Raw genomic sequence first — 1,118,254 nt, 5'->3', positions numbered from 1 at the left:
ATAAGTGTTCCTTATTTCTTCCCATAGTGATTATAGGCTCCCTCTTCATGACTGTTAAGCACCAAAACTGTTTGTTAATAGCATAGGGCCATAGTTGCCCTCACTAAACAACATAGTAGGGATCAAAGGAGTACCAATACCAGCATAGTGAAGCTGGAATATGCATGCCAAGGGAAAAAAAAAGATTGCATACCAACTTCCATGACAAGAAAAGCAATAGAAAATCCATTGGACAATAGACAATGGCAAATATGATTATGACAAAGAAGTAAATTCCCAGGGGAACCCTGACTTCTCATGGTACATCCTTCACTAGCAAGAGCCAAACCAACACATCTTAGACAGCAGGGTTAGCTTTCCTCTGTGACTGACATTCGTACTAAGCAACACAAACTGACCGTAGCAACAATTGTGTTACCAGTGCCGGGAAGGGTTTGGAGGGTGCTTTTGATGGGCGTGCTTTTGAGCAAGAATGTCTGAGTTTTAGAAAAATGGGATGAGTAGGCTATGCAGGACATCTTCTGCAAGGATATCCTTTTTCTTTCCAAAGAAACATGGAATGTCTACTTTTGAAAGCCCAGAAAATCTTAATGTAAGTCACTATTTCCCATTTGCAGGTGCAACATATGAAAAAGATTATTGCTTTTCTGTAACATTTAGATCAATTTAAAAAGATTAAAGTAATATTTAGAGTTGTTTGGTTTTGTTTTATTGAGTAGATTTTGGTGAATATTTATTTTTAAATGCATAATATAATGTTGGAAAGTAGATGATTATTAATAATAATGAGAAGACAGTAATATGTCTAATCAAAATATTAATATCTTAATAAATAATTTTTTCCCAATGTCTAATTTTTTTCTGTCTTATACTAGAATAGAAGTAGTACAGAAGAGCCTTGTGTCATTAAATAAAATGTCAAGGGCTTTCTGAAACAGTGAAGATTTAGGCTTTTTTCATCATAGCTAAATCATTAGAGTTTACTGCCTAAATGACTAATATGAATAAAGAAATAACTCACTTTGAAACCTTTTGCAGTTCACTTCAAGGGTTTTGCTGTATTCAGTACAGACTCATGGAGAAGTAGGGCCCATATTTCTCAAGCACCCCTTGTTTTTATGTTGTAGATACAGCACCCTGTTTAAGCTACCTAAACTGTTTCTTCAAATAAACTAGATTAAAGCTTAGCCCATAATACTGTGATATTTCTGACAAAAAAAAATTTCTTATTTATTTTTATTCTCCCCTGAATTTAAATTTTTCAGAAAATGCATTTTCATTTGCAAATCATGTCAGTGTTAGTAAAAATGTTCTAAATTTGGATAAAACATCAAAATTCTGCACTTTAGAAAGTTTTCCTCTGTATCTTGAATCACTGTCTTTAGAAGTTTCTTCTTTATGGGTCATTGATTTTAACAAAAGTTTTTTTCTAGAAAAGTCTGTGTATGGAAGAGGAGAACGTCATTGACAGACTGTACAGAGTCAGAATTATTTGTATAAGATTTTTACATTTCTATACATCAAGGGATCTTTTTCAAAATTTGCATTGGCTCTAGTAATTTAGATACTCTTGGCAATATCCCCTATTGTTATATTCATGAACGGAGGAATAGACTAGAAATTTTTAAAATTCATAGAATCATAGAATAGTTAGGGTTGGAAAGAACCTTAAGATCATCTAGTTCCAACCCCCCTGCCATGGGCAGGGACGCCTTCCGCTAAATCGTATCACCCAAGGCCTCGTCCAAGCAACAAAGATGCAGATTTCTATTTCAATGCCAGTTTAGCCTCCACAGGAGTTTTGGAGGAAGTTAAACATATTTCATAACAACTCATTTTACTGCATTCTGCAAAATCTTTAATTAGATAATCCAAACAGTGATCTAGAAAAAATACTTTTTTTTTTCAGAGCCTCTGAAACCATTATAGAAATTTTAAATTTTTCTTTTTGACCTCATTTAACACCACAAATACCAGCAAGATGGCAAAGAACAGCCAGTATATGTCAGGCAAAGGAAAGAAAAATTTCAGAGCCCATCACCATTTATCAATAGATCAGAATGTTTATGTTGATGACTATTCCAGGATAAGTGCTCTCTCACTCAAACATACCAGCTCAGATTTCTAGGACAATACAACCTGGAAAATGATACTCAGATAAGATGCTGTTCCAAGGTGGGTTTTTTTGTTGGTTTTTTTTTGTGGTTTTTTTTTTTTTTGATATAATGCTCTTATAAAAGTGGGACAAAGCATATTGTCTGAGATCATATGTGATATGCATTAAGATGGCTATGACTAAGAGAAGCATTTTGATACAGGCTTTCCGCAAAGTTATTATGATCTTGTGAGAAACAAAGACATGCTACTCTAGAACAATTAACATGAATCCTTACCAATAACTAATAAGCCCTGAGCTTAATTTCAACATTTTTTCTCTCACTGCAGTCTTCTTGAGAGATTACACTGCCATGTCAGAGAGCATAACACGGGAGGACTATCAGAAGGGAAAGTCCTTCTCGGGTGAATGGGGAAATGGAGGAAGCTAAAAGGTATGTGAGCTGAGCAAAAAAGTTAAGACCTGAGAGAGATATTCACAGAGAATCAGTGTACACTGCAGAGCAGTTTTAGGTTGCCAGTGATAACAAAACACAAGAAAGCTAGAGTTAGAAGAGGTGATGAAGACTACGGTCAAGAAAAGAAGCATATTAAAGTCAAAGTTCAGATAGCCATGGACAGCAGATCTGTTCAAATCACAGTCAGCACCAGTGTCCTCCCTAAATGGCTGCATCAGAGTGTCAGCCAAGATGAGTGCCTCTTCCAAGTCCCTGTGAAAGTTCCAGAAAAAGATAAGATAAAGAATATAAAATTAGTTATTTTACTTCATGGTTTGACAAACAAGGTTTCCAAATTGGAACACAAGTAAAAGCTATGTATCAATGTCTTTCTCTTCACAAATTCAGTTTCCCTCTTTATTTGTTGTTACAGGATCTTTTGTTTTGTTTTGTTATTTTCTTCTGTTGGTGGCCTGAAACTTCAAACTCTTGATTAAATTTTGAGTGGAATATCAGAAGACAGCAGTGCTTTTTGGAAAGAGCAAAACCACCATGAAATAAGAGAGCAATGATCTGTTCTTTTCCCTTCTTACCAGATGAGTACAAAGAATTTTGTTTTCAAAAATATATGAAAGATCAATTCACATGCACACATTTCAATGTAATTTATTGCATACTACTAGAATATAGTGCACAAATTGGCATTTTTTTTACACAATCACCCCTTTTCCAGAAGATTTACTGTGGAATTAAAGGAAGACAAAATTGTAATGACAAGACGAGAAAAGCTGAGATTTAATAAATCAATATGCTGTTTTCCTAAGACCTCATAAATGCAGCAGAGCATAATTTCTACTGGGCATCATATACTATCCAGGAAAAGCTTTCTATTTGAAAGCATAAAAAAATTTAGAAATGTTAGAAGCATCTATCACACATATTGCCAGTATTTTCACCTTATCAAAAATCAAGGATGGTCCAAGATTACGTAAGAAAGCAGTGGCAAAATAGGGCTATAGGGAAAACATCTCAAACCAGAAAGAGAATAGACCTTTTTTAGTCTTTACCAGCTACATGTTTTCATATCTAGTGTCAGAATATCAGTGAGTTGGAAAGACTAGTGTCTAAATAGACTGGTATAATGAATTTTCTGTGTGACAACCGTTCTGTTTTTTCTTACGGTTTTAGCTTTTTTGCGGAGCTGGTTGCTTCTGTCAAGCACTGGGCTAGTCCTTTCAATGTTCTATAAAGTACATTTCTCAATTAACAAGCGCTTGTAATTGTTCCGTATTATGAGAAATTATACTACCTTCAACTATATAATAAGAATCTTTTCTTTCAATCTGTCTTTTCAACTGTTCAGTGATATTTAGTCGTGTAACAGTGATATAGGTATGTAAGCATTAGAAAGTCACAGAAAGGTGTTTCTTCAGCTATTTCAGAGATTTAAATTTCCCTGCCTAGTACTCTTTTTCTGTTCTGATGTTGTGCCAAGTATTCCCACAAATTACTAAATTATTTTTCCCACGGGTGAGATAAAGCTTCACAGTTTAGGGTTCCTGAAGGATATTTTCTCATTTGTGGTAACCACAGAATAACACACTATAACAGCTTTTCACAGCAGCATTTTTATAAGTAATTCTTCATCAGTTTCTCCAAACCACTTGCATGAACAATATTGTGTATTATTGTATCCTAGTGACTGGCCTTGAGCCTTAAAGTGAATTAAGTTGGATGATTCTGAGCAGATAATCTGCCCCCTCAATTTGTTTGCCAAATAGGTGTCTAATTTACATTCACAATTACCTCAATTGCATGCACAAATGAGCTAATGAAACACACAAATGTGTAACTGGTCATAAATAGTAATTTCCATGTGCGATTGCAGTAATTGCATGCTGTTCATAATTTTGAAAATCAAGAACTTAATGTTAATTTGACGCTAATTCATGTTGTATAACAGTTATATTTAAAGATTACGTTTATCACTCAACAAATGCAGCAGTCTTCTTCTGTTATGTCTCTTGTCCATTATGGTTAATTGGTGGATAACAGTGTTTAACATTGCAGGGACTTCTTCCTGATAAGCAGGGATCAAATATTTCCCTAAACCAAGCAGGACTGCAGATCTATTTATATACTATATTGTGTTGCAATACCCACAGTTTTATACTCCTATAAACAGTATGTTTAGAAATATTAATTTGAGGTAAAAGAGATTTTGGGGAAAGAGATAATAAACCACATTATGGAAATATATAATTTAACTCTTTGTTTTAGTGAGAGGTTCTGCCAAAATCTAACTCATTTTCTGTTTCCAAACGCAGGCAACTCTTATAGCTCTTGTTACTTTTTCTGCTGCCATCCCATCTGTTTTTCTCTCAGACTGCAATTGCTTTCTGGAAAACATAGAGCTAGGACTTATGAGAGAGATTAGCAAGTGGATGGTGTGACTGAATGCCTCTAAAATATTACAGAAAAACTGCTATATAATTACATGAAAAGACACACATTTTGTACTATTAAATTGTATGGTGTAAAGACCAAGAATGTATATTACAGTAGTAGTGCTAAGTCATTGGACATAGTCCATTTTAAAACTAAAATTCATGTTTCAAAAGTTTTACTCATATTAGTAGAGTGTAAACAATATAATTCTATTGTAAGGGTTATGTTTTATTCTTCTGAAGGTAAGATCTGACTGTATTTTTCTTTCTGTGCTTTTAACAGTAAGAATAAGATTGATAAATGCAGAGCCAGAAATATTATGCTCATTATTGCAGAAAATACACAGAAATATTACTGAATAACAATAGCTGAAAGAGTAATCCAAAGTATATTAAGAGTATAATGTTGATTCTGTATACAATTAGATGGCATCTTATGGCTGAAAACCATCCACAGCATCTTACAGATTAAGCCTTTATTCTGAAATCTATTTTCACTTGGGAAATCCCATGAGCCATCTGTGGGACTACTATAAGGAATATAAGGTCTTGTCATGTAAATATGATTGTGCCATTCATGCCCCAGGCCTAATAGCTTGATCAGTTTTATAATATAGATTATATTTATAAACAAAATCCATTAAACAGAGAGTCAAGTTAATGACCAAAAACCAATAAAGGAGAAAAAAAATCAAACTTGCCTTCAGTAATTGCCGTTTTCTTTCTTGGACTATGTTCTAGAAGAAGACGAGGTGGTACCATTTCCTTATGTCCTGCACATGAGTACACAGGTTAGGAAGCATAGAAAATGTATTCACTAACAGGCTGAGCAGATTTATTGGGAGACTGAGCTCCCTTCAGAATTGTTCATGTTTAAAGTATTACTCTGGGCATAAAAGGTACTATTTTCCAGACAACACTGGCAGGAAATGTATTTCTCAACAAATAAAGGACTTTATTTTGAAGATACATTTTAAATTCGTGAAGCCCAAGTGAATCAAACATATGCTGAAATGCTTACAGTTCTATTTTTCTTCATTAGGCTAAAAAACTCTGAAGAATAATTCTGTGATAATAAGGTTACATATTCATGATGCCTCTTCTACAGTAAAAGCTTATTTTCTTCTGTCAAACAAATGATCTTCAGTTGTTCCCTCAAGTCCACTTATTATGAACTTCTTGAAACACCAGTAAAAATTATTATGTTTCTCATCCTTAAGGATTATTCTTAATTAGCCAGTACCAACCAGGTCATGCACTGTAAACACTGATGAGGTTCTGATTCCAGCTGCTGACTGAAATACCTCTTCACTCTTAGAGCATTGAACTGTACTCTCTCGCACTGTATTGAACTAGGATTTGCTGTACTGTCTTAGCTTATGTGTAGATACCATGCTTTATCCAAAATACATTTCACTTCATTTCATCAAAGATTCACAAACAGATCTATCACACTCATACTATGCATGCTTCTTTTCTGGTTTATAACACCTGTTTTCAGTCTCATTCCCTTTTAATTTCTTTCTTTGACATTTATGTTCAGTTGCTATTATATCATTGTCATTTGCAAAACACAATTTGTTGTGACTTGTGAAATGAAATTAAGTAGTTAAATATAATATTGATTCATATGCACCAGCATTCATTCACGGCACCAGCATCCCCATGCAATGAGGCTGTTAAATCTCAGTTCCAGCTCAACATCACAAACTCAAAGCCATTCCTCATGCCCGGTGATAGACTCCAAAGAGAAATTAAGATCTTAATGAGCCTTGGAAACTGAGATATCATACTTACCTCTCTCATTTTGCAATGGTATGTGTACTCATGTGGCATGCATGAAAAAACAGCATCTTAAAGACAACAGTGGGATTTGAGCACCATGGTCTTAATGCTATTGCATCTCATTAGCATGTGTATGATTGCAGGCAAATAATTTGCAAGCGTGTAGTTTAGTTCATCCAGTAATATATATGAAATACCACACACAGAGCTGCTCAAGCTTGACTCATGTGCCTGAGCCACTGATGAAATGTTGACACATTGACAAAATCAATACATTGAAGGGTCTGTGCAACAAATGGTAAAATTCTAGTTTTACACATATTTCCTGCCTTGGCAATAAACACAAGTGGATATTTACAAATCTCATCACAGGATGACTCTAGCCTTAAAATGAACAGTAGGCAAAATTCAGGAATCCAGATGTCTAGCAACATTTTTCCAAGCATTTTATGTCTTAAAAAAGTAATCTTAAAATTGCAAACTGAGCTAATGAGATGCTGAATATCATTTGATGCCAACCAGAACAGATAAGTTTTATGCATAACTTCTATTGACATACAGAAATTTCATTGACTGAATTCCTAGTTCAGAATTAAAAGCATCCTAAAAATTAACAAAAAAATGATAAATGAACTTTTTCTTTCTGCTAGTTTTGATTAATGTCCTGAACATTGTTTTTTGTTTTGTTTTCTTTTTCTTCTGTTTTTGCCTAAACTGTATCACCTGTCCCTGGATAGAAAAAGTGACAGATTTTATAACTTACTGTTTTATGTGAAAGATGGCAAAGGGCAGTGGCTCAGGAGGTTGAGTAGATCAGTAATGAAGAAGGATAGTCAATAATTTGGACTGCAGTGTGGTACCTACTGCGTGAGGCAATGATCTAACACCTCTAGGTCAAAGTATAGGCTGGCCCCATTATCTTCCTGTTCTTTGCTGTAGCAGCAATTTTCTAATGATTGCACCAGTGTTAGTTAGTATAATGCCAGTGGCTTACCACTTACTGCTAATGACTTGTCAAGTTCTATTTTATAGTTTTACAAGTTTTAAGCAAATAATTTATTTCATGCAAATTAACCACATGATTCAATATGAGAGTGTTTTAAGCACCAAAAGCTTAAGCTTCACAGATCAAAAACTTTCCCTTAGGCCAGAGTGTTTGTTCTGAGCAGGTTCCCATCTACTCTGATAAAAGGCTTCTTTAATGTTTCCATGTGTTATTAAATGTCTCTCTATTCACTTTGAAGGGAATGCAAAGGACAGAAGCAGAATAAATATTTTATCCATTCTTTTGATGAGATATGTTAAAGGGGATATCCTAAGTCAAATTTCTTTCCCTTCCTTTTTTTCTTCCTTATAAGTTATAAAGCAGAAGTGGTTTTCTGCAGTACAGAGAATTCATAAATAGAAATGAGGAGCTGACCTCAGGTGATCAGACCATTAGGATTAGTGGTGACTACTATTTTGACTACTATTTGTCCAGTGGCCAGCTGGACACATATCCATGATGTAAATGAGAGGAAGGCAGGATATTTTCAATGATCCCAGTGGATAATCAGATTAGTCCACGAATCATGAGAAGTCATTGTCCAGATTACCACTATTATTATTGGACATACAGCTATCCTGCTGCTTTAAAAACGCAGCCACAGAAGAGCACTGAAATTTAGCGTCTGCTTATTTTTTTGCTTCTCATTTCAAATGTAGAATTTAGTTTTCTACTATGAGATAAGATGAAAATGTTCATTTGATTTGATTTTTTTTTTTAATTAGGATTTGATTTCTCCAAAAGACATAATTGCAAACACAAATGTATGCGTGTATTTCTGTGCCCAATTTGTCCATGCAGTTGTGCTACAATATTTTTATGCCTAATCTGTCTATGCAGTTGTTTTACAGATACCTCCTTCATAGATGATATTGTGAACATCTATCTGACAACAAATTACAGCCAATGGAAACCAAAATAGTGAAATGTTTTGACTTTAAGCCCATGGGAATGTGCTCACCAGGAGGGAAAGTGTCATGTTAAGGCATGAGTAGCTTCCTCTACTGCCTGAAAGGAAAGAAATATGTTGCACAGATGAATAGAAGGTTTAAGACACTAGATGGTAACATGAATACTTCATTGAAAATAAGCTACAGTCCTCAAACTCTGTGAAACTTCTGTCATCTGTGTTTATTAAATCCCTTGAGATATCATGAAGAAATTAATTCTGACTTTTTTTATGAATATTTTAGATTTTATATTACATGATAAGTAATACAAGACAAACTTTAATTACCTTACTTTTATCAATCTAGGAAGCATCTTTTTTCATGTGTCAAAAATGTCATGTCTGAGCACTGAGGAGAAACTGATTTCTTATGATAACAGCAAATCATGTGGGTTTTCTTTCTTCTCCGATCTGCCCAGTTCAATTTGTCTGCAGCGACCTTCATTGTCATAGATAAATCAAAAGGTCATGGGATAAAAGAAAACACTCCCAAAGTTACTATAAAGCATTGTTATTATTGTACAAATAAAGATATTGTAGACAGGTGAATATTCCAATTTGATATGGGGAGAAATAACGTCACCACAGAATGCAATATGTGGAATTATATATGATTCCTATGATTGTGTACTTTCTTATATCCATATACCAGTTATCTGAACAGCAGCATTCCCACAATCCAAGAGTACTAACACTTTGTTCAAGTGTCCCTCAAACAGTGCAGCAAAATGTCTTCAGATAAATCTCATTCTGTCCAGATGTGACCTCTTTCCCTAATGACATTTAAAATAATTGAAATAAAATAAGTGTGCTCTTTGTAGAGTCATTTGTTATGAAAAGTAAATTAAAATCAAATGTTTCATGAGCCTTGGAACAAGACATGGATCAGCAGAATGGGGTAACACTGCCAAATACACTTTTAGGGGATTGAAATCTTAATGGAGTTTCATCATTCTGTTCAGGCTTCCAGTTCTGACATGTAAGCTGCTTGAAGTTAAAGATGACCCTCTCTCTTGTCAGTCTCTCTTCAGACATTAGACTGTCACTATTCTGAGGAATGATTTCTCCATTTAATGCTTCTGCATAAAAACTATAAGCAAACTTTTTTTTTCTTTTTGATGTTAAGAAAGAACAGGAGAGGATCATGAGGTAAGATTGCATAACTGTTTTGAACAATGAAATGTTCATTTTGGGGAAGGAATGAATTAGGCAGGCAAGAGAGTTATGGGTAAAACGATGAATGGCTTTTTTATTTATTTATTTTTTCTGTTTTAACCTGCAGCTCAGGTCTCAATCAGAAATGTATGTAATGTATCTTAGCTGCTTAACACAGCTGAGCAGTTAAATGCTTTTAAAACAAGATATCTGTTGAGAATTCTTTCCCAGAAATTTTTACCACAAAAACCTTCCTTAGCTCAACCCGTATCTTGTGAAAGGTTTTCTAATTTTTGTGCTCAGAAGATTCAAGCCATTAAGGAGTTAAAAGGTAGGTTTTAACAGTTTTATCATTACACATTAGTAAAAAGTCACACAGCCTTTCTTGACATTAAAAGAAAATTGAATTGGAAATGGAATTGAATCGTCTCCACTTCCTCCTATTATTTATCACATGCATTTAGCAGGTAAAAATAATCCTACATGTTATGTTTAGAAATATTGAAAGACGGATCTCAAAGAACTGAATCCTAGGACAGTGAAAATGAGGGGTTATTGTGTGGAAATGATGGGTTATTAAAGTTATTCATACTAGAGCACAAAAGGACTGCAAAAGCAGCTTATAAAATGAAAAGACATACTCATCCTTCCTCTGTCTCCCCAAATAAACTTAATAAATTGGTATCATATACAGTGATACCTAACATAATTAATATGAATAACAGGAGTTGGTATAGACACATATTTTTCACAATATGAAGTATCCACAAGAAAATAATTGAAACAGAGAAAAGAAAACACTGAAATTAAATACTTCCTGCTAATAATTAAACAGAATGGAGGGGACTTATAAGCTGTTATAATGAAAAGTAATAGACACTGCATATGCCATGGGATCACTGCTAAGTAATTGATGATTTATTTGTGTCTGGTTTATCTGTAAATAGTATCGTTTCAACTGCCATTAGTCTAGCTACAGCTCAGAAACTTTCAGTGCTGAAGTCAGAAAAGCTACCTATACATTACTTACAGAACGCTAAAACTTTACGTTGTCTTCAAGAAAGAGGGCATATGGCAGGTCTTACTAAACAAAAACAGCCTACCATTGATAAAATCAAATTACAGATACTATAATCTCTTTATTTATAGATAATGATTATGTTTAACATAGAAATCACTGGAAGTCCAGTGGAATCCAAATACCTGTGACTACAAGCCAAGAAGTTTTTTGCCTCTCTGAATCTTTTTGCTAGAATAAGAGAAACAAGAAGTTAATGATTATGTTACCTGTCTTGTCTGCACTTGACAATCGCTTCAGAGAGTGAGTCTATCACAATTTTTCTGAAGTAAGAATTTCAATAATGCAGCTTGAAGTTAAAAGGAAGAGAACTAAGTGATTTTATTAGATCAAACATCAGAAGTAGGGTCTAAAAATAGAGAGGTGTTGGCTACTAAATCCTGTTTCTCACACCCACTGAAATCAATGACAGCTAAGTATTAGGTTAGTGTTAAGCATCTAATACTTTTGAAGGTTAGGCTCTATGTAATTAAGAAACTCACAGAGTTTTCTCTTTCTTCTAAAAGTGCTTCCACTGGAATATTTTTGGGAATTACATGATTATGACATAGGGACAATAAAAAAATAAATACTGAAATTAAAGGCTAAAATTTACACCCTTTAAAAACTATGGTGATGTTAGGTTTGATGCAGTACTCCTCAGGAGCTGTCATTTCTAGAGCAAGAAAGAATACAAGGTCTGAACTGTTTCAGCCTGAAACAATTTCAACTAAAGCTGCTGGTTTTGTGTAAAGGGTAGGAAGAATTATAAGAAATACTGGAATAAAAATTGATAATAGTTGAGATAATGATTACTTTAACCACATTTTGGTAACTTCTGATTCTTTCTTCCTTTTCTTTCTCCCGGGAAAGACCCTATTTCCTATAAAGAGGTTATTTTTAGGATAGAGTCACAGGATTCACTGTCATGAGTTCCAGCCTTTGTGATCAAAGCCTCCTCTATAATTTTTTGAAAACTGCCTTAACTTACCATGCCTTTCTATTCTATCAAGAAATAAATCCTATAACAATGTTATTATTGTTATTCATACTTTTCAGGGTGACACTGCCGGTTTCTTGTCTTAGCCAACAGCTGTTCCTGATAATACCATTTGAATTCTTAGAGAAAACTTGTCATTTCAAGTCTTCATTTAAGCAAAATCCTTGCTTACATATTTGCAGCATACTTCTTGAATGTATGTAGGCTCTTTCTCAACCAAACATGTAAAAGTGAACTGTTTGATAGTTAAATCTAGATAAGTCACCCGAGGGATCCATTTTTAGTTGATGGAGAGAAATTGGTACCTTCAAAGGATGATTCATCTTTTCTAACTTGCGCATCTTTTTTAGGTTGAAATTGTCTTCTACAGACCACCATTTCATACCATTGGCTATGAGGACAACTAAAAGTTGAAGTTTAGCAATTAATTTCTGTGTATCTAAGTGAGGTGCAATTTATTGCAAACATCTCCTTTTACAGTTCTATATAAAGAAGACACTACATATGCCACCAAAATATTTCAGGACTAAAATCAGGAGCTGTAACTACTGCCTAGTAACACAGTGTTCCCCAACACCAAAGCTATTACGTGGATGAGTATCACAAAGAGAGAAAGGAATCTGTTATCAAGCTTAACTAAAACAAAAAAAAAAAAGATAACAGCATTGTTTAGGTTTAACGTGTTGGCATTGAGCACCTTTTGAGCTCTATGTGTTGTTTATTCTGTCAGACAAATACTGAGCTCATTGAAGGACAAAGTGAAACTAGTGGAAAGAAACCAAGTACCTGAGGGAAGAAAAATGTTTCCTGATGAAGGAAAGATAAATTAGTCTTGACTTGTTTTAGTTATATGTCAGTAAGTTGCCTGTCTTTTTTAACAAAGCAGATACATGCTGAAATTGAATAGCAAAAGAAAGAAATGCTCGAACATGGAATGGCAAAAACCTGCCACAGCTAACTGTCACAGGGACTGTGGACTAGATGCAGAAGGAAGTGGGCATAAGCAAGGCAGGGAGAGCACATACTCCTTAGGCCGCAGATGAACACTTCTTTGTCCTCTGCATTGCATGCTCTCACAACAGAAGAGGTGAGGAGTTATCGCTAAGCTGGAAATGCTTCATGATAGAATTTATTTTGTCAAAGCATTTTTAAATCCTATGTTCTTTGTATCTGTGTGGTATGGTGACCAAGTACCTGTTGTTAAGACTGATCTTCAATTTGCAGCAGAGACAAGAGCAAATCTATATTTGGGTAAGGAGAGTAACTTCTCTCAGTCCCACACTAGAGCTATAAATTTTGTCTTGTTAATGAGAAATTCAACAGAAAACTGGAAGCCTTTCTGTATACATTTTTTCTTCTTCATGATGTTTCTGTGTATTCATCAATAGGAGGTGTTTAAAGGCACACTTGCATAGATGTAAGCTATATTCCTCTCTATTAAGGTTGAGAGACGCTCATTGTAAACTTATTGTTAACTTCCCTAAGACAATTTCAGGAGTATATTCTCAAGGTAAGGATTTACTAGGTTACTTGTAATTTTGAAAAAAAAAATGTATATGCATTGTAGAGATATATAACCTGGGCTTATACAATTAGCTGAAGGAGAAGATTACAGGTTGTCATGTCTCATCAAAGACATGTTTGCTTGCAACCCATGGAAGGTTCCTTGTTTCCTGAAGTGGTCAGCATTTAAAGATGTGATTGGCCGGCTTGGTTAGCTTAGGCAACTCCATGATGGTCTTTATGGTTTCTCAGGCATTGTGTAAGGAGATTAAGCAACTAGCTAAGGTCTTCAGAGGTCTTCAGAGACTACTAGGTTGATGAAGTGTTTAAAATATAGATTATGTAGTGCTCAGTGCTACAACATCAAAATCTTTCTACAGGTCAGGCTTGCTCTCCAACATTAGAAAATGACAGAAACAAGAGGTACATATATGTGTATCCACGTAGTTAATCCTAAACTCTTTTTGCTAACAGGATGTTGCTGAGCAGATGTTCCAACCTGTGAAACAAATAAGTTAAGCCCGTTAGCAAGTCCCAGTCCCATTTTAGCTAGTTTAGGAACACTTGGAAACTTGGACATTTGAATGGGAAAGACTGAAGGAGACAGAATATCTTTCCAACTGTTGGAAATGGCTGAAAATTTTTGCCTCAACTAATATTCTTTACTGGAAGAATAATCTTTTTTGAGCCCTATCAGCTGAAGTTTAGCAGAGCTAGATGTAGCTGACTTCAGTGATAGTCTTTTCATTGCTTATAATGTGATCTCAGGTGTATCAACAATTGCACCCCATCCCTTTAAATGACTAATCCTGTGTATGCTCCAAATAGAAATAGTCAACAAAATCTGCAATATCATCATTGTCGGAGTTCTTCTGCAGCATACTGATTTTTAAAACCTAATAAATCTAGGCTTGAAAAGGAGAGCCTTTCTTTTGGGAATGGTGTTTTTCTCCTTACTTGAAGCTATCCAAGCTCTGAGAAAGAAACATATGCTCTCATAGGCTGACATTTGGAATTTGCGATTTTTAGGTTTCTGAATTGTTTCCTTGCCAACTATACCTCAAAAATATGGATAAAACTACTTCTGGCTTAAATAATTGTCTACAAATATTTTTCATATTGAATTTACTTCTGACAATGATATTGAATACTGAAGAAGGGTTTTGTAGCTCTCTAATTCTTCCCATATTTTAGCCTATTTGAAATAACATCAGCATTTGTTGTAATAATACCAACTGGGAATCAGTTATGACAATGAGTCATTAAATGTAATAACTATTTTACAAAGTCACTGGTTAAACTTATTTTTACCTTTTTCATATTAAACTGAATTTGTTTATTATTAGCCCTTTTCCCCATTTAATTTTCCCCATTTAATTTCTAAACAACTTACTTTTCAAACCTGAGGTGGTTGAATGTTTTGATGGTCTTCCACAACACAGCTAGCTTTTTTTCAGACATTGTTAATGAATCTTTTGAGGTTACCCTTGATTTTTAAACTTGAATATTGAAATATATGAAATAGTTATAATATGAAATAGTAGTAATAACTATCATACAAGTGTGAGGACACATTTTTAGTCTAATCTCCCTGCTTTGACAGATTATTTTGGTTTATTTCCATTAAAATCAAACATTTAGACTCATTTACATCATCAAAATTTTTGGCTTTTCTTTGTATCACATCCTCAGAATGGCTTGTAGTGAACTATCAAAGAAAGAGATCTGTTCCTCTCTGCAGAAGCAGAATACCACACATTCCCCGGGTAGATGCTTCTGGGAGAGTGAAAGTCTTTTGTAATTTTTTTGGCAAACTTACAATAAAGTGCCATAAGAGTGTTGACAGATGCAGGTTTTTGTGCCAGCATCTGGCTCTGACTCGCAGTGGAATGATATAAACAAGGAATAATGGATAGCTGTTTTGACTCTGTGGGATGGTGACAGGATTTTGTGCTGATAACATCCCCACAAAGAGAGCATCGTAATTTCAGAGTTTGACCAAGTAGACACAGCTTTTTGGGTGAGAAGTGCGTCATAGACAAGAACCTCAATAAATGTCATCAGCAGTTGTCTTCTTATGTGTCATATAATTGAAATGTAAAGAAGCAATATTTAGACTCCAAATCACAGCTAAAACTATTGCAAGAATTAGACATTAATAAATTATTTAGAAAATTTTCAATAATTAGAACTTAATTTTCAATTTGTCATACATATATTTAAAATTACTCTTCATTACTTCTTTCCTTTCAAACTGTTTGAAAAGTATTCAGAGCTCTCTCAGGAGATTACTAGAGGAATAAATGCTTTTGTCATTCAATCATCTCCATTTATGTCATTACCAGAAACAAATCTGTCGACAAGTGTTTCATCATATGAACAAGTTTTTATAAACTGGTGGACAATTAACTATCAACTCTGTAGATGTATCCAGATAAGTGTCTGCAAATTTGGGGGTACGGTACTGCCCTCAGAGGGAGGAAACATGTTAGTTCTTAGGTATCATCTTTCCCGTTTAAAATGTAAAACTATCAGTATCACAGTTGTCAAACTCTTGCTTTAGCATTTCATTAAGGCAAATACCTGGTTTGCTTGTTTCCTACTGTAGGGGAGGGGGCCATGGAGTAGGTAGAATTAGAAAGCATCTCTCCATAGGAAAAAAAAAAAATCTCTCTCAAATGTGAAAGCCTATAACTTAGCCCAGTTTTTCATGCTGAATTTCTCCAAACAAGAAGTAAATAACATGTTACTTTCTTATTTATTATGACTGATTTTTTTTCTGTTGCACTGCATTAAATATATCCCCAGAGAAACTACACTGGTATTAAAGTTGTCTCCATGTAAATGTAATGTAACAAGGTGAAAAGTTGCACCCTGTCATTGAGATATCCATAACACATCCTAGTCTTTAATCAAGTAGGAGTGACACTTAAAAATAGTTCAAGAGTCTAAAGGGCTTTGCTATCTGAAAAGCAGAGGGCAAGAATTTAACTCCAGTGCCGCAGCCCACCCACAGCAAATTCAGGCATTTTTACTGTCAAAATTAGGCACTTAATGGTCTTGGGTTTTTTTTTCAGTCATATACTCGATGATCTTGCAAAATTTCTGTATTTTCATAGCAGTATCTCCATAACTATTTTTGGATATTAAAAGGCAAGTATCAGACTGACAATGTCTTGGAATTCTCCTGCCACATTGTGTTATAACAGTAATTCCTGTACATTTTATTAAGTACTTCTTGAAGGTGGAAAAGAAGTGACAAATCTTGGAAGAACATTGTAGACATGAAAGATATTCAATCTGCCACTGTAGACTGTAGGTTCCCTATGGACTCTTGCCACATTTTGCCTGAATTTGTTAACTATGTTTGTCATTTCTTTATTATTATCAATTTTTATGAGTATATGTGCAAACTGTGGCTTTGACGATTTTTAACTGGCTAGGTGAGATGACTGTTTTACCTTATAGGATACACTCTTGCCATTTAAACATTCTAGAAAACCTGATGAAATTATCCAAGGCAAATATTTTTTAACAGTATAAGATTAGCAACATTGTCTACATCTCTTTGGCTTTTGGACCCTGGCATGGAAATACACAGTAAGCATATGGTAAATTGATGGAAGGAAATGGTATGGCCACATTCTTTACAGTCTAGGTATTGCTGGAAACACTTATGTGGTGGGATAAGCTCCATAGGGTAGTTGGGTGCTTTGCTGCAAAGATTTTAGATAGACTAAATAGACAATAATATCACACCTGTGCTCCCACAGTCTTTGTTGTCATTTAGGTAACTGGAAAGATACAATCCAGTAGTGAGTCCGGTGTACTGTAAATTGCAAGTTGTTTAACCAAAACTTGCATGGTAAAACTATGCAGAGAAAATAAACTTCCAAGTGATTGAAATGAAAACAAAATCTGACCATAAGTACACAGTATCTCCATGAGAAACAAGTATGCCATGACAACCAAATGCCCATAAGATGCTTATCACTCTTAATTCGGCAGTACACAACATGCAAAACCACATGCTGAGAAAGGCATGCAAAAAGACACACAAGAATGCACTTCAGGTAGCTGCAAAATAAAAAAGGCATTTCATTGGAATAGCTCCTTGATCTGCCAGAGTAGTTCAGGAAATGTAAACGTAAAGCAAGCTGGAAAACATTGTGAGGAAAGAGGGGAGGAATGGTAAAACAGGAGTATGGCACAGTGGGAATAAAATAGAGGTGATCCAGTTAATTTAGAGAAGCATGTGCTAAGTGCTTAAAGAGTGACCAATTTGTGTCCCTGAAAACCATCCACATGGGTGAGGATTTTAAACTCTCTAAGGGCAAAAAATATTTATGAAAAACAAGTTAAAGATTTCTGCTCAAATAGAACTTTATCTCCTACCAATAAAATAATAATAATAAAAAGAATTTTAGAAATATTAGTCAGAATAAAATTCAGAAATATAAAATAAATTATCAAATACATGGTACAGATTATAGCCATGAAACTAGACAAAAGAAAATTAGTGGCCTTCTGTATCAAAAAGTCTATCTTGAACCTCAGGTATACCAGTACCAGCAGAACAGAGGTGCCAGTCAGAAAAAATGCACCCAGCATCTCTTAAAAACAAGCTCTCCTCTTCAGGTTCTAAAGTTTTTGAAGTAAAACTTGGAAAATTAACCCTGGAAGAAATGCATATTAATTTTTTATTTACAGGCAGTCAAAAGTAGTACAAAGCAAGTTGGAACAGAGTGATTTGTTAGACAGTACTGCCCATTCTTGGATGAGAAGCTTCAGTCTAGGGATGAAGATCACAGAATCTATGCTTTGAAGGAAGGGTGGTTCAGCAGCCCCTCTGAGAAACTGTCACTTATCACATGCACGTTAGACTGAAAGTAAAAAATATTCTCAAACTACATACTTCATCAGATAAAATCAGAAAGCATTTTTTTATACTGTATACAGCAGAGCTCAAGAGGGCTATCTATAAACGTTTCAGTAGAATCCAGGGTAGGTCACTGTTGCAGTCGTGATATTCATGAGATGGAATTGTGGTTTAGGAAAACCTATCTAAGTTTATAGCTAAAACTCCACTGATACCTATTGTAAACGGCTGAGAACCACAGGTGATTTTCTTTTATAAAAAGCAAAATAGAAATCTTGGAAGTCAACTGGTATTAATATAAGTACTGCAATTTACAGGAGGTCTGCATGAAACTAGTCAAAATCAGGGACAAATGCTGGCCAAAGAAACAAAATACCCATCTAGTTCTTCATGAAGCAGCTTAGCAAGAATTCTCTCTTCTATGGCTTCCTATTAATTCACTGCAGAGAGTTTGCATATATTTCATTCATTTCTTAAAGCTAAGACTACAGTAACATGATAAAACTTGGGGTAAGTGAACCACATTTCAGCCTCGTCTGTTAAAATCAATGCAAGAGCATTAATACTACTTTTATAAATTCAGGAAGACAGAAATTCATGTTTGGTGTAAACAACCTTACAAAAAGCCAAAATATCTATGTGAAGGAATTTTCTGTGAGAAAAATGTTGTGTTGTTTTTTGTTTGTTTTTTTTTCTCATTCACAAGTGCAATATTAGGATTGACAGAAATGCTTCCTGGTTTCAGAGTTTTCAGGATCATTGAATCATAGAATCATAGAATAATTAGGGTTGGAAAGGACCTTAAGATCATCTAGTTCCAACCCCCCTGCCATGGGCAGGGACACCTTACACCTCCTCAGCTGAATTGCATTCAGATCTCTTTGGACAATGTAATTTACTATAAAATATATAAACTGATAAAAGGATAAAATATAGCAGATTTTAAAGCTAATTGAATATTATGGTTAATAAAGAGACTTAGTATGCTGGTGTTTCCCCCACATTTGTCTATCCAAGAAAATTACAGTAATATTTCAGTCCATGAAGGCCAGTGTGAAATGAGCACATTTGCCTGAGAAAGGCAGTAAAAAAATACTAGCTACACAGTGTTTTGTGACAGTCTCAATAACCACAGAGTTCAGTGTACATGGACTTTACCTTACTTCTCAGAGACATGGTGTGGAGTTTTCATCATTGCCTTTTATGGTTTGTGGGTTGACTAAAGCTTGTTTTGAAGGCAATGCATTATTTTACCTCCCACACAAATGTATGAGGCTCCATCACAACAGCCATTTACATAATTAAACTTCAGATGCTGGCAAATGGCTTAGGAGTTCAAAACGCAGCTTCTTTACAGGTGGAGCCACAGGTGGACTTTAGGAGACCCTGAGTTAAGGGGCTGTCCTTTTCATTTTGACCTACAAAACAGATTATTTAAGCTGCTTTATTACTTATTTCTACTTTCTGGGGTCTCATGCTGTCACCCTAGCTGTTCACCTGTAAGACCAGCTGACCACCCAATGACCATTAAGCAATTTTCATCTGTTTAAGATGTGGTTTCTTAGCATGACCCTGTCATAGTACACTGAAAGGACACAAGGTAAACACTGGGAAGTAAGAGCAGACAGGTATGTCTTTTATCTTCTGAAATTCAAGTCACTGCAGATTTCTCTCTGTATCTCCCTGCTTCCCTTCACGATCTTCCCAGTTTCCTCATAACTGGAAAGGTCAAAACTGAAAAGCAATATTCTCCAAAACTCCCTTTCCACAGCGTGTCTATTCTGTCTTTGGAGATGTCAAACAACCCAGGGAGCTGTCTGAAAAAAAGGCTCTGATATGTGTCAAAGCTACTTGCAAATGTCAGGAAAACTATGAGAGATCTTGAAGATCTCCATACAAGTCTCTGTCTTGTGATTTATTAATGGTGCATCTGTGTAAAGCCAGACACTGGGTGAATCACATCTGGTTACTGGAAAATATTTTTAAAATCAAAGTTTAACTGAAGGTCACAAGGATTTTGCTAACCTTTCTCCCAGTCTGAGCCTAGAACAGTCCCTCTATTTACAGCTGTCTTTAAAAGTCCTCGAGGCAATATAATAGTTTGCTCTCTTTTAATAGAGCCCCTAATCTCTCCAAGTCACTATTTGAGAGCAGGCCATGAAATGTTCTCTCTCTAAAATCCCAAGCTTCATTTTCTCTCCAAAAAAAATCCGTGTCCATCCTCTTCCTGGTTTGAGATCCTCTGTTTCTCAGGTACATCATTTTAGGACTTCCCAACTCTGATTGGATCTGGGCATGTGTCCTGTTTTCAGCTGGGATTGGGATAGAGTTAATTTTCTCCCTAGCAGATGGTGCAGTGCTGTGTTTTGGCTTTAATCTAAAAACAATGCTGATAACACACCAATGTTTTAGTTGTTGCTCAGTAGCGTTTACCCTGATCAAGGACTTTTCAGTCTCTCATAATCTGTCAATGAGTAGGGGCCCAAGAAGCTGTGAGGGAGCAGAGAGAGGACATCTGACCCAAACTAGCCAAAGGGATATTCTATACCACAGCACACCATGCCCAGTATATAAACTGGGAGGAGTTATCTGAAAGGAAACAGTTCCCTCTCAGGGATGGGTTACGTATTTGTCAGTGGGTGGTGAGATCTGTACTGTGCAGCACTGCAGTTTATTGTTGGTTTTCTTTCCTTTCCCCATTTAGTTTTACATCTTCCTCCTTGTTATTTCCCTTATTAACAGTAGTCATCATAGTAGTGTTAGTATTATATTTTATTTAATTATAGTTATTAAACTGTTCTCGTCTTAACCCACAGGTTTTATATTCTTTCAATTCTCCTCCCCATCCCACCCAGGGAAGGGGGAAAGGGAAAGCTGAGTGAGCAGCTGTGTGGTTAACTTAGTTACTTGCTGGGTTTGAATGACGACAGCATGTCAAGAGAGGACCTAAGCCACAGGTAGAGATAAGAAAGCACATCAACTCAGAAAAGTACCAGTGGAGAGCTTCTTGAGAAAATAACTGACTAAAAAAAGCCTGCAAAGCTTAGTTGGTCCTTAAATATTCTACCATTGTCTCTTTTCATAACATCTTTGCTTATCATTCCTATGGTTAAGTCCTCCCTATAGTATGCCCTCTTGCACTGGATTTTCAGAAGAAAGACTATCCATTAATTAAGGTAAGGGTAGATTGACTTTATATTACAAGATGATGCCTGGTAATCATCAGTAGCTCTAGCTTCTTTTTTTTGGCTAAGTATTAAGTGCCTGTGTTAGAACAGATGAACTAGGAAATGTGGGAAGAGGAAGATAGAGGATAAAGCACAGAAATGGTGGATCAGCAAAGATATTTTATATACTAAGAACAACAACAGCAGTGCTATTTCTGAAGCATTCTGGGGTTAAATTTTGCTGTTTGTAGCAAAAAAGAAAACCACACCAAAACAAAAACCAAAACCAAAAAGCTATAAACAATGAGCTCTTTCCTCTTGCATTTCAGCCGACAAAAGCATGGAAAACTAGCAATTTTTATAGCCTTTCATTGACTTTCTTTAACATAACCTTAATTTTAATTCATGCACTGTAGACAGAAAACTAAAAGCTTTAATAATACAGCCATTAGCTCTTACGCTTTATTAAAACTATTTGCACACTCTTTGTTGCACTTGTGAGACCTTTCAACAATACAAAACACGCTTTTAATATGTAAAGGAGCAGAAACTCTCAGAGAAACAAGAATATTAGAGCAGAGTTCAATGATGTAGGAAAGTACCTGGATAAAAATCCCCTTGCGCAAACATGTCAATCACATAGCGACAGAACGCATATTGATCTAACAGAGCAAAGGAAAAAGAAGAGTAATGAAGAATGCACATTTAAAATGTTTCTATTTATAGTGAAATAAAGCTTGGCAGTCCAAAGACACATTTCAGGTATAATTTTACTTAGATGTTTGTTTGTTTTTTTTTCCTGGCCTTCAATAATTCACATGCTCAGGAAGAGACAATTTATTGTCCAGATCTAATTTTCGCCTCCTAGTAAAAAACTTCAGAGCTACCGGTGCCCCAGAGCTACCAACTCTTTTTTGAGGCTGGAAGGATGCAGTGCATACCCCAGCAGTGTGCAGCCTCAGCTTTGGCATGCATCCTGATCCCACGTACAAGTACTGGGCAAACTGCTTCCTGGCCTCAGGTCCCAAAGACTTTTTTGTATCCTTAAAGGTCCATTTCAAATTTCCAGGTTATGGAAAAATTTATTAAAGTTTTATGTTACAGTGTTTTGTTAATAGTGTTTTAACAGTATAATCAATACATCTATTTAGTGAACAGGGATATAAAGAGAACTCTTTGTACTTATACTCCTGTAGCAATAAGATTTTCCACAGAATTTTATCATTTCACTACAGAATTATTTTAGAAACACTAATCTTTACAAACATATATGTATATATTGAACATGTATATATGTATATTTAAACTACACTGTTGAGAAATTAAGGCTTTTGAATCTAAATGAAGCTGATTTCAGATATGTCGAATGTCTATTGATTTCTCTTACATATGCAGAGTTGAAGACCTTAAAAAAATTCTAACATTAAGAATAGTGAAGAAAAGTTACCAGTTGTAACTGAATGAAGAAGAATCGCAATATTATTGCTGGATTCCCCATTTGGCCTGAAAAAAAACATGTTGCCTGACTGGACTCTAAGGGACATTAACTTTGAAAGTTAATATTGATGACTAAATGCCAACTGTTTAGCTAATTAGTTCCCAAGTGCCTTTGAGCTAGACATATTCATCTATCTGTCCTACACTGTGCTAGCACAGTCCTTAAACTACAGAAGTTACATCTCTTCCCCTTTTCACCTCCTGTTTCATCTCTCTCCCGTTCACCTTCAAAGACTCTTACCTTCTCTTTGCAAACTTCAAAATAAAATTATGCAAACTTTAATATTTAAAATTTAAAGATTGGCAGCCACAATTAGATTTAAATGCAAAATGATATTCACAAGTATATAACATTCACCATATTATTTTCTTTCTCACATAGTTCACAGGAACATCAGTATTAGTTGATGAGGCATTTATACGGTTGCTGCTTTATAATGTTGACTGCCATTGAAATCCTTGGGTGTAAAACTTCAGCTTTCAACGTAGGATTTCCAATTCAGTTGTAGAAATTAGTTTTACAAGCTCAGCAAATATGCAATTGTTTCTACTAGTCGATAGGAGCCTATGCAGTGATTTCCTGTTACTGAGATGGCATGAATGATACTAATCAGTGTTGTAGAATCCGTGGCAAACCTTCAAGAGATACAGAGGGTTGTGGTTCTAAACACTGCTTTTAAAACATTTTATGACTACTCATAAGAGTTTCTATTTTTGTATTTAGGAATACAAATTTATCATTCTTCAAAGCTTCAAGCTTTGGATTCCATCCTTAAGGAATGGAATTCTAAAGAATTTGGCTGCAATATCTGTACTAAGTCCATGTGCTAATTTTCTGAAAAAAGGTAGTAGCATATGTGTAAGAAAACAAGTATGTACAAGTCTACACTCTCACTAAGACTGTCTAAAGCCACTACAGTGTTTGCAATGACTTCAGTGAGCTTACAAATAGGGCCCCAGCAAGTGTTAATAAATAAAATGGACCAATTCATATACTTTAGCCCAGCAAGCAAATGGCAAGACACAATTCTTCCCTACAAAGCTGACTTTTCCTTACCCCTCTTTGCCAAAACCATCTGCCTTCATCTATGCTGTCCATTGGGAAGAGACCTTGGACCGTTTTGGGAGCTTGTATAAAAGACTGCTATATGGCATGGGGCAAAACAGTGACAGGGGACATAAAATGCATAGGCAATCACAGGACAGAGCACAAGCCTGTTGTGGCTCTATTTAGGTTGTGACATAGACATAAGGTCTAGCAGCTCACACCATTTCAGTAATATCCATAGAATCACAGAAAGGTTAGGCTTGGAAGGGGCCTTAAGATCATGTAACCCAACTCCCCTGCCATGGGCAGGGACGCTTCACACTAGACTGTGTTTCCCAACGCTCTGTCCAGCCTGGCCTTGAAGACTGACAGGGATGGAACATTTACCACTTCTTTGGGCAGCCTGCTCCAGTTCATCATGGGAGGTGCTCCAGCTCCCTTATCATCCTCAGGGCCCTCCTCTGGGCTTGTTCCAACAGTTCCATGTCCTTTTTATGTTGAGGACGCCAGAACTGCACACAATACTCCAGGTGAGGTCTCACGACAGCAGAGTGGAGGGGCAGGATCACCTCCTTCTACCTGCTGGTCACGCCTGAACTTCCTCTAAGTTTAAACCCATTACGCCTTGTTCTATCACTACAGTCACTGATGAACAGTCCTTCTCCAGAATCTGTATGCCTCCTTCAGATACAGGGTTTTTTTTTGTTTGTTTGTTTTTTAAATTAAAAAAAAAAGGACAGGATGTTAAACCCTGAACAACAAAAACAGCATTTCTACAGTATATTATATAATAAGGTGCACTATAACATCTCATTGAAGTTCACAGGAATTCTGTCAATCAGCAAAGATCGAAACCTAAGGAATTTTAAATGAATACGATTTTCCAAATGCCTCTTCATGGCTAAAAATTCATTTTAATTTAAACTGCCTTGTTTAAAAGAAAATTTCAAACTACAGCTGTCACCTTATAACTCTGTAATAGTGGCACAAATATTCATCTGAGTACTAATAAATCACATCGAAGTTTGTGACTAGAATCTTATTGATAAATACAGTTATAGATATTTCTGTCAGTAGACTGCATTTGATTTACCCTGGGGTATGACCTATCTTTTTTAATTTTAATTTGAGCAGGGAATCATGATACAGGAGGGAAATCATAACAGATCTTCTGTGACTACTATTGTATTTTTTACCTTGCTGCAGAAAACCTGGCAGAACTAGTCCCCTGAGCAAGAAGTAAGGATTGCAGGTTCACAAAATCTTGGCAAAACTGTATTGACTTCAAAATTATGTTCACCTTGGGTCACAGTGGGACTGAAATATAGAACTGAGAGTATCCAGCTGGGCAACAGTGGCTTATGGGGTGAAAAGGAAGGACAAAAGTAGAAAAAGCAGCTTTCATTGGAAGTGTTTAGCCCTGTCTCTAGTGATAAGGGCAGTTGGAGAGGCTCTTTCCTTCCTCCACTCCACCTGCCAGGGTTCATTGCACAGCCACTTGAGTCACACTCTAAAGCAGACATACAAAGTGGTCTGTTAATGTTTGATGTTAAGATGAATAATTTTGCTAATATTCATCAGATAAAGCAGCAATCCCACAAAAAAAAAACAACAAAAAAACAACAAAACCCAAACATAACAAAACCAATAAGCAAAATACCACCCATTTTCTGTTGCTGTCTGTAACGTTGAACCCCAACTTGCTTTAAAATATTTTGCTGTCAGGGAGTAAATTGCCTCATCTGCTCACCACTGCTTTTTGAGAGCCTTATCCTGAACAGTATGGAGTGGATCCCACTGAGCCCTGAAACCCTGTCAGAGGAAACAAAAACTGAAAGAGATTTGTACTTCGCAAAGGGGCTAGACAATTTTCTGAATTTTCAACTCGGTCACAGGAATCAGCATGAAAAATGTTGCTTTGATTCTATGCCTCAAAGGCTCCAATATTTGAAGTAAACCTCCAAATTCACTAGAACACAAAAAAAAAAATTACCAGCTCAGCACACTATGAATGTCAGAAAGGGGGCATCTCTCAGATTTCTAGAAATGTATAATTTCGGCAAGTCCCAAGGTGTCCAGAGTTGATGTTTATGAAATTCTGAGAGAATCTGCCAAAGGAGATTAAGATATCCAGGCAGGGGTGGCTGCTTTGGTGTTCAGGCATAATGATTTATTCGTGGTTATCACCTGAAAGGATCAAATAGGTGCATCATTGAATGCTGAGCTCTCTCTAGTAATGTCAGAATAATCCTGTGCTTGCAGTGTAGCAGTTCATACAGAGAGCCAGGTCTGATTCCTTCATTCATACAAAATTGTACCTAAAGCCATGGAAGTGCCACAGGGAAATCAGGAACTAATCAGTGTAACTTGGGAATGGAAGAACCCAGCCTGGCTCTGACAAAGAGGAGCATATAGTTAACATCTCTGACCTTGATGCATGTTGATTCTTTGTTTCATCACTTAATTTCTACCTTTCACCAGGGTAAAGGCACATCCTTCCTTTTTAAGAGAAATTTGGAAGCCATTCACATAAAGTTACATCAGGCAGGTGTATCACTTTGTCATACATTACCTGACAACATGACAATGCCTCACATAATGTGTTGTAAAACAAATAATTACATTTACTTTCCTCTGTTGCTACTTTCTTTATTGTTATGGTAAACATATGCAGATGTAGAAACAAAACAAAATTCTCAGCAGGTCATTGGGCAGTCTATATTTTCCAAAATAACTCTGCTAGAAATACACTACATAAATGTTACTGACAAAGCCATGAAGACTATCTGAGGAGAAATTGGTCCTTGGTAAAGAAGGATTTAAACTAAAATAAATCTTTAGCCATGATAAACAGTTAGAACATTCTGGGTATAGATTAAACTTATTTTATTCTCGACAGTCTCCTCCTAGTAGTGTGAGATTCATCTGGAATTTATTTATACTGCATTTTTGTTTTTCATGGATGGAATTTGGTCCTTGACAGCTTTAGCTCCATTCTCTCTGCTTCTTCCCTACTACCTTTTTAAGATCTTCATCTGTTTCCTCCTGGGTTTTTTTACCTTTCTTTTCAGATTTAGTTACAGTCTGAAGAGCTTTCTCCTCCTTAACCTTCGGTTTGGCCTTTATTAGCCCAACTTCTGTTGTTTTAGTCTCTGCCTGCTTGACTTTCTCAGTCATCTTTGCTTCTGCTTTTCCATCCTTCAAGTCCTTTTTAACTTTTGATTCCACTTTAGTGCTCTTTACTTTCTTCTCCTCTGCAGATGAAAAAGAAAAAGCTTTCAGTGTCATTCTTTCCTCCCCTTCCCAGACTTCCTCCCTCCCCACACCAGTAATATCCAATACCACTTATTTTATTTTGTGCTTTCACTACTAAGTACTTCTTCATTATTAACAGATCTGATGAAAAGTATAATCCCCCCAAACCAGACTTAGAGATATGAGATGCAAGCATTTTATTGTCTTAGGTCCTGTAGCGAGTATTTGACTGATACTAAATACAGTAGGCTATGGTAAAATATATAAAATGTTTCTAATGACTTTCTAACTTTCAGAGTATAAACTAGGGAGGCAAATGTGGTTCACTGAGGAAAAAAAGATACAGAAGGTACTTCCAGGCTAAATCTGAGTAACTTTAGACTTCAGAGATCAGAGCTAAACAGCTGTAAGCTCTAAAAGTAGTTGATTTAAAGTGTGGCTATTTATAAGCATCACTTTTATGCACTGATTGTACTTCTCTGCTGAAGAAATATTGAGTTCTTGAGTTTCTACACCAGTTCCCCAGGCTGAAAGACTAGTCTGAGGCAATCCAATTCATATTGCACCTTACAGAAGAGTGAAAAGTTTCCAAGAATTACTAAATTGTAAATACCAGTGTCTGAAGCTACACAGAGGTTGGTGAGACCAGGAGTATTCTTTCTGCTCACATGTATCAGAAGCTTTTTCTCATCTGAGACATGGACGTTGACAATATGTATGTTTCTAGTTTACTTCACTGGAACATCCAATAGTAGATGCCACTGAATATGACTTAAACTAATCTTTTTAGCATGATGTTCACACTCCTGTTTTCTTCATAGCCTTATTACATAAGCAAAACCCGTATGCCACAAAAGCTGTCCTTTGTAATGCTCTAGCCTTCTATTTCTATTAAGCCACTGGGCTGACTAGAGCAATTTTATCAATATGTAAACTGAATAGTCCTACCTATTTTGAACCAGAATACAGATATTGATATGAGGGCATTTCTACTTCCAAACAAAAGAGTAGCATGACTAAGAATTGATGGCTAATGAAGAAAGAATTTGCTTAACTAGTTACAGTGAAAATGTACGTATCAGATCACTTACAGACAGGCCTACTTCTTTTCCCAGGAAATGTTTAACATCTTTAATTCTCATCTTTGAAATTTTAAGAGATTTTAGAAGGATCATGCAGAGAACTAACTCCAGAATGTTCTAAAGACATTTTATTTCAAATTATATTTAAATTTCATTATAGTATTATGTAGCTGATTTTTCACATATATTATATTCTCTGCTCCAGTAAAAGAAAGTTTATTGTTTTTAATGTAAATTCTGGTTAAAAATGTAGTATAAATAAATAAATAAATACCTTTGGGAGGAGGTTTCTTTTCAGCCTTTTCATGTCTTTCAGGTTTGTCTTTTTGAATTACTAGAAATGAGTACAATTGTTCATTAGGGGAAAAAGAAATCACAAAGAATAAGAAAATATCGCAAAACACAACAAAATCATGGGAATTTTCACATTTCTTCATGATTCCTCTGTTTTGCTTTGCAAAATCCTTGCTTCCTTTCTCAGGTTCACACACTGGGGTAAAAACCTTCAAAATATCTGTTGAGACTCACTAACCAGAAGACAAGTCGGTCACACAGATCTGAAGCTTTGCAGGGAATGTTTACACTGCACATTCTAGATGACACAGATTTCCTCAGCTCAAGCTCTGAGCAGCCATGGGCTTGATCTTGTGCTCCAGCCAACAGAAAGCTGTGTGGCTACATTTGTCTTGCTGAAAGGTGCGCTTCTTAGCTTGGGCTCACTATCATACAAACACCACCACAATCCTGGTGCTCACTTCAGAGCCCAGCTCGAGTGGGTTCATGTCTGCACAGGATACACTGTGTAAACATGCACTGCTATGTCCCAGAAATGTTGTCGACATTTTTTGCAGAGACTCCTATCTTTCCTCTCTTGGTTGCCATCCAGACACATAGCTGGAACAAAACAGCCTTGAAAGTTAATTACACTTCTTTCAAGAGATAACTACATAGCAGCAACATCCTCTCTAACTGAATTCCAGCCTGGAATACCTGCCTGTATAAGCCATGATTGATATTTAAACTTTTCTTTTCTTTTTTTTTTTTTTTAAGATACTGTCCTAGGTTCAGCAGTAGCAGTCATTTTTCTTCTTCTCAGTAGCTGGTGCAGTGCTGTGTTTTTGACTTTCAGCCTGGGAACAGCTCTGATAACACCGATGTTTTTAGTTACTGCTCAGTAATGTTTACTCTGACCAAGGACTTTCTGAGCCTCATGCTCTGCCAGGGAGGAGGGCAAATTGGGAGCAAGCAGAGACAGGACACCTGACCCAAACTAACTGAAGAGGTATTCCAAACCACAGCACGTCATGCCCAGTATATAAACTGGGGGCAGTTACCCAGAAGGGTGAGATCACTGCTCGGTTGAGCTGGGCATCGGTCAGCATGTGGTGAGCAGTTGTATTCTCTTCCGTTGTTATCTACCTTATCATTATAATTATTGGTGGTAGCAGTAATGGTTCTGTGTTCTACCTTAGTTACTGGACTGTTCTTATCTCAAGCCATGGGAGTTACATTCTTTTGACTCTCCTCCCCATCCCTCCAGGAGCAGGGGGAGGACATGGGAGGAGTGAGCGGCTGCGTGGCTGAGTTGCTGACCGGGCTTAAACCACAACAGATAGCTGTTGCTTGGATGGTGTGTTTAAACAGCATTCACATCACAGATGCTTTCTGCAGGCTTTAACAGGGGCTGGAGAAGTACCTTCTCTTTTCACTGAACACAGAGTGACTGTGGGGGCAGTAACTACCAGATTTTCAGTACTCCTGTTCCCTGAAGTTGGCCTGGACCTGAGCATCCTCATCTTTTATGGACTGCAAAGTGGTTGAAATAGGCCCTCAGCACCCATGGTAGCTGATCCAGTTTAGAGCAGAGCACAGACAAAAGGAAGTGAGCTTGGGAATAGATATAGCTCAGCAGCACACTGCCAGCAGAAATGTGCCTTTGGAAGCACTGGGGCAATGAGTGCCCTAGTGCACTGAGTCTACCCATAGTGACTTGCATAACATGGAAACACTCAATAGAGTGTAGCAGGTCTGTATGTCACATCACAGCAGCAAATCTACTTAGCTACAAAATGGCCAAATTCTTCATAAAATTTTCCAGCCAGTGACTAGAGTCATGGCTGATATTAAACACATTAAAACTCTAAGCGATTATTTGGTTAGCTAGCAGAAGATAAATGGGCAAGCAGGCTGGCTGCTCATTAGGAATATCTCAGTGATTCTTGGAAGTTATTTGCTTTTCAAAACTACACAGACACTATGGGCATTTATTTTCTCTGGATAACTACAATGTGATTTCACTTTGTTAACAGAAAATCGTACATTTTCAAGTTAGACACTGAAAGGAGAAAAATGACCAAATATCCTCTTAAAAGAGACTGTACAATGGCTACCTTTCAAAGTTTTTTGAGGCTTTAAGTCTTCATTCTACCTCTCTGTAATTTTCTGTAATCTCTTTCTTCCCTCTTATCCTCTCTTTCACATTTGTCTTCAAGAGTAAGATCAGCTCCAATAAAGACTGATTTGTACATCTGAATCTATATTGTCTGAGCAGATTCAAATTAAAGCTAATAAATTCATGCATCCCATCATCATGAGATTAATCTAAATGCCATAACAGATTGATACTAAGATGTATTGCATGATACCTTTTTTCAAGACTTAGCTGAGCAAAAGTAAGAAGAGTCATCGACTGAAACCTAAATTCATTACAGAAATACCTGGCTTCTGAAAAGCAATCTGCACTAAAGAAAAAAAAAAAAAAAGAAAAGAAAATCTCAGAGCAAATGCATTCAAATGCCAAACAATAAAACAGTTAGCAAAACAGGGCAAGCTGATTGGATTTTTAAATCCCCCTGTCCAAATCATGGTTAAAGATGGTATTATAAGTCAAAAGAATGCTGAAAATAGCATCTCACACATGATATTGCTTCAGAATATATATGATAATTAGTAGATATGTAAATCTTAACCAAAGCCGTGGAGGACAGTACAAATCATGTACTGAAATGAAAATGTTATTGCAAAAAAATAAATGTAGGAAAATGAAAATCTGGTTTTGGATGTGATAGAAGATCCAGACTGAGAGACAGTAAACACTCCTGCATTAAGTCTGCACCAGATTGAAAACTGATACATGAGAGAAAGCCTTCTTTGCAAATGAATTACTGAATCCCATTGTGGAGTAAAAGACAACAAGGAATGCAAATATTATAGTCATAGGCTTATTTCTGTAGCTGCACAAGAATGATTCATAATTATCTCTCTGCATCAAAACAAGAGAACTAAGCAAGAAGTATATGCTGAGCAAGAGTTTACTCAGGAGTTGATCAAGACCTAGTCAAGCAAAAGTCAGAGCACCCAAAAAATGCACAACTTGAACTAGAAGAGCTTTATACTTTAAATAGTCGTCTCGATGCTCTCCCAAACTATATAAGCACTGAAAATCTAAAATTTTGCAAAATCTAATAAAAATCTCCATTACCTTTAGAAGGTGCTTTCTTTTCATGTTTTTCTGGCTTTTCAGGTTTCTCTCTCTGAATAGCTACAAATACATAAGAACAACATTAATGGTTATTAAAAGACAGAAATGTTGTTTTTCAAGCGAGAAAAGTGAGATCAAGAAACACAGCTAGGCACCACAGCTATCCATACAAAGAACCAGAAATATTGATTCAGCTGCTGCTGCTGCCTGCTGTTGGCGCCGAAACACATGATTTGAACTTTCAAAAACTTGTCTGTGATCCCTGAGGTTTCTACCATCAGCTGGGAGAGGAATGGCTTTTCTGGCATGATTGTAATTCCATGACAGAAGTTAGCCAAGAAGAGTCAAGCTTACTGATGTTGTTTACTGGTTCTTTTGTTGTTGCTGTTGCTTTGTTTTGTTTACACTGTCATTTATTGTTTATTTTGGTTTATTGTTATTTTTGAGCTTTCTTGTTTATGACTTTGGTTCATTTCTGAAAGATTTTCTAAACTCCACATAACAACTAACAGTTTTCTTAGCTATGAATGATTAAACACTATAATTAATTACAGATCTAATTGCAATGGCATTATAACTAATGCTCTTTGGGGCTTTTTGTTTGCTTTTAATTTCCACTTTACAAATTGAAATAAAATACACTGTAGTTACTAGATTTCTAGCTCAGGTTTCAGAATGCACCTGAGTGGTGCAGTAGTCACTGAGCTGTGGTAGTCTAGAATATTCTCCTGTGTGGGCCCTGATTTGCCATTTTTTGAGATTGATGTTTACAAAATAACTTGTCCATATCTATGCAGAAATGATTTTTGTATGTGATCATATCTCCTGAGGTACCCTACAGGGACCAGGCATATAAAAGCACTCAGCTGCCTATTTCACTCCAGCATATGAGTTTATACTAAGAACAAATAAAACGCATGCATGAGCATTACTATGTTCTCTTCAGACTTGTGTTGGTGCTTCAAAAGAAAGTAAAAGTTGTGGAAGATAAAGCAGTGCTAGATACCTATTTACTTCAAGTAACTGCTTAAAGACTTAGTCCTGCCTTATTCAATACCTATGCAACCGCCCTACTCAGTATTATATTTAAAATGTTATTTTTTCACATGGCCTACTTCATTACCTTTGTTTACAGGTTGTCAGGTACATTTTCCATGATGACCATACTCTTTTAGCAGCATAATTACTGTGAGTGTTGGAAATACTCAGAGATTACTGTGAGATTATCTCTTTTCCTCAGACAAAAAAACAACAAACAGACAGAATAGAAAGTGTTACTCAGCCTATATGCCTGCAGACCATTATATGATGTAATGAATTTAATTAATAAAGTTCTATAACATTTTTTCCAGTCAAGGAGATACATAAATGGAAATCGAGTAGACAATTAGTTCTGGTGTACCTCGAAATGTAAAATAAATTCTGTCATTAAATCATTACCTGCATGCTTTTCCTTTTTTCCATGTTTGTCTTGTCTTTCCAGTTTGTCTTTATGTGTCACTAGGAAAGAAGAAATGTGTTCATATATGTTAAAAAATCCTGTGGAAAAACTTAAAAATAATTCTACCAAGATAAGCCTTAGGAGACAAAACAGCAGACTACTTTACTCTTAAGCTGTCAAGAGCATAACTACACATTATACTACACTGGTGTGATCTGACAACTCTGGAAAGCAAGTTACCGCTTACCATCCAAGTCACCGTAACATGCCTTAGCTGTTTACTACAGTAATATCATCGCTTGCAATTGTCTGTCCAATCCTGGAGAGAGATTTTCAGAAAACTGTCAAGGACTAAAGCAGAGCTCACACTAAATGCTGTTGCCTGCACTAGGATGAGGACACCACCTGGGCCTCCCCATACTGTCAGGCAGAGGCATGTAAGAACCCTGGAATCAGTGCTGGAGCCAAAGAGCATCACATGCAGACATGACACATCTGTCACTTGCCAGCTGGCTTGAAATGGATAACCAGTAATGGATATGGATATCTAGTAATGAACACTAGCTGAGATCAGGCCCTGGCAATGATGATATAAGAGCCATAATTAGACGCCCAGTATGTGCAAAGTAAAAACTAACATTATGACAGTGGAAAATGTATTATGCTGCCCAGTTATTCAAGTAACATTTTCCACTCACTTTTCTTAGAATTTTACACAATAATTTTCTGGACAATGGGAAATAAGCATGCAGATTTTAGAGCAATTCAGAAAAATGAGCTGTGAAACTGCAAGCTAACTTTAACTTTTACTCCTGCAGAGATTGCATCCAAGTTTGGTAAAACTCCCTTTGCAAAAAAGAGAAAATAAGGAAGCTCTTTTACACTACAGTGAATTCCATATCTAATTGAAACAAAAGAAGAAGGGTAGGAAATGTCCAGGCTTTCACATTTTTTTTAGAAATATAGTGTGTATAAGAATGAGCTCCTGACATAGCTGGCTGAGTCACTTGTGACTGAGACACTTTTAATTGTTCTCTGTGTCATTAGATAACTTTCCTAAACTTCATTATAGAAGCTGATTATAAATTAGAATAGTATGTTATTTACTCTCTGTTACCTGAATCTTGAAAAGCAAATGCATATAAAGTGGAAAAGAAGCAGTTAATATACAGGGATGCAGTGAAACTTTGGAGTCTCCCAGTCACACTACAATTAAATGGGCCTTAAAAAAACATGTATCCATAGTCATAGTTTTAAAATACAAAGTACAGTGTGAAAACAATGTTTCTTAGTACTGTAAATACAGAGAATCTCTATATGCAGCACTGGTTTAGTAGTAAATGTAGTGATAGTTCACTAAATGAAACTAATACATTCACTTAAACATAAAACACAGAAAATTAGTAGGAATTATGACAAGTTAAAGACAGTATAATAATACTTATTCTTCTTCATTGGCTATCTGAGATTGGCTTTCATTTATTATTAGCTTTTAAAAACATTAACTATCGTTCTCCTACCAAATCAAATTGAAGAGTTTCCCAAATTTTCCATAAAATAACAGAAAAATTTTAATGACACATTCATGTTTTAAGATGGGACATTATCGTCTTTTTTCTGCCATTTTTCCAAATCTCAGAAAAAATTTCTCATGTTGCCATTATTCTATTTTCTAGTAATAAATATTAATTCTAACACACACTTGAACTTATGGGCCTGGCATTAACCCCTAGAGTCCATCTTGCTAGCTCAATGTATTTTGAATTAGTTATATAAAATGGGAATCTGCAGCCAAAGACCATTAGGAAAGCCTAGTCAAGCGCAAATTTTGGGAAGGTGTATGTTCACTTGGGTTGTGAGACTTGTGTTCTTGGTTTGAAATAAATCAACCACTGCTGGATATTGGGTCTTCCTTTTTTTGGATGATTTATTATGACCATTGGCCTATTCGTTCTTCCAGAATGGGTTTCTTCTTTCAGCCTGAAACTTCATTAATCACATTTTTATGTAAATGACATGTTCTCAGAAGGCTTAAAGTGTTTTGACAAGTAGGCATATTTCAACAAATGCCATTTTGCCAAAACATCTTTGACAAGAGGCAAACTAGATGGTGGCCTTCAGAGCCCAGAGCTAACTCATGACTTGTGGGTGGAGAGGAAACAGTGTCTGATTCTGACTCCTATAACAGGTTGATCTGTAATTTGTTGCTGGCATACATTAACAGCAAATTAGTAAATCATCTCTGAAATGAATCTGGGGATTTTTTTTTTCCAAAGGCAGGTGTCTGGAGCAGAATACCTCCAGGGACCATGTTCTGTATGTTAAAATTTGCTCATTACATTTTGCTTAGAAGTATTCCCAAAGATGAATATTATGCTTAGATTTATTAAGGAAGAATAAAAAAGATACTTACTTATGCTCTGGGCATCTTTTACATAAGTTAATAATACAGTAAAAACTTATTCATAAATCTCTGAATATAATTTTAGCCTTTTGCTCAGCAATGAATTCAAAGTGATTTTAAAATACTAATTTTCCTTCCAGCTGGCTTTCACACCTCCTCCATCCTTAAACATAATTGGGTTTACAAGAAGGGTCTAAAAGTCAATACATTACATTGTTTTGAACCACTGGCAAAAAGACAAGGAACATACTGAATACATACCCTTCAGGGGTTCCTTCCTCTCAGTTTTTTCTGGTTTCTCAGGTTTGTCTCCCTGAATTACTAGATATATATATAAAAAAAATACACAATAAATCTGTAATCTGGAGGAATTATGTATACTTATTTCACTAAGGTGATTGAGGAAAAATATTTGTAAATTCAAATAACGGATTTCAGCTCTGAGTCGCAGGTACTAGATAATGTATAGACCTCCTTGATGTCAATATTTAATTCCAGGTCCAAGGGAAATATTTTTCATTGGGTAAGACTTCAGATGTTAGACCATATTTCTGTAAAATAAGTGATTATTCAGTGACCTTAATCTAATCTGTGAGATCTCTTTTGGTCTCACTATACAAGCAACCTGACTCTAAGATTTCTGACAGAGGGAATTATTTTCAGTATTTGAGAGTACAGATTTCTATTCTTAAAAATAATAAAAAAAAAAAAAATTAAGAAAAAAATGCTTGCATATTGCTTTCCGTGCTGTTTTTTCTTTATTTTTAGCTGTTACTTAAAATGGATTAAAACAACCACATCTCTTTTAATCAGAGCATAACCTCAGGAAGATAAGCTGTTCAAACCATGACAAGCTACATGTCTGACTAGAAACAGGCAAACATGAATCCTTAGGGACTATTGCCCACCCAACTTTCAGTCCATTTTTGGACAAGACTATGCTCCCCATCCTGGTGATTTAGATGACAAAAATTTCCCATGTCAACCTCTACTACTAAAAGGCTAGCATATTGTAATTTCAGGGGCAAAATATTTTCTTTGTAATGCTCAAGTTTCTGTCAATGAGTAAATCACAGAAAATATAACTTCAATTAGAAGGCAACTGTGAGCTTTATACACAAGCACAGTAATGGTTTTGCATACATTCATCTCACCAGCTTTGAAGCAAATGTCATTTCACAGAGGTGCAAGCATTTTTTTGTTGGTTAAATATGTCCTCATTAGAAAATAAGAAACTTTAAGAAATAACAGTACGAACATTCAGTAATTTCTTTATGTCTTGCATGTGTTCGCATTATCCAAATACATTTGCAGTCATAACAGGTAAATTATTGTTGATAACAATTAGCAATACAGTGGAAAGAGATTGAAGTGAGATTTTTCAAGGTCTTTAAGGAATATGGACAGCCAATTTACAGTAAAAAAACAGGCTGTGAAGAATGCAGCAGCACCAGCAATGTATTACTGAATGAATTAGAGGATGTAATTCATTCAATTGCTTTGGGATATCCAGTAACTTACCAAGGGAAAGGCATCTCCCCTCTGCCTATCTCGTGCAGAGCCTAGACTGAACATTTCTGCAGAAACTGTAGCATGCTTTTACATCTTACATTTGTATTAGCAGGTGCTAGCTTTGTACAAAACACTTTGAGCTAGCGTGTTGTTAGTTTTGGATAGGAAAATAGCACAGTTTTGAAAACAATAGCTCTGTGATGGTCAATGGCATTGAAACTTGAGCTTCTGCACATCCGACAAAAGCCCTTGTAGTCTCTATGCCAAAAACCATAGCTGAACTATGCAGACTGGACTGGCAATCAGAAAGCTTGCTTTCAGCCACAGAACATCTTACTTCTGTAAGGGAGACTGTTGTGGGGTTTTGTGTTTTGTTTTGCTTAGTTTTTAAATTTATTCTAGTTTCCTCATGACATTTCCTTATTTTGTGCTTTAGAAAAAAAACACAAAACCAAACCATAAAAAAAACCAAGGCAAAAAAAATCCAACACAGAACAACAAAGAAAAATGAGCCTTGAAGGACGCTAACTGAATTGAGTGTCAGCAGACCTTAAAGTGGACAGAAAAATCTAATTAATGTTCCTTCATGTTATCCCCTTATGGTATAAGGGGATAAAAAGAAGGGAATTTGTGTGAACTCCAAGTTAGAAACACGGAGAAGGGACCACTTGACTCTGTCTTGAGAAATAAAAGGAACGATGCATCTGGGCATGGAGCCTGGAATGCGGATAAGCAAAGACCAGGCTGGCGGAAGCATAAGCTATTTTTCTTTTCCCTATGATAGGCTGAAGGCCATCTCCGGCTAGTTCAAGAGCCCTATTCTGTATGTTGATATCCCATAGTCTCAGAGTTTGCTAATCTCAGATTGTAACGTTTGCCATTACCTCTTATGGACGCTGTCAAAGCTATGGCATTTGGGTAGAAACTTATCTGCGAAGGGCAGATGCTGCCAAAAATTAGAAAGCTCATTTTTCAGGGCTATGATGACTGCACATTTTTGACTCTACCATCACAGTGAAGAAGGGCCACCAAAATCCTGAAGCTTTTGATCTGACAAACTTAAATAGTATTTTTCTTTTGCATTTTAACTCTGCTTCCCCCCCCCCCAAAAAAAAATGTTTTCATGTTCAGCATCATATGTAGTACTCAAACCTCTGTCATAGATAATATTTCACTGTCTGCAGATCTTTACCAGATTTAGACATGTGGATGTCTATTTCTTTGTAAAGGATTTAATACATGTCCTTTTTCAAGCCCGCAGCACTTATGCGAAAGAATTAGGTTTTGTAAGTAAATCAGGCTGGCCATATTCCCATGTTTACGTGAAACAAATCAGAGTTAATAAGATTTTCTTTTGCACATAAAAAACCAAAGAGAAAACACATAAAAATGTTTTTAAGGCTGCTAAGTGAAGCACTCTTCAGCTGAAAAATGCTGGTACTGAAACTGTTCATTCAACTTCAACCATTCAATTTGCTTTATGATACACTTTGTAATTAAAACATTGCTTCTTTTCTTTTTATAATAGGATGCTGGATTTATAAAAAAAAAAAGTGAGTAACTAAAACTAGTGTTATGACAATTGTGTAAGCTAAATCTGTCCCACAACTTAAAGAATATTTCTTGGACTTCCTTGCAAATACTAAAAAATTATAAGCTCTGACTGAATTGTTATTAGCTTGGAAAAAAATAAAACACCCCAAAATGACCCACACCACAGATTTTGAAAATCACTGGAACATTTTTATATTACTTTGAATGAAAATTCCGCTTGAAGCAAAAATATGAGCATGAAAAACTTCATTCTCAGTGACCAGGGTGTGGCATATTTATAAATAATCTAAAATAGGAGTTGATGAGAAAATGAACATGAGCCGGCAGTGTGGGCTTGCAGCCCAGAAAGCCAACTGTATCCTGGGGTGCATCAAAAGGAGCGTGACCAGCAGGTTGGAGGTGGTGATCCTGCCCCTCTATTCTGCTCTTGTGAGACCTCACTTGCAGTATTGTGTGCAGTTCTGGTGTCCTCAACATAAAAAGTACAGGGAACTGTTGGAACAAGTCCAGAGAAGGGCCACAAGGATGATCAGGGGACTGGAGCACCTCCCTTATGAAGACAGGCTGAGAAAGTTGGGGCTGTTCAGTAGCAAGAAGAGAAGGCTGCATGGAGACCTCATAGCAGCCTTCCAGTATCTGAAGGGGACCTATGGGGATGCTGAGGAGGTACTCTTCATTAGGGACTGTAGTGACAGGACAAAGGGTAACGGTTTAAAACTTAAACAGGGGAACTTTAGATTGGATATAAGGAGGAAATTCTTTCCTGTAAGGGTGGTGAGGCACTGAAATGGGTTGCCCAGGGAAGTTGTGAATGCTCCATCCCTGGCAGTGTTCAAGGCCAGGTTGGACGAAATCTTGGGTGGCATGGTTTAGTGTGAGGTGTCCCTGCCCATGGCAGGGGGGTTGGAGCTAGATGACCTTAAGGTTCTTTCCAACCCTAACGATTCTATGATTCTATAACAGAAAATTTGAAGGTAATCTATCAACGTATTCCAAACTTAATTGTATAGGAATAGTTATCTACTTCACATAAAATTAAAAGCAAGAAGTAGTATATATGTGACACATTTTTCTGAATTTCAGTCATCTAATAGTATATTTAATTTGCAACGAATGGAAGGTAGTGAAGGAGGATATAATTTAATTTTTCTTCATTAAAGTGTTTGAGATAGAGACGTTCCTCACCACAAAAACAAGTGCAAAAAGAAGAGATGTAATAAGGAGGCACTAATTTTTTACCTAAGGGATCTAAAAAGAGTTTCCAGCTGAGTAAGTCTGAAGTCTGATGCTTAGTATAAAAGTAGGTGATGAGCATGATATGCACAAAGCAGAGATTGCTTGTTCCAGCTAAGTACTGGTTTACACAGCAACACTCAGAAAGTTAAGATAAATGAACTAATTCAATGAAGTTTGAGTGCATTAGTCAGAGAACATTAAATCTCTGTGTAGATTTTTTTATTGAGAAGTAAAGTAACCTTAGAAGTAACCTTAGATGCCATGAATTAATTCTTCTTGAATACTCAGAAAACAAAAAAGAGAAAAAAAAAGGAAAGGGGCACAGGCTCCCAGGTCCAAAACAATAATCTAAGAAAATCAGAGTAATTAATGGGCCATGAAAGCACCTGCACTCACTCTAAATCACCTCAATTACCTGAGGAGGTGGAAGAAGATTGCCTCTGACTGCCCAGGTCCTCAACAGCTGGCACTAGGCATGCACACTCTGCTTACTGCAGCTCCTAACCCTGTGCTGGATTTAGCCCTGCAACACTGAATGTAAACACCTGTATAAGAGTGAGACAAGGTCTCATGAGTTACATGTTTATATAATTTAGAATTAGATTTAATTGTAGCAGTCAAAAAGTGTTACATCCATCTGAAATGAGATTTAGGTTTAACAGCTATTGGTGGTAGTCAAACTTCCCACAGCACTGGCTTCATCCTAGGCTGCTGTAAACCCATACAGCTAAATAAATACTTGACAGATGTATCTTAATCACTACAGCTACATTGCTATCTGTACCATGTTAACTAGTTTGAAGTTAACTCATGTATCTCTGTAGCTATACCTCCAGAAATTATGCAGCCTTGTGTCAAACATTAATATGACATTTCATTTGCTAATTTTGTCAGTTTGCATATGTTTCTAGTATACTGTGGATTTGTATGGTCTGGGTCTATTTATCTTTTTAGCTGTCTGAAATACCTTGTCTTCCAGTTATAACAAAGTAAATTATGGGGTCATATTATACTTGTCTTTATAAACTCGTAATTTATCCATGTGCCAAAATACAGACAGTTTTATTCTGTGATTTTTAAAATCTGCCCAAAGAAGTGGTAAATGCTCCAGTCCCTGGCATTGTTCAAGGCCAGGCTGGACAGAGCCTTCGGTGACATGGTGTAGTGTGAGCTGTCCCTGTCCATGTCATGGGGTTGGAAATAGATAATCTTAAGGTCTTTCCAACCCAGCCATTCCATTATTCTATGATTCTATGATTATCAGTACCACCCTATTGACCACTTAATAGAGGCAGGAGGTACAAATATGTGCCGTGAATAGCAAATGAAATAGTTCTGGAGGGCCTGGAATCTGTCAGATCAGGTTAATTCAGAGATACTTTCTGAAGCAAAAGAGAGAGATTAGTGTTAATTCATAGGCAAACAAGTATCTGTCCTATAGTCACCGGGACTTAATGTATGGTTGCCACAGGTAACATTTAATCATCACATTGTCTTTTTCCCTCCCTCACTCCAACAGCAATGTATTAGTGAAGTGTATTTGGGAAAAGCCACACTGTAGATCAGCCTTTTCCAGTTTCTTCTTAATGTCTGTTGTAATAAGATATATTTCCCAGAAATGCAGGACAATTCATTTCATTGTTAAAATCAGTTTTCCATAAAAATCAGAAATGTCCATCTGGATTATCATTGAGCCTTCCATTAGAGAAGGTATTTACATGTACTTTGGAACTTGATGATCTTCAGGTCCTTTCCAACCCTAATATTCTATGATTCTATGATTTTATTATTGTTCTTCCCTGTTTACAAAGTATTGCATAGTTATGTTTTATTCATTGATCGTAATAGTAGTAACAATTATGACACCTGCTACTTAAACAGACTTCAGCAACAGCTTAGAGTTTTATGTCACAAAATGACAAACTCACAGGACAGCTGTCCCAGGCTGAGAAAGCCCTATCCCTCAGCCTTTCCTCTTGGGGCAACAGCTCCAGCCCTGACCATCACAGTGGCCTCAGGCTGAACTCAGTACAGTTTACTGATGGCTTTCCTGAACTGGGAAGCGCAGAACTGGACACAGCATCTAGATGTGGTCTTATGCGAGATGAGTACAGCGGGATATGTAATACCTTACTGCTACTGATGGGCCGAGCTCATACAGTCCAGGGTGCCATTTGCCCTTGTGAAAGTACTAATAAATCAAATACCAAATTGGAAGGAACCTATTTTATAGTGACTCTGTGCTTATGTATGTACATAATTTTGAAATAATTTCAGTGCTCTTAAGCATGAGAAAATGCTTTGGTGAATCATTTCTCATAGTATTTCTTCTTTTCAGGATCAAATTGACTAAGTACAGTAATTGAAAAGTACAAAAATTGAACTATTACTAGCACTTTATAAAAATATTTCATTCAAAGCAAATTTTAGGGCACGGGTTTACCTGACTCTTAATGCCATAAGAATCTTTCTTATAATCTCAGCCACTTCCATCTGGAATTTTCAGTAATTATACCTATTCCTCTTATTTCAGTAAAATCTTTTCAAAATTAGGCTTGTGGGTGGAAATCCCTTGTAAATCTTGCGACTTAGATTCAGGGAGGTTGACTATCCAAAAAATATGCTTAAAATTATTTTTAGAACTCTAGTGTCATATTTTGGGGTGGATAACTGAAATTTGTTTGTGGTGTTTGCATTTATCAGAAACATCCATTTTTCCTCTGGATTTTTTCTATTAAAAACAATATTATATTATAGTTGCACATACTTTCTGGAGGTACTTTAGAAGGTAACAGTAAAACTCCCTGAAGATTCATGCCTTTATCATACTCTAGCTTGAGGCCAGACGGAATGTTTTCTTATAATTTTTCCTCCTATGTACAAGATGCATTTTTTGGAACTAAATATGAAAACAAAAAAACAGAAAAAAATCTGTCCTGTGCTTCAGTGACTGCATAATTAAAGACAGCATTATCAGGCATATGCATAAAGTGACTTAGCTCTATGACACACGAATGCTTTTTTTCTGGCATTTTATAAAATCTTAGTAATCATTTCTGCAAGGTTCACATTCTTCTATGTAAAGCAATGAACTCCCGTGTAGGTAAAATGGTACACAAGAGGCTGTTTTGGTCAAGGCTGCAACTTCATTTGTGTTTTTAGAATACTGTGTGTGAAAAGACCTTACCTGGGATCCCTTGCATTATTGCCGGGCTAGACCACTGATAACCTAAAAACCCTCATTTTCAAACAACATGATTTATTAAGTAGTTGGGATGCAGGTCTAGACACTCCAGATGACCCTGATTAGCACAGACTGGAAAGCTAGGAATAGGGGTGTAAAATACTATAAAAACATATAAGAATACATACAGAACTGAATATAATAGTGTGAAGGAGCGTGTGTGTATATACATACTACTTTTAATAAGCTCCCTTCTTGCTTCCTCCTGTCATAACTAAGCATAGCACTGGTGCATCAGAGAGATGTTCATAAAATTTTATGCAACCTAACCTTTATAGAGGAGGTTTCTTAGGCAAAAAATCTGCACATATCCCAGGAAATATCTTTGTTTACCTGACCTTTGAAAACCAGTCCAAAACAGTTCCTCTGTGGATTTTTAGAAAGTGCCAGTTAGAAAAGAGTGAACAATCTGCAAAAGAGTAGGTTCTTAAAATGGAGGCTTTTCTTATCTCTGATACACAGCTGTCTCACTGTTAACTATGACTTCGTAACTTGGTTAGCACCCACTGGCCTATAAATTTGCTTTTTTCCTTGCTCAACACACTTCACGCTTTTTGCACCAGAGGAAGTTCATCCGCACTCTACTTTCTTGCACCTTTGCTACAAAAAGGATTTCTGGATAAGTTTAGATGGGAAAATATTTTTTATGACTCTCCATTGACAATATAGCCAAACAAAATTACACTATTTGCTAATGTTAAGGTACAGACAATTCTGTGATAATTTACAGCTTGAATGCTTCTATAATGTAAAAGTGATAACATATGTAGTTAACAAATACACTGGATATTGCATATATATGTATATAGGTAGATAATAGACAGAAATACAAAGTCACCTTTTGTTGGTGTTTGCTTTTCATATCTCTCCAGCTTCTGTTTGGGAATTTCTGAAAACAATGCAATGTAAATTTAGCAATATTATAATAAGCTTCACACACAACATATCAGACGCATTTTCATGATAAAAAACACCTACATTCTTTAAATATTATAGGAGAGTAATGTCTTTATCATCTGCATATTCAGAATTATACACAATATAGTTCAATTTTATATACATATGCATATATGAACAAAAAATAGTAACATTAAATGACTTAATAATTACTTTGGATTTAACTGAGCAATTTTAAAGTCAAAAATACATTTTGCTGGTCTGCAACAGCTATACAGTAACATGTGTTGGTCATGAATCAGAAAAACTCATGGTTTTACTAAACATATTTTTAATGTGTCTTGAGTTACCAGTATTTTATGTTTTCCAAATTACCTTCAAAAGGAAAAAAATGTTCTTTTTACTGCATTTACTAAATTTTTTAGAGCTCACTTGCTGAACTGATAACTCCAGCACACAAGAAGCGATTCAATACTGTATACAGATTACAGAAATAAAAGTTCCCAGGTTAGGGATCATTGTCTTGGAGAATGATTCATTTGCTATATACCAAAGCATTGAGTACTGTATTTTTAGAAGAGGAAGTGAACAGTATTTACCTTCTTTTGCTACACTATCTCTTTTAAACAAAATTCCTCACTTATGCTATTGATATTAAATTACTGCTATATACCTCTGACACTAATTTATTTCCTACTGCCCCAAACAAAAGGATAACATTGAAAATGCAAAGTGTTGAATTTGAGAAAAAAACAAACCAGAATTAAGTCAAGATTGCATAGCACTGTTTGCATACAGTGGTAGAAATTTAAAGGCCGTTTATTACTGGTGTTCAGTAAAGTTATTAAGACTATACAGAGTGCCAGGTTTATGTTATTATGCATATATTTCCTGCAGTAGGAAACTGGTATAAAATACTGGATCAAATTCATCTTTGACAAAAGCACATTACAATCTCACAGACTCTGTGGGAGATGCTTCTGTAGTTTAGGGTTAGATTTGGCCTGTAGTGTCTAATTAACAAGGAACACTGACCCCAAAATTAATCCAACAAAGAAAATATTGTGCATACTACAACTCAACTCTAAAGAGCTATTTTAATGTCTTTTGAAGAAAACTGAAATTTTCCACTTATACCCTTAGTTCTTTCTTCAGGTTGTAACAGCATGCACGTTGCCAAAGAGGTCCAGGCAATGGTAATTTTGCTTCCCACGATTTTGATCTTAGTATAGGTTCTTGAAAATAAATACAGAATGGTTTTATTTGATAGTATTTGCCATCTGGAATATTGATTGTGTCTTGTTTGCAGGAAAATCACCTATTCTATGCTATCAACCTATGTTGTCTTTGGATAAAGAGAATACTATTTCACTGAGCTAAAGTGCAATATAGTCCAAAATACTGTTAGCTACTAATGTATGGCAGCAAAGTTAAGCTAATTATATGATAACATTAAGCTAAAGACTTTTGATTTAGTTTTCATCTTGTTTCTTGCAGCCTGGGCGTGTAGCTTATTTATTGTTATATAAATCACAAAGGTTGTGATTAGGAAGAAATCACGCCGTATTGTTTAACTGTATTTCATTTTAGCCTGTCTTATTTTTCTTTCTGCAACTGTATGAAGATTCTTTTTCTATCAACTGAGATAATCCAGTTTATAGAAAATCCTTTTCTGGATTTTCAGAGTTTCCCTGTCTCCTTGTCACTTCCTCTGCATTGCAACATGCAGTAGAGACATATCTCACCCAGCTCAAGAGGTCATCCTACACACAGAGGTGAATATGGCCCACTAAGTGATAAATCACATTCTTCAGGCAGTCATCTACACAGACACATATTCCTTAATTGCCTCAAGATGCCTCAACTTTTCTGAGTTCCCACACGTCCCATGTGTCTCACTACAGAAAATAGGCCCCTCTTTATTGAAAACATAAGTATAAACTTTTGTTCTTTCAAAATAAAAACAAAAGGTCTTTAAATTTGCTAAGGGTTTAGGGAAATTCTCACTGCTAATTTGACTGCAAAATAGTATGGAGCAATGACTGTAGAGCTGGCCATTTAAATCAGTCTCACATTCTGCCAGCAGTGAAACTTACTTGACACAAATACTTCAGTAAGGTACACAAAAATGTCACTTTCTAGACAGTTGCACTGAGAATCTCATGTAAGTTGCTGCTACAATTAGAATGCTACACATCACAAAAAATCCTGTACAAGTTCTTTAAAGTGAAATACAGTGTGTATATTTATGTTTTAATATATCGCAAAGTAGGGCATCAATAAGATCTCTTCATAAACTTCCTATTATTGTTTGAGCCATCATAAAAAATTGCAGCTTGGAACACATCAGTTCTGATACATTACAAGCTAAATTTTCCCAGCACAAATAAATCTATTCTCAATATATGCTGATCTTGACCAATTTACAAGATAGAAAATAGTGACTCTTCGATAACTCTAAAATATTAAAAATAAGGAAACACATTATATTATTGGAGAGTATTTTTTTCTTTTCTGAAATTTCAATACCGTTTTCTTCATCTTTAATGACAAATAGCTTTAATTTTCTAGTAATCACATCATATCTTATTGCTAAGTTGAAGAAGTGGCTATAATACCACAGAACACTTACAGGGCCAGTTTAAAGCATGTAATTTATCTCTATCAATGTGACACATTGTTAATAAATCCCAAATATTACGGATTCGTGTTTAGAAAAATGACAGAATCAAGCAGCAGCAAGGATAATCTTTGTCACCACGGCAACCATTCCGATCCTTTACGAGATGACAGCATGGTTTATTAAATTATTGCAAGGGACTATGTATTTTAAAAGCTGTATTTCACTGTTTGTTTTCTTCAGTTATCAAGCAGACATGAAAAATAACCTTTCCCCTTGCATTCCTTCAATTTTGAATGGGTAAGTACTTTATTTCCTTAAATATGGATACTGCTTGGCACTGACTTCTCTAGACTTCAGGTCTTGTGCAGATATACAGAACATGCAGATTGATTAAATAATGCCAAGAAAGGAAGCTAGCAGTCTCCTCAGTGACCATTTCAAGATGCTGGAAGGAGATATATTTGATCATATTGTTAGCAGGCCCATATATCTATGTACTGTTGACCCAAGGCAAGCCCTCACAATCAGCTGATGATCAGTGTCGCAGACAGCTTTACTGAAATAGCTGTTGAACATGCAGTTAGTGTACTAGCTTCCCCCATGCCTTACCCAGCTAATCTTCATTAACAGCAGTTCAGTGTCTAAGGACAGCCCGACACTGGCTGCATGTTACAAAGCCCCAGCTGTGGGAAGATCAGGGTGGGAGAAAGAGAAAAAAATTACAGTTCCCTGAATCTGTGAGTTAATGATGCAGCACTGTGCAGGTTTACATCAGTGTGAAGGAAGAGCACAGCCCCTCATAATATGGCATGAGGTTCCTGCTTCCTGGAACAGTTCCCTTCTTCATCTGTTCTTGTGGTTTTGATTTTGATTTTTTGTTATTTCCTTTTTTGGTATAATAAAATATATGGCCTTATTCTTAGCCATTTAAATTGTATAGTGTTATGATAGCATCTATAGGACTCAGCCTACATAAATTGTTTTTGGTACCACATGGACTTATAACGATATAATATCCTATCTCCTTAACACAGGAGTTGAAACTTTAAGAGGAGTACATTTCTTCTCTTACTGGGAAAGCACAGCCCTGCATCTTGCTTCATTAGAGGATGAAGTGGTGTGTAGCGATCTGGCATTGCTAAAACAGCTCCTAGACCTCACCCTCTGCTGAGTTATCATCTTAATGGTGAAATATAACAAAATATATAAAAACAACACCCCCCAGAACCCCCCACAACAACAAAACAAAACAAAACCAAAAAAAAAAAAAAAAGGACCACAACAGCCAAACAACAAACCAAACAAAAACTGTCAAGGGTATGAAAGGCAAAGTGAGAAAACAAAAGGATTATTGCCCCCATCTGAAACTCAAAAATGCTTTACTCAAGATAACACAAAAAGCCAGCAAAGGAACTGGGAATTTAACTCTGATTCTTGAAATTCAATATTATCCCCTTATTCTTAAAGCCATCCTGTTTCTACTTAAATACTGTAGTGAGAATAGAATATAGGTTTTATGTATCTTTTAAAGGTATAATTGAACAGATAAAATTTCACTTGAAATTATAATATATTGTTCTAAGAAAACATTACCAGTTGGTCATCTTTTTTCATAGTCTTTTACAGGTAACACAGCAATATACATGGTCAGTGTTTTGACATTCTTTCTCTTATAAACATCGAAGTGTGAAAAGGCAAATGAGTCCTATTCAGACTCCTGGTGAGCCAGAGGTTAATAATTTGCTCCTGAACAGTTAAAACCCTTACAGCTATTACCAGCAATTTAATGGGGCTATATCCTTTTTAGTTTATCAAGACTAATTGGTAGCAGGCAGCTGATTATCCTGAAAAGTTGGTGGAAATAGATACTGAGGGCAAGGTGTGAGTGGTGTTAAAAGCTTTAGAAAATGAGAAGGATGTAATTTCTAATGTGTTTCTAGATGCTGTCTGTATGAAGAATTGTAGTCAACTCTCCTGCTGCTGGTATCCTCTGGAGAAATTTGCAATTGTGCAGCTGATGTGTATGTTGAATCTAGATAACACCAACTGGTGAAGATGACAGCTATCCTGTGGGGCTAGGAAGAGAATAAAGGAAGTTGTACATTAGAGCAACTTCTAGCTATCTAGTAAAATATTGTGTTGCTGTACTCTAGAAGGAAAAAAGAAAACACCCAAGTTTTGCAACAGAAAAAAAAAACATGGGAGGAAAAAAAAAACCACCCCAAAAACCCCACCAACCCAAAAAGAACAGGCGATATTTAACTGGGGAATTAGATTGCTATATTATGCCTATATCCAGGAGCAAAAGACAGTGTAACAGAAGGATTTAGGTACAGCATTCAGCGTTGGAAACTGAGTGACACATACGGCTAATTTAGGTGACTTCCCTACTAGCTTGCTGGCAGCAGAGTCTTATCCCCAGTGTCTTCTTAGATCTTGCCGGTTTTGAGGATTCATAACAACTTCACACGGGGGTGCAGAACAACTTTTCCTAAAGTCATGTGTCATACAATCTTTCATGAAAACATTACAGGAAAAGAATTGCCTCTTACCAATGAAAATGCTGAACAGTTTGTGTGCTCATCCACTGTGTGAGATAATGGGCCACAGTGCCTCTTAAATATGATTTCAAAATTATCTATCCGTCTCTTTGGAAATCACAACTACAATTTAAAGTGAGAATGTAGGTTTCTTTTTTCTTTTCTTTTTCTTTCAAATTTTGCCAAATTATACAGTGTTTCTTTCATCTGCTCTATAAGACTGCTTTTGACAGAGATCACAGAATACTATTTCTCATTCTTCTTGGCGCAAAGCACTCCACTATGCTGTATATTTACCTCAAACAACATGTTGTTCCAAACTGAAAGGTTGCTGTGAAGTGATATTGGTTTTCCTAAACTTGTTCAGCAAAAGTTCAGCTACTCCACCTTAGCTGTCTTTATTTCCTCCACTTGATACTTTCTTTGACATCCTTAAACAGCTATCAGAGATAATAGAGAACATGACCTTCAAATTTTTCTGGACAATTTACTTATCTTTAGCAGCATAAAGCAACCAAGTAGGTTTTATGTTCCCTCAAGAATGCAGGGATTTAACATGGCCTTCTAGATATATGTTAAGCTTTCTTTGTAAAGCCAGAAGAGGACAAAAATGATTAGATTCTAGTTCAACAAATGTTCAATTGTTCCCATACTATTGTATTTTCATTAGTCTATAATAAAAATTCACTGTAGATGACCTGCTGGCATCATCATCAATGCTGAGACGTGCTTTATTCCAGTGTGGTGTGGTGTTATTTTTATTTTTACAAGACATACATCAAAAGAGATGCATTACAAGGAAGATATTTTCAGAACAGTCTGCATGTTATTTTCATAACAGCAAAACATCCCAGCCCCTGTAAAGATTTTATTACAAACCAGTCTTTCATAATCTCCAACTTTCTAAACTGAACTTATTCCACTCCTTTTCTCATTATGTTAAAGACAATTAAATATATACATACTTTTCTTTATTTCTATGTTTGAAATAACATTCCTCTTATTATAGAATAAAATAGCTCTAGCAATTAATGGTGAGTAGGCATATATAATTAACTATATATTTATTATTTTATCACAAAATTACTGATTGTCGTGATTTCCCTTTGTTGTGTCATTGTGTCATTGACCTTCTGCCTTTGTTTTTATATGTTTAGGAATTTTGTGTATCTACTAAATCTGTTTAAAAACTTAATCCCATGAAATCTTTCAATACAGAGTTGTCTTTTAGCAAAGTAGAAAAATATTTATTTTTCCTGAAAATCTGAGAGGAGAAGGAAAGTATGAAGGAATTAAAAGTGGAAGATATTAAACGGTTTTCAACTCTAAGCAATTTTTACATGGCAGTAATTTTTATTCCAAGTATATAAATATGTTATAAATGTTTTTCTCATTCCCAGACTGCAGTTCTGTACCTTGGTTCTGAAATGTAAAAAGAATGCTAATTGCAAAAATTAACCACAAACCTCTTAACCCAAACAAATCAGAGATAAGAGCCACGTGATCAAACCCAGGCTTTTCTTTTCCTTCTGTGGAAAGTCAAATTGTCTTGAAATGTTTCTTTGTATGGATTCCAGCCTGAAAAGATGTTATTGGACCAGTTTTAAATGATGTTTTTCATAACCAATTTTATCAGAGTCTGCATTAGCTGAATGTTATTTTGTGCCCCAAAAAATGCAGACAAAACTTGTAGACTCTGAGTAAAATGATATATACAGTAATACATAAAATTGCTAATCTTGATTAGCATCAAAAATGCGTTTCCCCATATAAATCTATTCAGTAGGGGTGTTTTTGTGGAAAGAGGGAAAAAAAAGAAAAAGAAAAAATCACAAGACTAACCACAGTTCCTTTGCTCAGCTTTAAAAGTTAACTCTGCAGATCCCACCTTAATGAATTCGTCTTCAAATGCATATTCCTCTATAAACTCAATCACTTCTAGAGCCAGCTGGGGTTTTTTGAGTGTTTTTTGGGGGGCTTTTTTTAGGCATCTGGCATGCAGAGATACTGTTTTTGTGGGTCGTGAGCATGGGGCTTCACTTTTCATATCCTCTCCTTGGCACAGCAGTTGCTGTGAGGGGATATGAGTTCACTCAGAAACATTGAGGACCTCCTGTTTTGGTGCTGTGGATTTAACTAGTTTTGGAAGGCCCCCTCACTTCCCAGTTCAGGTATTTACCCTGTCTCAGGCACACCAGGCTCCCAGCCAGGCAGGCATCTTCTCTGAGAGTCAGAGAACGCTTTCTAACTCCTCAGCGCTTCATTGCTGGGTCACAAATGTTTTCCACAAAGGTAACATGGATAGTTTTGCTTAGTGTTTTCCCTGATTTAAGAGGGTAGATTAAACAGCTGCAAGCCTTTGTGCTGCTAAACTTCCCAGGATTTCTACTAGCCTTATGGCTCAAAATTCTGTATCTTTTGAAAGGTAGCTGGCAAGTCTGGACTAAAATGTTTCGACTCAAACTGAAACCTTCTCACTGTTCTTCAGTAGCAAAAGAACTGTAAGTGAACAACCCTGTTCCCTAGTGGCATATGGTTTTGTTTCATCTGGATAATATGGAAGATAGTTTCTTCCCATTATAAAATGCTGATTTTTCATGTGTATGCTATTATTGTATCGGTCAGAGTAAGTAAAATAAGATGAGATTGTTAAAAGAACATTAATAACAGAAATGGATGCCACAAAAACGCAAAAAAAAGTACATATCTGGAAAGCAGTTTAACATCTGAGAATTGAACCAATCAACGATTTTCATCTTTTAACACAGGGTGTACTTTACACAAAGATATGCAAAATGCTTTGTAGTAAAGTGTAGCCTAGGGAGACAGTGAAAGCCTTTTAGAGAGACCTATTATAGCAACTCATATACAGAAAAGTGAACATTACCATATGGCAACGTAAAAGAAACTGAATTCAGAAGGCATTGCCAGTGCAAATAGATACATACTTTAGGGGTGAATGGAACTGCATAGTTAATTTCTAAGACACATATAACAACCATATTGGCAACTAAGTTTTGAGGTTTGGTATTCTGAACTTCCTTGTCAATTTTTTGTTTGAAAACTGGTTTATGAATATGAATATTACTTCCAGAAAACCCACTTGTTTTATTTTTCCAGATTTGTTACTGTATAGCAAAAAGTCTTCTAAATAATAAAACCAATATTCTAATTTCAGTATTCTGCCCAGAAATATAGTTACCATTTTAGCTAGCAATGTGAATTTTTCCAGATATTCTTCTGAGATCAGCAGTAAGAAATATTTATTTCTAGCTTATAGTTATTTTAAACTTTAGAAAACCCTTGTAGCAAAGAATTTTATATGTAAGAATCTGGACTTCTGTCCCATCCACTGGGTGAGTTTGACTTTTGGTCTGATCCTACATAACTGTTCTTATGTACTTAATAGATAGAAACAATCTGACACACATTATGAATTGCAGGACCTTAAATATTTTTATGTTTTTAACTACCCCATCTGAATACCCAAGCCAGTTCTTTTCCGGCATTTATAGGCTAAAAAACATTTTCAAACCCAGTTTAGCATCTAGGCTATCTAAGCAGATGGCTCCTACCTCTCCCCTTTCCCAGGCAAAGCTTTCATTGAAGTCTGTTTGATTACTCTTAAAAGGAGACGTGAGAAATTATCTGGTCTCAGAATCTTTCCTTTTGGGAGCATTTTGGTGGTTGCAGTTAGTGCAGATTAATATCCAGATCTGAACAAATAAATAGTTTGTGCTGTTGTGCTGAATAAATAGAAGACTGAAAACAGAAAAATAAGGTGATTTGCTGAACAGTTTATTTATAATTAAAAGTTCTTGCAAGCTTTAACTGATGTTTCTGGGGTTTTGTGGTTTCTTGTTTTAATCTATGATTTTTTAAGCTGCATTGTTCTAAAAAAAATAATTTAGAGCCAAGAAAAAAAAAGAAGGATCATTTCATAGAACTATTTAATACATTTTTCTACCTTATACAGAACCAAATTCACAGAAATTTAGCAATCCATCTCTCCTTCAAGGAAATACTTTCTTTTTATTTTTGATATAGAAGAATCTTATGCCAATAAAAAACTACTTGGTAATACAGACATGGTTAACAGTATCCTGAAGGTGGCTAATTTCTTACTGTGTTTTCTAAGTTAATTGTATTTATTGAAATGAAAATTACTCACATAGTGACCTACTCGTGTGTGTATGAAAGGAAGTGCAAGAGAGAGAAAGACATAGGATTTAATCCAAGCAAAAATATAAAATCAAGGAAGGATGTCTTATGACAACAATTTCTTAATCTTTGAAGTATAGAGTAAAAAAAACAAATAATTCTGATCTTAGAATATTTTCCAAAGGTTTCCAGCAATTTATTCATAAGACCACATATTAGATTCATGTTTCCCAGCCAGAATGCATTGACTTTAACATGCAAAACCCCCCACTGTTAATGTGTGCAGGTTTTTTCAGGTGTATCCTGGCTACCTAAATGAGGAATCCATGTTCAGATTTTAAATTGTCAGATACCCATATGTAAACTGAAGTTCCAGAATAGTTTAATAATCTCATTATTAGCCATGGATGACAATGCTGAAGTGTCTGCACTTGCTTATATTTTACGATCATTATTTCTAATTTTGTACACCAGGTTCCTTAACTCTTTCAGAAACTTGCCACTGATATCAGTAATGTCCATCAAAAAAAAAAAAATATCTTTTTTGTATAAAAATAATTTTTAGTAAAAAGGACCAAAATATAAGGAAACAAACAGCTGTCAAATAACTGAATTTGTCTCTAAACATAAAACTAACCCTGAAAAAAAATGAACTAGACTGTCAGTCATAAAAATTGTTATAGAAAGAAATAAAGCCAACAGCTTATTAAGCCTGCAAGAAACAGTTATTAGGCTTCTCAATATCTTTTGTGAAAATGCTCTGTAGTTTTAGCATGTTAAGAATGCCCACTGTTAAAGACTGCAAAGTCCTCTACGGGATATTCTTTTACTACCTTCACCAAAGAGCACTTTTTTTTTTCTTCAGACAATATCAGATGTTCAGACTTTTCTAACTATTAAAGATAAATATTAGTGATAAGACTTGGACAAGCAAAAATAATTGCAATAAAAAAGGCACTAGAGAGGAATTTTCATCCTTGCAGAAGGATTCTGAAACTGATATTAGTCCTGTTGAATGTGCAAGCCTATTGTCATTACTTGTACTTTTATTATCTTTGCTTTCAATTTACATCTCTAGGAAGGTGATCTTTGCTTTCCCTGGGTTTGTAATTATCATTACACTTCCTTCATCCCTCTAGTCTCCTTACTACTCCCCTTGAAGTTTTTCCAATATGTAGGTGTATTGTGTCTTCTTTATTTTTCAGTTACTATATTCAATTGTGAAGTAAATTTTGTGCTAACATTTTAGCATTCATAATATCTCCTAGTCAGCAAAGCAGAAGAGTGAAGTCTTGTCCATACACCAAAACTAGCCATGGAGATTTTTCAAAAACTTTCATCCTATTCATGGGTACCACAGTAACTGTGTATTGGATCCAATACAAATACTTAAAAATCAGGCACAGCAACTATAATGTACATTTCCAGAGTGAAATTTGAGAGATGATTTCTGTAAATGAGTGCAAGCCATTAAACTGTTCATCTTCTGGAGAGAGCCCTAGTGTTCTGGACAGTCTGGGTAATCTTTTTTGCTTAGGATATTCAAATGCTACCAGCATGTCCTCTTGCACAAGCTTGTCTGAGCCTTCATCCCCCAGGACTGCCTTCTGCACCCTATGAGCTTCAGCCCTGGGAGTTAACCTCACTGTGCCTAAGCAGAAAAGCTGTTGACTAGGCTTTATCACAGAGTTCTCAGAAAACTTCTGTATAGTCTTAGACCCAGGAAATTCAGCTCCTTGTTGTTTACACAATTTTAAGAGAAGCCTTCAAAGAGAGATAGTAACAGCTCTGAGATGCTCAGAGCTGCTGGTCACTCAGCAGATATGCACAATATCTGCACTGGCATGCCTAAGGGACCGGTGGCTTCAGACCACATGCGTTGTATTTCTGTAGCCCAGAAAAAAAGTGGTGACAAAGTCACATACAATCAAGGACAAATCTTAGCTGCTAGCATGAAATGGAGACCTTCAGTTGTCTAGAGATTATAATAGGTTATTTGGGGATGTTGGTACGTAAAAGCTTGTAGCTATACCCAGAAAGGGTCTTAGACCCCTTTATTCATCAGCCCTAGTCAAGAAACAGCTTTTTGAAGAGAGGTAAGGATGGGACTCCTTGTCCCCTAAAAGATAAAGAGAAAAATTTTGAGTGCAGGTCCAGGAAGTAGAGAAACCCCCTCAAAATCTATTTTACTGCCCATGAAATATGTTTGAATTTGAGCCTTTTCACATCCATGTGGCTGAGTTACCCTGTAAGATAGTAAATCCAAACGAATTACCAGCTCTGCGTCCATTTTATTCACACCAAAGATAGAAGACTTTCTCATGCATTATATCCAGAACAGGTCTGAGAACTCTGAATACTCCGGAAAACATTTCAAGCTGGCAATTAGGTATTCAGCTTCTTGGATGGAGGACTTTTAGGCCTCAACATTCACCTTACCTCTTCCAACTGACTAATTTAAGCATTTTCCAGCTGGATTCTATTGTATTGCCTAGTGTCCCAATGCAAAGTGTAAGGTATGTCACTGATTGCCAAAGAAGCAGGCATTGCAATGCTGAACATGGTATTATCCAGAATACTTGTATGGATTAAGTCTTCCAAGCAGTGAAGTATCCCACAGTACTTCCAGCCTGGTCAGCTACAGTGGCCCATGGTGAAGACACCTTCTGCCCATGTACCCAGCATCCCTGCCAACAATGACCTACATCTTTAGACTCTTTACACCCACTGTGAAATTAACAATGTGTTTTTCTCTTTGAGAGAGGAGACAGAGCAATGCTGAACCTTTTGTGATTCTTACTGGTGGAATAAAGAGATGGAATGTTCTCCTGCACTGTTTATAGATTGTCTTCAGCCCTAACATGAAGGGTCATCCATAGAAAGATGAATGGCCCTGGTCTTCAAGCCCATTAATTCTTTGGATTCTCTATTGAGACTGACAAAATGTTTCATTAAACAGAAGCCTGATCCAGTTCCAGTTAACTTCAGAGAAAACTGGATTGTAATCTCAGCACCAGTTGGGGTGATAGATTCTTTAGTACGGGCATTTAACTACTGATAATTTGATGGATACCAATTTCAGGTCACATACGTCTGGTTACACATCTTGCTATTATCAAGCTTTGCTTGATTTGGAGAAATAAACATACTCTTGCTTTGAAAAACTTTGCGTCCTATAACCTCAGGCTTTTTAATACATTTTCATTTTGACTTAATAGAAGTTGAGCTTAAGTTTTATGTTTCAACATAACAATTTTAATGTCTGAAAAGACGTATATTGTAAATCCTACTTGCTTTACTTGTCTGTTTTAAAAATTCAGTGATAACTAAGTGATTTTTTTCAAGAGATTCAGTAGTTCTTTTAGTTCTTATTTTAGGTTTCTGTGTTGGCACAAGGTAAAATGCTCTTATGACACTTCACCTTTATTTCTCACCAAATATCCTTTCTATATTATTATTTCTAAACATTTTTTTAATCCAGACATACACCGAACTCATATCGGCATTAATAAGAATCCCACATGCAGGGCAGGGGTATAGAAATATTCTGCAATTCTATTTTTTGGATAATGAACATTTTTCAGATTTTTTGGATAATAATGAAACAAGAATTCTCACAGAGCAGAAAACAGTACAGCTAGTATTATTACTAGAGTTTCTCATTTAACGAGTTTTTAAAAACTTACAAGGTTAGTAAACTGACATGTAACTAATGGCAGGATTTATATCAGAAATATATTAGTTAATTCTTATAATGGTTGCAAAATATTTGCCCTCTAGAGTAAAACAAGTGACCAACCTTTTGTCAGGGAAGGTTCCACTTCACCTAAGACAAGAGAAAAGAACAAATGTCAGAGAACAGGTATCATCATCATTAAAAAAAAAAACACATTTTTTTTCTCATGTTGGCTCATTTTAGTAAAAAAAAAAACAACAAAACGACGAACTATTCTTTATATGATATATTACAAGCACTCTATTCTGAGATTTTGGTTTTTTCATAATGTATCTCACCATAGAGGTTTTCCTGGGTTTAGGATAGATAAATTCAATGCGCAGTAGTAACCAAAGAAAAGTCAAAATCTGTGTTTGTGCTTCTGCATGTTAACTTGTGACTGCAATTTACAATTTGCTTGATTTTATGCATATTTCCCTGTTTTAAGGAAAGGTCCAGCCAGTGTTTCCATTTTAGCTCCAAATGATAAAATGTAGATGCAGGTTAACAAGGTTGTAAATCTAGCAGCTCTTCCAGTGAAATCCAAGGCAAAAAATCAATTTCAGTGGAAATACGAGCACTTGATTGCTGCAGTGTTTTATTCCACCTCCATGCAGGACATGAAATTTAAAGGAGTTAGCCTGAATGACTGGGGCAAGTGTGCAGCCGCCGCTGCACTGACTCCAGTGAACAGCGGGCAGGGAATTCACATGAACTTGCTTTTTATAATATAATGCAGTAAGTTGCCTGTTGTCTTTTCACACTCCTTGAAGATACTGATGAAATTCCACAGGCTGGTAGGACTGAGGTTTTCAAACACTCTGAGCACTCATATCTTGAACTTTGGTATGTTAGGTATGTTATGACCTTTCCTACTTCCATTAACACTTGTCCACTGGAGGATTTGAATGTTTGCTGGTTCTTTGGGGGCTATGAAATGATACAAATGAACACCGTTCAAATTTTAGCAAGCTTTCCATATTTCACCTTTTCTGTTTCTCAACCGTATGAGAGACTGGCTTTCTGCTAGCTGCAAATTATATCTCAGAATAGGATGCCCAGTTCATAGGCTTACATGTAGCAGCCTATCTATTAGTATTCATATATGGTGCTAATATAAAAAGCTCATGCACACATTTAAAAGGTAGAAATTTGATAATATCTGAAGTTTATGAACAAACTGGCAAAAGTCACATTCAGTACATGTGCTTTTTAATTATATTCTGGTATAGCCAAATAGAATATAAAATAAACTACCATGAAATGAAGATATGTCTCCTACACTCATTGCTTGTCAAAATGACCAATACAATGTTACTTGATGATCCACTACTACTCTGCTTACACCAGGGAGCTCCTTTTTTTATGACAGAAGGCTAGCTATTTCTGAATTTGAAAGCCTGGTAATTTACATTCATTTATCAAATGATGTCAGATGAAGAATGTTACTATAATGCAGAAACATAGCTTCTAGTAAATTGAATTATTTGCAAGATGCCATTCAAAATCTGGTCAATTCAGCCAAAATGCTTTTTTTTTCCTTTTTTTTTCTTTCTTTTTTTATTCAATATATTCTTCTGCCATAAATATATCAAATTAAAAAGTTGCAAGTTTCTTGGTCTATCTTGTATGTTTATGGGGATTCTTTAAATTCTTGCCAATTAAAAGAGAGTAGCTATTGCCATTCTCTGAAGCAATATCCTGATGCATATTTTGGTTGTGGCTTTGAAGTATGTATAAATTAGTGCTCTTTACTTCAAGTTGTACTAATGGTAATATTTAATTCTGACAGCTTTCCTGTAATGGTACATTAAACATGAAATGAAAGCTAACAAAGAGACCAATTTACTGATTGGAATAGCCAGTAGATGCTTTATTAGCAACAATGTTCACTTTTCATTTTGTTTGACCTTCTTGTCTGTGAGGTTAAAAGCTGAGTAAGCCAACATAATGCATGTAAAACAGCAGTTAGAGCAGTTACAGACTTCTTTACATTACAAATACCTTCATCACTGTCATCATCATCACTCCATACGATGTCAGACAGTAAAGAAAAAAAGCCATAAAGCCAATCAGTGGATTCTTCCAATGTCTCATGAATGATTCTCAGTGGTTCTGTGCTGAGCTTGTGAACAGATCTTCCTGAGTGCAGAGTTTAAAATAAAAGCCATTTGAAAAAAAAAAAAAAATACTCCTTCAGTGATTAAAGTTCATCTTCATTTTATACAGGACTACTTATACTATCTCCTTTAACAGAAACAAAGATTGTGAATGTTAATCTTTATTATTTGAGGACAGCTCTCCTTCTTGTCCAGGACTGGTATAAACTATATCCTACTATATTTGCTGTTTGCAGAGAGATTAGGGACCCAGTGGATAATTTGAGCTAACACTGCACTCCAAGTTCTGGCTCTTCTTAAGAGGCTTGGTAGGGCAAAGTATAAATATAGATTTGATTCTACCTCTTTTTCATCCATTTAGATAACCACAATGACCTGGCTAACCACACAGACAGGTCGTACCATTGCCATGGAGTGCATGTGAAGGATGGGAAGAAGAAAGCTGTGTATAATCAGGCTAAAATAAACCTGAGCCCGGAATAAAGGGGAATACAAATCCAATTGTGACAGAGTCAGCTACTGCCAAACATGTACTACTGCATGGGTTGTTCTTCTCTTTCTTACAACTCTTCTAGAGTTTCTTTCATGCACATTTGTGCACATCTGCATATTTAATCAGGTCTAGTCCTACCGCTGCTGCAGGCAAGTAAGATGGAAAACAAGGAAGCTGTGAGTTTTTAGGTGCTCCACCTGTGTGGGACCTCCGGTGGAAGTAAGGCCCCTGCTCCCTACTGTATCCACACCCAAGGAGAGCAACCATCAGGGGGTAGTACCAGCATTCCCTTGAAGGCTTTTCCAGTTGTGATTTCACCAGATTTCTCCCTACCATGTTCCAGAGGAACTTTCCAGCCTCTGACAGAGTATATCTTCTGGCCTTTCTGTCCAGCAGACTTTTATTTTCTTGAAATCTGTACCAAGCACTGCTTAGGAAAAGGGACAACTCTCACTCAGTTCATGTTACTGTTCACTGTGCTTGAAAAGGCAGACTGAATGATTGCCCTATCTGTGTGAAGTTTTCCCACAAATGTAGGCAATCACAAAAATCACAAAAGTGATTTGAATCATTCACCTCATCTTGTTTCTAGGCATTTCAATAGAAATGCATGCTCAGTAGTAAGATGGGAGCTGTATCTCTGTTTACCACTATCTTTCTGTATGCAAACGTTTTAGTAAGAAGTTAAACACAAGTCTCTCCAGAACTACTTCTGGTTGCAGTGTTCTGACTCACAAGCCAAATCTTAGCAGTAATCAGAAGTATTCTTACATGGACTTGCAGGTTACAAAGACAGGCAAAGTGCAGGCTTGAAGCAACTCCTTTAATGGCAGCAGTATGAACAGTTATTTTCTAAAAGTGCTATAATGAAATATACAAGTAACTTTATTTGAAAAACAAATGGATCCCAAAATAATTCCATTTATTTCTAATTAGTTAATCTGAAGCACAAAAGACCAGGCTGACTTTCTATTATTTTACATCCGTTTAGCAATGATGTATACCAAAGAAATATTTTTATTATTATTTTCTTGAAGGTTGTATTATATAGATATATTCTACTAAACAATCAGGTACATCAAATAAATTGATCAAGCGCCATGATGAAATGACATAATTACAAAGAAATATGTGTGATCTCTTAATTTAATCTACTATTATTTGCACTAATGTATTCAGAATGATTGAGTAGTATAACAGGGCATGTGCACTCTGTTTTTCATAAGGCATTTTATTTTCATTGGCCTCATGCATTGAGATGTAGAAATTTTATTTTTTCAACTTATTTGCCAGAAATACTTTTCTCAACTGTTTACAGGGAGAATGAATACTTATATTTATGTTATTAAGAGTAAATCTGAAACCTGACTCCTGATGTCATTTGCATTTTGCTCTAATCTAGAGGTGCTGAGGAATCCAAGGGGACTAATAGAATGGACATAACCAGAGAGATCTTAGCATAACCAAGGATTTGATTCACAAGCATGAATGGTTTAACTTTGGGCAGCTGCCTTGATTTCCACTCTGGCTTTCCACCTACTCTTTACCCACTGGTTGCTTAGGGATGGCTCAGTTGGTTTTACAGCCACGGGCTTTTAGAGCTGCAGGGACTACAGCTGTAAACTAGTCAAGAATTGGTGTCAATTTCTTTTAATATACTGGTCTATCAACTAGCAGTTCAAGAACCTCTTCACAGGTAGCAGAGCTGTTCCCCCTGGGCAGGCAAAGGAAATGCTCAGAGAAGAGCAAGATCAAGAGCAGAGGAAATTATTCCAACCACCCCAAGGCAAGCCATCTTTGCTGGTGAATCAAAGCCCCTGGTCTTTAATTCATGACATCTTCATAGCAAACTATGAAAAGGGATTAGAAATTGTAAGTGTCCAGAGGAAAAATTCTCCAGCTACACCTACACTAACAGGCCCAATCTGCAAATCCTGTTTAACATAGAAAGTTTTGGAAACTAGGGGCTGGGTAGAGGACATTTCAGTGGTATTTGCAAAATTAAATTTTGCATACAAACAGATACTGTAAGATCCACTTGCAATTTAATGGACAGGCCTGGAAAGTTATCTCATCGTGCATAGATCTTCTGTTTGACTTCAGTTGTATCTCCTAAATTTTTAAAAAGTAGTGGCAACGGTAACAGTGTGTCCTAAAATGCTTAAGAACATCACACCAGGTAATGCTGAAGTGAAAATTATTACTGGTCAAATACATGCTTTTAGCTCTCCCCAAAACTTTGCCAATAGCAGGTTCTTTTCCTAGTAGAACAAAATACACAAGAAACAAAGGAAATAAAGCAATTCAGGGTGTAAGAAGTAGAGAGAAAGATGTCACTTCACACACATGCAAAGAAAGATAACTATTTTCAGAGGATTTGCATACTCTTGCTTCAAGAGTGAACAAAGTTTGAGCTTGATATTTGGATGAAATTTAGATTTTTTTTTTTTAATTTACAAATGTCCAGCAAGGGTACAGTATGGTAAATTTCTTTAGAATATCCTTGGATTCCACACATTCAGACTGGATTAACTGTCTTCTGTCTGACACTTCATTTCTTGGCAGACCTCAGAACACCCTTTATTGTAAAACTAAGTTAATAATATACTTCTCTTGTGAGACTGTGTTACATACTATGTAATATATCATTTGTTCCTAACATATAATTATAAACTGATTAATATTTTATACATGGTATGCAATGTACAGTATATATATTGTATATTTAGTGTCACATATCTTTTGTGCTGGGAATAGAAGGGGCAGGATCTTAAATTTAAACTGTAAACAGCATTTATGAATGCAGAGTATTTCTCGGATAGATAGATACATGCTGTAAAGTTCTACCTTTTGCTGAACTTGTAAATAAGGACTGAGCCAGTTCCTCTTAGATAATGTAGTAGAAAAATACTAAATGTCTGTCGAAGGAGGAAGGAGGGGAAGGAAAGAGATGATTGCACAGCAGGTTAAACTCAGGGATGAAACATGCAATTAATATTGAAGAATTATTTTGTCAGTATGTAATTTCATTTAATCGCACCTTAAATTCAGATTATCCTATCTATCTGCCAGATGTACCTTAAAGCCAGGTGTTTCCCTAGTGGCTTCTAGACTCCCTTAAAAGTCAGTGCAGAAAGACATACTGCGACCTTCAGAAGTCCACTCTTGGTTTCCTATGACATATTTTTTAGGGTTATATGAATTAATTAGCAAAGATGTCTGTTCCTTTCCATTGACTAGGAAGGAAAGGAAACCTGAAAAATTAGCACAGATATGACAGTTCATTTTCCTGTGACTGAGGTATGTGACATAGATCCTATTAGTAGTGCTGTTTCATATTTGAATCCTTCTTTTCACTGTACACTTTGGCTAAGTACTTAGATTTGTATCTTTGCATTCATAATTGATATGATTATTCACCTTGATAAACCATTTGCATTCCAAACTAACGCTGGTACCACCAACAATGAATTACTATAACATTTTGTTTTGTTACGTTTTTTATTACTTGGTACAGTATAAGAGATGTTTTTCAGTAAAAAGGTCAGTAAAAGTTCAGCACTACTTTGCTGGCACTTTCATTGCTATGAGAATAATAAAGTTTTGCCTTTCTTTTTTTTTTTCCCCAATTCTTTTGTCAAAGGCCTTTTGGCAAATGCTGAAATCTGGAAGAGTTAAAGCTACAGAGAAAGAATTCCCACCAAATTGAGTGACTTACTTTCTATACTACCTTTCAAAAAACTTTGCTGTAGGAAAACTCAATTGAATTTTGCTGGGAATGTTTGTTACCTGTTATAGATATCTGTAAGAAAATGTTGAAGCTTGTTTGAATTTTCTTTATGAAACGTATGCAAATTCGGTTAAAACTTCTTTAAGAAAGGCTTTAAGATGTTCTGTAGATATTAAATACTTATGAAAACTCACTATGTATTTTGAAACTGGCTTTCATGATCATTACATCAAAATTAAACTGCTACAATTCTTTTTAGTTCTCCAGCATTATTGGTTCAAAACCAATATTTTTTATTTAAAATGTAACAACAAGAATTCCAACCAACTAATTTCTTCAGTTCTGAATTCTGCTTGGATCACAATTTTCACTTCAATTGATTTGAAAATAGAATTCACCCCTTTTATAGTAATTAACAACTCACACTTAACACAGCTTTATGAAATCAACCAATGACAGACTTTAAAAGTCCTTCAATCAGCATTAGGTGCGTTCTTGAGACGTAAGACAATTTTTGTAAACTGACAAAGTCACTTCAATTTCAGCAAAATTGAGGTACTTTGTGAACAGAAGAAACCTTTTTTTCATCAGGACTGATAATAGGTCCTTTATCAGTGGCATTTGGAAATAGGAATTGATTAATTACATGGCAGCACCTCAAGCAAATTTGGTTGAGTTTCATGGTTTATGTCATTTATTCCTGTGAAGCGCACAACAGAAAGTGACTGATTTACCTGTGTAAATCACTTTATTCGTTATTAATAACTTTGCCATGAATGTAGTCTCCTATCAATCTGTTTTGCTTGTCAAATAGTTAAATACAGACTCAGAGTTTAACCTCTTTTAAAAATTTGGGGGAAGGGGGGTATAATGAATTACAGTGAATTACTTAATAATTGTTGGATTTTCATCAATTACATATTTTGACTCTAGCGAGTTGAATGCAATTAAATTATAAATTATGGTAATTATCTGGTGTAAAGACTGACCTATGAGGTATAATCTAATACATTGATATTGACAAGGTACAGCTGATGAAGACAGAGAATTTCTGTCATGTTTGATAAAATACAAAAGCCTAACACTAGTTTGCAATAATAAAACATATCCAATTTTAGTAAAATATTCCGTTATAAAGAGAACAGTATTTTAATTTGAAAGTTTATATATTTTTAATATTTGTTAGTAGTAGTAGCATTTTGTTTCTGCTCTGTGATCTTCTGAAGAGTAATAACATAAAACTCAATTGATACATAAAATCTTTCATTATTAATATTGCAGTTTACCAACATAGTTGTCCTTAACTATTATCTACCTATTTCATATAGTAACATCTGGCATGCTTATGACACTAATCTGCAGGACAAACTCAAGTGAATATCACTGAATTGTAAGTATAAATATATCATATTAATTATATTGAATTGCAAGTTTAAAAACTATACCCACCCCCCTCAGACTCAATATTACCCAGTAATTTCCATTATATAGGTACTTAAGTCGTAAATATGAAGACTGCAGTTCATAGCATAAAACTTCTCTGTCTCTTTCTAATATCAGCCAAATGAGAACAAAGTAGTTATAACTAGAATCTAGTTGCCAAACTTTAGGAAGAAATTCACAAAGTGTCACAATCCATCAGTTAATACCAGGTATTTTTTATATAGTCACACATTGTTGTATATGGCTTGATTTGAAATCAGCTCAAAGACTTTTGGTTTGATGGATCAGACCCTAATCAGGTTGTGTTTTCTGAAACAGGGAGACATTTTATCTAAAGTAATTTGAAGATTTATTGTTCATCATTGCAAGTATTCAATTCTCTAAGAACACAGATCTTAACTTTAGATTAAAAAAGCAATACTGTTAAAAAAATGTACAACGGCATTTTTAAAGGGCAATTAGGAAGGTAATTGAGTACCTCTCAGCTTGTCACCCTTTCCTGGGAGTCTCCTGACTGAGGGCGACTCTTAGCTGACAGACCTTTTTCAAGCATGTATGAAAATGGGGAGGAGGCTATTGCAAAGAATTTTGCAGCCCCAGTGAGCCAGAATTGGGGTTAGTGGAGAAGCAGTGCTGCCACATCCTGGCACTCTGCTAGTGCCCATGCTTTGTTATTGCTGTCTATCAGACCGCACGCACACACACATATTGAGAGCACTGCAGGCAGAAAGTCTTTACCAGGTGGTAAACAGGGATCATCACAATGTTGTGAATAGGTGGCTATAGCAGATGGCAACAGGATGAAACCCAGAAAGGCCAATGAAAAAAAGGAAGAAACACCATTAGTGATAATGAACATCCTCAGCTGTCACTTGACTAAAGGAAGCAGTTAAGAAGTGAAGTGAGGAATTATTTAATTTCTGTGGGTCTGCTGTTATGAAGAAGAAATTGGAGTTCATTACAAAGAAAACAATACACTGTAGATGTGAAATAATACAGTAAGAAAGCAATGTAAAACATGGTTAAATAAGGCACAGGTATTTTCACAAACTACAAACATTCTACTGCTGGAAAAGAATTTATTACATACAGTGGATTTTAGTTGAATTATTTAGATTTCTTCAACAGCAAGTAAATAAAGAATTACACTAATGCACTTGCTACTGAAATGAACTGCTGGTTTTGTTTGTTTAAAATTAGAAATTTCACAGATACCATTATGGACCATAAATTCGGGCTGTGTTTTGTATCCCGTGATGTGCATTCAAACACACAAGACCTTTCTCTTCTCAGATCCTTCCCTATTTATTGAGACAGTTTCTGAAATTTCTTATTTTCAACTTTGTGACCTTCGTGACCTTGATCTATCACAGTTTATCATCTTATGTATGCTAGACCATTTGGGATGAACACAGTACTTGCAGCACTGCAATACCTCATAGACTGTCATTCTTTCCAGCATAATTTAATTTTCTAGGGGTTTATAACTCAGCTGTGAGATTTTCTGCAGTGTGAAACACGAGAAATAAGATGTCATCTGGGCAGCCCTTCTTTAAACTAGAATAGGGTTTAAATCCCTTTAATTGGTTTTATCATTATGTTTTATCATTATGGAAGACAGTGAAAAACAAATTGTTTTGTAGGTTTGAGTGCATTATTTGAAGTACCATATAATTCAATTAAAAAATCTCATTAAGAACTTTGCAATGGATAAACTGTTTATTCATGCTATGGATTGACAACTTTAAATACAGTAAAAATTGTGTTTCAAAAGGTTATAGCACTGTTTTGATAAATTCCAAGGTAAGCACAGTAAGGGTCAATACCTTTTTTACCAATTATTTCAAATTGGTGAAACTTTGAAACACCTCTTTAACCAAGAGACAAAATTATTTGTTCCATTAAGTTCACTGGTGCTTTAAAATAAGCTGGAAGTTTATTATTTCTCCCGTGTAAGTGCAAAAGTAATATCAGTTTTTGGATATACCGTTACAAATACAATAGTAAATATAAGTAGCATCTTATTTTTGCAGTTGTTAAAAGTTTCCAGTGATTATGAGTTCAACAGAAAGACCACAGAGTGATGACACTTTGGGAGAAAAATGGATGTATGCATTCCTAATAATTATTATTAATTCACAAAAAAAAAAAAAAATCAGTAGAATAGCTGCATTTTGCTGACTTCCACTTCTCTTCTGTCATTGACAGGCATTGCCTCCATAGAGATCTGCCTTCATTACAGGTCTCTAAAAAGACTCCTTATAGCTAAGCAAAAGGAATTATCCACCACAAAGAATCTGCACTTTTTTCTTTTAAGAAAGCAGTCACCACAAAATGGCAAGTTCACCATGCTGTGTGCCTGCTAATTTCACTTAGATTATTTTGTGTATAGTCTTGGGTCTTACAGATTTAGTGAGTTTTATTAGGTTTGATTTAGTTTGGCCTTCAGGTGACTGGCTAAATCACTATCAATTTACTCTGAATATTGAAAGCTCTGGATCTGAAATTAGGGCTGTGTTAATTAGCTGTAATTGGTCACAGAGATGGCAGAGAATTCTGAACACTTTATTAGCCCATCAGCAAACGTGGATTCCTGGGCAATCAATCTTCAGGATTGAAATAAATTATTTAGTTACATTTACCAATTAAAATAGATAATCCAGTTATGTGTACAAGAAATGCATGAAATACATCCCTGAATTATGAAACCAATTAAGGTGCGTTTTCTAACCACAAAGGATGGTAGTAATAACAAACAGTTGCAAAGCCCACATCAAACCAAAATGAGTCATTTTCTGCATTTCTGAAAACACTGAGAACGTATGAAATCTTCCAATGCTACTTATTCATACACACTACATGCTTCATGAGATTCCTAGTTTCTTATCTCAGACTTCTGTAATGCATATCACCTTCATACCGCATTAGAAATATTTCATTCATGTTTATAGTTGTGCAATACAACATGGTAGGAATGCAAGCTTTCATTCCTCAAAGGAATGAACATAATAAAGTGAAACACTGCAAAATTTAATTTCTTTCTGGGTAGATAGAACAAAGGAGAATCTTTCAGCACTGATTTAATTCTTGTCTCACAATTCTTGTCTCCACTCAAAATCCACTGCCAAAGCTGACTTGCACATCCCATCTCTGTTCTAACCTCTGAGCAAACTGACACGTAACCACCAAGGAGGCCCCACTTTATACATGCAATCCATAACACAGGGTCCTCCTGCAATATTTTGCATCATAACCACACCTCCTGAATACTACAGAGCACTACAGAATTTACAGTCAGCATGTTCTGGATGTGTAAAATTGCACAAAATATACATTAAATCTTTCTATGAGTGGAGCTTGAATTCATGTATTCTAACTTCAGCTACTGAAATACCTTATCTTACCTCAGTTCTAATGGCTCCCTTTCAAATACCAAATAGAGAGGGTCTCCCCACCAAAGTAATTTAGCACATCTATTTTACAATGAAAATATCTCATTTTCATATAGTTACTCCTGGTACAAATTTCATCTTATATAAACCGTCAAAATTCCCAAAGTTGATAGTTTACTTCTGAAAGAATGTAAAACCATAGTAATCGAGAAGAAAAATCTATGGTTTGGCAGTCTAATCATAGAAGCAACTTGAAGTTTATACTGATAAATTAAAAGAATACACAAGACCTAAAATATATACTTTATGTCTATTTTGAATTAATTCCCCTTAAGGTAATGACAGCAATATTGTTGATTGTTGAAAGGTAATGACAGCAATATTGTTGATTGTTGAAATAAGAAAATAATTTCTGAGTTCAAATCTAAACTACTTTCTACTCTGCTGATGTGTTTCTACTTAGTTCCATGAATATCTGTGTATCTGGGTAACTCATAACTTAGGGCATTCACTTCCTTTATTGGCCAGAGGCTAACAGCTCTGTAGTGTAATCAAGAGGAACAAAACTGTGTATATTCCTCAGACACAAGATTCCTAGCTTGATTTGCTATGTCAAGCCCCTATTTTCTGGTGAAGTCAGTCCTGTGTAGTACAGTCACTACTAGCAGCTCTGCTATGGAGACAGTCATTTCTTGCACAGAGATGTAGTGAAAGTCTCTGGTAGCAGCCTGTAAGTTGAAGTCCCTTGTCATCTTTGTAACCGCTCTTTAAAAATTTGCAGGCTTCTCCTAGGTCACCCCTCAGTTTTCTCTTCTCTAGACTGAGCAAGTTTCTCTCTCTCAGCTTGCTTCATTCATATGCTATGCATACTTCCTAAACTTGGACTTCATGGAACTTCAGGTAAAGAAAAGGGAAAGAAATTGAATGCACTGACTTATGAAAGTGTTATTTAAGGAAAAATACACTGAATATTCTGTGTTTTATAGATTAAAAAAGTACAGTTGAATATAATTTCTTTGGTATCCTTCATTTACATTTGAAAACTAGGAAATTAATTTTAATCATGCTTGCAAAACTAAACTTACAGTCCTGAAAGTAATCATTCACTTTTTTTATGCAGGTCTGGTTGTTCAAAGAACAGTATCAAGCCCAAGAGAAAATTTCACTGGATTTTAGAATTAATGAGTCCCTAAAAAATACACTTCAGATTTTGCTTTCTATATGAAAAGATGGCATTACCTTCAATGGACACAAAAGGCCAAACTCTCAGAGGGTGAAAATCATTTTAGTGTCAATAACGCCTGACAGGTGCTCTTATGTGAAATCTTCAGCTATGTCCATGGACTTTTTATAAATAAGGGGTTTAAACTGGAAGAAACAGACTGAGTAGGAACTCAGGAGTAGAAAAGCAAGGGTCATGATAAGAACTGTGTAGTCGTTGGTATGTAAATACAAATAACAGTCTAATGAATTCTGCTCTACAGGAGCACAGCAGTTTCTCCTCTTAACATTTCAGCATTAAGACCCGATTTAAAAGGTAGCTTAATTTATCACTTAGGAACAGAAATATCTTTGGAGAGGAAAAGAAACAAACTCATGAACTCAAACTCAAAGTACTAGAGTATCATCTCGCAGAAATCTCCACAAAATACAAACTTACTCCGCAGATTAAATTTTACGTTATTTTATGTCTACAGCTTGGTCTGAAAATATCAGTTTCCATCAACACCTGTGGGATTTAAACTCATTTAACCAATACAACATTAACATCAGATTTCCATCTGCTTAGAAAATTTCCAGAGTCTCCAGTACAAATTCAGATTCTCATTGCTTAGCAGTACCCTGACTAGTGTATTGAGCATGTATGAGCTGACAGCCAGTTCAGGAATTGCTTAGTCTAAGAGTTTGTGCCCTGGCTTTTGACTGCTCATTGAAAAAATGTTAAGAACTTGATTGAATGATTGATTGATTGATTGATATTTCATATGGAAAATTAAAAGCAGAATATGGTGGTGTGTCGCTCTTGGTTTTTATCTGTCTGTGTTGTAGCATTAAGCATGTGGTGCCATAATTAAAATCTGATGCCTGTTTTGGGATGATTGTTGAAAAATATATTTTGCTAGGAAAGTGACTTCCTTCTGAAAATGAAGACAGATGAGAAGCAAAAAAATCTGAGAGGCTTATGATATGTTTTCTCCATATTTCAAGCCTCTGTGTCACCCATTGATCCAGGATTGGTTGGTTTCTTTCAAGATCTGTGTCTCAAAACCATTTTAAGTAAATCTTGAGGTCAATATTGATATATAGCAGGACAAAATTCTATCAATTTATCAGTAACTAATAAAGTCCAGGAAATTAACTTTGAAACATCAACTCAATTTGTTTTGAATTAAAAGGCTGAAGTTTGAATTTCAATTCCTAGTAAATTTTTGTTACAGATGTGATAACTTTAGAGCTGGAGTTCTTATTTAAAAAAGAAAAAAAAACATAACCATTTGTTTTCTATTTTACATACATGTTTCCCAGTCATTACAGGCTGTTTATCTCACAGAAGTTTGGCTTGCCGAAGATTATGCGCCCTTTACAAACATAGGTTGTCAATTTATTTTACTTTTCACTATATATCATTGCTAGACACAATGTATAAAAATCAAGTAGCAGTGAGGTAATTTCTCTTCCCCACTCCTTTCCTCTCTTTTCTCAACCAGGATCATATTCCTTGTGCCACCCACTTCATTTTCATCTTTGCCTTCAGTAACCAATATGTACCTCAAATCTTAATCTTCAGTCAATTTGCCAAGTCTTAAACTAAGCTAGAATTATGGCCTTATTGAAAACAAGGGTGTGACTTAGCTAATAGTAAGAATCTGGTCCTCTGTGCTTATAATTTTTTCAGATGAATTTAGAGCTACCATGTTTAGAAATTATCTTCTGCACTTTTCTTGCCACTGAGCTATACAAGCATGTCAGAATACTGAAGGCAGCTATGAAGTTTTTAAAATATGTTACAGAAAATGTGAATTATTTTATCCTTCTTGAAATGCTTTTATATAGAAATTTCAAAACAGAAATCTGACCATACATGCTCATATACACATTATATTGCTGTCAACATACACATTTTCCAAGATGACAAGGAGCTGCAAATGAAGATATTTAAATCATAAAAATGTATGAAGTGTAAACTAGCATATTCTGACTCTTCTCATAGTATCTCTTCTCTTGGTAAACTCAGCAAAGACACTATGCTCTCTCCAAGAATGTAAAGGATGTGCATATTTACATAATACATACTCCTTAATTTTTTTTTTTTAATTTTAATATACAGGATGTCAAACAGAATATGCTGAATTTTACCTGCAAAGGCTTTGTAATCCACCAAGTCAAACATTACAATAGCTACTGCTGACCAGGTAACAATCAGAGCAACGACAAGAATCCATACTGCTGGTGAGCTGAACGTTGTCACAAGGTCCTCCGTAACAGATTTTTTGCCCACTTTCATGGATGATGAAGGAACAGATTCATTCTTACCATCTATTATTGTCGTGGTTGTAGACATATGTCCTAGGTAAAAAGACAAAGCAGAGGAAAATAGAATATAACACTTGGAACCTAAAAATCGAGAATATCGTTGTTCTGAAATCAATCTGTAATCAGAATATTTAGCATAGATGCGAATATTGTATTATTAAAGGCAGGCAATTGTGCTTTCTGGAAGGAGTTTTTCCTGAACTGGGGCCACTTTTAGTAAAGTTAACTTTGGAAATAGTGAAATTATAATGAAATAGCCATGACCAGCCTTTTGATTACAATATGATATTTTTTAGTCTGCCATGAATAGCTACAGACCTGGGAGAGTGATTGATGAAAGCATAAAATATTATTACTCTCCAAAGGGCTGTCTTGTTATGGGCTGTAGGCCAGATTCTCAGGTGATGTGATTAAGTGTACTTCCATTGACTGTAATGGAGCTAATGTGTAATGGAGTAATGCCACTGGAGGTTTGGCTGGAATTCTGCTGTCAAGGACACATATCAATAGCAATAGGAACATATATACTCCATTTTATCTAATAGGAACACAAATGATTTACATGTCCAGTATCCTTACAAGTTGCCGAATGGCTTGTAGTTGATTTTAAAATATATTTGTGTTATTTCTGACTTAATGATAAAGTCTCCTAAAAAACAAGAATAACAGTGTCAAAGCAGACTGGATTCCAGAAAGCACAGGTTTGTGCTAGAAAGCTGGTAGGAAGGTGAGTATTTACATACATTACCTAAGAAAACAGGTGACATGCATTAACTGTTTAGTGAAGAGTCAACAATAGTGACTTAATCTGCTTCTTCCTGGAGTATTAAGGAAAGTTAATTCAGGACACAAGCCAAAATTATGGTTATGGAAACCTGACCACATTTGAAAGTTCTCAAATTACTCTTCTTCACAAGAGAAAGTGATGACTTAAAGAATCATGGTTGGTATTTGTTTTCCAGTATATACAATAACAGTAGTAAAAACATTCATAACTCCACAGCCAAAAACTAGAAGAGCACAGTATCTATACTTAGGTTTAGAATATATGCATGTGTGCTGATGTTAAAGTATTCAAAGATATAATAAATATATTCCTGGTCTGTTTGATGATACCAACTGTCCTAAATTAACGCTAGTGATTTCAGGTACCCTTGCCAAAACAGAGGTGTGAAATTTCAAGGAATCAGATGCTGCCTGTTGGGCTCATACTTTTGCTTCTTGCACTGAGATCACCTATCTTCTCTCACAGCTGATAAAACTTATAAAGATGATCATTTTCTAGGATTATGACTATTTTCTAGTATTATGAGGTAAGGAAGCTGACAGACCTGCTTTATACACAGATAAACAGATTTTGTTTCAATTTTCACATAGAAAATGGCAAATATTCATTTGGAAACCATCTCTAGAACTAAGGTACAGGGCTGTTGAGGACTTTCAGATATTTGCAATCACAACATCTATGTAGCCTCTATGAGAATCACTATATTGATATTCTTAAATAAATAAAGGAAGGAAGGATTAGTTCCTTGATATTAACTTGACATTACCAATAGCTATGTATATTAATCTCTAAAAAGAAAAAAGGCATAACAAGTCCTCCAATCCTTATGCTAATGAATATTGTTTTTCTGCAGAAAGTGAGAACAGTAATCTAATGTGCTACTGAAATGACCTTAATGTATCTCACATATATCTGTAGAACTGTGAAAGACAATTCTGGTATCAGAAGTTCCCTAACTCTAAATCTGTCATATCCATAGAGTGTTCAAATTGATAACCCAAACTATTCTACAGTGCTTTTGTTTGTTATGTAGGGCATTGTGTGTACTTCCCTTAGCTCTACCTTTTAAACTTCCTTCTGCACAAGCAACCTAACACTGATCAGTGCCTTGCTTCAAGCACTGGAAAGCTGTTCTGCTACACAGCAGTGTTGTATAAGCAGAAGAAGATTGGCATATTACATGCTTTTGTTACTTATTTGAAAACTAGTCTTATTTATAGAATGTTTATGCTGTTTATGAATAATGTCTATCTACTAGGATAGAATTTATACACTCTTTTAAAAGAAAAAATATTATAAAACCATCACTATTTCCATTTCTTCAAACATAAATTTTAGATCAAACATTTCACAGCAGGAGGAAAAATCTGCCAAGTGACAAATAGCAATAAAGATCTGATTCCAAAAGTCAAATTCAGAATCAACAGCATTTTGTTATTCTACTGCATACAAAATGCTAGTAATTTGTACATGCAACAGGTCATAAACGACACATTATGCATTTTTTTTCTCTTGTGAATATCAGTCAGAGTTTATGATATGTAAGAGAGAATAGAAAGGTACTGTCTCATCTTGACTATCTGATTACTACCACAGCACATCTCCAAGGACATACTAATGACAGATACTTGCACAGTTATAATATACAAGCAACTAAAACTCTACGTGTGTATATAGATAAAGACTTAAAATTACCATTCAAAGGACCATTCCTCCAGGTTTGTTGCTATGTGAAAACTGTTCTTTCCTATTTGGTATACCTCACTTTTCAAATTCATGCTGCTATATGCCTTCTTTGATAAAGAAAACAGCTTCCCATAATTTATCCATCTAAGCAATGCTACAGAGACAAAGCTGAAGTATCCTGGAAAATTATCTTTTGCATGCTTTTGGCTGCTGATGTAGCTGTGGCAGATTTCTCCTTAAAAACTCAGGATGTTATACAACAAAATCACCACCATCACATTCATTGAAATGGGAGAACAGCTATTAACTAGAAGTCAAGCTAAGACTAATGCTGTTACACTGCCAGAGCTTCCTGATGCAAGTGCTTGCAGTATGATTCAGGAGACCTAAGAAAGTTCTCTAGTGCTGTTAGGGATGCTTCATGATATCAGAGATATACAGGACTGTCAGGCACAATCTATAGCACACTAACTTCTGAATCTCCTGTAAGAACCCAGACAGAATATCCTAAACCACTGAAAATAGAAATTAGACTTTTATGTTCTTAGATGCTAATATAAACAAAATTGGCTGGAGGAGTTTATCTGAGAACTCCCAAGGGAGATATTGATATTGCTACTACACAATCTCATGTGGGGGTTGATTCCAAAAAGTCCAAGATGACTGCCCTCCCCCCTAAAACCATTCTGTTATTGCATGGTACTATCCTGATGCCTTTCTCTGCCTGTTCCTTGCTTTGAAGTGCCCAGGTGTTGCGTGCATTTTTGTCCATTTTCCTCCAGCGCTAATCTCCCCAAACCTGCAGCAGTGCTATTTACACAGCAAGGCCAGTAGAGAAAGAGGGGACCTACACACACGCAATGTTTCCAACAGTTCAGCCAGCACTCCATAGTTAAGCAGAGCTCCTGCCCAAAAGGTCAGTGGGTCTTCAGTTGCCCCATGGAGGAATGAGAGACAGGCTTTTTTATTGCTGTGAAATCATCTGATAGAGGCTAGAGAGTTTTACTTCTGCAACTGAGAAGGGCCATTCAGCAACAGGTTAAAATCAGATTACTGAACTTTTCCAGACATCCTTGCTGCCCATAAAATACACATTTTCTCTCCCAAGACAATTTTCACTCTGTATTACATCCAACCAGAATCCAAGGCAGTTAACTTTAAATGAACACTGCAGTGGATCAAGAAATCATGAGCATATCAGTTGTCCCTGCTTTGAGGGAGGCAACATCCGTCACAGGAGTGGAGGGTGCAGCTGAAGGCTGTTACAAGTTCAGCCATCCAATTCTAGTCCACCACCATGTCTGCTAGAGCCTCCTGCACTTTGGGTTGTGATTGCTATTGGTTTGCAATGAGGATGGGAACTTAAAAGAATTATGTATACATTTCTATAAAATGGTTATTCTGGGGATATGTACCTCTAACTCCACAGTTTCTCATGCACACAGAGCTATACCCTAGGGTCACAAATGTCACATTTACATCAATGGACTGATTTGCTAAATTCCAAACAGCTAAAACTCTGAGATTCTTACTATTCCTGCTGTTTCAGAGTTGTCACTTAGGATACAATCTGAAGAACCGTAAGGTCTCACAAGTATAAATAAACCTCGACAATTGGTGACAACTTTGAGATGAACACCATGTGACTTTCAGAGGCCAGAGTGAGCTTGTAGTCCTAGCAGCTTAGATAAAATACTCTTTGCATTTGTGAGTAGAGCTCCCTTAAGGCATAATAAGCATAGGAGTCTATGGTTAAGAATGGGCACTTGATTTTACAGTTCAACAACTATACCTTCCAATACCCAGAAGAAAAACCAAACAGGAAACAGAACAAAAAATACCCCTACTCCGTTCAGACTCATTCAAACATAAAGCAGTAATTTTCTGTATTTATGTTATAGGTTTTATTTTGGTTTGTTTTGGTTTGTTTGTTTTGTTTTTGTTTTTGTTTTTTTTTTATATAACAGTCCTAGTTCTGCCAATAGCAGCAAAAATAAAAATAAAAAGACAATCACATAAAATATTCAATATGCAATGCATTTTTAAGGCGGAGCATATTAAAAACAAAGGGCTAGTCACAGAATCATAGAATCATAGAATAGTTAGGGCTGGAAAGGAACTTAAGATCATCTAGTTCCAACCCCCCTGCCATGGGCAGGGACACCTCACACTGAACCGTGTCACCCAAGGCTCTGTTCAACTGGACTTGAGTACCATCAGGGATGGAGCATTCACAACTTCCCTGGGCAGCCTGCTCCAGTGCCTCACTACCCTTACAGTAAAGAATTTCTTCCTTATATCCAATCCAAACTTCCCCTGTTTAGGTTTTAACCCATTACCCTTTGTTCTATCACTACAGTCCCTAATGAAGAGTCCCTCCCCAGCATCCTTATAGGCCCCCTTCAGACACTGGAAGGCTGCTATAAGGTCTCCACGCAGCCTTCTCTTCTCAAGGCTGAACAGCTCCAACTTTCTCAGCCTATCTTCATACAGGAGGTGCTCCAGTCATGCTACTAAAAAAAACGTAGATGTCTTTTAAATACTGTTGCTAGGGCATTTCACCTCAGTGCAGTCTGCTCTAAATGAGAGAGGTGGTAGATTTTCATTTGTCTGTTCCACTACCCAGATGAACACTCCAATAAATACAGAGTATTCTGTATTCAGGTCATTAATGGCTCTTGTTTGACCTATTCCACTTCATTTGGAATATTTAAATATTAATTAAGGGAGCAGAAAAGAGAAAGTGTGACTGTATAAATTGACACTGTATGTTAAGCACCAGCTCGAGCCTTGGGCTTTAACCTGTTGACCTTACCAATCCACCACTGTTGTGATCAGGGAGGCAGGAGTCTCAGTTTACGAGAAGGAGGGTACCACAGGGAAAAGAGGACAAGAGATTAGAGCCCTTCAAAGAAGGACTGGGCAATGGATATATGATAATCTGCTGCATTTTTTCATGTCCAGTACATCACTCTTAGTGAGTCCACAGACCTCTGCAACTCTCACTTTAATCACTCTTTTCCCATGTGGGGAAAATGCTTTCTATCACAGGAAAAAACAATACCTACATCTGTTGTTCAAGTGATACTTATGCTTCACTGTGGCATCCTCCAGTTTTCATCTCTTTTCTATGGTTTCTGCACTCTTGCCTTACACAAATGGAAAGGAAAATGAAGAATTTCTGCTGTGGCTTGCAATAAAATATCAGTAACAACATTGTCTCCTGAAGTGGTCTACTACTGACTTGTCCATAAAGCTTCTGCTGCATCATGAGCATGTAGCCAATTTCCAAGCACTTTCATAGGCACAGGTTGTTGAAAACACTTCACTTAACTCATGCTTTTTGCCTTCTTTATACATTCATGTGGGAAAAAAATACTGAGCAAAAAGTAGAGACCCTCAGAGAGCCTCCACCATCTTACCTGGCCAGCACCAGAGGCCAGGAGATGCAGACAGATGGTAAGAGAGTACAGAACAGCAAACAAAACCATTTAGTCTCCTCCAAATGCTGCTAAAGCATATAATTGCAGTGGATCTAAAACCACTTACTATGGAGGATCTGCAGTCCTGGTAAACTTCAATGGGTTAGGAACCTACTTAGATTCAAAAATTTGGATCATAAAATCATAGAATAGTTAGGGTTCTAAAGGACCTTAAGATCATCGAGTTCCAACCCCCTTGCAGGGATGCCTCACACTAGATCATGCTGCCAAGGCTCTGTCCAACCTGTCCTTGAACAATGCCAGGGATGGAGTATTCACCACTTGGGCAGCCTGCTCCAGTGCCTCAACACCCTTACAGTAACGAACTTCTTTCTTATGCTTAACCTGAACTACACCTGTTTAAGTTTAAACCCGTTACCTTTTGTTCTACCACTACAGTCCTTAGTGCAAAGTCCTTCTCTGGCATCCTCATAAGTCCCCTTCAGATACTGGAAGGCTGCTGTGAGGTCTCCACGCAGCCTTCTCTTCTCCAGGCTGAACAGCCCCAACTTTCTCAGCCTGTCTTCATACGGGAGGTGCTCCAGTCCCCTGATCATCCTCGTGGCCCTCCTCTGGACTTGTTCCAACAGTTCCATGTCCTTTTTATGTTGAGGACACCAGAACTGCACACAATACTGCAAGTGAGGTCTCACAAGAGCAGAGTAGAGGGGCAGGATCACCTCCTTCAACCTGCTGGTCACGCTCCTTTTGATGCAGCCCAGAATACAGTTGGCTTTCTGGGCTGCAAGCGCACACTGCCAGCTCATGTTCATTTTCTTATAAATCAACACCCCCAGGTCCTTCTCCACAGGGCTGCTCTGAATCCCTTCTGGGCCCATCCTATAGGTGTGCTTGGGATTGCCCCAAGCCAGGTTTAGGCCCTTGCACTTGGCACTGCTGAACATTATGTTTTCTATGGGACATATATAGAAATATAAAGGCTCTTCTTAACACTGATAGAGAGGCAGATGGAAACAGGGAAAGACAACTTAAACAGGCAAATTCAGCTTGTACTTAAAAACTCTTTTACCATTATCTGCAACAGACTCTGAGTAGGGCAGTGACATACAGCTCAGCCCAGAAATGGGTGGCAGGCACCTAGAGTAGGTCTTCTGATTTTGAAGGAACTTCTGCAAGCTGTTGAGCAGAAAGGTGACCTCTTTAAGAGCAGCCAATTTATTTATAGCTGCAGCATAAATCTTCAGATGGCTGACATTCAGCCATTTTTTTTCCTTTTGTATCATTTTACATACCTTTAAGTACAAATGAACTCAACTGGAATAACTAAAAGGGAATAATAAATAAAGATTTGCACAACTCATACCAGAATTTACAGACTTCTAAATTCATTGCAGAGTACTGAAGTGTTGCTGTACAGTTTATGTAATTAAAGTACAAAGAGAAAGACCTCTACACATATCATATGTATATCGGCAGGCTTCTCAAAATTAAAAGGTAGTATTTCTGCAGACTAAAGGTTTGAAAACTGTGACTGGGACTGTCTGTGATGAAACATTTGCAGATTTATTGGTGGCTGATAGTTATAAAAACGTAATATTCTTTATGAAATGTGGAAAATAGGGTTGGAGATTATGCAGAAACCAATTCTACATTACAAAAGAAATAGAGAATGTGGAATATGGAGAGTATGGTGCATGAAAATTAACTGAATGAATTTAGAAAAGCACTTCTAATCACATATGGTGCCGAGTAATTTTTTAATTTCCTTTTCTGTTATTATATCTGTCTTAGCTCTGTTTTGATCAATAGACAGTATCTGATAATTTAAGGAAGTGAATTGTATTAATCTTTTCTATTCATTCTCTAAGAAATTATGTACACCAATCTTTTGATCTCATCAATTTCAATAAGGAGTTTTGAGAATAAAAGATACATCTTATCAAGCTATTTCATTATCTAGTTCAAAGAAAAAGTGTACTTCATACAGTATTGATAAATAATACTAACAAACAATGGTAGAACTACTAATAATAAACACTATAAAGTGAAAGCTAAAAGTTATTAATGCCATATTCTAAGGTATGATATATATTTTTTTGATTGTAATAATGACTTACCTTAGGGTACTGTGGTGGGCTGACCCTGACTGGACACTAGGTGCCCACCAAAACTGCTCTGTCACTCCCCTCCTCAGCTGAACAGGGGAGAGAAAATATAGCTAAAGGCTCGTGGGTCAGTATAAAGACAGAGAGAGATCACTCACCAGTTTCTGACACAGGCAAACAGATTCAACTTTGGGAAATTAGATTAATTTATTACCAATCAAATCAAAGTCAGATAATGAGAAATAAAACCAAATATTAAAACATCCTCCCAGGCACTCCCTTCTTCCTGGAGTGGGATGAACTGACCTCAACTCCCACTCTCTATCCCCCTGTGCTTGTTGACCTTAGTTTTCTTAAATAATAAAAAATAAATATTAAAGTCAAAGAAAAATCAATTTAAAAATATTTTATTTCTGTTATTGCTTCCCTATAGTTCTTTATTTGCAATGACACTTGTATGAAACAGGATCTTTTCACTTTAAGAACCTGCTTCTTATACCCTACTTGCAGTCATAATTCTTCCATTGTGGTATTGCAACATTTCCATGTCAATCTCTAATTGTTCTAAATGGGAGGAAGAAGCAAGAGAAAATAAAAGAAACAAATCTAGTATTTTTATGTAAATGCCCTTTACAATAAAAAGGAGAAATATAGAATATTGGGTGGATTTTTTTCTACATAAAACTATTTTTCAAAACCTGCTGTGAAGTGTTAGTGACTAAACAAAAGAAATGTGGAAAAATTCAGAAATTATCTCCAATATTTTAAAATCATTTTCTTAGTATATTTTGATCTTTCATATACAGTCCATTGTATACCTGGTATTAATCATTTTTTGAAATAGTCAGGTGAAGAACAGCAGTTCATTGTACCTGAAGAATAAAAAATTAGTGTCTACAAACCCCACATTTTCCACCTAGCTAGAATTATGTGAATGCATGTATCTGATTTTGTATTTTTTCTGAGGACAACTACAAAGATTACTTTAAAGATACTTTTGTATATATAAAAGATTGTAACAAGTTGGCATATGTAGTTAACTCCTTACCATGCAGATTCAAATGATGGATTTGGACCATTGTTCTGTGTAAGGAGTCAGAATCCCCTGAGGATAACCAGGACTTTGCCCCCACTGGAGCCCTCCTGATCAAAGAAGGAAATCCAAGCAGTAGCAATTAAGGATGGCTTGTCTAGAACAGCTCAGAGAGTGGAATAGCGTAGTAAGGAAAGAAGTCTTCTACAGATGGGAGATTTCATGCTTTCTAGCAGCAAGTGTAACTGAGGAAAGAGATCTTCAGATTTTGAAAATGAATAAGGGTAAATAACAGAGCAGAGGTCTCTTTGCTCAAGACATATTTCCCCTGCAGACAAGTGGGAACAAATCTCTTAACAGACACTTTCCTCTCCCCCAGTCATTTAAAAAAAAAAAATAAAATCATTGATGCTTGAGCCTAAAAGGCAGCATCTGCATTTTGGGGAATGCACCTTTGGATCCTGTTGAAGAAATACTAATAAGCTACTACTTTTTCTGGAAAAGGCCACATTATGAGCTTTAGTATTAGATCATGAAGCAATCTGAGAAATTCAAAGAGGGGAAGTGGAAACTTGTTTCAGTCAAACCTCAATTGCACCATGTTTTGAAATACTATCAGCAGTAAAATAAGTTAACTTCCTCTCATCTGACATACTTCTAACCTTTGACTTCAGATTGCCCAGCTAGGTTAGCAAATATTTGCAGGATTCAGAAGCCCACATCCCATTGCAAATTCTTACAAGATGAGGCCTAAATCACTTGAAAAGTTGAACTTCATTGATTTGGAAACAATTTCCATCTTTTCTTACATGCTTGAATTTCATACTCTAGTGAAGCACTTGTCAATGCTTCAAATTAAGCGGAGGAGAATTTGTCTCATATATTTTACAAGAAAGTGAAAAAATGCCTCCAAAATTGCTTGTAAAGAACATTATAGTGATATGACCCTTAACCTTCTGTCTGTGCAGTTGTTTCTTGTGTGTGTATGTATTTCAAAGAGCTTTTACATTATTCTGATTATTCAAGTACAACAGGCACAGAAGGGATTAGTGGTTAGTTAAAAGATGTTCTGTGTTGCTGAGCCTGCTGAAATAGTCTTAGATGACTGATTGTATTGCAAACCTTTCTGCAGTAATTCATAGATGAAATGACTTCAGAAAGAAAAGTAAGGGAAGCCCTAAGGACCAGATTTAAAAGCAGGTTTTACTGGGAAATTTTATAGATGATTTTCCATATAGCTATATCACTTTGTGTAGTAATTTCTTGAAAACTTAGGAGACCACAGGAGTTAACAATAATCAACACAGAATAAATTACTTCTATAAAATCAAAACTGCTGGAATTACAGTTGATAAGAACAAGAAAATCGTAGTTTAGTGCACTTAGCACCACCAAACAAGCATGGCAAAGGGATTGAGTTGCTCCTTTTCCAAAATGCAGTACACTTTACTTTTGATGATCTGGAAGTTGGGTATTTAATTTTTTCTCTTTCAAATAACTCTTCAGGTTGATATGTTTTTCACACTTGCTTTTAGAAATGTTCAGATTTGTCCAAACGCAAATGTTTAATTCCTGTCTTTACAGTATGCACTGTAAGTCAGTTCTGAACACTCCATCCTAAACTCTCAGCACCCTGAAAAATCCATTAATTTTTTGGTTCCACACCTGAATTTTTTAGTTGATCAGTAGTAATACCTTCCATTCTTTAGAAACAAACTGGTTTTCTAAAACAGAAAAAAGTAGTTTTACCTTCCTGCTCATCTTAGAAACCTGACATTTCAGAAAAAGATGCCAAAAGGATATTTAGACATACTTGTGAGTTAATATAAGCTGAGAGGTACATCTTATCTTTTAAAATGTCAGAATGAAGGTTGGAGGAAAATGATTGCCATTTATCTTTAAATAGCATGAAACCTTCTGAAGCAAGAGCACTGTATGCATTCCTCTTGTTATTCGTTTATGGAAACTTGGCTCTACACATCCCTGAAAACTTCTGAGGGGATTAGAGAAAAACACTGACCTTTTTTTCAAAAAAAAAAAAAAAAAATCAGTTTCTATCTGCAAAATAATGATAGTCATAACAGATACTAAAAGTCACCAGGACAAATAGTAGGTTACAAATGCCTCTAGACAAGTGTGCCAGTATAAAGAAACTCTGTAAAGACAATTCCAGATCTGTGTTTTCTCTGATGGAACTACCATTTTCTTACAAATAAGTGCATCTGGGAATGATTAATAAGATCATTTGCTTGATTTCATTTATGTTAATCTAACCTGACAGTAGAGGAAGGATCTACTTTATATGTCTTAATGGACTGATATCTACAGACTCTGAAAATGAAAGTACTTCTAGAAATAATTCAATATACTCTCCACAATACAGTGCAAGCATTATCTCACATCACAAGTCTACCAAGTCCTCCATATGGAGCTATTCAGTCATTACAGGACTCAAATATGGAAATCACCACATGCGTAGTTTGAATGCATGTATGCATAAGTCATATTGAAGAAACTTGATCCAGGCTGTCTTACCAGAGACAGAAGGAAAAAGCATTTTTAGTCAATAAGAATAAGGAAATCGTTATACTAAAAGCTATGCAGTAATATATAAATATATATGAAGGGGAAAACTAAAATAAGGGCTCATGGCAAGTCAGTCATCTATGTCACTGATATATTTCATCTGTAAATAGCAGTTTACTATGAAACAGGTCATGCTGTCTGGGAGAAAGAAAACTGAAAGACGGTATGTGGCTTGCAAAATAGTGTAATCAACTTCATGAGAAACAGTAGTTAGCTGTAATAAACCAGGACTTCTAAACCAAGGTTGATCAGGAAGTTATTTTCTAATAAATATGAGAGTGCTTCACCTGCAAACTTAGACAATAGCTAAAGGCAAGTCCACTTACGTAGGCACCTAAAATACCAGGGAAAAAATGTTTTCTGAAACTTGCTTTGAAATTTACGGAGCTATCAAAATATACCACCCAAAATGCTTTCTGATATGCTGTAAGTATTCAGTTTGTGTTCCTATAAAAAAAGGATTCTAGGAAGCAGTGGCAGCCATGATAGTAATGCTTCCTCTGAAGGTTTTGGTTTGTTTTTTCTTTTCTTCTTTTTTTGTCTGAAAGAATCCTTTGGAAAATATCCCTTCAGTTTTAGGGGATGAGAGGGCTTTTGAACTGACACCAAGGAATAGAACTCAGTGTTTAGGTAAAAGTTAACGTGGGAGTTTTTTGGTTTTTTTTTGTTTTCTTTTTTTTTTGCAATAATGTTTTAAAAAATGGTAATCTGATGTTGAAGTTTAACCTTGATAAGCTAAATTAATATTATCATTCATGTTTGATCTTTATTTGGAAAGAGGTGTGATCTATATGGGCAGCTGAGAGACATAGGATACAATGTCACAGTGAGAACAGTTGATCTTTGTTGAGAGTACATATTCACAACTCCTCTGTCACCTAAAATGTGTTCTAAAAGTCTCAGGAGCTGGGAAATCTTTACACTATCTAACAAAGATTTATTTAATAGAAACTTACACCAGATACTCAGATCTTAGAAGAAAAACTTATTTCAAATGAGTATTAAGTAATCTGGAGAAAATGGAATGTTTTTGAGACTACTGAAATCCATTCTAACTAGCAAAGTCTTTGACCAAGTAGAAAAAAGTCACTGTGTCCTCACTTACTCACTCATTCCTGAACAAGATACCATCACTTAGCCATGTCTTAATCCATTTTATTCAGGATTATAACCTGGCCAAATTTTGGAATGTGTGAAAAACTTGTCAATTCAGCTTTGATGAGAAAATCACTACATAATATTCATGTACAGGTACAGTCTTGGGTATTTTCTTTTCTTTTCTCTTTTTCTCCCTATGCCAATATTTTTGTAGTGCCTTATCTACATGCTGAAAAGAAGAAAAAAACCAAGAAGATTCACGATTCCTTAAAGGTTACCCAAGTAAAAAATAAAATCGCTTCAGGCATCACATCCATTCTTTGTATCCTTCCTCCTGCCAGTCCAAATCAGTTGACACGTGTCAGGACAACAAGGTTGTCACCAGGGGTTAGAAATCATTAGCGATACCTGACTTTTACCTACACATAAATTAACAGCAAACGAGACTGTTAGTGAGTCTGTCTTGTACCCATACCTAAGTCTGGAGGAGTTCTAATATATCTAATTTTCACACTACCACATTCTGAACAAACAAACCCAGTAGAGTTGCTAAACAGCACAATGAAGAGCATACAGATTGTCTTAGGGACTCTTGCTTCTGTGACCTGGAAACCAGGCCCTAAACCCTCCTCTGTTATTGTGAGGCACTGGAGACGGACCTACAATTTAAATCTTTCTACCACACCTCTTCAGATCTCTGAATAGGTGAAATAAAAAAATAAAGACTTCAACTGACCACACAGAAATGAAATTCAAGCTGGCATCTATTTATCCTGGTTATAAATGCCAAAATTTCTACTAATTAAAAACAAAACAAAAAATACCACAGACTTTTGTTACTATCTCTGACAGTGATACATTGAGCGATCCTAACCAATCAGTTCAAAAAACATTCATAGTGTTAAAGTCTTGCCTGAATATAGTGTAAAAGATATTATTCTGGGTTAAAAAACCCCTCCATCTAGTGGTGGCGCCTCCATGTTGTTATTGCTAACTAGAAGGGAGAGTGAGCTACACCAGGGAAAAATTTTGTCATGGTTGGAATGATAGTTTCCTCATTTCTTTCCGTGGATTCTAAATCAAATAATCTTTGGCATATGTTGGAAGCACGCACAAAGTAATCACAAAACCATTCAGCTCTCATTCACAAGTTCTAACAACTCCCCACATTCTCTGTAATATCAGATCCATATAGTAGGAGTTCCAGTATTCCTAGTACTGCCCACAAGTAACAGCAGGTGCTGAAAAGTTTCCACTCAGCTTGAGTGCCTTGTGTGCACATCAGACGCTTGCAGGACCTCTATAATGCTCCTGGAATCTCAGACCAACCTTTGTTTTGTGCTTCGCTCACTGACTGTCATGATGATAGGGAAACAGAAGAACAAAGTTGCATAACCCTAACCCTAGGGTTAGGGTGCCTGAAAAGTATATCTATGTACATTTGTTCCAATTCCACAGAATCATTAGGGTTGGAAGGGACCTTTGGAGATCATCTAGTCCAGGCCCCTCTCAAAGCAGGGCCACCAAGAGAAGAGTATGCAGAAACGTGTCCTGTGTATACAACCTCCCTGGGCAGCCTGTTTCAGGGCTCTGCCACCCTCAGCATAAGGAAGTTCTGTCCATGTTTCCCATCCAACTGAAAAATCATTTTCTTTCATGTCAATGAAATAGAGACAACAGCTGAAAGGACATTTTTCAGCCTGGTATTATTTTCCAAACTGCCTGTGTATTCACAAACATTCTATTGATGCTCAAACATATATACACATAAACGTACATCCATATAAACACAATTTTTCCTATTTATTAAACATTTACATTGTCTCAGGTTATGTTCAAAATTCTGTTCTGGGTATTTTTATAGATCTTCAAATCTGTTTGGTTTTTTTTTTTGCCCCTGGTCTTCTAACATTTATCTTCCCTCCAAATCACACTGATGTAAGGCCATACTATTTTCATACAGAAGAAAGAGATTATGTGAAGAGCAAAGACCATACTGGAAGTCTGGCAGGAGACAGAACTGAAGCCAGGTCTCCTGTTCTAGCTTCTGGTTCATTGCTCCTCTACAATGTGTAATGTTTAAGCCAAATATACCAGAGCCATCTTCTGAGTGTAGCTGTTCATCATCTATGCCCATCTTCTCAAGCCATTTATACTTATTCAGCATGTGCACAAAGTTCCTTGAAATCTTTCCATCTTGGATTTTTAGAATGCTTCTGGTATTCTTAAAATGTCACTTTCTCATTTCAGGAAACTTTCAAGCAATTCTCTGAAGTTTTTTTAATATTAATACAGCAGTCTCAACTCATAGCTTTGTTGGTATAATGAAAAGAGATAGAGATGTCCTCTCTAGATGTAGAAGTTGATAGTCCCTTCTAAATTTTTAAGAAAGCTTTTGAGAGATACTTAGTTATTCTATATACATCTTTGCAAGATTTTGCTGGCTGTTATATTCTGGTCAAAGGCCTATTCATCATCTAACCTTTCATTATTAATTTCCTTTTCTATTGTATCAATAGAATGCAGCTTCAGCTGTAATTAGATAAGTGCTAATAAATAAAAAATGCATAGTTTCAGTTTTATTGAAGAGGAAGATTTACATTAGAGTTGATATTTCAGCCTTACATCTTACATTGACTATATTCTTATGGTCACGTAATTCATAATCTTTCATTCACTAACAAAATTCATCCACCAATAAGTACAGTACATAGAGAATGCTATTAGAAGTATTATGGTGGAAGACAAGAATAGACACAAAATGTATCTAAAATGATTGAATGACTAATAATGAATAACATTCATAATATGAAATAAAAGTAGGCTGTAAGACATTGTACTACACTTGTTATAAATTATTAGAAATTATAATGGCTTTTATGTAAAGTAGTGCTTTAGTTAAACCTTAGGCCAGGTGCCATGTAGAAGTCTGAAAGAAACTCTATAGGATGATTTTCTTAAGTAAGTTTATCTACATACTGCACAGCATACCATGTTCTCCCCAGGACCTGCACAGGCAGGCAATTCTTGACAGGTATGTGGGGAAAAGCTGTCCACATTGTGCCTTTAAAAAAGCTGTCCACTATGTGCCTTTACAGTTCTTCCACCTTTTGGAACTGTGAACAAAAGGTTTGCACCACCTAACCTGGCAAATAAGATTTAAATAAGACATCAGTCTTATTTACAGCTGAACCTGTTTCCAAGTGAGATCAATATCCTGCCCATAGGGGCAGGAGTGGAATGGTTAGCATTTAAAGGACATAAGGAGATATCTGTTCTGGGAGAAAGCTGAAACATTTTCCTTGTCACCAAATGGGCACATACAAGTTAGATTTTCTTCCCTCCATTTCCAGAAACACACAAACCTGGCGGACTACAACCTGAAAGAACCCCTCAGATATTAATTCCTAAGAGGGTGCTACTCTCTAGGAAACCACTACACAAATGGACTTGGAAGACCATAAAACATCAGGGGCTCGTTAAAGTCACTGTTCTGTGATCAAGTGCTGAAAATGTTGATAACAAGTCTGCAAGCATAAGAAAGTGTAAGATCTACTTGTCATAGAAAAATACTGCTAAGATTTGTATCATCACCAGTGTAGTTCTGTCCCAGCTGATATTTCAATCCACATCACCTTTAGTCAGGAGCTTATTTTCTGCAGAAAGAAGTATAGATTAAAAATAGTTAGAGTGCTGCAGCACTTGTAGATTTGCATAGTGGAAATTTGGGATGGTAATTTCTACAAAGAATAAATTCAGATGATACTTTTGGAAGCATAGAAGACATTAAAATGTTTTTTTGTATGAGACACCTGCAGAAAATTAATAGGAAGTTCACATTATTCATAACAATGTCCAAAAAAGTGCTCATGAAATGCTGGTTATAAAATCGATAAAGAATAAAATAATTTATTATTTCCTTATCTTCCCACTTCATTGCCCTAGCATCTAAGCAAGTTTGCAATAAAAAAAAGTTTCTGCAACCAAAAGTAAATCAGCAACTTGCTAACTGATAATAAAAGACTAAAGTATATGTGCTTTCACATAGAACATGTGCTTTTATTTTTCAGCTAATGAGACACTAATGCAGTTCTACTTTTATTCGAAACCATTGAAAATTATTCTTTCCAATCACTGTGAGAACAAAATGTAATATTTCTATATTTAGTGAAGGCAAAAATTCCAATTCTTCCAATTCAAAGAATGAAAGACATAAAAGAAGAGGAAAGATTGAAAGCAAACATAGATATGAAGTCCTGACTGTAGCTGAAAATAAGAGAATCTTTACCAAAATCAAATTCAGATATTTAGCAAACTTTATGTAGGTAGTTTTCACTGAATACCTAAGTAATTGTAACTGCTTTTTGAAGACTTGAAATTATTCAATTAGACATAGTGACATGATTCTTAACAAAAACTTAAGGACAACAAGGATTGTGTTAGTAGTAATAGCAACAATAGTAATTTCAAAAGTATTGACATAGTCATTGAGTCCACAAATGTAAAAGAGAGAAGGTTTACAGTAAATACAAAAAGTAGAATAAAAATAGGACTCAGAGTAAAAGGTGGAATGATATCTTCAAGCATATGATTGTAGAGAATGCATCCTGTAAAAGCATGAACACATTACTTGAGTTCTCATTCACACTAACTTGAATAAGTGAATCTGTGGGAAGGTTGTTTTCATTTGTGTATTCCTTAGGGACAGCTGACTAAAGTTGTTTTAGTGAAAAAGCTATTGAGACAACTATAATAATAATGAAACATACTTTCAAAAGCGTGTTCAAGTCTATGAAGTTTACAAGATCATTCTGCAAAATCACAGACTTTAAGACAGGGTGCAGTTCTTCATGTTTTCACTAAGCCTGAAGATTTTAACACCTCCATTTCTCTGTCTTTGGAATACATAGAATATTCTACTTTAAAGCATAATGTTGTAATTCATGTTTAGCTTATATTCACTTAAATAAAGCACATTCTAAAAGAGAATGTACATACCTCTGTTACTGCTTACATTCAAAGTGAGAACTGAGAGGAGAAAGAGGAACGCAGTGCAGAACCAGGACTTCACAGGCTTTTCTAAACACTTTTTTTTTTAGCATGCTTTACACATTTTTTTTTTGTTAATACCTATTCTTGCAGGGAAAAAAATCCTTGGTATTTTGGTTGGTTGGGGGGTTTATGATTAGAGATTGATCTCCGTATTACATAGTGAACTACAGGATTTTCATCAGTATGCGAGAAAATGAGTAGTGCAGGGTGGGAAGATCAAGGGAATTTTGTGAGAACATACCAATGCAAGTTTTATTTCACTGTTGCTTTCTAATTCTTAACACAACAACCTAATATTAATCAGAACCATTTGTTAGGTCCTGTGTGTCCACATGACCAGGAATTCAGATTTCTGCACAACTTTTAATAGACATCCTACAGGACAAGTGGAAAGGTCTTTCCTGCCTATTCACACAAACATTGAAAAATAGGGAGGTGTAATTTGCTGAAAATGAGATTGCTGGGCTAGAAAACAGACACATAATAGCACTATAAGATTTTTTGTTGCTAGTTAAATAGTGTCACCTGAAAAACAGGTACCCCTTCCAGGAGGATATGTTTGATGCTGGAATTGCTCCAATGCAACTGATGTACATCTATTATCAAGAGAAGATGCAATCCATATCTGTCTACCTGGGCATCTTCAGGGAAACAATCTGGAACTTAAAGTTGTGTTCACATTTGAGAAAAGAAAAGCAAATGTAAACAGCTTAATGAAGAAAAAAAGGGGAAAGTGGGTGAGTCTGCAGATACAGGGCATCAATGGCTGGTTACAACTTGATGTTCTTAAATAAACTTTATGTGGCATTCAACATCTCTTGGAGCAGTTCAGGATCTGGGTTTGCTGAAATTTCACATAATGTTCGCAGTATCTAACGAAAGGTCACATTAGGAAAGAAATCTTGGGTTTAGGCCTGCAAAGATACTTGTCTAGTTTTAAATTGAGCACCTATGTTTCAGGGTCTGAAGCCTTATTGTTGAAACCCATTAAAGGCAAACACTTTATTTAAAGACTCATTTTTGCTGTAGTGAAAAAGTATAGGAACCAAAAAATACTATTGCTGCCGGTTTTACTTGGAGTAGTGGTGATTTGAGAGAGCAGAACTAAGAAATCAATAGATGGGATGATTAGGGAGGGTCCAAAAGTGGAGAGAGGAATGCAGGTGTGTTGGAGAAGTGTATGCCTCCGGGGACCTCAGCCACCCTGCTCCCTGCACATGAGGATGTGGGTCTTTATAGTTCTGGTAGCCTCTGCAGATGAGGTATTATTTCTGGTTTTCTACACTTTTTTACACAGTGAAAAGTGGATAGCAACCGTGCTGTAAAACTAACTTAGTCATTTGTAACTCCTTTGACACTGCCTTTAGCACTTCACAGTGTGAAATGCATTAGCTTATACTGGGTGGCAAATGAAATGCTAGCAAATATATTCTTAAAAGAAGACTCTTGATAATTAGTTTTTAAGACAAAAACCTAGCTCGCATCATTGTTTTGTCTGTATAGTTGAAATTAACTTAATTCATTAACTTGGGCAAAATTGCACATTGCTTCCCTACCCTGATGCACTAATATCTGCATATGCACATATAAATAGCATTTAATTTTAAATGTGTGCTGAAGTCTCATCAATATTTGCAGATAATCTTGCAAAGCAAAAGGCTTCCCTGAAATTGCATTCTCACATATCTGTAGCTTCTTCATAATTTCCAAAGTTCCCTTCTTTCCAGAATATCAGCCATCTCGTAAAGCTTCCCTTGTGATCTTTCTTACCTCAGCATTGTATAGATCACCAAAAGAAAACGACTACAAATCACTGGAAACCTCTAGTTTAATAGCAACTTGCAGGCAAAATATAACACATTTGTATTAGAAAATCTATGGATTTTTCACTTGTGATAAATGAAGGAAACAGGCATGGAGGCATGTCTCTGGGCAGAGGGCCCCGTTGCACTTGTTTCTGGAAAGGGAAGGAAGAGATATAGTAGACTGGGAAAAAAAGTGTTTTGGAGGTTACTGATCTGGAAATTCATCACTTCATTTGGTTTACTAACAGCAGAATAGAGCATTACATTCTCCAGAGCATTTCAGGTGGCTTTTATGTATTCAATACAAAATTACAATGTCTAGAACAAGAGATGGATTTTAAGATAAATGTATTTCACATGGATTAATTCTGCTTGAGCATCTAATAACAAGACTACTCTTTCTGTGGAAAAAAAATACTTGTATTTAGTTTTGAATTGACATGCCTCTTACTAAAGTGACAAATCTATCAAATGTAGTTACAGTTTAAAAAAGGAACAAAATAAGCTTTTTGAGCCCTTCATTTTTGAAGCAGGAGAAAGCTTTGTATCCTCAGAATTCATACTGTACTACCAAAATAACATCTTCATCAGCTTTACAGGTTGTTGTGACACAAATTAAGAGCAGAGTATGCAGTGGCTCTGCTCCAGGTGATTGGATGTGGTCAGCCATCTAGTCATGTAGATGTCCCAGGCAGGTAAGAACATTTAACTTCTATCACAGACCTTTTGCTATAATTAACGTTATAACCATACTCCTGTTAAAATACCAAGACAAGCCAAAACAAAACAACAGTAAATATCAAAGGGATAAGCCTAACTTAGATATTTCCTTGTGAAGTTATCAGTTTTTTAATCCTATCATGAATGATGATGCAACAAAATCTCTAGAAAGAAGAGGGTTTGAGGATTTCCCTTAAAAAAGGAAAACCAATTAAAATCATACTAAATTTATGTTATGAGTACAGTTTAAATATTTGGATTATAAAACTAGGAAATGTATCAGATTGCAACTGCATCAAATACATATGATATCACCTTTTTATGTTAACTTGTATCCTTCATCATACATGCTCATGTACCCATTCAGTTGACTCCAGCAGGAGTTGCATAGATAGACCCTAAGCCAAATTAATGTCCTGCCTGTTATAAGAGGGAAAGGTCAAAGCAAAATGAGGATCTTGACATTTGAATAGAAATATTAAATTGTGTCTCTAAAAACTGTAAAACAGTTACCAGAAAACTATATTTATGGTAATTGTATCAATTGTGAATATCTTCTTAGAGAACTCTGAAACAAGATTTAGCCTCCCTGACATGCACAGAGAGCCAATCTACATAGTGGAATATAGGAAAAAATTGGGTTCATTTACATACCAAAGGAGGCTACAAAGGCTTAGATTCATTGTGTCTTTGACAATTTGACTCCAGGCAAAGGTACAGAGATACTTTTGAAGTTGTGAGAACATAAGCATATATGGGGAGTAGCAGGTCTTTACTCATTACATATTTGTAAAGGATTACTTAAAACTATCTTTGAAGATAGAAAGAGGAGTCTTCTCCAGTGAGAAAGTTTTTCTGTGCTTGGCATTTTATATTTTCTTTTCTTATGGTAAATGCCTTCATATCACATATGGCACCAAGAAGAACTTTTAGGCCAGAGACAAGTTCATGCTGTGCTGTAGGACTGATTCTAAAAAAACCAAAGAAAACCCAAATCAGCTGCAGGACTCAAGTTATGCTTATTCAGGACTTAAAGCCATGGATTTTTCATTCTGATTTCTAAGGGCAAAACCCAGCACTGACTATGATTTTGAGCAGCTGAATTGATTTAACTGAAATTGCAACATAAGTGAATTTTAGCATATGAGATAGTTTGGGATGAAAAAAAACAAAAAACAAAAAACCCAAAACCAAACATAAACAACAAAACTAGAATCTTCTTTAGCTTTTTTGTTTAGGCTTATGTACATTACATGGTCTGTTTTGTTAGCTCAGCCATTTTCCTCAAAATCTAACAACTCTGAAGAATAATATAGCAGCTTACTGTGTTTTACAATGTTCTTCTAGTTATGTTTTGCATTCAGAGAAGGGACCCATGTTACAATGCAAGTTAATACCTGCTGTATCATCTGTGAGGTCTTGGAAGAGGAAGAGGAAAACTATTACAGAGTAAAAAAAGCATCAGAAGCTAGGAAGAAAAGAACAGAATGTGGGACAGGACAAGATATGTTGGGAGTGCCATCTCACATCTCTGCCACGTATTGGTGTCACTGTCTCTACTGTTTGTCAAATATTTGCTAGCCATGTACTTGCTTTGTAATTCTTGAAATAACTTACATAATTCAACAAAAAAAGAAGCTAAATCTTTCTGATCTCTTTTGAACACATACTGCTCAAACACATTCCCATTCAGGGATCTAAAGTCTGAATGGTCATGTTCCAGTGCACCAAGGAGAGATTTATTGGAAGATTCACGGTTAAGACTAAAATACGAAACAATCATAATTTAAAGCTAACAACAGAACATGGCAGTGGGATCAAACATGGCAGTGGGATCATACGGTTAAGAAATATAACTAGTTTTCCATAGCTTTAAGTTAAGTCTTTCAGTGTAGTGAATTTACAGTTCAGATCTGCTTAGCTACTTCATGTTTCCTGTTCCCAGTTTGACCTGCCAGTATAAAGCAATAAGAATATTAAGTCTGCACATCACTGTAAGGTTCCTTTTGGCCATACTTTGAGTTGGTTTGGAAGCCCTGTATAAAAAAACAGTGCTGCTGGTTTACAGTTATCTATACATCTCCAACTATTGAAGACATTTCAATCCTATTTGTTAATAATTCTCTATAAGTCCCAAATGATGCTGCAGTGGGGAGAGGCAGGGAATATAACTGTTGGTGCTTTTTGAATCACAAAATGAAGTTATCTTTAAATGCTTTTAAAAATACGTCTTTTGAAAATTAAATTGGAAATTAAGAAAACCTGTGCTAAGTAATACACTTTTACACCTCAATACACTTTGACACTGCTGTCTATAGAAATCACTTTTCTTTAAACAAAAGGCTATTACAATTGTGAAGAAAGTTAAAGAAATCACTGAGCTACTGGAAATCACTGGTAAAGCATGCACAGTTAAATTAAGGTAGACTTTTTTTGAGAGTATAACCTGTTTGTGAATGCAAGGAATATGGTCTTAATTTAAAATTATTTTACTATTTGAACTCAATTATTATCTTATTCTATGTCAAGAAGTAATTATGATTAAAAATGTTTTAAAATGTAATTATGATTAAAAATGTTTTTCTAACATTTGAATAACTATTATATGAAAGAGAATTAGCTCTATCAGTTATATATTCTTGTGGAATGCAGACTAAATTACAAAAAAACAATCAATCAATCAATAGAATCATAGAATACAAATATTATAGAATATTATATTTGGTTAAGAAATCACTTAGCTTATCAAACCAGGTTCTATTTCAGATTTTTCATATATACACAGATAAAGAGTTTTAAAATGTTTTAATTGAATTCCAATTTCCATCCTAATGAAGCTTGACAGAAGTCACAGTAAAAAACAAAATCATTATCTAGTAAAAAAGAAATGTATCCTCTAGTATTCTTTATCATAAAAAAAAAACAACAACAAAACAAACAAAAAACATGTAAAAGCTAAGAATCTGGATAAATGGTTCCTGACCCATAGAGCTAACAGATTCTCTCTAAGGGCAAAAGGCACAAATTTAGTGAGAAAGGCTGCATTCAGACGCTGTATTAATAATCGGGGGGGGGGAATGTCCATTAATTTGGGAAAAAGAATGATAGAAGACATATGCAAGACACATTAAAATTGCTGTTTTGAAATCCAGGTTTCTTATTTGCTGGTTTAAATCCTGCTAACAATGGTGATTTAAAAGTATTTTAAAAATAATTTTTCAATCTTTTTCACTTAAAGCAATCCACTCTCTACTACTTTAAATATGGTTTAAGCTGGTAAATGAACACTGTGCACTTGATCAATCTTTCTAAACAGATCAGAAAACAGGGAACATCAGTATCTGAAAGAAAAAGAGAGCTTCTCCATTTCTGTAAACAGCTGACCTGACTCAGATGTTAGCTCTGTTTTCTCTGTCATCACTGTGTCCTGGACTTAAGCCAAACCTGTATTATGAAACATGTTTTAAACTAAGCCAGTTTCTGCTTCCCAGGGCAGAACAGTAAGAGCAGCATGAATCCATCTCTTACTCAGTGTTTACATTGTAGGCAATGGGTCAACACACTCCAAATGTTTATAGATTAGATGCTTTTCAAGTATTAGGTACCTGAACGCAACGACTGGGACTTTTGAGAATCTTAAGTAGCTGCATAGATTTAATTCCTAAATCAGTGGTTACTGATCACCCCAGTAACTTGAATATGCTACTCATTATGTAAGTAACCTTCAAATATGTTTCAGATACTTATGGGCACAAACTTCTTTTAAAAAAAGTGAATAAATAATCAAACCTATGGTCCAACTCTTTGCATACACATAAGCATGAATAACTGCACCCACATACTTTTAGCCTGTCATGGACTAGCAACACAATTTATTAGCTTAAATCTCTGATTTACAGGTTTTAAGGCTTCCTGCTGTCCATACCTAGCCAATCTTCTTAGGGACTACCTAAACTAATGATATATTAGAGTTTCTCTGCACCAACTGAACATATAGATGCCATACCAGCTGTGAGTAACATTGCCCACAAATTCCTAAACATAAAGCTTCAGCTAACAATTTTGGCCTCACACTCAATACACTATGAGAAAGCAGCCAGGCTGCAGCCAAACTAACCAACTCAGTTGTCCAGGCCCAGAGGCACAGAGGAATCCAAGTTTTAAGGAATTTCAGTGAGAATTTGGAGCATTTGTTGCCCCGAGAGACTTACTTTTTTACAGGCAGTCCTGGGTTTTCTGACATTTTGTCTCTCTAGGTAATTAGGCTGTTAACTTTACATGGGACTGACTCCTTCAAAAAGTCAGTGGCAAAATTGTCTTTTCCCTACCCCACTGCATAAGGTATTCCATCTGCTTCTTCATCAACACTGAAAGCCAGAAAAAAGACATCTTTTCATTTTGCAAATTTTCTTGTTGCAAATAAATTCTATAGAAGCCTCCTACCTCAGTGCTATGTAGCAGTCTAATGGAAGGCTAGAAACCTGCTCACATGCCTTTAGCTATCAAAATGAATCATCTAATCTAATTTATTCATCTAGGCTCCTTTTTGAGTCAGCACATGTAGCACCTTAAGCAGCAGCTCATGAATTACCATGAGAAGCAGCTATCTCCCTCCTGCCTGTAGTGTGACTTCACTAAAGTTTTTTCCAACTGGAGACTGCTGTTAGCTTCTGGCCGTTGCACTCATGAAGTCATCATGATTTTACTCTCTGGCTCTTGTGCGTTATTTCTCATACATTATCAGTTTCACATCTATTAATCTTCAAACAGAGATCTTGTCAAATCTGCCTTTTGAAATGGTTTACACCTTAAAACTTTTCATAGTTATCAAATATCCTGAAAAAAAAGCACAGAAACCTAGAAGCTAATTTTGATTTTGTCACTGACAAGCTGTGTGTGGCCTCAGGGCTACCCTGTCTCCTTGCAGTCTGCTCCAAGGCAGAGGAAACGCGTAGTTGCACAGCTCTCAGCAGCAGCAAAATAAGGACCAAATTGTGACTTGTTGTCACATTTCTGTTTGACTCCTGCTTCCCCCTTGCTCGGCTGGGGAAATAAATTGTGGCAGACAAACAGCTGGTGTAGAAACCTTGCCTTTCTCCTCTTCTCACCTCCCCAGATTAGATCAGTGCACAGTCTCCAGAGCATTGTAACAGGCAGAGCTAAGTCTCTGCTCATTCTTCCCTGCGAGGGAGCATAAAGAGTCAGGGAAGAGCCATCAACCTTGCACTGCGACCTGCAGTAGATGGGACTAGTACAGACCAACTACATGGCTGCTGCTGGAGCACATATAAATTAAGCTGTACTTTAGTAGAAGCCATTTCTCAGAGGTGTCAGGCTTTTTGCATTCATATTTCGATGGTGGCAGCTCTAACCACGTCTGCCATTGAGTCCAGTCCAGTCCCCTCATTCACAAACACAGCAGAGTAGCATAGTTACAGATGCTCACGGCTTTTAGACAAGGTCTGAAGTGTATCACAGTAAAGTCCCTGGCCATTACAGAGTACTCAGTAACAGCTGAAATGTAATAATAACAACAGCAGCAGCAACAACAACAACAACTAATAATAATAATAATGATAACAAAAGAAAAGATCCTGAGACTGTTGCAAAGACACAGTACTTTGTACTGAGACTTTTTCTGTATACAGTTTTAATGACTTTCATAGAATCACAATCATAGAATAGTTAGGGTTGGAAAGGACCTTAAGATCATCTAGTTCCAACCCCATTGCCATGGGCAGGGACACCTCCCACTAAACAATGTCACCCAAACCTTTCATTTCATTAAGTACATAAGTACATAAGTACATTTCTGTGGTTGCAATTAAATGTAATATGAAGATGCTGAAGATAATGCTTTGGAATCTTCTCCTAAATATTTGCTGGCAGGAGACCTAGGTCCTGCCAATTTTCTAAGGACATTTATAAACTGTTGTCTTCAGAGGTCTCCTTTTGTCTCTCACCAGGTACACTTCACCAGTATGTCCACAACTAAATATTGTAGCTGTGGAAATGAATAGGCAGCACATGTGGCTTGCAAAGCAAGTAGGCAGGCCAGGGTCATTGCTTGGTGGCTATATTTTCAAGCTACTTAGTCTCATTGTCATTACCAGGATGCTGACCTTTCCAGAGCACCTCGTCAGCCTTGTACATCTGTCTCTGAATAGATCATGGCATTGACATAGGCTGCTAGAAAAAGATACCTGGACCATCTCTCTACACCAGCAGCCACACTGGCAATGGCAGTGTTGAAACCTGCACCGCTGTTGTGCTGTACTCTCTGGCATGTCAGCATAGTACCTCAACAGGCAAGGAGCCAGGCAGTTTAGCTGATCTGTGGCTAAAATACAGTTAATACCTACCACAAGGAGCAGGTACTTTAATCCTAATAAAGTCATGAAGACACAACAAATCAGGGACTGGGATGTAGCATAGAAGAAAATAAAATAAAAAAGGACTTGTGTGAAGCAAGGGGTATTTTAATTGGTCCAAACTATATGTTGCTAAAGTTTAAATCTGCCTTGTCAATATCAGCAGCAGCCCCAGAGGAAAATAAACTGCAGTGAAACATTAGCCCTGGTTGAATTCACAGTGTTCTGCCAATTTAGTGTTCTGTACAATAGTGTTCTGTACAATTTCCATCTCGTGGGTCCAGATTTTAAAAATTAGACAATTAACAAAGTCCATTCCAAATGTAAGAAAAAAAAACAACTACGCCCCATCCCACAATCAAACTAATCTAAACTAATTATATGGCTTATTTACCTGTTATACTGAAGGTTAGATTACTGTGGAGCTGATGTCCCTTATCACCTGAGGTCTATTGCTTTGCACATTAAAAAAACACAGGAGAAAACCACACAATATTGAAGCTAAGGAACACCTGTAAAAACACTATAAAAGCACTATAAAAAACACTTTCAGACTCTAAATGACTGAAAATTCATTTCCAGACTGATTGAAAATTTCATTTTTGCTCTTAATTTTGGACTAAAAATCTTCCCAGTTTGGGATTGTTTTGCTTGAATAACCTTGCAAAGAGGTACTGCTGCTCTGATGCTGATAGTATTAATGCACTCATTTTGGAAGATAAATAGAAATTCACAGATTTCCCTCCTAGCAGCTACAAAATAACCAATGTTTCCATCAAGCCAGGTTAAGAATATCCAAATAATCAAGTACTAGCATTTTGGTTAGGGCTGTCAGGCTGAGCCACCTGTTCTGGTAGTAGTTGCTGCCAGAAGCAAATTATAGAACCATCCAGCTGCTGATTACAAAAATCATACTCGTATCACCTTCTTGTGGCTAATCAGACATCAGGCCAGGACTGTCATACAATTTGATATAGTCCTAATATCAGTCCTTTAGAAGACAACTGGCTCACTCTCTAATAGTACTTACTGCAGATCCTCTTACAAATAATAACAATGAAAAATGGAAGATGAAAAGTATAACTTTCCTACACTGAAACGCATTATAACGTTGACAAGCAGAAAAAAAATAACTTTCAGAAGACTGTTTAAAAGCCTTTTTTTTTTTTTGTAGTGTCATTATTAAATTTGGTAAACACTGACAAAAAAAAAGACTTGGAATAAAATTCAACTAAAATATTCAGTATTAAATTTAAAGAAGGCTGCATTTTAAATATATTCCCTGTCTGACTGTGGTTGATAAAATATTGTTATGCGTCTAAAATGTTATGTAAATATGAATGGTCAGAAAATATTAAAGTATATGAAATATTCATATTTTAGAATATGTATTTCCTGGTTAATACAATTGCTTTTCATTCTCGCAGGCCTAGCTCTGGGGTACTAATTCAGCACAACTTTCACTGACTCCTTTAGACATTTACCCGCATAAGAATTGCAGAGCTGATATCTTTTACCCTTCAGTAACATCCTGTAGAGTTCACCCTCAGGGCTCTTTATGGAAAAAACAGGGCCACCAAACTAAGCTATTTTGACTCTGGCAAATCTTCAATTATAAAGGACTACCACAGCTTTACCTGAGCAAAGGCTTGGGGGTAGTATCACCTGACGTTCAGACATTCCCCTTCTTATATCACTCTAACGGAACATTAACATTAAGCAGTGCTGTTCTGCAAATGAGACTAACACTATTTTTAGAGGTGTATGGAGATCTAGCTTCAGTAAATGGCAACAGGAATGAAAAAAGAAAAAAGAACAGAAAAGGTAAGTAGGAAGCAATCCAACAAACAAAATGAAATGATCCTGGAGTGAGTTATTTACTAAGAGCAACAAATCGTATTTGTTTGATCATCTACACTGTCAAAATATGCATAATTTTTGGTTAATTATACTTGAAAATAGTTACCGTACCTTCTGCTGTAATCTCGGCCATGATGATGATGGTAAGAGATACTCTGTTTAAAAGGTCAAGATCTACTGTGGAAGCTTATATAACTGTTGCTGACTCTTGCAGGAACTGCAGAATGAGGAGGAGGAAGGTCCACTGCTTTTTCTAATTCTGTTCCTTCTTCTTTGTGCCCCTCCAAACTTTCTGTCTCCCCTTCAGACTCTTGCCTTCTCGGAGCAAACTAAGGACTTCCAGAGGCAACACTTAAAACTTAGTTTAAAGTATCAGCTTCTAACAAAAATAGCCATGCCTTATGGTGAATCTTCAGCATGTTTTTTCTAATATCCTAAGAACCACAGACACTACAAATAAAAACGTCCCAGCTATAAACAGGACAGGAATGCACAGAAAGGCAGAAAAAAACCCAAAACAAAACAAAAAAAAAAGAACTGGCAAAGAACTGTTCAATGCTCCTGCAGCCTTGCTAGCGTAATTGCAGTTCTTTGGGGGGTATGTCAGAAAACATGAAATACAGAGTTCAAAGTAACCTTATCCATCCCAGCTCAACTTTATTCTTAGCACACTCAGTGCTTAGCACATTCTTCCTGGCCTTATTTGGTTTGGGGAGGGTCCTATGAAGCTTACTGCTGACTAAGGGGGAGGGTAAATTTAGGTGATTTTTCTCCACTTTGATACTTAGTCACAGTTCAGCGCCAAATAAGACGCTATTTGAAACCTATAAAATTGGTAACTTCTTCAGCTTGGATTTGTTTTAGTACTCTTCTGGGTTTTTTTGCAATAATCTCACATACCTGAAAAGTTCATCTAAGTATTACAGAACACTGTTAAAAATGTAAATAGTAATATTTTATATAGTCTAAATGCATGAAGGTAATATGCAAATATGTCAAGATCAGCTATTTACTAGGTCTGATTTGTGGAAACAAAAATCTGTGATTTTAAGCAAGATTTTATAAAACTGAAGACAAGTACACTTTTAAAACAATTTAGAAAAATGAAAATATTAGCAGTTTAAATAAGAATAATAATTTTAAAACCTGGCAATCTTTTTTATTGTATTGCTTGCAATTTCACTGCTGTAGAGTTATGTATGCAGGCAAGAGCTTGAAAATGAAATTAGTGAAAATGTGCCCTTGAGCCAGCATACCTCTACATAAATGTCATCATCACATGAAATCAGAAACCATCTTACGCTCTTCTTACTAGGGAACTGTTCTTCTACTAGGGGACCATGTAGTTTCTACTGCATGGGCTGGCATTTGCACTTCTCATCTTCTGGCTCAGGAGATATAAGCACCTGGCTCTGTGGCAAAGTATAAGGAGAAGAATTTATTTATCCAGTGCACAAGATGCAGAAGTGAAGGTTCATTGAACAGTTTACAGTCACCATCGGGATCCTACTCTTAATTCTATTCTAACACCTTTCAAGCCTGCCCATGTCTCAAAATGTTAACCTTTTGTAGCCAAAGCTTACAATCTGTGCTCATCCCTTTTCTTCTTCAAGTCTACTGCAAAGATTTTTTTCTTGCAAAACCAAATCTTTTCCACTGACAAGTTTTGATTACTTGATGCTCAGTAGTCAGTGCTTTTCTGATCATCCTCCTAAGACCTTTAGACTGTCTTTCAGATTATCCTCACTAAGGCTCATAAACTGATTTTAGTCAAAACTTTATTACTTTAAAAATACTCTTTCATGAATACCAAAATGTTCTTGGAATCACATTTATATGAACAAAACAGCTGCCCACAATAGCTCGGTGGCTAGTAAAGGCTGCTAGGATATGTGATACTAAGGCAAAGCCATTGTCTTTCTTAAGTACTTCTTTCTCTTCTGCTGAAGCAATTCCATTTTAAAGGAACAGTTAAATATTTTTGGTCATCTACATTTCTAATGCTACTTGTTTGTGATGTAAGAGAAAAAATCTCAGCTAAACACCTGAAGCAGAGATTTAATCAATATTGCAAAGTCAGGGTTGCTTTCACTTCTGTTACTATTCCAGCTGAAATAAAATGAAGAAGTCTCAGTTTGGGTATATAAGGAGAGAGAAATGGGGAAAACATTCACATCTGAATTTTATTCTTAGTTTATGTAGCAAAATCCTGAGACTGTGGACTATACCCAGACATCTGTTTGTATAACTGTATGTGTATGGTTGTCTGCCCTTCACTGTTTCCATTTTAGCTCCTACCACCTGCCCTCTCGCCTCCATGCCTTACTTCCTTTGCTGCTATTTATGTTCAACTTCAATTATGGACTGACATTCTGAAACCAAAATATAAGAGCAGAGGAAGTGGGAGAATTCAACTGGAAATCAATTTTCCACAACATCAGCCTAGTGGCCAGAAAGAGGACTGCTTGGCAGTCTCTGCATCCCTTGTATATGCAAAACATTCATTCTGGAAAGCAGAATAAAGTTTTCGTATGCACAAATATCTTACAACAAGTAAAGCTCTAGGGAGCTGTACTGGAAGTTATAGAGTTGCTTTCTTTAAGAGAGGCAAGGTCAAAGGAGATAGGTGTCATATTTACTGGAGATAATCAGGGCCTTTACAAAAATACACAGAATTAAGGTAAACCAAATTCTGTTACTGTGTATGTGCATGTAAATTTATTTTGAAAAATGAACATTACCATCTGAAAATTATACAGAAGATCATATTTCTCCTTTAGGAGTCTAAGAAAGAGAAATTCTAAAAATTTTGTTTAGTATCCGTTAGCAGTTTTGTTAAAAACTGAAGCTTAGATCCTGGCCCAAGTTTAGGAGTTTCTTCTACACTAATCTGTGAAATTCAAATTATTCAGAAGGCCAACACAAAATCTATACCCCTCTTCATCCAACAAAGAAACATTAGTTCCCTGATCTAGCTTATATATTGAACCTGACCAAGAATGCTTTTGATGGGAGCCCTGTCTCTTTAACCTGACTGGAAATCTTCTTTTGTAAAACGTCCTTTCTCTCTCCTTGTTCATATTTCAAGCAATAACAAAACTGAAAAATTTGAAACTACTTTGGTTCTTGCAGGAGATACCCAAATCTTGACACACACAAATTTCTCTCATTTTCTTTCCACCAGGTCTCAGGCACAAAGTGAAAATGCTCTTTGCTCAATTTAGCACTAGGTACTTTCTTCCCACTCACAGGGACTATATTGTAAATGAATTGTCTCGAGATCAGATCTCACATTCAGGAGTGATGGCAGGAGTTGTAGCATCAGGTTACGTGTCCCTCCTCACACCAGATTCCTGAGATATAGAAGTCTATGTCAAAAAAAAAAAAAATAAAAGGAAGGTTCTGTTTGATTTATAGTTTCCTGGACAGGGAAAAAGCAGCAAACTTAGGAAGAGGAGAGAAGTATTAGATGCTGCTACAGATGTCTGCATGTATCTGCCTTGATCTCAGATAATTTCAGTAAGAATCTTAACTGATGAATCAAAGAAAAGCCAATATTTGAACATTTTATTTTAGGAAAAAGTCAGAATTATACTGTTTTAGAGACCTTAATAAAAACTCCTGCTGTTAGATAAAAAGTTGTGTTGTTCATACAATCAAAGTAGAAGTACACAAATACTTTATGAGCTGATTTTTGGGCTGCCTTAATGATATCATTAAAAAGGAAAAAGGGGAAGACAATAAATCACATTGAATTACTAGATAATGAGAGAAGAGAGTTTCATAGCGATGCAAAGAAGCATATGAGAAATTAAGTAAAACCGTTGGGCAACAAGAAAATGCAGAACAATATCTGAGCTTGTCTGCTAACACATTACTGAGGAATTCTCAGAGTTCAATCCTACAAAATCAAATGAAGCAAAATAAAAAATCTCAGCCCATGCTCAGCAGCACAGCAGGGTTAAGGAAAGGAAACTGGAAAGGAAACTTGACCTTAACTCCTAGATATCTGATGGATTCTGGGAGCATGCTATTATCAGAAACAGAAGGTTATCAACTGATAAGAACTACCTATAGGATGGAAGTGTAATGGTAGAGAGAAGGTGAATGGTACTCAATCCAGTGAATAGTAAAGACACACACAGAAGCAAATACAGGATTAGAGTGAAGTCTGTCACTGAACTTTGATGTGCATATGAAGAAAAATACTAATATTTGTTTAAGACATCAGCTGGTTTCTACTGAACAGACGTTTCTACTCCTTTTTTTCTTTGATTTTTGTTTAGGAATAGTGCTACTAATAGGTAAGATTTTCATCCAGTCCCAGTGGTAAAACCCTATATTTTTCAGGATGGATAGAAGCATGCATTTCTATTCAGATGTCCTTGAAGTTCTGATTGGTCAGGGATGTAGTTGTGACCTTCTATGGACCATTACAGAACTCTAAAGTAATTGTCATACATTTCTAATTGATATTTTAAGAATAACACTTGCAATAATTTTTGAATCAATATGATCAAATTATAGGCTTACTTTGGATATCGTGAGGTACACCCAAAGTACAGAAGTCAACAAAGCCTAAGCATCACATCAGATAGAGGTTTAAGCTTGGTATGTGTTTAAACATAAATCATTCTGCATCATTTTTTTATTGGAGTTTCATACATAGTGCTTTTAAACAATTTATTCTTTAATATGTCAGACACATTTAGTTTAACTCTGCAGTAGATCTGTCCTACATTTAATTCAAAGAACTGACAAGTATTTAAGAAACCCTGTCTCTGTAGGCAGACTGGTCTGAATGTAAAGAAGCTTCTGCCTGGGGACAGCTGACAAGCTGGGGTCACATCACCTTGGCACCCTGAGCTCACTAAGGGGCTTTTGGTAAGTTAAATTTCACAAAAAGAAATTACTCCAAAGCTACATAATAGAAAGTCGGCAGATATAAAAGAAAATATTTATGATACCGACTATTCAACTTTCCATTGACAATACTCCCAATTAGACATCATACTGCAAAACTGCTGATGTCACGTCAGCCTGGGTGTGACTGAATAAAGAACCATTTCTAACATTGAAAAAGGCCCACTGATTATAAAACTGCTTCCAGGAAACAAGGATTTCACAAGATGCCCTACTTGTTCATCTGAATTTTGGCTCCTTCCTAGCTTTTCTTATAGAAGACATTCAGGATCTAGGCACCGTGAATTAAAAGCCACTTCCAAGCTAAGCCGCTTCTGCTTGGAAATGCAACAGGGGTGTGGAAATAGGCTTGGACAATAGAACGCTATACATCCTAGCCCTTTCTTGCAAGTTTAAGCGGGCTTTTTTTTCCTCAACATCCCTGTGTGTGTGATACAGTTGCATCCCTAAGAGTGGTCCTGCAGACAGCATGTGTCTCTTGTGTTTTGGTTTTTTTTTAAAGCAGGTTTTTCTCTTATTCCTGACTTCCTGTATGCCCTGGGACATTAGGACCTGCTTGAGTTATGCATTTCCACATATGAGATAAATATCAGCTCCTGGCACTGGATAAATCATTCTTTGACTCCTGAAATACAAAAGTCTACAGCTGGAATTAACCCTTTGTGTGCCACAATGTCTGTCGCCCACTCAGCAATAACACAAACCTATGATGCAAAACACTAAAGAAAAACTAGCACCTGTTATTTTTCACAGAGAGACAGATACAGAAGAAATGAGACAAAAATATAAAGCAGGCAAAATATTTCAGCAATTATGAGGTATAAGAAAGAAACTACATGAGAGAAACCAGATTTATAAAAAAGTATGTTTGTTTCAACAATAGCTATAATTTTTCCTTGTGATTACTCTTTCTTTCTTCCTCATTCTAAACACAATCTTGGATAGATCAAAGCTAGAATTGCAGATGAGGAACCCACTTTCTTATTATTATTATCTCTATTTAAATAGAAAATCTAAATGGGAAGCTTTTTCATTGGGCGATTTAGCTTCTTTACAAAGTGCAAGTGGAACATATGAATTAGTAAATTCAACCTTGTCACTGCTGAAAGCTGCAACTGCACTGAAAAAAGTATATCTAAAAAATAAAGGATCTCTTAAAATGAGACATAGGTTTGAGCATTAAGGTCTTTACCACCTATCTTTGCAGATATATACTAGTATTCTTGAATAATGCATCACCATTTGTCACATTAGATTCCTGTCCAAGCCCCAACATGTCTCCAAAGTCAACTTTCAAATGCAAACCATAATGACTATTTGTCTGCAAAGCATTTACTGGAAATAATTGCAACATCTTTCTTATTCCTCCCCCTGTCTCCCTGAAAGAGCAGAACACAGACCAAATGCAGAGGACTACAATGATCCTTAAGGAACAGTTAAACAATTACTTTTGGGTTTTTTTCAAATCCACAGTTTAAATGAAAATAAAGGTATTACCCTGGAGATACAGAGTAGAAGATCCTGAGCTGCGTCCCAGAGCTAGGAAGGCAAGGCAAGGACATTGAGGACTTTTGGAAGCTCCCAGCTGCATTCCCAGGGCCTGAGAAAACCATGCAGCTCTAGCACAACGGGCACCAACCACAGCTGCCAAGGAGCTGTTGGCAGTTGTTCCCTGTGGGGTGAAAGGGTCATGCAGCCAGATTCGGCAAGGCAGCACATCAAGCTGTTGTGCCACTGTCAAACAATCCAGACTGGGACACAACTATTTTCTGTGTCAGGGCATTTGGCCTCTAGTATAAAGGGGTTTGCTTGAGATAATTTTATGGATACTTAGAAATAACTGTAACTGTACTTGTATATTTTAAATTCACAGACACTTTTTGAAGTGGTCATTTGTCAATAATTTTTATTCCTGGTTCTTCAAAGATTTTTCTGTCTGATCACTTGTGCTTCATACCCTTTCCTGAGCTACCTGGACAGTTCAGACTTTTGCTCAAATTCATGCCTGGCAAAAAGTCTGGCAAAGCAAACATAACATACATATTAGTATTCTCCTTCATTAGCAATGGTACATTATAATGAACAAGGAAAAGCCATGTCTCTTGTTACCTAGGTAGCAGATAATTGAGAAGGGAGGGTTGGGTCTTTGTTTTGTTTTATTTCAGAGAGACAAGTTAGCTAGGGTTTTACTTAATCTCTGTGGAAGGCAGATATAATGATACTACTATTCCCCACACTGCAGGTAACAACAAAAAATGTTATCTATCTGTTCTAGAAATAAGAAGCAAAGCATGACAGTTGGATAAAGCAATCATTTGGTTTAGCTGCAGTAATAAAAAAGGCCATACAGCATTGAAACTACACAAACACAGGACTAGGAGTCCAACCAGAATGTGCACTTTTCACACATCACCAAATTTGAACTAATGTTCACAATCATATTTATGTTCCATATACTGCAAAGAGGTGCCTGACAGAAATCAGGGTGCTGCACAGTCCACAGGAAGTTTAGGCACAGATACAGACCATAAGTAGTGAGATGTGTATGCCACAAGCAAGATTATGGTCCCAAACCCCCTCATTTGCTTCTTGACTTGACAGACCTGCTCTGAAAACGACACCGTCCTGCTTCCTCTGCAGCATTTGTCACATGAGTCTTTGAACCCCACTATCTCCATCAGTACATTTATTTTCTTAGTTAAAAAAAACAACCCTTCATTTGTCACAGTAGTGCCCTGACAGTGACCAGCAAACACTACGGGCAGACTAAATCCTAATGGCATTTTTAAACCACTCAGTGTGATTTTACCAGTTCTTCCACTCAACACTAACACAAGTGAGCTGGGAAATAAACTTGCTCCTGCTCTTTTCCTGCTAAAAGACTGCCATCAATATATATTAGTAAGAGAACAAAAGCTCTTTTTGCTTTTCTGGCCATGCAAGGTCTATCAACACTTTCACTGAGTTAAAAGGAGTGAATGATCAGGCATTTAAACTTGGTGATCCTGAAGTAAACTCATGTCTTGAATAGTCTGGGTGTTTTTTGAGAGGTTAATTTAAACACACCTGTCACTCTTAAGTACAAGGCAGTTGGAGGATATTAATATTCTCTTGAATTATTTAAAAGACATGACTGATGCGTCATGTACCATAAGACTCTTGTCTGCAAAAATAACGCCTGTGTCAGTCATTGTGGTGTGGTTTGGATTTTATCACTAGCATTTATCAGTATTACTGAGTCCTGAGTGCAGAGGATTCTGTGAGGTTACCAGCTCTCCTTCAGTTTCAGATGTAAGGCCCAACCTACAGACTCCTTCACATTGTTCCTTTTGATGAGGGATGAATCAAAGGTATGGAGTCTCCTTCCTGAGCAGAATCTCATATGAGAAGATAAAAAATATTTTAGAGAGATTTCTAATAAACTATTTATTTTAACCACCAGCGACTGTGGCATAGGTAAGTCAGTCTTTCAAGAAAACAAATTTTTTTTGGCTGAGTGCTGAAGAACAATATTATCTAAGGCAGTAACTCAGTGAACTGAACTGAATACAAACTCCTAAAAAAAGTTCTCACAGTTTATGCTAATAAATCCCTCCTGCGCACTGATGATGTATGTATGTCCAGGTATGCATAAACCAGTCTTCACTTGCAGACTAGCAATGAGCCATCACTGGGGTTGGAGGGGAAATGAAAGGGCATTAAAAAGTATGAAAAGCAAATTTTATTTCCCTTATCTATGCCACAGCCTAGGTATCTCCCATGATATAAGTTTGATGCCAGATGAAGAACATCCTGTTATGGAAGCTATTTCTGATAACTGTTTGATTCTGTTTGAAGGAGTTCACGAAGGACACAATTCTGCATTATGCTGCTTCCAGATGGAACAGCAGCAGCAGAGCAAACTGTGCACCCTTTTAAAGGTGTAGCTATCTATCTCAGTGGTTCATCAGGCAGAAGTCACAAGTGAGATACAAGAACGTTTCAAGGAAAGAAGTTCCTTTCCTGCTATAGCATGCAAGAAAAAAGTTTTTATCACCTTTTGCTCATGGATTACAGTAGAGGTCCTAGCACCATAGGATCTCTTCCTCACCCAACTCTATCAATTAAAACCCAATTTTCAGAATATCAAAGGTCTCAGGTAAAGCAAGTGAGAACTGGGGGAAATTTCAAAAACAGAATGTGAGCTATGCACTTGTATTGCTTGCATACTTGCATTGCATATGCAACCAGTAATTGTAAACTTAAGTATTTAACTGAAAGCATGTATATGTTATGATTATACTGAAAGACAATAATTTTATTGAGCTATTCAGTTTTACAGTCACTTCACTAATTGTCTTTCTTTGAATGCACAACATAGCAGATAATTTGAGTCAGGTCATGGATCAGGTCATGGAAGGAATGTGCAGATGAATGAATTATGAATGAATGAATGAATAAGTGAATGAATAAAGAGTAGCCAGAAGTTTTAAAGATCTAGTTCTTTATTATTTGGTATTCTCAATGTAAATGAACATGTAGTATCTGTCACACTTCTCTGCAAAACTTGCTGTCCTCTTTTATTTCTTCTAAAATTATTTTATAGTACACTTTATGGAGTGGAAAATTTGTGTCCATAACTTAAGAGGATCGAGACATTGGCTCTCAGTTTTCAGTTTGATTTTGTAAACTTTGTATGTAACTTGTTTTGCACTTCCTTGGACCATTACAGATATATTATGCAAAATCATCAATAGAGTGTTAGCTAGTAGCCTCATACAGTGGCAGCAACTTGCCTCATCACAGTCCCTAATAGGAAGAAAATGAACTTCAGTGTAGAAAATACATTCCACACACACACGTCAAATAAATTTCTAGAGAATTCCTACGGATTCAATTTTTACAGTTATACTACACTAATAATTTTCGTTTCGGTCTTGGCTAGATCCTGATGTGCTGTGTGTAACCAATGCATAAGCCATGTGTTACCATGGGGTAAGAACTTTTACATTGCTCCAAATCTATGTAAACATAGTCAGAAAAATTTAGTCAGAACAGCTGCTGTTAAAATCTGAGCTGAGAGAATGCCTGAAACTTTCTGCCATCACTTTCTGGATGTGTTCTGGGAGAGGCTGTAATGGCTGCCTAGATGTGTGATTGTGGTTGTGTAAATCCCAGGTCAAAACACTGGAAAATTTCAGGACTCAGGAGTTCAAGCATGGGCCAAGATGCAGAAATATATGTAGCCCCAGCTTGAACAGTAGCCATGTTGTGGTTCCTGAGTCTAGGAGTGTTTCAAAGTACAGGGTCTACTGCTACAGCAGAGCTGGAGGGAGGCCCAGTGAGGATCAAGAGCCAGGCATCTCACTTTCTAAATTTTTGCTAACCTTCGTCAGAGGAGGTATTTGAAATAAACACACCTTTGACACAGTAAGTAGATATAGGCATGCCAAATAATTTATGAACAAAAAGTTATCCAAATGCGTTTCCATGCCCTGGGCTTGACAACTGTTTTCTACTACATTTTCAGATTAGACAAAAATTTACGTCCACAATTCTAAAGAAGAGGTCAAGTGCCTAACCTGAATGTGTTTCACCTAGTTGATGTACATTTTACATCACCATTAGGGAGACTTTTGTTGTGCCATAGGTTTCTAAAGTAAAACATTAAGATGTGAAATCTAAACAATTATTTTACAAACCTTTGCAAGAATCTGGAACCCAGTGTAAGAAGTTTACACCTGTGACCACCTACTGTGTCTGTTGCTCAACACCAAAATAACATTGGGAGTATCCATCTGTCACTATTAAAAAGAAATAAAACAGAACTATTGAAATGTAAGCTCACCATGAGAATTTTAAATACTTTGACAGATTTTTATAAAAGAAAAAACACTTAAAAGCTATTTTTCAAGTGATTAACATTGATTAATTCACCACTAAAGATTATTTGCATAATTTTTAGGATATATAATTAACACAGTGATTTGTATGAACACTTTAGTCTTGAAAGAGTTTTTAAAGGGTCCCCTTTCAAATCAAGCTGTTATTTTTGCATTCACAGCCAGTAGGGCAAAATTAAATATATATGCCTTGTCTTTATACTGTTCATACTTAAGACACACAGAATATGGGAGAATATTTTGAAGCCGTTCAGAAGGAGCCACTGGTGGTGGAAATACTCTGCCTGAGCCTTCTGACAGACACACAATATTGAATTATAGAATCATAGAAGGGTTTGGGTTGGAAGGGACATTAAAGATCACCTAGTTCTAGCCCCCCCTGCCATGAGCAAGAAATATGATGTCATTAAGGTGGAGGAATTCCAGTGACAATTGCAATTTTGCTGGTTGTCAGAGCAGATGCTGCTCACACCTGATCGGTGCTAAGAAATAGTCCAGCATCTCATACTTATTCAAAATGAAAAACCAGACTTGGTTGTGAGAGAAAGTATGTTTAGAAAACCTGAATGCCAAAATGCAAATCCAAAAAGACACTATATACCAGTATATGAAAGATAAGGGTGGCACGCTTAGTTTTCTCCCATCCTTTATGACTTGGACAAAGAAAATGCATAATTTGAAATTTAAGATAATCTAGCTTGAAAGTCCTTACGATCCAAATTTGCCAAGGCAAGCTGGCAACAGAAAAATTGCACCAGCTTTGATTTTTAAATCTTTGGCTGCTGTGAAGCTCATAAATTAATTTTACTGAGAACATTCTCAAGAATACCCTCATAAAAAGGGGAGTAAATCTACCACATGAATCTAGCACAGTATAGAAACAAATTGTCTGGCCATATCCACCAAGGAATTACTGAAAGAACAGCGTTAAAAAAGGATACTTGATGTGAGCAGACTGGAGTTTTTCTACTGCTGCTAGAATAATCATTCCATAGCCAAAATGTCAGTTCATTGGCCAGATCGTGTCAATAAACCCCAGCTACTTCACAGGTCAATATCTAATCTACATTCCTTTCCTGGGAAATTTTAAAACCTTCACGATATTTTGGAGGATCAGAAAATCTGCTATCACTACACTTGATGACTTGCCAGCAGAAGGATTTGCCTTTTTATTGCAGAAACAGGAACACACATACTTGATTGCAAAGATTTCCTTTAAAAGTTATTTACAAAATGACAGCCTCTTTTCTTTCTTATTTCCCTCTGGAAAAAATAGAATTCACAAATTAGATCTTTTGTTTTCCAGAGTTTTAAACATCCCCTGATTCTTTACAATGTCAGATTGATTCTGTCATTTAGTTTTAGATTAAATTAGTCTCTCCTGATATCCTTATTTCACTAGTCTATCTCAAAGTCTTTATTAAAAATCCCTTGAACTTACCATTTATTCCTTTAGCTTTATAAATCGTCTGACACAAAAGAAATTCTGGAATAAAATATTGCCCTGATATTTCTCATGCAGTTGCCCCTGTCCTCTGGCAGTTTGAATATGTCTCAAGGACAGACAGACCAAAAGAGACTGGCAAGCTGTTCTGACTCATACTACAGATCTGCATCCTCTGCTTTGGCTATACCTATTTGGGAGCATCGATACCAGTGGCAGTTGTTACCTGTGAAGACTACCAGACTGCTACTATTTGAGTACTGTTGTTCCAGTGAAAGCCCTCTACTATCCAGACAAACCTATTCCTTAGGTGTATAGAAATCAGGTGGATTCCCATATAAACAGTCTGATGAAAAACAGTGGATTGCTTTGCCTTGCAAGGGCCATCAGAAATGATCTATACAGTTACCCTTGGCACGGTTGCTTAGACAGAAGATGATCAGCAAAACATAAAATTTATCTAACGTGGAGACTAAAAACTAAATGAAAGACAAAGTCAAAAATCAAATTAAAATTTGCATAAGAAGGGAAGATTTATCATTCTGAAGCAACTCTTGGAGCCCTGATGGTCAGTGGTGGGGACTAGCAAAAAATTCCATGGAAAAGTTTTTTGCTATAACACCACTAATTGGCTGTACAGAGCTTTCATTGCAAAGACTTTAATACAGCCTAGTAACAAAATGTCTAACCCTGCATATCAGGACCAAAGTGACCTATGAACCTTGCTCTCACTGTAAGGAGCTGATATGTACCAAGTTTTAACTTTAATGTTGATAAGTAGTGATATTAATATATCCATGTCACACTTCATTGCAATCTAACACTTTTCAAAGAGGGAAAAAAATCTTTCATGGGAATTGTGATAAATAGAAATATTCTCTTCAAAAACAGTCCTGTGGCCTTGCCCTTCATTTAAGTCTTCTCTCAGGGCTGCAGATTCTTATACATAGTTTACCCCTGACTCAAATTATTCTTATGACTCAGAGCATACTGAAGATGACTCTGATACCGACAAGGTTCCTTTTAAAAGTTGTAATAATAATTTTGTCTACTGCTGAAATCACTGAAGATTTCAACTTGACATGTATTCTTTGCACCAAGATAGAACAAGTTCATGAATCAATTTACTTCTGCTGTATTTCTTCCTAAAATAAAAATATGTAAGCTCTTTCTCTTTGCTTTAAATATGCACAGACCACTTGGCTGAAAATGGCTTGGGATATCTGAGAACTGAATATAAATAGTCCTATTAATTTTCACTGACTAAAGACTAAATCATTAGGTACTCATCCTACCCACTATCCACGTAAGTCCTTGATGGTTAAAAGCTGACTGGGCTTATAGTTAATATATATATTTTTTTTTTATTATTATAACAGTGCAACTAAAAAGGAACTAAAAAATTACTTGGAATGAAGACGAAAGCTTGAAGGCAAAGGATTAGTTTTTAGCAGTCTCCTGTCAGGTCACTATTGAGTAGTTCGACTAAATACCTGAAAGGGATTTACATTTTGTTTTGGTTTGGTGGTTTTGTTGTGCTTTTTTTTTTGTTTGTTTTTATTTCTTCTTAATCTTTGTATTGCTCCAAACCTAAATCCAGAAGGACAGAGCTTAGTATTTTGGTAAAAAGGTGGGCAAAATAGTCCTCATTTCTGTACCTGAACTCCCAGAGAATATGAGAGAAATAAAGAGTGAATAGACTGTGGAAACTCTCATCCCCTGCAAAGAAGAAACTAGAAAAAATAACATATGCCTGTAAAATTTACTCAGAAAAAAACAAATGTAACTTTAAAATGTGTTTCACTGCAGCAATCTCCAGTGCTAGAATCCTTTTTTAGAGTGGAATTTCTAAACTTACCTATGGACCAGGACAATATAACAAAAGTAAGCTGAGAGAACTGAGCAAGAAACATTGCAAGGTACTAGGCTGGTGTGAAGACATTGTCCTCACAGAGTTTCTGTGATCATTTCACTAGTAAACAAATACACATTTGTATCCTTATTCAAATGGCTTGTCAGAAATTGTGAATCCCACCCTAGCAGAGGATTATGTGCCTTTCTAAATGCTGGCTCATCAATTAATTTTAAATGGCACATGCCAGTTTTCACTTTACCTTAACAGGAGTTAGTTATAGATCAAAAGGAATAGACCTTCCCTGACCTTATCAAAGTTTTGAGTTGTAGAGAACATCACCACACTCCACAACTAGACTTACGTGGATTTAAAGAAAGACTTCAAACAGGTTAGAAACCATTTATTTCAATGTATCAGGACTGGCATCATACTTTCTAATAATTTCTAATCATTCCTAATCAGGAGCAGCCTCACGCTCAAAGGCCTTTGTTCTCATGGGGGACTTCAACCACCCTGATATCTGTTGGAGGGATGGTACAGACCAGCACAAGCAATCCAGGAGGTTCTTCGACTGTGTGGAAGACAACTTCCTTCTGTAAGTAACGGAGGAGCCAGCAAGGAGAGGTGCCATGCTTGACCTCGTGCTCACCGACAGGGAAGGGCTTGCTGGAAATGTGACACTCCAGGGCAGCCTTGGATGCAGCGATCATGAGATGCTTGAATCTGAGATCCTCAGGACAGTGAGAAGAGCGTGCAGCAAGCTCACTGCCCTGGACTTCAAAAGAGCAGACTTTGGCCTCTTCAGGAACCTGCTTAGTAAGGTTCCATGGGATACAGCCCTAGAGGGCAGGGGGACCCAAGACTGTTGGTTGATATTCAAGGATCACCTGCTACAAGCTCAGGAGTGTTGCATTCCAACTAGAAGGAAGTGAGCAGGAGGGCCAGGAGACCTCCTTGGATGGATAAGGAGCTGATGAGGAAAATTCAAAGGAAAAAAGGCTTCTAAAAGGTGGAAGCAAGGACAGGCGGCCTGGGAAGAATACAGGGATGTTGCCCGAGAAGCTAGGGACCAGGTTAGGAAAGCTAAGGCCCAGGTAGAATTAAACTTGCTAGGGATGTTAAAGATAACAGGAAGAGATTCTACAGGTACATAGCGATAAAACAGACTAGGGACAACATAGACCCCCTCCAGAAGCTATCAGGAGAACTGGCTACCCTGGATTTGGAGAAGACTGAGGTTCTGAATGACTTCTTTGCCTCGGTCTTCACTGGCAAGTGTTTTGACCACACCATCCAAGTCTTGGAAGACAGATGCAGGGACTGTGAGACTGAAGACCCTTGGCCCGCTGTAGGAGAGGATCTGGTTTGAGACTGCCTTAAGAACTTGATTGTGCACAAGTCTATGGAACCTGATGAAATCCATCCATGGGTCCTGAATGAGCTGGCAAATGAAGTTGCTAAGCCACTGGCCATCATATTTGAAAAATCATGGCAGTCAGTTGAAGTTCCCGATGACTGGGAAAAGGGAAATATAACCCCCATTTTCAAGAAGGGGAAAATGGATGACCCGGGGAATTACAGACCAGTCAGTCTCACCTCTGTGCCTGGCAAAATCTTGGAGCAGATTCTCCTGGAAGGCATGCTAAGGTACATGAAAATCAACAAGGTGCTTGGTAACAGCCAGCATGGCTTCACTAAGTGGAAACCCTGCCTGACCAATTTGGTGGCCTTCTATGATGGGGCTGCAGAACTGATGGACAGGGGTAGAGCAGTTGATGTCATCTACCTGGACTTATGCAAAGCATTTGACACTATCCCACACGACATCCTCGTCTCTAATTTGGAGAGACATCAATTTGATAGGTGGAGGACTGGGTGGATAAAGAACTGGCTGGATGGCTGCATGCAAAGAGTTGTGGTCAATGGCTCAATGCCCAGCTGGAGACCAGTAATGAGTTGTGTCCCTCAGGGATCTGTTTGGCAAGTCCTGTTCAACATCTTTGTCAGTGACATGGACAGTGGGATTGAGCGCACCCTCAGCAAGTTTGCCGATGACACCAAGCTGTGTGGTTCAGTTGATATGCTGGAGGGAAGGAATGCCATCCAGAGGGACCTTGACACGCTTGTGAGGTGGGCCGATGCCAACCTTATGAAGTTTAACCATGCCAAGTGCAAGGTCCTACACCTGCGTCAGAGCAATCCCAGGCACAGCTACAGGTTGGGCAGAGAAGAGATTCAGAGCAGCCCTGCAGAGAAGGACTTGGGGGTGTTGGTTGATGAGAAAATGAGCATGAGCCGGCAGTGTGCGCTTGCAGCCCAGAAAGCCAAACGTATCCTGGGCTGCATCAAAAGGAGCGTGACCCGCAGGTTGAAGGAGGTGATCCTGCCTCTCTACTCTGCTCTCGTGAGACCTCACCTGGAGTATTGTGTGCAGTTCTGGTGTCCTCAACATAAAAAGGACATGGAACTGTTGGAACAAGTCCAGAGGAGGACCACAAGGATGATCAGGGGACTGGAGCACCTCCCATATGAAGATAGGCTGAGGAAGTTGGGGCTGTTCAGCCTGGAGAAGAGGAGGCTGCGTGGAGACCTCATAGCAGCCTTCCAGTATCTGAACGGGGCCTATAGGGATACTGGGGATGAAGTATTCATTAGGGACTTTAGTGACAGGACAAGGGGTAATGGGTTAAAACTTAAACAGGGGAAGTTTAGGTTGGATATAAGAAGGAAATTCTTTCCTGTTAGGGTGGTGAGGCACTAGAATGGGTTGTCCAAGGAAGTTGTGAGTGCTCCGTCCCTGGCGGTGTTCAAGGCCAGGTTGGACAGAGCCTTGGGTGACATGGTTTAGTTTGAGGTGTCCCTGCTCACAGCAGGGGGGTTGGAACTAGATGATCTTAAGGTCCTTTCCAACCCTAACTATTCTATGATTCTATGATTAGAGAAAATAAAGCAGCAGCAGCATTACATGTGCTTCATGGCATTTATTGTTGTCAGACTATAACTTTTTTCCACTTGACATTTTTTATGATATTTTTAGGTTTTCTAGTATCAGAAGATAACTGCTTGACTAATAAGATTAATTTCTCATGTGTTAGGGACAACCAGATGTTCAGCTCTAGGCAGCTGGACAAGGAAAAACAATGGCAGAAATGAAAAAAAAATCTTAGACCTTCAAGCACCCAGATTTAGCTTGTTCTGCATAAGTGTCAGTATTCTACAAAGAGACTTTTATGATGTATTACTTAGGCGGTAAAGACTGGGAAGTACCTTATGTCACATTGACAAAAATGTATTTCAAATGTATTTGAGCCTGACAACTTTGAAAGAGTGATTGCTTTTTGAGTATGCAATCACAACAGATATAAAATAGAGATTTTTTTTCATCTTTTCCTCCCAAATCTTCCATAGCCATATCAGAACTTTATTTCTTTTGCTATTTCTTTCACAAGTAATGGTTGATCTATCATTTTTCATTAATAACTATAGCTTCAAGTCTATAAGAACCTTGTTCTTAAATTCCAAAGGAACAGAGTCTCTCTAAAGAAAAGGTTACACATGAAAAAGGAAGGACGAGAATTTCTCTATAAATGAGATAGATACCTCTACTTGTTTTTTTCAGTGCTCCAAACTCTGAGCATATTTCAGTACTGAATATTTCTTCCATGTTAGATCAAAACTGTACACATTTTCCATTTACTGCTCAAGACTAGCATATTGAAGATATATTAGTATTAAGTGACTGTATTTATTCACTCACACTGGATAGCTAAATGTGTTGCTCCCTATTTCTTCTCCCTGCCAAGTCATTTTACACTGTACTGACATAAATAGTTTGTTGGTGAAGATGGAGTTTCACCAAAGTGGCCATCACTGGCCATCAGCATTTGCTTACTGTCCTTCACACAGGCTAAAGAAAATGAGGAATGGATTTCTAACTCCCAGAAACACTCAGATACGCAGCACAGCTTGTGACTGAGCCCTTCCAGAAAGATTGTCAGTAAATGGGAAATCTAGGAGGAAAAAAAAAAAAGTATAGGTCACTTTATTTCCCTGTTTTGAGCCAAAGATAAGAAAAAGTGTAACTTAGAGTGGTAATTCTCAAGTAGGAGGGTCAGTACTATGGAATCATATAATGTACCTTGATGCGGAGCGATTCTTGTCAGCCCAGTAACAGAAAACTTACTTAAAGAACAGCGTGCCCTGATGTCCTGGTTGAAATAAGAATCAAGATCCAGGAAGTGCTACAGACCATGAGCAGAGAGGATTTCTCCCCTCCGCAATCATATTATGCAGTGTAAAAGAACAGCATTAGTATGTACGTTCTGAAAGTCTTTCCAACACCAAACTATTAGAAATAGTATGGAATTAATGACTGAAAGACAAATTCCAAAGAAGTCTAAAAGTCTTTATGGAGGTGCAGGGTCACTCTATTTCCACTTGCATACTAATTTGATGATTTGTAATAGCTAATAATAAACCCCTGAACACATTTGACACTGTCCTGGGTTCAGCAGTAGCAGTCATTTTTCCCGTTCTTGGTGGCTGGTGCAGTGCAGTGTTTTGACTTTCGGCCTGGGAACAGAACTGATAGAGATGTTTTGATTTGGCCAAGGACTTTGTGAGCCTCATGCTCTGCCAGAGAGGAGGGGAAGCCGGGAGGAAGCAGAGACAGGACACCTGACCCAAACTGACCAAAGAGCTATTCCATACCACAGCACATCATGCCCAGGAGGTAACAGGGAGTTAGCCGGAAGGGCTGGGAGACTGCAGGGTTGGAGGAGGTATCGGTCGGTGCTTGGTCGGGCTGAGGGGGGCAAGTTATCGGTCGGCTGGTGCTGAGGTGTTGTACTCTCTTCCCTTGTTATTTCCTTTATCATTATTATCATTGGTGGTAGCAGTAGTGATTTGTGTTATACCTTAGTTACTAAACTGTTCTTATCTCAACCCGTGGGAGTTGCATTCTTTTCGATTCTCCTCTCCGTCCCTCCGAGAGCAGGGGGGGGGAAGTGAGCGAACGAATTACCTGACTGGGTTTAAACCACGACAGACACTCCTAGAAGATAACTGAAAATGGCGCCTGTCCACCTCCAGTGATCCCCATACTGGGCACTGAGATGGCCCAGATCAATCACGTGCCTGCCATACTCTGTTTACCTCTGTCCCCAGCATACTGCTGTGAAGTTTGTAAAAAGCCTGCCTGCTTCTGTCTTCCTTAGTTTCTGAGTCACAAGAATTGTCCTGGTCATGCCAAATAGCCAAGACTTACTTTTCTTCTCTGTTTTCCTCAATTATCTTTTTTTTTTCATTTAATACAAAAAGAAAATAATATTCATATTGGAATATGCCCTTTTTGTCATCATACATTATGTTAGATTAGCAGTCTCATGTTCTTATATATCAATGCATTAACCATTCTCACAATCTATTATAATTAAGTCAAATCAAGTAAAATACAAGGTAAAGTAGATATAAATCTCAGATCATATACAGGATTCCCTAAAGAAGAATGTAAGAAAAAAATTAGAAAACTTCCATAAATTTAAATATCAAAAAAGCAAAAATAATCAATGACACACAACAGGGAGTTTGATTATCCCATGATAATAATTCCCCCAAGCTTTCCCAGCCATTTTCAATCCAAAATTGAAATAGCATCAAAAATAACATCTGAGATTCACATTCATTTTCCATGTTATCACTGCACAAATCTTAGGGGCTACATTCCCGACAACGTCCATCAGGCCCTTCTGTAAAATAAGCAGAATTTCAGATGGGGATCTGAACAATGAGTTTTAGAGAGAAAAATATTCAGATTTTTTTTTTTTATTCTTGAAATAGAAGGAATTGCTATTATGTAAAATCACACACATTCTTTTGTATGCAAGTGTAAAAATGCATTTTCATTTCTGAATCACATTTATAAGAACACCAGAACTCTTATAATAATCATCGTATTTCCATTAGTGTTTATATTTTGTACCCAGATTACAAAAGAACATTGCATGACAGTTGGAAAGAATATAGATTTAAAATGTGTTAAACAGTAGCTCACCAGGCTGTCTATAAGCTTTGGGAATTCTTCAATCAGGAAAAATGACTGAGTTTTTAATCAATTTACAAAAAACTGATAGGAAAATGTAAAGATTTCTAATAGCTGGAAGGAACAGGAATCATTTGCCACTGGATAAGTAGATTTCAGACAGTATTTTCAGACAGTATTCAAACTGTATTTTAGTACTTTTCACCAATGTGTATTTCCATCCATGAATTCAGTACTTTCAACTTAAATAACAAGGTTAAGCAGCCATAAATATATCCTGGGAAGGCATCATGACAAACTGGAACTCCTTAGAGGCACAGCTTACCATGTGTGATTAAACTTGATGTATGCTAATTAATATACAGTCTCAGTAGCTTTCAGAGACAATGCTTGACAGTGTCCAGTGGTCCTGTTATCATTTTTCAACTTGTATCTCCTACATGGAGATGTGAAAGGTAGCCCCACTTGCTTGTCTGAAGTTTCTTCTTTCAGCAAAAACGCCAGAAGAAACTATTTTTTCCTGCTCTAAAATTATAATTTTGTGCCAGAAGAGAAATCCCCTTAGAAAACATACTCCTATGTAGCTGTATATAACTTAACAAAACACTTTTCATATTCTCAGCCAGCAGATAACACTGAACTTTCATGATTAAGAAAAAATAAAGTGTAGAAAATATGCAAACTGTGGTCATAATTTGCATGTTTTTTACAGGTTGCTTTTCATTGGTAGTTCAGAAAGTTTTGCATTATGAGATAAAATTTTTGCCATTTTTAGGCATGAGAAACAAAAACACGGAGAGGAGTATATATTTATATATATTTACTAAAGTTACCCATTACTAAACAAGAGAATTTGGAAAAACAAATACAAAAAAAAACAGATCTCATTGGTCTCAAGACATCACACTGTTTCTTGTTATTTCTTTGTTCACCTTTATACTCTTTAATAAACATTTAATAGAAATACTTTGTCATCTATGGTCCAGAATATCTGATAAAAACTATGTACATTTAATATTTCATTGCAGTGCTAAGCTTGTCACCAGATCAAATCCATTTACATATTATATCCATTTCTGTTTTTCCTCAAAACACATGCTTATTTTCTTTTGCAAGTTTTAAGGAAAAACAATTCAAAAATATTCAGAAAATCAATTTAAATAATCACAGGAGGAACATAATTTCCTGTTTCAAAGACATCTACTTACCTTCAGTTATTCTTTTTCTATTCTTATAACATGCCAGATGTTAATTTGGCTCACAACCCCTTGCACAGAGTCCTACCGCAACTTTAATCAAGTGATTAAGAGAGCTGTTATTTCATTAGTGCATCCTTTTACTGATCATTGTGACACATTAGTCAGATAAAATGGGTACCAGAGGCTTGTCTCAGAAATTGTTAATTGTGGTTTCAACTGCAAGCACACTTTTGTTGCCTTTCAACCTGCAAAAAAGTCATTGCTCTAAACAATCTGGTCTAGCAATTTTTCTCTCTCTGCATAAAGGGCCTTATACACTACAGCAGTAAGAAGGGAGGAAGGAAGGGAGGAAGAAAGAAAGGGAAGAAGGAAGGGAGGAAGAAAGGAAGGGAAGAAGGAAGGAAGGGAAGAAGGAAGGAAGGAGGGAGGGAGGGGCGAAAAATATCGGAGGTTTCCACACATATAACACAATGACATATTATACAAAACTTAATCCTTTAGTGAATGACAAATACTTCAGAACTTAAAATTTCAGAAGTCTGCAAAATCCATCCTATCTTCCCAGATACCTTCAGCTTGATACTATACCAACATAATTCAGCATATAATGACAAAAAATATATAGGTATTCACATGCAGTAATTATTGTGCCATTTTGGAGCATACTGAGCAATCATTTGGGGCTCAGCAGCCCTGCAGCTGGCTCTGGTGTCCTTCTTAAGGGCCATCCCCACAGCCAGGTGGGGACAGCCTGTCTCTCACTTCCCCAGGGATGGATCTGTGCCTTCATTTACAGAAATCAGATTTAGCATGACAATGAATGGGTCACTGAAGAATTCCCTGATATTAACCCTTACTGGATGTGTTCAAGGAAAAATTTTTAGTTGCTGAAAGAAATGGCATTTTTCTTTCTGTATGATCAGCTACACAGCTCAGAGACTAGTGGAAAAAGTAACTAGGCTTTTGTCCAGAAGTGGATATGAACTAATCTAAGGAGTATGTCAGCTTCCTTCAACAGAGAAGTAGGCTATTTAACTTTGAACCAGGTGGAGGGTCTAACTAAGCAGGTCAATCTTTCTCTTCAATTTCAACTAGAATTTCTAAGATAAATGCATTTGTAAAGAGTCATTCATTCCACCAAGAAAAGATGGCTTTCAGAATTGCTGTTAAAGAAGCATTTGACATCTATTATTACAGTCTAATTGCGGCACATATTCTCAACGCCATAAAATTGTGAAAGAGTAAGCTGTTACTTTTTGCTCGCAAGTGTATTGTGATGTAAAACATGGAAGTATAGGGTATGAAAGAGCTATAGTGAAATTCAATTACTGTAGATACATATAAGCTTTGACAAAAATGTAACAGGAACATGCAGCTCTGTGTTACTGACAGATAATCAAAGTACTGGCTGCTTTCACAAGTGTTGTAAGAAGTGTTTCTCTATTAAAGTTTCTTTTTTTAAAGTAGAATTTGTACTGCTTCTTTAAAGATTACACAATCAAACAAAAGCCAAAAGAATTAAATAACGAAAATTACATTCAGTCTCTTGTAAACCCTCCTGCCTCACAAACAAATGCAGGATATCCCTGCATTTTATTATAGGTTTCATCAGTAGATTCAGATCCAGAGCTGTGATTAGGGCCTGAAAAATCTTAGGCTGAAACTGAAAGATGCACTTCAGCTGTAAATATGTAGCAATTATCCTGAAATGAAGTTCATTCCACATTTTAGCTAATCACCATGGAAACCTATATTCATTGGTTCCTAATTGGAAATGTTCCAGACCTGGAAAACCTTGTAGGCTTAAGACTGCATAATTTCTTATTTAAGCAATTGCACTGTTCTTCTGCATTTGTGACAGTAAGCCATGGCAATTTTGGCAATAAGCCCTTATGAAAAGCTACTGTTCCGGTAACTCCAAGTTCAAAATTAATACTTGAATATTGCTAAACCCCAAAAGTTTTTTAAATCCTTATGTATACATTTACTCAGGATTTCTAATAGGCTTAAGGGTAAATTTTTAAACTTTAGTGCCAAATGTTAGCCATTTTTAATGCAATTTCTAGAAAAAAATGCTAGGACTGACTTAAGCAGAGACGACACACTGATTTCTACTGTTTCAATCCTAAATCCATCCTTCAGATTTGAAAATGTTCAAATAATCAAGAATGAAAGTTTCATTAATATTGCTAGGACCCATGCACACCTTCTCTAAGATTATTTAGTTGATTCATTTACTTTCCATCACCCCTTTCCTGAATATTTTGATCAGACCCACAGATTTTATACGGATATCTTTTGTTTATGTTTGTGATCTCAATTACATAATCTTTATTAAAGATGGCATTGAATTCCAGTTGCACGTATCATTTCACAAAGAAAAAGACTTCAAACTACAAGTTCCTAGATGACTGCTTTCTCTTTTGAATTACACAATTATAGTCTCTGGTTTTCATTAGGACCGCAGCAAGAAATTTTCCCTACCTTTCAAAATGAAGCATTCGAGCAGGAGTTGGTTTTCTGGAGAGAAACATTCACTGAAATTCTAGGTTAGCTTGCTTACAAAATTTTCATCTTTGTCATTCCCAGAAATAGGTTGAAAATCGTTTGCTTGAAAGAAAACTTCCAGCGAAGGCATTAGGAGAACTCATACAAACCCATGTTTTCCATTATTCAGTTTGCTGCAATATGGTGCACCGCTATACAGGACGGAGTAAGCACAGGCTGGAAAAAAACAACTATGTAAAATAACTTCTAACTTAGAGTCATGCGGCTAGACCACACTCCGGAGTGTTGCTACATTACAAAAGTGTTGGTCTCTGAACTAGCGGGTTTTAAATCAGTTCTGGTTCATATGAAATCACAGTTAGATTACAGTGCAAATGTTTCCCAGACTGTTATCAAAAGCATTCTACCAATGTGTTTCTGTCATCCATTGTTATCTTCAAAAAGTAAAAAAATGAAACTTTGCTCAGCAGTAAAAATTGAATCTTTGTTAAGCAGTTACAGAAATGGCACAAAATACTTCAAATTATTGGAAATAGTTCTGGGTTGGTTTTCTTTTCTTCCTTTCTGTGACTGGAAATGTTTAGCATTCCTGCTCCCTGTCCTCCCTGAAACTCACACAAAATAAACAATGAACAAAAGAATATCCAGATACTTATACCCATACATGCGTATATACGGTTGTCATGGAGCAGTCCTTAAAGAGAACGTTTAAAGGTAAATTCCAAATAAACTTGCTTGCATTTCCTCCAGTGTTTCTATGGGCCTGCAATGACAAATAGGGCACCTAGTTTTGTATTAGGACAAGGAACTAAGGTGTGTTTAAACACCAGGGCAGTATTGTTGTGTGAAAAGCTGATGCTCTTTTTCCAAAAAGTGGCCACTTGTGATACCTATTGCACCCCACTGCTCTAGCCTTTTGCTAAATTTGAGTTTTCACCAAGAGTTTGCTGCCTCAGCAGTTAAAAGACATGAAAAATATTTCTTTCTAATTCATTCTTTCAGAGAAGCAACTTCCTGTTGGCTGTTAAAATCTTAAATTAGTGTTTTACATATTGGTTACTTTAAGGACTTTAAAACCTTCCTAGCTTTAGGAACCATTCTTATTAAACATGGCCCAGTATACTGATTTATCTAGCATTGAGAAAACCTTTAAATTTTGGTCCGGCACTTCTTCAAGTTTCGAGTCTTGGTGTATCTGAGATCTGAAGATTGGATACGTAAGGCTTCTCCTGCTACATCTCCTGAGAACCTTATGAATAAACAGTCTTCGTATGACTAAATGTATCCATTCATTTTATTAATGCTTGCTGTCTCTGAGTAGTGCTCCTTCTTTCATGAAAACTTTGAAGTTTTCTGTTAATCTAGAGCTTCAGAGTGTCCCGAGTGTTAATAGCTTTTGCTGAGGTACTCTTCTCATCTTCTTATTGCCCTCCAAAGAGCCTTATTACTCCTTTAAATACTTACATGACGAATAAATGCTTGTTTACTACTAGTTACATTACAAAAAGAACATTTTTTTGAGTTCATGCTTTGGATTCTTGTTAAAATCCATTCCCATAAACAGAAGTCCAGAAAGATTAATGGTCTTCAATTAGAGCATACCTATTTTAAATCTATTTGCTCTCTTAATAATTACATTTCAGTCAATATCTTCCTTTCTGTATATTTACCAGGTTGATCTATTAAGATGGCTAAGGGAAGGCTGGGATGGAAAAAAGGGAGTTGGAAAATAAGAGGGGTTTTCCACTTCAGCTGTGCAGAAAATGAATGCAAGAAATTAAAATTAAATGTCATTAAATCAAAAAGAAACACAAAAGAAATGCTCTTCAGGGAAATAATAAGAATTATTATTAATTATGTTCATTGTTAACAGCAGGATAACAGAAATTGCTTTGTTAACTTATATCGAATTCAAGTAAAAGAAAATAAGATGGAAAGTTTTCAGGTTTCATGCCAGGCATAGCATGGTGTTTAACATCAAGTACTTGTAATATTCATCTAACTGCACACAAAATGATCAAACCTTGTCCATCTCATTTTAAAAGCCATCACAAATAGCCATGTTACCTCATTCCCCATTTTGGGATTTTATTGCCCTTGAGATCAGCTGGGCAAGAACTTGGGCCTCTGTTGTCCTACTGGAGGCAGCTGCTGAAGGGGAATGTTTCTCATTAGAATTTAACTTTTTGAGACCAAATACACGCACACACAGAGAAAAACCAACAAACCAACAAATGAAAAAAAAAAAACCCAGCAGACTGAACTACAAATAATGTCTATGAAAGGAAATGGCTCCATGCTTTCCAGAGTATAAGCTCTTTTCTACATTCTTCTAGTGGTTAATCTTTCTGAGAATAACTGGGTTTGGTTTATGTTATGTTAGGTACATGCTTTCAAAGAATGAAACTTTCCTAAAATTATCATTTTACTTTCTGAAAATCAGTTCTGGAGATAAAAAGTTGAAATGTGAACAAGACAGGTGTGCATCTACCTAAGCTAAACCGTTTCTTCTACGGTGGACAAAGAGATGCAGACGGGGGATTGAAATCAATGTATTTTTTTTTTTTTAGAGAGGAATTAATTTCAAATCTTACATAGAAGAGGTAAGAGAAGACACATATTAAGACAATTCTGAAATCAGAGAGAGCAGTACAATTTGAAATCCTTAAAATACCCATTTTATAAGGTTAATTTATATCTAGCATGTTATTAAGTCATTTAACGGTATTCTTTTCCTAAAAAGACTGTTAAAGAGTCTGGATAGTACAATGACAGGTGCTAATAGAAAACCTAGCTACTAGTGCTACTAGTGCTGCATTAATTCAGATGTAATGGGTTGGCTGGGCTTTACAAAGTTTTTCTCATAACCTTGTTACTTTATAATACTGTGAACAGATTTATATATATATTATAGACAAAGTTCAGAATTTGAGTACCGTGATAATAAAAGCCATCCAAAATATTTTTTTAACTTTTATTAAATATATAGAGATATCAGAAGAAATCAGTTGAACTGTATGACATATATGGAACTAAACAAGGTTAATTTTAAACAAGTTTGGGTTTTTTTTATCTATTACTCTCTGCTTTTTCGCTAAAGCTCTAAGAAATAGACTTCTTATATCACTGCTTTTAGACAGTAATAGTTGTCCATTTGGAACAGAAAAAAAAAAACAAAACAAAAAAGGTGTTTAGATAGATGCTGTTGTTGCCATCTGTGTCCTTCAGAACAAAAGAAGATAAACACAGACAAAAAGAAGATAAAAGGAGCAGGGTAAAAGAAAAAAAAAAAAAAAAAGATGGAAAAAAAGAAAGAAAAATGCAGCTTCTGCTTCTGGGCTTCACTTTTGAATTATGGACTAGAGCTTAACGACTTTTTAATTGTGATGAAGGCCATGATCTCCTTTTGGCTTACCTGAAAGGGCACATTCCTTCTTTGAGTATGCACGACCCAGCGCAAGACTGGGGCTTCTCTTCCCTATTTTTTTTATTTGTTTTTTCCCCAAGAGAATGGGTACGTGTCTTTGCTCATAATGAGAACAGAATCCTGTGGTCTGGACAGAGGTCATGTTGTTCTAACCTGCTCTTCAGAGAGGTGATGTGAACCTTCTAAAATATGAATGTTCCTCAAAATCATTGTTTGATAAAGACAGGGCTGAGAGTCTGCCTTAGCTAATCCATGAGGTCTGGTCACCCTACCAGAGGCACAAATACTTTTGTGCTCACAGCTGTGCTGCCCTAAGAGGTTACTTTTGTCCGCCAGAAGAGGATGAAGTATTTGTTCACCAGATAGTTAACCTCCATGTGCAGTTCAGAAAATCTCTACGAGCAGCGGATTATTTCAGAACATCTCTTCAGCATCCCCTATGTGATGAAGCTGTGGCAGGCAAAACCAGGCTCCTTTTTATACAGAAGACCAAAAGAGAAAAAAGAAAATCAGAAAAATAGAAATGAGATTAAAAGAAATGTGAGGGAACAACTGGTGGTATTAGGGCTTTAGCTCATACTGTGAAGCTGGCATTTGCACTTGTCTCTCTCCATCTGGCATGTTCAGGGCATTTCTCACAATGAATGTTTTGGATGTTACAATGGAACCCCAAAGATCTCAGTTCTTTCAGTAAAAAAAAAAAATGGTTATGATGGTAGGAATATCCTATTAGCTTTTTTTTATCCAACAAATAAAGTGTAGTAGTTTTTGGTCCCATGTTCTTGTCTGTCATATATGATCTTAGCACAGTTCTCCATGGATAATTTTGTGGTAATTTTTTTTTTTTTTTTTCAATTTTATTTTATTTTGGAAGAAAAGAACAGCTTAGCACAGTCAGTATAAGACTGTTTTAACAATCTCTGTATGAGATGAATTCAGAAAGTCACAGAATTTGCATAGTAAACCAATTGCAATAATTACATTGACAAACCAAAACCATTAATTGAAGAACCTGTGTTTGAAGAAAATGCCTCTAATTATAATAGGGTTAAATATTTCTGACAAAAATTAATCCTTCAAATGACATTTGAGTTCAGAAGAGAACGGTAATCCACATTAAGTTCCACGGCCGTAATATGATATTTTAAAGACTCAAACATGCAAGCGAGCTATAGCAAAAGTTGCATAATGCTGATCTTTTTACCCCTGAGACTGTTGCAAATGTCATTAAGGCAGCTACAGCTAGCCAGTCAGTTAGTGTCAATCAAAGCCTGTGAGGCATTTTACAAAATAGTCCCTATCAATATATAGTGGTATATGAATTAAAAGCAAGAGATGGAACCATTTGTCATTGTAACAGCTAAGTTTCCAATTAGCCTATTTAGATACTTTTATTGCACATGGCATGTGTATGCTATGTATATTTTATTGCTCAATGCATTGTAATTGAATAACACAAATGTTTGAAGGAGCTTACATTCAATCAGAAATATCTGGGTTTTCTTCATTTACTGTGTGCATGGAGGAAGAAGAAGAATAACTTTTTTTATTTTATTTTTAACTTCATGTAGCCTACATTATGTACTTCACACTTCTTTACACACAGAGGGACTTAAGTCATAACCAAAGCCTTTCTGACAATATTTGTGGTCCAAATTGGTTATAACATAACGTATTAGTGCATTTTTGGACAGAAAGAATCCAGAGTACAGATCTCTATCATAGTGATGTAGACTATCTTAAATCTGATGATGATAACTCAGTTGGTCTCACATTTTATCAGTAAAGCTGAGATCAGCAGCTAATCTATGTTTCTCAAAGAGTTCTTTGGGGTTACTTCTGCACACATGAAGTGAACCTAGCTGCTATATTCCTGTGTGTGTGTTTGCGTACCCCAAAGACATGGTCAATTTGCTACCCAGGATATTTGATGAGGGAGTAGAAGAGAAAGTAGAATGACATTCTTGCAACTGTACCACAGCATTTATCTATTCCCTGGTTAGGCATCACCCAAAGCATAAAGAATCAATTCAGCAGCTGGCTTATAAGCTGAAAAAAAATGGAAAATTGATGCTGTGTCAGGAACTGCTTTTCTCTAGTTAGAGTAGGAAGCTACTATTTCAATCACTCTGTATTGCTCTAGATTTTAAGTGGTGAAGTATCTTTGTTTATCCCAATTTCTAAAATGCAGGTCTTTCATGTATAATATTCTAGCAGTACAGTAATCCTACAAAGATTATTCTTGAGTTATTTGCATTCTACATGCTGATTTTAGCATATCAGATCTGAAGTATTTTAGACATTGATTTGTCATTTGTTTGGCCTCTGGTACTAAGATAATACGACAGTTCCACTAGATGACTTTGGACAATTCTGAATTTTAAAGTGACATAATACCATAAAGAATAAGATGCTTTTAAAAGAACAAGAATAAAGAAAATGTCATAAAATGTCAAAATAAATAAAATAAAATAAAATAAAATAAAATAGTACATTTCACATAACGGTATCAAGTAGTTTTACAAATCTGCTAGAGTATGGAAGAAGAATAAAAAGTAAAGGAGGGAACTGTTAGAAACTATCTCTTTTAGTTTTCTACTCTAAAGCTTCTTGCCAGATACTCTGGTTTGAATTTTCAGAAACTGTCTGGAGATTTAGATGTTAAAGTCCCACTAAAAATGCCTTTGAAAGTCCTATCTAGGACAGCCTGTTAGGAGTTTTGTGCAAAGAGTAATTATGAGCTAGTGTATAAATACAAGCTGAACAGATGTAGATTAACACCATCTGTAGGGCAATTCTACACAGAATTTAGGGCCATAATGTCCCCTTTCTTTACCTATTAATCCAACTGTCTTCATTCACTGCTGTACTTTCCCCTGAGTATATTTCATCTAAAGGAAGAACACCCAGAGTCAAGCAATTGCATAGGTTTCTTTTTTAAATACCTAAAAAAAATCTCTCAAATGAGAGGTTATTTACTGAACTATGTGCTTGTTTCACCCCAATAGCCTGCTAATACTTGTTGACACGAGGCTGAGTGTTATATAAATGTGGTGGAGCAGAGACACTGCAGGTTATAGACCGACCAGAAAAGGTTGAAATAAAGGCAGGCAAGAGGGGACAACAGGGGATGCTAAAGCTATGGGAGACTGCAGAGAAATAAGCAGGACAAAAAAAGAAAAAAAGAATCAACATGAGTCAAACTCCTTTAAGGGGTGTTTTAAAAGGTTTTATGGGTATGATCTACCTTCATTAGAGAGCTCTGTACTATTAAAATAATGGCAAAATTACTTAAACAGTTTACAAGAGATCCTTATTTTTCAGATATAAGTAAAGATTAAATGCCATTAAAATCATGAGGCTGAGAAAAGAGCTGATTGTTCTCTCACAGGGTAAATACAAAAAAAGGAGTAAGAGTGATTTACAGTGAAGGACAGAGCTAGCATTAAAAAAAAAAAAAGAAAAAAAAAGTGTACATTGGTGAGAAATTAATTCAAGGTGGAAATCAGAAGCTACCTAAGCATCTCAAGAGCAGGATTCCAAAAGGCTGAGCATGTGGCCCAGAAAAATAATCCAGAAAAATAAATCCAATGTTTACACTGGAACATCAGAAATCTAAGAGGGCAGTTGCTTGATTGACAGTTTCATATCCTGGGAAGCGATTTGAAAGTGAAAAAAACCCTAAACCAACAAAAAAACAAAAAAAACCAAAAAAACAAAAAACAAAAAAACACCAAAAAACCCACCCAAACCCCACCAAAAAAAAACCCACAAACCAGAACAAAACAACCAAACAGAAAACAAACAAGCAAACAAAAATCCCCAAACTCTCCTGTCAACTGTTCAGCTGGCCTGCTGTTTATCATTATATACTTAAGCTTCAAGCAGCAATTAGCTTCTCATTATATGTCTGGACACAGCAAAGAATCTGAATCCAATACAACTAACATGGTAGAAATAACAACAAAATAACATTGACATTGAAAGAGAACTATTTAGGGAAAAGATTAAATTATGGTAATGTGTTACCTAGAAAATTTCAGTAAATCTGCCAGAGTCAGGTAAGTTCAGAATCAGTGAGATGAGGTTATGACCACGTTTATTAGATAGAAATGACCCAAGTGAGTCATTTCTGCAAGTGGGGAAAATTAAGGAAAAAGTGGAAAATAGCTTTTTTTGAAAAAATGAGAACTTGGAGTTCACTCGAGACAAACATTCTCTGATTTCTGTCTAAGCAAAATAGTAGGGTTAAACACTTTATTTTGCAAACACCAAATTATCCTAGATGTATCTCAAGCTTCAGATTTACATAAAAATATTGGTAGAAATGTTTATAGCCAAGTAGCAAGAACCACATAACAAAAAGCATTTCTTCTTGAAAAGAAATATTTCTGTGTGCCTTTAACATTTATTCCATTGCCCTAGGATTCATATAGAAGCAAGAGACTATAATCCTATGACAATGTTCTGTTCAATTCATATCATCTCTTAATTAAATTAATGTATGCTTTATCACAGGCACTTATTAAAGTAATTGTTCATGTAAAGTGGGGCTATCATAGATATAAACATTACAGTCATCTTGATACGATTCAGAGATCCTTGCTAATTACTTACTTGAGTAAAATTCTACATTTGACTTGCCCTCTGTGATAATAACTTATTAGAAATCAGCCTAAATTATTATGCAAATTCTTTACTAGCATTACAAACCTAGCAGAAACTATGAAAGAAAGACTAAAAGAAATATTCTGCAACTGGTGACCCTGTTTCCAGACTCAAATATCTAGGCAAAGTTTCAATTCATACTAAGCAAATGTAACTAAATGAGTCAGAGTACTGCCCCCACTGCCTCAGAACGCAATATAATAGATGGTCAGGGACATCTTCTTCTCTGGAGTCATGAACCTGCATCTTCACAGTGAGCATTTGACTCAAATTCATCAACAGCATTGAGATTTTCAGCATCGCTGCTTGAGATAAATTTACCTGATAGAGACTTTTAATAATGTTTTATATTACTCTTTAACAGCAGACTTTCCAAAACAATGACACGGAGAGTCAACTCTTTTTTTTTTTTCCTTTATTTTTTTCTCAAATTATTCTCTCCCCAAGGCATATCTGAGCTGCTGAGGATTAGTGAGGAAAAAAAGTAAAAGTTTTCACTGCACCAAGATTTTGAGGGAAAACAAATGATTTTCTCCACATGTAGACTTTTCCCCTCACAGCTATTAACTTGGTAATGTAATATTAAATGAAGAATTATCGCAACATGCTCTTTGACCAGTACTATTTAGCAAAGTAATGATCCTGTTGTCTTGAACATCACATCAGACATCTACTATATATGATGCTTAGAAATCCAATTCAGCCTTTGATTGAACACTTTTAATTTTTACTGAAGTGGATATTAATCACATGGATTTCTGACCCAAACTCGTCATTTATAAACTTTACTGATGTCTTCCATGCAGCTTTAATAATAATCTTAACCTGATTCCACCTTCAAACTTTTGCAAGACTGAGAAACACACCAGAAGATGATCACTGTTAAATTAAATTATTGATACAGAATTTCCTTTCTGTATCAATGGTATCAATTCCCTTAGCAAAGGCAAATGTATATTTCTGAAGTTAAAGATTTTTCTGAATGGCTCAACTGGCTTTATAATACAGGAAAAAAACCCCACAGAATTACTTATAAATTGTGGAAATTGTCTTGCAACACAGGAAGAGATTGGTTGCTATGGCTGCTGCTTGTGAAAGCAGCTGGCTTCTTCAGGATATGATTATTGTAATATATTAAGTGGCAAACTCAAAGCACCACAATTATAAACAAACAAACAAATAAATAAATAAAATATATATTTAAAATAAACTGTGCATAGACAGAATTAAGGAAAACATCATCTAATTGAATATTCCATGTCTCTGCATTCCTCTTTCTGTGTTCCAGTTACTGGGCTCAGCCAGATATACGTTATAGGACTTGATGGAAAAATTGTCTTTTTCAGTCTTGTAAACTCTATGCTCCTGCTTCTGATAAATTCAGGTTGATGATTTCACATTCACTTTCACTTCTAAGGGCAGATATAGGATAATTCATTCATAACTATTTCTCTCAATGGCTACTTTCTTTTTTTATTATGAAGATGTAAGGAGAAGAAAATAAAGGATGATCTGGATTCAGGGTTACTATATTCTTAATTTTGAAAGAAATTCGTAATTGCTAACATCAACCTGCCCTTTGAGTAGCTTTTGCATACTATTCTAAAAAAGTGTGATTAATTTTTCTTTAGGTAGTTTTTTGGATCAAAGAATCAATTGAAAAAAAGAAAAATTAAGTATATCAAAACAAACTAATTCATAACTCACTTAGACAAACCTGACTGTCCTTTTTATTTTCCTTTTTTTCCTAGAGAAAAAACAGGTGTTTTTGTTTCTTTGGTGTACAAGTCATTACTTATGCTTTTGCGATGTCAACTTGCTATACTTGTAAGAATAATTTTCATGTTCATCTACAATGACTTTCTGAAGGAATCAGTTATTTTGAAGGCTTTATCGACAACTGCAGAAGTTCCAAATCATTACCTAAATTTCCATTCTATTCTATCTGGAAATGTATTTTTATAACTTTCAGACCTTGTCCTATTCTTTTTGACTTCAAATGGAATTTTACAATAAAAGGACACCTGTAGTTTTTAAGGGGTAACTGAAAGTCACAGAATCACAGAATACTGGAGGAAGGGACCTCAAAAGATTATCTGGTCAAACCTTCTGTGGGAAAGGAGAAGAAGGCTAGACAAGAACTATTCCATTTTTCTGTTAGTCTGCTTAGATATGACTCATTGTCTATATTTTATATTTTATTTTATTTTAAAATTGAAAGTGTTACAACAACTAGAAAAGACCTGCTGTCTTGGAGAGGATGGATGGTTATGGACATAAGAGTAATGTTCTCTTAGAAAAATATCTTTTATGCACATGTACTGCTGAGACTCATTTCTTACATTTGAAGTGCAATATAGCAGCCAGTAAATGTATGTATGAGCTCTTTTGTATGACAGGAGGTGAAATCCTGCTTCCCTTAATCATCAGGTAGAATCCTTCAAGAGTAAAGGACCTGACTACTGATTCTGCTTTGAAATGGAAAACTTGGAGAGCAAAAGATTTCACCACTTAAGAGAAAAAGGTATACTGATATCAGTCATCTTAGAATTCAAATGGCTTCCTTGTTGCAAACGGTTGTGCTAAAAATAGGAATGATTTTTTGTTGAGGAAGAAAGCCTGCAAAAATCTGCAAAAAATCCCTGGTCTAGAAAAGATTTTTATCTTGTAAGACTTCTCACATATTTGAAATTAAACAAATGCTTAATTAAGGCCAAATTCCATGTTTACAGGAATTCTTGATAGACTAGAATCTCGTGATTTGGGAGAATAGTAGAACAATAGTTTCCAAATTTGGCTGATTTGTACTGTGAGTCAGAAAGAACAACAACAAAAAAAATATTATTCCGTTTCTTCTGCAGTCACTCTCATGCTATCTTTCCCTCCCAGCTTAAGGGCATTAGCTGAAGAAACAGAGAGATGCCACAAGGATGATCAGGGGACTGCAGCACCTCCCTTTTGAAGACAGGCTGAGAAAGTTGGGGCTGTTCAGCCTGAAGGAGAGAAGGCTGCGTGGAGACCTCATAGCAGCCTTCCAGTATCTGAAGGGGGGCTTTAGGGATGCTGGAGAGGGACTTTTCATTAGGGACTGTAGTGATAGAACAAGGGGTAACGGGTTAAAACTTAAACAGGGGAAGTTTAGGTTGGATATAAGAAGGAAATTCTTTACTGTTAGGGTGCTGAGGCACTGGAGCAGGCTGCCCAGGGAGGTTGTGAATGCTCCATCCCTGGCGGTGTTCAAGGCCAGGCTGGAGAAAGCCTTAGGTGAGATGGTTTAGTGTGAGGTGTCCCTGCCCATGGCAGAGGTGTTGGAACTAGATGATCTTAAGGTACTTTCCAACCCTAACTATTCTATGATTCTATGATTCTAAAAGTAAGCATTCATCTAAAAAAAAAATGTAATTTTTTTTTTTTTTTTTTTTCCCATAAATACAGGTTAATATTTTTGGCAACTTAAATTTTTCCCTCTGCAGCTGGAATTCATTCAGACAGCTCATAACAGTCTGCCAAGGCAGATGCACAATCTAGGCCACTGCCTCACAACTGCTTTTGTAAGTGTGGTTAAAAGAAACACTTTCTAGATAAATACTGTGAGCATCTTAAAATTAGGGAGCTTGAATAAAAAATGACAGGATTCACTTGTCCAAGCTGGATCAGAGGAAACAGCTGGATGCACAATTTAGGGTATGGAGATATTTTTTTCTCAGTTCTAACAAATACCCATTATTAATTCCTCCCTAAATATCCAAAAAATAGAGATTTAGCTGGTAGTTCAAATTCAGAGGATGCTGTACTGACGAAATCAAATATTTTTCATTATATCCTATTAATATGAATGCAATCATCATGTTACCTTGCTCATAGGAAGAATTAAACCAACAGAAATTTTATTTGTTCACAGTCCCAAGGTTTTTTTCAGCTGGTGTCCTGACTTTATAGATTCCTTTTTAAGTACACTTGCAGTACTGGGAAGTCCCACCTCTTTTTAATTTTGCTATTTACTTTTCCTATTGTTCTTTTACTCCATCTCTTTCTCTCTCTCTCACACACACACATACACATGCATATATGTATGTATTCAAGAAAATAGTCAGCAATGTTCTCCTATTTTTGACCTGCTTGGAAATGGGGGATTTGTTTGGGGGATTTGGAAACTCTTATTTTCTCAGCTGTCTCCTCTGAAAGCATTCCCACTAACATTCTGGGGGAAAAAAAAAAAACAACAAAAAAAAAACATTAAACTCATAAGTTTCAATAATGTTCTAGCCAATGAAGTATCTGTATGGTGCTGATGAAGATCTACTTCAAAGCAGAGCAGTTTGGTGGAACTGTCATCTGCTACACATACTTAAACATTTCTACATTTGGATTTCCACCTCTGAAGGTCAACCTTGCTTAAAGTACAAGCAGCTTAAAGCAGGTTGTTCAGGACAAAATTTCACAGCCTTTCTGGGAAACCTACTCTAGTGTTTGATTGCACTGACTCTGGTTTTATTCTTTGTAATATACATGCAGAATTTCCTCCGTTGTAACTTGGGGCTGTTGTTTCTTATCCTTTCACAGCTGACTTCCAAGAACAGCTTTTTTTTCTACACACCCTCATTAGGTGGTTGAAGACAGCAGTAAGATCCCTCCTTAGAACACAGTTCTTTCAACCTCCTCTCATACATCACATGTTCCAGCTTTCAGTCATCATGGTGGTGGTCCTCAGTTGTATTTGCTCCAAGTAGTCAATGACTTTTCTTTGCAGCAATGGCATGTTGGAAAACCCAGCATGGTAGAAAGTCCCTCACAGTGAAAGTCACAAGCTTACTGTTTCTTGCTCTTCCACAAACTCTATACCATCTTCCTGTCTGTTTCAGCTTATGGGATGGCTTTTAAGTAGGGATACTTTGGGTCCAGAAACAATCTGCCCTATGCATAGCAAAGTTCCCAAGCTGGTACTCCTTCCCAGCACAAAACCAGCTAAGGACTGTGACATATAAATAGGTCCAATGTGATCATATGGGTCTGAGAGGGTCTGCAAAAAAATGAAGTTGATTAGAACTTCCTAATTGGAGCTTGTTTCTTATGGAGTAGACAAGGTTTTTTTACTTTGCCATCAATTCCCAGGTTTCTGAGGACAAGGCTGCAGACTTCACCTGCTCTCCATTAGGCCATTCGGGTACATCTGTACCACAGATGATGAATCTTATTCTGCACTGTCTAATGGTAATTTTCTGTAGATATGTGGATGCACGTATCTCCCTATCTACCCACATAGCTATCCAATGATTTATAGAATTATAGTTAATCTAGAGGAAAATAAAAACACAACCCAAACCGTTGAATTGCTTCTTTGTGGCCATTAATAGTGAAACAAGCAGGTCATTAGGTATGAATTAAACATCACCTTTGTGCCAGCTGATGCAAGGAAGGCCTTGGCATCTACTTTGTCATAATTTTCATGCTAAAATATTAATTCTGTGTAGACACAATGTGTGAAATGAGACAGACCTTTTATTCTAAAAGACTCAGTATTTTCTAAAAGCTTCCCTAACTTGTAACTATTCCTGACATTGATTGTGCCAGAGTCATATGATTTAATGGAACATCCTCTCTGAAAAAAAAAAAAAAAACCAAAAAAACCCACAAAAACCAAAAAAACAAGCCAACGACCAAAAAAAAAAGCCAACAAACTTTTACATCATGAATTAAGGTATTGTAAAAAGAGGAGAGGAGAGGAGAGGAGAGGAGAGGAGAGGAGAGGAGAGGAGAGGAGAGGAGAGGAGAGGAGAGGAGAGGAGAGGAGAGGAGAGGAGAGGAGAGGAGAGGAGAGGAGAGGAAAAATTTTTTAAAATACGGATACCAAGTTAAAAACGTCTTCATCTCTACCTGATAAACACAAGGGTTATCAGGGAAGAAGTCAGAAATTCTTGAGCATGGTATTGGTAAACCTTAACTACATTTAACAGAGCTCATTGGCCAACTTCATGGCTCCATTCATCAAGCTCCTTTCCCAAGCACTATTGTAGTGAATATATTGTAGTGAAGACTGTCTTAAGACAAAAAAAAAAACAACTATAATGAACCACAATGGGCATTGCTTAATGTTTTTACATTCCCACCATGAAGACAGACCTGTTCATTTTGTACTGCCTGATATGTGTATCCCTGAAGCAATAGCCACATGAGGTCACTGTAGTTCATACATGAGTCATGAGCTTGAGTCATAAGCTTGAATCATAGTGTTTTCAAGCGACCGAAACCAAAAATGTGTGACTGGAAAATAAAATGGTTTGTATTATATATAAATAAAAATCTGCAAAAGAATTTATTAAAATTGGGTGCATTAAATACAAACATTAATTGCAGAAAATACAGAATATAAGTTAATAGTTTTTTTGCATTTGAAAAACAGTTAAATATTATCCCATAGTAGCTGAAAAGAAGCAAGGATATTACCTACTATATGTACTGGAACATCCTCTGTAGTAGGTACTCTCCTCTGTACCTAGTTATACAACATTTGATGGGCTGTGCTAGCATAAGAACATCAAAAGAGTTTCAAGAAAGACCTAGAAGTCCACAATTTTAAAATTTCTTGTCTTTCATGAGAGAGATTTCTTATTTTCTTTTTGCTTTTAGATGTTGAAGTTTGGTGTCTTCAGAGGTATGAAAATGTAAAAGGCTGAAGTATTATGAGCAATGTGAGACGCTCTGGCAGTAGAGAAGCAGTAACACAGCAAACCTGTGTACCGAACTTTGGTATGAAGCCACTCTGTAAATTTGCTTACAATTTTTTGTTAATTCTTCTCCTATGTTATTATGCTAATAAAATTTCTCTGAATGATTAATCCATTTATGTGGTTATATCAATGTACATTATCATAATATCTTCTCTTAAAATATTACATAGTATATGTGCTGAATTCAGTTTTATAAGATTTTGGAGAAGTCACATTTCGTTTTAAATAAATGCTCATTAAATAATAAGGTGCCTTATAAACTAATGCTATATAGTCATGAAATTAAAAACCTCATCATGAGCAAAAGCATCAAGAGAATAGAACTAAAATTGCAATCAAAAAATATCAGCTGAATTTGTAGAACTGCATAATTAAAATTTACTCCCAAAACTGAATCAAATTCATATTCATATACTGAGATTCTTTCAGGAAGGCATTTTTATGCTGGTATATTTATCAGTATGCATTTAGATGCAAAACCATGACTTTCTCTACTAATAAAATAAAAGATAACTTTAAAAGTTGATTAGTTTTTGCAACATCTTTTATGAAAGTAGCATGTATATTAACTTGTACATTTGAGCATAAAAAACCCTTCTCTACATAATGTACAAAAAGACTGCTTTAATAGGACATTAACAGAGTAAAAACTCAGTCATCTGCTCAACAGTTCTTGCATTTATTCATCTTTAAGCAGGTGAGTAAATAAAATTCCTCATACTATGTAATTATTTCACAATTCTGGATTCCCATATGGGATTTAAGATACCATGCAAAAAACTCAAAAAATGAGCATATTAATCTCCAGTAAAAAGATGAACGGAATAATGAATCTCAAAGGACAGAGCCTGTATAAATATGGATGAAAAGTGGGTCAACACAGGACATTAACTCCAATATTGATTGACGATATATTGCCTTAAAAATGGAAAGAAAAAGCTCATAAGGAAATAACCATTAGCTTAAATTCTACAGTAGATCTGACTATACATAATACAACCTTCATGTTTATAGAAACAAAACATAGTATAATTACAAAATATAATTAACTGTACTAATTAAGCTATAAAATAGCAATAACTCGGTAAGTATTTCACTACAGTTTGCTTCGCTGAATTTATGACCGTAAAGGAAGGCTAAAAGGACTATATGCAGGAGTGAGTGCAATAGTTCATCCTGCCCCGGAAGTCAGCTAGATTTAGAAAACTTATCAAAATAGTTGCTGAAAAATCTATAGCGACAGCATGTGCAGAGGATCGCTGTTCAACAGCAGAAATGAGTTTGAATGCGCAAGGCTGCAACTTCTCTTCTGGTAGCTGGTGGCCCTTTTGTGATCTGAAAAGGCAAGAAGAGGTTTACCTTAAGATTTGTTATCTGGGTCCACAAAATTAGAGCCAAACCATTACAAGTAGAATTGTTTGTTTAATGGGGAAGTAATAATGAGGTGTTTTCACTTGGAGAGCACAATATTTAAAATTACTTGATAGTGCCATCATGCAGGAAGAGAGAAACCTGTTGCACCCCAGGCTCAGATGACTATTGCGGAAAAAATGAATATTTTTTTGTTTGCCTTTCATTTCCAGATAGATATTGATTTATTGTACTAACAGTTGTCCTAACATACCTGACCTTTTAAACCATAACAGCTGACAATTGATATACAAGATAAATGTACGAGAGGTGTTTTCATGAACAAGGCATATGACAAACAATTTCAATTTCAATGTTGCTTAGGTATTTGTCAAGTAGTGAGTTCCTCCTTTCTTTTGCTTTTTTTTCTAATAAAGTATTTCTGCTTAAGCAACCAAATAAGCTCCTGTACTTCAGCTACATTGCCTTTACTCTCCTTAATGCAAATCCTTACTGAAAGAATTTATGAGGGTAAGGAATAAGGAGCATATTTTAGAGTGGAATGCCTTCAAGATGTTGACAACACAGATATAAGTATCTGAAGAAAGGGCATAGGGCCAGACTCTTCTTGGTTGGTGCTAGGCAATAGGATGAGAGGCAACACAGGAAGTTCCACCTGAACATAAGAGCTTTTTTACTGTGAGGGTGACTGAGCATTGGAATAGGTTGCCCATAAAGGTTCTGAAGTCTCCTTCCTTGGAGATATTTAAGAGCCATCTGGACACAATCCTAAGCAATGTGCTCTAGGTGACCCTCCTTGAGCGGGGAGGTTGGACTACATGACCTACAGTGGTCCATTCCAACCTCAGCCATTTTGTGATTATGTGATTCTGAAACACATTACTGTATTCTCCATGAAAAAAAAAAAAAATCTTCTTTACTAGAAATGAATGTTTTAGTGCCAGCTGCTATTCTGCCTAAAAGATCAACAACCCAGGAGACACTTTTGATTACTGAGTGTTATCACCCAAAGTGTCACTCCAGCAGAGGATGATGGAGAAGGTGGAGGGCTCTTCTGCTCATTTCTTTCAAGTGAGTTTTAATTTATTCTTTACCTTTTCTCTCATTGAGAACTTCTCTCCCTTGCCTCAGTAACCTACTTCATTCAGTACGTTTGACAAACCAGTGAAGAGGAGAGTAACACATTTTTGTGTGAGTCATGCTGATAAAAGTCTGAGCTATTTTATTGTCTGAAGAAGCATAGCTCTTTCATCTCATAGGTAATTTTCTCACTACTGGTTAAACGGTTTAAAGGAATGTATGGCCAATCTATCACAGGGGTAGCTGTGAAACAGTCAGAAAATACATAGGGGAAATTTTGTATCAGTGAGGTTCAAATATCATTTAGAAAAAGCAAGAAAAAAAAAAAAAACAACCTTTCAACACAGCCCTGTAAACATACGAGGATCAAATTTGTAGCAACCTTTAGAAAAAATTTTGAGATTCTATCATTGTAGGTCCTCTAGATTACATTTATAACAGAAAAACTAGCACAGCTGGGGTTAAACCACCCATAACTCTTTTATAATAATCCACATAATTTAAACAAATGCATTATAAATATTGACTTTTTTTTCACAAATTCATCATCTGTCCATAGAGACATAGAGATTTCTGCCAACACGGGCAAATCAGGACTTGAAGTCATTCAGAAGTCTAACAGGATATAACACTAATGATAATAATGCTAACAATACCATAATTATCATCATAATTAAACTTGTGTATAACTTTAATATGAATCATAGAATCATAGAATGGTTTGGGTTGGAAAGGACCTTAAGATCATCTAGTTCCAACCCCCCTGCCACAGCCAGGGACACCTCCCACTAAACCATGTCACCCAAGGCTCTGTCCAACCCGGCTTTGAACACCGCCAGGGAAGGAGCACTCACAATTTCCCTGGACAACCCATTCTAGTGCCTCACCACCCTCACAGTAAAGAACTTCCTCCTTATATCCAATCTAATTTCCCCTGTTTAAGTTTTAACCTGTTACCCCTTGTCCTATCACTACAGTCCCTAAAGAAGAGCCTCTCCCCAGTATCCTTATAGGCCCCCTTCAGATACTGGAAGGCTGCTATGAAGTCTCACGCAGCCTTCTCTTCTTGAGGCTGAACAGCCTCAACTCTCTCAGTCTGTCTTCAAATGGGAGGTGCTCCAGTCCCCTGATCATCCTCGTGGCCCTCCTCTGGACTTGTTCCAACAGTTCCATGTCCTTTTTATGTTGAGGACACCAGAACTGCACACAATACTCCAGGTGAGGTCTCATGAGAGCAGAGTAGAGGGGCAGGATCACTTCCTTTGAGCTGCTGGTCGCGCTCCTTTTGCTGCAGCCCAGGATACAGTTGGCTTTCTGGGCTGCAAGCGCACACTGAAGCCAGCTCATGTTCATTTTCTCATCGACCAACACCCCCAAGTCCTTCTCTGCAGGGCTGCTCTGAATCTCTTCTCTGCCCAACCTGTAGCTGTGCCTGGAATTGCTCCGACCCAGGTGCAGGACCTTGCACTTGGCATGGTTAAGCTTGGTTGGCATTGGCCCACCTCACAAGTGTGTCAAGGTCCCTCTGGATGGCATTCCTTCCCTCCAGTGTATCAACTGAACCACACAGCTTGGTGTCATCGGTAAGCTTGCTGAGAGCGCATTCAATCCCACTGTCCATGTCACTGACAAAGATGTTGAACAAATATATGAAGTAAAACAGTTTGATCCACCCCGTGTGCATATTTTAGGAACACCTTACTCTGTGAAAAAGTTCCTTCTTCCAAACCATGGACACCAAAGTTCATAATCACAAAAGGCACCATCTCACCAGTTACTACAAAGTTTGACCCTAACTCTGCAGTATATATACCACTTGTATGTATCTTCCCTTTAAATGAGTGCATTTTTAACCTCTACTTTATCAAGACACCCGGACATGTAAATATGCAATTATTTATCATCAAGGCATTTTTGTAAGCCGATTTTTCTTGGGAAATGTGTGTGTGCATGTGAGCACAATTTTCTGCATGTAACGAGGGTCACAAAATAATTTAGATTGGAAGAGACATTTGGAGATCATCTTGCCCAGCCCCCCTGCTCAAGACAGATGTACATTCACTAATTAAACTAGAAAAATCAAATTATTTATTTCTATTAGCATCAAGACAGCTATGAAAAAGACTCACATTCATGCTAAGTAATCTAGCAGCTTGCAGTTGTGTACACTAAGCAACACAATTTTTCAGTTGCTTTCTAACATGTACACATTTCTCTCTACATGCATACATATATAAACACCACATATAAAGATAGATGTGTTTCATTTGGAAAGGCATACAAAAGCATGTTTAAATATACATATATAGCAGAAAGTGCAATTGTAAAAAGGAATATACTTACAGGAAATATTCTGAAACAATATTCTTATCCTCCTGAAATAAAGGCAAAGCCATAGAACCTACTACGAAAGCTAAAAGAGGTCAGAAGACCACTTGTCTTTTACTTAGACTAATCTTTTTAAACAAAAGTACCATGTAATGAAGCCTGCATATAGGATGTGACATTTTGAGAGCACATCAGTTGCCCTTCAGCCCATTCCCTATGAGTTTAACAAGTCAATGCTTGTTAAGCTCATATGGAATGTCACCTATCTTTGTCTGGGTGACAAGTAATTAAGACACTATTAATGAGGCTGTAAGAATTGGGGTCAAAAAAAAATCGGAGATTTCTGATTACTGACATCTATTGCTCTTTGGCCACTGCACTGTGAGAAAAGACTTTGAGTGAAAGTTTGAATTTTTCAAATAGGTTTCTCGGAGCACAGCTTTCTGTGGTAAATAGAAAACAACTGTAGTTAATCATGCAGAGATCAGCAAAACATAGAACATTATGCCTTTGTGTTCATGCAGAAAGAAAATGTGTCTGATGTAGATGTTAAGCTTTATAATAGCTTAATAGAACCAATATTTGGCATATTCAGATACTGAACTACAAACAAATGTGCTGTCACTCTGAAAGCTTTCATAGAATTGCAATTTTTAAATTAGCAAACTGAAAGTTATCTAAAAGACAACATGTTGTTAAACTCTAATGGGCCATTATGGCATAACTTATTCACTTACTTAGTTATCTGTTCCAGCTTAATTTCAATTTCTTCAGATTTTGGGCTCAAAACCCCTGCAGGGCTTTTACAATTTGGCTTCTGCAAAGCCTACTCCTTTCTCAAGAAGTAGACATTTTCTTCTGAACTATATTACAGGCTCATGAATCCTACAAGGCTTGGCAATACATCTTGAGTAAATATGACATATACAAGTAATTTTTTCCTGCACTTGCCACAGCTATTACATGGCATCATCTACCTGGAATTGTGCAAAGCATTTAACAATGTCCTGCATGGAATCCTTGTCTCTAAACTGGAAAGACACAGATCACAGATTTGATGGATTCACTTGGTGAACAAAGATTTGCCTGGATGGTCGCACTCAAAAGAGTTGCGGTTAACTGCTTGATGTCCAAGTGAAGACCAAGTGACAAGTGGTACTCCTCAGTGATCAGCATCAGGATTGACACTGTTCAACATCTTTGTTTGCAACATTCACAGTGGGATTGAGTGTGCCCTCAGCAAGTTTGCCAGCAGTACTAAGTTATGTGGTTTTCTTGATATGCTGGAGGGAAGGGATGCCATCCAGAGGGCCTTGACATGCATGACAGATGGGCCAGCACAAACCTTCTGAAGTTCAACCAAGCCAAGTGCAAGGTCCTGCACCTATACTGGGACAATCCCAGGCACAGCTACAGGCTGGGTAGAGAATGGATTCAGAGCAGCCCTGAAGAGAAGGACTTGGGGGTGTTGGTCAATGAGAAGCTCAACATGAGCCGGCAGTGTGCACTTGCAGCCCAGAAAGCTAACTGTATGTTGGGCTGCATCAGAAGGAACATGACCAGCAGGTTGAAGGAGGTGATTCTGCCCTCTGCTCTTGTGAGATGTCACTTGGAGTACTGTGTACAGTTCTGGTGTCCTCAACATAAGAATGACATGGAGCTCTTAGAGCAAGTCCAGAGGAGGTCCATGACAATGATCAGGGGATTAGAGCACCTCCTGTATAAAGACAGGCTGAGAAAGTTGGGGCTGTTCAGTCTCAAGAAGAGAAGGCTGTGTGGAGACCTCATAGCAGCCTTCCAGTATCTGATGGGGGCCTCCAGGAAAGTTGCAGAGGGACTTTTTACAAAGGCATATAGTGATAGGACAAGGGGAAATGGCTTTAAGATGAAAGAGGGTAGATTGAAATTAGATATTAGGAGGAAATTCTTTACTGAGAAGGTGGTGAGGCACTGTTGCAGGTTACCTAGAGAAGCTGTGGCTGCCCCATCCCTGGAAGTGCTCAAGACCAGGTTGGATGGGGTTTTGAGCAACCTGGTCTAGCGGAAGGTGTCCCTGCCCACGGCAGGGAGGTTGGAACTAGGTGATCTTTAAGGTCCCTTCCAACCTGAAACATTCTACAACTCTATGAATAGTATGATTCAAAGGTGTATCATTGTATATCCTTGCAATACAGTAAAGCCACGAGACTGACCTAAGCCTATTCAGAGAGGAAAATACCTGATCTCAATACATAGGGAGAAGTTGAGTGAAGCCAGATTGCAGCCAACTGACCTGAAAGGAAAACATCCAAGCTCCTATATTAGTTCCATTGATGCTCTACTGACTGAAAGGCATTTATATTCATGACAATTTCCCTGTGATTTCTCTCCTGACATTTTGTTTTCATAGCTTTAGAAAAGAGAACATGAAAAAGGCTGCCTTTATCCCATATACATAACCCCTAGTCAGTAAAGCTGTCTTCTCACATTCAGCATCCTTCCCTGACCCAAAGTTTAACTGCCCACAACGTTTACCTCTATATATGAAACATTCACTTTAAACAAACTGGCTTTGTAGTCAACACAAAGCAAGTCTGTGTAGTCAACATGGAGTCTACTTGAGGAGGAAATGCATCTATAGATTCTTTTCACTGTAATCGCCAGGTCTCTGTTGACTGCAGAGATCCTGCATGAGCTTTTATCAGAGATCCTTTTTTGTCAGATGACTCTCAGGATTACCTCAATTTGTCTAATAATAACCCATTGCTCAATATAGTTATAACTGGAAAAAAAACGTTGAAAACATTATTGCGTTCCTTTGACTTTTGACTGAAGGGCTGTTTCTTTAAAGCATCAAATCTTTCACTCTTACATATCAAAGTGACTTTCTGAATTCATTTTGATCTTCATTTACAAAATCAGTGAGGAGGTAAATTTCTCATCCATGAAACTCAGAGATAACCACAGATGTAATATTAAACTCAGATCTAATTTAATGTTTTTCTTTTCTCTATAAGCATCTAAAACATTCAATTCCGTTTCAGAGTTTTATTCAGAGTCTACTGCAGCCTGTTGAAAGATTTGCTCTGGTGACCACACTTACTATATTAGGTTCCAGATCTTTAGATTCTTTAAGAATTTATTTTGAAAAAAGAAAAAAAAAAAAAAGAAAATGAAATCTTGGTTAAATTTGGTATTTATGTCGGTGGGATTTTCAGTGCTGCTGTTATCTGTTTGTCCAATTCTTCATGCATGATGTATATGACCTTCGACTTTCTCTTGGTGACTTTTCTTTCAAAGCTGTCTAAAAACTTTTTTAAGATTCTTCTCATAGCTGCCTTCAACTTCTTTTCAATGTATTCCTAATATAGAAATTACCATAACTGGTCACAGTATTTCAAGTGTAGCCAGGACAGGAATAATTATGTCCCTGTTAATGCATGGTCTTTATGTATGTCAAGCAAATATTTGTTTGTTTGTAGATGCAATATTAAAATTGTGTATCTGCTTTTTTGCCTATTCTCACCCGTCCTAATTTGAATAATGAAAATCAGGCTATTACGTTATATGGACTATATTGTTTCATACTGTTCCCCATATTAAATTATATGTTGTCAGTGGTATCTGCAAAATGTAACATATTGTCTCCTGTATCATGAATATGCTGTTATTCTACTTCTGAGCTTTTATTTCAGAAAGAAAGACTGACTTACCACTGATTCAGTAGGAGTCATCTTGCTACCTTTAGCTGTTAACAATGTAGATAAGATTTCCAATTCACAGTTATATGATTTTTCTCTTGTAAAATCATTTTATTATTTGTTTTAGAAGTAATTATATCCTATCTAATAAGAAAAAAAAAACCAACAAACAAAACCCAAAGCAATTATATTCAAGTTATTTTCAAATTATTTAGGTAGGGTTTGCAGCCCCTAATGTGAAATTGTTGTTGAAATCCAGACTAGCCCTCAGGATAGAATTGAAGATCTATACCTTCCTGCTCCAAACTATGTATCTTAGGATAAAATACACCAACAGTATTTAAAGCAGGAACCAGAGGCTGGAAGTATCTTCCCTCCCAGGTAAAGACTCTTGTCAATGGCCTGTTATAGCTGGTTTTTCCTTTTCTGCTATCTCTGCAAAATGGCCCATTTTTACCACGAATGTGAGAAACTTTACAGTACAATGGTAAAACTGGTGATTAGGACAGTTTCCTTGACAACAGAGTAGTATGTAGCTGTTTCTCCAGATTAGTCACCCAAGACTTGCAGTCACAAGCTACAGCTTGAACTATGTGATTAACAGGAGGGAAAAAATTTATTTATCCATACTATATACAAGAGACTTTCAATCCCATGTTCCTCACTGGATCACACTTCATAAAATGAAGATGACCCATTATACCTTTCTAAATAAAATTCATAAAAGACTAATTGCACAAGAATATTTTTTTGATTCTGCGTTTCCATCTCCATGTACATGCCAACTAAAAACTGCTGCAAAGAGAACACTTGCAAGATTTCATACAGTTTACTGTTTGTAGTATTTCCTGTTGATTTTTATTCCCATAAAAGACCTAAAAATATATTGTTTATAACTATATTACATGATCTGTGGATGAAGCTCTCTATAGACAGATAGGAGCTTACTCATGCTCACCTCCCATATCAACACAGGCTGAGAAAGTTGGGGCTGTTCAGCCTGGAGAAGAGAAGGCTGCATGAAGACATCGTAGCAGTCTTCCAGTATCTGAAGGGGGCCTACAAGGATGCCCGAGAGAGACTCTTCGTTAGGGACTGTAGTGATAGGATAAGGGGCAATGGGTTAAAACTTAAACAGGGGAAGTTTAGGTTAGATATAAGAAAAAAGTTCTTTACTGTGAAGGTGGTGAGTCACTGGAACAGGTTGCCCAAAGTAGTGATGAATACTCCATCCCTGACAGTGTTCAAGGCCAGGCTGGACAAAGCCTTGGGTGACATGGTTTAGTGCAAGGTGTCCTGCCCATTGCAGGGGGGCTGGAACTAGATGACCTTAAGGTCCTTTCCAACCCTAACGATTCTATGATTCTATGATCTGTACAGAGACTACCTCTTTCAGACCTTTACCAAAGCTTTTTTCGACGTTATCAGTGCTCTCAGTACTGCTGAGTGTAGGGAAGCTGCAAATAAAAACTTGTTTAGCAGCCCAGGTTACTCCCCCTGTTTACCAACATTAACACGAAACAGACCTGTAAAATCTTTGGACAATAACAGTGAAGCAAGAATTTTCAGTATGCTGTCTCACCTATACTTGCAACTCCCTAAAACCCCCTACACAGGCATAACTTAATGACTTCTCTGGGGTGCATCCCTGCTGCCTTCTGCTGCACAGCATGATAAGCCCTGAGGCCTGCAACATGCTGGCTAGTACTACTCGGAGTGCATCAGAGATCCCATTTGAAAAGTGCGCTCAGATTTCTTTACCAGGGAAACTGGTGCCTGTCTTGAAGTGTGGGGAGAAGAAAAGCTTGAAGAGCTGGTGGATGCCCTGATGCATCTATGCTTGGGTTTTGATTTCTCTAAATCAGGACTCCAAGACTGAGTCACAATGCAGTACCCACAACCTCCACCTCATAATTAATTGCTTTCTGCAAATGGAAACTTTTAAGCTCTTTAATAAATATTTCATTTTAAGATTGATCTGAGAATTAAAACCCTGGAGAAAGCCTCAGAGGCATCCTTTGTTATGTTGGTATTCTGTATTGTAACATGCAAGGTTTACTACTGCTTTCCTTTCCTACATTCAATCTTTTAATCTCACCTAACTGTAAGCAATCACACAAAATGCACTGTTATTCACTACACCAATGAATAGAATGAAAGCATTCCACAGTCTGGCACACAGAGCACGTGTCACATTTTGTGACCAAGTAACAGCAGAACACTACACATAAACAAGAAGATAAAATTCCTTGACAGTACCTCAGCCATGAGTTACCATTTCTCTCCAGAAAGTGTAATATAAAATTGCTCAATAATCACCTGGCAGTTTGGTATTTGTTTGTTTGCTTTGTTGTTCTTTTGTTTTGGTGTGGTTTTTAATGAATAAGTCATACGTAAAAGTCTTTTCAATTAGGATAAAATGTAATCCTCCACTATTTTCTCATCATGTCTTTTCCTTAAGGAAGTATCTGAGAAACTTGTGAAAAGGGGTTTTGTCCTATTTGAACAGGACTTTGTTTCACTAATATATCTCTCAGCATCCCACTAATGAGGGAAGTTTGTAGAAGTTATCAAAAGAAGTTTTCATGGTCTATTTGTCCTGTTACTTTGACCTAATCTACCGGCAGATTAAAAATCCCTGTTCAGGTCTGCATTTTTTTGAAAAACAGGGAACCCGGTGTAGTATAGGGTAATTTTTTGAGATGTTATAAATCTTCACATTGCTTGTATTAGGACATGAATAGAAGGGAGCCGCTTAAATAAATATAAAGCTTAAAGACATTAATATCTCTGGTTAAATGGAAAAATCACTCCATTTTATCAAGAGATAGTGATTTCTTCTTATTACTAAATTTTTTTAGTGCTGCATTATTTACAAATCTTTGGGCAGATATTAAAATAGTCATTACCAAGGGAAGGATTCTCCTTTCATTCTGTCTCTGTTCTTTCACATAAAAGAACATATTGCAAATGTAAACATGCTTTGAGCTGAATATATACAGTATTTTTAACACTCTTTCTGGCATCTTGCTGGCAGATGACTAGCTGTGATATAAAAAAATGTTTCTGTGACAATTGTTTTGTGTGCTTTTTAGTGAAGCTCTTCTGATACATGTTCTGTCAGAATGCACATGCACAACATACTTATGCTCTGTTGACCATCCATATTTAAAATATACCAGCTGGATATAGGACAATGAATGCAGTCAATCACAGATGTCTCTGCATCTCAGTTCTGCAAAATTAAGAAAGCCAGGTAGCTTTTAAGACTGTCACACCTCAATCTCTCTGTTTCTGTTTTCGCACCTGTGTCTATTTACTCCATTTGTATGAACACGAAGAAAAAAAAGAAATATGCACAGGTTATTATTACAGGCAGGATTAGGATTAGGATTTTCAATATAGACAGTAGCTGAGGTACCCTTTTTAAGCTCAGATGTCCCATGAATAGCCCTCGAAGACAGTCAGACCTAGTTTCTTATTCATTTCTCTGGGCAGCATTAGAATCCATATGCAGTACAGGCTAACGGCAAATGTTAGCCTATACCACCAAGAAGCCATTTTTCCCCTCTGCTGGTTGTTCATCTGAGCTAATCAAAAAGCTCATGAACCAAGGAAAAGCAGATGCTCCTACCTCTGTGCAGCTGCAGGCAGGTTAGCTCAGAAAACTGTCTGCCCACCAGAAGCGCAGAGCCGCTCTCTTCTTGCCAGCACATGAAGGCGTAACTGTTAATCTGAAGTTTCAGTTGGCTGCAATGCTGTTAAAAATTGTGTGGGCCTGTATGAAAGGAATAATCAAGACAGAAAACGGGTGGGAGGCTGAGCTCCATTTACATCTGTAAAATGTAAAAAGAAGGCCTTAGTCCTTTGCGAAAGCCACAGCCCACAGGGGAGCAGATTATTGATGTGCAATTGGTGTATCCATAAGCTGATTGCATGGTGTGTGGGGTGGATGTACAGAGATATCAGGGAGAGCAGGGAAGCCTATGATCCTACAGACTGAATATACTTTTGGTTAGGTAATGCTTCTTAACACAGTCCCACTATGCTGACTGAAATGGCAGCTGCCCTAGATATGCTGTAAAAAGATCACCTTGTGAGAATCATCCAAAATAAGTGCATAAAGGAGAGATAAAGCAGGCAAACTTGCAGAGAAATGAATTCAACTAATACAAGCTGGTGTTAAAAAAAAAAAAAAAAGTAACACTGATCATATTCCTTTATTTGCAATGATTTGCATTATCCCAGTCAGCTTTATCCACTCCTAGAATCTGTTTGATGACATTAAAGTCATTTTAGTAATATAGCTTGCAGAGGGCATGGAGAACAAAATTGTTTATTCTTATGTTATAACTTTATTACTCTGCATATTTGCAGGAGAAGTTGCTTAGTGTAAGGAGGAAAGTGAAGGTTTATAGCTTGGTTATTCACTTCCAATATTTGATATTTTTCACTTACATTTCATTTCCATCTCATTATTAGACAATTAAAATGAAATCTATAAATGGAATCAAGTTCAAGACTTGCTTACAATAGGGAATTTTGGCAATGTCAAACTTGAATGACTTGAAGATCTTATTTTTTTGACTGTATTTTCTATATTTTTTTGATCAAATGGATATAATGGGTAAATAGCAGTAGTGAGAAGACTTTCCAGTATCTTTGAGTCTTCCTCTGTTTTACCCTATAGCCCTATATGGAATGTACAGCTCTAGTGATTCCCCCCCCCCCCCCTCCCCCAGTGCAGTTCAAATAATATTCAAAATGATCCAACTAGTGTTTTCAGAGTCAAGAAAAACAAACACATGGGAAAGAAAGCCTCAGGACTAGCAAAAAGATCACCTTGAGGGTTTCCTGCAAGAATTATCTGGAAATGAACCACGGAGTTCTTAAGAAAGTTTGGGGTATGGAAGGGATTGTAGCAAGTGAAGAAAGAACTTCAGTGAAAGGAAGAAAGCTCAGTGACAGAAGCAACACCTACAGGCAGTGTGAACAGAAAGAGAGTCAATACGTATGAAAAGAATGGTGTCAAGAAATAAAACAGATGAAGAAAAAGTGATAAAAAAAAAGAGAAACAACAGGAACAAATTGTGATTGGAGAATGTAGTTTTTCTATAGATGATTTATTTATGTGAAATCTTCCTAACAAGTGGTAAAGTATTATTCCAGGCTGGTTAAACTTTCATAGACAAAATAATCTTGAGAAACAGACTAAAGGGGGCATTCATTCTGAAAGGTAATGGTAGCAATATACCATTCATACTGAATACTGAATGGTATATATAGTATTTATACTGAATATAATGGTAGCAATTATACTGAACTCTTGTCCTCAGAAACAGTCTTTTCCCTCTACATTATTTACCATCTTATTCATTATCATCTTCCACACTGTTTCTTGAGGGACAGTCAAAAAGAGAAAGTTTTTTATTACTGCCAGAAACTGTAAGAAAATGGTGCTAAAATTCATATTTGCTCAGAAGGCTTGAAGTTAGTCTACCTTAGTTTGTGGTGCTTCCAGCATAGGTGCATGGGATAGTCGTGCGGAGTAGCTGTCTAGAGGAATTGATGGGAAACACACGGGAGATACATACGTATTGTTAGGTGAGGGTATGACAAATTGATATGTACCTCAAGATCTGTACCTTAACTGTCAAACAAGAAACAATGAACATAATTTTCTAAACACAAAAATAGAGGTAAGTTCTTTGCATCCACAAAGAGAATGAAACAGGTCTCTCGAATAAAAGTCATAGGGAGAAGGGAGCAACCACAAATCTGAAAGAAAATTTACAAAATGTAAGAATAACTACAATAAAGTCCCAGATATGGTGGCTGCAGGAATTCAAAAACGTTTCTTGTTCAAATCTAACCTCAAGGCAGAACATGAAAAATCAGAAAAAAAATTAATTGCAAGAAAAGTGAGAGAGCTGACATCTGCCACAGCTAAAGAAAAAAAAACAAACAAGCAAAAAAACATTTAATCCCTTTTAAATACTCAGTGAATTTAAGAGGAATCAAAAAAAAATATGCAATAAATCTTAACAGGATACACAAAATTGGAGCTTAAAGACACAGTTCTTTAATGTTCTAGCCTTTTTAATATTCATTTTTAAATGCCCAAATTTATTAAACATTTTACAATACAGTTAAAGGACCAATCTCTGTCCTGAAGAATTCAATTTAGATTTAAAGCACAGCTTAGAACAAAAGTATTTCACAAAAAGAACTGGAATTGGTAATGTCAGACTACACTGTTCAGGTGACTGCCTGTTAAGCTTACATATGCCTCAGTGGTTTCTGAAATCTGTGTTTCATGTTAGAAAAAACATGTAGGACACTGATTTTAAAGAAAAGTTTAAAGAAGGGATGCATAAGGGAGTTCAAAATAGATCCTAAATTTCTAAAAATAATAAGAGATTGTTAATTCTAATTAATCAGCCTGGTAGCTTGGTGGAAACTTCATGAGCCCATTACTACATAGAAAAAAGAATCATAATTAAAGATCAAACCTTAATTTACCTCCATGGCTCTCTCGTAGTTGGTGATAGTAGGGAAGAGGTTTACTTCATAGTTTTTATGATGAGATGATAGGGTTTTTTTTATAGTTTAGTTACAGCTGCCTTCCACCAAAAGATCTAGTTCCTGTCCTGAGGAATTGTTTGACCTAAACTTTCCTTATTTCACTCTGACAGAAAAAGAAAATAAATCTGGGAATAAAAAACAAACAAAAAAAACCCAACAAGCAGGAAAAGAAAAAAACAAACCCAAACCAACCAGCCAACAGAACACTATAACATCTTGCTGCTGCTGTTATCATCTCCACATGTTAAATCTATTACAAATCTCTGTATCATCTGTATCATTGAAGAAAATCACTATTCATGGAAGATAAAGGATCTTCATCAAGTAGCACATATAAACCACAGCATAGTTTGCTTTTATTCAAATGCTGAGAGACAAAATGTGACACTATTATTTGATAAACTAACTTTTGAGCCAGTGAGCAAAACCTGATCCACTGAAGCCCTTCTCCTATTTTCTGTGAACTGAGTTAATCACACAGCTGGAAGCTGTTCCTGTGCTTTTTTTTTGTATCAGCTTTCAGGTCACAGTACAGGAGCACCACCATCTCTTTGCCTATATCTTCCCCATTGTATAGTGTGGAGGAGTACCACCTAAGAGGTACAAGGACCTGTAAATTCAGATGGCAACCCTGGGCACTGATTTCCCCAGCACAGAAGGGCCCTGTGGTCACTGTACAGAAAGAAAAGCATGGCTCCTGCCTCTGTGGCTTTGACCAGAGCACCTTCAGCAGCCAACCCACCACCACAGGGCTGGGGCAAGGACTAGCAGGGGGCCCACTCCCACCTGCGTGCTTGCTGTCCTCCTGTACCACAAGACTTTCCCACCCTCCCGGGCTGCCACAGACAAGGGCTTTTGGAAAGCTCTATCCCTTCATAGCTCTGATTTAGAGCCTGATTCCATGTGAGTTGTACAGCATCTCTGGGGAGGTGGTCAATCGTGGGGGAGACTGTGATGAGAGGGGAAAGCAGGAACTTTGACTGCTCTAACTGAAACATAATGTGAAATTATATCCTGAAAGATATTGAATGGATGTGAATCATGGTGGACGAGGATGCCTGATTCTGGAGAAATTCCTACTGCCTATTTCTGGCAGCACTCTGCTGTTGCTGTCAGGAATTCACTTTCAGCCTCTTGACACGCATTGTGCCAGGAACATCTAACTTCCACTGCACATTTTACCAAGCAGCAAGGCACCAGAATGCTTTTGGAAATGTTGCCTGAAGATGATAAACTAATAACAAAAGGGGAGGATGGAGTGGGAAGGGTAACAGAGCAGTCATATAGCACAAAGTCAAGACACTAAGAACAAAATTAATCAAAACTCCAAGGGATGTGAAGAGGAAAAAAAATCTTTAATTGCCAATATTCTAAGGCTACTGGCCAGGTTAGTAAGCAAGAATTAGAAGGGCTCATTCATGAGCATGAATTTGTCCTCATTGGCATTACTGAGACTTGATCGGGTGGTCTGCATGACTAGAATGTTGAAATCATTAGTTGTAATCTATTTAGGAAAGATGAAGTGGGGAGAAAGAGTGGAAAATGACACTTCATGTCAAAAATGGAACTACCTCTTTCCAAGTGCTGACAGTGTAGAAGTGATCAATAATGAAGGTCTATAGATGAATATTTAACTGGCAAAGTGCAAGGTACCATCTGGGATTTCCTGCAAGTTACCATATCTCAGCAGGAAGTCAGGTGCTCAGCTGAGTACCTGTCTATAATGCAGGAGGAATAAGTGGCTGTGTCTCCAGAGAGACTTCAGCCTGAGTGACATATGCTGAGGAATTTCTGATGTTAATGTTAAAACTTTTCTAGAATTTCAAAAAGCTACAGGTGAAATTTTCTATCATGTTAAGAGGTAAAAAAATCATGGTTACATTTATGCAAATTTGTAGATTTGCTGTTTGCACAGAGAACAAAGTCCAGCCAACACTGTTTACGTATTGCTTTAAACGGGTTGATTTCAGAGAGTTGATAGCAATTAAGAACCAAATTAAATGGAGGGGGGGGGGGAAAAGAGTACCACAATATAATGAGCATACGTTAAAGTAGGAACTGGAGAAAACAGATAAAGGAAACAAAAGAATACACAATCATTTTATAATGGACCTCACCAGGTCCAAGTAAATCAAGATGAATCAATTATAAAAGTGAAAAGGCAGTAAGACCTGCCATGGCTGTTAAGGTCAACAGGAAGAGAGACTATTTGGGCTTTTTAAAAGGATATTAAAGGCAAATAAAAGAGAAGAAAAATATTGGCTTTGTACTAGAAGATGGGAATCTCAGAATAAAGAACAATAATGCAGGCAAGCCATGTGTGCTCAGTGCACAGCTCCATTCTGTGTTTAGGAGGGGAAAAAGTAGAAATTTTATCATAAGGTAGCGCTGCAGTACTTTCCATTCCAGTGGTCACTCTGGAGAATTAAAAGGCAGTTACTAACAGCACACATTTTCAAAAAAGGTCCAGATGATTTTCATTGAGGAATTTTAGAAAATCCTAGCAAAGAAATTCTCTGCAGCATTAATGTTGATTCTCAATAAGAGTTGGAGCACCAGAAAAGCCCCAGAGAAATGGAGGAAAGCTAATGTTATGCCAATATTTTAAAGGGGTAAATGAGATGACCTGGACAATTATATTCTTGTCCATCTAACATTGATCTGAAGCAAAATGATGAAACAGATGATGTAAGACTCAATTAATAAAGAATTAAAGGAGGATAACATAATTAATGCTAATCAACATGAGTTTATGGAAAACAGATCTTGTCAAGCTACTTTGATGGCTTTTATTGATGAGATTACAGGTTTGGGTGATGATGGTACCTACATTGGCTTAAAAAGTTTAGACTATTGTGAGCTCATTTTGATGACCATTTGATTAAGAAAACTAGAATGATGAAAAGGCAACATAGGCCACATTAAGTTAGTCAAAAAGACAGCTGATACATCTCAAATTGCAATTTTAAATGGAAAACAACCACTGAATATGTCAATGGCAACTCAGGCTATCTAACATTTTAATTATATTTACAAAAAAAGGGAAAAAAAAAAGAAATTGCTTTGAATATAGTTTATAGATGAAAAACAGCTTTCAGTGGCATGCTGTAAAGAGGACTGGCTACTTTCTGTGCAACTTGGGTAACTTGGCAAGTGGAACGCAAAGAAATGCATTTGTCTGAGCAGTGCAGAATACAAAGTCCCATAGCTAAGAACAGATAAGGTAATGCAGAGGGAACCCATGCAGGAGCCTGTCCCAGGAAAGAGAACCAGAGAAGGCACAGAGGTCACGGAAGATGCACAAGATGGACAGGACCTCTCATCAGAATGACATAACCAAAAATGCTATGAGACACTTTGCATTTGATAATGCCACATTCCCTACTAATATACAGTATTAACATTTCTAGAAAATATTGAACAGCTAGGGAGGATTTCAAGAAATGCTGTGAGAATGTTTGAAGGATTGGAAAACCTACCTGCTAGTATAAGACACAGGGAGACCAAGGTCTTCAGCTCACCAGAAGGAAGATTATATATTGAAACGGTAACAGTTTAGGCAAGCTTATTGACAGAAGAAAACCTTCAACTTTTTTAATTTCTGAGGGGAACTCTTCAGTGTTGCAGACAGAAGTTGAATTAGAACCAGTTCTTGAAAAATGAGGTTTAGACTAGAATTAAAATGCAAATTTTTAATACTGTATCCTCTAATGAATGCCTAAGAAATGTAACGGAATGCTTTGTGCATTCCTCATTTTTAGAAAATTTTAAATCATGTTTGGATCAGCATTTCCCCCAAGTTCAGTTCTGTCAGAAATCAGTCCAAGGAGGACTTCGACCTCTTGCAGGAGGCAAATCTGGGTAAACAAAGGGACTCCATTTCACCTACAAAGACATCAAAATGTTATAAACATAAATAAGGTTATTCTTCTCTTTGACCTGTTGTATGAATTACAAGTGCGCTTGTGCTGTCAGGAAAACAGAAGGGCTTTCCAAGTTCAGTCCAGGAAAAGACCATTAGAACTGCCATGTTTCTTGTGCATTTCCTTCTTTCTTTCACTTTTCATGGATTCCATTAACTTGCATGTGTGACAGTGAGACCGCGTTAGACAACAGCTGCCCTTCTGTAGCGCGGTATCCCTGCACCACCTTTCTCCGGTCCCTGGCGACCCGGGAAGCTGACAGCGCTGCCGGCCAGCAGGTACCCCTGGGCAGGCAGGGAAACTCCGCACCCGCCGGCACCGGCAAGAACGGCCGCCTCGAGTGCTGCGTCTGTGTATGAAGACAGTGCCCTCTTTTGACGGGTTGCAGTTCATCGAAGAATATCGAGTTTCTGTAGCTGAGAGCTACCAGAGCTCTTCCAACGGCTCAGATCTTTCCACAAAGGCAGTACGACGGTTCATTTTATTTTTCTATTTGCAGATCAAGTTTCCTTGCATGGGCAAATACGTATGACCCCCTCTTTTCTTTCCCCTTTTCCAAGACGGTTTTTTCCCCCTCCATATCTAAGACAGTAATCACACTTCAGCCATGGCTTCATCACAGAATAAACTATCTTTGTGTTTGTCACATGTCAGGATTTTAGCTTCACTGGTAATCAAAATATTTGCTGAAAACAGCGCCCGTTTACTTCATAATTAAAATACATTAACACGTTTTGTTAAATATACTAAATTAAAAAAATTAATAAATGTAAATCAGATTTGACAGTGACTTACGGAAAAGGCAACTTTCAAGCATATTAATAGTAGAATGCTTAAAAAAAACATAGCTAATAGAAATACATCCATGATTCCATGACAGTGAAGTAAATAGAAAAAAAACCCCAATGGTAACAAAGAATAATTTGACCTCCACAATGGCCAATTTTAAAAGTGAAAGGAAATTCCAGTGCTAGGAAAATGTGTTACCTTGTGTTACCTTGCCCTAGGCAATATGAGAACACATTTATTTTCCAGATGAGGTATATAAGAAGCAAACTGTTTTAAGCAACTTGCTAAAGGTTACACAAGTTTATGGGAGACAGATAACAAAAATCTACTATGTGAATGTACCTAAGATAGAGTGTTTCAAGTCTCCGTGCTCAGATCCACTGAAACATAGGATCAATAATACTTGTTTACATAGAAAATGTTTTAATATCCACAAGCAAGAAAGCAGTGACTGAAAAGAAAGCAGTGACAGCATTATTAGACTCTTTTTTTGTTTTTTTTTTTGTTTTTTTTTTACCCCAGAAAGGCTAATAAAAGTACAGAAAATTATGGTGTTGGCTAAAAACAAACAAACAAACAAACAAACCCCCCCCAAAATAAAACAAACGAAAAACAAACCACCATAAAAATGATGTCCACAGAGAGCAGTGGTAAGCCTCAAGGCTGACAATTTTAATCGTGCCCCTGTGTGAAGTAAGACAACATAGCAAGGAGTCCCTTCTCCCTTCTAATTCCTCCTTTTTCCCATTCATCCGCAGAGGGTGGAGCTGTCTGAGAATTGACAGAGCTGTTGCATCCTTGCTCTCTCTCCAGCTTGGGTAGGGTACAAACTCCTCAGTGAGGATGCAGTGACAACATTTGGCTGCTGTTGTTTCTGTGGCCCCATAAAAGGTTTTTCACCACTTGCAACGCTGCAGTTGGTGGCCAGGAAGGTCAAAGATGCCCTTGAGCACTGCTCTGCTGAGCTCTGCTCTTCCTAATGGGAGCCCTGTGCTGCATCCCACTGCAGGTCAGCTGAGCACCTGGCTGCAGCACCCCTCAGGATAGGATCAGCATTCAGCCTCATGTGTAATGTACTGCTATTTACTAGCATTCATAATGGCAGGTATATGATAGCTACATAGTCTACAAAGTCAGTGTATGACAGAGTGCCAGGGACAAATCATTCTCTTCTACAATCTAACAGCTTGTTGAGCTTCCCCATCCTATTCCCTTCACATTTTGAAATTGAAAACTGGCTTGCCCTTTGCCCACGCACAACAAGATAAGAATGCTACTACCACTACTTCATCCACTCATTAGCAAGAAAAAATGCACAGAAAATTCCCTAGCATTGCTAGGTAGAAATGACACATCACATTATTTTACAAAATCCAGTCATTCAGAAAAATTTTATACATTAAATGAATGGATTATCCTTACTACTTTTATTACTTATATCTCATCTAAGGTATGTTTTTTTTTTTTTAAGTAAGGAAGGTAAGTTTTATTCTCTTCACACCAGTTCCAGTGACCCAGTATTCCTGCACAGAAGCCAGATTTTCTACTCCAGTAGCCAGAGTCCATGACATGGCCTCGGATCTCCAGCACAGGCTGTTAAGAAGAACGGGTTTCCCAAATAGGAGCCAAGCACTTTTTTGCCTCTGCAGCTATAGGGAGGTATCACAAGGCTTCACATTTCTGTCCTGTATTTCACTCATGTAATGATGCCCCTCCTAATTTGCCTCACCCTCTGGCTACTTGTTTTCTATTGACTTTTACAAGTCTTAAATTCATGCCTGAAAGGGATAATACTTGTCTTCTCATTCAGTTAAAACAAAGACGTGCTTAGAAAACGTACACATTTAAATCCACCTTAATGTTTCAAATATCATTATTGTCAGTAGAAACTGTTTCTTAGTTAAATGGCTTTCAGGCAGGCATCAGACTATTATATGACAGATGATTTTGTCACTATGCAAAATGTGAAACCTGTAATCAACTTGTTATGGCATTTCACAAAAGTATGTGACAGTAAAATAAGTAAACTGTCATTTGGGCAATCAAGTCTTGAAATCCTGCAGGAGGAAAAAAAAGTACCTGACACTCAATCTTCATGGTAGGGATGAGGTTCAAAAAATAATTGAATACTGCTATAGTCTTAGAGGTTTGAATAGAATTCTTACTACAGTGTGCTTAAGCCTGCAATAATTTTGTATTATGTTTTAATCACATATTTTCCCCCTTAATTGATTTTTTTTCTCCAGATAATGTATATGCACATCACACAGCAAGGTCTGATTTGTTAACAAGGTGTTGGTTAAATTGAAACAATATTTTCCCTTTACTATTGATGACAACTTTATCAATTACCAAGCACCCTCAGATTGATTTGATATGAGAACGGACACAGTAAGTAGGAGCCCATGCTGATTTACAAGTGCCTGTGACAGCCTGGGTAGACAGGATGCTGGCAGCAACAAAGGGCAAGCTCCTACATGGCTGGAATGCTTGGGATGATGCGCTGCTGAACCCATGCTGTGCTGGCTTAAATGGATTTCACATAAAAATTTTATTAAAGGAAAGGGATATACAAACTACGGGTTCATGAGCCGCTTGTGGCCCTTCATGCTGGTTCTTTTGGCCTGCGGCTTGTTCTCAGAAGTCCTTGTTCTCCCCTGTGGCTGCAAGTTTGATGCAGAGAGCTGGCAGCTGAAACCCTCCCTGGGCTCCCCACTCCCTCGCGTGCTCCCCAGGCTCAGGGAACGAACAGGCTAGGGACAGGCTTACAGCTGATTAGTAAGTCCTGTCAAATCACAGGGAAGGCACTGCGGGAGACACAGGCTTTCACCATTGTGCCCCTGAAAGGTGTGTTCCCCACTCCTCTTAAAAGAGCAGACACCATGGGTGTACAGGCACTAGTAATGAAGTCTTACAACTGGGACTGTAAAATGATTCTGCGGCCTCCTATTTCCAGTCATTACTGACAGTCACACTTTTTGTAATCTCTTCCAAGAGATGAGTTACAGAAGAATAAAATTACACTTGAGTATAAGAAGACTGAAGAGAAACAGGGAAACCCATTTTTGTCTTCTTTTTTTCCTTATGGCTTCTTTATGGTTACAAACCAACAACTGGCAGAACAACTGCAAGTTAATGTTTTGCATAGAAGAACCTTCAGTGAAGAGCACTGTACAGCCCTGCTTTGTGGAAAATTGGCTTTGTTTAGACAAAGGAATGAAAGTTTGGATATTAAGCACACACAACAGCCCTTTTGCTAAGTCTAACTGGAAACCTACAAACTGGTATTATCATACACACACAGCTGATCTCGCTACACGCTGAAGCGGTGGGATCCCAAGAACAGGCTTAGACTGGCCTGGGAAAGGCCAGGAGCGTTCAACCTAAGGAGAGCTGAATCCTGTGGCTAATCTCAAGTGCTCAGGGAGCAGTGTAATAAGGATGCAGGGGTAGTGTTTTGCTCATCCTTCCCCGCCTGCTCTACATAGTCATACCATAACTCTTTTTCCCTCCCAATACATAATTTGAAGCTTTGCTAATTGCACAGAGCAAGCAAAGGCAAGCCTACGGCAAGCTGAACTGTGGTGAGTCTGCTGGCTACAGGGAGGAGGAATTGTCTTTGACACCTCAATGGTGGGTTATGGTTGGAGACTCACAGTGAACCTAAATGTCACTATTGTCAACAAGCTTGTGGAGGAATACCTTTCTCTGCATCTCAGCTTTTGGGGAGGTTCATACTTGGAAAGGTAGGAAGCCTGGAACAGCAGCAGAGGGAAACAGTGACAAGAGGCAGCACCAAAACTCAGACAAAGGTCAAAGGAACAGAGCCGTTCTGACAACTGACTTCTTTAACTTCATTGACCTCTGCTAAGGCCTTACTCTCCTCCTAAGATGAACCTTACCAAGCAGCTCTGGCCAAAACCAAAGACAGGACAAAATGAAGTCCATATCCATGTATCTGATGTTGTAGGACAGAGTGAAAAATGCTGCCTAACTCCTGCTGAAAATCAGGGTACAGACAACCCAGTGAAGCCCAAATAAAGGACAGTCTAAAAAGACAGAATGACATGGAGAAAGGCAGCTTGTGTGGAAAAGTAAGCCACAGACCAGGGGGATCTGGAGAACAGTGGCAGAAAGAGGCACAATTAATTTGAAGGTCAGGAGAAGGCAAAGAAATAGAGATTCTTATAATAAAGCAAAGCTATAAAAGGTGCTGCAAAAAGGACCAGGGAGCTTTGGGAAGCTATAGGAGTCCATGAAGATCACCCTTTTGGACTCTGTCACTACTGCCCTCATTTTCCCCATGGAACCTCCTGCTGTAATAAACAAGTAGCTCAGTTATGGACACACAGAGAACACTAGTGTTAGCTTCCCCTCAAGAGTCTAAATGAGTACAAGCTGCTGCTTCTTCCATTAGCTTCCTAGCTTCCAGTCTCACATCATCAGATACACTGTTCTTTCCCCTTTTCAGGAGACAGTCACTGTGGGTAAATATTAAGCATTTTCCATTGTTTCCTGACCACCCTAAGTCTTCAGTTGAGGAGGACTCACTATCCTGGAAGAGACCAGTACACAAAGGCACACACTTGGGATGAGACAGAAGTAATTATACAGCAAATGCAGAGTCCACTGCTACATCTTGTCTAGTTCAAATTTGAAGTTCTAACAATCATAATACCAGCTAATACCTGCACACCAATGTCACTCCTGTGAAATGCACAACTGGCATGCTGAGGAAGTCAAGAAAGGCTGAGTCCAAAGGTATCTGAGTTGTTCTCTGCCACTGGAAGCGCATCTCTTTTCTCTGAGCCAGAGCTTACATTTGTTCTCAAGATACAGCTCTCCCTAGTTATTGCCTCCTCAGGTCCTAAAGTGAATGTGCTTGGTGTGTTTGGTAGTCTGCATGACGCGATTTGACCCGTCAGTGCTGTTTCAGATAGTCAAGAAAGGATGCCCTTATGGAGCAGAGGACATTCAGCATCACCTTCTTGTGTTCTGCTCCCCTGTGGAGTGCTCATCACGTTATAAGGCATCTCAGGAATCATAACTGTTCATTTGACAGCCTGCCACCTACTTAGACAAACCCACCTGGAAAGTGATAGACAAACTACATGGGGTTCTAAGCTTCCAAAGAGCTTCCAGTTTCACAGAATATTTGTGCTGTAAATAAACAAACATCCACATGTGCTCAGAAAACCTAGTGATGTTCCTCCAGTTAGTAATTGTTGATGTCACTGCTAAAACTACCTCTCTTAATGGGCAGCTCAGCAAAAAAGTCACCTGGTCCAAATGCAATGTCATGACTGCTGCTGCTGACACAGCAAGTAAAAGCCTTTGGAGGCTGATTGATGCACCAGAACTTGACATATAATTTCCCACAAACTTTATGTATCTTGGATGCTTTTGATAGCAGAGAAAGGCTGGGCCACGCCACTAAGTGCAAACGTTCCTCGTCATGATGGTGAGCAGAATCATTTCCCTGAAAGCAATTTTTTTTTTTTTTTTCCTAAATCTGCCTGGTCTTGTCCTTCGTTTCCTGCCCTGCAGCTCCCGGCCTCTGCTCCGGACCCCTCCCAGTGCTCAAGTCGACCTTCTCTGACCTGCCTTCGCCTCTGTCCTCTGCTTGGGGTGGAAGGGCTAGGGCTCCCGGCGCGTCTCTGGAGGTCTCGGGGAGCTCTCCCCGGTGCCAGCCGGAGCAGCGGCCTCTGCAGCAGGGGAGAAAGGAGCCGGCTGGGGCGGCTTCCCGTGCACCGCCGGCCGCGGCCCGGCAGGCGGCAGCAGCGCAACCCACAGCGAAGCTTGGGTCACGCCGGCTCGGCTCCGCGCCCGCGGGCCGTCGTGTGCTTCGCTGCGCTGCCGTGAGCGGGGGCCGCGTAATGTTCCGCGCCCCTGAGCCGCCCCGCCGGCAGAGCGGCTGTGCCTGAGAGGCGGCTGGGCTACGGCGGGCCCCGGCTGGGCGCGGTGCCATGCGGGGGAGCCCCGGAAGGACTGAACACGGAGAGATGTCCCGTCGAGACAAAGGGGTCCCGGAGGGTGAAGCCGCCCTCGCCGCGCCCTCTCAAAGTGGCGGCAGCCTCCCGTTCTCGCAGCTGCGCCACGCCGCCCCTCCGCGCCACCCCCCGGGAGAGCCCCCCAGGCGAGGGGTTTCCGCTGCTGGGGCTGCATGAGCCCTACCGGGAGAAAGAGGAGGAAAAGGAAGGAAGGAAGGTGGGGGAGCTGCTGTGCTGCGGCCAGGAGGAAAGCCGCTCTCCGACCGCGAACTGAGCTCAGCACCGCCGCCTGCCTTGTCTCCCCTTGCCTCGCCTTCCCGTCCCTCCCTCCTCTTCTCCTCCCCCCGCTCCCGCGCCTCCCCCCGCCGCAGACGGCTGTGAGCCCTGATGGTTTGCGAGCGGAGTTGAGGGGGCAAACTTTGAAGCCCAGATGCCTCTGGGGCTGCGCGGCAGAGGGCGGCTGCTCCTGCAGGCACCTGCCGCCGCCCTTCCCCCGGCGCTGCCGCCCTCCGCGGAGGTGGCCGGCCCCGTTGCCGGCGGCCGCCGAGGCGGCGGGCGCTGCGGCCGCGGCTAGGGCGGGCGGGCGGCGGGCGCGCCCCCATGCGGGTCCCGGGCTGGGGCGCGCCGTTGGCGGCAGGCGGGAGCCGGGCGGCGGCCGGGCGGTGCTCTCCCGCCGCCTGAGTGGGCGCGGCGCGGGACGGCGCGGGACGGCGGCGCGGGGTGCCGGGAGCCATGGGCTATTGCAGCGGCCGGTGCACGCTGGTGGCGGTGTGTGGCGCGCAGCTGGTGAGTGGCGGCGGGGGCGGCCCGCGGAAGGGGGGGTGGTGTTGGCGAGAGGGAGCCCCGGGAGGGGAGGGGGTGGCGGCGGGGCGGGTCCCGCGTTGTCCCGATGGAAAGCCGCGGGGCCAGCGCCCGAGCTCTGGGCGCGGGGCCGGGATGGGGGACCCGTGAGGTAGCAGGGTGGGACACAAGGGCTGCATTACAGGTAGTTTCGCGGAAGCTCTGCTAGGGAGGGTGCGGTGGGCGCACGGCAGAGTTAATAAACTCGGGGGGTTTTCCCAAGCGTTGACTCAACTTGGTACCTGATTTTCTCTGGCAAGCCGGCCGGCTTCGCGTAAAGCAGGGACGCGGCCGTGTCAGAGGTGATGCACAGCCTGCGAACAGTTTGCCATACAGGTGTGTGTGAAGTTCTGCCCGAGCTCTTATACCCACCCCCCTATGCCTACCCTTCCCCCAACCTTGTCAGACTTAATGGCCAGTGGATTTTAACGTTATGTCATTATGTTGTTACAGAACTAAACCAATTACATATTTATACTTACCTTTAGGAGAGACATGTGGCAGCGCTTGTAAGCTCAGCTACCAGTGAAATTAGACTGAGTTTAAAAAGTAGGCTCTGAAATAATGATAACAAAGAAGCTGCCTAAAAATAGATCCTTTTAGCAAGACAGTGAGACCATACAATTGTGTTGTAGCACCTTAGAAGAGACTGGGTTTTAAGTAAAGAAAATAGAGAAATATCTCTTCCTGTAATAGATACTTGGATTATTTTACTGTTGTGACATCAGATACATGATATATAGAATTCATGTGATTTGGATGCAGGGACATGCAGCTAAAGACCTATGAATGGAATATGCTCCATTTCTTATTTTCATTAGACCAAGTGTTCATGTGCTGGAAGCACCTTTGTCAAGCAGTTAACCTTATAGCAGGGAGGAAATAATTCACGTTACTCAGTCCCTCTACCTTGTACTGAATAGTTTTGCTGAGAAAGTGTTAGTCGGTATCAATAGCAACCAGCATTGTCACCAATTCCTCTCTTGCAGACAGGTACTAAGAGAACTACAGAAGACAAAACCCAGTAGATTTCAGGGACCAAAATCAGTAAAAACAGTACATAGGGAAAAGAAGATGTGTTAGCAGATCAGAAATTCAAAATGCCTATGGTCTTTCTATCTGTTATAATCAACCTTTAATCCTTTCATGTTCTGGGAAGCATGCTATCTGTATATACCCACCTAAGTTACCCGATTCTTTGTAGCTGCATGTGTCATATCAGATGTGATTTATTCATGCACACTGTCTAAAAAAAAAGAATCTTGACTAGAAGTAGTGAATCTGAGTGGAATGGTAGGAATGTAACCTTTTCCAGCAATTTGGAAACATAAAATTAATCCCTGAAGTTCTTCATATCCATGTAAGTTTCAGAGGAATACTTCTCAGTTTGGGTTTTTTGTTTTTGTTTTTTTTTTTTCCTTGCAAAGGAAACAAAAAATGGTTTAAACTGTACCTTTTGCAGATAAAAGGTTGATTTTATTATTTTTTTTTATGCATTCATCAACTAGGGGTTATGATGACTATGAAATGTACTATTATGTTAAATTATTATTGTTCTGAAAGTCTGTAAAGGAAAATGTATTTGCTAACTCATGGTGAGAAAAATACATGCAAAACTCATAGTAAGAACATCAACGGAAGTGCCCCATAGGAATGTATCAGCAGGTGGATAAGCAGGTAAGCTCATATAGAACTGTAGCATTACTGTAAGCTGAAAGTGGTCGTAAACTACAGGGTCAAATATAGATCTATAGTCCTATTTTAAAAAAGTAAATATTGTGTTCTGGAGTAGCTGAAGTGAACTTTTGACATCCTTTCATAAACTGAAAGCAAACTTGAAATTTTTTACTGAACAAGAAAAAAATGTGGTAGCAGCAACACAAACCTCTGAATCACACTCAGCCTATATAATGACATTTAGCTAGATCCAAAGCAGGAATAATCTTTTACATGAGAAAAAAGGCTTGTGAATGGAAAAAAAAAGATGCACTTCCTTAAAATCACGTCATAGTCTTTCATGTGCCATATGCCATCAGATGGGAACAGGTCATGAGTTTTAAGTCAAGGAGACTTAATTCTCCTAAGTAGGCCTGTGGGTGATAGATCAGTTGTCACTACTTCTTAGGTAAAGGCTACTTAAAGGAGCAAATGCTGTCAAGATTCATCCTAGAATTAGCAGCCACGTTAATGCCGATGCAAATCAGAGAGGAGGAAGAAGTTTTCTTGCCTGAGGAGATGGGCATAGGAGGCATTTCTAAAATGATAACCATACTTAAAAAAATGCAGAAAACTTCTAGTGTGAAGATTATTTACTACTGATACCTGAGTTTTAGTTTTAAAATGGTCATACTTGGAGTAGAAAATACACTTCCGTTTGAGGGGAAGAAAGGTTTCTTCCATTTTTTAAAAATATTTTCTTCCATCTCTGCAGAGCTAGGGAGTGGTGATCTAATTTATCTTTGTAGGCACTGTACAATAAATAATATTGAGGAATACTGCAGTTCATTAGAGAAGCCATTGCATACTGTACATGTATAAATGATGTAGATGTTGTGAATGGACAAAAAAAAAGTGGTTGTTTCAAATACTGGTGCAGGAGTAGAGCTACATCGACTTGAGAGACCCTGCACAGCAGAATTATTTTCATAAATGCATTTTAAATGTTTATAGCTAAGGCAGCATACTGTACTATCAGATTATAAAAAACCTCAAGGAATGTTTCTGTTCTCAAAGGAATACTGATCATTACTCCCCTGCTTATTAACATATACCTTCCTGTTTGTGCTCTCATTTGTACTATGGAAAACAACCTCAGACAGCTCATTTACCTTCACATTTATAGCCAATGAGAAGAATTAACAGCAAGTAAGAGCTAATTTTGTCAATGTTACAACCAAGGCATTGGGTTCTGTGTACACAGCTAATTATTTCAAAATATCTTTTAATTTTTTTTAAGGTACTAATTTTGCTCTCTGTTGTCCTTTGTCTACGTGAAGATAACCCCGGGCATAGGGGTTCTGTGTTTCTTCTTGTATGTCAACTATCCTGGTTACACTGAAGGAATTCTCTGCTATGGCATTTTGTGCTTTAAACCTTTTTATTTTTGAGTGTCACCTTTTCTATTAATAGCTTGCATGAGTAACACTAGTATCTTGTTGCTTAGTCTTTTTAATAGCAAGAGCAGCAAAGGTGAAATTGACAAGATTTATTGGGCTTTGTAGAAAGCTTCAAGAACCCCATGGAAACCAGTTTGGAACTTTATATGTGTCCACTGTTGCTGCTTGGGAGAACTGGGAGCAGTGGCAAAACAGTAAAAAGTACTGCATGTTTTCAACCTAGAAGCTCTTTTCTTAAAGTGCAGTGATGAGAAAGGACAACATTTCTTCAGGAAACTTGAAGTCTTCAGAAATCATTGCCTCACTGTTTCTATCTGTCAGACAAGGACTGCTGTACTCTCAAGGCTAATTAGATGAGAGATAATTCATTTTTGCATTACCTTTTCTCAGTTTCTATCTGAATTTACTGAATTTATTTATGTAATTTTATTGTACATTTTCCCTGTTTTTTCTTTTTCCTTTTTTAAGGTGTAATGCAGTTCAGATATTCCATACATATTAAAAAATATGTAAAATTTTAAACAAGCTGCATCTATCCCAGGGGCCAGTTAGTGATTCTGAGGAATTCAGTCTGATGCTATAAAGAAGCATGTATTATAATGGGCACAAAGTCCCCTGTTTCTGAAAATCAGTTTTTTTCACAGGCGTGAAAATGTATGTTTGCAGTCTCTCCTTATCCTCACTAACACCTTGCTGTTTGAGGCATAAGACACACAACCTGGTTTTATCTCTTTGTGAACTCTTCCAGTTACAGTTCTGGCTGAAGCCACTGGCCTGGTATGTCATTGTGGCCACGCAGAATGACAAAGGCATCCAGATTTGATTCCTTTTGATAACGTAGGCCCAGTCTTTATCTTTGCCTGGAGCTAGTGGAAAAAATGATTGAAAAACTAGCATCTTATATGGATATGTCCTTGTTCTGTGCTTTTCCACAAGTGAATAATGTGAATTAAGAGAAAATTCAAATACTTTATTTCAAAAACTGTATCAACTGAGGTTATTTTTATACTTACCTGTGATACCAACATCCATAACCACATATTTAGCTACCTTATTGCACACAGAGGTATGGATTTGATCTGTGGTGAGAAAAAAGTGGTGGGACCACGCAAACCCAGGAAATTAATTACATACAAACTGGGAAGTATTGCCTACCGCATCTCTTCTGTGACTTCTGACATCATGGAAGATGCCTGTAATCTTTATTGCACACTTGACGTAAGACTGAAGTGTGCCCTGTTCCTTTCAAAGTCTCATGTGCACTATAAAACAACAGTATGTGTAGCTACAGAGAACAGAGGTTGATTCTTAGAGAAAAAACTCTGCGTTAGTGATCAGTCCTGTAATGTTTTGGCTTGCCTTTTTTTAAACATGAACAGCAAATATCCTCATGCTTGTTCAGACACTTCAGGAATGGGGATCATAGCAACTTCTAGCCTCTATCACAAATCTACCTACAAGGTTTAGCACAGTTTAATACCATGAATATTCTTGCTTGGGGAAAGACCTGTGTTTTAACAGTTTGCAGGTTAAATTGTCTCTGGACCATCAGGATGTGAGGTTTACCAGATTAGGGTGAGGTCCCTCAAAGAGCAAAGTCGTGGCATTCACACCAGATCCTCTTTAGGATTAGCTACTGTACAGCTTTATATAATGAAGAACATAGTTTTGTTAGTACAAGCTCTTACACCATGCTTATCATCAGGGTATTTTCCAGTAGTACACAAAACCACTTCATTTGTGTTTTTAGCATGTTTGGTTTTTCTTGTTTTAAATTTCTGTCATGGGGAAGCAGTAGTGATTTTTTTTGGTGTTTATGCTTTTAATTGCTGGGGTTTTGGGAGGGTTGTTTTTTTCTTTTTGCATGTGTGTTTTAATTGTGTTTCATTGTCACTGTTGCCAATAGTTTTTCAGTAGCAGCTGTAGGAGAGAAGTGGAAAATTCTGATGACATGTACATGTTCCTACATTTTCTGCTAACAAAAGGGGAATTAAAGGCATGGGCTTTCCATGTGGAATTGAAAGTTATGTTGCTGCTCTTAGACTGCAGATGTGTAGGTTTATCAGTCTACAAAGACAGTAGAATTGTTTCTTGTGTTTTAGATAGTCCTTAAATATAAGTACTGCCTTTGAAATTGTGACTGTGTCAACAACTTGTGTCTGTGCTACCTTGAAGTTCTGCTTCCTGCTTTGTTTCAATTGTGATAGAAAAGTGTAAGTTTTAGTTTCATTGTATCCAAAACCATTGTGGTTCTACTAAGCAGTGAAAATAAGACAGTCGTGAATAGCAGACTTTCCACAGATGTATGTTCGGATGCTGTTGTGTAAGGAGATTTTGAGGTGTTGGTAGGAATATATAAAACAGGAACTTGATCATGAATTCAGAGAGCTAGCATCTTTTATTGCTATGAAAGAAATATGTAGCAACCTTTTTAGCTTTACGTGAGACCTTGGTAGAAAATAAACACTTTCTTCTGTTCTTGAGATAAAATACTGATGATTCATAACCAAACTGTTTGTTGGTTGGTTTTGGTTTGGTTTTGGTTTTGGTTTTGGTTTTTTTTCCTGGTAACTAGAGGTTGAATATAGTGATGCATACAAAAAGTGAATGTCAGAGGTAATGCTCTATTATGTCATTTAATTTAAGTAGCTTGATGTTCACTATGAATAGTGCAGTATTATTTTTTGTAAAAGTGTGAATGAATAATAATTGTGAATGACCAATTCAAGAAAAGTATGTTGTTTTAAGTTACAGGAGTAAAAGATTTCAGACCAGCTGAATAGCAGGTTTAATTCACTACTTGTTGAAACTGAACTTCTTCAGAGTTCAGTGAGCAGACTCAACATTCAGATACTGTGATGATGGGTAGGAGAGAAAGGCTTAAATGGGTTGAGAGGAGCTGAATAAACTGCCTGAATATAAGGACCTAGAATATCTGGTGAAGTTACTTTTCTTGTATAGCCATGAGGAGAATCTTTGACGGTAGGAGTTAATTTCATATTGACACAAATTTGTGCTAGCACCTTGAATGATGAGCGGCAGGGTGTTTTCTTGTTTTGTTTATTTTGGTTTGTTGTTTTTTTTTCCTTTTGTTCCCCCCCCCCCCATTTCTTTACAAAGAAGTATTAAGTAAGTGTTTTTAAAAGACACTAAAACCTCTCTGTATTCAGTGGAGAGAATTTTCTCATTTTGTAGTGAACAGAAAGGAACAGGTTCCACTGCAGAACAGTTCAAAGCAGAAACTTAATGTTTGGAGTCAGTAGTGACTTTATTGTCCCAGGCTGAGCTGTGGACATGTGTACAATGCAAGTGCAGCAGATAAGTTTTGTAAGCTACTACTTGATGACTTTTTCCAGTAAAGAATCTAAATCCATTTGAGGTCTTTTCAGTATGCTGATGCATCATATGACATGGGTCTCAGCATCTAGTTTCAGTTAGCATGAAGTTTTGACTCCCTGGACTTAGGGACTTAGATTCAGCCAGTATCTGAAAACTGCGTTTTTGGTCCCATGGTTCCACTGAGCTGAAGAGATTATCCTAGGTGTAAAATGCCAAAAGAGACAGTTATGCCAAATGACGCTTTAAAAAAAAAAAAGTATGTCAGAAATCTTGACTTTCTGACGGATCTTTAATCTCCTCTCTGGTCCAAAAAGGACCCTTCAGAGGGCAGGTCTGAGTTGACTAACATTATTTCTTGCCCTAAACTTCCTTGTAGATTTGTGTCTTAAAGGAAGCAGTCCTTCAGCTTAAGTAGGCTTCTCAGGAGGGGCTGGGAGAGGAGGAATCACAGGCCCATTGTATACTCTTTTGCCATTCACAGTACTTATTATTTACATTTTCCTCCTCTTGCATTTTCAGTAGTCACTAGTGGACTTTTTGGTTTTAAAGGTGACTGTGATCTGCATATTGAGAAATGCTGTTTTGGAAGGGTATTTATGTCTGCATTGACTGCGGAAGGAAACTAAAAAGCCTGGCTTCACCAGGGCAATTATCAGCTTTTGTGTATACGTCCCATAACAGCCCCTAAAATTTTAATGCTAAAATCAAGTGGATAAAACAAATTTTTGCTCTCTTTGGGTTTTGGATGTTTTTCTATAGCTTCCAACAGGAGTGAGGAGGAAGACAGGGATGGCTGTAAAGAATGTGTAATCATAAAAAATGCACTGAAAACAGTATTTTTAACGCCTCAAATAGTTTATTTTCATCCAGGTTTTTTTTTTTTTTCCAGTTATAGTGAGTAAAAGAGAAGGGCTGTGAAGTGATACCTGGGCTGTAAAGTAGAATGGACTCTGTAGTTGAAATGACATTCCCATTCCAGAGTTTATTTTCTCCCCTCTCCCCAGATGTACATGTACCAGCTGGATGGCATTGGAGAATTGTTTCAGCATTTTATCGTTCTATAGCCCTCTGATAGAAATGACATTTAGAAGAAAAATTACTGATTTCTGTGTTCACTAAGAAGTAAACATGCATAGCTAATAGTTCTATTCACCACAGATCATACTTATGCATTTTTAATAAAAAGTTGATTTTAATTCATACATAACTTATGAGAAATGTTTATCAGTTTAGGGCTCTGCTGATTCCCACTTAAATTTTACATATATCCAGATACCTTGAAATGTCTTTCATTTGAGGTTCAAATTTAGCTTTTATAGACAAACTTGGTTCTCTGCTGCCTACATGATGATGTAATGTATGTAAGAAATGCTGCTTATTATACTGATTGCTAAAATCAGTAAAAGTATCATTTATACAGCATAAATGATTCTCAGATTTTCCTATGCTGTTTGAAGTAACAGCTTTCCAACACGGTTTCTTTGTTTTTTTTCTTTCTTTTTCTTCCCCCCCCCCCCCCCCCCAGCTGGGATGGTGGACTGCATCTCTAGTGACAAGTCACCAGTTACATGTAACTGGAAAGTTCACAGTTATATGAATGGGAATAGGAAAAGTCTGTTGTATCCTATATTCATGTCATAACAGATTGAGGTCTGGTTTCCTCCCCCTTCCTTTTCTTATGGAGGAGTTCCCATTAGTAGAGTCTTGTACAGAAGGCAGTATGTGAGGTTAATTCTATAATTTCTGAGATGTGTTGAAATGATGATACCTGTCATGTTTGTATGTCATGTTACCTTTCAGAAGGCAAAAATGCAGGACCATCTGCAGATGGTGATGGAAAGGTTCATGCTATCTCATTTATACATGTAATGAATATGCTCTGAACTGCCTTATGGAGGTGGCTGCCTGCTTCCATCCACTGTATAGGGATCTTTGAGTTGCTGCCCAGCTGGGAACAGAACTGCAGCTTCTCTTCTGCTTGTACCTTTATTTACTTCATTATATTGTTAAGCCTGCTTATCTTTGTATGAAAGAAAATAGACTGTGGAACTTTTTTTTTTTTTTTTTTTGAGTGATGCATAATATTACTTCTGTATCAATGGAAGTCACGCTAGAGATCTAGAACAAGGGGCAAAGGGCTGCTCCTGTTCACTTTGAATAGCATTTACTGTCTCTCTGTCTGATCCCACAGTAATGAATTAAATGGGTCTAAAAGAACAAGATGGAGATAAAGGGTCTTGAATCTAAAGTACTGACTAATACTTGTGTAAGAAAGATTAAGTGTTTTAGGAAATTATGTAGCTCCTTTCCAGGTGATTCACACCATGGGTCAGTTTACTAAAATTCCTTTAAACTTCTTCATAACTACTAATTGGCCCTCAATCGAGTATATTCTTATTGTTTGAAGATAGAAAGCTTTTGTGAGGATAGGAAAATAGATGCTACCATGTCTCTTCAGAACAATGCATGGATCTTTGAAAAGCCATTCTTCAACAATTAAACAATATGTGAAGTTTGCAAATTTTTTGCCATGACCAACAGTGGCTTAGCGTTTTTCATTATGCTTGGTCACAGTCTCTGTGGCAGGCTGTTCTATTACAGAGCACAGAAACAAAAGGAGAAAAAAGCCTGTTGTGTGTCATTGTTGCCTTAACAAAGCCACAGATAGATTCAACTCAAGATACTGTTCATTGTGCACTTGAGCCACCAGTGACAAAGGTGCTGTAAGTACCACTGGATATCAGGCAGTCCTATGTCATTACATCACTGTTCAAATTGGCAGAGCAAATGTCAGTAAAACAAATGAACGCATTAGCAGCTAAAGGAATGCAAAAGAGTAAGAGGCTTGTCTGGAAAAGAAAAAAAGAAAATATGGATGTTGTAAAGTTGATTTTCCTTTTTTTCTTTCTTTTCTTAAATTTATTTTTAAGTTCTTGGCCATGCCTGTCTTGTGTCCTTGAGGCTGGTTAGCTTTTATTTTCTTTGACACTAGTAGCAGTTACAGGCAGTGACAGCATCTGGTAACAAGCCAGATGATGGCACTGGTAGTGTTAACATAAGACATGGACTTCAGTGTTTCCTGAAAACAAAGCTCATTGTTTTGGATTTTATCAGACTGGCTTTCCTGAGTGTGGAGCTGGCAGTGAATTTGGTACCACAAAAACCTGGAGCTGGATGCAATATTCCGCAATTTTTTTTTTTCTTTCTTTTATTTTTTTTTTTTTTAGATTAAAGCCATCATGCAGGGGTAGGGCTGTAATGGCAGGTACAGGAGAAAGCTGTTGGCCTCAACAGCTGGAAAGGATGGTATTTTCTGTGTTGTGCTAAACTGCTTTTTCAGATGCATAATAAAAGTTATTTATGGACACCGATAAAGTATCTGTTGTGTAATATCACAGATAGGCATAAGGACAACAAAAGGCAGGTGTTCTAGTAAGCCCTATTTGCTGCAGAAATGTGCTGTTCTTTGTGAATTGAAATTAAAAAAAGTGTGTAGGGGAATGATGTGTTTTTTTTCCTAGTTCCTGGCATTTTGCAATCATTCTTGCTTTGCAGTGTGCTTACGAAGACAATTATGTGGGTCCCATGTCAGTATTATATTTGTCATGACTAGCACCTTATTAGAGGACAGCTGCTCTTCTCTGTCCAGCACATACACATAACTACCACTGACAATAGAAGTTATGAGTGTAACCCTCCTCTGTGTTACACTGATGAGGGATTCCGGAGCTCTCATGGTTTCAGTTAATTAACTGCAGGAATGAAGCAGTGATGGATCTGGGACTTATTCACGTACTTGTTCCAAGTGCTGTGGCTGTAAGATTTTGAACTTCCAGCAGTTATTACTTGGCCCTTGTAACAGGTGACTGAGAAGGGTGCTGTCCAAATACAGAAGCATCTGAGTCTCTCAGGTTGTGCTGAATGCCTACACTAGAAGGTCAGATATTCAGGTCCCTATCAGCTTAGGGCAGCCACAAGGAAGACTGGTGTGCTGTGGATATTTCCAAGTTGTAAGCATTTTATGGTAACTCCTTAGTCTCTCTCATTCCATCAGGATTAAAAAAAGGATTTCAGTAGATTTATCCAAAGTTCCTCAGATGCTGTAATGGTGGTTTGGTCACTGTCACTTCTGCTGAGAACTGGACCTATTTGGAGCAAAGAAGAATATAGATGTGGCACAGTACCATCATAAAGCCATTAAGAGCTAATGTAAACTCATCCAGAGAAAACCATTTGCAATGAACTAGGTTTGTTGGCCATATCAAATCCAAGAACATATTCTCAGGAACCACCTCTTGGCATTTGGCTACTGTAATGAGTTGCATGTGTGCAGTCTTACGTGCTTGCTTCTGTCAGCTCAGATCTCCATAGCTCATAGTGGCTAGCTCAGACTGGCTTAGGGGATGTAAACCCATGCCTCTGTGTTTATGTTGATTTCTCGTTTGTTGCTGTTTTATGTTTGCTTTTCAAAATTTGAGTAAATTGGAAGTTCTGCAGTATTTGGGGTGATGTTTTTTTTTGAAGGTGAAATCTATTAGTCGTAAAACTGCAGCATCTCTTCCAGACAGTTTCCTTACTAATTTAAGACAAGACAGTTATTCAGAGCTACAGTGATGAATGGATTGAACAGTTGATATTTGACATTTCATTTTATGATTGCACCATTTAAAAATAGCTGGCTTTTGACATGCTGGTAGTATGTTTTTATATGAATTAGAAAATCTAGATTTATAGTAAGTAAATTCCCTGTTGCCTTTTAGCTTGAGGTCTCTGGAGAATGACCACAGTCTAGAACCTAGCTGTTCTGGTGTTCGGCGCAGGTATGGACACATTCAATAAAGGTGGCTTTGGAAGGTGGGGACTTCATTTACCCTCATAGCTGGACTGGTTAGGTGATTGAGAGAAACGTGGAATAGCATCACAGTCAGTGGTAAACTTTAAAAGGAAACAAGTTTTTAATTGTCTGGGGTATTTTTAATCTCTATAAAAGTGGAAACTGGTGCTACAAACAGGTGCCAGAAAGCTACTTTAGAACCTCACTCTCTGAGGCAGTTTGGAAGGTATGTCTGTCATAACTGGAATATATGGGAGATACCAGCCTTGTATTTTAACCTTGCTAGATTTCAGGAGAACTTGATTCCGAGCTTCTGCCCTCTGCACCCCAGGCCCACCTGCATGATTTAGGACAAGATTTTGCTGCTCTAACAGATGTCTCCCTGTGTTTCTAGTGCCAAGCTGTGGCTGGGATCTGGGGAAGACTGATGAACACATACTCAGTGTCCTCTGTGTAAGCTGTGAATGGTGGCATCCAGAGGGCCAAGAAATGCTGGCACTCTTCTTACCTCAACACAGTGATGGCTGCCGACTTGGCCACATTCTTGCAGTGCTAAATGATTTCACAGTGAATTGCCTCAATTGCTTATCTAAATAATCCAGCGGGAAGGTGGAGGAGGAGGTTTGTGCTCACTCAAAGACTTGAGACTCTGGCACTGGGTTGTCTCTGGTCTTCTTTAGCAGAGAGTTGTAGTTTAGAGCTTTTATCCCATTTATTTTGAAGATGTGAAATATGTTGGGAGGAGTGTGCTGAGGCATGCTTACTGGGGGAAGGGATGAGTAATCTCCCAGGACCATTTCCATGTGCAGCATCAACAGGAGTATGTGATGAACCTGTCTCTATGAATGATGTGGTTCCTGAGAATTCTGTCTTCCTAATTGTGCAGATCTTTCCTAGAGCAGCATGGGTTTGTGCTGTGGGTTTCTTACATAAAGTTCAGCCTAGACCCAAGTGATCAGTGTATGATGGTGGGTAACTATGCAGTTCCACTAAAAGTATGGTACTCTACATCATAACCATCCTACAGCTTGTATAAGGTCAGCATTCTAATGCAGCCACCCGAATCGCTTTAGAACTTCAAATTTGATAAAGGTAAAATGTGCTTAGAGAATATTTTTTAAAAGGTCAGAAAGTAAACATGTTTTGTTTTTTTTTTTTTACTTAAGTTGAATTTCAGCAGGTCTAAGGTTAAGGTGAGGGATAAAGAAAATCTCTAGAATTATGTTATACTTGACAGAATATTGATCAGTAATTGTCTTGACAGGAGCTGATGGTGAGCTGAAAAGCAGTTTTACAAATTTACATAAATATATTTGATTGGCACTTCTTGTTGTTATGTTGTTCTGGCTAGATTTTTGGGCCACGGTTTGCTTCCACATTAACGTTTCAGGAATGTTAGACTATCCTTATTTTTTATTAAACATAGTTTAGAAAATTCTGTTCTTCAGTTAATATTCCTAATATGTAAGAAAATAAATGCTTCCTTGGACATTCTTCATTAAATTAGTAAGTTAATAATGTTTTACACGGTGGTGGGTTTACTAAATACCCCACACTGTGAGTAGTGGTACCATAAGGAAGTTGGCCCTGGAAAGGAAAAGCATTTCTGTAGGCATTTAATAATCCCTTAAGGAAGATGTGTATCTACTAAGTTCTTATCAGAAGTCTCCCTATGATTGCAGGAGTAATACAAGGTCTTTCACTAACCAGCTGGCATAATCTTAAATTAAGTATTCCTAGTGTGTGTTATTGGAGATCTTGGAGAGCATTGTACCTCTTTTTTATTTGCTGCCATAATTTCCCATCCATGCAAGCACCTGAGAGGAATTCCCACCAGCTACCTCAGCACCTAGGCTGCCTATCAAGATGATGGAGACAGGCAGGTGCCTCTAGGGGGGAATTCACTGCTCTTTGTCAGCATTTTCAAACTTTGAAAATTGAAGTGCTCTAAATCATGCTCTGGAAGAACCAGCACCTCTACCAACCTGATAGAGAATATGGGGTCCTGATTAGTATGTAGGGTACACAGAGTACCTATGCTCTTTCTGCCCCCATGCAGAACCCACTCCATGGTAGGAATAGGTATATATGGACCATTTTTTTCTCTTTTTTTTTTTTTTTTTTTCTGTCTCCCTCCTCTGTATTTGCTTTCAGTGCCTTAATCTTTGTAGTCAGCTGTGCAATAGCACAGACAAGCTCTCCTCGGTAGGCAACCTATGATTTGCCTGGACCAGCTGTAGGGCCCTAGTCTCTTTAGGTGGCTTGCTGACAGAGGACCTGGAGAATAAAGGACTCCTTTGCGGGGGTGTTATCACTTGTCGCGGCAGATATACTGCATGATGGATGGAATGTGCTGCTTCTGAAGCAGGCCAGGTCTAAAGCAAAGCAGAGTTGAAAGGTAGATACTCACTCAGTTCCCTCCTGTTCCCTCCAGTCACACACACTCTGCTATAACTGGATTTGTTAAATTAGAGCATCTTCTTATGGATCTGCACAATACATCAAGAAAATAAAACAAAACCCAAAACAAAACCAAAAAAGGAAGCTATTTCTTCGGTCTTGTTTATGTAATAAGATGTATATAATTGTAAATAGGAAAGCTATAAAACAGAGTTAATAAAATTCATCCTTATAAGCACTATTTACCTTCATAATTGTGACTGAGTCTCTGCTTTCCAAGAGCTGACAGGCACTAATGGAGTATCCGAGAGCCATTTTCTTTCATACCCTCTTTTTGTCACTGTTCGTATCTTTTCACTGCTTAGGTTCTGCTTGTATTACTTCCTTTGAATGCCTTGGTAGTAGGAAAAGGTACATAGAGCCACTGCTTAATTGATATTTTTTGTATTAGCTTGCCATCTGCTGCTGCTGCTGCTGCTGTGAGAAATATTGCTTGTACAGCTATCGACTAAGCTCTGTAAGCAGCACGAATTGCCTACTAAGTAGCTACTAATAAATATGAAGTATTTCTGAATAGAATCACTCTGGTTCTTTCATATGCCATTGAGGCTTCATGAGTCTTCTTGATTGCAGTTATCAGTGAACTGTTTGGTGACAAGGCAATGTATTGCCAAACAAATCCACCAGCATTTCACTGGACTATTGTCTTTGTTCCCATAGGTAACCGTGGTTAAACATGTGAGAGAATATCAGTTCTCTTGTAGAAAAAAAAGAAAAAGAAGCAGAAAGGTTCCCCAAAATACTGTGCATCTTGGGGAAATGCATCTTTAGTGAAAGAAAATCCACTGACAGTAAGTGAACAGAATGGCAGTAAAGCTGACTGAATTCAAGAAGTTCCGTTAGGAAATAAGAACTGGTATCTGACATAGTAACAGAACGACAGTGAAAAGTGGGGATGCAGATGGAGGGAAGAGGAAGGAAAGAAAATACATCACAGATGGGACTGATTTTGAATTTGGGGAATTTAATTTCACGGAGATGTCTTTACTCTGGACCAGCCACTTTTTATACTGCTCTGAAATCCAAAATGTCAAAGAGAATAACGTTTTGTGGTTTTGTTGTTTTTTTTTTTCCAGAGATTTGTGGTTCATATGAGATAAAGAGGCTGAAGGAAGCCTGCCAGTTTGAAACATTTGTTCAATATATGGATATATAAACAGGAAATGCATGTATGTTTATCTAACAAGAAAAAAATGGGTATGTCTCAATGATGTGGCAGATATTTGATGTCAAATTCTTATTTAAAGCAGTGATGTTTCACGTGCTGTAGGTGCTCTGCTGTGTATACATGATGACCCTCTATATTTCATGGAATTGGGGACTTTCAGAGAAAAACTCACATGCCTCTACAGCTTGAGTTGGAAAACTGGACTTCTTGGGGAAAAAGATTAGTAGATGTAGCTTAGGCACAAGCAGAGTCTTAAACTATATGTTTAATAAAGGATGCATATGAACGATAGATTGCGTATCCATTTTCAGCTCAGTGTTGCAACAAAGGAGATAACAGCTTAAGCAAATATGCCTGAATGAAGTCATAGCTCTGAATGTGTGTGCTGTGAGTTTTTAAAATAGAATACTGTTGAATTGAATAAAGTCATCTTCACCTACGCTGCATGGGTGGTACTCAAGACTTAGGGAGAATGGATGATAAATCTGATACTAATGGAAGTATATTAGAAAGAGAGATGAATTTATCTTGGTGCATGTGTCAGAGGTGAATTAGTCTTAAGCAGACCTACAAGCTGAGTAGATGATAGATGTTTCATATTTATGTCATCGAATTAAATGGGAAAGGTCATTAATTTTGCTACTTTCTACTATTATTGTCAATGCTAGACTTCTAATTTGAGAGGAAGAGGAAGGAGAGCAGAAGAAAAGAAAAAGGAACCTGGGTAATGAGTGGACGTGGCAAGACCCAGGACCCTGCTGGGAACACAGAAATACAGAACTGTTCAGAGATGGTGTAAACTGCAGAAGTGAATACATATGGAAAACACCAGCTTCTGGATCTTGCTGACCAGAGATCTCATCAGTTTTGTCCCTTCTTTAGACGTATTAAGACAGTGCCTGGCAGAACAGGGAGGTCTGTAGAGATAACAAGGGTGGACTGTCACATGCATACAAGGATGTCTTTGTTATGCCAGTAACCAGTATTGCTGACCATCAGTTCTGATGTATCCTTTGGTGGAGAAATACTCTGCATTTCTGTTCATCCCAGGCATTGGTGGCTTGCTAATCCTAGGAGAGAAGAGCTGAGCCATTTGAGTGGTGTGGATGGAAAAAACCCATACTTTTAGCTTATGTGCTGTAGCAGCAAGCACATGCACTTAAAGTTCATTTTGTAAAAAAGCCTTAACATGCTTAGCCCAGTAGCAAATCTGTAGTTTATATTGAATATATTTAGAGAGTCTACTAAAATTCAAGCTAGTTGCTTGGTTTCTCTGAACAGAGTGAGAAGGGCAGGTACAAGTACTCCTGGGGTGATGCTGGGGATGGGGAAGGTGTCTCGTCCCCCTTATGGGCTGGGTTTACGTGTCCACCCACATCCACATTAGGCATCTGTGTGGGTTTAGGATCCACACTTGCCACCCGTACTGGAGTCAGACACTGAGATTGCTCTTTTCCTACTGGGGGAGGCTTGGTCACTTCTGTCATGATGTGTCTGGGGAAGGAGCGGTGGCAGCTGTAGTACTGCCCATTTTTCACATAGTAACCGACTTGTTATTTTGCACACAAGAAAAAAACATCCATTAATTGCCCTCTTAAGTGGACTGGGGCTGAAGCCTTTGTTTCTCAGCTGTCTTGAGAGACAGTTCCCTTGCCAGCAGCCCTGGGGAAATGGGAGCATCTGTCCATCTCTGATTCAGTCTGGGCCAACAGGACAGAGAAAGAAAAAAGAGACCTGAGCTCCATATGTGTGAAATAGAAGAGTTCCCTAAAGAAATGTACCTGGGCTCATCTCCTTGGACTTCTTGTTTTCTGTGATGGAGCTATAAGATGCATAAATAATATTAAGAGCAGCTGTACACTGGGGAATTGTTTAGTGTGGTATTGAGTCGGGTAGAAATAATCTCAGTCACTTGCCCAGAGTTATGACATCAATCAGTGGAAAATGGATCTAAAACTTTAATGCTTAATGCTTTCCCTTTCAGAAGTGATCTTGCTTAATTTCTTCTTTAGTAAAATGGTTCAAAACTAATCATCGCTGTTACCAAAAAACTAGATTCAGGCCCCAGGACAAATGCATCTTCATGAATGAAAAAGTCTTACAAAAAGCATTAACTAAACTCCTGAGAAGATTCCTTATAAAAACTACTTTTATTACAACACCAAGTTGCTTTGTCAGGAAAAGCAGGCTTAAGGTAGAAGGATCAAACAGAAGTTGGTTTTTTTTTTTTTTTTGCTTGTACTCGAAGATGTGGTTGTTCCTGTCATCATCAGTAAAAAAGCCTTGCAAAGGGAAATTTCTTCAGCTTGCTTTCTTCTGCTACATTATTGGTCATGGTCTGATTTTATTCAGTGAGATTTTAAAGACAGTTTCCACAAAAAAAGGAGTATACTTAAGAGTTCTGTGTGCCTGGGAGAAATAATGAATAAGTCTAAATCTGGGCAGCCTGATAACTGTCATAACATCGCTCCTTTCTGTTCATTGCCTTAGCTCTGCACCCTCTCGGCACAGCAGCACCATGCCTGTGTAGCCTGCCGCAGGCTGAGTTTGAGAGTCCCCTTCAGGTGTGTTAGGCCACACCTGAGGGGCCAACAGCAGTGCACAGGGCCACCAGAGTCTGGTCTTTTGCCTTTAAGTATCCCTTTATGGCTCTTTTAGTTCTCTGAATAGCTCCTTAGAGCAATTTCCAGAACAGCTAAAGATATTATGGTGTTTGAATTTTATTTTATTTTATTTTCTGAGTAATTTTCGTGGGTGCTCTTTTCAATGTCCCTGAACCATGTTTTTCACAAAATGGAGTCTTTGCTGACTGTTGTCCTGTATTCTTACATGATTCTTATCATGTAGGTCTTTATCCTTGGTCCCTTCCAACTTGAGGTGTTCTGTGATTCTGTGACTCTGTTCGTGGTATCCCACTGGCAGAACTGCCTTGTTTTCCTTATCTCTACTTCCCATTGGCTTTGTTGCCCTTTAAATCTTGGAGGGGGGGAAAAAGGATGTTGTGGCTTATTTGTTGCATATCCATCCGATTAATGTTGCTTACTGCCATCTGCCAGACAAGGAAGAAAAACCACCAGAAAGACCCCCCTTACAGTTGAAACATATTTCATTATGACCTACAGTCTTTCTAAGTGCAGTTCTGTTACTGTCAGATGAATGGTGTACTTTCTGGTCTTACCAAAGGTCAGTGATGTTCCTTCATGTTTCCAGTGTCTGTCTGCTCATGCAAGTGTGCTTTCAACAGATCAATTCTGAGTTTGTGAAAACAAAACGCAAGGTTTTGAAGGCTGCCCCTGTTATCAGTCACCCAAATCTGTTAACATTTAAATATAAAATGGACACCCAAATGCCCTTCTGGCAGCTTTGAAAGTCTTAGCTTTTGGGAGCTCTGATTCAGTTGCCAGACTAACAGTCCATGAAACCTGTGTATCAGCCAAGTGACTCAAGGAAATTATTGGTAGCCACCATTATGGTTTTGTTTTCATTGTCAAAAACATTAATGTAGTGGCTTTGCTATATTGCTTCAGTTTTTCATCCAGACTGCCAGTAATAAAAAGTATGATTACTTCATTGGAAATGTGCTGCTTGTTATAATTCCTGTAATCTTCTCTTTTGTGTTTTCTCTGTTTTTTTTCTTTTTCTTTTTATAGGCATAAAGATTAACCGGATGATGATGTTTGGCATTTGTAAAGCTTAGACCGCTCCTTATACTGGGCAATACAAAAGTCGATCATGGATCTTTTCCATTCTTGATTACTTTTGAATGTAGTGCCTGCAAGTATTAGAACTACCTCCTCATTACTCACCTATATTTGCAATTATAAATATTGTCAAAAAAAAAAAATTAAGTAGAAATCATTTTCTTGGCTACTTTTTCATTTCTTCCTTTTTTTTTATACCATCTCCCAGTAAAGTTTTAGAGTATATGTATCTGACTTCCTTTTCTATAGGAAGTGATTAAATGTTATGTTAAATGTAATTTATGGAAACAGATGGGCAATTATATGCATATCAGGTGCTATCTCAGTATCATTAAAATATATGCTATGTGAATGTTTACACAGATACAAGTTATTCTCTCTTTAAGGAGCACTGATAAAGTGGTGACTTGATGCTGGTTGGACACCAGGTGCCACCAAAGCTGCTCTATCAGTACCTCCCTCAGCTGGACAGGGGAGAGAAAATAAAATGAAAGGGGTCGAGATAAGGACAGGGAGAGATCACTCGCCAATTACCATCATAGGCAAAAACAGACTCAACTTGTGGAAAATTAATTTAATTTGCTAAATCAAGTCAGAGTAGGATAATGTGAAATAAAACCAAATCTTAAAGCACCTTCCCTCTACCCCTCCCTTCTTCCCAGGCTTAACTTTACTCCCAGGTTTATCTGCCTCCTCCCCTCCAGCAATGCAAGGGGTTGGGGAATGGGGGTTGCAGTCAATTCATTGCACGTTGTCTCTGCCACTCCTTCCTTCTTGGGAATATTCCTCATACTCTTCTGCTGCTCCAGCATGTGGTTCCCCAGAAGTTCATGGAGGAGAAGAGATGGTCCTCCATGAACTGCTGCAATGTGAGTCCTTTCCACAGGCTACAGTTCTTCATGCACTGTGCCAGCGTGGGTCCATTGCATGGATGCAAGTCCTTCAGGCACAGCCTGCTCCATTGTGGGTCCCTTCCATGAGGTGTAGTCCTTCAAGGTTAGCCTACTCGATTGTGAGTCCCCAAGGGGCTACAAATGCTGCCAGCAAACCTGCTTCAGCGTGGTCTTCTCTGTATCATCACAGGGCCACAAGTCCTGCCAGGAGCCTGCTCCAGCATGGGCTTCCCACCCAGTCACAACCTCCTTTGAGCATCCCCCTGCTCTACTGTGGGGTCCTCCATGAGCTGCAGGATATGTGTTCCACCATGGACCCCCATGGGCTGCAGGGGCTCAGCCTGCCTCACCATGGGCTGCACCACTGGCTGCAGGGGAATCTCCGCTCTGGTGCCTGGAGCACTTCCTGCCCTCCTTCTGCCCTGATCTTGGGGTCTGCCGAGCTGTTTCTCTCACATATTCTCACTCCTCTCTCTGGCTGCATTTGTGCGGGTGTTCTTCCGCCATTCTTAACTCTGTTATCCCAGAAGCACTACTACCATCGCTAATGACTCAGGGTTGGTCTGTGATGAGTCTATTTTGGAGCTGGGTGGTGTTGACTCTGTTGGACACTGAAGACACTATTTAGCATGCCCCTGCTACCAAAACCTTTCCACATAAACCCAATATATACTAGTAGCTAGAATTTGTATATGAAGAAAGATTAATTTAAGAAAATTAAAGCCAAATTTCTGTTATATTCAAAGTATATTTTCGTTCTGTTTATCTAGCACATGCACAAGACCAGTCATACTGTGTTTGTGAATAACTATTTCATGTTATGACAAAAAATGTAGACAGTGATTATCACTGGGTCTAAAGAAAACAAAAATAATTATGGTGAAAAAAGGCAAGGAATATCTTCAGTATTTGGAGACATCTGTCCTGTTAATTTTTATGGCAGTACTGAAGTTAGACTACAGCTGCGTTCTCCTATCACTATATAAAAATACCAGATAACATAGATTCCTGTCTGACAAAGCTGTCTGAGTGGTTATAGTAGTATGGAAATATAAGTAAATTGTCAAAGGTTATAAACTTCACAGTATTCCTGGTCACCTGGAGAAATAGAAATATAGTCTGGAAGTGGTTATCATTGGTGCTGTCTCCTTATGTGGCCATTGAGAACCTCCTTAATTATGAAAGCTCTTCCGATAACGGATTGGAAAGTAAAAGGATACTGTTATTTTGCCATTCATGTTGCCTCATATTTTGCAGCCTAGAATATGAAAGATTTATGGCAATCAATAAAGTATAAAAGATCTGCTTTTATATCTTTGAAAATTTTCTTAAGGTGTATAGTTTGCTGCCAGTGATAATACCTGGTGAGATGGAAGTTCAGGTGCTAGTGGTATTGAAAAGAGAGTTGAGAAGGTGACTTGGCTTTAAAGTGGTGATACTTTAAGTAAAGGTCAGGTGAACAAGTCATTGTGCCTGCCTTATTGAAGGATACAAGATTGTTATCCTGAGCTCTGCAGTAGTGTAAAGTAGCTTTGTTTTACTACCATCTATGTAATGTTTTTACTGAGAGTCCCTCTTGGGGGCAATCCAGAAAGGTATAGATTTTTTTGTTGTTCACAAACACTCTAGCTCTTGTTACACATATATGATCTTACATTGCATCTTCAGACTCTTTTACAATACTCAGCTAACTCATAGCGATATTTTGAGGATGACAGTCTGTCTGCATTTCACATGAACATAAAAGCTGAGGTTGCAGCATTGTCATTGATTAAGCAGTAATAAATAATTATACCAAAGTATGGTGTCAGCTTCATATTCAGCTTGACTGATTTCAAAATGTAAAACTTTCCTCTGAGAAGTTTTTTCTTCAATGTTAATATAATTTTATTTCCTAGGCAGCTTCAGAAATAAATATTGTTAGAATGATGAAAGTGAATCATTCATGTTTTCCAATTCAAACAAATATTTGGAAATGCTCATCATTAATTTGGTCTGGAGAATTAACTTTAGAAAAATATTTTATGTGAGCATATTTAATCAAGAGCAACAGCTATCAAACCAGTAGCTGTACTGGTTGCAAAACTCGGTCTGGGCTAACAGCTTCATCTTGGGTTATATTTCATCCATCTTTTTCAAGGAATCTCTTTGAGGATAATGTTCAGGTTTCAATTAAACATGAAAATCGCAATTGATAGAATGATTCTATTATGTACTTTATTTTTCTTTACCCAATACCATGTATGTTAAGCTTAAAATATTTTTAGTTTTTCATTTATTCCTTGACTGTCTTAGAAAATATAGCACATACTGTAAAACTGTGTGTTCTTTTCGATTACCACTATACTTTAAATACTACTTAGATATTCTTACCAAATGATTATATACTGTTTTTAAAATATTTACTTTTTTCAATGGTTGAAGTAGTATTCGGGAAAAATTTACATATAAATTATACCTGTGGCTTGAAAACCGGCAGAACACGCATCACAAAAAGAGGAAAAAAGTGATTCCTCAAGTTTGCTGTTCTGTCAAAGGCAGCTTTCAAATTTGTCATTGTCAAGTGCTCAAGTTTGCAAAAAAATTGAGACTTTCCGAGCTGAAAAGTGGAAGTTTATTGCACAAGCTGATTTATTTTTTCAATGTAGAACCACTGCAGGATTTTGTAAACATGGAAAATGCTGATTTTTTTTGGCAGTTGTTTTGGATATTCTCGGATTATTTATATGATGTGAAATCAGTTGTGCACCAATGGATGTGGTTTTTATCCTCCTTCCTATGCTGTAGAGAGTCCTCATTCTTTATTACTAGAAAGGAAAAGTAGAATTTCAGGCCCAGTTCCCTCACAGATATACACCCCTGAACAAGTGTCTAGTGTAGCCCTCCTTCCTTGTTTTGTGGGTCCTTATGAGGCACAGTTCCTTGCACTTCACTGCTGTGTGTCAGTGAGGACTTGAGCACTGTAGGCTTGCGCCAACGTACCCTTAGTACAGGGTATCATCTGGATTTAATCTCCCTAAAGATACAAATTTTTTTTTTTTTTTTTGTTACTATTTTCTTTTTTTTTCCCTAACAAGATTCGGACTTGAAAAAGTAGCCAGAGCTTTTGGTATGCAAGGATACAAGAATAACAAACTTCTGGAGCAACAATCTAGAATTCTGATTGCTTCTGCTCTTAGGGGTATTCTTAACGCAATTTTTTTCCAACTACCTGTGGTCATTATAATTTTTGAAATATGTGCTGAGAGAGCTGTGTGATCATATGAGTATAAACAATATCATAACGCGTATCTTACTGGTGTAACCTCTAAGGGCAGAAGGTTAAACCTGCAGAGGGTGCCTCTTGACGCTTTTCTAAAATTTGCATTTGCCTTTTCTCCAAACTTTTTATCAACATTTTTGTAATTTTTCTCATTAGAAACACATGCTACACATACCCATGCAAACAAAAGGCACTGAATTCCTCCATTTCAAAAACCTATTAGCTGCTCGTTCAGTCTGCAGAGTCACTGAGTTACTGAAGGTTTCTTGTCCTCCCTTATGTCCATCATTAGTAGTGTCTAGTGTCTGCAGAGTGTTTCACAGCTGTGTGCTGACATGCACATCAAGACATGCAAGATGTACAGTTCCTTTGACTCTAGGTCATGCAGAGGTGCCCATCCAAAGCCAAAGGATGCTTCCTGCTGGACCTGGTACTTGACTCTTGAGTTTTAAGTCTTTAGGATTATCTGCTCTCAGCAAGCAGTTAAGAAGCCTTTTGTCAAAATTTCTCACATCCAGAAATAGTTGCTCAAAATAACAAGATCTAGCCATTGATTACATTCTGTGTTCGTTCTTCTGGCTGGCATGATCTGGCGTCAGTAACCTCGTAATCTCTTATGAGCCTAGGGGTTGAGTGAAAACCTGAGATGGGGAAAAAAAGCTTCCATCTCCTGGGTAGATTTTCTGTTATGATTCCAGTTTCTTGAGTCTTCAGCAGCTTCAGGGTCTGCAGTAACGCTCAGTGTGTTGCCAACACTCTAAAGGACAGTTGAACTTCAACACTAGATTCTCCCATGATACCATGAGACCTACAGTATCCAGACATGGATCCTGTCAACTGCACCAAATGTCTCCCTTCTTCATCTTTCTGTTATGCACAGGGTATCATTTTTCCCCTTCCTACTTCTGTTCTAGGTTTGTCCATGTTCCATCTGTTGTATCCTTGCAACCCACCTACTCCTTACTCTCTTGCTTTCCTAATTTGGCCTTCTTAAAATAAAAAGGCAAAGAGCTCTGCTCCTGTATATGGTTCAGTATTAGAAGTGATAAACTATGATGTCTCTCTCCCCCAGCATCAGATTACCTAAACCGTATCATTTGAGCCCTGTTTCATGCCTCATGTTCTGCTTTTCATATTTCTTCCATTCTCTCCCATCATGATTCTTCCCATTCCCCCGGGCCTCCTCTTATTTCAGTCCTCCCTCATTTTTCATCTTTCAACCTGTTTCCTTCCCTGTTCCTTGTTCTACTCTGTGGGAGTCAGGCTGCCTCTTCCTTCGTTTGGTATCATTTGGCATGACTGAAAGCAAGTAAAAATAACATTTTATTTCATTGACACAAAAAGTACCGAGTAGATTGAAGTCGAGTGGCGCTCTCATCTGTCAGCCTCTTCTGGATATTGCTTTTCCACCTCAGAGACATGTTTGCATTTCCTGAACTTCAGTGTATACAGGCACAATAGGTGGGTTGTATGTTGCAAAGATCCTGTTACTGTTCCAAGTGAGGTTTGACATCCTCGCTAGGTTACCAAATAATGGATGGAAGGAAGATGTGGCTAGTGGAGAAGAAACCATGTCAGGAGTCCAACTTTTCATCATAAATTAATGCTCTTAGACTGGAAAAACACACAATGTCTGACCTGATAATGTTACAGGAAATGAAGAAGTTTTGATTAGTGAGAGAAATGGTGATTTGGAAGCAAGAAGAGTAATTTCTGGTGTGTACTTAATGGAAGTATTTCTTTAAAATACAAAACAAGCATATGAACTTAAGCTGTGAAACTGAATTGCATGGTTAACTTGGACAAAACTATAATTGCTGGCATGTATTTTCATCTGACTTTAAAAACTATTAGGCAATGTTCCAGTCCCACATTTTGAAATTAAGATTCCTGTACCACTTTCCAAATAAGTCAAATGTAAAATTGGATAAAGCTTATAATGTATTCTGGTAGTTCCTCTGTTGATTATCCTGACATTAATAAAATCACTATGTGATTTTACATCATAAAGTCTTGGATAATGACTTTAGAAAGGATGCTTCATTCCTACTCAGATTGAAAATACCTCTGTGTGACTTACTGTACACCTTATCAGAGAATTTCACATGGTTTATTCTATCCATTCTTAACTGCAAAAAACACTGGTTGCACTAGAGAAAGAGGAAGGACACTAGATTAGCTAAAATACTGACCATTGGGCCAATAAGTTCTCATAATGGACAGCCATGGCATGCTAAGTATTTGTTAATTCTCCCTGGCAGTTTCTGAGTCAGAGGGGTAAGGTGCTTTAATGTTGCTGAGACCAAGCTGAGTCATGATAGATGTGTCCCTGATGGTGGCGGGGCATATGGTGTGGGGTCCCCATGTGTCTGGCTCTTCACTGATACTGGTAAGTAAGTTGGGTGATGAAGCTGTTACTGGTCCCTGGGGGTGCCGTTTTCCTAAGGGCCCTAACACTGTATAGTGTACCCACCCAGCGGCACAGTAGCCACACAAAGGTAGTTGAGTCTCACTGTTGAAGTGATTGGTCTGGATTCTGGATTGAAGAAGATCCTGAGTCCAAAATGTCATCAACAGGTACAAGGTCCAAAGTCACAGTCACCTTCATGAGTCATGCAGCGGTTTAAGCGGCAGTGGAATTACAGAGCAGTGGCCACAGGCACTACTGCAGCTATGACACTGTCTGAATATGTGGCCACAGGCAATACTGCAGCTGTGACACTGTCTGAATATCATAAATTCATTAATCACAAAGTTTGTCATAATGTGATTGTCCCTGATCTGGGTATGTGCAGTTGCCAGCAAGATTGTCAGGATTGCACTTTGACTCCCCGTGGAAATAGTCTTTATTTACTGTATAATTAATTGGTAGTTTAAATGGCTGAGTAAAACAAGGCCTGGCATTAAGTTTGATGCTGGTTTTCTGGCAGCCCCTAAGGGCAGTGCTCTCCATCTCAGTGTTCTCAGCATAATTAAATATCATTCATCCTTAGAAGGACTTCCCAGGTAGGAACGAAAGAAAAGAGAACAGTGGGAGCAGGGAGGATGTGGGAGAAATAGAGCAGAGTGTGGGACCTCAGCATGAGGGAAAGGGAGGAGCAGGGACAGGGTAGGGACAGCCTTTGGGGCAGGTATAGGTGGTTAACACAGGTCCTTCACTTGTAGCTGAGAGCAGCTGAAGATCTCACATGGTTCAGAAACGAACAGCTTATGGTATCAGCTGATGCACTGTGGCATATGCTGCATATTTAAAAACACTCATCCCTTTGGCTTTCTAGTACCTGTTTTTTTTGGTCAATATTCTTGTAAGCACTAGGAAGATGTTTTTAGAAGGATGAGAACCATGTTTTCAGAAATGGCCACTGCTTTCAGGTAGCTCAGTTTTAAATGTATAACCTGAAATACACCAGGACATAATTTCACAGGGGTTTGTAGCAACAGCTCCTGTTCACTGTACTTTGAATTCTGGATACAACATTTGTAGAATCCAAACCACAAATTTACTTTAAATGGGAGCCATAAAATTGTGGTTCCCCTGTAAAAATACTGGGCCAGAGTGATTTTCCAGAACCCATATGAGGGCACTGGGAAAAAAAAAAAGCTAGATTCTGGGTGCAATATGTGCATTTTATTCAACTCTGAAAGAAAGTAAAAGGAATGCTGTACTGCAAGAAAAGCATATGATGCTAATTTGCACCATCAGGAATTTGTTCCTCTGGAGTTTACAATTCTGATTATGGGACTGTAGTTTATAGAAGTTAAAAAACATTTTGTATTTTATGAAGAAAGTTAAGAACTACAGCTTTGCGGTTTTCATTGAGAATCACTGATGGTAAAGAGGGTAGAAATTTACTCTTCACTGAAGGCCTATGACTAATTCAGGCTTTTTTCTCTCAGCAGGGATAAAAGAGAAGGCAGCGGGTGGCACAGGATGCATTGAATTAAAAAGTTAAAAATTCAGAAGTGAATGTAGAATAAGCCTTAGGGTAACAATCAGAAAGCATTCAAAGAACATGTCTGTTGATGAGTTTCTATCTAAAAAGTAGGTACTTTGTAGACAGATGGATTAGATAACGGATGAAGTCCTGGAGCTCTTGGATTTAAACTAACTGAGTTTCTAGCCAGGGGATTGCCATTTCTTTGAGGGTCTATTTTGCTGCTGTTCTGCAGATACTACCTCTCATCAATTACACTGAATACTAGTGGCAGTTTGTGGCAGTCCTGGCAAGGATTTGGTAATAATTTCATGGTAACTTGCGTTTTCTGCAGCTTTGCTGTTGTCAGCCTTCATGTATCTGTTAAAAGGCCCCGGTTTTGCTGTGAGCTTAGGTGCTCACGGCTAAATTGGGGTTGACTGCTGCTGCTGCTCAGGGCGGAAGGGCGACAGAGCAGAATGTTGCTGCTTTTGACCTGAAAACTTGTGGAGCACAATCTCCACAGGGTCCCTGCAAATGGCCCTGCACCCAGCAGTGCCACAGCTCTGCTCTGTGTCTTCATGCCCTGATGAGCATAATCCGGAGCAGGGGCCAGAAGGGCCCTTTACTAGATGTTGCTTTTCTTACTGTTACCTTCATTTCAGTGCTCTGACCGAGCATCAGCTAAACGTTGTACAATTCATTTACGGTGGTGTGTGTGCTCAGTAGATGAACAGAATAAAGTAGATACACAGTGAGTCTGTGGGGGAGAGAGGGGGAAAGAAAAAAAAAAAGGTTAAAATACCAGTAGCTGGAGAAGCACTGTTATTAGGCTGTCAGCTGTTCTCAGCAGAGACTTTGAGATACATGGCACAGCAAACTTCAGCCAAGTGACCTGGAAAGGTGTGTAGGCTTTATCTAGAAGTCAGCCTGCTTCTCTGCAATACAGTATCGCAAGTTAATGGTTGGTGCTTGCGTGCTGACCTCTGGTGGGCCTGCTGTACTGCACGCATAATTTCTGCTCTTGCCCCACCTCTGCTAATAAACGGCACAAGCTCTTACAGCTCATGTGCACAAGGAAGGAGTTATTTCACTAGGCCAGTTGTTTTTAAGTCAGCGTCTTCCATCTCTTTACATAAAACTATGGGGGCTGTTGCTGGTTGTTGCTGGTTTAGCGGCAGGTAGGCTGAGGCTGCAGTCAGCTATGCTGACCAGGGTTATAACTGTCTAATTCACTCAAGTGTCTTGACTGTCTATACCCTTCTGCTTTCTTCCATACATGCCATATGCTCTTTGGCTCATTTACTGTCATGTTCTGCATTTGCCTTATGCCAGGTCCTGAGATCTGACTTGGATTTTATGTACTACAGAAATAACCACTATTACTGTACTCTTCTTTATATGGGAGGTTATATAGCAGCTGCTGTAATCATCTCTCTGTTTAAGGCTTCATTTCCAAAGCAACATTGTAAAATGTAATGCTTTGAAATTAGGCTAATTGGAATGTGGATACTACCAGCTCCTACCTCATACAGTCACTAATCCTGAAACACTGCTAGCAATAAAAATGTGGAGGAAAGTACTCCAGGTACCTTTGCTAGGATATGGCTTCTCCTAGTTCACCGCTTCTGTTGGTTTCTGAGCGCAACAGCAGTTCTTAAATCCTTCAGAAATTCTGACATAGTGGCAGAATCCATTAGGAGCCCACACTTTTCACAGAAGTAAGATACTACCAGTCGAAAGGCTTGATAATGTAGGAATTGGGGTGGCTTTTGTACCAAGCCTAGTGCTTGGCACTCTTAGGATCTCAGTGGGACCCACAGCTTTCTGAATGCGTGCATTTTTTCCCCAAAACTGTGATTATGTTCAAAGACACATGAGTGCTCTGGCACAGAATTTTCTACTGACCTGCTTTGGGTAGTAGGCATCGTTTATATGGAGCAATCCTGAGGCCCCCTGGAAGGATTATAATTAAATTAATTAACTAAAAGGAATCTAATGAATAAGAACGTGAACAAGATGTTGCATTTGCTTTACACGTGCATCTCCTGGCTTCATAATATGTGCAGTTTGAATATTCATTTAATGTATTTTTTTCTGTATATCTCATTTTCCAGATTTCTTCACCTGCCTCCAGAAAGCTTGTAATTAAGAAACATAATGAAGCCCACATGTTCATCAGTACTATTGAAAGTGCTCATAATTAATAGCAGGAGAGGGGTGTTACTGTAAGTGGAGATTGACCATTAGTGGTAGGTGGGGCATATATATTGCCAGCAAGTTTTCGGGGGTGTAGTATCAATTGTATAGGTGAATAGAATACTCTCCAATGGTTTTATGTGGCATACATAGTGAGACTTGTAAACTAAAGGCGTCAGCTGGTGAAACTCACTTTGCTCCATACAGAGTATAATTAATAGTGTAGTACATACATGTAGGCATATATATGCATAGAAGCACATACATGTGGGCACATATGTAACTGGGAAGTTCCAATATCAGAGACAAACCAAAAAAGACAGAGTAAACTTTGACATAAATCCATTGCATACCTCATTTGTTGGTTTTGCAGAACCTGGCTCATGATTTTTGCTCTGACTTGTTAGTGATACCTCAGTGCCATATCACCTATGTCATACCTTCAACTCAAACTCTTTCATCAGTTTATGATGATATTTCCTCCCTGCCCACCCCCTTTACCCTTATGGCTATCAGCAAGGCTATAATATTTTTCTTTCAAATTTGACACTTGAGCATTTTCACACTGACTGTTTTATGCTACAAGAATGGATGTTTCTGCCCCCTTTTTATCTTTTTGGTTTTCATTAATTACCTCCCCTGACTAGCCTAGCTGGCTTGTTCCAAGCAGATTGGTTCTTTATCTGCCAAGAAAGAGGCAATCAAAATTATGCAGAACTCCTCTGTACAAACTGGATTAGCATTACACCAAGCTCAAGCTTTCTGTTTTATAAAAGATTTACTTTCGCAGCCTTTTGCTTCCTGTCCTCCCTCCCTCCCTCTCCCAGTTTTTCTTTGTGAGACAGACAGGCTTGCTGGAAAAAAAAAAACCCAACATAATCCTGTCCTTCATTGCCCTTTTAAGTTAATTCTCTGTTGTCTGTGAATGACTGAGGCGAATAGTACTTATATTAAAATCTGTAGCCCTGTGGGCTCTGATGATTTCAGAACTCTGTTCAATGCACAGTCCTGGGAAACCATAATATAATCCTCCTGGGCATCATCTTTTGCAGATTTGCTTACTGTTTTTCTTCAAATGGAAATTTAAACAAGAATTGGATGACTTCCTTAGAAAGTTGGTGATCTCTTTATTAATATACTAATAGCCTTTGGGCTGGCCTGTATAGTTCCATAAAAATACCTGTTATACTCTGGTGTTTACAATTTCAGGGACATTTTGTGAAATTTCTAAACCATGAAGCTGGTTCTGTTCATCTGTTCTTTTTTTGTTCAGTTGTGTTTGTTTGTTTTTCCTGGAAGCTTTTAGCTGTGCAGAATGTCACCTGGTTTATTTGCTTCTGGTAAATTAGCTGCAAAGCTTTCTGATTTTCAGTCTCTCTTATTCTTTAATACTTTCTTCCTTTGTTTCCTAATTCTTTTGTGGTACTGTTGGATTTTCATCTGTTTTTAAGGCTTACATCTTCTGTGCTTGTTCTTTCAAATTATTCTGAAACTGTTTTTCCACATTGCTTTCTCTTTTTAGTTACTTAAACACGGGGACTTTTTAGCACGGCCTGTTGCAATAGGGTGAGGGGTGGTGTTTTTAAACTAGAAGAGGGGAGATTCAGGCTGGGTATGAGGAAAAAGTTTTCTTACAAATGAGGGTGGTAAAATTCTGGAACAGGTTGCCCAGAGAGGTGATTGATGCACAATCCCTGGAGGCATTCAAGGCCAGGCTGGATGTGGTTCTGAGCAACCCGATCTAGATCAAGATATACCTGCTTATTGCAGGGGTGTTGGACTAGATGATTTTAGAGGGTCTTTTCTGACCCCAAGTATTTTATGATTCTATGACTCTGATTCTAAGTTCATCTTTTCTTACCTGAAACCAGATAGCATGGTGTGCTGCTTGTTTTGTTTTGTTCTGTTCTCCTGGGGCGGGTCTGATCATTGTCTCTTGTGCTATTACCACTCTGTTTGTGGTGATATTCCTATCACTGGACTAAAATAAAGAATGAAATAAATGTTTGAGCAGTGTTATAATCGAAGATTTGTTGTCCTCTGTCCTCACATACTACAGACAGGAACAGACACTATGATTTTCTCTTTTTAGCAGTAACATGCAAAGAGACACTGGAACAAAGGATTATGTTCAGGGTAGTATTCGATATTCTGGTTGTTTTGTAACAAGATTAAGGGAAAGGGTTGGGGGAGGCCAGTCTTCCTGCTCCAGCTAATGACTATCTCATACCCACCGATACTGGGAGAGAACATAAAATCGAGAGCAGAACAGCAAACTCTGGTGACTGGTATTCTTAGGAAGATGTTCAGGTTTTGGAGAGCTTCTCCATGAAGAATACCAAAGGCAAAGGATTTTTCCTCAAATGTGAATCTTGTGGTTTAGCAAGTCACCCTGCAACTCACTGTTTCACTGATAGAGTATTTCACTTTCATTACAATCATACATCACTTTGGTACAGTTGCACTGGTGCACGCAACTCCTGTGTATTGTGATCTTCAGGGCTTGTGAGCTGCTCAGATATCGTCCCCTGGCCTGGGCCTCTCTGTGTGACCTGGTCACCTGAAAGTATAGTTGCACAAAGAAGCTGGCTTGCCCCATGTGCCATTTGTACCTCACAGAGGAGCCGAGATGTGGCAGGGAGGATAAGGATTATCCCCATTTTATAAACTGTTTATTTTGGCTCCCTGAGGGATAAGGTGTGCATCTTCTGTCTTGCCTGGATAACTACTTTTGTATGAGTCTTGAACGTGGGTGGTTCTGTTGCCCTTTCTCAAGTGTGTATCATAGCTATCACTGTGCAATCCCATCACATTCCTATAACAGCATCTTCTCAAAAGGCATGGCTTTTCTATCAGACCAACCAGTTGCCAGAAATAGACCAGGTTAGCACCTTAGTTATCTATCCTTAATTAAAATAAGATCTCCAGACCCTGAGTAATTTGGAGCACTAAGAACAAATGAGCCAGAAAAGTTAATTACTAAGAAGGCCATGCTTAGAGTAAGATGGAAGACTGATAGTGTGTGTGAATATGTTGTTTGTTTGTTTGTTTTTCTCCCAAATGGAGGTGATAAAAAGGTTAAGATTAGGATGAGAGAGGAGAAGGGGCAAGTGTGGATTTTGTCGCTGACATTTTAAGATAAAGGTCCAGGGGAAAGGTGACTCTGACAACGTATGAAATGATAGTTTCTCAGTATGATGTGATTGATATATTAATTAAAATATACACATTTATATGTTTGACCCATAATAAAGTTGGAATTTGAAAATGTGGTATTTGGAGCTTTCTCAGTGTTAGATTTTCCATGTGGGGCATTGTGTTTTAAAGACTGACTATAAAGTGTAATTATAACATCAAGTACATTCTTATGCTAGTTTCCATATGCAACTAATTTGTACATTCCAAAGTAAATGGTTATCTTGGAAATTCTGTATCAAACTCTTATGTTTTAAGTTTAGTGAGGCTTTTGTAATATTTTGCTTTCAACTATGGCCATTTGTAATTTATCCTTTGTATGATAATGCGTGAGGGTAATCCTCTAACAGAAATATTCTTCTTCATTTAAACTTGGATGGATGGATGGATGGATGGATGGATGGATGGATGGATGGATGGATGGATGGATGGATGGGTGGTGGTTTGTGCTCCTCTGTGGAATCACCTACAGAATGTGCATGAAAAGCAAATTAGTTTATCTGAAGTACAGCTAACCCTAATTTAATTAATATAGTTACTAGCTGCTCCTAGCATCTGTGAAAATAATTTCACTCCAGGTTATTTTAATGTCAGACTGCTTTTTGGGACTAATTGTGAACACGTGGTAATCATCATATATTATGTAGAATGAGAAAGCAAGGACAAGGTATGCAAGGTAGATTGACTTTATATCCTAAAATTACTTACTCTTCAGTTTTGTTTTGTCACTTTCTCTATTCGTACATTTACAATTTAGATAAATAATCTGTGTTTCCTTTGGCTTGGTGTTCCAGTGAGAAAAAGGAAACATAAAGTCTTTCTGTGAGAGAAATAATTTTCTTTTCAAGAGGAAGGCAACTCTTCTAAGGTGGATAACAGTGAAAATCCAATTTTCTGAATAGATCATAGTCTCTTGCAAGCAGCCCATGGGAATTCTAGTTCGGTGTAGTATGAAAAGCATAAACACTTGAAGCTGAACTAGAGGAATGGTCTGTTTATGGGTGTGTGCACACTTATCAAACAGTGTGTTTGAGTCTTTACTGAACTTGGAATCCAGCATATGGTAATGGAAACGGGCTGTGTTGGCCACCCACAAGCATGATTCTTCATCTAATGAGTGTGTAAATATGTCCCCTGTCTTCATTTTGTGTAAGTCATCTAGACATAGGATGTAACTGATGATGGAAGAGGGAATTCATTGTTTAATAAGGTGAATTGATCAAGAGTGTCAATTTATTGGCAATCAAACCAGCTTCTGAAGCAATTGTAATAAAGTATGAAACCTCTCCTGTGTGTTAGTTCTGGCCTTCCTATGCTGGAATTTTGTGCAGTTCTAATTTTAAAAGGAATTCTCTGAAAATGACATAACAAGTTCAATTTTTTATTATCTTTTTGCCTCTCATAAATACACAATTTACAAGGAAAGCGTTATTATATATGTATGTATGTATGTATGTATGTATGTATGTATGTATGTATGTATTTTTAACCAGCTACCAGCATTCCTGGGACTCGGGACTGAGATTTGCACCATGGACTGTTAATACTCCTAAAAGGTCCTCAAGGTGAATCATGTGCTCAGTGCCTTTATATTTGTATGTTTATAATAGATCAGAATTAGTAAGCAGTTCTGTTGACTCAGGAATGAAAAACTCCAGTTTATGTTCTCTGTGTGAACTCAGGAGGTTTCATAGGACTAAAGTTCAGTTTTCATTTTCATCTCTGTTGATTATGGATTGCTCTAGTGTGCATCAAGTGTAATAAGAATCTGCACCCTAGTTCTGCAGTGGTATTTCTTTAGCATTTTCTAATGTAAAGTTGTTGCCTACCTTGTCACCAGTTAGCCGCCAGGAACCAGGATGGGCTGGTTGCAGTTGATTCCTACCTGCAAAGGGCACCCAGTGGCATCTAGCTCATGCTAAAATGAGTGTGCTGGAGCAGTATAGTAAAGAGACTTCAGAAAATGGCAGGGTGATGAAAAAGAGAGAGTAAAGAGACACCTTTCCAGGATTCATGGGGCTGAACTGTGGTGCAGAGTGCCAGAGTTTGTTGCAGGTGAGTCATGTTGCTGAACACTTAAGCAGAATGGATCCGTTGAGTAAGAAAGAGAACTTTCCCACAGGCAGTCAGTTTTTAAAGGTATTTAGGTGCCAACCTAATGCTGATTTCACCAAGAGTTAAATGCTTAAACACATCCGACACATATTGATGCCTTTGCTGTCTTGTATGCTACTATTATCTGCATAGGCATCTAAACTGCTAGAAGTGCTGGGCAAATAAAGATACACTGAAAGAGAATATCCTTATTCATTATAAAAAGGACCTTTGGAAAATACATGATGTATTAAAAAATCTGCTGTCAAGATAATATGACCTACTACACCCATGCGAGACACCAATTTAAGCAGAAATCCTTGTGAAATTGCATTTCAGTACCAATGTCATTTTAGTCCTCCTTCTGAGTATTTATCAAGCAATGATGTACAACTGACAGTGCTACTCAATGGCAGACAATTTTGTTGTTAAGCATCAGTGTCCTGGCTAGAATTCTACGTTTTCCATCAATCTTTGTTGTCAGGTTATTATAGATTATCCATGGTTGCTGCAGTGTTTCTGTTACTTAATGGCATGTGGTAGATATGACACAGAATCTGATATGACAGTAGACAAATGCATTTGCATTGCACATTAAACATCGCTACTGTCTGAGAGTTTAGCTCTCTTAGAATGTGGCATGCAAATGTTACTGGTCAGTGACTTAAATAAACATGAAGCTGTCCTAAGTAGGTGTTCATTTGAATGTTGTTACTTTAATTGGTCTGCATAGACTTATGGCAAAAGTATTCAGGCTGTCATGACGTTGCAGAGGAGCAGTACAACCAGGTTGAACACACTGCTTGTAACCTGTGACCGGTAAGTATTCCTGACCAATTCCAAAAGATATTTGTGAGGGTGGTGAGGCACTGGAATAGGTTGCCCAGGGAAGTTGTGAATGCTCCATCCCTGGCAGTGTTCAAGGCCAGGTTGGATGGAGCCTTGGGTGACATGGTTTAGTGTGAGGTGTCCCTGCTTGTGGTGGGGGGGTTGGAGGTTCGTGATCTTAAGGTCCTTTCCAGCCCTAACTATTCTATGATTCTATTCTGTATATAGTTCTGGGAGTTTAGTTATAAGTACCTTGTGATCCCTCAAAGTACCGGAATTACTGTACCACCAATTGACCCATAATTTGACAGTTATTTGTTGGGAGGAAAATGGGGAAGTATTTTTTTTTCCATTCACGTGAAGATTATACAGAATTCTTCAATAAAATGCATTCGTCCCACTCTGTGTGGTTGTACTTGCAAGCTGAAAACATATCTTTGATCCGAAGCCACAGTTCTTCTAGTAGCGTTTTCTTGATGTTTTCTTAAGGATTTTTCTGAATTCTTTGAAAGCATGAAGTGTTCACTTCAGCTAGTAAACAGGCTTTTGTTTTTATTTAATGATATGAACAATTATATAGTTTTATTAGAATACTAAATATGAAGAAGGGAACTGAAATGCCACCTTATTCTTAGCTCTCAGTATTCTATGACTTTTGTGGTGTGCAGTGTGCAAGCATGTAGAGGAAGCAATTTTTTCAAATTCTTTTAAAATGGTTCTTTGAAAGCATGTGAGTGATGTCAGTCAACTAAATTGATGATCCTATTTGGCTTTCATGTATAAAAAATGCATGGTTGGTCCCATCCTGAATGGATGCTGTTCTTTTTTTACTGCATGTGTTATCCGTGGACCACTATTTCAAGCTGATACAAATTCATTTTCAGGGCATGTTCCATCTATATGATATGGTCTCTTAAAACTTCAGATTTAAACTTCCACGTAAGACAGGGATTAAGCAAACTGGTTTTGCAGCTAAAGTTTGTGATTGACCGGAGTAGAGCAACTATAGCTCTGGGCATAGGAATGTACCTCACAGACAGAGAAGTGAATTGAAGACACAGATCTCTAAGGATACAACCACTGAGTTCCCTGTTGACTTAGCTAAAAACACTGAGCTACTGAATTCTTTACCAAACTTTGGCTAAAGCCTTAATATTTGACACACACATAAATTCTGGAATGGTAGATGCAGGTATTCATCTTACCTTTCTTGACTGTTTATAGCAGAGAATTTCAAAATGACCCCTTTCTATCTTCTTTTTTTTTTTAAATTCAACTGTATTAAATTTAAAATATTAGTGTTAAATATCTAAAATATTTAGCTGATATCTTGTTTTGTAATCACATATAAACACAGCTTGTAATTGTGAGCTTTTCAGCCTCTGTACTCTGTAGCTGGTAGTCCTTAGTGGCTATAAAGGAGTTGTAATCATGTAAAAAAATGTAATTAAGGATTTTTTTTTAGAAAAATACATGTACTATTTTTTAGATCACCCATAATTGCTCCAATGTGTAAATATGTAATTATGGAGTTTTCTTAAATGCTTACTATTTACTCAGTAGGCCATGAGGGCTACAGAAGGAGCTCTTTATTGCTTTGCAGATCATTGAACTTACAGACTGCATAATAGCTCTTTTGAAGCCAACATGCACTATTTTAATGTGGGTGCTGTGTGGAGTCCACATGCCCACATCCCATTTTAAAGAGAGAATAGTAAAATTATCTTCTCCTAATAGAAAAAGCAGTTGTTCCACACTATGGGAGACTTCAAATGTTGTTTTGAAGAAGAGAAACCCTTATGGATTTAAGCAGATACAGTTTAGGTTATGTGATTCATTTTGTGACTTTTATTTTTAGGCTGTATTACCCATATTGACATTTTTGCAGCTAAATAGTGACTAAAGTAATATAGAGCTTCGTAAAAGAAAATATTGACACAATTTAACATTGAGGACATGAACAAACAAATTTTAATCTTTAGGAATCTGCTGCTTTTGGGCTTTCAAGTGCTGGTATGGGAAAGTTGTCAAGCTGAGGATCAGGAAGGGCAGGAATTACATATATTTTTTCTGCCTGTTGTTACTGGTGGTAGTTGTTTTCCTTCTGTTGAACTTTCCAGTGGCAGTCCCGGAGCTGGTCGCTGAGGTGCCTGATCTGCAGACCATTGAGCCTTTGGGACCATATCCATAATAACCCTGAATAGTCCTTTTCTAGGATGGAGGTGAACAGGCAGAAGTCAGGAGCTATTTTCTCAGTTAATGGGGAGAGAAATGCTGTGGACATATGCAGAAGCAGTAGGGCGTCAGGGAGAAGGACCATGTTTGAAGCTCTGGCCAAAGTGGATGGTGAAATCCAGCTGGCAGTCTGTGACAGGGAAAAAAAAACATCCCACAGGTCTGGGAGGAGTGAAATGCCTTTTTAATTCCTCAGAAATCATAGTATGGTTGGTTTTGTGTTCTAAAAGCTGGTAGCAAATTCAAGTCAGTTTAAAGAAGCTATTTCTGCAGTAAAAAGGGGAGGAAATGCACAGTATTGTAAAGACCTCAGTAGTGTTCCAGAGCAGTGTGGGAACAGACGATCAAAGCTTCCATTTTCATAATTTCCTTTAACTTCTCTGATGTGTAATTAGCTACATCCAGATGCCCGAGAAATTATGCCTGAAGAGTAAAAGAGATATGAATTCTGAGTCTGACAAGACTAATGACCTATAAAGAAGTATAGATGACTGAGAAAAAGGTATTGTTCTTTTCTTCTTTTATAGAAGCTTATATCTACCAAGTGCTTCAAAACAAAATTAAACTCCATCTCAAAACAAATATTTTTGCAAGGGAAAAGAGACAGGTCATTTCAATAATTGTATCGTAAATACCTTAATTTAATGTGCAAGTTTACATAAAAAGTTGCTCACAAATGAGGAATGGATGAGTTTGTAGCGTAACTATGCCTAAATATGAATGCTAGTGTTCAAGTTAGAGAATTTACTTAAGAGTTCTTAAACTGCTGCAATCTCTTAAGATATTTGAGATGACTGTATTGTGAATGAAGAGTTTGCTGTAATGTCCACATGTTTGTCAAAGTTAGATACAGCACCATCAATTAGGAATAACAATATCAAATTTTATGTATGTCTTTCATTTTGTTTTATGATGTAATGTAATGATGTTTTGTTAGTTGACTAATTTATTGATGTTCTACTGTATACAAAAGGGCCATTAGATGCACCAACATCAAAACATTTGCTATCAGTTGTTCACAGAAGAGTTTATTAAAAGGCAACATTGTGAACATCTGATTGGTTCCTAATCCAGTTTGTTACCTTTGGCACTAATTGTCATTGGCTTGGTAGAGATGAATAATGTTCTCTGTCTTCTCAGCTGTTGAGCTGTTTTTTCTGGAACTATGCAATCAGCATACAGCTTGCATTGCTTTTATCTTTTACTGAAACTTTTGCACTGAGAAGACAGGCCTTTGCAGTCCAGAAGCTTTCCAGAATTGCGCTCTTTTAAAATATGCAACATAATCATATATGCAAGTAAAATATAAAGAAAGGAGATAAAAGAAGGCAACTCGTCCTCTACTCAGCTTGCTGTTTTCTCCTCAAATGAACTGAAAAATGCTAGGATCGAAAGCGAAAAAGAGAAAAACAATGACGTTTTATTCATCAGACTCCTAAGTCTGTACCTCGTAGGGACTGTTGGGTAGACAATTTCATTTCATTCAAGATGATGTCTGCATTCTGAAGAATGCCCTATTGTAAAGATTTTGTGGAGAGAGGACCAAGAAAAAAATAAAAGCTCCGTTTCCCTAGACAGTGGCATGTGAAATAGGGCTACATGTTTAAAAATAGCTTACCAAGATAAAACTACTTACAGCTGTAATGGAGTTGGAGAAAGTGCATTGTTGTCTGGAAGTGTCTGTCCAGTTCAGACAGCTGTCTTAGGCTGAGATGAATCGACCGCAGGATAAATCTGTTTGTTTCCACTCACCACAGGTAGCATGGAGTTTCTAGTTTAGATATTACTGAATTATTTGTCAAGTTTTGAAGTCAGATGATGCACATTTCACCATGAGTTTATTACCTATGAAAGCCCTTGTGCATCACTTTCAGAGCATTATTTAATTGAATATATTGCTCTGTAATCTCTATAATTTTGTGTACATCAACTTTTAGGAATGAATAATGTTGCTGCTAGTAAGGCAAACAAAGAAAATCAGTGTCTGTTCAGTATAAAGCCTACCTTTAAACTACTTTTTGCATGCCTTCAGTCATAAGCAACATCTGAAAATGCTTCTCAGTAGAACACACATCAGTAGAAAGTTTATGGAAAGCCTTTCATCCTCGCAACTAATATTTTGCTAATCTTTTGTTTATTCTCGCACTGATTCTTCCTGCAGCTACATAGATAAAATCATGTTCTGTTCCCCATCTCCCAACTCTGTTAATCCTCTTTTGTTTTGTAGGCAGCTCCAATAAAAGAGATATCCAATATCACTTAAATCAATCAGTGTTTAGAACTGCTATTTGGGGATTCTGTATTAAAAATACAACAAAAAGTAACACGTACAGGAAGAACACATTCAAAGTCTTCATGATGTGCCTGGTTTTGAAATATTTTTGTTTGTAGCATGTATAAACAGAAAAAATATCTCTGAATTCTTCAGCTGTGAAGTTCAGTGTTATTTTACTAAGGGGTGTTTTTTCACAGAGAAAGCTTCTCTTAGACAGAAAATCTTTAATATCTCAACCTCTAAGTGTGGATAGGTGAAGCATCCTTTGCAGTTTGCTTCATAATAAAATAGCAGCATGGAGAAGGTCCAGCCACAAGGAAATGCAAAGGAAGGCTGAGGCTGGAGGTCTTCTCAGGAGAGGCGGTCATCCCAATCCACAGGGGACCACAAGAAAATGCTGCAGGTGTGTAGGTAAGAGCTGCACATGTTGAGAGCGATTCAGCCAGCCAGACTGACATGGTGTGGAGAAAGACTGTCATTATGCATTCTAATGGTCAGCATCATGTATTGGGTTACATATGCATTGAGATTCCTTCTTCCTGATTGTACTCGCTCCTGCCTCCACCCTGTTTTCATGCTTTCCCCTCCTGCTAGAGAGAGTGGAGGATGGACTGGAGGAAGTAGTTGGGAAGGGTCAGTTAGTTCATAGTGATTTGAGATTCAGCATCTCAATGCAGTCACTACATTTTATTCAGCTGTGGTCTGGAGAACTTTTCTTTCTTCTCTGTTTTCCATTTCTGCCCCATGCCCAAACTTTGGGTTTCATTATGAAAAGTTGTTTGTTTTTAATCTTATTTTATCTTAAGCACTGCTGAACACTACATTATTCTTTCTCTGATTCATGCTTGCCTTTATAGGTCTACTGATTTTGAAAATGGCAGCATGCTACCGAGCTCCAGCCATACGTCATATATGTTTCTTCCTGTTCACGACTTAGAAGCCTGTGACTTGCCCAGAAGCTAATTATATCAAATCATCACTGCCTTCTGGGATATCATTCTCCTCAACACATATTGGCATTTTTATGAAAAGAAGTCTGAACCTGTTCACCGAATGGTGGGATTAAACCTAGTCCCCAGCAAATAACAAAAAATTGTAAGTCAGCCTCAGGTACCTTAAGAGTGGAAATGACATACAATATGGATTGGTTAAAAAAAAAGAGAGAAAAGGGGCCTTCAGGTCACATTTTGAAGGCATTTTGGAGCTGCCATTAATGGTGTCAGTATGATCAGCTGCAGAACTAATAATGCAGTTTGTTGCACTTGAGGGAAAAGTAGACATTCAGACATTGTTAGTTCCTTGTCTGAATACTAGGCTAGGAATTAAAAGTACCAGGCTATCTGAATGAACATCATCCAGATTGGCAGTTGCATGTCTCAGTTTATTTAAAGGTAGATTGGTTGCCAGTGGGTTCTTATAGCACTTTTGTCATTCTGAATTTAATTTAATGGTCCAGATTCTCTGGGACATTTTAGCTCTGAAGACAGGTCTAGGATATGGCATTATCCAAGCCAGTTGAGAATTTCCTGCAATGTGACTAGGCAGTAAATTTGGTTTGGTAGTACCAGCAATAAATCTGTACAGCCATTTTCTATCACAGTGTTTTCCCAGAAAAGACAGTGCTTCATCAGAATTCCAGTTTGGGTGAAATTTGGAAAGTGAACCAGATACAAACACCTACACTGTCTTACCCAGCTACGTCTTCCTGGGATAGCTGGTGTCAAAACATCTCCATAGGAGATGAAAGTCAGGTTACTTGTCTCTACTATGCTTAATTTAAGGCTTGGTCTGCCGGGTCTCAAGAAGGTGTTCAGATCTCAAGACAGTATTTGCTGTTCAGTATTGTTGCTTTACTTTAAGATTTTGTTTTCATTGCAGTGCTGAATGTAGAAAGATTTTGGAACCTTGATATTTTTATAGGAGTAAAGCTTTACTTCTCTTCCCATTCTGTGTTTGCCAGCTGGTCTAGGGAAGAGTGGTCCCACAGCTGTACATGCAGCTTACCCTTTGAAGAGCCAGTACAGATTTCAGCAGTCCTTCCCTTCTCCTGCACCACCTGGAACCTAAAGACAGAACAGGATCTCTGCCAACGCTGCTGTTAATGCTCTTGAAGAGTCATGCAGGTTGTTAGCTGTGTTTTGAGATTGTATGAGACTGAAAGGAGTTGTAAACAATACTGAGGGAAAGAAAAGAGTTTTAAAAAAAAGAAAAAAAGAAAAACTGGTCATGTCATAATTCAGTTTGAGAGTGGAAAAGCGATTTGGTTTTGAGCAATGTGCCTAGAATGGTTGTAATGTCCTGCTTCAGGAAGGTGATAGTTCAGTTTTACAGGTGCAGTATTGGGGCATGGAAACATTTAATAAGGCTGCTTAATTTATCAGTATGTTTTAATATGCTTGTCCAGTGATTCCAAAGCTTAAGCGTGGGGAGGGGTTGCAGAATAGTGAACTTTTGACTTAAAACCTTGTGCAGTGTTGCTGAGCAGCACACAGAACCCTATCTTCAGGTTTTGGCATCTGAGAAATTTGTAAACATTCTGATGCAGCATCACTGTTTTTGTTGACAGGTTTTGTTTTGTTTTGCTTTTGAGTTTAGTTTATTTATTTATTTTTAAGTGATTTGTGAAAACAGGATAGAAATGTTAAAAGTTACGAGCTTGATCTTCCACTAGCATGACACAGAAGTGGAACCATTGCAAGTGAAAGTTATGTGGCTTGTTACTTTTACCACTAATGTGCATTCAAGTCTGCATTTTCTACCTAAAATTCCTCTTACTGAACTGGAGTGAGTTTTGCCTTCATGTTGTTTTAAGTAGGGCTTGGGTGACTCATAGGCCTTGTAGTGATTCTATGCCTGACTTGATTTCACCTCCAGCAGAGAACAGAGCATAAGTTAGATGATAGCTACATGAGCTGAACAGAAGCATGTGGAAATGCTATTCTGTAAGGCTTAAGTTGAATTCTTCGGCTGTAGGTTGGAAGAGGTGCAGATTATCATGTATGCCAGACAGCTAGGGAAGGAACTGAGTGGCTCCTGTGAGAAATAGACTGTCCATCATGCCAGAATGTATTCCTTTAGGACTCTTTATTCAGTTTCATCTCTTCTGTTTTCTCTGTCCTCATTTCAAAATATCTACAATAGAATATATGAAGTCAGCAGCTTTCTCTCCCCTCCTCCTTTCTTGAACTTCTGTCACATCAGTCATGAATCTCAGGAATCTAGCTGAAATAAAAGCAAGGCATCATTTGATTCAAGTGGAATATGAAAATTTCCATTCTCTTCTTTGATGTTCAAGTTTATGTTCCTTTCACTTCATAGCTCTCTGATCCTTTCAAGTGTTTCAGAATTTGACAATAAAATCATTTACCTATAAGGAAAGGAAAAAAACTAAGCTCCCAAGACTTCAGCTCTTTAAGTGACATAAAACTCAGCAGAAAGGTACAGTTAACCTGACCAAAGCTCTTCTTTAATGGACTGCATTTGAGACACCCTGTCCAAAAGATGTTGGTGTGCCCAGTGTCTGGAAACACTGTTTTCTGCTTTTAGGAAGATTATTGTGCCAGTTGCTAGATATCATCTGTTGAAAGAGAACTATTACTTTTTAAAATCTTTAGTCACAGCAAGCTGCCAGTAGTCGTAGAAGGGTTTCACCCTTTTCCTGAACTCTTCAACTCTGTAATTAGGACAGGGTTTGAAAACTAAATGATTGGCTTTGGCATTTGTGTCAGATCACAAAAGGAATAATGTAAAATAATTTTATCCTGCCAGGAAACATTGTCTCAACAACAGTAGAATGTTAGACTGCTCAAATGGGGAGTTAGGTGAAATTCTTGAGCCAAATGAAATCATGTTTGGTAATTGTTGAGCTTAATGCTGATGTGGGAATTATGTCACAAACCTCAGCAAGAAGGTCAGATGGGCACAACTGCAGCAGACTCAAGGTCAGGAGGTGAAGGGATCTGAAAGGGAAGGATCTCTCAGGAGCAAATACGGACTTCTGAAAAAGCATAGGATTATATGTCCAAACAGCTGACAGCTGTTATATAAGATACAGCTGGGATGAAGCCTGTACCTTATTACTTATAGGATATTGAATATCCTATGGGAGAATGCCACTCTATTAAAAGAGAAGTAGGAGCGAACACTTTAAACTGCTGTATTACTCAGAGCTAAAATGAGTAATGAGATATCATATATATTATGCAAGGAGTTTAATAAAAATCCCATAACAATTTGTGTAATGTGGTAAGAGAATTTTTCCCAAATGGAAGCAAAGATTGTCCCCTAATCATTATTAAAAAAAAAAAAAAAAAAAGCAAGCAGGATATGTCTTGGAACTCTGCAACATGTCTTAATAGGCTGTTGCAGTGGAGAGGTTATATGGCATATGCTCAGAGCAGTTGTACCTAAGTAAACAAAGACATTCCTTTCTAGCACACACTCCAGATATTTTTGTCTGTTCTGGATAAACCCTAGCTAGTATTTATGTGTTGCTCTAAGCACAAGAAGGACTAAATGTAAGTTCTGGGAAATACTATAACCAGCATGAGACGTTAAATAAAAATCAGTCTGTGAAGGCATTTTCAGTAAGGCGGTAAAACTTCTCACCTTATGAAGACAAGAAAAGTGGATTTAACAGATACAGTGAGCTGCTTCTCATTCCCTAAAAGAGTGGTCCTTCTGCATTTGCAGAGTGATTTTATACTACCATGGGATTAAAAAAGAGTGAAATCCATGATCCATACAGGGAATGGTAAACCAGCAACATTACTGATTAAGACTACATTTCCTTTTCACATTTTTGAAGTAATTGCTTGGAATAGAATTTTTTTTGTTTGAGACCTTAATAAATTAAATACAAGCCCCCTACACCTTAATAACTTAAATCTATGGCATAAACAACAAAATAAGAAAAATCTCCTCTTTTTAATGCCTCTCATCATATTGTCTAACGACAGCAGTGAAGTGAGAGATAAAAATAAAGATGTTTTAAACATGGGATAATTCAAAGGATATTGCGTGCATATGCCAGAACCCACATACTCTTCAGTCTGTGATGTATATATTTTAAGGCATGCTGTTGAACCAGCTGGAAAAGTTCCAGCACACCTTTACACCTTTACTAGGTTGCAAGCTTTACTGTGTGGACTTTTCAATGGGAATTTTGTTACATCGAAAAGAATAAGGGTTATCATTTGGTAATTTGGTAGGAGCTGACTAAACGGGCATAAAGTATCAAGCATATAACCAAAGTGTTAAAGAGCTTCTGTGTAGTCAAGAACTGTGCCTGCTAACTTCCTGTCAAGAAAAGTGGTGGAGAAATACTCCCCCTTTTTTTTTCTTTTTTTTCAGTTTTGGAATAAAACTTGGTTTTAAAGTAGCTTAGGGTTTGTTTGTTTGTTTTTGTTTTGTTTTTTTTTTTCCAATTATTCTGTTGGTGATATTAACACAGGGTCTCAATTATGTTTCTTGATTAATTACTGCTTCAAAATGGACGAGTGATGAGCACAAAACATATTTGTACTTATTTCAGAGAGATGATTTTGCAATAATGTAAATTTTCAGTGACAAAACAATAGGTATCTTTGAAAAGCTACTGTGACAAATACTTCCTGTGTCCTTTCCGTAAATGTCCCTTCTTCTAATTTTTGGCAATCTTTTTCAGCTGTGATTTAAGCAGAATTTCAGCTACCAAGCAGAACTGGTTAAATTGAAACCTCCCAGAGCTGTCTGTGTGTTCATACTTTTTCTGCAAAATACTATGCTTGAATCCCTACAGCTTTCATCCTACCAAAGTGAAGCAAACAAGAACCGTATATGCTGGCTTCCAAGACGAATCAGCAGAATATCTTTGTAGCTTCATGCAGACTCCTGAGATGTGCTCACAGTTTTCTAATACTTATAACATGATGTGACTAATTTTTTGGTCAGCATTTCACTGAAAGTAGAAAAATGCAGATTTATAAATGGAAGCCACTGCACAGCAGTACGCCATTATAAATGTGTAACAAAGCTGCATTTTTGCCGTGCTCTGTTTTCATAGCTGTCAGTGCTTCTTTTCTTCTGCATATATAAGTACAGTAACTTCACTTAGATTCATGCACAGAAATCAGTCTCTACTGTTAATGTTCTTTCCACATCCACTTCCACTTGCTTGTGGATATGTGAATTTGACACTTCGACTTTTGTAAAATTTTGCTCATAATATGAACCTGCAATCCATTAGCCTTAATAATTTGTTTAGCCCAAAATGGATTTCCATTAGCACCCTTGTAGAAACTAAAATAGAAAAATGGTTTGCTCATGAAAACAGAAAAGGAGAAATCCAGAGAGATGAGTTTTTTCTTGATCTGTATATATTTCTGAACAGCCAGGTGGAAAATAGGACTGAAATAAGAATGGTCATTGAAAAAAGCCAATATCATAGCCTACTTACACTGTTTTTCCAGAGGACTTGTAGAGGTTTCATTCTTTGATTCCAAAATAATTTTTCACAGAATTGTAGATATTCATAAGATAAAAGATGTTATTTGGTAACAAGTCAGCCACTCTAACTCTTTAGCAACATATTCTTTCACAGTAAATCACAAAGTTATGATTGTTGACAGTGAATCAAAAATTTCCTTTAGGACATGGATTTACCAGTCTTTTCAAAGTTTTTGAATTTTTTTCTTTTTCATTCTCAGACATTAGTTTTTTAGCTTTTTGTTGTTGTTGTTGTATTGTATAAAATGCTTCAGTATCAAGGAGTTCACAGGGAATGGAAAACATCTACTCTCGGGTATGCCATAGCGTAATATTTTTCCCTACTAAGGGCTATTATATGCTGATACCTAATTTTTGTCTTTGCCTAATTTCATGTTCTTATTCCTTACTTTAAGCATCCTAAAGGCCAGTGTACTTAGCCTTTACACTCATTTTTCTCTACAAGGTAAGAGATATCTATAATGCATTTGTAATAAGTTTGCATGAGAAGTGTGCTTTTGAGATTAATCTCCTGTTCATTCCCAACTTCAGAGCTATGGTTCAGAATGAGAATTTCAACTGGATTCCATTTGGATCAAATTAATCCAGGATTCCCAGGAACAAATTTCAAGTGTTCTTCCAACGAAAGTCAACTCAGGCCTTGGGGTAGGATTAGGGCTATTTGAAAGTAAAAACCTCTCAAATGTGTGGGCATCAGGTTCTCAGCACTAGCTCTTTTGCTCAGCAAATCTGCGACTATTAGTCTTCACTACATGCTAGTATGAATGGAGAGGCATTTAGTCCTCATTTCAGTCACACTACACCTAGTGATGTCTTATGCAGAAGGATTTGTTCTTAAGATCACACTTCTGGTAGTTGTGTCTGGGTTTCTGAATATCTCAAGTTGCCATATATAAAATGTTTTTAGTTTTCTTGTCTATCTCATAAGTATTTTTAGTTTCTTCTGTTTATTCTTACTGCTGTTATATTTTTCCTGTGCATGTTATAACTCTCTGTGGTGTTATAGATGCATTATTTGTAAGGAGAAAGATTGCAGGGCTGTATCTACAGCCCAAGGATCTACAGGCACTATTGCTTTCCCATTCTTTAAGTTCTGCCCAACCTGGAGCAATCCCAGGCACAGCTACAGGTTGGGCAGAGAAGAGATTCAGAGCAGCCCTGCAGAGAAGGACTTGGGGGTGCTGGTCGATGAGAAACTGAACATGAGCCAGCAGTGTGCGCTTGCAGCCCAGAAAGCCAACCGTATCCTGGGCTGCAGCAAAAGGAGCGTGACCAGCAGCTCGAAGAAGGTGATCCTGCCCCTCTACTCTGCTCTTGTGAGACCTCACCTAGAGTTTTGTGTACAGTTCTGGTGTCCTCAACATAAAAAGGACATGGAACTGTTGGAAGAAGTCCAGAGAAGGGCCACGAGGATGATCAGGGGACTGGAGCACCTCCTGTATGAAGACAGACTGAGGAAGTTTGAGCTGTTCAGCCTGGAGAAGAGAAGGCTGCGTGGAGACCTCATAGAAGCCTTCCAGTATCTGAAGGGGGCCTATAGGGATGCTGGGGAGGGACTCTTCATTAGAGACTGTAGTGACAGGACAAGGGGTAATAGGTTCAAACTTAAACAGGGGAAGTTTAGGTTGGATATAAGAAGGAAATTCTTTCCTGTTAGGGTGGTGAGGCACTGGAATGGGTTGCCCAGGGAGGTTGTGAATGCTCCATCCCTGGCAGTGTTCAAGGCCAGGTTGGACGAGGCCTTGGGTGATATGATTTAGCGTAAGGTGTCCCTGCCCACGGCAGGGGGGTTGGAACTAGATGATCTTAAGGTCCTTTCCAACCCTAACGATTCTATGATTCTAAGTCATTATAACTTTTATAACTCTTTCATTAATTTTCTTAGTGTCTTTACTGTAGGCTAGAACTGAGACTGAAGAAAATTGCACTGTAGGTCAGGCTGTACCATGAGCCTCGTGGATGACCTTGGCCATGTCATTTACTGCCCTGTATGGCTATTTCTGAATCTCTGAGAGGAAGAAACAACTTTTGCCCAAATTTATGAAGTTTTGAGATGTATAAATCAAAGTGTATATAAAATCTCGATGTCTTAATTACTAGCGGTTTTCATCCACCTTGTTGAATATATTACTGTCATAAAATGCAAGGACATGATGTTTTTATAGTATCCTGAGCAAATACATAATATAAAAAAAACAAACCCAAACCCAACAAAAAAACCACCAAAGCCAAAAACAGGAAGCCTAAGCAACTTACTATATGGTTGTATTTATCTCACTCGTCTAATTTTATTTCTTTTCCTCTTCTGTGAGGTTGAATTAGAGATATTATGTAGTCAAAGAGCAATTCTGATATTCTTCAAATATCAGGCATTAGTATTATACAATAAAGTTGTCTGGAAGAGGATTGCTACTTCTCTGAACGAAATAGAAGTGGATGCTTCTTGGTCAGTGGGCTTTCCTTTTCTCTATTAGATCCAAGGGAGAGCGATAAGTATCCAGGCAGAAATGGGTGAAACATGTAAGAACATTGTCAACTATGTGACTATTGACTGTGGGTTGTTTGGGGTGTTTTTTTTTTTTGTTTTTTCCTTTTTTTTTGTGTCTTGTGTGGTTTTTTTTTGTTTTGTTTTTATTTCATGCAAACTTTCTAAAGTTAATAGTGTAATTTAACATAAATCCTTGGCTTTATCTCTGTGGTGAAGGTGGAGCTGAGTGAAAATGTTACATAACTTAAACAATACTGAAATAAAGCTGCTGACATAGGCAGAAAAAAAAGCAGCCTTTTTTCCCAGGTGAAGTTACTTGTACTGAAATAACATTTCAACAATAAAACATGAAAGTGAAACACAGTGGGAGATCATTAAAAAGTATCCTGTCACTTGAATCAGACCATGTAATGTGATGAAGATTATACTGATTTGATGCAAGTTTCAAATTAAAACTAGAATTTCCCCCAAGTGAGTGCAGGTAATAAAACTCTTTGAATTATAGTGGCAAACAGTAGGGTAGTCAGTACAACATCTCTCTTACCAAAACTTGAGATCAGAAGGTTATTAGCAGGAGGTGTTCAGAGTTCTTTCTTAAAGCTCAATAAATTATTAACCAACTGTATTCATACTATTTGCAGTACTGCCAATGGAAAGATTTTTTTAGAAGAGCAGTGCTGTGCTGTGCCTTTATTTTCGTTGTAAAGTAGAATATTATTCATGTTGTTCTTTTCAAAGGGTAAGAGACATTATCTCTGGTAGAAGCAAGATACCGTTTCCCAAGATCTAAATTTAAATCTTCCATGTTATGGTTCCTTGCAATTGCCAAGGCTGTAAGAACATTTCTTGTTGTTGCTTTTTGCAAATGTCCTGACTTTATCAGTTTTACTTTTGGTAGATACTGTATCCCACATCCTCAGAGAATGTGAGCAGGAATAGGAAAAGCTGTAACAGAAAGGCATGCCAAGATATAGATGAAGCTGTTAGAATTATCCTCTGAAGTGATCCTCTGTGACATTTGGAAGTGTCAAATGTGATAGTGAACTTCTCAGAGTTGGTCTGATCAGTCAGTCTGCATCATGCAAAATAGAGGTTTCCTCCCACTTAGGTGCTGTGATCTATCATTCATGTTCTGCTAGCTGAAGCCCGTGGCAGTATAGCCTGTCTCAATTTCCATGACTAGTCACAAAAACTTGTGTAGGAACATGTATGGTGGCTAATGCTCTGCTTCAGGGAGCTGAGGGACAAATGACAGGGTGTATCTATGTCGTGGTTTAAACCCAGTCAGGCAACTTGTTCACTCACTCCCCCCCGCTTCCTTCCCTTCCCCTACTCCTGGAGGGACGGAGAGGAGAATCGAAAGAATGCAACTCCCACGGGTTGAGATAAGAACAGTTTAGTAACTAAGGTATAACACAAATCACTACTGCTACCACCAATAATAATAATGATAAAGGAAATAACAAGGGAAAATAATACAACACCTCACCACCAGCCGACCGATAACTTGCCCCCCCCCCCCCAAGCACCGACCAGTACCTCCTCCAGCCCTGCAGTCCCCCAGCCCTTATGGGTAACTCCCAGTTACATCCTGGGCATGACATGCTGTAGTATGGAACACCTCTTTGGCTAGCTTGGGACAGGTGTCCTGTCTCTGTTTCCTCCCAGCTTCCCCTCCTCCCTGGCAGAGCATGAGGCTCACAAAGTCCTTGGCCAAACCAAAACATCATTGTTACCAGCTCTGTTCCCGAGCCGAAAGCCAAAACACAGCACTCCACCAGCTACCAAGAAGGAGAAAAATGACTGCTACTGTTGAACCCAGGACATTATCCACCCCTTATTCCATACCATTTATGTCATGCTTAGATCCCACATTTTCAATATACCATCACTCTTATCTTAGTGCATGGACCAGTCCCTGTAAAGCTGCTGAATCCATCTGGTCCATGATGTCAGGCTCCATCTCTTGTAACAGTCTTCCAGAGCAGGAGAGGCTGTGTGGTGTTCACACTCATGAATAACCTGGGCAACAGTGTCCATTGCTAAGTCCACCCCTCGATCATGAGTCCATCTCTGTGTTGCATCTCTGCTCTGATGGCCTGAAGTGCCATGGGCCCACCAGGCTTAAAATAATTCACTGTCCCCTTCAGCAGTTTCTGCAGCTTGTTGCTGGGGACTCCATACAGCTGCCTTCCATCTCCGATGCCTCCAAAGCACTGGAGGGGCCCAGTGGACTAGATACTTGCCCATACTGTCCCACACACCCTGTCACTCATGACTGTCCAGCCTTGGGGAAAATCTCCTGGTCCTCATATATCATTGTCTAACCCCAGACAAGACCCAAACCCGACTCTGCTTAACTTTTGAGATCAGACAAAATGGTGGTGGGTAGAACACACTCCTTATGTGTGCCAACATGCTGATCCCCATCACAATCAGCAGGCAGGTCCCAAGGATACCCAAAGGCCATTCAAAACCTTCAGAACTCTCACACGATGCTGCTGTACTTGTCACTGGGGCTGGTGTAGCTGCTGTGTTTGTCACTGGGGCTGGTGTAGCTGCTGTACTTGTCACTGGGGCTGGTGTAGCTGCTGTGCTTGCCGGCTCTCCCACCGCCAGCTTCTCTTTTCCTGAGTCCAGCTCTTCCTCCTCTGCCTTGCTGGGAAATGCTGCGTGGTCTCCTGCATCCTCCTGGGGCTCGGCGGGCCGCTTCCGGGGAATACTCTCGGCCGTCTCAGGGCTGGGCTCGGCCGCGGGGCTCGGCTCCTCCGCCTCCTTCTCTCTCTGCTCGGTAGCCGCTTCCTTCTGCTCCTCCACCTCCTCCACCGGCAGCCGTCCCCTCGCGGCCTCCGGCCCTGCTCCCGCCGCCGCTTGGTCCCCGGGGCCGCTCTCCCGGGCCGCTTCAGCAGCCGCCGGCTCCCGGGGCCGCTCCCCCTCGGCTCCCCGCGGCCTCACGAAGATGGAGGCGAGGGCGAGGGCCAGGACGGTGAAGAGCAGCCGGACGGCCAGGTACAAGTCCACGGCCACGTCCGTCCCGCCCTGCTGCTGGAGCCCACCCGTATTACAAGCCATTGCCATAAAGCACAGTGAGACAAGGACCTTAGCCCAAGCCCCACACTTGATAAACATCAACACAGCAAATACCGGCTCTAAGTAAGTTACAACGGTCTGAAGCTGTGAGATCAAGAGGAACAACTCTGAGAGCCAATAAATCAGCATTGTGATGAGTGACTATTAATCCAGTCAGATCTGTCGTTAGTCAGCCCCTCGAGCCCCACGTTGAGCACCAAAAAGAACTGTCGTGGTTTAAAACCAGGCAGGCAGCTCATTCACTCACTCCCCTCCCCCATTCTTTCTCTCCCCCTACTCCCGGAGGGACGGAGAGGAGAATCGAAAAGAATGCAACTCCCACGGGTTGAGATAAGAACAGTTTAGTAACTAAGGTATAACACAAATCACTACTGCTACCACCAACAATAATCATGATAAAGGAAATAGCAAGGGAAGAGAGTACAACATCTCACCAGCAGCCAACTGATAACTCGCCCCCCTCCAAACCCGACCAAGCACCGACCGATACCTCCTCCAGCCCTGCAGTCCCCCAGCCCTTATGGGTAACTCCCAGTTACATCCTGGGCATGACGTGCTGTGGTATGGAATACCTCTTTGGTCAGTTTGGGTCAGGTGTCCTGTCTCTGTTTCCTCCTGGCTTCCCCTCCTCCCTGGCAGAGCATGAGGCTCACAAAGTCCTTGGCCAAACCAAAACATCTTGTTACCAGCTCTGTTCCCGAGCCAAAAGCCAAAACACATCACTCCACCAGCTACCAAGAAGGAGAAAAATGACTGCTACTGCTGAACCCAGGCCAATCTACTAGTGAAGGCTGGTAACAGGAAGCCCGAATCAGTTACATTAAGGTCTCTTTACGTTGCTGTACTAGTATGACACAACCTGACAGTCACAGAAACAACCCCTGTGTGCAAGGAGTAGCCTACAGCCAGAGCAGAGTGTAGTACTCTGTGAACCTGCTTGCAGCCCCTAATGGGTGTTATCTGTCAAAGACAACTTAGGGAAGGGGAGGCAATTAAAGAGAGAATGTATCTAAGCCTGTACTGGGCGCCACTTACTCAGCCTCTGACAAGGAGAGGTTGGTTGTGAGGAGAACCACAGGAAGCACAGCTTCAGGCAGAGCAGCCTGTATTCCCTCCACCCCCACCCCTCCGGACTTTTGCTGCTAAGGGCACCAGCCTGTGTCAGGGTGCTGGAGTACAAAGTATTGGTGACTCAGTGCTCATATCATCTCCTTAGCTCGCTTTTCCATTGCAAAAATTGCCTATCTGAGAGCTGGTTAGGGAGTGGAATAGGAACAGAATTGTTCAGTAGCTGGTAGTGATACCTTTGAGGATCACAGCACCAGTACTAAAAGCTACTGTAGATATTCATCACTTTTCAGAGCAACTTCATTCAGTTTCTGCTTTGCTTTGATGTATCAGATCAGTCAGATAATGTTTCACATTGGATCTGCCTTTGAAAATATTCTCTATTTCTTTCCCTGAAAGACTTTCCAAGGAAAGTGAAGAAGTGTATTGTGATTTTACTTTTTAGCTTGATTTAGTACTCTGGAGAAGGTTCTCTCTGTATTTGTATATTCTTGCTGTCATTGCAAGTAGATGAACAGCCTTTTAGGCTGTGTCCCCCTGTTGCAGAAGAGCTACGAATGAGCATCTGCTTTCTTTCCCCAGCGTTATTCTGTCAGCATGTTCACCTTCCATTTCAAGGAACCCGCCTTAATCATGAAGAGCAGTTTTTTCTCAGAGATCTGTTTCATCTTGGGCATTTTTTGCTGTGCCTGTTCTGATGGTACAAAGTTGTAGAGGTGGGATTTTTCTTGTGGCATTTCCTTACTTGGGTTTTGGACCAAGTCTGTTATCTTGTGTCAAATAAACTTATGAATATGGAATATGGTGCAGTCAGTTCAAATCATCCTACAAGCGTAAGTAACAATTTCTGTCAGTTCCTGTCAAAATTATAACTTTTATAATTTTGGAAGTATTTTTATATTAAAAAATGTATCTGAGCATTGCGCCCATATTGTGGCAAAACTTGAGCCGAATGTATGTTGCTTTTTACTAATACGGTGATTTTGCATAATTTGTGGTTTTCTAAAGGGAAGGAGGGGAGATGTCTGACCAGCTGTATAGCTGAAAGCTTTTCAACATTATTAACTTGCTGGTATTTCAGTACAGGTTACTGAACATTGATTAAAAGGTAGTTAAAAAATTGCAGGTCTAAATTGCAGACCTAAAGGTAATAGGTTTGTTCTTAACAGGTGTAGATTTTCGTGGCTATAATAGTATTCATGAGGTTACAGTTTTATAAAGCTTTTTTTGGCTTAGATGATGCAGTTTCCTGCAAAAGGAAGAGAGAATTAATACTATTTGAAATGAGCATTCATGATTTTGACTTCTCATATGTGATATACTGTGTCCCTGTTTGTTTCACATTGTTTTTATTTTCTCTGATGTTGAAAATCTGCTAGAGAAATATTCTAGCTCTTGCCTGTTTTTCAGTAGGTTAGTGTCTTTAACAAATGTTAGATTTTTCAACACACTATGGGATCATGTCAGCAATAATCATTGCCTTTTTCAGTGTTTGGATCCCAGATTTCAATGAATTGCTGTCATGTTATTTATTACTGTCTTTAAGAAGACTTAGTAATACATTTGTACCCAGCTGTAGAGCTTCTGTAGAAGCTTTAGTAGAGCTCTAGAACACTTTAGTAGAGCTAAATTAATGGCAAGTTCATGGAAGAGAGCTAACTGGCAAGAGAAATCCCTGAATTTATCAGGCTGAATTATAGATTAGGAAGGTTTTTTCAATGTGGAGTTCATACTCAGTCGACTTAGACATGCCAGTAGAACGAATGGCATTAGTGATTTTTGTTCAGTAATTCTTTGATGTTTAAAAGGGTCAACTTGATCTGCACAGTTAAAATGTATCAGTTAATTTCTGTAATCAGCATATTCTTTGTTTCAAAATTTCACCCCTGATAGCACAGAACTGTGTTGAGAAAGAATCTTGTATTTTAGATTCAGATTTTTCTGGAACATATTCCTGACAACTGGGGACACATTTGATTCCTTTTCAGACATCTAAACTGAGATTCTTTTCACCCAGTAAATGCTAAAAGGTAATCATCTCACCCAAAGTGACTTACTCCTTTTACCCAATGGAAATAAACAGTTACATCAAGCAAGGGCAAATATCTCATATCCTCACAGTGAAATGAAGCACTCTTCAGAGGTGCCACCTATATCTGCCAGATCTCCAGATCTCTAGAAGATCCTAGACTAGAGCACAGCTAGTCTTACCTAGCCTGTCAGTGCCCAGTTTAGGCAGAATAATTGTAATCTTGATCCTTCCAAGTTCACAGTTTGTTGTTGAAGCTTCTCAGAAGAGCTAAGTACGAAACCAAATTGCAGGAATATTTGTTAAAGAATACTAAAACCTACTCAACAAGAAACTGAAAAACACTTCCTTAGATGGGGATGAGACATGTCCCCCATTTCAACTCTTCCTTAAAAACATATGATTAAGCTCTGGAAGCAGTCTTTGACAAATGATGTTCTTGAATTGCAAGAGCTGCACCATACTACTGTAAGAACGTGTTACTAAAGTGAGAGAACTGAAAGGAAGGGGTAAAGGAAGACCTGACAACTTAATGTGATTTAGCTGTTAGTTGAAACAGCTGTTAGTTGTTTTGATTTGAAAGAGATCTAGGGAGCCTTTGTAGACTGGAAACCCACTCAATATAAAGGAAAGCCAAACCAGTCGGTGCAGTCACAGTGGCGTATCTCACTTATTTATGACCCTTCAATAAAGGATTCTGGAAGAGAATTTGTCTGTAGTTCTTTTATCCTTCAGTTTAGAGTGTTAACTGGCAAAGCATGTGAAGACAAGGAACTTTCTGAAACGATTCTGTCCTCAATAGAAGTTTTGCTCATGTGATGGCCACCAGAATATTTTTAATTAATAAAATGAAGAATACATTTTATCAGCTAAGGATAGAGGTACTAAAGCTGCTTTCTAAAGATGAAGTCTGCATTGAGGAAGGAATTTAGCAGCTTGATGTAGACTTGTACATATTTTTGAAAAGGTAGAGGTATGAGAAATATGAAAGCCACAGTACCTTTCCTAATGTATTCTGACTGTTAAAATTGATAGACCCCAAGAAATCCAGTTTTGCTTATTTGTTCACTGACTAAACTTAGGATGTCCTTTTACTTGGGACTCATAAAACAGTCTGCAGATTGATAAATGGGTAGTGGATTTTCACAGTTGCTTTCTATAAATAAACCATCAAAGTAGCATTAAAATATGGTAATAGCAGCACAAAGTTTTACAATGACTTACTTCTTCACATTCCATATCTCTTTTCTTCTATGAATTGTATAACACATGGTTTTACCACCATTGCTTAGTTATATATGCAAGGAAATCTTTATTTATGTTCTGAGAAGTTATTATGTTTGCTTTTCCACCTGTACTGGAAGGTTGCCCTTCCAGCATTAACCAAAGGAAGTTTTTCCATTTCTTTCATACTGGAGTTTTCTCATGCAGAATATACTTCTAATACTGCCAGAAGCCAACTGGAAGAGTGCCCTCACCTTCAATCCCGAAAAAGTAAGAACCTTACTGTCCAGTAACCAGGACACTCATGCTGCCCCAAACAAAAAAACCCAACCAAACAAAACCCCAAGCCCCAAAGAAGTATTTGAGAAAAAAAGAGAAAAAAAAAAAAAAGCCATAGTGTTTTACAAGGTTTTCATTTTTTAACTTCTGTATTGCTTATCAAGAGACTGGCACATGATACAGGGGATTTCAGTAGGCAGCCACCACAACCAAAAATGGAATCCACAACCAAAGAATTAACCCAGTCTGCTTCATTGGTATTTAAAAGAAGTTAATATCGAAGATCTTTGCGCAAGCTTAGGGAGTTCTACGACTTCCCCTGTTGTTTGTTATCTACTGTACAAATACTTTGCAGTTCATCTTCCATGTCTTGGCAATGTTGTAATGCTGCTGTCAGTAGCAAGCTCAACCAGATCTGAGAGTTCAACAGAAAAATACAGGAACAGAAACTAAGAATTCCTGCATAGCAAAGCAATTGAGTATAAGCAAACTGGCAAGCTCTGCGTGACAATGCAGGCTGGGATGAAGCTTCATGCAATACTGAAGTAATTCTTGTCTGGTGAGTGGAAACAGTGTCAGTGCTGCTGTGCTCATCATCTCAGTTACTAAAAGAGTTTTGAGGTGCAGCCCTTATCATAAAGCAATGTTAACTCTTTTTGACAAATTTGAAGTTGATTAAATTATTTACTTATTTACAGGACACAAAAAGAAACTCTGTAAGTAGCTATCATTTACCCCAGAGGGCTCAAAAAGTACGGCAATTGCAGGAAAGCAAGCAAAAGGAGAATGATTAGATGAAAAAGGCAGAAGACATTGTCACTCTTCCCCCAGTATTTTCTACTCTTCCTTAATGTTCTCTATTGCTTTATTTTTTTAACTTCTTTTCAGCTGTCCAGGGATATCTTCATACTTATACCTGTGTAATTTCCACCAATATTTCCTTATTTCTTTGCTTTTAATGTGCCCTGTTGCAGTACAGACAGTACAAATTGCTCAGGTTTGGGAGAGGACTTCAGATATGACGACAGAATTTGAACTCTCTGTTCTAACAGCCTTCTTTATGAAATATATCACCTACAAAAGAACTAAAGAATACAACAATTGGTTTATTCAGAGGGAATATAATTGGTTTATAGGCATTCTTATGTACCATTCAGAAAGCAGCTGTCAGACAAAATAAAAATACATGATAAAAGAAACTCATCTTTTAAATTGATTTTAATCTAGCTGCATCCAGCCATAAAATGCTCCCCATCGATGAAATAGCAAATAGTGTGACTGCAATTAGTTAGCAGTTCAGTGTGCCTTCCAGAAAACAGTCTCCAGACTTCACTGGAAGTAACTTTCTTCTGTCATAATGAACAAAAGTGTTTTTTTTGAGATGTATGAAACCACTAGGTTTTAGAATGCTTTCAGATCTGTATTCTGACAATTTGTGTGCTCTTTTTGAAATTAATATGAAAGCTTTGGTGGGTGAGGCAATGAATGCTGTTTTTAAAGGGAGATAAATAGCTGTGGCATATCCTAGAATATGGAAACTTTTCTTAAAATGTTACTGAAGGGAATATTTATACACTGTTTTTATCTTTTGCCTATCCCTGCAAATGAATGATCCTGGAGAGTGCTCTGCAGAACTGTAGTAACTTGCTTCACATTATCTTAGTGTTACCATGATTTAGAGATAGCTTTCTGTTTCCTGTTGCCACAATTTAGAGAGAGCATTTCTAATTTCTTAGCATTTTACGATCAGAGGGAACACTATATATATTACAATTATTCACTGAAAAAAATTAAACCACAAGTGGTAATCAGTCCATTAGCGTACCACATGCTATAAAGCGATTCTGGACCATCCTGTGGTAAAAGGGAAGTCTTCACTGAACTTCTCTGCTTCTGATACTGCTAATTATCACAAGTTGATTAAAAAGGTTATTTTTCTAGCACTGACTCCATTCTAGGCTATTTTTAAGCAGCCTCAGCTATATGAAGTCCCTGCTCTCAGCCCCTGTGCAACTACAGTAGTAGTTTCCTCTGGCTAATCCACATTATTTGCTACACTTGTTGCTACATTCAGGAGGGTAAGCATGCACTTTCTGACATATCTCACCAAAGCTAAGATCAAAAGACCAAAAGCTACAGCTGAGAAGAGCGCAGGGATAAATCAAGAGGGACTGCCTCTGGTTAACTTCCTTCTGTTTATTCACTGACCCACTGCCTTCCTTTCTGTGGCCTTGTCGTTGCTGATGCATGAGAAGCTAGTTTTAATTTATAAGGTACTGGATTTGGGTGTAGATTCTTGGATGACTGTTATTACCCTTGTTCCTTTTTTTCTCCCAATTCACTTGGGCTAATGGGAGTTACTGCAGAGCATGAGGTCAAAACTGTCATTCACCTGTTCTCAGTAGGAGACAGGCTCCTTCCTCCCAGGCTCTTACTGAAGAGTCAAAGGAAGTTGTTTCCTTTGGAGCTTTTCTTTTACTGTGGTTGAAGTAGTAGTGACTAATGAGATGGCTCCACAAAATGACCAGAAATGAGTAAAAATCAGACACTCAGTTCCTAGTGTATGTAAAGATTATGCCCAGTTTTACAGCTGGTTCCCCAGTTCCCATCAGTTTCTAATAGACCAGCACCAGCCTGCAACTGATGCCTCTGTTAGTAAGAGCCTGATACATTTTGGGTTGATACATGAGCCTGACTTCTGGTTACCTCATTGCTTTTGGGCAGATTTGATGTACCTGTTGAGATTGCTTCAGAAGTAGCCCGTCCCTTAAAGTAATTCCACTGCCGATGTTCTGTTGCCTCACCTTCTGGTGTACTTGAGAAAGTCTGTTCAGTTACTGAGCCTGCCTTTTCTTTCCTGTTCTCATCAGGGGAAAATGCCTCTTGATTATTGCTTAATCTCAGCTGATTCGTACTGCGGCATTTGACACTCTACTGCAAGAAGGTTTGAGATTTTTACTGGGAAACTCTTTAGATGTTTTTTATCAATGAGTTTTCACAGCAGAGTGAATCTATTTCACTTTCCCAGCACCTGCTAAGATTTCTTGAACCCCTGGTTTATGGTATTTTTAAAGCCATGTAATGCTGTTCTGTTGAATAAACTAAAGACAGTTTAGTCCATGTGTTTCTCCATAGTTGTCATTAATTCTGGTTGTGGTTGTACATGTAAGGGAAGGTAAGACTTCCCTTTGTTCCCTAAATTTATCTTTATAGAGGAGAAGTGAATGGCCTTTATTAATGTGGTAGTATTGCACATTTTTCCATTTCAAGAAGTTACTCTGAAAGTAAAGTTACAAGTGTAATAATACATTACTGTGACTAGGCATAATGAAATAGCGCTTTAAGAGAAAATTACTTTTAGTTGTCACCTAATGATCCCTACCTTTAGTTTAAGTCCTCTCTATGGTATAGCATGAGATTATTTTTGCCTGGAGGCTATTTCTATTAGATATATGAAAAATACCTGTAATTTGTATAAACTGATTTCTCTCTTTCTTAATGATATTTTCCTGTAGGACTTTCAGCACTTCTACGGACTTCTTAAATGCATTGATATATTTGACATCCTCTGGAATCCATATATAATTAAAAATTTTTGAAAGTGTTTGTGTACAGTTTTTTGAACGGTAGAAAGAATACAGTGCTTACACTAGAAAAAATTCTGATTATGAATCTAGTGAAGATTATGTTGCTGAGTCCTTCTGTCTCTCAAAAGGCAAGAAATGGATAGCCACAGTATGCCGTCTTAACACCAATGGATAAGTGTAAATGACAGCTTCGTTTCTCTGAGTTTTGAACTTCTGTTGAAAGTAATGAGACACTTTGTGTGTTCTCTATAATGCAGCATCCTTGGGTGGAAAAATGAAAGTATGGAAATGGAGGACTTTTTGAGTCTAAAAGCATAGATTTCCACTAGGTCGGCAAAACTGCAGTGCAACATTGACCATAGTGATTACATATAGAGTGCATTAAAGGGCTCAGAAGAGCCATATCTTACTGCATTTTTTTCTTCTTTTGAGATGGAAACAAAATACCTTCACTAATTCATTTAGGTGTTTCATGCATGTTTTGGTTTTTTTTTTGGGGGGGTGGGGGAGAGAGGGGAAGGTTGCGGGTTGCTTTTTTTTTCTTCCCTGTGGCAGTAGGTAATAGTTGAAAAATAGTACTGATTATTTTGTAGCATAGAGCTCCTCCCCTGTCTTACATGGGACTTTGTGCCCATTTAATTGTGTTTTGTGCTACTTGTGTGGGCTTAGAATGTGAGGAAAGAAGATACAATAGAAGATACAATTTACATAAGAATTGTTCCTATTCTGCTACTTTTATAAGTTTACACATATGAAAAACTTTTCTGTCTGAGGACAAGTGAAAGGACTGTAATGTTGATTTTGTGGGAGTTAACTGCTCTAGTTGAAGACAAATGTATTTGGTTTTTAGTAGATTCTAATACTGTGTATTTATTTTAGATTTATTTGACACATTAAACAGCACCCGTCCAGGATTGGAAATGACTTTGACATTTATTGAAAATAGAGCCATACTCTAAGCAATTGTTGATTCTTTCCGTAATTATACAGCCTAGGACTCAGCAAAGCATGTATATAACTTTAAGTACACACTTAAATGCTCTGATGGATAAGACAGCTCAGCTACTATGTGGCAGTGAGGAAGAATGAAATGGAAAGGTCATGTTCTCTTCTCTGCTTGAGTCAATCTGCCAGGGCAAAGAAACCAGAAATTGGACACATTTTACTGTGTGGAGGTGGGGTGGGCACAGACAGATTTTATTGCGCTCTCTCTCGGAACACCACCAGAGGAATGTGAAGAGGCCTGTGACAGAAACTCATCAGACTGCAATACATCCTATGGCTGTTATAGTATCTGGTGAAAATGAGATCAGATAGGAGATGAAAAGACCTAACATGGTCTACAAGAGCTTAGGAGCTGATCCCAATGAGGGAGTTGCAAAGACTGACCTTGCTCTTGCCTCAAGCATAGCTCAAACAAATGCAGTGTTACACTAGTCATAGTTAAGGAAGTGTGGATCACTTAATATTTTTTTTCTGTTTGATTCATTAGGAAGAGACTGTACACTCCAGTTAAATTGATGGATTCATGAGACCGCTTTTACTGTTTCCACAGCCTCTGTTCAGGTAGTCTTACTTAGATGAATGGCCTGTTTAAAAGAAAAAAAAAAGGGGTGGGAGGAATTCCCGATATGATTCTCTATAGATCTTGCATATTCTTAGTGACTTATAGAATTTTCTCCATCACTTTATGCCTTTATTATATACATAAACAGTAGGATTTAGGCCTCTCTCTGAAAAGGGAACACTGCAAACAGAAGAGTTGATACACCGCCTCCGTTATAAGTGTCTTATTGCAGACAAGACTTTATCTGAGGGGATAAAGTGAACTATAGGGGCTCCTTAATTATCATTTTTAAGAAGAAAGTAGGTAACGCTATTTTAAGTCACAACTTAAAACAGTGAGTCTGAATGCAGAAAACTAGCAGCCCCATATGCACTTCATGCTTTTTGATCATGAAAATCCTATGCCTGAAGTATATCAGTAGTTTCCTAGTGATCACTAAATAAGAAATCTTCTTTAGTGGGCAGAGAAACTGAGTAGTTTTTATTAAACACTCTTTGGCTGAAAAAGTAACTGTCCTGATGTGCACTGAAGACAAAAAGATCGGTGTCACCAGGACTGCCTATAGGGGATTGTAATCTGAAAAGTGAGGGATCTGTAGGTGAGTCTCACTCCTAAGGCAGTGAAGCCTTCTAGCATGTGCTGTCCACATAAGTGTTGGAGCCAGGCTCTGACCACTTTTAGTCTAGAACAGGTCAAGGCTGGAGTAGATGGGTCTGCTGAATAACCGAGGTAAGCACATGATTTGTCTTTGAGGCTGACATCTGGTTTTGTGGCTCTAACCAGTCAGTATAGAAAAATAGCCTTACAATGAAAGAAGGAAAAAGAAAAACAGACTCTAGGATTATGCTCTCTATTGAGAAATTTTCAGGTCACAGGATCTTACAGCAGAGCCATAGTCCTTGACAGAAAGGAACCACTTTCATTTAGGTACCATTTTTGAAAGTGTGTCTTTAATACAAAGTTGTACAGGCTTTCAAGAGTATATTCAGTTTTTGCCCTTTGAAAGAGAAGGAAGTACTGTAGACTATCCTCAGTATATAACCTCTTGCAAGTAAGCTCTGACCAAAAGAAGGAAGTGTCTATCAGAGAGCCTAAATACTGATCTTCTTTTTTCCTGTGGGGATTTCATGACTGCAGGCTGCATTACAGTTGATTGGTTCTTGTTGTATAATTCTACCTCCCCTACGTGTATCCACAAACACAAAATGGCACTGAAATTCCACCATCGTATCTAGAAGTTAATTGAACTGGAAGTAACCGGTACCTCTAAAATGATAGTGCCAGTAGTGCATGTTGGACTGTCAAGTTGCTAGGAATGTTTTCATACGAATGAAAAAAGTGACAAGAGCTCAAACAATATAGAACTTGTCCAGTATTACTCTGTCATATTCATACTTCAGCCTGTGCTGATACATCTATATACTGCCTTGCTCTTTAACCACATTCAAGCCATCTATACAAGCCCTCTTTCTTTCTAGGATTATTTTGAGAATTTTTTGTAAACCTCCTTGAGGTTTTTCTTCTTTATTCTATTTTTTTTTCTTAGCAGGTCTATGCCACTATAGGCTGAAGTAGACACTAAGGATATGTAGTCATGATGGGAGAGAATGATATATTGCTAAATACAGGAAACAATAAAACATGAAACTAAAGGAGACTATCTTCCCTTTATTGTCCTTTTAGAACAGAGGAGTTTGATAAGGAATAGCCATGGGTAATTTTGAAGTTTGGTCATGATCTACTCAACTAAAAATATAATACGCAAAAGGATTCAGAAAATGGAACTGTGAGCCCTGCAAGGATTCTATAGTTACAGAAAGATGTGGGTGAAAAACAGTTTTTTGGCTTTCTCTTAAAGCAAAAGTACATTAAAAATAATATTGTCCCAAATCAGGATAAAAAGTAAAAATTGTTACTCTTTTTCGCAAACTTAAACTTTCCTTGGTTTGAAATAAAATTAAATAATTCTATAATATTTTTTCAGTTTTGTGTACTCTTGCCCTGACATAGCTAGATTAATTCCCCTATCCTCCCAAACGTTCTTTTAAACCAAAGCGTTATTTTTTCAATCTAAGAAATTAGAAGTAAAAATCCAGCTTGCATTTGGGGATTTTGAATGTAAAAAACTGGCTTTAAAAAACTGGCCTTTTATTAAAAAAAAAAAAAAAAAAAAAAAAAAGAGTTTAATAAACATACTGTGTAGCACCCTAGCTAGATTTGCAAACTTCAGTGTTCTGGAATGAAGCTTTCCTGCCTTCATCTTAAGTGACGTGTTAGACTGACTTTATCAGAAAACTCTGCCTCAGGTATTGGTACAATACTTTCATTTGTCAGAAAGATTAAGGGAACAGGTAACAACTCAAGCAGGGAATCTGAGATGCAGAGGAGTAAATACTGGATACCGAGAAACAAATCCTGAAAACGAATTAGATAAAAATCCTCGTACTAGAATTTTTTTATCTCTGGGCTTTTTCAGCTTAATAAATATTGACAGATGTAGCTTCAATAGTATTGATATTAATAAATGGAAGCAATTGTATTCCAGTATGTCAAAAGCCTAAAGTCATTCCCCTCCCTTCCCCAAATAAGATATTGACAAGAAAGGATTGAAAAAAATTTGGTTTTTGAAATACCTTGAAATGTTTAGAAGACTCAAGGCACTGGATTTCCATTATTCATTTAATGAAATAAGCTGTTGCCTACGCATCCATTAAAACACAAAATAGAAGTAGCAGCTTAATTGTTATGCACGATAAGGACTAAATAGCATAGTAGCTGAAACAAAATGAGAGGTTGACTTAGAAGTCTCAAGCCTAGTATCAATGCTTATTGCCACATGGGGCAGATTAACAGCAAACTACTTTTTACCAGTGTTTTTGCATGCTTTATGGTACCATTTTCCTTCACAGTTTGGTTTTTTTATTCCAGTGGCATGAAGTACTCCTGTAATGCTACATCACCTTCCTCTTGACATTATCTGCGCTCACTGGAAGTTGTTATGAGCAAAAGGTATACTTGTTTTCCTGGAGTCTCATTGTGTAGTGTGTACATTTGGAAGATGCAGGCTGATCCCCCTCCTACAAACTTAGCTCTTTAGATCCTTAAAATAGTCTGTATAAAACAGGCAGATGCAAATACTCCAGACAGGTGCCTATGTGGAAAGAGGAGAGTAGAATTATGCCACCTCATTATATAATTTGGCAGTGGCTGTATAGCTGCTACCAAATTTTCCACAATGTGTTTGTGAAAGTTGCAAAGGGGGAAAGTAGCTGAGCTTAAGCAAAGAAAGAAGTTTATAATAAACAGTGTGAAAGTCATACAGACATGTCCTGTATTGTCTGACAACTTAAACTCAGTTGATTCTGATACATGTACTGTGGGAGAGCAGAGATGGCCAGAGCTTTTGTGGAGATCTGGCCACATCTGTTCCTTGAAATGAGCAACCCAAAAACTCTAAAAGTGGGTAGCTCTTGAAGCATACAAACCTCAAGATTTATTAGTCAAGATAGTTTAATATATAGGGTTTGACAGCATAACTCTCTTACTTCTCTCATCCCACTATGTTTGTTGAGTGGATCCTGTCCTGCTGTCATTACAGTAACTTTCATCAGCTTTCTGAGCTGAAATGAATTCTGTGTTGCCTCTTCTGAATCTCTGTGAAAGTATCTTTTTTATCATCAGCTCTGAGGTTTGGCTTTGAGCCTGTTCCCAGTTTGTCTTAGGAGTCTCTTAATCCAGGCTTTTGCTGGAAGCTCATAGCTTCCTGTGTTTTTCTATCATTCTGTCTGCTCCATGCTGCAGTCAAGCACATCCACTCAGAGACAAGCATCCAGTCCCATTCAGGAGGCTCCACAACCATTCTCAGCAGAGCATATGTGGAATATGTGCTTTAACTGGCAAATGCATAAACTAGAATGAATGCCTTTCATTAGCTTCCCTTTGGCCACCTGAGCGATGGGTTAATATGGCAGCACTGCAGGATGTGTAGCTGCTCCATGAATTTGAGGAGTCTGGTGGTACCAGGAGCCAGATTGGTTATGAGGTGAAGAATTGTAAGTGGAGTTATAGCCTGTTGTGCCCAACATTTAGGAAGAGGTGCAGAGACAGAGATAATAATAAGAAATTAAGGAGACAGATCTGAAGGTTTGTTTCCCTTCATAATATATGAATGTAATATCAAGTGTTTGTATTAAAGGGTTTTGGCTGTCATTCCCTGCGTATTTATTGAATGTGAGAGGCCAAGCCTCCTGTTCCAAGTAATGGTAAATGATGAATGATTGCTTCCAGGTAAATTCATCCTCCCTCAGATGACAACAGAAAGGACCAGAATGATGTACAGAGTCTGTCACTTGATGGTATGATTTTATTAAATAAATAGAATAGTTCAACTGTCTTTTAAAATGTAGCATATAACAAAATAACTGAAAAGAATCAAAAGAAATTGTTTCTCAGCTTGATTGTTGATTATCTAGCTCATTCGCATTGGTAAAAGCTTAGGAGAAAAAAAAAAACAACAGCTGAAGAAGAGTAGAGCCAACTATCACAGAATAAAGTATAGCATGATGAAAAAGAAATTTTGACTGAACAAATTTACAATTGACCAAAGCATAGCTGCCATCTGTCCTTCAAATAGATGAGAATGCAGCTGCTCAATGATGTTACATTAGACTAATGTACCAAGGACTACAAGGCTAAATGATGACATCTGAGTCATTTGGCATATATGAAACAGACATTGAAATAAATCACTGTCCCAGGGCAAATACCTCTTGAAAACAAATGGTCCTGGATCAGCATTTATTCTTGATCAGTTCCTTGTCCCAACCCCTGTTCTATGGCTGCAGTACCAATTGTGTATCCACACTCTATAAAAAGGCATGAGCATGTATGCCTCACACAGGTTGTGTCCATTAAGCAGAGGCACATGATTCACTAAGTGGCAAAAGGACTTAGTGTCTTACTCGAAACCAGTATGAAAGCGAATGGGTCACTTTTAGCCATTTGACAATTCTGGCTTTGTAAGTAGGTCACAACATTGGAATATTAACGTATTACAGTGAACTTAATTACATGCAACAGCAAGATTGTGAGGAAAGGATTTTAACTGTAGCTTCTGGATCTGCATTGAATTTTATAAGCAGAGAAAAGCAGATGATTGATTTCCTTTCTGGTTTTCTTCTGTAAAGGAGCCAAAATTGTTTTATACAAAGCCCTTTTTATTTGGTCGTATAGACTGCGGATATAATTTTATAATGCTTAGTCTTAATGGTTAAGTGGAGGTTGTCTTGTTGAGTGTATGCCTGTTTAGTTGGTTTTGCTACTACATTGCTTTCTGAAAAGCAAATGGAAGTAATTTGAGAGAAAGAAGGTGTCACAGAGAGAAACTGAGCTGGTCTTCACTCAAAAACACAAACCTTGTGGAGAAGATAAAATCTGTTCTTTGAAAGATTATGCTTAAAAATGCAAAGCTTTCTCCCACATCCATGTCACCAATGAAGAGCTTATTTCAGAGAAGGTTCTACTTTTAATTGCAGGGCACTACATCAGATTCCAGAAGATAAATGAACATGGAAATTTGTATGGGCTCTGTCAATAACTAATCTGACATCAGCATTTTAGTTCTTAGACAAAGGGAGCTTTGAGATCCAGAGACGATGACAAAATGGTCTTTTCTTTGTGTTTGATTAAAATTTTAAATTTCTATCAGCTCAAGCACTATGTTATTAATTAAATAAAAAAAAAGAGAAAGGAGGAAGAAAAAAGAAAAGTAGGTAATGTTCCCTTCTTTTCCAGAGCATGCACACATGTTACTGAGACCTTTACAAGCTGCTGTTGGCTAGCCATACACTCCTGAGGCTGTTTTATTATTGTTCACCCTTTCTGCAGGAAACAAAATACAGCAACTTATGCCATGACATTTTGTGACATTTCCAGATATGAACATCTGGGAAGTTTAGTGTGACAGTGACAGCAAAGCTGACAGTGATTTTCCAGTGCCATGTGTAGCCTGGGCATCTGCAGTCATTGCCTTTTCGTTCCATTTTCCTCTCTATCCCCCCCCCCCCCCTTCCTCTTTCCTCACTCCCTTCTCCCACCCAAATGCGTAATACAGCCTTTCTCTATTTTGGCCTTGAAGATAGAATAATATCCACATTTATTTCAAAGCTTTGCGTGAAGCATTGTACATCAAGTGCTTCACAAAGCAGTTCACAGCAAAAGGGAAGAGCATTCCAGCTTGCAAGAGGAAGCACAGCTGCACGAGTTGGTGTAATTGCAGACATTGGGTGGATTTGATCATCAGATGTCTACTCTGCATAAAATGGAAGTTAAACAGCTAAACATTAATTACTTCTATTATTACATTTATATATTGAGATGAAAGGGGAAAAAACACCACAACCCACACTTCTTGAGTGGTAAGCCAAAAGGAAAGAAGGGAAAAAAAGCCACCACTACCAAAACCAAAAAAAAGCCAAACAGTTTCTGCATTTAATATGTAAATGGTTTGTGTGATGAAAGGCGCATGGAGGAAGGTAATGCTTTTATAAATGACTCAAACTGCAACACTAATATGGTTAGTTAATAAAATAATGTAGCACAAATCAAAGTACACTGAAACTTTTGAGAAAAGTATCAGGATCATCTTGAATTATAATTATATTGATAAACATTGCTATGGGTGACTGTAGAGAGTTACGAATAGCGAAGGACAGGGCTGTGTTCCAGCCATGTATGTTCATTTTGGATTTAAGTACTGCATCTAACAGCCTGTCTAAAGGAGGAATTTTTGATACTGTGAAATTATGGTTTTCTGTGACCTAATGGTGTGAGGCACAAACAACAACAACATGTTATGTGAACTTCATTTTCAACTTAAACTATTTAGTTTCCTTTCTGGTAAAGACTGAGTGGCATTAGTGAAAGCAAAAATTGCATAACCTCTCTAGTGCTTTGTAGCACTTACAGGCACAAGATCGTGTGAAAGCCTCCAAAAAGTTGTAGCAACAAGGCCTGAAAATTGCGTAGTGTCTTTTAAAGATAATTTCAAAGAATAAGGACTCACGTAAATACCTCCCTATCTTAAAAAATATTAAAATGAAAAATTCCGTATCCACCTTGAGTTTTATGCTGTGAAAATGTCTACTTCAGCACAGGGTGAGATCAAAATAGCTTATATGTAATTATTGACCTCATAGCAGCCTTCCAGTATCTGAAGGGGGCCTATAGGGATGCTGGGGAGGGACTCTTCATTAGGGACTGTAGTGGTAGGACAAGGGGTAATGGGTTAAAACTTAAACAGGGGAAGTTTAGATTGGATATAAGGAGGAAATTCTTTCCTGTTAGGGTGATGAGGCACTGGAATAGGTTGCCCAGGGAGGTTGTGAATGCTCCATCCCTGGCAGTGTTCAATTCCAGGTTGGACGAGGCCTTGGGTGACATGGTTTAGTGTGAGGTGTCCCTGCCCATGGCAGGGGGGCTGGATCTTGATGATCTTAAGGTCCTTTCCAGCCCTAACTATTCTATGATTCTATGATTTTTGCTTGGATTTACTGCAGCCAAACTCTGTCGTGTGTTTAGCTGTGTTTAGACATAACACTGACCTTAAATTCATTTTTCCTGCAGTGAACAGCCATGAAATATTCATCATATTGCTTTTAAAAAAATGCTAAGATAAAAAGGTAAATTACAAGATGAAAGAAGTAATGCCTGATAGTTGAGCATTTTATTTTTATCCTCTGCAAAATTATATCAGTTTTTTTTTAATTGCTTTATTGGGAGAATAGAAAAAGGCATATTGAGTGCAGTCCACTTTTCTGTCCCAAAATGGACAGTATTCCTAGAAATGGTGTCAGCTTTCCTGGATGTAAAATTACCTTCCTGGTCTTTATTCTCAGAGATCCCTTGAAACACGAGATTTTCTCTTCATTGAAAAATACTGCATTTCCCCTGCTCTTCCTGTGAAGAGCTCTCTAATAAACTCATTTATTAGAATATACCCTGCAGGCAAATGCTAAAGGAGTGTGGTAGCAGAGTGCAAAGGCAATAACTTGCCAATTGAAAACAGAGAATTGGTAGATTGGGCCTATAGAGCAATTCCTTGTGTTGCTTTCTGGTGAGTGTCTGCCTGGCCAAGAGGCAGCAATGACTTCTGATAACTAGATGATTTTCTACCTTCCCTTGAAATACATATAATGAGTCAGAGAGAAAGTCTGAGGTTTTTGGACTGCCATTAGACAGTGGTTGTTTCAGCTGGAGAGAATTCTGATTGAAATAAACTACTTTCCTTACCCAGCTGAATATATTAAAAAGGATGTTATTATAATCTTAACTGGAAAGTGGCCTGATGAATCAGATTCCATGAAAGATTTCTCTTTTGCCTATTCCACCTTTGTCTTCTCCTCCTCCCACAGCTTTCTCTTCATTTGAAACTCTCAAACATCTTCCTTTTACTTTTCAGGACCTTTGTCTTATTTTGCTTTGCCCCTTTTTATCCTGCTGAAAACTTAAGCAAACTGATAGAGCAAAGCCCATATTCATTGTCAGGAGCCTACAGAGATATTTCCTTAGAAGACAGCAGGCAGCAGACTTGTATTCTCTGCTTCACAGTGTGGGGATGCAGCAAATACAACCAGCTGTTCCATGGAGAGTTTTTGGCACAGTGAAAGCATTTTGTGCAGTGATGCTCTGGCCTGGCCCCAAACTTCCTTTCTCCTAAACTTCCTTATGCAGCATACAGGAGAGGTCAGTACCCCTCTGTCCCTCAGCCCTATGCATTTTTGCAGTTTGAGCCACCTGTGCAAAGAAATATTTTCTGCAGCTATCTATTGCTTTTGGCCCTTGCATATCAGTGTGCACAAACAACAAGGTTGTGTCCTTTGCCTTGATGGCTGGTTCACAATATTGCATCATCCAAAACATGTACTCTCTGTTTTTGGCTTGGCTAAGTAACCCTCCACTCACCCTGGCCTTTGCTTTGTCCTTGTGGCAAGAACAGCAAATTCAGTCCTCTTCACTGCAGCTGTTTTTCTTCCATTCCTAGGCATTTCTCCTGAAATTTTCACCTTTGTGAACTGGCAAGTACTTTACAACATATCTATAGAGATGTTACTGCTCCTACAGCATGCCTTTTCTCATCTGTGCTCATTTTAAGTTAAATTCTGCATTAGTTCTCATATTGTTTCTCAAGTTTTTATGTAAATACATAAACTCCGCTGACTTCCATGTGGCTCCTGTGCTGCAAGTCTAACTGTGGACTAGTTTGTGTATGGACATTGGTGGAAGTTTAAAAGTCTGAATAAATGGTTCTTGCATCTGTTACAGTCTCTGAATACTACCATAGCAATGTGTGGGTATTATGAGTACCCATGGGTGACCAGGCTGTAATGGCACTTTCACAGGCACGGTTTGAAATCACTCTAGTTGCTATCCTGGGAAGTACCAGTGCCGACGATATACCAGAACTGAATCCGAAAGTAGGAAATTGAATGAAGTAGGAATTACCCAGTTAATCTATCTCAAATGGACCATGTAAATTTACAAAGTTAATGAAAATATAAAGGGATGTTAGGGATATTTTGGCATGTGGTGAAGCCTGAAACCAAGAAGGTTCACTTGGCTTGTTATCCTTTTGCTATGATATCAGGATGCTGGGCACGGTATTTTACATGACTTCAACTCTTTAGTTAGCTTCTTGTGCCTCACTTGTAAGAGGGGCTGCCATAGACATTTTGATTGAAGGTGGTTTTCTCCCCCCAGAAAATGGTAAAAGCCACACAGAACCATTCTAAAAGTAGGAATTGCATCCTGTTGCTTATAAAACTACATAGACTGCAAAGTACATATTAAGCTAGTTTTGTTAAATAGCTTGAATGTTTTGAAAACAATTCAGCAGAATATATGATATGGAAAAACACAGGAATGTTACAAAATTCAAGAAAAGTTAAAAATGTCAGTTTGTGGTTTTTCAGACTGTAGTACAAGTGACAACTGTTTCGGTTTGTGTGCTTGTTCTGTCAATCCATCTATTTAGGGGTTTGAGCTGTCTTACTGAGCCACTGCCTGGGACTGCACACACACTGTTACACTTTTTGATTTTCACCCTGACGCTCACTATTATTTTATGCCATGTGTTAATTTCTTGCATGAATGCCTTATTTACCTTCATTTAGAGTGTGTGCGAGTGAAAACAGGAATGTACTTACTGGCAATATTTTTGGTGGCAAAAACACCTGAAGGACAGCTCAGGGTCTTGCTTACCTCCAGGGTATCACCACTGTGAAAGCAATTTGGAGGTGTGATTTGTCATTAAGGAGGGCTGGTTTCTTAAATGCTGGTGCTTCACAGGACTAACCAGGAGTATGATGTTTTCCTGTCTCTTCAACGCAAGCGGGTTTAACAATTTCTGGGCTCCCTTCAAAAGCCACTCAAGTCAGTGGGAGTATCTCCTGGAATTTCAGCCAGTATTTGATCAGATTCTCAGAAACTTTTCTCTTTGTTTGAAAGTGGTGAGAACAGCTGAATTCTTGTTGCTAAGATTACAAATTTATGCAATAATTGAGTACAGTCCTGATACCAAATTGTTGTTAGTTATTATTAGCTGTTATAACTACTTTTTTTTTTCCCTGTAAGAGCCAGTATTTACTAAACATTGATCTGTTTTATGAGCATTATAGAAGTTGTATTCATATGATTTATAAATGTTTTCCTACAACTCAGGTTCACTGACTTTAATAGTTACAGTGTGTATTCAACAAGGGTAAGTATATACTCATATACATTAAGACACTTCACCCAGTGCAATAGTGTTTGTAGAAGATCTGTTTAGTACTGTACCATATAGATGGATCATTCCTTGTTAAGAGTTTCTCATTGTTTTCCTTTGTTATTTGGATGGGTTTTGATTTTCAAAGCAGTCTTTTAGGCACTTGCATATATGAATATCTATATTAATGATCTTCCAAACAATGGAGCTGGTATTTTCAAAGTAGTAGGGTACACATTTCTTCAGTTAGTTTTAATAGCTAAATATATGGCTAAATTCCCTAGGCTGTTTGCGTAATATACATTTGATTTTTATATTTTTCCTTTTTACTCCTTCATTGTTCTTTTCAAAGGCTAATAAAACTGCTTTCCAGTGTTCAGCAACAGAGCAGTTTTAATGCTTTGTCTGTGTGTGGCTATGTGTGTGTGTGGTATTGGATAGTTACCGGAAATATCTATTCACATATGTATTAATGCATGTATACATACATATATATATAAAAGCTTAAACCATAATTATGATAGAGTAGAAAAGGAGTGTAGCTAGGTACAAAGTGTTTGGGTTTAAGCTTCTGTGTTACCAGCTTCTCTTTCTAGGATTGCAGAAACATAGTTTGTGTTTGCCTTGAGGATTAATAGAGGGGCTGCTAAAATCCAATCTACAAAACTTACTATCTTTGCATTTTAAAAGCAAAAGTCCAGCAAAAGTAAAACCGCAAGGAAATACCTTTAAAATAAAGCTTATACAATAATAGCACGGTAGTACATTTGAGAAGTATAGAACTTGCTGCCGTAAGATACCATATTAGTTAAAGGTTTAGCACAATTTCTATGAACACTTAAGCTTCAGGTTATAAACTAACTCCTACATTCAGATTTAAGCGGCAGCTCCACCTATTGAAAGCCTATTCCATAATTGCCAATTTCATGGTTTCTTGCCCTTTCCTCTGATTCTGGTCACTGTCAGAAAGAGGATATTGGACTAGATAAATTGGTCTGAATTGCTATGGCAATGGCTGTATTTGTTATTGTGAGGAAATGGTAATTTCTGCTGGTATCCTACCAATGAGAGCACTTCTAACATATAGGCACTAGACTGAGAAAAAGTGTGTGATAAAACACACATTGTGATGATTTTCCAGTAACGAGTGGTGTCCCTCAGGGATCAGTGTTGGGACCGGTCTTGTTTAACATCTTTGTCACTGACATGGACAGTGGGATTGAGTGCGCCCTCAGCAAGTTTGCCGATGACACCAAGCTGTGTGGTTCGGTTGATACCCTGGAGGGAAGGAATGCCATCCAGAGGGACCTTGACACGCTTGTGAGGTGGGTTGATGCCAACCTCATGAAGTTTAACCATGACAAGTGCAAGGTCCTACACCTGGGTCAGAGCAACCCCAGGCACAGCTACAGGTTGGGCAGAGAAGAGATTCAGAGCAGCCCTGTGGAGAGGGACTTGGGGATGTTGGTTGATGGGAAAATGAACATGAGCCAGCTTCAGTGTGTGCTCACAGCCGAGAAAGCCAACCGTATCCTGGGCTGCATCAAAAGGAGCATGACCAGCAGCTCGAAGGAGGTGATCCTGCCCCTCTACTCTCCTCTTGTGAGACCTCACTTGGAGTACTGTGTGCAGTTCCGGTGTCCTCAACATAAAAAGAACATGGAACTGTTGGAACAAGTCCAGAGGAGGGCCACGAGGATGATCAGGGGACTGGAGCACCTCCCATATGAAGACAGGCTGAGGAAGTTGGGGCTGTTCAGCCTGGAGAAGAGGAGGCTGCGTGGAGACCTCATAGAAGCCTTCCAGTATCTGAAGGGGGCCTATAGGGATGCTGGAGAGGGACTCTTCATTAGGGACTGTAGTGACAGGACGAGGGGTAACGGGTTAAAACTTAAACAGGGGAAGTTTAGGTTGGATATAAGAAGGAAATTCTTTCCTGTTAGGGTGGTGAGGCACTGGAATGGGTTGCCCAGGGAGGTTGTGAATGCTCCATCCCTGGCAGTGTTCAAGGCCAGGTTGGACGAGGCCTTGGGTGATATGGTTTAGTGTGAGGTGTCCCTGCCCAAGGTAGGGGGGGTGGAACTAGATGATCTTAAGGTCCTTTCCAGCCCTAACGATTCTATGATTCTATGATTCTATGAATGTACAACTTTAAAATGCAAAGTTGCAAACTGATCAGCCTCTTTCTATTGGAGAGAAATTAATTAATGCCTTTAAGAAGAAACATGATCCAGTGTTCTGTGAAGCTAATGAAAGTTCAGACTTCGCAAATAAGGTGCAACACAGGGTGGGAGATGTATTTCAGATGAGCAGCTTACAACCTTTTCATAAAAACAAACCTGAATTTTCTCCCAAATTTAAGATTTTTATCACAATGACATTTGGTCTGTAACCTGGGCTTCTAGATGATATCGTAATACAAATGATAAACTGTAATATCAGCATTGGTGAATATGTTAGTTTTTCCTTTTGTTTACTCTTTGCCTAGTTTCAATAGTAGCAGCAAAACTAACAGTCCTTTTAAAGTAAATCAGAGAGAAGCAAATATGCTTCATGGGAAAGTTTTCAGCAATAGGTTACACAGAGGGCTTGGCAAATTTATTTTTTATTTTCTTCTTCTGTAAAAGCATTCTGCACTAGGTGTCCCATGTACAAGGGAAGTAAGATTCATGTCGTCTAGTTTTAAACGTTGACCTTTTTTCCCTAGTCAGGCATTCCTGTTAGGATATATTCAGTGCTCCTTTTGCTTACAGTTACATTTACTTTATTCCAACCTAAGTACTTTTATAAAAAAAGATATCAAAAGCTATAAAAGACTCAGGATACTTTTAGTAATTTTTTTCTTGATTCCATCTCATAGCCATTTAAAATTAACCTGCAGGACATCACCGGGACCTCTGTAAGTTAGCTGCAGGACTTCACAGAGTGGAAGCAAATGGCTTTGAAGAATTTTATTAGGGCTGCCCTTAAGACTTAGTAAAAAGATTCAATCCTTGTCTTAGAGCACAAGCTGGTCCTTCTGGTACCCTGGCCTAAGATAATTCTTAAAAGTTTCCAGGCATTTGCAAGAAAGAGAGCTAAATTGCTCCAAATTCTGCATAAGAATATGCACAGAACCTGATTGTTGGTCATGATGCATGTGGATAGAAGTGCTTCTATTAATGAGGCCTCATTGGAACCTGCAAAAATATTTGGCAAGGACCTTGAATTGTCATTGCAGATTCAAAGGCAGCAGACAAAATATTCATATACTATGTTCCATTTATGAGGACAGAATAGACTGATGCAAGCTCCTGCTGAGAGGGAGCCAAGATGATCAGATCTGCTTGATCATAAAAGTTTAGAATGTCAAATTATTAGGTCCTTCTGGCATGTTATGATTTTTTTAATTACAATAAGTTTACAGATTTTGTTGATGAGGTCACCACAGGAGCATAGAAAAGAATTTAAATCCCTAATTGCTGCGGGACAGTTAGCAGCAAGAGCACCTTCACAAACAGCTCTGGATGCTGCATGTTATAGTTGATGGAAATATGCATGGTAATGAGCCGCTGTCTTCTTGGCTCTGGAATTCCGAGATCCCAGGAGCGGTGTAGTTGTCAGAGGAGGGTCTTCGGATGATGGGAATTAGTTGTGCATGAAAAAGGGCAATGCCCTTCACACTTTGGAGGGTTCCTTTGCTGCATTTTTTTCTTTCAATATGTATGTGACTGCAGAAAAAGAAAACAGAGTTTTCTGATAGCTGCTCCATGTACAGGGTAGGACAACATAGAAAGATTTCTTCATTGAGGCGGCAAAAGACCCTGATGTCTGCTATTAAAGTTGTTGTTTCTCGTTGCTCATGATGAAGTTAACAATCCGACAAGACTGTGCTGGGTTTCCATCTTTCCTATGCTTACAGATTTTAGTCACTTTTTCCTTGCATTGTAAACTACCTTTTCTCATTCTTGGTACTGGGGTACTCAACATGTACTGCAATGTCAGAGGACATTGTAGGTTGCCTGATACCTGTTCCCAGCTCTTTTATCTTCCCCTTAGAATCCACTTTTGCCAGAAGAAGTGAATCTTCTCTGTTTTGCAATGGGGGAAGAAGTTCCTCATGAATGAGAAGGAAAAATTTCTATTGATACTATTTCATGATTTGCCCCCACAAAGAATGGTTTGGGAGCCCTCCCTACCTTCATTGTTGAAATTCAGAAAGACCTCCAACACTTTTGTTACATTCTCAGGTGATAGTAAGAACTTGACACCACCAGTGGATCAACTTGCATGTTTTTTGTATAGCAGCCCTCCTAACTGTGTCTATGCTAGATGACAGCATTGCCTGAAAACATCATACAGGCACAATTTAGACGTATTCCTAATAGTTCTCTCCTTATTTACTTCTGATACAAAGATCCTGGCAAAGTAAACAAAGAGAAGATATTTTTTTTAGTAAGACCACAATGACCTGTATGGTTTAGGAGATATAAGCTCTCATGACATGTCATCTTCATATAGTTTATATAAGAACATAATAGCCATAGAAGGTCTGACCTGACTTCCAGGTAGCTTAGCATGCTGCTTCCGGCACCTTCCCAGCACACATCTTAGGAATAATACAGATACAGACCAGCTGTGTAGTCATATGTCCTCAGAATATTCTCAGCCTCAAGGAATATACCTGTCAGATACAGTGCGTTTTATAGTTAATATGCTTAAATGGATTTACTGAACTGGTACAGGCTTTCCTGGAACTCCTGAAACTTTTGTCATAAATCCTGGTTTTCTTGGATTTTTTCCTAAAAATGTGTCCTTGTGGATCTCATTTGTCTGCATAATTTCAGTAGTTATCATCTGATTATGGAGACACTAATCTCAATGTTTAGATGTTCCAGGGTTTTTATGAATTAAATCCTTCTAGAGTTTCCATCAGACTTCTTATTCGTTCCTTACCAAAAGAAAGACTTGTTTTTGTCTAAAGATCATGTAAAGAGTCTTCAGAGATTATAAAGCTATGTTATTAAGGTAACTTGACTAGAATCTCTGCGTGATATAGTTCCATTGAGCTAGATGTAGCCAGTTTTTCCTGCCTCTTTGAGATGCACTGCTCTCACTGGCACATTTATTTAAACTTGCCTGGACTATTAATTAGATAAGTTTTCCACAGTATGTACTCATCTGGTAAGATGTGTATTTTGCAGCCTGTTAACCCAAATCCTCACAGTGTTTAGATCAAGTCAGTGCATTTAAGTCATGAAGTAAGCATTACAAACTCTGAATAAGAAGGAAAAACTACTTGCTGATACAGAAATTCTTAGGCATTTGTTGTCCATAATTCTGTAATAGTGCATGCTATTCTGCAGCTGGCTCTTCCTTCCCTATATTACAAAACATGAAGAAGATAGTGTTGTGTAATTCAGAAAGATTTGAATGTAACTTCACCTCTCTCTGACCCTGGGATCACACTGCAACCTCTGCTAGGTACTGCAGCATATTCCCTTACTGACAGTTTGAAGCCTGAGAGTACTGCATGGAGGTATGTCATCCTTGGGATGAAGAGCAGACATTTCAAGAAGCTGTATTCAGCTTTTCTGTTAACCATTAAAGTCTGTTTTGCTCTCATCTCTTATATCTGTGTGTTGCTTACCAGTTCAGTTACTTTTGTTATTCTTTTGAACGTGTTTACACTTTGCCTGACTTTGAGAAAAGTGTGATTGTTTTCTCAGCCCTGGGAATCATTTATAGTTTTATAGAGGAGAAAGCATAACTGATGATATGTAAATTAACTGCTTGTTTTACTCCAAAGAAACCATCTTTAGATGAAATATAATTCTAAGTATTCTAATTCTGCTTAGTGCTCTGCTACAGTAGTTGGGAGAGTTAAGTAGTATAGTCTTCAGTACTCGTCAGAAGCTCTGGGCAAGGAATGAACATATTATGGCTTATCAATCAGTGGCTGCCAAAGACCTTGCAAAGAAAGAGTGTTGATTGGTTAATGTATGCCTATCTGGAGAGTTCTAGCCCTCTGAACATAATATATCCTACTACCTGAACAGGTGAGCAAAATACTAGCTACCTCATTAAGAAAATTCCAGAACTGCACCACCTACAGTTTTTTAGGAAATCAATACAGCTTTTCCTTTTAAATAGGCTATATAGAACATCTGTATGAAGAATAGTTCTAAAATACCCCTGTACACATATGTGGCTGTGTCTGGCTAGATGCTGCTTTCAAAATGACTGTGGTATGTAAGACTAGCTTTCTCATCATTAATAGCAAAGTTTAAATGTCTCCTTAAAGTCTTTTGATCTATGGAGCTAACTTGCCAAGCTGTTTTCAGCAGCCAGTGCCACACATGGCAGTGCTTTGGAACTGGCTTCACTGAGGCTGCCTTCAGCCTCTTAGCAAAGCAGGATCTGTGTTTTTTGCATTCAAACAGATCTGCTTTAATAGGTTTGCCACAATCATTTATAACAATGGAACTCTCAAAAGGACAATGTGTGGACCAGGCCAGCTGCACCAAGTGTCTGCACAGTGCGGCAGAGAAGGTAAACTGCTTGTCCTTACAAGCACCAACATCAGTTGAGGTTAGAGCAGTATAACTGCCTATAACTGGAGGTATTGTACTGTTAGTAAGAGGAGCTACTGGCTGTTTCTACTCTTGATGGGTAATGTAAGGGCTACATGTATGAAATAGCTTTCTGCTTGTGGTTCATTTATATGAGAGATGCTTAACTGTCCAGATTTAGATAGTGTCCAATGTCTTTGCTCCATCAAAATGACAAAAAATAGCAAGGTTGCAAGAGTCTTTTTTGATTCTATAGATCAAATCCAGTACATCCAATATGTGAACTTCTTAAAAATGCATTTTTAAATAAAGCATTTTTCTAAAGAAATGATCATTTCAGGAGTATTCTTCAACACAAAATGTTTTAGAAGATGATTATAGCAGCCATTGTCAAGGAGGTCTAACTTATGTGTCTGTATGCTAGCCAGAATTTTTAAGAAATTAAACCATTGTATTAAATTTCAGCATAAAGTACCATGTAATGAACAGATTAAAAGCTATTATTTATTTTCAACTGGTAGGTGATTGACTCTATGCAAATTAAGTATTACAGTGGAAAAGCATTCAGATGATACTTAAAAAAAAAAAAGTTATATCTCCATAAATCATCATGTTACTGGTTCATTTCATCATTTTCCTATCTTATTATGATGCATTTCAGAGCAGTAAACCGGATTCACTGGAGACTGAAAACTCCTTTTAAGTGTGGACACATGTAATACGGAACTCCAGCCTCTGAGAACAGGGCAGCTCATTCCAACATGTTCTTAGGAGGAAAGGACAGTATAGCTCAATATCACATTCAGCAGCTGTTATTCTGGAACTTACCATCCAAGTGTGATAAAATACCTTCTTCTACAGGGATGCAAAGACAAGATCATTTGGAACAATGTCAGGAATGTATCAGCTTTCAAGAGAGGTTCTTATTTCAAAACTAAGGGGGAAAAAGAAGGCTGTAACCTTGTTGAAAAGATATTTTTGAGCAATGCACTCGTGTGAAAGGGACGGGGTCTGGTGTCTTAGAAACGTAAAGCCAGGTGTATGTGCATCTCCGCTTTCACAGTTCTGTTGCCTTTGATTGCAGTTATCACTTTCAGCAATTGAAAATGCATGTTGGCAGTTGTAAATCCATATGTGACATTCTAGTAAGGGAAGACAAAGCTGTAAAAACATGGTGCCATAAATGCACTGACATGCCTCCAGTGTCCCATTTTCAGCAACAAAAGGAAGTAAGTCTTAAAACTGTACGTAAAGCTCTCCTGCCATATATTGCTATTATTCCTGATTCATTAAACACTTTCTTGCTATAATCAAACTTGTGGGAAAATGGCCGTAGAACAAATGTGGAAAAATAAAAGCACAATTGCTTGTGCATTATTATTGCTATTAATCATCACTGTGGGCCTTGTACAGTAGTATGATGTTTTCATAGTATATCTTACATGTTCATAAGCAGTACTTCTTCTATGCAAAGTATTAGAGACAGGACAGCAATGAGAGAAACAGAAGAAAAGAGTAATTGTATGTAGGCAGGTATTTCAGTTGGGCCTCAGTTTAGTGCAAAAGCATGTTCAGTATTTGCTGCAACAAACCCCATGTTATGCAAACAAATGGCTATGCATACGTGGATGTTCACCGAGAAGATATCACTACTGTAATGGGACAAAAGGTCAGAATTTTTGGTAGCCAAGCAGCGATACTATTCTTCACCAGAACCACCAGAGCATTTCTAGGACTCTGTGACACGAAGCTTAGGAACCCCTAACCCAGTTACACTTGAAGCCTGAGCAGCAGCAGAAGAATAGGGAGTCTTCTAGCATGGGAGGTGGCAGACCTCTGTGATCTTAGCTCAAATTCTCATGAAAAGCAGAGGGATGAAGTCAAATACTTTATGTACTTCTGTGTTACCTAGCTTGGAGAGTTTCACTTTGGAAATTGTATTCTGTAAGTTTGCTAAAATTACAGCAACTCAGGTAAATGGTACTGTTAAGTAGACACCCATTCTGTGTGTGGTAGGGCTGTCCATACACTTCAGAAGGAGATATGGCTGAATGACATTAATCCATTAAACAGGAGCAGGAAACAGAAGCAACATGGGATTGGTCAGGAGTACAAATCCTTTTTTTATTTTTATTTTTATTTTTTTCAGACAGTATTTGTGCAGTGGTTGCTGTCATATCAGGAGATTAAGGGTCCAAATAGAGATGGACTCCATGATCTTCCAACCCAAATGATTCTATGATTATTCTTTGAGTAAGTCCATAAATATAAATTGTAAACCTTATGGCTCTTCACTTTGTATAGCATGGAGGACATCTATTTCAACAGATAAAGACAGTAAATGATTAAAAGCTTTTCTCATATTTAAGATTAATTTTCCTTGATTAGTTTTGGTGTGTCTTCACCCCATATTAGCCTAAGTAGTTTGTAGTGGAGGGTGAAGGTGTTAATTGACCTTTGTTCAGTGCCAGCAGAGGCTGTAACAGAGTTACTGTGTTGCAGCTGTGTGGTAGGTGAATTGCTTGTGTGGAAGGTTGTTGCTTTGGGTGTTTTGTACAGCTGTTAGCTCAGGTGTTTTGAGTGTCTCCTGACAGATCACAAAATGAGAGCTAGTTTGTTCTCCTGAGCTTGAAGAAGAAGGTATTGTGGAGAGATATTCAAATGCTCTCATATTTTTAGTGATTGAGTTGCACCCTCACAGAAAGTAGACTGGTTCCCAGTCTGAACAAAAATAGGAGCTGAAGGCTGTATCACACTTACTGATGGACGTGACTAAAAGCTGTAGCAAACTCAGGTTAGTGAGGTTTTTTGTGGGAATGAGAAGGGCAATATTCTGTGTATGTGCGAGGCTAGCTTTGAAATGGTGTTAATGTCATGATATTATATAGGATGTCTCAGTGGCCAAAGGCTTAAAAAAAGTTTCAGGTATTTATTCACTTCTGGTAAGGGTGAGTGGTTTGTATGGGTGGATTGGATTAAATTAAATTCCATTATGAGTTATTCTTCTCTACCCCTTTTGCTGCTTTCTCTTATTATCTCAGGTCTGTTACTCAGAGTGTGTGGGAAGATGGCTGCAGTAAGATTGCTTTTTTTATCTGAGTGTAGGAGGTTTACCACTGGATGCGATTATTTTATGAGTCTTCTTTGTGGTAGAAGGATGATGCATGGGGACAAAGAGAAGCTTATTGAATCTTAAGGTAAATAGAGAATTCAGGATTTCAGTAGGTGTTATTTTCCGCTGCCATCTTCCCTATAATCTTGTAGAGCTGATTTGCAATAGGGAGATTGTGTTAAGAAGAGTTGCTGTTGTGGGTTGAAAAAACCAGGATGTGAGTGAAGGATCTTGAATAATAACTGCTACTGAGGTTTTGGCTTGTCATAGAAGTTGATATTTCATTCGTATTATTTCTTATTGATAAAGACTATGGTTGGACTAGTAATCTGATCTTGCAACATAGCCTCCCTTGTATTGGGAGATCTTGAAATAGATGTAATGGTACTCACAGTTTCAGTTGCAAGAACTTTGATCCTCAATATAGTGGTAGGAAACAGATGAATATGTGGCAAGACATTAATGTAGTGTTATGTCCTGAAGTTCATTGCTAAATCTCTATCCATTAGACAATAAAGAAAATTACAAATTATTTATGCAAATATCCAGGATTAAAGATCTGTTTCTCATGAAGCAGAGCATTTATGTGTCCCTATCCATGTGTGTATACATGGTGCATAAGGGTGGGTTTTTTTGCTTATGTAGGCTTGAAAACTGTCTCCCTGAAGCCAAGGGAAGAAGTTTCCTGGACTAATAGAATTAAAACTTTGTTGTATTGTATGATCTGTGAATGTTCAAATACTTAAACACTCTGACATGAAGGTTTCTGTGTGATTTTTAACGTAGAGCTGATATCTTTTCAGGGGAAAGTTTCCTTTCAAATAATTTGTTGCATGTTTGTGCATATTTAAAATAATACTGCATCAGTGAATTAAGCAGTTGACTTGGTTTTGCAAGCAGCTTGACTATTATGGTCAGATTTTATCTATTGTGAGAAGTCAGACTAAGCTTTGGATAAGCGTAGACCTGATGTGTTTAGTGACCCAAACAATTTCTGCACGTAGGAAAACACGTAATAGTTCAGTTGTTTTAACACTTGCTAATTTGAGTGTGCTCTAACAATAAGGTATATTTTGTTGATGTTTCTACTATGAAACTTCTGTTGTTTTCAGTGTGAATTTGTAAATATTCTTTTCATCATCTTTCTTGAAGTGAACTGAGGAGGGGCACAAGCCCTTGTTCTAGGTTACTGGCTGTATCTTCAAGGCTGAGTGAATCATGGCTTAGGTTTAAGTGGCAGGGAAGAAGAAAAATATATATAGTTGGACCCAGGATTTCACATGGGAGCAAGAAGAGGTCAGTATGGAATTCTAACTAGGGAATTCTGGCCTGTGAAAAATGTGACCATGATATCAGTTATTTGATGTAAGGTGGTAAGATTTTTCATTTTTAAGAAATTGCCCAAAGGCTATTGTAATAAAAGCTCTTCTTTTAATAAGGAATCACTGGATGAAATTCCTCAGCTACTGTTCTGCACTAAGTAAGTCTAGTTAATCACACTTAAAGCCTGAAAAGCCAAAGACATTCTGTCTTCCTTGGGTTTAAGCTACTTAAAATATTCTTGCTGAGGATTTAGCAAGTGAGTGCTTGTGTACGGATTTATTGAAGCTATGGTAGTTTTTACATTGAGCAAAAAAATGGGAGCACTGCGCATGATTGAATTCTGTTGACCTAATAGGAGCATTGCTGGTGGCCTAGAAGATGATCTAAAGAAGCCTTCAGATGGAAAGCTAGATGGATTAAGTAAAAATGTCAAGCTTTATGACAAAACTAGAAATGTTAAGGAGGGAAAAGCAGCATTTCTGATAAGAGTTTTCAAAACAATAGAATTTATTTCTTTCACAGCAGAAAAGATCAGGAGAAAGTTCTGTATCTGTAGTCCCAGTGTTAATGCCTTCCATCAACAAAAGTGTTTGGTTTTTTTTTTTTGTGTGTGTATGTGCTTTTTTTGTTTTTTCTATTTTTTTCCAGATTAGCTCATGATAAAGGAAATATGATGAGGTCTCTGAAGTGCAGGAGTGTTAGAAAAAATAGTGGTCAGCCACTGAGAAGCTGTGGAACAAAAAGAAACATGGGCAAGTGTAGCTGGAAAGATGGTCTTGGCTAACAACTTTGTTCTTTCTGTCTCGCTTAGCTTTGTGAAATACAAGCATGTCTGCAAAACAAAAAATTACAGTATGATCTGTGGTAAAATTGAGAGTGCTGTACTTTGAGTTTATTTGTACATGCTAGAACACAAAATTAAAATGCTAAATGTCTTCAGTATAGGGTGGCTCATTTGCTAGTCAGTCACTCTAATGTAGCTCAGCTGAAATGAACTAGTGTAAATCAGTCTCCTGTGTTTACTTATCAAGACTGGGAGATGACTGCTTTTTTCGTTTTGCTTTACGTATAATTGAAATGTTGCTTTTATTTTTATATGATATTCTAGTTACAGCTGTATAGCATTTTTCATGGTTCTGGAGTCTGTTCAATTTGAAAGATGTATTGCACCTAAGAAGCATTTAAGAGTAAAAGGCTGTATTTTGGGGAACTAAATTACCATAGTGCCATTTAAATCTGCAACAGTGTTCACAATGAAAAGTCTTTGGGTTTTTTTTGTGTTACTGGACACCAAAGCTTCAAAAGGCTTTATATCCATACAGGTTCTGAGATAAAACTGTGTTTTTATAGTTAAATTCCCCAAGTAGAAGATGCCTAGATCTCCAAATTTAGTACTGTAGCTAAAAAAATATAAGAGACGGGAAGAATTAAGTTCTTGGAAAATGAGGATGATAAACAGAGTGATACCTCTTTGTGTGTGCCTAGTTTTCAATCAGCCTTAGGATGCATACACTTTACAGTACTGTTCAGCCCATAACCATATACATTAGTATTTATATTCTGACAATAATGCAAGATAGTTGTAACTGAGAACCATTTGTCTTAGTGGTGACTCCAGTCAAAGGAAGGGAAAAAGTATTTACCCTTCTGTACTGGACCATGCTTGATAGCAGTGCAGGTGGTTTCCCTAGCACTGTGGGTGTTGTGGCTTTGTTTTCCAGCTGATTGCTTGATCATGCTCTTTACTCCAATTATTGTACTTTTCCATAAGCGTAAAGGGATTACACATAAAGAGGAAAACATGTAACATAGTCTTGCTACTTTTTTTTTTTTTTTCTTGTAACCCTTTGCTTCCTGAGTATGACCAGCTGAAGATTTGACTGTTGTCAGTGCTTTGGTGCAGGCAGGCCTGATGTGCTTCTGGTGACTGAAATAAGAAAACCCTTGTGCTTTTTAGGGCTGACAAGAGGGGTTGGAAATATCAAAGAACTGACACTCAAATGTTGTTTAGGAAGCCAGATCCTGTTTTCTTTACAATTACACATGCTTAAGCTCTCCGTAAAAATCTTAACGTTGTGTTTTGAGACATGTTCTTCTCCTCTCACAAGCAGTGTATGTATGTGATGGAAGGGGATGATAAAGCATCCTTCTTGAGATGAATGGGGGATCAGCAGAATTGTAGTCTCTCTGATAACAACATGGTGAATTGAAGAGTCCATTCTTCAGCAGATAATTGTAGCATTAGAGAGATGGTAGCCAGGAGAAAAGATCTAGAAAGCAGAGTTGTGGGCTCTAATGCTTGATGTTTGACTCTTGAATTCTAGCATGGGCTGGAATTCTCTGCTTTGTCTTGCTTTAACTCCCTTTTCTAGTGAATTGCTGAGAGAGAGAAACCCAGAAGAAAATAAGCTCTCAGGATGAAAAATTTAGACCCATGTCAATTGTTTCATTCAAAGCAGTGAAAGTGCAAAGCAAACTAGAAAATTCTGAAGCTTTCAGTGCTGCTGTATTTCCCAAAATTATCTAAACCTCCCTCCTGTCTCTGGAGTTCTTACCTTACTTGCTTTCTCAGAGAGAAGAACAGTCAATCAAGAAGATAAATGGGAACATCACTGTTTGTATGATTAAGGTTTTAGGGAACTAGAGCATTTTCAGTGTTTGCATTTGCTTGGACTGTTTCTGATTTACGAAACAATTAATTCTGTGTTGTTCTTGCTATTTCTTCTTGGAGAGCTGCTTGCAGAATGTCTGAATGAGGTCTCTTGCAATCCATATCTGCTAATCCCTGACTGTCTAGTTAAGATGGAGATTGTCTATTGGAGGAGCCTAGATTAGGTGTTGAAAGATCCAAAGGTCTGACTTACCATGTTTTTAGGCTCAGATTAGTTGGTTACTGTGTCAGTTTGTCTGGTGGTCATGAGGGTAGCCAAGAGGTTGAGGGAGGTCTGAAGTGCTGAGGAAGAGTATGCAGAATAGTGAAAGTGCACCAGAAAACCAGCCAGAATCTTGACACTGATTTGAGACATGTGGTCCCTAAAGTGTTTTTTGGGGAATGCGATTCAAAAGCTTGCAGCTTCTAGAAATGTGATCCTGACCCTGAAACAACAAAACTGCATCCTGCATTTGGAGGCTAATTGCCAGGTGGATGCTGGTAGTTAAATTGTTTACCAGATGTACAGGTTTTAGTAGATTATTTGAATAAAAGGCAGAATAACTGACCATTTAGTAGTTCCGTCCAACCTTGTCCTAGATGGCAGTACTACCACTGAGACAAAAGGAAATTCAGTAGCAGCACAGTACCTGAGAAGCCAACAAAAGGTTGATTGTGCTTTGTCTTGATCTAGCCAAGCTTATTCTATGACTTCTGGTCTATGAAGGTTGTCCTTGTAAGACATTGATCTCTTACGTATTTAAATGCTCTATAAAGTCTTCAGAAAATTTTGGTCATGGTTCCTACTTGGTAGTTAAGAGCACAAAGCTCCCTTTGTGTCTTTTGCTGGTATTACACTTTAGTCAGCCTATTGCCTGGTTACACAGAAATTCTTTGTCACAATTTAGAGGAAGTTATAGCCAGTAGCGGGCACCAACTGCAGCAGATAAAACAGTTTGAAATAACTGTGGAGAAACTTTGAAGTTTCCTCAACAGCCCTAATATCTGCCATAATTTTTCATATTTGCTTCCTGTAATCCTCTTGCTGGCTGAGAAAAAGGGGGTATTGTCTCTCATCAGCAGCAGGAATGTTTGCCAGCCATTTGCCTCAACAGGAGAATTTTGAGCTTTTGCAAAATTTGCAGTTGAGCAGATGGACAGCACGCAGGAGGCCAAAATGACACAAAGGGAGTCCTTACTTTGTAAAGCACAGTTTGGGTCTGTCTCTAGATTGTCACCTTTTGTTCTCTGCAAACAAGGCTGGTACAGAGAAAAGAGTGCAGGACTGAGACTGAAAGAAAACACTCTGTGATGAGAGCATAAAATGTGGGTCAAGACTTTTAAACCTTTTCCCTAGTTCTTCAAGCTGGATAGAGAATGTGAAAATTAGAAGACCGATTCACAGGAAGCTTTGCTGTCCTTTCTTACTCAGCATGTGCCTTACAGTTAGCAGACACACAGAGTTTTTGAATTGTTTCCACCAAAAATGTTGAGGCACATTATTGTGATCTTGCAAGACAGGATTCATTTATGGTACAACTTCACTTACGATCTTCTGAGAAGGAAGAGCTTAATGAACTAGCAGTGTAGAATCTGGCTCAGGCTTCACACAGTGACCCTGAAAAAGTGGATTAATGCGAAAGAATAGCCTTCTGCTCCGGAACTGGGAAAACAACAACAACAACAATAAAAAACCCCCTTAAGGCTTAAGAACTCATCAACTCCTCTCAGTCCTCAAAGACATCTTCCTTTTGTTGGAGGTTGAGGCACTGGCATTTGACCCACAGCACTTTAAAGAAGAAACTCGGGACAGATTTTTCCCAAAGGATGTCTATGATACTGTGGTCAAATAGTCATAAAAATCCCAGAATTGCAGCTGGCAAAGGGGGGAGGAAAAAAACCCAACAAAGTAAGCTGAAAAAACAGAAATAGTAGAAAAGAGTCCGATTCTTTCCCCTTCGAATGAGACTTGTATATATATTCAGAGGTGCTTGAAGGAAAACTCTGAAATGTCAACAATGTGGTATTAAAAAACGATGCCCAACCATCCACTGGTTTTATTAACGCATTGTTCTGCTGCAATTTATTAAGAAGTAAATTTTTTAAAAAATGGGCTTGACAGTCTACTAGGTCCCTCCCAAGCAGTAACTCCCCACTTGACATTCTTCTGGAAGCGAGACAACAGCAGCAGCCTTGGCAGTAGAATATTAACCCTGCAGCAGTGGCACAGTTCCTGTAGTTCTAGAAAGTTAAGATCCGTGGGAAAATGTATCTGTCAAACAAAAAATAAAGAATCAAGAAAAAAAACAAGATTATCTAAACCATACTTTTCTTTCTTTCAGCCCAAGCATGTAATGAACAATTACTGATATACTAGGCAGATACTAACTTCAAGGGGACAGAGATTAGAAGGTTGTGATCATTTTTTCCCCTTTCTCTCTAATTGAGGGGCACCCCAGGTGGAGAAACTGTCCTGCTTTAAGTCAACATTAGTGTCATTTGCAGGCAGCAAAAGTAAAGCAAGACCAAAGTGGTATTAGGTGGCCTATAGAGGAATTGATGAGCTTTTCATAACTTGGAAGACATACAAAGCAGACTTCTACCAGTGAAATTACTGCCTTCAGTGGGATCAGTGTTCTACCTCGTATCTTTAGAAACCTAGGGGCCACTGACTTATTTCTGGAAAATGTGATTTTATTTAACTAAGAGAATCGTGAATCATAGAGTGGTTTGGGTTGGAAGGACATCAAAGTTCATGTAGTTCCACCCCCCCTGCCATGTCAGGGATACCTTCCACTAAACGAGGTTGCTCAAAGACCTGTCCATCCTGACCTTGAGCACTTCCAGAGCTGGAGCATCCGCAACTTCTCTGGGCAGCCTGTGCCAGTGCTTCACCACCCTCACAGTAGTTCATAATGTCTGATCTAAATCTCTCCTGTGTCAGCTTAAAGACATTCCCCCTTGTCCTGTCACAATTGCTCTTGTGAAAATCCTTCTCCAGATTTACCTGTAGGCCCTCTTTAGGTGTTGGAAGGCTGCAGTAAGTTCTCCTCAGAGCCTTCTCTTCTCCAGGTTCAACAATCCCAGCTCTCAGAAGAGGTTCTCCAGCTCTCTGATCATCTTCACAGCCTTCCTTTGCACTGACTCCAGCAGGTCCATGTCCTCCTTATGTTGGGGGTGCCAGAGCGGAACACCGTACTCCACATGGTGTCCCACTGGAGTGAGGGTTGGGGCGGGGGGGGCAGTCACCTGCCTTGACCTGCTGGTGATGCTTCTTTTGATGCAGCCCAGCATATGGTTGGATTTCTGGGCTGCAAGCCCACACTGTGGGCTCAGGAAGTACAAGGGCCAGGAAAACACTGATAATTTTGTGGATGCTTTCTGGAACTCAAATGCTATTCAAGTTTCAGCCCCAGTATGGATCTTACTGCACTTTTGGCATCTTGAAACATTCAGGAGCTTATTTGAGACCCACACACTAGTGCAGGAAGACCCACTTCCATAATCAACTGGCTTATTTTATGAATGTGACAGATAGGAAACAGTTCTGGCAAATATTTCTGAAGTAAACACCATGTTGAATAGTGAAAGAAGGCTGGAAAATTGAATTCTTTAGGCCTTCTGCAGGGGTCAAATAAGAGGTTAGAGATATGAGACAAAGAGTAAGCTTGGTGAGGGCTTCTGAGAGCTAGCAAGGGGCAGTGTTCTTGAGACTGGTGAAAATCTGGTGTGTATACGCATAGCTTGTATTCAGTTGGTATTTGTGCAAAGACAGATGCATGAGCACTATTCGCTTCTCTCTCCATCTTCTGATCACTCCATCTTCTGATCAGAGGTTTTTCAGGGACTGCAGTCATTCATTCATTTTCCCAGGAAATCTGTTCTTTCATTGCCAAATAATGATAGTATGTACTGTTGACGACCAGTTCTAATATTTTCCCTACTGCCCAGATGGATGGTGGTATAGTATGTACCAGCTAATGCATGGTGGTATGCATTTTGCATTGGCAGTTCCTGGCAGGTGCCTGCTGCTCAGGGGAGGGCATTCTGTAAATCTAATTTACATGGGGTGCTAGTCTTGTCTGATAAGGAGACACATCACTGCACAGTGTTCTCCTGCTTGCCAGACTACTCAAGCAACTTTATAATTTAAAAAGATTTAGGAATGCGATTGGCCTGCTTAGATGATTTTATTAAACAGATTTGTTAATAGAACAAAAGACTCTGGTTGGTTGGTTGGCTGGTTTTTTTTTTTGAGGAATGGAGGGGGAAATACGCTATTGAGTTCAATGATAAAACCTTCGTTAGTGGCCCCAGTGTCATGGGTAGTTTAAGAAGCTGGGTATGCACTGGCACAACTTTTTTCAAAGCTGGTGTCCTTTGAAGATTCATTGCTACTGTAATTTTTCTTTTCACACTGTTGTAAAGAAGTATTGGGGCCAGCCAGGCGCATGTTCTGAGTAGGAGTTCCTTGCTCTAAGCTAGAATAACCTCCATTGTCTCCCTGTGTGTTTGCCTCTAGCTGTTCATGGTTGAGTTGTGGTGATACACTAAATTGTTACACAGTCCTGATGATGGCAAAGGGAGACGAAACTACTTCCTTAGCTTTCGTCAAGGCTAACACAGATACTTTAGTTAAGAAACTTGCATGCTTTAATAACAAGCTGATGTAGGTGCTCCAAAGTTTGGTTTGTGAGGTTTTAAATACTGAGACCTTCTGCCCACTCCTTTTTCTTTTTTTTTTTATTTTTCTTTTCTTTCAGCTGAGATTTTCGTGCATGCAGTCATTTACAACATCTGGATCCTTTTGAACTGCACAGAACCCATTGCAACTGTCAGGTGAAAAATCCTCACTGACTGGGGGGAACACCCAATATGTAATACAGGATTTCTGCAAAGTTGTTTTTGTCATACCATGAATGATATGAAAGGCTTTTGGACTGTATGTGGGAACTTAGTTTATGTATATTTTGGGACCTGAGCAATTGGTCAAGACAAGCTTTATTTAGAAAACAGCTGTGAAACAGCTGTCTATTTCTAAAGCTGGTCAGTAGGTATATTTACAGGAGTGTTTTAGTTCAGGTGAGCAGAGTGCTTTTTAAAATTGACTTTTTGATTATGTTCACTTGCATTCTTTGGTTAACATGGTGCAAACTAGTTTCTTTTTGGATGGAGCAGACATAGGAGATGGGCACTGTCACAAAAAATAGCGTACCACTGCTACTAATGGGCACCTAGTCCATGGACCATGGTGTAGTTACTTTGAAATAAGAAATCCATGTGGCATCCTTTGTTTCACTGTGTAAGTCTGCAATTATTTGACTGCAGTTATTTGCTAATGTAGTTATAGTAAATGATGCCAGTTCTGCCAGTGGAATAAAGGACTCCAGCCTTTGGAAAATCATAAACTGGGACAATTCACCTAAATCCCAAGGAGAATTTTACTACCACTTCCTCTTGTTGTTACAGCATCAGTTGAATCAGGTCTGGCAGTGGAATTTCTAGATCACACAAAAGGGCACCCATATTGGTGCCCAGAGGACTCGAAATAGGGTTAATCTCAGTTAGTTCTAGACTTTGACAATGTGAAGATTTGTCTGCAATGGCTTGTTTATTGGGAGTTCGAACAGTGAAAATAAATAAATTGAGATGAATTTGATCTATTTTAGATACCTACTCTAGGATGAAATGAATTGTTTCCAGGTAGTACCTGTGTTTCTGACCCTGACTTCGAAAAAAAAAAAGAAAACCGAAAAACCTCACAACCTCACAACCAAACAAAACTAAAATCTAGGGTGAGCAGCTTGGATATAGCCAGTGACAGTGATGTACAAAGTAGGTTTCTTAAATTGATGTGATTCTAAGATTGAAGTCGGTATTTCAGAGATCGATCAGTTATACTCCTTACTAATGCAGAATAAAAGGTATCTGCTCCAAAGTTTGGTTTGGGGATATAAGCTTTCAAGTTGGGCACTAGAAGGACAGGAATTCAAGGAATACCATGGGTAAAATTCAAATATCTGTGCCTTGAAGTACTTGCATTTTAAGAAAGCAGTCCTAGAAATTCATGCCCAGCTTTTGTATTTTATGTTGTTTGGTTTAAATAGATGTTTTACTTTGGTCAGTAAATCACCTCTTAGGAGTTCACTTTCCCAATTTGTTTGAGCTGAATCTCTATAAATGTTATTATTCCATTTGCAGAATGCATTGTTGCATTTTCTAAACCTGTTTTATTCTGAGAAATGTGTGGTAACACATTGCTTTTTCTGGCCTCTTGATATCATGGCCACATGTTTCTCAAGCAGGTGTTTCTGTGCTGTCAATACTCATATAAATTGATTTATCAAATCACTTCCCTATTACAGAATATTGGGTACAAGTGTGTTACCGTAGCAGGAAATGAGTCAACACTTACAAAGATACTGAAATACTGTTTCAACTATTAAAACCTCAGCAACAATAATACTGTGTTACTTGGCACTTAGATTGGGTCAGGGCCAATAACTGATGTTCTACGTCCTAGAAGTTATAGGAAACAAAGTGATTGCATAGTCTATATTTTTTACTAGAAGTGTTTGTGAAAGCTTAGTAAAGTGCTATGACAATTAAAATAGCCTTTAGGTTTAATAGTTGTAACTAAGGTTGTGTGAACTACGATTCATTCCAAACTTCTGGTTGGTTGCTTGTAAACTTCAGTGACTTTTTGCTCTTCATTCTGGCTTTTTTTCCAGTAATTTTTGCTACCTGAAAATGGTTCTGCTGGTGTTTTATTGTGGATTTTCAGCAACAACAATAGTTCTTCCATTTTTAAATGTATAAAAGCCAGGCAAAAAGCCTTTCCCCGTTAGTGACTCTTTGGATCCACACTTAAAGTGCTCCACTAGCCAACGAGGTGGGAGACGGAAAGCTGAAATGGACCCTACTGTGGGAAGCAGATTTCAGTGTTCTGTGAAAACTAGGTTTAGTTTGAGCAAAATGAAGAGGAAACTACAAAAACACACACACGGTTCTTTGTGTATTTTAAATAACCGTTTTAATGGTTTGGTTTTTTTTATCACAAAATACATTCAAATAGCTGTGGATACCATCCAAGGACTCTGCAGTGGAAAAGCTGTCAGTTTTTTGTCCCAGACAGCACACCTAAATACTGAGCAATAGCTGTTTGCTTGTAGCATTTCCATAGTTCTTATTTTACCACTGTCAAATAGATTACTAAGTTTTGAATATGTAGCTGTTCCACATTAGTTGCCTGTTTACATTCAAGTTAAAACTTTGTACAAGAGGGAAAACTTAATACGCATCACATCATGTCTAATCTTTATGCGAGTTTGTACATATGTAGCTCTTTCTGAGCTAGGGAAGAAAAGAAAGCTTTAACTTTTGTAAGCTTCAAATGTGACTTTTTGTTAGAATTTTCACTGAAAAAAATATTGCAGCTTTCTGTTGGATGTTCGGTATCTCTAAATTTTCCTGAGTGGTATCTAAAGCTGATGGCAACATGATTGTAGAAATTCACTTCATGTCACTGATGTGAATTCAGTCCCTGTGGTAATGATCTTAAACTTTCAGTTCTTTGGTATCAAGGGAATTGTAATGGAATTGTTAGTCAATTGTTGGAACAAATACAGTGATACACACCAATGTTCTGATAGCAGGGTTGGGTGTTGTTGTTTTCTTTTTTTGTGTGTGAGCATTGGTAAAAGATGCATTATTTATTTACTCAAAAATCCCATGTTATGAAAAAAATAGATACTCAAAATCAGTCTTGTATGGGCACAGTTAATGTACTGTGTCTGGGATTTCTGGTCTGTGATCAATGGTCTGCTTTGGCATTTCTGAAATGTAGATGTGAGAACTGAATTAGTGGAAGAAGCACTGTTACTCATCTCTGTCCTGGGCTTTCTCTGACCATAACATGATTATTTCTTTTTAAAATGCAGTATCTTCTTTCTGTGTATCACATTAATGTGTTCAAGTTAAAAACAAGCAAACAAAAATACCCAAACAATCAAATGGTGAAATACCTTTCTATATATTACCCAGATCTTTTGATAAGAAGCTTTGTTTGTTTGTTTGTTGGTGTTTGTTTTTTTTTTTCCTCCAAGGGTGGGAGGAGGCAGGGGGAATGGGAGTGTTGAAATAGATGGGCGTGTTACTTACAAAGCAACATCCATCACTGCTGACCTACCATTGAATACCCATTGTCTCTCATTAACTTCAAGAGGAAATTCAGACATTTCCAAATGCCACCAGAAATAAAGAATATGAATTGGTTGATACAGTATTTTGAAGAATAGAGTGCAAAGCTGTTAATGAGGTGTAGTGGCTGCCTTGTCTTTAAGAAAGACAAGTTGTTTTAATCAGAAAGGTCATGCATGTCAGATAGCATTATTGTTTCCTGTGTTAGCTTGACTCTACCTCAGTCTGGGAGAATTAAGATTTCAGTGAACATTCCTAATAGTTAAGACACATGTCTGGGGATGTGGATGCTTCTGCATTTGGCTCTGCTGAAATTCCACTTTTGATTTATTTGCATTGCTGTTGAATACAACTTAAATGCAACCAGCTTATATGTGTCACTGAAGCCCCTAAAGTCATACAAGTGTTAAATTTATAACACAAATTAGCCTTCATCATCCCCAAGGTAAAAGGGACGGGGTCATATTTCTTAGATATTCTGGAAAGAAAATGGAAGGGTTGTGGTTCAGGTAGGCTGGGACTCAATTTATTTGGGAATTACCTGCAGATAACAATTTTCTGCATGTGGTCAGGCCCTCCTAGAGGTTTTCTATTTATACGTTGGTTCAGGGGGTTAGAGAACAACCTGGTGGACCTCTTTGGAGGGAGCGTCCCTAAGACAGTATAAATATAGACTTTCCCCCCCTCCTGTTACATTTCTCGTTTTTGTGGGTGTGTAAGGTGTATTATGGCTAGCAACTGTTAGTTACTGCATTAGAAAAGGGGTAAATACGGGAAAATGCCTTCAGGTCTGTACTTGGTATAAACTGACAGTTTCTCCAAATACATTAAGCCACCTTTTGTAGTATATGGTCTAACCCTGTGTCAAACAAATTTATGGTTTTCAGTGGACTGCTGATTGAGTGCTTATTGAGTATGTTTTTCTTTTCACAAAAAAGGATGAATTCCATCCTCCTAGGTGTCAGCAAATGGCTCAGATTTGTTATTTGTTTTGTTGTCTGGTCAGTCTAATTCTTGTCATTGAAGTCATGCCTTAGGATTGAATTCCCCTGATTTGGGTGGTCATTGCTCAATCTGTGATTTCTTAGGCAACATGAAAGGCTTTTCTGGAACAGGAGATTGTAAGTTTCTCTTGGACCTGATATTTAAAACTATCACATATTCTTGACTCTGAGGATCCTGACCAACCACAATATTGCTGAAACTAGTGTCAAGTTACTTTTGTTCTTTATGAGTGACTGTGAGACGCTAGTTCTATCAAGGAAATGGTAATAATAATCATAGTAATAATAATAATAATCTAAATAGTATTTCATAATAGGGTCTCCCAAATAACAGAAAGTCGCATGTGCAGGGTAATCAAAGATAATCTGGATTTTTCTGTCATATTTAGAGTTTTCTGTGATCATTGTTTTGTAGTATACATGTATGCAAAAGGGATAATATGTTCATGCATTAGGAGCTGACAAACTGGTTTTGTCTCCAAACCCAGAAATGGAAAAGAAGTTGGGGAAATATATCCTGATATGTGTTTCACCAGCTCTGGCCAGTCTGCCTTCCTACAAACTCCTCTAGATGGAGCAGCAAGGCGTCTGTGAGGTTCCACAGCAATTCCTGTCCTAGCAAAAAGATAGTGTTCCTGTCTCAGTGCTGTTGACCTGCAGTAATGCTGGACTGTGTAGGAAGTCCTTTATTGCTGCTTAAGTGGAAAGGAAGGGTAGTTGTCTTGTGTCTATCTATGTACAGCTCACTGGGAAGAAAAAAGGAACAGAAGAATGAAGTGAAATATATTTAGCTCGTTGTTACTACTGTAAGCCTTTTTACTGCACTGAAGTCAAGATTCTGCTCTTTGGCTATGGGCAAAGCTGAATAAAGGGCAACATAGGAAATGATTGCTTTCAGAAATTGCGTGGCAAATTTGCCATGTTGATTCTTATTATCTAGCAAAAGTTGTTCTTTTTATACTCTAGGTTGGTGATATTTTCTCCACTCTGATTCACTTGGGTGAAAACTGGAGACTTCCTTTGATTTTTTTTTTTATTTTTTTAAATTTTTTATTTAATCTACCTAAGACCTTTTTTTCAAGTGCAGTAAAAGTTGGGTATTTTTAACACAACTCTTGAAGAGTATAGAACCCAGTTTGATGGTACAGGAATTTAGATGAATGGCACTTCTTGCCATAGCTCTGCCTGTGCAAAAACTATGGAGAATAGAACAGTGCTCATCAAAGTAAGTGTGGGCTGGTTAGGAGTATAGTATCTTTTTAAGTGCAAGGTCCTGCAACTGGGTTGGAGCAACCCCAAGCACAAATACGTGTTGGGTGGAGGCTGGGTTGAGAGCAGCTCTGAAGAGGACGACTTGGGGTGTTAGTTGATGAGATGACCCAGCAGTGTGGACTTGCAGCGTAGAAATCCAACCATATGCTGGGCTGCATCAAAAGGAGCATGGCCGACAGGTTGAATGAGGTGATTCTCCCCTCTGCTCTGCTTGCATGAGACCCCACCTGCAGTCCTGCATTCAGCTCTGGGACCCCCAACATAAGAGGGATGTGAAGCCTCTCAGGCAAGTCCAGAGAAGGGCCATGAAGATGATCAGAGGTCTGGAGCACCTCTTCTACGAAGACAGGCTGAGAGAGTCGAGTTTATTCAGCCTGGAAAAGAGGGGGCTCTGGGGACACCTTACTGCAGCCTTCCAGTACCTAAAGATGGCTTGCAAGAAATCCGGAGAGGGACTTTTAATAACATCAGTAGTGACAGCACAAGGGGGAGTGTCTTTAAGCTGGCAGAGGGGAGATTTAGGTTAGATGTTAGGAAACAATTCTTCTATGAGGGTGGTCAGGCACTGGCACAAGTTTCCTGGAGAAGCTGTGGATGCCTCATCCCTGGAAGTGTTCAAGGCCAGGTTGGATGAGCCTTTGAGCAACCTGGACTAGTGGAAAGTGTCCCTCCCTGCCTGTGGCATGGGCATTGGAATTAGATGATCTTTAAGGTCCCTTCCAACCTTACCCATTCTATGATTCTATGATCTTTGCCTTCAAGATCTATGATAACATACAGGAAGGCCACTATACTTCTGGTGTGATCTGTGTCTTACAACCCCATTTAAAGATATTCTCAAATATGTTTGGATATACAGCCAGGATGATTCTTGTCAGTTTTAAATGTCTTACCTGTGCAATTTGAAGCTCTAATGGAGATCTATATTCTCTATGCAAACTATTTTTCATCTCTTCTCATCTTCTGAAAGAATGATGGGGAACAGAGTGATTAAAATAGACTTCTCAATAAAAAAAGGAAGCTCGGTGCTACTTTTTCAAGCTGAAACAGATGAAGAAGCTGAAAAAACTAGGAGTTAGAGGTCAACTGCAAACAGCAGCAGCAACAAGGTAAGTGGGGCCAGCACATATTTTTATAACTGTCAAAGATCCAAAACAAAAATTTCTTTTTGGGTACCTAAGAGGTCCCGTCTTTGAATGTCCTACTGTGTCAACACAAGGGAGGCTATAGGATATGACGAGTTTGATTACATTGAAATGCCAACAGTGTTTTAGCATCTGTCGTATCATTCTTGTTTGTGATGTGATGGAGCTCTTCACTGGAAGAAAGCCAGGAAGTGCCTATATTAACACTGTCCAAGTCTATCCCTCCCTAACTGATTTCTAATTCTGAAGAAAAGAGTAAGAAAGCCCATACTAGCAATCATGGTGATAGGTTAATTTTTGGAAGGTGAACCTATAAATCACACTTTGGCAGAGTGAATACTTGAAGCTTCCCTGTGTAAGTTCTCTAGATAATGAAGAAAAAAGAAGAAAGCACCCTTTGCCCTTTTCATTTTATTGTGCTATATTTTATAAAGGCTTGGTGATTAAAGCAGGGCATGCTTTTTGGTAGCATTTCAAACTTAGTCTAAATCTCACCTTTGCAAGGGAGGTGCCAGAATGTCACTGTTAAATTCCTGTAGCCTCATATTATGGCAGGACAGAGAGGAGCAAAAGCAGTATTTTACAAGTTGCCTGAGAACATCCCTCAGGGCACCTGAGGTGCTACAAGTCATATTAGGCTTGTCCCAGAAATCAAAACCCTGAGCCTAATACTTGGGCTAACACCCACTCAATTCTGTACTTGTAACAGAAGTGATGAGGAATGTGATTTATTCAAAATATAATTGTCCCCTCCTGTCCTCTGTCTCTAGTGCAGCTATTATCCATAAAATATAGGTGATTATTCCAGGGCACTATGATCCCTTTTTTTCAAAGCCCAAACTTTTTTAGATTTCCTCTTATGTCTGTAATTGTCTACACTGCACGGGTTGTACTTTATTACAGCAAAAAAAATAGTAATTATGATAATTTTGTAAGCAAAAGCTTTACTAATCTATATTCCCACTCAAGCAGTGTTGAAGTATGCTAAACTAGGTTTGCATCTCTCTTGTTACTCCTGTTCCTCAAAAGTGGTACAAATGTGGTACCAAGGTTGCTGCTGGAGACCTTGAGAGTGGTAAGCTCTTAGTGCCTAGCTTGCCCCCTAGTGGCATTTTAATGGCCGGGGATGCCCGTGGGTTATGCTGCTGACATCCCTAATCACGGGTATGTTTAGTCAATGAAGATGCAAACCCAAGTGGTTTTGTTAGCAGAATATCTTCATTCTACCTTGTGTTTGAAATTGGAGTCTATAAAGTAAGAATGTAGTACAAATGTAAAGAGATCCTAGCCTTGCATGTGTCAAAAAAAAGTGCTTTGGCTGTGAGTGGGAATGCTGTTCTTCTGAATAAAACAATTTTGTTTCAATTTTGTTTTACAGGAATGCTCAACACATTAGAGGCTGAAAATTAGCACTGAAAGTGATATGAACATTGTTTCATTCTTGTGTTGCTAGAAGACTTCTTTAATTTTGTATAACTGACAGATTTTTTTTTTTAACGTTTTCACTTCAATGGTTTCTGTAGAATAATGTTAATTACAGTTCATTATCTGTTTAATTTAAAGACATAATGAAATGGTTATTTAGTTTTATCTCAGAAAATTCCCTTAGCTTAGTCACAAAAGAACTAAATATTTGTTGATTTGCCTTGACATTGGATCTCTTTTCTCTAAAATTGTGTTTTGGTATGTTTGATAGCTAAAACTATCTTCTGCCACCCACACTTAAAACTGTCTGCAATGAGATGGTTGCACCTTGTTTTCTAGAATAATGATCAAAATACCAATTCAGATTGTGATCAAGCAGCTTGAATATTTTTCATTGCTCTTATGCAGGAAAGTCAGCTGCAGAATAATGCCTTCCATTCATTGCTCTTTGGCACTAGGTACCTTTTGCCACTGCTGCATATACTGTTAACTATTGTTAGCCTTCAATTACTTTTTTATGAGCTGTGATGTTCACTGTGCAAGTCTGAAGTCTTCTAAAAAAAAAAATAATGTTTTAGATGTAGCAGACTTTTCTGAAAATCAGCTGTATAATTCGTCCTGCTTACTTCTCTGACCAGCGCAGGTGGTGGTCTGTGCCTATGTAAGACATACTCTAAAGGACCTCTTTTCATATAATTATTTCTCAAACAGGATGGTCAGTTTGAAGGTGTTTTCAGCGCATTGTCCCTCTACAAGCTCTTAAACAATTAAGCATGTCATCAGACACTTGGTATTTTTCAAACCATTCTTGGATTAAAATTTAGTTTATGTTCTAATACAGTGACTTTAGACATTATAATAGACATGGCAGCATTTCCAGTCTTGAGCTTTTAAGTTGACAGAATATCATTAAGAACAATTTCATTCATGTTGACACTTTAAAATGATCTACATTTACCAAGCATTAGCAGAAAGTACAAAGAATTGGATGCTTTTGTGATATTTAATTACATACAAAACATCAAATCTGCAAAAACAGCCTTCGAACATTTTCATGCTGAACTAAATTTATTAATTTAGCTTTATTAGAAGTTTGCTGAAACAAGACCCTCATATCACATTCCAGCATAGGCTTTCTTCTCTGCCTGCTGGAGCCATCTTGCTAAAACAAATAGTGGGCTGAATTCCTGGTAAATTTGTGACTTATTATGACTTGGATGCTCCAGTGATGGAAGAAAAAGCTAAGGTGGTAAGAACCTCAAAGCTGTACCAAGCTGGCTTGTGGCCACTTGTCTTGGATTCAGTTGTTATGTTTTTTAGAATAGCTGCTATGATTGTGTCTGTGTTCAAAATAATTTCCCACTGTTTGGAATGAGAACATGTATGTTATTAAAATGTTTACACATCTTCAGATGCTGCTTTTGCCTCTATAACAGCTAGCATGCTCAAGTGTGTGTGTGCATGCACGATTCAGGAGATTAGCTGGTTGGATCATCATTCCCAGTGTGCAGCTGGCATGCAGTCACCATGTCCAAATAAGCCAGGACTTTATTAGGTAGGTTGTTTCGTGCCAGTAGGCCTCAGTGTCCAGGAACGAATGCCATGCTGCATTTACTATATTAGTAAATATAGTATAGTATGTTTATATAAATATAGTAGATATAGACAACAAGAATCTACTCATATTTTACAATATTAATGAGTAAGTAATTATTTTGAGATTGGTAATGATAAAATAAACTTGGTGATGGTGTAGAGTTTCAAGGGGAAAAGTGAAGCTGAGGTGTGTTTGATTCTTCTGTCTGCATTCAAGATTGTCTTCACTGCACTGCACTCCACTTTCCATTCCCTTTCCACTCTTCAGCGGTATTTCTGTAATTTCTAAAGACATACATGTATTTTCTTTAGGAAATAATGGGGGAAACATGGAAGAACAGAAGTAACTCTTTCATAGCCATGTATTTTGATTTATTCCCTTGAAACACAAGTCTTTATCAGTTCTGAAACATTGATTCGTGTAGGGGCTAACTGTCTTCTAGGGACTCCTTTTAATACCTGAATAACAAAATATCCAGTTTTTGAATCTGCTCAAAATTTCTTGACTATTTGTAACGAGGATGAGAGGTAACAGCAAACTATCTCAAGTTTAGCCATCGAAGGATTGTTTCACCTTTGTTAGTCACCAGCAACAGGCTACCTGGCTCTCCTGAACCTTTAAGTCTTCAGTCACTTGTCAGCCTCTTTGTTACCATGAGGCTATAAAGCAGTAGGTTCTAGATAACATTTGACAGTGATGGGGATTTAATGCTTTTCCTGTGCAAAGCCTGACTTGTTCCTAGTAAATACACATGTAAAAAAGTGGTCAGCATTCCTTTTTGTTTTTTGTTTTTGTCAAATCACCTCTTTTTCTGAATAGAGGGTGATGTTTACCTGTGAAATCAAGTGTTGCCCAAACACAACTTCTCTTGTAATTTGAGAAGCTAATATGAAAGCTCAATGGATTTGCATTTTTCAGTTTTGTTTTCCAAGACTGTTGTAAGCTTGATTCATAAATAGAAATTCAACTGCATGCTATATTGTTGACTTAGACTTTGAAAAGAACAGAAAGATAAGTGCAGAAAAACCCTTTATGGTATTGAGTATCTTGAGGCTATTTTGCCTGAACAATATAGTACTCCCAAATGTCCCCATTTTTCAGATAGCTTGCCTTTTGTTGTATAAGGCATAATTCTGAATAAGACTTAATATTGAGAAGGGCAAAGAGATTGGTATATAGAAACTGAAGATTGCATTAGAATGATTTATAATGACTTTTACCACTTCTGTTATTCTCTGAGGCGTATGACAGTTTTTTGTTGTTTGTTTTTTTTTTTAGCTTAGCTAAAGGGAAATGCCTTTTGGAAAATTTTATTGCCCCTCCCCTTAACTAAGCTGAGAGAAAGTTGAAGCCAAAGATAACAGATGAACCCTTTCTGTTAAAAGGAGGAGACCCCTACTTAAACTTATAAAGGTTTATTAATAGACAAGGGACTGATACTTCTCAGTTCTTCAGAACTGATGAGAACTTTCTTCAATTACTTTGTCATTTGTCAATCAAGACAAATGCATAGGCATACTTAGGATAGCAGTCATGATGCATCAAGGTTAGGTAGGTATTACAGTCCCTACTGAAGACCTTGGTTAAACCTGATGGACAGCTCAAATCAGGCCTCTTAATTGCTTTAGTTGCACCATTGTCAGAGTCTGCTTGGCTGGGTAAGACTTAGCGTATCTGTATGAGCTGTAACTGGATTTTATTTACTGTGTTGAAGTATTCTTGAAGAGTCAGATCTCTGTAAAAATACATCTTGTACTTGTCAAAGCTCCCAGTACAGGGACTTCCTTGAATATTTTTGGGGCTGTTCAGCCTGGAGAAGAGAAGGCTGCGTGGAGACCTCATAGAAGCCTTCCAGTATCTGAAGGGGGCCTATAGGGATGCTGGAGAGGGACTCTTCATTAGAGACTGTAGTGATGGGACAAAGGGTAACGGGTTAAAACTTAAACAGGGGAAGTTTAGGTTGGATATAAGAAGGAAATTCTTTCCTGTTAGGGTGGTGAGGCACTGGAATGGATTGCCCAGGGAGGTTGTGAATGCTCCATCCCTGGCAGTGTTCAAGACCAGGTTGGCCGAGGCCTTGGGTGGTATGATTTAGCGTAAGGTGTCCCTGCCCACGGCAGGGGGGTTGGAACTAGGTGATCTTAAGGTTCTTTCCAACCCTAACTATTCTATGATTCTATAATATACAGGTTTATGAAAAGCATATGTCTATTAATAATAGAAAGTTTATAGCAGATTTCCTAACTTGATTTACTAGCTTCAAGCAAGTAGTTTCCATTAAATATTGCATGTAAACCTACTTTGCCAGAGACTTTGAAGTTGGCATGTGATTCACTGATATCCATGTATAACTTGTGCGGGTGTTCTATATGATAGAAATGTCAATCTGTTAGATTTTCTTCTGCTGCTTAAGAGTTGACCTGCTTAATTTAAGTAGTAGGTGTATGAACAGAATCATGTGATCCTAGGGTAAATATGACTCTATAGCAAATCAGTTCCAGTCTGATAGCAACAGAAGCTTGGATTATAACAACAAAAGAAAGTTGAAGATAGACAGACTAAAACAAAGCAAGAGTCTTCCTGGAATAGACACCCATCATTAAAAATGCACATAAACTTCCAGAAGTTAACTGTTCTTTCAAAGGAGAACCTTGGAAGGAGGAGATGAGTGAGTGTGGAGAGACTTCTGAGAATCAAGCAATGGTTTATAGGGAAGGTCAAATTGTGCTTAGCTGTTAAAGACATCGCTTCATCCCACCATATACAGTGCTAATAGAGATTGTACTTTTGGGGAAAAAAATTGCGCTATTTCTGGTGAAGAACTATAGGAAAGCATCATATCCAGTGAAGGTGAGCCCGATAGGATGCATATGACTGTTACACTGATTATGAATAAAATACAACTAGAAGAAGACAATATGTTGTGATCCAAAGATTGTAGAATCATAGAATGGTTAGAGTTAGAAAGAACCTTAAGATCATCAAGTTCCAAACCCCCTGCCATGGAGCCTCACACTAAACCAGGTTGCCCAAGGCTCTGTACAACCTGGCTTTGAAGACTGCCAGGTATGAGGAGCATTTATCACTTCTTTGGGCAACCTGTTCCAGTGCCTCACCACCCTCGCAGTAAAGAACTTCTTCCTCATATCTAACCTAAACTTCCGTTGTTTAAGTTTGAACCCCTTGTCCTATCACTACAGACCCTGATGAAGAGTCCCCTTCCAACAGCCTTGTAGGCCATGCTATCTCCCTGATGGACAGTTGCAGAGATTAAGTTTAGTTTACTGAGTTCAGTTTCTCAAGATTGTCTGTTTGCCTGATGCAAATAGGGGAAAGAAAAAATTTAGATTTGTTTCAATAGGCAAAGTTTAGCTTTTTGTTCATAACATCTTCCTCCATCCTCTTTGGGACATCTCTAACAGTTAACACACTGAAACCAAGAAAGGAGATGAGTGCTAAACTGCATTAACATGGACAGCCTCCAGTACTGCTACTTGGTCATCAAAACTCATAAAGGATTTTCAGCAGGGCCTCTGGCAGACAATGGATAACAAACACCTTTCTTTCAGAAACTGTTATTTCTTTGTGATGCCCTGGAGCTACCTTTCTTACCTTGCCAGCATTAATGTTGTACATTGCCATTGCATCGCAGCGGCTTTGAAGGTAAATGGGCAAGGAGCCCAGTTAAGTCAGGAAAAAATGAAGACCATGTCACTGTAATACATACTGAATAGCCTGATTTGAAGACATGGCGGTCCGACTTGCTTTGTATCCAGTAGTCAGGGTACAGAAAAACTTCTCTGATGTATAAAGAACGCTGCTATAATGCATGTGAATTAATGCAGTTGGTGGTTGGAGAATTTTCTCAGAAGAAAGCTAATTACCTAGAATATTTCAAGCAAACCATGAAATGAAATAGAGCATATGGCCAACCTGTGGGAATTTCTCTTGACCCTTTAGGTAGAACTGTGAGTGTCCATTATTTCTCTGCCAATTTATACAACATGGCACCTGACTGCATTATAAGTGTGTTTTTTTTTTTTTTATTTATTCTCTGTTCACACTGTGTGTTCTGAGTAAAATTAAGTAAAGAGGGAGATGGAGAGACTGCTCTGTTTTCATGAGTAGTCTCCACAAACTATTGCTAATAAATGCTTACAAGTATTGCTTTTAATCTGGTTTTTTTTTCAAGAAAAAAAAGACTAAATTTAGGGTTATAGATATCATCTTAAAATCTGTATAGTAAGATGGGTTTCTTATAGATATTTTACTGATGAGGATTGAGAGTTTATTGCTTTTAAGACTTGAAAGCATTTCAATTTCTGAGATGTAAGTAATGTTAGTATTTTCACACCCACTACTTAAATGGGTTTAACCATGCCGTCCAAACTGTGGGTACTATGACATTTAGTATTGAGGCTTCACATAAGATGAAATTTTTATTTTCGGTTCTCATATAAATTAGCTTTTATCTAGCATCCTATGCTGCATCTCCAGGTAAATTTGGTTCCCTAAAGAAAGAAAACATGGGGTTTGAGTTTTATATTTTTCTTATATGTTAAACTAGTTTCTTTAGTCATCAGAGTTAGTGCAGGACCTCACAGGTCTTCTCCCGTCCCAGGAGTTAACATAAACCAAAGGAGAGGTGATGATGATGGGTCTTATTTTTATCTTTTGCTTCATTTGTGGTGTTAAAAGTAATAAGAAAAATTACTTCAAACAAGTGGGAAACCATCATTTAATTAACATGAGGTTGAAATGTTCATAGCATTTTCTATTTGTTAGTCCAAGTCATTAACAGTTAACCAGATCTCAAATCTGCATCATGTAGAAATCCAGTTTGAAAATGAAAAAATTTGGAGCAGTCCCAAAGTTTGGAAGTGCGCAAACCAAAACAATAACTTTTTCCTAATGATAGTGTAATTCACTAGCAAGATATTATGTCTACATTTCCTTTAAGCTTATTTAAGAGGTATCGGCTCGATAGTTTGTTTTTTATCCTCTTATCCATGGCTGGGTAGAATTTGAAGTATATTTCAGTATGCTTAAAAAAAGCAAAACAATTGTATAAAGCTATACTTCTCTGCAAAATCAACAAAGACTTCCTAGAAAATAACAGTGTAATTGATGCAGGCGTTTTTTGTCTCCCAACTGTCAGGGAGTTCAGTAATATACACCTTGAGAAATCAAGCAGGAATGTATATTGGGAGAAAATAGAATAAATAGTTTCTAGGAGGCATTGAGAACAGACCCACAAAAAAAGGCCTAGTTGAGATAGCAATGTAAGTGTCTTCTGAACACAATAGCTTTTGAGGGCCAGCTAGTTTGTCCAAACTGTAGCAAGCTGTTAGCTAAAAGGACAAGCACATGCATTTTTAATGTGCCTCATTTGGATCCTTCACATCCTGGACAGTGTTTGTGCCTTCATGAAAATAGCTTTTGAAACTATTATGACATTTTGTTTAAGAGCAACATTTCAGCTTGGAGAAAAAACTCTGAACAGAACAAGAATGTTGCTCAGGCCTTTTTAAAAGGATGCAGATAATGGAAGAAATCCGAAGTGGGAACTTCAAAAAGTATGCAGCTAGAGCTCCATGATTCATGTCTTGAAGCCTTTCATGAGTCAGCTTGCACCTATGTGTGTACATCGTATTTATTTTTGCTAAAGGTTTTTGTCTTTGACATAACGTGATTTTAGTATACTTTGCAGCGGTGGGGGTTGGGGGTAAGAAGTGCAGCCTTTTGCTACCTCTGGACACATTTGGAAGTGAAAAAAATAGCAATCTCTAAATATAGTCATAGTAGACAAAATCCCAACCCTGCTGAAGTAAATAGAGATCTATAAAGATCAGGGTAGTACCAGGATTTGACTTTTAATTATCAGTACTTACAGTATGTTCACACAATGCTTTTCCAGTATAGACTACTAATTGCTTGCTGCCTCGAAAGTCTTTGCTCAATTATATCTAGTAGAAAAGAGTTCCCTAGAGTAGCTGATCCCTTTTATAGAAGCCAACCAGTGTTGCCAAGGATTTCATTATGCTGTCAGGTCAAATTTTTAAAAGGGATCAAAATCCAGTGTGATAATCGTGTTTATATTTGGTATTGAAATGGAGCTGAACATGTCTGGGAATTTTGGCCCAGGTTTGAGTTGCGGACTGTCATGTGAATTATGTAAGTGAGAAAATGACCAAGTGAGATGAATGATCTTTGCAAAATAAATAAATAAACATTTGGTAAGAAGCAAAAGTATCTGTGTTGCCCAATTAAAAATTTTTACTTAAAAGTAATCTTTTCCAAGTAAAATTAATCTTAAGAACGGTGATTCTTCACAAGCAAGAGCAATCTCTATGTATGGCATTCAGTTTAATAATATTCCTATAAAGACATGTGAAATCCCACGCTGATGAAAGAAAATCTCTTAAATGTTTTGTAGGAAACTTGGATTTTTTGCTTTCAGTCTTCAGCTTGGGCTTCTCAAAAGCCGGGGGAGGGGAGTATTTGATAGTTTGTTGTGTGTGGGTGTTTGGTTTTTTTTGTTTTTTTTTTTTGTTTGTTTGTTTCTTTAGTTGGTTGTGGAGTTGTTTGTTTTTGCTTGTTCATTTTATTTTGGGGTGGTTTTGGGGGGTTTGGGTTTTGGCGTTTGGGTTTTTTGTTTGTATCGTGGTTTAAAACCAGGCAGAGTGCTAGTTCACTCACTCTCCCCCTTCTTGCCCTCCCCCTACTCCCGGAGGAGCAGAGAGGAGAATTGAAAAGAATGCAACTCCCATGGGTTGAGATAAGAACAGTTTAGTAACTAAGGTATAACACAAATCACTACTGCTACCACCAATAATAATAATGATAAAGGAAATAACAAGAGAACAGAATACAACACCTCACCACCAGCCGACCGATAACTTGCCCCCCCCAGCCCGACCAAGCTCTGACCGATACCTCCTCCAACCCCGCAGTCCCCCAGCCCTTCTGGGTAACTCCCAGTTACCTCCTGGGCATGACGTGCTGTGGTATGGAATACCTCTTTGGTCAGTCTGGGTCAGGTGTCCTGTCTCTGCTTCCTCCCGGCTTCCCCTCCTCCCTGGCAGAGCATGAGGCTCAAAAAGTCCTTGGTCAGGGTAAACATCACTTAGCAACAACTGAAAACATTGGTGTTATCAGCTCTGTTCCCAGGCTGAAAGTCTAAACACAGCGCTGCACCAGCTACCAAGAAGGAGAAAAATTGACTGCTGCTGCTAAACCCAGGACAGTTTGTTTGAATGCCTCTATTTACTAGAATGTAAAAGAGAAGGAGAAATCATACTTGTCTGAAAAATAAAATATTAAATTGTGTTATTCAGATAACAGGTTTCTTCTTCAGGAAATTGAATGCTGATTTTAAAAATGTGGAATCAGTGAAACCTAGACATACGTGGATACCTGTATGTTCACTCAGATGACTCGAGTGATTACTCAGGTGGTAAATGAAAAGGAGAGCACAATATATTCCAATCTGGAAGGTTAAAATATTAATGAATCTAAAAATATCTGGATGTTTTGTTCAGGTTCTGTTAAAAGGATTTCGGGTGGAAAGCTGCTTGCTTTCTTGAGTTTAGTGCTATCAAAGTAACTTTGTACATGTATGCAAACATACAGTATCTTCACAAAACATCATCCTAAAACCACTAGGGTCACTTTTGAAGTTCCTGTTCCAAATAGAGTCTTCCATTTCAAGGACATGACTAACTGGAGACTTCCACAGTATAAAGTGTATTGGGATATGATGAGTTTGACATCTAGTGTTGAAACTTTTGTTATTACTCTGTGTTTTGTTTTTGCAAGCAGCACAGCAGCTGTGAGGGAACAGAGGAATAACGTTAAGGATCTCTGTTGGGAAAAAGCTGACAGCCCCTGCAGTTTTATACTGAATATGAATTCACAAGCCCTCTGCAGATGAGAAGGTGCATTCCATTGGATTATACGCAGTATATAGTTAGCTCTGAAATGCATCCATTTTACCCTGAGGTTCCAGCAAAGTCTTCAGATATGCGGCTCCAGTGAGAGGTCTAAAGTTGGTAGTGAAGAGAAAATGGCAGGATTTTTTATTTGGAGTCTTCTGATAGCTGTGGAAGAAAAGAACCCATATATTGTTGTGTTTTGCCTTTTTTTGGGGGGGGGGGGGGGGGGGGGGGGGGGCAGGGGAGGGTTCCTTTCTTCTTTTTTTCTTTCCACACAGACAGAACTTTCTGTTCTCAGGAAACAAGTCCTTGTTCTGAGAAAAATACGCTCTTTCTGACTGGACATATATACAGTTCTTGAACCCTTTTCTTCACTCTCTTCTTTCTTATGCTCAGATGCAGTTATCCCACATGTGCTCCAGAAGAAGCCGGATGCTGTTCTGCTCTTGTGGTCTGATGGAGGTGGGACAGCAAGATCTTTGCTTTTGCCAAGTTATAGACCAACAAGCTAGTGCTCACCTGAACACACTGTTCAGTACAGTGCTTTTCATGATGGCAGAGCTATGTGCTGCCCAGCCCGAATTGATAAGCTTTGTCTTATACAAGGTGACTAGGAAGACTTCAATCCATAGGCTAGCAGGATCCCTGTTTGACTAGTGTATGTGTGGAGCAAACTTGCACAGTGTAGCTGTGCCATGGGGCAGAAACAATGTACCATCCTAAAGGGTATAGAGCAGCAGGCATGTTTCTCTTTGTATATTAAGGAACAATTCTTTGTTGATCTTCCCTGATTACCACCTGACGCAGAACTGCATTTCTTCTGCTTCTTTTTAAATACGTTTTAATAACTGAGTTAACAGCATGTTCTTCTAATACACATCCCACACATGTGGGAAGTTTTGATTTCAGATGGTTGTTTTTTTAGTTTGGTAGAATGTGACTGAAACAGGCAATCTCTCTCCCATCACCAAATACAAGAAAGCGTAATGTATGTGTTATGCTGCTAAACAAAATTGAAGCACAGGCCTGTAAATCCTACAAGTAATTTGATGCTGCATCAGGAGACAGATGGCAGTAATAAACCAGTGGAGAGCCGAGAGTCTTCAGCTTGCATCAGGATATGTTGGTCTCTTAATTGTCATCACTTCTGGACTCTATGTAACCGTAAGTTATTCTTAGAGGGGACATAAGAGTGAAAGGCAATGCAACTATTGACTTTACATGGAGTGCAAAGGTTTTCAGCATGCCCCTTTGCAGAGTTTATTTTCTGTGCATTTTTTCTATAAATTATATTTTCTATACATTTTTTATTTTCTATGATGGGTTTCCTCAGCAGCCATATATGGGTGCTTGCACACTCTGGGATTTGCCTTTGAACAGATAAGAGATAAAATGAACACAATCTACAGTTTAGTACTGCAGATGATTTGCCAGTGGAAGAGAGAAAGGATCAATTTGTGCGAATCTGGTGACCAGCCTATGCCCTTCAGCTGCTGGAGGACTTCTAGGCAGTAGGTGAGCTGGTATATTCCTAGGCTGACGCTGCCTGACAAACTCTCATTCTTGTGGGCTTTCTGCAGTGCTGATGTAGTCACTTATGCATAAAGTAAAAAGCAGGCGCATCCTTAATCTGTAAAAAAGGAGATACTTGTGCTGTTCCTCCTAAGAATTTACATACTGTGTAACTTAGGCAAGGAGAGCTTTTCACCCCTTTGTGTGATCCTTTATTATCACTTCTGTGCCGCTACTGGGTTTCCATAGATAAATTATTTAATTTCCTGCACAAACCTTAAATTTTCCAGTTATCTTAGTAGTACTTTGAAATTCTTGATCATAATGCTGCATTCGTGTTAGCTTTTGGGTTTAAAGGTACTTTTACTATTCTGAATTCCTAAGAGCCCAATTAAGCTTTCACTTACAAGCCTACTTGTTAAAACATTCTGGGACTGAGACTGCCAGTCTTTAGATTGCAGGTATTTTTCATGGCAAGTAACTGCTCTTCTGTCTTCTGTTGAGTTGAATGTGTTCATCTCTTTTGCTAGGTAGTGAACCAGGCCTTTCAAAAGCCAGTGCTGCATGTGGTGTTGTTACAAATTATGTGACATGTTAGGTCACTTGGCACTGTCCAGACTGGATAGAATACTTAGTCAAAGCCAGGATTTAGCAGGTCAAAAAGAATTCTTATGCTTCCTGTTTCGTGTCCCTAATTAAGGCACTATCAAAATGTAAATGGCTGCCACTCCAGCAGAAATGCTTGGGTTGGTCCTGCCATTTGATCTGCATCCAACAGATTTTTGTTGGTTTTGTTCATGGGAACCTTTGCAGCAAGTACCTCAAAGATGTGATATCAAGTATTGGATTGCTTTTGGCTGTTCATAGGTTCTTTTTTTGTTGTTTTTTTTTTCAAACCAAACTCTAAAATTTTCAGTTCTGTGAGTTATAAAATCTTCTATGACTATATGATTACAATTATTAGGCTTGTTAGAAGCAAGCTAACGTAAAATGGATTTAATGCTGACAAAATCTAGCAATAGTAATCTCTGGTCTTTCACCTTCTCCTGAGTTCTGAGCATTTTTCTTACTGTTTCTCAAGCTTTCAGGCACCGTTTTCTTCAAAGAAGTTGGATCTCCAGTCTCTCTGATTGTTCATCAGTCTCTCTTCTCGTGCTCCTCTTCTCTGCCTCTCTCATTCATAGCAGATACCAGTGCTGTGAATTTAAGGCAACTGCAGTCATATTTGCTGAAACATTTTGGGGCACTGTCAACTCTCTCATGCTAAAGCATATGGTCTTCAATTTTCTTATAACAAAACAGAACAAAAAAATACTATTGTTGCAAAATATTCTGGCAGCCTATACACAAGATCATGTTATCTTGAGAGCATGCTTCTTGTGATTACTTTCCAAAATTAATAGCTGTTTTCTTTTACATACTCATTTTTCCAGTGTGACTGCTCTAATGACATTGTGCCACTGCTGAGTGTAGTGCACATTTACGTAACAGCCTCCCTTGTTGAGTTTACTTTACTGGAAGTTAGACAAAAAAGTATTTTTTTATATGTCAATTGAGCACATTTGGTCATTGAGATACAATAAACATAAAGCATAATTGATACCACTTTTATAGCCACATTTCAAAGTACAAGTACACTTCATCTTTTTGACCGCTTTGTTCTAATGCTGGAAATAGATGTTAGCTGCTGAATGAGCTTCCATAATGTCACAGGCAAATTTTTTTTAATCAAGGACCTAAGAATCTTATTCTGTTGAAGAAAAATAATAATTCTGCAGGACTGAAGCTTTAAGATTATTTTTTTTAGCACAGCTTTTGCAGTAATTAATTGCAGTGTGTATCAAAGAGTTTCTGTTTTGCAGTTTTCAAGGAGCTCTCAGCTGTCATTCAAAGCAAGGATTGAACACATATAAGTGCATTGCAATAGGTAACATGTAATTATGACAGCTATTTTCTTTGTCAAAATATGTTTGCTTAGCTTTAGAAAACCTCCCTTCCACCAAGATAAAAATCCCTCTATTTTGTACGCCTTTCTTGGGAAGCATGTACAGCATGACATTTGAAAGGAAGCAGATGTCCAGGGTGGGAAGGGGCATTAATAATTCCAGTAGCAGGACTTCTTACTCGGATCTTGGTGTTCAAACCTGTGACACTTTCCATGTCATACAAATACTGCATAGAGCAAAATCCAATTGCTCTGACTACTTGTAGTATCTATTGTCAGTACATGGCTTATGAACAATATTTTGCATTTCCCATAATTTCCTCCCTCTGCATGCATTTCCTTTTTGCTACAAATGAAGACAGTAGCTGACTCAACTATGTCTAGCACCGCTGTTTACTTTTTCTAACAAATAATCTCTCATCAAGCATCTAGAGGAACTTCAGGAAGTTGCCTTTAAAACAATCAGTCAACAAACCCAAAACTGTAGGCATGGAGTAACTCGCTTTAAGGTGCTACATAGGAAATGGAATTTAAGTTTAAGGCTGACTTACAGATGCTGTGACTCGGCTTAGCATCTGTCATGTGTTATTTATTTGTTATAGGCATATATATGCATATTTCTGAGGTATGTAGTATATTGAGTTTTATTCTAGTGGTGTTAATTTTGAAAATACCTCTACTTAAACCTCTTCGAGTATGTCTTCCATTTTTATTTTTTTTTTTATTTTCCACATATGCTCATGTCATGGTTTAAAACCAGTCAGGCAGTTCGTTCACTCACTGCCCTTCCCTCACTCCTAGAGAGCAGAATCAAAAAGAATGCAACTCCCACGGGTTGAGATAAGAACAGTTTAGTAACTAAGGTATAACACAAATCACTGCTGCTACCACCAATAATAACAATGATAAAGGAAATAACAAGAGAATTCAACACCTCAGCACCAGCTGACTGATAACTCGCCCCCCCCCCCCCCCCCCCAGCCCGACCAAGCACCGACCCATACCTCCTCCAACCCTGCAGTCCCCCAGCCCTTCCGGCTAACTCCCAGTTACCTCCTGGGCATGACATGCTGTGGTATGGAATACCTCTTTGGCTAGCTTGGGTCAGGTGTCCTGTCTCTGCTTCCTCCTGGCTTTCCCTTTTCCCTGGCAGAGCATGAGGCTCACAAAGTCCTTGGTCAGACTAAAACATCCTTGTTATCAGCTCTGTTCCCAGGCTGAAACTCAAAACACAACGCTGCACCAGCTTCTAGGAAGGAGAAAAAATGACTGCTACTGCTGAACCCAGGACAGCTCACAAGAAAGCTTTTCCACCCAGTTCAGCCCCCGCTCCAGAAAGTGAAATATGTAAGGCTCATAGGCATTTTCCTCTTAGGTTAGAGATCCTCTTCTGTCTTGTTTTGCCTCTTTTAAAGATAAACTCTGATGCAGAGAAAGGTTAAGCTGTTAGCCAACAATAAGAAATACATAGTTACACTGCACTGAATTTTGCAGGGTAAAGTTGAATGATTTGACTGAGTTGCTGTCCACTGGGTAGTCTAGGTATCAACAGCCTTTCATACAAGGACTTTATTCTGTTGTTTGTTTTTTTTTTAAATTTTCTTTGCTGTAGTCATTGATGCAAACATTACCTCCAGAGTGTTGTTTATCCTTTCTTTGGCCTAGGCAAAGTGTAACAGCTTCAGCAGGAAGCTGAAGCCATTCCAAAGCAGCTCTTAAGTTCTTATATGCTTATCTATTCATGAGCATGCTTTTCTTTAAACATTCAAGTTGCTCTAAGGTGAAATTTCCTTTCAGAAGGGGCTATTTCTGCAATTTGTGCATTTTTACAGTGTTTCTTGCTGAGTTTCATCTTCTCTACCTTTGCCTCATAACCTGTCATTACTATGACTCGTTCCTGATTTCTTTTACATGGTTTATTAGTTTGTGTCCTGGGTTTAGCAGTAGCAGTCGATTTTTCTCCTTCTTAGTAGCTGGTGCAGCGCTGTGTTTTGACTTTCAGCCTGGGAACAGAGCTGATAACACCGATGTTGTTGCTAAGTAATGTTTACTCTGACCAAGGACTTTGTGAGTCTCATGCTCTGCCAGGGAGGAGGGGAGGCCAGGAGGAAGCAGAGACAGGACACCTGACCCAAGCTAGCCAAAGAGGTATTCCATACCACAGCACGTCATGCCTGGGGATGTAACTGGGAGTTACCCGGAAGAGCACTCTCTCTTCTTGGTCAGGCTTGTTTTGGTGTGTGGTACCGTGTTCTCTTCCCTTGTTACTTCTCTTATCATTGTTGCCGTTGGTGGTGGCAGTGGTGGTTTGTGTTGTGCCTTGGTTGCTGGACTGTTCTTGTCTCGGCCTGTGGAGGTTGCATTCTTTCTGTTCTCCTCCCCATCCCTCCGGGGGCGGAGAGGGGAGAGGGGAAGGAAAGAAAGAGGCGGGGGGGGAGTAGAAACTGTGTGGCTGACTGGGTTTAAACCACAGCAGTTTGTAAAGACTGAATGAATTAAAATACAAAACAAACAAAGTAAGTTATCTGATAGGATTCATGTGTGAGGAAGAAGCTAGGTGGTCCAGTCCCTTCACTAACTCTTGCTTGTGCTCTGCTATCAGAAGATAGTTTTGCCTGTAGTATTAACATACAATTAACCTGACTGTATTTATTCAAAAACAGTTTTGATATTTTGAACCTATAATGATTGTATGTTACCCTCATCTAGTTATCTGAGACTACAAAAGGAATACCAGACCAAAGCATTAAGAATGTTTTCAGGATTGTTCTTTGTTTTTTTAAGTCATAGACACAAAAAAGGAAAAAAAAAACAAGCGTCAGTATCAATATCTGGAAAGAATAATTACAGAATTATGTAGCTAGATAATTACTCTGCGCTGGTTCTTGGAAAATGAACTTGGTGGTCTAAAGAACTTGTTCATAAAATTTATGATCTGGATCATCATGTCTTGTTTGGGTAGAACATGGGGACACATTTTACTTCACTTTGAAATGATTGAAACATTCTGAATGCCATTTGTCAATTCTAGCAAAATTGAGATTTTGGCCTAAGGGGATGGCATGTAAGCAGCTCAATCTGAGGTGTCTAAAGTACTTGCTATATAACCTAAGAAATGCAGAGTAGACATGTGGCAGAAAGCCTCTAGATAAGATTTTCATCTAGTAGTATGTCCACCTATGACCTAACTTGGGCAGAAGCTCTAAATCAGGGTACTTACTTGGTTAAAGTCCAGGGCTCAGGGCTGGGTCAGTCTTTCAACCTACATGTCACTGCAATTAGCCCAGAAATATGGATGTTGCTGCCAGAAACAGCCCAGCTGGACTTCCTTATGTGTCTCAGCCAGATAAGGCTGGTAGTTAAAGGAAGGATCTGATTTATGTTGGGACCCAGATTTTGTGTGGAGTCACTAAAGAAGAATAATGCAAAACCCTTCCTTCTCGCCACCTCCCACGGTGCTTTCTGTGAAGTTAAGAGCAATAAAACACTTTAAAACTGTCCTTAGACACCCTCATTTGCCTCACAAAGCTTTTATTAGTAAGTATTTGCTGGCTGATACTGTAGTTTTGCAGGCCGAGTTCACTTTACATTGTAGACTGAACAGCATCTTGCATGTATGATATATTGGCTTAATACTAGTTGGCCTGTCTCGTGAGTTAAAGTATTTTACTGGTTGATTTCATAGTTCATTAAAAGACATGCATTTTTCTCCAGCAGCTGAGTAGCAAATGAAAATACCACTGGGTTGCAGAGATTATGCTTGTTGTGACCCAGCTGTTAACTCGGCACCACACAGCCATTCATTCATCCCTCCTCTTTCCCCCATGGGTGGGATGGGGAGGAAAACTGAAAGAATGTAAACCTCGCAGGTTAAAGATATGAACAACTTAATAATTAAAGTAAAATATACTGGTAATAGAATACCAGTAATAATAATAATAGGGAACAATGAGACAAAAAATGAAAGCATGAAAGCTCAGAAAAAACAAGGGATGCACATTACAATTGCTCACCACCTGCTGACCCATACCCAGCCTGACCTGAGCAGCGAACTGGGCCTTCCAGGTGACTCCCCCCGGTTTATATACTGGACGTATTGTCATTGCCAGGACAATGCTACTAAGTAGTTCTAGCCTGACTAGCCATGCCTCTAGTAAGCAGCAAAATCATTAGCTGTGACAGCACCATTATTAGAATCATAGAATTATTACGGTTGGAAAGGACCTTAAGATCATCTAGTTCCACCCCCCCCGCTGTCGGCAGGGACACTTTACGCTAAATCGTATCAACCAAGGCCTCGTCCAACCTGGCCTTGAACACTGCCGGGGATGGAGCATTCACAACTGCCCTGGGCAACCCATTCCAGTGCCTCACCACCCTAACAGGAAAGAATTTCCTTCTTATATTCAACCTAAACTTCTCCTGTTTAAGTTTTAACCCGTTACCCCTTGTCCTGTCACTACAGTCTCTAATGAAGAGTCCATAAGCAGCATCCCTATAGGCCCCCTTCAGTTACTGGAAGGCTTCTATGAGGTCTCCACGGAGCCTTCTCTTCTTGTGACTGAACAGCCCCAACTTCCTCAGCCTGTCTTCATACAGGAGGTGCTCCAGTCCCCTGATCATCCTCGTGGCCCTTCTCTGGACTTGTTCCAACAGTTCTATGTCCTTTTTATGTTGAGGACACCAGAACTGCACACAATACTCCAGGTGAGGTCTCACAAGAGCAGAGTAGAGGGGCAGGATCACCTCCTTTGAGCTGCTGGTCACGCTCCTTTTAATGCAGCCCAGGATACAGTTGGCTTTCTGGGCTGCAAGCACACACTGCCAGCTCATGTTCATTTTCTCATCGACCAACACCCCCAAGTCCTTCTCCGCAGGGCTGCTCTGAATCTCTTCTCTGCCCAACCTGTAGCTGTGCCTGGGATTGCTCCGACCCAGGTGTAGGACCTTGCACTTGGCATGGTTAAACTTCATGAGGTTGGCACCAGCCCACCTCACAAGTGTGTCGAGGTCCCTCTGGATGGAATTCCTTCCCTTCAGGGTATCAACTGAACCACACGGTTTGGTGTCATCGGCAAACCTGCTGAGGGCGCGCTCAATCCCACTGTCCATGTCAGCAACAAAGATGCTGAACAAGACCGGTTCCAACACCGATCCCTGAGGGATGCCTCTTGTTACTGGTCTCCAGCCGGACATTGAGCCATTGACCACAACTCTCTGTGTGCAGCCATCCAGCCAGTTCTTTATCCACCGAGTGGTCCATCCATCAAATTGATCTCTCTCCAATTTAGAGAGACAAGGATGTCATGTGGGACAGTGTCGAACGCTTTACACAAGTCCAGGGAGATGACATCAACTGCTCTACCCCTGTCCATCAGTTCTGCAGCCCCATCATAGAAGGCCACCAAACTGGTCAGGCAGGATTTCCCCTTAGTGAAGCCATGCTGGCTGTCACCAAGCATCTTGTTGATTTTCATGTGCCTTAGCATGCCTTCCAGGAGAATCTGCTCCAGGATTTTGCCAGGCACAGAGGTGAGACTGACTGGTCTGTAATTCCCCGGGTCATCCATTTTCCCCTTCTTGAAAATGGGGGTTATATTTCCCTTTTTCCAGTCATTGGGAACTTCACCTGACTGCCATGATTTCTCAAATATGATGGCCAGTTGCTTCGCAACTTCGTTTGCCAGCTCCTTCAGGACCTGCAGATGGATTTCATCAGGACCCATGGACTTGTGCATGTTCAGATTTTTAAGATGGTCTCAAACCAGTTCCTCTCCTACAGTGGGCGCCAGGTCTTCTTTCTCACAGTCCCTGCATCTGCCTTCCAAGACTTGGGTGGTTTGGTCAGAGCCTTTGCCAGTGAAGACCAAGGCAAAGAAATCATTCAGAACCTCAGCCTTCTCCAAATCCTGTGTAGCCAGTTCTCCTGAGAGCTTCCTGAGGGGGCCTACATTCTCCCTAGTCTGTTTTTTATTTGCTACATACCTGTAGAATCCCTTCCTGTTATCTTTAATACCTCTAGCTAAGTTTAATTCTAACTGGGCCTTAGCTTTCCTAACCTGGTCCCTAGCTTCTCGGACAACATCCCTGTACTCTTCCCATGCCACCTGTCCTTGCTTCCACTTATTATAAGCCTCTTTTTTAAATTGAATTTTCCTCAGGAGCTTGTTATCCATCCATGGAGGTCTCCTGCCCTCCTGCTCACTTCCTTCTAGTTGGGATGCAACACTCCTGAGCTTGTAGCAGGGGATCCTTGAATATCAACCAACAGTCTTGGGCCCCTCTGCCCTCTAGGGCTGTATCCCATGGAACCTCACTAAGCAGGTTCCTGAAGAAGCCAAAGTCTGCTCTTTTGAAGTCCAGGGCAGTGAGCTTGCTGCACACTCTTCTCAGGGTCCCGAGGATCTCAAATTCGAGCATCTCATGATTGCTGCATCCAGGGCTGCCCTGGAGCGTCACATTTCCAATGAGCCCTTCCCTGTTGGTGAGCACGAGGTCAAGCATGGCACCTCTCTTTGTCGGCTCCTCTATTACTTGCAGAAGGAAGTTGTCTTATTAATAATATCTTCATCTTGTATTAGTGTTACTTGACTTCAGCTGCTTTTTCCTATGAATATTATTTAATGCTATTTTAAGTTATTCCCTAAAAAAGAAAAAGGAATGGATTTAATTCATCTTCTCATAAGAAGCTCTGGTGCTCTGTCTTCAAGTAACTATATACTCAAAATTTAGACAGAAAATAAAACTGAGTTATTCACTTACTTCCAAAAGGCATTCTTATGCAAGGCTTGATTTACCTTGATTAACATAGCAATTTACCACACTTTTCAAAAAGTGTTGCTAGTATTTTTAGCTCAAAATAGATTTAGATACCTTAGAATTTCCTACCTCATTCAGTCAACACTGTTCAGACTTAAAATGCTATTTAGCTTTTGCAGGTACAATAAGATTTCATTTTAAATAGGTTTTGTTAACAACTTAATCAGTGAAGTGATACAGTGTTAAAGCTATATTTATTTTTATTTTTCACTAATGCTTCCTTGGCTAACCCCCTTAAAATGCATTGTTATCTAAGTTATGTGATTCTTATGAGATAAATGACCTTTCTTCCTTTTCCTTGGAAGTGTTTAGGGGCAAACTTAAATGGTGTAGGTGAAACATCAGCTTCATGTTAACTAAAAGCAGTCAATGAAAAAAACTGAAAATACGAGTAACAATCTGAAGTAAGCATTTAGCTTTGGTTTTGATTGCATACAAATGCTTTTCTTCTTTGAGAAAAATATCTGCTCAAATAGCTTCTGGAGATCATAAAAATAAGTTTGCTGGTAAAAAAAATTAGAATTATTAAATAGCAGAGGGTTTTTTTTTCTTGTTTTTACCAATTCCACTTCTCCATATAATACTTAGGAAAGATTAACTGGGAGCATGGATACAGTGTTTGACAGGGACCACGGCTGTAAGTAAATCCTGGTGAGTCTTCAGTGTGCTAACAGTTTTGGATATTTCTTTCTCAAGTATGAGCAATCTCTGTGCCCATTTTCAAGAACAATCCATTGACTGTCCTTGGAGGTTGTGTCTTTGCGTGATGATGGGTTGACTTTTTTTCTTTCCTTTTTTTTTTTTTCTGTTTTGGCCAAGTCAGATGTTCATTATGAGGTTTAACACACCTGAAGTCTTATTTCCCCAGTATTTATATATTTTTTTCTTGAGAGCATAGAAACATGTCTGAATTATACATACATATATATATACACATATATAACACAAACTATTATGACTCTTTGTCTGCTGGTTAGTCTTAGTTGGTCACTTGTTTTCAGAGGCATCAGACCTGCCAACATGTATGTTACTGCCTACAGATGAGTTACTCCGCTAATCTGCAGGTAGAGAGATTTGGTGCAGTAGGGGCTAGGTGTTTTTTAGGACCTTGTGCAGTAGGTCTTCCCTTGTCATTGAATCATATCTGTACAAGCATGGGCAGCAGTAATGATTAGAAGCTAAAACAAGCCACTTGATCTCTTCACTTGCTTTCTTAGCATTGGTTTGTTTAATAATTGCTACACTACAAGCTTCCATAGGGACAAAAAGATGAGATTGATACCAACAGCCTTGACTGTTTCTGGATACTAAGTTTTGAAATTGAGCCCATTAGAAATCTGGAAATAAGGGAGGAAACAACAGATAGCACTTATCACTTATTGCGCTTGATAGCACTTATTTATCTTCTCTTTAGGGAAACATTTGACAATATGCTAATACAGCAGGTTAATCTCTGAATAGTGTATCAGATTTCTGGGGAAAATACAGTGACAACCAATGGAACGATTTCTGCAGGAATTAAAAATTGGTTTAAGATAGAGCTTGAAGCACATCTCCTAAATGGTTGGACATAAAACTATGGATGAGACACTGACACATGTAGATTTGCCATAGGAGAGTTATTATGTTAGCAGTAGGTTAACTTCAGCTTTATTTTTTTGTCCATATTTACAGTGTTATGAACAGATTTTACAAAACAGAGCTCCACTAAGTGTGATAATGCTGGATACAGAAGTGGTATTTAGTTCCTGTAATGGTTTTTAAGATTGATTAATGCTTTACAAGGTGCAAGACCCAGCCTGGCAGGGGTGGCAGCCAGGTGCTTGCAGCAGTAGCAAGACCGTGGTGCTCTGGTGGGATCTGAAAGAGAAGCTAGAAGGGAGCCAACTTCCAACCGGGACATCATAGGAGAAAAATAAAATAGTGAACTTCCATAACTCTTACTGCTTAGAAAAAAAAAAAACATGACAAATAGAGGTTCTCTAATGTGGATAGCTACAATAGTAATAATGGTCAAATAGCTGAAAATTATGGGTAATACAATGTTTCTTGGACATTTTTGGACCATTTTTTGTTTCTTCCTGCTATTACATACTGTCGTGGTTTAAGTCCAGCTCACTCACTCCCTTCCTTCTTTCCCGCCCCATTTCTGAAGGGATGGGGAGGAGAATTGAAAGAATGTAACTTCCATGGGTTGAGATAAGAACAGTCCAGTAACTAAGGTATAATACAAAACCACTACTGCTACCACTTATTATAATAATAAAGGAAATAACAAGGGGAGAGAATATAAAATGAAGAGGGGAAAAGGAAAACAATAAACACAAGTAACACACATTACAATTGCTCACCACCTGCTGACCCATACCCAGCCCGACCTAAGCAGCGATCTGGGCCTTCCAGGTGACTCCCCCCAGTTTATATACTGGGCATGACGTGCTGTGGTATGGAGTACCCCTTTGGCTAGTTTGGGTCAGGTGTCCTGTCTCTGCTTCCTCCTGGCTTCTTGTGCCCCTATTCACTGGCAGAGCATGAAACTGAAAAAAGTCCTTGATCGAGGTAGGCACAACTGAGCAACAGCTAAAACATTGGTGTGTTATCAGTGTTGTTCTTGGGCTAAAGTCGAAAACACAGCACTGCACCAGATACTAGGAAGGAGAAAAATAAACTGCTACTGGTGAACCCAGGACACATATAATGAACTTGATTTTTTTCAGAATAGACATGAAAACGTGCTTTGATAGTATCCGGAAACAGTACTGCCACTGATTGGCATATTCAGAAATCTAGGTAGAATCAAATCTGGTGTTCATGCTTATCTTTCAATGGTCTGTATTGACATATGTACATTTTGGACAGTGCATGAAACTTATTCTCATGGCACTTTTTAGTACACTGCAAGTGTCTTATGCAATTCTTCAGTGTGTGCTGGATCAGGAGCAAAGTGAATAACTTGGGGGAAGATTTATAAAAGCACTCAAACACGCCTTTATGCATTAAAAAAAAAGGGTATTTTTTAAAAAAAACTCATTTTTCAGGTATTTCTGAATTAATTTTCTTGTTTAAGCCTCTCAAAGTTTTGCTGTTTTTTTCCTTCATATTTAAGCAGAATTTAGCATAAATTTTTTTGAAGTTCTTTATTAAAATAAATGTTCTTCAAGAATTGCACGTTTGTCTTATCTTCATTATATAGTGTGCTGCTCCTGCTTTAATTAATCTGATTTTATTATGAAATCGAATGTTGAAAAGCAGGTTTTTATGGTACCATCCTGATTCATGAAACTGCATTTCATAGTTCATTGTCAATACAGAAAACTTAAAGCTGTTCCTGGGGTTATTCCATCTTTTTCAGATGCTCTTAAAATAGTCTATTTGCACTTAAGAGGTTTTTTTCTAGAGCTCAGTCTGAGCCACCTGCCCAGGAGATAAAGTATATTTCCTTACGCTCAAAGTCCGTTTCTGATAAACCATAGCCAGACCTAATTTCTTTCCGTTTTTTGAAATTACTTTTTCCTGATGTTTCTCCATATCATAGAATCATAGAATCATAGAATCGTTAGGGGTTGGAAAGGACCTTAAGATCATCTAGTTCCAGCTCCCCTGCTGTGGGCAGGGCCACCTTACGCTAAATCATATCACCCAAGGCCTCGTCCAACCTGGTCTTGAACACTGCCAGGGATGGAGCGTTCACAACCTCCCTGGGCAACCCATTCCAGTGCCTCACCACCCTAACAGGAAAGAATTTCCTTCTTATACCCAATCTAAACTTCCCCTGTTTAAGTTTTAACCCGTTACCCCTTGTCCTGTCACTACAGTCTCTAATGAAGAGTCCCTCTCCAGCATCCCTATAGGCCCCCTTCAGTTACTGGAAGGCTTCTATGAGGTCTCCACGCAGCCTTCTCTTCTCCAGGCTGAACAGCCCCAACTTTCTCAGCCTGTCTTCATCTAACTCCACTCTTAATAGTAGCACACCACCTGAGGTGTTTCAACACTTCATTTCTACTTGGGCTGTGTATGCTGGTTCAGTGATGCCGGTTGATTCTCAGTCATCACTATCACAGTATTATGCCTTCCTAAACAAATCCCCTACTTTCCTAATGTGCCAAATTACTGAAACCAATTTTGGCTGCCTCTTCACATTTCTTAATCTGATTGGAGACTCTTGAAACCTGTCCTTGGCTTTACAGAGCAGCAAATCTTGCTGCCTTTTTTTTGTTTGTTGGATTTTTTGTTGTTTTCTTATATAGGCAAAGTAGACTAAAAGGGACCAACACCCAGTTGTCTAGCAGAGTGTCCTGGGTTCAGCAGTAGCAGTCATTTTATTCCATCTTGGTAACTGCTGCAGTGCAGTGTTTTGACTTTTGGCCTGGGAACAGAGCTGATAACAATGATGTTTTGGTTTGGCCAAGGACTTTGTGAGCCGCATGGTCTGCCAGGGAGGAGGGGAAGCCGGGAGGAAGCAGAGACAGGACACCTGACCCACACTGACCAAAGAGGTGTTCCATACCACAGCATGTCATGCCCAGGAGGTAGACTGGGGGTTGGACGAGTTATGGATCGGTGCTCGGTCGGTTGGGGGGGGGGGGGGGGAAGCTATCTGAGCTATCTGTCGGTGGGTGGTGAAAGTGGTGAAGTGTTGCATTCTCTTCCCTTATTATTGGTGGTAGCAGTAGTGATTTGTGTTATACCTTAGTTACTAAACTGTTCTTATCTCAACCCGTGGGAGTTGCATTCTTTTCGATTCTCCTCTCCATCCCTCTGGGAGTAGGGGGCAGCAAGAAGGCGGGGGAGTGAGTGAACGAGCTGCCTGACTGGTTTTAAACCACGACACAGGGACATCAGAGGAATATGCAACGTGGTACCTAAGACATCAACAGAAACTGGGCAGGTAGGGTATGTAGTGAATGGGAAACACTTCTGGAGTAGCAACTGGAGAACACACAGGATATTTTAAAGCACCAGAGGCCTGTTTTTAGGCTCCCAAATCACTCCTCAGAATTACTGCTCTGAAACAAAACTGCTACTGCAAGGTTGGTTGGTGTTGTTTTTTTTTTAATAGTACTCAGTCCAAAATATGCCCTTGTTGCACTTGATTTTTTTTATTTTATTTTTTTATTCAGTGATTTTAATGGTTGTAGTTGCAGTGCCTTTTCTAATTGCAGTGTTTAAAATTGCCAAAATGTATCTGTACACGTCAGGTCTTGTGAAAAAATTGCAAGAAATATTTGAAATATGGCCAAATAAATGAAGGCACAGGGTGTCTGCAAAGAGCCCATTAGTTCTAGTAAACGTGGAAGATAAATTTTAAGCAATAATTGTCTATGAATATGCTGTAGCACTGCACTGGAGGGGGAAGTTACTAAAATACACACACATACTCTTTAAGCCTTAGTTCTTTTTCTTTTTTTACTCTTCCTTCAGCCTGAGGAGTAAAATAGCAATGAACCATTCTTGGAGAACTTCATTTTTCTGGCCTTTGTACTACTGGACTGTTTTAATTTCCTCACAGAATTGGAATATAGCCACTTTGAAAATTCAGGTTTAATTTTCTTGAAATTGTAAAAGCTTCCTTTTTCTTTTTGTAAAACCAGGCTTTTGGAGGATCTCTTTTTTTTCCCCCTTATGGAAGATCTTCATCTTGAAGGGGAAGGGTGAGGAAATGAATATCCACTTGTATTAATGCTGGAAGCAAAGTGAGGCTGAAGTTAATTTTCTTTCAGTGAAGCAATGAAAATGAGAAGGGATGCATTTTTTTCATGATCTGAAGACTCCCCCCCCCCCCCCAGCTCCCTCCTCCCCAACTATTGCATAGCCTTGACTCCCACACACAGCTGCACTGGTATTTGGGTTTGGATGTACAGGAATAAGCGTCGCTGTGGCAAACATGTTTTAAATGATGCTTAAAAGGGGAAGGGTAGAAGATGGTGTATCTCAGAAATAAAAGGAAAATAAAAAGAGTCTGATGCATAGTGCCTTCCTTGCTCAAAGCTTTGTTTAAGAGCGCCGTCTGCCCTTATGTGTTTTCATTTGCACTGCTCAATGGAGAGGTTACGCACAAAAAAGTGAAGTGTTATGCTGATTGTAATATGTCCTGTGTCAGTAAAGAAACATTTATTTGTTGGAAAAAGCCCAGTAACAATGGCAATTACCTGATACCTCTGTACTAAGTATTTTCACATCTTAGTTTGAAATAAAACATCATTTGAAAAAGAGAGAGCAAATAATGATAATTCTATATGTATTCAAGGCATAGTCTCGAGATCAGAGCTCTTGTCCTTTGTTTTTGTTATGGTTCCAGGCAAAGACATCCGAGATTTGGCTAATTTAATGAATGTGGTGTTACCTCACACTTGTCCCACTTAGGAAATAGATGAAGAGCTGCTTGCTGGTGGCTCTATCATTAATGACAAACACTAGCCCACAAAAGAAAGAAACATTAAATTATTAACTGCCTGATCGGCATCTCAGCTGGGAATTTCACTGGGTCATGAATGCCACCAGGTTGTCAGGGAAACGGGAATAACTTAACCAACTGCTTAGGGTTGTTGTAATAGGGAACCTTTTTACATATTTTTGGTGGCTAATAGCTGAGCTGGATTTACAAATGGTTGCCAAAATGGAAAACGAAGTAATGCTTTTGATTCAATGCAGACAACTTGGGCAATTGAGGTTTTAATTTACAGTCTTGATAATTTGGAATTTCTATTTTGATAATTTAGAATTTCTGTTTGATACATGAGGAACTCCTTGGGTTTTCATCATTCTCCTCCTCCCTCATCTTTCTCTGCTCTAACCATTCATTAATACCATGTACAAAGATCTCCTGATACCTTGGCAATTTGCAAGAAATTAAATAGTGTTCTGAAGCTCACTTCAGTTTTTAGTGATGAGCCAAAATTCCAAGTGGTTCAGGTGCCACCATATCTGCATAGCATTTTATTTGAGGCTAGCTCCTTTGCCAGCCATATGTCCTTTCAGAACAGCAATGGGTACTTTCAACGGGTGAGGCAGTTTCCTTTCATTCTGGACCATCAGTGACGATAATCAGTATTCACCAAATATTAAAGGATCTGTTATTCAACAGCTGATTTTTTTTTTACATTTTTGTGCTAAATAGGAGCAATCATGAGCAATCATGCCCCTGAACATTTACTGAGAAGACAGATATTATTCTTAAGTCTCAGAGTGGTCTAGACTTCCTGGGACAATCTGCAAGAATAACAAGTGATGGGAAACTTGGAATCAAAAGGCCTGCGATAATCTTTGACCAGCAAAATACCAAAGATCAGGCTTTAAAGTATTAGCCATCAAAAAATGAACTTCATCTCTTTTCTTGCTTAAATGTAGGAACAATTTTCCTTTCACTCGGACTAGCAAGATTAAAAAAAAACAAATTAACCCAAACCTCTCCAGCTCCACTTTTTTTTTTTTATATTTTTGCTTGGTTCTTTTACAAGCAAACCTTTTACAAGTGTGTAACAACAGTAAAATAAGCTCTTTACATTGCCTGTTAGTGAAACAGGGAGGTGAAACTATGCCCCATAGTATTCAGTTTCATCAAATCCATTTTTTCTCTGTTTCAAAGTAGGTTGGTTTTGAGTGTTTTTTTTTTAATTATTTTATTTTATTTTTAACTGCAAATGAGTGTATTATAAAGATTTGCTTCTGAAGGGGAAAAAAATATTCATTTTTGAATATGAAAAAATATTCATTTTTGAATATGAAAAAAATATTCATTTTTTTCCTTCTCATATTCTCTCTGTCATCCAGTTATTGTTTAGAAACACAACTATTTTGCTTTTCAGGACTAAATTCATTTCATCCACTATCAAAGTGCATTCAAATTATCAAGGACTTATGCTTTCCCTAGAATACAGTATTGAAGTGAGAACACTGATCTGCTGGCATTTCATGGGTAGCTTGAAAGTATCGAGCTAAGAAACTGCAGATGAAATTACTCATAGTTCCTGCTTGTAGGTGATTATCTGTTTTACCCTCCTACCACATATAAAAGTATTATTTCCCTGTAGGTTGATTGTTTTTCCTCTTGCCATCTAGTCAAAAGCTTAAATTTGCTATTCTCTATAGTGTTGTCCTGGGTTCAGCAGTAGCAGTCATGTTTCTCCTTCTTGGTAGCTGGTGCAGTGCAGTGTTTTGACTTTCAGCTTGGGAACAGAGCTGATAACAATGATGTTTTGGTTTGGCCAAGGACTTTGTGAGCCTCATGCTCTGCCAGGGAGGAGGGGAAGCCGGGAGGAAGCAGAGACAGGACACCTGACCCAAACTGACCAAAGAGGTATTCCATACCACAGCACGTCATGCCCAGGATGTAACTGGGAGTGAGCCGGAAGGGCTGGGGGACTGCAGGGTTGGAGGAGGTATGGGTCAGTGCTTGGTCGGGCTGGGGGGGGGAGTTATCGGTCGGCTGGTGGTGAGGTGTTGTATTCTCTTCCCTTGTTATTTCCTTTATCATTATTATTACTGGTGGTAGCAGTAGTGATTTGTGTTATACCTTAGTTACTAAACTGTTCTTATCTCAACCCATGGGAGTTGCATTCTTTTGATTCTCCTCTCCATCCCTCCAGGAGTAGGGGGAGGGAAAGAAGGGGGGGGAGTGAGTGAGCGAGTTGCCTGACTGGGTTTAAACCACAACAAATGATCACTTAAACTGGGACTACTGAAGGTTTCACAGCAAAAGAGCTGCTTTAATGTCAAATGTAGCTTGAGAAAAAAACCTTGCATACAAGAGAGACTCAAAGAATGCAAATTTATTTATTAGTGAATTTTAATGAGAACTGTTATAGTAAATGAAGAACAGATTATCAAATGAGTTTTTTTTTTCCCTAAGTTGTACTATCACTGAAATACATGCTACTCATACCAGCCTGTAACTGACCTCTGTCACAAAGCCTAGCTGAAAGAGAATTGGAGCTAGATTATATATGTATGTGAGACTTTTTGACATTGTTCTAAAATCTTCATGATCTTCTATCCCATCAAATTTTTCATACTCTGAAGAGGTATTCCTCAGCAACTAGTGTACTACTCATTGCTATTGTGATTATTGCACAATATCATAGGATACTGCATCTTGTCTCCAGTAGCATCTGAATGGTAAAATGCTTTTGTTCTATGCAAATTAATTACTTCAGTATTCTTTATATTTTGTTTCTAATACTCTATCTCTGTTACTGAAGAAGGCAGACCATTAAAAGGAGGTTAAATATTTCTCAAAAGAAGATAAACACAGAGGTTTAGGAACTTCAGAGATATTTAGGCAAAATACTGCCATTAATATAGTCACTTGTAAAGTAGTGAAGTATTAGTGCTCCCGTGTCAATTATCAATGTCTTTGATCATGTATTTCTAAACCTTCTGTTGGTTTTGATTGTTTAGAATGTGGGTCCAAAATCAGTGATACTTTCTACCTCTTTTTGATGAAGTGGCTTACTGTCCATTGATGGTGGCTTGTATCCCTTAGCAAAAAGATGAATGTTGCGTCAAGTGGTACTAGCTACTCAAGAGTAACTGGTAATAGAAAATAGCTTTAACGAAAATCTCAATTATTTTTTCTTTCATTATTATTTAATCTGCATTATTAGACCTTTCTGGAAGATGGTTCTGGAGGAATTTTCATGTTTCTGTCTGTCTAGACATTTTCTGCAAAACAAATAAAAGAGACTATGAAGTGCAAATTGGTGGTTGAAGGTCTTGAAAGGTCAGTATGAAAATCCTGAGGTGTAATTAGCACAAGGATGTTTTGTGTGAAGCTGAAATTCAGACTTACATGTATTTGATCTTTTGAGTGACAAAGATGAAGATGTTACACAGATGAAGAAGGAACAGTAGAAAGGAATATTTTCTCTTCCAGCATTTAAGAAATGGTTAGGAGTGCTTGCAATGCACCAAACTTTATTAGGATGGGCAGTATCACTTCTCTAATTTTGTAAAAGCCAATGGTGCTGTTAGTTCACAGCTCAAAAGCTGAGTCATCAACAGCTGGAAGATTTCAAAGGAAAGAAGTGGTGTCTGGTAAGTATTTGGATTAGAAGGACCATTGGTGTCTTAATTTGTGTGTGCTTAATGCAGAAAAGGCTCCCAAGAGCTTTTGTTGTGCATGTAAAAAATTGCTGAGAATATTTTTATTTATATTTCATACTACCTAGGCAAAATAGAGAAATAGGAGTTTACCAGTTTTATGAGTTATAATTTCCATATTTATAGATTAAACTCAATAAGTATTTATATTATCTACAGTAATTAATTTTGCATAGCATGATAAAATATTCACACTTGACAGTTTAACATCTTTTTTCATATGACTAATTAGCAAAGCTACAATATTCACTTATTTCAGTTTTATGCAGGGAAGTGGCTTTATGGTAAAATTGTCATTTATCATTAATATGTGTAGTTGCAGAGGCTGCTTCTTCATTTTATAATCTTTTCAAACTGCATATTGCATTATATTAATAACATTTTACACTGGTATTCTTGCAGCTCTTTTTGTGCAGTTAGTAGGCATCCCACTCTGTAGTCCATATTCCACCTGATCCTTGGCTCTTACTGAATGATGGCTGCTCTTACTGGAACTAATTTGGAGGGTAGAAGGGATCAGGAACCCTGCCACCATTTGTTTTAGTGTATTCAAGGATAAATAAGTGAATAAAATACTGTACTCTGGTAGTTTTCAGTACAGACACCTATGACAGTGACTTGTTCCTTGCTTCTGTCAAATTTTGGAAGTCTGTCTTTATCTACTTGAGTTCCTTAACTATAATGTTAATCTAGGCCAATAGTAGGAATTTTTTTGGCTCTGTAATTTCATTTGTCAGCTTTTTAGTTGCTTTGCGGTTTTTTTTTTCACTCCCTTGTATATAAAATACTAGAGCGTATTTGTTAAAGCTTTTGTGAAAGCTTTCTGATTTCCAGAGGGAAAAAGAACATAGAATCACAGAATCAACTAAATTAAATTTAAATCAAAATAGTGTGGGAGTGTGACATTTGTATTTACAATCTGCTGTCTTTAGAAAAGCTTCTCTTGGCCTTCAGTTTGGTTCCAGTGCGTACAGCCAACGTCTTCATCATTGAGAGGAGGGACACCCTCAAAGGTGTCAAAGACCTCCTCGGCAGGATATGGTATTTCTCTGTATCTGCCTTTTCCTTTGTAGATGCCCTTTCAGGAAGATTCTTATATCTGTAATTAGCTCAGTAATAACAAAGTGGAGTCAAGAAGTAACATACTTGTTTTCCCATGCCATACAAAAGGAAAATACTCTTTTTATTGCTTAGGGCCAGATTTCTTGGCCACACACATTAAACAGCAAGGCACTGGCCTGTGGGCTTTCTGTGTTGAACAGAAAGCCAGGGTCATTTTGTGATGGTGGTTGGTAGCAATGAGATGTGGGCTCATGGGAAATATACTACAGTGCTAATGGCTTATTGCAAGCTTGTCAGAAAGATTAAATAATATTTGCAACAAAATTCATTCTTTTGGTTATGCCTGTTTGAACACTTACGAAATGAATCAGTTTCCACTTTTTCTTATCATACATGTTTGCCCTTGTCTGAACAATCACTGCAAACCTCAGGCACAAGAGCTTAATTCTTTACTTATAGAAAACAGGGATGGTAACCTAGTAACCTTTGTCTCATTCAGAGGCTTAAAAATGAGGCTAAGTGGTTCTTTCATGCTGGTAGTGATTATAGTGTTTCAGCTTATTCTTTTTAAATTACATTTAACTCATTTGAAAAAAAAATCAGAATTGATATAATGCAGTTTTCAAAAGGACTAACACAAAGATCAGACTTGCTACAGCTAAATCATTCTCCTTTTGCCTACTCCCCTCCTCCCCCAGTACGTAGTAGTATATATGTCTAACATGTTGCCATTGTCATGAAAATAAAGTGTGTGCCTATGTTTTGTCTGTCCATCTCATTGCAAATGTGATAATGATGACAAAATCCAGCCAGTGAGTGCTCTCATTTATAGAGATACCTAGAGACAGACAGACAGACAGAGAACATGGCATAATATTATTGCTACTTCAGATATTTAATCTTTTCCCTTATACAAGCAATTCATAGTATTCTGGGAACTCTTTTGCAGAGCTTGGAGTCTTAGTTAAATCTTGTTTAAGACAACAAGATGACTTTAATGGATTTCAATAACTACGCAGTCCTTCATCAGTATTGCATTTTGAAAGCAGTATCTAGCTTCTATTGCTATCAGGATTTTTATTTTTACTTTTTTTTTACAGCTTAAAGTACAAATTCTGACTGTTCCTAGTCTAACAAAAATGTTCTGCCAAAAAAAAAAACCAAAACCAAAATGGAGTCCTATAGTAAGGCAATGCTTTTACAAAGTGTAATATGAAAAGAAAAATGCATCTCAATGTTCTTTTCTGGGAAAGCATCTGTTTCTAGGCAGTCACCTACACATACCCATTTTGTTGTGTCATGTTGGAATAGCTTACTGAGACATGAGGGGAGCACGAGAACAGAAACACGCATTTACATACTAGAGCTTGTTTGGTTTGGTTTTTGTTTGGGGTTTTTTTAGCCCCCTTTTTTGGGTGTGTGTGTGGGGGGGGGGGGGTGTTGGGTTGGTTTTTTTTTGTTTACATTTTTGCGGTTGTTTTTTTTTTTCTTTCACTTTGTCCATTGCTTGTTAGGTATCGAAGTTTTTAAATCTTAATTTTTTTTTTAAATTTATATTACTAAATGACTGAGCATCATCTAATGATGAATTAATAGTATAAATAGAAGGATTAATATGTTAAGCTATAGCAACTCATTATTTTCACTTTGTAGTTGGTGCCTGTTTTATTTATGAGTGAAGACCTACAAGTAGAGATAATGAGTTGCTTCCAAACAGATAAATAGAGGAATCATTGCTTAAATTTTAAAGAAAATATTGTTTCTTTAACACACAGTTGGCCACTCAAGCATTATCTGTCTTACTTAGAAATGGTGAAAGATTACCTCTCCTCTCCCCCCTGCCCTGATGTTATCTTTGAATGTTACTTTTGTAGGGTGAAAAGCACTATAAGAGTAATAGATTTCCATTGCATTATAATTCTAAAAGTGATTAGAGAATTCTAAGGAAACTTTATAGCATGGTCAAAGTAATAACTCTAATTTATATGCATGCTTATAAACTTGCTGGAAAAGTCTCTGCTTGTAGGTAAATAACTTGCTTTTTTAGGCTTGAATGGATAATAGAAGCTGTTGTGAGAGTGAATAAAATTAGGCAAAGACATTCACTAGCATACTGAAGATGAGGAGCAAAAGTAGTTTGTCTTCTGTAGGTCATAAAGAGGATAACAATACGTGGAAAGTAGTAAGAATGCTAAGACCAGTCACCTGATTTTACTTGTGAGACAAGTAGTGTCATAAAACCTAGCAGAGCATAAATGCATGGACACTATTCAAGTATTCAGTTTAAAGCAGTGTGATGTTTCATTTATAGAGAGTACAAACCCTTAAGAATCTACTTGCCCTTTTCTCCTGCTAGAGCAAAAATTTAAATTGTGATGAAACAATGTTTTGGTAAAATAACCCAACATTGAACCATGGTAATGTGAATTACTGCAAGATGGACATAGTGACGTAACAGCATGCTGCAGGATAAAGACTCAAATTTGTCTTCTTTATATTATACAAGGCTAGTAATTTTTCCAGTAACTTTAGATTTTTACTGATCATATCCCTGGTTTGCTTATTTCTTTGACAGCCTAGTCAATGGTAAAGGAAAATAGATGATAACTATTAGGCAGCCTGTGTGTCCTTAAAAAAAGCAAACAAAACAAAAAAACAAACAACAAAACAAAACCACCACACCAAAACCACAAGCATAAACCTCTAAAAATTGTAGGTTTCATTTTTTTACTAGAAATTGTCTTGTGATTCTTCAGTAGAGATTAAGCATTTAACTTCACTGTAGATTAATATCATCCTGCGCATTAAAAATACTTCTGGAAGTAAGACCAGTTATAAATTTGAATAAGTGAACCAGCAGCCTTATTTTCAGGTGCTGCAGATCTCTGAGTCCAAAACAAGTCCTGGCAAATGGCTGGCAAACATGCACAGTTGAAGGTGTTTTGCTGGTGGTTGACTGTTTTGTTAATTTGTGTTTAATGATTATGCTATTCTGGGTAAGTTATTAGTGACTTTACCAATTACTAGGAAACTGGCACAATGGCAGTAATTAATATATTTTGTGTAACTCTAATTTCTGGTTTGGTCTAGGAAAAGGAAGTATAAAGTGATTCTTTATGGGAGGTACGGCTTCCAGATATCAGAGATTATTTTGAAGAAGGTATCCTTTAAATATTAATTCATCAGAAGGAGAAAAAAAAAATAAGGATTTTTTTTCCAACAAAGGCATTGATGATTTTTTTGCTTGTTTTTCCTTTCATGTTTGAATCATATTCAGAAGGATGATACTGGCTAGATTTAGATTGGATATAAGGAGGAAATTCTTTCCTGTTAGGGTGGTGAGGCACTGGAATAGGTTGCCCAGGGAGGTTGTGAATGCTCCACCCTACAGTGTTCTAGACCAGGTTGGACAAAGCCTTGGATGAGATGGTTTAATGTGAGGTGTCCTTGCCCATGGCAGGGGGGTTGGAACTAGATGATCTTAAGGTCCTTTCCAACCCTAACCATTCTATGATTCTATGATTTATGGAAGCGCAAAACTGCCTTTTTTTTTTTTTTTTTCCCCAACAAGTGTATGTAGTGGAACTACAGGATTTACTTTTTACTAATACACCGAATCTACTGGGCTAAATGGAAATACAGCAATGACTTACTGACAATTAACTAAAGAATATGATAACAAATGTATGCTAAACTGTCCTAGCTTTCAAAGCAGATAATTTTTGAGTGGCATCACCTTGATCGTCCCACAAGCATAGCTTCTCTGCCTTTTGCTCTCTACATTTCTAACATTCAGGTGACAATGAACAACAAAACGCTTATTAATGATATGTTTTAAGTTAATTGGGCACTCCAGTGGATGTGATAAAGAAGTTTTGTATGCATATGGAACAGCTGCTGAGGTGGGTTTCTTTGATATTAACAGAGATAAACAAGTATAAGTAATCTGCTGAAGGTATAGAACCCCTGACCAGGTGCAGAGGTGTGCATACTGTATGGAGTGATGTGGCTGCTGTGATCAGAAATAGGATCAGGTAATCACAGAAATTTTAAAGTTCAAAATAGAAAATATTTAATTATACATGCAAATTTCTATTAACTGCTCTGTTGAAAAAATCTTTATAAATGCTAGATGTCAATAATAATAGCAGTACTGGCAACACAGATCTAACTCTGTGCTTGTAGAATTCTCTCTGAAACAGCAAGCTGTTACTTGGCTGTACTTGGTCAATGGTGAGATTACTGCTGAACTGTTTGTTTTTTTTAATGTAGCCCTTTATACCTGCCTTAAACTTGCATTGGAATAACTTCCAATTTTTCGAATTACCTGAACTTTCTTCATTTCAGAAGGGTGGTTCACCTTGGACCTATGAACTAACAGTCTTGTCATGGATCAAACTAAAGTATTTTGGCACACAGCTTGCTTGCTGTAAAAACAAAAGGTCTTTTAGGAGGAATAAGATGAAGTGTCCGTCTAACCTACTTTATTGGCAGAAGTCACCCGACTTCAGGCATATGCAGCTCTTGCAACACTTCCAAACCTAAATTATTTCGCTTTGAGCATGGTATATTAAAGCAATGCGGCTTTAGTATTTCTCCATTTACAGATGTTGGTGCCACATAAAAATTTGCACTTAAATACTTTACATAACCCCTATCATTTTAAGTTCAAATGTGTAGTCAGCAGATCCAGTAGATTATTGCAAAGAACACTGATTGAATTTTGTATGGGGTAAGTTCAGTATGCTGTGCATTCAGAAAGCATATTGTGACAAGCAGGGGGACTGTTAATATAGAATAAGCCATTTGAACATGTTAGTAATTCATTTGGAAAACATTTGTGGCCACTTCCTCAGATAGCTTTTGTTCCCAGGGTCCCTTGGCTTTTTTGCATTGCTTAAAGTTGTTCCACCCCATGGTCAGGGCACATCTGTAGTCCCCTTGCCTTCCGCTGGGGGGAACCTGACTTCTCTAGGTATCGTACAGTTACAGTTAGGATCTGTCCCTCTCTGTGTTGTGGTGAAGGAAAGATCAGAGGGATCTCACTGCCTGTGACATTTTATTCTATTAAAGAAAAAAACCCTACAGAGTGCAGAGTTGGTTTTCCCCTTTTAGTTTCTGCTCAGAATGTGCTATGTCTAAAATAGGCAAATAACTGCCTATCATTAATCATTAATAGGCTAGTAGCAAAACACAGGATCAACTTAATCCTTTTGGACATTGATGAGTGCACACTGCCACTTTAAATAATGGCATAAAAGGCATCATTGCTACCCAGTATGGATTTACCATAGTAAATGAGTTTGAGTTACTGTATATATTTTGCACTCCATACCCTCTTATCAATAATAGTCCTCAGGCCTCACAAAGGGCAACACAAGCAGGAAAAGAATAATTGCCATTCTACATGGAGCCAGTTTATTGATGAGGTGGACAGAAGTAATATTTTTAGCCTGCTGGGTGTCCATCTGTAAGCAGTTTCCTGGAGCTGCCACTTCTCCATTCTCTGGAAACTGTTATGGCTTTGTCTGCCCAAGGAAAATAATGAGATCCATCTATCAAGCAGAGAACAAACAATAAACTCTATACCTTCCAATTAATTTGTTTTTCACTTCTGTTTACTAATGTGTATGCAGTTAACTGTCGATCATATTATATGCATGTAAAGAAGTACATTTTTTAAAAGGTTGAATCTGTTAACCCTTTTGCTAGCAAAATATATCTGCATGCCCTCCAGCTAAACAGGAGACTTGGAAACAATCAATCCTTTTGAAGTGCCAGAGCCTAACAATATAGTAGACTGTGAAATGATACCAACCAATCTTAGGTCTATATTCTCTGTTATGTTAATAACAGAAGTCCAAAATAAAAAAAAAAAAACAACAGGCAACATTTCATGGAAAAAATGCATTTCCGTCTGGCCCAGTACTCTGCAGTACTCATTACTCTGCAGTAATGAGTCATTTCAGGATGTAATATGTCTACATTAAATGTAGAGATCCCTCAGAAAATGTGTTGAACTGGTGCTTGAAGATGGAGTAGCTTCTCATCACATTATGATAATATACTTCTGTACTTCTGTCTCAGGTGATTTTTCAATGTTCTTGCACAGGGATTCTCAAAGAATGTGGGAATGGCTGTACCAGGTGCTGACAAAGCTGTATAATCCTTTTGGACATTGTTATGATAATTTGAAAGGGTGGGGTTTTTTGTTTGTTTGGTTGGCGTTTTTTTGTTGTGTTTTTTTTCCTGGTGTTTTGTTTTCTTTTCAGAACATTGTTAGTTATGGGGTTTTGCAGTGTTGCATCTACAGTCTTGCCATTTTCATAATTAAGCACTTGAAACCAGGTATTAATCATTTATGTAAACAGGTTTGTGTGCCATTTCCATGTGTAAAACATGAGTTCAATTTTTCAGGACACAGATGGCATATGAGAAAAAACTAAAAGCCAGCTAGACAGAAACATTCAAAATCTGGCTGTCTACCACCACATATACACAAATAAAACAAACAACTGAGGAAATCAGCTCTTAGGAGTCAGTTTGTTCCTAACATTTCATTAGCTTTTAGTGCCTAGAAGTCTTGAACACTGAAGACAGCCTTCTTAGAGTATGTCTGGGGAAATGGCTAGTGCTAGAAAAACAGTGATGCTTTAGATCTTGGGAAATCTGACTGGCTGACTGTGAATAATATTGTATGAATGGCTCAAGCACTGTGTCATTGCCTTTAGTCCCTCTGGAATATAGTAAAATTCCACTGGGAAAGAGCTTCCTTGCTTTTTAAAAGGGAGAGGAATCTATTCTGAAGGATAAGGTTAAAAGGCTTCAGAACTGGAGTGTGACAAAAGGAAAACGAGATGAGAGAGAGAAAACCAAGAAAAAAAATGTCTTCCTTTGTATTTCTTTCTAAATCAAATTAATTTCTAGCTGCCCTAAGTTAAACAATTGGTAGATGACATTTCACGCAGATGAATTGATGTTTTCCCAATTATAGTTGCATATACAGTATCCAACACGCAGTCAGCATTTTAACTAGTATTTTTTTTAGCAAGCTGCTCTGAGCTCAACCACAAATATATCATAGGGAGAAGTCTGTGCTTTCTGAGTAACTGTGAATTAGAGGGGCAGATGTATAACCTGGGAAGACTTCCAGATTCATCTTTCTTAAAAATGGATGTGTTCAGCATTGGCTACACTGATCAGGATTATTCTTCGTGCCACAAGACATCATCAGCATGACGATGAAATAAGCCCAGGCTCACTAACAGATCATGTGTGTGCTTGATGCTAGCCTCAGCCATAGGAACTAGTAAGTCTTAAGGGAAGTAATGGCTCATCTGGTGATTTCCTGTTAATTCTGTCTTGATATTGGGCAGGCGAATACTGATCTAGCATAAATTGGCACAGCTCCATTCAATTTAATGCTTAGCTAATGACCTACATTTAAAAAAACAAACAAAACCTACCACCCCCCCAAACCAAATAAAAAACGAACACAAAAAACCCCAACCAAACAAAACAACACCAACGTATATAAAGCTGATACACAGCCCAGAACCCCAGTGTAGTTCATTTAGACTGAATTTCAATACAATTCCTTTAAAAGCCATCCAAACAAAGTGCTTCCAGTACGATCACGCTTATTCCAGTAGGGCTGGAATTGTTTGATAATGTTGACATACACGTATGCTTCACTATCTCATCTTATGTACATTGCCTTGTACGCATATTGGGGGGACTTCATTGCTTTTGTTTTAGTATTATCTCCCTGGATAAAGGTTACTAATAATGCAAAGTGCATAATTACCCTAGACTGACAAAAGGCTGTTAAGCTCAACAAGACTGTTGTGGAAGGGTGTGTTTTCAAGCAATAGCTTTGGAGGTTCCAAGTACTCCAGTCCTAATGTTTCAGTATCAAATGGAGAGGTTATAATTTTCTGAATTTACTTGTATAAATTTTACTTAAAGTGCGAGTTCTCATGAAATGAAGGCTAGAAAGTAAATACTGATGAGACCCAATTGCCCATATATGGGACTACAACTGAATTGGGTAAAACTTACTGAAAATTTTTTTCAAAAGGAAAAGATTTCAAGAGCTGATTGTCATCTGAAATAACTCTGAAGAACTTTACTGAATTCTACAGAAGATAAATGAATTTATACTTTGCTGGAGTATGGACAACATTTTAATAAAGGCTTGGAATACGACATGGTGAAATGAAAAGAGTTTGGCTTAAGATATTTCTTCAAGATCAGTCTGTTTCATATGATCAGACTCCTCTGAGCCAAAGTGTTTAGCAATCTGATTCTCTCACTATTTATAGTTCACTTTAGATCATAGGCCATCAAGCAGTTTTTCCTGAGTTACTCCTAACTGACTTTGGTTGCTTGATAAAATTTTACTCATGATGTTTTATACCCACTACTCAAGAGGCTGACTAAATTTGCATTCATCTACTATCAAGATGCAAGGTAGGTAACACTAGACACATGTTTTCATAAAGAAAAGAATAGTATAGTTTGTTTTTTTTTAATTCAAGGTAATTTAAAGAGACTGCTGAATAGGGCGGAAGTACTGCACTACTGCCTACATACAGTCTGTAAAAAGCACAGTATTTGTGTAAGGGTTGTCTGAGGGGGTGAAATGCATTAGTCTGAGTAATGTAGGCTCATTTCTGCAAGATTGTTAAGGTAAAGGCTTTGCAGAGATTTTCAATACGCATCACATACATTCTAAAAGAAAGCTTACTGTGATAGACTGGAATAGCTTGTTGTCTCCAGGTACTGTAATACATAGCCTTTTTTTTGTTTGTTGTTTGTTTGCTTTTCCCCCGAAGTGCTTCAAATATTTCATAACTGAATAATGACTGATCAACTTCTGTGAGTTAATGTGTGAATGCAGGTTTCCAGACAAAAAGCAGACCCTTCAAGCTCTGTAGGAGATAAGGCACCTGGCCTAAATCCACTAAAACACTTAATTATGTATGCAGCTTTAAACACCTAAATGGTCCCATCATCTCACATTTTAGGTATCAAATGACCTGCATCAGGGGGTTGGTGCTTGAGTGCTGAAGTTTATTAACATGCTTAAGTTGTTTGCTAGGTTGGGATGGTTTTAGGGAACTATACGCCAATAAGTGTTTTCCTTTGGGAGAGAGTTTTGCCCTGTGGGAGGGCACATCTTGAATGACTCTGCCTCCAGAATGAAGTAGAAACTTTCTGTGAATGATACAGCAAGAATTTCTGTGGGAAAAACAGATCAAAAGTTGAAAAAACAGATTCGCCTGCTGTTCTTATTTTAGTTTGATCCTTGTGTGATTTTAATTAGCTGTTCTAAAGGATACCTGAAAAATGTGGTATGAACTTTAAGCAGTGCCTGTCCACTGCTGCATGATTAATACATTTCTGAAGTAGAAAATTAGACGTGGTGCCCAGTGGGTGATGGACTATACGTTTTCAAGAGAGATCACCTTTGAATGCTAAAAATGTGAAAAAGCATAGTTTTTAATGAAGATTGTTCAGATCTATTTCAGATAATATCATGGTATATTAAGAAAAAATATAAGTACAGCCATTTTGAGTTACTCTTTTCAGGTTTGTTTCTTCAAAATTAATCTATTGGAAAAATAATTTAATTGAAAAAGTAGATTGTTCTATGAAAATGGAATCTGGTTCCAGTATCCTTTTTACTAATGCCAATTGCAATGTTTTACTTAGTGGGGACTGTCAGGAGGCACTGTACAGCTTTGGCCCATAGCATATTGGCAGGAAACTGAGGAATCCAGCAAGTAACAAAATACTCAGTTGAAAAGTTTTGTGTAGTTGAGAAAAGCTTTTGGCATTTTGAAAGAAGGTGTAGATCTAGAAAAAGTATGACCGTTAGGAGACTGGAACCAGAAGTGCAGGCATGCGATAAGATGGCACAGATGGAAGAAAAATCATCAAATGGTTCAGAGGATGCCGTGTCTTTGTATTCTTTTATAACATTTTGACTTTCCATGTAGATTGATACAGATATTTCTGGAAAATTAAATCCAAATTAGGCAGTACTTTTAAAGATAAAAAAAACCCTACTTTAAGCTTATTACCCTGGTCCTATGTATATTACTTCCATTACTGATTTAAGTGTTGTTACAAGCCTGCATAGCTATACTTCTGGTTTTACATCTTCAATATTTTTTCAAACCAAAAAGAAAATCATAATGTGTGAGTGTTCACAAGAACTGCATAGCTATGGTACAGAACTGAAAAAAAATTCACACCTTGTTAATTCAGCTTTGCCATCAGACAAGTAATGGTTAACTTTACAGTAGATGCTAAAATGACATGGTGGGACAGGTTTTGTACCTGCAATTTCTGCACTGTTTAAGCAGTAGAGGTTATTTTCAAATCAGTCCAAACTGATACAGAATGGTTAGCTCATTCTAAGTCACAGGGGAAATGATCATGAACAGACAAAGGGAAGAGGGCATAAGCACATGGAGAAAAGAACATGTATTTCTTAAAGGACGGTAGAAGCAGGGAGGCAAGAAGTGCTGGCTACCAGCCTGGCAGTGTTCTTACTTACTTGCTTATTATGCTTTAGAGTAGACAAATTGTTGATCTGGCTCAGTCTTCAACACAGAGGGTGGTGAAGACTGGTATGCTTGCTGTTAGGTGTGTTGGGTATCAGAATTGAAGTACAAATACGCTGAAGTTTTAAAAAGAGGTGATGTTAAACAGTTCAGTTTCAGATTGTAACTTACTGGTGATGATTCACCAGTTTTTCAAAGGATTTGGTCTCAAAAAATGAAGATGCTATAAAGATCAGCCCCTGATGACAGTCTTCTGCCTTGCTTAAATGGTCAGAAGATGCCACATCCTTACTTCCATATTTCTGAAAGTGTTGGGAGGTAGGAGGAAACCCAAACACAATTTCAAACAGGAGAGGAGTTAAGTTCTTTACTAATGGAACTATGATGTATAAAGCTTACACTATTTGGTTTAATTTAAGGCAAGTATATATATATCTGAGGTGCAATAAAAAAAAATTATGAAGTGAGCATGATCAATCCTCACCACAGTAATTTCTGGCAAGGACAACAGAAGTAAAACAATTCTGTGCTGAAAGTTACAAACACAAATGTATAATTTCTTGTGAGGGAAATCAGGTCTAGTTTCTGCAGCAGTTGTCTGCAGATGTTAAAATTAAACAGTGCTTTTTTTTACATGCATAATATTTGTGTTCTTGAAAGAATTTAGAAATCAAATTTTTCATTTGGAGGTATTAAGCTTGCCTGCTTGGTTAATAGAAGCCAATGCCCCAGCTATTCCCACAAGGACTTGGGCTCCTGCTATTGACCTCTTGAGGTAATTAGTTTCTCATGTTTACATCTGAGACCTCAGACACATAAATGAATTTATCCTTGCAACATCCCTACTGAGATCTGATGATCTAGACCTGAGCTTACCCCCATATCATTGTACATGATGATCTGCAGGATCCCCAGGAGACTAAATCCTCCCTTCCTACCAAGAGGAACCATACTGCTTCTCTTGCTTGTCAGGGTTTATGCGTGAGAAAGAGGGTGAATTTTACCCATAGGTTTTGCCTTTTAGAAAACAAGATGAAAACTTGAGCATACTTTAAAGTCATCCTTATATCCTTTTCTGAGGTATATTTTTCCTGTACAAAGTAAGTTGTAGAAAAAAGTTCAGTTTGAAAGAATTCTGTAGGTGTGAAATAGTGCCAGTAATTTCAGTGTTGTATAACAGGGTTTTAAAAAATGAAATAAGATACTGAAAGCAATTAAAAACCATCAGATTTCCATTCTAGATGCTGAATGTGATTAGAAACTGTAAATGAGTAATGCTTTATTCCAGCTGTTCTGGGAGCAGGTTTTCATGCACTGGAGCCATGCTAAGCATAGCTGTACTTCTGTTTATTTGCACATCACATCAAAATACTATTTTGATTAATGAGCTTCACTCTGTTAGAGAGTTGCAGAGTTGTAAACTATGGATCTCTTTATAGTAACAGAAGACTAAATCTGTGATGTATGGTAAAAGTTGCTCAGATTCTGTTTGAATCAAAAAGTCTTTGGATAAAATTCATATTTAAGGTTCTATTTAGCAATAATGTTCTAAGGTACATTTTGGTTCTTTGTTTCATGGAATAGGCAGTTTTTATGAATATAGTCTGCAGCAGTAATTGCAATAGGAGCTAAAGTTTATTGCTTTCCAGTTCTCCAGCATAGGGTGTTTTCACTCATTTTAAACTTGGGGGATTTTTATATCTGTTCTAAACCCTACTAAAGCTAAAAAGAAAATCCTCTGGCAATTTTCTTCATACTGAAGACACTCTGGCTTTGCTGCCAGTACACTGAAGAAGTCGTTTGTTTGTTTGTTTGTTTATTAGGCAAGTGAGCAATGTAGCAGTCTTATATAAACAAATCATGGACAAGCTCCTGGCATTGCCTGAGATCTCAGATTTTAGTGCTAATCTTAAGGGAACCCTTTTCACTTAACCAGTAGCCACACCCTAGTGGTAAATTCATCCTTATTCTTTGTGGTGTTTGCTTTCCTGTTACATGATTATGTGATACTTTATCAAAAAACTATATTGCTATTTCAAGTAGTGCTGTCAGTTTGGAGATGGGAATTAAAGGTCTTCCAAAGAACTTTTCCCTGTGTACTTTTAATTCATGTTAACTGTGTAAAAGAGCTTTTGAGTGAATATGCTTATAGGGCTTTAATCATTCATGTGCTTGCTTGGAAGCAGCAGCCTCTCAGTTATCATGCATTATCCAAATGACATTAAGTAATTTCCATGTTAACTCTTCCATTTGCTTAAAGTAGTTTTATGAATGACTTCTGTTAATTTTCCCCCGCCCCATTCTTTCCCTTCTCCCAGTCCTTCTTTTCTTTATGCACAGGGGTTAGCTGAGAGCCTGCCTCATAACATGCTCTTTTGTACTGCTCTAGAAATAAAGCTAGGGCTTCTCTTATCATCTAAGCTAAAGGTTTATGTCATTAATCACTTTTGCTCAGCCATAGATGCAGTGAGCAGAAAATTCTAGTGTGCTTGGGATATCTTCATCCCTTAATGCTTTGTGCTAGCTCTTAATTCTCCATTACGGTGTTCCCTTTGTCATCTTTTGCATCACTTCAGATGGGAAAGTTGTACCATTCAAAGTGGAGAAAGTTTTTTTGGTTGTGTGAAGTCATAGAAGAAAATGAATAAAGCTTACCTAGTCATAATTCTGACCCTGGAAGGCATCATATCTTCATCCATCATACTTGCAAGATCTTGAAAGCTGCTGCTGCTGAAGACTACATAACATTTGGAGGCAATCTGTTACAGTACTTCAGTGTATTTGTCAGTAGGACATGCACCTGTATATGTGTGTATGATCATACATCCAGGGAAACTGAAACTCCCACACAGCAATTAAAGACCCCCACGCTACTTGTCCTGTCCACTGCGGACTTAGAAAATAATTTATTCTCTCACTTGCAGCAGACTTTTACATGTTTTAATCTGTTGTTATATCTCCAGTCAATGTTTTATGAAGTGGCCAGCCCCTCTTCTTTGTATCATGTCATCACAAAGATAGAACTACCTGAGTATAACAGAATTTTAGGTTTCAAATTCTGTGTTGTTTTTTTTGGGCTGGTGTGCCCAATTATTTTAATAATTATTTTAATTATTTGGACTTTTAAAAAAAAAATCTGACCTTGAAAGAGTGCTTTCTTTCTTTTTCCCTCATCCCTTTTGGTCCGCATTTTGTTTCTGTTACAGTCATTACTCTGTGCAGCTTTGGGGACTGTTTTTAATTAGCTACTGCTTCATCTAGAGTGCAGGGTCCTGCACCTGGCTCACAGCTGTCCCAAGAACAAATACACAAATACAGCAGAGACTGGACCTGAGGAGAAAGACTTTGTGGTGTTGATTGACGAGAAGCTCAAAATGAGCTGTCAGTGTGTGCTTGCATCCCAGAAATCCAACCAAATGCTAGGCTACATCAAAAGGAGAGTGACCAGCAGATCAAGAGAGGTGATTCTCACCGTCTATTCTGCTCACATGAGATCCCACCTGGAATATCGCATTCAGCTCAATGGCCCCCAATACAAGAAGGATGTGAACCTGTTCGAGTGAGTCCAGAGGAGGGCCATGAAGATGATCAGAGTGCTGGACCGTCTCTGCTATGGAGACTGGCTGAGAGAGTTGGACGTGTTCAGCCTGGAGAAGAGAAGGCTCCAGGGAGACCTTATTGTAGCCTTCCAGTACCTAAAGAGGACCTACAGGAAATTTGGGTAGGGGTTTTCATAAGGACAATAGTGACAAGGCAAGGGGGAATGGCTTTAAGCTGACAGAGGGGAGATTTTAATTAGGCATTAGGAAAAAATTCTTTACTTTGAGGGTGGTGAGGCACTGGAATGGGTTGCCCAGAGAAGCTGCTGCTGCCCCATCCCTGAAAGTGTTCAAGGCCAAGTTGTTCAAGGTTCATGGGCCTTTGAGCAACCTGGGAACGTAGAAGGTGTCCCTGCCCGTGGCGGGTGGGTTGGAACTAGATGATCTTTTCCAACCCAAATAATTCTGTGATATGTTGTGCTTTTATGGACAGACATCAAAATAGAGGCTTATGCTTTAATTCCTGTGCAATAATACACCTCCGCTAAGAAACAAGGTGATTAAGTGTTGATTATATAGTCTCAGGTACATCTTCGCATTCTGAATTGTTTTAGTACTGTTTTTCTAAAAGCATGCTACCATATAATAATTTGGTGTAAAACATTGCTGAGCTAATTGTAAAATTTGGCTTTAGAAGTAAGAATATTCAAGTTAATCTTATCAAAGCTCTTTTCAGAGAGATTCTACTTGATGTGGCTATTGTAATTACTTGCAAAATTTAAAATTTTAGAAAGGAATAAACATGTTTCTTGGCATTTATTTATACATATGTATAATATGGTGTATATTTCTTAATTTTCATATTGAGTTGGACTTCTGAGTTTGCAGTGAGAGAGGCATAATATATTCACTCTTTTCTCCCAAAATAATTTGTTAAATGCAGGCATCTTCTTCTGGCAGTGTCTTGAGATAGGATGGCAGACAAGGCACCAGATACTTTCTGGACATGGGGTTTCTGAGTGCATTTGCAGCACTCTATTTCCTTGTTAGGCCCCTGCTCCTTCTGGGCTGCATTGGCTCCCTTGTACCTGGGAGCAGGCAGCTCTGGGCAGAGGGAGAGGGTATCAGCTGCTGGGGAGCTGTGTCTGTGAGGTGGAGGACCAACTACACATACATCACTGCTGCGTCTGTGCACCTCAGCAGCCATCTTCCCCAGACAGCATCCTTTCACTATGTGTGGAATTATTCTTCAGAGGCTTGCCTTCAGATAATCAGCAGAGCTGACGTTCTGTTGTCCCCTTTTTACTTTTATCATCATCCACTTAGCTTATTTTCCTCTAGCATCAAATATGCTCTAGCTTTAATTCATCTCTCACACAGATAAGTCAAAAGCAGCAGTTATTTACAGTGTATGAGGAGGAGGGTGGGAATGCATTAATTTTAAATATTTTTAAATTTACTATTCATAAAGGGTGGTGTATGGAGAGCTCTGGCCTCCATCCACTCAGTTTAGCCAGAAAGCAGAAGACCTGTTTAGTCAGAAGTAGTGTCAACTATTCCTGTCTCCCAGCAGCATTGTTCTGCAGGGACCACCTGAAAGATGAGAGGTCTGTCTTTCCCTGACCCTACACAGTTCATGGTTTTGCTGCTGGAAAAGTCAATATCCTTTCTAGTTCTAATGCTGAGATTTCTTGGTTTTTTTTTTTGTTTTTTTTTTATCCCTGCTAGGGGCCTGGGTTTGTGACTGTTGGCTTGTTTTGCCTACATCAGAGAAATGTTTCAGGGTTGCTTTCATAGTGGCAGTCTGGGGAGTGGTGGCTGAGAGACATTGGAATATTTTGTATGGGGTATTAAGGTTGCCAGAGTTCATTCAGTTGGAACTTTGCAGAGAAAAAAAAAACCAAAAAAATTCTCTTGGCGCATATTCTTAGACTGTATGCCGTTAAATTACGAAAGACTGGATGAGTAATTTTTTGGAGATAAACAACATGTAAATATCACATGTCGAAGGAAGAATATGTGAGTACTACTGACCCCATACTGATCTCATGCTGGAGCAGGCTCCTGGTAGGACCTGTGGCCCCTTGGAGAGAAGAGCCCGTGCTGGGGCAGGTTTGCTGGCAGGACTAGTGACCCCAGGCGGGAGTAGCCTGTTTCTGAAGGACTGTACCCTGTGGAGGAGACCCATGGTGCAAGCCCCATCCTTGGAAGTACTCAACAAGAACAAAATTTGTGGATAATGCTCTAAAACATGAAGCAGTGGATTCTGTGAGAGTTTCAAGCTAGATACCTGATGCAGAAAGGGAGCTTTCCAGCTTAAACAGCGTGCCACACTTCTGTAAATGGGTGCCTCTGGTGTTTTACAAGGCAATGAATGACCTGCAGTGGACAGCAGGGGTTTTGCATAAGGTTTAAGTACTGCAGCCTGTAATTAGTGGTATTTTTAGAATGCTGTTAACCTCCAGTGAGAGCATGTGCATGATTTAAATGAAACATACTCTTAAATATTTTGCTAGAATAAAGGGGTAGTATGCTTAGCATATAGTAATTTCAAATACTGGATTAGTTCTAAGGTCATACAGATCCTTTGGTTTGAGTATTTTGAGTTCCAGGTTATTTCTTTGTGAGGATATTCACAGGACATAATTTCAGACCTGTGTTTTGGGAATTGTGCATGTGTTTTAATAATGTGAATGCTGAGATGCAAAAGGACTTATTGAGTAAAGAAATGATGGGGGAGTCAGAGTATTTTATATTCTTAATTAAAGTGAGAGTTTATGGCGCAAACGTGCGGTTAGAAAACAGCCATTCTCAGCTGACAGGATTAGAATTTCCCTAGGGAGATGTGCCTTAGGGGGTGTACTGTTGTACTATTCCATCATCTTATTTTGTAAATGGAACTAAATTACTGTTGCTAGTCATTTTATAAATTCTGTTAGAGAATGGGTGTGGTAGTAATATTATTACACTTCTCTATTCAAAGATTGCTATTTAACAAAGAACTAAATATCAGCCATACTTCTCATAGGTGACAGTGGAAGAGGAGGTGGTTAGTCTTTTGATGCACACAAGGGACTTAAAAGTTACTGTAGTATTTCATCTAGTAGTAGTTTATCTAGATCTGAAAGTCATTTATGCCAACACACAGTTGGTCTTAGAAGTATGTAGTGATGCTCATTGGGAGGAACCTTGGGAGCGAAGCTGGAACACTTCTTTACATTGTAAAGGAGGGGACTCCCTATGGTTTTATACAGTATTTCAAAATCTGAGAAGAAGATATGTAAAAATGAAGATTGTGGCTTATAACTAATTTTATTGATAACAGCAGGTTTACAGAAGTATGATGATGGGAATCCTTAATTGTGCTAATAGAAAGCCTATTATTAGATTTTAAAAGTCATGAAATTCAGAGCAAAAAGATAATTGACAGCCACCTGTGGAAGCTTAAGTTTTAAAATACTGGACCATCGGTTCTGAGGAAGAATTTACATATATGGGAATTAAGTTTCCTACTATAGGGAGTAATACAGAGAGTGTCTCTTACATGTATTGCCTATTAAATCTGGATTCTTACCAGTTTTAAATTGAACTTCCCCAAACCAACCGTAAGTAAGTGCAAATAGTTATTTTTCACCATCCAAAAGTGTCCAAGGTTTTAAAAAAACCCAAATTATTAGAACAGCATTTTTAAAGGCTGAATTTTGTTTATATATGGAAATCAAAGAAATGCATGCTCTTTAAAGGTTTTGCTAAATCAGGATCTTAACATACTGTTTTGCTTATGTGAGCTTTTAAGCCCAATGAATCTACTCCGGAGTGGATTTTACCCATTAAGACTGATTTAATCTAACAATTCAAAACTACATAAGGCATAGGTGATGCTTCTCCGTTCCTCTGCCTCAATCCACACTTCTTTTTTCCTGGCATTTATCATTGGCTTTGCTGGGTCCAATTCAGCTCACAAACTTTGTAGAAAATCATACACTTGAGTTTTCCATATCACTATTATTATTTTTAATTTAGCAGCATGAATCATACTTGGACACAAAGTGGTACAGGAAGATAAGAGTTGGTAGTCATAAAAATGATGTGAGCAAGACCACTTACTCTCTGATGATCACAAAGGCTCAAAACAGGATGTGTAATGTTATCTTCAGTAGAATGGGTGCTCAAGCTGCATGATATGGTCTTTAGGTCTTTGCGATTTTCTTTTTCATTTTAGAAGCTAGTTAAAATAGAAAACAACATAGAAACTGCCTTTCAGGGTATAACAAGGGGCTCATAAGAAAGATGGAGAGAGAGTTTTTACCAAGATCTGTAATGACAGGACAAGGTACAACTGTTGTAAACTGAAAGAGGGTGGATCGAGATTGAACATAAAGAAGAAATTTTTTACAATAATGGTGGTGAGATACAGGAACAGGCTGCCCAGAGAAGCTGTGGCTGCCCCTGGAAGTGTTCAAGGCCAGGTTGGATGGGGCTTTGAGCAACCTGGTCTAGTGGAAGGTGACCCTGCCCATGCCAGGGGGGTTGGAACCGGATGATCTTTAAGGACCCTTCCAAACCAAATCATTCTGTAATTTTATGAAATCCTGAAATATTAGAAGTTGTGGGGTTTTTTGGTTTATGATTTCTGTTTTTTTCTTCCCTTCAGCATTTTTGATTCTTCTACCCTTTCTCTGCTACTAATGTATAAGCATGTAACTGTAAGTGTTGCTATCTGCAGTATGACTCCTTGGTGTTCTGAGGCATCCCTGATTTGAGGTACCAGCCTATATTCCCTCCATAGAATTGCTTACCCTGCTTACTGTTTTGTTCCTTGAGCTGCTGTGTTTTAATCTGTTGAGCACATATAGCATTTGGAAGATCCTCTCTGAGTTTTGAGACTGTGGAACATAAGCTCTGCATAATACCCCTTCTCATTGAATGGTTTCATGAGACACTGATCTGTCACTAGCTCACACATTGCCCAGCTGACCGAAATACCGGCTGCCACTAGGAGGAAGAAGTCTTTACTCCTATTCCTCTCTGAGCTGTCTTACCCTGTGGGCTAAGGAAGAGGAAAAGCAGCAGAAATTTGAGAAAACATGGCAAATTTTTGAGGATAGATGGATACAGAGAGTTGAAGTACTTTATTAAAAATAATAAATAATATTAAAAAGAAAAAGTCTTAGTAAACCATAAGATTTGTTGAGGTATAAGAAGTGGGGACAAAAGGGCAGGTTGAAACCAGACATAGTAGCTTTTTGTGGTATTAAAGCCATTAGCTCAACTGCAAGAGATACGAGAGCTAAAGAGCTCCAGTGCTCTTCCATTTCCGAAGCAGCAGTTTGCTAGGTAGCATGCTCACTACTCCAGAGGGCAGGGAGGTTTAAAGATCCAAGAAATAGGGGTGGAATGGTGAAATCCTACAAATTAAATCTTTCCTGCACGTTTACCACGCTGAGCCCCATCAGAATATTTTAGTTAGCATTTGCAGATACTCAGACTCTCCAGTTTCCCTGTTCATTCCTCACTTGCCCTGTCTTTATAATGCTAGCTGTGTAGATTTTGTACCTTAAGCAGTAGAAAACCCCATACCCTTGGACTGTTATCTTCTCTAAATATTGCAGTAGCTTTGAGGACTTACTTTGGTAAAACTGTGAGGAAAGAACTGGGAGTATTTGTGTGCTCATTTTCTACCCCTTCTCTCTCTATTTTTTCCCTCGTTTGTTGAAATGATGAATATCTATTGTTTCAAGCTCACTCATGCAGTCAAGTTTTATATGGGTTGAGCGATTAATGCCCATTGCTCCATCTTAGGAGTTAATATGCCACAAGAAATTCTGATATTTGGGGACTGAAATATTGGTAACAGAGACCTTTGAAGGTGAGTTTGTGTTCAGAAACAAAATTGGATTTGAAACTTAATTTATAAGTGTGTATGTATGTTTGTGTGTGCATGTACATGTGTACAGATACAGATTTCAAAAAATATATACACATGAATACTGTATGTGTACACACATGGCTGTTGATTTGTAACACACCTTAATGACCTGACACGGTCAGCAGCTCTAAATATAGCCTTCATATCACTATTGCTTACTTCATGATCCTGCTTTTCAAGTAAAACAAAGAAAAGCACATTTAGAGCAGAAGGCTGCTCTGTTCACAGGAACTCTGCATGAGCAGCAGCTCTGAAATGTGGAGACTGGAATAACTTGTCTAATGATAGATTTGAATTAGTTTAGGTATTTGAATTGAAATATTTGTCTTAGTCTTCCTTAATCTCTCCAAGATATATACTTCAGCACACTTTTTCAATTAAAAAGAAAGACTCTTGGGCTGAGTTGCTAAATTTCAGCATAAATTTTTATTCTGAAGTTTTTAAGCCCCCCAAAATAGCAAGGGGGAAGATTATAACTGTCTGACACTACCTTATCTATATAGCTGAGAACAGCATCACTACAATAAAAGAAGATAGCAGTGTCTCCCATTGATTGTTGTTTGATGAATGTAAAGCAATTTACTGGAATGCAATTAGCATTTGCAATCGCATTACCATAGGGATATTTTTTTTTTTTTTTATGCTGGCTTTGAATTGAAAAATCTATACATTTTCTGTCCATGAGTCACTTGTAAGGAAGCTTTCTTTTTATTTTTATGGTTGTTTTTTGTTTTGTTTTTGTTTTTTTTTTTTTAGATTACAGAACTATAATTTGTGGGATACTGAAAGGAAGTAAACGTAGAATTTGTATGTTTAAAATTTACTGAAGGACAAATTGTACAGTATGTCCACTGCAGTAGATGACTTGGATTTAAATTTGTAATGCTGTGCATTGCTGAGGAATTAGTATTTCAGGGATTTTATAGAAAGAAATAAACCTCTTGAAAACCAAACAGCTTCTAGATACAGATATCTTAGAAACCTTGAAATAATTTTATAAATGTATGAATTAAAAAAAGCTTCAAGTACATAGAGTAAATAAGCAAAGCAGTATGCTGAATCAATAAGATCTGTGTACAATGGCAGGGCACTAATAGTGCAAGAAGAATCAATGCTACTTTTTCACAAGCATTCAGTTTCTCAACAAGAAACTTAAGTATGTGCAGGTGCACATATTTAAAAACATATGGTTCTGCATGTAGTTTAGGTGTGAATTTGGGTATGTCCCAGTTGTGATTATTTCTTCATCACACAGAAATGATGTAGAAATTTTAGGGAAAAAAAAAGCATATAGAGGTGTTTATTCACAATTTGAGTTTTCTGTGGACATGCATATGAATGATTGTCGGTGTTACTGGACGAATCTCAGCTGACATGCAGAGGGTGTCAGTGAAAAATATTTGTTGTAGAGGGCTGTCAGCATCCTCCTAGTGGTGACACATGCTTACAATTGCAAAAAATAATCTCTGTGGAGCTTCTTAATGGCTTCTGTATGCTATGGACGAAGTGCTGCTATCCTAACTCAAAGAGGATCACAGATAATTATTTCCATTGAGAAGTAGCTGTGAATTGTTTGTTTTAAAAATACAGTTATTTTTAACACTGTCAGTTAAAGCTGTCTTGCTATAATGATATATAGTGTGCCTTAATCACTTTAGGAGAAGGTTTTCTCTCGTGTTTGACCTTAGAGGTGTTACAAAGTCCCATTGTCTATTGCACCTTGTGTACCTTAATCTCTGTGAGGTGTAGAAAGAATTGCTCCTGAATTCCTGGGTCCCCCTGGGATGTTAACTTCTAAGCTTTCAAAGGATTTTTTTTTTTTTTAATGAAACTTCTGGAAAAAAGCATAACAGACAAGAATAGGAACAAAAGACTTTCTGTGTTTATAAATATAGTGCTAGATCCTGCCAGTTTTTTTTTTTCCTCTGAAAACTTCCTTCAATTATAGTGGTAACAATGCCATTGTGATAGTAACCTTGTTAACTGGGGTTGGCATTAATATTTTAGTGGAGTTGCAATTGCCTTTGTTCACCATCGCCACCTTGCTTAGGAAAAAGGATGCTATCCCATTTATCGCTGTTCACTGCTGTGATCAGGCTATGCACTGGCATGTCTGCTGCCTTAAGGAAAGGCTAGAGGCTTTGGGGCACGTCTTGTGTTGGTAATAGGCAAATGTAATTTAGGAGGACTCACTAAGGCAGCAATATAGTCCCTGCTTCCTTCAGAATTAACTCTTTACTGCATTTTCCTTTAACATCAATAATCAGTTAATTACTTTTTTTTTTCCCACACTTTCTCCTTGAGACAAAAGGCTAGATAGTTTTGCCACATTCACACAGCCTCAAATTTTCTGTCACTTAACTTCTGCGAAGACCTGTATCTACCAATACAGCATGTAAGATGGAAGGAGCAAGGTAAAATTTTGACTATATGAAAAGGCACCTAAATCATTTTCTAAAAATAAATCCCATAGATTTTCTATTTCACTGGCTGAAATACCAGAGGCTTTGTACTGCTGAATTTCAAGACTGGATGTGTTCCAAATATAATTGTTGCAAACAGTTTCCTTGAGGAGGGAGTTGTTTATATGTAAAACTTCTAAAGTTAACCTCTTCATGTATCACCTCTTCATGTATCCCTTCTTCTGTATCATTTTCTTCTTCAGACCACAAATGGCATTGCTGTGCTTTTTGTTTCCTTGTCAAACAGTGCTAAAGCTAAAAGCAGATAATGGCTTTGTCCTGTATGGAGCAAAATGTTTTCTTTAAGTCTGTGCTGTCATTTTATGTTTGTAAGGCTGGTTTGGTACTTTCAAATATATGCATCCAAATTCCATCTTAGCTACTATTCTTCTTGAACACAAGTATTTCCTGGGCTTCAGCGGAATTCAGCATTTCATCCAGAAACTTCTGAGACTAAACTGTGTGTGTAATACTTGTAATTGAGTGCTGGGTGGTACTTACCCAGTGTCCAGACTGAGGAAGATGCTGTGCTGTTGCTTTTTCTATTCTATGAGCAGTGATATACTGTAGCAGAGGGACAGGCTGGCTCACGAACTGTCACCTGGCACAAAGACAAGAGTGTGCCATGCAGCTCTTTAAGTTACTTTGCTCCTGTGTGATCAATGGCTCCTGGCTCCTGATAACTTCAGCTTAACAGGAACCAGTGCACAGCAGGGGATAGAAGCGACTATTTGTTTTATTGATTACCTGATTAAGGTTGGCTTGTCTCTGTGAAGGCACAGGTCTGTTTCTGGAAAGGATGGGACTTGAGGCTTCATGCAGAGTCTGCGCAGGGGCAAAAACTGGTCTCCTGCCCTGTGTAAGCTTGCTGCCGTTGCGGGAGTCTCTGCCTGTCTGGATGAAAGACAGTATCAGTGGAAGCTCAGAACCATCATTTCACATGGAGGCAAGAGTATAAGGATCATATGGGAGGGAATATGAGATGCAATTGCTCCTGTATGTACAAGAAATAAACAGGAAATCCTTCAGGTGATCCTTCATATTAGAATTCAAAAAGACTCCAGGAGCTCATAAAAAATATTTCCACTTGCATGTGAGGCAGGGATCCTGACTTTCCCTCTAATCAGTCCATGCCCTTCAAGTATTATGTATGAGTATCCTTTAGACTATTTTTTTTCTTAATTTTATTTTTTTAAGGACCCTGCACCAGAAGTAAAGAAACTTTGTGGTGCACTTGTAAGGTTAGTCTGTACTGAGACTATGCAAGCTCTGTGCAGTGTTTTGATTTCATTTTGACCCTAGTTTTAAAATCAGTACAAAGAACTGATTTTGGAGATCTTGCCTCTCTTCCAGATATTGTATACTGTCCAAGCCAGGGAAGGCTGCTATACAGATAACATTTACTATAAGAGCAATAGTGCAGAGGTATTTCATATGGAAGGTGGAAGACTTTCGTTCAGAGTGATGAGCGCTCAAGACATGCTGGTCAGTTTCAGTGTTTTGAGAACAGATTCCTTCAAACACAGCTGACTTTGATTAAGTCTGCAAGCTACCTGAATATTGGTAAAAGTTGGAAGATTGGGAATTGCTTACCTTTTTGAGGTTCAAAAACCAAATTTTCTATGATCACCATTGTGGAGTAGTGTGTGAAGTAGTCATAATAGGTTGGAGCTACTTAGAAATGGTAAACTGAAAACATATAAACCTGCTTTCAAGGCAGCTTCTGAAACAAAGGAGGTAGCTCAACCCCTCTAAAAACATCATTATCATTCTGGAAAGTGGGATTCATTTATTAAAATAAATAAACAAACTGCTGCACAAATTGACATTACCCATCAGGAGGATGGGAGCAAATATTATCTGTTCAGCTCATCAAATCAAATATGGGATTTGAAAAAGGTACCCTGAGGAAGAGATCATGGAGGCTTCAATCACAGCATTTTGCCCAGAATTGAGTCTTGGGAGTAACTTGGAAGACAAAACTGAGCTCCATCTGCCAAAGTGATGCATACCTCAAGGTCTCATTTGCATCTTTCTTCCTGATAATTAACTTTACAGGCATCTATCAAGAACACAACAACAGCCAAAAGATCTACCTCAGGATTTATTAGTGAAAAGTCCTGAATAGGAACAGTGGGTGCAATTCATGTCAGAAGAGTATTCTCACCTAATGTGTGTTCCTCTGTTTCTGTCAACTGTTTTGTTTGGTGCTGTTGGGATATAGTATTATTTCATAGATCAGAAATAATTTTAGCAACTTGTTGTTAACACATTTGAAAGACACAGAACGAAATAATAACAGAAGATGGAGAATGAAGTGGAGGCAAGAAAGTGGTATCCTTTGAAGCTACTGTGTGCTGAAGTTGTGTCAGTAATGGAAGCAGTGGGAGTTCTTCTCGAGAAGAAAAGTGTCTCAGTGTAATTTCTTTTATGAATGAGATAGATGAACTAATGGCCAAAATTGATGAAATTAGGCCATAAATGCAGAAGTGAAACTGCAACAGTTAGCTCAGAGGAGAAGTTTGCAGAATGGGAAGGTAGGGCAAGTTGGAGGTCTAATAGCTGAAAAAAGAGCTACCACAGTTTTAATGTTTGAATAGCAGGACACCTAGCTATCAGTATTTTAGTGCTTTTAAGGACATCAGATCATGCACAAACAGCATTTGTGTTTTAATACTTGATATTTTATAGCTCCTCCTTTGTACCATTATGGATCTTATTCAACATTGATTTGGTACTGATAAATGACGTGACCCTGATTTTGTTACAAATTTCATTTCTAAATCAAAGGTGTGATAATTCTGAGTAATTTATTACTTTTTAAAAAGTAGTTTCCTCTGTACCCATCAACTTTTAGGAAATACACCTGAAATGTAATATGATAATGTTGTTAATATATGGGGAGATTAAATTCTACAGGACGTCTTATTCTTTTAAAAGGTGGGATTACAGCTGCCATCATGCTTAATATGGGCTAAAATGAAAGATAAACACACATTTGTATTGACATTAGGAGAATTTATAAGGGCCAAAATGGATGGACAGCTGAAGTGTCATCTCTCAAAGATTGTGAAACTGGTAGGAATCTCCTGAATTACTGAATGTTAATGTAAGCAGTAATGCTAGAACAATATTGTGCCATGCATGAGGGGGAAGCAGTACTGTAGCAGAATTCTGGTACTGTATTTAGCCTTCACACATTAGGTGCACTCAGATCCACGTAAGATGCGGAAGGAGATTCAAGGTCTGCTCCCAGAAAATGAGGAATTTTTAGGAAATGAGTTACAGTGAGGCTTTCTTGGATTCTTGTGTTTGTATATTAAAAGAATGAAAACTTAGTAGTGACCACCCCTTCTCTCCAATGTAATGCATATTTGCTATGTTTTTTTAATAATAAAATACCTGTAAAGATGCACTATTATAACCATAAGCAAAGGCTCTTGGAAGGAATACAGCATCAGAAATTTTAGGAATGAGGATTGTTAAGAATTAAGGATAATTTTTGATGTAGTACTGATTTACTCATGGTTCCCAGGGTAAAAGTTCTGAGTAAAAATAAAATAATCAACTTCTTCCTTTTAGCGTTATAATCAGTCTGTCATATTTGAACTTCAGAAAATGCTTAATCTTCCGTTTGTGCTGGGTTTGGGGTTTTAGTTGTTTTGGGGTTGGGTTTTTTCAAGTATCAAAAGCTCTTGCCAGCTTCAAAGGTTTTAGGGCTTAATTTTGCTTATGATAAGGGTTACTGCTTTTTAAATCCAATTTGAACTGTATTTCATGTCTTAATTACTCAAGAATATGTGCCTTAGTATTTTATCTGAGTAGTATGAAACATGAAAATATACATCTCATTCTTCAATATTCAGTAAGATTAATCACTGCACAGCAAAGAAGTTACTTTAAAATCTGGGAACTTGTGCCTCTGCAGAGCTAAAAAAAAAATAAATTCTATTATTATAAAGTAGAAAATTCTGCTTCCTTTGTGGTTTTTGTTGTTTTTTTTAATACTATATTCAATGTAATCTAATTCGATTAAACTATAAAATCACACCACTTAAGTTGTGTTCAGGGTTCAGGTTTTGGTTTTGTTAATATTAAAAATAATCTTGCTGAGTTCACAGGAGAAAGAATATGTATTTTTGCTGGTTTTTTTTTTTGGGGGGGGTTTATTCTTAAAGATAAGAAAATGTTTAACGTGGGAACTTTCCTGGGTGCAAAAGGTGCTATGAAGCTTTTGAGTGATTTGAAATACTAAAAAATCTCTTAAGGGAACAGATGAATGAAGAGTTGATTTGATTAGGCAGGTAGGAGACAAAAAGTGTATAGACCTTGTTAATTTTGTTCTAAAAGCACCCGTATGCTCAAGCATCTACTACCTAGTTAGTGCCTCTTCCTGTGATTTTGTACTATATTATGTGAGAATATCTACATATTTCACTGAAAATTCCTTTTGCAGGAGTAGTATGGGTTTTAATAAGCGTTCAGTTTTGTCAGTATACAGGAAAGCTCTTAAGGACTCCAGTTTTATTTTCTAGCTTTTGGAAAAAGGGTAGGAAGTGATCATATTTTTCAGCTGCTTTGTATTAAACATCAAATTCAGCAGTTCATGTGGGTGCTCTTAGATGTGCTATCATAATGGCTGCTGTACTATTTGAAATAGCAGTTGGTGAAGCTACAGTGTGTATGCAATAATACGAATGTTCCTGTTAGTATGAGCTCATGCACATTTTTATTTGTGCATGAACATTTTTCAAATCTCTGTTCATTCTTTAATCATATTATTTCCATGGGTAGTTCATGAACCAGACAATCATAGGAACTGGAAAGACTTGGAAAGACTTGGCTTGGAAAACACAAAAGGTAAGAACATTACCACTACCTTTACCCACCACTCTGCCTCCACCTGCCACCTCACCCTCTCCCTCCCAGAAAACAAACCAAACCCAAAACAAGTAAGCATTTATCTAATGAAGTAAACAATGAGGCTTGCATGAATAAGTCATTGCTCTATTTGTTAAACTGATTGACAGAGGGAATTAAAGTGATGTGCTAGAGTAGCAGCATTCCCCCACCTCTGTTTTACAGTACTCTGCCTTGCTGATGGCTTGTCCTGTCACCTCTGCAAAGTTGCTCAAGTTGTTGTAATGACTTAATTAGAAAAATCAAGATACAGAAACTGATAAACAACTCTGTAGCCCCACCTATTTATTCGATTTAAAAAAAAAAAAAAATCCTGATGACTAGGCAAACAGCTCATGATAGCCTACAGCTGTTTTTTAATGGAAATCTGCTTTATGCTAGTTGTGTAAGAGAGGTCAAGCCAGTTGTCTGTTTCACTGTAGAGCATGTTGTTTCTTGTCCAGTGAATTTACATATGTGTTTTGTTTGACATTCATAATTTAACTATTGAATCAAGAAGAACGTCCCACCAGTGATACTTTTCCTCAAAGGAAAGTTTTCTGAGGTTTTAAACTGCATCAAAAATAGCATGTACTTAAGACATACTAAACCACTTTTCCTAAGCAGTATGTGTGGGTACTTTCTGACGTGAACAGAGATTAAATGTTTACCTTCGGGTGATTTTTTGACAAAGGGATATAATTGAGAAGAAAGTACAGGCGTGTACCATAGCTCCATTGGCCTGGGCTAAGACAGTTTTCTTCCCAATTTCCACTTCATATGTATTTCTTTGTAGTTATGTAAATCCCTTCAATGAGTAAAAAAAAAAAAAAAAGGTGTGACCTTTTAATGAGTGGATACTGAGCATCAGGGTGTGAAACATATTATAAGGTTTATCATAGCATTATTGAATCAGCTAGGCTGGAAAAGACCTTTAAGATCATCGAGTCCAGACATTACCCCAGGACGGCCAGGACCACCACCAAACCATGTCACTGAGGGCTTCATCTACACTGTTTTTGAACACTTCCAGGGACGGTGATTCCACTACTTCCCTAGGAAACCTGTTCCAATGCCTGATTACCCTCTCTGTGAAGAATTTTTTCCTAATATCCAGTCAAAACCTCCCCTGATACATCTTGAGGCTGTTACCTCTTGTCCTACTGCTTGTTACCTGGGAGAAGAGACCAGCTACCTCACTACAACCTTCTTTCAGGTAGTTGTAGAGAACATTCAGGTGTCCCCTGAGCCTTCTCTTCTCCAGACTAAACAACCCCAGTTCCCTCAGCCACTCCTCATAAGACTGATTCTGCAGACCCTTCACCAGCATTGTTGCCCTTTTCTGGACCCACTCCAGCACCAAAATGTCTTTCTTGTAGTGAGGGGTCCAGAGCGGAACACAGTTTTCAGGGTGCGGCCTTACCAGTGCTGAGTACAGGGCATGATCACTTCCCTGGCCCTGCTGGCTACGCTTTTTCCAATACAGCCCAGGATGCTGTTAGCCTTCTTGGCTGCCTGGGCGTGAGCTGGCTCGTGTTCAGCCATCCGTCAGTCAGCACCACCAGGTCCTTTTCTGCTGAGCAGCTTTCCAGCTACTCTTCCCCAAGCCTGTAATGTTGCATGGGAGTGTTGTGACTGTCCTGGGTTCAGCAGTAGCAGTCATGTTTCTCCTCCTTGGTAGCTGGTGCAGTGCAGTGTTTTGACTTTCGGCTCGGGAACAGAGCTGATAATGATGTTTTGGTTTGGCCAAGGACTTTGTGAGCCTCATGCTCTGCCAGGGAGGAGGGGAAGCTGTGAGGAAGCAGAGACAGGACACCTGACCCAAACTGACCAAAGAGCTATTCCATACCACAGCACGTCATGCCCAGGAGGTAACTGGGAGTTAGCCGGAAGGGCTGGGAGACTGCAGGGTTGGAGGAGGTATCGGTCGGAGCTTGGTCGGGCTTGGGGGCCGAGTTATCGGTCAGCTGGTGCTGAGGTGTTGTATTCTCTTCCCTTGTTATTTCCTTTATCATTATTATCATTGGTGGTAGCAGTAGTGATCTGTGTTATACCTTAGTTACTAAACTGTTCTTATCTCAACCCGTGGGAGTTGCATTCTTTTGATTCTCCTCTCCGTCCCTCCGAGAGTAGGGGGAGGGCAAGAAAGGGGGGGAAGTGAGCGAACGAATTACCTGACTGGGTTTAAACCACGACAGTGACCCAAATGCAGGACCTGGCACTGAGCCTTGTTGAATTTGATACCACTGGCCACAGCTCTTCAATCCAGCCTGTTCAGATCCCTTTGCAGATCCTGATGATCAACATTCCCAGCCAAATTGGTGTTGTCCGCACGTTTACTGAGGGTGCACTCAATCTCCTCATCCAGATCATCAATGAGGATGTTAAACAAGACTGTCCCTAACACCGAGCCCTGAGGGACACCACTAGTGAACAGTTGCCAACTAGATGTTATGCCATTTGCCACTGCTCTTTGGGCTTGGCCATCCAACCAATTTCCAGCCCATCAAAGAATACACCTATCCGGGCCATGAGCAGGCAGTTTCTCCAGGACAGTGCTTTGGGAGACAGTGTCACATGCTTTACTTCAATCCAAATACACAGTGTCCACAGCCTCTTTCCCTCATCAACCAGGCAGGTCACCTTATCATAGAAGGAGATCAGGTTGGTCAAGCAGGACCTGCCCTTCATGAACTCCTGCTGACGGCCTGATCCCTTCTTTATGATACCACTTAGAATCATCTGCTCCATGACTTTCCCTGGCACTGAGGTCAGGCTGACAGGCCTGTAGTTCCCAGGGTTCTTCCTTCCTGCCCTTTTTATAGATAGGTGTCACATTGGCCAACCTCCAATTTTCTGGGACCTGTCCACTAGACCAGGACTGCTGATAGATGATGGAGAGTGGCTTAGCAAGCTCCTCTGACAGCTCCTTCAGCACTCCTGGCTGTAATCTGTCTGGCCCCATAGACTTGTATACATCTGAGTCACAGATTGCTAACTGTTCTTCCTGAATTATGGGGACTTCAGTCAGCTCCCTATCTCTGCCATCGAACTCAGGGAATTGAGTACCATGAAGATGGCTGGTGTGACTGTTAAAGACTGAGGCAAAAGCAGCATTAAGTACCTCAGCCTATTCCTCATCCTTAGTCACTAGGTTTCCCCTAGTATCCAGCAGAGGATGGAGGTTCTCCTTGGCCCTCCTTTTATTGCTAATATATTTGTAAAAGTACTTTTTATTGTCTTTTATGGCAGTGGTCAGATTTAGTTCTACCTGTGCCTTTGCCTTTTTGACTTTATCTCTACATAACCTGACAACATCCTTGTATGTTTCATGCAGTGACAGTACCTTCTTCCACAGGTGATAAATTCTCTTTTTTAACCTGATTTCAAGCAGTATCTCCCTGTTCAGCCAGGCTGGTCTTCCCCGCCAGTTTGATTTTCAGCACATAGGGACCAACTACTCCTGTGCTTTAAGGATTTCATTCTTCAAGAGTGTCCAGCCTTCCTGGACCCCTTTGTCCTTCAGTAATGTTTTCCAAGGAATCCTGCCAACCAGAATCTTAAACAGGACAAAATCAGCCCTCCAGAAGTCTAAGGTGGAGGTCTTGTTGACTTTTTTCCTAACTTCTCCAGGGATTGAAAATTCAGTCATTTTGTGATCACTTTGCCAAGAACGGCCTCCAACCGTCACATCACCCACCAGTCGTTCTCTGTTTGTGAACAGCAGATCTAGCCAAGCATCTCCCCTAGTTGGCTCACTAACTAGCTGTGTTAGGAAGTTATCTTCCCCACCCTCCAAGAATCTCCTGGATTGTTTCATCTCTGCTTTGTTGTACTTCTGGCTGGCATCTGGTAGGTTGAAGTCCCCAGTGAGAACAAGGATAAGCAATTGTGAAACTTCTCCCAGTTGTTTGAAGAGCACTTCATCTGTAGCTTCATCCTGGCTGGCTGGTCTATAACAGAATCCTACCTAGGATATCAGCTTGGTTGGCCTTTCCCCCTGATCTTCACCCACAAACATACAGCCTTCTCACTCACAACATTGAGTTCAAGGCAGTTGATGCGCTCCGTGACATACAATGCAAACCCACCACCTCTTTTTCCTTGGTTATCCCTTCTGAAGAGCCTGTAGCCATCCACTGCAGCCCTACAATCATATGCATCATTCCATACTTGTTTAGTATAAAATGAAAGGGCGCTAATCTGTTTACATGTGCAAGATGCCTATGTTGTCTTAAGTATTCGGAATGTTTAGAAAGACAAAGTTGTTCCTAGACAACTTTATCACAACTTTGACTAGTTATAAAGAATTCTGTTGGATTTTGCAAAGGAGTCCTGAGTTGCCCATAGCCTGGGAATGGAAGTGCTTTTGGCTTAGCTTCACAGAGAGCAAACGAAAAGCTACCAAAAGGCTTCCAAGACTACAAAATTCTTCTGTAGTAGAGAAACAAACTTGTAGCTAGACGTAAGTCATTCAGCATACTGGTTTTCCATTTACTGATTGAGACCTATTGAAAACAAAGCCTTCGTGATCTGTTTTGCTTCCATCACGATTTTCAGTTAGTCCAGGCTTGCTATCTACCCATTCTCAAGGCTCATTTACTGCTGCAGGAAACCTCTGAGCAGCGTCCCAGTTGCCCTAATGCAGGAGGTTACCTGCCTTCTTTCCTTTTTTCAAGACAGCACCATCTGCTTTCTAGAGGTTTCTCCCCACTAGACATGCTGGGTTGCGCTCAGAAAAAATGTATGGACTCTCTCCCATCAGGAATTTCTGTCAAACCAAGAGAGGTGGGAAAAAGGTAAAGAGATGACTGACACTGCCCTGCTTTGTTTTACATTGTTTTAAACCCTATGTAGCTTATCAAGCACTTGTAAATTATGAACTGGAACTCAAACAGGTTTACACCAAAGTTTTGTTAGATGCAGTGAGCATGTTAGCATTTCCAGCCTGGAAACACAGACTTCACATCCAGCCATCTTTGTTAACACTTCTGCTGTTTCTGGTGGTGTTCAAAAACTAGTGATGCCTTCCTTGGCCTCTTGTGTTCTGAGAACAAGGTGTTTTATGGTGGCAAGATGATCGTGTTGACTTTTTCTGTCATGCATATCTTCTTCATATGTGGCCCAGTGTGTTCATAGACACCATGTACAACCTAATGGTTGTGAATGTGGTGCAGGGTTTCTGGAAACAGTCAGTTTGGGCCTTATTTCCTTTTTAATGACCATTTAATATTTAATATGCTGCCTAATGTGTCATTTTAGTTTTCCCATCTACAGTTGAACTTGTTTACCTTGAGGTGCTATCATATGTCATAAATATTGAAACTGTTAACAAATAAAAAGCAGTAATTTTATCAAAGTGTAAACCAAAAAGAAATGAAAGACCAGTTTTTAAATGTAGGAAGTTATTTAAAACCAGAGAACTCACACCAAACTGTATAAATTATACTGACTCCAGATCTAGTCCTAAAATTTTTGTGGGGTTTGGGTTATTTTTTTTATTTTAAGAGGTCAAAAATCAAGTATTTTGTTTCTAAAATGTCATTGTTAATAAAAAAAGCAACAATTAAACAACTAAGAAACATTTAAAAGGAAAATGGGCATTATGTATGTGTTAATGTTTTTTATGGAGTGGTTAACGACTGCTTAGTTGTGATTGTTTAAGGATGTAAGTGGGGAAAAGCCTGTAAGGAATATATATTTTATTATAATAAAAATGTATATTTTATTAGAGCAACTGATACAGTTGGAGGAGGGAGACAGACAAGATTTCTGACACACAAACCCATTTTCCTGCATATGTTTCTTCTCTCAAGAGTGCAGTTCAGAGACTACAAAATATGCTATACATCTTTGTTTATAGTTTGTCTTTCAAATTAATTTATCTAACTTGTACAAACATGTTTCAAGTTTTGAAGAAGTTCAAAGTATAAAATACCTTTTCAGTCTTACAGGAATTTATTTCATAATTTGCCTTTTCCAAATGACCAGTTGTTGTCGTGGGAGGGGGGAAAATACCACTTGTGAAATTTTTCTGGAGCTCCTCTTGCTGTGGTGGTATTTCTTTAATTGTTTCTGTGCATAGTCTAGCTGGTACCTTCTCTTGTCTGTTTGAGCAGTAATGAAGATCAGTGTGCACTGGAACAGGACTAGAAGAGAGATCAGTTTTTTATTTATCTCATTTACATTAGTGTAAGTCAGCTATAATTCTGAACTCTACAGATATCATCTTAGTCCCAGTGAAATCACTACCCAAGTGACTCCCAAATAGCTTGATAGATATAAAATCAGAACAAAAATAAAAGAATATGAGCCACTAACTTACAGGTGATGTAAGTGTACCTAGTTTGTCCACCCTTCTATTATTATAAATTAAGACATTGGATAATAAGATCTATATTTTCTCTCTCTTTTTTTTTTTTATTTTCCTCTTGTGCAGCTTTACTGCTACACCTAGGGTATTGTCAGCATTAATTAGTTAGTGTTTGTTCAGTGCTATAAAGAGTATTATTGATAATAACCAAGCATGGGATGATTGAAGTTATTTAGCACTGCTGATCACTAGAGCATTTACAGAGGGAATTTACAGTGAACATGTATGTTCACTTAAGGTTAGTTCTCATTCAGTCTGGACAAACCAATCAATGAATAGAAGATTTAGCTGTTTGACGTGTCAGAGATTTTTGTTGACACTTTTCCAAAGAAAGTAAAAGTTAAATCCCAGTCTAGATTTTAATGTCTGTCTGTTCTGAATGTTTGGCATCTTAAGGACTATCTACATCTCAATTTGTTACTGGAATTTTTAACAGAGAAGGCAAGAAGAAAAGATAATCAGATACAACATTCTCACTGTTCAGGGAAATTGCTTCCGTTTCATATGAGGCCTCACTTAGTGTTGACCTTTTGCAATTTCTTCCTCATAACTTAATTTGAATTCTTTTTTATACAAATGCTAACCTGACCTCAGAAAACAAAACAAACCACAAAAAAAACCCACAAAAAAAACACAAAACAAAAACAAACACCCCCACCCCCCCAAAAAAAAACCAAACCAAACAAAAACAAACAAACAAAACCCAAAACCAAACAAGAAAAAAAAACAATTTGAAGATACTCTGCATTATTTTGTCAAGGACTGGGTCATCGCTGTTCGCTATATACATATGGATATCAAGCACTGGCCAAACGCTGAATTGCCATGTCTTTGGATACAGCCCTCTGTGCTGGATACAGGCCACTCTCTGTAACAAGAAAACTAAGTTAAAACAAAACATCTATTTTTGCCTCCTATGATAGTAAAAACCCTTATATTCTTCTAGTTGAGGTAAAGATTTCTATAGCCTTCTACAGTAAGCATGCTGTCTACAAAAAACCTGTTTCACATTCACTTTTAATTGAAACTGAACTCTTGGTGAATTGGCACAGTTATGCATTTGAAATTAAATTCAGTAACAATCTCAAATCTAATTCACTCTGGATTGTGCAATAAGAGGGAAGAATCTGAAATACTTTAGCAGAATGTACCACAGAAAAACAAAAAAAAAAACAAACGAAAGAAATCAATTAAAAAGGCATGTGGCATTCATTTTTCTCAAGTTTACATCTTTTAGAAGGGCTTTACTGTATTTGATGTAGTCAAACATTAACTTAGAATTGAGTTCTTGATTTTTTTTCTGTAGAATCATGAATTTATTGTCCATCTAATTCAGATTTTAAATAGGTTCTGCAGCTTGTGTCCAAAATCACCATGTCTTAAAATGCTCTTTGCTTCATTGTTGCCATGACATTTCAGGGACTGACATAAAGTCTTTTTGCAGAAGTAACGGAGCACATCTTTTATAAAAGGGGCTTTATACAGTTAAGAACAGTGTATGAAGTCTTGAAATGCGTATGCATTTTCAGAACAATTGTTCCTGTTTTGTAGAAATACCAACTAATATTACAGTTATTTGCAGCATTCTCTTAGGATAATCACTGAATTCACAGACAGTGTTTCTGGAGTATTCCTGTTGCTATTTTCATAAAAATGCAGAAATGGCATGCTTGTTGTTTTGAGTTTTGCTTAAAATGCGTGGTTGTTTCCACTGATATTAATGGGGATTACATAGAGCAAACATTTAAATTATTTGCCGATCAGCCTCTAAACATAAATTGGGACCTGCAGGCTTAAAACTAATGAAATATGTAAATCAGTATGTTGCATCACACAACCTGAATATGATGAAAAACTTGCTGAAGTTTCGTATAATCAACAGAAGAATTTTTGGAAGGAGGTAGAGCTTTGAACTAATATCAGAGCGTTGCCAGCAGGTTGAGGGAGGTAATCCTGCCTCTCTACTCAGCCCTTGTGAGGCCTCGCCTGAAGTACTGTGTCTAGTTTCAGGCTCCCCAGTACAAGAGAGATATGGAGCTGCTGGAGCAAGTCCAGCGAAGGGCTGCTAGAATGATTAACGGTCTGGAGCATCTTTCTTGTGAAGAAAGGCTGAGGGAGCTGGGCCTGTTCAGCACAGAGGAGGACCAGGGGGAATCTGATCAATGTATATAAGTATCTGATACCTGAAGGGAGGGAGTCAGAGGGATGGGGCTACTCTCCGCGGTACCAGGTGATAGGATGAGAGATAGTGGGTATAAACTAAAACACAGGATGTTTTACCTGAACATGGGGAAGAACTCCTTTACTGTGAGTATGAGTGAGTATTGGAATAGGTTGCCCAGATTGGTTATGGAGTTTCCTTTCCTGGAGATAATTCAAGTGCTGCCTGGAGACAATCCTGACCCTGCCTGAGCAGGGAGGTTGGACTAGATGACCCCCAGTGGTTCCTTCCAGTCTCAACCACTCTGTGGTTCTGATTCTGTGATCAGGGTGTGTTCTGCATTGCTTTATCATAGGGAATTAAGAACACGTGAAAAAAAAAGAAGTTAAAAAGATTTCTGAGGTATGCCATACAAAAGGCGTTTCTGGTTTTAATACCTACAAAGGTATTTCTGATTTTAATACCTTTCAGGATGTTTTCTGCCTGATTTTTGAGACAGAGGTTGCATTTTAGAAGATGATAAGCAAAATGGATACTCTGCAGAGCATGGTTGCCTACATAGCAAATAATGAGAAATATATTACCAGGACTGCTATTATCTGAGATAACTCTCCTATTATGAGATTTAAATTTTCCCCTGACCCTGAGCTTATATGCTGCTCAAATCCATAATAAATAGAATAAAGGAAAAGTCACCAAATAGCATCTCATGAGTAGAGCTGCCTAGGCCATTGTTTTACAGGGGAAAAAAACAAACAAACCAACCCCAACCAAAACCAAACACAAACAAAAAGTGGGTAAATAAGCAACAGTTTTCTTACAGACGAAATATTTCACAGACTTGTAATGCCTCATTTGTTTTGATTGTTTATAACAAAGCCTGAGGACAAAATGGTCACAGGTAAACCAGTAGAACAAAACAGCCTCAAGAGTCTGCACACGGATGGGTAGGGTGAAATTCATTGGAATAAAACCTGTGTCTCCTTGACTTCACTATGTTTTGGTTTTATTTGTAGTAGTCTCTGAGAAGGATGTATAAATGTTGGGGGTTTTTTTTAGTTTTATTAATTTTAGTAATTAATACAAAGAATGAACTCATTTAAGTAAAGGAATAAATTTTCCAGCAGTGCAAGAAGGTTTTCCTACTAGTGATTATAGTACTGTATTTAACCATGATATAGTGAATTATTTTTATATGGTCATATATGACCTTGTTCAGTATATGGTACAAGATCCCAGTTCTGTAGATGTTTTTCTTTGTATAATGTTGGACTGGTTAAGTGCTCAGGTAGATAGGTTCCTTTTTTCTTTTTTATACTAGGTATTAGAGTTAATCTCTCTATAGGTAGTGCTAACTGAGTGTGTATGTAAATCCAAGTAAATAATGAAGCATGCGTATATTCTTTATAAACTGTATTTAAGATCTCCTTTCCTTCATGACGGCAGGTTGCTGGATTGCTATTTATAGTGGGCTTGAAAGCATATGAATGTTCATGACATTTAATATGTCCTACATCTGATTATTGTGAAAGAAGTACAGTTCCCATAAATAAATATTCAAACAAGCAAGCAAACTGCAATAGAAGTATAATACATATTGGTGTTACTCAAACAGCAGTGAAACAAGCGCTTCTAAGGAAACATAAAGTTCTGAATAAAACAATTTTTTTTAAATCTCATGAGTATGAAAGGAATACATCATATGGAATTCTAATTAAAAGGTGAACATAGAAAAGTAGTCTAGAATATCATAAATAGAATGCAAATCCTCCCTGAAAAGTCCTGAACATGTTTAAACATCTATATTCAGCATGATCTTTATTATGTTTTAAGCTGCATCATAGTTTATATTGTAAAGAAGTTGCATGAATTTTGCTTACCTTAATATTCCCTAAATGCTAATATTCAAGACTGAGTGGGAGATGATCTCTGGAAGCATAAATTGAAAGCAGATGAATGTTTCAAAGTACAGTTGCAAATAAAATGAAAAGGTACTAAATACATGGTTCTTCCATTCTAAGGTAGTATAGAATGTCATTTCGGAACAATTTCAGCTGTCAGTTTCTAAAAGACTTTTCAAAACTTTAAAAAACAAAGGATCTGGAAAAACTGAGGAAAGCAGTTATGTTCTTGTGGGTGTTCTGACTGCTTAGGGTTCTAGTAGTGTGCTGCAAATTCAACTTAAGATGTAGTTCCTATAAATGCTTTCAGATCAAACAAACCCGATCTAATGGGAACTGTAAGTTATTTTTCTAATCCTTTCAGTATTAACCACTCACACCACACTTAAAAGATAAAATTTCTCTACTTGGTTTTTCAGAGAGGTGTTTGGAAAAAAATCTTTCGAGTTTTTGCTTCCAGTGAACTAAAGAGTTATATTCTGTTTTGCTATGACTGTAAAATGAAGCAGCTACACCACCTTTGGAGGGTTTAGGCATTTTTAAGGTGGGAGGGGAAGCTTTTTTGCTTAGTTTCGTATCCATTATATCTTGTGAATGAGATTAGCACCAGGGATGTCCATTGCTGAACTCTTACTCTCCAAAATGGTTTACTGAGGAGGGCAACTTTATTGTCATTTGCATTTAGTTTGTGCTGTAGTAATCCTTAGCAATCTGTTGCGCCTTTCTCCTGTAGGTGTTACCACCTGCAAAAAAGGAAACTAGAGAAGCCGGGGGCAGATACCCACCAAGCAGCTCTTGGGTAGGGTGTTCCCAGGGAGGTGCTGATGGTGGGGCAATCACATATGGGGCCACTGCACCCTTCCAGTATTCCTTTTACTTTGGGAAGCAAAGTGATCCTCTTCTAAACTTGGGAAGTTAGGGTGTTTGCAAGGCATTCAGCTAGGAGTCCTCCTGTCTGTCTCATTTGACTCAACACTGTGAGGATCAAGGAGACGTGATCTTCGAGGCAGTGTCTCCGGTATCCCTGATGCAGGTTGTTAACTTCAAGGCTGCAATCTAGCCTATTGCGCACATGTGCTAACAGCTGGGTTGCTTCATATTGCAAAGGAAACACTACGGTTTAAACGTGTCCAAGTTATGCTCTGGGTTAAAGTGCATATAGATGAAGCAGACACACTAGGGGAAGTGCAGTGAAACTGAGCATGGATTACTTATAATTAGGATGGAGAGAATGAGTGGAAGGCATACTGATTACAGGAGTCTGAAATACCAGCCTTAGTATCCCTTGCAGTGACTGGCATCTACCAGTTCAGAGTGCTCAGTGGACAGCCTGAGCAAAAGCCATGGTTATGTACAAAAATAAATTTGATTAGTTAATTTTTGCAATAACCTTACTAGTGCTGACCAGATCTGTTTATTCTGTTGCCTAATATAAAGTCTACTGGAATATTCTTTTACTATTAGCTTAACACAATTTCACCTTAAATAGTTTTGCAAAGTATAATAATCAGAAAACGAGGAACTGTTGGGAACTAGTGGGATCCTGTTTTAAGAAAGCAAGTTTCTTCTTTAAGTAGCAAAAGGAGTTGTTTGTTAATATGGGAGATAAGTGACCTTTGAGAGAATAATTTTCCTCACAAGTTTCAGGAAGGTTTTATGAGAAAGTATTATGCAATGGAAGAAGTCATCACTGAACTTCTGATGTAAATAAAAGGATCAATTTCTTAGTTTGTATCTTCTGCTGTATTGCTGCTCTCTACATCACAGCAACTTCTGTTGCCTCGTCTGTTCAATTATCTCTGGGATTATGGTAGTTTACAGATTATCTCTGCTCTACTGACTCGCATTTGATACTAAAGTGTCATCTGATTAGCCCTGTTTCCAAGGTCCACTGTTTTCAAGATGATTGTCAAAGTTCTTTTTTTTTTTCTTTTTTAAATTTTAGCCCTTCATATTTCTGTGAGAGTCTTGTATTTTACTATGGTCACTTTAGTTTTATGAGGGAAGGAAGACACAATGCAAAATGTGGAACTAATATGAAAAGAAATGATTTGTAGCTTTTATACCTGGTTTTGTTTTGTTAAGTTCAAGTCCTGGACCTTGGTTCTTTCAAGGTCATTCAGCTGAGAGTCAGTTCATTTGGTCTGGCCTGAGACCCTTCCAGGCAGGATTCACTCATCTGACTTTCACCAAGTACTTCAACTAAGTCTTCTAGGCAGCAGATTATTGTCAAAAGAAACAGAGCTTCCAGAGGGCAATTCAACTCACATATTTTATGTGCCAGGTTTTTGGATCATGTGAATAGCCCTGTAGAGTTCCCTGTTGCTTTCTCTTTGCTGTAGAGGGAGCCCAGAGGTTGCAGTCAGAAGAAATGCCTCTCTAGGAGAGCAGTATTCAAGATGAATTGGTTGTTTTTCTTCAGTACTCTCTCTTTCCTGATGAATCTGACTTTTAGCTTAAAACACTGATGTGGAGGTATGGGAAATTTATGTTTATTAATGGAGGTGTTTTTAGGAATCAGTCTCCTCTCCTATATTTGTTCTTCCTTAGTAAGGCAATCATTTGATAAAAGCAGAAAAGTTGCATAGGGTGGCAGGAACTGGAGTCAGTGCTGGCTCAGTGACTGCGAGAACTGCAGGGACAAACTCAGAGCGAGTTTTTGTTGTTGTTGCATGGGTTTTACTTTTTACATACATTTGCATATAATTTCGAGTAATATGAAAAGGTCTCAAACATGAATGTAAGAAACAAACAAACAAAAAAGAGTTGGAATGCCTTCTTTCTCTTGCTTAGGATTATTTTTTTTTTCTTCCCATTTGATTCTGTGGTTCTTTAAGGTATTATTTTCTTCTTGATTTTTAGAGCTAAATGCCGCTGTCTAATAGACTGTGTTGCCTTCTCTTAGTACTTTAATTGGTATTACACCTCCTTGACCTAGAAGAACAAGGGCACTTTTTCTAAAGGAAGCAAATTATATACTTCAGGTTGTGTAGCAACATGGTGCTGATGAGCAACTCCTTTAAAGGGCTTCTGTAGAAAGCGCTTTCAGATTACAATAAACTGAACTAATAACATCTACATTTTTTAGTATGGTGTTTTTATGCTGCTGTTAACAATGCAAATCTAATCCCATCATTAAAATCAATGTAGTACAATTTTCTATACCTAAATTTAGATCTTAAACATTTCAAATAATTTCCAAAATATTGTAATAACAGTAATTATTGTTAATCTATTATTTCCATTACTTAAAATCCAACTTTGGTTGTATTAAGAAAGTGAGAGATGAAATAAAATTAGACTTAACTAAAAATAGGGACAAAGATAAGTTGAGCTGCAAAGTACAGTTTCTAGAAAATATCAAACAAAAGCTATCTTCTTGTGCAATTGGGGGTGGAAATACATGTAAACCTATGCTGCTTATTTAAAGTCTTCAGCTCTGTGTATGGAACAAAACCAGCATTGGTTAATCTAAAATCTTTGATGTGACTGAATGCCAGAATTACGCAGCAGTATTAGAGTTCAAACCATCTCTTAAACTCCATGGGGACTGGGTGGTAATTAAAGTCCCCTTTCATCCCCCCAAGGGCTAACTGTTAGTTCTTCTTTATTTCCAGGGAGGGGTAAGATTCTCCTTCATGCTGCTTATTGCCGTAGATCAGCAGAGCTTATGGTTTCTGCAACCAGGGACTGGATGTAGGAAAACAAGGGCTTTGGTGACTGGAATAAATTGGCTGCCGGCATGGGACTATAATTGAAGCACAAAGCTATACAATGCTCACCTTCCCTCTGCCCAGCAGAGAGTCATTTGCAATGCTCTGTGTCACTACCACAGGCATTGAAGAAGATGTCAGACTCACCTCTTTTAATTAGGTGCTGAAAGCTAAAAATATTCTCCTTGTGTGCACTAGAAAGACAAGGTAAGGTATGCTTGCCGACTCCCACATGCTGCAAACCTAGTAACGTATTCGCTGAATGGCAATTGAATTGCAACCAGAAAAATGTAGCTTCAATGCAAGCTTCAGAAGGGAAAGCTGGAAAGAGCTGTACATTTTACTTGCATACAGAAAACTTCACCTCCCACACAATGAGCTCTAATAGTGGCAGCATGTCCCAGTCCAAACCTGCAGACTTGCACAGGGTCATACAGTTCTCTTAAGCTCCTTCCAATTGCAAACCATTGAGAAAGCTGAATAATACCACAAGGGAAAGATGGGTATAGTTCCGTTAGCAAAGGCATTCAGTCACTATTCTGAAACTATATCTTCATGTAGCAATTAAGACACACTTGGAACTGGGAAATCACATATGTTTTGGCAGGAATGAAACTTTCTAAGAAGACATAGAGCATTAGGCAGCTAACAAAAACAAACAAAGTTATTTCTGACTTAAATAAAAAGACCTAAATAATTGCGCCACGAAAATCTCTTGGCAGAAAGCTGTTAGCACTTTCTATTCTTGCTGCATTTTGCCTAGTTTAAAATCGTCTCAGCTACTGTGATTGAAACTTGAATGTTGCTTTATTTGCATTCTACTCAAAGAGGACCTGAATCAAAAGTGGGCAAAATATTGGTCAGAGCAAAAGGTTTAAAAATCAGGGCCCCTTCTCCCTAGACATATTGATCCCTGTGGGAGACTTAAATTATGAAAAATTGCATTTGTTGATGGTGATCTTTTCCCTTTTTTGACACCACTGTCTGGATACATCAGTGTAGCTAGTCTGTCAGAAGAATGCTGAAGTATGTGATCTTTCAGGTCAGCTTTCTAGTAGAGAAGTGATGACATTAGCTTTACAGGGTTCTTTTCTTTAATATAACCTTATTTGCACGCTAACATCAGTGTTTACCAGAGGTGTCCCATTAGAATACAAGGTGATAGTTTCCTCTATCAGGCCTACATTATGTTACATAGTCATGGAGACTAAAGAATAAATTCTGGTTTTGATATATTTCTCCCATGCAGGACAGTGATAACTCAGCCAAAAACCACCACATGCTTTCCTCCAAGAATAAAATCATTAAGCAATCAAGCAAATTAGACTATAGTTATCTTCATCTGATATCATGTCCCAGAGCAAATGATACACTCCACTGGCTTGCCTCCCTCATGGAAATGGCTGGTATTTTCAATCCCTGACACATTTTCTAACTGTAATATTGGGAAAAGTAAAGTAAAACATCCTGAGATGAATATGCTGTTCACATGTAGGAGGGAAAGAGATATAAAACTGGATTTATAGTGATGCAAATCATGTTGTTGGCTTTGTTTTTAAAGGGTTGTTTTAGGGTGTGGTAGTGTCCAGAGTTGAATGGATTGGCACAAGAAGACCGAGTCAAAGTTTACCCCTGAGGAGGAAATGAAATTAAATGTAATCAGGTGTCAGTGGTTTCAAAGTTAAAGAAAATTCCTCTCTAAGGGTTCAGCATTGGTTTAGTTATTGCTCTTTCTGTTTTTATAAACATCTTTAGTGACCTCAGAAGAATTTCTATCTTGTCTTTGCACTTAACTAAGCAAATTAATTTTTTCCCATGTTATCGTTTAGTGCAATCTGTAAGGTACCTGGATCTGCCTGTGTTGAAAAGTTCTTAAAAGGTTTTAAAACCTTTTTTTTCAAGGATTGATAGTTCAACCCACTCTTCAGAAATGGAACATTATCTTTTTCTCTCTTTTTTTTTTTTAATTATTTTTTACAAAGCTGAATGAATCAGATATCATCCACAGATATTCAATCTGCAGGGTAGGATATCTCCTGAATAAAACATGGCATTTGAAAGCACTGTATCTTTAGCTGATTTTGTAAAGTCAGTGACTGTCACCCATGTATATGATGGTAGCATCAAGCTCTTCGAAGTGCCTGTACATGGTTTGCTGGTTGTTTATAACTCTCTGCATCCTTTAGAGTTTTAACTAGTTGAACAGTCAACATTTCTTGCTATATCACCGGTATGTCTTTGTGTCATGAAGTCCTTCATCCATAATAATGAAGTAATTTTCTTTCTGGTGATCTAAATATTTGCTCTCCTTCAACTCAGCCCTTCTTTGACTAAGGATTTTTTGTTGTTGTTGTTTATTTGTTGGGTTGTTTTGTTTTTTTTTCAGACAAAAAATGTGTGTTTAACGTTTTAAGACAAATCCATAGTTATGAGGGAAAAATAGCATTTTAATAAAAATAAATAAATCCTAATATCTACAGGTGGAATCTGTAGTACTGACTGGTGCAGCATAAAGAAGGGGCAACATGTTGAATTGTCATGTTCTGTTACTGTTCTAGAAGTATATATATGTATTTTGTGTTTTCTGGCAATGAATTTGATGCAAGTTGCTAGATTTGGGTCCATAACATAAATCTGTATCCAACAGATGTCAAAAAGTAGATTTCTGTATAGCCACCTCAGACAACTGTCCCTATTGCATATGCTGTTATTATTATGAATTCATGTATGTTTGTGAGTAAACTGCTGGACTACCTCTAAGAGGATGTGTTTTTGTACACATAGCATGTGGGGGGTGCTCTACCCTGACATATTATTTCAGCCTTGGTTCCACTTGAGAAAGCATTTCAAGTGCATTTCAAGATGCAGTTGAGTTCATACGACATGACTCAAATACAGATGCAGTGCAAAGCATTTCTATCACTTTGCAAGTGAACAGGGTGGTTCTAGCACCCTAAATGACATACGTAGGTGCACCCCAAGCAGCATGCAGTCTTCCTGCACTACTGCTTCCTTTGTTTTTTGCCAGGGTTGCCAGAAAGATAATTAGAACCACTCTGGTTAATTTCTGACTTTAGAATTATATTTATATATTATGATTGCCTACAGAATGGAAGTTTTATTCTCCTGTCAGGCCTATTCCCAGTTTTACGTAGTTTATCTAGAACAGGCTGCATTTTACCATAAAAAGTCTATTCAGTGAAGTGTCAGCCCATGATGACAGACAAATTTGTTCTTGGTAGGCTAAACCAGATTGTATCTACAGAGATATGTGGGTGAGGGGCTGGTACTCCTTGGCATATACCGAAGATCAATAGATCAATATAGCTGTGAATGGTAACTTGAGCATATAAGCATCTTAGCTGACAGCTTCCATCTATGGCATGACATAGTTTTCAGAAAGAGCAGTACAGTGCTACCAAAGTTCTAAGTAAGTAACAGTCCTTGTCCCTTTTCTGGAAAAAGTTTTTCAAAGTATGTGTGTTTATGGTGTCTGTTCCACATAAACGTTTTCCAGCATATAATGCACATTTTGAAAGCAGTGTTGGGGAGAGGGAGAGTCTCGTAGGTATTTACATATTTAATCTGGGAAGCAAGTTCATTTTTATCAGGTTTATTTTTCCCCAGGGTGTCTGTTCACCATCAGTGATTTGCTTAATGAATGTATTTTAACTATTGCTTCAAATCTCACAGGATTAGATTTCTTAAATATTTTAATGTCATTAGCTACCCCTGGAAATCTCAATATTATTCTGTAAAAGATAGTTGTACCAAGGTGCTTAGTGTTCTTTTCAGTCAGGAAAAATGCATATTTTTCTTAAATGTAGATTTTAAAGACAGTTCTGCTTCTCCTATGTGCACATTAGAAGTTTAATGTCTTTCTTCTCAACGCACAGTAACCTTCCTAAGGACAAATGGTAGTAAGGCTGGCTGAAATTACTCTTTTTGGATTCATGCATCTTTCTGTCCTGTTTTCAGCGGGATAGTTAGTTTTCTTTCTAGTAGCTGGTACATTGATGTGGTTTGGATTTAATATGAGAATAATATTGATAACACGGCGATGTTTTAGTTGTTACTCAGTGGTGCTTGCCCTCATCAAGGACTTTTCAGTCTCTCATGTGCTGCCAGTGAGGAGGGGCGCAGGAAGCTGGGAGGGAGCAGAGACAGACACCTGACCCAAACTAGCCAAAGGGGTGTTCCATACCACAGCACATCATACCCAGTATATAAACTGGGGGGAGTTACCCAGAAGGGACTGATTCCTGCTTGGGTTGGGCTGGGTGTCTATCAGCGGGTGGTGAGCAATTGTATTGTGCATCATTTGTGATTATTTTTTTTTTCCTCTCCCCTTTTAGTTGTATGTTCTCTCCCCTTGTTATTTCCCTTATCATTATTAGTAGTAGTAGTATTACGTTGCACTTTAGTTATTAAACTGTTCTTATCTCAACCCATGGGGTTTACATGCTTTCAATTCTCCTCCCCATCCTTCCCAGGGAGGAGGGAAGGGGGTATGTGTGTGAGCAAGCAGCTGCATGGTACTTAATTAGTGTCTGGGTTTAAACCATGACACCTTCCTGTCAGAGCTTTTTTTTTTTTTTTCTCTGTATGGATTGTTTAGAATTTATTCTTGATCTGATACTTTATGAGGGTTTTGTTTGTTTGTTTGTTTGTTTGAGGTTTTTTGTTAGTGGAGCTTCTTTTTCTTGAACACTACAGCGTAACACTGCCTATGATATTTCCTGGTGCTGGTTTCTGTATTTGGGAGCACGCTGCATCACATGAGGATTTATTTCATTGACGGATTCCAGCCTACAAAGGCAGTGTCTTTAAGGAGTCACAGTTATAATAGTATTCACACCAAGGAGATGTTTCTGACAGGAAGAGATACTTAACATTGACATCTATGCAGGATGATACTGTTGATCATCGTGCCAGAGCCATTATTTTCAAATTCTGCTAGGTTTGAAGATGATGGTGGGTTTTCTTCAAATGAGTATAATAACAGTTACAGTTGCAAGAAGCGGGAATAATGTCTCAGTTAATAAATCTTTAACCATGGGAATAGCATTCTTTATCTTTACTTCAGGGGCTGTACTTGTACAGGGGATCGTTACCTGAATTTCACAGATGTCCTGATTAGAATCATTGGGTTTTCTGTCAGTTTTGTTTGATTGATTCACAAAAGAATTTGCAGAGAATCTGGGTTTGTTTTCCTTGACCTCTCAATACCAGATAAAGCTATGTGGCAAGCTATGCTCCTTTGAGTCAAGACACTGGAAATCCTATTGGAAGTATTCTTACTACTCAGTATCACAGTGTAAGTTCTTCAAAACTGTAAAGACTAGAAGACCCTCTTCTAATTTATACATTTGATCTAAGCTGTAGGACGTATACTTTTTTGAGCTAGCATTGGAAAGCATTCATCTGTATGTATACAGGTAAAAGCTTCCTTGTCTGCCTGATTCTACCTGGTAGCACTTGAACTGTATATGAGTTCTGACTTGATGCTGTAATTCAGGAGCTTTTTTTACACTGCTGTGCAGCTGTGATTTGGACATAACTAATTAGTCTTCTATAAGTAAGCAAAAGTTCTGCCTTCAGATTCTGTCCACAAATTTCCGTTAGAGGGCAGTCTCTTTTGTTCTGGTAGTCAGAAGATCATGTAGCTCCCTAAAACTGCAAAACCATGATAAACTAAGGCAGTGCATGGGAAGAAGTAGAACAGGGAGGGAAAAAAAAAAATTGAAAAAAAACCTCTATACTTGCAAAAAAAGTAAGCTACATCCAAGTCTTTCAAAAGCACTGGAGGGGTGACTGTAAACATATTACTTCACCATATTGTTCTCTCCTTCTTGCTTTCTTGCCTGCCTTCCTTCTCTCCTGTCTTTCTCATTTATTAAATATATAGCAAAAGTAGGAGTTGCTTTTTATTTTCACTTTTGTGAACGTGATTGACCAGAACTGTATTCAGTGCTCAGGGCTGGGTCCAGACAGAGCCTTCTAGAATGCTGTCAGTATTTCTTCTACCAGAGCTAGAGTAGGGTTTCCTTTGCATTTTTTATGCCACGTTGCATTGATCATTTTTACCTTACTAATCCACCTAATTTTCATCATCTTCTCTTCTTAAATTTTGAATTTGTTGAAGAAATTCCGCTAGTCATTAGTTGATATTATGCTCATTGCTATTTCTGTTACTTCTATACTTGCGATTAAATAATTTTTTTCCTGTGATACTCCAGTCATGCTCTGAATGTTATTCTACTTGAGTAGAAGACATTGTCCGTTGCCTGCCATTACCAAAGTTGAGGTTCTGGGCGGAGGACTGCAAAATAAGTAAAGAAGTGACTCCAGGTATTCTCAATCCTTTCTTTCCTGAGTTGGTGTCTATACTTTGGTGAAAAGGGCATGAGGGATGGCTTCTGCCATGTGGAGAGCTCTTTTGATGGTGCATAATATAATATTGGGTAGTTTCTTAAATATTTTTATTTCCATGAAGCAAAAGCAAATTTAGAGTGCAGAGAATATTCTGGGCTTAGTATTCTGGATTCTGATTTTAAAATCTTAGTTGCAAACTGATACGATTTTTTAAACTGATCATGTTGTTGATGACAAAAATTATTTGGCGTCTGGCAGAGATGATCCACTTGTATGAACTTAATGTTTCATTTATGGATTCATTTGTTTTATTTAATTAGCTGGGCTCTTGTACTCATTCCCCTGAAACATGGCAATGTAATGTTTATGGAAGTGCATGTGACCTTGGAGATAGCCATTCCCCTGTCATGTGAGAATACAAAATCCATATGGTGCTCTCCAAAAGGAAAGTGTTTATTCTGCCTTGATGCCAAATTAGTAGTCATTAAATTTGAATAAAAGGTGAACATTTTGAGACAAAATCTAATTATCGTCTACTGCTGCTTATATTCTTTGTGCAAATTGAACATTTACATTTTTTAATAACAATGCAGAAAATCAAAGTACATCTTTGTCAGATTTGCTTATTATTGCCATCTATGCTGGTGTCATAAACTCTGATACTGACAGACTGACAGAATAGCTAGAGAGCTAATTACTTAAAATAGTTTTCCTGAAAGCTATTAATAAAGGGTTGTCGCAATTACCACATGTGAAAACATGAAGAGAGTGCTGGTTTGGAGCCCTTTGTTTCTACTGAAAATTTTGTTTCTATTGAAGAATGAATATAACTTGACTGAAATTATTTGCAAAGTTTTAATGAATTTTTCATTAATGATAATTCATTAAGAAAGTGGATAGCTTACTTTTAATGAATGAAAACTTTCAACTTTCCAGCTCACTATATTTCATTTAAAAATGCACTTTTAAAAATTTTTTAAAAAATTATCAATATTAATCAGAAAAATTTATTCCTAAACTTAAATAAGGTGTTTGATTTCTATGTAGTCAAGTTTCGTTTGATATGAACTGGTTGCTTGAAAAAGCTCAACTGTTTAAAATTGCTGAAAAAAAAAATTGTCTCCTTTTTAAGCCCACTAATCAATTCAATCAATACTTACAATAGGATAGTATTTCAAAGGCTAAGGATGATTTCGGATGTTGATATTTAAGAATACATTTGATTAATAGTAATAAAATCAATATCAAATTAGATAGGAATAGAAGGCTGTAGGAGACTGTTAAGTAGGTCTTTAAGTTCAGTACTTTAGAACACCAGTTAGACATCAAGCAGTTACATGGTTCATGATGGTCCACAAAATACCTGCTCCATATAAAACAGGCCACAAAGCATTTTCCTGTATCTCATATTAATTTCAATGCTTAAAGGACTGGGGATACAAATTAAAAACAAAACAAAACAAAACAACCACGTCTGCCACAGAAAGAGAGAAATCAAAGGTACTGAGAGTCTCCTGACTGCCTCCAGGTGTGCCTGCAAGAGTGCTGCACTCCCCATGGCATTGGAAGTTGGATGTTGGAAACATGACTGAGGCTGAAATTCCATCCACTCTTCAAATCTAGAAATCAAAGACCCTAAGCATATGATCCATACATTTACCAGATAACTCTGAGAGAGAGCTGTGCTCTTTATTTTGTATATCTGGTCAACTGCCATTTTCTGTAGTAGTTGCTACATCTAGCCAATTCCTCAGTACATGGATTGAAACAAAAAATTCTCAGGTATAAGGTCATGCTGGTACTCGGAAATATTTGGGAGAAGCAAAAGGACACAGTGAAGTTCAATGCACTTTCAAATGCAAACAAATATTTGTGGAAATATTTTCTGTTCTTCACTCAGTTCTGGCCAATACAAGAATATTTTTTTATAGACATTTGAAATGACAAATTCAAAACAGTTTCAGGGCCAGGTTTCTTTGCTCTCAGTATCCATTTTTGGGTCACAGAGCTTGGAAAAGTTAAACTCCTGTTTTCAGTTTATCAAACCCATATCTGATGGTGACACTGATAACCAAATTTTTCAGAGGTCTGCAGCCAGCATGCTGATTTTCCCGTGAAAATCCTCTGGTGATGGTGCACTCCTGCAGGACACACCCACTGAAGCTTCCAAGGAGAATTCAGTTTGAGGGATTTTTACTTGTATAGCTTTGTAACTAGGCTGCATCAAAAGATTTCTAGAGTGTGTTGTGTTCACAGATGGTTTCATCAACTACATTAGTGATGAGTAGACTTGATACCTTATTTGGGTGTGCTTTTGTGTTAGGACAACACATTTCTTGAGTATGGCTGGACCTCTCTGTTCTCAAGTAGCTAAGAGAATTTTTGAGCTGAGCATATTTTTTGTGAATGTCAAATAGTCAGCTGCCAAGTAATGACACTTCTGAAATTCCTTAAGCTTGTAACACATAAATAAGTTTTCAGCTAAAAACAATTTTTTTGGTAATATTAGATGAAAGCTATCTTGCTTGAGCTCCTGAAAGCCACATTAATATCTTTTACATGTAAAATATGTGATTGGATTCTTTCTCAACATCTCACATACAACATCGTAATTTAAATGGATTTTTTAACGTGTATTAATTTTAATGAATGACTGGGAGGTCGTTTTCTCCTGGAGAAAGGGAGGGAGGTAAAATAGTGTCTCTGAATTCTAACTGGCTAATCAAATTGCTGTAAATAACCTTTGATAGTCTAAGCCCCTACCCCTAGATGCTTTCTTTCATCATTATCCAAGATGTTAAAGACCTGACACCTGCAGAGGTTTGCTTCCAGCTGTTGGGAATAGTCCTGGATTTGACTCCTCCCCCTACAACAAATACCTTTCAATAGAGGTTGTAAGTAGTGCATACTATGCCAAATCTTTGGCATGTTATTGCTCTGCGTATACTGGCAATGAAAACTCAAACGGGTATCAATTGTGGAAGGGAGACTGAGGGAAAATAATATGTACCCTTGCTCAGAGGCCTGATTTGTGCTTGGTCTAGGCAGTTCATACAGCAAAATTAGAGAAACTTTCATACAACTACCACAGAGATTTCAAGGGGAATGCAGCAAAAGATGGAACGCTGCAAAATTGAATGAGAGGTATGTGGGCTAGGAGACTTCTTTCCGCAGCTTCATGTTGCTGAATGGCTGTATGTCCGTCTGTATCAGCTCCAGACTCCTCCTGTTCTTCTTTAAAACAGATCAATACTGTAGTTTGGGGTGTTTCGGTTTTTGGGTTTTTGGTTGTTTTTTTCTGGGGAGGTTATTTGGTTGTGTTTTTTTTTCAGGAAGAAAAAAAGTTAATACAGACAACTGTAGTTACAAATTCTATTTTGAATGTGAGTTTGACGCCAAGAAGTTGATTCAATTGTCCAAAAAAATGAAAAAAAAAAAAAAGACAGTGTTAAAGCTGGCCAGGAGCAGGAATCATTAGGTTGGAGGTCCTGCACGTTTTAAACTATGGACTATGAACTAATTTCACTCCTAGCTTCTATATTCTTTATTTTGGATCATTCTGATAGACTGCAGTCCATTCCTAATTAGATTATGCATTTGTTCTTATTGTGTCCATAGCACTTTGTGATATACCTCTACTTTTTGTTGTACTATGTTCGTGCTTTCTTGAAAATGTGACTAAGCATATTAATTATGTATGTGTGTGTACATATATATGCATGTGTGTACATTCACATTTCTGTGCAAATACAAAACATGTGGAACACTGGAGGCATCACAGCAGGTTCAGAGTAGGTCAAATTAGATTAAATTTGTTGTGTTAGTACGGCACCAAGGTATCTGATCACTGGAAATTTACTAGTATAGGCCTAGAGTCTTAAAGCTCACTTTCTTTTCATAGCTGTTTTGTTTGTTGTCTTACCTGAGAAACTGAATTTTGATAACAGGAATCACCTGTGCCCACTGGCTGTTGGCAGCAACAGGGCATGTAAAGGCTGTTCTGCAGTGTAGACACCATGTTGGTATAAATTGAGGGTTTAGTAGTCCAGACAGCTGTCTTAGCATTCAAACAGTTACGCTGGAATGAGAGGGAAAAGGCAAACCTGTTTCACAGTTGTCTTTGTGACAGCCTTGGGGTTAAAATTTTGAAATGTACAGTTCCCTCTGGTCAATACAGACACTACATTTCCCAAGAAAGGTTTCAAGGTTAAGTTTTCCCTGGTGTACCTAGTTAAATACCTTTCTCCTCATCTTGCTTTGTTGTGCACAGGGCTGCACAACAAATTGGCTGTATTTCAGTGCTGCCAAATGTGTACAGTTTGATAAGCATGTTGTAGCAAATCTTCGGGATGAAAGGCACTGTATAAGCGTCAAGTTATTTACCCATTTGAAAGCATTTTATCCTCCAGAGCTGTAAACCCAGCACCATTTGCTAACACAAAATTAGCTTTTTAATGCTGTGGGACCCTCTAACACTAACACATCCTTGCTGGTGGGAAGGCCGAAGGTTACTGTGTCTAGGAGGTGAAGCTTCAGCAATTCAAGTATTCACACCAGATTTAGAATCACATTAATAGACCATAGTGGGTCTCAGTTCAGCAGTTCTGTCATCCTGCCTTCTCATATGAGCAGTATGAACTAAACATGCCTATGTACGTATAGTCATAGCTCAGAGAAATCAGCAAGAACCATAAGAATACAAGCAGAGGCAGAATAGGAGTCCAGGTTTCTTACTGATAGCGTAGGATAGCGTGTTGTTTCTGCCTATTGCTTCATTTGCCTCATAGAACATGTATGACTTCTTTTTTGTCAATTAGCTGTGATAACCTGAAAATACGGCAGAAAGCCTCTATTTCTTTGCAGGCTGGTGATGTATTATAATCCTTGTGTTTTATCTTTGTTGGTGTTGCATCGTGAATTACTTTTTTTTTTGTCAGGCTATTTCCTTCAGCTTTCTGTTGCCTAAATTTGTCTTGCTACTCTTATGTCCTTTTCTTAGAAGAAACAATCAATAGCAAGTGCTTTTAGCAGTGGCACAGCACAGTGGTTTACTGCAGTGTAGGTGCTGGGTGGTGTCAACACTGCTGGCCTACTATATATTGAGATTTTGGTTAAGCAGCAGATGTCATGTAGTGCTCCTTTAATATGTGTCTTTATGGTGCCTGGGCATGTCTGGGCTTTGTTAATACATGTTTGCTTTAGATTCTGAAAGAAGACCTAAGACAGAATCTTATTTACCATTTTTAAATGCTTCACAAAGAATACTTGCTCACGTATAAAGCATGTCTGTTAATAATATAATACTGAGAAAAGGTAAGCAAAAATATCAAGCATTCCATCTTCACTGTATTTTTACTGACAGTGGGGCAGGACATTGCTGCTTGCTCCTTTGAGATTTAAACTCCTGAGACCCAAGCTCCAGAAAAAAATTAGTGTTGATTCAGATCTACCTACAAGTCATAGTCAAGGAATATTTCCTTGTTTGTCAATGGCCATAGTATTTGTACCCCCAAAGCAGAGCAGGTTGGCAATGACTGCGAGCCAGGGCCACATTCGGTGAGATAATAGGAGTTTCTGCCTTGGATGGAATACCTCAGCTCTGGGCTTTCCTCAGCTCTCATGGGCTTGAACTCAGAGTGTCCCCAGTTGACTAAGCTCTCCGTATGGCCATGCAGTTATGGGAAGGGGGGAGCATGGCCCACCTCTGTCGCTAATCAGGCACCATGCAGCTGGGAACTGTCAGAAACAAAGGGCGAGGAAGAGAGGAGTGAAAGGGAGCCTGGCTGTAGCAGCCTGCAAAGGATCTAACATGAATGGGATCTTAGAGCAGTTCCTGATGATAGGTGAACACTTAGCACAGCACTTGCTTTGAATGAAGAAGCAAAACTACTGTCTCCTCTGCATCTCCTCCTTACTTGCTACTCCACAGCACAGGTAGGTAGATTTTTGGCTTTCTTAGGCACCCAGGACTTCAGAGGTAGGAAAAAACCCCTGAACTAAGGTAGCAGTAAAATATCTAATTCTAATCTGGTTTGTTTGATTAACTCTGATCTAGAGCATGGCTTTCATTACCTGCCTTGAGAAACATTTAGGCATGTGGGCAGCAGAACGAAGGTGAGGGCCTGTCGCAGCCCCTGCACCAAAAAGACATGGGGTCTTTTCCAGGAGCTGTTCAGTATTGAAGCTCAAGGAGTTGGTCTGGATGCCTGTTGTGGTGAGAATCTCATCTCCCCTCAGTTCATCCTCCGCTATTACACTTTATTTTTTTTGTCTTTTGTATAATTATAGCAGCTAAATATCTTTTGTCTTTCTTTAGAATTGTAATGTCTGACTGAAATGAGGAGACATTAGTCTCCAGATGGTTTGAGATTTACACAGGCCTAAGTTGCAAGAGAGAGACATTTTAAAAAACATTGTCTTAACATGAAACAGGATGTAGTGTTACTTTGTTGTCACAAAGCTGAGATAAAGCCTCGCGTGTTCTAGAGCCTTCATGCTCAGTCTTTTTCATTGCTGAAGTTACTTGGATTGATGTCTGCAGAGGCAACAAAAATGAATGGTAACCAGAGACTTCAGGGAGATTCCATGATCAAATCTATAGTCTACTTCTGGAACAAAATAAATGATGGTAATGCAAATAAAAATGACTACCTGAAGCCATCTTTTAAATATGCTTGAGAATCAGTGTAGTCATCTGAGAGATTTTATTTTTTTTTAATAATATATCGTTTTTCCTCTTTACTTCCTGCCTGATGAAGATAGCTTGGCTTCAGAAACTTTAGTAAGTGCTTTCTGGACAGATATGTGGGAACACAAAGAATTTGGAGGCATAAGAAAAGCTACACCATTAAATGCCTAATATAGATAAACTCAGGAAGTGCTGTTTTGCATTTTGCCTGCTTAGTTATTGTTCACAGAGACAAGTAAAGGTCATTTTTTGCTAATGGCATTATAACCTTGGCCTTCTTGTATCAAAATATTAAATATTGTAAAGAAATGTTTCTGTGAGAGGAGGATTTTAATTATAATAAATATTTATATTTTCATTTTAGTACAAGTCAATTTTCTTTCAATACTGAAGTTCACAGTAATTTATTCATGACCTTTAACTGCTTTTAAGAAATGTAAATTGGGAATTATTGCTCTACTCACCATTGGAAGTGCCAAGTCAGGAATGCCTTGAGAAGCTTCAAGGGATTTTATTAATGAGATCTACTTCTCCCTTTAAAATAAAGCAGCTAAAGCTGCTGGTTTTGCTTATCTTGGTGGTGTATAGGTGGAGGATCAATGTTTAAAAATCACATGGAAGTTTTTGATCTAAGATAAACAAGTGATCAGACCACATAATGCCATGCTATTTCTGATGGATAATCTGGTTTGTTTAGGATTAATTTTCATCCTTGTGTTTCTGACTTCCCTCTCCTTAAAAGTTGAAATAGTAATAAAAACCAACAAACCAAACCACAAACAAATGAACAAACAAACAAAAAAATAAAAGGAAATCCCCCGAAATAGCTGAGTGAGAAAAGAAAAAAATTCTGCGTATGTACGCATGTAATGGTAGGCATATCTATCATATCTACCTATGTATATGTAACGTATGTTCAGAAACACAGATGTAAGATGTATTTCTTCACAAAATTCTTTAATCCCAGTGAACGCTGTAGACACAAACTTCAAATAAATATTTAGGAAGTAGATACTGGGAACTGTTAACATTTCTATATAGCTTTCTTTCCACTAAGCAAAGCCTGACAACCTGTCACACTGACAAAGGTGGAAAGCTTAGGAACCCTGTCTTATTTTTTTACTTCCCATGGCATGATGTACTCTGGGTAACTCCTCCCTTCTCTGATAGGAGTAGACTTCCTTAGTTCCAGCAGGACATTCTGTCATGAATCTGTACTGACAAACCACTTTCATGATCTGTACCACATATGGAGTATTTTAATTGTGAACGTAGTATTTTTTTGGAGATGAAAATAATTAATTATTACCAAATGCAAGTCAGATCTGTAGTGTTTAACACATTCTAGAACTGTCAGTCATTTTTAGTATACTTAATTTGATAATTAAAGCTTTTTGACGTAGTCTGTTCTCTGCATTAGATTTTGTATAGGCAAATATAGTTAACCTGTCTTTTTAACTTGCTTTATTTACTCTTATTCTCTACCTACTTCTCTGCAGTAAAGTAAAATAATGTTTCAGAAACCTCTTCTTTCAAATTTTGTGGAAGAACTTACTTTGGTCCCAGGTATAATTTGCCACTGAAAGAACAATGCACTTTTAAAAAGGGTTAATTTAGATTTAAAATAAACTCAGTTGTAACCTCTTTTAGGTGAGTGACTGTTATTGCCATGTTTTGTTAGAGGTCATGAGAAACTCATGTCTTGTTTATTTTCCAATGAGTGAGTGATATAACCCTTGTAAGCAGTGGAAATATTTTTTCCAGTATAGCATTTTGTGGCTAAAGTAGAATTTTATTGTTTTATCAATGTAAGGTGTGATACAGTGGAACTAAAGCATAAAGTTTTGTTCTCAACAGTGTAAATTAATAAATGTACTGTAGAAAGACATTTATTGTGATGTGCTTTATTCCCTAAATATGTGTATGGCTTCTCTCCATTTATAAATGCTTTTTCACAAAAAGATTGTCTGTATATCTTTGCTACTGGTAAGAAATATTTCAGCTCTTCTGAGGGAATCCTTAATATTGTAACAAGTTCTCAAACAGCATTATGCCCACACAATATATATATATATAATTAAATTTTAGATCTAGTTTCAAAACTTGTGTTGAGCTTCCAGATTATAATACTTGGGAGGTGTGCTCAAATTCAAATGTACAACTCTGAATCATTTTTAAAGTTTTTACTGTATTATATGCATGACCAGTAAGCATTTACCATTAGATGCCTGGCATTTAGCATTAGTTATTTGGCAAACATCTTATTTAGGTTTTAATTTTACATACAAGGGCCTCCCTAAAAAAGGAAATCTCATCAGAAGTTCATTGTATAAAAATTAGTATACACCAAGTGAGTGGAGAGACAGAAAGCAGAGTCTGCAGTTTGGAAGGAGGTAACTGGGACAAAGGGTAAAAATGGAAATGATTAAGGGGACTAAGACATTTCTAAGAACAAGACAGGGAGCAGATGAGGAAAGAACAGAGCTGTCAGGGCAGAGCTAGTTTTGGCAAGAGATGGGTTTGAGTGTTTTGTATGATGAATTAATAAGGGCAGTGACTGAAAGGTATCTGGGATCACTAGGGGAAAATAGAGAAAATAGGGGTGGGTAAAGTGGGAAGTATTCAACATGTTAAGTGAGTTTAATTAAATAGTTTAGATATTGAAAGGTTTCTCAGTAGAGAAAAAAAACACATGCCCTTTACACAGCACTCAGTATGCTTTCTCTCTTAATTCGGCTACTTCAACTTGCTCTGTTCCTCAGTACATTATGTGGTATAGTTAGCCTAGAACTCAGTGTCTGAAGGAGCATGCTAAGTTTGGTTGAGTAAATAAACTTGGAACTGAGCTGGTAGGCTCATACAGGTCCAGTTCAGTCAAAACACAGTGCTTAGAAAATGAGCAAAAATAAAAAAGAAAACAGAAGTAGAAGAACAGATTGGAAGAATAACAGAGGAAAGGTCAGGCCTGTGAAGATGAGGCAGAAAAGTCTGTTCCCTAGGCCGTCAGTGCCTTGGGATGGCCTCCAGGGTTCATACACACAGACATTTTTTCTGCTAGCTGTAAATGTTTCTAAAAATCTCCAGCAGATTCTGGACTGGTATTTCAATTGGTAGTGATCTAACAGTTAGCTGCCTGTGACTGCTGCTACTTATTCTGCTACCTCAAGTAGAGAAACTATGTGGTGGATCTAACAACTCCTTAAATAATTGCTGCTGTAACACTGGTGTGAGTAAAACATCACATAACAAGGTTAGTTTTTTGCTCTGCTTTTAAAATTGAACCAGAGATTTGCAGAGAGAGCTTAAAAGCTCACAACTGAAGTGATGAAAGCAGAGCTAAACATTTTGAAATTACATTTCTCTGGATGCTTCTGCAATTTCAGCTGCTTCCCAGTCTAAAATACATATAAGGTTTTCTTCTCATTTACATTTCAAAGTAAGAGGAGGATATGCCTGAATTCATCAGTACTGACTAATGAAAGTATTTTAATCTGCTTCATTTGTTGCAAAAGTTGAAAAGTTTACTCTTTAGGTAGGCAAAGGACGGCAGAAGCAAAGGGATCATTTCAGGACAGAAGTAGTTGCCTCTGTCTCTGAGAAATTAGTATATGTCTGCCACTGACATCAAGGCACTATCTTGCACCTGACAGGTGATTAAACAGACTTTTCTTCAATATGATTGTATGTTCCTCATTTTTAAGATTCCTAACCCAAGATCTAGATTTGAAGATGTGAAGCTTGTCCTCTTTCTTGGAAAATGGGCTTCAGTGTATGAATTGCTCCATGTGTTCAGAAATCTTGAAAATTGGGTCCTAAGTGTCTCATCCTGACTCTTGGGAAGTAATGGATCCCTTGACCCTAATGTGTCTTTGCTACAGTTGTAGTAGCCAGTAGTGTTAAGGCTGTTGTGAAAATAAATCAGTCAACTTTTCAGAAAATCATATGAAGTATGGAAGGAAGCAAAGCAAAGTAGCTCTGAGAAAATTAATAACTAGCTCTGAGAAAATTAATAACTGAGAAGAAATCAGTAACTCTGTCTTTAGAGCAGGATGTCAATAGTATGCTGCAGGAAATGCATGGAGCAACATGATGAACAACAAAGAGAAAACAAAATATTGAATTATTACCTAATTAAGTTGGTACTGTCTGTCAAGAGCCCTGAATAAGGTGGAGATTATGCAGGAAAAAACAGCATTCAGTCAAAGACATAATCATACTGTCTGTGCAGAAAGGGCTATGTAAAAGTTTCACAGTCAGCCTCTGGAATTGCCTTACATTTGAGTACTCAACCTTGCAACCATTTTAATGTTCTTTAGAATTAGAATTTTGTTTCAGAATACCTCATGCACATAAATCTGTGTATATTTCTGCACAAATGTTTATTACACAGATTCTAATTGGGTGATTACATTCTGTTTCTGTAACAAACTAGATCTTTCTTATTCAGGCTTTAGTTTTAGTAGACCCTAGAGGCTTAATCCAGGCTTGAATTTTACTGTTCAAATGCAGTTACAGCAGTCTGTTCACTACATGCGTTAATACTGTTATAAATTATTTGGGGTTGGTGCTCACTATGTTTCGTACTAAGTTTCTTAATGGAATAAGACACTTTTCTTAGTGTTTTGACTGTTAAAGTTTTGTCCTGCAACTGGCAGCGATATTGCGTATGCCGTTTGACTTTTCCTGGCCTTTTAAAGTTTCTAGTTCATAGGTTATTATTATCCCTCTGTACTTCCATCGCACTTGTACAGGTTAAAAAAATTAGCTGTAAGTTGTCAAGGTAAAGCCTACATTCAGTATTATTGCCACGCTTGTCTACAGATTCTGCCAAAAAGTTATTCAAATGAAGTACAGGATGATTCTAAAAGCCACACTGAAAGCTCACACAGGAATTGAATATAGATCAGCTTGCTGCAGAACAACAGCTGTCTTCAGTTTGAAATAGTGTCAAACAAAGGAAATGTAAAGTTGTTCTTCTTTGTGTTTGTCTCAGGGGCATTAGGCTGTCTTTTACTTTTCTAAGTGCACTAGAAAGGAAAAGAGCTTGATTTGTACAGGTGTTGCAGAAGAAAGTGTGGGCACCACTGTTACAAGAAGAAACTTAAAAATGGAAAAAAGAAATCTTTAAATTGCTGCTGCTGGAGGAGGACTTAGCCAGAGAAACTAACATTCTCTCCTTGTTTTGAAAACATCGCAAACCCATCTTTTGCCAACCAGTCATAACTGCCAGTTACTGCACAGCCTGCCAGAAATGCGTGTAGGTTTTCCATCTAAGACAGTGAAAGGTTAGCAATCAGTGTTTCCATACATTTCTATTCCCATTGTAAGAGGACTCCCACCCAGTACATCTTATAAAAATGTATAATAGCAGTACAGTGTTTTCATTTTTAGAAAATGACAAAATCCCTTGCAGTGACAGCAGTCTCCTCGATACAGATTCTGAAGAATTGAAAGCTGCTCTGCCTAGAAGTGTAACAAACTGAAACTTCTATTTTGCAGAGTATTCTGCAAAGTCTAAATTGGCAAGCTTCAAACTCAGAAAATTGGAATTAAAATTGCAATAAAATTTTCAAAACCATAATTAAAAGAGACATTTTGCTGTAGCATAGAAATATGCTTGTGAAACAGGAAGTTAATTAGGAAATTAAAAATGAGTGTTCCACTCCCAACACAAAATTTGATGAAAAAGGTGCTGTAATTAGTTTTAATATTGACAATGTGCCTTTCTGCATAGTTTTGACTAAACCGAAGATACATTCTGATGGAAAATAAATTGTCCTGTCAAAAAATTTCTGATCTGTTCAAATTGTACCACCCTTTTATCTGAACCATAAGAATAAATGTTTTTCTTTGATACAGAATCATAGAATAGTTAGGGTTAGAAAGGACCTTTAGATCATCTAGTTCCAATGCCCCTGCCATGGGCAGGGACACCTCACACTAAACCATCTCACCCAAGGATCTGTCCAGCCTGGCAAATTTATTTCAGACTAGGAATAGGAATTCTCTTTCTGAGTATATAATACTTTCATTAAAAGTTGCACAAGTTTAGCAGTTGTGCATGTTGATGTACTTGAGCAGGGGTCGGTGCTGGGACCAGTGCTGTTTAATATTTTCATCAACGACCTGGATGAGGGAACTGAATGTACCCTCAGCAAGTTTGCTGATGATACTAAACTGGGAGGAGTGGCTGACACACCAGAGGGCTGTGTTGCCATTCAGGGAGATCTGGACAGGCTGGAGAGTTGGGCGGAGAGGAACTTGATGAAATTCAACAAGGGCAAGTGTAGAGTCTTGCATCTGGGGAAGAACAACCCCATGTACCAGTACAGCTTGGGGGCTGATCTGCTGGACAGTAGTGAAGGGGAAAGGGACCTGAGGGTCCTGGTAGATAGGAGGGTGACCATGAGCCAGCAATGTGCCCTTGTGGCCAAGAAGGCCAAGGGCATCCTAGGGTGCATTAGAAAGGGTGTGGTTAGTAGGTCAAGAGAGGTTTTCCTCCCCCTCTACTTTGCCTTGGTGAGGCTGCATCTGGAATATTGTGTCCAGTTCTGGGCCCCTCAGTTCAAGAAGGACAGGGAATTGCTTGAAAGAGTCCAGTACAGAGCCACAAAGATGATTAAGGGGATGGAACATCTCTCTTACGAGGAGAGGCTGAGGGAGCTGGGTCTCTTTAGCTTGGAGAAGAGGAGACTGAGGGGTGACCTCATCAGTGTTTACAAATACGTAAAGGGTGAGTGTCAGGATGATGGAGCTAGGGTTTTTTCAGTGATGTCCAGTGACAGGACAAGGGGCAATGGGTGTAAACTGGAGCACAGGGGGTTCCATGTGAACATCAGGAAAAATTTCTTTACTGTGAGAGTGACAGAGCACTGGAACAGGTTGCCCAGGGGGGTTGTGGAGTCTCCTACGTTGGAGATACTCAAGGCCCGCCTGGACAAGTTCCTGTGTGATGTACTCTAGGCTACCCTGCTCTTGCAGGAGGGTTGGACTAGATGATCTTTTGAGGTCCCTTCCAACCCTTAGGATTCTGTGATTCTGTAATTGAGGCCAGTGTCTTAATACAGTTTGTAAATGAGCTAGACGTTTGCATACTTCTTTTGACTTTGTATTATATCAAATAAAGATTTTGTAAGCAAAGTGTCTTTCAGGCTTAAGAGTTAAAAAGCATCCAAAATAGGCAGATTATTCCATGACTATTCATTACTTTCCACAAGGCCTCTTGTCATGCTCTCTGCTTGAGACAAGCTACTGGAATAAACCAGTAATAAATAAATGTTACAATTTGTTAATAAAAGTACATTGTGCAGTATTTTAAATGTAGTGGTTTTAATAACATTAGGCCTGGCTGTGTTTAAGCACTTCTCAGACACTGTGACTTAAGCTTAGAGAAAAATACAGGCATTCCTACAAATTCTTGCCATGCCTCAATTGAAGAAAACTTTCTGCTCTAGCTCATTTTCTGCATATCAGTGATACAGATAAGAGAGAATACAGACAGGAAGCAATACAGAAAACAAAAAAAAGGTTTCTCAGCCAAAAGAAATATATTTCAATATACAGTACACTGACTGACTTAACTTTCTACTCCTTCCCATTTATAGTCTGATCCAAATCAAAATTAATACTGAACTCTAACAAAGGCTCTTAAATGTTTTAAAAATGAAAAGGTCGTATTTAAAAGGTTGTTGTTTTAGAAGTACTTTTTCTTTAAAGTTAGGCTGGGAAAATAAAAATATTATTCACCTGAAATATCAGTGCAACCAAAATATTCAAAAACATCCTGAAGCATTTAAGATACTTATGATTAATTAGCCAATGTATTAATGAGAGACTTTGGAGCAGTCAGAAATACTTGAAGTGTGCTTAATGAATAGTTTTTATGATCCCTTGTTTTTTTAGTGTTGTTTGCTGTTTCAGACTGTGAAATCAAAGATTTACAAGCTTGTTACACTTTGCACATTGAATTCTGCAGTTGCTTGTATGCACTGCTGCACAAAAGCATAGAACTGTTGTGGTCTGGGATCTTCCAGAGAGATTAGGAATAATCTCTCATGTTACATGTCTGTACTCAGGAAAGTAAGATCTCTACCTTGTTCATGCTTCAGTACTGGATATAATAAATAGAATTTGGAATTAAGCCCTGATTTCTTGAAAATAGTTGAGTGACTCTTCTGTCAGTTACTTCAGTGGGATCAAGATCAGAACAGAGGTACTCTAAGCTATCAGGCTCTCCTCTCTAGTATAACCAACTGTAAATGGGTGTAAGTCAGAATAAGGCTAAAATTTTATCAGACACTAAGTGTGTGTTACCTTCATATTTACTAGATCTCATTGTTCTTTCTCCTTTGTCTAGTCTGCCTTTATATTAATCTAAACTTTTATCATCCACATACTCCAAAGAAGTATTTCCACAGATTAACTGCACATTGCATCAACATCTCCCTTGGCTTTCTACCTCCTAGATTTCATTTGACACCTCATAGTTCTTGTATTTGTAAAAATTGTAAATGGCGTAGTGCTTTTTGCTATAGTACAGAATAAAACAAATTAAGAATCACAGTCTTCCTTTTCTCTGATAGGGACAGGCCAGTGTGTAGTTCTGAAAAGAAAGATGCAAGTTATCCACCTGAGTTTTAAGCTGAAATTGTCACTGCAATAGTGAGTTTTGCTCCGTTATTGGTGTAAATTCCTTTTATTAAAAAGAAAAAGGTCTTAAAGTCTTCAAAGTACTTTAATTATAATGCAGAGGTTTTTTTTTTATGGAGGAATGATAAAATGGGAAGTACATTTATTGACTTGCATGGAGCTTGGGCAGGGGGATCATGCTGTATCCATGCTGTTACCACTTGTAACTGGTTTGCTGTAGGTAGCTCTTCTATCAACATACTGATTCTTGCTGGTAGTCTACCTGAAAGATCCTAATTTTCCTTCAGTTTTTTAATGGCCAGAGAGGCAGATAATGCTCTCTTTAACATTTCACATGGATAGCCAAGAGAATAAATTTGATCTTCATTATCAAGGTCGTTGTAGGCAATAGCATAAGCAGATCACCAGCTGTGGGACCATGGCAGAACATGGAGAATGGAAGAGCAGGTCTGGGACAAAATTCAGCTGCAGTGTAAGTTCTCCAGTGTGTGAGAAATAGCTAAAGGTGCCCCACCATTATATTATGGCAGACCAGTATGATGAACTGGATACAGTTATCCACCCACACAGAATTCACAAGATGGTGTAGGTTTTAGGACTTGAATGTTGTCTTTCCAAATTCAGTCGGAGTCCTTCCACTGACTTAAAATTAAATGAGGCTGCTCTTCAGCAAGGTGGCTATGAACATGCCTAGTTTTCAGGCACATGAGTAATTGACTTCAGAGAGACCTGGAACATGTGTAAGTACCTTAGTGAATTGAGACTATCTTGAATGATACGCTGTCAGGACTAAGTAGGGAGCTGGAAACAGCAGTGTAAAAGTAGCAGATTTTACCCTCATTAAATTTTTGCTAAACATGCTGCATTTTATTTCTTCTTATCCATTCAGGAAAATCTTCCTTAAAGCACTGTTTTCTAGTACTCAAATGCATTGTGAAAAGATAAATACTATTTTGGCAGAATTAAATATGCTCTTAATGGTCCAAAAGGAAGCATGTTTCAAAACAAAAAAACTTACGAGTGCTGCAGTACCTAGTCTTTACTGCCCCCAAAAAGTAAATGCTGAGTTTTACATCAGGCTGGTTTGAATTGGCAAGAAATGTCAGAAAAGATATACTTTGTAGAAAGTTAGCATGGGGGTTAGGGTGTTGATGAGTGCGTGTTTTCATGCTGCCTGCATTCATTTCTGTTGTAACACAACAGTGAAGTACAGTATCTGTAATTATTCACATAGGCACATTTGCAGTTGTAATGCATTCTTTCACATGCAAAGCTATTATTTAAAATTGAAATGGAAGAAATAAGCTTTTTGGGGCTTTAAATTAATTTTACCAGTAATTATGAGAGATCAATTTACAGTTATCAAAAAAATTAAAGATCTTCCTTCTGATTTTGCTGGTCTTAAGTTGATTTAAATGTATCAGCCAACTAATAGCAACTGTATTTAAGACAGAGTGATTCTGTTATGCTGTCCTTTTTATTAAGATTTTTTTTAATTGGAAATACTTATGCTAGTTGATTTGAAATGTTGGGTCAAGAGGTTATTCTGTTCAACTCTTACTGGGTGGAGCTTGTGGAAATGTAGACATTTCATCATAGCTGGGAAGACTTCAGCTAACAGAAGTCAGCAATCTCTATTCTGTCTCTTTTTCTGCCTGTCGGGGTATGTTGGGGTAGTAGTTTGAATGCTCTGGTTGTGCTTGTACTTGATTCTGTGTTAGAGCAGCTCTGAAGCTGCTTTAAAATGCATATCATATTGTTTGCTACAGAAATTCAAATGCTAGAAGCTTAATATTTCCTAGTTTTACAGCAAGGTAATTTCATGCAGTGACAGCAACATAAAACTTGAAGAACACACCTGTGGTGCAAGCCCTCCTCATAAATATATGTACAATGTAGATGCTGAGTAAAGGGGGGTTCATCCATCATTTACTCAGTTTAAAGAAAAAACTTCCAATGATGTTACCTTCCATAGGTTGTAAGTGTAGGTGCTGTTAGTTTCTTAGAATTATTTTACAAAAAGCCTGGAATTAACATGTTTATGATTAGGTCCTGCTTAGTAACAGTTTTATATTGTTTACTAACCATCTGGGCATCTGATTAGACACTATAACAACCATTTGGTTTTAGTTTCTTTACTTACGCTAACTGCTAGTGTAAAAGACAGTGACTTGCAAGTGAAAATATACAGCTCACATGGGTAGCACAAGCAATTGTTTTAGCTAGCCATGCTATTCTTTTATGTGTTCTGATGGTTCGTGTTCAGAACAGGAATAAACTCTCAAAGTTTCATACTCTACAAAGAGCCTGATGTATGGTTTGTGAGGGTTTGCTTGGCTTTTTACACTGCATGACCAGATCTGCGAGAGCATAATAAAGATAAAAGCTTTTTGTGTTCATAGAGACTAATAGCCAATTAAGAAAAAAGGAAATATTTGATGGCTAAAATCCAGTAATATTATCTGTCCCAGGTCAATTTGACATTTAATATGTTGTTTCCTCTTCAGTAATTTTACTACAAGGGGCAATTTAAGCATTTGAAGAGGGACTGAACTGTTTACATCTTGCGTAGCTTTTTTTTCTTTTTTTCTTTTTTAACAGGTAATGATTTATCATTACACCAGTGACATTTATATGTACATAGACACTCTATAAAGAGCATTCATTTGTATAGTAAGGGCTTTATTGACATTGATATTATCTCCTGAAGTAGTAGTGTTATTTTAAGTAAGGCTATCAAGTTGTTGGATTCTTGTTTCCAGAACTATGAGTAAAAAAGGGGGAAAAGATTTATGCCTTTTAGTATATATGTATATCTTAGTAGATTAATGCAGGATTATTGAATAGCTTTGTAAATTCAATAAGAATACCTAGCCATCAGAAACTTATCAAAGTTGTCAGCAATAATAATGATGTAGAGTCATGAGCAATCGATAACTACTGGAAGTTTTGAGTTTGTAGGTAAATGGTTTCTCTGAATCATTTCAAATTCTTGCATGGCCAGTAGTCACAATAAGGTTTTTTTTTGATGAACCGGCGTGCTCAAAAGGAAGAATGAATGTCGGTAGTTGGTGATTTTTTTGTAATGGTTAAATAATTACTTTAGACTGTTTCTGAGATTAATTTTTTTGAAAATGTTATATATAAATGCAAGTCAATTTTAAAAATAAAAACAGCCAATGGCAGCCATTAGGTTAGAATTAATAGCTGTAGTTGATGACAGCCCAAACCTATTCATTCTGAAGTCAAGGCAGGCATCTTCACTTTGGTATTACTGTTCCATACCATCTTTTATAGCTAATGGCTGGCAAAGAGAAGCCATCTTTTTATTTAGTCCCCTCTCCTTCAACTGATAAATGCACAGTAAATACAAACCCGAGTTGAATTATTTACAGTGAATTTTTGCCAGCTGAAACAGTGAATGTACCTATTTAAGTACCTCTGTATAGCATGTCACTGTCATGTAAGGTGTTCATGAGGTTGTGATAAGTAACTAGTTTTATCTGTTAGGTATGGAAAATTACTGCTTTTTAAATCTTTTTTCATAGCTGGACAAAAAATTGTCACATGTAATCTTCCTTTTGTTGTGTAATAACTCAGAGAAGACCATAACACAGCTTTTTTTTTATTTGCTAGGAGGTTTTTCTTGATTTCAAAAAGCAATTGCATGTAATCATGGTGAAAAAGAATTAGAATCGCTAACAGAATAAAAATGCATAGACCTTGATCTGTAGTTTTCTGGAAGCAGGGAGTGTATATGAGAGGAAGGGTCACTGCACACTGCTCCTGTTCTTAGACTTTTCTCTCAGCATCAGCTACACGCCACTTTCCAAACAGGGATAACAAGATACACAGAAATTGGTCTAGATATATTGTAATTGTGTCTAATTAAGCCTTATTCAATATAAGCCTGAAGAAAAACCCAGGAAAATAATCAGAAAGGTCATTGGGGAAGAAGAAAATTACACCTTCTTCTCTTAATGCTCTACAGAGGTCATCATAATCTTTGGCAGCAATTCGTTTTACAGGTGAATGCCTCTAAACAGGAGACTTTCTTGAAATCCCTCCCTGAAATATCCATCATCTCCATCCATTAGCTTCCATGGATTCTCAAAATATTATTCAGCTCCCATCCCCTTGTTAGACTAAAATTACTAAGTAGAGATACAAAAAATTAAAATTTATCTTTTTCCCTGTGCATAGCTGGAAATGTCTCTACTGAATTCCCTGGCCACCTTCTTCCTTACAGACAAGGATGTGACATACCCTATCATAGTATTCCGCATTCTCAGTCATCCTTATATACATTCCTTACCTTAAATCAGATTCCTAGACCTGCCTTCTTAGACAGTCAGAATGTTTTTTAACTGGTTAAAATCCTCTTGTCTCCTGTGGTTTGTATTGCAAAAAATGTTATATATGGAGTTCCTTGGCTTAATACTTCAGGTCTGGTTGACAAAGGCACTTCTCCTGTTTCCCATTACAGACTGCAAAAGAAAATGTACTCTGATAAATCTCTGTAAATATAATGATGGAGTAATTCATATATATAATCCATGAGTTGGAAATGCGAGCTTCTGTCCTGCAAATACAGATGTCTTTGCAAATGTGTGCATTTTGTTTGTTTGGCTTCAATGATTACATTCCTATTGCAAAATATTTCTTCATCCTTGTATGGTGAAAAAATCTCTGCTTCTGTCTAATTTTATATCCAGTATCAATAAATTCTTTTGAGTATCTTCTTTTGATGCTATCACTTGGGCTTATTAATACTGAGTTATGAGATCAGAGCCTGGGGACAAGACATTTGCAGCCTCCCTGTTTTCCCTACCTGTAACGAAGGAATTTGCACACTCCCTTCTAAATCACTTAAATAAAGTGCGACTGACAAATATTTTGTTTCTTTTTGAATTTTGAAGGAGAGATCCTCATGCACACTCAGCATTACCTGATGTCTTTTTGAGATACAGAATGGTACTGTTTTCCTCCTGTACTAGGGAAAACCCTCACTGCAGGGGCAATGGAAAGAACACATTCATTTCTGTGCTGGAGGGCTTATGCAGGTCATGGTTAGCATGTCTTGAGGAAAGGAAAGAGTGTTAGCACACTAATGGTTAAGTCATCTGCATTTTTGTGGGCCTGCTGATAGTAAACAGTGGAAGTCCTACCTGAAAAAAATTCCTCTCTTCTCCCTGGGTTTATACACAGGTTCCCACAGCTTTATGCCAAGCCCCCATAGGACAGTGAGGTTGTACAGGCAGACTTGCTTTCATTTCCTCTGGGGTGCTGAACATTTTGCTCTAATTAGGGAACAGAAGCTTAACTCAAAACATCATCACTTGTATTTGTACATGTTTTTTATATATGATCTGTTAGTATTTCATCAGAACTAACATTCTCATTCATGCATCAGAATCCTATTGTACCAGGTAGTATAGAAACATGTCAAGAAAATACTGCTTTTGCTTAAAGAGGTTATAAGACAAGAGATGGCAGGTTACTACAGATGGGAAAGTGGGTTGAAACAATGAGACAGAGCTACTTAGCTTAAGAGGCAGCATTACCAGTCTACCAGCGCCTTGATCACAGTCAGGCAGAGGAAAGTTTTGAGGGATTTAAAGGAGGTTAAAGAGAAGTCTTTGTGAATGCTTACAGGGAAATCCTGTTAGACATTAGAGACAACTGTGAAGACTATGTTTGAAAATACAGCTAGTAGCAAAGTGTCATAATTTGATCGGGGACAAAATCTGTGGCAAATGAAAAAAAAGAAATGCCAAAAAAGAATAGTATATATAGTGCTTTGAAAATTGCATGACGATGAGTTAATTAAAGTTTATGTCTAAATGTGCTGCATAGTGGTGGTATGCTCAACATAGTGTGCTGGGAAAGTGATCCTTGCAAAACCGGTAAATATTTGAAGGATGCAATTGGCTTTGTTAAAGCAAGACTTAAGTGCCTTGCTGGATAGGTCTTTATTTTTGTGAAAATGGTTTCTGCTAAATCACATGCGAAATGTAAAAAAAATTCTACACACTCTTTTTTTTTACAAGTGCAGTTCAAATAATTGTTCTTATTTCTATTTTCTTTCAAATCAAACATCAGTCATTCTAATGTGTTAACATCGAGTTCATGTATTTCTTTTTTTTTTTGTTCGTATTTCATTAAGACTAAGGCTATGACAGACTTTCTTATCATTCAGCTACTCTTACAAGATCAGCATGAATACCTTCAAAGCCATTTTCCACATGTTTTACAGAAGAACTAGTTTTCTGGCATTTCCATTTTCCATTGAGGCATTACTCTCTGTTTGAGGTAAACAATTTGTATTGAATTTAGAAAATTGTTTTGACTAAAAGGATTCAAAAAAGTGAAGACAAAACCAAAACTGCTTTAGATCCTTAGAACAAAGTATTCTCATTTCTTACCTCAAAGTACTTTTTTCTGAAGTTAGTCTTTTATTTCTCAAGTATTTAACATGAAAGTGAGCTTCAGATTAAATAAAATATTTTCTTGATGAGAAGCACCTCTATTGTGTATATGTATATTTCTAATAAATTTTTAGCCTATTTTGTTAATCAGGTTTAATAGAGAGGCTTTTTTGTTTGTTTGTTTTAAAAATTGCTCTGTATATTGTCTAGGTTCATACTCTATCAAATACTACACATTTGTCCTACTCTTTGGATACTACATGTAAGGGAAGATGAGTATAATTGGGTGACCTAGAAACTGTATAAAGCAATAAAAAACACTTCTATATCAACCATTTATTTTTATCTTCTTGTCGATCATGAAAACTCTTATGCTAATTCCAACAATAAGAGTGCTTTGCAGTTTTAATCTTTAATTCACTACCATATGGGATATATATTAGCCAAAACTGTCAATGGAAAAAAAGTGTAAATATATTACAGGGCTACTTTTGTAAGCATGGAATGTATTTAAGAAAATCTGGCAAGGAGCTGTGAATCTATTTTTATAGAACTAAGGGATTTTATAAATGATATGAAAACAAAAATTGGGGCAGTGTAGACCTCACTACTATTTCTCATGTGTAGCCCACATGCTACTAATAATTATACAAAAAAATGTTTCATCCATGATTCAGGTCCACCTGACTGCTCTGAAACAAGAAAATAAGCGCTGATCTCTTTCTTTGTTTTCAAAGCATTCACATTTTTTCCAAATTATTTTTTTTTATGCCAAATGCTGAATTGCTGGAAAAGCTTTCTGAAATAGTGGCATGACCTTCTTGGCTATTTTTTGCGATCTGTGGATATGGTTCTGTTTCTTCTAAGCAGTGCACATGTGAAGAGCTGATGTAGTGGGAATAAGGAATGCCATGTCTGATTCATTAGTTCCAATTACTTACCATTATTCATTATTTATTTTGATTTATAATGGATAAAAAGAACCTACCCAGGGCCATTTTAGCATGAATGATAAATGGAGACTCATAAAAAGATTAAACTGGCAACTATTGCTTGTCTCTTAAGTGGATGGTAATTAATGCAAGATTGAGAAAATTCCAACCAATGCTTGCTTCAGTCTTTTTTTATGCAACTCTAATTACAAAATCTGGCTAATCTTCCCCAAAGCTAGGAAACTTGTAGAAAATTTTTAGCAAACGAGGAAGAAACAAATTAAGGCCTCATCCAAAATCAGGCACTTTTCTCATTGTAGTCAACAAAACTTACTCTTCAATGTAAGCAGTCAATTCAGTCCAGAGTTGTAGGAGACTAAAACCCTGTCAGGGAAAGTTTTGGGTGAAAAACCACTTCTGTCAGAAGTTCTAGAACCTCTTCTACAAGCTGGAAATGGTCTTTCATGATACTAATCTAGTACAGATACACTTTGAATAATTAAAATCCTACACCAAGAACAGGAAAGACCATCAGATGTTAGGATGTCAGGACATTAAGTACAATAATACAGTATACCCATCAGTGTTTTCTAAAGCAGTTATATTGAAAAGTACTATATATATACATATACATAATAGTATTTTCCAACCGCTTATATCAGAATTTTACCAGACAGGGAAATTATATCCATAGTTTACATACATTGACTGATTCTATTGCTGTTGAACATTTGGGTGCTAGTGTTTCACTTTCTGTCTGCCTAGTAATGCGGTTAACTTTGCTGTCATTTTTAAAAGAGAATCTTGCAAATATAAACATAAGCAGACATAATTGGGCTTGTGATCACCAAGAAGACATTTCTAAATATCTTTGATTCAAGGATAAAAAGTTTAATTTACCTGTCATTATGCAAGTACTCTTTCTCTCTTAGGAGGACAAAGAATTTCTTAAAAAGGGCTGCCTGCCCATCTTCCGGCAGACGTTTCCTTGTATGCTTAAAGGAAATTAGCTGTCTGTTGCTGTTTGCTGTGATTTGCAAGTGCAGCAGTTCTCTGTATTGTGACTCTCATTACATATTAATGTGAAGCAGGATTTATCCTTGACAGACAGTCTCTGGTGAAGCCAGGACTCAGTATTTTCTGAAATTGTTAGAGCTGGAGGTCTTTAAGTTTGTGCCTTGAAGAGAAATGAAATTTAGTGACCAGTCATCTGTGTGATACTCCTTTAGTAAGATCTACACCACAAAGTCAGTATCAGGAGTATGGGTATTTTTGTTCAGTAACTCTTTGCCTCCCTGTGTCTTTCTGTCACCCAGTGTGGTCTTCAGATAAGAACTGTCGGAGCACCCTCCATTCAGAGCATGCTCCATTAGTGGGAAAACCATACATCATTCTTCTCTGGCAGTCACACAACAAAAAATGGTGTTTTGTTAATCACTATTTCTCAATGTATATACATCACCTATACAACAGGCTATTGAAAGGTTTCTGCTCAGCTACCTATAAAGGTGGTATGTCTTAATCATGCCTGTGAATATAGGTAAATATAGTAATAGTTGTTCTATCAGCTGAGGAGCTAATGAGAGTGCCTAGTTTCCTACAGGTTTTTTGTCCTTTAATCTCTCAGATCTGTCTTCCATGCTGTTCCTTCCTGGGTCTGTCTGTGATACCCCTGCAGATAAAGAATTTTGTCATTAGTCTGCAACTAAACATGTGCAGGTTGCCTGGCCCAGCTAACCTTCAGATGGAGTGTGTAGCTGTTATGTTCTGCCTACCTTCCTTTCAGGAAATTATATCTCAGGATGTAGCTGTGTCCAGTTATCGGTTTACCTACCCTTTTTCTAGTCTCCAATTTTGTAACACCTTTTAGGAAGTCAAATTCTCTTTGACCCTTCTACCCTTTGCTAAATCTACCTAGAACTGGCCCACTGGCTCAGAAGGGGGCATGACAGGGATACACAAAAAGATAGCTTAAACATTCTGTCTTGAGACATTCTAAATTAAATCTATTTTTGAAAAGTCTAACTTTAAATATATCTCTGAAATATCTTAAACATATTTGATAAATGTGGTAATACTGTTTTCTGTAATGGATAAAAGGAAAATAATCTATATTCAGTACATTAACAAAATATGTAGGATCCATTTTACTGCAGTCGATGAAGGCGGCAGTCTTCATCATGTTAATCCTGTAAGTAAATTTATGAAGCTCCCTTTCCTAACAGGAGTATCACAGTATTTGAATATTTATTTATTTTTTATTTAAGCAGTGTCTTCAATGTTTTTATTACCGTTTGTTGACCAACAAGCAGGAATTTGGTTAGCATACACAATGCCAGCATTTGCGCAGTTTATGTAAAAGTGAGAGCAAGTGGGTGACTTGTGCACTAGAATAATTTTAGATTATACACTCAGACCTCTATTTTTTTATACCTTCTTGCAATGTTTTTACACTTTCTGTATTCTAGGACTTCTCTGTGCAAAAGCTGACTTTGTAGTTTTCTCAGTCACAGCTTTTGCTGTAAAGAGTATAAATTGGAAAGCCGCTAGATTTCTATTACACATTCCTAAAAGCACATATTGTAGGGGAGGTAAAGAAAACACTAATGGACATGAGAATACTTGGCTTTATGTAATACTAGATGATACATTTTTTCCCCTTCTGAATTAGTAGTTAAATTATGCATAGACAACATAACAGATTACTCCCCTCTGTGCCCTGACACTTCATCACTTAATGGATTGATAGGTGGAACTTCAGAAATAAATTATTACCATTATAAAAAAAAAAAAAATCAAGTATGAGGACTTGATTACCACTGCAAGACTTGTCCTAATACTGATTATGCTGCTTATAAATGCCTGGTTTGTGTGGTAAAGGGCAAGATGGAAGGCTCTGCTACTATGTGCTTACTAATTAGCCATTATTGAAGATAGTCTTGTCATGAGGGAATGGTCATTTCCAGTACAGCTAGGAAGCAAATAATTTTGCTGCTTAGGCCAAAAGATGAATACGGGAGCAGGCTGGATGCCACTGGAACAAAAGGAAAGCAGCTCACAAAAGACTGCTAGGTGCCAAAGACATTTTTTCATTCCGTGTCAGGAGTTTGGCACTATAATATGAATAGACTTGCAGTTTTTCATTAGTAGCCCTAAACTGAGTGGACAATGAAAAGATAACACAGAAAAGAACAGCTTAAGCAGACAGTGCTACCAAGGTCCATTAGTTTTATTCTATATAATCAATTTTCTGCTAGTCTTCAAACAGCTTATTTAATGCTTCCAACACTTGCAATAACTTTTGCCTTTGTCATCTCTTAAAATTCATCTATTTATATTCAACAGTGAAAATAAGTTAGGGAATTGTTAAAAAATGAGTTTATGATCAGTTGTGATAATTCTGTTTTGTTTAATTTTATTTTAAAAGATTAGCTGAAAATGTAATACAGTTCTTCCAGATAGATAGTCTCATTTTCCTTTCTGGGGCTAACAACACATTTGTGTGTGAACACCTGTTTTTAATAAATAATTGAAGCCAATGATCTTATGCTTTTCAGAAGTGGCACAGTAAGATAACTGATATTGGAAGTCTACTGTGAAGCAAGCTTTAGATTTCAAGAAGCCAGCTATTATATTAACTTCTAATAGGAATCTCAGCAGTTAAAGGAAATCAGCTATGTATCTATTGTTGGTGGAAGTAATTTGGGAGTACTGCAGTTTTCTGTATTATGACTCTCAGTATATACAACTGTATTTCCCACTGTTTCTCTCCCACCCAACTGATAAGGCTAAGTAATTGAAAATGAAACAATACAACACATTTTTACTTTCTACTTATGGAAAATAAAAATAATTATTCTGTTTTGAGCTTCACATTATTTGAAAGGATTGAAATTATTTTAATCCATGAGGATACAGATTGTAATGATAATTCCTAGAATAACTTGTTTTTCTTGTAAGAAGTATGGATCCCTACAGCAAAGAAATTCTTTTTTTTTTTCTTTTTTTTCCCATGAGAGACAAACCAATTTTTTTTTTAGCCTACAAATATCATTCAGGTATTGAGAGTGTAATGCCTGGGCAAGCCATTATACCACATCAAGCTCTTCCCTCATGACAGGGAAGAACTCCGCTGACTGACAACAGGAGGTACTGTCAGGCAGCCCTTTCCAGCCTCATGGGTTTTATTCAGTTGAATTCATGCACAGTTTTCAATGAACACTTAAAAAGAGTCTTTAGTATATGTGTAATATTTTGAACTTAATAGTGAAAGGATAGATGTCCACAGGCCCAAGATGCTAGTTATTTTTACTTGTTTAGTAATATGGGGAAAATTTCTATCAGTAGGAAAATTATTGACTACCCTGTGTACAGTGTAAAGAAGAGGCATACAGCCTTCCTATGAATGCTCTCCTTTTGCTGTCACAATTAAAAATCATAGTCTTTTTTCATTTACAGTGGTTTTAAATACTTCTTGTATTGGTATCTATTCATGAGTTATTCCTCTGTTTCACCCTGCCCTGGCTTTTTACAGCTGGTATAAGACAGTAGTACAGCTGTGTGTTCTAGCCAAAGGGTTTATGCATGTTCCTTCCTGTATCTTGACTTCCTACTAAGGTGGAATCAACATGAGTACTAGCTGTGCATTTCCCATGACAGAAAACTTGGGTTCATTAGGCATAAAGGAGCCATAATGTAGTCTATACAGATATCCCGTTTCTACAATTAGGAAACAAAAAGAGGGAACCAGTATCAGAGAGTATATAGCTGCATCTTAGTCTAGATAGAGCCTTGGAGAATTTTGGGTGAGCCCTGTTGTTTGTTACCCTTTAAAACAAGTAGTTCAGATCAAAAAAAATATGATAGAATGACCACAGAAATTAATATTAATCAGTAATCAAAAATCTCCAGCAATATGTGGAGTGGAAACACAGTCATTATCTTTGACTAAAGTTTGTAATTTTAATGTAATTTCTAGATAGCTAAGCTGTAAAATGGTAAGGACAGAAGTGTTACAGATCAGGGTACATATCATACGTATTATTTAGCTCCTGAGAAACAACCAAGAGAAGAAAGGAGAAAAATAACCACTTAAGAGCCCTATGTGTTGAGTGAATAAAGGCTTCCACTCCTGAAGACATGCTGTTCATGCAGTTCAGGCAACAAGAAGAGGCAGTCCAGTCCTTTTTAAGTCCAGTATTTAGCTCACCACTACAAGTGCAGAGGGCTAGTGTAGTCAGTGTTTGGTGCATGTCTCCTGAAGCTTTCTTTTCCATAACCTTTTACTGTGGATGTGCACATGATGGGGTGTGGGTTGCATCCACACTTACTACTTTACTACTGATACTTCTGACCTCCTTCACTATCAGAAAGAAGACCCGTATGTAAGAAATGGCAACCTTGGCTTTTGGCCCTATTCATTTCAAGAATGATTGAACTCACCATCTTATGCCCTAATCATTATTCTGAGTAAGCATGTGCTCCTCCCTCCACATTATATTTATGCTACAATGAGTTAGAAGCAGAAGTCATGACATAGCTTACTGGAGGGGGGGGAAGTCTCTCCTTACGTTCAGGGAACTTAGGATGGGCACTATTGGGTTCCAGCTCAGTCCCATGAACAAGAGTGTACTCTGCCAGGCTGCTTTAGACAGAGAAAGCACCACAGCAGGAACCAGCTCAATGTTGAACACTTTACTAGAAATGTGTTACTCATTCTGGTCTTCTGGCCCTTGACTGCCATAGACCTGGCTGCCCACAGTCTAGCTGAAAGGGGGAGTTTTAAAAAAACACCCTGAGTTAGCAATTGGACTATATTGGTATGGAACTAGATGAATTTGAGGTACTTAAATGACAATTTAGATAGGCAGATCTGATTTGCTAAATGAATATAGAATGGTGACTTCTCTACCATACCTGGAAGTGCATCTGCATTACAACAAGTAGCTGCTGCCCACACTCTCCCTTTGTCAATGGTAAGGAACTCTTGAGTCCTGAGCAGATGGTCTAATACCTTGATGGACTGCTGAATTAATTTTTACCTAAATACTTCATCTGCTTTTCTAACTTTGCCAGATTTTTATATAATGTCCGTATTAGAAACAAAATAAATATATTTGCAGGTTAAGATTAGTTTAATATAATGCATTATTAGTAAAAGGACTGGTTTATAGAAAATAATCAAGAATTTAGGATAGCTGTATGGCATGATAAACAGTTTTAGTCACAGGACTCTGAGAGAGAAAGAAGATAATGTTGATGTGAAGGAAACCAGGAAACAATAGTTAGGATTTATCTTAATGCAGGGAAACATTATACACTTTTTAATTATTATTTGTATATGCACAACATACTTTTTGTAATGAAATACGCATAGTAAATCTTGTAAATAAACAATCTTACATAGACTTGTGTATGCTCCTCCACATTAATTCATTCCAGATAACTGTTGCACAAGTTTTTGGTCCTTACTTCCTTATATACTTATCTGGATAGCATACCAGGGAATCAAACATAAAACTATTAGTAATACCTGTGAAGTAGGAAAAAAAAAAAAAGAATCAGGTTTTTAAAAGTATTTAGATACTCTCCTTTCTGTGTGTGCCAGACAAACCAATCGTCAGCTTAAACCTGCCTGGTGTCTTTGACATTATTAAAGTTGCACCTGATAATATCAACAGTAGATTTCCGTCATTTTGCTGAAGAAGGCCAGCAAATACAAATTCTGGCCTAAGCATTAATTTTATTGCAGTCATTCCAAACAATCATTTCTGGAAATCTCAAAATTGTGTCCTTTCAATGTATGTCTGATGGTTACAACTGAAAGAAAAATCTGGAGAACTGATAAATCTGTGAGTATATCTGGGTATTGTAGGTGAGGTTTTACACTTACTGAAAGAGACTGGTTCCAAATCCATTTGTTGCATTATTCTGTGTGATTATCTTCAAAAGAAATACATTCAAACAACCCTTCCTTTAAATTAGTTGGGTTTCTTGTCTGCAAATTGTACTAAATTCCTTTCCTTTAACCCTGTATGAGAGTTCCAGAGCTCCAGAAGATGAGCAAAATATACAGAAAAATCCCATGTAACACATAGGTCAAACTGCTTAGTACGCAGCTGTAGGTGGGTAAAGGTGCTAACTAATTATGATGAAAATTACTATAAAAGGACTATAGAGATTAGTGCAAAATAGAACAGAGGCACTTGACAGAAATAAACACTGTACTCGGAAATGACATCATGAGAAAAAGCCAGTGTCTTGGATTTTTATTTTTAGGTTAGTCAGATAGTTACAGTAAATATTTTTCATATTTGTCAAACTAAAATGCTGTGGAGTTTATTTTTAGAGTATTCATGCTTTATTTAGAATTAAAACCTGTAATTTCCAGCAGCTGTCATTCTGAATATAAGGATGCCAGTGCTTGTGCCCAAGTGGCAGTCTCATTAACAAAAGCTCTGCTAATTTGCATATCAGCATAAATGTACTATAAATCGTCTTTTGCTGTAGTCTAGATAACATTTTTAAAAGACTGTTGCTATCTTGGGTGGGGAAGAAAATTCTTAAAGAATGGTGTATTGGGATCTGTAACCATGGTAACTAGAAAGCCGACTTGCTATAATTTGTTGTAATTTAAAAAATCTAATACTGATTTGCTTTTTTTTTTTTCTTCCCAGAAATATGAATCTATAATAAAGAATCCATACTAGAAAGTGTTTGGCTTCTACCTAGTGTTGAAATTCACTAAAATTGTATTTGGGAAAATAATGTGGTTTATCTGCAATATTTCAGTAAGTTTGTTTTTGGGGGTGTGTTTCAGTTATAAGTCAAAAGATTTTAGCACAATGATACTACTTACGAAGCTTAGGTTAGAGTATATAAGTCTTTGTGTAGGTCACTTTTCATGATGTTCTAATGACAGTTCTGACTATATCTGCTTGCATGTTCTCCTTCCACCACTGACAGTACCATATCCTTCCACGCTGTTATTGTATTTCCACTTAGGGCAGTTGCTTTCCACCAGTACCTAAAACCTACATCAAAAACAGCTAGAAAGCTAAAAAAGCTAACACTCAGAGTAGCCCTGCCTCGTAATGTGCAGTTCAAGGATCTAAACTGGAGGGAGGTATTCCTGCAAATTAGGGCTCTTTTGGAGACAAGAAAAGAAAGTAAACAGAAATGTTAAGTCAACTCTTCCCAATTCGGTAGAAAGAGTTGCTCTCTTTAATTACATTTTAGAATTGGAGAACTTTGAAGTCAAGGATTAGCAACCTTCCTACTTTGGTATTTAAATAAAATAGCTAATTAGCCCCTATGAGAGAAAAGGAGTCCCATGAAGTTGAGCTTTTGGCTTTGTTTTATGTTTCCATGACCTCAGAGGATTATGAAGGTTTTGTTTTGGAAGTAAAAGACCATTTTGTGGGAAACTGTAACTCAAGGGGATTCCTGCATGAGCTGATTAGAACCTGTGGTGTCATTGTGCAGAGATTGACCAATTGCAGGTTTCTAAGCATTCAGGCCAAGGTACGAAAAGAAAATTACTTCTGTCAAATGCTTCGGCTCTAAGTGCTTGCTAAACAAAACATATATTCTCCATGTATCTTTCAGTTATAGTAACTGCCTTGTTCAAGTAAAGATATTTTTGTATTTTGCTTATGCTTTCAAGGCAAGGGTGACGTTTGCAGTTAATTCTTGCGGGAAAGACAAGTCAGTCTCTTATACTATCCCTTTCTCTGACATTCTTTGTAAGATATCTCCTACTGCAGTTGTGAAATACTAAGGTGTTTCAGCATCTGAAATTCACAGGTGGGTTGAGACAACATATGCATGTGCCTTAATATTAATACTTGAAAATTTAGTGAAAAAAAAAAAGCTTTTGAATATGCTTGGGTGGACTTATTATTTGTCACATCCACATCAGTAATTGATGGTGGTTTTAGGAACTGCCATTAACTTAGAATATCACAAATGAAATGGAGAGTTTTCAATATCAATCAAAATTTCAATCTAGGAATAGATTAAATAGTTTCTATGTTGAAGACGATCTATTTGAAGGATTATCCAAATGGCAGGCTGTCTTTTTTATAGAATTTATATGCTTTGTAGTATCTTTCTTTCTATCAAAAGGGAATATGTGATATAAACTCAGAAATATGTTTCACTAAAATACATCTACATTTTATGAGTCAAAATGAAAGAAAAAGTGATGCAATTAGTGCAAATCGGTCAGCTTGAAGCTAGAACTTTTTTTAAATATCTGATAAACTGCTGTTCATTTAGAACTGTACAAGTACTTCTGACTCATTCACACCCTTACTAATGTACCATGTGGGTAGTCTTTACCAAACCAAGCCATTATCTTATTTGGGGGGAGATCATTACTGGTTATGTATTCTTCAGAGAAATGAATACGGTTCTTCCAGGGGAAAAAAAGCTTTTTGTAGTTTTGTAGGCTAGTCTCTAGAGGACTGATAATAACATGTCGGTGCTGTGTTTTGCTTCTGGTGAAATTCTACTGCTCCAAGCTCTATACCTGCCCTGACCTGGTTGAAAAGTTTTCCCTAGTCTTCAGCAGTCTGTTCTCCTAAAATCATGCCATTCAGATGGGAGCTATCAAGGCTTTATTATTCCTGGTCTAGGAGACCCATGGTATGGCCTTGATACCCTGAGACATTTAATGATGCAGCAACTGCATACCCTCAGTTAGAACTCTACTTTCATAGAGAGAGATTCCCTGAATTGTCCTATTCTCAAATTGTGTCTTGTCTGTTACGTAAATGAAGTGTAAAAATGGCTTACAGCTCCTGAAAGATGCACTGCTGTACAAAGAGCTGCTCATAATAGAATGAATGGATTAAGAACATTCATGCCGTTACTTTCAATGGATTAAATCTCCATGCTTTTTACTTGAAGTTAATCAGCACCTTGTACTGCAAGATGAAGAACCAACAACCCTGTTCACTAAGCCTCAGTAGTAGAAATCATTATCATGCCAAAGAACTTTCATTGCTATGAATAAGCTGCTGAACTTTTAGAGATGCCAAATTGCATTTCCTAGGTATGTACTACTTCTGGTCTTTTTAGAGTGAACATAGAGGTATATTAAATGATGTATTCAAAAGTTTAGAGTTGAAAAATTTCACAGATAATCTAAGTTGTGTTATTAATTCTGAATAAATTGTAGTATGCACTCCATATAATACACCTTAACATACTCCCACACGATACTAGTTTTTGCTGAAGGTGGTTGGCTGACATAGTATGCGGTTATTTTCAAATTGCATGTCTTGTTAAAGAAAGAGATTTTGGTTTTGACTTACTGAATGTATGAAAATCCCATACTACTTTGTGTTTTATCCTGCCACCGTTAAGCAACTAATGAATATTTTTCGTAAATATAGAAGACACACAAATGTGAATCCATAATAGAAGCCCTTGTGTAGCATTAACTCTGACATGCTACATGAAGTGCGTCTCATAAGTATGGTATCTCATACATACTCTAACTTTTCAATTGTAATGTGTAATTCACAAACTGCAGGCAGTCTTTTGAAAAATACATACACGCTAGTTATTCCTAGCAGAAGTAAGTGTAACATTGACTGTGCCCTTATTAAAAAGCAAAATAAATTTTAATTTATTTTCTCTACTAAAGGCTGGTCACAAATGTGCCACATCAATATCAAAACCTGAAGAGTCATGCATAGATTATTTTAAACAAGTATCGTGAATCTAATGCCATTTGTATCAAAGTTTGACATACCTTTTCAGGCTCTTGCTTATTTATCAGACTAATTTTAAAAAGTGGGCTGAGGGCTTTTAGGAGTTTTAAGCCAAGGTATTTTTATGGAACTAAGGTATTCTGGAAATATTATGGGACGTAGCAGCATTTCGGTTTCACCCATGTGCTATATCTCCCCTTCTCATTCCCCTCTTCTAGAAGTAAATTTTTCCCTTGTCAAACACCTTGAGACTAAATCCTTGTTTGGGCACCCAAGCAGGTGACATTTCTGTTGTCAGTCTCTACCTTAAAGCCACAACATAGAAGAGAGCAGGGAAAATCTTCACCTGTTTCTCTTTACCATGCATATGTATTTCCAATTATCTTGAATAACGTTTTTGGGGATATTTAGCCATCCCAAAGCTCTCATTCAGCTATTAGTAGCTACCCTCTCCAGGTGAGTCTTTCCCGCTTGTTCCCTGAAGTGAAATGTTGCCAGAGTTATTGTCATAGCTTGTGTAGAGCCAAAACTAACATTCTTTTACAGTTTCTAACTGTATTATATTTCATCTAGAATATTTCCTTAGCTTGAAAAATAACCTAGGCTTTAAAACAGTCTATAAATCTGAACTATTTTATGTATAATTTCAAGAAAGCCCCTTATAGGTCCGTAATTTAAATGCTAGAATTGCAAATATCTGTCAGTCAAACTAAGGGCTTCTGTAGTCTCATAATAATGGCGTAACTCCTAGCTAGGTAAGAAGTTTTAAAAAAAGGTCCAACTAGAAACCCCATACACTTCACCCATTTGCTGTATGAGGCACTGTATGAGACTCCTTGATGTTTGAGATCACATTCAGCAGAATTAAGAACAGATCCCTAAATGCTCTGTTCAGATTGGGTATTACTTTCCTTGTGTGACACAACTAGCTAGTACTAATGTGGGGCAATGGTGGTTATCCGTTACCCCCAGCTTGTTCTCAGCAAACCTATGCATGGAATTACAGACAGCTGTCAGGAAAGAAGAGAAGGAAACACACAGCTTACTGTGCTTCCCCTAGGCTACAGGGAATTTGTTTCTTAAAAATACATATCTGAAAGATACTAATTTTGTCCTGACTAACCAGACAGCAGACAGTGGGATTTGATTGAAGAGCTGATACTTCGAATTGTGAAAGCCTTGATGTACATTTTCCTCCTAATGATTAAGCACCCGTTTTGTATTAAGCACAATTAAGCTCTTGAGATTCTTTTTCTTCGTCTTTTTGATACAGTATTCTGCTAAACATTTCAATTTTGGATGGGAAATAAGGATCACAAGTAAGACAACCTTTTATCCCTTTCGTCTTCCTATGCAGTGCTTACTTTCCCCTCCCCCTTTTAATTTTATTTAATTGAGGTTATTGTCCCAGTGTTTTTTCCTTAGTGCATCTCAAAGGCTAAAAATACAAACAAAAATATTACAATGTGGATTTTTATATATATTATTTCATCTTGTCTTTCTGAGTTTGTCATATATCTGTACCTTTGCTGTTTAAGTCATCACAGAATGGATCCATTATATTCCTAAATCTGTGGAAAGTCAAAACTGCCCTGGAATTCTTTATCAACCTGCCACCAGTCATAGTGTCATCTTCAATGAAAGGGATTAAGTAAAAAAGTCAGCCCTGTTTTCCCTGATTTTAGCAGCTGTATCTGGATTCAGGGTAATTCTTGACTCTACTCCTTGCTGCTTCTTAGAGGCTTGTGTGCTTCTGGATCTGCCAGCATAATAGCATAGATTGTTGCTCTCTAATCCATTTCTATCAAAATGAGACAACATTACACTAAGGCTGCATTGAACCGGGTCATACTGGCCAATTTAAGAAGGACAATTTACACACTTAAATCCACAGTGACATCCATGCTGCACTGTGTTTGTGATGAAGGGCAATGGGGCCCATATCCCTTTAACCCAGCTTGTTTAACATCCTATCACAGCCTGAGTGATCATAGCTTTTTTGTAACTTTCTGTTTGCATGTGCCGCTGGGCTTAATGGTATGGATTACGGTAGGTCTCGCAATGCTTAACCATATCACTTCTGTATCAGTACTTCAGTCACTGGATAAATCTGGTGGTTCTTTATCAAACATGTAAGTACCTATGTATTTGAGAACAGGAGCTCTGGGACATTATCCTAAAGCCATTAGGTCCTGGAAGGTGCTGTTCACTTCAATCTTGAATAGGTCCCTAATAGTACATGCCATTTTGGTGCCATGGCATTGATGAGGTAGGGGAGGAAGCTGAGCTCTTGAAGGTTAGTCAAGGCAGCTCATGGTCTTTATGCTTCAAAGCAAAATATCAGTGTAAGCTAAGTATGGGAAAATTGTTACCACCAGAAATTTCTCAAATTTCAATCCTTCAAAAATATTGCAAATACTCTGAAGAGTAAGAGATCTAAATCTTTCATAAGAAATTCAGTAGTCTTAAAAGAGCTCTTTTTTGATACTAAACAGCAAGGATAGAGCTTGGTTGGTGTTTGCAGTACATCTTTCATTTTTTAGTGCTATTTAGCTGAGTGACTATTTAATAAGCATTGGATGAAGAGCAGCACAAGTAACCACAAGCAGATACCATTTAAAACACAGCCCTATTTATTTATCAGAGTAGCAGTACTTTCTTCTTGACACAGAACCCTTCCATACTGCTTATAGCTGCATGGACAATTTATTTCAATAATTTGATCAAAAATACTTCCCAGATGATAAAGAAATGTCATGAAATGTATTGCCTTGAACACAGTTACTTTGTTTTAAAGTGTTCTTATGCATGCCAGCCAACGGAATTAAGCATCTTACATTCTTCCAGAGCACTTCCCACGCTTTGCTGTTATAGTTGCTGATCAACCTATGTGCTACTTCACCATTGCTGAATTCAGAAAATGGTCTATGCTGAATTCCAGCAGGTGGGCCTATTATTTTCTGATGACACATGTTATCTCATGGAGCATCTTATAGCTTGTGCTTAGTCAGTTTGTACCTTAATAGATACATTAATAAATAGACTATCCAGGTAGTTCAACTCTGCACTTCAAAAAGGTGAAAGGTGTAATGAAAATAAACAACTAAAAAAAAGATGAGGCCAAATGCTTTGATTTCAGTGAGACCGTGGGAGATTTATGCCTGTTGATGTATATGATGTTCCTTTTTTCTACAAGAACCTCAGATAAAGAATGGTATATATTCTTTTAAAAGTAAAGAACACTGTTTTATATTCTATTAGAATGTGTTATCATGGTATGACCTATGCTATTGAGTTTTAGTCAGATCCCTTTGTTGAATGTACTGAATTCCATTCTGCCTGCCCTTTTTTGGTGAGTCTCTAAGATTTGACACAGGTATCTTAATAATTTATAAAAAGCAATTAAATGTTACTTAAAAACTATCTGTGAGATCTCTTCAGGATGAGATTGAAACTATTCAGTGTGCTGGCTTCTGGGGTCAAACATAAGTGTACTTTGCAAGGAAAGGCTAACAATGCTAGGGAAATTTTTATAGTATATATACAACAAAGAGTTTTGGAAGATGGTAGCAGCTAATAAAGAATAGAACAGGAATATAAGAGAAAAACATGCAAGCATCAGCTTTAGAGACTCTCACCTCAGATGTGCCAAGCCAGCAACAAGATTTGCATGCATCTCTGTCTCTTAGAATGTTTTAAAGTATTTAAAGCAATCTTATTCTGTTTGGAAACAGAACAAAACAATGTTAGTAAGTTACTGCACATTCCAAACACTGTTGTTTGAAATACTGTCTTCTAGAATACAGCAAAAATAGATTGGGAATCTCTTAATTAAGAGTGTCTTTGAGTGAAATTGTGTTTTGACTGTTTTTTTTGATAGCAGCGCTGTGGGCCAGGGTAGAGGTTTGTAAGTTTAGTAGTTCTGAGAGCTCTCTAGCAGCTACTGTAAGCTCTGATTCATTCATTTGCTAGTAGGGATGTACTTCCATCACTTGATGTTATAAAAATAGTCCTAGAATTGGTGGCATCAATTGTCTGGGGACTGAAAGAGAGGAATTGTAAATATATCTCTTCAGGCTACAAAGATACTCAATGTTTATTCAATTTTAACAGAGATACACTTTAATGTTACCTTTAATGTTGTGAAAGAATTATTTTTATATATATACTTATTTTTTGAAGGTTCAGAATGCATTCAAGGTATGAGCTAAAAGTTTGCAGTCCTGGTTGCCATCATGTATTTTGAAAAGTCTTTTGGTCTTTCAGAAAAGCCTCATCGATACTGCATAGTTAAGAGAAACAGCATTTATTATAAAACAGCTTTTTGGTTTCTCCTCACTGTGCCGTGTGGCTGCAGCAGGAGTAGAAGAGAGGAGCTGGCATCCTTTCTCTTTCTCCCAACTGTCAAAACCCTCCTACATCCTTGTGTTTTCACCAGAACTTTCCACCACATACTCACCCATCACTCGGCCTCTGCAGCATATGTACTTCTGTGTATTATGGCGTTTTCTTGGCTTACTAAGTCTTTTCATGTATGAAACAGAAGTGCCAGTTTTTCTACCTTTCTAGAATAATTTTGATAGCTGTAAAATTCTATTAACTGCTAGAATACAAAGTATAATGTCACCTGAATCAGTGACAATCCCTGTGTGCTCAGAGAGGAAAACTAAACTAAACTAAACTAAAAATAATTAAAAAAATAGGCCTTTTTAAGAACCAGAATCTTTGGTAAAATGATGTGAAGGGACAGTTAGAAGCAAGAAAAGTCAAATAGTATAAAGAGCTTTTCAACCTTTAATCCTATAACTGTATCTCTGTATTTCAGTTGACACACAGCAGTGGATTGCTGTGTAGTGGTGTAACTCAAGAATCAGGTGATTTAGTCAGAATTATCTTTCAATTCTTTATTATTTTTTTTAATCTGAAGAAAAATAAATGAATAAATCTGAAGAAAAAGGTTTAAAATCAAGAAGTTTGCATTTTTTGTTATTTTTTTTTATTCTCTTGTGGTGAATACATTTCTATATTTCTTCTAAACTCAGTCATATCTAGGAAAAGTTGAATAAAGTGCATCTGCATATATCAGCTATGATATAGATATGATATGTAGGATATATTGGCTAGTTTGGGTCAGGTGTCCTGTCTCTTTTTCCTCCCAGCTTCCTGTACCCCTTGCTCACTGTCAAGAGCATGAGAAAAGTCCTTGATCAGGGTAAGCATTACTTAGTGTCCTGGGTTCAGCAGTAGCAGTCGTGTTTTTCCTTTGTATTAACTCGTGCAGTGCTGTGTTTTGACTTCTCGCTTGAGAACAGTGTTGGTGAAGACGATGTTTTCAGTTGTTGCTAAGTGATGTTTACCCAGACCAAGGACACTGTGAGACTCATGCTCGGCCAGGGAGGAAGGGAAGCTGTGAGGAAGCAGAGACGGGGCGCCTGACCCGGGCTAGCCGGGGAGGTATTCCATACCACAGCACGTCATGCCCGGGGTGGGGGGTAACTGGGAGTTACCCGGAAGGACAGGGGCTTCCGGGTGGAACTCGCTTTCTTGGCCGGTGGTATCGTATTCTCTTCCCTTGTTATTTTCCCTTATCATTGTTTTAGCTGATAGTAGCGGTGGTGATTTGTTGCTGGACTGTTCTTGTCTCAACCCGTGGGAGTTGCACTCTCTCGATCCTCCTCCCCGTTCCTCCGGGAGCGGGGAAGGGGAGAGCCCCGGTGCGGGGGGGGGGGGGACGGGGGGGACGGACGGACACAGACCTCGATTGTTGTCAGCTCGGCACCACTCACTGGGAGTGAGTGAACAAGTTACCTGACTGGGTTTAAACCACGACACTTAGCAACCACTAAAAACATCGGTGTTATCAGCGTTGTTCTTAGGCTAAAGTAAAAAAACACAGCACTGCATCAGCTACAAAGAAGGAGAAAAATGACTGCTACTGCTGAACCAGGACAACGGTTCATATATTGAAAGTTTTTAAGTCCTTCTTTAAAGTTAAGGTTAAAGGTGAAAAAGTTAGGGACCCTGTTTTCTTCTTTTCTTAGAGTTTGCAACTGACTTTACATGGAACCCCTGTATTGGTTGAACAGGGATGTAATAACAAGAGAAGAAATGTGAGAAATTATGGTTGTTAAAATACTAGATTTCCTTGTACACCTGGATGACTAGGGGTGCTTACATTCACCCACTACACCCAATAAGACATAAGGAATCCATCATCTTATAATAGGTTACTGATTAAGCTGCAGCATCTCCATAATGGAAGGGGGCAGAAATAACCCAAGGCAGTTAAGTTGACAGAATGACTCAGAAAATCTTCCCTTAGTTTCATTAGTCCTAAAAAATTATCTCTGTCCCTGAAAATGGTCAGTATTATTTTAAGACCATTATTTTCTGTCAGTTTGAACCAAGCATAATTTGAATGGGTTATTTGGTAGTAAATACCAATTTTCCAGACCCAGTCTTGCCAGTTATGTTTCTGGGACTTTCACAAGTATGTATGTTTTAAAGATACTAAATTTTAAAACATCAGCTGCATTGAAACTCATCTTTCTTGTCTATCACTGGGTTAGCTAAATGCACCATGCAAACCTTAAGTATTTAATTACTTAATCAGGTTTTCCAACAATTTCCTAATGAAATTTTTCCTGTAGGTCTTGGATCATAGCAGTCAATGCCATGAAACTTAAAATTTATTGTTTCATCAGACTACAGATTTTTTCCATTGTTTTACCTCAAATTTGAACACTCTAAAAAAAAGCAGTGTAGTTGATAGAAATGTCATAAAAAAGACATTCTCAGTGAGAAGGTTAACATGGTGAGGGTAAGCTTTTTCTTGCTGGCTAATTATCTACAGAGCACTTCACTGTTTATCAGTTTGTGAGAGATTCCAAATTCAACTTGTCTGTTCTGGAGTTGTGTTTTGCTGGCAATCGTTCTGACAGTTGATATTTGCTACAGAATATCAGCCTGCAGATCACTTATGAGGTCTTCTCCTATGAGCAGTGCCTCCAGTATTTGTTGTTAGCAGTCTAAATTAAACAAGCTAAGTCGTATGATAATTTTCTTTGATCTAAATTTATATAAAAGCAAAATATTGGACACGATGTCTCTTCCCTGGGAAAATATAAACCAATGCTTCTTATCATCTTGGATAGAAATAAAATTAGGTGGATTAGCTACTACTTCTATCACTGAAAAAATAAAATGGTCGTAGTCTGTTCTGGGAAAGGCTATTTGTGAGCTCTGCTTTCATCTGTAGTACTATAGAGAATTACTGTGCAGGTCCAGGATGAACAGAACTTAGGATTTCTATTTGCTGTATATTTTTGCTGGGTTTATTCATTTACCGGTTTTAATATTTTATAGAAGAGTCAGTCATGGCTTAGCATTCTCGGTGTGAATACCAAACAAAATGACATTTCATGCCCTTAAAATCTAACCATGTGTCAGGAATCTGCACTATCAAGATGAAAGAGGAAAAGCTGATGAGTATGATAGGTAGTATGTTAAAAATCTGTTACCAAATTTTGTGATGGCTTCGGAACAAAGGAAAAATTTCTGAAAAGACATGAAGGAGAGTAATAATACAGTTATGCATGTCTTTACAAGAAAATCTTCTGAAATCTGAAAAGCAGTATAGGGTGAAACGAAATTTATTTTTTTTTTTAGCATAGTAAATAGAGGCTAGTCAGTGTCAGAAGTTACTTTTTGTGGCTGAGGAGAGAAATGGTCTTCGTATTTGAGTGAACAGTGAAGGAAAGGCAACAAGTGAGGTGGAGTGAAATGGATACTCCAGAGCAGCTCAGTGAAAATAAAGATTCTTGTGTTAGGCACAGAGGTAGCAGCAAGATCACATGCATCCAGGACATAAAAAAAGGTGGTGTGGTGACTGAGACTTGAGGTGGCAGATTTTTACAATTTTTATCTACATGTGCAGGTGGAAAGGCAAAAAAATACCTAAGATGTTATGCAGTGAGAGTCTGCAAAGTTAAAGCTAAGTGAAAACTTAAGTATTTGCATGATACTCTCTGATTTAATATCTTAATTAATGATTTCAAAGAACTTAATGACATGTTAATGAAATTCATAGATAACAAAAGTTGACAGGAGATGTAAACATATTTAGGAGAGGAAAGGCATCCAAAAACTGGAGGAACTGGTTAGTGAGAAATTATGTAAATGCAAATGTAGCAAAGCAGGATTGTTTACAAAGTGCTGGGATATTAGAAAAAAAGGTCAATATATCTTTAGGTCAAGACATGTGACTGAAGTGTGGAAAAGATTCAAGCATCTAATTTGAGTTTGTTGCAGATTGCCAGTGTTAGGTTATGAAAAGCAGTAATATTTTTAGTATTACAGGAATAAATCTCATTTGGGATATGTGAAGTTGCCTGATTAAAGAACAAGTGCTGCAGATGATAATAGGTTTTAGGTTTGGGTTTTGTTTGTTTGTTTTTTTTCCACATAATCAAACTGTTAACAAAAGAGTACTCTCTATAGTAAGTCATTGTATAAGGCCCGTTGCTTAAAAACTACCCTGCATGTGAGTGTTCCTAAAATGGATCAGTTTGTTAGATTATGGAAAGAGTACATAAAATCTATACAAGGTTCTCAATTTTAGAAGAGAACATGTGATTACTGATGCAGGCAGTGTAGTGAAATTATGTGGACTAAACAGTTACAGAACTTAAAAAATAAGGAGACCTAGAATTTCCTTAAGCATGAATGCAGAAGATACCTGAGCAAAGGGAAGATGTTTCATAAGGAATAGTTCAAGTTCACAGCAGATAAATAAATATGTCTTCAATTTATTTTTTTTTTAAACTTTTTGAGTATAAGCAGGTAACTTCTTTTAAGTATTATAAAAGCTACATATTAGAATTCAGCGCACATGAAGAGTGTGAGAATTGCCAAATATAAAGCCAAGCTGCATCATACAAAAAGTAATCAAAACAAGAGGTCTTTAGCCATGTAAAATTGAGAACGAAAAAGGAAGAAAAAGGCTCTTTATTCTAGGAACAGGCAGATGTTAGAAATGGCTTATTTGCCCCAAATTCTAAATGAAAATCTTGTCAAAACTTTCAGTAAAGGCAATAGCATGGAATATGAAGAAATTATGAAAATGAGGACACGAAGATATGATTTACTGCTTCACAGGAGAAAAAAAAGCTTAAAAAATTCTGTGTGAACCAGATGGGGGAGATTAGATAGCCTTCATTCCAGAATTTTGAAGGAACCATATTTGAAACCACAGGGCTTTGATCAACCTATCCTTAGTCCACCTTTCCCAGCTGATACCAGGTACTGATGGCATGGTAAAGCCTGCACTTGAAGTGTAGAGGGAGACTTTAAGTGACTTGTGATAGTGCATTCATCTGGCCCTTACAGCATGCAAAGTTTTAGAATAAGTTTCAACTGAGATTATAACAAAGTGTATGAAGGCAATTAGAAATGATACAAAATACAATGTTTTTAACTGCAATTTTTCTCTGATAAATAATTTTCTAGGCAAATGACATGCACTAAAGCTCATCTATTTGGACTTCAGTTAAATGTTTGATTCAGTGCCAAAGAGTAAATTAAAAATAGGATTACTACAAGAATTTTAATGTGCTGCTAGGAAATTACTGAAGGGGAGAAAATCATGTGTGATATTGAAACAGATAAGATACACTGCAAGGGATGGGAGCTATTTGGGGAAATTTTTAGCATTCGGTTGTAAGTGTTCTCATTTAATATTTTCCTTAATGACTTCAGTCCAAAAGGTAGGAGGATATCATTGGTATTTGTCTATGGTACGTGATTAGAAGGGTTTCGTCAAGGCAAAGGAAAACTGCCATAGAATCATGGAATCATAGAATAGTTAGGGTTGGAAAGGACCTTGAGATCATCTAGTTCAAACCCCCCTGCCATCAGCAGAGACACCTCTCACTAGACCGTGTCACCCAAGGGGGAAAGGAAAGAATTTTTAAAAAATAAATTAAAGGTTTAAATAAGAAGAACGGGGGCATGGAATTAAATTCATTAGTGCAGTGGATAGTCATAGATTTAGGGACTGTTGCAAATTTGTACAGTAAACTGGGAGTTATTTAATAGTCAAAGAGGAAAAATATTTGGGTGGATTAGATGACTGAATCATCAAAATCAGTCAGATGTGAAGAAGGCAGTCAGTTGGAGGGGTTGGCTCTGAAAATTAAGAAAGTGCGAATGTTGTTTTGTAAGGGAGTATTAAGGCCTCCTCTGAAAAGCTTTGTAAAACTGAGGTTCAGTCTAAGAAAAGAATGAGCTTACAGTGTAACTAATAAATAAAAGTATCTGAAAAGAATCAAGCAGGGGAAAAATAGAACATATTAGAAGACACCAGGAAGGTGAGAAGATCAAAAGTTGAAAACAGATATGGTTGTTTCCTTTGAATACACCACAAGGATGAACATATGAAGGAAGAAAGTTACAAAGTTAGAAAGTAGTTATACCAAGACAATGAATTGGTTATGAACTGTCAGCCGATTATCTTAAGCTGGAAATAGAAGATTTCTAACCATGACAGCTTTGTGTTTAAAGCTTTCCATAAGAAACAGAAAAATAAGAAACTGTATTGCAAAATAAATTACATGGAGTAGCACTATATTAGAGTTAGTGAGCCACAAATATTTTTTTTCAATCCAGTGTTCCTTTCATAAACAAAGTGAAACATGATACAAGTATCTGAAAGAGATTTCATTTTTTCTTTCTATTACTGTTTTTAATGTGGTGTACAGTGATAATGTTACTATAAGAGTGCTGGAATACAGTATCAAAAAGGATAAAAATTCTTTTCTTTTGACTGTGAGATCTTTAAGAAAAGTGCTGGTAGCTTCATCTCTTGGGACTTTTAAAACCAGATTCAACATGCTATTGAAGAAAAATACTATAGAGAACAAACTGGAAGAGGGTTAATAAGCAGTTTTTCCCCTCCCTGCTTCCTGAAGTGCCAGCCCTTCTGCTGTGCTATGCTCTGGTGTGGTGTCTCCAGGTCTGCACACAGCACTTCTGAATGCAGAGATTAGCAAAGTGGCTAGTACAAATGTTCAGTAGCTGTTTCCAGATTCAAGTAATTTTCTGTTTCACTTTTTTCTTTTAATTACAACAGCCACTCGCCCGTAAATTGTGCATACCCTTTGATTGTTAATGGGAGATTTAATTTTCTGGTTGAATATTCTGTTGAATATTCATTCTGATTGAATATTTGACTCAAGGAAAATAGCAGTTTCAGGAAACTAACAGCATATATCCAAGAACTATTGACAAAAATACAGAACTACAGAAGTCTTTTCTTTCTTTTTTTTTTACTATGAAACCAAAAAATGGACAAACTTGTCTGTGAAAAATAAGTACATTCAACTTTCTGTGAGAATCTTTACTTGCAAATAAAAGCAAATTATCTTCTAAGACTTTTCTGAATATAATCAGCATTGTTTCAGGAATACAGCAGAAAAATCCCAGACTGTCACATTAGAAATACCTGCTTTTACTGCCACAGAGAAAACAGTATTTAAAAAACAAAATATACCATGACTGTAGACTTACAGAGTCATTGCCTTTCAAGCAAAGCTGAAGTTTGACAAGTTACAACCTGCAATGACACCATTCAACATTCACGGAGCCTTTTAGACTTAATGTGTTTCATCAGGAGTGAAGCAGTCCATATGTACATTTAGTGTACAGAATCGGTTATACCCTGGGAAGCAATTCTGTACTGGAATGAGAAAGGAAGTAAATTGTAACCTAACAATATTTTTTTATCATGAGCCCCTTTTCCCAAATTCATACAAAACCTTTATCCCATTGGCTCAAGATTTTACCGTAGAATCATAGAATCGTTAGGGTTGGAAAGGACATTAAGATCATCTAGTTCCAACCCCCCTGCATGGGCAGGGACACCTCCCACTAAACCATGCCACCCAAGGCTCTGTCCATCCTGGCCTTGAACACCACCAGGAATGCAGCATTCACAACTTCCCTGGGCAACCCATTCCAGTGCCTCACCACCCTAACAGTAAAGAATTATATCCAATATATATTTTTTTAAATATATATATATCCTTACATCCAATCTAAACTTCCCCTGTTTTAAGTTTGAACCCATTACCCCTTGTCCTATCACTACAGTCCGTAATGAAGGGTCCATCCCCAGCATCCCTATAGCCCCCCTTCAGATACTGGAAGGCTGCTATCAAGTCTCCATGCAGCCTTCTCCAAGCAGAACAGCCCCAACTTTCTCAACCTGTCTTCATACAGGAGGTGCTTCAGTCCCCTGATCATCCTCATGGCCCTCCTCTGGACTTGTTCCATACATCTCTTTTATAATTTAATAGATTAACCAAATTAACAATTTACACTAGGATGATTGAATTCCTACTTTGAAGGTCCAATTTTGAAAAAGAAAATAAATTCATTGTGAACGGGGGTTTAAGGGTGGGGGGGAAAGGTGAGAGAAGAAAATTTTGCTTCCTGGGTCCAGCACTGAACCACTGAAATCGTCAAGTTTAATTCTCCAATGTTGGTGTGAATTACTAATCTGGCAAAAGAAAGCAAACCTTAACTCCTGCTTTCACTGCCCCTTTTAGGAAGGCAATATTCCTTTCTAGCTTGAAGAGAGTGTTGCACTTTTAAGAAAACACTTACTCTATCCTTGTGTTTAAATTCTATGCTTTTATTTAGAGAGGTCTCATATCACAATGCTAATTTTTATATTCCTTACAGAGCACTGAGGGGTTCACTGAGGTCAACAGGAAATAGTAGAGTAATTATTTAATGTCTCCATTTTCAGTAAGATCAAGTTGCTTGGCAAAGTATTGTTAGGTGTAGTAAAAATTTTACAATAACGTATTATTACATGTGTAAATGGCCTAGAAATACTCAATTTAATAAGTACATCTTGTTAGTTGACACACAATTATGGTAATGCAATAGAATTGGAGAGTAATTTAAATGTAATTATCATTTTAGACCTTAAAATATAAATTGTACAGAACATGGAACTTGTTCTCACAGAGTATGTCTGAAATACCAATTTATCTTTGAAATATTTTTTCAAATGGAAGCTCAGTGCTTCATTTTGCTTCCAAGTTTAGACTTGCACAAACAATGAGAAAACGTATCCATAACTGAGGTTCAGGATAATCATATGTGTATCATGGCTTCTGTTTTACTGTTCCACCAGTGCATAACCTATTAAGAAATAATGTATCTAGATCTTTAACCTTAGATTAAATTTCTTACCAAGCATACTTCAGTATTTATGTGTCTGTCTCTCTAGCTATGTAAGTTCATGTCTCATTTTTATAGAGATAACTTGAGAATCATTCTCTGCCATTGATACTACATACGAAGTAGGTGGCAACAGGCTGATGTCTCTGAAGACCTGCAGTGTTGGTACGAAAGCTTTTAGCCCACCTAATGTGAGCATTTTCTCTGGTTTGGTCATACCTGATTCAGCCAGCTGCAGAAGGCAGTATGGGTTGCTTAAGCTGTCTGCCTTTTATGCATGGTATTTATGAACCCAGTAAGAAATGTTACCTGCCTCCTGGTTACCCTCCCTGTATTGTCACCTTTTCTTTGCTGTATAGCTTCAGCAGGAGACAGAGGGTTCTTATGTTCAGGGTACCACCAAATGACCTTGTTCCACTTTTGGAGAGCACTATAGGCTGTGTACAGCTTAGAATGAATGTTGGCTGTTTTCTGGATGAATGCTTAACCACTAAGCTGTTAAACAAGTTATAAACTCAAAATCCAAGGGTTTTTTAATGGAATTTAAACAGAATTAATGTCTGTCTGCCTGATTCTGGATTATAATGGAGCCTTTGGTGAGAAATGTCATCTGCCCTGCCTTTTGAGGCCATTTTGAGCATGCACAGATGAGTACACAGGGTAAGACAGCCTGGTTACTTTAACCACCTTCAGAATCAGTCGGCTGGAAAGCAGATTTGTTGAAACTTGGTTTGGGGATAACATTTAGATTTAGGAAAAAAATCTAGCTCTTGCTGCCAAGACAACAAAGTGGTATCCTGAGCATTTGTCCTGGAAACTCCTCAAATATCTGAACCCACAGATTTTACTTTCTCCCGCTACACACTGATAGAATAAAAGTGTAGTGCAAGGGTTCATCCCAGAATTTTGAGAAAGCTGCTTTGACTTCTGCAGTCTTCAGACAACTGATTATAAACACAATGAAAGAATACCAATGTTATTGTTTTGAAATCCATAGAACACTAAGCAAGGTCATCTTAATCCAGAAAAAAAAAAAAAAAAAGAAAAAAAAAATTACACTTGTGTGAAACTGTACTATGAAAAAAGTTTCAAAAACCTAGCAATTTTAGGCAAAATTTCAGCCTGACGTTAAGGCTGCCCTGCTCTCTTTAGTTTTAGAAAGTCATTTGCAGTTACGTCTTGTTTGGCAAATGGAGACTTTGTCTCATGTGTGACATTCTTGTACACTTTTTTAAGCAGTAGGGATCTCTGGCTGTCAGAATGGTCTTATGGGCATAAGTGTTCTTCACTAAAGGCACTGGCATTATTCCAGCCATCTGTTCTAGAATAAATTTCATGCAGTATGGCTTCTTAAAATTAGTATGCCTTTTGTTGTTTTGAATATTTTATTTGAAAAGTGTCCACACTAAATATTGGCCAATCAGCAAAAGCTGCCATTCTCTTCAGGAAAGCCTGGTCTGATTCAGGTCTCACACTGAAGTAGATGTAAAAATGAAGTTTAATAATTAACTTTTACAGAATCAGAATTGTATTCAGAATTAACTGTTATGAAGGAGGTAAGAAGAGGGAAACTGCAAGATAAGCAATACAAAAACAATTTAATAATCCCAGTGGTTTAGTAGAAGCTCATTCAAATGACAGAGCATCTTTTAAGGGATAATTAACATTGTAAATGAAATTTTGAATTCTGTCTGAGGTGCAACCCTTGTCTTGATCTGTTAAGTATAGCTTTCTGTAGCATAAAGCTGTCTCCATAAAGTGTCCTTGAAAAGTCACTCAGAAAAATTGGCCATCTTAACAGCAGAACATACAGGGAAAAAAAAAAAAAAAACAGAATGGAAACAAAAAAAACTCCTCAATGGGAATGAACTACTGCTGATGAAGGGAAAAGGAGTTTGTCACAGGGATAGTTTATATAGAGCGGCAAGGGGAGAAGGAGTGAAACTGGAGTGATAGAGCTTGGCAAGTGCCTCTTCCTCCTGGACTCTGAACAAGAGGTATTTGCCTCTAGAAGACAGGTTTAAAAAACCTGATGACATTTTTTAATTTTTCCTTAAAGCATAACCATCCTCCCTCATGCAACATTACAGTCCACAAACCAGAAGAAAACTTGCACGTAAAATGCTTTCAGTCCTCTGATGGCACTAATGTAAGTAGCATATGTATTCAATATAACGTCATGTACTAGATTTGGTCAATGCTACCTAAAACATTTACCTCATAGAATCATGTATGCTTTTCATATATTTCTTAATTGCTTACATTATTTTTCCCAATACACTATTTTCCCTAAAACAATACTGTAAGTTTTGTGAAGTGATCGCTAAACAAAGAGAAAAGGCACTGGATTAGTGGCATCATTGAGGGCAAGTCTTCAAGAGAATTTAAAAGCAGTTGGTTCTTTACTGGCCACAGTATGCACTCACCCTCAGTGCATATATGACTCAGAACTGCCACAGCATAATCTCGTGTCATTGCTGGGAGCCCAGGGAAAGGGGAGATACGGAGTGTACATCAAGATTGAGGGTAATCATTTGTATCTGGGCATATAGCTGGAGAATCAGGTCATAAAGGACAGGACAAGGAGCAAGGCAGTGGTGGTTTAAAGACAGTGGTTTAGATGACCTGCCCATCACTACAGTTGTTCAGATTTAATGTCAGCATATCAATCCTTTTGCTCCAGGTCAGAGAAGTCATATTGAAACGCCTGGGTTTCACTGGGGAGGCAATGTGTCACAAAGAAACCTGGGCTGTTAGTGTCAATGCAGCAATGGGCTCAAGGATGTATCAGTTGATCTTCTGTGCTTGCTAAAGCAGTGGGTTAGGTCTGCTTTAGAAAACTCTGAAATAGGAGTGTTTTGGTTACCCTTTTTCAAACCTATGCAGTAAAACAAAGTAGATTTTATGGATTAGGAAACTGTTTTTGAAATACATAGCTGAGGGCCTACCAAAGGTTCATTGACACCAAAGTACAACTACACAATGACCTTATTTCAACAAAGATTATTAAAAAGCTGACATTTTTTATTTTATGTGAAGTGTATGCCAGAGAAAGAAATGTAAATTTTCCTTTTTCCTTTTTTTTTTTTTTTCCCTGAGTCCTCTATCTGTTGCTCACAGGAAGAATTCAGAATTGAAAACTGTTTTCATGATGTGTCATTCCAAACCATTAATTCTTTTTTTTTTCCACTGTGAGATATTTTCTTTAGCAGTGAAAGGGAAAAAAAAAAAATCTGTTCTCCTCACAAGAAAAGCAAGACAACAGGCTTTCTTCTGTTCCCTTTTCAGATATTAGGTTGATTTTGTTGCACCATTTTCAGGTAAAGCAGACTATAAGATCCACAGTATGAGACTTACAGTTAATCTCATTCTTGCAGTTCTGCAAGTTGTTAGAGTGATCCATATCCAGAGAAATTAACTTTAAAATCTATTCAGAAAATCTTTTTCCAAAGGAGCTATTTCAAATCCAGAAGCTTCAGTCTGTGAAGAAAAGCATCACAAAATTATCTGATTGTTATGGCACAGATTACTTTTTATCTCAGACTTTTCATCAGTTTGTGAGTTTGCTTTTTTGTTTTGTTTTGTAACAGTGCCACTTTCAATCTCTTATTGTCTTTTCTCCTTGAAGAGTAATACTCATCCACAGTTTGACCTTTTGCAAAAGAGCTTTGTAGCTTATAAACCTTTTTCTCTCCCTCCTACTGTCTCCAGAGTGACAGCTCTCTGGGAAATGTATTGCTTCCTTCCCAGGGTAACAGGACTAATCCATTCAAGGGCCCCCACTCCTTACTAAGACATATGGAAGGTGCTGCAGGCATTTAAACTGGAATGTGCTTCACCCTATTGACAGTTTCTTGGTTTGGCGTGTGGGAATGATCATTGATTTATCTCATTCAATGTCTTGCCTCTGGCAGTAGCTTATAACGCACCATGCCAAAAAGGAGATCATAGACATGGCACCTTGAACAACTGGGTTATTCTGAATGAAGCAGGATGAATAGATTCTTTCAACATGAATGTGAATATTTTATTTTTCCGTTTCAATTATTTTCTTAACTGGTCTATCTGTGATTGCAGCATGCCCAAGAATCCCTTGTCTGAAGTTCCTTTACCTGAAATAGAAAAGATGAAAAGCTGCCCATATGTGGTTGCGTAGGGTATTCTAGAGAAAGACATATGTGATAGTGAGATTCAAACAGAGCCTGGACTCCATGCAAGGTGCAAGAGTGGAGCATCCTTGTCAGAGTCTTTTGCTATCGCAGCATTGATGGCCAACTTTTGGCCAGTTACATTGGAAAGATCACCAGTGCCTATTATCATGTTAAAATTCATTGGAGTAGGAGAGATTAAAGAGCGCATTCCTGTCTGTCTTTCTGTGGGATATGTTTAAAGATACAAAGCTTTATTCTGTAATAAAATATCTGACTAGAATAAAAATGCTTTTAGCATGTCTGTATTTGTAAACATTTCATCATTGCATACAGCTGCACTTAAAAAGATATCAAAAACCTTACCAATAATTTGTGAGCATTGCACAAAGTAATCAGAAATGGATTTTTTTGATTGCAAATTGAAGGTTGTTTTATGTTTATATACAAGTCAGATTTTGATTTTGGCTTTTTTTCCTCTCACTTAATCTTATCATTTGGGGCATTTAGGACATAACATGCCATCATGTTTTCAAATGGTATTTCAAAAGGTATTTTTTAGCTGGATTTTCATTTCTTTTTTTTTTTGAGTGCGACGGGCTGGGAAGAGTGATGAGTTTAGTACTTGACTAATTAGAAGTGATTTGTTTTCATGGTCTGGATAAAGTGTTTTTTGCCAGATGCCTGAGATACCTTTGAGATTCAGGCAGAATTTTGTCTCATCATCCAGGAAATCCTTATCAAAACACAGCTTGAATCTCTGGTGGCACTGGGTGTATGGTTTGATAAGTGAGTCCTATTTTCTTGTCCGCACACCAGTCCTTTGTAGCAGAGGGCATTTATTAAAGAAACAGATGGGGAAACATCAGTTATCTTTTGTGCCTTCTGTTTTTTTTAAAGGCCAGCAAGAAAAGGCAAGCTCAACCAAAATAATTGAATGCTTCATAGAATAAGTCAGGTATGTCAGGGGAGAATAGATTCACTAAAGCTCTAGTAGCAGTATAGTTACTGATAAAACAAAATATTTTTCATGTAGTTTAGTAAAACAGCTCAAATTTTGAAAAGCCATAGACATTATTTTCCAGGGAAATTTCAGTAATTTAAATTACTTTATACTAATATAGGTTGTCGTGCTAAGTGTACATGTAACTGGCATAAACCAATTCTGAATGAATTTTATTTGAAAGTTGAGAGCCTCAGAGGTGGTAAACCATCACCTGCAGTTTTTATGGACTTCCACAGAAATGGTCAATAATTATAAAAATCGTAAGAAAGTTATCTTTAATCAGAATCATAATCATTAAGAGCAATATTTTTTGTCCAGTAAATATCTTCTGTAGTAGTAACTTGGGTCTACTGTGTTTATGTTTCTCTTAGTTTTGTGTTGGGTTGACTTTGGCCAGCTGCCAGATGCTCAACCTGCTTTCTTGCTCACTTTCCTTAACAGGACAGGGCAGAAAATAAGATGAAAAAGATAAAGGCAGGGAGGTTGCTCACCTGCGAAAGCAGATTCAACCTGGAGCAAAATTAATTTATTACCAGATAAAATGGAACCTAGTGTCATGGTTTAAACCCTAGCCAGACAGCTTGATCACTCACTCCCAGTGAGTGGTGCCAGGCTGAGAGCAATTGAGGCCCCCTTCCCATCACTTAGCAGCAACTGAAAACATCAGCATCACCAACAGTGTTCCCAGGCTGGAAGTCAAAACACAGCACTGCACCAGCTACCACGAAGGAGAAACATGACTGCTACTGCTGAACCCCGGACATTATCCACCTCTTATTCCATACCATTCACGTCATGCTCAGATCCCACATTTTCAATACACCATCCCTCTCCTACATAGACACATCCATATACACACAGACCAAGAGAAAACGATCATTTTCTTAGTGCATGCACCAATCCCTATAATGCTGCCGAGTCCATTCAGTCCATGATGTCAGGTTCCCTCTCTTGTAACAATCTTTCAGAGCAGGAAAGGCTGTGTGCAGTATTGGATCGTTGCCTGCTGATGCTGGTCGTTCCTTTACTGCGGAACTCATCCAGTTCTATCAAAGTTCATTCTCTGTTGGGATGATGGCTGGAGGGAAGTCAGGGCCAGTCGCTGGTGACCTGGAGACATCTAGTTGATGAGCCATAAAAGTATTACACAGCAGGCAACAGCATACAATTAAGTTCATTGGCTGTTTTCCCCTAAAATCAAATCCCCTTGAGGTATACATCGGACTTCCCCATCTTTCCGCAGTACCCACCAAGTATATCCATGTCCCTGAGCAAAAGCAATCCCACAAGTGGGTTTGCCTTTACCTGAAGCAGGAATAACCCAGACTATCTTCCCCAGCAAATTCTTCATATGCACCACGGGAACTTTGTTCCCCTCTACAATATGTAAAAGTTCTGACTGGGCTGGGCCAGCCCTGTTGGCAGATCCTCTGGTGTTGACCAACCAGGTGGCCTTTGGTAAGTGTGTATCCCAATGCTTGAAAGTTCCCCCACCCATTGCTCTCAGTGTAGTTTTTAACAGCCCATTGTACCGTTCGATTTTCCCAGAGGCTGGTGCATGGTAGGGGATGCGATATACCCACTCTGTGCCATGCTCTTTGGCCCAAATATCTATAAGGTTATTCCGGAAATGAGTCCCATTGTCTGACTCAATTCTCCCTGGGGTGCCGTGTCACCACAAAATCTGTTTCTCAAGGCCCAGGATAGTGTTCCGGGCAGTGGCATGGGGCACAGCGTATGTTTCCAGCCACCCGGTTGTTGCTTCCACCATGGTAAGCACATGGCGCTTGCCTTGGCGGGTTGGTGGCAGTGTGATATAGTCAATCTGCCAGGCCTCCCCATATTTATACTTCAACCATCGTCCTCCATGCCAAAGAGCCTTTAACCGCTTGGCTTGTTTAATTGCAGCACATGTTTCACACTCATGAATAACCTGGGCAATAGTGTCCATTGTTAAGTCCACCCCTTGATCACGAGCCCATCTATATGTTGCATCTCTGCCCTGATGGCCCCACCGGGCCAAAAATAATTCACCTTTATGTTGCCAATCTAAGTCCATCTGAGCCACTTCAATCTTAGCCGCTTTATCCACTTGTTGGTTGTTCTGGTGTTCCTCAGTGGCCCGACTCTTGGGTACATGGGCATCTACATGACGTACCTTCACCACCAGGTTCTGCACCCGGGCAGCAGTATCTTTCCACAGTGCAGCAGCCCAGATGGGTTTACCTCTGCGTTGCCAGTTGCTCTGCTTCCATTGCTTCAACCACCCCCACAGGGCACTTGCCACCATCCATGAGTCAGTATAGAGATAAAGTACTGGCCACTTTTCTCATTCAGCAATGTCCAGGGCCAGCTGGATGGCTTTCACCTCAGCAAACTGACTCGATTCACCCTCTCCGTCAGCAGTTTCTGCAACTTGTCGTCCAGCACTACATACAGCTGCCTTCCATCTCCGATGCTTTCCCACAATACGGCAGGGCCCATCAGTAAACAAGGCATACTGCTTTTCACTTTCTGACAGTTTATTATATGGTGGGGCCTCTTCAGCACGCACCGCCTCCTCCTCTGGTGACATTCCGAACTCTTTGCCCTCTGGCCAGTCCATGATGACTTCTAGAATGCCTGGACGACTGAGATTTCCTATTCGAGTTCGTTGTGTAATTAGTGCAGCCCATTTACTCCATGTAGCATCGGTTGCATGATGTGTAGAGGAGACCCTGCCTTTGAACATCCAGCCCAGCACGGGCAACCGGGGTGCCAGGAGGAGCTGTGCTTCAGTGCCAATCACTTCTGAAGCAGCTCGGCTGCCAGTATCTCTTTCTCAGTTGGGGTATAGCTGGCCTCAGATCCTTTGTATCCCCGACTCCAAAAGCCAAGGGGTCAACCTCGAGTCTCCCCTGGAGCTTTCTGCCAGAGGCTCCAGGTAGGACCATTCCCCCAGCTGCAGTATACAGTACATTTTTTACATCGGGCCCAATCTGGACCGGTCCAAGGGCTACTGCATGAACTATCTCACGTTTAATTTGCTCAAAGGCTTGTTGCTGCTCAGGGCCCCATTTAAAATCATTCTTCTTCCGGGTCACATATAGAGAGGGCTTACAATCGAACTGTAATTTGGGATGTGCATTCTCCAGAACCCCACTGCACCCAAGAAAGCTTGCGTTTCTTTCTTATTAGTTGGTGGAGACATTGCTGTTATCTTGTTGATCACATCTGTGGGGATCTGTCTACGTCCATCTTGCCATTTTATTCCCCAAAATTGAATCTCCTGTGCAGGTCCCTTGACCTTACTCCGTTTTATGGCAAAACCAGCTTTCAGCAGGATTTGGATTATTTTCCTCCCTTTCTCAAAGACTTCTTCCGCTGTATCGCCCCACACAATAATGTCATCAATGTATTGCAGGTGTTCTGGAGCTTGCCCCTGTTCCAGTGCAGTCTGGATCAGTCCGTGGCAAATGGTAGGGCTGTGTTTCCACCCCTGGGCAGTCGGTTCCAAGTGAACTGGACACCCCTCCAAGTAAAAGCAAACTGTGGCCTGCACTCTGCTGCCAAAGGAATGGAGAAAAATGCATTGGCAATATCAATCGTGGCATACCACTTGGCTGCCTTTGACTCTAGTTCATACTGAAGTTCTAGCCTGTCCGGTACGGCAGCACTCAATGGTGGTGTGACTTCATTCAGGCCACGATAGTCTACTGTGATAGTCTACTCCATTCTCCATTAGACTTTCGCACTGGCCATATGGGGCTATTAAAGGGTGAGCGGGTCCTGCTGATCACCCCCTGACTCTCCAGTCTACGGATCAGCTGATGGATGGGAATCAGGGAGTCTCGGTTGGTGCGATGTTGCCGCCGGTGCACTGTTGTGGTCGCAATTGGCACTTGTTGTTCCTCGACTTTCAGCAGCCCCACAGCAGAGGGATCTTCTGAGAGACCAGGCAAGGTGGACAGCTGCTCAATTTCCTCAGTCTCCAAAGCAGCAATACCAAAAGCCCATCGGAACCCTTTTGGATCTTTGAAGTACCCTCTGTTGAAGTAGTCTAGGCCGAGGATGCATGGAGCCTCTGGACCAGCCACAATAGGGTGCTTTTGCCATTCCCTCCCAGTCAGGCTGATTTCAGCCTCCAGCACAGTCAACTCTTGGGATCCTCCTGTCAATCCAGAAATATAGATGTGTTCCACCCCTTGACAGCTTGATGGCATCAGGGTACACTGTGCACTGGTATCTACTACAGCCTTATACTTCTGTGGGACTGAAGTATCTGAAGGGGGCCAGTATCTGAAGGGGGCCTATGAGTATCTGAAGGGGGCCTATAGGGATGCTGGAGAGGGACTCTTCATTAGAGACTGTAGTGACAGGACAAGGGGTAACGGGTTAAAACTTAAACAGGGGAGGTTTCAGTTGGATATAAGAAGGAAATTCTTTCCTGTTAGGGTGGTGAGGCACTAGAATAGGTTGCCCAGGGAGGTTGTGAATGCTCCATCCCTGGCGGTGTTCAAGGCCAGGTTGGACGAGGCCTTGGGTGATATGATTTAGCGTAAGGTGTCCCTGCCCACGGCAGGGGGGTTGGAACTAGATGATCTTAAAAGGTCCTTTCCAACCCTAACGATTCTATGATTCTATGACTGATGTGCCAGGCCATCTGATCCACACAGTCCAGTAAATCCGATTGTCCCCCACCTCCACCTGGCTGGAGGCAGGGCCCCTCTAATGGTCATCACAGCGTTGGACACTTAAGTCGTGGTAAAAGGGATTATTCTTCTTTATCACAGGAGCTGGAGTAAAATCAGCTCTTCCACTCCATCTGGGAAACTGCTCACCAGAGACTGAAGCCGTAGCTCTCATGGGACGATCAGTCTTGGCCCTTGCTCCCCTCTTCAGTTCACTCACCCGTTCCTCCAAAGCTGAAGTAGGTCTTCCATCCCACTTTGTCATGTCTTCTCCGTGATCCAGCAGGTAAAACCATAGGGTAGCCCGTGGCGTATACCTCCTGTATCTCCTCTCTCGAACAATAGAACGCCTTTTGTTAACAGCTGAGACGTGTGTTGGTACATGTGAGGAGGTGGATAAATCAGATAGATCATCCCTCAATTGTTTGAGGTCCTGGGGCAGTTTTTCCACAGCTGAGATGATCGAAGGGGTGAGATTGTCTTCGAACTCTTGGAGTTTATGAACCATTTCATCCACTGTTAGTGGTACTATGTCATTCCAGGTTACTGTTGCCAATGAATGGGCATATGATGACGGTGCATTCCATGTAAGCTTTCGCCACATGGGTCGTGTACATTCAACTTCATCTGGATCTATAGGTGTATCCCCGTTATTTGGCTTGATGTGATAGATCATCTCTACGATGGCTGATTCCCTCAGAGACTGGATGCCTTTGTCTATAGTAGTCCACTTGGCCGAACAACTCATAACATCATCCTTGTATGGAAACCTTTCTTTCACAGCTGCCAAGAGCCGCCTCCAAAGGCTGAGGGACTTTTTCTCTCTTGCGATTGCTTTGTCAATTCCCCCTTCTCTAGCAAGTGATCCCAACTGCTTGGCTTCTGTACCTTCTAGTTCCTGACCATCGGCCCCATTGTCCCAGCACCGGAGTAACCAGGAGATGATGTGCTCCCCTGGTTGACACGTAAAATCTTTTCGCATATTCCGCAGCTCGGTTGAGGTCCGAGGTCGAGAAGTTACCTCTTCTTCTTCTTCTTTGTCATGTGATGATGACTCCTGGTCAGATTCTGGACCGGGTGGTGAATTCATTGTTTCTTCATCTAGCTTCACCCTTCTTGCCTCTTTTTTGCTTGTTCTCTTGCGTACAGGGGCAACCGATATTGGTACTAATCGGTCCTCTGGTTTGGATGCAGTAATTATCACTGTGGTTTGAGTAGCAACTGTACTTGTTGCTGGGGGTGGTGTAGCTACCGTGCTTGGAGCTGAGGTAACCGCGCTGTCTGTTGCAGTTGAAGTTTGAGCAGCTGCTGTACTTGCCACTGGGGTAGCTGCGCAGTTCATTGCAGCCAAAGTTTGAGTAGTGACTGTACTTGTCGCTGGGGGTGGTGAAGCTGCTGTGCCTGAAGCTGGAGTAGCTGCGCTGACTGTTGCTTTGCCCTCAGATCCACCGACATTCTTTTCCTTTTGAAGGTGCTGGATAGTGTTGAACAAGGCGCTGTAAGCATAGGCCAAGCCCCAGCATGTTGCCGTGATTTGTCCATCTCTGGTATGGCCAGAATGACCACACACCTCATTTGAGTGTTTTACTAATTCTTCTGGATTTTGCAGTTGTTCGGTAGTGAAATTCCAAAGTACTGGAGGGGCCCACTGACCTAGATACTTGCCCATACTATCCCACACACCCTGCCACTCATGGCTGTCCAGCCTCAGGGAGAATCTCTTGGTCCCCCTACATTGTCGTTTGACTCCAGACAAGACCCAAACCTGACTTTGCTTAGGTCTTGAAATCAGTAGTGGGCAAAACACACTCTGTATGAGTGCCAGCATGGTGATTCCCATCACGATCAGGAAACAAGTCTCAACAGCATTAAAAGGCCATTCAAAAACTTCAAAACTCTCAAATGTAAATGGTCTGGGGGGAGGACTGGGAGGGTAAAAGGATGTCTCCTTCACAGGTTGAGCACTTGAGAAGGAGAAAAAAGATGTGTAATTGCTAAGCACCTCCATCATATACCTCCCAAAGTATAAAGGTGGTGACCACACTGGGAACATAAGCCAGATCAGTTTCATTATCAATGATTCTATTGTATTGCAAGTCATTACCATAAAGTACAATGAGACAAAAACCTTAGCCCAAGCCCCACACTTTAAAAACACTAATACAGCAAATACCAAATGGAAGTAAGATACAATATACTGAAACTGTGAGATCAAGAGGAACAACCTTGAGAGCCAATAAATCAGCATTGTGACGAGTGACTATTAATCTAGTCAGATCTGTTCTTATCTCAACCCCTCATGCCCCACATTGGGTGCCAGAAGAACTGTCGTGGTTTAAACCCTAGCCAGACAGCTCGTACACTCACTCCCAGTGAGTGGTGCTGGGCTGAGAGCAATCGAGGCCCCCCCCTGCCCCCGGGGCTCTCCCCTTCCCCGCTCCTGGAGGAACAGGGAGGAAGATCGAAAGAGTGCAACTCCCACGGGTTGAGACAAGAACAGTCCAGCAACCAATGTACAACACAAATCACAACTGCTACCACCAGCGACAGCAATGATAAGAGAAAATAACAAGGGAAGAGAATACGATACCACTGGCCAAGAAACGAGTCCCACCCGGAAGCTCGTGTCCTTCCAGGTAACTCCCAGTTACCCCCCACCCCGGGCATGACGTGCTGTGGTATGGAATACCTCTTTGGCTAGCTTGGGTCAGGCGCCCCGTCTCTGCTTCCTCACGGCTTCCTGTCTCCCTGCAGAGCATGAGCCTCACAAAGTCCTTGGTCAGGGTAAACATCACTTAGCAGCAACCAAAAACATCGGTATCACCAGCACTGTTCCCAGGCTGGAAGTCAAAAGACAGCACTGCACCAGCTACCGCGAAGGAGAAACATGACTGCTACTGCTGAACCCAGGACACCTAGATAGTGAGAAAAACTAAACACTTCCCAACCCACACTTTTTCCCAGGCTCAACTTCATTCCTTCATTCCCAACTCCTCTATCTCCCCACCCCACATGGTGCAGGAGGATGGGGAATGAGGCTTGGAGTTGGTCTATGACAGCTCTTCTTCACTGCTTTTTCCTGCTCATACTATTCCCCTGCTTCAGCCTGGCCTCTCCAGGGACTGCAGGTGAATCTGTGCTCAGGCACCTGCAGGTCCTCCTCGTCCCTTCCTTCTGGTCTCATCCTGGGGCTCTCAAGGCTGTTTCTCAAATTTATTTTCCTTCACTTATTGCTCCCAGGCAGTGTTTTCCTCTTCCTTACACACACTTTCTTCAAGGCATCACCACCTTTGCTGAGGGGGTCTGCCGTGCCCTGTGGTGGCTGTGTTGGACATGGCTAGAACCAGTGTCCAGAATGGGGCAGCCCCAGATGCTCCTCACAGAGACTGCCCTGCAGCCCCCATATTGCCAGAACCTGGGCATCAGCACCCAACAGAGGTTTGCAAGTAAAATGAGGGTTAATTAACAATACTAGAATGAAAAATTATGAGATATGATTTCTTTTATCAGGGCTTTGTTTGTCACTGGGCTTCATCCTTTCAATAACTGAGGTTTTTACTTTTGTCCACTAATGATAAATTTCTTAATTTAGAGTGTTGAATTAATTAAATAACAAGGAAATTACCAAAACCTGAGGTAATTTCTAATAAAAACTCTCCTGAAAGGAATTTCAAGGAAAGTGAATAATACAGTTTAGTTTGATTTCTGTTTTTTTATGCAGTCTCTGCTATATACATGCATGGAATTGTGATAGTTTAATTGGATTTGATAATCAAATGCTGCCCTTGCAGCAATCACACAAATGTGTGTTAGGCAATAGTCCATAAAACAGGCTCTGGAAAGACAACCTGGGATTCCTCAGGTGTATATACTGCCACCAGTGAAGAACAGAGCTAGCAGTGCAGTGACGTGGAGAAACAGCACAAGTTAAGAAAAACAGTGAAAATGAAAAGCATCGCGTTAGCGCATACCATAACACCAGAACTCTTTCTCCTCTTTTTAACAATTTCTTAACACTTTTTTAAATATTTGTGCAAGAAATTTAATTATAATTCATATTTAATGATACTGTATATGTTGGCTCATATTATTTTGACTATGTTGAGATACCTGATGATGTTATCCTTCAGATAATACTACTAGGTTGCCTGCTATGGTAGTCATAATACCTAGATAGAATTATTTTTCACATTTCCTACATTAATGAGATAGATGTTTAAAAAACACAGAGTTAAGAAGCTGAGATTTTTAAGTCCATATTAGATATGTAAATAAGCTGCAGTTTACCACTAGTGCCAACTTTTTCCATTTTATAACTTAATAAGGTGTAGCTTTTTTACTGGACACCATTCAGTGTTGGCAGGTGGCTGACGAAGCACTTAGTGGACTTTTCCATCTGCTGTTCCATTCTTTCTATCCAGGCTTTGTAACATACGTATTTTCTTCTCAGGTGTTGCACTTTAAGCTTGCAAAAGACTTTTTTCTGTCTTTTGCACCAGCTTGCATGATGTTGCACTAATCTGCAGTATCTGAGTAATATTTTTTCATCTGAAATATTTCAGTGACAGTTTTGAGTGGGGGTATATGCTATACCAGCTACCAGATGTGTCACTTCTTGGTGCCAGCTACTGTTCATCCCATTAATGGGCTCATCAAAATAAGGAAGTGTTCATATATTGTGTGCTTTTAAAGCATCAGGGACACACCGCCTTATTGTTAGTGTACCTCACAGTCTTACATTTTTTCATGGTATACTTTATTAGAGCCAGGTAATATTACACATAACATACTTATTAGAAACAGACCACACTCCTCAGGTTCTGATGATGACTGGAAAGTGCCACCAAACAGCTGTCTTCAGTGCAAACAAAGGCTATGTACTTTACTGGTTAGGGTTCTCAGCAGGACTGAGGACACATCAGCTATTCTCTGTGATGGAGTATTCAGCCGTGTTTGGGTGAACGTTGAGAAATCTCTGTCCTTCTCGTTCTTCAGGTCTTTATTTTTTAAATGAAGAAAGTAGTTTTTCATGTCCTTTTACAAAAGTCTTTGGATGAAAAGCACAGTAACAGACTTCCAAATGTATGTATTTATTTTGTCTTGTTAATGACAACAGATGAACAGAAAAATTGAAGAGGAATAGTTGAGTAGGATCAGCATAAATATGCCTATCCCAGGACAGACAAAAGTTACCTGTCCCAAAGGGTGGGTAAATCCAAACTAGGCCCACAGTGTCTTGTAGTCTCATTTTATCCACAAAATCCATGACTTGCACCTTATCTTTGCCTGCCTGCTTTGACCCTTTGTATCTTGACATGTAAGTAAGTGGAACTTTTTATAGTAATTTTCAAAATATTTGAAATAGTGTTGTTCAACATCAAGGTTATGTAACATGTGTAATGAGATTAAAATGGAAACAATGGGAGAAGGAGTTATCAATGAAAGAAGTGATTTTATTTTATACTCTCCCAATTCTTGGTCTTTCCCATTAGCTACTAGAGAGCATCTTTTTACTGGACCTGAGAAGAGATTACTGTCCTGTGGTGTTACTGAAGTATAAAAGGGCAGATGTCTCTGAAATGATAATTTAAAAGTCATTTTATAAATAAGTTTAGGCAATATTATTTTAGGTCATATTGTTTTTTTTCCTGACCCACTTTAAATCTTAACACTTTCAAAAGTCTGAAGGCATAATGTTCTGTGCCTTAAGCGTAAGTATATATATTCTTGTATGCTGTCATTGGTCATAATTTCAATATGATTTGTGATTTTAAGGTAATATCATTGTCATTTAAATTAAAAAAAAAAAAAAGCTGTAAGCTGCTTCAAATGGAAGATTAAAAAAAAAAACATATTAGATGAGAACCAAAGATCACCTAAGCACGGAAGCTTGCCTCAAGCAGCAGCCAGCAGCAGCTGCGTAGTGAATAGTGCAGGACTCCATTGAGTATGGCCATTCCTTTGATTTACTTTCTCAGGTTTCAGCAGCTGGTAATTATGAGATTTCTTAAACCAAAGGCTGTGGCCAGACCATCGTTTTTGACTGCTATCAACAGACTAATTTTCCATAAAATTATCTATTTTTTTCTGTCTAAACCACAAAAGCCTGTGGCAGTATTTTTTCGAGTTCCATTATTCACTCTGTGAAAAGATATTTCCTTTTTTTGGTTTTCATTTTTCTCACATGATTGTAGCTGACTGCCTCTATGGCTAGCACTAGGAGAAGTAATGAAACTTGTTCCCTACTTATTTCGTTTATATCATCCTTGAATTTTAAACACTTTTTCATATTCCCCCTACAGCTTTCTGTTTACTGACTTCAGGAGTCCTAGTTAGCTTAGTCTGTCCTCAGTAGAAATCTTCCACCATTTGGATCATCCCTGTAACATTCTTTGTATTTTTCCAGTTTTACTGTGTCTACTACTGCAAATGTGCTTTTTCTAGTAGTGCAGGTCTGTGTTTTGTAACCCACTCTTTCCTAATGATGACTAAAATGTGGGGTTTGTTTATCATCAAACTGACATTTTATGCTAACTATCTGGAATAATTTTATAATTTTCTGAGTAGTAATAGTTAATTCACTGTGTATATTATATATTCTTTTCCAGGGAGGTACATAATTTTGCATTTAATAGGAATTTATTTCATCTGGCAATTTGAGGCCTAGTCATTCAGTATTGTGATGTCCTTTGCAACAATTTGCTGTCAACTTTGATATTGTCTGGCTTGAAGATTTGTATAGTCAGAAAATTTAAGTACTTCCACACATCACCTCTTCTTATAGAATGCTTTCTCTGAGTGTTCAGTATTACTGAAGTATGCTAAACAGTGTATCTGTTTGGTATACTTTTTATTATACTATTTACACTTATACTATTATTTACATTATAGTATATCTATATTATATTTATATTTATTATATTTTATCTATTTAATATATTTATATTATGTATTTATGCTATTTATACTTTTGCTGAAGTATGCCAAAGAGTATACCTCTTATGAAAGAACAGGTATACTGGGAAGGTTTGGCCACTGATTCTTAACATCCTCCAACAAAAGTAGTGTTGATTCTCCCAAAACAAATCATATTCATCAAAATGTTTTCCCAGTCTAAACTAATTGTGGTCTGCAATACAGGAAGAGAAGAAACTGGTTGAATAGCATTGACCAAATTTATACTCAATCGCAGTGACTGTTGATAGGATATTAGCTGGTGTCTTCTGTGGTTCCTGATCTCTTTTTACAAGGGTGGAAGACAAAGCCCAGTGTATAATAATGCTGAAAATTAATATTTACCTTTGTCCTGTGTATAATAATGCTGAAAAAATAATATTTACCTTTAAAGGCATTTCACCTTACAGATTAAATTGATAAAAAAATTAAAAAAAAAAATTAATTGTTAAGAAACACTTAAATAAGATAGGAACTTAATAATTAGAGAAGGTCAATGAAATCTACAGTTCCAAGTGACTTCATCTTGAAACTGGGATTTAAATACTGGCTAGGTGTGTTACTCTGTTATTAAAAGATTTTGTCAGTATCCCATGGGGAATCTGTGGCAGTCCCTGGAACAGCACACATCCTGACAGTTTATTCATGGACTATCAGCTGTATCAATTAATTTAGTAATAATTATAACTCTTTTAGAGTAAATGGATGGATCAGATTCCATTTGTCTCACTTGAGTGCCTGCACATAGTCAAATCAGATCTTCCTCTGCAGGTCTTCAGAGACATGTTCTTTCATTGAGTATATCAGATTTGGTGGATGTTCAGTGCCTATAATGTAGACAGAAGTTAGGGTCCTAAATTAAGTAGATTGGACCTTGCCTCTTCTTTCTAAATAGAAGTTCTGACTGGAATGAGCCAGTGTTAATTTCTGGGAAAGTAGTATCATTACATGGAGAAATTTTATTTGCTCAGCTCTAAGATTTTTACGTCCATGTATTTGGTGACCTACTTCTGGGCAGGGTAAGGAATGAGATCCAGAGGGACCTTGTCATGATTGTGAGGTGGGCTGATGCCAGCCTTACGAAGTTTAACCATGACAAGTGCAAGGTTCTACACCTGGGTCAGGGCAATCCCAGGCACAGCTACAGGTTGGGCAGAGAAGAGATTCAGAGCAGCCCTGTGGAGAAGGACCTGGGGGTGTTGGTCGATGAGAAAATGAACATGACCTGGCTTCAGTGTGCGCTTGCATCCCAGAAAGCCAACCATATCCTGGGCTGCATCAAAAGGAGCGTGACCAGCAGGTCGAAGGAGGTGATCCTGCCCCTCTGCTCTGCTCTCGTGAGACCTCACCTGGAGTATTGTGTGCAGTTCTGGTGTCCTCAATATAAAAAGGACATGAAACTGTTGGAACAAGTCTGGAGGAGGGCCACGAGGATGATCAGGGGACCAGAGCACCTCCTGTATGAAGATAGGCTGAGTTCAGCCTGAAGAAGAGAAGGCTGCTTGGAGACCTCATAGCAGCCTTCCAGTATCTGAAGGGGGCCTATAGGGGTGCTGGGGAGGGACTCTTCATTAGGGACTGTAGTGACAGGACAAGGGGTAATGGGTTAAAACTTAAACAGGGGAAGTTTAGGTTGGATATAAGAAGGAAATTCTTTCCTGTTAGGGTGATGAGGCACTGGAAAGGGTTGCCCCTTTCCAGCCCTAACTATTCTATGATTCTGTGATTCTATGAAGGAAGAGATTTCATTGCAGTGCAGCAACATTTGCCACAGCAAGGAAGGCAGTTTCACCTAGGGCAATGCAGCCATTCAGGAGGCAGTTGTTTCTACCTGAGCTTTTCACAAAGCAGGAGTGTGAACATCACTTAAAAAATAACTGACACTGACAACCACTGGCAGCTCTCATAAGAAATCTGCTGGCACTTTGGTTAGTTGCCCGCAATACTAAGCTGTCTTTTCCCTGTAATTTTACTTTTTGTCATGATTTTCTTTGTATAGTGAGATAAATAACGGGAAAATTTGATGACTCCTGTTTTTTCTTCATATTTTCCCAGATGTGCACAAGCTTTATATATTCATTCTTCTACCTATCATTAGAAGGACATTTTGAATAGGCATTGATCCTTTCTTTCCTTGGCTGTAGTAACAGAGCATCAGGAATAAAAGAGGTTGATTCTGCTTTGGTTATTTTTAACCGCTCAAAAAAGGGGAGTTCTCATTAATGTAAGTTACTTTTCCACCTAACTATACTGTTTGCCGGGGAGGTCAACTGCCTGAATCTTCATTGTGAATGGAGTTCTAAACAGTATGTCACTGGGCTAGAGATAAACCACAGGGTAAACCATTACCACAGTCACAACAGTGCTATGCATCTCAAAGCAGGAACTAGCACGTGTAGCATTAATTGCATAAAACTATGTTCTTGATATATCAGAGAAGCAGCGCACACAATATTACCAGATTATCTTTTCGTGAATTAAAAATATTTTGTCTAGAGAGGTCACCTATACCACTAAGAAATATGCAGATATTTGGTATTATGTAAATGTTATTTTTTATATTGTTTCATTAATAATAGGAGTCAGCTTTGAAAAAGACACTGTAGTTACCCTCAAATAATTGTATTAAAAGCTACTGTCTAACAAAGGTTAGAAAGTCAGTAGACATAAATCATTTCAAACACTAATACAATTACAGGAAAAAAGCTCTACTGTTGATTTTTTAATATCTTATGTAAGATAGCATACGGTATGAAATTAAATTGAACACTGTTAGCCTTCCTCTCCAAATCTAATCCACATTAAATTGGTCAAAAACAATTATAAACACCTCTTTTTTGACAGGTCATGATTGAATAGATGATTGGGTTTTGTATAATTTGAGGAGGTCATTACTAACAAGACACAGCATTTAAAATGCCTAGACTAAAGCAAATAACCTGAAATTGTCAGTTCTAGTTTTTCTTGTTTTTCTTTTTTTTTTTTTTTCCTAGGCACTGTAGAAGAGTCTGGCTCATGCAATTTAATTTGCCTTTCGTAGTCTATCACAAGGCTCATGATTATTTCTTACAACAAAATATCTAGTGCAACAAATTAGTAGATTCAGCTACGTTGGTTGGGCTGCATTCCAATTCCTGCCTTAGTGAAGCTGGCTGCCTTCAGCACTGCTAGCACAATAATTATTGCTGCATTTTCTAGACCTCATGAAACCGGCAAGGTGATCACCCTCTTGGAACAGCTGGGGATATGAGGTATGGAAAAGTGAAAGAAAATTGCTGCAACTTTGCGCTATCATGCCAGCAAGTGCCACTTGAATGATGGCAGCTATTGGCAGGGGTAGGGCTCTGCTGGAGGAGACCTTGCAGCAGTTCTGGATTATAGCTTTTGCTGCTTCCAAGAATTGCTGTGGGCATGAGGAATTAAAGAAATCAAATCGGAAGGTGGTGAAAATGAAGATCTGAAGGCAGATATAGAAGGGGAGATAAGGAGTTGTGACAATGAAGCAATTTTTGGTTTACTTATGTGATTAGCTCTTTTAGGAAGCAACACCTTCTGCAAATACCATCATGTAAACTATGCAGGTGTGTTAAGCAGCCCGCTCTAGCCTTCATCACATAATTAAGGTACGGAGTGGTGTAAGCAAACTGATGTCATTCTTGTTCCACTACAGAGAAGTATACTACTGTATATCAGTATTTTACCACATGAGTTACAGAGACAAAGTAAAAAAAATAATAATAAATCTTATTTTAAATATTTAACTATATTGTCATCATCAAAATACCTGCTGAGAGACTGCTACTGTGCTTGAGTATGTATTTTGGATAAATAAATGGGTTTTATCCAAGACACTCAGCACTAACCTTTACACAAAATAAACACATACAAATCTGAGTTTAGCCTTAAATTAGTTGATGCAAATTATCTCTGTGTAAATCAGAAAAACATTATTGACTGCAGTAAACATTTATGCAAATAAGAATGTCTGTTGTATCCCTCTGTTTCCTTTCCTGATTTGCCCTTTTGTTTGAACAGTTTAATTTTGATACAACTACCTTTTATTTTTTGGACAATCTGCTCACACAGAACTGGAATATTTTGACACCATTATCATCACTGGGATACAATGGCACCTATTAGCACTGTGGAATATGGTAGTCATTCATGATTTTTGTTTAGTCTTTTATCAGAGCTTTGCATCTATCCTTTTCCACGTCCCTCACATTTTTAACTTTTTAATGTTAACAGACTAGGAATAGAGCTTTGTGATTAACTCTCCCTTAATTCAGAAGTTTATTATAGTACTGCATTTTTTACATAGAATTTGGCTGCAAATAGATAATATTTCAGAAACAGTGTACTTAAGAAGATAGTTATATGCATACATGAATTGCCATACTGAAAAGAGGTCAACATAGTCATTACATTAGTCATTACGGATTAGGTTTTTATTCATGATATTTGTCATCAGAGAAAAGGAATGGCCAGTCTGCCTTCTGATTTTATTATAGCTTTAGTGTTGGAAGAATGTCTTGGGTTCAGCAGTAGTCATTTTTCTCATTCTCAGTAGCTGGTGCCGTGCTGTGGTTTTGACTTTCAGCCTGGGAACAGTGCTGATAACGCCGATGTTTTTAGTTGCTGCTCAGTAATGTTTATTCTGACCAAGGACTTTGTGAGTCTCATGCTCTGCCAGGGAGGAGGGGAAGCCAGGAGGACGCAGAGACAGCATACCTGACCCAAACTAACCGAAGAGGTATTCTATACCACAGCATGTCAGGCCCAGTATATAAACTGGGGGCAGTTACCCGGAAGGGCTAGATCACTGCTTGGGTCAGGCTGGTATCGGTCGGCAAGTGAAGAGGTGTTGTATTCTCTTCCCGTGTTATTTCTCTTATCGTTATTATTATTGGTGGTAGCAGCAGGGATTTGTGTTATACCTTAGTTACTGGACTGTTCTTATCTCAGCCCGTGGGAGTTAAATTCTTTCGATTCTCCTCCCCATCCCTCCGGGAGTGGGAGGAGGAAGAGGGAGGAGTGAGCGAGCTGCTGCGTGGTTTCTGGGTTGCCAGCTGGGCTTAAACCACGACGAAGAGGCAAAAGAATGAGATGGTAACCAGTACTGCTTACTTATATTGCAGAGGCTGTGCTTTCCAGGGGCAGGTGATGAGTTTTGTATTTCTTTGAAACAGAAAGCTTAGGATCCCACTTAATTAACATATTGTTTCATAAATCCAGACAAAAATCTCCAAGTTTTTCTTGACCTGTTTAATGGGACCTTTTTGAAAGCAGTGTCTGACTGACTCACTCTAGGTGTTCACGGGTCTTGGAATGGAGACTTGTAACCCAGTTGCCTGATGTCCTAGGGCTTTCCTGTAATGAGTATGACAGTGTTTCATATGCTACCTTTTTTTCTTATAATCATGTTCAAAAGCAGATTGAATACAGATGGTGAAATATTGAAAACTGCTGCAAATTTTCTGGCTTTAACCGAAGATTCTAAACAATTATTCTTATAAGAGTTCTAACCAATTAGTTGAATCAACAGTCTTGAATTAGCCTGTGAGAAGACTTCATTTTCTTTACACAAAAAAAAAAAAAAAAAGCTTCAACTTTAGGATAGAAATTTCTGTTTGTGGATCTGGGCTGCAGATAACGGTTGGGTTTCCCCAGCTGATCTGAGAGCTTGTTTGTGGGACTTTGGTGCATAGAACAGGTGATAGGTCTGACTCTTAGGGTAGCCATGTTGCAGAGAAACACATTGCCTTCAGAGCTACTCGGAGTTCCCCAAGGACTAACAGCTTTATATGCAGGTATTAGGCAAAGTGTAGCAGCTAGAAACTTTTCTATGGCTGATGTCAATTATCTCTTTTCCATAAAGGGATCTGCACAGTTTAAATGTCAATTTTCAGGTTATGCTAAGCCATGGAAATGTAGTAGGTACTTCAAATAGTCTGTGTAAGAATAATGACTATTTCAGCAGGAGCATCTTAACAGAGAGATTTCTGTAAGGTCAGTCAAAGTCAGCATGCTGCTTATCTGTATTTACTTGTGGAATGAGTGAAAAAGCAGGGAGCCCTCTGTGCCTTACAGTTCTGACGTGGATTAGTTGTCATTCTCCCTCTTGTTTTGTGGACTGCTCTTTGTCGTGGTTTAAACCCAGTCAGGCAACTCGCTCACTCACTCCCCCGCCTTCTTTCCCTCCCCCTACTTCCAGAGGGACGGAGAGGAGAATTGAAAAGAATGCAACTCCCACGGGTTGAGATAAGAACAGTTTAGTAACTAAGGTATAACACAAATCACTACTGCTACCACCAGTAATAACAATGATAAAGGAAATAACAAGGGAAGAGAATACAACATCTCACCACCAACCGACCGATAACTTGCCCCCCCCAGCCCGACCAAGCACTGACCCATACCTCCTCCAACCCCGCAGTCCCCCAGCCCTTCTGGGTAACTCCCAGTTACCTCCTGGGCATGACGTGCTGTGGTATGGAATACCTCTTTGGTCAGTTTGGGTCAGGTGTCCTGTCTCTGCTTCCTCCCGGCTTCCCCTCCTCCCTGGCAGAGCATGAGGCTCACAAGGTCCTTGGCCAAACCAAAACATCATTGTTATCAGCTCTGTTCCCGAGCCGAAAGTCAAAACACTGCACTGCACCAGCTACCAAGGAGGAGAAAAATGACTGCTACTGCTGAACCCAGGACACACTTTTATGTCTGAATACAAATAAAGCCACCACAGTAACTCTGTATTGGCTATTTTCGCCTGATGTAGTCCTCTGCCCAAATGACAAATGCCCAGTTCTTACTATCGCAAGACTGTCCTGATGAGGTAGTGAGTGATCCCTTCCAATACCAGTCAAAAATTACTTTACTTTTACTTACTTACTGTAAGTAATTGAGTTTCTTAGAGGTATGCTTTTCCTGCTAAGAATTAGAAACTAATTTTTTGTTGTTGTTAGAAGGTAATTTTTTTTCAGGCCACATTTTATTTTTGGCTGAAGAAACATACACAGAAGGGAGTCTTCATTAGGGACTGTAGTGATAGGACAAGGGGTAATGGGTTAAAACTTAAACAGGGGAAGTTTAGATTGGATATAAGAAGGAAATTCTTTTCTGTTAGGGTGGTGAGGCACTGGAATACGTTGTCCAGGGAGGTTGTGAATGCTCCATCCCTGGCAGTGTTCAAGACCAGGTTGGACGAGGCCTTGGGTGATATGGTTTAGTGTGAGGTGTCCCTGCCCATGGCAGGGGGGTTGGAACTAGGTGATCTTAAGGTCCTTTCCAACCCTAACTATTCTATGATTCTATGATAGTTTCGCTACCTCAAGACACCGGAGTTACATCCTCTTGTCAAATCCGTAACATCAGTATCACAACTTTGAGTTTACAGATGTAATATGCTGTAATCACTGTGTAAAAACTAGTTGTATCTTTATGAATGAAAAAAAAGACCTGTTTTATTGTCAAATATTTCCATAAAGATAGAAAGAATTTGAAAATATTAGATAAGGCTAATCTTGCTGAATGCTTTCTGAATGCTTGATTTTGCCTTCAGGCAAATTCAGATTGTGCAATTATGAAATATTATTGAATCTTGATTCGAAAGTATTTCTACATTCCGAACTGGCTCAAGGCTTCTCAGTATTGTCAGTAAAATAGTGTGGGAGCCAGGGCTTCAGTGTTCTTGCCAGAAGGATGTAAGGAGAGAGAGAGAGAGGGCAATAGGAGTAGGGCACAGAGGTGGAAGGGAACTCCTGAGCAGTCTTGATCTTTCCATTGTCAATGGCTGAATGGGAGATGATGGGATTGAGCAAGTTGGCAGTGCTTAAACTTACTAGCATCAGTGGTCACTAGCCCATCTGTCATGATCCCTCCTTTGGCCACAGTCGCAGCCAGCCTGTCTCTACAGACCTTTGACATAAACAAAAACCCCAAGACCATGCTCATAACCTACATGACTTTGTACTAGGTAGTCATACGAAGCCAGCTGCTAAACACCAGGTTCCCTGTATGTTTGTCATTTTCTTAATCCTTGATCATGTCTTGAGCTTGCACCAGCAAACTGGCACAGCTTTTGTAGCAGAGTCCTGTATCTGGGGCAGGCACTATGTTGCTATACTGCTTCCAGGTCTGAGGTGGCATGCAAAGAGATGTCAGCCATGTTTGCCCTGCACTCTCTTGTTTCAGAAACATGGTGGGAATAGGCAACGCTCAGATTTCTGCCCCTGTGATACAGGCCTGCACTCTGTAAATCTGCCCTTCTAAAAGCAAAAATCACATCTAAGCAAGTATATTAAGCTTTTCTTATATATTTAATCTTCTGTGAGTAATGCTTTGTTAGTATTTTTTGGTACCTCTAAGTTATTGTTACTTAAGTTCATCCTGTAGCTGAAATACTAAATGCATTATATTCAGCTTCATGGGTAAAACGGTTTACATGAGATTGATTTTTCACATTTTCTTTTGAACATGCAAGAGGATGTGGTTCTAATATATATTTAAGTCTTGTTACTGTTGGACAGCCAGAAACAAGAAACTCTGCCATCTTCAAGCATACACACATGCATACACACACACACACACACACACACACACACACACACACACACACACACACACACAGATTGCTGTAACATGATGTTAAGATTTGTGATCTAAACTGTAGCACGAACTTAAGACCCTAACCCATTTAAGCCAGTCATTAGGATCAAATGTGCAGCTGTGCGTAAAACTTGGCTCTGAAGGCAAATGAAGGAAATGAATACTCTTCTGGTTTCAGGAGTATTGAAATCTACTATACCTCACAAATTCTGAATTTTCGTTATTATTAGCAAAGGTAAATTTGGTCTTGTGCAGTAAAAAGAACTACAGGCATCTAAGACGCAATTATCTCTGCCTCTATGTGTAGCTGTGCAAAATATTGCAATGAATTCAAGTATTTGCTCCAGGTTTCACAATTCTACATGCCTTAGGTGCAACACTTACTTATTAGTTTTTTTTATGGTAATTCTAGCAATATGGTTCCTATAAGGTTATTCTAAAAGTAATCTTAGGAAGCAGTATTAAAAATACTAAGTCATTGTTAAATTAAGAACTTCCCTCCTTTTTTTCCATCATTCTTCTTTTTCACAGATACTGGTGTTTCATAATTTGTGTGGATAAAGTATTTCGCAAGAATAAAACTTGTTGATCGAGCATTTTGCCAGCAATTTCCTCTTTTTTATAGCCTGTTCATACAGGAGGTGATTCTTCCAGGGAAGTACATGGAAGACAGGGGTTTGATTTTGTTATTGTTTAGGTCACGAGGTGGGTTTCTATATATGTATGGTAGAGTCTAAATGTTTGTAAATCATGAGTATAATGCCCTGAAGATATGTTCAGTGCACACTAAAACATATTTATTTGCCGTCAGCTTCACCAGCTCAGCTTTGCCTAGAATATTCCTTATTTTCATGTCATGAATAATGATAACTGAAGTATTATTTAGATAACAGTTCTACTCCTCATTGCTATGTAACAGAAAACCTACTGTAGAAAGCTTGTATTTACTGTTTGGGGTTTTTTTTATTATTACTGTGTTCAGGCAGAAAAGGCAGCAGCTGAGACTTAGAATATGCTCTCTACCTGTGGAGAGCCCTGTTGTCCTCTGTAGGTCACAGCAGAAATCCACTTGTACACAATGTGATGCAGGGATGTGGTGCTATACAGGATTTTTAAAAACTGTGATTACCTTCTTATCAGGTGTGGTGAAAGCCTAGTTCTGCTCTCAGCAGAATCAGATGGATTAAGGACAGGGGCTTAGTATTATATATGTTATTCCTCTAAGGAACCAGTGGACAAGTGGAAACTGATTCCTTCTTGACTTTAGAATTACGTGTGCTTGCTTGTGATGATTTTTGTTAGATGTGCTGAGAACATTGTGGTGGCCACAGCTCTTCACAGAACCTGATTTCAGTCTTGTCTGTCTTCTCACCAAAAAAAAAAAAAAAAAAAAAAAGTTCAAATCTGTTTGTCTTCCTCCACTGTCTTTTGGTAAAGGACTTGACCCACATGCACACGCACATTTGCAGATGCATAGGTGTATTTTGTATGGATTTGACTTCCAAAACATTCTTCTCCTGGGTAGCTGGAGAATTCATTGAGTAGCTAGGTGTTCTATCTCAGGATACTGTCTGAACTTTTGATGAAAAAATAAATGAACCTTACTAAGGAATGACACAAATGTACACATTCTGCTTCAAAATGATGGAGGTGCTTGGGGGGGGTTAGTTGGGGATGTTGTATGTGATGCAGGTGTGCTCTAAATTTAGAATACTTTCGTAAACCACAGGCCCAAAATACCTGTATTTCTGGGGCTCTTTGTAACTTTCTGTGCCATAAAACCAAGAACTGAAAGTCATTAAAAAACTGTGAATCTAACTTAAAAGCACAAGCAAATTAGCAGAAGCTGTGGGCATCTGATGCAACACAATTGAGCTGAGGGGCCTTAATGAGTTACTGATTAGAGCTTAATTTCTGTAGCTCATTGTTAGCCTGCACCAGTCTTAATATGGTTATGGTTGCTTAATTCTCCTTAACTGTGATTTAAGCTAATGCACTCTTTTTCTTTTGGAGTGAACTGAGAGCCTGTAACCAGCACTCAACTGGTGACTCCATCATTTGAGTGACACTGCCCCAGCCCCCAGTGTACTGCCTGCCTCTGTGCTGCGTGTTCTATCCAAGGGCCATGGGTGGCAGGGACCGTACATACCCACTTGTGTGTGTGTGTATGCCTGTGTGCACTTTAATTTCTGTCAATGCCAAATTTTGATTCTGTATCACTGTGAAGTAGCTGTGGTTGAGTTTCTTCTCAAGGAGCTTTCTGAGGAAAGGCGCTTTGTCATTTTCCGTTTTAGAGTTTGTGTTATAAATCACCTTTTGACTGGTTTCTGCTTTGTGGTTCCTGTCTGAAATTTTAGTCCAATCACATATGTTAAGAATCATGTCAAAATGGTTTTCTTTATCCTCTGGAAATTAAATCCTTAGATCCCTCAAGGTTAGTAACACTGTTAACCTAGTAACAACCAGCCTCTGACAAGAATCTGGAAGTAGTTTGAGCTATTCCAACTTGACAATATATAGAGGCTGTTTTTATTTTGTATTTATTTTTAAAACAGTAAGCAGAAGTCTGGAAAAAAATAACGCATTAGAAAAAATCATTCGCTGTAATTGCACTTAACTCTCTCTATAATTTTATTAATGATTACTTAAGATAATCTGCGTATGACATTCTCTGTATTTGGAAGCTTAAGAAGACAATGGGGTGGATGTTTATTTTCTAACATTAGGAACTGACTCTTCATAACCCTACATTCTTGGTTCAATGCATTATTAAAAAGGAGTTGAATTCAACCACATTTTTCTTTTGTTACCACTGTGTACTTTTTCATCCAAAGCATCAATTTTTCCTCTTTCCTGTTCTCATTTTAAACTCATTTCCAAAAGAAGAAGAAAATGGACAATTCTTTATCTCTTCCTAGACTTTAAAGATTAATATTTCGTTGACAGTCCTTCCCTTTCTCTCTGGAATGTCCTTGAAATGTCATTAAACATTTAAAGCTGATGGATATGATTTGGGAAAAAAACGTGCAGTTGTTTGACCAGGAATTTTAAGTTTTAGATGTAAATGAAAAAAAAAAAAAAATCTTTCTAAATCAGGTCTATATTTTCTCTTGCTATGTAAGGAAATCCCTTATGATTCTGGCATCCGTGGAAGAGGAGGAAGCTACTGGTTTTAATAGATTTTGCCAGTACTTTGTCCTATTTTTCTCCTTTTAGAAACACAGACCAAATGAGAATTTATATTTATTAGTAACTGCATGTATTTTTCTTTGTGGGTTGTTTTTATTTTCTCTCAACCTTCATCTCTTCAGGAAGTGGGAATAAAGATTTAGTTCTGTCCTGTATTTTCCATTTTGATAAATCTGTGATGCACCTTGCTGCAGTAGTTTGATCTCTAAGGAACAGCAGCTGCGTTTTCACAGCATTTTATTTCTGCATAGCCTGCAAGAATGCTTCCATCTCACATATCCAGCACTCCCCACACACAGATGATTCCTTGGAGTAATGGAAGAAAGTCTAATAGCAAGTCTGCCTATGGCAAATGTGAGGTAGATACACAGGGACAGAGATAATGCAGACTTGTCTCTTTGTTCTGCACAGCCAATATTTACCCACTGCCTTGTGTGCCATGTTTTCCAGTAGATCTCCCGCCAGAATTTTCAACATAGCCACAAAATCTGAGGGAGTGGTTGCCTGGTCCTGGGGAAATTGCCAGTCATCAAAAAAAAAATACATTGGTGTGTGAGAAGTGGAGGTTCACATGAAATAGCCATTTATTCAGTACAGCCCCATAAACAAGTTTAAACAAATGTTGTAGCAGGAATATTAGGTTTTCTACTTTTTTTTATAATTAACAACCATGCCCCAGTTTTCCAGTTGGCATACTTACTTTTATGTTTTCCTACTGTTTGCATCATCCCAGGTATTTTTTTTTTTGCTCGGTGAATCACTACTGTTACTCTACTAGAAGCTTGTACAGTCTAGACTTTTTGCTACTGCTTTGCTTTTCTCATTTACTCTTTGTTCAGCTGATAAAAATAAGATATCTTAATGATAAGCTTAACTTAATGATAAACTTAAAGCACAGGCAGTCTGAGATTTTATGTAGTTCCTAATACAGCTTGGCCTTCCTTTTCTTTCTTCATCCCATTGTCTCCATTAGAATATTATGTTTTGGGATTCTGGGAACTCTTCTATGATGTTGGTTTGCTAAGGATGGTTGTGGGATAGCACAAATCAGTTCATTAAGATCTTGGAAGATGTAGGACTAGAATCTTTTTCTGGCAGTAAATATGTAAAATAAAATATTAGGCAAAATACCAAGACTGGCTATAAACTGGATGCATTGTGTGAAAGGATTCTTTGTTGTATAGAAGAATTCAGTGGTTGACATGAAAACCTGAACTTTCAATTTCAAAATGATATGGCTGACAAGCTTCCCCAGGATTATTTTGACAATCCCTATCTTAAAGTTCAACTTATGCCTGTAAGTACTATATAATTAACACTTTTTGCATTTGCAATGCTGGTGTGTCGGCTGTCTTTTTAACGTCAAATTTTTCACTTAATTTCAAAAAGAAAGTGGTGTGGCAGTGGACTGCAGCATGAAAATTGAAAAACTTTCCCATAGCTACATCATGCAAGAGAAGTAGTTAATTATTAATGTAGTACTTGATCTCAAAAGGTATTATGTTTACAATGAATGGAGTGTGTGGCAGACACACCCAATTCAATTAATCCATTGCACAATATAAACTGAGTAGTCACCTGTCATTTAATGAAACTTTATAAAGAAACATCCTGCTTTTTCTTTATTTTCTGTATGTGGTGGTGGTGGTGGTGTTATTATTTATTTATTATTACTATAATTTTGTTTAGTTTCTTTGTATTATTCACATTTGCATGGAACTTGACTATTCACCATCCCTGAAATTGTTGGAATGTTGTCAAAGAAATTCCTTGCCCTTTCTCTTTGAATTCACTTCACCATCGTATTGCCTTCTAATATTCACATCGGTATTATTTTTGTCAAAACATGCCATTCTGTCTATGGTCTAGGGTGCAGTGCTGTGACATAATGTCCAAACACCAGTTAAGGGAAACCTACTATCTGAATTCTGAAATAATTTCTACTGATACTGTCAGAAATGTTTTTTTGTTTAGTTGGAATGCTTGGAATAGCATTGTTTGAAAAGAGTCATCAACAGCTGAAAATTGTCTCTTAATTTTCTTTTTAAAATTAAGTGTTTAGAGTCTTGGGTGACTGATACTTGTGACAGTGAGAGGAGGTAAACTAGAGTCTATCAGTAGAACCAGGTCAAAAAGTTGCGTGCATTTGGTTACATGTAAAATTTCACTGGCAGGATAGCTGGGGATAGAGGGAAGAGAAAAAAACAAAAAGGTAGGGAAATAATGAAAGTAAAGAGTTAGGACTAGGCTGAAGGATGGTGTTTGTGAATGGAAGCAAAGCTGAGAAGATGCCGTAAGCCCGCTATTTATTTTCAGCACCGGTACTCTAGAACATTGTTATATTTGCTGGTGTATATAATAAAATTATTTGTGTTTCTCTTCCTGGAAACATAGTGTCCTAGTGAGGTGGTTAGTGTCTTGGTAGAACTGCCCACATGAATATTTTAGCTAACAGAATACAACTCAGTAAACTGACAGTGAGAAATGCAGCTTTCATTAAAACAAGAAGGTAAAACATTGTAAACTCATTTCATTTTACTTCTGACTGAAGTATTTTTTTACTCAGGGCAATTTTCTTGGGCATGGAAGGGGAAACTCACAAACAGAAGTTTCTGGTCTGTTCTAATCTATTTATGCTTTTGTTTTTTAACTGTAGGTTTCTGTGCTCGAGAGGCAGATATTTGACTTCCTTGGTTATCAGTGGGCACCCATCCTGGCAAATTTTATACACATTATTATAGTCATACTTGGCTTATTTGGAACCATCCAGTATAGACCTCGTTACATAACAGGAGTGAGTATTTAATTTTATTTACTTATTTTGATGTTCATGTTAAAAAAATATAAAATCTTATAGATGGAATAGAAATCTTGTCTTGGTTTAACTTTCTTCTATAATATTTTGCATTTACTTATGCTTTTGAGACACCTTCAATAATTAACTGGTAGGAACCTACAAAAGTTGAGAGTCAATATGATCATAAACTACACGCCAATATGAACTTTCAAGAAGAGCAGTCAGTTTAAAGAATTTACAGCATCCTCAGAATTGCAGGTATTTAAAGCTAGAATAAATGCTAGCCATAACTTTCCTAGATACACTGGACCTCAACAACAGATTCATCATTATAGTTGCTCATTATTGTTACTAGCTCTGTAGTGCTGGAGTGCCTATCCATTATGTATATCCCTCCTAGAAATTAGTCCAATGTGAAACTGAAATATGATAATGTGGTAAGAAATGCAGGTTTGGTGGTTACAGACCGAGGGCCCCAGAATAAAAGTAATGATTTTGACCTTTATATTTTTAATCCATTTCTTTTAGTTATTCAGCTACCCCTTATACACAGACTCAATATGTTGTACTCTGTGATACAATACAGTATTAACAAAATCCTCCTTTCATACTCCGGGTTTTTTTTTCATATTTGTAGGTATAAGACAGAATAACAAGTCTGAAAACCAACATTTGAACACCTTTTGTTAGAAATAGATTTGCATAACAATATTTCTATCAAAATTGACTGCTAATTCAGGTAAAGTTTTTCAGAGACAGGTAGCAGTCAAAAAGATTTGCTCATATCTTTTTGATACACCCATATTCTCATGCCAAATGAAAATAACTCCACTCAATCTGTACTCACTTTTGCAGTCTGTTTCCTATTACACTCTTTCCTCATATACCAGTAGTCATTCAGGAGATAGTAAGGTTTTACTTGTACCCCTGTGCTACCATCCATGTTTCAGTAGTGTGACGCTAGTAGTAATATATTATTATTAGTCTGTGTTTCTGTGATTTCCTATATGCAGAAAACGTGTCTCTACTGGTAGAATGTCTTTATGCATGCACACAATTTAATATATTCCAAAGCATATACTATCAACACTGAAAAATATATTGTAAGTCTGAAATATTTATAGTGTTTCCTTTAAATCACAACTCTAGGAGATATGTGAACTAAAGATTTTTCTTCTATTCCTGGTTCTTTGACCAGTACAAAAGGCTTGAAGATTAAAACCCAAAATTCAAGGAAGTGTCAGTTAAAAAGAGTTTAAAAAGTTCCATTCTAAGACTATTCAAAGGCATAAAAATGAGCATGAGCATAAAATGCTTAGGTGAGCTAAACAAAAACCTAGATTTAAATAGTCTTTTCAACAGGAATACAGAAAATTACCTGCTATAATAATGAATACATTCTGAATGGAGAGGAATACCAGCCTTAGAAATAGGTACTGTTCACCTACTGTTAGTAGGATGGTATGGTTTGTGACACGCCATCCTATTAATTTTCACATTTCTTCTTAGAGCTCCCTCTCCCCCTCACTGTGTAGCCCATCTGATGTTGTGAGTTTGCCTTCTTGCATCCTCTTATTGAACTGAATAGAACCAATCTAAGATCAAACTGTCTTGCTCAGCTTTTATAATAGATATCTGAATCTGCTATCTATCGCTTATATAAGAAAAGTATGATGGAACTTTCATCCTTCATTTAGTTGCATCAACAGAGGAACGCTGTGTTTTTTTCATTTCTACCACTGCTCTCTTTGGAGAGTGTCTAAAGTCAGGATGAGGGAAATGGTACTGGTCACTGGAGGGAGAGATGAAGGATCTGCATCCTTTCATTCAGTTCTTCCAGGCCCAGATTAGGGACCTTGTTATAGCTGGGCAAAACTCAGTAGTGTTATCTGACGTCAGGAATAAATTTGTGAGTTGAAAGGCAAGAAGCACAACAGCCTGTAAGCCTGCAAGGTGTTCAGGTGAGTGAATATAAATACTCAGACTTCAGTAGGTTTTGCAAGGGTCAGTCTATCTTGAGTGGACTCTATAGGACCCTTAATCCACAGTCACGTTAGTACATCAACTATAGCTTGCTTCAACAAGACTACAATAAATTTCTTTTTACTGTGTATGCTTCATAAAGGATATAAAAAAAAAAATGTTATCTAGAGGTTGTGAATCATAGGTTAAAGAGAACAGGGAGGTTTTAAGGTGAGATTTCAAGAAATTATTTAGACAGGTGGAACACCACAAGTGAAAGTACGTCCTTGAACTCACAATAGTCACAGGGAAGTTTGGAAGTGAGTGAGGTGAAAAGGTGACTGTGTGGCTTCAGGCTTTGTAAAATAGTTCAGATTACATGGGATTCAGGAGTTGTCAAAGACAAAGAGAGCAGGAAACTGAAGTTTAATATCATCAAGGGGGTTGATCTTAGTATAGGTTTGACAAGAACACATTCATTTTTGCTTGTAAATCTAAACCATTAATAAATGAGCAATTGATGCAGGAAGTGAGACATCTGAGGGTGGGAATGAGTGTCTCTTCAAAGATACTTTTCAAAAGATAATAATTAAGCATTTTTTTTTTTGTGAAAAAAATAATGATAAAAGGACTGCTTAGCAAAACTGTGCTAAAACAGAGAACAACAATTTCAGTAGAAACAAATGTTAGCCAGTGTAATGCCTGAGATGTAAATGTGTTTTTAGCGGTATTATCACAGGATCAATACAAATATCTGAGAAGTAATACCAGTGCAAATTAAGAAGGGTTCCTGAAAGAAGCAATGCTTTCCACCTGGGTAGGACTTCGACTGCAGATTCAGCTTCTCCCCATTCCGTCTACAGAGGGATGCTGGCTGTGCTGATATGCTCAGCACATGTTCCTCATATGGATTATTAGTTATCTGACTAATCTAGTGACCTACAATAGAGTAACTGCATCAGTAGACCAGGGAGGAGCTATAGATATAATGTATCTAGACTTCAGTAAGGCTTTTAATATGGTCCCCCACAACATTCTTCTCCCTAAATTGTAGAATTTGGTTTGATGGAAAGACTGTTAGATGGATAAGGAAGTGGCTGGATGGCTGCATCCAAAGAAATGCGTTCAGTGGCTCAGTGTTCAAATGGAAACCAGTAACGAGTAGCATTCCTGAGGGGAGCATACTGGGACCAGTAGTATTAAATATGTTCATCAGTGATGTAGTGGGATTGCTTGCAACCCTCAGCAAGTTTGCAGGTGACACCAAGCTGAGTGGTGCACTTGATTCACTAGCTCTGAAGTGAAGGCTCTAGGGGGACCTTATTAGAGCTTTTCAATGTATAAAGGGAACTGAAATGAAAAAAGGAGAAATGGTTTTTTACCAATGCCTGTAGTTACAGATCAAGGCACAACAGGTTTAAACTGAAAGAGTGTGATTGAACATAAGGAAGAAGATTTTTACAATGAGGATGGTGAGACAGTGGAACAGGTTGCCCAGAGAAGTTGTGGATGCTCCATCTTTAGAAGTGCTCAAGATCAAATTGGATAGCGTTTTGAGAAAACTTATCTAGTGGAAGATATCTCTGCCTATGGCAGGGAGGTCGGAGTACATGATCTTTAAAGGTCCCTTCCAACCAGACCTTTCTGTGATTCTAGAGTAAGAAAATGCCACTGATTAAATAAATCAATGTTTTCTGGTTCCTGAATGATGGAAAACCTTGGCAATCTCATTTTTCTAATGCCTTAGCATTTCTAGAAAGCATTCTCAGAATATATACGAAAGACAAAAAGTCCCATTTGTAATGAATGTCATTCTCGTCTCCAAAAAGGAATCCAGCTGACAGGTGAAGCTCACTGGTTCTCCAGTGCTATAAAGGTAGTACTGTAAAATTAAGTACTTTGTTTCTTCACTTCCATTGGTAGAAGTAAAGGAATATCTGGTGAGAAAGAGAAAAGCTTTGAAGTGTATTATGAAATATTAGAATTGGAGGAAAGTCATGTCTGGGAAGTAGTTTCTACTGTAATTTCCACTGCTTGCTTGTACCTTCTAGACCTGTTATATTTACTTCTTCTAGAGCTAGTTCCAACAAAGAAAATTTTTGTACAACTCTGTAGTTTTACTGAGCAGTGTTATAGACAAACCAAGAGTGGTAAGAAAGTGAAAAAGCATTTGTACTGAAGAACATTCTCCCATCTTGAGTATAATGTGAAGATCCAATATCAATAGGAAAGAAAACTTTTAATCCAGAAGAAATTGCCTTGTTTCAGACCTGTGAGAGTAAGAAATTGTACAAAAAGTTTTTCCATAATTTGTTGCACAGTTCAGGTGGACTTTGGCTGTGTATGAAGCAAAATTGTGCAACGTTACTAACATTTTCCCAAGGGGTTATTTATTCTGTTCTAGCATTTCCCCCTCTTAAACATAATAGTAACACACCCTAAAAATAGTGAAATTAATAGAACCATAGAATTATAGAGTTGTTTAGGTTGGAAAAGACCTTTAAGACCATCATATCTAACCATTAATCTAGCACTGCCACATCCACCACCAAACCATGTTCCTAAGTGCCACATCTACACATCTTTTTAAATACCTCCAGGAATGGTGACTTTACCACTTGCCTGGGTAGCTTGTTCCAATGCTTGACAACCAGCAGATATCTGGTACATTGAAGTCCCACTGAAAAGAAGGGCTGGTGATTGTGAGACTTCCCCCAGCTGCTTATATTTCATCTGCCTCGTCATCCTGACTGGGTTATTCTGTAATAGATTCCCGCCATGTTAAGTGACTGTTGGCCTTCCCTCTGATTCTTAGCCATAAGCACTCAAACTTATTGTCACCATTATTAAGCTTTAGACAATCAAGACACTCCTGAACATACAGGGCTATTCCACTGCCTGTACTTCCTTGCCTGTCCCTTCTGAAGGCAGCACTTCAGTTGTACGAGTCATCCCAGCATGTTTTCATTATGGCAACTATGTCGTAGTTTTCCAGCTGCACAATAGCTTCCAGCTTCTCCAGAAACAATGCACGCAGCCCATGCTGTTGCAGATGCACTTCAGCTGGGAGATTGATCCTGCCATCTTTTAGAGGGGAGAAGCCCTAATACCTATGTGACCATTCTCAGGAGCTTCCATGATTTCTAACACATCAATAACCCTGTGCTGCCACATTGATCTCCATCATCCACTGTGATGGCAGACCAATGGACCTCGCTAGCACACCATTCCTCAAGCATTGACATGCTGCACCTAGGCTTATCTCTAGTGAGCCTGATTTTATCCCTTTCCCCCTTCAAATCTAGTTTAAAACTCTTTCAGTGAGACCTGCTAACTCCTGTGCAAAGATCCTTTTCTGTCTTTCAGATAGATGCACCCCGCCTGTTGCCAGCAGGCCTGCTAACGTGTAAACTGACCCATGATCAGAAACCCCTAAGTTCTGCCAGTGACACCAGGCTCAGAGACAGGTATTGATAGTGACTCATACAGAGCACAGTATACTAGCAGGAGAGAAGGATCTAACAGAAAGCAAATTTGCAGCCTTTAAGAGCAAAAAAGAATCTTGTACAGGATAATACCAGGTCACATTAAGTCTGGGAGAAAAGGACAGATTATTACTAGTGCCTTACTTAACATGTAATTGCTTATATATATTAAAAAAACTGAAAGAGCCAATTACCTTTGTCTGGCTTCTTGCGGCATCATCAGTCTGTCAAACCATTAGGCCCCAGAGAGTATAACTGAGTTAATCTATGTCTTTTTTAAGACTAGACATTGTCAATTGCTTCAACACCCCTAGTGTGAGCTGCTTAATGCCTTATATGACAAGTAGCCCTGGGTCTGCCAGATTTGTTTTGGAGTATTTAAGTTTTATATTACGGTTTAGTATCTTCCATGGTTTTTAAATGTTTAAAGTAGTACATGAAAGTGTGCAGAAGTTCATCTCTCATGTGTACATACCGGGATATTATCAAACAACATTAACCATGCCATAGAAAACTGTAAAGCAAAAAGCATCAGGGAATCTGCAGTTCTAGAATCATGCTTTTCTGAATTTTTTAACAGGCTCCATATTGTTAATGATTTGGCCAGATTTTTTTTTGTGAGAAAACATTTCAGGAGACTGTTTTGTTAGCTGTTGTAGGAGAACCAGTTTTTAGTTCTTTCTCCTGATAAAACAGTTTTTTATAATACAACGAGGATTCTTGTGCCTAACATTTTTAAATAATTGAGTTCTTCCGAGATTAATTTACCTTATTGACCTCATCCAATTTATTTTCCAGATACTTGTTTTATTTAAGATAAGGAAGTGTGTGTACTCAAGCTCAGTACACGAATTATTAAAAAATATATTTTACTTCTGCTTTCTTTATAGCTGTTGGGGAAACTGTATGTGTATAAACCCACTGAATAAAGAGGAGGGTGAAATTAAATTGAATGGTCGTACATTTTGTCAGCCCGCAAAGCACAGAGTTCTTGAAGTCTGTGAAGTCAAGACTCCTACCTGAGACTGCTGCCTGTAAAAGGGTTTCTCAGGAAGTACTTTTGTCTCCATTCTGACACAGGTCATTCAGTTCTTCACCTTAATTGTACTTATGTTACGATTTACAGTGTTGCAACTAAAATGCAGACATCTATAGAAGGTGGCACATAGCCACAGAAACTCCTTCTGTGCTCTTCACAACTTTTCAAAGGAAATGATAATTTGGGGTCATAGACAATAATATTCTGTATAATCATTTTGAGCTAATGTCCAGTAGTGCTGTAAGTGCAATTAAAGTCCTGGAGCGTTTTAGTAGCAGGTTTGTCCGTTGGCTGTCACAGGAGACTGAATCAGGATACTGATTCTGTTTCAAAATGTGCCATTGGCAAGATGTTTTCTTGTTCGAGTTTGTTCAAGCACACATAATGATATTCCTCAGTTTGTTCCTTGATTCAGTAGTTTGTGGTGGATAATAATGAATGTGAATGTTTATACTGTAGTTTGTATTCAGTTCTGTATTTTAATGTATTCAGTTACTGAATACAATATTACTAATACTTAATACAGATTTCTAGTAATTTTACCTGTAAATTAAGCAACAATTATATAAATAAATAGATATCTACTTATCTTTCAAAGAAGGCTAGCCTCTTAAACTCATTAAATTTCTGGTACAAATGTGCTTGAAAAAGCCAGAATTTCTTTTCTGCAAATTAATACTGGCAACAGAATTTGTATTTTTTTAGGATACTCTGTCACTATATTTACTAAAATCTTTGCTGAACGTGAACCAGAAAGCAAGCTCAACAAGTCTGAAAGAAACCCACTTAAAATTGGAAATGGTACTTGCAGGAAGCATTCTCATTATCCATGCTGTTCTCAGTATAAAATTTCTAGGATTTATTGGTTTTGATCAGGCTGGAAATACCATGATTCAGGTTGATTTGTGTTGTAGAACTTGTAGGCCAGACGAAACCCAGGAAGTGTGTAACCACAGAGGCTGTATTTCCATGTTAGTAGGAAAATCTGTGTCAATAAGAACTTCAGTAATGTCTAAAAAGTCAGAGGTAGTCCAAATATATATAGGCCTTCTGGAAAACTTAAAACAGAGCAAAAAAGCGTTTCAATGACAAACTATAAAAGAGAATGTTGACAGAGTATTAATTTCTCCAAATAGCAGAATTCCAGAAATCAGGCACTGTATAGTGAGTGTGTGCCTTAAACAGGGACTCCCTTTTATTTGGGAGTTCCATGTGTATAAAGAAGTTCTCACACTTGGGAAAGAGGTATGCATCCAGTAGTTTCAGGTCACAGTAATATAAGCACACTAACATTACATTTTCAATCAGAAAGATAGAAAAGATTTGGAAAAACTAGACTATACAAGATCAAGATTGTGACAGCATCCCAAAAAGTGATCATTACGGAAAGCTCTGTCTACACCTAAACCTATTTTGTCTATTTCTTAATGCTTATTCATTTTATTCTTGAGCAGATGATTTAGAAATAGTCATACAGAAATAGTCATACAGAAATAGTCATTTAGAAATAGTCATATAGAAATAGTCATATAGAAAGCTTGCCTTCAGTTGAAAGTAAATCAGATGAGTTTGTTAAAAAATAATTCTGACTTGTCAAAAACTAGTGACCACAATATTACTGGTCACTGTGTCTCAGGAAATTTCTTGGTAAAAAATGGGGAATAAAATATTGGTTGTAGCTTAGGATTCCCAGATCCCAGATCCAAATTAAAAAGGAGACAAAGCAAAGGAAAAGTAGTACACTCATATTGCTACTTTGTAGAGGTGGTTAACTAAAATAAACAGCTCTGTGAGAGTTTCTGTCTGATTAAGTAAATTAAAGAAGAAAATTGATAAAATTATAATGCAGTATAGGATTGTATAGATGTGAAAAAAAAGCTTTGAAGAGCAAAGTGCATGACCAAGCGTATGAGGACAAACGAAGTACAGAATAAAAATAGAAAATTTAAAAGAGCATAAGTAAACCTTCAAACTGAGTATTGCAGAACCATTTTGGGGACACTCCAGTAAAGCTTCAAATCATAGCATTAATTAAGACTATTACAGTGCTGGAGAATCCACCTAGACCCTGAATTAACCCCAAGTTTCATTCATCGTTTCATTTTCATTATGCCAGGTAAATCAATGCTAAATGAAGCACTGGTATTTTATGGTATAGTAATTACTACACATGGGCACTTTAATGAAATGCTCTCCGTGCCATGAATAGAAAAGTGTATTCTCCTTAGCACATTCCATGGTAAGTATTCTATATCACTAACATTCTTTTCAATACAGAATTCATACTAAATTGTTTAGTTGAGGGATGCTTGCTGTTTGTTGAAGCTCACCTTCCTAAAATCATCCTTTGTCCTGGTAATCCTCAGTAATCATCTTTCAGATCTCATCAGTGTTTTCAGAAATATCTCAATGTTCACAAATGCCTGGAGCAAGAGCATGTTAGTACAACTTTTTGTCCTAAAAATTCTTATGAAAGATTACTGATAATAATTTGGATGTCACAGAAGAGTAGAGTTTGGGATTCTCTCTATAGTCTGTGCTTTCAGTACTGGATGCTACCTCCATAAGAAGGACCTTTGTAAACTTTCTGAATTGCTATTTTATTGGGGAGTTTTGCTCACTTCTGGCAGATGCTGTGAAAATCAGTAGTGATGTAAGTAAAAGAGTGACCTTGGGACTTCAAACAACATTTGCTGAGAGGGATTCAGTTCACAGGGAGGTATACTGCTTAAGAGTGCTTTTGCTGCTGTTTTGTTAAAAGATTAGATTTTTGTATGTTGTGGATTTAAATGTGCTTTCATTTATATTTAAAAGGACAGGCTCAGCAATCTACTTCTGAAACCAAATCTAGCCTACTTTATGGTAGGGATGGGAATGTGAAGTACGAAGTTAGTGATTACTTATCTGGTCAGTGTCACAGATGTAGGGGGTTCGACTAATCCAAATTATGAGTCTCAACACATTCCACACATACAGAATTTGAACAGAAAAAAAGCTTAAATATTCCAATGGTCATAAAGTCTTTCGTTCTATATTCTTATCTGTTAGCTTATTGATTATTAAATACCAGTTTAAAATAGAATTCCTGCTCTTTTTAGCAGATAATCATTCCAGAAAGCTAGTCTATTCTTCAGTTGTACTGGCCTTTTGAGTTTGAGTTCTCCTCTTGGAAATATTTTTATAACTAGCAAGAGATCTCAACAGATTTCAAAGTCTACAGCCCCAGAGATTCAACTGTCTTGACTGTAGATGAAAGTAGCTAGTCTACAGTAAATTTCTCTGGCATTTTCTGCTTTTTGGGGCCCTTGACTTTAAAATTTTCATACTATTTAGCATAAAGACCACACAAAGTTGGTTTGGTTTGTTGTTTTCATAGAAATTGTCTGAGTTTGAAAGTTTGACTACTTTCATCTGCTCTCTTCATTTGGAAATACTTAGATGTGATTCATTAAAGTACAAGAGGATTAATCTAAAGGAAATTACAAAAATAAAATTTCTTGTGTATTCAGAAAACCTGACTGAACTTCTTGTTAAGAAATTATTAAATATTCTTTTAAGATTAAAGAGTACCCAAACAGTCTGCCAGCATTAGGGAAGCACAATGGAAAAGAACGCTAAACCTGTTGATCAGAGAACTAGACAAGACATAAAAAAAGAGATGCTAAGTATTTGATTCCTCTAAGTTTTTTATAGGACATCAAGTCCTCTACCATCAGAAAACAGAGTTCTAAAGCGAAAAAGTGTACCAGCCCTCTGGAGTTTCATTGAATATAATTGAGTGAGAAGCTGATAGACTGTGAGAAGCTTTTTAGAAAAGTAGACTTTTTGAAAACACAGTAAACTCTTCTCACTTATTTGAACATGAAATCTATTAGGTTCTTAGAACCACAGAATCCTGAAAATTAATTTGGGATGTTTTCAGAAAATATGTTGAAAGACACCCTGGACAAGACTCCAAGACGGAGTTTACTTCAACAGTGGTTCTGCTTGAAGGTTTGTTTTCATTTATATGGAGATGGATTTTCATTAATTTTCAGAGTGGTTTTTACGTTTTCCATTATAACAAATCCTTTTAAGGATGCTTAGTTAATACTAGTTTTTAAAATCATAGCAGCCTTCCAATATCTGAAGGGGGCCTAGAAAGACAACAGAGAGGGACTCTTCATTAGGGACTGTAGTGATAGGACAAGGGGGAATGGGTTTAAACTTAAATAGGGGAAGCTCAGGTTAGATATAACGAAGAAGTTCTTTACTGTAAGGTGGTGAGGCACTGGAATGCGTTGCCCAAAGAAGTTGCGAATCCCTGGCAGTGTTCAAGGCCAGGTTGGGTGGAGTCTTGAGTGACATGGCTTAGTGAGTGGTGTCGCTACCCATGGCAGAGGGGTTGGAATTAGATGATCTTTCCAATCCTAACTATTGTATGAGTCTATGATTCTATTAGAGGATGAAAGATTATAATTTGAATCATATAATGAACTCCAGTGTTGATTTCCAGAACCTGTTCATTGCATGAAGCTGTCTGATATTTTCAATTTAAATCCTTAATTATTATTTTCATAGCAGGTTTAACTGGTGTAGGCTTCAGCTACATTCATCCTTTCCTAATGCTTTTATCCCCTTTCAGTGAATTGTATTCATATTTAAAAAGCAGCAATTCAAAATGTCTCTCCCTCATCCATTCCACAGAAAAAGATGGTTTTCCAGGGAGTCTCCACTGAGGAGTATGGTTCCATGTAGAACTGTTAATAACATGTAGAAAATGCAGTATTTTCATTCAAACTAGATTGCTCACTAACAGAATTCCTCTACGTTTCATTTTCTCTTTCTTTAGAACAGATCCTCTGGTTTGTCTGGCAAGTGGGTTTTATTCTACAGGGGGGTTCGTAAATTTTTTTTTTTTTTTTAACTAGCAACCTGTACTCTTAAATTAATGTCTAATTGGCACTTTGTAGTTGATACTATAAAAAGCATGGAGAATGAAGGACTTTGCTGATGATGTCTTTAACAGATACTCGAAGAGATTAGGGAGAAAATTGCTGGGTTTTGCAACCGCTACCTAAACTGCAGTTGAAGGCATTAAAATTCTCTCAAACATCCAATAGCTCTGGTCAGCTAGAGATAATTAAAAATGAAGCAAGGATAAGTTAACGGTTCCGCTACTCTGAGATGACCTCAGTGATGACTTCAGTGCAAAGTATCTCTTTATCTAGACTAATCAGATTTCCTTGTATTTCCTACAGTTGCTCCTATAACTGTTACTATGGATTTCCATATTGTTGATCTAGTATTTTTTCTAGCTGGCAAATATTAATTACTGCTGACATTCGCTTGCCTAAATGGTTGTATCTTCATCTTGTGTGTTTTATCTTGTATGTGTTCATAGCATGCATTCATGGAGTAGCTGTCTATCTCAAAGCTTTTAATGTCTTTGTTATTTTGTCACACTATTGAAGTAGGGAAGTGCTCCCCACACTGCTTTACAAAGTGGGAATTGAATCACTAAAAAACTAAAACATTTTCTCAGTACGAAAGGCTGCAGCAGATCAACATGTGAATCGGGTTTTCTCAAGTTACAAGCCAGTTCTTTATCCACTGCCTCCTTCAAACACGGAGATGCCACAAACTGTCTGTAAAGTTTAGGAACAAAGATTGTCATCACAGCTACTTAACAGTGTGGAATACTTGTGTAAGAAACAAGAATAATTAAATGGTCTTTGGACAGTATCTCTGTTGTGGTTCAACCCCAGCCAGCAACTAAGCATCACATAACCTTTTGCTCACTACTTCCTGGTGGGATGTGGGAGAGAATTGAAAAGGTAAAAGTGAGAAACTTTGTGGGTTGAGATAAAGACTGTTTAATAGGTAAAGCAAAATGCACACATATGGGTTTGCAAGCAAAGCAAAATAAGAAATTCATTCATCACTGCCCAGCGGCAGACAGGTGTTCAGCCATCCCCAGGAAAGCAGGGCTCCATCATGTGTAATGGTTACTTGGGAGGACAAAGGACAGCACCCCCAGAGACACCCCTTCCTACTTCTTCCCACAGCTTTATGCACTGAGCATGATGCCATATGGTATGGAATATCCCTGTGGTCAGTTGGGGTCAGCTGTCCCGGCAGTGTCCCCTCCCACCTTCTTGTGCACCCTCATCCTACTCACTGGCAGGACAGTGTGAGAAGCAGAAAGGGCCTTGTAAGCACCGTGTAAGCCTGTGTAAGCACTGCTCAGCAGTAATGAAAACATTCCTATGTTATCAACACTGTTTCCAGCACAAATCCAAAACACAGCCCAATACCAGCTACTATGACGAAAATTAACTACACCAGCCAAAGCCAGCAGACTCTTTGACCAAGGGCAAAGTCTGCTGATACCTCAAGCTGTCTTTTTTGTCAGGCTTAGTGGCTGTTACAGTGGCAGCTGGGACCCATAGCTGCACTCCTTCCAGGAAGAGATAAGTATATTTTAATTAACAGCTTTTACCACAATGAGATAAGCATTAGAAAAGAACAGGGAACATTGCCTCCAGTCCAGACCACCTATCAGAGTTTCCTATTTCTCTGCTCTGCTGCCTCTCCTTGCAACAGCCTGCAAGTTCTCAGCTTGTTCTGGAACACAGTCACATAAGAACAGATTTACTGCAGCTCCTCTTTCTATTCCAGCTCCTTCTGTACTCCTGTCTTTGTCTTCCCCTGTTCTCTTCAGCTTAATTCAACACTAATCTCTACACATATATTTAAAATGGTATTGTACTGCATGTAGCTAAAATGAAGCTGTCTGTTTTAAATTAAAGGAAGTCTGAAAAACAGTACTTATCAATAAGTTGCACTGAAACCCAGTTCTTATTTTGGCCAACTGATTAAGATGTATGCAATCTCAGTCACTCAAGTGAAGCCGACTTTAGTCACAGTTGGTTAAATCATCCAATGGTTAGGGTTGGAAAGGACCTGAAGATCGTCTAGTTCCAACTCCCAAGCTATGGGCAGGGACGCCTCACACTAAACCCTGTCACCCAAGGCTCTGTCCAAACTGGCCTTCAACACTGCCACTTCTTTGGGCAACCTGTTCCAGTGCCGCACCACCTTCACAGTAAAGAATTTCTTCCTTATATCTAGACTGAACTTCCCCTGTTTAAGTTTTAACCCATTACCCCTTGTCCTATCACTACAGTCCCTAAGGGGGAGTCCCTCTCTGGTGTCTTTGTAGGCCCCCTTCAGATACTGGAAGGCAGCTATCAAGTCTCCATGCAGCCTTCTCCAGGCTGAACAGCCTGAACTTTCTCAGCCTGTCTTCATACAGGTGCTCTGGTCCCCTGATCATCCTCGTGGCCCTCCTCGGGACTTATTCCAACAGTTCCATGTCCTTTTTATGTTGAGAATATCAGAACTGCACCCAATACTCCAAATGAGGTCTCACAAGAGCAGAGTAGAGGGGCAGGATCACCTCCTTCAGCCTGCTGGTCACGCTCCTTTTGATGCAGCCCGGGATACGGTTGGCTTTCTGGGTTGAAAGCACACACTACTGGCTCATGTTACGTTTTTCATCAACCAGCACCCCAAAGTCCTTCTCTGCAGGGCTGCTCTGACTCTCTTCTCTGCCCAACCTGTAGCTGTATGTGGGATTGCCCTGACCCAGGTGTAGGATCTTCCTTGGTTGAACCTCATGAGGCTGGCATCAGCCCACCTCTCAAGTGTGTCAAGGTCTCTCTGAATGGCATCGCTTCCCTCCAGCATACCAACCAAACCACATAACTTAGTGTCATCAGTAAACTTGTACACACAATCCCACTGTCCATGTAAGCGAGAAAGATGAACAAGACTGGTCCCAACACCGATCCCTGAGGGACACCGCTCGTTACTGGTCTCCAGCCGGCCATTGAGCGATTGACCACAACTCTTTGTGTGCAGCCATCCAGCCAGTTCTTTATCCAAGTGGTCCATCCATCAAATTGATGTCTCTCCGGTTTAAAGACAAGGATTTCATGAGGGACAGTGTCAAGAGCTTTGCACAAGTCCAGGTTGATGACGTCAACTGCTTTGCCCCCATAGCCGCATCATAGAAGGCCATCAGATTGTTCAGGCATGATTTCCCCTTAGTGAAGCCATGCTGGCTGTCACCAAGCACCTTGTTGCTTTTCATGTGCCTTAGCATGCCTTCCAGGAGAATCTGCTCCAATATTTTACCAGGCACAGAGGTGAGACTGACTGCTCTGTAATTCCCTGGGTCATCCATTTTCCTCTCCTTGAAAATGGGAGTTTATATTTCCTTTTTTCCAGTCATTGGGAACTTCACCTGACTGCCATGATTTTTAAGTATGATGGACAGTGGCTTAGCAACTGCATTCGCCAGCTCCATCAGGACCCGTGGATGGATTTCATCAGGTCCCATGGACTTCTGCATATTCAGGTTCTTAAGGTGATCTCAAACCTTCATGGTGATCTCTCCTACAGTGGGCCTGAGGTCATCATTCTCACACTCCCTGCATCTGCCTTCCAAGACTTGGGTGGTGTGGTCAGAGCATTTGCCAGTGAAGACTGAGGCAAAGAAGTCATTGAGAACCTCAGCCTTCTCCAAATCCAGGGCAGCCAGTTCTCCCCTTTCCTTCCAGAGAGGGTTCACATTATCCCAAGTCTGTGACAGAGATAATGTGTCTGCACAGGGTGACATGCCAGTATCTGAAGTCTGCCCTTATCTCTTTTCAGGAGTTTTTTCTAGGCAATGTGACTGATTCTCTTCTCTTTTGAGTTTGTCACCCTGAGGTTATACTTCAGGAAAGGTGCATTGAGAATTGCACAAACCTGTGCTGTCCTGTTCATTTACAAATCACCATTTCCATTTTTGAAAGAAGATGGAGATTATTTTCTTCAGTCATATTCCAAATGTGGCTTTTTTTTCTTTTTTTTTTTTTTTCCTTCTGAGCAAGAACCTACATAAAAATTATTCTGTAAATCTCCTTGCCACAAATCTCCATTTCAGGATTTCAGAGATTTTTCTTTCTTCCCATGTGTACTTACATTTTTCAGTTTTTAATGTTTTCGTTATGATTTTCAACTCCTGAAGCTCTGCAGTAAAAGAACACTTTTTTTTTTCAACTTTGTCTGTGCTATGAAAACCACTACCAGTGAAGATACATTTTATGAATGACACTGAAAGGCAAGATAAACAATGAGCAGAGCTGTAAAATGCACTATTAAACATTTCAAAAATTTCCATTGCTCCATATTTCCACAGTTTAGCTGTCAAGGGCACTATTTATTTGCAGTTTAGTTTTATAGGTTAATGCATATATTGGGGCATAGATGTTAATGCTGCATGCATTCATGTTGGATAAACAAGTATAAATAATAAATAAATTTAAAATAATAAAGATCATAGCGAAGCAGCATTTGCGTGCTGTGAGCTCAGCAGGTATGGTTGAATTATAAATGCCTCTATGGACAGAATTTTGCATACCAATACAATTTTTACTTCTAAACAAGCCCTGTAAGTAACATTTTATTTTTACAGGTAAACACTGTGATTCCCTTTATACCTGTTTGAATTACCAATGCTGCTGCTTTGGTTCTTGCTGCAGTTTCTTAGCTATTTCCAACCATACTGCTTGTTAGATTATTTATTTATTTATTTATTTATTTAATGAAGTTCCTTTGCTGTTTTCGATGATTTCAATATCAGTTTGGAGTGAGTGCAGACAGAACCAATTTTGGTTTTCATGCTGCTTTATTCAGCCAGGAAGCCACCTGTTCTCTGGAGCTTCTGCTCTGAGACCAGTAAGTGGTTTCGCTCTTCTTTATGTGTTAAAAAAAAAATTGCATTTAGCTGTGGTGGGTCTTCTGCCCAACCAGAAAAATGCACTTATTAAAAATAGCTATGGAAGTTTGCAAGCTTTGGGAAGAGCCTAGGTGTTGGTCCTTGGATAAGAATTTTTGTTAAAGGATAGTATTCTGTAACCAATAAACAAGCACAATTAATGCAGCCATGTTTTCTTTTTTACAGGTTTTTAATAGGTGAGAAATCTGAAAATAAAATACATTTTAAGGTGGCATAATTTATTTTGACTGTTTACTCTTAAGCAGTTTGACATTTCTGGTCTAGGTCTTTGGAAACCTTCTTCAAAACATTCCTATCATGTATAAAAACCAAAACATTACTTATAGCCTGTGGCACTGGGCACTCTGCATATTTCACCTTTATTATATGTCTTCCTGAAGAACAAGTTCCGTCTTGAAATTTGATGTTGAAAGTGTCATTAGTTTTATGTATGAGTTTGGTTTTTCCTACTCACTGCTTCTGCTTTCTTTGATTTCAAATGTTTTTGGTGATATAAATGCTACTTAGGTTATTGGTTCTACACTGCTTACTGTACTTGCTTACTGCCAAGTTTGTATTTCATCTTGATGTGCTGATTCTGTAAAAAATGTGAATCCAAGTCTGTCTTGAAAGACTTATAATAAATTTAATTAGTAGCAATATTAGTGGGTTTGCCTACATGTCTTAGGTTGATTGACAGTGCTTTGCCCTCATAAAGATGTCATTGTTAAATTCACGAGTATAGACATTATGAATAAGCAGCCTTCTGTGATACATGTCTGTTTCTAAGATACATCACTGCTTCTGTGTCAGAAGTCTCTTTGAGATGACTTTATTGACACTGACTTTTTACCATTCAGTAATGGAATTCTAGCATAACTGATTCTAAAAGTGTACAGTTTATTTATGGCCACATAAAGTCTGAAAATGGGCACTGGGTCAAGAATCTACATTTCAGCTAAAATGGAGAGAAGACCAGAGATAAACAAAACTGCATGTATTTTTCAGAGACCTAAACCTGGTATTTAGGTTTATTCAAGGTAGATTTACCAAAGAAGTTCAGGAATCAGTATTTTAGTTTAGTAGGTGCAATCTCTAATTCAAGTGCAAAACTGATAATGTTTAACAAAATGCAGAATGGAAACAAAATGCAATCCACTCTGAACTTCCAGAAAGTCACACTGTAAAAAAAAAAATCTATATGTTGTTGACTGAAAAGCCTTAAAAAGGCTGATCTAAGGAAAAACATACACTGTACACAATTTAAATAAACAGTTCCACTCTGCATAATTTACCCTTAAAAATGAAGTAGCAACGCTACAGATTAAGAAAACTTGTCAGTATATGAGCACTAACACATATTTATTTGTTTGCGTGTCTGACACCTGATGTGAAAAATAATTATTAATCAAAGTTGAAAGTTACAATAGGTTGAGTAACATGACTGCAATGTCTGAAGCACAGCCACTGACATCTTTTTAGGACTTGACTCTAACATACATATGTTAGATTTAAGTCCTAAATGACATAAAAACTAAAAAAAAAAAGTGGTCATGAAATGAGATAAAGAAATTTTAATCCTTTTCTGCTATTATAAGGATTCCATTACACTTTAAAAGATGTGACTGCATAGTAGGATTCCTGTATGAGCCATAACTCTGAGACGTACAGGAACTACAAAGGTCTGATTAAGTCAGGCTAGGTTATATTTTGTGTGTACATGGGTGACAATGACTAGAGACTTGAAATACAATGTTGCCTTCACCCTAAGACTAGGCTTCATTCCACTGTGGGGAAAGAAAAAAGGACACGGATTTATCCTTTTCTGCTGTCTGGGAAACAGAGGTGCCAAGTGCTGGCAGCACTGAAATCAGGATTTTTTTATTGTCTTCAGAAGAGCTGGGGTTTTCTCTCTGTGTGTCACCAGAGTGATTCTAGAAAAAGAAGCAAAACTCATACAAAATGTTTACACTGGAGGGAAATTAAGATGAAAAAAAAAAAAAAATAATAAGGCTAAAATAGATTTTGCAACACATTTTGTATTTAAGTGGTACCTTGTCAAGCAGGAAAGAAAAGAATAAAATCATGAAGAGCAAATAAAATAAAAAAAAAATCGGTAGGAGTGAAGAATTACAAGCCCAGCAACTTATGTTATTTACTGAAAAGTATATTAATATTTTCCTAAATTATTTAATGTTATCAATAATTATTTTCTTTCTGTAGGATGTCTATCCATACTTGTATCTCATGGTTTCAAAATAGGAACTGTTTCTAAAAGAAAAAAAAGACTTACAGAAATGTTAACATTTTCGTATCTTCAAAGCAAACAAGATAGAATATGGACTTGATCACACTGTATATTCTTGGCCTTGCTTCTCTACAGATAACCTTGGTGAATGCTCTCTCCTCACCATTCATACAACTTAGTTCTCTATAGCTAGATCTTGTGTGCCATAGCATATGCCGTGTCTTGGCAATAATTAGATACTTTGCCACCTTTGGGTCCTGGGCTTAATTGCAGTGCAAATTCTCTGCTCAGTTCCCCTTCTCAAAAATGGAGTCTGCACAGTAATGGTAATCTGTAAAAATTACCCCTCTGAGGTTCAATTCAGAGAGCTTTTTGTGTCTTTTAGTTTCTCTAAGTTCCTTTTCATCCTCTAATCACCTTTCATATCTCTGTCTGACTTTCTCACTAGAACTACTAGCAAAACAAGTCCCTGTGATAAGGGATAACAATTTTTCAGCATCTTTTCACATATTCCTTTGTCTTATTTTGGAAATACAAGGGTTTTTTCCTATCACTACAAGCAAAATAGGATAGCCTTTTTTCTTTCTTTTTTCTTTTTTTTTTTCCTTTTTTCTTTTGTCTTGGCTGTCTCCTTCACATAATTACCACTTCCTAAGGTTAGGTTATTCTCTGCTAATTTGCAGAATCCTGATTAGATAGGGTGGTGTGCATGTTGAACTTGATTGTTTTCAGTTCTAGATCTGAATATAGTCTTTATATGTCATCATCATCATCATGGCTTTACTTCACAAATGAAGATTTGGGGAGGGCTTTACCCACGCTTACTACAAGCGCGCTGATGACTAAAAAGGCCAATGTAAGATAGGCGAATCTGGCTGCAAAAAGCACAGCAAAAGGTCTCCTTGGGTGGAATAGGCGGGGCGCGATTCTTTCTACGTTTTCTTTTCTCCTCGAGACTAGCTCTGGGTGAGTTCTCAAAGGAGTCAACGGCATTATGTATGGTGTGTCTCCAAGTCTCCCAATTGGAGGCCAAGGTGGACCACTGATGGTAGTCAATATGGCCAAGGCTAAGGTATTGTTTCAGGGAGTCCTTATATCTCTTCTTTGGGGCACTTCTCTTGCAGCTACCAGTGGCAAGTTCACCGTAAAACACGATCTTAGGGAGGCGGTGATCCTTCATCCTAGAGACGTACCCTGCCCAGCGCAGCTGCAATTTCATCAGTACAGACTTGATGCTGGTGACCCCTGCTGTTCAAGGACAGTAACATTTGACACATAGTCAGTCCAATGGATGTTTAGAATTGTACGGAGGCAGAGCTGATGAAAGCGTTCGAGGAGTTGCAGGTGATGGCGGTAGATGACCCATGATTCAGACCCATATAAAAGAGTAGACAGTACAATGGCTCTATAGACACTGATCTTTGTACTTTTCTGCAGGTGTTTATTGCACCAGACTCTTTTATGGAGTTTTCCGAAGGCTCTATATGCCTTTGCTATTCTGTTGTCTATCTCTTTGTCGATTGTGGCATCCGAAGAAATAATGCTTCCCAGATAGCTGAACTGCTGAACTGACTTAAGCTCTGACTCGCCAATGGTAATGTGGGTATGATGGTAATCTTCTTCTGGTGCAGGTTGGTAGGGAACTACTGTCTTCTTCAAGCTGACTTCCAGCCCAAAAAGCTCAGCTGCTTCCACAAAGCAGGATGTTAAACGCTGCAGAGCTGCTTCTGTGTGGACAACAAGGGAGGCATCATCAGCAAAAAGCAGTTCATGGACAAGATGATTTAGAGTCTTAGTGTGGGCCTTCAGTCACCTTAGATTGAATAGGCTACCATCAGTACAATATCGAATAAAAATGCCGTTTTGTTTGTCGAGGGCTACCATAGCCCTTTGGAGCATCATGCTGAAGAAGATTGTGAATAAAGTTGGTGCGAGAACACAACCTTGTTTCACACCATTGGTTATTGGGAAGGGCTCAGAGAGTGCATCGCCATATCTGACTTGGCCTTGTTGATCCTTATGTAACAGAATAATCATTTTGAGGAACTTGGGGGGACAACCTCAACCTCATCATTCCAAGATCAGCCACAGGCCTTTTCTGCTCACAGTGTCAAAAGCTTTGATGAGGTCAATGAAAGTTACATAGAGCCCCTTATTCTTCTCTCTACACTTTTCTTGCAGTTGCCTGAGAACAAATACCATGTCTGTGGTACTTCTATTAGCTCTGAAACTACACTGACTTTCAGGTAGAAGTTCTTCTGCAATAGCGGGTACTAATCTGTTCAATAGTATTCTTGCAAGTATTTTTCCAGCAATAGAGTGCAGAGTTATACCTCAGTAGCTTGAGCAGTCTGACTTTACACCTTTTTTCTTATACATAGTAATGATGATTGCATCACGAAAATCTGATGGTAATTTACCTTGTTCCCAACAGTGCACAACTAGCTCATGAAATTTAGCATGAAGTGCTGGGCCTCCGTGCTTCCAGCAACCCAGCTGCCTTGCCAGTTTTCCCTTGCTGTATAGCCTTAAGAGTCTATTCCATGGTAGAGGCTAAATCCAATTCATTTTTCACCAGATGTTGTAGAATGTGCTGGATTCCTTCACCTTGGACTACACGGTTAGCACTAAAGAGTGTTTGAAAATGTTCAGACCAACGATTCAGGATGTAAATTTTATCTGTAGGAAGCGTTTGGCCATCTGCACCAAGTAAGGGGCTTTGAACCTGGAATGTGGGTCCACACACTGCCTTCAGAGCCTCATAGAATCCTCTGTGGTCACCCAGATCTGCACAGAATTACGTCTTTTCTGCTAGGTTGAGCCACCACTTGTTCTGGATGTCTCGAAGTTTCTGTTGGAGTTTGCCATGTAAGAAAAGCAGCCTTTTGTCTTGTCTTGCATGTAGCAAAGTGGCTGAGTGGGGTGTGCTTGATGAGCAGATCTCTTCTTTGTCAGCAATTCCTGGACCTCCCGGTTGCTATTGTCAAACCAGTCCTTGGTTTTCTTTAAGAAGAACCCAAAGGATTCTACGGAGGACTGCAGGATGCTTGTTTCTATGAGCTGGTCTTCAAACCTAGTTTGAAGGTTAGCCTGAAAGCTGTCCCTCACTGTAGCTATTTGGAGATTATTAACATTGAGCCTCCTCCTAGGAATGCTGCTTCTCTTAGGTTTGGGTTTGAAGTGGAAATTAAGCTTGCAACGCGCAAGGTGGTGGTCTGTTTGACATTCTGTACTAGGCATCACTTGGGTGTGACAGACATCATGAATATTTCTCTGGTGCACTAAGACATAATCAATAAGGTGCCAATGTTTAGATCGAGGATGCATCCAGGTTGTCTTCCAGCTGTCTTTCTGCTGGAAAATAGTGTTGGTGATGGTAAGCTGTTGCTCTGCCCAAAACTCTAGTAAGAGGTGACCATTATCATTACAGCTGCCAGCACCATGCTTGCCTAGTACTCCTTTCCAGGATTCAAAGTTCTTACCTACTCGGGCATTGAAGTCACCAGGGATTATGATTTTACCTTCTATAGAAACCTTTTGAGTGAGGTGACGCAGGTCAGAGTAGAATTTTTCTTTTTCTGCAGGGTCAACTTGCAGAGTTGGAGCATATATGCTGAAAAGAACAACATGTTGCTTATTGTGAAGTGGAAGATGTAGGGACATAATACTATCAAGAATGACCTATTGGCAAATTTTCAAGTTTAGAGACTATTGAGTTTTTAATCATGAAGCCAACTCCAGAAAGATGACTTTCAGTTTTTGATTTGCCTGACCAGTAGAGTGTATAACCGGCACCATGTTCTTTAAGGCTACCTTCCTCATGAAGGCAAACTTCACTGAGAGCAGCAATATTGATGTTAAGTCGTGACAATTCGTGGGCAATTAGCACAGAACGGTGCTCAGGACGCCAGCTGTTCGCTGTATCAACCATGGTTCTGATGTTCCAACATACAAGTGTCAATCTGGACACACCTTTGGCGGCAGGTGTATGCCTTTGTCTCTTTGTCTTTAATTGACCAATTTAATTGACCAACAGAAGATGCCCGTTGGCTGCGGCTAGCTAACCAGGTGGAGGGGGAGATGAGCTTTGGTTAGGCCACCTTTTCTAGGCCTCTCTCCATATGGAGCAAGCAGTGCTCTCCTTGAAAAAAAGGCTGCTTGGTCATTCAGGATGTTGCCGAACAAGACTGTCATTTCCTAGGTCAGTCTCAAGCGACCAATGTCCTGAACTGCCTGCATGCAGGGTTGAGTCTGCGACTTCCAGTGCACCTTATCACCCTTGCCTGTCGTTACAGGGCTTTGCAAGTGTGGGTAAAGCCTTCGGGACTGTGCAGTGGATTTTTTAGGTGAGGCACAGTGTGTGCAGAACTGGCCCCACCCTTTACACCTGAGGTTTATCTGCCAGGGCCTAGCGAGCTTGGACAGTGATAGCAAAGTCCTCAGGTCGTAGGTTTGATTAGAGTCTCCTTCTCTTAGATGGATGGCCTTACAGGGCTATACGAGCTCCATCTGCCTGGGTTTGAAGTTGTCCTTCTCCTAGGATGGTTGCCTGAAGGCTAGTGAACCCATCCTGCCCATGGGCACACTTTGTCTGACCCTTCAGTTGAGACCTGTCTGGCATGGGAGACCCTACTGGAGGCATGTGCCACCACCAGCATAGCTCCCAACCTCACAAGGGCACACAAGCTCTTTCCCCACAACAAGGGGGTGTCCACGAAAGAGTCTTTATATGTGTAAGACTAGGTTTTATATATACATATTCCTCAGACTATAAAACTATGCTGATGAGAGGAACTGCAAAGTATTGGCTTAGACATGAGAGATCTGGAGTTCTGTAGTCGCAGACTCCAAGAGAGTTAATGATACATTAAAGAACAGTATGGTGGACCAACGCTATTTTTGAAAATATTGCCAAATAGTACATAAGTATTTTACATTGTTTGGAAGACAAAATATTTCAGTATGTTTCTGTGCTTGCAAACCACTAACTTGGCTGTCTAGTATCAACTTCTTTATCTAGCGACTGCCCAGGTTTAGCCCAACCAATTGGGAGATTTGCTTTCACTGCTAGTAATATACATTTTCACCAAAATTGACATTAATTCACGAGTGATTAGGGTTTGCTTACATTAGCCTCTCCATGAAATGCAAGTAGAGACAGGAGTGCTCAACCTGCAGCTGACTTTACTAGGAGAACCATGAGTTTACCTCATGATAAAAACAAAGCAGCTCACATTCACTAGCTGCTTTCCAGAAGCCTATTTTATTGCAGTTTAAATCTGAAATGAAAATGGTTTTGTTTTCACAATGAATTACTTTCTACCAAGATATTTCAAATCTACTATGTGGGGAGGGTGGTAGGTGAAAGTAGAATAACTTGATACATGACTTGCATCAAGTTATCAAGCTCATCTGAGCTATGAGGGAATAAGATTTAAGATTCTGTAGGCTCTGAATTGCTCTTACACATCCTGTATTGGTGCTATATATAAGGACATTGTCTGTTCTTGATGATTTTTGTTTAGTTAACTTTTTGTTTTGCTAACTTTTTATTTTGCATAATGGGAAAGCTTTTTGGAGTCCGGCTTTGTTAAGTATCCTGTGGGGGACTTTTTACTGGTTTGGGATCGATTTTTTTTCAGTGAGGTCTTAGCTTAGGTGACTGCAACATTTGATGCTTCCCATCTCATTTAAATCTATCAAAGTAGTCACACTCAGACCCTGCTATTACTTGAATGGGAGGACAGTTTGCATTTCTTTACAGTGTGACCTTTATCATGAGGGAGTACAATAATCAGAGGAATGTAAGCCCTCTCCCTATAGGGGCTGACACTCAATGAATAATCTATCACCTGTCCCTCCATCTATTTTTTGTAATCTGTTTGAAGCTTCATGGTGAGTGGTGAGTGCCAAATGTTGATGACAGCTGCGTTAAGCCAACCAGGCATATTCATGAATATGCTTGTGCATAGTTTTATGTTTCATTTCTCTGATACTTGGAACTACTTCTACTCACTTATTAGGAAACATTTACAGTTATGAACGTTTACTTGGGAAGTTAAATATGAAAAGCAAAGAGATTTTCAAGAATCAGTGTTTTAGTGGAATATTATTTGTTTATGCCAATCTTCAAAGGTCCAGTGCCCATTAGGATTAATTACCTTATCAGTCTAGTATAGACAAGGCACGGTGTTTCCTTAGCCAACAGGCCATAAAGTAGGAATGCAATGCTATAATTGCATCTCTGTTTTAATTTCTCTGGGCCAAATAAGGAAATGTTTCCTTAAAATTGGGTGAACTCAGAAGGTCCTTCAACACAACTTAGGAGTGAGGCAGGGTTTCACCTGTTTTTCTGGTTTTGTTTCATAATGGAATGTCTTTAAATGCCGTATTGTTACAGCTCAAGGCCCAGTAAACTTTTGAAAACAAAATGGAAAGATATATTTCAGGCTTCATAGCACTTTATCAGGTGGGTGCCACTTTAAGCAGTTACAGAATTACTTTACAGTCAACACTTCCTTTGAGCGTCCAAGTTCTTCTAGGGTAGTCATTTGGAGGTTTTCTAAAGCTCAATAGATGCATGTTAAAGGCTTTTCTTCTGTTGGAGAGAAAAAGATATGAGAAGACTCTGACCATGCTCTGTAGGAAACATCTACAACAGAAAACAGCCTGTAGAAGGAAGTAGGAACTTGGGCATTTGAACTGCAACATGCAGATGGCATCATGATGCCATAATAAGGCCATAATAAGTTTGATGTTCTATGCCAAAAGTAAAAACCATTTTCAGACTGTTCTGGGTGGTCATGATTTGTACTAGTTCATGTGAAAAGAGGGTTACTTCCACAGCTTTATGAACAGGATTGTAGCAGGATGAGTAAAGATATAGATAATACAGCCATGCTGAATCTGCCTTAATATACCTCCCTTTGAAGCAAGACTACAATGCGAATATACTTGTAATTACATGCACCAAGAACAAGAAGACCATATCACAAGGGGGCACTTAGAAAGTCAAGGTATATAATGAATGCGCTATACTGCAGTGAAAACTGTTTTCTTCCTTTGTAAGGCTTTCCTACTGTACAAGAAGGAGAAGCATGGAAGAAGAATGGAGAGTGATATTGTCAACAGTTTAAGTATCTGAAGCTTTCCTGAGCTATAGATTAAATATTTATATCTACCATAGGGAGAAATGCTATTAATCCATTCCTCATGAAAGGCTTCTAGTCAATAGTTGTGTGCATGCTGTGGTTGTCACCAGTGAAAATGAAAAGCTTTTAATATACATAATGGATAATGGTTGTAATTGAAATTCTCTTTCTTGCCTTCCACTAATTCAGGGAATAAACCATATCTTAAACAACAAATTGCTTCATTTTGCCTAGCTACTTATTTTAAAATGCCTCTTCAATTGTAAGTTTTCTCCCTATTTATGTAATTCTGTATGTCCTTCCAGAATAAACACTTATCCAAAAATTTGCCTCAGCTTTTACCAGATGAGGAGAGTTTTGCTGGGGCCTCAGTTTGATTCTAAAAAAATTGCAGCCCACAAAATGCAAGGCATAACTGAATATTCATAACTGAGTATTCACTGCTAACTTTTTCTTAAAAGTTTAAGGAAACTTTTGAAAGCAAAAATTGGGTACAGAATACCACCGTTTCATTGCTTCATACATTCTTTAGCAGATATCACAAATTTTGTGAAAAGGCACTAAGAATTTAAGGGTAAAAGAGGTTAATATTGATGCTAATGCAAGATCTAACTAGAAGGTTTTCATTTCACTCATTCATTAAAGTAGTTGAACTACCTATTTGATTTTCATGAATAGACAGCTACGTGGAGTCATGAGAGGTTGCCAAAGTGAACAAAGGTATTCAGACAACTAAGGAGCCAATCCTACATATGCCTATGTTTTAACCTTTTACATATCGGCAAAACACTGAACTCAGCAGGACTACTTAGGCATAAAGAATGAACACGTTTGGGGAATTGTAGGTATAAATTCTGATCCACAATATGATTGACTGAAAAGAGGATTTCCACTGGAACTTGATGTTGACCTTAAAAAGGACAGCAAAAGCAACTTTTTTTTTTTTTTAATTAAATCAAGTTTAAATGCAGATCTACAACGGGAAAGGATTTTTGCCTACTGAGATTTCTAATCCACATGAATAGAATGATGACTTTGTGTTTCAGATCTATGGAGTATCTGCACTTGTACCAGGAATTTTGAAGACATCTTAGCAAGTAAATACATATGGTCAACCTTGAAAAAAACTCGATATCAAGTGAAAAAAGACGATATCAAGTGAATTTACACTGCTCTCTATGTCTTCTCTTCCTGGAGGTATTCTCATAAATAACCTTCAGAAGGATGAAACTTCAAGGCTGAAGGAAAAAAAAAAAGAACAAAACCCAAAACAAACCATGATTATGATGATGTACATTTGAATATTTTTTTAAGTTGAATGCAAATTCTACACTCATGTATAATATTCTTAGTTCACTATATTGATTCGCTTATTCACTATATTGATTATTCAGCTAAGTAAAGCAGCCAGGCACACACATAATTTCATATGATTTAAGAAACAGCCTAAACAATAGAAATACATTCTATCTTCACCAAAACTAAACAGAAGATCAAAATATTACTGTTTAGTTTGCTGTCTACTAGCCAGTGCATCAGGAATTTTTGTATGATGTTGAAGTCAAACTTCTGAGTAATAGTGTATTTACATAAATATATTTTAATTGTGAAGTAAAAAGGTCCAATTTATGAAATTTTATTTCTATGCATTTGCAGTTTTGTAAATGAATTTATGAGCATTATCACCTGCTTATGCAAGTAATAAATTATGTGTTCTCTAGAAAATTGCAAACTAATTTCACACCTTTTAGTTTAACTAAGCTCTCTTGGCAAAATGCTGGGATTTGAATTATAACCCAGTAAAATGCATGGTCTGAAAGATTGTTACTGTTAATGTCATCATTAGTCACTTTTGTTACAGTGATTTCTAAGAGCCAACCAAGAATGTGCTATATTGTGCTAAGCCATGTACAAATACAGCAATAGTGGGATAAGATAATAACTTGGAGAGAAAAAAAGTGAAGAGAGAAGAACATAGCAATCATATTGACAAAGGCAAGAGTAAAGCTGTACCCTTCATGTATTTTATGCAGCCCTTACACCAGGATCCCATTTTGAAATGGATCCTCCATTTAGATCCTAGCACCTCATGACCATACACTAAGTCAAGCTAGATTTTTGCTATGGTTTTGTGGGTGTCAGACTTTTTTGAGGGGATGGGAGCATCATCCCATGCACACTGTCAGTGTGCCGACACTGCTGGAACAGAAAAGCATGGCCATGCAGAGGCACAGTACAGGGAACCCCAGTTATAGCTGCAGAAGGGTCTCAGAGGCTGATGCTCCCTGTCTGTCTTCTTTCTATGAGTAAGGCATGGAGTCCCTCTGAAGTTTTATCTCATTTACCTGGGGAAGACAGAAGGACCACTGCGGCTCTGTTGGTCTGATGTCTGCTGTTTGAATGCTGCCAGGATACAGTAATTATGGAAGAGTTTATTGATTATCTTAAAATAAGAGCTTCCAGATAACAGTCTTTTCAGCTTTGTCTTCTTTTCTAACAAGATGACACATTAGATGCCATACAAGTTATTAAGTGTCTAGTCTGTATCAGATACAGGATATCACAAAAAAATAACACAGTTATCACAGACCAGCAGGTGTGAGGATTTAAAAAACTTGTCTGGATTATAGCCTTGGTGTGTAAATACATGGGAAGATACTATTTTCAGTGGAGCTTCACTGAATGTTCCAGCTAAGAATTTGGTGTTAAGGCCTGAAAGTGGAACTGATGGGATGTTTTTTTTCCCCAATGTAAATGAAAAGAAATAACAACAACAATAATAAATCATCAGCATAACTATAAGGGTAATTGTATTAAAGACTGAAAATAATGTGTCTATTTTGTCAAACACCATCCTCCCTTTCAAAATCTCATGATACTGCATGAAGAACTTAGTTGAGGTCATGCTTTTTATTACATGGATTTAATTCTCATGGAAAAAGGCAACTTGATAGCATTTGAAAATTAAGTCTTTTTTTTTTTCCATGAAGAGACACAAGCATACCATAGTTGACATTTGTGTTACCATCTTCATTGTAACCTGCTTAGGTAACTCATCGTAGGCCAATAGGTGAAAGAGTAGTTTAGTTCCAATATTAATGTATGTAAATTTTCCATGACCAAATATTTAAACCTTTGGCCGATCTGCCACATATAATCTAATCAAAATAGGTATTTTTATCGCATTCACTACTGTAGCTTCCAAGTGGCTTACAAATATTTTACATTGATAGCATTTTAAAACTGGAAAAAATTCATTTCTGTAAATAAATGTATAAATATAAAATAGCATCTTTCTTCCAGCATAATATGCTGCTTTAGGAAGTGTTCTTAAAGTCTTTAATTATTTTTTTAAATTTTTTTTTTTCCTCCCCCCCTTTTTTTTTTTTCTTTCTTAGTCTAGTAGTGTTATAGAGGAGAATTCAGAACATCATTGCAAGTACTGGTAAGGGAATTCCATTTTGATGTGTACTGTCTGTTAGGTACCCAATACATTTAACAAAACCAAACCCCAAAGGTCATTCTTAAGTAGGATTACATTTAACATTGTATTTTGTTCAGCCAGGTATCACATGCTTAGCAAGTACTTACTTTCCAGTGGACCTTGATTGAAATTAATCATCTATATTTACATGTATTCAAAGGAGGATTAATTTAATTATTCTAGATTAGAGTATTGCATCTCAAAGAAATGTAGATTTCTGCCCATTCAATAGATACTACTTAATGACAACCCCAGGATTCCTTCATTTATTGCTGTTAACTGAAGTTAATTAATCCTGTCACAGAAGAGAAATGGTTAAGAAATCTCTGATTTGTCCTCCTGAAATTTTCATAGGTTTGGACCTTCATTTAGAATCCAGTGTGAAATTCTTGAGTATGCTGGGTAAATTTTTCCAGCACCAGTTTAATATTTTTGCACTTTACTTATCACATGGCAGATTTTGCACTGGGTGGAGCTCGCTAACAGGAAAACATAAATGGACATGCAGGAGTAACTTACGGCAAGCCCACAGAGAGAGTGTAAACATGAGTAAACAGGTCCTGTAGCAACTCCAGTACATGTCATGAAGAAATGAGGACTTTGCAGGGAAATAATGCTAAATTGTAGCATTGTTTCTCTAAATTTTAGCCCTTGAAAACAGTGAACTGTGAGTCAAGTTTAATTATTAACACATTTGGGTTGCAAAGAAGAATATACTAAGGGATAAGAAACTAAACAAAACAAGTGACTTGCTTGTGTGGGTGGTGAGGAAGAGCAATGTTTCTGTTATGAAGGTAGAAACAGTCATCATAGATACATAGAGGTGGTTCCAGAGCCAGTTAAAAGTCACCAATATATGACAATATTGCTAAAAGTGGAAGGAAAATGATAAGTGTGTGTGGGAAAAGGCCCAGCATGGTGGAATTCCCAGTCTAACGCTATGCTGTTTTACTTTCAAGCATAAATGTAGCAGAATTATTGTCTCTCTGATTTCCCAAGAATCCATGAACTCGTGATTTTACTCAGAGCTCTATACTCTAGGAACAGAGTAAACACCATGAACTAAATTCTTGTGTCCTGAGCTAACATTACAGCAGTAATAACTGCAAACATTTTATTGCTCTTCAAAAATTTAATCAGATAAATAACTTTTGCTGGCTGTAGAAAAGGTTTTAAAAATTTCTGCCAGGAAGTATGTGATAAGATGATGCTGAGGTGGTTGTTTGGTGTTTTGTGGTTTGTTGGTTTTTTTTTATTCTGTTTTGTTTTCTTTTTTATTTGAGGAATCCGTTTGAAAATATGGCAACATTTTTTCTGATTCTTGTAAATAAGTCAATAAAGCCGTCAATGCTTCTCAGACAATTGGCCTCAAAGCAGTGGGAGTTTAGAGATAAGACTATAGATTTTTTTTGGTAAGGAAATTACAAAGAGAAAATAAGCAGATATCATTCAAGAAAAAAATAAAGGGTGGATAAAAGTAGTTACTATGCCAGGGAATACACTGAAGACTGCTTACCTGATCTTTCTTAGGATATCAAGAGCAAGCAGGAAATCTCCTGCTACTGGGAAATCTCTAAATATGCCAGAAGCAACTGACGAGTGTAAAGCTATTCTTGGAGCACAGCAAAGCTACAAACATGCTAAAAAAAATATTTCAACAGTATGTCTGACATCAGAATCAAAGAATTAAAGACATGAGTTCAGTTGTAAAGTCAACTTTGGACAGAAATGGTGTTAGGCTAATACTTGAATTTTACTGCCTGCTCAGGTGATGTTTGTATTATTTACTGGGTATGTTTGCACAGTTTTCATTGCATCCTTCAAAATGAATCTGATCTAAACCAAAACCATCCTCATAAATAACACTGGAATAGGAACTTTGTAGTGACATCTATAATTCTTTTTTATTTAAATCACATTAATGACATTGTAATGAAGTAGCATTTATACTGATGATATAACAGCAGTCATGTAAATTTAATTAGATATATTTTCCTCTTTTGGGCCTCCAACATTTCCATTAAGAACAAAACTGAACCCTTATTTGAACAGTGGAGCTAAACCTTCTTCTTATCAGAACTCTGGTTTTCTCCTTTAATTCTTGCAGTGCTGTATGCGCATTTGGATTATATTAACATTTTGAAATTTGTTCTTCTGGCTAGAAAACACTGATCACAGCTAAAAATGTCATCACAGGAGGGTTCTTTCAGTAAAACAGCATCCCTTTTTTCTCTGCAGGCATCTAAATTGGTTGTGCAGCTTTCCCACTTTGTAATGTATAACAAGCAGTAGAATTGTACATTTTTACACTGGGATCAAATCTTCAATGTGTTCTTTCGTGTTATTTATTTTAACTTAGACTTTTAGGCCCTGATTTCAAGTCTTCAGAACTAGAGAGGCTACCACCTAAGACTCTTGTCCATACATAAATTGTCTTCCTTAACATTTATCCTGCACTAAGAGTTGTCTTGTCCAGGTAGAGGGTAGTTAACCTTAAACTAATGAATTTTAAGCACTTGAACACCTGATCTTTTGCATACATTTTTCACAACCAATCTTCAGTTCAAGAATCAGAAAGAAGTGTTCTTTATACCACATAATAGGTTCCTGCTAGGTATCTGTTATGAAAGGGTTAAAGCAGGTCTACTCTGCGTTGCTCGGGAAAGTTTTACCTCTCCCTGAACATTCTTCATCTCGATAAACTAGCATTTAGAAGTATAATGGATGTACTACTTCAAGTCTAGACTGTTTTTCACAGAACTGTTCTTTAATAAATGTTTGTCTGTGGAGTCGCCAAAACCCTTGGGATACATCTTTTTCAAAATACATCAGTGTGGATAATAGTCTTGGTATCTTCCAGTTGTGAAACTAAATGAACCCAAGCCTTTATTTCTGCTTTCTAATTTCTAAGAATTAATGTAAATGGAGAAATATAACCATAATTCAAACTCTTATAGCATTCTGTTAATTACATCTGTGTGTCCCAGACATGCTGTATGTCAGCTATACAGTTTAGGGTCTAATTCTTACTTGCTTTCTAACACGTAGAGAGCAAAGGAACCAAACTAATCTACAGAAGGTTTTGAAATTCCTGGACAGCACACTGTTTCTTTCAGTTGTTTATTTCTCTATTGCTATACTGAATCCACAAGTTTTGGAATAGGTCGGGTATCAAAAGGCATATGGGAAGTAACTGAAGACTTGCCACACTGAACAGATATTCTCAACCAGTCTGTCATAGCAGTGATTTATATATGCTGGCTGTGGTTCATTTTGAGGAAGGATTCTAAACAGTGTAATTAATGCCAAAATCAAGAATTTAGGGGACTAATGTGTTTCTTAAGACAAAGATTCAGGATTTTCCTGTAGTTAGGCTGACGTTCCCTTATCTTTCTTTCCTCAATAAAAATGTTGCACTGTAGGCTTTTTAAGGCTCAGTTTCTGCAGGTTTATATGTAGTGGTCTTTCAATTTCCACAGAAAACAAAGTATTAAGACAGAAATCCCTGTTGAATCAAAACATTTGTGCAGACCAGCCTCTGACTTCTTTCCAGTGAGAGTTAAGGGATCACATCTGCAATCCTCACTTGAGACCTTCTGTAAGACTTGCCATTTGTTAGTTTGAATGTTCTGCAAGCATATCCCATGGGATAACTAAAGAAAGATCTACTTCATTGCTTCCTAATACACCTTCAGCAGGCAAAAGCATCAACACACTTAGAAGAGCAGCTCTGAGGTAAATAAGGAATGTGAGTTAGATACCCCTTTTCACAGCAACCTCTTAAGATGCTTCATCTGCTTTCTGCAGCACTTTGTTCCAAAATAGCTGTCATGGGAATGTCATCATGACAATAGGTTCTCACTTAAACTGGGAGCAGACAAGGTTGCCACAGAATTAATTCAGCCAAAGACACTGCAGATGTTGGAGCTGGGCAGAGGACCAGGGTGCACTATCCTTTTCTCCCCATCCATCCACCCCCAGGCAAATGTAATCTCATTCTGGGTGAGACAAGCGAGTGTTTAGTGATGGGAAAGGACAGAGATTTCAAAGTTTTCCCTCTTTCTAGGTCTGCCTTCTACTGAGCCAGGTTAACATACTGAGCATTTGCATAAGCCCTGATATCAGTCTATGCACATGTCAATGAATCTATGTGCATACTGCTAAGCCAAGACTTTCCGAATCCTTTGGACCAATTCTGTGTGGTGGGTAAGAGTTGGTTCTCTAATTTTATAGCTAGATCTATGTGACAAGTTGTCCTGGTTTCAGCTGGGATAGAGTAGATTTCCTTCCTAGTAGCTGGGTTTTAGCTTCAGTCTGAGAGCAATGCTGGTAACACACTGATATTTTAGTTGTTGCTCAGTAGTGCTTACCCTGGTCAAGGACTTTTAAGTCTCTCATGCTCTGCCAGTGAAGAGAGGCACAAGAAGCAAGGAGGGAGCAGGGACAGGACACTCGACGCAAACTAGCCAAAAGGGTATTCAATACCACAGCACATCATTCCCAGTATATAAACTGGGTGAAGTTACCTGGAAGGTCCAGATCACTGCTCGAGTCGGGCTGGGTATTGGTCAGTGTCAGTGAGCACTTGTATTGTGCATCAGTGCTATTTATCGGTGTTTTTTTTCTTCCCTCTCTGCTTTTAGTTTTCTGTTCTTTCCCCTGTTATTTCCCTTATCAGTAGTAGTAGTACTATATTGTATTTTAGTTATTAGAATGTTCCAGTCTCAACCCATTGAGGTTTTTATATTCCTTTGATTCTCCTCCCCATTCTGCCCAGGGAGGGGAGAATAGAGGGGTAAGCAAGCAGCTGCATAGTGCTGAGTTACCAGCTGGGTTTAAACCCCAGCAATAGTCTATGAGTGTTCTAGATTTCTATCTTTTACTTTCAATGACAAACTGTTTTGCAGTTAGTTCCATTGCTTTTCTATGGAAGTGTGGTCCTGCATCTAAGAGATTGCAAATATAAGCTGATTGTTCTTTTATGTTTCTTGTGATTTCATACTGTTCTGGGACAGATTCCAACTCCTGCTAAGGTTTTCTTAATCCTCCAGCTCTAATTTCTTGCTGACCACTGCACTGACCTGATAATGATACTAATTTTTTTTCTCTTTTTTATTATTTTTCCCTTGAAGTTTTATACTTATCTTTCTATCTTTTATTCCCAAGTGCTTATATGAGGCACCAATACTGCTTAAATTTTAGAATTACCTTTTTCTTCTCTCAGTGAAATTGCACTTTTTATGCCTTAAAGATGTGATCATATTCTCCAATGACCTCTTGTGGCTTACGTATTTGAATATTGTCTTATTTACTTAACCTTTCACTCACTCCTTTGTTTTGAGACTTTAACTCTCTTTGCAGTATTAATATTCCTATCTTCCTTACCCTCCTTGCTTTGGAAATTCTCCTGTTTGTTCTCTGTATTTCAACTGCTATAGTATGTCTGCAATGGAGGAATGAAGGCAAAAGAATTTTTAACAGTGAGGAATGATGACCAGCAAAAAGCAGCAAGACTTGGGTAATCCACTGAGATTTCTTGTAGACAAAAGAGCAGCAAAGCTTTTCTATGAGACTATTTCTTTTGAAGCATCCCCAAGGAATTGAGACAATGTTAGATATTACTGAAGTCCCAACAGTATATTTACTTAATGTCTGAAGTTCTAAAGGAGAATGGGGAAAAACAAATGACTGATTCTGTTTAGTGATTCACATAATGATTGTCAGGTTTGGCAATAAGTATTTACACATGAAATTGTCTAGCACTTTCCATTACAGGAACTTGATACTTGACTGCTTTTATGAGTGGGCTACAGTTAAACCTTCAAACTAAAGTTTTGCCTAAGTCTGTTTATTATTTTGCAGTTAAAGCAGCTCAGCATTTATGATTACCTAGATCAATGGAATTAAAACCCCAAAATTCAGTGTTTTTTTTTATTTATAGCCATTACATTAATTAGTTCTAATATTTCATTTTTGCAATGTCAGTGTGATATTTGACATGGAAAGAAAAAGGGAAGAGATGCCACAGGGCATGGTTTCAGGCTGGCATTTGTCCCCATTGCAAATACATCTAGCTTTGTTTGAATGAGCAGTGATTTCAAATTAGGGGATGGCAGAAAACTCTAGGCAAGCAAGCCAGCGTGCAAGCATCCATCCCACAACGGAGCCACGGGGCTGAGGGAGCAGGCTTTGCTCCTGCTGCACAGACAGATGAACCCTTGGGGCTGTGCAAGCCCTCAGTCTGCCTGTGCCTGTGCTGGCTTGGGCAACTGGCACCTGTGCAGGATAGAGAACAAAAAGAGAGCATCCTTTCTTTGCACCAGCCATGTGGAGGAGGGGAAGGAAGCTATCTTTCACTGCAGGGAAAGGGGGGAGGGCAGAGAGCAGAAGCCTCTAGCCATTATGATTGTGGCTGGTGGGGTGTTTCCTCCTGTGTTTTTGTTGCCTTGATTGGCACAGGTTTGAGAGGCTCAGAGTCTCTCCTGGCTCACATATAGATTAACATCTTTCATCTATAATAGTGCCTTAGGGTTTCTTTTTATTTTCAATGTTTCCTTTAAGCAAGATAGAACCATTTATATCTATCTATTGATAGAAGACTTATCAGGGAGCTAAAAGACCGCTATCCTCCCACTATCATCGGTTCATGTGGAGGACACTGCTCATCACATGTTATTAACTCTGGATACCTGACTGCATAACACCCACTATCCACAGTATAAGCAAAGCTGTAAAAATACCTAGACAAACACTTTTATGTGCACTGGAACAAGAGTTTATTGGAGCTGCAGATGCAGCACCTGAGACTAAGGAAGTTCCAGAATTGAGCTGCCTCCATGACCTTTATTTATCCATCTGTGTTTTTGAATTATGCTACGCTCTTTACTTGTGTGATCAAAGTGACCATCTCCTTATTAGTGCATAACATGGGTTTCTCTCACTGGTAATGAATAATGTGATTACCTTCAGCACCTCAGACACATTTGTGACAGAAATTTCTCATCTCTAACGTGAGACTAATAACTATTACCCTGCCCAGCCAGGGTCTTACGGAGGTAGTCCATGCTTAAGATGTACACAGGAGCTGCAGTAAGTCAGCTAGCCTAAGAAAATCCAACAGACAACCGAAATTGGATGTTATCTAGTAAATAAAGCACAAGGCTGGACTGGGTGAATAAGGTAAAAAGAAATATTGAAGAGCAGCATCCATGAACCTCTGCTGGTACATGAAGAAGAATTGGATGTTGATGTAAATTAACTTGGCTAACATTTCATTCTCACTTTTCTTAATTTTCCAGTATTTAATTTAAATTTCATTTGATGTTTGGAAGTGTCTTGTTTTTATTTTGCATGAAATACATTATTGTGCTTGGACAGGAAATTATTTTTTAAACATCCAAGCAATCAGGCCAACAGCATATTCAAATTTAATTCAAGCGTGAAATATAAGCATGAACTTATGCTTGCACAGTTACAATTTCTTTCAATTTCTTTCAGTGGTCACAAAGTTATCCTGTTGATCTTAAGGCAACACCAATTTTAAAATGACGGTATTTTCCTACTGGCTGTTCCAGCACTTATTTCCTCATACCAAGAGGAGTATGTACTTGATCTGGCACTCTGAAATGGAATTGGAGACCAGGAAAAACCTGTTCCATTTTCATTATACCTTACAGAATTTGGAATAATTCAGTCCAGTTTCTTCAAAAACCTATTGCTTTTCCAAGTAAAATTAACAGTCTGTCATGATGTTGTCTCCTGTCACAAAACTGTCATCGCAGTCTCTCTAATGTGGCAATGCTAGGGCATTGGCAAAGCTTCTTGGCTTGGTGGTGCTTATATTTTGCATGGCAAGCTAGGTTGCTGAAATGAAAGTCACACGACTCTCCTGCCACATTCTGGGAGCTGCCATGACTTTCCTTACTAATGTCATCAAATACCATCTTGACATCTGCATATATTCCCCCCCCCATTTGAAGTATCAGATGTTTATTCCCTAACTGTTGACCTTTCTTTCCTCCTTATAATTTGTTGAGCTATCATCCTTTCAACAATCTGCTATTTTCTTTTTTTCTTGAACAGTGCTGTGAAAGGATCTGTGTATCACTGTTTATCAAAATAGTGGGTATGCTTTTCTATCTGAGCTGTGCATAGGGTCATAAAGCCAAGGAAGATCTGTAAGAGGAAAGTCTGGGTTGGGAGGAAATCATCTCACCCAATATCCATCTCAAAGCAAAGTAAAGTTTTATAATCTTATGTTTCAAGGCAGCTTTTGCACCCTATAGTCATACCACTGGGTTTCTTCACTGCATTTGCAGTATCTCCTAATGTTGTTACATCACAGATTATGCTGTAATTGATTGCATTAAGGATATGTGATAAATTCATGTGCGTCTTGTACCTTGCAAATCAGTTTAATCCTTCCTTGTGTAACTCTTTAAGAATTTTTTTAAAGACTCGTTTAATTTAAAGGTTAATCTCCTTAGATTTCAATTTGCTGAGTTAGGATTGCTATAGAAAGAATATCTAGTCTAGCCTTAGCTTGAAATAATATCTACGCTGAAAAATGGTTGTTTTCAGCTGATATATCCAAACAGAATTGTAGCTATATTTTAATTTGATTTTCTACACTATCTGCATATTTTAATGATGGATTTACATGACCTCTAGAACACTATATTCCAAGGGGATGTTTTTTTCCTAAATCTTTTCCACCAGGTCCCCAGCCTTTGCGTCTTTCATTAGTCACCAGTTTGCTGTAGAAAATAATCTTCTGAAGTTGCAAGTGTTTCTTGCCAAAACTATTTTAACTAGCCGCTTTCATCCTATAATCAGTACTCTGTACTTCTTTTTTTGTGTGTGTTTCATCACGGGCAATAAGTAAGGTTTCTATGAACCATTCTCTATTAAATTCCTCTTGAAAATGTGAAGATGACAGACCTTTCTTATGCATAAAGAAATAGTGATTTTGTTTCTAGGGACTGCTTTGTGATTAACGGTTCATGTTCCAAATAGCTGCAACTTCTTTTACCTTTATATGTAGATCGAATCATATTCTATTCTATTTCTTAGTTTCGATGCAGTTGTAATCTCCATGGAAGATTTTGACCATGACTCAGGCAATGAGGGGAAAAATATTTTTTAAATAGTATGTTTCCTAATTAAAAGATTGTGTAAACTACTGATACAAACAAACAAGCAAACGAAAATAAAACCAGAGCAACTTTTTCTGTGGAAATGGTGTGTCATCTCTGTAGGACACATTCTGGCTATTTCAAACATCTCAGCTGTGTGTTACCATATAATAACCTGTTTGGATTCCTCTCAGTGTGATTCAATTCCTGCATTTGCAAAGCTTTCATTGTTTCAGAATGTGTAAAATGAGGGATATTATATTTCTGCATGTTTTTTTGTCCTTTGAGTTAGTGGCATATAGTGCACAATACTTAAACACCTTAAGTATACTTAAGTATATACTTAAGTATAGTTTAACTATACTCCTAACCTGCGATCCTCTGAATTTTATCTCATAATGTCTTTGTTTATAAGTGTCTTATTGTAGATATTGCTTTCTTTCCCTTTGACTACCAATACTGTATCTTTCTTCGTAAAAGGGGTGTAAAAATGGTTTTGGCAAAACCCATCTTCAGTGAGTGAAAAAAAAAGAAATGCACGAAGATGCAGTCTATTAGTATTTCAGTACTAACATTTCTTCCTACAAAAGAAATGGCACTTTCAGTGTTATACAGGCTACCCATGTAAAACCTTTCTTTGGCACCTCTGCATACTAAAAGTGTCCAACTAGCTGATAAGCAGGCACCATGCCACTGAAGCAGATGGGCATAGCTGTAGAGAGCCAAAAGACAATGTATGTGCATCAAGTGTGGATGTTGGTGGCAGGCTTCCCAGTCACTGATGTCTTAACGATTAAATGTCCCAAGTTTTTTGCATCTGTAGTTACAGAGATGCCAGCTTTACTCCTGGATGGCATTTGAAAATCTCTCTTTTTTCATTTTTAAATTATAAAGAAATTTTTGAGAATACTTGATCTAAAAGGTACTTGAGGTAAGGTTGGCAGATAAAGGAAATAGTGACAATAACCTTTCTCAGTCCAAAACAGGAACATGCTCTCACCCAAAACTGAGATGAAAACTGGAGTTCCAGAGGAAGGAGGGCAAAAGCATTATTTAGGGTATTAGAGATATGCAATGGAGAGAAGCAACAGGTACTTTCAGAGAAAATCAGATACAGTTGGAGAAATGCAATTACTGTAGTTTTACCAAAAAAGAAGGAACTGGAGGTTGTGTCATGAATGAGAGAGACTCAAAGGCAGGAATAAGAAACATTATGCTATTCTTTGATTGCATCACATTTAGGGAAATAGAATTTGACCAATCTATGTATATTAGGAGGGCTGGACCACAAAATTACCTGATTATATCACCAGTATATTCTCAGAACTGGAAGAACCTCTTGCATGCAATATTTTTAGCTAATATTTTTTTGTGCAAGTTGAAAGTAAAGGAAAAGACAAATATTCCAAAATAAGAGACTCTCTTTGTGTCCTGAGTAATACAGGGCCTAACATGCACACAGAGCTACATATAAACCTTCCTGAGGAAGGCCATCATTCATCCAATAAACACACAAAGTGTAATGTGTTCTGATTTGAATCAAGTCAAAGATTGATTGATTGATTGATAAACTAGGAAGATATTTTTAGAATAATACTTTCTTTGAATGTCTGCTGTCTGTTTTCAGTGTGAAATTGTTTTTTAGATACAGTCTTACATTTCTCTGAAGAAATTAGAAAATTAAGTCCATTTTGCATTTTATGCTCTTTTAACAAGAATAGTGTTTGCAGATCTACTTTTATTTTATTGTTATGCCTTCCAGTTTCTTTTTATCTCATTGACTGTATTCAAGATTGAAAAAGACTGAAAAAGCTATGTTTTATTAAAACATATTGATCTCACCAAGTCAAGCAGTCTTGCCAATCAGATGTATCAGAAGGGAATAAAGGAAGCGGAAGTGTGTTCTTTGTCTGAACCTGGGGTTCATTAGCATCACTCAGTGAGTCAGTCACCTTATGTGGGCATGGTGATAATCTCACAAGTATGTATCCCCTACACAAGGAAGTTGCATCTAACCATGTGCTCACCATACAGTTTCATGAAGCTAGTTTTTGTGCCTCTAGAATTTGGCACCACTGCTCCATACTACAGTTAGGGGTTCCTCTAAGGGCAAACATTAACATGTTTGTCATCTCCAAAGAATGGGAAGTGACCTTTGCAATTGACTGGTATTTTCAAAACAGCCATCAACCTCCCCAAAATAATGCTGCCAGCCAGTGACTTTGAAGTCCGTGTTCTCTGTCCCTCAGCTGTGAAACACAAACTCACCTCGTATCTTAGCCTCCTCCCAGTTTTTTAACTACATTTTGGAGTGGTCCTAGGAATTTTTGACATCAGCTCAGAGGGAGATGAGAAAGCACCTGATAGTCCTCATTTTTATTATGACAGACACCTCTTTAGCTTCAATTTAATCTTTGGAATGTGAACACCAAGGCACAAACTGAAAGCCCTGTGAACTCAATAGGCAAGGTCCTCATGGCTTTGACTGTTAAAGTGTTAAATCAAAGAAAATGAAGAGAAGAAAACAGTACCTGGGCAGCTGAATGCAAGCCTATTTTTATTTTTAAAAAAAATAAATCTTATTGTAAATGGCTTAGTTTTAGCAAGAATGTTGATGTATTCACTGAAGGAGATGGATTCCCTTTATAAATAGTTGCAGTTGGTACTCAAATACTGAGGCATCAATAAAAGAATCTAGATAAATGTCAGTAGAGTTCTGTTCCTAGCAACAGTATCTATTGATTTTATTTTTTGCATTCTGTTAAAAATGAGCACTGAAAGAATCCTGAGTGTCCTGATTTGTATTTTTAATAGGGATTTTTAAAAGGCACAGCTGCTAAAAGCTCCATTAAAATAAACTGTTCAATGACTGAATTATAATCAAGATTTTTATTTCTGGGTGTTTCTGAAAAAGCCAGGGACACCAAGGAAACAGTCAGTATGTATGTAGCTCCACCAATATTCTAATGTCTGAAGCAAATTATGGCTTCCCACCTTTCCAGTGAGAAGCCCTTCACATTAGATTACAGCAATAATATATTTCTTATGTTTATTTTATCTGGACAAAACCACCTTGCCTTCCTGACTGCTCATTGTCCAATTCAACCTGGAGGGAGGGACAATGTTCCCACCCAGGTCTGGTCTCTCAGCAGGTAGGTTCCTCCTAGGGCAGAGGGATAGAAGAGGATCAAAACAACACTATTTTACGGTTTACTATTGCCTGATCAGCTGAAATTTTGTCTTGGAAAATAGAAATATTACTAGAATTCTAATATAAGGAAAGCATTTTGAACTCTTTTTAAGTGAGAATTAACTATATATCATTTTCCTTAATTAGTAATTTCTATTTTGAGAGACTTTATAACCTCTTCCACAAATAAAGAATGCTGAGAAAATAGGAAAATAACCTAAGAAGAAAAATATTGATCCGTCTGTGAATATATGCCTTTAGTTGGGTGGATGTACTGTGATGTAGAAGGTTGGGTGTTCAGATATTTGAAGTTGCTTCCTGCTGATAAATGTTTCATAACAAAGATTTGATCAAAAGAAATACAGGAATTGAATGATGAGTGAAGCCAAACCAATTAAATCTCTACTGCTAAGTCAAAAGGGGAAAAAAAAAAAAAAGGAAAAAAAATCCTATTAAAATTTCTGCCTTACCTTATTTCCTTTAGTACATAAAATGCATTTTTGTTAAAAAAGTTGTGAGCTTTAACATATGAATACAGAAGAAGCCAAAAGAAACAAAAACAAAAAAATTCATTTGGGGATCTGGAATATTTGTAGCACCCTAGTGTAACATTGACTGAACAATGCTGAAATATAAGTTACGTGTTTCTGTGTGCTTGCTTTATAGATTTTAACCCTAAAGAGCTGTGAATCCAAGAAACAGAACATGAACCAATGAATGATTCAAGCATAAGCATTAATGTACCATCACTGTGTGTAGGGTACAAGAGACAATAGTTCTCAGAAGGTGTCTCTTCAGCAGTCCTTTGGGGATATTTTACACTCATGGCATTTAAATTGCTTTGTTCTTTTTTGTTTATGTGGAAAAAAGGGACTGCATATTTGCATAATGCAGTATTAGTATCTTGGTTTTGATGTCACTGGTACAAGATTTTTAATGGGCTGTGACACTGGGAATTTTGCCTTGGGAGGATTTTAGCTTTCTAAACAGCAAGGGTAGAGTGATCTGTGTCAGACAGAAATGAACCGAGCCCTGAAAGTACCTTTTCCTCTCAATTGACTGTAATGGGAATCTAGATACTGCTCAGAGGAGGACATCTGCATTGCAGACATCTAAATGTAGGCAGATGGGTACCGCTCTGGCAGTAATGTGCTCTGTAGAAATTCAACTTTTCTTCTGCAGAAGGAGTTAGAGATATTTCTTCAGGAAAGAAAAAAAGTAAATCTCAGCCATGTGTTTTGGGCACAGCGTAATTTTGGCACACAAGAAAATGGAAATAAACCAGAAGAACCCAAAATAAAAAAGGAGCCTAGTGAACTGTAAGTCCCTGGCTAAGAGTAGATTGAGGGGTGACTGCACTCATAGCAGTGTTCTGGCCTCTGTCCCTTCATCCATCTGTGACCTGATAAGAAGGTGCTTCAGCTTTCTTCCTGACTTTTATGCTTATGAATCCTTCCCACACAAATTTAGGGGGAAATAGAGTTAATACACTCCTATAAAGAATCAGGGCTTATGACTGAGCTCAAGCAGCATGGAAGTTTATATATAACCACTGGGTATATAGAAGCCTCTGGGAAGAAATTTTAAGCAGCACTTGCTCTATATCTGGAAGCAGTGATGCTCAGGAGTAAAAAGCCCAATCCAACAGTGATTTTCTGTTTGGTAGTGACCAGTTCTAATGCACTTGACAGTTCATCAGCTTTCAGTCAGTTTTGGCAGAGAACAGTAATTATTAAAGTGTAATTATAAAGGAATTACAGTATCAGAAAGATATTTTTACCTGAGGGAGCAAAGGGAAGGAGAAAAAACATTAATCTGTAATTGATGAAATGCTGAAGAGACAAGGACTTGCAATGCCAAGAGTTAAAAATATCCTTGATAAACACAAGCAAACAAACTGGATGTGAGAAAGAAAAGTTCAGCAACTCAAAAATGGATCATAAAAATCAATTAACATTCATTTAGAAACAGAATTCACAAAGATGGACAGTGCTTTGACACTATAGCCATGACTGATTACAAATACAATAATAATAATAATTAAGAAAAAAAGCAATACTATGTGTAAGTCAATGATACTAAGAATTCAGCCAAGCAAAACTAGTGCAGGCTGCACACTGTGACAATGAACAAGCAATGAAAAAAAATCTAGAGGATTATGATATACTACAAGAGCTTCACAGTATATTCAATTTTTATTGAGGTTGAACTGGTTGCACAAAGCCCTCTGCTGCCAGGAACGTTCATATTTGTTGTCCAAGCTACTGGTTTTGGTCTGAAGCCCTCTCTGATTAAGTCCTGTAGGTAACTGGTGGGCAGGGAAGTCTTTCATCAGGATCATTAAAAGCAGAGCACAGTTGCTCTTTGTGTTAGATTGCTGAGAGCAGCAGTTCTGCTTAAAACAGCTGGTCCTTATGCATTCAACAACTGAACCTCTGCTGGAAATGAATTTGGCTCCTGATCCTTCTTTGGAGTCGGGCTGTGGTTTCTGATCCTCCTCTGCTCTAGAGCTTCCTGATGAGGTGTCCTGGTTTCTAGAGGCAGAACTCTTGCAGTTTGGTGCTGAGGAGGTCCAAACAGGCACCACAGGAGGTTATGACAAATAAACCATCAAGTTTGCTACCTAGGAACAGCAGACTCCACCAAATAGTTCTGTTTCAGGGGTTTTTTTTCAAAGTTAAGCAGCATCTGTAGGCACCTCAAAGATTAGCTGAATGTTATCAGTAAGTTCAAATAGTTTGTTGGTGCTAAGTATTCAGAATTACACTTGTTATCAGATTTCATAGGGAAAAGATAGGTTTGAAAATTGTATTTCTAAGTGATGTATCTTCATAGGCAGAAAAAATTAGGGGAAAATAACTTTAGAAGCAAAGATAATGACAGTTGTGGACAGTTGTCACTGTGTTATTGGAAAGAGGTGTTCTTTCCAGACAGGCTGGGCTCAAGATGATCTTTGAACAAGTACTGCTGCCTAGATAGCATAAACAATCACATTTTTAATTACTACAGCAAACGTAGTGATTAAAATTTTAGAAATGCATTTAATCTCGTTTTTCTGAATGAAGCATAGAATGGTCTTGGGGCATAATATTTTCAAATTTGGATAATTCTGAAACTAAAATAGCACATTTCTAAAAAAAAAAAAAGGTAGCAAATCACAGCAATTCAATTGCTTTGACTTGCACAGGGTAATAATCTTGTAGGTCTGGAGACCTTGTATCCCTCAGTCAAGTCTGACTGTAATTGATTCACATATCCAAAAAGATTTTGGTAGCTAGAGAAATGCCAAGTGAAGTTCTGTGGAGAGAGGAAAAAAACAAAACCCTTAAATTTTAAATGTCCACAGCTATCAGAGTTGCTCACTCTTTGTACTTCAAAGGTATGTGACATATTTCTTCTTCAGGCAAAGTGCCGAGTATTAGATGTGAGTTCTGTTGACCAGGTTCATATCAAAGGCAGTAGTGGGCTACCTGGACCTTTGGCCCTTGTGACCTTTTTTCTTTTCTTTTCTTTGGAATTAAGTCTTTTAATTTCTTTGATCTTCAGTTTCACTGTTAGTAAAATTGAGATAATGCAACTTAGCTAACTTTGAAAGGAGTGAGAAGAGGGATGTATGGATTCTTAGTACTTAGTATTTTAGGTATGGATTCTTAGTTACAAGTATTTTAATATTTCAGTTTTTCCCATTCCCCAAGAAAAAAAAAGACTTCCTATATTAATTTGTTATAATTCATAGCAAAATTTCAAGCCTGTAACTGCACAGTATCAGTAAGTCATAAACTAGGTAATTCTTATAATTCTTTGTAGAGGCTTTTAAACTCATGTTTACTTGAAGAATGGGAAGCTCATTCTGCCATATAAGAGCTGTATTTATATAGTCCTTTTTACAAAACAAAATAAAATAAATAAATTTAAAAAAAGGAAACTTTTACTGATTGACTACAACTTTCAAAAATAGTATTTAAATCTTTAGTCTTAGCTTTCCAGTTATTCCTCTTTCCAGTGTGGATTTCCATAAAAATAACAAGCCCTGTTGTCATTGCTATGCCTCCTGTCATCTCCTGCTTGGTCAAGTGTGGGTTCGTCAAGGTTTTTGTATCGTTGATATGTGAGTACTGTAGCATTGTGGTAGCTTTTGTCAGATAATGCATCTGTCTTGAACTCCCACATATGAGAATGAAAAAAAAACCCTTTGAAGAACTCATAAAATGTGTTCATAATTGGATACATAGAATAAAGAATACCAGAGGGATTTGTTCATTGTCACAGACCTTCAGAGCTGAATTTCCACAACAATTTGCTGAAGCACATAGACAACAAGAGGCATGTATAACTGCATGTGATCCAGAGATAAGACATGCTAGATGTGAAGCATCTGAAAAAAAGAAGCATCCTTGTATTTCAAGACAATTATACTCAGTGTTTACCTGCAGAATTCAGGCAGCAAACGTAAAATATTTCAGAACGAAGCAGGTTAAAACATACATTTAAAAGACATTTTAAAACCTTAAGCGTAGTCCAATAACAGCAGATGCTTCTTATAAGAGTGCATCTAAAAATCAGATGACTACCATTTTTTTGGTTATAGACTAGGCAGTGGAAAAGAGAAGTTTCATTTATTCATGTAAGCATAAGGCTCTCTGCTGGGATGAGCAACTCCAAAGTGCCTTGAAGTGTTCTACTGGATGTGTTGTGTGCAGGGAGGGAGCTTTTTAATCAGCTGTTGCTCACATGCAGTGTAACAAGTTGTGCCACGAGCAGCCAATCTAACAACACCAAGTTTCCAGTGGCTCTCTTCCACATTTTTCCCGTTTTATCCATGTTGACTGATAAAAGATGATCTTACAAGTCTTTCTTTGAATGAGGATGTAATAGTGTATCTCTTCCTATTTGTAGGCCTATTTTCCTGAAGCTTTTGTGAAAAAAAAAAACATCTTTTAAGTTTTCAGATCTTTTGTCTAGTTTGCTTAAAATTGTTCAGGGGCACAGAAGTTCTTTCAAGGGAACAGACAATGCACATGGATGTTACTTGCTTAAGTCTCGTTTCTTTGGGAAAGCTGTATAAATGCAGTATTTAGAATTTTCAATATAAGAAATCCAATTATCATCATGTGTCAGAGTGAATACTTGTATTAACACCATCAGATTATCTGTGTACTTGTATATAACATTAAAGTACTAAAATAATTATCAAAACCTGGCAAGTTAAAATTATGCAAAGTTAGAAAATGCCAAATTAAGGTTATTGAATCCATATTAATTTTTCCTTCTTTTGCTTTGATAGTTACAGCACTACACGTTATATGAAAAGCCAGATGTGCCATGAGTAATCTACAGGAAAATAAATGCTCAGTATACTTAATGTCTCAGAGTTGGGTTTAAAAACCTGAATGTGTTAAGTCCATGTATCTGTTGCTATGTTTTGAAGTTTTATGAGTAGCCTATCCTCAAAGAGTAGGTGTGCATTAGAAAGGCCATGAAATCCCCATCCCTGGAGACAGTCAGACCTCAGCTGGAGAGATCACTGCACGACTTGGGCTGTGCTGGTCATGCGTTGAGCAGAGATCGGACTGGGTGGCCCAAGAGTGCCTCCTGATCTAAATAAATCTATGTTCTGTGACCAGATCTATGGACCAGAAACAGCTGTCCTATAAAGCATAGATAATCTGTATGCTTTAAATTGCCTAAAAATACTTCTGTGTAAAACAATTTGAGCTTTTAAAACTATGTTAGCTTCCATTAGGCCAAAACAGTATCACATTTCTTTAAAATCTGTACCTGGTCTACCTAATAGCTAGGCCAGTTAGCAATTACTTAGTTATCTACAAAAATAAGAAATCAAAACAGGCCTAAATTTTACTCATGTTGGATGTAGTCTCATTTTAGATCTCCTAGCAAAGGAGATTTTTCTATTTTCAGAGGATCTAGAAGATTAAGTTGAAAATGGTATTTCAAATCATAGACAATGTAGTGCAAAGCAGTACTTCTGAGAGAAATTAAAGAATCCTACATAGGTTGTTAACGAACTTAGAGACTGAGATTGTCATTTATGACAAACAATGGTTTGCCATATTTTTTTTGTAAGGGATGAATAGTGTACAGTATAAAATATTGTCTGCTTATTCAGAAGGTGATATAATACAGTGCTGTGCAGAAAACTGTTTTCTGATTTGGGAAAGTAGTTTAAAAATATTTAATCAGTACCAGTTGAAGAAGAGGCAAGAAAACACAAAGAGTAGGTCTGTAAATACTTGAGAGAAATAAATGGGTTGGTGTTATAACAGGAGGAAATTTTCCTCAGCTATAACAGGTAGGGAATAGTGTTGTGACTGTTGTATTTCACACATACGCAGTGCCATGAGTCTGTGGAATGAAATTAGCAAACATGTAGAATTGAACTGTGAACAACTAGAGGATAGATACAACAGTCATTAGAAAAAACATTTGTAAATCCTAAGGTTTATTTAGATGACGGAATTATTTGTCAAGGGAAGGTCTCAAGCATAAGAGTAACAACAGCAGGTCGAACTTTATTATACAAGATCCTCCAGTGTTATGTCAAGGAAATGTAGTTTCCAGTCCTAGTACACGAGGTCTTATGAATACAAAAAAGAAGCAAAGTAGTAGACAGGATAAAAGTAGGATAGAAAACACGTACTCCGTTTGTCACATCAGATACCTGAATAAGAAATTGGCACCCACCAAGGAACAGACTTTGCTAAAGCATGAATACTTCTCCTATACACTGTAAAAAACAAACAAACAAACAAACAAAAACAAACAAAAATAATTAACTATTTAATATACAGTATGCCCATGAGGGTGTTGAATAATTATGAATCATGCCTCGGAATGCCACAAAATATATTGATAAAGGCAGAGATACTGCAAAATAACCTATATTGAAGTCTCAAATTCAGGTGTTAGATCTATCCACTGTTTTCTCAGATACACATTTTCTGGTGTGACTGAGTACTCACTACATCACTCTGGATTGTGTCTGTGAAAGGGCAGAATTTATTCTTCATTCTCTTTCTTCCGCAACATTTTTGTTCATATGCACCATATATATAGTCTGGTTTTTGTCTTGGATTGAACTAATAGCTTAATATACTAAGTTTATCTCAGTTGATAACGAAATTATTAATGTACTATTTCTCTGTTCCTCACTGCAGTATGCTGTCTGGCTGGTCCTTTGGATTACATGGAACGTGTTTGTTATCTGCTTCTATTTGGAGGCTGGGGACCTTTCAAAGGTAATTTACCATTGGATACATTTAAGCCATCAACACTTTGTTAACATGTCCCATTCAAAAGGCTGTGTTCTGTTTTACTCATCCTCTTAGTTTTAATAGAATGAAGGTACATACTACCTTCATGGAGATTTGGAGTATTCTGGGTATGTTAGAAACTTTTAATCTAAACAGTAATGAGCACATACTTTCTGGTGCCTGCAGCAATAATGGTATGTATTTTTTAAAAGAAAATTACCTCTTTCTGCCCCCTCAGTAATTTTGCAATGCAAATTTCACCTCTATCAGAGACATTCCTTAGTGATTTTATTTTTTTTTTCTTAGTGATTCCTTTGTGATTGAATACAAAATATATACCCTCTCAAGGATAAAAAAATATTTTTTGTACCATTTAGCTTGCTGTTAAATGGTACTTAGCTGGATTCCTCTTAGGTGTCTTATACCATAGCATAGTAATTGTAAAGCAAGGTGTCTTTCATTAAATTAAAATGTAAACTGAGGTGCCAGAATAAATTGCCATTTGGATACAGCAGTGTTTTTTAACTTTGTTCTTCTGGTAAGAATGTTATGATTGAACACTTGTACACAATAAAAACCCATAGGAAAAATATGTTTTCCTAAGAATGATGTATTTGTGGTGTTTTATTGACACTGTGAGAATACATGAAGTGGCAGTTGGTAATGGGCTCAAACCAGCTTCTCAAACCAAAACTCTTACTTTCTGAGGTGATTCCGGAAGGCTGGCAATTTGTGGTATAAATTATTAGCAATGGTAACAAATCACTTTGTTAAAGTATAAGCTTCAGCTGAGTCTAAATATTGCTCTCTATGCTGAGTTATGCTCACAATGGTGTGAACTGACGATCAAGGAGAATCCCATATGTGAAAGAGATCAGCTTCTCTTTCTGGCTTGGAGATTTAATTGCTATTTCTGATTAAAGGGAGTTTGGCCCAACTGTAAATTACAGATGTAATCCTCTGATCCTTTGTGAGTTACTGACATGTTATGATGCAGAAAATTGAACACAATTACAGGAAGAATAAGTGAGGCAAAGATACTTCCTTACCCCTATTTGCTCTTAAATCACCCCCGAAGTACGAAAAATACCAAACTTGGAGATTTCATCCCCACGTATTCTGTTTCTTCAAAAGATGCTGACTTCAAAAGGATCAGAGTTTCATTTCCTGAGGTTGTGAAGCAATTTTCTGCTGGTAAAACATTACACTTGCTGGGTTTTATATCTTCAGACAGAACCAATGTCATTAAAAGATTGGCAAAAAAGCATAGTAAATAAAAGGACTTGCATAGTATCTTTTACTTGGTTAAAATGCTTTCTGTATTGCTAAGTGAGCTTTTATTTAAACATGGCACCTGTTGTACAATTATACTCAACCCAATCTTCTCATCTTTTCACCTGCTTGTTTCAGCCATCTGTATTTGTAAACGTGTAAATGTTGGGAAGCTTATTGTGAATGGGGAAGTGAAATGGGGTGGGAAGGGAGAAAGGAGAAGCACCTATTTGAGCATTGTATTTTAATGGGTATGAAAACAGCTTAAGTAAGCACTAGTTGCAATAAAGAAGGGCCAAAACCAGTATCTAAGCCTGGAACTAATTTTTTTCTGAAGTCTAGGGCTGTGTCATCTAAAGTGTTTCCCAGCCACCCATATGTTTCAGCCTTATGTCTGGATGCAGTTAAAATTTTTATTTTTTTTTCTTAAGAGATATTGTTTGTTGCAGTTATATGATCTGCCTTGAAATACCCAGTAGAGTATATTCCTTTCATTTGAGCTGTTTTTCAGACAACAGCATTGGTAAATTGAGGGATAAAAGGAAAAGTTCTTATAAAATAGATTTATAAAATAGCAATGGATAGACTCATTAACTACAAAAGGTCTAATATGCTCCTGGGACATCACCCTCCTCTCCTTTTCCTTTCAACTGTGAATGGTACATCAAAACTTTGCCACATGATCAAGTCTTCTGCAAGATCTAGGGCCTAGAAATTCTATTATAGAAAATCTATTGGAAAGATATCCAGCTGTTTGGGTGAATGAAACTTACCCTCCTGTTGTAAATCCTTCAGAGACTCCAACTGCTTTACAAAGATCCATTTACAAAATGGATCATTTAAGTTTTATGTCTCCCAGTCACATTCATACATCTAAAGCTGAATCTTCTTTATTATTTATAAATTCATCTGGGAATAACTGCAACTTCAAATCTGTAATGATACTCCTGTGTATTATTTTTTGTGTGTGTGTTTGGAATGGCTTTCTTTTTTTGAAGAAAGCTCTGAGTCTGAATTGGTTCTAAATAGAGAATAAAAAATAACCTTTGGATAAGTACCACAGGGATGCCTCTGAGGTTGTAAACCATGAGAGGATTGTGTGCAGCATGGCTTTAGGAATTAATAGGTTAAAATTACAGCCTAATAATAGTTCAGCTGGGTATAGTTCATTTTTGTGTGCATTATTTATAACTTTATACCAAATAAAAAAGAGAAGCTTTCAAGGTTTTTTTTAAGTTTTGAGAAAAGTTTTTATTCTGTGTATACATACATCAGTTTTTCCATCATCATCTTCTGACCCAATGGAGAGGACATGTTTTGATTGTTAATACACCTTATTACAAAAGGCTTCTAGCATCATCCTTTTTTTTATTTTAGTTCTGGTTGTGGAGATCATGACATTTTTTCAGCTTCTCTTTATTACACTGAAACAGGCCTTCAAAGACTCAGAAAATTTTAAAATGAGGTAATGATCTCTGAAAAGACTGAGGAGACTCAAGGATTATTAGTGAACAGCCATGCAAATCTGTTTGCATTATAAACCATTGCACTCATATATATCTTGTGGAAAATGGCATCACACTAAGTATTTTCTGTCCTCGAGGCATGGTTGTCTTTGCTGAAACTCTTTCACAGCAAGCTGGAATATTTATGGCTTTGTAACAAAGAGGAAGTGTAATCACTTGTTCTTAACCTTGTTATATGGATCTGTGAATGAATGCCTAGAAAACTTCTCAGAGTTACTTTTCAGTATTACTTTTAAATAATATTTAATTAGCCTGGGTGTTGTTTTGCTTGCTGGTGTGTGCCCTACTCTATAAGTAGGACTTTAAGGTTTCAGGAGTGGTAATATTTATTCTGGCCTGTGGCTAAGCAAATGTAGCATACGAAATTCATAACCTTATGTCTTGAATGAGACACATCTGGAGTACACTGGTGAAATAAAAGGGGAAACATAATAAAAAGCATCTCTGAGAAAATGTAATATTTCAGTGATTTGTTTAAATATATCAAGAAAAGACCCAAGGAACTACATTCAGCTATGTCAGAACAAAACAACAAAAAAAAAAGAAAAAAAAAAAAAGAAAAAAAGATAGCAGTCTGTTTACCATTCTTTACTTCTTCAGACAAAATTCCCATTTACTTCTATGGGATTCAGCTGCAACCTCTGAATTAAGAAGGCTGCATGGAGACCTCATAGCAGTCTTCCAGTATCTGAAGGGAGCGTATAGGGATGCTGGGCAGGGGCTCTTCACTAGGGACTGTAGTGACAGGACAAGGGGTAACGGGTTCAAACTTAAACAGGGGAGGTTTAGATTGGATATAAGGAAGAAATTCTTTCCTGTAAGGGTGGTGAGGCACTGGAATGGGTTGCCCAGGGAGGTTTTGAATGCTCCATCCCTGGCGGTGTTCAAGGCCAGGTAGGACAAGGCCTTGGGTAGCATAGTTTAGTGTGAGGTGTCCCTGCCCACAGCAGGGGCGTTGGACCTGGATGATCTTAAGGTCCTTTCCAACCTTAACTATTCTATGATTCTATTCTAAGACCCTCAGTAGAAACAGTGCTGCAATTGGTCCTGTAATGAAGAAACAACACTTGCTTTAAGGCATTTAGAAGCTTTTCCTAATGATGTCTAAGGATCCTACAAGTGGAACAGAAGCAGAACTATCAAACTCCCATTTTCAGTTTAAAAATGAATAGATGTTTTTTCACTTCCGAAAATGCATAGTTGAGGTTGCACCGGTCCCATCACAAGAATGGGAGAGTAGAGATGATGCTGCTGTCACTTACTGGAAGTCAAGGTGGAGGCTGGAGTTCCGGTTCTGGATGACAGGGACCAGCTAGGGTCCAAAGCAGCCACTGCAGTCCCAGCCTTGTGCCAGTATGTTTGATTCTCCTTGCATGCAACCCTACTTGTGTGACCAGATACCAGAGCTCTCCTCTCACTTTTACCTGGATGGTCTCCAGTATCACTTTGCTGTAGTCGCTACAGCACTATGTGAATGTGAACAAGAATATACTTTTTGAAAACTCGTTTTAACTGTCAAAATTGAGTTAGTTTATATTTGTGTGGCATTCTTGACATTTTCCATAGGGTTGTATACAAAGGTTACATTTAATAAATTAAATCTTAAGGTTGTACTTATGTGTCTTTTGACACAAAAATTAGGTGTTTGGAAGTCAAAAACTCCAGTGTCATGAAATGCCAGAATTAAGGTTGTTTGTATAATTTAGCTCTTTTTGTACATTCATTTTACATAACTTTTAATTATGCAGTCACAGTTGGGTTTTTGTTGTGGTGGTTTGTTTTTTTTTTCGCTTCACAATCTTTTCCTTAATCCCTTTACAGAATGGCCTATTTTGGAGATTAATCAGGTTTGGGAACTGAGTGAGGCTGCCAAACTGGATCTCACTCTATTTCTTACATATTCAGAAAAAGCTTCACAAAGAGGAAGAAAAAAAGAATAATTGTGCTTTTCTTACCATGTGTGGCCATTACATATTTTGTTTTCTCCTCATTGGCTATTATGTAATTAATTTCCATACTTCATGTAACTAAATCTGGTACTTCAACTCTGCTCTGAAAACATGTAGAATAATACTCTGAAAGCTTATATACAGAAGGAACCATGGCACCTAAGCACAGTGGTGATTGTACGTACATAGTTCACCCTGTGTAGTGAAAGTGCAGTTCCTCATTAATTTAACACTTATTCTACAGATCTGAATTGCAAGCTACTGTTCTTAACAACAACCAAAAGAACCCCCAAAAAAAACTAAAAAACAGGCGCTGTTTACATTCAAATGTAGCTACTTTCTCTCCTGTATTGTCCTGAGCTGCAACAGAGGGAAGATGAAGGAATAGGAGAGATTAAAAAGACCCACTTATTTGAAATTTTTAAATATGATACAAAGAACTGAATGTATTGTAGCTATTAAAATATAAACTAAAGAAAAATCAGACTGTTTTATGCCAGAATTTTCAAGGGAAATCAAATGTTTCTTATATATTTTCTTTTACCTACCCCAAATATCTGCAAATAAAAGACCCACAAAATCACAGAGTAATTCGTGTTGATAAAGTCCTCTCAAGGTCACTTAATCCAGTCTCCTGCTCAGAGCAGCACCAACTTCAAAGTTAGATCAGATTGCTCAGATTTTCAGCCAGTCAAGTTGTAATACTCTCCAAGGATGGAAATTTTACAACCTCTTTAGATCTTAACCATTCTCATTGTGAAAAATCTTCTCCTGTTATGCAGTTGAAAATTCCATTGCTGAAATCTGTCTGCCTCTTGTCCTTTCACCGCATACCTCTCAGAAGAATCATGCTTTATCTTTTCTAACACTCCCTTTAAGCTTTTAACTGCAGTTGAGTACTTCAGCTTTCTTTTTCCTCCTTCTGTAGTTAAATTCCTATTTACACAACTGTTTCACCTCGCAAGAAAAAAGGTAATTATCATGTAATAAATAATCAGTTCACTTTTCACAAATTTAAATGCTTTACTGTGGAAGGAAAATGAAGGGTCTTCACTTATATGTAAAACTATATAGTATCTTTAGTATAATGCAGAAAGATGAGGGTTATCCTTGCTGTCTAGAAGAAGTACTAACAGATTCAAAAAGAATTAGAATCCTTTAATTCAAAGACAGTTAAATTTATATGAACATTTAAGTGCCTGATATTGAATTTAGGGTAATTTAGTTGCCTGAATTATATTTAGCCTGCGTGTAAAGCATGCAGTCAAATAAAATAATGAAAATGTGTAACTCTTCCCCTTTCCTGCTGAGGAAAGGATGAACCAGGAAGGCTAACCAGAACTTAGTAAAGTAACTGATAGTGAGCAGGCAGAAGGCAAAATAATGGCATTGCTGAGGAATACCCCTGGGGAGAGAGAGGCAGTTCTGGGAGTGCAGAGGAACTACTGGAGAAATTAAGGTTTAGGGAGAGAGTTTGCTGCTATTTTATTATCCGCAAGTATCGCCCACTCTGTAGTTGAAATGCAAGTTTGACTGTTTTCCATGTCATGGAAGCAGAGTAATAAAGACAAATGTAAGAAATCATAGAAGTGGAATTCCCCAACTATCAATGTACACTGTGATTAATATCAGTGTTTTCATATTCATAGTGGTGGTTCATAGTAAAGTAAGGCCAGAAGGGACTTCAGGTTATGGTTAGTCTATTCTTCTACCTCCAGCCAGTCTCAGCAACCACCCAGAACTGTGGGAGAGCATCTGTTGAAAAAGATCTTAAGAAAGAAATGAGCAGTTTAGAAATCCACCCACTGATGACATTCATGCATGAGCAACTTTTCACGACTGATAAATTCACATTTCCTTTGTTAACCTGAGATGTTAGTCCAGGATTAGCCACGTATGGCTGGCTTTTAGTGGCTGTAGTGCAGTCTATCCCTTCTCTTTTCCTTTTCCACCTGATGACACTAATGGGAAGAGGAAAAAGCAGCAATGGTTGTAGCACTTCCTGTGAAGGACAAATTAATGCAGCCCTGCAGTGCTGGTGGAAATAAATGGAAGAGGTGGGATTAAACATGAAGCCACATTTCCTCCTATCATTCTCATTTGTCTCCACCATGTTACCCAGCAAAATTATGACAAACCAGAAATAAGCACCTTTTTCACTTGAATATCCCAACAGTGGCAAGCACACATCTGCCTAGGCATCTGACTTTCACATACCACTGCTCGGATTGATACCTAGTTGCTCTGAAATGCAGTTTATATCCATATGCAAATTAAATGCAATAAAGCAGATTACTTCAGGATATGATTTGCATAGCTTGTCATTCATGATGCTTAAAAATCATGCTGTCTATGAGTGCTGAACACTTCATGCGGCTAATATAGTCTGATTTTTTAAAGGGGCAGTTTGATAACCAGACACAGCTGATGTAAGAAGGAAATAAAAGAAATGGTTTGTTCATCTTCAGCATAACTCAGATGTAACAAAGCAAGGAACTTGGTAACAAGATTGAACTTAGACTAGTTACATTAATTCTACATTACCTTGTGACCATTAGTGTAGCCATTACACTGCTTTGATTCCACATTTACTAATTATTATTGTAAGGTAGTGGTCGTTAACAGTTAAATGTCAATGTTGCACATACTCTAATAAGGCAACCTGCAGGATGTTTAATTTTCAACATATTACCTTCCTTGGATGTTGTTTTAACAGATGTCCTGTTAAGATAACAGAGAAATTAAATTAGTTTTCCACTCAAAGCATCTGGTTAACTTTGTAAGTAAATGCCTTTGAGCAGTAAATCTGACCAGGGTTTTCAGATAAATAGCTCTCAGAATGTTTTAAGTAAATGACTTTATTATTACACTTCTATTACTCAGGGCAGATTTGACATGCTTGATCATATATCTAACAGATGAAAATTGAAAATAGTGCTGGCAACCAGCAGTGTTAGGTTATTCTGAGGTTAGTTTCATGGGTAGATACTATTAAGCATGCTTATGGTTTCAGATAATTTAGTTTTGCAGCAATTTTTTAAACTTCCAGCTTTATTAGCTGAAAGACAACTGTTTATAAATTTTAACTGTTTATTACTGTAGACGTAGCATATGGTGAAAAACATTTAGATAAAAGAATTTTTCATCTCTTTAATGGTGAAGCAAATTGTGATAGGAAATCATTCAAACTATAGAAAAATATAAAATATGGTTGTAGAGATTGTGCTTATTGTACAAAGTTTATCTTTTAATATTCAGGGCTATATTTTGTTGAGTTCATGAATAAGCATACATCTGCATATTAATTTATATATGGACACTTTTCCTGTAATTTAATAGCTATGCACTGAATAAAGGAACACATGAATATGAGGGAAGGGATGCCATCCAGAGGGACCTTGACAAGCTTGAGAGGTAGGCCAATGCCAGCCTCATTCAACAAGTTCAACAAGGCCATGTGCGAGGTCCTGCGCCTAAGCAGGGCAATCTCAACCACAACTACAGGCGGGGAGGAGAAGTGATTCTCCTCAGCCCTGGGGAGAAGGACTTGGATATTAGTAATTTTTTCTTGTTATTTTCTTCATTTCTCATTCCAATGAAAGGAGTATTTCCCAAACTCCTGCTGAAGGGCAGCAGTCCATGATATATGGAAAAGTGAATTAAATGATGTCAACTTAGATAACTCTGTAGAATCTGAAGCTTTTGAGATTCTAACTGTGCATTTTTCATGGTTGGCAAATAATAATGGCGTTCAAAGCAAAAGATGTTTCTTAAAACTACATCTTCTGGCTGTTGTGTTTGCCTTCCTGAATTCTGTGATTTTAATTAAAAAAAAAAAAAAGTTATGTGCTCAGACAGCTGTTTGGAAGAAGGGGTTACAGGAGCACTTAGTAACAACAGTCTATGATACTATATAATAAGGTTTTTTTTCTCTTCATTAGCATATACAGCCTGCTACAGGGATGAGAATATAATGATAATTGCCAGACTCTTGGGTTTTCACACTTGGAAATAGTGTAAAGTACAAATTTGAAGTAATTTGGCTTCTTTCAAGAAATGTCTCTCTCTACATAGTGAAAGCAGGAGGTTGTAAAAGACTATGGAGACTTAACTTTGATGTTATATTTCTGGCTAAACATATAGAGGAGATAACAATACTTATCCTGATTCACGTCTCAAAGTGAAAGTGAAGTAGCAATCTAACTTACCTTTAGAGGATATTTGTCTGTGTTACAGTATGTAGCATTGATAGATTCTACAGAGTAGAGTTGCTTCTGTATGAAACGTCACTGAAGAGTAAAGTTTATTGAGAGAGAAATTTGTTTGATCCTGTACCCATTATGTTTAGCTTTAGGCACAAGCACAAAAATCTGTCTTTTAAAAAGAGTATATAAAAAGTAATATCACCCTTTTTTACACTGCCATTTTAAATGGTACTCCTTTGTCTTCTGTCATAAAGAAGCATGTTTTGAAAGTTGATATCAAATTCCATCTGCTTCATGTCTCATACAGAGGTTGTGCAAAGTATCACAAGCATAGTAGCAAATAAAATGTTATTATGCATATAACTTAGGCCTTTGTTAACTCAAACTCTGAAAATTATTTTCACATGATATTCAAGTATTCTGCTGTTTATTTAAGATGGTGGGCTATAGGCAAGAAAATCTGGACCCAAGGAAACCAGCAAGCCACTGTGATTCCAGAGGCTGATGATGTGTCTGGCTCCTTCTCAACAGAACATGTGACTGTGTGTATACTCATGTGACATGTCCCTTCCCATGCGTAATTCTTTGGTCTCTCTCACTCCTTTTTACGCTTTGCCTGTTGGGCTGAAACATTCTTTGGAGATCCCTGCTTCTCTGCCCAGACTGCCAACATATCTCAGAGTAGATACCTGACTAGTAGACAGCTAAAGTTAAATGAGCTGAATCCAACGCTAAGTGCTTATCACCCATTGAATTCGTGGTAATTAAGCACAACAGGATGCCTTCCTTAATACCGAGTTCCTTATATATTTAAAAATCTGATGCCAAGGAGCCTAAATTGTATTTAAATTAGAATTCGAGTGCTCAGTCTGCTGAAAATTGGGTTTGGGTTCTAGCAAAAAAATCCTTATGCTTTTTTGAAAATCGTGTTTCATTGATTCGCCTTCCAGAAAAGGAGAAAGAATGGCAATAGTAGAGTTTTTGTTTATAAACATGCTGAAAAACTGCTTCGTGTTTTCAGTTGGAGTTGTAGAGTTTATTTGATTCTCCTCCTTCATTGATTATCATTTTGGTGCAAAGTAATCCAGTGGTGCTGCACATGAAATAAATTGAAAATCTGCCTACCATATCCATGAAACAATGGGAGTCAGTTTTGAAAACCTTATACAAAAAGTCATACCAACATGCAAATGAATAATAAGCATTTAGGTTTTCAGTTCAGAGCACGAATTACTTGAATTTCAAAACCTGACATCCTTAAAAAAGCAAATGAAGTAAGCTCATGCTTGAAAGCAAAGAGCAGTGTCAAGAATTTGTGGCTCTGTATTGACTGGTAGTATAGAAGACACTTATAACAAAAAAAATGGAAGGACTGCATGAAAAATTCAAAGCAAAAGGTCTGATCTGAAGCATTCTGATCCTGAGCAGGGGATATGTATTCAGCCTACTTAAAAATTTAAGGGTATATTTTTATTAATGGCTGTTTCTTTTCTGTAGCATTTTCTTTGTGATAGGCTTCATGGTACATGTTAGATACAGTAAAAAGGGGGAAAAGGCAAACTGTTGAATATGTATATCCTTGGCAAAGGAATATTTTATTTTACTTCTTTATAATAAAATATTAAATTGTAGAAATACATCCTGTATTTTATACATAGAAAGTCACATGGCACTATGTTAAGTATAAAGTCCTTTGGGATGATGATTTATTTGATCATTAGAATAAAAAGAAAAAAAAATAAAAGCAAATTACCTATTCCTTTGTTGCTGACATATTTAGAAAGATATACCCATGATTCCAGAATGTTCTGTCTCTTTTGCTCCTCTACTTATATAGTGCTAAATTACCTATAGTTGATTTATAGAAACTTAAAGAGGAAAGAGATCTCTTTATAATATTTCTTGCACATAGAAATAATAATATTTATCATATTTAACCTTTTATACTTGGTTAGCTAAGTGTTTATATTAGCTTTTTTAAACAAACAAAATGGATTGAGTGCCATTACCAAGTAGCCTGGTTCTGTATGCCAGAAGTTTTTCCTAGTATTCTACCAAAATGATTTTACTGAATATCTTTACCTTTCCTGAACAGGCAGGACAAACATTCTCATTATAACATCTAAATACTGAAAGATATTTATCATGCTGTTTCTTCATTTTTTGATCTTCTCTAGGCAAAGTAGATACATTTCTTTCATGTTTCCTTATTGCTTATATTTTCTAGGTCTTTTATTCTCATCGTTTTCCTCTATTTTTTTTCCCATAGCCTCTGTAGGTCTATTAGCATGAAGTACAAAAAAACTCCAAACAAACAAGAAAGATAGTCCAGCTGAGACCTCACCAACACCAAATAAAGCAGATCTATGAGACTTCTGGTATTGTATCTATAAAGCTGCCATTAAGGTTTACTGAATCAGATTTCCTGGGTTTTGCACAGTGCTGCAGTGTTGATTCTTATTTCTGAGTCACTGTTAAAATCTCCTACAGTTCTCATATTGTGTTACCCTGCCAAATGGTACTTTCCATCTGTTTGATTCCTCCTGCCTATAGGAAGTACTTTGCTCTTTAGCTAATTCACCTTGCTGTTCTTAGGTCATCTCTTCAATTTGCTGAGACCATTGAGGCTAGAGTCCTGCCCTCTGTTATCCTTCTGATATAAACAGTGTTCAATTCTGCCACCCAAATCAGTCATAAAAATTCTAATTGAGTTGCACGTGGAGTGGACACACACGTTCCACGTCAAAACCTTTTTCAGCTTAACAGCCGAACACTGATAAATACCTTTTGTAAACAGGTTTAGAACCAGCTGTGCAGCTGGTGCATGGTGATTTACATCCTCTGTGCACTTTCATAGTCTGCATGTGACATCACACAGACGTGTCAGAAACCAGAATAAAGTCATGTCCTATCTACTGCTCCACCTCCCCAAAACTGCAGCAGCTGACTCACCTGTCATAGCTGAGGAAGGAAAGTTATTTTAGTATGGACTGCTCTGAAAAGCTCATTGTAGTATCTTTTAATTTTACAGTTTCATAAAAACACATGGATTGATGGATTACCAATTTTTTTCTTTTACAGAACCTCAACATCGAATACAGAGTCACTGTTATAAAACTGAGGAAAAGTCTTTCTCATTCTCTGTGGCTGATCCTTCTGCTTTTTTTTTTTTAAACTTTGGGTGAAATCTTGTCCCTGTTGAAGTCAATGCATGTTTGGGTTTTTTTTATTCCATTCACTAAAATGAGGCCAGGAGCTGACATAAATTCTTCAAGGGCTTCTCAAAGTGTCAAGTCTTTTCCTTAAAAGCATGATGATGCCTTGAGAATTCTGCACATCAAAAACAATTTCATAATAGAAAAGAAGATTTTAGTTTCATTGATATGGAAATCGTGTTACAGAGCATGCATCGTGCTAGCATTCAGTTTCTAAACCGACACCATGTAAGGCAAGCATAGATAATTTCCATCCTTGACAAAAAATTGTTAAATTAGATTTAGTCAAAAGGCGTGCTGGTATTTATCATCACAAAACACAGATAAACATATGAGTAATGGTATGAGTACTGGCTTGCTTTCTAGCTTTCATATTTCAGTGAAATTGGAATGCAAATATTTGGGATCTGAATCTGTACATGAAAAAGTAAACATTTATTAATTTATTAAATATAATCTGCTCACTGAATAAGTCATTTCTTTAACTGCAGAAAAGGCACATGACTTTGTAGTTCAAATCTTACTTGACTGAACCTTGGGAAATTTGAGTCCATTTATCATCTCTGATCCAGATTTCCTGTAAATCAGACCTTCTGCCTCAACTTCTGCTCTCTGTTCTTGCCACTGTAAAAGATCATTGTAATACCTGCATGAAAAGAACAATACCACAGTGAGGTTAAACTTAGTATTCAAGTGCCTTGCAGTACTAGTGGAGACACCCTTACTCTGATGATTCACCATGTGTGGTACTGTTCACACTGTTAAATCGATTGAAGCCTTGCTTGTAGAAATGGGCCCTATTAAGTCTTCTCAATTATGAATTGTTCCCGTTCTCAGTGAAATTAAAGCCTATTCGTAACAAGACAACTAGTCATCAATACACGGAACCTTTCTTCTGCTAACTTTTGTGATTACTATGCTTATCAAACTTGTATATTCAGCTTATTTATTGAAATGTATTGGGGGGGAAATATTTTATGAGAAACTGTTCACTTTATCACCTAATGGCTGACAGTCAGTTTGGTCTAAAGATATTTTTCCTTTTACTGGTTTGATGAATATAATATGGTTAGATGAATCTATTTGGCATATTCAGTTTTCAAGATATGGGGCATTTCCATTATTTAAGAAACTGGTTGGAGTAACTTGGAAAATAAGAAAAATCAAAAGCAAGGTTAGCCACTTTAACTTCTTTCTGTATCATCTGAAAAAAACAAACAAAAAAAAACAAAAAATCAAAACTGATATGTTTTATAAAAATCATGTGTATTGTGTTTATAAAAATAAAATCACATAAAAATTATCTCATAAAAAGAAAAAAAAAATCAGGGTTCCTGAAAGTGGCATATATAATTTTTTTTTACTATATTTTCTTGGATTTTGCTCACTAATTCACAAAAGTCAGTGAATAAATATTCATAGGAACTGTGTGGCAGAATCCTTGTAATGATTCTTTTGTCTGTGTTTTGGGTGAATGGATCTGGAAAATAGACTTGCAGAACAGTTCAAAAATTCAGTCAATACAGTTATAACTGTCCCTTCTTTTACTAGTTATCCTTGGGTTTGATGTCATATGAACAATATTTCTCTGTAAACAGTATATTCACACAATTAAAGATAAAAATTGGTCAAGATGCAGTCTGCCAGTTTAAATGAATCGTTACATCTGTTTCATTTTTTGCATCATGAAAGAAACGGGGAAAAGGGGGATGAAAAGTGGAACAAGTTTCTTTTAGAATTTCAGTGACAACTGTTTAAAGGCTGCTCATATGTGTCTTAATTGTACTCAGTTCAGGGATTATGTAGGCTAAACATTTGTACAGTATTCCAAGTCCCTAAAACAAATATTCTAGCTTAAATTGTGAAGATAACTGCCGTGCATTTAAATGACTATTCATGCTCTGAAAGTTTCTGTTTGTCATAATTTAAGGTGTCATATTTTGTTACAGAAAAGGTGATTGTCCCTGCCAAAAGCTATGGTAAATCACTTTGAGTAAAAAAACTTTCAACAGTCATTCCTGTGGCATGAAATGAAGTGCAGCTGACTTTTTTTTTATAAGAATCTCAGGGGAAAAAAATGTCTGATTTATGTTTAGGCATCACTTTACATTTTGAAGTATCTGAATTAAATTTGTAAACAACAGATATAGGAATCACATCATCCATGGCTTAACCATAGCAATAACTGAAGGTGGAGGTCTGAGCAACCATTTTCAGATGACAGAAGAAGAGAATAGGAGAAAAAGAATACCCTACCCCCCAAAAAAAAGATAATTTGTATATGCAGAATGTGATTAAATCCTTCTGGTCACTATCTTAACATAGAGGCCAGTACCTCTGACAAAAATATGAGTATTTTTGTTTGGGGCTTTTAGCAATCACCAGCACTTAAACATTAGATAGTTCATCAGGACTATCAGTAAAGAAGTCTATCAGGAAAACAATTATTTTTCATCCCTGTGTGGCCCCCACCTACAGCTACCCCTCCAGGACACCTGAGGGCTTTCTGTGGGAAAGAACAACATACTGAGAGTAATGTCATTTTCAGTAGTGCAGATGATTGGATAGAAAGCCGGGGATTTTGCTAAACTGTTCTGCCAGTAAAATGCCACTAATTTTCCTCTTTTTGTTTATAGTAAAATATTACCTGATAATCCGTAAGCATATAGGAAACAAGCAATAGAAAAAGAAGAAATAATTTTTTCAAGGGAAGAACTGGCTTATGACTCCTAGAAGGATTTGTGCTAGAACCTTTGCTCCAGAAGAATATTCAACATTGGTCAAGCAAAAGTGATGAATAAAGCGAAGTGACAGAAATAGCTTGGTATATGGAGAGCTTCAGGTTATTCAAAATTAAGAGGCTGTGTAGAACTGCACACTGATATCTCAGTCTTTGTATTTTACAAGGTAGCACTGATAGGTCAGTTTGACCCTGATGATAAGTGTGCAGTGATGAGCTTAAAGTTGGCTGTTACCAGTTAGAAAAAGATCTATCACTTGCCTGATTTTCTGAGTATCAGCTCAGCACTGGAAAAACAACCTTATGGCCTGCTTGGAAAGGAGCAGATCATCATGCAAGGAATATCATACTGGTATCAAAAACCCATGGTGAACCTCAGAATTAACTTCTGTGTTCAGATCTACTCATTTGTACCAAAAATAATCAATAAAATTGCTCAAGAAGAAGGAACAGGGATGCCACAATGGTTGTAGGAGGGCTGAATGACTGTCACAACTTCTTGGAGTAAAGAATATTTTCTTCCAGTATCTGTTTTACACTTGCAGTGTCAGGGGTATAGTTTTGGCTTAGGCTATGTTTCCACTGCTTTTTTGTTTTCAGGAAATATGACATTTTGATTTGTTGCTTGTAAATATTGGCCTCTGAAAAACAGCAATGAAATAAAGAAATCCACTATAAAAAAAAACGAGGGTCAAAGACAACTAGCCAAAATTATTTAGGAATTTTCTTGTAATTACTAGGTTTTTCCTTTGTAGCTGGTGAATCACTCTGTCTACCTTCCCTCCCTCTCCTTTTCTGCTCCAGTAAAGCAGAGAGGAAGACAGCGGTGATAATCCTCTTGGACTGAAATATTTTACACTTGTTTGGTAGGTGATAAATGCTGCATTCCAAGGGGATTAGCACAGTGAAACTTAACTACAGGAGTGAGAGTTTCTGCATACACACTAAAAAATTCCTAGCCATGTTGGATCAACAGTAATATTCATACTTTTTCTGTGGGAAAAGCTAATACAGGAGCAATAGCCACATGAAGTTAACCAGAAACTACTTTTTGAATAAATGATACCATTCTACTGTAGCTACTGTGTTGTGAACACATTTAACTGTGGGGTTTTTTATGTTGGGTTTGGGTTGGTTTTTTGGGGGGTGGTTGTGTTTTTTTTCAATAGTTTACACTAGTTTGTGAACTTCTGTTCAATTAAATCTGAACTGGGTTAGTAACATATATTGCGCCTTCTCGGGAAAGGAAGGCGATTTTATGCAAATTAGAATTCTAACCCAAATGAAACATTTGTAACAATCAGCATTGCAACTACCATAAAATGTTAATAAACATAATCGTAATACATGCAAAGGGTATAAAATTGCAAGTGAAACATTTCTACTTTTAGTGGATTCCTGTAATTTCTTTAATCATTTCAATTTCATTAAAATCAGTCCTTGAAAAGATATGCTGAATTTTCAAGAAAGGCAACTGTAAGAATGTTTTGCATTTCCTCTCCAAATCTACATGCATTTAAAAATATCACTGAGAGCATGCAGATTTGTTTCTTTCCTTAGTGAAAGTAATGTAAGAAGTACAGCATGCCTAAAACAAGAAATCAATTTGATGATTACAAGCTGTTATAACTCCCTTCTTCCAGATATGTCAAATTTATGGTTTAAAAAGTCCTGTAGCTTAGATTTTTTTCAGTCTACATAGAATGACAAGGCAAATAACCTATTCTAACACTGAATCCAAAAAGTAAGAGATTTAAAGGACCACATGGAAAGATCAAAGTGACATTGCTTTCTGTTTTCTTGATATCTTAACACAGAATGTTATCCTAAGTCTTATGGAAAATGTTAATTCATGGTCATTTTCTATTTTATTTCATTTTTCCTGTTCTGTCATGTACAATCCCTAGTCATGTCTTAATGCCCGGGCAGAAGGAACACCAGGAAAAGAGAACCTTCTAACCCGTCTAATGCTAGACATTTTCACTACCAGATGGTATCATAGGGATGATTTTAAATTCTGATCTTTATGCTAGAGCTGAGTGCTTAATCTGTGACAGACTTCTAGCTATGCAAGGTGGAAAATACTGGTTTTCAGTCATTTCCCTGCTAAAGATTGAATGTGTTACTTTTCAAAAAGCCATGCTTTGACCACAGTTATATTTACTTTGAAGCGCTATTGCAAGATAATGTCCAGGGAATTGATGCCAACAGACTGAAGGATGCTTGCTCCCACTTGAGCAATCTGTAGTCATCACGCAAGTTTTTGCCATACCTGATCTCAATATTGAACATGCTGGGGGAAAACGGGATTTCCATAATTACCTTTATTTTCTTTTTAAAATGTAGTTTATGCAGTTCTTTCTTCAACAATGTAAACTAGCAGATTAAGGAATTATAGCCACGTTGCATGAAGCTGTTGATATGTGATGTAGTGGAGATGAAGGAATGATAGGCCAGAGTGATAGAGAGCTTTCAGCCTGGATGTGAATTGATCGCTGGGAATATTGATATATCTTCCCTTGAACACTGAGATACCTTTCCTTCATCAGTTCCTTTTGCAGTGTGAAAAGTGGTCAGGCTATTCATACTGCAAGCTGGTTTAGGAGAAGTCTCTTTTTTTTTTTTTTTTAATGATTTCACTGGAATGTTAAAAAAAGAAATAGTGAAGGCAGAATTCAGAAAGCACTGTGTGTGAGAGTGTTTTCTTCCTTCAGTGCCTTGACGTGAATTGCACAGCTTAAATGGTAGGCAATGCATTTAAAATAAATACTGAGCTTTCCTAAAAATTAGGAAAGTCCTAATAAGTCACACTACTGTATTTTTCTGATGAAAATATCATTTTTACTATTTGAAAAAAACGTACAAGTCATGACTAATTTAATTAGTCATTTTATTTATTTATTTACTCAAAATTAATGCTAAAATATCGTAATTTTTTAAACCATCATGTATAAAAGCCATCAAAAACTGCATTTACAGTGCTTGGCTTAGAATAGGTTATTTCATGGCTTTGTTCCGGCTTTCCAATATGAAATGCACTTACAATGGCAGAAGATAAAACGATGCCTCCTCTGCTGATTTAGGCTATAATATTTAAATGCTGCAGTATCTGGAAAAACTGTCTGCATTTTAGTTGTAATCGTTAGTAATTTGTTGAACTGCTAGAAGTCTTCTCGACACATATAAAATAGAAGAATAAAATATTTCTACTCTGATGCTGCAACACTAAAACTATCTAAATATTATCAGAGAACTGATTTGATGGTTAACGCAAACATTTTTACTTTTCATGAAATGTAAGTTTTTAGCTCTTGCGACAAAAAACATTTGTGGCAATAGAAGTCCACAGTATTGGAAAATTCATTGAATATATTTCCATGTAGATGAAATACTATGTGACTTTTTGCTTTCAGATTTGTTCTCTTAAAAGTGCAATAACATCTTTTAACATAGGGTAATATCTCATAGCCAGAGTTACAATCAACAACCTCAAAAGCTGGGGAATGGTCAGTGGAATTAGTCAAATTTTTTCTCAAACAAGTCCACTAATAAAAAGGGCTACATGTTTGTTGTGGTTTAAACCCTAGCCAGACAGCTTGACTGCTACTACTGAACCCAGGACATTTTTTCATCTCTTTGCTTAAGACATTTCTAAGTAGTTCAAATAATGGATATAGGATTTTGGAGATGGGTTTTTTTGTTTGTTTTTCAGGGCTGACTACAAAATTCTTTAAGGATTACATAAAGACTGTATCTGTGTGTGAGAATACTGAGGGATGGTGCATGGGGTTCCTTTTGTGCGGTACACATATCAGCACCAGCAGTACATAGGTGGAAGGTGCAAGATAATAAAATAAAGTTGTAAAAATTCTTCTGTGCAGAAAACCATAAATACAAAAAAAATATTTTTCCTTAGCAGATTTGTTATTTTGGGTCATTTCTGGTTTATTGCCAAAATAAGTGTTTGTTCCTTTTTATTGCCTTATTAACAGTGTTGGTACAAATATGAACAGGTAGACTGGTTCTTAGGTCTTTCCTTTGTTTAATCATTGTCATTATTTAGTGAGTTACACTTTTAAACCCCTTTGAAGATTATTAGACACCATTCTTGTGACACATTTAATGACAAATTGGAACTATGAAGGATATAAATTATCTCACCAAATCTTTGCATGGGTAGTGGTGTGATAAAAGAAGGCACTGTTTGCCTTCAAGATCCTGTACTTAATTTTGTGTTTCTTTATTCTTTCATTGAGAAACCATTTAGAAAAAGTAGAATTGGAGACATGTAAAGTCTTTCGTAACTCTAGGATTACGTCTTCAGAGTTGTGGTTGTAGTAGATACATGCATATTTGTTGTAGCAAACCATTTTTGCTGAAATACTCTAGCATCTTCCTTTTAGCTTGAGGATCATAGAAAGCAATGTAGTTTTTACCAGAATATAGATGTAAATATGAAGTTAAGGTTTTGTTTCTGAGGGCGAAAACTATGGTTATGAAATGCGACCATTAACTTATAATACATTTTATAGCAGGAGTGAATTTAAATTGAAAATATTCTCAATAATTATGATATGATGATGCTAATAAGGGATATTGTAACATCTTTTAATACATGTAGAAAGTGCAACAATACTATGAGCATTCACCTGCCTGTGAAAATTTGAGCATGTGAAAGGGAAGGAAGGTAAGAACAAAAGGGATTTGGAAGTGATACAAGTGTGGTTGGATGCTGTACAGTAAGAACTATAAAATATTTTTAAATGATGATGAAGGTTTTTATTGTTACTGTAAAGATAACATATTTAAATAACACCATTTAAAAATAATGTGACTTGTCTTTCCAGAAATATGATATTCATTAATTTCTGGTGCTTTTTAATGGGAAGATTTTTTCGTTCAGTCCAACTTTTTACCATTAGACATTGTCTGTTGGAAAAAGTCATTAACGTGCTAACTCCTGCTGAGAGAGAAAATAGGCCGATATTTTGTTGGGGGATAGTAAAAAGGTCAAAGGTATTTCATGAAATGTTATGGCAATTTCTCCTTTATTCTTGCTATGTACTCTGCTGTTGAAAATTACATACTTGTGATCTGAGATGTAAGTAATACGTTTAAAGCTATGAGAGACCATTATGATCCTCTAGTTCGATCTTTTGAATAGCACAGTCCTTTGAATTTCACTGAGTAATTTTTCAAATTCTGATGGAACTGATTCTTGCCTTATAGAAAGAAACTCATTCCAGTCTAAAAGATTTAAAGTGATGGAAAATCCATTGTTCTAGATAAGTGTTTTTTTCTACTGAGTGTGTATATCTTCTATTAAAAAAATACTCCTATCTCATCTGAATTTATTTAGCTTCTACTTCCAGCATGTACTTCTTGTTATATCTTTGTCTGGTAAGTTTAGCATCTTCCATCATCAGAAATTTTCAATGCATGTTTATATTGGCTTCCTTCTTGCACCATTCATCCTATATCATCCTCACAAAGCTTAAACTATAAAGATTACTAATATTAAATTGCGAGGTTAAATTAAAAAGATTGTGACTCTTAAATCTCTTACTGTAATTCAGGCTTCCCAGATCCACAATATCTTTTTGTGCCCTTCTTCACTTTTTTAGTATACATTTGAAAGTGAAACATGAGAGCTGTTTCCTGGTAATAGTCTCAACAGTATCAAGAATAGAGTAAATAAAAATTCTAGTTCAAACACTAGAAATTCAATGTAACACTTGCATCTAGTATTTATCTTCAGTGATTGCATCTGTTCTCCTCTCCATTATTTTACTCTGGGAATTCTAGTTTATTAACTGCTATAGATATCAAAATCTTGCCCAAGAATCATTTTCCAATATACGGACATTCATCAGAAAAGCTGTGTCCTGCATTCCTAGTTCCTCATGGTAAGATATTAAAGTGTATCATTTTGAAAAGTCCACCTTACTCTGTAATTCATGTATAAGAGTAGCACTGTCTGTTCCTTGTTGCTGTTCATGGTTCCACCATTTTTGTATCAACTGCGTGTTTTTGCTACGTGAATATGCAGTTTCTTCAGGAAAAAATCATTACTGGATAGTAATCGGTCAAGATCTTTGCAGTAACCCACTAGAAATTCCTCTTCTCACAACTACAATTGACAGCTGTTTTCTGAGATTTGCCTGTGAACCAGTTTTTCAGATTGTTAGTATGTTGCAAGGAATTTTGTATAGTGCTAATTTTTAATCTGAATGTTGTTTCAGACAGCTGCCCTTACAGAAGTTGTGTTGTGTCAACACACTTTCCTCTGTGAACTGAACTTGTCACCTCATCAGAAATTTTGACAAGATGTTTTCCATAAAACTGTACTGATTAGCACTAATTATGCTACCAGCCTTTAATTCTTTAGTACTTTCATGCTGCATCAGCTTTTCTGTGACTTTTCCCATAATGGAAGTTCAGCTAACCAGACTGCAATTATTTGGGTCATCATGTCTACCCTTTACAAAATATACTGCAATAGATAATTAGATGATTTTTTTTTTTCTTTACATTATGTTTTATAAACATACCCTTAGATCTCCATGCAGAATGGAAAATACAATTTTGTGTAGCATGTCCTTGAAAAGGACTCACACTTGCAGGCATGGAACAGACGGTCCCACACAGGACAAGAGTGAAATACACATGGAGAGGCTGAATATTGCTTACTTTTTATATGATGTAGAGTGCATACTGGTGATGCTACTGGAAAGGTTACAGCCTCCTCTGCTCCATTAAGTCACCCTAGATCTCAGAAAATCTCTTTCAGTGGTAAGTTTTTAAAGCAGTTTCACATTTCAGTATTAATATCTTTGTCCTGTCTGTTATGGCAAGACATCTAAGAACATATGCCCTAGAGAGGCCATGAAGATGGGTGAAGATCGCTACACAGAATATGATGCTTTCAATCACAAAGAATCAGACACACTTAAATGTATTTAGAAAAGGCACCACAGAATATTTATTGATTCTAGATCTTTAGTTCTGAATCTCCTGATCCTGATGGAGTTATAATCTGAGGCCAGACCGTCAGAGGGTAAAGCAGGGTCAAAAAGCAGTGCTCTGTTGAATGCCACATTGCCACTATTTCTCCTGCAGCTGAGCAGCCATCTTCATTCTGAAATGGCATTAACACAGTATTTTCCCATTTACTCATGCAGAACAGTTACAAGAGTTGCATGACATTAACAAAAACTTTTCTTATGTCTATAAGTATTTAATATGCATTTGGAGTTTTTCAAATTTTTTTCAGGTTAATACATCAAGAGGTGCCCTGTGTAGCCATACTGAAGAATAAAAGATAGGAAAGTGTCACAGTCAGAAAAGGAACACTTCAGAATAAGTATCTAATATTTTCATGCCTGGTCTTGGCCTTTCAGTGGTGCACTTTTAGGAAAGAAAACTTAATTTTCTCCACTTTACAAACTCAGCCTTCCCTTGTGCAATAAATGAGGTTGGCATATATAAAGTGAACAGCTGTGATTCGTAATGTCATTTTACCAGCTAACCAGATATACATTTTGTTGCCATCTTCATCTTAGAAAATAATTGGAGGACAAAGTGTTCTTAAAATATGCCAGCAAAAATGTTATATTAGAAGTCCTTTTATTTTAAGGTTGCACTGCACTACATTGAAAATCAGCAAAACTGTATATATAGGGATGGAAAATACAGTACAATAACCCTGATTTCTGTGTGGAAGAATGAAAGTGTAAAAAAAACCTATTTGATTATCCAGATTTATAAAAGGTGTAGTAAAATGTATAAGAGGCATAAATAAATTTGGGAGAAAGTAAAATGTGATCTGAATATTATGCCACAGTTGAGGATTCATAGCAGATATCACCTTGAGCAGCTTCTGACCCATGTTCATGTACATGTACAAAGCTTAATCGTTATTTTTACAGATAAAAATACTACCTAATAAATTTCTTGTTAGAATTATATTAAATAACAGTTTATATTTTTATGTCATTTGCATTGCACTGCAAGTAATCTATGAATCATCCCTGGTCAAGGATTCTCCTAAGGAGATTTTGGTTTAGGAAATCTCTAATGCTTATTCCTATTAGGAATTGAACAGGTAGCTTTCATTTTCCTGTAAGCTTTCTAAAATCAAGAAGGAAAAAAAAGTAAAAAAACCTCCAATCTGTTCTGGAGGCAATAAATTTGTGTTTGATTCTGTGCCCTGGGAAAGGCAGGGCAAATGTTGTACTTTTCAAATTGTTCTTGTAATTGGTTTGCAAATGCCTTGAAATAGGTTTAAGGTGTTTTTTCTTTTTAAGTGAATCCAGTAAATATTAGTTTAGTATTTTTTACCTGTCATATTTATTGATATAAGTAATCTTCTGGTCTTGACCAGTATTAAATTATCTGTGATATGTGAACAACATATGAATTATCTGTGAATTATATTATTATCTGTGAACAGCATATCTGTTATCTGTGATCTGGGCCAAAGTAACTTGAAGGTGAACTGAGATTGACACAACTGAAGCATAATGAATCCCCTCCCAAGCTATGGAACTTTGTGATTATCAGCTGACAAATGCAGTTCAGCTTTCTGAATCTGATGCAGAATTTTTCTTTAGCCTCTTCATTATAAAACACTGTAACACGTGGTGAAGAAATTCAATTTCTAAGTTATAAAATGTTTTAAAGACCTTGAACTTTTTAATGCAAGTTATCATACTGGTCAGTCATTAGAGAGGTTCTAATTAATTCACTTTTAGCTGAGACGTACTTACCAGTTGCTCTTTCTATAGGTTATGTTTGCCTTCCATCCAGAATTAGCCTCCACTTGATAGTGCCTATTTATGGCCAGAGGCTGTAGTTAGTCCTCAGTAGTAAACCTCAGTGTGATGTCTGACTTTGCAGGTGTGCTTTGCATTTCAATGGACAGTTTCATGTTTTGAAGACAACTGTTTAACTTGGAAAGCCAAGCACAGTCTCTTCCTGGGCAACACCATAAAAGTTGATCCAGATTGTATCGTCTGCAAGTGTACCCCTCTGTTTTCCATGGAAACTGTCTGACTAAATATTATTATTGTATGCCATCACAATTTTTATATAGGTACTGTTAACATTAGCCTTCATTTATGGTCTAATGAAGGTGATAAAGTTTTGTCTGCAAACAGCATCGAAGAGCCATGTGTTCATATGCTGATGAGGTGATATATCAATTTTGGGAGGTTTTTATTTTCATTCTTTTCTTTTACATAGCTTCCTTTTACTATTTTGTCATTTGATTGTGCTGCAGACTTCAGGGTTATGTAACTAGAAAAGCTGTCTGGTTTAAACTGGCTCCAGTTATGATTACAGTTCATAAAGCCACCTCACTAGCTAAAACTCTATTCCCAAAATTAGAGGTAACTCTTGGAAAACTGCTATTGTATCTCTTGTGTTTGGAATGTCTTTTAATTATAGTATTCTTCATGATAGCTTTGAAAGCCTAAGCTGCAGTTTTGAACTCCACTGGTACAGAGCCTGTTAGTCTCTGTAAATTAAGGAAGAAATAGGATGCAAAAATAAAAAGGGTCATAACAGTCCCCAGCCCATTGCTGATGAAACTGTGGGAATGGAAGAGGAATGATGAGTCTGTCATGTTTTGCTTACTGAATAACTAGATCTAGAATTTGAAAAATCTCATCCTCTTTTTCAATAATGCAAAAATGCTATTTTGTAGTTCAATAAGTAAAGGAATGCTTAAAAAGCTCTTTTTAAAGACAAACATTTCCTGACTGACAATACCTTACATTTAATCCAGACACTGCACAGGACCTCTATAGTTCAAGTTTTAAAGTAGTTTCTCAGGGACTGACAGAGAATATAAGCTCTTTTGGTTTTTTAGCTATCAGTGGCATCCTAGTTGTGAGGAAATCTGAACTTCTTGAGAGCTCTGTTGTTAAAAGTCTAGTTACAGTTATCATACTAATGTACAGTTATTTATGAAATATTCATCTGGAGGTAGGCTAAGCAATGATACTGCATATACCTGTGTTTAGAATTGCTCACAATATCTTTGTTTCCCGGCAGACAGCTATAGCGGAAAAGAAATACATACTTCTTTATCTGAACTTGCTTTTTAGACTAAGGAAAAAAGTTTTATGTCACAGTGCTTCTACTCAGTCTTCTTTATTTTAGTTGGTTTTGAATTCTAAATGAAGATGAAAACAAAGCATTCTTTATCAATATTTTGATTCCCTTCCTTTTATCTCCAAAATTTAAACAAACATAAATATTAGCAATGTAGCATATATAAACAACACTCAGTTCCGAGCAGCAAGAGCTACTGAGGGAGCCTCAAGTCCTCTACAGGAGTTAGAGATGTGTGCACATCTACCGGGATATGATACCATTGGCATCACAGAAACATGGTGGGATGGCTCCTATGACTGGAGTGTTGGAATGGAATGTTATAGACTCTTTAGGAAAAGCAGGGCAGGAAGACGAGGAGGGGGGGTATCTATTTATGTCAGTGATAGGCTGGAGAGTGTAAAACTCTGTCTGGGGGCTGGATAAGTCAACAGAGAGCTTGTGGGTCAGGGTCAAAATGATTCTATATTGATATCCTAACTTTAAAGTTTTTGGTACTGTAATAAAAAGTGGGGGAAAGTGGGATACTTAGAGCTAGTGCAAGCAACAGAAAATTCACCATGGGTATTTTGTATCAATGCAGAATAGGGACAGAAGATTTTTGATGGTTTAGATTCTTCTATGTGCCACTAGTTTCTCCTAAGCAGACTAGTTTTTTCTCAAGTTCAATCTGTTTTCATTAGTGTTGGTTGGAAAACCAATGGAAAGCTGCATTAACAAAATTAATACATAAAAATTCCCCATAAAAGGTTAAAAAGGCCTATAAGGGGAATAATTTCTATAACATACTGTGCACATATATTTTAAAATAATGTTGTTTGTATAGTTAGGTTTTTATTATTCTTTAAAGAACTGAAAATTAGAGTCTTGTAGCATGTTTCCTTTCTTGTTGGTAAAAAATAGGAGTGCTTTTGCTTTTTGTAGAAGTTCAGTGTTTAGAAGATATTTCAGAGATTTGACATCACTATGACTTAATAGCTGTGAAGGAATGGAAACCTGATTAATTAAGATAGCATGCTTTTTCTTACTCTGAGTTCAGTAATATCTGTTTAACCACTTCAGAGAAAGGTGAAGGCTATTTGTGTCCTTTGGCTCTGTATTTAAGGACAGAAAAGCATATCAGACAATTTTGAGGGAAGCAGAGGCACCAATAGAACAAAAATGAATGACAGGACTGCAAATAGTTGGGAAAGAATGATATATCAACAGGAAGATTTTTCACTGGTACAAGGTTAAGGAATTTTTTCCTTACTTCCAGTACTTTACATGTTTTTTCTCATGTTTGGGATCAGTTTCTAGGTGTTGGAATGAGTTTTCTCATATTTTGCTGTATTTTTGCATCATAGACTGAACTTTATTTCACTTTTGGTTTGTGGAAAGGGGAAATACTAGGAAAGCACAAAAAAATGAAACACCCTTAATGCTCATTTCGAGTGAGAGGTCTTTATTCCTGAACTTATCTAGTATTCAGTTTCTGAGGACAATTTAGAGGCATGGAGACTTGTTGCCTTTACTGAGTCTTGGGTAGACTAAATAGAAGAAATTTAGCGGCCTTGAATTTAATTATTTATGTTCAGTGGAAAGCAAGGGCAAAGAGAAAGAAGAGTCATGTCAGGTCAAGGCTTCTTTTTTACAGGGTGGTTTCCCATTTTTCAGCTTTTGAGATGCAGTTGCTCAAATATGAAATTGCGTGATGCATATGCAACTTTATGACTTGAAAATGTTACAGTTGAGGCAGTTTTCATACCAATGAAGATATTTTTTCTTCATTTTGTATTTAATTTTAATGACAAACCTGTTTAATTGTAAGCTCTTTTTCTGAAAGAGACAAGAATATTGTTATTCTTAACAAACAATACGAAGTAAAAGGTGTTATAATGAACTTCTTGAGGAACCATCGTAAGCCTCAGCAACTCTTTCTACAAAGATGGTACATCTTTGAGTTTGTTCTTTCTTAATACAAATACAAAAAACATATATTAGGTCAAGGTGATTAGGAGAATGCATGGGGTAGCTGTTAGTTACTTTGTTTAGACTGTACTCAACATGTAATTCAAAAAGAATGGAAATGCTAAAATTATGTTTAATTTGCTCCTTCCTGAAGAATTATTTCTATAATATATCAGGTAATTTTCTCTTCAGAAAATGAAATCTAGAGAACTGATGGATTCATGAGGTTAATGATAATTCATGTCTTGAATACCTGTCTTTATATAACTGCATGTCACAAATAGCCTCTTCTAGTACATGGGCATAGAAAACACGTACTCTCAATACTTTCCATCTATCTTTCACGTTTGTGCTCACTACTGTTAACAAATAAACGGTCTATTAAATATTGAATACGGGATACATTACAAGCAGCATTTATAATCAGAATCTTCAATCCCATACAGATTTACATATATCTTCAGAAATAAACACAGCCAACCTTACCATATTTGAACAGATGCTGTTGATTTTTGAAGACTAGCATAAAGGCAATTTGAAAGTGAAGTCCTACTTTTTTCTCCTTTTGTGAAGATAGTATCACACAGAATGCGAATAGATGGCCATACGCAACTTTTACATCAAATCCACTGCTACATTAAGTGCACAGAGTGCTGGTTATTTTCTAAAACAATAGCACATATTCTGTTTTTGGCATCATTTTGTTACACATTTTCCAGTCTCTGCATAAAGTAAGTGTTCTCTTTAAGGCTAGATTATTTATAAGGATATTTTATAAGGATATTTATATGGATAGATTTTCCTTCAGAATAGTCACCCCTTTGATAAAAACCGAGTATGTATAGTGCTTAGCCTTAATAAGGACACCTCCTTTTTTCCTTTCTGACAAACTTTGCAAGCAATGTAGTAATTATGAATTAAAACTCATTATATATCAGAAACTAATGCATGGTAAGGTACTCTGCTGAAACATCACGGGCATAGATTAGAAATAGTTGTGCAAAATGCATCCTGATAAGGCAGTCCAGTTTTCTTTGCAAATGGCTTGCCACAGGCACATTATTAACAGAACAGGAAGACAAATCAGGCATTTCAACTCCCTGGCTGTTCCTTGATCTGATGGGAGCTGTTCTTTTTATCTAAATTACATATTTTAAGGGTGCCTAATAATCCTATTACACTGCATCTAAAAACTCTGCTCTTATCTTTGCCAATAGTAACTAGGAAGTAATGCCAGAGTAGTTTTCAAGAATTGTCCCAAAACATTTCACATAAGCTTGTGTGCTTGTGTTCTTCATTCAGTGCTCTAAAATAGCCTTTACAATGGGATGTACCAAATTCTCCCAGTGAGCTCAGCATTTTACTGCACAAGCAAAATCTTGGGTTTATATTCCAAAATGCTATTTTGCCTTCTGACATTGAAGAAGATCCCCAGATATTTCATAACTGCAAGTCTTGTCTGCACGGGTTGTGTCTCCCCTGGAAGCTGGCACACTTGAGTTACCAAATGGTTTCTCAACGTTTTGCTGAGATATTGGTGTGCTACTGAACAGAGGAAAGAGTGCCAAATACTGAATCACCAGTGCTACTTTCCTAAGCACCTGGGTTTTTCTTTGGAAAGTTCTCAACCAATTATTATGCAGGCCAGAGTCTGCTTACCTTATGAGATCTGACAAGATCACAACCCAAAGAGGTACAGATGGTAAGGCATTCCTATCATCACAAGCATCCACAGGCAAATGAACTATTTTCTGTTCAGATCTGCTTCCAAGAAGACTTAATATTTGGTGGATATAATTATGTTAAGTGAGCCTGAATCTAGGACTAGATATGGAACTATATTTGCAGCACATAGACAATGTATCTCAGTTACGGATATACGACAGTGCTGATACCTAAAATATGTGTGCACAGCCAAGGCGTCACAAAGGAAAATGTCTGAGAACTCTGTGACTCTTACAACTTATTTTGTTGGCCATCAATTATAGAAAAAAAAAGAAAAAATAAGCCAAAAAATAATAAAGCCAAAACCAAACAGCCCTACCAACAGGAAAAAAAAAAGAAAAAAAGCAAAAAAAAAAAGAAAAAACAACTTTGTTTGCAAGGGTATTTTCGTACCTTTGGCCTGTGTGTGCATATATACCTATATGTATGTGTGTATGTATATGTATGAATTCAAATGTTACGGACCTAAGTGTGTCACGGGAGAGGTCTCACTTTTAAAAAAAATGCAGTTTTAACCCATAGCTCCCCTCTGGGATATCTGGAGTGACAGTGGAGTTCATGGGAATGGTTCCAGTCAGAAGGCAGAAAAGATGAGAACAGCATCATCCTATGATACTGTGGTCATAGAAGTCATTCCCACTTTCTGACTTAGTGAATACTTATAGTTTTACAAATGGGAATAGCTTCCAAGTATGGACTTACAAGGAGGTACTGCTACTAAATCTACCTAAAATTTCAACAGGCAATACTGAGACTTGTGTTTTGAAAAACTTTAGCTGACAAAAAAAAAGGTATTTATTTGAGAGACAGGAAAGTCTAAGTCAGACCAACGAGATTTAAACCCCCCACATTCATTTTAAATTTGAAAAAAAAAAAACCAAAACTCTTCAGTTTTGCAAGTGATTTTTCATAAGAAAACATTTTGATAGGAAGTGCTGGAATCAGTTGTTTAAACATGCTTCTCATTTGATGTCCTCCAAAGATGTATTCCATAGGAAAGATAAAATGCAACAAATGAATTAACAAGACTGAAGAAATAAAATATGCAACAAGAGAAATGTTACTGTCCAGATTACGTATACATAAAGTCAAGGATTTGTACCATCTGCCTCCTCTTTTTTTGAACTCCAGATATTTTTGAATCCCATCTTTCCTGACAGTTGATGCTTTGCAGCCTGTTAATCTTTCCAAAATCTCTCTGGCTTTTCTTTTTTTGAAAGATCTATTTTCTCTTTCACAGAAGTCAGTTTGCAATTCTTCTCTCCCTTCATATCAAGATGTCTTTCTTATGTAGTTGAATGGCAGTGCTTTGGCTCAGAAATTTTAGTCCTTTTCACTGATCACAGTCTGTGACCCTCACGGAGCAAATACAGTTCATCTATAGCAACAAAGATGAGTCTACCTTGATATCATTTACCTGCCTCCTTTTTCTGGTGGCTTTGTTGTCTTTCAGGGCTGTCATTTCACCAGAGTGAAACTGTGCTTGTAATACACATATTTGTATCTGGAATGTAGACAAAAGGAAAATCAGTCTGATTAATATGCTAAGAAATGTTATTCTTCTGACTCACTTTAGGGTGGGAGCAGATGAGTTTCTACAGAAAGACACTTTTTGTTTCTTTTGTGTTATCTCCAAACAAATAAATAAAGGGAAGAATATCAGCTACCCAAAGGAAGAAGCCCCTCCCATAAAACGCTGACAGACTTGCTTTGTGTGATAGCCATCATCTCAGTCCTCTCTGCAATTATATCATTTTCTTTACAAAACCACTGCAATTAGCATTTTAAGCATAGCCCTTCCAAAGTACGCTGTTTAGCTCAAATTTATCAGCATTTTCATTGTATAAAATTCCATCTTAATAATCCATGAAGGTCAAGCTATTATCAAGAACACACAAGCTCCCAAAAAGCATGCTTGAAGCACAGCAGAAAATTCATGACACTTAAGTGACTTGGCTACATTTCCTTTTCATCTCAACAGTGAAAACAGCAATAACCTTATGATGGTTGCAGGGCAGTGTGTTTTCCAGACATTTGCTTACTTGACTTTTTTTTTTTAATAACCTAAGGGTAATTTACAATGTCAGTATATTTGAAAAAAGTTAAAGGCAAAACCAGACATCAAACCTGTGATATTTTTTCATATATTCATATATTTGTCAATAAATAGTCAAGTATGTAGATGCAGTAGATTTGCATGTGCATGGTATTTTCTGTGGATGCCCTGGATTTTTCTGAACAGAAAAAAAAAAATCCATTGTAATTTGTATGTCCTTTTTTATGCTCCACAATCTTAATTCTTACAAATATTTGTTCAGCTGTCATTCTGTTATTGTTTCTTCCTACAGCTTCTGCATGAGGCTGTGAACTTTAAACTGTAGTTTATCTAAGAGGAGAAATTCCATCAGGATTATTTTAACAATTGGTGTTTCAATAGTAAAATCTGAAAATTAAAGTGTTTGACCACAAGTGCTCCTAGTTCTTTTTTTTTACAAACAAAACAGAAAACAAAGACATATTTATACACTTTTTATTCTTTTTCTATTGCAGATATCACCATTAAGGATCCAAATGCATTCAGATTTTATCCACTTCTGGTTTAGGTTTATGTCATGGATGTAAATTGCCTTCTCAATACCTATAGCACTGGATTTAATGAGAACTTTTTTAAACTCTTCCTGAAGTGCTGTTTGTGGCCCTAATCTTGATCTCCCAGGGATCTTCATATTTTATTTTCAGTTTACGTTTCATTCAGATTTGTCTCAGATTTATTTTTTTGCTGCATACTGTGTGCACATTCTGTTAGCTGACAGATCCATCAGCTGTGCAAAATTCCATGTCATTAGTAGAGTTAATGGGGCAAGCAAGTGTCCATTGTCTAATGATACACACGCCATGATACAAAGTCAGATGAAATAACATTTGATGGAGTTTAATAAGGAAAGGTGCAGGAGGTTGCTGCTGCCCAGGTCAGTGTTGAGAACAGCAGTAGTCAGTGCTAAGGGAATAGAAAACAGGCAGCTGATGTTGGTATACAACCATTTAAAATAATTAAGACACATGCTCATTACACGCTGAGTTACAAGTATCAGATTTGAACACCTTTTCACTTGCAGGTTACTATTATTAACATGTCTTCCAAGGGAACAGGTTAGTGGCTTATTGCATGAAGTTTTTGCTGTTGGAGAAAAACTTTTAAGCTGGATTTAGGCATGCATTACATTGTGGTCTACATGTGACTGTCTAAATGGTTTTGAGCCATGTTATCTGCTGTGGTGGCTTTAGTTTATTATTTGTTGTTTCATGTTTTCTACCGTGAATTTTGCTGTCATTAGTGCAGCTGGAAAGTAGAGAGACCTGTTTGGTCCACCTCTGTAGAGCTGCGCCTTCGCAAAACAAATGCAGTGAACAGGGAACGTGTTAGATCACACAGTTTTGTTATGTCATATACTCACAGAAATTACTTGTCCTGCCCTGTCACTCATATGTAAGGGTTTTACATGCTTGACTACCTACCCACAGGGATCAAGAAAATAAGATTTTATGTAATAACTTCCAAAGAAAAAAAATAATCACTTGAAATTAATTCATCCTAGAGCACAAAAGAAACCAAAATGCAGTCGTTTCAGCTTAGGTCATCTTCTGTGCTCCACTTCCAGGGACCTGAAGAGACATGGTTCAGTTCAATGTAATCAAACAAACAAAAAACCCCCAAAAAATAACCTCCTAATTGTGATTTGTATTCCTAGACAGTGGTCATCAAATCCCTAAGTGTCCTTGGAGTTATAATGAGTGAAGTCAGAAGTGTAAGTTATTTTAATTTTACACTCTTGCATATCTTTCTTAAGTGTCTCTGTCTTTTGTTACTTCATGTAGAGACTTTGTGGGACTAGCTTGATACTTTTTACATTTTTAATAAAGCTGGCTATTTGCTTAAGGACAGCAAGTTCTTAAGTGCTGAAATTAATGAATAATATTTACATAGTACATATCAACTCATAGAGGATTTTGAAAGAAGACGGATCAGTAACTTTACTAGCTATTCTGTTCTAACTAAACAGGTTCTACATTGTACAATTCTGATTGCTGATGATTGTCTTCCATTTGTCTAAGTAAGTAACAAATTCAGAAAACAGGTTTGAGTGGGAATTGTAAGTCCACAAGTACTTAACAAAATACATAAGTACTTAGTAAATATCCTCTTTTTCTCTTTTCACTTTATTAAGAGTGAAAACAGAGGAGAGGAAGAGTTTCTTCTGCACTGAAGTAGTACTGTGTGCTAAAGAATTGTATTATTTTCTTGGTCAGGGAATATATTAGAAGGTTTCAGAAGTCAAAATGAGACATTAACTTAGCAAGAACAGAAAGTAATTGTAAATTATAAGTTCACAGGAGTCATAAGCTTAAATTATTTGCCCAGTAGAACTAAGCCTGATTAGCTTTCCCTCTCTGTCACATGTCAAGTGTGTGTATGTATACATGTATGCATGTGTCCAGTTAATGGAAGTCAAATTGCATTTTTTTATGGGCACATTAAACTTTGCAAGATGCAGTGCTCTACAACAAGATCAACTGTGAGACTTATTTCTACCACTAGTCTCTATAACTTCATATAAAAATTTCAGAATTCTGATAAACTGTCATGGGGAAAAATGTTAAAGTGATTTATACTCAGTTTTGCTGGAAGGGAGAAATGCAGAGGCTGTCAGTCTGGGTCTTCAGAACAAATGAGTTACAGTTCATGAGGCAGCTCAATAAGGCTATCATTTCCCATCAGCTCCTGTCACTGACAACCACAGATTTACTGGACGGGGAAAGGAAAAATGGCTGAGTTTTGGTGCCAGTTGAGTCTACACTATTATTCCATCAACCACACTTGTGTAGACAAGAGGCTACCATGAATATTTGATAGAAGCTTCTTCCCAGAAGTGCCTGTAGAAAGCAGTAAAGCTGTTCTTCCATTTGTGTAAAAAAAAGCTCTCTGCCTATCTGTTTGGATCCTGTTGAAAATGTCCACTTGTAAACCACTAAGCTTTCTCTGATTTATTTTGTGTATGTGCATTTGTTTCATTCAGCAGTCTGTTTAGTGCCACATTCCTTATTTATAGCCCTCACAGAATGAAACAAAAGAATCCTAAGTCTGCTGGGATTTCATATACAATGCATTTGTCACTATCTGTCTCACAAAATGGCAATGCGAACACAGCCTCAGAACCTTCTATGCATGCCCAGAGGAAAGAGGCCTTTGATCTGCCACAGTTCCAAATTGTTAGATATATATATGTTCCACTTCCAGGCAGAAAAAGATTCAGGTCAAAGCTGAAGAACTTAATCTGTATGTATTCATGTTAAAGTAGCTCAACATAAATGACTTCCATATTATCCCAGCTTTCTGCTGCACAAAACTTCCCTGGAAACAGTTTATGTCTATTCGAAGAGCTACTATGTATGCTACCTATCTTTTTTTTGAGGATGGTTGCACAGCAAGATTTCATAACAGATACCCAGATTTGCATCACTGATACTCAGATGCATGAATCTTTTAGCTTTTTTTTTTTTTATCATAATGATTAGTAACGGATTTGGTCCTTAGATGTCAGCATTAAATATTCTCTTAGGCTGGATTGTTGTGCTATAAGGGGGTGATAATACTTGCAGGTGTTATTGCCTGTTTGCCTTTCAGGACAAATATATACTTCCAAGGGAGGATTTAATATGACAGTTAGAAAGGAGGCTGTGATGTTCTCACGTACACACTGATACACCTGATTCTATGTGCAAGTCTGTGTGAGTCGAACATCACTATACCTGAATCAGTCATCAGAAATATCTCTTTATCCCATAATTACCTACAGAAATTAGATACTCTCCAAGCCTTTGCTTGTGTCCATAGCTTAGACAAAATATTTTTTAAGTATCTGTTTGGTTACAGAAAATCCTTCCATAACAGACCCACTCAGAAAAAGAGCTGTATGGTTCACAAAAAAAAAAAGAATTCAAATTATTATCAAATACAGTTTCTATTTAAAAAAAAAAGAACAAATAATAAAAAAAAAATCTAAGAACATAAAAACATGCAACCAAAAATCCCCAGCATGAAATATCATTTATATAGTTTCACAAAACATCTACTTGAGAGAATCTTTCCTCCCAGATCTGCAGTTCTTTTGCTAGATAATAAATGTATAAATAAAAGCCTTGTATCCCCAGAGCAACCATGGGCTATCTTCATCTGTGTGTTCCTGAGTTTCCATGGGAAACTTGAATCTAACAAGGCTGTGGCAAGGATATCCAGGCATTGCAGCTATGACTAACCTAGTGCTAAAAGTGTTAAATGATGTCAGATTTGTTCTGAAACAGATGTTCTTTATCTTCATATGAAGATTTAGAATAACCTTAAACCTTTCCACAATTATGGAAATGTACAGCTAGCACAAATATTGCTAACATTAAAATGATGTGGTTTTTACCTGAATCTTTAAAGCAGTGCTAACTGGCTCATTTTGATTTGTTTTGCCTAGAAAACAAATACATTTCCAAAATATTCTTTGAGTATTTTTCCCGAAGTGCTTGAGCCTTTCCTATTTCTTTTTTCAAATACATTTCTTTTCTCAAATACATTTCTTTTTTCAAATACTGCTCTGCTTTCATTTGCTTTAATGATTGAGAGCTGTGTACCAGCTCTATCTTTAATCTTTTTCTCTTAAGCTTCAAGAATCTCAGTAAATACTCTTTCTAAAATTGAAAAGAAAATTTCAAAGTCAGTTCAGATTAACAGTTCTGTCATCTCATGGACCATTTTTCATCTAAAAATAATAAATATAAGTAAGTATTTTCTGATTTGTATTTCTCTCTCCTGGAGCTAGAGATGCAAACTGATGAAAACCAAAAGTGTGTCAGAAATGGATCAGACTCTGTGTAGACTCTGTGTAGAAAGTGCAGGATGACTGTGGTAATAGAGTCTTCATGGTGTTGTATTTGTCATCTGTCATGTTAAACTCTCAGAGTACATAGAAAAATACAGACTAATCTAGTCTAGGAAATCCTAACATATCTATTGCCACATGTTTTTCCACTCCTTTTTTTTCTTGATTTATCTGAATGTAAGAGATGATGTTGTGGCATAGCATTAAAATTCTCAGTGTAGCAAGCAGGAACTCATAGGAATGCCTGCATCACCTCAGGTTTGTCTTATGTTCACATAGCTGGCTGTAAGAAAGCATAGTGAATTAGGATACCGTGATCATTATTACTCCAGCAGTTTTCTGCTTTCTTCAGTGACTGAAGCACTGAGTATGAACTGGAAGAATTGCTGTTTTTTTTTCAGAATGTCAGATGAGCCTGCGTCTCTGTGAGTGAATGTTATGGCAGAAACACAAGGCAAGGAAGGGAAAGGAAGTAGAGAAGGAGATGAGGAAAAATGTGAAAGTGGAAAAAGTAGGAAGAAAAGTGAGGAAGGGGAAAGGGAAAAAGGTAAATGGAGAGAGAAATGGAAAATGGAAAGGGGAACCACACATGGCAGAAGGTTTCTCAATTAACAGATGGTCCTGTAAGAACTGCATTTTCTGACCCTGTGATTCCAAGTTGAGTTGGGTTTATTGGTCAAGAATGAGTTCTTTTTGAATTTCACTCAAATTTTAAATTGACTTTTGTTTCTTGTAGCCTCAGCTATGAAGCATGAGCTAAAAATCAGATTTATAAAGTTTCCCAAAATTTGAGGTGTCTTAAATTTCTTGTTTGAGTCAAGATCTTGTCTAATTTTAACCTGGTTTACACTTCCCTAAAGAGATCCCCACCTCAGCTGAGAATGCTAGAAAGTCTTTTACTGATAGTTTCCCCTCCCATCTTGCCTAGCTATAGCTGACTATCAGACAAATCACACAGTTAGAGATACCTATCCTTTGTGAAATATTTTTCAGAAAGCTCTGATGACACCTGGTACAACCAGGGCCATATTTCCGAAATGAACTATATCATTTCTGTGCTCAAATGACGACCTGCAATGCAAGAGGAAATGAATTTTGCATGTTAGTCCATAGTTCACATCTGAAATGTATTTGTATCAGAAAGCTGGCAAGGGTAGCAGCAGAAGAAAAACATAACTGACATAATCAGGCATGATGAATGTATAGCTGAAGAGTGTCACATGGGCAGTTTCCACACTGCCTGCCTGTCTGTCATTCGCAGAATTTCTGACACTGGTTCTTATATTTATCTGAACATCCTGTTGTATGAGAGTCTTTTTCTCTGCCTCTGATTTTGTGCTCCCAAGGACAAAACAACCAAATATGTGGGGTTTTAACCAAAGCCCATGGAGAACCAAATGATTTGGAATCAGTGCAACAATACCCTGTCTTCTGTACTTGAAGCAGTCCTTTGTACAAATACCACACATTAAAGCTATCTTCAGGAAGAAGAAAGTGTCTTGTGAATCCCTCAGTTAGTTTTGCAGGTGAATATGTGCATATTATATGACATTATGTCCATTTTATTTTCTAGTAAAACTAGAAGAGCTGTAAAGGTAGAGAGCCTGTGAAAAAAAGATAACACGCTAGAAGGTATTAATTGCTGTCACAGTTATTCACGGATTAATCATAAAAATTCTGCTCTAAAACTGAGTTTGTAGGAATGCAGCTGCTGAGCCATTTTCAAACTATAAGCAGTTGTATAGCCAGTGATAGGAGAATCTGGCTATTCACCAAAATGCATCACTCTGCTTTTCCCACATAGGTTAACATGGATGCTGTTTTTTTACAAGATGAGGTAGTGTGTATTTTGCTCAGGGATCAAATAATTTACTTTCTAGTCACTTAATCACCCCTCAGATTTCTTTATTATACTCTTCATTTTCTAGTAATAGAGTGTCATTTTTCTATAGCAATTCAAGGTATAACACATCAACTTTTCAATTTCTTGAAATAAAATCATAATGGATAGTGTATAAAAATACAAAAGATGGACCTAATACATGGTCCAGCTAAATAAGAACCACAATAGGCATGATGTTGCTTTTTTTCTTTGAATCTTAATCTGAATTTTCCAGTCCTGTTCAAGAATATGAATAGAATCATCAGTAAGGAATGACTTAAGTGTTAATAAGGTTAATTCAGTAAGTTCTGAGATCATACTAAAGTATCACTGGTGCCAGCAGAAGCCTTGAGTATTAACTTTCTAATGATACTGCATTTAATCTGATAACTCAGGAGCCTGTAAAGATTACTTTCTTTCAATCTGTAGGAAAAAAATAAAACCAGGCCACAATTAACAACTGACAGACATTAAAGGCAAAGACACTCCTTGACATGGCTAACTTTTATAAGGGTGCTTTCATCCTTATGTCAAAGAAAGGATAATTTTTGTTCTGCCTTTTCCCCATCACCAAATAAACAAACCATGAGGAAATCACATGGGACTGCATTTATTTAATCTATATTACATGAAATCTAGCTATACATATACAACACTCATCAGACACAGTTCTGGCAATAACTAGAAGGGTACAAAGCTTTATGAAATACCTGTTTGCAAGGGGTAGTTCACTTGAATATTGCAATGACATACACGCAACAATATCTAATGAATAAATCAGTGTCCAAATTGGAGTTGGTATCCCTCAGTTTAGTGCTTAGGCTAACATATTTCTGGAGATAAAGGATGCTGATCATCACCAAGAGACAAGGGACAATTCCATCTGCGTGCTTCTTTTAACTAGTTTCAGAGGTGAAGATATAACATATGCAGATGTAACAGCAATGTCTCCATCCTGTCTCAAAAATTCTTGTAGCCCACAACACCCAGCTTCCACCGCCTCACACTGGTTGCAAGGCCTAGTCATTCACCCTTACATGTAAAGATCTGTCCCTAGCCTCTTAGTTTCCTGAACGCCCCAGTCCACCCCAGCCTTTCCATCTCTGTGCTCATCCATCACTCACTCGCTTGTATACCCCTGTCCTTATACCTATCCAGCTCCCCAAAACTACTCAGGCGTTTTCTTCTTCAGCCCCAGTTCCCTGCTGTGCAAATCCAACCATTTCAACACATGTCCCAGAAGGTATTGCTCATCAATCATACCTTGCAGCAGCCTGAGGGCTAAATCCCTCCTACATTTCTGCTGCCTTACAGGTAGCTGCTGGGCTGATTCAGTGCGCAGCGACAGACAGAGATAAAATGTGTACTGTCTGGCATTCCTATAAAGTGCCTGGCAGTAGGCTTCTCAGAGCATGATTCAGACACCATCAAGGGGAGAAGTGAGAAGGGAAGCTGCTGTAATATTGATGATGGCCTAGAGGGGAGGCCACATGTCACTACAACCTTGCTGTCATCTGCTGATGTGAAGCATATGCCATCCTGAGCAGTTGTCACAGGGTCAGAGAGAGCTCCAGCACACAGAAATATTGACTCTTGATTTTGCACAGTAGCACTGGGGTTACGTGGCTGACAAAGCAGTTGCCTGATATGGGGGATAGTTCTCTGTCTATCCTGGAAAAGTCAATCCTAAACCTCCAACCATACTAGAAAGTGATTTGGCAGCAATACTCTCTATACAGATAGTATTACTCATGATTCTTCAAGTACAACCTGTTATGCAAAATAGAATTTAAGATTATTTAGACTTGAGAGAGTGGAGGTAAGGTCCTGTAATTTAAAACATGGGGGCCAAGAGTCTCAGGTGCCCTTGGGAAGATCAGAGAATCTGAAGAGCTTTATGTCCCTCTATATCTTCAAAAGTCTCAGGCAGGTTTGTATGAAATATGTTGATTTCTTCAACTTAAAATTTGCCAGTATCAAACATCTAACTTGGTGAATTTGCAACCAGTTCTTCCCTGCAAGATGTTGAGAAGTGTGACAAGAAACCAAATTCATGTCAAATTTCTTTTGTTTGATCGCACAAAAGTCTATGGGACCTGATGAAATCCATCCATGGGTCCTGAAGGACCTGGCGAACAAAGTTGATAGGCCACTGTCCATCTTATTTGAAAAATCATGCAGTCAGGTGAAGTTCCCAATGACTGGAAACAGGGAAATATAACCCCCATTTTCAAGAAGGGGAAAATTGAAGACCCAGGGAACTACAGACCAGTCAGTCTCACCTCTGTGTGTGGAAAAATCTTGGAGCAGATTCTCCTGGAAGGCATGCTAAGGCACATGAAAATCAACAAGGTGCTTGGTGACAGCCAGCATGGCTTCACTAAGGGGAAATCCTGCCTGACCAATTTGATGACCTTCTATGACGGGGCTACGGAACTGATGGACAGGGTAGAGCAGTTGATGTCATCTCCCTGGACTTGTGCAAAGCATTTGACACTGTCCCACACAACATCCTTGTCTCTAAATTGGAGAGACATCAATCTGATAGATGGACCACTCTTTGGATAAACTTGCTGGATGGTCACACACAAAGAGTTGTGGTCAATGGCTCAGTGTCCAGCTGGAGACCAGTAACGAGTGCTGTCCCTCAGGGATCAGTGTTGGGACCGGTCTTGTTCAACATCTCCGTCGCTGACATGGACAGTGGGATTGAGTGCGCCCTCAGCAAGTTTGCCGATGACACCAAGCTGTGTGGTTCAGTTGATAGGCTGGAGGGAAGGAATGCCATCCAGGGGGACCTCGACACACTTGTGAGGTGGGCTGATGCCAACCTTATGAAGTTTAACCATGCCAAGTGCAAGGTGCTGCACCTGGGTCGGAGCAATCCCAGGCACAGCTACAGGTTGGGCAGAGAAGAGATTCAGAGCAGCCCTGCAGAGAAGGACTTGGGGGTGTTGGTTGATGAGAAAACGAACATGAGCCGGCCATGTGCGCTCACAGCCCAGAAAGCCAACCGTATCCTGGGCTGCATCAAAAGGAGCGTGACCAGCAGGTCAAAGGAGTGATCCTGCCCCTCTGCTCTGCTCTCGTGAGACCTCACGTGGAGTATTGTGTGCAGTTCTGGTGTCCTCAACATAAAAAGGACATGGAACTGTTGGAACAAGTCCGGAGGAGGGCCACGAGGATGATCAGGGGACTGGAGCACCTCCTGTATGAAGATAGGCTGAGTTCAGCCTGGAGAAGAGAAGGCTGCTTGGAGACCTCATAGCAGCCTTCCAGTATCTGAAGGGGGCCTACAAGGATGCTGTGGAGGTACTCTTCACTAGGGACTGTAGTGATAGGACAAGGGGTAATGGGTTAAACTTAAACCAAGGACGTTTAGATTGGATATAAGGAAGAAATTCTTTCCTGTTAGGGTTGTGAGGCACTGGAATGGGTTGTCCAGGGAATCTGTGAATGCTCCATCCCTGGTGGTGTTCAAGGCCAGGTCAGACAGAGCCTTGGATGACATGGTTTAGTGTGAAGTGTCCCTGCCTATGGCATGGGGATTGGACCTGGATGATCTTAAGGTCCTTTCCAACCTTAACTATTCTATGATTCTATGCAGGACTTCATCTGCCTAAACATACATATATGTACAGAAAGCTCTGATGTGTTCCATTATTTCCTTTTTGCAAAAATATGCATTTAAAAATAAAGAGATTGAAGCTCTCCCTTTTTCCATTTAATGACAATCACCGCATCATCTAGTTCTTCACTGACTTGCTGGTATTTAGCATGACTTACTTCCTTCCCACTTGCATTTTGAAATAGTTCTTTAAGCCTAATCAAGCTACTATTTGGAGAATCACTTTTTAACCGTCTTAATCAAACTGAGCTCAGCAATACCATAGTGCCCCTATGTGTGCAGATGCTTGTCCATATTAATATGAAGTCTATTGAAGATCTTAACTGAAACATTTATAACTGTTCTTGCTTGTAGCTCTTAACTTTTTAAAAAATCATTTTGATCTTTATCAATGGAGTAATGGGTTCTTTAGAAGATTTTTCTGTTCTTTCCTAGAAAATTTGTGATGCACAGCATATGCTTACAGAACTCTAAAGGACTTGGAATTTCAGTGTTTTTATAAATACTATATTATTAATATTAATTATTCTTTTACTGAAAATAGAATAAGAACATCAAAAATCTTTTTCAGCTGACCAACTGTTCAGCTGTTTCAACATTTTAATTTTGTGTTTGTGATTTTAAATGCAAAACTTAACTGCCTTTCAAACCAAATAAAAATAAAAACATTTTTATTTGTGTCTAAAGCAAGCTTCCCTGAATCTACTGATCTTCTTATGGAGCTTTAAAAAAAAAAAAAAAATGAATATTTTGCAACAGAAAATGTTTCAAAAATCTTGGTATGTTTTTAATTGAATTTGTGCATTTCTGGCTGTTTTATGGAATTTCGTGAAAATTCTTCCACCTTACCCTGAGCTTTTGATGATCTGTTGATGTTCTGCTTAGATTTTATTATCCTACACTTGGAAGAAATTAGTAAGGTAAAGTAACATTCTTATTTCAACCAAGTTAATTCTGTTCAAGTTCTACTGATATATTCCAGCTGTCTTTGTGGCAGATGATAGGGGACTTTATACTATACCAGTGCGGTGTCTTTATGATGTGTCTTTTGCTTTTCTGTTTGCATTTGCCTACTGGTTTACTATGTTTTGCTATCTTTACTTCTTCCTCCTTCTTTAGCTTTGCTAATTATCTCACTTTTAAAAAACTGTACTCTTACTGTCATTCATTCATTTTCATTAACTTATTATTCTAGATATTTCATTTTTCTAAATTCTTGACACTTTCCTCATTAAAAGGTAGAACTTTACTAATACTTGACAGGGCAATTAATGCAGTACTTTTGGGGAAGATAGACTGTGCTTGTTTAATATGCTTGGCTTGTAGTTGTTGGAATTTATTTTTATGGTTACATTGGAGGCAGAGAAAAATCAGTATTAAATCTTCAGTGTAATGTCAGATTTTACTTCTTTTTTATGACCTATATCTTGCCTTGTCCCTTATATAAGAAAAAAAAAAAAAAAGGAGTGCATGCTATTAGACTATGTTAAAACTTGAGAGTTTGGGGCTTCTCCTTTTAATGTGATTTAAGATACCAAAGTAGGTGGCCTAGTTGCTCCGCATACTATTCTCTGACTCAGATAGCAGCTGACTAAGTGAAATGTTATGAATTTTCATTCCAGTGCTATCAGACTATATTAAAAGTGGTATAAAATGGGCATGTGTACTCAGAGGAACCCCAGGATTTATGTTTTTTACACATAGGAATCAAACGGAAGCTGAAATAAAGCTTGTTCTTTTTTCTTCCCTTAATTCATGCTACTTTCTTCCCAGTGGGATGAAATAATTTTGTTCAGTTCTTTAAGGGAGGAAATTGTTTTGTTTTCCTCACTGGAAATGGGGGCCTCCATGAATGCTTAAGCTTGTACAGGGCTGTGAATCACGCTCTGAGAAACCTAATTCCCTATTTTCGTCTGACTTCAGGGAAAGGCATTAGATTTTCAAGATATACGTAAGTGCCCTTGAAATCTGAATCTGGATCATCCTGGTTTTTAGAGTTTACAGAACCACAGGATCATTAGGGTTGGAAGGAACCACTGGAGGTCATCTAGTCGAACCCCCCTGCCAATGCAGGGCCACCTAGAGCAGGTTACCCAGGAATGTGTGAAGGCATGGTTTGAATCTCTCCAGAGAGGGAACTGGGGAACCTCAAGTCTTAGAATCATAGAATTACAGAAAGGGTGAGGTTGGAAGGGACCTCTGGAAATTATCTAGTCCACCCACCCCTGGGGTTGGGCTAGCTGGGTCAGCTATATAAAGGCAGCCAGCATGTCTGGTTGAGTTCTGAGTGTCTCCAAGAATGGAGATCCTTAAACTTGTCTGGGCAGCCTGTGACAGAGTTTGACCACCTACCCAATAGTAAAAAAAGTGTTTTGTGTGTTCAGATGGAATTTATTGCATTTTGACTCATGTCCATTGCCTCTTGTTCTTTCCGTGTGCCCTACAGGAAAGAGTCTGGCTTTCTCATTTTCATTCCTTTCCATCAGGTAAATTCCTTTTCTTGCTTAAATGATGACAAATCTTTTCCTTCCCTGTCATTTCTCAAGACTGCTGTGAGGAAGGTGGGTCTCCACAAATACCTAAGCTCATCTGGCACTCTGAATCAGACTTTCGGCAATAGTTAATGTATTGTAGGTAATTAACAAGCACCAGTATCATTACCTAGGCAGTACTTTTGGGAGAAAAAGGAGACTAGAAAGAAAAAAGTAACACATGAATCCTTTTGTCTGAAATTTGAGCAGGTTATAAATATTCTTAATGTGTCATTGTTCTGTAACACAGAAATTATAAACATTAATAGAAAGTAGATTTAAAGTAACAGTGGTACCATCTCCTTCTACTTGACTTATTCTAAACCACCTGTATTAAGTTACTATTCTTTAATTTTCATTTCAAATTGAAACTCAGAAACATGCCCTGAGCTTAAGAAAGTAGAATTTCTTTTAAAATTTTATTGCACAAAAAGAGATCTGAATCATTGATGCTATCCATAACAGCAGATGAAAATCAGAATCTTATTATGTACTACACCAGAATTTTAAGAGCTGAAACCTGAAGCTGAATTTTAGTTAACTGAAAATAGTGTTTGAATTTGGAGTAAACAAAAAAACCCAACTGTTAGCAATAATATATGAATCTTTGATAAACTCATCTCTCAGTACCTAAGATATTCTGCCCTCAATGCACACATAGACTTCTAGGACTTTCATGCAAATGTCAAGGGAGTATTCATTCCAAAGGCTGCCTATATATATCAATTTATTTCACATCGCTGAGTCCAGTAGCTCAAATGCTGAATATTCTGAGTTATATTTAGGATAAAAGATACTATCATAAAATATCCATCTAGATGGTGAAATAACTGAGAGATATTATTACTGATAGAACATGGATTTTGTGATGCAAAATGTTTTAGAGAAAACATTGGGGTTTGTTAACAGAAATAAAAACGGAATGGGGAAAGCATAGGAAGATGAAGAAATAATTGTTCAAAGTTATAAGTTTTTTTTTTATAAAACATTATTGGAGAAAGTAAAATATTTAAGCTATTTATGTGGTCATTTGCTATTTCTCAATTTTATTCATCCTTTTACATGATGTAAAGGTAGTTACAGCAAACGTATTTTTTTACTTCATCTACCTGCACTTTTTATCAAAATCACCGTACTTCTTAAATGGCCTTATGGTGTTTAAGAATTGAAGGTGTATATGTTTCAAATTGCTTAAGGATTGGAAATGTGCTGCTTAGGAGCATAAAGTAGGAGTTCATAGCGATGCATGAAAAATAGATGTCGCCCAGCTGTGAAGCAGTACAAGAGCTAAAATACTTGTCAGCAAAACTGGAAATGAAAAAGCCAGTTAAAATCATTATATCCCTCAATATAACCTCAATTTCTCTGTGTAGTAGTTTTACTGGGATTTTGCAAATTCCTTCTACAGATGTATAGTCAATGAGATAAGATCCAGTTAGGTTCAAAAGTAGAACTCTTTATGTTTAGAGTTTGCCACAAATTATAATACATATCTTCCTTTATGCTGATGTCCTTTTCATTAATGTATATGCAACCTATTGGGAAACAAAGTTCTCTGTTTTTTTTAAGCCACTTGGCTGCTGTTTGACTTTGGATGAAAATTTTGAAGAAAGGTTCTCTAGGGTTTGGCTCCTACATATTTCAGTGCTGATGCCCTTTTTTTTAGAGCTACTCAGTACAGCTGGTCGTTGTCTTATCGTTTTTTATCTCTATGAAAAATTTTGACATAAACAATCTGTTTACTAAAATTCATAGAGGAGTGTTTTGTCTTCCGAGTGAAGAGCATAGTGGAAACACAAGTTTTAGAAACACTAGTTTGGGTTGAAAATTCGGAGACATTTCCAAGGAATACTTTTATGGGTATATTTAATGAATATGTTTGCCAGATGGAAATTATTTTCCCAACTGAAGGGTTTGGGGCATTTTTTACCATGCCTGTGCTTTGATCAGTCCAACTGCGATTGCTCTCTCTTGGCTGGGTTTTTCTCTCATATGGAAGGAAGTATGCAAATAATATCAATATTATGACTGTGCACTTTAAACTTGGATGATTTCTAAATTCTTACATATTTCAGAATGCTGTCTGCTACAGTGGCTGGTTGAAGGCAAGAAAAGGAAGACATAACGCAAAAATGCAAACGCATTCCGTCTTCTCTCTGTCTTTCTTAACACAGATTCAGAACAGTTATAATCTGATTAAAACTAGCAATGCAGTAAAGTATGGTCTAGTTAGCCATACTTACACAAATGTTTTACAATGTGCCAGAATTAATTGAGAATGTAAAAGTGAATACTGTAATAATGGTATAGTAGATGGAACACTGGCATGCCACATCTATGGTCACTTAAATCTAACCTGAGGTTTTAACCACAATTAGAAGATTGTTTTAGAGTTATTACCTGTTAGGCAGTAGTCCCCTGTTATTTAATAAAGAGAACATAATTTATCACTATTAGGCTGAATAGGCAAATCTCTTTCTGTGTTCAGCAGGATATCAGGACTGAGACAGCATGGACTATAACTTTATTTCTTCCATCCCCTAGGGTGATTTTCCTCAGATCATTTCCAAGCTCAGTGATAAACAGTATGAGGATCTCATTTTAAAAAATCAAAATTAGGAATTCTGCATCATTAGCTATGACACATTGCATTCTTCCCCAAGTTAGGCATTCTAGGTAATTCAATTAGCAGACAGGGCAATTCAGTGAGAAGATATTTTAAAGTGTATGACATTAGATGCACAGATGTCGAAAATAATACGCTTTGCAATACTTACCTTCATTAATAAGATTATATTGGTGAGTACTGTTTAATATTATGATGGCAAATCTTTCTGTGTTTAGAGAGAGGAAATAAAAACTAACACTATCTTGAATTTTGTGAACTAGTCTGTCCACCACTTGGGCTGTATTTCTGGAAAAGTTGTAGCACCATTTAAGCTTTTTCCTCTGTTCTGGAATGTTTGAAATCATATTGCACTACAGCTGAAAGTGTTAAAAACTTTGTCTTATGCACAAACGGCTCAACTGACCTCAAGTGCATTTTTTTGTCTCAGACAGCATCCTTCCTTATCAGCTGCATTTAACTTTCACCTATTATCTACTATAGCAAAAAAAAATAAATTTCTTTTCCAGCCATTTCTGTGACCCAGCGCAGACAAACGCAAGATGTTCACAGGCACCTGTCTGCCTGTCATCTCTGTAGTTGCTTTATGGAACATGGGAAAATGCGGGAAAATGAACAAATCTGGGGTGTATTGCTTTATGTATGTAATCTGTGTTTCAAAATCCTGCTAAATGTTGTTGTTCTAGATGGGCTTTAGTTGTGAAGGATGGAAGCATAGCTTTATTTCACAAATAAAAAAAAGTAAACTATGAGCCTAGACTGTGACATGTTCAATTTGGGCTAATCTAAAGGATAACCATACTCCTAAGAACATGACAGTAGATGTGGATGAATAATTCCCCTTGTATTACTTGAAATATAGTAATTATTCTCTTCTTGCAAAAATAACCTGAAGTGACTTCCTGATATACAGGACTTGCTAACTGAATTTGATTAATATCAAGTTCTATGGATAGTGATAACATGGCATAAGGGACTATAAAATCTGCCATCATTTCCTCATAGTGAATGCTTAAGCAAAAGCAAAATTAACTCTTAGGATAAGTTTTGTGCTCAAATTACAATTTTTTTTTTTTAATACAAGTTGAGACCAGAACAGAATCAAGATTTTTGTGTTTGTGGGGCTTCCTAAAGGAAGCATTGAGAACTTGTAATTTCTTCTTAGGGTTTAAACACAGTATTCGTTTCCAGATGCTGTTCTCTCTAACAATTCATTTCCATTAAACCAGCATCAACTCTTTCAGCCACTTTAAATACACTTGTTTAGCATCAGAAACATGCACTTGATCCTTAAAAAAAGTAAAAATAGATGCAGATGTGAGGAATGTAACCACATATTTTGATAAGAATGAAATATTATGCACCAGAATTTATTGGTTTGTAAACTGGTAGAATGAGAAGGAAATAATCTGCTTCAAAGTACATGAATGCAAAGTGCCACAGTACCTGATGAAATGTATATAATGAAGAATCAATATTTTACTCTTTCACTTGAGACATAAGACCTGTGTCTTGAAATGTGCTGGTTTTGACCTATGAGCAATAGATAATTTAAGCAGTCTCTTCAGTGCAGTAACAACACAATACATTTATATAACATCTTCCCTGAAAGAGTCACAAGGGGCCTATCTGTGAACTTTCAGCATGTCAAGCATACTGGCTTTGACTAATTTTTAGTGTGGTGAAAGAAAAAATGAATGTTGTTTAGATATTCTAGACAGCAGTTGTGCTTCAAAAGTAAGCTATGCAATAGGTGTATATTTGATTCAAATCTAGATTTAATGTTCGAGTGAAAGAATATGAGTATCTGGCATTGTTTGCCTGGGCTGTTTCAGATGGACAAATAAAACTCTTCTAGGTTTCAGTAATATTCAGTTCTGATAATATAATAATTTTTATAGGTATCTATACAGATATATATGGTTTTGTTATAGGAAAATTAATTCAGTTAATTTTACTGTATTGATCTTTCTTAAAACAGTGATACTTCCTATGTGTAAATTCCATTTTCCAAATGGGCAAATGCATATTAGAAACTAGCAAATAGTAATGCATTTCTTTGTTACTCTTTAGATAGACTTTTTAACAAAACATTCTTTTCCATCTTTTTTAGACCTGTATTTCTCCTTATGCATAATTTAACTTGCCTGATAGATGTCTGCCATCCTCAGTTGCCAACCCAGGTACCATAGTAATATGAATTAGACTGAAATTTTTGTAAGAGCCTACAGAAAGGGAAATATTCTCCATAGAAAGTGACAAAGAAGTAATTAAATCAGCAGTGCTTTCCTGTATACTGATGATAAAATCTTTAAAACCACAGTTATGAAACAACCTAAATTTGATTCCCAGCATGTATGTTATCATATATAACCACTGTTTTGCAGGGTTCATTTGAACACCACCACATGGATTAACTAACTAAATGAACTGATTTTCAGGTGCATCAGATTTTAGGTGAAGATCTAATTAGATGAGCCAAATGTAGCTAAACTTTTTTTCCAGGACTGCTCTTTGGGGAAAGAGGGAAGAAATCAACAAAAATACCATAAATGATAAAAAATAAAGACAATTCTGCAATGGCATTTTATCCAGAAGAAATAAGCTTTCTTCATGAATTGTTGAATTTTTGCAGCAAAATTCAGAGGCTCTACTCTGCCTATTAAATAATGCTAACATAACATAAATGAAAAATTTGTTTCCTGTGAAAATTAGTGCTTAAGGTTCCCCAAATTAAGTAAAACATTTTATGATAATTTGCCTCCAAATTAATATTGCTTTTCTCCAGCAGGCAAAATAATTATGTTTGCTTCTTTATTCATTCACTGTTTTCTAAATGTCATAGCCACAACCACAAAAGTTTAAAAATATTATTTCAAGAATCCCTAAAATTTATATTATGCCTTTAGATGCACTTGTCAGGTTATTTTTCATTTAAAATACTGTATCTGAATATATAAATAGATATGCTGGTTTGTAAATTAAAATGTGACACATACATTTTAGCAAGTAGTCTGAGTAGAAAACAGACCTGTTTTCGTTGCCAATTTGTATTCTCTCATTTACTTTTCAGAAGCAAAAACTTACCATATTTACATGTTTGTGACAATTCTGATGGAAAATAATTAGATAATTGTAATTAATGGGTAACTTTTTTCTCTCATTAAAAGACTTCATATATCTTTCTAGAGCAGATGTTTGGCTGTCAGAATTGGCCAAGTAGCTTTTTCCTGGTGAGGAATGTTTGCAGGAACCATTTTACTGCTGAAAATAGTTTGAATGTTCTTTCAGCTGTTTCATCTCAATGTTAACTGCAGTGTAATTATCCATAGGAAATAAATTTGAATTATTTGTTTTACTGCATTTTAACCTGAAAGTATGTACACTTTAGGATGAGAAATGAAAAGTTAAAGTCAGAGTAAGAGATAAGATTTAAGACAAGTAAAGGAGTTGATAGTGAATTACTAGTAATTTTTTAGATGAGATTTCCTTAAAACATACGTATAAAAATGGACTATTTTCTTCCCTCACACCAGTTTTCATAGTAGTGTAATTCTATAGTACTTTGAGGATTTTTATAAAACCACATCTCAAGCTTCTGTGCCATAAATCCCTTACACGAAGAAGAGAAAAACCTTGTAACTTTAGTGGGACTCTCTCCTGGTATTCTGATACTGGACTGCATTTTGCATGCAGAAGGGTGGGGAAGGGTGCCATGGGGCATGGATGTGGGATCAGTGCCTAAAGTAAGAAGAGCATCTAGTCCATTGAATTAGGAAATAGAATGGATATCAGATAAAGTCGCTGACAGTCTTCTTGTTGCACAACACCCCATGGGAAAGCCATTGCCTTACCTGGAGTGTACAAACACTGTGCATACTTCTACAGTTTCCAGGTTTCCCAGCAGTGTGTCAGAGACTGGTGTACGAGAGCAGATGTGTGTTTGATGGTAACTGTTGAAACCTGGAAGAATGCACTAGTGGAGAATGACTGCATACATGTGTGTGCATGTTCTTCTCTGAAGCTTCTGAAATCAGTCTGTATCATAAAGGACACTGGATGCTGTTACAATTCAGTGTGATCTGGATGGAGAGGGTTTGTTTTCACTCTGAGATTTGACAGCTCAAAGCAATACTACGTATTTGGACACCAAAATGCTATTCAAGCTTTTTTTGAGACAGAAGAATTTCCGATAGCAGAGTCTTCATGTCATACTAGCATGACTTGTGTCAGATTATATTTAATGACAAAATGTTAGAAGAACTTCAGAGAACCCATGGTCTAAGCACTAACATTGGCCACAGATCCTACTTTAAAATCCCAAACTGCCATTTCAAATAGCTGGAGTATTAATGGGGAATTAAACCTCTTTCCAGTAAAAGATGAGAAAGCATCTTCTTTTATGCTTCCCTGCCCTGTCTGAACTACTTCCCTTATTATGGCTGTATTTCTGCCAACTGCCTCATCTTTCTAGCCAAGGACTATAAAAGCAAAGTGTCCTTGCCATTTGGGAAGGATGTTGACAGGAGGTAGATGCAATGATCCCCTGAATACTTATGGCATCAGTTCTTTCCCAGTAGCATCACACATGAGTAAGTGACTAACTGCCAAATGCCGTTCTCTGGAATGGAGACATTTAGACAGTACTGGAAAGTCTAGTCTGGATCCCTAAAACAGCAACATTCAAGTTCTCATCTCTGCATAAGAATGATCTTAATTAGTATTAAAACCAAGTTTATTACTAAACAAAGTGGTCTTAAATAAGGCATTGAAATGAATGTTCACACTTTACAGATGAATTTTTAGGGTATGTGTGGTGTGTATGAATGATGTAAAAAGTATTATATTCAGCACTAAGTTGGTCATTGAATTAATGAGAATATGATTTATTTTCTGTCATGGCTTAAACCACTGCATTTTCCAAAGCTAAGAGGACAGCATGGATCTATCTTTGGTCCTGAAAGTTAAGCTATGCATTTCTGTTTCATGTTGACTGCAGGAATTCTATTAGTTTTTGGTAAGGCTTCCAAGTCTTCCTGTGCCTATGTAAAACAGAACATAATATGAGACTATCCCCTATCCTGATATGTAGTGAGAATAAATGCACTGAAATGTTCCAGGTTTTCAAATGTTACAGGGTAGACCTGGTAAGTACCATCTATGAAGTGAAAGTTGTGTTTTCTCGATGCTAAAATGGGGCATGCAGTGTGTGTGTAACTAATGCTTGCCAGATGGTAAAAGAGAGCTTTAGAGGTGTCAGTATATAGAATATACAAGCGTGGTTGATCTAAACAGCTGAGAGCTGCTGCAACATACAGGCAGTGAAGCAGCACATGAGTTGCTCAGGTCATTGCACATTAAAAATTGTATTTTGTCTTTATGTTAGTAATAACCTATTTTTCATTGATAAGAGTAATGCAAATGATAATATTTGGAAAGTTATATTGTAATGGAGGTTCAGTTTCCATAGAAGCCCTTGAAACTAGCAAGTTATTTACAAGGAATTGTTTGACAGCGTATGCCAAACAGTGACTATTAAAAAAACCCAACAAAATTAGGGTATCCGTAGGCCCCTCAGACTGAAATAATAGTTACCCACTGTAAGTTCACTGTCCTTAAAGGAATTTGTGTAGCTTCTCTTTCTAGACAATGCATCACAAGGTATCAAAGCTAGAACTCCTCCCTGTTCTCACTTTCTACGTAGCCTGTGTTGCCTCTTAAATGACTGTAACTTTTCAGTGGAAAAAAGAAGCACATCCTTAGAAGACAGGTTTTAGAAATAAAAATGGCAAGCATTTCACACTGTGTGGAGGTGTGATATGTTACAAGTAGTCTTGGAAGAAATGGAGTAGTGGGCAGAGTGCAGGTGGAGTGTTCAGAGTTGCATGTATAATTCACACTTAGCATGGAGGGTGCTATAAAAAAATCAATACATAAACTTGAAGGCAGATGGAATTTATCACGTATCTCTGCTGTTTGTCACCTGAATATCACCAGTATGTATAGATGCATCTGTATAAATTAATCTTGTTTTCATTCTAAAAACACATGCTAAATGCATATTAATTCCTGTACACTGAACTAGAAGTGTTTAGTGTAAAATATGACAAGGATGTTGTGAGGTTTTAGCTGGAGATAGCTTGAATAGTGCCAGAACTACATGCATCTTTTCCAGATATCATGTTTACTCCTCAGTGAGAGATCTGTCACATCAGTACTTCATTTTGGGTAGCTCATTCTTTGAAATGTGCAATAATTGCTTAACTTGTAATGAAAAATGACAAGACAACAAAACCTATTAATAGTAGCAATCATTATATTACCCTAATTAAATATAATATGCTTCATTTCCATAGCAAGGCCAAATACTGATTTTTGACAAGTAGAGCATTCTGGGCTTGCCATTTGATTGAGCAGGGTAATCCTAAAAGAATGAGGAATGATTGAAATATCTATGTATGTTCTTGCTATGGTAAATGAAACATAGACTTCAGGAGTTTGATATTATATTGAAAAATGGCGTGTTAAAGTAAGAATTTGAACTACAATATATAATTTTCAGTTTTTCTGAGAGGGACCTTCCTGCTAGTTTAAATTGTAAACACCTGAAAGTCCAGTGTAAATTGATATTAGATTTACTGTGTAACAGTCTCTTTTAACATGCTTGCCTTAAAGCCTCAAAAGCAAACTCCTGTGTATTAATACTATGACTTCATAAAAGCAGGCAGAAAAATAACCATTGATGCTTATAAATATGAAGCCTGCAGAGTATAAGCAAAAAAAATTTATAGAGAAAACCTTGAAGAATTTCTACAGCAACATCAGCCCAACTTCATTCTGAACTGTTGAGCCAGAAATGTGAGAAAATGAAGTGACTGAAGCCTGTCAGAAAAGAAAAACAGCTAGTCGAATGATGATATGAATCTGCAGATGGAAGCATTGAATCCACTGTCTTCACTGCATTGATTAAAGACTGTTACTATTCAGGCTTCACTGAAGCCATGGTGGAGATGAGCACAATAAAAAGTTGTTTGTCATTTTTAACTCAGTAGGACTCTGAAGTAAGGTACTGTTTTCTTTTTTTTCTGCTTCAACTGAGTTATATCAGATGGCTCATGGAAAGAAATATATATTGTGTATGCTTCTTCCTATAAATACCTTGGTTTATAGTACATGTAAGTAACTAGATTACATAAGAACTACAACAGGACTAAACTTTACAAATACAGCACTGCCTTATTGCTATAGCTTGTAGGTTGAGTTCATCCAGCTTGTGTAAAACACAGCATCACATTTAGCCTCATTTGAAAATGAATCTGAACTTTGCAGACACCACAGGTTTCAGAGTGTTCTGCTCTCTTGTGATCTAAATTGATATCAGTATTTCATGCCAATTGCAATAGAAAAAAATTAGACCTTTTTATTAACAGAGATTTCAAAATTTGTTCAGTAGTTGAAACTTAAGGGTGTTCGGGCTTTATTGTGAGAAGGCAGCAATTTTTACTAAACCTTCATCTTTTTAGCATTTCACAGCCTGAGGAGAGATTAACTGACCAAAGTCAGACACATCACCCTTAGGTGGTCCAGATGACTGCCAGGGAGGAGGCATTTACATGGAGCATTTTTCCTGACTCAGAACTGAGTATCTAAGCTGGGTCTTCCGCATTTCAGTCACACCTTCTATACACGCAGCTGCGTGGTGCTATGAGTAGATCTTTCCAACTTGTATAGGAACACAAGGAACATTTTGAATACAGAGTTCAGGAAAGTTATTTCAGAAGTTTAAGTTTGACCTAGCCTGCCTTCATTTCAATGAATAAAGTTTTCTTACCATAAAAAAATATTTAATACCATTATTGAATATATTATTCATATATATTATTCATGACAGGCCACGACCTGTAAACATGAGGTATATGGAAAATGTCCACACAGCCTTAAAGAGTTACCTGATTTTGGAGGCTTGTAAAGAGTTTGACACTGGCTTAAGTGAGATTCAGCAAAATGCTATTATTATGTCTTTCTGTTGCCTTAACATGAAATAAATCCCGTAGTGTACAGCATACCACAAAGAATGACTTGAATATACTGTCAGGAACACACCAGAGAAAACCTCTGCTTTGTTACATGGTAGCAGAAATCAGATAAAGAGCATTTACTGAAGTTTAAGGGTAAAATAATTATTTCTTCTAAAAGAATTTAAATTAACTTGGCTTTATGTTAAATCCGTGAAGTTAAATTAATTCAGAATCCTTTTCGTCTCTCAGTTATAAAATAGAATATAGATTTTGTTCTGTATCCCTACAAAAAAACAAAGTAAACCAAAAAAAACTAATTTCTGTGAAACTGCTTTGAAATATGACTTAGAATAGTAGTATTTGACAAAGCATCCTCAGCCTGACAAAATCAACAGAACCAAAATAATTTGCTATGTTTCTGTCTTGCTCCTACTGAAAGGCTTTCAAAAATCAGTGGAGAAATCGCTAGTGATTTTACAAGACAACCTCCTTTTAGCAGTTGTAAACTCATCTTTTTCTATATCCTTTATCCGCTCTCGGTCCTCTTTTTGGGATCACTGCAGAAGAGACCTAAAACTTTCAGGAGACTTTTGTTGAAATGTTAGAATATGAAGACTGTGGTTTGAGTTTGCAATATGAAGTTATAAAAGTCAGTAATTGTTCAGGACTTTGGATAGAAGGAGTTTTTGTTTCAAATTTTATCAGCTAACAGTATAATATGATTTCAGTAAGCTCTCACCCTGTATGGAATAAAATTGTGATTAACTCTGCATTCTGTGATGCAAGTTTATTTAATTAAACATGATTATTTAGAATTTATTAAATTACTATTAAAAAAGCTCTCACTAGCATTTTTAGGTTTCTAAGAAATTTTTCTCTTTTACTGTTTTACTATCATTCCAGTTGACTTTATCCATCCTTACACAAAGCTTTTATAAGTACAGCAGAAAAATGTCAATCCTACTAATGCAAATTCATAAAGCCAAAGTGAACTGGCTGTTGCATATTCCCAGTGTGTATCTGGTGCCCCTGAATATAATTTAATGCAAATTGTTATTTAAAAACAAAATACTGGTGAAAGAATATCCCTTCGAAGTAGCTTCCCAAGTCACAATATTTTGCAGGTTTTTTCAAGATCTTCAAAATGAACACTGACCAAAAAGAAAGGCTGATCAGGTGCTGGGGTCCTCTTCATTCCTTCCTTGTGTGCTGACCTTGCTTTGCCAATTTAAGAAACTCATTCCTGCAGTGGGTTATTCACATAGTAGCAACAGATAAACTAGATTGCTCGCCTTCTCAGTTAGAATGTGAAGCACATATTTTGGTGGTTTGTATTTTCCAAGAGCTATCAATTAACCTTAAGATGAAATTCAAGGTGTTGGTACATAGCCCTAACTTTTTAACATCCTAATTCCTGCAAGGCAGCTTTTCAGCCTTTGCATAGCCATGTTTCCTGTGTTTAGTTACTCATCCCATAGGTAGTGAGGTGAGAAGTCACAGGCTGTTCATTGTGCTGGGCTCATGTTTCTAGAATTGATCCTTGATGGATAAATGTAAGTATGACTACTTTTAGAACATGACAAAAGCTGTGAGCCATGTTCAGGTTTTCCACTTTACATCCTTTGCCATTTAGATTCCCAACAATTTCTTTTTCAATTCCTTGATCCTTCCAAGGAGTTAGTTCACTTGCTGCAAGGGATCACACGGTACAGTATTCCCTGTCATAGAAAAAAAATGCCCCTTGTAATTTTCTTCATTTTTAAATCCCGTAAGGATCCCAGATCGTGGAATGGGAGTTTAGTAATTATGCATCTTAATAATTGCAATTAAAATTCATTAGGATCTGCTCTGCTGTATGTTTGGGAGGAAAATTTTCTGTGCATGCTAAGCAAGGAGGAAGAACAATGAATCAATCATAATACAGGTGGTGGAAAAAAAGGAAGCTTTTTCACAGAAACACAAATATTTTATATAATCTGAAGCAGTTACTACTGGTCTTTCAGAGAAATGCTTATTATTAGTAAGCCCACCCCCACCACTCATATGAGTACATGTGATACCTTGCAATAGTGGGAGAGAACAGAAAGGTGAGAGCATTCTGTATCTTCCAAGTTTGGGATTCTTATCACCTATAATAAATTTGGTAATGATATTAATTTTTACTTCTTTAGTTTTATTTACCTTGTATAAGATAGGAGAATGAACAAAAATCTCAGCACATGTACATTTTGTCTGGTACTGTGTCTGTGGTTAGGCAATGACTATTACAGGAGAATAGACAGACTGATTTCTCCTTGTGTGTTATCCCAGCTTCGGTTAATATTTTAAGGACTTTTTGAACAAGAATTTGCATCCAGTTTATTTTGTTCAGTAGCCTGTAATGAACCTTTCTTCCATAAATTTTTGTGGTAACTTCTCTTTCCCAGTTAAAATTTTGGCATTCAAAGAACCTGATAGCACTAATTCCACAACTGAAATGTGTGGAGCATAAAGACCTCCAGTTTTTTAGTTTTTAGTTTTAACATCCCTAGTAGGGAGAAATTATTCCTAGTAGGAGAAATAATGAAAGAATTAATTTCCTATTCATTCTTTCTTGTATCTGTCATTGCATATACATTTATAGACTTATCTTCTTCAGGCTGTAAAGTCAACTTCTCCCCTCCACAGTTACAGCTCCTTCTCTTAGGGAAGCCATTCCACTTGTTTGATCAGCCTTATCCCATTTTCTGCACCTTTTTAAATTCTTCTGTCAGCTTCATATATTTGAAGATTAGGTAAGGAGAACTGTGCATATTATCCATAGTAAGGCTGCAGTATGGCTTTAAAGTGGCGTAGTAACATTCTGGGTGGTGCTAATTTCCTTGTAATACTTTCCAGCATCTTATTTGTCTTACCACTGAGCATTGAGCCCCAGATACTCTTTCTTGACTGGAAGGACTACAGATACCCAGATTAGAAGCTACTTTCAGATTTTATTAACACTGAATTTCATCTTCTATTTTTTTACTCAGTTATTTAGCAATATCTTGCAACTCTGTTGCACATCTCTGTTCCAGTTCTGACTACCCTGAAATTCTTTTAAAATGTAGAAATTAGGAAACATTTCAAAGTGTCAGACACTTGCACGTACTGAATGTATGCATTCTTCAGTGAAGGTAATTTAGTTCAGGGGGTTTGTTTCTATTCAGTTTATCATGTATTAATTTACTTTGTCACTTTATTCTAAAACCTATTCTACTGCCTCTCCGTTTTAGAATCATGCCCAAAGGGGAAGGGGGGGGGGGGGGGGAAGGAATAAATCCTTGTAGTCAAATCCTTGTAGTCATTTTTTCTGCTGTGATCTTGTCTTTGAGTGCTCATGCAACACACTGATCATCTATAGGCACCAAAGACTTTTTGGCCAATTGAACCCTTCTAATAAGTCCAGAAAAAAATAGGTTTTCTGAGTTTAATGCATTTACAAAATGCTTCCTCACACTCTTTTTTTGGCCTGTGCTATCATGTTTTTACACTTACTTCCCAGATGTTATATTCTTTCTATTCTTCTAGTCTGAACATAAATTACAGTTTCTGAAGGATCTATTTTTCTGCTAATAGCTTCTTTTACCTTTTTTTGGTCTGCTTAAAATCTTACTGATGAGCGTTGGTTGTTCTGACCAGCACACTCTTGGGGAATACAAAGTCATTAGAATTTATGTAGACTTGGGAGAATGGACAGCAAACCAAGAATAAGTCACACCACAGCCTCTAGGGTTAACACACCGCATACTAGATAATGTATACAAATCTATTGTTTATTCTGTATCTCCTCTCTGTGTTCTGAACACTACCCATGATAACAACAAGCATTTATCTTTTAAGCTTTTCCTTTTCATTTGTTTTTAACAAACATGTTTCCTTTCTCTTTTAGAAATTAAGTATTACTCTGTGGATTTTATTTTTTTAATGTGTTTCCTTCAAGGATGCAGACAATGAATATTTAATATGACCATTATAAAATGGCTCTTATAGCCACTATGCCTTAAATCAGATTCTGCACAGCTATACCATTTAACACAAAATGCAGATATATTTTTGTATATATATGAATATATATATAAAATAAGAATATGAATAATTGGAAAAAAAAATAATTTCCCTAGCAATTGAGTATATCAAAGACTGATGATTCCACATTGAAATTAAAGTCTGTTAAGATGATAGAACACCTTCAAAGAAAAGCATTTTTAATAAAAGCAGTTACACGTTCACCTACTACAGGCAAAATCCAAATCTATCATAAATACAGCTGCTATTATTATATGACAGAACAGTGAAAAGCAGATGGACCTTATTTGCAATAATGTAGCTGGGCTGAAGGTATTTTTCCACCCCTCTTCCTGAATTAATAATGACAGGTGGTGGTGGAGATAATTTTAACCAGATTATGATGAGCTGTAGTTCAGATTCAAAGACTTTTTTTCCAGCTTCTCATGCTTGGTATATGACTGAACATACTTTTAAATGCAGTTCTTCAAAAACAGCATTTGAAGATTTGTGTGCATGAGAGTTGATGAGGTGCTTGCCTTTTCTGAAAAGAATTCTTTGAAAAACTTAAGAAGGACATATTTCAAAAAAAAAAGGTTCCTCTGACTTTCATGTGAAGATACCTATTTTGATATGAAAATGCTCGTAAACGGAATTTTCAAATAGCAGATTCCCCCCTTCTGAAAAAAAAGGATCACAAACTAAATGAAGAACAAAAAAGAATCCTGTGTGTACTTTAGACCTTCCAAGTTAACAAGGTAGCGTATTAATTGCAAACTAATTGCAAGGCAGTGTTTCTTCTTTTTAAGAAGTAAATAAGTATATAAATTGATGTTGTACTTGGTTTACCTCACAGCTCAGTGAGTTTTCTTCAAAGCTAGCTCAGCCCTTGAGTAAAATTTCAGTTTCTTAACTCAGATACTTTGAGTTTCACCTTCTGTGCTATGTGTATTTATGCATATGAATGTATGCAGATATATGCAAATGACTGCATATGTTCAAGCTTTCTATAGCTGTTTAACTGTAAGTAGTGGGAAAGTCAAGTAAAATAGTGCTTAGACTATAGTTTACAACTTAAGTGGGGGAAGAAATTATTTGTGAAAGGGTCGATACCCATAACAGCCCTATTCGTCTGAATGAAGATATATATTAATGAAACATTAAGTAAAGAACTTCTGCTTTCTGTCATTTGTTTGCGATTTAAAGTTTTATTAAAAGCAAAGTCTGTTTTCAAACATGAGACTGAAAATACAAAGAAAACTAAAAAAATACATTGAGTCCAGACACAAATTGATTTTCAATGGTATCTGAATCACCAGGCTGTGATAGTTAAAAAAATGGTAGCTACAGGTATTTGATCATTTCAAAAGATTTCATTTGCTTGGGAGAAACAGTATAAAGAACAGTGGTAGTTGAGCATGTATCCACTCATTGGGCCTGAATAATTCCAACTTCCATGAATGCTTGTTTATTCTGCCTGTTGAAGCTAAAATTTGATGTACTTTGATTCGGCCATCTGAAGTCCTTCTGCAGAAGTTAGTATATTGAAAATACATTAGAGGAATAATATGGTGCTTCCTGAGTGTGTGTTTGAATTCATTTTTATCATCAAGGAACTGTTCATGTCCTGAGGAAGAGCTGGGGACAGTTTCCTGAGAGCCCAAGGCTGAGGCTAAGGTCAGGGGCTCCTCCATTCTTTCTGTACATCAAATGACTTTCTTTGCTAACGGTTTTGCCCAGCTGAATCCTCACCCATACTTGCAGCTCACTGAAACCACTGAAAAATTATTCAGAAAAAAAAAAAAAAAAAGTTTCTCCAAAACCAATTCATTGTCATAAAGAGGATCTGCATAGGGCTCAGTTTTCCTTTGAAACACCTTGATGAATTTGAGGACTGTTCCAATCCAGTATTTTAACTTGGTTTTGAGATGAAGTGCTTGGGAGATCCCTGTAATATACTGTTAAGTCTCACTCACACAGTGCGGTTGCTCTGCGCAGTAACACTTCAGACATGGCCTTTGTTAGGTACTGCCCAAAGTAGCAAGATATTTAGCAGTGCCAGCAGATATCTGCAGCTAAAATTAATAAAGTTGCCAGGTTAGCTTAAAATTCCAGCCTTTAATCTGTGATACTGTTATCTTAGTTCAACCAAATATAATAAATCTAACTAATTTGACCAAACCAGTAAATGAAGTTGTGCAGCTACTTTTATTGCAGTTTAAAGGAGGCATTTTTCAATTTAGCATAAATTGTAATCTGTTTAAGCTTAACTGAAATAAACTGCTTTTAAACTGAGTTATACATCCACAATGGAGTTTAAATAATTCACTTTATAAAAAAGCTTAAGTTAATAAACCAGAAATCTCTTGTGTGAACAGAACTTTATTCTTCCTGTACAAAATGTATAAAATACTGTTAAATAAGGTTTCCTTGCCTTAATAGAAAAGTGTAAAAGGAGCCATATTTTACACATGGTAATCAGATTGCATGTGTACTTTGCTGAAATAGGCTCAGATAGAAAGTAGAGGTCTGAAATAAAAATTTTGCTTGGTTAGAATACAACTGTAAGTGTAAGCAGTAAATATGTGTGAGAGAATATAAACAAATTAATCACAACTTCGAAAAGCAAGTGCTTGTATCATTAGGGAGAGGTAAGAACAAAATGAACAAAATATCTTGGTTCACATGTTGAATTCTTCGCTATAATGAAGATTCTGGAACTGCAATGATTTCTTTATATTATCTGATGATCTGTCTTCTAATATACTACTAAAATGTGCATATGCAAACCTGACTATAGGCCAACAAAGTTTTTAAGACAAACATTTAAGATAACATTCAAGCATGTTCTTCTGTCCTGTCAAAACTCCTGAGGAAAGAGAGACCTGAGCACATATTTATGGACTTCTTCCCACTGGGACACTGCATCATTATTACCTCTATGTAAGTGCAGGTTCTCCTGTGTTATAGTGGAGGATAAATGAAAAGAGAAATTGCTTTCGACTTCAGAATAAAAGACTACCTCAGGAATATTTTTATTAGAGCAGCCTGAGAGCTGTCTGTGGACAAGAGGAGTTTGGAGTAGTATAGCTCTGATGCAGAAGAGCACATTCTACGGTGTAGAGATACCGTGGATCATACCTATAGGGAAACTGTATTGAAGATCACTTACATCAGGCTTTGATATTTTTGTCTATATCTGACTTAACTATACTCTTCCACAGAAAGAGAAGCAACAGTTATGCTAGGCTGCTTAACAGCACTCTCACATGTGCCAAATGTAGTGATACCAGAAAAAGAAAAAGGAACAAGAGACTCTACAAAAAATCACAAACACTTCATGTCTGGAGCCATGGAGAGGATCAAACCCCATTTATTCATAACTTAGATTTATCTTGAATCCTTCACTTGAGCATCCTGCCTTTGATATTGCCTTGCTGAGCAATCCGGATCTTCTGGAGCTAAAGCACAGTTTGCACAAGCAAAGTATGGAAGATGAAGTGAAAGGCACCTTCTCACCAAGATGAGAGTCTCCCCTCTAAGAGGGGAGCCTGCCCTTGAAGAGGCATGGAGCTGGAGATTGCACCAGGACAATTACAGGGAGGACTGTGGCTGTATGTTGCCCTGTAAGATTGTATCAGACAATAGGGAGGAGGAAATCTGAGTCCATAAGTAAGATCAAAAAGAAATAACGGTTGATTAGTCATGAGAAAAAAGAAGAAATGCTAAGCTCCATCTTAAGTAGGTCCTGTGTTTCCATAGCAGAAGGCTGACATGGAATGTCTAACTCCTTTTAAAATGTGTGTTTTATTCAGGATAAAATTTTGCCAGAATTCAGTTATTTAAAAATAAATAAGCAGCAGCTTGAATGCAGATAAAGGTACCCAACTCAATTAGGAAGGATTTTTTTTTTTTCAAATCTGAAAGCAGGCATTATCCTCCTTCAATAGAAAAACACAGCTGTGCAGTGGCGAGATACTAATGTATTCTGCATTCAGCAGATTGTAGGGAAAACAGACATTCTTTTTTTGGATACAGTTCAAACTTTCAGCAGTGTCTTCCAGCTTCTGAGGTCATTTACATCACTTCATTACAATGCGCACACATTGTTCATACCTTGTTATATGCCAATGGACTATAAGTAAGTATTTGCATATTATTGCTCCACAGCTTATTGAGAGGCATTTCATTTCAGAATTTTAAATATTTAGTGACCAGGTGTTTAACTGCCAAGAACAAATTATCATGTCTGTTTCTGATGAGGAAAATATCCAACCAATTCAATAAGACATTCTCAGTATCCAACCAGTGAAGTGTGTGAAAAATGGAGTGAACTAAATTTTGTTCTCCTTAGAACAGCACAAATGGACAATTATTCCTCTGAAAAAAAAAAAAATACACCACCGTATATGTTTGATTTTAATTAAAATTAGAATGTGGACTCTAGTGATCAGTGTGCTAGTGATATTTTATGTTGAAACAGAAATACAATGGATGGAATCACTAGCCACGTGAGGAATAGAGAAAACAAAAGTGCAAACTTCCTTCAGGCTTCTTGTCCATTGCTGTTTTCATGGTTTTGCAATTACTCACATTTCATTTGGTCTGCTTTGTTTTCAGTGGGTTTTGCTTCTTTGTTCCTTTTTTTTTTTTAACGGGTGCCTGATTGTTAGACTCTTTAATATGTACCTAAATTAAAATATCATGATTTGCAAAGTCATAAAGCATCTTCTGCTCTCCTTGATTCAGTAGCTTTCATTATTTAACTGTGGAATGACCATTAAGATGAGTGTCATAGGATCATAACAAAGACAGATGCAGCACTGGATTATGTCAGTTAGGGCATCTGCACTAGAAACAGGGAGGTATTGAAGCTATTTTATAAGGCATGGTTGAAACTTCATACAAAATATAGTCCCAGTGTTTGCTTTGGATAACCAGGTATTCAAAAGCAGCAAATGTAAACAGAAGCTGTTGGGATGAGTAGAGGTTTGGACATCTTGCAAAAACTGATTGAAAGAGTTCGACTTTCAGTTGAATAAATTAAAAAAATATAAGAAGGAGGGAAAGATGAGAGTGCTCTTTTCCTGGTATCTCTTCCTACTTCTGTGAATTAGTGTCTTAGAGACCTCCTGAGCTGTAGAAAGTTGTTCCAGACTACCAGCATCCTTGTCACTTTATGTGTACTGCGATAGTATCATAATCCTGTGTCCAAGATAGGTGGCCTGAAGTGTGTGCACAGTTTTTGAGATTTTTATACAGTGGCATAAGTAGGTTTTCCATTTTGTCCTCTTTTGTTTAGGTTAGTACTTTGTTTATTGGAAAATATTTCAAATTTTCTGTTTGTCTTTTTATTGTTACTGATGTTTTCAGATCTATAATTCCAAAATCTCAGTATCAGTTATTAAGATCCTCGCTATCCAAGACTGTGGGTAATAATGAAATCTCCCCACGATCAAAAGCATCACCATGGCTTCAGCCTCTTATCAACAGCCTGTGTTTATACTTACCTGTAGGTGTTTGTCACTTTTTTTGATTAAAAGCTGCAAGTTGGTGTGATATTTTCGAGGTGAAGATATTCCTCTTTTTCATTACATGACCTCTCTCCCTCCTTACCCATTCATTGGACTCTATCCCTGCATCAGAGCAGCCAAAATTATTCTTTTAAACATCAGTGCACAATTACGTACAACTTTCCGTAACCCTGCTTTTCTTCACAGATATTCCATTACAAAAGCCCTCTACAAGATACGCAGATTAAAACCCATTTTTATCCACTGTAGTTCTTATGTTTGTAGTATAGCTGCTTCCTGTAAATCATACCCAACACTTCAGGGTGTCAAGACTATCTTTTATTTTAAGTGATCTGGATTATCTTAATCAGGTGCCTATATTTCCTTACAGTGTATAGGTATGCCTTCTTTATTCATGGACTTTGAAAGAGAATGATTGATGACTGAAGTTTCTTAATCAGACGTAATGATTAAAACTTCAGCTTTTAATACTTCTTTTTAATAATTATAGAATCATAGAATCGTGGAATAGTTAGGGTTGGAAAGGAGCTTAAGATCATCTAGTTCCAACTCCCCTGCCGTAGGCAGGGATACCTCACAATAAACCATGCAACCCAAGGCTCTGTCCAACCTGGCCTTGAACACTGCCAGGGATGGAGCATTCACAGATTCCCTGGGCAACCTATTCCAGTGCCTCACCACCCTTACAGTAAAGAACTTCTTCCTTATATCCAATCTAAACTTCCCCTGTTTAAGTTTTAACCCATTACCCCTTGTCCTATTACTACAGTCCCTAATGAAGAGTCCCTCTCCAGCATCCTTGCAGGCCCCCTTCAGATACTGGAAGGCTGCTATGAGGTCTCCAAGCAGCCTTCTCTTCTCCAGTCTGAACAGCCCCAACTTCCTCAGCCTGTCTTCATACAGGAGGTGCTCCAGTCCCCTGATCATCCTCGTGGCCCTTCTCTGGACTTGTTCCAACAGTTCCATATCCTTTTTATGTTGAAGACACCAGAACTGCACACAATGCTCCAGATGAGGTCTCACAAGAGCAGAGTAGAGGGGCAGGATCACCTCCTTTGACCTGCTGGTCATAGAATCATAGAATAGTTAGGGTTGGAAAGGACCTTAAGATCATCTAGTTCCAACCCCCCTGCCGTGGGCAGGGACACCTTACGCTAAATCATATCACCCAAGGCCTTGTCCAACATTGTCCTGAACACTGCCAGGGATGGAGCATTCACAACCTCCCTGGGCAACCTATTCCAGTGCCTCACCACCCTAACAGGAAAGAATTTCCTTCTTATATCCAATCTAAACTTCCCCTGTTTAAGTTTTAACCCATTACCCCTTGTCCTGTCACTACAGTCTCTAATGAAGAGTCCCTCTCCAGCATCCCTATAGGCCCCCTTCAGATACTGGAAGGCTGCTATGAGGTCTCCATGCAGCCTTCTCTTCTCCAGGCTGAACAACCCCAACTTCCTCAGCCTGTCTTCATATGGGAGGTGCTCCAGTCCCCTAATCATCCTCGTGGCCCTCCTCTGGACTTGTTCCAACAGTTCCATGTCCTGCTCCTTTTGATGCAGCCCAAGATGCGGTTGGCTTTCTGGGCTGTGATTGCACACTGAAGCCGGCTCATGTTCATTTTCTCATTGACCAACACCCCCAAGTCCTTCTCTGCAGGGCTGCTCTGAATCTCTTCTCTGCCCAACCTGTAGCTGTGCCTGGGATTGCTCTGGCCCAGGTGTAGGACCTTGCATTTGGCATGGCTAAACTTCATAAGGTTGGCATTAGCCCACCTCACAAGTGTGTCAAGCTCCCTCTGGATGGCATTCCTTCCCTTCAGGGTATCAACCGAACCACACAGCTTGGTGTCATCGGCAAACTTGCTGAGGGTGCACTCAATCCCACTGTCCATGTCAGTGACGGAGATGTTGAACAAGACCGGTCCCAACACCGATCCCTGAGGGACACCACTCATTACTGGTCTCCAGCAGGACACTGAGCCATTGACCGCAACTCTTTGTGTGTGGCCATCCAGCCAGTTCTTTATCCACCGAGTGGTCCATCTATCAGATTGATGTCACTCCAATTTAGAGACAAGGATGTTGTGTGGGACAGTGTCAAACGCTTTGCACAAGTCCAGGGAGATGACGTCAACTGCTCTACCCTGTCCATCAGTTCTGTAGCCCCATCATAGAAGGTCATCAGATTGGTCAGGCAGGATTTCCCCTTAGTGAAGCCATGCTGGCTGTCACCAAGCACCTTGTAGATCTTCATGTGCCTTAGCATGCCTTCCAGGAGAATCTGCTCCAGGATTTTGCCAGGCACAGAGGTGAGATTGACTGCTCTGTAATTCCCTGGGTCATCCATTTTCCCCTTCTTGAAAATGGGGGTTATATTTCCCTTTTTCCAGTCATCGGGAACTTCACCTGACTGCCATGATTTTTCAAATAAGATGGACAGTGGCTTAGCAACTTCATTCACCAGCTCCTTCAGGACCCACAAATGAATTTCATCAGGACCCATGGACTTGTGCGTGTTCAGATTTTTAAGATGGTCTCGAACCAGTTCCTCTCCTACAGTGGGCGCAAGGTCTTCATTCTCACAGTCCCTGCATCTGCCTTCCAAGACTTGGGTGGTGTGGTCAGAGCCTTTGCCAGTGAAGATCAAAGCAAAGAAGTCGTTAAGAACCTCAGCCTTGTCCACATCCTGTGTAGCCAGTTCTCCTGAGAGCTTCCTGAGGGGGCCTACATTCTCCCTAGTCTGTTTTTTATTTGCTACGTACCTGTAGGATCCCTTCCTGTTATCCTTAATATCCCTAGCTAAGTTTAATTCTAACTGAGTCTTAGCTTCCCTAAGCTGGTCCCTCGCTTCTCGGACAACATCCCTGTACTCTTCCCAGGCCACCTGTCCGTGCTTCCACCTTTTAGAAGCCTTTTTTTCCTTCAAATTTTCCTCAGGAGCTCCTTTTCCATCCAAGGAGGTCTCCTGGCCCTCCTGCTGCACTTCCTTCTGGTTGGGATGCAACACTCCTGAGCTTGCAGTAGCTGATCCTTGAATATCAACCAAGAGTCTTGGGCCCCTCTGCCCTCTAGGGCTGTATCCCATGGAACCTTACTAAGCAGGTTCCTGAAGAAGCCAAAGTCTGCTCTTTTGAAGTCCAGGGCAGTGAGCTTGCTGCACGCTCTTCTCACTGTCCTGAGGATCTCAAATTCGAGCATCTCGTGATTGCTGCATCCAAGGCTGCCCTGGAGCGTCACATTTCCAACGAGCCCTTCCCTGTTGGTGAGCACGAGGTCAAGCATGGCACCTCTCCTTGTCTGCTCCTCTATTACTTGCAGAAGGAAGTTGTCTTCCACACAATCGAGGAACCTCCTGGATTGCTTGTGCTGGGCCGTACCGTCCTTCCAACAGATGTCAGGGTGGTTGAAGTCACCCATGAGAACAATGGCCTGAGAGCGTGAGGCTTTTCCTATCTGTCTATGGAGTGCTTCATCTGGAGGTTCTCCTTGATCAGGCGGTCTGTAGCAGATCCCCACAGTAATGTCTCCCATAGCTATATTCCCTTTAACTCTGCCTCACAAACTCTCTGTGGACTGCTCACCTGTCCCCAGACAGAGTTCCAAACTCTCCAGCCTGTCCCTAACATAAAGGGCAACTCCCCCTCCCCACCTGCTGGGCCTGTCTTTTCTAAATAGCCTGTAACCTTCTGTTCCAACACTCCAGTCATAGGAGCCATCCCACCATGTTTCTGTGATGCCTAATTACTAGATTATGGACTCTTACTATTTTAACTCTAAAGCACTGTAGTCATAAATATTTCATCAGACAATTTTAGAGAGTCTTCACACTAGCAAAACATTCTGGTAGGTCAGTTGATAGCGAAAAGTTTGAAGGATCTCTGGTTGAAGTGCTGAGGGCTGTTTTATGTTCCTTTTGCATCACAGTGCCTTATTTTGGAGGTATTTTTCAGCTAAATAGAAAGCATAGTTTTGTCTGGAAGACTTCTAGATATTTTCTTACCTTTTCTCTGAATCAGTGAGTACAGAGGAGAATGTATGCATATAGGAGAAATGAGTTCTTTGTAAAATAAGCAACCCTTCTGTGAACTAGGAGCCTAATAACGGTGACCAATAATCTTCTCCTATATCTTCCAAATATAAATGAGTGCGTATTGTGTTATTATAAAAATAATTTTCTACAGTGTTTTAATCATTCCTTTCTTCATGTAATGTTCCACTGTTTGAATATATATATATATATATATATCTTTGAATCTTCATCTGCTGACAAGCAGTGATCTGGTTTGATATACAGGCTCTAGCAAAGACCATTACTTTAAGGTAGGAATGCCAGTTGTTTCTTGTTGGTTTATTTATATCTGGGGGTTTTTATTAGTAGTACTGCATTCAGAACTTTGGGTGTTTGATGTTTTTACATACCTGAAGTGCAAAATAATAAAAATACATGTTGCTGGATGCATCTTTGCTCCTTCTGTTTTCTGTACATTGAGAAATTTGTCATGTGTGTATTGTCACACATAGCACACACAGAGAGATAGAACATACAAGCGAAAGGCAGTTTAGTTGAACTTCCATAAAGTTTTTTCCTCTTCTATAACAAATCAGTCTGAGTAGTCTTTGTTAAAAAGTTGCTTCTTCATGAGAAAGCTTTAAGTAAGGCATGTACATAATTTCACTAAAACTTACATCTCACCTCTTAAAGTTTAAACTCCAGGGTCCCAGCATTCATTAGCCTCACAGAGGAAAAGGAGATGCCCTTCTTTTAAATTAAAACTATTAGGATGCAGTACTGTAAATATCAGACTGTCAGAAACATGATTCTTTCGCTGCTAAGCCTTTAGATGATCTTGATTAAAATGGTAGGTTTCTGAAGCTTGACATATCTCAAATACTGTAAAGGATCCCATGAAACCATCTCCGAGCAGAGTTAAGATAAATGGGCTCAGAAAGTTGTCCTGTGGCAAGAAATAATGTTCTTACATGTTGTACTTATGAGAATCAATTTTGCACAGCAGAGGTGCACAGAATGCCAGTCATGTGCACAGAATATTAAAATAGTGATTTGAAAACAGAAATAGATGTTCACATTAGCAGATTTTCCACTTCCCTCTTTACTAGGCTTATAAATATGTCAGCAGGTATGCCTGGGCCTCACTTTAGCTTCTGGTAATTCATTTGTGTTGTTATGCTATTATTTATATCTGCTTGATTGCCAGAATAAAGAGAATGGCCAAGTTAGGTTATGTTTTATTTTATTAACTCCAGCCCTGGTCTCTTGTTCACTTTTTCTTGCTTAGTGCCATTACAGACATTTCATTTATGAGTACTATCAGCAGTTACGAAGGAGCAATAAAAATGATTGAGGGTCTGGAAGGGACTGATTTATGAGGAAAAAGAGAAGAGCTAAATATGGAGTGCCTGTCTAAATAATGATTCATGAATGACATGCTAAATATCTGTAAGTGTTTTAAGAGGGTAAATGAGAGAGGAATCAGGTAGGGTGGTTCGAAGAGAAGTAGTCAGGAGTGACTGAAGGGAACTAAGTAAAGGAAGCATTTAGGCATATTTTTCTTTATACGCGTATTTTTCTTGTAGTAGAACTGCATACAATAAGAAACAATCTCCCAGGGGTGCTTAAAGCAGTGCTGCAACTTGACTAGATCAAATGCACCATCAAAATGCTTTAAGAAATTACTCTTATTTGAATCATTAATAGCTATAAGAGTTGCTTTTTTATACATATCTCAAAGTACTCAGCAGCCAGTACTTAATACCTTATGACACCTTTTGGGTCAGGTGAGGAGTGTCAGTGAGCAAAACCAGCCTACACCCAAATGTTTACAGTTTTTGACAGAAGTCACTCAGGACTTTCATCTTAAATGTTTTAGTTTGACTCACAAAATTGAGAGGAAATAAATGCGTTGCCTAGCAGCTTAGTTACAGTCTCAGTTCATGGTTCCACCCTCTCCTTCATTTCTAGATATTTGACACTAAGTCTGTTATCTCTTAGAGAAAGGTCCAGTCAGCATGTATAGAGCTAATGACTATGAAGTTTTTGAGGTTCATTATTACTATTTTCAACTAGTTAACCTATTCTGCTTCCTAGAAAATTCTTCTGCGTGAACTGCAGAAAGGAACTGAGAGTGAGTCTGTCGCATGACAACCCTGTCAGTCTTCTGCAAGTTGAACAATGTGTCAGGTTTTCCTGAGCCCAGGAGGGAGGTTGACTTCCAAAACCGGGCAAGTATTCTGATACTGGTTATTCTGGTCGTATCACAAGGTACTCTTGAGATTATGTAAAAAGAGCCTAGAGAACTGAAATGTCTCATTCATCCCCTGCAACATTTTAGTTTCTGTTTTACATATGCTATTGTATTCACTTCAATCTGAAATTTATTTTTCAGTTTATCAATTCAGCTTCCAAATGAAAAAAAAAAAAAAAAATCTGACAGCTGCCAATCATATGCAAAAGTGCTGTCATTCCCTTATAAGTTCCAAACATCCTTCTGCCTGCAAAGATGGATGACCTAGAAACATTCATGGCAGTAAGATTATTGTGATAAAGCCACCCGCCAAATATCTGAATAATAAGAATACCAGTGAGACAAGCTGGAGAGGGGAACTTGGAATACTGTCTCTCCTCTCTTTAAAAGATCCAGGACGGTCTTTATTTTTTGCGGTGTGAAATAAGAAAGACAAGGAGCAGTGACTGTGTTTCCTCTACTCTGACATTTTATGACCTTATTTCCTTATTAGAACATCCTGCTGGCTTAAGAATGTTCAAAAAAGGTATTTCTGTTTCAGCACCTTCACAAGATGCACTTCTCAGGAGTTGAGGAAACGGTATAGGATGTCAACTCTGTAAGATGGAATGGAAGAGAATTTCAGAATCACAGAGTGGCTTAAGTTGAAAGGGATCTCTGGAGGTTATCTGGTCTATCCCCTCTTCCCCTGGGTCAAGCAGGTCCACCTACAGCTGGTTTCACAGGTACCATTTTTAGACAGCTTTACGGTATGTCCAGGGATGAAGAACCCACAACCTCCCTGAGCAGCCTGTGCCAGTGCTCAGTCACCCTTGCAGTGATAAAGTGCTTCCTGATGTTCAGAGGGAACCTCCTGTGTTTCAGTTTGTGCCCATTGGCTCTGGGCACCACTGGCTCTGTTGTCTTTGCACCCTCCCTTCAGTATATATATACAGTGGTAAGATCCCCTGAACCTTCTCTTCTCCAGGTTGAACAGTCCCAGCTCTCTCAGCCTCTCATTGTATGAGAGATGCTGCTGTCCCTTCATCATCTTCTGGCCCTTTGCTGGACTCTCTCCAGTATGCCCATGCTTTTGTTGAATAAGGGAGCCCAGAAATGGACCCAGGATTACAGGGGTGGCCTGATGAGTGCTGAGCACAGGGAAGGATCACCTCCCTTGACCTGCTGGCAGTGGTCTTCCTAATGCAGCCCAGGATACCTTTGGCTGGCTTTGCCATAAGGGCATTCTGATGGCTCATATTCAGCTTGAAGTCCACCATGATCCCCAAGTCCAATTCTTCAGATACCTTCCAGATGATCATCCTCCAGCACACATACTTGTGCTTGGAGTTATCCTTCCCCTTCATACTTGTGCTTGGAGTTATCCTTCCCCTTCATACTTTGTTGAACCATGAAGAGGTCATGCTAATGATGCCCAGTTTTTAAGGAAAGAGGTTTTCTCTGTCATTCTGTTTTTACAGACATCCTCTTATCAATTTGCACTTTGGTCCTGCACAATTAACAAAAATGTTCTCTTTTCACAATTGGCCTGCTAACATATACTTATGCAAATCTTGCCATGGATCCTGTAAATTAGACTGGACAAGTCAAGATCTGTGAGCTGGTCAGCAGTCAATATATTTGGTGTGACTTTTAGTTTTCTCAGAAAAAGCTAATATGTGAAGGTCTTTTGATTCCTAGTATGTAAGGTATAGTAACTTTCTCTAATTTGATGTCTTGCAGAAAAGACTCTCCATTAACTTCCATGTTTTTTCTTCTTTTACATTATACTTCTTGCAAGAACTAGAGGAATTATTATTACCATAATAAATTATCTCTAATTGTATAAATGGAACAACTTTGAGGGAGAAGAATGCAGTTTTTTATCATCCAGTCCTGAATACTAAAAGCTATTTTGGACTTGCGTTGGTTTATTTACAAGTGTTAATTACAGAAACAAGTAATATATTAATATTTCCTTTCTAGACTACAGCAGTAAGTGTAGAGGTTGCACCATCTATCATCTGTGTTCATAGATAAGTATGACTAATGCAGTGTACATCATAAAGAAATCTATCCTGAGGCACTACGCATGGGTCACAGAAGCCATAGTATTATATTTAGAATAATAATCAGACAAGAAATAACAGACTCCTAAAATTTAATGAGGTCATTTAGTTTAAAAGTGTATCGCTAGTTCGTGTCAAGCTACAGGCCAGTATTATATATGCTTGGATCTTTTTCTTTCTTTCTTTTAAATTCCTTTAAACAACCATGTGCAACTGAACTATAAATTACCATTACATTATTCCATAACCTTTGCAAGGTAATAGGAGATGTCTGCAGGTTTGTTTCATGATCGTATTGCCAGTCATTCTATAGAATCATTGTGAAAATAAACATCTCTAACATAGGCTGCATTAAAGGCGAGTAATCCTCATTGAATCACTGTAGGTGATAGAGGCAACTTAAAAAAAAGAAAATAGAAATGCTTCAAAGATTGCCAAACCCAAATACAAACAGGTAGGAGATTTACCTGCTAAAAAGGTCAGGAGTCAGCAAAGCTCCATTGCTTCTGCTTCAAAGAAGTAATGTTGGATTAAACACCACAGAAACTAGTGTCATGGATTCCTCTCAAATGACAGTCTTGTCCAGTATCTGAGCTACTCCTAGTTCTACTAACTGAAGTAAAAAAGCAGGTTACAAATGCAATTCCTGTATTTGGGGCTTTAGGAGGGTTTTCTGTTTTTCCCTTTTCCTTCTGGAGTGGTATAGCTTCTGAAGTAAGGGTGTTTTGAATTAGTTGTTTCTCATGTACCTGAGATATATATATATACACATACACATACATATATATATAGAGAGAGATATATGGAATAAATGCCTCTTTTCCTTTCTTTCTTCCCCCCACCCCACCAAAAAGTTATAAAAGTGATGGATTGACAGGAAATAAATATTTTTTTTTACTATAAACTGCAAGGTCATTTTATTTCAGCTTGGTTTGTATCTAGCTCTAATGTCCAGAAAAAGCAAATACTGCAAAATCAAGATATTTTGGACTATTAATGAAATTTTATAGGGAAACGATATCTAGGATTATTCAAGAACATGCTTGCTGAACCACAAATAATCCACTATAAATGAAAAGGCTTTCTAAATGTTAATGTCATCATTCTTTTATACAACCCATAAATTCGAGGCCCATCAGGCTACAGGGTACCATGTAGGATTTTATTCAAGAGATAGTCCCTTGGCATAGAAAGAGGTACTTCAGCACAGGATTTGAAATGTTAATGGGGGATCCTTTTTCTGTCATGCATATTTGTCTGCTTTTTGTTTTTCTGAGATCTCTATTATCTGTTAGTAGCTTAACCATAAACACAGGACAACATACATTAATTTTCCTAATATTTCAGTTACAAATTATATTCTTTACTGCTCCAGTCCTGGGGCTACCTGCTAGTCCTGAGTTAGTTGACATTGCTGGCTATTGGACAAATTGCTTTAAAAACAAACAAGCAAGCTAAGTAAAACAAACAACCCACAGGAAAAAGGAGGATATTTTTTCTAGGAAGGTTTTTATTTAGGCCATTAATTGCCTCCTAAAATAAATCTTACAAAGTCACCTTCATGATGTGCTGTTTTCTATCCTTGACACTGGACGTGCAAAAACAACAGGTTAATTTGAAGATTTTTGTTTAGGATGATCTGCAATTTGCACAGTATACTAGATATACAGAATCTATCTGATTTTATCATGTAGCAGAAATGCAGTAGCATTAAGTGAAGTACTTCGTTGATACTTATTGAGGAAGAGCACTTCGGACTGATGCCAGCATTTTGGTAATTAATTGTGGTGGTCAAACCCCACCATACTGTCAGAGGTTCTCAACTTCTGTATAATGCTGGTGTGTTTTAATCCCCCACAGAGATAACAATTGGGTTGCTAGGAAACTTACCTGAATTCGACAGAGTCATGTAGGCATCTCACCTATGGAAATTATGCGTGAGCCAAAATCTTTGTTACTGAAGAAGCTATTTACCATAAAATGTGTTTATTTTTGGCTTAGAATGGGTGGACAGCTGCACCTGTCTCTTCACAGAAATATTTTAATGGATTCTGATTTGTGAGAGTGTAGAAATGTACTGTACCTTAATTTAACTTAGAGTCACAGAATCAGAATAGTTAGGGTTGGAAAGGACCTTAAGATCATCCAGGTCCAACCCCCCTGCCATGGGCAGGGACACCTCATGCTAAACCATGTCACCCAAGGCTCTGTCCAACCTGGCCTTGAACACCACCAGGGATGGAGCATTCACAACTTCCCTGGGCAACCCATTCCAATGCCTCACCACCCTTACAGTAAAGAACTTCTTCCTTATATCCAATCTAAACTTCCCCTGTTTAAGTTTGAACCCGTTACCCCTTGTCCTGTCACTACAGTCCCTCGTGAAGAGTCCCTCCCCAGCATCCTTATAGGCCCTCTTCAGGGTGCAGACTTCCCTGAGACTTGATGGGATCATTTCACTACCAGAAACAGACAAATCTTTAAACTGTATCAGTGAAGGAACCAGGTGGACCCTACCTGTCTTGCTTGAGTCCATCTCTTACAAAATTATTTTTAAAATCTAATACCATGTAAGCAAAAAGGGGAGATGGAGCCAATTATTCTTTGGTGTTGTCCTTTAAAAAACAGAGCCTTAATTCTCATTCCCTTTGCCTTATCCCTGAAGACTAGGCTGTCTCTGTGTGTTGTTCAGTGCTGCCCCTTCACCTATGTAGTAGTTTCCCTACAGCTAAAGAAGAGGCAGCTTTAAAAATATTATTGCTCCTTACCTACTCTGTTGTTTTTCCCCAAAATCACTCCAACAACTCTAAGGGCGTGACCCTCACCTAGATGATGGGATCTCTTAGCTGCTGCCCTCATGTCATCACCACCCTTATACAGGGTTTAGAAAAGGTTTCGGTTCAAGGGTGAACCTATATGATGGCAGTGAAGACACTGATACACCTCTCTTCCTACTGAGACGTTTCCCAGCAGGACACAGCTTTACTCTGGTTCATTCCTGTTACCTGCAACTTCAGGCAGACAGAGTCAAGGTAATAGTCTGACTTTGTAAATTTTTCCTCAAAAAAGCTATAGAAACATTCTGTGACTTGGCCAAATGCTATTGGGTTTATCCTTTTTGAATTGTACTAAAATTTTCTGTGAGCTTTCTTTTCCTGGAATAACCATGTGGCATAATTACCTTACCTGCTATTTCCTTCTTTTCGCTGTTATCAGTATTTTTGTCTAGGATGTTGTAAGTTTATAGAAAGATAAAAAACCCACTTTGAAATAATATTAGAATGCTTTGCTGACATTTCTACCCTCCCAGTTTTATGGTCACTGACAGTAATTTGCTTTTGCAAGGGGGATATGACAGCTATCACTTGCACTGTGCAGTCCACTTCAGCATCATTGAGATCATACAAATAGCATCAAAATATGATGTCTGATGCTCTTCAGTAGAACAATTTATTTCTATTCCTTGCTGTCAAAATAACAATGATACAAGTTTAAAATAACAAGTCAAAGAGAAAATGAAAACAGACCTTATGGTCTTCAGTCTATTTACTTTATTCCTCACAGTCAGCATCTGTAATCAAAGACATTCAGGATATTGAATAGGGGTTCCAAGTCTGCTGGTGAATGTATTTTTTCAGTTTTAAGTTACATTTCAGAGGAAGAATTATGTCTTTAAACTTCAGTCAAAAGTACTGACTTTACTTATTACACTGATTTTCCTAGAGACTTTGGAAATGCCTTTGTGGAGCTCAAGTCACAAGCTACTTTCTGGTATTTTTTTGAGTATGTGCTGTCATTAAACATATTTTTAAGTCAGGAATAGCTCCTTATAGAAAAAATATATAGCCAACAATATGAATCTGAAACAGGTGATAGAGGAGAAGTATCACAGTCCTCAGCATCCCAGAAGGGGTAAATACAAGATTTAGAGAGATTGTAATCTGTATAGAAAACTTTCCACAGTTAAAGCTATGAAAGTGATGAGAACAGCATTTTTATTGTTATGAAAGCAATTACAAAACTGAGATTTGATTAAGAAAATTAATATCGCTGTCCTGACTATAAAGTAACAAACCTGAAAAGAGAGGAGACGTGTAATACTGGGGGGATTAAATCTCATAAATCAGAAAGATCCTCTGAAAGGTAAGCAGTTTATATCACACAACCAGTCTTTATATAATATAGGCTATGATGTCATTCAGGTTTTACGGTGTAGGAAGGTGACTGTTCTAAATGTAAAAGCAATAATCAATATTGTAAATGTGATTATTGTTCACTGATTATTATAAAATTAATTTTGAATTTGTCCAATTCTGGATGACTGAGTTTGAGAAAAGGAAAAAGAAGCAAGGGATTCTTGTTTTGAAGAGACCTGAGCTAAGAAACACTTGTCCTTCATGAGGCTGAAAAAAATTTGCGTTGAACGCAAAAACCCCTGAAAACTGTTTTCTTCAGATTCTTCAAGATCAAATGTTCCACTGACTGAAATCTTGTTTAGTGATGAGCAGAAAATTGATGAGTCTAATGATCCTCAAAAGGGACATTTTTATTTCATCATCCTCATTGAAACATAGCAACAGTGTTAATTGATGTTTCTTCTCCAGAGCTTTCAGCAACATTTTAACATCTGCTTTATTCAGGAGTAGTTTTTATTCATTTCCAGCATCCAAAACACTGCAGCGATCAATCTGTACTGTATGACATAAAAACAACTGCAAGGCAGATTTTTAAATTTGATCAAAAAGTTAAAGTTTCCTTTTATTTCAATAAAATTGTCTTCAATTGAACAAAATCAGTATTAAAAATAGTGAATTGAAGGCTTATATTCACAGATTTACTAACAAATTTGGCAAGCAGAAAAAAATAAAGGTAGTAATAAAGGACGAAGTAAGGCTTAAGTCTTGCCAAGGTTGCAACCATGTAAAAGATGTATTGATCAACAGAAGTGCAAACTGTGAAATAAATAAAAAAAAAACAAAAAAAAAAAAAAAAGCAATTATTCAGGTTCATCTGACCATGAAGGCATCACCAGACACATCACTGACTTAAAAATTCTTTAGTGACCAGTGACCCTGTACATGTATAGAACTGCCGTCATTTGAGGATTCTGTTTCTCACCTAAATCTATGGTTTGTATGCCTGAATTCTCTAAAGGGCCTAATCTGTAATATCAATATAAACTGTATATAAAGATATATCTATATATATGTGTATATAAATATAATCTGTAATCGAATATAAATGAATTCTTGTGGCAGTCTGGTGGTTAGTTTTCTTATATAGGAAGCAGGTCATCTGGATTCAGTCTCACAACAGCAAAACAAAACAAAATCTCCCAACTCCTGGAAAAATGCCTTAGTCAACAAGCTGTGAAGAAATACATCAGAGTAAAAATCTCCATTTTGAAGCAGAGACTGAAGTGAAGAACTCAATAGAGGAGTGAGCATGAGTCTACATCTTTGTGATCAGCGCATTCATTTTATATGAAAAATATACAAGTGCTGTTCTGTTTGTGCATTTTGTGTTTCGAAGTCACTGGCTAAAATATTGAATAACGTCCTTAAAGAACAGATTGAAACCCTGATCTCTTCTCTCTGGATGGGCACCTTATTACTGTACTTCCTAAAGCCCTGTGGATCCAAATTCTTCCCTGCAGTGATACGACTTCAGAAAGATAGCATGAACGTATCTCTAGTCTGAATGGCGAGTAGTGTAAAACCTGGTGTTTTTTCTGGAAATGCAAATTTTAGGTTGGACTCATCTCATTTTTCCATTCAAGACCTGATGGTGGGGATTGGGTACCAAATAGAAAGAAATTACTTAGCATAGGAGTGAATATAAGGTTAATATAAGACAAGGTTTATGTAAGGCCCCGTTAACTTGTTTACTGTGTGGGATTTTTAGTTTACAGTTCTAGTACTTAGCCCAGTAAGTCCAATTTTCATTGGGGATCAACATGCTTAAAATTTAAATGCTCCAAAACGCAATTTGTAGTCACCTAAGTTGTTCACTAGAGCTATCACTACATAATTCAACAACTATAATAATGTCAGATGGTTAGTCAGACATGATGCCTCATCTAAAAAATCCATACTGTCATCCATACAGTTAGCTGTTCGCAGTGCAAAAATACCCAGTGCATAACCCTGTGCCTAGGTTGCTAAGAATGCAGTTTGTAAACCCAGGGGTTGCAAAACAAGCTCAGTGCTAATTTCACTCTACTACCCCATGAGCTACCTTAGAAATGCCCAAGGGTGTCTGGTTACCCCTGCAAGACAGACAGCTCTGACATGGGCCTCTGAGATGAGCACAGCAACAGTAGTTGCACACCAGGCAGCATGACCAGTTCTGGATCAGCACCTATGTCAGGGAAATCCTACTGTCCCCTTGCCAGAATTTATACATAAGTATCTTGTGTGCCATGCTGTGCAACTATGCTGTCAGTATTGTTAATGGACACACAATGTGGTGGAGCACACAATGGAGTTGGAGCAAGTCTTTTCATCAGAAAGTAGATACCTGTCATCTGGTTATCTGAATCACTTCTTAGTCACTACTGACTCCATTGACTGGAGCAGAACATCACATAAGCCCATATAATGGGACTGCAGATGCTTATCACACAAGCAGACACCTACGTGAGATGTGAAGTAAAGTGGCTTGCACTGGATTTTTTTCTTTCTTGAAATCAGAACTTTGCCATGCTGAAGTCCCCAAAGAGCTTTATAAGCATCATCAGAGTATTTTTGTTCACATCATTCACATTAGGATTATTCAGATCAATATGAACCTTTATAAGTGTTGAGCCTCTGTGAAAGAATAGATTTTGAAAGGGCAAATAACTTCAGCAAGAGAATGTCAGTGTCTCAGAATAAACTCTAAAAGCTGGCTTCCCTTCACAGTAAAACTAGATTACTTACTGCTATATGCTGTTTGCAGAATGGTGAGGTTTTCACTTACCGCATGGATTTATTTTTGGGTTTGGAATAAATATGCTGATGGAGTAAATTTAGGATTTTCAATTCCACAGGATTTCAGTAAGATACTAATTTTCAGAAATTATTGATTTGCAGAGATACCTTTCAGCCAATGAAAATTTCTCCCTCAGTTGACTGCTGTTATTCATTCCTCTCTTGCAGAACAGTAACTCATTTCTCCATGTACTGAGGGACAGGTTGCTCCTCTTCCCATGCAAGAGACAAAGAGGGGCTGGGTCATCTTGCTATACTTAAATAATTTCTGTTAGCTTTACAGCTCTTGTTTTATTCTGTCGTCTTCCTTTTACTTCCTTCTTCTACATCACACATCCTGGGAAGTGGAGAACAAGATCTCCCTGCTTTACAGAGGCAAGAGTCTCTCTGTAAAAGGCAAAGAAAAATTTTAGAGCTATAGATGGGAAAGGGGGGAAAGGCTGAAAGATGGTAAGCAGGGACATCTTTGTTTCAAGAATGAGCTTAACTGTGGAGAATCAAACTTCAACATAAGTGTACCCAGCCCCTGAGCTGGAAGACAGGGACAGGGAAAAGAATGAAACCCCCTGTAATCCAAGGGGAAATCATCAGTGACCTGCAACACCCCCTAGAGACACACAAGTCTATGGGGAGATACGGAATCCACCCAAGGGTGCTGACTGAGCTGGCAGAAGTGCTCACCAAGCCACTTTCCATCATTTATCAGCAGTCATGGCTAACCAGTAACCAGCTAACTAAGTCCAGTTGGCTGGGGCTTAGTGAATGTGGTGTCCATCTACAAGAAGGAGGATCCAGGGGTCTACAGGCCTGTCAGTCTGACCTAGATGTCAGGGGAGGTTATGGAGCAGATCATCTTGAGTATCATCACGTGCCAGGTACAGGACAGCCAAGGGGATCAGGTCCAGTCAGCATGGATTTATGAAAAGCAGGTCCTGCTGGACTAACCTGACCTCCTTCTGTAACAATTTGACCAGCTTAGTGGATGGCAGAAAGCCTGTGGATGTTGTCTACCTAGGCTTCAGTAAAGCCTTTGGCACTGTTTCCCACAGCATTCTCCTGGAGAAACTGTCTGCTCATGACTTCAATGGGCATACTCTTCGCTGGGTAAAAAAAACATGGCTGGATGGTCAAGCCCAAAGAATGGTGGTGAATGGAGTTAAATCCAGTTGGTGGCTAATCACAACTGGTATTCTCCAGAAGGAAGGTGTTACTTAAAATGTAGTGGATACAGAAGTGTACCATTTGAAAGAAAAACTGTTTCAGAAACAGAAAAGGGAAATGCTCTGGGGGAGATGAAAGTGATAAAGAGGGTAAAATGCTCAAAGTGTTTTGGAAAGGAGGTAATGAGTCAAAACACAGATGGTGGTATCTGAATAGGAGAAAATCAAATCAACAACCTTACATCTTTTTTGAGGAAAAATGCATCGGTACCTCCCTGGTATAACATTCATAAAGGGTGGGCCATATCCTCATGGGAGACTGGAGAAAAAAGAGAACATGATTTTGTGTGTGTCTGTGCCTATGCCTGTATTTGAGAAAGTATCCTTTCTTCTCCAAATTTGTCCTTTATACTGGGGGAAATAATAATAATAATAATAATATAGATAAAAATAAGAATAAAAAAGCTTTTAGTAAATAAAAGCCCTAAGCCAGGAAATAACAAATTCTTAAGGATAATTTTTACTTGAGCTGCTAACTTAACACTTTAAGAAACACTGAATAGCTTTCAAAAGCTTTGGTTGCCCTCAAGCCTCAGTATAATATTGTGGTCTGATACTCAGAAATCACTCATTATTTTTATGCGAAATATGTGTTGCTAGAATGAAAAACACTCATTGCAGTCCCATCAGGGTGTTTGCATTTTTAACACAAAGGGTAATGTAACTGGTAAGTAGACTCATTATTTTTTTTCTCAGCTTTATTTCATATAGTATGCAAACTATAACCTGTGACAGGCCACTGCGCAGGATTTAAAGAGAAAGGGCCTTTCGTGTTTTCTGTTACTAAGGATCCAGACTTTGATTTATAGCAAATTAAGAACTAGAAATATTTATTTGAGATAATTTTATGTTAAACTTGTTTTCAGAACTAAATTAAATTAACTTCAGTATTGAGGTTATAGCTGAGCAATTTGTTTTTTCTCATTAACTCATATAAATTTATTGAAACCTGGAGTTTCATGGTCCGGATATTCAAACGGTTGGGTCAAAATTAGCAAATGGTTTTCATCAAGACAGGGGAAAATGCCATTTTTTTAGTAACATTATTTAGATTATTGTTTTCAGTTTTCTGTTTTAAAAAAGAGGTTTTTTCTTTAAGCAAGTCTAGGGTATCTCTTCAGAAGTGTCAATCAATTTTTCAATGTGAAACAAATGCTTTTGCTTTAAATCGTATTAAAAAAGTATACGAATAATGAACTTTTGATTGTCAATTCAGTTTTTGTTGACAAAAATCATAGAAATTATGGTTGTACGTGTTGAACCATATTTGCACACTATGTTGATGCTATTGTTTGGCCACTGATCAGAGAAGCACTTTTCAGTTCACTTTTGCAACTGAAATCTATGTATAATATACATCTCTTTATTATTTCTGTGACCAAATAATTGCTAGAATGGTTTTACTGGAAGGAAAGAACACAAAAATTTCTTTTTCAGAGTGTAATTACTTCAAGGTATCTTTTTTGCACTATGCGTTGTGTAATAGGATTGACTAATACCATTCCTTGCTTTCAAACACTTCATCTGTGCTTGACATGGAGAAAATGTCATTCATTACATGGATGCTAACACAGTTTCTCTTCATTGACCCCAGTTATCCAAGCTATCACTGCTCAGGCTTAAGAAAGCACTTAGGCACACACTTGAGTTCCATTAATGGGACTTGTTCAACAGGGAAAGGCAGACACCAGCTTGAATACTTTACTGAATAGGGTCCATTTCAGGCACTAGGCCTGTCAGCATGAACATCTTGTGGTACATGAGTAGTCTCATTGATTCCAGCAGGGCAGTTCACACAAATAAAAGGTAAAATATAAGCACACATCTGAATATTGGAAGAAACAGAAGCTTTATGTCTGTCTGCAGTTAACCATGCAGTTAACTGCAGATAACTGTTAATTTAGCCTTGTCCACACTGCAAACTGGCCACTTCCATACTAGCTCAAACCCTGTGGGGGTTGTGGTGAGCCTGGGAGGATGATGTTAAGGCTATTTCTTGAGTAGCCACTGTGTGGCCTTTGGGCCTTAATACATCATTGCACAATAGTCATGCACATCACAAGTTCAGTTCTGGGATATAGGAGGGGGAGAAGCCCTGGCAACAGTGTTGTCTGTGCCTCTGCATTAAGCACCTGTGTCAGTCAGAGGACATTGGAAACATCTCCACAGGTCTTACATTGGACAGCATTTCCACAGTAAAGGATTTCTCATGAACCACTCACTGACACTGGGACCATGGCCAGATAGATGCTTTCTCATGAAAAGGAGAAATGGTGACTGTGGCCAGGGGAAAACAAGGAATTTAAATGAACTTCATTGGAAATGTATCCTTTCTGCAATATACAGATATTCCATATAAGAAAGGAAGTTAAAAGGTACCATCTATGGTTTAAAAAAAAATGAAACAAAACACTTCTTATGTCTGCACAGAGCACACCGTTTTCACATGGACAGGGGATTTCTAGGGAGACAGTATCTGTAATTCTGTACTAAACCATAAGCCAAATTTACAGTTGCTCATTCACTTCACTTTGATTATTCTGTGTTCTTATTGCTGAAGTGGTTTTTCACTTTCACATCTGACTCTTGTCTTTCTTGATAAACTCACCCATCCTTGTAAGTGGTATTACACAAAACAGCCTTTCTGTTATGTCATTATGAAAGCAATGCACTGATGCTTCAGGTGCAGAACTTATTGCTAAAAATATACCCTGTCAACAAGGAAACAAATGTATAAATTGCCTTTGGCCAGCCATCACATTTAATTGTTTTCCTAAACTGTATTACCTCCTAGGCACATGCTGCAACGCTCTTGTATCAGAACAGATAATAATAGCATCATGGTTTTTCAGGGGGAAGAAAAGTATTTTAATGAAAATGCCACATTTAATAAGAAAACTCAATACTACTCAGTCTTCATTGCTCCAGCTGAGATATTAATGTCTTGCACTTCTTTCTGGAATTCAGTAACAAAGAGGGAAAAAGGCTGAGATGAAGAGTTAGAAATTACTTGGCTGTGCTAAGCATATAAGGTCACTGGAAATGGTGGTGAAACGGATATAACAGCACTTGCTCTTTAAAGATTTTTTTCGCACTATTTTTCTAGTTAGCGAGAAGGGAACTTCTCATCTGCCTAAATGATAAAAATGATAACACAGTTTTACTGTGAGGCAGAAGCTATATCACATGCAGACCAAGAAAATTCCTAAACAATTCGGCTTTGTACTACCACCACCTTTTACACAGGGACAACGACTGAATACAACTGCTGTTCAAAGTCATGGACTGGAACTGGGGAAGACCTGGTAGTCAGATATTGAAACAACCAGATTTTGCATTCACAGCCTGTTTTCTGCTTTAAGGAGCACTGTTTGACCTAAAAAGCCCCAAATAATGACCTGCTGACTAGGGACCTGTTCTCTGCAGTTGTGTGCTTAATGTAACCAACATGAGCAGACCCATTCAGTTTCATGAGACTGTCCTGTGCATAAAATTAAGAATGAGTGCTTTTAAACACAAGGAGATGAAGTCCATTAATGTCACATATAATTGTGATCAGTAGAGGTATATCAGTTAGAGACTCAGGTATGATTTAGGAGAGCCTCTGCTGAGGAGGTATTTGACAAGAACTGATGCCTTTTCACTACTTACCCCTCACTCCACAATTGCTGAAGTAAGATTACGGCATATGCAGCAAATCCCCACAAATCAGAAAGAAACTGTGGGCAGCAGCTGAAAGGTATTTTGCTAGAAATTTTAGCATGTAGGGCTTCCTAAATGTCCTCATTTTTCCACTGAAGCTGTGCTATATTTGGGTTCCGCATTTTTTTAAATTACAGTTTCACAATACTTGGGAAGACCGGTGTTTGTTTTATTGTTTAGCCCCCCCCTCCCTCTCTCCCCCTTTTAATTCTTATTGTGGGATATATTTTGATACTTAAATGAATAAAAATTAAAAAAAAGTGGACTGAAACTGAGTAAATCCTTTCATCCCAACATTTCTTTCTTTTTCAGCTAGAGACAAAAATTGCAGCACTACTATTTTCTAATTATCACTTTGTTTACAAAAATGTGTCAGTTTAAAAAGAAAAGTCTGAACGCTTTACTGTGGCCAGATGTACATTTTCAAAAGGAAAATCTCCAGCTTTTTCTTTTGAAATATTTTTTCATATTATACCCTTCAACTCTAAAAGTAAAAATTAACAATACAAAAAGCCTGGATATTTTGGTATTTCATAATCCAAAGTAACGTGCTTCTTCTAAGCTGGGGAAGAAAAAGCTTTTAAAAACCCACATAGAAGCAAGTGAAAACAAAATTATAATTCTGTCAGAACATAGGTTTCTAATTCAGGTCTGAACATTAAGCATTGCAGTTTATTCAAGGTAAAGCATACAGAATTTAGGTAAATGCCCAATTCATGCTTCATTCATTTTGAAAAGCCACAGGAAAATGATATTTTGGTAATGATTATAGCCCTTACCTTTTACAAATAGTGTAATGAATCATTTTCCTAGTTTATGTAAAACCTGAGTTACAGGTCTCTACATCAGTAAGTGGGGCTCAGAAGAGCTGGGGCAAAAATGGGAAAACCAAAGCTGGGCCACAGTGCAGCAAAGTATACAAGATTTATGCGGCCAAAAGGAGAACGCAAAAGCATTGATGCTGATGTCGAATCTCCACTCATACTGTATTTGAAAGACTGTTGTCATTTGGATAAGCACACTTTGGGGTTGAATGACACAATCACAGAATAACTTCGTATGGAAGGTACCTCTGGAGGTCACCTAGTCCACTCCTCCTGCTCAAAGTAAGGTCAACTATAGCAGGTTGCCCATGTCTAGATGGGTTTTGAATATCTCCATGGATGGAGACTCTACAAACTCTCTGGGAAACTCATGCCAGTACTCAGTAAACCTGACAGTAAAAAGTGTTTCTTGATGTTCAGAGGGAGCCTCCTGTGTTTCAGTTTGTGCCGATTGCCTCTGGTCCTAGCACTCAGCGCCACTGAAGAGCCTGGCTGCGTCATCTTTACAGTTTCACTTCAAGTATTTGTGCACGCTTACAAGTTTCCCCTGAGCTTTCTCTTCTCCAGGCTGACCAATCCCAGCTCTCTCAGTCTATCCTCGTATGACATATGCTTCAATCCCTATCACCATAGTGGCGGTATGTCCATGTCTGCCTTATACAGGGGAGCTCAGAACTGGACCCAGCACTCTGGGTGGGGCTGCACCAGTGCTGAGTAAATAGGGACGATCACGTCCCTCAACCTGCTGGCAGTGCTCTGCCTAATGCAGTCCAGGTTACCATGAGTGTTCTTTGCTATGAGAGTGCATTGATGTCAGGACTCCAGGTCCTTTTCTGCAAAGATGCCTTCCATTTGCTGGTCATTCTCCAGCCTTTTGCCAACAACCTTGGTTATCTTCTCCAGGTGCAGTTGCCTTTCCCCTTGCTGAACTTCATCAGATTTTTATTCATCCCTGTTCTTGAACATATATACAAAATACAATTATCCTCAAATTAAAGCACTTAATTTGGTGTGGTTACAACTTTTCAAGTGTTTGAAGTAACAAGTCCTCAGATTGCACAATACCAACTGATGTTTATTTTCTTATTCAGGACTCATTTGTCTCAAATAGAGGCGCTGACAGGTTTTGAGCTTTTCTAGTACAGTATAGTGTTATGGACGTCTGAAGCTGTCTGATTTAGAAATCATACAAGCAAAGAATATCTGCTTCCTTTTTTTTAATTATTTAACTGCCTGCTGTATCAAATGCAATAAATAAACTGACTTGTCTGTAGCAGTGAAAACCAAGGATCAAACTGAAGTTCTTTGTAATGATGTCAAGCAGAGTAGTCATTGAAGCAGAGACTCCCCTGCCCCTATTGAATTGTTTGTATCTAAGTAGCACTGTCACCCTCCTAGAGATTTTGTATTCTAGTGCAAGTAGTGATTCAGCTGTGGTGGTTTGATCAGTCCCATCTTGACATCAGTCTAGTTTTATGAGTTTCATTAAATATATTTCAAAAACAGATTTAAGTTTCCTCACTTTGTTATTCCCAACATCTTGGTCAGTACATACACAAGCATCTTGTTAATGTTGGACATGAGCAGCATGCTTGAAATTTGGGTGAAGAAACACCAGTTGCAAAAAAGAAAGAGGTTTGGAGGAAGAGGCAGGACACCAGTCTGTGTGCAGAAGGCTAGAATCCTTCCTGTAATTCCACTGCTTTTGTAAATAGCTCTTATAAATAGAGTTCAGACTCATAAAGCACAAGTCCTCTAATGTAATTAAGTAGTGAACAAAGTACAAAACAAAGTAGAAGGGATCTGTCTACTAGCACTCACAGCAAGGAAGAGAGGATGATTAATAGGAAAAGAAAGGAACATATTGAAACAGAGCAGCAGGAAGCAAGGAAACTCTTAGGCTACCTGTAAGCCTTATTTCCAGGAAAACAAAGCAACCCTTCATAAACAGGAAAGTGATGGTAACAATAATTAAATCTGTAGCTGCTTTGGGAGAATGAGGATATAAAAATGAGAATCTGAAGATAAAGTTAATTACTACCTCTTTTAAAGGACAGGAAAGGGAGTCAGACGGTGCGGCTAGACGTAACTTTCTAAATATCAAATGGCTGGCAAACACTTGAGTGCTGCCACACAGGAAAATAGATTCCCCCTGTCTTTTAGGGGAAATTGATGTGCATCCAACATCGGGTGTCTAGTCTAAACATTAATCACTCCAGACTCCCTCTGTAGTGACTAGAGAGAAATAAAACTTCTCTCTAGAAGCAATATATCTCATCCTAAAAACAAAAAGTCAAATATTATATATCTCTACTTTTCTTACAGAAATCTTCAGTTAGCTTTGATTTAAATGTAAAACTAAAATGCTGGGTGAGATAGACTTCATCAATAAAGGATAGTGATACCAATTTTTTTGTTTGTTTATTTACTTTGGAACCAGAAATGGATCTCAGCGAATTAGTTATCCCTATAGCTGACACAAGGCTGTACCTAGGAAACTTCTACCACGTCATTCAAGTCTGTTAGAATTTTTGAAATCTGTTTTGCTGGGTTTTTGGGCACCACCCCAGCCCTAAATGAGTTCTCCCAATTTTCATTACTTTTAACATTAAAGTATTCTTATCATGGAAAGAAATTCTATAAGGATTGTTGAACACATATAATCCATTGTGCTGCAAGAGCATTTCAGGAATTAAAGGCAATATGTTTGCGCCTTCTTATCTGCCTCCCAAGGCGCTTGCTACTTCCAAGGCTATTGACAGCGACATGACACAACACAAGATGCATTTTTGGTCTGACTCATTACAGCCATTCTATCTTTCTAATGTTGCTCCTTAGCTTTCTCTTTTTAGTAAGACTACACAGCACAGTTTTCAAAAGTATCAGAGTCAAGATCAGTTTTGAGATTTCTAACCCCAGCTTCCAGGAGGGATTATTTCAAAGAAACAAATTCAAGCACACAGACGTGACTCCAAAAAAAAAGTGACCAAGCTCCCCAGGGTAAAATTTAAAAGGTAATAATCCCTGCTAGAGAACAAGAGTGCCTGGCTAAGCTTCAAGAGCTCCATCAGCAGGACAGAAACACTAAGTGTAAGGCATGCAATGTCCAGTATAGTTAACATCAAGATAAGCATGATTAGAAAGAAAATATCCACTCCCTATATAGTGGTGGGAAAAGGGTGAGAAATAATACTAGCCATCCCTTCAAGGCTTCTTCTATTCTGATTATCCCAGCAGGCCTGTGTGAGTCCAACATCAACAGCTGTGCTCCTTGTCAGGCAGTGTCAAAGTTGCCCAGGGATGCCCAGGCTTTTAGAGCACAGTACAGTTTGTTCAGAATAAAAGAACAGAGGAAATAGATCACAGAACAGTAAGCAGCCTACAGGCTCACCTTGATATCCTAACACTGTCTATTAAACCTGTAAGAGCTAATTCTCTTTAGTTTGGCATTTTTTTGTTCTGGTTTTATGTCCCCTATCCTACTAAAGCAACATATATCTCTATTGGGTTATAGATAAATTATAGGATCAGGTAACACCCATGTACTGTAATGTATGCATATGTGCAGAAATACTTCTATCAGTTGTAGCACTCCAACGCAGTAGTTTTGGAATATTTCATGTACCCAGATCATCTGTTACATGTCAATAGAATATTCATTATTTCATGCTTCCAAAACACCTGTTACAAAGGGTGACATCCATTTTACTGCTTCATTTTGCAGCTATGCTATCAGATCAGTGACAAATTTTATTCCAGCTGATTTGTGGAGCCGTGTGCAATGTAACCCCTACCACACTAAAAGCAGAAGTAGTATACCAAAGGAGTGTGACCAAGTGCTATTGGTATAGAAAAAGAAAACATTCTGAGGCCAGTGGCCAAATGCAGTAATTTTAATAAATTCCTGAGAAAGAAGGTTTATAGGTGTTTGCAAACGTCAGTGGCACCAAGAGCTAGGGAGCTGAACAGAGAAACCCCTATATTCTGAAACTGAAAGAAGAATTATAAGAGGCATTTGTACAGCTTGCTAATAGTTATCAAAGGCACAGTGCTATGAAATAACCACTAAGATAGTAAGAAAAATGTGAACTAGGGCTTGAAGTGCAACACAAGAGACTACAGTATCCAGCACTTCATTGTTTTTGGTGAAGCTCAGAAGGAAGAAAATGGCAAACCTGAAAAGAAAAGGCAACGCTGGCCACAACACTGGTTGTGCTGAAACTTGCACAACCATCTAGGGAACAGTGAGAAACTCACATAAAGTGAGGTTCTGCACCACACCTTAATGAATTCTCTAGATGTGTAGATGTCATCATGAGTTCAGTGACCCTGTTCTCACCTGCCAGTCCATCCAGGAAAAAAGTGTTTTCTGTATGAATAAACAGGGTTAGCTGGGTAGGTAGGGTCCTCCAAGAGGGAGGAGAATGCCCAATAAACACAAAAGAAGGGATAATTGGAAAAGCTCAATAAAGTCTGTCAGGAATGACTAAAAGGGCAAAACATTTTCTCATGTCAGAGAATATTGTGCGATGTCCAATCAGACGAACCAGAGAAAGTACAAAGAAGCTGTTAAGACTTTGTGAGGCTAGGCAGACACCCATTAATAGCAAAGAGACTGGGGATCTGAGACTGACGAATCCTGTTTGGCTCAGTCACACTTCAGATAAAACAAGTGAAAGGCATCAGGCTGAGCCTCAGGAGCTTCTGCGTATATGGCAACACCACACATTAAAGGATTAAAATCAGGAAAACTGTCCTAAATTGCAGCAGTTTCTTCTCAGTGGCAATAACACAGCAGGCAAAAAAAAGGATATTATTTTGATTAGCATAGATGAAGAATGTTCTTGATTATTAAAGGAAAAAAGTTTGAGAGTGAAGATCATTTTGCTAAATCAGCTGTGTACTTGTATTTCTGGTCTCAACAAGTTATTTGAAATTTCATGATATGTGAATTATTCATATATGGATTCATCACGTATATGAATTATTAGAAATTTCAGAGCAGAACACATTTTCAGGATTGAAGAGAAGGAGAGGGTAGAAAAAAGGGTTGAAGGAGGTGCCTGGAAAACAGTCTACATGTGCTGTAAACAGCTGCAATGGTAGCCACTTGCAGTATCCGCATACACAGGGATTTGTTACATGAAACTGGTACTTTAGTCTTACACACTCTTGTACAGTGCAAGCAACAGACATTGAGACAAAGCTGAGAACCTTTCCATCATGAGACTAGAAAACATTCAGGCTTTCTGTCAACCCCTTGCTTTTCCATAGGCCAGATGTGCCAGTTCAAACTGTCATCTGGTACAGACTGTGAGTCTGGGAGCAGCAAAGCAGAACTCGCCTAGTATGGAAGCATGAGCTGAGGGGTCGATGGTGACCACAGTACAGGTAGTGCCCTCAAGGACCTGAGTGCAGTCCCACAGTTGCAAGCAAGATCCACATGGCAGCAGTGACAAGAGTCTTAGACAAGAAGTAATGGATCAGGTCCAGGGTGCGTCCAGGTAAACAGCAGGAAGTGGCCCAAGTCAGGTCTGGAGACAAAGCTATCCAGTTCATAATCCAGCAAACCCAAGGTTTAGATGTGGGCTGCCCTGCTCCTGGTGTGGATTCAGTCTCTTGCAAGTTCAGGGATTTTGCAACAGGACTATGTTTGTTACTACTCCAGAAATGTTTAATTCAATGCTAGCAGTGTTCTGTTTTCTAAATGTACAGGACCATACACTTAGGATTCAGATTAGTGACAGATGGTCTTACCATGCTTTACTGAATTTTTTGAACTGATGAGGATACATTATTTAGAAAAATGTATTCAATAATTTATCACAAGTCGCATGGTATTAAAAGACCAATGCTGAAATAGTGCATCAGAAAACTTTGCTTTCCCTGGGTTACAGTAGGAGAAAAGTGTGTTTTATTAATATTTAACAATTGTTCTGTAACTGGCCCAACAAAGTTCTTATTGATGAAGTGTAACAATATCAGTCATATGGGGTACAAGTCCTCAATATATTCTATAGTTTGTAATGTCAAAACCATGGGATTTCATTTCTGTGAGATTTTAATACAACAGAGTGACCTAAACTCTTTTGTGAAAAAGCACAGATTTTATAGTTTACATAGTTTTATGGTTGTTAAGGATTAGTGAAGTGAAAATCAGAGGGGTTCCCCCTCATAAAAGCATTTATCTGTATAGGCAGAAAAAAGCCAGAGCGGCCTCCTGGGGGTGTGTGGAGCTTCTGCTGCAACAGTGAAAGCCTCTGATGAAGAAGCTCCCTCCCTGAAGAGGAAAGGATTGTGTCATAGTTTGGTACAGTTGCCATTCCTGGACCAAGGGAATGGGAAACTTAGAACTATACAAAGATGAATGCAACTGTTTGCCTCTATAAAGCTCCACCTTTATCACATTGTAAGTTATTTCTGTATTGTTGTATAGCAACCCTGCAAGTGGCTGCTTACATTTGACTATAAAAATGTCCAGTCTGAGAATAAGTATTTTTCTCATGCTGCACACTGGAGCAGCCTGCTTCCTTACCACAGTGTGCACAGAAATTGATGGTATCTTAATAAGTTTTCTCTTTCTTGCTTCTAAAGCACACTCTGAATTGTACATGAAGGCTGTATTAAACACCTTGTTGGAAATTAAGAGCACCTAGCAGCAATTTCTTACTTTGAAAGCAAGATTGCCTGGGCTAAATTCTTTCCAATAGGAATTACTTTTGATTGAATAAATGGCTCTGGATGAAGCATACTTGCAGATGCTACTAAAAACAATAGGTTCCACTAATGCACCTTAGCACTGAATCATAAAAATCAGGACTTAAACAAAGAAATACAAAATTAGCTGAAGTGCCAAGTTGGCAACCTGTTAAAGAATCATTTGCTTTCTTACCTGAATGAGCCTAACCTACCCTCCTCTCACCACTTGATTGATGTGCTCAATCTCCTTCTCTTACCTCCCCTCCCAGCTGAAATAAGAATTATGTGCTTAGAAGCTGAAGCCTCTGTATGCTGCAGCACTAGGGAAAACATCTATGACGATGTTAAAATATTTATACAGCTGGATTCAGTGAGATGCAGCATCTGTTTTAAGTTAACAAGCCTCTGTCAACTGCTGGTTAGAAAAAAATAAAAGACACCTTTAGAGCCAAACCCCTCTCAGGCAATTTTTTGCTAATCTTATGAACCATGTAATTCCCAACATCATTTAAAACAGTGGGCAGTGCCACATCCCAAATACAGACCAGAATATGTACATAGCTGTGCGTAGAATACACATATGCTATTCTTAAGTCTCTATGTTTGGAAAGATTTTGCTTTAGTTCTAACTCTGGGAAGAGAAAACATTTCCAGGAGAACAGGAAAATAATTTGGTCATTGTCAAGGTGAAGCCTGTATATGTATTTTATCTGGTAAGATCAGAGAAAGTATTTTCCTCATAGCAGAAGTCAGAGCCAGCTTGCTTTTATGTGTGTTAGATAAAGCTATTATGCCAGGAGTAGATTAAAGGTTAAAATACAGTATCTATTCCAGTCAAATATGTCATTATTTCTGCACTGATAGCATCTGAAGTTACTGATTCAAAATCACTAATTTAGAAAGCAGAAAATATTCTATATGTACAGCCACAAGACCTGCATGACATTCTTGGCGTATTTCATCACACGCAGACTGGCTGCTCACATAGAAAACCTGGAAAACATGAGCAGTGGAAGCTAGCAAGCTGCAAGGTGAATCAAACCCCATTATGGTATGTGTCTGCATGGCCGACAGGTGTGTATACATACATCTCTTGGTTTGGGAAACTTAAATTTTCTGTGTGAGCAGTTTGGAGGAGACTGCCTTTCTAGACAGACCCTAGATAAGTCACTGTCCCACTTAGTCCAACAGCAGGCAGCATTCATGGCCATTTAACCTCTCTTCCCCCACTAACACAGTCTTAACATCACAGGCTGTGCCTGACCACTCCTGGAAGCCTCTGGAAACTCCTAATCCCCCAAGACAGTTTCTTAACAACCTCTCAAGATTAGCTTTTCATTTTTAACTAACTCCATTGTGTAGTTCTGGCAATGGGGTCTGGGCAATGTTAGTGCTGCCTATGAATTTGCAGGAAAGTTCACAAGGTCCTTAGAAGGGACTATACGGAAAGCCAAAGGCAAGTATTTGTGCAAGGTTTTTCTCTTTGATTTTGGACAATGCTTCCTATTTTAGGTTCTGAAAGATTGTACAATTTTTCGCTTTGGGGTTTAGATAAGATTTCAGAAAAATGTAATTGTGTAAGCCCGTCCCTGAAATTAAGAAAGCAACTGCATCTGATTTTGACCATTGTAAGGATAACAGGTGGATGCTCAACAAAATGGTACTCCTGACAGTTTTGCTGCAAACAGTGGTATGACAAAAATGTCAGTTTTGTTTAAAAGCTATAAGGGGTCATTTGGGGGGTTAGTGTCCTGGAGTACACCTGCCAGTTCCATGTCTAATTTGGACACCAGTTGGGATCTGATTAGGACTGAAACTAAATTATAAATCAACAGAATTCCCAGGGTCACATTAGCTTTATGGATTAATCTAGATTGCTTGGTGAAGCAGTCTCATTTGAAAAATCCAAACGATAACAATTCCAGGGTCATGCATCTAGGAACAAAATTTAAATTATTCCTGTGAGATAAGATAATATCTTGGATTGCATTGATGCTGGAAAGAATTCGGAGGTGTAAGAGATTAAGGGAAGTCTCAGATATGTAGCTCTGAGGATAAACATGACCTATGGGTATAGAATATTGCATTTGTAAACTACCATTAGTCTCCTGAACACAGTTTTGCTGTCAACATTTTTAAAAGGGTAGCGAAAAACAAGAGAGTAGTGGAAAAAGAGTGATTGATAAAACATTGCAGAAATACAGGAAACTCAATCTATTTGGTTTATTCACAAAAAAAACAATCTGTATAATGACTTGAGAAATTTTAGCAGATATTTTTTTAATCCGGGAGAAAGAAAAATTACAGTAAAAACTAATTATTGAAAGTTCTAGGTAGAGAAATTCAAAGAACTTACTTGTAAAACAGAAGTAATTAACCTTCCTTAAAGAATTGGAGACACCCTCATGACTCAAAGTACTTAAGACAAGATTTTGTACTATTTTGAGTTCCGTACAGAACACCACAAGACAATGTCTTTGTACTTGGTGAAACCATCTGAAATTTTCCTTTCTGTTCTACAGAAAATGAAATAACACATTAACACTCCCCTCTGACTTTAAAAACTACATCTCTGGTAATCTTGCGCTTTTTCTCCAAGGAGCTCAACACTGGGCAGCTTCCTGAAATCCTGGTGGCATTTTAACATCTCCTACTTCCCTTTATATTCTGTTGGCTAGTGAATAAAACAGTAATCAAATTTCACAGAAGCCTTGATTGTATACACATTTGTAGGGAGATTTTTCTATGTATGTATATGACAAATCAGGATATTTCAAAACAGCTGTTTTGAAACCTCACCTAAACCCCTGAATCATTGTTCGCTCTGCATACTGAGGTCTGGTCTGCACCTATCTGCATTCAGACAGGAAATAATTGCATTTACATATGCAAACGAAATCATCTCCAGTAACCTAGGCCTTGGAGGCAAGGTCATTGTATTAAATTGATTACTTTTATCAAACTATCCTGGGGGGAAGGTGGGGGTGGGGGGAAGAGGAAGGTAAGAAAAAAAAAGAAGGAAAGAGAACACTTATCTGGGCTTCCATAGCCCTTTAATCAGTGCTATATTTAGAAGCAGGGATCACAAAGTCTGAGTGTGTTTCACGTGGTTGGTTGTGCAGTCTGACTCTAATTGCTTTTACTGTCTTTGGGAATGATTTTCATGAAGTGATGTATTACACATCCTAAGCAAAATGCCACAATTAAACCCTTTAACAGTAAAGTCAGCAAGGAAAATTGCCATAGCCCACAGTGAATAAAGTAGTGACAAAAAATTCATTTGAAGCAAGAACATGGATCATAAAAGGCTCTTCTTGCAAGATTTTGCATTGTGATCAGCTGCAGCCAGAAAAAATAACAGAAGAAACTTGATTTTAAAATGCTCCCCAGATTATCAACATTTGTTTATTTATTTTTATTAATTAACAAATAAACAGGTTTGCTTTGTTATTTTTGAGCGCAGAGACCCTTGACTTTTCATCCTTAACCAAGACACTTGAGCACAGCAGTGATCTCAGATGTGACATTTTAGCTTGTGTTCATCTGATAAAAGTATCATACTTCAAAAATATATTTCTTCAGAAATATTAGTAAATGATTTAATGTTAATTAAATGTCACAGGTTTTGTGTTGTCTTTATAAAGCTATAACATCCTGCCATGCTGTCCTTTATGCATTAGAATTTCAGAACTGAAGGCCACCCATACATTAAGCAGTCTGGCTCACAGCAAGGTGTTAAACTTGACATTTTGAAGAGCATGGATATTTCTATCCCTTTTTTTCAGCTTAGTGCATGATAATTATGCATTTTAAAGCATTTTTACTCTAATTTATTGCTCTCCTTCCAGCAATATTGCTCTTGAGTCTCATAGAGCATATATTTCATGACAAGTATAATTAATAGTTTTTTCAAAGAGACTCCTTTGTGTATACGCTGTTGCATCCAGTGCTGTTTCTCAGAATTTAATATAGGTAAATCTGGGGGAAAAAAATACCCCTCAAGCTGTTGTTTATCTCTTGCTCTGTACATACAGTAGGAGCAGAAACATCTGTTCTTCTGTGAAAATAAGAATCATATATACTGTACGTATTTTCAAGTGCAGTGTGTATTATATTTACACTGTAGGCTTATGAACAATGCAGTCCTGGGCTTCTTCTATAACTTAGGCTGTATAGGGGTTCTGTCTTCCTAATTGTAGAAACCCAAGTTAGTCTAAAATAGCCAGCAGAATTAAATTCCCACTCTATTTGAATTGGAGATCCACAAAGTAACAGTATACTTGCCTGTGTCATGTGCCTGTATCTCCTGATTTTGTTCAGTCATACAGTGATTTTGTTCACAAACATTTGTGCAAGGAAGTCTTTTATTAATCAGAACAGTCAAGGAACAGAAAGAATGATGACGAGTAGAAAGAGCAGATTATAGAGTATTCACAGCAAGTAGAAGATATCATGGCCCTTTATTAAAGCCTCTCTTTTGCCTTTATCACAAGGTATCAAAAACTGTATATTCATGTATAATTCATTAACAAACAAGTCATTTTTCCTGCTTATAATACATAGGTCATCCATTCTTGGAGTAAGTATAACACCATCTGATTTTGGTGATAAATCAAAGTGCACAGAGTAAATAGGAAATAAACATACTGACCAATTATGAATAAATTCTGCAGGAGGTTAAAAACTGTGCACACAAACTCCTACAAGTAAACAAATGGAGAGATTTAATTAAAAGCCTGCTCAGGCATAATGTGCAGTTTGACTGCATTCATCAAAAAAGTTGCTCTCCATAGTTAGTAAAAGCAATAAATATTCACTTTTGAATGTTTTGTTGCAGTGCTTGATATGTTCATATACTCCATGAAGCCCTCCATGAAGTTGGGAAAGTTTAGTAATCCTCAGGTCTTCCCCGGAACACCCCTACCCTCACTTTTCATCTGTGATAAGACCTCAGTTTGCCAAAAAAACCCAAACCAAAACAAAAGCACTTACAGAATGCAGCCTGTCACATTTGCTGTATACCTAGTTAGGCAATAAAAGCCACTAACCAGCCTGCAGAAAGAAATGTATGTAGACATATTTTAAGCTTTCCTTCAGTGGATGTAGTAACAGGTTGTCTCTTATCTTTCCTGTTTCCTCATTTCATGAAATCTGTACAGTTTTAATATCTAGATGTCTGTTAGATTTGGTTAGAATGTGCTAGCAGGCTCAAAAATTACATAGGAGTAGGGAGGAAAGAGTTATATAGAAAGAGAGAAAAATAACAGACAGGTAGTAGGCTGCTGAAAGCTGGGTTTTTTTTCCTTACAAAACTGAAATAAAGAAGTTCCTGTAATACATAGTTAAGTATGGAGATTTAAATATTTTTTCACTAGCTAATGAATACACAAGATATGAGATTCAGGGTGCACACATAGTTTATGTGAAACACTAGCTTTAATTGAAAATAGCAGTTTTCCAAAGACTGATATTGTGTAAGATCTGTGGCAAGTCGCAGCAGGCAGGTGGTCAGTATGAAGTATGAAAAGCCTGCAGAAATGTTAGTAGTAGTCGACTAAGAAACTCTCATTTAATCTTTAGACTGTTAGGAACTCAGTATGGATGGCACATTTAGCTTTGGTGGTTTTTCACTGCTTGCAGCCGGGAAGCCCAGGAGAGACATGAGCAGCCCTGGTTATTAAGAGCAAACATGGACACAATAGATCTGTCAGGTTCTCCACCTCCATGCTAAGGCATCCTTTGGCACAGTCAGTGATGTGCCTGCCTGTCTGTCCATTATAAATGTCTGTGTATTTTCTGAAGGATAAAAAAAATACCAAAGCCAAAAAACCTCCAGTATAGTTTATTACTGGAAGCGTAGGTAAACTTTTATATATAAATACTTCTTACAAGAACCACCTTCTGACTGATGAAAATGCCTACCAGTGTTCATATATAGCATGCAGAGAACAGAGCTATTGCATCTGTGAGAATACTTTTCAAGTTCCTTAGTGCTTGAAGAATAAACATACAAAACATAAGCTGTTCTTCTGTTCCCCTCAAAACACCCAAGAGCTCCACCTTTTATAAGTAAGAAGTTAGCCAGGTGCTTTTTTATTAATGACACTTCTTTGTATAAGCATGTTGCCTAGGAGTATCAGTCATCAACCAAGACTTCCTCAACTTTCTCTGCCACGTGCTGTACAAGCAAAGGACAAAAAGCCCTATGTAAAAGTGCTCACTATTTAAAATATAAGACAAAAACAAATAAATAAATAAAAAGATAGGAAAAATATGTAAAACGTTAGAGGTGAGTGGATTTAACTTTAGGATAGTTTAACTGCAATTCTGTGCTTTCCTGTTATTTCAGTATTTCATTTTGGCTTTGGTTAGCTGTTTGCATTTGAATAGTTTCTCAAATATTTGTAGGTTTAGGTAAGGTTTAAGACTTCAGTATTCTTGCATTGGTTTCCATTTGTTTTAGAGATATGTATTTACAATCACACTCAGTTTTAACAAGAGTGGGAGACAGATGTTGTCCAAAACCAGTATTTCCTTGTTATTTGTTATTCTTATGCACTCCAGCCAATGACCCTCTTCTCCTCAGGCAGCAATCCTTAACATCTTCCGTGTAAAAATACTGCACACTTGCAAGAGAACAGCATCTCTAGGAATTAATTTCCTGCATGCAGGATTTAGTATAAACCCTCTTTACCTTCTCACACCATTTCTTCGAAGTATAGAAGCCCATTAACTTCAGCGTGTGGTTCTGTTGCACCAACTGCATCCTCTGCTCCTGCAGGACTGCAGTAAACACAACACTGATAAACGCAGTATATTGGTTTTATCCACCACAACTTTAGATTTCCATATTTGTGTTTTTTAAACTGGTTTCTTTCCAGCATACATGGTGTTAATAATTCTTTGTATGATACAATCTTTCTATAGAACTGGATGAAAGGAAGGATGCAGTATGGCTATCAGAGAGTATATTTCAGTGTTGATTGCCAGTGCAAGTAGTTACACTTACTGGTAACAAAATGCATTTATCTTCAGTGGCATTTTAGATAGTTTCACAACCTGCTGTGTATTCTAATGAAACCTGTATCACTACCAATTAGACACCTGCAGAAGAAGTGGGCTATGCAAATGCCTTGCCCCCCAAATGCTATTTTCCCTCTCATTAAGCTTTCAAACAAAATTCCATCACAGGTAATGGCTAAAGACTTTCCCCTCAAATTTCGGTATTCCATGGAATTTAGCCAGACATTTCCCGCTAGTTTTAAGGAGTTGTGTGACTGCGCTGTGTCTTTGAAATGGATTTGAAATGTGTGTCTTTGAAACTGAATTTGCATAACTACCCACATGCCTAACCTAACCGTGCACCTGATCACCTTCCTTTCCTTGCACATGCACAAAACCAGAAATACACTGTTCTTCCCTCCATCCCTCCCTTCTCCCACCCTCCATTACTGTCACAAAGCATTCTGTGGGCTTGGCAAACTGCAGATTATTGTTATGCTTTTCACCTCTGAAGGTCCTTGAGTTCAGATGTGACTAGATGTAAGTCATGCTTGCTGTAAACAAATATTTGTTGGTTATATAGATAAGGTAGAGAATAAATAGCAGGTATCTCATTTATAAGGTTAAATTTCCATCAAGGGTTTGCAATGATACCATGAACCATGAGAGAAAAGCAAATGTGATTTATGAGGTTGCCACAAGTCCCAAAACAGAACTTTATCTCTGTAATTCACACTTGCCAGTGTGTTTCATGCAAATCTCAGGACCTGTTCTAACTCCTGCCTGGGATACAGTCCCCCATCTTGCTCTCACGAATGTTGCATTAACCTTTTATCTGTTCCTGGCTCCTGCTGTTGCTGCCCCATATTCCATTTTGTCTGGCTCCTGCTCTGGTTGCTTTCATCTCCTTCTCCAGGGTGCTCTCTGCTGAATGTCTTGGCAGGAGCTGTAAGCATTACCCCATATCTTTTAATTACACATGCAAACATATTTCTGAAAGCAAGCTGTGCATTCGTAAGTCAAAATTGGATTATGAGATGCCTGAACAGTTTGTGCTTACAACTGAGTATAAATATGTGATCATCTCCGAAAATGTGGACAGCACAGATTTGGAAATAGGCTTTGGATTTCCCTTTTGCAATTTTGGCTGTACCATTTTAAGCATTTCTTGAAAAAAAAAAAAAAAGTCTTAAGAACAGCTAAACAGAAACTTAAAATCTGATTTACAAAGCTAGAAGGAGGGTAGTAATTATTTTACTGAACCTTGACATACTGTCACTTACACAAGATCCTTTTCATGTTAGTAACTGTGACATACCACAGAAAATCCATCAGTGCTTTGCAGAAAGAAAATGTATGGTCTTCGAAGCTGGACTATCCCAGCCACAAAAGTGAGGGTTACTTCATTTTTATCTGCAGTTATCATGAAGGTCGAACATGCCAATCAGTGGCTTACACTATTTTACTGGACAATGTCAGTGAGACCAGGTGTAAGAATACCTTCAGTTCATGTAACTGACAATGAAAATTAATGTCATTTTACTTTCATGCACGTTCTTATAGTCTAAAACCAGAAAGGAAATGAAAGGCTGAATCTGGTATTGAGCTTCACTTCCTATGTGTAATTTTGTATTTTAAGTCGTAGCCAAAGTTAGAATGAATTTATAAGGCATTATACCACGCTTTAACTGATCCTAAAACAGGTACGTTGTGGCTTAACCCCGATGGACATCTATGCCCCACACAGCTGATCACTCACTCCCCTCAGGTGAGATGGGGGAGAGAATTGGAAAGGTAGAAGTGAGAAAACTCCTGGGTTGAGATAAAGACAATTTGATACGTAAAGCAAAAGCTGCATGTGTGGTCAAAGCAAAATAATCAAAATATGAATAAAATTCACTCCATCTCAGCCAAACCACAACAAACATGGATATAAAATCAAGTGTGTATATCAGGATTACTTTTATGTTATGAAACCTGTTGCATTACACGTGTTTAGTTATAAAACACATAATCTATTAAAACATAGGTCTCTGTAAGACTTATTTTTCTAGAGAAGAGGAACAAATATTTTTAGCTTTGCATTCAAATTCTTTTTTGATTTTTTGCCTTTTTATTCTCACTATGGTATTAATAAAAATTTTACAGTTCTAGAAGCTTTAAAAAATATGTGCAGAATATTGGACAGAAGTATTACTCTGATGGAAACATCAGCAGTGTAGTCTTTCTAGCTATCACAAAAATGGGAAGAAATTTGCACTCTAATGTTAACTGCAAATATTGCCTTCAGCGCAGTTCACTGTAGCTATCAAGTAAGCATTTACAATGTGAGCTTATCTTTATCACAGAGACCCTTGCTCAAGAGGCAGACTTTGTGAAAAGGGATGTCAAATGACTATTTAGTGAGCAAGGTTTTGTTTATTCTCTCAATGGGGTTTTCAGGTATTTCTTTTGTTAGCTTGCAGTAACACCAGTCTTGGTGACAGAAAACGTTTGAGTTTGCTTTGTTTGCTGTCACTCACAAAACCTAAGAGAATAAGAGTGTGCAATTATTCTGGGTTTTAAGAAAATAAAAATTTTAGTGCAAGAAACCCTATTGCTAACCTGTTTACCTGGAATATTTTTCTGACAGCACACAAGATATTCCTGAATCACAAACAGATGCTGTTTTCTGTCTCGGAATGAAATTTTGATATGATTAAAATATGTTTCATTTTTTAATTCAGTTTCAAGGAAGATATATTCCTTTTAAGCTTGTTTTCTCTGTATGCTATCAGAAGATGAGAGCAGTTTAGGATTTCAGTCTGAGTGGACTGGATTTTCTGTCACAGCCCTGGCCAAAAACAAGAGCAGTGAATGGAAAGATTCAAGCAATAGAATGAGAGGCAATGGCCCTGAAGCTGTGCCAGAGGGTGTTTACATTGAATACTAGGAAAAATGTCTTCACCGAAATGTTTGTCAAGCAGTAAAACAAGCTGACCAGGGAAGTGGTGGAGTCACCATACCTGGAGGTGTTTAAAAGACATTGTGGAGCTTTGGGACATGGTTTAGTGGTGGATGTGGCAGTGATGGATTAATGGTTGAACTCAGTGATCTTAAAGGTCTTTTCCAACCTAAATGATTCTGTGACTGATTCCCTGGGTGAGCGTAAGGGAGTTCAGCACCCAGAGCCCACTGAAACAAGTAAACTGTGCTGCTGTCTTCAGCCTCTTTCAGCTATCAGGGTGGCTCAAATTCCTAAAAACTGCCAAGAGTTGCAATTCTGGCAGTTCTTTCTGTAATGTGGGGGGGGGGTTGCTCAAATTCCTGTTTCCAGAGTCAAGATTTGCCATACAGATACTCTTCTACCATATGAATATTCCTAATGAAGGATCTCAAAAATATTAATTAAAAATGTTTTAATTACAATCTTATATTTGTTAAGAAGTACTTTATGATGTGGCACGCCTGTACCCAAGAAGCTTATGAAACCAACAAAGGGAAACAATTTTTATTTTTAAGAAAAAAGTCCTAATGTTTTTCAGTTTAATCTCAGGATTGTGAAAGACATGTTCAAGATTTTTATACATTTTAGCTTGAAAGCCAACCTACACATAAGGGGAGAAAATTAAGTTGGACCCTATCTCTCACAATTATTCTATGTCATCCTTAAGCTGACATGTTTTTTCCTGAGAACATTTAGAGTGTATCAGTGGAAGGGAAGAGCAATATGAGAAAGAGATCATCATCCTGCTACAGGAACTTCTCAGCAAACAATGTCTTTTGGCTCCCTAATAAGTCTTTCCAGCCTTCTCCCTAGTATATTTAGTAATCCACAGATTAATAGTTCTGTCAGGGTCCTTTTGGGCTGTGTGGGGTACTATGATCTGCTAGTAACCATCAAAACACTAAGACTTCTCTAGTCATTGAAGAGATTGACATCTTCAGAAGGTTATTCATTTCATGAGCCTTGGAAGCCTTTCAATAACTCTCTGTAGGCCAGCTGGCTAAGAAAGAAGCTTAAATGATAGACTGAAATCTGTCCTTTCGGTGACTAAAATTAGGTGGGCTACACCCTAATCTTTTGGTAGCATTGCATAATGATTACGTGTCAATAAGTGTTTGGTGATGTTGTCATATAGCCAATACTACTTTATCAATTTTTGTTTTGTTTTATGGAACAACTGAAGAATTATTTTGACAACATGCTATTGAGCTGGAAGAATGACAATCAATAAGTATTACAACTACACAGTGACTAGATTATTAGAAAAATAAATTAGGAACTACCCTGCTTGCAAATAACCATTATTTCACATGATGGGTAGAAAAAAAATGGATACATGTCATGGCATATTGTTCATTTGCAAACACAGAGAGCCCTTTTCTAATGTTATAAATTTCACTTATTGATCAGAGATCATGATAAATCAGTTTCTTTGGGCGTGCTTTTTGACTAAGCCCTCTCTTTTAAATTAAGAATCTGTTTTACATTACCACAACCTAGCATAAAACTGCATGCTGTATGTGTACAAGAAAGTCACTTCTCTCTCTTCTATTTCAACATAACTGAGTTTGCAGCCTTTCCTATTAAGGGAAAAAAAAAAAAATATCTTTCTCCAACAGATCTGTGTGTTCAGATATAGCAAACTTACTGTTTCCTGTTGTTGCTTATGCTACAGGTGATTCTGACATTTGCACTTCTACATCATGTGCATTTTGAAATAAAGGAGTGACAGCTTAACTGCATGTTGAAAGTAGGCTTTTGTATCGGTATTGCTCTATAGTTTGTTGTTTTGTTTTGCTTTGCTTTGCTTTGTTTCCTCTGGAAGATCTCACAATCTGCTGTGAGAATTGTTGTGTTAAAAGAAGGAAAAAAGAAGTGTAAATCCCGCAGAGAGGAAGTAGTTGGTGCAGAGCAAAATTGTCACAAAGCAGCAGACACTGAAAGAGATTCAAGCCTTTGGGTCCACAACAATAAAACCACACCAAGGTAGCCACAGATTCCCATGAGGGAATCTGCCCTTTCCAAAAACACTCCACATGTTGTGGTGATCAAGGAATGTCAAGGTCTGAAAATGCAACTGCTCATCCTTAAACAAAGCAGAAAGAGGTTATGATGGAGAAATACACAGAATTCAGTATACAGAAAGATGTTTCCAAACTGTGACATGCACAGCTCTGGTCTCCCTTGTAAATAGCAATAATCAAAAGCATCTGGCTGGCTGTGCGTATGCGTTTGCCTTACTTGGTACTGAGCAAATGCCAACTCATAGATAATCACATGCAAACAGCTGACAGAATTAAAAGTAGGTTGATAGAGGTAGAGGGATGAGGATGGGTTTGTGGAAAGCAGAGAAAGTATGGGGGCTGACACTGTGGTACAAAGGAGAAAGATGTTAGGAAAAAGGCTTTAAGGACAAAATAATCCATATGCTGTTATTTTCATGAGGCTATTTTTAATGCAAAACTGCCTAAAAATTCAATATCTACAATGTAAAGGTTCAAAAGCCAAATCAATACAAATCATTGCAGCTCAGATCTGTCTTGGATTCTCACTGAATGACGAGTTGAATATTGAACCTGAAACAGGACATATCATTGCCTTAGCATAGTTACACAGAAATACCAGGGCAGAGAATTAATTAATAAATGACCACAAATTTTAAAAGAAAATAGGTAAAAATATCAGGCTAACTCATTCCAAATCTGTAATCTGAAAGATGAACTAGATTTTAGTTCCCCTTTTCAGATTGCTCATATCTAGCCAAATGTGTGCATAGCTGTCCTGCCATTTCCTGCACTCCTAGTAGGAGAACTGGGGAGAAAACATAAATTATGCTGCAGTCAACAGCAAATGTTCCCCAGTATACCTCTTAATATATGCTCTGCCACTTTATAGCTTGTTGCTAGCTATGCTAATCACTTTTTGGTGACATGGGATAAATTTTCTTCTCATTTCCAAATAAGCATGCATTTCTTTAATTTCAGAGCCCAGTGACCTGATGGGCAGGTTCAGTTACACACTTTTTTTCTTTTCCAGCTAGAGAAGTGTCATGTAACAGTGCTCTAGAGAGTTCATGGAGCACTAGTTTAATTATTGCCTTCAACAGGAATTTGCAGGCAGCCTTTGAAGTAACAGAGATGAGCCTGAGGCACTAGAAGAACCACACCTCTGCCATGGTCTCAGTGTTCATCCAAGGCAGAGGCAAAGGAGCTACATTATCAGATGGCCTGAGGACAGTGTTCATGCAGAGAGAAAGCAAGCCTAGTGCAGTGGCTAAGTTACCGCCAGAGTGCTCATAACACCACACTCACAAAAACGTCACAGTGTATATAAGGTTTTCTCTTTCTTTAGGTGGTTTTTATTGCATAAATGCAGGATTTTCTTTTTTTTTTTCTCCCCTTCTTAGCTTAAGTCTTAACATACTAGTTTGTGGCACTGATTTATGCTGCAAAATTTGCAATATGGCTGACTTAATACTGCCAAGCCTCAGCTTTTGATAGGTGATTTTGGAACCTTAAACTTCAGAAATTTAATACCGCATTAGTTTCTATTTTTTTTGCATTTAAAAGATAAGACCTTGTTGTGCAATATTTTTCTTGAAATAAGTTTGGCTCTTTCAGTGGACTCAATGCCACTTTGTAATTTTTTTGCTCATTATATCATTTGTTTTGAAGTAAAGTGAGTGTAGCACTCAGAAAATGTTCAGTGTTTCTAATCTATACAAGAATACAGGTAGTATCTACTCTCCAGTCTACACATTTTGAGGTTTCATGAAGGCACAGATTCTTGAGAATAGAGAACTAATTCATTCTCTGTACTGATCCAGTCCCTGACCTTGCTTCATATGTTGAAAACAGCTTTCACAAAATACTTCTTCCTTCCTCTTTTTCTGATAGATTCCATAAAATAAGTCTGTGGTACTGGTATAAAGCATCCATAGGGGACTAAAGTTAAAAAAAAAAAAAAGTCATCTTCTATGTTGTAACAATGTGAGCAAGGAGTGAAGCAGCATAACATGAAAACATAAGGACACTATGAGCAATGCTGTTCTCCACTGCAGGAAAGTAAAGTATATGCTCTCCTGTGCTTAAATAGTACTTTGAGGTGTTCAACATATGTGACTAAATGTCATGCTTCTTCACAAATCAAGAAGTGAGAAACAGGTGAACTTGAGGCCTTTTTATGAAAATCTGTAGTTTAGGGTTTAACAATATAAATGACAGATGCTAATGACTAAATGCGTCAAATCACCCTGACCAATATTCTTATCTTTGAAAACAAACAAGTAACCAACCCCCAAACATTCCAGAAGATAGCATCTGCCTCCTGGACAATTTTGCTTCCTTTAGAAATAAGATTTACATATACTCTGCATCAGGACAAAATGAATGTCTTCCCTGTTCTGTGCTTATTCATCCAGTTCCCACTACTCCCTGCACAGGAGGAAAGGTCAGGAAGTGATTCCTGCTATCTACCTACAGCATCCTTTCTGGAACACCACATCCTTACAAACAGACTTTATCTTTCCTGTGTAGTTGTGAGATAAGAAGGTGCTATCTCCTGTTTAGGAGCTGACAAGTGTAAGAAAGAAATCTGTGGGTTTGTTTTTGTTTTTTTTTTTCACCAATTATTAATATGCTTTTACCAAATCTTTGAAATCTTCACAGATCTTCTGTGTCTTGGGCTGCTGCTCCTACTAACCGCGTCTGTACCCACAATCCAGACAGCATCCTGTTTGCTTGCTTAGCTCTTCTTACATCCTTGTACTCTGGTAAAGGCTAATATACTCTGAAAAAAAAAAAAAAATGAAACAATGGGAATACTCTTCTCTAATGACTGAATGCTACAGAGTCAAAGTGAGAGTCTGTATGCCAAGAGCAAACAACACATCAGATGTTATACAAGACACTAAATAAAGACACATCCAAAATTGTATTGGCTAAAGCTAGTTTTGTAAATGAGATACACTGCCAGAAGAATTAAACCAAGGCACCTTTTCCCTGGTGAGATGTCCTCCCTCAGAATGCTGTGAAAATTTCTTTAAGTTTCCCTGAAAATCAGATCTTGCCACTTGAATACCTCGGTTGAAGCTCTGCAATACTTATTTATAGCAGCAGAACTCAGTCTATAAACAAGCATTACATCCCATGTCATTTGCTATCTGTATTTTACTGTGATTAGGACAAACAGCTAGATCAGTTCTACTTCTTGTATTTACAAAATAGCGTGATACACACTCAATATGGTACTTTTCTGTAAGAGATAAGAACAAACTGGGCAAAGCAGGCATCTCCTGACCCCTTTTCTCTCTTTGACCGTTACTGCTTTTTTTAGTATTCTTTTCATCCAAAAAAAGCACTGCATGACCTTTGAGAAATGCCAGGAAAATATTATTTTCTCTACACTGCCCCAGTTTGCAGACATCGGGTACATCCTTACTCTGAGCCCTGCTCAGCATAGCAGCTCTGAGACACAGCCTGCTAAAGTGCATCTTGCTGAGCTCTCAAGGATGCCACAAACCCCTCCTGACCTTCTCCGCCTCCTAATTCTGGCTGTGGGAGTTCCACTAATGAACAGCAGTGCACCACCTGTTTAGCGCCCACCGTTGCAACTCCTTAGGGTGAGGGAGGAGAAGCAAACAAATGCCGGTCCAATTCCTCAGTCTAACTCACAAAGCAATACAGCTGCTGCTTCTGTATTTTCTGTCATTTTTTTCTTTCCAGAATTACTCAGACACATTCTTTTTCAGAAATAAATCCCAAAGTGTGGAAATTTTAAATTCATGTAATAGGAAGAAAATCATCAAATAGGGGTAAATAAAGGAAAATTCAACCAACTAAAAATTTTACCTTTTCCGCATGTGTGAGTTTGTGTGCAGGTGCATGTGTCTTTAGAATGTGAATTTCAAACTGGATAGAAAGTTATCTGGGAACAGTTACAGAAGTACAGGTTTCGGGTTCTTATGATCCCACAGGTTTTGACAGCTGAATCTTAAAATATATATCTGGGCTTCCACACTGTACTTGTTCAGTAAAAAAAAAAAAAAATAATAACGAAAAGATGTATTCCATTATTATGATTGCACTTCCGTTAAATTACTTGAGACAAATACTCTCTTCTTTCTTCTCTGTATAGTTTCTAGTACATTTTTACACCACTGTAATATATCATTTGCATTTTGAGGTGCCCTGTGCCAGAAATAGACATTTTTTTCTTGCATTCTATGATAGAAAGATAATGGTTTAATATGGTATGTAGACTAGCATGCTGAATCTTTTTCTGTGCTAAATAAGATATTGCCATTCTGTAACTATTTTAATAGGCAAGTGAGGGAAAATATTTCTCTATTGGGGTTTTCAAAGGGAAAAAGTCTAATAGATGGCCCTGGGTGCATTGTCCTTTCTGATGAACAGAAAAATTCTGTTTCTGTGCTCCATGTGGAGGAGCCTGGAGGGGACTGGTGACAGAAAGCATACACATGTTGCTGGTCAAGCAACCCCTGCTCTAAATGGATGATGTGGTCTGATACAAGACGCAAAGTAGTTTAGCCACACATTGTGTGGCTGCAGGAAATTTTCAGGCTTGGGTTAGGGCAGTCTTGTTTTGAAACTCCTGCCTCTCAGTTTCCTTGTTTATTGTCAGCAATGCCTGCTTTGGTTCCATCTTGTATTGACACAAAATAGCGCCAGGCTCAGATTGCCAAAGACCCATATTGATGTCATCCCCAAATTCACAGCAATGAAGCAGCCCCTCTTCTCCACTTGTCAGAGTATCCTAAGCCAGCCCTCTGCTGACATCCAGGTCCTTCACCCAGCTGCCCCTCACTTGGCTTTGCCCCAGGAGGCACTGCAGACTGTCCCGTTGCGAGATGTAGTCATGCCCTGGCAGTCTGGCTGCTCCTTCTCTATTCTGACAAAGAGCGAGCTGGTTTTGAGCCCTTCACAAAGCAACATAACTCCTTTATGTGGCGTGGTACAAAGAGACAGGAGGAAGCAAGGGCAGAAATAAGTCTTTCTCATCACAAGCCTCTTCATGTCACTTTAGGTCATGGGTGTACAGACAAAAGCAAAATAACAGCTCTGCAGAGTGATTTTCCTTGCTCTCCGTGGAAAAGTAGGAGGTTAACAGAAATGGGGAAGAAATTTTTTGTGCTTCTAGTAGGAGTCTCAGATGGGTTATGTGGTATAGGAATATATTTTAACTGGCTTTCAGCAGGTGTAAGTAGATAGTTTAAAACAGGCAGAGGCATGACTCCAGTAAGAGAAAAAACAAAATGGAAACAAACCACAGTACTAACAACAAATAAAAATTGCATTGTGGTTGTTCCAGGTACAGTCAGAGGCACAAAAGACTCATTATTTACTTATGTGTTCCTTCCTTTCTGATGGTATGTTTGCTCCCTGCTCTGCATTTTGCAGCTTTTTATAGGGTTGAGTGTTGTGCAACAGAGAGGGAGCAGATGTCATGCTTCCTTTGTGAGCAGCTATGCCAGGAACAGGATTTGAGCATATTAGGCAGATGTCTTATTCGCCAAGGCTAAAAAGCCATTTTCTGTAAAGTTTAATATTGAAAGATACGAGTCGTATCTTGTGGTTTGTTTGGGATTTTGGGTTGTTGTTGGGTTTTTTTTGAGGTTCCAATAAAAGATCAAATTGGTTTGTTGCAGGAGTTACAAAAACAGTTGTGTTAGTCATCACAGGGAAAGAGATGACTATATTAAATTGTATGTCCCCAGATCTTCTAAGGAAATTCAGTCGATTTTCTTGGATTTTTATTCAGTTGTGCTCTCCAACCATTAAAACCCTGACTAAAAGACATGACATTGCATGATGTACTACAAAGCCAGGCTTTAGGCTCTATCATAAAGTTATTTATTTGGGAAAACAGTAACAGTAAAACATCATTTGCAGACTGTCCATTTGAAAATTCCCACACACATCTCTTTGGTCTTGATTCAAGTTCCATAAAAAAGCCTGTTTGTTGCTCAGGCCTTTTGTAAAGAGCCCTGAATACTGGAAGGAACAAAGCAGGAGGAACAGAGAAAATAAAAAGAAAAGAAGGGATTAACTCACTGTTGTTAGAGCAAGTCTGACTTTTTATAAAAAGATAGGAATGTTTCTTTTGTGACTGATACTGGTGGTTTAAGTTTTTCATTAAAGGAAAGGCAAGGGAAGGGAAGGGAAGGCAAGGAAAATATATATGGTCTTTGTACTTAATGGACACAGAAGTGCAAATTTAATCAATCCCCCTGCCCACCCACATTTGTCTGTCTACAGGGAAAAACACAGTGATACCATCAGCAATTTGAAATAATTGTCATTTAAGTATGAGTTGGATGAAAGTTCATTTTATTGATGACAGATGCCTAGTGCTCTTACTGATGTATTGACAGCAGCTTATTGTTGCTTGGGTTAAAAGAAGGAGCAGGAGCAGGTGTAAAAAAAGTAGATCATAGGACACAGGAATCCCTCCTCCCCTCTGCCTTCTTCCTTTTGCTTCCTCAGGATGTGAATCAAAAGCTTCAGCCAGAAGAAAGCAGTGTATCTTTCTTTTCTTTCTGTGACACCAAAAGGGTCTGATCTACATAGCACCTTTTTGAGCTTCTATGGTGAGATCCTGTTTATGGCTTCCAGCTATGATAACGAAACAGACACGCAAGAGTTCCGGCCCTGCAGTGGGGAGCTGAGCAGCCCCCGAGATGAAACACAGGCTTCCTCACTGGGGTGGGATCTATTGTGTAAGCAGTCACTCAATAGTAAGCTCTTTAAATACCACTCTTTGCTCAAACATTGTTCCTAAATGCACATGAAACTAGTGGAATAGTGCTAATAGGAGAGGAGACTAAAGAAGTTATTTAAATAGATATATGATTTATGTAGAAAAAAAATATGTACTATTTTATCATAGCTAAGTAAATACATTTAAAAAAAAAAAAAAAACAAAACTTTACATGGTAAATAAGACGGCCAAAACCTACATTAAATCTATACAAATTGTGGAGCCCTATTCAAATAAAAGGATTTATGTAGGCAATTCTATTAATGGTATTGATAGCTATCTGCAGGAATACCACCTTTTTCAACAGAAAAAAAAAGGTTTCTTCATTTAGAAAGCATCTGCACATCAAATAATGTTCTACTGTGATCCACGCTTTCTGTTAGGAAGAGAAGGATAGAATTCTGTATGTAGTTATGTTATACATTTTCAAAGACTGCAGCAAGATATATTTAAGGGATTTTTTTAATAGACTGAAAAATAAGAGCTTTGGTTATCTTTCAGAAAGCCAGAGCAAATCTGGTATATGAAGTCTCATTTTTTTCTGCCCAAATCATTTGTAACACTTGGAAATTTTAAAATCCCTTCTTGAGATGAGTTAATTCATTTTTACCAAACAGAATGAGTTTATGTACAAGAGGTATTGAAGAATTCTGAGATATGTTTCTTAAAAAAAACTATGAATTCTGCACCCAACAGCTTAAATAGCTGTGTGGGGTTTGATAATTGCTTATGAGAAATCACAGTGCAAGATCTCTGGCCAAATAATCAGTAGAGAGTCTCTTATCAAATGCTAACATTTAATTAAGTTCTTCTAGAAGTTTTTATTTGTATGAGATCAGACTCTTAACAGATTAAGCCTGGAGGAGGGATGTGTTTTCAGAAAATGGGTGCAGGAGGGAGAACAGCCATTATTTTGTATAAATATCCTACCAAAAAAATTATTTGTAGCTTGAAAGTGGTAGATCTAAACGCAAAATTGGAATGAACACCTGGGTCTTCATCAACCTTATAATGACTCTTATAATCTAGCGAATATTTTTACTACCAGAAAACAATGAATGTGTGCATGGGAATGTAACGTGTAGGACAGGCCTTTCCCACAACCTGCATTTGGCTAAGTGACCCACACCTAGTGTTGTGATGTGGCAGGTTAACCAAGCTGACTTGCTCAGCTCTGTGTGCACTGCAGCTGCATCTCTTATGTGCCCTTGGGGACCCTAGAAGTCCATCTGATAACACTGCTTCCAGCAGCAAATGTGGAGCTGCTTTCCATGCAGGGAGGCCTGTGCCCAGCTTACTTTTTTCTTGGTGTCACGTGCTTGTCTCTTGCACTGATTGCATTTTGACTTTTAGACTACAAAAAGTAAAATCATTATGCGTGATGGTCAGTTGCTGTTGGGAGGTTTAGAGATGCACTGAAGCAGAGCAGGAAGCAGGAGCAGAGCAGGAAGAGCAGGAGCCAGGAGCAGCAGGTCCTGCCACTGAGGTGCTGAGCACTGGCTAAGGCTCTTGGTGAGAAGTGGATGTCACTGTCCTATGAGATGGAATGTGTCACTGCATGGGTGAACCTGCTCAGTAACACCTATATTGCTGTGCAGGGTTTTTTTGTGAGGAAAAAAGCTACCTTCTGCCTTCCACTCACATAGATAAGGTTTCTTTGATACTCTACACATACTTAGCTAGAGATTTGCAGCATTATTTCAAGTGACTTTTGAATCCTGTTTCTGCTACTTTTGTTAATTGAACATTATGAGTACATCTTCAAATAATACTTATTAGATTTAGTATAACCAGAACAATTCTGTTGCTGTCAATTGTCTGTTAACCCGGAGATAGTAATAAATCAAGTGTTGCAAATTATCCTTTCTGAGGGATGGAAACATAGTGACACACAGAAAATCCAGCTGACTGCTGGCAGAGGTGGGCAAAAAGAAGCCTGTAGTCACAGTGTTCAGGACAAAATATTCTGGGAAGGCCTACAGGCACACTGAACATATTCTAGAAAGCCTGAAAGGATTGAGCTGAAAAGGGGCACACAGAAGAGGAAAAACAGATGTTGCTCTTTATGTTTGTCTCTTACAACTTTACAAAATATTCTTTGACAAGGGTTATTTATTTCTTATTATTTTATCTCAAGTCCGTGCCACAGATACGTGTTTTGATATCTGTTCCTTCTCTTAAATGGTTCAACCTGTTCCAAAGTCAGCAGTGCATCTGTTTCTGTATTCCTCATGCTTATATACAGTGTGCAATCATTAGTAAAATCTGTGGCTAATATTTTATGCTACTCCACACCCAAAAGTAACGAGAAACTATTTTCCAGACACGCATATCTTCTGTTTACTTTGCAAAAATAAAATTTTCACAGAAGCTGGCAGAATCAGAAGTAGTGCTGAAATTATAGTGAAGAATTCCACTAGGATTTTGGGCACACTTTCTATAATAGCTTATATTTTATTAAAAGCTTTGATAGTAGTAAAATATGCTACAAACTATTTTGCAATGTTTATTTCTTTCAGAAAATTTTCAAGGCCAACTTGAGTTATCTAAACAGAAGAAAAATATTGAAACTGCAGATATCCACATCTCAAGTAGAAAAGGGTTTTAAAGACTACCTGTAAGGTGTCTGTTTTATTTCGCACTGGGGAGATTGATCAGTACCTCTGAAGAAATGGTGTGCCTTCTCTGTAGAGCCATAACAGGAAAAAAAGAAGGCTCTGCATTCCAGATGTTGGATTTCCAGGTGTTCATTCATGACAGAGATGACTCCTTGGTTTCAGAATGGATGAAATCTACTCCTTCAGGCAGTCTGTAGACAAAAGTCACTGCCTTCAAGTCTACCTTAACCTCCCAAGCATGTTGTTACTGAAATCCTAAGTAACGTACTGGGAACAATTTTGTTTCATTTATATGTAATTATCTGTCTTCCCAAAGCTCCAGGGAAGAATTTTGGAGAGGCTAAGTATGAGGCACAAACTTCAGAGAAAGAAAACAAACATGGTAGCCTACCTCCCACGAAGACCACTTTCAGAATACCAGCTGTGCTGAACTGTACCCACTGATAAGCAAACACCTGCAAAAGCCTTGCTTGTTCACTTAGAGTTACTTTGGGGCTGTTGCTTTTTTAAAATTGTTTTGCAATCCAAACTTAGAGCAGGATGCATGGAAACCAACCCCAACCAAGTCTTGCTACCAAATGTCACGTCGGGCTTTCATCTTACATTGCAACAAAGGGAATAAGGAAATAATTTCTGATGTACTGTAATATGTACTGTTGCATCTGCTTGGAAAATAAGGTAGTCTTATGGAATTTTACAGACAAAATGTATTTAACTATCTCACCTCTACTAGGGAATGTACTAGGCTTAATAGCTGTAAAGCATATTTAATGCTATTTTAAAAGATTAAAACATTGTGTGGAGGGCAAGATTTACATTTCAATCAACATTAAAAGGGCTGTTTACACAGTAAAGGTATAAAATGTTATCTCATTAAATATGCACAATGTTTTGCATTGCAGAAAGGATGTGGATTGCACTTTGGATTTCCAAGCAAATTAAACCTTCTGTCAGAAAGCACACATACAGTGGGCTCTGCGGAAACCAATTTAAACAATTTATGCTAGCGCTTTAAAGGTGGATTTCAGATAGATTCTCAGTGACAAGCTTAAGTTCCTCTTATGAGAGTAGGAAGAATCCTTATCTCATGTAGGCATGGAATATTTCCTCTTTCTCTGTTCACTATACTATAGTTTTACCCTCTATGCAAAGAGATTCAACCATAAGTTGAAAAAGTTGGAGTGGGAAATCCTACACAGAAAGTACAAAAAATATAATGTGGTGAGACAGTCTCTAGATCTTAGCAGCAGTGGGCTACATCTTGAAGTGTACACATTAGGGACTGATCAGTTAAAGTATGTAGCTTGCAGACTTGCTTTCTTCCATACAAATGCAGCCAGCCCAGTCAGTGAGCCCACGTTATCCTAGTTTCCTTTCTAATTTCAATTCTCAGCCATCTATTAATTCATTCCAGTCAATCATCTACCTCATCATATTGTTTTCCTTAATCCCTATGCTATGAAAAAGAGGAGGACAATCCCTGCCTATCCAGTGTCTTGTGGGTCTTCTTGTAAGGTGCAATTAGTAAACTACAATGCAAATGAAGTTTTCAAACACTGACTTCTTGCTCTTTTCCAGTGCTCTAATGAACAGCCAGGGACATATCCTCACATAAAACTTTTTATGGTATTCATTGTGTTAAAAAAAAAGATATACTAAGAACTTTCCAAACACTGATTCATTATCCAGCTGCGGATGCTGAGAATTCATCTGTTGGGAAAAACATTTATGATAAAGCCACAGAGTAACTGCTGGCATTTAATTGAAAAGCATCTCAAGTAACTGTATGTGTAACATAAGAAAAAAACAAAACAGTTTTGAAGATAACCAAATGTCTAAGGTAACATAATTTTATTGAAAAAGTATAATTCATTAGTAATAATGCATTTATGTCTTTAGGTTAGAGGATTCTAAAGCCCTTTACAGACTGCAAGCACTGTCTTCAATGTATTCATAAAAATTGGCAAAAAGTTCTAGGTGATACTCTTAAAAATTAAATGACTCAGCGAGTCTTTATGACTCTCAAAAGGGACTCAAAAAAAAGAATCATAAAGGGGCTCAAAAATGAAATCATAAAAAGACTCAAAAATAAAATCTCAAAAAAAGAGTCTGGGAGGCTTTATATTGCCATCATATCCTCCCAGTCAACATATTGTTAAATTTCTGCCCCTACTGACGAAACTGGGTTCTGTTTGCACAACACCCAACAGCATTTTCAGCCATCTCATCTCTGGACAACAATCACAGCAAGTCCAATTCCTAGCCGTAAAGTCTGTTTTTTCCAAAAGTGGCATCTCTCTCCCCAAAGACTCCCATCAGACACTTCTGTTAGCATCCGTCAAATTTCCTCTGGATGATTCTGTCATGCAATTAGGTTACTGATGGGCTGCCGTGACAACTAGGTTGCCATTTGCCTTTTGATGTACTTTTGATTTTGGTGCCTTAAGTATTTTCTCCTTCTAAATACTGTCTTCTGGGAGCTGTACCCACTCTTTTTTGTGTGTGTGTTTTGAATAAAATACTTGCAGAAGCATCTTTTCTTTTCTTTTCAAAAAGCAGACTATAATGTGTCATATTTTTCCCAAGAGTGAATTTTATTTTGAACAATACTTACTGTACTGTGGAATAGTCTGTAGACTAAAGAGCGTATTTAATTACCATTTCTCTCTGGCCTGAGAGAGTTAGCCAATAATTCTCAGTCCATTAGGAATAATGTACAACTGATTAAACAGGCAGTGAAATCTTTCAGTTGGTAAAATAAATGTTCTCGTTTTTCAAAAATATCTAAATATAATGTTTTCTGAGCAGCCTTCATGTGGGTCTGTGGCCAGGAGCTTATGATACCATCTTTAATTATTTTATGATTTACTATTTTTCCCTAAGATTTCTGCCTTGCTCACTGACAATGGAATGAATTTGCAGATAAATCACATATAAGTAATGAAACAGACTATTGTCTGAAGGACCTCCTTTGCTGACATTGGAACAGTAAGACACCCATTGCTGCCCTGGAGGACTAGATTCTACTGCTGCTTTACTGCCTGACTTTCTGAGTGGTGCTACAGTCCACTTGCTAGTGTAACTTGCCTAATAAATGTATTTTTTCTTCTTTTTCTTGATAATTTTTTTTTGCTTTAATTAATTTTGCATTGAGATTATTTTTGTTAAGAAAAAAACTAACAAATAGAATGCTGTCATAAAAATGTGAAATATGGAAGGTCAAATTTATCTTTTTGCTATTTGAGTTATTCTGTAGTTAAATTCAGCAGCTAGCTCTGACTGCTTTAAGCTGTGTTGGAGGAGTGCTAAGTAAGGAAAGTATAATGGCTTTTAAATTGAGTTATAGAACTGCTTTACTGTACAAGATCGATGCTAAACAATTACAGAATACACTCCCAATTTCTCACTGATGCAGTTTTCCAATTTTTCATGTCTTATTTTTGCCTGGGTTTTCCTATGCCAGTATGGAATAATTCAGGTCAAACAGGTTTAGTTCATTCTTAAAATCATAGAATACCAGGTTCAAAGGGAACCTCAAGGATCATCTGGTCCAACCTTTACTGGTAAAAGCACAGTCTTGATAAGATGGCCCAGCACCCTGTCCATCTGAATCTTAAAAGTGTCCATTACTGGGGAGATTATTTCAATGGCTGATTGATTTCGTGAAAATTTTTACCTGGAGTCTCCCCAGGAGTAACCTGTATCCATTACCCCTCATCTTTTTCATTTGACTCCTTTCAAAAACTAAGTCTTCATCTTCCTTATAGACACTCTTTAAATACTTGAACATGGTGATAAGGTCTCACCTGAGCTTTCTTTTCTCAAGGCTGAACAAGCCTAGTTCTCTCAGCTATTTCTCATATAGCTTGCCAGTCCTTGGGCCATCTTTGTGGCCCTTCTCTGAATCCTCTCCAGCCCATCCACTTTTTTTTTTTTTTTTTGTATAGCAGGGACCTTAACTGAACACAGTATTCCAAGTATGGCCTGACAAGCGCTGAGCATAGTGGGATAATGACTTCTTCGCCTCTGCTGGTGATGCGCTTGCTGATGTAACCCTGTATTCTGTTGGCTTTCTTTGCCACAGCTGCACAGTCTTCACTCATATTGAGCTTGTTGTTCACCAGGATACCCAGGTCCCTTTCTACAGAGCTGCTCCCTAGCTGGGCAGATCCCAGCCTGTGCTGTGCTCCTGGACTATGTTCTCCCAGTTGCAAGACCTTATGCTTGTCCTTGTTGAACTTCATAAGGTTCTTGTTAGCCCACTCTTCCAGCCTACTGAGGCCTTCCTGAAGGGTGGCTCTCCATTCCAAAGTGTCCACTTCCCCACTCAGTTTGGTATTGTCAGTGAAGTTGGTCAAAGTACACTTGATCCCGTCTTCCAGATCAGATATTTTTTTATTTTATTTTAAATTATTTATTTTAATTCCAGTCAGTATAAGCTTTTATAAAACTAACTTCAAAAACTTGTGCATTGCTGCTTTTTATTACTGTGTTTAATGAATAAATTATGAATTCAGATTTTAATGACATAAACATGAGTATATTGCTTTTGAATTTTGCAATACATCTAGAGGGAAAGAAATAAAATGGCCCTTTAAACAAAATGTTTGGTACTGCAGGTGGTTAGGCAACTCCTTAGCTTTTCTGTATATAAGCAGTGACTACTCCTATGTTTCATTTGTGTAAATGCATAATACAATTCAGGAACTTGTCCCTTAAACGAAGCAGCTGACCTGGTTGAATACTGAAGAAGCTGAGGACTCCAATCCTATTTTTATTCAATTCTTTTTCTTTTAGTTGCTTAATGTTCTTGTAACTTTTTAACTTACCAAACAAACTGTCTTGCTGATGAGGCATAGTTACTTCCGCTTTCTAAACACTGGTTTTATTTATTTATTTATTTATTTATTTTTAGTTTCTAGGTAGAAATACTAACACTTAAGAATACTCTACTCACTCTTCATTTAGGCAGTTAAAGGATGGGGTTTCCCACAGCAATCGATTTAGTAATGTAAGTCCTACTAGTTGTAAATGAAAATCCCTGGTCAGTATAAGGTAACATTAATGTTTTAGAACTTTTGATACACTGGAAGTCAAATGTATCAGAAGATGTCTATGGCCTAAAAGCATTGTCAATATCCAATTTATAAAATTAGAAGGGATAAAGAACTAGAAGTAAAAAAAACCCATAAAATTCTTCAAAGTAAAATTACAAACTTTACCCAGGTTAGCCTATACTCCAGATTCCTCCCACAAGTCTTTCTTAAGTATGGAAGTATCCTACTTTATTTTTATGCTGTCATCTTTCTATTGCAAGTAAGTAACAACTTTCCAGATGACAAGTTTAAGTTAAAAGAGTAAATACTGAAATTTAGAAGACCTCCAAGTTTTTTCATTGAAAACCTCAACTTCTCTGTGAACTTGTCTTTAATAGTGAAGCTGCTGCCTATTTCATCATAATGTTTACCATTCTTCTGCACACTTTAGGTTATCAAAATACTATTATTTTTATGAGATAAGGAGGCATAGTTAATTATGGCATATACTACTTAAAAGATTTTTTTTTTTCATCTACAAGAAGTTGTAGACTTTATGTATTTAGGATGTTGCCTTTGTACTGCATACTAAGGAAGAGTACTAGAAATTATACTAACTAGCAAATATAACTGCTTTTTCAAATATTAATATACTCCCCATATAGTCATTATAACTAAAAGGAAAAAAATGCTTTTGAGCATTTCATATTCCTCAATAGTTCATGAAAATAAATAACAAGTTATGACACATCTAATAAAGATGAAAGGGATGAAAACCTTTGTGAATTTTTAATATGGATAATAAAGGGCATTGATACAGCTTAATTATATCAATAAATAATTAAAATTACTTTTCAAACTATGCTTTATTTTTATTTGAAATAACTTTATCTGGTACTCTTGGAGTAATTATATAAATGGCATTACAATGCCAGATGCCTTACATGGGGAAGTAAAAGTTGCTTTATTGATTATCTGAGTAAACATGGCTATTTAAAACACTCTTAGGACATTTCAGCCAAAATACTGTATTTTTTTAAAATATCATTTTAAATCCAAAGTTTGGATAAATATTCAGTAACAATGAAAAACCTCAATGGTCTGTCCTGAGGTTAGATGGCTGATTAGGCTGCCGCTCTAGGCAAATCAATTTCTATACATCATCATACCAAGGAATAATGTGGCTAGCTTCACAATTGTTTTTCAGTCAGCTACAGACAGAGCTAAGTGAAAGGAAAGGTAGGAAGTTGATTTAAGAACAGCAGCTGCACACAGTACTTGAGATGGGACTGTACCGGTGCAGTATAGAGCATGACAATCGCCTCCCTCAAACAGCTAGCTATTTTGTGCTTGATGCACCGCAGGATACGGTTGGCCCTTTTGTCTGTCTATGCAAACTGTTGATTAGTATTCAACTTGCCAAAAACCCAAACCCCCAGATCCCTGCCCATGGCAGGGGGGTTGGAACTAGATGAACTTAAAGGTCCCTTTCAACCCAAATCATTCTACGATTCTATGAACTCTGTGTGTGGGGCTGCTCTCTAGCCTTTTGTCCCCCAGTTTGTATGTATAGACTGTTATCATAACAGCTTGGGCTGTCTAAGTTTTTCCCCTTCTGTTGCTGAGAGCAACTGAAAAAATTATTGCGATCACCTGAACCAGCCAGTGCAGTAAACGTTTACAGGTTTGTTCTGTTTTGGTTTTAAGAGGCAGATGAATTTACTGGCAGTACTGCCACCTGATAACAGTTTCAACATACCTAAGTGCCTCCCAAGGTCCAAAGGGATTTTGTGTCCGAGACTCAACTGAGGCTTATTCCTGCCTTCTCCACTTGAGAAACTCCTCGGAAGTCTGATAAGAGTATTTTTAGCAGCTCTGGAGACCTTTAGTTCTGCTCTTCAAAGGTCCGGGTTTCGGCAGTGATCAGAACAAAGCCTCGGAGCTGCTAGTGATGTCCTGTTGGATGTGTTCAAACAGGTGAGTGTCTTGAACTATGCCCATCCTCCTGTTTGACAGATCCCTACAGAGAAATACTTAAACTGCAACACAGAAAACACTGCACTAATAAGCAAGCTGACATCTATATTAATGAAACATTGAAATCCTTGCACATTTATCACAACCTCCACAGAGTTAACTTTTGAAATATTTATTAAGAGCATAGCAGTTTGTGGAGTTGTCTATATTCTTATGTAAAAAAGAAAAAAAAAAAAGAAAAGGAAAAAAACAACCCACCAACATGTCCAAAGCAGTGGCTGCTGGTAGGAATTCTCAGGTTTTGGTAGGAGGCAGACTGCACCTTTGCAACAGCTCAGCAACACCTGCTTTCCAGAGATAGAGCGTGACTGGTGCACTTCTTGCCCCTGAGGAAACATCACCTCCATGACCTCCCAGCAAAGCAAAATTAAGAATTTTTTTCCCCATCTACTTACAGCTGAGGGTAATTGAATGGGTCAAAAAGATGAGAGAGGGAGAACCTCTCACTGGCCAATGATCTTAGCTAGTCATGAAAAACTTAAAAAAAACCCAACCCACTACCACTGCCTGGAGGATAACAGCTTCACATACATCTATAAACTACCCTCTCTTGTGTAAATATTCAAAGGAATTATTTAGTCATTTAATAGAATAAAATAAGCCACTACAGCTGAGGTAAAAGCTTTAGGAACAAGGTTTAGTGAATTAATTTCACAAAAGATTCGTAAGTTCAAAAAAAATGCTTGCATTCAAATTGAGAGGAGAAGCGTACCAAAAAATGTACCTAGGAAACATACAAGAAGAAGGGGAGAGGAACAATAGCTTTCCTTGCTTTTAGAAAATTGAAATCTTCCATCCAGAAACACTCAAATTTGAAAAGGTGACGGAGTGTCTCCACTTTAGTAAAAGTGGGTCATGCCATAGACTCTCAGATGGCTCTCTTTGCAGCAGATGACCTCCAGAGGTCCCTTCCAACCTCAGCCATCTACAAAAGCACATCCCCTTACACAAGGAGACCTGTTGCCAACCAGAATGAGACCAGACTGCCTGCTGAGTTTGCCCTAGGGACATGGCTCAGAAACTCTTCATAATACAAGGTGTGTGTCCATGGTGTAGTTCATCAGTTCTCGGCTTGTGCTATATTCAGGTTGAGAGAGAACTCAGGGCCACATGACTTAACTGAGCAAGGCTGCAGCCTCTCATCCAGCCTTACCTCAGTCTTTTCTGCACTCCTCCTTTCATCTTTTTGACTCAGACCCTCCACATACGAGGGTCTTATGTAACACTTGCAAATGATTACACAGTCTTCTGCAAGCATTCGAGTCATTCATGTTGTTTTATCCTTTTAGAAAGACCTTTGAAAAGGCTCTGAGGTTTTTGCTAGGGATAGGATAATTTCAATGGAGGCAAGCAATAGTGACAACAGCCAGCACTAAATATTCCGAATTGGCAACAGGGATAAGGCACATGTCTTTTGGCATTTCTTTGGAAGTTCCTCCTAGCCCCCCGTGGACTGCTGCTTATGGATGTCCTCAGGTACTTGTCATGCCTTTGCATGTTTCCATTGATTTCTACGTTTGTCTTTTAAGCATACATAAATTTGTCCTGGAGGTCAATATCCTGCAGCAAGGAGTTCCGCAGCTGAATTACAGTTTGTGTTACAGCAGTATCTGTTTGAACCTTTAACTAGCTTTTTTTCAGCAAATGTTTCAAGACAAGGTGGTCAGGAGTTCATGCAAAGCTGCAAGATACTGGGGACATATCTATTGATCAATTTCCTTTCCTTGCTACTCAGACGATCTTCACTACCTCCTTTGTCATTATACTCTTTCAACTTTGTACTGATAGAAAGTTTGAAGTTACAATAAAGAAACTTGATTCCTTATTATTTCATCGCCTGGACCCATGAACAGAACTTGGGAAGTACCATTCAGAATTCAACGCCTTAAACACAAAAACAAGTTTTAAAATTAGGTGAAGGCTATAAAACCTTGTGTTGAAACATTTTGATTTTTGTATTGCTAGAGCTCCATCTTACACATGACTTTTATCTGAGATTGACAAGACCTTATGATTTTCCCACTGTCTTCAGTATTTAATTAAAAATATATATATATCTTGATGAATTTGCTTAACATATAACTACATAGTCATCACAAAAGGGAACCTTCAGGTTATGGTTGGGGTTTGCTCATACATTTGCATGACTTTTGAACAATTCAGCTAGATGAAGCTAATACCTCTGCTTATGGGAGAAGTTCAAAATGACAACATATACAAAGGGATACTGCCAAAGCCGTAAAGGAAAGCAATGTCAGTAAAAGTTACATGGTCAGGACTGAAATTCAGTTTTGGTTCTTTGCTAATAATTTGCAACATTACCACACCTTAAAGAGAAATGTATTTCTCAGTGCACTAAAATTGAATCCTGTAGTTTAACAAAAAATACCTGATCTTATAAGCAGATACATGGAATACCATTAAAATACCTCTGTTGACATAGTAACCTCTGTAATCTTCTCCTTTTTTGCTTTTATTTTGCTTTTGAGCGTTTTGTTAGAACTGTGTATTAGACCATAGATAAAGCAAACCATTTCTTGGTTTGTTCTCAATCACTTAGTGCATTGCAAAGTCCAGATTTGGAGGAGTTTTAATTTCTTTAGTTCCTTTTGCTGGATTTTGGGGTGAGCAATGGGTACCTAAAATGCTGGGAGGATATCTTAGCAAAATATAATCTCACAGGGGACAGTCAGGAGGCTTTTTCAGAGTATTCAGACATGCCAGTGATTAGATGTATCTCAGCTAAAATCTGTGCTTCTGAAAGCAGTGAGCAACTTTGTGTTTTATGGAATTTAAAATATCTTATAATAAACACCCATTGCAAAACATACAAACCTTGCCTTTGTCTTCTCAAGATTGCTAAAGCTATGTTAACATTGAGTATGTGACCCAGGACCAAAGTCTGAGATTGTCACCTCCCAAGTCAGCTGTCATGGCCAGTTTATGTCCCTAACTTAATTCCCAGTTTGGTCTCTCTGCTCAAGCAGCACAATTTAAGGCCAATTCCATTCAGCGACCAGTTGCTGTTAAGGATCATTGATTGGGTTCACTTGCTCACAAGGGTTTTCTGGAGCACAGCCACAGCTGTGAGAAGGGAGTTCTGCTTTTCGAAAGGAAAAGAGGTGTTCAAGATGAAGGCTTAGCTGTTTAACTTGCAACTGTGTGCTGCTTGGTCAGATGTGAACTTTGGGGGACAGTCAGTATGGATTGTATTCATACTCTTATTGCTTCATGGTAATAGGGTGAAATTTTATTTCATTGCAGTTTTAATACAGTCTACTGGTTCAGTTTGCCTGTTTAAATAATACTTGTATTTTTGTATTTTGTATACATACTTTGTATGTATAGTTTGATATCCTGGGGTCTGAGGCATTTCTCAGCCTTTGTATAAAGAAGAGTGAAAATTGTCCTGTGAAGAGCCTTTCAAACTCAGGGGCTAACATATTCAAATTCACTAAGTTGGTAAGATCCAATTTGCTCACTTATACTACCTCTACAGATAACACATGCTAAAGAAAACAACCCCACGGTTTCATATCCATGCTAAACAATCTAAAATAGACTTCTAAGAGAGGTGAAGCTACAGCCTTCCCATCATGAGAACAAAATCAAGCATAAGCAATGTACAGTTGCTGAAAGGTGCTTGTTGAATGTGCGGATCTTGATGGGAGAAACCACTCCGAGTAGTGCCCTATACAATGCAGTGAGTAATTTCTCTATTATGCTCCCTAAGAGCAATTTTGAGGAATTCTGCTGTGGATTCTGGCCAAAGAGAAGCATTGCATCGCTGACATAGGCAATCATAGAATAAGGGGAATGATCACTGCCCCAGCCCTGCTGGCTACACTATTTCTGATACAGGCCACAATGCTGTTGGCCGCCTTGGCTGCCTGGGCATAGCCCTGTTGGCTTAGTTTTGGTTATGTTTCACAGCCTTTGTAATACTCCTTTACATGTTTAGGATTATATGCCTTACTCTTTCATCTCTCTTCTGATTTTCATTATATGTAGGCAAGAAGAAACTGAAAACTACCTTTTAAGCAATTTGTGGCAAAAGATTTGAGCGGAAGTTAAGATCTCTCTTCTCAGACATGAGAGTTGCTGAGCAGTTAGATTCACCAGCATAGTGTCTTTTTTGGTGGTGTATAGATAGGAAGCATATGAGATCTGAAAGTGAGAAAAGCTGTAGGATTCAGGAAGCCGATGATTAAAAACTCTCAAGAAAAATGAAGGGAAATTCTCAGTCAAAGATTTGAAGACCTGGGATAAGCTGAAACTAGAAATTAGCCTAAATGAAAATCATAACCTTTAAATAGTTCTGACCTTTGGTCGGCAGATCACTTCTCAGTAAAATACTAAATCTCTGTTCAAGTCTTTCAAATGCCTTCCATGACCTGGAAGGGGTAGGAAATCTGGATTTTGAACGTCCATTGAATCTGGGAGGTTTTAAGTTTTGATTTCAGTTGCAGACTTAACACTGTCACCTATTTTCCAAACGTGAGTTGGGTTTACAGGCCTGACTTATACTTTGCTTGAAGTTCTTACATGCATTCTACTGCACCTCTGTTTAGTTCTGTGTCTGTGTGAGTAGGTGTGTGTGTTTAAAATAAGTAATTGAATCCTACAAGGGAGGGTGTGCATCTTACAGTATGATTTCTTGACCTGGAATACTTGTCTCTGCTAATTTAGTCTTGAATATATATTTTTATGAAAATTTAAATTCGATTTTAAAGTTTGTTATTTCTCAAACACATTTCTATTTATCATCATGTTTTCTGCTTTATGAGAAAATGCTAACCTAGGTGAAATGAGTTACAAATTAGTTACATTTAAATGAGTTACAAAATATTCTACTTTTGTACTTTTACTGAATATAGCAGAGCAAAGTTTTCAGAGAATTCAGGCCTTTATCATGTGAAATGGAAAAGATGCTGTCAGGATTAAAGCAGGAAAATAAACAGAAATGCTTGCTTCTCTTTATCTTCCTCTCTTTTGGAGTTCTTCTCCTTCATAGAGCCTAAGTCAAAAGCAGTATCAGGGTCCTTCTTATTATTTATTTTTCTCTTTGGGGGAGTCTGTAATAGCTTTCCAAATACTCCACTCCTGAATCCTTTTCTGAGACAAACACACCTTCTGCTCTGTAGTTCTTGAGTTGAGCCTTCATGCTCTCCTCACACGTATTATGAGTACGCAGGAAAGCTGAGAAGAATAAATCAGCAGATTTTCCATAGCGCACCATTCAGCAGAAAGGTTAGGGTACACCTCACCACAAAAGGTATACCATAACTTTCCAGATTTGGAAAGTTGGGAACTTGGGAATATTTTACCTCTTTATGGGCAAAATGTCTGGCTTCTGGCAGCATACCTGAAAACTAACAATGTCAACAAATACCAGTAAGATTTGTACACTGCAATAAATGAATCCAAACAATAGCAATAATTCAGAGCACACCAGATTTTCCTTTACTACTTTTAAATAAGAAAAAAGTCCAGGAAAGAAATTATAAAGGTAGACTGTGTTTTAAATAAGATATTTTGTGCATGTTATCTGCATCGTATATCATCCCTAGGCAGAATTTTCTCTCTGTCTAGCTACTAGGTGGAAAAAGGAGAGGAATAGCTATTTAGGAGTTTTGCTTACACCTGTTAACTGGGTGACAGGAATGGCGGGAACACTAAACTTGTAGGAATGTAGGCTGGCAGTAAGTTGATAGCTTTCTGGAGAGAAAAAGGACAGTATTAATAGAATCTCTTCTCTGGGATGTACCTGGAGTGGAAGAACACCATAACATCTGCTGGAATAGGCACTCACACGTGGCTAAAGAGCTGCTTAAGAAACACATTCAGTCATAGCAGTCCCTAGAAAACCTGCTTGACCTAGTCTTAGTCTAGGCTACTGCAGTTCAAGCCTACAACCCAGTGCGATATGCAGCAATGCAGAAAGAAATGCATAGCTGAGCTGAACTACCAACCTGAATGTACAGTACATTGGTATGTGCAACTGTAAAATCCCTGAGTCAAGGCACAGGGTGGCTGTTATCTGAAAGGAGCATCCTAAGGTCATTGAAAATATAAAATTCAAGCAAAGTTGTAATTGCATAAGAAGTAGTATAAATCACACAGGTATGCCGAGAGTCACAGCTCTTCACGAGTGTTTATGGTCTCTTTCACTGTGTTTTCATCTTTAGCTATTACCAGTAAGAGACCAATGCAATAGCAGCATTTCATGAAGGACAAAGAAAGCTTTATTTACCATAGATGAACATTTAAAATGAGAAGTTAGAAGATACAAGAGCAAACTTCTATGAGCATCTCCATTAGAGATTTTCTGATCTGTAAACATTGCCTTCCGTATTCAGTCTTCTTCAGAGATTTGCATGCCATTTAATTCAAGACCCCTTCTGCTAGACTGCAGTTTGCTGATAAACCTGTACTACTATTCATATCCTAAATGTTGTGGGAATATCCTATTAATTTTTATTAACAGGAAGGCTGCATTTTTTCTTATATGCCCTATAAACACTTAGAAAATGCAAATACACATAAAATGTAAAGAACACACAAATACAACATGACTATCTCTGTTAAAAAAAAAAAACTGAAAATAATTTTTAGTTTTAATTACAGTTTTTGTCATTGTGAGTTTCCCATGTTTTTCTTTAGAGTTTGTTCAGAAGTTTTCAAGTCATAAATCAGATAGGACAAAACCCTAGAATTCTAATTCTAACCTTAATTTCTGCACAGACAGGTAAACAGACCTGCACAGTGTATTTTAGCTAAGGTTTTCTTATGTAGTCTGCATTTCCTCTGGAATTTGAGCACAAAGTAAAATGGGGGAATGGGAATTCATGGTTTTATCCTGTGCTACTCACTCTAAAATAGCAATTTTTCTAGATTATTGAAGGCAGACAACTAAGACAGAAAAGAGATTAAATTATGATATGTTTTGTTGCTGTGTCTGAAGCTATTTGTGATGGAGAAACTAAAAAGTCAAGTTACAATTCAGATTCCCTGTTCATAATAAACTGTTCTTGCTTACAGATTTGATGAGTCTATAAAGCTTAAGGAGTTCTCATTAATTTAAAATCAAATGTTGGTCTTGGATTTCTTTCCAAACTGCTGATGTAAAAGATGCAGGATTGTGAACTATTTTTTTCTATTGAGTTTAGTTTTTGGCTGCTTGCACAGCCTTTTTTCTTATGCATAGTCAGTTATTCACTTGGCTTTGTTTGCTATGACAATTGCTATAAGTTCTAGCTGGATGTAGGAGAAAGGTTTGTTAATCAGGGCAAGCAGCTCACAGGATTTAGCAGGGTATCCCAGGTCGATGTTATGTGCTGTGTTCTGATCACTGCAATTAAAAAAAGAAAGAATGGAAAAACTTTTATAAGTGCATGCATCTGCATGAGAAGACAAAAGACAGAGAAAGCAGAAATAAAGACAGAGTGGAGCATATTGTTGTTCAGTTGCTGCATGCTGAAAAAAAGATTCATATTCTCTGCTGTGTCCATCTGACCCAATTGTCCAGATTACCATTCTAAGTCAATGTAGAAAAAGGTTCCTCTAAAGTATTATTTCTCTGCCCTAAGTTGTACAGGACAGAAGCCTGTACACATATAAAGGAACAAAATGTATTTACCTCTACAAGGGACTGTTGCCTTTGATTGTGAAGGGATTCCAGAGATCTTGTGTAGCTTTGCTACATTTTAGATGTCTAAGAATAGGTGAGACAAATCCCACCCTGAGTGCCTAGAAAAGAGTTAGATCAAAGCAAACCTGCACCTTACTTTGGTCCCAGTAACTGTGTTCAGCAAATAAAGCCTGCCTTTGACACTCAGGTGGAATCCAGCTGGCGGTGTATGTTTAAGTCAGTCAGTTTTCTCTCCTTTGACAGATACTGGAATTATATTTAATGGAGCTAGTGGGCTCTAGGATACAATTCCTCTCATCTACGAGTAATCATCTAATACAGGTCATACACAGGTCAGCTTAAAAGTTAATGTTTGCTTTCACTGGCTGTAAAATGAGTCTATAATGTAGCAGTGAAGAAGGAGCCTAGCATCAGCGTGAGAGCATGAGGCTTGTAAGTACCTTGCTCCCTGTATGGTCAAGCATTAAATGTCGTAGAAAAGTTATTTATTCCAATGTCTTCTGTTGTCTTCATCCTAACTCATTCATTTAAGAGAAGTTATACTTTCTCATAATTAATTGGGCTAAAAGCATGCTCGCAGACCTTGTAGCTGTGATCAGCTGACAGGAGGCAGCTTGTTAAGTCACCACAATGCAATTGATCATACTGCTAAAAGCTGAAGCTTTGGCTTTCCTCTGCTGTGGGTTTAAATCACGAGTAACTTCCCTGAAGACATTAGATTTATTTCACAGAATAAAACCTACATGAGAAAAGAACAGGGCCTCAGGCCACCCAGCTTATACAACAATAAAAGGGAGAAATTTATGGATTACATCAGCAAAGAGGTTAATAAAATCAAACTTACAACTTGAAATAGCTATACTAATTATGAAAGTAGATAGCAGAAGTCGGAGGTTTTAATGCAGTTAACACAGTACAAAAGCATAGAAAGTTAATTTTTCTTTTACGAGAATTCCAACTGTTGAACAATAGCTAAAACCCACAGAAGTCTTGAATCATGAGTGGTTTAACTTAATGAGAGGATAGGCATATATATCCTGCACAGTGGAAACTTACACCTTAAAGAAATCATTTTAAGTGATTATGAAGCCTTTAAATATCTGAAGTATTTCCTATCACATTGTATGCATCTGAGGCATGAACACGGTGTGATTATTCAGTTAAATACATTAAAAACCAGAAGCAAACCAAAAACACCATGCTGTTCAACATTACAAAACAATTATTCTATTCAGTCAGTGCTTTAAAAACAAACCTATTCCAGAACAGCTGGAAGCCTGTAAGTGACATTTATAACAATCGCAAGCAGTAGTTAACATAATGTAGTAAAAGAAAAGGTTGACTCTTTCGGTCTTTTTGTCCACATATTTTACTTTTAAATTTATATTATTATGTATATCGTATTATATGTATGTGTATTATTTATATTATATGTGTAATATCTTGCTGATCCTTTTGTCTCCCCTGAAAAGTTCTAATTAACACTTCTCACTGGCTTTGGTGAACCTGTCAGTAGAATTGCTTCTAACATGTTTTAACATGCCTGAAGTCTGGTCCAGCATGCTTTTATACCAATAAGTGTATTTGCTTGTTTGTTTGTTTCAAAATCAGATACAAACCTGCAAAAGCAGGTTTCTCTACCAAAAGGAATTGTGGCAGGTATGTTGATATAGTGGTGCTCATAGCTGATTAACTACTTCTAAATATACCTGTAAATAAAGAAGCATTTCTGTACTTTTTTTTTTTTAATCTTGACAAGTGACCTCTCATGGATTTGTACCATTCAGGGCAGGTGTCAGTAAAAAGCAAGTTAAGACACACCAATGTGATACTCCACAATGACTCATGCCTGAAGCAAAAGCATCTGGGAACAGAATGTAAATGCTGGTTTTGAAAGGCTCTAGCCTTTTCTTGTCATCTTGGTGAAGATGAATCATAAGACTGGCTAATACCAAAGCAGATCAATTCAGACTTAGATGCCCAAAACCCGCTGAACTGGATTTAATGTGCTAATACACCTAGACTTGCTTATTTTAATTAAATGACCAGAGAGAAGCTATAAAGCCAGACCAATAACTGAAAATCATTTACTGATGAAAGACCAGAAGACATCATAATGGGTGGTCAGTCACCTTATGCATCTTTAGGCAACAGAATTAGTGGGTGAAGATTTAGGAATTTAAGAAATGGAGAAGAAAGGCTGAAACTACTTTGCTGCACAGAAATAGCTCCAAAGCCAAGCCTGTGGCCAGACTCAGTAATTGCAGAACCAGTCCTGGAAATGCTTTGCCAGGTCCAGGAAAATTGAGGTAATACTATATGCCTTACAATACACCTCAGGTTACATGTACCTGCCATGTGGGTAAGCTCCAGACCTCATCCATCTCATCTGCTGTTACCAGGGCTTTTATGCAACTGGCATCAGATGATCATATGGTGCCAGTTTTTGTCCTAAGGAAGCCCTGTGATGCTTATGGCTGAAACACAGGCTACTCCAAGGCTGCCTACACAAACTGTGTCTGCCCAAGCTATCAGGTCTTGGGGGTGCCTGGGACTTCAAGCACTCAAACCAGCTGGCTTGGCTGACTTCCATATGCTTTTCAATAGTGTAGTTTTATCTCCTGGCTTGAGTGTTCCTTTGGAGGTTTCAGCCATGCTCTGATGACTGTAGAAGTGTGAGGGGACCAGGCTTTTAAATTAGACACTTCAACCTTATTCCCTAGAGCTGGTCATTGAGAATCTCCACCACTATGCCCATGCTGTCTGATCCCCAGCACCACAGGGCACTGGAATGAGCTTATACAATAGTTTCAAGCATGGATTTTAGTGGTTGCACAAGGATACAAAGTATTCGAGGATATTTTAAAGCCTCATATTTGATAGGGAGGGTATTTTGGGTGTGGGGTTTGTTTGTTTTCCACTGACTCCTTCCACCCCGCAAAGAGGCATACCAGACTTCTGGTTTCAAAACATCAGGAAAGCGATATGGGCAGCCCTAAGGCATCATGTAGGAGTACTTTCATTCCTCCCAGAATCACTTAGATTTCTACATGCAATTCAGCCCATCTGAGCAAGATCTGGTTAGAGTTTACAGTGCTCTGTCCACATTCTATGTTCAGGAATTTTCAGAGGAAAAGAGAGCCAATGACAGCATGTTGGAGAGATCAGTAAGAAGAAATTTTTTAGAAACTTTTATCCTACAAGCCTAATGTACTATTGAAAGATATTCTGAAGTCTTAGTGGATTCTTACTTCTTTTGTTGCCATACCAAGCATTTTAAGTTGTTGTGATTTCCTTGTTGTACAGTTTTATAGTAGCCATAGAAATAAACTGGAATTTCTTGCCTTGCTTTTTTATTTTCAAATAATATTGAAAATAAAAAAATAATGACTGAACTTTTTCCCCTGGATTTCATGGATGGTACTCTTTAAATTTCCTGCCTTTTTCCTCAGCTTAATAATTATGGTTAGGAACTTGTTTCTCCCCTCTTTTCATATACCTGGCAGAGCAAATTACAGAAACTACTACCAGTTCACATTTTACTGTAGACTAAACCTTGTCTGAGATTGTTAATCCAGAGCACAGCCTCAGCATGTGACAGCTTCTGAATCTGTGTAACCTGAGTTTTATTTCAAACATTCTGGGCTGTAAATCTCTCAGATCTCACTGAACCTTATCAAAATTGGTGTTGATATCTGTAGTACTCAGAAAATGAAGGAAAGGTCAGTAGCATCAATTCAGCTTCAACTGAGGTCATGCCAACATCCAGGACAGATCCTTATACAAGATATGATGACTCATCTCCTTGAAGAAATCTGCAGCATGGTTCATTTCTTGGTTATTACAGAAAGATGTATCTAGTCATCAAGGTCTGCTGCTGCCACAGAAAGGAAAAGAGTTGTCTAGCTCTCAGCTTTGGGAGCAAAACTGTTTTAATTCTCAGTTAATAGGCATCAGTATACATGACTGGTCACAATACAGGTGTTGTTTTGACAGTGATGCGATCTGTCTTACTGAACACAAAAGCATTAAGCATTTTATCGGTATAGTCATTTTCAGAGCCAAATAGTGCTGTATACAACAAAATTAGAGAGCAGCACACAATCTCTCACCAACACAGTCTATAATCTAATAGATAAACATTCAGAGAGTGAAAAAGTAAAAACCAAGGGAGAGTCAATGCAACTTTTGCATTTGGCATAATGCCTTTTCAACTGTACCTTTCTCCCTTTTAAGTAAAAGCTTCTGGGCAGATCTGCTGGCCCAGAAGTTATGACCCAGAGTATTACAAAGCCCATCTTCCCAGAGAATAATCTGTATGGGAGTCACTTCCACATAATGACAAGCCTGAAATTTGTAGGAAGGAGGGAAACCTCAGAAGGAAGCTTCAAATTCTAGTAATCAAAAGAGCTGCTGTCAAAAACGTCATTCTTCTCTGTTTTGAAGTTGCTGATGGTTACCTGGTATACCTATAGTCAAGGAACCTGCTTCAGTATGTCCCTTTATTCCATGTATCTGTGCAAATTGAAAAAAAAAAAAAAAATTTCTTTTTGCCTGAAATTGCAGGACAGACCTATATATTTAATAGGAAGGACACTAATATACACAATACGACATGTAAGAGTTCTAATTATATGAGTTCTAGTCCATAGTGAGTTAATTGCATGTAAAACTTTGAAGTGAAACAAAATATTTCCTAACAATAAATTTCAACTTTATTAGGAACAAGTAAGATGTGATCATTTGATATATTTGGATTGTGTTTGAACAACACAATAAGGCATTAGGAGCCTGGGAAGTAAGGCAAGGCAAATAGATAAGGAAACTGGTGAACAAGCAGCTTGTACTGAGGAAACTCCGCTTGATATCTGTCTGATCATTTGATAGTTGGTCCTGTAACACTGCCCAGCTGTCTTTTATTCACAGTCTCAAAAGACTCCTCCTAAATGGCCTTTTCACTGTTTGTGGTTTCTGATCATGCTGGAGAGCTGAGGGTGAGCCAGCAGAAACATGAGGGCTGGCCACAACACTGGCAGTAGAATCCCTGAACTGAACCTGATGACTTGTGATTACAGGGACATAAACGTGTTGTGCTTTCTTATACAAGTGGCAAAGAGAGAAACCTGTTTCCTTGTAACATCCACCTGTGGGCTTTTCAAAATTGGTAAATATTGCCTAAAATTCGTATCATCTCCTCTTTTGTTGTAGTCTAATGCTATGAAAGTCTGGCATTATTTTGAGTGGGAGTCACCAGCTGCAGCTGACAGTGAGATGTCTAAGGGAAAGCTAATTAGCTTGTGGTAATCATCTGGGCAGGTGGGATGATTCATCTACTGGAGGTGGCAGTGACTCAGTCCTGCCAAAGGAGCCTAAACAGACAGCTTACTCTAGCAACTTAGCAATTAGTCAGCCAAAGCAGGTGAGATGAATCTTAACCTCTGCACATAAAATTATTCCTATCTACTGTGAAGCTATCCTTAGTCGCAGGATGCCTTAAGATGATAGATGCCAGCCAGTGCCTTTCACTGGAGTAGGTGCAAGAGTGTTTTGAAACAAGAGTGGTTCAAAGCTGCACCAGGTTGGGTTTGGACTGGACATTACAAAGCATTTCTGAGAGGGTGGTTAAACACTGGAACAGGCTTCCTAGAGAGGTGCTTGATGCCCCCAGCCTGTCAGTGTTTATGGGTCATTTGGACAATGCCTTTAATAACATGCTTTAACTCCTGCTCAGCCCTGAATTGGTTAAGTAGCTGGACTAGATGATCATTATAGGTCACTTCCAACTGAAATAGTCTCATCTCCTCTCTGACTCCCTCTCCTCTCCCTCCCTGATGTTTTGTGTCCAACATTCCATTGGGCAACTATGGATAATTAAGTGAACCTTTATCCCACTGTCTACCCTGCAGTGTGGTCTGCATCATCTGGCAACATTTATAGGAAAAAAGTCAAGCTCTGCCATTAATTGCAGTGTGTTTAGAAGACTAAAATTTGCTTCTATCATTTGTCTTGGAAATGCAGGTAAATAAATGAACTTCAGATGTCCTAGGCTAGTGGGTAGCTTTAAATTTCAGACTTTTCTCAAATGATCCCTTGCAAAAATATCAGTTTGAGATGTGCATCTAAAATAAAATCCCCCAAAATTTTCAATCCTTTTCATTGCAGTCCTTTGCCTCACCTGCTTTTCAGGGGCAAAAAGAAGTGAGAACATGAAATAAATTATAAAATAAATTATAAAATCCATTCTATAATTTGTTATGAAAATCCATATTTGTTTTCAAGCAAGTGTAGAAAAATGGCACATTTGAATAAAATTTAAAATAACTGGGTATAAAAAGGATATTTTCCAATGTGAAATTGCTTTAAATTATAACTGACTTCTTGTTGCTTTGATAAATCAGCCAAATGCTAAGAATTGGTGATGGTGAAAATTACAGGTGAAGAGATGGACACTATTAACATACAGGCTCATGTTCTTGCCGTTGGTAGCTGATAATTTTTTTCTCTCTTCAGCAAGGATCTGTTCATGTGATTCTTCACCATGTACTTAAAAGTCTGCCATGCATGCATGAGGGTCAGAAGAACAATGCCTTTTTTTACATTATCATATAAATTGCACAATTTAACTGTATTTCAATATCTGCAGCGCTAGCGCTTCAAGGTTAGGGTTAAAAAGAGTTGAGTTTAGAACAAAGATAAAAATTATTCATTCCAGAAAGTGTTCATTTCTTTTAGGATAATCAGCAGCAACTAGAATAAAGTAAAGTAAGGTGTTACAGGTCTCCCTTTATAGAGGATTTTGTCTTTTAGGGTTCTGAGCATCTACATGTACTGCAAAGTTTCTGTGAATACTGAAAAATGTCTGTGCAGGAAAGGAGGAGAACAAGCAGTGGAGTGAAGATGACCTGTCTACTTAAAGAAACCTATTACGTCTTTTTACATTTATTTGTGGAGCTACATAGCGCTACTTAGCTTCCACTGAGATATCCAGAAAAATCTTGTTATTATAGCTGAAGATAATTTGGTGCAGTTCAGGGTGTTTTCTTTTAGAGTGTTTTTTGCAACTCCCTCCTGCACTGCAGAGTTGGGGATAAAAATTAAGAGTACGAGCAGACAAAGCTCCTTATACATTAAGCTTTATATGTAATACAGTTTTTTTTTTCATTTCTTTCGCTTTTCTGAAGTAAAATAGCACCTATATTGGCTACCAGATAGAGCTACAAGTAAAATCTGTTTTCAGAGGTCTTCTTGATTGTCCTTTGTAAATTACCAAGGTCACTAAATCTAGACCTTCTGTTAGAAAAAGCAAGCCTGGAGATAAACAGTGATCCTACCAGTCTGGAACTGTATTGGAGGTTTTTGATTCTATTACATGTGTTGCGAACTACCTGGTGTAGCCCTGCAAAAATCTGTTCTGAAATGGGCCTCAAGGACCATGAAGAGATTGATAATTTATTTAAAAAAATGTTCTTTTTATGGTTTAGTTTACTTGTGCAAACACTGAAAAAACATTTCCTTTCCTGACAAAAGCATTGTTAACCATCTGACAGGTCTTGTGAAGCTAAAAGTAATATTTTATTTTGCACCAGTAGATAGAATTCTTATTAAATACTTTGCCATTGTGCTAAGTAATGTTCTGCTTGCCTCTTCTTTTTCTTGCAAAGGCATATTAATTGTACCTTCCTTTTCCTGTTCCATTTCAAGTGTATGGAACAGTGTTTTGCCACTTAAGTTTACCAAAATAAAAAATAAAAAAAAAAGCAGACAGAAAAAACACAAGAAAACAACAAATATGGAATGTCATTCTTCTCATTCTTCTGACACTAATTCATCAGGACATTTAGGCTTATGTCTAACTTTTGCCATTCAAAAGCACTGGACTACAGCTCACGCTTAAGTTTGTTGGTACCTTGCTTCCCTGGCCCTCTGAATAGAACATTTTTTTATAACATAATAGTTTTTAGAACAGAATTTAATCTTAAGGACTGCTGGGTCTTTGGGTACAGTTGTGATCTCCATTTCTGTGGGAGTCATGACTGGCCATCTGCAGTAGATAAAGACAGTGGAGAAAGGTGCCAGAGAGTTCCTTAAATAGTTTGACATTTTAGCAAAATTGCTTACAAATTGGTATTGTTTTTCTGGTGCAGCTAATCCTCTTTTCTCCAGTGATGCAGATCCTTTTGATCTTTAGGTGAAAATTTTACACATTTGTAAACAAAAATATAGTGGCATGGATGTCTGCCTGGGATAGCAGATGTGATATGCGCTATACTTTATTTCATGGGTGATATTAATCTCATAAAAGTACTCTTTAATTCTTTAATAATTTAACTTTAAAAAATAATCCCATCATATTTACAAGAAGAACTGTAATTGACCACAAGACTAAGAAAGCAAGCAATGCAGTGATTTCTTACTACCATAACTGATGCTATTGTGAGAAACCATATAATTTTTCTAAAGTTGTAGAACAACTAAAAACCTAATTATGAATCTAGCTGAAGGGAAGACTTACGGACTCAGTCCCTAATTATGCCTAGAATTCATTGGTTTTGTTCTGTGAGGATGGTGATCTCAGGAATTTGCTGGGATCTCAGGCACTGTACTTAGACCATTAAAATAAACCCTTAACACTGTTACTCAGGTCTCTTATTTCTTTTTTTCTGTGTAGATCATATTATTCCTCATGTAGAGATATTTTTTATTATTTGTTAATTGTATAAAACACTTAATGATTCAATTTTGTAATAAAATGTGTTCTAAAGGTTATATGTATTTCAGTATATAAAGGTATACAAAATTTGACCTAGATTCAAGGGAGGACATGCTGATATTTTGAACCAAATACAAAAAAGGATGTGTTCAGATATTTCCTGGAAAACAGCTTTAGTTGCAGCATAGATGAAGAATAATGGGAGTTGCAAAGGAGAATATTTCTCCAATACTGCGAAGTGACCAGGAAGATAAGAGAAAGAAACCTCATAGTTTTTGATGATAAACATTAGAAGCAACAGAGGGGATGGATTTGAAGAGACTGTGCTTTTAAAATTATTTTTCAAGTTCAGAAAATATATTTTAAAGATAATTTTAAAATCAAATGAATGTCCTTTTTATGTACAGTCAATAGTCCCTGATGAAATATAACAAGGGAAAGTGCAGAGTCCTGCATCTGGGTAGGAACAACCCCAGGTTCCAGTATAGGTTGGGGAACGACCTGTTAGAGAGCAGTGTAGGGGAGAGGGACCTGGGGGTCCTAGTGGACGACAGGATGACCATGAGCCAACACTGTGCCCTTGTGGCCAAGAAGGCCAATGGCATCCTGGGGTGTATTAGAAGGGGGTGGTTAGTAGGTCGAGAGAGGTCCTCCTTCCCCTCTACTCTGCCCTGGTGAGACCGCATCTGGAATATTGTGTCCAGTTCTGGGCCCCTCAGTTCAAGAAGGACAGGGAGCTGCTGGAGAGAGTCCAGCGCAGGGCAACTAAGATGATTAAGGGAGTGGAGCATCTCCTTATGAGGAAAGACTGAGGGAGCTGGGTCTCTATAGTTTGGAGGAGAGGAGACTGAGGGGGGACCTTATTAGTGTCTATAAATATATAAAGGGGGAGTGTCACGAGGATGGAGCCAGGCTCTACTCAGTGGCAAACAATGGTAGGACAAGGGGTAATGGGTACAAACTGGAACACAAGAGGTTCCACTTAAACTTGAGAAGAAACTTCTTCTCAGTGAGGGTGACGGAACACTGGAACAGGCTGCCCAGGGAGGTTGTGGAGTCTCCTTCCCTGGAGACATTCAAAACCCGCCTGGACACATTCCTGTGTAACATTATCTAGGTGTTCCTGCTCCAGCAGGGGGACTGGACTAGATGATCTTTCGAGGTCCCTTCCAATTTCTAGCAGACTGTGTATACTGTGTAATATGTAAACGGTGCTTTCTAATAAATATATAGGAAGAAACGCTAAGGTAGAAATGTTATCATTAACAAAAACGTCCCCATATAGCTGAGAAAAAGTGGACATGAAAATTTTTTTCTATATGTAACCTCATAGTAAAGTTTTTTCTCCTGAGTGTGAATTACTGCTTGGTACTTAAGGACAAACAAAAAATTAGATTTGAGACATATAAGAACAATAATTATAAAAATATGAAAGATTTTAAAATGTACTAAAATAAAAACTCTTCTTTTGAAGCTTTAAACTGCAATTCATCAATTGATGTGGGATGACTACAGGAAAAACTTTAAAGTATGAACACTTTCTTGAGAATACCATGTAATTGTCAATAAACCAACTTCTGGGTCCTTACTTCATCCTGAACAATGCTTCCTTTTGAAAGAAATTCATGTAATGTAATCCATTTGTCAGGCTGATCAAGACTGACCTGTCTATTAACATATGAAGAAAAAAATAGAACTATAAAGAATCACACATGTTGACAAAAGTGGGTGGAAATGTGCTTTATAATTTTATTGAATGTGTAGAAATATCAAGCCAAAAAGCAGAATTTGAGATAACTTTATATTGTCCTCAAATGCTTCAGTAAATGCAAATGCAAGAGAAAGCTTTGAGATATTACTGAAATACACAGCTGTGGTTATTTTAAAGTCTAAAATTCCCATTCAAAACATAGCTTTTGTCCAAAGGCAATTTCCCTAGATAATCAAGGAAAAGCTTTGCCTTTCTAACACAACTGTGTAATGCACTTTCTTCATGGAGGCTGACAAATGCATTGAAAAGAACACTGAATTTGTACTGTTTTCCCTGACCCAGCAGAAAAGTTCAGAGTTTTTTTTATTAAAATGCATGTTTGACCTTGGATTATTAAACAGGAAACAATTGAATCTATATGAAAAAGTTTTATTTTTATAGTCTTTCTGTTCTTCAGCCTATCATCCAATAAAGCCAAATATTTGTCTTGCTATCAAAGAGCTATAACTACTCTGTCAAGTGTGACTTTTTAAACCTGTCAAGCAGTCATTCCTTTTCCGTTGCAAAACATCTAACTTAAACTTCCTAGCCTTCTTCACAAACAAAAGTTTCAGAAAAATATGTGGTAAAATCCCACTTTATAAAAGCCTTTTTACAAACTCTTAATCAAAGACAAATCCGGAAAGATACTGCAATTAATATTCCTGATCTGAAGCTCAGGTAACGGATGTTTCTTCAACGAGGTCCAAGCAACTTCTATAAACAATAGTTCAGAGGGGAGCTGTGCGAAAGAGATAATATTTTTCCCATTGGTTACCACCTATCAAGAATCAGAGCGCTACGATATTTTGTTATCAAACTGTCAACATTTATTTAAAGTTGTATCCTTTAATTGTAACACAGGTTGTGTAATTAAAGTATTATCTTTCTTTACTGCTGCCTCAGCAGGAAATTCTAGTGTAAAATTTCTATCATTAATAAGATACTGAAAGTAAATGGAAGTGACTTTCTCTGGCACTGGATGGTGTTAGAAATTTATATATGAAGCTGCCTAATACATTTCACTAAGAAATCAGAGTTTTCAGCAGCTTATGACTTTGCCTTAGGTCAACTTTTCATGCTGAAATTTTCTATACTTGCTGTCAGCTTCAGCCTTTTACTTTTGGGAAGATGGGTGTTAAATTGCTGCAGTCGTTCAGGTACTTCAAAGAATGAGAGTAGATGGTAGTTTTACCAAAACAAATTCCCAGGTGTTTGTCTGATGCTTTCTGGACTGTTCATAGTTTATAGCAGTGTTTTGGTAACAATAATGTTGGCGATACACATATCTTCTTCCTGCTCTACCTGTTCAGTTTGCCACGGATCTCCTTTGGGTGATCCAGGCACCTTGCTGCGGCTCTGGTTTGATAGTGTGCCAACTGCACTGAGCCCACTAGAGCCCTCCCAGATAGATACAGAACACATGTCCCAGAAGCAAAGAGGCTTAGGATCAGGAGATTCTTCGCATCTAGCCTGGGGCAACAATGAGTTGTGAGCTGGAATTCCCATTTGCATGATAGTCTAGCTTTTCCAGGAATAATAAATTACAGATATATACCTTCAACTCTTTGTGATTTTACAGGTGCTCCAATCAACTACTATGTTGTAGATTGACAACAAACACTAGTTCTGTGTCTTAAAAAAACAAACAAAACAAAACAAACAAGCAAGAAAAAAAAAATAAACCACCACAAAACACACATGCACACACACAGAAAAGAGGGGGGGGGGGAGAAAAAAACAAGAAATTACAGAAACTCTCTTCTGGAAGAACTGAGGCTGTCACCCCGTCATCCTGTGACAAATTTGCTCTACGTAGCCAGGGAACTGTAAGAAAAAGTGACCATTTCTAAGCAGATCTCAAGAAATAAACCTGCTAATTCTGCTTTTTGAAGATCAAATGGTTAGGTGAAAATTAGCAAAGAGTTTCAATATACATTTGGTTTTGACCATCCAGATGTGTTGCCGCTTGCGATCAGTTCCAGGTTGCGATGTTGGAGGGAATACTCACAGTGTTCCTTCAGGGGCAGAGAATACAAAACCACTGAAGTTTCCAATGGATAGATAGGTTTAATAAGAGATACTGAGTTCTGGACATTCTTTGTTTACCCTGCAGCCATTTTCCAGTACCTGTGACCCTAGCCTTTCTTTTCTCTATCAGAAAACACCAAGTACAGAATTTAGATCTATAGCTATTTCATGCACAGTCTACGCAGTTATACTAACAACCTTGGAAACACATAAAGAAAATGATGTTGTTTTGTGAATAATTACAAAAGTCATATGACAAAAGAGACGAAAATATTCTTCATGGCTGGATTCTGGGCTTTTTTCTAGTTGTCCTTGGGAAACCAAGCAAAAAACAAAAAAGCCCAAGATCATTTGTCTCTTGACTCAACTGTGTTGATGACCCCTAAATTACCTTGGAAAGCCTCAAGTCCTCTACTTCAGAACTGCATTGTTGTAAGCTTTGGCTTAAGATCCTGTGATGACTACAATGAGAGAGCACAGTGAATGTGCAACTTGAACTAAAATTATACTACCGTTTTGTAGCCAACTTCCACCCAAGGTAGAATGAGGCACTCTATTCCTCATAAAAATTGGATACTAAAAGAAAAAAAAAGTACAGATTTTTTCTATTTTACCAGTATGATAAGTTAACTATTCCCATTGTTTCCTACAAAAAAGGAGACATGAAATCAACCTACACTGTTTTCTGAATACCACAAAGCCTTCAGCTGACTGTGGCCATCTCTGTACAGGTAACAGAAGAGGACAGGTAGTGACTAGTGACTGATATTTGGCATCAGCTGGACACCTCAGTTTCTGAAGTTTCCCCTCTATTTCATTGCAATAAACACTTTTTGAGACACAAAAGGCCCCAGGAGACTTCAGTTCTCAAAGCAGAGACTTAAACTTTCTTATTGAAACAAGTTCACACCATCTCCCTGTAATTTTCCAAAATGTTTTTACTCTTTGAAAAGCATACCGTATGTGGGCAGAGGCAATATTAACAACATTTTGCTAAAGCATAATGAACTCTTCTAAAAAGCTGAGTAACATACTCCATTCTGAATGTGTTCTGTAGTGGCCTAAGTTATTGCAAAGCTTCCCAAGTTTTTAGTAAAACCGTCATTCTCAGAGAAGTGAGCAAAATGTCAGAAATAACGTGTAAGTTCAAATGCGCTTTAAATAGTATCTGCCTGCAGTTTCAGAACTGCTGACCGTGAGTCAGAGCAGGGAGGCGGGTTTCTGCATCTGCTCTAAAACTGGGCAAAGCCTTCTGCTTTGTCCTGCTTGGCCATAGCATTTTTTAAGAGCTGGTTTTAACAGAATGACTCTAAGTAAATAATGGAGCAGAATTTTTATCACTGCATGGAGCAGCACCTAGGAAAAAAGATTGCAGATCATCTCAAAATGTGTCAAAGCAGGTATGTTTTCCCTTTGAATAAGGAGTACAATGTATTGTAAATGCCAAGTTCAAAGCAGTTTTACAGCTTTGGTCAGGCTTCCTAAGGCCAGTAAATACACATCGTGTCATAGAATATACAGTTAAAATTATTTATATGCTCAAATAGAGAACAAAAACTTACTTTGCACCCACCCTTATTCCTTCAAAGCAACAGGAAAGGAAATAAACTGCATATCACAGATATTAGTCACGTTGTTTCAGTCGCTGCTGGAGAACAGTCAGAGATTACAATGATGAGATCAGTATAAGTCCCTGTATTGAATGAAATGCTATTGCTTAGTGACAGCAGAGAGGCTGAATTTGTGATAGCAGTTCTGTAGACTTATACTGTGCACAGAGCAAGGTGGAACAAAATGGTCATAAAAGCATCCACAGCCATGTTTTTAGCTCCATAGCTGGTATCAGTGGCAAGCTGCTTTGCTTTGTTTCAGGTTAAACACACAGAGTCTGCCTACATCATGATTCTTAAAAACTTTGTGAAGCTGGATGAAAGCATCAACCTATAAATGGAGGACTTAACAGAAGCACAGAAAAGCAAAGCTCCTGATTTTAGAAAATAAAAACATCTTTTTACTCTTTGTACTGACACGCAGGACACAGACAGATTTCATAATGTCATAGAGCATGTTACACAGAGAAGAAAGAAGTTGTTAAAACCAGGATTCTCACCGGGTCTCTAGGGCTAGTATGAAATGATTTGCTGGCTTTAGTGCTTCGTATATTTTCATTCACAGTGAATGTCTGAATTTGCGTGTAATGTTTAACTCTTTGAATTTCCTTTGCAGCATGTTACTATTCTGTAATCCTTTACTTTTCTAAGAAATTAAAGTGGTCTTTGGTAAACTGCTTGCATCAGAGAGTTGCCTTTGCAGATATCTAGGCTTTCCAGATGGGCATATATTTCCCAGATTCATCCAGAAACACGCACCTCCAAAATGATAAAAATACGAAACCATGTGTCTATAATATATTACTACTGGGTTGCAACTCGTTTCTGTGTAAGATAGTATTAAGACCTGTCTGAAAAAAATCCATATTATTCACTAAGCTGAGCACACAGTGCCATTAAAATTTATGTGGTTCATTCTTTAACTTCTGCATGGGGCAAAGTCAGCTGTTGCAAAGAATATGACTGTATTATATTCAGACAACAGATACAAATGAAATATGGAGCAAATGGTATAATGAGTTCCTGAGAAGACAAGATCCAATTTCATTATTTTTAGTGTCACTGAAGTCATCCTACTAAGATCACTTCTAGATTTGTCTGAGATCAGATGACAAATTGGTATATTTTATTTTCATTCTTAGATAGAAGAAAGGAGTGTCAGGAACGGAACATCTCACTGTGCAAGACAACTGTAAAACAAATTTTAATTCTGAAAATCTTTTAAGATAATATTTTAGTTATTTTGAGGGATTTTATCCTATCGTGAAAAATTTTAACATTACGTTCAGATTAATTTAGTGGCAAACTGTAGACTAAAGGATTGGTCTAAATAATTTTGAATTTATGTTAACAAGCTGAAGCTGTAAAAAGGTGTTTTATAATTCTGTGGTGCAGTTGTGAGGCACAGTTCTGAGATCATGAATAACTGCGACATGTTTTTGGCGTAGACTCTGTTAGTGTATCTGATTTATATGTTCATGTACTTCATGTAGATCCATGGCATCTGGCATCTGGAAAATTTTAATCCTTTCTGAAATCTAAAAACAACTTACAGAATTCTGGCTTCCTTTTTAGGTTTTGGTAAATTAAAAAAAAAAAAAAGTTTTGAAAATAATTAGTTTCTAAACGTTTTATCTACAAAGTAAATTATTTTAGGTTTTATGTCTAAGACATAAGACAGTACATAGCTGTCCATGAGACTCTGAAAATATGTACAGTATGAGTTCTACAAAGGAACAGGTAAACTCACATGGGAGTGCTCTGTGCTAAACCATAGGTGTGTTGCTAATTCATTTAAAAACATAAAATACAGTAATCATGGGTCATAACCCTTTCCCCATGATTAACAAACTTTTCACAAAGTTTTAGTCTTGTGACTCTTATTAGCATTGTAAGAGCTGTCTATTACAATGGAATCTTTTCACGTAGAAGCCCATACAATGTTTTGGGGAACCTGAAAATGCATAGGGCTTCTGAAGTTCATTTCCCTTTATGCAATGCCTGTAGCCTGATTTATCTCTTAACACGTTTCACTATGAACCCTCAAAGCTTTTCAGCATGTGACCAACTCCAAACAGGATGTCTGTGAGGACCCAGGCTGTTCAGGAGATGGGACTTGACAAGAGGACATGTCCCAGGAACAAGAACCTGCCTCCCCATGCCCCTCAGATCTGCAACAAACTTTGCACTCATGGTTTACAACACTTCTAATTGCTAAAGTAATGGGCATCCATAGCATCTGTTCTACAGCAGTGGCACAATGAGATGTCTGGAGCCACAGGAACCATTGAACAGCATGTCCAACACAGTCCAGGGCCTTGTACAGGGAATTTCCTTCTGAAGCACAGGTAGGTACCCCGTAGTCTCACAGCATGCAGTAGCTGCAGGAGATGAGGAAGTGATTGAATAGTTGTCCTGTATATGACACATAAATCTGAATTTTGTTCCAGTCCCTCAGAGCATGTAGTCATTACATATATCAGAAAGGTCTGTTGGAGGACCCATGGCATAAAAATCATGAGCTTTGACCCAACTTTGTGTTCTTTCACCCAGTAACAATGAGGATTGTTTACCAAAAGTCTGTTCTTGGCAAACTGTAAAACTGCACAAGAAAATAAGGCTCATTTGTGCATGCTTTCTCACTAGCATTAAGTGACAGTTGATAATATTCTGCAGTACATACAGTCTTAACTTCATTCTAATTCTATTGCTACTACTAAATCTCTGCAACTCTCTCATAAGTAAGGAGAGATGCTTCTTAAGCTATGCAGTGGTGCTACTTCCTTTTTCACAGCAGGTTTATATAGAGTTTTTTTAATTCTTTCATTACTGCATGCTTTTTTTGGTTTTATCCCTATAAGTAGGCATATAATTAAGCTTGCTATAATAGCAAAGTTTTGTTCCTTATTAAGTATTGTCATCAAATGACTTACGTAGTTGGAATAAAATTGCAAAGACATCTTGACTAAAAAAGTTAATAATATGTCTCAGTAACTTTTGTGGATTTTTTCAAGGAGTGATAAGATAGAAGAGTAATAAATTTCAGTACTATGCAGGAATTACCCAAAAAGTCTGTTAACAAGCACAATAATTTATCTCAATTTTTAGTGTGCTTGTGCCAGCAAACTGTTCTGCCTCATCATGAAAAGCATAAGGTTGGTTTTACCAAGACCACTGCTGGATATTTGGTACAGAGAACCCCCAGTTTAGAAAGAAAGTTTGCAGTCTTGAACTAGACTCAAAAGGCTCACTATTCTCTGAATGCACTCAACTGTATTGAGCAAGAGAAAAGCAAAAGTTTGATGAGAACTAAGGGAAAACTGGATCACATAAACATAATTGCTACATCACACTTCAGCTACAATGTGTCATGAAGCATTTTATTGCGCCTCTCATCCTAGTTCTGCCTGTGAGGTTTGTGCAGAAAGTACCATTCCAGCAGGTTTTGTCATGCAAGTGTGCTTTTGTGTCAGTAATTTGCTAACACTGTCACCTTACAGAATGCAGCAGCATTAATCTTAGGAGTAGCAAATTAACATTCCCGAAATGATCGCAGTATTTGGAGCACCTGCATCTGGTCTCTGCCTGCTGCTAGTACTAAAACTTCGTCTCATAAAGATGGTCTGTCTTTTCATCTTAGGTTTGGTCTGTGAAAGGGAGAGTTTCTCATTAATAGGGTGACTTCAGCACAAGGCTTCTGACTCCAACAGATCAAAAACTCCAAACAGACCAACACCAAATTATAAATCTTTAAAATATCAATCTTACTATGCACCATATCTTATAACATATTTATACATTTGTGGGTGCCTAAGAAGTGGCACTTTTATTAAACAGGACTGAATGTTGAGCAAATTTCCATGTGCTGCAGAGCCTTTGTTCCCATCCACATCCCAGCTACATGGAGCCCTTGTAAACACTTTTTAAAAATCTAGTCGTTAAAGAGCTTCAATCACTTCTCAAAAGTTCGCTAAGACCTATAGAAAATGGATATTATAGTCCCTTTCGTATAAAGATGAGAAGCATGACTCCATTTCTAATCATAGTTTTTATTCTTTAGGCAGGGTTGTCAGATGCTTTTCTTTGGTATGTAGCAAAGTAATTAGAATGTGAAAAAAAAAAAAAAATTAAAAAAAAAAAAGCTGAAGAACCATCTCTTAGTAAATATATCTCTAAAACTTGCAACAGTGAAATCATATGTTTTACCTGTGTTATACACCTGATGACACACATGGCTGCTATGCATCAAAAATCTGCATTCCACAATGATGTTATAGACTGAGTTGGGACCAGCAAGGTGATCAGCAAGCATGCTAGTAGCATAGAAATAACTGAACACTGTGCCTAGGCAGGGAACAACTTCCTAGTTTGGGCATGAAGCAGTAATTACACAAGTACTCATCATTCTGTAAATTCTAGAAAGGGCAACATTCAGCCATGATTTTATGAAACCACCCATGAATTTGGATTTCTATAACAAAAGAAAAAATCTGCAGAATAGGTAAATATACCAGAGCAAAACCAGATTTCTTGCCCATCTTAGAATGCATGCTGTAAAATATTGAGACAAAACCACCCACTTTATTCATTTAGAACTGTTCTCTCAGATTTCATGGTTATACCGCTGTAAGTTGGAAAACTATGAAAGTTGTCAGAAGATAAATTTATTTATTTTTTTTATCTCCTTTACATTTGTCACCAAAATGTAGTATTTGTTGTGGTTTATTTGGAGGAAGATGAATTTGGAGGGTAGAAGCCTGTGGGCTGACACTCATAGCCGCAGATTGATAATATTCTGAGTTTATGTCAGCTGTTACTTTATAAGCAACATGGAGTATAAAATAGTCTTGATGTAGCAAAAATTATTTTTTCTGAACTGCAAGTGGAGTGCTATTGAAGAAACATCTTACTGCATACTGTTCAGAAGAGTTTACAACACTTACATATACTTGCAATTTTCAAGTCACTTAACAGCTTTAAATGCAACTTGGTTGTCTGACATAGGTCTAAATGGGGTAACCCACAAACATACAGAAGATAATATGGTTTGTTTTTTCATTTGATTGCTTGGGAATTTTTTAAGGAAGGCTTTTCTCTATAAAAACATTTTGTCATAAAATTTTGGAATAAATTCAGAGAGTATATTTCCCTTTGGAGTAAAGCTAATGTCTCTAGCATTAGCAGAAATACTGCAAAGGGCAATTTAGTTAGTCTTATAGGTATCTAGCCCTTAGTGACAAGTCTAGAAAAATACAGTATTTAATACTTACTTTTTCACTGACAGAGGTAAGGATGTAAAAATGAGTCAAAACTTCCTGTGCAGAATGTACTTTTCTAAAATAATTTAATTTACAGCACTATAAAAGGTGATAGGAATTGTATTAAGACTTTAATTCCCCACACAATCAGGCTTATGAAAAAAAATAAAAAAATATAAAAGGCTTCTAATTGCCTAAAATACGTTTTGTGTCTACTCCTTGTATCAATTGTACTCACTTGTGTCAATTGTTAATATATGAACTAGATAAATTGCCATCATCTTTCTCTTCTGAAGGGAGCTTCTAGACTACTGTTAACTAAGCAAATTCTAATCTTGTGTCTTCATTAAGCAAAATAAGGGAGAGAGTCAATTTGTTCTAATAGCCCAAAAACAAAGTTGGAAAAGAGTAACTCTTTAGTCCTAATTTGGCAAAATCAAGTCACTTTTCTGTCTCAGTTTCTCCACTTACCATAATTTTACTACTGCCATGATATATCTCATGCCATTCATTAATTCTAAAGTGCTTTGAAAGTATAAGGAGTCAAATGTTGTTATTAAATCACTAAACAAAATAACTGAAGTGTCTAAACAGAATTACAAAGAATAATTAGCACTTAAACAGGATGCTATTATCTGTGCGGTGTGATGATGAGAGTAAAACTAGGAAAACACAGAACCTGTCTGAATATAGAAGAAATAAGCAACACTGAAAATTTATGAAAGTTTCAATTCATTAAAATGCATCTAAATGACTTCTACATACATTTTTGTCTCATATTAAGTGATCAGATTTAAGACTTAGAAAACCATTTTGCCTTCTAGTTGCAAATTAATTTTGTTCAGCTTCAGCTCTCCATGATCAGCAGAAACTCCTTCCTGGAAGTATCAATGAAGTGGAAGCTTCCAACAATTTCATCAGTGTCAGTCATGACTAATTAGTATATGTAGGTAGTACCAGATCTGTAACATATCCTTAATCTGCGTGTTCTTAAAACCAAATATTCCCGTTAGCTACATGTGTTCAGCTCTCAATGGAAGTCAGGGGGAATTGTATCTGGCATCTATGGGCAGAATATGACATTATTATATGTCAGTTAGTATTATATGACAGTTTTCAAATAGGCAACTAGATTGCTAAGCACCATGTCATTGCAATGGTTGTATAGACAGAAAAAAAATTGAGATATAACCTGCAAGTCTGAAAGAAAACCCTGCAGCTACCTCAGGTATTATTCTCTTGGATTTAGAAGACTAATTCTCTTTGGATAAACAACACGTATGATTTTTTGGAAGGGTGTGATGACCTCTTGGAGTCATCCTGTTGAAGGTAGTAGTAAAGTATAACATATGTATTTACAAAATCAGAGATTATTCCTGTGAAGTCCACTTTGAGTGTGAAACCCGTCAAATGCTTCAGTCAGCAAGCTGGGATCTAAGAGCCTGGTTTAGATCCATACTTTGACACAAACTTCATCAGTCAAATTCTCTTAGATCCAGATTTTTCAATGGATTTAAATGCCCATCAAAATAAACATAAGCTTTTAAGTGCCGTGAAAATCTTAGGCAATTCTCACATCCCCACATAGAAAAATGTGGTAAGAATGTTCTTCTGTAGGGACAGAAAACTATGAACAGAAGTACAATATCTTCATTTAGTCAGACACTACCTAAAATAGGTGAAATTGCAGAATCACATGCTCTTCTCTGCAGTAAATGTGAAAATACTAGTGTTTCTGTGCTGTCCCAAACAATAGACATATCAGGGAGCCAGAGTATCAATAAAGCAACCCAAATACTACATGGTTTGCATATAGAATCAGGCTGCTGGAAATTCAAATGAGCTGCTTCATACAGGCACCAATCTGCTGACTTCTCACCAAAAAATGAGAATGTGAAGGAGGCATTCAATTCACATTTGTTTTCTCTTTTAGAAGCTTTTCCAGATTGTTGTGTCATCATTAAACATTGTCCTGGGTTCAGCAGTAGCAGTCATGTTTCTCTTCCTTGGTAGCTGGTGCAGTGCAGTGTTTTGACTTTCGGCTCGGGAACAGAGCTGATAGAGATGTTTTGGTTTGGCCAAGGACTTTGTGAGCCTCATGCTCTGCCAGGGAGGAGGGGAAGCCGGGAGGAAGCAGAGACAGGACACCTGACCCAAACGGACCAAAGAGATATTCCATACCACAGCACGTCATGCCCAGGATGTAACTGGGAGTTAGCCGGAAGGGCTGGGAGACTGCAGGGTTGGAGGAGGTATCGGTCGGAGCTTGGTCGGGCTTGGGGGGGAGTTATCGGTCAGCTGGTGCTGAGGTGTTGTATTCTCTTCCCTTGTTATTTCCTTTGTCATTATTATTATTGGTGGTAGCAGTAGTGATTTGTGTTATACCTTAGTTACTAAACTGTTCTTATCTCAACCCGTGGGAGTTGCATTCTTTTGATTCCTCTCCGTCCCTCCGAGAGCAGGGGGAGGGCAAGAAAGGGGGGGAAGTGAGTGAACGAATTACCTGACTGGGTTTAAACCACGACAAACATGTAAAAGAAACAAACAGCAGAAAAAAATGTTTCTTCCTTTGAGTACAGCAGAAAGTGGAAGAAATACAATGGGATGTCTCTGGACCATATTTTGATATGATGGTCACCAACATGAGATAAAAATATTGTACTAAACAAAATTTGACGTTATTTCTTATAACAGAACATTAAAACCTTAGTTGCCTGTCATAGGAATAATGAGGTGAAGGCCCATAAAAAATAAGGTAATTTCACAAAAATGCTTGTATGACCTGCTAACAAAAGTCTCATTTTCACAAGTGATGTAAATACTCTGAAGACTTTCTCTGAGACGCTCTATTTAAAGTGTGTTCGGTCATTTAATTAAACATCCCAAGGAATCTCAGGAAAAGATTCAAAGAATATTTAGATTTTAGCACAAATGTGAAATTACCTATAAATAAATTAAAAAAAAAAAAAATGAAGAAATATTGGTATCTTTAACCAGAAAGGAACATGATTTAATAAGATTTCTTAGATTAATAGCCATCCCATGAAGTCACAATTTTGAATGGTTCACTAGTTATTGGTAGAAAACACATAAAGGTGAGTTTCCTTACTTTTTTAGTGTTTAATCATACTATGTAGACATTGAACGGTTCCAGCCTGGGTGGTGAGCACACCAGTGAAGTGATTAGGCAGAGACAGCTCAAGGCAATGGAGGGAATCTCAACGCATTGTCCAAAGGAGATAACTAAAAGTAAGTGCAGAGGAGAGCTAAAAGTGTAAATGCAAGCCTTGCATGCAGGTTGCAGAGCAGGATGCCAGACATCATGGGGAAAGCATGCAGTCAGGAGTGAGGTAGCACAGGGGAAAGGCAAGAACTATGAGTAGGAATATGCTGCTGGAAACCACCAAAGAAACCTTGTAATGATCTGTAGGAGGCAACCAATGAATTTGCTGGATATGCCAGCTCTCAACAAGCCCTTTAGGAAGCTGACTGTCACTCTTGTTTTACAGATTCTGGTAGTTGTCTGATAACTGGTCAGAGCACTCAAGATATTCTTACATTCTTTATGAATTAAAAGTCAGATACTGGTCAAGGCTGAATTCTTTTATTATTTGGCTTAGGAGATGGTTTGCTTAACCACCCACCCCTTTTTAGCCATGATTATAATAGAATCATAGAATCATAGCATGGTTAGGGTTGGAAAGGACCTTAAGATCATCTAGTTCCAACCCCCCTGCCATAGGCAGGGACACCTCACACTAAACCATCTCACCCAAGGCTTCGTCCAACCTGGACTTGAACACCACCAGGAATGGAGCATTCACAACCTCCCTGGGCAACCCATTCCAGTGCCTCACCACCCTAACAGGAAAGAATTTCCTTCTTATATCCAATCTAACTTCCCCTGTTTAAGTTTGAACCCGTTACCCTGTGTTCTATCACTACAGTCCCTAATGAAGAGTCCCTCCCCAGCACCCCTATAGGCCCCCTTCAGATACTGGAAGGCTGCTATGAGGTCTCAATGCAGCCTTCTGTTCTCCAGTCTGAACTCAGCCTGTCTTCATACGGGAGGTGCTCCAGTCCCCTGATCATCCTTGTGGCCCTCCTCGGACTTGTTCCAACAGTTCCATGTTCTTTTTATGTTGAGGACACCAGAACTGCACACAATACTCCAGGTGAGGTCTCACAAGAGCAGAGTAGAGGGGCAGGATCACCTCCTTCGACCTGCTGGTCACGCTCCTTTTGATGCAGCCCAGGATACGGTTGGCTTTCTGGGCTTCAAGTGTACACTGAAGCCGGCTCATGTTCGTTTTCTCATCAACCAACATCCCCAAGTCCTTCTCCACAGGGCTGCTCTGAATCTCTTCTCTGCCCAACCTGTAGCTGTGCCTGGGATTGCTCCGACCCAGCTGTAGGACTTTGCACTTGGCATGGTTAAACTTCATAAGGTTGGCATCAGCCCACCTCACAAGCATGACAAGGTCCTTCTGGATGGCATCCCTTCCCCTCCAGCGTATCAACTGTACCACCCAACTTGGTGTTACCGGCAAACTTTGCTGAGGGCGCACTCAATCCCACTATAGTATCAGCAGAATTGGTTTTAACTAAATGACACATCTGAGAAGCTGGTAACCTCTAATATACTGTGGAAGTGAGGAGGTCTTCAGCCACCCAGATCCAGTGGAAGAAAAGGTGTTTCTGAAGCCTACCTTACTTGCTGTTTGTTATTAGACTTACTATAAATACATATAGCATTATTAATTTTAACTTGTTAAAAACAAACAAACAAACAAAACAAACTACAAAATTTTAAGGCAGATAGAAATAAAATTCTTTATTAAACTTCCCTCTTGAAAATTAAGTCCTGAAAAGCATTAGGACAGAATGCATTACAGCTTTGAGAAGTATAATGACATCAAGAAACATTAATGCTATATGAATGAATGATCAAATGTACTGACTAAAAGCCTGAAGAACTCTTAGAAATCCATTCCATCTCAGCCCTCTTACACTGTATCATCCTGTCTAGAATGTGCACACTCTCTGAAATACAAAGCGATGGTCAGAAATGAAAGAATTCATTTTGTCCCATTTTTTAGTGACCTCCTGGTTTTCTCAATACTGCTCAATAATAAGAGAATATTCTTCTCTATCTCTGTTGTGAGTTACATTAGCTCAGATTAATTTCACAAGTTTTATAGAACTGTGCCTGAAGTAAAAACTATTACATGAAGTTCTGAACTGAATACTGATGTGGCATTAACAGCCTTTACAAATAAAGCTTAGGGGTTTAGATGACAGAGTAAGCTAGGTCAAGTCACAGCAAACCAAGCCTTTTAGCATTGTGTATGTTCGAGTCAAATTTATTAGTTTCTAATGAAAAAAATGGCTCAAAAGCTTGGAGGGTTTTCTAGTGAGTAAAAATAAATGAGCACCACCTCTCGAAGCCAGAAAGATCTAATTTAAATCCCATAAAATAACACTAGAAAAAACCTGCCAGAGGGATCAAAAAATGTTTAAAACATTAAGACACATCAGGCCTTTTCTTTCCTCTTTATGAAGCATATTGTCTCAAATAATGTGTTCAGATTGTTTCAGGAAAGGGGTAGTATTATACTACATGCCAAAGCAAAGGAAGTAGAAAACTAAGTATGACCCTAAAATAATCATTTTACATGCACAGAAGATGTTACATGTCATTTTATGTAGTCAGAACCATGACAGTTTTATTTTGTTTAGGTTAAATACTGGTAACCATATAAATCACACCAATGTGGATATTACAAGCCTATCCAGGGCCTCTAAGCAAGTGACTGCATTATTTTGTGCACTTTCTTAATTAATATTGTTATATGAAGTTAGTTAGATGAAAGCTAACCAAGGCACATACACCTAAACTGTAAACTCACACTGAATTTCAGTGTCACAAGACAAATTCTTCCTCTCTGGGTAGTTCAGTTAGTGTGAGCCCTTATACAAAGCCTACGCTGAAATAGCTCATATGTCAATTTGTAACATTATTATCATAATGGCTAGAAGATAGATGGGATTCCAGTAGAGATTATAAAACCAAATATTCATTAGAGTAATTGCAGTATTGTTACCTAAGAAAACTCAGGGTCTGGATCATTTAAAATAGAATTAGAATTTACTTATTTTTTAGTATACAATTTCCTGATTACAGAAGAATCTACAAGATGTACTCAGTGTTTTAGAAAACACTGCCTATGCAGTAGGGTGCTAATGGTGTTGAAAAGAGGGTTAAATGCTACAGATTATACTCTGAATTTTTCAGATCTGTTGAAGCCAAACATTATATACCAATGACTTATGTCTTGTCTGTAGTTCTTTTATATAGTGGTGACTGGTCCTTCTACTTACTGTTTTCAGTGTATATACCACATATACAACATGTCAGTATCATCTGTTACCTTCCTCTTTGTGAGATTGCAATGTCATTTTACCATACCTATAGTTTTCCAGGTCAATTTATATTCTGACACTGAAATGCTACTAAAGTGAAAGAAGCAGAAACAGAAGTCCTATTTTAAAGAAAATCCCCGTTAAATTAGACTTGTCTTTTTACTAATCCAACTGTGATGATTTGAACAACATACTAACATTGTGGAGCTTGCTAGTAAGTATTTTCAATAAGCTTTATACTCTTTTTGCATACTAAACTAAGGAAACAAGTTGATTATCTTGATAGATTACTTTACAATAGATGTCTGACTCAGACATCAGATAAAAGTATCTATCTTCGACTGTGATTTGCTGATAATAATATGGTAACACATTAAAGATTAAACAGTCATGGCTGTTACTTTTATAACAGGAATATCTATTCTGTGATTCTGTTCAAGACACAACATGCACACATAGGCATACAAAATATCCTTAACAGTATGTATACTCAGACATATGTAACCATATACATATCTGTTAGGATACATGTAATTTATTTTGGTTCAGTTACAGGAAATCAGAAAAAAATACGTATTTAGAAGGACAAGTTAATGTGTTCAAGTTAATGTTGTCAAAATAGTTCCAGGTGTATTAAATTTCTGTGTTGTCTTCTTTTACTGAGCCTATAGTTTTCAGTTTGCAAGCAAAATCCTCTTCACAGAATTAGGTAAAAGTTAGTTTCCTGCAAAATTTATTGCTTTTTATTTTCTTTTACTTTCTTTGTGGCTACTTAAATCAACTTTGTCACACCAAATATGAATTCTACTGAAAGTTTTTGTATTACAAACACAGCATCTCCTTTGTCTTCTTTCCAGTTTTGGGGTGGGATATCAGATACTTGTCAGAGAAGTCGATGGTTAGTTCCAAGGAGAGAGTTTTGAAGTTTTGGATTTTAATCCAAGGTACAGCCATGGCAAAATCCTGGCAGAAGGCTGGGAACTAACTACAGCACTGCCACAGTTCCTATAGGTCACACCGTCAATCAACCATATAGTTGATTAACCCAGAAATCATTTTTCCAGTATCACAGACCTCCAGGAACCTTGTCCGAGAGCCCACAGATTTCTCAAGATACAACAGTTCACAGTTGGTTAAGACTAAGTTTCCAAAAAGCTCAAGAAGTTTTGGAATCATACCTATGTGTCAAAGCAAATAATCTTCTTAATTTCCAAGCAGAATTTAAGTATTCTTCAAAAAAAAATCCACATTATGTATTTAAATAAAACTTTTTCTTCTTTTTTTTTTTTTTTATGCAAGGTGGAATTTCCAACTTATCAAACAGGTTTTTTAATACCAGGTATTTCTAGTTTAAGTTCCTTTGTAGCACATCTAACTGCAGAAAACATGCAGTTGGCTTTCAGGTCATATAAAGAGAGAATATTTTTTATTTTTCATATGATTTATATGTATTTCAGGGTATCTATACTTCAGATTTTATTTAAGTGTATGGAGTTGAACTGAAAGCAGATCTCTACCTTTAGATTAGTATCTAGATCTGCTCTAAAGCCAAAGAACTTGCAAACAAAGGACATTTTAAGGCATGATTCACCTCATATTGAAGATGACTTCTACACCTGGTAGGGTGAGTCATACCCTGAAAGTGTCTTTTGAGCTCCATTAGGTATATGTAGGTGACTAGCTTAGAAGCAGATGACCAAATCTAGAGACAGGCCCTCCAGCCATTGCAGGTCATACCCTGTTTCAACAGTTCCAGGCAGAATGTACTGTGCAGTACTATAGGGATCATCCTATCAAAAGTGGGAACCTAAGATAGGCAGAAATTTTTATAGAGAGTCATTCACTTAAAATTACTTCTATCAACAAGGCTCCCTTTTCTTGAGTTAAAATTGCTCTTATCTGTCAGAAAACTCCAGGGAAAACTGTTATATTTAAATTCAGTTATGTTTTTACATGTTGGATACTTCCAATTATTATATTAAATACATTAAATCTCAGTGGAATGACTGGTGATGTGTGTTACATATTTATAAATACTATGTATTCCCAGAACCGTGCTTTCAGTCATTAGAATCATAGATTCACATTCCTGAATGATTCAGTAGGTCAATTAGTCCATGTCCCCAGCCTAAATATGTATGAAAACATGACAGAAGTTTCTCTATCTTGTTTTTAAACACCAGCAATAATAGATCACATACATTCCTCAGGCAGTCCTTTCCAGTGATTTCCTCTCCCTTGGCTTCAGAAACATTTTTTTCAAGACCTTATTTGTTTCCTCTTTGTAATTTACTCTAGTTCCTGGGCCAGTGATGGGTGTTTCTCCATTAAAGACAGGGAAACAGGATAGTTCTTTCCAACAGCCAGTAATGTTCTCAGTGTTCTCTCTTCTGAGGTAGGAAACCCCAGTTCCTTCTGTCTTTCTTCATAGGTCTTGTTTACAGATATCTGCCCATTCTGATTGCTCCCCTTCAGCTCTTCTACAGTCAGGCCACAGTTTTTCATGAAGTCTTTTGATTTGAACCCATGTCATTACTAGAGCTTTTGAACCATGATAACCTTCCACTCCTTTGTGAGAGAGCAATGCCCAGGCTGTTGCTACCCATCCTGTGTTTGCGCATTTAGTTATTTCAACCTAAGTGTTGTACTTTCCATTTGTCCTTGCTGAATAACATTTTCCAGGACAAATCTTAGGTTTCTCAAGATTATTTTGAATACTAACTATTTCCTCAAATATACTTGCAATCTCTCAATGTACATTTAATAAGCTTTTTCCCTTTTAAATCATTCATGTAATAAATCACAATACAATAGTATTGGACCCGCAACAGACCACAGCATAGGATCATTTGATATTCCTTTCCATTGTGGACATGAGCTATTGAAATTTCTCTCTAGATAATAGTTTTTGTTTTGCAGAATGCCTTATGGGTGTGTCAGAACAAACATGGTTTTGACATTAAACTTTTTCTCATATGACATATGACATGAGAATCCCATTAATTCAATGAAATTATTGTCAGGGGAAAAAAAAAAAATATGAATTTATCTTAGATTAACCTGTAAATCTCTACAGGTTAAAAGAAAAAAAAAAAAATAAAAAAAATACGAGGGTAAATTAATGATGAAGTTTTACAGGATGCTGTGCACTCAGCTCAGGTGATAGTGTGCAATTAATACTATATTGTAGTGCTGAGGTGCACTAGGGCAGAACCAAGGAGTTTGTCATTTCCTAACCTTTGAGGACTAAACTATGTCTTCATTTTCAGGCTTAACTTTGCCATTCATTTTTGAGATTAGATCCTTTTTTTATTTAAGAGATGTGTGCCTTAAATGTAATAATTCTTTACAGATCACTCTTTCAGATTAAAAGAAAGCCTTTACTTTAGGCTGGAAGCATATAGGGCTTTACTGTTACCTTCTTTGGGCAAATTCAACTCCCACTGAAGTCAGAACTGCACTAATGCACATTGTAGAAAACTGCTCTGGTACTAGGAATTTAGTGAAGCTTTTATACTTCAAATGCTTTTATTCAAGAAAAAAAAATATCAGTGATGTTGTTGTAAAAGCTGTGTGTCTTTGTGCAAAGAAAAAGATCCCTCTTAAAAGTAATTAATAAGTTTTACTCCAAAGAAAGAGACAGCACATGTGGTATATTGCTGGCACTTCATACTGAAGTGATTATATAGATACTGCAAAAATGAATTATTTATTGAAGTTTATATCTTTTTCCACTGGGCAGATATATATTTCCTTGAAAATATTTCTAACCAGTCTATATTAAATAAACCAGGTATACTATGTTTACTCCTTGACCAAAAATGAACTCTGCTTCTTTGAATTCGCAATGTTTTGCAATATTCTTAAGCACCAGGAAATCAAAGAAGAGTTCTTTGTATCATTCTTCCATCTGCAACTGTTCTATTGTGTATACCAGTTTTCCAATTCAAAGTAATAACAGCATCGATCTTCTAACATCTTGACAGTGGAGTTCCTCTAATTCTACATTAGCACTAAACACAAACAAAAAATTTAGTATAAGCAGCCCCAAGAGATGCTTCAACCAGATTTCTGCATTTCCCTGGGCTAAATCAGCTCCTGAAAACTTAATTTAAGAAACTGACACAGACACTACAGTTAGAATGCTAAATCTACTCCCCGTCAGCTTCTTAAATGAAGTTTTCAATCACTGATTCGGTCTGCTGAGATAGAGCTCTGTTTTAGTTACTCCTCTCAAACTACCCTCATTACAGATCATTGCTCCTAGTGTTTCATCTTAATCCTGGCTGGAAACTGGAGGGTCTTTAAATACAGAGCTGGATACTGAAGAGGTTTGTTTTAAGTGAAATTTCAGTCAGCCAGCATGAAGTGCTTGCAAATAAAATATGCACCCGTAAGTACTGTGATTATATGATTCAAATGGAACAAATGCAATGTTTTGAAATAAGTTCCCTAAATCTATGAGCACTTTCATTTTTCATGATATTTCATTGGAAGAACCCTAATTTTAGCTGCATTATTAAAAGTCTCTACAAAATCTCTGGGGCCAATATTCATCCCACTCCAATGCAACCTTTTCCCTCCCCATCTCAATGAAAAGACTCGTCTAGTTTGTATCAAGGCAGAAAACATGAAAGTTCAAAATCTGTTCTTGGTCCCTGGAAGTGTGCTTTCCCTGCAGAGTAGCATATAAGTCTGATTTGAGTTGCAATGCTTTTACTACTACCATGCTCCCCAATAATGACAGTAGGATCTTGAAGGATACCCCATAGATACTCATGCTGCAGATAGACAATCCTTTCCATAATTGGGGGGCGGAGGGGTTGGGCTGGTTTTTGTTGGGTTTTTTTTAAGAACTGTAACAAAACTTCTAAGTTTTCAAACAAAGGCACTTTGAATCACAGAACGATTTATGTTGGAAGGTCATCTTGTGCAACTTGCTTCTCAAAGGAGGGCAAATTAAATTGTCATTTAATTGTTCGGCTGCTTTTTTGGTCAAATGTTGAGTATCTTCAAGGATAGAGTATTAACTTCACCTCTGGGCATCTGTTTCAGTGTTTGGTCAGTCTCATGATTAAAAAGAAATAAAAATCTTTAGCTCTGGTTACAGTTTACTGTGTTCAACTTGTGTTTGTTGGCTCTTGTCCTTCTGCTATGGGCCTTGGACAGGAAGCTGGCTGTGCTTTGCTTAAATCCAGCCATTAGGCAGTTAGGGGCAGCAGTAGCATCTCCAAAAGCCCTCTGCTATTAATGCTAACCTGGCCTCTCCTCCTATGTGCTCAAGTCCATAACCAGTTTGGTGGCCTTTGGGGAACTGGCTCCAGGATGTCCATGACTCTCTTGTATGGAGGAGCCCAGCCCTCCAGGTGTGCTCTCACCAGTGCCGAGAAGAGATTTAGGATCACCTCCCTCAGCCTGCTGGTGACACTTCTAATGCAGCCCAGAAGGTTGTTGGCCACTGGGAAGCCCAGGTCCTTTCCTGCCAGTCAGTACTCAGTCACAGAGAGAGCTCCATTCTCTTTGAAAAGTTAGCAAACTACCTGTCCTGTGTGAGAGTGGAGCCAAGGACCCCCCACATTCAATCTGTCTTGGGACCAGTCAATGTAAATTTGAACTGAAAGGCAATCTTTCCTTTTGCACAACCCTGTGAGATGGAAATATCCAAACATCAGTCTTCAGTGACAGTGGAGTTGAGATGTGACACGGACTGTCACTGAACTATCATTAATACATAGCTGATCTAGGAGTTTATTTTTAAGGGTACCTGCCAGATACCAAATCCTACTCTGCAATTAATAGGGGATTTTGTGTTGTCTTTTGTAAAATGCCTCTTATATATTTCCATTTTAATACCTGAAGTAAAAAGCAGGGAAAAGGCTGTTTAAAAATGAACTATTTGAATCAGTCTTTATTATTTTTCTTTCTATTAATTTTAATTTAACTGTTAAAAAGAGGGTAAAGCTTTTACAAGACTACACTGGAAAATACAATACCAAACAGCATTTGCTACATCATTAAATAACAGGGTTTATTATTTAGCCACTATGTTTTCCACAAAATACCAGATGAAAATATTTATAAGTAAGAGGAAAGAGAATTAAATCACAGGAAACAAAAGCTGATGTAAAGAACTTGAGGAAGAAACACTGTGGTACCTGGAAAATTACTTGTAACCATCTAATAGCACCATCAGTTCAAAATGCTGCTCACTGAATTTGCGTAATATTTTTTGTATATCTTATGTGTATTATAGAGACCAGTATATATGTTGTATGAACTGGTGCTAAGTACAAGATCAGCAAAATAGTTGGTCTTTCTATAGAGTTGATTTTGCCATCTTAAATTAAGTATTCTTGTACTATAAATAAAAACGCACATTCTCATATATATGTGTACTAGTCCTTGTTTTAGCAGCACTGCATGCTGTGAAGTCAACATGTAAAAGAGTGGCAGGCTATTCATCTATGTATTAGTATCTTAACCGGGTAAAATTGCTACAGTTTCGTTTGCAGCACATGAGGTACTTTTCTTCATACCAGATAAAATAATCCAGCATGGCATTATAATATTATTCCTCAGGGTACACTTCTGAAGAATTTATAAACCCCATGCATTTATGGAAAGTTATGAATCTTTTGAAATGGCTTTGAATTGTTCTTAGGAGGCTGTAGTTTTCTAAAGCACTGGGCATTGTCACATCTTAACAGTATCTCATAAGAGGAAAGGACATGAACTTCAAATGTTTGCGGGAATCAGCTTTTTTTTATATTGTAGTTTGTTTATTAATGTAGATGGCAAAAGTTTCTTTTTAGTCTGTTTCCATGAGACTTGTTATGTCAGAACAGAAGTTTGTGAATAGGTTGTTCTTCATTTCCTAATCAGGGATTTGAGCCCGTGTCACCTACACTGCGTATGTGGGAATGCTAACATGTTCCAGTTCGCAAATGCAGCCTAAGTGCTCTATTAAGTCAAGTTTGAAAAAGTATAACATCTTCTCACAAAAATGTTGAAACGCATTTTCTGCAGTGTTGTTCACATTCTTCTTCTTTTAATTTTGAAAGCTAGAACTAGCTAAATTGGAATTCCTGAGTAGTCTTATCATTCAGAATCATGTCAGAGGCACAGCTGTAGAACGGAGGAAACAACGCACCTTGTTTCTTAGAAATAATTCGAATAATTCCCAAATGCAGACAGCAGCCAATATACAAAATATCTGTAATTCACTCTGTGTTCAAAATAAGTTAGATCTTATTATTTCTGTACTTAGATAACAGTAGTGAATGATCAAATAAATTAGTTTCAATAAAACTAATCTTCATACTGAGTGACATGACACTACACCACAAAAAGAGAGTGCAATTTCACCTGCTTTTAAATGAATTACTGCAAATTATGTAAACGTAAAGTGAAAAGAGTTTGATTTATCAAATCTAAGTATAGCCTTAGGTACTCTAATAAACACCATCACCTGCAAGGACGTAAATAAACTCTTGATGTACTAAAGTTTATCAGAGACAAATAACATCTGACAAGCGCCTTTTTCATTAAAAATAAAAATAAAGAGAACCTTTCAGTCAGGAACTAAAGGTGGTTTTCAAAGTCTGTGGGTTAAATATAGCTCAGGCAAAAGGAGCTGTTGTCACCCATGTGACACAGGTTATCCTATGTCACCTGTTGGAGCTGCAGCTGTGCAATCCCTTAAGATTGATAGAAGTCGCATCTAGGTGTAAAATATATCAAATTAATGTCCTTACCATATATATTGAGCAGTGTTGCACTAGAAACTGCTACACACAGGTTTTGTGCACATTGTGCTGATTGTGTATTGGTGTGGTCCACTGGTCTGAGTTTTTCTTTTCTGGCCCAAATTTACAAGCTACACGAGTGCTGTACAGCTTCAGATCTGAATCTAATTGTGTGGATGATGTCTATCAATCTGGTCAATAGTGGAATAAATTATAGTGAAAGAGCCTGAAATAGTTAATGCAGGAAAGTATTCCACACCATTTCTCAAACTGAGCATAAGTTCTATATAGATATAGCCCACACTTCCACTTCTGCCTTTGTGCTTCCTTACCATCAGTGTGTAGCTGGCTTCCTGTACAACATCTTATCTTGGTTCCCTAAGCAGCTTTTCAGAGTCCTTCACAAATACTTGGCACTGTCTTTCAACTCAGTCCTTTCTATTGACTGTAGAGGAATTCAAACCACTTAAATCTGGATATTTTATTTCTTACTTAGAATGCAAGTGGATTGTGAGGACTAGCTATGTATTTTAAATTGATGTTTTAGCTCATTGCAACCTACCCACAGAAGTAAACCTTTATGAAAATACTCACCTGGGCTAGATTTTAATCAAACTGAGTAAGATGATTCCACATGCTTTTTAGTAATTTCCTGACTGATTCAGGCATCTTTATTCTGAAATCTTAATGCATATAAAACCACTGCTGTCTAGAAGTGATTATAGACTATAGAGCACTATGTACAACCTATATTTATCATCACCCTGCTATTTCATGAAGCCATTCTGCATGAAAATGATCTCATATTTCCTAACACCACTTCTGGGATAACAAAACTGTTTCTGTGGTCCGATAACTCTTCTGTTCAAGTCTGCTGACCGTTTCCAGCACACAGTGAGAGTGGTAAATTCTTTTAGATTTGCTACCAGAGGCTGATTCAAACAAAAGAATATTCTTCACTATAGACATGAGCTCCACCCTAGGGTCATAAATGGAGCTGTTTAAAAAAAAAAGGTGAGAATTATTTACACTTTAAACAAGAATAAAAAGTCATAGGAAAGAGAAAACAAAGTTCCGTCAGTGTACACATACATTGTATTTTACAGCACCTATTACTGTGCAGTAACCAACACCAGGGGATACTGAACAAACCACATGAGCTGGAATTTCTTTCTGCATACACTCTGTAAACTTACTGATGTTTTAAGTTTCTACACCATACACTTCTTTACTATGCCATCTATACCATCCTTCCTTACTAAATGTTGGACCATAAAATTTTACCTTGGACAGAGATGATCAAGCGTAGTATTCTTGAGGTGGTTCAGTAATACAGTAAACCATTTACTCTAGAAAAGGAAAACATTTTAAGGATATTTATTTAATCCTTATTAAAATCCTTATATAAATCCTATTTATTTCATTCAAAGCCTAGAACTTTCTGGTTGCAGCCTGCAGAGCTGTGTTCCCAGCTCATTGGAAGCTCTGCAGTCTTTTGGCAATTATCCAAATATAAGACGTCCTTGTACTTAGAAGGGTTTTATTTGTAATTAAGAGGTTATTTATATTTGTGTCTGCAAATGCTAAGCACTATCGATCTGTGTATTTGCTGGGGTAAACCAAGACGAGAGACATAGCTCCTTTACCGTTTTAAAAGAAGAGGGGAAAAAAAATCAGTCCCAAGAGGCTAAACAAACATCTTTAAAAAGCATTATGCCTTACTCATAAAAAACTAGTACTTCAGTACCACTAGTACCACTTCAAAGCAAAAACTTTACAAAGATACCAAGGGATCATCATGTTCTGGTACACCAGTAAATATTTAAATTTCATGTTTGTACCTTCAGGTTTAATCCAGACTTTAGAATAGATTTGTCTTTTGGAATGAAAGAAGCTAGGTTTTACTTCCTTATTACTTTATTACTAGGTTCTAATAAGACCTGGTAATAATCCCATGCCCATCATTACGGATAGAACAACATATATCACCTGAGACTGGAAAACTGGCCACTAGAAAATACCCACATTAACAAAGCAAGTTTGGAGGCAAGCTGTTTTCCTCAGAAAATGGCAATTTGTCAAAAAAAAGAAACTTCTCAAAACAAGGTATTATATTTAACTCAGTTTCCTTCAAGAAATGTTCTCAGTTCCAGAGTGAATTCCTGATTACTCCACAGTGCGAAATAAATAAGTATCCACAGAGCTAGGTACTACTCTGGGATGTGAGCGCCCCTGGTCATCTGCTTATTTTGGTGTATTTTACAATTGTGCATGCTTAAATCCTCCAGAAAGTAATTTTACAGGAAATGACAAAAATTCTAGTGCTCAGGATCTTTGCTAAATATGTACAAGCGCTGAATGAAAATTTCTGTGTAATAGCACAGGGACTGCAACTTCTCAGGCCCCATGATAAGTGACACGGGGTTGCTGGGATGGGATTAATTCTTTTGTTCTGCACCAAAAAAAAAAAAAAAAAAAAAATTAGTCATAATATTCTTAGTCTAAAAATATTCTGTTTAAATAGAAAAAATATTCATGGGATATTAATAATCATTTTAACTTTGCAATACAAATGGAAAGTTTTTAATTTCTTTTTGTGATATTTTTCATTTAATAACTATATAAGTAGAAACTTTTTGAACAAAGATGTTAATAAAAATGTTGATGCCACTGAGCTGATTAAATTAATATTCTGGAGTTCAGCAGGTATCTTGTTTTTAATGAGTTGAAACAGAGCAGATTAGAATTGCTAGGTTTTTCAATGTACATATTCCAATACTAGAAAAATATTAAGATCTTAATTAAGATAACCTTGATCACAGCTCTAACAATTTCATTAGATTATTGATCAGTATCATGTAACAGAATAGTAAGCAGTAAATCCCTGCATAGCAGTACCTGTGCTTTTTGAAAACTATTTTGTAGCATTTTATTAATCTAATACTCCAGTTCCACCAGGACACCAGAATCATCTCCTTCTTTCATGCTGGTATCTTTTTAACTAATTCATTGACATGTCCGGAAGTACATTGAAAATAACCTAAGATACTTCTGGAACATTTTTAACAGAATACCGAGAAAAGCTAACAGTGAGACAATGTTTGCTAGTTTTCCTTCATGAACTCCAGAAGTAATTCTGTTGGGTAGATTCAGACTGGTTAAATCTTATCTGCTTAATGGCAAATACTTAAATCAAGCTGCATAGCCAATTTGAAATTATACTGTTACAAAACTGTTTTTGTAAGAGAAAATTAATGAACACAGTTCTAGATTACTGGGAAAAAAATACTCAAATTAAAGGGAAAGAATCACCACATGCAAAAAGTGGAAAGGCTAAAATAAGTTCATATGCAACAGGGTAAGAAAGATTAGGAATTTAAATATCCATGATCTGCACAAAATTGTACAATGATTATTTCCTGTATATAAAGTGTGGATTAAAAAGCAAAGGGTAACAAATAAATAAATAAATAAATAAGCTCTATTTTGAGTCTTCGGTGAGGGCAGGTTTTTTTCTTTAGACAGGAAAAGGTCTGCTTACATGAAGAAATGGTACTGCCTGGTGGGAGTTAGCTTTAGTGGAAAAGTGAGATAACAGAACAAAAAAAAAATGCCTGTACAGGCCTCTGTGCATCTGAGGCGCCGGGAACTACAAATGCTTTCAGACCCTGATCATTTTTTTATCACTGAAACCTTGTGTAATCATTCAGTCTCCAAGCAGCCTGTTCTTGTTAGTCTGAGTCTGAAAAATGAAACAAGTGGTTATATTGTTGTATTTGACAGAACTTGTTAAGAATTGGCAGGTTTGCACAGATTTCAGCAATTCCTAATTAGAAGAATGGAAGAAACTTATTTCCCATGATACAGCAAGCCACAACCATTGAAGTCAATGGTTTAATGGAATTTAATTTCCCAGAGTCTACAAGATCTCCTGGAATTTCAAAGAGGATCACCCTGAATAACTACTGCCTCCTTTTTTCTCTTGGCACTCTGTTTAGGATCAGCTTCTGTAAGCTGCACCCAACAAAATCCGTTGAAAGAGTAATGTATTGTTATTACTGCATATAGTATACTTACTAATATGTACTAGTAGTAATACATTATACGCAAAGCAATGTTCATTTTGAGCGCTGCTGTCCCACTGCTGCTTCTTAATGAAAGAAGATTGTATTACTTTCTAGCAGCTCTTGCAAAGCTTTCTGCTGTCATGTTCTGTCATCAGCTATCCTCAGTCAGAAAATGTCATGTACTGTGCAGTTAACCCCAGCAAAAATTTTTAACTACCATACTAAACACAGGCACAAAACCATCAGAGCTCAACACTTTTTACAAACTAAGCTAAAATCAAATTACAGACTTAATTTGAAAATGTCTCATCCTCTAATCTCTGAGATCTGAGCCTCTGAGACCTCCAAATTCTAGCCTTTGTCTAATCCACCAGTACTTCCCCTGACTACTTAACAGCACATCTTAAGAATGTCAACAAAGATGTCCTGCTAAGTATTTTCCTCTGGTAGTTTGGGTTTGGTTGGGGTTTTTTTTCACCTCCTTGATGAATAGCAAAATCTACTTTAATGCACCAATTTTCATTAACAGGCTTTACAAATACCAGCAGGATTTACAAAAGCAGCACAGTGATCATCAGTAAAGCTCATACAGATGTATTTCTGTGTCCATGAAGAAGCAGCTGTTTATTGAATTTAGGATAATGAAATCATCCTCTACATACAGACTGAACAACACTGCATCGGCATGCCCAGTGTGTATCAACAGTTCTTGTTAGGTTTCGTAGCTTCAAGGATTATCAGACCATTTCTCTTCATTTCCCTGAACAATATTTTGAGCCACAGATGTTGGAAAGAAAACAGGTGGCAAATACACTGGAGAGTACAACAAATCCCCAGCTTCCAGTATAGGCTTTGTCTATGTCCACTAAAACTGTATTCAAACAATGAACAAAATAAATAGCAAGCAGAGCTCTAAATGCTTTCAGTTTAAGAGATGTTAAAGCTAGCTACATTATCCGCTCCTCGGCTTCTACATTTCTGCAAGGAGATTCAAGTTCTAACAGTTTTCTCACTATGATGTCAAACTTTTCTGTAAGTTGGGTGACCACTACAAAGCAATAGGAACTTCTCTGCTAATATGGTTGCATACAGGGGCGCATGGTTTGAAGGTTAAAGGCAAGTTCAAAGCCCATAACGATTTATAGCTGAGACGATTTAACTGTGCAGCAGCTGACTTTGAGGTGAACAGGCTCCTCCTGTATTTTTTCGTGTCCCATCTATTTTTGGATTATAATTGTGTCTAAATTACATGTTGACTTGTCAGAATCTGATTTCATTATTCTTATTCCAGCTGAGATCTGAAGGGGGCCTACAAAGGTGCTGGAGAGGGACTCTGATCATCAAGACACTGTAGCAACAGGACAAGGGGTAATGGGTTTAAACTTAAACAGGGAAGTTCAGGTTAAATATAAGGAAGAAGTTCTTTACTGTGAGGGTGGTGAGGCACTGGAATGAATTGCCCAGAGAAGTGGTAAATGCTTCATCCCTGGCAGTGGCAAGGCCAGGTTGGATGGAGCCTTGGGCAACATGGTCTAGTGTGAGGTTGGAACTAGATGATCTTGAGGTCCTTTCCAACCCTAACTATTCTATGATTCAATGATCCCTAACCTTATCATAACCAGATTTCAGATCTGCTTAATGTTTTGCTTTCTGAAGTTCACCGGTTTTTAACTGGTTCAATATGTGATAGCTACACTTCTTGAAAGCCTTCTCAACCACATTATTCACAGTTTAAGATGGAATTTATTTTGGTTTACTATTTGGTTTACTATTGTAAAAGAAAGAATGTAACCTTTCCGTGACAGGTATCAGGTCTATTTTATAAGCACAAGAAGCAACACAGCAGTTCACTAATTACTTGGAGGTAGAAATAGGATATAGATGTGATAAAGTCCTATAAGTTTTTACTGGTAAACACTAAAAGACTATTCCTTAACAAAAGAAGATTAGTCTTAATCACAGCATTCAACTTAACTGCCTAAAGATGATTTGAGGGCAAGGGAATTTTCTAAATGTAACGAATCATTTCAGAAAATCATCTGGGATTAATTCAGGGATGGAAGAAAGATGGACTTTATAAAGTTTTATCTACATACGTAATTATAAATATTTTAATGTGTGATTATATTTCCTGAGTAACTTGGGAATTAACTTGTGCTTCTAACCTGTAAACTTTTGGATTACTGCGCCCTTTGAAAGCAAACTGGCTATAGAGCAATGATGTTCTAACCACAGAACCCAGTTTTGATTTTTATATTTAGCTCCTCCTGATCCATTTTAACTTCATCTGACAGATACATAACAAATACTCAGTTCCTGCAAGCCAGTTTATCCCTTTGCTTTTCAAGGAATACATTTTTCATCCCTTGTCTGCACTTCATAAAATATTTTTAGTCCATCATGATTCTTCTGAAGGTATTGCAAATACTAAAATAAAGTCAGACAATAAGTCCTATTCGTTCATACTGCATCTCTGATAAGAGACTAGAGGTTAAGAATTTCCCATGGTAACTAGAATGACTTAAAGGTCTTCTGACAATAACATGATGGATTCCAATTTTAGTCATTCAGGAATAAATTTACTCCAAAGATAACTTACTTCAACTTCTTACACTAGGTGAGAAGGCCAGTGTGCTACTGAGGGGCCATAACAGCCCTGACTCCAGAAAGAAGAATAGTATTCTGGCTGGGATGTGGTAAAAATGCCCATTTCCAAAAGCATCTGGCAGATACTTTCCAGTGTCTGCAGCTTTGGTATGGAGGGGTCCAGAGAAAGGAAAATTTTGCTGCGTGTGAAGACTTACAGCCATAGTAAATGTATCCATTCTGGGGGAAAACTGCGTAGTTTATACAAATGTTCACTGTTGCTTTGATCACCTCCATAGAATCATAGAATTGTAGAATGGTTAGGGTGGGAAAGGACCTTAGATCATTTAGTTCCAAATCACCTGCCGCAGGCAGGGACACCTTCTACTAGACCACATCACCCAAGGCTCTGTCCAACCTGGCCTTAGACACTGCCAGGGATGGAGCATTTATCACTTCTCTGGGCAACCTGTTCCAGTGCCTCACCACCCTCACAGTAAAGAATTTCTTCCTTATATCTAACCTGAACTTTCCCTGTTTAAATTTAAACCCATTACCCCTTGTCCTATTGCTGCAGTATCTGATCAAGAGTCCCTTTTTCAAATGCTTGAAGTTAGTTGCATGATTAAATTCATGTGAAGCTTCATACATTTTCTTATTGTTTGCTGGACCGGGCTGTTGTGAGAATGTAGGGTAATTATTCATCACAAAAATATTTATGAACCTTCCAGACACCTGTCAGCTGGGTGTGTTTATACAGGATAGGAATTTATTTTTTTTAAATGTACAAAATTTCTGCACTTTTAAAGAAGAGCTGCAACTTAAAAAACTTTCAACTGCACTAATGTTGAGTGCAACCACAAATCAATTGACCTGTCAGTCATGACATTATCCAAAACCTCTCTGGATGGAGTTGCCTTTGCATGAGTTAGAGCAAAAAAAGGAAAATAAGTGGGACTGAATAAAAGACAATTTTTGAAGGAAGGAAAATGTGTATACAATGTATCTGCTACAGAATGATATTCTATTCCTTTTGGCATGGTAAACCTAATTAAATAATTACATTCTAAAATCTTTATGAGAATCTTAATTATTAATGTCATCAACAGACTGAAAAAATGTAGGTTAGGTGCGGGGAGAACTTGGCTTTGTAAAGACATTACTTAAAAGCAATTTTTTTGCATAACTGAGCACATGTGCACACAGACCAGATACTCACGCTTTACAATGAGGTTAAACTTGCAAATTATTTATAAAGGGTTGGTAAACTCCGTAAGCTATTACAGAATCCACAAAGTACATAGTTTTGTTATAACTATGTAAAATACCCTCAAGTAATGTTCAACCAAGTATAATTTATGAAAGTCATATATGTAGTATTGTTTATGATGTATATTAATCATTTAGTAATCCTTTATGAACTATTTATGAATTCAATCTAAATGGAAAGCAAGCCTGACTAGTTACTCCATTGCACTAGCTGCACTGGAGTTAAAGGTTGCAGGTCTCTGCCACTCCTTTTTAACAAGCTAATCAGTCTTTAGACATGGCAGCATTCACTAGCTATTTCCTTAAAGACTCCTAGGGAGTTAGAAATCTGAAAGAGGCATTACAAAGAGGTTTCACTTGTAAGCATATGTACAGAATACTTCTTTTGCATCTTCTCCAGTATTTCAGTATAGTTACCACAGGTCTGCTTCACAGCATCCGTGAGATAAAACTCCTTAAAGATACGTGTCAAAGTCTATGAAGTCTTGGATCCTGAGGACTGTTGTGTAATTTGTTTCATCAGACCACCAAAATATTGGCCATATTTCTAGGTACTGAGCAAAGGACAGTTGCTGTGCACGTCCATCAGTCCTTATAGTTTCCTCAGGAAAATGGGCAATGTAACAGAAATGACTGATACAGTCTAGGCTATCATAACGTCTGGGAACAGATCACAGGACTCATAGAATGGTTTGGGTTGGAAGGAACCTAGATTCTGGCTTGCAGGATAATTCTGCTCCAAAGCAATTCCACCTGCCAAAGTACAGCAACTTGTGCTTGCTGCAGTCAAGATCCGCTTTCATGTGACAGTGCAGTTTTATCACTGCTTTTGGCTTCTTAATGCATCCTGTGAAATCTCTTGATGCCTGAGTACCATCCCAGTACATTAATTCTTCACTTGTTCTTTTGCAGGAAACAGATCTCATTCTGACCTTTAATATCTCAATGCATCGTTCTTGGTGGATGGAGAACGGGCCAGGCTGCACCGTGACCTCAGTAACCCCAGCACCAGACTGGGCACCAGAGGATCATCGATATATCACTGTCTCGGGGTGTCTTCTTGAATATCAGTACATAGAAGTGGCTCACAGTTCTCTTCAGATCTTCCTTGCAGTAAGTGTTTACTTACTTTACTTAGCTTCAGTTTCACCACGTTTTCTAGATTTCTTCTTGCAGAACATCATTACCAAAGTATTGTGGCATTCATTCACAAACCCTGGCTCTGAGTTAGTTTTGTTACGAAATTCAGCTAGTTTAAGACACCGGTACACGAAAAGCTCCAACATAGATGTTTCATAGAATCATAGAATCATAGAATCATAGAATAGTTAGGGTTGGAAAGAACCTTAAGATCATCTAGTTCCAACCCCCCTGCTGTGGGCAGGGACACCTCACACTAAACCATATCACCCAAAGGCCTGTCCAACCTGACCTTGAACACTGCCAGGGATGGAGCATTCACAACCTCCCTGGGCAACCTATTCCAGTGCCTCACCACCCTAACAGGAAAGAATTTCCTTCTTATATCCAATCTAAACTTCCCCTGTTTAAGTTTGAACCTATTACCCCTTGTCCTGTCACTACAGTCTCTAATGAAGAGTCCCTCTCCAGCATCCCTATAGGCCCCCTTCAGGTACTGGAAGGCTGCTATGAGGTCTCCACGCAGCCTTCTCTTCTCCAGGATGAACAGCCCCAACTTTCTCAGCCTGTCTTCATACGGGAGGTGCTCCAGTCCCCTGATCATCCTCGTGGCCCTCCTCTGGACTTGTTCCAACAGTTCCATGTCCTTTTTATGTTGAGGACACCAGAACTGCACACAATACTCCAGGTGAGGTCTCACGAGAGCAGAGTAGAGGGGCAGGATCACCTCCTTCGACCTGCTGGTCACACTCCTTTTGATGCAGCCCAGGATACGGTTGGCTTTCTGGGCTGCGAGCGCACACTGAAGCCGGCTCATGTTCATTTTCCCATCAACCAACACCCCCAAGTCCTTCTCCACAGGGCTGCTCTGAATCTCTTCTCTGCCCAACCTGTAGCTTGTTGTTCTTAGAACTGCTGACATGACACACTTTTATTCCTGACCTCCATTTGACCATTGACAATGCCACAAATCATTTATACCAGGTTACATTCAAATTACACTATGGCATATCAGTTGTGACTTAAGTTACAGGTGTTGCTGTGAAAGCCAAATTGAATAAAAAAAGAAAAGCCAAAATGAAGGAGTAAGTTTCAAAAGATGAAATAGATTCACTGATCAGTTCACACAACCCAAAACTGATCCATTTGAATTTACTGGAGGAAAATGGGAAGGTTTCTTTCCAAATGAACAAAATGTACTTGTATGAAAATCAAAATCAGAAATCTTTATATTAGGAGCATAAGAAACCACTGTTACATTCAGAAAAATTATAATTAATGAAAGCAGCTTGTTTGGGGGAAAATTGATAGGTTTTTTCAACTAATTTTGCTTTGTGTTATCTCTGACGTAGGTGAAAAGATGACTTAACTGAATTGCTGTAGGTATAAATTTGGAGCAGTGCCTCCAGGGATGGAGATTCCACCACTTGCTGGGCAACCTGTTCTAGTACTTGATAATCCTTAGAAATTATTACAACTATCCAATCTAAAGCCTCCCCTGGCACAACTTGAAGCCATTTCCTCTTGTCCTATCACTTGTTACTGGGCAAAAGAGCCCAACACCCACCTGGCTACAACCTCCTTTCAGGTAGTTGTAGAGAGCAGTCAGGTCTCCCTGAGCATCCTTTTCTCCAGCCCTTGGAGACATAAGACTTAGGCTCCAGACCTCTCACCAGCTTCATGTCCTTCTCTGCACCTGTTCCAGCACCAAAATGTTTTTCTTGCAGTGAGGAGCCCAGAACTGAACACAGGATTTGTGCTGCAGCCTTACCAGAGCCAGGTACAGGGGGATGATCGCTGCCCTGGCCCTGCTGGCTGCACTGTTGCTGATACAGGCCAGGGTGCTGCTGGCCTTCTTGGCTGCCTGGGCACAAGCTGGATCATGTTCAGCCGGGTGCTGACCAACATCTGCAAGTCCTTTTCTGCTGAACAGCTTTCCAGCCACTCTTCCCCAAGCCTAGAGCATTGTGTGGGGTTGTTGTGGCCCAAGGGCAGGACACCGCACTTTGCCTTGTTGAACTTCATGCCACTGGCTACAGCACGTCAATGCAGCCTGTACAGATCAGTCTGCAGAGCCTTTCTATCCTCAAGTCCTCCAAAGGAGCTATCCAAGCTTATTTTTTTTTTAACCTTTTTTTTTTTTTAATGTAATGAATGATGAACAAGAAACTCAAAGCTCAGTTGTGTTCCTGATGCAATGTTTTTTGTGTGCATACAGAGCTGTGTTTCTAGATAAGGTCATTCTTTGCAAGCTAGGGGAATGGTTCAGAATAACAAACTACTGGTAATCCACTAGCTGTAGCTGGCTACAGCTGGATTTATATTTCCAGTCATGTTATTGCGAAGGTAATTATCATAAGTAAAGAGCTACACAGTGTAATTGTCAGCCAGTTTTACAAACCTCATGCTTGCAACTTGACACCATTTTCACATTTCCAATTGTAAGCATGGGGTTCTTTTTCTAATAGAAATTCTAGCATAAATTCACTATCATAGTAAATCTGGTGAAGAACAGAGAAATTACCTTGTACTGTGCAGAGACATATAACACAAATTTAGAAGAGCAGATATTGCTAGGTTTTCAGTAAACTAGCTTTCGACAAACCTAAGCTTTAGATCAGATTTATCTCCAGTTAATAGAAAGAAATTAAACTATCCTTTTAATTTTCTTTTATGGACACTCAAGTGGATCTTGCACTTTAACTGTAAAACATCAACCTACAAAATGGTTACTTGCTTTCTGTTTGTATTTCTCTATGTTTGTGACAATGATCAAGCTGATGTTGATCTTGGCTTTTTCATGAGTGGTAACATTGCAGCATGTTTTTAAGGATGTTTTCTACTGCCTGTAATAAAAAGTTACAAAGACATTCAGCTTCATTGAGGACCACTTATATCAGTCTTTGAAAACATTATACTGAGTGCATTTTGTACAGCTTGCCAGCAAGCTCACAAGGAATACAGCTACAGAAGCTTGGGCTTCACATAGATGTGGTGTTTGCAGTGGATTACTTAATGGAAAGAATATGACAGCTAAGATAAAACCTATAAACGCCCCATATTTTATACTTTCTAAAATGCAAGTCTCAGGGTGGGCTGTGGAATGTTTCAGGATTGCAGACACTCTGCTAAGGAGGTATGGAATACTCATAGTTTCCAAGAGACCTCATCTCTCCAAAGGAACGTGTCCGAGAACCTAACAGCACCAGATTGTGAACTATACAAATACCACTGCTAATTTTGTGCAAATCAACAAAGATTTTAGGGTTTTAAGAGTAACATTTTGGAGAATTTTAATTTCTTCTACTGCTTAAACAAAGTATAAATTAAAGCAACTGGAAGGTTAGATGATCCGGAAGGTTAGATGATCCCAAAGGTCAGAAGAGTCCCCAGTGTGCAGAGTGGTGCTGTTCATTGCATAATACTGGCCTTAGAGGCTAAAGCAGATGTGATGATGCACAGATATTTTGACACCTTCTCCTGAGCAGTGGATTTTGTTCAGGATAAAGAAACAGCTGGAATAAATTGCTAGTTTAGCTCACACTGAAGAAGTAACAGAAAATTCAGTTTGGTGGTCTCTATACTTTCACCAGCTGAATGATCCTGGTTTAGAAAATCTTTGAAATGGGCAAAAATTATTTGAGAACTAATATGTGCAAGAAAACTCTCTGATAAAACAAGGATTATCCCAATTTGGGTATTTAGCATTTATGTATGCAAAACAGGATCAGAATAACCCACAGTGACAATAGGCTCTGCAACACAGCCACAACTGCTCCTTTGTCACATAACACAGAGCACTTAGCACACTGGGTGATGCTGGTGGAAGACTACAGACTCTAAACCCTATCAGTAAATCAATCCTTGTATCAGTGATAGAAAAGAATTATCATATAATGCACATTTATGTCTGTCTTGCAGCCATTCGCCTGTCTGCATATTACTTCATACTCAGTTGACATCTGATTTTTTCATGTTTATGAAATTTTGAAGTTTCCACTGATATTTCACTCAATTGCTGTGATAGCTGCCTCTCTGAATCATAGAATCAACTAGGTTGGAAATGACCTCTAAGATCATGAAGTCCAACCGTTACCACAGGACTGCCAAGACCACCACTAAACCATATCACTGAGGGCCTCATCTACATGGGTTTTGAACACTTCCAGGGACAGTGATTCCACCACTTCCCTGGGAAGCCTGTTCCAATGCCTGATTACCCTCTCTGTGAAGAAATTTTTCCTAATATCCAGTCTAAACCTTCCCTAGCATAGCTTGAAGTCATTACCTCTTGTCCTATTATCACTTGTTACTTGGGAGAGGAGACCTACCCCCACCTCGCTACACCCTCCTTTCAGGTAGTTGTAGAGACTGAGAGGGTCCCCTCCACTTCTGAGCCTCCTATTCTCCAGAATGAGTACACCACTAAAATTTCAGTGCCACACACCATGCTTGTCAGTTTTCACTATGTGCTCCATACTGATACCTTCCATTTCATTTTTTTGAGATTGAGCCACATTGCTATTACTAGATCTCTACATCTTACCATCTTCTTCCAGCAAGTTAGAAAGAGAGAGAGAGGTTCAGGGTGAAGAATGGAGAATGCAAGCAAGGGAAATGTATTTCATTTTTAAGTGCAGCTTTGCAGCCTGCAGTGCTGCAAAATAAACACATTTTTAGGGCACCACCTGCAGCACACAGCTGTATGGGACTGTGTGAACTGCTAAGGGTGTGATTTGTTCTGCTTTGTGTGAAACCCTAGGGTCTCAGAAAACATGTTGGGAAGGCATTTCTGTGGCACAACTCCCTGCTTCCCTGCCCTCTCCAATTCTTGGTGAATATTATAGCTGAATCTGTAAAGGTGAGATCTTATCTTCATTGCACTTTGACAGCAACAGTAATTTATTGAATACTATGATGATACATAGAGAAAGAACTGGCCACAGATAATTCACTTGTTTTGGGGCACAAAGATAACCCTCAGTTCAGCCTGTGCTTATGTACTGAGCAAAGCTCTCTCCCAGAAAAGTTCCCTTTACAGAGCACCTGAATCATCCAATGGTCTCTGCAAGGCCCACATCTCTTCTGCCTGTCCTTGGTGCCTACATACTACCAAAATGAACTGGTCTGGTGATGGCATGACATGGATACCCATATGCTCCATACATTTAAGTGCCGTGTGCTTAATGGTTATTAGTTCTTGCTGCTTACATCAGAAAAGTTATTTCATTTTCTGGACTCTTGGTTATCAAGGGTAGATACATTTGAATTACTGATCTCTAGAGAGAATTGTTCCAGGTAAAGAATGAGGCCAGCGGTACTAATGATTTGCTACTGGTTTGTGAAATCTGAGTTGTATTCTGTATAATATTTACAAAGTGGAGGATGAATGAAAGTTCCCACCCACCCCTAAATGATAGGCAGTACAGATGCCACTTCACCATGAGAAGAGCAGTGTCTGGGAGGGACACAGTGCAGGTCATACACCCCTGCTAACCTTGTCATGCAATGTCAGGGCTTAAGGTGTTGGTTGGCTCTATGTATGAATAGTATATGCATCCCATCTTTTTGATCGCATAGCTAAAAATGAGTCACAAGCTTGCAGTTTCACAGGCACACCCATCGATGTCTGATTCTAGCTACAGATCCTCTGTACAATTTTCTTCATTTGCACTCTTTATTGAACTCTTGTCTTACAACAGAAGATGGAAATCTTTTCAGTTCAGGTCCTGAGCTTTAGTTTAGGTCAGTGGATTGTGTTTCCAGGTCTACCACAATGCCTTGGGAAAGTCGTCTCTGTGCCTCTTCCTAAGCAGAGAGGAAAACATACCTAAATTTTTCACATTCAGTTTAGAAGACACTGTACCATTTGCATAGATAGAGATCTCTTGGATCTCTCAAAAAGCCCTAAATGTGGATTGCACCCAGTACAATAAGGCCTTTGTGTGGTACAAGGAAATTATAATAACGGTAATTGTATTTCATACAGATTTTCTATATCTTTCTTCTGCCCATGTTTTACTCTTTGATTATGCATGACCTGCACTCCCACAAGGCTGTTCGTGCAAAAGTCAACAAATCAAAATCCATTTGTAGATCAAAACTCTGAAAATATGCAAATAAAAGATCAGCCTTGGAGATAAGTGTGACAGAATTACATATCTCTTTGCCAACACAGGATTAAAAGTATTTATTATCCTTGTCTTTTACTACTCACACACTCAAAAGTCTATTGATTTGGGGGGAACTAAGTGCATAATACATAAAAGTATTGACCATTTTCATAGTGATCCTGTCCACTGACTTTTACGTGCTGTATATTAGTCTGTATCCTTTTTGCTCCTTCCTGTATTTATACTTGAGTATACACTTCATGCAATCATTAAGATTATTATTTCATGCTTTAGAATTCATAAAATTGTACATATGTAATGTATACATATATATAATTATACATCCATACTAGTTACAGTTTGGGATTCTGCAAAGTCTGGGGCATGCCTTCAAGTTCTGATGCTGTTAGATTGGTTTAAAACATCATGAAGTATAACTGTGTTATCAAAAGCAATAATACAGCTATACAGTTAGGATGCCAGCTTCAAAATCTCTGCCTTGTTGCAGACTTGCAATATGACCTTTGGCAGGGTGCTTAATTTATTCCCATTATTGTCTGTGCTGTACAAACAATGGTTCTTAAATATTTCAGAAAGATGTTGCCAGGATAATTCTTCTGAACATTGTCAGGTAATCAAATATTACAGAAAGGTGGTCTGTGTATGTATTTAAGCACTTAGAACAGTGGAATACCATTAATGTTACCTGCTTTTCTCAAAGATTGATAATAACTAGAATAGAATTTCTTAAAATCCTGAATGTTAGCATTGCACAGGTGACAAAATAATCTCATGCCCTTGTAGAGAGATGGGAGCAGTGAGTAACAGTGTACTCTCATAGAAATTTCTTTAGTGGGATGTGTATCTGTGCTTTACACCCATATGCTCAAATATGTTTCTGATAGTATACCAGTTAAAAGCCACGCACAGTGCTGAGGACAGCAAAGCACTGCTGCAAAGTAGTAGACAGCTGCAAAGAAGCAATTCTTATCCAAAAGAACTAACCGTCAAAGTACAAAACAAGCCAGTGAACCTATAAGGACAGAAAAGAGAGGAAAGTCAGGGAAACAGAGAGGGAATACTAGTTTGCAGTTTCATTGCACCTCTTGTTGGACCATTGTCAGCTTTTTTGTAGGCATGATAAAAAAGCCCTAAAAAGAGCTATGAAACATAATTATCAGTAAACTTTGCGTTATCTGGGGGAAAATTCCCCTAAAAGGCAGCAAAAAGGAAAATGTGTGAAAATTTGAAATTTATTAACTGGCTGACAACAAGCTGGTGGCTCATCAGCAGTATACTCTCATCCTGACAGGAGGGGACAAGCCAGGTAGGACAAGCCACAGAGAGCCTTGCAGGTGGAGTAGTAGAATGTCCCTGGAAGAAACTAAAGAGAAGAAATGGAGGCATAAACCAAGCTGTGGAAAATCATCTCTATTGTAGCCTACTGGATGGGTGCAGGCTAGACTGAGGCATTGGTCAGGAGCAAGGAAAAGACTTGGCACACGTAGAGGCAGGATGCTCCTCTGGAGCTGAGATTCACTAAGTGGGAGATCACGAAGGAATCAGGAGGACAGCAGAGGTTAAAGAAATAGATAGCTTGTAAAATTCCTGCATTTCAAGGAGGAAAGGTAAACAAGCATTCTGCAAAGGAAAAGAATGCATGATACCTATTTTTTTCTATTTCCTTCCTTAAATTAAAAAAAAAATAAATAAAGAAATTGGAAAGGTGTTCACGAGACCTGAGCAGAGAATAAGACCAGCAGTTCCTTCAGACACAGCAGCAAATGACAGGAGATGGACTAGAAGAAGCTGGCAGCGGGTGTAAAACATGTAGGTGTATCAGCAAGACAGCATGCATGAGAGGAGGGGAAAAAGAGTGAAGGCAGGGGAGATGAGGGAGGGAGGCATTCATAGGAATGCCTGAAAAATAAAAGCTGCCCAACTAATGATGTCATTGGAGTGAGACAAACAGCAAAAGCGTGTTTCAGTGAGTCTCAAAATATGCATGAGTGGAATCAAACAAACATAAGTTGGTCCTGGCTTGTCCAGGTTGAAACGCTAAAAATAAATAGGCAGGTCCCTTTGTTAGAGCTACAAAATCTTAGGGCAAGGATCAATCTAAGAATTTGTATGGTATTAAAGGTCTTCACTGAGTTCAGATGGATAAGACTCATCTTTAAGAAGTGCCATTGGTCAGTGTAGGCTTTGGGTTCCACTAATAAAGCAGCATATCCCATTCCTGTGCTCAAAGTACACAATACATACAATATCATAAGCCAGGGGAAAAAAAAAATATATAATATATAAATATATATATAATATATAAATATATATATAAAGATCAGATCTACTTGCTGCTAATGCAAAAAACCAAAGCTCTTGAAAAATATCTGACCCTCAAGTGTAGTAGTGAAATAACACTGAATTCTTAATTTTCCAGTCCTCAGTTCCTTTGTGCTGACCAAAAGTGACACACAGTACATCTGTTTGCAGTAGTAAGCTTGATGCCACTTCCCGTTCTAGCAAACACAAAGGTCTTCAGTTGAGCAGGAATCACATCTTGCACATAAAAGCCTTCACTCAGATTTACCCTTGCGAATTTTGTTTCCCCACCTCCCCTTCAACGGCAGCCTCCAGCTCTTCCATGCACATACACTCATGCACATGCCTTGCACATCAGCTGCCTCCTCCTGTGCTAGTAGAGTGATCAGGATTTTTATATGTGAGAAAGGAAACAAGAGCTCCTGTAATCAAGTTTTGACTCCGTGAACCTAATGGGGAAAATAACATTATTTAATTAAGGTGGAGTTCCTTTCTAGGGCAACACAATGTTTGAAAGAAAATTGATTCTTAATGATATAGATTGGTACTTTAGAAAGACTGGTTTTTCACTGCAGGACTGGGCAAAATCAACACAATGGGAAGAGGGTATGAATCATTGTAAAGCGCTAATTTAATGACACTGTCGTGCCGTGTCAGCAGAGGAGCAACATCAGGTTCAGGCATCTTCGACATTGCCTCAGAGCACAGTATATTGCTGGCTTTCTGTTTGACAATAATGTTAGAGCATATGTCATTAGTGTTTTGAAGGATTACTGTAAGAAGATACTTATTTATGCCTACATGTGTTATCTGTTGTTGCTTCTATCAAATCTTAACTGCATTTCTTCACTGCTCCTTGCAGAAAACTGAATTGTACACATGAAAGCATAAACGTTTTTTTAATGAGCAGGGAGCTTTGTCAGTTGAATTGTACTCATTTGTTTCCCTAAAAGCTTCTCTTCTTAATGAAACGGGCTCACATAAAGCTAAGTTATATGATAATTGTCTGAAAACAAGTTTGTTCCAACTCAGTGGAGAGAATTTGGCTTTAAACAAGTTACCTGACAAAATGCACACAGGACTGTCTCTGAGAGATTTATTTCCCTGATGAAATGAAAGGCAACAGCACCTCAGCATGAGCTGAGACTGGAAGAAGCAGTCCTTCCTCTCACAGATCCTCTTGCACTAGCAAAAGCAAATAGTGAATGTGGTATTTTGGGAGGAATCAGAATTGTGATAACCATGAGCTGACCTCATTACTTTGAGGCCTGAGGGAAGTTCCCTGAGAATTTCTTTTGACCATCTCACATGTACTCCTTCACACACAGGGCTCTGATTCTAGCTCACCCTCTAGGGTAGAGAGTAACACGACACAGCAATGAGATTATGATTCCCCAGGTTCAGTGCCTCATGGCTGTCCTGGGGCTATGTAAAGCCGGTGGTGCTGTGCTGACTGGTGATGCTGGCTTGCTGACTTGCTTCCTCCCACAGCTGGGATTTAAATTATTCCACAGTTCTGGTACTAACACATTCCTGTTACCATTTTTATAACAGGGTCATAGCTCAAGAGCTGCGTGTGAGCATTTTCCAGCTATGTGCAGGTCAGATGCCTTGGACTGGTGTCTTCTCACCTAGGTTTGGTGAGCCTCTGTAAGTTTTTTATGTCTTGAAGATATTCTAGAGAAAGATCTCGGTCCATTCGATTTTCTTTCTCTATAAATGAATTTGCATGGTAGAGAAACCTAATTACACGTGCTTTAGATGTAAGAATAATATTAGCAATAACAATAAACAGCACAAGCTTCTGTAATTCTAAGTATTCCATTGCAACGTGTAATTAAACAAAAAGCAATCTCTCTTCATATTGAAAACTCATAGTAAATTGGCAAAAAAATGCAGAAAAGGCCAGTACCGCAGCTGGCTTTCAGGTAAGCCTTTCAAATTTTGATTGAAACTTGTATAGTATTTTCTGTAGTCTATTTCATGTTTCATTTTTGTGTGCCGTTAGCACAGCTTCCTGTGCAAAAGATGACCTAAGTACGTAAAACTATAGCCTTATCTATGAAAACTAATTTCTTAGTGCTTATGTAACATGCAAAACAATGTGGGCAATAGAAAGACCCTCTGTATACATGTCCTAAGGACTCTTTGCCCTCTGACTTATGCAGTGCTTCAATTCTAAGGACAGTAGAGTCCGATATAACTTTTTATCATAAATTTGCTGAAGCTTCCACCTGAAGTCCAGATTTTAAATGACAGGTAATATTCATTAGTGAAAAACATCATTGTTCCATCCAACTGAAGAAAAGGACTCTCCCTTGAAATCAGAGGTAACCTGCTCTTTGCACATATTCTCAGACAACATCAGCCAAGTTCACCACTTTTTTAATAGACGTTATATTCAGCACTGGTTGGACAGGAGGAGAGCACCACTTATGTGTTTGGGGGCTTTCAAGATGTGCTCCTGAGCAGCACCATTCACCTAAACTGCAGCACTATTGAGATACCAGTTTTTCAGTACCTGGCTGCTTGAAACTGATTGACATAAAGTGATTCATGTTTTCAAAAGCAATGCAGCAGACTTTTTTCTGAGCAGGCAGCATTCTTGCAACTCTACCCTTGAGCTCTGCCAACTTAACCTCCATTCTGTTCTGAACATGGTAAAGAAAATAGCTATTTCTTAATGCATACAAATTAATAATGAAATGTTGGGAATTTTCCTCTGCTTTATTTTACTTTGGGATGTCTGAGTTTCCTGCAAACATAGTCCCCACCTGAAGCAAAAAAGCATCTGCAAAATCAGGAGTGTTTTTCTCTGGTCAAGATCATTGCCATAGATGGGAATTTGATGTTGACATGACAGAACTTATTGTTTCTTATATGTAGACATGATCAAGTAGTGACATCTGGAATCTACCCCAGAGGTTCAAGTCAGTAAAATATTAATAGCTGCCATTTGCAGTGAGGGGGGTGTAACAAGAGCACAGCTGAGAAATCTCATGCATATTTGCACCTATTCTTCTTCCTAATTAGTTTCCCCTTCCACATACTTTTCTCCTAAATGTTAGAAAAAAATAAACCTGGGGCTGAGGCAGAATCCTGTGTTTCCGATTTAGGTAAACTGCCATACAAACAGCCCTCATTTCTGTGAGTGCTTTATTGGGAAGTGGCTGCTGAGAAGGATTTGGATCCTCTGGTCCTCCTCACTCCCACCAAAAGCTGGGAGGAGTGCAGACTGACTGGACACAGGTGATACACGATGAAAACCAGGCAGAGAAATGAAGGTGATGCCTGGCAATCTCATCTGAAGCACTCATCATTTTACCAAGAGATTGACACGGCTTTCCTTAGTAATTGAATTCAGTGTATTCAGTCATGACAAGCAGGGAGAGCAGGTGGAAGAGAAGGACTGTCGAGCCTTGTTTCAGATAATCCTGTCCTTGCTATTCCTCTCATTCAGTGAGTAAGTATTAATAGTCATTTATGCATAAGAAGAAATAATAAGGTTTAATGAATCTCCAAAGATCAGCTACTTCATAAAAGCAAATGCCACACTTTATCAGTTAAAGGCCTCCAAGTCCGACATCAGCAGCAGAGGGAATTTTTAGTTTAGCACAAATTGCACCCAGTTTCAGTAAATTATCATAGAATGATTACTCGACTTTTATCCAGTCAATGTTATGTCTCCCTAGTGAACTGGTTTATTGTCAGTATGTCTGCTTCAAAACATGTCTTCCCTGGAAAGCACTCCTTCATTCAGCTTCTGCCGCTGGAAGCAGGCAACAGCTTGAAGCTAGCAGCTGCTCTTGAGCAAAGCAGGTAGAGATGCAGAAAGGCTGCTGAATCCATAACAATAAGCACATCATGACATAATTACAGTAAATCTCCAGAGTGGTCTGTACACAGAAAATGCCATATGTTTGGGGTAGAGGAATAGTGCACTAGTAAAACCGTAGTATAACATAAGCATTTTCTGTAGTAGTCCTGTTAGCATGAAATTGATTTTTTTTATCTCAAAAAATTAGCATTGGCAGGACAGAAGATAGAATTTGAATGATCGGTTAGTTAGACTTGGGGGACATAATTAATATCCTGAAGGGCACGAACAGGTGATAGAAAGTTTTGGGGTGATTTTCCAATTCTAACTGTGCATAAACTAATAGCTGGTGCATCCATTTAACCTTTTTTTGATACCGTCTTCTTTCACTACTGCATGTAACAAAAATGTCTTCATTTGACTTTGAATAGCTTAATAGGATTTGCTGCTTCTGCAGCCTGCCTATACAAAACCGATTGTCAATACGGACAATACTTTGCAGTCTGTCAGGGAATAATAGACTGCTTTCTCCATCCCTGCTTTTAGGAAATGATGAAGTGTCCTAAAGATTCAGATACAAAAGGGAGAAGGGAGGGAAGTATTTTTTCTGTGTGAATCTGCTATGAACTGGTACTGCTAAATAGCCACTTGGCATTTGCTGTATCAGCTGGTGGTACTTGCCTCATTTTCAGGTGATTCTCCATTAGAGATGCCTGTAGCAATTTCACTTTGGGAGATACCAACTGTACAAAAGATATAACCCCGATACATTTCAAAGATTGCAGTGGACACTTGCAAACATTTTCTGTTACAAATTGTGTGAATTGATCTCATCTTCAAAAGCATTTATCTCCCAAATCATTGTTTTGTTCTCTGTCTGAACCTGCATTTTAGGTTTCAGTGGCTTTGTGTTTTGAAAAGATGTTTCTAAAATCACTGTGTCATAAGAAAAGGATTTTTCCTCCAGCTGTTAGCTCTTTCTTGCCATGATGATTGCTTCCTGCTGCAACAATCAGAATATAACAATGCAGCAAATTTTACAGGAGTGTAAACTGCATGAACTAAACAAACTGTTGTTTTCTAAAGTATTAGGTCCTTTCCTTTGCATATTTACACCTTTATGAGTTGTGAAACTGACTGACTGAAAGAGGTCAATGTCATTAACAATGATGACACTGGTTACACTGTAAAACATACATAAGCTGCAAATGTGCTTCATTGTCAGTGTCTGTTTGATCTTGGAAATAGTACTGCCAATGGGAGAATCACAGTGAAGAGCCTGAAAATTACCAGAAGTAGTAATCCTATGATTTTTAAATATTGCGGGCAAATAAAATCCCACCATGGTATATTGTATTCTCATCCTGAAATGCTGCTTTTGTATAGCTGCTCAGCTTCCTTAAACTTGCTGATTCATTTTAATCACAAAATAAAAAACAAAACCCTAGAACATGAGCAAGAAAAAGTTGTGGGTTTTTTTTGTTTCTCTGTGTAATTTTCCATGAACAAAAAAAAAAAAAAAAAGAAGAGAAAAAATCAGCAGATTGGCTTGAAAAGTCATACAAAGATATTACCCTTTTGAGTACTTGCTGGATATCACCTTGGATAGTGGGTGATGTATAAACTCAACTTGGATACTAATGAGAATTCGTGTATTCACAGAATAAAGAAATTAATCCCACCTATTTCCAGACAAGGGACAACCACAGATGACAATTGCCATCAGCGGACTGAATAGTGCTCTGCAATTGAGCAGTGTTTAATCCAGGGAGTTTGATCTCAGAACAGCTCTGAACTTTGGGCTGAACTTTGCAAAGGCGCCTTCCTCAGCTCTAACACACTTAAGAGCAACAGGCTTTCTTTGATCCACAGCTCCTTAGAGAGCTCGACTCAGTGCAGGAAGCTTTGAACAAGTCTCAGGGGGAATTTTGAAGAGGGTATGAAAAGCGTTTAGGCCATTAACTGCCTCATAGAGCGATTCAGTGGCATTTTTGAGTTAGCTTATGCAGCTGCATAGATCACTCCAGAGCTTTATGATTCTTCCTTTAATTTCAGGTGTTTAAACAACACATCACTGGAATTAAAAACTAGCACTTTCGCAAAAGACTATTTAAAGTTTTTTTCTGTCCCAGACTGCCAGCTGGAAAAGTGCAAGCAGTGTTTGGAGCCTCTAAACATACAGTAGGATCTAGAAGGATATAGTTGCCATATCAGAACCTTTAGCATCTAATAAACACTAGGTTCAAGTTTTGTGTCTTCTAAATACTGGATCAAGAGCTAAACTGCTGTAAGATTACAGAATGTTAACTCCTGGTTTCTGCACATGAACATAGAGATTAGCTTACTATCATATCAGAAAAGCTAGCTCTTTTTTAAAATTTTATTTTTGGTATCTTAGGGAGGCATTCAAGAGCTTACCATTGTTTTCCACTACTTACAATTACCTTCAAAAATCCATTTTTCAGATATTTTTCAAAATGGATTTTAGGCGTCTGTGATTATATATCAAGATCTTTTTTATACAAATCCCATCATTACTACTTTTTTATATGCAACAGTGAACAAACCAGAGACTCAGATGGTGAAATTCGGATTCAAATTTTTTTCAAAGATTGTCTGAGAGACATAAATTTCACATGAAAAAGACCTATCAACTGGAACTGGTAAATGTCTGAACTGTTACACCATTCATCATTCCTCTGTCTGGTTTACCTTAGTTCATTTCTTCCTCTTTCTTCTTCTAAATCAAAAGTTAGTACTGGTGTTGTTTGTTGCAGCTGTTATTTCTTGGTTGTTGATGCTGTTGTTGTAATTTGATTTTATAATGTATAATTACTGTCTCTTGATTCAATCACTTAGAGTATCAAATACTATTCAGGGTGAAATCAGAAACTAAGTATCATATGCTGCCACATTGTCTTTGTAGAACCGCCATCGTATACTATAAATGTATATTTGTTTACCAAAGCTACTTTAGCGTTCCAGATACATGAAATAGGATTTCTTAAACTTTACTCAGCTTCACATGAGTTACCAGAATACAGTGCATTTGTTTGATTTTTTTTTTTTAACCCCATTTAACATAAATGTCACTTTCAACCTGTTAATATAAACTTGGGCATCATTCAGCCAGCCTCCACACATAAAGGCACTTTGGCTATACTTCATGCAATGTGGGCCTTTTGTTTGCTCTCCTTTACAAATTCCACACTAAAGCTACAGAGACAGACAGACTGCCATGGAAGAGTTACAGCAATTTGGAGCATGCATAGGGCTGGACTGTTTTCAATGTCATCTCAGTAATAATGCACCTGTGACTAAAGCAGGTGATTGGAAGTGGAGCGGATGCATACAGACAGATGGATTAAGACAATAGTAATTGTGCTTTCACTTGATTGTAATATTAACAGGCTCCAGGTGATTTCTATTTTTTACAGCACTGCTCATCTCAACAAATCACAGCAGGCTTGAAAGCAGACTAGAGATGCATCCTGCTTTTCACGCAAACCTGTTTTCAGCGTGAGCACTTAAGAGAGTTCTATCAAAAAGCAATTAGCTTCTGCAGTCTATGGTGCCATTTGGAATATCTAGGCTCATGTGTTTCATCATAAAATTGACCTTTTTAATTTTTTATGCCTGAGATTCCCCGCTAAAAGAGTAAGCATTAAAAAAACACAACCCTAGAGAAAACACTGAAGGCACATGTAGAATTTATTAAAGCATTTCTAGCCCTGAAGTGCAGCTGATAGCAACTCCATCTGAATATAATAAATATGAAGTATGCAGTATTGTGTGCCTAATTTTTAAATAATTGGTGTCATTAGCTAGCATGATACTCATTACATAACAAGCATAGGAAAGCAATATGTGCTATATCTAAAGACTCATACTTTTCATCTAGTAATTGCATTTCCATTGCTTGTTGATACCTTTGAATAAGTGTGTATTAATTATCCTAATGTTTCAGAGTTTGTTTTGCTTTTTAGTAACATTGCGTATCTTGGGAGTATACTTTTTTGACAAAATTTTGCATCATTTTCATGTAATAGAGGCTTTTAAAAGGAAAGGAAAAGAGATACCTCTTCTGCCCAGACAACTTGAGTTGAAACGTTGCCAGCAAAAGTAATGTCTTCCCTCCATCTGTGGAACTCTCAAGTTTCCATGGAGACATTAGAGAGTTTCAGTAGTGCAAGAACACTCAAGAGTTAAAGTACAAATAAATGTTAAGCATTAAGAATTTTTGACAAAAATTGACATAGTTTTAGACCAGGCCTTCAGTGCTTTTGCTCTAAAATTTAGTAGCAAGTTTCACTTGCATCTCTACTGCTTAGACAGAAAGAGGTCATGACAGCACTTTTAGCTGTGCTTGGAAGTGATTTAAAGTCAGCTAAGATTCTTGATGCTGGCATATATTCCTACTTAGGACCTAGTATTCAATATCTCTATAAAATGATCCTCTGCTGTAGCACAATTAAGGAAAGCAAATTTAGAAGGAAGCAAGAGCATACATATGACAACATACATGTATGTGTGTGTGGTTTATCTATATAATGATTTAATAAAGCTTAACTTGGCTAACTGCCTCACAGTCACAGTATTTCTTAGAAATGAATGAGACAGAATTCACAGAAGTCTGTATAGAAGAGATCTTCAGCTAATGTGCTGTAGAACATAAAAATGACATGTAAAGAAGTTGTCAGGATTTACGGATTGTGTCACTTATTAGGCTGTATTCAGCTTCAGACCCAGCCTGTCCTGTCTGGATAATCAGTTGCAGAAATTCAGCAAAGACGTTGTTACATGGTCATTATATAAACATCACAATAACTCTGTGGTCCATCAACATCAAAACCCTATCTCTGACACTGTCAATGAACAATGTTTCAGAAGAAACCATAAGGTAACTTAATTCCTATAGTGAATTAACTGGATAATATTGCACTCTGATCTGATTTATGACACTATTTCATTAAGGCTCAAAGACAGGCCATTCTTTTAGACTGCACCAAATCGCCTTATTTTCTTGGAGGAAAAAAAATAAAATCCACAAGTAAAACTATCTATCCTGTGCCATTCAATCTCTTCAAATTCCCCTCCCTTTCTCTTCTGAAACGTCTTCATGCAGCACACTAGGTCACTTTTCTTTCTTCCTCTCCTCACTGTGGATGCTCCAACTCATTAAATTGAATGGCCTCTTTCTCTTTATATCATTTCCCAAGAGCCCAGTTTTACATTTTTAAAACTGGTTTATACTTACAACTTTATTTCTATAGCCTTTCTCTTGTTTTCCTTGCTCTTCCTGCCAAATGGTGTTCTTTTTCTTGCTCCCTCATTTTTGATGTTTGCTGAATCATCCTGAAGTCTCTGGTTTGCCTTAAAACTTTTCAAACATTTGAATTTATGTAAACAACTCTGACTATGATCACCTTAACCTTTTTTTCAGGTTGTTTTTCTTTCTTGTGACTTGCAATTTGTTTTCTAACAACTCCTCCTCAAAATAGCAACTTTTCTTGGTTCCAGAATTCTCCTTGAAACTCTCTGTTGCCTTGTTCTCATGGCCAATATCTCTTCCTCGTTTTTGCCCCATGCTGTCTTTATTGTTTATGTTTGCCTTGTGTTATTGAGACACTAAGTCCTTCAAGGCACAGGATGTCAGTTTATCTATGTTTGTAATACACTGTGTGAAATTATTGCCCTCTGTAAAGTAATAGTGAAGCACAGTTATTTGACTGATAAATCAATTTGAAGGAAAGCTTCCAATGATCAATGAATCTGTCATATCAACTAGGACACCACTAACTGTTTTTTGAGGTACTGACAAAAACTGCAGTTGTTAATTATACCAGCCATAGCCTGCTTAATGCTCAGGCAAAGTTTTACTATCATTGCAATGGTAAGGAGTCTCTGAAAATTACTTCCTTCCCCTCGCAATACCTGCTGTAATAAGAAATTTTGTGTTCTGAATTTTGCTTGTTAAAGAGTTATTTAAGCTTAAGCTCCCTCAGGCCACACAGTGAGGAGAAGGAGCAAGAGCAGGCATGGAGGACTGAAGCAACCAGCAAAGAAAACACTGTACTTAGAAAACTAATTTTCCTCTAAGTATGGTAGATTGCAGCTCCCTGAAGCAGAGACCTTGCTTTCAAGAAACCCATTTCTGGCAGATTGCAGAGGTTATTCCGCTTTGTTTTTCCAGTATCAGATGGGAGATGGGAATGCTAGACCCTCTCTCAGGGGGCTGGCAGCTTCACAAGAAAACAGATGGGACCTGACAGGCTATTTCCAGGAGATGGAGTCTCTGAAGCAGGAAGCAGGGATGCCTGAATGACTATGGGGAAAGCTCCTGCTTTTGAACTGGGTGAATCAAGTACTCTTTTGACAGGAGGCAGCATCCTTTCACAGACTACCAACTATCCTGTTTGTTATGTGACAGTCTCATCAGTCAAAGGTTGTAGTATGAATTGTGAAATATTTGGCTAATTTTTGATCTGTGCAACACACGCTGCCTGTACTTGGTTTTGACAAGAACTATTTGTTTTGCTTTGTCAGTATGTGCCTCTCCCTTAATCTCCAGTCTGCATCATATAAAAGACCCACCTCAGATCACATCATAACTCCTCACCCTGTGCCGTCATTCAAGTTTCAGCCACAAAGTGAGCCATGCCACTTTTTGCTATTTCTTACAAATCCTTTAAAATTAAAAAGAAATTATTTTCTGAAAATACTTGAAATTTAAAGAGAGGTCTGCTCATGACAGCCTTTGAAATTCTATTTTCTCATCTTGAAAATGTAATTGAGTGTTTGCAGAAGCTGCATGCTGCTTCTGTCAGAAAAAGGCTGTCCCCAAGGAGTTAGCTCTATGCTTCACAGGCATGCAAGCAGATACTCTTCTTCACCAGCTGCAGGAAAGTGTGCCAGCTTTTTAGCCATTGATGAGAATAAGCTTCTGCAGGAAAAAGAAATAAAAAAGGCTGAATGAAAAGAGCTTATATGTACGTCCTGATCCAGTCTGCTAAGGTGCTAAGCTTTTAGTTATTGGGGAAAAATAGAAAGATACTCCAGAGGGCTGTTCAGCTCTTAGATACTCTTTCTACTTAACACAGAGATGTACCAAAAATGCCGATATAGGTTTGGATCATGGTTTGTGTGCAAAACAATGTTTATGGGCTCTTTCTCAGTGCAGAACAGGACCTCTGAACAGAAATTGAGGTCTCCTATAAAAAGGGTGCGTGAAAATCCACATAATAACCAGTGCTCATTTCGAACAATTGTCTTGGAGCAGATGCCTCCCATCCTTGAAAAAAGGGAGATGTCTGTAACACCTCACAAACACAGAAGGCAAGAATTTAAATGTGGCCTGAAGCCAAGTGTCAAAAGTTATAGCAGGGGCTTAATAATCATGAGTCCATGCAGTGACTCTGCAGCTTTAAGTCTCCTCCGGTCTTCCTGCTCCTGGGCTGTGGCAGGCACTGATGTGACCCATGCTGAGTCACTGCTTGATACTATGAGTGCCTCTGAGAGTTGGTCTATGAATGCAACACTTGCAGCTCCATTTCCCATGCTCTCATTTACATCTAGGGGATTCTTAGAAAGCAACTTTACTATTGCACTTTACAGAGCTATTTATTCCTGGGGATTCCTTCCTCATCTTGGTCTTTGACCCAACCAGAAGAAGACATTACTGTGGCTAGTTATTGTTATCTCTTGCACAGACGTTCAATAAATTCTTAAGTGGTCTTTCTTTCTTCCAGGAAAGGCACTACATCCTAACATGGTTAATACATTTATTGCTTGTTGCAATGTTAGAAGAGATTTCTAGTATCTTCTGTCATCATAAACATGTATTTCAGTGGATTTCAAATACGTAGGAAATTAAATCTGGTGTAATACAAACGTTATGTAAAGTTGGATTTTTTATGTACACCAGTGTATTCGGAGCTGCACACCCATTTACATAACAAAGATATGCATATGTTCATTGAGTTTTAATTAATAGAGTCCTTGCCAGTTCCTCTTTAGACCTTTATTATCCCTTTCTTTTAAGGCACTTCATCACTTTAAAAAATTAGACCAATTTAGTAACGTAATTTGGATCCATAATTGAATTTGCTAGCTACTCTCATACTTTACAAGTTAATCAAATGGCATAGTTTTAAACACGTTTTCAGTGCACAGGGAAAAGCATGTTGGTGGCCAGTCAGACCATTTAAAATGGGCTCTTATGTCTCATTCTTAGCCAGGTTCTGTCCTGATTAAACTTTCTCTCTTCACAAATAATAGACTAGACTTTTTACATTCCCTAATAAAAATTATAACATATGCTATGCGGAAGGATGAATAAAGTATAATTTGGGTTAAAACTAGGAAATGACAAATATATGAAAAATGCTATGCAAGGTGGAAGAGAGATGTGTAATTGAGCAGCACCAGAACCATATGTCAAATGCCTTCACAGGAAGAGGTAGGAAAGGAAAATCCCCAAAGTAGCTCTGTGAAAACAGCAGAACAACTGCTACTCTTTCTTACCAGAGTGCTGTGGATTCAGCAGGGACATCTTACCTGGTCTAGTATTTGACAAGTTAGCATCTCTGTTTGTGTGCCCTGTCACCCAGACAGTCCTTTTTATTTTTTTTCCCCATTCTCTTTTTCTCTCTTGGGCTAAAAAACCTGTTCAAATTAAGCTACCAGAAAGTAACTCAAGTAAATTAGGCTGGACAGACATCTATCAGAATGAGTCACTATACCAGAAAGTTGGTTTGTTTAAGCCCTGATATGTTTGAATCATTTCTTCTATCAGATTTGCATAGAATTGTGTCAGACTTGATTTGAAAAGCCTGACAAAAATAGTGTGTGTATATATATATATAACATATTTCTGAGGATGTGTGTGTATCTGGAATAGGAGAAAAGAAAATTTTGGATCTTCATGGAAAATAAGAATTTGGAAATTTATACAATGCCATTATGATTGTCTTTAGGATCAGTTTATTTTCCTGCCCCCAGCCATATAACTTTACCAGCAAAAGCATAGCTATTAATGCTGTTATATTAAAAAAATCTGAAACCTGCTCATGAAAACAGCTTAAGCTGCAGCAGCAGAAACCTTATTTTGTCAATATATTCTACATTTACTTTAGAAATCTTTTCTTGTGTGGCCTTATCGATTCTCAGTGCAGATATATGTCTTCATTTTAATATTATCCCTCTGCTTTTTCCTTACTTTGTTGGCTTGTAAGCAAAAACGTTGAGGAAATGATTCAGTGCAAACATAAGCCTTTGCCCTTCCACTCAACAAAAGAAACATTGTTCATAGAGCATAAAACATACAACTTTTAGTAGCACCAAAAAGTCTTGCAAATGACATGTCGTCTCCCCGTGACATAATTAGTAGTAACTCACTAAACTCCTTTCTTAGCAGCTTTTCTGGGAAGCCAATAAAGCCACCCCAGCTAATGACATGCAGGCAGCATGTCTTGACTGGAGACAAGAGGCAGTGATCACAACCTAGATGGCAGGAAAGGGAAACTGGAAAAGGAGAGGCCAAGTGCTGTCAGTGAAATGCGAGACCTTTTTTTCACTGCTCTTACTTTTCTTTGTTTGTGGATTGTGTTGTTTGGCGTTTTTTTTCCTTTGCCATTGGCATCAACCAAATCTTTTCGTGCCACTTGCTCCTGCAGGGGGGTTGGACTAGATGATCTTTTGAGGTCCCTTCCAACCCTTGGGATTCTGGGATTCTGTGATTCTTTTCTTTCCGTCTAGTGCAAATTTCACAGAACGAAACAACACAGTGCTGCCTAGCACATGTGCAGTCAAATCTTCACCCCATTTATGTGAGAAAGCATTCAACATTTCACCAGCTCCAGAGCTGTAAGACTACCTGCCGCTCCAAGCATGAAATCTTTTCAGGCCTTTGATATACATTTGATAACTGGGATGCAACAACAGTACTTTTATTGCTAAACAATTGCTGGCCAAGACTCCCTCTGTGCATGAAGTTATGTTCATCAGCTACCTCACCTAATTCAGCATTGTCATGAACTCAGGAATTGTGCTGCTGCTTCTTCAGCAGAAAAGGAAATTCGTTGCACAGTGATGTTTCACCACACTTCAACATTTCTTTTAATTGGTAAAAGCCTAGAATAGTTTCAAATCACTGTACAATTAATTTAATTTTTTCTGTATATTTTTGTCCTAAATAGAATACACAATAAGTATATTAGATATAATGAAGAGTACTGTGATTCTTTGTTGTTCTTTTTTTTCATAATGTAATTAAAATGGCAGGAAAATTACATTTAAACTCCCTTTTATTATTTAGTAGCTATTTTAAAATCTTACAGAAGAACTAGCATTCCTGAGACTATTGCTCCTTTGTAGCCCACAAGAGAAAGAGGCAAATTAGTGAACTGAGTTAGTTATATTTTTCTAGCTTATTTTCTGACCTCATTTAGGATTTTCAGTAAAGATCCTAGAAATATTGTACTAATTTTATCTTTAAATAGCAAGAAGAAAAAAAACCTGCAAGCATTGGTTATTATAAAAAAGAACATGCAATTCTCTGTGGATATCAAAGTAAGTGAAATAGTACTTAGATCTTAAATTAACATTTGGCTAAAGTCCAAAGAAAAACTAACAAAGATCTAGAATATACTTTCCAGACTGATTTTTTTTCCTGATAGAATTATACTTTTTAAAGTAAGTTCTACCAGACTCTAAGTCCCAGAACCTGGGCTCATTTCCAAATTTAAGCTTGAAGATTTATTGCATTTCCACCCTCTATTCTGCTTCCCAGGCACTATCTGCTTCTTGCAATTAATACAAATGTTATGGGGGTTGATTTGCTTCACTGCAACATGTGAACTCAATTTCTTTTCATTTGTAGCTTTGAAATAGCATAAGCCTCTTTGTGACAGACTTTCACATTGCATCGGTATTGCTTACTGAGCCATGGACTCACACTGTCAGAGTCAGCTATACAGACTACATTCCTTTTGTTTGCGGCTAGGTGCACTCAGTGCCATGTCAAGGCAGGAATTCAGACGGACAAGTGTTATAACTGGGCTGGAAATGGGGTTTTCAGCCATATGATGACACACATAGCTTTACGTGGGTTAGGATGCAAGTAGAGGAACCCCCACAGCTAAGAAGATTACATGACCACTCTAGGGATTAGAGCTTCATTTATTTTTATTGTGCAGAATTATATTATTTCAAGTCATGTATCTCAGGTTGTTCCCACATTCATTTGTTCATGCCCTCAGTTACAGATTAGCAAGTGTGTCCGAACAAACCAAATTTTATCACAATTTCTGCACAGGAAGAAAAATGTTCATTGGACATAAAAAGAAAACTGACTGATCAAATGTGATTGAGAGTACAGTCATCCCATAGAGGCAGCAGTACACAAAACTCCTAGGTGGTCTAGAGCCAGCCTGCTCCCAGCTACAACTGAGAACAGGCTGAAGGGCTCAGCTAGCAATGTATCTATCAAAAGCTCTTCAGGCTGCAGCAGCAGCTGAGTACAGGAATAGCTGGCCATCCTACAACCAAAAGAAGCATCCTCTTGTGATGGGCTGATTGATAGGGTTTGACAGCCACTGTTCTGGCCCACCAGTCCCAATACATGCATCACATATGACAGAATGAAAATTACGCACATTGTCCTTAAAATCAGTATTTTATTCATGTCTGTTGCACTTTGAATGAATTGCAGGAGTTGACTCCTGTTGCATTTCAACATTCATTGAGAATAATTTTGAAGATGGCAACCATTCCTCCTCCATCATCAGAGTGTTTCTTATCTTTATTGATCCTCACAAGACTTTTCAACAGTGAACAAAAAGTAACTAATGATGATTAAATTAGATTAAGGTAGCTGCGTCACTTTGTACTCTCCTTTATAATAATAAAGTGATCATCAGTCCAGTAATAAGATACTGTAGGAAGGAAATGGGGAATTTTAGAGAAAAAGTACATTTACCTCACACAGTAGAAGCTATCCAGAAATACCCAAGCTAGACTTGAGCAGTGGAGTTCAGAGGCTAGCAACACGGTACTCTGCCTGAAATTATCTGCCTGTGGACAACCATTTCTTTAGCCTAGTTGCAGTGCATTTTAAAATGCACAGCTGTTACACTCGAAGACTTACTTGATATATGCAGCTAAGAATTTATTGAGACCAGTTAAAGATTTAATAATCTTACCAAAATACAACAGTTGTTGTTAGTCTGGTTACAATTATGCTAACAGTCTAGATTATCCAATTATTAGATGAAAATCTGACTAATAATGTTGTTCAAATCCTTATGCAAAACTTTTCCAGTAGCTACCCCTTTCTCTGGTGTTACTTCATCCTACCAATGTTCTTCTGGGTCTTAAGGCCATGATGTTACTTACAGTCCTACTGTATCACAGTCTGAAAGAATGGTAGCTGAAATGCATCGTCCTTTCTCCTAGTCCATCCTGCTGTTGAAAAGACAGGCTTTACGATTAAATATGCTGAAAATACGAAGAGATGATTAAAAAAGTTATGCTTATTCCCAAGATACTTTCATTTCCTAAATAACCATTTTTCACAGCCTTTTTCGCAACCTGCTAAGGGGAAAAAAAGATCTCCTTTCATTCTGTTTTCCTGTGAAGAATGAAAAGGTAGGAAAGGCACAAATAATCAGTTTAATAATCTCCCATTCATTTCTACTGTTAACAAATATAGGTCTTGGTGAGAAAGACAACTGAAAGTGTAAGCTTTATCAAAACACAATAGCCCAGATACCATGGAGAGTTGTCAAAGGTGTAGGTTATTCTCATGTCTAATCTCCCTTTAGATTTGTTTACAGTAGATTCCTCTTAGTACTCTAAGTTACTGAGCTTTCTCTTAGTACCATACTTTGGCTGTCCTTACTGATGCCACCTGACAGGTAATGGGTGCAGATCTTTAGTTTACGGTAAAGGTTTTTGCTCGCACCTCAGCAAGTGTTGGTTACAAGATTTGCCTCTCTACTGAGGGACTGTGGAGCTCTTTCAGCCATACCATTTACAAGTCCTTCTAGTTAGAAAATATGCAATCTGGTTTGCTTTTTAAGTGAACACCTGCATACTCAAGAAAACATAAGCATCACTGCAAATATAGGTGTGAGGTGAAAAGCCAGAAAACTGGTCTTGTCCACTGAAGAGCTAGAACTGAAACTTGAGTTACAAGACACTTATATAGTAATCTGCCCAAAAAAACCCACAAGTAGTTATGTTCACTGAGTCATACAAGAAACAGCTAAATGCAATTTCTGTAGAAGCAATGGAAATTGTCCACTTTTCAGTACTGTGAGATAAACCTCAGCTCCTGTCTAAATGGTCAGTATAACTGGCTTAGTAAGACCTTACGAAAAGGAACTCAGACTCTCTCAGCTCCGTACATATTTCAGAATATTCAGGCTGCTAGAAAAATGAGTTTTAATGTCCAAAGAAGTGTGACTAGAAGCCCTGCTGTGATTTTTTTTTTTATCATAGGTTGGATCTGACATTTATAACAGCAGTAAAGCAATTGTTGGAGCTTAATAGCATGGTGCATTCTCAATTACAACTATGTACGCATATCAGCCAAGATAGCTTCCCCTATCAGCCAGTATCATCCAATCTAGGTTAGTAGTCAAGAGACAATGATGTGTTGTCTTGTCACAGTTAAAAATAATTCTGTGAAACTGAGAGTATCACACAGTTTGTCAAGTATACTTAATTGAGTTAAAGCAGCTCAGCCACTGATGAAATCCCAGTTGTATCATGGTGACATAACAGGCAACAACAGCACATGACAGTACAAATTATGAAGAGTCTTAAATGATAGGTAAATAATTTGAATTACAAGAATGGAAGTGCATCAGGGGATGCTGAGAGTGCTATAATAAACCCTAAATGCAATGCTCCAGTAATATTGCATCTACTTGCATTCTTGATCTTCTTCACAGTTCCTTTTATGTACTCATGAGATATGCAAGAAATTACAAATTCCAAATGAGGCAATTTGTTTTGTTCTTTTAAAATCTGAATTCACACTGGTGTGATTTCTGTGTGATACCCATTTTCAATTTACGCAGGTATTTTAATGCGGCTCATTTCTGTGCTTCCTTTTTAATGAGACATATACCACACAGTAGTAAACTGTGAGTTGGCATTGTTTTTCAGGTTTTATTCAGCTTTAAAAAAAAAATAAAATCCTGGTCTGATTCTCCCTCCCTTGCTTTTTTATTGCCACTGTTCACTAATTCTCCACAGGGCTGACTGGAATATTAAGACTTCTCACATTCAGGAGTACAAGGGTTTCTTGTCGGATTGCACCTACTCTGAAAGGCACTTGCTAGACCCAAAAAGAGCTGCCATCCTTGTAAGTTGTTGCTTTTGTGTAAGTTAGGGAGTAAAAGAAAAAAAGTAAAAAAAATCATAATGAAATCCAGATGAGTCCAAAGGGCGCCAGGCACACATCTGATGGGAGGAAACAGTTCCTAAGGTAATTTTATCATTAGTTTATGCAATTTGTGGTAAGTCGCTTTTCATTTATTTCCAGTCAAAGTCATTCATTCTTTGACAACTTAGTCCAGCTCATGTGTGGAGCTGTATTACCTGATGTCTGGTGAAGGGCGTTGATATCTGCATATCCAGTTGCATAAGCTGGATATTTAAATCATCAGAGAAGCTACAAAGGCTTTTTTTTGGTGTGCTGATAAACCAAGGCCATTGGCAGAGCAGGGGGAAGAAACTGCCATTTGTGCTTTTTCCTTACTGGATTAAAAATGCAGTTCTAACCATGAGAAACTGAGTCTCAAAAAATTATACTATTTTAGGAAGAATGTCTTTTGAAGCACAGATAAATAAGATGGGAAATCCCCCTATTGCCAATGCCTGCCCTAATTTCAAGAAAACAAATGGTGGCTAATGAGCTCTGTAAATATGCCAGCTTTCAATGATATTAAAGACAAATAGTTGTATCTACTTTTCCAGTTGCTAGTAAAGCACTGTTAGTCTCTCCCATTTCACTCATAGTGTAATAAATAAATAAATATATCTATGTTACATCAGAGGGTTTCTCAAATTCCTGAAGCTACTCTTATTTTCCTAAGTACAAAACTGAACTCTTATTTTATGGTATAAGAAAGGGGGTTTGGGAGCACACTCTCTACTTCTGTGGCTGGCCTTAGATTGAAGAAGTAGTTCTTCTGATCTCTGAACAAGCTAGATTTCTGGAACAGCTGCATTTTCCTGTTTCTAGACTATCAAGTAGATTCAGGATGTACATCAGTTGCACTTATTCCCAGTTTATCTGTCCTCCAGCATAAGTCAAAAAAAAAAAAAAAAAAAAAAAAAAAATAATACAAGCAGGGTAAGTGGCATAATGGTAAGAGGATTTTTCTACTTGAGTTTTATCTAGATGATGCTTATAGTCTCCTCTTGTGATGATTGAAAAGCACAAGGAATATTTATCTGGTGCAACATCTGGCCTCATGACATCCTTGTTTAGATTTTTAATTTGTTTTCCTCTAAAAAAGTCTTTTCTGAAAAGAATAAATTGTTTAGCATAGAAGTCCAGCAGCTTTGTGAGATATTTTTTATTGTTCTCTGACATTTGGAATTTGCATTTTATTTTCATTAACTCATAAGAAAATTTACCTGCAAACTGAAAATCAGTTGCATGAAACTTAGACCAGTATCACTGATTTAATCCTAATTCTTGTGCTTTAAAATATGGGATGTCTATAATAGCTAAAAATATTCCTTCTCTCACTTTTTCTAATAGGCTTTCAGTTGTGGTGTCTACCACAACTTCTTTTAATTTACAGCTTGCTCATACAACACTCAGACAAATCACTGTCAGATTTCATTCTCTTTTTTTCATTGTGTTAGAATGGTGCAGTCTCAAAGATAAATGAATTTGAATCATGTTGATAAATTATTATTTTTATCATTCCAAGCAAAAAGGTCTAAGGCACTCTAGACCCTCTCTCAGTATAAGTTTAGAGAAGAAATAATCTGCAGGAACAGATTGTGAACAGCTGTTGAACAAGAAAGCAAATCATGTAATCATATCAGCACTTTAAGCAGTGATAGCTGGTTTATAATAGAGGAAAACAAGACAAGATATTCCAAATACCAGTGACAGAAAGACATAGATTGCCTTCATTAAATCTTATATTCACAAGGGTACCTAAGTACTCTTTAGATGTAATTCATCATCTTAGGCAAGACTGTAGGATGATATCAATATCTGCTACATTTTCTATACACTCTCATTTTTTCCACTGAACTTAATTTGTATCTTCATGCTCAATTGTCTAACATTTTCATTCTTATCTCTTTATCAGGTATAGCTGAAAACAGTAAAAGGGCATAGCCACTGTGCAATTACTGATGTAATAAAAATAAAAGGAGGATTATTGGCAAGAAATGTGAGAAAAAGAGATATAAGTGGAAATCAGTAGAAAACTTCTTTTTTTTCTTTTTTTTTTCTTTTTTTAATTCCAAAAGCAATAGTATTTTAATTTCTTTTTTATATGAAAATGAATTAGGGAAGAACAATAATGCTGTTTCAAGACAGATTATCTGTGCCAGAATAAGAAATATCTGATACAAATTCAAACTACCACAGTGCTGAAAAACAACTTCTATGACCTGCTTTATAAGATTCTGAATAATAATTTTGCAAGAGTAAGTATATAAATATTGTTTTATTTTAAAATGCATTTGTAATGTATTTGCTGGTATTCTTTATTAGTATTTATTGTATTCTTTTTGGAAGGAAATACAAGGTACTATAGAACTTCCAGTAAAAAAAAGATTTACCCCAGGATACTCACATTGTACAAAAAGACAATTATCAGGAGACAGGTCAAGCTTATGTTTGCTGCAGCACATTCAGAATCGCATAGATGTTTGGTTTTCATGTTCCCTTCAAAGCTGAGGTAAAATATTTTCTTTCATTCATTTTATTTATTGCTGAAATCAAAATACTCTCTTTGGAAAATAATATTCAACTTTATTAGAAAATAATTAACTGAAAAAATTCAGTGAGCTTCACTCAAATTGGACAATGGTTTCAATCAGTTTGAATCTATATTCTTCAGCAAATAAAACATGAGAATGAAAATGCTGCTGATCTCTACCACTCATCCCAACACAGCTAACAATTTTTGCTAGTGCTACAGAAACAGCTACACCATCTGTTGATGAATGGTCACAAGATCATTTTAGCACTGAACTACATGAAATCATTTCACTGAAATAATAAATCTAGCATAAAGCTGAAGCATCATTGGTCTCTCCCAGGTTTGGACAAGCAACACAGGAACACAGTCATGGGGATGGAAGAACATTCAGTCAGTCTCGTACTGTACCTTGAGTCTTAAAATAGCCTCTGTTTAAATGGGATCCATTTAAAAGCATAAACTTGAAGTATTTTCTATTAAGCATCCAAAAGATAGTAAAGTTCATTTGGGTCCAATACCATTCAAAACTAAAAGAAGTCTTTCACTTACTTCTCAACAAAGGACAACTGTCTCTCACAGTTAAACTAGATTTTCAACACATTAAAGAAATGTTGACGACCAGAATGTTGATTTGAGCCTTAACCAGTTTACAACTGCTGAAGCGTATCAGGATGATTGCAGGCTCTCTCATCTACAGTTTAATTGGCACCATTTCTCTAGCAGTGATGGCAAGCAAAAAAAAGGAAGAATTGCATGTTCTCGAGCCACATATTACAAAATATTGTTTATCAGTAAACAGATTCAAATACTGTGCAAGTCTCAAATCCTGCACATTGTATGGTGTAAAGGTAATGCTGTAGATACTTTTTTGCTCAGACAGTATACATTAGAGATGGAGCATTTCAATAAATCTATAAGAACCTCTAAAACAAATGGTTTTCTTTTTGCCTAACAAAGTAGATTTGTAGTTGCCATCAGCAAGTCTAATAAAATACAACAGTCGGTGACTCAGTGAATTATTATGCAATTTATTCCGTGGAACCATTTTCAAGAACAACTACAACAAAAAAAATTAAAAAAAAAACACACACAAAAAACAACCCGTGAATTTCGTTGTTGCTGCTTTCACTATTACTGCTATTTTCATAGGACCACTCTGGCAGCTATATCTACAAAGACACTAATCATCTAACGCTGCGCTTTGGCAGAGTAGGGCTATTCACATTTGATTAGTGAGATTCAGACTATGTCAAACAAAATGTAAAATCTCTTTACAGACAGTGTAGAGAAGTCTCAGAGGTGATTCAGAGCATCAGTCAGTCGCCCATTGTCGGACAGCATGATTAACTATTTGCAGCTTTTTTTCTGCTGATGTCTGCCCCTTTGAGTGGCTGGAGAATACATTTGCCCAAGCTTTCACTAGTGAACTTTCCTTAAAAGCTAATATTTTAGTTTTGATGAGAAGAAACAGTCTTGCTGCTACTAGGCCATTTGATAATTGTATTTAATATGTGCCCTCCTGGCCTCTGATTTTACAGTTTCTCTGATTTCAGTTAACTGCAGGTGATGCCTGGCTATGAAACATGTTTCTGATCATCTGCTGTTTTCAAAGTGCCCGACTCAAGCATTTGAGAGCCTTGCAGCTGAGGGACAAATATAAGGGATGAAAACTGACCGTGCAAAGAGAAAATGATGGTGTGTTTCCTTCTGGTTTCATAAATCCAGTGCTTTCTAAAGGTGAAGGCAAGAAGGCTGCAATGAGCCTGAGGGTACCCATGCTAGAATCACAAGGTGTGAGCTCAGACCCAGCTGGAGTCAGGACTGGACACTGCACCAGGCAGAGCAGCTGCTTTCAGATCAAGAACCAGAACCCGGGACTCTTCTTTCTCCTACCTGCTTAGAAAATTTGTGTTTCGGAAATGAACATTAGGAAGGAAAATGGGAATAAACTTTTCGATGTGTAGTTTTACTAGGGCAGCAAATCTTGGGTTTAAATCGCGATGACAAAGATACAGAAGAAGCATAGTGCTTTTATGCTGAGGGAGAGTAGGGAGTTACTGGCATGGATCAACCAGGCTAATCAAAGAATTGCTTCTAGGGGAGGTTTCTAAGACCCTTTTCACTCCTCCAGCAAAACATCTGTCAGGTGCAATATAGGGAGAGCTGACTCTGCCTTGAGGTTGGCAAAGGCAGTAGTCTTTCCACCCTTTTTCATATGACCCCCACTATTGTTTGAAAATTTATTATAAGCCTCAGAGGTGGGATCTGGTAAGCAATTCTGCACATACACACCCATACGAAAGAGAAGAAGGATATTTATGTGATTATCAGAGAAATTATTATCTTACCTCACCCCATGAGAGGAGACAAAGAAGGGCTTATTACAGTAGTGGCTAGCCTTTTCCTTAAACTAAGTTCCTACTATTGCTTCATGAGGAGCTTTCTCCAGGGTCCTGCTGGAGCTTTCTCTTCCACACCATTTTTGGATGCAGCGTGTTACCTTCAGGACTATCAGCACTGGGACCTGGACAGTGGATTGTTTGAAGACACATGGTGCATAATCAGTCCTAGCCCTTCTCTGCCTGGCTTCTTCCTCCCTTTAACTTGCTATTAATGGAGTGCTGGGTGGGAGATTGCAGACCAGAGTGAACAAAGACAACTGAGGGGATCCGTAGGGTAGATGTGGGGAGAAGCCGTTTGTCTACAAGACAGATTGTACGCCATGGCTGTGCTCATTCTTTGAACATAATCTTACCTAAGTTAAGACAGAAATAGCACTGAAGGGCTAGGGAAGATCAAGGCAAGAAATGAAGATGAATGGAGTATAATCAAATTTGCAGCACTGCTTCTTCCTCCCCATAGTTCACTTTGACCTTCAGTGCTACCTTGCATTAAAGAAAACCAAAAGAAAAGCGATGGCAGACACAAAAGGGACAGATCTGTTATTACCACTTCTCCATAGAGGAGAAGAAAGAGTTCTCGTCTTTCGAAGGAATATATTGCCACTCACCAGTATCTACACAGAGCAGCCTGCCCATCATCACAGGGACACGGTAACCCTCATGGATATTAAGAGAGGGGCTGAAGCTCCCTACAATCGCAATTATACTGGATGAATCTCAAGAAAATCATACGTGAATTTAGTGCCTGTGATGCAAAGCCTAGGGTCCCAGGCTCCTGGTGCATGCCATAGCCACCAGCTCCTGCCCTGACAACCCCCAGAGCACTTCCAGCTAACAGGGAGTTGCACCATGATATCTTTCTGTCCTTTCCCTCCTTATGGCTACTAAACTCCTACCTGAGCTATAAACGACTGTAAAGTTATATTGTGTAAGGGTTAATTTCTGAAGAGGAAAAAAAATCATCTTCCTCAGTATTCAAAATGAGGGTCTTGAAAGGAAAGAAATGTTGCTGTGACACCTTTGAGGGAGGTTCTAGGAAAAACCTTTCAAGACTACAGGCATGGTACAAGTGCCCCCTGCTAAAGAGAAGATACAATGGTGTTGCAATGCAGCTAGAAAAGGAAATGTCATTTTGGCAATTGGATTCAGTATATGTCATATTTACTTATAGATGTCATGGCCTTCATCCCTGTTATTCACACATACACACAAGCACTGCAATGTGGCCCATTTATTTTAAAGCACTGCTGCAGTTTGACACTGATTCCAATTCCAGTGGAGCAATGCAAAGTAATAGAGTGTTGGTTTTAAATGTACTACATGGAAAATATGTCCAAGGGATTTATGTATATAATTTCTTAGTACTGCTTTAAACACTTCATCCCTAAGGGCTCTTACTCACTAAACTGTTTGTTTGGGTGTTGTGCAGCACAGACATTCAAAAAACCCCAACACTGCTAGAAGGTTTATCAAGCAGGGTGGCCAGATGTTCAGAAACATCAGAAGAGAGTGAGGTTAAATATCTCCCTCAGGGATTCCTCTTCTGAAATTATTTTATGACTGGGCTATTCTGAAGAGTAATGAACTGTATTTTTCTGTTGCTTTCCTGCAGCATTACACAGAGCACAGGCTAACAGAGGCAGAATGACAACATGGAAACTAGAAGATCAAGAAAGGGCAGAGCTTTGCATTTCAGAAGCACCCTATTGTTTCTACTGATATAAACGCCTAGAACCCAAAACAAAAAATTACAGTTTAACATACAGTATTGTATTCTAATATAAACTCTGCCATAAGCTCAATGCTTAACTGAGTTATGAGGTTTAACTTAATGAAGTTTAGCCTAAGTTAAAGAAGTTTGACAGCTAATATGAATAAGCACAAGTTATTTCAGACATACGGTTACAAAATCAGGAAAAAAAACAGGAAGTCTTACCAGAATTGGAAATTTTGTTTTGTTTAAGGGATTGAGGCTAGTTATGTATTTTTTGTCTTTACGTATGTCTTTTTTTGCACATATGTACTCTCTCATACTTTACGATGATTTATATTTTCATGATCAGGCATAGGGTGATCATTTTGGTGTGCACAGACTTTTGGGCTGAGAGCTGTTTCAGCCATGATGAGCTAGCTGTCCATCAGAAAACCTCCTTCCTGGTGGTTTGCCTTTAAAATATTTCCAGAATTATTTTACTAGAAAAGAGTTCTCTTTTTTTCTTCTCCCCCCCCCCCCCCCCCCCCCCCCCCCCCCCCCGTTTCTTCCAAGAACATATTTGCAGTCATTAGTAAGAAATGTGTTAAACCTTCTGTCAATTAGCCTAATTGATGTAAAAACCTGATTGAGTCCTGAGAGAAATGAATTTCTGCAGCTGAACCTTATCAAAGAACAGCTTAGCAAAAATAAGGAAGAAACCAAAACATGCAAGACTGCCAGAGAAAAAAAAGTGTGATACTTTGAGACAAGGTGAAAGAAAAACTCATGTGTGCAGATTGCTGTGTAGGTGTTTTACAAATAAGTCAAGTATTTTTTAAATGCTTTCCTTTTAGTGCATAGACCTAATATAAAGCCTTGAAACACACAAATGAGGAAAAGATGCCTGTGAGATTAAAGATTTATCAAGAAATAATATCAGAATGTCAAAAGAATGGGGACTAAAAAGGTAGTTAACAGGCCAGAAAAGTGACTTGCTTTTTTGTTTCTGTTCTGTAAATGCTTGTTACAGAATACAGCAAATATAGAGTGTGTAGAGGTTATGATGACAGAGGCCTTAGCCATACGATGCTATCAGCAGAACTGAGTGCTAACTGGTAAAAACTCAGGTAAAAACTCAGGCGGGCGCAGGAATCTCAAACCTGAATGAGAAATTGCTGTTGCAAACTCAGGTGTGCACACGTGATGGAAGACTCTTAGACAAAACTGCAGACGTACTTCTACTTTCCCTTAAGAAGAACTTCTTCATGTCTGTTGAATTAAATATTGGCTGAGACCCAGTTACTAATGAGTTCCAGTTTTGCTGATAAAGAAGTTTTATTTCTACCTGAAATCACATGGAAATTCAGTCTCTGAGTCAGTATTAGAGCCTGTGTTCTAAATTCCACTCAGAGTACTAGGACACAGTGACCTCCTGGTAAACTGCTTTATCTCATTGTATCTTCCATTCCCCACTTGAAAAGGGAGGTAACAAGTTACCTGCTATTCTGCTATAACCTTGTAAATTCCTTGGCTTATGTGGAGGGGTCAAAAAAGAAATTCATTGGAATTACTTATTTTTGTTTGCTTGAAGGTATATGTGGGAAAGACAGTTCAGATTCATCAGTTCTGATGGAGAGTAGGACAAGTGGTGCTACATACAGACCAGCTTCTACTGGGCAGGTTTTACTGTATTTAATCTAGATCTCAAAAATAGCTTATGAACTTGCTAATTACATGTTCTGATATCTGCTACTGCTCTCTTTCACTGCCATAAAATGCCTATGTTGCATCCATTTACATTTTTCTCATAGTAAGGACACAAGGTTAAGCAGACACAGCAGGAAACATTCTTTTTGATGCTAGTGTCTACACTGATCTTTCCTTGACCCTCTGTTTAAATATTTACTTAACTAGTTACTAAACTAAAGCTGAATAAAAAGCCTAGATGACGTTAATGCTCAGTGGTGGTGTGTGTATGTTATCAGAGACATTAACAAGTGATGACTGGATGCTGTCAGGCTGTATTTTCTATAACATCTTTTCACCAGAGTGTCTGAAGAGGAAAATACATTCCTTGTACACAGAAGATCAAAAACTGTAAGAAGCAGCAAGAATGGAGCAACAAGTAGAGCTAGTCTCTTTGCACCAAAATATCTCCTCTCTCTCTCACACATGTGCACATACACATGTGCAAGAACACACACATACATATCCTTTGCAGATAAATGTTTTAAACCAGCAAATATCTAGCAAGTGCTTTCACTGTTTTTTCATCCTTTGCTGAAAGGTGGTGGGGCTAAGAAGGGAAGGGATGTCTGATGGGAAATCTTAGCATCTGGAAAAAAGAAGTGGAGGAAACACTGTGATTTATAAAGACCACCGTCTATTTTATGCACAGAACCACAGAATCATTAGGGTTGGAAGGGACTTCTGGAGATCATCTAGTCCAACCCCCTGCCAAGGCAGGGCCACCTAGAGCAGGTTACACAGGGATGCATCCAGGCAGGTTTTGAGTATCTGCAGAGAAGGAGACTCCACAGCCTCTCTGGGCAACCTGTTCCAATTCTCTGCCACCCTCAATGTAAAGAAGTTCTTCCTCATGTTGAAGTGAAACTTCCTGTGTTTTAGTTTATGGCCATTGCTCCTCGTCCTCTTGCGGGGCAGCACTGAAAAGAATCTGGTACCGTCCTCCTGGCACCTGCCTTTGAGATATTTATATACATTAATGACCACACAAGTGAATGAACAGCTCACAGAGTAAGGTGAATGCAAATGCTGGAGACCTCACTTCCAACTGAGAGAGGAAGTACATCCCCACACAGATGCAAGGAAGATCTTAAATGTGATCAGTGGAAAAATGTGAAAGGAAACTAGGCTTTTCATCTGTCTGACTGGTTCCAGTTGTGCAGCAATTACTGCACTTGTTTGTATTAATATTCAGGAGACCATTAATCTCAGCAAGGCTGTCTATGAAATACTACTGTAAGCTTGGAAGAATTATTATTATTATTATTAAATATGTGATGCAATTTATATCAATATTAAATATTTAATAATGACAATAATAGAAATAATTAACACTGCTTAAAATATGTGTTTCAAGTAAGCTGGCATCCCTTTGGATCATAGATGTTGAAAGGCTTAAAAAGTGCGTGTCCTCAAAGGGTGCATCTGTGTTCATAGTAAGAGAAGGCCAGAGACAGAGCTTGAGCACTGGACCCCTGATAAATTATGCTGCTTATTTTGTAGCTAATGCCCTGCCTTTTTTAGATAATGCCCTTGTGAGAGTTTTGAATATTCTCACAAGCATTTTCTATGACAGTACATTAACATATTCTTAGACATATCTCCTTTCAGAGACCTCTCCCAAAAGGCAGGATGGATAAAACATCACCACATAATTCCCAGTTGTTTCAAACCCTCAAGCACCCCCTCATACCCTCCTGCTACATCCAAAAGGCATGACACCACCCTCATTTTGCATTGAGGAGTATTTTGCAGAGTAAAAGACAAGACAAAATCAATGGAACATCTCAAAGCAGACATTAATATCAAACAAGAATGTTTTCTGCTGTCTCTATTCTGCTTTGTCACCTTCATTTTGAGAATGTCCTGGGTTCAGCAGTAGCAGTCATTTTTCTCCTTCTCAGTAGCTGGTGCCGTGCTGTGTTTTTGACTTTCAGCCTGGGAACAGTGCTGATAACACCGATGTTTTTTGTTGTTGCTTAGTAATGTTTACTCCGACCAAGGACTTTCTGAGCCTCATGCTCTGGCAGGGAGGAGGGGAAGCCAGGAGGAAGCAGAGACAGGACACCTGACCCAAACTAGCCAAAGAGGTATTCCACACCACAGCACATCATGCCCACTATATAAACTGGGGGCAATTACCCAGAAGGGCTAGATCACTGCTCGGGTCGGGCTGGGTATTGGTCAGAGGGTGGTGAGCGGTTGTATTTTCTTCCCTTGTTATTTCCCTTATCATTATTATTATTGGTGGTAGCAGCAGTGATTTGTGTTATACCTTAGTTACTGGACTGTTCTTATCTCAACCCATGGGAGTTACATTCTTTTGATTCTCCTCCCCATCCCTCTGGGAGCAGGGGGAGGAAGAAGAGGTGGAGTGAGTGAGCAGCTGCATGGTTCCGAGTTACCGGCTGGGCTTAAACCGCTACAGTTCTTTGCGGTGCCCAGTGTGGGGCATGAAGGGTTGAGATAATGACAGATCTGACCGGAGTGTGTCTAATTGTATTTGTGATAAGCATTCATTGTTTCGGATTAAGAATCACTCGTCACAATGCTGGCTGATTGGCTCTCAAAGTTGTTACTCGTGATCTCAGTGTTTCAGCATGTCGTACCTTACTTATAGCCAGTATTTGCTGTTTAAGTGTTTATTAATTGGGAGACCTGGTTCTTGTTTTGCTGTACCTTATGGTAATGACTTGTAATACAATAGACTCATTGGTCATGATACTGGTATGACTTGCATTCCCAGTGTGGTCATAACCTCTATACTTTGGGAGGTATACAATAGAAGTGTTTAGCAAATACACATCTTTTTTTTCCTCCTCTGGTGGTCAACCTGTGAAGGAGACATTCCCTTACACCCCCAGCTCCCCCACCAGACTATTTAGAGCATCATTTGAGAGTTCTGAAGGTTTTGAATGGCTTTTGGATATCCTCAAGAGCTGCCTACTGGTTGTGATGGAGATCATCATGTTGGTACCATACAGAGTGTGTTTTATCCATGACCATTCCATTTGATCTTGCAAGTTAAGCAGAGTTGGGTTTGGGTCTTGTCTGGGGTTAGACAACGATATATGAGGACCAAGAGATTTTCCCTGAGGCTGGACAGTCATGAGTGACAGGGTGTGTGGGATAGTATGGGCCGGGATCTAAGCCAGTGGGCCCCTCCAGTGCTTTGGAACTTCACCACTGAACAAGTGCAAAATCTGGAAAACCTATTAAAATACTTAAGCAAGGTGTGCTGTCATCCTGGTCATACCAGAGAGGGACAAATCTTGGCAACGTGCTGGGGCTTGGCCTATGCTTACAGAGCCCTGTTCAACACTAGCAAGCACCTTCAAAGGGAAACAGATGTCTCTGGATCTAATGGCAAAGCAACAGACAACACAGCTATTCCAATTCCAAGCACAGCAACTACACCAACCCCAGCAGCAAGTACAGCAGCTACTCAGACCCCAACGGCAACAGACAATGCAGATGCTGGTGCTACTCAGCCCCCAAGCACAACATCTGTACCAACCTCGACAACAGATACTGCAGCCACTCCAACCCTAGTGGCAGACACTGCAGACACTCCAACCAGAGTAACAGTCACTGCAGCTAAACCAAAGGACCAGTTCTTGCCAATATCAGTTGCCCCTGTACGCAAGGGGAACCACAAAAGAGAGGCACAAAGAGCAACCCATACAGTGAAGAAAGATGAAGAACCAATGCACTTACTACACGGGACAGCATCTTAGCAAGAGTTATTATTACATGGATCAGAGGAAGAGGAAGAAGAAGAGGTGACTTCTCAACCCCAGACCCTCAACCAAGCTACGGAACATGCAAAAAGATTTCACCTGTCATCTGGGGGAACACCTTGTCACCTGATTGCTCCAATGCTGGGACAATGGGGCCAATGGTCATGAATTAGGAGGTAGGGAAGCCAAGCAGCTGGGATCACTTGCTAGGGAAGGGGGAATTGACAAAGCAATTGCAAAAGAGAAACGATCCCTGGAGGGGATCCTCTGGAGGAGGCTCTTGGCAGCTGTGAAAGAAAGGTTTCCATACAAGGACGATGTTATGAGTCGTTCAGCCAAGTGGACTGCTATAGACAAAGGTATCCAGTCTCTGAGGGAATCAGCCATTGCAGAGATGATCTATCACAGGCCAGATGCTGGGAATGCACCTGTAGATCCAGATGAAGTTGAATGTACATGACCATTGTGGCAGAAATTTACACAGGGTGCACCATCATCATATGCCCACTCATTGTTATCAATGACCTGGCATGATGTAGCACCACCAACAGTGGATGAACTGATCCGTCAACTCCTAAAGTTCGAAGACAGTCTCACCCCTTCCATCATTTCAGCTGTGGAAAAACTGTCCCAGGACCTCAAACAACTGAGAGATGATCTATCTGATCTATCCAGCTCCCAATGTGTACCAACACACCTCTCAGCTATTAACAAAAGGCCTCCTACTGCTTGAGAGATAAGATATAGGAGATACATGCCATGGGCCACCCTATGGTTTTACTTGCAGGATCATGGAGAATACATGAGAAAGTGGGATGGAAAACCTACTGGGTGGGTTTAAACCATGACAGAGAAAAACTTGGATGTGTATGACATGGATATTTTATGGTACGGCAATAGTATACTAGAAGGCAAAAACTCACTCTATTGGGCTGTGACACAGCCCTCATTATTTCAGACACTCTGACCTGATTAAAAAAAAAAAAAAAAACAGAGAAGATGGCATTGTTTCAGAGCTGTTAAGTCTCACCACGTAGGACTCAAAGAAGTCTCAGTTAAGTGTTACACAGCCTCTGTGCTCTAGCTGGAGCTGCACCAAAGTGGTGCAGACAACAGCCAGTCTACACAATTTGGCCTTGAAGCCAGAGGCTGGCCCTTGGCCCTTACCAATTTAGCAACATAGCCGTAGCCAGAGTATATTTCCCTGCATTGTTAATTACCCAGGTCCCAGGAATGTACTCTATTTGATGAAGATAAAATATTTCTAGTTCTTTAGGCAGCATGGCGCCTCTGTCTCATTAGTGTGGCCCTATTCCATAAGACACTTGATTTATGTCACTGTACAACTTCCTGTCACTGCTGACTCTACAGTTCACTTATTTTAATACGTTTCATTAAGGCTGCTTGCTGATGAGGGAAGGCTCGACCAGTGATGTGCTGCCCTAGTGTGCTTGTAGCCTTCAGTCTCTGCACCTGATCATTTCATAAAATCAAATGTCTGGAACTGTGGTTATGTGGTGATCAGCAGAGAGGAGATGTTTGCCTTAGGCAACCTCCTCCCAGTGGTACAATGCCTATTTTGAAATTTTGTCCCTCTGCACATTTCGTACTAATCCACACCCCTCTGTAGAGCAGAAAAGTCAGAAATGTTATGCTCCATAAAAAAATGAAGAATTAGAAAAAAAGGAAGAAGTGAAAGAAAGAGTCAAGGTGACATGTTCCTTCATTCCCTTCTCTTTACCCTAGCCCCAAGTGCTTTTTACCATCTTCAAATCCTCTGCATTTTGTTTCAGCAGTATATTTTAAGATACTAGTTTCTTCCTTTTGGAAGATTCATATGCAGTTCCTCACATAAGGGTTGAAGCTTTCCAGGTGTGACTCCTTTTCCCATATTTCCGTATTAAATATTAAGGTGAGGTCTGGAATAAGCTGGTTACTCCTTTCCTGGGATTCTTCAGATTTAATTCAGCACTATATAAATAGCAATGTCAATTACATGTCTAGTGAATTAGGTGTAGTAATAATGGTGTAATATGCACTGTGCTACTTATTACTGAAAGTGCAAGTTGAATTTATTCAAGAAGAAAATAGTAAAAGAAATTATAATACGGTTGAAGGTAATTGTACTTTGCTGTAGGTGAGTTAGATACTGATTGCAAATACTTTACTATCACTACAAGTTTCTCTGCTATTTTTCCACTTAAAGCAAAGTGCTCATTTTTCCACTTTTGTGGGGTTTGGTTTTGGTTTGGAGTTTTTTGGGCGGTGGGTTTTCTGGGGGGGGGGTTGTTGTGGTTTTTTTTTTCACAAATACTACTATATACACTGGAATCGTTGCATATTAATATTGCATGCACCATATTAGAGTCAAAAAACATAAAGCCAGAAGAAAATTCTGCGATTACCTAATTTGACCTCCTAATAACACAGGCATAGAGATTCTCTGAATTAATTCCTGCCTGAACTACAGTTAAAAATACATTTAATCTTGATCTTGAAATGACCTGGGATGGAAAGCTCAATTTTTATTAAGATTTACCTTTAACTTGTCAAAATTTCTATCTTTCGATCCAGATGCTTACATTTATCTAAAAAACTGCATCATCCTGTCATTAGCAACATTCTACTCCCTATTTTTACTGTTTGTGATGAAGTTTAATCTCCTTTGCTTAGCTAAACTGCTTAATCTCCTTCCTGTAGTCCACTGATCATATTCACAGTTCTTCTCTGAACCACGTCCACCAGGGAAGAACCTCCATAGTGAATGATTGTGCCTGCCTGGACAGCAGCACGAACAATGAACTGCACAACTCAGTCACCTCAGTAAGACCTCAAGATCAAGTAAACTGATATAAGAATGAAGAAAACATATGCCATCATGAGGATCTTCATATTTGGTAGAGAAATTTAATGACCTAAAAAGAACGCTAAAAGGAAATTGGAAGGATATCTCCAAAAGGATACAGAAGAGCGTTAGGGTGGCTCTGTCAGTTTCAAACCAAACGGATGGGGAATCATTATTCAGATTTTGTATTGAAGTTGAATGAGATAGCTTGACCAAATGATCAGAATGAGGAACAAAAAGATTGCAAGCAGGCTTTTGTGTTAGATGCCATCCTCCAGATAATATAGGTATCTTCATGAATCATGCAAGTAACATATTTCTGCATACCAGTAGGGCTTCACATCTGTTTGCTGCCCAGTTGTATAAAGTGTACAGCTGGCTATATTGCAGCATGCTGAAGATCAGAGTGAAATTCAGAGGCAAGCACCTGCTAATCAGGCACATATTAAGCATGAAGTCTATTGCCTTGTCATAGAATTATGCCATTGGTGGCAATTTTGAAAACCATTCATGAGAAGCTTGTGAGCACCCAGGCTTTCTGGGCACGTAAACAGCCACCTGCCTCAGTATATTTGCTCCTTTCATTGCAGAGGGACACGTGCCGAGCAGGAGCTATGCTTGTCCCAACCAGGTCCCCAGACTTTCAAGTGAAGGGACCAAAACTACCAGATTACAGTAGTTTTGCCAAACTGGTTATTTAGACACAACCTGTAGCACTTTTGGAAATGGAATATTTCTGCCCTAACAAATTTTGGGTGTGAGATGTCTTGGCATTTTCAACTTTAATTTAACTATTTTCTTCAACATTATTAATGTATCTGACCTGCTTCAGTTCTTTGGGAAACAGAGACCTGCTTATGAGACCTTTGTCAACTCTGATTTTTAGACATCTAACCAGAGGATCTGTTTTATTTGAGTAGCACATTCATATGTCAAATCTTGCAAATTGCACCTTTTAGCTTTAATAAGGCCTGCTGCCATTCCAGTCCCTGTTCACTGAATGTTTGGCTGCTGTCATTTGTCGTGGCATAAAATATTGAGGGTTTTCCAGGCTCTGTTTGGTTTTCCTCCATTTTTCTATGACTCTAAATTTGTTCTGCAATGTCTCTGACCTTCCACTGGACTTGCATACTTAATGTGTTATCCCTTCCATGTTCATGCTGCAGACTTGCGTTACTGCAGATTGATGATTTATTGCCTTCTAGTACTGTTGTACATTTTCCAAGAATTATGTGTCTTCTTGAGCATTCAAAAGATAGTATTAATGGTTTACTGCGCTAAATGTGAAAAAAACCCAAATCTGCGAGTTTATGAAATGTAGCTCATCTGTAATGAGGAGCCTTCGCAAAGATAAGGTAGTTTATTTTAAATCTTAGATCAAACAATATATTAATACATATCTTCACAATTACAATAACCTCCCCAGTGATGGACACGGAATTTATCAAAGTAATAAAGCATAATAGGGATGGAGTTGTTAAAAGACAGCTGTTCTCCTCCATAGTGAAGGACTGCAGGATCTAGTCACCTGATTAGCAAGGGTTATCAAGAAATGTTATAATTTAATTGAAATTGTCTTGAGTTCTGTGTGAAAAAATGTAACCATCACTTTGCATTCATTGCTATCAAATAGGATAAAATAGATGCTTAAATTGATACGATGTTTATAAAAGATAAAATTTTGTTCATGTTAGGGCATACACTGCATCACAGAAGTGGGAGGTTCTGGAGGGAAGGAGAAAGGCAGAGCATTTTTAGGGACAAAGAAGAAACACAGCTGCTGTCCCAGCATGATGGCTATTGTGTGTGCTGCTGCCAGAGCAGAAGGAAAAGGGCTATGGCCTTTCCTCTCACTTCATGCAGTCCATTGCCAGTGTGGAGGCTGGATGGTGATTGTCCTTCTCAGCTGGTGCAGCAGCTTTGCCTCACCTCTCCTGCAGGGGCCAAGGCATCCCAATCTGCTAGTGTATGGGTTGCTCTGAATGACCTGTGCCTGGAACAGGTGACAGAGCTGCAGCCTTCACCACATGTGGGTTAAAAAACCCACAAACTTCACGTTTCATGGAGACTAACATGTCAGGTACTGCTGTCACTTGTGGTCTTCCTACCAGAGCAGTTTCTGCATCAGCATGTTAGATAACCTCTTACTGAGACCTAGGGAAGAGATGTGTGCTGGCTACTGAGAGCCACACAGAGTTTCAGAGCTTCAAGCTGACAATCACTGCTTTAGAGGATGAGAGACGTGCTTGATTCAGATGAAACAGTTTTAAATGGGCATCTGATGTCTGTCAGTGGCAGAGCTCTAATTTAGACTTCCTTGATCACTGTGGCTGGCACACTCCCAGGTACTGCATTATATTAACAAGGTTCATAAACTGTCAGATATAACTCATCCACTTAACTCTCTGCAATGAGGCACAGACTCTGAGGACATGGCCTTTCCGAGAATGTTCTCTTTTAATAATTCGCCATCTCCCCCAGATGCCTCATGTGATATACTGTTACTGGAATCCTCAGCGAAAAGGATCACAGTTTTCTGGTCACACATAGTGCAGAATTTATTCATATGTATTCTACCACCCCAGGTGACGACTGGGACCTTTTGCCATCAAGCTATTTCCATTCGGGCCAAGGAGATCACTATCTTTCATGCTGAATAAACAAGGTAGCGATCCCCTGCCCTTCAGCAGAAGGGCTGTAAGAGGAAAGGTGCCTTTGGCAATGGAATTCAAACTGTCCTTCCACTTGGAGGCTCTAGAGTGTAATCTCTCTTTGTACCAGCCTAGGCTACATAGTGCGATATTCCTTTAAACTCTCCAGTGGTTCTCCTTTTGCAGGAAAGGTTTCACAAAGCACTTTGGCATTTGCTTTTTGAAGTCTACTTAGCTGATTTTGCTGAATGAAGAAGGTAGCATGGAAACATATCTTTTATTACAGATTACAAAGGTGGAAAAAGCCTGCAGTAGGTTAATGCTGAGAGGGAAAATAGCATTGAAACATCAGCTCTGTTCAGTTACTTTAAACATTAGATGCCACAGGAAGAGGTTTTACTGACCTTGACCCCCGCCCCCCCGGCACTTGATCCTGTTATATTGTGCATTTAGAGCAAAATGTTTGTGCTAATCAGTGTATTTGCTAGGTGTATAGGTCCTAAGGAGATGCAGTGATGTGGAGCATCCCATGCAGACTGCTTCGTACTTTCACTGAGATAGCTCTCTTTCCTTGCTTCAGAGTATGAGGTTTGAGGGAGCTGTTTGGTTAAGGTAAGTTCATTCTTCCCCATCTTGCTTACATGCATTTCCAGAGAGAAAGGCTATCTATCCTGTTAGATATCCCACCTTCCCATCTTGTGCATGGGCACAGACAGCCAGAGAACACAGACAAAGCCTCCCTCTGACTTAAGTTACCTTCCTGGCAGCTCTGTTGATGATGGCACTGTCAAAGAGTCTATTCCTTTCCTGTTAGTCCACAGTTCCCACTGGAATTCTGAATTGCTATTACTGTATTTTAATAATGAATCAGTGTTCAGATTTTATCAGATTTTATCACTTCAGGCCCTATTCATCTACATCACACCATCTACATCTTTTCCATAAATGCTTTATTTGGTTTTATTTCTGTAAGTTAATGAACTTGACTCTTAAGGTTGCTGAAGAGCTGCTTCAGCTGAGCAGTGCACTCTGCATACCATACATCAGTCTGCCTTGCCAACACTTCCATCACCAGCTGTCAGAGGAGCACTTTGATGAGAGCATTATTAGGCCTTAACACCATGACAACCACCATGAAGCCGGTGTAGTGCCAAAGCTGTTGTGCACCATGAAGCTTCTTGACCCTGCAACCACCATCAGAACCTTCAAATAAACAGCAATTCATAACAGGGGAAAAAAATAGCATCACAGGGAAAGAGTCAGTTGTTACTGGAAAGTCTCTCTCACCTCTGATGAAATGTTCTGGCTCTTCCCATTTATGTGACAGCATTGCTCTAGCTTAATCTAATATGTAATGATGGAGAAGAGCAAATAACCTGTGCTTCCTTTCTGAACTTTTATTCTACACAGTTTTTGTGGTTGGCCACAGTCCTGAGAAACCGGCAGACTCAACAACATGTTACTCTCTCATCCTTTACTCACTCTCCTTTGAATGCTTCTGTTCCTTGGATCTGAGAGCCCAGTGTTCACACGACATCATAAAGCTTCACTTGCCATATGGGTGACTCAACATGGAGGGATGGGTTTTCGCTGAGCAGAAGCACTCATATGTGTTTGTTTATCAAGAATTCAGAGTTCTCTTGTACCATAAAAATATTTCCCCCTATACAATCTGCACAAACTTCTCCCTATACAATCTGCACTTTATTTCCTACTGCCCCTCCAAAGACTGAGTAGCATTGAGAATCAACTCTTTCTTCTAATGCAGTTCAATTTAAAATGCTAGGCATTCATTTGGTGAGCTTTGAGCAGTCTGTGGCTTTCTTAGATCTGCAGCATAAAAACCCCAGATTTTCTTATCCTAATCCTATGGCTGTCTGGAAAAGGTGACACATAGTTAGATATAATGATAAGAAAAGCTGCTGCTGCCAAAGGCAGTCAGATACCAAAGTCAGATGATTAAACCATTCCAAAGTATTCCTAGAAGACAAGAGAAACCAAAGGTTTTTTTCCATATAAGTTCTCTTTCTATAAAACCTTCAAAGCAAAGCCCACATACAGACTTGTATATACTTTTGCTTTAATAATCTGTTCCTGTTATTAATAGAATGATAATAGCTAGGGTGAAAAGTATTTTAAAGCCTTTTACTCATTTTGTTTCAACTTCATTCTTTGGTTTGCTGGTGTGCTGTTGCCGAGTGGATACAGGCAGCTGGCTTTGTTTTAAAAATAAATGGAATTATTTTTCCCAGTCTACACTGTTCTAATGGCTAAATCCCTTTGATGTGAACAGCAGTCACCACATGCTGTTGACCTCTGTATAATCAGAGCTCTGTTCTGACAGTGGTAAGCGGGGTTTCAGATCTATGTTGTGAGAGAAAACAGCGCAATGGTTTTCCATTTTCAGGACTTCCCATACACTCAGTTTGGGTGAAATTAATGAAAATATGTAATCAAATATATCCTTTAACCCTAATCATTTTGCAGCACTAATGCCGTCAGCCTGCACTGAGCAATTCGGACTTGAGCTGAGCCCAGTACATGATGAATGCAGCCGATGGAGAATTTTCTCCTGGCTTCTCAGCCCTGTCATTACTCTAAGCTGTGATCTGGGGATCATCACAGGTCAGCCTGTCAGTCCCAGCTGGGGCATTTCACCTGTGGGAGCAGGAATGTGAAGTTCTGCACCAAGCCTGAATCTACAAGGTGCTCTGCAGTTCAGTTAACAGAGAGGTCTGCAATAAGCAGTCCCTAGTTCCATATTGTACAAACTGGTAGGTCCTGTATTTTGGGTTGGTTTTGATGTCTGAAGCTGGAAAAAGGACATCCTACTCTTCAGCTGTGAGACTAAATCATGGGAAAGTGCCAAATATCTTGTGGTTCTCAAAAGCATAAATCACACTGAAATACCTAGGAAGAGGGAAGATTTGTAGAAAGTTTTAGATAAGATATGCAGGAAAGTTTATCTAAACTTTCAGGAAATTTGGGTCAAGCTGAGTCTCTGTAATACAGCTTCAAAACAGGTAAGTATCTCTTGCTTTCTACCATTGTAAAGGTTTGCACAGCTCCTATCTGACAAGCCACAGTGCTGTGATTTTCAGTGCCCCTGTGGTCTCTTCAATTCATTAGGTGAAAAAGCTTGCCAGGGAAGACACTAAGGGAATGGCTGCCCAGAACATGACAGAACTGCTCCTAAATGCCAGCAGCATTTCAAACAAAAGTATTCTAGCAGATCTTCATGGTGATCTTCAAATGCTTATACAAAAAGAAAAAATCTCCAGTAGTCCACTGAGAAATACTTTATGCTAAGCATCTTCTAGACAGCTGATATAAAAAAGATTCTGATAAACTAGTTGAAATAAATGCAATTTTTATCACACTCCTATTTTCCAATGTATCTAGATTTATTTGTATTTATGATTCATGTTTTTACTGTGCCTGGTGGGAAAAAAAAATCAAAAACCTCTGGGGCAGCTTTCACATTAAGAAAGGAAAGAAAAATAATTTGACAACTACATAGGCTAAGAAATTGAGCATTTGGTCCGGTTTTAAATTTCATGATTGCCCACTAGATGTTTGTGTGGACATGGCAACTTAACATTGTTTAATAAGTATTTTATTTCACAGAATAAAGCTACTTGGCCACAGTGATGAATTATTCTTTCCAGACAGCACATAGATAGTTAATTCTGTAGAAGAATGACTGCAAGGCCACAGAGTCTACATTCCTCATCAGAAATCTGCCCTGATATCAATAGTCTTCCAGTGTTCCTTTCATGATGAAAGGTAGTTAAACTTGGAGGAATGACAGAATTCTCATAATATTAAATGTAAGCACAAATAAAAGCATACCTCAACAGAATAGTTTCCATGGAACATAGCTTGAGTTTTAAATTAAACTCTAGCAATGATGTTCGCTCACTGATGCTCACTGCTGCAGGCAGTGGAATCATGCTTGAAAATACTTTTGCAGGGTGCAGCTTTAGAACCCCCATGACACTGACTTAATTCTACAGATACAAGAGAAAGGCCTCTGTCTCACCTCTTCTGCTGAATAATGAGCATGATTTTTCTGAAAATCAATACACTGGAAGCTTTCTAGACAGTAATTCTACAGTTTTTCAGTTGCTCATAATATATTTATGTGTATCTCCAGCCTCCAAAAATCTGTTTTAAAGAAACACTTCCTTAAGTGCACAGCAGCACGAAGTCTTTATATGTGCAGCCCCTGTAAACTTAAGAAATCTGATTAAATTGCACATGGGTAGACATGTAACATTGGCACTTTGTAAAGTTCCCAGGACCAAAATTAACCTTCATGTAATTCTTCATTATTGTCTGAACCAGCCCATTTTTTGCTAAGATCTTAAAATTGCAGTGTTTGTAGAATCCTGCAAAAATGAAAGTGAATACACAAGCCTCAGATGTTTCAGAAGGTACTATGACATCTTTCCATAGAAAAATAGAAAAACACAGTGGTTTTTTGGTTTTTAAATCTACAGCCTGTTTTTCCTTACAAAGTCCAGTTACAGAGTAGAACATGCTCATTCACTGAAGCCAAGATCATGTGCTATTTCCACAACCCTTAACTCATTCATCTTCATCTTGAGCCTTCTCCTCATTGCCTTATTCCAGCCAGATCTTATCTAGTTTTAGGTTTTGCTTTTTCCTTGCTGTCATTCTTTTCTTTCAGGTGTCTGGCTTAATAAATATAACTCCTAATAATTATCTATAGAGATATTGCTTTAAAAGAGGGAAAGGTGGGGGCCTTGAACACAAATAATAGGGTTTCATATAACAGCATTTTTCCCAAATCTGGTGCTATTTGCAGTATATGAAAACATTCATCCCCATAAAACAAGTGAGAAAAAATAGCAAGACCGGATTTTGGTCAATGCCAATTCTGATCAAGTTTGATCACACCACTTGACATTTTGAGCAAGTCTGGAAGTACATTCACAGAAAACCTGAGAGTCTCTAGCACTGTAACAGAATGCTGCTGATTTGGCTAGGAAATATTCAGTCTACATTTTTTATTTGCCTTATACACCTATAATAAGGCAAAAAAATGCATTAACTTAATCCTATAATTAATCTCATTGAAAATCCTTCAGTACTGTTGTTATATTGCTGAGTTATTTTGGACTTTTGCTAGTCTTCGGTTTTGCTTTAGGAGAACAAATGATGGTTTTATCAAGGTGTTTATAGATGGAAAGAAAAAAAAACTGAAATAAAAAAAAAATTGAGATCACTTATATAACAATGGTCATCAGATGCCATCAAAGTAACACCCAGGGAGCTGGTGCAGGGATGGGTAATGTCGCACTTTTAAAAAGAGTGATGCTCATTTATACTGTCATACGGACACATCAGGGAAACTTGTAAAGAGACAATTTTTTCAAGCTGCAGAAAATTATGTTCATAAAAATAGGCATTCGCTAATTACTCTGAGAAGCACTGTTGTTAATGATTCCTTCTCCTCTGGAAGCCCATACTACAGCATGAAAATGTGAATGGGACAGATGTACACACCTAATCTGGATGGGTCTGGGATCCAGAACTGATCTGTTCATTGCACCTATTTCTTTTTATCTCTACATGGTTTATAAAAGAAAGCTTGGTAAATAAATAAACAAATTAATTAATTAATTAATTAATTAATTAATAAAAGGGATGCAAAGCAACAAGAGTTTTCAAGCTGGCTTTCCGAGTTTTAAACTGATTTTCTGAGACAGGCTCCTTCTCTTCTTTATCTCTGAGGACTCATTCACTTCCTTCTCACATAAGACAAAAGTCTTTCTGAGATACTGAATCAGGAAGACTCTCCGCTGTGGAATTTTCATAATGCATTCAGCACTGCTATGTTTGAGGGTTTCCCAGGAATATATTAAGCTATGTGACCTCTATCATTTGGATTGGTATGGTTTGGGGTTTTTTTGTCTAATTTCTTCTGCGAGTGAGGAGTGTCTTCAGTGAAGTGTTTCGCTGAAAATTATTTATTTTGTGCTGTATATAGGTACATTGTAGCATGTTTTCCTGAGAGAAACAAGGTCAAAGAAATGTATCTTGCACTGTAACGGAGGTGGTAAATTTTGGGAGACCCCTTCATCCGTGTGGGAATTTATTAATAATTTTAGGTGACCGGTCCCCAAGAAATCTCTGCTACATGCATAGGTGAGCTGTACCCTTCCTACAGGAGGTCTTGGCCACCCAGGAAGCATGTTCTTCATCCCAGAAGTCTCAGTGGTCACCATGAGCTCAGGCCATTGAGCATACTCAAAGTAAAAACTGCCACTTCTAGTTCTGAACTGCAGCTCTGAGTGTGTGCCCTCTGATGATGATGAAATTAGAAGATAAATCTTGAATGGCTGTTACTGGATCAGAACTGATAAATTGCTTGGTTAAAAAAAGAGGGGGAAATATCCTAATGTGATTTTCAAATTAAAACAAAATTAGTATGTGTACCAAGCAAAGGGTTGGATTAATGTGGGAGAAAGGGAGGTTTATTTTACGAACTCTGATTGTCTCATGGGAAACAAACTTCCATTTGTATTTAAAGCAAAATGATTTCCAGCTTTAAGGCACTCTTTTAATCAGCCAGCTCATCTGATGAAATACTGTAGGATTTACTTATATATGGGAGGAGTTCCCTAGACATTTAAGAGATGCAACTGAATGCAATTAAAAGATCAGTTGTAGCACAATTTGTGATAGTTTGTTTGCTGTGCTTTGTGAGAGAAGTTTAGTGAACTTGAGAAGTTTTAGAAGATAGTAAACTACTGAACTGTATTACAACAAAAGCTTTACCATTTCAACCTACTAGAGATGCAACTATTCAGCTATCTTGGATCTTATGGTCTGTAAAAAGAGAACAGAGAAACTATTAAGCCAAGATTCACATCCAAGAATGGCATCATTTATGAACAACCTTTCTGGACCTAATTCGTTGCTGAATTAAACCCCATGTAATGTCATTGAAGTCAATGGGGTTATGCAGGGCATAAGTCAGTTGAGCAAATTAGGCCTCTGTCCTGAAGCCAAGAAACCAAAGGAAAGAGTGATCCAATAAAACAGAGATGAAATGCTGATATTAGCTGAGTGCCACTGTTCTTGGTACAGTGCGTTCTTTGTATCTAGCAGTGAATATTTCATCCTTCCCAGGTGTAAAATCTTCCCAGCAGCACTATAAAGCAGATTTATTATAAATGACAAAATTAATGATTTAGTTCTATTGTAACGCAGCTTCTGGGCTCCCAACAGGAACTTAAGCAGTTAGCAGACAAACGTCTATGCTGGCTACAGCATGATCTCCAAATCAAGTCTTGATCTCTTCAGAAAAGTCTTGGGGATGGCTTCTTTTTTTTTTCCTTTAGCTGTCTCTCACTCATACAGTTGTTAGAAGCTAGAACTTGTAGGTGTGGAGAGCTTTAGACATAGAAAACTGACAGAAATACCAGAAATATCTGTGCGACAGTTGGAGTAAATCAGGCATGGTGACTGCCTCAGTCACCATGAAGGCAGTAGGAAACAAAATGGATTTGTTTGCATTTCATGTATATGGGTAATATTAAGGGCTCCAAACACCTACAATATTTCAGTGATTGTAGGTATGCCTTGGATTAATGAAAAAAAAAAAAAAAAAATCCATTTGCAGTAGCCAGCATTCATAACGATATATCATCCTCTGACAGATTTAACCCTTTTTATTGTCTAAGCCACTGATTGTCTGAAATCACAGAGAGCTCAGGCCTGGCCTGAGCCTTTAGGCAGTTTTATTATCTGTATAAAGAAATCATTTCCAAAGTATACAGCTGGGTTATGAAAAGATCTCTGTGAGGTGACCTGTGCAGAATAACACATTTTGGCAGCATGGCTCTCTTTTCACTACAGATATCAAACAACCTGAATTCTTTTACATCCTACAATGCAAACTTCAGTGATCAGCTAAAGGATAAAAAAAAACAGTTTGTAGGTAATCAGTAGAGAAAACTCTACAGACCAACACATAAGGGAAACTGTGTAAAGCATGTAACATGTGGCACTTGCTGCTGCTCTAGTATTTGTCCTGTTGCTTCTGGTCTAACTTCCTAGCAATGATAAATTGCAGGAGGGACTAACAGAGAACTGACATGATTCTTGGCACGTGTGATGTTGACCATTTATTCCCTTTTTTTATTTTGCCAGGTGGTATTCCAGATCCACTCCAGTTTTTCATTTTTCTAAATCCTTTTGCTTCTGTTTACAATTCATTTCTGGGAATGCTCTAAGGAGATGAATAAAGGGAGCAAGATACAGATTTGCCAGCTGCAGCATGTGATGCTGCAGTTAGATATGTCTTGAGGCTTGTGAGCTATTGCAGATATGGGAACAAGCCCCACTAATCCACAGTCCTGATTTCAAGTGATAAAATATCACTATATAGCCAGTTTGCAAGCGTACTGAATTTGTCCTCAGTTTAGTTGGCAAAGTTCTGCTAAAAAAGAGAGTTCTGCTAGAGGGTCAGGTTTTGTTGAATAACAAATTTGATTTTGACAGAAATATTTACATTTTTCAATGACTAAAAGTCCATCCATCCAACCATCCATCTGGTTTTCTTGTTTTCAATAACTAAAAAGATGACAATTCAGTAATGTAAAATTTTTGATCAATTTTTTGGAAGTTTTATTGAAGGGTGTGTTTTTCAAGAAAGAAAAGATCCCTGACTATTTCCAATTAAAATTACTGTTGTGAAGAATTATCATCACCTCATCAAACAGGGTCTGGTGATTTATTTTTTTTTTAATTGTCTCTGTTGTTACTTTTTTAAAACTAACTCCCTTTTTTCTCATGTATTTGCTTTACATCTAATGTTATTACATTTTGTTTCAGCTGATGGGCTTCATCTATGCCTGTTATGTTGTGAAATGTATTACTGAAGAAGAGGACAGCTGTAAGTACTAAAGCTTTATTACATACAAAATGAATCTTTTTTTTTTAAATCACCACACACACACACTATACTGGCTTTTGCTGACTTCAACCTAAATGCTTTATTATACTGTAACCAGAACATGCTTTCTGTCCATCCTTCTGCATCTAAAGTTTGTAAATGCCTGAAAGACAAAGGAGCTGTGAAATACAGCTAAAAAAATACATAGTCCTTTCTTCTAAATCTTTTTCCTCACAGCTTCAGACATAAAAAAAATTAGAATCCCAACTTGTAAATACAGGCTTTGTTTTTATTTCCTTATCCCATGTTGTTATTATCTTCACAGTGATTGGTTACTACTGCGGCTATAGCTCTTCTGTGTTGGCTTGTGTGTTGGCTTGTAAAAGCACTTCTGGCCAAAAATAGCTTTAGTTCCTTGCAGGACCTTCATTTAGGAGAGGTGAAACTGTGATGCTCCTCTTTGCTTCTGCTGCTCCCAGGGTACAATTACAAGGAGTGAAATGATTTCATATAGATGTACATTTGTGTTTCTTCTGTTTATTTATATCAATAGAAGCCTGTTGAGTCGAATTTGCTCTTATTACATGCTATGAAGTCAAGCCATTTCATTTTTTTCTCTGTTCTAAACCTGATTTTTTAAAAAGGGCCACGGCAGCATTTCAGTATATCTTGGGATTCATACTAAAGCACTTTAGAAACAAGTATCAGAATTGCATGTAACTTTGATAAAATATACATGAATCCTAGAGAGAGGTCTGCAACAAGAAGCTGAAGGGTTTTTACTTGATTGAGAGCACTGCTAGGGCTAGTGGGGGTTCCTTTGTGTATTCTCCTGCATAGAAAATAGCTTCAACCCTATGATCTATTGGCAATACAGTGCCACTGTGAGCCGTCGAGGGGAAATGTAATGCCAAAATCAAACCACACTTCAGAGGTCTTTCTGACTATGCTCGTTTCAGTTGTCTTTGTGTTTCTGCGGAGGCAAGGAAGGTGTAAGAGTAAAAAGGGTTCAGAACAGGCGTGTGGAGTAGGGGTATGTCACAAATAAATCTCGTCTTTTTAGGGAAGGACCCAGTCATAGGTACTTTCCCATTAAGTGCATTCACTAACTACAGAGCTGGAGGATAGTGTCTCCTTGCCCCCAAGATGAAATCCTGTTTGATACCATTTTGCCCTCTCTTCCATGCGCTTAAATTTTTTCACTCTTCTGTAATGCTTGAGGGAATGATATTAGTAAAAGAGCAAGGAAGGGACTTGGCTCAACAAAAAAACGCAGAAATCAGAGCACATTTAAAAGGTTTCTCCCTTGGTCTGTAAAGACACATTCCTCGCAGCAAAGTGCCATGGGCACTATGGTATTGTTTTCTGCTCACTGAAGCAGGGGCTCACTGTTGTTCAGAAGACACAGACTGTCATGCGTTGAAACTGTTCTTGCTGTTGTCTTGCCTATTTTTGAGGCTTTTATTATTTTCTTAGTACATCTCAGACAGGCCTCTGCTTCTAGCAAAAGAGCCATCTTCCCTCCCTCTGATACTGGAGTGTATCCCCACCCAGTGCAATAAAGCCAACACAAGCTCAGGCACTGCAGCATCACCTCAGGTGAGGCTCGGTAGCATGGCTGGGAAAAGAGAAAAAGGGAACTCCAATGGCTGGTTTGTCCCAACACTGTAGTAATACTCAGATCAGATTTGGCCTCTCAGAGTTTTGTGAAATTAAAGAAGCTTTAATTTCTACTGAAAGGTTGCATGTAGCAGAAAGTAAGAATTATTCTCTCTCTGTTCAGCCATCCACTCTGACGTGTGCCAAGGACTCTCTGTGGCACATGTGTCACTCTGTGGTACAGCCCATACAAATACCCCCTGCTCAGGTTTAATTTTAGAATCTTTTCTTTCCATTTAGATCATTTTCTCACCTTTTGTCTTCCTTTTGGCAACACACCCGTATATCCTGCTCCTCCGAGAAATAATATATCCCTTATGAATGCCAAGTTATTTATTGTTTATATTCCAGAGGAAGATGCCTAAGCATGACTTCCTCAGTACATTCACAGGTGGGGTCATCTCATGTAGACCAAGTGAGTAAGAAGGAGAAAAGCTTTCAGAAGTGGAATATATCCCAGAGCCATTCCTAGAGCTTCCTGCATATGCAAGTCTTTGGTCTGAGATCACTTCAGATCCCCTAGATTTGTTTCTCTTCCCATAGTCTCTTTTTCCACTTTTCCAGGTCCTCACCCCTGCATGCTGCTGTGGAGTAAGCTGTATGGCACAAAGGGATGAAGACACCCCTCCTGCCCACAGTGTACTTCCTCCCCCAGCTTTGATAGACATCTAGCATAGCAGAAAAAAAAAATTTACTCTGCTGCCCACCAACCCCTGCCTAGCATCTATTCCATACCTGGTAAGGAGTGTTTGGCAGCTGGTGTGCTGTTTAGCTGTGTGCTAAAGGTGTGTCAGCTGTGAAAGATGCTCTGGTAAAACCAGTCACCACAAAGCAACTCTCCCACAACACTGCCTGCTTTCCCAGCTGCTGAAGTACTCTGTGAACAGAAAGACTGCCATCTTCTTACCCACCTCTACATTCACAGACATCACAGGAGAAATCTAAATCTCTGGTTTTCAGGACAAGTCATGCCTATAAAAATGCGATTCCTCACTGACAGAAAGGACCATAAGGATAACCGTATTGGGTCACACAAAAGAGCAGTTAGCTACAAGTCCTGTCTGATGAAACAGTGACACTAGTAAAAGCCTTTCTGGTGAGAGAGCGCCAAAAGAAAAACCCTGTTGCTTTTCACAATGAGTGTGGTGAACACTCAATTCCATTTCTTCTGCTTTACTAATGAGCCACAGCAGTCCAGAAGAGGAGCGAAAGAGGCAGAAATACTGAGCCTGGCAGGTGTGGGCAGCAAGGTATAAAACCAGAGAAAAAGTTATGCACTGTCCAAGAGCCAAACATGTACATGTTCCATATTTTAACCGTAGCAACATATCAACACCACTCTGGAGCAGAGAAGGTGCCTGATCTTTTTTTGGCTTAGCCTCAACTGTAGAAACACAGTCAAGTTCCTCTTAAGCTGCTTCAGCTGAATTAGCTTTGCTCTCACGAGTAATTGAAACAAGCTGAAAGAATTACTATTTCTCTATTCTTTATGCAGATTTTAAGAGGACAAATGAGCAAGAGTAGAATTAAGCAAACATTTCACTAAGATTAACCTGCTTTAACCTCACTAAAGGACTAGAAATGGAACAATACAACGATCAAATCAGGGTCATAACTGGGACTGAATCAGCACGTCTAAAGGTTTTAATTACTCATACACCAAATAAATCCAGCAGCAAGCTTTCTAAGTCAAAGCTCAAGTCCACACTACCTTATCTGGTTTAGGTTTAATTCTGCATCAAAGATTAAAGAACCTGCTTTCCTTCCTGATACGGTACCAAGCAGTGCTCTAACACTGGGTGCACCAGTGCTGAACTGCAACATCCATCTCCAAGGGTCAGACAAGGGTGGCTTTTCCCTGGCTGCTTCTCTTGGTGGTGGTTTGTTGCTCCTAAAGGGCACTTCTGCATCTTGTTCCCTGTGGCTGTGCAGGGAGAAGGAACTCTGAGGCTTGGAGCACTTTGGGTCCCTATCTGGGAGAGATGAGGGAGGACTGGTGCCCAGCAGGACTGTGGTCAAGTCAGTGCTCTCCTTTTCACTACTGCCACTGGTATGCCCAAGACATTGTCATTCTTATCTTATTACCATTATTAGCTGCAGCAATTAAAAGTAAAATATGAAAATGTCAGCAACAATCATTATTTGAAAGCATTCAGTGGCTGTAAACTTATCAGAGCTCCTCATTTGTTTTCCAAAATCATATTAGGCCCGCATTTTTCAAAGGCTGTACATTATTTTTAATAACCTTGAAATGTTCGTTTAATGTGCACTTCATCACTAGCAGTTTGGCTCCCTGCTATAAGCTGTTACTGCCAAACTAAAAGAAAATTCAGTGTATTTTTGAAAATGTTTAGAAATATACAAGTATTTTGTGGAAAATCCTGAAATGTTGACAATACAGCAGTATCCTCCTGGGGTTTTTTGTCTGCAAGCAATTAAAAAAGAAACCTGGATTACTGAAGTGGAATTTTGCACTCACCTTGCAGGTTCTGTTGAGGGAAAGGAGACTGGGTTGTTATTAGAAGGACAGCTATGGCTGTTAAGGAACCCCAGCCTAGAAAATATCACCAATGTGTCACATAGTGAAATCCTAACCTAGAAGGCTCCCTTGCAAACCCAGACAGGGAGAAGAAACAACATTTACCCACCATATCACAATGGCAAGGCAATCAGAGAATAAATGGACTGTCTGACTGCTCCCCGAAGACCATAAGGTACAACAATCTCATGCTAGCAAGGATCCAACTTGCACATACATGATCTTCTTTTCTCTTGGAATTGTTTCCAGGTAAACTGCAAAGCAAAAGACACTGCAAGGGGATTAAGTAGAATTTTGCTGCGTATTCCCTTGAGCGCAGCTTTTGGCCATGTCTGGCACAGAAATAGTGCTAGATAAGCTTTTAAAACTGTTGCACATACACACAAACACACACGTCCCCCCACCTTTCCACCACCACCACCCCCCCCTATAAAAACTTGAATTCAAGATTCTATTTGAATCTCTGAAAATGTTTGGAAAAACAATATCCCAGATAGGGGATATCTACTGGTGAGCAGTACAGCATAGCAATTATGTGCCAATAAACTCAGTGCCAAACAACAATCCAGTCTTGAAACCTAGGCCTGACCTGAAAAGGTGATGACAAAGATTTTCTTTTCATAGACAATATTGAACTCATATAGATGTGAGAGATGTGAAATATTGACAGACATATGGGATAGGTAGAAAAGCCTTTTATTTTTATCTCTGTTAGAGGCTGCCTTCTGCTTTTGTTCAGGATATTTAACCTCTCCATATTCCCGTATCCTTTATTTAAAATGGGAAATAATGACAGGGACAATAACAGGCATGTTGCTTCATAACTTTTAGCTTCTGAGATGAAAGGCACTATTGAAGTGCAGAGTACGCTCAGGTATCACTTTATTTCTGTGCCAGATGCTTTTCAAATCTGCTTAGCAAGACCTTAGAGAAGTAATACCTTGGCTTCCATTCCTGCTAAAAAAAAAACCTCTAAAGCAAAGACAAAGAGAAACCAGTAGCAAACATTCAGCTATTAATTCTGCTTCTTTATTCCCCTTCCCATTTTCTGGTGAATACAGCTGTAAATCCTGAGACTACTTGGGCAAGAGAAAGATAGGAAGGAATCAGAAACTAAGGCTGAGGGAGATGGCTGAAGATAACTGCAACCATCTTTCTGTAGTCAAGGCTGGAGTTGAATGCATCTCTGGAAGCTGTCATCCTAGGAAGCCTGGGAGGTCTCTTCCTCCCAGCTGAAAGGCGACACCACAGCAACAGTGTAAGCTGCAGCCCTACCAATGCTGCATTACCTATTACACTTGTGTAATACAAGACAGGAGGTGCCATGTCTGTCCAGCCCCATATCCAATACCCAGTGATGATGAACATCTGGTGTTTATTTCCATATCTGCCATATTTGCCACATAGACATATAAGAACACAGCAAGTTTGTAGTTCCCAGAAAATCCTGACAGTAATTTGTCATTCAGGGACTTCCTTAGCCGGAAGTGGTCTCCTTGGGATTTTTTTTCCCACAATATTTTTTTTTGCTTTATAAGTAAGTGTCCACTTACATTTGAACCAAAAAAGTTTGTATCTAGCAGTTTCCCAAGAGGAGTTCCAGCAGCTCAGCTACACATTTGGTTAGTTTTGCACCTACTGTTGTGTAAAGTATCCTGAATCTTTCTCTGGAAAACACCAGCTATTCGATCTTCACTTTTTCCATGCTGCCACAGGTGGCATTCATCTCACACACCTACAGCTGCATGTAATTAGGCCTGCAGTTTAAACTAACAATCGAGATTTCCACCACAGTCAATAGAAGCAGGAAGATAACTCCAAAGAGCAATTTGCCCTATCTGTGGTAGACACCTCCTCACAACAGGGTGAATCACTGGTCTGACTTGTTTGTTAATGCCAAGGGCAGTCTGCAGAGGCAACACAGCAGCAAACAAGAATAGAAACAAATACAACCCAATATTTAAAACAGTTGTTCTCCAACTGTTGAACAGGTCATTTATGAATGAGAATGAACACGCTACAAAAGCTGAAGCTACAGCTTGTTTTTGTTCAGCTGTGTTCTCCAATTTACAGCCTGCGGCTAAATTAGAAGCTTTTTCCATTTACTTGTTTCATTTAGTGTGGTGACTGCTATGTGAACTAAGTAAACTAAAGGGAGGGAAATGGGATTCCTTTGGCTGTCAGTATGCTGATGAAAGCATGCAGGGAGAGAAGCCTTTGAAATTCAATGGTACTGCCCCATGCTCGCCATCCTGAAGAGAGCTGCCTTGGAAAACTGCAGTATCACAAGGAACATTTAGGAAATTTCCTGAGATGCCTTTACAGCATCAACCTTTTGCACATATCAATAGCTGGTTCCTGTGTCATTATTTCCAGTCATGTTCTGTCTTGGAGTGGACCTTTTGCAGAACAGAAGGCTGGTGCTGTGTCTCATCCTCACCACTGCAGAGTAGAGGCACTCTGCGTCCCACAAGGTGTGCTTGATTGGATCAAAAGCACAGGCTGAAGATATCTGACCCGCAGAGTGCAAGGATGAAGTGCAGGAGGGAAACCCTATGGTGTGAAGATATGACAAGTGAAACCAGCTGCATTTCAGATGCAAATGGACCTGAGCAGTCCAAGGTGTCATAGGGCTTGGCAGACGTTACACAGCCTGGTCTGTTATCATTTGGCACTGCACTGCAGAACAGAAACAAACTTAAAGCTCCAAGGAGGTGCAGTTTGTTTAAATAATAGCAAGTAATTAGTCTGAAGACAAAATCAGTGATGGCATTTTATAATTACAATTAATTTAAAGGTTAATTTCCTTTGGTGCTAAAATCTTATTTAAAACATTTACCAGGAAAGGAAATTAGGATGTTCCTATCTAGATGCATAGAATGCTTCTGGGAATCCATGCCTATTATCACTAGAAAATTAGGTTAAACTCAAAGTGGGAATTTCAATTCATTTTAGTGCATAATAGATGGTGGTCAGGGCCTTGAGTCAGAAGGGTTGCTTAGGGTAGACTGTATGATTAGCATTTTCTTTGTTTGTGGGATTAATTGCAAATGTTTCCAACAAAAGGGCTGGGTTTATACATGAACAATCTTGACATGAAAAGAAAATTGGTTATGGATTGCTGCCTTCATAGCTAATGAAGTTGATGTTCAAGGAATGCCTAGGAGACAGGATGTGGTATGAGGCAAATATATAAATAAAAACACACGAGGGAAAATGGTGGTGTTGCTGGCTCCATCTATGATAATTTCTCTTCTCCTTCCCTCTCTTTACTGCCACTCCCCTTGCATCCATCACTGCCTCCTGTGGGGATTGTCAACCTCAAGCTTAAAAAATATCTAAATAATATAATGTAAAGCTTGAAGGAAGTAACATTTCCATTTCAGCAGCTCATCACAATGGGATACTGCTTAATAAAATCAATGCATTGTAACAGCCAGGGAGATTTACTTACCTTGCATCACTTTTTCTTTTAACTATTCACCACCCATTTTATCTTTCCAAGAAAGACGTACTGCAGAAGTGTTGGAAAAGATCTGCATACATGACAGGGAATGAAAAGTTAACATCACTTTTATGAAGAAGCATATATTTCATACCGACACATTCTGAAAACATTACTTGTCTTATCATGAATTAATTGTTTCAGGAGAAGAACACAAAGCCCAGATCATGAAACAGAGTCTCACACAGTTGCATCAAACCAGTAGCAGAAATGAGGTAGTAACTAGTGATGGTTCTGACAACAAAAGCTGCAGATGATTTGAAGAAATATCTAGGTTATTGCTGCAGCTGAAGAGGACATGGTCGTGCTGGCCACAGAAATGTTTCGACATTTAAAAATAAACAAAACTCATATTCAAAATCAGGAAAAACTAGCAAAATCTGACAATCTTCACAAGCTGAAAATTGCATGGGAAATGGTTTCAAGCAGACTGTTATGTTTTGTTTTGATGCTGGTGAAAGACTCCATTTCAGTGGCAGTGTTTACTGCTACCTTACACTGAATGGAGGGCAGGCTTTGTAAGCAGAACATTACTCCCTTTGCCCCAGCAGAGGGAGGGCAGCTTGGACCCCATCAAGCACAGGCAGAGGAGAAGCCCACAAGTGACCATGTAAGACTGCTAGCTGCATTCCCCGCCCCAGTTTCCCAGTCTCTGAGGGCAGCTGGTTGCCTCCTTGAGGGTTGAGCCAAAATGAGCTGCTGGAACACTGCAAGTCCTGGCCAGTCAAACTCAGTCCAGACTGATTTCAGCAACATCTTGGAGAGGATCCGTGATGAGCTGCTGCAGGTGGAATAGGCTCATTAACCATTTCCAGTGACCCTGAAAAGGACACCTGCCCACAGCCATAGTGTCTTCCCCACTGAGACAGTCGACGTGAGCTCCTTGCAGTTTCCTACATGCCTGGAACACAGCTTTGTACTAAATTATTCTTAGCAGCATGTCTTCTGTTAAAGTTTTCTTTGTTACTTTTCTTTCAAATAGGTCTTCATTAGCACTGGATTGTTAACTTTCAGAGATTTGAGCCTTAATTCTCCACTTTGTTGCACCTACTAATGACTCTTTTTCTAATTTATTAGTGTGGTGGTCACACTTGGAGGCCAGTGCCCCAGGCGTTTTCTTTTTCCTCCTTTTTATTTTTTCCCTCTCTTTATTGCTTGCCCGTAGCAATGATCTGACTAAGAACAATTTTTCCTAATGATTCATTTGATAACTTCTATGATAATTCAGTCTACCACATATTTTCTTTAATTCTTAGAATGATTTGTCCATCAAAAATATTGCAGGGCTAATTTTTTTTTTTTCTGGCTCAGTATTCAAGATGAGAATTTGAAAGCAAATGGCTATTACCCAGCAGAGTCCAGCTCCATCCAGTTCAGGCAAATAATATATTCTTTAGACTGCTAATGTTCTCATGGCTTAGTGGAGGTCTTTTACAGACCCTTTACTGAGCACTGGACAAGCCCCACTACAAGCTTGGACAGGGGTCAAGAGGCAGCCTACCTGATGGCAACCTTTTTTCCAGGTCTATAAGTCTGACAAATGGCTTGCTGCATTTATCATATATAAAAGGAAGTGCTGATTATTTCAATCCCATATTTGTCATTGATGCAGCTATGCTCTAGCCATTTCCTCCTGGCCTCTGGCTCTTACTCTTGCCTGCCCTAGCCCTGGTCCCTGTTTCTTTCTTCAGCTGCTAAAGCCTTGCTTGTGCTTCTCAGCCCTTGCTTGGTTACTCCTGGTTGCTTTCATCATTGCTCCTTCCTGCTCAGCCATGACCCAAGTTGACCTTGTTCCTGCTGTCTGCCAGCCCTGCCTTGCTGAGGGCATTGCTCCAGAGCATTGTCTTCCTCATGTCCTGCCCTGAGGTTCTGCCACTGAGCAGACTCCTTCTCCAACTGGGAATACAACCAGAAGCTGGTCTTAAATTGAATGCAATATATGCATCTATGCTTGGTCTAATCAGAGGGAGTAACAGACTGATGTCCTTGTCAGTACCTCTGAATGGGTAGTGACAGCAGGTGATGTTTATCAGTTTTCACAAACCTGCACACCTCCTCAGTCCTACATCTTGACTCAAAAGGGCTGATCAAAGAATTAGCCAGGGGACCATCAGCAACAAAGACAGAAGAAGAGGCTGTAGGCCCTTATCCAACAAAAATCATAATAGGAGAAGAAGCAGCTGGAGGAAAAGCCCCTCTAAAGCAAAAAATCACAGAATAATTTTGACTACTATAACAGTAAGCAGCATAGAAATAGTGGCAGTGTGGCAGAATCTAAGATGAGAACCTCCACCAAACTTTGTGTAGGGATTTCCCTTTGCTGCTCCTGTGGCCATTATAGAGCTCAGAAACGCCATGAGGTTATGGTTTAAAAATCTGAGGGTTTGGGTTGACCTTGCAAATGGATGAGCTCAGAGAACTTACAGGCCATTACTGACTATTTGGTAGAAATGCAGTTCATTGCACTGCAAGAATCAGACTGGGTGTCCAAACCTTACGACAGTTCTGAGCCCTCCTGTGCAATAGAGAGGGCACAGCCTCACATACTGGCAGATGCCATCCTTCCACCTGCTTTCCAGATGCTTGGCTCTATCAAGTTTTACAAGTCTACTAAATTACTGTGCACTCAGCACAAAGACCGATAACATCTGATTATCATTGTAAACAAGCTTTATTGTGATTGCAGTCAAGCAAACCTCCTTCTGTGTGCTTTATTGTGGAACAGCCACCAGGCCAAGCTCACAGCATAAAAAGGCAGCAGTACTAAAGTGTTTGGAAGTGCCTTCACCAAACAGCAAGGTAGGTAGCAGCATTCTGGCAAAGCTGCAGGACCAAGGGTATCCCCATATGTTCTTCTATATTTTTTTTCCCCACGTCATTTCCGAAGTTATTAAAACCAGTCCTAATTTTACTCCCCTCCATTTTTTCTTCTCAGTTTGGCTAGTGTTTCGCTATCAGCATTTGTGCACAGCTCTGTCTGGTCTTACATACTCACTTCTGCACCAACAGTGCCTCCCGTGCTGTTATTAGGTGTTTGCCATCAGTTTGTTTGCCATTTCTTCTGTCTCCCAGCTACACAAGCAGTGGGGTGCCTTGCTGCATTGGTGAAGTTTAATCACACCCCTTCTGAGGCCTGAGTTCAGGGGGCCAGAGCCAGTGTACACAAATTTAAGACCTCACATGACAGATGGAGCCTATGTACACCATGTGTTCTCTCTCTTCTATACCACATGGGAAATATTTTCAGTCATTATCAAGAAGCATCCATGTGCACATGCACATACACTTCCCTGGTCATTAGCACTTTTTAAATGGTACCATCTTTATCATGCGTAATTGTAAATTTTTAATATTCTTTTAGTGCTTTACATTCATGAATGTATTTAAGGACTTCCATGATACCAAGCACTGTACAAACATGAACACCAGCCCTGTTTCTTGGGCATTGCAATCTGAGTGTTAGACAACAGGCAGTTGGTAATTGGTGGGTACAGGCAGAAAGTGAGCGCAAAGAAACTATGAGCAAATATTATTCACTGTGGTAGACAGGAGTATAAGGGCATTGGCAACCTAACTACTGCCAACAGAACAAAGAAGAGTTTAGGGAAAATAACAAGAACTATTTGTGAATACATTCTCATAAGGGTAGAAAATGTTTGGAAATTTTACAAGTATGGAGGTCAAGCTGGCAGCATGGGGTCAGAATTTAGCTGTTAGAACTGTAAGGAGAAGAGATTGGTGTGGAGTGTCTACAAAAGGCTTTAAATGTAGAAAGATTTAGCTTCTACTTGCTATAATATAGAAGGTTAAATCAGCAGCAGGGTTCAGAGAAGAGTAACCTAGCGAAAAAGATGAATCCTTCATCTTTTGTCTCCTTAATTCTGCATTTGGTGAGTTAAAAAAAAAAAAAAAAAGGAGCAATTATGGTGTTTGACAATGAGAGCCATGGGTTAATGTTGTAGCTGTGTCAACAGATAGGAAAGTCATCTTCTTCAATATGCAAAAATAAGCTTTGGAAGTTAAACTGTGACAGCCCAAACAGAAGTTGTCATCTAACTTATACCCCTGAGTGACAGGCTTGAGGATACAAGTGCCATTGTTCACCATGAGAGGTAGCAAAGAAGGTTAGGGAGGAGTGGCTAAGGTACAAGTTTTAGTCATGCTGACCTGGAACTGATGTTTAATTATCCACAGGTAAATATCACAGAGAGAAGCTGAGATTTCAGTTTGTATAGAAGGAGAAGAATGAGCACAAGCCAGGTAATCTGTGACACCCCACCAATGGCAGCACTTCCATTTGAGAGTACAATTACCCAGTTTACAGGAGGTGGAGAAAAATTAAAGGCAGATGTTACTGCTCATGGGACTCTGGCAGCATCCTGGAGGGAGAACCAGCAAGAAAGGTGACGAATGATGTGAGGAGGAAGGTGAGCACCTGCAGAGGAGACAGCAGAGGCCAGCGAGGCAAAGGTTTCAGGAAAAAGAGAGCAGTGGCTGTGTGAAAGGTGGTTGGATGACCATGGAGAGGGCTGTGTGCGCTGGGCTACCAATACCCCAATTTGGATAGGAAGTGGTAATCTGACTGCAGTTCCATCTGCATGCAAGGGACAGAACACAAGATGGGAGAAAATCTTCTACAGAGATGGAGAGTAGCTCCTGAAAGTGTTTGGAACCTCTCAGGGGAGGGAATGACACAAGAAGGGATAAGGGTGGGGATGATTTTTTTATTAAAGGGATTTATGTGTGTTTGTATTGGGAGGGAATTGCAAAAAAATGATCAAGAGAAAGAGTCTGTCACTGGGACAAGCAGAATTTTTATGGAACAAAATTCTTGTAACTGTAGTAAGAGAGAAGGGGAAATGAATGGCAAAAGGGTGAAAAAGGTTGGCAAACTGAAGAAAGGAGGACTAAATTATCAGCTTGCTCATAGAAGAAATGGAAGAGATGGAGTGCAGAGAAACAGCTGGAGATAGGAGGAGGGAAGTGGATGAGGAGGTGATGGGGTTGTCTGGGATGGAACTAATAAATCTGGAGGAGCCAATCTACTTCATCAAGCAGATGGACAAAATAAGGGAGGAGAGAGGAATCAGTGAGAAAAATCACCCTCTTAACTATCAAATGAAGAATTACCAAATAAGAAATCAGATATTTGTTAGAAATTGCTACAAAAGACATTTTCACTTTTAAAGAAGGAGCCTCAGGCAGGAAATAGATGTGGTGATGAAGGCAGGACTGAGTGCTGGCAGTAGATTCACCATTGTGAGAGGCAGGGCCTCATGCATCTGGAATAGAGATAAGCTAGTCAGCAAAACAAACAATAGCAGCAAAGAAACAAAGTAAGGAAAGGGTCTGAAAGAAGTCAAGAAGTCATCCATGCTGCAGGTCACAGGTTGGCCAAGTACATGGCTATTTCCCAACCATTCTCTTTCTTTACAGATAAAGCCACTCATCCTTCTTCCCCTTCCTAAACTCAATATGCTTTCATATTTAGTCTGTCTACTTACATATCTTGCATGTCTTCTAAAACGCAAGGAAAGACACAGTGTCAGTCACATTTCTATACATATATGCCCTAAATGACTCCTTAGATCAGGTCCTAAGCTAATGTAGATTATCATTGCTTCAGTGAAGTCACTGGAGCTGTAAATGTATATATTAGCTGAGAATCTGAATGTTTGTGCTTCTGTATTTGTATTTTACAGAGGAAAATTTCTGTAAGTAGAGTAGTGTATAGTCTTCTGGTTCCTATTCAGTACCTTTCCTTTTGTTTTCTACAGGAAGATGTTACTGCTTTTATTCTGCACTGTTTCCTTTCTCTTTGTCCATCTGTTGATTTCATCAGCTTCAGTGCTTCTCACTACCCATTTTCTAGAAAGTCCCTTCTCCCATATGCTAATGAGATCTTTTTTGTGCATCCCAGTTTAATGGTCCCTCTGTACACCACAGACTTCCAGAAATGAAAAATGCTAAACCTGTTTATGCTTCTCATTCTGTCCTGATATACACCAGAGACAGCAGGGCTGTGACTATGAGCAGAGGCTGAAACTTCACATCACTGTGGGTGCTTAGTAATAGAAAATATGTCTCTGTATTGACCTGTATCTCCAGTCTGTGTCAAAGTTGTAACCATAGTCATATGCCTGACAAGCCCCTTAACACTAGCAAAGGAAGCAAATACTCCAGGTAGATTTCTGTAATGCATTTTACAGATAAATAGTACTGCTAGTATCATATTCAAGTCCAGCTCAGAAAAAATGCATCTCAGCACCTAATATTTCAACGGTGTATTTGCTTTGTGTGGCCAGGTTTTGGTAGCAGGGGTGGGCTATAGGAGTGGCTTCTGTTAAGAAGCTTCCCCTGTGTCCAGTAGAGCCAATGCCGGCCGGCTCCAAGACAGATGCACCACTGGTCAAGGCTGAGCCCCTGTCCTTATCTTGACCCACAAACCTTTTGTTATATTCTCTCCCCTGTCCAGCTGAGGGGGGGAGTGACAGAGTGGGTGCCTGGCATCCAGCCAGGGTCAACTCACCACAAAAGGAATGGGATTCTATGTTTATTTGTACTTGCACATGTGCTTTTACTAAAGCAAAACATAAAGAGCCACTTCTGATAACAGTGACATGTAAGATGAATGTAAAATAGAATAGTCAAAAATGTGTTTGATGGATGAGGTTAAGGATGGAAAGCCTCTGCAGTGATTCAACTAATGAGCCTTGTTTTATTCATCTCATGTTATTGCTGCCAGGAATGTATCAGTCGTACAACACTTTCAGTGACCTTTCAGGCACAGCCAGGATAAAATGCCTTCAGAAAGGGCAGCATTTTGCATGCTTAAAGAAACTAGCTCTGAGTCCACAGGGAGCTTTTAGCACAGTCTGGACACCGCAGGCTTTCCAGTGATAAGAAACTGCCACCATTCAGAAACCTTGCTACAAAGAAATTACTGAAATCCTTCTGTATTGTAGTTCACTTTCTATTACCTACATTTACCTATCTTGCAAAGTTTGTTGTTGCGTGTAAGAAGCCATTGTATGCCTACTACAAGGTCACAGTAGTACTTTCTGCCCTAACATCATTTGGTTACACACATGGGAAGTTCCACAGTCAGCTGAACACAGAAATGTCTCTACAAGCTTGCCTTGTTTGCACTTGACAGTCTGACTTGTTAACAGTCTGTGTTTACTCTGTGCAACAGGGCAAAGACACAAATCATGCAGAGATGTTCAGCATGCACACAAACTCCTTTTACTCAAAGAAACCTTTCTCTTAACACACTGGTTTAGCTAAAACAGCCCTAAAATCATCATTAAGACCTTTTGCCCTGTGACTGCAAAACAGGGTATCTGTGCGTGCAGCCTTCTAATAATGGTTTAGCAGTTGCTTGAAGGGTGTTAGGAAGTGCACAGGAAATGCAAAGCTGGACGAATGTATATGAGCAACATCCATAATGTGACATGATTGACACCAGTGAGACACTCAGTCCAACACAGGTATTTTCTGACTTGTAGTGTTAGAGGTCAAGAATGACAAAAAAACAGAAAACTGGTCAAGAGAACAACAAACCTTAGCTACAGCAAAAACATCTATTCTCTTTGCTGCAGTCTTTGTATTTGAATAAAATGGGTTTGTTTCCTTCCAGCCTAGCTCTTCAATCAACAATATTCCTACAGTGAATTCTTTGTTCTGTGCCTGTAAACTTAGAATGCTTCCAAAGACATAACCACATTGTAATACAGTTATTCTGATAGCTACAAACAATAAGTAGGAACCAAGAAATGGCATTTATCTTGATTTTAGAAAGATTTTAACCCTATGAAAGGTTTGTGAGAAAGCCAGGGAAATAGTGTCCAGATGTAGTCATCATAGGTGGTGTGCAGAATTGTTTAAAACTCTATTTGAAAACTAGTTATTAACCAGTCAGGATGACATTTCAAGTGGGATCCCACTAGGTCCTTGGCTAGAGAAAGAATTCTCTTCATTATTTTTGTTAACAGCAAGGATGATCAAGGAGACAATATCTGTAAAAATTTCAGATGAAACAAGACTGGGGTGGGTATGAACACTTGTGAAGATAGGATTAGAAGTAAAAATGATCTTGAGAAGTGGCTTGAAGTCAAGAAGATGATTCAGTACAGACAAGTGCAAAAGAACTCCTGTGGAGAAGAACCAATCAAGTGTCTTCAGATAAAATATGGACTACTTGGCTAGACTACAGTTAGTGTAAAAACATAAAAATAAAGATCTGGTTATTAAGCATTTGTATGATGCTGTTGAAAAGGAGAAATTAAAAAAAAAAATAAAAGGCAGAAACTCCATCATGTTAGTTCAAGTAATGTACAGAAGACCTACATGGCAGTTGTTCCAGTCAGTCCTGATTTTTGCACCCCACTGTAAGAAAAACAAGTAGACTGAGAAAGGATCGTCAGGCTTGGAAATGCAGAGGCTTGAAAACATGCACTGTGAGAAAAATTTGAAAGAATTATGTATGCATAAATCTGAAAAAGATGGATAGCATGAAAACACTTTTCGAAAATGCTTAAAAGTAGTTGTAAAAAAACCTCTTCATTTGTCTTTATATCCATGGGGACAAAAGGCCAGAATGTAGAAAGTAGTTAATTTGCAGGAAATTACATTTAAATTAGACATTAGGAAGTTAGGCTCAGGGAAAGGCACCACAAAGAGACTATAGAACTTTCTTCATTAGAGATGTCAGGAATTAATTCAGTAACACATCTTTCTGGGATAGGAGTATATGTAATGCTACCACAGAGCACAGAATGGGCAGAATTATTTCTGCAGGGGCCATTCGTGCCCGGGAAGAAGGTGGATGACAGGTTCAGCATGTCTGTGATTGCAATGCAGGCATATTGTACCAGTCCACTCTACTGTTTTGGTAGCTCTTTGCTTTCAAAATACATGTTGGACAGAGAGGTACAAGAATTTGATTTTGTAACATGTCTGGAATGCCTGTGACTGCATGATAAATGTGGTTAAGTATGACACATATTGAGGGGTACTTTAGGATAAAATAACCTCATAAATGCAACTTTTACGGAATCCAACCACTGTGAAAGTTCTCAAGCCAGTAGTGATAAATTGACATTTCATTATTTTTATGTGAATATTATTACATTTTAGGTCTAGAAGAAGCTATCCTCTGTCAAAGAACATTTTCTGGATTTTTTGCATTTAATGTACACAGAGCCAGTCTGTCAGTAACAGTGCCCTGACCTGTGAAAAATGCACTTACATACTGTCGTGGTTTAAACCCAGTCAGGCAACTTGACTGGGTGGTAGCACTGCACCAGCTACCACAAAGGAGAAACATGACTGCTACTGCTGAACCCAGGACACGTACCTGAACTCTTTGGCCCTTTTCTATCAAAGTAAAGTCAAATTCACATCTGCTATGTAAGAGACAATATTTCAGGGATGAGAACTATCCACAAATAACCCCCAAAAGCCAATAGTTGGGTCTCCCAGAGCAAAGGAAGCAAAGGGTATGCTTTTACCAGTGTAAAGAAAGTGTTACAGCAGAGAAACAGGGGTCTCAGGCTCAGATAGGACTGAATGGCCTGGAAATCGTTTAAAATAAACATGAGAAGACCATGGGGAACTGTCAGTGGTGTGAATTAATAAATAACTCCCACCCTACAACCTTCCTGCAGACCTCCAGCACCTTGAGAGAAAAGCTGGTTTCCTCAGATCTGTGAAGCCTCATCTCTGAAGCTCAGACAAATTGTTCCAACCCTCTGTTCGTGCATTTCAACCCAAATGTCAAAGCAGGGAATCAGAGAAACTTTTGTCTCTCAGACAGAATTGGATCAATGCACTCTCTCCTCTACATCACTGAGCCAAGCATGACAGCAAGCCAGACAGAGTAATCACAGTCAGAAGCAATGCATTCATGCCAGTTAATAAATGGGTTTCAGCATTTGTAATATATGAATAGCATGTTGGTTTGTACTCCAGTGAGGTGTTCTACTTAAAAAGAGGAATGTGTGGATATTTCTGATAGACAGAGGGCTCATTGTCTTTCTGTGATTTTAAAATGAATTTGATTTTAAAATTTAAAAAGTGACTTTGCCTTTCTCTACTTGTTTTACCCTTATTCTGCATCTCCACAATTAGCTGGTCTAATTTTAACAGATAATAAAGGGCCCATCAAAAAATAATTTGTGTGCTGGGTGGTTCTTGAATCATAGTGCCTATCACTTCTGAAAAGATGTCTCTAATGAAAGCAATTTCCCCCCTTTCAGTTGATTTCATAGGTGGATTTGACTCTTACGGCTATCAAGGTCCACAGAAGACATCTCATTTACAGCTACAGCCCATGTATATGTAAGTACTTAACTTCTGAGATATTCTGCAGAGTGGCAGGCTGATATTAAAGGATCATTAAGCTGAAAGATGACGTGACTTTAAAATTCAGAAGAGGCAGAAGCCTCTTTGATAGACTGAATTCAAGCTACACTTAAGAATCAACATTACATTTCTGTTGAATTATAATGATTTCTTAGGGCAGGATATAATGTGTCACAGTTGTTTAAATAGCATCCAGCTCTCACCTGATTTCCCCAATTTTCATTCCACTCAAAGGCAACGGGAATTTGGTGCAGTAAAAAATAGTCAGATGTGACAAAACTTGGTTGCAAAAAAGTGGGGTTTATTAAGATTTATCAAAATTTCAGCAACTTGGTAAATTAGTGGATGTATTTAGCATTTGTCTTAGCAGCGCATCTGTTCACTGAGGCACCAAATGTAACAACATCTGCCTTTTAAAACCAGTTAAAATAGTAAGCAGTATTTTACTTAACCAGTGAGTGAGAACTCCGGCCACTGCCTAGCGTGCAGCTTGATGTATTTGAGGATTAAATGGCTAATCAAATCTCAGCACATACACACAACTGGAGTACATTCTCACTAGAGCTGACACCCAACCATAGACCAGTCCAGGAATAATAATCTCCAAATATTTCTTGTACTGATGCCAACTGCAATTCAGAACAGTCCTGACTGCCCAGATAAATCCTACCTTACTGCCACAGCCTTTTGAAATGTTCTTTATTTACCATCACTGGCCTACATGGTAAATGCACAGCATTGAACAGCTCAGAAGGGGTCAAAATTTACTTTGTTTTCTTTGTTTCTTTGTTTAATATCTCTTTTGAGGAAATGAGCTAAATACAGGCAAAAAATATCCATCCCAACATACACTTCTATTCACTTTCAAGTGTGTCTTCTGAATAGCGGAAGCAAATATGCTAATGGATTACTGGATTTTTGCATGGAAATGGCGTTTACTCCTTTATCATTGGTACAATCAATTCGGGGGTAGTGTTTAGGATTGGGCCCTTTGGGTGCTTTTCTAGGAGCTTTCTAATAATCTCAAATTACAATAGTGCCTATTTCCAATGCCATCTTTACTTCAGCTTCCCATCTGTCTTTGCTCAAGTAAAGAATTTTCACCTGCACTTTTGGCACGGTGTTGTGCATTTAGAAAATGTTATTTCCTTCCTAGCATTATGTGCAGCTCATAGGTACTTAGAACAATTCTAATCCTATTTCTTTCTCAGTATAACATACCTTGTCATCAATATATGGAGCCCTCTAGCTGAGATATTATTCCATTCTCTTTATGTTCTCGGTGTTCCTTCCAGTACAGCAGATTACATTTACTGACTGACTTCATACTGGCTGGAAAGAAAGCTAGACCTATGGAAAAAAAAAAAAAACAAAAAGAAAAAAAAGTCAATATTATAAAGCTTGTAGTTGACACAAAGAGATACATGATTAATCCATGTAAACTGTGTGCTGCCTTATTTCAATGCTGCATTCTCATGGGAGTATAGATGATTTCACTGTCTTAACTGAGAGACAGAAATCAGTATGTGAGCTGATGTTTTGTCCAGTCAACCCACAAAAGTATTGCTGTGTCTCAGCCAGATCAAAAAAGGCACTTCATGTTTCCTTCTGACTGTATAGTATTTGACAAGGTTCTCTAGAATTGCTACAGTCTGTCCTTAGGAGACTTTTACAGCATTTAGTAATACCTTTCTGTTATTTACAGCTGGGGCACAGCAGGAACACATGCATATGTATTCACACTGCAGTTGCTCTGTAATGCAGGCAGACTGTTAGGTACTGGAGTGACAAATTCAAATTAATCAAGCCGTGGTTTTATCTGCTTGTTGCACTGTTTACAGCAATATCACATACTGGAAATCAAAACACACTTATATGATAACAGCAGGCCATACTTGATGCTTTAAAGCTTTAGTTGCTGGGAGGAGGGGTTTGGTTCCCTAGAGATCTTTTTCACCAAAGAACTATTCAGGCTCCTACTGAATGCAACTTGTAGAGCTCTTTGTTTATGAGAGAAATAGGAGGTAGTTGCCTTTAAATCATTTGGTTACTAATTATATATCTTTTACCATTGTCTGTGGTGTTGTAGTACCTGTAGCTGAGCTAGGCATGCTACAAAGTCAAGGAGAACATATGGCCTCAGCTTTGAAGAGCTTACCAAAACAATATCAGCTTCTAATGGTTGTACAGATTCTGTCAAAATGCAAATTTCAACTTGTATTTCAGTAATAAGCACAAAGAACCCCCCCTACATCTATAAGACTGATTCATATACAGAACCATTACAAATAGAAGACATACAAAGTTGTGTGGCAGGTCCCAGTCATTACCCACATACTGCTTACTCATGTGAATTGATTTAGTGGATTGCGATGACAGAATTCCATCAACACAAACTTTTATTTCAGTTCAAGACAGACAGACTTATATCCAAGTGATTTAAATCAATTTTAACTGGTTTATACATGCACTGTTTAATTATTATCCTGGAGGAATGCTGGGTTTAGTAATTGCTAACTATTAAGACGCAGTGTTTTGTAACCAGTTTCCTCGTGTATGCTAGTTAGCACTTCATTTTGTTACTTTGGAGGTTATACTGAACCTACACAAACCTACATATGCAATTAAATTATTTTATTGATTTACTCAGGCTCCTCACTCATGTTTACATTTCTACTGTGTCAGTACTTTTTCTCTAAAGAATTACTACTTTTTCTTCGTGATATCAATCAAGCTCTACTTATAAGAACATTCCAATTCCATTTAAATGCATACAGTATATTTTTGTGGAATTTCATGAGTTATGCAAAGCCACCATAAATGAACAGGATACCCAAGGAAAAAAAATATTTATTTATGAAAAAGAAGCATTATCTGTAGATAGTGAACTGATGTGACTATCTTGGCTACTGTTTCCTTAAAACATTCAAAATTATTAGATTCAGGCTCACTTTATTTCTTTTCTCTGTATTTTAGGCTTTGAATTCCAATCACAACTCTCCACATTATCTCTCTCAATTTCACATTTAATTTAAATCAAGTTACTTTAAAGAGAAAGCCATATTCAATTTAAAATTATGTTTTAAATAAAACACTGGTGTTTTGGGGAAGAATTCTTGTAATGACATTTGTTACAAATGGCTTTTTCTTACTATTTAAGTGCTAGCAGCGTGCTCCATGCTGTACAAGCCAAGAAGCCTAGACAGTCCCTTCAAAACGAATACGCTTTTTAAACAGAATGGGACAGAACTGGTGCTCGTGTACCTCCTTGCAGCGTGGCCACAGCTGATGTACTAAAAAGCAGCTTCCTGGTATTCGGTGTGAGAGATGTCAGTGCTCATTTCCTGACCACAGGACAAGAACACAATAAGATGGTGGAAATCAATTGTCAAGAGAAAATTCTGCTCTTGGAAGGTGACTGAAGAAAGTGACTGAAGAAGGTGACTAAGCACTCCAAAGCACTGATTCTGCTGCACATGAAAAAACACAGTTATAGTTGTGGAACAAGACTGCACTGCATGATTACTGTTCTAAAAACAGTTGGAAGGAGGGAGGGATGGGAGAGAGATTTTTCTTTACGTTTTTCACAGTAAACTTGTTTGCCCAAGAAAAGAAGAAACGGAGAAAAAAAAAAAAAAGCATGCTTGTCTGATGCTGATGCCTAATGCACGGAGAAATTGCTCAAAAGCAGTTCATCCCTGAAGTGAAGCTTGCTTTACTTATGTACTGTGAAGTCTGTGAATCTTTGCATTTTTCATATATATATATATATGTATATATATACACACACATATACTATATATGCATAGAAACACACACACCTACATGCACACAGACCCCTTTATATATATATGTGTTTGTAAATATATATATGCCCACTTATGTGTATTTTGCTACACATTACTGGGAGGCATTGCTTTTCACTAAAAGGCACTTAACAATAGTTTCTGGCTAATGAGATCCTACCTTTCACCAAATCTGAGAAGCATTTCAGGTCAGTAACTCCGGGACAGAGGGGTTTAAGAGGGGTTAATATATTTGCCTTACTGCTTGGTCCCATCTTTTCTATGCATTATACTGGTCATGGTCTCCTAGTCTAAGTTTGTGGGTATTTGTCTAGATAATTGTACATACTGAATCATAGAATCAACTAGGTTGGAAAAGACCTGCAAGATCATCAAGTCTGGCCATTACCCCAGGACTGCCAAGTCCACCACTAAACCCTATCACTGAGGGCAGCTACATGTTTTTTGAACATTTCCAGGGATGGTGACTCCACCACTTCCATGGGAAGCCTGTTCCAATGCCTGATCACCTTCTCTGTGAGGGTGAACATTTTTTCTAATATTTAATCTAAACCTCCCCTGGCACAACTTGAGGCCATTTCTTCTTGTCCTGCCTCTTGTTACTTGGGAGAAAAGACCAGCCACCTCCTTGCTGCATCATCCTTTCAGGTAGTTGTGGAGAGCAATGAAGTCCCCCCAAGCCTTCTCTTCTTCACACTAAAAACCCCCAGGGCCCTCAGCCATTTGTCATAAGTCTTGTGCTCCAGGCCCTTCACCAGCTTTGGTGCCCTTCTCTGGACCCGCTCCAGCACCTCAATGTCTTTCTTGCAGTGAGGAGCCCAGAACTGAACACAGGATTCAAGGTGCAGCCTCACCAGAGCCAGGTACAGGGGGATGATCGCTGCCCTGGCCCTGCTGGCTGCGCTGTTGCTGATACAGGCCAGGGTGCTGCTGGCCTTCTTGGCTGCCTGGGCACAAGCTGGGTCATGTTCAGTCGGGTGCTGACCAACATCTGCAAGTCCTTTTCTGCTGAACAGCTTTCCAGCCACTCTTCCCCAAGCCTGGGGCATTGCATGGGGTTGTTGTGGCCCAAGCACATGACCTGACACTGGGCCTTGTTAAACCTCATACCATTGACCCATGGATCCAGCCTGTCCAGATCCTTCTGTAGAGCCTTTAAAGTACTGAGCCTGAAGGTACTACTTTACCATTCACTTTAAGTATAAATGAAACATATGCAAGACACAAAAAAATGGCACCTAGTGCATAACCACTGTGATACTCAGCAAGTTCGTGTAGTCCAAATCTGCTGCATTATTACCTCCTCAGGTCTGTGGGATTCAGACAGTATGGGCAAAATTTAATTTAAATAAACTACCAGGTAAGCCTTGCCTCGCCACCAACAACATCTTGCTTGGTTTAGACTGCAAGCTGGCGTTACAACACACAGATTTGGGACTCCACTGTTCACGTGTATGGGGCTGTGGCACTTGCACATGCACTCTGCTTTGCAACTGAGCCTCAGGTGGTTTTCCCTGGCACCTGTGATTCAGTCCTTTTGTCCTCATACTGCGTCACTTCTTGCTTTTATAAAAACAGGTACATTTCTGATGGATTATTATAGGTCAGGTCATCTTCCAGTTGACCCATGGAGATATAGTTCTGCCTATAATTAAATATTACTACTGCTTAGAACAGTTGAGAAAACCTGTGCTGACTTCTCTGACAATGTTCCAGAGAGCCAGGCAACCACCTGAGCAAACACTTTGTCATTCTGTCCTCTTCATTCCATGTGTAGCTGAACTGCTACTGGTTCGTGGCTTATACTTGCTTACAAAAGGGTACAAGAGCAACAGGGCAGTGATCAGACACATATAAGATAGATAATTATCTTTCTTTTTCTGTCTTTCCTCTAGGTCAAAGTAAACATGAGGACTACTCAACATGGGCTAGAGGACCTGTCAAAGAAACTGTTTCAGGATGGCCTCCTGGTTCTTCAAAGAGCAAAAAATTACCCAGTTTTTGTGCTAAAAATATATATATATATAAGAGCTGATTGAACAGTGAGACACCAGAAACCTTCAGTCCCTCTTTCTAATAGGTACTAAGGATGATGCCCCAGCCCCCTACCTTGGACCTCCTGCCTCCCAGCACCATAGGGGCAGAGCAAAGGCATTGGTGCAGTCTTCTGGGTCTTCCCTACCGTGGCTACTACCAGTGTGGCCCACCTGGATTGAGACATGAACCCAGCCCACTTGGTGCTTTTGGAGCCCCCTCTGCACTCCTGTCCATGTCGAGTCTCCTTAGTCAACACGACACTAAAAATACGAGGATGAACTTGCAACAGAAGTCAATAGACAGCGCATTGTTTGCCCTGAAGGCTGTACAGTTCATACTTGCCTTAACCCAACTGCGTTGCACATCAGAGAAACTCCGTGCAAGCTTTCTGAAGTAACATGCTGCTGTTAATTCTGAACGATTTCTAAGTCAGTGGTTTTCTTCTGTTTGGTTTTGTTTTGTTTTCATGTCAGGGAATAAGGCTCTGTTGCTCCACAGCTCCAGAGCGACCAAGTAGAAAACTGCCAGCTGTCTGAGAAGTGCTTTACTTTTGAGACTCCTCAGTGGTCAAGAAATAAACACTTTATAATGGTTAACAGATAAAAAAAATAAAGGAAATGAGACCTTTTGGAGGCCAGGGTGGGGAAAGGGGTACCAGAAACTAATAACTGAACCTACTGGAAATAAGCAGCAGAAACAGTGCTTCTTAACCCCGCTGTTTTCATTTATCGCACTGTAGGTGCTTTTATAGCTATCCCTAAATGTCTTTTACTAACTACAGACACATCTGCAGATTTATATCAACAAAGGCCAACTGAATATGTACTCACTACGTTTACTCTTTTATATCTAATTTCAACTGAAAATTCTCTGTGAGATTTTTTTTTTTCTAATTGCACCATGAGGGATCCATATATTTTATTTTTTTTGTTTCAGTTGGGGAGGGCAGGGAGGGACTAGTTGAGTTGAAGAAATGTTGGAGACATTTTTGTGGTACATTTGGGGGATCTGTTGTGTGTTAGAATGTGTATTTTATCTTCCTGTATTATTGTGGCTGAAAAAAATCCTGTGCTGTTATGTAGTTGGCAACAAGATGCCTTTGGGAATTTTGCTAGTAGGTCAATGTGTATATGAAATACTCTGAACTCCTAGGAAGGTATGTTTTGTTCTACATCTGATCTGTATTTTCAAGCACTTAGGTGGCTTTCATTAGGAAAAACCCAATATTTTGCTCAGGCTTTTCAGAAACTTGGATTGTCATTGTTTCTTTGCTCAGACCTTGCACAGGCAAACACATGCAGCTGCCACACCTGAGGTGAACACGCACCTTTTGAGGGCAAGAGGAAAGGTCAGCGCTTGGAAAGGCTTGAGATGCCCCTGAGCAACTCCCTTTACCTTGCTGGTCAAACCCTTGCACCCATACAGCTCCCAGGATCCCAAGGCCTGTGCGCTCACACCACTCATCCATCCCTGTACAAAGCAGTGCCCTTTGCTGTGTCTGCATGGATGTACAGTGTCACAAGCAGCAACTCTGGACAATGACAGAGGAACAGGCATTCACCATTAAAAACAAGATATGGGACAGGTTCAGGAACTATACTTACATTTATTCAGCGAGATTTTTATATATATATTTGTGTGTGTGTGTGTGTGTGTGTGTGTGTATGTCTATGTATATAAAATACACGAGAATAGCTATGACAGGGGCTGCATAAACCAGGAAGATTCTGGTGAAGGGGGACAAGGGCTCAAGCCCCAGATCCTGCTAGGGATTTTCTGTGTGAATTAGTTAGAATGGTCCCTAGGCGTGATCTGTTACAGCATTCATTGCTGATTTGCATCTCAAATTTAACTTTTCAGACTTGGGTACCTGAAGATCCAAGTTCATTCTGGGTAGAGCTGTTTTTCACGCCCTGAAAAATCATGCAGCCTCCAAGTGCCAGGCTGAAATTTTTGGAGAAGTTTCAAAAGTTTTTACTTTTATGTAGTATGGAATATAGCAGATGTGTAGTATTAAACACAAGTAGAGGTTTAAACGGAACAAAAATGTCATAACAGGGTATTTTAGCTTTCCCTGTGTGCCAGTTAATCAAAATCATATTTCTATAAAAATCATTTTTTAAGGTGAAAAGAAACCAGTTTAGGCACCTAAGCAGCAATCCAGTTTTCAGAAGGTAATTTTTCATACCTTTCAGTGATTTCCCTTGGAACGGCAGGTACAGGTAGTTAGCAATTTTAGAATTCAGACAATTTACTGAAGTGTCTACATGTAGCTTTCAGGCCTGATTTTAATTTAGAAAATTTTGGCCTTAATTTCTCTGTGTCTTAGTCTTCCCAAATATAAAACGGGAATAATATGTGCCTCACAGGCTTATTGTGAGGTCTGAATTGTTGATGTTTGTAAAGTGCTTAGGAAATAGGAAGCACATCTAACTATTAAGGATTACAATATAAATGCGTATTCATGTTACATATAGAGTAGATATACACACACTAACATACACACAGTATACATATATATACACATACATACCTGTATGAAGTTGGTATGCATAACCCTGCTTAAGTTGCAGTTAGTGCACCGCCATTAAAAAAAATTAGGACTGTTGACTACTAAACTAAATGATTAGTGGACAGATCTCTTCTGAAAGCAGTTTAGAGCACAGTAATGTGAGAATATCTGGATGACATTTTTGATTTGTACAGCTGTATCCTCCTCAAAATCCAGTAAAGAATGTTATTTTTCTAGGCTGGGCTTTTGGTATAAACTTAAATATTCAGAAAGCAAGAGATGCAATCCAAATGTGTCTTTTTTTTTTTTTCTTTTGGCATTTGTTAATTCTGAATGTATTTTTAACAAAAGTGATTTTTTTGACTTACTAGTGTAATTTGCATTTAAAAAAAAAATAAATGGAAAAAATATAGGTTTCCAAGCTATTCATGCCCCCCCTGCTGCTATTCACAACTTACAGGAAACTTAGAATTACTGTTCCCAACTGAGCAACGATGCAGGATAAAGAATCTTACTGCATTTACATGATGACAGTCCCAATCTGTGCACTGCATGGATGTGACAGCACTGAATAGAAACTGCCAGGTCATGACACCATTTTAACTCAGGCATTTTCATTATCACTGACACTAAAATGTTTCTTTTACAAGGTTGACTGCAATAGACTCTTCACTACAGAAAACAGGGCTTTTTTGCCCACTCATCAGGAATTTTAAGCCTATGATAGGTTTACAGTTGCCAAGAGTGTAAAGTATTGTGAAAGTAATCCTTGTTAAGAAGGAGCTATGTAACATGGGTATTTCCATAGCATTAATATTCTTTTATATGCGGTTCATTGTCCCTACATTGAAATGATGAAATCCTGTCACTGAAATGGTGAAATCCTATCTTAGGCAACGTCTTTATAGAGCTCACATAGACAGCTTGCCTGAGGTCATTTAATAAAGGCACAGCAGAAGAGTATACATATTTGAGATACTCAGTCATGCTCTCCTAAGACAATTCCTTAGAAAGAGAATTCATTAGCTATTGTCATTAGGATTTTTTATGCCATAGTTATAGTGCAAGTGATACTCTTCAGTCAGGTAAGGAAAAGTGGTTTGTGCTCCACTTGCTTAATTTAAGTCCTCAGCTGCCATACAGCATTTTGACAAAGGCTAGTGTGGTATTTATTGATACCTGGATCCCCAGATTGGAGTGGCTATTAACTCAGTGTCTAAAGGTTTTAATCACATGCATTCTCACTCTTCATCTGAGCACATTGATAGTAGGCAAAGCAAAAACTCCATACACCTTCCAACCTGTAAAATATTCATTTCCAGTCCTCTGTTTTATTTTCAAATGCAATTACTCAGAGGATGAGGATTTTTCTCACAAAAATGGAAAGACCCGTGAATAGTCTGTGTGTATGTGTTGCTTTCTTTCTACCAACAAGTCTCTTCAGCGTAGCTGCGATGACACAGCATAGACTTTTAGAGTTTGTTTTCTAGCTAATCTGAACCTGGCTACTTCCCAGTGCATGTGGATTGGCAACAGATACTAAAAGTGATCTAGGTTTTCTTGAAGAATCAATACATAGAAATACTGCAGACAACACTGTGTCCACTGCTCCTTGGAGAGAGACATAGACAGTTGTTATGCTGATCAGTCTGCTCCAAGCTATGTGCAATATTAAATGTAATTACCATCCATAAAAGAAACTGCCCTTTAGCTATTCATTCACATACAGAAGTGGCAGAACACAGAATGGGTCAGTAAAAGATGTTTCCTTCCTGTCATCAGTAATAACACTTCATCTCCAGCCATGGACTGGAGAAATCGACTGTGTTTGGTCTCATGTCGTGAGAAAGTCCCTGTGTTCTGATCTTCATCAAGAGGGGCAACTTCATCTAGTTGGAGTTGTGACCTTTGCATAGCTGAGTAGGATAGCAAGAAAGATATTACACCAAATATGGAGTTTTACGTAGCATCATAAATGCATTTGTCATTCATCTCTCTCCATATGTAAAAAAGAAGGACCTTTTAAATCCATTCTTCTAAATCCTGCCAAATCGCTAAAGAGTTTTTTTCATCAGGTCCAATCAAAAAAATATCTTTTCTGCCCTCTGTTGAGTAGAAGACGTAGCTCTTGGGGCTTCCAAATGCCTTGGGATTATTATTTTTGATAGATGGGAACGCCATGAAATATGAGAATTACAAAAAAATGCTTGTGGTCATCTCTGATTCAAAATTAAGTCTCCTGTACAAAACCCAGACTTCTGCATTCACCAGAGAAAGAGGATCTTTGCTGCCATCTGTTACCTAACCACTTTCCTAGCTTTGCCTTTGTCCTGCTGGGAAGTAGGTTATATGGAGCTAAACGTGAAGAAGTATGTTCATATTGAGCCTTTTTTCTTCAACAGTATTCTGTTCTGCTACACAGAATGCTATTCCATACAAATTTCATTTCTTTCTCCTAATTACCATCATCTTGTCCCATTCTCATTCTACCCTCTTCCTGTACACAACCCCAAATACCCTCCCAAAATGACATACCACTTTTTTGTGCATCCATTGTTTCAAACTGTTCATGACAGTGATGACAGTCATGGAGGACAGTGTCACTGTGGTTATGTGCAAAACTGGAAGGAGGCACAAAGGTTATTGACGTCCTCCAAAGGCTCCAAACACAGGGAGACAATTAATAGCACAGTAAGGGTTGCAGTGTTACAGAAGGCATCAAGTACAGCGAGCCCTAGTAGGACTCATTTTCAAATGCGCAATCACATTTGCTAAAGCTATAGCTGAGTGTACAGAGAGCCATAAATACCTGGAACTACAAAAGGCACAGGTGGGCTAGAAGGAAATTTATAGAAAATGTGTTTGTGAACACATTGACTGAGTCAGATTCACATTTCAGTCTCTTCAAATTTGTCTCAGCTTTTTCACTTGCAAACATTTGGATGGTTGGTTTCTATGCATGCAGGTGATCCTTTTGTTCCTAGGAGAACATGTAAGTATGTGCAATTTTATGAATTTACATGGTATTCTCAGTATTCACACATCTGTGTGCATTTCTGCTAAATGTTGGTTCATTTCTGTCATACACCCATACACACATACATGCTGTTATGTGAGTATATTTAATGGCAGGGATATAAAAACACACACACAGTCTCTCCCCTTTTCTACTTAGCTTTTCCTATTGCTCCTATCAAAAGTCCTAAGATGGGTATTCTCTATAAAAAAATTACCATTTCATATAATTACTGGATGTATAAGCATGGTACAGTCTATAAACACATTAAATGAGACAGGTTTTTCTGCAAAGAGTTGATATGTTAATTAAAGTGAGTAAATGAAAACATTTAAATTAAAAAAAATTAAAAGACAAAATATTATTTCACAGTCCCACTCTGATGATAAATTTTGTTTTAATCAATCAAAAAAGTGGGTGAACAAAAATGGTCAGGAAAAGGAGGAGGGCAGGGAAAAGGGAACTAATATAAGGTGACATGGTTAGTTTAAACATGTGCATATGACAGTTGAGTAAACCATCAGGCAATTATATCTCACTAGAGTACCTAATTAATTTATGATAGCTCCATATAGATGTATTATATCAAATCCCACATTTTAAAGGCATCTAAAGCAGTAGGTGTGGAAGGAGAACAACATCGAAGGGACTGCAAATTGATGCCATCACAACAGGTTGATGGATTGATTCAATTAATCAGTGAGTAATTTCTAAGAGTTCTGCAGGAATTTATTTACCAGACACTTACATTGTTTATTTTGCTCTCTGGAGGCTATCTGTACTGTCATTTTTCTTCATTATTCTTCTTGTTTCATCCATCAATTTCTGACAAATATTTTCATGCCGATATCTGGCATGTTATCCATGTAAATTGTCCACATTTACTGATTTGAAGCAATACCTTCAAGCTTCCAGTAGCCAAGAATTTTTGCTTATTTCCCTGGGGTCCTGAGAAATACTAGCCATCTATAATTAATATGAAGACATGTTTTCCATTTAATCTTTGCTTTCACTGTCTGCTCAACATGACAGGAATGTAAGGTCTTGTCTAGCATAATATGTGAAAACCTGCTTAAATTTTAGACAGAAATCTACTATGCAAAACATTCTGAACACTGTTGATGCTAAATAAGAAAAGTGTTCCATCTTTGGTTTGGCCTTATCTTTTGTAGTTCAAATCCAGGAAAACAATGCAAGAATGTTTTGAGAATGTCAGCATTTTGACTATGTTTTCCATAGGATTAGATAACTTTTCTATTTTAATATTGTCATAGTATGTGCTTCTAAGTCAATAAATAGATCAAATCACAGATTACACAATGGCAGATACTGGGCAGGACAGAGGTCCATAAAGGATGAAGAGCAGAAACAGAAAGGAAACAATGCTTTGAAAGTGCTGAAACTCATTTAGACAAAAATTTTTATTTGAAACTACCAGAAACACTGACCTCTAAGGAAAAAAAAAGGAAAGCAAAAAACCCCACCTAGTTCTCATGTTCATTTCATACATATACGCAGCATGTGTGTGAATTTCAGGCATCTTCAGCACTGGCCAAAATCTGACCCCACTTTTAGGCAGCCAGAAAAAACTTCTTGGGAAAAGTAAAATATCCCAGTCCCAGCAACAAAAGCTGCATCATGTGACAGCCTTCACCAGTGGATTTAGAAAACTCCACCCTGTCTATTAAACTGGAGAGCATCAGAGGGATGGAGGCAAATAAATAAATAAATAAAGCAACATTTAAAGACTAATGAAGATACTGGCAAAGTGAAATTATGGTACAAGTCAGATTATAATCAAAAGTTTGTGGTGCAAAGTTAATGGTGGGGAGAGTGGCAAAACCAAGGACGTCAGAGGAAACCATGTAAGCATGACTGAGGGATTGGGCCCTATACCACATACTCCAGCTGACTTAGAGGAGTATCAGTGCCTGGACTGTATGAACGATGATGCTGTGCTGTTCCTTGTGTCTGCAAAGATGTTCTGGGATCAAGAAAGGCAGCACATGGTCACATTGCAGGTGGTGGTAACATGCAGGCAATGATTTCAGAGAGCCATATAACATATAGCCAGCACCATTTGCTTCTATCTTCCCATTTTTCTCTGTCCATCAGTTTTGTTCTCTTGGGGTTGTTTCCATTCATGCAAATGGTTGCTAGAATTCTTGTTATTAGCTTTGATATTATTTTTTTAATATTTTGTATCAACAATCAGAAACTATTTCCTTCTTCCTAGCAAGTGTGAAAATTACACCCCCTAAAAAAAATGGGTTGTAGCCTTAGGTACAAAATTTTTAGTTCTATCCCCAGGTCTGGCTTTTAATAGACAGATTTGAGCCAGACAGTTCTCAGTGGTACTTAGTGATAGGACCAGAGGCAATGGGAACACACAGAGAAACATCGTAGTTTCCTCTGAATATCAGAAAACATGTTTCTATTATGAGAGTGATCAACCCAGAGAGGTTGTGGGGTCTCCATCCTTGGAGGCAATCAAACCCTATCATCTGGACATCATGCCGGGCAACCTATGTGAGGTTGCCCTGCTTGAGCAGAGGGCGGGGTTGGACTAAATTATAACCAGAGGCACCTCCCAGCCATTCTCTGATTCTGTGATTCACCTGTCATTTAAGCTACAATTCTTTCCCAATGGAAATATTCCTAGCATCTCAAGAGTATGCAAAAATCTTGCTTTTTGAGCTGAGGGAGTCTCTGAATTTACGTTTGTAGTAAAAATAAAAGTTGCATGTATTAAAAAAAAAAAAACAAACAGGAAAAATATCAGTTTCAAAAATGTATCGGTTATTATTTTTCCCTTCTTTGAGTCCTGCAGTTGGCTACCTGGATAAAATCCCAGCTCCATTAAGGTCAGTAGGAATTTTGCTGTTTGTTTCAGTGAGAATTCAGGATCTCACTTTTTGCATTTAAGATGCCTGAATATTTGCTTTGCTTGAAAAACAAAAACCTACAGCAATTATCCTCAATAATTTTTAAATGCTCTACAAAAATTCTGATTTTTTCCCCTTTCATGCTTAGCATTTGTGAAATGCATGGTCTGGTGACATAAAAATTTTATCTACACTCATTTGTGCTGACCTACATAACTCGCTCATTGCCATAATTGTGCCAGTAAAATCTTTTTATCCTTCCCACTATTCTGTGTATTTCATTTCATGTGAATGAATATCACTCCAGGGGATTAGCGCCCTGGGAGACTTTGTGCAAAACATGAGTATTAAGGAGAAATCAGAAGATATTTGCATATCTATTTGGCCAATGTGATAGTAGGAATCTGCTACATGACCTCTTTTCCCTTAAATATTAGTTGTAACCTACAATTCTCAGTGTATTTCATGTCCTTCTAGCTTCTTGCTCAATTGCACAGCTTTCTTCAGACTTGCCAAGCTTTCTATTGAGCAGACTAATTCAGCAGCAGGGAAATTTTTGCACATAAACAGAAAGATAAAGCATAAGCTCAAAAGATGGGCCAGTAATGCCCTGTGCTTTTGGAAATCCACTACTTTTGCCAAAAGCATCACTCATTCTGGAGTTTTTCCTGTGCAAAAATGCCTCTTGTTCATTAATTCACAGCCTGAAAAGTAGTTCCTGACAACTCTGTCCAAGTGAGACCCCCCCAACCCTGGCAGCCCTGATATGTCCAACCACTTAGTCTGCTCCATGAAAGAAAATCTATGAGAAACCAGCACCGTGTCTTCAGGCCCGTTCTCCTGAGCTTGTCTTTCTCATGCCTGGACACTTGAGACTGCTGCTCCACAACAGCCTCAGTTCTTATGGGCATGTTGGGTAACTAACTAATCTGTACATCTGGGGAGCTCCAATTAAAACTAAGCAGGGTCTCTATGTCCTTAGTGTAAAAGCAGCCAGCATGTCAGTGGTGCTGCGCCACCTGAGCAGGAACAGCTCTGGTCACACATTTAGCGAAGAAGTCCTTCAAGCAGGGGCAGCCAGGAAGGGCAGCAAGATCTACCTCCCTTCTCCCTGCTCCCTGCTCCTGCCAGAGCCCCAAACACTCACACCCTGCCCCAGCTCCACCACCAGCAGTACCCAGAGGTGACCAATGGTACCGTCCAAGAGGTCACATCCTCTTGGCACCAGTGGGAAAAACAAGTCTGGATTGTCAGGAATCTCTTCCCAAGTCTCTGTTTTAACTCAGAGCATGCCTTTCTTGTAGAAGAAGCAGTCAGACTTTTGTCTGGTTCTAGCTCTTTATATTTGAGGTGGCAAAGCTCTCCCTTGCTTCACTCCTCTGAGACTTTGCACTTGCTAGAGAGTTAGTTCAATTAGAGGAGGGAGTTTTGGCAAGTAAGGACAACACTCCAAAACTTTTGCATTAGGAAAGCTACAACTCAGGTGCACTTCTGAAAATAAACTTTAGGAGAAAAAGGATAAATCACTATTTGAAACTGAACATACTCAACCTCTTTTATGGATGTGAAACCATCCCGAATCACTTGCATAATTACTTGGTGTCATTACTTCTATTAATGCTTACTGATGTGCTTATTTGCTTTACTTATTACTATTTTATAGTTAGCCATTTCAGTAAAGTACTTTTTACATCTAGAGAAATCAAAGGAAATAGCAGGAAAAACTGACATGAAGGTGTTATATGCCACCAGAGGACTGCTGGGCTAACCATCAGGATCAATCTCAAAAACCATCCCCAACCTCAGACTTACAGACCATTTACACTAAAAAAAAGCCTTCTCAGTCCTGAAAGCCACCTGAATTATGGCCAGAAGTTCTGTTTAACTCAGGCTGTCAAATTCTGTTTAACTGGGTTGACCGGTCACACCCCCAGCTCATCTCCCAGAACTATCACCTTTGCTGTAGCTTATTCTCTTAAGGGCTCCATCCTTGTGAAATGGAAGTTCATCATTCAGTTCTTGTCCCTGAATTATTCCTATTCTGCACTTCAGTTTTCATCTCCATTGTCCATAACAGAACCTGGAGAAACAGACCAGATGGATTCATAGAAGGACCTGCTGGCAAGTAAAACTACAGGACTTTCTGGAGAAATACAGACAGGGAAGGGGCCTTGAGGCTGATGCTTCTCAAACATTACAGGGCTGTTTGAAGTAAAGAACTGGACCCAGCAACCTAAGCTGTCCCTTCAAGCATCTTGTTTCTGTGATGTCCATGAGGAGAGATAACCTCAAGCCAGGTTCCCAGTTTCACTAAAATTCAGAGGATCTTAAACTCTTTTCGGGTGTTTAGCTTAGGTGTTTCTGAAAGCCCCACTAATGTTTATTTTGATTTTCAAATTCCTCTGAAACAGAACAAAAGGACCTTTGAAAATCAGTGCTCTGTGATTAGACCCTACGGACAGGTACACTTCACTCATCAAGCTAAATAAATTCAGTAATTTGATTCAGCCCTTGAGTTTCAGGGCTCCACATGTATTACACCCTGCTAATTTCCCTGAGATTTTTCACAGCTTGTATGGACAGAGAAATAAAGATTTCATCCACATCTGTACTGATATTTTTATTTTGCCACTGGTGACTTTTGCCTGAGCTCCCGATATAAAGGATGCATGTCAGTAATAACAAAAATAGATGATCTGCAACAGCCCTTGCACTGTGACAGTTTGTACAATACTTGGTTGCCCTTTAACTCCATCACTTCAGAATCTTCTCCACTACCATCCGTCCTAAACAACGGGGAGAGGTTTCTTGCTAGAAAATGTATTTTTTTTTAAAGTACCTCTCTGGAGGTACAACTCTGCCTTGAGAAAAATGCTGTTAGCCCTTCCCGTGTGTCAGAGTGGAAGTTGCTACTACTTATAACTAAGATCCTGTCAGTTACCTGCATTTACTGCTAATTCTCTTTAAGATCCTGAAGAAAGTGAGCAAACACATTAACAGGAATGTGCCAGGAACAAGTCACTATAATTGCCTTTCTGGCTTTCTAAAACCTGCTGTTGGCTTACAGCAGTCGCAGACTCATGCCAGAGCCCACAGAACAACAGGAATGGGCACGGGTAGCCTGATCCAGGCCAGCACCTGTCTCAAAACAGGCACATCCATAGCTGGTGACCACTGTGATAGCTGACGATTTTTTTTGATGCACTTGGAGCACACTGGAGGTTTGGACAACAGAGGAAAATATCTGTCACTCAGGCTTTTTTATCTGAGAAGCTAAGGCGGAAAAAAACCCTTAAGTGAAATGGGATGTGCATTAAAGTGTTGTGATGGCCTCCCTGGGGGTTTCGATATCTTTGCTAGGATCCAAAAGGACAGAAATCTTTCTGCTGAGATGCCTAGGTACAGGTAAAGTTGATGTTTCTACAGAGCCAAGTCTTCCCCACGGACCATTTCTGCAAGCCTGGGCACACAGGATACATATGTAAACCCTTTCCAGTTTACACATGTAAATTTCATATGAAATAATAATCATGTTCATTTCTGGGACCCTCTCATACCTCTCTGGAAGTGTAAACGGGCCTTCAGAGGGGTGAAAGTGTAAAACACACCCATATGAAGGCTCCTGCACTTGTTAAAAGGAGCACAAAGGGGGATTAGTGAAAACAAGATGCTGGTCCAATGCTGAGTGCTGAGTACCCACCTTCTTCAGAGCTTTTTACTGCTATCCATAAATAACAACAGGTGCAGTAGATGATTTCTTTTTCTTCTAAAACACACAGCAATGTCTATTTGGCAAGAATTTGAAAGATGGGATTTCTCAAGCCAAATGCAACCATAAAACTGTGCTGCCAGGTGCTGGAGAGCAGCAGCTCTTTTGCCTTCATCAGTGTTTGATACCATTCATATTCCTGCACAGAGGGCAAGAAAATTAGGGGAGGGGAGAAGATCAGAGAAGATTAACAAACAGTGAAGAATTCAGTATATTCAGTAAAAGCTTAATGAGAGAATCCCATGGTAACCATCAGGCTTTGGCTTTTGTGCACAGCTCCCTGCAGAAATGCCACCAGCACATGTGGTCTGCTGCTGACACTTTCTGTTAAAGAGAGAAAAATTGTGAAGTCTGGATTACTCACAGGCTTGGCAATGGGAAACAAAGCTAGGGGCATGGCTCATGCATGTGAGCATGGGACATGTACCTTGGCGTCCTGGAGAAGATGATCTCAAGGTATCAGGTAGCCATAGTAGAGTATAGGTAATTAAAATGGAAGATAGTGAGCTTAAACTACTTTTAAAGCAAAAGGATTTTTTTCTTTTTCAAAGAGGGCTTGCCAACTTTTGCAGCATCAAAATTTAAAAAAATTACTTCAGAATCCTTCAACATTTTTTACTGCATATATAGTGGGGGCTTTTTTCAAGTAATAGGTGCCATTTAATATCAGGTACCAAGTCACTGAATAGCTTTCTGGACTAAAAGTCCAGAGTTCTTTCTCTTATTTTCTCATCTTGAACAGACTATCTTCACCCTGACTTCCATCCAGATTCATACCAGGCTTTGGTCTTAACTTTGCTGAAAAGAATAGGTATCAATGGTGTTGCAAAGGAACAAATTATGAACCCACACAGCAACAGGCTCAAAGGTCTTCTTCCAAATCCCCTTGCTGTGACAGCTGACAATCTTGCTGACCTTCCTACTGCACTGTCCTCTGGGACTGAGATCAGACTAGCCTGAAATCAATGTAACAGGCTTTCAAAATAATAAAGACTTAAAAAGCATTATGTTATCATCAACTCATGCTTGGACCATGTTTATAGCAACCCAGAAACACTATTGACGGGTCACCTACTATGCTTCTTTTGAAAAAGTAGCACTATAAAAACCTAACATCATGAATTACTGCAATACAACTGTATTCCACCACACTCTGTTACAAATATGAAATCTACAGATGCCAGCCCTCGCATTGCTGTGGGTGAACTGTGGTGGCACGTATTACATGGGAAGTTGGAGAGTCTCACTGCAGAACCTGGGAGTTCTGGGCACTCTGTCACTGAGGAATTTGCTCTCCTTGCACATCCCTGATTGGTTTGCGAGTCTGAGTTACACCAGTGAGTCATGCTCAAAGCCTCTGGCTGATAGCAAGGGATATTTCTAGCCACCAGCCTGGCAGCCTGTGTTACCAATTCTTATTGATTAGAAGAGAAGTGCCCTGGATAAAACCAGCATCTTCCAGGGACTTTTCCAAACCTGAAAAGTAAAATGTTTAATATTTATCAAGACAGCCTGAAATAGGTCCTGAAATGGGAGAAAACATAATGTTAAATTAGAGATATTTACTCTAGAAAAGATGGGAAAAAGTCAGGAAAATATTGGCTTTGGAAGTAAATACAAAGAAATAAAATGGCAGCACACCTTAAAACCGCTTCATCTCCTAGCTGAGTCTTGGGCTGGTTTGTCCAATTTGCTCAGCTTGCAAAGCTGACATGACAGTTTTATACTCATCAGAATTAAGGACTAATTCCTTAGACAGACCTCTCTTGGGTATTGTATTTCTAAATTAGACCCTAAGCTGATGTAAAAAATCTGACACTATATCTTCTTATTCACGAAGAATTCCTTGGACTCGAAATGCACCTCTTCCCTCATCCCATCACCTGTAATTTTGGTACCAGCTCTGAAGTTTCTTATAATGAAGAGCTGTCTGTCACACGTAAACTTCTAATATGCAACAGAACTTCAGAAACCCAGTGAGAAATAGCCACAGGCAACCTGCTCCCAGTGTCCCTGCTTAGTCAGGGATTGGACTTGCCCATCTCCAGAGATGCCTTCCTACCTCAGCCATTCTGTGATTCAGGAAAATGTGTCTTCTTTCTGGGCAGCAGCAGGTATCCTTGTCAGGCAGTAAACAGAACTGTTCATGTAAGACTAGCATCACCCATCTTACAAACACAGGGTCTATATACTTTTCTGTTACATAATTTTGAACATACAAAATTGTAAAAAACGCACTGTGCTAGAATCACTACTTGTGGAAGATTTAAATAAGAATGCAGCTCAGTACCTGCCTTGAATGAACAAATGGTGATGGGAAGCAATTCAAGCTTAAAGGCAGCAAGGTGTCTGGAATAGACAGTATCAAAAATCCTGCCTGTGAGATTTGGAGGACCTTATCACAAAGGTAAGTTGCTAGATCTTGAGCTCCTGTGTATGCTAACTTTTCCTATACACACTAAGGAGGCGGCTGGTGCTGTTACACTTCTTTCTTTAGAAGGATACCTGAAGGCACATCAGCAGCTAAACAAGGAAGACAAGTGCTAGAAAGGAGATGTAGGCATAGCAGAGGAAGACCCCGAAAGAGTGAAGATGTTTTAGAGCAGGTGGAGAACCAGATGAGTATGTTTCATACCAAAATAGAGCCTGGTCAGGTTTTACAAGATTCAACTATGAGCTGCCTTACTGCTTATCCAGATGCAAGTGGACAAAACTTTTGTTTCAGCTGATGTGATAGTGAAGTTCACTCCTACCATATGTAACAAATGCACTGGACGTTGCACTTAGGAAGCTTGCTGTGTCGAGTACATGTCTCATGCTGTAAGTAAATGCATCTTTGGAACCTGAGCTAAAGCTCTGTATATATGCTTTCATAGAGAAGACAAAGCTTAAGGAAAGCACAAGGTCTGAATCAGGGTTAGGATGCTAGGAATTAATATGGTTAACCCACGGAGGGGAGGCACCTCAGCAGATGCTGTTACAGGCCCCCTGACTTTTCAGCTCATATTTTCTCCCACATAAGTATCAAGGTCTGTTCTGCATATTCCTGTGTATTGCCACTACATCAGCCATGGAGTGTGTAGGCTGTGAACTGTGTTGTCTGTTTTCTCCCAGAGGTAGTTGGCTTGCTAGAAATCACCTTCCACATGTCACAGGACTTGTGTGGTCACCAGCTGCCGTGCTCATACTGATACAAGCAGCTCCTAAGCTTCTGCAATTTCACCAGTGAGGAATACCTCCTTTGGAGTTCCCAAACTCCAGCCCAGGGTGTTCAGTTATCTCAGTGGAGTGGCACTGACCCTTGCAATCCTGTTTCGGAAGAGATTTTGTGTACTGGCATTTTATCATGAACAGTATTTCAACTTTTTCCCCCTCTGTTCAAACAAAACATGTTTTGTTTCACCCCAATGTGAGGTTTTGGAAATGAAAAAACAGTCTTTTCACAGGGGTTACAGCTTTGTGCTGTCTCCTTTCTAGAGCCTGTGAAGATGAAATAGTTGATTTCAGACATGCATTTTAGCAGCTTAATAAACAAATCACCAGCACTCCTGACCAACTTGAACAGAGTCTGATTGGTGATTTTTGCATCCTTCAGCCAGTCCCTGGGACAGTGGGCAGTGCTGGTGGCTGGATTTGCCTCTAATTCTCCGTGTGTGCCTGCAGGTAAATAAAATGCCAGTGCCTTGAAATTTTTCAGAAGTGCCCTGTGGTTCTTTCAATGAAGTGAGGTCATTATTGCTACTTTAGATGGTGAACATCACCTTTGTGTCACCCCACCCCGAGATCAGCAATGCATTGTCTACCGGAGCTACTTCAAAAATGTTTTTGTAATAATAATCTAGTATGCGCTTAAGGGTATCCTCCAGATCAGTTATCCACAGCTCCTGGGCTCTCTAAAGTGCATTATCTGCTAGTATATGAGCTTCTGCTTCTGCCTCTAGAATATAATGGACTTTCCATAATGAAAGTATCTATTAATTGATTCATGCGGATTAGCTTGTTCAAATGTTTCAGACGTTGCTGTACACATTTTATTGTCATATGAAAGAAAAAGATACAAATCGTCTGCATGTCCTAACCATATCTAGTCTTTCACACACATTTGGGACCAGTGAAGTATGTTTGATCCTCAGACTTCCCGTAACATCATTGTCAGATCCATAAATCTTTTCTGATGCCTGGAAGGAGTTTCCTTCAGTGTCACTGCTTTCTTTCCTTTCATTTTCCAGGTTAGCTTTGGGGTTTTATACTGCAGAAGTCCTGACAGGCCAGGAGAACTGGGTTTTGGGCAAGCCATCCTGACCTATTCTTTTAAAAGATTCTTCATATTAATGATACTTTTCCTCAGAATTTCTGCTCCATTTTTTTGCAGACACCAATACATGTTGCTACAGGAACTTCTCTTCTGGGCTTGTATTTCACTTTGAAGTTCTGCTTTGTAGGTTTCTGATCATGTGCAAAGTCTAGGTGGTGAAGAAGCTCAAGATTTGTCAAAAATATCCCCTAGGCTTTGTGATCTATTTTAGCTATACTGTGCAGTATGTGCTGATATCCAGTGACAGTGGTAAATTCTTTTCTATTTGAGTACAGTTTTGTGTGATAGTTCCACACTCTCAATCCTTATGCCCCTAAAATGTCTCCTGCAAAATACTGTTTTGTCCACTATTTACAGCATATCCACCTTTTCAGTGTTGTGACCTGAATTTCTAGGAACATACCCTGGCACTCATCCAGTGACTTTGTTGCTGCTGTTTATTGTGGTTTAGAAATAATACAGTCCCACATTCTAAAAGTTCTCATCAAATTTTCCCAATAAGCTGTGCTTTTTATTTTGGGCTTCATAAGAAGGATTTGTTTTCATCTGTGCTGGGTAAACCATCATGATTATTATGGATTTTGATTTTTCCACCAAGAAGTTAGAGATTTGAAAATGCTTTATTGTTTTTGCTTTGTTTGAACAAATCTAGAATATTTTTTCCAACGTCTGATCAAAGTAACTCACACAACACCAATTTTTATTTTGTTATGTTTCAGTTTTAGATGGCACTCCATCTTACGAGTAGTGCTATTAGGTTTATGTTGAGTGTCTCTATACACTAGATTGTCAAGAGCAAGGACTCCTACTCCATCTAATATTTCACTGTACCCCTTCTGGGCTTGTGCAGTTGCTACATGAATATACCAGAAGTCATTATTCTGGAAAAGCCATCATGTAGACAGACAAGTGGGGGTACTTTGAGACCTTCTTTGTCCAATCTGACACAATGTCCAGAAGCAGACTGCAATTGCTGAAGAGGGCATGTAAGAGATGTCCTCTAGGGTGGTTAGACTGTAGCCAAGCTGTATAGAGGAGGAAAAGACAAGTGAGACACTTGTCTCAGGAGTCATGTCTTGTGTGATGGCACACAAAAAAAAGAAGACTGAGAGCTGCACAGTAGCTCAGGCTCAGCAGAGACAGTCTCTTTATTACCAATACTTGATTTTTGTAGCTACAGAAGGCCCATGCTCACTTACCTCACACTAGTGACAGTAATCTCAGTGCTGAGGTTTTCCCCTTTTTCAGTTATGCTCAGCCATATGTCGTTGTTCCCTGTCACTAATTGCAGTCATTATGGCACATGTGTTAGTCACACTGCATTTGGAAGTAGTTGAATTGTCAGAGTATGTGAGGCATCAGGTATCGTTAAACATACCAGGAAAAGCTTCCTCTAACTTTTGTACTAGTTCGTAGGAATCCCGTAGACTTTAAAATTGATGCCATGCTTCCTGATGCTAAAGAAAATGCTCTTAGGAGTGGCTCTGCTGTCACAGCTATCACACAGGCATCAAGATTTGCCCAAATACTTGTATCTAAAACTGCATTTTCCCACTATATCTCCATGACATTATCAGATATAAACTGTATGCATGTTATGACTTAGACTCAACATTCCAAGTTGTTCTGCCTATTCTGGAAGAGCAGGTCAGTTAACATAACCCTGTCAGGTGACATATAAGTGCATTTCCTCACACTGCATTGCAGCAAAAATGAAAGTGGCTGCACTGTTGCTAAATTCTCCATCTGTGCTCTGCAAGGACCTGGATTTTTTCCTGTCCCTGTGTCATGCAGAATGCTTTGCTCTTACACACTTCATGAATATCCCTAGCTGTCCTCCTCTATTGCCTCTTCCACCTTTCAGAAAAGAATGAGTTTGGGCTGGCAGATGCCCTGAAATCCTAGACAAATTGTTACTGTCCACACACAGAGTCACACACTGTCCACTCTGTCTCATCCTTAGAGCAAGTCCAACATAACCAAAGTGCATTAAAACCACTGGTAATATGCTGTCCAATAGATCTGCAGACACATTGCAAATCTGGGCAACCAGCGCATGCACAGCCGTTGCACAGCACATGCACAATCTGTCAGGTGCTTGCTGCTGATATATTGCATTTGTATGCTTCTTGTCTGGGGACTTTTGATCAGGAGGATGCAAGGTCTCTAGCAAACAGCAAATTTATCTGGTCTTGGAACATCAACCATTTGGCAAGAAGTACTGCTTGGGGCATTTTTTCTTTGAACAATGTGGTCTGGCAGACACTGCATGCTTCCTGTGACTGTGCTCTGCCACATGCTTTCCTTCAACTGTTGTGTTGTTGATGTTGCCTTCATATTTCTTTTTTTTTTTTTTTCGTTTCTACATCTGGTTACTGGCTATACAGCTCTTCATCATACACATTTCATGAATGATTCTTATGACACAGGAAGTCATCTTTGGCTCCTTTCCTGTCTTACTGTGTTCATATATTCATTGTGTCCTTCCCTGCCTGAACTTGCTCTCCTCTTTCTCTTAGAGATGTTTCATCTGATTACTGAAGCTGTTGTCACTTTGTTCCTTTTATATATATTTTCCCATTTAAATTCATCTGATACTTGAGAACCACTTCTTTTGCATATCTCTTTGACCCTATCTCTTAAGTTCTTCCAGTAAGTCTTTTTGCATCACCTTCAGATTATTCCTTTCTATTTCCTATAGAAAATATTACCTTGCCTGTATCTGACAAACAACTGGTCTCCTTTCTCATGGTTCAATTCTGCTCTGTCACTAGCACTTGTCTTGATGTACTCTAACTAGACTTTTCTCTCATCAGTACCTTTGTAGTTTCCACCATCCTAACCCTTAAGTTTTGCATACACACCTCCAAACTTGGCATCAAGTCATTCCTTTTCTTCCACCAAACCCTGCCTAAAATACTTAATCTTAGTCCTAAAGGTCTAGTCATGAATAGCTAATTAGATTCTCCTTTTTTTTTTTTAAGGAGAAAAAAAACAAACCAAATCAACCCGTGTCTTCTGCCTTATGTAGGTATCACCTTATGTTATTGTCATTCTTCCTTCTCCTTGACTGCACTACTTTTCATTTGTGCCAGTTTTAGTCTCTGCACTCTTTCAAAATATTTCTGTAAGGAAGCATTATGATTTGTACTGGTGGAATTATAGAAAAATCAAAATGACCTACCTGTGTGCACATGACATTTCTTGTGCGCACATGACATTTCCAAAAGACCACAATTTAGTGAAATGAATACGTAATTTAACCAACATTAGGCTAAGTCAGTTCTCTTTGAACAGGACTTTTGGTCCCTGACAAATTTCAATTCTTAAATACAGTGGAAGAGAAGCTCAAACTTTATGTCAAAACCATTTATTCTCAGTGAACTTATCATAGCTACACTGATGCTCTACCACTAGTTCAAGCACCAGTTCAGGAGCAGCCATGTTTCCAGAAAGCCTCATGAAGCAAATTCCAGATTCTCTCAGAACAACTTATTAGGAAGCGTGAAAGTGTGAACTGAGTAACTCAATTCTGGAGTATGCTGTTTGCTGTTAGGATGATTTAATGGCAGGGAAATAGCTCAGATTTCCCTGTAACTGTGGTAATACAGTCCTCACAGCTGATTACCAGGTTGTCATCTTTAATGAAGTTGAAAACATGCTGACAATTCAGTAATGTTTTCTTTTCAGCTGTACAAATGCTGTGGCAACAGATTACAGCTGGATTGTAAGTACTTAACAACAGCATTCTAAAAAGAAAAGAATAATTGGGATGAGAGATGGAAAGAGAGAAAAACACAGAAATAAATTAATTTAATGGAAAAGAAATGCTTTCATTACTTTAAAATTAAGAACTACAACAGCAGAAAAACTAGTCCACAACACATTCTCCTTACAGTTTTATGTACCAATTTTAAAGCTGTCTTTCTGCCAGATGAAAAAAATGAACTTCTGCAAACTGTAACTGTTAAATAGAACAAAACCCAAACAATTCACCGGATGTATTTTGCATAAATGTTGCCATTATTCCGAGTTCCAGCATAACCCAGCATACTCTGTTTTATTATGGTGGTGTGAGCTTTGGAGATCAGAAAGTCTGTCTTGAGGTCAAAAATTTTTATGACTACAAACACAAACCTCAGCTCTGATTTACAGTAGAAATTTAAAACCAAAATATATTTAAATCTATTTCCTGATTTCATGGATGCTTTTTCACCTCAGAAGGCTGTATAAAAAAGTTCAGTGAGGGATACAAAGTAAAAACAGCATCTACACGAAAAGATTTTGGAAATATCTGCAGAAATAGTGTGAATGTGTGTTTGCTTGTATATGAGTACGCATGTTGCAGGGCAAAGAGAGTCAACTGCTGAGAGAACTGCAGATGACCTGTTGATCAAGAGTACAATTCATCCCTCATCTCAGCGCTGTCCAATATCCGGCCAGATCTCTCAAAAAGCTTGCAAAATGAAGAAACTTATATCTTGAGCATGGAACAGGATATATATCCACAGTCTCTATTCCAACTCCTGGTATAATATACAGATTTTGTCTACAGGAAGGCTTAGGATACCTACACCAGTTTCTCCACCCCTGCTTTCTTGGTCCCTTGATGATGCCGCTGACCAGGAAGCAGGTACAGCTACCTTTTCCCAGAACTTCCTAGACCACTTTTACAAGCACTGATCTGAATTGAGGATAGAAAGTGTTCTTGGAAGCAGATAAATAGCTCTACAAAGAATATATGGCATGTTTGCCTTATGTGGAAGACATCATTCATTCCAGTAGGTGAGAAAAAATTACCTACAAAATATTACTACATGCCTCTCCTGTCTAAGCTGCTTGGAGTAACTGCCATGCTGTGCATAAGCAGTTTCTATAAGGGCACAAAAAAATTTCAGTGCAGCTGTCCAGCCAAGTATGCATCATATTAACAGGTTTAATGAGGTTTTACATCAACAGTACCATGGAAAATACAGCAGAATCCTCCATTCCTTTCTGGGCTGTTAGAGTGCAATAAAGAATGAAATAACTGGTTGCAATAGCAAATGTTTTCCAGGATGAAGAGAATGGTCAATTTAGAACACAAATGCAAGCAGAATACAATACAGAAGGCACTTGATTAATGCTTTGTATATAAAAGTTAACAGAATTTTCTATGCTGTATTTCCCATTTTCTGTTTAATCGTAAAGTATATTTACAGCAGAAAGCTAAATATTCTCCTTCCATCCAACCAAGCTACGAGGAAAATTACTATGCAAGTAGAGTTTAAAGTTCTGGCATGCTGCTATTTGCTATGAATTATATGCAGTCTTACTATCTGACACCCTGTAAACCACTATTTTAAAATCAACATCAGCAGTAAATACATTTAATTACCAGAAGACCCACTACAGTTGCTTTGCTTAGTGTCAAGAAGTTTGATTTGCAAAAGAAACAGTTGGTGCTTATCTGTAGTTCTATTTGGCAGGAGAAGACAGGCCGCTGTTTCAAGACCTGTTCATCAGTTTTATATCGGATTTATTCAATCACTTGGATATCATGGGAGCAAGAAGAGGGCTTTCTTAGGCTTTTCTGAATCAACCATCTAGATAGCAAGCACAGGCGAACGCAGGACATGCTGGCTCAGTGCCACCACACCAACAGCCTCCAGAAGAACAGCTCCTGTAAGCTCTGTACTGGCAGCAGCAGCAGCCAGTGGCCAAAAGGGCTGGGAGCTCAGTGCTGGTAAGGAACAGCCACAGCCACCTTCATGCCCAGGGTCACCTCACAACCAGCTTTAATCACCCAGTCACCTCTTTGTTTCTGGCTAAAGAGAAGATATTTGATCATGAGTTCACAGGCAAGTTCAAACTTAGGCTTCTGGGCTTGCAGTGCAACGCCACGTTTGGTCGAGTACATGCATTTGCAAGTTGCAAAATAACTAGGATAAGAGTTTGTTCTTTTAGGAGTAATCCAAGAGCCTGCTTACAAATGTAACATGTTCAGGTACTTTGAAATTAGTATCAGGAATACTCTGTCCCAGAATACATTATTAAGCAATGGTTCCCCTGCTATTTTATGCAAGCTTACTCTACAGTCTAATACAGCCTTTGGAGAATTCTGTATTTAAAAGGTTTTGGCATATATCAGTTGGAAAGAGCTGACATGCTATGTTGCAGCTCAGGTTAAGTAATGCAAATCAGTCAGATCTGTGACCAAACAGATCTCTGTCATACTCATTGGTTCTGCATGATTTCTGAATTTTCACGGCATTTTGCACACATTCATAAGCAAACTGTCCATATTGCAACCTGAACAAAGGCTACGGAGTTGTGATCTTCTGGTACTTCAGCAGATTTGTCTCCCTCAGCTCCTGTCTGCCTGCAGAATCATCTGAGACATGTGCATAGTTCATTTTTGCAGCCTGTGATAATTTTTAGCCTGCTTACCTGAGAAAATAAGGTTTAAGAAGTTCTGCAGCCTAAGTGCAAACTTCTGGCCAGAGGGGGAGAGATCACAGTTTTAGGCAAGTTCTGTAAAGGTGGGTTTTGGGCAGGCAGGAGGCATTTTTAGATAGACAGCTGGTAAGCTTGAAAAGAAATTGAGGGAGTGGCTAATATCACCTTTAATTTGGCATCTGCAATGAAGACAGACACTAAAAACAGGTTTCATGAGTGCTCAGAGAACAACATCTTGGGTCTCCATCACTTCAGGCATTATGTGGTGCCTGAAGGATACAGCTGGAGGCATTGTGATTTGTTGTAAAATATGTTGTATAAGTTTTGTGTATTTCCAAAGTTTTAGTTTGTGTATTTATTTCAGTAAAAAGTTGTTGAGGACATTATTTCTCGAAGATTCTTTACAGCAGTAGCTTGACAAGATGCTCATAGCATGAGGAAGAACAACCTGACTGTAACAGTACCTAGACTGAGCTTGTGAGATCTTCCAAGCAGCAGTTTTGCTGTCTGCCACCAATCATGGTTCTCTCCCAGCTGTGGTGCTTCCCGCTTTCCTGTGTCCCACTGATTGAGCTTTAAATTGCACCCACCCTCTTCCCCAGTGTCTTACTCTGAATCACATTTTGTTGTTTTCCTAGCCTGATCCAACTGAAGGATGTTAAAAGAAAAAAAAACAAACAAACAAACACACATACACTGTGATGTTCTCCTTTCTTTTTATGAGATTTGGGGTCAAGTTGTTATTCCCATTTGCATTTTTTAATTTGTTTTCCTGGGTGTTCGCATTTATTCCCAGGATCTAGATATCTAAGTATATATACTGTCAATGGAACCCATTGCTGCATGTAAGATAAAAACTCCCCTCGTACTTCAACTTGCAGAGCAGATGAGTTCTTTCCATCCCCAGTTCAGACTGCATAGCAATCTCATGTTTTAAACCTAGTGACTCTGTTCCAGTCCTGAGTCTCAGCCAAATAACAATTATAACCTTTGCTTCTCACTTCAGATTGTTATTAAATTGTATTAGTCCTCAGAGTCACCATGAGCCTTCGGGTTTGAATGGGCTACATCTATATTTACTATCACCCTTTGTTTATGGTATTGCAGTCAGCTTTCAATGTGCATGACAGTTTCCCTTTCCAACTCCATTTGAATTAATCTTGAGATCACAATTTTGTGCAACACCGTAATTAAAGGCGGGAGTGCAATCCAAACAGAGCATCTACAGCTTTTCCTTCACCCATGAATGTTGTGATTCTATTTTTAAAAGCAGTTAATGACTGTGGCAAAGTGTCTTCCTTCCAAACTAAGGCTGCTTGTTCCTTGTAGTTCTTTTATACATGAAGAAGAGAGGAGCCAGACCCAGCAAGTGTAAGCAAAGGAAGGTACCACAAAATGCCTTTTTGATCTCTGTCATTCATGATAGCGTCAGAGTGTCATCAGTGTCAAATCATAATTCAGGAACAGCCCCTAGCACCTACTGTAGACAGCAACAGCTGGGATGAGGAAGAGTTATCTCTCAGCCCAGCACTGCATGCATTTAGACAGATCAAAATACCTTGCCTTACATAAATAGCAGGCAAAACACAGAAATGTGAAACTTACACCCTCCATTGGGCTATTCATTATTGTATTCCATGTTCTTTTGCACTCGTTGTGCTTGTGATCTGACATGCAGTCAGGCTCCAACACTTAGATTAGACTGCCCTAGAGAGAAAAATGTACAGGACAGCCTCATCAGAAAACATTGCACCAGCGGCCACTCCTGGTATTATGTGTTAATCTAGTTTGGGAGGATAGTAAAATTAAATTTGCCTTATATTTTCTATACATAAAACAAGCTTGCATGGATAAAATAGCTTTGGATCATTAACGAAGTGCTGCATATGCCGTCTGCTGAGGCAACAGCTGAGTTTGTTAACAGACCCAGGCTAAACAGACTAAACGGCACTTTGTACCTTGTGTATCAGACACAAAAAGAAGAGTCTGCTCCCACTGGTCTCATTGTACCTTCTTTCAGGGTTTTGATATACTTTATCTTGATCCCATTAAAAAAATCTTAATCCTGGCCAATAAATGTTTTTTAGAAGAGCTAAAAGTACTTTATCAGCTTTCCCCTTGCTTTTCTTTAGCAATCACACAGTTACAGAGTGAATGAGACATGCTGCAGAGGGATTAACTACTTTGACCTGGTCAAAAAACTGTAGAGTTACAGGTGGGATTTTAATACCTGTCTCTTCTCAGAAACAATGATACTATGTCTGCTCACCCTCCGGATCACACGTGCTTGGTTCACATTATCCATGGGATCAGTAATTCATGGGATTCTCCCACTATCGTCTTCTCCCCCCCCCCCTTCATAAGGTATTTGTCAGTATACACATTTAAACTGGAAAACATAGCCTGCCAATAGCCTCGAAGTGTTCCTTGTAACTCAGAATTGTGCTGAGGAGCTGAAATTATGGATATAAACAAAAATCAGGCAAATCAACATTGGGTCAGAGTTTTCACAGATAAAATTACCATTGCAGACCATACTTACAATCTTTAGTAAAGAATCTTCCTCCTAATATTACTGAGGCTCTTTGTCAGAATTGCCAGCCTCTTGTTACATCTTTTGCCCTTTATAACTAAGAAAACTTTGAAAAAGTTGCAGAATCTATGAAAATATGATCCTAAGCCATATAAAATACATGGAACTGAGAACAGAAACACTCTACTTACTGACCAAAAAAGTCATATACAGACACGGTTCTTGCTAACTGCCTAGTGCCATCTATTGATGAAAGAGTAAAAGTTGACGGTATTTGGAGCAACATGTATGCATGCAACGACCTTCAGCTACACAACACAGGAGGGGGGAACTGCCTGCAGAGCCTTCATGGTACTTCTGCTGAGATTGGGCTTTATGCCTGTTCCTCTTCCCAGGCTCAGAAGAGGAGCTGCAAAAGGCAGGAGCTGTGCTTGTGCTCCCCACATGGTGGCATTTCCCCCTTATGCTCAGTGTCAGTAGGAAACGGAAAGGTTTGTCCTTACCCGGGATCCATGTCAGATGGTAAAGGCTTTTCTGACTCCATACAGGAGAGAACTGTAGCCATCTAGCTGCGCTTCATTTCTCATGAAGTATTCCCATAGCCAGGAAAGAAACATTACAGGTCAGAACTAGTTCCAGATTAGGAAACCTGTTTAAGACTCTGTGAGCTAGCTATCGGTGGAATTCCAAAAACCATCCAGCCACTCAATACAGCACCACCTGTTCAACACCTCCATTTAATTCTTTTCTTGACACCTCAGTGTGACTGCTGCCCTGGTTCTGGTCAGAGACAATGAATGCCTTCACTGGATTGTTAAAGCTTCCAATCAGAAAAGTTTTATTTACCTGTTAACAAGGGAGAAAAGAAAATGTTTTGGAAAGAGAAGTGTTAAGGCTGTGGGATTTCTGGTGTAGATGTGTAAAACAACAGTAGGAGCTATTTAATTCACAGCTCTTCCATTCCATCTCCATCGCACTGCAGGACTTGTTTACTGTTGCTGGAGATAGTCATTTGCAGCAGAAAGCTACAGACAGCTACACAATGGTAGTTTTGCCTATGTGAAAAGATAATAGGCCTGGAATAAACTTTAAATGATAAATTCTAGAGCAAAGAGACAATTTTGCCATAACATAAGGCAGTATTCAGGGACTCAAGGCTTTGGGAAGTTGTAAACTAGGAGTGAATGTGCATGACTGTATTGCTTTAAGGTCCATAATTTTGTATAATAAATAATTATGCAATAACTTTTCTCTCTGAAGCAAAGTTATTGCTCCCAGAGTGTCGCAGGCATGGGTGATTAATTGGACCTGTCAGGTAACCACAGGGGCATAGGAGGCAGCAGTCCAGGGCACGATCTGAGAGGCAGTGCAAGTCTCCTGTGAGAGAAAGATATTGATAGTCATTGAACTGGCAATGCACTCTGAGTGATCAAGAAAGCTGAAGAATCACGTCAGGTTAACCTCACCATTGCAGTATCTAGACCCATGCAGAAAATTAGCATGGAAGCAAAGTAAACAAGGCAAGGGCACAGAGTCAGATGAAACTCTTTCTACAGCAGCCACATCGGACATCTGCAGAGTGGGAACAGAGCAGTGGATGAGCTCTCCTAGTCCTCCACCAACCCAAGTGATTGAACATTTACCAAACTTCTTAAAACTGCAGCCAAAACACACTGAACCTTTCCACTCGAATAATAAGGCCCTTGCTACTAATTAAAAACCTTAACCTATTCAGGGCTAGCTTATTCCTACCCAATCTGTGTGCACCGATAAAATACAGCAGATACTTCTTTTCGGAGCTTTTAATTCTGCTTCTTTGAATCACATTACAGGCTCTCAGCAGGTATGAGAGTCCTGTTGGGCTAGACACCCCACTGGGATCATCCATAACAAAACTGTCTCCAAGTTTTAGTGATGTGCTACACACAACATCATATATTTCTAGAACAGGGTCAAAAGGAGCAGTTGACAAGGCAGAATTGTTTAATAAGGCTTTCATTCCAGAAAAATAAGAGAAAGCAGTTCCTCATATCTCTGTTTCCATATAATAGCTACTTTTGGATAATGATAAGAGTAGGGTAAAATATTGCTAATGATTCAGAACAAAGTTAAAAGGGCTTGTGTAGGTTGGAGGGAAGAGAATGCACTGAACTTTAAAAGATACTTAATACATCCATAAATAAGCTAATATTATATGCATTTTGTGTAGACTCTTACAAGGAGCACTAACAAGAGAGTAGTGACTCATAAGAAAATAAAAACTAAAAAAGACAAAAATACACATTTTCTCTTCCCTGACCACTCTTCCCCCTCTCCCCCCAGTCTCATAAAGATCAGGAGGATGTCCTAAAATTGTACCCTCCACAAAAATCCTTCTTTAGCAAATGAAAAAGTCTTTAAAATGTTCCTAATGCTAAATTTCTTTGCTATGTGTTTTTTTCTTGTTAATGAATACCATGATATCCATAATGTATATTGTTTTCTTTATATGCATCAATTACTAGTTGAATTGATCACTAATGTTTAATCGGTATATTCTTGGTTTTACAATGGCTTTTCTCCCAAGCAGTGATTTTTAAAAGCAATAATTGAACATCTAGAGCCTCCCAAAATCCAGTGCTTTAGCTAAAACCGAAAATTGTCCCCTATATTTTTCCCTCAGTCACAGCATAGAAAAAGAGAAAAAAACATTGGGAGAGGAGGGGAAGGAAAATCAGAAGAAATATGATAAGGACTGATGCTGACAGAGGAATCCCTGGGTTCCCATTTCCTCTGAGTGCTCTCTATTTCGTTTCATTCATGTCTATATTTTACACAGTATGAAGCCAGTGAGCAGCCCTTGGAGCCAAGCAGGAAAACCATGGGGTTATCCCAGCTATTCAGCAACAACAGAGCTCTCTTTGTCTTCTGATTCCTGTGAAGCACTTATTATTTCATGGGAAGCAGAGCAACTTCAACAGGAGGGATTTAATTTGTTCTCACTGGTATGCTATCACTCCACAGCCTGGGCCAGATGGTTTGCGGGGGGGGGGGGGCGGAAGGGAGGAAGAACTTGAGTTGCTTCAGCAGAAGAGGGCACTCCTTCATGTCCCAGGGCAACATTTTAGTACTAGATAAATCAGGGTGCTCTCTTTTAATTTGATTTTTAAGGTAAAAGGGGACTAACCAATGTACTTCCTCTGCAACCTCACTGGGGATCACCTATCAGATTAGCTACACTAGGGGACACATACAGAGAAGTAGTAAGTTTGGGGTTTTCCTGAGGTTGATGGGTGAGATGGAAAACGAAAAACTCCCTTCCAGAAAATTCAAGAGTTCATGTCTGGGTGTGCACAAAGAGCTGGGAGGAGAAACAGCCGGGACAGATGATCCCAAATGACTACAGGGATATTCCATACCATATGGCATCATACTCAGCAATAAAACTAGTGGACTATTGCTTAAGGACTGGCTGGGCATCAGTTAGTTGGTGGTGAGTAATTGCTTTCATTTGCATCACTTGTCTTTCTTGCGGTTTATTTCTCCTTGTTATTTTCCATTATTATTATTATTAATAATAATACGCGCAGGTTGGACGTAGCCTTGGGTGATATGGTTTAGTGTGAGGTGTCCCTGCCCATGGCAGGAGGGTTGGAACTAGATGATCTTAGGGTCCTTTCCAATCCTAACCATTCTATCATTCTATGATTCTGATTATTAAACCATTCTTGTCTCAAACCAAAACCCATGAGAGGCCGTGTGGTGCTTAGTTGCCAGCTGGGGTTAAACCATGACAGTAGTTTTTGTTGTCCAATGTGGAACTCAAGCGGTTTCAGATAGTAACAGACTGACCAGAGCATATTAGAAGGGATTTATATGTGCTAACAGTTGTGGGTCATGATATTGATTCATGTTTTCTCAATATTAGTTTATCTGATCTGCACCACCCCTCTTTTTTTTTGCTGTACATGTTAAAGATTGGTGTTGGCTTTTGCAGTTTGCTGTGCTCTGCAGTGATTAGTGATGTTTTGCCTGGAGGAGTTGTTATTAAAACACTGACCTTGAGCTTAATCTGGTATTTGGGCTCTGTACTGAAGCCATTACTGTACTTTGGATATCATTTTATGGAGACAATTGGGGCCAGTAGTCAAGAATTAGAGGGTAAGGAAGCCTGGCAGCTAGGATCACTTGCTAAGGATAAGATCATTGACAAAAGGACTGGAAAAAAGGCAGGAGTCCTCAGTCTTTGCCAGCAATTTCTGTCAAGCATGAAGGACAGATATTCCTTCAAGGAAGAATCTTGCAAATTCATGAAGCAAATGGACTGGTATTGAGGAAAGTATCCAGTATCTGAGGAAAACAGCCATGTTGGAGATGATCGGTAACAACCTGAATAATGACCAGGCATCCTAAGACCCAGATGAGATCCCACATGGAGTACTCTATACATTTTTTGGTGTCCCCAACAGAAAGACATAGAACTGTTGGAGCAAGTCCAGAGGAGAGCCATGAGGATGATAAGGGGGCTAGAGCACTCCCATACAAAGACAGGCTAAGAAAACTGGGACATGGATTCTGGACCACCCTCCATCACACAGTTTCTGTGATCCTGACCAGGACATTTAAACCCAGGTGCTCACTGCCAGGCACTCACTGTGCCTAACATCCTCTGGTTAGCCACCATGAGAACCACAGCCAGGGGCCAGGCTTGCAGAAACACCAAATGCTAACATCTGCCACTTTGTTCTTCCTACCATACATCATCTCATCCGCTAATACTCTGTCACTCTTTTTTGATCTATCAACAAGATGGGTCTTTCTGTGGGAATACTGTATTTAACTTCACTAAAAAGAGTGTATATAACAATGGGTTAGAAGTCTATTAGTCCGGCTGGAGCCTTGTTTAGGCTGAGTAATACAGAGCAGTGCTGAGAAAGGCTTATGTTACCAAGCTAAGAGTTAAGGCTAAGTGCTGTTGACCTAGACAGTAGTTGCATATAGTGTTACAGATGTTAACCTACTTCTAGCAGTTGTTTGCAAGCTGAGACAGCTCCAGATATGAGAAGGCACACAGCACCAGGTCTGTTGTATGTATCCATATGTCACACATAATCCCATTAAATCAATGGGAGAATAAGTAAGGCAGTCAATTGAGATTAATTAGGTACATAAGAGAAGCTTCATCCAGGGAAAAAAAAGGCTCCACTGGTTATCAGCTGCCCAGGAGTTTGCCACCGTTGTGCTGCTTATTGCATTGCCTGGGTTAAGGAAGATGCAGTGACAGTATTGACCGAACTGTGTGTGACAGATCAAACTTCCTGGCAGAGGTAGCTTTGAAGGACAACCATCGGCAGAGTAAATGCAACCATAAAATTATAAAATTCCTGATGTAATCCCTGGTTTAAGCTTTGGTTCTGTTAGGCAAGTTCTGATTGCCCTTGCAGTGACAATGAAAGCAAAAAGAGAAACTCTGCTCTCAAGCAGTTTAATGCCTCCACCAGAGCCTAGGTATGCAGCTCATCTCCAGCAGACTTTCAAAGGTGTCTAGAAGCCCCAGGGTGAAGGCTGGCACTTAGTAGACAGACAAATAAGCATAAACAGGTTCTAATAAAACTCCCATTGAAAAGCAGATACTTAGTCTGCTCTGGCATTTCTGAATAACCCAGCAGATGCTGATCTGTATCTTCGTAAGTTTTTTAAAACACGTAGCTGCTTCTGCCTCCTTTTAAACTGCTCACTTCAATATACCGCCCCTAACACAGTGCAATAACTATAAATTTACTACTAGCTATGAACTGCTCAAACCTGGACTAATGAGCAAACTTTCAAGTCCCTGCTCCTTATGCAAGAAACAAATGTTACAGAGCAAATTGCCAGATTTCTTGCACTAATGATAAATACACAGGAGAGGGGGCTGTAAGACCAGATTGATTTTAACTAGAGGAGCCTTGCAAAGCTAAACACATGCAATGGCCAAAGGATGGTTGAAATAATGAGAAAATAGCTTGAACTTGAATGTCAGCCATTTTTTTTAAATGTTTCTAAGTAGTTTTGATTTATAGATAGCCAAGACATAAGGACTCTAACACCAGGGAATGCTCTTAACCTTACCTGTACATTCCAACTGCCGAACTATGTCTTACAAAGCCTCTTGGCTGCTTTGTGTGTCATAAACACCTTCTAGGGCTATGACATCAGCATGGCATAGGTACTGGTGAATGCAGAAGGGGTAGCCAAGTGGAAAACAGGCTCCTGGAACTTCTTGAAAGATGGGAGCTGGAGAGCAATCAGGATAATTGTACATTCATCCAGTAAACGCATGGGCTTAGATAAAAAAGAAAAATAACTTCCCTTCTGTAATATGTCTGTCCTTGTCACTTTGTTGTGTGCACAAGGTTTGTTACAGGTTGCTCTTCCTTAGACTTTTTTAAATTTAATTTACAAAGACTATAGCAATAATGGTTGCATTCCCCCAAAAGTTACAACTTTTGTAAGATTATCTCTGATCTGATCACAGTGGCTCAAACGTTGCACCATGAGATAACTTTCCGAAAGATAGTCTAAAAGCTGAATCAAGATGGCTTCAGCAGATTTAAACACAGAAATCCACTACAAATGCTCCCTCAATTACAAAAGAACTAGTAGAAAAAGCTCCCAGCAGCATTTACCAGGAGTACCTATCACGGCTTACAAATAAACAGACCTGTTGTTCAAAAATATATGAGCTGATGTTTCGTTTCAAACATAGAGGGTACTTTCTCTTGTTCAGACACAGTTTGTTTTCTTAAACTGAGCTTTCAGAGACTATCATCTCTTCTGCAGTGCCTGACTTACAGACTCTGTTGCAGCCTTGGCATTGCATTTCAGGTGCCTCCGACACCATTATCAGGGCTAAAACACATATTTCAGATCACTTTTGCTAATATTTATGATGTGCTTGGAACCTCAGATACTCTGTCTTCAAAATCAGAAAAGCCAGACATTCAAATGTCTTTTTCTATAGAAAATCAACCCCATGAAACTGTATTTTTTGCAGCTTTTATCACTTTATCCTCTATGGTAATGAGAAGCTGGTACTCTTGATTGAAGGGCTAGGCCAACAACTAATTCATGGAAGCGTTTCTGATTTTTTTCTACCTTAGAGTGAATACCTCAGGATTTTTTGCATTTTTTTCCTGGAGACCAGTAATAACATGGTTTCTTTCTATCTGACCATTATATTTTTCAGCCTGTGGATACTTATAATTCATGATGCATAATTGTGAGACCATCTGAATAACGGATATTTAGCGTCAGTGAAATTCTATTCATAGAAAGGTAGTCCTGGACCTGCTCTAGAGACTGGCAGAAGTGAAAAAAAGTGGGCTCCTCCTACCCCACCCCTAAACAGGGACTTAGATGAGAGGGGTTGACTCGCCTTCCTGTGCAAGGTACCTTTTTTATGGCTTAGGGGAAACTCAAGACTAGACCAAATGCCTCCCTTTTAGATGACCAGTGTTAAATGAAATGAAACTCCTGTTCAGGGCTAAGTCCAATCTTGCTTGAACTGAAAACTTCCAGACATTTTTTTTTTGGTAACCTAGGTAAATTTTCGCTCTTTTTCCCTCCCAAGCCCATATTATAAGATGAGACAAGCTATGTCTCTGAAGGATTGACTAAAGCAGATGCCATGGTTATCTTCATTTAAAAAAAACAGTGGGAAGAGGAACTGTACCCAGCTTTTACACAGTAGGTGACTTATTAGATAGCTCACTCAAGATGTGGGGGATCCACATCAAAGCGTTTCAGTGGGAAACAGAAGAGCAGGCAGCCAAAGCTGCTGTCCCTGACAGCGCAATGACTGTGAGTAAAGCTCTGTTAAGCTGCAGTTTTGATGAGACCAAGAGATCATACAGTGCGATTAAGACAATCAAATACACCACAAGACAGTCAAGGATACAGATCTTTTATTAGTATTTGGTCTGGGACATAACTGAAGACATTGGAACTGTTGTGAGCTGCAACTTGCCTTTCTACATCAGGGTGAGTAAATTCCTTAATTCCTCCCTGTCTGCATTTCTCAGTTTGCAAAATGGTTTTGAAAATGTGGGACCATCCTGGCTGTGCTTATACCGCTTGAAAGAGTAAATTTCAGACAACTGAAGGCAGGACAAGCTGTGGCTCCTTTCACACCTTTCACACCATCTCCCCACCTCCCAAGTCAGCAGCAGTGTAGGTGAAGCCCATAGAGTGCTTGTCCCAGGGGCCTCTGAAAGATACATGCTGGCTGCCCTGAGCTGAGCTGGCTTTCTCTCTGATGAAAGAGAGCCTTCTGTGACTGGCTGCTGAATATACCAACATTTTTGCTGTCAGTTTCTCATCTCAGGTTCCCTACTCTTTATGAAGTCCCTGTCATAACACCCAATATAAACTGCACACAGAAGATGTTTGCAGAAAAATGTAAAGTCTTGTAGTATCCAAAACCAGTCCTGAAATCTCTTGCATGCAATTTCCTGGCACCTAATCTATGAGATCCCTAACAGATACAACCAAATGAGGCATTATCTCCTGTATTAGACCAGCCGGTAGAGCTGCAGAAAACAAGCAAGCTTTCGGCACAGAAGCCTTTCTTACCATTTCAGGAAAAAACTCCTAATTCGGAGTAAAGAAAGGCTTGTGTATCCCAGACAGAGGCATCTGCCTGAGCCCAGAGGAAGGGCTGTGTGCCCAAGGCTACCAGCACTGCTCAATGGGTTTTGCTGCTGTATCAGTCAGCCTCACAAAAGGTATTATGTCTTCTTCAAAAATTGCTGCATCTATACCCTTAGACTATCACAATTACAACAGTGTTACCATTTGTATAAAATAACCCCCTAAATAATCCCACAAACAGAGAGCAATTTATTCACTGCTTCGGCCACCTTTTGTCTCTCAGTGAATGTAATCCTGTTCCCTATTGCCTATGTCTCCATCCCATGGATGCTAAGGGAGCATCACAGGAAATTAAGTTTCTTTTTGGAAACCCACCTTCAGTGATAATGAAGGGTTTGTTTTCCTCCCTCCTCCAAATAGTGGTCTGTTTAACCTTCAGCATTTTTAGACGATTCTTGCATTAAGGAGAGGAAGAAAGAAAGAAGGGAGGAAGATAGGAGGGAACAGTAAGGACTGTGCTACCGGGGCTCGTGGTTTATTTATATAATGCGTGCTGTGCAACAGTCCATCTAGCCCATTGTGGTCTTGCCAAAAGTAGTCCTAAAAGATTGCTCAGAGTAGAGTAAGAACAGGACAAGTATGTGCAATGCCTACCTCTAATGCTCTTCCAGACATCAACTATTTCCAGCCTGGGGACTTTCAGGGCTAGATATAGCTTCTATGCATTTAATATTTCCTCAGTGAACTTTTTCCAGCTTCCTTTTTAATGTCTACCTCTTTTGGTTGATACGTTAGTTCCAGATCTCGCAGTGGAACGTATCACCTCCTTACTTTACATGTACATACGTCGAATTTCATCTGCCACTTTGTTGCCAGCTCACTGAGTCTCGTGAGAAGTCTTCCTGCATCCCACAATTAACCTTACTGCCTTAAACATATTCCGGTCATCTACAATTAATCTTTGTCATTGATTGAACTATGGTTGTCTATGAACATGTTGAACAGTAACAGATCTCCTAATAAAGTTTTCTATCTTTTCTGTTCTACAGTAACTACCTAATCACTGTATTTTAGATGTCTGGTCTGCTGCTAAACCAGAATACATATGGCGGTCAAAGTAAAAGGTGGCAAAGAGTATGTAAGAAGGCATGCAAACATGGGAGCAAGGTGAGATGACAAGTTTGATATGAACTAGGCTCTCTCCCTGTACTTCCAAGGATAACTTCTGCAACTTCGGAGTGCATCTAACTACCTGGGGTCAGAAAAAGAGCATTCTAGCCTGATTATTGGGAAAAAAAAAATCTTGAGGAAACCTAGTTCTCCACCTTCTGAACTGGTCTGCACACCCTCTGGGCTTACAGAGTGACAGAAGCTCAAGTCCACTGAAGGATCCACAAAGCAGCACAGCCGGGCCAGCCTGGGTCTGCACCTTAACACAGCTGCTGCTCACATGTGCTGAGCTGCTGAGACTCTTTGTATGCTCTGCGTGACAGCAGAGTCCCACTTCCCTGCCACATGCAGTTGCCAGGAGAACAGCTTTGTGGTGATGTGCTAACATGCTCTTCTCACTCAGAGTCAGAAGGTGCCTTGCCCACAGCACCCCGGCAGAGACCTTCCTGGGTAGCGTGGTTGCAATGGCTGGGCTCCCACCATTCCTTGCCTCACATGTACGGCATGTCCCCTCCCTTCTCCATCCTGAGCTCTTCTCCATTGCTGGCGATTATGAGCTGAAAAATTCCCCCTGGCAGCTGGTTTCAGCGGAGCTGGAAAAGCTCTAGACAAGAACATCGTACCTCACTGGCTGGCATCCCACAAGTGTGTGCATCTGATTCTAACTTTTTTTCCCAGGCAGCTCGTTTTCCTTTCCTTCCCACCCCCAGTCCAAAAGAAAAGTCGTCAGAGCTTGTTCTACCTAGCTGGTCACTTAAACAGACACCAGCCGTGCTCACAGCCCAGACGCATGAATGCTTATGTAGGGACAAGCCTAACACCCGTGTTTTTTATCAGGATACGAAAGATATGTTGTACCTGCTGTGCTGCCCCACTCCATTGCCACCAGTGGTAAGTGCCATTTACTATCAAATGCCCTGTTCTCATCCTCACTACCCTCCACGTCCTCTGCTAGCCTTTGTCAAGGATCCTAGTCAGGGTATTCTCCTGGGCACAACAATTACACTGGCATTCCTGGGAGTGAAAAAGTCCTCTCAGGCAACCAGTCTTGTTCTGGAGAGCAAGGACATACAGAAGATATATAGAGAATATAAGGATTGCAGGGGGGCAGGTTTTGGACCAGTATTCATTTCTTGGTTCCATATGCACTGCTGAAACAGAAAGCAGAGCCCTTGCCCTGGGATGCCTTAAGGATTGCATCCATCTAAACTCTTCATATAGCTGAGGTTTTAAAACTCCTGTTGGACCAGAAGAGAAGACAGGGTGGGCCTGGGAGGCCCTTCAGGAGGGGTGACAAGTCCTGGTTTTCCCAGGGAGCCTGTGGTGCTGCAGGAGGCAGCTAAGGGAGTGGATGCCTGGGCAGAGCTCACCATGACTCCTGGGGGCTGGAGCAGAGGAGCATGGCTGTGCCTGCAATCACGGGAGGTTTCTCCAGAGGGTCAAACTTGTAAAGGTGTTAAGCCTATATCCTGCTCTATTTTCGTGTTAAATGATCCACTTCAGGCTATTCCAGAGTTGCTCAGCAACTCTTTTGTCAAAGCAGCTGGTGTGATGTCTGCACCACCCTGAAGGCGTGAAGCCTTCAGGGAAGCTCCTCTCTGCAGTATCAGGGACATCTTTTTCACCTCAGCTTCTGTGGGAGAAAAGAACAAAGTAATTTTGGGAACTGAATAACAACAAGTTTTGTCTCTCCAGGAATAGTGTGCAGATCTCCTGACTTGCTACCCTGAGGAGAACACTCACAGAGCCACAGCCATCCAACGCTTACCCTGCACATAAACCCAAAGGAGGTGTTCACAGCCGTGTTAGGGGGACTGGTCATCTCTGGCTGGTCCAGTACTGAGTATACTGTTCAGAGTGGTACCAGGTGGGTTGCCCTGGAAAATAAGAGGAACCCCACAGGTCTCTGGGCCTTGGGCTTTCAGGGGAACAGATAGGTTTGCAAAGCAAGAACTCACCACATGGAAGTACAGACAGGTCCTGAGGAAAACTCCCGAGGAAGAACAAACACCACAAAATCCCGAGTTTCTTCTACCAGCACCAAAGAAAGGCTGGTACTGGCAGAGGTCAAACAGAGCTAGTTCTGTGGGTGGCAGGTTCACTGTGTTTCTCTGTGCTAAATAGGAATTTTGTGGATCAGGGTTAAGAGGAGTATCTGGTAGATACAAAAGCACTCTTGAGTCCTGCTGATCATTTTAATGCAGCATAAAGACTGCGACAGACACAGGTACTTGCGTCCAGATAGACATAGGACATGCACAGTGGTATTTGTCTAGACTCATAAAGCAATTTGAGATTTCTTGAGAGCTATTACATTGAAAGTCTTGACAAAGCTCTGAATTACAAACCCGTTTTCTTTACATTTCTAAATAAAATAACAGCATCACTTAGTGAAATCATTTCAAGCAATGTACCTAGACTCAGACTGATCTCTGTATGACTGTAGTAAAGTTAAACAGGGCATAACTCTAACTCTCAGACTCCTTTAGTAAATTAAGATAAGCTATAGCTATGTTTCTTTCCAATGCTTAAGCAATATAACAATTAAGAATTGTTAGCACTGTTTCTTCCTACGTTCTCTCCTTCCAGTGATGTAGTGATATTAAAAAAAAAAAAAATACCCCAAACTAAATCAAAACAAAACAAAACCATAAAATAACACTAGTTGTTTGGTAAATAAAAACTTAGGTAACCATGCCTGCTCTACAGGTAGAAAGAAAAAAAAGTAGTTTCTTCACTGCTCTACACTGAAGTAGATCAAATCCATTTACCCATGTTTCTACTTGGCTACCCCATGGCTCTCCATCTTGGCCTTATATTCAAAACATATTCAGATATTTTTACTACAGACATTTATTCTTCTATTCTGTGGCTATAAGTACACCACACATGAATTTAGGTACAACAGTAGCACTGAATTTCACAAGGAATGGGAAAACTGACAGAAAACTCACATTACTCACCACCAAGTCTCTTCCAAATGATCTGGCAAAAGCCTTCCACATTTTATGTCACTAAATAGAGAAGCCAAACGTTTTGAAGTTTCAGCCACTAGGGACCCCCAGCCACGTGAATATTCCTGGAATGTCATTTGACTGGTTATACCAAATGTGTTTTTTTCTTTGTCCCTGAATAGAGCTTCTCCTTTAAATAAAATAGTAAAAAAGAATCATCATTCTTTTAAAAAAATCTTCTAAAATGAAATATTAAAATTTTACTCTTTTGTGTGCTTTTGGGGATGTTTTGCTGAATGGAAAATGAAATAGAAAATCCCCTACAAAGCAGAAAACACCAGGGCAAGGGGATGCCAAGGACAAATGACTGAAAATCATCTATCAATCATATCTGAACTGATGCATCTTCCTAAAAATGCACTAAGAGTGGAAAAATAATAATGGAAACTATCCCGCTCTGTACAAATCTGTAGGGAAAAAAAAAAAACAAACCAAACCCACACCACCACCAAACCAAGAAGTAATCTCCCCTTTAATTATACCTGCAGCAGGAAAAGCAAGGTGTAGTGCTTGCTGCCTGTGCCATGTGAGCAGTGATTTAGAAATGGTTCACCAATAGACTCCAGACCATCTCACATATGTGCACACATTATCCACTGTGGTGCTTAAGTCTTTCCCATTACAGAGTAAAGGGAGGTGATAGAGCTTCACCCTATCCCCATTTAGATGCTGGCCCTCTCTGAGCCACCCCCTCCCCGCCCTCCCGTACGTGGGAAGCCGATGCTTGCCACAGGGGAATGACCTAGAGGCTGATCTTACAAAGCAGGAAGATGGGAAGGTCCCCAGTTAAGAAAACATTATAGGAAATTCACATCTGAAGAAAATGTGAAAGATCCACTGAAAGAAAAAGGACTGAAAGAATGTTTTTTTTAAACCCCATTAGCTTCAATGAGAAGTAATATGTGATTAAAGGTAAGTACATAATTTTGTGAATAAGAATTTTTTAATGACCCTTAAATCTACAGCAGTCTCATCAACATTATCTAAAGTGGTGGAACCAGAAATTATTTCTGGTAATCTGAGGCTAAATTACTTGAAAATTAAACTGTATGATGAGTAAGGGACAACGTTAACATGTAATTTTCTATACAAGTTAAAACTTAATTCTCTATACATGTTAATATAATTCTCTAACATGAATGTTAGAGATCTACAGTTTCCTCTCTTTCTGTCAGTCAAAACGGAACCTAAATCTTCACCTCACACACACAAAATCCTTAAGGGTCTTTATTACTGCTAAACTACTTGAAAATTGAACTTTATGATGAGCAAGGGACAATGATTCATGTTAGAGATCTCTAGTTCCCTCTCTTTCTGTCAGTCAAAACTGAACCTAAGTCTTCACCTTACACACACAAAATCCCTCAGGGCTTTTATTATTGCCCATTTTTATTACTTTATTTGTAGTTTTTATTTTCTTCTTAAAACTAGGTAGAAGTTACCTAGTAACTATATTTGCCCAGATCAAGATTTAATAAAACCCTCTTAAAAAAGCTGATGGCCTCATAAAGTAGCAGTGAAACATGCAGAAATCGCATTTTTCATACAGTTAGGGTATACCATCAGTTTAACTGAGCAAATCCATACACGAAAACCCATGTAGCTTTAAAACATCCACAGCGCATGCTGTCGGCTCTCATCACCCTACATCTAAGTGTTGTATCCTGCAGCATCCCATCCACCAGAGCAGAGTCAGCGCAGACGGTAATGTCTCCCAGCACTGTTGAGTGAGTTGAGGGCTATGCATGGGCAGGTGGCCAAGTAGGTGATGCCCAGATTGGGGCAGCCACAGAGTCCTGGTCCCGTGTCCCAGCAGTGGGTAGAAAACACCCTGAATTCCAGACACAATAGTCAAGGTCCTGTATTTATGAGCAGTGAGACAACCTTTTCATAGTGCTGGCTTCTTATTCAGGTCAGATATTTTCAGGATGTTCACCATTTCCTTGTTGAAAGTAAAATGTGAGTAGAAAAAACCCTAATCTTACAACCTTTGATAACTTAACTCTCCATAATTATACTGGAGTTTCTGGTTTTTTTTGGTTTTTTTTTCCTTTAAAATGTTAAGGCAGGACTAGTACTGTAGCTCTTGTCCTCTTTGTCTCCTTATCTCTAAGCTTTATGCACATTCTGAGATACAGAGATCTGTTAGTAAAACAAAAAGTTGCCACAGGAATTTTAAATTTATTCAGCATTTGGGTTTGTTTTTTTTTTTTCAACAAAAAAAAAAAAAAGAAAAAATAAAGAATATTTATACATTCAATATTTCTTGCCTTTGCCCTGGTATTCCACCTCTACCTTTTTTTCACGATGCACTCTGAAGAGAGGGGGAAAGAGCTGCACTACAGAATAAGAGGTCATTAGTATCTTTGGCTCTTCCTAATCTGAAATTTTAAATGGTTTTATTACTTTTATGGAGAAAATTTGCTTTTTTCCCCCTGAAACATCCTATTCTACAGCATTCTATTCCACAGGGTTGTACACTTTTACACTGGAAGTCTGACTTGGTTGTTCCCAACAGTATCTTTCTAGTAGCTCTTACCTTAAGAAAAAGTTGTTAGAGTTTCAGCCCAAATATCTTTAAGCAAGTCAAAAATGTTTATGAAATTAGATAAATTCAAGTATTTCTGGAAAGAGGAAAAACACTAAAAAATTAAGCAAGTAATAATTGCACAATCTCTTTGACTGGTATGACAAGGCATTGACCATTAGTTCTTTGTGTTTCTAAATTACTGCCATGTTGGAAACGCCAGACTAGGAAATTGGATCTGACTCTCCATATCCTGAGACTGGCAAAAGGCAGAATACAGCACCATCATTTGATTTCAGTAAACTTTACTTAATCACTGAATGCCTGCTGTATCCCTTCTATGTCCTTCTGAAAGACTGTACAAATGGCAGATACAGATGGAATGATATATGTGGAATTATGGGTTTGGAATAAAACATAAAATCTTGCTGTTTAGACAAACTCCTCTCTGAAGGCAGAGATACTTTAAAATAGTCTATGGTCCATTGTACAACAGTAACAATGGTTCTGAGGCATGAAGGGGGATCTAAACCTAAATGCTCCCAAAGCTTAAAGCTCTTAACATACAGCATTTTGGATCAAAACTAATGCTACAACAGAAAATTGCTTTTGCTCTTAATCTTGTGATTTCTGATCAGATCCAGCTCTAAACACATGCGACCTGGCTGCCAGCTGAAGGAGCAGTCAGCCCTTGAAGGAGCGTATTCCTGGTTTGAAACCGCACGGACACTCACATGTATTGTGCTTTCTTAACAACTGCTCTGTTGCTTTTACTATCACATACATTTAATAAAATTGCTTTTTAGCATAAGCTGCATGTTGATTTTACAAAGAGCCCTAAGTTCATTAAAGATTTCCTTGCTAGTCAACTGATGTGTTTCACCAGTGATTTTGATTACAGATCTCAGAGCCAGCAGGGAAGCGGTTTCAGCCCTGTGGGTATTGACTTGATAGGTGAAGGAAAGCTCTCACACCGGGTTTTCATATATTGTTAATAATATAATCTAGAAAATATTAACCATAATACTATATATGTTCTAAATGCATTGTAAAGCAAAAGTTAAACCTTTCTATGTTTGGTTTCCTCTAGACTACAACCAAAGCTATTTGAATGCTTTAGGATTTGACCCTCCTGTCTGCAGTGGAGGCTTTTTTCCCCAGCCCAGAAAAGAACAGATTTAAAACACTTAAGGTGGTTCTTTACTTTGGTGCAGAGCTTAAAGATGATCAGTGGAGGAACAAAAAAATGTGAGTACTACAAGGAAAATCTGCAAATCAAAAATCCGTAGCAGACAACACCACAATCACTTAATATATGGCAATATATCAGCAAGGAGAATAATGTCCTGGAAACCTCCATGTTTAAAAATTGAGAAATAAAATTGAGAAACAAAGAGATCTGCACTGATAAAGTTACAGAAGTGGTGATTCAGGAAGCAAACCTGCGCAGGAGTGGAGGCAGGACTTCCAAAATACAGGGGCAGAGCAGGCAAGCTACTTGTTTTCCTCCTGAATTCTCTGCAACAGGATTTCCTCATCACACCATGTGGAGCCATGTAAATATGCCCCCTTTGGCTATGTGACAGGAATCATTTCCTCCACTGTGCTTGTGGGGAAGGAAAGCAAAAAAAGAGAGGTCAGGATCTTGGGGATTTGTATTAGCAGATAGCACTTAGTCAGGAAAGGGATAAAGATTACAGGGGAAGTGGTGCTATTGGTCTGTAATCCTTTTCTGTCACACATACTTTTAATATTAATCATAAGAAATATATATAAAAAATTAAGCTTTATCATTCTCCACTTTCAATTTGTAATCTATGCTTAATGCAGGGCATAAAGATTTCAAAATATACCTAGAAGAAGCCCACAAGCTGAAATTTTATTACCATCCAGAAATGTGAAAGTAAAAAATTATCTGCCCAAGTTTTCAAATGTTTCTGTGCGTATCTCCACCCCAAAGAAAGAAACATGGGAAAACAGGTGTTTAAAATCATGGGAACTGTATTGGCATATTCTTGGCTGTGGTCTCTCTGCTCTCACGTACTTAAATGCTGAATTACAGCTTAGATTAGATAGTCTACCTTCAGTATTACTTCACATGGTACCACACAACCAAGCAGAGTTAAAATGGTATGACTATGTGCCTAGGGCATTTTTTCCCTTTCTGAACTGAAAGTTCAAGACATCCGTTTTTAGCAGCCTAAGAACCATGGACCTTGACTAAATGAAAGCAAGGCAACAGCTGTGCTGGAATCCTTTATGTGCTGTAACCCCATTCACATGAACGCAGTTTTGCCAGTTCAAAGGCTTAAGCTTTCTTAACAAGAAAGTGGAAAGACTGCTCCAGTATAAAAGGATCCAATATACCTACATCCACACTAGGGACTGCATCCCCAGCAAAAAAAATCGCACTGCAAGCAAAGCTTTAACCTAGAAGCACATCAGGTTCCTTCACCGTCTGTTTGCAGGAGGTGCTGTGATTTTTCTTGATAACACTTCCGTGTATATCTCAGTACTCCAGCAGAGCTGGGACCCTAATCCATGCCTAACACAGTCACACAGAAAAAGCCCAGCCTCCTTCAGCAGAGCCATGCCTAAGCATGTGAAGGACTTGGCAGTCCTGGGGGAAAGGTCGGACTTGAAGATCTTAAAGGTCTTTCCCAACCTAGTTAATTCTATGATTTGCTAGTTAGTCACTGGCTTTTAGTCACCCTATTTGTTTCCACCCTGTTCATGAAATTATTGAGCAATGCCAGGACTCGCATTAATCCCTACTGAACTCTACTGGAAAGGGCCCCACCTGATGACCCTTTCCTACTGATAGATACTACTTAAACTCCGTTACCAGTTTTTCATGTATTTTACATGTGTGCTACTTCTGTTGCAATCTGATGTGGTTTAAAACAAGAATATCATGCACCATTAAGATAAACCCTACACCCATTTTTAAATACATGCATACTTAGTCAATTCTAGACATTTTAGACCAATTTCTTGTCCTGTTGATATGACTATGGAAGCTGGGAACACATTGTCTAGAAGTACATGATGTTAACATAACTGATAAATGATTTATTTTAAAACCTTCTTGTTCTGGGCATTGTTTCATTGGCATTGATGCAAGTTATACCAGTTTACCTTTGCTGGCTCTGAATTTCATCAATTTAATTTCACTGATTTAAAATCATGCTGTTAGTGCTGTGTTCAGATCAATCCTTAGCTTACAAAAATTTACCATGCATCTTACAGTTGTGTCCTGAAGGAACCACAGACAGATGTTTCCACTGGAAAACTGTAAGTATTCAATAAATGCACTTCAGTAGTATTGGCAGCATAAAGAAAGCCTACAGCCATTTCACATAGGAGCTGCTTAAACAGTAGTCTTCTAGTATTAGACGCTTTCACATGCAAAAAGTTCATAAGTGATAAAAATATAAAATTTCTGATTGAAATTGTTGATCCTCCACAGTTGCTCTCTATTTTTAAAATCTCCCTCATAAGCAGATCAAACCACTCCAAGTAGCTGGTGAGGTCACACTAAGTCAAGCAATCACAAGTAGTCAAGTACCTCCTGATCTAATTAAAATAAAGAACAACCTTTAATGCAATTTTATTTAGTAATTTTTCTAAAATTTGACACTGTTGTGTAAAAGTGGCACTGCAGAGTATGATGATGAACATTTTCTCCATGAGTATAATTCAAATTTATCAGAGACTTAAAGTTATGCCAATGCTTTTTATTCTGGTGTTACACTGAGTGATTTAGATTTGGTTCTTGTCCTCATGAACAGAGATTCACGTAGCCATCACAGCTGTTGGCTTCCCAGCAGACACAGCATGTGAGTGCCTCCTTGGGAAGGCTCTTGTGATAACTTGGTGTCCTGGACTCAGCAGTAGAAGTCATTTTTCTCCTTCTCAGTAGCTGGTGCCATGCTGTGGTTTTGACTTTCAGCCTGGGAGCAGCGCTGATAACACCGATGTTTTTTGTTACTGCTCAGTAATGTTTAGTCTGACCAAGGACTTTCTGAGTCTCATGCTCTGCCAGGGAGGAGGTGAAGCAGCGAGGAAGCAGACAGGACACCTGACCCAAACTAACCAAAGAGGTATTCTATACCACAGCACATCATGCCCACTATATAAACTGGGGGCAGTTACCCAGAAAGGTTAGATCACTGCTGGAGTCAGAGTGGGTATCAGTCGGCAGGTGGTGAGCAGTTGTATTCCCTTCCCTTGTTATTTCCCTTATCATTATTATTATTGGTGGTAGAACAATGGTTTGTATTATACCTTAGTTACTGGATTGTTCTTATCTCAATCCGTGGGAGTTACATTCTTTTGATTCTCTTCCCCATCCCTCCAGGAGCCAGGGGAAGGAAAGGCAGGGCAGTTAGACAGAGGGCTGGGTGGCTGAGTTGCCGACTGGGCTTAAACCATGACACTTGGCATTTCTGAGATTTCTTTCTTATGTTGCTGATAAGCAATACCAGATCCACAGCACAAACTGCAGGGCTTTTGCCACAGCCTTAGCTTGCTGGCAGTCTCAGATTCTACTCTGACAGCCTAAGGATTTTTTCCTTTCTGTCCAGGCAGTATCTTCAAATGTTGCATTTTTTTCCCCAGTTACGCTTCACTAGGATAAGAGATTTATGATGCCCTTTCATTACTCCAGGGATTGTTTCAACATCTCTTTTTCTAACTCCGCCCAGCACTTAATCTGCACACCAAGCAACTAGCCTTATTGTTAGGTAAAACACACTAATGCTGCTTCTAAAATGACTACTAACCCCAACTTTTGTAGGGAGAGAGCAAACCATTTCTCACCTATATTTATCAAATTCCTATCTGAACTTTTCTTTACAAACAGTTTTCTCATGCAGTCTGTCGACTGCCCTGGCTGGCTTGCACTTTTTAATGTTATTATTTTGGGCCTGTTTTAAAACAAGACATGTTAGATAAGAGAATACAGGAAATGATTTCTAGGAACAGTTTTTTCAAGGTTACCGAGTGCTACATGGAAAAAGACATGTGATGTCGCATGCAGTCTTTTTACTGGCATGTGTACAAATATATGACTGGTTTCAGCTGTATACAGTCATTCCTAAGGCAAAATGCATGCCATCTAGCAACACTTTTTTGAATGTGTGCAATGCAGTTTTTAAGAAACAGCCTTTAGCTTAACTGTGGGGGCTCAAAGAATGCTCCAGGCAAACAAACAGCCCATAGCAAAATAGTTAAAATACCTTTCAAGGAAGTCATTTAACTGATTCTCTGTTAATTGCTGCGTCTTAGCAGCCCTTCAGACATGGCACCTGACACTGTGTTGTATCATATTAGATGTGTATTGCAGCAAGTAAACTGTTAAATTGCATCTACGCAGTTTGCTGCCTGTTTCGATTCCTGATGCTTCTCAATCCCCATTGCAGCCAAACTATCTATAATCAATACAACATATAGAATAATCAATATACCACTATTTTAATTTTGCAGAACCACAATTCAGCCTCCTTGTTTCATCCAACTGTGAAGACGCGCTCAGCATGATACATCTGCAATGAAGCTAGCCTCAGAGGCTGGAAAACACAGTGGGTTGCAAATTAGTCAAAGCCATAAAATTAACCTTTATTTTGGCCTGTGATGGTATGAAACTGGCACCATCTTACTCTGCATAATGACTTACTGAATATAAGCAGATATTACTACTTGTGTCAGTAATAAAACTAAATTTGTGGACAGGAATCAGATTTTATCATGGCTTTTCTTTTTTTGGTAGAATTGCCATACATGTCCTACCAAATATTTGCTTTGGTACACTAAGAAAAATCCCACTGGAAATCTGGATATATATATTATCCAAACAAGGAAAAAAGTTTATATTCCTGCCTTCTTACACAAAGAGAATGTGAAGGTGGATTAAGTTCCTGGTGTTAGCTTATGCATATAAAACCCTCATAGCACACACATGCTATTCAGTAATGGTTACAGCCCAGCAGAGAAATTCCTGTGAATGCTGTGTGTTCCCTAGTCAAGCAATGTAAAATTAAGGAGATTTATCTGAACACACGATTTACTTTTAACTATAAAATGTGCTATTGATTAGCTAATTTCTCATGATGTGCTGGCTGTGGAAAGGACTCTGTTTTGCCTGTGATATGGCAAATCCTCAAGTATCAGCCCAGACTGGGGATTCACTGGGCCATGCAGTGCTGCAGCTGCAAACACTCTCTGTCACACACAGCTTGTAGTCTAAATAACTGAGACAAGCAAAAGGTAAAAGGGAAACAGAGGTATAACAGTATCTCATCCAAGGTCACATGGCTGGACAGTCAAAGAGCTGAGACTAGAAAAGGGGACCCCAAGCCCCCACTGCAGTGCCCTCTCCATGAGACCATGCTGCAGTCCATGCTTGGCTCACAAAAGCAGCATGATTTGTTACAGCAACTCCTTGCAGAAGTGGTAAGTCTCAACAGAGTCACCAAGCATGTAATGGGAGCCTCTGCTGATAACAGCGGGATTTGTTGAATTACAGATGCATAAGGAAGACTTCAAAATCATCCTGAAATTTGGCTTTAAGAAGCAAAGGAGCATAATTAAAAAATAGCTCATTTGAATAGTTTATGTATCCCCACTGCCTTATCATTTTAATTACTTGATTATTTTCTGAAATCCTTTTAAATTATTAACATTGAAAAAAACCAATCCTCTAGTACAAAATGATAAAAGCATAATTTGATAATCCTGTAATAAGGATCAACAATTGTTTTAACAAATGTTCAACTGCTTTTCAAGCCTGAAGCTAAGAAGGAAAAGATAGCAATTTGCACATCAGAGAATTACTCACAATATGTTTGAAAACATAGCTGCTAAGTCTTTATTTTACAAAATATTCTATTTGTGTGTCATTCTTCATAGTTAATTAAAACAATAATAACTATAAAATATATTTGCCCTTCAGGAGAATTACTCTTGCTGGGCTATTGTCAGGTAATCCTGTGGCCAGCTATTACTATAAAATAACTTCAAAGGCATATTAATAAAAATAATGCAGTAATGAAGGATTCTTTCTTTGGGAGAGTCTAAAAATGCTGATGTAGTTTGGAACGGTCTCATGCCTGTACTGCTGCTGGCGGTGGTAAATAACTTCAGCTTCCTCAGAATGACTCTATCGCATCCAGAATGTGCATTGAGGCATTTCATTCCAGGTTAATGCTGATATATTGTTTGGGTGTGGTTTTAAGATTAAGCTGCTTGTGCATCTAGCCCTCAATGACAAATGGGATTCAGCAAGATGAGGAACAGAAACATGGTCCTGAGTCTGTCTACAAAGCTAAAGGCTAAACACAGAGCACTGTGGTATTTTAGGAAGAAAAGATGTGATAGGAAAAAAGATGCTAAAAAAAAGTGAGGCAGGCAGAGAATAAAAAAAAAAAAACAACAAAAAAAACCAAACCAACGGTGTTAGAGTACACAGAAGCATTAAGGAGGATGTATTGAGGTTGTAGGTACCCTTTAAAAGATGACATCAGACATAAGATCTGTTTGGAAAGATCCATAAATTTTAGAAAAGCATTTTCTGTCCTTAGCCCAGATATGGTTACTAAGCACATATGTGGTCCAAAATGTTTGATTCATTTAGTCAATGCTCTCTCTGCTTAAAGAAACTCATATACATTAATATATCTATCTTGCAATTGCAGTGAATTGTGTCAATTGACTGTGGTGGCTCAAAGCTTTCTAATGAACACATATGCAAAAGCTATTTATTGGAATTTCTGGAGATATTTCAAGATACATAGTTATATTTTGAAGGTTGTTTCCATAGTGCTAGATAAAATAATGGCACTGTTTCCAAAATAAATACTGTAACAATGAAACTAGGCACATAATCCTGATTTAATTAGGATGTTCATAAGAAACTATTCTAGTGCATACCTTTTTCTAACCTGCCCTTTCTGGAGAACATACATGACTTTTTCACCTCACAAGATGAAGAGAGACCCAAGCAAATAACTATAGTTTCCTTCTAGCTGCAGGAACTATTCAAACCAAGTACTGTCAAGGATACTCTCTTTTGTAGGGTATAATTCAGATGCTAGGATGCTTTTCCTAGGTGAGTCATACAACTATGTCTTCTTTACCACCAAAATGCCCATGCATCCATCTAAATTCAGAATTGTAGATGAAGGAGAAGCTTTAAGAGTTCTGTTCTCATTGGGCGGTCCCAGGAAAATGTTATGACTGTTATACTACTGCTACAAGGTTTTGTCACAGAAGGTTATAGATTTTTTTTGTGCATTTTTCAATCCAGCATAGACAGTTTATGACTTCTGAAAGCAGAACCAAATCCAGAGTGTAAGTGGCATATACAGGATGTATTCTGGAGAATGTAAAATGACATATGTGGAGCATATAGAATAATGAGAATTACAAGTGTTGAGGGGAAAACATGAGAACTTGAATTTTTATTTCATTTTCAAGATAAATATAAATATTTGGTTAAAGACAATTCAGAAATGTGCTCAGAATACTTCTGCAATGGTAGGCAAAACAGAAAATGAAAATTCTAAATACTTTGAAAAAAAGCAGTAGTAAGGTAAAAAAACCAAGCCCCCCTAATTAATTTCTACACCCATTGACCCAGTATCATGCTGCCAGTTACCTACTGCTATACACAGGAAAATAAGAGTTCAAATTTCCTCAGAGGCCATCAGCATGAGCACAGAAGAATGAATGTTAATTACTCATCCTAAAAAATATTAATTATTTTTAGTACAAGTAATTTTCATGAAGTCTCAAGAACTACAGCCTTGGGAAATTGAGTCCTCCTTTTGTATGTGTATACACACACACACAAAGATATGTATAGATACATGTACACAGCTGACAAAGACAGTTTACCCTGCTTTAGCTCTGCTGTATTGCTAAAAGTATCCAACCAGTATTTAAATTTACTATAGAACTGCTTCAGGGATTGTGCATCGCAATTTGCTTATATGATATATAGCCTAGTACTTTCTTTTGCTGGAGTTTTATGTAAGCTTGTGCTCTTTGATTAAAGGAAAGAAAGGAAGGGAGGAAAGAAGGAACTGGGGGGAGGGAAAGGAAGGTTGGGAAGTCTCAGGCAATACTGTAAAATTTTGCAAAATGGGAAAAACTGAATTCATCAATGCAATAGCCACCACAACATCTTTGTTCAGTGTGAATAAAAAAAAAAACAAACAACAACCAACCCTAAATTCATGCATTACCAGAACTGTAGCAGTCAATTACATTTATTTGTGAAAAAACAAGGGCCTGCCATGGATCTCAGCTGAGGAATTTAAGTCAGGCATGAGTAAAAGGACCATCCATAAACATACCTATTCAAACCAAACCCTCCAACAGTTTTAACAAGAAAGAAAAAAATGATGGACTTTGCCGCTTTCCCAGAGGTAAGCAAATCCAGGTTCTGGTGGATGATGGTGGACAGAGCTTTCCAAAACTGGGGATCCCTTACAGAGAATGAATCCCTGCCAGCTGGTTCCTCATACTTCATTTGCAGAGCTCAAATGTGTGAACCTCTGTGGAGCTCAATTTGGCAGTATATCACAGGGAGAAAAGTAATCTTTTAAGCAACTAGACTCCGTTCCACACAACTGTGCTCAAACACGATGAAGTTCTCATAAACCAAAGCATTTGGCAAGAAAAAGGTTTCTCTCTGTAGGGTAATTTTTTTAAATCTGTTATCTCATGCAAATCTGGTAATGCTGCTCTCTTCCATGAGTTTGTTTAAAGTCTAGATGTGCTCTACAGAGAGTATAAAATGTATCTAAAATTGCATTTTTAGAACAAAGGTTTTAGCAACAGACTCACTCTGGATGCAAATCTGACTCATGGTTTCTCAAAACCTGGGCAACAGCCAGCCTAGGATATATCGTCAGTTATCAGTCAGCTTGTTTGGGAACCACACATTCAGCTCTGTACAGGCTCCCTCTTCACACACCCAGGCAAATACCAGCAGTGTACTGAGCAACAGTACCAGAATCCCTTGCTGACCACTTGTTCTCTCACCAGCTTTTGTGGGAAACAGATCAGTGCCATGCAACATGTAGTGACAGGATGAGGGGAAAAGGCTTTAAACTGAAAAAGAGTAGATTTGGATTAGATATTGGGAAGAAATTCTTCACTGTGAGAGTGGTGAGGCACTGGAATAGGTTTCCCAGAAAAGCTGTGGCTGCCCCATCCCTGGTAGTGTTTAAGGCCAGACTGGGTGGGGCTTTGAGCAGCCTGGTCTAGTGGAAGGTCTCTGTCCATGCAGGGGTGCTGGAACTAGGTGATCTGTGAGGTATTTTCCAACCCAAACAATTCAGAAAGAATATACACAGAGTATAGCCAAGACTTGTTGCAAAGCATACATATGTCTAGCAGCCTTGTGGCAGGGAGTGCTGGGGCCCCTCAGGGGCTGCTAGCAGGACTTCACCACCCAGGGCTAGTCCCATTGTCCAAGCCAGAAGTAGGGTGATGTGGGGAACTGGGGCGAGCATGCCCCGTGAACAAGCTGTTCATGGTTGGCACCAGCAGGGGCTGTGGCTGGGTACAGGGAATTGTGTAACTCATATTTGCCTAATGCTTCCCCTCAGCTAAGCACAATTAGCATTCCCGGCCTGAATTCCCCAGGACTATTTTTCCCCTGCTGTGCTTTAGCACACACATTTCTGAACTAACACCTGAGTAATACTGCTTGCTCTTGCAACAACATTATCTTTCAAGATTTTTCTTTATGCTCCAGCTTCTTGAGTGGCAGCAGTGTAGGAAATTCTGATGTTCACTCATTAGAAGTTTTACACTTTGTATTTTCAAAGTAAGCTTTGGGAGCATACACTCTAGAGACTCAAACAACAAAAGCTGAATAAATGTATTGTTAAAAAGAAAGAATCCATCTACTTGATTTTCCTGCAGGGGTAACTACAGTCTTCACACTAACACAAATTCATTCACACTGACTTTCAGATCAGCTTGGGTCTGGAAGAAATACAGCATTTCCAAGCCAAAGAGCCCTCATGCCAGCAGATGTTGCAAGTTGCCACACAGAGAGCCTGGGGTACCTCGACTTCCAGCCTTGGGCAGGGCAGGCTCCCCTGTGGCTTTCTAGGGAGCTCAGCACCTTCCCAGAGCACATATGTACTCCAGTGCCATGCAAATCACTCCTAAACTGGGCTGGCCCCATTCAGTGTCTTTGACACCCTGTGCTCCAGAACAGATGGGGGGCTGCCGAGTTCAAGCATGGAGCCAGACAAATGCATAGAATGGCTCCAGATTCGATGGGGCCTTCACAAGCCAGAGGTGATCTCTCTGCCATCTCTCCACTTCCAGACATTCTCCTTACTCCAGTCAGCCCAGCCCCTTGCTTTCCCAAGCAGAGGAATTTATTAACTTCTGATTAACACTCTAGACAAAGGTCAGGATGGAAAAACTGCACAGTCCCCTCTTAAGTTACTCAGTTGCTGCAGGATCAGCTCTGTGACATCTGTCATGATGCAACTGATGATGTGAAAGTCTGGAGATACTGTCTCCAAGTAAACACACTGACGTGATGATGTAACTGATGATGTGAAAGTCTGGAGATCGTGTCTCCAAGCAAACACACTGACGTACACGCAGGCTCTCAGAGCAGAATGCACAAACATTTCTCTAATCCCCTTAACTACATGTACATGAACAACCAGATACCATTTTGTACCCATGTGGACCCACCTGGTTTTAGTTGTTTACTTTTGTGAATGTCACTGTATCGCCTCTTTTTAGCATGTAACTTACAGCGGCGCTGTCTCTGCTCGCTACGTCTAGTTTTTTGGGGGGACAGTTTTTAAGCAGATGCTCACAGTTTGCTCAGAGGGCATTACTCTCGGAGCACAAAAGCGTTATGAAGTTTAAACCGGTGTTTGCCTCCCAACACCCCCTCTTACTTCTCTCTCGGTGCGTTCGGGCAGCAGACGGCTTCAAGGGAACGGCGGCAAACGCTTTCCCCCGCAGGAGGGGGCAGAGAAGGAGGACAGGCGAACTCCGCGGCCGCAGATACCGGCACCCTGCGGCGGGGCGGGCCCAAACTCAGGGCCGGGCGGGCGGCACGCGGTGTTTACGGTTGAATGAGGGGCGAGGCCAAGGAGAGCTGCGTCAGAGCGGGCTGCAGGCGGGCAGCGGGCGGGCAGGGGCGGCCCCCGCAGACGGGGGGTGGTGACGCGAGGGGTGGGCCGGACTGCCGCAGGCGGGTGGCGGTGAACGCGAGGGGTGGGCCGGATTGGGGCGGCTGCGAGGCGCGGCTGGGCGCGCTGCCCCGCAGCACTAGCTGGGGCTGCCCGCGTCTTCCCCGGCATGGGGACCGGGCTCCGGCCGAGACCCTACGGGCGGCGCTGACCTGAGCGGCACCCCCTGCTCCCTTTCTCTACCCCCGCAGTCCCGCGGGGCGTAGGCCTGGCGACGGCGGCTAGCGCCCGCGGGCGGGCGGCGCGGGGCTCGGTGCTGCGGGCCGCGGGGCTCGGGACCCGGAAGCAGAAGCGGGGCCGGGAGGCGGCTGGATGGGAAGGAGCGACGGCGGGCGGCGATGGGGGAACAACAGAGCTCTTTGAGTGCCCCGCGGGGGGCCGCCGCCACCACCGCGCCGCCGAGCCCGGCCGGGCGCCCTTGGGAGTTCAGCCCGGACGACCCGCCTCAGCCGCGAGAGGCTGTCCCGGGTGACGAGGCGGCCGAGCCGGGGCGAAGTGGGGAGCCGCCGCCGACCGCCGACCGGCAAGGGGCTGAAGAGGAGGAGGAGGCTGTGGCCGGGCCGGAAGAGCAGCCGGCCGCGGAGGAGCCGGCGACTCTAGCAGAGGAGGGGCCGGGGCCGGAGAGGGGCAACGGCTGCCGCCGCCCCCCCCGGCGGCAACTGTACTGCACAGTCTACTGTGTGGAGAACGACAGGCCGGCGGCGGCCCCCGTCTCCACCCGCGGCGGCACGGACAGCGACAGCCCAGGTACGGGGCAGCCCCTGGTGCGGCGCGGGGTGGCGGCAGACGGCGACCCGCTGTCGGCGGGCGGCAGCATCGAGGTGGTGGACTTGTACCTGCTGCCCGAGCCCTTCTCCGGGCTGATCGCGGGCGAGTTCGGGCCGCTGCTGGTGCTGAGCTGCCGTGTGTGCCTGGAGGAGAAGCCCATCAAGCCCCTGTCGTGCTGCAAGAAGGCGGTGTGCGAGGACTGCCTAAGGAGGTACCTCAGCTCTCAGGTACGGCGCAGCAGGACTTCGTAAGTTGTGCTGAGGGGGGGAAACTGTTGTGGGGTGCAGGCGCAGCCCCAGCTCACCCTCCTGCTGCCGGTTGTCGGGCGTGAGTCTCCGGCAGCTTGGGCAGCGGACCTGAGCATCGCTCCGCGGCCTGCCCGTTCATCCCCGGTGGCGTGGCGTGGGGTAAGAGGAACCTTTCCCTTCCCGATCGGAACGCGTTTGGCAGCCGCCTGCTTGCATGTGAGCTGTTAGTTTAACGACCATTTGTTCTTCAAGTGTTTGCGCCTTGTTACGTAGCCAGTTGGTTTAGTGGTGGCTTTTCTGCCTTGTCTTGTAAAGGTTTGTTTTTTTTTTCTTTAAATTATCAGATTATTGCTGTTACGTGGCTGGCACCAGTTTCCTTCAAAGAGGAGTGTAAGGAATGATAAGGAACAGAGTTTGGGAGGGTTAGCAGCCGTCTCTGAGGTGACTCCTGAAGTCAGGGGCTGGGGATTTTGGCTGTGCTGCCACTTGTACGTGCGGGTGTTCGCCGTGCCCTTGATGCAGCTGCTCGGCCTGTTCCTGTGAAAATATATCGCGTTTGGTGTTATGCCACTTATGTAGTATTAAAATAGTGGGGGGCTCTGTCTGACTCTTCGTGAAGGACCACGGTTACTACAGTAAACAAGAACTTCTTTGTGGGAGAAGAAACAAAACCAAACACATTAACTTTTCCATCTTGGGCAGGTAGCTGCTCATCTTGGGTAAATAGCCACTCACGTATAGGCTGCTTATATCTTCATCACTGTTTTTCAGTCAGAACCGCTGTTTCAGACTGAAATGAGCAGCTTGAAAGCACAGTGCTGTCTCTGTCAGTGGTTTTAGTAGCCAGTTCAGCGTCCCAGTGCACTTGTGCAACGTTTTTTGCTGCTAGTGTAGGCATGCCCTAAACCCAAAGAGCAGTGGGACAAGTGTGGGTATGTGGGGAAAAACAAAGCCAAACAAACCCTTTGCTTATCACCTTTGTTATTCAGCAGAGACTTTTGGGGTGTGCTTGTTGGGGTTTGTTGATAGAATGATTTTTTTTTTTACACCTGCTGGGGCTGGGACGTGTGCTGGGCAGTCTGTGCTCCCACTGGGATTTGTGTGTAGGGACAGGATGGATAGTTACAGCTACCTCAACACACTATAAATAGTTGTCAGGCTGCTCCAACCAGGGGACATTTCACTGCTTGGAAGTTGTACTTGCTGATTGAAGTGAAGCACGTGCTTCTCTCAGGGCATTGGTAGCCTATGTAGCATTTACTAGTGCTGGTTGCATTTGTTCTGGTTCATTGTAAACTCCCTGGTGTTTTTATGGACCACCTTCATTATGTTCAGATAACAGGAAGTGTTTAATGTGGGAGCTGATGGATAGAAGATGTAGAGTTGTGCTTTGTATGTTTCCTGTGAGGGTGAAACTCGGCAGCGCTTAATAAGCTTCTTCAGGACTTCGTACACAGAGCCCAGAGTGGTTTGGCTTGTAGTTAAGTGGTGGACTGGAAACTCTCAGCAAGTTTTTAAGAGTATATTGTCTGTGCACTTTTGTGCCACCTTTGTACTTGCCACTGAAGTCATGTTTCAGAATATTGTCTTGCTTTGAAGCTGGAAATTGCAAAGTGGTGTGATGTCAGGGTGGTCTCTAGCTTCTGCAGATTCCTCCAGCTTACAATGATGAGGTTATGTGATCCGATGGCTAAAGCCATACCAGAAAACTCTTCTGCCTGGTTTAGGCGGGCCTCCTGGGAATGATCCAGCAGCTTGGTGGCTGAAATAGCTGGTTGGCCTGGGAATCAGGTATATGCCGGTGGGGCTAGCATTGGCCAGCTGTGGGATGCGTATGCAGGGAGGCTGCTACTATTGCTGAACACTCTGCAAAGCTTATCCCAGCAGCTATTAAAAGGTCTGCTTGGCAGATAGCCATATGGGTACTTGTTTCTATACATAAAAGCTGGAGCAGGGATACTGATATGGAGGAGGGGATGTCTGCAGCAGAGATACTGATCTTGAGGAGGGAGATTCACAGAGCACTTCTGTGAGGATGTTATTCCAGATGCTGGTATGACCAGGCAGAATTTTAGTTGTTTGACAAATGTTTTCAAGGAAAAGGGAAACAAATAAGTAACAGTCCAATGTGTTCTTTCCCTATCTTCCTTTTTTGAAAAGAACAAGAAAGTGATATTTCTTTGAGAAGAACAAGAAGTGATGTATCCTTCCTTTGTGCACTGGAAGGATCCTGTGACTCATCCTGAGGAGAGAGGAAAGACTTCTCTATGCCAGTTATATTAGAGGAATTTCTGGGAAGGCTGTGTGAAAAGGCAGCATAGGATAGAAATAGTGGCCTTTCGTCTTTGAGACTTAGCACACTGTGTAGGGGGGAAAAAAAAAAAATACCTGAAGTTCAAAAGGTGCAAATGTTGAAAAGCTGTTTCTGTTTGAAAATGTTAACAGATCTTACGTTTGGATACATTCAGCTTGATTTAGGGATGTACCTGAAATTGAAAACAAAACCAAACAAAACCCAAAGCAGCAAACAGCAGTATGCATTGTTTAGATCTTTCTTCAGAGAAGTAGCAATCTCTGCCCTTCATTTGAGAGGACATTGGCCAAATGTCTCTGGAGGAGTGGTCTTTCATGCTGAAAATATTGTGTATGTTGGCAGAAGTATAACACTTAAATAATTTGTGTATTCTTTCATGTCTGTGTGTGTTTTCCCACTGAAGAAAGCTGGATTGTTGATGATGGTTTCATTGTGATTTCTGAAATGATGCTTCATGGAGTAACAAAGTAAAACCCCTGTTGACTCACTCTACCCTCTTCTAAGCAAACATGGAATAGCATCAGAACTTCTGCATTGGAGCCCTTTATAGATCAGAAAATCAGCTGAAGTTTTAGGCATTGTTGAAAAGATTATCCAGGTGAAAATACTGCAACTGCAGAGTTCACTGTAGTGTTACACTGGCATGATGGAAAATGAGAGTAATTGATTTAGGAATGTTGCATTTGAAGGTCTTAGAGTTCAAATCCAGTCTTTCTTATCACTGGGCACCATGCTGCGTAATCTCTTTCAAAGATTTAATGGCTGGAGCAGAAGCTTAGCAGGTGAGCCTGGAGCGCTCAGGCTGATCTGAAGCTTGGCTTTTGGTAAATCATGTAATTTTACCTCTGCCTCAGTTTAGGCCAGGAGAAAGAATAGCTAATACTCGCAGACCCCTCAGGGCTTTTCAGGGTCTGATGACAGTTGTCTACCATTCACCAAAAAAAAAAATTCTATGACTTTATTCTTTGGACACAGAGAAATTGAAGGAGGGGTAGGTATAGGTGGTAGGTCAGCGTGAAGGAGGTGGTGGCTTTTGCACTTCAGGATCTGGTGTGGGTCCCAAAGAGCCTGTGTCAGGTCCCAGCAAGCTCTGTCTCTAGGAACTGATGCGGTCCATTTACAAATGTAAAATGGATAAGGCTGAAGAATGTGTTTGAAATGTCAGTGCTCTTCCAGGACCATGGTGCTCAGGGAGGCCATCTTCATGGGCTCTCAGGTGTGTGCCCAATGAGATTGGGGTCAGAAGGGTGGAAGAAGTGTCCCCTTCAGCTGGGAGCAGTGTGCTTCTATGCTTGTGCATCCAGCATACAAACTGGGGATGGGATTGATGAGGGGTATGATGGGGAGGGGTGGGCAGGTGTGATACTGCATTTTTATGTCCTTCACTTCCTATCTTCGTGTGCATTTAACACTGCACCAGACCCGAGTTATTCCAGAAGCTGTGTGCATGCATAGGTTTGTTAAATGAGTGATTCACTTCCTAACCTCTCCTGCCTGCTTGCATGTCTGAGTCAGAGGGAGTTTTGCTTTTTGTTTACTTGTGTGTCCGGGGCAGGGTATGTTTGGAAATTTCCTTTAAAAATAAACAAATAGGTATGGGAAGAATTTTGACTGAAGAAGAGAGGGAGAAGACCTAAAGTTTACCTAGGTTTTTATATGTAACTTGCACTGGACTGGTAAAGAGGCCAAGATTTAAATGTGTTCTCTCATCTCTGTAATCTACAAACCTGACTAGTGCTGTTCAGAACAATCTTGCTCCTCACTTTTTAGCAAGTATTGACTAGACCAAAATAATATGTGCTGTTTCCTAACATCTATAAAGTACACTGTGTTCTATAATAAATATTTGAAGCCATATATAATTGTATCTGTACTTGTTTCACTTTTCTATGAAACTTTTACAGCCATTTTATAGGAAACTGGTTACTTTACTGCCTGCTTTTTCTTCATGCAAATTTGGAAACTTGATAATCCTGTTTTGACCCTATTTCATTAGTGATGCTTTATTTTTTAAATCTTACAATTCTCTTGGAGCAATCATTCTTATATTAAAGGGGTTAATTTAAAACAGCGTACTATATGCCTGATCAGATATTATGCTGCTTTAACTATAGGTAGGACCTCTAATGAGATCAGTGGCTATGAGTAAATGGGAGAGGAATGTTGGGGGCAGGGAAAGGCTGCATCCACTAGTGTTTGTGTATGGCTGGTTTTGGTGGGACTAAAATCCTGCCCTCCTCTCCTGAGCATGAAATGTGGAGATTGTCTTCCTTCTGCCCAGGACCCGTTACCAGTCTTCCTGTTTCAGTAGCTTGAGGTCTTGGTTTTGACCCTTTTTCTGTGCATTACCTCTTTCTGAAAGACCTGGAGAGAAAGAAGCAGCAGGCTGTTACAGTCAGAATTTTTGTGGTGAATGTGATTATAAAGCCATGTAGGGAAGAGAATTTGGGGGCAGTATGTATTGCCTAAAACTAGTACCAGCTTGGAACCAGTGACTGACACCTGTGTGCCTCTTCAGGTGTCTGATGGTATCATATAAATGATACACCTTCAAAGCTGTAGTCTGGTTGCTGATGAAAACCAGCCAGCAGAAGTATAGGCACCAAGGTCTGAATCATCTAATGGTTAATGAGCTGCATGTGCCCTGAGTCAGACCAGAGCTCAGAAGGCCCTCTGTCATTCAGTGAGGGAGAAACTTTGTGTTTGCAAGGTTATTAATACAAACCTGTGCTCTAATGCTAGCTAGCAAGTTACTAGGACGGCTGCAGAGTGACTGCCAGGAGGTGATGGCGCACTGAATGACCATCCTCCAGCTACACTGCAAGAACACAGATGTTTCCAAAGGACGAAAAGAGCTGCAGGAGAAGAGAATATATTACCTGCTAGATTACAGGGTTTCTAAACTGAACCAGCCACTTCAGCCACTGTAAGATGGCTGTGTTTCCCAAGTAGGAGGAGAAGGATGTGGCAGATAGACCCAGTCCATAAGCTGCAAGCAGTTTATAAGCTGCAGCAGCACCTAAACTTCACTGTCATTTTCAACAGCTTCTGAAAGCCTGTCCTGTTCTCCTGATGTGTTGCATGCAGTGCCAGTGCTGAAATATTGCTGCGTAGCCAGCTGCCCGGGGGTTTCTGTCAGTTCAGGATGACACTCAAATACCTTTAAGATTGTAAGCATTAAGGTTGACTAGGCTTCATGTAGCTGGCTTTTAGTCCCTCTTAAGTGTTTTGTGTGGTATATTTGTAGCCTGTGTAGAAATAGCTGCAGTGGATAGCTATGACTTCCTCTTGTTTGGATGAATCTGCCAGACGTAGAGCTGGAATATGTGATCATCGTTTCTTATTACGGGATAAAGGGGGGAAAGTGTGGCTGTTTTTATAGCTTAGATTTCCCTGAAAGCTCTGTTCTTTAAAATCAGAGATGTTGGAAATAGAAAAATGGTGTCACCTTTGAAAAGTTGCAGGGAGAGTTTCACTAATGGGGGGGGAAGCCTGCATTACTGGGGCGAGGATAAATAGCATCATGAAATTGTTTATGTAGGTAGGAAGGGGTGAGAGTAAATGGCAAATCCTACAATGGTACCATGAATTTGTTGGTGTTAATAGTAAAGCTGATGGAAGGGGAAAAGACTTCCTATGAATGTGAAATTTCAGTTGGAGATGGAAAACTGATTTTGTTTTAGCTTTGGTTGAAATCCAATTTTGAACATTCAGACTTCTTGTGAAGTCAAAGCCCTTCTTGTCAGCTGCCTCGTGTAGCCAGTGTGTTACACCTTGCCAGTGTGTCGGTGGTGTTGGTGTTGGGTACCATGTCCAGGCTGAGCCACAAGTAGATTGTGGCGTGCCTTTGCTCCTGCTGCTCCCACCAGCTATTCCCAGGAGCTACCAGGCACAGGTCTGAACTCAGTCCAGGGATTTTAAAGTGAAATGAGTTGAAAATCAAACTGTTGGGTTTTAATTGCCCAAACAAAGAGAAATAAAGGAGTTAAATGGGTGTTGGGAAGGCCTTCAGCTCACCTCTGCCCCGTTTCTCTTTTTCTCCACCCAGAACAACTGTTCTTCCAACTGCTCTGGGGCCTCTTGGCCCTTCATTCCTCTCTTCTTCTTGTACAAATATCTTGCTTCCTGCTGTTTAAACCAGCCAGGCTCGAGGAAAGTGCGTATCTTACATGGCCAGGATGTGAGTACGTTGTCAAAATTATTGAGTTGTAAGGGATGTAATTTCTTCAAAAGAATTTAAACTGGTGAAGAAGGGCATTATTTACCCACCCACTTGTGCTGGTTATCAGACTTACAGTCTGCTTTAGCTCCTTACACTTACGTTTCTCTTGCTCGCTGTCTCTCTTTTTTATTTTTTTTTTTATAACTTGTATATAAGAAAGTCCTCTTCTAAAGGATTTTATTAGCCAAGTACCTGTCACTTTTTCTATATGAGAAAAAGTCATAAGTTTGTTGAGTGAAAAAGAGGCTGTATAACTTTTGAGTCCATTTTTAAGTACTTGAAAAATGTTTGGTATGGCAAAGAAATGAATTTTATTTGGAAGCTAAAGTGAACATAAAAATAACATTATTCCTGTTGAATAGCCAGTTATCGAGTGTATGTTGTTCCGCTATGGCACACGTACATTTATTGTATAGGTTAGTAGGCCTTGAGAGAGCAGTTGTTTAAAGTAAGTGAAATAGGAAAAGATTAGTATGAAAAACAAATTCAAAGCTTTACTCATAGAGAAGAAGACTTTAAGAATTTCAGTGCAGAGGTCAGAAGTTTAACAATAGTTTAAACCACATTTGGAACTGAACGTGAAGTGGTTTAGAGACCATATTTACCTCAGCAGTTACCTCACTGCTTCAATTCAAGATTGGTGTGTATTTTCATTGACAAGCTTTTGGGGAAGTACGGTTGCTCCTGTTTATTATCTTAATTGTGAGACAGGCTGTGCCCTTCCTAGATTACAATTTCATGAAAAGATAACGAAATTTCTAAAGCTAGCCCACTTCCTTTTCCATACGAGCTTGCTAGTAGACTGTAGTGCACTTGTAAAACTACAAATGTCTGTTTTATAAGAAATACCAGATTGAAATAATAATAGCAAAAGTACCTTTCCCCTTCTGTGGACTCTTTCCCAGTGGTGTTTTTAAATACAGTATAAACTATATTGCATTTTGTATTAAAAAATAGAAGGAGCAAAGTTTAACTTTCTCAAGTCTAGTCATGCTGATGCTACTGTATTGTTTTCTACCACTGAGGTCATACGAATGGCAACAAAGGCAGGTGCCTCTCCAGTTTAATTGGCTTGGCTCCCTGATTTCACAGGAGTAGTGGTGCATCGGCTCAAGGGCTGTAGGATGGAGATATAAATGATCCTGCCCCTTTAGCTTGTAGGAAAGGGAAGTTCTGTCCAAATGGTTTCAGCTGTGATGTGACTCTGTGGGGTTACTAGCACAATACGAGGAAGGAAGAAGAGTGAGGAGAAGACTGGCGGAATGGGAAGGGCTTGATGATGCTGTAAGAATCTGTTTGTCCCAGAAGGTGGGCTTGCTTAGGATAAGCTTTCATTAAAAACAAAAAAAAAAACAAAAAAAACACAGAATCATGAAGACTGGTGGCTTCCATGTGTCAGGTGGATCTTATGCCTCTGTTTAAACCTGCAGCTGAATACTGGCCAGTTTTTGTGGTAAATAGTGGCCAGAAAGTAAAACAGGACTACCTCTATTTCTGGCATTGGATGGGGGTAGGCAAGAAATAAATCTAACCTGAAAAAGGAAAAAAAAAATAACAAAAGGATTTTTAACACAGTTTAAAGTGTAGAATTTCCAGGAAAATAATGGGTTAGTGTTTTACTGGACTGCTGGCGGACTTTTGTACCCTATGGGCAGCAGAGAGGGGTGGAGTAGGTGTGTGCAGTGTGCTGTCTGTAATGTGATTACAGAGATGCTGTGAGAAATGCCACTTTCCTGAACAAACAAAAAGAAGTGCTTTACTGTTGTCAGTACTGTTGCTGCCATGTGGGAGCACAGAAATGGTGGGGGATGGCTTCCTAATGCTTTTGTCTATTTTAAAGTCACTTGCTATGCAAGTATGCTTTGGGGAGAGGACACTTAATGTCTTTCCATTCCAGCACACCTGTGCAGTGCCAGGTATAATTTGTCTGCTTAGAAGTACTCCTTTAGAGGCCTTATGGAAGAAGTATGTAAACTCCTCACTGCTTTAGCAAGTGCGTGTGCAGCTGAATGGTGCAATAGTTTGGAAACTCTGCTTAGTTAACTTTATGGTATTAGCATGCAGATTAAAAAGGGGAGGGAATGTGCAACTTAAATGTTTTTTTTTGAATGGATGGATCCATGAAAGAGCAAATGTGCCACGTAGTGTTTAGATGCCAGTGTTGCATACCAACTACAGGATGTAGATGTTGGGACTCCAGGCAGAATTGTGGTGGTGGTAATATATTTTATTGTGGTAAATTAATCCTACTCAGATGAAGGCAGAAAATCACCAGTAAAAGACTGGGCAGTCTCTATCAATATTGTTGCTGTTAGTGACATATACAATGGCCATCTGTACCTCAAAGTGAGGCTGAAGGGAAAGACATTGTTAAATTTATATATATTTCAAAGTGCGCACGTATCTTGGTCGCCATTCCATAACTTGGAAAATGGACCCCGTTTTCGTCACGGAGGGGCAGTAAAAGTTAAGCAACCTCGGAAACTTTCATCCATTTGTATAATTGAAAATAGATTCAACCTCACTTCTGTTGTAGTTCTCAGTAATACTTAAAGAGTAATTTTCAAACTTCTGAAGATGCCTGTTCTTTCAAGGCATTATCTGGAGTTGCTAGTAATTTAAAATGAGTTACATCTTCCCAGTCTCTAATATTTAAACCTTCCTTGGAGTGAGTTCTGATGATTACTGGTGGATATTGCCAAGTGTGCTTGCCTCTGCACCAGGTATTTCATGTAAAGGCTTGATTTATTATTCTTTTTTTGGTGGTGTCTCTGATGCAGTTGATTAGTGTGCTGAAGGGTGGTGGTTTATGCCCAGCCAGGCATGGCTTTCTCTGCTCATGGCAGGGAAGTTGGAACTGGATGATCTTTAAGGTCCCTTCCAACCCAAACCATTCTATGGCTCTGCAAAAGGAGGAGGCTTATTCAGCTCCCTCAGCAAAGGCAGAAGAGGGTGAGCAAACTGATAAAAAAATCCTGCCTGAAGTATCCCAGAGTGTGGTGCTTCATGAGGACCTCACCCAAGCCAGGACAGGTAGTCAGATAGGGCCAAGCCAGCACTCCTGGTAAATTAAGGATCTAAAATGAGTTCTGAATCTCATTCTTTTTCTTCCTGTATTAGAAAAAGCAGACCTTGTCTAAAGCTTTAGACCAGTTTTTAGACAAGTTTAAAGCTGTAGAAGGTCTACAGGCATTTTAGCTAGCAGTGCTGCTGACCCCAACCTGCAACTTTTTCCCCGCCATTCATGCATTGTCTGATCTGCCAGCAGGAAAAAAAAGAATAAATCAATCTTTTTTTTTCCCCTTTTTTTTGCCTTATCCAGTTCCTAATTGTCTCGTACATATTGTGTAAATGTTTATTCCACCATGAGGTGGTACTGAATGAAGTGTCCATGACAAGGCAGTGCCTTTGTTTTGACAGCTGTGACAACCTGTCAGAAGAAAACTATTGAAAAGGCAGAGTAAGGGAAGGGGACAGACCATGTTCCAGATGATAGCACATGTTGGTTTTCACTGGAGCTCAATGAAATCAAACCTGCAGTTTGGTCCTATTGCTCTATCATTTCCTCTTTCACAATCCAGATGGAAGTCACTGCTTGTCTAGTGCCTGAAGATGCTCGTCTAAGTGTCTGCACCAACAGGTCTTGGGTAGGCATAGTGGCATCGTCCAGAGTCTCTGAGCTGCTCACAGCACTGAGGTTCCCGGTCCAGCCCAGGCTGGTACCTAACTCTGCTGCCTGTGGCATTATTAAATAAGAAGTTCTTGACTAGCTGGAATTTTAAAGCATCCCCAAGTATTCTGTAACATGGAACAGATTATTCCTAAGGCAGTTTTACAAATTATTCATGTGAATATGCTTGCAGATGAGGAACCTCTATTTTGATCTTGCTTGTTTTAGCAGCTTTAATTTGCTGCAGCCAAAGAGTGCCAAGTATGATCATTATTTTCATGAAAGAGAAATTCTTTCTGCACCGGAGAGCTCTCAAAAGAGAACTCCTTACCTGTTTGAATAGCAAGTGAAGAGATGCAGAAGGTTATTTGGTTTCTACTGTGTGGGTTGTGGGAATTACTTTGGTTTGGGGGGTGTGTGTGCTTTTCTGCAAAGACACAAAATGCCTAAAGACTTTTGGGTTCAGACTTAAACGGGGGAAGTTTAGGTTAGATATAAGGAAGAAGTTCTTTACTGTGAGGGCACTGGAATGGATTGCCCAGGGAAGTTGTGAATGCTCCATCGCTGGCAGTGTTGAAGGCCAGGTTGGATGGAGCCTTGGGTGATATGTTTTAGTGAGAGGTGTCCCTGCCTATGGCAGGGGGTTTGGAGCCAGATATCTTAAGGTCCTTTCCAACCCTAACTATTGTATGATTCTATGATTGTTATTAAATACTTAAAAATGCACAGCAGAACAAGGTGCAGCACTATTGTGGAAGAACTGGTGTGCATCATCTGAAGATCCTTCCTGGTGAAGGTTCTTTTTGAGCATGGTTATGTGGTCTCTTGTACAAGTACAAAAAAATAAAGTTGTTTTGAAGACGACAACCAAAATGAATTCATTACTATTCCAGTATATTCTTTTCCACTCTAATTGATTTTTTAATGTTTCTGTAGGTGTATTTTTTTACAATTTAGGTGCCTGTTTCTACAATGATGCAGATTTTTTTATTAAGCTGTATGTAACCCACATTTCTAGCATGTGCATTGTCATGAATGGGGTATAAATACAGCTTTCAGAAGCTAGAAGCATGTTTCTTGGTGAGGAGCATTGGGAGATTTGTTTACTCTGGTTTGAGGAAAAGAGAGGAGACTCAGGAGGGGGGTCCTCTGTCCTTGCCTCGGTAATGAGCTGGCACCAGATGGAAGTTTTCTGATATTAGCTTACCATCTAGCTTCTCTATTGAGTTCTGGTCTAGGAGAAATTTGTTTTATCAGAGCTTAAGGTGGAAAGAGAGAGTAAAGAAGAGGGGGTTTTATTATTATTTTAATTTTTCAAGTAGGAGCTTGCCCAACTGTTGGAACATTAGTAGGAGGCAAGATACCTGGGTTAATGATGACAGATGATGCAAATGTGTAATAATTATGGAACCACTAAAAAGTGAATGCAATTTAAGGATGTAATCAAGAGACAAGAGCAATGAGGCTGTTGTATGTGGCAACCTTTATTTTGGATCTTGGGCAACAGCATTTAAGAAAAACAGCAGGAACCAGGGAGGACTGCAGTGAGAAAAGAGCTGTTGTGCACATGCAGAATCGTTTATTTTAACCTAAGGAGAACTGGGAGGAGAAAAGACTGCCCCCTTCAATTCAAGAAGGGTTAAGTTGAATAGGCAGCTCTAAAGGAGTTTTGGCACAACACAAACTATAAAAATTGCAATGGATCCAGTTAGGCTAAAAATCAGTGTGAGCCTGTATATTTAGGATATAAAGGTGAGACATAGGAGAGCCCTTCTAGTCTAGGAATTTGATAAGAACGGTGCAGTATCTGAGCAGTTCTCAAAGCCAGCACCTTTGGTGCTGTCACTGCTGTGTGGAACCATTATGCGCTGAATTTGTCCTGGTTGGATGGGAAGGCCACCTGCGCTTCTCAGAGTGCACTCTGTTGAGAAGCTTGAGTCCAGGGTGGAAATGGTAGAAGAGTTTATTGTCTGGTGTTACAATTTTTTTTAATCATTGAAAGCAGCAAGGGATTTTCTAATATCCAGTGTGTACCTGCAAGCAATGCACTTCAAACCATACTTTGTGTCTGGCACTTTTTGGTTTGTAAGGAACCTGAAGTCAAATGCCTCATGCTGTTTTTAAGAGAAATGGCTTTAAAATAAACTTAAACCTGTGTTTTTGAGACTGTTTGGGGTTTTGGGGGTTGTTTGGTTTGGGGTTTTTTGTTGTTTTTTTTTTTGGGGGGGGTGGCTGGTATTTTTGGTTTTAGTGTTTTGTGGTGTGATTGTTTTGTTTGGGTTTTGTTATTGTTTTTTTCTGTTAGACTGATCTGGCAGAATTGGAGCAGTTTCCAAGTGGTTCCCTCTGTCTGCTGGCAGAAGAGAGACTGGCTGCATGGCTGTTACCTGAGTTGACCTAGGCTGTAGAGGATGCCTTTGTGAAATAACTCTCCTGAGGAATTCATGCAGGCTGTTGTATAAAGAAACTCACAAGAGAAAGAACAATTAGCAGAGACAGGTGATTGTTCTAGTTTCCACAGACTGCTTTTACATGAAAACAATGAAAAGAACAGATGGTCAAGGTACCAAAGAAAATGTATGTAACACTGAAAAATAGTCGCTGAAATTTGGTGGTATGGGTGGTAGGGTTTGTTTAAATTTTTTTTTTGTGTGATATTATAGTTGGCAGCTTTATGAATGTGCTGTAAATTACTGGAAGGTGATAGCTGGTTGTTGAACTTCCTGGTCTTTCTGTTAGTCTTCAGTTTAGCTGAATGTTTCACTTGACAGGCTGCAGCATTGTCATTCTGAATTTATCTCCTGATGTCTTATTCTAAAGCTTTTTTTCTTTTTTTTTTTTTTTCTCCAGTTTCTGATACCAATATCTGACAAGTTTTGTGGAAGGATTTTAGCATCCTTAAAGTACATATGTTGGTGGCCACGTAGTCTTTCGGTAGTTCGAGGTGGTTGCAAGGAGATTCATTTGGGAATTCGGTGGAATCCATCCTGGCTCTGTGCCTGGCCTGGTGTACATAGGGAGGGCTTTGCTACTGAGATGCAATGAGTGTTGTGTTTCTGTAGTCATCACAAAATATACTTGCAAGCTACCTGAGTAGACTTCTAGTATATGCAGAAGCTAGATCCACAGGGAAAATCAACAAATCTTACACAGAGGTAGAGGGTGGGTAGCCAAGCAAACATGTTTTCTGACTTGGGTGTGTTCACACTTTTGAAGACTGTGTAACATTAATGAACATTTTTATTCAATCCTTGTTAAGTTAGGTTTATTCCAGGCTAAACTGGTTTGCAAGGTTTTAGTTTCAGTTAGTGTCTCTGAGTTTACTAGTGAAGTCTGTCTGGGAACATAAATTTCATGCTAACTGATTTAATTTTTTAAATATTTTTGGTTCCAAAATCAATATTGGGCACTAGTCCAATCATAACAAGGCTACTTCTGAGTTTGAAAAAACCTTACACAAACATGAAGTCTGATATATGCTGACACCAGCAGGCATTGAAACATTAAAAGTATTTCTGGAATTCTGTGATTTTTAAAGGAATCACTTCATGTATGTAAGCCGTGTGGAAAAATGGATGAGGACTATATCTGGAATATATCAAATAATATATATATTGTGTAACAGTCTGCTGAGATACTTGAAAATCACAGAAGTACTGCCCAAGGAATAAGAAAAAGCAGATGACATAAAGTAAATGGCTGGCTGATATATATTTCAGATGGGTTATAAAGCCTTTATATATGGCAGGAAGTTGAGCTTCTTCAAAAGGTATATGCTTATCTAATGAGTGCTGGAAAGATCCTGGAAAGTGACCTCTGTACCAGCTTCCAACTTTTGCTCTTTTTCTTCTTCCTTTTCCTGGATGAGCTTCCTTTCCACTTTCAGCTTTTTAAAATGGTATTTCCTTTCCATAGCGATCCTTTTGCGTACAATATTTGCAGTAGAGCTCTGCAAAGGTAGGTGTTTATACAAATTAGGTGTTTATACAAATTTAAGACTAACCTGGTCACATTATGGATTATTCATCAGTGCCATTAAAGTGAGAGTTTTGTAGTGGAAAAAGTCTAACAGCTGTTGTGTGCTGTGTGACTTGGGGGTGGGGAGAGGAATTGTTGCTCAGCCATGGACTCTTCTTATCTCTTTCATACTGTTGGAGTGTTTGTCTTGTTTTTCTTCTTGACAATGTATAATTGACAGGAGAGAAAGACTTCCTTGCTGGAGGATCATTGTAATCAGATGTCACATCCTTTTGTCTGTCCAGCTGCTTTCGAGCAAGTATGATCTGCATAGCAGATTTCTTAAGAGGCCAGCCTTTACAGTGGTGGTGTCACTCCATGGTGTTAAACTGAGACACTTAAGCCAAGGTTGAACTTTTATGACACATCAGTTACAGCTGGTTTAAGAAGCTCTTCACCATTACTTGCTATTCCTGTACACCTTTGGAGGGGCAGCTGAGCTGTATTCACAGCAGTGAAATTACACCTTTTTGTTGTGGTTTTTTTTTTTTTCCCTCTTTACTACAGCGTCGTGGGGAGCGTTGTTACTTGCGGCTTGCAGAAGTTCTGGACTAGCCTATGTTACACTTAATCAACTGTGATTTCAGCATGCTGATTTTGAAGATCAAGCTCAATAACCTGTGCTTCTACTATACAGATGTTTTTGGTGGTGAAGTGGATCAGTTGAAAGTTTAAAATCATAAAAGCCTGTAACAGAACATTATCTTACTGTTGCATTGATTGTTACAAAAAGATTTTTGGAAGACACCCCCTCCCTCAAGTAGCAAATGAGTTATTGATTTTGTTCTCCCATTTCTTGTCTCAGGCTCTAGAAGTGAGGAGAAGAGGGTGGAGTCCGCTTTTCCTCCTTTTTTTTTTTCCCCTCCTGTCTTTTTCTTTGAACATAATTTGGTTGAGTGTAGGAAGGGCGTTGGGAAAAGGAGTTAGTTTCTCTCTGAAGCAGTAGAGTTGCTGTTCAGTGTTTCACAGGTGGCACTGTTATGTGTGATGGCATGGTTTGCTCAGTTGCAGCTTTCATGTATCAGTTAAACCTGTATGCTGTGTTGGAGGTAATAAGAAGTAGTTTGATTCTGCCTCGGTGTTCAAGTGCTTGTGCAGGAAGTGACTAATACAGCTGGGCAGGTAGGGCTGCACTAAAGAGACCAGAAAGAAAATGGGCTTTATTTAAAAAATTGCAGCTGACACAACCCAATTTAGACAATGTGTCACTAAAGAATTTAATCTTGCTTTTAGTCTTGCATACTATTGCTTCAAGTACAATAGTCTGTAGGGTTTAGGATTTAGAAAAGTTAACTGTATATTATCATGTCTTGGGTTGTACCACAGATCCATTAATTGTGCTAATACTACATGTTGCAAACCCAGCCAAACAGGAAACTGCTGCTCATAGCTTTTTCTATTAAACTGGAAAAATGCAGGATTAGGGTAGCTTATCAGTATTAGCTGTCCTATAGTGACCACAGTGGAAAAAACTTGAACTCATGCCTAATTGTAACACCAGATTAATCTATCTTAAAATATCCTATTTTCTCCAAAAAGTTGAGGCAAAGATGGTGGGGTTTGGTATGGTTTCATCTGAAATTAGTTGTAAACTTGTAAAAATCTAAAAATCCTTTTTTCTTGAAAACTGTAAATTGTTGAAATTTCCTTGAACCTGTAAATAATGTACCAAATGACGCTGGCTACTGTAACAACACAAATATTTATGATGATAACTAAACCTTCACACTGCAGTTAAACTACAGATTGTTCCATAAAAGAGGCAGTGTATATACTTTGCATAGCTTCATTGGATTTTTGTGTTTGGACTCTTGCTGTTAATTTCATTGTGAATTTACACACCTTAGGAAATACTCCTGGAATATGGGCATAATTGTGATGCTTCCAACTTAGTGGAAGTTAAATAAAACAGACCCAGTCCCTTCTCATGGGCTTTCCACTCCAGTTTTTTTTTTTTAATTGGTTGATTTTGTTGTGGTTTTTTTTTTTTTTTTTTGGGGGGGGGGGGTGTGTTTGTTTTGTTTTTTTCTTCTTTCCACTTTCCTAGTTAGATCTCTTGAGCAGTTTCAGCTGGTTGGCCAGGGTTCCTTTGCTGTATTGCACTCAAATTTGTGGCTCAATGGGTTTTTACTTTCCAAGGGTCTCTTAAATGTACTTCTGTTGCGCAGTGTGTATGCAGTTTGTCTAGTCCCTTACAGGACATTAATCCACCACCTTCCATCATAAGATGCTTATTTGCTGTCATAGCTAAGGAGGAAAATTGTTAATGTCCCATACAAATTCAGGAAATACATTCTTTTTTTTTTCCCCTTAAGTATTCTCATGTATGTCTGTCTTCCTTTGTGTTTGTAAACATTATACAGAGTGAATCAAATGATACATGGTGAAAAACTGCAGTTAAACATGCAGTTAAATATTTTTTCATTGGCTGGTTTAACTCTTTAGTAATGCTGCCAGCATCAAGCTGTCTCAAGTCTTGTGAGACTTGAGCAAGATGCACTTTTTGTCCATCCTGGCTATTTTAGACCCCTGTAATACCCCGTGGTGGCATTTTCTGTGTGTGTACGTGTTCCTTTACTGCTGGCCAGGGGGAGTGGGTGAACCAAAATGTAGCAAGCACAGCGGGATGGGGTGGCAGAAGAATGAAGTTGAATGGGATAAGAAGCCTTGTCTGTGGATGCAGTGCCACAATGTGGTAGCTGAAGGCAGTCTGCGTACCCATGGCAGTCCTCTCAGGCTTCTGATGTGGAGGATGAAGAAGGATAAGAACAATCTGGTGTGAGGAGGCCTAGTGCAGAAGGACCAGAGATGTGGGAAGCAGGGGGGGGGAGAGACAGGGTATCTGCTAGCTGGAGCAGGCTGCCTGCATGCTACAGGGATCTGCTTGCTGTCTGCCTTCTGCCTAGGATGAAATTTCTCCTAGGCAAATCTCTAGCAGCTGAAGAGCATAAAATAACTGCCTAGTCCGGCTAGTGGTGAAGTTCAGATGTCAGGCTTTTTTCCTCTATAGATGTCAGTCAACTTCCAGCTTACTGAAAGTGCATAGAAGCTGATATTCTTTCATACATCTGGTTTAGAAGAGGATTATTACAGCTTTCATGAATCTAGGAGCTGTGAGATGAGAGACAATAATGCAATAATTAAGGTAGGAAAATGACTTTTTTTTTTTTGGCAGTATTAGAACCTTCCAAGGTAATTCTAGCAAAGTCCCCTAATTTAGACTTTTCACAGATGACCACTTACTGCAGTGACTCAGTTTCTGAACTCACCTTTGCACTCAGTCTCTAGAAGCTGTTCTTTATGATAATTCAGTGACATTAGGAAAAAGACATTCTTATTTGCAAGACATTCATATGTTGTAATGAGAAATGAAAACCTTTATTTAGAGGTTTAGTGCGCAGAAATTGCTGAGGTTGCACATTAAAAAATGCTTTTAAGATCTCTGTTTTATCATTCTTTCTTTGTGGTGAAAGACTTGCTAGCCTGTTCTGTCTTACTTAAAACAGTTTTGTAAATGAGAAATCAAACAACTGCAACTCGCACAAAGCCATTTGTACTTTGGAGACTTGGCACACAAGGTACAGAGTATATGGCAATCAGCTCTGGTGTGGGGTTTCTTTTTTCTGATTTTAATGATGTTTACTGTTTTCCTGATGTATATGATTTCGTAAAACTACCTCCTGTATAAGTTGTTTCTTGTGCAAAACTTACATCATTGTTCTGCATGTGAAAGCATGAGATGTAACTGATCATTTGGGTGAATCCCTGATCAGCTGAAGTCTGCAGCGCTCTCACATACAGTTTGAGTAGAAGTCTTTTCTTTAGTCTTCTACAAGTCTTAGCAAACTTACATCAAAATGCTTGTATTGGGCATGTATTTCAGTAGAGGTTGAAGGCAGACTCCAGAGACCTCATTATTAAAAATGGCTTTATAATTAGGATGCCATATACATCACCATACAACAAAGGATTAATTTTTCCTTTAATAAAAGTTGTTTGATTAAATCTAATTGATTTCATAAAATGTTCTTAAACTTTCCCTTGACACTGACTTATCATTGCTTGAAAGTGACTTAAGCATTTAAGTGTAAGCATCCTTTCACTTTTTCAGATTTCTCATCTTTACCCGTGACCCAATTTTAAAAGATTAGTACAGATTTTAAGAGGTTTGTTTAGCTGCTTTATTTCTTGCTGTTTGCATAAATTGCCCCAGCCACAAATTAAGTTTGACAAAATAACAAAAAAAATAGTTTTTTGTATGTTCTTTCAGCTGTTTCACCTATATTATCTTCAATTTGTGCAGGCAACACATAGGGTATGGGAGGGAGGAAAGTCAAAGAGTGGCTTTCATTCAGTTAACCACTAAATTTCAGAGGTGTCATCTTAATGTTAGTATCATTAGTTATTTCATACGGGAAGTCTAGTAAGCCTTTGTAGGAAATGATGGAGTTGCACAGCCACACAGTGGGACATCAGCTGATCATGCAGGGCAGGTAGGAGCACCAGGGACTAGCTCTGGACGGATGCTTCTGTCATCATTCCCTGTCCAGTTGGGAATAAGAGGGTGTGAAGGTCACCGAGTCTGATCTCTTGCTGCTGAGGAAAGTGCTGAGACTTGATTTAACAAGTGCTGGAAATCTTGACCATTGGGGGAAGTCCTTTATTGGGACTGTCAACCTGGTTTTCTGTCTTGCTGGTGCTGCCAGAAATTCTTAGCTTTCATGATACTTCTGGTTCAAAAGCCTGTAGCATTTTGGATGGTGATATAGAATCAAAAGTAGGCACACGTGGACAAAAATTCCCAAATTGCTGAATTTATTAGGAAATTAACACAGCCCCATTTGTTCTCATGCGGTGATGGTTTGATTGTTTTAGTAAAATGCCAGTAGAATTCAGAACTCAGTTCTACATGCCACCCATTTTCCTTACTGCAGGCAGCATTTTGGTGTAAATGCTTAACAAAAACATTGCTTATCTTGGTGTTTGGGTGTGCTCTCCAAACCACAGAAGTCACAAAACCAAGTATTACTCCCTTTCTTTTGCACAGAAAATCGATATGCTTTGAGGCAGTGTTTTTTTTTTTTTTCTGTGCAGTTCTCAGCTGCAGCTCCCATTGTTTTGTACAGGTTAAAAGGAGACTGCAAGTTTGAAGCCTTCCCTGGATGAAGGTATTGGTCAGCAAGAGCAGTTCAGAGGGTAACCAGCCTGTGTATGTATGTTACTGAAGTGGAGGAAAGTAAGTGGATTCAGAAATTTTCAAAGAGAAGACTATTTAGTCGCCTCATATGTGAGGCTAGAAGATATTATGTTCCAGGATAAAACTGCAAGAGGGAAAAGATGTGAGTTGTGGGAAAAGCAGGGACCTCCTGGGAAGCTGAAGCGAGTGCCACCTCTTTGTTTTGCCTGAATTTTCCCTTCTTGTCATCTTCTTCCCAAACAAGCTAGAGGAATGGTGACTGCTTTCCCCTTTCCAAGGTGAACCCCTGCAGCTAGCCAGGTCTCTACAGAAGCGTGTATTGGTGGCAGGTGTTCATCAGTGATTGTTTAACCGTAAAGGGTATTTGCGATTTGCAGTTACTAGTTAGAATTATTTGCTCTTGAAAAGTTACTGCTCTTGGAGTATTTTTTCTAAAGACAAACAAAAAACCCCTAAGCCAACCAACCCCTCGCCCAAAAAAACCCCAAACCAGAAAACCACACAAAGCAAGACACCAACCAAACCCAAAAAAAAAACAACAAAACCCAACCAAACAAAACATAGTGTTTGGATAGACAAGTCAGTGGTATTTACTGTAATGTGGTGTGGTTCCATTTCAATGAAGGTTATCGGTAATGTGCTAAATCAGATACTTTTAAAAAGTTTTTGGCTCCTTGCTAACAAACATTTTATTTATTTTCTTGTCTTTTGTCACAAAAGCTGTCAATCTTCTCCTTTTGTTCTTTCAAAATCTGGACTTGGAAAGATGTGTGTCCTTGTGTACAACCCCTCTCAAATGTTCTCTGTTACTATGCTTTGTAATGATTCTTTTCTTCTCCTGTGCTGCTTCAGTTCCTCTCTCCCACTGAGGACTATATATGTTCTTTGAAAATAATTAATGAAACTAGAATTTCCTCAACTAGTACTGAGTTCAATTACTACTGGATTCTGTGGGTTCAGAAGTGGAGATGGGTATAGTTGACTTGATACTTCCCTCACCTCGCTTCACCTGCTCACTCTCTGGTCCCCTCGCTGCCATCCTTACTGGGGATGATGGTTGGAGAACACTGATACCTACTGGCAGGAAGAAAACTGCTTCTTTAAATGCTTAGTGTGGCAACCCAGTTTCTGGAGCCCTGCAACAGTTTAGTGCTGGCAGAAGTGATGTTTCAAGGTATCTAATAACCTTTTCATCACCTTACAAACCCTCACAGTCAAAAATATTTTATTTTTGGTTTGGTTTGGTTAATTTTGGGGCCGGAGGGTTTAAACAAGTTTGAAATAATTTTGCTTATAAATGGTGATTTTCCTCTAATTGTAAACATTTTTTTTCCTACCATAACCATTTTGGAGTCCCTAGAGGTGGTATGTTAAGTTAATGATGTGTCCTGTTCATAGTTTATCTTCTATAGTAATTTTTTTCTTATAGTCAACTGATTTATAGTGTTTTGTAGCATGTGTGACAGTTGTTGGTAGAGTTCTCTTGCTTCTTGGTCTGAACTTCCTGAGGGTACCTATTAACTTAGTTGTTTCATTCCAGGTAGTGCATTTCTTCATCTTAAAAAGCCTAGTTACTTCATAATTATTCCTTTGCTTTAGCTTGACTCTTCTCTCCTTCAGGGAGAGATCTGAGAGGAGAGCAGATATAGTGCCAACAGAAATGTAGAAAGTGTGAAAACCATCTGCAGGACCATGGGCAGATGCCAGATTCAGACCTGAAGCTCAGTGAAGAATTTCCATGTATGCCATTGTGCATTTTAAGTACTTGTACAGAATGGGAAAATATACGTTAGTACTCATACACCTAATAATCACCTAGCTATGCCAAAATACAGGCTGCTTTCTGAAGAGCTGTAATTCTAGGATATGGGTGTGGAAAACACTGATGCATGGACTTGCATGAAGAAGGAATCTGGTGCAGCCCTCCAATCCTCGTACTGTAGTTGCCATTAAGTTTTTACTGAGGGGAGCTGCTGAGCATATTTCAGACTTGTAGCTTCCTACAAGTAAACAAAGTTAATGTGAGAAGTACCTGAAGATCTGAAGGTGTAGATTGACATGACGGGTAAAGACAAGTCGTGGTCAGCTACCTCAGAGCCTCTCTCCTTGGCTCTGTATTTCCCACTTTTCTCTTGGGTTGTGATCTAGTGATCGTATGTCACTAGTGATCATAATTCAGCTGTCTGATCAATTGGAAAACTAATTTAAAAACACTTTAGTCTCCTGTTAGCCTGCTGAAGCTTCTCTCCTTGCAGCCTTGTGATTGCTCTGTGAAGCAGAGAGGGAGAACAGAAAGCTATTTTGACTTCTTCCATAACTTTTTCGCCATTAGGCAGGGTACGGTCAGATAAGGCAGTCTTGGCTGACTGTGACCTGATGAAATGGTTGAAAGGCTTTGAGACCTGCGGAGGGATACCTGGACCAGCTGTTATGTGAGCCATCTGGCTGGATTTGCATCCCACATCTTTCAGACCTATGTAGGTGTTTGATCACATGACTGGAGATCTGGGGCTAAACTCCCAGTGGTGCAGAGTAAGCCTGCCATAGCATCCAGGAAGAGAAGTCTGTGTGGGTAGAAGTTGTCTTTAGTCTTTATTTTAGGCCAGTCTGTCTAACCAGCCAAAAAGGATGGTTGCAAGAAACCGGATTCAATGATTACAACAGTTAGTTCCACCTTTCTTTTTGTATTCAGCACTTGCTGGGACTGTGATTATCATCAAAGAAGTGGAAGTGATCAAGAACAGGATGAGGCAGGGAAGATTTATTTTACCTTGTGTAGTGTTTGGTGTTTTTTTCCTCCTACATTCAAGTATTTCCAAAGCCTTGTCAGATCACAGCAGTATTTTTGTAACATTTGAATCTCTTCTTTGCTGTTAACACTGAAAATTTAGCCGGGAGTCTAACCTGAGGCATTTTAACTTACTCTGCCCCTATTCTTTGCTTCTGCCTCACCGCAAAAGCAGGCTGTCAGAGCCTGCATTGCAACAGGTTTGTCAAACCCATATCTATGTTTCAAACTAGTAAAGGGTTTGTAGTAAAGGTCATATTACATTGTTGTACTTTTTTTTTAACATAGGTTTACATGTACAAACAGCAGATGAATTAGCGTCTTTGGGGTTGTGTTGGTTTTTGTTGTGATTTTGTTTTGGTTTTTGAAGAGAATTTGGAACAAATGGTAAGTTGCAATGTCTTCTCTTGTGGCAAGTCTGGTGTAAAAATGAGCATTTTCGCAGCCTTACTCAGCTGATAGAACTACCTATATGAATTCAAATGAGCTTGCTTCACATTTTCTTTGCTTTATGAAAAAGTGGCATGTATTGTTCTGAATATATTGTTCTGAACACCGTTATGGTGTGTTTTTCCTGGTATAGAACATCTGCGTTGTCTTCCCCCCTTGTTTTGCTATTTCTCATGATTTTGTGATGTTGTAAAGGTTCTAGCTGCCTGTGACAAGCAATGTCTGTAGCAATTCATACACAAACGCTTTCAGTTAAAGTGAAGGCTGACTGCTTCAGTTGGGACACAATTCTGGCAGGCTCTCGGGGAGACGGACCTGGCAGTGTAACAATCCCCAAATTACAACCAGAGTTTGATCAGGAGGAGAATTAACTGACAGTTTGGCTGTTAAATACGCTGTTTAGGAATAACGGCATGCTAGCTGAGTGCAGGTCTACTGGATTGGATTAGATTAGTTGTGGGGCAGAATTTTTCTTTCCTCTTTCATAAGAGGATTTTTCTTCTGTGCCATAGTTTTTTCCTGAGGTATCTTACATAACAGTTTAACTGTTTGATGATGGGTAGTTTGCTCCTATATGGGGTGAAGCTTCTGTTTCACTTTCACTTCTGCTTCTCTGATTACAGATCAGAACCACTGCTTAAGCTTCTGCCTCAGCTCCCTGGAGAAGGCTGTGCTATTTGCACTTCCTGATTTTGTGCCTTTGCTTCCTGTTGTGGCTGTATCCGTCATTGTGTTAAATGTGCATTAAAACGAGTTTAAACTTAAATACATTATGAGAAATAGCTTCATAAAGGCATGAGAAGTTGGAGCTTTAGTATAGTATCTGGGGTTCGTCCAGATGATGGTATGTGGAAAGAAGCTTGGAAGTCCATTTTGCATTAGCCTTTCCAGGAATTACTTATCCCTGAAAATTAGTCAGTGTGCACACCTGTCAATTAAGCTATATAGAAGTTACCAATTTATTTCACTTTGTGTAGCTTTAATAGCATAGCTTTTCACCAAAAGGAGCCTTGTTTATTGTGGATAGGTCTGGTAGGATGAGATAGGTCTCTTTTCAGGAAGCCAGAGCAAAATAACTAATTCAAGTCTTTGCTATTTTCTAACAACATGATTTCATTTAAAAAAATATTTAAATTATCTTGTTTGTTAGGGAAACCACATGAAGGTATTTTAATCTCATATCTTCCACCTTGAACCTTAGAAATCAGGTATGTTACTATCACTCCTCAAAATCATCTGCCCATTAAAAAATACTCTTCAGGCTTTCTTCTGCTTTTGCTTGCACATGTTCAACTCTGCTGTTTCTTTATTAAATCTATCAAGTAAAGAGGGCACAATTTGGTTTCATGTCCAGTAGTCAGGAATGAAAATGCTACTAATACATGCATAAGAAAACTTGCCTACAGCCTCAGACCTAAAGATATGGTAACTAAATAGTTGTAGGTAGCTTTCTTAAGGAAAGCAGGACTCTTTAAGAATGGCTATACAATGCCTGTCCTTTTTTCTAGAGGCCAGGCAATATAGATGATCAGAGTGGTGAAGAAAAAAGTTCTCACTATTTTTAAGTCATCATCCACGTCCATGGGAACTCTGTTCAGTTTTGTAGCCATTTTCTGGGATGGAGTAGTGAGATGTAAGAGAGCATACTTCTTTCCTACCTCCTTCTCTTGATTATGATAGCTTTTCTTTATTTCATGCTAAACGCTACTTTCAGTTGGGAAAATACTAAGCACCATGAAATGTTTCTGTAGGTAAACAGTAAAACGTAACAGCAGCCACTGCTGGTGAAACCAAAGGTTTGATTAACTATATTACTCATTATACCAGCTGGGCTTATCTTCCTTAGAGGCTCACTAATACAGATTACTGAATAGGGTTTGCAAATATATGGTGATTAGGGCCTTATTTTATTTGAAAGAGAATGCTGGTTGGCAAATGCACTCAAGCCTTTTCCAGCTTTTGTGTCTGGTTGGGATCCTGCCTGTTAAATAATAGAAGAACATAAATAGTTACAGAATAAATTGTCACTGTTGTTGATGGAGTTTGCTTGACTCCACCTGAATTATGAAGTGGTGTTTCTCAATGAAGATTGAGACTGTATTTTTACTCTTCGATAACTGCTTGTGGGTGCTAACTGTTTATCCATCTTTAAGAAAAGCAGGGGAAAGGATTTGGTTGTGATACTAATTACTGTTAATAGTTAACAGTATTATTCCGTTGGAATTGATCTGAATCTGGGTTAAGCCTGTCTGAACCCAGTAGAGGTTGGAGTTCGACTGTTCGGGGCTTTCTGCTGTAAGTGGAGAAAACATTTTTCAGCATTGCTTCTGTAAGAGAGTCATCACCTGATTGAGTCACTGAGCACAGCTTGGATTAATATGCTTAGCTGGAAAGCGAAAATACGATTATTTTTTTTTTTACTGTTTTCTGAGGTATTTAAATGAATTGCAGTAAGCATTCACATGACTTTCCTGCTTTTGAGAAGTCGGGCATGTTTAAAGTGAGGGGTGCTGCCCCATGGCAGGGGGAAGGCTGTCCCATGCCTGCATCCCATCCCATTTGACCTGTTCACTCTGACCTGTTCACTCCTTGCCTTCCTTCAGCCTGGGCTCTTGCAGTTTCTCTGATTTACCAGAGTATTTGTATGGGCAGGATAGACCTGGATTAGGCTTGGCTGGTAACAAATTCAAACGCAGATGATGGTTTCTACAAGTTTTATGCTGACAGAAGGTAGCAGGCTGTTCCCCTCTGAATGTAAGGCTGTTGAGTAAAGAGTTAACTAATAGATTTTTAGCTCATTTATTTTACAGGAATCAGCTGTTTGAGTTGGCTTGTTTTAGTTCTGTGTTACTTAGCTGTGACATTTTTATTCCTGATGCATGAAGCCAAACAAACCATTACCTTACAGAGGGGTCTTGCTTCTTTGCTACCTGTATTTCCTAATGCTGCTGAGCCCCAGCGAGTGGATTCACTGCCTGGCCAGGTTATTTGAACATACGATAGTATGCACATGGTCTCGCGGCCCTTACTTCCTTTCTGTAATCCCTTCCCACACCTGCTTGGCTTTAATGTGGTCTTTTGGTCCCACTGCAAGGCAGGTGCAATTTCTTGTTTTCCACCCCAAAAAGGGCAGGTATGCAGCTTGGTCTGTTGTCCTCAAAGCACTTTATTCATGAGCATCTTTGGGTCTTTTAGTGAAAGTGCTTTCTAAGGAATGGAAAAATTACCACATCCATACTTGGCTAGCACTGGTAATATGCACACCTTGACAAAATGAGAAAGATCTTGTGCATTTCCTTGTTCCCTTTAATGCATGTTGAGAGACCTGTGTTTTTGGGTCAGATTTCTCCAAGGTTTGCAGTTTCTGCCACATTTCCTCCCAGGTTACCTTCCTCCACCGGGATTTCCCCCTCCCTCTGCCCCCACACATGGCCTGGAAGGAGAGATGAAAGATCTTTATCTTGCACGCTCCAGGGCTCCCAGGATTGTGAAAGCTTTCTGCCAGCCTCTCTCTCCCTCCAACTCTGGCATATTTCTTTGTCAGAGAGTGTCTCAGTTCAGTGGGCAGCCACCTGGGTGTAGAAGCCCTGATTTTGTCCTGCCATGGGACTAACATTGCCTCTGCTGTGGGCTTTGGCTCACCATGGGTACCAAAGCACAGAGCACCTCCATATGTGCTGATGAAATGCACTAGGTTTGATGAGGAGGAGCAGGCAGGGGCATGAGTTAATGCAGCATAGTTTTTGTAAACCCATTACTGAGGCAAAATCGTTCTCTTTTTTTAGTTCACTTGGTGCTAGAGAAAGTAACAGGAGATGAAAGGGTAGAGGGGAGGAGCTTATTCAGGTTAATATTATGAAGAATTTTAGTATTACTTTGTTTTCCTACAAGTAGTGTTCTATAAATCCTGTCCCTTTGAACAGATAATAAAATCTGAATGTTCCTGTTGATATGAAGTCCATGTGAGCAGGTTAACGCCTAGTCCTGTGGAAGGAAGTGAAAAGGAGCAGAGCTTTATATCAGCATGTTGTCAAATCAGAAAGCAAATGGAGAGGTCTATAAGAAAAAAAGGTTTTGGTTGAGCTTAGGTGTATTCTGAAGAATATCTTGCTAGTTTATCCTCACAGGTTTTTTAGGAGACCCCTGTGTGTACCTGTGGAGGGGAAAAGAAGAGTTTGAACAGGAAACAGACACCATGGTTCAGGGTTTTGCTCAAGGCTGCAGAGGCCAGTTTTGCCAGTTAAGGTTTTGGTTAGTTTCTGGGACTGAAGCTGCTCTGGTTACTGCCCATGCAGGGGATGCTGGCTGTGGCCCTGGCTGTTGTATGGTTGTAGCGCCCATGGGGATGTGGATTTGTGTGAGGACCACTTTCGGGAGTGCCCTTGGAGTGTTACCGGTGAAGCTGGAATCTCAGCCTCTGGCTGACGTTGTGAAAACTGGATGAGCTGTGAGAATTTAAATTGATGTTGCATTTAAATGTGTTGTAAGGCATTCAGAAGACATGCTTTTGGAGCAGAAAGGTCAAACCTTTGATGTACTGGTGGTGGCTGGATTGAAATTATTTATGCTGTCATTCCCTCAAAAGCTTCTTGCTTTTCACTGCCTTTCTCCTGAAGGATGAGATACTAACATATTCTCTGAAGGCCCTGAGGCTTTGCTTCTTGCTGTGTCTTTTTTTTTAATGTTGACAATGTGATAATGCGAATCTCATTAACAGTGTGACTAGAAGAGGTGATGTCTGCCCAAGCCTGCAATGTTTGGGTCCAAGTAACTTCTCAGTGTCACACAGCAGGAACTGCTACGTCACTGTCACGACTTTATCCAGATGTGTGGTACCAATGTGAGAGAACAAAGCTGATCCTCAAAGGACATTCTGATGGATCCTTTCGCTGTTGGTCTATGTGAGCTTGTGGCACAGAAATCTGGTATTTTTTCATTTAGTGGAAGACTCTGGTTGTACTTTTATTTATAATAAATGGCCATAATTTTAAATAAAACTGAAAATGGACGAGTCACAAATAGGTTTTTTTTTTTTGTCTCTGTATGCCTGTCAGACACTGGTGCTGGGAGATGTTAGATTTCTTGGGCTACTTTGTATCCCTGAGGTGAGGAAAAGTGCGATTTCTGGGTTTTTTTTTTCCTTTTTTCTCCTTTACCCATCTTAAAGGTGCTGTTGACATTTGCCACCTTCTTTGAATTGCCTCAGTCACCTTCCTCATTCTCCACTGACTACAAAGAAAGACTGGCCATTCTAGTTGTTCTGATGGTCACTCAGATATTTCCTGATATAGCAGAAAATATGAATTAAAACTAAGAAAAAACCACAAGAAAACAAAACTAACAAACACTCCCCCCATCTCCTCCACCCCCAGTTATTAATGAAGTGCCAGTATGCAGGAAATCGTCATGATTTTGAGCTCTTTCTTGGATCCTTTTGAGGCCAGAAATATATGGGCTAGTGAAGCCCTTTACTCCTGAGCAGGGGAGCGATGGTTTTTGACTACGACGAGTTTTCAGGAGGTGTCTGGCAGAGAAGACAACTCTGGTGGGGCAGCTTAATGAGAAGGAGGTTCAGAAAGTAATTTATTGCAAGTCTGCTGTATTGAGAAATGAATTCAAGGGAAAAATACCCATGGAGTATGGTTTGTGAAGTAGTACACAACAGGCAAGAGCTTGTGTGAAGATGTCCAGCGGAGGAGGTGCCACACAAGAAAGCCAGTCTGTTTTCCTGTTTGGTGATGCATCTTAAGGAGTCCCTAATCTAATTATTGTTAGTTCTAGTTGTTCATTCTTGCTTGTCTTGCAGCACCATTTGACAGTAAGAAGGAAGGATGGATGGACTGAAAAAGAGAATCTGTTTCATAGGATTTCTTTTTTTTTTTTTTTTTTTTTTTTAAAGTTGGTACTCGAACCACAAAAACAGTCACAGAACCACAACCTTAAGGGCAGGTGCAGAATGCTTAGTAAAAGTTTGCACTGACTTTGGTTTGCACTTGTTGAGTCATGTCTACTTGGATTTCATTTGGTTAGTACCTACCACTATGGAATCCTGAACCATGGTAAGCCCTTCAGGTATTTTCCATGGGTTGGTTGGTTGGTTTTTAGAAAACAAGTTCAAAATTGTGTTCTCTGCTTGCCAAACCTACAAGAAAAGTAATTTTTGCTGGTAAGTTGCAGATCAGTGAAGAATATTGCCAGTAAACTAGAGAGCAATTGGATTTTGCCTTAAATAAAGGGAAATTTAATCCATTTGTTTCTTCCTCTGTAGAATATGAAGGTCCTGTAGACTGGACTGTCCCTTCACTTACATCTGTGCGTTTCCAAAATACTATTTTATTTATGTGTAAATAACATCCTTCGTAGTTTACAGGGAGAATTTGATGCACTGGTAGAAATTGAATTTCTCTACAGAGGTGAAGATTAGACAGGGCGCTGTTCACTTGCAGCATTAATGTGTGAGAATTAAGAACAATTCAGCATGTACATCTCTGAACTAAGAGTAAAGTTTTAGTTAAAAATAATACTCATTTGTGTTAAACTAGAATGGCCTCTTTAAGGAATGTAGCTGTAATACAGCTGCCCAGGTACACCCTGCACAGGTTAAATTATGTCTAGCTTGGGCCAGGGTAAATGACAGCTAAAAATCAGTGCTTCTCTGGTGTAGTTTGAACTTTGTTTTCTGTGTAACTAAGATTTCCTTTAAAAGAAAGCTCGGGGGGGGGCAGAAATAGTTTTCTGACTTTAAGTACCATGCCATCTGTTTGTGTTTTCCATTGCTGGTACCACTGTGTTTTGGGGCAGTAAGGAGACTGGTGTAGAGTCTGGTGTGTGTGTTTCCCAATGCCCTCTCATCTCCCATTTTTCAAATAAAATGTCAAGCACTGGGGGGATGAGGAGCATGTATGCGTTGCTCTCCTGATAGTTTGAATGTTAGCTTTCTGTAGGGTGAAAGTCACAAGAGCCTGCTTCCTGTCTATGAATTGGAAGCAGAGCTAGTCCCTCTTGAGATGCTTTACAGAATTGAAGCATATTTCAGCATAAGAACTAGATGCTACCTGACATTTAACACCATACTGCAGCTCAGCTGCTTTTAGACATATCTGAGTCGTTCCTCATGCTATGAAAATACACCATGCTGTTTTGTGCACTGAGAGTTCTGAAGTTCTCAATACACAGTGGTATTTTGAAATTCAAAGATTTCTTGAAACTCAGGGGTTTGACATTGTGATAAGCTGATACTAAAGGATAAGGCTCTTCGAAATAATAATTACAAAAATGTGGAAAAGAAGAAATCCAGTTATTTTACCTATGTTGTGTTTTTGGTGTGTTCGTTTTTTCTCTCTCATTCAGCAGCACCTCCTGGGTCTGCAGCAGTAGGTAGCCTAAGAGGCTACCTCTAAAGCTGTACTTAAATCAATTGCTGATGCTAGGGCACAAAGATGGACTGTTCAGTAAGACAAGACTCCATTGAAGTTACTGCTAATAAGCAACCCAGCTATGTTCACTTCAGTCCCATTCAAAACACAGGAAAAGGATCAATCTTTGCCAGACTTGAAAGGCTGAAATTATTACAGAGGATAAAAACGATTTACTTCAAGTGGGTGTAAAACATATTTTCAAAATAAATACTGAAACCACACTTGCCTCTTACAACATATTAATCACAATCTGTGTTGACATGAAATATAGAAAGTGTTCAGCTTTGTATTCCTTCATTTTATAAATGCAGGTTTATTCTAACTAGCATTTAACGTAAGAAGTGCTTCTTAAGCACCAGCTTAGATGCCAGATACAATGTGCCTTCTCACTGTGAAGCGTTACTCCATTGTAGCTTAGTTTTCTTAGCAAAAGGGCTTGCCTCATAGTATTTCCTTAATGCTTAAAAGCCCCCAAACCCCTGAAGTAGTCATAGCTGGGATTAATACGACTTTTTGGTTTTGAACTGTTGTACGTACACTTCTTTAAAAAGAAGCAGTAGTGAAATAGCTTTTGATGCTTCTGTAGCAAATTGTTTTCTTGGTTTACTATGTTTAAGTGCTGTAGTGCTGGATTCATCATCTATTGCTTTATAAGCACAGCTCTCTAAGTACTGGGTGAGCCTTCTGACAAGAGTCACTCTAGTGGTGTCATATGCTTGAGTTCAGTGTTCACGTGCTGCTATAGGTGAAATAGTGTCCTGCAGGTATAAAATGTGGATGCTCCCCAGCATAGTTATGTAGCTTGTGGAGTTTTGTTTGTTGTTGTTTGTGGGTTCTTTGCTTGTTTGTTTGTTTTTGTTTTTTTTTGTTTGCTTTGTGGTGGAATTTGGGAGGGGTGTTTTGTTGTTTTTTTTGGGGGGTGATGGGGGTAACACCATAGTACCTTTGCGTGATACTCCTGTACTTACACTGGTCCATGTAAAAGCCAAACTGTTTGAGCCTGGCCTTGTTTGCACATGGTAGAGCTCTGCTCACGTTTTAGAGCTGGAAATTAAATTTGGGAAAGTTCCCTCCTAAAAATGGGTGTATTGCTGAGGGAGCTGCCTCTCCTCTGTACTGCAGGCAGATCTGCCTCCATCTTCACCTGCCTGCATCCTGAGCTGGGGCTGCTCACTGCACAGCAGCAGTGATTGCTTGTTGAGATGTTTGCCACTGTGTTCTGGTCTGGGGTGGGCTGCCACCATCCTCACCCTGCTTTTCTCCCTTTGTTCTGCTTATCTACATTACTGAGAGGACAAAGCTAATGCCATAGGATTTTTTTATTATTATTATTTTTTTAAGTCAGATAAACCTTGGGTTTTATACCATTTTATGACTCTTCTAATCCTCTGACTCCTGACTAGATTATCATTCAGTTAGACCCCATATGGTTCCATTGCTGAGGTAGCAATGACAGGGTTGTGTTGGTTTAGTTTGTTTTTCTCCTGCTTTCTTACCTTAAATATAGTATTAGTGGGATCTCTGTGTTTTCTTACACCATTGTGCAGCAGCAAGATCTGCATCCAAACCTGAGGTGTTCCTGTCACGTTTAGCGTGTTGTTTGGCAGATTCCCGTAATGGAGTATGTTAAGAGAATAAGCAGTCCACGGAGATCAAACTTGCCAACCTTGAAACAGTAATTCCTAGAAAGAGATGCTGATTGCACTATGGAATGCCTTTTTCTCTGCACAAAGATGCTCTGTAAGGAAGAAGTTGGGCTGGTGGTCAGCTGCACTTGTACAGTCAGTTTCATTCAAGATTACTTGAGGCAGACAAGAAAATGCTCAAGCTGGGTCCTTGCAGACTCTCAAAATCCAGCAGAGTTTGTTAGCTTGGGCTCAGTGCCAAGCAAATGCAACTCTGCAGCTCCCAGACCAAGTAGGATCTGCTGTTTTGGCATGGAGTCCCAGCTGTTAAAGCCTGCCAAGCGTGAAGGGTGCAGACCTGGGTCCAGCACTGTGCTCAGATAAGGGAACTTTCAAAAGGCGTTGTGGGTATCTGACTATATGGATCAGCTTGGGACCATCAGGGCTCATTAGATCAACAACAGTCTTGGCCCTGTTAACCTTAAGCTTGCGTCTGTGCCTAGTCTTTTTTAAGGTTGGGGTTGTTTTTTAACTCCGAGTTCTGGGGACATCTATTAGCTTGGTCAGCTCCAGGCTCAGCTACCACTTTATGTGCATGCAGCATAGCATGTAAGGAGCTTCTTGGAAACAAGACTGCAGAGACACTGAAGTTGCTGAGCAGGAACCATCTCAGGGCTAGCATTGAGTCAGAGCTGCTAGTTTGATGATCTTAAATTGACTTTAATTTCTCTGAGCTGTGATTCCCAGCACCTTTTGCAATGAAACAGTATACAAATGTTTCCACTGCCTGCTTCCACACAGCCTGTGTGAGCCATAGTAGTGGAGTACTGACTGTTACATCCAGAGCATGGAGCACTAGGTGGCTGTTGCTAGTTGAGACCTGTGTATTGGTTTTACTATGGTACATACACTGAGACCATACATTTAATAATTGCAGTTGTCATGAGGTAAATATCTTTTCAGTTTGGATTTGAAAATACTGTTTGGAAAAACTGCAGTGTGCTTGAACTAAGTCAAAATAATTTTAAGATGATATGCTTGATAGTCTGTGGATTGTTACAGTACTTAAAATTAAATTTCCTCACAGAATTCACAAATACTTGCTTCACTCTGCCAAGCAAAAGATCTTTCAGCTTTTCTGGGTTTTTTCATATGCAGGTGCAGCTGGGACAAGCGGATATAAAATGCCCAATCACAGAATGCAGCGAGCACCTGGATGAAACAACTGTCCTCTATAACCTGCCCCATGACGACATCATCAAGTATAAGTATTTCCTGGAACTCAGCCGCATTGACTCCAGCACCAAGCCATGCCCTCAGTGCAAGCACTTTACAACCTTCCGGAGGAGAGGCCACATTCCTACCCCTGCCAAGTTGGAGAACAAATACAAAGTGAGCACACTTGCCAAGCCTTGTGTTAGATGGCACCGCAGAAGCAGGGCAGCATTTTGTGGGCATTAAAAGAGCTTTCTTACATCACTGAGGCTACATGTGAGCTGTGATTAGGAATATGAATCCACAGTACATCATTGATTAAGCACTTAATAGATTTCTAACAGTTCAAGCAGTGGAAATTCAGCCCTTATTTCTTGGGCAGGTGGTGTCATTTTATCCTGACATGCATGTCAAATTAAAGATTGTTCTCTCTCTCACATGCAGACAGTATGGTCACCATCAGAAGAGGCTGGGGAAGGGAAGTTATCACTGTATCTGATAATTTTAGACACACAGCTCTAGCAAAGATAAGTATTCCCTGAATCTCTGGGCAGATAATTCTGAGCATTTATGGTGTTGGTTTGCTCCTTCCCTAGTAACAGAGCTGTTGTCTGTCCTGCTTCTTGGTTTTGTTTTCTTCAGTCCCATACCAGAGGTTATACATTACTGTAGTCTCATCACTTACCTATTTCTCAAGTTTTCTGTATTGTTAAAAAAAAAACCAACCCTAAAAACCCCCCAAAAGTTTTATAACATTTCTTTTAGTAGATTTTCTTCTACTGTGATTTCAGTCAAAGGTGAAAAGCAATAGATTACGGTTAGAAGAAGCTTTAAGCTGCTCAAGGTCCATCTCTGTTCCACAAGGCAACAGTTCTGTCTGCAGCATTGTGCTCTGTTATATTTTTCCATCTGGTTACTAGATTTGTTGTGTTTAATTTCACAATTGAGCTGTCCTTTCCTGGACAAACCAGTTCTCCCCAGTAGGAGTTCAAGATAACTGTTTAGATAGCCCTAATTACACAGCATAAGATTCAGCCCAGTATGGAGATTAAATGCAGAAGGTTGTGCATCCAGTGGAATTGAAACCTTGGTATAGCTAACTCTGAGTCATGACCTACTGATGTGTATCTGCAGTGCATGAATTGCATGCTGTGCTGTCTGCTGGACTCAACATTTTCACCTTTTTGGCATCTTAGATGGAGGTGGAGAAATGCCCACAGCCATTCTTCTTCATCCATCCACTTAGCATTCCCTCAGATGCAGACAAGGTGTAGAGTCCACAGTAGATCAGAGATGGTAATTTTCCTGCAGCAGCCTTTCTTAACGTGCCAGAAGCTGTTACTGTCCCACCAGTGTGGGTCATATGTGGTCTGGTGCAGCCTATCATGGGCATGCCAACTTTAAGAACATTCCTCAAAGTGCAAAATGGGGTGTTCTGCCCACCAGTGCTCGTTTGTGTGTTGAAATGCTGTAGCTAAAATGTCTCCACTGCCTCCCTGCAAATCATAATCAGAAGGAATGGGAGGCTGTGTGATCCATGAAATAGTGCAAGCTAGAAGCAGTTCCCTGGTCCTGTGGTGATGCATTATGTGTAGCTCTGATCTGCAGAACTCGGATCTCCTGGGAAAAGGCTCTGGCAAAATGTGTCCTTTGAACTGTGTGCAGGTGTTGCCTGGAAGAATGTCTAGTTGGTGCTGGTCATAAATATAATTAGGAAAATGCTGACAAGCAGTATTGGATCATCACAGTCCAGTGCTTCAGCCTACTCCCTAATCCTGTATTGTTTTCTGGCATAGATACAGTTTTAGTGACTTATTTTAAGCTTTGGCCTCCAATCAGGAGACTTGGAGACACACCATACATAATGCCGTTGACTCCTTTGAGAACTCACTCAGAACTAGTCTCGAGGAGAAAAGAAAACGTAGAAAGAATCGCGCCCCACCTATTCCACCCAAGGAGACCTTTTGCTGTGCTTTTTGCAACTGGATTTGCCTATCTCACGTTGGCCTTTTTAGTCATCAGCGCGCTTGTAGTAAGCGTGGGTAAAGCCCTTCCCAAATCTTCGTTTGCAAAGTCAAGCCATGATGATGAGCACAAGGAAGAGTTTTACTGCAGGGATAAGGTTTAAAAAGAGGGCTATATATGAGATTGTGCATATGTGAATAATTACATACATAGGGACCTTTATTATCTCTGTTTTCTTAGGTTCTCATGTGACTGATTGTATGTGTCTTGTCTGTACCTTGAACTACAGGCTCTTTGGACATAAAGACTCTTCTGCATATAGTGTAGGAGACATTTGACTTGAGAGTACGAGACTCAAATATTCACATGCAAGCAATATAAACAGCAATTGCACCAGATAAATTCTGCACCAGCACTGGAAGTGCTGCCTTCAGAAGAACTGAGTCATGCGGGGGGAAAGTTTATGCATAAGCCTACCATTAGGATCACTGTGCACGAGGGCTCAGTGCCAGCATGCTTGCTCTCCTATATACTGAAACAAGAAAATACGTAAAATCTAAGTGTACATTTGGACAGATACTTTAGAAATGTTTTTAAGGCATTCCTAAAATTTGATACACTATATGAATTATAAATAACATCTAAATTTAAAAAGGTAGCAAAGTTTAGATAGATTAATTTTCCTTACCTATAGCTGGTTTATGTCAGCTGTACAGATCTAAGCCCAGTAGTTCAGATAGCTGCTGCTGTTTTTCATTTTAGAGATCAAGTGCTGGTGTGCTAAGCCTAGAGAGTTAGCTGGTACATATTTGTTGAGAGAGGAGGAAGGTGGGAGAAAAGGAAAACTTGCTATCCAAACCTTCTTTCTTCCGTTAGTGCCACTTAGGACAGCACAGTACAGCAGTGTGACTGTTTAGTTTCCTATATCAAATATTTGTATCAAAAATGGATCCAGCTTTAAGTAAGGAAGTATTCCTACCCCCTCTCATATGACCTCAATTGGGAGTGTAAGACTTGATTGTAGATAAAATAATAAACCATTGGTCAAAGCTGGTATGCCAATGTTGCAAAGGAAATGGGTAAACATTGAAAAATTGGTAGTTCTGTTTCTATGCATGGAACAGGTACGTGTTTCACAAGAGCAAGTATGTTGTCTGCTTTTTTTTGTGGGGGTTGGTGTGGGACTTCTGGGTTTTTCCTCTAAGCTATGGATTTCATCTCTTGTTTCAGTGTTAGGTCTTTGACTTGTTACCTGCCATGAAGAAGCAATTCTTGATTCTTGAACTCTTATTCCTGCCTCATCAACCTGTGAGCTTCGTAATGAAGCTTTTGTCCACTTCTGTCAAGAGATACAAATGACATAAGAAGGGCTTGAGTGCTTGGCTCCGGAAACCTCAATTTTTTTTTTTCAGTGCAGTTGTGACATAAACTCTCTTCTGTTTGAACTACTCAAGAGTTTCTGAAGCTTGTTGCAGGTGCATATTCCTACTAGTTCTAGGGCAAATATGCTGTGATAGAGGATCTGTGAAGTTTGTATCAATTCCTGCTTTATAGATCAGATGTTAACCTTGAGGAGCAGATATCTGCCTTGAGCCTGAACTGCTGCAGACGTGGGGATTTGCCGTGCTCTCCTCCTTTGTCCTCAGCTGTTCATTCCTGCTAGCTTGCTTTTGCTCATGTTGATGTTTCGGTGTCACACTGGGAGCTGGATCAAAGATCAGCTCCAATGGGATACAAGATTTGTTTGTTTTGTTGCTGCTTATATTCAGCTGGTACAAGATGGGGGACGGGTTGGTGATGAGGAGGCAGCTGTTTTGGCAGGAGCCCATATTTATTTTGGAATGACGTGGCTGTGTAGTTACAGTTAGTGATTGTAATTCATTGTAAACAGGTAGTTGCATGATTAATTTGATCATCCTTTTATATAACTAGCATTCCACTAAGCAGCAGAAAATCTCACACGGAGTTTTTTGCAGTTTCAGGCTCTCAGAATATTTTTAATGTACAGTCAGTTTTGCTGTCATCGTATCACATAGAGCAGTGTTTGATGTTGAAGTTACCTACCAGTTTTGAAAGGTACTTTCCTGGAGGTGAGGAAAATGATAGAACTGTTTGCAGTAAAGTAGCTAGCTAAGAAAATGGCAATTGTTAGCCCCAGTTGTCAGTTTTTCAGAAAGCTGAGAGCCAAAAGGTTAGTACGAGAAGTTTTATAACCTTTTCTATTTCAAGGGCAACTGACCCTCAGGAGGCATAGAATTTTGTGTATGTATCCACCCTCTCAATTCTGATTAATTGAAATAGAAGTTGTAAAATAAATAGAAAAATGTTTGTGTGAGAAAAAACGCATCTGGAAACCCACTAAATTAATGCTCTGGGTTTTTTCAGATATAGTTTGTTGGCTTTGCTGGACAAAAATATATTTTACCATTTTAAATTATATATATAGCATTTCTGTGTCCTTTTGATGGTTTCATCCACTAATAGTGAAGCATAAAACAAATCTTACTTTACTATTTTCTTTCAGAAAAGTAGAGAAAGAATGGAGTAAGAATCTGAAAGAATGCTGTAATTGTTCTGTTGTGTCACACGCATCCAAGTTTGAATAGGATTAGGGGTTTGTTTTGCAGTCCCTAGTTCCAAGAAAAATAAGGTTCAGAAGTACTTAAAAGAATATAGCTTTTTTTGCCTGCTTAATGTATGTTCAGACAGTTTTGAACAACAGTCAAGTGGCCCATTCAAAATGTAAAAGCTATGTACCAGTTCAGTTTTGAGGACAGTGCTGTTGAGAGTGGCAGGTGGAAGAAGAAATTAGGAACTCCAAACCTGGTAGCAAAGTAGGCAGTTCCCAATAGTTTATTTGAGCTAGTCGGGGCTATTCATGGTAATAAATATTATTCTGAGTTCATGTGGTTACAGCCTCATCCTGTATTTCAGTACTTTATAACTAATGTATATGGAAACATCTGATGTCAATGCGTGTGTATAAAATTAAATATATATCCTGGTAGCTGTTATATTTCTTAACATTATATACATGCTGTAATAGATAGATTTGCAATGAATTTGTGTCAAATTTTCAACCAAAAACCCCAGCCAAACAAAGAAACTCCCACAAAAGTTATGTTTTAAATTATGCTGGCATTTATTTTTTTTTTTTAAATAAAAAGCTTTAACTTGCAGCGTCCCAGATCTGTTGGTTTGGGTTTGTTTTTTGTTGTTTTTTTGTTTGGTTTTGTTTTTTTTAACATTTGTGTTCTATCTCAAATATCTGAATATTGCAACTGATAAAAGCTTTCAGGTTACAGAACACTTAATTGTGGTGGCAAGCTCCATCTTTGGCTGCGGCATAACAAATACCCAGGTGAAGTTAATGACAGCCACTGAGTCAACTAGCATCATATAAATGCTCAGCTTGATCCATTTTGTCAATTAGGTTTTTAGTATGAAACATTAAAGGCAAAAAACTAAATGCTAACCCTGGTGTCTGGAACTTGAGGAATAGTATTAAGGGCAGCAGACGTCTTCATTTCTCCGTCATGCATCAGAGATGGGATCAGCTTTGTATTAGCACATGGGTAGATGGATGTAGCAATTGCACATATAAATAGTAATTTTGGCTGCCCCTCAACAAAAAGTAAGATCCTAATTTATGGGAGATCGGAACGCCTGCTTTGGACTCTCCCTGGAGCTGAGGCAGCATGCCACCAGTCAGGGTGTCTGAGCAGAGGGAGCAGCAACTGGAAGGAGTAAGGACTGCTGAAATACGTTTTGAGGGTTTCACATGTATCTCCACCCTAGGATGTAGTTTCTTGAGCAGCACCCCCACACCATGCATGGCCAGCACAGACACATCAGTGGTTCAGTGTCAAACTAGGTCTGGATACAGATACAACCAAAAAGCTTTATTTTTTGGCTGGCTGAATTCCTTAGTCCCATGCATCAGGTGGTACAAAGCCAGGGCAGTGCTAGGCATGGACTGCAACTGGAGCTGGTGAGCAGGGCTTAGCATTTGTATGAAATGTGCCCTCCCATCTTTCAGGCGGAGACATTTTGGTGCCAAACACAGTAGGAGTTAAGATGTTGCAGGAGCCTAGATGTGCCTGTGTCTAACGTGGCTTGGAGTTCTTGGTTACCTTAGTCATGGTCTGGTTAGGAGATCTGTCTCAAGTCAGATAAGCACCTGCAGTGTGCTTCTTACTATATATTTCTATAAACACAAAAGCTGCTATAATTTTTCCAAAAAACTGCTGGGCTCTGGAGGAGGACATGATGACAGTGGTGCCGGTTTGGTGCAATGATTTAAAACCCAGGGAGTGAGAAGAATGGATCCTTTCTTAATTTAGGAGCTTGGCTTGTGATTTTTGCTGTTAGGTGTGGTCTGTAGCAAACAGGCTGTTTGGCGCAGCCTCAGCTTGCCCTTGCGCAATCAGGACCATTTCTGATAAAAGCTCCATAACCCATCCTGGGCTGTGTGGAGACCCTTCATAAGACTGGGTACTCCCTGGTAATAGCCTTGGCAATGAAGTTTTTAACTAGAAGACTGAGATCCACTGTGCTGAAAACTGGCTGCTAATTTTCACATGATCTAAAACATGTATCAGAGGCAACTCAGTAAGCTTGCTGGATTTTGCCTTTTGGCATCTGAACTGGCCGGTGAATTCGGGAAGTTTAAACAAAGCTACTTATGCCTTGTCTGTTTGGGGCATTTCCTGGCTTTAGCAATTAGTTCTGTATTTTCTCCCTTTTAAAAATATAACAACAAATCAACTTCTACAACATCTGTTTTTTAAAACAGACCCTTCAAAAGACATTAGACCTTTGCTGGGCAGCTGTTCTCTTAACTGAAGACCAGTGTTTTTAGAATGGGCTTCCCAGTTGGGTCAGCACCCAGCTTGCAAACGTGTGGTGTTTTCTCATTTGTACAGATCCAGTGTCCGTCTTGCCAATTTGTCTGGTGTTTCAAGTGCCACTCTCCCTGGCATGAAGGCGTTAACTGCAAAGAATACAAGAAGGGAGACAAGCTGTTGCGTCACTGGGCCAACGAAATTGAACACGGGCAGAGGAATGCCCAGAAATGTCCAAAATGCAAGGTGAGCTGTTCTCCCTTGGCTTGCAGGTAGTGACTTCAAACTGTTTAAATATGTATATAAAGTATATATTTGTAACTTCTGCTCAGCATGGGAAATGGAATTCACACTTGAAGTGCGGATTCCTGTCAATTGAGAAAAACAGGTCATATATTTAACTTACTGGTTCCTGCACTGATTCTGCAGAATCTCTGGATATAAAAGAAACATTATGGAAATCATAAGAGGGGGCTTTGATGTATGCTTATAACGAATGTATGTTACAGAATAACTTATTCCTAAAGTAAAGCTTCAAAGAAATGGAAAGCTTTGGAGACATATGATGCCCTTTGTCATGTTTTCCAAAGATGCTGGGTGAATTCAGTTTCCGAGTAAGGCAAAAAGTACTTTATCAACAAGTTCTTTAAGATTTGTCAAAACCAGAAGTTTTTAAGATTAAATGTCAGTTCTTCACAAACCTTCCTCTTGAATTAGTTTGTCAACACTGGAGTCCCACACTTTAAAAACGTCATTAATCTCTTCCAGGATAGGAAATATTTCTCACTACTCAAATGAGATGCAACAGCCTCACACACCTCCTGCTCTGGCTGCCCTTAGTGAAGGTGGCCATTATGGTTTTTTGCTATTTTTCTTTTCGCAGCACTTATCTCCAGCTACTGACAGAGTAGTTACATCCAAATTAGATTATCCTTTTTAAATAAAGGGAGTACGCAGTCAGATAGTACCCTATCTGTTGCTCTACATCTGCCTCATGGAGAGGACAAAGTAAAGAAACTGGGGGATTTGATAGGAAATAAATACTGAAAGGGAAGATATACTTCTAAATGTCTGAAGTATACTTTTGTCTGCTTTGAGCCTTACCCTATGCAAGTAAAAGAATGTTTATCAGTTTACTAATTAACTTATTTTGGTCTTTGGGAATGAAATGCCTGTGGTGCCATAGCTTGAAATGGAAAGATTTCCAAACACTGAGTAAAATTCTGAAAGCTCTGAAATCAGTAGCTGGTTGTTTACTCTTTCTCCCTCCTACACACATGACATTTAACAGCTTGCTGTGTGGTAAGAGTTGATAGGTTTGAGCCAGTTCTCAAAATGTTCACTTTCTGGACAGTCTTACAGCAAAATACTTTAGTGAACTTTGCTCCTTTTGGACTGGGAAGTAGTATGTGTTTTGGTTTTAATTCTTTGACTTCTGCCCAGATTCAGTTTTTATGACAATGCAAATGGTGTAGCTATTGAAATAAGTTGTCCAAAAAAAGAAAATGCATCAAGCAAAAAAGTATGAACATGTAAAAGCAGAGGAAAGAAGGCTGGTAGCTGGAAAGAGAAAGGGATAGCAGTTTTAGCTTCTAATGTGTTTATCCTTAATAAGTTTAAACTGCTGAATGTAAAACTGTTTTCACTGTCTTCGGAAGAAAAGGCTGGACACTTGAAACTTTCCTAGGTTAAGTCACTTATTTTGAAGCCTGAAGTTACATGAGTTTGGTTATTAATTTCAAAAATAATTTGTTTCTTAATCAAAAGAAAATAAATCCTCCAGCATGGTGGGAGACAGTATGGAAAGTCATGAAACTAGCATGGAAAAAGATCCTTTCTTAACAAGTCCTTTCTGGTAATGTGGTGCTATAAGTGAACATTAAAGAGGGAATTGAACCATTTCATAAACTGTGCTGCTGCCCCACTCTGATGTTTCTTTGGCTTTTTTTTTTCCTTCAGGGGTGAAAAAAGTTATTCCTGCTCACAACTTCCAGTATGTTTATATCAACACATTGTATTGGTTACCAAATCTGTAACTAGCAAGTAATCAAAAGAACCACTTACCGAGCAGTTAGTGGTCCCGTTGTTTTTCTTTTTTTCTTTCTTAATTGGTTGTTGGGTAGTTAAAAGAAATATATGTTATGCAGCATTCTTCATCAAAGCATCAATAGATATCTGTGCACGTGGGGATAAATATACCAACAATTAACAGTGTGTAGTCAGGGGGACTGGAGGTAATATTTTCTCTGCTTCTCTCTCCAGTCATTCCCCAAAATCTCTCTCAAAAAATAACATTGAATCAGATGTCTCTTGCATTTTCAAATAAAATAGAGAAAAGTGACAGAGAAAACAGACTTGATAACGTGCTATTTGATTCGTTCTTGTTCCAGATCCACGTAAGCAATGTTTCAGGTTTTATTTTGGTACGTGCGTATATTGTACTCAACCTCTTTTGTGTTTTGGTTGAAAATTGCAGCATCCAAAACTGACAAACAGATTGAGGAAGAGTCAAGATTAAATTTTAAGTGTCATGATATTAGTATTCAATCTTTACACTAAAACTGAAGCTAGCAGAAATTAAAGGTAGAAACTTCAGAAGAGATAGAATTTCTTTAATGAGGTAACTTGAACAATTACTGGTAATTTCAAAAGTGTGATATAGCTTACAGTGTAAACTGTGACCATATTTTAGATACCTTCTACACTTTGAGTAGCCATACCATGGAGAAGTAGAATGCACCATTATTATCTTGTCTGGGCATGCAGATGAGAAAGCAGGAACACTCATATGGTGTGTGTATATGTATATATAGGCAGATCCTTAGGCAAGTATTAACAAGTTTTTCAGTGGTTTTGGGAAGTACTTTGAAAAACATAATCCTTGGTAATGTGAATACTAGTAGGCACTGTTAAATAAGCTTAAACTTGATTACCTTCTCCTGTAGGTCAGCACAGCTTTAGTGCATCTAACAGGAATAGCTTCTATTTACCTCATCTCTCTAAGATATGCTCACATAAGCAAATACAAATGTTACACACTGCCAAAATACACGATTATAGATTCACGGTGTGACTGTATGTCAGTATGGAAATACTAAAAAGTGCTACTTTTTAAAACTGGATCTTAAGTTAATCTTGAAATATTTCTTCTTTTAATAGAGCCTTTTCCAAAGTTATTACACAGTAATACAGTGCAGACTATTTTTCTCAACAAAAGTTGTCCAAAATGTGGTCTTGTTCTAGAGGGAGCTGGCTAATGAGTGAAAAATTGCTATGTGTTAATAGATGCCTTTTCATAAAATCTGTAACTTGATTTGGGTTTCCCCACTACTGTTTTAAGGTGTTACTTTTTACAAGATCTTGCAAAAATGCGCTTGCAGCAAAATGCCTTTTTTCCACAAGGGTTTTTACAGTACAGCAAACCAAGGAAGTACTTCATGTTTGTGTTATCTTACCACAGATGTCAATATCAACACTGTCTGAGGAAACACTAAACAGTGGCTCTAGCTTAGAAAGCTTCAAACAGAGGCAGAAACTTAGATGTGGATGTCAATACAAATCAAGGAGTATGTAGGATTCCCTGTTCTGATTAACACGAGTGTTACCAAATAACTTGGGGCCTAGTTCTTGAAAGTGCTCTGCAAATTATTTCTCATCCTCTGAAGGGAGGAGGGTTCTTGCTTATATATGAATGGATAAGGCCATGCACCAGGTTTTCTTCAGGAGTGGAGAAGTGCCCACACTCATCCTCAGATCTCTTGGAAATGATTTCCCTAGAAGATTTCCATGAAAGGGCATATAACATGCAGAGGGGGTAAAGTGAGGGTCTGAAATAGCCACTGAACTACCTCAGTTGCTTCCTTAAGACTCTTAGCTCTGTGTGCTTTGCCATCAGTATGTAATTTTTCACCCTTCTTGTTCTGGGAGCCATTCTTTGATTTCTGAATGACTAAACCTTTCCCCATAAGGTGAGGGTATGTCCTTGGGTTTGAGCAGACTCTGGGAGCAGGATGAAGCTAGTAACCCTTCCTGGAGCTTGGACACAGAAACTGGGCTTGCAGTCAGTTATTCTCACATCTTACTTCCTCAACCCCCACCGTGCTGCTGGGGAGCCTGAAGTTACAGGGCTGTGAACCCCACACGGCCGCAGCTATCTATAGCAAGCGGCATTCCCAGCCCTGTACATTTCCCCTGCTGCATGCCACGGTATTGCCAACAGAGCAGGAACACTCATGTGATATCTGACCCATTGGTAATTGCTTTCCCACCCTATAGATTTGTAATCCATCTCTGTCAGTGGATTATTCTAAGAGGAAGGAAACATGTCCCTGTGAACCGGAGCTGAAGTTTAATCTGGTGAGATGTCATATTTTAGGCTTGAAAGCAGCCTGCCTGAATCATACAATGTTCATCTGGCATTGTCAGTCTGTGTCCCTATGATAGGGAGTTCAAGCCCCACATCCAAGGTTGGTTTTTATTTCATCTTTTTAATGAAGTCTTCCCTTCTAGAAAAGGGAGAGATTTTTGCAACAAAATATATAGGCAAGTACAACCACATGTTCCAAATATGTGCCTTTTGCAGACAGTTAAATATGGGCCAATAAGTATCCACTAAAAGGTTTTTAATGCTTTTAATGTGTAATTGCAATATGTGTCCATAAGAAAATAAATCCTATATAAACCTCTTTATGTTTTAAGAGGGCAGTATGTGTGGGGGATTTAGAGCAGAAACAAGTAGATTCAGAAGCAAGTGAAGAGTGGTGCCTGGCTAACTGGAGCTGGGATGTAGAAAGTAAGGTTTTATAGCCCAGTCATCTCTTTTGTGAATGTCTTTCCCATCGTATGTGCAAAAGAAGCATTTGAAAGTGTAGAAATAGGAATTCTGAGATGACTAGTGTTGGCACAGGAATGTTGCCAGGTATATCTGTAACTACTGCTAACTAAACCTGCCCTGGAATCTTTTACCAGTAGCATTGCTGGTGGAAAACATCACATGTATAAAGTGCCATTTTCAGTAGCTGTTCAGGTGAGCGAGACTTCTCTGTTCCCAGATGAACCCTGATTAGCACAAGAGAAAAAACACACTTGGCCATCTCAAGCATGTCAGAATCCCAGGGAGTCACAAGCCTCTTTTGAGGTGAGAGGCTTCCCTTGTACCTGAGCTTTCAGCATCTCTGGTGCTTGCAGGGCCCCTGAATGGTGATGCCTTGTCTCTACCCATACCTCCCTGCAGAATAAATACCTGTAGATGCAGGTAGGAATTTCAGGGGCATTCATTCATCCATCACAATTTTCAACAAATAAAATTCCAATGGGGTGTAAGGGGAAAAAATATTCCCAGGGAGGAGTGGTGAAGCATGGAACAGGTTGCTCGAAGAGAGTGGGATGTACCCATACTTGGAAGTTTTTAAAATCTAGTGGGAGGAGGCCTGGAGCAATCTGATCTGACTTTGAAGCTAACCCAGCTTGGAGTTGGGGGTTAAAATAGCTGACCTCTGAGGGTCACGTCCAACCTCAATTATTAGGTAATTTTATCTTCCATTCATTGTGGGGTATGATCCTGGGATGGGGCGGGGGGGTGGTCTTCAGCAATTTTGTGAGCTAGGGAATGTGTGTTTACCACCCTGTTAGCTATATTTTCAGTTGGCAACATTTAGTAGTAGCTTGTAATCGTAGTAGATCCAGCCTCAGGACTGCCCTCTCGCCTAAGACTCTCAGAACTATTAACTGAAAACCAAAGCCTTGCTAAGTCTGTGCAAAGTAGGTAAATGTAGCAGTTTTGCAGAAAAGTACGTGGAGATACAGGAATGGAGCTGTTTATGCAGGCAATCAGCAGAAGGATGTATGTTGATCCTAGGTAGCCCAGCTTCATGCTGTTCTGTGGGCATTATGACAGCTGGGTGCAATTCTTTAATACAGTTTGTGGAAATTTTTTTTTCTTTTTTATTTTCAAATTAAAAAACCAACCCATACTTTTTAAATCATTCACTCTAATAGTGCTTTTTCTGGTGTTACAAAATGCAGCATCAATTCATGGTGGGAAAGAGAGTGGGGCCACAGGTGGCAAAAGAGGCAAACCCATCTGTAGAGGGGTCAAATTGAGTTCATAACTTTATTTACTGTGATGGTTTTATGTTTAATAAGGTTTGGTGCTGATGTGTCTACTTACAGTAATAAAACCTAATTTTTTAGTAAGGGCAAGGATCACTCAGATCCTCATCTGATACAAGGAGTGTTTAAAGAAGAAGGAAGTTCATATACAAACGCTTGTGTTGAAATCTGGAATCAACTACAGCTCATATTTGATGTTCTAAAACATGCCTTAAAAAACCATTGTTGTCTTAGGACAGCTGAAGTATTTAATTAATGCTGGTGAGGTAAGCAGGGGATTGGCTGCAGTGTCTTTTCATCCAGTTCATGGACTGAAGGGGGTAGTGCCTACTTCCCTGTGCTTAGAGAGAGGGGGAAAAAGTAACCTTTTCTCTTCTGCTGGTACAGATCCATATCCAGAGAACAGAAGGGTGTGACCACATGACCTGTTCCCAGTGTAACACTAATTTCTGTTACCGTTGTGGGGAGAGATACCGCCAGCTCCGGTTCTTCGGAGATCACACGTCAAACCTCAGTATCTTTGGATGCAAATACCGCTACCTCCCCGAGAGACCACATTTAAGGAGATTAGTGCGAGGCTCTGTCTGTGGTGAGTGGATAAATGTTCCTTGTGGAGAGCTGCACAATGAGGTGATTGACTGTGGGAGTCAATAATAGTTAAATAAAACCTAGTGCTTTAATGTATTGGAATGGCAGCCTGTTGTTCAGTTATGTAAAAGGTGGTTTGTTAAATATATTTAAATAGTATTTGCGTTCCCTTTTTTGATGGACTATATATGTGTATAAGTATCATGTTCTCTTCTGCTTCCTAACATTTTTTAATAATACATAAGCAAACTGGAAAAATACTGTCAATATGAGTGTTGCTTGCTGTGATTGTTACTCTAAAAGCATATTAAAGATACAGAAATGAACAGGAAAGTGGATGAAAATTCAAAATGATTGGATGTACCTACTCTGGTAAAATCCAATGCATGAGAAGATCTGGTATAGATTAAAGACAATGCTGGCACTAGAGCACATGGGTATAAACAGTTCATTAATAAATTTAGGCATACAATGCAAGAACCATTTCAAAGCACTTAGTAAGGTTGCAGAAGAGCTTTTAGTAAAAGCCACTATAACAAACAATGTGTTTTTTAAAATGGTTCTTCGTACGTTTGATGGAATTACTGTGATAGCAAAGGACTGCGCTCAGAGGTATTACCGAGTCAGTGCTCTTCGCGTGCAGAAACATTGGTAATCTCGTTCCAAGGTTAAATCTCCTATGTACAATGGAGATACAAATATAAAATTAGTGGGTTTTATCACATATTTGCAAAAAATAACATTCCTGTTTACTTAATTTTTGCAGTGGTTTACAGTAACATATCTAAATATGCAGTTGGCATGTTTAAATGCCATATACAAAGTCTAAAATACAGGTGCATGTACACTTTATGAATAACTGCCAAAACACTGCAGAGTGCTAACAGAACTCACGCGTGAAAATGAAAAAATAAAAATTCCCTCAGTTTACATGAGATTAGATTTCAGGAATTGAGGTCACTGCTCTTCCTCCATTGGGTTAGATTTTCGCTATGATTGGCATATGTGAGCTAGTCTAGGGTTTTGTACTTTTTCCAGACAAGCACACGTGGGTATGGACACATCTTTTTAAGAAGGTGGTGTATTGTTGTAAGACTATATCCCATGACATTTTTCTTTTGAGACGGTATAATCCCTAATTGTGGTACAGTGTCAGGTCAATTTGTGGATTCTGCCATCTTCAATGGTGGAAATGATTGTTTTAAATACTTCCTTAGCTAAGGTTTGTATCTGAACCTTTGCTTAATAATTATCAATAGATACATGATTCACCAATTTATACAGTTCTTAAGTTTTGGCTTCCACATCATCTTTGGTAAGGGCTATAGGATTTCAGTATGTGTTGTGTGGTATCTTTGTTTTATAGACCCTCCATCAGATTCTTTGTGGTGGTCTTTGATTATTTTTAGTATTATTATTTTTTTGTTTGTTTTGAACTGGAGCTTCCTAGTCTTAATCATTTAAGATCAAGTTGAAACCCCAGAAGTGTTTAATTCCAGTTAGGGATCACACCTAGGCTCAGAGGTGTCCTGTTAGCTGCAACCATAAATGTAAATATGTTAAGGCTTTATAAGGCAGGAGGGGAGCATTCTCAGTAGAAGGTGTCACTGTACAAGCCTGAATTTTGTTTCCATTCTCAGACTCAGTGAAAGACATTAGAAGAGGAGATAGTAGCAGAGAGGCCATCAAAAGCATCTTTAAATTTTAGTAACATGTAGCAAGAAATAAAGGTTGGATGTCTTATAGTAAAATCCCTCTGCTAGTTAGCTAAGTAGTGGAAATTCAGAGAACATTATCTTGGCTGTCAGTGGGAGACTGGTGAGGTGTTGCTACACATTTTCTTCTGTGACTCTTCTTCCTTTCTTGCTATGGAGAATAAATACTTAAGTAAACGTAGTGATTTTGTAGCCTTGTGCAGGAAAGGGTTTTTGGCTTGTTTCTATCAAATCTGGGTGAGTGGGGCATGTAGAAAGGGAAGAACACTTCATGGCAGGCTGGCATGCTATCATAGTTTCTGTTGAGAAGCAAGGAGTTGTGCCTACAATCACAAACTGTTCTGTAATAAAAATAAGAGAAAAGCATTTGTGGCAGCATAAATTTTTAAACATACTTTTCTTCATAAATCAGTGTTTTTTGTAAAGGTAATGGACATAACAGTGAGAAGAAGAAAGCCTGGGAGCAGAAGGTCTCTGAATTTGATGACATTTCGCTCTCTTCTTTAGCAAGCATATTTTTTTTTTAGAGAAGCTTTGTCCTTTGACCAGTACAATAAGGTGAAATTGCTTTTATCCTTCAGTTGCAGCAGATGTAGAGATTCCATTCTCATAGTAATTATTTGGCTAAACTGTTGAAGGCAGAATGTTTTCTTATAACTGGAGTTGGTGATGAATTGCACAGAAAGGAGAAACATGTTCAGTTGTCTTAAATGTACTTGAAGTCACCTATAGGTACTCAATAGGACTCTAAAAATGGATGCAAACTTGTGTTAGAACTTAACATAGATATGACTAGTTTGATGTACAAATAGGTAGTTTTAGTGGCTCTATTTCTTAAACATAAAATTATATTTGGACTTGAAAATCAGAACTTTATCATATGCAAATTATAAAATTGTTTTAGAAAATTACTAATTTTTTTCACCTGGCAAAGGATTCTCTAGGGATTTATGGGTGTTTATATATATTACCTTAAAATGCGCAACCGAACCCAGGGTTATGCAAGAGAAAAATATTCCTTCATGTTTCTTTAAATACTTTCTCATTTTGCAGAAAAACGTCATCCTCTATATCACAAGTAATGCAGCCCCTCTGAGACACCAGCAATTAATTGTAATTTGTGCAAGTCTTGTTCACCTTTTGTTAACTTGCTCTTAATTTTAGTTTACAAAGCCAAAGAGAGATAAAGGATTTAAATGTGAGATATATAAGGAGAAAAGTATTTTGTTTTGTTTTTAAAATTTAACCTTTAGAAAGAATGCATTGATAACCAAAAGAAGATTGTCCCATGACAATTAAAAGTCATTTTATCCTGTACAGTCTTGGAACTACGCAATACTTGTAACTTCATATACACAAGGCAGAAGGAAAAAGGCACTCACTTATGCTTTATCTCTGAGTTAGTTTATGAAACTAAGTTTATGTAAGTAAACAAGTCCTTAAACTGCATTAGTTTAGGAACCATTCTTTGTCTCTGCAAAGAAATTACTCCACTCAAAAGCTAGTTTAGCTCTTTCTGCAGGCTTTATTTCTGTGTACCTAACCACCAGTTTAGTGCTTCAATATTTTTGTAATTTTGGTACTAAACATCATAGTTTTCCAACATTCTAATTATGTGGTTATTGATAGTTCATACCTTAAAATAATTTTTTTATAAAGTTTACTTTGAAATAGTTAAAGGCTTTGGTAATGTTTTTAATTGCTCATTTTTGGAGTTTTCTCAAGGTTTTCCATCACTCTACATTCCTTCTCCTGTCTATACTTGACTGTTTTGCTTGGACAACTTCTGTGTGTATAGCACGCAGCACAGTGGAGTCCCAGGCAGGTCCACCATTATGATGCCTAGCAACTAGAGTAATGCCAATAACATTTGCTGATATTTTTCTTCTAGGAATTAATGCTTTCCACCCACAACACTTCTATGAAATATAAAGCTATCAAAACAGACCATGAAAAGGACCTTTTACCTTAAAATGTTGTAAATTTTTCCAAAATACCTCATTTTTCCCTCAGACTGCCCAAATTAGTGGCTCAGGTTGTGGAGGGGTTTACATCATTACTGAATGAGGTAATCCTTTCAGTGCAATCTGATACAAGTGACTTAAGGGAGGGGAGGGAAGGGAGAGGTAACAAACTTGCTTTTCCTCTCTTCTTAGAGGTGACCTTTCAAATGCATGTATAACTTAAGAGAGCTGCTTCATTTCAAAGGCTTGATCAGACTGCTGGTGTATCAGTAAAAATGCCTGCCCTGCTGCATTTTCAAAGAGCTGAGACAAGTGATGTCTTTGATCCAGCCACTCGGCCTACACAGCCTGGGAGACACTGCTGTTCTGTTCAAAGCATGCAACTTGGGAAAGATAACTTGGACTCCAAGTTCAGTTTCAACTTCAGTGTTTCAGGAGGAGCCTTGCCTTCTCTCCATGCATTTCTACAGATCACGAGCTCACCAGAAATAAAGAATATGAGCATTCTTTATTTGTTCTTAGTCGTATACTAGCCAGCGTCCTGCACAACCTCACCAACTTACTCATGTAAGAGCAGCATCATACCCTTTCAAATATTGATCCAAAATAGACTTGGCTGTGGATTTAAGCCTAAATCAGAACTATATGTGAGGACCTCACCGTAGCATTTTAAAGTGAGCAGAAGCGTATTTAGAGGTGATGGGCTCATCACCTTGAGCTAACCTAAATTCTCCAAGATGCTGGTTTGGTTGGCATCTTTCCAGGGTGGTTGTTGTGCAGAAGGATTCCGGAGAAGCCAAAAGATAGTAGCTCTGTAGCTATCAAGTTCCTGTCAATGCCTGAGCGATTTCAGAATGGAAAGAGAAGTAAATGCGAGCTGTGAATGTACAAAATGAGCTGTGCTTGGATTGTTATGGAGGGTGAAGAGGACAGAGAGAAATGCGTGCGGGGAGCTGGCTGAGGAGTGGTAGCTCTTAGCTGGGTTTGTAGGATGAATTTACAAATAAGAATCCTAATAAAGTATCAAAAACCAAACCTACTTTTGGGAGTCTGAGATTGAAATATTTATGGATGATTGGAAAGGGAAAAATAAAATGCCTACTTTGAATTATTCAATGAATTTTGCATTTCAGCTGGAAAACTGCTCATTACTCCCCTAATACTGGTTCTGGGACTGGCATTGGGAGCCATAGCTGTTGTAATAGGTAAGAGCTACATATGTGAACAAGTCTAATTCTGATTTTCTCTATGACATCTCAGTACTTTAATCTCAGAGATTGACACAAGGTACAAATTTTACAGATCATGTTTTAGTATAAAGCACATGACATTTTTTCTAAAAACTTTGTCTTTAGAATCTTTTTTCTTACTTGCATTTTATCCTACTAGCTGTATTATCTTTTTTTCCCCAGTTATTTGGTTTTCTGAACTAAAATCTTTTAACTAGTATAGCTAAACAAGTGAAAAGGCCAGAATAATTTAAACGCAGCCTTGGGCACTCGCTGACTTGGACCCTCCCCTTAATCACCCTAGTGAACCACAATTCTAAGGTCTTGGTCATGTGCATGGTAAGATTTTTGGGGCACTAGGCATAGTCCCCAGAGCCCTCCAGCTTGAAGATTGCAGCAACAACAATAAGGCAGCAAATTGAAATGAATCAAAATCTGATTCAGTGCATAGGCTGCTAAATTGAATTCCATCACAAAAAAAAAGAAAGGTACTGTGAACTCATATAGTATCAAAGCTCTGTTAATGTGGTTGCATTAATGTGGATGTAGTTATTCTAGCTCTTTGCCTGGCTTAGCTGAAGTCTTACACAGAAATTAAAAAAGCCATAACGATAAACGTATAATTTTGTACATGTAATTGCATTTCCACTATTTGTGTTGGCAATAATCTTGTTAATGAGGGATCTAGCTGCTTTACCACTCTTCACCAAACTACTTACTCCATTTAAAATTTGTAATTGTGATGCCTCAGGCCTGGGCACCTTTTATTTTGATACAGTAAAGCCAAAATATACCAGGACAGTTACATTAATAAGATTGCGCATAACCAAACAGCATATAACCCAAATATTACTACAGCTTTTGTGGACTACATATAGCCAAATAAGGAATATTGATATTAATTTCAGTATTTAGGCTAAGAATACACATCTCCTTCCTGTATCAATATTGTGTTGGACTCACTGAAGAGAGATAGCTCTATAAAGATACAGATAGATAGGTATCTGTCTTAAATATTTATTCTTTTTAGTGGCATTTTATTGCTAAAAGTATATGTAGTAAAAACTTCTTAATGCCGGTAAAGCTTATTTTGTTCAGCAGTCTGGTATAATCTATACTGGGAGAAAAACACTCATTTGCTTATGTTAAAAATTAAGAGGGTTTTGCAGTAATACAATAGCAATAATTGCAATAATACCCAGTGTGCCATTAAAGTCCCAATCTAGGCATGACTGGATAAGATATGATCAAGAACAAAAGACATCAATTATTTATAGGAAAGATTTGGTTTTGAGGTAATTACAGCAATTTTGTTGTTAACACAACTGTTAACGTAATGTCAGCATCATAGCTGACAACCATTTTACACCATTTACAAGGCTGTTGAGCAAAGGAAGGACCCTAGTTACTGTAGTAGCCTTTTGTCATATGTTGTTACTGTAGAGGTGTCTGAAAAGGAAGTCTTTCACCGTTTCAGTCAGCTGATGGCAAGAGAAATGGTGAAGTGCTTCTCATTTGAACTTAAGAGAGTCCCTCTTATGACACTATTTTGCACTTGAGTAAGTCTGATTTATGTATTTATTTTTCCTTTTACAGCTTCCTTTCTCCCAAAAGACTTTTAAGAATAAACAGTTCCTTGCCCAGGCAAGGATAAACATTTGGTATTACTTCACAATAGATGCTTATAAAAATAAATATTATTTAAAGGGGCAAAAAAAGTAAAGCTATAACATGCTGCCTCTATGGCCAATGAAACTGGCTGAAAACTAGTTCAGTTAAATCAGCCTTGGATTTAGATCAAAGAATTCCCAAAGCGCTTTTAAAAGTTTTAAGTTTGTATCTTGCACAAACCAGCATGGTTCAGGAGTTAAATTTGGCAGAGATGGGAGTAGGGTTAGCAGGAGTTTGTTGTAAGCAAAGTGTAACTTGACTCATTACTGAAGAAACTGTTGCAGGCTAGTGTTTCGGTTTGTCCAAATTCTCCTGAGACATGGAAAGTTGCATCTGAATGTGTACATTGAAAGAACACGATGCATGCATAAAGGATTGCATTTAATTATGTTTTTCTTCTTTTCTTGTTTTGGCAGGTTTATTTGTGTTTCCTGTCTATTGCCTTTGTAAAAAGCAGAGGAAAAGGTCACGGACAGGTATGCCCTGGTAAGGATGGACCTTACTCAACTGAGCTGGTCCTTCAAGGGCTATACACGCTTTGTGCAACAGAGCAATACAGTGCTGGTTAACAGCATCAAAACAACAGCGCTGGAAGAACGGGGGATCTCCTGCTGTCTTCCCTCAGATAAAAACACTACTGCAGACCAGAAAGCCTCTTTGTTCTGGTGCACTCCGAACAAGATGAGCCCCCTGACTGCTGCTTTTTAAATGTTTTGGGGTTTGGGTTTGTTTTTTTTTTTGTTTTGTTTTTTTGTTTGTTTGTTTGGTTTTTTTGTGTGTGTTTTTTGTTTTTTTTTTTTATTATTACTTTGGAGGGTTTTTTTTGAGCCTAAGTTTCTGAACTAGACAATCAAAGTCTCTCTTGTAGCCACAACTTCTACCGATTTGGCCTGTGAAGAAAGCGTTTAACTGCTAACATGTGCTCCATTTAACTTCAGTGTCAGCCTTTAAGGGGGAAATGCTTAGAAGTGTTTGGACTCTTACTGTATACTGAGCATACTACTTTTGGTATTAAAAACTACTTCTGTAAATAACTTCCATCACACAGCATTCTGTTCAGCATACCAAAACCCCATCACATGCCAGAGCACAACAGCTGGTTTATCTTCCAAGTCCTAGGCAATAGTGTAGATTGCCACCGCCAAACTGCAGTGCCTCACAGCAAAATAATCCTTAGTATTGAAGGTCCATTATACTTACAAATATACTGATTGGGTTCAAGTCAGTGTTTATGGCAGTCTTAATATTGACTGGGGGGTGTGTGACAGATTTGTTAGAAGAGTACTGCATTCTGAAATCCTTCCAGTACAGAACAAAATTTGAGGGATTTAGATAAGAGGAAGTGTCGCTGGCCTGTTCTGTCCCAGATATCCCTGAAACATGTTTGCAGGGAAGCTGGAAACCTGCTCTTCTATTCTGACTTGGCATATAGTACACATGCTGCACACTAGTTGTGTGAAGATTGACGGTGAAACTTTATAACCTAAATAGCATGTTTTGTTTGTTTAAGTAGGCTACATAAGTCTTAGAGTATCCTTTGATGTCTCATGAGGAAAATCTGTGAATTTTGGGTAAGGGGAGTGGTCATTCATTCTGAGGAGACCATTTTGTCCTTATTCTCTGCTTCCAGTGTTTCTCTTCCTGGCACGTTACAGATCTGAAGAGAATAGTTATCCTTGCTCTTTTTTCCTAACTTCAGAGTGCTGCTGTTTGCTGCCAGACCTCTTTCTCAGTGCGAAACCACAAGAGCAATGTAATCCAACGTTAGGACTCGTCTACTGAGATTTTTTTCACTTTTGGTTAAAATCCAAATTTATCATACAAATATAATTTAAAAATAGAAGATAAATTTATGTAAGCAGAACACTGAAACAATAAAGGAAGTATCTACTTTAAAAATACAAGCTGGTCTTAAAGAAGATTGGATCTGTACTGTGAAGGTACTTTTTTTTCAGTGTGTGTGTTTGAAGTTACACGTGTATATAAATAGTGAGAGGGGGAAGCAGGGAGATGTCAGTGTCCTAAAGAATTTACAGACTTCAGAACCTGGGTCTGCAAATAGCGTATCATTTGAGAGGATGTACTTTGCACCACTTTCTTTGAAAACTGTTATTAAATCTGAATTTAGTTGTAATTTTTAAGCAAATGGTATTCTGCCCGCCAATATAATACTGTTACAAGATACTCACTTTGACTTCAAAGCCTCAGTGGAAGAAACCAATGTATCTTGTTTACCTGGAAACACAAATATCAGCTTACCGTAGCTGGCTAGTATGCTTGTTTTCTGTCAGCTTCTGGTTTTGTTTTCTTGGGGTTTTTTTCTTGTTGAAACAGTGCATGCAAGCACAGTCAACAAGTACTTAATATTTCCTTTTGAATTTAAGGGCATGTTGACTCTGTTGTCCTAACGGTAGAAGTAGTATCTTTTTAAAATGTGCAAATTAAGCGGGAAAGCAATGACATTTAGAAGTAAAGTTCAAAGCATATTGTCAATGCATATCTACTCATTAATTAGATTTCTTCTTCTGTGACATGTCAGTTTTTCTGTTTGTGTTCTGTCTGAGGTTGGAAGCTGCCTTAAAAGTCTTGGTTTGAGTGTGTTTTCTGAGGCTATACATATCAGTTGTCTTTGGCTTACTCAGGGATTTTTAATCCTCTCTTTAAATGTCAAATAATGAAGATATTTTTGTATTATTTAGAAAAACCTTCAAACCTCAGAGTGAGATATATATAGACAGATTTGGGTTTGCAATGCAGTATGTAATACGGTGTCAAACTATTCCACATGAGAATACTTTCGTACTTGAGATTATCTGTAATTAACTGTACAGTGGGTTAATTTCTTTTCTTTTCTTGGTTCTTTATAAATATGTGAGATATTCTTACAGTTTTTATAGCTGTTTTCACTCGCTTTGTTTGCCATTTTCAGTTTCTGATGGGACTTCAGAAAGATTTGAAATTAAGATGTGAGAATAAAGTGCATTAAAGGGAACATATTAGATCTGCACTTATTTATATTCAGAAAGCATGTCATTGTGGGGGGAGGAAAGGAACACTCATCTCTGCTCCTACATTATCATTTCATCTAGGCCATTTTTATTTTATCCATACAGATTAAATCAAAGGGAAATGGTTCGTCATTTTTTACACGTAGCAAAAAGAGGCATCTTTGACCTTGAAAGACGAGAGAGTCTAATCTTCCTCTGTCAGTAGAAAAAATAATAGGAATGACAATAATACTTGCTTTTGCTTTTCTGTAGAATAGGAAAGTATTTCAAGAGGCAGTCAGAGTAGGAATATGGAAGTCTTTTTCCATTCCTATTAAAATATTCCCACTTGAATAGTACATAAATACAATTTTCCATTAAGTAACAAAAGCAACTGTAATAGTAGTTTAATACAAAACTTCATTCAATAAAATGCTAGCTTTTTCTCATATCCTATATCAAATCCTACATGCATCAAAGGCATGTCATTTGTTTTACAAGAATTAAGTTATCAGTTTGAAAGAAATGGAATTAATTTAATTGAAAGGAAATTCAAGAACATTTTTATTATGTAAGTGTGTTTGGGGTTTTTTGTAACTGTCCTCTAAAGAAACCATCAGACTGTCCTACTCCATCTTTATTAGCAGAAAACTTCATCAGGCAGCTGAAATAACCTGCGAAGGCAGATTTCACACTACTGTATGCTGATCATCACTCATCATCAGGTTTGCTTTCATCACGTTTAATATTTAAGATTGTTTATCCTTATGCAAAGTTGTTGCTCACTGATATCTGTATTTGAACTAGGAAATGCTTAAATCCATTCTACCTAGCATTCTGTTTCAAGCTTGCCTGGAAATGGCTCTACCCATGCTCTTGAGTCTCCTTTCATGCATGCGGTTGGAGCTGGTGCCCTCCTTGCAGCACCATGCAATGTGTGTTCTGTCCTGCCTGTGCAGGAGGGGACTGCTTTCCCTTTCGTCACTAATAGTAATTGGTTGTATTTAACTAATTGGGTCAGATTTCAGGGCTGCTCAGCCATGTCAGTAGCAGGGTGATTCTGACTGCTGTGGCATCTTGGAGCATAGTTAGGTATATTTGCAGAGCTTATCCAGGAGCTTGTGACTGGAAAATAATTGTGCTTTTCCTCATGTCAGCCTATTAGACCGTGAGAATACAAGCGAGAGGCAGAAGTGCAGTTCTGAGTAGCCTTATGCTGTATCTGACCCATCTGTTTTAGATCCATGCGAAACAGTCTTCATTTCTCACCACCTCTGTAATAAACAACATATTAATATTTTTCAAATGTTAATTAAACACAGTCACTTTGAGTGATCCATTATCTTCCTTTGGGGCAGTGCAAATGTGTAAGTAAGATTTTGTATTGCTTTAGTGTTAGTGATGCTGACTTTGTAACTCTTCCTGGTATGTTAGATGCTTTTTCATTTACATCTGTTTATTGGTTCTGAAAGTTTGATCAGTGTGAAGTTTTACTTTATTAAAAATATTAATTTGCAGGGACTATTGCCAATTAAACAAGAAAGTGTTTGGGATCACCATCTGGTATTCCTTTTAGCCATGGGGCTTTCTGCTCTTCCAAAGACTGCCATAGCTTGTGTGATGTGTAGGTAGGGCAGTAATTCTGTTAGAGCATACAAATTCTCCAGTGATTGAATGGTTTCTCTTGCCAGTTAAATATGAGAAATTGTGTAATATTCAATGGCCAAATAGTTTGCCATGCGGACTCTTTAATTATTATTATTTGGTTGTGGTGGTTTGTTTCTTGAGCAAACTTGGTATCATTTATAATTCTTGGGATGATTGTTGTGTAGGTCTGAGCTGTGGATGAGAACCATGGATTTATTTTTATAGTTTATATTAGAGTTCAGATTTTGCTGATGGAAAGAATCCTACCTGAGGAAGCTGTGGGAGAGAGAATTTCTTGGTTTCTTTTAATTTTGCAGCCTTATAGTTGCCAGCGAGTCAGCTTCGTTCCTGACATCTGTCATAGCCCTGTTTAAACCAGGGAAGCTGTACTCTTTTTTTTTTTTTTTTTTTTTTTTTTATGCTAGTGTGGAGTTTGGTCACAAACACTTCAATAAAAATATCTGGAAATGTGTTGAAGCCGTTGTGCATCAACTTGAAAATCTGGTTTGCTTCTGAGGAAGTGCCAATTACTATGGGGCCGGTCCTCTCACTCGCAGAGTGATGCTATTTCTAGAGAGGGCAGGGAGTAGTGAAGAATTTCCAAATGAGATTCTTACTAAAGCAGATTGTCAGGGGAAGGAGTACTAGCTTTTAATGTCATAGAGACCTTCTTAATGCTTCAAGTCACTAGTAAAGTTAGAAACAACATCCACAGACAGTGTTAAGTAACATACCTGAAAATTCTTTATTCATGTAACAGATACTAACATGGTGCAAGAATTGGAATTATAGCTCTTCAGTAGTTTTGGACTTAACATATAAACTTGAAAAAGAGGGCCCATCCAAAAAGTTACCTTGCTGATATATTTGATGGCTAATTTTGCTACTGTTACACGAAAAAACAGCTGCACCTTGGTTCAACTGCAAGACTAGAAGTATTTTCACTTGAGTACTACTGAAGCTATAACACAACACCCCCAAACTTTTTTGTTAATAAAACTAACAAATGCAGCTTATTGCAGTTACATACTGTTGCTTCCTGGCTGGCTCTTCCTTATCTCTCTGTGCATAAGGTGCTCAGGGTCTATATGTTCTCTCTCCAGTAAGGAATGGAATGTTCACATTAGGCAATTAATTGCTGATGGTCCTCTTAGGCTGACAGTGAAATACCATGAGGTAGGGAAATCAAAACTGATCTTGGAGTGCATGCTTTGATTTCAAAGATAAAAATGTGTAGTAAGCTTTAATTATGTAATCCTTAGTAAAAATAGATAACATAAATTTTGAAGCATAATTCCAGCTGTTTATAAATACATCTGTTTAAAAAACAGTAATAGAGCAGTAATAATAGCAGTTAGCTTATTAAAAAAAACTCACTGTGCAGAAGAAAATCTTTTGGAGCTTTTTTGGCCAATCATAACTTAAAAAAAAAAACAAACAAAAAACCCCAAACAAAAAAAAAAAACCACAAACCAGCCTAGCCTGAAGGGTTTTGAATGGATCAAAGTCAGAACTTTGACTTACTGTGTCAAAAAAAATTGATGTTTTTAGCATAAACATGGATTTTGCACATACCTGGTGAAACACATGCTGACCCCATTCAGTGTTGAAAACTTGTCATTCTGAAAACAGTATTGTTGAAGTTTTAATCCACTGTCGCTGAGCATGATGTTACTAATACAACGCCACATTTACCTCATTTTTAGAAGGAAAATCTACTTACAGAATCCAGACAAGCTGTTCAGATGTTTTAAACCTGCCCTGTAAAAGTGCTGATGCAGTCAAGAAATATTTCCATGCCTTATGCAAGTTCCGGATAAGCAGATGGATTCAGTATTTAGTCATGGACTATATTTCGCATAAAAAAAAAAAGCACTCTTAATAAGACTTCTTCATAGCAATTTACATTCTGCTGCTTCATGTCCACAACTTTCAAGGGCAGGAGTAGATCTACATTTCACTGTGTTTACCATCTTGTAATAAAATGTTTACCATATTTCCATTTGTTATACACTTATTTCTAATGCTCTCCTTTTCCTTCCACATTTTGTAATTTGAAACTGACTTGTGAAAATGACTAAAGATGAAATTGGACCTGGAAAATGTGATCTCATAACAAGTTCCAGTAATGCTCTGCTGAGCTATACCAGCAAAAGATTGATTCTGTTGTATTGAAATTACTTGAATGCAAAATGCTGAAATCTGTTTTTCTTCAGGGGTTTTAATTTTGCTTTTTTTTTTAAATGTAATTAAAAGCACAGTCACCTTTGTTACATTACTGTCTGAGTCCAAATAACTTTTTAAGGTATTTGTTAACTCATGTGACTATGGTAGAGATGAGGATAATAGGTGCTGAAAAAAAGGAAACATGATATTTGAGGGGATTGTCCAAGCTGGACTTTATCTTAATTCCATGACAGTTCAATGAGAAATGTTCCTCTGCCCCCATTCCTTTTATATATTTTATGGTGAAGTATTCCTTTAGAATCTGGTTAATTTGAATAGCAGGAGATGAGGGTAGTGAGGTGATAGATTACATCCTTTTTAGTGTACAGACTTCTGGCACAATTAGAGTGCTGGCCAAAACACTGTAGATTCATTAAGAAAGCAATTTCTAACTCCACATTTGGGCTATATACACACTAGATGCATCAGTGATCAGAACTTTCTGTAGTGTGTTTACTTGATGACTAAGAAGTTGTAACTGGAGGTAGGCAATACCCATGTAATTAGTGCTTGAATTCCAGTATTCAGTGTGTTTTCTATAATGAGGAATTTTAAATGTGTGCCTTACTGCTTGAAACAAATGAAAAGTGTTTGCTCCCCTCCATAGAGCAATATGGGAATGCCAGTTCTGTGGACTCTTACTGACAGACCTGTTAAGCCAAAGTAACCAACACTGGTTTGTCCAGAAAGTTGAAAAATATTAGGGTAGAAGTTATCTTTTTATGATTGATAAAAGTAATCCAGCATGCCTGTTTTAACTCTGATGACCTTGATCTCATTTCTGCGTTTTTAACTTGCTGTTCACTCTTCCCTCCACCCCTCCATTTCCTTTCAGCCTTCTGCAGAAATGCATCATACATTGTCAGGATGAGTTTGGTCTTCCAGCATAACTAGCTAGGAATTTTCAACCACTTGAGGAAATGCAACTTTTTGGAGAAGAGAATTCAACTGAAGTTAGATTAGTCCACAACCTGTGGTACGTGTACCTTCAAACTCCAGGGCTTAAATGGGCTCTGTCAGCGCTAATTCATGAAGGTAGAAGCACTGAGAAGCTTGGTGCACGGAGGTGCACTAGGCTGAGACTCAGAGCAGTTAAACAGCATTTCAGTGGTATCCAACTTGAACTAACACATGCTGTTAATTTAAGTTGGTAATTCCTCTAGGGTGGGTATCTGCATGGACTAAACCATCAAACAGTCTTGGTGGAGCAGCTCTGGGATCAATGTGTGGTGGGAGGTGTGGTCTGAAGAAGTAGCATTTGTTTTACTGTCTTCAAGTAGCCTTATAATAGATTCTGTAGGGTATCTTCTAGGATTACTTCCTTTCCCAGAAGACTCTGGAATTTCACCTTTCATGATCTAGATTTTCTAAAGGATCTGTTTCTTTTCTTACTAACATTGCTCCAACTTTTGTCCATGTATTGGAAGTCAGGTGCCAAGAATAAGCTACTTCTCTAAACTTATCTTGAATTATATGAACTTCTGGTAGAAATTATCTTAAAAAAAGGTGTTATAAAACTGTCAGAAGGAAATGGAATTAATAAGGGGGGGGGGTAAGAGCAAAACTGGTGCTTAGAAGGTCTATTTCCTGCAGATTCATGATCACAAAATGGTTTTACTATGTTCAGTTTCTTCTGCTAAGAATTTGTGAAGGAAGAAAAGAAGAAAGGGGGGAGAAATGAAGATAAGAAGGGTATCTCTGAACCTTTTCTTCTCCTGAAATTTCAGAACTGTAGGCTTCCTTCCACCCCCACCCCAGTTCTTAAATGGTAATATAACTTGAAGTGTTCTTTATGAAGCATCACACACAAGTGTTTTATCAGGATTCAGCTTGCATATCTGAAGGTTTAGGGAGTTTGATTTAGAGCCATACTGCAATAAAATAATTGAATTATCACTTACAGATACCTTAATAACTTCTAGCGCAGTATTATTTTTAGGCATTAAGTCATTCTATAACCCACTGAATAGGAGGCACCATGTGTCAAAATGCTTTTTCAGTCTTACGAGTTACTATTTATTTTAAAGTTCTTTCCTTTAAATGAACTTTTTCTTGCAACCATCAGGCACACAGCCAAATTGCTGATAAGGATTTTCCATTATCTTTCTTCTGCACTTAGCTGATAACTACATTTTTGTTGCATAGATTTGCAACAGTGGTCTTCATGCTGTAATAACTTGATGAAAATATTTGGTAGTCTTGGGCAATATTTTACAAATAATCCATCTTCAAGTTGGTATTTTAGTTGTATACCAGTAATTACTGTTGAGTGTGCTACCATTGTGTCTGCTTTAGTTTGTGTCAGTGTTTCATATGGATTATTTCTTGCTACCCTCCTCAGAGTGCCTTTTAATTTAGGAGGTCTAGAGATGGTTCACTGAAGTCTTGTGTTCAGTCTAACACAGTAATGTCTGATTTTTAAACTTGTCCTGATGAATGTATAACTGAAATCCTGTTCTTTAAAAAGCTGTAGTAGACACAGGTTGTATATGCACATGTACATGCATGGATAAAAGGGAAGGTGTTCTGCCAATGTTTGTCCTGCTGGACAGGACCTTTTGAAAGTAAGTGAATTTTTTAACAGTTTTATTTTCAAAATGTTACCTCACTAGTATTCAGCAGTAGATACGTCTCTGTACTGCTTCACTTTGCTAAATACAATCACAGTCACGGTAGGCAGTTTAATTTAAAAGACCCTGCGATGAATCTGGTGTCTGTATTCAGAGTTAAGTTCCTAAGTCAAAATTTAGGGTACTTCATTCCCTTTAAAGGCATTCCTTTCACATTGATATCCCACGCCCCTGTTAGCAACAAACTGAAAAAGTGCTTCCCCATGATGAAATGGAAGAATGTAAAGTAGCATTTTAATGCACTCCACCTGTCTTGGAATCAATATTCAGAAATGGGGGGTGTGGGGGTGTGTGGTAGGGAGGTGGATTTAAGGAACTGTGGGAAGATGTATGTTGTAGAGTTTGTTCACTTGCACACAGGGGGTTTTACAATGTCATCTAGTAACGTCTACCTAATAAAGTTTTGAAAAAGAAAAAGAAAACTTGTTTAACTCTTTGTTTAAACAATTGTATGCATGAATGATAGTTGACAAGATCCAAGCAGTCTTGCTTAAATCTGTAATAATTTCTTATGGTTCTCCTATAATGGCCTCAGAACCTCTGTGTGTTCACAAACACTTTATTACAGTCACTTTGGTCTTTAGCTGCTTTAACACTAAAAATGAAACCAGAAGTAAAAAGCCAGTTTACTATGATGAATGTTTTAATGGAAAATACTCCCTGACATGTGGTGTCATTATCTCTGGGCTACTGCTTTCACTTCTAAAAGCATCTTAACACGCAACACAAAATTTTACCTTCTCATGAAATGTTGAAATGTTAAAATATTAGCTTAAGATAACCCAATACAAAATGAAAAAATAAGCTGCAATCCAGTTTTCCAGTTGCGTTGTTTAGGACTACTTCCTATAGCTCCACCTCTTTCAAAGACAGTTTTTAGAGAAAGAAAGCACTCTGTGGGTATAAACTTGAAATATGTACTCCATTAATAGGACCAGGTGCCCTTTCTTTGGAAAGAAGCTGTTCTCAGTTTCAGCACTTTGTGAATTGACCATATTGATGGAATGTTTTGTCTGATGTGTTGGGGATTTTAAACATTGCCTAATTATGAAATTACACATTCATGCATGGGCAGACAAGATAACACACTCACCTACAGTTTGTTTCTGTAGGAAATCAAGCTGAAAAACAACTCCCTGTGGTGAAATACACAGCAAAATATTGAGGCTTGTGTTAGCTGCCTCTGGCAAAAGACAAGCCTTTCAGCCTTCTCCCCAGCCCCCTCCCAAGCAGTCAGGATTTGCAATCCAATGTCAAGGACATCATGCCAGAGGTTCCTTATCTGCAGGAATTCTAGCATGCAGTCAGCAGCAATGGAAAGATAGTCAGGAGGCCAAAGAAATGGATATTCCTAGAGCTGAAACTGAAGTTAAAGGCTAACTTCTCACTTGCAGTCTTAAACTGTTTGACAAAAGATAGAAAAGCAAACTTTATGGTGTTTCCCTAAATAAATAGGACTAATGTGTTCCACAGAGATTACAGATAAGCATCTAATTTTTAGATGATTCCCTTCAGAAGACTGATGTGCTTTTTGCAAGTACTTGAAATAGCAGTTATAGGAAATAAAGATGTGCATTTTCTCTAAATCATTAATGCATTTTTGCCTGCTTATAAAAAATTACATGTAACCATTAATCATTTTCAAAAAAAAAAAAAATTGAATTCCTCATGTATTTGCTTAGCAGTTTGTCTTCAGCAGAAAAATGAGGTACCAGTGTGTTGGAATGTGGGATATTTGAAATACCAGCTAATGAGTACGGAATTAGAATTAGCAACCATGTGGATAAAGCTGCCATGCTTTGGAAAAGTTGATACGGCTTTTATGAAGGAATCTTGCCTTACCAGCCACAGAGTGTTATTTGGCAGGTCAGCAAGTCCTAGAAATCTTTGTTGGAATTCCTTGCAATAGCCTCAAATGAAACCAAGTAGGCACAGGCGAAGAAAGAGGATCTTACATGGACCATCTGGACATCAAATGGTCAGAAGATACAGAACGGCTGGGGTAAATAGCTTTTGCTATGAAGAGAGAATGCCAGCTGAATGCTGAAGAGAGCTGTGCTTGGACTTGGCTCTTGAACTTGGCTCTTTGTCATTTCCAAATGACAAAGAAAAAGGTAAGTGATGGCGTAAGAAGCAATGCTGATGATGGAGAGTTAGCTAAGACAGTAAAGCTGGCAGCTAGTAACAACAATCAAATGGGTTTTGGACAACAGCCAACAAAATACAGAAGGGCACTTCAGCCTGGGAATCATAGAATCATAGAATCATTAGGGTTGGAAAGGACCTTAAGATCATCCAGTTCCAACCCCCCTGCTGTGGGCAGGAACACCTTACTAAATCGTATCACCCAAGGCCTCGTCCAACCTGGTCTTGAACACTGCCAGGGATGGAGCATTCACAACCTCCCTGGGCAACCTATTCCAGTGCCTCACCACCCTAACAGGAAAGAATTTCCTTCTTATATCCAACCTAAACTTCCCCTGTTTAAGTTTTAACCTGTTACCCCTTGTCCTGTCACTACACTCTCTAATGAAGAGTCCCTCCCCAGCATCCCTATAGGCCCCCTTCAGATACTGGAAGGCTGCTATGAGGTCTCCATGCAGCCTTCTCTTCTCCAGGCTGAACAGCCCCAGCTTTCTCAGCCTATCTTCATACGAGAGGTGCTCCAGCCCCCAATCACCGTCGTGGCCCTTCTCTGGACTTGTTCCAACAGTTCCATGTCCTTTTTATGTTAAGGACACCAGAACTGCACACAATACTCCAGGTGAGGTCTCACGAGAGCAGAGTAGAGGGGCAGGATCACTCCTTCGACCTGCTGGTCACGCTCCTTTTGATGCAGCCCAGGATACAGTTGGCTTTCTGGGCTGCAAGCGCACACTGCCAGCTCATGTGAATGATATGACTAATGCATAATGGTTACCATGTTTGTAACAAAGGTCTCTGTTTCAGTGATGCAGGAAAGAGAAAATAGTCACAAGTGGGAGCTGTAACAAAAAAAAAAATCTTGATGCAAACAGTAGAACACCAGTGGACTCTCTTGCTAAATGACACTGTAGATGCTGTGGGCTAAAGCAGAAATTTGAGTAGTATTCAGGAAAGAAATTTGTGGCAAGTCACCAAATACACAGATACCCTGTTTGGCTCAGGATGTCCTCAACTCAAAAATGTTTGGAGGCCTGAACAGTAGTAGACATCAGTATTCGTTTCCCATATCTTGCACCCTTTCCCAGACTTCTGGCTTTGCTTACTGTCAGAGGATGTTGATCTTCCTGAAGCGTTGTTCCATCCCTGTATTTCTAGGTCATCCTCTCTTTATTCTTGTATTGAAGGTTGCTGGGTAGGGAGAATGTCATAGTAGATCCCAGCAGTGATCCATGGCAATGGTGGGCAGATGTTGATAGGTAACGAATGAATTTGCAAAGTTGAGGGGTGGTGCAAGCCTGTCCATTTTGTAGTAGGCTGTTACCACCATCACCTCCTTTTGTTCCACCTGATCTAGGCAATGTTCTTATAGCAACCAAATTTCCACCTATCTTGTCCACTTACCCTCTTTTGGATGCACTTAATGGTCACCTCAGCAGTTCCCAGGCTGGTTTTCCTCTTTCTTAACACTCCCTACTGGAATGCCGCTGTGATCTGAAGCTAAAGTTTCTTTTTACAGCCCGGCAAGTGTGATGGATGTATCCAAGTCTGTGTTCTGTGCTGGCCCAGATCTTGCCTCCTTGACCAGCTTGCACATAAATAAATAACATTGCTTTTCTAATGAGACAGCTGCATTTTTAGCTGCCTGTCACCCACTTCCATCTCCCATCTATCTCATCAAACCTGCTTTATTTTGTAAATGATGGGCTTTATTTTGTCCTCTTTCATGCTAGAAATTGCTGGACAGTCTCCCAAATCTAGCAGATAGAAGGAAAAGTAAATCAAAATAAAATCATAGAGCCAGTTAAGCCTGAAAAGTGGCACTGTGACATTAAACAGGCCTTTCCTAGAGGTTGTACGGTGGCCTTGGCTGTAAGAGGAGCTGACTGGGCTAATGGCTCCTCTGCTGGGGTCCACACTTGACCGAGGTGGTTGTTACGTTGTGCCTGCCCCTTCCTGCTTAAACACTGATGTGGCACCTCTTCTTTTAACTCCTGTCTCATCAAATACAATTAATGGCAGGCTGAAGGCTCGTGCTGTGGCAGCACTCTCTCTCTGCCCTGGCCTCTGAGCCCTGACAGGCTCCCAGCTTCTTGCAGCAGCTCTCCTTAAGACTGCTTGATTGTAATGTTTTATTTTCAAATAAGATCCATTTGAACCTTTAGATTGACCATGTGTTTGTTATTTATTAAAAATACTTTCAAAAGCATGATTTCATCTGACTTACGAGGTGATGGACATGTCAAAGCTTTCCAATAATGCCTTTAATGTTTCGGACCTTCAGTGTCTGTTGTTGCTTTTCTCTCAAATGCCTTTACACCAGCACTCTGTCACCACTTGCGATATGATTAAAAACAAACCAACCAACATCAAAAAAACACACACACCCCCAAAAAACAAACAAAAAATAAAACACAAAACCAAAAAAACAAACAACCCTCAAAACAGATTACTTAAATTACAGGCAACATGTAGCCTTCATTTAACTGTCATTTATTTATTCATTGTAATCTTGAATGAGCTATTTTGTGGCTTTGGACCTGAGAAATGATTGTACTGATGTTACCTTTCCTGTAACAATAAAAGGAGACAAGCTAGTGAAAGGCTGACTTCTTTCCCTAAATGAGCATTTAGGGACTAAATATCATTGTTAGAATTAAAAAAAAAACTCATAAAATTACCAGCATTTGCTGGAACTGCTTGTCACCCTGATCAAGGACAAATGCAGCAGCCATCTCTGCCAAACCTCTTCATTCAGCTGACAGCCTGGCAAATGAGGAATGCTCAAAAAAAGGTGGCTTAATGTGAGCTGCAGTTATTGCTTCGGTTGTGGCAACCTGTCCTGAGCTGCTGCTTATTCCCTCAGCTGTGCGATGGGTAAATGTGGGGTATGTGTACAGGAACTCCAGGAAGTGGAAGCATCCTGGACTTACTGTGGGGGGGGTGCCAGCTCAAGAGTTACTGGATCAGTGAAGTCATAGCAGACCTCTGCACATCCCCATCTTGCTGTTGGAAGAGGGTATGGGACCCACTCCTGTCAACAGACGTAAAGGTAACATGTTACTGAGTATCATGTTTTGCACCATCATTCTTCCAGAGAACTATCTAGATATGAAGAGAAGTATTTGAAGTAGCATATGAAGATATGTAAGAAGTATATGAAGTAGTATATGAAGTACATAAGAAGCATGTGGAGACATGAAGTATCCTTCAGCATAGAGTTTGTCTACTGTAAAGTCAGCTAACAAAAATCTCCTAAAACAGATTTTATAAAAATGCATTTATGTTACTCAGTTTATGAAGCACATGCATGGTCATATTACTGTGGTGTGAGAGCTTGCTCTATATTTTAAAAACATATAAGTAATATATATTTTAATATGTAATATGTAAAATATATGCAATATTTAATAATTTATATATTGTAATCATATACATAATTATAGCTGTATTATTATATAGATAGATAACAACAGCAAACCAAACGCATTATTCATTCCTTGCTAGTTTGTCACGTTACAGAACAGAATGATTTAACTGCTGCCCGTTTCCTTGTCCATGTACACTTCTAAGGGTTTTTGCTAATTTGCTTATCTCAATGGCATTCTTTGGCACTGAGTTACCTACATTCCAATGTGGAAATGTATTTCTTTGCTTCAGTAATGGCCTTGTTATATAATTATTATCTACTGCCTTTAAGGTAAGACCAAGGAACGGAAGAGAGTTGTGGATGTGACTTTGTGTGTATGGAAAAGTGAAAGAAGAAACAGGAAGAGGCTTTAAAGCTGCGAAGATTATGGCAACATAGGATTACTAGGAAAGGAAAATGACTGCTGTGTAGGCACATCTGATGAGAATTGTACATTGTTTAGGTTAGAAACTGACCACATTTAGACTGATACACATGAAAACTCTTTGATGAGTCTCCGACAACTCATTGATGAAATGTAGTCCAGTCATTGTTTGGGCTGGTTCCTGAGCTTGTTAGTTGTAAAATATTTAACATTAGTCATTCCATGTACAGAAAAATTACCAGTCACGTTTCTCATTGATTTATTTCCTGTGGCACTCCACCATAATCTGCCTTCACCTAGTCCATCCCCAAAATATCACCTGATGCCTTCTCCCCTGTCTAGCTGAGCAAGGAATAGCCCATACTCTACCTTCTTCTGAAGTATGCTAGTGCCAGCTGACCATCTACTAGAGCTATGCTGATTACCTGACCAATTTTCAAGACAGGTTGGGCAGGCTGGGCACACACCAAGAAACTGCTACTTAGTGCTTCACTCCTTGTCCTACCTAAAGGATTCTCACTTCAGCTGCTCTTGCTGAGGTTCTGATTTTCAAACAGCGTAAGAGAACTTTACATCTTCAAGTGCCATTACACACGTTACATTCCTGAGGTGAGCAGCTCCAGAGAGGAGCCTCCAAGCCCAAAGCTTGGGGAAATGCCACGTCCAGGAGCTTCAGTTCTGAGCTGCGAGAGCCACCGAGGGAGCCTCGAGTCCTCACCAGGCCTTTGCTGAGGAAACAAAACACAAGAGCCTGAGAACAACAGCACTCCACCGGGAGCCCATCTGGCCCAATGCTCTCTCTCCAGTGGCACCCTGTACATGTCTAAAGGAGAGTATATGAGGAGTGCAGGTCTACTTCTGTCAGGGTCCAGAGGGTGTGCATAGGCCTTAATGCCTGGGACCGGCCTGCCTTGGGACTTGCACTGCAGGTAGCCCCTCAGACCTGCCTCAGAGCTTGTCATGCAGAATTATAAGCGTAACATATCATAGGTGTTCTGTTCTATTCTGTTCTGTTGCGTTCCATTCTGTTCTGTTCCATTCCCTTCCCTGCGCTCACAATGAGTTGTATAATGTTGAGACCATTATTTACCTGAAATGCCAAGGAGTTTCCAGCACTAAAACCACTTTCAAAGACACAACAGAAAGGTTACAGGTGGAAAGAGTATTTTATTTATTTATAAATAAAGTTATTTTAGTTTAGCTTAGTTTAGTTAATTTTAGTTTCGGTTATATTTTCTTTTTCTAAATCTTTCAGAGTGGCGCCGTGGTAGTGCAAGAGCAGTGCAAGAACCCAGCCAGAACGGGCCGGGGAAGACCTGACAAGGGGCGGTGCTGAATGCTACAGAGGACAGCAGCGAGTCCCGGGGCCACGCTGGGGGCCACCCTGGGAGTGCAGGAGGCTGCCTCCCCCCCCCGGATGCGGGGCACGAGGGCCAGCTGCGTGGAGCACGAGCCGCTGCCTTTGCGCTACAATAGCCCAAAGGAGCCCCATGAAGGGGCTGTGCTCGGCTGCGGAGGAGGCAAAAAACCCCGGGGACACTTGCTGGTCCACCCTGGGGAGAAAAAAGCCCTTTCCCCCCGCCCCAGCTGCAGGACACGAGGGCCACCGTCGTGGAGCATGAGCACCAGGCGATAACACAGAGCACCAGGACCAGAGGGGCCCTGACAAGGGGTCGTGCTCAGTGCTCAGAGGGAGGCAAAAAACCCCCGGGGACCGGTGCCAATCTGCCCCGGGGGAAAATTCCTTCCTGACCCCAGCGCTGGCGATCGGCTACTCCCTGAGCATGTGAGCAAGACCGGCTCCTGGTCCACGGGCTGGTTATGCCTCTAAGGGGACAAGGGGACACTGGCACTGCCTTTCTGCCTGCGCCCGGAGCCATCTCAGGGGCTTCCAAGAACAGCAAAATGCCGCTGGCTTGATCAACCCTAGGGACAAGAACCCTCCCTGTGCCTGGCGGTGGGAGCTCCAAAGCACGGGGAGGAGGGCACCGGGCCATAAGTGGATCCTATTTCTTATGGCTACTGCCACTATCTCCCCAAAAGATGAGAACTGCGATCTCCCCAAAGACTGAAGCAGGATTTCCATCCATCCGATAAGCTGTGAGTGTGCCCCCTCCAGGAGCCGGAATTGCAGCAGAGAACCCCCAGCAGCTTCGAGGCAGTCTTCCCTTCTCTGCCCCTCCAAGTAATTCCACCAGTGCCTCAAGGAATTCCTCTCGGGTGCCTTCAGGCTGCCAGCTCTGTCCTGGTGGCAAAGCCGGGCACTCTGGCAGTGGGACACGGGAGGACTCTGCCTTATACTGCCCCAGAGCATTGTGATGCTGCGTTGGTGGGTGCTGGCACTATGACACAGGGGTGATGGGGGTCCCACAGCCCTGGCACCGCAGGCCTGCTGCTGCTGCCCCTTCACCCTGCGTGCCTTGGAGAAAGGCCTTTGGGATGCTGGCCCTGAGGCAGTGCCTGTGCCCAGGAGGCCCAGGGGGATCTCCCTGCCCATGGCAGCCACAGACTGGGCACCGATGCAGGGTGTGCCTGTAAATTAATCTGTATGTTCATACACTATCAGTAAGGGCTTTTATACCACGTATAGTCATTTGACTGTGGCAAAACCAGAGGTGAAAGAAAGGGGGTTTGGTTCCCTCTACATGAACTTTGCAGAAATGTAGAGAGTGTACAGGATTTCCTCACCATTCCTTACCAATACACCAAGTGGCATCTGCCGCTGCGCTGCTTATGGTGAGGTTTTCTTCTTGGAAAGGTGACTTTCAGAAATCTCTTCTGCGTTTGTTTCACAGGGTGTTTAGATATTTGCTTGTGTTTATTAACATTCACGTGTCTAGTTTGGGGGGTTACCTCTTGTATTACTACTTGAATGCAACCCTTTACTGACTGATGCCTAATTCCATGCTCCTGGTAGCTCAGTATTTGATCCCAATTCGGTTTAAACCGTGTGGACTGCGCAGCTTTGCCCTGCAACACGCAGGAAAACCAAGTAACTGACTCAGTTGTGTAGAACAGTTTTAAAACCCTCAGGTATCATGTCAGGGTGCTGTACAGAGATTGGCAACAAATCCCCCCAGCACACGCGTTCAAATCCTTGAAGTGCAGAATGACCGCTGGTCGCTCTCCCATAGGCTTATTTCTTGAGTGCTCTATCAAGGGGACTGGCCTCCCTTGGGACCTGCACTGCAGACAGCCCCTCAGACCTACGTCAGACCTTGTCATGCAGAACTGTATTCTACAGCGCCATCACAGAAGGCCACCAAATTGTCAGACAGGGTTTCTCCTTAGTGAAGCCGTACTGGCTGTCACCAACCGCGGCGCTGTTTTCCATGTGCCTCAGCATGCTTTCCAGGAGAACGTGCTCCAGGACCCTGCCAGGCACAGAGGTGCCGAGGTGAGCAGCTCCAGAGAGGAGGCTCCAAGCCCGGCGCGAGGGGAAACGCCGCGTCCAGGAGCCTCAGTTCTGAGCGGCGAGAGCCACCGAGGGAGCCTCGAGCCCTCGCGGGCCTTGCCCAGGAGCCGGCAGCTCCGCCGAGGCGAGCAGGGACCCACAGGGGGCGGGGCCAGGAGGGACGGGCCCGGCCTGAGCGGGGAAAGCCCGCCGCCAGCGGGACGGGGAGCGCTCGTCTCAGGGCCGGGACCCGGTCTGGGAGCTCTGCTCTGGCTGCCCCGGCGGTGGCAGCGTCGGCACCAGACAGAGCCGGTGAGAGGGGAGGCTGCAGCGCAGAGATCGGGGTGCAGAAAGTGCATGCACTGGTCCCGTGAGGCGCGGGGGCACAACGGGCAGGGCTGCACTCGGTGCGCCCTGGTGGAGGTGCTCCTGCAGCAGGGGCTGAGCTGCGGGACGCTGTCAGTAGCTGAAACGTGTCAGGGGAGCTGAGAGGGAGCTGGGCTCCTTGCGCCGGGCCCAAACCGTGCAGGGGCCAAAAGCGTCCACTATAGGGCATACAGAAAAGGAGGAGGGCATCAATCCGGGAAGCTGGAAGCTACTAACAAAAAAACCCCAAACCCACAGAGACCAAAACAACGGAAAAATCAGGAAGAAGTGATTGTCCTGCTGCAATCAGCACTAGTGCAGGCTCACCTTGGGTAGTGGGTGCAGTTCTAGGCCCCACCTTTTAAGAAGAACATGAAGGTCCTTGAATGCATCCAGAGAACGACAACAAAGCTGGTGACAGGGCTGGAAGGCATGTCCTGTGAGGAGCAGCTGAGGAGGCTGGGTTTGTCTAGTTTGGAGAAAAGAAGGCTGAGGGGTGACCTCTCTACAGCTCTTCCCAAGGAGGCGAAATGGAGAGGGAGGTGCTGATCTCTTCTCACTGGGATCCATTGATAGGACATGTGGGAGTGGTTCAGACCCCCACCAGGGGCGGTTTGGAGTAGACATGAGGAAGCATTGCTTTATGTAGAGGGGAGCCAAAATCTGGAACAGGCTTCCTAAGGGGGTGACCAATGCCCTATGCCCATCAGTGTTTCAGAGGCATTTAGACAACAGCCTTAATAACATGGTTTACCTTTTGGCCAGCCCTAAAGTGGTCAAGCAGTTGAACTTAATGATCATTTTAGGTCTCTTCCAACTTCCAATTTTCTTCTCCCTACTTCCTTGTTTTCCTAACAGTACGTGCTGAGCAAATTCTGGATGACATTTCTTCCCAGCCCTGCACTAGCAGAAAGGATTGAATGGGTATCACGTTCCATCACAGACATTGGCTCTGTCACTTTGTGGGAAGGAGGCCTGTGCCTTCTAATGAGGGTGAGAGATGTAGATTGTCTCTGGATCATTTGAGCATCCGAATGGATTTGTGAAGAACACGTGTGAACTGGTTTTTGAAACGCTTCTGTATTCATCCAGTTTATTTGGGTTTCCACAGGATAGCGAAAGACCACATCTCTGACTTCAGAGATCAAGCCCTCAGCCTGAAGCAGGATGGGCTCCTGAGCTAAAGGGTTGCAAATCTTGTTTATGTGGGCAATACCTGCTCATTTCCTTGTGATTTCCACCCACTCCCAATCCCCCTCCCCCTCTCCCACATACTGGTGTTTAAAAATACTGGAGTTGTTTCTGTGAACAGCTGTCCTGGGTTCAGCAGCAGCAGTCATTTTTCTCCTTCTTGGTAGCTGGTGCAGTGCAGTGTTTTGACTTTCAGCTCGGGAACAGAGCTGATAACAATGGTGTTTTGGTTTGGCCAAGGACTTTGTGAGCCTCATGCTCTGCCAGGGAGGAAGGGAAGCCAGGAGGAAGCAGAGACAGGACACCTGACCCAAACTGACCAAAGAGATATTCCATACCACAGCACGTCATGCCCAGGATGCAACTGGGAGTTAGCCGGAAGGGCTGGGAGTCTGCAGGGTTGGAGGAGGTATCGGTCGGAGCTTGGTCGGGCTTGGGGGGCGAGTTATCGGTCAGCTGGTGCTGAGGTGTTGTATTCTCTTCCCTTGTTATTTCATCATTATTATCATTGGTGGTAGCAGTAGTGATCTGTGTTATACCTTAGTTACTAAACTGTTCTTATCTCAACCCATGGGAGTTGCATTCTTTTCGATTCTCCTCTCCGTCCCTCTGGGAGTAGGGGTAGGGAAAGAAAGAGGGGAGTGAGTGAATGAGTTACCTGACTGGGTTTAAACCACGACAGTTCTTTTTGGCGCCCAACGTGGGGCATGAAGGGTTGAGATAACAACAGATCTGACCGGATTAATAGTCACTTGTCACAATGCTGATTTATTGGCTCTCAGAGTTGTTTCTCTTGATCTCACAGCTTCAGAATGTTGTAACTTACTTAGAGCCGGTATTTGCTGTGTTAGTGTTTATCAAGTGTGGGGCTTGGGCTAAGGTCCTTGTCTCACTGTGCTTTATGGCAATGGCTTGTAATACGGGTGGGCTCCAGCAGCAGGGCGGGACGGACGTGGCCGTGGACTTGTACCTGGCCGTCCGGCTGCTCTTCACCGTCCTGGCCCTCGCCCTCGCCTCCGTCTTCGTGAGGCCGCGGGGAGCCGAGGGGGAGCGGCCCCGGGAGCCGGCAGCAGCCGAAGCGGCTCAGGAGAGCGGCCCCGGGGACCAAGCGGCGGCGGGAGCGGGGCCGGAGGCCGCGAGGGGACGGCTGCCGGTGGGGGAGGTCGGGGCGGTCGAGGAGCGGAAGGAGGCGGCTGCTGAGCAGCGGGAGAAGGCGGCGGAGGAGCCGAGCCCCGCGGCCGAGCCGAGCCCCGCGACGGCCAAGAGCATTCCCCGGCAGCCGCCCGCCGAGCCCCAGGAGGATGCAGGAGACCACGCAGCATTTCCCAGCAAGGCAGAGGAGGAAGAGCTGGACTCAGAAAAACAGAAGCTGGTGGTGGGAGAGCCGGCAAGCACAGCAGCTACACCAGCCCCAGTGACAAGTACAGCAGCATCAACTGAGAGTTCTGAGGGCTCTGAATGGCCTTTGGGTGTCCTTGGGACCTGCCTGCTGATTGTGATGGGGATCAGCATGTTGGCACACACAGAGTGTGTTCTACCCACAACCATTTTGTCTGATCTCAAAAGTTAAGCAGAGTCAGGTTTGGGTCTTGTCTGGGGTTAGACAGCAATGCAGGGAGACCAAGAGATTTTCCCCAAGGCTGGACAGTCATGAGTGGCAGGGCATGTGGGACAGTATGGGCAAATCTAGTCCACTGGGCCCCTCCAGTGCTTTGGAAAAATCGGAGATGGAAGGCAGCTGTATGGAGTCCCCAGCAACAAGCTGCAGAAACTGCTGAAGGGGACAGTGAATTATTTTGAGCCTGGTGGGCCCATGGCACTTCAGGCCATCAGAGCAGAGATGCAACACAGAGATGGACTCATGATCGAGGGGTGGACTTAGCAATGGACACTATTGCCCAGGTTATTCACGAGTGTGAACACTGCACACAGTCTCTCCTGCTCTGACTGTTGCAAGAGATGGAGCCTGCCATCATGGACCAGATGGACTCAGCAGCTTTATAGGGACTGGTCCATGCACTAAGATAAGAGTATATTGAAAATGTGGGATCTGAGCATGACGTGAATAGTATGGAATAAGGGGTGGATAATGTCCTGGGTTCAGCAGTAGCAGTCATGTTTCTCCTTCTTGGTAGCTGGTGCAGTGCAGTGTTTTGACTTTCAGCTCGGGAACAGAGCTGATAACAATGATGTTTTGGTTTGGCCAAGGACTTTGTGAGCCTCATGCTCTGCCAGGGAGGAAGGGAAGCCAGGAGGAAGCAGACAGGACACCTGACCCAAACTGACCAAAGAGGTATTCCATACCACAGCACGTCATGCCCAGGATGCAACTGGGAGTTAGCCAGAAGGGCTGGGAGTCTGCAGGGTTGGAGGAGGTATTGGTTGGAGCTTGGTCGGGCTTGGGGGGCGAGTTATCGGTCGGCTGGTGCTGAGGTGTTGTATTCTCTCCCCTTGTTATTTCCTTTATCATTATTATCATTGGTGGTAGCAGTAGTGATCTGTGTTATACCTTAGTTACTAAACTGTTCTTATCTCAACCCATGGGAGTTGCATTCTTTTCGATTCTCCTCTCCGTCCCTCTGGGAGTAGGGGGAGGGAAAGAAAGGGGGGAGTGAGTGAACGAGTTACCTGACTGGGTTTAAACCATGACAGCAGCATCTGAGGAGGCTGGGTTTGTCTGGTTTGGAGAAAAGGAGACTGAGGGGTGACCTCATTGCTCTCTACAGCTCTTCCCAATGAGGGGAAATGGAGAGGGAGATGCTGATCTCTTCTCACTGGGATCTATCACTTCGAGCAATGTAGAGCTATTTCAGCTGCTCCGGCTATTGATTTGTCTTTATTTGGAGCTCAGCTGCAATGCATCTCTAGAAATGCTTACAGTATGTGGAATAAACAAGAGGAGGTGGAGGTGTGTGCCCATCTACATGGATACGATATCATTGGCATGGTAGAAACGTGGTGGGATGTCTGATATGTCTGCAGTGTTGGAGTGGGAGGTTATAGGCTCTTTAGTAAAGACACACCTGGCAGATGGGGAGGGGGAATTGCTGTTTATATCAGTGATAGACTGGAGAGTATGGAACTCTGTCTGGGGACATGTGATGAGTAAACAGAGAGCTTGTGGGTCAGGGTCAAAGGGAGAACGGTGATGGGGGACATCACTGTGGGAATCTGTTACAGACCACCCGATCAGGAGGACTCTGGATGAAGTGCTGTATAGACAGATAGGAGCAGTCTCAGGCTCGCAGGCCCTTGTCCTCATGGGGGACTTCAACCACTCTGATATCTGTTTGAGGGACGGTACAGCTGGGTACAAGCAATTCAGGAGGTTCCTTGATTGTTTGGAAGACAACTTCCTTCTGCAAGTAACAGAGGAGCCAACAAGGAGAGGTGCCGTGCTTGACCTTGTGCTCACCAACAGGGAGAGGCTGGTTGGAAATGTGACGCTCCAGGGCAGCCTTGGCTGCAGTGATCATGAGATGCTCGAATTTGAGATCCTCAGGACAGTGAGAAGAGTGTGCAGCAAGCTCACTGCTCTGGACTGCAAGAGAGCAGACTTTGGCCTCTTCAGGAACCTGCTTAGTAAGGTTCCATGGGATACAGCCCTAGAGGGCAGGGGGGCCCAAAACTCTTGGTTGGTATTCAAGGATCACCTGCTCCAAGCTCAGGAGTGTTGTATCCTCACTAGAAGGCAGGAAGGCCAGGAGACCTCTGTGGATGGATAAGGAGCTGCTGAGAAAACTTGGAGGGGAAAAAAGCAGCTTATAAAAGGTGGAAGCAAGGACAGGAGGCCTGGGAAGAATACAGGGATGTTGTCCAGGAAGTTGGGACCAGGTTAGGAAAAGTAAGGCCCAGTTAGAATTAAATCTGGCAAGGGATGTGAAAGATAGCATGAAGGGATTCTATAGGTATGTAGCAAACAAAAGACAGACTGGGATAATGTGTGCCCTTTCCGGAAGCTAACAGGAGAACTGGCTACTCTGGATTTGGAGAAGGCTGAGGTTCTGAATGACTTCTTTGCCTCAGTTTTCACTGGCAAATGCTCTGACCAAACCTCCCAAGTCTTGGAAGGCAGATGCAGGGACTGTGAGAATGAAGACCTTGCACCCACTGAAGGAGAGGATCATCTTAAAGAACCTGAATGTGCACAAGTCTGTGGGACGTGATGAAATCCATTTGTGGGTCCTGAAGGAGCTGGCGACTGAAGTTTTTAAGCCACTGTCTATCATATTTGAGAAATCATGGCAGTCAGGTGAAGTTCCCGATGACTGGAAAAAGGGAAATATAACCCCCATTTTCAAGAAGGGGAAAATGGATGACCCGGGGAATTACAGAGCAGTCAATCTCACCTCTGTGCCTGGCAAAATCTTGGAGCAGATTCTCCTGGAAGGCATGCTAAGGCACATGAAAATCAACAAGGTGCTTGGTGACAGCCAGCATGGCTTCACTAAGGGGAAATCCTGCCTGACCAATTTGGTGGCCTTCTATGATGGGGCTACAGAACTGATGGATGCAGCAGAGCAGTTGACGTCATCTCCCTGGAGTCATGCAAAGCATTTGATGTTGTTCCACATGACATCCTTGTCTGTAAACTAGAGAGGCATCAATTTGACAGATGGACCACTCGGTGGATAAAGAATTGGCTGGATGGCTGCACACAAATAGTTGTGATCGACGGCTCAATGTCCAATTGACCAGTAACGAGTGGTGTCCCTCAGGGATTGGTGTTGGGACCGGTCTTGTTTAACATCTTTGTCGGTGACATGAACAGTGGGATTGAGTGCGCCCTCAGCAAGTTTGCTGACAACACCAAGTTATGTGGTTTGGTTGATACCCTGGAGGGAAGGGATGCCATCCAGAGGGACCTTGACACACCTGAGAGGTGGGCCAATGCCAACCTCATGAAGTTCAACCAAAGCCAAGTGCAAGGTCCTACGCCTGGGTCGGGGCAATCCTGGGTACAGCTACAGGTTGGGCAGAGAAGAGATTCAGAGCAGCCCTGCGGAGAAGGACTTGCTGTTGGTTGATGAGAAACTTAACATGAGCCAGCAGTCTTTGTTTGCAGCCCATATCCTGGACTGCATCAAAAGAAGCATGACCAGCAGGTCAAAGGAGGTGGTCCTGTCCCTCTACTGTGCTCTCGTGTGGCCTCACTTGGAGTATTGTGTATAGTTTTGGTGTTGTCAACATAAAAAGGACATGAAACTGTTGGAGGAAGTCCAGAGAAGGGCCACGAGGATGATCAGGGGACTGGAGCACCTCCCATATGAAGACAGGCTGAGAAAGTTGGGGCTGCTCAGCCTGGGGAAGAGAAGGCTGCATAGAGACCTCATAGCAGCCTTACAGTATCTGGAGGGGCCTGCAAGGATGCTGGAGGGGGACTCTTCATTAGGGACTGTAGTGGTAGGACAAGGGGTAATGGATTAAAACTTAAACAGGGGAAGTTTAGATTGGATATAAGGAAGAAATTCTTTACTGTTAGGGTGGTGAGGCACTGGAACAGATTGCCCAGAGAAGTGATAAATGCTCCATCCCTGGCAGTGTTCAAGGCCAGGTTGGACAGAGCCTTGGGTGACAGGGTTTAGTGTGAGGTGTCCCTGCTCGTGGCAGGGGGCTTGAAACTAGATGATCTTAAGGCCCTTTCCAACCCTAACTATTCTGTGATTCTACTCTAGGCCACCACACAATGATGTGTTATAAGACTTTTGTCTTTAGAATTTCAGGATAAAGCGCAGATTTTTACATGTGCATATGTAAGGGTCTCCCTTTAAGTTCAGCATGAGCTTTCATTTTTTGAACATTAGTATGAAAGCACAACAGTGGTAATTGGATCACTGAAAGTGTGCCAGCTGCATGTTGGATAGTGTTGCTAGCAGCGGGTATGAAAATGTATGAAGATGAGGAAAAAAGGTACATAGACAAACACAGGATAAATTCTGGAGCTAGGAGTAGAAATCAAAAGGTACTGATAGTTTTGACCTGATATTTCCTGGCTATGGATACTATTTCTTCAAGCATCAAGTCTGAATATATTAAGAATCTCCAGCAAAAGTTTTCCTGAATTGGAATTTTCTAATCCTTTTGTGGTGCTGTGTGAGTCACCAGCCAAACAATTGCTAGAGAAGAATATAAATGAGAAATTGCTAATTAAATTATATTGCTTTCCATTTTTTTTAAATAAGAATAGCTTTTGTTTAAATTAAAAGAAAAAAGTGAGATATTAAAAAATATGAGAAACTAATTAACAGACATCTTTCAGTCATCACTGTTGGACAGCCTAAAAAAGCCATAAATCTTCAGTCATGGATCATTTCTGAATTAGATTATTAGATGATTAGATTTATTCTGTAGATACTCTAGCCTTGAATATTTCAGAGTCAACGGTGTGTTTTTATAATTCAGTTTATCATTTTATTTAAGTCAGAAGCAGGGATTTCTGGATGAATAAGGCTTTGATCTGCATAGATACTTGAGCAGTTGGGCTACCTGTGATGTTGTACCGTGTACTTGTGTACAGGTAAACATCTGTGTACAACTATTGTGTACGTGTAATACTTAAATATGCATGTAAAGACTAAACAAAAATGATGTCAAATGCATTAAGGGGCCTTCCTTCATCATTTTTCTGTTGATGTAAACTTAAATGCTACAAATAAACTTATCAATATATATTTTTCAACTTAAATTATTTTTCTACCATTATAACAGTTTCCCTGATGAGATTTTCCTGCACTGGGGAAAGAGTCAGTTTTCAGCTATCTCACCTGACCATGTTTAGTTAAGTCCTTGCTCCAATTAAAAGAACCAGACAGAGATGGTGACTAGGGACTTAAGATACTCAGGACAAAGCAATAGAACAGTTATGCTGTGATAGCTGTGCCAGTGTAAGTGCTTATTACAATCATTTTGTTCTAAAGTCAAGTTACTTTACCTTGGAAAAAAATCCCTGCCTTTGCTTTTTTGGAATACCAATCTTGAAGGAAACGCTCACCCACATGTTCCTTTCCTGCTTAGTAACAGTGGAATTACTAGTTGACTATAACCTTGTGTGTTATGCACAAAATGTTGGTTCATCAGGAGCCGTGCAGTCCACCGAAGTCTGTCTCCTTACACAGATGGAGGCTAAGACCAGTAAAGTACAGAATTCACTTTCAAGAGCCTTAATACAGTTCAATATAACTATATATGGAAAAAGCTTTCTGATTCAGTCTGGTTATGCTGGCAAGGCTGCGAAGCCTTAGGAGACAAAGCACTTCATTCTGCTAAATCTTTCATGTCCATGCCCACTTATTTTATTGATAGCCCACCATGCCAGAAAAAGGAAATGACTGAGTGGGTTAAGAGGCGTGACATTAGATTTATTGTGTGTTAGTGGTTTACATCATGTTTAAGTAATACTGTATGACATGCTCTTCTGTAACCAGGCACTTAATGAATTTGTGCAGGAGTTAACGAAAGTCAGAAATGACCCAGTAGAGGAACAGCACATCAAGCTTATTCATTATTATAAATCAAATTAAGGCATTTTTATGAGACATTTTGCATGTTATGAAAAGGAAAAAAAAATGCAGCCATTTCACTGAATAAGAATATTGCACCCTTTGCTCATGAACAGAAAACTAAATTGGGGTAGACATAATCACTGGAGTACTGTTCAGAAGTGCATTGAAATGGGATATGTCTGACCTTAGTGGATTTGATGAATGTGAGGTATTTCCGAAAATGTTTTGTGTACTTGGAAACCTAGCATCAGCCTTATCTGTTTGAAGAATGCCTCCCAAACTCATTTTAAAGGGGAAGGAACTGCTTGGAAAATGGGTGGTAGAAGCATACAGCTTTGAATGATTTTTGCAAAATAACAGACTATCGTTATGTTTTCAAAATTGATTTTAGTCTGATGAACACTCTCAATTTTATTGTGCATGAGTTCAAAGGTGGTTGAAGTTAGGATTACCTCCCAGTTTGTAACTGCACCAGAAAGATGTATTCACCCACCACATGATCCTGCAGACCCTGCAGAGAGTTTTATCAGGGGCAACATACTACATCTCACACAGCCCTCAATATGTCACTGCCTCAGCATAGAGGCTCTGGGTCTCTGCAGACTTGACGTAGTTTATCACAAACAGGTATTTTTGGCTGGCTGGTTCACTTCTGGTCTCTGAACATGTATCTAAGCAAGAGAGCCAGAGCATAAATACTGCATCCTGAAAAGCCTTAGATATCCATTGACATAGTTTGATATGGTGTGTACAGACAAAAGATCCTCCACATGTAACTTGTGATAAGCCATAACCAGATGTGCTTGAATGGTTTGAAATCTAAACAAGTCTCATTCCATCTCATCCTGAAGAATTAGGATCTTTCTAGAGTGACTTGTAGGAGCCAGGAAGGGCTCTTAGCTGGGAGATGTCTAGCACCAACTGGGAATAAAAAGTGTAAGAGTTGAGGCCAGCTGAACATGGCCCATTGTTCTTAAAACATAAGGAAGAAAATTATATATCACTCCATTATTTATTCTAGAAATTGCCTTGGTGGCCAGTATTTTTTAGGCTGTGTTCAGATGTTATGTCTAAAATGATAGTTTTAGATAACTAATAACAACTTACAAATAGCAATCTTTGTGTGTCACTTGTATTAATCTGACTAGTTAAAACTACTTTAATTGAAACATCATTGCATGTAGTAGAGGCCAATGGACCAGTGTTATATACTCGTAATTGAAAGTTTCAGCATGTCTGAAATACAGCTTTCAGCCGGAAGGTGACAGCAGTTTGATGCTGACTCTTTGAAGTGTTGTCAGGCACTAAGCATGCAAATTTCTATCATCTGGATGCAATTTTTTAATATTTATTTTATTTTTAAAGATTTATTAATTTGACCTGAGAGACAATAAGGCAGATGATTACCTGAATGGAAACATTCTGTTAAAGAGATGAATCTAACTCTGTAAAAAAATCAAACTTTGTATTGTAAAACACCCTAAATATTTTCTTCCGGACAGTATTTTGAGAATGCTACCAGCATTCTCAAGCTGGTAGCTTCCATTTGACAGTAAAGAAAAAGGAAAATGGTTTAACTATTCTGCAGAAAGAAAAAGGATATTTTAATAACCAGATTGAGATTGTGGATCATAATTATTTTTTTCAATTTCAACAAATGCATCTTTTTGTGACCTCTCCTCCCTCCCTCCCCCCCCCCCCCCCCCCCCCCCCAATTTGACAGACCCAGACCACTTAGATTTTTGTAAATGTGTCTCTCCACTGATGATAAATATCATCTTCTTTGCTATCAGAGGGCAGCATATTTGCTTCCAATCTTTGGTCACTCACAGGTAATTTTTATATTAGATTTTCATTTCCTTTCTACCTCTCAATGGGAAGTGACCAATATTTCACAATAGACTGTGAACATTAGGACAGCATGGGCAGAACAGCGTGGGAATGGCCACCCTGAGGCAGATTTCTGGTCCTCCACAGACTATAGTGTTCAACCAGGGAATGGATTACCAATTCACTCACAACAGTCTTTCTGAATCAGTAACTTCTGTACTTGAGAGCTTGTATCACAGTCTGATAGTGTATAATTTGAGTAGTGTAAGAACTTGTTAAGCACTCTTGAAGACTGCAGGATCTTGTGGAAGAGAAGTGGTATTTTCATATTTTGTTGACCTTATGAGTATCTTAAAATGAAATTTCCAAATCACTTCTGAATAAGTATGAATTTTTGTAATAGCAATATGGTGTGGCAAGGAAGCTGCACAGCTCAGCACACACGACATGCATCAGTATGTCTTCATGATTGTTTGGAATTCGGAATTAGCACTAGATCCTGATAAGAAGTTTGTATGGGAATGGATGGTGATCTATCAGCCTCTGCTTACTGCCTCATGTCATTCATGACATGTGTGTCCTTGCTGTCTATCTCACTGTGTAAATTTCTTCTTGTTCTCCTTCATCCAAGATGGCTTTTCCAAGCTGAGGACCTAGCCTATGAGCTGGTCACATACCAGAAATTCTTCCATTGCTTTGGCTAACCTTATTGTTCTCTGTTCCAGTTCTGTCAGGTCTTTTTTGAGATGGGTGGTATAGTACAGAAGGTGAGATGGGCACACAGTCCTGAATATCTGGGAAAACATGGAATTGTATAATGGCTTAATCATGCCTCATATGATTAGCTTTTTTTTTTTTTTAATTTTAATTTTATAAGCATATATATATATATGTCCTGTCTTGTCAATATTACAATTTGAAGAATAGCTCTAGTAGATTACAACAGTTATTCTGTTTTAGAATATTACCTCCAGCAGCGAAGAGCCCTCTCAATTATTGCTTCCAAAAGAGCCTCAAGAAACTATGCACTGAGCAGATGCTAAATAATCTGGCATGAGAAAAAGTCTTACCTCTAAAGACCAATAACTAATATATTGATACTTGCCCAGATGGGAAAGGGCTTGGGTCCTTCCCTTTTTCACAGTTCTAGTATTCTTGTATATTCAACCAGTTTTCAAACCCCACTTATTTCTTACCTACAGGGATAAGCAGTGTTTTAGTTAAGTGATTCAAAATGTTCCCCTTTTTCCTATCCACCAATTTCTTAATGCAGCCTGAGAACTAAAGGGCAGATTTTTTCCAGAAGGAAAACTCCCTGCTTGTCATTTTCTCCACCCACAGTAGGAAGTTAATCAATCAGCCTGCTTACTGACACTGTGGACGTATATGTATAGCCAAACTTATAGACTGAGCTATTCGTTTTGCTTTCATATTTATGTAAACTGTAAAATAACAAAATAGTGTATTTCTTAAATGCAGGTTATTTTCTCCTCTATCTTGAATATACATGCATTATTACATGTTGTAGTATGCTTTATGAAAGTGTATGTTACTATATGTATTATATATGTATGCATATAATTTGTATAATTTGAATGCTGTAAAGTATTGAACATTTTTAGTTAGTCCTGTTCACCCAATTGTACTAGACTTATGCATTTTGTAGGTTCATTATGTTAATTCTCACACACTGGCAACTGACAAAGCTATATTGAACTGGACCTGCAGCTATGCTGAGGCATGTATGCCAACAAATCCTTCCCACCCTAGGTGACCTAAGATTAGGACAGTTCTATTTATTAGCCAAGAATGGAAGTTTACATGTCAGAGCCCATTGGAAGTGCTAGCCTGAATCAAGGGTCCCATCCCAGCTAAGCAGATGGGTGCTAAAAGGGAGAGTTGGCCAGGAAAGCAGTAACAATTGAGGTTTTCCTCAAAGAACAGACAGCAAAGTTCTTTCAAACAAAAAGCAGAGTAGCAAAGCCTCAGAAATTGAACTTGTCATTACTGCATGCTGTTTTCAGCACAGCAGATGAAAAACTGGAGCTAACTGAGCAGTTGGAAGCAAGAACTGTTTTCCAGGAAAAACCTGCCCTGAAAAGTGCTTTGTGTGCATGTTGCAATTTGATTCTAATTGTGCTCTGACAGGCCTGTATCTTCAGGCTCTTGGGCTGGGGCATTTAATATAGAATCATAGAATCATAGAATAGTTAGGGTTGGAAAGAACCTTAAGATCATCTAGTTCCTAATTATAATTAATATAATTTAATTAGACTTTTATGAGGCAATTTAAAAATACAAAAGTAGCAGATAGACACTGGGTTTAACAGTAGTGAGATTATTGAGCCAACATGTTTTGCAATACTCCAAAAATTGTGTAACTTAATAGCTTTTTTTGAACATGGTTTCTGATGCCAGCCTATCATCCTGATCAGAAGTTAATCAGGAGTAAAGTTGTTGCAGGCACATAGCTGAGACACTTCTACCATAGCACAGATGTCAGAAAGTGTAGTTAAATCCCTTTCCCAAATTACAAGTCACAAAGCATGGCACATAATTTCCCATGTGCACAGACCGGTGCGCACTCAACACCTAGGTCTGCACTTCAGTGTAATTCTCTTGCAGCTAGACAGCTTCCTAACATCTTGAAGGTGTCCTCAAAACAGATGCCTTCTGTTCTTCCCCTCCTTACATTATCTTCCTTCTGCACTTAGCTTAACTTTCACAGTTTTTCCTCTATAAATCTATCTTGATGCACATTTTTCTCCCTGCCTCTGAAAACAAAGTACAGCCACCAAGGGCATATGTGCTCATGTGCAAAGGGAGGAAATGGCTCTCCACTAGGTTATTCCCTTGGTGCTGTGGCAGAAGAGTGATGACATGCCCTAATCTGAGAAGGTGTCAGGCTACCATTTCTTTTGCTCCTCCAGCTCTGGAATTCCTGTGCATCCTGTATGTCATCCTGCCTGACTGTACTGAAGGCTGACAAAGTGCTTGTTCTGTGCATGCTGTTGCTCAATATCTTTTGTAAGAATCAGGAGTGTGCAGGTCTCCTTCCTTGACTAGAAACACCAAATGCTGGTGATGCCTTGGGCGCTAAATGGAGGCTGGACGTATATTCCAGGGTGCAGGAATGGATTCCACTGGCAGGGTATGAACCCAGGGGTGTTTCTGAGACACAGGAGCCCCATGTTTGCTAGAACAGATGAATGATAGAAGTTCATTCACCAGGTCTGTGGGGAATTATTCCATATTCTCGAAAGGTATCTTGCCACAGAAAATATATGGGACTCAGTCAGAGATCAATATGATCAGACAAAAGCCATTTATTACAAAGCCTTAACCCCTTAAATACTGTTTCTTACATGCACTTACAGTAATTTGGCATATTATGGTTGGATACATGTCTTGAAGACCCTTTGTAACTAACATATAATTGGTTAAGCACAGGTGTGGGAACTTGACCTCGAAAACTTGCCAACAGTCCACAGTTCTCATTAGCTCGGTGAAATCCAGCTTCTTCTTATCTTGCTTGTTTAGGCTTCCTCGGGCCTCTCACGGCCTTGCTGTATCTTTCAGGATTATTCAGAATTTATGTAGCAATTATCCATTCTCCTGTGAGAACACTGCCTCCACAGTATCTATAGACTTTGTTAAGCATACAGCCTAAAACATTCTGTGCTGAAAAGAAGACCTGAACAGGATGCTTACTGCAGCTCTCAAAACAGCCCTTAGAAAGACTGTGATGAGTAATCAAGAGGAGTTTGTAAAGGCACAGTATGTTGTTCACGTCTATCCTGAAGCAGAGCAAGCCAGTGGAGAGCTTTTCTCTGAGGCCTAAGAAGCGCTATGTGCAAAAAGTTAGCAGCAGGAGCACCTAGGTGGTACCCTTCTTGTAAATTCTCTAATGAGCAGCCACACTACAGCAAAATGTGGGCTTGCCTGCAAATTCTGTCTCCATCCTCATTAACACAAGTACATGTAAGTGCATTGTCTCACCTCATAGGATGCTGTCTTTTACCACATCAAAGTGCTAAGGACCAAGCATGAGTCCACAGCCACATCCTTTCTAATTACCAAGACCGTTCCTCTTGTAGTGCTGAATTGCCCTAGTATTGCTCCCTGTCCCATATCAAATCAATCCTACGGCTTGCACCATGCTAACCTAAGCTAAGAACCCCCTGAAGAATCTTGCACTTGCTCTTGCCTAACTCTGCTCATGGCGATGCTAAGCCAAGGGCGAAGAGTCAGCCACATTCTACTGCTCTGATTAGCTAATTTTATCCTGGACTTAAATATAAATGAAAGTTTTGCAAATGGTGAGGATGTGATGCTGATTTTGGAAAGGACATGGTTGTGGGGTAGATACACTGACAGGGATGTATATGGGCAAAAGAAGCACACTGGAGACCGATATGTGCCTAGTTGTCCTTACCTGCATGGTGTAAACACCAAGTGTGTGGGCATCTGAGAGGAGGAGGCCGGATGAACCACTGGCAGATAGACGCATTTAAGACAGTTTTCAGTGCTAAAGTTACACAAGTGAATGGTAACGCTTAATCTTCAAATATCTATGACATCAAATGATAAATGTTTCCTAAGAAAATGAATACAATTTAAGCTTCAATTTAAATTGTATTTCAAAAGGCAACCTGTTTTTAAAGTGGTTTTAGCTTTGCTCAAGTGTGTAAAACATTTGGCACCATCAAGTGGTAAAACGGTGTACTGCTTATTCATAGGAGTCTCAATAAAGGGCACAATTTATATAGTTTTATGTTAGAAAGGAACCTAAAGAAATCTTTGAATAGGTTTTACTCAGGTTATTTGAAAAAATTCCTGAGGTTTTCTCAAGAAAAGTACTGAATTTAAATATTAGTGTTTCAGGTTGAATATATCATAGTAATCAATGGTGGTATTTTCAGTCTAAAGTACTGAGGTTGAGTTTATTTACAGGTGATCAACATGAAAACAATGTTCATTTTAGGATAAAAGCAGATCTAGGCTTTTCTGTTATTCTCCTTTCTATGTGATGCCTTAAAAATGTCAGTTCTATAAAATGAGAGCAGAACTAGTAACCTGCACTGTGACTAGGCTTGCTTAACTTTTCCTTGCTGGCCATTGAATGGGTTTGAATGGGGCCAGATGCTGGTAGAGGCAGTCAAAATGAATAGAAATGAAATACAGAATTTAAAAGAGCACAATTAATTTGGCTCTAGAAGAATAACAACAACAAAGTCCTTTGCTAGGCCAAACCCAATTCTGCAATCTGAGGACGTTTTAAATTATGCAGTAATCATACATCATTTCAATTAGTACCAGCCTTGCTACAGATAACACGTAATATATGCATAACTTGATTGAAGAAATAATTGATCTACTTGTGGGGTAAAATGATCTATAATTATCCTGGTTGACTGTTACATAAATGTTTGTGATTTTGTCAATGCGTGCTTATCAAATAAGGATAAAAAAAGATCTTTTTATTCTACAAAAAAAAAGAAAAACACCTGTTCCCATTAAAATAACTTTTTTTGCAACTTAAAAATTTATTTTAATGAGAAGCAGACTCTAGTGAATGAGATCACACAACTGAAGAGAAAGAAGACACAGGCAGACAAGCGAATCTCTGAGAAGGAAATTGAGGTAATTTGTGCCAAGCAGGAATTCAAAGAGCAGCAAACCAACCTGAGTTAACAGTGAACAGAAAATCCTTATTTTACATACAGAGGTATTTTTCCTGACATCACTGAATATCTCAAAGCATTCTTTGGATTGATTCCTCATGTTTATCTGAGGAGAAATATCTGATGCAGAAAATATTTTTCCATTTTGCTGTGGATAGAGAAGATGGAATTCAACTAAACAGAAAAGGAAATTATTACTGTTACAGTTTGAAATCCTTTCTTCCAATCTACTCTTCAGTCACACTGGCATAATATTTTACTAACATTACTCTTTTCAGGTATCTCTTAGAATTCCAAAAAGGGGAAGGGAAATTTGAAGGGCCTTTTGTAAGATCTTGACCAAATTTCAGGAAGTTACATGCAGAAACAAATCCTCTGAATTGTCTTTTTAAGTACTGGATACACTTGACTGCAGTAGCTTGACCAGGAGGAAGAAGAAATGTGAAGGAAAGAATAATGTGCTCACAGTGAAAAGGGCCAGTGATTCTAGCAGTGGGGAAGTGCATGAAACCCCTCTCTCAGTTTGTCCCTGTGTTAGATGCTAGAATCCCAGATACAAATGAAGATAACTACATGGTACTTAATAAAATGGCACTCCTTAATGATTAATCAAGACTGAAACACATAAGGGTTCCTTTGTTGAAGTGTCATTCAAGAAAGACAGACACCTTTCAGAAAACACTGGGGACAGAGACAAGGGAGATACACTGAGTTTTATGAAGCCTACAACAATTCTTTTGTGTAATTCACTTGTATAGACCTCAGCCACTCATTGCAAGAGAGTGATTGATAGCAGCAGTCTGCTGTCATCCTCCAAAATGCAGCACACACTTAGCGGGGAAGAGAAGGGGTTGCGGCAGGCTTTGTTGTCAGTGGGGAAGAAGATCCGGGGAATGGCAGTGCAATGCTTTGCAGGCAGAGGCGTCTCAGCTCCACCCAAAAGCCAAGCCACCTCTGAAACAGGAGCCATGTATCTATCCCATATTAACACAGCACTGAACCCAAGCTAACATACTTTGCCTGCAGCTCAGTTTGCTGGCTGGGGTTCTGTGTACAGCTGGCTTGTGTCCCTGTGAGCTGGATCACAGGCAGACTGCGCGGAAAACCAAAACACTTCATGTCTGCCTCAGAAAGCTTTGGTAGGCATACTCGGAATAACAGTGTTTAATTTCACACCTTGAAAAGAAGTCTGCTCTACAGATGATGTATCCTTTGGCTTTATCCTCATGTCATCTTGTCTCTCACTGAATTTAGAATTTGCAACACCAAAGGAGCATGCAGGGATGTCAATTTATCACATGGATAAAACCATGGCTTAACAAGTAGAACTTGCTTTAAAACAGAACACAAAAGTACACAGACATGTAAAAAAGTCTGTGATTTAGTTTTATTTATAAATTAGGTGAAAACCAAGGAACCATTAGAGACTTGCTCTGTTTCTAACCACTCATTATCAAACAAAAGGTGAAATCAGAATATGCAGCAGATTTTCTATAAGCAAGCTACCTCTTTTTCCAGCGTTCTGACACCCCTAGGGCCAGCTTACTTGTAACACATAGCCATACTGGTATGTTTTACACATAAGCTTTTGGTTAGCCAAAATTTGAATCCTCATGTTGATGTTACTTTGCCTCCTTGTAGTGTACCATTACCATTGCTAATGGGCAAAACAACAAGCAGCCATTGAACAGCCACTTTTTAAAAAGAGGAGAGTTATTCTGAAATTGAAAATGGCTGTTCTTGACATGGAAGAGGAGATGTTTTTTAAAACTGTTGGTGCAAGTGTTTTGCATAAAATTGGAAAATCTTAGAAAATCTAATCTTTCAGTAAAGTGTGATTCATATCTTTGCATCATGATGCTAAATGAATGCATATGTAAGGACAGAAAATAGAGTTTATATAGAATTTGTTTCTTTCTGTTGGTTAAAGGCACTTGTTAAAGAATTAAATTTGTCTTAGATAATAAATAGGCAGGAATGTTGTCAGGTTGGTTCAGCCAGTCCCGGTCAAGTAGCAGATTGCACTTCCACTGCAGTCTGGAGGCGTAGGATTTAAGCCACAGAAATGGGCATTATATCCAGCAACACAGCAATAATTAAATGTGCTAGGCCTTCCATCAGTATCAAGAGCACTTCAGAGAAAGAACTGCTTTAAGAAGTTGAATTAAATGCTTCCCAGCAATAGCTTGTGTATCAGTTTCCCAGAGCATTGAATACATAGATGGATGCTTTATATTCCAATAAAGAATTTAAACAGTCTTAGTCAAGAATTCCACTTCTGAGCTACATGTGAAAAATAAATTTTATCATTGCTTTTATGACAGCTTCTTATCTTTTAGATATAAAGAGAACATTCTAGGAAGACACAAGTAACCTCATCAGTTCTGCTGAGTTAAAATTAAATCACATTGGATCTGTCATTATTATTTTAACTGCATCAGAGATTGATTTGCCCCATTAAAATGTTAATTGTCATAATATAGATTCACCAAGCTGGCTTCCTTAATAAAGTGTTATTTTGCATTATTTCTCAAAACTAGATTTTTATTATACAGCAGGATTGGCACATAACTAGATAAAGGACAGAGAGGTGGGCTGAGAACTGGCTTAACTACTGGACTTGAAGAGCTGTTAATAACAGCACGAAGCCCAGCTGGAGACCGGTTACCAGTGGTGCACTGGGCTGCATGAGGCAGAGCAGAGCCAGCAAGTCAAGGAGGGTGATCCTTCCCCTCTGGTTAGCATGGGTGAGGCCATACCTGGAGAGCTGGGTCCAGTTCTGAGCAAACATGGACATACTGGAGCAAGTCCAGCAATGGGCCATGAGGATGAATGAGGGATTATTTACGGAATGGCTGGGAAGGCTGGGACTGTTCAGCCTGGAGGCTCAGGAGGGACCATGTCACTGGGTGTAAATACCTAATGCTTCCAGTATCACTGGGGCAGCCTCTGGGCTTTGCATGTTGCTGTAGGACACAGCAAAATCCTGAATAAAATGTCAGTTAAGAATGTGTGCATGGGACAACACAGAGGAGCTCCAAGGGGACCAAAAAAACAGACCATGTGAACCAGAGGAACCAGCTGATGAGCCTGTGAATCAGAAACTAGTTTTAAGTTCACAGAGGGTGGCTGGGAGGCAATACCTCCCTCTGCCCACAGTCGTGGGGAGCTTACAGCTACCTCTGAGTCTATTACAGGGTGCAGGCTGGGGCAATGTGTGTTTCCTTATCGTCAGGTCAATGTCCTTGTACGAAGTTTTTGTCTGCATGGCAGTTGTCCAGTGATTTATTTCTGATGTGTGTAGTAGCAATTTGTCAGTAGATGGTATGTCTATGTGGTAGTACTGAGGAAAGCTATTTACCTTTTGGGGAGGTGGAAAGCTTTGGGGGTATAAAGCCACTTTTTGAAGCTGCTAAAAGTTTAATTGCTGGTCTGAACAAAGCCCGAGTCATTCAGCATGAAGGACCAACAGTTTCCAGGGGTATTCCACAGTTCTTTGAATGTTTGCACTTATGTGAATTACTCAGCACAGTTTTTCCTCATTATTTTCAACAGAACATTAGTAAGAGTTTAGGATACTCAGTATCATGCAGAATCCTGCTCAGTGTCTAGGTGCTAAATGCATGCAGTTACTCCCTAGAAGCACAGAGAGACCCACTAAAATCTGAGACTAGATTGAATGGTGTCACTTTTGTATTGGAGGACAAAAAACAGTGTCACACCATAAACAAGATAAAATTATTTGATGCCTTTTCCTGTTGTATTGTGAAAATGGTGTGATCTGAAGTGTACAGTAACAGATAAGCATTTCAAAAATTGAATAACTTGGCTTTTGTTTTATTCTGACTTCTCTGAAAACCAAACTGCTTTTACTTTCAGCACGACGGGAGAGACAATGACCTTTCCCAGCATCCTGGGTTCAGCAGTAGCAGTCATTTTTGTTCTTCTTAGTAGCTGGTGCAGTGCTGTGTTTTTGACTTTAGTCTAGGAACAGTGCTGATAACACATGAATGGTTTTAGTCGTTACAAAGTAATGTTTACTCCGATCAAGGACTTTTTCAGTTTCATGCTCTGCCAGTGAGGAGGGGCATGGGAAGCCAGGAGGAAGCAGAGAAAGGACATCTGACCCAAACTAGCCAAAGGAGTATTCCATTCCACAGCATGTCATGCCCAGTATATAAACTGGGGGGCAGTTACCCGGAAGGCCCATATCGCTGCTCGGGTCGGCAGGTGATTAGCAACTGTACTTTCTTCCCTTGTTATTTCCCTTATCATTATTATTATTGGTGGTAGCAGCAGTGGTTTGTGTTATACCTTAGTTACTGGACTGTTCTTATCTCAACCCATGGGAGTTACATTTTTGATTCTCTTTTCCATCCCTCTGGGAGCTGGGGGAGGAAGAAGGTGGGGGGATTGTGTGAGCAGCTGCGTGGTTCTGAGCTAACGGCTGGGCTTAAACCACGACAACAACTAAATTGCTACAACTTAATCAAGACCTTCTATGACAGAAAACGAGGTCTGAATTACGTCAATCTCTTGAAACAGAAAAGAGGAAAAAAATCTTTCATAAGGCAAACTGAATGAGGAATCTCACCAAACCAGTGATACATGTGGAACAATCTGAAAATGGCTCCAGCTGTACTGTAGGTAGAAAATGAATCAGCTACTTTACAATTAAATGACATCATTTCAACAGGCTATTAAGTTTCTAATCACATTTACCCTTAACATGCTGATTTCCTAACTCTATGTTAAAGGAGAATCTTAACTTGTAAATGATGGATTTCTTTACCTGTGTAACATGCCATGAGATGCACATGTTACTGTGTATCTCATAAAGATAATAGGTTTGTTTACCTGAAGATATTTATGTAAAACTTAGTATCTTGGGATACTTGTATAAGTATCTTAACAAACTTACTATAAGAACTTTATGGTAGAACTAGTTTTGCTGTTTGCCAGTACTTGTTAGGTAAAACACTGGTTGGATTTTCTTTACAGAAGAGTGCATTTTTGGTGTGGAAAAATAAGTAATATATATGAATGTAAAGAATAAATCAAATACAGCAACTAAAACATTAATAGAATTTTCTATTCTTCAGTAATTTGAACAGCATATGTGTCCTGGGTTCAGCAGTAGCAGTCATTTTTCTCCTTCTTGGTAGCTGGTGCAGTGCAGTGTTCTGACTTTTGGCCTGGGAACAGAGCTGATAACAATGATGTTTTGGTTTGGCCAAGGACTTTGTGAGCCTCATGCTCTGCCAGGGAGGAGGGAAAGCCAGGAGGAAGCAGAGACAGGACACCTGACCCCAACTGAGCAAAGAGGTATTCCATACCACAGCACGTCATGCCCACGATGTAACTGGGAGTTAGCTGGAAGGGCTGGGAGTCTGCAGGGTTGGAGGAGGTATGGGTCGGTGCTTGATCGGGCTTGGGTGGTGAGTTATCGGTTGGCTGGTGGTGAGGTGTTGTATTCTCTTCCCTTGTTATTTCCTTTATCATTATTATTACTGGTGGTAGCAGTAGTGATCTGTGTTATACCTTAGTTACTAAACTGTTCTTATCTCAACCCATGGGAGTTGCATTCTTTTCGATTCTCCTCTCCGTCCCTCTGGGAGTAGGGGGAGGGAAAGAAGGGGGGGAGTGAGTGAACGAGTTACCTGACTGGGTTTAAACCACGACAATATGCTTCTAAGATTTTTAATTGTGTTTCTACATAAACATTGTTATTAACAGTTATAGCCCTATAAGTAAATTGGGTGCTCAGTTTTTATTATGCCTCACAGAAACTTAGGCTGCTTTAAAAACCTCTGTCTATATTTGCAGAAAAGTACATGTCCTAATTACACTGGGTTTCATATATTGAGAGAAATTTCTCAGTTGTTTCATGCATTTGTTGCTGGAGTTGGTTTGGGGGCTTTTTGTGTTGAAGCTGAGAGCATTTCTGAGCTCAAACCTTGTCATGAAGGGATGTCTGTTTATTTGAAATGATATTGGTACAGGATTTCATTCTTCTGACAGCCTCTGTTCTGCTTTTGTAAGTGGCAAATTCCAGCCCAAGGAGATGTCAAATCACAATGAAGAGAGGCTTCCCTAGAAAAAATAATGATAACGCATGTTTTACAGTAACTCAAATTCAAACCCCCCAGCATGTGCATATTGAAGCAGAACATCATTAGATGGATACAAATTAAAGCTGCCTTGGCCTCAATTTTCTGTTAGAAAAGCAAAGTTGAGAAATAAGTACATTTGACACTTTGCTATGTTCTGCAATATTTTAAGGAAAAGGACTTATTTTATACTTATAAATGTTCTTTTTGTTTTAACAAAACTGCATAATCAGTTTCTTTTGGACTTTTTTTTTTTTCTTCAATTAAAGTACTACCTGTTCATATAACTTCACAAACAAATGTGCAATACTTTTTTCATCTGCCTTTTCTCTCTCTTGTTATTTTTAATACTACAGGCCTTGAGAAGCCATGCGTCCCCAGTGTGTCCTGGAAGGTATATACACAAATTAGATATGGTATCTGACTGACAAATACATGGGATAATCACTCATCATGAATGCAGCATCGCTAACACAAGTATTCTGGACCCTTCCACAAGTGAAGTTAACATGGACTGGTAATGAAGTGGGGAAATTATGTTGGAGTGAGTAAAACTTAGAGTAAATCTGCACTGTAAACTATATAGCCCTAGAGGGCAGGAGGGCCCAAGACTCTCGGTTGATATTCAAGGATCACCTGCTACAAGCTCAGGAGTGTTGCATCCCAACTAGAAGGAATTGCAGCAGGAGGGCCAGGAGACCTCCTTGGATGGATAAGGAGCTCCTGAGGAAAATTCAAATGAAAAAAGAGGCTTATAATAAGTAAGTGGAAGCAAGGACAGGCAGCCTGGGAAGAGTACAGGGATGTTGTCCAGGAAGCTAGGGACCAGGTTAGGAAAGCTAAGGCCCAGTTAGAATTAAACTTGGCTAGGGATATTAAGGATAACAGGAAGGGATTCTACAGGTAATAGCAAATAAAAAACAGACTAGGGAGAACGTAGGCCTTCTCAGGAAGCTCTCGGAGAACTGGCTGCACAGGATTTGGAGAAGGCTGAGGTTCTGAATGACTTCTTTGCCTCGGTCTTCACTGGCAAAGGCTCTGACCACACCACCCAAGTCTTGGAAGGCAGAGGAACCTTGACACGCTTGTGAGGTGGGCTGATGCCAACCCTATGAAGTTTAACCATGCCAAGTGCAAGGTCCTACACCTGGGTCGGAGCAATCCCAGGCACAGCTACAGGTTGGGCAAAGAAGAGATTCAGAGCAGCCCTGTGGAGAAAAGCTTGGGGGTGCTGGTTGATGAGAAAATGAACATGAGCTGGCTTCAGTGTGAGCTTGCAGCCCAGAAAGCCAACTGTATCCTGGGCTGCATCAAAAGGAGCGTGACCAGCAGCTCGAAGGAGGTGATCCTGCCCCTCTACTCTGCTCTCGTGAGACCTCACCTGGAGTATTGTGTGCAGTTCTGGTGTCCTCAACATAAAAAGGACATGGAACTGTTGGAACAAGTCCAGAGTAGGCCCACGAGGATGATCAGGGGACTGAAGCACCTCCCGTATGAAGATAGGCTGAGGAAGTTGGGGCTGTTCAGCCTGGAGAAGAGAAGGCTGCATGGAGACCTCATAGCAGCCTTCCAGTATCTGAAGGGGGCCTATAGGGATGCTGGAGAGGGACTCTTCATTAGGGACTGTAGTGACAGGACAAGGAGTAATATGTTAAAACTTAAACAGGGGAAGTTTAGGTTGGATATAAGAAGGAAATTCTTTCTTAGGGTGGTGAGGCACTGGAATGGCTTGCCCAGGGAGGTTGTGAATGCTCCATCCCTGGTGGTGTTCAAGTGCAGGTTGGACGAAGCCTTGGGGTTGGAACTGGATGATCTTAAGGTCCTTTCCAACCCTAACGATTCTATGATTCTATGATTCTATGTATCATCACCCTGACTTCCAGAGACTATTAGGATACTGACCTATGTACTGGAAAAAAAGTTCATTTTTACTTAAACTGCTAAATACACAGGACAGAATAGGCCCTGTTACTATTAATCTGTATGCAGTCCCATGCCTCTACCATAGGCTGTAGTACTTGAAACCTTCAAGTACTCATTCTCTTCACGTGAGACTTCACTGTGCTGTGGTTAGACCAGGGGAACTTGTTCACTCAGGTGGGCAACCTGCTGCTGCCAGTGCCCTGGGGCTCCTTGCTTGCCCTGGAGAGAAGACTTCCCTCATAGGGGACAGCCATGGCTTGAGGTGTGGTGCAGGGGAGATGGAGAACAACATCTGTGCAGCTGAGGAACCTGGATGCTGGCCAGGGCTAGCTTCAGAGCAGAGGGTCTGGCTCAGGCAAGGGGCCCAGATTGTGAGAGAGCCACCAACACCAGGTTTGTCCTTGGAACACCACAGGTTTCTGTGGGGAGGTAAACTGTCCTATCTTTGCTACTTTTGACTCTTAAGATGGAAGCTTTGTCTGTACACTGGCCTCAGAGTCCAATATTTAAGATTAGATTTCGTATTAAGAGAAGCAAGAGTCTGTGCAGTTAGGCAGTAGGCAGGGGAAGGGCCCTGAAGAGCATCTCCCCTTTCCCACACCTACCTCGCAGGCATGTTCCTCTTTACTTGCAGCCGCAGTAGATTTGACCTTGCCCAACGGGGCTTGCAGGCATTGCTGGGATTGGTCTCAACCCTCCCCGGTAGGCCTCAAGGGAAGGCCCCTCTCCCTGAAGGTGACGGCACCACAGGTCTCTGTCCCCGCGAAGGGCACTTCTTCGCTGTCACCCTCCGCAGGGCTCCCTGTTGCGGGGGTCCCTGCGCCCGCTCCCCAATGCCCCCCAACAGGGCCGGGCCTGCCTCTTACGTGAGGCGACCAGGGCGAGCCCAGGTGAGCGGCTCCGGCTTTGCCGGCGCCTGGCCGACAGGTGGCGCTGCCCGCTCGGCCCGGCCTGGCCCCGCCCGGCCCGGCCCGGCCCCCTTGGCGCGGTGGGGAGGAGAGCGGCCGGTAGTCTGTCGTGGTTGTTAGCGCTACGGAGTCGCAGGTCTGGCGGACAGCAGAGCCCCCAGTGTCATGGAGCCGCAGGCACAGGGTGAGTCTCGGCGGGACTGAGCCCTTCCGTGGCTGCCGCTTCCCCACCTCGGGAGAGGCTGAGCCTGCGTTGCGGGGAGAGCCTGAGGGCGAGTCGCGACCTGGGTATCGTCCGCTTCTCTGGCCGTGAGGGCTCTCGGGTGACCCGGTGGCTGCCGGCGCCCCGGGCTCGCCGTGCGCCCTGTCCTCCATCCCGCCCTGGGCTCCCTTTGGTTTTCCATATTACTCTACATGCTTGGGGTGCCGGTGTTCTCTTCTGCTGCCGCTGCTTTAAGCGTGTGACGGTCGAGTAGCTGGGATGCAACTTCGCGTTAAGTTAACCTCGGCGAGAGTGGGGTGTGCAGTTGGTCAGAAATAGAGCCGTGCCGGGCGGGGGCCTGACGGACCACCTCGGGATGGTTCGGGCGGACCCCCCGTACTGGCTCTTGCGGGGGCGGGACAGGACCGGCCGCACCGCAGCCCTAGCCTTGGGAGGAGGCTGAGCCGGACCACTGGCGCCGACAGCAGCGGGGCTGCAGCCGCGCGCCCGCCGAGCCCTCCGCCGGGGTCAGCCTAAAGCGGGGTCTGCTAAAGCGTGTCTGATGTTCTGCCTAACACTGCTGTCGTTAGTTTAAAATGAACTTTTTCTTTTGCAACAATTATGATTACGTTAGTTATTCACCTCTCTCTCTGGGTAAAGTTAACTGGCCTTCAAAGAACAGAAGGAACTTTTCACGGAAGGTTTCGATGATGTTTGGGTCAACCTAAGGTATTTAGCATATAGAGGTCTTGCTCTCCTTTAAGGTCTTGCTTCTGTTTTGGAATCATAGAATGGTTTGGGTTGGAAGGGAGCCCAGGGATCATCCAGTTCCACCACCCTTGCCATGGGCAGGGACACCTTCCACTAGACCAGGTTGCTCCAAGCTCCATCCAACCTGGCCTTGAACACTGCCAGGGATGGTGCAGCCACAGCTTTTCTGGGCAAGCTGTGCCAGTGCCTCACCACCCTCACAATGAAGAATTTCTTCCTAATATTTAATGTAAGTCTACCCTTTTTCAATTGAAAGCCATTCCCCTTTGTCCTATCCCTACATGCCCTTTTCTGAAGAACCTTTTAACTTGTCCACGCATGTTGTAAATCAACTGTATGAAGCAGGTAGTCCAAGTATTTCTGAGAAAGCAGGAGTTTTAGAAACCATTTTATGTCGTCTCTAAAATAGGGAGATGAAGTTAAGGGGGAGGCATATGCTTATTGAAACTAACTGACAAAATAGCTTTCCAGAATAGTTTAAAAATGCCTTAAACAAATACACATGTAAGAGGCAAATGTTGATTGCAAATATAGTTGTACATAAAGAAATACGGTGGGAAATTTGAGTTCATGATTCTTGTGAAAAAGAAAGCCTTTCCTGTCCTATCCTAATGGATACATAGCAGAAGCTGATTGGCAAAATAAATAGGTCTTTGGCTCAGTTCCCAGGGTTTTTAAAAGTCAGTTTTAAGATTATAGCATAAGACTTATTTAAACTAATTTTCCAATGGGAGCTCCTGTTCTTTATACAGGAACTTCATATGTGAAGGATTTGATAACTTGTTTTTTTGTAGAACTGATGGAAAGCAGTATCTGATTCTCATTAGCCAGATAGTGGTATATGTGCATGTGAACTTTCTACCGTAAAATGAATAAATATATTCTTAGTAGGTGTTAAAAATTCAAAACAATAAATGTGTTTTGCTAATGTACATTTTGATTAGCAACTCTGTTAGTACCACAGGTCTTTATTAAATTCTTCTTCTGGATGAATATGTATTGGCTAGTTAGAGACTATAAAAGCATTTTGTATTGCTTAATGTTATCTAATTAGGCATTCTTCGCCCTTCATTTTTCTGCATGCAGTGAAGGAGCTCAGGAGCATTTTTTGTTTGGTTTGGTTTTGTAATCTTAAACTTAGTTGACAGGAAGACAGATACGGGACTTTTCAAGGCTATACTCAGCTGAGTCACTTTTTTCTTCTATATCTCACCTGTGTGTTTTATTTCTACAGTTTTTCAGAACAGTTGCCCATTACCTAAAACAATCTTTCTTTGATACGCTAACAATACAAGCTAAGGTTTTTGTGGTCAGTATTTGCATGCCAGCAAACCTTTGTACCGAAAGGTCCCTCTTTCCTTCCAGATTTAATTTGGTGCATGCTACTGCAGTTATGGAGCTTGCTGGCAAAAAGCATTTAACCTGTATGTGTCTAATACAGTTGAATTAACAATTAAGTACCTGGCCAGAAATCTGAATTCTTCAACCCCATTATGTAATTTGCAGAGCATAGTTATAGCAGGTTACTAAAAGAACAGTAACAATTTGCTTGGGGGAAAAAAAAACCAAACCAAAACACTTCTAAGTATCTGCTTAGCAGGACAAATATGTGTGCATTTTAATAAGTTTATGAATTGCTTCTAAGGTCCCTTTAGCCCACAGAGAAATGAATTCTGAATGGTTTGTTCCAGTGTGCTTTGCTGGGGGATTCATTTGAATTGAAAAGACAAAGTAAAAGCTATAAATGCTAAAGCTCTGTTGAATTTTTCATATTTAACATATTAAAGATTTTCATCAAAAGTGCTTTTCTACATAATTGTGTTGTTTGTGCCATTTTACTTTGTCCTGAAGGGAGGCTATGCCTTTGGATCAATTTCACATATAAGAAATGCATACATGTAAATACAAAATGTAGATTTTTCCAGAGAAGGAAAATAGTTGTCAGCATTTTTAAGTAGCAGCATGAATCAGCCTTACAAATCTTAACTTAAATCTGTGGACATTAAGAAGTATTATTACGTGTAACTGTATCAAGATAGAGGTCACACCTAACATCGGGAGTTTCTGTGTCATTCAAGGCACAACATAGCATCTGAGCATCTGTCTGTACTCCAAAGACTGTGGAAATGAAATTCTCTGTTTTTTATCTTAAAGCAATAGAGAGTTCATAGGCTGAAATGGTATTACTGTTACACTGGAGTATATTGAATATGTCTTGCAGCATCCACACTAACTAGATGAGATAGTCTACCAGACAGAGAGTAATAGTAATTAATGTTAAAATTGTTTTCTAAAGAAATAACCATATGTTTCATGTTCAAAAAAAAAAAAACCAAAAAAAAAAACATCAAAAAAGGTAATAAAAATCGTAAGTTGTACTTCACATAAATTTTATCTTCAAGCCTCTGGGTGCATTTTTCTTCGATTGCTTTTTCCTCTTAATGGTACTAGAGTTAGTTGCTATGTTCCCAGGGTCAGCTCTACTTATGCTGGGGGCTAAAAATTCCATAAGAGCATATTTGTTTTCCTTCTTGTGGCTGTCAGGCGTTTTTAAAGTGAAGAGTCTGGAAGTCTGAAGAACAGTATTTCTCTGTGAAATATGGGAAGATCAGAGCTGTGTATTTGCCTCTCATCACACTCATTCTACTCTGGGTCTAGGTTAGCTGACTATCCTGTGTAGTCCTGCTTTCTAATTTAAAGCTATGAATGTCTCTTAATACTGTCTCTAGTACTGTGGATATCTTCATCTGATAATCAATGTGACTTCTAGCACTGAAGCTTTGCTTTTCATAGAATAATTAGGGTTGGAAAGGACCTTAAGATCATCTAGTTCCAACCCCCCTGCTGTGGGCAGGGACACCTTACGTTAAATCATATCGCCCAAGGCCTCGTCCAACCTTGTCTTGAACACTGCCAGGGATGGAGCATTCACAACCTCCCTGGGCAACCTATTCCAGTGCCTCACCACCCTAACAGGAAAGAATTTCTTTCTTATATCCAACCTAAACTTCCCCTGTTTAAGTTTTAACATATTACTCCTTGTCCTATCACTACAGTCCCTAATGAAGAGTCCCTCTCCAGCATCCCTATAGGCCCCCTTCAGATACTGGAAGGCTGCTATGAGGTCTCTATGCAGCCTTCTCTTCTCCAGACTGAACAGCCCCAACTTCCTCAGCCTGTCTTCATACGGGAGGTGCTTCAGTCATCCTCGTGGCCCTGATCATCCTCGTGGCCCTTCTCTGGACTTGTTCCAACAGTTCCATGTCCTTTTTATGTTGAGGACACCAGAACTGCACACAATACTCCAGGTGAGGTCTCACGAGAGCAGAGTAGAGGGGCAGGATCACCTCCTTCAGTCTGCTGGTCACGCTCCTTTTGATGCAGCCCAGGATACAGTTGGCTTTCTGGGCTGCAAGCGCACACTGCCAGCTCATGTTCATTTTCTCATCAACCAAAACCCTCAATTCCTTCTCCACAGGGCTGCTCTGAATCTCTTCTTTGCCCAACTTGTAGCTGTGCCTGGGATTGCTCCGACCCAGGTGTAGGACCTTGCACTTGGCATGGTTAAGCCTCATGAAGTTGTGTCAAGCTCCCTCTGGATGGCATTCCTGCCCTCCAGGGTATCAACCGAACCACACAGCTTGGTGTCATCGGCAAACTTGCTGAGGGCACACTCAATCCCACTGTCCATGTCACCAACAAAGATGTTGAACAAGACCGGTCCCAACACTGATCCCTGAGGGACACCACTCGTTACTGATCTCCAGCTGGACACTGAGCCATTGACCACAACTCTTTGTGTGCAGCCATCCAGCGAGTTCTTTATCCACCGAGTGGTCCATCCATCAAATTGATGTCTCTCCAATTTAGAGACAAGGATGTTGTGTGGGACAGTGTCGAACGCTTTGCACAAGTCCAGGTAGATGACATCAACTGCTCTACCCCTGTCCATCAGTTCTGTAGCCCCATCATAGAAGGCCACCAAATTGGTCAGGCAGGATTTCCCCTTAGTGAAGCCATGCTGGCTGTCACCAAGCACCTTGTTGATTTTCATGTGCCTTAGCATGCCATCCAGGAGAATCTGCTCCAAGATTTTGCCAGGCACAGAGGTGAGACTGACTGCTCTGTAATTCCCTGGGTCATCCATTTTCCCCTTCTTGAAAATGGGGGTTATATTTCCCTTTTTCCAGTCATCGGGAACTTCACCTGACTGCCATGATTTCTCAAATATGATGGCCAGTGGCTTAGCGACTTTATTCACCAGCTCCTTCAGGACCCGCAGATGGATTTCATCAGGTCCCATAGACTTGTGCGTGTTCAGATTTTTAAGATGGTCTCGAACCAGTTCCTCTCCTACAGTGGACGCAAGGTCTTCATTCTCACAGTCCCTGCATCTGCCTTCCAAGACTTGGGTGATGTGGTCAGAGCCTTTGCCAGTGAAGACAGAGGCAAAGAAATCATTCAGAACCTCAGCCTTCTCCAAATCCTGTGTAGCCAGTTCTCCTGAGAGCTTCCTGAGAAGGCCTACGTTCTCCCTGGTCTGTTTTTTATTTGCTACATACCTGTAGAATCCCTTCCTGTTATCTTTAATACCTCTAGCTAAGTTTAATTCTAACTGGGCCTTAGCTTTCCTTACCTGGTCCCTAGCTTCCTGGACAACATCCCTGTACTCTTCCCATGCCACCTGTCCTTGCTTCCACTTATTATAAGCCTCTTTTTTCATTTGAATTTTCCTCAGGATCTCCTTATCCATCCAAGGAGGTCTCCTGGCCCTCCTGCTGCACTCCCTTCTGGCTGGGACATCTCTCTCCTTTTGCAATAATTCTCCTTCCTTTTTTTTTTTTTTGTATGCAGTTGTAATTGTACCTTCCCCTTTCTCTGTTGTGCCCTCTCGGGGTTGTGATTCTTACCCTGGTAAAGCTTTGGTGTGCAGCATTCTGCTCTTTGCACTTTTACCTGCCCAGGTAGCTCAACCAGCTTCTTGCATTTCTAGTGTCTGAATGAGGTTTTGAGGCATCTCCTGTCCTAGCTGCTATTCTTATGGCTGCTCCTGACACCTGTTCTGCATCTTCTGCTAGTGGTGCATTGTAGCTGTAATAGCTTGCTGTGACTATGTATATAACTGTAAAATATTGTGGTGAGAGGTGTTGTTAGTTCAGATGTTAGACGATGGCAACTCCTCAAGGCCTGTGTCTTGTAGCACAGCACTGCTTTCCTCTGCTGCATGCAGCTGACATGTGCCGTCTGTCATCCTCAGGCCAGTTCCATCTGGCATGCGAGGTTATGGAGCAGAGAGGCAGCACCTAGGCACATGCCATTTGGCTGGAGTTTATGATCAGAAGAAAAGTGTTACAAGTCACGCCATTAGACCAGTGGCACCTCACATTTCACAGTCAGATGGTCTGAGGTCTCCCCTGTTGGGAGGCAGTAGTGAGGAGGTCTTGCATTCCTGTGATGTACAAGACTCGCCAAAACAGGGCATTGACAGCTTGTTCAGCATTCTCTCTCCCTTTTTCTCGTCACTAGCTGTTCACATAGTTACTAATATGGATATGAATCTGGATAGAGAGTTTATTTCATAGTGAAAAGTTGGGAATATGGAACACATAGAACTGTTGATTTCGTTGCAGCAGCCATGTGTTTTGGCCATCATGCCAAAGCACAGTCTTGCTGGAAAGCATCTTCCCTAGCCTCATGTTTGAGGTTTGTGGCTTTAGCAAGGAACACTGACTGTTTTGTTCTGTGCTCACCTTTCCCCTAAGGGCATAATAAAACTAGTAGTTTGGGGCTGGTTTAGTGTAATTGTTCTGTGCAAAGAAAATCCCTCTCTTGTTGGGTAAGTCCGTCAGCGCACAGTTTGGTCAGTGTTGATACATGTGAGAAAACAGGAAGTATGGGGCAAGGGGAACCTTAGTTTTTTTTTCCCAGCAGTAGCTGCTAGTTCCTTCCATTGTGAGTAATCTCATTTATATTCCCCAGCTATCTTTGCAAGGAGAGTGCCTGGCCATACATGCTTCTGAGGCTTCAGGTTTCAGTCGAGTTACCTGGGGGTTATGCGGTCTCCTTACTGTGCTCACTGCTGCTCTGCTATGGAAAGCAGAAGAGAGGACTTCACAAAGGGTCAGGATAATATTGAGATAATTGAACCACCCAGTGATAACCTGCGTATTTGACTGCATGGTGGAAGTCTCAGCTGCTCTGTTAATAAGATCGCATGAAGATGAGGTCAAGTGAAAATGGCGGGCTTGTAATTTATAATAGGATTCTTTAATATTTAACAGGAGTGCACAGTACTCAAGATAATTGCTCTTTCATCCTTTTTATACTAAACTGAGGGAAAATATATGCATGGAATGTGTTGCTGGGTATATCAGATTTTAAGCAAATAAATGTCTGAAATCAAATGCAGTGCTTCTGTTTTACCCTTTTGAACTTATACTGCTTTCAGCTTTATGACACTTGTCACAGGATGAAATTCAGTTTGCTGAGTCTGAGAATATTTGACTGATTTCACGCTACACATGAGAACTGAGACTAGAAGATGGTAGGATTTGGAAGAACTGTAAAAGAGAGACATCCTCTAGAATTTAAGGCCAGTCTCGTGAGACATTGTAACTTTGTCAGTTTTACAAACATGAAGATCTAAAATACAGAACATGCAAAACCAAACACATCAAACCCTAAATAAAGTTTTTAAATTCTTGCTCTATGTTTACTCCTGTATCTTCTTTTTTTCACAGGACTGCTGGTCTGAGTCCTGCTGTGAGGTAACACAAGTACAGTCTGAGTCTGCTCTCTGTCAGTGTTCTTAAGTGCATTAATGGGAAGATGAGTCTGATGATGCTGTTCTGCTTCCTAAATTGTGTAGTACAGTACAGAGATGCATGCAACTTTTGAGGTGCTTTGCTTAGGCTATGTGCTGCTTTGAAGTCGAGGATTGATGGCAAAAGACTACAGAGGTGTTGAAGTATGTTCTATGTGGTCATCTTTAAAAATTTAGATAATGTTTTATAGCTTGTTTTAGCATAGTCCTGTAATTTGGGTTTAGAAAGACTGTAGTCAATACTTCATTTCAGAAAGTGTTTCAAGGGTAAAATTAGGCCTGTCTAACTAATCAGAAAATACCTCTTGCGGTACTATATAAATATGGCATCTGGTCATGCTAGTTTTATCTGGTTTTACTGTATCTCATAGAAATGCACAGTTGCAATGCCAAATTTTAGAAATGTCTGCTGTAGTCATATCGCTGCTCTCTAAGCTGAGCATTTTGGCTACTGTGTTCTCTAAACCCACTGAGTACGAGAAATGATGAGAAGGGACTAATAAATGTGGATTCTAATACCAGATGTCACACCTCTCAAAACTTGAGAAGAAACTTCTTCTCAGTGAGGGTGACGGAACACTGGAACAGGCTGCCCAGGGAGGTTGTGGAGTCTCCTTCTCTGGAGACATTCAAAACCCGCCTGGACACATTCCTGTGTAACATTATCTAGGTGTTCCTGCTCCAGCAGGGAGATTGGACTAGATGATCTTTCGAGGTCCCTTCCAATCTCTAGCATACTGTGATACTGTGATATTAGTTGATTTGTTTGATTCTCTAGGACAGAGGTAATACTGCTTAGCCACCTTTGAGATTCATGGATCAAAATCATAATAGCAAACTGTTAGGCTATCATCATCATCATCATCATACTTCTGCATCTGTGGCCTAGTTAAGTGTCACAGGCAGGTAACTGTAAAAGGCACAGTCATTTAGCAAGTGCTTATACCACACTTTAACACTAAATTTCATTTTCTTTCTCTTGTGGTGTCTCTCATTCCTTCTCTCTTGCAGTTTGCTAAACCAAGTAGAAAGTCAACAGTGAGGATCTCTCTGCAAATGTTCTTCTTCAAAAGTGTAAAACAAATGCAAGAGCATGACATACGTAAAATGATACTGCCTCAAGTACCATCTTACTGTGATGATAAAGGTCTTAGACTGAGTCTTCCATTTTCCTTTTGAAGCAAGGAGGACTATCAGGAAAACTGTTTGTTTCTGGTTTTTTTTGTTAGTTTTCTGGGATTTGGGTTTCATTAAGTTGCCCTGGTATCACCGCTAATTTGTCTTAGCATGTGATTATCCCTGTGGTCTACCAAGAACCTAGTCACTAAAGTATTGTAAAGTAGTGAAAGTACTTAAAATATGTAAAGGAAAGCAGTCACTTTTAAACTTTGCTGTTCTAAAGGCAAATTAGACTTTTGATGTTTTTCAAAGATAATGGAATTTAAAGTACTTGTAAGAGCAACATATTCCTCAAAATGCAAACTCAGGAGTAACATTTAGTGTATCACAGGAAAAAAGGTTCTGGTGGTGCTTTTGGCAGAGAGAGATACAGAATTACACTCTGAAAACATTTTCTATATTCATGCAAGAATAAAGTGCCCATAGATATGGTGTTGGTTTTCCAAGTAAAAAGTGTACAAGATGTTTTTGTAGGAGGCAGTGCAGTTTATTTTCATGTGCTTTCTAGCTGAAAGGGCTACTTTTGTTTGCTGGTTAATGAAGTTGTTAGGACCTGATCCTAACTAGGTCCTGCTCAAACTCTTCTGAAAACCATTCTTTCTGTTTTTTTTTATTTCCCTTTGTGCAGCCTGATTTCTGACTGGATTTTGCTTTAACTTGTGAAAAACCCTTCCTCTTCAGCCATCCAAATACAAGCTGTCTCTCTTTAGTATTTGTGCCGCACTTCAAAATTGTATTTAATAATTGCCAAATAATTAAAATTACTAATTTAGAAATAATAAGAAAGTATGCAAAACATGGTTGAAAACTAACTATGTATGGAGTGGATTTAAAAGGCTATATGATTTATATTCTGTAAATGTTTATAAATTGTGGCTGAAGGGAGCTGATGCTCTCCATGTTTGCCTCTTCAGTAACGGATTAGGTTTTTCTGTGTTTACCTGTTTGTTCAAGTGCTCTTTTTTCACCAGTTTCCTCGCCAGGAAATTGCCTTGCCACCTGGGTGGAACTAAGGCAGTGCAGATTTGTGGTTACAAAAGGTTGCTCATAACCATCTTAAAGTTTTAAGATACCTTTGCACAGTTTCCTTGAAATAATTGTATTCTTTGTGCTTTAGGTGGATTTAATAATAACTTGTCCTGCTGATGCTGGCTAGGGCATTTTAGGTGCTTATCTAATTCCTCTTTCTATGTTTCACACTGTAATTAAAATGTTCTTAACTCCACTGAGAAGACCACAGGTCACTCTGGAAAATCCTAACATATTTTTCGAGAATGATATGGAGCAAATGTGTTTAGTTAGAATACTTTTTGAAGGCCTTAAATGCATTGTGTTCTTTCTCTGCTGGATTGATGCATGCTAAATTTTCATTTAAAAGTGATCAGAGATAGCTGTATTTAAACACAACCAGATTTTCCTTATAGACAAGTAAAATGTATGTGCATTACAGAGTTAGAGGGGCAATTATGCCAGGAACAGAAGATTATCTTCTGCTCGAAGTATTTTAATAGGCAGATGGCAGCTATTAACTTATTACTGTGGGAGGAAGGAATCAAAGTCATAATCAGGGAGAATGATGTTTGTCATGTAATTAAGCTATCCAACCGCTGCTGTACACTGCAGAACCAAGAAAGCCATGTGGTCTTGCAAGAGTAAATCCTTCAGTTGTGGTGTGGGTCAGGTGGTGCAGAAGCTTTGATATCTAAGAAAAGAGAATGGTAAAGAAGGAAAAATTACTTGAATAGCCTGATTAAAAAAAAAAGAAAAAAGGCTGCTGAATAATGTCATTCAAATAAACTGAATCACAGTGTGGTTTTGTTTTTGAAGATTTAAATAAGGGCTTTGTAGAGTTAAATAACAGATACTGTCAAGAAACTGGAGGTCAAATACTACAGGTAGAGGGAAAAATATGTCTCCCCTTGAGGTTTTAAATTGCTTCAAAAATAGAAAAGCATAGATAATGAGCAGTATAGATGTAGTCTGCATTAAGCACAAGGAATAATGAAGGGTATGTAACAATAATAGTTTATACCCATTCAAGAGAGAGTCAAAGATGGGAACTAGATTTAGACCTAGATCCAGAATTAGAGGCTGCTCACTTGTGTCCAAGTGTGCACAGAAATATGGAGCATGAACACATCCTGAAAGAGGAGCAGCGGTCTGCTGGTCGTAGTTATGTGCTGCACATGGGAATCAAGGGCAGGGATAGGGTAAAAGCAAATAAAATTTTTTAACAATTAAGTTGAATAGTGATGAAGATGTGAATGGAAGTTATTAGCAGAGATGCAAGTGTTTATTTTGGGAAAGTTCATTGTCATCCTTATTAAAATCTTGTTATGTAAGGTAGTAGAAGAGCAAAGAAAAGACAAGAACTGTCTTGTGCTCTCGTTCTAGACCTTCTTAAGGTACAGATGTTACAATACATACGGTAACAGACTGGGTAATTGTATGGATTAGAGGGTTAAGTGATGTTCTTGCCACTGCATGTGATCTAATGAAACCTTAAGGGTGTAGGACCTCATGCCATGTGCTTAGCTAAACCCCTTCCTTCTCTTACCACTTGGCCTGCCATCAGTGTGTCCAGAGCAGCTGTCAGAGATGCTAACACTCTTTAGTTCAGGGCTTATCTTCCTACAGATTTTCAAGCAGTCAAAATCCACTTTGTGTCAGCTGCAGTTCTGGGTGGTATTTGAAGGTAAACCAGGGGCCTCAAGGACTGAGACTATACGGCGTGGCTGGAAGTGCCAGTGTCTGTCTCCTATTCTGCTAAGTAGCCTCCACTCCTGCAGCACAGCCATTTGTGTAACTTAGGCCAACTGTAGAGGCATGCCTCCTGTCTTCAAACCCTAGCAGAAGGAAAGGCCAAGAAACCTGTTTCTATGGGAACAGATATCCAGGGCCCTATACCCCAGATGTCTCCACCCACAACCTCACCAAGCGAACACATTTCTTGGTAATGGCATGCTACAAAACTCTGAGTGGGCAAAGCTACAAAATTAATGATGCCAAAAACTCTGAAGGCCTTAACATGGAGCATAACGTTAAGAGCAGAATCATAAATACCTCATTTCACAGTTCAGAGTGCAGGCAAAAAAAAAAAAAAAACAACAAAAAAACCCAGGGAAAACCAAATGAAACTTTAAGCTGAACATGTCTGGTTGGATGGTGATGTTTTGATTGAGAAGTATTTTGTGTGGCCTGTGTCCAGGGAATTTGTTACTCTAACTCCATATTCCAGATTTATCAGAACAACCCACCACAGCAATGAATACCTACCTGTAAGGCAGTGCCCTTGCAAGAAGTGAGGTGGCACAAATTAGAGCTGCTTTTCAATAGATTTGGAGTATTTCTTTTAACAACTAAAATTGAGTTATATTTCAAACAAAAGACCTGTGCAAGGGAGGACATGGCCTTTATCTCTGGTAAAACTGATTGTTTTCAAGTAATATTAATATAAGTGAGCTTTATTTTCATTGGTTTTAAGTGTGTATGCGATTGTGTTACAGGTAGATGCATCCAAGAGTAGGTCAAGTTTGTTTAGGGAAACCTGGAGGAAGTCTGTACTGTCAGATGATATCCCCCTTAGGAAGGCAACAGTGCAGGGGTACAAAGTAGCTAGAATAAAGAATTTGTCATGTACCCAGTTATAATTGTTTCCTGTGTATTTTCCCTAGTAAGTTTACAGAATCCAAAGTGACTTGTCTGCCTTACATATTAAGATGGCCGGATAGATGTGGGAAAGAAAGCAACCTGCTGGCTGCAGCGATTTTGCTCATTTTTTAAATTAGACTTACAAAGATCTTGTTAGTTATGTGCTTTATTATCTAAAGAATACAAGTTATAGCTACTTTAATAATTTCTTTTTTAAATAAAAATATAATTTTATCACTTCTTGCAGCACAGATACTTTGTTGGAAGTTAATTGTGGAGGCTTGTCAGTTTAATTATACTGCTGTTAGATTGCTATCTAGTGATACACTTTTGCAGCTGGCTTTAGAAAAGTACAATAAACTGATCCTTTCTTAGGAAGAAAAGGTTATTAAATCCTGCCATTAAATTTCTGTGATTTTGATTGTGAAGTAGATGTGTGAACTTAATTACAGAATTGGTGGGATCTCAGTCACTTCTACCAGCTGAGAATGGGGCCCAGGGTGCCTGTCTATTCTGAGATTAGAAAAACGTACCTTTTTGTATTTTTAGTATGAAAGGGTGGGTTTAAGAAATGTGACTGACAACTTCCACCTCTGACTGCCAGCATTTCCATGTCATAGTTCTTATCTTCCCCTGCACTGCTTTTTCTCTGGCCTGATTATATATGATTTATTCCTTCATTTGTTTTATGCAGTCTGTTGCAGTTTCTAGAGTACCTTATTTGTAGAGAACAAGTTTCTTTTGTGACTCAGTGTCATCCACTTTCTCATTGCCTATTATTCTATCGTGACTTCATCTTTTTTCTCTTTCTGTTCTGCCTAAAAAAGGAAAAAGAGATGATAACCCTTCCACTTGTGGCATCTTTTTCTTACCCTTGACCTCATGGAAAGTTGTGCATAATGATCACTAGAAAGCACAGTAAGTGGTACAATACAGTCATTACTTTCAGTATTGACATGATAGAAAGAAGCAGCTGCTGTCTTTAAACTGTTACATTTCACAACAATTGCTTTGAATTTCCATAGCTACAGCTTAGAAAGCAATGTCACCCTTGTCTTCCCCAGGCAGGCAGCATTATTATTTTATAGAGAGACCTAGCTATAGAATAAAATGCATAAGATTGTCTTGCATTTCTGGACATTTCAGATAATTATTTTATTTGGAAGATCACTTCTTGGATTGAAGTTTGGTACATACTCTTAGTAAATTATATATTTTATTGATATGTTTGCTTACCATGACTGCTATTCTCACTTACATCCACTGCACTTCTGCTTTTGGGATGATTATCAAGTTCCTTGCCAATGTGTATGGCTTCTCGGTGCAGCGGTCAAGCTGTGGAGTCTGTTTTCTGCCAGTTATTTGTGTGCAGATTGTCTCTCTTCACAGACATAGATTGGCATCTGTGTCAAGGGCTTCTGGGGGAAAAATAACATATAGAGATCCTCAGCGTATGAATAATTTCTTTTGATTTTACTAAAACAGTTTAAATAATTAGCACACTATGACTGAATGTTTATCCAGGAGATTCAAATAAGTGTTCCTTTGTTTGGAAACCTGCCAATCTATCTCATAGCTGTGGATAGATTTACTAATGGCTGTTTTTTTCAAGGGTTAAGAGTTGGAATGGGAAGGCTTAGGAAAGTCCATAATGAGCTGCTCCAGGACAACTGAGGCCGCTTATTCTGAGATGGTAGACATGTCCTAGACCTCTTGAACATCCAAAAGCTGTTCTCCCTCTCTCTCTTTGACACTACCCCTGACCCAAACTTTACTTTTACGAGCATGCAGGTAGAACTGTTTCAGTTCCCTGCACATAAAACGGTTGGTAATTTGACAGTAATGATTCTGACCATTCATGTACTTGTGGCTTCATAGGGAAAACTAATTTAGCTATTGGAAAATGTTTCACTTTGAAATTTTATGCTCCTGTATTTTGTCAGAAGGAGGCTTAATTGAGAGTTAGGAAGTAATAAATATCTTCCCCAATCCTGTAATTTTGGAGAAAAAATGATTGAAATTGATTTTACAGCTACCCCAGACTTTCAGTAAGCTATTGGGAAAACAGAACCTTGAAATGTTACCTAGCCTGATTTGCAGCTTCCCAACAAGCCTATTTTAATAAGCAGCTAATGATCATTTGAATACTATTATTTAAAGGAGTGCATATTTAAAGAAGATGGGTATTGCCTGGAGGTAAATTGAGGTTTGCTGTAGAAGCTATCATATTCCAGTGCTGCAGGAAAGATTTGCCTTGGTCATCTGATCAAAATGCCATTCTGTATTTTAATTCCTGTGAGAAGTTACAGATTATTTCTAAAACTGTAGTTACATTATGACTATGTGTAGATATCTATTGTAGTAGTTATCTCCCTAGATATATAGATTTAATTCCAGGTGAACTGAAAACTAGTTAAGTTCCTTCTATCCCCAAGGAAAAAGTGAGAAGCTAACGATAAGAGTTATGTGTTCAACTGCAGGAACTGTATGTGTAAATTGAATGTCTGTATATATGCACAGACAAATGCCTGCATTGCTAACGTGCAGATTTATTTTTTTTTTCTGAGTGAAGTACATAATTTTTGCAATTGGACATACATGGTGAAGAATAAAAATGCAGTGTTATTTTAAAATTCTTAGATGCCTAAAATTTTTAGATGCCTAAAAATGGCACTCTCTATAGTGTAGATTCTAGGACTCAGCTCTAACCATTTGGCTGAATCAACTCATCCTTGTGTGCATTTTCATGAATTGTTAGATTAACAAAATGTGTGTTTAACAAAATATGTAGCTAGGTTAAACACACCAAATAGGATCCTACCTTGTTCCTTCATTTGTAGAGTTACTCGTGGTTAATTCAAGACATATCACCAATCCCACTGAGCTTTTGTATTCTATTATGCTTCATACCTGGTATGTCTATAACCAATGTCTGAAAGATCTGTTTTCTGGGCTGCCTAGTTGATAAGACCTTACAGTGGCAGTTAAAAGAGGAGGCTGTGCTTCTTGCACAGGGTAGAAGGAGGGAAAATATTTTGGAGTCAGCAACTACTGGCAGTAGGAGCTGGTTTGCTACTAGAGTCATTACAATTCTTAAATATATTGCTGTGAATTTTGCTGCAGGTTCCTGTTCTCCTTGGGGACTGCAGAACTAACAAGTTGTCTTAGAGCAGTTAAATGTTGCTAGCATGATTTGTTATGGTTTTGTCTTGTGGTTGCCTGACTTCCTTGAATTCAGTTAATACTGTTCTCCTGAGGCTGTGCTGTGCTCCTCCTAGGTAAGATGCTGTAGGAACCTCACAGAAGGTGTGCTTTGGTGGAATGGAGGCTGTGGTATCTGGAAGTACAAACTTGGACTTTTTTTTTCACTTGTCATAAAACAGATTTTATGAATGACCCTTCCTCCCTATTTGGTTTCTCTAGCATCTCATCCAAGGACAAAGTTTCATGTTTACATTCTCAGTAGGTGGAAAAAGTTGAGATCTGGCTGAGGCCAGAGGAAGCCTGTTTTCTTCCTAATGTGTTCAGGGCTTTTTTTTCTTCCTTTCCTAACCTGAAGACAGGTTAGAGAAGTGGTCTGTGAGGGTAGCCCCAGGCACTGGTGAAGATTAAAAACTTTTAGGATAGATTAAAAAAATGCATTTTTCTTGCTCAAGTGGGGAAAAGAGACTGAGAAGTTCCAGTGACCTAGCATGAGAAATGAAGCATGTTATCTATGCTGGTAGACCTGGCTCAGGACTGACTGACTGGTCAGTCGCAAGTGATGAGAAGTGAAGCTGTCTTCAGAAGAGTAGAATGACAGCAGAGGGTGAAGTCCCAGATGTGGCTGGAAAAACAAAAAGGATCATAAAGAAAAGATAGAGACTGAGGAGAACAGCAAGGGAAAAGTGAGAGAGTAGGTTGTTCACGGTAGTGCTTGTGTGAGTTAAGTTTCAGAACTGAGACTGGCAGAAGACTCTGACTCACAGTATGGTGATGTTCAGACGAAAACTGTGAGGTAGCTGAAGCAAAGTCTTTGCAGGGGGACAGTGACCATTAGGGAAGATTCTGGTAGTGTCTTGAGCAAGAAAGTGGAGACTGAAGGATCAGGTTGTATTTTAGATGACTTAGACAAGAAGCCAGAGATAAGAACTGGGAAAAGGACGGGCACTGGATGAGGTTGCAGAGGATCGTGCCAAAGATTGATATGCATGTGCTGTTTTGGAATGAATTGTGATTTCAGTTCAATCTTGAAGTTTGAGCTTGACCACTGTGTCTAATTGTTAGTTGTCTTTGGTATTTTGGCTCATGCTGGTTTCCATCTCAAACTGTTATCCAGCAATTCTGGCCTCTTTACCTAGCCAATCCCAAACTAATGCTGTCCCTTGAGCACAGATCTGCCTTTTAGCTCAAGGATTGGTTGCTCCAAGATTGTATCATCTCACATCTACCCCAAAGGGTTTCCAGTCTTATCCCTGTTGCCCCTCAAGTTTTTCCTGGTATTTCCAAGAGGTGTTCCTCCATCCATGAAAAAAGAGACTGCTTTCAAGACCGTGGGGACTAAGTTTAGCCTGATTCCCACAGCAACACTGTTAATCCTCAAACACATATCGAACAGTTGTATTTAGAGATGGGGGTTGTTAATAAGGGTGATTTGGGAGTATTTGTGCTGAACAAATGTGCTTTTCTTTTGTTGTGACTTCAACAATTGAGGTTTTCTTGGCAAGCTGCTGTTGGGTAATAGCTAAGGTATCAACTACTTCTGTATGCTTTCATGTTTTAAAAGGGTTTGTGCTTGAGAGTGATGTTCTATTGTTGCATACCATGCCAGGCAGGGGTTCAGCACCTTGTTGCTGCTCTTTATCTTCCTACTAAGGGGAGGTTGTAATTAACAAGGTTGAGTTCACCATGTTGTGCTCTGAAGTTGATGGTATGAATCAAATCAGCTCTGTTCTCTTAAATAGAAGGAAATACAGGTACACTGGGGGACTCTAGGTGGAAGAAATGAGAGATGGAGGGAGTTTTGCTTTCTGTATGAAAATACAACATACTCAATTTCAAGTTGTTGAATATTTCAGATTTGCTGCTTGTAACCTCTATTCCCTACTGCCAGAATTTAACAAAGTTGAATTCTAAGTGCCATGTAATAGACTACACAGGCCTCTGTGGACCTAGGAAAGGAATTGTTCTCTTATGTATTAAGCAGTATACAGATGTCAGGAGTCAGCTGTGATGGCAGATTACCCTGCTAAAGAACTGAAATACAGGGAAAAGTGCTGCGCCAGGTGCAGTCTGGAGCAGAATTTTCTTCCAGAACAGAAACAGATTGAGAAATTTAAAACAAGTCCCCAAGGAGTGAGAATGTTTTCTGTTACCTTATGTTTTGCATTGTTTTCTTTGCAGACAATGAAGAATGAGAGGCTATTAATGGCTGGAACCACAGCAATCATTCTTCTCTTTACTGAATGTTTGGGAGATAAAATATATTTTGTTTTCTCTATATTATACCAGGCAGGCCCAGGTCTCACAAACGTTTATGTATGTGCTTATCTTACTTATCATGCATACTGATCCTTGTCTTGGACATGCAGAAGAAGAAAGTAACTGGAAATCCAGTATAAATGTTAACCCTTCACAAGTTTAGATTAGGCGATAAAGGTATGCTTATCCTTAACATTTAGAAAATTCAGACAGTAGGTGTGGCATTTGCTTCTGCAAACTGTACAGCTGTAATGTTCTCAAATTGCTGCAATCAGAGGTACTTTTAAAGCAAACTTTGCTCAGTAATCTGCTTCCTGTATTGCTCAGTATACTGTTGCCACTATTCACATCAGTGATCCACATTAGCCAGCTTTCCTATTTTTCCTGTTTTGAAGGAAAAAGATTTTTTTGGTTGGTTTTTTTTTTGTGTTTTTTGTTTGTTTGTTTGTTTTCCTTTTGTTAGAAGCAAGGAAATGCTTTGTCAGGGACTACTGGGGTCCAAGTTGGTTGCTTTCTGGGAATGTGTGGTACTTTCACATATTAAATTGCTTCCGTGCAGACATTACCATCTGATACTTCTAATAGCTTTTCAGAAACAAAGAGGAGCAGAATCCAAATGACCTTTAGCAGGAAAACGTTGTTTCGTTTTCCTTGTGGGTAAATATACTATCAATCTTAGGTTTTAGAGACAGTCAATATCATAGCTGAAATAATTGATAATGGTTGTCCTGACCTTTTAACTCTTTACTTTAAGGCCTGTTGGAAACCCAGTCTTTACAGGAAGCAGATGATGATGTGGTCACTGACGTTGATTTCACCACTATGATTTCTGAAGAAGAAAAAGAGGAGTTAAAGATTGAGCTAGCCAAGGTAATGAATTTGAATTTCTGTGAGTGTTACTGTTTTTACGTCATTAAAATGGAAGATATTAATTGTAGGATGAAGTACACATCATAAAGTTATTATCTTCTTTTTTAGTGAAATTATTTTAGGCTACAATAATGTGAAGCAATCAATTTCTTTAGATATTTTTTGAAGATTAAATATCTTTACTTGATGATTGTAGAGAGCAAGTTAAATATACCTTACCATCTTATTCAAGATGTGTCTTTCATTTATAAACCTTCCTTTATACAGAATGAAACGTGTTCTTCTTACTAGATCTGTGATACTGTTGCTACCGTGGTTGTGAAACCTGGGAAAGATTCTTTGTGTGGTGCTCAGAGAAAAAGCTGGAGATGGTTACACATGAGACTGATGATGATGAGCGCCTCACATTTTTGTTTCCTTTGGCACTGTCGTGTTTGGAGAGGGTTATATTTTTGGTTTGCATTTGTTATTTGCTTAATTAAAGAACTTGATGTCATGACACCATAAAGAGGTTTAAAAATAATTCTTATTAACAAGGAGATGGGAGGAAAAAAGGTGTGAACCATGTGGTCTTTTTATTACAAAGATTAAAGAGATTGTCTAGATTTGGTCTACAGTGGGAAGGTGGATTCAGTTCTAGTTACTGCTGCTGAATACTGCAGAAACAAGTTAAATTTAAAAATGGATTATGAGAGAATGGGAAAAAGTGAGTATTTATTTTACATATGAGACAAATAACAAATCACAGCTGTATGAAGGGGGAGTTGATTTTGTCTAAATTGAAATAATGTAACAGAAATATTTAAATTAATATTAAGTTATAATATTAAATACTCTGAGAAGTCACATTCTTAATGACTTTCAAGTCATTTACCTTTGGAGCTGATTTAGGATTTTCTATTAAACAGAAACCAGAAGATTGGTTTTTTTGTTTGATGTTTCATCAAGCCTTGTGTTTCTAAGTTGCTAGTTAATTTTTACTTCTTTGCTGATCCTGTCACTTCTGTAAGTAATAAGAAGGTAGCTGGAACTTCACATCTTCAGCTCATCACATAGGAGCTGGGATGTTCATCAGTGGGTCTTCATCAGAACAGAGGCAGTGGGCACACTGAAGCACTGGAGGTTCCCTCTGAACATCAGGAAACAGAGTGTGGCTGAGCACTGCCACAAGTTACCCAGGGAGGCTGTGGAATTGCCATCCTTGGAGATACTCAAAAGCCATCTGGACATAGTCCTGAACAACTGGCTGTAGGTGTCCCTGCTTGGGCAGAGGGCTTGGACCAGATGACCTCCACAGGTCCCTTCCAACCTCAGCCATTCTGTGATCCTCTTTTCTGGTGAAAGGAACTTAAGAGGCAGATGGAAATAAGGAAGGGGAAAAAACTTCCTGCAACCATCTGAGAATGGTATGCCTCTCTCAAGAGAATTAAACTCAGCAGTTTCTGGGCAACTGTTCTGCTTGACGATTCCTGTGGGAGCAGAGAATTCTCAGTGGCTTATGTTAGAAATGCTTTAATTCATGTACCAACACACAAGTGAGAGATTGTCTTTCAAATATTATGATTTTGTCTGACCTTGAAGTTATTTTGTGAATTGCTCTCAGCAGTTTTCTGGCATACAGCTTACGCTTAGAACCAAAATAAAATGAATAATTATTGCAAGAAACGTTTAGAAAACTTCAGTTTACAAAGAACAAAGTCTAAACTGAAAGAAGGCTTATGATTCTTAGAAGAGACTGTAAAAAACATGTCAGGCCTTGATTCCTTCAGAAGGAAATCTCTGTGGGAACTGGCTAATGTTTTCTTTTGAAAAGCTATTAGTCCTTACTTTCAAGTCTCCTCCACTGCTGGTAGTTTTGTTTTCTTCCATGCCGTTATGTGTCTGGTAATACCTGGTTGAGCCTGTAGGAACAAGCACCTTTGTTACTGTTCTGAAAGGTTCAAATCTTCCTTAATACTGCAATTATTTAATAGCTGATATAATGGGGAGCTGTCATGAACACCTGTTGTGCATGTATTTAAACAGAAAATGCATGCTCCATCTCTGTTGTGTGTCTGCTGTTTATATTCTCTTTTTTCTCTTCCTCCTCTTCCACGGCTCGTAGTCTCTTTGTACTGAAAGCTTTTCAGAGTATGGGCTAACTGTTCTTGTATTTGTAGCCTGGCTAACGCAGCAGGGCTCTGACCTTAATCGAGCCTTGGGATTTCTACAGTGCAGGTAAAAAAAGTAATTCCTCAGAAACTTCTATCAGTCATTTGTGAAAGAGCAGGAAATTCTAGCCCAAAAACTTTATGTAAGGCCAGAAGCCTGTTAGCAGAACAGACTTGCTCTTCCCCAGCCCCCCTCTTCCTTCCTCAGTGTGAAGAGCATGTTACAATGACTCTTGAGTCATTATGGGGGCTGAGGTTTTGAGCTATCTCACTCACTGCTGTCAGTTGTCCTTCCATTATTCCCATCAAAGTAGTCATATACTCTTTGCTGTCTTCCCCCTCCCATACCTTCACAAAAGCAGCTATCTATCTGGTTTGAGGTACAAGCTTGCTAGCTGATACACATATTCTAAATTCAGCTGTGTGTGCTGCTGCATATTTATTCCCAGTTTGAGGAAAGATGCGAGTAGCTTTTTCTGCAAACTTATGGCTAATTTTGTTTATGAGTGTCCCTGATGTCTTTCGGTGCTGTTCACCCAAGGAAAAACTTTACAAATCAACAGGTACTCAGCCTGGAGGTATAAAATTTGAGCTATATGATTTAGTGCAGAGATGAAGTGCCTGTTATTTTTTGTGCTATGTTATTCTGTTCACAGTTACAACTACTTTCTTTTTAAAGGCTTTTACAGCTACTTTCTTTTAAATATTAAGGTGCTCACATTTCCATATTTAATGCATTTTAGTGGATATATAATACTCAGCAATTCTGAAAAGGATAACATTTCAATAACAATCAGTAGTTTACTAAATATAATGGCTAATCAAAATGTAAGGGTCCCATGGATTGACTTCATGATTGCTGTAACTTTCTTCGTGTCTTTAAGCCCACAGAAAGGGAGAAGGGAACTTTGTTCCTATGTGGTTCATCTATATTCTTACAATTCTGTTGCACTTAGAAAGAAGGAAATGTGAGGAGTAGAAACTTGTATTTCTGTTGACTTAAGCCCTAGTTTCATAATGGATTCTGCATTTGTAAGAATGTACTTTTCAAAAACACCTAGGCAGATGATGCCTAACTTCTATAGGAGTTGGGTATGTAACCTGCCTAAATGCTTTTCAAGATCCTGCTATGAGCCCTAATACTTTCTACCTACCTCACAGTCTTCAATCACTGATGTCTGAGCACTTGAGGGAGGCTTTGTATCTACCACTATTTTAAAATTATGGGACTTGAGGAGGATTGTGGCACTTCAAAACTGCTCTCTGAAGAAAGATAATATATTGGTTTTAATGCAGTCAAAAATGTTCATACTTAATGCCATTGGGCATATGGTTAATGTTTGCTTAGGGCTTTACAGCCTTAGGTGTCTATTACATGGAACAGATGGAAAGAAATTTTAATAGAAGCCATCAGATGTTTTCATATCCAGGTACCTAATGATCAGCCTAGTGCTAGCTCATATGGAAAGCATTATTGTTTATGTACATGTAAGGATACTGGTATTGGTTAAGGAAGGAACTTAATTCCTTAAGTTAATTTATTGGACTTAATTCCTTTATTTTAATTAATTAATTCATTTATTTTAATTTATTAGACTTAAAGAACTAAGTTCTTTAGCAGTGTTGCTCAGGCAGACTTGTGCACAAACTGGTTTGCTGTGGGTGGGAAACAGCTAAAGGGAGCTCTGAACTGCTGCCTGAGGAGTGATGACATCTGTGATTTCTTCTTTCTGTAAGCATTTAAGCAGCTATCCTCTCAGAAGACAAATTCACATTGACTCTCGTTTGCAGGTTGGGAATATAATGGAGCATAAAGGACAGGAGGAGGAATGAAGCAATTTTGGCTTGTTATGTATGCTACATAGAGAACAGATTCAGAGCAGCCCTGTGGAGAAGGACTTGGGGGTGTTGGTTGATGGGAAACTTAACACCAGCTGACAGTGTGCGCTTGCAGCCCAGAAAGGCTGGGCTGCATCAAAAGGAGCGTGACCAGCAGGTCGAAGGAGGTGATCCTGCCCCTCTACTCTGCTCTCGTGAGACCTCACCTGGAGTATTGTGTGCAGTTCTGGTGTGCTCAACATAAGAAGGACATGGAACTGTTGGAACAAGTCCAGAGGAGGGCCACGAGGATGATCAGGGGACTGGAGCACCTCCCATATGAAGATAGGCTGAGGAAGTTGGGGCTGTTGGGCCTGGAGAAGAGAAGGCTGCGTGGAGACCTCATAGCAGCCTTCCAGTATCTGAAGGGGACCTATAGGGATGCTGGAGAGGGACTCTTCATTAGGGACTGTAGTGATAGGACAAGGGGTAATGGATTTAAACTTAAATAGGGAAAGTTTAGATTGGATATGAGGAAGAAATTCTTTCCTGTTAGGGTGGTGAGGCCCTGGACTAGGTTGCCCAGGGAAGTTGTGAATGCTCCATCCCTGGTGGGTGTTCAAGGCCAGTTTGGACAGAGCCTTGGGTGGCATAGTTTAGCGTGAGGTGTCTCTGCCCATGGCAGGGGGTTGGAACTAGATGATCTTAAGGTCCTTTCCAACCCTAACTATTCTATGATTCTAATGGGGAAGTGTTGGCATCACAGGCATTGGTGAAACTGATGCCTTTTACATCATTTGTGTTCATAATGTTGCTGCTTAATTCCTGAGCTGCTTTAATATTTTAGATAGCAGGTAGTGACAAAACAGAAGGTGATAGGTGGGGAATTCAAGTGTGAGACCTTTCCAAGAACAACAAGCTTGCAGCCAGTTTTATAGAGAGGCAAAAGGCCTAAGTGTGTAAAGTAAAGATGATGCTAGTGTTGACGTCCTAAATATAGCCCTGGAGGTCAGCAACTGATTCAGCTGGTGCTTGCCTCATTCCCTGCAGCCTATGGAGTTAAGTCACAGGAGACTGTGGTTCCAGGGAGTTTAACATATGGTAACCAGATACATTGCCATATGTTATTCTAATAACATATGGAGGAAGGAACACAGTTGGTAGGGGAATTTCTAAACCTGAAGTGAAAGGCAGCTGGTCTGCTGTCACTTGCCCTTGTTAGCTTCAGTACCTTTGTGTGCTGCTAGTATAATTGGCTTGTGAGGCTTCAGGATGAAGAATGCTCACCATGAGGGCTTACCCATGCTCACTAGAGGGCTGCCCAAGGGGGAGAATCCTGAGCCAGTAGCAGGCCGATTCCATGTTCCTTCTTCTCAGTCAAGTTTTCTGATCCTTGTCTTGCTAAAATACTGTCTTGATTTAAATGTTTCAAGTAATGTTCACTGCTGGGAGAGTTATATCCCTCTGTTTGGGCTGAATGGCATCTTTGCAACTTGAATTTGCATGGTGTGGTTAAGGACTAGGAGCTCTGAAAAGACTAATCTGCTGTATTCTGAATGCTTCTATGCTTAGAGCAGGGCCTTTTCACTCATGTTAATAATCCATCTGCTATTTATTTTTATGTTACTGTTTCAAAATATGTAGGACCTAAAATATGTACATAAAAATGCATATGACATGAGTGGAACACTGAAAAACTGCAAATACAAAGTTAAAAGCCTGTGCTTTCAAGGAGAGATATTTGACTGAATTATCAAGTCTTCTCCTGTTCTGCCTGTTCCCATTTTACTAATGAATGAAAAACTGGTGTTGGAGATTACTAATGCCCCAAGGCAAATCTTGGTCAGGTTGCTCAATAGTCCTTTACTGGAGAATTCTGTCTCTTACCAGATGCATGTGTATGACAGTACGCATAGATGGCACAGTTTGGCACAGTAATTTAATGCATTTTCAGCCCTGTTCTGGACATGTCTTTGTGGTTTCCACAAGCACTTTATCTCTCTGTGTCTCTAGTCAGCTACAGAAAATGCAAGTTTATGTGAGATTCATTTAATCTGTTAACAGTGTTTGTATTTATCAGTCCTTTGGAACAGGCTAACACCTTTTTCCTTTCTCCTCCCTCTTTGTTTCTCTCAGCTAGAGGATGAAATCTCAACTTTGAGGCAAGTGTTAGCAGCCAAAGAAAAGCACCTGGTTGAAATTAAACAAAAGCTTGGCATAAGTCTGATGAATGAGCTGAAACAGAACTTTAGCAAAAGCTGGCATGATGTGCAGACAACTTCTGCGTGAGTACAGACCTTACACAAATTCATACTTTTATGTTGTATACCATGTTGGGGGTGTTGACTTCATGAGCTCTGGTATGAAATTTAGTGGTTGAAATGCCTGTCTGAATGAGTAGATCGTAGGGACAAACATGTAAAGCTTCTCAGAGCAAGGAGACCTGAGAAAAAGCCTTCCACAGCAGCAATATGCTTTGCTACTGTCTTGCGCCTCACTCTTGTAAAATAGCAGGGACTAAAACTGTTGTGGTCCTGAGAAGGTTACCTTTCTGTCCCATGACACATTTTTACAGAGTCCTGAAGGGATGTGTTATATTTTTTCAACTTCCAAGAGAGGCAATGTACAAAAATAAATTTAAACCAAAGCATTAGTAACTGTTTAAAAAAATAGTACCACAATCTGAGTTATAAAGAATACTGACAGGCTCAGTTGATGTTTGACTCTTTAGTTCCTGCTTTTGGTGGTCCAAAAGGAACAAAAAGATGTGTTGGAGTAAGTTGAAACAAGGGGGCACAAAATCACAAAATGGAATATAGAAACCTTTAGAATTAGATTTAAGTAATGTTAAGATTGATGGCTTTGTAACAGTAGCAATGGAAAATTACTGAGGTGCATGATACATAGAGGAAAAAAAATAGAGTACAGCTAGAGAACATAATGAGAATTCTCACAAGATAAATTGTTATAGTTGTGACATAGTGTAAGAAAAACAGCCTAGAAGAACAGGACACAGGGATAAGGAGTATCTGGGAACGGCAGGTGTCCAGGATGGGCTACAGTTGAACTAACTGATAGCTAGGAGGATAGGAGGATTATTATGTCTCTGGTGCTAACGAATCAATTAAACTGGTATGAGCATCTACTGTTTCAAAGGCTGCCAGAAGTGATGAAGATTGTTGGAAGAAGTAAACGACCCTCAGAGACCACCACCACAATTCTGTATGCATGCGGGGAACTTTCTGGAAAATCATGTAATCCATACGTAGCCTCATGAATGCCCAGTGGCTATCTAAGGACAGCTTGTGTAGCAATAGGGGACACACGTTAGGAGGAGCTATCCCCCGTGTCTCCCGGCGCCGCAATAAAGAATACCTGCCTGTCAGCTTGAAAACTTTGTTGGCAAGTTTGTTCCTGGAGTTTTCTCCGTATCAAACTGTACCATCTTTGAGGTTATCATAAGTTCTGTGTATTTGAGTTTTTATTATTTTTCAGCATTCTGTTCTTAGGCAGGTTCTGGAAGCCTCTCACAGCCTTGGTTTAGCACCGTGCAGAATGTGTAACTAGTTCACAAGAGTTCAATGAAATGCAGCTTTGAGTTCCCAGGGTGAAAGATAATGCGTAAATATGAAGAACTGTTAACTCCACTGCCATTGTTGCAGTGATCTTAACTTGAATTTTAAAATTTTTATATTTTTTTTTAACCAGACCAGTTGTTCTGTGGAAGTCTAGTGCAAGTCAGTTGCTGCCTTCAAGAAAGGTGCCTTATAAAAATGAGCCAGTTCTTGGATGAGGAAGCAGAGGAGGGAGGTTATTTAGGCTGCAGCTTGCTGCCAAGAACTACTGGTGCAAGCCTTTTGTCTCACGTAAGGAAGGAGTTAAAAATACACATATGGACATAGTGATAAGACCTATCCCGAATCTGCCACCAAAAAAAAAAGAAAAAAAAGAAGTCAAACCCAGGATAGGTAGTGTTACTCTTTGCTCTGTATCTGCTAGTGTCACCAAGAGAGGTGGCAAATAAAAAACTACAAACTCCAAAGCTCTAGGAAGGCAATAGTAATTACGGAGGGGCTGGTCTCAGCTTCATACTGGGCTTCATGCTTACACATATGAACTTGCCATGTTTCTCTAAAACTATTTGGGCTGAATTAATAGCAACATTGGGAGAAAGAACCACCCACTTATCATCAAGTACTGTCTGAAAAGTTATGAGAGTATTAATAATTCCTTTTCTTTTCAATTGACAGCTGAATTTGGCACTTAGGGAGAAACAAGAGTGAGCTGCTGTACAGCAGAGCTGAGCTGGGATTTGACAGCGAGGCAGTCAGGGCAGTGGCATCATCTATGAAGAAGCAATCCCACAGTACCTGAACAAAGGGAGCAGAGCAGGTCCAGCAACAGTAAACAAGGTCAAGCCAGGAGTTCAGATCTCCAGATAAGTCTGTAGTGATGAGCCAGGTTCAGGGTCAAACCAGGAAGTCCAATATGTGAGTCAAGATCAGTGAGGTATCTGTCCAGATACAAGCACAGTGGTAACATAACCTGAGCAAAGACCAAGGACTTAAATGCAGTCTAAGCTTTAGTGTGGCTTGCAAGTGGAGGTATGCCTAACAAGGCTTCTCATGCCTCTTTCTTGCCCAGCGCTGTCACCACAGTCTTGCCCAAAGTCACACAGTTGGGCTGTGTCAGAGCTGGCCCTGAGCCTAGGCAGCCAAACCCATGGGAGTGGGGGGAGAGGGGGAGAGTTTGCAGTGCCTCTTGGTGCACTCCAGGCCCTGACAGAGACTTGGAAAAAATAGGTAAAAATGTGCATTTTTTCCATGAAAATAATCATTGTCTTTTAATGGGAAATCCAATAGGGCATGAACCCCTTAATAGGAAACGTAGTTTGTATGTCTCCTGTCTCTAACTTCTGGACAGTTTCTCAGCTGTGTCTTATTTCTCATGACATGCCATTAGCGCTATCATCCATTCTGGCTCAGTGAAGATGTCTGGCATGTGCTAGGAGAGGACAGTCCAGATAGACTGAGCCTTAGAATAGACACCTGAACTAGTTACTTAGGAGTTACTAACAAAATTTTGACAGAAGAGCTTTTTTTTTTTTACCTTCACAATGTTGACATTTTCCGCAAGGATGGAGAGACTTAGGAGACATTATCAGAAGGTAGTTGCTACTTTTTATTTAAAGACAGGTTTCAAAACTAAGAAGCCATTAGGCAATGAGCATTCACAAGTAGTTATGTGGAACTGAGCAGCAGAAGTCCATTTGTGCCCTTGAAAACCCTGATGTCCATGATCCAGTTGCTATATAATTCTGGCTGATGCTCATGCCAGTACACTGATGCCAGTACAGATCATGGTAATCCAGCATTCTTCAGAATGGATGTGTTAAGTAATAGAGGTGATTCATTGTTGCTGCACCAAAATAGAAATGGAATAGCATTACTCACCAAGACTCTCTGATTTAGTAAGGATGAAAAGCCAGTTTTAAAAAATAAAAGTTCAAAATATTTACATGCCTGTACTTTAGGTTTCTAAATCCACAATTAGTCATTTTAGATTTTAAAAAGACCTGTTTCTAAGGAGGCAGATTTTGCTTTCATGCATTCTTCTGGGGTTTGTAGCTGCTGTGCTTTCCTGGAAGTTAAGCCCACTTTCCTTTAATGGGGAACTTTTCAAAGCCACAGAGAACAAGTAAGCACCAAATTTTTGTCCTCTTATTGTTAAAACTATTTTTAAGATCTCCATTTAGGGACACTTTCTTAGGGTTAAAGTGGACTTGGAGGCAGAGGGCTGAACTTCTCTCAGGAACAGTAAGGTATGTTTGAACAACCAGTTAAGACTCATGACCTGACTCACAGGATGGATGCCACCTGGAATGACTAAATTTAAACTTGAGATTCTGACTATGAAACTTTTAATTTTAAATGGCTGGCCACAGGTAGTTTAGGAGTTAGTCTGAGCAGGATTAACATGTACATGATTGTCATTGAATCCCTATTACTAAAAAGGAAGAAAAGATAACAGTTTTCATAGTGAGGAAAGCTAGAGCTGGAAGTTAGTGGACTGATGTTCTCCATAAATGGAAGATTCTGTCAGGTTCAACATAAAGTTCTGTACAAAGTCCGTTTCCTTGTTATTAATTCATGCTTTAAGGCATGAAAAATCAGTTTAACTACCTGCAGTAAGACATTACTGTTGCAAATGTAATGTGGAGCTTCTAATGTATCAAATCAGCTTTTTTATCAGTTTTGTTTTTCTCTAAATAAAACCTGTAATGTTGTTTGCATTTTTCAGCCTTGTATGGAAGTCATTCATTTATGGTGATGACCAGAATCATGAAGCATTTTTCACATTCCTTGTTCATTTCCTCTGCTATTCTTCAGTGCACTGATTTTCAGTATAATCACTGTGTTGGGGAAGACAGGGGTTCTACTATAGAAGATATCAGTAACTAAAGAGCAAACGATTGCCTTAAGTTTAATTTGCTTTCATGGTGGTAAGGCATTCAACTGGAATGACTTCCCACGCACACCTTTTTTAAAGATCAGGTTTCCAGTGAACAGAGGTGGGTGGATATTCAGATAGCTTCTAGCAAAGCAGGTTTTTTATTTGTATTTTAAACACAGGTAATTCATTCTTATTTAGATGCTGGAAGCAGGGTATTGTTGGTGGATTTCAAGGTTATTTATTTTAGTTTAAGAAATCATAAAAAATGTCTTTACAGGGATATTTACAAAGACCATAATTCAGCTTTTCTAATTAACATTTTGCAACAAAGGAAAGATTTTATGTAACCTGAATGCAGTATGTTTATGTAGTTAATGCTGCTTGATTGGCGGTGCTCTTTCTAGCTTTCTGTACTTCAGATTTTCACTGTATAGCACATTAAGGTAAGAAGATGGCTTCTATAAAGATTGACCTAGTTTTATACAGTGTCACAGTATCGCTGAGGTTGACAGCATTGTCAGCAGACTGTCTAGTCCAACTTTCAAAGCAGGGTGAGCTAAAGCAAGGTGGTCAGGACTATGCCCAGTCAGATTTTTAACATCTCCAAGAATGAAGACTTTAGAGCCTCTAGGGCAACACATTCCAGTGTTTAGTTGCCCTTACTGTGAAAAACCTTTTTCTTTTGTTTAAATATTTCCTGAGTTCAGTTAGTGCCCATTGCCTCTTGCACTTTCACCAGATACCACTAGCCTTTGCTAAGCATGTATGTCATAATCATGCTCAGCTTTGGCAGTCCCTCAGCTCTTAATGTGGTGCTCTTCTGTACTACTCTGGAAAACAAACAAACAAAACAACACAGTAGAACATCACAGTGTTGTCCTCTCAGGAGATATTTCAGTACTACTGAGTTTCTAAGGAGCAGTTGTATCTGTAAAGTTACCCATCAAGAAACTCACTCTAGCCTAATAGTTCCCAGAAGCTACTTTGTTATTCTTTCTTGAAATGTTAGCAGCCATTAGAAGGCATAAACCTCCTCTGTTTTAAGTGCATGATCTTTCAACCCATGGTTGCAATAGTAATGCAACTACAGAGATAGCTTCTAGGGAGATGAAAATGGTTTGTTTTGCTATTAACCTTCCTCCCTCCCCCCCCCCCCCCCCCCCCCCGAAAAAAGAGAACCTCAAACCAATACTCCAGATGTTCAGACCACTGTCAGCAGCAGTTCTGCCATGGCCAGTAAACTATTAGAATGGCTAAGAACTTAACGAAAACCCATTGTCTCCTTGGGGGCTGTAATAGTATATTGACATGAAATGTCTCAAAGCCCATATGATTACTGATGCCAGCCAGGGGTTTGAGAAGCCTATGATGTGATGGAAAATGGACCCATGCAAGACTGCCATTTAGGACAGGAATCTCACAAAACTGTTTTCAAAATTACTTCATCTTTTGCCCTCACAGACAAAAGTTGTCAGTTGTTCTAGAAAGGGAAAATATATATAATGAATTAGAAGCCAGAATGAAGAGAACTATAAGTGCTAACTGCAAACAGCATGTCTCCAAGCTGGTGCCTGGGGCTTTCTCAAGTGGTGGTTGTCTTTTGAAGCCTTTTTAGGAAGGTTTCAATGTTGCTCTGCTCTTACATGTAATTACTTGAGACGAACATTCAACATGGACTTGTCCTTTCCCTTCACACACAGAATAAAGATCTTTTCATTTGCTACTGGCTGAAAGCTATGTGAGCAGGCTTACTTCTGCTGATAGAGAACCTGAGGACAACTGTATGGTTTCCACAAATAGTGGGAACTTACCATTTTGTAGTTCAAATTTCTGCCAGGTAATGAGAAAATAGAAAATAATAGTTGCGCTGCATGTGTCTTGGATTTACAATCTGAAGTACTTGCAGTCTTCATTAGTGTAACTTTAAATATACAGTAATGTTCCAGGGGTTCAGAATTTTCTCAGGAAGTCAAATATAATTTGTGGACAACCACAGTCCTACTGTGACTTTTAGGAATTTGGCATACTGTGTTCCCCCCCACCTTGTTATAGGTGGTAGTAAAAGAATTGTGGGTGTTTCTGTTCGTTGTAATGTGTAATCATCTTTTAACATTTTCTTTTCTAAATCTGCAAGTAAATGTAGCAGTTGTGTAAGTGAAGAAATTATATGTTGGCTTTAGCAAGCACATTACCTGCCTGTGAGTCTGTGTTGTATGGAAGTAAAGGAAGCCTCTCACTTCGACTGAATTTGTGTCCTTTGGGTCAAATCAGGCAATGTTCATGGCTTCTTAAAAGGTAATTTTTTTGCTGCTTTTCCCTTTTCCACACGTATCTCTGGCTTTGAATTTTGAAGGATGGAGTAGTAAGGTTGGAGAAAGAAGTTATCTTTGTCTATTCTTGTTGTTACTTTTCCACCTGTTTACATCAGAACTTTCAGCTAATGGAAAATCCACAGCAAGGTTGGGTGATCTGTTCCATATTGATGAATATAGTGTTATTTTCTCAGGGAAAAGCCCACTGTAATTATCATTGGGCACCAGAAAATACATAAGTGTATATTATAGTTATCTGTATGTATGTATGTAGCTAAGAAAGAAAGGGGAGGCCTGAGTGTAAATTGGAGTCTCAGATTACCAGGATTAAAAATATCCAGGAAAGGGTCAGTGGAAAGGGAAGGAAAAGGAGAAATGGAAGGAAAAGGTAAAACAGAAATTAAACAAAGGGAAAAAAAGGGGGGGAAGGAAGAAAAGGGATAAAGGAAAGAAAAGAAGGAAACAGAAGGAAGGGAAATGGAACGGAAGGGAAGAATGGCAAAGGAAGAAAGGAAAAGAGAGGCTGGAATATGTTTAATGTGCATAATTTTGTTGATCTAGTGTACAGCACAGAGCCCACAGACAGTGTTATTGATATAGTTTAAGGTGTGATGAACTGTGAAGTTTCAGCCTGGAACATCTTAAGCTCATCTGTGCTTAAGCCAACATATTGTGGCTTTTCTACCTGAAAGTTAACGATACCACAACAGCTTTTTCTTCCCCTGTTCTATCATGCATTGCACAAATAGTGCATTTCACACAATTGTATCCCAAATTTTTTCCAAAGTTTAAGATTACAGTGCAGGACAGCATGGAATATTTGTCACCTTTGTCTGGCACCCCTCCTGACCTGTGACTTTCCAGCCTACTGAACAGTCATCTTCTGCATGTTGTACACAGATTTCTGGCTGCAGGCAGGTCCCCTGCCAACTGCAGAGGTTCAGTTCCCTAAGCTCTGCCCTTCCTCCCTCTGTGGGAGAGGAACTGCCTGGGGCATACTTCCTTTGACTGCTTTAGGCATATGTACCCACCCAAGTGCCAGCACAGTTTCAGTTAATTCTTAACATACTTGGCAAAGGGAAGAATGTCTAAAAAAAGTACATCTGTTGTTTGGTTTTGAAGTTGGAGTAAATTTCAGATGAGCACTAAAAAAAAAGAAGTAATAAAAAAGCACACCACCTTAGAGTTTATTTGTGGGCAAAATGGCAATATGAATGCTCTTACAGAATGTTTTGTGTAAATATGCATTTATTTCATTAGAACATTAGCATGACTCGGTTAATGCTGAGCCCTGGTTTGTTTTTCTTTTTTCTCCCAGAAAATCAGCAAGAAAAATAGTTCTCTAGCTGAGGGTTTCTCAGAGATCCAGATGTTTTACATTGGTTCCAGAAATGTCATTCTTAAGCGGACTAATGGTTTGAAAACTAAGCAAGCTCCATAGGCCATGGCTTGTGCAACCAGGCTCTGCTCTACTGTATGGTTTTGTTGTTAATTGTTTGCATTTTGTTGCATCTTATGTAAGCTTTATCACAGAAGAGGGTTTCTCAAATTGATTAATTTTGCAAGCAAGCATTGACGGAGAGGCACAGTGCTGAATGAAGATGTGCTAATTAGCAGATGTACTAATTTTACAGAAGCGGAATGTAAGTTCCTTATAATTTACTGCAATAGGTTGACTATGCCATGCAAAATATAAATATTATATTGGTAGTCTACTTCTGTCAGCAGCCCCTATGTTGCACCTATGAAGGAAGGTTAGATTAACTCTGCCATGTGAAGGGCAATTCTGTACTGGGTTGAGATGAGATCAGGTAGCATGCAGTATGATTACCTTGTCTTATCCTGCAGATGAACATTTAAACATCCAGGATGCATTTAAACATCCAGTTCTCTGACCTTTCTATACGTCTGCTGCCTGACTATACTCTATCTGAAGCACTCTTTTCTTCACATGCTGTGTTTTATGAAGTGGGATGTTCTTTTATTTGCTGTCACTGGCTGTAAAAATCAGCTGGTGAGACCTGGCTGTCTTATGATAGTACAAGCCAAATGCAGTAAACAGTCAGGTGAAAATGCAGTCAAAATATGCTGCAAATCTGTTTTGCCTAATTAGTGTCTTACAGTGATGGGGATATGAGTTATCTTTAAAGCTTCTTTTAAGTGTGTTGGGCATATTATCAGAATTTAACTGCAATATCAGCAGATTTTATGATAACCTCTAATAATAATTTTTATAAATAATTGCTTTTGTTAAAGAAATACCCAATTTAAAAAAAAAATTATAATCTGAAGTTGATGGATGAAATTCTTATGTTAATGTAATATAAAAAGGTAACATCCAAGATGACACAGATGAGTTTTGTTAACAGGGTTATAATTGTGACAGGAATTCGTATACTGTGTTTAATCCTTTTTATGTATGAAATGCAGTAGAAATATTAATTCTTAAGTGTTAAGTAAAAAGCATGGAGTATGATCCTTTTTAGCCACTTCCAGCAATTCTTCTGTGCTATGGCATATGTTTAGATGCCACAAAACCAGAGAAGGCCTTCCCACTCTTAACAGCATGAATCAGATAGACTGTTTCTACTTTCACTAATGCTGCTGGGCATCTGGCATAACATTGTTAAACCCGGAGAAGTTATGGTTACTTTGTATTAATGAAGAGAGACACAGAGCCTAATGACATCTTTGTGTGAAGGTGGTAATTCTTGAATCTCTGTGTTATAAATTCTTCAAGTTTGTTTCTACTGGAGCACTTATGCCTTAAGGTTTAGTGTCAATGATCTTATTTCACACAATGGCTGACTGATTGTTGAGCTGCTGTCACCTCTCCTCATGAGCTGGGCAGTCTGTACTTGCCCACAATGGCTCAAAGGATGAGAAAACACAGGTGGTGTAAATGACTTAGCATGCTGGAACAGCTGGTGGTTTAGAGGGACATAAGCCATACTTATAGCACTCCAGTGAATAAATGTAAGCTTTACCTGGAATATCCAACTTTATTTCTACACTTAAGGTTTCTGAAAATAATGTAAACTCTTCAGTGCATTAAAGCAAAACTGCAAACCTGTGTTACACAAGGATATGGCTGGCTCATATTATTTATGCTACATACAAGTGAGAAGGATTTCCAGGATTTCAGAGACCTGTTGAAAAGCTCATGGTTACCAGAGTGTTTGGCATCAAATGAATGCTGTAAATCTGACATAAATATAATGTTAAAAATATCTGAGCCAAAATACTTGCTATAGATCAATAGAGAGCATAACTAACTACAGTAAGGCAATGTGCTCTGTGGAAAGATAATTTATTTATGAAGAAGGCATAGTAATATGCATGATGGTGGAGAGGCAGGGATGGAGTGGCCTATTTTTGAGCTATAAGTGAGCTTGACTAAAATGCAAATTACTGATTTTTGTCTTTCATGACAGGCATTGCATGTTGCATTGCATCTTTAGCTGTGTTATTTTGTTGTGCCTTAAAGCTCTTCTTCAGCATTGCCAAAGGGAAGAGGAGTTCATGTCAAAGGTCGTTTTTGCTGAAGTTAGTGCTGAAAAAAAGACCAGTTGTGTAACAGTCTTAGCTGGATTTACAGTGTTACATAATATCAAAAATATTAGGAACATAAATGCAGGCTCCATGTCTTCCTTGCTAGTAGAAATTCTGGGGAGAATATTGGATTCATGGGATTTAAAGGGAAAAACATAATATTAGTTGGAACACCAAAATCAGTGTAATTTCAGCCAGTTCCCAGAAGGTGTGTTCTGACCAATGTAATGTACAGAAATACTACGGGACTCTAATGTTTCTCAGTTGAATTTGAGTCTGTCTGCTGTATGGGCCATTTAGGACTATTCTTTTAACAGTTTTACACAGTGTGAAGAACCTGCAGCAGAAAGGTAAGACATGGAGATGTTTTGTCATTAAACTAAATGTGCCTGTGTGCCACTCCAGGGTGTCTTTAAAGAAAGCCAACCACAAAAACCAACCAAACAAACACCCCCCCCAAACAAAACAAAAAAAAACCAAACCAAACCAAAAACCTGAAACAAACAAAAAAAATCACTGCAGAAGGAGATCTACAAAGTATTTTACTATGCACAGTCAACCTGTACATATATAGGTTCTGATACCAAAGACTTTTTAGACCTGGAAGTCAAGTCTTGACCTTCATTTTGTCATGAGCAAAATTCCACTTGTGCTGAATGGTTTGGGAAGCTTCTCTGCTAGCAAAATGTCTAAAGACTTCAATGCCACAGGCATTAGAATATTTGATTTATTTGATTTTTTTTTTTTCTTCCCCATAGGCAACATTTGTCAGCTATGTCCTCACAGTTTAACTGAAGCTTTATTAACGTCTGGTTTAGGGTCTCATGCAACCCTAGTTTATATGAGAATACCTCCCCTGACAGCAAGAGAGTGACAGAGCTATTAAACTAGTTGAGCTAGAGAATGAGGTCTCTGAAGTAAGAGCATTGCAGTCTTGCAACATCCAGGGACAGACTGGCTGAGGAGAAAGGAAACACAGTGAAAACCAGTCTTTTCTGTCTCTGTATTCCACCAGAATGAATAAAACAGGCATAGCCAGTGTTCCTTCCTTTCTAGTTTTAATTTGTGGTCACTGTTGCAATGTTTTAGCCCTTGTTGTCATTCAACATTGTGTATGTGATTGATTCAGCTTATCATTCTCTAGGTTTCTAGAGATTTGGTACACTAGTCTTAAATTGCTCCCTGTAGACTGCCTTGCTAGTCAGTCAAAACCGACAGCTTCATAGGAGCAGCCATTTCACTTGGCAATTTTAGAACTTGTTAGATCAGTAGTCTGTAAGAAACTTTGTGGTTTAGGAACATTAAGATCAAAATATTTGTGTTGGGGAAGATTCATTGTTGAAAGAATGTTGTATGAAAGAACAGAGCATTACATGGCATCTGCCTTTTAACTTGTCGTTTGTAAAACAGTCCTCGACAAAGGACTTTAAGCAATAGGTACTGCTAGGGCTAAAAGGACCTGACATAAAATGTGATGTGCTGTATTGCAAATGTTAATCTTCTCTTATTTCCCCTCCTGCATCCACAAAGTTATACTGCTTTCATATACCTAAAAATAAGAAGAAAATACTCTGTTTCAGGAATTAGGCAGTGGGGTCTTTTTATTTGTCTCCGGTGTATTTTGGTACACATTTGCAATCTTACAGATTCTGTTCAAAGGAGAATTAGAACCAGTAGAATTTTATTTCTGAATTTTTCACGATCATTTCTTCAGTTCTTGCCTGCCAACGCACACCACAGGATACAAGACTGATTGTAAGGTGCTCTGCTTTTGTTACTAGGTCAGTACTTCTAATTCCGAGTTTGTCTGCATCACTGGGAGTATCAGATAATTTACTTGGAAGGAAGTCTCCAATTTGCTGAGAGTTAGTTCAGTCAGCAAAAAACCATCTGTGCAGAAAAGCTTATTGATTACTCTGAGAAAGCAACTTAACTATACTAACGGGTCTATGTGGGTCAGAGTATGTATTCTGGATCAGTAAATTAAGATGATTCTGTATTTGAATGTATATACTATACATGCATTGAATGACTTCTGAAAGGATTGAGTCCTAGTAAGAATATGCATTCATGGCATGGATTTTTTATTTTCTTTCTCTGTGTCTCCCAAAGCCTTCTTCCTTTAAAGAAATTTCTGTTAAAAGTAAAATTGAGGCGTATGGGAACAGATTTGGTAAATTTTGTCTAATTTGAAATATCAACAAATAATTTTGGAGTGTATGTTAAATGTACCTTATATGTATGTGCACAGAAAGGCAGGGTTGTGTATGTCCTGATTCTTTTCTGTGTTCTAGACAGCAGATTTTGCTACCAACTTGGTATCTGCTGCAAGAACGCTTGTTTGATGTAAATATTATTTTCTATAAGCAGAAACTGTATCAGACAAGTACTCAACAAATCACTGCATTGCACTTTCAAACAGCGTTGCTGCTGCCCTCAAGGGATGTTACCTGGAAGAGGGCGAGATACAGTTAAGGATTGTTCTGGAGTGTGTTCTGCTCATGTTAGGATTAAACTGCACTTAGGAAGCTGTGCAGAAGCAGGCAGTTTTGTAATTTGTTTTGTGCTGCAGTTACTGTGTTTCTTAATCTTTCTGTGGATGGGACTTCAAGATGTGGAGATAAGGTAAAAGGGAATTAATTGCAGGGGATTCTGGCCTCTGTTAGTACTTATCACTGCTTCCGTTTTTTTGTTTGTTTTTTTTTCAGTTACAAGAAAACACATGAGACCCTGAGCCATGCAGGACAAAAAGCAACAGCAGCTATCAGCAATGTCGGAACTGCTATCAGCAAGAAGTTTGGAGATATGAGGTACAGGGATCTGCTATTTCTCTGGTCTTATTTGGAGAACAAACAGTATAAGTCATCTGTCAATTAGGTTTTTTTTTAATTTCTGCATTAGCATTTTAAACATTCAAGTAGCTTGTCATCAGTGTGCAAAATAGTTTGACTTCAAACAAAAAGAAGGGATAGTGACAAATGAAAATATAATTCTTACCTGAGTCCTAGTTAAAAAAAAAAAAAAGGTGCAATTTGAAATCCTTTTGGAATAACTTGGCAACCTCAAGGAAATGTGCAAGTAAAATAGAATGAAAAATTGCTGTTAGATCTTTGTTAACCCAGTTTTATTCATACACGGATTCTGAAGGCCACTGTCATCTGAAGAAAACAAGCCTGCCTTGCAGCTGCTTGTGGAAAGATAAATAAATAATAATTAAAAAAGACAGGGCTATTTTTTTATCAGCTTTTTCAAGATGTACAAATGAAAGTTGTGTTTTGCAGTTATATTTGTAAAAAAAAGATATGATGAAAGTAGCAGGAGTTGAGGTCAGGAGATGAACTGTCACTTAAATGCAGCCTGAATGTAAGGCTTTTTATGTTGATGTATCTTTTAAAGTATTGATCTTAAATTTCCTCACAATAAGATCATAAATGAAAAATTGTACACTGTAAGCCAGCACTTCAGTTTTCAACTTTGTAGCAGCATTACAGAATTTCTCAGGTGTTTTAGGGAGTTGATTTTTCTTTTTTTTTTTTTGTGATGAAATAAATGAACATGGGTAACTGTACAGTATATTGTTTGAGCTGCGTGATTAGTCACATTTATTAGAGATATTGGTATGTTTTCACTTTTTTTTGGTCATTTTGTAATGAAGGAGATAACCATATCTGAAGAGCTGTATGAATCCATTTTACAGTTTTTCAAATACATATGGGTTTGGATTTTTTTGCTGCAAATGGCTGGAGCATAGTTCTTGGCAGATAAAACTTATTTTTTCCCCTTTTCATTTTTAATCTGAATCTTAAGAAAACTTTAGAGTCCCTCCTTTATACCTACCTTTACGTACAGCTTAATAAACCCTGTATGGGAGTGCTACTGTTTTTCTATGTGAAATTAAAGAAGGAAAATCTTCATTGCTGTGCCATCTGCTTTACAATGTCTTTTCCCACATTGAAGTATAAAATGGAAATCTAGTGAGTGACTTGTAATCAGGGTATGAACATAAACTAAGAATTGTTTGACTTGGTACAGTTAAACATTTATATGCCTGTACATGGGTATCAGAATAAGGAGGCATGCAGTTACATTTTCCTAGTACATTTTTTAGTATTCAGCAATCTGAGAGCTAAAAACTTCATTTAAAAGTTTTTTAACTTGTATCAGCTTTTTCGACCTTCATAACACCTCCTGTCTCCCAGATGAACAGATAGTCAGGTGGTAGAGAAGTGTGTGGTTTATTTTTTATTTCATTCATTCGCTATTGTCAGTCTTCCTGCTCTTCCCTTTGATGTCTTCTGGCCCTTCTATTATGAGAAACACTGAGTGTAGTCCTTCTGCTGTCCTTCATGCTACTCATGATTTCCTGTGGTTTTATTGTATTTCACTGTCCTGGTTTTGGCTGGGATAGTTAATTATCTTCCTATTAGCTGGTTCAATGCTGTGTTTTGACTTAGATTAATCTGAGAAGAATGCTGATAACACGCTGATGATTTAGTTGTTGCTAAGTAGCACTTACCCTGATCAAGGACTTTTCAGTCTCCTATGTTCTGCAGTGAGGAATGTGATACTTAGAACCATAGAATCATAGAATAGTTAGGGTTGGAAAGGACCTTAAGATCCTCTAGTTCCAACCTCTCTGCCATGGGCAGGGACACCTCACACTAAACCATTTTACCCAAGGCTCTGTCCAACCTGGCCTTTAACACTGCCAGGGATGGAGCATTCACACCTTCCTTGGGCAACCTATTCCAGTGCCTCACCACCCTTACAGTAAAGAACTTCTTCCTTATATCCAATGTAAACTTCCCCTGTTTAAGTTTTAACCCGTTACCCCTACTTACTTAGTTTCCTCTTTTCCAGGCTGAGGCTTCAGTTGCATGAGTTGCTGTCACAAGCCTTTTTCCTACTTTTGTTTATTCTTTCTGGCTTTCCTGCATTTAGAATTGTGTTCTATATTTTTGAGAAATGCATGAGATGTTATACCCTCTATTTCATTTTCTGTTCTTTCCTAACACTCCGTCCTGTAAAAAAATAAAAGCTCACTACTCAGTGAATAGGTCCTGGTGCTGCTTCCGTGCTTTAGATTCTACAGCACTGAGCAAAGAGCTGGTATGAGAATACCTTGAACACTGGCTCCTGATAATAGAGGAAGGATGATTAACAATTCAGGACTTCTTAGGTGCTTGTGAGGTCCTGTTGTTTCTGCTTTGCATAGGGTGAGGGATTAACTGCAATGTCAGAAATGTCTTCACTACAGTAAAGCATGTTTTTCCTTTAATATTTCCCTGAATTAATCACGGCTACCATATTCTTTTGCCTTATCTATTAGTATCAATCCCTGACCCCCATGGCAGTCATGCTTCTGACTACTGCTTGGAAAGCAGATGGGTGGTGTTTATCCCATTAGCCATTTAGCCAAGGGCTCAAAGCAGAGGCTAAGTCCATAAACATTTTGATTAATCAAAAAGCTTGTTTCTAGTAGCTTTCTTTGACTGAAGTTATTACCCTGAACCTGGTTGGGAATTTCTCAGGAAAGTATGAACTGCCAGCACTGCCATTGTTTTTTTTGTGGACACTTGCTGTTTTCTGTTAAGGAGAATTTTCTTGATGCTTGATGATGAAGCATCAAGCGGTACAGCCAGCATCTCATTGTTACATAAAGCACGGAATAAGTTGGGCCTTCTGCATCTGCTGAGCATCCTAGATCTAGAGTAATGGTTGGTATGCTTCCCTCAGCAAGAAAGCTGAGCTGAGATCTTGGTTTAGCTTGGACAGATGCAGTTCTGTGTGGGGTCACACTATAAACCTTATCACTTAAATAAAATGGTTTTAATAATCTTCCCCTCTCCCACTCCAATCCCAGCTCTGTTTGGGGGAGTAAGGTGTAAGGAGGCATGCTTCATTGTTTGTTTGCTTTTTGCTAATCCAACTTATTTTAGGTAGCTTATCACTGCCCCTCCCATAATGCTGATTTAAACACACATCACCCTGTAGCTTAATTCTGTTGGTTAGGCAGTAAGGCTGATAGTCACCAATTTGTATCCAGATGCAAATCCCTGTTGTGCTTTCATTTAAAGCAGACACTTGTAACTGATTTCTGAAATCCAGATGATCATCATAATTCCCAGTATGTTCAGCAGTCTTACACCCTGCCTGTGGCAGTGGTGATTTTGAAAGTGTTTGTAGTCAGACTGACTCTAAATAATGAAGCTCGCCTGCTTTGTGAAACAAAATTCTGTTTTTCAGGTTGTCTGCTATGTCAGCTATACAGAGCATCAAGTGAAACACGTTTCTGAAGATACAGGGTCTTAATTTCACCTTTTGTTATCTGTAAAAATATTCCTAAAATATCATATATCAGCAACAGACTCCCCCAAATGTGCTATTTTGCTGTGTTAGAATTCAAGAAGATGAAATCTACAAGGAAGAAAAATGACCAAATTCCACATGTCCCAAAGGACAGAGAAGCCAGCCCTTGGGGACAAAGTGCTTTTCATACAGCTGATGTGCTTCTCTTTCATCCCCACCCCAGCTTCCCAACTCTGCAATTCATTTTGTGCTTAAATAATCACTAGCATCTTACATCTTCTAGATTTTGTAGTAATTATTAGTGCTTGTATGGTCTCTTTACAGTTATAATGCATTCCATTTAAGATTATCATGTTACTAGAAGTACCAGAGTACGTAAAAACAGTATGCAGAGATTTTTGCTTTGGGACACAAACCAGGCATTAGTAATATAGTTAAGATAATAGATTCTTATGATTAATGATACACCATCAGGATATTTCGTTGCCCCTTGTCGTGGTTTGAAACCAGTCAGGCAGCTCATTCACTCACTCCCCCCACTTCTTTCCCTCCTTCTTTCCTTCCCACCCCCCTCCCCGCTCACGAAGGGATGGGGAGGAGAATCAAAAGAACGTAACTCCCATAGGCTTAGATAAGAACAGTCCAGTAACTAAGGTATAACACAAATCACTGCCGCTACCACCAATAATAATAATGATAAGAGAAAATAACAAGGGAAGAGAATATGATACCATCTGCCAAAATGAGTCCGACCCACAAGAGAGCCCCATACCCTTCCGGGTAACTCCCAGTTACCTCCCCGGTCATGACGTGCTGTGGTATGGAATACCTCTTTAGCCAGCTTGGGTCAGGTGTCCTGTCTCTGCTTCCTCACGGCCTCCCTTCCTCCCTGGCAGAGCATGAGACTCACAAAGTCCTTGGTCAGAGTAAACATTACTAAGCAACAACTAAAAACATCGGTGTTATCAGCTCTGTTCCCAGGCTGAAAGTCAAAACACCAGCTACTAGAAGGAGAAAAAATTGACTGCTACTGCTGAACCCAGGACACCCCTCTACCCCCAGCTCATGTAACGTCCTTTAGCATTTTCTGACAAGAGAGAAGGAAGGCACAGGGGAAGAAGGAAGACCCATAGGGCAGTAGCGTGGGCTTGGCTCTTACAGATGTTACACTAACATTTCAGCGTGTCTTTTGCCATGTAGGGCAGAGATGTGATACAGAGTTGAAGGTCTTTATCCCTTGCTCCTTTGCATATTGGTAAAGTTTGCATCTTTCCATGCAATACTGCTGGATCACTCTGCAGCTGTCTATGTGGAGCTAAGAGTTTCAGCCCTGCTGATGGCCTTTTTAGAAGCAAAAGTGGAAGACTTTCTGGGTTTTTGGTTTGCTTAAAAAGAAAAAAATAGGTGGGTTGTAATTAAAAAAAATAGGAAACTATGTACACTATGTACTACTACATACATTACTACTACACAAGTAAATGTATTTAAAGATGAAGCTAACAAAGGCATGCATGCAAATTAGGATGTCAGCAGTTACACTGCTTATACATCACTCATTTAACTGTCTGGTACATTTTCTTTAATTACATGATCACACAGACCCCTTTCAAATTCAGTGCCTCGGATGAGCCAGCTCTCGAGATGAATGAAGGTAATATAATGCCTCCTTCCTACCAGGAGTTGGAAGGCACATGTGGAAAGAAGCAGAAGATTTCAGGGAGGGGAAGAGTTTGGGGGCATGACTCTGGCAGTTGAATGTGTCCCTCTAAAGTGATGGGAATCAGCACAGAAGGTGTATGAGGTCCCAGGGGGATGGACAAAGGCAAAGTTCATCCCTCTGGAAAGGGGCAAGGGAAGTTCAGGGAAATACAAAGCAGGTATTGGTCTGTGCGTGGGGGATGCATTAACCTGTTATTTTCTAAGCATCTAGGAGATAGCATAATGGCAAAAATATAAAAGGATTTGTCAAGAGCAATTATCTTGATCTGACAGCACCTGTCATAGAGGACATAGGGGAGGCAGGAGATGTGGTAGAGCTTGACTTTGATAAGGCTGTCCACTCCATTTTCACAGAACTAGTGAAATACAGCATAAGAAGTGTTACTGCTTTAGTAGGAAGAGGACATAGGGAACTGAAAATGCTCACAAATGCAGCTGAACTGGTTTCTGAAGGCTGTGAAATCTCTCTCATTGGAATAAAGCAGGTTAGGCCAATATCTTTTTTCCATGGCTCAGGTATAATGAATCTCTTTCAGTGCTGTGAGAGTTAGTTTTTGCCATGCCCTTACTGTTGTGCCTTTTGGGTTTTTTTGTTGTTGTGGTGGAGGTTTTGTGTAGCCTTTTGTTGATCATTTCCAGGATTTCCATGATCTAGGGATATTTGGGGCACTTAAAAATGCTGCTGAATTTGCTGAGCTGAATTCCTTAAAATATTGTAGCTGTCATAACCGAAACTACCATTCATAAACCTCTGTGTCTCTGACATCCCCTGTAAAAGAAACAGTAATACTGTCTTGCTTCAGAATGTAATTGTAAGTATTTCTATGCTGATGGGTGAAGCAGTTGATTTCTCTCATTTCTACTGACACTTGCCCCTTCGTTTGGGATGGTTTCTGGACCTCTGCAGTATCACAGATTTCCTTATGATGTGGCTGTATCTGTATTAGCATGGAGAAGGGAGTGGACTGTTACTGGGAGTCAGCAGGCAGTAAAAGAAGGCTACCTATGGCAACAGCATTACTTATGCTGGTATAAGCTGAGAACTGTTATGAAGATAAATCCATGAGTGTTTGAAAGGCACCAATATACATGATGGGTCCTGTAAATAACCCTGAAGAAATCAATGCTTTTCTTCAGAGCAAGATATGACTATTGTGCAGTAAATAATGCATCACACCACACATTGAGAAAGGATATGAAAAATAAGTATCGAGGAGATGTTCAGTAATTGTGCACCATCTATCTGGCTCGCTGCATGAGGCAGGTGTTCCCTTGAAGTGGTCTGTAATTAAAGACTACATCAGTAACACAGAGATAAAGGAGAGCCTGTCTGCCGCCTCATTTCTCGACTTTGGAACCTTAATGACATCCTTTGAGTATTGTGTATCTGTGTGCCTCTGCCAGTTCTGCTGCCTTAATTAAGTTCCTTGTGAGCTGGAAAACAGTGTCAAAGTGTTTCAATTATTGTTTTCAACAAGGAGCAGGTATTTTAGAAAATGTCATTTTAGGAATTAAAAGCTTTGTGTTTTTTTCCGACCCTTCTCAACTGAAAGATGATTAAGAAATTTAGAGGGGAAAAAAGACACTTACTGCTGGTGTACATGTACAATTCCAGTTTGCCTATACTTTAATGATATTGAGGTGGGATTCTGCACACAGAATAGGTGACCGTGTAGTGGAGGAGTCTGTGTGAATATTTTTGCTTTGAAGGAATCTCAACTGATCCACATTCCAGTGTGAATTCCAACATCAAGATTTGAATGCAAATGATTTTATTTTTCTCCTAAGGCAGTTTGACATGCTATAAATATATATGTGTGGTTTTCGTTACGTTTTCATAATACTTTTAACTCTTGCTTTTCTTTCCTTGTGCATCCTCCACAGATCACATTCGATTAGGTAAGACACATTACTCTCTGTGAATACTGCCTCTAAACTTGACAGGTTTTGTTTTATGGAATGTAATGCAGTAACCTCTTTCCTTTCAGCATCATTATATAGGATAAAAACATGCTACTTAAACTGTAATGCCTCATTTTTTACAGCATGGTGAGTATAATGAGGAAGGGACTGGTCTAAGTGTTTGCCTTGTTCTTGAGTAGATTAGTCTCAAATTCAAATAATGAACACATTCAGAAGATGTTGCTCTTGGAAAAGCCTATTTATACATAATCCCAATCTCTCAGCCATTTTTTTTTGTCAGAGGTTGGAACGTAACAAATGCTCAGTAAAAATTCTACTCAGCCAGCAGAGTTTTATAAAGATTATATGAAGTATTTAATTACCTCCTCTTCAATAAAGCAAAAGTGTATTAGTCATGAAGTGTACATGGTGACTCTTTGCAAGTGTTGAGTCCTGGGGAAATTTCCAAGAGTAGGCCAAGTTCTTAAGATGATTAAAGGGGTTCTTTATAGAGAGAGCTTTGATTTATTGATGCTGTAAAGCACTTCAGTATATGATGAATTATAAAACAATTTCATGTGTGCTCAAAAGTGGTCTGGCTTTATATCAGCTCACCCAGCAGAGGGGCTGAACAGCCCTGAATCCCCTGCTGTCTCTCTGCCCTTGTAGCATCCCAAGTGCACAGGACAGCTCAAGAACAGTTTTTTCTGTTCAGCTAAGTGATCCTAACATGAACTGTTACTTCACCAAGAGAACTTCAAAATGGAGCATAGACTGACTTTCACTCTGACATGGAACCAAAACGTAGTATTTAGCTACCTTTGTCATGAAGGATCTCTGTTTTCTGCCTCTGCACTGATCACAGACATGTATGTCTTTAAAAAAGCTTAACATTTTAGGCTTCTAGTAAAAGATGATGTTACTGTTCCTATAACTTCCTTACCTCCTCAGAAATAAAAAGATGAATTCAATAAAGTATGCATTTAGTATTCAGATTGTCTGTCACACGCCATCTCTCAGCTGTGCAAATCTAATTTGGCACAATGTAATCTTACTTAAAAGATGGTATTTGGAATATTTTGCTATTAGAAGAGGAGCAGGCTATGCTGAAATGCTTCCAAACTCTTGTTCTTGCCTGTTTGTCACGTGTTAAAAGACTAAAATGGTAAGCATGCTTGTTTAATTTAACTAGGATGGATTTGCTGCACTTCTGAAATGTTTGGGCTAATCTTTCGAAAGTCTTCAGAATGTTGTGAGAAACTGAACATGAAACATTTGCATTGTCTGCTGTTAGTTCTCGTCTGTCTGAGCTTAGCAGAATACTCGAAATATACCCAACAGCAAACAGTTTGTATAAGATCTCTGTCCCACCTGCTTGCCAAATAGCTCTCTCCTCCTTCCTGTCCCCATTTCTGAATCTTTAATCTGGAAAAAAAATAATCCTTTGTGTGGATACGGACATAATGCTGCTCTGAATTTGTATGGCTCAGAACAAGCACATGTGCTGTTTATATAGAGCTTTCATTTTTTAATACTGTAATCATGCTTTGCTTGATTGCAGCCAAATGTTGGTATCCCTCAAAGTAAAGCTCTCGCTGTTCTCAATCAGAGCAGGCTGCAGCTGTCAGTCAACACTGAAAGCAGCCAAGCACGAATTTTTGAAACAGTACATACTCTTGCAGCACAGTTTACTTTCAGTGTTCAAATCTAAATGCACTTACAGATGATTCTTGTACTTCAAATAAAGATCCATATTCAGGACAGGCTTGATGCTTCCCAGAAGCAAGGAATAGGTGATGCTGTGATAGCAGAGTTGGCTTTGGTGATTCAGGTGGATGAACATGGCTAATGTAAGCCAAGTGGGCAGCCACATGCAGGGTTAAAGTTGCAAGACAATTTGGGGTATTTTTGAGTGATGCGGAGACTCCATCCTTCATTTGACAGCCTTCCAATCCTCTTGCTGCCGGGAAGTCTGAGGAGGGAAGCGTTGCAAGGAGAGATGGCCAAGAGCTGTGGAAAATAGCTTTCTAGCTTTGGTAATGTTGAGGTGTGAAGAACGAGGTGTAACATCCCGCAGAGATGAGTACAGCGGCTGCTGCAGCTGCATATCTGGCTGAAGAAACCTCTTGTTTAGGAAACATATTGTGCAGGAGCCCATACAAATTGGGGCCAGCACTGGCTATTTGGACTGTAAACATTGAACATGCAACAAAGGCAATTGCTGCTGACTTACTTACCTACTGCCTCAAACTGGCTCTGTCTGTGCTCACAAACCCAAGGTGTACTGCTCTCACCTAGCAGAGGTTATCATCTGCCACTGTGGAGCACAGAGGTAGCCCTCTGTTCCTCTGTCACATGTTGCATGTCTGTAGATAGCAGGGGTCTGAGCCATTTAAATAGGTATTGCCAGGAACTGCTTGACATTGTTTTGAGCCCTATTGCTGATCAGTTGTCATGAGAATGTGGTGGTAAGATCTTCAGTGCTGAAAGAGAGCTGGAATCCACAGGTGAGTGGATGGCAACAAGCTGTTGCCATCAGGAGAGGAAAAGTACCAGCACTCTTAAAAATATGTATATGCATTTTAAGATTTAAGTTAAATAAATAAATATATAAATGTATAAAATACATTTTAAAATTTAAGTTAAAAAAATATTATAGTCATGTTGCAAACTGGATTTTGCAGCTTTTTTCCTTATCTTTTGCTTTTATTCCACAGTTACTCTATTCGCCATTCCATAAGCATGCCTGCAATGAGGTAATACGCTACCCATATTTTATTTGCTATGGTGATGTTCAGCAGTGTAATGAGGGGGGATTTGCATACTTAGATCCTGATCCTGCAGGTTTTAGTCGGATGAAGAGTCCCATTTCAATCAATTAAGGTTGCTCATGTAGATAAGGACTGTAGGACAGGCCATCTGTGGGTTTTCTTTTTCCTTTTAATTGTATTAACTAGTTAATCTCTTGCACAAGCCTTTGAGTAGATGAAGCAGTTCTGAGATGTATTGGGATAGTTGATTGTTACCAGGTTTGTATTACTGAATCTGAAATTCAGTTGTTCTGCTGAACTGCTGTTTTAGAGTATCATCCAAAGCTCATTAATGTCAGAGATGCTTTCCACTCCAGCAGGCGTTGGATCGTGTTCAAATGGAGGGATTTTATATGAGTGCCTTCATGTTTTAATGGCTATAATCATGCTTTACTTGACTGCAGCCAAATATCGATATCTGTTCAAGTAAAGTGCTGACTGTTTTCAATAAAATTAGGATTTAGCTTTCTTTTCATCCCTTTGGCCTCTGCGTATATGAATATCCCCACTCCCTGCGAAGCATGTGGGGAAAACAAATCTCCTAACTACATGATGGACGTTAATTCATCCAGCTGCAGCAGGTGGATAGTTTAAGGCAGGCATTCAGCAACGTGACCTGTCGGTCAAATATAAGTCATAAAACTCAGTTTCTCTCTCCTTTTGACCCTTTTATCACCTGTTTAACAGAACAAAAGGTAAATCTGCGTTATTTTTCTAAGCGGCTTCTGTTTGTCCTTGTAGGAACAGGGTAGCCAACCTAGTTTGGTTTCAATTGCTAGGCAGGTTCTGCTTTTGCAAATTTGAAGCTAAAATATATTCATCCGATTACCATAATTGGATTTGACTGACAGAGCACAAGTGACTGTTCATACCCTATCAGTCTACAGCCCTGTGCTGCTAGCCAGGCCTCAGTCTATCCTACTGTTTCCGCCTGATAAGAACTGGTCAAACTGTGGAGTTATGCCTTTGCATTTGCAACTCACTCTTAATTCCTTCCACTTTCTTTTTTTTCCTAGGAATTCTCCAACTTTCAAATCGTTTGAGGAGAAGGTTGAGACCACTGTCACAAGCCTTAAGGTAAAGGTTAGAGGCAGTTGCATGGCTGTGTGTTAAATTGTGACAGCTTAGTCTCTATCATTTGTACAGACTGATTGAACTTGCCGTTCGATCATCAAGAAATTCACAGAACACCAATGGCAAATGAAGGCCAAAGAAACAGTCTTTCTCTGCTTTGTTACTAAGAAATTACTTCTGCTGTCTGCCAAATTAAACAAGTGGTCCCATCCCTGAGCCACCCCCTTGCCAGTACTAGAGATGTGCTCACCAGGTGCCCCTTGTTCAGCTGATGGCATCTGTCCTGTAGCTCTGGTGTGACTCACACTACCTGTGTGGTTCTTAGCACTGAACCTGTCTCTCTTTAATGCAGGTGTGCGTCCTCTCAAATTGCAGTGTTTTGTCTGGATTTAAAATTGCAAAACTCAATTTGCTATGGGACAGGAAGATCTGATGGCAGTTACCAGTTATAACTAACAGCACTTGTTAAGGACAGTATCACTTGGCAGGACAGAGCAGTGAGCTAATCTTTGCTGCATGGAAGGGCACATTCAAGTGGGGAACAAGAGGGTTTGTTTCCTAATGGTTTTTATTCATCAGATAAGGTCAAGTGTTCTCATAAACTGGCGTTTTACTTTGCTGCGATAGAAAGATTCCAACACATTCCAAGTACAGTCTATCAGTGGACAAAAGCCAGGTTATGACTTCTCATTTTAGGGGGAACTGAGAATACAGTTGAAAAATAGGTGAAGGTAAAGGGATGTTATAACTTGCAAAGCATTAAAAAGATGAGAAAATGGCCTTCCACTTGGGACAGAAGGACATTCCTTCTTAGAGAAAGTGCAGATTGCAGCTAGAACAGAAGCAGCAGGTGCACAGGGAAGGTCTGCCTTACCCCTGCCACCGTGAAATTGTACAGCACATAAGATTTTCCAGTGTCTGAGGAAAGGCAGCACAGAGTTTGACTTATTTTTATGTTTCTAAATAAGCATGTCCATCAAAATTCAGAGTTGCTCTATATTTTCAGCTTTTGAGTGTTCACATTTATTTAGTGATACGCTGTTCCGACAACATGTAAGTCATGATGGTGTAGGGTAGCGTGATCTCCATTGCACTGTGTCAGAGAAGAAAACATCTGTTTCACAGGTGGGAGGCAGCATCACAGGGAAGACTAGGAGTATCCCAAGGAGTTAGAACAGAGCACAGACCTCCAGAGCCCCAGTTTAGTGCCTGTATATGCTTTCTTATTCATTCTTTTCACCTTAGCTGCAACTGCTTTTTATACTCAATCTCACTGTAGGAAAAATCATTCATCCAGTGGGGTGCATCAGCCTAGAAGGTCTGATTTCCTGTCTACTGCAGTTAAGCATATCACTTGCTTATCCCTTTGTGTGCCTTCTACCCATTTAGATAGGGAATGCAGTTCATTGTAACTCCTGAGATCTGAAATGGATTTTTTTCTTCCTTTTTCACCACTCACCAATTGGAAAAGCAAAGTACTTTTTGTACCCATTTAGTCACTAAACCTCCTCTCAGGGCTTTCAGTAGTACTTCTAGCTCCCAAGTTTGCTTCTAGACTCCACAAATCTGTTCATCTTACGTTTAGGCCAACCTGTGAGAGGGACAGCTTAAAAGCTTTTTGCCTCGTTCTGAGGGGTAAAGGACAAATGTGAGCGATGTCCTTTCTGCATCAAGGGAGGAGTTTATGTGTCCCGCTGCCTCAATGCGTCATTCAGAAAGAGGGAAAGTCAATTCAAACTGCACGGCTCTGAAGACCACTTCTCACAGTGAGCTGCTTGAGGAGCCTGATCTTGTTTTCCTGGTTAAGGAAAGGTGGTCTTCCAGGGGAGACTGTCATGCCAGTCGTGTTCAGAGGGCTCTTTGATCATCCTTTAAGGAATCTTTGATTAAGCAGGACAAAACAAAAAGTTGATTGAGTACACACAGGAGTATTGGCCAGAGGCATTCAGTAAAGTAACATACACTATTCTTGTTTTCATATGGAAGAATAGGCAGAAACGCAAATAGAAAATGAAACTGCATTAATGTTTGTGAGGCGTCCAAATTCAGATGCACCTTATTGAGTCATTTAAAACAGTGCAGGAATAGTCTGCTTTCACAATCACTCTGATCGGTCCAAATCAATTGAGAACTGTAATTGGCAAATAAAAGTCATTAGTTTTGCCATGAAAATGTAGTAGTAGCTTTACTAGGCAGTGGCTCCTTTTCACTGCAAGTTCTGGGCGTCCCAATGTTTAACAATGCATGTGTTTTGTATTGCTGTTTGCAAAAACCAGGGATGGACTGGTACATTCTGGAAGTCGGCACAGCCCATTAGACTGGATACACATTTTTACCTCTGGGGATGAGAACTTTTCATAGCAGTGACTCAAACTGTCAGAGCAAATATCAAGCCTAGTACTACTACCTTATTTTATTGAACTTTCAAGCTAGGCCAGCTCCTGTGCTAGCTGATGAAACAAAGGATTACACAGAATCCTTTGGAAACTGAGGACATAAAGTTCATTTAATTAAAATAATCTTCTTAAACATTTAGTAGCTTACAGACTGGAAAAATGCCAGCTTGTCTTTAAGTCCTGCAGCGGTTATAGGGTGGAGTAAAAAGTTTTGCCCTATTTTCAGGTTTGAATCAACTTCAAGTGGGCATCATTTGGTGGTGAACCACCAAAGAACATTCTCTTAACACGGCAACCTGGTCAAAACTACTTTCTCTTCATCGCTTACTCTTGACCATTTCCAGATTTTTACCCAGAGCTCTGTTTTTGTTAGGAAAACTCTTTTTCAGAGATATAGTCATACTGGGTTTTGGTTTTAATACTTGTATTAACAAGGTCAGCAAACTGAAGCATTTTGAAAGTAGATGACCTGTGAGCACACTGGTATTAATTTCATTAATATCATTAATGTAATTTGGTATCTTTTCCTCTCCCCTCCCCACATGAAAATGCTGTGGGCAGTTTTATATATACCAGTATCTAGGCAGATGCAAGTACCCACAGGGAGGCAAGCCTCTGGTTTTGGTTTTTGGTTACTATATTCCTTCTGCTGTCCAAAATCCCAGTACAGTTTATGTATTTTGGGAGCAGCTGTATTACTGTTGCTGGTGATGGGCCACTTCACTCAGCAAATGAACCAGATCATTTCAATACCCATCTTTTATCCAGCCTTTTAGAACTCAAAAAAAAAACAACCAGTGAAACCAGTGTGAGCTACTCATGTATAAAACCACACTAAGTTTATTGGTAGATCTGGAATCCTGCCCAGGATCTGCTTAGGGACTGGTTCCTTTAGGTGTATTTTAAGTGCCACTGGCAGATTTTATGATTGCGCCCTAGAGAAGGAAAGGGGGTGCTTTATTTGAATGTTTTTATGGCTTTTGTTCTAAGGAGAACCCAATGTTCTCTGCCTGCTTTGAACAGTTCTCAACCCTTCACGGCCTTGAGGTGGAATGCAAATGGCACTTGCTACAGTGTGAGCAGAGGAACTTGCTGTTCTTTTTTTTTTTCCGTATTTCAGACCAAGGTTGGTGGGACAAGCAACACAGGGGGCAGTTTTGAAGAAGTTCTCAGCTCTACAGCCCATGCCAGCGCTCAGAGCTCTCTTGCTGGCACCCGAGTTCCTGAGAGTGAAGAAGAGCTTCAGTGTTAGACCGCAGTGCTCCTGAGCCTCACAGGCCTCTCTGAAGAGACTTGCCCAGCCAGTGAGTTTCAGACCTCTCCCACCACCCAACTTGTGCAACCAGGTTTTGTCAGTTGCCTTCCTGGCCTTGCACTGGAGAAACTTTTCCTATTTGTATTTTTGATGGGCCATTTTATCATCAGGTACTTTGTACACCATAGAAACCACATGCAAGTCACTGACTGAAATGCTCTAAATACTACGTTATGTGACCAAAAGAGCTTTCATTTAACTTCCCTCCAACGCTCCCCCAGTTTGTTTCTTTAGTTCAGTTTTCTGTTGGTTTCCAACTCCCCTCTCAGTGCCATATCAGACAGATGGACCCAGAGCTGTGCAATGATTCCTACTGCCAGCATGAGTCCCTATACCAGCCGCCTACCAGGTGTACCACGTGCCCTTTGATCAGGAGTGTCTGTACATGGTCTATTTCCTAACGGAATTAAAATCACTTACTGTCACAAAAGGTTTTTTTCTCTTTCACTGGTACAGCCTGGTGTTGCCCTCCACCCATTAGTCAGCAGAGTTGAGGAAGACAGGAGGAGACACCTTAGTAATTCATATGAAAACTGTATTGATCACAAGGTGGTCACTGTAACTGGAAAAGCTTCAGTTTTAAAATTACCATTGCTTGCTCTCTGGTTTGCTAAGACTTGACAGTATAAATTAATTACAGAAGGAGGTGGGGTGGAGGGAACCTCTAATATTTTTGCCTCCATCTCTTCAAATAATAAGGGATTTATAAGCCTCAGTCAAAACACAGCCTTAAGTGAAAGAATACAAACCCAACACTTGGCGTAAGATGTGCCATAGGTTAGGGCACCCATGCCTTCGGCCCACGTTCCAGAGCTGCTAGCATAAAATTGTTACAACACCCAGGATGAATAGGGACTTTACTCTTGGTGTCACATTTTGTCATGCTTTACTGCAGGTCATAATCCCACCTACCACATTATATCTATCTGCCTGATCACCAGAAGCCAGCCATCTCTCAGCTTTGATTGATTCAGCATGTTTGCTTGCATCCTTTTAACATTTTTCCTTAGTGCAGCACACTTGTGACACTCCCTTGCTGTCTAGTGAGCACGTGACAGTCTGCATGTTGCATTATTCGGTTCACCAGACTGAGATGAGCACAGTAAAGTATAAACAAGAGGGAAAAGAGTCTGGCTACTTTCAAAATGGATGTGGATTTTTAGCATAGCCAAAGCTTCAAATCAGTGTTAGTGAGTGTGAAGTTACAGACTGCTTAAAATCTTGTGAGAAAAGTTGGCTTTAAGTGATTTTTTTCCCCGCGTGGCTTTTGTTATAGTTTATGCAGAGTTGGAAGTCCTTTTGTAATGTTCTACGGGACATAAGTTAACTTTGGACATTTATATCAAATGCCTCTTTAGTGTGATTTTTAGCATGGAAGCAAATCTAATTAGTATTTTGTAGTTCAGGTTTCTTGTGACAATTTGCTAGCTTATTTTAAGTGGGTTTGTGCATAAACATGAATTTATTTAACTAAAGAAGATACTCCTGGTCTATTTTGTGTAAATTAAGTTATTGATATTCTTATTAAAAATAAATTCTCTCTTGCACTTTGTGATGTTTTCTTTCCAGTTCTGTGTCTCTACCAGTCTTACTGTGCATCTCTAAGCACTGCAGTTTACCTTGATACTCTGGTGACATAGCAAAACTTCATTCCTAGTTTTTTAAATCTGTTCAGTTCCTCCTGGCCCTGAAATTCCCCATGAAAGTGTCATCTAAGTTTTGAAAATGTCAAGGTTCAAAGGAGAAAAATAATTGTTCAGTAAAAGTGAAGCACAGGGTAGAAAACATCTTCTAGGTCTATGACCTTGTTTTGAGCAGGGACAGCAGCCAAACCAAAATTAGAACATGGAGTTCAAGGACTGTCACCTTCTACAGAACATCAGTCTAGACCTCATTTTAGTTACATATTTATGTATGTGTATATATATACACATAGACAAATGCTTATGGAAAAGCAGTATATTGCTTTTAACTACATTTAGTAAGAGCGTAATTCAAAAAGCTTGTGTAGGACCAGACAAGCTTGGTCAGACGAGCTTCTCTTCCACAGCAATCCTTAACACATTATTGTCACTACAGCAGCTGCCACTATGCGTAAGGTTGATGCTGATACGAACAGATCAGGAGAGGAGGTGGTCTCCCCTCACAGGTGGCATGGGCAGGGCTTGGTACACTTCTACACGTGAACAGTGCATTTCATACCACCTGAAGCCTCACTTCATGAGCCCTCATGGTTCATACTTTATAAGCATGCTTTCTTCTCCAGCCTCTTTCCGGCTAGCTCCCTCATTCTGTTAAAATGCAGTGCCCAAACCTAACATATGATTAGAGCTGCAGCAAGTAGACAGGAATGTAATTGTACATGAAGCACCCGCTGGATTTGTTCAAACAAAACCAAACCCTACCCAACTCACACTCAAACCACGTCTCTGTGTTCCAGGCTGGTATTTACCTTTCTTGCACCACTGTGCAGCTGGTTGGGCCCAGCATGCCATCCTTCCCCTGGATCCCCTGCATAGCAGCACATTGCCAGCCACTAAAGCCTCCTGTAGTATTGGAGGAACAGACTGGTCCTCCTGGGGTAGCACACATGCTGTGTGGCTTTCTGTCAAACACCTCGTTTAAGGCCACTTGTTCTCATTTCTGTCTTCTAATGCATCTGTAGCTCTTTCATGCCTGGCATTCAGTGCAAGCTAATGGTGTCTATGATTTGTATGCTTCTCAGTGGAATAAAATCACTAAAGCTTCACAAGCCCCACTCCATCACCCCTGTGGTCTAACAATCAGCCACTGATAACCACTAATCAGTTTTCTATTGCTTAGTAAAGCTCATCTTGTTCTTCTGGGGTTCCCACAGGGCACAACTGCTGCCTTGTGGGGTTTCTTGTGCAGAGTGGGCATCCCACATCTCAGCTGGACCAACATGTTCTGCAGATTCTGTGCACAGTGCCAGCCACCAAGGCATGAGCTCCCACCAGCTCTGCACCAGCTGCAGAACACAGCGCAAGCGTGGGGCAGGCCCCTGACGTTTGTGTAAAGGAGACGTTTCCAAGTCACGGTGCCTGAAGGTGTGTGCTCAGCTACATTACCTACCTTTAAAAGGGGATGGCACTGAATTTAGTTTTATGCTGCCTCATTTGACACGTGGCTGAAGGCAAGCAAGCTAGCTCTGGGTCTTTACCATGTCATTTTTCCAGGTGCAAGCTTTCCTTATCTAGTAACTGTGGCATCACCCTAGTCTCCAGCTGCACACATGACGCAACAGTTAGTAGCGCAGACACTTGGCCTCATGATGGCATTTGCCACGACTACAGCTTTACTTGATAACCATACGGTACTTTTACAGTAGCGTTATTACTTCCACTAAAAACTGTCACAGCCTGAACAGGGGCAGCCAGCGCTTTTGCATTAGACTCCGCAAACTCAAAATATTGCTCCCAACCTTGGCTATTCTGTGGTTACCAGATGATACCTGTGGCAAGAGTCTCTAGAACCGCCCATCTGGGGTAAGGAGTGTCAGGAGTACTGGCCTTCCAGAAACATCAGCACCGTTCCCTGATACAACACATGAACAGTGGAAAAACTGCATGAAACAGAAGCATTGAGAAAATTAATTAATGAGATTACCAGTTTTATCCACCATCACTTCTTAAGGCTTATGCACTCCAAAGAAATCTCATTGCTAAGTCTGGCTCTGCCAAGAGCTTCTTGAGAAACACGCTTTATTGGTCTTCACTTCTGTGTAGTGCAATGAACAAATATTATCCTATCTGATACAGATGGAACTTAAATGCAGACATACTGATGAGTCACAGAACAGGACTGCCTGTCCCAGTCAGTGCACTACATGAATAGATTAGGTTGCAATCAGCTGATTTTTAAACTTACCCGAAATTCCCCAGTGCAGAATCTATTTGTAACTAGGACTGCATCAACCAGAGGCTACATCTGGTCTACAACACAAACTCTGACCCAGGAGGTAACTGTCCTACCTGCTCCTATCTAAGTGGTCCTGGAATTCTCAACAGTAAATGCATGGAATAAAAATCTGCCGGAAGAATTAGCAATTAGGAGAAAATACAACACATGGAATATAAAACAAAGTATTTATTATAGCTAAAGTGTTTAGGAGCACCTCAGGAATGTGGAGGAGACGTAGCAGCTATTTTTTTATTCCTTTCTGTGTTGATCAGAGATACAAGCTGGAGTATTTCAGGGTGAACAAACTTCCCTGCAAAACAGAAGAAAGGGAAAGTTAGTTTAAAATGTTCTCATTTTCCTGTGCGTGAAAGGTTGGCAGTGAAACGTTAGCAGTGACATTGCTTTAGGCTCAGAATAAATATCAAGTACTCCCAGTTTAATCCACCCACGGAATGCCCAAGAGTAGTCACAGTCCTTCACCCAAAAACTTATAAAAATACTTTGTGCTCCATTAAGACCGTTAAGAGCTGAAAAGGGGACGTACCCTGACCAAGACAATCCCATACTGTGTATTCTGCTACAGAAAACCACCCCAGTTACAGGTGCCCTTAGGGCACGTGCTGCAGGTTCTACTGAGACACCAGCTCAGTTTAAGTTACTGAATTATGGTAGGAGGGCAAAGTTGTCAATTATAAAATTAAGTACTCCAGCTTTGTTGATGTTGTTCTTTTTTCCCTTCTTCCCTAATCAAATTAATGCATTTTTCAGAGAGCTTATTATTTCTGAGGAGTCACCAAGGTACAAATGGGACTTGTCCCAGACTGACTGGTGACTACTGTCTGTCCCTAATTTTTTGCCAGGACAGGATGACTTGGAGCCACAGTCCTCTTCTGGTGTTCAACTCCCTTGCTAACACAGTAAAGACTATTTTACCTGTTTTTCCTTTCAACTATCAGTTTATTTTGAGAAGGACAAAAAGCAGTGGATAGAATAAAAGGTGATATGTTTGCACCTAAAACATTTCACTGAGCTGGTTCTCACATGTACCTCATACAGACCACACAAGACCACAGCTCATGGAGGGATAACAAGTTCTACTTCACTGGTTCATGAAACACTAACAAATTAGATACAAGCTGCTGCCAGTGCATCGGTGAAGCCTCCAGCCTCTACTATACCCTCTTCTGGTATTACAGGGAGGTACCTAAACGTATGTGAGTGTAACGAAAGGTAAAGAGTGATGTAAAAGGAACTTGGCATAAATGAAATTCAGGTTCAATACCTATATATAAAAGTAAGGTATCTTCATTCTGCATTAAGTTTCCCCATAAGTGTTTAAAGTACTTGAGCAATGAGTGAAATAATCAGCTCTCACTTGCTCTGAACATCTATCTGAAAAAAGGCAATTTGTATATTTAATTTACAAAAGAAAAAGAAAAAAACAACCCAAAAAAGCCCAAATGTCATACCAGCAGTTGAATCGTAAAAATCCTGCAGTCTGCCAGGTGTGTTTTCCAGCTCTTCATATTCAAATGCTTGCAGTATCATCTCGCACTGATCCAACTGCTTTACAAACTTGGCTTCTGCAGTACGCTGGTTTTCATATTCCTGAACAGATTTGCAGTTATGAGACAAAAAAATTTGTTGTTCTGAAACAGAATATTAGAAGCTCTTTATATATCTAGAATCTTCTTCATCAGTACAAGCCACTCCATAAATATTCATGATAGTTAGTTCTTTCTAAGATTGCTTTTTAAGACTACCTTCACCCACTTGCAGAACAGTTGAAATAAGTATGTCTCGAATTTTTATTCGATATAACGGGACTTAACACGATTCTTTCTCATGTCTTAACTCTAAACATACCAAGCATTTTGGCTGAATCAGGGATGATATGGAGACAACCTTAAACAATATGTAAGTTCAATAATAGGTTCCATTTAACAACAGTTTCATAGAAAGACCTTTTCAGGCCAAGCTAAGGCCATCAATCACCAGAATGTGTACCTATGCATTACCATTACTGGGTTTTAAGGCCTGTTTTTTACTTTTCTCCACTACTTGCTGGTTTTGCAAGGAGTTTTTCTTTACATTTCTCCTGTCATTCCTTTTTATCTCTCTGGTCTAATCTGCCTGAGCTGCATATGTCTTTGTGTCTTTCCTAGACGATAGGAAGGGGATTTGTTTATGGATTTCCTCCCCTTCAGACTTTAAGTCCTTTAATCTCTCTGCTGTCTTTTCCCTCTCTCCAGTTACCATGAGTATGAATATTATGTATTCACATTTCTAGACAACTTGAACAGTTTTGCTGTCATTTGCTTCCTGTGATGGCTGCAGACAGGTCTGCCATTTCATTTTCTCTTTTCTAAATCTACTGCATTTTCTTGATCTCTCATCATCTGGTCTTCTCCCGACTCCCAAGGAGTCGGAGTTTCCCAACAGGAAAAGGCTTCTTTCTGTGCAGGTTACCATCACCTTGATACCTTCAGCAGGTCTAATGCCATCCATCACCACCACCAATAATCAGACCAGAGGCTGATTAACCACCACTAACCACACCAAGCCCATCTGTGCTTTCAGAGCCACCCAACCTATGACACAGTCATTCTGCAGGCAAGAGAAGCACAACTGCAGAAGAGCTGTTCCTACTGACCAAAGCACATGGCATCCCTTTCTGCGCCTTAAAACAACAACTGTGGGTGTGGGTGCCACTCACAGTGGGAAGATCCTCAGTTGTAACTTCCAGCACAGCGATACTCAGGTAAGTGTGACTGACTGCTATTAGGAGCCTGTTCTTACGCTTATTGCTTTACACTTGAAAGTCAGAAATCCAGACTTTGATAGCCATGATTGATTCATATACCACCCTATTTGGATTTGAATGATGCTTTACATTTTCAGTTACATTTAGATCATTTTTCCAGTAGTCAATTTCATTTTTACATTTTAAACTCCTTTTCCTCTTTTCAGTCTCAGCTTTGCCTTATCTTTAAATTTTGTTTAAATACTACTACTTATTTTCTCAATACTATTCATAATTCTTTTTTTGGCTACTAAAAAAAAAAAAACAAACAAACCCAACTCTTGGCACCACTACAAAGGAGAACTTTAGGAAAAGAACTATGGCTGTTTGCCTATAAAGGTCTATCCCACCTTCAGAAATTAATTGGGAGTATCAATCTGTTATCAACCTCTTTGTGCCATACAACCCACCAGACTTTTTTCATGCCTCAGCTCACATTAACCTCAAGAAACAGCAGCTATTATATGTGCTACTGTGCAGTGCTGAAATAAATACTTACTGTTTCCTCCCTGCAGGTGTTTAAGAGGGCGAAAAAACAGTAAGCTTTGGAAAAACAGCAACTGGTCTCTCTAACACCACAGTCTGTCTTTTAAAATTCACTCCTGTGCTTTTGCTCTTGAACACAAAGAAGCAGGACACGGCTGAAACGTGCCAATTCTTTTTCTTTAATGTTTTTTAAAAAATAATTCTGCATTTATTTATAAAGTCAAAATACATTGGAGGCATCTTTCTGCCACCTTCCTACCCTCCAGCAGGCCTGCAGAGGGCCTGTCAATCCAGTCCAAAGCAACAGACCTTGTAAGGCTGAAAGGGAAAGAAGGGCAGAGACAAAGCTGAAAGGGAAACAGGCACAGAGATGAGGGCAGAGCAGTGCAGGAGCTTGCTAAGAGTGTCAGTGGATCCTGTTCCAGCCACTGCTCGGCTCTGGGCCGTAACTTCCTTCACTCATAAAAAGAAATCAGAGGGAAATGCCTGTGGCCAGCTGAGAGCAGAGTATCAACACCAACTGATCAGAGGCTTCTGTTTTCTGCATTTTTTCTTCCTTTTTCTTTTTAATAAGCACCTAGTTGTTCCACTTAAAATAAGACCAGAGGGACTATATGTGAATAATAGATTTTTAGGTTACACTTGCTGCCATATGGGTTACAATCATCCTACTGCATTAGAGACTCAATGCCAACAAATGATCCTGAAGGTAGAAACAAAGAACAAATTATAAAAAGCATGCATATGTTAACTTACGGTTAATGAGAATGATAAAAAGCTAACGTGCTGAAGAACTAACTGTATACTGAACCAGCTCTATACCATCAGAAGAGCAGAGTGGGGCAAAGAAAATAACATATGCAAAAAAAAAATCCTGCAGGACTAATTTTATCAAAACCTCCTTTTCCTCAATTATAACACCGTTCCAAAAGAGAAGAAACCAGTACTCACTAAACAAATGCACACACATTATCTCCCAGATCTGGTTATGCTGACTTGCCCCCTACACCTTGAATGGCAACAATGAAAACCCATCCCATTGCCAGTTTCACCACAACTAGAAAGAAAAGAAACACACCCCAACAAACAGAGTGCTGTAACAAAAGGCAGAAATTGGCTGCAAATATCTCAAATTTAGTAACAGTCAAAGTAAAAAACTAAGAGTATCAGCATAAAATACAGTTTCAGGTCAGAGAGTCCAAGAAACATATAATGCTTTGTTTGCAGCAACATGTGAACAAGAGATCATAGATACATTTGTCCTCATACAACTGTATGGCAGGACAAGACTAAGCACAATAATTAATCTATGATTCTATCTTGAATTGTCTGGAGATAATCTTATCTTCCCTGGTTTTCAAGCGTAAATATCCTAATTAACAGCATGAGTTCAAATCAAAAAGTTAAATCACCTTCAAATACAGAAGATACTTTCTAGAACAAACATTTTAAGGTACCCAGACCAGCAAGTAACTGGTGCTGTTTGTAGAAAAGCACTCTTCTGAGTCAGCACACGACATTTAAGTTTAAACTAGAAGTTACTACTAAATATTTTAGCCTAATGAGCTGCATAAGAAAGAAATGGAAGACACATTCTTTGCATAAAAAGCAGAAAATACTCTGTAACATCAACTTCTCCCATTATTTTTTCTGTATTAAAAGATCATGGACTACAAATGGCCGGATGTGAACAAGAGAGATACTACAGTAAGAAAACAGGTTTATATTCAAGAGGGCTGGATGTAGAGGACAAAACCTTCCTTCTATTGTACAAAGTCCTGGACAGGTTAACCACCTTAGACCATGACACGGGTCCACCTGGAGCTTTGCAAAGCCAAAGGTAGAACCTGGTTATTTTACAAAAGTTTGGGATTTCTGTTTCAAGAGGATTCCAAAGTGACTCTGACTCATACCATTAGCTTTACTTCCCAAGCAAATGAATCTATGTTGCTTGAGGTCAAAAGAAAAGATGACACTGTTTCAGAGGTGAACAGAAAAAGGACAAGGAGTCACTTAATTTTAGCAAAGGTTTAAAAGAATGCAAACTTACTTCCCAGAGTTCATAGATTTCTTTTCTGAGCTCCTCTGATAGAAGCTGGGTCAGTTGTTGCATAGCTGCCTGGAAAAAAAAAAATAATAAAAAGCTATTTCTATTTATCCATTTTTTGAGCAAGCATATCACTCCCCCACCTCCCCCCACCCCAAAGAATTAACTATTTGGTACCAACTTTGTAGAAACATACACTGTACAGTATACTATTGTATTTGGTTTGCATGGCCAGGTGGTAGAGTGGGGGGATATAGGGAAGGCTTCTGTAAGAAGCTGCTAGAAGCTTCCCCTCTGTCCAACAGAGCCAATGCCAGACACCTCCAAGATGGATCCACTGCTGGCCAAGGCCAAGCCCAAAAGCTTTATCCCCTTGGGATAACATATTTAAAGGGGGAAAAGTTACTCTGCAGAAACAACTGTAGCTGGGGAAAGGAGTGAGAATATGTGAGAGAAACAGCTCTGCAGACCCCAAGGTCAGCGCAGAAGGAGGGCAGGAGGTGTTCCAGGTACAAGAGCAGAGGTTCCCTTGCAGTCTGTGGTGCAGACCATGGTGAGGCAGGCTGCGCCCCTGCAGCCCATGTTGGGCCACGGTGGAGAACATATCCTGCAGCCTGTGGAGGACCCTACACTGGAGCAGGGGGTTGCCCGAAGGAGGCTGTGACCCTGTGGGAAGCCCACACTGGAGCAGGCTCCTGGCAGGACCTGTGACTCCTTGGAGAGAGAAGCCCATGCTGGAGCAGATTTGGGGTCAGGATATGTAACCCCGTGAGGGACCCAGACTGGAGCAGTCTGTTGCTGAGGGCTGCACCCCATGGAATGGGCCCACACTGGAGCAGTGCATGAAGAACTGCAGCCCATGGGAGAGACTCACATTGGAGAACCTCCTGCACCAGTGGGGGGGAGGAGGTAGAAAATTCAGGAGTAAAGTTAAGCCTGAGAAAAAAGGACACAGGGGGAAGACAAGGTGTTTTAAGATTTGGTTTTGTTACTCATTTTCCTACTCTGATTTGATTGGTAATAAATTCATTTCTCCAGCTGATTCAGTTTTGCTCATGATGGTAACTGCTGAGTGACTTCTTCCCGTCTTCTTGCCCATGAGCCTTTTGCTGCATTCTCTATGCCCTATCCAGCTGAGGAGGGGAGTGACAGAGCAGCTCTGGTGGGCACCTGGTGTCCAGCCAGGGTCAGCCCACCACGATTATTCTGAAGTGCACATGTATACAAACCCACCAAAGAAACAGTAAGACCACTCAGTGAAGAATCTTTGCTGGGAGCCGCTTAAGTCATTAGACAGGTAGGCTACAACACAAGAAAAAGCCTGAATGTGTATCCAATATCTTCCAAGAGTCCAGAAAAGAAAGCCCAAAGCAAGGCAGGCAAGCCAGGGAACTGCTGTCAATTATCAGCTCTGCCTCCCAGATTTAACTGGTGGATGCAACATTTGAACTCAGTAAGTTACAGGTGCAGTGTTGACAAGCAACTGCCCCCTCCCAGTCAAGTACCACATTTCCACTAGCAGGAACAGCTACTGATTCTCAGGCAATGCAATATAAGCCTCTAAAAAAATCCCAATTTTGAAAAATAGGGATAAAAAAATCCACTTAATACCCTACAGAAATAAAACACGGCATCAAAATATTTTTTTTACTGCCTCAATACAAACGAGAATTACCTCTAGGCAAAGCTGAAGCTTGATCTTCAGTGACAAAACAACCCTTGGAGGCTTCCAGAAAAGAGAGGTTATTTTGTTCATTTGTTTAGTGTGAGAATACAGTAGGAAATAAATTGGGGGGGGGGGGGGGGAACCAAAAGCCCAAACCAAAATTAGAGTCAGCAAAGACAGTACTTCAAGGATACTGAATACCCCTTTGATCTTTAATTTCCAATTTCATAGCAAGGAGGTTACTCTTGGAGTTCATCATAGGCTCCCCAACCCCAGGTTTTAAACAGATAAGGCAGAGGAAGCCTGTCCAAGGACCAGGCTCCCTGAGGCTATGAGGGATGCCTTCAGGCAGCTGCTCACAGGCCAAGTGAAAGGAATAGGAAGCACCCTCCTCAGCCTTAAGGGTGTCACCCCTGCCGTCCTCTGGCAAGTGGAGGAGAGGTAAAGTAAAAGAGAAGTGGTGGTGGTGAAATAGTAATTGCAGCATTTTTTTTTTTTTTACACTCTTTGAAGAGGTAATCGGAGCCTCTAAAGTTTCCGAGGCATCACGTTGCCCTCTAGCGGCGGCTAGAGGAGCAGTTTACATTTTCTTCAAGTAACGCAACAAACCAGAAATGACAGACCAACATTGTACACGTATTTGTATATGTACAAAGCCAAACATAAAATAACTCCAGGCATGCTGCACTCAAAGACTCGTGACAAAAAAAAAAAAAAAAAAAAAAAAAAGACCTCTGTGTCTGGAGTCCTGTGCAAATGGTTTAAATAAAGTCCCTATCACACATGATTTGACACCATACAAATGATCCGCCACAAACTGCCATCCATATTCCTCAGTGCACCTACTCCCTGCTCTGTACCTTTTGGTAAGGCTGGTCAATATGACTAATTCAGGTTATCAAAAATCCAGCCAGCTCAGGAATAAATGGCCGACATGAAGATTAGTTCAAAAGTTCTCCTTCCCTAACTTTGTACTTGGTGACGATACCCATACAGGAATCACAGTGAGTTGAAAACTTTAGTTGTCTGTGGCACACTTGTCTTGTGCCAGTGGCAGTATAATGTTGCTTAGAAGGTCCTTTCACTACCACCAGAACAACATGCAGAACACTTCACAGATGTGGCTTCACAACTTATGCACATACCTCTTCCCTCCTGTGTTTCTCCTCCTTTGAGATATTATCTGCAGGAGCAATGTCTCCAACAATGCATTCAGCCATATCGTGGACCAAAGCTAATCGTATGCATCTGGCAAGAAGCAAAGACAGAATAAACAGGTTTTTAGCATTTGAAGTTACATCTTGTTATTCATTAAGCTAAGAGACTACATAATTTATCCCCTTCAAATATTTTGCAGGTTATTTGTATTTTGTGGGTCTTTTGTGGAGGTTGTTTTGGGTTTTTTTTAAACTTTACATAAGTTTTTCATTTCTTTTCTAAGAGAGTTTCCATCTAGACATGATTGTAATTCTTCATTTCTAGCTACTGCTGCTTGTAAATGCAGATTCAAGTATAAATACCCTTTGTACAAGAGCATAGCATTCAAAAGTAATGTACTTAGCTTCTGCATGTTTGGCTTTCAGAGATATTAGGATGACTAACTATATTATATACTTCTTATTACTCCTGCAACATGTAGAAGGTAATCTGATTGGAGTCATCCCAAATTCAGATTAAAATCTGACACTCACAGCTCTGTAGCTATGCCAGTGTGCAGCAGAATACTCACAACAGTATTCAGTTCAGCTTCAGAAAGGACAAATTGTGATCCCATACTAGACAACTCATTCGACAATGATCATTCTTTGCTACGCTAGATAATTGCTCAGGCTTCTTACTGCTGTTAAAATCCACACAATATACAGCTTTACCTTTGCTGTCTGTTGCTTCAAGCTGTGGTTTAACTGTCTTCAGCTCGCTTACTTACAGCTTGAGAGAACGCCAGCCCAGAGCCTCTGCACTAAAACTTGCCTCAGCATAGCAGTCTGGCAATAAAAGTTTTTAGCCTCTTTCAGCTCTCCAGGTAAACAGCACCCTTTCCAACAGAGGGAGGAAAGAGAAGAGGGGAAAGGATTTTAAATTCCTCCAGTACGGTTTAAAAGCCCTTCCTCAGGATGAAGCTATTTTTATCATTTTGGTTGCAGCTTGTCCACAATATTAACATGTGGTCACAATAACCACAGGCAATCTCACCTGTCTTTGTTAAGGCATTTATCTTCAGTCACCAACGCCATCATCGCCATTCTGTACATATGATCGGATACACTCTCTGGCTTTGCCACGTTCCTGTACACCCATCCCGTCCGCGGTACTCTCTGCATAAGGAGAGCGTCACAGGAACATGAACGTTAAAGCTCAGGTTTTGGCGATCTCACCTCAGGGACACCGGAAGAACTCTTGCCCCACCATAACCTCCATGCTCCAGCGAGCCCTGACGCTTTCCGGAAACACCTGCCCAAAGACCGGGCTCCCCCGAGGCTATGAGAGGACGCCTTTACACAGCCGCTCACAGGCGAGGCGAAGGCACCAGCACTACCGCTACCAGCAGCGGATGCCCTCGTCAGCCTCACGGAGATCCCCCGAAGCGCCGAGCCACCCTTGCCCTCCTCCGGCCGGCACCCACGTCTCCCCTGGCAGCCCCAGCACCGGGGCCAGCAGTCCCCGCTTCACAGGCTCCGCCACTCCCGCCACCCACACCCCGAAGGCTCCGGCCCTCCGCCGGCCACGCCGCTACCCGGCCCCGAAGGCCGCGCGCCACCGACCACCCGTGCCCCCGCTCCTACCCCGGTGACAGCTGGAGAAAGCCGCCCCGCGGACAGCTACCGCAGCGCCCGGCCCCGGAGCCCCGCGCTCACCTTGAGCTGCCCCAGCAGCCGCAGGAAGGGCAGCAAGCCGCCGCCACTCGCCCCCGCCGCCATGCAGCCGCTACCACGGCCCGCTCCTCCCCCGGCAGGCCCGGGCGGGCGGCAGCTCTGGGCGGTGCTGGTGAACGGAAGGGGAAGAGATGGCGGGGCGAGCAGGGTAGAGTAGCGCACCGCGCAGCTGGAGCTTCCTGTGGCTGTTGGAGGAGAGGGTGTTTATAGGTACCGGGTGCGTGGCGGAGCCGTATTCTGAGCGCTCTGGCTCTTCAGGGATAAGTAATGCTGTAGTAAGAATGGCTCGGGTTGCTATCGTAACGAGACGAGCATCAAGAGAAACCAGGAGAAGGAGAATGGGGAAAAAAAAAAAGGGGGAAAGGAAAGGGGAAAGGAAGAGAAGGGCTGGGTAAGGAAGTGGTGTGACCTCTCCTGGGGTGCAGAAGAAAAGGGGGAGAAGTCCCTAGCGTGAGGGAGGGGAAGGAGGTCAGATAGGCAGGAATAGCTCGTACTTTAGTCAAAACTGATCATATCCACAGCCTTTAGCATACTTAAAAACCCTGAAGCAAACCCAACAATGGTAAATAGTGCAAGCTCACATAATTATTCAGAGATGAGGTGTTAGTAATTGGAGTTGCTGCACTCGAGTTTTAAATTACTTTGGACTCTGGCTACAGACACTTCCATCACTTTTACAAGTGGAGTAACACACTGAATTACTTTACAGTCGGTGAACTTTCAAAATGCGTTGCATTTCTTTGCTATTTTTATATTGCTAATAGCAGATTGAAACCTTTGTGTTCAGGAAAGAACATCTGCAGTTTGGCCGATAACCAACAGATGGCAGAGTATTTTTATTTTTGCCTGTGTGCATACTCAGACATGCTCCCAAATTAATAATAAAGCCCATACAACATTTTGGTGACCATTTTAAGGCCATCTTCCTGCAATAAACAAGAATCATAGACTAGGAAGGTCATCAAATTTACATTTGTGCACAATCATGAACAGATTGGTGGGAAAGGACGTCTGGATGTTGCACAGTCCAGCAGTTTCACCTTCACAGCTCTTGCAACCATCCGAAATAAGAATCTCATAGTTTGTCCAGGCTAGCAACCTTCCAAGTAAATAATTTGTTTCATAGTGTCCTCTTTGGACCTCCTGAGACACTTCTGCCCGTGGTTTTCTGTTGTGTTGCCTGCCACTACCAGGGAGATTTTAGCTCTGTCATAGTTGTAAACCCCCTTCAAGTAGCTGTAGGCAGTTGTTATGTGACCCCTTACAATGCATCTAGCAGCCATCTCCTTCATGCCGTATTTCCTCAGTTTGTGAGTGAAAGTGCTATGGAAAATTACTGAAGTCAGGATCTGTTGTGTCTGCTTCTCCCTCACTGTCTGCCTAGCCAGCCCCTTCATTGTAGAATGCAATCAGAGTAGCCAAGTGTGATTTATCCTTCATAAATCCATGCCAGCTGTTCTTGATTGCTTTCTTGTCCTTTACAGGTCTCTTTCTAAAAGAGCTTCACCAACATTCTGTATCTTGCAGTCTCTGTGGCTGCAGACTGAATCTTTCTGGTTTTCTGAATGGCAGTCAAATATCTTCTGAATTCAGACAATCATGAAAGTAAGGGTAATTTAATAATTTGAATTTAAGTTAGATGCTGTATCTAGTTCAGGAATGCTGTTTTTAAGGCTAGCTGTTAACAGATGCTTTGTCTTTTAACCCTTCCTGAATCTATTCAATATACATGTTTAGTATTCATAGCCCATTGAATCAGTTTGCTTTTGCAAATTCTTTAATTATTCTTTAATGTGGATGAGTCATGTACAACACATGTGAGGAGGCATGATTTTCAATTTTGTTGTGCGACTTCCATGCCACTGGTGTCCTTTAGATATGTTTCTAGAACATCTAGTTTCTTAGTCCTTAAGATATGCTTCTTTGATGACATAAAGATGCTGGGCTCGCAGGCCCTGACCTTGGGCATCCATTTAGTTTAGAGCCTGCTGTCAGAAGCAGCACACCCTCACTCTCAGATTGCTTTTGTAATGCACTTAGTATCTGTGCTTCATTTGAATACTTTGGAGCTGTGAATTTGCTTGAGACCTGAAGTTTCCCATGGTGTTCAGAAGAACAGAAAACTGCTGGGTAGCAGGATGGTAACAACATCATGTAGCATCGTAGTGGAGAATAATTTCTCAGGTATCAGCTGTACATAATGTCTTGTTTTTTTTCATCACAGATTTCTTTAAAAGTGTACACAAACATATGTACCATTTTTGTGGGATAAAATGTATATGAAATACACATGTAAATAATCCAACCACTGCAATTATTTGGTATTTGTATTTATGTAACTTTTGACTGTATGTAAATTTTGTCATACAATATTTTGTATTACTAGTATTTGTGCATTTAAATGTATTTTTGTAATATTTGTGTAGTGAGGGGGTTGTAAATTTTGTAGTATTTGTATGTATATGACTCTTCTGCATGCACTGTGTATGCTATTTTTACACATTGCTTATTTATGCTAGTTTTCTACCCAGTCATTCTGGGACAGTTGTAGAGGTGTCATTTATGAGCTTTTCCAAGCACTTATCAAATGCACCACAGGTAGCATTACATCCATAGACTTTCTGTAGGATAGAGGACCATGATGTAGTACAAATTTTAGCTTTGTTAAGTTCTGATGTGATTTTATTCTTGACTAAGTAGCCTGAAAACAGAAACAAATTCGGGATGCTCAGCTCCTTGCAATTTTAAGCAGCTTTTTTATTCCGAAATTTCAGCAAGGATTTGCACAGTGGCCCTACAGGATATTAAGATAGTGTTAAGGCTTAATTCTCAATCCTTCATAATTCTGAGGGGTTTTTTTTCTCCATCTTTTGCCAGAACACATGCCAATTCCAAAGGAGAAATACCTAGTTGGTTTGTTGCCACAGAGTAATTATTATTTGGTAGCTGGAGGTGGCGCTCTCTGTCCACAAATTTCTGCTTCGACCACGTTAGCTGCCGCCCAATGCCAGGCTTAGATTACTCTTCCATTTGTTTAAGGAATAGCGCTGGGGAAAGGGGAATGCTTTACACACTTGGCACGGTAGTATGAAAATCGTCTCTAAAATGCCAGACGATTGGGGAGAGGCCCATGAACTGCTCATGAGGTGGATCTTAATCAGCTTGTGGTTTTTGTAATGCAACGCCAGCAGTAACACATGGGATTTTGAAAACTTCTGTGTTCTGCCAACATGGACACTGCGAACCTTGTGTAGGTAAAATATCTCCAAGAAAAGTAATTAATTGATTGAGTTCATTTGTTAGTATTTGGCAGGGAGGGGAGACGGAGGGAGGAAGGGGGAGAAAATAAAAAGGTGGCATAGTTCCCTGATGTAGCAAAATGATTTTGTATCACAGACCCAAGAGTCAGCAACAACAGCCCTGAAGGCCTCATTAAGAGCAAAAAGATTGAAAAGCACCTGTCAGACACTGTAAGATCATTTTAGTTCTCCAGACTGTATTATACCTTCCTTTACCTGTGATGATATTAGCAATGATGTAGAAGTACCTAGTGAAAATCTGTTGCAAGAATCCTCAGCAGTGGTACAGAGAAGATCAAACAAGCAAACCACTGAAGTGACAGGCATGTGTGTGCTGTGTGCCTCTCTACTGCTTGCCACACGCTGCGCAGATGCTGGACTGTGTGTCCCGGTGCCCAGGGAGCTCCATGCAGCCCTACAAAGGCTGTCCAAGCACATGAGAGAGGCACAACACACTGATGTTTATGCCAAGGGCTGGAGGTTGTCTCCTGACACTTCCCCTACAGCTCAAGCAGGAAAAGTCATAGGAAGCAGGTTAACATTTATAGTGTTAACTATGGGCTTGTTATTATCTGTAAATATTCACAGACTCATAGAATGGTTTGGGTTGGAAAGGACCTTAAAGCTCATCTAGTTCCAATCCCTCTGCCATTTGCAGGGACACCTTCCACTAGAGCAAGTTGCTCAAAGGCCCATCCAATCTGGCCTTGAACACTGCCAGGGATGGGGCAGCCACAGCTTCTCTTGGCAACCTGTTCCAGTGTCACCACCCTCACATTAAAGAATTCCTTCTTCATACCTAATCTCTAATCTGCCCTCTTTCAGTTTCAAGCCATTACCCCTTGTTCTATCCCTACATGCCCTTGTAAAAATCCCTCTTCAGATTTCTTACAGGCCCCCTTCAAATACTAGAAAACTGCTTTATCTTCAGGCTGAACAACCCCAAATCTCTCAGCCTGTCTTCACAAGACTGGTGCTCCAGCCCTGTCCTGGGTTCAGCAGTAGCAGTCATGTTTCTCCTCCTTGGTAGCTGGTGCAGTGCAGTGTTTTGACTTTCAGCTCGGGAACAGAGCTGATAACAATGATGTTTTGGTTTGGCCAAGGACTTTGTGAGCCTCATGCTCTGCCAGGGAGGAGGGGAAGCCAGGAGGAAGCAGAGACAGGACACCTGACCCAAACTGACCAAAGAGGTATTCCATACCACAGCACGTCATGCCCAGGAGGTAACTGGGAGTTACCCAGAAGGGCTGGGAGACTGCAGGGTTGGAGGAGGTATCGGTCGGAGCTTGGTCGGGCTTGGGGGGCGAGTTATCGGTCAGCGGGTGGTGAGATGTTGTATTCTGTTCCCTTGTTATTTCCTTTATCATTATTATCATTGGTGGTAGCAGTAGTGATCTGTGTTATACCTTAGTTACTAAACTGTTCTTATCTCAACCCGTGGGAGTTGCATTCTTTTGATTCTCCTCTCCGTCCCTCCGAGAGCAGGGGGAGGGCAAGAAAGGGGGGGAAGTGAGCGAACGAATTACCTGACTGGGTTTAAACCACGACAGTTCTTTTTTTAAAACAGCAGGCAACAGCTTACAATTGAGTTCACTGGCTGTTTTCCCCTAAAATCAAATCCAATCAAATCAAATTAAACCACGACAAGCCCTCTGATCATCTTTGATGGCCCTCTTCAGGACTTGCTCTAACAGGTCCATGTCCTTCTTATGTTGGGGGCTCCAGAGCTGGACACAGTACTCCAGGTGTGGTTTCATAAGAGCAAAATATTTGCCAAATCCAGCCTAGGGGTAATAGAACAACACTTAATTTGTGCTGGCCTTTAACACTCATTTGACCACAGTGTTTCAGGAGGGTCCAGCCTTTGGGTTTGTCTGCAGGAATGCGGACACCTGTGTGTCACTGTAGGAGTGATGGCTGTCGACAGGCTTTGTAGAGTTTCAGTTCCAAGCTTGTGCATGGGAACTAATTAATACAGTTAAATGCATGTGTCCTGTAAACTGGGCTCCCCTTGCATGGCTGTCGTTAAGGGTTGCTGCTGTGAAGGCTGGTGGGTACAACCAGTGGTGATAGTCTGTTGGTACTTGTACTGCTCAGGAGCAATTCTGGTGTTACAGTGTCAGAAAACCTGTTGAATCTGAGAGGCTGTGTTTGGGGTCACCCAGCTGCCCCTGTCTGGATGTCAGCATGAAGCAGTCTCAGTACATAAGCTGTCAGTCATGTGCAGAGCAACCCAGTGGGCTGTTTTCTCTCCTGTGATCCCGCACATCAGGTGTGGCTGTAATCTGTGGTGTACCCACAGATGTGTAATGTGGAGGGAGGAGTACTGCTCCATCTGCCCTTTCCCAGCTGTGGTGCAGCAGCCCTGCAGTGCACCAGAGCCACTGCATCAGAAAAGATGAACAAAAAGGAAATGAGGAGATCATTTCAGTCTTTGGTGAAATGTGTCTGAACATTAGTGGAAGTTATATCAGAAGGATAAGGAGAAAGTACACTTATGGTAGCTTTCCAATAGTCAGCAATATCTGACCAGAGTAGCCCTTTTCAGGGTAGGTAACCTGTGGGATGACTACCAAAAAGAAAATTGTTCTTCTCGCTGCTGTTGCATAACATCTTGAGCTTTCTGTTATTAACAAGAGGTTTTCTATCAAAGCCCTTAGGATTAACCTACCTAAACCTACAAAATGAAGGAAAAGCAGTCTTCCCTTGTTTGTGTAACAGATCTGCGGAGCCAGGAATAGAACTTTAGAATGCAACATTTAAAAAAAAAAAAAAAAGTCAATTGAAGAGCAAATCAAGCTTACATGAGCAGAACATTTCTAATGTAAAAAGGCAGATGAATTAGAGGATTAGGTCACAGTGACCGATTAACATCATTTGATCTTCTGTTATTGAAAAGCCACTGGGCTTCTCAGAGAATGGAAGCATTCAACTTTAAATGAAACCACAAGCCCAGCTTAGAAGAAAAAACCTGTTAAACTGAAAACAACTTGCTTTGCTTCAGTAATTGTTGGTTTCTCTCTGCTGCTGGGAGATGCATCCAAATCAGGATTTAGAAACTCCTCACATTTTGATACAATGAAGAAGGGCTGCAAAACTGAACGAGGGCATCTTAGGCACTACCTGGGAAAGGATTACGTGATACAGCACTCGCCTTGCTCTCGCATATCATATTTATTTCTGGTTTAGAGGTGGAAGAAAGATACTCGAAGATCTGTTTGGTGTTTATCTTCTTCATAACATACTCACTGTTGGTTTTGCCTTTTTAGCATTTGTGGGGGGAGGAGGAGACAAAGAAATGACCCTGGAGAACAAGACCCACTCAGGATCTGAAAAGTACCCACTGAACACATTTGATAAGAAAGCAAGAGAGGAAGGGAGTTCTAGTTGTTATTTTTTAAGAACAATATTTGTTTTAACTTGAATGACTAATGAACATTTTTAATTAAGAAAGCTTCTGTTAAAATTTTAACCCTTGCTCAGAAGCCTCCAAGCAAAATCAAAACAGATCAGTCTTCGTCTTCTGGAATTTTCTAAGGTAAAGAAAGAAGGAAGGAACTTTTTGATGATATAGTTAAGCCCTTTGACCCTAAAACCACCAAGAACAACAGTAAACCCCACATAAAAAAAAAAGTCATCTGGCTACCTCATATCTTTTCTATTAAAAATTTTATCCTGTTTTCACTTAATGAACTTAAATGAGTTTTGAAGAGATTTTAACAGTCCCCTGCCACTGTCAACACTTAGTAAAGTAAATTGCAAACAGACAGAAAATAAAGATTTTGTTTCCTATCTCTAATGACCTGATGATCAGTTTGCTGTTAATACGTTGGGAAGTATTAACCAGTATTCACAAGCAGTCTTTTTTTATTATTATTTGGAGAAATGCTCATTTAAAATTCATGATGCTATTTTTGGTCACAGTGTTATTTCAGTGGCTGTATGTGAAGAAAAACAGCATTTTAAAATATGGAAAAACAGTGAATATTCTTTTTATTCCCCTCCAGCCATGCTTTTAGGCACTGTGCCTTCGTATAGCAAGCACTCAGTCTAGTGCATTTTCAGCAGTCTCCCCGATGCCAGCCAAGTCAGACCCTGCTTAGCTTCCAAAATCAGATGTGATTGGGCATGTAACAATGTAAAGAAAAATAAACCCTAAAAGAGTCTCTGAATTAGAACATTTTTGGTGGTTGTTTTTTTTTTTTTCTGACATGCAAGAAAGAACAAAATGGAAGTTTTATCACAGCTCTGCTTCCTTTTGAGTGCCCCCACCCACCCTTATTACTGTGAGCAGTGTTTTCTCAAAATAAAGGCACACTGATTTGTTTGTTATTTTAGGCTCTGAGAAGAAGGTCAGGCTGGAATGCTGTCCAAATATATGCCACTGGTCCCATTAAGGACCTATAAGTATACTTATCTCCGTCCATTGCAAACCAGTTCAGTGCCTTCCAGAGACAGTTCACGGTGCTATATAACTGTATATCACTTTATAGCTGTATGTGCTCGTGCATCCTTGCAGGATCTGAGGCTGCTCCATTCGCTTTGGCTCTTACGCAGGGGGAGATGCACGTAATGAGCTGCATCAGCTCAGCTATTATTTTTCCGGCTGGTGACACAGCTCTGAAGCCCCCTTCCCCTCTGTCACCCTGCGTGGCAGCTGCAGCTGGGCGGCCTGATTTGTGCTCTGTCAGCCCCTGCAGGGCCTGCAGCCCTGAGGCCACAGGGCTCTGCTCCAGGAACTGCAAAGAGGCTGCTCAAGGCAGGATCCACAACCACAGCTGGGGGCTGTGCTCCCTCCTCTCTTGTGTGACCCACACAGCTCCTGCGCTAATGAAAATAAATAAAATACAATAAATCTGCTTGCTATTTTTTGTCCTAATACTTGAGCTCTTCAGACATCCCTGGACAAAACACACCAGCTATTGGCATGCTCTTGCTAATCCACGGGAACCTTTTGCATGGGCCTCTGCTTTCTAACCTGAGATTGACTTTAATTATCCATTATTTTGTCTTCCTCCCTGTGAGCCTCTTGCAGAATGCATTGTGCCACCCAACATATTAGTCAATCATCACAGCTTACAGAGCGCTGTACTTTACATCTTGGCTTCAGTGTTATTCATGTGCACCGAGTGGAGACAGCAAGCAGTTTTAAGATGCTAGGAAGATTTAAGCATGCTAGGGCCTGTCCGTCCCTGTAGTAAATAGCTTTGCTGACATTTAAGCTGCGCATGGCTTGATGCTAGGTCAAACAAAAATGTCACTCTATAATCACTTTTTAAATAGCTGTTTCCGGCTCAGTTAGTACTGTATAGTTCCAGAAGAGAAAGCACTTACAAGCTGACAGACAGACAGAGGAACCGTCTGTATAGGATGTTTGCCTAATCCCATCCCTGCCCTTGCCTGTCAGGCTTGGAGGCTTTGTTTGTTTAAAAAAAATAAAACCTGCATATACAATTTAATGCCAATAGGCAGACTCTGAAGGAAACTCCTGAAGAAGTTCTGGGGAGAGCCCTTTGATGTAGCTGTGAGGAGGTGGGGTGGCCTAGGGGGGACCCTGCCCTCAGCCGCATTTGAACAGATACTGTGTCTTGGGGCACTGTGCTGCTGAGATGGTGTTGCTGGGAGGAGACATGCAGGTAAAATTCTCAAGAGCTTTGACAGCTGAAAATGTGAGGGTTTTCAGAGTCCCTGATACCACTCCTTAAATTAGTGCCTACCTCTGAACCAGCCTGTGGAGGACATGGGGCCACAGGGAAGACATGCAAGACTACCTTCCTCTGTCAGCCACCTCAGTTTGGTGTGTGATCGTCTCCATGGGGTTTCACCGAGTCTCCGGCATCCTGCCCTGCCCAAGGCAGGCACTAGCATTCCCACAGGGCTCAGCAATGCTACAGGCACAGCATTAGTCAGTGGGGGCCTGGTCCTCCAGCCTCAGAACCCTGTGGTGAGGCTGAGGTGTGTAGGTGGCTTTCCTCCCCACAGCCCAAAAATAGCTGAAGGGAATACCTGCGCCCCACCACTTGAAGGCATGTCCAAGGTGGCTCCTTCTCACCACTTTCCCAAAATTGGCTATGTGTGAAACGCTGCCCACTTGCAGCTTTTGTCTTTTGTCCCACAAGACCTCCTGGGTTTATGAGCAGTGTGTTTTGTGGCAATGGATGGCAGTATTCAGAAAGTGAAAGGTGACCTTTTCCACTGCGGAACAGTTGTAGAAGGCAAAGCATGAGAGATCTACAAAGACGAGTGACAGTGCGTGATCTTTTGCCTAGGAAGAGCAGTGCTAGGGATCCATGGAAACCCCTGGGGGAATGAAACAGTCTTGTCATCAGCAGTTCAGCAGAAAAAAAGAAACCAGCCTTTCTTGACTTCCATTGTAAACTTTTTCTTCCTAATTTGATCTCTGTTTCTGTTATTTCTAAAAAGCTGGGGGGCTGAGAAGGTGCTATAGATGTGACTGCCACCATGAAAGTCAAGCCCAAGCCTTGCTGCTTCATGGAAGCTGCTGACCCCAGCATGTAGGTCTTACTTGTAAGTCATTTCCTTTCCTGATTAGGTCAGAATGGTGGCACCAGCCACCATGTCAACATGGGGATTTCCTGCTATGTTGATTTTCCTTGGTATTCTGAAGCAAGTTGCATGCTGTACTTTTTAAGTTGAAAAGCAAGTTTATTCCTGTAGAGATGTATTTCCAAGCTGCATTTAGACAGTAAGCAGTAAATCTTCACGCATTCCTCATTTCACATCATAGTTAAGAGTGGGTGGTGGCTACTGTCTAACCACATAATAATGAACACGATAGCAAAACTCTTCCACATGCAGACTGTAGAAGATAAGCTTTTGCCAGACTATGGGGCACTGTGAAGGGGGAGATGGAAAAAATATTATAGCCTCCAAGAGGTAGGGCAAGATAATCTTTTGTTTACAACTACCCAACATTTCTTAACCTAGAACTAACCTTAGTTACAATTCAAATTTGTAGCAGCAAATCCTTTTCTTTCAGGCAGTTTTAACATCCGAGAATGACTGCACTCTTCCTCAACTACTAATGTGAAGTAGTTGCAGTTGCATGCAAGCTTCAGGGAGCCACTTGGGGCTGGTGGAGAGTTCATCCTGGCTAGGACAAGGGTAAGGAAGAAACAGAGAAATGGAGTATATACAGTGCACAGTAGATTTTTGAAAAATGACAATGTATTTGAAGTCCCACCACTGCTCCCTGTTTTAGGCCATCTGTCACTACAAAGAATGGAATGGGAATGGAGGAGCCAACTGCAGGTGAGCGTTCCTGAGAAAGCATAAGAAACGGCAGGCACTGGAAAACAAATGCTGTGATTTGTGATCTTATATAGAATCTCTAGCCAAGATGACTCAGACTGGGGAAAAAGAAAGGCCCCGCTAGTGGTTCAGATACAGACTTTGTGAATATGGGTTTATACTTTGTGTTGTGGAGTTCTTTCTTATACAAAGCCCAGTGTAGAGTAGGAATGGGCAATGGCAATTTTGTTACATGTTACCTGTAAAATCATGTAAACTCATCATGCATGCCATGATGAACCGTTAATGAAATGCAGTATTTACAGCTGTAAGCTAGCCCCAGTGCTCATCATCAAATAAAGACTTGGAGAACTCCATCAAGAGAAAATTTTCTTTAGTCATAACATCATTTAAAATGCATTAAGGCATTCAGCTGAAAGACACATTTTAGGAAGTCAGAATTTAATAACTGAATATTATTTAAACTCTGACAATTATCTTTATTTTTTCTTGTTAAATATACCTCACTTTCTGTTGTACACCACATCCACAATATTCAATAGTATGTGATTAGTAGACACATTCTTGCAACATCACACATCATTCTTGTTAATGAGTTCACAGAATCATGGAATGGTTGAGTTTGGAAGAGACCTCTGGAGCCCATTTGGTCCAACCCCCCTTCTCAAAGATGGGTCAGCTAAGGCAGGTTGCCCAGGACCTTGTGTACATGGCTTTTGATTGTCCCCAAGGATGGAGACTCCACAACCTGCCTTTATCATTTTCAGGGACAAAATATCATTCCTTGGTGCCACCTTTAAGAAAAGAGGAATTTCCCATGTGTGGTTGTTTAGCTGCAAAAGTAAAAGACACTAGAATGAGAACTAGAGATGTTCACACTTCCACTTTTCCTTTGCTGACTCCGTACTTTTTAGTTATAGGTAAAAATTTATGCAAGGATTTTTACGAAGTGCTTCTTTATACCCACAATTTTACTGTTTCTTTGTGAATGGATCATAAATCCTCAACATTTTTCAAAGCCAAGACCTGCAGCCATGAACCATTGAGATTCCCAAGGAGTTTTCAGTATTGCAAATTGTCTTCTGAGGAATTGCTGCTTTTCATATCCTGTATTTTTCATATGGGAAATCTAATATGGTAATTATCAACCTGAATCTAATATGGTAATATCAACCTGAATTCCTGCTGTGCAGAAAAGTACTCATTTTAACTTACCTGCCTTTTAAACTAAGGTTCTTTAGGTAAGACAAATATGCAGACATCAACTTCCCCCCCCCCCCCCCCCCCCCCCCAAAAAAAGCCCAACAAAACAAACCCAAACCCAACAAGCATCAACTTGATTTGGACACTTAGTCTTGAGCATATTTTATATTTCAATGCAAATTTACAATCAATTTACAGGTTGTGTAGACATACTTAAATAGAAGACAAGCTTTTTTGTGAAGTGTGTTAGGCTTTTGACCAGTACATTGGCAGATGTTATATATGCCTTCCTAGGTACAGTTGTGTTTCTGCTCTGTGAGAATATGTATTCTGTTTTTTATTGTTTTGTTAAGAGTAATATTAGTGAATGTTTTCATAAGTAGAGCAGCAATGTCCCTGTCAGAGAGCTCTCTGAGTGTGAAAGTGGCACAGCATGCATTCGAAGGCTCAAGAAGGCATTTCAAGACTGCTGGTAGTTGCAATATCCCAATGCAAAGCACCCTGATAAACTGCTGTGCAAAAGTGTTCCATTGCAGAGCACTGACAGGTTGGTGTGGCGACATTTGGAAGATGACAGCAATGCTTCAGTGATGATTCAATGTGAAAAGTATTCACCACTTTTTGGCTATTTGGAGGGTCATTCCAAATAATGCTACAAAAGAATCATGTTATAAAATTGTTGGGGTGATATTTGTAATTGTCTTGGATAACACAGTTGGCTGAGCTTTGTAAACTAGTTGCTGTGCAATTCACAATTCAGGATAAAACGGACTCCAATAAAATGTCTGTATATTGGCTTCTTTGTTTAGCTGCTCATTGTTTGGTTAATAGGTTTGATTTTTACAAAGCTTGTCAGTAGCATTCTGGCTGTCTCAAAGTTTTGATTTTTTAATCTTTTTTTTACTATGTGAACATTTCAATCAAACTGAATATGACAACTTAAAGAGGTGCAGATGGCTGTCGAGCTGGAGAGGACTGGCTGAATTAACTGGTAGAAAGGGAAGTCTTCTACTTTCTGACTGAAGTTCGGCTCTGCTAATTCGGTAATGACTTCTTCCTTAGCCTCACTTTATGGCTCAACGTTGTGTACCTTCTCTGGTGCGGATTGCAAGTCTACTAATGGTAAGCATTTTTTTTTTTTTTTTTTTTTTTGTTATTCTAAGGGGCAACTATAAATCCTCTCAAAAATCCCTGATTTCACAGGGATTTGGGATATTTCTATCAATTTTTTTTTTTTTTACACTGGGATGTCAGTTATTCATTGCTGTTATTTAACTTCCTCTTGTGTACATTCAGGTATAAAAAGGACAAAAATGATAAGCACGTGCAGAAGTTATTTTGCATGATCTAATATTTATTTTTGGGGAGGGGTCAGGGTTGTTTTTTTCCCAAATTTCTTTTATTTTCAGTTTCTTTTTCTTTCATTTTTTTCCCAGTGTTTTTCCCGTTTTTTTTTGCAATTTCCTGTTCCTTCATAACTTTGCTTCTAGCAGCTATGTTATAAGGTAAGTGGTTTAGATAGATGCTATTCTGAAAGAAAAAAAGTGTTCCACTTAAGAAAATCTTGTTGGCACAGGAAAAAATGTTTGTCTCACCCTTCCCCATTCCTACATCAGGAATGTTTTAGTGTCCAAACTAGAAGGCTAAAGTACTGTTAAGCAATAATATTTTGGGTAATTGAATTTGGGGTTTTGCGACGGTTTCTTGTGGTCATTGGCTGGTAATTAAGGGCTGGTCTTGGATTTTAACTTCTCATTTTTGAAATATGAACACTTCTTTTACACAGATTGATAGGACATTTCTTTTATTGTGGCCGATGGCCAAGATATTCAGTTTATAATTGAATTACACATTTAGATATAAAGTTACAGCTCCATTTCATGCAACTCTTTGCTTTGAATTTGTGACTTGCCACATATTTAAAGGGAAGACCTTCTACAATAAAGGCTGCCATGAGATCCCATATTTCCTTCCTGCGAAGAGCTTGCACAGCGCTGTGCATCCTCCCTGCTGAAAGCCCATTCCTCTTCAGGGAGTCCTTAGACACAGGAAAATGTTTTCTTCACCTCTGGATGAAGCTGTGAGATGGAGGGTGTATTGTACCCAATACACGTTTTTTGTATCAGTTTGAACTTTATTCTACTCTTTTTTTTTTTTCTGTTTTCTGCACAGAAACATTTCATTATACCTTTCTGTTTGCTTCTTGGCTGCAATATTCCTGAAAAAAGTAGATATTTCATTACCTGAAAACATGGAAATGTGAGTTTCAGTGAACAGTTGGAAACAGTGCCTCCAAATCCTTGTTTGCAGGTGTTTTTCAGCCACCCAGCAGAACACAGAAAACGCAACAGTCACGGTCAGTGATGAACACAGCTCAGATATAGCCTGGGAAATACTCACAGCTTGTCTTTCTTAGACAATTTCCTGGCCAAAAAAAATATTCTGGAAAAGAGGTTATGAGTAACTTTTAATGACAAATATTTTTTTTAACACAACAAGGAAAGACAAATGTGTAACTTTTAAAGTACGCTCATTGGAAATCATTTAAAATTAATCAGCCTTGTCAAAAATAGCCTGTGAAAATAATTATGAAGAGCACTTTTTTTTTCTGGGAATGGTGTTCACTGCTCCAGTATCAGATAGTTTAAAGAAAATGTTGTAAAGAAGGATTCCAAGCCAAAATCTTCAAGATGCTTCCAGTTCCACTGGAGTTGTGCAAGTTTAATTCGGTGCTATTCTATTATTCGACCCAATGTATTTTTCACAAGTGAAATAAAACATTTAGATCTTTCATCCAAAGCATTGCCACATAATTTATTTTACTGATAGGATGCTTCTATTTAAATTTCTTCCTCATTCATTGCTTAAACCTTTTTATGTTCCAGAGAGGACAGACACCGGGAGCATGTGTTTGCTATTTATTGCTCCTATAACTGGGTATGATAATGGGAAAAAATATTTATCTTCAAATCAGCAGAGTACTCTGGACAAATCAGGGATTTGTTTGCATTTTTTAACTCAAATAGGAGCATTAGGTCATTCCAAAATTAAATAAAACTTCTTGATTTTTTTTTTCTCAGTTTTATCTCTGTTTTTTCATCTAAAACTACTTGCCAAATTTGACATAAATTCTTGCATAGTTTCAACATGTGTCTGCTTCTACTGACAGATAAACTGCCTAGGTAAAATATGACTCGCTCTAAAGCTGTCATTTTCATTTTACAAATGTATCTGTTGCTTAAACATCAGCAACAATTAAAATTATAGTCAATTTATCACTCAGTCCCATGACACAAACCCATGTTATCTTTTTAAGGAAGAATATAGAGGTAGATGTTCTGCTGTTGTCTTTTGTATCACTCATTGCTGCTGCTTGATAACAGATTTTAATTACGGAGACAGTCTCTCAGACCCTGCTAGTAATTAATGGCTGTAACTTGCGTGTGCCTTTGTGAAGCCCACAGTGTGCCTGCAGATAAACAACTAATTAACACTTTTATACATGTGAAATGCATTTCCAATTATTGCTGTCATCAACCCCTTCTTCTTCATATGCATTTTGCCTAGGCATTAGGGATGCCTCATGGCTTACCAAACCAGATAGCCTTGTCTTTCTCCCACCATCATTCAGAAAGGTTTTAATGCAAGTCAGGCTGCTGAGCTGCTGTACCTGCCCTCACGCTGCTGTGCTGCTGGGAGAAGGCTTTTGAAGGGTAGAATAAGCTTTTCATACAAAACAAGGGAATTATAAAGAGTGTTGGGGCATGAATAGCGGTAGCAGTTTATAGTCAGATACTACACTACCAGAGTCTGTACTGGTGTCAAGAGTCTGTAGAAGTATCCGAGGTCACTAAAAGGAAAAAATGTGACCAGAAGTATCCAGCGTATATGGGCACACACTAGGAAATCCAGAGGACTCTGTAACAGAGTGTATTACAAGCAGCACAGAGGTGCAAACTAGTCCTGTGACCTGCTTATCTGCAGAAAGCTGGGACTGGATCCAGCCACTTTGATCCTCCAAGAAAGGAGGGAATGCAGCATTATGTACAGCTAATTTGGTAGAGTTCACTCAGAGTACAGCTCCGGTCCTAACGTGGGCTGGATGGTGTGACCCTGCTGCTGTACAGGGAGAGCTGCCTGCCTGCCTGAAGCATATTTCCTCCCTTCGGTAGCCGAGTGCCTTTCCATAGGGTGGGATTTTTGTCTTTAGGGTTGCTTTAAGAAAAAAATAACTGCCTAGCTCTTCTTTTGCTCCGAAGGGGGACCCACCTCTTAAGCACAGTAGTCCTCTGTTTCCACCAAGCTATTTGGAAATCTTTACAACATCCCATTGGAGGCACTGCAACTTCAATGCTTAATTTCTCAAAGGCACAGCAAGTATGGAACACATTACCTAACTGGGGAAAATCCTGACTTGGATTATTGCTTTGGCATTTTCCAAGTGGTCTTCTCACACTGTACCCCAAACTGCCTCACAGGATATTAAATTACATAACCCGCAAGCGGAAAGACCTCAGTAAGATCCACCTTCAGCCAAGAATAACTCCATGTTACTGTCAGTTAATTAGTGGTGGTGTTCATTAACTGAGGAAGTGAGAGCCAGGAAGCTATCCTTTATTCTTTGTAGCTGGTGTCATGGCACACCACAAAAGCCATCTAACCAGTCACTGGCAGCTGGCTGTAGAGAGGTTAGATATCTCCAGGATTCTGTTCCTCTGGCCCATAAGAGAGACATGAGGCACACACATGGTCATTCTTGCATGCACACCTTGTGCATGGTCGCACTTGGGTTTGTCATCCCATCTTCCTGCAAGCATGGCCTGAGCCACTATCACCTTAAGGTGTGCACCACTCTGACCTTAAACCTTAACCCTGTGTAATCTGGTGGGGGTGGTTCCCCATTACTGCAGCTTGGTGCTCTCTAAATTCAAGCTGGTATGTCTACCCACACCCAGCACATTAACACAGCATCAGGCAAACCCAGTCAGGCTGTTTGCTGCCTCTCTGTGGGCCATCCAAAGAGCCTTTCTGGGAACAGGAATCAGTCCATATTCTGATATGAAGCCATCTCTGCTTGTGCAGCCTTGACAGCTGGATAGTTAGATAAGGCAAGTTAGTGTCTGGCTTTAATTCGTGCAAGCCTGAGTGACAAACTGGGTTGCAAGCTGATGGAGAGCTAGAGGAGAAGAATGCAGTTTCTTATGCTCCATAGGGAAAAGACCACACTGCCTGTCTAGCTGGAAATGCTGTGTGGGTGCTGCTGGCAGCATGCACAGGGTCCTGTGCTGCTTACTGTCGCATGCACGGCACAGCCAGTGCCCAGCACTGCCCTTCTAGCCGGAGGCATCCTTCCCCTGCAAACCGAACTGGAGCTGAGGCATTAGGAGGATTTTTATCCATGTGAAAGCCAGGCAGAGGGCATGGCAGGGATGTGTGTGAGCCTGAATGTAGCTGTCAGTATTAAGGTCTCATAGATATGCAGACATGCTCTGATGGACTTCTCCCTGAATGCTAGCATTCTTGGTCTTTCTGCTCCTTCCCGACTTTTGACACCTCTCTGACAGCCTACAGGGCTCTTTGATATCACTCCTTGTTCCATTCAGAGTTCACCCACCTCTCTTAACCCCCTTTACTCTGTCAGCAGCCTTCCTCACCCTCCCACAGACAGCAAACACCCTGTTAACATGAAAAATGCCTTTGTGCTTTTCGCTCTCCTTCACTCTGCTCCACACCACATATTCTGGAAGTCACCTTCAGACCACACTGGAGTGTTACCTCTATTGCCCAGGGCTAGGATCGTGTTACAGCTTTCCTCTTCTTACTGAAGATTTGTGCTCTGGATTTGAACTTCTCCAGAGTTCAGGGATGTTTGGAATCTGGGCTTTTGGCTTAGACCCCTCTTGGTGCCTCGTGTCAGCATCTAGGAGCTGACAGAAGTTGTCTGCAGCTGGGCAGCCAGGTCTGCAGGATGCAAGGACTAAGAATAAAAGAAAAAGGTCCCAGCATGCTAAGGAACAAATTAAAACGTTGTGTTTTAACCCACAGTGAATTTCATGGCCTTTGGAGACATATCAACACCTCTTTTTTTCCCACACAAGCCACAGGCCAGGCAGTGCTCACCTGGCTGCTGGAAATCCCTACAGGCGAGGAGATTTCAGGAGGCCAGGCTCACCTGTGGACACACATGTTCATATTTGTGGTTTTACTGCAAAGTATCAGGCTAGGAGAAGGTGATGGAGAAGATGCTCACGTCTCTCCTTTTGGCATGTTGCTTCTTTCTCTGTGCAATGACTCTGGGAGGGAAGAGGTGATGGGCAAAACAAGTGATTCTTGCTTTTTCTTTGTTTTACTAGAGGAGGGTTTGAGAGCTCAGCTTTGCCTCCAGGTGAGGACTCAACACACACAGGGTGTGGGGAGGAAGATGAGACTTGTTACAAAGCCCTTACCAAAGTGCAGGCTGCATTCCTTTCTGGGCAGTATGATACGACATCTCTGAGCATTGTGGCATCACATCGCTTGGAGCTATGCCTCTGGCTGCTGGGGACTGTGAGCAAGGCCATCCAAGGCTGTGCTCTTCCTGTGCCCCCAACCCACCCCTCAGGAAGGGGTTCCCGCAGCTCCGGTCAAGCCGGGTGTCTGTGCGAGCCTGGGTGAGCCTGCTCAGTGTCAAAGCAGGCAGGGCTGTCATTTTCCCTCTTTCTGCCTACAGGAACCAAAGGCTTCCTTCCGACCCTTTCCTCCTGGCAGAAAATAAGCAGCAGGGAGGGGGGCCAGTGAGGGCAGGGAGAGCCAGCGGCCCTGCACCCCCTGCCAGAAGGGAGCTGCTGCAGCCCTAGCTATTTTTAACCTGGCTTTGTTGCATGCTGGCAGATGCGTCTCCCGTTGCTTTTTTCCTTCTCTGTGTCACTGTGTGTCTTTACAGCTCCTTCCTGCTACCGTGAGATGTGTGAACTATATATGGCCTGGGAAATATGTGGCAGGCGGTATTTTTAAACCACCCAGGCCTCCGGTTTGCAGGCTGCTGTGACGCAGTATATCCAACTTTGCAAGTTTCTCATGGGAATGTGGGGTGCCCAGCGGCAGCCTGCGGTGCCGCGCTGTTTATTCTTTGCCCTCCACGATGCAGCCCTTGGGGCCCAAGTTGCCATCGCAAGACTTGGGAAGCAGCAGACCTTGTGTGTGTGCAGCAGGGGGTTAAGCCTGGCTGTTGTCATGGTGTGGCTTTCTGGGTGTCAGCTGCAGGTCTGCGACATGGAGTGACTTTTCCAGCCAGCCAAGTGCTGCCATCAAACCTGGCAGGATAGGCACAGGGAGGACATCACTAAGCGCCTGTCCTGCAAAGCGTGTCTCAGCTCAAAGTCCCTGTTTCTACCCTCTGTGGAGGTGGTACTGCTTCCTAATATTTGAAAGTTAGCATTGCCAAATTTGATTTGGTTTGGCTCATCACTCTAGGACCTGTGATGTGACCTCCATGCCCTTCCTCAAAACACCGTGAGGAGCCTTATGGAGGGTGATGTGCTGCTCCTGAAAGGCAGTGCTGGCAAAGGCTGAGCATCAAGCTGTGTCCAGTGGGGTTTGTTCATGAGGCTTGTGCCAGGCAATAGATGGTCTGTGTCTGGTGCAGCTCTCTAGCCATCAAAATCATATGGAAAGTACAGGGGAACAGGTTTACAGTGATGAAATCCTGGTCAATAGACATCCAGTGTTGAAAAGACTGAATAAAAATACAGGAAGAAATATTTGGGAGAAAATCATTTGACGAGCTCCATTTGCCTGACAGACATTTGTCTTGCCTCTTCTTTCACAGCCAAAATTCTCCCTAAGTAAAAAGGTGCTTCTAAGGACAAGAAGTTTCCTTATGAGTCTTCTTTTTCTCTTTGCTACCTTTTAAATTCTGGTTTATATACAGTGGAGAGAAAGTAAAATGCTGTTTTGAGATTCTTTGCTGAAAACATCTTGTCCCAAAACATTCTTCAACCATTTTCACTGTGAGAAATGGCAGGAGCCACTTGTATTGTCTACAGCATGAACATCCATTTTTGTCATGGTGTTTTTTTTTTTTCTGAAGTTCTTTGAGAAGATAAATAATGTAGTTTTGTCATTCACAACCTTGTAGATTAAAAAGTCCCTTCATCATCTTTTCTTCTGTGAGAAAATGGTGTCTCTCGGTTTATTTCTTCTTCTTTTAAGATTTGTGATGCATATAAACTCAAATTAAATAGCCACTATCTGAAGTAGCTTGTATATGACTTTACTACTGCAGAAGAATGAGCTTGCCAACAAGCATATATTTGCAAATATGTTTGTTTTCCTATATAAATAAATGTTTTTATCTACTCCTGTCATTTATACTGTTTCCTCAGTAGGAAGCCTAACTCTGGCAGTGAGGAAATTTACTCTCAGTCTTTGGGATACAGTTGATTCTTATAGATTTCACTGTGCTTTAGACCAGGCCCTCCTAAAAGCTAATTTTATTTGAAATGCTTGATTCTAGGTTCATCATGAAAGTAAGTGTAATTTGTGACTATTATCCTTTCAGGCTTTAAGGATTTACACAGTTTAAGGAATGCTAATCAGTGTTTATATGGTAATAATTTAACCTTTGCACTGCTCTGTTCAATTTATTTTAATTTCTAATAAGACACAATATTTCAGTTTGCCAAAAAGAGAAGGATCACAAATATTACCAGAAAATTACTGGGTTTGTTATCATGACACTAGGTAGTATTATGTAGAAGACTAATTTCTCAGGGACAATTGGACCAGTGTAGGAAAGCCTCTGTGTTCAGGAAACTGTTTTTCTTGGATAATTAACTCCTTGGATTTATAAATATTTAGGTAAACAACCCCAAGGATTTGAGTTGAGCAGGATTAAAAGAAGTATGAGATATGCTTTATCGCCAGCAGGCAGGACAAAGGAGACAAATAAATTCTTATGACTTCAGCGGTGAGAACCACCCCAGGAACAACTTAGGAGCCCCAGGATGTTAGTAAAGATGCACTCCCATTTGGTAAAGAAAATTTGGGATAAAATTCTGTCAAAGGTAGAATATTAGTAAAGCTAGGATTTTATCTTGCTTGGCAAGTGTTATTTTCCAAGTAGATGTTTGCTCAAGAAAAATGGGGTTTTTCTTAATATGCCACCATACCAAAACTTGGCTCTAATTGTCTTCTATCAGAAAAGGCCTTAGTTTAAGCACACACATTATTTTGGGATCAAAATGGTTTTATAATTCCAGAAATGCTTTCCCAAGTGTTCCCATGACATGCAGTGGTCAGTGGACTTTTAATTCTGCAGATGCCGATTTAGAAAACAAGGCCTAAAAGGAGGTTCATTTCTGGGCAGAGAGAGCACATTGTGGGTGGCCACAGACACCACAAAGCCCATGACTTCAGCCACCTGAGAAATTAAATAATGAACCCTGCCTGAGGAAGCTTGTGGGAATTACATCATTTACACATAAAAGCAAAAATAGATTTATAGGGCACACGGATGGCTGTGACATCACCAGCAGCCAATCTAGAAGTCTTGGCTACATCCAATAGATTAATGCCCTTTAATACCATTCTTTGTAGAAGGGGATCCCACAGACCTACCTCTCTGCTTTGGGTTTCTGTTTTTCAGTTGCTGCTGCAGATTGACTTTGACATATTGACTTTGGGATGAATTGCCTAAGCTGCAGCTGTATGGTGTGTGCTTTGCACTGGAGGCATAGGATGTACACTGGGTGTTTTTCCAAGCAAGTATAGCCTGGGAGAGATGAACTGCTGCTGCAATTTTAATGGGGATTGGGAACTGATTCAAGGGGTTTCTAGATATCTGACATGCTTGAAATATTTTATTACGGTGGTACTGGCTGCTCAGAAGTTGGGATAGGGCTGGTTTATTTCAAAATTATCCTTAAGATTCACTAACAGTCTGAAAAACAATTATCTGAAAAAAAGATATTGCCTAATACAAAAGCTTGAGAACTAATAGTTTACAGTATTAGTAATAGAGCTGCAATAGAGCTGCAGCCAGGAGTGGCAGGGGGAATTGATGAAGTGGTCCTCATTGGAAAGGGTGAAAGGAGAGCCCATGAACTGTCTTTAAATGAAGTGGGAACTGTGGGATGAATCAGGTGAGAAGGGCAGGGAGCCACAGGAGTAACTGCTGGCAGAAAGAAGAGGCACACAGGAGGGAATGGGATCCTTGGGGACAGTGGTTATTCCTCAGGGTCTGGACCTCCATGTACACAGAGGCAGTTATAGGGTCCTTCTGAGAGTAATTCATCTCTGTTGCTTTAGGTTCTGCAACTCCTCTCACCCCAAAATATACCCATCTCCTCAGGAGCGGGTCAGACCATGACCAGCTTGTATCCCTGAGAAAACACCCTCTGCACACTGACCCTGGGCAGTCCTGCTGAAAGCATCTCTGAACTTTCTTTAATTAAAACTTTGATTCAGGCTCAAGCAAGAGAAAACAAACATTGTCCAGTTCCAGCATTCAGATCCCTCAATGCAAGCCAGATGTCAGAGCTGGTTCGTGCAACTGCTCTCGGTGTGGCAGCCATGAACTCCTACTGCACACTACAGAAGTACAGCAGTCAGGGAAGAGCCTGAGAGCACTCTCACTGTGTCTTGCCTTCATATTTAGTCTCAAAATATGTTTCCTACTCTTGATAGTCTCATTTCTCTCTCCTTTCTTTTTTTAACTCCTCTCTTCCCTCCCACCTTGAGACTTGGCACGCAGTGCATTACCCAAGGAGCAAAGAGAAGGAAAAAGAAAAATGAAAAAGAAAGGAGGAAAGAAAACAAGCCTATGTCCCTTTGTTTGTTTCTAAGGCAACAGGTAGGAGATGCAGAGCCCTGGCATCCTCCCAGCTGCATGCATGCAGTGTCAGAGCTGCTCAGTGCCCCACAGGGACTGGTGGGAGGCTGTCTATCTGTCAGCATGGGTGCTGGGGAAATGGTGTGAAACAAATAAGCCTCTCTTATGCTCCCATGTCAGCCCTTTGTGAGGGGCTCCCACTGCATCTGCCCAGTCCCCATCTCTGCTTGCTGGGTGACTAGAAGCAGACGAGCAGGCAGGCAGGTGAAAAACATGTCTCGGGTGGCCTCAGATGCTAACCTAGAGGCTGACACACATTTAAAACAACAGGACTTGAAACAAATTACTTCCTTCTCCCAGGGTTACATCTGGGTCACGCCAGAATGGGGACAGGATTATCACTTCAGGAAAGAGAAGATGCATTTGGCAGTTACAGATTTTACTGAAACAGATAAAAGAAAAGGCTTTTCCTTCTGTTTTTTTCTTCGGTCTCTGAACTTCCTTCATTTGCCTCCATCTGTTTTAAGCAAGTGTCATGGGAGGACTCATGAAGCTTGGGTCATGGTCCAATAACGGGGGCAGTAGGCACTCAGATGGAAATGAGATGAAGATTGTGTGATGCTGAAAGGCATCCTGCAGACCCTCCAGAGCCTTGTGTGTGCAGTTAAAGGCATGGGCTGAAGCAGAAAGAAGTTTACGGAGGAATTGGATGACAGCAACCCACAGGTTGGGTCCTGCCCCTGCCACAGCAGGAGAGCAGCCCAGACATAAATTCACTGTCACAGTGGCTGTTCAGTAATGCTTTTCCAGCCTTTCCACCAGGTTAGGGCTGGGGAGCATGTTCATACAGACAGGATGCTTTGAGCTAGGCTGCTGAAAAATACAGGAACATGGCAGAAGAACATAGAAGTTGTGATCAAAATGTGATGGTGCCTGAGACAAGAGGAGATTTACTAGAAGCAAACTATAATGATTTGCCCCTTCCATGCCCTTCCTTCTCTTACTGGTGGGGGGACATGGTCCTGTGCCATGTTATGTGGGCTACACAACCAGCCCCAACCCTATTTAGAGTGAAGATGGCATCTTGATCTGTCTCACTGATTATGAATTGATGTTCCAACCCTGGCTTTGCCTGCATGCTTTTGAAAGCTACAGTTAAGTTATTTGGAAAGGTTTCATTGAGCTGACCTATCTCCATTTGTTCAAAAATATCAAGCACTCAAGTTCCCCTTGTCTTCAAAACTAACAAGACTTGCAGAAAGCTCTGCAGAGTTTATTTCTGAGATTTTCTGAAGCACTAAGCAGCTGACCTGTCTTCATGGCTCTTGCATTAAATTTCAGAAAAAGCCCAACCAGTATCCTGAACACTTTGATAATAAATTTAACCTCATCCTACTTCAGTTGAAGTCAGCAGAACTACTGGTGCCTGAAGGAAAAGTAAGTTGTTTGTAGGATACATAGCGAATGCAGGAATACTATGCCCAGCAATAAGTAATTGCAATAGCTGGGTAATCTATGAGAACAGAAATGATGCCAGAGTTCGAAGTGCCAGCCTCTGTGCTTTCAGAAGTTACGATAGGAGTTCCTCTGCAGATGGATATTCTGCAAACCTAAAATTATTGTCAGGGAAACTCAGTGGAACTCCGTTGCAAAGAATGACAATATTTCTTTCCTAGATTACGATGATTAAATTTAAATATGAGGCTCATCAATCACCACTTGGTCAGTCTAGTTAAGTCTTCCTTATGTATTAATGATTTTTCCAGGCAGAGCGGGTTAGGTACTGGCAATGAACAGTGGGCTGTAAATTCTCTAAGACTGCATCTGTATGTATATATGTGGCTATGGCTGTGTGTTTGGAAGGTGTGAAGCCTATCTGTGAATGCTGCAGGGGATTTTTAATGAAACTAGTGGCAATAGCAGCAAGAATAGAAATACCCTCTGTGTGATGGTTGCACCAGTGTAGCTGCACATACCTGCTGTACATCGTACCCAGGCTAGATTTGAAAGATGGGTTTGAATCTATATACCCAAATAACCTTACATGAATAGATAAAATCAGCAGGATTTCTTACTATATTTACTTACCATTTTTGATACATGTGGGGTGGTTAACAAGTAATTCTTGGAGCAGTAAAACTTGTTTTAGAAGTCCATTTGTCTTAGAAAGTAATACCTTCTATTTCTAAATTAATACTAAGGAGACATACTTAAAATCACATTTTGAAATGTTCTTAGACATTGATTACTTGAATTTACAAGAGCAAGTATACAACATGACTTCATTCAAGCTCCAGATAAGGTTTAGGAAGCACTTTGGAAAAGGTCATAGACTAGAGCCTCCATTCATTTGTATAATAACGTGAAATGTTATGAGGTTTTGGTAGTTGTATCTTTTTTTGCATTTGGAAGATAATGTGCCCCAGATCTGATGTACCTCACCGTTGTTTATATCCAAGTCTTTTGTACTGTGGCTCCTTTTGACAGAAGTATGATAAAAAAGAAAGTTGAATCTGTTGTACAAAACGAAGTGCATAGCTTGTCAGAGACAAAACTGTAGTTTTTATTTTACTGTACGGAGCATGATTACCTCAAAAAACAGTTTACTTTCTAGAACTGATCTTTCTTACATTCTTTGTCTCTGTTTTTCACTTTCTGTCATGGCATTGTTTTAGGATTTCCTATTTTCTAAAAATCTGCATATTGCAGACATGAAATCCTTCCCCCACAAAAAACCCTCAAGATGATGTTTTTCCTTTACAGGATACCTATTTTGGACTTGATGATCTTTAAAGGTCTTTTCCATAGTTGATTCTATGATTCTGTAAGTAATTCTGGGACAAATGTGATTAGCATTATAGCACCATAACACTGGGAATATGTGCTGTTTTACATGGCATGAGATAAATAGAAATATGCTCTTTGCCCTAAACAAGATACATTGAAGACACATGGAGAGCCCTGTGCTTACATCTCAGTCACGGATCAGGCAAAAAGGAGTCCATATCTGCGCCATCAGGTTCTTTAGAGACTCCAGCATGATACGAGTGACACAGAGTTTGTGTTTTCCATGGTGGGAGGGGAGGTAGTAACTGAGTATATGACACCAACCTCAGGAAAATGTTGAAGCATGTTACAGCTTTAGCACTTGAATAATCACATTACAAGTCAAATGTTAGTACAGAACTGCTTTACCCTGTCTGGCTCATTATATTTGGTGTTTGGCCAAATGCATATATTCAAAATAACTTCTGGCTCTCCTAAGGGCACCAGGACTATTCTCTTAAAGGAAATATCATTTGTATATCACGTATTATTTATGTCCCAAAGAGCTTGCACTGAGACACACTGATTCAAAATGTGGCTTCTCTTTCACAAACAAGATAATACAGGGATCTATAAGCAGAAGGACTGCTTATAGGTCCACTGTGCAAGCACTTAGGTCACTGCCTTTACTACGATTGTAATGGAAAAAGACTGTTCTCCAAGGTTTGGGGAGAACAATTGCTTTCTAAGACAATTTTCCTGCAAAGGCAGTTGGAGTTCAGAATCTCTCTGCTGGTCTTTTTAAACCAAGTAGGGTGCTCAAAGCCCTGGGAGTGCTGCCTGTGAGGGGCTTTGTAGCATCTTTGCTACTTTGGGGGGGGGTGGCATTGGGGCCAGTGGGGAGGACATTTTGGCAATTCACAGCATAAGCACCATTACTGATCGTGGTAGTTGTGGGACTGTGGAAACCCAATGGTCAGAGTGGAGGTTAGCTCCTGTGGGATGCTCCAGCTAAGGCTGAGAGACCCAAGCAAACATGCCCAGAGGACAGCTTATTTTTATTTTCCTGGAGGAGACAAGGCCTCAGAGACACAGTACGGAGTATCACCCCAGCAGGATCCAGCCATGGAACATCATTCCCCTTTTGAGCAAAACAAGTGGTTTTGGAAAGGACATGAACAAGCAGTCTGCTCCTACACTGGTGATGAGACCATCACTAGTAGAATGACAGGCTCTTCCTCCTGCCCCCAGTGCATCCTGCTTTAGGTTTCATTAAAATAACACTAACCTTTAAACTCTTGTAAGAGTTAAAATTATTTCTAGTTCTTGAAGATGTGTCATTACTGGGTGCTGAGATCAGAGATTTGTAACTCTGGCCAATGTAGCAGCAGTATTTGCTTTGTAGCATTCCTTTCACCTGAGCTGAAGGGACCATCTCTGTGAATGAAAGCCCACTTCTGTTTCCAGCATTGTTTATTACCAGCCGAGCTTTCTCTGAAGGCAAAGCAGCACCAGCTGCAATTGTACTTGTTAAAGGGATTTTCAGATACTTGAATGGCTGTTGCTTGACTCTATAAACTACATCCAACTTGGATATAGTTTATATTGCCAGCTTATAAATTACTGGCATTATTATACATCTTCTTTCAACACTGACTATACTCTCTGCCTGCTGAAATGAAGATGGAAAAATAGGGGAGGCACAAGCATCATTTTCCAAGGCCAGCTCTCATGTTCTCAGGATATTGTGCCCAATAGTTTTCTGATCAGTGAGGCATTAAAACGTTGACCTTTCAAGCCAGTAAGTTGCAAAAATAACCTGCTAGTCCCCTCTGCACAGAAAGAAACCTGTTCAGCTGGACTGTTTCTGCATGTGCAGTCAGGCAGAGAAAGATGTCCACCAACTGTCACCTCCTCCTTTGGCTTCGGAGGCGACCCCACATAATTCGCTGAGTGTGCATAGATGTTGCTGGAACAAATGGCAGCACAAGCAGCAGGGTGGAAAGCAGGCACTACCAGAGCAGAATGAGAGCACAGCTTAGCACCCTCCCACATATGTATATGCACACACATACATACACTCACGTTGTGAAATGTGAGAAAGAAGGGAGAAACTGGAGGGCAATGAAGCATAGCTCGTGTCCAGGGAGAAAGGGCTTGACTGTTGTGGCTTCTTTTCAACCACAAGGATTTAATACAATGTTAATCTCTGATGCTCTTGACACCCCTAATCGCAGTCTTCTGATTTCATCTGACTTGGCATTTCTAGCACAAACGTCTATTTTCTGTGGGGGAATTCATTCCATTGGGAGAAAAACCTACCCTACATCTCAGCTGGATACTGATATTTATTCTCCAATTAATTAAAACAGAAAACTCTTTCCACTCTTGAATGATGGGAATGCAGAAGAGTTCAGGGATGGCTGAGATTTCTAATTCACTTGATTTCTGGCATTTAAGGGGAAACGTGAAAGTGACTGACTTACCTGTATTTGAGGAGGTACGTTATTTGAATATTAAAAGAATTCAAGTGTATTATCAGCCAGGTGCCTGAGAATCAAATCCTTTGCTATTGATACCAGCGACAAAGCTAATTTGGCTCAGTGAATTCTATGATTCCAACAGCGACAAACAGCAACGTATGGCCACAACCTGATAGCCAGTGCTGTGATTATACTGAATTCTCCCAATTTACCCAGGACTGAATAGAACCAACATTTAACCAACACTTAACAAAATCCACCAGTGAATCCTGAGGCTCCTGCCTTGCCTTGCCACACAGCTTGTCTCTGCCAGCAACAAGGTTGTGCTGTCAGGGATGCGTGTTGGTGCAATTTGCACAAGGTGTGAGTACTTCTTAGAAGTGCTTCACAGAAACTGTGACACTTCTGTGTTTGGAAACGCAGGACAACTGTGGCAGCATCTTTGCAATTGTAAGGGTACTTACGTGAACCGTCACCAAAATTGTATCTATCTCAAGCTTCTTAATCGTTCTCCAAAGCAATACTGTAGTTCTGTAAGTTTGTCATTGCTGTTGAAATAAACAGAACACTGGTGTTGAATTTCAGAGTGGGCAATATGTGAATATGCTGAACAGTCAAAGAAAATGAAGGAGAATTCATAGAATTGACCACTATGATTTTATCTACCTGAAATGTTTTTATCTGACTGCTTTTCAGAAAGCACACCTGTAAGGCAGTGAAGCTGGGTGTCTGTCTAGCTGTGACTGATCTCCTGCTGTCAGAGAGGTTGTGGAAGTGATTTTGGAGCTAAGGATTTACATCTCTACCAACTGCTTTTCTACCCTGGCTTTTTTTTTTTCTTTGTACATTACATAGCTTGATGCTCTTAGGCAACTATAAATTTCTGCTGTGAGAACCGATGAGCAAGGCGACCATCATCTCTGAAACATGACTGGGACCTGCTTGCAAAATCCAATGAAAGAAGCAAATTATTAGGAATATTATGTAGTAATAACAAAACACTTATGTTGTCTAAGCTGTAACTTCCTTCTTTGGTCCAAAACCTTTCAAGTAAATATAGTCCATCCATCAATGTGGTTGTCGTGCATGGCTGAGTGGCAGTTCAGCTGCTAGAAAGTGTGATCTGTGCATGCTAAGCAGCAGCTCTACATATGGTAGAATTATTGTTTGAAGGAGCCATAGAAAAAATATCCAAATATATATTTATTATACAGAACACTGTATTTATTACAATTTATTTACAGTTCATTGTCATTTTAGCAAGTCTACATGAACAGGGTTAAAGCAACATGGAAAAAAAGCTCAAACAGGACAAAAAATAGTGACTTTCAAGACCAAATTGGAAGAGTAAAGTCATTATTTCTTCCTTCAAGCTGTGGTTTCTTCTGGTCTGCTGGAGCAGACTAGTAACCTGAAAGATGGAAAAAAGTAATATGCATGCTTGAAATGTGTATCTGAACACTTGGGGTAATCTGTCCTTTGTGCCACGTTTTCTTTCACATATGCTGCATGAGAACTGATTGCATTTATGATTTTTATCCTAGATGAAACAAATGGACATGTTGTTCTTATTTGTATGAATGGCTAATCCGCTTTAATATGCTGTTTTGACACATGTATATGGCTTTTGCAAGTTAACAGAAGTGATTCATATCTGTCATTCCTTCCCTTTGGTACTTTTTCTTCTATACTGGCTTATATTAAGAATAACAGGGAAATACATATTTGTGCCAGTGATAATGATGTGGATTTTTTGAGGGGCGTGATATGCACCAACTTGGTACGCTACCAGTAATCCCAACACTCATCCCTTTTGGAATGCATCTTTACAAAATCACCACTGTATGAGATTCCTTTAGGCATTTTGCTTACCCCCAGAATGCCTTCTGCTGGAATTCTCTGCATGGGAGCTAGGAATCATAGAATCATAGAATAGTTAGGGTTGGAAAGGACCTTAAGATCATCTAGTTCCAGCCCCCCTGCCATGGGCAGGGACACCTCACACTAAACCATATCACCCAAGGCCTCGTCCAACCTGGGCTTGAACACTGCCAGGGATGGAGCATTCACAACTTCCTTGGGCAACCCATTCCAGTGCCTCACCACCCTAACAGGAAAGAATTTCTACCTTATATCCAATCTAAACTTCCCCTGTTTAAGTTTAAACCCGTTACCCCTTGTCCTATCGCTACCGTCTCTAATGAAGAGTCTCTCCCCATCATCTCTATAAGCCCCTTTCAGGTACAGGAAGTCTGTTATGAGGTCTCCACGCAGCCTTCTCTTCTCCAGGCTGAACAGCCCCAACCTTCTCAGCCTGTCTTCATATGGGAGGTGCTCCAGTCCCCTGATCATCCTCGTGGCCCTCCTCTGGACTTGTTCCAACAGTTCCATGTCCTTTTTATGTTGCAGACACCAGAACTGCACACAATACTCCAGGTGAGGTCTCACAAGAGCAGAGTAGAGGGGCAGGATCACCTCCTTCAATCTGCTGGTCACGCTCCTTTTGATGCAGCCCAGGATACGGTTGGCTTTCTGGGCTGCAAGCACACACTGAAGCCGGCTCATGTTCAGTTTCTCATCGACCAGCACCCCCAAGTCCTTCTCTGCAGGGCTGCTCTGAATCTCTTCTTTGCCCAACCTGTAGCTGTGCCTGGGATTGCTCCAACCCAGGTGTAGCACCTTGACTTGGCATGGTTAAACTTCATAAGGTTGGCATCAGCCGACCTCACAAGTGTGTCAAGGTCCCTCTGGATGGCATTCCTTCCCTCCAGGGTATCAACCGAACCACACAGCTTGGTGTCATCGGCAAACTTGCTGAGGGCACACTCAATCCCACTGTCCATGTCACCAACAAAGATGTTAAACAGGACCAGTCCCAACACCGATCCCTGAGGGACACCACTCGTTACTGGTCTCCAGCCGCACATTGAGCCATTGACCACAACTCTTTGTGTGCGGCCATCCAGCCAGTTCTTTACCCACTGAGTGGTCCATCCATCAAATTGATGTCATTCCAATTTAGAGACAAGGATGTCGTGTGGGACAGTGTCGAAGGCTTTGCACAAGTCCAGGTAGATGACATCAACTGCTCTACCCCTGTCCATCAGTTCTGTAGCCCCATCATAGAAGGTCATCAGATTGGTCAGGCAGGATTTCCCCTTAGTGAAGCCATGCTGGCTGTCACCAAGCACCTTGTTGATTTTCATGTGCCTTAGCATGCCATCCAGGAGAATCTGCTCCAAGGTTTTGCCAGGCACAGAGGTGAGACTGACTGCTCTGTAATTCCCTGGGTCATCCATTTTCCCCTTCTTGAAAATGGGGGTTATATTTCCCTTTTTCCAGTCGTCGGGAACTTCACCTGACTGCCATGATTTCTCAAATATGATTGCCAGCAGCTTCGCAACTTCATTCGCCAGCTCCTTCAGGACACTCAGATGGATTTCGTCAGGACCCATGGACTTGTGCGTGTTCAGATTTTTAAGATGGTCTTGAACCAGTTCCTCTCCTACACTGGGTGCAAGGTCTTCATTCTCACAGTCCCTGCGTCTGCCTTCCAAGACTTGGGTGGTTTGGTCAGAGCCTTTGCCAGTGAAGACTGAGGCAAAGAAGTCATTCAGAACCTCAGCCTTCTCCAAATCCCATGTAGCCAGTTCTGAGAGCTTCCTGAGGGGGCCTACGTTCTCCCTAGTCTGTTTTTTATTTGCTATGTACCTGTAGAATCCCTTCCTGTTATCTATAACATCCCTAGCCAAGTTTAATTCTAACTGGGCCTTAGCTTTCCTAACCTGGTCCCTAGCTTCCTGCACAACATCCCTGTACTCTTCCCAGGCCACCTGTCCTTGCTTCCACTTATTATAAGCCTCTTTTTTCATTTGAATTTTCCTCAGTAGCTCCTTATCCATCCAAGGAGGTCTCCTGGCCCTCCTGCTGCACTCCCTTCTAGTTGGGATGCAACACTCCTGAGTTTGTAGCAGGTGATCCTTGAGTATCAACCAAAAGTCTTGGGCCCCCCTGCCCTCTAGGGCTATATGCCATGAACCTTACTGAGCAGGTTCCTGAAGAGGCAAAAGAGGACAACTTTTTGGTACAAGGACCAATCTGGGAGATTTGTGGTAACTCCTCACTATTTTTTCTTGCCACAAGGCAAGGGTCAATCAGGCATAAAGTGGCAGCTAGGAACATTCTTCTCTGCTTTATTTGTATGCATCTAAACCATTTCTCTGGATATTAACTGGGTTTTTTTTTTCTGAAAATAAATAGATATCTTAGCAAATCTCCTGCAAGTTAGCCCATTTGTTGTCAGAAAAAAAAGAAGGAAAGAATTCACTTGACCTCACCTTCCACACCTAATTTTGGTGCCATTACCAGATTCAGAACAGGACCCTGAAGTGCGAGCTGTGGATCATGGTTTGGAGGACTATCCTTCACTCCACTGATTATAGTAGAAGTCTGTGGAGAGTCACCTTGGGCAAGACATGGGTTTCCCCTCTAAAAAAGTTGGCAGTTCTAATGAATTTTAACCCAAACTCCAAAACTTGTATAAGGATGTTCTTAGAAAAAGAGTACTGCAAAAGATTGGAGAACATCAAAATAAGAATGATCAAACTCCAAGCTTTCTGCAAAAAAAAAAATCTCCTAATGGAAACTGAATATTTTTCTGATTGTTTCCATCTGTACTACACCCTGGCTATCCCATGCAATTGTAACCGATTAGCAGGGAGGAGGAAAACAATTTTCTAGGAATACTTTGCTGCACTCATGCAATAAGTACCTTTCGGTTCACAATTACGTTCCATGTAAAAGCCAGGTACTTCTACAGATTTGTATGAAAAGAATTATCTAAACAGGGGCTGTGTACAGTGCAGCTGCCAAGGTGCTGACCACATGAATACCCTGGGACATAGATTTGGCAACAATGAGATTAGCCTTGTTATCTTGGCCAAATTCAAGAATGAGTGAAGTTGGACAACCTAATTTTCTCTCAGTTTCAAAAGGAAACAGTGAGTGTGATGCTGCTGCATTATATTTTAGGTAGTTGTTCTCATTATACAAGGGGGATATAGAATACTGCTTTTTTGACGTCACGTTTATTCTGGCTCTCCAAAAGTAGAAAAGATGTTCGCATTTTCTAATTCTTTCCTAGTGCTGCTTATTAGCTGCTTCCTCCCAGTCAGGAGAGGGGAATAACCCTGTAGTATCAGCAGGCTTTACTCTGGAATACCTTGTACTAACTTCAGCAAATTATCTGTTTTCTTTGCTGAAAAGGTCTAAGGAAAATTTGTCCCTGGACCATTAAGTCTGAGAAGTAATATGGAGTGTACTGAAACTCATAACTATATAATACATACTATTAGATCAGAGGTCTCCATTTAAATTTCTCCAGGTGCTGTTGGGAAGCACATGGCATCCTGTCTTCTCACTGCAGCAAAGAACAGAGGTCAAAGAACTAAGTAGCTGCGATTGACAGTTAGAGACTGTTATTATCATGGTAGGAAGCACTGGATGTTCAAGAGAGGTCTGCAATCCTTTAGGCAAAAAATCTGCTCCAAAAGTACACCCTACACATACCTTTGTATAGGCAAAGACCTCATGCTAACAGCACATGCTATGGGCTCTGTTAGGTTTTTTAAGATAGCTGCTGGATAAATGGAGCTGGGCATAAACAAGAGAGACACTGTGTTGGTCTCTGATTAAAATCAGTACTTGAGACAATGCTGGTCTTGCAGAGCAGGCATTGGCATAGAGTTAGGATTAGTAGGAGATGGAAATGACTTTTTCTCCCAGGGTTACTACTCCCATTAACTGGAGACATAAGACCCTCCCCTTGCTCCAAATTTGACTTGATATCAGACCCATTACTCAAGTTTAGTTCATTCAGGCAGTCTGACAGGCAGCAGAGTACTGGCCAAACAGCAAGCAATGGGTATAACACCCTGCAGCTAGGATCCGGAAATCACATGCCAGTGTCTCTACACAAACAAAATACTTCTAAAATAAAGTGTCACGTGTTTACTAGTTAGCTACACAGATGACTGTACGTTTCATATGTATGCACAGTAACCACTATGCTTCAAAAATAGGTGACCACAGAAACATCCTTGCTGTTGGAGCTCTTTTTGCTTGCAGACATTTTCAGCTAAAGCTGTAGGTCTCTTTGGGCTGGCTAGGTTGTAGATCTCTTGCTTTCATTAACCTGTCAACATCCACAGTACTTAACATTGTTCACCATCTTTGTTTAATGCAGCATTGGTAGTAGCTGACAGGTTCCCTGCTGGTAGTCACATACCATTTTCCTGAGCAGCAAAGCCCTGATTTATGTCCCAGCCAGTCTTGTAACAAGTGGGGGTTTGTGTGTCAATAAAACCTAGATCAAAACCTAAATCTGTGCTATTTGAAAACCAAGTTGCCGTTTCATGCAGAGTTAGAGCATAGCACAGGACAACCTTGTTGTGTCTGGCATTGGCAGCTGCTCTCTGTAGATCCCTCTGCCCTGGAGGATGAGCATTAATTTCAGGGAAGCTTAGCAATGGCTCTGCTACCTCCTCCAGCCAAACACTCCCAGAGGGAAGCACAGTGCTCCTGCCAAGCCTCCAACACAAACCTCACACTAGAACCTGAGCCTGCTGTTGGAATTCAGCCCACACCTGAGGTGAGCTGGAAGAGCACAACTGTATGCTGATGAGTACTCTGGGCTCAGCAGCTGGAAAAGCTTGGGGAAAACTCACTAAACTGGAATCATGCAAGATTCACTGTTCGGTATGGTTCAGTTAAGCTTCACGTTGACAGGGAATTTGTCTGAATATGAAGCCTAAAAGGTACAGAGCTACAAATTCACCTGAACCAAATTGAAAAAAACAAAAAGGGGGGATCAGTTTTAGCATAAATGATGATGTGCCACAATTCAGCATGAAAGTTTCCTAAACTTCCTCTCACATGAAACTAAGTGTTAAAAAAAATAAATAAATCTGTAACTTAAATACAGGTTTTAAAATCTTGGAAATGCCCCTAAAATAGAGTATGTTACAGGCTTGCAGTAAAAAATCCTTCTGGCTTAACTGTAAACATTTCTTAACTTTAATTCAGTCTGCACTCAGTCAAGATTTTCACTGATATAGATGGGAATTGTCCTGAAAAATTATTTTTAAAAGGCTGTACAAATGATTTGATTTGATTGATTTTTAATTACCCTCCCCCCGCAAAAAAATCTCTTAATTTCATATTAGCTTCAGTAAACCCTTAGTACTTCTCAACGTTGCTTACACAGGGATTTAAATTAAAACATTTAAATTGAGCAAAACCATAGCTTTTGTTAATGTTAGTAAAACTGCTAAAATTCCATTCTTTCAGTTTTAAATCTGACATTTCTTTGCAGGCTAATACAAAGTACTAATAAATAAGTGCAAGCATGTGCGAAAAACAAAAACAAAACAACCAAAAAAAACCACAAACAAACAAACAAAACCAAAACAAAAAGACAATGCAGACAAAAGAAATGGACTGTAGGTTTTTAAAATGGCACAGAGCAGCCCTGTCAGTTCTTGTTCATTTAAGTTCCCACTCATTTTCATTCATATATTTTATTCGCTGTTCATGCTCTACCCACCTTTTCTATTTAATTAAATAGAATATTTTCTTCCAAGGTGTTCCTTGTGCCAAAAACTAATGAAAGACAAAGCTTTCCTAGCTATGGACAAACAGGCCTAATTTTCAGTAGGACAAATTCAGTCTTGTGATGGAAGCACATTATAGCAGCCTTTCAGTACCTAAAGGGGGCCTACAAGAAAGATGGGGAGTGACTCTTTAGCAGGGAGTGTAGGGATGGGACAAGGGATAATGGTTTGAAACTGAATGCAGGCAGATTTAGATTAGATATTAGGAAGAAATTTTTCCCTGTGAGGGTGGTGAGGCACTGGCACAGGTTGCCCAGAGAAGCTGTGGCTTTGTCCCATCCCTGGCAGTGTTCAAGGCCAGGTTAGACAGGGCTTTGAGTAAGCTGGTCTAGTGGAAGTGCTCCTTCCCAAGGCAGGCGGGTTGGAACTAGATGAGCTTTAAGGTCCCTTCCAACCCAAACCATTCTATGATTCTATGAAATTACACTACGCGTAAATGCTATCCAATATACAAAGCTATGTTACCTCACGATCATCAGTTCTAAGTGGTTCATATCCCTCACCTCCTCCCCCCCGCTAAAAAAAACCCAACAAGCTAGAAAATAAAATTTTCATAAAAGTTTATGATATCAGTTTATTACACAACAAATAATAGAGAGGATTTCCTCCGCCAGATTTTCGTAATTTCTGGGGGCACACTGTGCATACTCAAATTGTTAGCTTCCCTCTCAAGTCACAGATGTGACAAGATTTAGGTAAATGATGTTCAAAATATGGTGGGCCAATTGCATTACTTTATCATTACTGTGTGCTACATTTATTGGTTAAAAAACAAATAAATCACACTTTTCCAAGATTTAGATTCCTCTGTATTGGGTGTCTTTGTTATTCTTTGATTCACACAGTGTTTCCTTGTAGCTGTTGGAAATCTCAGCAGACTGGTTAGACGTATGATATTTGACATTATAGTGTGAAAAGATGGAGAAGCAATACTGTAATGAAACTGGAATCACTGTAGATGCAAAATCTGCAGTTGTTCACATAGGAAATAAAGGCCAGAATCTTTAGGAGCAAATTCAAAAGCAAAAATATATAAAGCAAACCTGACAAATCAAGAAACAAGTAAAGCATGTTTTCTACCTGCAGACAAGAAACATACACATTTTTCCTCATGAGTCTTACTTGGAAGTATCAGAATTTCATCTGATTCTTTTCTGCTTCTGGATAAAATCTTCTAGGTCATCCTGTTCAACTCTTTATAAAGTGATTGCACTAAACAGTTGCTCACAACAAATAAACACATAATGAATTAAAACCATCTTTCTCAAACTGTTGAGACTTTGCTTAGAGATATGTTACTCTATATGTCTTCATGCAGATAATTCTTCAGGAAGCAAAATATGGTCAACTTCGAATTTGTAATGTGAAAAATATTCATGTGCATGCACTCACACACACACACAAGCACATTTAATAAGGATTTTAATCTTGGTTTAACTACTATTTTCTCTCTTTGTCTCAGAGTAAATAGAAGAAAAGAAGATGACAAACCTTTTCATCTTGTTACAGAGTGATCACTTCCACCACCACCTCTGTTGTCCTCCAAAAGAGGGCCAAACCCTATTCAGGCTTACATACTCACAAATCACTTAGAAATATATGGGAGGTACTGAAATTGCTGGTGACAGAATAATGACACAAACAAATTACAGAAACTAGGACCCCTCTTACGACAGCTTGCCTACTTTCTATGAAACACTACGTTTTCACCAACTGTCAATGTCAATTTGCCATTGCAGTGATATAAAAGACTGTAGGAACTCTGTAAGTGTGTCAGTCCTATCAAACTGTAAGGTTACTGGAAGAAGCAAGGGTGGAAATTATATGCAGAAAATGTCCCTTATATGAACGAAGCATCTGGAAAGTGAAGTGACTTGCCTGGGGTTACATGAAGAAACAAGGGCAACCCAGCTTCACTGTTGGTTGGGCTTGTGTGAATGCCTCAGTTGCATATTTCTTGCAGGAGAAGCCCTTCAGCTATGCTCTAGAGACATTCACAGACTTTCTGATTCAACCAGTATGGTTATCCATAACAATTTCATTAAACTATTTCTGCAGTCTTTTGCTTGTTAGTCTTTCCCCTGGTTGAAGACTATGTTGAAAATAGTATATTCTATGTTCCACTCCTAAAACAAACAACATGCAGATAAATATGGTGCAAAGCACTTACCACAACTGAAAAGTAAACTTCTAACCACAGTGAGGGAGGGGAAAAGAGCTGGGTATTTTGTGGTTCCTGAAGGAAATTGAAATCTGCTTTTTGATGGAGACATGCTTCAAAAGATGAAACCAACCAAATGGGGAAAATGTCTCTTTTGCCTGGGTATGTGCACAGCACATATTAATGGTTGCCATAAGTTAAATGGGAAGCACTGTTGATATTATTGTCTGTTTGTTATTAAATAAAATCTTTTAAGCTTTGTTCTCTTCTCCAGTGGATTAAAGGAAGACATCACCCTGAATCAAATCTGATCAAGTTGCCTTTTAGCATATCATGGCTTACTACAATATGCTTCAGTGGCTGCTGCAATACATTTCGTTTGCTGCCTTGTTCATTACTGTTTTTCTAGATGAAAAATGGTCTCAAACATACTTTTTTTTTCTCCAAAATGCCAATGGTCTAATATACTTTAAAAGAAAACAGATGATAAAGTTTTGTGTCTTCTTCAAGGGACTTCACAAGTCAAAGGAAGAGAAGGGAAGGGAAGAGAAACTTAAAGTTACTTGGTGTAGTTAGCGATTTTATTTTTTAAATGAAAAAGTTTAATATTTTCTAGACTGGTATTTGTATAAACATTCAGAAAGATGTTTGTGTGTACTTCAGAAGTCCCCAAAAGCATTGGAAGAAATTATATATGTTATTGAACCAGACATTTTCACGTTTCCACAGACTCTCAGATGATTCATGTCCTTTCCTAATGACAGTAATACAGTAGGGTTTTGGCCACTTGTGAGGGAAGCTGGCTTGGGCTGGTGACTTGGAGATGAAATGTTTACTGCCTATCTCCTGGGCAACCACCTCCCCCTACAGGCACCTTCAAATAAATCTTCCCTTTCTTATTTCCAAAAGACTCTTTGGAAACATGCCAAACTTCCAAAAATCCTTTTGTTTAAGGCTTGTTTTCATGAATGTTTTGTGTAAGACGAGCAAAGTTTTCTTTCCTTAGATTTTAATTTGCAGTTCTTAACATGGTTTTCTTCTTTCCATTTCTCGATGTCTCATGCCGTAGCCTGTGGCATGGCACTTTGCCTGCAAGCATTCCTGCATTAGACACTGCTTAGGCACATGAATCCCAGCTGTCATCTTTGCTCCAGGGACGAAGCAAAAATGTACCAGTCCAGCTTCCTCTTCCACATTGCCTTCCACACCCTGCATATGCATACCTATGCAAAACCCATGTTGAAACTAAATTTTAAGATGAAAAAGAACAATGGAAATATAAACCTGGTCATGATCTAAACTACTAAATATGATTTTAAATGAGAAAAAAATTGCTCCACCATAGCCCAGCATGTATGTGCAAAACTTATGTGTAAAAACAGAGAAAATAGAACCTGACACAAAGCTGTGTTCTTGGAGATCAGCTAATACCCTCCACGTTTAATATTCCCAGAAGACAAAGCTTAGTGTTCCCATTGGTTTCATTGAAAGACATGCCCATCTGTTTGCAAAACTATCATGTAAAAACAATGGTTCCCGTTCTCAATGACTTACTCAGGCCTTTGCGAAACCAGTTACTGGAATTTTTATCTGGGTTAGGAATTCAAAACAGGGCAGAATAAATAAGTTACAATTAAAATTTCAATATGATGAAATAGAATAAAAGTTGAGTCTAGGGATTTTTAATAAATATTTTTTTTTGTAACTTTCAGTGCTAAGAGGAGATCCTTACCTTACTGTTAAGTGCTGTCCCTACCCTACTATTAAGTGCTGTACTATAACACTCACAACATGTAGTTTCTCTCTTTAGATTTCCATAAGTGCGGAGTAAGTTATATCACTCTGCTTTCAGATTTTTTTCAGTTTGTATCTCTTAAAAACACTTTAAATGCAGACTCAGGCACCTTGTGTTTTGAATTTCAGCTACAATTTTAATAAGTTTATATTCTGCTAAGAAAAAAGTGAAACAGCAAATTCAGTCACAGCTTTGTCTTCTCTTTAATCTTCTGATCCACAGATGCCTAAAACAGACCACTGTAACTCTGAGTATATGGCAAGGGCAGCAGCAATGTTCCTTCTGCGATGTGCAGAGAGCTCATCCTTTGGCACAGGGGATGACACACTTCCCCTTTAGGCTCCAAGCTTTGACTTGACTCCCACTGCACTTCCCTTGCCAGCTCAGGATCTGTGGTCTAGTCACACCATTGCATCAGGCTTACCCACAGCCACATCTCTGTATACTATCCAGGCTTGTTTGAGCCAGTGCAGCTCATGAGCCAGTCATGCACATACCAGCTCCACGTTTAGAGGATTTGGGCTTGGCTGACGCCTGAAAATCCAAAGGCTTTACATGACTTTCATTGCTGACAACCACCAGAGCAGACTGCATACCCCTCATCTATGAGGAAGCCAGTGTCTCACTTTGAGGATATTTAAAGTAGAGGGAAAGGGAAAGAAATGCTCTTGCTTTTCCCTCACTTTCCCAATTAGATGGATGCAGTTTTCATGGGGAGACCGGGGAGACCTGTCTTATTTTGAAAGAGAAGTTCTGTCAAAGTCAGAAGAAAGGGCTTTTGCTGATAAACTATAAATAGTGCTGACAGGAGAGGGTAGGGGACAGAGAATAAGGATGCCATGAAGACTCTTAAACAGTGTTAAAGTGGAGAAGATCAACAGGTTGTTGATCAAGAAAACAAAGAATACTTTGAAAACAAACTTCCACAGAGAAAGTATACAGGAATCTCAAACACTGAGGATGGAAGGATGGATTACAGGGAATTTTTCATCCTTAAATGCCCATTTTCTTATATGGCAGCAGTTCCTGAGGTAAAAAGAAAGAAGGAAAGCACAGTTTATAGTTACTGGGAGTAATTTTTAAGCTACAGTGAGAGGGCATTAATACAGCAACACAAGTGTTTGGAAACAGTGAAATGGCTTAAATATAATATGTCATGGCAAAGAGCAACAGAATGTCTTAGGATACCATCTTTGAAGAAAAGCAACGGATTTTACATTCTAGAGGAAAACCAGGTGTTTCATTAAACTGCCTATGCATATCCTGATCAGATGAGTTGTGCAACCTACAGCTTGCTCGAAGCCAAATTTGACTGGGACAATGGCTTTTGGCTGGGGCTGCTGGAAATCACGTACTTGATTGCTCAACAATGCAGTAGAAATTAGAAGAGTAAAGACAACTTTATGGAACAAGAAACAATTTAAGGGTTTTATTCTTCCCAATGGGATGGTGAGAACTGACGAAGCAGAGCTTGGTGGCCTCCTTGCATTCCTTCTCACAGGCCATTCATTTATACCCACTATAGGCCTGGTGTTGAACTGCAGAGCCTTTTGAGACATCCTCACAGACCCATCGTAGACAGGTGGGTCTCCAAAATAGTGATGGAGAGGGGAAAAAAGGTTTAATTTTGAATACGGTAATCAGAATTGGTCACATTCACGAAGAATATTAGGAACTCCTCTGTTCAGGCAACTCAGCAGGGAACTCTAACCATGGAAGATGGCTGAAGTATACTAAATGAACTGCACTAGTGACAAACCATTTCTTCTTTTCCATAATTGCTTCCCCTTTTTGAGCAGCATTACAAGGTTTTTAGATTTTGGTATGCAGAGAACAGGATTGGTTTGGGAGGCTATTAGAAGAAAGGAAGACCTAGCAAGAAAAAAAGCACAAAGAACCTATATTTGTTGTATGGTTCTAAAGAACCTATATTTGTTGTATGGTTCTAAAGAACCATATTTGTTATCAACCCACAAAACATAATAGGCAACTTACTTCCTTGGCTCCCGATTTAGTTGTTTCTAAGTGAGTAGAGACACATAAGGTTCCTCCTTTTATACAGGGCACTTTTGATACTCTTTTGGCAAGAAGACAAAGGATTAATAAGACAGAAAATGTAAGCTGTAACACGTAGGTTTTCATTTTAGGCAGAAGGCTGGGATAAACAAGAAGGAAGTTTTTCTGTCCTAGCTGGACGAATATGGTCAAGGCCTTGAAAATGGCAGATGCTGGATATAATTGCTAAGAAGGTTTACAAGGTGGACAAAAGAAAAATAGACTTTGTTCTCACCTTGTACTCAGCCATGGCATTTGTCTATTAAAACTATAAGGTTCTGGCTGGCTGGCTTAGTCTTCCATCTTCATTCATTTTATTACGTGACTGTAGATTTTTTTTATGTAGCTTTTTGTAAGTGGTAGAAGAGAAGACAACACCAGACCTTTTCAGGATGAAACAGAGTTATCTTGGGTATCTATTAGCACACTCTTTCTCTGCATCCAGTAAGCATAGTAAGGTTCTGTGTGGTGGTCAAGGTGGAAAAGGATCTATGATTCAGCACCACAGATGCCAAGGGTTTTCCCAGAGAAATGGGAAGGCTGCTGAGCAGCTTTGGAAAGAACACGGTGCTGCTGAAGACCTTACATATCTCCAGAAATTAATCCTAGAATCATAGAAATATAGAGCTGCTAAGAACCACAGAGAGTTATCTGTGTCCTCCTTTTACTCAGAGGTAGGACGACATATGCCAAGACAATCTGAATGGGGGGTTTATCTTACCTCTTTTCAAAAATCTCCAGTGGAGGAAATACTCTACTCTCCCTAGGATGTCTGCACCACTGGTTCAATATTTCTTCAACGTGAATTGCTTTTTCCTAACACATAACTTAAATGTCTTTGACTTAAAATTGATCCGATTATGTCTTGTCCTAAGACTAGTCAACATAGTGAACAATAAATTAATCTTCTGTTTACATATAAGAAAAGTGCCATCATGTCCTCCCTCATTTTTGTCCATTCTAGACTAAACAAGCTCACTTCCTCTGACCCTTCACATAGGTCAAATTTCCCTGACCTCAGCCCCTTCTTCCTTCTATTCTTCTTACTACATGCTTCACATGAGGTAGTGGCCTGGGGTCCCAAGGTCATTTGATTTCCCTAGGTGAGGACTATCGAGGTATCACCAGAGGAAGATGAGACAGTAACTTCCTCAGTTTTACAAATTAAAGTTCTGAAGTTACACTACGGAAATCTTCCTTCTTTGCAGTAACACTGTTTATCTACAATAAATAAAAGTAAATGTAGGTGGGAATTCTGAGGTCATCATTTGTCTTGCTGGTGGATGTAAGGATCTTGGTGAATTCTCAAACCGGGCTGTAACTTCATAATATATACTGGTCATGTTAATATTTTATGACTAATCTTCAGTTGTTGTTCAGGAACTGAATTGTACTGTGAACATATTTTTGCCTCCAGATAGGTCAAGAAGGTAGAGGGACAGAGATAGATCTGTAGTACTACCACAAAGCCAATCAATGTGGTGCTACTTCTTTATGTTCTTCAGTGAGTATCCTATACACCGCCACTATGCACATAATGCCTGAATTTGCAGTGCTTTCGATTTTTTTTTACGTTCTCTCCGGCAGTACATGTAACAGAGTAAAGAGAAATGCAGTATATCTGGCAGTTAAGAAGGGAATGGAATGCAGCTTGGACTTCAATTTTCAGAAGGTTCGTGTCTCAAAGAGTAACAAATAGACACTCATCTTTCAGATTAACTAAGCAGCATCATGGAGAAGATAAAGGTTTTCTACAGAGAAAAGCCCATACAAAGGTTCTTGTACTTCTGCAGCTCAGCCAGCTGCATCTGCAGTTGTTTGGGGTTTTTACTGGAGGCTTCTCTGTTGGAAAAATTAGGGCAATTTTACTCTACCACAAGGAGCAAGTTCAAGAAATAGCTATATGGAAAGATCCTCAAGGAACATTTTTCAGAACATCATCAGGCAGTCTTGTATTGATTACATGGCTCTCTCAGTGGGACATTTTGTGCATTCATAATAATAGCATTCCCTGTAAGTGCAAGGATAATAGTGACAGACATTTTTAAGGCAAACTGTTTACCAGAAACAGCCTACAAGAAAAGCACATAATAGACAAGACTGCCCCTCAGGCTGTTGCTGTGGATTGAAAGAGACTCAGAAGTTTTTTGGGGTTTTTGTACTGTTCTGCTCTTTTAGAACCAAATACGAAACTGAGAAGTCCAAGACCAAACTTGTATTTTCTGGACTTTTTGAGACCTCACAGGACACCTTGTCTTCACATTCAATGACAGATACTTTTGCCAAGCAGATCATCATAGTTATTATAGAGGTTATCTTAACTATGTTAAGATGATGTTATAGTTCAACCTGGTTCTTCAGTTATTGGCTGTCAAAGTCTGGCAAAATGACAGCTCTGGAGAGGTTGGTAGACATAGCAGCAGAGGAAGAGAGAAGGAACTTTTTTCAGTCTTGATGTGAAAACAGGAAGTGTTTGACCTGCTATCCGAGCATCTGTATGGGTCCATAGCTGTAGTTTCATTTTGGACATTTTGGGTCTGTGAATATGAAAAAGACTGAGGGAAGAAGGGATAGGGAAGAGAGGAATGCTCTACCTACAGAGAAAAGCACTTCATAAATACCAAAAAGACCTCTTTCAAAAGCAACATATTAAAATCCACAGGTTGCTCTCCATTTACAGAAGTCAGTACTGGGGCATGTCCTGGGCATGCAGATACAGTATTTTACTTCATGTGTGAATTACAAAATCTCAAACACCATGAATTAACTAACTGTAGAAACACATCACCAAGATAGGGGAAGAGGAGTTTTTTGTCTCTTCGTGATTAGTTGTGCTGTGGACCTGCAGTAATTTTGCGTTTAGCTCTGTAGCATTCAAACTGGTAACAGTTTAGTCATTGACATTCGTAACAAGGGATGGGGAGAATGATTCTTTCACAGTTCTGAACTTGGGCAGAGCCCATGTTTAATAGAGAAATTAAATAGGCTGGAAGAGGGCAGTCTGAAAGCTGTAAATTAGAGTCCCACTTAAGCCCTTGCACAGTTGCTTTATGTTAGAAGAACTTTCTTGAAGCTCAAGGAATGTTTGTCCTCTACTGGAGACTTACGCAAAAAAAATTTATGCAGTGTCACAAGTTAACTCTTCATTTTGAAGATGAAGACATTCCCTACATTATTCTATGGAAACCTTTTGTATGTGTATCATGATGTTTGTCATAAACATTTTTTATTAGTGGACAAGTTGCCTCCTGATGTTCCCCTAAAGATGCCAGCATATCTGGTAGGAGCCTAGTAACTAAAACTTAGCTGCTTTTTGCTAGAACCCCACACGTATGCCATCACTGCCTTATCAGATATACGCATTTACATGAAAGACAGCAAAGATGTAAAACTGACTTTCAATGCTAGATGCAAGTCTAGCATTCTGCACTCATGAAATTTCCACAAAGGAAGCACTGGTGCTCAGACTACTGGGTTAGACAATTTTTCTTTGGCCACACACATACCACTCTTACTAAGATTTAACATATTTTTATTGTGAGTCATTTAACATCAGCTGATTTAAAATAGGATATGAAGGGGCTACTAAGCTTTCTTGTATTTTTAAAATGCAGTTCCTAGCCTTTTCTCTACAAAGAAACACAATGAAAATATAAATTATTCCCCCAGGGTGAGGCATAAACAAAGAAATGGGAATAGAGTATTAATTACAATGGTAACATTGAAAGATAATTAATGTTTATTAATCAAGGGTGAGGTTTCACCACTGGCTTAGCCCAGTTTATGAGCAAACCTGTGCTAAAGCCACGGTCCTCTCCTTCACTACCTCCTGTTAGACATCTCCCCATGTCCCTTTACTGACTTGGGATCACACACCAACTTGGACCAGCTAAGTAAGCAAAAGGAAAGTGAGAATAAAAAATATCCCTACCAGACCTCCTCCCCACTTAGTGATGTATGAGGGTGAAGGAAAAGCTGCAGGAGCTTGGCAGAAAGCAGGAAGTTGGAGAAAAGCAAGTAACTTCAACTGACATAAATCTAACACCGTTAGGTTAATGTATATTTGTTATCAGCTGAAGTTGAAGAAAATCAGCTGTTATTATAAAATTAGCTCTGCAGCTAATCTCCAGTAACTACTGTCTTCATCAAAGCCTTTATTTCATGTGCTTATACACGTGGTAATTTGTTTCTTACCTAACACTGCTGATTTTCGAAGCTGACTGAGGAAGCAGCATTGGATTATTTGATGCTGAAATAAATCTAACTATAGCACACTAACCATGAGTCATCCAGCCTAACATCTAAGATAATCACCCAGATCTCCCTCTAGTCAGTGATGAAACAAGATAGCCGGTTTCAGGTGTGGTTTCAAGATAGGGGGAATAAATCCCCGTGGGGTTGCCAGTTTTCTCCATGTATGATGACCTCATTGTACCTAGATTTGGTGACTTTCCAGACGTCATAGATCAAAAAGTAAAAAAAAAAAAAAAAAAAAAAAAAGAAAAGTAAAAAAGTGTTGTTCAGCTTCTGAATGAGGACTATGTTTGTTTGGGTTTTTTAAAAAGAAGCTGCAAGATGCAGCTAAGAGTGGTGGGGGATAATAGCGCATGACTCAGTGCTGAAATCTTGCCATTGGTTCTTCATTTGTCATCTATTAGGTAAACTCTGAAAAAGGTTAAAAGGAAACTGATGGTAAAATAGGGTGCTTTATTAGACACAAGATACTCTTTAAAAAGATGAAGTTGCATCCAGTTAGAGAACATATAGAATAATAAGTATTCTAGCATATTAAATATAAAAACATGAAAGAGAGCAAGAAGCAAGTGCTGAAGGAATCAAAATGAGAATTAATTCTTCTAGCACATCAGGAAGGAGCAAAATGTGCTCTAGAGAGTACAGCAGGAAAGTGATGATCACTCAGAGAAGTTAAATGCCCTATCAGTGCTCGATGAGAAGGAAGACCAGGTAAAAGGGACATTTATTCTCACATAGTACAGACATTCCTGTGGCCACTCTTACATCCCATCCTGATAGAGAGAGATGAAAGTACTGCCCAAGACAGTCACCTAATTTTTGTGAAACTAAGCTAGGTAAAGTGAAGCCCTCATCTTGTATATGTAAAATGCAGAGATCTGTTTATATTTTTTTCTTGTGATTCTTTCTTGAAAACATTGGTTGATCCTTCTTACATTTTCAAGCAGTTCACAACATCACAGGGTCTTGGACATATACTAGTTTCCAGTTCTTCCCATTAACTTTCCTCATGTTTCCTTGTTGGGTTTTTTAGAGGGATAGGGTAGTGGTATGGTGGTTTTTTACACTGTTTTTGTATTTCTCAGGACAGCAATTTTCTGTTTCCAAGTTTTCCACTTCCAATTAACAAATATTATTTCATCCAGTATCATTTTTAACACATAAGTCTGTCTGGTGCAATTAGCTTCCTAGCAGCTAAACAATAAGGATTTTAGCAACATAGCTCAAGAGGTGTACTTGTTTAGATGTGTTCTCCCTCTGCATGTGGTAGTGAGTTTGCGTATGTGTATATATACCTGCATAGCTCTACAGGAGAATATACACTTCAGAAATGCATAATTGTGTGTACAAACTGGCAAGGTTCTAGACTGTGTGGCGGCTCTCTGCTATGATATATTTGAAAAATACTTTATCCTCACAATTCTGTATATTACAGACATTTTTCACAGACTGTCTGAACAGAAAGCACCAGCTACTTGAGAGCAATGTCAGGGTCAAGACATGCATTTTTTTAGGATAGATTTGTCAGCAACTTATTGTCCTGGGTTCAGCAGTAGCAGTCATTTTTCTCCTTCCTAGTAGCTGGTGCAGTGCTGTGTTTTTGGCTTTCAGCATGGGCTGATAACACCAATGTTTTTAGTTGTTGCTCAGTAATGTTTACTCTGACCAAGGACTTTCTGAGTCTCATGCTCTGCCAGGGAGGAGGGGAAGCTGGGAGGAAGCAGAGACAAGACAACTGACCCAAACTAGCCGAAGAGGTATTCCATACCACAGCATGTCATGTTCACTATATAAACTGGGGGCAGTTACCCGGAAGAGCTAGATCACTGCTCGGGTGGGGCTGGGTATCGGTCAGCAGGTGGTGAGCGGTTGTATTCTCTTCCCTTGTTATTTCCCTTATCATTATTATCATTGGTAGTAGCAGCAGTGATTTGTGTTATACCTTAGTTACCGGACTGTTCTTATCTCAACCCGTGGGAGTTACATGCTTTTGATTCTCCTCCCTATCCCTCCAGTAGCGGGGGGAGGGAAAAGGAAAGGAGTGAGCCAGCGGCTGCATAGTTCTGAGTTACAGGTTGGTTTTAAACCACGACACTTATAAAATCTAATTTTTAACCCTGATGGGTTATACCATGGAAAAGCACTGATTAGTTAATCTACGTATATGTAGGCAGACGACTGTCAATGTCCTTTAATGAACACTGCAGGTACATCGTGAAGAATATGGCATGACTATAGAGGTGAACAAATAAAAAAAGCTTTTTAAACCATTAAAAAGAATTCCAATTCACAGTGATTCAGATGTTTTTCTTTCATTTGCTTTTATGTGTGTGCATGTGTGCGTATTTCAACAGTGCTGGAGGAACCATTTTTGAAAAAGAAGTCTGTGACTCCTCAATAAATGAGCATATACTCTCCAGAAAAAATGCGTAAAGCCTTAAGTTAGGATGTTCTGCCTTTCCTTCCTTAGCCCTAAACACCTCCACCTTGCTAAGAATGTCAGAATTTTACCTCAGAGGCAATGATGGTATAAAGTAACTAAGTAAAGTCAGCAAAAGCCCATGCATACAGTTGGTTGACATCAGCAAGAGGTGTCATGCTCAAAGTATGTGCAAATAATATGTATAAGATCACACAGACATCTGGTAGAGAGAAAATTTTTACTTATATCCAGTACTGAGACAGACAGTAAGATTGCTGTCTTCAGAGCTATAAAAAAGAGCTCATATGGTTATGCTGAACATGTGGTTGCTCAAGGAGGATGTTTCACAAAGACTCTCAGGAAAGGGAAAACACAACCAGGACTGCTTTCTTATTTCCATGTTTAGTGGTTTACAACAGTGGAATTTGGGGCCTGCTATCTATTATAATGGAGGGAGTATGTAAGTCATGGCATCATCTGGTTTAAAGGCCTATAGCTGTTGTTCTTTACCATCTAGGATCAGATAAAGTGGCATGAGGCTCCACATAATTAAGAGCAACAATCCCACAGCGGCAAGAAAAGCTGAATATATTTCATTGGAAAGCAGAACTAACTACAGTACTTTAAAGACATGATTGTAAACAGGAGAAGCAAACCAGAGAACATTTAACAGGAAAACGGCACCCTGACCCTCTCTGGATTAAATGCTATCAATCAGGTTTATATTTAGCTTCTACATGGTCCCAGATGAAAAGAAGGCAGTGGGGCAAGGAAAGCTTAACGCCTGAGAATATTTGTATTGCATGGCAAGGAAAACAAGCCTAAGTCAACAAAGGGCAGCCTGTAAAAACAAATAGTCCTGATGAGAATGGCACTGCCACCAGAAAGCAGCCAGAAGCAGAAGAATTGTCTCTCCACTGTTCCTTTGCTGACTATCCCCAGCCCAGCACTACCACAGTGCTTCTGACTCAGCTGCTGCCTCCCTCCTAATGTAACCCCTGAGCACTTGCCAGTACCCACACAATGCTCTCCCTCAGCATGAACAGTGCTTCCCTGGGGTGGGCTGAGCTGGGCTAGGCTATGGTGGGAGGCAGGAGTGGAAAAAGAGCAGGAAATAGCTGAGTTTTTTTCCAAATAGTAGTAATGTATACATACACACATAGTAATTGTCTTTATCTGTTCTAAGATAAACCAGCAGAAAGAAAATTTGGGTGTAAAATGAGGAGAATAAACAATGCCATGCCCACCAGCAAGTACATGGGATTTCAGAAAGCATGTGAATTCCAAAACCAATGTCCTGTCTGTCATCACCTATTCACTGCAGGGGAAGTCACAGCTGTAGGGCAATGTGATTCTCCATTTCCTCCTGGTGCATGAGAAAACACAGCCATGTCTTTGGACAGGACTGAGTTATTTGGAGATCAGTAAGAAACACAAAGCACATTTTCTTAGCCTTGAAAGACAAGATGTAATTTTCACAAATCTGCATTTATGTACCTGAAAATGGGCAGTCTGATGACATCGGAACCCATTTTTACAGCATTTTGAAATTCTGTATCTGTAGGTTTTATATTGGTCCCAAGGATATGTTCTGGAGATCAAGTTCATACTAACATGCAACAAAGAGTTAGGTCTCCAAGGTGACAAAGGATGAAGTATGTTCAACATCTTTTCTTTGTTTGCAAATACCATTTTGTCCTTTTGTCTTCTCTGATCAGACCACAAAACTCCTGGACAAATGGACAAAAAGGGGAAAATTTCTGGGAAGTTCCTCAAAGGCAGCAAGTTGAAAGGGTACCTCTGTTCTCTACAACAATCTGAATACTTTTCTGCATCATCCTACCACCTTTCACCTTCCCACTCTACTGCATTAATAGTGCTCTACTGCACTATTAGACTCCTTTCCTTCTCCAAACTCACTCACGCACGTTAAGCAGCTAACACCTGGGCAGTGTCCTGGTGCCTTGACTACTTGTGTATATTTATGTACATAAATATATGACCACACACATTCTGTGTATTTTTCCTGAGCTTTGTGGATTTGCTCGTGCCAGTGAAAACAGGTTAGTAGATGCATTGCCTAGGTAAAATGCATTGACCTAGTCACTGTCTATTCCCTCATGAAGAAACCCACTGAATTGTGTGTAACCTGGTTCAGACATGGCCCATGTAAAATCGGTGGCAAAGTTCCAGTCAATTCAGCAGAGAAAACCTTGCTCAAAGGATGACTCTTCATTTTCTTACCAGTTCTCTCAGAGACGATGAAGCTTGAGTTAAAACTTGCATTTATAGCACCAATATTTGTATAACACACTAGCACAGAGCTTCAAGTTGGCTTCATTTTCTCATGTCTGTATCATTTTTTTTGTCCAGTTAGATACATGTGAAGTATAGAGGATATCCATCAGACTAGGAGAACCATCCACCAAACATAGGAATTTGGAAATAAATTTATTTACTCAGTATAAGAAAAAAGAAGCTAAGACTTGAATATATGCATTTAAATGCATTTAAAATTTAAAAAAAAAATTGGAAAATGCATTTAAAATTAAATAGTAAGAATAAAGATTACTCTTGTATATGCAACTTTCATTTTCTGAAAGACATGAGATACAGCAGTATAATTACAATTATGCTGGTAAAGTATCCAGAATAAATAAGAATGTCTTCTTTTCAAGAATTTGCAATGATACACAGAAATCTATTATCTTAGGGTTTTGATTTCATAAATCTGTAATCTAACACTGGATTTTTTAAGAGTAACTTTTATCCTATAGATTCTAGAGTTAAAAAAGATTAATTCTGACTGCATTTATGTTCTTTTGGGTTTTTTGGTATGGTCCTCAGAGGTAAACAGGAGCTATAGCAGAATTGCATTTTTCACAGAATGGGGAAACTGAAAACAGGGCCAGGTACCTGCTGTGCTGCATACTTTGAGATGACCTGGAATAAAGAAGAAAGAAAGAAAAAAAAATTTACAGTGTTAATTTGTTGCTCATAAAGGATCCAATCCCTCAGTGACTCACAGTATTCGCATGTTCATGCTTCAGGTTCAGAACAACCATTCTGTGAAAACAAATTTGAGGTTCTTCCCCTAAAATATAGAATCATAGAATCATAGAATAGTTAGGGTTGGAAAGGACCTTAAGATCATCAAGTTCCAACCCCCCTGCCATGGTCAGGGACACCTCACACTAAACCATCTCACCCAAGGCCTTGTCCAGCCTGGCCTTGAACACTGCCAGGGATGGAGCATTCACAACCTCCTGGGCAACCTATTCCAGTGCCTCAGCACCCTAACAGGAAAGAATTTCCTCCCTACATCCAATTTAAACTTCCCCTTTTTAAGTTTTACCCCGTTATATGTTCAGATAATAAACAGAAAATATAAAAAAAAAAAGTTGAAAGTTTTCTATGTTGTCATGAAGAATGTGGGAAAATCACAGACAGTATAAGATTGGCATATTATTTTTCCAGAGGTATTTAAATAAAATCTCCTTTGAATCCCATGAGAAACACCCTTGTCCTGGTATGTCTAATGGAAAGAATGCTGGTGAAAGTCTAGGAAAGTCACATAAGTTGTAAAATGTCCATAGGTAAAAAACACTAGGTGAGTCCATACTCTCCTTCCTAGCTCTATGGCATGATACCAGACCAGTATTTACCTTCAAAAACGTTGCTCTTCTGACTTGGTAAACATGATGATAAGGAAAGGAAAAGAAAACAACTATAGGTTGAGGTTATTTGAGGCTCTGCATGCGTTCATCCTTGATTGCTCAACAGAGGCTGTGAGCAAGTGTGCTGGCTTATATCACTGCTGGTGGCAACTCACTGACAAGTGCAGAAAAGCACCTCTGTTTTTTCAGGGCTGTAACCAAACTCCTACTGTCTCAGTTTGGTAGCAGGCACTGCAAGATACAGCTTTGGAGCAGCCGGAAGCTCTTCCTGCAGCTCCAGTTGCACAGCATTGCAGGGTACCCCTGGGGCAGATTTACATGCCTCCCTGCCTGCATACCTGAATGGGAATGAAATAAAACAAAGACAGAAATGGTAGAAAATTATGGCAGGCATTCAGGATCTTACACTGTTTTACTGATGATAAGTAGCCTTCAGACTGCCCCACCAATAGAAATGTTTGAAGATCTGTCTGCGTGAAGTTATGTCTCCACGGGGTGCCTGAGACCAGCCACAGGAGCAGAGCTGGTGGGTCTTGACCTCACTCTCCATCCTCCTTCCGACTGCCATCTGAGGCTTCCTGATTGCCCTCAGGAGACAGGTGGCTTTGGGAGCGTTTCTTGTATTAAACTCTTGTCACAGGTCAGTTGCTTCCCCTAAAAATACCCATGTCTTGAGGCTTCTGTAGTCACATAACTTCATGTCTGCATTAGCCCTTCCCCAGAGGAATGAAGTATGTCAAACTGCTGGCAGTTAAACTGTATTTAAAGACATTCTTATTTTCTGAATCATATTCAGCGTGATGCTTGTTTTAATTATATGCGGAGTGCTGTAAGATGCATGCATGAAAGCCTGCTCATAAATAAACATGTCTTTAAAAGTCCTTATTTATTTTCCTTGAGTCAATTCCCTCTCCTTTCCTGAGGTGAACAAAAGCTGGAATATACACTCTCCAAAGCCCAACCACAAAACCCAGACACCACAAGACATCGAACAGCCTCTTTGCACCACTGCTGTGAGGGCTCATTCGCACCACGGTGACTCATGGATGTCTTCTTGGGAGCCTCCAAAATGGAGTGCAGGAAGCCAGGGGTGGATCAACTACCATGTCTTCTGGAGGACCTGGCTGCCCTTGGGGCAGTCATGGTGGGAAAGAACAAAGCCTAGCCAGAGAAACACACTGTAAAACCCTGCAGCTGGCCACCTCCTGCTCCTGGAAGTCAACAAACGCAGGGGCTGTGTGTGTTGAACACAGACCTCTACCCCAAACACAAGTCCCAGTGGAGGTGCTGTGGTCCAGCCACATCCCATGCCAGGTCTCAGACCTCTCAGGGCATCCATGGGATGAGGGAACACCCCCTGCCACCAGGCCAGGATGAGGGCAGGGGCACCAGGGTCAGCTCAGCAATGGGGGACCAAACATTGATGGTACAGGCCTGCCTGTCAAAGGGCCTCTTTGAGGCTGATAAAAAAAAGCAATTCATTTTGTGTTCCCGCTTGGGCCCTGTGGAAGAGGCTGAGAACAGGCCTGTGAACGGCCCTGGTTGGAGGGCAGCCAGGGGAGGCCACCCCGCCGCTTTTCACAGGACCTCTCTCTGCTGCCGGTCACCCGCAGGCAGCCTCCAGCGCAGATCTGGCTGCCTGGCCAAGGCAGCCCTCCTCTCGCAGTGCCCCCGGCGCTGCCTGCGGAGCCGCCCCGCGCTCAGCCCTGCCAAACCAGCTGTCTCCTGACGGGAGAAAATAATCTGGGATCAAGCACAGGAAACTGGATCCGCACACGCAGGCGAGATGAGAAATTCATGTTTTGTGGCAACCCCCCCGGGTCAATGCGCTCCCCCCACGGAGCAAGGAGAAATGAAAATGGAATAAAAGCAGGTACACCCTGCTATTTTTTTCTTTTTTCTTTTCCTTTTTTTTTAACTTTTGTGTGGAAAAAAGAAGAGAAAGGAAAGCGTCCAAACCCATCTCTCTTTCTGGCATCAGTGTGCTCTCCTGCCCCAGTTCCCACGACAGCTTCTGCACCTTCACCTCAAAGGCACACGGCTGTCCAAATACCCACGGGTTTTATGAAGAGGTGTGCCATGCAAAAAGCCCCTGGAGAAGGCCAGGGGAAAGGCAGCAACCCTTTATGGCTGTGAGCACCATCGACTGCCTGTCTCTTGCTCAAGCCCCTTGCACGTCTGTGTTTCAACATTCCAGTGATCTCTCACACTGCTGCTTCAGCCTGCGCTGCCTGGAAATATTTTGAGTGACCAAATGTGTTGCTTAGAAGAAGAAAATGGCCTTTGATATATTTCTCAAAAAGAAGCAATTAAAGAAAAGCAACCCACTAGCCTTCTGAGCCGGCCTGTTGACTGGAAAGCGGCTACCACTCAGCCCTGTGCAGAGCGATGGCTGACTGCTGGGAATGAGTGGAACCATCTGGTCCAGCTGCCCTCTGGCCCTGTCGCCCTCGGCAGGGTGTTTAGGAGGGATGTGCTCACTGCTCCAATGCCATTGCCCTAGCAACATAACCAAAGTGTTTGTCAACATGAGAGTGACATGAATGATGGTGCCTTGTCCAAAGAGGTCTGGATTGCATGTATGGTTCTTCTTCACAAAAGCTGGTTTCACCACTTGCCTCACAAAGAGCCTGAGCGGGAAACTGAGCTGGGAGGGAAGCTTTCCTGGGATTCAAAAGCATATTTTTCTTCTAAGTGCATATAGGAGCTGCCTTGGCTTTTAGGAATCACTGGCGTCTAAACTAAGAAATAGTACCAGCCTAAAGCTGTGGAGAAAGAGCTACAATTTTAACAAGTGTCTGCTATTTTTAGGTAATAACAGATCTTCTGCAGAAGCACTGGTACTTCACTATGCCCTGCCAGCAGACTGTATCAGCCTTCTGAGGGCCTTTCTATTTCCTTAAGCCTTTACTGAATTGGGTCTACGGAAGCTGCTTATATCTACTCATTGTCTTGCTGTCACTAGGTTTAAATGGAAATCTATTCACCAAAACCCCTTTTTTCATCAGCCATTTTTTCCCAGATCGGATCAGATGTCAATACTGTTTTTAATAGGAAGGAACATGGCCATGCCTGAACAGTGTTGTATTCTTTTAATGAACAACACAGATTTATGGAGCTTACTTTTCACGCCTCACCTTCCCACAAAAAAAAAAAAAAAATTCAAATTCCTTAGAACCATGCTTTATGATGATTTCTTCTTCTTTGCTCCTTTTCCTGCTCTGATTCACATTGAAGTGCATGTTTTTTCCATGACCAACTCATCTTGAAGCATGTCTCTGCCAATTAACAGTTGCAGTTTCTCTCCATAAAAAAAAAAAAAACCTGCAGCAAAACTGTTCATAAAAAAAGGCACAAACACATGAAACCTTTCCATTACCTGGCAGAAAAATGATACAGTGGATGAACTTCGATGGAATTCATTGCTTCTGTGAGACATAGCCCATTCCTTTCTCACTCAGTGAACAGATCTAAAGCAGACAGATCTAGTGGAAGAAAACAGAGCTTGGGAGAAAATTGATCAACTTGATGGGAAGAAAAATATCCTAAATGTCCTTATGCAATTTCAACCTAATCCAGGTGGCACCTAAATTTAAAGAAACTTTATATCCTAAAACTATATAGACACCTCAAAGGTCTACCATGGGTAATAAACAAAAGTATCTTGCCTGTAACAAAGCTGGACAGCCAAGTGCCAGTTGACATGTAAGCCTGATCAAGGTTCAGAGATGTGTCTTTCCTTTGCTAAGTCTTTAGAGGTGCTTGATCAAAGGTATTCTTGGAACAGCCTCAAAAATATACTGTGAACTGGCTACCTACAAAAAGCAACATCACTGATTTTTGAGTTTATTTTGGTTTGGTTTGCATCAATCCCTTTAAGCAGTAATTTAGAAATTAGTTTACACAGCTAGACTGTGAAGGACCTGAGCTTGGCTTTTCCTTTTCAAATCCCCACTTCCTATGAGGCTGCACTGATTGACAAACTATAGCTTAATGTTCTCACACTCTCTCTGCCTCTCCTATTGATCCTGGATTCAGAAGGCTGGGGACAAAAAGAGCAATTGGGATAGCTGCTGGTTCCTGCTCCAAGGAGTGTATTTTACAGAATTTATCTTCCTTTTTTTTAATTTATAATTAAACATTCCCTCCCTTAGGTTCATTCTAGTTGTAGCTGTAGGTAAGGTTAGCATGCTAACTTTAGGTTTTTCTTTCCTTTGGGTGTCATAGGGTGGGGAAACCAAGTGCTACTCCTAAGTGTCCAGCACCCTAGGCTAATGTTGTGTATTAACAGTGCAGGGAGTCTGAGGTGCCAGAGGGATTCTGAATTCCTCTGTGGGGTAGAAAATCTAGGCATTGCGATGCTCAGATTTTTATGTAAGGACAGGACTTGTGTATTACGACCTAATTCAGGGACAGATTAGCATCACCTGTGAGGATGGGAGAGCCACCAGCATCACCTGGTGTAGTATGTTGTGTCCTTCCTCTGCACAACCTTCTTCCTGACACCTTCCAGATTCATATAGTCCTGTAACTCCCACTGAATTTGCTGAAAGCCAGAATTTATATGCATAAATACCTCCTTTTCTGAAAAGAGCCCAGAGTCTCTGTGGGTTCTCTAAGCACCCCTCCAGAAGTGTCTTGTGTCCCTGTAATTTATGCTGTAAACTCCCTACAGTGGAGCAGAGGGCCAAGCTGAATGCAGAGGGAGAGAGACAGAGAGCAGAGACTGTCAGTAGTATTTCTTGGTAGTCATCAGAGTGCAACATGAGATGTTCCCCATACTGTCCACACTAACATCTGTATACAAGAAACAGAGAGAGCTGTAGCCACAGAAGGAGGAGTGTTTTATGTGGTATACTTCTGTTTGGAGAATGCTGTTCTGGATGACTTCAGTGCATTTTCACAAGTGAATGATGTTCTTGTGCTTGTATTAAAATGTTATATTTATTATTTTTTTTTTTTTTTTAGTTTTAAGCCACAGTTTTAAAGAAACATGAGAAAGACCTTGCACCCTGCAGATGTGTATCAATCTACAAAAGATGTAATACGGCTTGCAATGCCAGTAAGGCTGGTATAGGTTCTTTGGTGTTTAAGTACAGGAATTTATGAAGCATATTTAGTGTTCTTCCATGTGGTTTGGTGGAAATAATGTCAAAAGAGTTGAAAATGGGTTTTGGATGTGATAAACATAAGTACAAAAGGAAAGTTAAGTCTTTAGGATCACAAAATTATATGAACAGATTTCAAACACAGGGAGCTGCTACAGTCAGAAAATACTGCAAAAATGTTGAAGGGAACTGTTGAGGGAAGGAAGAGCTGTATATCATGAAGTGCTGAGACTGGCATAGAATGAAACAGGAACAAGAATAACACAAAGTCTTTTGATGGGTTCAATTTATTTGAGCTGAAAAACAAAACAGAGTGCTGGCAAGACTTGGATAGAGAGCACAGTTTCAGAAATGTTTTGCCCTTCACATAAGTGGGCAATCTAGAAGTGACAAAACAACTGAAATTTTTCTATCACTATCTTCTGATTGAAAAATTAAATTTTAAGTATATAAGTACATCTATAAAGGATATTATCCTGAAAATATTAACATTTTGTAGAGCAAAAAGAAAGAAGCAAAAAACTACAAACCCTGTTATGGTTGGGACAAAAATGTTTGCAAATAAAAAATTAAACACATTCAGGACACAAATTACTATTTCAAAAAAAGAATATTTTCTTTAATTTTTAAAGCTTTAAATATTGATGAACGTACTACAAAGCTGACAGTAGATTTTATTAAATCTTGTATTAACATCTAGGCTATACAGAGGAAGGTGACAATAATGAAAAACCTATTTGTCTACCTTGCTTTTAGATGTACTTGTCAGTGATATCTATAAACTGTGTACGTCTGCATTGCATGTGTTCTACAAATGTTTCTCCATAGACAAAGTGCAACTATAAATCATACTTCTGGACTAGTTTGCATGTGCTTCAGGAGTTTTTCTTCTGTGAGTTAAGTATTGTATTTTAGTGGATTTGTGTATTGTTGCGGTTTTAGAGCTTTCTGTGAACTTTCCCAGCTGAAGAAGCAGAAGAAGATGCTTAGCCTTTGAAAAAATCATTCCAGTTTGAAAAGGAGGCTACCAAAACATCTACATTTTTCTATTCTTTCCTGCATTTTCTGTAAGTTCCAGGAGTAGAAAAAAAATCAGATAAACATATCAGTGAGCTCAAGCAGTCCTATGTCTATGAGTGTCTTTCCCTTCCAGCTACTTGCCCTTTACCTTGTAGAAGCAAGGGAATTAGCTCTTTATTTCCATCTTCTTTTATTTTTACAGTCACAATCTTCTTAGACATAAATATGCCTAATTCATGGCTCAAAAAGTCCTCAAAAAGGCTGTTCATCTTTCCTACTTCCAGGAGAAAATGTTACCTTAACAACCCCATAATTCTGTTCTTCCAGGAGACAGTAAACCTGTATATGATAAAATTTGTCTTTAATTTTTCTATATCCTATCTTAGCTCTCTTTTGTACCCTACCTTCTGTTTTCTTATTCAAGGATTGCCATCTCAACTTTTAACACATGGCATAATGAAGGCTGTTTTAATTAGTTACATCATATGCTCTTTAACTACTAGACGTGTATATATTCAAGAGATTGATTACTGGGTCAATCAATACTTCTTAACAATAGGCTCTTATGTCTCCTAATGTTTATGGAATTATAGTGCGAAACGCTTACTCTTGGTTTCATTGCTCCAGCAGTCCTCAGCACATCAACCATATGCGGTTGGAAACTTTAAACATCAGAAGAGTAGGGGGAGGAAAGTTTCCTTTTGCCTCTCGAGAAAATGCATTGTTTAGTTCATTCAAATATAAATGGAATGCTCATACTAAGCCACTAGGATGTTCCTAATTTCTTAAAGATGTTTCTTCATATGATGAAGTATCATCTGACCCAATAAACTAACTCTAGCCTGAGCCTGTAGGTTCACAAAAATTAAGCATTGCCCAACTACCTTCCCACTTCCTTTCCTTTTGGTTTTCTCTATGAATGAATGCCTTTCAGGAGAAATGTTAGAATGATATTTTCAGATCTCCAGACAATATAGGATCAAACCACAAAATTAAAGTATTTACTTTTCTTAAGATAGCTTCTCTAAGTATAAAAAAACACTTGGATCAAGTCAATTATTTCTTTTGAATTCAAGTAGAAAGAGAATTAAGTGGTTAAGCATACAGCATAATAATACAGAATTATTATGACAATATAACAGAGGCAAATATTTTCATCTTATCACTTTTAAAGTTTTATGTTGATTAAAACGCATTCTAAAAATTACAATGTTTACCTGAACAAGAAGGTCACAGCGTGCTTGGAGTTCATGTAAAAATGTCAAGTGAATTAATAAAATAATGACATTTTATGTAGGCAGGGCAAGTGCTGCAGTGTTTTTAAAACCCTAAAAAGTACACAGCTTAGATTTCATGTAGAAAAAATGAATTCCTCCAAGTGGCAAGAAAAGGTTAAAGTACACTGCATTCTCCTGTCTGGTTCCACTCCCTTACAGCTTTGGAAAGGGCTAGCTGTGATTTTAAACAGTAACATTTACATTTAACGTAGTGGGACTAGACAAGCAGATCTTTCCTAATAATGTTAAATTGCTTTGCTGCATCTGTTGTCATGCAGCTCTTGTGTTGCTGACCATGGAAATAGTGCTCAAATGTATCTGACAGATTGCATAGTAGTTTTCTTATTAGATGAAGGTGCATCACTGAGGAAAGTGCCTGGGAAGTACTGGCTTTGGGAGACAAAAGGGACTGACTAATTTTAGAATAAAAAAAGCTGGGTTTATACATTTAACATTCAAAATATGGGCCCTATTTTTTAATATCATTGTGTTTATGTTTGAGCAAGTCTGTGCCTGATTTAAGTGGATAACAAGAAAGCAAATAGGCCTCCAAAATCAAGGTATTTGTCATTTAACTAACAGATATTTTTGATACCTAAACATCAAGGCCACCTTTCTAATTAATTTATGCTACTCTACACAATCAAAATAATCTACTCTATTTTCTATATCCAGTATGCTTTTATGGTGACATTAAGTTAAATATCATATTCTTTTAAAAATTCATCTGACAGGACTATATATTACAGCTCATTATTTATAATTATGACTAATATTGTCCACTTTCTTATTAAAATGAACTGCTGGTGCCTAATGTTGGGCATGAGGAGCCTGGCCACTGCCTTGAAGCTTATTTTCAACCATGGCACTATGCAAATCCACCACAAAAGATAAGAACCACCCCAGTGACCCCAGATTTCATTTTAATTCTTATCTCAGTGCTGTATGCCTAAGAAATGATGGGGGTCTCCGTAAAGCAGGGACTTCAGAACAAGGATGAGTACCCTTATTCTGTGCCCTGGCAGACCTCAAAAGGATCAAAAATCACCATTCAGCCAGAGTTTGGGGAAATTCATCCTTTATTCCACCTCCTTACTTCCTTTCCAACTCTGAGAAGGAGAGGCCTGCGGCTAGGTGGCACCACCAAACGTCTCTCCTCCTAACATTCGTCCTCATGCAAGGCAAAAAGACAACTTGAATGAGTGTAAGTATGATGACAAAAATTGCCTTTCCTCAGGAAAAACTGTCATCTTCTGCCTCTCTGCCCATGCCTGGCTTGTTCTTTCTCTAGAGGCAGAGACGAAGGTAGATGGCCCATCAGAAAGGTCTCCTCTTGGTCATATTAGCACTGTCTGAGGTCTAAATGAAGACCAAGTCACCCTGGTTCCTCAGGAAAACAGTGAAAGCTGGCAATACTGTGCATGGGGATCTCACAAAAGCTTCCAAAGGAGTAACAGTTGCCTCACCGGGGCTTTTGCTACAACTCACTGGATCTCATGCTCTCAGTTTACTGGACCAAATCTTGCTTTAAAAGTGGCAAAGGAATGAACAGCATTTAAAATAAGCCTGTTTAAAGCCCAGGCTTTTGCTGAGTTTTTTTAATCTGCCATTTACTGAAAATATCTCTGTGTGTGAGATCTTTCCCCCTAAGAACATATGTCCTTCCTGCTTGTTCAGAATCTGATCCTAATCTCAATTTTTTGATGATGTAATCTGTAGTATGGGAATGCAGAGAAATGCCTTAAAAAAAACCTCCAGTGCTAACTGAGAGAAGGTGCCTTCCGGGGGTTTTCTGCATGCAATAGTTTCAGGAATGATTGGAAGAAAACATATTAATCAATTGGAAGAAAACATATTAATCAATTTTGCAGATGACTTGGAGTGGGAAAAGATCATAAACCACTTAAAGGCTGGGAGTAATACGGAACACAACTTTCATAAAACAAAGGAATAATCTAACATCCCTTGGACATCCAGATCACTTCCCATAGTTATTCAGCAAACAATTTTGAAAACATTTTGAAAACCAATATAGATGTGAGAATGAATTGGTGACAGCAAAGGAAATATATTCATGTCTTAGTCTTTGGAAGCACCAGGAAGAAATAGAAGTGCTTTCAGTGCCCAGTGTTACACTCCTAAATTCCAGAAAAGACAAGACAAAATCAGTGCTGCTATACTGTGTTTTTACTCTACCAAACAATAGGAGACAGCAATCATATATCCTGTTCAAACATATTGCAAGTGTCATTTTCTTTATACTGATCGCAACAATGAACATCTTTAGAGTACCTTTTAATTCCAAATCCTATTTGCAGTCTTTGTCCCTGGAGAAGATTACTTTTTCTAATGAACTCAAAACAGTTTTTCCTGACACTAACTAGCAATTCCAGTTATATGTAGAAATTGCTTTCATGGAGTCTTGCTAACTGTGTGTGGCTGTAGAAATGCAAGTGGCATGTGAATATTGCAAAGGTCAGTGATTTGAAGCTGACAGCAAGTTATGTCAAATATCATGTTTGCATCAATGTGTGAATGTTAAATAAATTTGCTAGCTTTGCTTGTAATCTGTGAATCGCTCTAAATACTATTAGCACAAGCTTGTGAGGATGCACAGAGCTGGAAGAGTCTAGGCTTAAGCAACTGAAGCAACAGGATTGGTAAAATATGTTTTGAGAAACCATTTCAGCCCTCCAGACACTACCATCTGAATGTTTTCCTGTTGCCTTTTATTTACAAAATATGAAAACTTTAATGTAGCTTTTCTCTGACTTTACGATAATTTTATGCCATTATCTTTTTTCACTGCTAGCTCACACTTCAGAAATTTAGAAACATTCATGGCATCTATTGCTGCCATAATTGCTGCCAAATCAATTACTATGATTTGAATGCAGAAAATTAAAAATCTGCATTACATAGTATGCTTTAGACAGATCTTTTGATTACTGAAGCATTATATTTATGAATAAATACAAAAATGAGACTAAAGTGGCCTCATCCTGTTATGTGGTCCCTGGTTAGGCCATTTTACATTTCTGGTTTAGTTTCCTGATTTTTAAAAAGGGGATTAAAAATCTACCTGCCTTAAACAGATTCTGTAAAGGAGCTAATTGATAATGTCTGTACAATGTTTGCAACATCTAAAGAACAATATGTGAATGACGAATGCTGTTTTGTCTTTCATTTATTAGTCTTATTTATGTCTTACATTCATTTTTTATCTATTCTTGCTACAGTAATCTTATATTTCTAATACTGAAACATCCAAAGTTAGCTTCTTGCTTCAGTGTCATCAGACCTGGAAAAATTCTTTTCTGGAACTATGTTGCTCTTTCTATTTATATTCTTTGTGTTATACTGACTGCTCTTTGTTAATTTTATTTTTCTTCACTTGATTAAAAGTCAGATGACTTTTTTGCCTAATCATGCATATTATTACCTTTTATCCAGATCTCTTCTAATGTCTCTGGATCATTTCTTCTTATTTCTTTTCTAACTGTTCATACACAAAAGTTTTGTGAATATACTGTACATGGGATCATTTATAAAAAAAATTCAATTTTAGCTTACGCATTTGCAAGACGGAGAGAATGTTGTGCGAGATGGTTTACTTATAACTTAATTATGGTAAACAAGAAGGATCAGGCCAAATGAAGAAGGATTGAATGTTTTGTTTTCTAATGAATTTCACACAGACATAGCAGTTACTCTGCTGCTGGCTTAAAACAAGGCAGATGCAAGTGTTATGAACAGCACTGTCGGCAGCAACGTCATTTTCTTAACCTCAGTTCATTAAAAAAAAAAAACAACAAAATAAACCTTTTTTTAATGCAAATATTATTGTGAAATGGGAAAAAAAAAAAGAAAAAATATAGGTTACGCATGGCTGCTTTTAATGGAAATAGTATGATGTCGTTTCTCCCTTTCTTCATGGTTTGAAGTCAGTGATCCCCAGAGAGAAAAATTCTGAAGTTGTAATGAAAAGGGATCATTTCAGAACACATAACAGGCAGTTCCCTCTTCTTTTATGTTCTAGGGAGAGAGAATGTTTCCATTGTGTGTGGGTTTTTGATATATGACTTTGAAAAGAATACTCAATCCTGCCATGAAAAGGTTGAATATTTTTTTCTTTGCTTAGTTCTCATTCCTGAATTACATTGAAATCCCACTCCCTGGTTATTCATAACTTGCTGAAGTTTGCCTGTGAGGTTTAAAATTGTAGCACTCTAGTCTAGTAAAGACATTTTAAAAAGAAATATCAAGCTAAAACAAACAATGCACTGCAGAATAAACAATATCTGGGATGTAGAGGAGGGAAAGCTGACCCCATACTTTCGTTTTTCTCTCCCTCATGGTGAGTACACAAAAATTTATGCCAGTAAAAGGGTTTGCTTACACTAAATTGTGGTGCCGTTTCTTGGTGCAATGCATTTCAAGCTCAAAGAATACTCAGAGGCTGAACTTGAGACATTCACACTATGCAGTAATTGCTCCATTTAACAACTAAATCTTAAGATGTACTATTACTGGATTACTCTTTTGAAGCCTCACTTGAAAACCAATCCAATAATCTTCTAACAGTCTCTAAAAGAAAACTGGAGCTTCAAGAAACCTACGTAGTAGATCTGTCACTGTTGTACTTCCTGAGCTGCCAGCACAGTTTAGTGTTCAATAGTGTGAAGAGTTTCTAATAACAATTGAACTAAAAATAGATCTGGAACAACAAAAGGTGAAGCAAGCAGAGACATATGTTTGTGGAAGTGAGCAATATGGTAAACCTGCAAAGATTAGCTGAAATTTTAAATCCTCTTTTAATTAGGCTTCTTAGAAATAATTTAACTTGTTAAAACTTGAAATAAAGAGTTGGACGTGGTATTCCTGCATGACAATTTCCAGCTGCCTGTTTGTTTTACAAGGGTTATGTTCTAATATCCTGAAAAGAAGAATGTTCTCTTCATCTTGCCTGACATGAAGCTAAAGAAAATTTTATTCACCTATACCTAAATCGGTACCATCATGTCCTTTGTAAAAAGAGTTTCTCTGTTGTTCATTTATGTGCCCTTTTTTATTATGTTTATTTTATGTGCCTTTTTCAGGATGAGATTACTCTCCCTGTGAATTTTTCTTGTTTCTGACCAGCAAAGGAAGTTAAATGATCAGTCCAGGCTTAGCTAACTATTATTTCTGTGTTAACTCATGGCAGAATTGCATCCCATCAGATCTCAGATTGGGACTTTGAATACTGTTTACAAACTGTTCTCAAGCAATACTGAAAGACTAAAGGCCTCATAAAATATCTGGGTATAGTGTGAATTCAGTGTTTCACAGCAGAGATATGCATGTCATTCACAAAGTCCAGGGAACACAGGAAGTCACTGCTGACAAAAGTTCTAGTCCACAGACTAGATGACTTTTATGAGCATGCTTCTCTTTAATGAAGGATTTATTTACCTCACTAGTTTTGTGAGATGTAAATTGTCTTTTAAATCAAGTATGCAGGTTTTAAAGTTTTAACTAACATGCCCAGGCAATTTACATCTGCATTAACTATTTTGGGATTTCCCAGCAGTGTTTTGCGGTATTCATTTTCCATTTCTGCAATAAGTAAGACAGTGGCTGTTACTAAGAGAGGCCCATAGGGTTAACTCACCCAGTAGGACTTCATTCAGGGTGAGTTTCTAACTTTTCAGGGCATAGTGAAGGATAATAATCCCATAGTAAGTAGTTTTGTAAATTCTTGCTTGTAAATACAACCCTCTTCTGTCCCACACACTCTGTAAGAGCTACTATTACTCTTTTGAAACAGGATTCAGCTTACCTAACCCAAGACATTAAAGGTTAGCATTTTGCTGAAGTTAATTGTTTAGACAACTTCTATTTTCAGTGGAGAGGCACAGGTAACCCCATCTTGAAGCAAATGTTTCAGATAGGAGCACTGAATTACTTTCCTGAGGAGTCTGTATCACTTCTTCCAAAGGAGCAGAGATGGCGAATGTGGACAAGATGCCTAATTTGAAGAGAGACCAGATGAATCCCAACACAATGAAGTCATACTCTGTAATGCAAGATCTTTTCTATAGAGGTTTCATGGAAAACAGTAACTAGAAAAACAGTGTTCCACAGAAGAGGGACATGGACCTGCTTGAGCAAGTCCAGAGGAGTTCACAAAGATGACCAGAGAGCCGGATTACCTCTCTTATGAAAACAGGTGATCTTTAAGGTCCCTTCCAACCCAAATCATTCTATGATAGATAGATCACCTTTTCCCTTTTCTCATAGTTTCATTTCTGTCATGTAAACCACTTGAATTCATTCTGTAGGTTTTCCAAGGGTCAAGAAAATTTGAGGAAGGGTGGTAACAGGCAAAGGCAGTCTGAACAGGAAGAGTAGAGAGAAGAATCTGGGATTCAGATGAGGCTTGCATGGTGCTGGACAGTGAGGGCAACTGTGAGATGATGGCATTTCACAGCAGAGGGTAGGAATGGCTGGGCTAACAGAATGACACTGAGTGGCAGTAATGGCACTCAGTAATGGCAATAACTTGGGTTATCAGCTTAGAGGGAGGAAGTAGGACTTACGTAAGACTGCTCTTTCCATATATCCCTTTGCAAGCCAACAAAACACTAGAAACTCATCAATAATACAGGTTTAGCTCATCCCCATCAAGTAAAATGAGTTGTTTTGGCAAGACTCCACTTAGTCTCATAAACTTCAGAGCTAGATTTGTACTTTAGATAATGTATTTCCTTGCACGGTTTCTACAACTAGCTCATTTTGGTCACTGTGGTTTAAGGATGGACTTGACCAAATTCAAATCTGTCATAGTCATTTTAATCACAAAGCAGTTAGAGATTACAGCATTTTCAAATGGCCCACTTTCATGATTAAAATCCAAAAGGCCCATACATGAAAATCTGCAGCAATAAGATGCTTAAATAACATTAGACAAAATCAGCTTGCAGTTGGATAATGAAAATTTGAATCAACATGCTCTGGTAACCAATAACCAAACACTGAATGCCACCTGAATATTTAAACTGAAAATGCAAAGCAGATAAGCATAACAACACGATTACCATCTTCCTTTCTAAAAAGAAAATATTGTTTTAAGTGAGCTGTTCTAATGAACAAGTATACCACAGGAATGTGTCAGCAATTACAGCACCCAACACAGCATGTTCTTTTCAACTTCTCTTTATCTAGTGTCTCCTAAACACTAAGGGGGCTATGTCCTTTGGCCCCAGACTATATGCAGAAAAAAATGCTGGAAGCCAAATTTAAATAATTGGTGCTAAAAGAATGCATATACTCACCGTGTGATAGCCTATCTCATGCAATATTAGACTTGTGTAAAGATGATGCAATGAGGGGACAGTGTAACTTGCTGAGGAAGATGCGGAGAGAACTGAAATAAATTATACTTTCTTCAGATAAAACTTGAACTTTGTGACTAGGCAACAAGAACCAGCTCAGAATTTGCCTACAGCACAGGCAAAATTGTCTCCTGCCCCAAGCATGAGGGCTTGTGCCAGGCAGGGACCTGATTATTCCACCCTCGGCCAGAGCTGGAACAGAGCCACAGGAAGAGGCTGGAAAGAGCAAGGTAGGGGCAGCTTCTAATGAATGACAGAAATGAAGGCAGAAACAGTCAATGCTGCCTCCACAGAAACTGCAGTCCTGTGTTTTCTGCCTTACTGTTCAGCAGCATCTTCCATCCTGGCTTTCCAAGGCTCCAACACTGGCAAGGTTTTGCTGGCCTATTGCAAGCAAGATCTGTAGCAACTATTTTGAGGTGTATAATGGAGCTCAGTTGTAGCAGGATGATGTCAAGAGAGTGGTAAGGAAAGAGGAAGAAAGAATTTCTTAGAAACAAATTACTCTGGGGCACCCTGTTAGCACAGTGTCTGATAAATAGTGAAATTTTGTGCTGGGCTGAATACTGAGAACCTGCACACTCTGGAGGTACTTCGCCCTTGTAAACTCAGCTGGGGTGATAGAGAACATCATTGTTCTAAGTCCAGTGACGGCCATCTTCAGCAGCTGCTGAACAGAAATTGCCATCTATAGAAATTACATGGAGGGTTTACAACACACTGAATTGGAAATTCGAAATGCATCATTTGTGACCTAATGAGGATTGGAAGCCTGTTTTGTTTAGGGGTTGTTGTGTCATCTATCGTATCTATTCTATGTAACCGCTTAGATATTTCCAAAGCACATCTGCCTTCATAAGTTACTGAATGGCCTAGCAATGTCACTGACCATACTCTTGTTTTCCCCTAAGATAACACACCTTATCAAGAAGTTGCCCAGCTATCAAAAGCCTGGGGCATTTTAAAATGGTAGTCAAGATATTGAACAGCACTAATTTCAGACTCTGAGTCAACAAAAAATGTAACAACTGAATAATTTATTCCCTAGAGATGGGATACAAAAGAAAATACATGAACTCCACCTAAGGCAACAAGAAAATCCTAGTGTGAAGGCTGCTATATAGGTATGCTGCTATTACTGAAGTCTCACATTTCATGCTTTTAAGAAGTTTAACAGCGCGCGTGATTTTTGACATGAGAGGATTTTAGCATGTGAATAGGCTTGCAGGTGAGAGAACAAACAGATGGCAGAAGGAGTAGGTATGCCATTGTAACAGCTCTGAACTGTGGGTATTTCAGATTTTTAGCACAGAATTGCTGGAATGCTGGGATATGCTCCAAATTACTTCACCAGCTCACTATGATTGCTTTTTTTTTTTTATTTTTTTTTTTTTTTTTTTTTTTTCAGAATGTCAAGGAAGATGATATGAGCCTGAGGCAGCAGGCAAGCAAAGAAAGAAAGATATGGAGAGGAGAGGAGGGGAGGGGAGAGGAGAGGAGAGGAGAGGAGAGGAGAGGAGAGGAGAGGAGAGGAGAGGAGAGGAGAGGAGAGGAGAGGAGAGGAGAGGAGAGGAGAGGAGAGGAGAGGAGAGGAGAGGGAAAGAATGAATAGAAAGAGGGAACAGATTGGAAAGGTGCCTCAGAACTATTCTTTCACTTTTCAAATGTTTTTCCAAAAGGTATCAAGATGTACTGAGCCCTAAGGCAACAGCCTGAAAGCTCATCTAAGTTCTATGTGGAGAAAGCAAGAATAATACCACAGGTTTCAGCCATGATTTACAGTGATATGAATGAAAGCTGAAGCTGGCAGAGCTCCATCTATTTAATGAAAAACTTGCTGAAGAGGGAAAAAGAGAGTGAAAAAAGACTGATAGAAGATTAGCAAGAACTAGCATGAACATGATTACAACACTTCTATATCTATCACTGAGCACCATCTGATTAGTAATATTTTGTTTCTAGGTTTTTTAATTATACTGTTACCTTTTTGAAACTACAGAGCTATGATTATCTGCCAGTTTCTTGTAAATGTCACAGCACATAAAAATCTTGGACATGGATTTGAAACCTTCCAGTGTTATTCAAGAAAATCCTCTGTGCATAGTGGTGTGACAGAAAATGCTATGATAATAATGGGGAAAACAGACCCAAAGGGACAAAGCAATAACCACTTTGCTTTTCAGCTCCTCATAACTTTATCAGTGTTTTCTTCTAGCCCAACATCTCACTTCTGAAAACTCCTTGAATACAGGGAAAGCATGCAAGGAAATCAGTTATTTGATTATCTGCTCTTTTGTATCTTTCCTTCTGAGGCTCAGGCCTCTGCTTAGAAATGCCAAATAGTAACACTATATCCTCAAAGGCATAGAAAAAGAGCTGAAAAGCCCTCTCTTACATCACTTAACACAGACCCTGCCAAGAACAATTGCTCCCTACAGTACATTCATAAGTGTTTCCTACTATCCAGCTCTAAATGTGATAGGGCTTCTGCTGTCTCCCTGGGGAGGTTTCACCACAGCCTATTCAAGCAAGCTGTTAGGAGAGCAAGAGACAGTGATTTCATTGTGTATCACATCTCAGGGTTTCTACAGAAAGGTTGGCTCCATGCTGCACCTGGAGCAATCTGAACCATTCTGATGATGCAGTGGTGAAATTTCCTGTTCACTTGTCATCATGAACCTGATGGGCAGCACCACCGTGAGCCAAAGTGCAAGTGAGCCAAATTCCTACTCAGCTCAGCTTGAAATAAGTCCATGCTAGGATATGACCCTCATTGAAAATGTCTTGCAGGTATGTTTGGATTCAATCCATGTCCCTTGGAAGTCAGTGGACAAAGGAGAAAGCTCTTTGGGACAGTGACCAGTAGACTCTGTGCGCTGATTTTCGTAAGTAAATAATAAAAATAATTACAATAACAATAGTAGAAGTTGTCAGAAGTTAATATTTGCATTTCTTCCAATAAATTAACATGATACATGACTTACGCCAGGGCCAGGAAATTACAAGCTCCCTGATTGTGAAAGAAATAGAATTAGTGGGGCATTACTTGTTTTCAAGGGATTTATGAGTTATACATTTAGGAAAAAAAAAAAAAGCAATACTTTTTTAGTGGTGATACAAAGCCTGATTTTGATCTCATTTCTTCTGAGGCAACTCCACTGACTCCTGTGGGGCTCTTCTTGACTGACACCAGTACCAGTGGGCAGTAGTACCTTGATAGGTAGGCCATGAATATTTGGTAACATATACAGTGTCTGTAGCATTCATTTCTGTGAAACAGCGCAGATGTTAGTGGTATGCTGGCAGCAGAAATTACCACAGTGGTATAAAATATTTGAAACCACTAATTGGATCATTTTTCCTCCATGTGACTAAATAGAGTCTAAAAAAGTTCTCTTCGTAACTTATTAAAGCTGTTACTCTTCCTGGCAGGTAAAAACAATCTTAGCTTAATAAAATACTTCGTCAATCTATTGATTTTTTTTGAAGTACCTTTAAGAGTTGTGGCACAGAGAGCCCACATCACTGAAGGGTTATTTATTTGTACCTCTGCTGGCTACAATATCAACCTCCCTGAACTCCTGATAATGGTTTCTAAAACATTTCTGTAGTTCCAAGGGCAAAATACTTAGCATTTTTAAATGCTGCTTCCTAGTGCTTCTGAAACACTAGAATCATATTAACTGCAGTCTTCTGTTTTTCCAGTGTATGTGTTTCCAGAAGAGCTTAGCATTGGCATAATTCTTTTCCCTGTGAGGTAGATGGGGGATTTCCTGCAGACTTCAACAGCAGCAGATACAGGTAAATGGTGAGCACAAAGTCTCACCTTTGGTCACTTGTCACTGTTGCATCTAACTTCCAGGAAAGTGAACCTTACAGCAAGCATATCAGATGTTTTAAACCTCCTTTGCTCCTTTCATTTGTACATAAGACCTATAAATATATTCGGGCATTTTGGTTTCAATAAGCTCTATTCATAATGACACTATCCTTAAATAGCAGGAATTCACTATATTCATAGAATGAATTCTTGTCTGTGTGTTGTTTGCAAGCTGATTAAGTGCAATCACAGTGGCTTAGTTCAGAATTCTTCCTTTATGGAATGCATTAAGAAATAAAACAAAACACAGTCATCCGTGAAGGAGTTCATAAAATGTCCAGGCTGTGAAAGGCAGTCAGCAATCTGTGCAAGTCACGTTCAAAACCTTTGTTTGACCGACTTTCCCAGAAGATTGGCAAAATATTAAATAGCAACTGTACATGGAATTAGAAAGGGAACAGAATCAGCTGACCTGAGAAAGATTTGAATTCATAGTTCTTCCCACAGCCAACTGTATCATACCAGTTTTTTCAGAAACATTATGCCTGATAAAATCTCCCAGGCCCTGAATATTCACTGCTCGGTCATTTATTGTCCTTTTTAATAAACAGGTCAGGAGAGGTATTTGTGAACATGGCATGGTTTTGTTCCAAAGCCATCAGGCAGCCAATATTTTTCAGTACAATACCCTACTTGTCTTTAGCATCTTTTTCATTCTGAACAAGGGCATGAATGTTTCAAGATTAGAAAGACAAGAGACTTATTTATGTTTATCCCTCTTTCTGTTGTACCATTTCTTTAAATACTCTTTCCATTCCACCATCCTTACCTTCACTAGCTGTTGTAGCTAGCCTGACTTCTACATAATTAGTTTTATTAATTTTTACTTTATTAATGAATTAAAACCTAATTAATTATTTTTTATTACAGAATACCAGACCCTGGGGAACCCACTATAGGAATAGCCCACCCTTAATGAACAGTTTTCTGGTTTCATCTCTTAGCAATGTAATACAGTGCAAAGACATAAAAACAGGTCATATATTCAAAGCTGCCTAGAGATTAGGTTCTCACAGTTGGCAAGACCCTTATATTTGAACTTCTGTAGTTTTAGTTCCAACACTAGTTCTATATTTCTAAATTCATCAAATTCTGTCTGCTTCAGGCCTTGAAATTCAATTGACTTTTCTAAGCAGGTTAAAAATATTTCTGTCTTCTTGTCATTTGCTTTTTTTTTTTTGCAATGCTTAATGGACCTTACTCTGTCACTTGTATGATACATGATACTTATAGGAACCAGTGATCCACTGGAATGAGGCAATACTTGTGACCTGCTGGTGGAGATGAGAACACAGGGACAGGAGACGTGGCTGTGGCAGGAGATTGCAAACACTCCTGGGTGTACTGCATTGAGAGCTAGTGTCAAAGTTAAGCGTTTAGTTGTTCTTCATTACTTCCTCCTGGACCAAGTACTCAGGGAACCTTAGATGGAATAATAAGCTCTTTACCTTGCCCTGCATAATACTGGACTTGATTCATAAATGCTGCTGTGGAACAGGCACCCTGTAACAGGGACCAGAATAGACTTACATCCAACAGCCTAGCAGGTCCAATAAAACCACTCCATACCTATATCATTGTGACTCATTTCAAAAAGGAGAATTTTGTAAAAACGTGTTTAAAAACACGTAAGATTACATAAAAGAGGAAACTTTAAACTTTTAAAAAGTCTGTAAGTATGTCATGCAGATAATTTAAAAATAGTTGTTCTGGTTTCAGCTGGGATAGACTTAATTTTCTTCCTAGTAGCTGGTACAGCGCTGTGTTTTGGATTTAGGATGAGAATAATGTTGATAACACACTGGTGTTTTAGTTGTTGCTGAGCAGTGCCTACGCTAAGTCAAGGACTCTTCAGCTTCTTCTACTTTCTTGCCAACAAGGAGGCTGGGGTTGCACAAGGAGCTGGAAGGGGACACAGCCAGGACAACTGAACCCAACTGACCAAAGGGATATTCCAACCATATAGTGTCATGCTGAATAATAAAACTGGGGAAACTGGGCAGGGGTCTGTCTGGGCATTGGTCAGCGTGTGGTGAGCAACTGCACTGTGCATCACCTGGTTTGTGTATTGATAATATATATCATTACTATTATTTTCAATTCTTTTTCTGTCCTATTAAACTGTCTTTACTCAACCCATGAGTTTTACCCTTTTTCTGATTCTCTCCCCCATCCCACTGGGGAGAAATGATCAAGTGGCTGTGTGGTGCTTAGGTGCCTGCCACGTTAAACCACAACAATAGTATATCAGAGGCACAAAGCAAATACATACCGCATCTTTTAAAAGATCATGGAAAGACCATTAAAAAGTTGGTAGGAGGGCAACCAATTGAAAAAGGCATCCCCCAGTGCACTAAGCTTGTGTTTAATTCAGGAAAATAGCAAAGATCATAAGCTCTCGAAAGTTAAAAGGAAGACTACCTCTCTCCATCCCCCAAAAGGGGAAGTTTGTGAAACTACTTGCAAAAGACATGAACATGCATAATAAACTATTTTTCAGACATGTTAGAAAGAGGCAGCTTGCCAGAGAATCTGTAAGACAAGAGATGATTTACTGATTGTGATAAAGAACAAAATTACATTCTTTTTAAGAAGATGCATACAAAATTATATTTCCACTACAGCAGCTTGGGAACATTTCTACACTAGGATCCTTCTTTGCACAGGATGCAGCATATGATTTGTTTTGAACTGGTGTTTAAAAACAATGTGAAACTGCAGGATGACCTTGTCATAGAAACTGGCAGGTGGAATTGAACGCAGATAAGTGCAAACTCCACACATGCACCCCCAACCCCTACACCTACTAGGATAGACTGTGAGTTACTGTTACTCAAGAATAAAATCTTTGTTTTGTAATAAATAGATATATGAAATCACCGTCTTGGTGCTCAGCACTGTTCTAATGAGGCCTTTTCCATGTTCTGGCCTTTTTACCTTAGGAAAGATACAGAAGGACTAGAACAGACACAGAGGACAGGAACAGAGAAGATCAGCAGTATGGAGTGGCTTCAGCACAAGACCCAAATAGACTAGGAGCACACCTGTACCTGGAAAAGGAATGAGTGATGGCCTGACAACAGAGGTCATGAAGGAAAAGCTGGGGATGACAGCTGAGATGTTCTTTCAGTGCAGGAACTAGAAGGTATCAAGTGAAGTCAGTTTTTAAAACAAACAAAAGGAAATACTGTTCCACATTACATATAGTTGAGCCATGGATTTTCTTGCCACAGGACATTGTGGGCAATCAAAGCCTCTGTAAGTGCAAAAATTATTGGACAAAGTTACTGAAGAAAGTTCTATCAAGGATTATTACATGCAAAAATTCCACTTCTGCTTTGAGAGCACCAAATCACTGGAAGCTAGTAGAACATTGTGGGAATGTCCCTTTACATAGTCATTTTAGACTTATACTTCCCTACACACCTTTTACTCATCACTATCGGGCAAGGCTCTGGGCATGGCAGACCTCTGATCTGATCTAGTAAGGCTTACTTTCTTATTGCATTTTGAGACAGTTTGTGTGAAAAGGAGATGTCTACCCTGTGCTACTGCTGGGGCAGGTATTTTAAGATGAGGCTGATGTTTTGGTTTAATGTAGCAGCCAGCCTTCCAGTTTGGTATGACAGCTGAAAAGCTGACAAGCTGTGCAACTGGTTGCAACCAACTTGTCTTTTTCTCATCTGAGTGGAAAAGAAGCATGTTTAGGAAAATCCAGTGACAGTCTGTTCCACAAGTTCAGATGTCATAACAGGCTGAAGAAACAGATGTATTCTGTTTCACACAGCTCGCCAAGGAGATTATTACATATTTAAAAAAAAAAAAAATTAATGAAAAACTAGCTGGTTTTAGTCATAAAAACATAGCTGTGTAAAATACGACTCACACAGTAGAGATCACTATATCAGTGTTATATCATAATCTCTATAAGCTTCCTAAATCCCCAGGGGAGCATTTGACTCAAGTCCATTCATCCTGGTCTCTCTCTCTGTATTAAACTACTGAAAACTGGATCTTCCTGCCCTATGCTATATGTCTTCCAAATCTCCTCCACTGCCACAGGTGTACTGCGTCAAGTAAACATCAGGGGAGAGGGGGAAAAGTGGGAAGTACCCTCCTTGGCTGTGTTTAGACTCCAGCCTGTTGTTAATGTGAAAGGAAATTCTGCAGTTTGAACACTGTGGGCAGAGAACCTTGAAAACTGATTGCCTCATGCTCATATTCCTCAAGAATAGGAGCAGCAGCAGCAGTGTTTTTCTCCTGTGCTTTGTGCATTAGCACCCTGCAGAGCATATGGTAGACTGAGGTTAAGGATTATGGTGTAAAATTTGCTGGCTTTCCTTTTATTCTTTCTACAACCTCTACCTTTCAATTATTGTATCTTAAAATTAATCAAGACTAAACTTTCATCAGCCTATTGATGCTTGAGTATAGATTTTTGGTTACATGGGTATACAGCTTTTAACATTACGAGGCTTGTGCACGCCTGAAACTGCAGTACAAATAGTAGTAGAAATATACATAGAAAAATTAATTATTAACTAGTTTGTTAATTAAATAATAATCTCAATGCATTGTGTAGTGATGAATTCAATTTTATGGGAAAATGACATCTTGCAATACAGTACTACATGTTAAATGAGGTAATGATAGGAAGGGGACTGTTACTGGAATGAAACTGAATATCTTATGACACTTTTAGGATCTGCAGCTACACTTAGAATTGAAAAGCAATTGTGGGTTACAAGGAAAATACCTGTTACTTTTTCAGTCAAGGAATTCACAAGAGGGATGTGCAGCTAATGAAGATATTTCAGTGGAAGCAGAGTGTCTATAAAAGAAACAGTATTCATTTACTCGATTTACAAACACCCTCATTTCGTATTCTCTGACACCCAGTATTAACAGATTGGCCTTGATCACAGTAATCAGCTCAATTGCAAATCGTTTCTGCTATATATAAACCTAACGATATAGAAGCTGCTGTTCACAGCAAGTAAACAGAAAACCAGAGCATGAAGGAGGAATGATACAGAAGTACAGCCCAGGTGATCATAGTTATTAATGAAAACATTTGACTTAAACCAAAGTTTTAGTTGAAGAAACTTTCTACCAGTACAAATAGCAGTGATGCCAATAAACTGTGTCAGTTTTAACTACATTATTTTTATGTGTCCATATAAGCCTGCCAGCTCTGCAGTGGAGATTCTTACATATACATATGAGAAACACAGCATCCAGCAACACAGTGAAATAAGCACAGATCAGACTTTAGACCTGCTTAGTTTGAAATTTAGGAAGTTGGTTCTGTGGTGGATGAAGTACTTTCATTTACAGTCTTTTTCCTTTCTTGAAAATGTGGCAGTGAGCACTGGAGAGCATACATGATGTCAGCATGCTAGCACTGTAACAGGCAAACAAAACCGAAATATAGCACCTCATTTGTCCTGGTTCTGGTGGTGGACAGAACTCTCCAAGAAACAAGGTTTCTGCTGCATTATAAATGTCAGCTTTACTAAAGTTATCATGGTGTGGAAAGTGTAGCAGTTAAAGTTTTGGGGAGATATGTCTGGTTTTGGGGTTGTTTTTTTTTAGGGGGAAGCTTGGGGACATCATAAATTGAACAAGCTTAAGAATGAAAAAATGCTGCAAATATTCTCTGTGACTTGTCTGTGGAAAGTTGCTGAGCTGGTTTTATTTTGCAAAAATTTTCTGATTTTCCTGAAAGAAGGAAAAAAGCGTTCTGTTATGGAGAGCTGTGACTGTTCTACAGCATACCTCCAAATCCCATCTACTCTATGTAAATGCAGCCCAGCTCACCTCCTACACAGGATGTGAGAACAGACAAGTATTCATTTTTCTTGCACTTTCTTTAATGAGAGGAAATAGTACAATTTAATCTAGGTGGGTTTTTTTTGGTGTTTTTGGGTTTGGTTTTGGTGGGGGTTTTTTGTGTTAAATTTGTATCACATCAAAAAATAGCCCCAGATCTTGCTTTAAATGGATTTGTGTGTCAGGCTTCTAACTTCCAGCAGTGATGTTAATGGCAAAGCTGCTTAGAAAATTGAAAAAGCAGTAGGAGAACAGGAGTTCATACAAAAAAGGATGGGAAAATATCCAAGCAAGCGGCATCAGCAAGAGAGTTTATAATTTAATTAAATGATGAAAAGAGTAATGGGTCAAGTGATGAAAACAACAATACAGCCTTTTAAGGAAATAAGGATTACAGAAGCCATCTTCTGACTCACAGAAAATCAGTCCTTCATTCCTCTAACACAAGAGCAATTGTAAATTCTGTTGATCAAGTTTGCATGCAATGAGATATAAGATTTGCTCTAAAATCTGCAAAGCATATTTTAGCAACTATTCCACAAATGCACAGTGAATATTCTGAATAATGTTATGCACATAGGATGTTTATGGAGCACAAGTGAGTTGAGGTCATCATACAAAAAGTGCACTACAGAAATGTTAAGATTGTCCAAAAGTCTTTTAATTTTTCTTGACCTTTGTGCAACATCGTGATACAGGCTGCCAAATTTATCACATAGGCCAATAATTGCTGTATAGACACCACAAAAGCAAAGCCATCCCTAAATTTATAATGACATCTCTGGCTGAGCCCTCCCTATCCTGCCTCCTACCCTGTTTCCCCTTCATTCCCCATGGGCTGAAGCATCCAGTTTCTAATTGTCCCATACAGAATTCTAGGCATACATTTTCTTTCGGTCTTCAAAGTATCTTCCCCTTTTCTAAGTTGGTTTACTGCTGTTGTATGATATGCTTTATACAGCTAAATTTCTTCACATTATGGCAGCCTGGAGAAAGTGTGCAAGAAGGATGTGGACCTTTAGTATACATGCAACAGCACTACATTATCTAAGGTTTGAAATTGGCTTTAGGTGCGATAGTTGTCTTCTGATGCCTTTTCTTATCGAAAAACCTGCCAGCAGACTAGAGATAAATAGGAGTTTTATGATATAATATTGCTCATAATAATCATTCTATTACTGCTATTTATGATTAAAAGAATTACTCAGAAGTTGATATAATAAATATTTAATCACTTGCTTTGCCCGTTAGCAAGGTAAGTTTGACAGTCCACATCACTGAGCTATTTGCATTGTTTCCTATTTAATTTTTTCACCTCCTTGGCACCACTTATTTCTTCTCAGGAGTTTAAAACTCTCTCGTAAAACACAAGCAATTGCCAGCAGTTTGTATATGAGGTGGTAATAATGCCATAGAATAATAATTCTGAGTTTGGAAACGGCTTTATTTTTAGAAGAAAACAGCAGGACAGATCTAATTAGGCTGCATCAAAAGAGGAAAGTGATACAGAGATGCTAAGAGAAAATATCTCTTCCTAGACCACACTGACATGAAATCTGGGATTGAATTAAGAAAACCAATAGGCCATTGAATGAAGCAAATGAACCTCCACCAGCAAGTGAACTGATTTAATTTGTAACAGCTATAGGAGCTGCTGCTTTTTGCCTTATATGCCCACTTGGTGATCCTGGACTAAAAGCTTCCTTAAACGAGTTTTCAGTGTTATTGCAGAGATATAATACAGGATCTCTCTGTGCAATGGTGTCTCAAAACTGCAGCTGTATAAGCATTGTGCTATCCGTGGCAGCCCTTGATTAGTGATTATTTCACTGGTGATCAAAAGACTCTAGCTGTCTAATCAGCTGAACACACTGTATTAATTAGCTCTGCAGCTAAAATGTATTAATAACATATCAGCAGTGGTGGTTCAATTTATGAAACTTTTCTGTTATGTTTTAGCTGTAGAGCTAGTTAGTATATTTTGATCATGTAATGCAAGATGCTGGATTGTGTTCTTCGAGTGTTATATTCAGCTGAATTGTTAAAATCCTTCACATTTTTTCCTATATTTGGATGGCAGTGGTTGATACAGAAAGCTGCTAAGACAGAAGAACAAGGCATTCCTACGTGAAAAAGTAAGAGCAACAAGTAGCACAGGACTCTGACGCATGAAACTGCTACAAATACTGAGCAGATAAAAAGAGGTTTATTATCTCTTACTCTGTGCTTTGGGAGTTTGAATATGCTAAGAGACTAAAGAGTTCAAGTGCTGTAGCAGGAGTAATCTGGAGAGCAAGTAACATTGCCTAAGTTCCAGGACTGTCAGGCTGTCACATTCCTACCTGGGCTGGCTCTCAGACAGAAGGATGGCAGGAGCTCTGCAAGTGTCTTGAACGCTGTGCATACCACCAGCAAACTTAGAACGTGTTCACACTCCAAGGTTTGGCTTTTTTAAAATATAACATTTCAGTCATTACAGTTAATATTCAAGGCTTAGGGTGGCTTCTTTTGCCTGTACTGTAAAATATCTAGGCTGGGAATGTATTATGGGGGTGTGGAGGTGTGGGGTATGAGTCTGGTTTTTCTCTAAATTCTTGACTGACTTTCCTGTAGCTTAATGCTAAATAGTATGCAAGGTGGGAGTCAGTATCTTCTGTACTCTGAGAAGTAATTTTTCTCACAGTGAGGTCTCCACAGCTTTCTGATGAAAGCGAGCAAACTTCTTGCTGTGGGCAAACTGATGCAGTTCCTCTCAAGCTGATGGAAATCTGGCTTCGAGGAATTGTTTAGCAAGTGTTTCTTATTTTGACTATTTTCTCTTTTCAGACCACTTGTCACTATTGGTCAGTCAAACACTTCCAGCAAGCCAGGAACACTCTGTTACGGACTCGCTGATACAAATATCCTTGTCCCAGCTAATCCAATATTAAATGCAAAAGAACTTTACAGTTCTGTGATACGCTTTCAAGCCTGAAAGGATCTCATTTTCATTAAGGAACATGCCAGAGGTCTGGAAACTGTCGTCATATGAGCCTTAAAAATATGCTGTACAACAAAGATCTTGACTTTTCAGAGTTTGGGACATTTTGGAGGGTGGCCTGGTGGTGGTCTGGTTTTAGGTTTTGCGATCGACTACCCTTTGTTTGGGTTGTTTAGTTGTTGGGTTGTTATTTTTCCATTTCTAAAGCTACTTCCAGTTCCATATTTTTTTCTTCAAACCTCCCTGTGTTTTTAAGGCCCCCAGTTAGTTATATTATATAGCCCTGACTAAAGTCAGGATATGTGTGGAGCCAAGTCTGTTCTCTTACATGCTGCTGCAAAAAAAGGTCAGCTTTTTATCATTCACTTACCCCCTTGCTTTTCTATTTCTACATGAAACACTTAATCGGCAGGCTATAATTTATAGCTTCCTCCCTGAAACGTAAGTGCAAATGCTTAATTTTACTGACATAAATCGCATGCAAAGGATACATTTAAATTTAATCAGGCTTACGAGCCTGCTCTTGCAGCCTTAATTTGTACCTTATACAAGAATAAAAATAATAAATGATAAAAGAATGGTATAAGGGAGTGTGACAATTAAAATGGGTGGGTAGGGAGGAGGGAGATCTTTTCCTTGGAAACCTTTTCCTTGGAAACTTAATTAACTCCAGACAAATCCCACAAAAATTTTCTATAATGAAATAATCTGCAATTTATCTCTCAGAGTGCTAACTCTTTATGTTTTGGTGAAATAAAAGAGAATTAAGTATGTAACCACCCTTCTGGACATGGAGTTACAAAATAGAAAAGAAAACAAAAAGCTATAATCAATCAGAAGAGAAGTTTATAAAATGGGAGGCACTGTGCATTGAAATTTGGGATAAGGGGCCAGCAGCAACTCAGCAACATGGCTGGGTAAAACAGGAAACCCCAAATCCAGTGAGTTGCTTTGTAACTTAAGATGCTGATCTCAGTGTCTGTGATGCTAGTAATGTGTAGTTTCTGAAAGACAGGATGACACAAAACCAGTGTGGGAAGGAGGGAAAGTGACCTGCAATGTGGGATTGTTTGGCTTTTAATGAAGGATGGCTGAGAAGTTAATTGTACCCACTCTTATTTTTATGAATGCAGGTAACCTGATCCTCTGACATCTATGGATGAGGCTCTTCAGCTCTTCAGCTTCCTGTGAAGCTTGGCACGGGGTGTGCACAGACTGTTGTGCGCAGACTCACAGGAGACACAACTCAATGGGGGCAGCAGGCAGCCTTGTTTACTTCCATCATTCATCTCCAGAGCTGTGAATAGTGTTCTCCCAAACTCATGCATGCTTTCCCTAGGAATAACTAGAGTCAGTGCACAATAGATCTTTCTGTTAGTAGAGTAGCCAGTTCTCTTATTTGAGATGTTATTTGGAAGTTCCAACTCATGTGCTTTAAGGAAAAGCATCTACTGCATTCACGTACCAAAGTAAATGTACTGGTGTTAGAGTTTACTGTCTTCTTCAGTGCCACCCTAATTAGCATCAACCCTGTTAGACAAGGATCTTGTAGATCTGTCTGAGAATCATCACAGAGCAATATGCTAATGACTATGTCTGCCATTAACATAATTTGCCTCACAGTTTCATCTGGATTATTTTCTTTTTAACCCAACTGAATCCTTAATTAACTTAAAAATCCCTTTGGTGTCTGTTTCTCAGATATTTAAAAATGGCAGGGAGAAAAGTCTTCATTGTTTTGCATGATACGATGTCAAAACATCAATTAGAAAGAGGAGGGTCATTTAATGAATAACCACTTTGACAATAGGGGAGAAGTTAGTGCTAATTGTAAGCATTCTGTACAATAGTTTTCTGTGAAATAATGCTCCCAAATATCTTCTGGAAATCTAGCAGCTTCTCCAGACATAATGGGCCCAGTTTGCCCCTAGATGTTCATGCGATTCAATTCAGGTTGGTGGTCGTGATCTAAAATTAATGTTTCTGGCTTTTCCCATCATACATCAAAACTAGAAAACTCCAGCAACGAAGAACTGTTCAGAAATGTGTGGAGAAGTGCTCAGAAATGCCAGGAGCACCTGCATCAGAGCCTCCCTGCAACAGTCAGAAAAACTCTCCCAGTGCAAACAGAGGATCAATTAATACAGTATGTCATGCAGCAGCCTTCATTTGAAAGACTCCAATTAAGTAGAGGACTCTGAAGAAGTCGACTTAAAGCCGTGGAAAACAAAGGAAGTCTTTTCCTGCTCTCCAAGAATATTCCTGTTAGACTATAGAAGCCAAAACACCTCTCTCACCATGACTGACCCAAACCTCCTGACTACACCTGTTTTGTACAAAAGCATGACAAGGAACAAGTTTCTCTTTTCCGAAGAAACTCAGAAAAATCTTGTCTATTAGTGCTTTTTAGACATGAAAACTGCCCAGTGACTTTTCTGCAATCTCTAAAATGTCATGCTTAAAATGGCTTTAAAAGTCAATTTTCAGCAAGCAACCGCGTTCAAATAATTGTTTTGGTTTGAGTATAATATTTTTAACAGAAATTAAGATCTTTCCTTTAAAAAAATTTGAAGACAGTTGAATCAGGCTGAAACATGAATCCAGACTGGAGCTAACTGAACAAATCAAATGGACTTTATGGAATTGGAGTGGGAAGATTCATACTGAAACAACTTGGCAAAATAATATCTGAATACACTTTTTTCCTTAACCAGATAGCATTGTGCACTTCCGTTCTGATGGTGATTTCAGAATGTAGTCTCAGTGGACAAGTCTGAAAGCTAAACAGCACTGGGTTTTGGCCAAGGGTAGAATAACTGAGCACAGTCCTCTGTTGATTTACGTGAAGCTACAACAGCAGTGTTAAATTAAATTACCTTGGAAATTTGGCTTCAGTATTGGTCAACTATTGGCATTGCTCAGCTCCTCTAAACAGTTCATGATTCAGAGGAAATTTAAACCTCTGATTCAGTTGTAAGCAATGACAAGATTAAGTTTCACCCTTTCCTCCATTAAAAAAATGTAAAGTCATCTTTTGTTAGCAGTGCAATCATATTCTTTCTATTTTATCAAATAGAAAATATTTTCAGTCTTAAATGTTCTTGCTGTTCCCACTGCTAGCAAACTAGCTAATTCAACCAGTCAAAAATAGCATTCAAATAATTCTTTTTGCCATCTCTAGCTAGCTAAGGTACTCCATCTCTTTGAGGGAGGATATTATATGAATGCAGCTATAATAATCTTTGTCACTTGCTAACAGGGCTAGAGTAATAGCTAGGAACACAGCACAGGAAAGGACATCCTAAGTTTGTCCCAGAGCTCTTCTTGGCACCATATCATAAAACCACTTCCATAGATTTGTCAAGCTCTATCTTACAACAGCTCACCTGGACACAAAGCCGGACAGCCCTGTGCTGTTAAATGCATAGCCAGAAACACATCATGCCTGTCCACTGGTGGTGGTCCCAGCTTCCCACCAAAGCACATATAAATCTACTTACATATGACACTGATTCTTCATGCCAACAGATCCAGTACTTGCAGCATGGGCAAGTCTACACAACATATTGCTGAAAGCTCTAGGCTGAAAATCCTATCTTGAAAGCCTCCCTCTGAGGTGCTGGTGGTTGTCCTGCTGCTCCTGAAAAGAAGCCATGTGAAGGAAAAGAAGTCTTAACTCACAGCCTGAGCCAGGGTCCTTGTCCTTCTAGGTTCATGTGGCTTTGCAAAAACCCCTCCTGCCTCCCATGGCTTTCCTTCTATTCACACCATGTCTTGGAGGTGAGACAACCTCCTCCAGCAGCACCTCATGTTAAAGTTAGGGTTTTAATAGTTTAAAAAGGACAAGTAGGGCTCAGACCTGGGCTTTGATTTTGATTTAATGTCCCATCTCATCTCATTCAAAGAGCAAAAATTAACTGCCTCTGATAGATGTTCCCAATGTTATTTTATGTATCTATCAAAAGTACTGTGTTGATCTGAACCTACACGGAGCCAAATACATTCCACCACTGAAGCAGTGTCAGATCCAAGAGCAAAAATCCCAGGGTATTATAAAGAAACTTTCAACTGATTTCAGCCTGTGCTGGCCTGAGCCCATATTTGGCAATTTTCCTGAATGATGAAAAAGGGAAAAACATCATGCATCTTCTGCTGGGAGACAGAAAGCATCTTGTCTGCCTCTCATTCAAGCTTTCAAACAATAGTTCTCTCTTATAACTATGTATTGTTTCTGGCAATAATTATGGATATAAAGACAGATAAATTTGGTGTAAATTAGCATCATTCTGTGAAGTCACTGGACCTGTGCCAGTATATACCAGTTGAAGGCATGGCACATAACCTGATGTCCCTGGAGCTGTGCCAATATATACCAGCTAAAGACACGGCCCACAGTTCTGTACGTCACTCCTTTATCAACAGCTGCTACATATTCTAAAACCAAAAAGCAGTCCTGTCTTTCAAGGTCTGTGTAGCACGGGCTGTTTTCTCATTACGTGTATTTTACAGGGTCTTTTGGAAACAGACATCACATGTGATCATGTCCATTCCCAGTGCAAATTATAAATAATAACTGTATTTGATCCACACAGTGTTTCTGCATGCAAAGGTGGTTTCTACCAAGTGACCTTGCATCCTTCTAAACTCTAAAACATAGTCATTTGCAGCTCCTCATAGTCATTTGGTACACAGGAGGCTCTAATCATTTTACTGCGTACAAAAGGCACCTGCAAATCCTACCTACATCTGAGGTACATTAGAAGACAGGTATTCAGGCAGAGGAGATATTTATAGTTGTTTAATGATTAACATCATTGTATGATATGGAAGGTCCTACACCTGGGTCAGGGCAATCCCAAGCACAACTACAGGCTGGGCAGAGACAACTGGGAACAGGGCTGAGGGAGAAGGACTTGGGGATGTTGCTTGATGAGAAGCTCAGCATGAGCCAGCAGTGTGCACTCGCAGCCCAGAAAGCCAACCGTATCCAGGACTGCATCAAAAGGACCGTGACCAGTAGGTCGAAGAAGGTGATCCTGCCCCTCTACTCTGCTCTTGTGAGACCCCACCTGCAATACTGTGTTCAGCTCTGGGGCCCCAAACACAAGAGGCGTATGGCCCTGCTCGAGCGAGTCCAAAGGAGGCCACAATGATCAGAGGGCTGAAGCACCTCTGCTATGAAGACACAAAGATTGTTCAGCCTGGACAAGAGGAGGTTCCAGGGAGACTGTAGAGCAGCATTCCAGTACCTAAATGGGACCTATAAGAATTCTGGAGAGGGGCTTTTTATAAGGCCATATAGTGACAGGACAAGTGGGAATGGCTTTAAGCTGAGAAAGGGGAGATTTAGGTTAGACATTAGGAAGAAATTCTTCCCTGTAAGGGCGGTGAGACACTGGCACAGGTTGCTCAGAGAAGCTGTGGCTGCCCCATCCCTGGCAGTGTTCAAGGCCAGGTTAGACGGGACTTTGAGTAAGCTGGTCTAGTGGAAGGTGTTCCTGCCTATGGCAGAAGGGCTGTAACGAGGTGATCTTTAGGGTCCGTTCCAACCCAAACCGTTCTATGATTCTATGATATGTAAACGTTTGCTTAATATCACTGTGTATGTATTCATAGATGATTGAAGTAACTTTTTATTTCCTTGCTTAAAAGTAAACCACTCAGTTGTAAGCCCCAGAAGATATTACTAATAAGATTTGCAATCTCAGTCACTGTGTTCTGCCTTGTATTCTAATACATGACACAAGCTTTGTTTTGAGGCATTTACAACTTAAAGCTGACACAGGTAGTAAAGCATTTTTTTCTCTTTGCCTCATATAATTTATTCCAGAGTCAACTACATATCTAAAGCTTGAACTGCCACCCCCATACTAATACTTGAGCTAGACCACTGAAAAGCACTTCTGTTACACAAATACAAATGAGAACAATTGCTAAGGATCAGTGTTTCCCAGCAGACAATATAACTTTTGTTTAGCTGATACTTGCTTGCTTTTTTGTTGGTTTGGGTTTTTTCTTCTGAAAGAGTGGTAGCAGAAGTACAGACTTCCCATTTTGTTTTGGAGCCTGGGATCTTAAGACTGTTGAGTGCAATTTCTTGCCTTATCTAAACCTCTCAGAGATGGTCACTCGGGAACAGACAGGCAATGCCACAAACGTTCCCAGACAGGAAAAAGTGGCCCCAGCGGAAAAGATTGAGCAGGTCTCTGCTTAAATGGATCTGACAGCTTGCTTGGAGAAAGATGTTTGTCCCTGTTTATGGACATGTCCTTTTCCCCCCTTATGATTCCCAGGACCAATGTTACTTTTTTACTGCGTGTCTGACTGTCTGGGTAGGGAGCCTGAGGTCATGCGTCCTGCAGGCAGTGGGGATGGGTGAGAAACAAATCCACCAAGGCTGCTATTTGCAAAGTGCTTGAGTCTTTTCCATAACATTTCCGTTATCCTATTTAAAGTTTAATACCCCAGTGATGGAGTCTCTCCATTTATTTCAATGGAAGTAGGGTCAGTGGCTGCCCTAACCTGCACATGCATATGTATTTTCACATGAACCCTCCTTGGGATGGAAGACCAAATATGTCAAAGACATTTCACTGGTATTTGAGTTACAAAATGGAAATCAATTGTTAATAAACTGCCTCTACAGATTCACAAATTAATTTTTCAAATTGTTCTTTATATGTTTTTGCCCATCATGATAGGAACTGTATTATTTTCAAGACCAAAATAGTCTATGGACTTCATTTTTTGCTGTCATTCTTTGCATTTTGAGTGTGTCTAGCAGAAGTAAGTGAATCTTCAGCCAGAATTTAATTTTAGAGAGGATATGTGGTATCTTGCTTGAAGATTTTCTTAATCAGTTGCATTTGTCCTGACTTCCAAATGCAGATAAGAAAATAGACTATTTTATCACAAGGTTTTACTCTGTGTGAGGTTTAGTGCCAACCAAAAAATGGCTTCCAGTGTCTTAATTACTAAAGTCGCATTTGCTGGTGATTATAGCTATTTCCTGCATAAAATGAAATTTCACAAATACTTAATCAGTCAAAAGAAGTCAAATAAATGGTATGCCTCTGGAAATATGAAATAAGTTACTATTTTTCTGAGATGTGAGTGTCTCCATAAGCTGGGTTAAATGTATGTAGAAGCTCATGTTTATTCCGGATAAAGTCTAAAACATCCTGGGTCTAATTAAGCTTCCCCAAATACAGTGTTTCCATCTTTAAAGATGCTGAAACAGATGCAATTTTCAAAGCTGGAACTGAACTGTTCCCTGTCCTTTCCCAGCTACAATTCCTGATGGGAGCCCATCTTATACCTCTGGTATTTTGCAGGGACTTCTCTTGCTCCCACCTTCCCCTGCTTATCATAAAAATCTTATCAGGACTGCAATATAAACAACCCTCTGGTGGGATCTGGGGAAATGCAAAGGGTCGGAGGCCTAAACATGAGGCAAGGGATGATCCCGGTACTGATGGGAAATAGCGGTAGGACATGAAGACCTTGAAGGACAGGGACTCATGTGAGTTCATGCAACACAGAAGAAAGACTGAATCAACCACAGTGCACAGGGGAGTATATTTAGTTATGCAGCAGCTCTACGTTTGCTCTCTCCTCTTCGGTGTAGAGAAGCCAGACACTTTCCACTACCAGATAGATTTAGAAATTAGCCTTCTGCTGTGATCATAATATATGAACTCTAACTGCTCTTTAAAAACACTGAGACTTTTATATCTACATTTGCTTTAGTCAGTGTTTTTGCTGAGATTTTTCCTACAAGCTTTTACATAACATATATATCACATGTAACTTAATTTTTTCTAAATTCTTATCTATCAGATACTTTCTCTTAACTGTGGCTGTAAATCAGAGAAATATGGCTATCGTAAAATTATTGATATTTACTACAGTCCACATATTGTAGGAAGAAGCTTTTGAAAGTGCACTAGGCTGGTCAGAGATGAAAGGAACTTTAAAAAATGACAAAACAAAGAGTTTAATGAAGAGTTTTCTTCCCTTTCCCACAATCTTGTATTTCTGAAACAAGTGCCTGCAGGGCTGGATCCAAAACTCTTTGAAGTTCAAGGGAAACGTGCTGTGGAGCTTTTGTCGGAGCCCTGTGGATGCTCCCTGTACCCCAGGTTTAGAAGCCCACCATAGCTGCCCACTGCAGAGTGGCTAGACTTGGGGGTTGCAAGAATTTGATTAACACAGTGATTTGGATCCTGGTAGTCCTGTGCCTTTTGTATTATGTTTCTTTCATGGGAAAAAAAAAGGTGGTGTACTTTTCTTGACTTCAGTGAATGTGAGTAAAGCCCAGTGTAAGAAGGGTATTTTGGAATAGCCATAATGACTGTCAACGAAGACTCAAAATCTAAGAAACCACAGCAATATTACAGTTCACAAAACAAATAAGACTTGAAGCAAGTCTCAAAGTCCACGGTTAAAAAAAAAAAAAAAGCATAATCCTTGATGCAGACAGAAACAATTATTTGCCTGCAGCTTTCAACTGGGAAGAACCACAAACTGGGAACATGGACAGAGCATGATCTATTTAGTTATTAGCGAACACACCCCACCAAATAATGGCCGAGTGTTAATTATATTGAGCCATCTCCTAAGGTACTAATTCATTTTTAACTCTGGCAAACTGTCATGAAGTTGATCAAACATAGCAACTGGACAACTTGGCCTATTGTAGCTTACAAACAAGCATCCACCACATAATTCTCTGAGTAGATTTGCCCAAATGGGTTTCGGCAGCTGAAAATTAGAGTTTTGCTGGTTTGTTCTCCTTAATGAAAATCTCCAAAGAAAAACCAAGAGATACAAATTATTTGCAAAAGGCAACATAGTCAAAGCTCTCAGTGTCCACCTGACTCATTTTTCACATTTGAGAAGATTTCTCGATCCAACCAAGCTTTCAGCAAACTCTTCTGTACACAGCTGAGTTCGGCAATTACTCCCAGGAGTGCAGCTGAACTGGACATTATCATGACACAGTGTGACATGCTTGCCTTGGATATCAGTACAAGGAGTACACAGAGCCCCATCTACCAGCATTTGCCCACAGCTTCTCGCATTTTCACAACTGGTCGCCTGCTCTTCAGCTCATGTACAATATCATCATGCCAGGACCGCCACTGCTCATTGACTACAGGAAGACAATTCCAGATGTATTCCTGCACCTGGTTACTCACTGTAGGGACCCTCCAGATAGTTCATAGGTTGAGGTGGGTTCCTAAATAGGACAGGCAGGACCCACAGTTCTTTGGCTACAAATAACATTACAGCAGAGCCAAGGATGATTTGTCAGTGCGTATTGATCTGCTTACTTTTTCCTCAGCTGTTTCTTCCAGCAAAATATCTGCAAGTAGTTCGTCATTGTCTCAGGTTTACTCCCAGTGAAGCAGAACATGCAGGAAGGCTCCAATATTTCGAAGATGTCATATGCAAATGCAGTCATCCCCCTGTGCAATGGCATAACCTCTGAATATGGGAATGAAGCAGCTACCTGGCAGCTGCTCTCCCTTCTCCTCAGTGTGATCCTTCGGACTGCTGGGAAGGTGAGAGACCTCGGAGGCTTGTAAAACAGCCCAAACCACAACACTTACTCGGTTTCCCTCCTCATCTGCCAGGGGAGCCACAGCACCCTTGAAGTTTCAGGACAGCCCTCCGGTTGTCTTCAGCGGGAATTGGATTGGGCCTGCAGGCAAAACTCCAAGTCTACTTTCCAGTGAGGCAGTGTTTCTGGCCCCTGTTAATTGGGAACTTGGAATCCCCTGCTCGTTTCCAAACCTAATGGCTGCAGCTAGGGCATACAAAGTGCTTGAGCCATGCCAAGAAGCCAGCTAGTATAGTTTTCCTCCCAAGGGTTAATTACGTTAAATCGGATACTCTGCTCTGAGGGATTTAACGACAGAGGCAAGCACGAGAGAAGGAGTCTAGCCAGTTTTGCATGAGCAGTAGTAGGACTGTGATTATGCTGGTCTGTGAGAAACCTGGGGCTGGTGAGCAATTTGCACATGATGTCACTTTTTGTGGACTTGTGAAAAGGTTGCAAGGACCTGCTGCAACCCTCCCAGAAAGGCTTGGTCTTGTTCCTCCTGCCTTTGGAGCGTATGGCTGTTTGGGCACACAGCTCATTAGGTAGATATGTGTAAGGCAAACAAACCCCACTCCAAGAGCGTGTTTATCTCACGGCACAAAATGCCGCATGCCCACAGATCGAAGCCGGTGGGAACAGATGCCGTTAGCAGAGCAGCAGCTGCACTCAGATCCTGTCCACACCCTTCCTGTTTGCAGTGGCCTATCCGGGGGCTATTATGTTCCCAATGGGGCGATGATTGCCCCTCCTTCCCACCCCTGCTGCCATTCTCCAGGGAGGGTGTACCGGCGCTTGCCTTGCTGTCTGCCTTTGGGTTCTCATTGTTTCTTTCAGAAGGTGCAGATAGTCGGCTAGACACTCCTTGGCTGGTGCTCTGATAAGGGCCTGGAAATTGTTCTCGTGTGTTACACAGAAGCCCGCCTAAAAGAAGGAACTCTACCCAAAATAACAAAACTGACGTCAGGGGTCATTCTTTTTTTTAAGGAAGTACCTTGTGCCTGTCCAGGTTGGAAAAAAAAGGTCAGCATGGCCACGTTCTGTTTTCTACTGCACCGGCGTAAAGTGGTGTTGAAGTTAGTAGTGTTACTGTGCTTTTCTGCAGCTCTAGAGACTGGCTTCCAGGTCTGCATGCAAGGAAATCTAGTTCCTCAATGTCCAGTAATTCTAGCTGTTGTCCATGTCATTTACATTGTTTAGCTTAACCAAACTACCCCTAACTTTAAACAATAGCAGTGTAATCTATCTCTCAGTAGTGTAGAAAGAACTGCTTGTTGTAAAAGGAGGTGATTTGGAGAGCAGGTGCTCAAGAAGTGGACCTGGGTGAGAATGAAGCATGTTCCTTTTCAGTCTGGCTGTCTAATAACCTTTAATCAGTTCATTAGTTTATGATCGATTCACCCTGTAAAACACAGCAGACTTGACTCCAACTTACACTTGTAAGTGTAAGTGAAAATCAGGAATTGCCACAGAAATCAATGGGGCTAATCAATAGAATTTAGATTTTAAAATGCCTTCTCATTCATACCTGTAGTGAAGACAGAAGTTCCTCAGGCAGCTTTGGTCTGGCATTGTCAAGCAGTAGCACAAGTATTCCTACAGGTAAAGCATTTCCCATCCTGCTTCCAGTGTGAAACCTAATTAGTTTGGAAGAGTCATCTTCAGAAGACCATTTTAAACACACTGCTGGCAGGTACAGTTTATGGTTTATTTTTCCATGGTGCTTGCAAATTCAGCAACAAAACCAACACAACTGGGTATAATCTAAGGACATTTCTCTCACTCAGAATATATATGATGTTCTATCAAATTCTAGATTGCTTATTACCTTAGCTTCTTGACAAGTCTTTGCTTCTGTCTCACTGTGAAAAAAAAAAAGCAGCAGGTTGATGGCAGAAAAAGTCAATTACTCTCAGGAGTAACAAGGACAGAATCGTAGGATGCTCCAAATGACCCAGCCAGCATGAGTGAATGGACAAAGTAAAGATAAAAACATGATGGGCTGATAAAGTATACTTTGTATTTTAGGGTCTCCTTCAGAAAAGAGATTATACGAACTACTCTTTCAAAACTGATTTGTAAATTGACTCATTCAGAGTTTCATCAGAAAGTGACAGACACTTGTGCACCATGGGACTATGTTGGGCCACAGGGCACCTGTTCCATAATGTGCTTGTCCAGCTTCCCCTGAAAGCTCTGTCCTTGGCCACTCTTCAAGACATGATGTTGGATCCCATAGAGAGCTTTTGCCATTTCTAATGACCCCAATATCTTTGTATTATACTTTCTACAATTCAGCTTCTATCCTTACAATCCTCTTGTGATGGCTTTTAATAGGAGTGCCAAAAACACTGGCATGCATGTCTGTATCTATGATAATAAACATGCTGAGTTCTGGGAACGTGCACTTAGTCATGAACATTTTTAACTTTCTGAAAGGTCCCTGGCACAGTTTAGCCATGCCAGTTAGCAATTCTCCCAAGGAGTTTCTGGTCACAGCTCACACGTGTCTTGTTCCCAATAGGCAGCCTACCTGTTGCCACTATGCTTTAGAGGTTAGGAGAGTTTAATAGTTACCGACATGGCCAGACTGTCTTCAGATTTGAGGCCAGAGAACAGGCTTTAGCACTGTTTGGTTTACGGACAAAGATGTAGCCAATGGCTTAAAAATGCACCTCCGTGTTTTCTTGATTAACCTTGCCTTGAAATAATACTGCAGGGGGAAACTCCCTGCCTACAAATCCTAGATCAGGCTCTCTCTTTCCTGTGTGTTTTCTCTCTATTCATTTGTTATTTTCCCTGACAGTTTATTTGTTTTTCCAGTTGTACTTGCCTATCTGCCTGCCTGTGCAAGTCAAACTGTCCTTTCCCATTTCCTCTGTCTCTGGTGTTTCCTCTGTCATCATCATTTTACACTCTGGCATTTGTGGAAGTGGCTTTCCTTTCTCATCATCACAGCCAGGATGTGCCAACAGCAGCCACACAAGCAGCAATGGGAAGGAAGGCAGCTCTGCCCGGTGTTTGGTGTTGGTCCCTCTCCTGGGCAGGGTCTGTCCCATGTTACAGCCACAGGCTGGAGGTGAACGGCTACAAACAGGGCTTTCTCCCAGGAAAAGGCCAAGCCAGTGCTGTCAAGATTATTTTGAGTTTTCTTTTCTTCACCCAAAGTCCTCTGTAAGGCAAGAAGATGGTGTCTGTCCTGCCGTGTGCAGTTTGCTCCCCTGCACAGTGGCAAAGCATCAGAAGGATAGTGCAAAATATCCCCCAGGCACACACAACAGTCTGCTAGGATGGGATGCCCAGCTTCAAGTGCCTTGAATCCCTTCCCACTGCAGGATGAGTCTCCAGGTTTCTTTGCTCTGAGTGGTCAGAGAGGATCATCTAAGAGGATCATCTAAGCAAGAGGACTGTCAATGCAATGTGGCAGCAGCCACAATCTGCCATCTCATTTTGCTCTGAGGTAGCAGTCCCATGTAAGGACAGACAGTCTCTCCACTTTGGAGCAAGATAACAGCTTTGCAGCCCTAACCCTAGCTCTGACAGCTGGAATTGGACAGGATTTCCAGCACAGTTCCACATTTTTTGTTTTGCATTAGCTGACCACAGATGTCTTTCTGATCAAGGCACTCAGCACACTTTGTTGGAGTGGTGGAGGGGTGTAGCTCTGAACTTCATATTGCATTCTGGGAGCTAAGCACCCAGTTTGTAGGTGTGTGCGTCTTTTTCTTGGACCTACCTCCGAACAATTCTACTAACTGTGAAATACAATTAAGGGAGCTAAGAGCCCTGGAAGGAAACCAGCAACATAGATATTAATGAAATTGCTGTCTTATGACTGCCATCCCTGCACCTAGCCTAGGTCAAGAAAGAATCTGTATATTTGCAATACAGCACAATCAAACAGTAATACCAAGATATTTTGGAAGACAAGTGACCATTGTGTGCATGATTGTATGTGCATGCAGACATGGCAAGTATAGGCACACAAACACACACACTGTGGAAGACATGAGGTGCCAGAATGATGCAAAGTCTGTTTGCAGAGAAGTAACGTTTTGGTGTGGTTTCTAGTTGACAAATAAAAAAACCTCACCATTCAGAATCCTACCATAAGCCAAGAGCCATCACGTATATGTCACTGTGTGTTTCATCCTCCAAAAGGCTGTTCCTAGCAGATTGGCTGAGTATAACATCATGTACAAGAGCTCTGCATGCTTTTTAGATTTTTTGTAACGGGGAGAACAGTGTTACTGACTAGTTAATAACATGCAGAACTGAAGAAGTTAAGTTTCATCTTGTTTCGATGGCAGTGCTGGGACTAATCTCTCTTAGATTTCCTAAGCACTGCTAATTAGTCCATAGATTCCACTTAGGTTCTACATCCAAAGATTGAAGAGTTTGATACAGAAATCACCTGTTTGTGCCAAGAATCATAGTATTGCTATCACAAGAAGTGGTGTTAATAAACTCCATAACTGAAGCAATGTTTGAAGATATCTCTGTACTGCTACAAGATGAAATAGCAAGGAAAACAAGCTACAAGGCTCTCCTTGGGAGGAGAGAGCAGGATGGTCCCACAACTAGCCTTCTGCTTATCTGAAGCCTTGACCCCAGCCTGCACCTTCTGATCTGCATGCCTGCGACTGCTGGAGACTTATCTCTTGAAGCAGGAATTTGCCTGTGCCTCATGCACCCATCTTACAGTCCACTTACAAAGTGGATTATGGGACTAACACTTCAACACTCATAAGTGGGAAACCTGAGAGCAGGTCATGGTCTCCATCACAGGCAAGGTGTAACAGAGTCAAGTGGGAGGTCAAGCAGAACTAACTGCGTGAGGCAAAACATATTTCATGACTCTTCCCAGCCACAGAAACGCTGTGTTGTCAGCATAAAAGGATCACCAAAAGCATATTTAGTAGCTTAATAATTAATTATTTACTTGAATATAAATCATTTAGTCTTCTTACTACCCTTACCAAATTTGTTCTTTACAAAACAGTTTTAGACAGGTTATGGAACACAGTTTGATGTTAATTTACCTTCTTTTATCACCTTCATTGCAGGATAGCATAGGTATTTTTCTAACACTGAAGGCCAGGAGTTTTTCACGTCAGATCCAAGAGCTGGTGGGCATATCTGGGGAAGAGGAAGATATCTCTATCCTCATGGAGATCAGCAAACACCTTCAGTACTCAGTGTGGGTGCAGGGAGGCACCTGGGTCTGATGAGGATTTATGTCCCAGAGATTAGAAGGCTCTTCAGAGTCATCTTCCAAATCTACAAGGATTCAGACCCATGCTGTTCACCTTCCCAGAGCAATCTTCAGCCAGCAAGACTGCTTAGGCTAGGGAGGCAGGAAAGCACAGCCTTCTCCAAGAACAGTGGTGAGCTACAGAAAAGAAAGGAAGTGACATACTGTAAAATTATAAGAGTTTTTTGAGAGATGACTTCCATCTGAGAGAATATGAGCTAGATGACCTTTTTTTTTATCTAGTACATTATATTCTGGTCCACAATTATTTCCCCTCCCTTCTCTCACAGGGTAGGTGCAGATTAGACACTGGGAAGAAATTCTTCTCTGTGAGGGTGGTGAGGCACTGGCACAGGTTGCAGCCCTATCCCTGGCAGTGTTCAAGGCCAGGTTTAACAGGGATTTGAGCAACCTGGTCTAGTGGAAGGTGTCCCTGCCAGTGGCAGAAGGGTTGGAACTAAAGATCACCATCTTTAGAGTCCCTTCCAACCCAAACTATTCTGATTCTGTAATTCTGGGATATTAGTAATTTCTACATCTACTATATTCTAAGACAAAGCTGGCAATTTACTCTTTGTTATGATTTATAGGCTTCTGGGCTTTTTATAGAGCTCAGCATTTCTTGAGGCTTGTGCCAGGGCACCTCTTTCAGTTTACCCTCTTGGTTAACTGGCAGCCAGTGAACAACATTTCTTAAAGATGGCAGGGAGGGAATTTCCTGAGCAACTTCTCTAGCAAGTTCACTAACTGCTGCAGGGGAGAGAAGAGCAGGCAGAGGCAAAAGTCTGCGATCACTGCGAGCAAGCATTCAGTTTTGCCTGGTGACACATGGCTTTCTAAATTAGAGGGCTCTGAATAAAATAAAGAATATCAAAGCCATGTGTTTGCTTGTGGGTGCCACATTCTTTAAGATCACAGTGGCCGTCCTTCTGCACGAATGTCACAGAAACGGCTCGGTTTCATCCCACTTGAATGATGTGGCAATTTTGTGAAACGTGGAGTGGAAAGGCGTTCCGAAAACAGTCAAGCAAAGAAACAGCTGGAGAGTTGGAAAGTGGCTGTAGAGACCCAAGTGCTGTCACTTTAAAAAGGCGATGGGCCTCGGCGCCTTTGAAATCATTTATCACAGAAGCTGTAACATCTGCCACCATATTGGATTCATTCGAGAAGTGCGTCTCAGTAGCCATTTTAAAAATGTTTGTTTTCAATTCAAAACACATAATTAAGTACAGGCTGGGGTAGAATATATGCCTTGAGCTGCTTTCCCTCACCCCAGTTCAGAGCATGGCTTTTTCACAACTATGCGCTTTGAATTGAAAGCTTCTTTTATTTTTTTTTTTTTTTTTTTTCCTTTTTTTCTCTTAGGGCCTGCTGTTTCTCAAGAATAAATTGAAAGTAAGGCTGCAAATTTAAAAGAGCCTGTCTGATAGAAGCCTGAGCATCCTATGGCCAGAGGGGCAGCCCAGCCTCCTGGTGCCCTGAGCAGCTCCTTCCTCCAGCAGGGATGGAGCTTGACCCCAGCAAACTGCAGCTGATGCCTCGCTGCAGCTATGCTTTATGTTTGATTAAGCCACGTCCCATTTCATAGACATGACACACTCAGCTGATTTGTGGTTGTGGAAGAAATGAGCGACCTTGTTGCAAGTCTTCAGAGAGGGTACCAAAAGGGTAGTTATGTCCTTAATATGCTGCCCTTAATAAACTGTTCACATCCTTTCTCCAGACTTTATAGGAGGCTCTTCAGAGGGACAGCGTGAAGACAGTACTTGTCTGTTTACATTGCCTTCAGTTCAGCTGACTTATCACCATCACTGACACGTTGCAAACAAGCCTGGGGAAAAGAGGAGCCAATGCTCAGGAATGAGGCACTCCAGACTAGCTGGGGATGGGCTGGACCTGCAGCTGTAATGTTATCTTCTAAACAGGCAGGAAAAAAAAGCAAATAGCTGATACAGGAATGAGTTAAAAGCTAAGGTAGTGCAGGTTTCAGCCCACTCCCCAAAAGAAGTAGAGGGGGTTTTGTGTGAAGTCTTTAGGGGTATCTGAATTTGGTTCCCCTTTGTGACCCTGAACCATCATTTCTAGGTGCCTCAGATTCTCCATCTGAATATACAGGTCACACAAGTTCCTTGCACAACCAAGGTTCTCAGGCGCTGGGGCTCTGTGTGTACAGGTGCGCCATCCGCTTTCCTCAGTTCAGGCAGGCATGAGAGTGGGTACTCTATGCTTAGATAAGACTGGCTCCTCATCCCCTCAAGCACTTTAGTTCCTGAGCTGAGGACACATGGGCCAGGAGCTGCAGCATGCTTTAACCACTGATTTTCAGTCTGACATGGTTTCTGAATGATGGATTGGCTAGGACTTTGTAGTATGTCATGGTGAGCAGGTATGTGAAGCTTACGTTAATGAAAACCGGAAATAGATGATCTCGCATTTCAGTGACTCCATGCTTTTAAACATGACATCTTTATTTTAAAACACAATGTACACAAGCTGAATTCAGAACTATGCAAAGAAAGAAGACCCCCCTCATGCCTCTGCAATAAAATGAAGCAGCAATGTGCTTTTGAATAACTTATGCTACAGGTTTCTGTGAGAGAAACCTATTTTTACACCAACAGATATATTGTTCCACTCATGGTGAAATATATTCACTATTCTGCAAGTGTCCTGATTATAAGATGAAAAAATGGAGAAAAAAAGAGGAAATTCATGAGAATATTGCTAATGACAGGGTTCCTGCAAGAGATACCTTCTGTCTGTGGTCACAGAATTGTACAGAAGAGATGGAATGCATCTATGTTGAAAATAAAAGTATATGCTTGGTGTGTGTGCTCATGGCATGTGTTTGGGAATACACTGCATTTCCGATGTGGGGAAACTGAAAGCAGAAAAAGCAGATACCTGCTGATACTTGAGCCAGCGCTTCCTAAACACGAAGCCAAAGCATGCTTTCAGTTTTTTACTACATCTATCTTTTTGAAGTCTCGTAACCATGTGGGGGAGGATGTTGCTCTAGATTTCAGGGAGGAGGGGATTTGCTTTCCTTTTGCTTATAAATCTGTTTTTCGCAGGCTTTCTTCTTTGGCCATGCATTCCAGCATTACAGATGAGTGCTGAAATTACAGGGGTGAGAATGCAGCCAGGAATGAGTAACATGCAGCCATATGCACAGAACAGAAAACATCCTCTTTGACTAGGTGATAATTAGAAAGGCTGCTGCATTGCCGTGTACACAAACAAAGCACGTCCCTTAGAGAATGTATTTTCTTTCCTCTGATGTGAAAACATTAATGTTTTTTTTGCAGAGGACAGATTATTAACTGCTCACTGACTTATTTTTAAACAAAGCCTCTGCCTGCTCCAGCAGCTGCTTCCAGCTACAGGCCCCAAATGACCACTGCCCAAATGGGTCTAGGTGGGATGTTGGAGAACTGAACTAGTGTCTGATTAGAAATGGTTGATAACTTATCAGCTCTCTGTGTTACTTGACTAAAGCCAGTTAAAGGCCTCTTGTAAATAAGCTACTATCCTCTCTTCAGCAGAAACATACAGACTGACAACCCTGTAGCCACAGCTGGCGACTGAGAGGTTTGAGTCAACTATGGTCTGCTGACCTTTTCTTGCATTACAAGGAGCATCTTTTCCTAATACACTTCCCTTGTGCTCAATCCAGAATGCATGGGATTTCCTCTGTATCTGACTTGTTCTCTGCATTTCTTCACCACAGTCTGAGGGGAGGGGAGGGGAGGGAAGGGGAGGGAAGGGAAGGGAAGGGAAGAAGTGCAGAATGGAGGAAAGAGGTAAAAGAAAGAAAGGGAAGAGAAAATAAAGGAGAAATTATTTATTTTATATATACTTCTTGTATGCATTGGCTTCTTGAAGAGCTATAATCACATTCAGAACCAACCCCTCTTGCCAGGCTGCAGCACAGGGAGGCTGATGGAGTTGACCCTCTCCAGCTGACCCTGGTTAATGTTCAGGTGTAAAGGAAGGCAAAATATCACAGTAACACTTAATGTGCCAGGGAAATCATATGAAAATCAGGCTAAGAGGCATGTTAAATAGTTGCAGTTCTTTCTGGTGGATAATTGTTTTAAATTCTGTGTGATCTCCAGGAAAAAGGAACTGTGTGAATTCAAAGCATTACTCATTAATTGGCACACAAAGGTTAATATAACAAGGAGGATGTTAAGGTCAAAGCTGAACGTCGATTTAGGTTTTGTGTCTTTTATTTAGACTTACTAAACATTCTACCTGGCATTCTACAGAGAAAAGAACAGAGTTGAATAAAAATTAACATCTGTATAAGGTTACTATTACTGGCAAAGGAAGAAGAGACAAGATAGCATTTGCTTCCAAAACTCATCACTTGCAGTATTTGGATTTGATTTTGTGATTTTGTATTCAACCAAAGCAAAAAGAAGAAGAAGAAGGGGGGGGGGGGGGAAGGAGATTATTTGATGAAAAGGTTCAACAGAATTTAAATGCAGATTGTGTAAGCGAACAGTATGTTTTCTACATTTCATATACAATTGTAGCAGCAAGTTAACACTGATGCATTTAGATGTATTCAAAATGTATAATTTGCATTTCCCCTGAAAAAAATGAGATTTAAACTGAGATTTATATAGGATTCACAGAACATGCTTCTAAATGAGCACAGTTGAAGAACTAAAAAATTTTGTGCACAAATTCCCAAATAACCAAAGTTGTGTTCTGTAAGGCACTAAATGCCATTACATTCTAATGCCATTGTATGTAAAATACTCAGGTAGGAAGCAGTTAGCGTCTTGTAAGGTACAACAAGATGCAATAGTGATCAGGTTTGCAACAGGGTCTGTATTTTTTAATGCAGGTATATGCAACAGAATTTAGTGTTTCTGCAGTGGGTTACATCAGGTCCTGATTCAACAAAATGTGTAATATATGGTACCCAAGGTACAATCATAACCAGCACAATCAGGTACCAGCACAATCAGGTCCTGATTCAACAAAATGTATAATATATGGTACCCAAGTGTTATTATAAAATCATAGAATCATAGAACAGTTACGGTTGGAAAAGACCTTAAGATCATCTAGTTCCAACCCCCGTGCTGTGGGCAGGGACACCTCACACTAAACCATCTCACCCAAGACTCCATCCAGCCTGGCCTTCAACACTTCCAGGGATGGAGATTCACAACTTCCTTGGGCAACCCATGCCAGTGCCTCACCACCCTCACAGTAAAGAACTTCCTCCTTATATCTAACCTATACTTTCCCTGTTTAAGTTTTAACCCATTACCCCTTGTCCTGTCACTACAGTCCCCCAATGGAGAGTCCCTCTCTGGCATCCTTGTAGCCTCCCCTCAGATACTGGAAGGCTGCTATGAGGTCTCCACGCAGCCTTCTCTTCTCCAGGCTGAACAGCCCCAACTTCCTCAGCCTGTCTTCATACAGGAGGTGCTCCAGTCCCCTGATCATCCTTGTGGCCCTCCTCTGGACTTGTTCCAACAGTTCCATGTCTTTTTTATGTTGAGGACACCAGAACTGCACACAATACTCCAGGCGAGGTCTCACAAGAGCAGAGTAGAGGGGCAGGATCACCTTCTTCGACCTGCTGGTCACGCTCCTTTTGATGCAGCCCAGGATACAGTTGGCTTTCTGGGCTGTGAGCAGAACAAGTCAATGCAAGACAGCCTTCAGTCGTATCAAACTCAGTAGGTCTCCACCATCTTTACAGTCAAGCTCAGGCTGAGGTGGTGCATTCAGGATCCAAGCCAACCTTCCTCACCTGATATAGCTAGGATTAGGACTAGCTCCCTTCCTGACTCAGCTCTCCTGGCTGAGGTTGGTCCCACAGCAAAAGGCTGGAAGCCCTTTGACCGATTCTCAGTCAGAAGCGCAGAACAGCCCATGCCTTCTGCAGAGCTCCTGTGGCAGCCTGGGGAGTGACTGAGGCCCACATGGACAAGGGCAGGGTGGTTTGGGGGCCAGGGAGACAGCAAGGTGACAGGAAGCTGCCCAGCTACTGTCACAGCTACATTAGCTCAGAGCCAGATCTGATCAGCTTTCCTAGATATACAAAAGTGTGGGGTTTTCCATACATCAAGGAAACAAAGCACATGGTTTAATCTTAATTACAATGTAACGATGTAATAAACAGCTTTTTCATTTTAAGTGTGTAAATAATTCTTGGCTAAATCTTTGTGTGTCCCACAGCAGTAGTTTTAAGCCATAAAAAATCCAAGGGCTTGTTAAAGCTTATTTTTCTAAAAAAGCAGGGGCAAGGTGGTGTCACTGGGCTGAAATTCCTTTGACAGATGTAAAGGTCTCGATGACAGTTATTTTCCAGGTCTGCAGCTCAGCAGTCATGCCTCTGAATGGTTTCCCACGTGAAGTGTTTGAAGAAGTGGTCGATGTGTGACTGATCTCTAAGGCCCGCTGCCTGGTCTTTAAGGATGAGGCAGAGGCAGAAGGAAAGGTGATGCTGATAAGGGAGTCTGAACCAAATGTTGTCACATTCTAGAGATGATTAGATGTCCTTGCTGTGACTTATTACAAAACCTGAGAGTGGAAAAGGAAAACCTGGGATGAAAAGTAACTGCAAGAGGAGCTGCTTTTTGAGCAAAGAGCAAAATCCAAGACAGAAATCGTTGTTGATGCTAAGATCAGGTCGGGCATAAGAGCATTCTCTGTGCTATGGGATAGAGGTGATGCTGCAGTAAATCTCCACTCAGACCAGAACTACTGTGATCCTCATTTATATCTTCACGAGCTGCTGCTTATATGAAGATGCTTGTCTTTATTAAAAAACAGGACCCTGCATTTAAAAGACATTTTTGATCGATCTGGGTAATTTCAGATTTTACCTGTTTTCTTGCATACATTAATGAATGGAAGCTTTGAAGACTAATGTATGTGAGAAAATTACTAGACTTGAATTTTAAACCCCCTCTAAAGTTCAAGAAAATGTTTTTATATTTGCTTATAAGAAAAATGTTATTTCACATATACAATACACAGCTTAAAGAAAGTGCAACCTTGCTCCTAGATTTGCATTTTCATTTTAAAGAAGAAGTAGCCATACTTCTAGTCCTGGCATTACATTTTCTGTGTATCACCCTGCAGTTTTACTGTGATGATGGGGGTATTTAGCTCAACAGAAAAGAGAAGGGAGCTTGGGATTCTGAAGGAGTTCTTTGGCCAAAACACTCCAGTTCACTCAAGAGTTCTTTCTTATCCATAAAACACTCTTGTTAAAAGTAGTAGCAAAAAAAACCCAAATTCTGCTTCTATGTAAAGCACTGATTTATCACATGAAATACAGACATCAATGAACAGCTTATACATGATCTGTCATGAACTGCTGCTGCATGCCTTAATGAAAAAGCGCCTTCTGGACTGTTTTGTTACCACAGAAACTAGTACAAGTTTTTCCACTGATTTCAGGACAGTCAGTGTCACCCCCCACATCCACTTTCCTGCAGATCCAAGGAGAAGCAAGAACAATGCTCCCTACTGCTGTTACTAGCTCTGTAGCTTAGGAAAGGTATGAGTCAGTGCTGTTTGGGGAAAGTAGTGTCATTCTTAATATTAGTCATGGCTTATGAAATAACTAAAATATCCTCAAGTTTTTCAAAAACTTTTTGATCAGGTATGAAGACCCTGAAGCAAGGATTTCAGTATTTAACCATAATCATTATGCGTTTGTAGGCATGTCTTATTTGTAAATATGCATTTTTGTATATGTTGCAAGTACAAGGGAGAGTGCAAATTTTCCTAGTGCAAGAGAAAAACTGACAGTCTCCTTCTTTACCAGGTGCCACACTTCTACCCAGCCTCAATGTCTATCACATACAGCTTGGACTTGTTCCCCCTCTGGATGCCAAGGTAGCTAGCAATTATTCCCCAGCTTACTATCTAATTGTTGAAATCCTGGCTGAGGATGGCAGCTAGGATTCCATGCAAAAATACTGGTTACTAACACATACCCCACATGTGCAAGGTATCCTAAGAAGCCTTTCCAAGTATAAAGGAGGATTTGGTCTAAACCAGATTTCAAGCTCTGTTCGATAGCTATCTATCTGCTGTAGTTTCCCATGTTCAGAATGGGTCTGATGCAACATGATCTGACACAAATGGTGAGGCACCTGGCACTCTGCTGCTGCTGAAATGCAATTAACCTGAAGAGCAGCCTGGGGCCAGGCTGACCTGGCTGGGGACAACAACCAAGCAGAGGCAGCAGCTCCACCATGATAGCCTCAGCATCCTGTTGTCCTTTTCTGAGGTGGCTGAATAGCCATTTTGTCAAGTCTGGCCTTTATCTGGCCTGTAATAGCCTAAATAAATCCCTGGGTAATTATAACGAGCACAAGAAGATCCATAGACTGGGAAAGATCAAAGTGTGGCCTCTACCTGTTACCTCACTTTTATAGCTCAAGAGGAACCATGATGAGACTGAGGTTTTACCACAACGTAAATTGTTGGGTTGGGAGTCCTAGAAATGCATGTCTGGAGGCAGTCAGGTGGTTACCACTGCTTTGCAAGCAGCTGAGGTGAGTGCTGTGTGGAGCTGAGATGACTGAGAACAGCAGGAATTTGGGTCAGGAATGTGGCTGTGACAGAGCGATCTATGGCTCAAAATTTCCCATCCCTCTGACACAAGATCATGACTCATTGTGTCAAGGGCAAAAAAGGGACAAAGAGAAAAAGCAAGCCTTCCTTCTTCCCTCCTATCTCCCCTGGTGTTTTTATCTTCTTCTTCAAGCCTGGAGAATTTCAAAGGCTATTCATGTGCTACCTTATTTTACTCTATTATTTCCCTTCATCACAACCACTTGCCTTCACCTAACTCTGGGCATGCTTGTGTTGCAGGCACTGGCAAATGAGGACACCTGCCTCTAGCACATCCTTATTCCACCCTCAGGCTGCCCTTCACCAGCACCTCATCCCCTGCATGACCCCCTTTGCTGGCAGCCTCACAGGGGTCTGAGCAGCTCGTCCTTGATGTTGAGGCCAAAATACATAGAGGCATAGTGAAGGGTGATGCCTTTTGTTTAAATCCTGTTCCATAAGTAAGCAGGAAGCTTTACAACATAGTGCTGCAGTACTTAGTTTGTGAATTCCTGACCCACGTTCATACAATATGTGTCCATCAGGAGGTCCAGTCCATAATAATAACCGTACTGGAACCTGTATGGAGTTGTAACATAAGTATGCTTATAGAATGAGGATACTGAGCTGTAGAAAATGTTATACTGCTTCAAGAGATGAGTTAGGCAGCTTGCATAGCTTCTTGTGTGACGAGTAGAGTACAATCTTTGCCCAGGTATCAGGAGTTTGGATTCAGCAAGGAGAGGCTAAGGATACAGCAACATACGGCAGCAGGGCACTCCAAAAGCACTGCTCATAAATGCATACCAAGTGGGTTTTACCCTCTTTCTCACAGCTGCCAGCTCATGTAGGTGTATGGCTTTATCCTGCTCTATTAAATTAAGGCTTCTTCACTTTTCCTTCTGCCAGGAAAACAAGCCCAGCATTGTTTTTTTCCTCAAGCATGCTATCCAGCTGTCTTTCTGGCTATTTTGCATAGTCTCCTTTCCACAGTCGCTGAATTTAGCAAGGAAGTATCACCCCATTTTACAGAGTTTAGAATTTTACACATTTACACATTGAGAATGTGAGGCACAGAATATGCTGAGAGACATCACCATGAAAAGAGCTTTCTTCTCTTTCACCAGCTCTCTTCAATCTGTTAGACTGCTCTTCCTAAAAGAAGAGTGGATGCTAAACTTCAGAGGCAGTGGGCACAGGAGTGAGAAAAGAGGAGAAGAAAGGAAGCTGTAGCATTGATTGAATGCTGATTGCTTGCCATACTTTGCTGTGTGTTAGCTTTTATTTAGAGGAAGCTGCAGAGGCTGTCAGTCCAGAAAGTGATGGAAAGAAGAGCATGATAATCTACAGGGGAAACCTCAGTCAAAGGTCACTGATAGAATCACTCCAAGCAAACGCACATGGTTCACTCCTCGTCCCACACAATTTATACCATAGACAAGTGGAAGACTCATTTACCCATGCACATCCCTTCCGCAGAGACTGTGGGCAGTGAAAGGAGAGACTTACTCTCCTCTCCCTGACTCTTGCAGCACTTCCTTTTGCATTCCTTCCTTTCCTAGTTTATGCAACGAGGTCCTCCTGTGTCCTCACCTTGCTAAAGGGTTAAAGCCTGTTCTGCCCTTTTGGGTTCTGGTTCAACCTCCACTTTGGAGGGGGGGGGCACATTGTGGTCTTCTCTACAGTCATAGCTAGCCATAGATTTGCCTCCAGTGGAGGAGAGCATTTGAGCTGTTGGGCTTGTGAAAGGCATGAACAGCGAGCATGCCAGCAGCTCCTCTGGTTGCTGCTGAAAGATGAGCTAGCTGGCCTCAGTACATCAGATGCCAAGACTGTGGGGAGGAGCCAGGAGAGATGAAAGAAAGAGATGAAAAAGAGCGAGGGAAGACTTGATGTTTCTGTGGAAACCAAGACTTTAACTCAGATTTTTGTATCCCTGACCCCAAGGTGACCGGCTGACCTCTCCTCCCAGCCTGACTCCAGCCCAGCTGTTTCTCCTGAAGGAAAGAGGACAGACTCACCCCCTGCTCTCTGCTTGACAGCACGTCCACGCAGACTCCTTCCTGCCACAGTAAGTACAATCAAAAGAGCATCATGCACAGGTTTTGGGACACCTAATACCACAGAGGTCAACAGGATAGGTGCCCTAGAAATCCCCAATGCAGCAGTGATTTCTTAACAAGTAAATAACTGCACATGTGCTACTCTTTCAAGTTTGCTGACTGCATAGGTAAGAATTGCTGGATGTTGCTTGTTCTCCACCTATATGTAAAAAACTGCAAAAGAAAGATCTGAAACAAGCCATGAGGTTACAAATCCAGCTTCCAAAAGATGTTTGCTGATCACTTTCCTAGTCAAAAGGCCCTAATAAAAAGGTTATGGCAGCATGCAGCCTGAAGGCTAAACCAATATGGACTAGCAAAGAAGTGAGAGATGTACAGCAAGTTCCTGACGGGGAAAAATTATTTGAAAGGAAGAAGCAATATATTAAAAACTGTAGAGAAATAATCTAGTCTGCAGCCAGGACAAAGCAACTACAATTATGTGAGCTTGTATTAGGAAGGAACAGTGATTCCATTGCTAAACTCCTTCCTCAGGCAAGAGATCAAAGCAAATTACACCCATAAGAAGAATTTCTACAATGCCTCACTAATTAAATAGCAGTTGGTTCATGTAATATTGAAATCAAAAAACATGTAAACAAGCCTTGAGACAGGGTTGAATATTTTCCGTGCAGACATAAGCCTAAGCAAACTTTGTCTTGCGCTATGCAAAAATTTTGGTGAAGTTTGAATCCAGAGATGGATCCAGTCTGTGCTCCACTTAATATTAACAAAAGTCAAATCCTTAGAGAGGAAAATACAGTAGCTTGAAGGGAAATGCAGAATGCAACTAATGACTGATAAGAAAATGTAAAATGAGTCCAACTTCAGTGACATTTCAGAACTAAAAAAGAGACATACTTAGGTGCAAGTAAGTGAAAGATATTCAATAATTTTTAGGGTCCTCTAGTTAAGAAAAGGAATCAGCATTGTGATAACAAACCCAATCGCAGTGCTTTCCAGTATGACTGAGAAGGTTCCCAGGCTGATGGCAAGGCAGCAGCAAAGACCAGCAGCACCTTTCTTGCACGGCCACCTCCAAGAAAGTGGGGAAGTGCTGCAATATGTGTGGTGCTGGGCTGGTCAGAAAGGGACAAAAGAATAACTAGACCTTACCACAGCTTTTTAGAGCAGCACTGCTGAAAGTCTATGAGTTTTGACTCTGTGACACCCACAAATCTCTTCCATCTGACAGAAGCAGAGCCTGGGTTTTGAAGAGACTATCCCTGCAGCTGCATGTGTTCACCTAAATAAAAAAAATATACATATTAAAACCAGGCAGCTGGGGATTTCTTGGCTCTTTTCCATCAGAAGTCTGTACTGGGAACTTACAGCCTCTCTGCTTTCCATTATCAGTCTCTTCTCACTGATTTAAGGATCACCTGCAATGCCTCTGTCTGTCAGACCCTGCTGGGAAGGGAACACTGGGAATATTTCCCCTCCTTCACAGAAGAGATCTCTTTTCTCCCAAACCAGCTTCTGCTTTGTGCATGGTGGTGTTGCTCTAGCTGTGTCTGCTCCAGTAAATGCAGCAAGGCCAGGGAAAAGGCTTAAGCACTGTCCTACAGCTGCCTCTGCCATTTGACTGTTGGCAGACTCTGGGAGCAGCGCCAATGGCTGCCTCCTAGCCTGCTTGCATTGCTTGGGCGTGGCTTGCAAATGCCAAGGACCATTTTCTCACAGCAAAAGTAGCCCTGTAACCTCCCATCCTTCCTAGTCACTGCCCCTTCCCCATATTCTAGCACCATCCCACCTCATTCCCAATTCCCTTCCTGCTAACCCAGTACCGCACATATGCACACAGAATATTACCATTGCTATTCTTGTTTTTTCTCTTTGACTCATAATGCTGGAGCCCTGCATCTCCAGAGAGCCAAGTGTCTCTCAGAAAGAAGATTTACAAAATAAGAATTTCATTCTCAAGAACTCATCTGCTAAGTCCCCACCTGCACTCCTAATCCTACCAATGACATCAGGGGGAATGGGCAGACATTAGCAATTTTCAGTAAAAGGCAGAAGTCATTTCTCATGTTCATTTCCTACCTACACAGCCATCTGATCCCAAAAGAGCAAAAGAGAACGTTTTGGGTTTTTTTTTTAAGACAAAGAATAAGCAGAAATAATAGCCCAAAACTCTGCACACCCAGAAGTATGTCAGAATCACACTATTTCTGAAGTGACCACTTCTGAGTTTCCTGTAACAGCAAACTGGATACGCAGTTCGAGTACTCTTTGTATGTGGTAACCAGGAACTGGAACATCAGCCATATGTTCAGCATGGACATGGCCTCTCACCAAGGGCAGGGTAAGGGATTCACAGAGGCCATTTTTTTCTCCCTCCAAAGGCAGAGCAGCAGGAAAGCTCATCTCCCAGGGAGCCAGGGCAGCCGCAGAACTGGACCAGCTTCACAGGCAGCCCAAAAAAATTCTTCCATCCTTCAGGTTTCCCCCTTAAAGGACATTCCTTTCACAGCTCACCTGTGCCAAGCGCTTCCCTCTCGGGGCAGCTCAGAGCTCTGCTACCTACCAGAGACTTTTGCAGATGGCTCTACTCCAAACAGCCACTTCAACCAGCTTAACCTGCACAGAATTTTGCTTCACTGCAGAAGGACATCACTCTTAATCACACGTTGGAAAAGCCCTTGCACACACACACACATTCACATGTAGACACAGGCATTCACACGTTCACACACGCAAAGGCCCCCCAGCCATAGCCTGAGGACAAGCATATTCAGCGCTGGCATAAAACATAACTCCAGTGCATCCTCTCATTTTATGAATAAAAACTTAGCAGAAAAATGTCTTGTGAGGAGAAGTCACAGGGCTGTTATAGCTTTAACAGACCCGAGTGCTTATCTCAAGCTGAGAGAGTGATTTCATGGCAATAATTTGTTTAAAGTGTTGCTGATTGCTTCCTATTTCTTCCAGCAAGTGACTTTTACACCTTTCTACTGTTGCTTTTATATGAGCTGCTATGGCAATTACTCTGCAGGAGGCTGTGTAAACATCACACAGACCCTTTTATCTGACTACTAAGGGCCATAGAAGACACTCCTGAGACCTGATAAAAAGTATTTTCATACGTTTTCCCCTTCCTTGAAAAAAATATTGTTACTAAATTGCTACCAGAGTTTTCTCTATTCTTACAGTGCGCATTCAAGTGTACTTCAAACAGAGACTTGTCTGGTCCCTATAAGAAGTCTCTTTGAAGGGAACTCCAATAAAGTAATAAATAAAATTACTGAGAGTTCCTGGGGATGGGGAATCACCCCTTCTCTGGTAAAAGAAGAATTTCTGTGATAAAATTGTTTCAATTCATGTTGACTCCTTCAGAACAAATGGGGCTAATCGGATGAATTTTCTTCTGGTTTACCCTTTTATTCTCAAGTGCCAGCGCTAGGTGTCAGCTATCTCTCTCCTATCCCTGCTAGGAACAGGTTGATGCAATGATGTTCGGTATCTCACCAAGGCAATGTTTGACTGGGGTTCCAGCCCGAGGGTTTGGCTTGGCCAGTGAAAGTTTTCTGCTTTATCCCAATTTCAAAGTGTCAGCATTCTCCATTCTGCATCTCTCAGGGATTTGAGTGCATCATCACACAACCACATCTTGGTCACATTATCCAGAGTCTATGCGAGTTTTAGGCTTTTTTCTTCCAGTTTTATTCCAACTTTAGGAGGACTTAAAATAGCTGAACCAGCACAAAGTTAGAGGAGCACAGGAAGGTAATGCAAGATCTAGTGTAAATCCAGCTGCTATGGTTGTGTTGTCAATGTTTTTAGCACATTTATGCTGGTGGCTGATGATATGAGCTCATTTTTGATCAGTATTTTGTGTTGTGTGACCACAGTGGGCTTTTTTTCTCATCAAGAAAATCATTACATTATGCAATGAAGAGTGAAAAAGGTACTCTGATAGCAGTTAGTAGAAAGAGAATGACAGAGCATTAAACCTTACAAGATGATTAACTCAGTGTTTCACTATTGTAGTTAAGATTGTGATGCAGGTTCCATTTTAATCCTTGATCTTCAGTTGTTTGGGGGATTTGATAGTTTAGCTGTAACATATAAAAAAATAATTAAAGTCCTACAGGCTTTACCAGCAGATTATATTCCTTTTTATGAGATAATACAACATGGTCCAATATAAGTAATATATTTATTTCCCCAGTATTCAATATGAATGAAATGTTTCAAATGTCTTATGGATGAAAGTACCAAAACTCAAAAGGAAAAATTGTAAGACTTTTACCTGTAGGCAAAATGGGGAATACATACCTCAGTGGTGTTATCATAGAGTCTTTATCATAGTTCTCTATTTTGTATATAGTCTGTATTATTATCCCATTTCACAATCTCTGAATTCATATTTACTTTGGGATAAGGTAAATTCGAAAGTAAGCACATTGGTTTACTTCTGAAAACTGTAATTTCCAGTCACCCTGTCCCAGGGACAAAAACCATACACACAGTATTGTATGTATGTGGATTCATCCAGTTGTGTTCTTTACCTTTGGTGTAGTCAAGGAAAGTTTCCTGAATTGCAGGCTGTATTAGTCTTCCAGATCATGCCAGTCTCTCTGCTGCCCATCCACCCCTACTGTTACACCACTAATCATACACAATGACAGCTTCCTATATTAACCCCCTCCCAACAAGTTACGGGTTGGTTTTTTTCAGTCTTTAAAATGTGTTGTCAATACTAGCAGGACTCCGTTAGATACTGGATCAAAGTCATGTTCAATAAAGTGAATAAAGGACATTATGTGTATCCTTACCTACACATACATTTCTCTGATCATTACCTCTTGCATTTCTGGGCAGTGAAATAACTCCCTAGCTGTAAGAAAAGAGCAGGTACTCATCAATGGGCTCTACAACATCTGTTGAAAGACGTGCTGTGTGCAGCATGATGTCAAACAGAGGGAGTGTGAGCTCCTTAAGAAGTTATGAAAGGAGCTTCCTTGTTCCTTGGACTGAAAGCCCATTTCTGGCTCCAGGTGGTAAAAACGTTAAAATAAAACTGATTATGCATTATACTCACTGCTTATTTCACACGAGCACGAACTGGTCTAGTACAAGAACTGTCTGTCAAGTAAGTGAAATGAGATAAGCAGGACTAACAGTATTATGCACTTAGTATAACAGTAACTCCTGTAACATTATCTAGATGGCTACATAAATTGCTCTTAAGTACTCCAAGTGTTGTTACGTGCATTTTTCTTTACTAATAGGCTTGGTAACATTGTTCTTCCCAGCCTTTGCACTGCCACCTACATGCTCCTTCAGCCCTCAGAAAACTAGAACTGTAACTGTACAAAACAAAAGCTGAAATGATTATTCACAGCAGTATTATGTAATCAAAGAAAAAGTCTTCTGAGATCTATTTGCTATGTATGTCCATAGGTATAAGAATATACAATGCAATACTGCCCCCTATTAAATGAACATTTATTTGCCCAATGTAAGACAGATAGTGGAAAATCCTGATTTGATCCCCAAGATCTGTGTAAGAAAACCACTTAGACTAAACAAAGATAAAACTGTTGTACAGTATCTGATGCTCCTTTGCAACCCAGCACAGAGCTAATTCATCACCATGCCTTAATGTTATCAAATTCAATCCTAAAGCCTCACTTGGTGTGAATAGTGGCAATAGTCCACCACAAAAACTTGTTTCAGATTAAAAAAGAATACACAGTGTCTAGTAAAAAGAATACACAGTGTCTAGTCAAAACTGATCCCCAAATACAACCCCCTTCAAAGCATTTCATAAAAACAAGACTATTTCTGACCTGTTTAGGTGGAAGAGGAGAAGTACTTAGAAAACTTCTCATCTCCCCAGCTAGCTTTAGCAATTTAACTGTCATCTGGTGTGGTTTTATAGCTCCTAGAGAGAGGTGCAGGGCCCCTAACCTGCCTTTCCCAACCTGGGTTCCCTTCTGTCTTGCCTTCTTTCCAAGGGACCTTAGAAGAAGATCCTCACAAGGGATTCCCCTCAGTTGCCTGCCCATGGACATGGAGAAATGCTGGAGCCCCCCAGGACTTAAGACAGAGTAGAAAGCTGACAGGTAGGACCTGTGCTCTCTGGCACAACAGTGGGAGCACCCTGAGTGCACTGAACATGGAGGTGGTCATCTGCTAGTCCTGCGGCAGCCTGGGGATAGCACAGGCAGAGACAAGAGGAAACTGCCTCAAGTTGTGCCAGGAGAGGTTTAGATTGGGTATTAGGAAATATTTCTAACCAAAAGAGTTGTCAAGCACTGGAACAGGCTGCCCAGGAAAGTGGTGGAGTCACCATCCCTGGAGGTGTTTCAGGCTTGTACATGTGGTATGTAGGGTTGTTGTTTAGTGGTGGACTAGGCAGTGTTAGGTTAATGGTTGCACTCAATGATCTTAAAGGTCTTTTCCAACCGAAACCATTCTGTGATTCTATGACTCTTCACACACAGCAGTAAGGAAGACTCTGGCTGTACAGACACAAGCTATACCATGCTGCTTAGCTCCCCGGGGTAGAAAACAGACCCTGGTTAATTTTATTTACTGGTATAAGTGTAACCCTCAACTTCAGCTGTGACATTTCTTGAAGAACTGTATGGTCTACTCAAAGGGAGTAAAATAATAGGTAACAAACTGTATCTTACTCTAAAACATTCATATTGTCACAGCTTACTATGAAATAAATATCTAAATGTAAATTCTCCAGCCTTCTTCAATCACACCTGAGTAATCACAAACCTATTCTTAAAAAAAAAAAAAACAAAAAAACCAAAAAACAAAACAGTACGCACAGAATTAAGATTTGTCTAACATTTCTGTCTGAACTACTTCTCTCACTTCTTTAAGGTGTTCAGGATTTTCTGTTGCTTGCTTATGCATCTCTCGCTGTCCTGCAGAAGCTCTGGGAATGTATGGGATGATAACCCCTGACAAGTTATTTTCCCTAGGCATCTTCCCACCTCTGCACACAGTCTGCCTCAGCTGCCATTTGCCTCATAGTCTAAACCAATACAAGTTAACAGAGTTGGCTGGGAGTAGCTGAATAGTGGCCGTATCATCTGTCCTGCCATCCCTGAAGGAAGAGAAGCCACTTCTAACCAAAGAGTGGCCACAGGGAATGCTCATTGGACTTGGGCTCCTAAATCACTGCTGTGAAAACTTGACCCCAAATCTGGAGCATGCTGTGTAGCCACTTGCTGCAATGTGACAAGACTTGAATTTCTCTGTTCCTAGTGGTTTGACTTTGGTTCCTTGTTAAAACAAACATTTTAACAAGTTTGTTTCTGAAAAGCTTTGAATTTATTATCTTTACATTTTTTTCTTAAAATGGCCTATTGCAGGAAACAATATTTCACATTCTTTTTGTATCTGTTAACATATAAACTTCATCCCTATAATCCTGTTCTTTGGAGTGATTTTAAATAATTACATCTTCTTTCACTTCCATTTCTCTAGTACTGCTCAGATAGAATGGTTATAACCCACAATTTAGAAGTTATATTGTAAAGTATAGATGACAACCAGCAGAGCCAGCCACATTGCTCCCCAAGTATCCTTCTAGCTCATGCTCCTCTTCCATTTGAAAATAAGGGGATGTTGTTGTTTTGTTTGGTTGTTTTTTTTAATGTGTAGATTATTTTGTCAGGTCTGCTCGGATGACGTAGTGATTGCATACAGTCTCTTCACGAACAATTTCCACTGGGAGTCAGGGATGATACTCTTTCCAAATTAGATACTCTAGGAAATATTTGTGTTATTTTCTACCTCTAAAGAAAAACTATGAACCTTAGAATATAAGGAAATAAAAAATTCTTTCGTTGTTTCCTGTTACATTCAGCGTAACAAAATCTCCAGTCTAAAAGCAGCTGCTGCAACATTTTAAACCAGTTTCTACCAGTGTACTTTTCAATATACTAACTTCGATGTAAGACTTTGTTTTCAGTTTGCTAATAGAAATTTGGCATGTGTTACATTTCCCATTGTGTAAGAATTTTTGTAACTAAAAATTATTGTCATAGAATCATACTCATTTAGGTTGGAAAAGACCTTTAAGTTCATCAAGTCCAACTGTAAACCTAGCACTGCCAAGTCCACCACTGAACAATGATGTCCCTAAGCACCACATGTACATGTCTTTTAAATACCTCCAGGGATGGTGACTCAACCACTTTTCCAGTGCTTGACAACCCTTTCAGTGAAGAATTTAAGAATTTTTTCCTAATATGTAACCTAAACCTCCCCTGGCACAACTTGAGGCAGTTTCTTTTTGTCCTTGTTACTTGGGAAAAAAAGACTGACAGCTTTAGTGTAGCTATCTTCCTCCTGGAGAGATTTGCGAGGCTACGTTATTTGTGGTCCTGGTAAGCAAAATTATTAGTTCTCTGTCATACTTTTCATCTGATTTCTCACCATATATATGTTTAGTACAAATGTCAAAATAGGAGTATTTTCCATATTTCTATGTTTACTTATATTCTCTTGTCCAGTTTTCTCAGGAATGTAAAATCATTCTATGAAGCTTTATCTACTGAGTATTTCAAAGTCGTTACATGATTTTAGACCAGACCACAGGCAAATGAGAGGTACTTTTTTGCACAAAATGACCAAGTTAGTGGCATACCTTAGAGAAAAGACATTTCATTTTGGTTTAGGAAGTGAAAATATAGCAAATATTCAATCTTCGTATCGAACAAAATGACAATATGATCCTTACCTTTACATAAATGAAGCAGCTCCCTGATTTTATATTCAGAGCTGTTCCTTTTGTGTATCAGAAGTGCTTATCAGTTGAGAAAAATGTTTTCTTTCAAAGGCACAAGCTGTAGAGGACTCAGACAATTTGGCAGTATGTCTGGCATCAGACAACATAATACCTATTCTTCTTAAACCTCTTTGAAATATGAATGAAATCCAGCAGAAAATTATAAACCTGGCTGACTTCACTCGTCATCACTGGTTTCGTATAACCCAGCAACAGTCAAAGTCTAAATGCTGCTCCTGTAAGGAAATAACAGTTATCAGTATATTACCTTGAGGCAATTCCACTCCTAGCAAAATACAAAGCTCCTCCAGTTGCAATGATGCAAGCTCACAGTGAGTGAAGTTATGGGGAACGGACAAACCTCTTAACTAAAAGAAATTAAGTGGGAATAAAGAAATAAAGAGCAAATGAAGATTCCTCTGTTATAAGTTTTGCCTAGTGTTTAGACAGCTTTGGGCAACACTCAACCAACACAATGAGCTTTATGTTATCATTCTAGTAAGCTCAGATTGACTCTTGGGCTGCTCTAAATTACATCGGAAGCTGGAGCCTCTAGGCTTAGGGAAGCACTAAGTTTCTGTAAAGTACCTTGCCTCCATGTTTGTTCTTTACCTCTTCTTCCAGCTCAGTCTATACAAGCCTTTTTGTCTGCTCCTACAGCGCCTCTGACATGCTCAAGCAAGAGGTGACAGCCATCACAGCACCATGTGACATTCTGTGATGGAATCTGTGTTCATAGACCTTGACAATTATATTATAGGCCCTCATCTGTTCAGCGTTCAATTTGCAATACATTGTTCAAATGCAGAGACATATTACATTACTCATAGCAAGTGATATAGCAACTCTAGCATCCTACAGTAAGAGGTCCTCTGAGATAGTCCACAACATATTGCTGAGAACATTTACTATGCTGTTTTTCAACACTATCCTGATTTCTGTTGCAGCTTTTTTCTTGTGTCTTATATTTTTGGTAACCCAGGCCAGTAACATACTAATGAACTTTACATTTAGAGAAGCGCTCAGTATCCCATCCCTAAATCTGCATAGGAGCAGAACACAGGATAGGCAATACAGTCTCAGTTACCATGCCTTCCTGTTGTGCAGCTGGGGAAGAACAGGAAAGTTAATCTGTCAGGACAACTCTGAGCCCTCTTTGCTAGAGTTTTCCAGAGACGTCAGTCTTTGAAGTAGACTCTCATAGAAATAGATGCTTTCCAAATTATTTATATGCTAGTATAGCATTTTCAAATAGGTAATAACAAGTTTCTTCTTGCAGGACCTTCACCATAAGCTTTCTCTATGTTTCTGATTACACAGCTCTGTTAATCAATTTTGTGCAACTAATATTCCCAATCTACTACCCGAGTGTGCCCTAGAGAGTTCATATAATCTGTTATAAGCCTGATAGTATAGTTCTTAAATTAGTTTGCCTCACAGGGGAAAAGATTAGGGCCCTGTAGACCCTTGAGTATGCGCTTTTAGGTCTTTGCCAGAAGATGTATCTTTTTTATCTCTCTTGCAGTGGAAATTTCTCTCATTTTGTAACACTGGAGGTAATACTTCAAAGCCATCCACTATAAATTGAAGGACAGAAATTTGAATAGTATTAGTTCATGACAGCCCTGTTATTGGCTCCAGGGCGGAGAACAAATTCTGATATGATCATAGTGCAGCTTTTCGTTGTGCTAAATTGGATCCGCCTCAGAGGATGTACTGATTTAGTTACTTCCACTGTTGGCATAATGTGCAACAGGTTTTATATCCCAGAATGCTTACTGCTTTATCTCTGTGTTGAATTTTAAGTTTGCATGGAGATGCAAAATACGAACGGTCACAGATATTTTCTATGGTCAATAAGTTAGAGAGAGCTAGCCACATAACGTGGTGCTTTCTGGAACCGATTTTCTCCTGCAGAATATCTCCAGGTTTTAAAGAAACATTTCACTAAACTTACCTTAGCATAAACAGATGAAAAAGAGAAACAAGTATTTGACTGCATAAAGGTTCTCATTGTCTGGTTCACTTGCAGCCTTATTCCTAAGTCCTCTGCAGAATAGCAAATATTTGTAATGCAATTTATATATTATTCTACTTATTTTTTTTCCAGGGTTTCTCTAAAAATCTCTGTTGCAGTCCTGTTCATGTGAACTTCTATGCAGGCACTTTGAAGAAAACAATGCTCCCCAAACACAACACAACAAAACAAAGCAAAACAAAACAAAACAAAACAAAACAAACAAAAGAACTCAGAAGCAGAACTGTCTTCTCTGCCTCCATGAGTCTAAAAGCAAAATTTATCCCAAATACAAAGCAGTCCAAACCACATCTATAGTCTTAATTAAGTAGCTATGCTGTGTTTTTTACAAATTTACCAACTGTAGAAGCTGCAAACATCCACCACGGAAATAAATAAAATGCATGTTAAGCCATATTTATAACTACCATAGAGTAAGCAAACAAATTGCTTTGTGAAGATTGATAACTACTCCTATTAATTTTATCTTCCTGTATATTTAAAATTTTTAAAATGGGAACTTACTGTTTGTGATTGGCATAAAAATTTAATCTCTTTTATCAGAATATCCCTCTAACCCCCATAATTTAACCAACTCAAGTGACAAACTAAAAGTCTGTCATGGCAATGAACAGCCTACTAGGTACACTCATTACATGCCCTCAGATTGTCAAGTGATGAATAATGTGAAAGTGCTTGGCAGTCCTTGCTTCTGGGCTGTCCACAGGGCTAGTTGGGAGGATACAGAAACATTGGTTGTGCATGTAGGGATGGAAAGACAAAACTCAGCCGGAGGTGAAGCTAGCAAGGGGGGATGGAGGACAACAGGAAAGGCTTCCTCTGTAAGTATACTGGCAGCCAGAGGAAGGCTGAGGAGACTGTTGGCCTGTTGCTCTGTGGGGTCAGGAACATAGTAGGGAAAGGTGACCGAAAGGCGCACCTCTATGCCATTGTTGCTCCAGTTTTCACTTGTCACCAGGCCTCACAGATCCCTAAGCCTGCTGGCAGTCTGTGGGAGTGAGGCCGTACTCACTGACAAGAGACAAGTACTTGAATATGCACAGGAAATTGGGACCAGCTGGGATGCATCCAAGGGTGCCAGAGGAGCTGGCTGATGTAATTGTGAGGGAAGTCTACATAATTTTCAAAAGGTCATGGCACCTGGGGAGGCTCCTCAGGGCAGGGAAAAGACAATGTCACACCCATCCACAAGAAAGGCAAGAAGGAGGATGCAAAGAATAGCAGGCTGGTCAGCCTCACCACAGCCCCTGGGAAGGTGATGGAGCAGATCGTTTTAGAAACCATTTCCAAACACAAGAAGGACAAGAAAGAGGTTGGGAGCTGCAAACATGGGTTTGCCAAGGGCAAATGATGCCAGACAAATATCAATGATTTCTGTGATGACACCCTGTGAATAAGAGGAGGGCAGTGAATGTCCTATACCTTGACTTTTAGATAGGTCTTTGACACACATTCTAAGTCCCAGCCACGCTTAACAGTTGTTTCTGTGTTATCTAGAGTGTTCCCATGATCTACCAGGTTTCAAGGTGCTGATGCTGCAGCAGGATAGCAGTGTGTTAAAGACTCCTGCTGAGCAAAGAGAAGCTCTTTCTCATTGCTGTCCTCTGTGTCTACAAAGGCAGGTTCAGAGCAGCCTATCTCATTCCTTTGCAAAAGTTGTGCACTGTGGATAGAAACAGGTAAAGGAGGGAAGGTGGAGTGGAAAGGGGGGGAGAAGAGAGGTAAATGGCAAGAGTTAAAACATGGTGAGAGAAGAGCTTTGCAAAACATTTGGATTTGTTGCAGCCAAGTCACACTTTTTTACAGTTCCAAGTTTCCACATCTTGCTGGGCCATTCAGAAAATGCTCCCACAAGAAAGGGATTTTAACTTCTAAAAAATTCATTATTACTATTTATTGTTACATCCTGATAATTACCAGGATGACAGAAATAATTAATTTCTAAAGAAATTAATAAAACAAGAAGTACATATAAGAAATTTAGAAAAGACTTGCTGTTTTGTCTTTTGTTTCCTTTGCTAGGAAACTTTCCAGAGGGACCTTGACACACTTGTGAGGTGGGCTGATGCCAACCTCAGGAGGTTTAACCATGACAAGTGCAAGGTCCTACACCTGGGTCAGAGCAATCCCAGACACAGCTACAGGTTGGGCAAAGAAGAGATTCAGAGCAGCCCTGCGGAGAAGGACTTGGGGGTGCTGGTCGATGAGAAAATGAACATGAGCCGGCTTCAGTGTGCGCTCACAGCCCAGAAAGCCAACCATATCCTGGGCTGCATCAAAAGGAGCGTGACCAGCAGCTCAAAGGAGGTGATCCTGCCCCTCTACTCTGCTCTTGTGAGACCTCACCTGGAGTATTGTGTGCAGTTCTGGTGTCCTCAACATAAAAAGGACATGGAACTGTTGGAACAAGTCCAGAAGAGGGCCACAAGGATGATCAGGGGACTGGAGCACCTCCTGTATGAAGACAGGCTGAGGAAGCTGGGGCTGTTCAGCCTGGAGAAGAGAAGGCTGCGTGGAGACCTCATAGCAGCCTTCCAGTATCTGAAGGGGGCCTATAGGGATGCTGGAGAGGGAGCCTTCATTAGGGACTGTAGTGATGGGACAAGGGGTAACGGGTTAAAACTTAAACAGGGAAAGTTTAGATTGGATATAAGAAGGAAATTCTTTCCTGTTAGGGTGGTGAGGCACTGGAATAGGTTGCCCAGGGAGGTTGTGAATGCTCCATCCCTGGCAGTGTTCAAGGTCAGGTTGGACGAGGCCTTGGGTGATATGATTTAGCGTAAGGTGTCCCTGCCCACAGCAGGGGGGTTGGAACTAGATGATCTTAAGGTCCTTTCCAACCCTAACGATTCTATGATTCTATGCTAGAAGAGGTCATAAGCATCTTTCAGCTAAACAGCTTCCACCCAGTTCCTGAGTACAAAAGCACACAGCAGCAGCACCTCCAATGTGAGACTGATGTAATCATCAAAACCCTCAAAGCAGGCACAATGCACAATGGGCTGATACTGCAGATCCCCAAGCCTGCTTAGTGAAAGTTATTTTTCACATCTTGAATGGTAAGCACACATTACAGTACTGTGCCTATCCTATTTCAATTGGTGAAACACTACGTTAAGACAGACAAGAGTTACAGGTTAAAAATGGCACCTTTAAAACAGCTCTTCAGTGCTTACAATCTGAGGACCTACAGCCTCCAGAAAGCCACTACCATGCAGAAAAAATGCTTTTACCTCAGCACTTCTGTGACACAGCCTTTCAAAATCAACCTCTTGCCCACTCCTTTAGTCCTGTCCTTCCTCTATAACTTTTTTTTGGTTTTGTATAGAAATAAAAACAAAGTCATATTGGATTTTCTTACCTCCCCTCCCTTTTTCTTTTTGATTATGGACTAAAAGACTGAGAAAGTCTGATATTTCTTGATCTCAAGCTTTAAGCTCAAGAAAGTGCAGCTGAAGGGAACAGGAAGCCTCGGTGAGTACAGATCACGTTATGTAGTATGTGTGAAGAAAAAAGCAAAGCTGAAGCACAAGCACAGCATGGCGTGCTCTCCCTGTTTGGTCTATAATATCCCAGAATTACTAACAGCACAAAGACAAAGCAGTACCGTATTATTTATAATGTCATTTCTCAAGAATGTGATGTCCCACCCTCTCCCACTCTCAGCTTTAAACTCATTTGATGAACACCAGTTTTCCAGTAAAGACAACATGGTATTTGGCCAGAGTGGCGGAATAAGAAACATGATTCTTTTCATGTTGGACACTTGCATATTTCTCAACATCCAAAGTTGGGTTTATGCAGTATTACAGCAATTCTCATATGTTTATAGAAGATGACAGCATGTCGTGTGATAATGTTTAGGTTAGTCATCATGCAACCTACAATAGCCTACGTGGAGGGTAATATGAAATTTTAGTTAGCAAAGTGAAACATTTAATTAATTTCATCTGTCCAACAGTTGCTTTTTTTTTTTAATCAAGCAGTAAACATCTCCCAACAGATTCACAGAGCAGAGACTTGTTTTACAGTGACAGCTAAGAAAAAATGCTTATTAATGCTCTGAGCCTGCTATGTATGTCTGACACAGCCAGGTTTGTCACGCTGTTGACCTCAGAGCTGCGTGAGAAAAACAGATTGCACATAAGCCTTCACAGCTTCTCCAGGCCTGTGAAGGCTTGCGTGGTCTAAACTGGAGAACAGTGTGCCCTTCTGGAAGAGGAAAGGAGAAAACTGTGTTCCCTTCTGAAAGAGGAAATGAGACAACCTTCAGCCCATCACCATCATCTCCTCACGTATTGCTGCTACTTTCACTAGGGTGGGAGAGACATCCTTCCAGGGAGAGGCAAGGAAAGAGCAGGGAAAATCACACATGAAGTTTGTTGAGATAAACATTTCCAAAAAGTCTCCAGCTGACCCTCTGGGTGCTATAAATAATGTTAATTGTAGATGATCTTCTAAAGGCAGTGATATGAGGCATAGATGGTTTTTATTGCAGTGCAACCATAAATAAATTACAGTATAATAAATGAGCCTGTCAAAACCAGCTGGCAAAAAGTTAGACCAACTAATCTGATCTGACTGCCAAAATCAGCACTCAAGAAAATCTCCATCTGTGAGCCGACTGCCCAAGGTGCTTGAGGGTGTGTTGTGCATGCCTGTGTCAGCTACCCAGAGCAAAGATGCTGCTTGGAGGTGCCCTGTGATGGCAGATGGATATCCCATAGGACAAAGGAGTGTATAAAGGGCAGTACTTAATTGCTACTGCAAGTGGGTATGTGCCATAAGCACCAGTAAAAGCTCTTTCTTGTAAGCAGATACAGCACTTTTTACCTATGTGAACTGTAGTAATAAAACATCTTTGATAGTGTGAAAATTTACTAAGAGCCAGGAAGTTAAAACTATGCCCATCATTTATAAGATGCGACTTTTATCCTCCTTTCATTAATTTGCAGCTGACCAAAACATGCAAAAAAATTTCATTAAAAAAATGGCATTTTTAAATGATGACTATTGGTGATGCTATTGGATTTTTTCCTTTAAGCCCAGACATTTAATCTAAGTATTATTAACACTTCAATAATTTGCCAATTTTTCCCCTTACTAAGCCTTCTTTTCAAGATGGTTATTGGTTTGTTTCCTTTGAAATTGTGTTTCAAATGTGATTTTTAATGACGTTTTAATAACAATATCTCTTTTAAAATTCAAATACTTTTGGGGGGTAAATGAAAAATGGCTCTGAACAGAGACTTTGTAAACTCAAATTAGCCTCAATATTTCTTATGCCATGTTCTTCTATTTTTGACTGACTCTTCATTTCATTGAAACTAAAAAACCCAAACAATAAAATATGTTTGCAGTGTATGCACACAGACATGTGTAAAACCACACACAAATACGTGCAAACATACACATACATACAGTTTGGCTGAGGCCAATTTGGAAAAACAAAAGCATTGCTAATACCTGAAAATGAGGATCTATCTATACTGGGAATAGACGTGCAGCATCAGTGCTACCAGGAGTTTTCTCTCTCCACCTACTTGTGCTAAACTTTCTGGAGGGGTTTAGAGATGTTGTCATTGTAATCTGTTAGACTGAGAAGATTTCTCAATAATCTCTTCCTGCTGTAACAGAAAACACTCACTTTTACAGTATTTATTTGAAGTTGGATGTGTTTTTGACAGAATCCTCAACCCTGCAAGAAGACCAGAGCTGAAACAGTTGACAAGCATTTCAATGTTAAAATTTTTGCTGGCGCTTACACACCTTTGTCTGCCTCTATCTCTTTTACATGAGGACAATAAAGAGAAGGGGATATTATTCTTGCACGTACTAATACAACATAAATATTTTGAACTTTATAATGTAGATAAGGAGAAACAATTCTGTTTCTGCCTCCCTTTTTGCTCCAAATTTTGCCAGCAACAGCTTCACTTAGCTATTCTCAGGCATGCTGTATGAAAAACTGTATACTCTGAGCGTAGTTTATGTCTGAGTGACTTTAAAGTCAGACCAGAAGAGCAACAGAATGGGTGTGGGTACAACTAAGAAAGCTGTGGAACCATCTGTCATCTTACGCATTTCAAGGATGTTTTCACTTGCGATTTAATCTTGGTTGCAGGACCTGTGACTCCAGAAAGTCCTCCAGCCTTGACTTTAAAGACATTGGGAAACAGGCCTGAGCACTGCATCTCTTGCTTTTCTCCCCTCTCCACTGGCTGTGGGTGCCTGTGAGCACTGGGCTGTGGTGCGTGCCATGGACAGCATGCCTCCGCACACTTGCCAAGTCTCCCCACATCCCAGGGCTAATAAATACACCAATAAATCTGCTGCCTGCTCACACAGGGCTGCAGGCTGGCACCCACCTCCTCCCCACCCGCGTTACGAGCTCCTAATCAGCCTTCCTGCAGGAGCAACAATACCGGATCAGACGGCGGCACATTTTTGTGCTGGGTACCTGACTTAGCGGAGGCCTTTTCTTTTGAATTACAGCCCCCAGCCAGCTGGACAGTGGCAAAGGGGCTGTCGGCACTCGGTAGGCAAGTCTGGGAGGAAGGCAGCCCCGTGCGGAGAATGGCAGGAAAGCCGCTCCGCTTCCCGGCGGCTCTATCTGCTGGGAGGCAGCACGGCGCCTGGAGCCTGCCTGCCCTTCAGGCGCTTCCCGGGATTTCCGAGTCGCAGCCACGGCTCCTGCTAACAGCCAAATACTTCACTCTTGAGACATACTACACTTCCTGATATAGGATGCACTTGCATGTCTCGCGGTGACCTTAAACACCAATAAAGGAGTCATAATATGACCTAGACAGGCCTTGAGGGCCAGCCGTCGTGTGAGTGATTGAAGGGGAGGTTGAATGGGTGGGTGCACTTGTCTGCTCTTTGTTCGTCAGCTTTTGGGTCATATTCCTTTCCTTTTGTTTATGCAGAGGAAGAGATACTGAAATACATTCCTGTTGCCCTTTTGCCAACAGCAGAAGTTAATCCACTATGCTGGGAGAGAAAAATCTGACAGTCGGGGCTGACCAGCAGCTTCTGCTGCCTTGCTCTTGCTCCCCCAGCAGCATCCTATTAAGGAAAACAGTGACACAGTGCAAACACCAATCTTCCTACACAGTCACTAATTCCCACTCCTTGTGCAGGCCAGAAACTATTGTGCATGTGTGTCATGGACGTGTTGAGGCCAGTTTACAGTTGTGAACTCACACAGAAGTATCCAGCTCCTCTCCAAATCACAGACTGAAGAAATCATAGTATTATAGAATCAGCTAGGTTGGAAAAGACCTTTAAGATCATCAAGTCCAATAGTTACCTCAGCACTGCCAAGACCACCACTAAACCATGTCACTGAGGGCCTCATCTACACGTTTTTTGAACACTTACAGTGATAATGGTTCCATCACTTCTCTGGGAAACCTGTTCCAATGCCTGATGGTGGGGTTCTTGATGTTGTTGAACCAGCTTTTCATTTGCTGACAATGGACTTATCTGCATTCAAAAAAAAGCAGAGGACTTAGCCCCTTTGGTGTGAGGAAACAGCAGCTATCGTTTGCTCCTTCCTGCCACACATGGAGTTTTGTACTGCCTTTAAGCAAAAATAAGCAGAAAAAGGCTAATTTTGGATCATGTTGGCAATCCAGCTATCAACCATAAAATGTGCTCAGACTTGCTAAGTAATGAGTGAATGATGACTTTGTTACCAGTAAAACAGTCAGTGCTAGACAGATCAAATGCAAGTGGATGAGAAACAAGAGACCACCATGAAAAGAGGCAAACTTTCTCATCAGCAGAGAGCTGTTTAAACTGCTTTAATAGCTCTAAAAATAGTTAATTTGACCATGAAGCTATGTTATTTAGATTTGTTTATTTGTAAAAGAAAGGATAACAGTCTGTCTTCAACTCTATGTTACGTAAGATCAGCTGACATTTGCTATGATATCATAGACCAACAAAATGAAATAACTTGCAGAGAAAATATTGACTTTCTTTGTCTGAAATGAAGCCAGCAGCCAGAAGGGAGATGAATATGAAATAAGAGAAAATATTAGAGCAGTCATACCCAGACTAAATTTAGATACAAGTGATACATGACCTAATTCAGGAAAGCTCAAGAAAAAAAGAAAATCTTAGGCATTATTATCATTAATATAAAGGCTTGAAGTTGCAGAAACCAGTCCTTAGCAAATGAACAATGCAGTGAGACAGTTCTCACAAGTGATGAAAACTAAAGTGCACCATGACTTCATCATCCTCCAATACCTTCACATAATTCCCCCTGATTTTGACAGCAGCATGCACACATTTAGGAGGGAGGCCTTTGGTCGTAAAGAGAAACAGAAGGCAGAACCTGTACACATGGCAGTTCTTAACACTCGCTGTCACTGCACAGCCCAGCAACTCAAAACATTATGGATCTGCTCTCAGCTAAGACACTAATCAAATAACTTCACATCTGACATGCCCTTGGAGTATCAGTCTGCCTTCAAGACTCTTTCCCATGAGCTGACTGACAAGGGCAATTAATCAAGGCTGGGTCCACTGTAGCAAACAATGTGACACCAGTGCAAAGCTGGTGAGAAGTCCACACCAGACCTTGTTTTCTGCATCAGCTTTATTCTCGACATAGTGCTGTTGCTCGCCTACTATTTCATTTTTTTAAAATCAATGCACATTTTTTAAACTGTTGGTAGGATACATTTCTCAGTTTGAGTCAACACAGTAGGCTTTAACTGCAATTTCTACAAAATCCTATTCACTCATTCTGCGTCTTTACCAGGAGAACAAAGCCTTGACGACTGTCTTTAAATATTCCTGTCTGTCATGAAAACCTTATAAAAATTTCCTCTGTATATTCAGAACAGTCTCCTGATAACCCTTCTAGGGTCTGATGTGCCCACTTTGTTATTTTCATTCAACAGGAAATGCTTCTCTTGACACGTTCCCAAATTCTTAATTTTTAATCCAGTACCTCTAAATAACTAACAACAAATTATCTGTCCCCAGTCCTAGATTTAGAGGGATGAAATGCTATCATCTCCCACATGCTCTAGGGTTTTAGGATAGCAGAATTTTGAGCATTAATCTTTCTTTAATATTGATTCAGTACACTACACTCTCACTACTGAGGTTACACTTGCATTCTGATATCACGCCAGATCAAGAATTGTGGTGAGAACCTGATCCACACAGTGTCTGACCTGTATGTTGTAAAATCAGATTTTGAGGACTTTGGAAGCCTTGCCACTCCTTAGAGAACCCTGGGTATTTGTCCTATTTCTGGGGTTTATGGCATCTTATTAAGTAATACTTCTGCCTCCTGTTACCCCCTTATCAGATCTTTGCAAGAGGGATTGTCCAATGCTCCAGGACTCTCCATCTCTTTCTTTCTCCCCACTGGCCTTTTGTCTGCTGTTCCTGTTGTGTATTTCTGGACAGCATTTCAGTTTCTTTAAATGCACCACTACTGGAGCCTCAGATGATCTCAATTTGTATGTCAGACAGAAAAGAAAGGAAAAAAGCCAGTCTACAATTCTGTTTGCTTTTTACTGTCTAAAATGCTCCATAAGTTTACTTCATGTCAATGAGTGTTTCCATTCTCCTCCACATCAATTTTTCCATGGAAACCTGCAACAGCGTCATATAGGATAGTAACAACCTGTGTCTGGGCTGCCCATGCATGAGCAGTGAAGGGAGTTGATGGGAAGATAAGTGTGACAGACAGACAAACGGCCTGTGGCTCTTTTTGCACGTGTTTCTCAAGCCCCAGTTGTGAGTTGACATGTTTACATTTCAAACCACTCACAGATTGCAGTGGGTGCAAACAGACATCTTCAATTATTCGTGTGGCTTCCTCACAAATAAAATATTAAGAAAGAAAGAAAACTGCCTTCTAGCCTGTTTACTCCTAGGATTTATCCCATCTTGTTGTAGTCAAACAGAGTAACTGCAAGAAACTCCTTGGCTGTCATGGAAAGGAGAAATTACGACAAATAAGCCCAGACAGTGGTCAGGTAGATGCATTCCCTCTGGGGCCAGAAAAGAGAGCACTGATGAAAGGATGGCTTTGCAGCAAGGGGGAGGGTAAGGGCCCTGGCTGCCATGCAGGGACACATCATTGCAGGCTTGCTGTCACCTCAAAACAGGGAGCTGGTGGCCACATCAGCCCCACTTGCCCTGAGGTGGGGTGGGAACCAGGACAACAGCCCTTTCAGTTTCCACATCAGCTGCCAGCACTCCCACCAGATTTATGTGGCAGTTTCGCCCAAGTGACATCTATGTCACAACCAGTTCCTATGTACCCCACTGAAACTCCAAGCTGTTTCCAAGGGAGCTTCTTTCAGTCCATAACGCACATCTGTTTGTTCAGTCAGATATTTGCTCCTAATGGTAACTTAGCACAAACAAAACCACGTGCAAAGGTTATGTAAAATGATATAGACTTAGAAATAGTTACATCTAGGAAAATTTAAAGTGGGATTTTTTAAAGCATCTACTTGACTTGTCATCTAAACACCTTTTTCCAAAGCAACTGTAGGGCCTACTTCCCTCCAGCTTTCAGTCAGACTTGTCCAAGATGGTAACTACAGCACTTCACATGAGATTGGCCTTCACAAGAGATTGGCCTTCACACTTCTTGATTCACAGATATCGTCCTGTAATGAGCATTCCCATTTGGCATATGGCTATGTAGACAGGAACATGCGGTCACAATCCCCGTGCAGGGCACAGCACAACTGCTACATCTTTGCCCATTGTACAGGTGAAAACAAGCATTCAGTTCATGCTGGGCATATTAACAAAGAGTGCAGGGATAGGTTTTGCCCATTCCCTTGAATTTTGAACTTTAATAAACTCATGAAAGAAATATATAGGCAAATCAACTAATGAGAGTAGAGGAAAACCATACATCAGGGAAGACTAGTCTGCAATAAACTGAGTGTGTTTCAGCGGCATTTAATTTTCTTTTTTACTATTCCCTAGGAGATATATTCATCCTGCCTTTGAGAACTGGTGCCCCTGCTTAATCAGATTTATAGTAAGCCTAATATTTAAGTTCTCAAGAACAATTTGAGATTTCCTTCCAGTGAACATTAGAAAATGATACTGTGATTAGCCATGATATCTCTCTGACTGAGACTGCTAAACCAAACAAGCAGCTGGCACAACTGCTTGATTTTGGAAGAAAGAGAAGCAAGAGTAATGACAGCCAGTTTCCAGGTTTTTATTGGAGGAAATGTTTTTGCTACAGAAGTCCCATCCGAGCTGTATTTAAGTTTACATGCTAAATAACGCAAGATGTTTTTAGAACATGGAAAAGTTCAGAAAAGCTGATTTAAATGATTCCTTATAGCCCTCTGTTCACTTTTCTCTTTATGCAGCCCCCAAGAGTTGCAAGAATTGTAACACAGGGGAAAAACAAAGGATCAATCCTGCCCAAAGATATAGCAGTCAGTTAAGAGCAGAAATTTGCCCAGCTTTGCCTTTGGACCATAAGGACTTCGTTAGCATAAAAAGAGACAACCTTATTTTTCTGAGGAATGTGATGTCAGTAGAGATTTTGAAGAAAAAACAGAATCTTTTACTGCATTGTGCCATGGAGTCTTAAAAACACATCAACTGACTTCTCACATTTTTACCACAAGTGATGCACAAGGCAGAAAAAAATTGCTGAGTAGATTCTGAAATTTCAAGCTGCCCTGTCAGAAGTTAGAAAAATCTTGCCTATTTAAGCACTGTGACACTGAAACAAGTGACAACAGAACTATGCAACTCCATGTTTTTGTTTTCCATGGTTAAGTTCAATCTAGCTGAAGAGCAGAAGAATAGACTAGCATTGACTAGATGGGTGTTTCTCTTTTCTTCATTTCACAGAAATTCAGATTTCAAAGTGCTTTTTACTCTGGCCTGAAAGTGGTTTAAAAGTAAACATCTGTCTTTCATCTGCTGGATAGCAATTAAAGAAAATCCATCATTAACCCCCCAGGTACCTCTGCAGATGCTGGGTCCCTGGGAACGAGCAACTGTTGGGGCTCTTGGAGGTCCTTGGGTTTGAAGGAACCCAGTGCTTCTACACTTCAGTGAAAAAGGGAATACAGCATCAAGGGTCCCTTTCTGAAATACAGCTGGAAGATAGGAGAAAAGTCAGAAAAAAGCCCTAAATCATTTTAGTCCCATTCCTACATGTGTTCCCCATAGTGTCCTGAAGACAGTGTATTTAGTCTTAAAAAAAATGAAAAGAGCAACATCTATTACAACTGAACAAAACCTGCACTTTATGGTAGCTGTATGTATAAAACCACATTTAGTCCTTCCTGTCACTTGCCTTGTCTCAAGTTTGGCACCCAGGACTATCTACTGCTCTCTTATGAAACAGCCTTATGAGTTCACCTTTTAGCAAATATTTGAGCACGTTCAAGATGCAGGTACTTGGCACTCTGGGACATGATCCAACCTGTTAAGAAGGAAGAAAATGCATTTCCTCCTTTCTTTGACATGCCACCTAATGTATTTCAGGGAATTTTAAATGTAGGGGAGAGGAGTCAGCCTGAAATCCCATGCCTCACCCAGTGCCTCTGAAGAGGCATTTCCCTGTGCTTGGCATGTGCACTGGATACCTTTTCTTCAGAGAAGAAACTGCGTTTTATCCCATGCCAAACAGGCTACCCCAGGGCACGGAACATACAGACTTGACAGCCTCAGGAAATTTATTACCTGCCAAACGACTGCATAGCCACTAGGGCAGAGCAGTGGTGGTCCATTCTGGCACTTTTCATCCGGGTCAGCAACATCCCTTTGACCAGCAATTAAGCCAAAAAGTGATGGTGTTAGGCTTGGGGGCACCCAGATGCTGCGACCCACTGCTAGGTCACTGTGTGTGTGTTGCATCCAACATTTAACACAACGCATAAGCATTCAAGAGACAAATGCCTAAATATCTTTCAGCCTATTCTGTTTTGTTTTACAGGGATTATTTTGCCATGCACATTGCAAGACATCTGAGAAGTGCATTTCCAGTGATAAACAAAGCAGCCTACACTCAGACCTATCAACAAAAAAAAAAAGGATTTCAGTTCACAAGTCAACTAGATGCTTTTGAAAATGTCAGACTGAGCTCCTCTGGCTTCCCCAGAGAAGCAGCTGGGATGCCTGGGACCTACCAGTACAGAAGCAGTTAATTTCTATGAAGTCTTTGAGAAAGAAAAACAGTCTAAGAACAGCCTTGTGTTGGGAGGAGGGCTAGAAAACGAGGCTGTTGCTGTTGTTTTCATTGTGTGCACTCTAATCAGAGAGAGTAAGAACAATAATGCATGTAATGCTGATTTTGGACCGTTTCCATGCAGCTTTTCCCAGGCTAGGGAGCCTTGGGAACCACTGATAGTGTGGCACACCAGGGGCACAGCCTCAATCACCAAGCACAGGGCAGGGCAGCCTTTTCTGCGGATAAAATATGTGAGGGATGACAAGAATCTTCCCAGCATGGGAAGTGGCAATAACAAAAAAAAATATACAAGGGGCTGAAGCTGAGTGCAACATCCACTGCAGAGCGTGCCTGCAGGCAACGCTCAGATTTGAAAGGTAGACTGCTATTTTTCATTTCCTCCCCCATTTGGGGTTTGTTTGTTTGTTTGTTTGTTTTCCCTTCTTTCATTAAATGCCCCCCTCCCCCTCTCAACACCACTTTGAAGCCAAGATGAAAGAAATGCTGTGGGTGCTGGCAGGGAGCACACACAGGGAGACCGACTGAAGTGTGCTTTAGTTTAAGATGCCACGGCTTTTTTTTTTTTTTTCCCTAAGTAGGGGGGGGACGGGGGGATGGGAGAGGAGGAGAAGAAAGTTATTCAGCTAAAACAATATATTACACTTCATTGAAAAGCATATTGTACAGCTTGGATTGAAACATGGTCCTAATTTTTGAAAGCTTTGCTCTTCAAGGACAGAGGGTTTGGGGTAGCTAAGATGTGGCAGCCTCCCAGACAGCAACTGTCCACATTTTACTCATAAAACCTGTCACATCAGTATATGATGAGAATTGACACAAGAAGCCGTAGCTTTGTGACCTGTTTTGAATAAGTCAGTCAAATCAATGATGTTTGTCCCTTGGTAGCAGAAGTTTATACAGCCACTGTAGGGTGGAAAAAAGTCACTTGCCACCATTTTTGTTCCTAAACCAAAGAGATGCTTTTGAACAGTAACAATAAAAGGATCAACCTCTTTTCTTTTCTTTTCTTTTCTTTTCTTTTCTTTTCTTTTCTTTTCTTTTCTTTTCTTTTCTTTTCTTTTCTTTTCTTTTCTTTTCTTTTCTTTTCTTTTCTTTTCTTTTCTTTTCTTTTCTTTTCTTTTCTTTTCTTTTCTTTTTTCTTTTCTTTTCTTCTCTTTTCTTTCTTTTCTTTTTTCTTTTCTTTTCTTTTCTTTTCTTTTCTCTTTTCTTTTCTTTTTTCTTTTCTTCTTTTCTTTCCTTTTTTTCTTTTTTCCTTTTTCTTTTTTTCTTTTTTCCTTTTTTCTTTTTCTCTTTCTTTTCCCTAGGCAATTGATTTCTTTTGACATCCACCTTAAAAAATAAAAATCTGTCAGGAGAATGGGTAGAATTCACACACCTCTGCCTTGACACTGTAAATACTGGAAGATGCAATTAACTTTGAGTGGTTGAAGAATTCAGATCTTTGGGGAAATCCTGGTGCCAGTGACATCAGCAAGGGATGTGTCAATGACTTCAATGTATCAAGAAGTTCAAATCCCACCAAATTCATTATGTGCCACCCAAGCCTGCAAGAACAAGGCCCTGCCACCAACCCAGACTTGCCCCGATGCTGGGAAAGTTGTGCAAAGACTCTAAAATCCAGAGGAAAAGGAAGGTCATCATGGATGGTTGCAGTATTTTCTCCTTGCGCAGCTTCCAGCCCTTGCCCCTATAAAAGTGTCATTCACCACTAGAATTTCATGCTTATTTAATATCTGTTAGTCACTGTTAAACTGCCAACAGCTAGCTAAATTCACACTAATGTTCTTTTAAATATGCAGCAGTCCTACCATTTACAATCATTATGGAATTAAACTGTAGAATTAAACTCTCAGGTCAAATACCTTAACATATATCTAAAACAGCATTAATTAGCATGTCCAAGGATTTTTTGGAAGCCCTTGAAGAGAGCAATTACAGCAATTGGTGAATATCCTTTGAAGGGTGGATTGCATGCAGCTTAGCAAGTTAGAACTTCTGACTATTAATTTATTTTGAACTAATTCTGACCCTGCTTCTGTCTGCAAACTGCAAGACAGTTTTCAAAAGCCAAGTACACTGGTGTACAAAGTAAGCCAAGTTTTCTGGAGAATAGAGAGCAGTAAGCCAGCTCTCAAAGGGATGGGACTGGTTCAGTATCAGAGGTTAATGGAGAAACAAAAGAATCACAAAATAGGTGTTATCATGACCTGTTACACAGAAAAATAATTTTATAGCAATATGTTTTGTGTATGGAACAATCCAGGCTCCATGTTAGGAAACAGCACAGCCTTTGTAAGAGCTTCTTGTCGCACCAGAAACAGAGGATTTGTTACAAACTAAGCAGTTTCTAAGCAAGTAGCAAGCAGGGGAGCAGACCCATTTGCAATTGCGGCATCGCAAGAGTATCATGAGCAGACCTTTAAACGACAGACAGATTATAGGGCTCAAAGAGACTTTCTGGCCTGACTCCAAGGAAAGACCTATACCTAAACTATTCCAGACATGTTCATGAAATCCCCTCTTTAAGGTCTCAAATGATGGACATTCCTCAGTTTCCCCAGGTAACACAATTCAGCCTGTAGCTGGCTGCACATCAAAAATAGGTCTCAAGATTTTCTGCAGTCTTCTTTATTACTGTTTGGTATGCATGCATCGCATTCTTCTGGAAGGCAAAATGCATCATACATTAGCGTTTTCATTTTGTTTGGCTTTATCCTTATCATTAATAGGTCTGGCCAGTCCCATTTTTCCTAATAATGGCTCTGGGATTGTGTGATTTAAGCTTTAATATGCTCCAACTCTTTTATTTGCTGCATTTTGTCTAGCCAAATTCTAATTGTAGGAGTCCCTTTTGTGAGTACCGTGATACGCTTCCTATCGCCATTGTTTTAAAAACACAGGCCCTTTCAGAGCCATAAGTAGGAGGGGATGAGAAGAGGAAATGTCCAACATTTGAATTAATTGCAGTAACTGGGTGCCAAGACACTGAGCAATGAACTTTGCATATCAGACAACCACATGGACCTCACTCAGTCTAAATCGACAGGTGAATAATATTCCAGAACTGAAGTAATTTTAAATGAAAGATAGAAAGAATCAAACAGAACAATTCTGCATAGGGTTAATCTCCTGTCACTGCACAAAATTTGGCTACAAATCAAAAATAGCAGAGTGAGGAGAAAGCTAGAATCTGTGAAGAGTTAGCTTTCTAAGTGACGAGATCAACAGAGTTCTCCAAAATTCTCTCTTCTTAAATCAGTTGGTTCGATGTTTCTTTGGGATAACTGTAAAGAAGTGACAAACGAAAGGCATAGCAAGTTCTAATTCTTGCCTATCATCCAAGAAATACTCCAGTTATTTTAACCCCCAGAAAAAGTCAAGTACCTTCTGGAGGGCCTCAGTAAAAATATCTGTTCAATGTGCCTCTGAGACAGAAAGTTCAAATTGTTAGTGCTTCTGGGACAGTTAACATTTGAAAAAGAAATTGGACAACTACGTGAACAATAACAATACAATGAACTATAAAATATAATGCTGAAAAAATCCACAGGAGGCATTAAACCTGTTGCTTCAGGATTTAGACGGTTCTAAATATTGCTGGTAGGGAGGAAACCTGCTGGGGAGAATCAGGTATTTAGCGCTGACTGGTTCTTATGGTAGTGTATTGAACAGGATGAGCCACATACTGGTCCAATATGAGAATTTTCACGTTCCTAGAAAAAAAGAGATATCTTAGTAATTCTATAATCAACCTCAAGGCAACATCTTTTCCATTTTCATCAATATATCTGGCATAAAAGCATTTATGAGCCCTGATCACTGTTTAGCCTCATTCACTAACATTTTACCTGCTGAGCTCTAAGTGTCAGCACCTGTGTGCTCCCTAAACACAGGAAGTTTTTCCTGGCTGTGTGCCTGACCCCATGAGGCTCTGTGTGTGAAGCCCCATAGAAAATAGCAGTACCCCTGCCTGCAGCATCTTTAGTCTAAGTCCCTGTACCGTCCTACAGATACCGCAACCATGATTTGTGTGAATCCTTAAGCTTTGCCTAGTTTATATTGGCCTAAAATGTGTCAGATAATTGAATTCTGTTGATTAACCTTCTTAGTCTTGTCAGTGAACTTTGAGTTTTGTTTAGTATCCAGCCAATTATTATCTCTGTTCAATAACAAAGTCAGGGGACCGATGCAGCCTGGATGCTTGTTCAGCAGCCTCCCCAAGCTCTTTGAGAATCACTGTTATTAATGAATTCATGGTAGAGTGTCAAACAGGAAAGTATCAATTGGAGGGATTTTTTTGTATTAAATTATTAAATATTCCTCATTAAATGCCATTAAGATACTAAAATACTAAGTTGATTTTTCATGCCTTATGAATGCCTTTCACAGGCAGCAAGTCCACATGAGTTACTGACTGTCTGCGGTACAGGGCAGAGGGTTTTTAAAAGGTTAAAGGAGAGTCCTGGTATTGGTTAACAAATCTGTCCTCTCCTATGTGTGACTGGGGAAATCATATTGGCAATATCAATCTTGGCATACCACTTGGCTGCCTTTGACTCCAGTTCATACTGAAGTTCTAGCATGTCCGGTACGGCAGCACTCAATGGTGGTGTGACTTCATTCAGACCACAATAGTCTACTGTTAGTCTCCATTCTCCATTAGACTTTCGCACTGGCCATACGGGGCTGTTAAAGGGTGAGTGGGTCCTGCTGATTACTCCTTGGCTCTCCAGTCTATGGATCAGATGATGGATGGGAATCAGGGAGTCCCAGCTGGTGTGATATTGCCGCTGGTGCGCTGTTGTGTTTGCGATTGGCACTTGTTGCTCCTCAACCTCCAGCAACCCCACAACAGAAAGATCCTCTGAGAGACCAGGCAAGGTGAGCAGCTGCTCAATTTCCTCTGTCTCCAAAGCAGCGATACCAAAAGCCCATCAGTACCCTTTTGGGTCTTTGAAGTACCCTCTCCTGAGGAAGTCTAAGCCAACAATGGGGCCTCTGGACCAGTCACAATGGGGTGCTTTTGCCACTTCCTCCCAGACAGGCTGATTTCAGCCTCCAGTCTTTTACTCTGGGGTAAATCATGGGGAAATCATGGGGAAATATGTCATGGACTACTTGTAAGAAAGAGAGTAGGTGTGTTTTAAAGCTCAAATAAGTATCCACTTTTGCAGTCTCTCAGCAGATCACAGCAGGCACATAAAAGTTTTCTGTCACTGCTTGTGAGCTGCTCATGACGGGCTCACAAACTTTCCCTCAAAACATTAGTGCAAGCTAAGGCTTATTAGCCAGAGCAAAAACAATTGTGTTGCCATGACCCACAGCTTTTAAGGGAATAAAAAAAAGTAGTTATAAATAACTACTTCTGAAGAGCAGCAAGTCATACATTTCAGTTTTTCCTTTGTGTTCTTCTTTATAAACAAAATATCCCTTAAAATAATTGTGTTAAGAGTAAAGTCATATGAGATATATGACTGCAACAAATAATGGCCTCTTGTAATAATATGGGAGTTTGGGGGGTTTTACATTCTTAGTATAATAAAGAAGATCGTGGGCTTTTTAATAAGTGGAATGACATCTGAGAAGAGAGCATGAATTGCCATTAATATTTGAATCGCTCAGTCAATTATGTGCAGACATAATTCATAGTAACACCTACACTGTCTTCTTCTGACCCTGTCATGAGCAAAGAGGAGCTCACAGAACAGGAAAGTGCAGCCCTCGGCCCCTAAAGTCAGGGATTGTGCCTTCGGCACAGCAGGAACAGCAGCAACCAGGGACAGGGAGCAGCATGGAACCAATAGGATGGGAAATAGGTGGTGACACCAATTTTGTCGAGAGGTCAGATCCTTGCAGTTTTTCCCAACGGAAATCACTCACTGAAAGTTTTTTCTGTTCTTGTACTTTTCTGGTTTTCTAGTTAGACCTTCTACACCAGCTGCAGTGCTCATCTAAATGAAGGCTATTATGCTTTCTGTCATGCTGCTCTCTTTTATCTGAAGCTCCCACCAAAATCACCGTGTTACAGTCTAATACAGAAAATAAATCTCTGAAGGCAATAATGTCATATTGGAATGGATGCTTTCAGCAAAGGAATGCAGATTCAAAACTTAATTAAACTAGCCAGCAGGACCGTGACTGGCTCTCTTGCTGCCTGTCACAACAGGGGTGTCACAGAGGTAGAAGGACAGTACAAGAGATTGGAGCAAGCTCTTTCCTACCAGCAATAAAAGTAAGGATACGGAAAGGATTTCTGAAACTGGAACCAGAGAGCTGCTGACATGCACCACAGCATTACTGAGAAGGGTAGTGAGTAACACCAGGTCACTGGCTGATGGAAAACCCTTTTGGCTCTTTGGACTTGTTGGCTGAGGGAATGTGAGACTCCTAAGCAGGTACCAAATGACTGCCAGGGTACTTTCCACGTGCCCTTGTAAAAAAAACTTTGGGTCTACCTTGGCTGTAGGTGAAACTGCTGCTATGGAAGAGCCCCAACCACAATCCAGATGGGGAATTTCACTTTTTTCACTCTTCACTGACATGCTACAGATGTCAGCATGATGTGAACCAGGGATGCTTTTGTGGGTCCCAAAAGATGATGGGTCCTAAATGCAAGACAAAATGTGTAACATTTCTGGTGTTTGGGAGCCACCAGGACAGAAATTTTAATTTTAAAATCTGTCATAGATGTTACATATTGCTAAACTAAGGATTTGGCTATGAATTCTGTTTTTCAGCTCATAGAAATAATTTAACTATGTAGTCTAGCACTAACCAGCCTACCTCTCCTCCCTTCTGGGTAATGGCATAAAGGGAGTGTAGCCTTGAACATGTCAGCTCTTTAGCTCTGTCAGAGTCTTCTGGTCTGAATTTGAACATGTATCAGAATGACAGGATAGTAAATGTCTGCCCTCCAACCCAAGGCTGATCATGAGTTCAGAGATGAAAATATTTGGCCTCAATGCACTTTGCACAAGTGAGGATCAGGCACCATCAGCACATTCCCCTTGCAAGGCAGGTGCTGAACCCCTTAAAACACAGCTGGCATCCCTGAGAGGATTCATCCAGGCTGGAGCCCTCTCTGTGAGGCTGGAGATGCATGCTGCTTCTGGAGGGGCTATTGGGTTGTCCTTGGGCTGCCGTCAAGCTGGTCACCCCAACATGGATGGCCATGGGGAATAAACCAGTTTGATGGCAGCCCAAGGACACCCTAGCAACATCACAATGCGCTGCTCTGCTTAGACCATGTCTGCTATCCCTCCTATGCTCTCCTTCCACCTCTCACACAGAAGCAGCAAGGGCAGTAAGGACAGTGACAGATCCTGCTCAGCTCACTGTCAGTCTAGGAGCAGACAATGCTTCTCTGCTTTTATTACACTCCTTGCCATAGTGTGTCTTGGACTACAGATGTGGAGTAATTGCTGGAAACATTCATCCTGAATCTATAATGGCTAGTGCCTTGCATAAGAGAGCTGTTATTGCCTTCACACTCAGTATAGATAGTCTCAACAGCAGGGGAGCATCCTCCCATGCTGGTTCATTGGTGTGTGTTTAACTGCCTCTCTGGCATTCTTTTGGCTGTGCTGAGAGCAAGAGAGATGGCACAGAAAAGAGACTGTGGTTCAAAGGAGAAGAGGTTTTCTGATACAGTGCCTCTGTCTTTGCTTTTGTCTTTTGCTATCACACAGTGATCGAGTTACAGCAGTGCAAAGGAGGCTGTGGGAACATCTCTGTCTGTTGGCAACAGACATGGAGAGGCTCCCCCAGCCAGAGCTACAGCAGTGACACAGGGCAGCAAAGGAGCCCTACACCTTTACAAGTCCAGGTAGGCTCTGCAGCAGCTTTTCTACACGAAACACCATTACACACAGACTTCCTGCCTTCATGATGCTACTGCACAACATCAAAGTTTTGCCTTTTCATCCTAAATCTGATCTCATAGATTACATGGCTTGCTAGTGCCTAGGTTAAAATATATAAAAGCATCCTGATTTTCAAGGAGAAGGTTCTTGAAACTCTTGCAATTAGTAATGTTCCATTTGTCCTCAATACAACTGAGGCACTAAAGATCCTAAGATACTATGAAGATCCCACCTCACTCACAGTGCTTCTATGAAGTCAGTGATGTTTTGAACTTTAAAAGCATGAGCTATCTTCAACATGGAAAGAAAAGCAATTCTGTGAGCTGTTCTTTAATTTTTCAGGTATAACTGGCAAGCTAGCAGCAAGCTACAGTTGATGCTAAAAGCTACTGCAGATAGAGGCTACCATATGATTTATTTAGGGCTTACCAGTTGTAGGGTAATGATCTGGAGGAAATCTGATTACCTGTTTTTCCAACACAGCAAAAGGAAGTAGCTGAATTCTGTAATGCTTATTTCAATAAGTTCTTTTTTCCCCATATTTATTCTCACCTCCAGCCAAAATGAAGTCCTGATTTCAATAGATCTTTTGAAAACAGCAGTATAAATGTCAGATAATAAGAACAGGAAGTCGGCTACATATAGTTTTCTCCTGATCATCATTGCTTTAATAGCTGAATATATTACCCTATCAATATATTTATCCTTCAATTATCTGACAGGTATACACTACAAATTAAAGGAGGAATGTTATACCAGCTTAATATGGCTCCTTCAAGCCTTACCTGGCATCTTAATCACAAAACCAAACCTTTCTCTGCAAACTAAATACATGTGTTCTGAGCAAATGTGTTGTAGAGATGATTGCTTCAGTGACTGAGAAGTGATATGTTTCAGTGACACTCCTTTGTGATTCTGCATATATGCCAGTGTGTGCACAGAAATCTGTGTGTGAAAACAGAAAAAAAACCAAGATTCACTTTTTCTATTCTAATCCACCTCTGAATGATTTCACACTTCCTCCCACCTGCTTTCTCTCTGATTTGCTGTGACTCTCCAAGCTGGTGGGAACTTCTGACAATTTCTGAGATGTTGAGCTACATCCTGAGGCAGCAGGATGGAAAAGTGCCATGAAGATTTTCAAAGAGCTGGCTGATGAGAACAGAATGGTGACAGAGCAATTTTAAACACAAAGATGTGAAATTTTTACAGCAGAAAGATCCCAAAATCTTCTCAAAAATCTTTTGCCATGTATTTACCGTGAGGGTGGTGAGGCACTGGAATGGGTTGCCCAAGGAAGTTGTGAATGCTCCATCCCTGGCAGTGTTGAAGGCCAGGTTGGATGAAGTCTTGGGTGACATGGTTTAGTGTGAGGTGTCCCTGCCCATGGCATGGGGGTTGGAACTAGATGGTCTTAAGGTACTTTCCAACCCTAGCTATTCTATGATTCTATGATTTGCAGACTAAATACATTAATTGTTTTGACATTTTTACTTGTTATGTCAGGATTGAGTAAAGCCTGGTGACATGGTCTAGTGTGAGGCATCCCTGCCCATTGCAGGAATGTTGAAACTGGAAGATCTTAAGGTTCTTTCCAACACTGACCATTCTATGATTCTATGAAAAAAGCATACTGCAGACTCATAGAACCACTTCAGCAGAGTGTAACCATCCCAGATTCAAATATAATCACAATACGAGAGGCACATCTTCTGTATTTATAATGGCCATGCAGCCAAAACAGAATAGGCGAGCCTAAGGGCTGTCAGTTCAGTGGCACAATGTCCACCAATGATGAAAGAAGAGAAAGCCTTCTATCTGATCGTTGTGCTTGGTAAACAGTGCATGGTCAATTAATTCTGGGAGGCTGCAAGAATCCTAAAGTTTTGGTATCTGATATTGCTAGGATTAAAACACTATTCACTTGTTTTATGCGACAGTCGTATTACAAAAAACGAACAAACCACTGTGGGTTTTCTTTTTCTCCAGTTTTCCTGTGATGTAAGGTCTGTTCATCCGCACCCAGGCTGTCATAATTTTCTTGGCAGTACTTATCCCTCTCTCTTAGCTGCTCTGAATTTGTCCTACTCCAATGTATGTGCTCTCCATCAGCTTTCTCATAGCTTCTTCACCATCTGTGTAATGAGAAGGCAAGGGAAGGCAAGGGAGGGGAGGGGAGGGGAAGGGAGGGGAGGGAAGGGGTCCTTTAAGTACACCCCACAAAACATTTCCTGGGATCTGTTTAGCAGTATCCATATACATTACCAAGGGAAATTTCTCACAATGAATTTTGATATATTGAAAAGGGGGAAAAAGAAAACAAGAAAAAAAGAAAAGAAAAAACCTGTGGCACAGTCACCATGGGAAGACCATGTCCAAGAGTGACATTCTTGAGGCTAATCTTCCCATATGTCCTCTCTAATAAGCACGGTAAGAAATAATTGCAACCATTCCTGCTCAAGTCACATCATATGCTGGCAAAAATTATTTCACCAAAAGAGCATTCTTCTGTGTGAGTCCCCAGACGCCTTTGTGAGGCTGCAAGGCAGCACTAATGCTTGCTCTCCAACATTCTTGCTCTCAAGAGTGTGGCATTCAAGTACGAAGCGGGCTGTGTTTTCTGGTATAGAGAGTAAAGGTGACTCTCACTGTTACTGTAAATTAACCTGTCAACACTAGCCAGAGAGCCACAGCCAATAAAAATAATGGCCCTGCTAGTGAAGAGCTGTTGACATAGCATTTCAAAAAGACAAGTTTGGCACTTAGGGCTGCAAGGGCACCAAACGTTTTTGTTCTGGTTTTTTTCCAAGTTTGCTTGGAAAATGCAGGAAAGTGGGGAATGTTCAGCATCATTTCCAGCCTCCTAGTGTGTTAGGGAGGGCATGGGTAGCCTGAGGATTTTCAGCCCCAGAGGCCACCTGAGATTGTGGTTTAGCTTGCATATCTATATTGCATGAGAAAATCAGTAGCCAGGGCATTATGTGCATTGCTAAATTATTTTCAGCCATGATGCTCATTAAAATGATCTTTAGAGCTGATGATCAAAAATTGAGCCCCAGTGTTCTCAACCATTACAAAATTATAACATAAATTCATGCTCTCTCTTTTTGTTTCAGGACTCATGTATCTCCATACAGAAAGCACTGTCATCTTCCCTTCCTCTTGAAACTCCCCTTTGCTATAGGATTAGAAATACAGGTAGACTGCAAAGAGGAAAAGCATAAGCTTTGTTCAGAGTGATTTCTGAGTAGACATTGGTCTTTAAAGCTGTTTGTATTCCCACAAGTTGTATTACAAATACTATGAAGTGATTTTATAAGTATTGTTTCCAGTACTCAGGAACAATTCCTGCTGTGCTCCCCACCATCTTCAATTAAGCCAGTACACGCAGAGCTTCTCCCGCCGGCTGGATCAGGGCAGTCCCTTAACCAAAGGGAGCAAATACAAAGGACAAAGGAGCCTGTAAGCAAGCTGTGTGGTGGAGTGGGGGAGGGAAAAAAAGTAATCCCCTCTGCCCTGGTGGCTGGGACAGAAATTGACGATGGAGTGACTGGGACTCAATTCAGTCAGTCTTGCTGCACCGATGTTCCTGTGAGTCTTCCTGACACATGGCCATATGGTCAGAGCGCTGATGTTCAGGTGGTTTAGGCTCAGTCCCTGCATAGATAGAGACTATCTGAAATGCTGGATGAGAGAAGAAATCTTACATTAATAGGATGATTTCTTCTGTTTCCCCACCTGGTATCTGTGGGTTTTAAGGCCCAGGAGTGCCTCTCTCCCTATGTTTATGCAGTGCCTGCCACAGGGACCACCATTGCCACCAATGTCACTGACAGCCTGTATGGTAGTCCCAAAAAATAAGCAGATAGATCGATGTCCACATATGACTTTCCCTTTTTATCTTTTACCAACAGCTGCTAGCAAGCTCAGCTTTATCACTCTACACTGCCATCTTGTCTGGATAACTACCTGCTATGAGGTAGTACTCTCCTGCATATTTCTGATGCCTTAGGTTTCCTTCATCAGAGTTTGTCAGACTCTTCACTACAGACAGAAATACTGATTGGTCCATAGGCCAGAAATCTATTTCACAACTCATTAAATTTTTACAACTATTTGACTGCAAAAGAGTTGCCTGATACTCACACAAAGTTCTACACCAGTGATGTGTCATCTGTCACAGACATAAATGCAGTAACATGATTCCCATCTCAGAGATCCCGCTGTCTAATTAGCTAACTCTTCATAAAAGTGCTAGCCCTTGTCTCTGCTAATTTGCACTACAGTTTCCTAAAATATTATTCAAATTCAGTGTTTTACTCAGAACTATTTTAATTTTTTTTTTTTCTGAATCATGATCTGATTTTGGAAAACTTTAATTGAAGAAATTTGGAAATTAAAGGCTGAATTTACCAAGAGGTGACTGGAAAAACCTTGAGAATATTGTACCCTCAGCCTGCATTCTTAAAGAAGGTTCATTTGTTGCAGTATTTTCAAAGGGGACACAAATTCAACATTCCTCCTTGTGTCACTACAGCAGAGAACAACACACTTAAATTTGGGTCTTTTGCTTTCCAAGAGCTTGTCTCAACACTCAGAAAGGGTGGTCTGGAATGGGGCTCTCCCAATATTTCTAACTGAAGCTTCATCACAATTTATAGAAAGTAATTAAAGTAATTAATTACCCATTCAGGCAAGTGCTGTAGACGCCAGAATACAAGAATGAGTTGCAGGGAAGGGATGTGCAACCATCTCCTTCTTCTCTGCATTGTGAAAGCCACTAAATCACCTCATGAATCAAGCTTTCCAAAATTCAATGTTTCCTTCTGAAAATGTCGAAATGAAACAGTCAGGAATTTCCAGAACTTTATTTGTTTGTTAGTTTTTGCATCAGCCAATATTAGCTGTCCTGCTTGACCCAGTGTCAAAAGTCTGAACTTCTTTGGGTGAACAATTGATTTATTGGAGAAAACAGAACAATCGCAAAGTCCTGGTCTGTGCCACTTCCTTCTAAGCCAGGTCCAACAGCTAGGGAGCACAGCAGAGCCCATAGTCCATCCCACCTGGACATAACAAGCAGCCTCTGACCGGCAGCAGGAGGTCAGCTACTTGTGTGGCAGCATGTGGCATTTCTTCTTAATAAGAAAAGAAGTCACCAAAGCAAAAACAGATGATAGAGAGTAGCCGTTGCTGAGATACTACGAATACGAAAACAATCCTTGGGCTTTGTGCTGTTGTTATTTTTCTTTAATGAGTACTGTGGGTGGGATGCCCTGGCGCCTCTTCAGTGCATCCAGCCTAGAAAAAGAGCTCTTTTGTACCCTGATCAGCTTGACAAAGGGACAGGAGTGGTACCTCCTGAGCAACCCAGCTCACAGCTGGGGAGTATTCCTCTGCTTTGAAGGTTTCTGTTGCTGACATCAGAATAAAATATGAAAACCCTCTCTTCTCCTGGATCAAATCCTGCAGTTCTGCTCAGACGAGAAGAAGCTTCTGCCAAGGACTTGGCAGGCTTTCCAAAGCTCAGCAGTTGAGTGACAAGGAATAGAGAAGGGCACTGCACTAGGGCTAGCAATGATTTTTTAGTTTATTATAAGGTATTAAAAACTATAGAGAAGATGTCCTCACAGGCACAAATCATCTCAATTGTAAGCTGATGGTAGAGTGCATAAAATCTCATTTTGAGGACAAGCCAAACCATACCACATCAGTCACAGGCTTTTTGGGAACACTTGCAGAATATTTTCCTGCATTCTTCAAACCTCATGTTTGTCCACTATGAGAGATGTTCAACAAAATGTAATGATACCAGTGGGAAGGAGGTACAAAGTTGTCCCTGGAAACATCTTCAGGCTACAACTTCTGTATTCAAGTATTCCCCTACTTCAAGCAGATTCATTCTAATTTTTTGCCAGCTGCAACTGAACTTAGACATGAGTTTAACAGTTCTGCCACCTCTAGACCTCCATGCCTACTTCTTTGCACAAAACTGGCCCTGTTACTGGAAAAGAAAAATGAGATGGTTATTTGAGATTCCAGCTGGACACCGAATGGATTGTTCTTCTCCACGATACAAACCCAGCCTCATGGGAGTCCACAGAAAAGAGAGCAGCATTGTTTTGTCACTCCTCCTGTACGCTGGGGCACTGCTACTTCTTGTGTGTCTTTCTCATATACAGCCCTGATGCCTTATGGATTTTATTTCTTTTTTTAATATGTGATGAAAGGATAGAGTATTTTTGTGCCTAGCTCGGGAGAGGAACTGCACTGCGTAAAGGCTGCTTTCATTGCCAAATATCAGTTTGAATGTGAAGGTCTGTATCTGTTCCTTTGGAGTCCCGCAGCACCTGTGTAGATTGCTTGCTCTTCCTTATAGCTTAGTAAAATCTCTTGCTATTGCTGCCACTTACTCCTTTCCTTACAAGTAAATGTACTAAAAGTACTAACTGCAAACACTAATGAATGTACCTTTATGTCTGAGGGAAAAGCTAGAACAATGCTGCTGACCAGACTAGCCGGCTGCTCACAGTCAGATGCTGCCAAACAAGGTGCAAGGGGGGAAAAATGAAGTGCCCGCCAAATGCGTCACTCTGGGTGCCAGCTCAAAGGGCACGTGGTTTCCCACAGACTTGTGTTTCAAAGCTGGTGTCCAGAAAGGAGTAAAGTTTCTTCCTTGGAAAGCTCTGTCTCCAGTGGATTCTCAGGTGTCTACTAGGACCGTGCTCCCTCAACATTTCTCTCAGCTGGGGTGATACAATAGGCGTTTCTGATTTCATGAAACTTGCAGGAATATCATTACTACCTTGGTGATCCCTACCAACTCTGTTTGGCTTTCCAGCCAGTTTGAAAGATACTGAGAGATGCAAATACGAACAAACACATGCATAACATAGAGCAGTATGTTGGGAAACTTATTTCCTAGAAAACCCCACTAGTAAGTAAAACAAAATCACAGGTAATGTCATTGGCAGTAGGGTCAGCAATCCCCTTACCTGTCATGGTGCTGAGGGCACCCACAGGTCTTACTGTCTCCAGAGAGCCTCCTCTGGGGCTACCCCTACCCTGCCCACAGCTCAGGACCCTAGCTCAGTTCAGTCAGTCCCTGCCCTAGAGGCACTGTAGCAATGCTGGTTTCCAGCCCTATCTCTTGGATGGACTGGACCTATGCTATAGATAGACTGTGTCTTGGATGTACACTGCAGCTTGTCTCCAGTGCCACCTCAAACCCTGGATAGACTTCGGACCCATGCTGTTTGCTTGCCTCATCTCCTCTTGCTTCTGACAGAAGCACCTGGGATGGTCTCTGGCCCTGGTTTGACACTTGCCATGTCAGGGTCTGTTGATGGATGCTGTTACTGCTCTCACATCTGCCCACCATGATCAGACGTGTGGGACAGCACCCGTTTCTGAGGGCATGACCTACACTAGGATCCCTCTTGGCTCTGATGTTACCTCCTGAGCAACAAAACACATGATGGGGCTATGAAATTTATTGTAAGAGTTACATTAAAATAGAAGGGTAAAACCATATGAAGTACATTTATGCAACTTTTCAGTAGATAATTTGGGACTCACAGACTTGTGACTAATGTCACAAGCTTGTAAGGGAGTAGGGAGAGGGCAAAAATGAGCAATGCTATCTCTGCTTGTCAAGGATCAAGAAAATGAGAGATTAAAATGACAGAAACAGTCTCTAGGGAGTTAAGAATGGAAGTTGAAGGGTGCTAAAGGGTGGCACGAGGAAGTGTCAAGTGCCACTAAAGGAGTGTTTGTTATCTCAGCCCTGTTCTGGGTAAACATGAAGAGGGACAAGTCAGAGCTCCAGCAGCAGTCTGTCTGGAACTAGAGTAGATACATAAGCTAAGGCTGCTACCACCCCAAGAAGCACAAGGGGTGGTTACACGTGAGGATAGCGTGGTATTCTTTAGATGATCAGAAGCCAAACTGTGTTGGGATCCTGCAGTGCACTCATATGCCAGTACTGAAAGTGATGAACATCATATTTGATTTTGTTGTACTGAAATCACTGAACTATTGTTTGATTTTTCTCAATCATTGTGCAAACATTTAGCTGAATGTCCTCTTTAGTGCATTATCACATTTTGCAGTCTGTTCTTTGATGCTTTATAGGCACATCCTTCAACAGAAGTTGAAGATTTTGTCCTCTGTGTCAAAATCCTCTGTAAGACCTATCAAAGTTACCTGTGGGCCAAGCCTAAAGGGCAATGGCTTCCTGTGACAGGTTCATTCCTGGGGACAATGGAGCTGTCAAGATCCACGAGTCAAAGCCTGGTTCCCTGCCTCAGCAGCCAGCCTTCAGCTGCAGAACATGCTCATCAAAGACAGCAGGAAGACTCAGATATCAACATCCACAGCCTTTGAAATGAAAAGTAGAAACACAGGGTACCATTAATCCTCCATCCACTTAGAGCTCAGAATTAAAAACACACAAGAAAATTTCTTTCAAAAAAGGGAGCTGGAGGAACATGCAGAAATCTTCTGTTCTTGGTCTTTTACAAGTTGATGAGCTATTCAAAAAGTGAAATGATGAGCACGGTAAAAGAAGCCAGAAAATGACTGTCAGGTTATTTTCACAAAATCACAACCAGACCCTGCCTTTCTCTTTGAAAAAGAATTGCTGCTGTCATTACCTATAGATGATGAAGTAAATCTGTTCATTTGTGTTTCTAACTGCAAATGTAGGAAGAAGGGCTAAAAATGTGTCATATTCCTTACTTGACATAATACAGAAAATAATAAAAAGTAACTAATTTTTATCATAAAGGCATTCAGCTTGCACTTACAGACATTTGTATCCTACCAGCCAGGTACTTTTTAGTATACATCTTGATGGATTGAGTCCTTTTCCTTTTGGTAATCTCAAGCTGCAAAAGTTCAAATATCTCCTTCATGCAGCAGGACTATTATAGAGTCCCAATGCTCCAGTGAACGGACAACTGAAACATGTGAACACCTGTTTGTGCAGAACAGTCAGCTTAAAGCAACTGTGTTTTATGCTAAAAAAGCATGATTACCATTGCTCACCCCAAATCAGTGTTTTACTGTGTAATTTTATTCTCTTTTTCCAGCCAGAGGAAACTAGGAATGGCTTATAGCAGGCTCTCTATCTCTGTTGTGTGTCCTTTCAAACCAGCATGTCAGGAGGATTAATTTTTTTGTGTGTGATCTTCAGTTTCAGTGCTTCTTTAGTTATACGCTTTATGTATGTGTTTGTTTTCTGTGTAACGCATAAGCACCATACCTTGCAGTACTACTTTAAGCAAACCATAGCCTTGAGGCTGGGACTCTGTAAGTACAACTGCAGTTCCCAGTTCAGCACCCAGAGCAGCCAAAAATGAATACTTCAGCTTCTGTGCTTTCACAGGCTTGAAGACCTCTGATCAGGAAAGCATTTATGGATGCATTTAATTAGAAACACATGCTAAAAATATGGACTTCAATTACACTAACTTCAATGCAACTTAATTGAAAATGTGCTTAAATATTTCCTGTTTGAGGCCTAAAAGAACAAGAAGACAATTATTCAAAATATAGGACGTTTCATTGTGTGGAATCTTGAAGGATTTTATGTGCTGCATATGCTGGTATTATTTATCCCTGAAAGGCGGCTGCTTCTAAGGTGGAACATTTTGTGAGCCATGAGAACAAACAGGGACACTGCAACAGCTACAGACAATGAGTATATCATGCCCAAATAAAACCACTGTAGGAAAACAGACGAGAACATAATTCCACAGCTTGAAATTTAGAGGAGACACTAACTGTTACAAAAAGCCCTATTGGAGCTCTGACAATGAGCATGGAGGTCTGAAACCCTTAGCTTCATGCCGGGACATTGATTCATTCCTTACTCCTGGGGAAGATTGACCTCTTTCCTTAACAAACTACGGGGAAAGTGTTATCCTTTGTACAGCACTTAGTCTTCCTGCAAGGTGTCCTGTCGCAAAGCCACGCTTAGCTTACAAGAGTGTCACAGTCTGGCTGTCGTGGACCTAGGGAAAAGGCTGCCTAGCAATTTGGGAAGTGTCATACAAAGTTTTGTCACTGCTTTCTTGCTGTTGCTGTTACCTCCCACTTAGGATGCTTAATCCTTTCCATTTATTTCTAAAAACCACTCTGAGCCGTCAATTCTTCAATGGTGTTTAAAAATTGATAGCATGATATGCGCTTTGCCTTACACATAGTATCTGTCTCATCTGCTTTCAGCAACATGTGTAGCAGCTGTACAGAAACACAGCCCAATGCATGTGAGAGGTTCATGGGAATGTAAGGGGCACTGAAAGGGCTAAGGGTATATGCCACCCTTCTCACACACACAGGCTGCAATGCTTCAACTGTTGTATAGTAAAGCCTCCAGATACAGATGCATTCACTAGAAAAGTAGTTTTGGCAGTATACCTCTTTCCTCCATGGCCAGGATATAATGATGTCAACCACCTTTATACTGCTTACTTATATTTACAGTAGATCCTGTGCTAGAACATTCATGCTGTTTCTTTAAATTCACTTTTATGACTACCACCATATTACAGTTAAAAAAACCCTATGCCTTAGATCTTCAGCTGAAAACAACCCGATTGCATGATCACCACACAAATTTGTTCTGGAACATATGTGCAAACAGTGTCAGTCTAGAAATATGAAAAAAAAATAAAAATAATTAACACCATTTAGAGTTAAGAAGAACCTCATTTCTTCTCAATATTCTCTGTTTGGTTTTCTTCTATTGCTTGATGCCCTCTTTGAGGAGTGATACAAAAGACTTTTTAAAAGGACATTTGCAGTAGATTAGTCTATGATCTGAATTAATCCCAGTCTGTGTTCTTTGAACATTCAATATGTTAGAATTTACAAGGCAGCTATGAAGTAATCATTCAAAATAGATCTCTACATGGCTGAAATTATAATTCTACAGCATATACATACCAGTAGACATAAAAGGCAACAAAGAAACATATTTTGATTACATTAGTAGTAAGAGGATGGGGAAAGAGCTTGACCACCATGCAGTGTAGAAGGAATGGCACCACCTGAACACACAGGCAAAAGCAAAATATTAAATCTTTGCATACACCATTCTTCAAGACAAAGTTTGCATGCAGTCACACAACACAGCCTACACCACAACTCAGCTCTCAGGCTAAGAGGAAGATAGATAGAGAATATTTAGGACAGTTGTTTGTCAAGTTGTTTTCCAGATCAGCTTCCTGATTAATTCTATCTTAGGGTGTTTAAGAACAAGCTGAAACTACCTTGGAGGTTCACAGGACTCAGGCAGACAAGTGCGGAATGGACATTCATTCCACCCAGTACAGATCATCTGAAAGTCATTCATTATTAATAACCCCCATTGCAGAGTCATTGGAGACAAGTGTCTTCTTTAGAAAGCAATTTTCTCATCCTAAAATGGTTCCTAAAATGACTCTCTTGTGGCACCCATCTCTCACATAATTACAGAGGGAACCTTGATAACTATTTTAAATTGGACATCTAGTGCTCACATCATGTAACCTGAATTGCGCTTGTATCTTCAGGAAAAGGAGAAGTTACGGGATTGTAGGGCAGTCATGTTATCTTTAATGTGGGAAAAATACTAGATTGAAGAATTAAATAAACTCTTCATAAGTCACTGAAAGATAATGAGGAAAGGAGTACATTCAACATGGATTTGTCAAAGCCTCTGTGTCTCAAACACTGTGGCTACTGGCTGCTGTGGGGCAGGTTTTCCCAATCTATCCCAGTATTTCATATCGCACCTATAATAAGACTAAAACCTGTATTACCAAGGAGCGATTTGTGAATGATTCGCAACAGCAGCTGGATGTTCAGGGAGCCGTTTTGGCAGTAGGGGACTCCCTGGTGCCCACTTGGGCAGTCTCCTCTGTCACCGCAGTGCCACAGACAGAGGAGGTTAGGAGCAGAGAGCTGTGCTCAGCTAGGGGGAGGACAGTGTTAATCCTGCTGCTGCAATGCCTCCGCTCAGATAGCCACAGAGATCAGACAGCCAGCTCTATTTCACCCCCACCGTGGGCTTTGGCTACAGAAACTAAACTCACTGTTTGGCTGCCATGAGAAGCAGCTCAGGCACAGCAGTGGATGGGGTGAGGCCGCTGAGAGCTGATACAAAGGGAGAGAAAAGAGTGATACTTCTGCCAGGGAAGGGTGTGAGAGTGGTGTCACAGGAAAAGCTTTTTTATGCAGCAAGCATACTGTCTCTTATTCAGACTTCCCCTGAGTAACAGCTGCCCATAATTGTTTTCTTCTTCTTAGTCCTTTGATATAGTATCTTTTGAAGCCACCTCTGAGCAACTGTTCCCCTGCTCCTGACCCATCACCACATTTTCAGGAAGGCTGGGTGTGTGAGGTGCAGACCACTGTGTGTGTCTGCTGTGGGAATCGCCCACCAGGACCAGCCCTGCAGGGTGTACCAGGTAGCAAGGTCTCACACACTCTCCACACCCAGAGACATAAAGAACTGCAGGCACTCAGAGAATTTTGCTAGTGGGAATGCAGAATTCAGGTTCTTTTGGCTTCCATCAGCCTCTGCATCAGAGTCCTATGCAGCTACCTTACAAGCAGATGTCTTTATTTTTGCGGACACAATAAAAAGCAGGTAACAGGGCCAATGCTTCAAAGCCAAGTATAAAACTACCTATAAGGAGATGTGGATGAAATAAAATATGTATGAACAAATACCTATATTTTAACCTACCATCACATTGCTACTGATCTTACTTAGAATATGTATTACCAAAATAGATTTAAATACAGAGTCACATCCTCCGCTGGTTGCGATCAGCTGGCTGCATGATCCCTGAGGTATTTTCAGCAAAATTGCTGTAACTGACGTTTTGTCAGGCTGCCTGACTTTGATTTCTGTTCCTTTGTGTTCCTGTGCCACCAGCCTCCTTGTGAGGTCTGAGGAACATCTCTGCCGGGTGGCAGAGACACAACACACAAAACCCAGTGCAGTGGCGCACCCACCATGGTGTGCTCTCAAAACAGTAGTGCAATCCCATGCAACCTTCTCTGGATAGATGTGGAAGCAGTAGCTTAAAGAATTGCATGGAACTGAAAATAACTGTTTTCAAATGTGTCTTACTGGTGCTGTATGACCATACAGGCACTGGTTATGGACCTGTCAACTTCCACAGGTCAAGGTCTCTGCACTCAGGGTCTCTGTAACTATAACATTTCACACCTGGCTCTGGCTCAGCTAACCCATCTTTGATGTTCCCATTCCCACAAGATGGATGTTCTCTGAGCCTCTGTATTTGGTAGTGTCGTGGTTTAAACCCAGTCAGGTAACTCGTTCACTCACTCCCCCCCACCCCGTTCTTTCTCTCCCCCTACTCCCAGAGGGACGGAGAGGAGAATCGAAAAGAATGCAACTCCCATGGGTTGAGATAAGAACAGTTTAGTAACTAAGGTATAACACAGATCACTACTGCTACCACCAACAATAATAATGATAAAGGAAATAACAAGGGAAGAGAATACAACATCTCACCACCCGCCAACCGATAACTTGTTCCCCCCAAACCCAACTAAGCACCGACCAATACCTCCTCCAGCCCTGCAGTCCCAGCCCTTCTGGGTAACTCCCAGTTACATCCTGGGCATGACGTGCTGTGGTATGGAATACCTCTTTGGTCAGTTTGGGTCAGGTGTCCTGTCTCTGCTTCCTCCTGGCTTCCCCTCCTCCCTGACAGATCATGAGGCTCAGAAAGTCCTTGGTCAGACTAAAACATCATTGTTACCAGCTCTGTTCCTAGGCCAAAAGTCAAAAGACAACACTGCACCAGCTACTAAGAAGGAGAAAAATGACTGCTACTGCTGAACTCAGGACAGGTAGTGATGAGTGAGAAATTGGGAGCAGAAGAATATGCTGCCTAACATAAATGCAGCATTAGCACAAATAATTCTAGTTCAAATAAGGCAACATCCCTTAGACTCAGCTGTTCTGCAGGCTCACTGCATGGCAGCCTTCAAACACCGGAAGGCAGTTCAAAACTTAGCATGTTCTGAAAATGTTATTGTGCCATACAGCATGGTGGGGTGTTCACAGGCACAGGTGAAGAAAAAAGTAGATCAGTTATCTGAGATGCAGGGTAATGCTGCTGTTTACTGAAGCAAGTAGTGTCATCCTCACTGACCCTGCCTGTCTTCCAGCTCTGCCTGTTTTCCAGAGAGGCAAAATAAAGCTGTTCAGCTGCTCTTTAGGTTGTGCAGGGGTTTGCAACTGCACCCTCCTATACATCTTTTTTTCCTCTTCTAGCTGTCTCAGTAGTAACCATGAAAGCAAAGCTACACCAATAGCAGGAATTATAATGATGGCAACATGCAACATGCAGAACTGTAATTTGTTCTTTAGCCAAGCAATTAAGTTGGATTGGGCTGGACATTGGACTTGCCCATAGACAAGGTGTGACGGACCAGGTTACTAGGTCTTGCAGTGTACCATCCACAGAGAACAGAACAAGCTTTTCTTGTCTTCATAGCCCTCAGATGGGGCAGAATGCATGAGGGTTATATTTTGGCCAGTCATGGTGCAGTGCAGTTTGCAACCTGTTAAGATTGTAGTTTGAAGTTTGTTAAGATAACACTCAAAGTACAGCAGACGTAACCTGCTTCCAGGATGCTGTGTGTTTTAATTTCATTTTTTAGATTTTTGTAGACCACATAATTTTCCCTCAATGTAAAACAGATGTAATAAATTTTCAGCACTTGCCTTTGTGAAGGGATTTCACTCTCATAAATTCAGTGCAGTGTCAGGTCAAACATTCCCTGGAGAAAACAGGGCATAGATTACAGTTAATGCCATGAATGGCACATGCAGACCTATGGCTATACCTCCAGCATTTATTTTGAATGTATGACACCTTGAACTTCAAAGAATAGATCATTACAGTAGATACAAGAACGCACAAGGAAGAGGACAGTGAAATACCACATTCACTTCTGTAGTTATTAGATACAGAGCCAGCAGTGTTTTCCCACATGGTTATAGAAAAAAGGAAGTTTTTGTAAGCTTAAAGGTGGTGAAGAAACATAGTTACATCTCATTATACACTGAAGAATGGGAAGGATAATTTTTCTACTAGCTGTCAGTTTTTCCTAGCAGAAAATGAGGTTTTCCTTTTCTTTATCAGAAAATAGTTAAGTTAAAAAATTAAAAAATAAATATATGAGAAAATATAGATGTGTGTGTATAATCTTCTATATATCTTCCATGTAGGTTTAAAGAAATTCCACTTTAGCACCTTGCCATCACTGGGGAAGTATTTTTACATTCCAGACAAACCCTCCCAACATCTTCTCCTATACTTTGATGGAAAAAATCCAGTGCTTATAGAAATAATGCATGTTTGTATCCCATGAGCTTCCTGCCCATTTGACTAGTTTCTCCCATTCTTGAAAGTACTACAAAAACTCATCAGTTCAAACAGGGATTAATATTAGCTTTTAAATCTATTTTCTCAGTTCTGATAGGGAGGCAACAGTGCCAGAGGACTTCAGAAAAATGCTGTAAAGATAGCTGAAAAGTGGCAAGTAAAATCAACAGAATGTGATCAGCACCAGGGATACAGGACATTGCACCAGTGAGGCAATAGGGGCTTTAGAAGTGTATTTTAAGCCTCCAGGGTTGATTTAACAGAGAAAAAGTTTACTGTAGCACAGAGAGCACTCTCACTCCACGGAGGCAGCAGAAAGCAGTCAGCAGGTCCTGTATGAGTTGCTGAGGGGGCAGGAAGGGAGAGGAAGTAAGAGAATCAGTGTCTTTTCTGTAATGCTGCCTCTTTCCACTTCTGATCTTTGGTTATTTTGTGAAGTTTCACCCCAACAGAAGACAATGATGTAGAAGGGCAGAAGGCTGTCCTGAGGCCAGCATCACCAGTCCCTGAGATAAGCCCTGGGAATCTGTACTGGGAACACACTGCACTGAGCAGCCTCAGAACAACAAAGACTTCCTAAGCACACCCCAGCTGCACTGCCACCACTCTGAGTCCCATGTGTCTTTTAGGTGTTAGCATCTCTGGGGTTGTCTTGTGATAAATACCAGGATTGGTTCAAGATGAATACAGAAACATGCAGAAGATCAGTGTTCCTCTCCTAGGACTGTTCCCCACATTATTTCTCTCATTCAAGTACACCAAGACTGTAGAAACAAAGTCTTTAGAACAGGATGGAGAATGCAATCATGAACTTAGGCCAGAAAAAAAAAAGGCTTAGTGAAATACAGTGGATAAGGTAAACAGAGACCCACTCCTCTGACATCTTTCTAATGTCCTTGGTAGAGATCTCTCTTTAGCTCCCTCTTTCTTAGAAGTGGAGACTATCCCATAGACGTACCAGGTCCACCACGTTTCACAGACCACATCAATGCAGGGCAGTAGCCCAGATTTCTCCTGGCAGGTCTGCCTGTTGTTGTTGGGGATCCAGCTTGCTTAGACTACTGTGGGAGCATCACTACTTAACTCAGTGTCCCTGTCTCCTTGAGGACTAGAAGAGGGAATGAAGGTACTGCTGTGCCACCTCTCACTGCAAGCTCCTCCCTATCATCACCCACACTGGCATTCAATCCATTGCAAGACCCCAGAGATGGGGCCTCCTGCAGCAACCTTGCACAGAAAGTCTTGAACTATGGACATCAAGTCTTTGCTACAATATAACACTCATTAAACTCCCAAAGTGCAAATACAACTCTGCTAAGCTACCTCTTAAATTTCTCTTTTGCAGATGAAGTTTTGCCTGACAGTGCTTTACTCTTTTCAATAGAGAGTCAATAGCTTTTCGTCCCTAAAGCTTCTGGCCGCGGGGTTGCAGGTACTTTACTGACAGCAATATTATAGCAATCCCTATCACCACAATATAAGGATAGATGTTACAGTCTCAATCAAACCTGAAAATATTATCTTATATTATGCATCTTGGCAGTCTTTTCATTCCTGGTTTGGGTGTAAGCCATACCTTTACAATGATCACAAGGATCACAAAGCCAGAACTAAAACCTGTGGAGGGAACTCAGTCTTCATAAAATCAGGTTTGCTCAACCCCTTTACAGCATAGCTTATGGAGCATGACCAAATTCCTCCATTATAGCAGTAGTGATACTTGAAAGCACCTGGTAGCTGTGTTGTCAGCCTGTAGAAAGAAGTACTGCTTTCAATTCCAACAGCTCCTTATGCTTTCAGAGAAAAGAACCTCATCCTTACCTTTTTCCATTAGAAATGTGAGGCATCCTGTATTCAGGCATACTTAAGATGGAGCACTGGAAAACAAGAATGGGAGAAAGAATGAGCCACATGTTGCGACTGTATAGCCACACTTAAGGCATCAGAAGGCACTTGGGTGTTTCTCACCATAAGTGATATGTAAAAATCGATGTCAAACCAACGATGCTGAATCCAGGCAGCCACCGAACACTGCCAGCCTGCAGACCATCAGGAGCCCTTGTCATCAAGTTCTTAATTCAAAACATCGTACTGGTGAAATAGTTTCATAAGCCAGCTCCAGATGACAAGTAGTCCACACTTGGTTTGTAAATCAGTGAGTGGCATAAGAAAAATGTTAGCTTCCTATTCATAGCTTTTCACATTCTTTATTTCTTAATCACAGAATTTTAAAGACAGACACTCTGTGGGGCTATCCTCATTAAACAAAACTACCAGCAGGTCTCCCTGTGCAGCCAGAAGAGTGGAATTCAAAAGAGATTCCGTCCTTAATTATGGCTGAGTGTTCTGCACACACTTATCTGTGAGACGGAGAAAGAGGTCTGCACTCCTAAAAAACCAAAAAGGGTATTTCAGTACCTTGCTGCTCACATACAAATGCAACTGTAACCTTATGCTTTTATACTTCTTACCTATCATATTTTTTTGAGATTCCTAAACATTGAAAATACAATCCTTAGGTCAAAACCCATTGTCTTTGTTGCAGCTACATACTGTTTGAAATACGAGAGAACTGAAGCTCATCCAGACTTCTACTGACATTGTTTTTCTGAGCATGGACCAAACCTTGCCGTGACTCAAGTGAAGTTTAAGGCATAGTGGTGCTGAACAAAAATAGTTTCATCCAATAGTTTGCACAATGTGACTATACATGAGACAGAGATCAAATCAGACAGTAAAGGGATTGGTAAGGAAGATACCACCATAGCCAAATTTTCAAGCAACTGACAAAGACCATCAGGGTTTTGCAATAGAGAATAACCATGTGTTTTTCAGTGATGTCAAAGATGAAAGAGATTATTATAATTTTCAGCTGTTACTAGTGCAGGACATTTCACAAACTCATTTCAGCTAAGAAAAGAACCTAAATATGTGCCAAACAATTCCATACAGAGCTTCCCATGAACATCTATACACAACTATCAGAAGCACAACATCAGATTATCAAATACAGATGATAACTGCATTTACTGCTGGATATAAGACTCTGTAAATATTCTATGTGTTTGGAACAGCCAATCAAAGATAAGGCTTTATTCTGAAGATTTTTCCATCATAGACAGTAAGAAAATCTGATGAGCTGCAGCTTGGAGATGGGTAAAGTCCAACCAAAAGAAAAGTATATATTAAATTTCAGACAGTAAAAAGTAAATCTTTAACTATAGGGAGGGAAATACTAAAGTTACAACATGTCAACTCTTTGCATGCTGATATTGCTGAATCTTATTAATGTGTGTTGTTAATGCTTTCTTTATCTTTGTTAAATATATCTTTGTTTTCGCCCATAAAGTCTCAGTAGCACTATTACATATCGGTGGCTGTTATGAAGTTCTCTTTTTTTTGATATTCCCAAGAAGACCCCATCTCTGAAGCAAGCCTCCTTCACTCCACATTATCCACTGTTAACAGCTATCCAAACAGCTCCTAGACTTCAAATATTTCTGAAAAATTGGAAGAGCACCCATGGCTCCATTCTGCAGTGGGAAGAACCGCGGCACACAGAGATAAAATCGTCTGTCCTTGGCAGGAAGCCACTTACAGAATACTTGCTTTTTGTTTGGTTAGTTTTTTTTAATCCTGCTTTTAAATGCCAGATACTTCTTATATATTTTTTCATTCTCTTTCTTGCTGGTATTCTGCTTGATTTTTTTTTTTTAATCTTCGCCTTGTTTATTGAGGTGCCTGTACTTTTAATTACTTCTCCCTACAGGCTATTTCATAGGAGAAAACTTCCCCCAGTTGCATAAAGTCCCTTGTGAGACATCCAGCAGGACCAGGACTAAGCATATCTTGCTCTACTTTTGTCCCACTTTTCTCTGTCCTTCAGATCCGCTTATCCCTAGGTCTATCCATTTTGCACTAAACTTCTAACTTCCCCTACCCCCCTCTTCCCTGCTGCCGCCTTCCTATTTTGTTTCTGTCTCTCTCCTCTTTTCCCACCAGCTGGACATAAAGGGACCAGGATTTGAAATACCAAACAATAGCTTTTCAGATCTTGGTATGTTTCCTTAAGGACTTCACAGGACTGGAGCTTATGGGAGGGGGAGTAGCCTTTAAAATATAAGTAGATGCTCCTAATCATTGCCAGGAGATGCACTAAGGGGAGCCTGAAAGGACTCAGTCACAAAAAGGGAGTGGTATTTTACTTGCCATGAGCCGAGTATTGCACTAGCCAGCACTCTGAGTCACTGAGGGGGAGCTTTGCTGGGAGAAGTCATGCAGGATATTCAGTTTGAGAAACCAATCTCAGAACAGCCATTGCCCTGTTTTGGAGAATATTGAGTATCAACAGAGAGTTTCAAGAAAGTTGTTCAAGCTAATCTCACCATGAAAAGCGCCAGTTATGCTTAAGCAGAACAGTCCTCCTTAACAGTTCCTCCCTAATATTCCTTATTACTCTGATGTTAACATGTCACTGTGACCCAGGGTCATCTGCTGAGCACACATTGGTGGCGTATGTTCAAAATGTCCCTATGTTCCTTTAAATAGTTCCATAAATAATCCCCTGATCTCTATGCATTTTGGAGATACCAAGTGGTAGCTTAAGTCAGTCCCTACCCACATATTCCTTTCCCAGCTCCCTGCAGTTGCTCTTACTTGTAACATCCACATTGTTTATCAATTTCCACAAAAATTGCCTAGCAAAGATCAGCAAAACTGAAACACCCCAACACGTCCCTCTGCATCCTACCTGTGATGTAGTTGGAAGCTCAAGGAAAAAAAATAGTGTTCTCAGAATGCTCCTTTCAATTGAGAAAGAAAAGAAAGATAACATTATAGAAAATGTTGGGAGGGCTTTTAGCAAACTGGTACAAAAAGTAAAAAAATAAATGAGGGATATGCTCTTGTCTCAGATGTCCATGATGGATTTCAAACCACGCATTAACCATGGTGTGTTTGTATTGGAATTGGTGTCCCACAGATACTTGAGACAGGTCTTTTGTTGCAAGAAAAGCAGAAAACTAGAGTTTTCTAGAGAGCAGAAAACTAGAGACCACTTTGATTTATATTTGTGTGTCTTGCATTGAAAATTGAATAATTTGGTACAGATTCACCATTTGTCATTTTGTCATTTAAAGAGGAATGTGCAAAGAAAGTTAGACAAGAGTGATGTAACCATGAGATGGACCAGCTTGTCATCCATTGCTTTTCATACATAACCTTCATCACTTGCACTGCTGAACATCCCATTAGCTAATCTACATGATGTAATGAGAAACAGCACTGCAACTCAGGGCATCTCATCATATGCCTCTCTGATCCTAGTAGGCCCTTCTGTTTCTGAAATGCATGAGTAGGTTTTTATCTTGTCGTATGCAATGCATATAAATGAAAAGCGAGGAAACAAAATGCTTGGTCATATAAAGGGAAAAATATGCGAAAAATCTCAATAAAAAATGATGTTGATGAGCTCATTGCTGACCTGACTTTATGTCTGGGTCTGGGGATAAGATTTTCTAAAGTCAGTCACGAGACCCACTACAGCTTTGGGCAAAACAGATGTTTTCTCCATGCTTAAGATGCTCCTCCCTTAAAATGAACTTTACAAACTACCATAAGATGAATTGATACTACTCACAGGTGAGAGCCTAAATAGCACCAGGCTGTGCTGTGGGACCAGCTCCCCAGTCCAGGTCTATGTCTGAGGCATGTTCAAACTTCTCACTCTGTGGGGAAAGTCAGAAAAGACCCAGACATACAGCCTCACTCCCTCCTTCCCTCATGCCCTTGGTCCCAAGGGAAGGAAAGCCAGGTGCATTTGCTGGAGGCAGCTCTAGCATTTTTTCACCAAATCCCAGATCTGATGAGCTAGAGACCAGGATAGTGAGGGGAGGGAGAGGACTCTGTACGCAGGCTTCCCTCTCTTCAATGGTAATGTAAAAGAAACCACAAAACCAGCCCTACAGTCACACGTTAAAAAGGCTCTGTGAAATCTTGAAATTTAGTCTTGAATGTTAGGAGCAATACTTTCCAAGCAATTCATACACATCTGCCCAGGTATGTCTTACACTACAGGTATATAAGATTAGCGCAGCTTTCTCAGAATCTTAATAGGAGAACCAGAAAACAACCACGCTGATTTGACAAAGTGTAGGTGCATCAGCTAGTATGGCCATGGACAGAAAAGATGAAGGCATTTGAAAACCTTCTGTTTAGAGAGTGTTATGTCCCTTTGAAATATCTCAAAGACAGCCTTGTGCAGGCTTTACAATTACCGAGGGAAAGAGAGGACTGTGGGGAAAAAAAAAAAGAAATGAAGGAAATGGAAGGAGGACACGAAAAGCATTTTAAGAGGTTGGAGGCAAACCCCTCACCATGGAAAGTGGGCAAAAAGGGAGTTAAGAATGGGCAGCATGAGACAGGGCTCTCCGAAAGAGAGTGGGAAGGACACTGTGTTCTGGAAACTGGTGCGACCAACCACAGACAAATGTGCCAAGGCTCTTGTACATTTTGTTGGCAGTTGCTCAAGGCTGGCACATAATTCATACCAGGAAAGGTACCACCAAGTAGGCAGGGCCCTTCACTGGGGCATGCATTGCCAGTACAAACTCCTGAGGGAGAGAGCAAATGGTTCATCAGTCAGTGACAGAAAATGATAAAATGAAGATCTTCCTGGACTCCACCTTATCACCAGAGGAACTGATAGAAGTTTTATGTACTTACCTAATGCCATCAAAAAATGATATATTTTTTTTTTCTACCAGCTTACAGTCAGTTCATAGCCATTTGTTCTTGTGCTTACATTGGCATTTAGTTTCTTTCTAAATTAGCTTTAATTAGCTTATCTTCTCCCTCCCATATGTTCATAAAGAGTAATCACATACCCCCCACCACCACTAAGCTAACACATCAACCTCTGCTATTTTCTTATTGCAAATTAAATCTTTGATTCTGTGATCACTCTCCTTTTCCACTTCTGCATCTGCTCTGGTCCAAACTAGTTTCTCTTGCAGTGCGGTAAACAGAGTGAAAATGAAACTTCAAATATAAGCTTACAAGCACCTTGCAAAATAATACGTCCCTATCTCCACCTAGGATACCAGACCTGACAAAACATCTAAGGATAAGTAACATTTTCACTCTTAAATCACACTGATGTTTCTAAGTCCCTATTACCTCTCACAGAGACCAAGATTATAACAGATGTTTTTAACGCTTTCCAAATGCAATAATTTGCTATTAGTATTAAATTCCATCCTATTTTTGCTGAAGTCATCTTCAAAGTAATCTTTATGCAATGATCTATCTTGACTTGCTTCTCTTATTTCACACTGTCAGTTTTCATAATTTATTCCTGTTTTCTATGCCAAGCTCATGAAGCAAACATTAAGCGGTACCAGTGCCAAGACATGGTATCAGGGCACTTCCTTGCAGCCTGACAGGTTTCTTCTCAGCACAACATGCTGTCGCTTCCCTTCATGTGCAACTCAGGTATCTCATATTAATCTCCATCTTCTCAAATCTGTCAGTTTTTCAGGTGGTACAATATCAGATACTTCAGTAGCAACCAAGAATATTGGACATGCTATGTTTCCTTAAGGTAGAAAATCACTTAGTTTTCTAAAAAAAAAAAAAAAAAAGGTCAATATGGAATGCTTTAAGCAATCAAGGCAATGTTTTGTCCTGTTTTCTATTTACCTCCATTTCCTTAATTATTCTGTGTGTCAGCAGTACGCCGTGCTGAAAATCCTTGCTGCTAGAACTACACTTCTCTGACTGGTCTTACAGGTGAAGATTATCTAGTGCCCTGATTTGAGTACATGGAGAGGACTTGGAGACTACATGTTCCTCACTGTCTCTTCCAATCCAAGAAGAAAATGCATTCAAAGCAAACACAAGGAGGTTGTATCTCAATCAAGCTGCAAGTAACCTCTGGAATTTCTTGTCCTGAAACATTGTGGACAGCTAAAGTTGAAAACAGATGAGGGGCACATGAATGAGTCAACGAAAAAGGAAGAAACTGAAGGTTAATAGCTACAACCTTCCCCACACTTACTGTGGGTATGTAGGTCCCTGGGCCACAAACTGCTGGAGGTTTGAAGACTACTCCTGAACTGGGAAGCATGGCTTGAAGATTTTCAGTCAAGCCCACTGAACTGACTCTTATGTATTTATGTAATCTACCATGTCTTATTTGAGCAGCTTATCTGAGTCTTATTTCCACCACACTCATTCTAATTTACCTATTCCCATTCACCTTCCCACTCTTTACTTCATGGCCAACATCATTATTGAAAGCTGAGACAAAGTGTTTGTTTAGCTTTTACACAATACTTATAATATCTTTAAACCCTGTAATATCCTCATACAACAGATGCAATAATTCTTCCATTTTCTTTTACACATCTTGCTTTACCTGCTGTTACTTGCAGTTATTTCTTTTTTTAAGTGAGGATCATGACATCTGCAAATTGTCCCTACATTTTCTAATATCTAGGAAAAGGTTTATTTCTTGATAAGTCCTTCTTCTATTTGTTGTAGCCTTCAATTTTCACTCATAAGTTCTTGCTTGACACAACAATTCATTAGGCTAAAACTGGACACATTTCTGCAAGTTCTTACTTGCCAAAGATGAAATAGATTTTACACCTTTTACACCAAGAGGTAGGTTTTACAACTTTGATTTGAGGAATTCCAGCCCTCTACTGTCTCTTAGTTCTCATGATCTCTAAGTAATGAAAGTAAGTACAAGAGCTTAGGAAAGAATAAAAAGTAGATTTGAAAGTAGATTCAGATGACTGAAGCCCCTTCCAAGCGTCTAAGGTACTTACCTTCAACAATTGCAGCCATCTAGTGGGCAAATACCAGAAATAGTCACTAGTCAGTAAAAGTGTGGTCTGTTACTTGCAATCGTTCACTTTCTGAGTGGACTTATATTTCATGGCTAAACCAGGCAGTATGAAAAAACATGTCCCGAACTATCCTTATCATAAGCTTGTATTACAGCACAGCTGCCCTGGCCACCCCCATAACACCTCAGGAATGGGCATGCTTCACTCCTGTTGAACATGATACCACAAGGAGTCACTTGGGCATACAGATTTATTCCCTTGTCTTTCCAATACCACAAAAAGTTATAACTTTACTAATGCTTCACTGAGAGTAATAATAAACACACAGCCAGAATGGTTTCTACGCTGAGCAACACAACTGACTCACTTGGATGCTTGACAAGTGAGTGTGGAGTCAGATACATGTTCATCAAGGCCATACACTACAGCTGCGATTCCCAGCCTGTGCTACACCTACTTGATTGATGCACTGATCACTCTATCAAGGGGAAAGTCAGCAGCTGCTGATTATACCTGGTGTAAATGCTTGCCATCACAGTAGGTAACTACATAGACAATTTCTACTTTTGCATGCCTAATTAACTCAGACAGCTAGGTAATGGCAATCCAACAGCGACTGTCTTTTGGGTACAGGAAGTAAGGAAGGAAAATAGATCAGCTGGTATGCATTTGGTGGAGGAGAGGTGCAAAGTTGTAAGGAAAAGGAAGAAAGGAATGGCAATATCTCTTGACCTGTCAAGAACCAACTGTGGAGCCAGAAGTTGTTCCTATTGCTGCTGTCAGTGTGGTAATTACCTCTTTTGGCATCAGCTGTGGTGGTATCCATGCACTCTATGACCTCAAACTGTTTTGCTAAAAGTGTTTTTATGCCAATATATCAATCACAATTTCTACATCATATAAAATAAGGTACTTCCTTAAGAATGGCCTTCATTATTTTTTCAAATGAACACATTATCATAGAGTGCATGACACCCAAAATTTATTTCTGTCAAAAAAACATGCACTTAGCAACATCACTATGATGATGTCCTTCTTTCCCTGCCAAAAGTCATCTTTTAAAATGCTACTACTTGAGAGCAACGCATGGTTATTCTGTTTTCGAAGCTAAGAACCAAAAACAGTTTTGATGCTGTACCACTGATAAATGTTTCTGAATACACTGAAGGAATGGTTTGTTGGAAATACAGTCATTTCAGTTTTGTTTAAGTATTACCACAAAACAAGTGGTTGTTAGCAAGATAAAAGATGTATGCTCATAAAAAGCTCATAAAAAGACATCAATTTGACAGAAAGTGAACCCTGAGAACCTAACTGATATAGAAAGCAGTCACAATGCAAAAACTTAGCTTTTCCACACCCTACCCTCATATTATGGGTGCTTTCAGGTGCATTACCATTGTCTGCATTATTGTGTATGCCTGCATTATTTCTGGCTATTTGGAATGAAAAAAAAATAAATAGCAATTTTCTAGTGAAACTCAGATATTGTGCTTCCTTGAGATCACTTATGAAGCTGGGTATGAAGAGAACAGACACGATAGAAGAGGATCAGGTCAACACAGATGATACAGTAAGTCAGAAACCTTCAGTCACTGAAGCTCTCCCTTCTGTGCCTATAGAATTTTCCCTCCCTTTCCCTTCATTCAGCTTTGATTTTCCCTTGTCCAAGGGTCAGAACTGATGCATAGAATTTTGTCCATTTTCTGCTCCTCCATCTTCCAGCAAAGTATCACTGCCAGATACTCACAAATGCCTCTGCTTTTCCTGGAGCAGCAGGTATTTAACTCCAAAGCATGAAGCATGACTGCTCACAGGGTTATCTCCAGTGTTTCATGAGCAGGGCAATTTCTATCATTTTGGAGCAGCTCTGAACCCCTAGTCCCAAGGGCAAAGCTATGAACATGCAGTAGCGCCCAAAAGTGCCTGGGAGGCAGGGGAGATATGTGCCAGAGGGGATATTATACTTTATGCATACCTCCATTGTGTTCAGCACCGCTTCTGCCGCTCCTGGAGCTGGACACCATTTGGACACTAGTGTAACTACCTGGCTGGTTCAGCATCAGAGCTAAGTAAACTGGTTATAGCCAACAACATAACAAATCCAGCCCTTTTCCCCCCATTCATAAACTATTTTTAAGCTCTGCATTTTATCAAATTGTTTTACTTGCAAGAAATCCACTGTAACTCTTTATCAAATTATATGCTCTTTATGTTATACCTAACTCACTATTATTTCTATAGCCAGATCAACTCTCTGAAACCTTTCATAGATAGACAGTGGAACTTCAACAGTCATTTCCAGTTGGATTTTTGAGCAAAGACAGACTTACATACACATGCAAAAAACAGCAGCCAATGTTTACTTGTGTGCATGGCCTGGGGCAGCAGTTTTCAGTGCTAAAACCCAATGGTACACAAGAGGTAGGAAAACATATGTGCTGTGAAGTTCCCAGCATTGGCAGAGCATCCTCAGCTACATATTCTAGTGATCAGTCCACCCCAGGGCAGCTGACATCAAACTGATGCTGGATTTATTTCACATTCCAGAATAGCAGCAATAACCCTAAATTACGTAGATCTGCACTGGACTTTAGTGCCTGGCAGTCGTTTGTCAGCTGCAGTCTTCTTCCACATGTACTCAGTCCCTGCAATATTTTAACATGTTGCCTTTTGGCAGGATTAGTGTACTGGACGTCCCCTGAGAAAGCCATAGGAAATGCATACTGGTCTTGTGGTTAATTTAACAAAGCTCTTGATGTCATTATTATTTAGTGGAAACATAGTCAAACACTTACTGGGCAGCCAAAATTTAAATAAATTCCCATGTTCTTAAGTGGTCATTTTGAATGTTTGACATAAAATGCACATCTCTGTTTAAGACACATGGCATATCCAGACGAACTTACACACCACTGTGGGTTTTAGCATGCTGAAACGATTTGCAACTCTGCTTTAAAGTTGCTGGCTTCCAAAACCAATGGTGATAAGTGAGATCTGGAACAAATTAATATATTTCCCAATAACCTGCGGGTTTCTTGGGAACTGCTCATAATGCTTAATGGGCAGCCAGAGCTTCTCGTAACAGCAACAAAATGCAAAGGAAGAAACCCCCCTATGAATATTGATAAGGTGCAAAGTCAGGCACTTAAAATTTAGGAAGTATAAAAATAAGGTTCCCTGCATGATGTTAATTTAAGACCATCATATACATTTATTCTGATGCAAACCTGATATTCAACTTTTTTCCACAGGATTCTTCTGAAGCTGGGACAGACTGGGAAGCTGGAAGCAGAAGCAAAGTGCTGTTTTCCAAGTAGGACACAGCTGGCCGCAGCAAATGCCATGCCAATGCGAGCTTCTCTGTTACAGAATTAGAAAGGAGCCCGGAGGAGTTATCAGAGGCACGACTGACCAAGGCATGCATGTTTGTTCAGAGATGCTGGGCGTGCAGGAACCAAATTAATTCCTCCATTTCCCACCTTTCCCAGGAGGCCCTTAAGAGCAGATGTAACCCAGCTGGGTTGCCCAGGAGGGGTAGGTTGCTCCTTCCGTTTTTCCTTTTCCCTTTTCCTTTTTACCTTTTCCTTTTTCCCTTTTCCCTTCCCCTTTCCCTTCCCCTTCCCTTCCCTTTCCCCCTCCCCTTCCCTTTTCCCCTCCCCTTCCCTTCACCTTCCTTTCCCCTTCCCCTTCCCTTTTCCCCTCCCCTTCCCTTCACCTTCCTTTCCCCTTCCCCTTCCTTTGCCCTTCCCTTTCCCCTTCCCCTTTCCCTTCACCTTCCTTTCCCCTTCCCCTTCCTTTGTCCTTCCCTTTCCCCTTCCCCTTCCTTTCCCCTTTCCCTTCCCTTTCCCTTTCCCCTTCCCCTTTCCCTTCCCTTCCCCTTTCCCTTTCCCTTCCTTTCCCCTTCCCTTTCCCTTTCCCCTTCCCTTTCCCCTTCCCCTTCCCTTTCCCCTTCCCCTTCCCTTTCCCCTTCCCCTTCCTTTCCCCTTCCCTTTCCCCTTCCCCTTCCCTTTCCCCTTCCCCTTCCCTTTCCTTCGCAACAGCTGGGTTTCTTATCCAAGCTGGTGGACAGACAGACCCACACCTGCCACCAGCAGTCCCTTGCAAAAAGAGGGCAATGAGGAACAGGCAGCCAGAGCTTTTCCATGAGTGCATCCTTGGCCATCACCCGTCTACCACAGGGATCTGTGGGGAAGCACCCTGATCAGCTGGTCTGGCTGTGGTCCCCGCTGCAGAGGTGGGAGAGAAGCTGGGCACCTCCCAGGAGCAGATGTACATCCACAGGAAACACGTATCCCCAGGGCACAGTCCAGGTAACTCACCACAGAGACCCTCAAACCACTTCTAAATGAGGTACTGCACAAAGGGGAATTAATCCTGTGTTGATGCAGCACTGCAATCACCCTAATGAGCTCTGTTTCTTAAGCTGTAAGGCCACCTTACTATTCCTTTCCCCCTCTGTGTTACTCTCTGTGTGGCTGTTATATATTAGCCGCTTTTATTACATCAATTTAAAATGGAGAGAAAAGACTTTACAATTTGCACCCATTTTATTCTGCTTCTTTTTTATTTCTTCCCAGAGAAAAACAAAACAACAACCAGAAGACCAGCTCTGCCATTCAGCTTGTCTGGTTTTGTACTTGGGCACTACAATGGGTCACATTAACAGCTGTAATATTTTTTATAGGAGGTAACTGGAAGTTCACAGACACTGAGTGACCTCTCCACGCAGGAAGAAACAAAAGCCTTTCTTTCCAGCTTCCTCTTCTAACAGCAAAGCTGCTCTCCCACCCTCCCTACAGTTCACTGAAAATTGTTCCTTCTCTTTAAAATGTTTACTCCAAAATACCACAATTGTGTCTTGGATTCCCACAGAGCTCAGAGTAGCAATACAACAGACCCCAAATCTGTCGACATAGCTTCACCTCAGTGTTGCTGTCACAGCCAAGGTTTGGATCAATGCATCTCAGACTGCTGCACTGCCTATACTAGTGCCTAGCCACTCGTAAAGCAGGCAACAGTGAGATATGAGTGACAAACCAGCATATAGGTTTACAGAGATACAGGGACTAAGCTTTGAAATTGCAACCTAGGGAGTGAAAAATAAATAAAAAAAAAAATTAAAAGAAGCTTTTCAAATCACCCCATAACTAAGATGTCAGAGTATTTCTTTCAAAGTCAGGCAAAGAGCCTCACTCAAATAATACGGTTGCTTATGACTCAAATTTTCCTCAGCCTCCACATTCCTAACTATTCAGCTGACTTCAATATTTTGTAATGTAAAGGCAGCTCAAGGCTTCTCAGCAGTGTACGTGAAATGCAGTTTTGGAAATGGTGGTAGAATGGCTCCAGGATAGGGAGGACAAATAGTATGGGGCTTTGGTATACGGTGAAAAACCAGAACTGCCTTGCTTGTACTAGAAGAAGTGTGGTTCAAGCAATTTGAGTCTGCTCAGAGCCTGATTTCAGGAAAGCATTTTTTCAAATCTTCCAGTTGCTAAAGAGGAGGGAAAAGAAGGTTTCTGCCTCTTGAGTGGGAGTGCTTAGAAAGGGACATGCAGAGTTACTCCCCACCTAGAAGAGGCTGTTCTAGGTGAATAGCCTAAGAGGGACTGCAGGGCACAGATTTTCATCTCCCGCTGAGTTGAATTTCCTAGACTTCTGCTCAAAGTGGCAGCCAAGTAGCTGTGGCACTCACTGTTCCAGCACATGGGTGATGCTACCAGTACCTAAGCTTCCTTGAGGTGACAAAAGGGACCACAGTCACTCTAGCTTCTCACAGGGTAGGGAATGGGAGGCTCTGCCTCCTGAGGCAATAACTCACCAGGACCAAATCTACAAATCCACAGAGTGCTCCTGAGCACTGCATTTTGGTAAGATTTTTGGGTTGGGTTTTGGTTTTTTTTTTGTCTTTTACAACCAAAGGAATCTGTTTTGTCCTCTCTCTCAATGCACCTACATGAGGGTTTTGAACACCCGCCTGTCTACATAGGTATGGTGCTAGATGCTTTCTCCAAAGACTGATTAGCCTACTCCCACCTTTACATGATCCTCAGAGGGACATGAATGTGGCACTCAGCACTCTCATGGGACAGCCCTCTGAGCCCAGATTAATGTCCTGACTTGTTATGGGGATGCTTTGTAAAAGGGTAGTTCATGGCAGTCTGTTTGCAGAGGAGGAGAGATGTAGTGGCTGATCTCCTTCACACAGCCCTTTACTAGTTACCACTTACAGCAATGTGCTCAACAATAGCCCCAGGAAAGCTCGGTGGCTTTGCTGAGGACTGGCATTGTCCATGACATCTGCTGAGCACCTATCTGGAGGCCAAGACCTACTGTGAATGCATGGCATTACAGCTTGGGGGTACTCCCAGTATGAAGGTGTATGTGGCCTCAAAGACAGGAACAACAGCAATGGAAAGTTTCACAATGTGTGGCCTGAACATACAGTACACTCATCTCCTTTTCCATTAAAGACTTTTGAATCTGCCACTCTGGGGACATGGTGACCAAGATGGTGCCATGTTCATGTGCATTTGGTAAACCTGGGGAGATGGAGAGAGGCTCAGATATGAACCAGCGTATCTACTTTCATCCACCGAGTCATTGTACATAGGAACTGCCTATTTCAAAGAGGGCTGGTTACTGGTAAGTAATCTGTCTGTTGTCTGTCTTCCTTGCTTCATTGTGTGCAGTGTTCAGATTAAAAATGTGTTAAGAGCTCTGGGTTGAATCTGCAGACTTTCTTGTTTTAGCATGTCTCAACTTTCTGCTACAATTTAGGATTAAATGAGTTGACTCACTTCATAAAAACTATAAACTCAACCAACTTTTGGTTGCTGTGGATATGACGTGCCCCAGTGTCCCATCACTCCTGTACTACAAGCTATCACGTGAGAAAGCAGGAAGGAACTTACACTCAAAGGCTGACTGCTAGTCCCTTTCTTGACACGCTGAGGGAGAATGTGATGTCCCCTGGTTGGCAGAAAAAGCAAAGTTAATCCATTTCCTTTGCCAAATATGTTAGTACTCCTGCTGCTGCCCCAGGAAATTCCACGATCACCAGAAATTGCTCAATGAATCATCACAGATCTACAGATCCATAGCTGCTTCTGAATAAAGGTGCCCTTCATGCACCATGTGTACATGGAGAACTTCTCGAGAGGCTTATGCAAGAATACAAGTCCTGTGCTCATGTCAGAGTTTTCATGAGGTTAAAGATTAAGTTTTGCATAGCGCTTATATGAGTAAATATTTATCATTCTGAGCTGAACTAACATGTAACTGTTCCTACCCCAGTTCAAAAACGATTTTAATCTTCTGCCTCCTTTAAACAAGCCATAGGCTTAAGCAGCTTGCTGAATAAAAGCCAAAGGGAAGAGACATTGAAAGAAAAGCTCAGGCAGTCATAAATTACTGCATAGTTTTCAAATAAACCTTAAAACTGTTTTCCCTTTAACTCTGATGCTTTAGTTTTCCTTAACAAGTATTGCTTTCCCAGTAGAATCTCAGTGCAGCTCTCATCTTTAGCATAGAAAGGAAACTGAAACAAACTTATAGTTTTGCATTTAATTGAGTAGAAGTTTTTAATGGGTGGAGTCACGTCCAAACCTAGTTATCAGACAGACTTATAGCTCTTTATTTGCATCTTCCAAAAGCCTTGAGCTGTTCTGCAAATGTTTTATCTTGTATTAATTAAATGAAAATCAATCATTTCAATATAATTTCAAATGATACATGGAGCACACGGGGGTCTTGTAAACATAGCAAAACATTACAACATCTGTTATTATTAATGCTCTTTACTTTATGCCAAGTTTATCCATGGTCTTGTCAAGTGAGGAAATCCCTCCTTGCTGGTGCAGGAATCAGATGATTAGAGCTGGGCTAACCAGGGACAAGGAGGCACAAGGATTCTGATGCATTTCAGGATGGTGTAGAGAATTTTTTCATATACTTCTTACTGAAGGAGGAGTGATGGAGCTGTTGGCTGTTAATAGGACTGAAAGGACTGAGTACCGTAAGAATCTCCTTACCAATGTGTTGTCATCTCCTGGGTGGCCTAAATGTTGGTGGATTTAATGGGATGCAGTGAAGGTTCACTATTCATTTTCAGGAGCTGTCCTGGTTTCGTTTAAACCATGACAGTGGCTTGTAAAGAGAGGCTCCATGTCCTGCATCAACCAGGTTCTGTTTGTCCAGCATGCTGCAACTACATACATTTAACCTACACCTATCATTGCTCAAGTACCCCCTCAGTGAGGATGCTTCAGGCAAGGAAAGTAGTAATATATATATGTATAAGTATAGATACAGATAGCTATAGTCATATTAATAGTGTAAAATTCCATGGGCAAGATGAGATTGGCAAGGTATTCTCATGTCAATATACAGAAAGCTGGGCTGTAGCATGCCATGCTAACATCTGCAGGAGTGAACTGCAGGGTCTAAGCCTCATGTTTGTGAAGGCTCAAAACCTGTTTTTTATGACGTTGATAAAGATTAGAGAGAAAAAGAAAAAATGTTCTTACTGAAATCTCCAGAAAAAATACAACACAAAAAAATATTTCCCACAATCTAAATCAGTTCAGACTTATCCCAGAGGGAGCTGCTCATCTTTTCTGCCTATTTCCACCCCATTTGTTTTATGCCACCTCTTTCTAATACAACCAGGGAAACCGATCAAACACATTCTATACATACCACCCAGCCCACAGTCTCAGCATCCCAGCTGTATTCCTAACCTCACAAATTCACAGTGAAACCATCTCCAGGGTTTCAAAAGCATAGCAGCTTTCATGAAGGGGGGCAGTGGGAGCTCTCTTAATTAGCTCAGCTTCTTTGTGCATTTCTAGACACGTCTCCCTCTTTGTTCACCTTCAAGAGTTTAATTCCAGGGTAGAAAGAGAAGATTTCTCCTCCATAAAGTAGCATCACATTCTTTTGGGTCTTCCTTTTTTTTTTCCTAACAAAGTTTTGGGGCTCAGAAAAACAGCTGGGGCCAAGCATCAGAATGGATAAAGGGGAATATTAACCAGTCTGCACATTTATTGAGCACTAACAGAGGAAAATTTGGAAGCCCAGCCACTTAGGCAAGCATTTCATTACCAAGTCCTTCACACATTGTCAACTCTGCCAGGAAAAATTCAAACACGGATCCATCACTAATGTAATTCAACCCCTTCTAGAAGTAGAACAAATAAAATTCAGTCTTGATAACTTAATCCTTTTAATTTTTCCTCTTGAGACATGTTACTGACCTCACAGTCATTTCTAGAATGCAGGGAAAGCAGCAGGTCTGTGAATTTTCTCACCAGTGCTTTAAAGTACAGATCTATGCAGAGAAGAGAGATGAGGATCAAGTCGTGGCAAGGTGGGTTCCAACTTCACTGTGTTCCTGATTTCATTATTAAAAGCTTGGAACAAGGAAATCACACAATTGCCTAGCACATTCAGCCTGGGCTGGGAGGTTCTGAAGCAGCAAATCACTCAAGGATGTGACTGATCCACACACAGCAAGTTTTCCTAAGGAGAACCCATGCAGACCAAGTTAGAGAATAACTAAAAATGTTACACTTTCTCTCTGTTGACTAATAATAACATTTGAAAACTGAGATTCTCCATTAAAATTTGCATGGATTCCAAAATCTGAAGTAGAATATGGCAGGATAATAGGCAGCAGTCATTTTAAGCTGAGAATCATTTTGTCTTACACGCTGCAATATATCTATTACTGTAGAAGTGAAATAAAAAGGTTAAATCTGAGCATTGTCTAGTTTTTATGCATTATTATAATGGCTTAAAAGAAAGATTAAAATTTTTTAGAAATTTAGAATTTTTAAGCACCCCAGAGGTAGATTTCCTCCTGAAGGCAAGGCAGCTACAAACAGCAATCTAGCTATTTCCTTATTACTATGAAGAGGCTATCTTCCCTACTAAGTAAGGTAGATTTAAAGAATTTAATGCTAAGCCACTACAATATAAAGGAACATAAACTAATTATGGTATCTACCTCAGCTCTACCTCCCCTTGGAACCTCCCTGAAACTGACAGACAACTCTGATCCATCGCACCAATGTCCTCACCAATTTCCCCTTTGAAACCATTACAGATCATTCCTGATGATTTGAAACACACATTTCCTGAAAGAAAGGAGGCAATTATCTAACTAAAACCTACTTACCTTTTCAGTACATGCATATGTGTACATTACTGCTTATGTGTACTCTGCTTTTCAGTATATTTCCTTTCCCAGAAGCAGCAAAGTTTAAGGGAGTGGGTGTTACCTAGAAATACATCGGCACTGCTCTAAAAACCTATAGTATTAAACTACTTCAATGTCTGAAACAACTGCGTAACTCTCACTGTAAGGCCTTTTGTACTCAATTGACTATATTGGCCAGCTATTCATCCTTGTTTCTTTTCAGTGTAACATTTAACATGTTGATGCTACGTATTCATTATTGAATTCATTAACACGTTAGTAAATATACTAACATTGTTTGATAATTAACTTTATTTTTCCCAGGCATAAAGTGATCAAACTAAATCTCAGGACATTTTTCTTGTTGCTTTAATTTCTCAGCTGTTTGCTTAACTATCATTTTCTGTAAATAACTGGGTAAAAGGAGATGCTTCTGTATTTATTGTTTCTTTGGATGGTCTCTTTTATGTATTCTTATTAAAGCACATCTGCTGTTTGAAGGGACTGTGGCCATCCCTCCCACTGAAGGGCTATACTCAAAAAAACAATGGAAAACACAATTCTACAACTGCTGTGCATGGACTTCTCTTTATTTTCCTGAATAGGGTTTGGGCTGCAGGATCCTGCAGGGTAATTTTATGACTTTTTGGACATAGACTCACTGTCCTCCCTAAGCACAACAGACCGTGGGGCACAGCTTCGTTACATCTGTGCTAGCAGACAATGGCTCTGCTCCTGCTTCTAATGTAGTCACTGAGAATTTTGCCATGAACTCATATTACTGTAATTCAGATGTGCTACTGAAATAAACGTGATGTATATTTTCCATGATATGATTACTGGATTCAGTTCTGGTAAATTAAAGCAGCCTTCCCGGGGCTATCAACAAGGTAATGATTAATGTCAGTAAGCAACCCTTCCTGGCATCTGCTGTCTGCCTGTAAAAACACACAAAAAAAAAAAAAAAGCAGTCACATCAATTTGCTGACTTCAGCTACATTTAAACTAAGAATACACAACTGCATGGAGCTGAAGATGTGTCTTGTACCCAGTGAGAAACTGGCAGAGGGAACACATACTTGCTAGGAATGTTGGACCAGCCATGAATGAGGCCTTGGCTCAAGGTGAACAGTTTAGCTGTAGCACTGGGCACTTCACCTGAAAAGGACCATCCAGTAGCACTCTGCCAGTGCATCACAAGACAACACAACTAGACCCGAGCCTCACAGCACAGCAGAAACAGGCACAGAATGTAACAAAAGTAAAAATAAGAATTCGTGTGTGTGTGTGTATATGTGAGCTCTTGAATTGGTTGAATCAGCACAATTAAAACAAAGCAGCCATATGCCTGCCAGGGCTTTGGTGGGCTTTGGTGGACAGCCCAAGTGCCAGCCCTGCAAAGGACAGCATGAGAGCAGCCAGCCTGAGACCCTGCCACAGAGGGAGAATTTCAGGATAGAGAAGCTGCAGGTGAGCATCGCACGGGTCCCTGTGTGACGCTGCTCTCCTTCCAGCTAGCTCCCCGTACAGCCACACTGACCCTCAACATTTCAACAGGCATGAGTCACCTTCTTGTTTTCCATCCTAGCTGGGCCTTCCTAATCATCCAGTGGGTTGCATCTCTGAAACAAAGATGCATGCCCCAGCTCCTCTCCTAGCTCCTTCGCGCATGGTTTTGGTGCCACCCTAAGAGATTGTAGTAAACAGATCCTTGCACAGCGGGAGTGAAGATGGGCATCTCTCTTTCTCCATTGTTTTGAAGCAGGAAATGGCTGCAGAAAAGCCTCTTCTCAGCGCACCCAGGCTGATGACATGGTGGGATCCCTTCTGGTGAGAACCTAACCCTCACTGGAACAATCAGCATTTTGGACATCCAAAAATTATTTTATTGAGCAGCAGTTGTTAATCAGTAGGAGGTTTTTTCCACAGCCATTCTTTAAAGCCCAAACATTTCCATATTTCCTGTAATACTTGTGCTTAGATACACATTGACAAATACAAGGAAATTTGTAGGACAGATCTGTAGGACAGATTTTTTGAACCGCCAAAATAATCTCTTTGAATTTTGCAGTCATTTGACAGTGGGAGTCCAGGAGGGGAGCATTGAAAACAAAGGCTTGTATTTATTCACTGGAGTTTTTACTGCATTTCTCTCCCAGAAAATGATACCTATCATATTCTGCTAAAAATACATCATCAAATAAACAGATCATAGACCCTATTAAAGACTGAAAGTTGCCAAGTCCACTTTTTGCTACCCAGCTTGTAAGCCTGACAGATAGGGAAGAGATGGACCTTTGCAGATCAGCCAGAGTTTAACACACTCCGGTATGGAGACCAAAGGCTCCGATAGAGGACATCTTCTGCAGAGCATTCTGTCATCTTGTAACTCACACAACTCTCATAAGCAAAGAGACTTCCATTGTGTCTGGCCTCTCCTGCTGTAATACGTCATAAGAAAAAAAGATCCCTAGATCAAAATGTCCAAAACTCTAAATACTTGAAAAGTACTGTGTACCATAATGAAGAGTTATTAGTATTACTCACTAAATACTTAAAGAAGAACGGTTGTGCTGGCTGGGCACAAGGCCATGTGTCACTAATCCATGAAATTTCTCTCCTCCATGCCAGGTTGTCGGGAAGCTGGCAGTGGGTCTTGTTCACAGTACTGTCCATGCAAAGAGGAAGTCCTCTCATTCATTTTTTCCTGTGGTCATCCCGAAAGGTCATGACTTCAACAGAAGCAAAGGCAAATATCCACTCCAACATCCATCAGTTTTGAGCCATGGAAGGAACAAGCACTGCATCTCTAAGTAGATTTTGAGAGCAAGAGATAAGCCTGGCTGTTTTTCAAAGGACTGGCTCTAGCACAGTGCTGGGCCTGGGCGTAGGCAGCCGAGGAGGGCCATGGCCTGCTGAGGATAGCAGCCCTGTGGTCTGCTCTGCTGGTGGCACAGGCCTGCAAACCTCAGTTTGCTGCTTGACCTTGCATGACCAGCTCCTGCTGGTGGGATCCTCCCTCCTTTCACCAGGCATGCACACATGAGCAGGAGCAGCAGGCTGGGCTCTCCTACAGCTCTCTGCCTCAGATTTTCCCTTTCCTTCTCTCCCTTCTCTTAGGGCAAGTCCAGTCTCTTCACCACTCACCTCAGATCAGGCTGGCTGTGTTGCTGAGAACCTTGAGCATGGGTTGCTTTGGTGTTCTACATTCAGGCTGTCCCCTCAGCAGCCCTGCAGATCCAGAAAGGCATGGGGCTTGGACATACCCATAGCGTGTTCTGCAAGCATGCTAAGCAACATATAAATGTCATTTATGTCTACTACATATGCCACTACACATCCCAGAGTGTGAGTGCTGCTCAGAGGAACTTCATTCTCTGCTTGACATCCCTGCATGTCATCAGGAGCCCAATTCAAAGACATGGACTTTGCCAGCCAATGGTGAGAGTTAAAACTTCACTATCCTGTTGTGAATCTGCTCCTCGGCCCATCCCATACCCACCTGCATAAGACAGATAATATTTTTCACCAGATAAAACATTTCTGCAGCTTGGAGGAGTACTGTGAATATAAATCACATTAAAGTCTGTGTGGTACTTAATTTGTTGTGTCTTTGTGGCCATTTTGCTATGATTGAGTTACAGGTATTATAGGGAAATAAGCACTCCTGCTTATCAATCACATTCACAGCATACTCTGACATGGCCTTTGTAAATGAAATTAAAAATAAAACTCTCCAACAAACATGGACTGAGAAGTGAGACTTTATAAAATCATAAGCTTTCCCTCAGAGGAAAGACAGTATTTATGTTAAAGACTGGTTTGGATTCATGTTAAAGACTGGTGCAGATTTTGGATGGGTGAATATGGTGCTGGCCATGATGCGATAAAGCCACGGGAAGACATCTCCTGGAGAAGCAAATAACACTAGCTGGATGCGCATGATGAGTGCAGCTGGGCACCACCAAGACTCCATGGTGACCTCAGCAGAATAAGTAAGACCCAGCATTTTCCACGCAGCAGAGAACAAATTTTTGTCACTTTGCAGCTTTCTTCTGAGGCTCCCAAGAGAGCAATTCTTCTTTTTTCCCAGACTGTTTTCAGTTGCTGCAGAGCTTCCCCCCAGATCCCTGTAACTCCTGCCTTATCGATACAAGAAAGGAAGGAAACATAAAATATTCAGGTTCAACTGTTTTTCTTCTGAACTAAAAATGTGGGAAATCTGTGGTGGTAAGAGAAAGAGGAGAAAACACATCAACACTGCAAGGTGAAACGTCTTTGCAAGCCTCCTGCCTTGATCCCCTTTCACATGCACAAGCACCCATGCACGTAGATGCAACAGGAGCAGCTGTTGCAGATCCCCTGCGTTCCCCCATTATGTCTTCTAGCAGTTCTTATCCTCACAGACCTCTTTGATCAGCAATACAGGGAAGATTAGATCTGAGCTGATACAATAGCTTATTGCAGGACAGGGCATGTTTGTGCCCTGCCTGTCAGTGCAACTTGCCATGTCCGTGGGGCTGCATCTGCTAAGAGCAGCCACGCCGAGCCCCCACGATGCACAAAACTCACGTACTGTATTTTCCTTCTTTGCCTCCAGCCATCCCTGTTCTTGCTAAGTCAATTAATATCTACCATACTAGCAGTACAGGCCCCTTGGGAAAAAGGAAACCAGGGAGTAGGCTGGTTGTTCCTGATTTAGGCTTGCCTTGTGCCAATACAGCATATTTTCTAGTGTTTTTTACAATTCAGTTTAAATGACTCAGCTGAGAGGTTTTGTATAACTTCTGACCACAGCCTAACAGTTCTCACAGGAGGTAGTATTTCCTAGTGTTTGGCATGAGCTTTCCCCCTTTTCATCTTAGCACTTGTGCTCCTTCAGTAATCCTTACCCACTTCTTTCTTTTCTTCATGCTTACAGCCTACAACTTTGTAAGTGGTTACTGGATCCCTCAGCTTCCACCAAGCCCTTCACCACTCAGCATAATATATCACATTCATTATTGTTATGCAAGTACCTAGACAGACAGGCTTTATCAAGCTGTTTTCATCCTTCCCATAAACCAGTTCTTAAAGTCCAAAAGCGGTTTGAGTTACTTTATGTGATTTCCCTCCAGTTTGTCAACATCAATCTACAATGCTCTGATCTTTGAATAACTGGGTTGTCACAGCGCTGACAAGGTGTGACCATTTTCTTTCTGGTACGTAATCAGCTACTCATTTATTGCATTTAACTAATTGCACTTAATTCTACCTCTATTTTTTCAAGTTCCATTACACTATCTATATTACGCTTTTTGTGGTAAGCAGCACCAGACACAATCGGATTCTTTAGTCTGTCAGCAGCAAAAACAATTGCTATAAATATTTAAAACCCAGCCAACTCTGATATATGTAACAATTAAAACCCTTTCAAAAGCATCCTCTCTCTAAATCCATCTCCTGGTAAACTGAATTTAAGTGGTAGCAAAGAAATCAAGCCAAATCATTGCATTTCATTTCTGCTGATGTGAAATATTCCCTTTCTCTGCTCTATGTTCTTGCTCCTCACAGAGTGAGTAGATATTTGATTAGGTACAGATTTAAACACAAAAAGATTTTCCAAGCCTCGATTCCAAGTTCCAAGCAATTATCCATTTGCTGGGTGTAACTCACTGCAGGGTCACCCAACTAGAGAGCAGAACAGAAAAGGCTCTTTACAAAGAATCAAAAAAAAAAGAATATTCAGACTGTTTCACCTCACAAGGAATTCTTGAAAAATGTGCTTTCCCCCAGAGACCTGCAGTTGTTTGTCTCATTCAAGGGCTGAGTATTTTCCTCTCGCTCGCAGACTGGTAAAGAGGTGGAGGGCTCATGCTGTGGAGTGTGAGAAGAGCTGTCCTGGGCTGACACCAGATTTGTGTGGGAGCTCCTGCAGGCTCCACCTGTGTCACCTAATAGCGCTGTCTGCTGCACATCAGACCCTTCCACTTGATCTCAGGCATAGCAGCAGGATGCGCTCACATTGTCTGCTCTCCAGCAGCACTGGTAGCAGGATACCTTTGCAATCAGGGAAAAAAGTCTTAGCCACACTCCTAGGTGTGTTTCATAAGCAGCCTTCCTGAGACTGAATACAGTCGTTAAAGCTGGTGGCCTTCTGGTGACCCAGCAACGCTGTCTCTGAGGAGCTCACCTGGGGAAAATAAGAGCTAGTATTGGTCCCCTAGTTCTCAGATAATCAAGATTAAATGTGACTTTTTTAAACACCAACACCAAGTCTAAAACAAGAAGCTAACTAACTAGCTCTGACTAGATGACACCAAGTGGTCATAGCAAAATTTACATTTATTATTACTGGAACACTTTGCAAAACTTTCACCCTTTGAACTGGAGTTTTGCAGCTTTGCCATTTGAACAATTTTGTATTTTTTTTTATGTGGGAGCCACTAAGTCTGGGTATTCTGAGTCTAGGAAGAGCACTCAATCTGTTAAAAATACAAGGGAAATATTTCAAAATGAATTGCTCCCATACTCAAAAGCTGACTTACTGTATATTAACAAGATACAGATTTTTAAGCACTAGTTATTAATTTAGCTAATTCATAGTAAATGAAGTGATTAATAACTAGGCTATGCAATAGTGCTAATATAGAAGTCAGCAGAAAAGTTCCTATTACTAAAACATCAGAGGTCTCTCTATAAGGCATTGTGTGGACTTCTCAAACCTGCTGAAGTGTAAAATAGCAGCAGATCAGTTACACCATATTTTAGAACAAGTGTTTATCTCTCCCTTCTGATCTTAGTGTTGTAATATATCTCACAAGAGAGATCTGAACATGTCTTTACTGGACAAGATACTTACTGTGTAGGAAAAAAATATGTCAGTGGTGCATTTTCTCATCCGTTAAAATTTTGTGTGTGATGTAGAGTTATATGAGCAAATATCAGAAAGCATTTTTAAAAGTTAGTCATCTCCTGGAATGTGTTCTATTAGGGTATTTTCTTTTCACCCTTAGATGACTCTGTGAAACACTTCCCTAGGCATTTTGCCAGCAACCATGGAACCCCAGCAAAACATTAAAAGTCCAGCCAACCCAACACTGCAAAACTGGCTACACTGAAAATTAATTCAACAGGTTCTTCCACTGTTTGAAGGACTTACATTCTCCCTCACTAAAGAGTCTGTACCAGCACAGGCACACATGAAAAAGGAGAGGGGTGGTGATGTAAAAGCAAATGCTCTCTGTGTCCACAGAGAAGGGGAGGGTTAGAAGTAGGTGTATGAACAAAGTGTGTGGACATATGCACTTTGTACTACTTCTGGCCCTAGCAATGGAATTCTGTTCTCTTCCTACACAGGTATCAGCCTCTCTAAATATTTCTCATTTTTACTCTGGTCCCTGTACAAGGCATGTTCTAGACCAAAAAGATTTAACTTGAACAAGAAGGCAAGAACAGCATGAAACACTCAGTGGAAGGCATCCCAAGCTTCCAGAGAGGGATAAATGGTCTGCTTCTGTCACTGACAGGACAGCGACTCACTGTATCATGAGGATTTACTCCCCTGGTACCTGTGTGAGCCTGCCCCACAAGTGCACAGCTTTTTGACCAGCTGAACCACTTTATAAACTTGTTATATTATAAATACTCTGTGCCACTCCATGCTGGAATGCACCCCCATTCATTCACCTTGCACCTTGGACTGTGTTTTTTGAGCTCTCCAGGTTGCTTTCTGTCATAGAATCATAGAATCGTTAGGGTTGGAAAGGACCTTAAGATCATCTAGTTCCAACCCCACTGCCATGGGCAGGGACACCTCACACTAAACCATATCACCCAAGGCCTTGTCCAACCTGGTCTTGAACACTGCCAGGGATGGAGCATTCATGTCTGTGTCCTCACTGCTATTACCAGGTCTTCTAAATTTTAAATAATTTTATATGCTGTCTTTAACATTGCTCCAGTATCTGCTCGATTCCTGTTATAAGATCAATACAGAAAAAATCAATGGACCAAAACCCAATTCCCTCAGACACTTCCCTCTAGCTCATGAGGCATTGCTGACATGTTCTTTTTGCATCTGGTCTGTTAGCTGTCCTTCTTTATATCAGTGGTTTTATCTGAGAGAACTTCAATAAGCAGAAAACAAATGTTCCTGGAGAAACTGCTTTTAAGAGTAGTCCTAAATACATATTACTTGCGCTAATTTATGTTTTGCTGAATGGAACAAATGAAATGGTGTTTCATTAATAGTGTAAGTGATGGACTTCAGGTGAGCCCATGGACTCATTGAGCACCAGGACAAGAAACCAAGCCCTGCAGGTTACCTGGCTTTGGAAGCAGAGCATATGAGTGACATGTACCCATCGCACAGGCAGGTACCTGCCAAATGCCTGCATCAGGACACTTGCTCTGTAGGACAATCCCCTCTCCCACCACAATTTTCCCTTGTTCTCCTTACTGTCAGACTCTCTCTCAGAGCAGGAAGGTTTGCCCAGCACATTTCCTCAGCACAAGTTCTGCCTCAGGAAATGTCCTACCTCCCTTCACCTTCCCCAGCCCCATGTACCCACCTGGACCCCTTTGCAGCTGAGGAAGGGCAGCAGCAGGGAGGTTTCAGGAGCTCATCCCTCTTGCCTCCCTCCTCCTTGACAGAGCCAGCAGGCTGCAACTCTGGCTTGGAATTCCCCTATCAGGGAAGAAAAATCCCACTGATTGTGGGAAACCAAGTCTCCCACAGAGGTGGATGGGTGATAGGGTCCAAGTGCTGCTGCTCTGACATGTCACCTCACAAAATAAGTCACACTTAAGCAGCTCAGTGTGCAGCTCCCAGACCACAAGAGCTCCAGGGCTGAGGGGAACATTTTGGTATCTTAAGGACATGGACATACCTAGTAGCTCTGAGGGCACCCAGGGTTTACAGTGCTTATGCCCAGAAACAATATAAAGGAGATACAATAACACTACTAGTCTAATGTAACTTGTAAATACTGGAGCTAGTCTGCACTGGGGAGCATCTGCTGAGCCTGTAAAATCAGTATGGAGAGTGTGGGCAGATGTCACAGACAACTGTCACAGCCCTCATGCTTGGGAGCTCCGTGGAACCACCGCTAACCCTGAGCATGTCTGGAAAATCCACCAAAATATTTTGATGACTCTGTATGCACAGGAACAGGGAAGGCAGCTAAGAGTAACTTGACTGGACTAGTAGAAGGAGGGAGGAGAGAATATGGTAAAAGAGAAAAGCCAGGTGTGAGGAAAGGTTGGGGAAAGGCCAAGGTGGTGAACGCAGGTTATTTAAGGCAGAATAGGAATGAGTGAGCCAGAGGAAATGACAGGAGCAATATGGCCAGAGATATTCTCCAGAAGAGTGAACTGAACAGCTTTTCTAACAGACCAGAAGCAGAGGGAGATGTGCTTATGAAATCAGGCAGAAGCCTGAACAAAGTTTAGTCTATCTAGCAGAAAAAGATTATTCTCTGCTTTTGTAAGAAGACCTGATAGCTGTGCTTGAAGACAACCTTCACATCTAAGCAATCAAGCGGGCAGACAAAGTACCAGCGTTATAGCCTTTCTCACCAACTGATGCCCTCAGTCTTGTGCAAGGAAGCGTAGATGAGAACTTTAGGAAGAAAGAAGTTCCACATTGGCTGTGTAAAGACCAAAGTTGGAAGAGGGACATAAGAAGAGAAGGCTGCATAGAGACCTCATAGCAGCCTTCCAGTGTCTGAAGGGGGCCTATAGGGATGCTGGGGAGGGACTCTTCATTAGGGACTGTAGTGACAGAACAAGGGGTAATGGGTTAAAACGGGGGAAGTTTAAATTGGATATAAGGAAGAAATTCTTCCCTGTTAGGGTCGTGAGGCACTGGAATATGTTGCCCAGGGAGGTTGTGAATGCTCCAGCCCTGGCAGCGTTCAAGGCCAGGTTGGACAAAGCCTTGGGTGAGATGGTTTAGTGTGAGGTGTCCCTGCCCACGGCAGGGGTTTGGAACTAGATGATCTTAAGGTCCTTTCCAACCCTAACTATTCTATGATTCTATGAAGTGGGAGAGCCTGACAAAAAAACACACCATATTAAGAGCCTATCCTGTGACTGGCAATAAGTCATTGCTAGAAACTGATTTCTGTGAGCTGTGGTCCATATGAACAACATCCTTAGGCTGGCCCTAGAGGTGGAGCTGGCAAACAGGGAGAAAAAGCTGAGACCTGAGCATGTCTTATAAAGGGCAGTAGAAAATAGAAGGACAATCAAAAGCAGGAAAAGAAGCTGAGGAGCACAGCTTGAAGAAGGCCAGGGAGGGCAGCTTCCCAAGCAGGAGTGATGGCCTGAAAGAAGAGAAAGTTTCAGAGACCTGAGATTGGCTGAGAAAATGAAGCTAAAATCTTCAGTTGAAAAAAAAACCCCAAACATTCCATGGTCAAAAACAATGCAACAGCAACTAAAGTGGGGTCTGGAGGGATGAAACATAAAATAACAGCATTTGTTTTATTCTCAACACCAGGAGGAAAACACCCAGGGATCTCATGGTGTTTTGACAGGAGGAACATGCATTTGCTGCAGCTCCAGAAGGGTCAGAGGCTTGAGAAGTGGTGCTGGCCACCTCACCTCACGTCCTGCGATGGAATCCAAAGTAGAAATAGCATGGGTCCTAAAATGAAACCTCTGCTCCTTACAAATGTAAGCACCAACAGCTACACAGAACAGGCAAGCACCAAATGCAAAGCACTCTCTCACAGTAATATAAAACACAAGAAAACAACTTACCAAGCAAAAGAAAGCATTTAGCATTTTGGAAAGCCTTCAGTCTGCACGGAGTTTTTCATCTCTTGCAGCACAAAGAACAGTGAACACTTTTTAAGTCACTCACAATTAGTCTGACATGTCCTCAGAGCTGTAGAGGTTTTTTTCTCAAAGTCTGATCTTTTTGCTGTAATATGACTTTTTTTTTCAGTTGTGTATAAACAAAAAAAGGTACACAGAATAAAATTAATCAGAAAGATGTTAAACTAAAATACCTACCAAAGCAATGTGACATTTTGAAAGAGAGAAAAATGTTTATCACCATAAATCAAAAATACCTTGATAGTATCCTTTCCTTTTAGAAGCTGGAAGAACACTGAAATTAGGCCTAGTTCCTACAGAGAGCTCTTCAATTCCTTTCTTGAAGCAAAAGTCATATTCATTCAACACAGGTTTTCCTGATTAAGCTCAGCAGGATCAAATGCAATATTAACTAAAGAATCACAAAAATACTTGCTTAAGCACAGACAGCTGTAGGACACAAGACTGAGCACAACCAAGACACAAACAGTTTCTCTCCCTTGGAAAACGAGAGTGATTGACAAGAGGGAACTTTCTGCAATTTACAATAACAGTTCTCTGCATGGACACGTATTCGTGGCAGTCTTTAAAGCTTTCAGTTTGGTGA

The 1,118,254-nt window shown here is 39.1% G+C and overlaps 5 protein-coding genes and 3 long non-coding RNA genes across 18 annotated transcripts; 3 read left to right on the top strand and 5 right to left on the bottom strand.

Annotated features, from left to right (window-relative positions):
- Positions 1 to 4,112: 4,112 nt before the first annotated feature.
- TRDN (triadin) lies at positions 4,113 to 107,037 on the bottom strand. 3 transcript variants are annotated; one of them, XM_057409420.1, is made up of 13 exons: positions 106,908 to 106,947; positions 100,599 to 100,937; positions 71,765 to 71,974; positions 65,754 to 65,795; positions 59,234 to 59,371; positions 57,314 to 57,340; positions 44,132 to 44,182; positions 33,343 to 33,402; positions 31,903 to 31,962; positions 28,696 to 28,755; positions 27,144 to 27,338; positions 22,142 to 22,201; positions 4,119 to 5,772 (listed from the first exon to the last, which is right to left on the bottom strand). In XM_057409420.1, exons 2-13 carry the CDS (start codon positions 100,618 to 100,620, stop codon positions 5,657 to 5,659), a joined length of 1,041 nt encoding a protein of 346 aa, XP_057265403.1. In that variant the 5' UTR covers positions 100,621 to 100,937; positions 106,908 to 106,947; the 3' UTR covers positions 4,119 to 5,656. The 3 variants fall into 3 exon arrangements, with proteins under 3 accessions (XP_057265395.1, XP_057265390.1, XP_057265403.1); XM_057409412.1 differs by lacking the exons at positions 100,599 to 100,937; positions 106,908 to 106,947 and adding an exon at positions 100,265 to 100,335 and having other exon boundaries at positions 4,113 to 5,772; XM_057409407.1 differs by lacking the exons at positions 65,754 to 65,795; positions 100,599 to 100,937 and having other exon boundaries at positions 4,118 to 5,772; positions 106,908 to 107,037.
- Positions 107,038 to 165,501: 58,464 nt separating this feature from the next.
- NKAIN2 (sodium/potassium transporting ATPase interacting 2) lies at positions 165,502 to 720,585 on the top strand. 4 transcript variants are annotated; one of them, XR_008972171.1, is made up of 8 exons: positions 165,502 to 165,693; positions 421,308 to 421,445; positions 470,125 to 470,205; positions 640,288 to 640,488; positions 693,677 to 693,737; positions 711,700 to 711,781; positions 714,966 to 715,219; positions 717,507 to 720,585. XR_008972171.1 is itself a non-coding variant. In XM_057409393.1 (7 exons), exons 1-7 carry the CDS (start codon positions 165,640 to 165,642, stop codon positions 717,514 to 717,516), a joined length of 627 nt encoding a protein of 208 aa, XP_057265376.1. In that variant the 5' UTR covers positions 165,505 to 165,639; the 3' UTR covers positions 717,517 to 720,585. The 4 variants fall into 4 exon arrangements, 1 of the variants encoding a protein (XP_057265376.1); XR_008972170.1 differs by having other exon boundaries at positions 714,966 to 715,232; XR_008972173.1 differs by lacking the exon at positions 421,308 to 421,445 and having other exon boundaries at positions 165,503 to 165,693; positions 714,966 to 715,232.
- Positions 720,586 to 743,982: 23,397 nt separating this feature from the next.
- Positions 743,983 to 756,446, bottom strand: LOC130599135 (uncharacterized). Its single transcript, XR_008972167.1, has 3 exons — positions 756,393 to 756,446; positions 755,860 to 756,040; positions 743,983 to 744,493 (listed from the first exon to the last, which is right to left on the bottom strand). It is a non-coding gene; the product is annotated as an uncharacterized LOC130599135 (long non-coding RNA).
- A 14,400-nt stretch (positions 756,447 to 770,846) lies between these two features.
- RNF217 (ring finger protein 217) lies at positions 770,847 to 828,076 on the top strand. Of its 2 annotated transcripts, XM_057409362.1 has the most exons (7): positions 770,847 to 771,671; positions 804,552 to 804,785; positions 811,499 to 811,663; positions 817,916 to 818,117; positions 822,929 to 823,000; positions 825,112 to 825,181; positions 826,326 to 828,076. In XM_057409362.1, the coding sequence occupies exons 1-7, from the start codon at positions 771,015 to 771,017 to the stop codon at positions 826,354 to 826,356; spliced, it is 1,431 nt and encodes a 476-aa protein (XP_057265345.1). In that variant the 5' UTR covers positions 770,847 to 771,014; the 3' UTR covers positions 826,357 to 828,076. The 2 variants fall into 2 exon arrangements, with proteins under 2 accessions (XP_057265345.1, XP_057265354.1); XM_057409371.1 differs by lacking the exon at positions 826,326 to 828,076 and having other exon boundaries at positions 770,849 to 771,671; positions 825,112 to 825,442.
- Positions 828,077 to 869,135: 41,059 nt separating this feature from the next.
- TPD52L1 (TPD52 like 1) lies at positions 869,136 to 923,339 on the top strand. Of its 3 annotated transcripts, none has more exons than XM_057409326.1 (8): positions 869,136 to 869,213; positions 887,870 to 887,985; positions 894,090 to 894,238; positions 904,588 to 904,620; positions 906,979 to 907,080; positions 916,918 to 916,956; positions 918,027 to 918,087; positions 921,601 to 923,339. In XM_057409326.1, the coding sequence occupies exons 1-8, from the start codon at positions 869,195 to 869,197 to the stop codon at positions 921,730 to 921,732; spliced, it is 651 nt and encodes a 216-aa protein (XP_057265309.1). In that variant the 5' UTR covers positions 869,136 to 869,194; the 3' UTR covers positions 921,733 to 923,339. The 3 variants fall into 3 exon arrangements, with proteins under 3 accessions (XP_057265309.1, XP_057265320.1, XP_057265329.1); XM_057409346.1 differs by lacking the exon at positions 869,136 to 869,213 and adding an exon at positions 869,857 to 869,960; XM_057409337.1 differs by lacking the exon at positions 904,588 to 904,620.
- Positions 923,340 to 925,887: 2,548 nt separating this feature from the next.
- HDDC2 (HD domain containing 2) lies at positions 925,888 to 935,695 on the bottom strand. Of its 2 annotated transcripts, XM_057409306.1 has the most exons (6): positions 935,574 to 935,695; positions 934,912 to 935,033; positions 933,864 to 933,966; positions 931,056 to 931,124; positions 927,186 to 927,324; positions 925,888 to 926,026 (listed from the first exon to the last, which is right to left on the bottom strand). In XM_057409306.1, the coding sequence occupies exons 1-6, from the start codon at positions 935,634 to 935,636 to the stop codon at positions 925,932 to 925,934; spliced, it is 591 nt and encodes a 196-aa protein (XP_057265289.1). In that variant the 5' UTR covers positions 935,637 to 935,695; the 3' UTR covers positions 925,888 to 925,931. The 2 variants fall into 2 exon arrangements, with proteins under 2 accessions (XP_057265289.1, XP_057265298.1); XM_057409315.1 differs by lacking the exons at positions 934,912 to 935,033; positions 935,574 to 935,695 and adding an exon at positions 934,410 to 934,493.
- A 141,788-nt stretch (positions 935,696 to 1,077,483) lies between these two features.
- Positions 1,077,484 to 1,100,090, bottom strand: LOC130597182 (uncharacterized). Of its 2 annotated transcripts, XR_008971692.1 has the most exons (4): positions 1,099,871 to 1,100,090; positions 1,089,509 to 1,089,665; positions 1,080,575 to 1,080,748; positions 1,077,484 to 1,078,373 (listed from the first exon to the last, which is right to left on the bottom strand). It is a non-coding gene; the product is annotated as an uncharacterized LOC130597182 (long non-coding RNA). The 2 variants fall into 2 exon arrangements; XR_008971691.1 differs by lacking the exon at positions 1,077,484 to 1,078,373 and having other exon boundaries at positions 1,080,309 to 1,080,748.
- A 10,798-nt stretch (positions 1,100,091 to 1,110,888) lies between these two features.
- LOC130597179 (uncharacterized) lies at positions 1,110,889 to 1,115,513 on the bottom strand. Its single transcript, XR_008971690.1, has 3 exons — positions 1,115,397 to 1,115,513; positions 1,112,848 to 1,113,016; positions 1,110,889 to 1,110,987 (listed from the first exon to the last, which is right to left on the bottom strand). It is a non-coding gene; the product is annotated as an uncharacterized LOC130597179 (long non-coding RNA).
- Positions 1,115,514 to 1,118,254: the final 2,741 nt, after the last annotated feature.

The sequence above is a fragment of the Pezoporus wallicus genome, unplaced genomic scaffold (genome assembly GCF_028554395.1).
Source record: "Pezoporus wallicus isolate ANWC-B61680 ecotype Strahan unplaced genomic scaffold, APGP_CSIRO_Pwel_v1 contig_3817, whole genome shotgun sequence".
Taxonomy (NCBI): Eukaryota; Metazoa; Chordata; class Aves; order Psittaciformes; family Psittacidae; genus Pezoporus; species Pezoporus wallicus.
This window is presented reverse-complemented; position numbering and strand designations above follow the sequence as displayed.

Excerpts from the sequence above, each read along its gene's own strand:
- TRDN (XM_057409407.1), bottom strand. The coding sequence starts at position 107,001 with ATGCAGCTGGGAGCTTCCAAAAGTCCTCAATGTCCTTGCCTTGCCTTC. Across the intron at positions 59,372-71,764 it reads GGATTACAAAGCCTTTGCAG|GAAGATCTGTTCACAAGCTC; the intron begins GTAAAATTCAGC and ends CTCTGCACTCAG. Across the intron at positions 5,773-22,141 it reads GCAAGGGGATTTTTATCCAG|GACATAAGGAAATGGTACCA; the intron begins GTACTTTCCTAC and ends ACTCATGTGCAG.
- RNF217 (XM_057409362.1), top strand. The coding sequence starts at position 771,015 with ATGGGGGAACAACAGAGCTCTTTGAGTGCCCCGCGGGGGGCCGCCGCC. Across the intron at positions 804,786-811,498 it reads AGTTGGAGAACAAATACAAA|ATCCAGTGTCCGTCTTGCCA; the intron begins GTGAGCACACTT and ends TCATTTGTACAG. Across the intron at positions 825,182-826,325 it reads TCACGGACAGGTATGCCCTG|TGTTTCTCTTCCTGGCACGT; the intron begins GTAAGGATGGAC and ends CTCTGCTTCCAG.
- TPD52L1 (XM_057409326.1), top strand. Across the intron at positions 887,986-894,089 it reads TAAAGATTGAGCTAGCCAAG|CTAGAGGATGAAATCTCAAC; the intron begins GTAATGAATTTG and ends TGTTTCTCTCAG. Across the intron at positions 907,081-916,917 it reads AAGAAGTTTGGAGATATGAG|TTACTCTATTCGCCATTCCA; the intron begins GTACAGGGATCT and ends TTTATTCCACAG.
- HDDC2 (XM_057409306.1), bottom strand. The coding sequence starts at position 935,636 with ATGGCGGCGGGGGCGAGTGGCGGCGGCTTGCTGCCCTTCCTGCGGCTG. Across the intron at positions 935,034-935,573 it reads GGCTGCTGGGGCAGCTCAAG|AGAGTACCGCGGACGGGATG; the intron begins GTGAGCGCGGGG and ends CTCCTTATGCAG. Across the intron at positions 926,027-927,185 it reads TTTTTACGATTCAACTGCTG|GGAAGTTTGTTCACCCTGAA; the intron begins GTATGACATTTG and ends TCTGTTTTGCAG.
- NKAIN2 (XM_057409393.1), top strand. The coding sequence starts at position 165,640 with ATGGGCTATTGCAGCGGCCGGTGCACGCTGGTGGCGGTGTGTGGCGCG. Across the intron at positions 165,694-421,307 it reads CGGTGTGTGGCGCGCAGCTG|GTTTCTGTGCTCGAGAGGCA; the intron begins GTGAGTGGCGGC and ends TTTTAACTGTAG. Across the intron at positions 640,489-693,676 it reads CTCTTCAGATCTTCCTTGCA|CTGATGGGCTTCATCTATGC; the intron begins GTAAGTGTTTAC and ends ATTTTGTTTCAG.